This window comes from Pezoporus flaviventris, unplaced genomic scaffold (genome assembly GCF_033815535.1).
Source record: "Pezoporus flaviventris isolate CSIRO_AGI_PZ_B2104156 unplaced genomic scaffold, CSIRO_AGI_Pfla_v1 ptg000013l, whole genome shotgun sequence".
NCBI classification, from domain to species: Eukaryota; Metazoa; Chordata; class Aves; order Psittaciformes; family Psittacidae; genus Pezoporus; species Pezoporus flaviventris.
Genome location: NW_026892561.1, coordinates 27814667 through 28689190, shown reverse-complemented (window position 1 = coordinate 28689190; position 874524 = coordinate 27814667). Strand labels below are relative to the sequence as shown.

At 38.2% G+C, this 874524-nt stretch overlaps 1 protein-coding gene, 1 long non-coding RNA gene and 4 other non-coding genes across 19 annotated transcripts; 2 read left to right on the top strand and 4 right to left on the bottom strand.

The window, feature by feature from the left end:
* Positions 1–16431: 16431 nt before the first annotated feature.
* On the top strand, positions 16432–511160 carry NAALADL2 (N-acetylated alpha-linked acidic dipeptidase like 2). Of its 14 annotated transcripts, XM_061452507.1 has the most exons (17): positions 17078–17544; positions 46568–46626; positions 126484–126562; positions 226146–226300; positions 246084–246585; positions 294521–294791; positions 315199–315318; positions 352114–352264; positions 392695–392838; positions 401188–401280; positions 405984–406189; positions 407714–407833; positions 434831–434977; positions 453603–453698; positions 487255–487348; positions 494628–494826; positions 510785–511160. In XM_061452507.1, exons 5-17 carry the CDS (start codon positions 246092–246094, stop codon positions 510981–510983), a joined length of 2334 nt encoding a protein of 777 aa, XP_061308491.1. In that variant the 5' UTR covers positions 17078–17544; positions 46568–46626; positions 126484–126562; positions 226146–226300; positions 246084–246091; the 3' UTR covers positions 510984–511160. The 14 variants fall into 14 exon arrangements, with proteins under 14 accessions (XP_061308493.1, XP_061308492.1, XP_061308491.1 ...); XM_061452509.1 differs by lacking the exons at positions 17078–17544; positions 226146–226300 and adding an exon at positions 16432–16672; XM_061452508.1 differs by lacking the exon at positions 226146–226300 and having other exon boundaries at positions 17074–17139.
* On the bottom strand, positions 145213–145283 carry TRNAG-GCC (transfer RNA glycine (anticodon GCC)). The gene has a single exon. It is a non-coding gene; the product is annotated as a tRNA-Gly (tRNA).
* On the bottom strand, positions 147434–147504 carry TRNAG-GCC (transfer RNA glycine (anticodon GCC)). Its single transcript has one exon. It is a non-coding gene; the product is annotated as a tRNA-Gly (tRNA).
* TRNAG-GCC (transfer RNA glycine (anticodon GCC)) lies at positions 149088–149158 on the bottom strand. Its single transcript has one exon. It is a non-coding gene; the product is annotated as a tRNA-Gly (tRNA).
* TRNAG-GCC (transfer RNA glycine (anticodon GCC)) lies at positions 150742–150812 on the bottom strand. Its single transcript has one exon. It is a non-coding gene; the product is annotated as a tRNA-Gly (tRNA).
* Positions 511161–553020: 41860 nt separating the features above from the next.
* LOC133268202 (uncharacterized) lies at positions 553021–569524 on the top strand. The gene is made up of 3 exons (XR_009742989.1): positions 553021–553138; positions 568764–568818; positions 569456–569524. It is a non-coding gene; the product is annotated as an uncharacterized LOC133268202 (long non-coding RNA).
* Positions 569525–874524: the final 305000 nt, after the last annotated feature.

Sequence of the window (874524 nt, the reverse complement as noted above, 5' to 3'; positions counted from 1 at the left end):
AGACTGTACCTTGAAGATAGAGGCCAAATCTTGTGAAAATGTTAATACCTTGCCTTGTAAGGGAGAGGGGAGTGTGTGTGTGCAGAGAAAGAATAAGGTTTGGATGTAAGGAAAAATTATTTGAATGGTATTCTGAGCAAAAGTGCCAGAAGGAAGATGTACGTATGTCAGAGAGACAGATTGGGCAAAGAATCCTGGCAAAGAAAATCCTTGTAGCAAAGCTGTTAAAAAGGCATTGTCTTCAAGCAGTGAAACAGCTCTGCTTTCTTGCATTTCTCTGCATGAGTTAACTTGACCCCAAGCCATTGTTTCATATGGGAGTGGAATATCTTGATAGGCAGCATGAGGCAAAATTATTTCAAGTCTTTCAGCCCTGCTTCCTGTAACCAAAAAAGTAAACACGGACATCAGCATGTAAACAGGATGCTCAGCTGGAAATTAGAGCAAGATGTAGCTTGTTCTACATTCAGCTTTTCCAAAAATAATTCTGCTTTAGTAAATAAGACATTCTGTATGTGTATCCTACTTTAACACATTTCAGATTGCTGTCAACAAACTGTAAGATTTTAGTAGAAGGTGTTTGCTAAATAACAAGTAAGGCAAACTGGATTTACTAAGTCAGACCTCTGTTTTTGTTGCTAAACTTTTGTGGGGAATATGCCTTTTCCATATTTGGATAAATGCTACTAGAGATTTACTGTTCTATTTGTGAATGTGGCTGTTCCTATAGAGCAGTCTTATGGTTGAGATTCTGGGATAACCAGGAGGTGGGTGTTCTAGTTCTAACACTGAACTACTCATTTGTTCCCCGTTGTCTGTCCTCTCCCCTGCTTATCCCCCCTTTACCCCCAAAATACTTTTGGGAAAGTAGGGTGTGTGTTAACTTGTTTTGTTCTCTTTTTTCTTCCCATTTTGTTGCTACTTGGTTTCTAGATAAAGAAGTTTCCCTTGGAAATCATAATTTGAATATATAGAGCTGCATCTTATAACATAAACCATAGGTCCCATGGTACACTGCATTGAGCAAAACTGTGATACGCATGACTCTATGGGGCACCTGCCAGTGGCCTTCCTTTGCCATTGAGGAGGTTACCAAGAAGAGAGGGACAGGCTCTTTACAGCAGTTCATGGCAGGAAGCTGAAAGGTAATGGATGAAAACTGGAATTACAGAGATTTAGGTTAGATTTAAGGGGAAAACTTTCTTATCATTAGGCTAGTCAAGCTGATTTTGGCCAGAGAGGTCATGTAGTCTCCATCTGTGGTGATTTTTTCAAAACCTGATTGGATAAAGCTATGAGCAGCTAAGGCAGGCAGACAGCACCTTTGGATCATAAGGTAATGTATTTTTTGTCAAAACCTGGTGCACCTCTATAAACTTATTTTAATGTATGTGGGCATAGTAGCAGGTAAAACAAATTATACCCCGGAAGTCTTGGGGATTTTTTTTTTTCTCTTGACGTTCTAGTGAAGATCATGGAATCATAGGGTGGTTTGGGTTGGAAAGGACGTTAAAGACTATACAGTTCCAACCCTGCTGCCACAGGCAAGGATACCTTCCATTAGACCAGGTTGCTCAAAGCTCCATCCAACCTGGCCTTGAACACTGGGAGGGATGGGGCAGCCACAACTTCTCTGGGCAACCTGTGCCAGTGCCTCACCAGCCTTCTAGTAAAGAACTTTTTCCTAACATCTAATCTAAATCTCTCTTTCAGTTTAAAAAGTCATTCCCTGTTGTACTGTCACTACATGCCCTTGTGAAAAGTCCCTCTCCAGATTTCTTGCAGACACTATTTAGGTACTGGAAAATTGGTTTAAGGTCTCCCTGGAGCCTTCTCTTCTCCAGGCCGAACAAGCCCAACTGTCTCAGCCCACCTCTATAGGAGAGGTGCTCCAACCCTCTTAGCATACCTGTGGCTCCCCTCTGGACTTGATCCAACAGGTCCATGTCCTTCTTATGTTAGGGGGACCAGAGCTGAATGCAGTACTCCAGGTGGGGTCCCACAAGAGTGGAGTAGAGGGGGAGAATCACCTCCCTCAACCTGTTGGTTGTGCTTGTGTTCTTAACATCAGTCATATAGCAGGAATGTAGTAGGTACAGTGCAACATGGTGGCTTTCTGACTCCTTAAGTATCAGACTCAGTTCACATAAACTACACTTGAGATAATTTCTGAAACACTGTTCTTATTGGACCCTTGGAAGGCATGTCAGATAACTTACTCTTGACAATAAAGTTTAGGAATAGGGCAAATAAACTACCTTTTGTCCCTATCCAGACAATGTGTGTTTTGTGACACACATCACACCTACTGTAGAAGTACAGGTTCTGGTATCTGCAGTGAGTGATACTATTTGGAAGGTGTCATGGTTTAAAACCAGGCAGAGCTCCTTCACTCACTCCCCCGCCTTCTTCTTGCCCTCCCCCTACTCCCAGAGGGATGGAGAAGAGAATCGAAAAGAATGCAACTCCCACGGGTTGAGATAAGAACAGTTTAGTAACTAAGGTATAACACAGATCACTACTGCTACCACCAATAATAACAATGATAAAGGAAATAACAAGGGAAGAGAATACAACTGCTCACCACCAGCTGACTGATAACTCCCCCCCACCAGCCCAACCAAGCACTGACCGATACCTCCTCCAACCCCGCAGTCTCCCAGCCCTTCCGGCTAACTCCCAGTTACATCCTGGGCATGACGTGCTGTGGTATGGAATACCTCTTTGGATAGCTTGGGTCAGGTGTCCTGTCTGCTTCCTCCTGGCTTCCCCTCCTCCCTGGTAGAGCATGAGGCTCACAAAGTCCTTGGCCAAACCAAAACATCATTGTTATCAGCTCTGTTCCCAGGCCAAAAGTCAAAACACAGCGCTGTACCAGCTACCAAGAAGGAGAAAAATGACTGCTACTGCAGAACCCAGGACATTATCCACCCCTTATTCCATACCATTCACGTCATGCTCAGATCCCACATTTTCAACATACCATCACTCTTATCTTAATGCATGGACCAGTCCCTATAAAGCTGCTGAATCCATCTGGTCTATGATGTCAGGCTCCACCTCTTGTAACAGTCTTCCAGAGCAGGAGAGACTGTGTGCAGTGTTCACACTCGTGAATCAACTGGGCAATAGTGTCCATTGCTAAGTCCACCCCTCGATTATGAGTCCATCTCTGTGTTGCATTTCTGCTCTGATGGCCTGAAGTGCCATGGGCCCACCAGGCTCAAAATGATTCACCATCCCCTTCAGCAGTTTCTGCAGCTTGTTGCTGGGGACTCCATACAGCTGCCTTCCATCTCTGATGCTTCCAAAGCACTGGAGGGGCCCAGTGGACTAGATACTTGCCCATACTGTCACACACACCCTGCCACTCATGACTGTCCAGCTTTGGGGAAAATCTCCTGGTCCTCCTATATAGTCGTCTAATCCCAGACAAGACCCAAACCTGACTCTGCTTAACTTTTGAGATCAGACAAAATGGTCATGGGTAAAACACAGTCTGTGTGTGTGCCAACATGCTGATCCCCATCACAATCAGCAGGCAGGTCCCAAGGATACCCAAAGGCCATTCAAACCCTTCAGAACTCCCAAACGATGCTGCTGTGCTTGTCACTGGGGCTGGTGTAGCTGCTGTGCTTGCCGGCTCTCCCACCACCAGCTTCTCTTTTCCCGAGTCCAGCTCTTCCTCCTCTGCCTTGCTGGGAAATGCTGCGTGGTCTCCTGCATCCTCCTGGGGCTCGGCGGGCGGCTGCCGGGGAATGCTCTCGGCCGTCGCGGGGCTGGGCTCGGCCGCGGGGCTCAGCTCCTCTGCGGGGCTCGGCTCCTCCGCCGCCTTCTCCCGCTGCTCAGCAGCCGCCTCCTTCCGCTCCTCGACCGCCCCGACCTCCTCCACCGGCAGCCGTCCCCTCGCGGCCTCCGGCCCCGCTCCCGCCGGCGCTTGGTCCCGGGGGCCGCTCTCCCGGGCCGCTTCAGCAGCCGCCGGCTCCCGGGGCCGCTCCCCCTCGGCGCCCCGCGGCCTCACAAAGACGGAGGCGAGGGCGAGGGCCAGGACGGTGAAGAGCAGCCGGACGGCCAGGTACAAGTCCACGGCCACGTCCGTCCCGCCCTGCTGCTGGAGCCCGCCCGTATTACAAGCCATTGCCATAAAGCACAGTGAGACAAGAACCTTAGCCCAGGCCCCACACTTGATAAACACTAACACAGCAAATACCGGCTCTACGTAAGTTACAACATTCTGAAACTGTGAGATCAAGAGGAACAGCTCTGAGAGCCAATAAATCACCATTGTGACAAGCGACTATTAATCCAGTCAGATCTGTCGTTATCTCAACCCCTCATGCCCCACGTTGGGCGCCAAAAAGAACTGTCATGGTTTAAACCCAGTCAGGTAACTCGTTCACTCACTCCCCCCGTTCTTTCCCTCCCCCTACTCCCAGAGGGACAGAGAGGAGAATCGAAAAGAATGCAACCCCCACGGGTTGAGATAAGAACAGTTTAGTAACTAAGGTATAATACAAATCACTACTGCTACCACCAATAATAACAATGATAAAGGAAATAACAAGGGAAGAGAATACAACACCTCACCACCAGCCAACCGATAACTCGCCCCCCCCAGCCCAACCAAGCACCGACCCATACCTCCTCCAACCCCACAGTCTCCCAGCCCTTCCGGCTAACTCCCAGTTACCTCCTGGGCATGACGTGCTGTGGTATGGAATACCTCTTTGGTCAGTTTGGGTCAGGTGTCCTGTCTCTGCTTCCTCCCGGCTTCCCCCTCCTCCCTGGCAGAGCATGAGGCTCACAAAGTCCTTGGCCAAACCAAAACATCATTGTTATCAGCTCTGTTCCCAGGCTGAAAGTTAAAACGCTGCACTGCACCAGCTACCAAGAAGGAGAAAAATGACTGCTACTGCTGAACCCAGGACAGAGGGTGAATTCAAAGTGTGTAAGATGGGTTGTAAATATAAGCGAAAGTGTTAAGGGAAAAAGGGCAGCTGCTTGTGACTTTAATTTTTTCTCCCTTCACACAGATGCACATTGTGTACAGTTTAAAAATGGCTGGCTTACTGTACCTATTTGCCTCTCGACTATCCTTCAGATTCAGGCCTGGAAGTGTGAGGAGACAAAATCAATGGGTTATGAAGACTTGTTTCTTTAATTCTCAAATGTGTGTGCATATCATTGCTATTACAGTGTACTTAAAAGCTTGTAAGTGATCAGTCTCAACATAGCTATTACAGTGAGGCCAGATGAACAGGCTTTTTTGTATCGATTTACCTTGGTTGATATCTTGGAGTAATTTGCACCTTGTCTGCACCAGTAACTGTAGATACATTTAAGGAGTGTGTGATTTCCCACTTCTAGAAACGAAAGTGCTTCACTTGCCCCTGTAACAGAGATTTTTGTAATTTTAAATATCCAGATGGTGATACTTGGTGAAAGTCATATCTTAAATGATTTAATTCATGCTGCAGTTGTTCATTTTGATGCTGGAGATGACTTCGGAGTAGGGAGTGTTTCAAAATGAAAATGTTTGTCCAAAGCCATTTCTCTTTCAAGTCTATGAATAAAAAGATGAGGGGGACCCAAAGGAGCAGCTACTGGCTGTTAATGGTGATCGACAATGTGAGTCTGTTCTAAGTGACAGACCACTGAGAACAATGATGATGCTTCCAGCCCAGAATACATCATTTTGAGCAGTCAGACAGTCTGTAGAATGGCTTTGGCTACATGCCATCTTCATCTTAAGAATCATACTCCAGGCTGCTATGGAATATTACACTAGTAGTCAAAAACTGGGCACTGTGTATGTCAAATGTCTCACTTTTTGTTGCTGAATTCCATTCTCTGCATGCTATGGAGAACACACATTTTTCTGTGTATATTCTTAATGCAGTTCTGATTTTGGAAAAAATGGCAATGAAACACAAAAAGCAAGTGTTATGAGATTTTGCAGGCAAAGACCAGAAAACCCTCTATTATCTTTATCCAGTTTATAAATATTATGCACTTCTTGCTTTAAGCTTTATATTCTAAAAACATTGTTCCTTAGCTGGCTGGGGCTCCGAGCACCTGTTTGCTGTGTGCTCCAAGATGATGATAATGCACCCTTCAGTATGAAAATTGGCATGTAGCTTGTGGATTAAAATAAAGACAGGGTTTTTTTTGACTTTCCAATTCCTGATTCAGGGGTGCTCTGATCATTCAGTAGCTTTTAATTAGTGGGAGAATCTCCAGTTAGCAGTGTAATGTTCAAGAGTAGTGCTGCACTTTTTTTATCAGTAGTTTTTGCTCGCAGCATAGAAGAAGAATGTAGCGCTACAAAGGAAACCAGTGACACTCTGTGCTCTGTCACAGATGTAGGGGATTATATGGGGGAAGAGGCTACAGGACAGTATAAAAAAAAATCTGAGTTAATTGGTATAGTTGTTTGCAACACTTAATACTAATGCTCTGTTAGAAGATATCCCCACAAGCAACTAAGCTGAAATGAAGACTGTTATCCATGTCCCAAACTTTGCTGGTTACAGTCACAGGAGTTTTGATGAAAGGCAAGGAAGGTCAAGCTGCATGAATCTTATTGTGTCATCTGAATCCTAGGTACTATTTGAAAAGGAATGAAGGTGTCTGGAGGTAAAGAGTGTATTGCTCTAAAACATTTAAAGTGCAAAAGAAAATGGAGTGCACTCTGCCATTATTAAAACAGAAGAGGTAAAAAAAAAAAACAAATATAGGATATATTTAATTATTTGTATTTTTACTGTGCGATTCTCTATTGTCAGCCTTTTGGCATACTTCAAAGTCAGGCTAATTGCTGAAATCCACAGCTTCAAGCTGGTTGCTGAAGTTATTCTGCTAAATCTTCATAAAAATAAAAAGTTAAAGAACCAAAAACAAACAAACACCAAAAAAAAACCACAAAAAAACAACACAAAACCAAAAAAACCCTTCCTCTTCCCAAATTCTCCTCTAATGACATTGTTGTTCTAATAAAGTGATTAGACCTCCTTATCCCAGCCAGGGATGCTGTTAAATGAAGTTGAAATACCCATCTTGCTGGGATTATCCTTTAGGCACAATTTAAGTGACCCAAGAGCAAATATATCTGCTTTAACTTGACATTTGTTGTCCTTGCTGCTTTCTCCTACTAGTTCTGTAGGAGACTTTAATTTTTCCCTCTGAATCATGATCAGCAGTAATAAAAATAAAATCAAATCTGTCTTTATTCTTAGAAATAACATTCTTGTTGATGAGCCCTCTACTTTCACTTATGAACCTTAAATTGTATGCTGTTTTGACAGCATTTGTATCCTTGGGAGCATCTAGCTACACCATCACACTTCAGAAAAAAAGTCTTGCTCTATGCACTGGTGCTTGGAGCAAGAAAGTGAACCATATGAATATTTATTTATTATGTGGTGACATCTTCAGTCCTGTGTTAGTATGAAATGATCTTTTATTCTGTTTAAGTTACTACCTTAGCAGTCTGCATGTTACCTTTTGATTAAAAGGTAATTTAGTTTTAAAAGCTTTGGGAGTAAAGCTGTTAATATCCCAAGACAGTACTAACTGAAATGAGAATCAGTGAAAATACTAAACCACCCCTTCTGTCATCTGATAAGAGGTACTGAAGCAGTGATACTTCTCACATAGTCTTTGGTTGATCCCTTCTGCTTCCCTGTACTTCAGCTGTTTTTCCTATTTTATTCAGTCCAGCATCTCCAGTTACTCTCTTGCCCAGAATTTAACAAAAAAAAAAAAAAAGGCAACATATTCCTATAAAATCGGCATGTATTTTTCTTTACCGGTCTCAGCTATTGATTTGTTTATCCTGATTAGAATTAAAGCACAGGCACTGCCTGTGTGAAAAGAACTAGTGTGAAGAGATCAAGTGGGATTGTTTCATGTGATTTCATTTAAATTGCAATTGCAGAAATGTGTTTTGAATTAGAAGGTTTAATAACATATTCTTTACAGTGGCCTGCATTAGGACAAGTAAATCAGGTGAAAGCTGTGCTTTAAAGAAAACCTAAGCCCTGGACAAACAACTCCCCAGTTTACCCACTTTAATCTGGGTTATGTATTTTATTGGCATGACTTTACTTTTGCTATATACAACCAATGGGTAGCACTGATAGAGGCAGATAAGATTTTGATGAAATTCTGGTGTCCTATTAGATTTGTGACTAATCTTTTAGTGTTTGTACTCTTTGACTCCTTATATTATAGCTTGCTTGGGTATGTATCTGAAAAACAATGAAGAATTACAGCTACTGAATTGGAGAACAAACTTTACTAAATGGATTTCATGCCAGCTCATGGAAATGTTTTTCCTGTAAAGCTATATTGTGACAGGATTTTAGCAGATATTCTTTGGTCCACGCCAGTCACCTGAAGCTACCTTTTGAATCAGGCAGTTCACTGCTACCATCCATTCTTGTACCTTATGTAGTCTTTTATGTCAATGCAAATGAAATAAAATGCATTCAAACACTGGTTGGTTTTTTTGTTTGTTTTGTTTTGTTTTTGTGTTTTTTTAGGGTGGTTTTTTTTTTTGCGCTAACAGGAATTTAGCCTTAATCACAAGACTAGGTACAGATTTTAGTGCAGGCTTCAAGAATGCTCTTACATAGATGACTTGTATGTAAAAGAACCTGTTCAGCTGTGGGTACAGCACATATGATGGGGCAGAAAATACCATGGAAACAGAAAAAAGGGCACAATGCTTGGGCATTCTCCAAGCTTTTTAGATACTTAGGTCTGAATTATGGTAGGCACAGGCTGCCTGACAGCAACAGAATACAGAATGTGCAAACTCTTGCAAGCATAACATGAAGCAGGTGCAAGGAAACAATCCTAGTGCAGTATGGAGGGCTATCCCTGCTCTGAATAATGTTTCTCTGTGAATCTGTAAAAGCTATGATCCTGGAATGGAAATAGGTGTTGACCTCTTAATCTTTGCCTGGCTCTATAGTGAATGCAAACTGTACCAAGGACTTGCAATGTAAACCATAAACTAGATTACTCAGCTTGTGCTCAGCACTGTATTGATAGGGCCCGTTGCGTCAGTAGGACACAACTACTGACTTGAGTTGCAGCTTCCCAACAGGTACAGAAGCCTGAGTCTAACTCTGTCCCTACTCATAGAGTACAGTTTTGCTCTGTATTTTTAAAAGTATTATATTTTTCCACACCAGTTAAAATTGAAATATCCTTGACTGTTGACTTAACGTGAGAACTGTAAAAACATTTTATCAGGTTTTGATTGAATTAGCCTGTTTCAGGGAGAGGATTAATATAGCATGTATAACCCTCATTTAAGTGTACCCAGTATCATATAATAGTGTGTGCCAAACAAACAGCTGGGCCTCACCCAGAAGAGCTTATACTCTGGTGTCACAAACAAAAATACACAGTAGATACAAAGAACAGTATGTGCCTGTTGCACTTGGTATTCAATAGAAAGAAATTCTTGTGTTTCTGCAACTTGTTTTCTACAAAGTGTCTCGGAATTACAACTTGTTATTGTTTCTTCGTATAGTCTTATCTCTTGATACCCTTCCCTTCTAAACACAGCTCCTGCTCCAATACTCTGAATATTCATCAGGCACCTTCTTATAACCTGTGAGTTCTTTCCTTGTTTTAGAATCTCTTGTGATAGTTTTGCTTCCAAGTTACAGTATCTCTCCACCACTGACATTCTGTGTGGTCACTTCATTCACATAGTTTATTTAAGTAGATTCCTCTATAAGGAGGCAGTGCACTGGGCATAGTCTCTAGTGACTCTCCTGACAGATCACTGGGTGCAGCTTCCACTCATTAGGACTCTGATGGAAATATGGTTTTCATTATTTAAATAGTTATGAAAAATAATCACAAACTACATTGAGAAAACAGTGCTAGGTATCTCCTTGAAAACCTTAAAGCAAGTGGAAAGAGCTGTCTAGAAGCTAGTTAGGCTTACATTTGCTTTTAAAAAAGCAAAAAAGATTTCTTCCTATTTATAAGCAACAGTAAAAACATTTGGAGAACACTTATTATCTTCTTACTGTTCTGAAAGCAAACTTGCTGGGATGAATCCTTCCCACAAGGTGTAAGCTTTTTTTGGTTTGTCTTTTTCTTTGTGTGTGTGACTTGTCAGAGATAAGGTGGCTGTGTGGAAAACCAATGATGATAGGAATCTGTAATTACTTGTGACTGATGAGCAGATGCGACATATTGTTTCTTGATATCCACTGATGATTCTAGGAGGTAAGAGCAAAACAGACAATTTCCTTTGCTGGCACGGTATATACGTTCAAGACGCTGCTTGCTGTGAGGTTTTGGGCAGGGTTGTTATACCACATTGTGAAAATGTTAGTGAAAACAATGCATTTCTGGAGACCAGTCCATCAAATGTTTCTATCAAGCTGGTACAGTAGGAGTAAAGAAAGAGAGTCCTGTGAGACAGAGAGCTCTTGCAGATGTCAGTCCTCCAAATTAAATCCATAAAGGAAAATCAGAGTATCTTTGAGCAAAAGCCATCTCTCTTTTCCTCCTAGTATTAGTGCTGCAATAAGAAGATTTTCTGGGAGAAGTTTGTTGTCTTGATTTAAAAGTACTGATACATGCAAATTTAGAACTGGCCCCCTTAGCAGGTTTAATTATTTTAAGCTGAACATTTTAAATATGAGATTTTAAAGTTTGAGAAGTTTTAAAAATATGAACTAGTCTAAATAAAGCTGAGGTCTTGGAGCTCAAATAACTGCAAATAGACTTTCAAATCTACCACTAACCCTCACAACTACTTTTATTTGCGTGGCTTAAATCAAATACTGTTCTCTAGAAGGGTAAGAGGATAATACTTAGTCTAACTGCATTTTATTTGGTACTTGACAAAATGATCAGTTGCAGGACAATCATTAAAATCACAGGGTATAAGTTACTGTCCTTTGAAGTAAATTATATATTGCAAGATATGTTGGTCTTTGTCTTTTATCACACCAAATAGAATGTGTCTAAGTGACTGGGTTTTTTTTTTTTAGGTTGTGCCTTCTTTTACTAGGTCTGCTGCTTTTAAATAAAATGTTTTGATTTAATAAAGACTAAAACCTCTTATGTGCATGTTGGTTTAAAAATTGCTGTTGTGTTTAAGTATCTTTTCTTGCTAAGGAGTGACTACAGTGCAGCTCCTGATGAAATAAACCGATTAAGTAATTAGGGGTTGTCTCCTTCTTCTTCTTCTTCCCACAGTCTTCTTCAGCAGTTAGTTACTTTTGTTCAAAAACAACTGGAGGTCAGGTTATGTGAAGACACCCCATGATGAGTTAAATGATCAAGACCCAGAAAAGCTCAGAGCACTGAAGTCTGTAGTTTTTGTCCTCCATTTGGAACAAATTACCTCTCCCAGCTTCAAACCTCAATGGGGGTGAATATAAATTGTTTTTTATTTAGTCTTAATGTTGTGTTCACCACCCTACCTGTGCTCTGAGTATTTGTCAGTATGAGCCCTGCAGGTTGCCGAATGACCACTTGCGATGCTCTATCTTCTGTTCCTGTTCTAATGTTATTGTTAGCCACCCTAGATTAGAAGCTGAATGGTGTGTTGAATGTGAGGTGGAGAAACCTGGAAAGGCTGGAGGAAAGTCTGTCTGGAGAACAGCAAAGTATGTATGTCATGGTAAAAAGGCATAAGAGGATCTGAAACTGCCAGGCTTTGGTAAAAAATTGAATAGTTAAAAAAAATTATATGCTATAAGCAAGATTAAAGGAAATTAAATTGGAGGATTAAGGCTCAGGTTCTGCACTCATTTTCTGTTTCAATTCACAAACACCCTCTAAAACCCACCAGTGAAGTGATTATTCTTTAATTAGAAAAGCAGGAGGTAGGTTTTCTTCTCCATAATCTGTGGTTATAAGCTTTATCATATGAGATGTTTCTCTTGTGAAACAACTTTGAGCGTTGTGGAGAACTGTTTATTTGGGATGTTGATGATGTGCACTCATTTACATCTCTAACGAGTAGGTCTATGAAGATCTTGAAATGTACACCCTGAACTGTTAATAAATTAAAATTACCTGCTAGGAACCCCAAATCCTGATTTTCATCAAGTCAGTGACAAAAAAACTTGCTTCTGGTAATGCACGAAAATGTCCATAACAGCCTCAAGGACTTTAGGACAATGTATGGTGCTTCCCATAGTTCTAAAATGGCAACATTTTGACTAATGGTAACACCCTGGTGACTGTTTATTAGAAAATAACTTTCTGAAAGACTGTCCTGAGGCCAGTCTGGCCATGGGAGTGATTCTTCAGTAAATTACTTTGTTTTCTTTCACAGTCTCATAATCTGAAAGAAAAGGACACTATTTTTGTTTTCACTTGTTGATTTGCAATTAATTTTAATTAGAATAAACTGAGATTTTTTAGTGAAAGCCTCATAATAGAGGTATTTCTTTGTACTCATAACTGCTGTCTACCCTGGACAGCTATCAGAAAGCAAATACTTCCAGCATGGGTCTTGTGATCCATAAAAACGAATAGGTTTGAATAACACCCCCCCCCCCCCCCCAAACGGCCCCTTCCCAAGCAAAACAAAATAACCCCCACAAACAAACAAACCAACCCACCCCCCAAAAAAACAAAACAAAAAAAACCAAACAAAAAAACCCTGTAACAAATCAGAAATAAATTATGCCCTGTCTTTGGGGAACATGATTTGCAGGTTAGGATACAGTTTTCCTGAGTAGGAGGGAAAAGGCTGAGAAAGTCCACTGCAGGAATGCATTGATAAAAAATGGTGCATTTCAAATTAATTTCAGTATGATAGATTTGAGAGTTAAAAGAAAATGCATTACTTCTGTTACATAGAGAATCATCTCTTTTACAGAAAAATATGGCTCTAGTTTAAGCTTGGACAAAAATCAGAATTGACTGCTTTTGATAGTTATTCGTTGTAAGGCATAGATCAAGGAATAAAAAGAAATTCCAGTCTAACAGCAGAACCACATAATTTCTCTTGCATCTACTTAAATGATAGCTCAACATGAATTAGACTTTCTTTCAACTGTGTAAAGTGTGCATACTTAAATGTCTTTTTAGGAGGTATTTCACTGCTTACGGGATAATGAATAATAATGGTATTGTCTAAATATGCTGCATTGCTTCACGTTTAGTTATCCTTTTGTAAGTACTTAGGGAACCCACGCTAGCTTTCTAGGCCTAATTTTGTAATTTTCTCACTTTCATAATACTATATAGCTCTGCACTACTATTGGCCGCAGTGGATCAGAATACGTCATTGTATTATGGGTGGAAACATATACTGAGCAAAACTAGGATTGCATTAGGGGGTGCATTAAGGCAGGTATGTTCAATGCTTATGATACATAAACAGGAACTGTACCAAGTTTACACGATCCATGTCATGTCTTCATTCTTTAGAAACTATTGCTATTAGCAGATTTTATAAGTAGATAGCGCTCATTTTTGTTGATTTGTACTGTAATTTTCCAAATTCATTATTTAAAAGGTCATTTTCCAAGGTTGCTAGGTCCAAAATGACCACTTTTGGCAGCAGTTCCAACCGTCTGTTCATTTCATTCATTTTCTTGCTGAATCATGGATTAGTTCTGTAAAAATACGTATATCCAATTAATTCTCCAGTATAAAAAGCAGAGACTACACATAAAAAGAAATTTTAGATCTTCAAACTACATTTGGTAGATAATTGTGTACGGTATTTAATTTCTTATTTCTCCAGGTGGGGTTTCTGTTATTTAAATGTGAAGTGTTTTTAGCCTGTGAAAGGAAGCAAGACTTGAAATTCCAGGCATGCCTACAAAGTCATCTGGGTTTCAGTAGCTTCTTTGATTAAATGCTGCGGGAGTGGACAATAAGGGGCAGGACTGCAGGTCCATTTCAGACCTTTAAAATGACAGTTTGCATGCCTTCCTTCTGCCCCAGTGGAATAAATAGTCTATGAATCCAGTGATTCATGTCCTCCAGCAAGGACTGGATCCTTTATAGTGTCAGTCCATAAATGTGTGAACTAGAAAGTTCGGTTTTTTTTTTAATTGTTTGTACGATGAACTCTTTAAAACATGACATTTTGATATTATTACCTCTAATATGACCCGAAAGGCAGTGTCTTAACCAGCAAGTACTAACAGCCACACGATGGCACTTCTGCTTCATGTAAGGACTAAAGTTCAATCACTTAGCAGGCTGGTATAAAACAGAAAAACAAACAAACAAGCCCAACTTTAACCTAGAGAAGAAAAGCATGCTGCTTCTTGTGAACAGCAATTTAATGTCAGTAGTTAAAAACATCAAATGCATTCCTTTCAATAAAGCAGAAACTATTTTTGCCCTATGCAGTACCTCAAGAATCAATGTCAGTGAAGTCTCTAGCATTCAACTTTTTCATGTTTCCATGAACATTTCCAAATTGCCTGAGATATTTTTGGTAATGCAAGATCCCCATATACTCGTGTTCTATAGATATACTATCTTACTGCACTGTTTCCTTTCAGAAAAGTTTTATGGAAAGTTTTAGGTTTATATTTGATTGCCTTGCATGCTCTTTGCTAGTCATATCCATTATGTTTTTGCAAAATTTAGCTGCATGGATTTTTTTTTTTCTTTGTAGTGTAGCATAAATTTATTTCAGTTTTCCTGAATGTTGCGACATCACTTGCTTGTTTTGTGTGGTCCTGATTCAGTATTTTAACCCCTCCCCTCCCCCCCCCCAAAAAAAAAAAAAAAGAAAAAACATTTCCTTGCCAGCTGACTCAAATGTCTCCCTTTGGCTACACTGGTGTACTGTGAAAAGTGAATGCTTGCTTCCTCTGTTGCCTGTAATGAGGCCAATCCCTAGCAAAAATGTTGGGAAAAGGGAAGAACTATTGGAATGGCAGCAGGAAGACAAGGGTTTGGGCAGCAAAGCCAACACGGTTTTAGCAAAAGGGTAAATTTTAGATTTGAGTGATTTAGCTGTTGCTCAGAGTAATTAAGAAGCCTGTCCAGGAATTTTTGACTAAGATGGAGCAGAGGCACAAGACTCCAAGCAGTCAGCTTTCTGATTACCTAACGCATTTGGACCCTGCATTTGAAGTTATGGGTGGTGCATTGATTTGCTCTTGGAGACAATTTCTCTGCTGCAGTGTTAGCTCACACTTGTGCCAAGCTCTGGGCTATCTAGCAGTGATTTACAGCTGAAGCAAGGAAATGCAGAACTGTGGTGGTAAATCCGTTTTGAACTTCAGTCTTTGCCTTTCACATAGAATGGGCAAGATGGGCTTATGCTATATGACACAAAAGCCGCAAGTCTGTACTTATGGTGTGACTAACAGAACCAGTATATTGCCATGGCTCTAAGCTGTAGATAGTCCAGGAAAGAGAAAAACGTTGGAAGGAGGAGAGTTGTAACATGTTTTTGCAGAAGAGAAAATTGTGAATAAACCCTGATGAATCATGCTTTGAGTAAATATATTTGTACACATAAATGCCAGAGAGAGTTCTCTTTTCTTGGGCAAGACAAGTACGCCACCAGTTGCAGTTGTTTTGCTTCTGCTTAATACTGGAAAAGCTACTTTATTAATGAGGATCGTAGATTAATTCACCTGCTCTGCAGTGACTTCATTGCTCTGTGCTTTCTGAAATTGCTTTCAAAGCTACAGCATTCCAACCAGATTTTCCCATTAATACTTTATTAGCAGAAGCTATTTCTGCTATAAATGCCTGAAATTTGCTTTTCTGTGTGCTAGTGTGCATAGCATATGCATGGAAGACTTTTAAAAGACATTTTTTTTTGCCTTCTCTGCAGTAACCGTTGGGTTAAGATGCTGGTTTTTGGTGGTTTTTTTTTTTTTTTTTAAGTAGGAATTCTTATCATCCAGTAGAGAAAACATCTTAATTGTTCTTTCTTTTTTTTTTTTTTTTTTTGTTTTCCTTCCTCCCCCCTTCTGGGAAACGTTTCTTGACATATTTCCCCTTCTTAAAATTAATATTTCTATAGCTAATTCTCTTAGGGTAAACAGTACCTAAAAGCATTCACTGGCTTTAGACAGTGAAAATTAACAGGCTGTTACTTCTCCTGCCTTTTGTCGAAGACAGCTGAGCTCTGTAGTATGCATCGCAGCATCCTGGATTACAAGACAAGCAGATTTAGGACAGAATGCACAGCAAAAAGCTTCCAAGCACAACTAAGTAAATCACTAATCTGTATTAAGGAAATTCCTTTTTTATAAGATAAGGAGAGACTATTGTAATGGGACTGCACTGAAGAGTGAAGTTTACCTATTGACATTGAGAGGCTTTGTGAAAGCAGTATGACTGCAGCAGTTCAGGCACCTACACAACTGTGTATTTGTGTTTTCTGGCCCTGCTGGTATTGGTGTCGTGGCTGCAGCGCCCGGATGTTAACTCCACGGAGCTGTGCTGGGAAAACCTGCAGGTCCTGCCTGGCTCTAAGCACACTTCATAGCTCTCACCTCCAAACCCGCGTGATGGGTCTATGAGTAGTGTTATGTTACCAGGCTAACTTGTTTGGGCACAAACCCCTGCATATCCCAATTTACCACCAAAAAGACTTAACACTAGGCTTGAACACCACTCTGTCAAATGTTGTGGTTCTCGATCGTAAGGCAGGAAAAGTCTCGGACTGGAGGAGCTACAGCTGCAGGCTCTGGTAACGGCCTCACGACAACCTGCACAACCTGTGGTGGCACCGTGCGAAAAGCTTTCGACACTTTCCCTTTCCCCATGTTCCCCGGGACCAGGGTCCCCCTCGCCTCTTCTGCTTCGTCCCCGGCTGTCTAGGGGAGGGCTGGGGTCCCCAGATACGGCAAAGCCCGTCCGTTCCCGGCGGCGGGAGCCGCTCTCCTCGCAAGCAAGGAGCCCCGCGGCTGTCGGGGCCAGTGCTCCAGAGATGGAGCCGAGGTGGGGCGCGGCGACCCCAGCCCGCCCCGCAGCCAAGAGAAGCCCGGCGCCGCCGCTCCCCCGAACGGCCGCTTTCTGCGGTGGTGTAGCCCCTACCCGGCCGCCGGCACAGCGCCGCTGGGGAGAGTGCGCTCCCCGCTTTACGGCTGCTGAAAACCTCCCTCGGCGAGCACGGGGCAGCCGTACGGCGCCGGGGGACCCACCGGGGGTGGGCAGGTAACGGCGAGGCGGCGCGGAGGCGGGCGGGAGGGCTCGGATAACCGGTACCGGCGCCCCGTCCCCTGGGTAGGAGGCCAGTGTGTCGGTGTGTTGCTGCCGCGGAGCCCGGCTATCAGCCGGGGCTGGTCCTCACGCCAGAGCTGCCGGCAGTGGGGAAAACTTTGTCAAAGCGCGGCAGCTTGGTGGGTGTTTGTCTGCAAGTAACGCTCAACTCCGTAAAAAAACTGTAGCTCCGAGCCACCCTGGCGGGCTCGGCGGCTGCTCCGCCTGTCCCGCCCCGCCCTACGGCGCGGTGAGGTGCAGGGGAACCGCGTCCCTCGCTAATTGATCCGTCGGTGCCGCCCGCTAACGAGGAGGTGCCGGTGGTGAGGCCTGGGCACGCTGCGACGTGCAGTGTAACAGGTAAATCTGTATTGTAAATATGTCCTGCCGGGAGAGGGTGGGCTGTGCCCTCCCGCTCTTTTTTCCTCCCTAGCTACCAAGTAGACTTACTCAGGAGTATTTTATTACTTGCTTTCAGTTCACTCAGCTGCGTTGAGAAATCAGACGCAAGCATTGTCTCGGCTAGATTTAGAAATTATGTGTTGAATTATGCGTTAGCTTCTTAAAGCTTTTAAATATTAAAATTGAAGCCCTAAGGCATAGATACGTGACATCTTGAAAACTTTTTGGAATGATCAAACAAATGAACTGGGTGGAAACATACTTTTCCTGCCTTATTTTGTGTGGGCTCAGATTAGCTGAAACACCAATGAGTAATTTCACAAGTTTCAGTTCAGGGTAACACTGTAGTCCTGTTGTGTGTACCTCAGCATCTTGGATTCTCCATCCATATGGAGCTCCTTGACTTCAGTGTTTTTTGGGTTTTTTTTGTACAACAAGTCTCTCTTAGGCAAGATGGGCTCAAACCTAATTAAAATGTACTATGTGAAGACTGTGGGGTTGACACTTGTAAACAGTGCTGAGGCATCATGCTGACTTCAGCTGAAATGTACAGCATTTTTGCTGAGTCATCTGAGCAGAAATATTTAGGGAAGAAATAAAGAATTTAGTTTTTACTCTAATATGAGCAGCTTGTTTCATGTTGGTTTATTTATTACTTGGTACGTATTTCTTGCATTTACAGACAAATTTGTTCAGTGGTTAGCATATGGAAAGCATTAGATGGCTGAAACGGTAACAATGCTGGAGTCTTGTAAATCAAGCAATGCCATATACATTTTTAGAATTTTAATCTAAAGAGCTCTGTTATGTGTCCCAGTGCATGTGTAAAGCAGCATTTATCTCCAGTATCATCAAAAGACTAGAGTATCTTCTGAATGTTGGTCATGGATCACATTCCTAGTTAAGTGTCTTAACTCTTTATAATAATCTACCATAAAGTTAATCACCTGAAACAAGCCCAAGAATGATCTTTTGCAGGAGATCTTTTGCAGTGTTTTTCAGCTGGTTCTTTTATTTAATTATTTTTTAATTAAAAGCTGTAGAGCTGTACACACAACATTTTCTTAAAAAAGGAAACTGATTTTTCTCCAAGTTGCATCAGTTTTTCTTGTTTTAAGTGTCTGTCTAAACTTTGGTTCTTTTTTTTTCTTTTCCATAGCCTTAATGTGAAAACAGTTTTATGTTGAAGATGCAAGCTGAGACATTACTAGCAGGCCAAACTGCTTGATGATTAAGCAGTACTTATGTTTGTGCTTTTGGCTGTTTGATTTCAAGAGTTGGGTCCAAGTTATTTATCTAAAGCAGAAAAAAGGACTAAGTAGTAGGAATGTTAGAATTGTCTAAGTTGATAGAAAGATGCTCGGGATACATGTGAGTGTCACAAGCTGCAGACTTTTTTGTGGCAGCAACTCCCAATAATCACGCTGAATCATATGACTTCTCACTCTGTTAATCTTCATAGCTGGAGTTTTAGCTTTGTCACTTACTGTGGTGCATACCTGCATTATTTTTTCCCTTCTTCAGTAACCTCAGGGTATGAATACAGAAAATAGACCTTTAAAGTACACCCCCCCCCCCCCCCCCCCCCCCCAAACAGATTTATTTCAGAAATGTAGTTCTTAGTGATGCAGATGTAGCCCTCCAGGGAGTGTGTGCAGTAGATCTTTGTGATGGTGAATCTGTCAAATAGACATCTTCTAGATCCTCGTACTCTTGTTGGCTCTGGAGCTTAATGTTCTTTTGTTGGCTAAGATAGTATTCCTGCAATAAGTTATATTTATTTAGTACAGAATTGGTGTTTAGGCTTTGGTGATAAGCACATGAAGCTATAAATATACATATATTTCTAACTGAGAATAATAGGAGCTTGGCTCTGAGTTAGTGATAGAACTTAAAACTGGGAACTTGTAAGTTTCTTTCCTGTGCAGATCACTCTCACTTGCTGAGATGTAGAACAAAGGTTATAACAGTTGCCTGAAGATAGCTGTGATTCAAAGTCTGAAATACTGGTGTTATCTCCAGCTGTATGATACAGAACAGATACTGAATGTCCGTATTTTTAAGAGGCAAAGTTTCATTTTCCTGTCATGTGGAGATACAGTGGTGCCATTCTTGTTTTCACTGCCGTTTGACTTTTGTTGTGTGTTTGATCTGTTGGAAGAGGTAGCTCTCTGGGACTATATCTGCTTGATTTCTTGTCTGATGGGTTTCAGTATAAACTGGTGTGAGGAGTGTCAGTCGTATTTGTTCTAGTACTCTATGCCAAACCTTTGGTTAGGTGGCCGTGTACAGAGGGGACCAACTGTGTTTGTATTTTCATTATAGGCTGTTGGCAATCCAGCAACCACTAGGTCTACGTATAGAGTGACAATAGTGGGAATTGCATAACTCTTTTGTGTTGGTGTGAGGAAATGGACTTTTATGGACATAGAATTTGGCACTAGCCATGGATCGCATGCTCAGTGCAGGTTCATTCATGCAACTGCTGTGTTGGCTAAACTGCTTTGTTGATAATTGTATTTTTTGTTTGGACCTTCTTTTGTTTATAAGTTCTGAAACTTATGTATGTGTTCTTTTGATTGCAGACCAAACTTTTGTGAATCAAAATCTCTTGGGTGTGATGTCTATTCTCTCCCTCTGTCCACTTATATTTCTCTTCCAAAAACTTTGGCAAGATTGCTAGAGCTGTAAAGCAAGCACTTGGTTTTTCCTGACTTCTGTGGTTGCATATTGTTTGTGTGTGTATGTATGATATTTTTGGGTTTTGATTTCATATTCTTTTTTGTGGTGGTGTGTTGTTTTTTTTTTGTTTTTTGTTTGTTTGTTTTTTTGTGTGTATGTGTGCACATCGTTTTGTTTTTAAAGTCAGTACTGGTGTTGGATTCAGAAGATTTAGATTACCAGCATAAAAGCTCACGTCAATACAGATATACTATTTAACAGTGAAAAAGCCTGATTCCCCAGCTCCCATCATGCACTAAAGTCATAGAGTGAGGGAAAGAAACATTTTCCTCTCCTGTTTTTCCTTCTAATTTTAAGATTTGCATGTTTCTTAATGGCATTGCTGAAGTGGTTGAGCATTGAAATTTGACACGGAAATTGGCTCCATTAAGTCACTTAGTGCTCTGATTGAGAAAGGAGGTTTTAGCAGGGTCGGGGTCAGTTTCCCATGTAAAAAGTGACAGGACAAGATGAAATGTTGTGCAAGGGGAGGGTTTTACATTGGCTGTTACGATTTTTTTTTATTTTTGTTTTTTTTCACTGAAAGGGTTGTCAAGCATTGCACCAGGCTGTCCAGGGAAGTGGTGAAGTCACCATCCCTGGAGGGATTTAGAAGACTTCTAGATGTGGTGCTTAGGCACATGGTTTACCGGCGGACTTGGAAGTGCTAAGTTAGTGGCTGGACTTGATGATTTTAAAGGTCTTTTCCAACCTAAACATTGAGGTTGGTCTCCGATTCTGTCATGGGTTAAAAACAGTACTCTCTGTTCTTTGAGCATTATCAACTTTGATGAATCAAAGTGCTTTAATGAAATTATGTACATTAAAACAGTTTGTTTCTTCTCAAATATACTTCTCCTGGTTCTGTCAGTCATGTATGCTTGATTAACACTGCTATGCAGAGAAGTAGGAAAGGTTCATTCCCCATAACTGTATGGCTCCTATAAAGTAAAATCAGGTACAGCTGTTACAGCATAGGCTGAGTGCAGGAAAGTAGTTATTTTCTAGGAGCCATGGGCTAGCCATGGCATCTGTTGGTCAGCTGGAATCTGGGGGCGGGGGGGAAATGTTGAGTTGAATATCTGAAAATGTAGTTAAGGAGTAATCAGATGAAGGTTTATGAGCACTGTTTGCTCTGGGTTCTTGTACAAACGTGGTTGCAATTCTATGTGAGTATCTGAAGCACAGAATAAGTACAGGAGCTGAACGAAAGTCAGAATATGCTATTATTTATTATTGATCCATTAGTTGTAATGTAAGTCAATATCCTGACTTTGATTGTTGACCTCAGAAACCCTTGACTGTTTATACTACTTAGTGCAGCATTTCTCCTTTGTACAGAGCTGAAGAATTCAGCCATGGTTCTTCTATGGTTTATGGTTGAAAATCAGAGGGAAATACCACCCAAGCACATGAATGTAGGGGGAGGGAAAATATGTAAGAGTTATTTGGGAGGTTGAATTGGTAGAATTGTTGGGTCTGTTCCTTTGTTCTTTCTTCACAGTTGTTTTTGAGCTTCTGAGTTAAATATGTTCCATGTAGATACGGATTAATTTATGGATCTTTTTGAGGAAGAGGTTCAATATGGTCCAATCTAAATATGACTGAGCAAAAAATGTACAGCATCTTTGTATTTGACAATAATGAGATCACTCCAAGAATCCTCTGTCCAGTGTAGGTGTTCATACTTCAGAATGTTTAAGTCAAAGAGAATTCAGAGAAGAACTGTAAGAATGAATAAGGGTTGAAAATAGTTCCTAAGGAAGAAATTCTAAGAGCTCAATATGTTAAATATTATCAAAGAGAAAGGCAAGGAGGGACTTGATTCTAATGTTTACGTGTGTGCACTGTGAACAGAAATTCTATTATGAAGCAGAAAATCATGGTATAACAAGATTCAGTGGCTAAAATATGAACCAGAGACATTTGCAGTAGAAATAAGAAATGCATCTTCAGCAATGAGGGAAATTTATTGCAGTTTATGTTAAGATATTTATTAAATATTCAAAACTAATTTAAATGTGATATCTTTCCTTTAAGATGTACCTAAATAAAAATTGAGGGCCTGTGTCCATGTTCTGTTAAAATCAGCGTATACAATCATAATATTCTTTCTGTATCTAAATGCATGAATCTAAATAAAAAGAAAATAATGAAATATGTTTTTTTAACCCAGGGTACTGTTGAAATTAAAACAGAGCTGATAGGTAACTGAAGATTTCTAAAGCATCTAAAATGCTTGGAAACAAGCTGTTTTAGAAGTTCTGTTTTGAAGATTGAAGATTGCTAAGTCATGTTGGCAACAAATTTATTCAGTAATAGAAAGATGTCATTATACTTGATTTCTGCGTTAGTATGTCTTGGCCATTGTCTGTAAATACTAGATTAACATCCCAGTTGCTAAGATACGTTACCAGTTTTCATGAAATTACTGTGGAAATAAAGATGGTTGAAGTCCAGAATCTAAAAGAAAGGTGAAATTTAAAAAAAATAAATAAAAAATCCTGCTGTCATTGAGGAACTTTCATGGAGGAGAACTCTTGGGCTGCTTTAGAAATTTGCTGAGTACAACAGGCTGGTTAACAGAAGAGCCTTCTCTCTGGCTATGTGTCTGTAGTTATTGGAGGGTTTGCAAGGAGGGATTCATGGATCCTGCAGAGATTTCAGGGAAATCTGTGTTCTAATGCATTAGCTCCCGCAGTGAAGAGCCAGAATGAATGTTCTGAGGTTTTTAGTGTGCTCAGCTTTACATGTCTTTAGAAGGGTATGATTTTAGGTCTTGGGCTTAGTGGAATTGTAGGCAGCTGTGCTGATTTTGGCTGGGGTAGAGTTAATTTTCTTCACAGTAGCTAGCATGGGTCTATGTTTTGGATTTTTCCTGGAGACAGTGCTGATAATTCAGGGATGTTTTAGTTACTGCAGAGCAGTGCTTACACAGAGTCAAGGTCTTTTCTGCTCCTCACATCACCAGTGAGTAGGCTGGGGAAGCACAAGTTGTTGGGCAGGGACGCAGCCAGAACAGCTGACCCCAACTGACCTAAGGGATATTCCATAGCAAACGAAATTATGCTCAGCATATAAAGCTGGGGAAGAAGGAGAAAGGCTGTGGGGGAGTTGGTTGGAGTGATGATGTTTGTCTTCCCAAGTCACCACTGGATGTGGTGGAGTCCTGCTTTCCTGGGAGTGGCTGAACACCTGCCTGCCCATGGGAAGTGGTGAACGAATTACTTGGTTTGCTTTGCTTGTGCGTGGCTTTTGCTTTACCTGTTAAACTGCCTTTATCTCAACCCATGAGTTTTCTTGCTTTTTACTCTTCTGTTTCTCTCCCTCATTGCAGTCGGGTTAGTGGGGTGAGTGAGTGCCTGTGTGGGTCTTACTTGCTGTCTGGGTTTAAACCACAATAGCAATATAAGGAGAAAAAGAACTGTAAACCAGAATAGTGAAAACTCCTTTTGACACTTAAGTTTGACAGGAGAAGCAGAAATGAAGGTGAAGTGCAAGTCAGAGAAGATATGACTGTCTTGTATAAACTCCAGGTTTTTTTAGGAAAATATGAGGAATCAGCCCTCAGTATGATGAGAGGATTGTCAAAATAAATGAAAAGGACTCAAGTAAACCCACATCACTCAGTGAAACCTGTCTCCTGTCTTTTTGCTTAAATCCCTGAAGATACTGAAGCAATGACCAGAGGATTGATTAAGAGTGTGGCTTGGTGAACCAAATCATATATTCAATGAGATCCAGCTGGTTGTAATACTGCAGAAATTAGAGCAGGAAAAGACTGCAGCTGGAAGGTTTTTCGAGAGTTTGAAGATGGTTGTGCTTATTTTCTCAAGTGATAATGTGCAAGTATCCAGAGAGTTTCATGCTACATGTTGAAGAGAAAGCTAGATATTTGTTGTAGCATTGATCAGTGTGGAAGTTGGAGAAGTCTGCAAAAGTGTGTTGTTTTTTAGGGCTTAGTCAACAATTCTAAGCCACTTGCTAGTAAGAGACTATGCAATGAGAAGTATTTAATGGCTTAGAAAGCAGTGGATGATGGATGTATGAAGTACTATTGAAAAAAAGAGATTCCAAATGCTGTAATGACAGAAAATCCTGCATAAATGCATGTAGAGATGTTTGACTATGCATTATTTGTCTCTATTAAACAACAAAAACTAATTCATGAGTGTGTGCATGTTTTCCTTCATAACTGTTTTTTATTTTTCAATTTATTATTTCTTAAATTTGTATTTAGGCATTTTATTTAATGTTCTAAGTACTTCCGCACAGGTTTTACCCTTTCTACTTTGTATTGATATTCACCAAAAGGATTGCTTAAATTTGTTTCAAGCTTTGTTTTTGTACTGGTGATAAAAATATGACTTTTATGAAAGAGAGGAATATTTCTTATGCAGCAACTTAGGCCTAAGATGATACAAGGTGGTACAGACCAATTCTGTGATTTGAAAAGATTAACTTTGTCAAAACTGTAATAAGAAGTATCTGTGTAGAGTGATGGGTGAGAAATTCTTAAAAAAAAAAATAAATTATTTGCAGAAAACCATGTGTATACTGTCAATTTTCAAGTAGACTTGGGTGTATTTATCTACCCATTATAGTTCTTATTTTACGGATGAATATGCTAAGTGCTATTCGGAATTAGTTGGCCATATGTTTCTGTTTTTATGGAACTTCATTTTGCAGGCTCTTTATATAAATAAAGTTATTCTGTTTCTGATGGCATGTAGTAAGAGGAAAAAAATGTTATTTCAAATGTTATACCTTTTGCAAAAGAGCAGATGGTGTTTGTATTGGGGCTTCAAGTAAGTTTTACACTTTGAAGCTACTGCTTTATTCCAAATTGTCTAAATCTAAGTGAAATTAGTATTTCTGTCTCTTCTGGAGCGTACCAGGTTATATTACTGTTGATGTCAGTGTGTTTTAAGTTAGCAAAAGTGTGGAATTACACTGACCATTTGTAGCTTTATTTCATTTATTTCACTGTATTTGTATAACATGGATTGGTGTCTGTGTGCATGCAAGTGTTGCTTGCTTAAAATTTTTTGTGTGCTGTACTTCGGGAAGACAGGACTGAGGTGAGGCTGAATGATGTCAAGTTCCTGCATCTTCATTTGTGCTTTTTTGCAGCTGAGCATGACTTGACTCTTCCTGTCTTTATTACTTTTTTCAGGTACCACATCTTTGCAAAGCTGTTAAGAGAACAGTCTCTTGGTTATGTTAGCCAACTCATTCAGCACCTTTGAACACATCCCGTCTACTGCCACAGCTGGGTCTCTACAGTCAATTTGACACACTTTATAGGCACTAAATTTGAAAAAATTAATTTGGTGGTAAAGTCTCAGAATAATTCAGAGGTGGAACTGCTGGCTGTATTGACACATTACATTATTAAACATGTCTTTTTATAAATATGTTCTAAGAACTTTACATCTGTGAATCACAAACATCATGCTTTACGTTGTGTTGCTGTCTAAATTACTTAATTGTCTTTCACTGTTCCCTTGCTTAGTTTGTTGGTTTTGGGGCATGTTGAAAACCATACTTTCCTTGTGGTGATTTGTGTCAAATAACTTGGTTTTAGAGATATCTTAGTGGGCACAAATCCCACAAATCCGTATGAACTCTGGCACAGAAATTATTTCTTGCATGAATTTGAAAAGACTATTAAGAAGAGGGTAGCAAAGAACATTGAACTACTGTAAATACATACCTTATGTACTACAAATAAAGGACTGTGCTGATGACTTACAGATTTTTTTAATCTTCCTGTTGATATTGGCTATTGCTGTGGGAACCGTTGCAGAGCGTCTGCAGTATGACGGAACTACCTCTGGGGAGGAAACTGGAACCTTGGGGGTCACCTGTATATAAAAGTGAAATGTACTGTGCTAGTAGTAGGCTGTGTCTGAGGCTGATTTATGGAAGCCTATTAAAATATTAGTGGATTTACTATTTTAGAGATCTCTGAGAGTACCTGTGGAAGAAAATAATCAACTGATCAGGCAGCTGCTTAACTATTAAAGGAGACAGTTGTGATGCAGTGCTCTCTTCTGCACTCTGTAAGTGGGGCTGTAAGGGCTGCAATAGTCATTTGGGTGATGCATCAAGGTGTGTGTGGGGTGGAATTCTGGTTAAAAAAAGAAGGTATTTACATTGTGTCAGAAATGTGCCTCTGAAATTTTTATTTTAGTAGTGAGGTGCTGCATTACTGCACAAATTGAGAGTAAAACCTATATGATGTTTATGTGAGTGCTTACACAAGAGAGGCATGTGTTATACATCAGGAAGCCTGGTCTTGTTATCAGGCCGAAGTGTTGGCCCAGAGCTGGTATGTGAGCATATGTTCAACCTGCTGAACCAGTGGTTATTCAGTAATCTTTCTCAGTCACAGGCAAGCATGAAAAAGTACCCACTTTGCCTTTTTTTATAATAATGAGATTGAATTCTTGTTTCTCTTCCAGCTGATCACATGCATTAGATGCTTGATAAGTGTCTGCTGTTTGAAAACAGATACAACATGGGCAAGTATGTCTGGCACAAGCCATATGGTTTGATTTTTGTCTTTATGGAAATTGAAAAAAAGAACCTAATGCATGTAGTGAGCCAAGATGCAGTAGAGAACATGGTGTTTCTGGGGGGTGGAGTTGCATCTCCAGTTATGATTGATTACCAGACTTTGCAGTTTTAATACAGAGCTTTTCTTGATTGTGGCTTCTTTTAATTTGCTTTGTCCACCTACTTATAACGCTGTGAAAATGAATATTTTGGGAGATTCTTTCTCACTTTTATCTTTGGTCAAGGAAAGTTTTTTCCATCATGTTTTCTAACAGCTGTTTTTCCATAAGTGTACGTGGAAAGTACTCATTTCGCATGTGGGCTTAGCTGGCTTTTTTGCACTTCACCATAACAAAAAGTGATTTTGCATAGACACTTCATTCTTGATGTATTTTGTATGCCAGCACTTAAGTCTAGATTTTGAAGTTGAGTGGATAATTAACTCTGAAACTCTGAAAATTTAAATTCACTGAATTCACTTGTGTTTTTTCTGTGGGTTTCAGTTTTTAAACCAGCTCTAAAGAACATGATTTCTAGAACAAATAAGGTCTGCTCTGCAGGAAAAAATAGCTTGTATTTTGAATTTTTTTTTTTTTTAATATATTTTTATTAATACGTATGCTCCAAGGTCCAGAAATTCCCAAGAGCAAATGTTTTATTGGGATTTTTGTTCTAATATAGGATGCTTCTGTGGCACAAGTGTGGAGTTTTGTTTTGTTTGTTTGTTCTGTAAAGTTATTTTTTCATTGTTTCTTTTTCTTTGTAAAAAAGGCATATTCTGCTGTTTTGTTGCGTAACGTACAGATGGCTCTTGCACATAAAAATTATCAATGTACCTCTGAGTATAGGGAACTGAAATGAAATACACATTTTCATATATGTAGTAGTTAAGCATACAAGAATTTATTTAAGTATGTGCAGTCTTGATCAGATAGGCTTGTGGCTTCTGAATTTGAAAATAGTTCTTGTAAGCTTGTAAAGAATATTTATAGGAATTTTTCTAGGTTCATGTCCTAAGAGGAATCTGGGGTGTATTAAAGGAAAAGTCTGTTTCTTAGGAAGCACATAGTTTGAACAATGACTGAGTTGTTATTTCAGATTACGTAAAACTAATCTGAGATGGTCTCCCATTTGAAATAGGTATTAGTGTTTCTCTTGTACCATTTATAATGCTCAGACTGAAATATGTTTGTTGTCTAGTTGCAAATAGACCATGGTTTGATAGAGTTCTCTGTGTGTGTTAGTATCTGAGAGCAGATGTATTGACTGTCTTTGGAAGGGTAAGGTGAGCTGTAAAGGAATTATTATCCAGTCTTTATTCCATTAAAAGACTTGTATTTCAATACATGAAAAGAGGGGAAATTTATATTTGAAATTATATTTGAATTATTGTAAGTAAAATACTTGATGCTGCTGCTTAATGAAGAATTGTTTTTTGTTTGGTACATAATTCAAGCAGAAATGACAGATTTGAAAACTCTCATTCCATCTTTCTCAAGATTAAGTATATTTTTGGAAAACAAAATGTTTAAGGACTGCTTTCTGCCCTTTGGCTTATGTGTTTCATCGTTGTTTTTTTTTCTTTATAAAATTAAATCTCTTTCCAGATGTATATAATCTGTTCTGTGTGACAACACCCAAGTAATTTATTCCGTTTTCTAGCAAATACTTTGTGTGATTCAGCTTTGAAGTCCAATTCTTTCTATGTTTAATGGTTACATTTCTTTTTCTTTTTTTGCTTGAAAGGAACTAATTAATGACACTTCCTAGAAAGATGAGACAGAATTGTTACCAAAAAAAGAGGGGAAAAATAATTCTTGACCTTTAGGGCATAATTATTTTTAGTATCAGTTCAAAAATCAGAAAAATCACTGGTGTCCTGAGAAGGTGTGAAAGTGCTAGCATAAAAGATACATCAAAGTAATTCAGTTTTTCAGAATTGAAATAAATGTGATGGAAAGTGAAACTCTCCAGATACTTAAGTCTTAAAACCACTAAAGTGGAAATTTGTTTTTTATTCTTTCTTTTTAGAAGGGTTGCATTTACACTATTGGTTCTAGAATAAATTAACTGAACAGATTATTATTATTATTATGGTGCACCCTAGGGAATAGTAATCCATTTATTGTTTGTCTCTTGCTTTGAAGGAATTCCATCTAGAAACTTTTACTTAGTACCTTGTGCAGTGTGAAGTATTCCAACCTGCTTCTGTAAATGTACCTCCTTAAAGTGCTTATCAACACCAAGTTAATACTGATTTATGAAGAAAAGTGAAAAAGAACAGAATTTTCTTTGAAACTCTGTAGAGGAGGCATATCTCCTATCACTTTTACAGTGATAGGAGATATGCCTCACAAACTGGCCTAAAATGCAAACTGACCCTTGTACTAATTTGCTTGGAGTGGAAATGTGGATAGATATTTTACGAACAAAAGGAAGCCAGCAACGTGAACATAGATAAAACTTGAGTAGTTCACTGGTGGAAATCTAGACATAGAAGTCTCGTGTTGGTTAGCTAAATAGTTCTTCCTAGGAGCATCCTGTATGCACTGAGAATTTTCTTAATTTACAGAGCCTAATGTAAATACTACCTCAGTCTTTCCTGGTAATCTTTTTCAAATCAGGGCTTTTCTTAAGACTTCATTTCAGATAGTGCTATAGGCACTGACTGTACCATAACATGTAGTGTTGTGTGTGTGATCTCTGTTCAGAGCATTTTCTGATCCTTACTGTTGTGATATACTAATCAGTGTATTCACCTCTGGTCTTCAGAGGTCTGTATTTTGTTAGGTATTGTAGCAAGTTAAAAATTAAAAGGAAGTGTTCAGGAAAATTAATTTAATCATTAGTACTTTCTGCAGTCTCAGTGCTCAGTCTGGTTTATCAGGCCTTCATGATAAGAACAGCAATAGTAAGTAGTGATTTGATGCTTACCTAAGGTACTGTTAAGATGAGAAGTTACTGGATTTTTTCCAGGTTGCATTTTTGAAGGCTGTTAGCATTTTTGTAGTACTTGTGGGTTTTTTATGTACTCCCTTGGCTGTGTCAGATGGACTGAACAGCAGGTCAGACTTGAACAAAATAAATATGCGCAGTCTTCCTTTAATGGATTGTAGATTAATATTGTAAATAATTTTGTTTTAAAAATAGCCTGCTACTAAAATACATGCCTTAGTTTGTAAAATTTTTAAATATTTTCAGTAAGAGCCTAGTGTCTTTCCATTATTTAGATGTGAAAATCTGGACAAGATTAAATCCTCCCTCCAGCCGCTTACCTTTGTTTCTCTTCAGGCTTCTTCTGACCTTATTTTAAATCCAGATTTCCAGGCTGGGGATGTGTGAGTGTGTTAGGCAAAATAAGAGACTTTACCTGGAGTATATACCAATCTGAAACGAACCTGAGGTATCTGATACCTGAAGTGCTAGGCTTTTGTAGTGACTGCTTTGGTCACGCCAGTTTGGGGGCAATGAAGCTTGGCTGTCTGGATTTACAGGTTGACCACTCGGTGCTCAAGTCAGCACTCATGCTTGGCAGAGTGTTCATATTTGAGATTATATGTTTCCCTCAACAACTTAATGAAGAATGTGTGCTGAAATCTCACTGACTTCACTTCTTTGTGACGAGATAATTACTTGTTTCATGAATAAAGGTCTGTGGTTACTGGCAAACTGGGATGACTAAATGATTCACAAATAGCTAAATCAAAATAATAGGATAGTCAGGGTTGTCTCTTTATTGCTTTGAATGCTTTAACAGTCTGGTCTCACTTAATTGAAGGTCAACAGCTCATGGGAACAACCCCATTTCTCACACTGCAGGGTCCCTTCCACGTGCTCCTTGTGCCCATAGGTTGGCATAAGAGCAGTGCTTGCATAGGAGCAGTAGTTGGATTCTTGAGATGAGTGTACCATGCTAATCTGAGAGTACAAAACTTGCATCTTTCCTCAGCGGGTATCAAAGGAATCTTCTTAGTCAATAGTAACAGATGCTATGAGGAGGAGAGAGTGGGGTCTTTGTTGTTGCGTTACACAGAGTAGAATATATACAGAACAGACTATTGTAAAGGTTGGGCTACACTAAAAAGTACCTAAGAAAAGTCTGAATTATTGACACTTGTCCATATTGTGAAGCTAGGGTGTGATTCAGTAAAATACCCCAACAATTTTACAACAAATAAAGTTGGAATGCAGTTTTATTGCTTTCTCTGCTTCAAAAGTAACTTTCTGAATTGGTTTCCTAGTGAGAATTTGTGATTTTTTTTTTTTTTTGCGTGACACATTAATGAATAGTTTATTCATTTTGACTATCTTTTTCCTGATCTGTCTGTGAATTTATTAGCTTTAGGCAAGCCTGTAAGGAGTCAAGCAATTATTTTTTTTTTTGTGGTTTCATCTATTTATTTATTTATTTTGTCCCTAAAATTCAACTTGCAGTACTATCAAATTTTGTTTCTTTTTAACAAGCAGAGACCTTACTTAGCAGAGATTGCTGGAGAGCCGCAGCTTCACCCATCTGTAACTCATGCCTGTTCTTATCCGAATGTGTCTGTTAGACGTCAGTAGACTTAAGGTCAGACCTGACCTGCTGCAAATTTGGTAGCTTGAGGCCAATTAATTTGGTGGAAAGAAATGTATGAACAGACTGAGCATTTTGTCCTGCTGTTTTGACTAATGCAGACTTTGACTAATGCAAGTTAGTTGGGTGCTTTTTTGTTTCTGTGTCAGATCCTCCTTCCCTCCCCGTCCCCTTATATCACGATACACTTTGACTGGAACAAGTAGTCTCTAACAGAGGTAAACTAATGTTAATCAGCTTATAGAATTAGTCCAATTTGATGGCAAATGAAAAAATGTAACACACCCCCTCCCAAAACCTATTTATAAAGTAGTTTCTAACAATATATATTACTGAACCAGAGTTTCTCCAACCTAGTTCCAATTTAGTTGAAGAAATATTTTACTAGAAACAGAATTAAAACATGAACAGCAGAGCTAATGTATTATCTCCATAGAAGTTACACAATTCTGCAATGGTCAAACTAGCATTACATCTACATAATGTGAAGTAGGATCAGTGCCTTGCAGCTGTGTTCTTACCTGCTGGAGCTACCTAGGAGACTGCTTGGTGCACTGCGGCTGCAAGAGGTGTGGAGTTCCCTGTGCTCCCTGTGTGCTGATTTCATGGTGTTGCTGGATGTATTAATAGGACCAGGAGATGCTAAAAGCAGCTTTCCAGCCAGGAAATAGAAAACTAGTAGCTCTGTCAAAGCTGGGGACTGAACTCAGCTGTCTGTCCCCAGGGTTTGTGGGGACTTCCTCAGCTGACATAATCTGTTGTTCTCTACACCATGTGGCTGTTGGAAATGTAGTAATGAACTTTAAGGCAATTATCTCAATCCTTTTTTTTAACTGAAATGTTGTTTGTTGTGGGTTTCTTTTTTGTTTGTTTGTTGTTTTTTGCTGTTTTGTTTTTTTTTTTTAATATCCTCTGTTCACAAGGGATATTCCAGGATGTGGATATCTAAGCACAAGTGGGAATGAACTTTGGTTTGGAAGACTTGGCCAATATTCAGATGCAGCCATTGTTCACCTGCATGGCCTTGGCCAAAACTGCTTTTGTTTCCTGTGCTTTTACTTCCCTATCTATAAAATTTCAGAAATTGCAATAAAAAGTGGCAAATTAGGTCTAAGAATTATGGTTTTGTGTATTGATATGACTTGAAAAAGCTTATTATTTCACTGTTTATCAGCCAGAATTGTAATCTCATTGAGTGAATGATGAGGTTTACCCTCAATGGCAATCAGTGTATCAAGAATGATACATGTTGCAAGACAGTTGCTAGGATAGTAAGTACTTGAAAGTACAATTAAAAAAGACAAAGTGAAGGAATATATATATATATATAAAAATAACATGCATATAAATGAATAAATGTGAGCTTGTTTTCTTGTGCACTCAGGTCAATGATTGCAATAGGCCTATACTTTGTACTGAATATTCATGGTTTGAATAGGAAGGCTAAAAATGGGTAATTATGAAGGCAATGACATATTTTGTCAGGCTGTGTTAAGATCCTTCGGGCTGTAACTTAATGCTGATCTAGTAGTAACGACATCATAGTGTCTCCAGCTTCATGTGAACCGTAGTTTCTGATCGATGATAATGCATTCCACCATGATTTATGCTTTTCACGTACCAGTCTTTAATGTGTTCTTTGACTTTCCCTCATGACATATTTTCTAGCATAAGCTCTAACTAGAATAATAGTAATAGAAAATTATTTTTTTGTAATGAGGAAAGGTCTGCAAATTTTCACAGCTTATCACGTACAATTCTTTCATCACTGCCGCTTGCTTGGGGGGCAGCTATTTTTAGTCAAAGATAAATGTCACAGGATGGATCTTCTGGCAGAAGGATGCTTTGGTTCATCACCAGAGGCAGAACAACTTAAATGAAATCATGTTTTTGGATCTGTTTGTGTTCAGTTAGATATTTGTATTCTAGGCATTTTCCTTGTGAACAGAGGATATTTAGAAAAGGAAAAAAAAACCAAAACAACTCAACAAACCAAACAAAACTCCACCTCAGACGCTTCATATGTGTTGGTTTTTTTTATTAAGTAGAAAGTGATCAGCAGTGTTTTTTTTTTTTTATACATTATTAAAAAAAGAAAAAAGAGTGGTCACTTCAAGGGAAAGGACAAATTCATCAGAAATGTAAAACTTTGATTGTATATTAACCATAAAATGGAAGTGCAGTTAGGTCATATCATGTCTGATGGGAATGCACTACACGGGTATTAGTTGTACAACTGTCCATTAACACACTGGAATGCTCATGAATTCCGAATATGAAAAGAACTGTTCCTACCATTGGAGTACTGAAAGGATCTTTTCTAACAATAATCCTATTATATGTAGAAGGTAACCCACTGCATAAAGACAATTTGTATTTGTATCCTGACATGATAGAGTGAAAGGGGAAAAAAAAACCCACCTCTTTGTAAAAATTCTCCACCACTGTCTCCTTAATCTCTACTTGAGTGAGCAGCAGCCAAGTGAGAAAATGAAAAATTATAACCTGCCAAGCATCAGTGGCAAACTGAAATGAAAAAATTGTAAGTTAATAACAGTGATGCCTCAAAAAAATTGCTGGCCAATTTAACATTGCTTTATCCAAGGTCACATCTTGCAGCTGATTATTTTTAGTAATTTGCAGATGAGGACTTTCTACCTTTCTTACAGCAAGTGAAGATCAGGGAAATGCCAGGTACAATTTAAGGCTCAAGGTTATCAATCTCTTCAGATCAGAAGTAAATCAGGTTCCTGGCTTATTTGCTTGAGACTGGGCACAGAAATTATTTCCATTGTAGTGAAATGGGACATCTATGCTGTCCTTTATGGCAGCAATAAAGTCAGCATAACAGGAAAGCTTACAGTGGAGTGAGGTAGGCAAAGGTGTTGAAAGTATGAGAAAGTAAAAGTTGGCCGTTTCTTCTGGAAGAGAATCATGCTAATGTTCACTTGATGACTTTTACATAATAGTGTTAAAAGGTGTTGCATTGCACATTTTCAGGGTTTCTTAAGGAATGTGAACTTATTGCAAGCTAATACATGAGACATACTGTAAGTGTTATCGTGTGAAATAACCAAACTACATTACTGGAATTCAGGATATGAAAATCATTAGTGGACTGTAACAACACTTAATTTCCTCCAGTGCAGTCTACACAGTCATTTTAATGTTACAGAGTGAACCTTGCTACAACATTTGCAAAGCATTGGCACACAGTCACGTATTTAAAACAGACCATTCTTCAACAAATAAAATGTGTTGTTGGTTTGCGGAAACTCGTGCTCCTAGCTTGCATTGCAGGGTTTGCAGGGGAAAACCCTCTGATCTGTTGTTTTGATGTGGTTCTGTGGTCCTTTTAATGAAGGATATGCAACATCCTGATATGCTGAAGCATACACAGTGATTCTAGGGAGATTTTGTGGTCTATTGGTTCGAAAATCTTGTCTGTAGGTAATTGTTTTTCAGCCACTGAGTTGTTGCTGTGCATAAAAGAGTGCAGTGCTTCTGCCTGGCATAGAAAGTGAAGAGCACTTCTTACTGAGAGATTGATGGAGTATCCTATTTGTAGCTGCCCTGTTTTCTAACCAAATAGGTCTTCTCTGTCATTAAAATGATAAAAATAGTCAAGCAGCTCCATTCAAGGACTCTTTGAAAGCATTCTTTTTTATTCCTGTACTTGAGGGCTTTGTAAGCTAGGGCTGTTCTTTGTTGAGATGGCTGGAAGTGTTGCTAGAGTGCTTTTCCAGAACAAGAGGATTAACTTGAAAAAGGTGTTACTGGCCATTAGTAATGATCACTGTGTTCAGAAACCTGGGTTGAAGTCTTGGCCTCTAGAACCAAGTCTTCTGGGCATTTGCTCAGTAGGAATTGGAGCTGAATTCCTGCTGTATTTCCCATCCTCCTGTGGAAGTTCACTGTTGGATCACTCATGTCCTGTCTGGCTTCTGAGATCTGACAAAATCGCATCTTGAACTGTTAGATTTTTCTCACTGTCATGCAATGCATCATATTGAGTTAGTTCAGTAGCCTTAATCTAGCACTTGCTCAATGAAACTGTGAATGTATCAATCAATACTTATTTCAGTGAGTGCAAAGCAAAATAAAAATTCTTTTGATAACTGCTGTCCATTTTGTTATCTCTTTTTTAATCACAGAACTGTCTCTTAAAGTTTGCACACTTCTTTAAACTTTGTAGCCTGTCTGCTTTCATATACATCGGGCTGATGCCAACAGCTCTATCCTCTCCCGAACAAGGCTACTTCCATCTGTTGCATTAGGTTAATCTGCTGCATTCCTCCAGTAGAAGGAAGCTGGATCTTTCCTGACATATCCAGGCAGCTGTGGCAGGCAGACCTCTGGACCTAGGAGCAAAAATTTAAGGGGATATGAGACTTCAAACTTGATACTTTATTGCTGTGTTAGTTTTATTCCTCAAAAGTAATATTGCTTTAGGATATTTGCAATGCAGGCAAAGCAGTGACACTTTAGTATTGCCATTCTCTAGCATCGCTTAGTCTTACCATCTAGTGTTATGTGATGTCTAATATCCAGACTCTGACAGCGTGTGCTCTGTCTCAGGCCACACAAAGCAGCAGCTGTTGGGTTATGTTCACGTATGAAGTGAAATTTCTCCACTGAACTATGTGATATTTTCCCTGTTTATAGTATGGCTGCTGTCTGTTTATGCAGGAAAGTGTGTACCTATGCGTAATATTTCTAAGTATGTATGGTCTCATATATACACCCTTTCTACCATTTTTATGGCACTGTAAAGGAGTCCTAGTCAAGATTAAATTCCTCTCCTTTTCTGTAAAACATACCTCTAGTGAAATTTCTCTGGTAATGGTTTTCTTTTAATGTTGCAAATATTAACAGAGAAACATACAGGTAAGCAGAAAGAACAAAGCATGGAGAAGATAAATACCTGTGCATGCCTCGGCATGAGTTTTTCTTCATCCCTTGCAGGACAGAACTGGACTAGTCCCATTCTACTGTTTATGTCAGCAGTGTTGTTTCAGATGCTTTATTCTGCTCCTCCTACATGGGATTGAAATGAGAGAACACAACTTCTTGTGCTTATATACATATGACCATCTATATGGATGCTTAGTACTTTGTGGATGGAGGAGACAGCATCTGTAGCTTATAACCAGTCATAAAATTGCAGATCTTTGCCAGCTAAGAGGGGGTGCAGCAGGCTGTACTCTAAATCAGGCCATTTTTGGTTGCTGTTGTGAAAAGGTAGAGCTTGATTCTCCTCTTTGCCTTTCAGGGAGCTTAATGCTTTTGGGCTGTCTTCAGACAAATGTTGGTAATAGGTTCTATAAAGGGAACTTTTGTGCAATGATTGATTTAGCAAAGAAATTGGATGTAGCAAAAGTGGACTTTACCAAGAAAAAGGTAAGGTTAAAGGTAAGGTTTTTTTTTTAAGCCAGTCAGAGTAGATTAAGGCCACTGAGCACAAATTAACACTTTGTTCAAGAGTAACAAAGCTGCACTTTTTTTCCTGCAGAAATCTAGAACACAAGCATCAATTGAGAAACACTTATTTTAAAGCCTCTCTCGTGGCAGGTATTTCTGTGTGAGGGTTCTTGACTTGTATTGTGTGAGAGATCCAAATTGTTCATTTTAATTGACCCTTTGACCTTAAAATGAATGTAAATGTTTGCAGGCTGTTGTTTTTTTTTTTTGTTTTGTTTTCTTCTGAAAACATTGTTTTAAGGCAGCTTGCCCTTTGATTGTACTTCTGTTTTTTCTGGTAGGCCTGCTGTTTTCAGAAGCTGATAGTGAAATGATGGGAGAGATTTAAAATAGATTTCCTTTTTGAAGCTTCTGTACTTCAGATTATTAAAGTGTGCAAAAGGAGTTCCCTGACCCATTACAAAATAATTCTTCTGCCAGCAGAAGACACAAGGCATTCTGGTGACACTTGTAGTACTTACAGAATAATTACCCTGGTAGTTAATTTTCGTATTGTTAGAAATCATATTTGCGTGTTATATTTAATTGAAAAAGGCATACTTTGCTCTGTGCACATCTGGAAATACTCCTTGGGTTTAACTTGAGAGCAAATGTATATTTACCTCATAGATAAGCAAACATTTAGCCATCTGAAAGGAGAATGCATTTTAATATCACTTGCATGTGATGCTACATCCCTATAGAACTGCATCTTTCCAAGTTACAGCAAGTCGAAGTAGTAGTGGATATTGAATACTTAGGTGTTTATCCAACATACCAGATTCCAATGGATGTGAAGTTTTGAATTGTGCCAGAAACCAGTTCGTGGTCAGGTTTTGGCGTCTGTGTCCTCAGATTCATTCGCTGATGTTGCCTCTCTTCAGTTAAATTACTTTTGTACCAGGTGAAGTTCTAGCTCAGTACTAGAAAAAGAAAATATGTCTCACAACTTTGAACAGTTGCCCTTTACTTAGGTTTTGCTATTCTTCACCCTGAAATTACCGAACATACCCATTCCTTTGGCAAAGAGATGGTTGAACTTTTCATATGTAACTGAAGACACCTGGTTAACGAAGTGCCAAAGCCTGAAGTAGGATGGACACATCTGTGGAGGATGAAGAATAAAGATAATGGGGTGGTACGTTGGCACAGAATGAAAAATCAGATTCATTAGTAAAGTTAAAAAAAACAACCACCCAACAACAAAGTTCAGATAGTGATGAACTAGAATAAGCACAGCTTTTCCTGTGGTGAACATGGGCATTTTAAAAGGTCTTTTGAATAGACCTCAGCTTGTATTTTGAGGTTAAATTACCCCATTGAAAACAATTTGTGTGCTTTCTGGATATGTAGTTTAGTCCGGCTGTCTTGGAAAGAAGCCTGGGACAAACATGTACATTTTCTTTGTTTCACAAGTGCGGAGAAAAGGACTGTGGTCATTCTACCAAATGGGAAGGAACTACCTAAAGCATGTTGTTAATACTAGATTTTTCTGCACTTTATTTACCCTGTAATGTTATTGAGGTTAATGATTATTATTTTTAAACTTAAACTCAAGAGCTAAAAATACTGTCCAGAGTGTGCAACAATTGTTAAATTAGCAGTTATAAATATGCAGTGAGCTTAAGTTGAAATCAGACTGGGTGTGGAAGAATTCTTAGCATATGGAAATCAGTATTACCATGTGAAATCAGTGTTACCATGTGACCTCATTTTTTCCCATTATGTTATCGTCTAAAAGCCTTCTGCTTAACAGCTCTGTATAGTGATTTACATTTCAGATAGCTCCAGGTACTTGTTTTGTACACTTCTGAATCCTTCTGCTGTGCCTTGTCATCAGATAGATAAAATGCTGCCCTCTCTGAGCACTGTGTGAGGCTACACCAGTTTAACTTGTGGTATGGCTACAACTGGAGTGAAGGTTTTGTTGTATGAGCAGAACTGGGGACTGGAGTGAAACTCCAGTTTGTACATCCAGTGGGTAGTCACTGGATAGGAGCTCATTTTGATTGTTACCAAGCTGGGCGGTAATTGTTCAGCAAGTAGAAGCTGCTGAACTAGCCAGTCTTCCTAAGGTGTTAGTATATGTCTTTTTAGGGACTAAATTCTAAAAAAAGAAATCTTCTTCCAGTAATATATGCTACTTTTTATTTATTTATTTATTTTTATTGTGTGTTCAGAATAAAAAAATGTGTGACCTTGGTTAAAAAAAAGGAAAAAACGTACATGATCAAATTTCACCACATAAAAGTACATTTTAAAGTTTAATAAAAATCCTTTCTGGCAGATTAAGACTTGTGCCTTTCTCCTACCTTTTAAACACACTCTACATGATGCTTAAGCTTTCAAGTCAAAGTTACGAGGTGCTTTTGTCAGGCTTGAGTCTGAGAATGAGACCCAAACCAGGACAATAACAAAATGACACAAAGATTGACTTCACTGTGCTTGCTGGATGAAGTGTAAACTGCTGAAATATAAATCCTATATCCTGGGATTTCACTGCCTGCTGGAACTAATCTCATTAACTTAAAACCACCTGAGGCTTAAAAGAGATATACACTGCCATGAGAAATTATATTTATCTCATCCTAGGGGGGAAATCCTTTCCCTCCCCCAGTTTACCTTGCTTTTGACTTTGTCAGTCTTGAATTACCAGGTCATTTCTCCCTCATGGGAAAGTTGTCATAGCTCTCAGCAATGCAGTTACTGTACTGAAGTTCTCTGCTGTATGAATGCTGAGATCACTGTTCAAGGTTTTTCTTCTTAAATAATTTCCTAAAGAAAACAAAGACTGGAAAAATAACAGGTTAGCAGTTTACTTAAAGTTCCCTTAGAGTTACAGGAAGAGAATCTAGAATTAAAGACATGGCATAAGGAAACAGCTTATTGAAAATATTTAGGTGTTTATTGCTGTTGTAAACTAGATACTGAGTTTTCTTCAACCAGTGCAGTTTTAAGAGATTGGTTGCTTCTGATAACTGGTAATTGGATGCAGGAATTTTGATTGCAAGGTTGCAGTTTTAAATCCAGTGAATGTTTCCACTGAGAGCTGTGTAGTTGTGTGGTTGATGGCTGCAATCCCATTTGAATGGAGACTCCATCCCAAATCTACATTCAATATTGAAGTCTAGGCAGTGGAAATATTCTCTTTGATGTGGAATGATTTTGGGTGAGGCCTTATCTGATAGTCCTGTTGGACTTTGCAACAAGGCAAAATGACCTTATTCAAGTGTCTTTTAAGGTTTGTCTACCTAGGAAAAAAAGAAAAGTCAATTTTGAGTTACCCATTAAACAGTCCAAACATAGAAGGATATTATGAAAAGTGATATTAAAACTGAGCTAGCTTTCAAAACCAAAAGTGAAGGCCAGTATGCAGAAAGCCTGAGTCAGCGAAAGCTTTTCACAGTAAGCCCTGGCTCTTGGCGTATTGCTTCCAGAAGGGAGCCTGGAGTACATTTGTATTGTGGAGGTGAAAGTTCCTTACAGTGAAATGGAGATACCAGTTTCTATGGTTTAGAGAAAAGACCGTTGAGCAAAACTACACGTGATTTCTGCAAAATCCAGTTCAGCTCTAATGATGGTTTGTGGATTTGAAAGATGAGTCTGTCAAAATTCAACGCTAATAGTGCCTTATTAGCCCTAGATCACTGTTCTAATGACTAGCCATTTAAAATGTCCTCTGTTGATAGAAGTTGCTTTGCAACACTCTTGTCCATCAGTATGGAAGACAAGATGAAGAAAATGTTTTATGTTTTCAGAGTGCGCTTATTCCCTGTTACTACAAGCAGAAGTGGTGTGTGCTTCAGACCATTTGATATAACAGGTATGCTATATCAGTGCTGGACCCTATTTCTCCTGTGAAAATCATGGAGTTTGGACAGCAGTAGTCTCATTGCAGGCCACATGAGCATGTGCAGAGGATGTTTCCCAGTATGGAAAACAAGATAAGTTTACACATTTCCAGCACCCAGAGGGGCTTGTTTGTCTCCTAATTTACCCTCAAAGCCACCCTGTTGTTTCAAGGAGGTTAGTATAGGTTAGTCTAAATTTGACTGAGCCATTATGATGGTGAAATTCAGTGCTTGAGGTTATGATCAGAATTTGCGAAGAACAGATAGGATGAAGGTTGGGTTCGGGAGGGACAGTAGGATGATTTTTTGTTTGGAAGGGTATTACTTATTTCAGTTTGTGTACAATTAATGCTTGATTTAGCAGCGTCTAGTAACAGATGGATGTGAGCTCTTTTCAGGGTTAAAGGAAGAACAGCTATGGGGGACATTACTGTGGGGATCTGTTACAGACCGCCTGATAAAGAAGACTCTGTGGATGAAGCGCTGTATAAATAGATGGGAACAGCCTCATGCTCTCAGACCTTTGTCCTCATGGGGGACTTCAACCACCCTGGTATCTGTTGGAATGACGGTATGGCCAGGCAAAAGCAATCCAGGAGGTTCCTTGATTGTGTGGAAGACAACTTCCTTCTGCAAGTAATAGAGGAGCCAACAAGGAGAAGTGCCATGCTTGACCTCGTTCTCACCAACAGGGAAGGGTTTGTTGGAAATGTGACACTTCAGGGCAGCCTTGGCTGTAGCGATAATGAGATGGTCGAGTTCGAGATCCTCAGGACAGTGAGAAGAGCGTGCAGCAAGCTCACTGCCCTGGACTTCAAGAGAGCAGGCTTTGGCCTCTTCAGGAACCTGCTTAATAAGGTTCCATGGGATATAGCCCTAGAGGACAGGGGCCCCAAGACTCTTGGTTGATATTCAAGGATCACCTGCTACAAGCTCAGGAGTGTTGCATCCCAACTAGAAGGAAGTGCAGCAGGAGGGCCAGGAGACCTCCTTGGATGGATAAGGAGCTCCTGAGGAAAATTCAAAAGAAAAAAGAGGCTTATGAGAGGTGGAAGCAAGGACCGTGAGCCTGGGAAGAATAGAGGGATGTTGTCTGGGAAGCTATGGATCAGGTTAGGAAAGCTAAGGCCCAGTTAGAATGAAACATGGCTAGGGATGTGAAAGATAACAGGAAGGGATTCCATAGGTGCATTGCAAATAAAAGACAGCTAAGGCCCACAGTAGGAGAGGATCTGATTTGAGACCATCTTAAGAACCTGAAAGTGCATAAGTCCGTGGGTCCTGATGAAATCCGTCTGCAGGTCCTGAAGGAGCTGACGAAGTTGCTGAGCCACTGTCCATCATATTTGAAAAATCATGGCAGTCAGGTGAAGTTCATGATGACTGGAAAAAGGGAAATATAATCTCCATTTGCAAGAAGGGGAAAACGGATGACCCAGGGAATTACAGACCAGTCAGTCTCACCTCTGTGCCTGCCAAAATCTTGGAGCAGATTCTCCTGGAAGGCATACTAAGGAATGTGAAAGACAGCAAGGTGCTTGGTGACAGCCAGCATGGCTTCACTAAGGGGAAATCCTGCCTGACCAATTTGGTGGCCTTCTATGATGGGGCTACAGAACTGATGGACAGGGGTAGAGCAGTTGATGTCATCTACCTGGACTTGTGTAAAGCGTTCGACACTGTCCCACACGACATCCTTGTCTCTAAATTGAAGAGACATCAATTTGATGGATGGACCACTTGGTGAATAAAGAACTGGCTGGATGGCTGCACACAAAGAGTTGTGGTCAGTGGCTCAGTGTGTGGCTGGAGACCAGTAATGAGTGGTGTCCCTCAGGAATTGGTGTTGGGACCACTCTTGTTTAACATCTTCATCGCTGACATGGACAGTGGGATTGAGTGAGCCCTCAGCAAGTTTGCCGATGACACCAAGCTGTGTGGTTCGGTTGATAGGCTGGAGGGAAGGAATGCCATCCAGAGGGCCGTGACACGCTTGTGAGGTGGGCCAATGCCAACCTCATGAAGTTTAACCATGCCAAGTGCAAGGTCCTACACCTGGGTCGAAGCGATCCCAGGCAGAGCTACAGTTTGGGCAAAGAAGAGATTCAGAGCAGCCCTGCGGAGAAGGATTTGGGAGTGTTGGTTGATGAGAAAATGAACATGAGCTGGCAGTGTGTGCTTGCAGCCCAGAAAGCCAACCGTATCCTGGGCTGCATCAAAAGGAGAGTGACCAGCAGGTCGAAGGAGGTGATCCTGCCCCTTTATTCTGCTCTTGTGAGACCTCACCTGGAGTATTGTGTGCAGTTCTGGTGTCCTCAACATAAAAAGCACATGGAACTCTTGGAACAAGTCCAGAGGAGGACCACGAGGATGATCAGGGGACTGGAGCACCTCCTGTATGAAGATAGGCTGAGGAAGTTGGGACTGTTCAGCCTGGAGAAGAGAAGGCTGTGTGGAGACCTCATAGCAGCCTTCCAGTATCTGAAGGGGGGGCCTATAGGGATGCTGGAGAGGGACTCTTCATTAGAGATTGTAGTGATAGGACAAGTGGTAATGGGTTAAAACTTAAACAGGGGATGTTTAGACTGGATGTAAGGAGGAAATTTTTTCCTGTTAGGGTGGTGAGGCACTGGAATAGGTTGCCCAGGGAGGTTGTGAATGTTCCATCCCTGGTGGTGTTCAAGGCCAGGTTGGATGAAGCCTTGGGTGACATGGCTTAGTATGAAGTGTCCCTGTCCATGGCAGGGGTGTTGGAACTATATGATCTTAAGGTCCTAATAGCTCAGGTCTGTTTGTCGTACAGATAACCAGGAGTGTTGTGCTTATGTGTTGTTATTTGTTCAGAAGTCTGAATTCTTTGATAAATGGTACAACAGTTTATTGGGTGAACTTTAATTTTGTATTCAAGGCAGTTATTTTCTGAAATTAAGGTTGAAAAATCAAGAACAAAATGCATTAAGTTCTCCAGTGTTTTTATGGACTGCAGTGTTCCCTGGTATGTAACTGTCTTTGAACGTTCAGGTCATCTAGTCTGTTGATGTGAATGCCTCATTAAAGGTATTCCATGGACTACACTGAAATGCAGATGAGGAAATGGTTCGGTGCATTCAATGTGACTGGGTAAGAAGCCCATGTAACTTACCTGGCCTTTATAGTGCTAATTATGTGTTGTGATCTCGTCTAGATGTAAGTGATCTTGGCCAAGTGGCTGTTTTAATTCAATTGAGCATCGAATAAATCAGTGAAGGTATAAAGGATTATGCGTATTGTGTTTCTAAAAGAAGCAACATGCTTGCTGGACTCTAATGCCACAGTCCTTTTCAGTCCTGCCTAAATAAGTACAGCATATTCTAGTTCAGTGATGGACAGGCTGTTAATTCTTAAACTAGCTAAGGAATAGGAACCAAACACCTTGAATGATTTATGGGTTTTCTTCGTAAGCTTGTTTCTGTTTTGTAACCTTTAAAATGTGGGTTTTATGAGTGGTATCATTAAAATTTATGCTCCCTTTAGTATGTGATGTTAGCCATTATTGCTCAGCTGTGACTCCAGATCACCTGTCTGAATTATAAAACAGCCTTCCTTGGAGCTAAATAGTATTTTTTTTTTCCTTGCTAGAGGAAATGCATGTGGACTTCATTATTTTTCATTGGTGCTCCCATACTGGAGCAGAGGTCAGAATCTGGCCTTTTCTGCTTTCTGTCCAAATAAGAAAACGTTGCCATGAGGTACTGTGTATTTCTAAGAATGAAATATGAAGGGTCTTTTATCTCAGAGATTTGGTACCAGTCAGAAGAAACTGACAGAATTTGTTTTGAAGTGTACTATATTTTTTTTGTTAACTTAGATTGGAATGCTCAGTATGTGATTTAATGTTGTGCTAGGCTTTGTTAGGCTAATTTTAAAATGTTTCCATAAAAAGTGAATCATCGGTAAGAGATGTTTCTTTTGCCATGGTTTGTCATACTATAAAAAGTTGTGAGCTTTTTTGAAGGAAATAAATCAAGACATTTTTTCTAATACCCGATCTAAACCTCCCCTTCACACCTTGAGGCCCTTTCCTCTTGTCCTGTGTCGTGGTTTAAACCCAGTCAGGAAACTCGTTCACTCACTCTCCCCCCCCCCCCCCCCCCCCCCCCCCCCTTGCCCTCCCCCTACTCCCGGAGGGAGGGAGAGGAGAATCAAAAGAATGCAACTCCCACGGGTTGAGATAAGAACAGTTTAGTAACTAAGGTATAACACAAATCACTACTACTACCACCAATGATAATAATGATAAAGGAAATAACAAGGGAAGAGAATACAACACCTCAGCACCAGCTGACCGATAACTCGCCCCCCCCAACCCAACCAAGCGCCGACCGATACCTCCTCCATCCCCACAGTCCCAGCCCTTCCGGGTGACTCCCAGTTACCTCCTGGGCATGACGTGCTGTGGTATGGAATACCTCTTTGGTCAGTTTGGGTCAGGTGTCCTGTCTCTGCTTCCTCCCAGCTTCCCCTCCTCCCTAGCAGAGCATGAGGCTCACAAAGTCCTTGGCCAAACCAAAACATCATTGTTATCAGCTCTGTTCCCAGGCTGAAAGTTAAAACGCTGCACTGCACCAGCTACCAAGAAGGAGAAACATGACTGCTACTGCTGAACCCAGGACATCCTCTTACTTGGGAGAAGAGACCACCCCCTGCCTTGCTACAGACTCCTTTCAGGTAGTTGTAGCGAGGAATAAGGTCTCCCCTCAGCCTCCTTTTCTCCAGGCTAAACAACCCCAGTTCCCTCAGCCGTTCTTCTTAAGGCTTGGGCTCCAGACCCTTCATCAGCTTCGTTGCTCAGAAAAGTTGGGATTGCATGCAAAGAGCTAGGATTCGAGGTGGTCTTGCTTGCTTTTTTTTTGTTTGTTTTTTTTTTTGTTGTTGTTTTCCTTTCCCCTCACTCCCACCACAAATCTGACTGTTGTAATAACAAAAGTTTTAATGATGTTAACAGAGGATAAAATACTAATTTCAGTGCAGCCTGAGGCTACCATGATATATTCAGTACTGTTATCTGGTTCAGTTGAAAGATATGTGATATATTACTAGAAAATAAATTTAAACAACAACAAAGTGTTATTGTTGGAAAACTTGAGAATAAAATGGACCACGTTGGAGGTATTTCAGAATAAGCGCACTCAGGCATTAGATCCTCCTCCAGTGGAATCTTTCTGAAATATTTGGTATCATGCTGCATGTTGTTACAGTTTGTAAAATTACCTGTCTGCTTCCTAGAGTAGGAAGGGATGCTCTGTGGGCTTGTGCTTTTTCCTATTATGAGTTAAGGTCTGTGCTGAGAGTCTTTTCCTCCCCTCATCACACACTGCAGCTAGACTTTGATTAAAGTAATAGTATCAAGTCGAAGTTTAATTTGCTCTATGCTACTTATACATATTTAAAATTGTGGTGGGCTCCATAAATGTCAGATAGCGAAGAAGATAGAAAGAAGAGCTGTGATGCTGATTAGAGGAGGCTAAGTAGAGTTTTTCATAGGGTTAATGCTTTTCAAATTGGAGGATGTAAGATTGAAAGTGAAGGGCATACTCCTTGTTGAGGGAAAGTGGTAGAGTGGTCCTAATGCAGAATCTCATTAAAGCAACTGTCATGATTCCTCTATTTTACCATCACCTCCCCTATTCTGTAAGAGTCAACTGTCGTTTTGAGTGAGCATACTGCCAAAGAGGCATTTACAAATAAATGAAAAATGTCACAATTGATTTTGCTCCTTTCAGAGTACTCTATGTCAGCTTTGTCACAAACCCTTTGTTATTCTCTTTTTCAGATCTGTTGTCTGGACATTGGAAATAGCTTTGGTTGTGGGCTTCTTCCTGTTGACCCAGGGTAAGTTCCCCGAATTATGATTTTTTGTTAACATTTGTGCAACAGTAAAATATGATTGACTTTTCCGTGCTTATAAAGGATTAAAATGCTAGAAACTCTTACCAATTATCTGATGAATGTGTATCAAAGCTGCATAACACGGTCCACACTGGAGAATGCAACTAACATAACAGATTTATTCCTTACTTTCTTCCACAGAAGTATTTGTGAATTATGGTAATTACTTCGCTGGTGTTGCATGTGGCGGTAGTAGCCACATAAAATATATATAGCTGTGTGGTTTTGTTTGTTTCTGTAGAATATATGCTTCTAAATTGATAGTGTTATTTTCTTCAATATTTATAATTTCTCAGTCTCTTTCAATGTATGCTATATGGTTATTATAGAGCATATTGCTGCTTGTTAACATATGGAAAGGTAAGCTGTTTTTCTTATGTATTTGCTGGCTGGGTAAATGGGCCTAATGGGCTATATCAGTAAACCACTTTTAGTGCTAAAGTGTTAGCATAAGAATGGGTATCTGTATATGTCATTATAAGAAATACTTGAGATAGCTGAGATACAGAAAAATATCTCAACTACTATCACTTCTAAGAAAAAAAAAAGTCTTAGTTATTTCTCCTTGAACTTCAGTTTTGCGATAGCAATCAAAAATACCTGGAGTGTTAGAATAAATCTGCTGTGAAAGAAACTTCATTAACTTGTATGGAAATGCCCATGATCCTTTAAATAGGAGTTAGAGGTTTTTAGTGACAGACCTAGTGCTACACTTGAGTAGTTTTTGTCTTTTTTGCATTTTATGTGATGGCCAGGAAGTGTAACCTTCATATAGTAATAGGACAAGTGTTTACCATTTTCCACTATGTTAAAAAAATAAATTTGCACTATATAGAAGTATTTTGTGATGTTTTGCGTCAGTATTTCTGAAGGGATTCTTCAACAATGATTCAACACACATTTTACAATCTGGCAAACAGCATGAAGTCTGTTTCAGTGCACGTTATTTTTTTCATAGTGTATTTTAAAAAGTTGCTTCATTTTATCGTTATTGCTAATAAGATTTTGAGAGAAAGATAAGAACTGAAGAAAAACACAGTGGTGTCATTTCTGTACTTTGGAAACTCCCAGGAAACCCAGGAATGAGTTGGACTTTGAGGGAAAACAAGAACAGTTTACGGTGTCACCTGCCCTGTATACAGGTTTCTATTTCTCTTTCATCTGGGGTTATAATGTACCTGGATTAGCTTTACTCCTACTGCAGCAGAAATGTCTTTGCATTAGTGTATGCTTATTTATTAGCTGTTTGAGCGTTTTCAGTGTTACACACAAAGCCAGCTTTTACAGTTCTAGTATACCTGTGTCTTAAAACTAGATGCGTTAGTTGTTTTTTTTTTAGGAGTTTTAAAATTAATATCTAAAATATCTGTTAACTTTCCTGAAAGTCTTGAATTTTTATTTTTATTCTTTTAACTAGAAATCATAACTTGTTATTTCTATACTATAGTACACAATTTGTACTTTGGACTCTCTCTCTTGTTTACATGTTAGTACAAACTTTGGGCCAAAGCTTTCGAAGGCAGTCCCTAATACTGAGTTATCAGCAGTGAGCTGCCCAGCCTTGCTTTACTTCTGTTTGTATTAGAAAAAAATCTGAGATGCGAATCTAGTACAGAGACAGAAGATGAGTTCTGGCAGTGTAAAAACTGATAATATAATTTCAGTGACTAAACCAAACAGTTCAGGGTTGTTATATTTGTGTAATTATTATTGTTACTGTAAATAAAGAGTAAAGAAAGGAAGGAAAACCTAGATGAAAATGAAGTAGAGCTCAACACTCTCAGCTGTATGCACCCCCAAAGCTCCACTGCCCATTTGATTTCATTAGTACAGTTCCTCATTGCCGTGGCTGAACAAGTTGGTTTTAGGTGATTTGATACCCAGAAAGGAATAATGAGGTAAAATGTGGTTTACTTGTTGTTGTGGCATGGTAGTCAAGGTTGAACCACTTAATTTTAGGGGTTTGGACAGGGCAAAGAAAATGGCTAATTGCTTGCTTAATTTATCATTCTTCCACATTTGCTTCTAGTTGTAACGAGTTAATGATGGTCAGAGAGATTAACCATCAGAAATCCCCCGAACTGTACAGGAAAATACCATGAAGTAGCTTAATGGTGAAATACTTTAATTGCTGCTTAATCAGCAGGGCAAGGGCAGGGAAGGAAGTTCATATGCTGACCCCTGGGTTCCAAAAGAGTCTTTAGTCAAAACAGTGACTCCAAATGCAGGTAGTATGTTCATCTATGCGTAGTATATGTGAGTGTGGAGGGAAGTGTCTTTGACTACATTTCCTCAAGTCCTTATTTTAGCAAGAGCATCTTGGGAATATTTCCAAAGCTCAAAACATCAGCGGAACCTAATGCATTTTATTTTTTTCCCTATGAAATGGTAGTGTTTGTGTAAGTAACAAATAATGATAATTGTTATTGTTCCCGAGTAAATATGCCTACATATAGATTTACATTAGTCTTAAGAAAGTCAATGAATTGCCATTGAGTTAATAGTATTGGCTCTATTTGATAAGCAAGTCCTTGGGCTTCTTTGAAAATTATAGCTATAGTTAATGATAGTTGAACACCTATGAGTTAGGGGTTTTCCCTTATTTTCCACTGTCTTGAGGAAGAATTCAGTTCAATATTCTTGAATTAGTTACAGAGACATGATTAAGTTTTTTAACATTTGTATAAACTTGACTTGCATGCAGGAGGTAGATTGTGATAACCTGTGCTATACTAAAATGACACATAAGTAGAGAATGTTTTCATCAGCTGAAAATTTTGTTGTTTAAAGTTGATCATCTTTAGAGGTGCCATCAAATAATAGACCATAACATAATCCTTCTCTATTGCATATTAATTCCATAGAGGGATGAATTAATCTTTTCTGATTGCAATAGTGTATGACTGAGCATGGAAATACTATAGAACTATAAAATGACCTGTAACACAAAGTCTAGTTTTTCTAGGCTAGCGTATTTATTTTATAAAACTTTCTAAATGGCTCATATTTCTAGTGATTTTTGTGTGAAACAAACAGGAAGTGAAAGTATTGGTTTTAAAATTAAAAGTTGGCATGGAATGATGTGTACTTTGCCTTAAAGAAACTGTGAGCTGACAGAGTTGTTCCCCTGCTCACAGCAGAAATTCTGAAACCAATGATTACATTATTTTGTTGTCTTTTTATTGAGCCCATATAGGGTGTCCTTCTGGTTGCATTATGAAGTGTATCACACTTGAAAGGTTCTTTCCAGCCTCGAAGACTTGTGTGTTTGTGCTGTGTTTCAGTTTATACTTAGCATTTTAATTAATTTGGGCATTAATCCTTCCTTAATTAATATTTTCATCAGCAGTGGTGGAAGTTGTTAACAAGGCCCTTGCCTGTTACGTCCTGATATAAAGCCGTTTCCTTTAAGAATAAACTAGACCTTGAGGTGTAGTTAGCGATGGCAGAGGCTTTGGGAATGTGCAACAAAAGATCAGAAGTCTAAGGAAACACTGAAATTAAGCTCAGCCTTGACTACCTTGATCAGGTTGATACTTCTGTGTTCTTGTAGGAGGTTGCATGCCTTAGCACGAAGAAGGGCAGTAGTGGCTCCATACATGTGAATTAGAACGAATGACTCATTTGTGTGACACTATAGTCAGCCTTTGGTTGCAGGCAAGGTAGCATAATCGCTATTTGATTAATTGATAAATTAGTCTAGAGTACTGTGCAGAATGAATTTTCAAAGCAGCCAAGGTATATGACCATTATTTCTCACATGAATATTGGAAAATTAAAGAAAATATGGAAGCTTAAATAGATCCTTCTGACCCTGCTGTTGTTCAGGGAAGAAGTGTAGTATTTAGCATCCCATGGTCTTCTCAGTATACTTTATTCTTTAAAACTGTGCTCTTCCAGATGTACTATATCTAAGTTCAAAAGTGAGTATTTCCTATGTCTTAAGACCTACAAAGGAGATAATCATCTAGGGAGAGTTTTGACATTTGTTTTAATGGAAGGAGGATCAAGCATGAATGCTGGGTTAGCGTGACATTTAAAATTGGTTAGCAGTACTGATCAGTGAATCGAACTATTGAAGCTGCTAAGATTCTCCTTTTTGTAATGTATTCTCAGTTCTGTGTATTTTTCTGTTTTTTTTTTTTAATTATTATGTATTCAAATTTAAAATTTTATTTGGAAGAATATAGCTATACCTGTATGAATAAACCATCCTTATCCTATTGATGTTGATAACCAAGCTCTGATGGATTTCAGTAGCATTATGAATCTGTCTGCTGGAGATGCAGTTTATATGCATAGATGCAGTACTGCTCAAAGCAAAATATTTCACAGTCCTAATATGAACACTTTCAGTGCTCTAAGGCATCTCAGTGATTATGGAAAAGAGCTTGTCTCCACCAAGAGAAATATTTTGCAATGGTTTTATTTTCAGAAAAGCTAAAGCCATAATCAAGAAATGATGACCCAATTTTTGATTAAAAAATCAAATCACCCAGCTTCCCTCCCCCAGCAAAACACCTGCCCAGCAAATAAATAATATTCTAATTAAATTACCGGAGGTTTCAGCTTCAAGAAGGAGAATATCTAATAAATGAGGCTTGCAGAAAATGAAACTTAAAAGCCTGAGATCTCAATTAATTGTTTAAAGACAGGATGGAGGGACTGGAAGGTAGACAGGCCCAACTTTTTGGGAAGCTTCTCTTTCATGGTTAAGTATTCCTGTTGTTTTGACCTCTGCTTCCCCAAGTCCACCTGTTTCTATCAAAATCAACTATGCCTGTTGTCTTCTTAAAAAACTGCACTGGTTGTAACTGACTTTGCTACTGCAGACCTTATGGATTTCTTTTGAGTTCACTGTGTAACATTTACTATGAGCTTTGTATTAGCAGTTACTTTTACAAAGTATGACTTTTTCAGTTAAGTAGGATCTTTCATCCTAGACAGTACTATCAGTATTTTAGTCGACAGCTGTATGATGAATATCTTTCAGAAAAGGATAGATTGTATTTCAGAAATACAGTTTTATGAGCTCAGTTTACTTCATCTTAAATACAGTTTTATTGGTGCATCACTTCAGAATATTTCCTTTAAAACGTAAGATGACGTTTCTCCGCATGCTCCCATGTATGAAGTACTGTACAGAAAAACCTAAATTCACTTTTTTTTTCCTTTGCGTCCTTCCCTTTATGGCGAAGGTAATAAACACCTTCTATTCCTTTTTGGGTCTCCTAAAACTTCTTCACTCCATTTTCTTTGCTTTTCTATGTCTGTTCTCGCATCTTAAGAGGGAGAGAACTGATGGATAAACACAGAAAAATCCACCTACTAGACACATTTTGCGATGTGAGTAGAAATAAAGGAAGGGGTTGGGGCAGAACTAAAGTGATTATCAAAGACTGAGAAAATGACGGAGGACATGGTCCATGGCGTTTTAGTTTTGAACAGTTTGGTGGTTCTGCAGTGTTTGTAAGAATACATTTGCAATAAAAAGAGAGAGCACCTTGTTTTGTAGCTTTTACAGTGATACTAGTTCCTTCAGCTAAAAGGGAAAAGCTTGCTACCTTTCTTTTTCCTGGTGTTTTTAATTCATGTTTTTCCTATACCTTAAGATCAGCTGAAGCTTGACAAATGCAGGTGTTCTTACAACTTGTCTTCAAGCTGTACTTCAGATTTTACTCTCACCTCCCTTTGCAATAAGAAATACCTGTTCAAATGTTGTAGTTTCTTTATGATAGGCATTTCAGATACCTACTGCTGAATAAATAAAACTGCCTTCCTAGCTTAAGGAGGCTGAGATGTTTTTTCATTTATTTCTCAAAATCTGTTGCAGTACAGAATGTAGTTGGTTGTCATAGTAAAGAAGATGGCCTGGCATTGAAATGAGAACATAATTAAAATTATTTTTACTTTTCTCAGGACTTGGAACAAACTGTTACTTAAACCTTTTCTTAGTGGTATTACACCTAACAAGCTCTCTTGAGAGAGATGGTGGCAAAGCAGCTAAGCTATCAACAAAAATGCGGAATGGCAGCATTCCCTGGGGTTTGCTTAAGTTTGAAAGTAGATAGGAACTGTGAAGAAATATAGTGCAGTCTGGTAAGGAAGCTGCAGCGTAACTCCAGTGGTCTCAGACACAGTAATGTACCAGTATAAAAATCTCATATTAACCTGGAATATAGGTAACATCATAAAACATTTTAAAGTTGCTTAGCTTACTTTTGTCCTTGATGCATCATCTTCAGTGTGTTGTGATGTTGAGATCAGTTTATGCTGTAAACTCTTTAGAATGGAATCCCAGGATTTTTTACCTGCTGTGGAAAAGACCTTGTGAACATTTTCTGGGCTGCCTGTGTTAGATTTTGACATGCTAAATGTAAAATCACCACTGAACTAAAACAGCAGTCAAATAGGGTTATGTTCTTGGCCTTGATTTCATGGCAGGTTAAGGTTCGCAAAGCCACTGAAGCCACTTGCGGTCTTGAGGTTTTTATTCCTTGCCCACATGAACGTATGTGCATACATGATGGAGTCCTAACACTGGTCTTCTAGGATTTGAAGGAAGTGGAGGGGACACAGCAGTTCTTGGGTGTTTCAAGTGATTCCTATTATTTTTGCTTGTTAATCTGTGTGGTATTTATTACAATCCTTTCTCAGAATTTGTGAATGCCTTCTACTACAAACAATTCTGGCTTGTCAGAAAAGGTGTACCTACAATATTGCTTGAAACACCTCTGTGATTCAGGGACCCGTGCTGGGTAGCATCTTCTGGGTCAGTCTGTATGTATGTATATATGCAAGAACGTGATGCTGCCAGGTTGCTTTGCTGTGTTAGATATTAAATTACCAGATATACCTTTTTAAAATAGTGTGTTATGGGCTTGGCTCAAGAAATAAAAGGCAAAGGGTGACAAAGCTGTCTTCACAGGCTCTATTACCTCATAATTGAAGATGGAATTTCATAATATTTGTTTAAAAAAATAGAAAAAAAATCCTAATGTTAATGAAACATATTTAACATCTGAGTAAAGCACAGAATGAAGAGTATTAGTGTAGAGATTGTGATGCATGCAAGTTCCAGTCAGTCTAAATTTGTCAAAACTTAAGTCATATTGAAGACATTAAGGTACCTCATTATTAGCCAAGCACATGAAGGAAATGGTGACTGAGTGCAACAAGGGGCTCAGATAACTTAAATTTAAAAATGTTGCCTCTTCTGGCAGTCAAGGTTTGTGCATTTAGCATGAGCTCGGGAGCAGACAGTGAGCAGGCATGCTGTGCTCAGTTTCTGCCTTCTTCCTGGCCAGATCAATCTTTGTCAGCGATGTGGTGGGATTGAGTAGACCCTCAGCAAGTTTGCTGACGACACCAATCTGTGTGGTGCAGTCCACACACTGGGGGAAGGGATGCCCTTCAGAGGTAGGAGTAGGTATCGGTCGGTACTTGGTCGGGCTGGGGGGCAAGTTATCAGTCTGCTGGTGCTGAGGTGTTGTATTCTCTTCCCTTGTTATTTCCTTTATCATTATTATCATTGGTAGTAGCAGTAGTGATTTATGTTATACCTTAGTTACTCACTGTTCTTATCTCAACCTGTGGGAGTTGCATTCTTTTGATTCTCCTCTCTGTCCCTCTGGGAGTAGGGAGAGGGAAAGAAGCGGGGGAGTGAGTGAATGAGTTGCCTGGCTGGATTTAAACCATGACACTGGGTTGGTGCAATCCCAGACACAAATAGAGGCTGTGTGGAGAACTTGTTGAGAACAGCCCTGAGGAGAAAGACCTGGGGGTGTTGGCTGGGGAGAAGCTCAACATGACCTGGCAGTGTGTGCTTGTGGCCCAGAAAGCTGACTGTATCTTTGGTTGAATCTAAAGGAGAGTGTTCAGCAGGTCGAGGAAGGTGATTATACCCTACTACTCTTCTCTTGTGAGACCTCACCTACAGTACTGCATCCAGCTCTGAGGCCCCTGACAGAAGAGGGATGTGGAACTATTGGAGCAAGTCCAGAAGATGGCCACGAGAGTGCTCAAAGGGCTGGAGCATCTGTCCTATAGAGACAGGCTGAGGCAGTTGGGCTGGTTCAGTCTGCAGAGAAGAAGGCTGTGTGGAGACCTTAGAGCAGCCTTCCAGTATCTGAAGGGGCCTGCAAGGATCTGGAGAGGTACTTTTTTACAAGGGCGTGTAGTGACAGGACATGGGGGATTGGCTTTAAACTGACAGAGGATAGATTTAGATTAGACATGCAAAAGAAATTCACTGTGAGGGTGGTTAGACACTGGAACAGGTTTCCCATAGAAGCTGTGGCTTCCCCATCCCTGAAAGTGTTCAAGGCCAGGTTGGATGGGGCTTTGAGAGAACTGGTCTAGTGAAAAGTGTCCCTGCCTGTGGCAAGGGGGTTGGAACTGTATGGTCTTTAAGTTCTTTCCAACCCAAACCATTCTGTTATCCTAATAAAAACTTTTAGCTTTACAGGTATATTTTTTCTTAGGGCTGTTGGTTCTTCTTTTGTAGTGTCTCCTGTTCAAAAAGAAGTAAACTGGAATCAGTAGTCTCATTGGCTTTAAATGAGAGCAGACTGTTGAAGAGAGCTCTATTCAGCAATCCAGGCAGGCATCGTTAACTAGGAACTCCCAAGCTGGAACCTAAATTGACAGCTTCTATGTTGCACCCAAATGTAGAAACTACCCTGATGTGAAATAAAGGAAATGCAGGTCAGATTTTGTGTGGTACCTTTTAATTCCTTTTCTAAAAGAAAGCTAGTAAAAAAAAAATTGTTGTCTTCCTCTTTTGTAAGGAAGAATGGTGGCTGAATGAAGATGAAACAATTAACAGCTCCTAGAAATATGGATGGCTTTACTAATGTGTGTATATAGGTATACACAGGTGTATTTTTCATGTACCTATGGGTAGAAATCCCTTTTCTGTTTCTGTGAAGGTCAGTCTGGAATAATCTATTTAGGAAAGAAATGATCTAATTCCAGTATTACGTACTGAAACAATGAAGCTTTATAGTCCATTGGTTTTGTATGTAAGACTCCTGTGACAATATAATTTTCATGACTGTATAAAAATGTCATTAATGTGTTTAGTAACTACTCTTCTATGATCCATTAATTATAATAGATGGAATTGTCTATGAACAGAACTTATATCCTGAATTCTAAAAGACTAACTTTATTTGCCATAAGTGTGTAATCCTTAGGTTCTGGTCTTAAACTATCTTATTTGCTAATGTAAAAAACCTGGTGTCTTAAAAAATAGTATCAGCAAAATCCTATATATGTTTAGTTTAATAGATCTTATTTCGGAACAGCTCCTTTTGTTGCTGCTATATTGCATTAGTGGTTTGCATTCAAACAAATCAGTGTAAATTTATATGAAATGATCTGCCTCATCCTGCAACAGCAGGGAATTACTATGATACTACTTTAAATCTTCTCTTATTTACAGAGTAGGTGTTTACCTCTAATGAGTTTATTTCTAACTTGGATCAGTATAACAAAAAGATCAGGTCCCTAAGCAGGTTCTCTTTGTAAAGAAATAGGTATATTAATTTTAGTATTGCTTCTGCTCAGTCATGGTAGTTAAACTGCAAGATCTTTTCTCCAGCCTTAAGTCTGCACATGGGTGGGAGAGAAACCAGGACCAACCCTTGCCCCAGTTTCAGAGAGGACAGTACAGCAAAAATAAATAGATGATATAGCTGCATGTGCATTATGGTTGTAATGCCTGTAGTGTTTTGATACTGCTATCTAAAGCAGGCTTAACATTTTAAAATGATAACTTTTCCTGTCTATGTGTGAGTTTCTGAATTTGTATTTTGTGGAAAACCACCCTTGTATCCTTGGTTGCCTCTTTCTTCCTGTTGTTGGTTCTTTCCATGACAAAATGCTTTAGACCTGTCTGTGCTGTGGCACAGTAGAAAATGGGAAAGAGTTAGTTTTATTCTTCACTCAACTTCCCTTTTACACAGACCTCCACGTGAGGACACAGGCAGAAGTTTCTGATACATGTCACTTTTGATGTTGCATTTCGTTAATCTTAGGGGAATAAATGGATATTATAATTTGTGGTAATTTGCATTAGAATTGAGTTCATTTGCAGTTGATTTCTAAATTTGGTTTGGTTTGATTTTTTGTTATTTGTTTTACAGTTTGAGTGAAGCTTGAAAGGACGCATCACAATAGATGGTGCATGGAAAATATTAGCAGAAAAGTGAAATTTGTATTGAAGCTTTTGTGACTTTGAAGTTCAAACTGTTACTTTATAGTATCTCCTTTATCTTAAATATTTCAAATTAAAATGTTGGTTTGCATCTGTCTCCAAACTCCAGATAGCAAAAGCTACTTGTGGTGTTATTACTGCTGTGAATGTTAACTAACTTATAATTTAACTTCTAGTTTAACAAGAATTGCACAATTTATCTGAATAAAACTGTTGTATTATTTGGTATTGCTTTCCATGACCACCCAGTCCAGTGACAAAATGCTTATTGATTTTACAAGCTCAGGAGTGTTGCATCCCAACTAGAAGGAAGGGCAGCAGGAGGGCCAGGAGACTTCCTTGGATGGATAAGGAGCTCCTGAGGAAAATTCAGATGGAAAAAGAGGCTTATGAGAGGTGGAAGCAAGGACAGGCAGCCTTGGAAGAGTACAGGGGTGTTGTCCGGGAAGCTAGGGATCACACTGGGAAAGCTAAGGCCCAGTTAGAATTAAACTTGGCTAGGGATATTAAGGATAACAGGAAGGGATTCTACAGGTACATCGCAAATAAAAAACAGACTAGGGAGAACATAGGCCCCCTCAGGAAGGTCTCGGGAGAACTGGCTACACAAGATTTGGAGAAGGCTGAGGTTCTGAATGACTTCTTTGCCTCAGTCTTCACTGGCAAAGGCTCTGACCAAGTCTTGGAAGGCGGATGCAGGGACTGTGAGAATGAAGACCTTGTGCCCACTGTAGGAGAGGATCTGGTTTGAGACCATCTTAAAAATCTGAATGTGCACAAGTCCATGGGACCTGATTAAATCCATCCATGGGTCCTGAAGGAGCTGGCAAATGAAGTTGCTGAGCCGCTGGCCATCACATTTGTCAGGTGATGTTCCCGACAACTGGAAAAAGGGAAATATAACCCCCATTTTCAAGAAGGGGAAAATGGATGACCCGGGGAATTACAGACCAGTCAGTCTCACCTCTGTGCCTGGCAAAATCTTGGAGCAGATTCCCCTGGAAGGCATGCTAAGGCACATGAAAAACAACAAGGTGCTTGGTGACAGCCAGCATGGCTTCACTAAGGGGAAATCCTGCCTGACCAATTTGGTGGCCTTCTATGATGGGGCTACAGAACTGATGGACAGGGGTAGGGCAGATGATGTCATCTACCTGGACTTGTGCAAAGCATTTGACACTGTCCCACACGACATCCTTGTCTCTAAACTGAAGAGTCATCAATTTGATGGATGGACCACTCGGTGGATAAAGAACTGGCTGGATGGCTGCACACAAAGAGTTGTGGTCAATGGCTCAATGTCTGGCTGGAGACCAGTAATGAGTGGTGTCCCTCAGGGATCGGTGTTGGGACCGGTCTTGTTTAACATCTTCGTTGCTGACGTGGACAGTGGGATTGAGTGCGCCCTCAGCAAGTTTGCCGATGACACCAAGCTGTGTGGTTCGGTTGATACGCTGGAGGGAAGGAATGCCATCCAGAGGGCCGTGACACGCTTGTGAGGTGGGCCAATGCCAACCTCATGAAGTTTAACGATGCCAAGTGCAAGGTCCTACACCTGGGTCAGAGCAATCCCAGGCAGAGCTACAGATTGGGCAGAGAAGAGATTCAGAGCAGCCCTGCGGAGAAGGACTTGGGAGTGTTGGTTGATGAGAAAGTGAACATGAGCCGGCTTCAGTGTGCACTTGCAGCTCGGAAAGCCAACCGTATCCTGGGCTGCATCAAAAGGAGAGTGACCAGCAGGTTGAAGGAGGTGATCCTGCCCCTCTACTCTGCTCTTGTGAGACCTCACCTGGAGTATTGTGTGCAGTTCTGGTGTCCTCAACATAAGGACATGGAGCTGTTGGAACAAGTCCAGAGGAGGGCCACGAGGATGATCAGGGGACTGGAGCACCTCCCGTATGAAGATAGGCTGGTAAAGTTGGGACTGTTCAGCCTGGAGAAGAGAAGGCTGCGTGGAGACCTCATAGCAGCCTTCCAGTATCTGAAGGGGGCCTATAGGGATGCTGGAGAGGGACTCTTCATTAGAGATTGTAGTGATAGGACAAGGGGTAACGGGTTAACTTAAACAGAGGAAGTTTAGATTGGATTTAAGGAAGAAATTCTTTCCTGTTAGGGTGGTGAGGCACTGGACTGGGTTTGCCCAGGGAGGTTGTGAATGCTCCATCCCTGGTGGTGTTCAAGGCCAGGTTGGACGAGGGCTTGGGTGATATGCTTTAGTGTGAGGTGTCCCTGCCCATGGCAGGGGGGTTGGAACTAGATGATGTTAAGGTCCTCTCCAACCCTAACTATTCTATGATTCTATGAGAGATACACTTAGTTGGCCTGTAGTAAACCATGTGAGTCTGTAGGTACTGTGTTGTAGAAAGCTGGCTTGATGTTCAGTGCACTGCACGACTGAAAAATAAGGTTTTCTTTAAGGCACCTTAGATTCACACACTTTATTCTGCTAACTGCTTATTTCTGTTTTTACTGAAAGTGTTATTCTGTATGCTTTGGTCTGAAAGATTTCTCTCTTTTTCACAATCAGCATATTGTTTGTTTTTTTTTCCCTCTGCTGTCTCATATCCCTGGTGTATCAGCATTTCAAAATCACTGCTTATCCTCTGCTCCAAATAATTTGTGCTTGTGTAAATTCTGGTAGCACACCTCGACTGTGAATGTGACACCAATTAATATTATTTTCAGTAGTTAAATAGTTTCCATATATGGATTTATTATCAAATAATAATATATTCACTAGTTTTTATCTGAGAATCCTTGAGTCGTAAGAGTTGGTTTAAGGAAAAATTTTAAACTGTATTTAGGCTGAGTAAGCAGATATCTTTGGTCAGTTAAATGCACTGTGTTTCTTTATAGCTCTCTGCAGGAGTGAAAAATTAAAAAGGCAAGCAGTAAGTAAATATCTTACAAGACACCTATTTGTTAAAATGTGCTTCACCTGGAAAAGTATTGTTAATCTGCAGATTTCCTGTTTGCTCTTAAGTTGTTGAATGAAATGTGAATATGAATTTCAAACACAAAGCTTAATCACTGAAAATATTTTACTGCCTTTTGCTTGCAGTTTTATGGTACTGCTTTTTTTTTTTTTCTCCTAAACTTGATAATCTAAAGTAATTGCAGTAATAAGTAAGGAATAAGGTAAAGGCAAGTTATAGCTAAATGCTTTGAAAAATAAAAGCTTTGCGACTTAAAATTTGCATTCAGAATGTTCAGAACCATCTAATTTCCTCAAGAAAATCTCTTTAGCATGCAGTCACCCTTAGTTTTAAAAAAGCAGAACTATTTATCTTTTCTGAGTAGGAGTAATATGTTTTAACCAAGAATGCATTGGAATAATCAACATGTGAAGCAGAGATATTGTACATAGATATGTTAATGCCTATAACATAATGAAAAAGAGGCTTACAGCAGCAAAATAAAGGAAATGTGTTCAGGTAAATTCTTTTGTCTACTTGTTAAAGGTTTCCTTTGAATGTTAACTTAGTTGTTTCTGATCCAGGAAATACATTTAGTAATATAGTTTAAGTATTATCTTAGTTTCTTGCTCTCATGCTTGGTTAGATCATCTCTTACTGTGATGAGTGAAACTAGAACATACGGAGATATGTGGCAGACTGAGGACACTTAGTTCATGGCTCAGTAAACATCCAAAATGAGAGAGATGGTGAGGTGGTCCTCTTCATGTGAACTGTGAAACAGATAATTGCTCAAAACTACTGTATTTGGAAGTTAATGAACAGAACCATGTAAGTAATTCTCGCTATATGAGGTTAGTGTCACCTTGGTCCCAGATAAATTTTTAAGCGTAATATTTTTTTCTCAGCTGTGCAATTGCATAGCATAAATATGGCGTCTGTAGTTATATGTCAGAACATGCAACTGATTTTGTAACTTTAACATCAAATTCCTGCGCTTGGAATTTTGCAAATGTATCAGTGATGGTTTTTTTTTTAGAAAAAAATAGTGTATTTAAATGTATAATAGAGCTGGCCCCTGAAAAAGTACTTCACAAACCCCCCTTCATGAGACTCTTGAAACTGCATGTTCTTTGGTATCTGTGTTAAGAAGTTTGATTCATGAGGTGTAATGTTATAACCTGACAAACTTAAACACAGAATTATTGATCTCAGAGCTGCAAATAATACTTGGGTGTAGGGAATCTCCCAGTTTATCTTTGGTAGTTAGTATTCAACATTTACTGGTTTTGCTGTATATTATTTATTCATGGATAAATTAGCTGTCTTTATAGAACTTGTTTGATAGCTGTAAGCATCTCTTTCTTTTTGCACAGAAGGAAAATTTGGGTCTAATATTGAGTCTTAAAGCTAACAGGAAGTTATAATTGTCCTCTGAAATTGAGAGCATTTATCAAATGTGAACCTTGGGTATCGAGTTGCAAATTTGACCTATGTCCACAGTGTATGGAAGAAATTAGTCCACTAGTTTTGTGAATCTGAGGGCCACAGTTACAGAGAGAGAAAGCGAAAACACTAAATTAACCAAATTATGGTATTGCTATTGGTTTTAAATATTTAAATGAAGGTTGTATATCACTCTGGAAGATGAGATCTATCTCGGCTAGATGCATGTAGGCTCACTGCAGACACTACTGAGTTAAATTCTTCAGCCTGTTCAGTGTAAAGAGTCAGTCTAGCTGATTCCAGTTGCCCTCGATAAATGCTGTCAAAGCCTAACATTCAGTTGAGTACATATGAAGCAGCATGAAATGTGATGTATTAGAAATGAGATATCCATAGATTACATGTGAATCTGTGCAATTAGACTGGATGGATAAAATGGGTAGCTTTAGGCAACCTATGAAAAAAATTCTGTTTTCATGTAAACATGAAAGTTACATGGATTTATCTTTTTGAAAACACCCTCCACATCCCCCTGCCCCTCCCCCTTTTCTAACACATAGAGTTGATTGTTGCAATTATGGCAATGAGATTTGAAAAACTAATGTCTGTCCTTTTCCTTCCATATGTGTTTAGTATACAAAGCAGGACTCCATGCATACAGTTTTTGAGTTCCAGTCTGCTTAAAGAACCTGGTTGCCTGGACAAGAGGAAAATGGTATGACTAGGAAAGAGAAGGTTAAGGAATCTGAAATGGGCTCCCAAGTGCATACCACGATGTTTGAACGTGGCAGTATACGCACCTGCACTTAGTTTAAGTACTGTTGCACCTGAGTGGAGTCAAGTGGCAATAAAAGATACCTTTATGATAGCTATTTGTTTTCTGAAGACTTTCAGATATATCTATGAATTCAAAACTTAAGTGGTAATTTTTTGGATGTACTTTAGTGAGCTAAGGAAAACTTTTAGTGTTCAGAAGGAGCATGATTAAATCCTTAGTGATATTCATAGAATCACAGAATGGTTTGGGTTGGAAGGGACCTTAAGGACAATCTAGTACCAACCTTCCTTGCCATGGGACAGAGCACCTTCCACGAGACCAGGTTTCCCAAAGCTCCATCCAGCCTGGCCTTGAACACCTCAGAAACTCTCTGGGAAACCTGTTCCAGTGTGTAACCACCCTTACAGTAAGGAATTTCTTCCTATTTCTATCCTCTTTCAGCTTAAAGCCATTCCCCAGTATCCTGTCACTACATGCCCTTGTAAATAGTCCTTCTTTAGACTTCTTGCAGGCCCCCTTCAGATACTGGAAGGCTGCTCTAAGATTTCCACGCGGCGTTCTCTTCTGCAGGCTGAGCAAGCCCAACTCCCTCAGCCTGTCTCTATAGGACAGGTGCTTCAGCCCTCTGAGCATTGTCTTGGTGCTCCTCTGGACTTGCTCTGACAGTTCCACATCCCTCTTGTGTTCCACAGCCCTCTTGGCCTCAGAGCTGGATGCAGTACTGTAGGTGGGGTCTCACAAGAGCAGAGTAGCAGGGGAGAGTCACTTTCCTGGACTGCTGGTCACATATCAGCGTTACACAAAAAACGCTGAAGTCAGGCAAAGTGGCAGTTTCTCTGGTATATTGATCATGAAAACAGAATTTCAAGTAAGTGTAAATGCAAATGCTTTTGCATCAATGGGCTTTTTTTTAGGATGCACCATATTTGTCTTATTTTTTCTGGCTACTTTTGCTGTTCCCCTTGGTGATACTTAAAGGTGAAATATACTGCTAGTCTGATAAGACATTGCCTCCTATCCTCTACTTCAAAATATCTTTGAACAGAACAGTTAGTGGTTTATGAAAATGTACATTTGTTAGTGACTCTGAATAATAAATTCTAATCTTAGATAATATGGGTGTTTAAGTTTTAAGAATATTTCAACTTTTGAAATTAGTGATATAATTTTACTGTTTGACTTATGAACTGCTGGTCTTTGTCCTTCTGCTTTCCATGTAGCTGTATGTAGGCAGCAGCTGCTCAAATGAAAACAGAGTTACAGGAGCAGTGTCTTGATTTGTATAGGAAGTACACTGGGTTGACTGTTATAAACCCTTGTTGCCTTAAAATGTGTCAGAATCTAGTAGTGACTTTTTCCATACCTGGAAATATTTAAACAGATGCCAGTGGGAAAATTAAACAGAATAAAGCAAATTGAATTGGGTTTAAGAATTCATGACCTTTCTGTCCTACATACGAAATTAATTTTTCTCAAAATGCTGTTCATATTGTGCTGCATATTAATTACATATAGCGTATTCTTTATTCATAATATACCACTGGTAATAACATAAAATTACATTTTCAATTCCCAGTGATACCTTAATGTTTCATTTACTTCTTTTATTTAATCTTCTGTTCTCTGAAAAAATGTGATTAAAATCACTGCATTTATTAAAAAGAAATGGGCTAAAATGTATCAGTTTGGTCCACTAGGAGCCGGAGTTAAAAATGCCTTTCTGGGGTATGCCTTTCTTTGCATGGCAGATTTTAGGGGAGGAGATGGCTGATTAAAGCTCGGAAATAGTTAGGATATTGAAAAGTGGAAGAAATTTTCTGCTTTAGTTACTGCTTTCTCATTTTCCAGGTAAGCCATTCTATTTTCTTCTTTCTCTTGTCTCCCGAAGCTCTAGTAATTATGAATTTGTGAAATTTGGGATGAGGTGTGGGACAGAGTAGTCATTTCAGTGATGTGTTCTGCTTACCTTTTTTATCCCCAGTGCAGTTTTCCAACAGACTGCCTTGCAGTCTTCACCAGCTGTCAGTCAAGTGATGAGAAGAACTCGCTCTGGGCTCACTGCCCTTTTGTGTATGTCAGGCTGAGCAGAGTTAGTGACAGGATCCTTAGGATGGGATAATGCAGCCATGTAAATGGCACTGCTGCTGCAATTTGACATTCTTTCTTGGTCAAAAGAGGCTTACTCATTTCTGACTCCAAAGCAACCAGCAAACCCTTATATATATTTCAGCATGGAATCAAGGAGCTTAAGGTTGAATGTTCTCCTTTCACTGTATAAACGAAATTGTGGAACTATTTCACCAGCATGCAGCAAGTTTTTAGAATTTTCAACTCTTTATTGTTTAGAACAAGGTCTGAACAATATATATATATATATATATATATACACACACAATATATCTTAACATGTCAAAGTGAAGATATACTATAGTGCTATCTAGATGAATTGCTACAACTGTGAATGTCAGTCTTGCCATTTTTATGATACAGTCAGTATGTTGCACTTCACTTATTCCAACGTATATAGTTCCTGAAATCTTGCAGTACAAGCTTACTAAGTGGTTCTGAGTAGATGCCTCAAAATCCTTATTTTGAAGCTGTTGGGGAAAAGGGAAATATGGGTGGATCAGAAGGTTTATGAATGTGCATTGATTCTTGATGCAGGTTATTTACTGACAAAGCATGTCTTAATTGGTCTTTTGTGTTTATAGAAGACAAAAATCAGTTTGTGTTTATGTTTAGAAGTTGAATTAACATCTTGTAATTTGTAACTTTGTGCTTATTTTGTTACTTTGGCTTTGATTGCTACTGGTTTAACCTTCTTAATTTTCTATTGTGTTATGTGATTATCTTTGCCTATTTGATGGTATGCATTTCTATGTAATTATGGTGTTGTAATCTTTTTTTCCTGGTCTGTGAGATTGAGTTAAATGATATCTGCTTAGGAAGTATGATATAACATTGTTAACTGATTGCCTAAATTGGTAGGGAGGGGTTCACTTATCAGTGAGTAAAATTGAAGCCTAGGTCTTTTCCAAAATTAGCATTACATTGAAACACTTTTGAAATACTTGCATTTATTTTTATTGTTATCCCTCTTTGTTCTTACTGTATGGCTGATTTTCTGATAATTTGCTGATCCTATAGTGACAGGGCTTTTTTGAAGTGTGAGTTAATGAAATGTAGTGCTGTCTGTGCTGGCTTTTATAGATCTTTTGAGCACCCATTAAATCGGTTAGCTGCTCACTTGTTAAGCACTTCCAACAGTGAATTAGAAAGCATCTGCCTTTACTGAATGCACCTATTGCTTATATTCATTCTAATTTTTATTCCTGATTAGTTTTTTTCTCCTCCTGCCTCCATGCCTTGATTCTGCAAATTCAGAGTACCAATTTTGTGATGCCAAAACTTAGTACACTGTTAGGTTTTACTTCCTCATCGTCAGTAGAGTATGTTTCTTGGTCATGAATGTTCAAGCTTGCATTCTGAAGCCCAGTGCACCTTTCAGTCCTTTAGTAAGGAAGGAGCTGATTTTGTTGGAGCAATCTGATGGGAGCTGGGAAGCAAAATTAACTCTGTGCAAGATCAATGTGAGTGTGTGACTGTCTTTTGAGGGATTGGTTGGGATGAATGAATTTCAGCCATGGTAAATGGCTCTCAGCTGACACATTTTCTTCCTTGAATGAAGGTGACACGTTTTCTTCCTTTGTGCTTTTTTCCTTAAGGAAAATTCTTGGCCTGTTTTTTGTAGATATGCGTACATTTGTGTGTAATGTAGGTATATTTGTGTGTGGAAGAGTAGTACCAAGCAATTGTTCTGTCAGGCTTCATCTCTGTAACATGTAGATTCCTTACTGCAGATGAAGTGAAAGATTTGTTACACTCCTACAGTGTGCGGGGAATAATATAGAAATTCCCATTGGCTATTCAGAAGCGGGGAAGATCTTTGTGAGATGAGGGGACAAGCTGAAGTTTCCTTTTTTAATTTTAGTGGAAAAAGTAACAAACGCCACAATTTAATAAATATCAAATAGAAGACTAAATAATGATGCTTTTAGCTGAATTCTATTCATTTGGGCTTTTTCCTTTTTTTTCTAACATTTCAGTAATTGTAGTTTCTAGTGCTTTTGCCAGGAAAAACATTTCAACAAATGTATATATTTTTCCTTGAAAACTAGTGTGAAAAGAACTGCCTTGGGGGTAAAGGAACTGTTTTATTGTCTAGGAATAGTGTGGCAAAGTACTTCATAGAGTTCTAGAATACCACATTGGAAGGGACCTCAAGGGTCATCTGGTCCAACCCTTTTTAGCAAAAGCACCTTCTAGACAAGATGTCCCAGCTTCCTGCCTAGCTGAATCTTAAGTGTCCAACATTGGGAAGTCCACCACTTCCCTGGGGAGACTATGCCAATGGCTGATTGTTCTCATGGTGAAAAATTTTCTTCAGGTGTTCAACTGGAATCTCCCAAGCAGTAACTTGTACCCATTACCCCTCATCTTCTCCATGTAACCCCTTGTAAAAATGGAGTCCCCATCATCTTTGTAGCTGTCATGGTTCAAACCCTAGCCAGACAGCTTGTTCATTCACTCCCAATGAGTGGTGCTGGGCTGGAAGCAATTGAGCCCCCCCCTTGGGGCTCTCCCCTTCCCAGCTCCAGGAGGGATGGGGAGGAGGATCGAAAGAGTGCAACTCCCACAGGTTGAAACAAGAACAGTCCAGCAGCCAATGTACAACACAAATCACCACTGCTACCACCAATGACAATGATGATAAGAGAAAATAACAAAGGAAGAGACTACAATACCACCCACCGAGAAATGAGTCCAACCCAGAAGCCCCTGTCCTTCCGGGTAACCTGCAGTTACCCTCCACCCCAGGCATGACGTGCTGTGGTATGGAATACCTCTTTGGCTAGCTCGGGTCAGGCGCCCCGTCTCTGCTTCCTCACGGCTTCCCCTCCTCCCTGCTAGAGCATGAACCTCACAAAGTCCTTGGTCAGGGTAAACATTACTTAGCAACAACTGAAAACATCGTTATTATCAGCACTGTTCCCAGGCTGGAAGTCAAAACACAGCACTGCACCAGCTACCAAGAAGGAGAAAAATTGACTGCTACTGCTAAACCCAGGACAGTATCCACCCCTTATTCCATACCATTCACGTCATGCTCAGATCCCACATATATACATCTATATACACACAAACCAAGAGAAAGAGATCATTTTCTTAGTGCATGGACCAATCCCTATAATGCTGCCAAGTCCATTTGGTCGATGATGTCAGGTTCCATCTCTTGTAATAATTTTCAGGGCAGGAAAGGCTGTGTGCAATATTGGATCGCTGCCTGCTGATTCTGATCGTTCCTTTACTGCAGAACTCATCCAGTTCTATCAAAGTTCATTCTCTGTTGGGTTGATGGTTGGAGGGAAGTCAGGGCTAGTCGCTGGTGACTTGAAGACATCTAGTTGATGGGCTATAAAAGTATTACACAACAGGCAACAGCATACAATTAAGTTCATTGGCTGTTTTCCCCTAAAATCAAATCCCCTTGAGGTATACATCGGACTTCCCCATCTTCCCGCATTACCCACCAAGTATATCCAGGTCCCTGAGCAAAAGCAATCCCACGAGTGGGTTTGCCTTTACCTGAAGCAGGAATAACCCAGACTGTCTTCCCCAGCAAATTCTTCATATGCACCACGGGAACTTTGTCCCCCTCTACAATATGTAAAAGTTCTGACTGGGCTGTGCCGGCCCTGTTGGCAGATCCTCTGGTGTTGACCAACCAGGTGGCCTTTGGTAAGTGTGTATCCCAATGCTTGAAAGTTCCCCCACCCATCGCTCTCAGTGTAGTTTTTAACAGCCCATTGTACCGTTCGATTTTCCCAGAGGCTGGTGCGTGGTAGGGGATGTGATATACCCACTCAATGCCATGCTCTTTGGCCCAAATATCTATAAGGTTATTCTGGAAATGAGTCCCATTGTCTGACTCAGTTCTCTCTGGGGTGCCATGTCGCCACAAAATCTGTTTCTCAAGGCCCAGGATGGTGTTCCGGGCAGTGGCATGGGGCACAGCGTATGTTTCCAGCCACCCGGTGGTTGTTTCCACCATGGCGCTTGCCTTGGCGGGTTGGTGGCAGTGTGATATAGTCAATCTGCCAGGCCTCCCCATATTTATACTTCAACCATCGTCCTCCATACCAAAGAGGCTTTAACCGCTTGGCTTGTTTAATTGCAGCACATGTTTCACACTCATGAATAACCTGGGCAGTAGTGTCCATTGTTAAGTCCACCCCTCGATCACGGGCCCATCTATATGTTGCATCTCTGCCCTGATGGCCTGAAGTGTCATGGGCCCACCGGGCCAAAAATAGTTCGCCTTTATGTTGCCAATCTAAGTCCATCTGAGCCACTTCAATCTTAGCCGCTTTATCCACTTGTTGGTTGTTCTGGTGTTCCTCAGTGGCCCGACTCTTGGGTACATGGGCATCTACATGACGTACCTTCACCACCAGGTTCTGCACCCTGGCAGCAATATCTTTCCACAGTGCAGCAGCCCAGATGGGTTTACCTCTGCGTTGCCAGTTGCTCTGCTTCCATTGCTTCAACCACCCCCACAGGGCATTTGCCACCATCCATGAGTCAGTATAGAGGTAAAGTACTGGCCACTTTTCTCGTTCAGCAATGTCCAGGGCCAGCTGGATGGCTTTCACCTCGGCAAACTGACTCGATTCACCCTCTCCTTCAGCAGTTTCTGCAACTTGTCGTCCAGGACTCCATACAGCTGCCTTCCATCTCTGATGCTTTCCCACAATACGGCAAGAGCCATCAGTAAACAAGGCATACTGCTTTTCACTTTCTGACAGTTTATTATATGGTGGGGCCTCTTCAGCATGCATCACCTCCTCCTCTGGTGACGTTCCAAAATCTTTGCCCTCTGGCCAGTCCATGATGACTTCTAGAATGCCTGGACGACTGAGATTTCCTATTCGAGTTCATTGTGCAATTAGTGCAGCCCATTTACTCCATGTAGCATCAGTTGTATGATGTGTAGAGGAGACCCTGCCTTTGAACATCCAGCCCAGCACGGGCAACCGGGGTGCCAGGAGGAGCTGTGCTTCAGTGCCAATCACTTCCGAAGCAGCTGGAACCCCTTCATAGGCTGCCAGTATCTCTTTCTCAGTTGGGGTATAGCTGGCCTCAGATCCTTTATATCCCCGACTCCAAAAGCCGAGGGGTCGACCTCGAGTCTCCCCTGGAGCTTTCTGCCAGAGGCTCCAGGTAGGACCGTTCTCCCCAGCTGCAGTGTACAGCACATTTTTTACATCTGGTCCGGTCCGGACTGGTCCAAGGGCTACTGCATGAACTATCTCGCGTTTAATTTGCTCAAAGGCTTGTTGCTGCTCAGCACCCCATTTAAAATCATTCTTCTTCCGGGTCACATGATAGAGAGGGCTTACAATCGAACTGTAATTTGGGATGTGCATTCTCCAGAACCCCACTGCACCCAAGAAAGCTTGCGTTTCTTTCTTATTAGTTGGTGGAGACATTGCTGTTATCTTGTTGATCACATCTGTGGGGATCTGTCTACGTCCATCTTGCCATTTTATTCCCAAAAATTGAATCTCCTGTGCAGGTCCCTTGACCTTATTCCGTTTTATGGCAAAACCAGCTTTCAGCAGGGTTTGGATTATTTTCCTCCCTTTCTCAAAGACTTCTTCCGCTGTATCGCCCCACACAATAATGTCATCAATGTATTGCAGGTGTTCTGGAGCTTGCCCCTGTTCCAGTGCAGTCTGGATCAGTCCGTGGTAAATGGTGGGGCTGTGTTTCCACCCCTGGGGCAGTCGGTTCCAAGTGAACTGGACACCCCTCCAAGTAAAAGCAAACTGTGGCCTGCACTCTGCTGCCAAAGGAATTGAGAAAAATGCGTTGGCAATATCAGTCGTGGCATACCACTTGGCTGCCTTTGACTCTAGTTCATACTGAAGTTCTAGCATGTCCGGTACGGCAGCACTCAATGGTGGTGTGACTTCATTCAGGCCACGATAGTCTACTGTTAGTCTCCATTCTCCATTAGACTTTCGCACTGGCCATATGGGGCTATTAAAGGGCGAGTGGGTCCTGCTGATCACCCCCTGACTCTCCAGTCTACGGATCAGGTGATGGATGGGAATCAGGGAGTCTCGGTTGGTGCGATATTGCCGCCGATGCACTGTTGTGGTCGCAATTGGCACTTGTTGTTCTTCAACTTTCAGCAACCCCACAGCAGAGGGATCTTCTGAGAGACCAGGCAAGGTGGACAGCTGCTCAATTTCCTCAGTCTCCAAAGCAGCAATACCAAAAGCCCACCGGTACCCTTTTGGGTCTTTGAAGTACCCTCTCTTGAGGTAGTCTATGCCGAGGATGCATGGAGCCTCTGGACCAGTCACAATAGGGTGCTTTTGCCATTCCCTCCCAGTCGGGCTGATTTCAGCCTCCAGCACAGTCAACTCTTGGGATCCTCCTGTTACTCCAGAAATATAGATGGGTTCCACCCCTTGACAGCTTGATGGCATCAGGGTACACTGTGCACCGGTATCTACTAGAGCTTTATACTTCTGTGGGACTGCTGTGCCAGGCCATCTGATCCACACAGTCCAGTAAATCCGATTGTCCCCTACCTCCACCTGGCTGGAGGCAGGGCCCCTCTAATGGTCATTACAGTGTTGGACACTTAAGTCGTGGTAAAGGGGTTATTCTTCGTTATCACAGGGGCTGGAATAAAATCAGCTCTTCCATTCCATCTGGGAAACTGCTCACCAGAGACTGAAGCCGTAGCTCTCATGGGAGGATCAGTCTTGGCCCTTGCTCCCCTCTTCAATTCACTCACCCGTTCCTCCAAAGCTGAAGTAGGTTTTTCCATCTCACTTTGTCATGTTTTCTCCGTGATCCCGCAGGTAAAACCGTAGGGTACCCCGTGGCATATACCTCCTGTATCTCCTCTCTCAAGCAATAGGACGCCTTTTGTTAATAGCTGAGACGTGTGTTGGTACACGTGAGGAGCTGGATAAATCAGATAGATCGTCCCTCAATTGTTTGAGGTCCTGGGACAGTTTTTCCACAGCTGACATGATTGAAAGGGTGAGATTATCTTCAAACTCTCGGAGTTTATGAACCGTTTCATCCACTGTTAGTGGTACTATGTCATTCCAGGTTACTGTTGCCAATGAATGGGCACATGATGATGGTGCATTTGGTGTAAGTTTTCGCCACATGGGTCATGTACATTCAACTTCATCTGGATCTATGGGTGTATCCCCGTTATTCGGCTTGATGCGATAGATCATCTCTACGATGGCTGATTCCCTCAGAGACTGGATGCCTTTGTCTAAAGTAGTCCACTTGGCCGAACGACTCATAACATCGTCCTTCTATGGAAACCTTTCTTTCACAGCTTCCAAGAGCCGCCTCCAAAGGCTGAGGGACTTTTTCTCTCTTGCAATTGCTTTGTCAATTCCCCCTTCTCTAGCAAGTGATCCCAGCTGCTTGGCTTCTGTACCTTCTAGTTTGTGACCATCGGCCCCATTGTCCCAGCATCGGAGTAACCAGGTGATGGTGTGCTCCCCTGGCTGATGGGTAAAATATTTTCGTGTATTCCGCAGCTCGGTTGAGGTCCGAGGTTGAGAAGTTGCCTCTTCTTCTTCTTCTTCTTCGTCATGTGATGATGACTCCTGATGAGATGCTAGACCTGGTGGTGAATTCATTGTTTCTTCATCTTGCTTCACCCTTCTTGCCTCTTTTTTGCTTTTTCTCTTGCGTACAGGGGCAACCGATATTGGTACGAATTGGTCCTCTGGTTTGGCTGCAGTGATTATCGCTGTGGTTTGAGTAGCGACTGTACTTGTTGCTGGGGGTGGTGCGGCTGCTGTGCTTGGAGCTGGAGTAGCCACGCTGTCTGTTGCAGTCGAAGTTTGAGTAGCTGCTTTACTTGCCGCTGGGGTAGCTGTGCTGTTCATTGCAGCCAAAGTTTGAGTAGCGACTGTACTTGTCGCTGGGGGTGGTGAAGCTGCTGTGCTTGGAGCTGGAGTAGCTGTGCTGACTGTTGCTTTGCCCTCGGATCCACTGACGTTTTTTTCCTTTTGAAGGTGCTGGATAGTGTTGAACAAGGCCCTGTAAGCATAGGCCAAGCATCTGTTAAATACTGAAATGTGGTTATAAGGTCACATCCAGTGATAACACAGTATCACAGTATCACAGAATGCCAGAGATTGGAAGGGACCTCGAAAGATCATCTAGTCCAATCCCCCTGCCTCGTAGTGTTTTTCAGATTGCATGCAAGAAGTAGCACTGCTTCGTGCCATCTGATAGTTTAGTAGTGGGCCCTAGATGGAAAGCAAGATGTGGCAGGAACAAGCAAGCAAAACTAGCGTTTGTACAATGTAGGCAGCTATGCCTCTATTCGCATATTTCATGTCAGTTACACAGTTTTCTTCTCATCCTTGTCTGACAACCCTTAATGACTTGACTCAGTCTCTATTACTGCTTTCATTTCTTTCTATCACTTCATTCTTCCTTGAGATTCTTTTCTTAAAACTTAGAGTAAGAAATCTGTGAAGGGATGGGTTTTGTGTTGACTAGAAGGAGATTTGTAACTTGAAACTTACGCTGTTATATTTCTCTTGCAGTGATCTTGGGATCCAATCTGTTCAATGGTTCCTTTGCAATTTGCATAGATCTTAAGGTTGTGTATCTGCATGTGATAATGGTTGCCAGTGTTAATGAGTTAAGAGTGGGTTGAGAGAGTGGCTTTAAAATCCATTCTTTTTGGTGCTTATTTTCAGGCTTGGCATCAACCCTTTTGTTAATGACAAATTGGTTACTCAATGCTACTTGCAGAAAATCATGCATATATCAGTGCTTGACCTGTTTTAAAATAATTTTAGAAAATGTTCATATAGAATTTTGGGATGATATTGTGAGCATATATCCTTGGTAGTGCTGCTGCCTTTAGTTACTTCATCCCCAAATGAGCACGGTTTTAGGTGGTCCTCACTCCTTCCCAGTCTCCTATGACTTAGTCTTGAGCGAATCAGCATGGACAATCTGCATGGATTAAAAGCAGAGGTGCAGTAAGAAAGTTTTTAACACAAGTAGTTCACCTTCTGGATACACCAAACTAACTGTTGGTCCTGGATGAACCCTTTGCTGAATACACAGCACTGTCTTGCAGGCATTTTTCTTGTATGATTATTGATTGTTGAGACTAGAATTCATAAACAACATTCATTATACTAGTTTTTACAATATATTCACAGACATTTGAAATTTGATTTTGATATAACATTTTGTTTTGAAGTAAACTCCAAGTAAAACTGTATTCTCAAATACAGCAACCTTCTCTAAAGTTCAGATGGGCATACCTTCCCCATTTTCATTTATATACTCAATGTGTTAAAATGATTAAAAAATAAAAATATTCCCAAATAGTAACATTTCTAGCTACTGTATTGCTCTCCATATCTGACAATGAATAGATTGCAATGATTCTAAATGATAACAGATCTGTAGCCTAGTTATTTACACTCTGAAAAACACTCCTTGACAGCATATTCTGTCTTAATAAAGGCTTGAATATTTGTTGGTAATACAGGAAAATTTGGAGTACTCGGCTATAGTCCAGTTCAGACCCCTGTTTTTACAAGGTGTTGTATAAATGTTAGAGCAGTTCCATCACCTGTAGAACTTATTTTTGATGTACACCAGTTAGATAAAGGGTATGGTCAGAAGCCTGGAGAATACAGACCCACCTACGTTTGTGTGGCAGGGCACTGGATGTGACTTAGTTTGGCGGTAATGCTGCTGTATGTGTTAACATCAGGAGGCCTTTATCGAGAACCTGATCTCTACTGTGCTTTATTGCCAAGAATGATTCTGTAAAAAGTCCTTTGTCCAAAATAACACTTATATTAGATTTGATGGGCTGTAGCGGGCTGATGGAATAGAAAACAATGTTATGAAGGCTGTGGTAGTGCAATATAGTAGTCGTTATGCAACTTAAATACATTATAATAGATATTAGGACTAGATCAAGAGCTGTGCATGAGATACAGCTATCTGGCTTCTGGCCAAAGTAGTTTGTTTCATAGTTTTTGACTGAACAACTTTTATTTGAGTTTTAGGTAATTGATGAGTTTGTAGAGGAATATTCACTTTTTTGGTTACAGTTCTTCAGTGTTACTGTCAACTTGGTTTTGCAGGGTAAATGCTGATAAATGAAAACATTAATTTCTATTTAATTGTGAGGAATATCAGATTTTTAAGGCCATGCTTTTGTGTATAGGAGGACAGTATACCTCCTAAAGAACTAAGCTCAGCACATTCAGTACTGTGGATAATGAGAGCTTTGGTGTGTAAACACTAGCAGGGAAAGAATGAGCTGTTTGGAAGTCTCTGTTAATGAGTGCACACATGCTGAAAGATAATAGATTATAGCCTTTTTGGTGGGGTTAGAAGAAACATCCAGATGAAAGCTTTTATATTCTAGAACAGATGCATCAGGTTACTTTTTAAACTGGTATAACTTGGTGTATTGATGACATGGGTTACACCAGCTAATGACCTGGAGATTATTCAGGGGGTTTGCATGCTGTCCTTTTCAGAAAATATGAAGGGGAAATCAGAGACCACTTAATTAGAAGATGTAAAACACTGAGTAAAAAGCAATCTAATGTAGTGAAAATACAGAGATGAAAGAATAACCGTACTGCCCTGCAGTAAGGATTACATTATACTTCCAGTGTATTGGAGGAAACCATATGCCCGCTGTCTGAGACTGCAGCATAGAGATGTATGGGAATCTTACCATACACCACTCTATGGTCTCTTATCTATTCTAGTGTGACAAATAATTCTGCTCAGCTTGTCAGGAGTGACAGCTGAGACTTTTTGCTTAGGTGCCTTGACAGTGTTTGTACTAAGCAGCCAGGGCCATACACTCCATTAAGTTTTTGTAAAATGAACTGTCTGCTGCTTGCTGTCTCGCTGATACTGGCAGCATTTGTGAACTATAATCCCCTCCAGCTGCCGGCTGCCTGATTGAGTGCCTTCAGCTACCCGACGGGTAGCGAGTCTGGACGTTCTTAGTGTAGTCTTCAGGGCATAATATTACTTTAGACAATGGGATTTTACTGATAGTGGGTGTTTTGAATGATGGTCAAAGTATATTGGGGAAGACAGCCAACTTCTCTGAAAAGAAAACAGATAAGAAAGTATCAGGTTTTGGTACGCAAGCACTGGCCATATGCAAGGAAGTAGAAGGTATGGCTGTATGGAGACATAGAGATGAAGTCTGTGTATCACTTAAATCTTGTGGTGCTATTGCTCTGTATACCACCTACATCATGCTAGGTAAGTTTATAAATACAATGACTTTTGGAGCTGGGAATTTTATTTTTGTGGAACAGAAATGTTAGAGTTGAGTTATATCTATAATTATGAATCTAGCCATGTATAGCCTGATGATAAATTTAATTCAAGGTCCATTATTGAATTCTTTATTAAATTTATGGAAGATACTGAGATTTCCCTCCTTGGAGGCTCTACTGTGTCAAGGCACTGCATGTTGCTGTGGTTGAGCTTCTGGCTATAGCAGATGAGTTAGCATTACAGTTTCTTCAGTGATGCAATTGCAATGCCTGGGCCTCCGGATATATGGCTTAGTTTGCTAGAGTCTCTCTGTTGGAGTAGCAATTCTGTTGGAGAAGTTTTAATTTATGTTCCCTTCCCAAAGGTGAAATGTGAATAACCACTACTTCACAGAATAGTAGAATGTCAATTTTTCTGTTAGGAAAGTATTCTTTAAAGTCTGTATGGCAATTTTTCTGTTAGGAAAGTATTCTTTAAAGTCTGTATTTAAAGGCATTTTCTAGATGTAAATATGCAGTCATGCATGCTCATGTAAGCATACCAGTTATACTCAACAGTTTATTGAATATTATACTAAAATCAGTAGAGACTTAACTTCTGAATCCTGCATTTGGTTTTGAAACAATTATCCCATAAAATGTTAATAGTAAAATCAGAAATAAGCATTTGGAAACTTTAAAAATTCTACCTGATGTTTGAGTTGTACGTATGACTTCAGTCAATATTTCTTATTCACTGCATCATGTCTGTTATTTTCTACTAGGGCGTTGCAAGAATTTGCAATTAGAGTATTGCTTGTTAACAGAAGAGCAGGAATATAGAGGGGAAGTGAAAAAGGTGGGAGTCCAGATAGAAATTCTGAATTCTGTTTCCTTATAAATCTTAATCTATATTTTATTTTGCTACACTCATTCTTACATAGCTATGTAGTGTATATTGATATTATATACGTTGATGTAGGATATGATTTATATAACTGTGTATGGTACTATTTTTTAGCTGGCATGCTAAAAAAACAGGTATGAGGATTTCAAGATGGTCAGTATATACTATATTGCACCTGAGGTGTTTCAGTATCTCCATCAGGAAAGAATTTATTTTGTAACTTAATCCTGTTTTAAATTTTGGCATGAAACTTCTCACCATAGAATATATATATATTTTTGACATCTGATTTAACACTTTTTTTCCCTTTCCCCTTTGGTGGTTGCAAAATGGAACTTCACAGACTTACAGTGTAATATGTGGGTTCAAACATGCACCTTGGGCCACATGTATGTGTTTTCTTTTTTAAAATATTAGGAGTGATGGAACCAATTTATTTAATGTGCCGTTTGTGGAAGAAGCACATATGGAATGTAGGAAGAGCAAGTCTTGGGAGAGTCTCAAAGAATGGGGAGCCACAGGCCAATAACTGGTTTAGCACAGGGAAATGTGCACTGAAAAGGATGGATTGAGCAATTGAAGATGGGATTATAATATGATGAGTTGCAGCAGGTTCAGGAGAAGAACTGGCATTGAAGCTAAGCCCGATAATTCAAAGTCTGCCAGAGGTTAGAAAAAGCAGAACAAAACTTCTTAGCTGAAGTTACTGGATGAGTTTTGTTGCAGCCCAGGTGTGTAATATGGATGCCCCATGTCTGGGGGCAGGTTTTGTTTTGTTTCTCATTCCAGTATGTATTTGTGAAGCTCTCATGGCATACATGCATATGCTACCAAAAGGCTGTGCTACTCTGGCAGTACTGGTGTAATAACGTGCTGTTGTTATATGAAACAATAAAGGCTTTGCTTTGGCTAATGGTAGCATGAAGTCTTAGGTTATAGCCATAATTTAGAACAGATGTAGGTTCTAGGTCTGCACTGAAATCTGAGCGTGAGAAAACTCACTCGACCTATGGCCATTTAGTTTGGGACACAAGTTGTGGTGACGGAGAGAGAACAGAGAGGGCCGTATCTGAATCCCTGTCTCCTCTATATCCCTCCGAGTATTAATTTGTAGTCAATTATCCTTTATGTAGTTGGTGCCCTTTTTCTTTCATCGACTTCTAAAGTGACTGTTTGTATTAGTGTGGGTGTGCGAGTTAGGTTTTGATCTCCTTCCCTTTCTGCAAAAGTAACTTTTGATGCCAGATTTAGTAAAATCTGATTTTGTTAATGCTGATATATTTGTATGCCAATATCCTCCTTGAAAGAATATTTTTCTTACCAAACTCTGATAGTGGAAGTACTGGCATACGTGTACAAGGTACAGGCCCACATCAGTGTAATTAGAACTGTGATTAAGGAAAAAAGGATGCTTTTAAACTTAGATGTCAAACCATGAAATTAAAAGACTTGGATTTCTTACTTTTGGCAAGAGTGAATAATATAATGAGCTTGACAACAGAGATGTTTAAAAATGCTTAATTATAAATTGGAAGCAGTGCTTCCCTATTGCGTGTATAATTGGACTATTTCAAAAAGATTTTTTTTTTCTGTATTCTTAAATTGTCCTTTCAGGCTTGGTTTCTTATTCTTTAGTTGTGTTTATTTTTGAAAGTAAAAATCATGTTAATTTCTTAGGTAGACTTATGAAGTATGTTTGTATTTTTAATCTGAAAATAGATTGTGACTATTGAAAGTCTGTTAATGAGTTAAAAATCAGTTTGTACTCCTAAACACATTGCTGAGTTGCCAGGTAGTTTGTGATTTATTTTTTTCTTCCCCCCCCCCACCCCCCAATAATCCTTTTACTTCATGTATATATGCTTCTCTCATCCACTGCATATTAGAGGTGAAAAAGAAAATACAAAACTACAAAAGTGTTAAACCCTGGTAATGAAGGCTTGGCGTTACTATGTGATCAGGGTCCTGGTGATCAAAGCAGGAAAAGCAGTGGAGGTGACTTAAGTCCTCCCTGCATCACACACGTATTTAGGATTATGTACCATATCCCAAAGAAATCCGTAGAGTAACTTAAATTCTGGTGTTTAGGAAGGAGGTCACGTGCGTATTACATGAGACGTGTTTATTTGTGCTTGTTATTTACTTTTTCTAACCTTCCAAGTTTGTATGTTAAACTTTGCAAGTATGAATCTGAGATGTGAAAGTTATATATATATATATGTATATAAATATAATCATATGGCACCATGAAATGGAGTCTGAAGGAAAATGACCCATTATTGTGACAAAGTCACTGGAATATTGAAGAGCTAATGGTTGTTTCTGTTTTGACATAACTTGCATTTTAAAAAACGAAAAAGATGACAGTTTATTTAGCTAGAACACTCAGCAGACAAGGCTAAAACTAGAATGAGGTGTGATTCTTTTAATTGGCAGTCTCTCTGTAACCTTATAATCTCATAAATTGTTCTTAAATACTAATGACTTGGGAAAGGCAGATGTTGTATCCAGCTCTTAAATACTTTTGTTTAATGTTCTCTTTTTTTATAGAAACAGTTAATTCCAGGGTAAAGCCTAAAACCATTTCAGGAAAAAATATCCTAGTATAGTCCTCAGGTGGCTAACAAGAACAATGATAGTATGCAAAAGAAGCATGAATATACCTTCTTAACTACTTATTTTATAGCTAGTTCTACATGTTGGGGACTTAATCCCACATGTATTGACATCCTGTAGTCTATCTGTGGGAATTGTTAACACTGTTCCCTGTTAAGCCAAGCCCCTGCCACACAATGGTGACACGAGTTGTATGCCTATGGGTGGGGAAGAAGGAAAGGCAAGTGTAGGAGTAGGGGAGAACCCATAGCTTTGCTTTCTTAGGTCTCCTGGCAGAAGATTTGAGTATTTATAGAGTCATAGAATGGTTTGGGTTGGAAGGGACCTTAGAGATCCCATAGTTCCAACCCCCTGCCATGGGACAGGGGCACCTCCCACGAGATCAGGTTGCTCAAAGCTTTGTCCAACCTGGCCTTGAACACTGCCAGGGATGGGGCATCCACGACATCTCTGGGCAGCCTGTGCCAGTGCCTCACCACCCTCAAAGTAAAGATCTTCCTCTTAACATCTCATCTAAATAGACAGACATGTAGGTAACAGAAGTATCAAGTTGCTGCGGAAGCATCCTGCATGGTGACACGATATTCTTTCCCCACAGGTGTTTCATCCTCACTGTGTTCACAATATCCATGTTCTTCCTAATGCTCCAGAGCTGTAGATGAGAGCCGGATTATGTTGTAGCTGGGCATGTGTGCTGCTGCTCAGTGTGCAGCCCAGAGATGTGTTCCAAGGGCTGACCTGAAGTTCCTGCTTTGACTGACATGATTGTTAGTGTTCATGCCTGTTCTGTGCTTCCTTGTGCAGCATGCTCTGGGTCAGAATTGCTGTTTGGATGAATTGGGTATTGTTCTTAACCCAGATGGTGGGAGTTAAAGGACTTGTCTGCCTTTTGGATTTCCAAGGGGACTTTTTATGCTTGGTTATGCAACCTTTTCCTGTATCAAAACATGTCAGTTATTTTGCCCTATAGTACAAAGTTAGAATTTAGGACTGTGAGATTATTATAAAATAGTTTTATTGATGATGGCATGATCAAATGATAACAAGTGTGGGTTAGTGACGTGCTTGGCCATCCAAGTTTTATTCTTGCTTCTAGATATGTGGTTCAAAACCACAGTATACTTCTTGGAGGTCTCTGGAAGTTATGCAGCCAGCTGAGGGCTAAGTTGTCCCCTTTCTAAAGGAAAGGGAGTTGGGAGGAGGAAAAGATGTGGTTATTATTTTTTCTTAAACAGACTTTTCTGATCAGAAGGAGCTTCATGCATGTGTCTGCTCTCAAAGAACAGAATCAGTGCAAAAAATAAAAAAAAGAGATCACGTCTCAAAAGTTCAGAGGTGACACATGTAGTCCTGCCTGTTGTTTTTGTGATACAGAGTTTAATCTTTAAAATTATATATTGGTTAGTATTTGAAACAAATTATCTTGCAAACCAATGAGGGTGGAACAAACTATGGCCAGTGATAAATGATAAGAATATTTGTATTTATTTGTGAATATTGTGGTAAGATGAGTGAAAGTAGTTAGCTGTAAAACAATTGCCAAGAACTTGGAGGAGTAGTGTCTGGTCAGCTGCTGTGTGTTGAGGAGACTTCTGGTAATAGCTGTTACTTGGGGTGTGTAGTAGGTACCCGTGTGATCTTGGGGTGTGGGGTGTTCCTGTGTCTCTTGGATGTCTCCATTTGCAAGATGAAATGCGCTGTTAAACTGAGTCTGTTTATTTCCTTCTATAGACTGAAAGCAAGAAAATGCATTATACTGAGCCACAATAGAATTATTTGCTTAAAAAAAAATCTTTTTTTCACTTAGGCATTTTTATTCTTTGGTGCATTACTAATGGACTGTCAAAGGAAAGAAAAAGCTACAAATGTTTCGTCTGAAGTTCAGCCCATGACAGGTGTATTCACAGCAGATTTTAAATCTTTATTTCAGTACTACTTAGTTTTATAACTATCTTTAAGTACACTGTACAAACTTTCCCACTAATAAACTCAAAGGTATGTTTTTACACTGTATTCATTTCTGACTGGCTGCTTCACATCATATGTTTGACATATTTTCCTAATTCTTGTGTGTTTTTTTTTTTTTTAGTTTGTCTTCTTTTATACTCCTCCTAACCATGTCAGAAAGCAGTCATAAAAATGATTTATTTTTCCTCCATATGGAAGTTCTTGGGTATTCAGAAATACTATGTTAGGGTTTTAGTACTTACTTCATTAGCTGTGATCCTGTTCTTATTCAAATCCTAGCTGGCAGAACAAGTAAAATAATGTCAGAGGGTTTTTATGTGTGTGTGAAATTATATAAATATATATGTATATATATAATACCAGAAAAAAACCTTTGTCATTAATTATTACACAGGAAAACAAAACAATTAAAAAAAATGTCGTGAGAAGCAGTGGGAGTGGTGCCATGTCAAATATTTATCCATCTCTTCCAGACAAAGTGTTGTGTGAGGTAAGAAACAAAAGTGCAGCTAGAGCAGCAGAAAATAGTTCTTACCACATTATACATCTATCATTCTTACGGGGGGGGGGGGGGGAAATGTGCTGTGCATTACTTGAAGGTGCTTGGATGGAGGGTGGAGACTAGTTCTGTTACGGGAACAAATCATTGTGCCCTTCCTGTAACAGGTCATTGTTTTTGCAGCTGCTTTTTTCCCGCTGAATATACTGTGTTTATGTGGCTGTCACTAGAAGCTCAGTGGTTACCGGTAATACAGTTCTGTATTTGTCACTCATGAGAAGATGTGGAGGAGAGCTGAACAGAGAGGTTTCGTCTGCTGAGAAGGGACCTCAGAAGGATTTTCATGGATGGCACTGCTCTGCTTTGGCTTTGACTGGAGGAGAAGTGTGCATCTGTCCTGCCAAATGGAACAAATTGAATTGTTCAGTGTTTGAAAATAGAAAACAACAAGTTTGGATAATCAGGACCGTGGTTATTAGATCATGAAACTAGTATCTATCTGTCTATTTTCTAGCAGCATGATTGAAATGACAAAGCAACAGATGTATGTCACCGAATTCAGTGTTGCTGCTGACATTAAGTTTTCCTGGTGATCTGAAGAGAGGAGTCTAGGGATATTTTGCATGTAGCAGTCAAATTATTTCTTTGCAATCTCTGCAAATGATTTCTTTGGCTTATGTACAGGTACTGCACAGCTGGCACAGATGTTGCCTGTAGTCTTCAGGTTAAAGTCACCAAAGACAGGCTTTACATTCCTCCTATAGGTGTTGGTTGAGGTGTCTTGGCTTCTTCCTGACCTGGAATTTTAGCCTACAGCTTGCTTCAAGAAATAAATGACAGGATATAAAGGCAGATACGTGAAAACAAGAACGCAGCATAGTTCTCCCAGTAGATATGTTGGGTTGATTAATTTGTTTGACAGTTTCCTTGAACTTATGCCACTGACGAAAATAACATTGCTGTTATCTGTGTCAGTTGTTCCATCAAGTTTATCAGGCAGTTCAACTCATCGCCTAAATTCTTCATGATTATGGTTGCATTCAGAATTACTTTTGCAAACCATTTAAGAGCAGTGACCTGTTTACCCAGGAATAAGGTGAAAAACTTCTGTACGTTTTTACATTAAAAAAAAAGAGTGTGATAAAATGCAGTATGCGTTAACAAGTGACTGATATCGAAAGCTGTCAGCTTCAGGCAGACTTCTGAGGTGCAGGTACTTTAGAAAGGTTGGGCAGGGAAGACGAGGAAGGGATGTTGCCCTCTATGTCAGTGACCAGCTGGAGTGGACAAGGCTCCACCTGAGGATGGATGAGGAGATGACTGAGAGTTTATGGGTCAGGATTAAAGGGAGGGCAAGGACAGGTGACATTATAGTGGAGATCTGCTGCAGGCCACCTGACGAGGAAGGCTGAATGGATCAGCTTAGGGAAGCTAAAGCCTTGATAGCATTAAATCTTGCCAGGGACATCAAGGACAACAAGAAAAGCTTCTTGCCAGGTCCTGCACCTGCGTCAGGGGAATCCCAAACACAAATACGGGCTGAACAGGGAATGGATTGAGAGCAGCCCTGAGGAACAGTACTTAGGGGTGTTGGTTGATGAGAAGCCTGGCAGTGTGCGCTTTGTAACCCAGAAAGCCAGCTGTATCCTGGCTTACATCTAAAGGAGTGTGTCCAACAGGTTGAGGGGGGTGATTCTCCCCTCTACTCTGCTCTTGTGAGCCCCCACCTACAGTACTGCATTCAGTTCCGGGGCCTCCAACGCAAGGACCTGAAACTGTTGAAGCAGGTCTGGAGGAAAGCAACTAATGATCAGAGGGCTGGAGCACCTCTGCTATGGAGGCAGGCCGAGACAATTGGGTTTGTTCAGCCTGAAGAAGAGAAGGCTCTGGGAAGACCTTATAGCAGCCTTCCAGGCTCAAGGGGGCCTGCAAGAAATCTATAGAGGAGCTTTTTATAAGAGCATGTAGGGATAAGACATGGGGGAATGGCTTTAGGCTGAAAGGGGATAGATTTACATTAGATATAAGAAAGAAGCTCTTCAGTGTGAGGGTGGTGATGCACTGGAAGAGGTATCCCAGAGAAGCTGTGGCTTCTCCATCCCTGTAAGTGTTCAAGGCCAGGTTGGACAGAGCTTTGAGCAGCCTGGTCTGATAGATGTCCCTGCCCATGGCACGGTATTTGAACTAGATGATCTTTAAGGTCCCTTTCAACCCAAAGCTTTCTGTGATTCTGTGAAATTATTTGTTTGTGCAAATTTTAAGTTAGAGGAATTGGCTTCTGAAGTGGTGTTATACTAAAAATTACTGACTGATAGGTCTTTGTGAAATACTTGCATTGTGAGATTTTTTTCCCCAGTGACATCAATTTGTTCTTAAGCATGTGAAACTTCTGTGAAGTTGGAGCGATTTTATTTAATTTTATAGAATAAAGTTGTGTATGAGGAGGGAACCAGGAGGCTGTGGATGCTTTATTGGTCATGATATTAACTTGTATTTAGCTTCAATAAGAAAAGCTCTTAAGCAATGCTGAATTTTGAGCACAATAATCCTTGCGGTTGTCACCGGAACTATTTTCCTGCTTAATGTCCAGTACACTTTGAGTGGTGTTTGTGAAGGGTTGTGCAATACCTGATTCCACACAGTTTTATAGACTTCCTTGTCACATCATCTGTAATTGGGTATTAAAAATAGAATTTATGATATGTAGTAGGCTGGTAAGCTTAGGCAAAGTAGTAATTTTTCTAAGGACTGAGCAAACTACTGTGAAAACTGATGTTAGAAGTTGGAAGATGGGAAAATTTTTCTTTGACTTCCTAAATGAAGTCAAATGCAAGAGGAAGTGTTTGAACTTTGGGCATTGGACAAAAGCCAGGGAAAAAAAAACAAAACAACCCCCCCCCCCCCCCCCCCAAAACATTGTAAATATGCATCATTGCTGTATGTTTTTTTGGGGGATTTTTTTGAGAAATAGGGAAGTGAGACCGGTGATTTTCTGCATGGTGTTGGGATGATAAACATTAAGATGTTCTGTCTCAAAAGGAAATTTAATGTGTGTCATTCTTCCAATTCCTTGTAATGGAGTTTGCCTGTGTGTTCAAAAGTAGACTTCTCAGCTTGTTGATACATCATGGCTTGAACAGCAAGGCAAAATATTGAGCGGGTACAGAAGTTGCAGGTTAGAAGTTGAATCAGTCCCTGACAAAAGCCGCTGTAGGATCTATAGCCAGTATCCATTCTTCTGTGCCCAATAGACACCTGTGCCAGAATCTCTTGCTCTGCTTTCCTTAATCTGTGGCAGTTCAGTCCTTGTCTTGCTTAAGTAAAGTCTCGTTTATCCAAGCTGGGGCTATGCTTGTGCTGCTTGGGCTGTCTGGTCTTATGTTAGAAGCATTACTAATATAGTGCTTTTCTCTAAAGTAAAGGACAGTCATAATTTTGAATATTTATGCTGCTTTTTGATGTCAAAAACATGATCATCACTATGACCATCCTTCCCACAGAAGTTGCTCTGCTGTTGGCTCAGGTCCTCACAAGAAGATCAAATTTTGTCACATTCCAGAAACAGACCTAGAAAAATGGTTATGGAACATAGTTTGAGCACCTCATTGCTCATTATCAAGTAGTTGGTTTTACTTCCTGAAGAGCTTAGATCTTATGTGGTTGAGTGCTGTGAATGTACTGATATGTACAAAATCTGCTCTAGTCTGATGTTGAATAATGAAGATCTTGCTATAGAATGAGGTAAACATTTTTAATTGCCTGTGTCAAAGCGAATCCAAAGAACTGACCTGTATCACAGTAATTTGTACAAAAGCCATCAATATGATTGAAATATCTCTAAATATTCTTAAGATATTGATTAATAAGACTAAGTTCCTTAAGAAAGCCTGTTGAATATTCATTTTGAAACTGAAGAGAAAGATTGACTTTACTTATTCCTGACATTCTAAATTTTAGGCTACTTTAATAATAATAATTAAAAAAGAACAAAAGAACCTCAGAATCAAACACACAAACCCTTCCTGTTAATCTTTAATTTTAATAGCATATTTCAGATAAGCAGGATACATAGAGATATTTGCCAACATCGCAGTTCATGAAACTTACAAAAATAACTTTGGCTGTAAAGAAAAATGTTTTCAAGAAAAAAATTGTGTGAACTCAACCAATTCTGAGAAGGCTCAAATGGTAGAGCTGAGTGTTCCTCAGGCGGTGACCATAAGCTTTGGCAGCATTCAGTGTAGCATTGCTTCCAAATAAAACCAGTTCATGTTGGCAGTAGTGTCCGTTTAAATGCTTGCACCATCAAGGGAGTTTTAGTTGTGTTGTGATGATGGTGTTAAAGCCACTGTGCATCACTCTGCTGCTGTGCAGTTTGTTGGAGGAAAACTAAATTAAAGACATTATAGTCATTTTACTGAGAAACTGCACAGAAGATACGAGAATGATAAAGCTGTCGTGCTGATGAAGGGCTATGGTAGGAGGCATCAGGTAGAATTTATGTTGGAGCAACTGTCAGTGAAAATGTTAATCAGGACCCTTCACGCCCTTTTTTTATTTTGATCTCTGTTAGAATCCTATGAATGTGACAGTAGGTGTATTCTGATTAATGACTAGCCTGAACCAGAAAGTTTGTAGAATTGAGCCATCAGATTCAGCTACTGTTTATGATTGGCTTTCTCCCTAATGTAATCAAGTATCACCATTTATTCTTTATTCAAGGACCTAATATTTTCAAAACTTCTGAGATTTCAAAGGCTGTGGAGTAGTAAATAATTTTGCATGTCTAAATGACCAGAGAGCAATTTAAAAAGGCTTTGTCCAAAAAAAAGCTTGTCACATACATAAGAACATATACATGTATAACACATGCGTATTGATATACTACTAATACTTAGGTATCTGGGGGAAAAAAAAAACAGTCTCCTCTCAGCAGTTAGTCACTATTATGAGCATGACAGTACATAAAGGTTACCCCCAGCTCTGTATTTACTGTTGATGTGAAGTTAACACTTAAGCATCATAAAACATTACATACTCTTCAGAATGCAGGGTGGATTTACAAAGTGTGCAGTTTGCCTCTACCTTTTAATTTCTCTTACTTTAGAGATGTAATACTGATTTTTGAAGTTTTTTTATTACCGTTTCTGACTTGCTCAGCGTTGGACAATAAATGACATTGCATGTCATGAGACACTCTGGAGTGTTTATGCTGATTGGACTCTGGCAGTGATTGTAATTGCAGTGGGACTGGTGGCCCCTATGCTCTGCTGACCCCCTGCTGAGCCTTCTGTAAAATGTTGGGCATATAGGATTAGTTTTTTTTCTCCTATATTTATTTATTTATTTTAGCATTTATGAAACTATTGCAGTCATCTTATTTTTGAAAACTTGAGAATGTCAATCCACTTCTATGCTGTTCTTCAGAAATAAAAATCATTAAGAAAATATTAGTTGTTCAAAATGTCATGGTGTGAATACACAGCCAGTTGAATGGTACAGGCATACTTGGTTCTTCCTGCTCTCTGGAACTCCTTATCTAACAGTCTGGGTGTTCCACAGCAAGCCAGGCTACAGCATGCTCATGGATATTGTAACGCTGACTCCAGTGGGAATGATATTAATGTTTCTAGCTCTACATATCAAAGCTTTTGCCTTTACTGCAGCTCATGATTGAATGAGCTTCTAACATTCCTGATTATCAGCAGAGCATTAGAGCAAAAGGTTGATTATGGTCCGATGACCATAAGCCACTCAATGTATATGCTCTTTTTTTTATTTGAGTTCTCCCCATTTTCTTTTAGAGGAAACAAATGGAATGTAATCCATTACCACCTACATTTTTTTTTATGCCAGTTTTCAGTTTAAATTAGTTTTTATGTATTAATTTTCACATTAGCTCTCTCTTTGATGTAATAATTGAATCTACTTCAGAGTGAAAGAAAAAAAATCATTGAGGAATGCATTTGAGATTTAAAAAGAGGCTATTTGTAAAATTGCATTATTGAATAAAACTGGATGATATCTGGTACTGGGTTTGGCTCTTTCACATGCTATTATATGTGAAGATAGCTGCCTAAGAGGTGAAAATATCTAAAAGATTTTATAGTTTAAAGAGATGACACTGTGGCATCTGCCCTTGTTGAAGGACAGATCTGTTCTGGCAGTAATACTGATTTTACTGGAGTTCAATAACTTACCTCTTGTTAGCTTGAATGCAATTCATGTTAGTTAATGACCTGCAATCAACCTGTACATAACTCTTAAGTGCCTGATTAGCAGAACGTTTAAACATAAGAGAACATGGCATTAAGTATATTCTGCAGTGGGGCACAGGTGGTCCATAGATTTTTGGATGAAGTTGACTCTGAAAATTTCTAAGCAGATGAGGATGTGCTCTTCGTGAGCATCACAATCTGTGCTTGTGTAAATCATTATCTATCTGGAGGGGAGGGGGGAGGGGGAGCGAATTAGTGTAGTTCATGCCTCAGATAATTATAAAATAATGTGTTTAACTTAGATTTTGCAAGCTGTTACAAGCCATCAACTGGTAACATCAAGGTGCCAAAAGCCACCAATTCCTAGTAAGCTTATGTTATTTTTTAATTTTGTTATAAAGTAACTCAGTTTTAGACTTTCTTAGGCCAGTGTGCCAGCTCCTTGATTTGTATGTAGGTGAGAATGTATAAAAGAAAATCTACATGTGAGAAGGCAGAGGATTAAAAAAAAAAAAAAGAATAATTTTCTTTCTCTAAACACAGGCGCATATATAATAACCTGCTGGGTTAAATAAAATGGCATTGGGCTACAGATTTGAACATAGTAGTAATCATTGTAATACTACTCTAAAGAAGATGTGTTTAGCCTTATCTCACGAGTTTGTTATTTAATAGGACAACATTATTTAGGGTTGTCAGGAAAATCAGTATTGAAATGTGGTTGCCCTGGTCGTTAATATCATCATTAGAAGTAGATGCTGTTTGGTAGTGTAAGGAGATCCATGACAAAACCTTCTGATTGGCAGAGAATACTGTAGAGTACAGTGTGCCTCTTCTGAAAGGCTGGGCAACGGGGAAATGGTAAAAGGAAAGCAAACCCAAAATGCTTTGGGTAACTGCATGTGGTATCCGAGGATACAGAGGTGGGGAAACGGGAAATGAAGAAGACATTTTGCAGTGACACTGTGACATTGATTTTCATAAATTTTCAGTTGTAGATAATGAAATGTTTTATTTTGCACACCAGGAGTGCTGCTCTGTGTGCTCTGACAGCTCATTAGATACTTAACTGTGGTAGGAAAGAGTGCTGAAAGCACAGGATTCAGCAAGGGAAGTATTTGGTACTGTGCATGATACAATGTAGATTCTGGTGCTTACTTCAAAGTTTTAGAGTATCATCAATTTACTGTCTCTCTGGATTGAGTCTTGTCTGGTGTTAGGCATGCTAACTAATGCAAATTTTAACTGTGTGACAGATAGCTGGAAACAGAAATATCTCCCAAGTCTCCATTCTGCCACTTGAAAGTTTAAGGTGTAAAAATTTATGGCTGACTTGGCCAACTTGTGCCATCATGGGGCATTCAATTATGGATCTATGAGGCCAGCTTGATGTTTTTCATTTTCTAAACTTCCATGCAGTTATTCATTTCAGGACAGATTCAGAGTGTACTGTTCTGGAAATTGTGTGCCCCATCTCTCTTAAACACTGTTGAACTGCCGCTGAGAAGGCTCAAGGGGAATAAAATAATAACCGAGCTGAAATAGCTCACCGAGACTTACATACGGCTGCCTGTTCGCAGGGATGATGAGGACTTTGGGTAATGCCTGCTTATCTAATGACTGTTATTTTCTGTGTGGTCATCGAAGGAACTGCTAGTTTTTGTGTTACAGTAGTTCCATGTTTTCTGCATGTATTGAAGATACTTGAATTTGTGATGATTTGTTGAGAACTTCACCATCACAGTATTTTTTATCTTCTACTCTGTAAGCAGTGCAAAGGCTGCTTGGCTTTACTTCGCTGCTTGCCCAGGGTTTTAAAATCCAGATATGCTTGGCAGTACAATAGGGGAGAGGACTTAGCATTGACAGAAACTTAGCCCAGGGAATGGTTGGAGTGTGGCCACAGAGGTCAGCAGGACTTCATGCCAGTACATGGCTTTTCAAGTCTAAATAAGTGAAAACTCTTGGTAGGTTGAAATATCATGGTCTGCTTGAACTGTGCATGCAATTATTTGTAAATGTCTTTCTTAGGATCCTCTCTTTACTCAATATGTAATGTACCATAGAAACACAATTCTTTTTTTCCTGCTTTTGCTGCTAGTTTTGCTTCTATAAATAATCATCAACTTAGAGGATACTGGAACACAGGGAAAGGAGCAGTTGAAACAGTGTCAGGTTTGCTTTGGCTCCTCAAGAAAGACAAAATTTGTGGGGGAAACCCAAGCTTGTCTATGTGGAAATGATTGCTTACCTACAAGAGCTGCTGTCTGAGGACTTAAGCCACTGCTGCTGTATTCAGGAGACCTGTTCCAGGCAAAGGTTGAGGAGACGGTGTCAGACCACTTGTTTAGCATCCGGCAGGCAGATATGTGACCCAAGCGGGAGAAGCTGTAACTACTCTTTGTCATGGCTCGAGGAGAGCTTTTCCTACTCACTATGTGGAACTGAGAGTTACTGGACTTGTATTTTAATAGAAGCAGTATCTTTTGAAATAGTTAGAAGGTACGTTGAATGGAGATGCCAGCCAGTCTGCAGATTCGTGATGTCTTCAAAGGTTTACCTGAAGTTCCATTTATTCAGTGTCATACCTGTGAGCATCTGTCAGTATTTTGCAGGCAGGGCATGCAGGTAGGAAGCCTCGTCTAGGTTGGGAATTCCCAAACATAGCTGACCTAGTTGCCACTCTTGAGGATAAGCCTTGTGTTTTACAGAGGAAGGGACAGTAGCTCATGGCTCTTTGCCACATCTGGCAATTTTTTTTGAGGAAATGGCAGTACCCAGCACGCTTTCTCCCCATGGAAGGGGTAATGGAAGGAGCTGCAGTGCTGAACTTGGCCAGCTACAGGTGCTGGAGAGGCCATTCCAGGGTGCTGTTTTCCTTGCATATCACTTAATGGAGTTTGTGTGTTGCTACTTGTAGATACCTGAACAACCTCAAAGGGGTTGGTGGTGAGGGTTGTAATCCTCTTTAGGGCATATTCTTTTTCTAGCTAAAGCTTTATGTTTATTTTCTTTAATGGTTATGGTATTAAGTAATATCAGTGTTACGTAGTGTTAGGTAGATGTAGCCTGTATTTCTCTAAATCTGTCTCTAATACTGTCTAAAACCATATGCTTGGCAACCTAAGAGTCACGAATACAGGATGCAAATGTGAAACATTAGGGATGTTTACAGAGCGTGCTAAGGTATGATTCATAGTGAAATCATATTATGTTGTGAATTCATAGCTAACTATTAGCAGAGTTCATATGACTGCCAGAACTTGATAATGTGTGAAAACTGTGACAAAAAACTCTGAGAAGACTCATGTATCACTGTAAGAAATAAAATGAATAAACACTTTGGTAAACATGTTTTAAAAGTTTGATCATCAAACTAAATTGCTGGAAACTATATGGTCGTGTTTGGGGAAGCACATAAATATATGGTGAATGTTGGAAGTTTGATTAAGCCCTCCTCAGTTTGATAGCAGTTTAAAGTTTTCCTCTAAGAGAGCTTGTTCTTTTAGAATGATGTTGTGTTCAGGCATCCCCCCAGGGTCATAGCACCCAGCTGAATCATAGTGGCTTTTCATTTCATACTGTGTGCATTCATTAAGGTAGGATTTCTGGTTGTGTTAAGAGTTTTAAGACATGGCTTTCGAGTGTACACATCCATTTGTTTTCATGCAGATGAAAGAATTGTGCATTAGAAAATTTTCATTTTGGTGAATTAGGAAGTACCGATTTCTTAATTCTTTAATGGAGGTAGGCTCTTCTAGAGAGAGAGAAACCTTCCTAACAAAAAAACGCCTCTGCTAGACAGACTGTACAGAAGGAAATGAATAAGACCTATTAGAAGTAGATGAAAAAATGTTTTGTTGATAATTGTTGCATGAACATTCTGTGTTTAAAATATCTACATTTATTACTTCCAGAAGAAGAAGAAAGCTGAGGGGCAAAATGAAGTACAGAAAGTTTTTTCCAAAGCTTTTTTTTTTCTCTGAAAGCAAAGCACTTGCCATTCTTCCCCTTAAGTAGGTTTCCATTTAGTCACAATGTAACTTACAGCAGCATAGGTAAATAGCTAATGGCAGGGAAAGCAAGTACAAACCAGTTACTGGGGAAGCCATCTATGGCAGCTCATTCTCTATTCCTACAAAGTTAATGGGCTTAACTTCAGTCATGGCTTAATTAATATGCAGATTATTTCCACTAGTAAAGATGGTGGGCATTCTGGAGACAGTCATGTTATTTAATTTTCCCATGTTCCTACTTATTCCATGCCACTTTGCATTCTTTAAAAAATGCAATATGTACATAATACATTAATGTATAAATAAAAGTAAATATGAATAGGTTTACAGTAGTAAAATTTCTCACCTTACCTTGCTTGGAGTGACACTTTGTGATGCTTTATAGTGAATGTACAAAGAGAGCATGGTGCTGCTTCGTTCGGCAAGATAATTTGGCTACAGTGGAGATCTGTTTTACATCATTTGAAAGTGATGTGGGCTGATTATTTCAATGGGTTATTTCCCAGATGGTGAAATAATGTTAGTACTGCTCCCAAATGGCAACATAGTGTCCATAATTTCCAAAAAAAAAAAAGGGGTAGTGACAAATTTGTGTTTGAGTAAAAAAGGAAAAAGCCAAGACAAATAAAGCTGAGAAATAAAAATATTTGCTCTTTGCCCCAAATCCTGAAATCGGAAGCTGATTAGAAACTTCTCTTACTTTGTAAAAGAAAGACTGACTTGAACCAACTATCTTTATCTCCTGTGTTGTTTTTCCTAGTATTACCATTCCTGCTAATCTTTCCTGTCAGTGCTTTCCCAGCTCTCTTAAATCGTGTGTTTTTTTTCCAGGCTTGCTTGAAACTGAGAGGTAGAATAATACCCTTCTCCCTGAGGTATACTGCTGACTGTTTGCTTCTGCTGGAGGCTAGAGGTTAGAGATGAAGCCTGCTTAATGTATTTATTTGAAGTTTTTCTTTGAGATGATTAGTGCTCAAGTTTACTGAAAGTATGAATCCCCAAACTTCCTTTAAAATATAAGCCAGCAACTGGGGGTAAGTAGTGGTTAACTACTTAAAGCTATTTTTGTTCTGTAGTTGGTGAAAACCTGAAATACTTGATGTTTATGACATGAATTTCCACTTTCTTTTGCGGGTAAGCTTTCTGTACAAGCAGCAGATTATGAAAACATACATTTTGAAAAGTGGCAAAATGGTTCAAAATGATTCTTAAAGTGTTTCTTTTTTAGAAATGAACTGTCCTTATGTGCTTATCAAGTCTTTTGCAAGTTGAGACGGATGTTTAATTCTTTCTCTGCAGAAAAAGCTAAGCAAGCTTTTATTCAGATGAAAAGATTGCTGTTGAAATCTATTTAAAGATAAGTTGCAGAAGTTAGTCTGACACGCTAGCTAAATTTTGTGGGAGTGTTTGCTGCTCTCAGTGTGCTACAGAGACACACATGTACACTAATAGGAGAAGAGGGTGGTAAAGGAAATGAGAATATAAACCGCCATGCCATCTTATTACTTAAGGCAGAAAAATAAAAGTCCCAATTTTGATATTGTCATCCCTTTTCTTCTTTTTTTTTTTTAACAGAAAAAAACCCCAGAGAATCCAAAATTTCAGCCTAATAATCCAATGACAGAGACAGTAGGTTGGAAAGTTAACAGTGAAGTAAATGACCCCTTTTCCATATCATACTCTTCTGTGCTTGATACTCTTAAAAAAAATATTAAATTCTCATTATCTGAACATCCATGTGATGATCTGTAGCATAGCAAATGCACAGGTTCAGCTGTTGGGGTTGGTGTTTTTCTTTTTTAGTGTCCAATACTTACCAGTTTACCTGTTCAGCACAAGTTTCTGAAAGCAGTTTAAACAGAAACAGAACTTTAAGGGGATTTACAAGTACTCACTCTATTTACTTTACAGATGGACAAAGGATTTGATACATTGGCGAATGAGTTAGTTGTAAAGATGTGTATAGTGTGACTTGGCCTAAAGATGTTCTAACAAGTTGGACTTAGTGGTGTGAATTGTTTTTGTGATAGGTCCACTAAGTTCAGCAGCTTTGCATTATTTATGGGCATCTGCTTGATGTGTTGAAGGCTATGGCTCAATGAGAAAGCAGTAAGGGCTTTCAGGAACAGTGCAGACAGACATGTATGCTGGCTGCTGCAGAATAAATAAGAAAGTAAATAAAGACAGTGATGTCCGCCTGCAAGTTTCTTTTACTGTGTTACTTATGAAATAAAGTGGACATGTAATGAAAAGATCCCAAGCCAAAATCTGTGATGACATTTTCCATACACTGTAAAAAGGGAGTATTAAGATATGGAAGTATCCATGAATTTTCAAAAGTCTACATTTTGGTTTTGTAGGATGGAGTTATTTATATATTTAATTTGTGTGTGTGTATGTGTTAGGATGTGACATTTTAAACAAGGTGTTTAGAAAGAGCAGCCAAGAATGATGTAAACGGCAATAATACAATAATCCTGTGGCCACAGGCAAGTCCTTTAGTCCTTTTTCAATCTCTAACAGCAGCACTGGGAAAACAGCATTCCTCTTCTGCATGATCTGGTTTGGAGACACATTATGTTCACAGATGAGTCATTTTACTGTGGAAATACGGGATGAATGAGGTAAATTTCAGTGATTCCTTTTTGTTTGTGGGTGGAGAAAGGAAAAGAACATCTCTAATATTTTTAGAGAACTATAAGTTGTAAACAAGAGTGATTAGCTCCAGCATTTTTCTGTGTGCATAATAATAATGTGAGATTGAAAGGCAAAACAATCTTTGACCTTTGCTGCTTTTCATAACAAGGTTTGGAAAATGAAAAGATGACCAATGTTTTGCACTCCTGATGTCAGCAGTGGTGTAATGTCAAGCAGAGCTCATTTGTGCCTTCATTTATTTGTGCTAAATAAAGCCAAACCAGTAGGTGCAAAATGGAGGATGTTAATCAACAAAGAGATGCGAGTTCTTAGGTAAGTGGGTTGTGGCAATGTTGATTTGGAAGGAAAATGTTGAGGAGTAGACTTTTAAGCTTCTCATTGTGTTCCCGTGAAAAACCTTCACCTCTGTGTAGAGGTGCCCAGTGTCAAGAGCCATTCTTGAGAGCCATGGCTCAAAGCAGATGCAGAAACTAAGTTCCACATTCAGTCAGGAAAATTAGTCTCTAAAAACTGTGTTCTTAGTGGAAATACATGGGTCAGTATAGTTCTATTTTTTTTTTTATATACATTTTCTTTTCTTTTGAATTTGACTTTTTAACTGCCCAAGAACGTCAGTTATATACTAAGACTTAGCATTGTTAATATTGGTACAATGGAGTGGTGTCTGTAGCTGGGAGATTTGTGCATGTTGATTACTGTTCATTTACTAGGAAAAAAAAATTAGGAGGATGTGGAATTCTGCTGGCATGCAGATGAACAGAAGCTGTCCACTCTAAGGGCTATGACTAACTGGAGACACACAATGTCAATAACCTTCCTACGTGTAATTATGTAATTTGGGTTTTAGCATCTGCCTCTTTCTTAATTGCATAAATTATAAGTGATACAAATTATGACAATGACAGTAATTGTAGATAGATAAATTAGAGGAGCAAAGATGTTGAAACTAATTTGATTGTTCCCCTAAATCATCTTGGGCTACAGTTGTAAGCAAATGCTGCCATTTCTTCATTTTGTGAGGTTTTGTTTTTTTTTTTTCACTTTCAAGCTGCTTCTCAATATTCTGAAGTCAGCCTGTTATTATCTTAGCATGGCATTTGGCCTGCAGCTCCCAGCTAGGAATGAAGAAGGCTGTCACTGGTCCTCTCTGCACAAAATAGCTGGTCAGAATATTTCTGTATACAGGAACTGATATTCTCACCTTTTGAAGAGAAATTTCTGTGATGACTTGGAGAATATTTGACCTTCAAAGTAAAAGCCGCAGGCAGTACAATTTGCCTTTCTAACAGTTGTGTAGAGGTTTGTTTTTTTGTGTGTGCGTCTTTCACTTTTCTGTAAATTGCAGTGGTCCTTATTGAGCTGGCTAGTCCCATTCAGTCTTGCAACTAAGTTACCAATAGTGGAGAAGAGGTGGTGTTTAAGAAAACATCCTTCTTTGAAAAGCTCACATAATTAAAAGCTGCTTCAGAGCTGTATAAGGGCAGAGTCTTGGGTGTCATGGTTTAGGTTGTGGTGTCCCTGCACATTCCAGGCAGGTTGGAAATAGATGACCTTAAGGTCCTTTCCAACCTAAACCATTCTATGAATCAAGTTTCTTCTCTTTTCTATGTAAGATGTACAGTAACTTTTACATTTTCTTCTTCCTGCAAACATTCAATTGTTGCCCCTCAACTTGAAGGTAAAGGAAAATGTGTATAATGTGTGGATGACAAACCTGTCTACAAGGTGGGTATACCCCAAGCAGTTGCAGGCCTGGCTTTCACTTGTGTTGAAGTGTACTTGCCAACTAGCAAAAATATGTAAGCTTTCATTAATCTGAGGATGACTCGAGGAAGATGCTCAGTAGAGGGGCAAGTGCACCTAGTAGAGTTGTCTGTTAGGTTCCTTCTTACTTATTTAATCTCCTGTCAGAGGAGCTGCAAGAGGGACTTCAGGGGAATTTATATACTGTTCTTGGCAAATTTAATGTGGAAATTGTGCTTCTGAATTCTTGACCACATTTAAAAACTGTTTTTCACTAATTTTTAAAACCTTCATGTACTGTGGAATACTGTAGCACAAATAAACATTGTCAGCCATTAAAGTTATCACAGCAAAGGAAAAATTGTTTTTCTGTTGAAAAGACTTTTGCACTAACATTCACATATTTCAATGAAAAAAATAAATATTTAAACTTGCTCTGTCCACTGTTCTGTCAACTACTGAGATTACTGATGTGTTCCCTAATTTTGGCTCGGAACTCAATATATTGGCCTCACAGAATTAGAGTGTCACAGATGCACACCAAGGGGGTGTCTGTTCAACTACTGTATCAGGGTAATAACTGTTCTTACTTGGGACCATAGTATTTTATATAAAAAAAGAGCTATTTCTCTTGAAGGATAAGAGTACTGATTAAAACAAAATTCATACTAAATAAGGGTTGGTTATTGTACATTGCGTGTCTGTGTTATCATATACTGTATTGGAGTAGGTATTAAAGTCAGTTTAACACTAAGGTTTCAATTTTAAATTTAAAATAATACAGTTCACTTTAGGATAGTCTATTCTGTCTGTGTATGAGCAAACAGCATTTTTGTGGTTAATGATTTTGTCATAATGTCAATGGGGCTTTGCTAGATTTCTGTCAAAATAAGTATATAGAATTTTGCACTCTGTTTTATTATACTGGCCACTTTCATCTTAACATATTGATAGCTCATCATCTTTCCTACCTTTCCCTGGACAGGTTGACAAGGTCTTTTCTGTTGTACAGGGCTGGTTTTGGGCTGGAAAACTCTGAGCAGCTGCTTGAGTATTTAAGAAGTTAGTTCTTTGCTACAGTTTTGTACTGCTTTTGAAATACAGTCCTGTGTGATACATAATGTAGTATCTTTCATTCAGTGGTGAAGATGAGCTTGGAAATGCACACGCCATCGGTGATTTGCAGTTTCTTTCCCTTCCTGATTGCTCTTTTGCAGGAAAGAGCTGCTAGTGTTGGGATTGCATTGCAACACATGCAGTTTTTCATACTGAGGTGGAAGAGCTGACCTTTGTAGCAGCTGGGCAACAAATTCCTGGAAAGCATTGCTGGATTTACTCGTTCCCTCCTGGATTGTTTTCGTTAATTATTTTTATTCCACTAAATTATATAACCAGAAAACAGCAAGCACTTGGTAAAAGAATGCTGGCATCATTCCTCTTTGCTCGTGTATAATCTTGATGAGAGCCTGATGCTCCAAAGTACTATATGTGCTTCTTTCCTTGGGGGTGTGAGGATACTTATTAGCCTTCTGTAAGATTAGGAATGTAAGAGCAGGTAACCATGTACAGCGGTTTACTGATAAATAGAAAACACATGTAAGTTCTTTCCCTAGTACAGAAAAAAATCCATTTTTATGGATTCATCTTTGACAAGAGTACTTTGCAGAAGATTAGAAAAGGACTGTGTATGGGAGATACTCCATACAGTAAGCTAATTTTAAAACTGAGACATAGCAAGTGTCTTTCACTGGCACTAAGTTAGCAGATAAGTTTATGACTGCCAGTGTAGAAGGGAAATAAGACATGATTCTAAGAAAAGAGAACTATTTGTTCATTTAGGACTATTTGAGTAGTTTTGTTAGACTTTGGATAATTTACAGATAATACAGTGAAATTTCTTGAGGATTAGTTTCTTAGAATAATTTTTTAATACTAGGATGGTATTTATAGCACAAAAGCTCTTAACCTGAAGTCTGATTATGTATTGATGTTTAAATCAGTGATAATGCTGTTAGCAAGAAGCTTTAATTATATGATCATAGACCAGCCAGATTAGGCTCACCAACATACAGTCATCATAACCTGGTGATATGCTGAACTCTAAAGCTAAGACTTCCTCTTCTCTGCATCCACATATTTTCAATATGATAAAAGTGTTTCTAAAAGCGTGTACTTCATCGGAGTTTGTGCTTGCCCCTTTGAACTCCTTTGCCAGCCACTTTTGCGATATGCTGTATGAGTTTCAGAATCTTGATAAGGTTCAGTATCTCAAAGATGGTCATTCATCTGATGCCCTTTGAAAAATTCCTACCCATATACATGTTTCCTGCCTTCAAAATATTTATCTTCAAGGATACTATGTGAATAAATCCATCAAGAGTCTGTAGCAAATGCCAGCAGTACCTGCAGGTTGGCTTCACTCATGAGCTTCAGTGGTAACCCTCCAGCCCTGTGTTCTGTGACTGCTGAAAAAACACCATAGTGAAGCACTCAGATTGCCTGTTAACAGAAAACTGAAGTATATGGTGGCAGGTCAGCTTCTAAACATGGGTTTACTGTTCTGTCTTATCCTGTATACTTGGCATGGGAACTTGAAGGCTGTTCTGATGCCAATCCATGCCTACTTGCTATGAACTCAGAGCTTCTATGAAATTCTCCACACGTGCTGGATTATTATCCCACAGTGATTATTTTGCTAGGGTTTTATTTTTTGATGTGATTTTTGGGAAGGTTTAAGTGACAGGAATGGTAATGAGCATGGTAACTGTCCTTTTCCTTCCATGAGATATTAGATGAAATCCATGGCAGTGTCTGTTGTAGAGCAACATACTAGTTTTTCCTTGGACGATGCAGATGCATGCCTCTAATTAATGAGTGTGTGCTCATTAGCACAGTTGGGAATGATTAATGCAGCCCACAGCAACATCTTTGCTCATAATACAGTGATTCAGCAGTTCTTCATGTTTCTGAGCAAGCAACAGGGCTGTAGCTATCCCCTAATTGCTGTCAGCCTTGTATGCGACGAGTTTTTTCTGCTTGGGTCGTGTGCTTTGCCCATCCTCTGCACTTGTGGTCTCTTAGTTAACCTACCACAAGTTAACTTACATAGGTGTTATACCCTGGAGATAGCAATGGAATAGCATCATTCATTAAAACAAAACAACCTACATAGTTTCTGCTGCTTTTCATTTTGAAATAAGAAAATGATCTTGGCACAGGACATTTCCTAAGGATTAATGACTGGCTGGGGTTAATGGCCCTTGGCTGCACTGTGGGCCATCGGCTCCTCCCAGCTGGTCATTAATCTGCAGGAAATGCTCTGTGCCAAGATCATTATTGTTGTATTTGGGTTCTTTGAGAGTTGAATTCAGGAACCGACACTGCTCTAATGTGTGAGAGCCTGCTGGGCTTTCTTACGTTTAGACCCTACATTTCTTTATTTTTTATTTTTTTTTCCTGAGCTTATCTGAAGTTTCCAAACGTTTCACTTAATGGAAAGTAACTGTAATGCTTCAGGTCCTTTCAGAATATTTCACTGAGAAGCAACCAAAGTAATGCTAAACTTCATGTGGTGAAAGTAAAAGTTCTGTGCAGCAATCAGTTTTGGAAAGAGTATGCAATTTGGGGTAGTCTCTGCCTTTTGGTGTAGCCTAGAACAGCAAACATGGCATGGGAACTTGAAGGCTCTTCTGACGGGCAGTGCGTCTGTGCTTTGTTCTGTAAGGTAGGATTGTATTATGATCTGCATAAGCTGTAAACCACTTCTTCAAGCAAAGATGGTTCCCATTTTGAGGAGATTTTTGCTTTCTTGGAAAATTAAGAGTGAAATGAGATGTACTAATTTCCCCCTTACCACCTGCTGACAGGGTGCAAGAAGTGGGATTTCTGTTCATTTTCCTCGTATGATTTCAAATTTAAAAAGCACAACTTTTTTATATAGATTCTGTATTGTAAGTCTATGAAACTTTGTTGTACTCTGCGCTGAAATTAGTTTAGGGTTGAACAGGAAATTCCAGGAAAAAAAACCCAGCAAACCCCTAAAAATTCCCAAACTAAAAAAAAATCCTTCAAGTAGGTAGGTTCAGTATTGAGGCCTGAAAGTGGCAATTCATGACTACTCTGGTATTTCTTTATTAAAACAAAACAATCCCCAAACCCACAAAACTGAACATCACCCCCCACCCCAACTACCAGCCTTCTGCTTACAAAGAAAATATTTGATCATACTAGAACATATTAGAAATAAGGTTATTAGGAAATGGAGCTTGCATGGCAAGTAACTGCATTGTTGAGGAACTCAAAACAGTGGTAAAGTCGGGACTGTGCATCCATGTAATGTTCTGGATGACCATTTGTATTTCAGTGAATTAATGAAATTAATTCAGTTAATTAATTCACTGAAGAGAACAAAAGACAATGTTTTGTCTTGATTTTTTTTTTTTCTTAAATGCTTTTTCCTTGCTCCTTTTTTTCTCTTTGTGATTCAGACTTTAGAGATCTGTCTGTAAAGTCTCCTCCTTTTTCCTTCAGAAGCTTTGCAAATAGGCAGCCTGTGCTGTTCTCTTCCCAGTTCTCAGAAGGCCCATGCTGTGAAAGCTGCTTTGGGTCAACAGGAAACCTTCGTAACATGCCTTTCAGGTCTTGAAGATGCTGCAGTGTGCATGAGATTTGAAGACGGCAGCAAGCTTAATAGAGACTGTCACATCTGTATAGACTTTTTGATGGATTTCAGCAAAGAGAGGGAGAGGCATTTCATTAGGAGAAGAGGTCCTCTATCAGGTCTATATACAGACTTTTACAGATCTAGATATTCAGTGTGAGGTTTGGAATATTTTGGATGAAAGTATATTCATGACCCAGTCCTTGTGTATCCAAGTCAAGGCTTATCATCGCAGAGGGAACACTCTGAAGTTGTTCCTGTAATTATGAACTGTCAGTCTAAAACTTTTACCTAGAAAATATGATATGAAAAGAAATAAGGCTTACTAATACTTTATAAGTAAACACCACTATTGTAGCTACTTAGGTTGCATTTTTATAACAGAAAGAATGATAATTCCTACTCCATCAGTAAGTCTGTAACAAGGAGAAGACAGCCTTCCATGTTATTAGCTTGCTGTATGCTTTTAAAAATAGATGTTTATGTTTTGCCACTTACTGGTGAACATCACTGAATATCTGAGATGATGTAGGTATCCCAGAAAGTTGATAATGTCGTCGATGCACTCGAGAGACTCCATTTACAGAAGCAAAGCAAAATGCAGTGAATAGCAAGGGAGAAATGACAGACTGCCTTTTGTTTGCCTAATTGGGAAAATGGAAAGGAAAAAAAATCTTGCTCATAAGGAATCCTTAAGCAAATTCCACATTATTTCTATTTTGCTGCTCATCTAGTAATCTTTTACTGCTCTTAGTCAATAACCTTTATGCAGAAGATACCTAATCTGTACTGCAGCCTTTTGAGTTGGCAGACATTAATTTTCTTTGTAAACTTTTGCTTTCTCACAAAGACTGTGGTTTGTGGTTTTGTGTTTGTTTTTTTTTTTTTTTTTTTCCCTTGGGGCGGGGGGGGGGCGCAGGAAGAGGGGCCCTAGGAGTAAGGTATTAAAGCTGGGATAAATGGATTTCTCAGCCTGTTCTTTCTTTGTACCCAGCCTTGATAATGACTGGTCAGAAGGGGTCCCTGGTACGAAGAAGCAAGGGATCTCCTTTTAGCTATACTGACCTTGGTAGCTGGGAGGATAGTTGGATCTTTGTACTTGAAATGTGATACCTGGCAGTGTTTTCACCACAGAGTGACTTGTTTTCACCAACTGCATCCTGCCTTTATCTGCAGGCTCAATGAAATCCCGTGAAAACCTCATCCCTGTTGCTCCATCTCAGTCTAGTGAAGTCAATAGAAATTTTACTGTGTTCTGGGTTAGAGAAGCTTTGAGCAAAAAACATTTGGTGCAGTGGAGATGCATAGCCTGTAACCTGACCTTCTGCTGCTGTTTGTGTAGTTGCTTTTACCTTTACAAAGGATTTGTAATTTGTCAGCATTCTTAATTTATCTGCTTGTATACGTGTATCTAATTTCCTAAAGTACATACAGTGATAAACCAGGCTCTGCGTTCTTATTTGTTGGGAGATATATTCATAACAAACTTTTATAAGTCTTAACTTTTTGTCAAATGTAACTTTCAAATACTGCTTGTGATGTCCGGTATGCTGAAATATTTTACTTTGCTAGTCTCTGTGTGTGAAAACAGAGGTATTTATTGCTTGTTGCATTTAGAATCACTGGGTTTGCAAATGATTAACCAGCTAATGAGTATTTTGCCGTCAGCAGTGTAAACAAGACTGAAGAGTTCAATATGATATTGGGGTAGGGGTTGATGCTCTCTTTATTGTATGGTTAGAAAGCCTGCCAGAAATTGAGTAAATATTAATAAAAAAAAATGTTGTCTGTTGCAGGCAACATTTCAGTTAAAATTAATTTTAAATGCAGAATTCTAAAGCTGTCTTGGAGGTAAAGCCATCAGGATCTGAGATGAGCTAGGTAAGATTTTTCTGAGGTACTCAGAAGGATGCCAATATTTCATTGTTATGTACCATACTTGTTTGACCTACTGTAGCTTTGTTTCTGTTTTCAGAAATCATACAAGATTTATCTTGCTGTAATGTTTTTCTAGCTCCCGTAATGATTACAGAGCAGTATTATGTACTCTAGCTGTAAAGTAAGAACATGGCAAACTGTGGAAGCATATTTTATCTATTATATGCACTATTAATTAATTCCAAAGAAAGATGATTTCATTGTTATTTTTGATTGTAAAAAAGTAAAAAAAAAAAAAAAGTGTAGTTCTGTACATTTCTTAGCTTAATTTTAGCTACCATTTCTCCTTACTTTGCATTTTCTACCTGCCAAACAGTTGAATGTGTTATCCCAATAAAGAAGTGGAGGCTGTGATACTGGCTTATTAGAAAAGTAACTGCCAATAACACTTTAAAAACTTGTTAGCCAGATACTTCTCTCTATATAAGTGCTGCTTAGTTTTGTTGGCTTCAGCAGAAATTTATCATTCTCTTTGAAATGTGGGACATCTTAGAGGAAAGAAAGACAAACTCTTAGCATTTTGCAAACCCCATGGTACCAGGAGGACTCAGTTTGCAATCATAAAGAGAGGCAGTCATGCCCAAGAGACATCACTACTGGACTAAGAAAAATGTTTGCCAATCAGCAATATATAATGAATAATGAACAGTATTTGTCATCTCCCTGAAAGTGTGGCATTGCAATGCAAATGATACAGCTGTTATTCTTTAATTGCAGCTGGATTAATAAAATGTAATTTTTACAGCCCATTTGCAAGATACCACTGGGGAATACATTTTATTACCACTTTGGGTGTCTTTTTAGTTAATAAATTGGTGCCTTTTGAGCATAACTGTTTGGCTTTAAATCCCAGATACAAGTTTATTAAAAATTGTAATAGTTCTTGGAGACTATAAAATGAAATGAAATGTACAAAATGTGCATTTCTAGTGCTTGAGTTTAAAGCCATTTTTTACTTGATTAATTTCAGTGTTTCCAACACAAGAAAGTATTGAATTTAAATAATTATTAAATATTTAACCAACCAGACATATAGCATTATTTTCAAGAGTTGATTTGTGTTTGTTAGTAATTAAAGATTCAGAATGGCACTGAGAGGATGTAGTTGTGATACCTAGTTTTTAAAATTTATACAATGTTTATGCAAAGCAGTGGCACTGCAGGGAAGCAGAACTACTATTTCAAGTCAGAAACAAGAATGAGACAGTAGTTACATGATGTGATTTACAGAACAAGGCTGACCTGCTCAAGAATAGTTGGCTGGCCTTTTAAGGATAAAATGGATCTTAAAGCTGAGACTAAATCAGCTCTTGGCTGTTGGCTAATTTCCTTTTCCTTATCACAGCCAAACTCTTGAAACAACTGTCAGAGACTGAAAGCTACCTCTGGTCAAAATTGCTTCTCTACAAACTCTTATCAGGCAACCAGGGTAATTTCTGTTACCTATGAAAAGGAGCACTGCTCAAGATGCTGCTCTCCATATTCATGTGCTTGCATCTCTTTGATGTCTGTATTAATCAGTTATTTGGATTGAACTATTATGAGACATAGTGAAACAAATAGCTTTCTTGGTTTTGGAATGCTTCCACTCTCATTATTGTCAAGTTTTAAGATGGTAGTATATGAAGTTGTGGCTGCCCCATCCCTGGAAGTGTTCAAGGCCGGTCTGGATCAGGCTTTGAGCAACCTCGTCTAGTGGAAAGTGTCCCTGCCTGTGTCGGGGCTATGTGTGTGTGTGAACTAGATGACCTTTAAGGTCCCTTCCAACCCATTCTGTGATTCTGTGATTCTATGATCTTTGTAGTGATGCGGAAAACCAGTTTTGCTCTGGTGTTTAGCCAGAGCCATTAGTGTCACTGTAGTGGCTAGCAGTATTTTAGATTGAATACATTCCTGTTGTTTCTTCATCGTTATAAGATTTTAGTCTGAAAATTAAAATTGGTCTGTGCAAAGGGAATCATCTCCCATTCTCAGTTTATTCCAGTCTTATCCTAATCAATGAGTCAGGATTAATGCAGTCCTTTGGTGGATGAATATGTAATTTAGAAAAAAGACTAAGGTGAGAAAAAGAGAAACTTGGAGAGCTTGCTTTGAGCAAACACTAAATGTAATGTGTCTTTGTTACCCTCTGATAAAACCTCTTATCTCTGAGCATTGTGGGGATGGGAGAGATGAAAGATGAACCTAGCCCTCAGTTAAAAATAAATTTGCTTGAAGGTGAGGGTGGGTAAAAGGGACTATGTTAAGCTTGAACTGTAATTACTGCATCTGTTTCAGGGTTTGAAGTATCATACACTGCACAAAGCCTCTACAGAAGAGCAGTCTAGCTATAGTCCTGTTTTTTTTGTTCTTATTTTCCTTGCTGCACAATGAGTGAACTTGACTGGGTTACTTTCATGTGATGATTGTACTTGTGTGGAAAGACAATTGAAAAGAAAATTCTTTTTCATTATTCTTTTTATTTCCTCATTTTTAAGTCTTTAAGGAATCTGAGCTTGAAAACTCAAAATGAACAACAGGTAAGAGCTTGCTGTACCTCTTACAATGTAAGAAAAATGTCTCTGAATTTAAACCTTGGGACATTATGATGTGTCATATGGCTGTCAGTAGAACAAGATCTGCCTTGTATGGGCACTCATTATTACACTATGACCATGGGAATCGTGGCTGAAAGAGATTTTCTGTTAGACAGCCTGACATATGACTTGCTACGTTCTCAAGAAAAAACTCTATAACATTTGATTTTTAATCAGATGCAGTGGTACAGATGCACACTGTTTGTATTCAGTGATGTGCCAGCATAAATGTTGCTGAAAGATGTCCTGTGAATTAATTTTTCTTGGTAATTAATTGCCTGAAAGCTTGAGTGGGTGAGTTAAGAGAAATTCTTCATGAGCATTGCATCACCTGGAGGAGAATGTTAAAATTTAAAAAGTCCATTAAGCTGGTAACTCATGCTTGTGCCTTCTGAAAATTCTCCCTTCTCCTGCCTCTTTATTTTCACAGATACGTTAAAATTGGGAGTACTGATTAAAAATACAGTAATAATTTGGATTTGCTTGTGGTGTAAGCAGTCAGATTGTAGTTAGTTATTATTTTGGGGCACTAAGGAAATTGCCTGTGAGCATTTATATTGATCATTGTTCTGTCTCCACATTTTTCAGTGTATTCACTGCTACGGTATTATACACCCTTTGTGAATACAAAGATGCTTATGAAATGTAAAGGCTGCCTGTATTTAATTTTGCATCAAGAAGGACTCTCTGCCATAGTGTTCAGCTGAGCCATTGTGAACTACCCTCAGTTCTGAACACTGGCATAAAGCACTTTTTTTGTCTGTATATGATGTGAGTGTTTTGAAGCCTTTGGTGTATTTTAAAATGTGAAAGCAACTGGGCTTTTAGCTACTCGAAACCAACAGAGCAGTTTTGCTTTGTTTGGGCCTGCGAAAATGGCATGTGAAAATCTTGGTTGTGTGATTCATTTTGGGGGTGGATATCTATGGACCTTAACAGTTCCATGAATATTCTATATAGACACAAAATAACTGTATATGTTTATTACAGAAGTACATACCTGACTTAAGTCAGTGACCTTTCTTAATAATTTCTTGAGTCACTGTCAGTGTCAGACTATATGTGAACAAAATTTCCATATAATATCCTTTTAATGTGAATAGTGTTTTGTAATAGTAAAACCAGCAGGAAAATAAAATTCAGGAAAGAATTTTGTCACAATTAAATGGGAGGTGAAAGTACAATTCTGACGATTAAATTGGATTCTTCTTTAGAACAGATGTGGTAGAAGGATATGGCAGTCTTTAGGAAGCATAAAACGCAGTTAACCAGCACCAGTGCTTAGTCACTTGCTAATAATGTATGTGGTTTCTAATTACTTCTGTAGTTTGTCACTGTTTAACACAATCAAATGTAATTGGCCAGAAAATTTTTGTTGAACTGTCACAGTCTATGACTATGTTTTTACTGTCATTGTTCCGGCTTCTTTTACATCACCCCAACCTTTACTGCTTCATTAAGTCTTAAATTAGACTGTGACAATCAGCCTATTTTATTACATTTATCAAAAGAAAGACTTATACATGGCAAAGTCAAAGGGGAGGCTCTAGCATCATATTTTATTTAATGGTTAGCAGTTTCTTGAGAGTTATCAAAGGCAGGGATCCTTTATTTGTAATTAAATACTCCTCTCTTTAAAATCATGACTAATAAATGTCAAGTGCAAGAAGAGGCACTATTATTCAATGAAAGTCCTTGGATATGTTTTAGAATAAAACCAGGTAGGCATGAAGGTGGTTAGTTTTTGAAATGTTGTAGGGTTGTTTTCATTACAAAATCCTAAAGTTAACCACTTCAGATAAAGCTCAGAAATCATTGAAACATTTGGGGAGCTCTTACCCTACAGGAAGCTCTTGACATTTATGGTAATTAAAAGTGAAGGTGTCTATTAAATATGTAAGTTGTTCAAATAAACACCAAAGTAGTATGAGACTCTAAGGGTTGAATTTATCTTAATTAGAGCTGGTCAAAACTGTTGAAAGAAATTGCGTTCTGGGTTTGATGGTGGTTGGGTTTGATGGTGGTTGGTTTTTTATGTTTTAATGAGATGCAGAAATTTTGAGGAAATACCAACATAAATGCTGTGGGAGTGATCTGGAATGAGGTTGCTCTTCCGGAATATTCTGGTGGTTACCAGATGTAGCTTGGTTGCTGCAAAGCAAGGATTTGCAGTCCCTTCTCCCTCCCTTGCTCTTGTCCATTCTACACTCATGTAGAACAGGAAAAGAGACCTTGTTCTTGCTCACTTTTCAAAGTCTTATGTTTCTCTGTGGAATAGAGCCTCATTTTGTCCAGTTGTTCCTGGCTGCAGTTTCCCAGCTGCTTGTCCTGATCCTGACTTCTCAGCATTAACTCAGGTGTTAGGATGTAAGAGTATCTAATGATACTCTTAATCTTAAAGTGTTTAGGGCCAAATTTTGAAACCAAATTTTCCTATGGGGCAGTATTAGCAAAAAGTTGTTAGTTCTTAGTGCAGGCTTAAAGGCTGCAGAAATAAGGACTAACCTGTAGAGAAAAATACTGTTATTACCACTTATTTGACTGTAAGTCTGTTAGACTAAAAGTTGCAGAGTGCACCCAAACCATGTTTCCTATTGAGTTTACTCTTGCCAATTACAATGACATTTTGGTGCTTTCCTGCCGTACAATGAGGTAGTCTCTAAGTTGGGGTGGTTTTTTGTTTTTTTTTTTGTTGTTTTTTTTTTTTTTGGGGGGTGGTGGTGGTTGTGTTTAATTTATATTCTTATTTGCTTTCTTTTTTTCTCCTGTTAAAGGAAGAATATTGTGTGGATTTTGATTTATGTAACCATTAAGGATGCATTGAAAATATATCTGGTTGAACTAACATGGAGCAAATGCCTTTATTATTGTGTTTTATAGTAATGAGCACTGTAAGTGAAGCACAGCAATGGAAATAGCATTGTAATTGATGAAAGACTCCCCTACAAAATAGTGAAGCGTCTTCCCAGTTTGTTGTTTAGTTTCACACTGGACAGTGCATTTTGTGGTGATGAAAACAACCAGAATATAATAGTGTTAGCAGAGGAAGCTATGGCACTTTATAATAACTTCTTAAAAATAATAATTAAAAAAAAACCTTTTTGGGTACCATTTTAATTCAGCTTTGAAAGTTACTTCAAAAGTAGTTTCTACTTCTGTAGAAACATGTTTCAATGTATTTCATAAGAGATTTTGAGCGTGTGATTATAAGACTGGATAAAATTGGTACTCTCCTTCCTCTGTAAATAGAAGACTTTTCAGTGTACTTTTCTATGCATTAGCTTTTTTGTACTTCCTTTTCCACACATGCCCTGGAGAAAAGCATGCAATCTGCTGTTACTCTGAGGTAAACTGGGTTTCAATGTAGTTTGTTTCAAATGAAATGAAATTGTTTATTACTTTTGCAGTTCTGGAGAACAGAGGCACCCTTGCGTTTTTATTAAGCTGATGAGGGATATGTTAGCCTATACGTCCAGAGAGGACTGATGCTAATTGGGCTTTTCACTTTGATAAAGTCCTTGGTTTCAATGGTGATACGCAGGTCAGACTCATCTTTTAATTAAACAAAAACAAAAAAAAATCGTATGCTGGAATGACGGAACCGTTGAGCAGTTTCTATATGCAAGTATGCTCTCTTGTGGTAAGCCATTTTATTGAATCCTCCACCAGTATTGAAGTTTGACAAATTTTATTTAAAACTATAATTTTTCTAATCTGTTATTCTTTAATCGTGCCGTGTGTTTTAGCAGGGTTTACAGTGTGTCACAATGGGAGAGCTCTGGATGGAGTATCTGTATATATTTTGAAGTTCTGTGCCATATAGCGAGTGATATTCAGTGCTTGAACAGCAAATGACTTCTCTGGTAGCATCCAGATTGCTGTGAAATCAAGTGCTATTTGACTAATAATGATTATAGGATTTAGGGTAAGATACTTGTATAGCCTGGTAAGATACTTGTATAGCCTCTAAACATCAGGTAGAAAAGGAAGAGGGAGGGAGTTTTGTTCTGAAGCGTCTTTGTCAAATTTTAGTAACTGATTTGTGATTTGTGCTACGACAGCTAACATGTTGATTAATTGGGACTCGGCCTTGGAAGTTGAGTTGTTCTAGCCTTGCTCAATAATCAAGAGGAAAAAAAAAGACAAAACAACCCAGACTTTGCTCTGCTACGGGTACTTCTGGGAGGCCTCAGCTGCAAATGTGTATTCCTTTCCTCAGCATCGCAGTAGTACTATCACAAGTGTGTATATAAATATAAATTCAGGGAGAGTAAAACCAAATTCCTCTCAGTTGTCTCCTCTCAGATAAATCACCAAGACTGCTTTAATCTTCATGATTAGCCTAAGATCCAGGAAGTATAATTTAATAACTAGTCAAGATGCCTCTAATCATTTAAGTATTTTTTCGTATTGCGGGTGGGGTTTCTAAGCAGATTTTTTACCTACTGAATAATTTACATATAAATTTCTTTCCTGTTTTGCCTGGAGGTGAGGATAGCCAAATGTCAGTAAAAACATGAGGTTATGTTGAGTGATCTCAATCACACAAGTCCTTGTATATATTTCCCTTCAAGGGATATGGGGTCCTCATGAGGAATTTCAGAGAATGTTTCTTGAAGACCATGGTGTTCTAGAGTCAATTTAAACTACGAACACTCAGCATGCTTCATGTAAACACAACTGCCGTTGTTTTTTGTGGAAGTTTTGGCAGTGTGGTGACTCAAAGGATCACATTCCCATGGCTGCAGAGATGATGTGATGTTTGCCGCTGTGCATGAATATTTTAATGTCAAAACAATCAATTATTCAGCAGGTGTGGGCTATAGTAGAATGATCTTACTTGGCAAAGAAGTTGAATCATGTGTAGGAAAGAAGGAGATGGCTAGGATAAGAGCATGCTGGAGTCATACCTTCCATTATCTAGAGCTTTATTTAGTTGAGGAGATGAACAGCATTTTTAAAAGAACTTTTTGATGCATGCATGTTACTTCTTTTGTTGTTCTTTAATTACAGTTAGGTATTCATTAATGAGAACAGAAAAGTGAAACCATGTCTTCCAGTTTTCTTCCATTTTTATGTAATCTGAAAGAAACAGCGAGTTTAAAATGTTGAGCATGTGACATGTTGACTCAGCTCCTCTTAACAGCTTAATAGGACCTTGAGCAGAAACCCGTGCTAGAAACTTAATATAAATATTTTATGGAAAAATTGAGAAATATTTTGAGGCACAGAGGTTGGTTAAACAGCATCAGCAGTTTCAAGCCATAGAAGACAGGCAATAAATTGCCCTGTTCGCAATGAAAACTTTGTATGAAAGTGTCACCTGTGAAGCTAGGATTTTCAGATGATGCTGTATTACTGAATGTTCATACACAACCATATGCTACTGATGCTTTTTTACTGCATCTGATTACACATAACATTCCTGTGCAGTCTCTCTTATCTGTAATGAATGTTTTCAGTTGAAGACTTTTTTCATGGGACTGGCTGCTGTATTTGGCAGCCATTGTCTCTCCTGTATTGGTTTTTAACTTTCAAGTTGATTTTGTTTCCTGCTGTCCTTCACACTTCTCTTTCTCCTCCACGTCCTCACTCACACTCATTTTCCCATTCCAATACTTGGAACTCCCAAGTGTTTCAAAACAAATGTTTCCATTTGAAGTTTCAATTATCAGCTACTCAAGTCAGAAACACTTCATCTTTGATATTGATTCAGCTTTCTGTGGTATATATGCGGGGTAAATATAAGATAGTATACTTTTTTCTTCTGGTTCAATATGTTCTCTTAAAGCTTTCATTCAACTGCTTTCCTGTTTGATCAGATTTTCTGTCTCTTTCTCACCAGAGAGTTCTGACAAGGTAAATACAGAACAAGGCAACAGCAGCTTCCAGTTTACCCCAATGATGTCAATTTAGGACACAGAATTATGCATTAATTAAATAATAATAAATACATATCTGTTTGAAATACGTAGCTAGTTCAGTGCTTTACTTTGCAATATTAATATATTTTTGTAATTTTTCAGTTTTCTAGGTAGGCTGAATAATTTTAATCAGTCATGAAATACAGGATCATAGTAGTGGCCATAGAGTTGACCAACATCTAACTGTGTTCCTGGAAGCTACAGATCTATAATCAGACACTGCTTGCTATCTGTGAAAGAGGAAGACCACTAGTGGTTTGTCTGGATAAGGATGAGGGGGACACACAGCTTGTTAGCATGGTTCACATATGCTTCCAGATGAGAAATTTATAGTCTGGAGTATTTTAGGCTCTGCAGTAAGAGTTCTGGATAGCATTGTTGTCCATGAGTCTCACTGCTCTCTGACCATTTCTGCTCTCTTTGGCCTTTGTTTTCTATGCATCCCAACCCTTCTGGTCTGCTTTTGTTGTGTTGTGAACTCTCTAAAAGCAGGCATGCTGTGGTAAGTTGCCATGTCTCTTATAGGTGAAGTAATGAAATAACATTTCAGAAACCTATAGAAACTTTTGCTCTTCAGCTGAGAAAATCAGATATAAAAATCTGGCAGTTATAGGCTTGTGGAACCAGGTGCCATAGAGTGTTAAGTCGGCAGTACAACATACAGACAGTACTATCTTGTATGACTGTTAACCATGTAAATTATGTGAAAACTGTTACTTTTTTCCACTCTTTTACATTCTGTCTTGTTGCCAGTCTTCTTTTAGTGTCCAGTGCTCAGAACCTGCATTGCTTTGAAATTTTTATTTTATTTCTGATATGATTATGAGGCAAAGTGTTTATAATGCACATTATCCTGTCTAGGAGAGTAAGAGACTCCTTTCTGTATGTCGTGGTTTAAACCCAGTCAGGTAATTCGTTCGCTCACTTCCCACCCTTTCTTGCCCTCCCCCTGCTCTCGGAGGGACGGAGAGGAGAATCAAAAGAATGCAACTCCCACGGGTTGAGCTAAGAACAGTTTAGTAACTAAGGTATAACACAAATCACTACTGCTACCACCAATGATAATAATGATAAAGGAAATAACAAGGGAACAGAATACAACACCTCACCACCCACTGACCGATAACTCGCCCCCCAAGCCCGACCAAGCTCCGACCGATACCTCCTCCAACCCCGCAGTCTCTCAGCCCTTCCGGCTAACTCCCAGTTACATCCTGGGCATGACGTGCTGTGGTATGGAATAGCTCTTTGGTCAGTTTGGGTCAGGTGTCCTGTCTCTGCTTCCTCCTGGCTTCCCCTCCTCCCTGGCAGAGCATGAGGCTCACAAAGTCCTTGGCCAAACCAAAACATCTCTATCAGCTCTGTTCCCGAGCCGAAAGTCAAAACACTGCACTGCACCAGCTACCAAGGAGGAGAAACATGACTGCTACTGCTGAACCCAGGACACTGTAGTAGGTTAATGTTTGAATTAATAGTAAGGGTTACCTAACTTTGGGCAGAAGGAGAATAATATGGGAGTTGTGTTGGTATTCTAATTGAAAATGTTTAAGGGCTGAAGACCTGTTCTGATAGAATGAGTGATATTTTATCTTTACATACTTTACTCTTGAAAAGATGGAAGCAGTCAGGTATCCTTGTTTTCAGCAATGAATAAAATTATTTCTGTGTTGGAAATAAACAGGCAGTCACCAAATCTGAAGGCCTATTTTCTTCTAAGTGGGTGATTTTCAAATAACTAATTCAGTCGTATGCAGAATACTCGTGTTCCTAAAAGTGTTCTGATTTCTGTATGTCTGCTGGCAAGGTTTTCTGTATATGAACCTGGAAACAAATTTCAAAGCTATCAATTTTCATAGCCACATTTATCAGTTTGGCAGCAGCTCCTTCTGAGCTGGATGCTAAACATTGTTATTTTAAGTTATTAACTACGCTTACTGTAAATCACACAAATCTGCCCAGTTCTGCTAGCAAAGTGGTGTGAGGCTCACAGGGTGGTACTGGTACATATATTTGTGACATATGCTACTGTTCAGAAAATAACTTTATTTTCATGCTTTTGCGAAAAAAGAATACTGTCTGGTGGAGAGGATAATTTTGAGTAGTATTCCTATCTTGTGAAGAAAATTGTTGAGCATATGGAGTTCCTAATATTTTACTTTTTATCTTTCAAAAAGGAACTGTTTCTGTTCTCTGATCCTTAAAATCAATCTTTCAGCTGAAAAACATGTAGAAAGAACAGGTTACACTCTACAGTAACATTTAGAGGCTCCAGCTGGAGTCTGGCATCTTTTGCATTTGGTTGCTGCATACAAACAACCCCATCTCCCAATTCAGCTCTTTGCCCCAAAGAGTTTAAAATAAAATTTGATGGCAGTGGGTGTAGCTGGAGAAGCACAAGTTAATGTGGAGTAGCTGTGCCTGTCACAGTGAGCAGAAGTCAACAGGTCCTTTATCCATCATCAAGTGTTCACTGGGCATTATAGTCTGGGGCAGACTTCCATGCAGTTGTGTATACCTCCATTCCCATATTATATTACGGCTTCTGAGAAACAATGGGGTGAGGCAGAGGCACAGGGTGGCTGAAAAGTGGTGCATTAAGTAAACAGATTTACAGTGTATTGCCCTGAGGTGGGACCTTGAGGTCCTGCTGACAGATGTGTCAGCAGCAGAACCCTTCCTGCTGGATGGAGTTGTGAGTGCAAGTACTGTCCTAGAACTCTCCAGAAAACAGAGAGCTGGGTAAAAAAGAGGCAGTTTGATATCCCATTAGAAAAAGCCAAAGCTTGAACTTCCTATAGACACACAAAAAATTCCAACAGGGTGGGAGGAAGAAGGTGAGGTAGAAGAGGAGAGATGCCACATGTGTTCTACCTGAGGGAAGATTTTCAGTTATGGCTCAAGCTGCATGGTGCAGCAGACTCTGACTGTGGGACTGCAGGAAAGCGGCTTTCGTTGCTTGCTTGATGTGTCTGCAGAAGGTTAAATCACGCATGCGATGCATGTTAGTACCCCCTGGAGATTTCTGTATTGATCTGTTGCTTAATAATGCATAATAGACAATCAGAGCTTTCCTGATCTTTTCACAGACATACTGTCAACGAGAGTCTTAAATCACAGTGCTACTAGTGGTTGTGTCTGACCTGCCCTCCACCAACACTGGAGTAGCTTTTATTTCCACTGGGTCTATTCCTGATTTACCCAACAGAGAATCAGGCTTTGTGTTCGGAACCATTTTAAAGTTACCGTTCTTTGGCCTTTCAACAAGGCAAGATACATCTGCGTTTTGTTATTTAATTTTCTTTTTTTTTCCCTCAAAATAAAATCACTACAGATCTTAGATATTTTTTCTTTCAGCGTGAGCAAGAATGTTGGTTTTGCATTATTAGTCAAATTTTGTGTTCTGCCCTGTTTAGTCTTTGTTCTTATTTATAGGTCTTTTATGTAGAATGGCTTAGGATGGGATTTTTGTTTTGGATGCTGAACTAAGCAGGACTTTGTGATTCTGAAGTCACCTCTGTTCCACCTATTGGAACATTGATTTTTAGCAATGTATGCTCTTAAATCAATGTGATCTTTATTGATATTTGCTGGTGACATAGTTAAGTCTGGCAGCAGCTAACTGCAAACATACATTGCAGTAGTGCAGTGGTTTTAATTAAAAAACAAATAAAAAGAGTTTTCAGCATTAGTTATTGCCGTTTGACACAATAGGCAATACTTGTCTCCTGAACTACAGGAATTAATAATTGCTGCTGTGAAACAGGTATTTTATCATTTGCTTTTAAGACTATTTAGTTGATAGCGTAGGCTAATAGAAATTAGAATTGTGTTATGATCAGTATTCTGTGTAAGTACTCATTGTGCAAGCTGGTTCTTAGTTATCTGATTTTGCATTTGACAACATCAGAAGTTAATTGGACTACCAAAATAATGCAGCAGGAACAAAAGCACAAAATTTGGCTTAGAGCAGCAGATTAAGTTTGGCTGTATTGTCTCCTGGCTATTCCTTCTGTTTAATTATTAGTGTTAAAAAAAAAAAAAAAGGCATAGTTAGTCATGGCTTTTCCTTGTGTTGATTCCTTAATAATAATAATAAAAAAAAAGCCATTGGAGAGAAAATTCATTTAAATTTGCTCAGGAAGCAGGAGAATTGCAGGCTATTTCGGACACTTTGGGTAAAATGTTTAATGTTTTATTTATATCTAGCATAACAAATAATGCTGACCAATAGTAAGTCAGCAAAACTGACTGTGGCTGAACGGTTCAGAAGGAATCAGCTGTAATTTTAGCTCTAATCTAGGACAGATGGTAGGCCGCTAGTGCTGCAATTCACCAGGTGAATATCCCTGTGCCGGGCTTGTCCAGGGAAGATGAAAACCAGCAGATGCCAGCAGAAACTTAGAGCTCCTCTCTGGGCAGGGCAAATGTAGGTCCCTCATCCATGGCAAGCACTAACCATGCAGCTAAAGGCAGAATCAGGTGGGAATCATGTATCTTCTCTCCTGTTGAATCAGGGCCGTTGTGTGCTCCTGATCCCAAGTAGTAGAGGAAGGAGAGGGTGACCCCCTGATGGAGCTGTCTCTCTGGAGGGGGGCTTCATTAGTTGTGATGAAGGCAGTGAAGAGGCTCTTTTCCCTGCCTATCCCCTTTCCAAAAACATGGGATGACTTGAATGTGGTGTCTTCTGAAGGATTAGGTGAGGTAGTGCAATTTAGGGCTGTGCAGAAATACCTAATATAATTCAGGATAAGCTAGCTTGAGTGCGGTCTAGCTTCATTAGCACACAGCTCTGAGTTACTGTACTGTATGTAACATGCCTGAGTGAGCTCATTGATTACTACTTCGTGCATCTCAACACCAAAAAACATTTTGCTGTGTTAAAAGGTACTGAAAACTGTCTCCATGTGCCTTGTCAGCACTGAGGCTGAATCACCTTTTCCTGGGCTTCTTAGCCTTCTGTGATTCCATGGACACAGGAGGAGATTTTGAACTCATTGGATGCCCAAAGTTGTCATTGCCTCTATGGCCCCTGCAGCTGGTGCCGGCATCCCTGAGCTCTGTGTGTCCTGGCAGGGCACAGAACCGTAGCATCAAGAATGAGTATTTTTAATGAGCACATGTTAAAGGGCAGCTCAGCCTTTGCCACTGGGCTAAAAATTGTGTTTTTTTGTTAAATTTGTCTGTCTGTGTGATGTGGCAGGATGGGAGAGGTATGGTCTTGTTTTTTCTCCTGACTGAAAAACAGCCTAGACCCCCAGTCTGACATGTTTCCATTGGAATGTTTTGTTTTTTTTGTAATTTTTATTGCCCGTTTATGAACTGCAGAGGTAAGGAATTTGATAAAAATGCTGACAGAGGATTATCTATAGTTGTGCTATAATAAACCCTGTTTTGGTGAGGTTAATAAGCAGTTGCAAAATGCAACAAATTATTAGATGAAAATAGGTGTAAAGTCTGGAAATTTGACTTTTTGCTATTTTTTATGATGTAGTCTATTTCGAGAGACGTACCTGCTTTTCACAATTGGAATGAATCTTGGTGAGAATAGAAGTAAAAACGTAATATGTATTATCAGGGTTTTTTTTTTTGTTAAGGGAGAAAATACAAACCATTTTGAAGATGAACCTTTTGTCTTTATTGTATCATCTAGAAATCTGCCTTCTCCTTTGTTTTATTTCTTGTGTTTGAATTTGCTGAATATATGAATATTCCTTCTCCTTAAAGGGGAGAAGCTTAGATAGAAAATATGGTATGTGTACCCACTAAACCTGATAAACTGATACTACTTTCCTGATACAATTTCAGAGGGTATAAGGGACATATTCTAAACTCTGTTAAAATCAACGGAAGTTCTGCAAACTTCAGGGCACTTTGAACCAGGCTGGAAGTGAAATACATCACTGAATACATAATTACAAATTACTTTGTTCTTCAGAATATTACCCTACTTTGGTCATCGTGTGTTATGCCCTTGCTACTTTGTACTGCAATGTACTTAAGTACTGCTGTGGACCTTGTTCTCAGTTTATGGTGGTCTGAACCGGCAAATACTTATTTCTGTATCAAGGACGAGACTGTGTCTTTAGCATTGGTAACAAGTGCTTGGAAACAGGGACTGGCCTTTTGAAACTGGTAAAAAAGAGCCCCCAGGGAATCCCATTAGGAGCAGGGAAGGTAGATAACAGTTTGTTCCCCCCAGAAAAGATAACAGCATTCTGCTGCTTGTTGTTAGGGGACTCTGTAACTAAACACAGTTTCTTTGCCTTCTCTTTCAATTCAAAGCAGCCATATTTGTCTTTTATGTGGTAGATGCTTAATTATTTTTCTCTGAATATATAAAGGCAAACTGTTGGAGTTCTTATCTCTAAGACAAAGTGTTATACCAACATAGGTTCCCTGTTTCTTTCCGTGTAGAGAGTTGCACAGGCTCTTCCTTCTTCCAGTCCTTTGTTGAGGAGCAAAGATGCAGAGTGAATCCATCAGGTGCTGTGAGAGTTGGTGGTAGCACTGAAGTTGCTTGTCGATTCACAGCTGCAACCTGGCATTAGCTAGAGCAGTGTATCCACCCAACTGCACGTGTTGCTGAGATTTGAATTGCATGTATTGATTTTTCTTATGGGTATAATATATATATCACAGAATCACAGAATCACAGAATCCCAAGCAGTGGAAGGGACCTCAAAAGATCATCTAGTCCACCCCCCCTGCAAGAGCAGGGTAACCTAGAGTACAGCACACAGGAACTTGTCCAGGTGGGCCTTGAATATCTCCAACGTAGGAGACTCCACAACCCCCCTGGGCAACCTGTTCCAGTGCTCTGTCACTCTCACAGTAAAGAAATTTTTCCTGATATTCACATGGAACCTCCTGTGCTCCAGTTTACACCAGTTGTCCCTTGTCCTATCACTGGACATCACTGAAAAAAACCTAGCTCCATCGTCCTGACACTCACCCTTTACATATTTGTAAATATTGATGAGGTCACCCCTCAGTCTCCTCTTCTCCAAGCTAAAGAGTCCCAGCTCCCTCAGCTTCTCCTCATAAGGGAGATGCTCCACTCCCTTAATCATCTTTGTAGCTCTGCGCTGGACTCTTTCAAGCAATTCCCTGTCCTTCTTGAACTGAGGGGCCCAGAACTGGACACAGTATTCCAGATGAGGCCTCACCAAGGCAGAGTAGAGGGGGAGGAGAACCTCTCTTGACCTACTAAGCACACTCTTTCTAATGCACCCTAGCATGCCATTGGCCTTCTTGGCCACAAGGGCACATTGCTGGCTCATGGTCATCGTCCTATCCATCAGGACCCCCGGGTCCCTTTCCCCTTCACTACTGTCCAGCAGGTCAGCCCCCAGCCTGTACTGGCACATGGGGTTGTTCTTCCCCAGATGCAAGACTCTACACTTGCTCTTGTTGAATTTCATCAAGTTCCTCTCCGCCCAACTCTCCAGCCTGTCAAGGTCTCACTGAATGGCAACACAGCCCTCTGGTGTGTCAGCCACTCCTCCCAGTTTAGTATCATCAGCGAACTTGCTGAGGATACACTCAGTTCCCTCATTCAGGTCATTGATGAAAATATTAAACAGCACTGGTCCCAGCACCAACCCCTGAGGAACTCCATTAGTCACAGGGCTCCAGCTAGATTCTGCCCCATTGACTACAACTCTCTGCCTTCTTCCTTTCAACCAGTTCTTGATCCACCTCACTACCTGATCATCAAGCCCACGCTTCCTTAGCTTATCTGTGAGGATGCTGTGGGAGACAGTATCAAATGCCTTACTGAAATCAAGAAAAAACACATCTACTGCTCTACCATCATCCAGCCACCTAGTTACTTCCTCACAGAAGGCTATAAGGTTGGTCAAACATGACTTCCCCTTGGTAAAGCCATGTTGGCTGCTCTTAATGACCCCCTTATCCTTGATATGTCTAGTGATGGTGTCAAGAATAAGTTGTTTCATCACCTTTCCAGGGATGGAGGTAAGGCTGACCAGTCTGTAATTACCCGGGTCCTCCTTGCCCTTCTTGTAGGCTGGTGTGACATTTGCCATCCTCCAATCCTCGGGCACCTCTCCTGTTTCCCCCGACTTACCAAAGATGATGGAGAGTGGCCCAGCAATGACCTCCGCCATCTCCCTCAGCACCCACGGGTGTATTCCATCCGGACCCATCGATTTATAGATGCTGCTTTGCATGTAATATAAGAAGATATAAAAAATACTGTAACTAGGTGCTTTCTGGAAGTTTCAGGAGGAAAAATAAGGATAAGGGAGATACGTTGGGTTCTTTTAACAGTGTTATTCCTCCATAAAAACTTTTAATTGTAGTTTCCGCGATGTTTAAGTATTTTTTAAAATTGGCCAGATTTTCCTGACTGTGAGCTGGAGGGATCCTTGTAGATTCTTGCTTCTTTTCCTGGCTTAATCTATCATGATTCTGTGTCTTTAGGTCTTTGAACTTAATTTTGAAATGATAAAATAGGAAAATATGTATCATCACCTGTAGATACGAGCTGTAGATACCAGTAGCAAGACTGGAGATTTAGTGTATTTATTTTGCCTGATAAAGAAGCACGATTTTTGGGAGACCTTATGGAAATTAAAAAGATGCAATAATTCCTCTGTTATGCCAGAACTTGGTAGTGATTATAGCTTTCTCTTGTTCTATTTGCTCACGGTTTCTGATTCCAGAACTTACAGATACAGCAATTGTGTATACAAGGTTGAAGTTTTGTAAGAAGTACTGAATCTACCAGTAACTTTCAGCCTTCTAGTTGATAAAGTAACAATGGCACAAAGGAAGGAGAGGATTTACTGTTTGATCTGACTGCAAGTCAGAGATCTTGCTGTACATCCTTAAAAGGGTACCAAGAATTAGGACAGTGTTGAAAGTAGCATTGCTTGGGTAGCATTTTAATTACTTCAAACATTGTAGTTAAAACTGAGTTTTCTTAGGTTTAGGGGTAGTAACTTCAGATTATTGAAGTTGTCCTGGGTTCAGCAGTAGCAGTCATTTTTTTCTCCTTAGTAGCTGGTGCAGTGCTATGGTTTTGACTTTCAGCCTGGGAACAGCACTGATAACACTGATGTGTTTAGTTGTTGCTAAGTCATGTTTACTCTGACCAAGGACTTTGTGAGTCTCATGCTCTGCCAGGGAGGAGGGGAAGCCAGGAGGAAGCAGAGACAGAACACCTGACCCAAACTGACCAAAGAGGTCAGACCATACCACAGCACATCATGCCCAGGATCTAAATGGGGGCACTTACCCGGAAGGGTTAGATCACTGCTCGGTCAGGCTGGGTATTGGTTGGCGGGTGGTGAGTGGTTGTATTCTCTCCCCTTGTTATTTCCCTTATCATTATTATTACTGGTGGTAGCAGTAGTGATTTGTGTTATACCTTAGTTACTGGACTGCTCTTATCTCAACCCGCGGGAGTTACATTCTTTCAGTTCTCCTCCCCATTCCTCAAGGGAGCAGGGGGAGGAAGGGAGGGAGTGAGAGAGACGGTGCATGGCTGAGCTTAAACCACAACAGAAGTGTAGAAGTTCATGAAGTTAATACTTTTCTTTCTTCACCAAGATGTGAAGAAATAAAAGTTTTTTTTGAACAGTTATTTTATTTTCAGGTTCTGTGTTCTGAGTTCTTTGTTGAACAATGTTGTTGTAAAATATAAGGTTTTCTTTGAATTCTTCTTTACATCATCCATTGTTAGAGGATCATATTATTGCCTTCACAGGCTTGTGTAGGAATTGGAAAGGTATATTTGGGGGGAAGGTTTTCGGAAATACTTCGTTCATTGAGAGAATGGGAGAAGTCCATGGTAGTTACCGGAATTTACTGCAGTCATGCTTCTGTGTTTTACGTGTTTCAAAATCAGAAAAGTAAACGAAAGGAGTAAGAAGGATGTTTCAGAACTGTTGAAAATCCATGCTCTCGATAATGTTTAGACTGTTGTTCTAATCTGCTTTAATTCTAGGGCAGGTCATAACAGTGGGTAATTTAGATATGCAGAAAACCATCCCATTACTTCTTGGAAATAACAGAATATTTTGAGCTTTTATACTTGGACAAAGACAATTTAATTGCAGTGAGCCCTACTGCGAAACAGTAAAAAAAAAGTCAACCAAAGTAAAAAATGTTGCTTCTGGAGTCTTAAAGTGGAATATAGCACTTTATTTCTTACCTGTTACTGAACGTGCAAATTGTTCTTTTAATGAAGATGTTTTGAATGCCAGTCATAATAGGAGGAAATATAGAGCAGAAGCCTGTATCTACCTGATCATGTTTATTTGTGAACTGTCTGCTTTTACAAAGACCTGGGATGGCTGCACAGATGGCTTGGGTTCATATTTTAGGCCACTGAAGGTGTTTTCTTGGCAGGAATGAGATGGCCAGAAATCATACCTATTGTTTTACTCCCACATGGCTTTTCACATCACACACCACCTGCCTGACTGCATGGATGTGACTGTTCAGTTCATTCTGATTGGGCAAAGAGCAAATCAGAGAAGAAAGTAGGAAAGACATACCTAGTGGTCATGTATTTGAAAAGTGACTGTTATGGATTGGAGTGTTTCTGGTACGGGGAATGTAAGTTCCCTGAGAGCAGCTGAAGGTGATCCTGGCTGCTACCAATAAGTAGCTCTGCCATTACCTTTAAATTTTGCCCTAAGTCTTCTCCTCAAATACACTCTGTTGGTGTGTAATATTTAACTGACAGGGTAGACCCACACTAACTGAAATATTAAATTGCTTGAAATACCAATGCAGAAAGCTTAAAAGAATAAAAAAGGGAGGAAAAAAGCTAATTTGTTTGTTTTGGCACTCTCAAGTATTCACTGCTGTATTGCTGTGACTGATGGATAGGTTTTATCCTGGGACATTGGTTGGTCCCCTTCTTTCAATGGCAGAGAAGGGAGAGATGTACACCGCAGAGCTGCGTGATCTGTCAGTGAGGTGAGGTGCTGGTAGCAGGGGTTTACTAGAAGAGAAGTTTTCAAAGTCATTGGACCACAAATAACGACATTAGTTTCAATTAGTACTTACTCTGCGTGTAACAGTGTGTACTGTGTCTTGGAGTGATACAGTCTCTCTGCAGGAGGTGGAGCTGTGCATCTGGTAGTGGGGACTTTGCACTTGGAAGGCTTTAAGCTCCAATGTTTTAACACTTTCCGTCCATTCAAGGAGTTGTGTTTTAGTTTATCTCTTTAAAGAACCAAGTATAAAAGCCTGTAGCTGTGTTGCTTAATCCTAGTCCCTTGTAGAGGTAAGGTGTCCTTGCTTACTGCGTAGCCCAGTGTTGCACTCCAGACTCTATTGACTTTGCAGCCGATGGTCTTCTCATGCTGCAGACACTTCTTCATCTCCAAGTTTATACATAGTGATCTCTTCCACATGTCAGGATGCGTGGGTCTGTTCTCTACAGTGGTAAGATTGGAAGATGACTGTAACTCCTATTTCTTTTCATCAGCCTTTTAAAAGAATATTTTGTTTACTGCTTATTGTGTCCCCACATAACTTGTCAGATGTCTTAAGTTTGTATACTAATACTGCAGTATAAGGCAGCATAAGTAATTATAAGGTGGTGACAATAGAAATAGTTTCTGTAGATTGTCCTTAAGAACCTGCAGACCTGAAATACTCATGTACCTCTAATTCCTGATTGGGGCATGCCAAGCCCATCAAAGTAGCCCTCTGCTGCTTTATTCTGTGTGTATTTATTTATTAGTAATGTGAATACTGACATCTCACATGGAAGAACTGTAAGGAGAACAATGTTTTTTATTCAGCTTCCTGCCCAACATCTTACTCAGAAGGACAATTTAGCTTTTGCTGTTTATTACTTCTCCTGTTACTCTGAATCGTGATGTGTTTCTTTTTATATTGTGCTTGCTGACTGTTTTCTGACTAATGTATCTTGGTATTTGGTACTTGAAGTGCCATACAGAGAAGCTGTCATCACCAGCTGTGTAGAAGACAACTGAGAAAACCATCAATAAGTACTTAGAAGCAAATGAAAATATCTCTGCTGCCTTACTGAATTTGACTTTTACTGTTTTTTGCCATTTTTCTTCCTTGGCTCAACATGCTTAAATACTCTGAGATAAACAAGTTGGTGGCTGCTTCTTGCATGATCTCCAAGTGCATAGGCCTATGCCCAGTTTCCTGTCATGCAGAAATAAGTCTGTTGATTACATTTCTCTTGCCTTTCTGAAGCTTTTGATCTTCAGGGTCTATGAAGATTTAAGTCATACGAGGATAGGTTACTTCTTTGTGTCTAAACATTTTGGATTGAAAATAAACATTCAGCCTGTACCAAGAATAATTCACTGTTCTGTTAAGAAGGAAGAATAGGAAGTAAGCTATTACCACACAAAATTTCACAGCAATTTTCTTTTGCAGAAGCTTAAATTCTGAGTAGAGAGGTTGTCAATTAGCGTGCAGACTTTTTTAATTGGCTGTAATAAAAAGCTAATTGGTGTTTTGCTTAAAGAGTGAATTAAGAAAGTGTTGCTATAGAAACTTTGCATGTGTATAGTGCTGCTCTACATAACAGTGAATATAATAGTCTAATGACCTTTCTGAGCCAGCTGTATAGTCAAGGAAAAAGTGTGAAATTTAGACTTGCTGAAGTGATCATTAAGGAGTTTGTGACTTCGCCCATTTCATTGCCTGAAAGTGTGTGTGGCATTGTCTTGTTGAATGTTTCTCTTGACTCATGTCAAACTGTATAATAAAGGCTGGTGTCAGGAGACCTGAACTTCTGTAAAATCCAAGTGCTCCAATTTTAAAAGTGTAAACAAATCTGTAATCTGTCAAGCATAAAATGTACTACTGGGGAAATTTTATTTTCATAATCTGAGAAAATGTGATGATGGATCGTAAGTGACAACATCTAATCTGTTAGCTGTTGTATTCCTCCCTCCTCTCCCTACCTTCTCTACCCATTGCATTCTGAAACTCATGCAAAATGCAAGAATTATAATTCTAAGTCAGATGGGATTTCTGCTCTAATTTGCAATGTTCTCTCCCAGCAAAAATATTTATCTTTCAAATAAAAACTTTGCTGAGGAGAGAATAATTTCTTCAGGATTTGTGACCAGGAATTTTTTCCTTGAGTTAATGCTTGCCTGCCTAAATTGCTTCAGTGTCATTATCTGTACTTTTGCTAGTTGCTTAGAAGATAAAGGTACAGGGGGCATGGACGTGAAGTATATATGAACATAGTCAACCCTGCACAGGAAGGTTGTCAGTTATGAAGAAGGTGTGTCTGCATGGTAAAGGGGAAAACTGAAACAAAACCTTTAGTTCCAAGTCCTGAATCTCATTACTTTGTAAATGGACAAATCACATTGTCCCCTCTTTAACTGCATATCTAGAAGACGCAGGGCTGTAAGATTCTGCAGGTATGAGTGATAGTGACAGCAAAACCTTAAAATGTTCTCCATGTTTTAAATAATGCTGTGACTATCTAAACGCAAAAGACTGGAGAAAACTATACTATCTAAACGCAAAAGACTGGAGAAAACTATAACCTAATGACAGTTCACTGTGTTCTTTTTTCTCTGGTTTTCGATTAGACTTAAAAAAACCAAAACATTCTCTGTCTTAAATTTGCCCTTGCAGTTGTTCTTCAGCCTCGTACAACACAAAAAACTTTGATTAGTTTATATTTAGTTTGACTAGATTTGATCCCCCCCCGCTTGGAAGAAATCCAAGGTTCTTCTAAGTGGGCAGCTTTGGGAGAATCTCTCAGAATTCTCTGGAATTGTACAGTTGTCGTCTTTCTGTAGTTCTGAATCCTGACTGAGTAGTATCATTAGTAGCAGCTTTTTTTCCTTTGTTACATGTATGCGTAAGACCTATTAGTTTTCATGCCCTTTTGAAATGCTTTCCTCACATATGCTGTGTCTACTACTAATGTCCAAACCTGAAGTCCCATGAGTTGCATGGCATGTGGCTATCTCTAGAGCTTAATAGAAAGCTGGATTTGATCTCACAGTTCATCTTTTGAGCAGTATAACTGTAAGACAGGTAAAGTGTTCTAACGTGAAGCTTTTATCTGAGACCTGTGAGCAAATAAGTCTTTTTCTGGTCCAGGGGAAGAACTGATTTTTTTCTTTTTTTTTCCCTTTTATCCCCCCTCCGTATTATCTTGTTCACTAAAACCGTAACTGAAATGTGTGCTAACATGGTCTTCTATAATTTAAATGTGTTGTTTTGCAGAAAAGTAGAATTCTGTTGTATTTATGACTCAAGGAAATGTGCTTTTTGGAACTGGGTTAAGTCCATCCTTACTTCATTTTAAATTTTTGATGCTTTGTTGCAGTCCATTTTCATCTGTCTTAGTGAAAATGGGACCAGGTCTTTGAAGGGCAAAGTGTGAATCCACTTTAGGGCTAGTATTTTCATCCTAGTTTTACATGACTGTACATGGCTCTGAGCATCCTGATGTAATGTTGATGTAATTCCTGCTTTAAATGGGCTGTTGAACCAGGTGATGACTTAGTGTTCTCCTAGCCGAAATTGCTTCATGCATCTCTGACAGAGTTCAAATCTACAAAGATAAGGGGACTCTCTCCCTATTGTTCTTCTGTTTTTATGAACTGTGACTCTGCAGGATTACCTTGAAGGCAATTACAGTAACAGCTGAAGCATGAATAGTTAAAGTACCATCAGTTGTGGTTTTTTTTTTTTTGTTTTGTTTTGTTTTTTTAAGATGCTTCATCTCCTGATGATTAATTCAAACATGGCTTTTAAATTTTTCTTTCCAGCTTTTATTCTTCCGATTATTGAAAGGATAACTTTGATCAGATCTTTGAATGCATACCTAAGAAAAGATGTAAAAGTTTATCTCCCATCTGAAGCCTGTCCATCTTCCAGCTGCTCTTTCCCACCTTCTTAATCTGCACAAGGGGAAGCCAGTTTTTAAGTGGCTGCTACAGCCATTATGTTGGCTCAGTAAAATTTATATGAAAGCCTGGTGTCTGAGAGATGGGCACTGCTCTCCTTCTACTTCAGTGCATTTTTTTTCTTTTTTTATTGGGATTACTGCTGCTTGAGGTCCTGCAAAATGAAGTGGGGCAGTGGAATAGCTTGGTGAGTTCCACATTGTGGGTGTCTATGGAACACCTTGGAAAAGAAACCGCCTTCACTTTATTTCTTTAAATGTGAAAAATACTTCATAAGTACCAGTATATTTAAGAACATGTTCTACTGCTGCTGTGTTAGGAAAGTGTCTTGTACTTAATATTTACAGGTTACATCATTGAAAATGCTTAGTTTTCTGTTTCAGTGACTGGTGTTTTATAAAATATGATGTGTTCCTTTTTTTCAGAGTGTTAATGTTGAGGCCAGATTGAAAATATGTCTTCGTGAAAAAGTCTTGAAAAAACTGATCCCACTTTGGCTGTAAGGTAAATGAAAAAAATGTATCAAACACCTGTTCTAACATCAGAATTGTTCTGTTTGAAAGAAATGTGAGGATATGATGTGCTCAGAACAAAGAAAGTATGCATTTTAAGGAGTTAAGCTGCAAAACTTTGTTTTGTCAAAATATAAGCATGAATTTGGGGTAGGCTTCAGTAATAAAACAAAAAGTCAGTAGCATGAATGCTTATGTGTCTTACAGTACTGCCTTAGCAAGTGTCTGTTTTTGTCTAAAAATGTAATATGCATATGAAGGAGAGATCACTATAATTGAATGGAAAATATGAAATTATGAAGGCAGCAAAGTATAAATAATTAAAAATCAGGTTGCAACTCTGGCTTCTGTATTTCATGAGCTCAGTTGCAAACAAAATTGCTAGAATGAGGATTCACATTTTTGTTCATTTTAATTTTACTGTCATGGTACCATACTCCTGGTATAGAGAGTAAGGCAGTGAAAATGACTAAGGGGTAATTAAATATCTGTAGGAAAGTAAGAGCCAAATGAGAGACTAATTTTCAGCACTCTATAGCTTTCATTATATATGTATGCTTTGATTTCTCATTTATATGGAAGGTGTATCCTCTAACACTGCATTATTTAGTATTTCTCCTCCTGAATTGTTTAACTTGCTGTGTTATGTGGTAGGATGCAGGAAGCTTGTTTTATTTGTAAAATTATTGCGTAAATAATTCTTTTAATAACTTTATGGACAGTTAATTACTTGTGACTTTATTTAAATATTCTCAATCTCCACTAAATGTCATGGCTATGCCTCATTTGACTGTTTAGTAACTTTTGTTTGTTCACTGAAATCAATGAAAATGGGTAATTTTCAGTGTTTGAAGCTTTTTGGATCTATTTGCCCTGCTGTGTGTGTAGATGAATTGGTCAGTGAGATTGCTGTACTCAAAAACCATTACTTTCAAGTGAAACTTTCTTCATGTTTAACCAATGCTATTAGACAGAAGCCATATGCTACTTCATATCACTAGTATTAGGGGTTGTGATACTGGACTTGCCATAAAACCAAGCTCCAGACAGCCAGGCCTTCAGTGAGCCTGCCCAGCTGCCAGTGGGGTAGGACAGCAACCCACACCAGGATAAGAGTTTTGCTTTGTTTTATAATTTTGTCCTACTTAATGACACTCTATCACAGGCTTGGTTGTATCCCCTTTCAGGTGGGATTATAATCCTTCTCTTAGGGCTTAATGAGAATTGGAAGTTTTCTTTAAGGATTATGGAGTTATTTAAATAATTTGCTATTAATAATTTTCTGATTTGAACAATATTTAAATACAGATGTTCCTGTGGTAAGGCTCCAGTTAAGTGTATATTTAAACTTAATATTTGAGATATTTGGGAAATACCCAACGACTTACAGGTAGTGAGAATGTCTTATTCTTTGCAAGTATTTAACACATCTAAATTACTGTCATGGTACTGGTAAAGTGTTAATGAAATGAAGCTTTAGTAAAGTTACAGATGACAGGCTTGCAATGAAGAAGTTATGTAACTTTAGAATTTGTAAAAACAGCCTAACAGAATTTAGATAGTCACAATAAATAAAAAAAGCAAAATTGCATTTCCCAGTAGTTCGGAGAAGTAGCTCTGTCTGGCCAGGATAGCCGTTTCCACTCTATACTTCAAATATTTCCCATAAGCACAATGAACAGATACCTTGGCACAATAGATGGAGAGCTGTGCTTATGGAGAGGCTGCTGTCCATGAAGATGGGATCTCTCCCAGTGCCCTCTGGGCCATGCAGTTGCAGCAAGAATGGTTTCAGATTCTCATGCTGTGTCTGTGCTGTTTGGTAATACCAAACAAATGCAACAATTCCTTTAGTCTGGCATCAGAAGAAAATATTTTAAGAAATCTGTCAGTGTAGAGATTGATCAATAGTGTATTTGCCTAAGTAGCAAATGGGTGTGACTGTGTGTTATACTGAAGTGATTATAAATGGGCCAGCTAAAATACTTTTTCTTGTGCTATCTACTTTGGGTGCAAATTACAGAAGTTTCATCTGAAAATGAGAGGAGGATCTTCAATTTTGACCTGTGCGGATGCAACCAGAAGGAAGTTTTGTGAAACATGAGTCTGTAAAAATGGTTTTGTTCTCTGAGGAGCAAACAGTAGAGGTTAGGGTATTTCCTTCCATGCTGTAGAATTGTCTCTGTTATCTAGTTTTTTGACATCAAGAGTTGTTTCTGTGTTTTCCATATGCTTTGCTAAATTTCATTCATTTTCATGTCTTGTTTCATGAAGTATATAACAAAATACCCAGGAGCCTTGTTAAGGAATTGTGGGAGAGTGGTCTTCCTAGGTGATAGCACTGTTCCTTCCCTTATCAATTCTTCATGTCAAATATAATTGCGTTGTGGTGTGTGTTTTCTCCTTTGGTAGTTGCTATATACAGACCATGGAAAAACTGAAAACTGGAGCAACTGGTGTGGTTGTCCTGTCTGGAGGCAATAGGCCTTCCTTGATATAATTACTTCTGTGTGTTCTGTAGCTGCACTTAAAACAAAGCAAAAGCCTCCAAGCTTGAAGATTCTGGTGATGGAAAAACTCTAATGATTCTTGAAAAACTGCCCAACAGATTACACTGCTAGAAAACATTTGCCTTTTTTATTTCTTGAATATATCCGAATCAGCTTGAAGCATTGAAAATAGCACTACTTTTTCTTTCTTTCTGCTCACCAGCACAAGCTTATGTTATCACACTTCTGATCCTGGCTTTGTTATTTTGACTGCTAGTTAGTTGCACCCCAACTTTGAATTAAATATTGGACTAAGCTCTCTTAGCCTTTGTAAGGATGTTCTCCAGACTTGTTCAAGGTCTCTGTCCTAATAATCGCTAGCCAAGCACCTTCTCCAGTGATGGTTAACAGACCTGAAAACATGTTCACATGCCGGTCTCAAAACAAAAAAGGATAGAGAGACAGTGCAACTTCTCTGTTCTCTGCTCAAGAGAAATCTCTGCACAGCATTATGCTGGGAATCTTGTGTTTCCCTGTTGTAGGATTGTGGGGTTTGCAATGTTCAGTGGTTTTTAGTGCTTTGCAATAAATTTTCCAACATTTTAATAGTTCACTTGAGGAGTTCTAGTAAACTTCAGTCTCAAGGAAACTAGCAAGATTCTGAAGTACCAAGAATGTGTAACAGGCTTGTTTGATGGTAGCATTAAGTTGATACAAGCATGAACTTCTGCTGAAAGAACTTTATCTTCCCCTTTGTGGGAAGCCGTGGCCCTGCCACTTCGCCTGTGACACCATTGATAGTTGGGCTGCAATGTGAGGAGCTGGATGAGAATTGCTCTGCCTGAAGCAAACCTGTGGCTGGGGGTGGGGAAAGAGTTTTCATCTTCATTTGCATTGTCTGACTATGCTTATGGCTGCGTGACTTACCTACTAGTACCTCTGAGTGGGTGTTAACCTGTGCCTTGGTGATGGCAGGCAGGGAAACTGCTGCATTGGAGGTGGTGCATATTTTTGTTGATATTGAGGACAGTGGATCACTACCTCGAGTGGTTGAAGTTTTGCTTTATTTCCATGGAATACTTTGAAGATAACACATTTCTACTTCTGAGATCGATTGATTTTTATTTATCTTGACAAGTTTTAGAACAGCATTTCCTCATGTCAAATGCCATTCTTCTGGAGTTAAAAAGCTGTCATCTGTGTATAAATTCAAAGGACACTTCAATACTGTCAGTAGATCATCACTGCTTAATAATAGGCTTTTTAGAAGATTTCTATTAATGTCAACTTTTAACGGAGTCCTCTTACTAAAAGAACTGTACCTTGTAATCATGCTGTATCTTTCACTACAAAGCAGTTATATGAATTGTGTGAATTGGCTAAAATCTATGAGCTATTAAAACTCAGAATGTTATTCTGATCAGAAAGAAAGTCATCTTGTTTAACTTCCCCCTCCCCTTCATAAATCTGAGAGTGGGAGCTTGTGTGAGGGAGAAGAGAAAAGGAGCCTGATGGTAGTTAATGGCTAATGAATACAGCTGAGGATACAGGGATGGTTGCCTGGCAACGTGGGGACGGTGGGCTAAGGTCCCTTGTCAGCGCAGAGGAGCTGAGAATTGGCTCATCTCTTCAGCTTATAAAGACTGACTTTGGCATTTTTGCATACTTTATTCTCAACAGGTATCATAGCTGGGCTAGGTTTTTGTATTACATGTTTTGTGTCTATGTATTTCATTCTTTGAAATAGAAATGCAAGAATTGAATCAAATCAAGCATTTTAGTTAAAAGAACGGAGCATACTGTGAATTCTGTCCCGTGCAGTTGTTATGCTTTCAAGATGATAGCCACATTTCTAAAGAGACTTGGCTGAATTGCAAGCTGTTAGATCTAATTTCAGGTGAAGCTATGTTTTCTTAGTCTGAGAGCCCTCTGAAAATGACCATCAGTACATTCAGTGCTGAAAGCTGGGGTTTGTGTTACAATTGAAACCTTGCGAAGATTCCCTTTTGTTTTGTTTTGGGTTTGTTGTTTTGTTTTTGTTTTTTTTTTTTTTTTTGCACGTGTGTGGTTGAAACACAGTTATGAAGTGGCACATCTACTTTGTTTCCTGTCTTAGAATGGAATAATACCAGGCTGCAAACAAAGTGTGTAAAGTGAGCAGTATGACAGACTTGACCTTGTAAAAGTTGTTCTTACAAGAGTTCAAATGAATTTTGGATATGGATGTCATTGTGAACTGTATACAGATTTATCTTTCTGCTGCAGTATAGTTGTGCATATTTGGTACTTCGTTAGGGAGATTGGGGGGATGGCCTTTGTTAGTTTGGTGTTCTCAGGAAGGGCTTCGTAGAAAAGTAGGTGGATGTTAGCACGTTAAGATGGTTATGATTAAGTGAACCTTGAACGAGCAACTTTTTTCTTTTCTATGGAGGTAATTATTAAGGAAGAAGTTGCAACTGGCTTGCAGACCCAGGTTTCACAGTCTAGTGGGGTGTGTAGTTCTGATATTGCCAGAGGACACAATTTTCTTAGCACTTTTTGCTCTCAAGATCAACTTTGATGCCTAATGATAATGCCAAAGCTGTAGGAACAGGTTGGGTTCTTGTTTTGAATTGTTGGGCAGGAGATCTACCTGTCCATTTTGTGCCCGTTTCTTCTACAGGGGAGAAACATGGTTAATGTGTATACATCTGCCATTCTGTTACCTTGAGGATTCTTAAAAGAAAAAAATCATCTCCTCCTGCTAGTAAGAGCAGTTATCATATGCAAAATGGTCACTTCCATTTTTTCTTGTTGGGTTCAGTGTTTTTGTTGATGGTTGTTGTTAAGGGTGAAACTTTTTTAGAGCATTTGGCACAGCTGTCAAAATAGAGTGTTTGTATGGAAATGTTTTGATGGAAGCTGCAAAGAAATCCATTATGTTTTCTGGAAACTTTGTAATTATCAAACTTGGAATAATCTAGGTGAAAATTAGTGCTTTCATGTAACTTATTTTTTTTCTGAACAGTCTATTCTCTCTGTCCCCATGTAAACGCAGAGGCAAAATAACAGCAGCCAACTGCGTAGAGTTACTTCCTTGTAACTGGAGATACTCTGAAAAACAGTTGAAAGGTTTGAAATGTTTCATTTTATATAGTCGAAGCCTTAAGGCAGTTGTCATTAACAGGATGGTCTTTCTCCATTCATGTTGTAAGCTGTAGCTTCTGACTTACTATTTATTGTTTTAATGGTTTATACTTATATTACAAGCCTTAAGTTTGCTACAGGGTATTGAGAAATGTTTTGTAGCTTATTATGATTCATGAGAAAGTTTGGATAAACTGCTCAGGCCTGTATTTCATGGTAACTTGTATTCCAAAGGGCAGCTTTGGTCCTTAAGTAAGATTGCTCTTTCCCAGCAACTGCATGTTTAAGGGTCTGCTATTACAGTATAACTTAAACATATCCACCATGACTAAAGGAACTGCATACTGAATTACTATTACAGAAACTTTGTATCCAAGTATTTGAAGTTGGACTTTAATCTACTATGTTGTTGAATGAAAAGATTACAAATTTAAGATTTATGAATCTGTGTTCATGTCCAAGATCTCTGAATTGTTGGCCGTTTACTCCCCTAAAATTACTAGGGGAGTAATTAGACTCCTAGATTCATAGATTTTTAGACTTTAAGACAGCAAAGTACCTTAAAATTATTATAACTGAATGAAGACAATAAGTAAGGATCAATAAGATTAAAAAAAATAATAATATTGCTATTTCTTTGTCTGTACAATGCAGTGCTGTTAAAAAAAAGTCTGGCCAACTTCTGTGATGTTACCAGAAATGATCTTTTATTTAAAACCAAGTTATATCATTTTATACTTTAAGTAAATGTTGGACAGGTTTTGTAGCTGTAAGGAATGCAAGTGGAATATATTAAATGTTTTCAGCATTCTGTTGGAATACCTGCTGGTATCTTACAAAATTTCAGTACTACTAAACTAAAGACACTGGTTAGATTGGAACCAGTGTAAAAAAACACATTAAAAAAAAAACCTTAAACTATGTAAATTGTATTTTACAATGATGCTTTAAGTCAGCCAATTTTGACTTCTCAAACCTGTTTTTTGCATGGATTTTCTTTAATTTTCATCTACTGCCTCATACTGTAGTAGTTTCTGTTGGGCTTTTGCTTTTCTTACGGCACTGAAACATAAAGTCATAGAAAAATTAATGCAGAACAGACGAAGTAAAGATTTTGGCTTTTTTTTTTTGTTGTTTGTTTTTGTGTTTCAAGCACTGCTTGAAAGTGAAATTCTGATTCCTTTTCCTAATTATGGACACAGAATTAACTTCTCATCCCTCATTTTGGCTTCTGTGGTAGTTTGTTTGCCTTACATAATACTCTGAAATAGGAAAGCATTTTATTGATTAAATAATATGAAACAAGTGCATGGTGTGTAAACGGGGAAAAAGGGGCAGGTTAATGTATTTTAGGTCTCAAATATGTTGCTTATGTATTAAAATAAAAATGTGAAAATATATTAAGCAGCGCAATAGCTGCATACTAGTAAATATAAAGCCAACAGCTGTGTTTTCGAAGAGTGCACCACCACTACTGGAATTGGGAAAAATAATACTTTACTGCAGATTTGAGGAGAAACGGAAAACAATGCTAATACTAATCTATATTCCCCATTCCTTCCCCTCCCTCCTTCCGCCCCCACTTGTGGAGAGTAAGATTTTGCTGCCTTTATTCTCTCAGGAGGAATACAGCTCATTTAATAGAGTATTGTGTAGACAATTAGGAGATGCAAACAACAATGAAAAGTGTTATTCCATACTAGAAATGCTTTATATAAGTAGATACTTGTAGTAAATAGTTAAACTAACTAGTCTGGAAAAAAAGGAAGAATGTATTCAGTCTGAAACACAATTCAGATGTGATGTGTGTGCCCTGCTGCCAAAGAGGATGTTCTAGGATGGGATCTGAGCCTCAGTCCCATCAAGTGAGGTAATTTTATACCATAGTATTGCTTCTCTATAAGATATACATACATACATATATCTTTATATATAGATATATGTATCTAACAGCTCTTCTGTTGGAACAGTCTTTAGTGATAGAAGATTTACACTGAAGATTCTTCCTGGCTCTTTTGTATTTGCTGGGGTAGAAGATACGTCTGAATCCAAGTCTTCATTGGCTTGAAAATCTATCTCCATATTAAATTGCTGTATTCTATACAGTATATTTGTTATAAAAGCTTACATATGTGGTTGGAGTGCAAGCTGACCTACTTAAACCACAACTCTTCCCAGCTGTGCTTTCTCTTAAAAGGCTAAAGCAACGATAAAATAGTGAGTTTTTTTGTTTGTTTTTTTTTTTTTAAAGCTGATCAGCTTTTGATTCCCTATTTCAGGTTTTTAGGCTGTGCTTCCAAATATGAATTTAGAATAGTAAGATTTACTGCTTGTGCAAGATGGAGTTCAGTATTAGTTAGCATTTACAGCATTAGCTCTCTTGCTGACAAATATTAGAAAACCATTTTTCATTCCCTCACTGTTTTGCTCTCCTTTTTTAAAGCTACTTACTTTCATCATCCAATTTATCCTTTGCTTTCAATTATAACTTCAAGATTAATTAAAAGTAGGAGTGGTAGAAATAAATTGTGCAGAGGTTTTTAAGGAAAACAGTAAACATATGTAAAAAGTACTTGTTAATTCCACTGCTTTTATAAATAGTCATGTGGGTTGAAGGGTAGTGGAATTGTTACCCTTTTTACTACATTTACATACTCTGCATTACTATCATTTGCAGGTCCAGATTATGAAGTATCATCTTCTGTGCATTATATCTTTATACTCACTTGCATAATTTTATTTTGTTTAATACCAAAAAGACCAAATTCAAAGGGAAAAAGAAGCTAATTCTTCTTTCTTTCTTCTACAAACTGACTTCATAGTAATGTGTCTATAGCTTTGTTTTCTGTACACTCATCTTTCAGCTGTTGAAGGCAGCTTGAGTTATTTTCTGCAGACTCATCTATATTTTCATTAAATAGAAAGTAAAAGCACTAGAAGTGAATCAGGAGGCCATTGCTGATTTGATTGCTAACATTTGTTTGAGGTTTGGTTGCTAAAGCCGTATGAATGCTGAGGAACAGGAACTGATTAGTAAAAGATATTTAAAGAAGCTTCAGAAAGGACATTTTGACAAAGCACCTTTTTTCTGTGAAGGGAAAAATACCTCTGTTGGGGAAAGCTGTCAAAGTGCTCTTGTTTCAGCTTTCCAGATCAGGACTTTGAGAGTGGAGAGATGCTGAGTTCTGTTATGGTCATAAAGCTAGCAAATGGGGTCACAAATTGAACTGTAGTCATTTGTCAATCATGTCAGGACTTATAGGTCTTGGGGAGAAAACACCCATAATTGAGGTATTGTGAAAAGTAATGTATGCATTGTTAACAAAACAAAAATAATGAAAACTCCATGGATGTTTTGAACCCTCTTTTCTTGTGCATACTAAGATATTCCCTTGGCATGTTATTTTCTCACTCAGCAGGCGATCAGGGAAAGCTTGAGCTACTTGATAGTCATTTTGCTGGTTGCACTTTCGAAAAAGGAGACTCTTCCTCTGTACAGCCATCATCAAACAAAATGGCCAAGAGGGAAAAAACCCTGTTCAGTCTGGAAGACCTAAATCTTACTTCTGTCCAGTCCCCATCAGCAAGTTGCAGGTTACAGTGGTGTTTTGGAGCCTTTTCTGGTCTTAAAAAAAAAAAAAAAAAAAAAAAAATCCTTAGCAAAAAACCTGAAAGTATTTCTGAGCCAAAGAAACTTGATCTATGGAATACTTGTTAAAACTGGATCATTTCACCATGAAAATAGTTGTTTCAATGGAGTGATATTTTTCTGGCAGCAAATAGTTTTCTGACAAAAAGCTGTATGAGCTGTAATTAGTGCTTAGAAGTAAGTGAGAACAAATACACTTTGTTTCCCTCTAAGATCCAAATTGGTGATGTTTTGCATCTCTATGGAGTTTTATACCACAGCCTTCTTGTAACTGGTGAAACTAGACTTGGAAATAAAACTCAGATAAGAGGAATAAAAATCTCATTGATGACGGAGCAAGTCTTTCTTGGGTTTTGCCCACTGCTCAGCTCTGTACACTGCTTCTGCCTATTGGCACTCAGTCACTCTTGTTTTTAGTGCAACATTTGTATAAACATTGAAAACCTATTTCACTGTGGATTTTGAGACTGGTTATCCTTGCTTATGTACTTAATCCGTTTTAATTGTGGAAGAAGAGATTTTTTTTGTCTTCCATCTCCTATTTTAATTGAGGTTGTGGGCTTAACAACTGCTTGTAATTTGGAGGTTAACCAAATAGTGCTGTTCATTTTACTGTACCATTTTCCATGGAACAAATAAAATAGCTATGCTGCTCTTAAAAAAGACAAAGAAACAAATCACCACCACCGCCAAAAAAAAGCCTGCAAACACCAGCAGTATAAAAACCTGAACATCTGTGAGGGAGATGGGATTGGCACTGTCCCTTTTCTCCTTTCAATCCCACCATTTCTGGAGGTGAAATATTTGTTGTTTTTTCTTGTGAAAAATGTCTGTAGTGCCAGACAGGTAGTTACTACAAGAGACCTTGTGGACTGCTTCTTTCCTGTCATACCCTTTAAAGCACTTGGTTATCAAGTTTTATAGCAAGTTTTCATAGAGACTGGATCAGAGAGTAACCTTAGCAATTTGAACTCTGCACATTCACAGTGCTTACATTTCAGTTCTAGATATGATTTGTGTTATTTATGCAATTTCATATCTAGTAAATGTGCCTCATTATTCGTGTTTCTGAAACATTGAAATTATATTGTTTAGGAACACACACCCCACACCCTCCTTCACCCATGTCTTTCTATTACATTTGTAGAATATGTAGCATATGTCTGGGAGTTTGAAACACGTTACCAATAATGAAGGACAGCAGATGTGTTAGCTGTTGATGATATTACTTCGCATTAATTCTATATAATACCTAGATTCTTGAGTAGAAATGAGAGTCCTGAAAGCAATTTGGGCAGCACTTACAGGAAACATTTGCTTTTCTGAAGGCTTTCAGTTGTGAGGTTTGCAGAGTTTAAAGAACATGTGACAATTCAGAATCATAGAATCCCAGGTTAGAAGAGACCTCAAGGATCATCTGTTCCAACCTTTCTTGGCAAAGTGTGGTCTAAATTTGATGGTCCAGCTCCCTGTCCAGACATATCTTAAAAGTGTCCAACACTGAGGAAACCACCACTTCCCTGGGGGGATTATTCCAATGGCTGATTGTTCTCATTGTGAAAAATTTTCCTTATTAAAAGGTCTGACTATGATAAGACTGCACAAGAGTGCAGTCAGAAGTCCCTGGGAGTAACTTGTACCCATTAACCCCTCCTCTTCTCCATTTGGCTCCTTCTGAAAAGAGAGTCTCTGTCTTCTTTCATATCCTCTGGCAGCCCTTATCATTGTTGGGAGAGAGTGCTTTGTTTCTAATGACATAGAGTTTAGGCTTAAAGTCATCCATGACATTGGCAGTATGATTCAGTAATCTGTTTGGCATGTCTGTATGTGCAGTATAAGATCTAGCTTTTCTCTTTTGTAGCCCTGATTGCTATCATAATAAAATCATATTTCTGTTCATTGTCTGTTAAATGCACTCCTTAGAATTGACAAATATTGTAGTTGCTGTACTGTAAATATAAAGAATAACTGTATCCTTTCTTATGGGAGTAGAACAAACCCACTACGTTTTCACATTTGTGTCTTTCTAGAGAGAGTGACTGAATTAAAGAGTTCCTCCTTTGGAAATCAGTCTTTTTAAATCATTGCACACAAGTAAGCACAACCAACAGTTTTGAGAGAACAAAAATACAACCTAGCCATTTCTCACTGTCAGTCATTGTTGGAAGAGGAAATACGAAAAAATCTTGAGCTTCAGTCCTTTTTGGGCTATTCCCACTTGTAGGCTTAATATCAAAGAAGGAAGTATTTTCAGTAGTATCACTGTCATCTCTTGAATTCTTAAAAATATTTAAGAGTTAACAGAAGATGGTGTGATAAAATGCTAAAACGTAAACTATAAAATACTTGTAGGTGCTAAAAGCCCCAGATCAGAATCTCACTCCTAAGGGAAGTGTTGGTACTCAGTGGTTTAGAAGACTTTCTGTTATCTTAGATTTTTGTTGTCTTTGGAGCTAGTAGATCCCTTTATAAGGGGGAGGACCTCACAGCATGCATTATTGAAGGTGAAACCTGATCATTATGATTTCTCTCTTATTTAGAAATTACAGGGTATCTAAGGTTTTCTCTCTTTAAAGATACGGACAGTTTGTGTTTGGAGAGGGCAGAAATGCTTCAAATGTTTGTCTCATCAGTTAATTACCAAATGTATCTTGCTTTGCACTACAGAACTTCACTGATAAATAGACTTGTTTTTCTTAAATATGCCTTCTAAATATAGAACAACTCAAACTTGCTTGAATATAAAAGCTCAGCACTAGATCTTTTACTTTCCCAAGTTTTATGGTCAAGGAAGAGTTTCTGTATGGGCTCCTCTGCTGTACCCAGGAAAGGATATATGCAACCTAAATATTGGTTCCCAAATCAAACTAATAATAGATGGTGCTGTTTGCCATAGCGTCTTTGAGAGCTGAAATAAAGACAAGTCAGTGCCCAAATATTTTTCCTTATCCTGTCCTGAAGCTTTGAGCTTCAGGAAGGTGGTGCAAATGTTTCGTATTAGGGACTTGTTTAAAAGACAGGATTAAACATAGTCAGACCTCTTAATAAGGTCCCAGTATCCACTCTTGCATGCTTATGTCATTAACTGTACTGCTGAATACTTTCAGGAAAGGCCACTTTTGCTTGTCACTCTTAAAGGAATCACAAAGCCAGTAAAGATCGTATTTATGCATCTCTGTGCACACAAAAAAACCCCTTAATTTAGTCTCTGACTTTAAGTAGAGGAAGCTGCTTTAGAACTGAGGTGAAAAAGACCTTCGTCCACTAAATGTATGTTTCAGTTAGATGTTTCACTCATATATTCAAATGGAAGCTTAGTAAACTAATTCAAGATTATGCTCAGTGCTGGAATTGGAAGTAGCCAGGTGTCTGCTGTGTGATTGGAGAGATTCTCCAGGTGTCTGCTGAAGTCTTATTTCCTGCACCGACTCTGGGCTGGCTTCAGACCATTGACAGTAAATTGGTACTGTAGGAGGGATAAGCGTGATGAAATATAGGAACCACTGACTACAAATTTTGGACCATGAGCTGAGACTGAGGATTCTGGGAAAAGAAAACCTAGCAAAAGCTCAGCTATGCTAACAGAAATATAATAATGAAAGGCTCATTTTTCAAACATAAGTTCATTTTGCTTTTCTCTTTGCTTTATTGGTTAAAGAGCCTTTTCTGACTGCAGAATGGTTGATTTAGCCCAACTAATTTGATAATTGGGCAAGAATAAAGCTTGAGTTTTTTCTTGTGATGTCCTTAAATTTGCTGAACCAAGTGAGAAGTTCTTTTGGAATTCACTATTCAAATGATTAGGGTATGCGATGTCTGATTTACCTTCTCTAGCAATACTCAGGTATTCAGTATGGCTAAAAGCTAGTTGCATGAGTGGAAGACGAAGGTGCTTAAGGTATACAGAAAAAGTTGAGAGTGAATCACTAAAGGACATAAATATTTGTTTTTTTAGCTTCTGTTTATGTGATAATTAACTTGAGGAGCTGTCCTGGGTTCAGCAGTAGCAGTCATTTTTCCCCTTCTTAGTAGCTGGTGCAGTGCTGTGTTTCTGACTTTCAACCTGGGAACAGTGCTGATAACACCAATGTCTTTAGTTGTTTCCAGAGGAATATTTAGTCTGACCAAGGGCTTTGTGAGTTTCATGCTTTGCAGGGAGAAGGGGAAGCCGTGAGGAAGCAGAGACAGTAAACCTGACCCAAACTAGCCAAAGAGGTATTCCATATGACAGCACGACATGCTCAGGATGTAGAACTGGGGAAAGTTACCTGGAAGGGCTAGATCACTGCTGGGATGAGGCTGGGTATTGATCGGCGGGTGGCAAGCGGTTGTATTCTCTTCCCTTGTTATTTCCCTTATCATTATTATTATTGGTGGGAGCAGTAGTGATTTGTGTTATACCTTAGTTACTGGACTGTTCTTATCTCAACCCGTGGGAGTTACATTCTTTCGATTCTCCTCCCCATCCCTCCGGGAGTGGGGGGAGGAAACGGCGTGTTAGGTTTAGGGTTAGGAAGTGAAGGGATTGAGCGAGGGCTGCTTGGCTGAATTGACGGGCTGGGCTTAAACCCCGACAGTTTGTTTTGGTGCCCAACGTGGGGCATGAAGGGTTGAGGTAATGACAGATCTGACTGGAGTGTGCCTAATCTGATTTGTGATAAGCATTTATTCTTTTGGATTAATAGTCATTCGTCACAATGCTGATTTATTGGCTCTCAAAGTTGGTGCTCTTAAGCTCACAGTTTCAGCATGTCGTACCTTACTTACAGCCAGCTTTTGCTGTGTTAGTGTTTATGGGGTGTGGGCGTTGGGCTGAGGTTTTTGTTTCATTGTGCTATATGGTAATGACTTGTAATACAATAGAATCATTGATCATGAAACTGATCTGTCTTGTTCCCAGTGTGGTCACCACCTTTATACTTGGGGTGGTATATAATAGAAGTGTGTAATAATTGCACATCTTTTTTCTCCTCGGGTGGTCAACCTGTGAAGGAGACATTCTCTTACGCTCCCAGCCCCCATACCAGACCGTTTACAGCATCGTTTGAGAGTTCTGAAGGTTTTGAATGGCCTTTTGGTACCCTTGAGACCTGCCTGCTGACTGTGATGGGGATCAGCATGTTGGCTGACCTGGATTACAGGGCTCCGACTAGGGGGGACCCGGGATACAGGGCCCCGACTAGCGGGGACCCGGATACAGGGCCCCGGTCACTGGGGACCCGGATTACAGGGCTCCGACTAGCGGGGACCCGGATACAGGTCCCTGGTCAGCGGGGACCCGGATACAGGGCCCCGGTTTAACGGGGACACGGATACAGGGCCCCGGTAGACGGGGACCCGGATACAGGGCCCCGGCTAACGGGGACCTGGAACGGCGAGTGATCGGTGCTGGCGGCAGCGGCCGGGAAGCGCGGGCAATGCTGCTGCGGTGGCGTGACAGACCTGGGTACTTGGACTGACCGAAAGGAATCCGCCGCTGGGGCGAACCCGACACTGCTGCGTTGGGAGGCTGATCCGGAGACCGAGGTTACAGGACGACCCAGAAGAAGACGATCCGGAAAAGGCTGGCCATGAAAATGGACCGAGAGGTAGCCCTGGACTTATTACAGTGCTTTTTATAAAACCGGGGAACTGAGCCCTGAACTTTTTACAGTGCTTTTTATAAAAGCGGGGAATTGAGCCTGAGACTCTAAAGCAGCTAGCAGGTTAGTGGCTGTAGGGAAGGCTAAGGGATTTCTTTTGCAGATCCTAATACAGTTTTTGAGGAGAGTGAGTGGCGAAAGTTTGGTGAAGAACTATTTGACTCAATGCTTAATGATGATAAAACAGCAAAGAAACTCGGTAAACCACAGAGAGAAGTAATAAACTGTATAAAAAGATACAAGGCAGCAAAGAAAACTGCCGCAGTAGCAACGGAGAAACTAGGAACAGACGTCCCCGATCGGTTGAAACCGGGGGAAGATTACAACTCATTTCCCCCAGCACAGGGTCCGTCCCCCCCCCCCCCCCCCCTTCCTTTTCTCCCCCTGCTCCCCCACCACCCCAGTTCCGAAAGTAGGGACTTTGAAAAGGACAGAGAAAGTATATTAGAAGGTATACGCATGATAAATGTCTAGGAATCCGAAAGAAAGAGGGCGGTGCCTCGGCGCCGGAGCGATTGCGGCGCCGTTTTGAAGCACGCAGTAGAAAATAGGGATCATGCACTAGCGGGAGATTTAAAGGAACCGCGAGCCTCTCCAACCCACTATGCCCTAGAGTGAAAAAATTTTTAACTCAGTCACGGAGGAGCCAGGTCTGCAGATGGCCACATACCGAACGAGATACATCTGATAAGAAAGACACAGCTGTGAGCAACGGAGACCCCGAGTTCGGCGCAGGATCAGCCCCCGAATCCCCTGAATCCGAGCCAGATTTATATCCTCTGCTTCCAGACCCTGACTTCGCCTCCCGGGTCGGTCTGCTCAGACTCACTGGCCATGGAGACGCTCAGTTGTAACAATGGGTAACCAAGGATGCGAACATTACTGGGGAATTTTCTGCAATGGGCATCTTTTCATATCCTGTGTTTACTACACAGCAGGGGGCTAAAAGAGTGGGAAGCTCTTGATCTCAAAATAGTTAAGGAGGCCTGACAAACAGTGACCACGTCTGGGTTAAAATCCTCTTATACTCAAGCTGTATATGTTATGATTTTTTCTTGCAATTGACAGGGGGAGCCCATACAGTTTCTCTGTGATACTCATGTACTAGAAGTTGGTAAATATAAGTATGTCCAGGTTTCTGTCAACCCTTGGAGACCTCTGTAGATACTGCTGGCCACTTCTTCCAGCACAGGCTGGCCACCTGTGTAGGAATGAGTGTGCATTTTGGTCAGTATAAAAGCCCAAGCCTCATACGATGTGGGGGAGGCAGAGCCTCTGCGGGGACGCCCGCTAAGGTTGAGCCTGCCACCTCGCACTGCAGTGATGCATCTCGGAGCTGGTTTGCTGTTAGTCTCCACAGGGTCCTTGTGATGGCTTTTGCAGGGACTAAAAAAAAAAAAAAAAGGGGGGGGGGGAGAGAGAGTAATGATGCTGCACTTAACCTGTTTAACCTGTCTACTTCTCAAGAACTGAAGAACTGATAACCTGGGGGAGGGGGTATATTTGTGTCCTCCTGCCTACAGGTCCATGGTGACTGCCTGCAAAGTTTGTCAAGCCTTGCCATGAGCTGGACAGACGAATGGATAAACCTGATGCCTCAGCTACAGGAGCTGACCGTGATTACCTCAAGCAGAATGAGATAGAGAAAGAGAAAGAAAAAAATAACTGCAAAACATCACTTGGGGGCAACTGAAAAGTAACATCCTCAATAGGTGTGCTTGTAAAGTAGCTATTATTAGAGGTTGTGATTTTGTGTATAAAACCACCTGTATTTACTAGCTAGTTGCTAATAAGAAACTGCACCTTGTATTGTATAGATTTGTCACTTGTAAAAGAGATGTTAGAGTATGGAAATTTGCAGTAGCTGCTAGAAAATGCTAAGGCAAAAGCTAGAAAAAATTTAATACAATGGTAGTGTTATAAAGCAGGTGATGGAACAAATTTAAGAGGGGGGGAGAATTCCACTGGTAAGAAATTTCTTTGGCTAGTCCTTCGCTGCCATCAGCATCTTCAACATGCTGTTGCACCCTGTAATAGTTACTCTGCTAATGTAAATTTGTGTGTGCCTTGCTGTAGCAGCGACTTGTTACTGGATGAAGCAGGTGAAACTGTGCATTGACAACAAGGTGCAAGGACTGAGGCTGACCAAATGCCTGCTACCACAATCAAGGGCAAGACTGGGTTGGCTTCTGTGTTTGCCACCAAGAAGAACCTTTAGCTCTGCTGTTGGCTGCAACCCAGCAGGCGTGGAGCGGTGGGGACACATGCCGTGCCAGACCTTGATGTGAAGGATCAGAGAGCTATACAGCCTGTTATCAGAGAGCCATACAGCAGAAAAAAAGGGGCAGGCCTAGGCAGCCTCTAGTTGGCGTATGTTGGAAATACAATCTAGCCCAGATCCCCTGCTCAAGTAGGGCCACCCAAACCATATATAAAACATAAAGGGGGAAGATGTGGAGACAGTGTTCTCACAGGAGAATGCATAAGTGGTACATAAACTTTGAATAGTCCTGAAAGATACAGCAAGGCCATGGGAGGCCCGAAGAAGCTTAAGCAAGCAAGATAAGAGGCTGGAATTCACCAAGTTAATGAGAATTGTGGACTGTTGGCAAGCTTTCAAGGTTGAGTTCTCACACCTGTGTTTAACCAATTATATGTTAGTCACTAAGGGTCTTCAAAACATGTATCCAATCATAATATGCCAAATCACTGTAAGTGCTTCAGCCGGGGCCTTGGCTCAACTAAGCAGACTGGGTTGCTGAGTTGCTAAGCAGACAGTTCTACATCGAAGGCAATTCCTGATTTGTTTTAATGTTGACTCTGTAAGACATGCAACACTGCAGAACCTTTTGTTGTTGGAACAGGGACATGGATGTGAAGAGTTTGATGGAATGTGTTGTATGAGTCTCTCTGATTATGCTAATTCGATGCACGCACAGCTGAGAACCCTGGCTCAGCTTACCCAGCAATAGTAAATGAGCAATATCCTAAGAATAACTAGATGGTTGTCTTCATGGGGCATTACAGATTGAGTCAAACACTGCGGTTTAAAGTATTGCACTTATGTATCATTGTTAGGTTAATCATCGTAGCTATTAGACTTGCTTATAGTTGTGTGATACAACAGGTGAACAGAATAACCCACAATGCCTTGCTCGCACAAAGAAAAAGGGGGGAATTGTTGCAGAATGACTCTAAGAGCAGGACCATAGAGCCCTGGAGGACTGTGCGAGCAAGGCAGGGGGTGGCCCCCACAGGTAACCGGAGACCAGACATGGGAGGAGAATGTGGAGGAAGCTGTGTGGGGCTAACCAATACTGTTGTGCCAAGAAGGAGTGGCTGAATACCACTCCTATATATGTGTGAACTGCATCACAAATAAAGTAGAAGTTCTTTATCACCCATATTGGGTTGGCCTGTCTGCTTCTCCTCGCCGCTTACAGAATTTCACCTCCGAAGAAGTGCAAAATCCAGAAAAATTAGTAAAACACTTAAATGAGGTGTGTTGTCATTCTGGTCATACCAGAGAGGGACAAATCATGGCAACGTGCTGGGGCTTGGCTACGCCTACAGAGCCCTGTTCAACACTGTCCAGCACCTCCAAAAGGAAAGAAAATGTCCCTGGATCTGATGGCAGCGCAGCTACTCCAGCTCCAAACACAGCACTGCACCAGCTACTAAGAAGGAGAAAAATGGCTGCTACTGCTGGACCCAGGACAGTATAAAAACAAAGCTTTGCATTGGCCGGGAATTGAACCCGGGCCTCCCGCGTGGCAGGCGAGAATTCTACCACTGAACCACCAATGCTCTTGCTGGCACCCCAGTTGCGCGTGCTGTGTTGGATGTTCAAAGGCAGGGTGTCCTTTGCGCATCATGCAGCCGATGCTACATGGAGTAAGTGGACTGCACTAATTACACAAGGAGCTCGAATAGGAAATCCCAGTCGTCCAGGCATTCTAGAGGTCATCATGGACTGGCCAGAGGGCACCTGACCCAAACTAGCCAAAGAGATATTCTGTGGCACAGCACATCATGCCCGGGATGTAGAACTGGGGAAAGTTACCTGGAAGGGCTAGATCACTGCCGGGGTCGGGCTGGGTATTGATCGGTGGGGTGGCGAGTGGTTGTATTCTCTTCCCTTGTTATTTCCCTTATCATTATTATTATTGGTGGTAGCAGTAGTGGTTTGTTTTCTACCTTAGTCACTGGACTGTTCTTATCTCAACCCGTGGGAGTTACATTCTTTCGATTCTCCTCCCCATCCATCCGGGAGTGGGGGGAGGAAGTGGAGGGATTGAGCGAGGGCTGCTTGGCTGAATTGACGGGCTGGGCTTAAACCCCGACAGTTTGTTTTGGTGCCCAACGTGGGGCATGAAGGGTTGAGGTAATGACAGATCTGACTGGAGTGTGCCTAATCTTATTTGTGATAAGCATTTATTCTTTTGGATTAATAGTCACTTGTCACAATGCTGATTTTTTGGCTCTCAGAGTTGGTGCTCTTAAGCTCACAGTTTCAGCATGTCGTACCTTACTTACAGCCAGCTTTTGCTGTGTTAGTGTTTATGGGGTGTGGGCGTTGGGCTGAGGTTTTTGTTTCATTGTGCTATATGGTAATGACTTGTAATACAATAGAATCATTGATCATGAAACTGATCTGGCTTGTTCCCAGTGTGGTCACCACCTTTATACTTGGGGTGGTATATAATAGAAGTGTGTAATAATTGCACATCTTTTTTCTCCTCGGGTGGTCAACCTGTGAAGGAGACATTCTCTTACGCTCCCAGCCCCCATACCAGACCGTTTACAGCATCGTTTGAGAGTTCTGAAGGTTTTGAATGGCCTTTAGGTACCCTTGAGACCTGCCTGCTGACTGTGATGGGGATCAGCATGTTGGCACGCATAAAGATTGTGTTTTACCCAGGACCGTTTTGCCTGTGTCCTGGGTTCAGCAGTAGCAGTCATGTTTCTTCTTATTGGTGGCTGGTGCAGTGCTGTGTTTTGACTTTCGGCCTGGGAACAGAACTGATAGAGATGTTTTGGTTTGGCCAAGGACTTTGTGAGGCTCATGCTCTGCCAGGGAGGAGGGGAAGCCAGGAGGAAGCAGAGACAGGACACCTGACCCAAACTGACCAAAGAGGTATTCCATACCACAGCACGTCATGCCCAGGAGGTAACTGGGAGTTAGCCGGGAGGGCTGGCAGACTGCTGGGCTGGAGGAGGTATCGGTCGGAGCTTGGTCAGGCTTGGGGGGCGAGTTATCGGTCAGCTGGTGCTGAGGTGTTGTCTTCTCTTCCCTTGTTATTTCCTTTATCATTATTATCATTGGTGGTAGCAGTAGTGATTTGTGTTATACCTTAGTTACTAAACTGTTCTTATCTCAACCCGTGGGAGTTGCATTCTTTTCGATTCTCCTCTCCATCCCTCTGGGAGTAGGGGGAGGGAAAGAAGGGGGGGGGGAGGAGTGAACGAGTTACCTGACTGGGTTTAAACCACGACAGCCTGATACCAAGAGCTGAGCAGGGTCGGGTTTGGGCCTTGTCTAGGGTTAGATACCGATATGGGAGGACCAGGAGATTTTCCCCGAGGCTGGACAGTTATGAGTGGCAGGGTGTGTGGGATAGTGTGAGCAAGTATCTAGGTCAGTGGGCCCCTCCAGTGCTTTGGAATTTCACCTCCGAAGAAGTGCAAAATCCAGAAAAATTAGTAAAACACTTAAATGAGGTGTGTTGTCATTCTGGTCATACCAGAGAGGGACAAATCATGGCAACGTGCTGGGGTTTGGCTACGCCTACAGAGCCCTGTTCAACGCTGTCCAGCACCTCCAAAAGGAAAGAAAATGTCCCTGGATCTGATGGCAGCGCAGCTACTCCAGCTCCAAACACAGCATTGCACCAGCTACTAAGAAGGAGAAAAATGGCTGCTACTGCTGGACCCAGGACAGTATAAAAACAAAGCTTTGCATTGGCCGGGAATTGAACCCGGGCCTCCCGCGTGGCAGGCGAGAATTCTACCACTGAACCACCAATGCTCTTGCTGGCACCCCAGTTGCGCGTGCTGTGTTGGATGTTCAAAGGCAGGGTGTCCTTTGCGCATCATGCAGCCGATGCTACATGGAGTAAGTGGACTGCACTAATTACACAAGGAGCTCGAATAGGAAATCCCAGTCGTCCAGGCATTCTAGAGGTCATCATGGACTGGCCAGAGGGCACCTGACCCAAACTAGCCAAAGAGATATTCTGTGGCACAGCACATCATGCCCGGGATGTAGAACTGGGGAAAGTTACCTGGAAGGGCTAGATCACTGCCGGGGTCGGGCTGGGTATTGATCGGTGGGGTGGCGAGTGGTTGTATTCTCTTCCCTTGTTATTTCCCTTATCATTATTATTATTGGTGGTAGCAGTAGTGGTTTGTTTTCTACCTTAGTTACTGGACTGTTCTTATCTCAACCCGTGGGAGTTACATTCTTTCGATTCTCCTCCCCATCCATCCGGGAGTGGGGGGAGGAAGTGGAGGGATTGAGCGAGGGCCGCTTGGCTGAATTGACGGGATGGGCTTAAACCCCGACAGTTTGTTTTGGTGCCCAACGTGGGGCATGAAGGGTTGAGGTAATGACAGATCTGACTGGAGTGTGCCTAATCTTATTTGTGATAAGCATTTATTCTTTTGGATTAATAGTCACTCGTCACAATGCTGATTTATTGGCTCTCAAAGTTGGTGCTCTTAAGCTCACAGTTTCAGCATGTCGTACCTTACTTACAGCCAGCTTTTGCTGTGTTAGTGTTTATGGGGTGTGGGCGTTGGGCTGAGGTTCTTGTTTCATTGTGCTATATGGTAATGACTTGTAATACAATAGAATCATTGATCATGAAACTGATCTGTCTTGTTCCCAGTGTGGTCACCACCTTTATACTTGGGGTGGTATATAATAGAAGTGTGTAATAATTGCACATCTTTTTTCTCCTCGGGTGGTCAACCTGTGAAGGAGACATTCTCTTACGCTCCCAGCCCCCATACCAGACCGTTTACAGCATCGTTTGAGAGTTCTGAAGGTTTTGAATGGCCTTTTGGTACCCTTGAGACCTGCCTGCTGACTGTGATGGGGATCAGCATGTTGGCACGCATAAAGGTTGTGTTTTACCCAGGACCGTTTTGCCTGATAGCAAGAGCTGATCAGGGTCGGGTTTGGGCCTTGTCTAGGGTTAGACACCGATATGGGAGGACCAGGAGATTTTCCCCGAGGCTGGACAGTTATGAGTGGCAGGGTGTGTGGGATAGTGTGAGCAAGTATCTAGGTCCATGGGCCCCTCCAGTGCTTTGGAATTTCACCTCCGAAGAAGTGCAAAATCCAGAAAAATTAGTAAAACACTTAAATGAGGTGTGTTGTCATTCTGGTCATACCAGAGAGGGACAAATCATGGCAACGTGCTGGGGCTTGGCTACGCCTACAGAGCCCTGTTCAACACTGTCCAGCACCTCCAAAAGGAAAGAAAATGTCCCTGGATCTGATGGCAGCGCAGCTACTCCAGCTCCAAACACAGCACTGCACCAGCTACTAAGAAGGAGAAAAATGGCTGCTACTGCTGGACCCAGGACAGTATAAAAACAAAGCTTTGCATTGGCCGGGAATTGAACCCGGGCCTCCCGCGTGGCAGGCGAGAATTCTACCACTGAACCACCAATGCTCTTGCTGGCACCCCAGTTGCGCGTGCTGTGTTGGATGTTCAAAGGCAGGGTGTCCTTTGCGCATCATGCAGCCGATGCTACATGGAGTAAGTGGACTGCACTAATTACACAAGGAGCTCGAATAGGAAATCCCAGTCGTCCAGGCATTCTAGAGGTCATCATGGACTGGCCAGAGGGCACCTGACCCAAACTAGCCAAAGAGATATTCTGTGGCACAGCACATCATGCCCGGGATGTAGAACTGGGGAAAGTTACCTGGAAGGGCTAGATCACTGCCGGGGTCGGGCTGGGTATTGATCGGTGGGGTGGCGAGTGGTTGTATTCTCTTCCCTTGTTATTTCCCTTATCATTATTATTATTGGTGGTAGCAGTAGTGGTTTGTTTTCTACCTTAGTCACTGGACTGTTCTTATCTCAACCCGTGGGAGTTACATTCTTTCGATTCTCCTCCCCATCCATCCGGGAGTGGGGGGAGGAAGTGAAGGGATTGAGCGAGGGCTGCTTGGCTGAATTGACGGGCTGGGCTTAAACCCCGACAGTTTGTTTTGGTGCCCAACGTGGGGCATGAAGGGTTGAGGTAATGACAGATCTGACTGGAGTGTGCCTAATCTTATTTGTGATAAGCATTTATTCTTTTGGATTAATAGTCACTCGTCACAATGCTGATTTATTGGCTCTCAAAGTTGGTGCTCTTAAGCTCACAGTTTCAGCATGTCGTACCTTACTTACAGCCAGCTTTTGCTGTGTTAGTGTTTATGGGGTGTGGGCGTTGGGCTGAAGTTCTTGTTTCATTGTGCTATATGGTAATGACTTGTAATACAATAGAATCATTGATCATGAAACTGATCTGGCTTGTTCCCAGTGTGGTCACCACCTTTATACTTGGGGTGGTATATAATAGAAGTGTGTAATAATTGCACATCTTTTTTCTCCTCGGGTGGTCAACCTGTGAAGGAGACATTCTCTTACGCTCCCAGCCCCCATACCAGACCGTTTACAGCATCGTTTGAGAGTTCTGAAGGTTTTGAATGGCCTTTTGGTACCCTTGAGACCTGCCTGCTGACTGTGATGGGAATCAGCATGTTGGCACGCATAAAGATTGTGTTTTACCCAGGACCGTTTTGCCTGATAGCAAGAGCTGATCAGGGTCGGGTTTGGGCCTTGTCTAGGGTTAGACACCGATATGGGAGGACCAGGAGATTTTCCCCGAGGCTGGACAGTTATGAGTGGCAGGGTGTGTGGGATAGTGTGAGCAAGTATCTAGGTCCGTGGGCCCCTCCAGTGCTTTGGAATTTCACCTCCGAAGAAGTGCAAAATCCAGAAAAATTAGTAAAACACTTAAATGAGGTGTGTTGTCATTCTGGTCATACCAGAGAGGGATAAATCATGGCAACGTGCTGGGGCTTGGCTACGCCTACAGAGCCCTGTTCAACACTGTCCAGCACCTCCAAAAGGAAAGAAAATGTCCCTGGATCTGATGGCAGCGCAGCTACTCCAGCTCCAAACACAGCACTGCACCAGCTACTAAGAAGGAGAAAAATGGCTGCTACTGCTGGACCCAGGACAGTATAAAAACAAAGCTTTGCATTGGCCGGGAATTGAACCCGGGCCTCCCGCGTGGCAGGCGAGAATTCTACCACTGAACCACCAATGCTCTTGCTGGCACCCCAGTTGCGCGTGCTGTGTTGGATGTTCAAAGGCAGGGTGTCCTTTGCGCATCATGCAGCCGATGCTACATGGAGTAAGTGGACTGCACTAATTACACAAGGAGCTCGAATAGGAAATCCCAGTCGTCCAGGCATTCTAGAGGTCATCATGGACTGGCCAGAGGGCACCTGACCCAAACTAGCCAAAGAGATATTCTGTGGCACAGCACATCATGCCCGGGATGTAGAACTGGGGAAAGTTACCTGGAAGGGCTAGATCACTGCCGGGGTCGGGCTGGGTATTGATCGGTGGGGTGGCGAGTGGTTGTATTCTCTTCCCTTGTTATTTCCCTTATCATTATTATTATTGGTGGTAGCAGTAGTGGTTTGTTTTCTACCTTAGTCACTGGACTGTTCTTATCTCAACCCGTGGGAGTTACATTCTTTCGATTCTCCTCCCCATCCATCCGGGAGTGGGGGGAGGAAGTGGAGGGATTGAGTGAGGGCTGCTTCGCTGAATTGACGGGCTTGGCCTAAACCACGATAGGAGTATTACTGTCTGTGGGGGTATTCTGTAGTTTTGTTTGAATTAGCAGATTTTGTTTCAGAAATTCTGCCTTTAAAGGTATGTTTTTCATAGCCTGAATTACCTTGAAAAAACGTCTCTATTTCCTCCTCTTCACCATATTGCTCCTTTAATAAAGAATTATTTCAGTACTTTAAATAGGGAAGAAGAAGACAATAATGTTTAGTTTTTTAAATAATCTTTTTTTCTACTGGATTAAAAGAATGTCCAGCAGCATTGATTAGAGTGTTTTGAGTGTAATCCAGACAGAGGTTAACATTTTTAGAGCTACTTACCTCTTTATATTTGTCACTGTCTGTTCCTTGAAAATAGTGATTTTTGTTTTCTTTCTTTTTTGCCATTGGCAGTTGCAAATGTAAATGTTAAAATAAAGCTAACTTTGTAGGCAGGGACAGGTGTACTTTTTCAACAAATTGATTAGAAATATATCAGACACCTGTTATTTGATTTCCACAGTAGAAAAGAACAAATATTTTCTTAGAACTCAGCTTGAAGTTTGGCTGGATAAGTTTATAGTAAAAGTTTGTGTCCTTGTGCTGGAGAAGGAGGGGGAGTAAAGCAAAATAACCTTTTGTTTAGAAGCCCCTTCTGTTACAGAGTTGTAACAATCTCAAAATTACAGTGTTCAAGTAAAGCATTTTCCTTAGAGGTAATTTTCATGAAAGACAGAGGAAGGGTGGTTCTGATTTTTAGGTTTTGGGTTCTTTGCAAAGCTTTTGCCAAGGGGCATTGCATCTGCATGATCATCCTCCGTGGTGGAGAGCTGTGGCTGCCAAGTTCCCATCCCACAGAGATTGGTGGGATGGTTATGATTTAGTTTTCATATGAAATGTAAATTCAAAGGATCTTTAAAACCAGCTGCAAAATTTCTGCAGGCTTTGGCATCTTGACTAAAACACCTGCTGGGAAAGTGAAATACTCTTCAGATTGTTGTCTGTGTGAAAGTGAAAGGAAAGGGTGGGGAGCAAGTAAGGGGGAGAGTCCAAGAGGAGACAAAGCAGCCTTGCCTGAAGCACATGTTAATCAAAGGAGATCAAAGGATATGATGTCAGTTTATAGAGAAACAGGTCAGGCAAGTCCAGGTAGCTCAGGAAGCAGGATACTAATTATTCACAGAAGAAAGTCGGGTATATGGTTACTGTGGTACAGTTGGAAGTCAGGAGGTCAACACTTGCACAGCAACCAAGTCAACTTGGTAACAAGGCTTGGCTCCTTACAGGGGAGTTTATTGTTTTCTTTAAATGGGAGAGAATGAATCTAGTGTACCGAGTCCATCCCAACAAGGTAAGCAACGCAACCTGTGAAATGCTGTCCTTTGTGGAGGTTTGAGGCACTGTTAGTCTCTCATGTGGGAGCTTGTTTAGCTGTTGGCTGTTGTAGCGTGTGCTGCATGTCTGCACGAGGGGATGTGTTTTTGCATGTGTTTTGGAGAAAGCAGGAAACCCTCATCTCTCATCTCTGCAACATGCTCCTCTTAAAAAAACACTGCATAAATTTAGGAGAGTAAGGGAAGGTCTGATAAGATTTGTGTAAGCATCTGGCTCTGTATTGTCAACAAAGGTTGCATTAAACTGAAGGTGAGCTGTGGATGTTGAGGTTACTGTTCTGTAGCTTAGTTCAGTTTTCTGCAAATACTTTTTGGATAGGAAATGCTTTACACAACTGCTTTGCACAAATTGAGTACCTATTGCATGTGAGCGGGGCATGGCAGATGCGTAAAGATGAAGGATATTCTTTCTGTTTTGCATTCTTGGCTTATTTCAGGTTGTTGCCTTTTCCTTTCTTTTTTATTTTTATTTCTTTCTCCTTCTGTGGGCGGGCTATGCTAAGGTAGCACCAGCACACGCATGCAAAACAACCTTTGTAAGCACTTGTGTGACTAACTGTTAGAACAGAGTATTTTGTCCTAGGTGTTTTAAATTTTCAGTAGAAGCCTGAGCACAACAGTTCATAAATCTTTATTGGCCCTTCTTTTGCAACATTAATGTCAAGTTTTGGTTTTAGAAATAACATTTTCCCAGTATCTCTTTTTCTTTCAACAGACAGTTTTAATGTCCCAGGAAATATTATCTTCCTGAGGAATTACTCCATTATTTTATCTTCTTAACATTCATAGTTTTTTTTAACCCTGACGTACAACCCATGCTTTTCTTTTGCTTGACTTTACCAGTTTCTTCCTGGCCTCTTTCTCATGCTTTGCATACCAATAAGGAGGAAAGCTTAGTATCTGCTTTGTGTTTTGCAAGAAACCACAAGCCATTGTAAAATTTGCAAATGATTTTCCGAGAGCTAATATGGTAACTTTTATAATCAATGAGAAGATATGCTACTGTTTTTTCCCTTGAAGTTATTCTTTATGTACATGCATGCGTGTTATACTGGGACTCAAATACATGTCGGACCTATGTTAGAAGGGAGTAACTCCGTAGAATGCCAGAGAAGACTGAAAAGATTTTGTTCACCACAAACTTATTTCAGTGCTTTTTTTCCTTCTTTTTTTTTGTGTGTGTCAGTGAGTACGTACATACTGCAGCAAACATACAATAGCAAATTAAATTTTCATCTAGATTTTAATTTTGAAAAATCAACAATAATGTTCAGAAGTGTCTGGGTCTAAACACGGTTTCTGGGATGGTAATGAAAGAATTGGTATTGTTTCTTTCTTCATTCAGGATCTGACTTGAGGTAACAGGGGTATGTGGTTCAGAAATATATCCAGCCTAATTCTTATCTTAGTTTTCATATTTTAAATGGGGAGCTATTTCATTGCTACTAACATAATTATATTGATAAAAATGATGTGAAATGTTTTCAGGCCCAATGTATTTTATGCAGGTAGTTTGGTAACCGCGATTGTGATTCTGACTTAATTTGTGCCGTTTCTTCATTAGTTTAAGTTAGTTTAGTCAAAGAGATTGCTCTTGATTTACATTAGTGGAAATGGAACAAGAATTATGTCTGCAGAGTAAATAAAAATGTTCAGTGTGTACACACATGCAAACATACACATACATGCCCAGTGTAATTTTTTTCTGTTGCCATCAATCTGATGTACTGGGTTATTTCCATGCGTGCGTGTTTTTAGAAACTCCAAAATAATTGGTGATTCAACTGATATTTTTTTAAGGAAAAAAGGTGGAAAAATTAACATAACTCAAGATACCTGTCAAAATCACTGCTAGTGAGACAACTTGCATTTCTTTTCATTTTATTTATTTTTAGGGAACTTTGCACTTCTATGAATTACTAAGGGTGCCAGATTGACAGCCCTGGAGGCTGACTTCACTTACTCATTAGCAAAAGAGATACCACCTGGGCAGCAGGTGCATAAACCTACTTGCTCTGTGTGCTATACCCGTGTCTCAGTTCTGATGTCGAAAATAAACCCTCTCTTTCTGAGGATCCAGAGGTTTCAGTCCTGTTCACTCCTTGCTCTTCCCTGCAGCATTTTCTTCTAATGGTTTTGTGATGATTGGGTTTATGTGCTAAAGACTATAACAGAGACCTTTATTTGATTTTACCAAACAGCCGTCAGATGGTGAAGAAGGCTTGGGGCTTACATAAGTCAGTAATTCTCACCATCTGGTCAATCAGTAAATGTAAGGTCACTCTGCTGTTACAGCATTTTTATTTTGCACCAAGTACAGTAAGCACAGAGAATAAATTAGCTCTTGATTCTGTTCTGTTGTTATTCTGCTATTTCTGTAAATGCTTCAGACCTCCATTTCTGCAGAGGCTTGCAGCCTGGGTGGGACAACTGAAAAGGGCAAAGCCCAGAACAACAGGGCTTTGACTGCCAGCCATAAATTGATTCCTCATTCAGTGAAGCACACTTAGAGCCCTTCAAAAATGCACTGCAACTGAGAATACCTTGTGTTTTTGTGGTGGTATGGGTTTTTTGCTTTGTTGCTGTGTTCTTTGCTTTTAGATTCAAGAGTTGTTATTTTCAATCTTCCAGTGAACTAAGTGCTGTTTACTGCCCCCCGAGATGCAATTAATGTAAATGTTAATTTTATGACACTGTATGTAAGTTGTAATTGATTTTACACTGTAGTGTGTTGTTAGGTAATCATAGTAGTTTTGCTCACGTGCTAAGTGTGTGTAAACCATGCTTGCCTCTCTGGCCCACAGAGGATGGAGTTAAATTGAGAAGTTCAAGTTAAAGCAGCTTGTTCTTTCAGTTCTCAGGAGGCACAGTAAGTGAGCAAGAATGAGAGGAGTTGTATGACCGTTACTAATATACCATCCTGAAAAATCTGTTGGTTGTTTTTTTGTCAGAGCTCCCTTATGTGCTGTTTATTAGCATATCTAAGGCATTTCTATAAATGACTTAATTATACATATCAGTAATAAAAATGTATGATTAAATAAGCATAATAATTCTTAAAATAATTTCTAGCAAGTTCAGCTCCCTTCTGTAATTAACTTGGGCTTTGGATCAGGTCTGAAGCGTGTGTTCCTTAGGGTTTGTTCTTGTGTTCCGATGTTGATTTTTAGATCAATATATATGTAGTCTCATGAAACATTTACAGACTGGGTCTAAAAGTAGCAACTACTAGTTTTTTGGTGAAAAAGATGATAGGAAAATATCAAGAGCCTACACGAAGAGCATGGCATACTTGCATGGCGGGGGGGGGGGGAATGGCATGCTTGCACTGGGAATTAAAAAGGGAATGTCTTAGAAAGCGAATTTAAAATGCCTTTCAGTCTCAAGTTCCCCTTTTTGTAATGAGAGGGCTTCTTGGCCACCAGGTCTGTGCTGCTTGCTAGGCTCTGAAGAGTTGTTTTTTTTTTTTCCAGGTTTTTTTGATTTTATTTTGAGCAGGACTCTGAATAATGCTAATGAATACTGTAATCAGCTGCAGTTATTAGCTGTGGGGTTCTCTAACAAGATGTGGTAGCTCTGAAGGACCATTGTAAAAACGCTTCCTTCCCCTTTGTGTTCAATGACCTCATTTCTCAGAATTGCACCCTCCCCCCCCATTTGGTGTTAGCAGAACACCTTTGGGTCCCTTCTTGACTCGTTTTGAATGATAATAGTGAGGGTTTCCTCATTTCTCACGCAGATTGGCTCTATTCCCCAACCAGGTACAGTAACAATAGGTAATTTAAAATAATACATTTTTTTGCTGCCTCCTGTAGAGTTTTGACTTTCATTTCAAAGTGGTGAATCTAGAGAGCTGGAGAAGTATGTTCTGATCACTATCCTGGTGCTGTGAAGAATATGAGATTCAAATAGTCCTGCAGAGCCATCAGCAGCTGGATCAGCACAGAGCACTCTTTTGACTTCAGCTGAAGATATTTGAACATTTTCAGGGCACTTTTAACACTTTTATCACAGATATACCTTTTTTTTTTAAAAAAGAAAAATCTTTAATTTCCAAGTTTATGTGCGCTTATGAATAAGTATTTGAGGTTTCAGTTCTACAGAAATATCCTCAGTAACATAAACCTATTGAAACTGAGAAAACCGCATAAGCTGAAGCATGGTAACAGTGAATCTTTCAACTGGTGAGAATACAGGTGAGAATCCACTGCAGAACTGGGTGTCAAGCCCAGCTCCCAATCTGCTTCATATTATTGTTGTTTTGCTGTTATAATCTTTTCCAGTTCTTAGAGGTATGTTGCAGATGATTGCATCGCAATATATATGCTTGAAAATGAAACAAGATAGCAACATCTTGCTGTAATAAATAGAACTGAAATTGAATATAGTGGATATCTAGTAAAAGGATGATGTTTGCAAGGAGTCCCAAAACTTTTCCTCATAATCTTGACCATAAAGCTACTTTAAGCTTTGAAATTCTACCAAATGTACAAATAAGCTCTTGTCAGCAGAAGAGTCTATTAGATTCAGTGTTTGCCACTCAGGGAAGCAATCCAAAGGAAGTTGTTGTTTTTTCCCCCAGTACATCATTCTTCAGTGTGTATGGTAAGAAGTGTTATGTTTATTTTGGCCACTCCCATACCTCTTTTCTCTTAAAGTATGTCACTTGCTGGAAAAAAGTAAAGAACTGAGATTGACATAGAAGGAATATCAATGTGGTTTCAGCAGTTCAGGCAAAAGAAACCAAAGTTTATGTAAACTACTTCTTCAAGTATGACACAAGTTCATAATCGTAAGAGTACTTTGCATTCGTAGCAGGTCCTGACAAGGTCTCTTTTTCTTTCTCCTTCAAGTACTGGAAGTTTTCTGGCAGTGGCTGGAATGGAATACAGGGATTTTATTCCATTGTCCTGTTGGAAAAGGTGGTGGTGGTGAGGGGCTTTGTCTTTTTCCTTTGCTTGAAAAACAGCATCTTCACTAATCTCCATCACTAAGAAGGTGGTATAATCCTAGGACAGTATCTTAAAGAGCATTCTGTCTTGCTGTGGGTTATTGAGATGTTCTTTCTAAAGGCAAGCAAGGTGTTTTCTTCACTGCAATATCACTGTAATCAAGGTATTCAGATTTTATCCCCCCCCCCCCCAATGTGTGTATTTCTTTGGGTTTGGGTTTTTTTTTTTTGTTTTTTTTTTGTTTTTTTTGTTCTCCCCCAGGGTCTGGTCTCTTGATTAGTCCCTTCACTCCCACAATATTTCTACTATTCCATTTGATTTATGGACATTGTCTGACTAAATGTAGTGATGTTACATTGCAGTATATAGCATGCTTTAAGTAATGATGAAAAAGTAGGGTAAAGTAGACTTCACTGGAAAAAAATCTACTTTTTAATTATTATATGTGGATAGCTTTTGCTCTCGAGTTGTTTTTTCTATACCACTGTCATGGGTACTTAAGTTGGATTCAAGCCAATACGAGAAACATCAGTTACTTAGGACATCTAGGTAAAAAAAGAGTACTGGCACAATACCTGTACAGTAATGCTCTCCAATGTAGTATGTATTGAGGTTTGAAAACTTTGAAACAGGTCGTTGGAGGTCTGTTTCAAATGTTTTTCTTAGTTCTTCTGCTAATTCATAGTGGTTTGGGGTGATTATCTTCATTTCCAGATTGTCGTAATGTATATACGTTGTTTTGTACTGTAAACCCAGAGGTATACGAAGCAACTCTGTAATAGTGGTAAGAAATTTCTAGCAAGCAGTTGAATCATTTTCCATCTCTCTCATGTTTCTAATCATAAGGCCAACCAGGCTGCTGGGGGTAGAAGGCATACTGCTTGAATTCACCCTTCTGAAACTATTTGTGAATTGTTGAATTAAGAGTACACTGTGAAGGCTGTCAAACAGAATATGATAGACACAGAAAATGTTATGTCACGTCATTTGCACATGCCTTGAAAAGAGGTTAAGTGCACTATGTGAAGACTTCTGTGCTTTCATAGTGATGTTGTTGTTGTCATATAGGTTTCAACAGATATTGCAAGCGTCCATATTCATGACAAGTAGTTAAAATTTAGCATGTGTACAACATTGGGGGATTTTGGATATTTTAACCCTATTTACAAAGGAAATGAGGCGTATGCTATCTTTGTCAGATGAATATGAAAATATTCAGGCAATTTTTGGGTATTTTGGGTGTTCTTTTGAAAGAGTGTTATTCCAAAAGATTATATTGGTGATCTGTTGCTTTACGCAGCAGCAAATGTAGCTGAATATATGTCTTAGGTATGGGGTTTGTGGAATGCAAACAAGTTTAATTACTTTTCTGTGACTTCAGATCTTCATATCCCAAGATTAATTTTTAATTACACAGAAAGCTGTGCAACCCTGGGGAAGTGTGGACATGTTCACACTTACAGAACAAAATATTGCCTGATATGCTAAAGAAGGGCACATGTTTGCCAGAAACATTGCGATTTCAATACCTGTTTTGGTATGTTCTAGCTCCTATTATTTCAGAGGAAAAAAACCCCAACAACAAACAAACCAAGCGCTCTGTAAGGATGTAGTTTGGCTGGTTTTAATGTCTATATCATAGTTGTGGTAATTTTTAGGAATCTCATGGTTTTGGAAAATATAGAACTAGGAACAATAACTGACAATCTCTTCCTTTTGCATTTAGTCATCTCTCAGAGAAGCAAGAAAGATTTACTTGATCTACACCAGGAGAATAACTAGAAACCATTAGAAACAAATGGTTAGCTTCAAGGATACTTTTTCATATTCTTCCTTCTCAAGAAAGATGTTTGTGTTCTATGTAATAGTACTGGAGCTTTTTGCTGAATTTTTAAACTTTTGTTTCTTCCGAGTCCATTGTCTCTACAGTCACATCTACCTCAAGTTGGTATTTCAACTGGTGCATAGCTGCGGGGTACCTTTGGACCAGCACTGGTGCTGGGGGTCCATTCTTGCAGACTCTTACTGCTGCTGCTTCTGCCCTTTTCCAGTTTCATGCTTCCAGTTAAATTTGGATCATATGCTGAAGCCCTTCTTAGCATTCAGGAGAATAAAAAGTATAACCTAAAGCTAACTAAGTCTGTCCCTGTGGAAACAGTCATGGGGAACAGAGCTGAGGTTTTTTAACCTGAATGTTACGGTGAATCTATAGCACCAGGCATAGTTTTATAATAGCTGGCTTTGTCAATTTGTATATACATTCATCTTTTTCTTCAAATAGTGCTAGTATGAAAGTGGCATTTCTGCTGTCTGTGTAAGCTCAGATTTTATATGCCTGCATAACACAATTAAGTTTACCACATTTTATTCCTGCTAGAGCTGCAAAGAGGGGCTGAGTCAGACTGTATTTGTTCTTGTGCTTCATCATCAGAAATGTTTACCAGCTTTTTAGTTATATTTTATTTGTAAAAACACAATGAAAGTAATGGGGTTGCACTGGTATTAGAGGGTCTAGTTTGGCTTGTGTTGTTATTAGCATTGTTTGAGACGTATGAGCAAGAAATAATTTATTTAACTTCCATTGCCAAAGGCTGAGTTTTAGGGCTGACAGGAAACAAATATGCATCTTTTCACTTCTAAACTTAGTATATTTGACCTGAAAGTTTGAGAGTTACCATAAACCCAAATCATGGCAATGGTGGTTGTACAGCAGAATAATCTTTTTCTCTCTCCTCATAGAGGTGATGTTTAGATGTCCTTGATCAGCTGCACTCTCTTCTTGTTTGCTTTTTTTTTTCTCTTCATATCTCTTCTTGGTATGCCTTGGTTGAACGAAAGTATAGGTGGACAGTTTGAAATATATAGACAAAGACATTCCAATATGCCATTAAATTAAGTTACAGATACCATATTACTCCACCAGTGTTGATGGCTCTGGTACGTTGCGTGACGTCCCTAGGATGTTCCCTCTGTGTGACAAAGGCTCCGACATCTCTAAAGGACTGTAAATTCAGTTCTCTGTTAATTCATGATCATTCTGGTCATCCACCTGTAAAATGCAGAGTAGTTGATGGTTAACTAGCGCATAATTATGTAAACTCATGTCCTCTACATACCTAAACAACAAAATGTTTGTAACTGTTGCTTTGCTGATGCAGATAATTTCCCCTATTTACTGTTTCTATACTTACCAGATTATATGGAAAAACTATAAAATCCTTTATATCTCCATAAACATAATAAAAATGCTACCCATCGTAACTTTGACTTAGTAATTCTAGGTTTAGCCTGAGGGGTTGAAAGGAAGATTATTCCTGTTAAAATTTTAATTATGCCATAAACTTTGGGAAATAGCTATTGATCTTCAGCATCTGGCATCAGAAATGTTGTCTGCTCTTTTTTGGTTATTTAATTTGTGAGTAGCATTGTCATACAGGATAAAAATAACAAATGTCACATGAGATGAAGATGTACCATATGCGAATGAGAATATTTTGGTTTGTTTATGTTCTAAAAATACTATATTGCTAAAGATTTTGTTTCTTACCATATTTTTTTAGCTATCTTCAGAGAAATTTGCATTTGAGATGCAAGAAAGCAAATTCTGATTCTGTCAGAGACCCTGTCTCACCATGGGATCATAGAATCATAGAATAGTTAGGGTTGGAAGGGACCTTAAGATCATCTAGTTCCAAGCCCCCTGCCATGGGCAGGGACACCTCACACTAAACAATGTCACCCAAGCCTCTGTCCAACCTGGCCTTGAACACTGCCAGGGATGGAGCATTCACAGCCTCCCTGGGCAACCCATTCCAGTGCCTCACCACCCTAACAGGAAAGAATTTCCTTCTTATATCCAATCTAAATTGTAATATTGTGATATTGTAAATATGTGATATTGTAATGTATGCAGTATGTTTCTTGTCTTACAGGTACATTTAAAACTTCAGTTGGCTCTTCTCTGTTGTGGAAAAATGGTAATTTCAAGGGCCAGATGAGACAAAGGACGGAACCTTATTTCTGTACTTACCTTAAATCTGGGCTGTTAGACAATGACTGTCAGTGGAAAAGAAAAAAAAAAAAAGTCTGGCTTAAAATAGTAGCACTGAAATTCTGGTCTGGTATTATATCAGCAGCAAAGTTATTACTCTTCAGCACAGTGAGCTCTTATTGAGATGTTGCAGAGTAGGGGGAAGAGCTTTTTAACGTGTTTGAATTTCACAGCAGCGTGTAATGAGGGCAGAATTTGAAATGCAGACTACCTTTCTAATCATAATAAGGCCTAGAGCCAAATGTGTTATTTCATGTCATGTCTGCTTATGGTTCGAGATGTTTGACTGTAGGTGGAAGAAGAGGGAGACCTTAGGTGATCCCCAAAACCAGTCATTTTAGGTGAATGCACGGGCTATACTCTTATTAAAATTTCAGTACAAAGATCCCTATAGGCAGATTAGGATAAAGGCCCTTTTCTTTTTCCCCATCCAAAATGGTCTTTGAGGAGATGTTATTTGGTGCTCTCCTCCTGATTTAAATGGAGGAAAGATAGTTGTTCCTATACAGGAGAAGTGAAGCTACATAGAGAAAAATGGCTTAGAGAGATCTAAATAACTGGTCCCTGGAAGAATGACTGAGGGCAACTCTCCGTGATGGCAAAGACTGATGGAGACTCTGACTCCTGAGTAGGTGCCTGTGGAACCAAAAAGTGCTTGCTTTTTTCTCTCCTAAAGTCTGCATTGTGTAAAGCAAGAAGGTAGTTTGTGTGGTCCCAGGTATTGTGCCAAATTAGTGCTATTTTAGTTGGCTCAATACCAAGATACAGTGAACCTAATTTTAGTGCCAAATACTATGTTGATGCATCTACATTAAAAAGGAAGAATGTTTTTAAAGCTATAGCGTGGGGGTGCACTGTGTTGTGCTCTGAACTCCCAGAACATCCTTGAGAAATACTGCGCTTTTCTCCATAGATACACCTATATCCCTTTTTGCTTGTTAGTTTTACTTAGAGTCTCATCTTTTTATCTTCCTGCACCCTGTGGTGAGTGCTGATACCAAGCAGCATCTCAAGTTTCTCAAACTTTTTGCACATTGCAGCGATGCTGTGACCTCTTATTGAATAAGTAAACTAAGCAAAGTAGGACAAAGACGACTTCAGAGAGGCAGCTTGTAGTAGCTGTTGCCAGCTCTTCGGCAGGAAATTGCTCCCTTGTAAGAGTATCTGCCAGTGGCCTATTGATGTTTGAAACTTTCTGGCTGACTTTAGTCTGCCTAGCCTTGAACAAAAGGGGTAGGAAAAATATCATAGAGGCTTGCAGGCATTTGAGGTGGCCAAACTGACAGGTTGCGCTCCAGCAGGTAAACGGATTCCTATTAAGAACACACAGAGATAAAGTGTGTCGTGTGAGTGTCGAGTGTTTTGTTGGGATCAACCTTGGTGAGGAAGGCAGCTGTGGCCGTTTCAAGGGCACAGTGCAATGATGCAGTTTCTGAAGGTTTTCTATAGCAAGTTCTGACTTAAATATTTTCTTACAAGACTAAAAATCTATATCAAAACATGCATCTGAATTCTCTTTTTGGAGCAGGATTAAGGTGGCATCTCTATCTGACTGCAGAGCCGTCTGTAAAATTAGAAACACCTCACCATCTCCAATTTTGTCTTCTCCAAGGAGCCCTAGTGCTACTTGAGTGATACCTTTTTGTCTTTCATTTTCTGGGAAGAAAAAGTAAATGGTGTTAAATGTATGCACGGGGGAAAAAAAAAAACAAAGCAAACAAACAAAAACTCATTGAATGCCTGGTTCTCTTTCTAAAACCTTCCAACAGTTTGAGAACCCAGACCTGCCTTGGTGTTTTGCTCCTCTGCAGTTATCCTTTAGACATTTAATTTGGGCCTTGTACTCCTGAAAAGTTCTGCCATTTATGTATTGAGCCATTCATTTTGGTGACAAAGGGAAGCTAACTACCTTGAGAAATGCAAGCTCTGAGTTTTTATATACTCCAATTTTTTTTATATATTGTTTCTGGCTGGCAGGTCAGATTTGTACTGACGCCATATGCAGCAACTTAAAATTCGTGTTGGTGTATCACTGCAGTTACTACTTTCAAGCCTCCACACCAGAAAACTGTTAACTTTAAGTTGATAATAACAGAATTTATAATAAACTGTGAAATAATCTAGTTATCTGCAAAAGGTGTAAATATTTTGTATTAAAATGAAGGTAATTCTTTATTTCAGCAATTTGGTTATATAAGACATACAATTACATAGCTTTTGCTTTGGAGGGGTGTGTGTCTGGTGTTTGCCAAGACACGGTTTCTGCCCTAACAATAGATAACTACCACTAAATGTTCTGATGTTTACATGTAGGGAGGTAGGCTTCTTTTTTGTGTGAAAGAAGAAAGTGGTAGCTTTCACGTATTAAATGTAGGTACGAAGTTGTAGTCTGAAGACTTAAAGCTGTGGATCGTTTAAAACAGAACAGGACTTGTTCTGATTTTTGATTGAAAAACGGATTTTCAGTATGGGTTTGAGTTGTCCCCTTATCTTGTTTTGTGCAAATCACTTGTTTCATTTTTTTACCTTAGACTCTCATTTGAGATGGGCAGATGGGGACTGCCTGAGCTCTGTGGGGTTCAAATCTGCCAATAATTCTCAAGTGCCTTAAGGCTTACTTGGAAGCATCTTTGTGGTTTTAATTGGCTCATTTCTAACAGAGGAGAGTGTTCAAAGGAAATGGAAAAAGCCCAAGTCTTCTATGCAAAAGGACACTTTCCTAAGATGTGAGGTTAGAACGTGCTGAGCTATTAAAAATGAAGTTTGGGAACTGAAAGCTTGGGAGAGAAAGATGAACAAAATGAAGAATATGATAATTTGTTCAGGAAGCACTTCTGCTGCAGTCATGGTCTGTTACGAAGGCTGGTGTCACTAGCCTTCCTTTGCACTGGAGGGAACCTAAAAACATGGAGTAAGTTTCCACCTTCCTGAGAATGTTTCTTGTTTCAGGGCAGACCTTTCAAACACCCTGTGGCCTCTCTATCTAAAATGCTGTAGGCACTGTGCTTACTAGTAACACTGTTATAAACCAGGTCTAAATGTGAGTCTTGATGTAATTATTCGTGTATCTCCTTCCTGTGTCATATAGAAGATTCAGGACAGGTTTCTGAGTGAGAGAGGGTTTAGTTCAGTGCCGTGTGTACAGCATATAAGTGAACAGTTTTCCTTTTATCTTGTACTTTAAAGCTCTGTGTCAGCCTAACATCTCTAAGCACTCTCCAGAAGTGATCTGGAAGTGATGGGTTCCCTGTACATCAGTGTTTTTTTTTAATCTGCTTATGAAATTTTCAAGTCATTTTATAATGCAGATACCTATTTGCTACATAAAGCATTCTCAAGTTGGTTGTTTTTTTGTTTTTGTTTTTTAAGTGGTTGAAAATAGACCTTTATCTAGCACATTGATTTGATTTTTAGTTGACTAATAGAAATGCTAAATCTTCCAAGACATCAAAAATGTTGGGAGAAAAATCTATCCCCCTAAATTTACGTTAGTCAAATATTATCCCAAATGTAGTCTTTCTTAAATGTGAAAGCTGAGATTTGGCTTATAAATGCATTGTGTTGTTTTGTTTATTCTGGTACCACTGCGTTTTGTATGTTTGTCCTGGGTTCAGCAGTAGCAGTCATTTTTCTCCTTCTTGGTAGCTGGTGTAGTGCTGTGGGAACAGAGCTGATAGCGATGTTTTGGTTTGGCCAAGGACTTTGTGAGCCTCATGCTCTGCCAGGGAGCAGGGGAGGCTGGGAGGAAGCAGAGACAGGACACCTGACCCAAACTGACCAAAGAGGTATTCCATACCACAGCACGTCATACCCAGGAGGTAACTGGGAGTTAGCCGGAAGGGCTGGGAGACTGCAGGGTTGGAGGAGGTATCGGTCGGAGCTTGGTCGGGCTTGGGGGGCGAGTTATCGGTCAGCGGGTGGTGAGGTGTTGTATTCTGTTCCCTTGTTATTTCCTTTATCATTATTATCATTGGTGGTAGCAGTAGTGATTTGTGTTATACCTTAGTTACTAAACTGTTCTTATCTCAACCCGTGGGAGTTGCATTCTTTTGATTCTCCTCTCCGTCCCTCCGAGAGCAGGGGGAGGGCAAGAAAGGGGGGGAAGTGAGCAAACGAATTACCTGACTGGGTTTAAACCACGACAATGTTTAAGGGTAAACTGTATCCTCCAGTATTGACATGGATGTCTTAGAGTCAGGAAACAGTAGGTACTGAAATTCTGGCTCTGCTGAAGTTGGTTCTTCACATCCTTAAGGGACATCTCAAGGGTCCATAAACCAGTCTTACTATTGCACTCTTCAGTTGAAGATTAGAGATTGCCGGTTACATATCTGTAAATCATGTCACAGAGCTGCGAGCTTTTACAAGAACAGTAGTTAATTGATCTGTAGCGTGAAATCTGTCAAGTGCTTGGTGAGTATGTGCGTATACACATGCAGTGCAGTCATCTTGTTTTGCCTACAGCCGTTTTTTCATGAATCAATAGCATGCAAAGCACATTGTCTGCCCACCTGGGATATGTCATTTTATTTTGTTAAATTTTCACCTTCCCACTGAGCATAACGGAGACAAATGGGACGAGCGGTGAGGGAAGCTTGTACAACACCTTGTTGTACATGTTCTGTGTTACACAGAGAAAGGCAGTGGTTAAAGTTCACAATTGTTACACTTAGCTTGTTAATAAATATGGCTTTAAAAAAAACTTAGAGAGATTACATTTCTTGCCCTTCCAATACGTGGTTGTACTCCTAACCTGAGAAGTTAGTGGGACATTCTCAGACAATAATCACATTATTTCACCAGTCATCTACCTCATTCAAGAAAACTTTCAAGAGCAGAGTCTGTGAAGGTGGAAGAGATGAGTTTTCTTCTTTAGATCTACCTGAGAGCAAAAGAAATATCAAATTGCTTCTAAACCCAAAAGGAGTCCTAGAGTCAGGATGTACATAGCCTTAGGGTATTGTGTTCTATGCTTTGTTTTATTTAGGTAAGGAGGAGAGTTCATTGTCAACTTATTTCTATCTGTTGCTTTCTCTTCAGTGCAGACCAAAAGAAAATATTTTACTGAATTAAATGCCTGTTTACTAGTTCATAGCATGTAGGGTGACTAAATAAGGATACGGCCTGATAAAACCTGGCTTTTGTCTCTGTGTAAAAGTCAGCTGTTTGTTTTAAGAAGCTTGGATTGTTTTGTTGTTTTTTTTCTTGCTAGCTTGGTGTCAGCTGCAGCTGTTTGAACTGGATTGAATCTTGTATTACAATTGTAGTAAAACTAGGAGATGCAAGAAAGAAAAATCACCATATTTCTGACATGACTGTTGAAAAAAGTAAAATAAAATTGGTTTTCTGTTGTCTTGAAACAGATGTTTGATTAAACCCAATCATGAACTTGTACTCAGATTTAATTTATTGTTTAATTCTGTACCAGTCTTGTCTAAATAAACTGCCTCAGGAGCAAGTGAATAGGAGTTTTCTATATATTGCAGACTTGAAATGGGGCTTCTTTCAGCAGAGTTAAGCATCCCAGGAAAAGGAACAAAATTGCTGACGAAGCAAGATCATGTATATAGATATTTGTCAGGGTTTAAAAACTGCGGTAATCTCAGTTTGCAGTACATCTCCACTTAAATCTGATTAATTGAGTTTGGCCAAATAAAATCTTAATCTTCAAAACTCAGACTTTTAAAAGTGATTTTTGTGTAGTTTTTTCTGGTTGTGGAATCCGTACCCTTGGCTATGTTCAGGCATTTCGTATGCACTGCGGCTGAGTGTAGAGGGGTCTTAAGTGGAGGAGATGAGCTACAGCTGTATCTTTAAATAATTTTTGACCATATGTCAAGTATCTGGAATTTTATGATAGTCATCTTGTTTTTCTGTACAGAAATTCTTACCTAATAAGCAAACACAAATATTTCAGGTTATGAACCAAACCTAAGCTTTAAAACATTTTCTGAATTGTAGTCATGTACTTCAGGAAATTACTGACATTGTAAGAACAAACATAAGTCTAGTTTTACTACTTACCTGGTTTGTCTTACCTAGCATAGTTGATTTTAATTCTTCCTCTTAAAGACTGCAAAAAAAGTCTGCATTTCATTTAATTAACTTTATCTTGTGTATATTTCTTATTCAGAATAGAAAGAGGGAGCACTCAGTCTATCCGGTGACCTGTGTCTGGCTTTTCAGGGAAACAAAAAAAGAAATAAGTAATGTACTGACTATTACAATCCTAAAAAAAAAAACCAAACTAAAAAAAACGAAGCCAAAACTTCCTGACTTTAGATCTGGAACATTCATTTGAAATAAAAAACTGCAGTTGATTGTATATGACAGAAATAATTACAATTTATCCTGTTAGTATGCCTCTGTTTGATGGACTATTTTTAGCAAATATTTTTTCTTGTTTTCTGGGGTTTTATTTTGGCATTTATGGTCTAAAAAGTTGTATTTGCCTAGATTTTTCATTTTGTGTTAGTTGGTTTTGTTTCGGTATTTGCTTCAGGAAGTTAGCATTTTTCTTCGAATATGCACATCTGTTGTAAAGAAGGAAAACTGATAGAGGCATGATTGCTGACTGCAATAGGAGAAAATTAAAATCCTATATTCTGTGGAATAGAATAGGAGCAGAATGCTGAGATAGGAATTCAAAAAAGCAGCAGTTGAAATGTTACTGAGTTGTTCAGTTATCATTTGTAAACCCTGCAACCGTGAGGCATTTCAGCCATTTTAAATTACTAGTGTATAAATGTTTAAATTATGCCAAATGTAAAGATAAACATTTCTAATTTGAAGATCATCAGTAACTTCCTATTCTTTGTAACGTTCAATTTCATGCAAGAGTAACTGATGTTTTCAGATGCAGTCAGTGATGCTGTGGCATCTGCAGAGCTGTTAGTTGGTAAGGGAGAAGAAATTAAAAAAAATGATTTTGAATAGCGTATGGTTGATTTACTAATGCCATTGGACAGTGTATCCCGTATTGCCTTATTAAACCCAAGCATTATCATATTAGGCATTTTATGTATCATCATAATTGTATAACTATTGTATATTATATACCCAGGTTTGTTCCCATTAGCTTTTAGCCTTAAATCATTAAGGACAGATTTTAAATTACATGTGAATTAAAATACAGTTTTTCCTTAATCAGGTCATTCTTTGAAAAAAGCTCCTTCAGATTTTTGTTCACCCATTATTAAAGTTTTCCTTTCTCAAATCAAAATGCAGTGTTTCTAAATAGCTTGTTGTCTTTTTATAACTAACTGAAATTAGGGCATAGTGAAAATGAGGTTTTAACTATTTTAATAGTCTTATTTGAAATTATTTTCCTCTTTCCCATAACGAATCAAATTTCTAATTATTCTTCTGTCTTAATAATTTGCATTGTTGTCTGGCTGCCTTGCATTTAATCAGCAAGAGTAACAAGTTAATGTAACACCAGGAATCTTTCAGAAGTATCTATCTAGTGTTGCAACTGCTGACAGGGTATGGAAATTCACTGGAACTGATGGGCTCAGTCCACTGGGGATTTCATCTCTTGTCAGAAACACAGTGACTGGCATCTCAAAATTTTCAACTAGAAGATACAGTAACCCAGCTCTGGTACGGGACATTGTGCTTATCTAGGAAGCCACCTGCTTTCTGTCTGGTTTAGTATGCGCTTCTTATTTTGCTGTCTACCAGTAAGCAGCAGAAATATGTTTATTTTGGTAGGAATTGTTTACAGAAATGTCCGGGTTTATATTGTTGGTTTACATTTACTGTATCAACAGAAAGCTGTGAGGTGAGTTGAAGTCCTTGGCATGGTTGACTGCAAAATAGAAGTTTTGAACTAGTTCTGAAAAAAAACCAATAAAACCCAAACAAAACCAGAAAAACAATTGATAATCAGGCACTTACTTCCTTAGGTAAGAACTTGCTGCTTACAAAAATTTTACAGTTGTTCAGAGTTACATATTAGGCAAAATACCAATGGTGAAATCGTATACTCTTAACTTTATTGCTGTAGTTATGGTGCCAAAGATTCTTTAACATTAATAATGGTTCATGCACAAAAAATAATAAAATTTGAAGCTAAAGTTGAGGGTTTGCGTTAGGGTTTGTGGTTTTTTTTTTTTTTTAATGGAAGCCCAGAGACTATACTCAAGTTAAAGGGATGATTCAGTCTTCATATTACCGCAGTAATTAAATTGAGGTTTAAACCAATAATTGATCCTTAATCTTAGAAAAATTAATTAAATATTCTAGAAGAAACAGCAATAAAATGATTTTTTCAAAAGTAAAGATTTCCACCCTTGGCATTTCTGATAAAGGATGGAAGGGCATTTCTGATAATGAATGGAAGACTTAATGACTGGTAAAAAGAGAACAAATAAGTCATTCTCATAATTCTTTGTTTGCTGTTTAAAATGATGGTAGCCATATTTTCTGTGTGATTGCATGTTATTTGCTGTCCCGTTGTCTCCTATATCTGCAAACTATGCTAGATAATAAATATTTGGAAAAGTCTGAAGTTTTACAATACTACAAGGAAGAATTGGCTAATCCTTGTTTGTTTTGTTTTCTTTTAAGTACTTGTGTTCCCAAACTGAATCTTTAATTTTCAGTTGGAAAATGAAATACCTGGGAAAGAAAGATAGAAGCATTTGAATGATATGATGGTGTCTATTCCCGTTTCTCTGTACCAGGTCTCTGCTTATCATACCACCAATAAAGAAATAAATTCAGAATCAGATGAGTTTCTCCCATCTGGTTATACTCTCTTAACTAATTCGTAGACAATGGTAGCATAGGAAGAAAAATGACTCCTTTTAGCATTTCCAGTTTTGCACATATTTCACAAATAATAAAGCCTTAATTTGTCGTTATTTCTTGTAGTTTAATTTTGCTGTTAGTAATGTCAGAGCTTAAAAAATATAAAAGCATATTGCAGTCTTTTGGATTTTTTTGTTTGTTTGTTTTTCATTTGTAAGTAGCAGATCTTTAGCAATATTTGCAGTTTGAAATGTATTTATTAAATCTATGTGATAGGGATGTTGCTGTGGCATTTCTTTCCCAACTTTTTAGGCCAGGTTGGCTTTATGTTAGAGGTTGGGAAGAAGTAAGGGGCTTTGTGACCTCAGAGCAAAGAACCTTTATGACCTGATCATAAATATTATTATTTTACCCTGCCTGTATTAGGAAAGCATTAAACACTCATTAGGGCTCTGAAGTCTTAGCAGTTATGAACCTGGCTATAGTTGGCATACAACTTTTACCTTTAGTGTTTTGGTTTGATGCAGTAATAAAAGTGTGAATGTGGAGTAGGAAGTTCCTAAGTGCAAAAATAACAAGAACTAAAAAACAAACAAAAAAAAATCAGTATTTTATTGTCCTTTGCCTTTGCCAAAAAAAATTTTTTTTTCTCTCTTTTCCCGTTAAAAGACACAAAGCTAATCCTACCTTTTAAAGTGCTCATGGAAGAAATTGTACCACAGGGACTCAACCTGAAGTTACAGCACAGAGTTAATGTGACACCATGTGTTACCTGGTGAGGCTATAATAAGTTGCAGCTGAGTGGCATGTGTCAGTAGGAAGGGCAGGTGCATGATCTAAAGGATTTTTTTCCTAAGTGAGGAGCCTCAAGTGGCATACCTGGATTCTAACTGGGATGTCATGTTAGTAATCCATGAGTGCATTAAGGCCCGGAAATGGTGCTCTGACAGGTCTGTGCTTGTTGTATATTTGTGACTGTATTGAAACAAGGCAAATCTGTAAAAGTGAAAACGCTTTCTTTCACCCTTCTCCACTATTTTCCTTGAGTTGTATTTTCAACCAGGTTTGAGATTATTACAGCTGCTGTAATTATACTGTTAATAGTGAAACATTCCATGTTATTTTAACAATGCAGTAATATATTAAGACTCTTAAAGCATAGTAAGTGCTGATGTGCATGTTGCAGATGTAAAGACTCTGCAGAGTCCAGCGTCTGTAGGCTGTTGATATTCTAATGTCTATTTGGCTGTTCAGAGGTCCTTATGGGTTGTTCCTCTCTTGAGAAATGTGTGCTTGGTAAACATTACAGAGTTTTATTTAGAGGGTGCTGATAACAGACTTGATTTGCCAGTTTGCTTGATGCTAGATCATGTTTCCTGCTTTGCAGGCCCTTCTGTGTAGAAATTGGTCTAATTTACTTCAATTTAAATGTTAATGATCCTCTTTTTCTCGAAGAGGAAGGAACATGCACAAAGGGGAACATGCACAATAACTCTGAAAATAAAGATTTGTTCTCCTGGCAATCCTAGTAATAACTTTATGTCTAAAAGTCTCCTTTTAGATGCTTGTTTTGCTGATTGGAATTAAACTATTTTTACATAGACAACTTTTTAAAGGCGTTGATCAGAGATTAACATTTCAGACTCAATCTGACAGTATGTACATTTATTTGAAGCCAGTACAATGAATAAAAATTGTTTGCTTTTGGTGTTGTCTGTTTTTTCCCAGCTTTGCAGTAGCTATGGAGGCTTCAAAGTGCTTTACAAATCCTGGGGGTGGAAATGTGAATATTTTACAAAATGTACAATGAATTTTTATCATATACTTTATGTTGAAACTTTGACCACCTGTATTTATGTAATAGCATATTTTAGAACCCTTAAATTGTGTGCTGAGTCTACTTAAAATCCCCATGCTGCTGTAATAAGAAATAATCCTTGCTTTGGTGAGCTTCCTTGCTACATAAGTATTTAATTAGAGTAGAGCAGAATCAGCTTATACATGATATACAATAAATTTAGTTATTCAGGGTAAAGCGGAACCGGGTATACATGCTGCAAACTGGTGGGTGGAGAAGAAGAAACCTGTACATGTATCTGGACAGGCCTGGGGATTCTGGGCACTGTGGCTCTTTCCCAGGCCCAGCTTCTTGTGAGCCTGATGGGCTTGAAAGGAGTGTGAGCATGCTGCTGGTGTGAAGACATGACAGGGGCCTGCAGATTACCATGTTCTGCCACAGAGTGAGCAAAGGGAGATAGGTTTGGACTGTTTTTTCTGAATTGTTGTGATTATTAGGCTCTGTCTAGTGCATTATAACAAAACACAGTTGCAAAGCTTGAGGGGAATGCTGATGAACACTGGCGGTGATTTGAAATCTTGATAATCAGGCTGGTCTTGCTCTTTTCATTAAAGGAGTTGATGAGAAATTAACTGTTCTGTTTTTTAAAGTATCTGCAGAAGTACTTACTTTGTATATCAAATGTCTGTTGGTGCCTCCTTCCTTCCTCCCTTCCTCCCTGGAAAAAAAGGTGAGGGTCAGCTTGCTGTCTGCAAAGCTACATTCCCAGCACCCATCTCCTCTTGTCACCTTCATGTAATGACGAGCAGGAAAGGCAGAGCCTACACATCCAGAAGTCATGCTGGATAAAATCAGATGGATGTTACTATACAAGTAATTTACCCTGTCAGAGTGCTCCTGTTATCTTCAGTGTCTTTCCATGTGCTGTAAAGATGGAGAATCTCTCACAGTTTTTATGTTGCAACTTTGTTTTCAAGACAGAGGATAGTTTTTCCCCTCTGTGTTTATCAGTTGGTTGGAGTGGCTTGAGAAGTTCAGTCATCGACTCATAGAATGATTTCGGTTGGAAGAGACCTTAAGATCGTGTGGTTCCAACCCCCCAGCACAGGCAGGGAACTCTCAGCCCTAGACCATGATGACCAAGGCTCTGTCCAGCCTGGCCTTGAACGCTGCCAGGGATGGAGCATTTACTAGTTCTTTGGGCAGCCTCTTCTAGTGCCTTGCCTCCCTCACAGTAAAGGTCTTCTTCCTTGTGTCTAACCTGAACTTCCCCTGTTTAAGTTTACCATTATCACTACAATCCCTGGTGAAGAGTCTGTCTCCTGTGTCCTTGTAGGCCCCCTTCAGATACTGGAAGGGTTCTTCGTGCAGTCTTCTCTTTTCCAGGCTGAACAGCCCCAACTTTCTCAGCCTGTATTCATACAGGAGGTGCTCCAGTCAACTGATCATCCTCTGGCACTCCTCTGGATTTACTCCAACAGCTCCATGTTCCTCTTCTGTTGAGGATACCAGAACTGTACACAATACTCCAAGTGGGGTCTCTTGAGAGCAGAGTAGAGGGGCAGGATCACCTCTGCCCCTCTGTGGCTGGTCATACTGCTTTTGATGCCACCCAAGGTACTGTTGGCTTTCCGGACTGCGAGCGCACACTGCCGGCTCATATTCAGTTTCTAGTCATTCTTAGTTGCTTTCTACTTCATTAAACAGGCACATCTACTCTCTCATATACAGTAAAGTCATTTGCACTAAATAAAATGAATGTGGATATTACAGAAAATGCTATATTCATTCTGAAACTAAAAAAATACATCTGCTTGCTTTTAAAATGAAAGTACTGTTTCTGTTTTTGATAGTATCTAGGACTGCCAGTAATTTTTATTTTGTTGTTTAAGTAACCTTTATAGGCAAAGATGCTAAACAGTTATAATTACATCACCACATTTGCTGTTTGGAATATAATTTATTGGCTCTGGATTAGGTATCTTGATTGATTGATTGATGTATTTTGGATTTGAGTAAATGTCTCTTCATCTCTGTGGTATTCCAGGTATGATTAATATCAGCAAAAAATACTGAAGTAATTAGTTTTTAGTGTTGAGAATTTTCTTTTGTTTGTCAAGATGGAAGAATGTGTCAGTAAGAAACCAATTTTCATTTCAAATGAGTGCTTGTAAATATGTAGAAATTAAAAAGCAATGAATTGTATTTATGAATTTTAATGGATGGGTATGGTGCAGCATTATGAAAAGGAAATGAATGGCATAAATTACAGTACTGTATTAATTCATATAATTTTCCTGTAACTCATTTCATGTATTAGTCGCATCTAGACAAGTCGTCACACACATTGTGAATCTTTTGCCACAATGCTGAAACTCATCCATTACTAAGCTGAAACATGGCAGCATTTTTACTAGGGCTAATCAAAACTCCAGCACTGTTTTGGAGAGGTTGAGAAGGGAACATTTCCTGTGTCTGTTAAGCAATGTAAGAGAAAAGATGTAATGAGAAATGCTGACACATTTTAATATTGGCATTATTGTGGTTTCCTACTACCTTTAATCTACATGAAATTTTTCATTTAAATAAATGTAAATGTAGAAGGTAACCATGTTAACTGTATATGTTTCATTTTGCATCTCCCTTGTTGAAAGAAATCTAAATGTATTTGATAAAGTGAAGTTATTGCTTTATATAGTTATTTTTTTACATTGGTGGTACAGGTGGAGCATTGTATGTGATCACAGGGTGAATTAATGGATAATGGAAGTGTGTTACATAATTTTGTAATAGACACCAGTGAACAGGAATTTTGTTTCTTCCTCTAAAATATATGATCAGTGAGTTGTGATGTTCAAGGACAGACTAGGATGGTGGGTATAGGCAGGCATGTATTTCAGATGGAAAGGTTACAGTCATATCTGTTAAAAATACTTATAAACCATCATTCAATGTAGCTGTGGTTTCAGAAATAGTCAGAAGGCTACAAAAAGAACTATGTGCTGAACTGCAGAAGTAATTATTACTGGTCAGCTTCAGTGACTTTCTTTAGCAGTGTAGAAAAACCAGGTTCAAAGCAGAGTCATGCTGAGCTTCAGGCAGATAGGTTCTTGTAGGGGAGAAAGTAGAACGGAATATAAGTAGAAATGAGGCAATGACTTAATGCTAGCAGAGGTATTTTCAGCCTGGCAGCAGCAGACTCAGTGTCAGTGGACTCTCTTCTAAGTATCTATGAGGGTAATGAAGAAACCCAAAAATTGTCAGCTGGCCTGAAGTTGCTATGCAGGAGTCTGAACTGGCAGTAGAAAACTTCAAGGGTCCAATAAACTGGAAAACTCCTGAGTTAGAACTTAAGTGCCCAGACCCATCTTCACTTACATTTGTGGGAAGATTCATTGCAAATAACTAATTGGACACTAGATTGCTTCCCTACCAACACTTTAGTTAACTGCAATTAAAATTTTAAGTTTGGATTGCACTTTTTACTGATGGCTTCGTGCAAAGTTTTATCACTTTAAAAAAATGCTGTGCTTGTTTAATTAAAAATGTGTCTTCCTGTTAGAAAGAAAGACCAGAAAAAAAATTCTATGCCCAGCTACTTTTCATTTTAGCCATATTTAATGGAAGGATTGGCTTATGAAAGGTACCTAACTTTTGTGAAAAGCAGAATCTCGATTCTCTAGTGTATTTGAGCATGTACAGTTGGGCACTGTAGAGCAGGTAGTTGAAAACCAAACACCATGTCACAGCTATAAAAGAATATCAGACAGATGTTGTACAACACCTTTTCAGAAGTTATTTCAGTATTAAGACAGTATTGAGATCATTGCTAATTTCAAAGGTACTTAAGCTAATTTATTAGAAATTGAATCAAAGTACTGATCTATGGATTTGAATCAGTAACTTGCTGAAATCAGAGCCCTCAACAAGTTCACACTTTAGTCAATGATAAACCTTTACAGTTTTTCATAGCCCTGAGAAAATTCCTATCTGTGATTTTCTCTTGATTTAAGCAAAACAAAAATATCTCCCCAAATGTATTCCTTTTGAAGAAAAAACTATCAATTTCCTCCCATCCACCCTGTGCAATGCACTATTAAGTAGCAATGAACATTTCTTGAAGTGAAAGTCGTGTCTAGAACTGAGGTTGGTTCATCTTGCAGTGTGCAGTTACTGATGGTTTGTTTACATGTGTCCACATCATTTCACATTACATGATGTCAACATGCCTTTCAAACCAAATTTATTTCAACTGAAAGCAAATTTATGTAGTGCAGGAAGCAGTGGAGCCTAGGAGCAATGCTGATACATTGCAAATATTTTCCAATACAATTATTTTGTCTTCTAGGTATGTTCTTAGAGGAGGATGTCTTTCACTTTAGAAAAGGTTTGTGTTCTGTTGATTTACTGTTTAAAAATAGATATGTTTTTGTTCTAGATGTCTGTTGAGTAAGGACACTTTGAAATCAGTGGCCTAAAGGCATATGTTTCTTCTTGCAGTTGATTTTCAGATATTTCCTTGATTCCTGACTTTTCTTCTTTTTGAGGTACAAATTCTCTAACATGTCTTCTGCCCTGATTCCAGCTAGCTTCTTATATTAAAACCAGTCTTTATGCTTGTCCTCTTAATTTCCCTTATGCAAATTGTAACCCATGGAAGAATAGAAGACATACAGAAGAGTTGAATAAAACAAATCTACAAAGAAAATCTGTTCATAAACAGAAAACTTAAATAGGTTTTAGAAAAGAGACTTATTTTCATTACATTTGTGCCTATTTTTGTGTTTTCTGAAATGGTTAGAACTAATATCAAAGGTAACACGCAGTATCAGTAGGCTTGTGGGGTTTGTTTTTAGAAAAGAAAAAGCTCTGCAGCTTGGAGATAATATGTAATGTAGTAGTTGCTAAGGTAACTGCATGTTTTTGTGAATAGCGGAACAAATTAGGTGAGCAAAACATCTGTATATTGTCAATATGGATGTTAGAGCTGCCCTTAAGCTGAAGAAATTAACCTCTTCAGACCTGCTAACAAAGCTGAGGAACATGGAAGTCGAACGGTCATGCTGAGCTCTCTGTTGAGCTGGTACTTCAGTGAATGCTGTCGCCTCTCCCTGGGAAGCAGAGGTTAGGGTTGTGGTAGTGGTGGGTCTTCAAAGGGCCACATTCTTGTCATACCTGGCTGCATCAGGACTGGTGTGTGCCCGCTGAGTCCTGTATCAGGGATGGCCAGTTCTCTCTTTCAGCTTACACTGAAGGTGGTTCTTGGTTGAGTGTGCTACTAAAAAAGGGAAATGCAAACTTGGTCCTTTGGAGAGATACCTGTAGAGGCTGTGTCTCACCCCCGTATGTCCAATCTCTGAGAACACATAGTAGCTGAGTGCATATATAATTACCTGTGCTTAACTTCATGCTTTGACAGGTTTAAGTAGATGAAGCCTAGGTGTTATTACCAGCTGTTTTATGGACGTAATCAGCTACCTCTTTGCCAACCACTGGTGAACAGAAGGACATGTTTTGTAAAGGTCTGAAATGTGAGTTTTACAGGATGAAAACCTGATGCTGTTGTCTGATTACTTTAAAGAGCGGTGGCTTGCAACTCCAGTCAAAATCTGGCCTGTATCTACACAGAGGTAGATATGATTTTATTTGGGAGGAGAAACCTACTGAATTTCTTCTGGCATACCAGAGGCTAAAGACTAAAAATGAGAGCAGTAAAGAATAGTAAAATCCTAGTATGCCTATGTCTTGTGATTTTATGTGCCCGTATTTCTGAGTGTCTATCTCTGGGATTAAAAAAGATCTTTGTTTCCTACCCTTGACATTTCTGCCTTGGCTTCCACAAATTGAATTTGGCATGCCATAACAGGATTAGGGTTTCTGCATAAGAGTGGAGCAGTGAGGTTATGGGGTCAGAATAATTTGAAATGTGGAGGCAAAGCTTTGTATGGTTAGTTTCCAATGTTAGTTGTTTACAAGAATAAAATTCATTATCGTTATGTGGAATGGGAGGTGAGGGGGAAACAGCCAAGTGTTGTGAACTATGTCCTCTCATCCTTTAAAGCACACTCTCAAATGAAGTCAGAGAGCACACAGCTGCCCACCTGGGAGAACAGAGATGGGGAGGGGGCTCTGCAGGCAGTCTTGTCAAGACCGCGTTTGTTGAAGGTCACCCAGATTGATTTGAAGGCAACTCAGACATGCTAGTGCTGGGAGCTCCAGCTGAACTGTTTCCGCCCAAAACTATTTGTTTTGAATAAGCTGTAGCTCCTGCACCAAAACCAGCCCCATGGCTCATCATGGGAAACAACTTCTTTGTGAGACTTGCACTCAGCTTCTCAAGAGATTTCACTGTTCCTGACAGAGGGGCTAGTAGGTACCAGTGACCAGTAAAGCTCCACCTGTTTTGGGTTAGATTTAGCCCAGCTGGAACACACAATATCTTTATTTAGTAGATGGTCATTCTATGATGCAGCACATGCTTTAGAGCTAGTGGGTCAGATTTAAGTAAGTGTGAAGTAACTTCATGACAGTACTTACCAGATAAATACAGCTTTTATTTATTATTAAGTAAACTCTTGCAATTGCTGTTACTGAGTAGTTTTAACAAGTAATTTTTAAGCATATGAAAAATTTAGCGATTAGGTTTTGTATTTGATAATGTAAATTAACCTTCAATAAGAAGACTTTGTGCTGTAGGATGTTACTTGTTGAATCTGTTTAATTTCTTCAGGAGTTAGGAATAAATACAAGTTAACTTTGAATTGGGAAATAAGGCATAGACAGAATTACATGGTTTGCTGGTCTGTACACAGGATTTAAAATATTTTTCAGAGAGCATCTGCATAGAAAGAAAGAAATATGTTTTAAAATTAGGCAGGTGCCATTTTACACAGAATTATTTGGCCTTTAAGATGAAGTAAATCTATTGTTCCCAGCTCAGAAATCTCCATTTCATTTCTTCTAGCTCAGTGATTACCAGAATCTCATTTTGGAGACACTTTTGAATCCAGCCACCTGTGCTCAGAATTGGATCATGGGATTCTTTAAGATTTTATAAAAGTGACAATTACATTGGTCTGACACTGCTTTCATCCATTCCCATGGTGTTTTCCACTTCGCCTAACTAAGTTTTCGTGTCTCTTCAAGCTTCTTGCAATCAGGATTGCTTCTTACAGTAAGATTTGAGACCATATGAAAAGGAATAAGTTACTAGGATGGGGCCTCATGCAGCCCCATCATTTTTCATCCTCACTTTCCCAAAAGAGAAGAGGAGATGCTGAGAGCTCTCCTATGGAGGGTAGGACATTGGGCACTATATTAGAAATACAGGCAGATAAAGAAACAAACCCAGTTTTCTGTGGCTATTGTGTTTTGTTATGTTAGGTGGTAAATGCTTATTATATACACTTCAAAATCACACTCCCCATACACTCTGTGCTTTCTAGTGTACCCTTCCAAATAGCACTATCAGAGTGGGGAGATAAGTGTATTAATAAAGTATGGGTCATTATAAATATATTATTACTTGCTTTCTCTTTTAAAACACATTTATCTGGAGAATTTGCTTTCATGATATATCTCCTCTCCCAGCTAGAACATTGATTTCTCCTCCTTTAACAGCGAAAGTTTTCTTTCTTTTCAGTCCCTACCTTGCTTACCCCAGTTGTTTTGCTGTTAATAATTCCTCAGTTTACTTTCAGAGATCTCTTAATTAAAAGTCACGAGCCTTTAATTATTTTACAATTCCATCAAAGCCTTTCAAGAAGGTAAATGCTGTCAGTTCATGGCAAGTGTTGACACCTGCATAATTTCTGTCACCTTTTGGGTGAGTGGTGGTTATTTCTCAGAACAATCTCAAAGTTGTACTGGAAAACTGCTGTTATTGGCCTCTAACAGGAAGATCCAGACTGTTAATAGCTGACAGCCTGAAATGCATTTGGAGCCTATCCAGAAAATGCACTTTTGGCCTGTTACACAAGATGTATGATTTTACATGTTAAAAAACCCTCCTATCTATAGGCAGCAAATTTTATTCAGGAGAGTTGGACCTAGAAGGTAAAACTAAAATAAGAATTTCCTTTTTTAATTTTCAGCCTTACAGTAAAGTCTGTTTGTGATCTGTCAGGAGGAGTTGAGGAGTTCAGACATGATGGGTAAAACCTATATTATGTTTTTCATCTGCTTTGCTGGTAATTCAGTAGTTTACTGGACCAGAGGAAAGACAGGTGGAGAAAACCCACTGCCACTGAAAGTGTGACAGAATGATCTTAGACTGTGGAGGTAAATATAAAATGCGTGAGCATACGATGAATGGAAAAGGAAGGTGTTTCCATGCTTGATGACAAGGGGCTGTGACAGGACAGAAAGGAAGAAAGAATGACAGAAGTATGTATCTGTTCATGTTGTACACAGTTCCCTAAACTACTCCAAGTGTGATTTCTTCTTCCTGCGTAGAAGATCGTAACTTGTGAACTGCCTTCATGTTCTTTGGTTCAGACAGATTTTTTTTTTTTTTTCTTGTAGACAGTAAAATAGAAAAGGGAAAAAAAATCTGTTCGATAAACAGAGACATGATAATCATAGTAGCAAATGGAAAAGATATCAATTATAAGAGAATTCAGATAAACAGTTGTAGATTTAAACCACAATGAGAATCATGGCTTGTTTTGACAAACAGGAAAAGTAATTCAAGAGGCAGTTTGCATTGCCTACAAGTGGAACAAATTCTGGAGAAAAAAATCTACATTACCTTTATTTCTGACACTCATAACAGTGATTATAAGGAGTTTTGCTGCAGTGATAAATGTATTGTGAATCACATAGGTTTGTCCAAGGCAATCATCTGGTTGAAAATCACAAATCTCTAAAATATGCTTCTAATATGTATTACTTTCTAACAATAAAAAGGTTAAAATTTCATTCTGTACCAATGTATAGAAAAAACAGTATGGTATATTGCATGATCGCTATAATTAAGAATGTAATACTCGAGAAAGAAGTGCATTGTAATATGGGAGGTGGGCAGGATTCTGGAAGATTTAACAGAAACTGTAATTTCATATGTAGCTAGGAAAGAATTACTATTTTAGATGGAGACATAGTGTTTTTAAAGGGTTGAAGCATGGAGAAAGTTGAATATGTATTTGAATATAATGTACTGCAAAAGGGATGCTGTTGATACCTGAATTGACTGCTAGTTAGTGTTACATCAGAGTGCATGAACATCTCTTTCCATAAGTAAGTTCACAGGCATTAAAAGCAAGGACATGTTCTGTTTCTGGAGTGACATTAGTAAGTACATTGGATTCCCTGGAATAATCAGAAAATAGGAATAACTTGGTAGTACTGAGTTATTTACAGGCTGATATTCTCAGTCAGAGGTATGTTGATGAGGTATGTTTAAAGAGTAGCCAAGTAATTTGTACAAATAATAACTGTCATAACTGAAATAATTGTCCAGAGGATGTGTTTGAAAACAGGGATTAGCTTTCTTGCTTACTGTATCTTGTGAATATTGAACTATGAATCTGAAGCTAGATTCAGGTTAATGTGTGCTGTGAAGGCAGTAGTCTCGTGTTTGAGAATAAGTTCTTGTAGACTAATTGTTATTGTGGGCATGTGTTGAAGATTTGTTGTGCAAATATGTGTAGTGTGCTGTTAAGATTAGAGTCAAACAGAATGACTAAAAGGTCAAAAGCGGAGATACTGTAGATCCAAGGGTCATGAACCCACTCTCTTACGGAGCTTCTATTTGTGTATATATAGTACTGGGATTTTAAAACTATTCTTATACCTCTGAATCACTAGCTGAAAAGCTAAAAGTCCAGAGCTAAATGTAGAACAGAATAGGACTGCAAGGCCCTTGTGAGGAGGGTATGACAGCTTTAAGATGTAACTGTGGTGCTACATGTGTTAATGTCTAATATGTCTGATATTGAGGGGTATTACCAAGTTCAGGGAGCTTTTGTTTGATAGTAGAGGCCCAAGAAATTTGATGGGAAGAGAGCATTAACTGTTAGGATATCTAGCACATATACTTGATAAACTATACATACGGTTATACAAAGAGAATAGCATTTTAAAGGAAAAAAAAACACTATGGATGATAAAATAAAGGACAAAAAATTTAGTATAAAAGGGTATCTCATTATTTAAAATGCCAAAATGCTTTATTAAATTCAGGATCTCCTCTTACTGCTGAAAATTCAGAGAAGCCTTTTGACCTTCCACTGTTTTAACAACTGTCAGTGGCTGAGCCATTATATTCATAAGCAGTTTTACAGTACATTTGAAACTACATCACCTATTCATATTAATACCTTCATACCACAACCTGAAGCACAGCTCCTTTCTAATCAAACATTCAGTTACTGGTGGCCTACTGAAAAGATTAATGAAATGCAGACTTTATTAGCCACAGTGCAACATGTAATTTCACTATTGAAGTTACTGTTTGTTGCTCACCTAAACCGGCGCCTTTGACCACATGAATTGAATGTGTTGGATCTCTTGAGAGTGCTTAAAGAGGATAATTGACTGATGCAGAGGATGGGAGCATCCTGAGTTAGGTGGCACTGTGTGTAACAGGTGAGAGGAGTATTTGGTGACACACATTCTTTCCCTCTTTCTGGTGTGGTCCTTTTGCCAGGTTCCAGGGTGAAAACTAATGTCAGACAGCATCGGTGTGTGCTGAAGTGCAGCAGGGCACACAGTTGTATGTTAGTCAGGCGAACCCACCTGCTGCACAAGAGAATTTAAGGAACTTACAGGAAAAGCAAAGTTGGATTGGTTTAGTTGTTCTCCTGCAACATGTATAAGGATAAGCTGAATATGGCCTTCTGGTAGGAGTAGCAATTCCTTTTTAAATACTGATCCAAGTGAGAAATAGTGGCATCGTAGCTTGCATTTTTATTAATTTATTATATTTTTTTTAATTGTTCTCTGGACAATACCGATCTCCTTCAAAGGCGTATGTAAGCCAGTCTGGCAATCCTTGCTTATCTGTATTTTATATTTCTAGATCCCAATCAAAGAGACTTAATAGGTCAGTTAATATTGTCTCAGACTGGCTTCCCTTAGATTTGTACATTTTTAGACCAGACTTCTTAATAAACTCTATTTGCGTGATGAGACTGTCTGCAGGTATGTGTTTTTGTGTTTAGCATTGGCAATAGAGAACACGCAGTTTGTAAGAAGAAAAAAGGAGTCCAACAGCAGATGGAGCAATGAACTATTTACATTGCTGTATTCTGATACTACATGTGTTTGTTTTTTTTTTTTTTTATTTTGTACTAGCTCCATCTCCTTATCCTCAGGCTGTTCGGATCAATTGTCAAATACCTGCATGTCAAAAAAAACCCCAACAACTTTGCCTTTCTGTTTGGATGATTAATTGGGTAATTTCAGTCACAGGAAAGTTGCCAGATCTTGTAAAAATGGGAGGCGAAGGGACACAAAATCTAACACCTATTGATTAATAACAGATGTGTATTCAGTGGGATGGAAGGTAAACTGCTCTTTCCAGGGATTTGATAGATTGGGTGCTTGCTTCCCAGTTTCTCAGGGAGCACTGCAGGCGTCTATGTTAGGCAGCAGAGGGTGTTATATAATGAATTTTCATTGATTCCATGATAGTGAACATTGATCAGGCCTCTGTTGCCAGTCAAGTCCCTACTTGTGCTGCTCCTTCTGTCAATCTTCTTCCAGTAAAATATAACAAAGACTGTTTTCCCCTGTTTCTCCTATTCCATGTTATTTCTTTGTGCTATTAGGGACTGACTTGAAATGATGTATGTTCTTAGAAAAGATCAAACCTTAGAAAAATCAGCCCAAAGAGCATCCTTTCTTTATCAGTTACTTTGCTTAATGCATAAAGTGGCCAGCAGAGTGTATAATCCAATGTTTTGCTCAATTAGCAAATCAATATAATCCAAAGCAGATTTATAAACTTCACGTAGATGACCTGGGGAGCGGGATCTTTAAAGCCGATAGCGTCAGCCAGCATGTTTGAAGTTATAATGACAAAAGGACTGGTAAGAGAGTAGCTAAATGCGAGATTGCTTTGTAATGCCATTGTGAATAAAAGGGACTCTACTTTTATACGCAACATGAGGAAAAAGCATTGTTGGCCTAGCATAGTGCTTTTGTGATTCTGTGTGTTAGCTATATGTAGATAAATAGCTACTGCTACTAGAAGGAGTAGAGGGAAAATACAAAGAAGCAAAAGAAGAGATTTACAGGAGAGCTAGTGGGGAACTTCATGAAACAGTAATTCCTAATCCACTTGCAGAGGAATCCTGAAATGTTTCATATGCTGTCTGCGGTTCAGGTTTTTGTTCTCACCTGTGATTGCTATTGTGCTTGTTTGTCTTGTAAAATTACTGATTTTTTTTTGCATTTATGTAAGCTATGTTGTTCTTTCAATGAAATCTGGATTTACTTTTAATGATTCCCGGTCATCTTTTATTCCTGAAAGTGTCCTGGTATTTCTTTTGAATTTTACACTGGGGCCTGTATATGACTACATTTCAGCTTTGCTGCAGCTTCCTCATGTGAAGGCCACATCACTGGCAGATCACTGAACTATGGAGAATTGCATAGGATCGCCTAGCTGGGTATCAGCTTTCTGGTGTGCTGACAGGCATTTTCCTGGTTGTTAGCAACAGAGGTTAAACTAACATAAAAATCTTCTTCTGCCCACAGAAAGTACTGTCTGTCTTGGTTTGGTCTTGTGTTGTGCTGTCACCAGCAATATCCAGTGGGCTACCATTTTTATTTGAAAAATTTATAAAGGACAAATTTAATCCAGATGGCAAGTAGCTATTAAAATTCCAGCTCTTTACTATTTAGTGTGGGTTGTGTGTAGCATTTTTTGTTCATCCCTTTGTTTTGGGGTTGGTTTTTTTTTGCTGTTACGTGCATGAAAGCTAAGATGGTTGACTGCTGCTGGGTCACTGCACAGATGCACATTAAAATGAACAGCTGTTCAACCTCTGACTCAATTTTTCATCGCAATCCCACCATCATCACTTCTGCGAAATGTGCTTCACGAGATGTCATGGCAGCAGCTCCAAATAGGGTGGCTGAATTACAATGCTCCTTAACCAAAGGGTGATTTTGTGACAGAAAAGACAGCATGACCATGTAAAAGTAAGATTGTTGTATGATAAATTATACTTTTTTTCTTTCCTCAAACCATTGAAATTAAAGTTGTGTAAGCACTGGTATTAGTTTCTAAATTTCAATGACTGTACAGCTGAAAAATATTTGGAAGCAGAGAGAAGTTATTTTAACAAAATACTTAAATGTTCTTCTTAACCTCCTAATGTTGCCCCTTAGAGGTGTGAACTGCAAACTTGTGGCTTAGGAGTAGGCTGCACTTTTGCTGCTGGACAGGGGTTGGCTGGAGTATCCAGAACCATCAAATTCCTGAGAATTTCCTCCAAAGACAGGAACTTCTCCTTAAATGTGAAAATGTTATATGGAACTACATTTAATGATTTGTTTTAATTTATGACACATCATAGCCTGTATAGGATTTTTTTTCTGAGCTTGATACTGTTTGAAACAATTTCCTTTTAAACTAGAAGCTGAGGAAATAACAGTGATTGTTATTTTTTTTTGTCACAGAGATAAATATTAATGAAATACTTCATGTAAGATATGGTAAAGCTTCCTTGGAAATTCAGTCAGATCTTTCTGTTCATTAGCTGAGAGCTCGTTTGTTATTCATGCAGTAGCTCACTGTTCTGGAGGAATGCAACTATGTTCAAATGTCAAGAAATCTGTGTTGTGTGTCATGTGATCTTCTCTAACTCATTTTATAATTCATTCAGTCAGTTGACAAATCCTGCAATTACTTTGAAGTATATGTATTATTCACAAATATTCATAATGTTATAGAAAACACTTCAGGTGGCATAAAACTTGTGGGTATTTTCCAGTCATGTACAGAGAAGTAGCATTATTCATATGAAAAAATAATTTGTTTAATCACCTTGTGTTTTGGGGCCTAACTGTCTTTGAATGCCTCCTGAGAGCTTTCCTTTAATAGCATCCTCCCAGCTGATTGCTCCAGCATCTACCGATCTGTTGTTGTTGAGGTACTCCGCACTGTTTTTCCTCCTTAGCATAGCCGTACTTTTACTTTGAAGTTTCATCACGCTAACTCAAGATGTTGTCTTCTGATCTTTTACAAAGAAATAATAATGAAATTACAAAGGTCTTCCTGATTCCAGCTCCTCGGGCTAAACCACCTGCTAGCTGCAATTACCTGAGGCTTTCCATTCCTAGGGTTTTCCCATACTGCCAGACTTCAAAGGAAATGTATTAAATGTTACTCTGTACTGATGATTAATTTTAATGTTGTATAATACAGTTTCTGTTTTTTCTTGTCTTGCTTAGAGATTGATACGGCTTTGTCTGTTAACTCATTTAGAAGTTTTGATTTGATTTGAGTTCTCAGAAAGGGCCTAGGTAGCACAGGCCAAGTAAGTGTTTTCATCTGGCTTGATCAAAAATCCATCCAACAATTCAGGTTTTCTAAAGGGAAGAAGGTGTTTTTTTTTTTTTTTATCCTGTGAGATGTCTTGTGTTTGTAAGAAATAATGTGTAGCATTTCTTCTGTTCTTTTGTAGAATTTAAGCAGAATTTATTTGCTCACAGTTCAAACCCTTCTTCAGTGTGCTTAACCAGAATGCACTTTCTTTGTGGGCTGATTCAGGCTGGATCCTTGACTTTTTGCTTCTGTTTTTGATTTGACATTTTTGTCTCTTTCATTCTCCTCTGCTCTTCCTTAAGCACATATCCCTCAAATACAGCTGCTTTGTTCACAGTTAATGGTATTGAGAAGTGTGTGTTTGAGGAGATGTGTCCCCTGTGCTTGGAGAGCGCTGTCATTTCAGCTATCTCCTTCCAACGAGGGACTAAATACTGCCTTATATGCAGTAAACTATAAAAAAATCTGGTTAAAAATCTCACCCCTTCAGCTCTGTTGGAATTTTTATGCAAAATACAACAGTATCCTCAGTGGTTTTATTCACACACATTAAGGGACAACCACTAGGCTTAGAAAAGTCAGTGGGTTTGTTTTTCACTTTGGAGCATCTGAGGTAACATCAGTGGAAGGAGCAACATGGTTTGATCAGTGCAAGTAAATAAAAAAAAAATAGAAAAAAGGAAGGCTGATGATAACAATATGGAGGGAAAGCAGCAGGAAAATTAAAGATTCAGAAAGCCCCTATCAGTGTTACCAAGTAAAACCCTACTTCAAAAACTCTGTGGTGTTTTTATGTTAAAAGATCTCAAAGATGCTTAAGCAGAGGTAAGATCAGTCGTACTGCATGCTGACCTGAATCCAGTTTACTGTGTTTGCATCTTTCACTCACACATTGCCAGGAAATTGGTCCAGCTTCCACATAGTTGTAACAACTTCAGGTTTCAGAGATTATTTTTTTGTCATTTGAGAGACAAGTCTGAGTCTTGAAATGCAACAGAAACTCTAGACTTAGATTATAACCTGCCTTGCCATTGAGTATCATAAATATTTGGACAAATGATAAGTGTCCAGTTTTTATAAATTTGCAGTGGGACTGTACCTCAAAAAAAAAAATAAACCTGGAAGCTGAATAGCAGACAACTGAAAAGTTGTTGGGTTTATTTTTCTTCTGCTATTCATATTTTCATTATCGTTTTTCTTTTAAAAGAACCCTCCCAACTAAATTTTTAATTCCTATTATGAAAGCTTATTATTGACTTAATAGATACTTTTGTTGTGCAACCTTTCTAAATAATTTTGAAATATCTAAGCCATATTTTGGAAAATTCAAGTTTTTACAATGTGATGCAGCATCTATGTCTTTTGTTGCTCTAAAGTAGTGTTGTCATTTGTTTGTGTTTTTTTCCTTTTAAGTTCAATTAGAAAAATGCCTTTATGTCTCTGCAGGGTTGAACTTCTTTCTTCTTATGACCTATGAATATTTTTCATTTGCCTCTAGATTTTAGTCCTAATTTTGAGAGCAGAAAAATAACCCCAAATATTTCTACTAAGGTATTGACTCCATTTGAACATGAGCCGGCAATGTGCGCTTGCAGCCCAGAAGGCTAATAGTATCCTGGGCTGCATTCAGAGGAGTGTGGCCAGCAGGTTGAGGGAGGTGATCCTGCCCCTCTACTCTGGTTAGACCTCACCTGGAGTGCTGTGTCCAGCTCTGGAGTCCTTAGTACAGGAAAGACATGGACCTATTGGAAAGGGTCCAGAGGAGAGCTGCAAGAATGATCAGAGGGATGGAGCACCTTTCTTACAAGGAAAGGCTGAGACAGTTGGGGTTGTCCAGCCCAGAGAAGAGAAGTCTCTGGGGAGACCTTATTGCAGCCTTTCAGTTCTTAAAAGGAGCCTATAAGAAAGATAGGGAGAAACTTTTTAGCAGGGCCTGTTTCAATAGGATGAAGGGTTATGGTTTTAAGCTGAAAGAGGGGAGATTCAGGCTGGATGTGGGGAAGAAATTTTATGATTTAAACCAAAAAAGATGCCTCTTAGAATTTTTCAGCTTTATAACATTCAGTTCTATCACTGTCCATTATAGCAGCATTTTGCAGCGCATAAGGCTTTTACTATAAATAAGCATTTTCCTAATACACCTGTGAAGTACAACATTTCAGGATGCTGCACAGGGCTTTGTGCTTTCCAGTTTTTATGTTCTGCTTGAGTCTTTCATCTTTAGCCATTATGATAGGTTATCATCTTTACGCATATGATGGTGAGATTTGTGTGTATGTAGTTAGCTTTCTGTATCAGTTACAACTTTTAGAGTAGCTTACTTGTACTTTATAGAAGGTTGGTTTCATTGTCCATGATGGCCATACCTGATGCTTCAAAACCAACATAACTTCTCTTAGAAATACTTTACAGTGTTACAGGTTGTTTTAACAACTGCTGTTTTGGATTTATCCAGTATTGTGGAGAGCAGCATAGGAGCAATATACTACAAAAGAGTCAGTAATTAGATCAGATTTGCAATTTCTTCCCACCCTGATATGTAATAGCCTTGTATTATTGCAAGAGTGACATGGCGGATCTGAGTTGTCTGAGCTGTATTCCCTGTGCATCTTCTCATTGTTGGGAGTTTTGTATGAGCTTTTCATACTTAGACTGTGACTTGATGAGCTTCTGCTTTTCCCTCTGTTTTTGTCAGTGTAGAGCCTTTCTTTCTCAAGTATGTTCATTACTCTGTTTATGACAAATTAAATTTAGAATTTTTTCTAAGGCCAGGCTCCTAATGGTGTCTAAAAATAATTTCAAGAACAACAGTTTAATGTCTTTCAGTAGTTGTTAAATATGAGCGAACTGACTAGGCTAAAATGAGAATCAGGCCAATTAAACCTCTCTTTGAGGATAGTGGTGCTTGTAATTAGAGACGCTAAGGAAATGTTTCTCTCTCGCTCCCCGCCACTCCCCACCTTTTTTCTCACGCAAGATGATGGAAAGTGAAGGGAGAAAGCACCGACCTCAAGAGCTAAATGCTCAAGCATTGTAGTGGTCACATGGGAAACTTCACCAGTTTCCCAAGAATATGAAATCTTAAAGTGAAGTTTTTAGAATGCATTTCTGTGAATTGGCTTGTTTTTCTTAACTGGTGCTTTGTGAAGGAAAATGGGTTCTCTTAGCAAATCTCAATAATGCGCTATTTGTGGTGGTGGAGAAGGTATGCAAAGTGCCCCATCCAGTGACTTGAGTACCTATGATGAGAAAGTGTAGCCATAGTGATACAGCAGGACTTCTACTCTATTGTATCAGCAGTCTATGAAAAAATTAATAAAATAATCCCCTCTCCCCACCAAAAAAAAACCCAAAACAACCACCAACAAAAAAACACCAAAAACCCCCCACAAAAACACGCCCAAAACCAAAACCCCTCACCATTTTAAAAATAAATAATTGACCTTTTTTGATGAATTTTTATTCCTCATGAACTGGATGAGAAGTTACATTACGAACTATGTTGCAGGTGTACCATCATCTTTCCCTGCAGCTCAAGGTGGAACATGCAACTTAATTTCAAATCATGATGCTGTTTCTGTAAATTGAGAACCTGAAGAGAGTTCGGTGTGGGGACATCTGCAAGTAGGGAAGCTTTGTGTTTATGTGAGTGTCAGTTTGCCAGATTTTTCTAATAGGTAAGAATCTATCAGATTACATAAGGTGATTTAAAATTATTTAGCATTCTTTTAAAATATAGTACATAACTTGATAATCTGGTTTCTCAAAAAAACAGTCCCTCTCTTTGAGGGAGACTTAAAGTGAACATCTCTAAGGAACAGCTCCCTTCATACAAGGAATGGCATGCGATCCTATAAAATGCAGGTTATGGTCTCCAACCTGAAAATGATTCTTTACTAGGCTTTTTAATCCTGCCTTATTTGCATCCTTTATCTAACCAATTTCTATTTTAAGGATTGTAATTTTTGTAGTACCATGTCATCGTGGAAAATTGCAAACCTTGTCCATTTGCAAGGTCTTTGTTTTTTGACTGTTCTGGTATCGCTTCGTTTTGTTCTGGCTTAGGGATACATACGTTGGAGTAACTCGGGTGGTCTTAACCTGTAAGACTGAATATGATGTTGAAGGTGGGGAACTGAAGACTGCCTCTTCAAAAATAAATCATATTTGTGAAGTGATGAAGGTTGCAGAAGCACTGAGCATTTGTCAGTACTCATTGTTCAGTGGTAGACATATGGTACAGTTGTGTAATATAAATTTTGCAGTATATTTTTTTTTTTGTTTTCCTTTTTTAAGAAACTTTACACATACTTTTCTCAGTGTGAATAAGACTAAAAACTCTGCAAGGTTTTGTTGACCCTAGACTTTGTATGTCACAGCAGTTTCTAGTGTCTTTCATGTGGCTTAATTGGCTCCCAGATGTAAGAACAAAATACACCTGTTTTTCAGTGATCTGTAGAAAACATGGACGTACGCAATTACATTGTTTGAGTGTATTGGTTGCGAACCCTATAGACTATTTCTTTTTTATAGCAAGGCTTCCTTTTTTACGATTGGTGAGAATTTTACATGGAAGAGTTCGGGGATCTGGTATGGATATGTATTTCCTATTCAGTCAGAGATGTAAAACCCAGCATGACTTTGTGTTTGCAGAAAGGTGTATTTTTCCTGAATTCATGGCATTACAGAATGAGGAGTCAGATCTAACGGTGCTAACAGCAGCAATGAATGTATGATGTATTGTTGTCTGTTGATTTTTTTTTTTTTTTTTTTAGTGTGGAACCTAAATGAGGGCAACCTTTATAAAAGACTGCAAAATAAAAAGAAAGGGGTTCTGGTGTTACTAAATTAATGACACTAAAGTGTATATATCTAAATAGTAAAAAAAAACCAAACCCAAACAAAACCCAATCCCCATATTCCAAATGCCCTTCATTTAATTATTAATGTTAAATACAGCTCTTGGAACATTTTTTAGTAGCTGTCATTAACAAGAATGCAGTTCCAACAGTGATATGTGATACTACTGTCTTTTCACAGTGTTTTTAGTGTAGTTGTCTTAATGGGGCAAATGCACTTCTACCTCAAGATCACCTTCATCCAATCAGCTACTACTAAAACTCTCCCTACATATTTAAACCTTCTCCCCTTAGTGAAAATTCATCATAACAGAAGAGGTGAGCAGAGGTGATATAAAAGATATACCATCAGGTACAAATATGTTTTATGAACTTGTCACATTAAGCCTTGGGAAATCTTGTACACATGAATGCTTTCACAAATTATCTTGTATGTGCATAGGAGCAAACTACGATTTTTTAGTCTTCAGGGTATCTGCAAGTGGGTCTTTTCTTGCCTGTTGAGTGGAGAAATACAGCAGTAAAGCTTTAGACTTTGCAAGGTCACTTCAGACAGATAGAATTTTATAAAATTTCTTGTTGAGGCTTGAAAGCAGATGAAATTCAGGTGGTTTTACTTTTCAGTATGATGTGAATTTCTTACTCGTTTGGGAAAAGTAAGTGAAAGGACTAGTTGAAGTGTCACAGAAGTGATTAAAATGTTCTTCCAGACTCTGCTGTTACAAAAAAGGAAGGAAACCATAGTTTTAGAAAGAGAAAAGTAAGCCAAATTACCTCAGAGTAAAACTGGCATTTTCTTTTTTACCTCTTTCCCCACAGAAAAGTTGTTAGAATCTTGGTCTGTGTAATGCATTGCTTGAAAAAGAAAAAAGAGTGAAATATTTAAGTTGGTTAGATGAGGCTTAATTACAGCATTATATATTTGATGCTTTTCAGCATTAGCGGCAATGTCCCATGTGCCCTCCTCCTACCACTGCAACTCAGGAACCTACAAAACACAGTGTCGCGTCATTTTTAATTGTAGTTATGTCTTCTAGATATGGATATAGTGCATTTTTTTTTCTCTTAAAGGAGTTTTTGTTCACTTTCCATCTTCCCATTTCATCACACAGAGGTGTGATCAGAGTTCAATCATGTCTGGGATGCAATTGGTGATTTTTTCAAGTGTCAAAAGTACTTTTTAGATTTTTCAGGTTAGTTCCAAGCTCTGGCATTTCAAGCAATGACAACAGAAGCAAAACCATGCAGCTATGAGTAATTTGCCATTTCCCAATAACTTTCCAAATAGATTCGAGTAGGTTTTGCATAGCTTTCACAATTGCTTTGAAGAGCATTCAAATGTACCTCTCATGTTGAAACAATCTCGTACTTAGGTTTCCCACACCAGCCAGTAGTGTATCCTGCAGTAGTCCTCTGCAGGGCATTCCCAGACTGAAGTGTGAGAATTCAGTGGTTGAACCACTCCTGTTTCTTCTGTGCAGTTGCCAAACCAGTTGTTTTAGCTATCGACTTTCCCTTTTAATCTTTGCTGTCTTGGTTATTCACATTTACTAAAGAATGAATGTTATTAACTCGGATGATGACAGAAGTACTGAACACAAACTTGTTTAAACTGGGTATGTAATTTGAAATTTATAAAGGGAATCTTCAAGTGAAAGCAAGTTTTTCACCAGTAGTGTTGGAGGTTCTGTTAGCTTTTCAATCCATATTTGAACGCACCACCTTTATATTTTCTTTTCAGTCTTGTGTCAGAGAGTGGCTTCTGTGAATTTATATAAAAGCTGTTGCATGTAACCTCCTACAGATAGGGAAACAGGGACGACAAAGTATATCTACCTAGGGAAACTGGTATGGAGGAATGCAGTAGGCCATCGGTCTGAGAGTGTCTGCTAAATAGGTACTGCACATGCACCCATGTGTTATAATGCTATAAGCCACAAAAAGTTCACATTAGAAATGTGAGGCTTATAGTAGATGCCCAACTCCACAACTATATGGCAAACTATAATGCCAGAAGAAAAGAGAAAGAGAAATAAATGAAAGGTGTTGGAGAAACAAAGATTGCTGGTGAAGATACACTGAGCAAAAACTATCAATCCTTGTTTAGAAGAGTAGACACTAAAGTTTCGGTGTGTCTTAGATGGCAAAGGAAACTGCCATTCATCTGAATGTTATCAAGGGGCTTTCTATTCCTCTTAACCCATATGATTGTGTTTTGATGCTTGGGAGCGTGTGGTCCTCCTCTTTGAAAATCGGTGTGGTCCTTACTAGATGCCTTGCATTCAAGGGAGAAGATTTTTTACAGTTTGAAAATCCTAAGGACGATGGAAGATTCTTTCTGCTACTTTGCTCTAATCATGTTTATGAGTTGCCTTTGGCTCAAAACTTACAGCTGTGTTAAGTCATTGTTCGGTAAAACTGCCAATGTAGAAACTTAAATCTAAGGGTATTAGAACTGAAAATACTTGATATTTTCATTGTTAATTTCCTAAGACCCTCTTTATAGTCTCTCTTGCTTGTCAACTATACAATTAACTCAGGTTATTTGACCAGCTTGCTCTAATATTCTTTAAAAATCACTGTAAAATATAGAGACTTTGGAGTAGTAATTACAGAAGTAATGGGGAACTGTAATTATTTTAGCTGTTGCATTTTTTAATTTGTCAATATATCTTTGTAGTGTTCAGATTGTGTTTTACAAACCTCAGGTATGAGATGGAGAACTTGTCCTTTAAAAATGAGTATTGGTGCATAGTAAGTGTAGTAATACGAAAAACTTGGTATTGTACATGCTTTGGAAGCAGTGAGAAAAAAAACAGGGTAGTCAGCTCTTGAAGATCCATTGCTGTAGCATTAAAATAAACAGGAGACTAAGCTTTGGTACAATTTAAAAACAATTAATCTCAAATAAAAGCATAGTGGCAGCATAATTGATGCAGATCTATGTAAATAGTTATGGTGAATTAGAATGTAGTATTACTGAATGGACTGCTCAGGATCTTAGTAACTAAAAAAGACTGAATACCCTGTTTACCAGGAGAAATGTTCTTTATTCTGTACCAGTTGCTTTAGGTTATTAATTTGAGAAGCTGATCATTTTGGACCATTAATCATCGTAATTAGAGAAAGATTTAGTGAGCTTTAGTGCAGTTCTCAACTAGATTAATAGATGTGTAAACCAATGTTTATTAATATAAATGAAGTAAATTAGAAGCATGATGTTATAAAGATGGGGATGAAACTTAAGGAACTCTTCTGGATTCTCCCAAAACTCCCATTAATTGAAACACGTTGTTCTCCAGTAGTTTGCTTTGTTTTGTTTCACTCTTTTGTTTGTTTTTTTTGTTTTTTTTTCCTCCTGCACTAAAAGTGCTGTAGTTAAGCCCAGATAAGCAGCCTAGGAGAAGAATGCATGCAGTGAAATCTAACCATGTTTACAGTTACTTACTATGAATAGATTTTTATATTTGGGTGGAGAAGGGAGTAGAGAATTTAGCAGCCATGGGAAGTTGTACATTTTTATTTTTTTACATATTCTTATCAGCATGATCATGTCTTTTCATTCATCTGGAGGCTCAGAGCCAGGATTGCCAGCACATGCAAGATTTTGTGTGTATGGAGACTCCTACCCCAGTGTGGCGCAACAGTTATGAGCATTGCCACTCTTACTTCTAAATAAGAAATACTGTGCACAGTGACGTCTCCTTGATGCTTCTGCCAGGTAGGGAGACTGAATTTTCAGTCTGCTAAAGATGTGACAACTGCATCTATCTCTGGCTTTACTTCAGAGAGGAGGTGACGTATGATAAAGTGTAGTGTAGAAGTGAGAGGTTTTCCCCAGCTCTGAATTTTTTGTATCTTTTCTTTCTGGAGGGCAGTTGCCTTTGTAAGTCTGGATTTTCCTACTCTGGGGTTCGCATGGCAGATAAATGATGGCTTATAACAGGGTGTCCCAGTGTCCGGACTTCCTGCTGACCTTTCCCTGGGTTTCTGGCATGAGTTCTGTGGATTTGTTTGTGCTCCTGTGCATTGGAAAGGGAGATTTCCAGACACTTTATTGAATTTGTGTGCTGAAGCACCTTCTTTTTGAGCTGTGTCTGTAGTTAAAGGGAAAAACCTCAGATTTCTTTAGGATTGACATCAGTTTCTCATTTATAAACCTAATGTTTCATTGCTTACAGAAATGTGAGGTTCTCCTGATGGTCTGTTCAAGCCTTGTAGATTCTGATTCTAGTTCTTCTGTTCCCAAATTATTTTTTTTTAAATTAGGAAGAAAATGTTTTTCAGAAGATTAAAAGACTCCTGTTACCAGAAGAGTCAAAATGTCTATAATTTAAAAATCTTCAGGTGTGTTTAGCAGCTGGAGGAAATCTGCATGCATGTGCATGTCTTTTCCTATGTCCAAAACCCCATGAACTGATCCACAGATCCCCAAGAGCTGTCAGCAATTTCTTCTCCAGTGAATTTTTTTCCTCTTAATGGTATTCCCAATCCCAACCAAATGAAAGACTTTGTTTTTTTTTTTCAACACGGTGGTTCTTGACCTCCTTTCACCTTCTTTAGTTTAGGTACGCAGGAATAGCTCTGTACTGAAAATCACATTGCAAATCTGAATACTTTCAGAAAACTTCAGAGCTCTCTCTAATAAAAAGAAAAAAGGTTCAAGAAAGGCATCAGTTGCCTTATTCATGTGCTTTGAATAGCAATTTCTAATAATGCAAAATACTACATGGCAAATGTAAAGAAGATAATTTCCTATCCAATCCAGCCTCCTGGTTACAAATCACCTGACAGAAATACCATAAAGAAGTAGTTGTGACATGCCCTCCTCTGTCACTCCAGTTATTCCACAGCAGCTTTCCAGTGAGCAAGTTGGGAAGTAAAACCGGCTTTCCAGCAGAAGCTCCTTTAGGGTAGGTGGTTTCAGTTTTGCCTTGCTTGATTTAAGTAAGACAAGCCTGTTTGCAGTTCTGAATTCTTTTGGAACGTGTCTTCACATGCAACTTTTCATACCTTTCTGGATCGTCTTAAAAGAAATCTATACCTGTAGTTGACCTACTTAATCTATGCAGTTATTCCACTTTGTAGGATGTGTGCACAAGTTGTTCTTGTCTCTGGTTTTTTTTTTTTCCCAGCTTGGCAGTCATTCTTTTTTAAAAATATCATATGGTTGGTAATGGGAACTTAAGTTCAATATTTCTTTTGTTAAAATTACTGTCCAGAAGAATGGAGGCAGAAATCAGGCTACCGCTTTGCAGAATCACAGCTCTTTCACTGCCTTCTCAGAAACCCTGCTGGATTAATTCAAATGTTTTTAATAGCGATGAGTAAGGCAAACGGAGTCCTGCTGAAAGCAAGTGAAATGTCAGGGATTGTTGATTCTAGTTAAAAATGCACCCGTTTCTCACCAGAGCTTCATGCTGAAACATCTTTTTATCTATGAATCTACTAGGATACTTCCAAGAGGTGATGGCTATCTTGTGCCTAGTTGTTATCTGTTGTGTGGTGCCAAATTTACTTGTGTTTCTTCCTTCCTGGCTGTAAAGCTGCAATATTATTTAAAGCTCTAGTTTTCAATCTACATAAATTGTTTCTGGATTAAATTGCATCTGAGTGCAAATATGTAGAGAGTATTCAGCCTTGTAAACCCCTGTATGCTCTGTGATCTAACAGAACTCATTAACAAGCTAAAATTGAAGGATGTAAATAGCTTTCCTGAAGACACTGCGTTATTTGGTGTTTGTTACTGGCTTAGTACTGGTACTCTTAACATACTGTATTATCTGTCCCTAAATCGATATAATTAAAATTCAACAATGTTCAACTGCTAAATATAAGACTTTTTTTTTGGTCAAAATTTACTCATTTGTGATTAAATGCTTGTTAGTATAGGAAAGAATATTAGAATAGTAAGTATATACAGGTTATTATGCATCTTTACAGAACACTGAGAACAGATTGTAGATGTATAATATAAATATAAAATTTTTCAAGCTACATACAGTAAATGTTTTGGCGATATTAAGGCATGCAGAGGGAGAACCAATAACTGCTAACTTCTTAGCTATGCAGATTACTATATGGCATCTAATACTATCTAGTGATTTGGTTATAGCATCTTTGACCCTGATGTTTTGCTTTCCATTTTTCTTGTAGATGTTACTTTGGTAGACTTGCCCTAATAAATTCTTCCCTGTGTTTTCCAAAGCGTTGCTTTGCCCCTTGGCTATCATAGGGAAACAGCTGTGATTTAAGACATCATCTTCGCTATTAACATCAAGTGGCTGCACAACAGCTATGAATCATCTTTATGAATGCGTTCTGACTAAATCATAGGACTCATTAGGTGTGGATGGATGGATATCTGAGAAAGTGATATAGGTAATAGACTCTCTTTTCAGATAATGAAAAAGTTTTCACCTTCACTTTTCTTTATATGCTTGCCTTGGAAATGGTGTCTTTCTAATACAAATGCCTGCAAATACACAGCTGAAAATGAGTCTATCACTGTAAATCCAGTTATATGCAGAAGACTGATTCATATGTTTGAATAAATGGTAATTATTCACAACTGGGGCTTCTGTAGCAGAGTGTTTTATCAGACGAGAGCAAGTTAAGGTGGTTTTATTATTTGCTTTTTTTCTTATTTCATGTTGGAAGTTTTCTGGCATCTGATGGTCAAGAAAGAATTGTCCCTGATGTTCTCTGAGGATGGTGGGGAAATTAATGAATCACACAAGCATGTGCAGAAAACAAATTTCCTGAATTTCTGTTTTACCAAAACAGCTGTTTAAATAGCATGTATTCTTTCTGCATGTGGTCTGTCTGGGAGAGTGTTGAATCTTTTCTGTATAATTCATTTACTTCAAGGAAATTATTTTATTTTTCCTCAGAAGAACCCAAAGATATATAAGCAAATTACCTCTTGGCCAAGCCGTACCTCTTAACCCAGCAAATATACCTCTTCCTTCCCCCAGAGGAGCTAGGTTAATCTGCTAGTTTTGAAATTTTTTTGCTGTAATCAGGTATTTCATAGTTGCTCTCTAAATAATAATTTTAGTTTGATAAAGCTTTCAATTTATTTGCTTCAGAGAATGGTCATTTGACAGCACCCCCCAGATCAGTCTGAACATTAGCCGCCTCAGGATATAAACTCATTAGAAGCACATATTCAGATTGATTGGATGGATACTGATGGTGATGATGATAATAATTGCATTGCGGTAGTGCCTTAGGATCCTAGCTGTAAATGAGGTTCTCATTCTTGTAGGTACAAAACTACGATACTCTCCCGCCCTGAAAGCCTTCAAAACTAGAAGTAAAATGAGAAACACTGAGAGCTTGAATACAACAAATCCTCCCTTCCTTCTCTTTTAATTAAAAAAAGATTAAAAAAAAAAAAGAAAAAAGAAAAGGAGACCTCGTTGCCTCTTTGGATCCCAACCAGATATGCCAAATTCTGTTCTTCAGTACATTTGAGAGAAGCAAAGTATCTGTCAGAACACTCATGCAAGACACTGTCATGCAAGAATATGAAGTTTTGCCCTCTGATTTGTGCTAAGCAGTTAATAAAGAAATGAAATAATGAAAGATGCAGGTTTCAATGGTAGTAATGCACATAGTGCTAGTAATAAGCGGGGAGCAGGAGCACATATGCCTTTTTGAAGGATGAGCTGAGGTTTATACCGAGCTATTGCTTTTACAGTCAAGCAGATGTCAGTGGCCTTGTTTTACAGGATATCATGATATATGAAACTGAAGGCATTTGAGTAGTAAAAATTACTCCTGTCAATTCGTCTTTGTGTATGGGACTTTGATATATCATTCACAGCTTAATTATATTGTCATACTTGAGAGATTAAAACAAAAGTCAGGTTGACTCTTGCTTAAACCTCTCTCTGAAATAATGCTGGTAGGTAAAGGGGGAAGAAATCCATAAGATCTGTATAAAATTCCATTATAATGTATTGTGCCATTAATAACAGGTTCCTTCCAAGATGCAGTTTCACATAGTGCAGTTAGAGAGATATTCATCAGCTGTCACTCACTACATAGAGCACAAGCAACTAATACCAGACGTATCAGGGAAAAAGTGGGACACTGGGAACTGTCCTTTGTACAGGCCTTGGAGTGGTTGGAATGTGGGTTGTCCCGAACCCCGGTGGAATTAGGGCAGCGGAACAAAGACACAGATCTGTCAGTGCAGGTTTACAGGCCTGACAGTAAAAAAGTATTTGATAACTCCATCCAGGAAGTCTTTGCTGTCACCTTCACTGGCTTGGAGATGGTTACCTATCTGCAGAAGGGAACTGGTGGGTGGTGGGGGCCAGGGCCTTTTAGCTGCTGTCCAGAGGGTACAAAAGGGACTTCCCTGCCCACCTAAGGGGTCAGAAGGACTTTTGCACATCGAGCTGGTCTCACTTTGTTACAAAGAGGGCGTGTGATTTTGTGTTTGCCTATTAAATGGCAAGCTACAACTGACAAAACAACCTGTAATCAAAATAAATTGCAGTATGTCATTTGGGCATGCAGGTTTTGGGGCTTAATCATTATCAAGTACATTGATTAAAGCAAAACTGATCAAAACTCAAAGGAGAATTTTATATGTTCTCAGACTCTTCTGTGTTTGGGTATTTTATCTACATAAAGTGGGTTGCTTTTATATGAAGCTGTTCATTGAAGTGAATTGCGCATTGGTACCTAGTAAAGGTGTACATGAAATCCAAAAAACCTGTGCAGTTAAATTAATGTTGAAATTTTTCAAGGCATTGTATTTGGTGTATTGCTCCTTCACCTTTTGTTTCTGGATGATACTGTAATGCATATACGATTTAATTGTTGTACTGGTGATTACTGCCAGGTGCTGCAAAAAAATAATTAAATACTAGACAAGTTAATGTAACTTAGGATAAAGCTGTTCACGTGGGTCATTGTATTATTTGTTGCATGTTTTATATACATGGGTTCAAGTGATTGGTTAAGTCATGCATTTCATTTATTTAACGACTTCCTGCTGTGGCTGTGATTTTAACCATGGGTGGCTTTCAGAGTGATAGCTTTGGAGGCAGAGAAAGGCTGTTTATCTTTGAACTTCAGGATGAGAAGGTAAATGTGTGCACAGGCAGAGGTGCTGGTGGTGACACCGGCTGATGTGTGCTTGGTAAAAATGGCTGTCAAGGAATTTTTCATTGACAGGGATCCCTTTCAAACACTGTGGAGCTTTTTTTTGTGGATGCAAAGGTAGAGCTGCTCCATATTCACCTGTCTAGGCATGTGGCAAATGCTGACAGTGCACTTTATATATACGTAAGCAAGTAGATTAATGAAACATTGGTAAAAAGTTCAGTCATACAATCCTTTTTTACTTGCTTTACCATTATAAGGTTAGATTGCCTGTCACATATTATTAATCTTAGCTTTCAAACTGTACCAATTCGGTGCCTCTGTATTTCTCTTCTGTAGCTTAGTTTAATGAAATTGTTATTGCTTCCTTCACATACTAAAGAATCTATGTAATAAAACAAAAGAAAGAAAACCTTATACAATTCCACAGCTACATGAATATAATGAAATGGGTTTGAATCTAATGTTTTCAGATATTTGCTTTGCTAAAACAAATTCTTTCCATGCATGTAAAGTACGTGTACACTTTAGGCAAAATTTAGATATTTTGGGAAAAAAAATCATTTAGTATGCTATAATTTTGGAAGAATGCTGCCATGAACTGGTATATTGCCACAAATTGCTTGTACAGTATGTGGCATGTATAAGTGAGAAAGCTTCTGATCAAAGGCAGAAAACAAATCTTTAGGATCAAAATTTCAGCAGTACAGGACAGTGAAGATTTACTTTTTTTTCCTTCCCCATTCTGAGACACCTGTTGAACTAAGGTAGATCCATGATTTGATACTTAATATATAATCAGAGGACCTTGTCCTAGATAGAAATCTCTTTGTAGTTATTTAGAATTGGCCTGCAGCCCCTGAAGGCACAGTGTAAGTTCATGTAAAATACATTTAGAGATGTGATTTGGGTGCATTTAAAAAAAAAAAAAAAAACTGAATTTTTTGCCATTGCAGTTAAAGACTTGTTGAGAATAGCTCTCTTTCTGAAGAACTTTTCACAGAGGTTCTTATCTCACTTTTTTAATTGTCTAGTGCAGTATTTATGTACAAAGATTCCTGTTTCTTTTCCGTAATAACTTTATGTAGGATGCTGCTAGATACTGTTGTTCATATGGAATTACCTGGCTTGACTTGGTCATACCAATGCCTTTTGGGTGAGCTTTGTCCATCTGACTGAAACATAATAAATCAGTAGATTTATTTTTTTTTTATTTTATTCTGTGTGGGTAATTTGCTTTTTATAAAAGGAAGAGGTAGAGTCCAGTGTTGTGTGGTGATGGCTGGCATGAAACATTTTCATTCCTTTAGAAAAGCATTTGCTGGGCAGGAGACCAGAAGCAACAGTTTGCCTACTATTACTCTGTGGAATATTTAATATTCTCTGTTTGGAGAGATTTGCTAATAGAGTGGTTTGCCTGAGTAACTAATGTCTTCTGTGGGAAAAATAAACAGATTTATTGATCTGTAGCAAGTTGTTGATATTTTTCACTTTCTCTCTATATGAATTTATTATATTTTGCAATATATTATTACTAATATCTTAGTGTGTAAATATTACAAATAAATGCTTCTAATGAACTTGAAGTTGTCTGTGTCCACTTTTTGGCTGAATGATACTATACTATTTAGCAGACATCCTCACATTTTCCTTTTGACTTCTAAATGAACATTGCAGCAGATTCAGTTTAAAGATTAATTTTCTTGCAAGAGGGTATGGATATTGTGTTTGTAAAGCAATACAGGCAATCCGGAAATGTGAAAGATGAGGAGAATCCAAGGGTAGTATTTGCATTGTTGATAGATAGGCTGTGTCAGAAAGTTCTGCAGGCAACTCATCTGCAAGATAGGGGGTTCTTTCACGTGCTCATTTAAATACTTGGGCCTTTATTTCTTCACTTTCTGTACCCCAGTGATTGCTAATACTGCCTGCTGCCTTGAAGCATAATTCATATCACACCATTGGCCAGCTTTGCTGGTCCTTGCATGCCCATTTAGGGAAGGTGAGGAGGTTGCACACATGCAGGTCTGCTTGACCCCTGGCTGTTCTTGGCTGTTCCTGGGAGTGAATGGTCAAAGATTGGAAAGAATTGGGTTTGGTAGGGCACTTTAAATTCAGTTGTTCTATCAGGTGCAGGTGGAGGAACTTTGGGACTAATTCACCCTTGAAGAAGTGATATCTCTGTGTATTTCTCCTCTGCCACACTGACTTTTTCAGTTTTTGTTAGTTGTGTGTGTGAAAATGATTTTAAATGTCTTCATATATGTAAGTTACTAATTTAATAATTCTCTAAATATTTACAATCTTGTATTGCATTGAAAAATTTTAGTACTTCCTGGCTTTTAATTTCATTCTTTAGTTTTATTTTGTAGGTGTTTATGTTTAGTTACTTGAAGAAAATCAGTAAGCTTTCAGTAAGCTCCTACTAGTTCTAAATCTTAGTGTGTAATCTTTTTGATGGTAGGACTTCCTTGCTGTGCAGCCCCATAGTTTTGTTTTTAGGTAACAGTAAGGTAACTTATTAAGTAGTAAGATGAGTTTATGCGTTATAAGTAATGTGTTTGATTGTTTTGATGATGAATGATGTATTTCTCCTGCTGTATGCGATTTCAGTAGAAACTTTTAAGCCAGTATCATTAAATATTTCTGTGGTGATATTGCAGGTTCTTGACTTGCTCTTATTCCTGAATCATAGAATCATAGAATAGTTAGGGTTGGAAAGGACCTTAAGATTGTCAAGTTCCACCCCCCCTGCCATGGGCAGGGACACCTCACACTAAACCATAATTTGCCCCGTAAGTTTCCTGTGTGCAAATAGTCTCTCTGAATTTGCCTTTACCAGGGGAAATGGAGGTAATACTCTTCCCTCGGATCACACCTGATATTTAGCAATATTTTAAGATATAGAGAGAACAGATTTTTTGTTGTCTGCATATACTTCTAAGTTCCTGTGCTTGTAAATTGCTTAGAGTTGCTACAGTGAATTACTGCACTGTATAATACTTCTTCTCAGTGGTTCAGGAAGTTTTTTTTTATGTACATGCTTCACTTAAAGAATACTATAACATTAATCAGATTTATTTGAAAGGTGTTATTAGGTTTTCTATACTCCGTACTGAATAGTAGCATATCCTTGGTAATGATTACTCATAAATCCTGCAATTATTCAAAGAATAGCCTCATGATTAGAGTAGCATTGACTGTGTTATCCCATGTTATTACAACAGTATGGAAGCATTTTCATAATAACAAGGGATTTAATTGGTGCAAAGACTTATTTGCAGAATACTAAACACATTGGTAACCAAGGCATTTGAATTGTGCATTACAGGCACCCAGAGTATTATCAGCTAATTAGGTGCTGGGAGGGCATACGTACTGTTAGCGAGGGCTGTTCAACTTCCAAACACAGTTGTTTTCCAGTAGTAAAATGGCCGGAACAATGATTATAAGTTTTATGTGACTTTAAGTATGTTTTATTACCTTCTGTGAACAGTTTCTAAAACATATTTTGAGCAGTTTTCAGGGAACAGTGCATGATTAAGTTTTGCAGTGAAGGTACAGATCTATATCTAAAAATTGTGCAGTAGAGTTTACATCGATAATCACATGGTTTAAATATTTAATCTGTTTCCAGGAAAAGCTTTTCTTCTTTTTTTTTTCTTAACCAGCAGATGTATTTTCTCAGGTGTTGGGAAAGTATCAGTGTAGGTTGATTGGACCCGGTGAAGGAGGAGATGCATTAATGGGAGCCTGATCCCCTGGGGAGTTCTTGATGATTAATCTGCCAGTTTAAAATTCCATCTGTAATGTACTAATCAAGTGCTTGTGACAGTTTAAGCTTTACTGTTACCCTTAAACCTGTACAGGAGGAGGTTTTCCTCTGAAATGTGGTTGGTTGGTTTGTTTGTCACGCAGCTGTTAATTATGTCTAGTGGTATATTTTGTTAGTTTTTCCTTCCTTCCAGGCCAGTGTTTTCTGCAGACTTCTTTTGCTTCAATTCCGTGATATTTTATTGTCTGTCTTCGCTGCTCCTCACTTTCTGTTGAAATTCTTGTCATAAATGGTAGCCCACACAAGTGTTTTATCTTGTTCAAACCTTTTATTGTTTATGACCAGTCAGCTGTCAAACCCCTATATTTGGTGGTACTACAGAAGTTCTCATTGCTAAAGGCAGAGTTTATTTTTCCATGGAGTGAAACACTTTACCATATAAGAGTGATGTTGAAAGTAGATAAAAATGCAATATTAACGCTTTGTGGAAGAGGAAAACTGTTGCTAAGCAAGACAGTGTGGATTATCGTTTTGTGAATAAATGCCTTTGTCTTTGCAGGTGTTTGTACAAAGCACAAAGGTGGCTCTTCTTGCCTAGGGGAGCACAAGGCAGCACAAGTCATCCTTGCCCTTTCAGGGGTGCAGAAGAGACAGTGAGTGTACTGGCTGGAGAGATGTGTATCTCTCTCCTTCCTACTCAGGGCTTGACTCAGTGGAGCCAGCTAACTAAAATGAGGGCCAGCTGAGAAACTGCCTTCACCAAAGCTATGCTGTGTTCTAAGGATGTGATTGTTAACGAGGTAGAAGGCATCAACTGCAGAGGAGTTGGGGTAAGGGAAGGAGGAGAGCACATCCTTCTTGTTTGCTTCATAAACCAAATGTATCTGGGCCTTTTGCAGTCCAGTGCTGGGAAAAGTCCCCAAGAGCAGTGGTACTGCATCAGGGCTGATAGTTGGGGTTGAAATTCTGTAGTGGTTTGTTTTTTCCGAAAAGGGCTTCTTCTGAGAGGGATTGTGCAGTAGTAGTGCCTGCATACCTGTGGTGGTGCTTAGGCCTCGTCATCTCATTAAAATGCTGAAGCTTACACTATGCACTTACTCTAAATTGTAGATGGATTAAGGTAACAGTCCAATTTTGTCCTTCAGCATGTTTATCATATGATAACACATGTATCATATGATAAACAGCACAGTATGTTTATCATATGTTAAACAGACAGTGAGGCACTGGAATGGGTTGACCAGGGAAGTTGTGAATGCTCCATCCCTGGCGGTGTTCAAGGCCAGGCTGGACAGATCCTTGAGTGACATGGTTTAGTGTGAGGTGTCCCTGCCCATGGCAGGCGGGTTGGAACTAAATGATCTTAAGGTCCTCTCCAACCCTAACTATTCTATGATTCTGTGATTCTGTATCTGTACAACAAACTGAAAAATCTCAAAATGGCAGAGTTCACTCTTCCTTGTGCTGGTGGTGTGATAATTACTCATTTATTTGAAAACAGTATCAGGAACCCTGTAATTCCCCCTTCGTGACCTGGAAAAGGCTTTTTCACCTATTAGACCAAGTTGTAATGCATACAGTGTTTATGGGAAGGTAGATTTCACAAGTACAGCTGAAGGTAAATGATGGACTGTTATGTCGTGAAATTGTGCTTGCTGGCACACCTGACAGAGCAAGGATCTCGCTGATTTAATGGTTTTATGCTCTTCCAGCTGTTGGTGTGCCAGCCTTTCAGGCATTGTGATACAATTTACTTATCTAATATCTGTAATTAATGTGTAAGCGCAGTATCATTTTAAAGACAGATGATGATGAACAGCAATAAGGAGTTTTACTTCTGTTATGTATTGTACTCTTCAGACAGATTATTGTTAAACCCAGATGGTTTATGACTTTTTGATAATAGCGCAGTGTGTTTTATTCTTGGTATTAATTAGAATTATATTTTATAAAGCAGAAATCCATTCTGTCCTTCATTAAGTAAGTTAAGAATCACACTATTTGGCTGTTCAGGATTCTAACAGTCTTTTCTTTTTAAAGAGTTGTGTAGAGGGAAATTCAAATTTATGTTCTGTATGTTGCTAATCTGGTACAGGCAGAATTAGAGTGGAGAAACATTGTACGCTCACAGCTCAGCATATAGCTAGAAAATAAGTCCAAGGCCAGTGTACTTTTACTGGTTTGGTTGAAGAAGCTATTAACTAGTAGTACAAGATAGTTTTAAAAGACATTTATTTACTCACTAACAGTGTTTTCTTACCTGAGAAAGAGTTTAATCATATTGGTGGAAAACAAAGTCGATGTACTTTTAACATCAGATGGTACAGAAATAGTGATTAGAAACCAGAAACCAGATTAGAAGACAGAAATTTAGATTAAGCACAACTGAAACATTACTTAAATCTAATACTGTTGAATTCATGGGGAAAATCTGCTGCTGTAAAATTAATATTATTCCCCATTTGCGGTTATAAGCAGGGTAAAATAATGTCAGTAAAATACTAGTGTAAAAGTCATCAGTATACCTTTTTCTCCTTTGTACCTGAAGCAAGCATGCTTCACAAAATGTCCTTCTCCTCTGTCATGTTGCATGCTCTTTGACATTCCTGATCAAGAAAGCACTCCAGATTTAGCTTTCCAAAGGTAAGGAAGTGAGATCCCAGCAGTCAAAAGCCTGCTTAGAACAAAATTTCACAAAGAAGGGAATGTGTCTTTCCCAGTTGGTTTATAGTCTTTAGCAGTAATGACAGAGCAGACATAGTCTGGGTGCTGTTTCCTGAAAGAAATGCAAAAAAACCTCAAATTGTGCATGGTTGTTTTGCTCTCCTGCCAGGATTCTAGTCTGGACATTCAGATCGTTTGGACTTGAACTCAGGTTGACTTTTCCCCTTGTTCCTTTCCCTCTGATTGCCATAAATCATGGCTAAAAGAATTACTTGGGGAACTTGACTCTTCTGTGGATGCTCTTGTATGTTGTATTTAATACTCTTTGCAATGTTAAAAAAGTAGCTTTGGGGTTTTGTTTTGTCTGGGTGGGAGTCATTGAGAGAGAGCACTTGCTTGATAGCACTTGCATTCTCATTTAATAAAGAATTCATTTCTGATTCATAGCAAAATGTTTCTAACTGCCAAAACCAGCACAAATTAGTTCAGCCTCTGAACTAAAAATCTGTTAGTGCCTTCTTTATTTTGCAACACCAAAATAGGGACTGTGAGGTTACAGATTTCAACGCCATCTTTCCCAAAACTGTCGACGACTCTGTTAGAGGAACCTTAACAGAGTCCAGCCAGAATTTATAGTTACCTTTGCTAGCAGAAGTCCCATGGTCACATGGTGTCTGATAAAGCTCATCAAATTGAATTTGTATTTCCTGCTTCCAGCAAGATCAGATGTTGCCTAATGTACAGTTAAACCTTTGTATTTGCCATGCTTATTTCTCCTCCTTTTCTCAGGACTGGGACATTAGGCTGGTTGGTCTCTTTTCCCAATTTCCAATTAATGAGTAATGAACTGTCTCCATTTAGGCCAGATTCACTGAGGTAGGCAGGTTTTTCATGTCTGTTTAAACTCCCCACTTCCAGTCCCAATTCGGGAGATGGATGCTTGTGTGCATCTGGGCTGAGCCTCCTGCAGTCATTACAAGAATTGCTGATTTGCTGAGAAAAATAGCATCTACTGGAGTGTTAGAAGCTTCATCATCTAAGTATAGAAGTATGTCATCTTTCTAACACCTAATTTATATTTAGTTACAAGGCTGTGCTGGGGTGGTTTGTGTAGGCTGAAGTTTTGCCACAAAGGCTTAAAAATTAAGAGGTCTAATATTGTGGTAGCTTCATGACAGATGTGCTTAGACTTGGAGTGTCACTGCTCACTTAGCTGCTAGGCAAGTAAGTCTTGATGTAGTCTGTCGAAGGACTGGCCAAGGTGCATGCAAGACATTTCTGGTACCATAGGAAGAAGGTACTGAATATGTGATTCATCTCTTACTTTAGCATATGTGTGAAACAATTCCTGAGAGAGCAGCAGTGCATCTAACAGGTTTATATACATGATCAACATACCAAGAGCTGTTCGGTTACTGTGGGTTAGCAGAAACACAGTGACAGATGATGTTCGGACAAAACTTACCTGACTTGGCTTAACCTGATGCGAAAGAGGGCTTTGCTAATGCAGGTTACTTCTTTACCTTGCATTTTATGAGCCAAGACCAAGTGATAAGAGAGTTACTGTGACTCGGTTGATATCGGCAATATATTAATCTGCCTGAGGTCTGACTATGCTGTGTAAATATCATTAGTATTTGCACTGTACTATACATACTTGCATACTAATGTGTGACTTCTGAAGGTCAGATTTGTGACAGATTATTATGCCTGTGAGCATAGATACTAGTACAAGTAAAAGGTAAGCAACACAAGCAATTTTAACAGTGCTGACTTTTTACAAACTAAATGATTTTTGTGTGCATGGAAGTTCCATTGCAATAGATATTGTAGACAGGCAATAATCCTGAACTGAGATGTGCTGGCTTGCTAATGTCAAGGCTTTCTGTTGATGACATCTGTCATCCTGTTAAATAGGAGACCTTTATTATCTGTCTGGTTTGGTGATTTAAATCCGTGAAGGACTTGCTGTCTGAAAAAAACTGTGCTACATAATGCTTTCAGATAGCCTACCAAATGGGGGCATTTGTTTTTATGTTTAAAAATGCACTGCTGTGATGAAGAAGTGCAGTTGTTCATCTGTGTGTTGCATTTATTATGGAATTCCTTTAAAAGGAAACAAATTATTTCATTGTTCTCATCTACCAAAAAATACCAATTAGCATACCAGACTAATTAATCTTATAAAAACTAACAATTAAATACAGCACACTTCCTTGCATAGGAGCGCACAGTGCTGCTAAAGGTTACCATTTAGCTGTGTACCTCCATTTATTACACTTTCTGAAAAAAAAGAAAAAGAGGGGGGAAAGGAGGGGTTGAGTTATGAGAACTCAGTTCTCTCTAATGCTTAATAAACTTAACCTTTATCATGGTATTGAACTTGATGATCCTGCATGAAAGAGGAGTGCATGCTGCTTTAGAGGCATTTGTGCTGACTGTTAGTTAATCATTTTTATTTGCTTTATGGATACCACATAGAATATTTATTAAAATTCTTCAGAGCATAGTAAATATGAGAAGATATTAAAGCAGCAGAGTAGGAAGGATTGCGTCTATGCAAGGAGAAAGGAAGTGGATACAAGTGACTGCAGCAGATGCGTGTTGATTCCAAAAACATACATTCATGAGCACTCTTCTTTGTGTCTGATTCTGGACATACTTAAATTCTTAAGGTGTGGACAGAGCTTGCTGTTTTATCCAGGGTTCTGCACTATAATAAATAGTTAACATTTTACATAACTGAAAAGACATACTGACTTTTTTCTGCTTTTGTGCTCATATTAAGAAGCCTGCAGAAAAAGTCAATTTGAAAAGAAAGAAAAAAAACATATAAAATACAGTACTTTTACAGAGGGGTATTCTCAACACCCGTCAAATTTTTTCTCTGATCAGGTATCTTTTATTGCTGCGTTGTTAAGAGTTAAGTATCTTTTCTCCAGTAGACTGTAGTTCTTCATCATCTATGGTATGCTAAGTTGCTTTAGGAGGTAACTAGAGAATGAATTTTTTTTTTACTACTGATCCCAAATTAGTGCCCAGAAACTCATAGACTCCATAAGCATTTCTAATGTTCCATTAAAATCATGCTAACCATGATACATTGTAGGATGCTATGTTTTACATCATGATCCTCATCTGTATTGAAATTAAGTTCTTGTTTCCTTAATTTGAATATTAAATTCTATTCCTTGGTGACTGCATCCATACCGAGTTTAAATCTCACTTTTATTTGCAGGAGGTGCTAATCTTGCTCTAAATACACATCCTTACTATGCTCTTTTCCCAAGAAATGCAACTTTGCCACATGCTGACTGTGCAATGAACGGGCTCTGCCTCTAGATTGAGCTGAAATGTGTGGAAAAGCTAAGCTCTTGCTGGCAGGTTAGCTGTGCGATGGTGCAGTCAGTGCCACAATTAGGAATTGGGGCTCTTCAGATAGATTCTCAAACACTGTTGGACCATCACTTGAAATTAAGAGGTACATAAAAGGTATAAAATATTTTTTCCTCATCTCTTGTTTTTCTGTTTTCCCATGAGAAGACAAAGCCAAGCTTGCTGAAAAAAGTGGAGAAAAGGACTGGAGACAGTAACTGTGTTTACCAGGCAGTGATGGAAATGGGGACTGAGAAGGATAAAAAGTCCCTGACAATTTGTTGCTTTCTCTGTTCTGCCTCTGGCTTCACACTGATTTTTATCTTTTCCCAACTTGTTTTTCTTTTCTGTAATGCTAATATATGTAGTGAACAACATCCCAGATCAGGAAAGTTTGTTCATTACTTGAGGAATCCCCGTGTACCTATTTTTGGTTTCTTTGGGCTGAAATGCGAGGGCAGGGCTGGTACAGGCAGTGAAAAAGACCAGGCAAATAAAGTTTTCCTGTCAGCCAGATGCAGCAAAACCAGTCACCACAGCAAGTAGTTAAAAAAAACCATACCGGCATTTGCTCTTTGAAGATAACCTACCTCCGTATTTGTTTTAGGGATGTCAATCATTTGTAATATTTGACTTGCTTGTCAGTCAGCACCAGCCTTTCCAGATGCAGAAGAAGGACCAGAAATGCTCCTTTATATTAAAGCCTCTTTTGTCACTGTCAGTTTTGGTATAGAAAACATCCATCAGCGTCACTAGTGGGAGGAAGTTGTGCTGTCTCTGTCAAAATCCAGTGCTCCTGGTTAGTAGATTTTTGTTGTTTTCTTCTTATACTCCCCCAGGAATCCCACAGGATCAGTTGTCTGACACTGTGTTGGCTTCCAGGGACATAATGTGGTTTCCTTTGAAAGCTGTAAAGCCTGATGTTTGCTTTCCGTGAACAGTAAGTGTCTTCAGAAGTCAGAAAGCTGCTTTCTGACTGACTTTATTTGCCTGAGAACTATAAGTACAAAACTTTTTGCTACCTTATGTGCCTTTATAGATCCAGTAAAATGTGCTGGCAATTGTGGCTTTAATTTTTGTGTGGGCAGCTGTTTCATTTTATATAAGTATCACTCCTTTTGTGAAATTACTAGAAGATATAAAAGTTTAAGTTCTCTGCTGGAACATAATTCTGGCATTCATAAAAAGCTTGTATCTCCCAGCCCCTGTCAGCATGTGATGTGTGTCACATGCTCAAACATGTCTTGCCGATCCTCTGCTGACATCAGTTGACAGCAAGGAGTCAATTACAACGAAAATAAAATAAAAAAAAACCAAACATCCCAAACCAAAAAAACAAAACAAAAACCCTAAAAAAAAAAAAAAAAAAAAAAAAGAACCAAACCCAAACAATAAAAAAAAACAACAAAAAAATCACAACAACCAAAAACCAAACGCAAAGCCTCCACCAGTCAAAGTTTTTCCTAGAAACCAGGAAGAATAAATTGTAATGGCTATGTACTCAATGAGGTCATCTGTCAAATCCCCAACAAGTGGGTAAACAGACTGGCAAGAGGAATAAAAGGAAACATGGTAATATCATGGTAACGTGAATGAGACTATCAGCCCTGAAGAGTGCACTCTTTCTTTGAAGGAAGGACTGCTTGAGGTAGCTACCAACTCTCCTCTACAGATAACTTCCTTTCTTGTAGTGTGGAGCCCATTGGGTGGCCTTAAATATGTCTGTTGCTCTGTGGCCCATCCAGCCCTTCCCACATGTTAAGAGGTCACTTCTCCACACAGCCTGGGCTGCTGATTTGCAGGGTAGGTCTTAATTCTGAGTAGGCAGATCTGCTACGAGCTGCTCCAGTTTGTGTTGAGTTGCTTGTTGCACATCCTGGTCAGTGTTCATGCTGTCATGTCTGTTCGCTGTGCTCTGGCTTGCTGAGGCTGTCACACTGTACCTCTGCCTGCTGCTCTCCTGCTGTGCAGTCCCTGCCGGCGTTCCACCTTCTCAAGGACCTGAAACATGCTTCAAAATGTCAAAATGGAATGACTTACTGAATATTTCTTTTACTTATTTAAAAATAAAAATCCAAACAACAAACTCAGAGCAATTTCCTCATTTTTCCAGCCAGCCAACAGGAGTCCTTCATAGAGTCCCATTTTTCTCCATGTCTTTATATGCTGAAAAGGCAGATTGTAAGGACATAGTCTTTGCTCACTCTGCTTCCCACACCACACTAGGGTAGTACTGCCCACGTTCTTAGGCATTTTCCAGATAATTTATGAAGTGTAAATGCAATAAACCTAATTGGGCCTGAATTGACTATATAAATTTATGTCCTCCAGTGTCCTCAAGGAGGGACTACTGTCTTCTGCTCAAGTCAGACCACAAGGTTTATACAAACTGTATTTCCATTGTGGTGGCAAAAATATGGGACTTCTTGTGTGCATGTTGAGTGTGAAACAATGTTAAAAGCAGATTTAAAGGCATCTTATTTTTGAGGTTCCCTTCATGAATTAAAAATGTGATGTTATTGAATGGGTGAAAGAGTTAAACTGGTTAATTGTGATTCTTAAAATGTCTGTTGTGATGCCTGTTAGGTATGTGGATATTCAGTTAAGTGGCTGCATAATAAATATTTAAGGAATAATGTTAAACTAGTCTTAACTGCCATGTTGAGGCTTTCTATAACAGGCCTTTTTTTTTTTTTTTCCTCCTGGAAAAGGGATATATTTATAAGAGGAAAATGTCTGTAAAACATGGAGAACTTTTTGTGCCTTTGTAATAAGGAAAAGTGAAGCTGTTTGCATGCAGGATATCTTTTTCCATCTGTTGCAAGTATTTTATACAACTCTGGCTGTAAGAGATCAACAATACTTTTCCATGGCTTGCTACTTACATGCATAATCAGCCAACAGTCTCTTTTGCAGTGGGTTTGATTTCTTTCAATTAAGTACTGGAATGGTATTACAGCATGCAAATATTTCAGAGTCAGCTTTAATATAAATTTTTATACCATGCTAGAATGGAGCTGCAGTCTGAAAGAAATTTCATCATAAATGGTTCTAAATGAAAGTACTTGCAGATTATTTCCATCACATTTGTGGAGGAAATAATCTGTTTCTCCCTAAATAATGTTTAAGTCTATTACCTTACGAGAAAACAGTCGTTTCAAATTTTAGCACCCGAGTGGTGCTGAACTTTAGTGATGGTAATATGCAGGTAAAAGTGCAGAAGAATAAAATTGCTGCCTTCTCAGGAGAAACCTCACTCCAAACAAACCCCAGAGTCCCAACAATAGGTCCTGAATAGGCAGAGTCTAGCACATTGAAACCTGAAAATGCAGCATCTTGGCTTACTTAACTTTTGGGAGCATATGTAAATCTTATATATATATATGTATATATATGGGTATGTATATATGTATTTACATGTATATATTTCTGATATATATTTTTAAAGTTTACAGTCAACTTTGTAAGAATGGATATTACACATATGTAGTGCTTTTGTGCTTTTGAAATCATAGCCCAAGTCACTGCCTTGGAGGAACTGGAAATCTGGGAACTGCCCTTCTCTGCGTGCTGCCCCTGCAGAGGGACATGGCCCTGTTTGGAACTGGTTTCCTGTGCATCCCCTTGCAGATGTGATGTGTTTTGGTTTCAGAGCTTGGGCAATTCATGGAGGAAAGAAGGGCTGGGCAGATACCAGATGCTCAGAGGAAGCTAACTGAATCATGATTTTACAGTCATAGGAAAGATGACCAATGCAGCTCCAGTTATAAATTTGATTATCTGAGTTCATGTGGGCATGTTGAGGTGAGAGAAATATTTTTGTATGTGCTTAACTATTTATTGCTATGGCATTAAATAAGGTTTGTGGCCTTACAATCTCAGATTCAAATTGAGCCACACACAACTGAATTTTGAGATTAGCGTTTTTGGTGTAGTTCAATGAAAGTAAAAATCTGTTTACATTAATCTTTTTTTTTTTTTTAATATTGCTTGATATTTAACAATTGGAGAAAAAAATCTCTTGTTTCTTATGGTGGGTTGGTTGGTTTGTTTTCTTTTTGTGGAAACACAGTACTTTTAAAAACCAACATTTCACCATTAGGAGTATTCTAGTTGCAGGCTCTTTCTTTTAACACCTGCCGTTAGCTGCTGCAGAAAGCTGGTGTTTCTGCAGAAACATTTCATGCATGTTCTGGAAATTTGCCTTTGAATTTGCTGTACTAATATCCCTGTAAAGGATTTGGTGTGGTGCAGAGCTGCTTGACAGTTTCAGCTGCTGATCCTTACCTGCAACATGAGCAAAACACATTAATTAAGGCTTCTCTTCAGAAGGGTTGTTGCTGGTACAAGAATTGAACACGTCTTAAATCATACTAATCTTAAATTATGCTGTTAAGTGTCCTTATGGTATGTTGTAGTATTCACTGTGAGGTTGGTGAGGCACCGGAGCAAGCTGTTCAGAAAAGCTGTGGCTGCCTGTCCTGGGTTCAGCAGTAGCAGTCATTTTTCTCCTTCTTGGTAGCTGGTGCAGTGCAGTGTTTTGACTTTCAGCCTGGGAACAGAGCTGATAACAAGGATGTTTTGGTTTGGCCAAGGACTTTGTGAGCCTCATGCTCTGCCAGGGAGGAGGGGAAGCCGGGAGGAAGCAGAGACAGGACACCTGACCCAAACTGACCAAAGAGGTATTCCATACCACAGCACGTCATGCCCAGGATGTAACTGGGAGTTAGCCGGAAGGGCTGGGAGACTGTGGGATTGGAGGAGGCATCGGTCAGAGCTTGGTCGGGGCTGGGGGGGGCAAGTTATCGGTCGGCTGGTGCTGAGGTGTTGTATTCTCTTCCCTTGTTATTTCCTTTATCATTATTATCATTGGTGGTAGCAGTAGTGATTTGTGTTATACCTTAGTTACTAAACTGTTCTTATCTCAACCTGTGGGAGTTGCATTCTTTTCGATTCTCCTCTCCGTCCCTCCGAGAGCAGGGGGAGGGCAAGAAAGGGGGGGAAGTGAGCAAACGAGTTACCTGACTGGGTTTAAACCTCGACACTGCCCCAAACCTGGGAGCGTTCAAGGCCAGGTTGGACAGGGTTTTGAGCAACCCGGTCTAGTGGAAGGTGTCCCTGCCATGGCAAGGGGGTTGAAACTAGGTGATCTTTAAGGATCCTTCCAACACAAATGATTCTGTGATTATACCTAAAACACGCCATGGTTTCAGTGGGAGGCATTGAACAGTACTGCAGTGGTAACAAAGAGAAACACTTTTTCCCCATACTTACTCTTGAACTTGGACTTCCTTAAATTTGGTCCATTAAGTCTCATTCTCCTGAAAAGATTAGTAAGAAAGTATGATTCTTAGGGTCAAAATTAGGAATTTTAGTGTACATTGGAAAAAAAAAAATAGTTTTCCCCATAAACTGAAACACCTACATTTTCGTACAGGAAAAAAGACATGTGCAAGTGTCTGCCAACGTGTAAAATTACCTGTCATAGTAATATTTACATGTATTTTGTTGAGAAATAGGAGGTGCACATGAAATCTACTGAGAAATGTGGTATTTAGGATGCTCAACTTTTAGTCCCTCTCTAGAGATGGATATGTAGCAGTTTCAGATGTGTAATACAATATATATTTGGCAATATAAAAATATGAATGTTACATTAAACTATCAAAACTCTTTTAAAAAATGTGATACTTTTGCTCTTCGCCCAAGCTCATGGGAACTGTTGAACTTCCATTAATGACCTCTGTATTTTGCAGTGTTTTAAAATTAGATTTTAAGTGAGTAAAGATGCTTATTTGAATTCCCCTAAGCGAAAGTAACCTTTAATTTCTGAGTACTTGTTAGAGTGGTATTACCTACTCAGCTTCCCTATTGAAAAATAGAGCTTGAAAAACAACAACAAAAAAGCCTCTACTGGCTTAAATATGCCTGGGCTTATTCAAAGCTAAAGGACTTCAGGAATTTTTTTTTTCTCGCTTCACAGCTTAACTGTTTTTTTAAGATGTAAACAAGTTTGTAGTACTGTATTGGACATCTAAACTTATATTAGAAGATGTCTTCTTAGTTCATGCCAGATCAACACAAAAAGTATTATTTTAATAACAAAATGGCAGGTGGAAAATAGATGCTGAATTATTTTTTTTTTGTTTGTCTGAACTCATTTTGTCTAACTCATGTTTGTGAGTTACTTGGAACCTTCTTTCAGAAGCAGCTAAGGTTGAGAGGAAGCTGTAGATGTGTTGGTATGTTTATAAGCAGTTCTGTTCTTCACTGTCAGCAGTGAAAGCAGAGCAGATTGTTAATCCATGTTTATACATTCTGGCTTTAGAAGCCAATGTTGTTCATAAAACAAATTTGTAGAATTTTTCTGACTAAAGCTTTGCAAAAGGATTGAGTGGCCAGATGTTAAATAATCCAAGACCTCCAAGGAGTCTGTGTGAATACTGAATGTTACTTGTTTGAGTGTGTTATTTCCTCATGACATCTTAAATTTCTTCTTGGGCTAGTGACAGGAATGACATTGTGCGTTGAGGGAGCAGATGTTTTTTGGTGTGTTGCTGTTTGATTAGGGAATTTTGTTTGTTTTTGTTTTGTTTAACAAGAGCATAGTGCTGTATGAGATTCATCTGCCGGCTCAGCAAAAATTCCAAGCTCTAGATCTGTAGTCAAACTGCCAAGAATCGCTACTCCTGTTGCTGAAGTATTCCCTTTCATGAAAGTGATATTGGTTTATTACTCCAGCAGCTCTTTTGAAGAGGATCAGTCAGATCAATTGGAAATGCCTGTGTAGAGCTGGAAAGGCGTGTCCAGGTGTATATATCTCATGTTTACCTATGTTTTCTTTAACTCTTCCACTCCCAATTAATAAAGTAGAGGACTAATGAACTCTTCATTATTTTAATACCTCAGCATGTTCTGGTTGCTAGTTCAGTGTTAACATGGGTGATATAGGCATAATTTTAAAGGAATTCTTGGATCACAACATGCAGGAAGGTAATGGCTTTCCTCTCAGAGCTGTGCAGAAATTGCTGTATGACCATGAGACGGGTAAGAGTAGCCTGAAGCGCTTGCATAGTATTTCCACAGTTCCTATTTACGTTGGTTACAAACGGGGTTGCCGATGCTGCTACTCAGCTACTAAGTAATTTGCCTTTTTTGCAGTGCAAGAAGAGAAAATAGGAGAGATCTAATACTGTTCTTATCTGAGCATTTTAACAAGTAACTGGTAAAGTGTTAAATGCTAGAAAGGCATGTTCTGGAGGAATATGGTATTTTCAGATGTTTGTGTTACTGCACTGTAACTTTTAAAAATAATAATGAAACATTGAAACTGCTTTTAGTCAACTAAAAGAAGTAAGACTTTAATTCTTTTTTTCAAAGGTTATTTTTAATTTAGCAGGTTTTTTGTGTTTCCACAAGTGTCCTTTAGATTGCATTGTGTCCCTTTAAATTCAGAGCCCCTCTGTGTAATGCTTCTTCCCCTTCCAAGCATGGGGTCTGTCTTCATTGTGCTTAATCTCAGTGTGCCACCTCTGACCATTAATGCAAATTGGAGGCCAGATAAGAGTTGTTCTGGATTTAAATTGGTGCAACTCACAGCAGAATCTGTCTCCACTTCATATTAATGACTGCATGTGGGAGAAGCTGCCTGAACGGATAGAAGGCTGTAATGAGACCATGTTCCTTCATCCATAGCTGTATCTGTGCCACCTAATCTCTTTTCTATACTAACTTTCAAATCAAGTTCATTTAATTGTGTTTTCAGTTAAATTCTGCAAAGACACAATATGAGAATAAATAAGGAATCATATTTGCATGTTCAAATGTTTTTCGCTTTAAATTCAGTGCTTACCTTTTTCTTGGTGATAGCACTGAAATTGTTCCATAGTATGTATGGCTGCTTTTGGGGGGCTGATGGAAGGCACTCTGTCTTTTTAGTCTTGCTTCTTGGAGTACTTGAGGCATCGCAATTAGCCTATGTCCACTTGGGCCTTTTTCTTTAGAGGAAGTTTAAATAAACACCCAGAGAATATTTGGCCATACTTCAGTTAATTACAGAGTGAGATTTCCATTTAAAGGCACTGTCTGTCAGCAAAGCAAATATAGTATATTGTGATTTTTGTATGCTTGGCTAAGGGCAATATTTATTTCAAAAGGATATTCAGTGTCTTGCAGCAGGTACCCTAAACTCCCTTCTTTGATAAAGCACCTTTTGTCAGCAAGTGTGTATGTTGAAAATTAGCAGTTCCTTCAGCATGAAAACCTTGACATTGAATATAATTGAGGAGGTTAGTGTCGGCATGCTCGTAAGTATTACCTGTCATTTGAAATATGACAGTGCTCTAACTGCAGGACCTTGGGGACTTCAGTGCGTTGGCATTGCCATCTGACTGCCTTGGAGTCTGTGAGACAGCCTTCCAAGCGACTTCGACCCTGAGATAATTAACATGGCCCTGGAGGCTTCTGCCTTTTGCTTCTCTGCACTTGTTTAATAAGATGTTTGTTGCTCTGCTTGTCTCTGATGCAGTGGTGAGCCTTTAGGGACGCAGGGTTCTTCACATTCTGTCACAGTTAGTAGGTTTAGGTAATGCTCTCTGTGCATCCATTTCTTTCACTTCCAGCAAATTAAAATATTATCATCAATTATCCAGGTATACTTGGTAGCTTGCTTCATTTCTGAGAGGATGCATATATTTGTGTGGTATGAAAACAAGACAAGAGGGGGGAGAATATTTAGAACCTGACTTCTGGCAATTGAATCATACAATAATATGGAATAATAAAATGACATTATAGGATGCTGAAATGAAAGGCAGCATGCAGTGCTTTGGGGGGATGGGTGGGGGCTGTGGTTGTTGCTGTCTGGGAGGCAAAGCCACACAGCGGACGGTTATCAACTGGCCATGGCTGGAGAAACAGTTTCTTTATTTAAGGTTGGACCTTTTTCTTCATGTTGGACCTAAATCTTTACCTTAAGGTTGGACCAGAGGATCTTTGAGGTCCCTTAAAACCTGGTACTCTGTTACTCTATTATTTTCATCTCTTGCATTGTTTGGGATCATGGTGGTTTAGTCCATAAAGTCTTTTTGATGTGTTATTGAAAGCAAAATCTGCTTTTAATAAGGGGAGGGGGTGGGGAGGGGTAGAGCAGCTGAAAAGTTTGAAACTTCTATGTGAAGAAAGCTGATCACAACTGGCTTTAATTTTCAAGTCTGGTAATAGATATTTTAAAGCGTTTTGAAAAATTCAGTTGTTGCTCCAAAGAGATTCTTGCTAATGTGTAAATTCATACTGCTGAACTTCTTTTTGAATATTGGAAGAGTTCAAAGCAACACTAAATCTAAATTCTCAACTCCAGTGGATCGCATTATTAACCCAGGATGCTTTTACAAAAAAATGCATTTTTAGCCACAACAAAATCTTCACAAAGTCATCTTATTACTAGGGAATTATCTCTTTCAATGAAACAAATCTTAAAATATTCTTCTTTGTTTTTTTTTGTCAGTTGGCTTTTTTCCTTTAAATGTGTTTATTTCTGAAAGAGATGATAAATACAGTGAGCATAACCTGGCGTGTGCTACCTCAGAGAGCTGTGGTTATGGCATTTAATTTCATTATATAAGAACAAATGAAACTGGAAAGATGTCTCATCACACCCATTTAGTTTGAAATACTTATAATCTTGCTTGCTTGTAGGGACTATCATTCATAATTAGAACTGGGAATCAGTGCAAGATAATATTGAACATTGAGTTTGGCTGTTTTAGAGAAATGCTTGTACTAGAGAAGCTTGTAAAATGCTATCAAATAGAGTTTCAGATATTGAAAAGATTAACATATAAACCACAATCCACCCATAAAAACTCGGTGTAGTAACATATTTCAAGTTCCTTAGTGTATTATTTCCACTGTCATGCTAATACAGAATGAAAGAGGGTAATGCAGCTTTTCTCTTCTAATAACCCAGCACTAATTCAGGAGTTAAAGCCAAGATGACTGAAAGCTACAGTGTGCTAAAGACTATTCTCCAGTTCTTCTACATTATGAATATATATATATCTTTTCAGTTATAGGCATTAGACTTTCATTGTGTAGCAGACTATTAGGCACAAAACGTACAAGAAAGCTTTCTATATTAGGGTATTGAAATTGTACTGATAAATAGCTATTCTGTACCCTCACTTTGCAAATATTAAGGGAGAAGTACAAGGAAAGTGTACTGAGAATTTTACATGAATATGTTCGTGTTTCACTTTCATTTAGAGGTGTATGTTTTTGGCTGATGTGATTCTTTTATTTTTTTTTTTTTATGTTTGCTCTAAAGTGTGACTCCAGCATTATTTGTTTATAATAATGTTGTAGCCAGATAACCAGTTGTATCCTGACCATCTAAAAAAGTAGTAGTGTGATGCGTCATTCTTCTCTAATATAACACCTTTAAGAATAGAGGTGTAGATTTTGATATACATCTTAAAGCATTTGGCTCTCTTGGGAAAAGAAAGTGCTAAACTTAAACCCAAACATAATAAAATTCACGTTTACTAAACATATATTTAAAATAACTAGCTGACTGCAAAATCACATGAGTATTTGACTAATTCCAAGTTGATCCTTTTCTCACTTAAAAACTATTATTGGAGGGGAAGAATAATTTTCTCAAAAACAATTAAGTACAAGATATTGATCAACTGTGCTAATATTATGTTAATTTTTGCTTGGTCTTCAGTTGGCAGTGACAGAAGGCTTAAGCAAGAGAATATAAAAACTAAAGATCTGCCAGACGTGATCCAAAATGTCACTGAGGTGGGTGGGACTGCTCTTTGAGGCACAGCCATTTGGGCGTCTTGTATTGCACGCTGCTGCTTTCCTTCTGCCTAGGCCTCTGCTCTGAGCCTGTAGGATTTTTGATGGGGATTGCTTAAATAGCTAAAGAATATTGTAGGATGTCAGAGGGCTTCCAACAGTTGAAAGCACATACTGTACATAGATGACCTTTTTCACAAGGCCATTTAACTTTTATTTATCAGAACACAGTGAACTTCTGTTTTCCCAGTAAAGGGTAGAAAATGACCAGAATTAAGTGAGTAAAATTAACAGTAATAAAGTTAGGGAAGCATGAAATTAAGAAAGTGATCGCAGTAATAAGGTGTAGAAATTTTTCAGAAAAATAATACCCTCTTGATTTGGCAAAAAACTATTAGTACTACTCATTAAAGAGGAATACATTTATTTTATCAGTATCTGATCTCTAAGTTCTGCATGCTTTTTGGATTTACCTACTTTGTTCTATTTGATTATTTCAAATTAATTACTTTACAACTGCTAATCAATTTGTCCTCATTTTAATGGTACATAAGTATTAGCAGCTTAATTTTGAAGAAGAAAAAAGAAGCTGAGGCTTATAAGTAGTCTGTATCCATTAAAAAGGCCTTTACTTTTAGGTGCTTAAATTTGTTTAGCTCAACAAAAGGTGTAGAGGTAGGTGTTTGCTGATACCTTGTCCTGGGTTCACCATGACATACCTCAGGTAGTGTTTAGGTACTTCACTCTGCAATTTTATACAATCACAACTCAGTGCAAAATGCATATGCAGCCTTTGAAACAGAAGCTCATCCCTCTGAGGGAGAACATACTTTGAAGCTTGCAGGGAAATACTTATTCTTCCTGTTTTCCCTTTTGACCCCCAAATACTTCTGTACTCTGCACAGAGTTGAACAGCTATAACAAAGGAGTGGAAGTGGAGTGTGAAGAAATATGAGTCAGGATCAAGGCTGTGGCAGCAGGTTTAAATATAGTAGGTCGTTATTCTGAGAGGTTGTTTTCATTTGAATTGTCTCAGGATCAGGAGGCTCTGTAGAAATTGCTGAACTTCATGAGCTTCTGCTTAGGTTGAGAAAAAATGGAAAGACTGCAAGAGACAAATCAGTCCTAAAGTTCTTCCATGCAACATCTGGCATACCCCTGTTTTCTCTTTAGTAGCTCTTGCATGTTCATCCTGCCCTGTCAAATTTACTTATTTCCTCTGTTTCCACCAATTTTCATAGTGTACAAGTGGAAGGATGAATATAGTCCAGTAAAATTTTGGTCTAATCCTGAACAGCAGAACAGCAAGAAATTGTGGTTTGTATTATACAAAGACAGTCTTATGTCAGTGTTAGTTTTTTCTTTGTGTGTACAAATGTGATTAATACCATTTCACCAAAATAATATTCCTGAATACTGTTGAATTTCTTTTTCCCAAAGATCTTCATTAAAATGCAGAAAGAAATATCCCAGTAAGCTTAGAGAGAGGAGATATTCAAGGGAGTGTCATTTTAATAAACTTTTTCGTGAAAATAAGTTTTTCTAGCAAATTCATAGAGTTCCCTAGAGATGCTCTGCTTTCACAATTCTGCAGTTGGCTGGTTTGTTTGGTGTTAAACAGCTCTAACAGATCCGGAGAAGTTGAAAAGCTTGATAAGGTCAGAGTAGTGAATGACTGCTGAGAACGTGTCTTATTCACAAAAAATGCATCTACTTCTTTGACTGCATTTCTGTTCATCTTTTTATCTTCATGTTAGAGTTTCACATTTTACATAGAAATGTCAAGATTTTTTTTTTAAATACTGAGCTTTGCAGATCTGATTTTTACTGTTTTCTTGATTCTTGCTCTTTTAATAACCTTTAAATAGAGGTCCACTTCTTGCTGGTAGACCAGTTACTTTGACATGAGCATCTGAAAAGGAACTCTTTTAGAAAGAGTAGTGTGTTCTGGGCAGTGTTTGATTTCCCTGTGTGGTGTTATCTGAGTTGCATCAGCTCAGTGGCGCATTAAGTGTTAGGCTGTCATGGTCTGTTGTTATGGAACAGTTCCCGTGAACTAGCATTGGGTGTACCTTATGTAACAAGCCTATCTTTGGGCTGATGTACAGGATTTCACATGTGGAGCCAGGCAGAGATGTAGCTGACTCTTCATTTCTACCATTACGTCTTTTTTTTTTAATGCACAAAGATAAGTAGCATTTAGAAAGCAGAGCCCATTGCTTTTCGTGCCGCTAAAAGGGGATAGTGTTTCTTCAACATAAGCATGTTCTGAAAAGAGTAAGAAATTTTGGATCTGTAACTGAAATGCCATAGCCTGCTACCCTGCAAGACATAAAACATTTGTACTGTGGCACAAAAGAAAAAACAGACAAAACCATGCAGTCTGGAGAGTTTGTTTCAGTTTTGGTGGCATTTCTAAGACTGACTTCAGGGCCCAGATGAGATGTTTCTTAGACACCTACTGCCATTAGTGAATGCCTCAGAGTTATGGTGACTCCATTGCCTCCCTGGGCAGCTTGGTCCAATACTTGACAACCACGTTGGTGAATTTTTCTTTTTTTCTAATATCCAGTCTAAACCTCCCCCGGTACATTTCTTGTCCTATAGTTTGTTACCTGGGAGAAGACACTGACCTCCATCTTGCTACAGCCTCCTTTTAGGTAGTTGTAGGGAGCGGTAAGGTCTCCCCTGAGCCTCCTTTTCTCCAAGCTAAACAACCCCAGTCCCCTCAGCCACTCCTCGTAAGGCTGGTGCTCCAGACCTTTCACCATCTTTGTGGTCCTTCTTTGGACACGCTCCAGATTTCTGCTTTCATCAAAATTGCTTGGCTGTCTCTTAAATTAGCAGGTTCACACTATAGGAGATGGTTGAAGATCTAAACTCTTCTCCCTTTTTGCTTTAGTAAATTTATTCACAATGTATACAATGATTACAATAAAACTACCCTCCTTGAGTTAGTGTATTTCCAGACAGGAACTTGTCACCACTGCCTTTAAGTCACTGTGTTCAGGTGGAGAGAGGACAGGGAGTCCTCTGTATAATGTGTCCTCTCTGCCTGTCAGGCCTGTCCCAGGGAAGGCAGGGTGTGATTCCACTAGTCTTTCTTTCACATCCCCAATATTCCCCAACCTACCCACTTGCTCTCAGAGCTCTGTCACTAAAATGGAGAAGTCCCTCTACCTGGACACGCCCTGGGCTCACTCCTGCCATCTGGTACTGCAGCCTGGCGCCTGGATGGCAGTGTGTCCACACTGGAGCTATGTCTGGGCGACTGCATCAGTCACGGTGGGCGCAGAGCTCAGAGTGGCCATGGCTTTCAGCTGGGTGCATACCATTGCTCTCTGGTTGAGCTAGCAGAGCTGCAGGGCCCTTCCTGCATGCCTGTCTGCACCAGCTGCCACTTTCTGATGCACCATGCACCACTGACCTGCCCTGCTGCCGGCGTTCCTGGTACCTGGTGCTCCCTGAGTACTTCTGTATGAGTCGGGGATTGGCCGCCATTGGTCCTAGTCCTACCCAGCTCCTGTCAGCAGCAACTCTCTTGGCTCCTCCTGAGGTCCCTGGTTTGTGACCGCTGCCTGTGCACTGCGCTGAAGCGCTGTGCTGCCAGTCATGCTGGCACCAGAGCTGCTCACCTCAGCGACTGAGAAATAACACACTTGCCAGGTGACCTTTGAAGAAAATCACAAATTTCTTTGTTTAGAGTGTAGGGGCCTGGATCTCATATAGCAGTTTCTAGTAGATAGAGTATATTACTTCTGTATCAAGTGTCACACTGTCAGAAAGTGGCACTTTGTTAGATAATGTGACCTTTAGAATAATCATCTTTCAGTCCTTTACTCTCTCCGTGGTACTGTGAAACTCTAATTCTTAATGCTTTTTGATGAAGTAGAAATAACACAACATGGAAGTGTATGAGTTATTTCCTCTCAGCTGTATGTTTTTCTTCATAAATGGCACAGGTGTCATTTTGTTCATGAAAAACTTCTGTTTGCTGACTGTAAAATATAAATTTCAAAAATGTTCTGAAATGTAAATTTGGTAAGCCTTTACATATTTTATAAAGGAAAAAACTGATGTAATAATAGGTATCAACTGCTTTCTAATGGCTTCTATGGAAAAAAAGTAGACAAAAATTGCCCTTTGAGCTTTGTGCAAGCTTGTCTGTTGAAGGAACAGAAAACCACTGTGCTGGAACAATGATTGTTTAAAAAGAGAATATGAGACCAGCTCTGGGTTAGATATGTGGATTTGATTTAAATACTAGCAATACTATCTGCTAGAATTTTTTGCGCACTAAATTCCCAGCATGCGTTTTTAGGAGATGCCCAGCTTCAAAATTTTGTCCTCAGTCAGTCCTTATTTAAGCACTCGCTGAATCAGAGGTTCAACTTGGTCTCTTTGCCATCTTCTCACTTCAAGTTATGCAATACGCTTTAAGTCAAGGAAAAAGGCTTCTATGTTTGCATAATTATGTTTCAGAAGTGGAGTTTGGTGGAGTGTGTTGTTTGTTTTGTTTTAAAACTACCAAAAGAGTTAGCTGAAAGCTTTCTATCCTGCTGGGTTCTTAACTTGATAACCATGCTGGTTTTCAGCAGTTGTTCTCTTTGCTTTCATCTCATGAGGGCTATAGTAATATAAAAACATCCTTCTGCTCAGAATATGAACTAGAGGTATGTTGATTGTTTTTTCAACCTCATTGTTGTGACAAGTCTAAATGGAGTAGAAATACAATAGCAAAATACTGTGTAGCTTCGTGTGTCAAGTTTTTTTACAGAAAGTTGAAGAAATGTTGACATTTACTGGAGACAAAAGTATCTTCCAAATAGAAGCTGCCTGTTTAAAAAAAAACATATTTTTGTGGAGCAATGTTACATTATTTTTTGTTGTAATTGTATGAAAATCGTAACTTTTAAATACTTACAAGTATCTGTAAGTATACATGTAGATACCATTCTGACATCTTCATCTAAAATCTCATCATTTTTACTGTGTTTGGTTAACTGAATAAAATACTGGGTTAAAATTTGAAAAATATTACATATATTAAACATTTGTGAGACAAAGAAGGAAATAATTAATTTTGTGCCTAAAATTTGGAAGTTGGATCTGCTTGAGTCTTTTTTTTTTTTTTGAAGAGAAGAAAGTTTTACTGGCACTTTACAATATTTTGTAAAGATTCAAAGAGAAAGAAATTTATTTTCTAAGCCCCCTTTAACTTTACAACTGTGAAAACTTACAAAAGGGTCCATCTTACAGGGATTATTTTTGATACAATTTTTGATACAGTTTGCTTTTCATTTCTGAAATCAGCAACCTTTAATTTTTGTGGTTTTTTTTTCACAGAGGAAAGTTTTTTGCATAATCCAGTGGGAATGAAAACCTTAGTTTTTCCTAATGTTTTAAAATCTCTTAGCTGTAAATGTTTACTATTATAGATGTATTGTAGGACCTTAAAAAGAGTTGGAGAAGAAATAAGCAGAAATAATGCTAGCTTATTCCCATAAACCTTTTATTAATACTTTAAACAGATACTAGACATATTGTAGATGTATCGAGTTTGTTAAAGCTAATACTTCAGCTAGAAACCCATTTGGCACTTCAAGTGAATCTCCCAGATGGAACAGTATCATTAAAAATTAATTGTATAACCACTGGACCTGCCTTTAAAGAACTGCTGAGGCTTTCTAATGGTATATTGTTGCTCCAGTTCACCAGTGAAGCGATTCCGATGCCTTTTTCAGTGTGTGGCCTAGTTCTGTTAATGAAAGTACAATTTATGCGCTTTAACATATAGATTATAAAACTAATCTCCTAGTTGACACATTATGCTTTTCTGCATGTTTAACTTCTCTTCGCTGAGCCAAAAAAACGTATGTAGTAAATCAGGAGGGATACATCAATCAACCTGGCATCATTTAAAAGACAATTAGAGTTTGGGATTGTCATTGCTGTTGGTGTCAAATACTGAGCCAGACTCTTCTTTTGCATGCCTTGGCTGGGCTAAGGGGAGTTATATCAGGTGCGGGTCTGGGCTGTTAAGCTTTATTATAGTAGCTTGTTCAGTATCTTCATCTTTTCACAAGTATTTTTTCCCTAAATGTTGGTATTTTAAGGCAAATCATATTACCTGTCCCAAACAGGCAGGCATGGTAGTTCTCTCTTACATGGCTCCCATTGTAATCTTGGCATCTGACATTATTTTACCAGGAGAAATAACATCAAAGCTCCAATGTACTTCGTCAAAGTGTTTTTCAAAGCATCAGCAGTGCTATTTCATTTGGTGCGTGCATTCTGAGGCCTATGCTAGAATCTGCTACATCGGTTTACTCCAAAGCTGCATAAAGATGGCTGGGTTTCACTTGTAATGTTTACTCAGCACATAACCAACCCTAGTGGGAATGAAGCGATTACTGTGCTGCTGTATCATCTGCTCCATCAACTTACTGGTCCCTGCCATCTTTCGTTCTTGTGGAATGGCTGATGCTGTGATGATGGGCTCAGTCAGGATATGTCAGATATCTCATTTGTCAGTATAACAGCTCATCAGATTATTGCAGTTAGGGAGGGAGAGAGGAAGGCTGAATAATAGTGTTTATCATCAGGCAACAGTGCATGGATGCATTAGAGAGGACAACTTTATACCTCGGGGTGATAGGATTTGCTTTTAGTTTTTCTTTCTTTTCTTTGTTTAGGGTAGCATTAACACTTCATTGCCATTTCATTCACTGACAGAGTTGAACCTCTGAGCTTTCTCATGCCTACTTACTGCTATTCACTATTATGGAATAACTTTTGGATGGTGAAATTAATCAAAAAACATCACCAGCTGAAACAGCACTTCAAGACATCCATTTGTATTAGATCTGTCTAGATTCCATATCTATTAGATCCGCCACTGTTGATGGATTAAATAGATTGGCTTGTTTTCGGCTCCCTTTCTGAGGCAAGCTAACTCATTTTGGCCTTCAGACAAGGATAGGGGCCCTTGCAGCCTGTCATTACAGCCACAGCAAGCAAGGGCTTCTGTTACTGCATCCTTACTGCATTCCTCAGCTGTCTAGCTATAGCAGCTTTAAGGCTGTTTAGGGTCATTTCATAGTTAGAAGCCTAATACTCTGGCAGTCAATATTTAAACATGACAGTTGCTACTGTCACTTCAATGTTTGAGTAAGTTATCTGTGCCACAAGAATAGGTCAGCAGTAATGTAGTTCTGTAAGTAAATATCAAATACTAATTTACATTTATTCTGTATATAGCCATAGAAAATGCATACACATACATAGTTGTGTATGTATATTTGTGAACTTAAGTAATTTATGTACAAAATAGCTGCCATTCCTGAAAAAAACACCAAAAAAAACCCCACTAACCCAAACAAAGCCAACAGCAAAAAAAAAGGACAACAGAAAAACCCAAGAAAAAAAAAAACCATGAAACAAGAGTAGCGTAAATGCAATAGGACATATAGAGGATTCTAATTACACTCTGACTTTTCACAACATTGATGTAGGCAGACGGCAATGTAAGTTAAAGGTTCATTAAACAGCATTCAATTGAAAAAAAAAAAAAGGCTAATTGTCTTCTGTGGTAAATGCACCATTACACTCTGAACTAGTATGTCATATTTATTAAAATTTGATTTTCACTTCTTTTTCAGGTGACAAGCACAGCAGAAAATTATACGATATTTGTGTGTTGTTTTTATTGTGAGGTTTATTTTAATATGTTTTTCTCGGATTATATGGTGTTTTGAGCTACAGGTCATGAACCTGGGGATTTTGATGTTTCTACATCAAAGTGACCTTTTGTAAGGTTTTAATTCTGGTTTTTTAAATATTGGGGGAATAAATTGTGAAAATAAAAAAATAAAAATAAAGGAAACAGTTGTAAATTCTTCATCTCAATTCTTTATGCCACTTATTTGCCCAATAAAAGCTAGGAAAAAATAAGTATATTACAAAGACAGCCACCAACCACCTTTGCTGCTGTTTTTCTTCTGTGCATTCAGAGAAACTGACCCCAAGTTGGAACTGATCTGGCATACAATTTGGAGAAAAGTTATCTTCTTTGTTTATTATATTTAACATTAAATAGAAAGTGTTTCATATGTTATTTTATAGTATAATAAAATCCAGAACCCAGCTTCCATAATCCATTACTGTACTGGAGTTTCCTGAGAAATACATATAATTAATAATGATAATAATAATAGTAACCAATGAAAGTTTGCATTATGAGCTGCTTAAATCATAGGACTAGGTTTTTTCCTACTAATTAGGCAACCAGTTATAGCATTTGTAGCCAGAATTAAAATAATCTAATAAATTCAACTAGTTATTTGTAGAATGTTTCCTTTATATATGTCTATATGCATACTGCTTATATTTTGTGACTCAGTTGTAGTCACCCTTGAATCTATTTGACCTTTAAACGAAGACAGCATATTGTTCTATGACAAAATTAAAATACTATATGTGCACTTGTATTATTGTGAGATATAAGCATTTTATAACCATTAATTCTAACCATTAATTCTACCATATACCCACCCCCTTCTTTTTTTTGCCTGTACCTTAACGTCTCAGACACTCAGACGTAATGTAGAAGACATTCCATAAAGTCAGCAGTGACTGGCACGTACTATCCCAAGTCTCATAGTGAAAGTTTACTGATTATTCCAGTTAATTTGCATTTACTTCTTTACTCCTTTATGCTTCAATTTCTGAACATAATGCAAAGGTTAACACATCTCTGATGTAATTCTCAATTCTATAGGTTAAGGTGAGTCCCAGTGACTTAGCAGAATGCCAGTCTTTGTACTTTAATATGTATCACAGCATCTTCAATTTCTTTGGAGGTAGCAGTTCCTTTTCCAAAAGAGTGAAGTTGCACAATAATAGCATTCAAAGGAGACCCTTTTCTTGCCTTCAGCTTTCATTGGTATATGTGGTATGTTAAATAGACCAACACAACCTTACCTTAAAAAAAAAAATAAATTATTATTATTAGTCTCTCAGTTTCATTAAAATCGTAGTTTCTTCTTTACCTCTGGCGTGATGTCTCCGCTTCCATGTGATTCTGTGCTGCTGCATAAAATGAAGAATGCATCAGACTAACATTTCTTTATTGCTTTCATACTTTAGCAGTATCAATATTCTGTGCTGATGAGCAGGCGTGTACCTGAGCAGGTCTCTACCCGCAAAACTAATGATAAATTTTCTTGTTAAGTGTTACATAATTATAGTTCTTGTCTTGGGCAACTTGTAGTTTATGTTGCCTTTTTTTTTTTTATATCTTGAACATTTCATTAGGAATAAAACATGGTATGCAACTTTTTGTTTACTGCTGTTTCCAACTGCGGTATAGATGGGTGGAAAATCATTGCCAATTCAACAAAACCTATTACACTGCAATTAAAAGATCAGACTGGACATGGTTTATTCCATCCCTCTTTCTATTTTTTTGAAACATATTCTAGGAGTTATGTAATTAAATTACTACCTGCTGTATCACCATCTGCTTACATGGTTTTGAAATGTTTCTAACCTCTGTGTCTGTATAGACTTCATGACTTCAAGGAAGTGCCAGAAAAACACTGAACGTACTCAGCAGATGGACTGAGTGACTTACACCTCCAAGCAGTCAGTCTTGATTGTACTGGGTATAATTAAGCATATTTTCTCTAAATCTAATTATTTAGTTTCAAAACCTGGCAGGGAGACTTCTGTAGTTGTGATAGTAAAGTATTCTTTCTGGGATGAAGACCTGCTTGAGATGATGGCTGTAGATAAATAGTATGTATTTTCTTGTTATGGTCATACACTATTATTTCTTAGGTAAATAGTTGTATCATTATCTTTAAGTAAATATGCTTCAACTCAATTCTTGCACTACAGTATGACATGGGTAAATCTTAAAATGAACAAATAGATCTTGATGCTCATAGTGGGCCTGCCAAAAAGTAAAATTTGTATTTCAGTGCTCAAAGCTTCAGATACATGTTTATTTTCAAACATTATGGTATCATGTTATTCAAAACAATTGGATTATTCAATAATAAGGTTTTTGCTGCAATAAATGTGCATGCTGGCTTTGTTCTGCTGGATTTTTTTTTTTTTTTATACTATGAAGAAACTGAGCAAACTAATTTCCTCTAATACTGAATGAGAGTTAAGGATTCTGAGCAGTCCGCAGGAGCAGTTCATTATGTGTCAAAAAGTGTTGCTCTTAAACAAAACACACTTAGGCTAGGAATTTCATAGACTGTTGTACAGGTGTTAATAATCTTAGACCTTAGTCAGAAACTGGAAGTCTTAATGGGATCATTAAATGAAAGTTTAGTCTGCTTTTATTCAGCTGTGTGAAGTCTAAGCTGTGATAGGCCTGTAAGATGTTATATAACTTTTCCAATTTCTTACTCATTTTGAAGTCATTTTGACCTTGGTAAAACAGATTCAAACTGTCTTCAAAGGCATTTCAGTAGCTTTTTTCAGTGCTATATTCAAAAACTCTGAAGGTAATACCCTCTCTGTATTTCATACTCTACATATTTATTTTTCTGATTCTCATTAATTTAGTTAGATTGCAGTCTTCCTTTGCTCTTTACTGAGAAATTGCTCTGCAGGACATACGCATTTTAACTTTTATGCCTAATGCTAGATGTGCATGCTCATAGGTATCTACTCAAATAAAAGTGCCTGAAGTATTCTGCTTTCCTCACATACAGAGTTCCCAATGCAGTTAGTAAAAGTGCGATGAGATTTTGATAATCTACATCTCTAATGAGAAAGTCATCTCTTTACTTCAATCGTAACTACTTCAATGATACATGAAAGTACTTTAGAATGGTGTTGATTTTGTTTTTGAGATCACCTAGCAGCTTAACAACCAGCCTGGATATAAAATTTAGTTCTCTACTATTTGCAGTAGTTTGCACCACATAGCAAAGTTTATGGCACTTAGCCAACTGTCTTTTGAAGTATTGCATCCGCCTGTTTTGACATTAATCCGTAACAATAAATCCCATATGTAGCCCAAGTACTGGTCTTTGTGGCTCCCAATTTACAATGGCAATAATTAAAATATTTGCTTTCATGTCACAGATGGTAACTGTGGCAGATAATTGTATTCACTGTAATTATTTTAGACTAAGTTTAGCGATGGAAGATGAAAATCCAGAATGGTTTTGTAACGACACACAGTATTTAATTGGTTTAGCTGTAAGCTCAGTTATTTCCAGGATCTAAAAGTAAGGAAAAATGGAAATGGATTACAGCTCCAAACACATCTATGGAACGTTTATGTATTACTTAAATAGAGATGTGACATAATGGCAATTTTGGGTTGTTCTCTTTATGTTAAGTGTGGTAGGTTTTGGGCATAACTTTTTACTGGTTGCATGCAAAGTTATGAAAATAGGTAACAGAACTGATTACTTTTGATCATGTGTATTCTGACCATACCCTTTGAAATATATAGAGGTTTAGCTAAAGTGTCAGTATAAAGGAGACTCATAGCTTGATTTTTTTTTTTAAAGAGAATGAAAAATTGAGTATTTAAGTAATGTAGTGATTGCACATTAAATCATTAAATGCAATGCAATTGTAATAATTTTGTTTGTGTTACTATATTAAACCTAGTTGTTTCAGGCTGTATGTTGGCAGTGTAAATATTCTGTAATAAAGCAGTGTTTTATGACTTACTGCGTTTGCATTTTCATGCCATTTGCCTGACATTTCGTTTCAAAACAGCATTACTTTTAAGTGCCATTGAAGATCATTTATTTTTAATAATGTCCCTGTTCATAAATAAGTTATAAAAGCTATGAGATGTATACTTAAAAGAGTTCACTGTGTTTCTATATACCTTTAATACATACAGAAATTATAGGTACGCATGAGTATCTAAAATGCAGGAAATATGTGTGTTTGCTGTTGGAAATAAAAAATTGCATTCAAATTTTTAGTCTTGAATTTATGTTAAACTCTTTCCTAGTGCAGTTTCTTGATTCATCTTAATTATAAATTTAGTCACTCTAAATCTTTTATGAGCTTGGGTGACTTTTCACTAGAGACTTATTTGCCTCTGTTTCCATGCTGTAAATCATGAAAAAAAATTGTACTATGAAGGTTAGTGGAAGATGTTTCTCTGTAAAAAGCAGTAGAGGTGAAGAAAACACTTCTGCTTTTTTAAATTACATGGCCTGATCCTCTTCCTGTGGAATCTCATGGGCATCTTTTGACTTTTTTTTTCTTTTTTAACTTCTGAGCTTGAAATTAGGTCAAGGATAAATAAAGCTGATTAAGTTGTGAGGGAAATATTCCCAGTAAAAACCTAAATTTAATAAAAAATCACATTTTCAGTGAGGAACTGTTTATTTTTGAGAGGAATAATTAGCAGGTAAAAAAAAAAAGCAGAAGATGTTCAGTTTTGAGTGTGGAAAGTTTCTGGGGAAATTGTGGAAAAAATAGGTTTCCATTTTTGAAGCTAAAGAAAATCTGCATAGAGTTGAGGATCTGTATCTCTATTTCTATAATCTTTGTTAGTTTGATGATTTGAAAGGTAAAGAAAGTTAGGATAGATCAGGGACATACTGATAGTTGCTACAGTAATATTTGCAGTTTTGCCAGAGACCTGCAGAAAGACAGAAACAGCATGTGAATAATAATGCATTTGTTTATTTTATGAACTCTTTTCTTCTTCCTTCAAGGAGACAAAGTATTCTAGTACAAAAGAAGGAACACAATGGAAGTGTAAGTTGCATTCCAGTCAAAAATATTTGTACAGTATTGAAAATGCTTATATAGGAATTTGCAGAATTTCATGGGTCCTGGTGAGAATGCTTCTAACCTCACTTCAACTCAGCTGAAGTTACTGAAGGGTTCTTTGGGGATGTGGGGTAGCAACAGAAAGGCATTGTTTAGGAAGTAAATGTGACTGAGTCTGAATAGACACAGCCGTTATTTGTGTGTTTATTCTGTACTTACATAAAGTTGGCACTCAGAGTGATATTTTGTACACGTTCTGGTGATATGCAAATTGCATCAAAGACTGCAACAAATATGAGCCATGAAAATGAAATGCTTTATTTATCAGTGATTCAGGAAATCTGCATCATTCTTGTGCTTCAAGGGTTACAAGTCAAGCAGTTTTTAGCAAGCTGCTAATCTGCTATGCTTGCTATATAGTTATAGTTGCTTGCTATCCCAGGAGTTTCCAGCAAATGCTCATACAATCTGATTAACATGGTTCACATACAAAGGGCACTGGCCTGGGGACTACCATGACTCATTAATGGAAATGAATTTTTCATGCCATGGCTGCTATGTCTGTGTGTTAAGACTTTCATTTCTTTTTTCATTTCTTTCTGTTTTCTGTGTTTTAGTATTATTTTTTAAAGTAGAAATATTAGTATGAGTTTTAATGACTGGTTACATTACAGGTTTGTGATTTTATTTTATTTTTTCATACTGATGTTATTTTTGCTAAGAAACAGATGTATCAGCAGCAGTTAAAAAAGGGTGTGTGTGTGTGAAATGTCATACACTTGTGTTCATATTGAACCCTTTAGCTCTGATTGAATGCTTGATGAGCTCGGTTTATGGATGAGGCGACTCGATCTGTTCCTGGCAGCATTTCTGCTTTGAGCGGGAGGTTGGAGCAGGTGACCTCTGGGTCCTTGCCAGCCAACACTTCTGTGATCCTGTGAATTGTCAACTTTTCAGTATAACTTTCCAGAATTAAGATGGTTAGTATAATAGATGTATCATAGCGTAGTAGAATGGTTTGGGTTGGAAGGGATCTTAAAGATATTCTTGTTCCAGCCCCCCTGGCATGGACAGGGATACCTTCCACCGGACCATCCCATTTTTTTAAGAAGCTGGAACACATTCTACTGTGACATGAATACTGTTCAGTTTCATAGCTGAAAGCAGGGAAGAGGGGTCTAAGTCTTCTCACAGAGCTGTTGCTTGGAGTGTTTTTGGATTAATGTTGCTTTTTAAAGGTGATTGGAGAGAAGAAGTAATAAAACGTTAGCTGATATGCAAATTGTGCTCCATGACTGGTCATCCACAGCTGCTGTTCTGTGGCCCTTGCTATTTAAGGGTTTTGGTCTAAGCAGATTCTAGTTTTCTGGTTATTATTACTTTGTTGATAAGTTCCCAAACATCACTAGCTGTCTTGTAAAAGAATGTGTACCTGAATGTGAGTATCCAACATCTCACAAGATCATCAATACCCATTTAGCTGATGATATAAAGCTAAATTAGCACAAACCGTCAGTCCTTCTGTTCCTGCACATTCTTGCTTAAGATGGGCTGTGCTGAAACACCTCTAAGCATCAGTAATATAATTTATAGCCTACTTTAACTCAGTATGCTAAGCTATATGTTTCTTGAATATGTCCTCTTTGTTCTTGTTGTAATGCAGACTTATGTTGCTGATGTCTCTAAATCAAAAAGTGCTATAGCATAAAGCAATTTAAGCTCTAAAAGTTATGCACAAACCCTGGCCTAGTCTAAAAGAACAAGAGGGTTTATTATTTCTTTTTCCTCTAAAGCAGCTGATCTGTTTATTTAGATTGTGATGTGTCATGCTGCTCTCTAAGGCCGTTCTGTTCATGATCAAGAAGCATTATTTTTACTTTGTGAGAAATTGTTGCTTAAGAAGTTAGTAGAACTACTCAGAGTTCAGCCTAATAGAATTCTATTATAAATTCTGTGTAACTATAGAGTTACAAGTGTCAAAAGCAACTACAGGCTGAGATAGACAATTGAGAATTGAGGGAGTCTTCAGGATAATGGGCCTCTCTGGTTCATTTAGTGTAATAGCCCCATCTTCATACATCTCAGCAGGGCTGAGACATGTCCATAAGTGAGATTAAGACACCATCAAATACAGGCTGAAGATAAAATCATAGGCTAAGCAACTGTGCTTCTTCTCCCAAGGCTGTGGTCACAATTGGCTGAAAACAGTGTCATATCTAGCTACTTTTTGTGATTTAATTCTCAAAGGACTAACTTCAAGGTGTAAAATTATCCTGGAAAGCTACTGAAAGCATATATATTACTGGTATACAGAGCTTTAGATATAGAGTTACTTTAGCACAGATCTTAAATGTGTTTGCAGTGTGAGTGATAACTAAAGGAACAAGTTTAAGATGTGTCTACACTGATTTCAATGCTGGCTTATGTGGAAAGGCTCTGTCAAGGGTTGTGGAACTCCTTAATAGATAGATATGTAGACAAAGCAGCGGAAAGAAGGGACGCTTCCTTCAACTTTTATCCCCAGAAATCAAGTGAGGGTTCCTCTGGTAACCTAAACTAAACACATCTTGGATTTTCTTCTAAAAAGAAATCATAAACTTATTTTAGCATATAGACGTTGGTGGATTCAGCATGCCGAATGTCACAGCATGTTGAGTATGTGTGAAATAACGTGTTGTGATAAATTCATAGGAATTGTACACCATGCAAAATTATACCTCCAGGCAGACGCAAATGACCAAACTCTGGCATTTCTCAAACTTGACAGCTTATTTCAGTGGACATTTAGAAAAAAAAAGGTTAACGGACACCAAACATATTACCACTCCACTCTTTGCCTATAGCTATAGGAACACTAAATCTTCTAATATTACATCTTGTGGCAAATTAAGGTTTCCTTGTTTAGGTCCTAGAAACCAGGAGTAAACAAATCTTATGAGGAGTAGCAGAGGGAACCGGGGTTGTTTAGCCTGGAGAAAAAGAGGTTCAGAAGAGACCTCTTCATTTGCTAGAACTGCCTGAAAGGAGGCTGTAATGAGGTGGGGGTCAGTCTGTTCTCCCAGGTAAAAAGAAATAGGACAAAAGGAAATGGTTTCAAGTTGTGCCAGGGGAGGTTTAGGTTGGATATTAGGAAAAAATTCTTTCCCCAAAAGGGTGGTCAGGCTGCCTGGGAAACTGGTGGAGTCACCATCCCTGGAGGGATTTAAAAGATGTGTAGATGTGCCACTTAGGGTCATGGTTTACTGGTGGGCTTGGCAGTGTTGAGTTTATGGTTGGACTCGATGATCTTAAAGGTCTTTTCCAACTGACACAATTCTATGATTATAAGCGGGGTTGCTGCAGCTAAATGGCTTCATCAGATGTCCCCCTTTGCCTTGCCAGGAGCAGAATCAGGATTGGTAATGCATGAATAGCTTGATTGCCTTCTGACAGGGTCTGGAGCATCGGTGTGCCTCGGCATGTGTATGTGGGTATATAAATGTGCTTTCATAAACATGTTCCCATCTTGGGTTGCAGTAGTGGTTGCCATAGCAACACCACTCTGTGTACTTGAGCTTTAACATTTGAGAGTTCACCCAGAAAATAAATCTGGTGTGATTATGAAGTACACTTGCTTGTTTTCTGAATTCTTTGGATACAGATAGTTGAGAAAAGCAGAAAATTGTATTACTGCCTTATTCTTGTTTTCTGCTATAAACCATGCGCAGAATCATCAAAGCTGCCATCTGTCAAAATATAGTAAAATTCTAATAAAGCTGAATTGTAAATGTTGCCATCTTCAGATCTATAATGCCTTACAGTATCTGAAAGGGGGCTATAGGGATGCTGGGAATGGACTATTCATTAGGGACTGTAGTGATAGGACAAGGGGTAATGGGTTAAAACTTAAATGGGGGAAGTTTAGATTGGATATAAGGAGGAAATTCTTTCCTGTTAGGGTGGTGAGGCACTAGAATGGGTTGCCCAGAGAAGTTGTGAATGCTCCATCCCTGGCGGTGTTCAAGGCCAGGTTGGACAGAGCCTTGGGTGGCATGGTTTAGTGTGAGGTGTCCCTGCCCATGGCATGGGGGTTGGAACTAGATGATCTTAAGGTCCTTTCCAACCCTGACTATTCTAAGATTCTATGATTCTATAATGTATTATTTTTAAGGGCTTCATGTTATTGTTGAATTTGATGAAACTGGTCCGCTAAGCAAGAAATGAAGGAAAAAAAAAAATTCTAGAAATTGTACTCTGAAATAATGATTTTTTTTTTTTTCCTTTGTAAGTACTGACCTATTTTTCTACAGCAAGTTAGAAGACTGCTGGATGGTAACAACAGAAACATTTTGTTCATGTGTATCAGTATTTTATATATATCATTTGAAGTCGTGGTTTATCCAAAAAAGTTACCCATCATGAGACATTAGGTCTTTGTATGTCATGTGTATTTCTGATTTCCATGTGAAATCTTAGTAAGATTTGTCTTCTGTAACCACATAAAGGTGTCAAATTGATCCTAAGCTCTGCAGATGAGTTTAGGTCATCTGATCTCTGCCTCACCACCCTCCATTCTGGTCTCCTCAACAGAAGTCATAGAAACAGGTTTTTGTGAGCGCTTGACATCACCAGCTGGATGCTTAGCGCTCCTGTGGGAAAATAAATTGGGCTCAGGTCAGTCACACATGCAGGATTTATAGAGGAAGGCTTTGTCTGTAGATCTGTTATTTTTAAAAGCAGATTTGAAATATTGTCTCTTTTTAAATTGCCTTATTTCATGTATAGTCATTCATATATCTGAGTTTATTCTGCTTGGAAGTGACATGCCCTTAAGTGTCTAAGTCATTTACAAGCTGTTTGCCTTTTAGAAGAGATGTGAGTGTGACTTACTAGGCTTATTGTCTGCAATCTGTATTTTACTGAAACTTGTTCTTAGGTCCTGAGTGTGTGTGATGCTTGCAGGTCTGCTGTATGCTGTGTCCTTTTGTCAGGGGGCACATTCTCTCAGGGAATAGACTGAAATTACAGGGCCAACTCTTGTCCATCTCTTATCTTCTTTGGCATAGACTAAGGGTAGATAATCTTGCATCCCAGTTGTTCTGGAGTCATCAGGTTTTTTGGACTTGACATTTTATTTCACTTTTATTTCTATTTTATTTTATTTTATTAAATACATGGGTTGAAATCACATAGTATATTTTAATGTTGGTTTGCACCTTTTCAAGTATAGTAGACTCCCATTAGCTCAGTTTTTTAGAGTGTAGTAGCTTGCAAGTGTACAGCTTTCAAATTTTTAAAGTTAACTTAATTTTCTAACACTAATTTAAGTGTGAGTGACTGGAGCAATTAACAAGAAAATAGAGATTAAAAAAAAAAAGAAAAAGAAAAAAATCAGTGAAATGTGCCAAAACCAAAGGACTGGCAATGTAGAAATTTCCAAGGCATTAATGAGTCAATTAAAATTAACTTTCTTAAGAACTGCTAGGGCCTGTTACCGCAGCGATCATTGTTATCATTTTCAAATTAACCACCATTTACAGTAATTTTATATCACATCAAATTCAACTGTAAGCTTAAATGCAAATGCCCCAATAATAGTGTTCTTCTTGGTAAGCCTTTGTGGTTTATTTATTTCAGAGGCAGTTATAATGTCTGGGAAATTTAATGCAAAATGTATTATTGATGAAACTGTGAATTTGGAAAAAAATACAGATGCAGGCAAACTGTATGTTACTAGGTTAGCATGCAGGCAATTGGTATGAGGAAAAATGGGAAAAGAGAAATGTGTTCAAAGAATAGTTTTGGGTGGGTTGATTGCTCTGTAAGAAGAGGTGGTTGCTACTAACTATCCCAAATTGCATTGAGCTTGAGGGGGCAGAGGGGATCCAGGGATGGCTGCAGTTCAAACCAAACTATGGCAGGAACTGGATGAAACACATGGCTGAAATTTCTTCCTTTGAATGAAATGTATTCTTATTTCTTGCAATCGCATCCCCTCTGAATTAATTTTGTTTGTTATAATTGTATAATGTCTCCAAGTCCCTGAAATCCAGCACTTGTTTTCTGAGGGATCCTTGGTGTAAGGTGGGCTTTCCCCACCCATTGGCTCTTGTGGCTCCCAAAGAAGAGATGCCAGAACTTGGTGGCAGTTCCAGCACCAGGAAGGTAGGAGCAAGGGCCTTTGGGACAGAGGTGTGGAAGGATAAGGTTGCTCTGAAGGAGCAGGACCCAGTGGGAAATGGGGATGGACAGGCAGAGCTGTGGGGAGGCAAATGGTGGAGGGGTGATTGAGGCAGGAACAAATATGTAGAACATAATTTCGTTCATTAGACCTAGTCTGGAACAGTGACTAAACAGACATATAGAGCGCATCCCTCCTAGCACTCACATTTCTGTTTCTCCATCCCCCTTTGTGCTTTTAGAAACACTGCAATCCTATCTAATGCCCTTCCCAAGGAAGAACAGCAGGATTTGTGTTGAGCATAAAGATGAGTGATTAATTCATTGTCTAAGGAACCAGTGTGTGTGAGGGGCTTCTCCCTTCTTGTTTGAGACTGTTGTTCTGATATTTGAAAAGGAGTGTGGTAAAGAGTGAGTAACTAGAAAACAGCTGTTAACCACCCAGACTGGAGGGAAATGCTCTTTCTGAAAATGGAAGCAAAGGAAAAGCAGCAGCCCAGCATGTACCACAGGAAATTCACAGGCTCTGTAAGAGCCATTGTTAAAACCGCAGCATAATCAGGTTGGTACTAAACCTCCTGATTAGGCTAAGCATATATCACGGATGCTGTTAGCTACTCTAAGTTCAGTAAATATTTCTGAGTTTTGTTTCAGGTAGATAGGTATTTGCAAACTAAACATATCTGAGGATGGAGAAGATCCATGTTAGTGATACATGCCCAGCTCACAGAGACCAGCTGAGTCTGCCTTATCTTTGTGATAGTTGTCTGTTGGATGAGAAGGAGCTTCCTATCAGTTCTTTCTCTGAGTCCCAGGACTTCAAAGGTTCTGAAAAATCAGCAGGAAAATACATACATGTGTACCTGTGCACACCTGGATGGCCCAGGCTGCTACAGCTCAAGCAGCTGACACATTTGATCACTGCTTCGACAGGCAAGTTCAATCTTGTTTACAACTGGGCATCATTGTTCATAAGTCATATCAGTCAGGGTGCATTATAGACCCTGTTCTTGTCATATAGTCATTCTTTGTGTTGTTATTAATAGTGTCCTGGTCCATGCTGCTGTTAACAATATAATAAAATTGGTGAGAGATTTTGAAGAAGTTAAATATTCTATGTCACTTATGTATGCCAGAAAGTAATCAGTAGTGTTGCATGAAAAGACAACTTGGACTCAATTTAGCTGTGTTCTGCACACCACTTTTTTCAAGTCTGACTTCTCTGTTGTCTTCTTCTACAGCACTGCACACTCTTCGTATTGTGTTTGTCTTAAGTCAGCTACTGAAATGTGATCAAGTAGCTTTGTCATTTGTTTTTATATGGTGGTTGTGAATGGTGACAAGGAACTTAATTTCCCTACTGTAACTGATCTGGTTGCCAAGCCCATATCCCAAACGTGAGGCATAAGCCGTTAATGCAGAAAATTAAGGAACTGATGATGGAAGGTATGACTTTATTTCTTGAATTACAGTGTAGTGTAATGTTGCTGTTGACAAGGACATTGTAATCTCTTCTGCAAACAGCTTTTGTCAGGGATTTATAACTGAAGAAATTTGTCTAGGCCTGAAACTTGGCATCATCTCATTTAACTAAGTACTAAATTATTGTCGGATACACTTTAAAGACTTGTATGTGAGTGGGTGTTGATTTCTATGATAACTACAGCTATTTCCCCTTCAAACAGGTGACATTATATTTGCTTTGGGGGTTTGCCTAGATAAAGAATGATTTCAAGGACTAAGCAAAAGCACTCTTTATAGAAGATACTGAGAAGAAAATGAAAATTAAAGAACCTTTAAAATTGAGATTAATGAACAACCCTGGATTTCTGGTTTTATGATTATCGGAAGAGGCCATGTCTGTAGTACAGTTCCTGGGTAAAATTTGTCTTTTCAGTAGTGAACACTAAATGGCCCAAGAAGGTATTCGCTGTGGGCAACATGTTAACACTTGCTGGTTTTCTTGCTGTGAATGAGCCTGCTAATTGTCTCAGCTATTTATGAACTGGATTTAACAACTATAGCACCAGTCACAAATAATTTACTATAATATATTCATATTGGTCTTTCCTTGGTTTCATGGTTCATATAAGCTGACCTTCCTGTTGTGGAGGTATCGGAGAGTGGCAGTGGTAACAGATGCAACACGTTTCACATGGTCCTTATTATATAGTTTTCAAAGGCTTCATTGATAAAGCATTTAAGCAGGAAAGGTATCCCAAAAAAAAGTTTATGTGGTTTTTTTTTTGTTTTTTGTTTTTTTTTTTTTAACAAGATGTACCTATCAGGGTGTAGATGCGTAGATGCATAAATGCATTATTTTTAAGATCAAAGAACTGGTAGATAGTTTTGAAATGGGCAATAACAGTCTGATAAAGCTGACTCTCCTGATTTCTTGTGTACAGTTAATTGAAAGGATATTTAGCATGGATTTGGTAACTTTCTATAACCATTCTCCCCACAGATATGTGGGAGTGTAGAAATGCATATCAACTTTATTGGTCATCAGCATGGCTCTGTCCAGTATTGCAGAGTTTATGATCCCCTTTGCTGTCCCTATAGAATGGCTTTAAAGCTCACTTAGTGTTCATACAGACTTCTGGCATTTTGCAGTTGCTTTTTTATCTTAATAATAAAACAGGTACTTAACAACAATTAAATGCTGAAACAGCTTGCTGGCATATGGGATGAATTTTTCTATCTCCTGAAACTTCAAAAAGTGTCTTTCAAAAATATGTTCATTTTATGGTCTGTACCATAGAGAAGACCAAACGGGACTATTATAGTGGGGTTTGTTTGTTTTTTTTTCTTCTTGACTTCATATAGTTTATCCATACTGCAGTCCTCTGTTTTTTATGATTCTCTATGTAGTGTTTTCCTTATCCTTCTAATTCCTGCCTAAAATTAAATTTAATACTGGATCTGTAAGTCACACGTACTTCTTTAATTAGCCAATTACTAAATCAAACTGATAGTATAGATTACATGGCACAAATGACTTGTGCATTGCAAACAAGAAGACCCCTTTATAAAATCGCTATTGGCATGGCTAAATACAATGCAGGCCCTAATCTCAGGTACTTTGTGGTAAGTGGTAAATTGTGCTATGTCCTTACACTCAAATAATGAACTTGGCAATATGAGCAGAAAAGTGAACAAATTCACTGGAGCTACTCTTGCATTCTTTAACATGTGTTGATGAGAAGATCCCGTACTCCAAAGACTGGTGTCAAGTATAAAACTGAATTGAATACTAATTTTTTATTTTAGTTTACATAGCGGGGGGAGGGGAGGCTCAATTGTGTTGGTTTTGGCTTTCTGTTTTATTTTTGATTTTTGTGTTGTTTTCCTCCCAGAGTGAGATAACTGATTTGGGTGCTTTATATGAAACTTGGATTGTTGAGATACTAAGCTGTGGGATGTGATTACTACTCATCTATGTAAACAACCATTTAAAAAAATCATAGCATCTTTCTTTTATGTATAGACTTAAATGACCTTTATCAATACACTGTATTGCACAATAGCATACAATTTTAAAATGTCACAGAGAAAAGCTTACTGCCACATATATGCAATGGTCAACATTTATAACCTCAGCAAAATTGGTATTTACCATGCAATTGCATATGATAAACTGCCTTAATTCCTGTTTTATGTGTGATATTGTTAAATGACTATAGTAACTCTAGAATCAAAATTATGTATTTTTGTAATATGGTGATGGGTGGTTTAGCTTTTAAAGGAAAAAACACTTGCCTTTAATTTCTGATGAACAGTATGCAATGGATTTGGAAAAATGAGGTTGTTGGGCACCTGTTGTGACACAAAACTGTGGGGGAAGAGGTGGACCTGCTGGATACGATCATATAATCAAAAAATCATAGAATACCAGGTTGGAAGGGACCTCAAGGATCATCTGGCCCAACCGTTCTTGGAAAAAGTACCATCTAGTCAGGGTGGCCCAACTCCCTGTACAGCTGAATCTTAAGTGTCCAACACTGGGGAGTCCACCACTTCACTGGGGAGTTTATTCCAATGGCTCATCTTGTGGTGAAGAATTCTCCTCTTTCGTCCAGTCGGAATCTCCCCAGGAGTAACTTGTACCCATTACCCCTCATCTTCTCCTTGTGACTCGTATAGTAAGGGAGTCTTCATCTTCTTTGTGGCTATCCTTTACATACTGGAGTGTGAAATTGTAGCACTGCAAGTTCAGAGAGACCTTCACAAGCCTGAGGGTTGGGCTAACAAAGTCCATAAACTTCAGCCAGAATGGCTTTGGTTGCATAAATTATTTGTTGACTCAACCTCAATTTAGAGACTTTCTTTTATCATTATTTAAATAATGCAGATTTTCACACTGATTTTAAACTCTGTTGCTTTTACTTCATATGAAAAAATTTGGACTGCAGACAGAGAACTCATTTGTAAAGTGTATACAATAGCTGCACTTAAAAAGTATACCTCATTTATGGGCTCTCTTGACTGTTTCTAGACTACCTGGCAAGATATGTAGGCAAGGGATATTAAGTAGCTGTTCAAGGACCAAGTTGGCATTGTACAGAGCTGGACAGTCTTTCAGTGGACAATAGGCTGTTTCATTATATCAGTGATTTCTAACAGTCTGGTCTCTGAAGAGAGCTTCAAAAGCTAAATTCTTTGCCATTAGAGGAGGTTCATCTATTATGTGGCCTCAGTACTGTTTTCTGGAGGTAAGTCTTAGAGAAAGAAAAAGCCTTAAAATGTAAAAATGGAGGGATAATGTAGTGTTGTATGTGTCAGTCCAGTATCCATCACTGTGAGAGGTTTAATATCTTTATCTTCATTTAGTCTAATTGATGAGTGAATCTCATGTTTGAAAAGCCCTAAATTACAGATGCTTTATGTGTTGGAATAGCTATTGTCAAAGTATGGAGGAAAATGGCACCCTATTGTTGCAGTCTGTTAGAAATGATTTGTTGAAAATTGACTTTGAATGTTTGTACTGGAGGTCAGAGTTCCCTTTGGGGAGCTCATACTTCCACAGAAATACCTAGAAGTACCACAGATATGCCTTGCTATTAAGGGAATGATTTTGATATAAATACTTACCTGGCAGTGCTTTTGATTCATTAAAATGGGAAAAATAAGTGGAGCAAAACAGCTGGGACAATTTCTAAGTAAATTCATCAGTCATTCAGGAAATATGCATTTAAAATACCTATAAATAATAGAATGCTCCATCTAAATGAAAGCCTTTTATTGATGTGTAAGTACAGTGTCACCCTGAAATTTCTTTTTTAACTTACTATTTCCTTGTGTTTAGAATCAGATCAGGCAAGTTCTCTTAATTCTACTTTTTAAACTTTAACAGCATTATTTTGTATGGTGTGAAATGAAGTTGATGCACACAGTTGTTAAGCTTTAAAATTACTTTAAGGCCATAAATAATTGTTTGGGAAACTGTGCCTTCACTTGATTTCTTTTTTCATTTTGTTATTATTATTATCTTGGGAACTGACAATATAATAGGCTAACTTTTGTGCTTTGCCTTTGGCACTTGTAAATTCTCTTTATTCATATTCTTACAATATATTATATTCCCTTAAATATCATATTTTCTCTCTGACAAGGTTCATGGGACTTCTGATCCTACAAAAGAAGGCAGGACAATGGAAATGGAGAAAGTGAAATACTAAGAACCCTGTTTGTGCTTTGTATTATGTATGTTTAGTTCTCCTGGGTTTACAAAGAATAGATTGTTCATACAGAAGGAAACAAATATTTTTAAATTTTGTTTTAATAGATAAAAAGATGGCCTATCACAAAGTAAATGCAGACCAGAGAGCACAGGGTCATTCTCCATACCTTGACAACGATGAGCTCCAAGCTACAGCACTGGAACTGGAATGGGACATGGAAAAAGAGCTGGAGGAGCCTGGCTTTGACCATTTCCGACTGGATGGTGCAGTGCAGCATCACCTGGGAAACTCACAGAGCCCTGACCTTGATCTTGAGCCCATCCAGCCTTCATCTTCTCCAAAAGGAAGATTCCAGCGTCTTCAGGAAGACCCCGACTATATCTCGCACTATACGAGACAGGCACCAAAGAGTAACCGCTGCAGTTTTTTTCAGATACTGAAAGTATTTTGCACTGCTTTGATTTTATTTATTTTTGGAATTCTGATAGGATATTATGCACGCAAGAAATGTCCTTCTCCCTCACCATCTCAAGAACCAAATAACGCTCATACCTACCATGAAATTCTCAAGGAAATCAAAGCTGAACATATTCAGCAGATTTACAGGTATGTACCTTCACATGTTTTTGTCTAAATGCAGTCAGGTGCCAATGTTAAGACTTCTTGTGATTTGCTTTATATGAAATCTTATTTACAAACTTTGACTCTTTCTTCATGTTCAGTTTTCTCATGATACTTGAGAAGCTCATATATATATCTGTGAAACTTGTGTAATTTTTAGCAGTATGAACTTGTGTTATTTTTGTTTTTGCTTTAATAATGTTCTATTGCTAAGTTTATTAATAGCAGTTGCTTTAAGAAAGCCCCATTTAATCTCTGGCAAATAAGTGAATCCTGTATTTTGTTTTTCAATCCATATGGTAAAGTAAGCCTTTAGTCTGCATGGGTTTAGGATGGAAAATTGACCTCTGAACTCTGAAGGACTGGATTTTTTTTTTGTTTGTTTTTTTCTTTGTGTGTCTGGGTTTTGTTTGGTTTTTTATAGTTTTTTTTTTGTGGTTTTTTTTTTTTTTAGCACCTGTTTCACGAGTATAAAATATTGTAAAATATTTACTGACTGGGTTGGAATTTTTTTTGTTTTTTTTTCCTCCATGTGGAACCTTTTTACTGGTTTAAAAGTTTATATAACATGTTCATATGAGAGTATAATCACTTTTCTGTAGCAGTGAATGTGGAGAAAACTAGGTTTTCCTGCCAACTTTGAAAGTTATTTCTGTGTGAGAGGAGAGATGAGCTTACTTCTGGCTTCTGGAGCTGCAAGTTCCTTTTTCATGATAAAGGAAAATGCATCGTAGATTTTTTTTTTTTTTTTTTGATCAGTACCAGCTCAGGAGGAGCAGAAATTACATACCTGAGGTTAGAAATATTGTCACGGATGTCCAAAGAGTCCTTCTTGAGTGCATCAGAAGTGCATTGAAAGTAACCATAGAAGCCTTCTAAGATAGTATGTCTTTTATTATATTTGCTAAACCAAACCTAAAAACCTAAAGCAGTTAGCACCGTATTTTGAGCCAACACTGTTACTAAATTCAAGGAGAAAAAAACAGCTATGAAGGATTTCATGTCATTTTTCATATGCTGAACTGACTCTGTAGCAATCTAATTATTTTCATAATGAGAAAGGGTATAGGTGATGAAAAGTGTTGATTCTGAATGGTAAGAAATTGACCGTTTTGTCTTCTCAGAGAGTAAATTGAAATGGATTCTGTCATTAGGCTTAGTTGTGAGCAAAGCATTGGCATAAGCTAAGCCCTACTGACTGGGTATTACACAAATTACAGTAAATTGCAGAGAAGCCTGTCAGTCTCAGGGTAATGCTCCAATACTTTGTGTTTGGGGACAGAGAATTTCTTGCCTTTTTATTATTTCAAAGTCTGCTTTGAAAACATCCCTTTTCAAACTCTTTATCGCTTTTCAAACAATTTCAGCTAGCTATTGGGGTATTAGTGAGAATCTGGACTTTAGGTAAAATGAATTATATAAATATTTTGGAACCTAAAAAACTTACATAGCTGCTATACTTTAATTAGTGTAATTCTTGGCATTTGGTAGTTTTTCCCCTCTGTAATACAATGATTTCAACAAATTTATTCAAGCATGCAGCTACCTATCAGTTCTGTATATAAATATACAATCAATGCTTTTATTATACCGCATTACTCACAAGATTTTTCTTGACCCAGTATTTTGATCTGAGACAGATTTTATCCCATGTTAAATTGCTTTCTCTCAACATCTGTTTGGCAAGTCAGAGTTACTGCAATGAAACTTGCATATATGTAGTCCCACAAATATAGAACACGCAACGTTTGTTGGTTGGGGGGAGGGGAAGGCCAAACCTGACAAAATCAATATATTTTATTGTAAAACTTCTTTCAATATAATATGCTTTGAGTTACTGGGAATAAGTGGCAGATTCTTAGCTTGCAGTTTCTAAATATGACTGAGAATGACATTAATTTGATTTTCTTAGCTTACTACTTAGATCAGACTCAATAATGGCAAGGGATTTTGCTAACAGTCCTGATAAAGGACTTAGGAGAGAAAAGAATGTGCAAAAGACACTCAGTCATATCGCCCAAGCTGACATCACCTTAATGTGCTTGGAGGTATGGAGTAGGAACTTCCTATTGGAATGAAATCTGGTGTGGTCAGATGAAGCTTTGAGGACTGGAACCCTCTGGGCAAGAGGTTGCAAAAGTGCATCAGGGGACTTGTGATGATTTTGTTGTGTTTTGGACTGTATTCTGTTTGAGCCAAATGAAGCTTCTCTGCCAATTTGCATTGAAAATGTAGGATCATATAGGATAATAGCAGTTTGTCTGCATGGGTTGCTGCAGTGGGATATGCAGATGTTCCTGTCCAGCTTCTTTGTTGAAGCTCTTGGTAAGAGCTCGTGCACTGCTCTTCTGTCAGTCCCATACTGGCTGGCTGCATCACCTAGGTGCATGTTAAGCATTTTTCCCAGCAGACATACTAGAAACTGCTGGTAAGAAAAGTCACTATGTTGACTTTTATTCCTTCAGCTTTGCACCTTCCTTTCTGTGAAATGCCACTGCTGCAGAAATTGAGTGCAGTTTAGCATGGTTGTAATTACTGGCCTTGGCCAAGTTGCCTAATTGACGATGCCCAGATTTTGCTTATCTCATATCTTGCTAAGATTTTATATTTTAGAATAGTAAACATTTAATTTTTGTTTAAACTGAACTTTGGTGAATATTTTCAGTTAAAGCTTGCATTGAATATTTTTAACAAAATCTAAAGGGCCAAGGCAATGAAAGCACTAAAAGTAGCAGAAATGCAGTCCTGTCAAAGACCTCTAAGATCATAATAACTACTGCTGTCCAATTGGGCATCTTTTTCTTAAAGAAAATATATTGTGTTGCATGTTTAACAGTGCTGAACACTTCAATAGGGAAAATATGAAAAGTGGTATTTGTATTTTATACAGAATTATTTCAACTTTGTTACTCTAACAACAGATAAAAATGAAACAATCCTAATATGTTTGGAAAATATGGGGCTATTGTAATTTTTTAGGAAGTTTTAATTTTGGTGTTGACTTCTGTAAATTGAACCAATAAACAAAAGATTCATGTTATAGTAAGGGTAAAAACAAATGATCAGTTGTGTTGATGTTGATGATAACTCTAGCTGTACCTTATTTGTCAGATTAGTTAATTCTCACAAGCATGATTTTTAAAATTCTTAAAACGTTATTCTGCTTTACTCTGTAATTCCTTTCAACAATCATATAGCTTGGCTGCTATCAGATTCACAGTCCTCTTGGATAATTTTTTTCTAGGATTAAGACTTGGGGGTAGGGGTGGCACAGATGGAGTCTTTCCTCTTCATCGCGCTTATAGGACAGCTCCTACATTTCAATGCTGCTTTTCATCATGTGTATTCTCACTCAAATGCTTTCTTTACTATCGTTTCCCCCACCCCCTCGAGCAATAGGGAGGTTTAAATCCCTTTGTAATATGTCTAGTTGTAACTAACTGTCCTTTGGAGGCATATCTGTTCCTCCTTCCAGCTGGTAATATCACCTGCAGAATCTTCCAAATCCATCTCTGGCAAGAATTGATTTGTCACTGGTGCCTGGTGCCATCCATAACTTAATTCTTCAAAGGGTTTTGAGAGGCAGCATCAGCTCTCCTACATGCTCAAGGCCAAAGAAACAAAAGTGCCTATGCAGTGAGAAAAGGAGTTTTCTTGTTTTTTCTGAAAGTGAAGGAAGAAACTTCCACATTCAAGTGTTTCTTATCCCTGATCAGTTATAATTGATACTGTTGAAACTGTAGAGTTTCAAACCTTTTTATCGGATAAAGTCTGTGAAACACAGACCTGATGAGTAAAGAGTGCCTAGAAGTTCTTGGAAGATTTCATTTCTGGAGATTTGGACTGAATTAGATTTACAGAGAGCTGCTCGGCAAAATTGCTGTTGCTGTCCTAGGAATGAGAAATCGTGGCAGGAGCAGAGTCTCTGCTTCCAAAGGAAGAGTATGAGGAAAGAAAAGAGAGCTCTGGTCACTGCTTCCCTTAGGAAAAACCCATTTTGTCCCTACTCCTGTTAACAGCTACTGTTAATTAGTAGCTACCTACTGACATCTACGTGGCTGATGGTAGCAGTCTTTTGCCCTAGACCACTGCTCACTTTATCTGTGATCTGAGCAGTTGTCTTGGTGTCCCCTGTATGCAAGCAAATTCTATTTTTTCTCTTTTTTTGTCATGACAGCAGTTGAAGAATGCATTGCAAAAAACAAATCTTAGCGGGAACTCATCCTGTTTGCTCCTGTATATCAGCGTTACATATTTATTGCATTGCCATAAAAATTACAAGTATTAAATATAATTAGAATGAGTCTTTATTTCTGCCTACTACGTCTTTAGAAATGGATGTTGGCACATGCCTGGGTAACTGGGAGCTAAGGAAGCATTCTGTTTCATTTCCACGGTGTAATGACTTGGGGTTGTCTTTATTCACATGATAGTTTGGATGTGTATTTATAAGTACAAAGTCCCTTTTGAAAGGAGATAAGAGTAATGTCAAACAAGTGAAAGTTCCCACTTATGTTCCTGCTGCCTGCCCAGGGAAGAATGGCTCCGAGAACATGGGTATGTGTCTTTTGTGGAAAAAAGATGCCCCACATGACCTGAGTGGTATTTGTGGAACAGCGGCTTGATAAATTTAGGCTACAGATAGCCACTTCTATCAAATACGTTTTTTTTTTTTTCCTAAGCAAAAACTAGGTTATATGTGTACTTCAGAGATCTTAATAAAAAGTTGAAAGTCTCGTCTCTTTTATAGCTTCGTTCAATATTCGTTTTCTTTTTTCTTTTTATATTATTTCTCTTACCTCCTCTCCTTCCTCCCACCCCCCACGATAGACATAGCTCTTTCATTTGTTTCTGTAGAAGAAAGAATGAAGCATTATGTTCACATAATGTTTGACAAGGAGATGTACGTTTATTCCCGTTAAGGTCAGTTACAGCATATGCTCATATGCTTATAAAATTCCCCTTCCTTTTTGAATAAATGTCATAGCTTATGGTTATTTTAACATTCAAAGGACATATTTCATGTTTCAAATCCACCATATGGTTCACTGAGAAGAGTTTTTCCTCTTGGTTGATAATTTTTTTAATGGTAACCATAAAAATACATTTACTGTCAGATGTTTGGTTTGGGAAGTCATTCACAGTGAAATCTGTTTTGGGTTTTTTTTTTTTGTTTGTTTGTTCAGTGTTTTTTTTTTATTTTATTTTTTCTGTCATTTGTAAATGAAGTACACAGTGTTACCTTAAAATATTTTTTTCTAAGCGATACACCAGAGTCATGTAGTCAGAGCCCATGAGTATGGCTTCTGTCTTACTCCTCCTTTCATAAAAACAGCATACAGTCTCTGCTAGGGAGAATAAAAAGAAAATCATGATTGGGTGAACTTAACAGTTAGGAAACTCTTAAAAGAAGTATTTTAGTTGTCTTGATTGATTGATTGATTGATGGCTTGGCTTCGAGAGCAAAGACTTGTGAAGGGCTTTAACCACTCTTACTACAAGCACGATGACCGAGGGCATGTGGGATATGCAAATCTGGTTAGAAAAAAGGGTGCTTAGGCAATCAGGAGGAGTCTGACCGGGACTGTCATCTCCTGAGCAATCTCGAGCTACCCATGCGCTGGTCCGCCCACATGCAAGGCTGGATCTGCAGCTTTCCATGCACCTTGCCACCTACCATTTAGACCCTCGCCTGTCCATTAAGACCAGTGAGAGTAAGCCCTTCCAGTCTGTGCAGTAGACTTTTTTAGGTGAGATGTAAGAAATAAACAAATGTTTGCCAAACCTCTGAGACTTTCTCTCAAGAGAAGCAGGAAGATTAGTCTTATGTGATGTTGTGGCTGGACATCGTGCGTCATTTGTGTGAAAACTGAGAATGAGGCTTCTGAGTATTTTCTCAGAAATAATACCATTCCAAGAAGTGGATTTTGTGGGCTAGAAAAATGTATAATAAGCTTATTGGCAATTTTTGAGGACGATTCCCCTGCCTCCCATAAATCTGCGTTTTTTGTGGTACAGTGTCTGTTTCAGTGCAACATTCACAAGCTCAGCTTCGAAATTTGAGAGGGGAAGATGGGAACAGCTCAGTACTGCTGAGAGGTTACACGAAACAGAGGTCTTGGGAGGGGAGTCATGGTCCTGTTCTGCATTAAGTGGAACAGGACCTGACAACAGAACTTCTCCCATTGCAGTGCTTTCCTACACATCTGCGTGTTGGTACGGCACCTCATGTTTCCTAAGAAAGAGTAACACTAGTTTTTGATAGGCTATAAAGTATGAATAAATTTTGCTCTAGTCACTTATTTTCAGATTGCATAAACTTACTTATTTTAAAATTAAAGTTTATCTTGCTAAAATTGCCTTAAACTTGTAGCAAAAGTTTGGTTAGGATTTAGTTAAGGGAACCAATTTCCATGACCATTAGCCATCTACTTCTTTATCATGATTGCTGAAATCTGTGGGGCAATTTAGAACAGGCAATTCTGAATGGGGACAAGTACTCGTTTTCCTGATATGTGATGAACTGAGTTGTGCTAGCATGGGGTTGAGGAGTCTAGCACACCTCCTTCCTGCCTGCTTGGGGAAATGAAGGGACTGATGATACCTTGAGTCTTCCTATTTGTCTGGGATGCCCCCAGGACATCTTGTTCTCCCCTTTGCCTGTACATGTTTGTTGCTGTTTGGAAAGCTCAGATTTTCAGGGGTTGTTTCTGTTTCAGTCTGACAAACAAACAAATGGTCAAATGTGCATGGATTTTAAAAATGCATACATTTTAAGAAACTTTTATTGAGTATTAAGCCCTGTACTTGACTTTACCTGAAAAAGAGAAATTATTGACATTCCCGAGCATTTCTGACACTAATGCTGGCTAAAAGGCAGTATTTAGAGGCAAAAAACTTATTTATGTTGCCATCCATCAGCTTCACAGATGTAACCAAACCATATTTCTTCTAACAGAAAGATTGCAAAAGAAAAAACTACACTTCCTGCTGAGATGACATCCAGCTTTTGATTTTAAGACAATTGCTTCCAATGGGGAAATATCAGAGGATGCAGAAATTAGACCAAGTTGTCCTTCACTGTCCAGTCCTTGCAGGAGGATCAGCAATTTTGCCTAGCGGTCCCAGGGACATACTTATAAAGATCCTGAGAAACAAACCTTTCAGAACAAAACCCCTTAACAATTTTACTAGTGGTGGTAGATACGTGGACTATCTACTAATTACCTGAACAACTGCAAGAGTTTGCTTCTGCCGAGTTAACTGTATTGGCTCCCAAGTTCTTAGCAATACAGTATAGTATGCTCAGAGGTGGCTGTTATCTCTGAGGAGATGGTGGCGCAGGGCATTGCAAAGACTTCTCTTGTAAAATTTCTCAAGCACCAAACACTCTCAAATTCCTATTTAGGATGCATCTCTCATCAGCAGAGTGTAAAACTGAGTCTGTTGGTACTCTTGAGATACGGCGTTTGAGTGGAGTGCTGCAATTCCATCTTATGCACTGCAACAATTAGCAATTAGTTTTCTGCCTGTACACATAAATCAAATTAACAAAGCCTCAAGGGAAAGAATTTTCTCTACCCTCTTTGGTGGTGTTTTGACATACAGTTCCCTACAGTCAGCACCTATGACAGCCATTTACCAGAAGCCTGCTAATAAGTCAGACTGTTACCAAATATACTGGGAGCAGCAGGACCGCAATTTGTAGTGCAGTATTAAGTTCCTGTTCATGCAGCATTTGTAACTGAAGGCTACTAAGAAGGATTGCTAGGAATCGATCAGGGATAATGAAATCGATAGTCTGAATAATAATCCATTTTAATAATAGTTTTTTACAGTATTCTTGCATTAAGGGGCTTCTATTCTCATTTCAGTTCTCTTTCAAAGCTGATGAGTTTCTGAAGTAGTAGATGCCACACTGAAGCAAATGTGAAAAGTTTGGGGTTTTTCCCAGTAATACTGGAACTTGTGCAGTCTTAAACTTCTCAAAATTAAACAAGCTGACTGTGTTTGAATTTTTAGAGTACCCTCTATGGACAACAGGTTAAATAATGTAGGAGGTTTCTATGTGTCTCATCTTTTTCTCAGTCTCAATGGGTAATCTTTAAACATTGGAGAAGTCTCATCCTTTGTGTAAGTTGATGATTCCCTTGGACAAACAATTGACACAGATTTACGTATATATGATTTCCTATTGAATTAGTTGATGTCCAAGTTAAAATACGCATAAAATACACTTACCGTATGAGTATTTTTTCAAGGGTGAAAAGGTGGTAATATTCCAGTTTAATAAAATTTTCTCTATCCATTTTTTTTCTTTTAGTGAGATAGAAAAGTTTAGAAGTGAATTGAAATGTTTCTATGAAAATGAAGTGTTCAAATGGCTCAGAAATAAAAATATATGGAAATCTTGTTTCTTGGAAGCATCAGGATTTTTATTCCTAACTGGGGACTTTTGTGTGTGTTGTGACAATTCCTTCCACAGCAATGTCTGGTCCTCAGCCAGCTTAATGTCTTTGTTAAAGCTGGTTACTTAACAGAATGAAGAAGATAACATTAACAGAAGTGAGCAGATAACATTTGAGGGGTTTGTTCATTTTACCTTTTCTAATGTGTGTCAAACTTTGTTAGCGAGTAGTCTAATTAAGTGGGTTATGTGAGGCTTAAGGAAAAAGGTCTCTATTGCTGCAGGGGTTAGGACCCCATCAAAGATTGACTTCTCTCCAGCAGATTTTAGAAAGCTCTTCAGGGCGGAGTTTGTGTGAATCGTGGCATTTTTGCTGAGATCTGGGACTAGAGAAAGGAAATAATTTGGGATAGCTTTCATTTCGAAGTTTAGGGCATGGCTGAAGATTGATCTATAACACAGAATTGACCAATTGACCAAAGTTTTGAAGCATTCTACCTGGACTCAACTACCCAATATTTGTGTTATGCTTAAGTGGCAGTAATTCATTTTGCTTCTGCTCAAGTGGCAAACTGGAACCTGTAGACTGGAGGAACCCAGGACTTCTTCAAAACATGAAGAGAGGAGACAGCAGAAAGAAGGTTAAATAGTTAAAAATGGGTAAGAAGACCATGAAGATGTCAGTACGCCTTTGATGGAAATTGTTTTCTCTGTTCTATGAGGGCAGATGTGATTTAGCAGACAGCCTACATGTTTACAGTTATGATTGTGGCTGAGGCAGGAACATGTTCCCAGCGGTTCTGGAATCTGTTTCCTGACAAAGGCTACGTGAGCCCAGGCTGATGCAGTGCAGACTGAGAGCATTTAATTATTTAAATAGCTGGGTGAGTGCTATTTGTGAACAAAAGGTGGTTGCTCTGAGAAGTTGCCTGTTTCATGGCCATTTGTTAGTAATAGTCATTGAATGCTTTACTTTTAATAAATGCCAACCTAGGTGATAGTCCCTGTGATGTGAATTATTAAATAAATAGACAAGCTTCGAAAAAGGCCATGTGGTCATGAATAATGCTTCTGTTCCCTGTCAGCTATTTAGGGAGCAAAGCAAGAAACTGAATTATTCATGATATCCTTAGTGCAAGGCAAATGAAACCTGCTGCTGTGTTGCTAGCAGCGCAAATACTGACTTAAAAAATACAAATGGTTTTCTTCTGTGATATCATGCTTGTTTTTCTTTGTTAATATGCCTAGAAACTATTAAAGAAAATTATACCCTGTGATGAAAAATAGTTAAGTTTGCATAGTTCCTAGCACAGACCCTGTGGGGGTTTTAATTTGTGAATTACCTAGCCTATATGCTAAAAAGATACATGAGACGTTGTGTTTTGAAAGTTAATACAGCTATTCCTCTTGTTCACATTGAAAACTTTTTTTCGTAAATACATTTTCCTGTAGACAGAATACATATGTATTCAGCTGTCCACTTATATATGGAGTTTTGTGCACATGCATAGATGTGATTTTGCGTAGTAGCTGAAGTTCTGTCATTTACACTACCCTTATCAAAACTGTCATATGTTCTAGTGCTCAGTATTGCTTCTTCCTGTGTTTGTGCCTGAAGCCTGATTGCCATCTAATCCCAGGGCCAAAAGTGCTTCCTGTATTCATAGATCCTTTGAAACTGTAAGAACTCAAAAAAAAATGATGACTCTTATAAATGCCCAGAGATATTAAGGGCACAGTTCTACACTGGAGGATGGGTGTCAGCTCTTAATATAGTTACTTGTTACTTATGACAGACAAATATAGGTTGGGGGGCTTATTCATATTGAAATAAGTATAATGTAGAATAAAAAATTAAGTTAGTTGATCACAGTGGAGAAATGTTTCTGCATGAAAATAGATACCTGGGCTTCTTAGTCAGGGGAGGGTTGCGGGTGTGGTGGTGTAGGGGATAGGGCAGGGAGGAAATTAAGAAGAGCCAGTGGCTGAAAGATCAAACATTAAGTTAACAAAAAAACTATACACCGCACAGATAAGGTGATGGGTGGAAGAAACTTCTTAATGGCTTTATTTTGTTGGGTGTTCTATAGCCAAACTAGCATTTTACTGTTCAACACAATGCAAAATCTATGTATGTGGCATAGAAAAGGCAAGGTGATTTAGTGGTTTCTCTGTTTTTTTTTTCCCCAATCTATGTGCTTTATAAGTCTTTTCAAAGATTTTATTGAAGCATACTGAAATCAGCAAGATTTATTTCATGTACGGAAAAGACCTTGGAGTGCAAGTTTAAAAAAACGTTAGTAGTTTGGATGTTGAATCAGTTCCTCATGAGATAGTACTGCTCTTTTTCCTTATGGTAAGTGCAAGGACAGTATGAAGGAAAGATAATTCTGAATTTTTTACCACATTTTAAAACTTACAACTGGTAGCTCTGAACTGCAAGTTAATATATAGCTTGCTGTGTTTTGGTGTCTGTAGCCCTTAGTACCTGGAGCAGGAGACAACAGCCAGAGGAGCACAAGAGGTGATTTTTACGTGTGTCCTGCAGCAACTGTAAAAAAACCTTGGAACTAGATGAACTTACCATTCTATGATTCTATTGTTATTGAGTTGTTTTAGCTTGGGTGATTAAGAGGGCTTGATACTCTCTTTTGATTAATAAACCAAACTAGAACAGAGGATTTCAGCTCTGGTGGTTGCAGGAGCTGAGGCGGAACCAGGCATCATCGCGAGGCTGCTAGAAGGCACATGGAGTTGTTTATAGCACTGCAAGGCAGTTGGGCATTATCTGGGATTTGCAGCTCTCCGGTAGCAAAATTTTTTTTTTTTTTTTCCCCAACACTCTTAAAACAAGAATGATTTGTTTTTATTTTAGAAATGCAAAGCTAAACAAATTAAATCCTACTTTAGTCTTATGGATTTGGAAATTGGTTTTACATGCTTTTGTCTCATCCTGGCTGGATGAATCTAACTCTCTTTTTACAGTTTTGTCAGTGCTGCTGCTGCAGAACTTGCGTACCGATTGCAGTGGCAGCAGTGATCAGTGGGTCCCAGTGGAAGAATAAGGCTTGTAGAGGTGAGGGCTCACTTTCATCTCTGTCATTTTCTCCTGATCTAGTATGTCTTGAAGTTAAAAAAGTCTTGCTGTTCAGGAAGCAGTCAAGTGAATCAGAAGGAGTCATAACCATGGTTAAATGCTGGTAGCATGATTGAGTCATAGACTCATACCATACCAGGTTGGAAGGGTCCGGGAACAAGGAACGTCTGGTCCAGCCTTTATAGGCAAAGCATGACCTAGACTAGATGGCCCAGCTCCCTGTCCATCCGAATTTTAAAAGTGTCCAGTGTTGGGGAATCCATCAGTTCTGTGGGGAGATGATTCCGATGACTGATTGTTCTCTTTGTGAAAAATTTTGCTCTTGTGTCCAGTCAGAATCTTCTCAGGTGTCACTTGTATCCATTAGCCCTTGTCTTTTCCAAGTGACTACTTGGAATCTCCATTGTCTTTGTAACCACCCTTTAAATACTGGAACATGGTGGTCAGGTCTCCCCTGAGCCGCCTTTTCTCTAGGCTGAACAAACCCCATTCTCTCAGCCTTTCCTCACGTAGCAGGCTTCCCAGCACTTGAATCATCTTTATGGCCTTTGTCTCTGCACTCTCCAGGCTGTCCACATCTTTTTTTGTGTAGTGGGAACCAAATCTGAACAGGTGTGGTCTCACAAGCGCTGACTGGATTCCTTCCCCTTAGTTAACGTAATGAAGATGGATACTAAAAATCAAATTATCCTATACCAAACTAGAGTTTTAAGTAAGTGAGAAACTCTTTAGGGACATTCCTGAAAATGATAGAAAACAATTATCTAAAGATGAGTCTTAAGTATTTGTTACGTGCTGTTGTGCCATTCATGAAGAGAGATTTTGGGATGAGAATAGTGATATTCCACCAGTAATTCAAGATCAGTTCCCTCAAAGGAGAAATTTTTACTTTTTCTAGAATGAGGGAAAAAATAATTCCATGCGGTAAAGGATGGTAATAATTGCTGTAAGGGTTACTGTAGTTGTACACAAACAGTTTCCTAGTTTCTTAGGCCAGACTATGATACAGCATGTAAATAGTGTCATAAAAACAGTAAAAAGATCACTTCAAGGAAAAAGTGTGACCTTCGCAAGAATAGCAAGGCAGCTATTCCAGAAGCAGCAAAAGCATATTATGGTACTGACTATTTGTAAACCCTTAACTAGATGATGTTATAGTAATGGAAAAGTACTGTTTTTTTCTAGATTCACCTCCAGCTAGACTATGTATCTTTATGCTTTTTTGTAATGCAAACAATGTATGAGTTTCTTTTTCAATTGCAAATGCTATAAAACTTTGCCAAAAAACTCTTATTTTTCCTTGCCCCACCAGTATTTCAATTCATGGAAACATTAGAACGTATTCAGGACTTGTGTATTATTGTTATAGCTAAGAGGGAGATAATCCATCTCTGTTAGCATATTTTTGAGACAGTATTTAAACTGCCCTGGGAATATTTGAGAATTCATAGTCAAATCAAATTATTTTTACTTACAGTATTACGTGAGCACTGACTTTGAGAGAGACTATATTCTACTAGGTATGGAAAATTAAAGTGACTATTTGCTTACAGGTGATTATATGGCTCTGATTGTATGTAATGGAGGAAAGCTCTGTGGAGAAGACCTTATTTGTTCTTGAAGGCAATGCAGCAAAATTTTTGGTTGCTTTTCCCTGTTTACCAGAAGAGTTTCAGACCTACTGGAATATTACATCTAGCCAGCCTAGAATGCATGGAAATGTTAAAGTACAAAAGTACAGCTTCACAAAATAGTTATCTCTTGAGGTGAAATTTGAATTTTCAGAGGAGGCTTAAGTATTTAAGGAAAATGAAGACTGGGTGAAGTCAAGAAAGACTCCTTGATGGTATTCTACTTGCATTCCTGTCAGAATGCATGTACCATGATCATGTTTTGATTTCATCGGAATGATTACCTTTATTTGATTTGACAAAAAAAAAAAAAAGCTAAACAAAAGACAGACGTGAATTGCTACTTGACCATAATTATGCACTGGGAGTCAGAAAAGAAGTGTGAGTTCATGCTTGTTTGGCCACTTCTTTAAAGAGGTAATGAAATATTTTACTTTAAATTCCTTGCTCCCCTCGTCTCTCCCCCCCCCCCCAATATCATGTAGAATTTTTCTCATTTTCTTGTGTATCTTCAATTTGAGCAGAAAGGAGTGGTCAACGAAATTCGGCCATGGATGGGTTTTAAGTTATTATGATTCCAGTTATAGATAGAACGAACTTCAAAAACATAATAAAGATGAATTGTGAATTAAAATGAAATTTAAAAGTATCATTTTAAGCAGTATACAGGAGATCCTGAAAATGGAGCTGTGGTTCTGAGTAGAAAAGCACATGATGAACTAAGGCAAATGATATTATTTTTAAATGCTCTTGATACAATTTCCATTGATACCACTGAAAGGTATCCATCCCACAAGTTTGCAACTCTCTTTGAGATGGTCTAAATAGGTAACTAAGTAGCATAAATCTAATTTAGTTCTCTTTCAAAGTAGACTTAAACATTTGGTTTTGATTCCAATTTCCGGTTTACTAGTATTATTTTCCTGAATTTCCCGGAGTTCTGAATTTACAATTGTATAACTAAGTTCAGAGTCTTTTATTTAAATTTTAATTATTTATGGTTAACAATGTGGCCATTTTAACGTTTTCTTCTTGTTAGGTGAGATGTCTGTCATGTCTTGGCACACCTGAGCAATGGGAGTAAGACACTGGGATTTATTTTTTCACTTAAAAAATAACCATGGCAATCCTAAATTTTAAGGGAAGTCCTGGGAAGATCAAATCAGGTTGCTTGTAATGCTCATACGCACTTGTTTTTTAAGAAATAATTTTAAAGAATAGTTCTGTGCATAGAAGGAACTAAATAACTAAGATCATGATAGTATAGATTTTTAAAATCTTGTCAGGATTTTTAAAATCTGCTTCAGCAGGTATATAGGCTGGAAACTGGGGTGGCAGATGCTTTCATTAGCTGTATATGCATACAGTGGCCAGTGCTCTGGAGTGGAGTTTTGAACTCAAATGACTGTTTTGATCCATTGGAATGGCAGTAATGAGTAGTAACACTGTCTTTGTCTTCCTAAAATTAATGCCTGCACGTGTGGCTTATGCTACTTAAATTTTGAACCCACACTTGAGGAAGTGAAGAGGGTGAAGCTACTACTGCTAATGAAACCTTAATTGTTGAGGTTAAAGGCTGAATATTCAGAGGCTGCAAACTCCCTCATACTTGCTACTGGTGCCATTTAAAAATGATCGGGCACTTCAGTTTAATTTGCTTGAAGGTGGAGAGCTTAGAAAGTTTATTCGAACCTAGAAATAATTCTGACAGCTAATTTTTATGTGCATGAAAAAAGTTGTATAGTGGAAACCTTGACTTATAATATTGTAGAGTTGTCATAAAGGCCCTAATCATTTCTGACTTAATTATGTATCTGAACACGTAGGCTGATAAACTACCCTTTAGAGACTCATGTCTAAGTACCAAATACTGGATGTACTCTTTTGCTATGAAACCCGCTTTACCTCTTTGGCTGCACAGCTCTACTAAGATCTAGGAAATTGAGTTATCTTCTTGGTAGTATTCCACATCTAAGTAAAAGCCTCCCAGACATGTCTCCTTAATTTACAAATAAATGACGTAAGCAAATTAGACCTCATTTGCTGATTATATAAAATGCTTTGGGGCAACTGTTAGGAAAAGCTCTTCTGTATTTGTAGCAACATCTTTCTGTGTGCCTGTCAAGTGTGTTAGTCAAGTGGTTCCTAAAATACTTTTGCACCACTGAGGATCCACAGTGCCTTACTGTGGAGGAAGAGAGGGGCTGAACTTTTCAATGAGGTATCTCCTTAGATTGCAGGAGAGCAGTGCTGGGACTGGAAAGGTGCTGCAGCAGCTTGGAGTTACCCTCCAAAATGCTGTGTTGCGTCTTTTGGGAAAGGGACGTCTCAGTCTGTCCTGGGAAACAAAGGGAGAGAAAATAACAAAGGAGTCATTAGTAGAAATACTTGTTCTTTGTATTTGGTTATGTATTAAACTTGTTAGTTTAATAGTTAAGGAGTGCAAGATGGAAAACATTCTGCTTCAGAAGTATTTCAGACACATTTTTGAAAGACTGTTACCCTTTCGCTACAGTTAATTCTGTTTTAAATATGTTTATTTTCACTTAGAAAGTTCAGCTACAGTTTGGATTGCTTCCCTGTGGAAGATAATTTGATTTCAGGTTGCAGTGGTTCAGAAGTATAAAGATAGAAGTAAAATTCTTCCATAAAATCTGCACTGTATGTAAATCATGCTTTTCAGGCAAGGAGTTTGTGTTAACACAAAGTTACAAGTTATGTCTTAAACATGAATGATTTATGGTTTTGACATAATAGTTTAAAATTCTGCTGAGCACGCCTGTTTTTAATAGCTTATGTGTCATCCAGTCGCACATATTTTGTGTATGTATGAAAGTGAATGTTGAAGTTAAAGATGACTTAATGAAAATGGCCTTTCAGAAACGTGACATTATAGCAGCCTTCCAATACCTAAAGATGGCCTGCAGAAAGGTGGAGAGGGAATTCTACAAGGGTGTGTGAAGAATAGGATAAAGCGAAAAGGCTTTAAACTGAAAGAGGGTGGATTTAGATTAGGTATTAGGAAGAAGCTCTTCACTGTGAGGGTGGTGAGGCACTGGCCCAGGTTGCCCAGAGAAGCTGTGTCTGCTCCATCCCTGTAAATATTCAAGGCCAGGTTGGATGGGGCTTTGAGCAATCTGGTCTAGGGGAAGGTGTCCCTGTCCATGGCAGGGGGGGTGGAACTGAATGATCTTTAATGTCCCTTCCAACCCATTCTGTGATGCTATGAATACTATTTTTTTTGTGTCAGGAATACTAAAAGTGATCTGAGTTCTCAATAGGTTTGTAGAAATATCGGTCTCTGACTACTCTGAACGTGGTTGGGTATGATGCATTATTTACTGATGTCATCTTCCTGTTTACGTAAGTTGATTTGCACTACAGAATGAATATTGGACTACTGAAAACCACCTGCATCTGCTGAGGTATTGAGACAAATACTTTGGAGGCTGGCCAGGTTTCTGCAGTGCTTTTGCTTATGTGGTTGACAGTAACATCTGGTAACGCAGATGTTGAATTCTAGAGAGCCGTAATTATTTTGAGAGTGGGGAGAAGTTGTCACACGTAGTTATTATCATGCTACTATCACAGGTATTAAAATCAAAGAGATCATTTTGTTCTTTGCTGACAGCATATGTTTTCTCAGCTTTGGAGATGTGCGATTTTGATGCCATGCAATATGCAGATTCAGTTACCTAGCTTGTTTTCTTTTTTTAAGCAGCTTGAAGGTTAAAGAAGAGCAAAGAGACTGTAAATGCAAAGTGTTTTGTTTCTTTAGACTACCAGTTCCATTGCAGTTGTGATTGCTGCCAAAATATGCTTCACTCTGTGCCCTAGAGTCCCTCATAAATAACTGTTAGATTTTGTACCAGTGGAAGAGAAGTGCCTTAGCTCTGTTCATCTCAGGTGTTAGGAGTTTGAGTTTGCTTTCTGTCTGATTTTAGTTTTTTTGGGGGGGTGATTGCTTTGTAATTTAAACTCCCTGAATCATTTTCAAGCACAGTATTACTGGAAGGAATAAGACAGTTGAGATGTTGGGAATTTATGTATTTACAGGGGTATTATGGAACAAGTATTTGATTCTCTACCAAGAGGGAGATACAAACTCTTTTAATAGAATAATTCTGGAAGCTTTAGTTGACCAACTTGATATCAGGAATTAGCATCCATCTGTGATTTTTATAAGAACCACTTTTCATTGAAACAGGAAGAACTTACTACTTCCTGATTATTTTTTTCTTTTTTGACAGTAACTATTGAGTTTTCATCTTAAAGCTTTGTATTTGGATGTCTGAAAACGTGGAAATGAGCATCTTGTGAAATTTCTCAAGTCTAGTCAGATGCACAGGAATGTTTTAACATGTTTTTCAAAGCTTATGTTTGCAGTGATAACATTTAAACATTTCTTAGACAAGTTAAGTTTTTAAAGTGGCTAGGAGCAAACTGCAGGGACTAGCGAAATCTCCCTGCTCCCTAGGTTCTCTCAGGAGCCTAATCAAATGTACTTAAAAATCTTTGCATGATCTGGGACAAAATTGTGTTGTTTTGGTTTGATTTTTTTTTTTTTAACCTTGTATCTTCATAGGATCTATATGAAAATAATTTGAGTAAGTGGGCCCAGCCCAAATACTGGTAAGAGTCCCAAGCTAAGTTTGTAAGTACCATGAAGTTCCTCTAATGTCTTATTCTGCCTAAATCTGAAATTAGTAGGAAGAACAAATTTATAATAATCTAAATTCAGTCAGCATTAGAAATGTTTGGGATTTTTTTGACACAACTTTAATCACAGTTTACTAAAAATTAGTGTTCAACTTTATTTGAATGTGTGAATCGTTTGCATGAAGTTACTTAAAGTGTGTTAGCATTTTTTCAGTCTCTCCTATCCATGTAGCTCCACAAGTGCTCAGGTGGCCAAGAGGGAAGTGAAATCACAAACAGGTAATTCTATACTGTCCAGACATCTGTACTTTCCATTTGCTGTTGTCCTCAGTTTACATTTACATTTTAGGCTGTGCTTGCTGCTCAATGAACGCAGGGGGCTGCAGACTGCTCGACAACCACTAAAATAATGGAATGCCCTTCGTCTTCTGGGGTGATACTTTTATTAAGTTAAGATGGCTTTTCACCTGCTTTATTACTGAATGAGTGCTCCAAGCCCTCTGTGGTTTATCGCTTTTCCACTGTAGGAGCTGTAAATTGCTTTACTTTCTAGTGGCTTTGCATTCTTTGTGTAATCACTTCCTCCCTTGCACACCGCCAGTGCCGGAGTTTCCCAGGGTGAGTCATTATGTGGGATCAACTTGACTTTGATGCGAGTGCTTTATTGTTTTGTTGTGCGTTGCATAGGAATGGTTACCATGAGACGCATATTTTTAACTTTCTGGTATGGTTTGTTGATGCAACAAGCTTAAGCTATTTAACATCATTTTCTGCCCTCCAGTTTTACTGCTGCTGGATGAAAAGGTCTATATAGTTTTATTCTCCTTTTTTACGTGTCGAGCACCTTGTCGTTGAACTGTACTTACACAGTGCACTGGGTCAGCCTTTATTTCAGATGTTTCTCAGTTGCCCTCATTGAACTGCATCAGTTAACCCTGGGAAAAAACTTGCGTCATTTTCACATCTTCCATGGAACACTTTTCCCTTGATTGCATAACTGCATGTAACCAGGTGAATTCCCATGCCATCTTGCTAGCTGACTTCTCAATGCCCTTGTGCAACAATTTTCTTATGCCAGTCATTCCTCACATTCTCTACCAGCTTTTTCTCCTGGAAAGTATGGTGGCCCATTTTTACTCCCTTATTCCTATTCTAATCTATTTGAAATGATCTATTAATATATTATGAAGATATTGAAATAATCTGTTTTTCTTATTCCTATTCTAATCTATTTGAAAATATTGCGCTATTGCAGACATACCTGAAACTATTTGCATGTTTATATATGATTGCAGATCTGTATTGTAGTAATAACAAATAAATTACGTTTTAAAAGTGGATGATATCAAAACAATGTGGTTTTGTGAATAACTGGTCCATTTGGTTACATTGGAAACTTTCTTGTGATAGCATGTTTGAGATAAGTATTTCCTAGTTTCCTGTTTGCTTGCTCCTTAAGTTTGCTCTTAATGTCTGAGTTTGTGCTTGAAAAAGTTTTTCTATGGTGGATGGAGCATCAGAACAGGGCAATACAGCAAACATCTCACTAGTGAACTGAAAGAGTGCTCTGGCACTCTTTGTTGTGTGGCTCTTGGGTATGTTTCCTGTTTCCCTGGGCAGACCAACGGATATATGAATCTGAAGCTGTTGGTCTGTGAGGCTGTTCTTCAGTTTCCTTCTTGAGTTGTTTTGCTGCTTCACTGTAGTCAAGATACTAAACTCTTGGACTATTATCAGATACACTTTATGAGCTTAACATTTAGTGTGAATCTTGTGATCTTGACTTTTCTGCTGGCATGAGTATGTGGGTGCTGGACACCCACATATCCATGAGGAGCTCTGCAACCTGGAAAATCTGATTTAGAAAAGAACCAGAACTGGGCAGAGTTTCTGTTCTAGGATGGCACTTACCTCATTAGTAATGTTTTTTAAAATAAAATAGGAGTTGCTTATTTGCAAACCTTTTCATCTATGCTGGAGAGTATTTGAGAGCTGTTTTTAAAGACTAGATTTTGCCAGCCTTGGCCACAGTGGGTCTAATAGGTAGCCTCCTTTATGGGTATGATTGCCAGATGCTCTCTGATGTTCATTAAACTGGAATCAACATCCTTATAAACTCCATAAAGGAGAACCATAATGCGGCTACTTTAAATAGGGGGGGAAAAGCCTGTTGTCAGCCCTAAGAAATGCAGTGGCTATGACATGGGACATCTTGATTGCAGTGGTCTTCTATGGGAAAACAAACAAATCCCCCCAAAAAACAAGCTAGTGAAGAAAAATTAAGTTTTCCAAGTGCTAACAATATTGCTACCTACTTATATATTCATAAAATTTCGCACTTATCACTCTGATGATGCAAAACATTCCATTTGAGAAAATGGAAACTTACATTTCAACAGCAGCAATATATTGGGTAACATGCTAAATTCTGCCCAATGAGCATTAATATTGGAGTTATGTCTAAGATAAATGTTAGGCTGCTGTTTATTATACACGGAATTTCCACCTCAATTATGGGAGGTGGGTTCTGAGAGTGAGATAGCAGAGCAAGATCTTACGAAGCCAATTTTTAAATTGTTTCTCACTTAGAGTGTTCTGATTTCAGTGACAGATTGCATGAGAATCTTAAAGTTTAAAATATAATACCAGATTAAAAGATGTCCATATCAAACATTTTCAAAATATTGTGCTTTTTTACATGAGAAGTGAAGAAAATATAGAATTAGCAAAAAATTTGAAACGCATATTTCATAATTTGACTCTGTCCAATAATATAAAAAGGTGTGGACTGCAGTTCAGCAACCCATAACACTGTTAATTAATTAAAAACAACAGCAAAGAAAAGGCAAGAAGATAAGCAGTAGACATTTTCAGCATCATCGTAACTTTCACAGTTAAGACTGTGCAAGCTAGCCCCACTTCTGAAGATCAATAAACTTCACAGATCAGGCATGTAATTGAAACTGCCTCCTTTTCTGTGCCAGTGCCAAATGCATCAGAGCATACTGTAAGAATTCACAGTCAATAATTATGGCTCAGTTAATGGTTATATTATGCCTTGAGGTAAACTGTTTCTGACTCTTCTGCAATTTTTTAATTTCGTAAGGAAAATGCATGCTTTCATTAACCATCTAAATCCATCCTTCCTTCTTCAGTGTTGCCTGGCTGCTCTTTACCATATTTTTATTAAAAAGAAAAAAAAAAAAGAAGCTCTCCTCCATCGTTTTTGTGGTAATTCCGCGTAAAAGATTGGGTGGAGAGGGGAAAAAGTGTATAGCAGCTTGTGGTGGCAGATGTGACATCTCTTGGGCAAGTAGTCATTTTCAATAGCATCTAACCAGGGCATAGGAAACCTTGGAGATGTTTCCTTCGGATACAACATTTGGCCTCCTGTCATAAAGACATTTTGCCACTTGAATAATCCAATATTTCATTTAAATCACCAATTTTTTTTTTTTTTTTCCCTTGTTGAATTTTTCAGAGACAAAGCCAAACTTGCATGTGTCATGGGTGGTTTTGGAAGCAGTAACAGTTGAGCTGTGCCTGCAATGGCAGTTACAAATCATAATGTGGCTCTCAAACAAGGCATGTCAAATCTGCACAGTTAACCAGGAAAAAGGTGAACTGTGTAGGTAATAAGTTATCAGTTGATCAGAGGAAAAGGTGTGCATGTAAGCTGTTGCATTCCCCTGAAGAGCTGTTTGTGTTGGACTGCCTGCAGAGACTCACACTTGTTGCAGCAAGTGAAACAGTGATTTCCTCCTGGGATACCCTAATACAAGCAACAGGTTTCATGAAAGATCTTCGCTATGAGGATAGTGAGGCACTGGTACAGGTTGCCCATCGAAGCTGTGGCTGCCACATCCCTGGCAGTGTTCAAGGCCAGGTTGGACAGAGCTTTGAGCATCCTGGTCTAGTGGAAGGTGTCCCTGCCCATGGCAAGGGGGTTGGAAAGAAGTGATCTTTAAGTTCCCTTCCCACCCAAACCATTCTAAGGTCTAATGCAGATAGGTCTCACAAGTTTTTCTTTCCAGATGTTGTTTCAGGCTTTATTAATGTGACTAGTGTTTCCATTTCCCTCTACTTTGCAAATGAAGTTTGAATTGCAGATTATGTAGAATCATTATTTAATAAGGAACATTATTTAATAAAACAAACTTTTTTAATTGCTGACCTATTGTGCTATTCCATTAGTAAGCAGCTGTTCCCTTTTGAATTTGTAGTGATAAGTTTATTACTGCTGATTTGAAAAGATGACAAATATATCTTCATACTTTTTAAATATGACTACAGTTTAAATTCAAACAGATTACTTAAAAAGAAGATGAGAGGTTATTTATTGCATATTCTCCTCATACAGTGAAGCACTGGGGAGTGTTCTCTGCTTTTGAGTTAATTCTTGCTAGGGAGATCCGTAGCAGAAATCCTACTCTGTCTGAAACGGCGTTACGCTGTTAAAAGGTGCATGATAGCATGTGGTCCATAGAGGCACAAAACTTTTTCTTCAGAAATAGTGTTTGGTATACAAGAGCATCTGTATTTGGGGCAAATGTAATTTCAAATGCTTGCACAGGCAAAGTCCAAGACACTGCTTGTTTTGACAGAAACAACCTTTATTTTGAAATTTTCTGTTGACATATTTTCTTTTATCAACATACATGAGATTTTTATGGATTTCTGAGGGATTTTATTTTATTTTGTAGCTGATAATGTAACTGCTATACTGGTGATCAATAAATCTGAAAACCAGAAATCTGTTATCTCCTTTTTCTGCCATTAGTATTATTGACATTATTAAAGCAAACAAACAAACCAAAGCCAAAACAAACCACCAAAAAATGCCAAAAACCCAACAATACCACAACAAAACCAACAACAATAAAATTGGCTGTGTTCAGGTGAATAACTTGCCAGCAAAACACGTGCATGGTAAGCAGTTGATACATTATCATCGTTATACAGAAATTTCAAGTTAGCATGGTGAATTTGTGACCTTGTGAATTAAAAATGTTTGGGCTGTTTTTTGTTTTGCTGTTGTTTTTGTTGTTTGTGTGTTTCTTGTTTTGTTTTACTTTTTCCTTCCTAAGACCACTTGTGTTCAGGTGATACTGAATTTAATTGAGTGTAAGACTATATTTGAATTAGGAACAGAATTTGGATGGAAGAGCACTGCAACTCACAGCAGCTGAAATTGGAACAGGCATTTATTTTTCAGCTCCTCTTTGATCTCCTGGGTTTTTCAGTTAGATTCTGGATTTTGCCATAGTGTCTGGTAGGAAGACACTTCTTTCATTGGGTTCAAGAATAATGACACTAGGTGTGAGTGTTGATGAAATTGATCCTGATTTCCAAGTGATTTTGAGAGAGAGGGGAAACAACAGTTTTCCCTTATTTTTCTGCTTGTGGAAAAGCTGATGGAAATTTTCAAACTCTACATTTTGGAGATAAGAAAAGCGTAATGTTCTTTTAATAATAGTTCATATTTTTTCAGTTATTGACTGAAATTAAGACTTTCAGCCAACTTTTGGATCTGTACTGATGACTCAATAGTGGTGATTCATTAGGTTAATAACTAATATCTAGTGGAAAGGTCAAAATGGAAATTTTCATGTAAAAGTAAGAAAACTTTCTGGTTCCAGAGTCCTTGGGCATGTTCAGGAGCAGTTGTGTGTATCTGCGGTTGCAACGTGCTGTTTGTGATGTGCTGTCAGTACAGGTGACATAAAAAAGTGAGGCCAAACTTGTCAGACATGTGAGTGGAGAATATATCTGCTTTTGAAACTTATCAGTCTGGAAGATACTGATAAGACGACCAGAAGTAATCTTAAATTGAGAAAAGAGAGAGAATAGCAGGATTTAAGATGATAGAGGAGTGGTGAGGTAAACAAGAAAAGCGGGCTTGGGATGACAGGTTTTTACTTAGAGTGTTAATAAATAACGTCCTACCTAAGAAAGCAAAGTACGTGTTGCTAATCCTGTAGTGACATCCTTGGAGCCAGCCTGTGCCTGTATGGCTTTGTTCCTGTTAGTGGCTTTTCATTCTGCTGCCACCTTGTGTTCCGGGGAAGGGCAACAAGGGTGGGCCTTTTGGTCATCTGCATTGTTCATCCCTATTGTTCATCCCTGATGCTCTGCTGCTTAACCTTGCATGCAGGTCTCTGATGAGGCTCTCTTACCTTTTCGAAGTCAAGAGACACAGAAGATGTGCTGGTATCTTAAGCAGGCACTATCTTATGGTGGTTATAAAAACAAAACCTTTTCATCATCTGATACTTGTTTGATCCTGACTTGCTTTGGACTGTAGCACCAGTGCTGGAGCTGGTTTGATAGCTTGAGCTCTGAGGCAGAACCATATGGGACAGTGACACAAGTGGCATCTGCACTCCAGGTACCTATTTGAAATTCTGGGGTGGAGGATGGTTCCTCTTGCAGGTCTCAGGTGGCTGTTCATCTGCTCCTTTATCAGGAGATTTTCTTGGCTGCTTCATTGCAGATCGTAAGCCTACTGAGTAGCTGGGATGTGTGATACTCACCTAAGGACTGTTTGTGGATTTCAGTGGGCAGGGAGTCAAATTGTTTTGTTTTATTAGTTGAGTTCTATCTTTCTCCGTACCCTTTACTTAGTAGCTAAAGTATTTATCTTATCTTTACATTACCCTAACTATTCTACAATTAACTGACTAGTGGTGATTCACTATCTTGTGCTGTCCTATCATACCTGTTAAAAAAGTTATAACTATTTCTCATAGGTAAGGCAAGAAACACATTACTCTGGGGTGCCTATCTCTGGCATTTCATTTGTCTGCCAGATTGTGCAAGGATAGTAACCTTTGTACCAAAACTGATTATGGACAGCTCTGGGATTACATAACCTGTCAGAAGCAACAAGAGAAAAAAAAATAAATAAAAAAATCCGTCTGTATTCAGAGGACTGGGTGAATAAGGAATAGATGAGAGTTTTCCAGACATAAATAGGAGCTTTCTCACTCCTGTGTTCAGACTTCTCACTGAAGTTGGTATAACTAGAATCATAGAACCATTTAGGTGGAAAAAGACCTTTAGGATTATTGAGTCCGATCATTGCCCTAGCACTGCGAAGTCCACCACTAAACTATGTCCCTAAGTGCCACATCTACACATCTTTTAAATCCCTCCAAGGATAGTGACTCCAATCTAAACCTCCGTGACACAACTTGAGGCCATTTCCTCTTGTCCTGTTGCTTGTTACCTGGGAGAAGACACCGGCCTCTAGCTTACTCCATCCTCCTTTCAGGGAGTTGTACAGAGTGATAAGGTCTCTCCTGAACCTCCAGGCTAAACAACCCCAGTTTCCTCAGCTGTTGCTCATAAGACTTGTGCTCCAGGCCCTTTACAAGCTTTGTTTCGCTTCTTTGAACAAGCTCCAAATTTCTGCTTTCATCAAAATTGCTTGAGTATCTCTTAAATTAGAATGGTCACACTATAGGAGATGGTTGAAGAGTTATATTTGTCTCCCTTATTGCTATAGCACATTTATTCACAACATATACAGAGTTTACAACAAAATTATACCATCCTTGGGTCACTGTGTTGCAAGGAAGAAATACCATTTAAAAGAGTAAATCTTATATTGGCTGGGTATCGTCTTATAATCTAAAGAATGTTAACTGGTAGCTACATAAATTACTGTTACATTCTCAGCAGTTATAAAGTAATTATTGCTCTTAAACCGTTACTGTATGTCTTTTTCATCAGTAAGGGCTTGTGAGGGACTGCCAGCTAGTTCTTTATGTTGCTATGCCAAATACTCCCTTCAGTTTAAGTGAAGACAGTTACTTTAAACTCTTATTTATTTGCTTGGAATGAGTCAAAATCTGTACTGGGCTTGTGGCTTTGCTTTTTCTTTCCCCTGTGAATGCCAAACGATGTGCCCTCCATCTGGTGTCAGGATTACAGAGGAAAAGGAAAGGATTAGGAATACATTTACAGGAAGTGGTAAAAGCTTTTCACTGACTGTTGATTTACCAAGGTAATATCTCTGCAGTCAGAAATGAAATTCTTAGCCTGGGGGTTTTCCAGAATAGGCTTCTTGTTGTTTAGAGTAGTTTTCTTTACATTATAGCGAGTGGGCCTTACACATGTCTTATTATGTCCTTTTCCTCTCATCAGTGTAAATCAAAGTGGGGTTTGGCTTAACGTTTGCAGTACCCCAGACTCTCAGTTTTCTCCATCTCCATACAGAAACATAGATCCTGTGGTGTGGCTATCCAGTGAGCAGGAGGAGTATTTCTATTACGTGTACCTCTTATTTATTGTAACTGTGATTACATGCCTACACTAGAGGAGTGCCACCATTCCTGGCAGCATCCAAAACCCCATGTGTGTTGAATGTCTTCTAGTGCGTCTGTGCATGCCAAATCCTCTAGGCTGCCACCAGGCTCCCACAAGAGAAGGGACCCCAAAGGCTGCAGAGGTGGCCAGCAGCAAGTGACATTTCTGACAGGGCCCTGCAGTGGTCGCCCCAAACCTGCCCTTCTCTGGCAGCGCAGGTAGGACTGGATCAGACCGTGGCAGCTTGCGAAGCGTCAGATCAAAGGAGCATGAGACCACTGTCCCTCTGTGCAACTGTGTCACTGCCTTATTCTTTTTAATATCACATAAAGCAGAATTGCCTCCACATAGCAGAATGATTCATCTATTCTCTATTGTAACTTGCTTAAGCAATGAAAGTTACTATATCAAATAGGAATACTTTTCTGAGTGCTGAGTGTTCTTGGGTCATTTCTGTCACATTCTCTTTTGGAATCCTAAGAGCTAAATGATTTTTAATGAAAGCTGAAAATCTGTCATCATCACAGTATTCCAGGAGCTAAGACTTGAGGTAAATGCAAAATAGATTTGCATGGCTAGAAACTTTTTATTTGTAGCTGTAGGCATTTCCATAGGAATTTGAGACTAAAGCTGGGGGGGGAAGGCTCCAGCATGAACCAGGCATGATGTTGCAAGTACCATGTGCTTGTCTCAGTAATAGCAATTCTATTCTGTAAAAATCTTGCTGATAGTTTGTCACTGATGTGCCTAAAATGAGAGTTATTAATAGACAGTGGTATCTTGGCAGGTTGTTGTGTCTTGCGCTTTTGCTCCTCTGCTCCAGCGTATGTTTATGAAATTGCTTTAAGCAATTAAGTATTTTATGTATTTGAAACACTGACTGGACCTTCTTGGGGATATGCCAAATATATTCTGGGTATTGTAAGGAAGAATAAAATTAATATAGTCAAGAATACCAAAACTCTTCTGATTTTTTTCAGTTACCCCTTCTTCCTGAGTGTGCCTGTGTTAGGGGATTAAAAAAATTACCGTGTTAAAATTCATGTGTTATTGATAGTCTCTCAAAAATAAATCATTACATATTGTCTCCTTATGATCATGTATGATGCCATATTTATTATGCATTCATCATCTGACAACTGCAGCCATTTTCATTTTAATAATGTTTCTAATACTATGCTTAGCAGGAATTATTTGATAATCTGAGCTGAAATAATTGGAAATACTTGCTTTTGGAGGTTGGTAATCAGATTATGTTCATCTGTCTATTTCAGGCTTTTTAAAGCTTCTTATGTAAGTGACTTCTATGGGTTTGGGTGTATCTTTTTATGTTTTCATTTATATTGGGGAGGTTTATAAAAATTCAGTAGTTACCTGCTGAGGGAGGCTACTAGAAGAAAATATTTTGTACATCATTGGTCCACCTGTTTTAGGAGAGTGGGCAAAATACTGGTTTCATTGCTGAAAACAATTTTGTACAATGAAGGTTCACAAATGGATTTTCTGGTAGAAACAGGTGTCTTTGAATTGAGCACTTCCTCAGAGTAGTGCAAGAGAGAATTACAGTTGATTTTGGCATTAGAAGATTTTTGAAACATAATGTGAATAATGCTTTCTCTAAGTGCTCACATCTGATAGGATTTTGTAATATGAGTGCCTTCGTCACATTGCAGAACGATGAATGTGACAATAATACATAGAAAAGCTTTGATTAATCTAAACTTTATCCTTTATGTGGTATTGTAACTTTCTGGGCTTGAATACATGGCACAGCTTTGCTCTGTAATTAAACCAAATAGACAGAGTTCAGTATATGCGTGGTGATCCTGTGATTTTTCTTATCACAAGAGCTTACATTAAATCGTTGACCTCGTTTGATAGTAGGGTTGTTTTTTTTTGGTGGCTCTGAAAGTGCTCCTGTAATTGTCTTATTTCCAAAAGATACTAAGGAGCCATAAATTATCCTGAGTAGGCTTGGTAGTTTCTTTGTGTCTTGGAAAATACAGGTGGTCTAAAGTGTGTTAAAATCCAAATACACAAGAAAGAATAATTGCAAATGGGAAAAACAGGTGTTGCTTTTGTTTACTTTAACTTTTTAGCTGGTAACAACATGTCTCTCTTTCTCCCTTTCAGTCTTATGTTTTTGTCAGCTGTGACCCTGCAGAGTTAAAGGGGCATTTTACAAAGAAAGCCAGAGAAACAGCTGAATATGTTTACCCAGCAGGACAGCCTAATATGTGGGTTTTTTTTCCCTCTAAAATGGGAACTAACAGCAGCTGGAAGCTGTTGTGGGGCTTTCTCCAAGGCTTTCGTGAATGATGCTGCCTGGTGGAAGGAGCAGCCGGTTGTAGCTGTGTCTCGGGTTTGTGATTCATCTGGCAGGAGACAAGTTGAACTGTAGCTAGAAGAGTCCAAGGGTAGAGAAGGCAGATTGTGTTCCAAACATCTTGTTTGCTTGCTGTTTTCAGGAGTTGCACTGAAATCTTTTAAGTGTTTCTGCAATCAGCCTTAAATTGGAAAATAATGGCTGTAGCTTAAGCAGTTGTCAGGCTTCTTCCAGTCACAGCAGTTTGTGCTGTGTGCGTATACTCACTCTCACACATGTGCATGCATGGCTTACCAGTTATGCCTGTGAGTTTATATATGTATGCTCTACATATCTCTGACTTTTGAACAAAAAAAACCCACAATTGTTAAAATTTGCTTTCAAATTACATGTTCATCTAAGAGACTTGCATTTTGATAGGATGAAAAGTAGGTATTTTCCTCTTACGATTAGTCTGGTTTGGTGTTTATTCTTAATTTGGCATCATGTGGAAACCTGTGTGTTAAGAATCATTATTTCATGCATCATTGTTCTGGAAATATGAATGGATAGGAACAATGTGCCTTTCAATGCCTTTAACTATGGTGGGGTTTTTTTCTGTCATTCACTGATGAAGATGTATCCTTCTGTTGTAAAAGCATATGTCAGATATTGAAAGCTGCTTTAGTTGTAGTAGATAGTATACTTCATTAAGTAGAGACCACTTGGTCTCAATTCATGTCATCCGTTGACTTTCTGAGCTTTTAACTTAGTTGGTGGAGTCCTGCAGTTTATTTTATCTTAATAATAGCACACCTTTTAAAAGGTCAGGCCCATTCTCCTAGGAGATTTTGATGTGATGATTTCATTTCAGGAAATAGAATTGCTGGTGCCTGCTGTGGGTGCTAGAGAAATACTGGAAGTGGACTTGTTGGATGGTGGCTGGCTGAAAGATTGCAATTAGTTTTAGGGAGACTTCCTGCAGAAAAATATTTTGGTAGCTAGTTGATGAGCTGGATTAACAAACGTATAATGTTTAAAACATGTAAATAAACCCAGACTATTTTGATTGAGGTGGGTTCATTGTTTTATCAGCAAAGAGGTAGGGGAGAGCTTGGGACAATAATCCCTTTAGTGGAAACAGATTCAGCTGGAGATGCGTGAGTTGACCAGGGAATTGCCATTACTGATAACATAGCACCATATTTGAAAGCAGAACATTTGGAGTGTCTCCTGAGTTTTAGGGCTGAATTCTGAACAGGTAGAAGAGGATCACAGAATCACAGACTGGTTTGGGTTGGAAGGGACCTTAAAGATCATCTAGTTCCAACCTCCTGCTACAGGCAGGGATGCCTTCCACTAGACTGTCTTGCTCAAAGCCCCATGCATCCTGGCCTTGAACACTTCCAGGAATGGGGCAGCAACATCTTCCTATAGGATAACTTCCTGTGCTGTTGATACCCCCTCAGCTCTGCCTCATTCACCCATCTGAATGTTGCTCTTCTACTTTTTTGGGTCATTCACAAATACATGAAACAAGACAAGTCCTGAGGCTGGCATGTGGGTAACTTCATAAACCATTTGGGTACTAAGTGGCATGACTTGTTGTGCCTTAAAAACACACAGTACTGCATACTTGCCAGTCTTCATTAAGAACATTTTATAACTGAGGAGGAATTAGTCTTCTATATTGGGTACTTAACTTTTTAAGAAAACTCATACATATGTGACCTAATTTTCAGTGCTCATAATTTTTAATTAAAGATTTTATTTATTTATAAGTCTAAATATGGTTCTGGGATTCTAATGTTAACCGTCCATTAAAAAAAAAAAAAAATCTTGTTCCTGTGTAATTTGATTAATTCAGTTTTTTCAATTGCTCATAAGTATACTAAATACGTAGTTAGAGGTGGTAATTTTGTTGATGATTTAAGAAATGCATCCTAGCAATGTAGTAAATAGCAAGCTATAAAGCTATTGTTGTCTTCATATAAATGTGTCATTAAACCACATATCCTAATTTAGTGGCTAAGGTGAACTGAAGATAATGCAGAGCAAGATTCTTTTCATTTCCTGTTTCTCACCTCTGTATATGTTCATACATATTTTGGCTAACAGGGTTATACAGAGTCTTACAGTGATTTTTTTTTTCCTTTTTTCATAAAAAAACCCTCCTTAAATAAGCTGCTCTTTTGTTCCTCCCAGAAAGAGGTGTCCTATTAGTCATGAAAAGTATGAGTAATATTGTTAAATAAAATTTGCAACCTAATTATCAACATGGAAAAAGATTTCACCTATTTTGATAGGGAACTGTGCCTTTTGCTAGCCTGGAGGGCAAACTTGTGGACACAGATTGACAAGTCAGCTCAGGTGACACCACTTTTATCTAAAAATTTTATCTAAAATTTTAAAACTTGAGTACAAGGTTGGAGAACAATTCCAGCAGCTAGGCTATTCCTCTCCCCACTCACCGTATGGATATTGTAAGTTATATTTATAAGCCCATGCTTCTCGAGTGTTTCCTCTTCCATGATGTGCAGGATGAAGGTCTGAGAGAGGCGTACGTGGTCCAGCTCCCCTGGCAAGCTGCATTCTATTTTAATTTTTTTTCCTTTCTCCACTCAAGGTCTGTTTGCCTCATCAGTCATTTATTTGGTACCAAGACACAAATACATGTTAGTATTTATTTGCAGATCCTATCAGCTTAGTACATAGAGTAACACGTTATGGTGGAATAGTGGGCTGAAACTGACAAGGGGCATTTCAGGGGTGAAATGTGGTAACGGAAGAGAGCAGTTGTGAAGCTGTCAAAGATGGGTTACCAAGGGACAGTTTGAAGTGGGAAGAGGAGGATAGGGAGGAGAGCTGGTAGAAAAACTCCAACAAAGAATGGTAAAAAAAAAAAACAACCCCTTGATATGAGGTTACACCCACATCCACACCTAACCCCAAACCAAAGCAAATCACAAAACCTCAGAAAGAAGAGGAGTTATAGGCAGGATGTGACAGTTTTGACAGTGTAGATTTCATTGAGAAAGATGAAGCAACAAAGAATTTTCTCTTTGAAATCACCATTTTTAAGGACTTACTCTTAATTCACAGTGACTGGCACATTTGGGTAACTGTAGCCTTTTTGCGCTCACATGGTTTATACCAAGACTGCATTTATGTAGTGTTACTGTGTTAGCTTAGGGAATTTGCAATTTGAAACACTGTAGAGAGAAAATGCTCCTATATGTAATTCAAAACAGAAGCTTAAGTCTTCTTGGTTTCCTAAATCCTGTAAGCACTTTGGAAGATATTGCTTACATAAATATCACAGCTAATATTGCATTTTGTTGGCAAAACTATTAACTTCACTGAAAATACGCTTAGCATCTTCCCTTGTGTTCTGTGTTACAATGATTTCAGATAAAGTGAATTTCTAAGCTTAACCACATGTGATATTAATTTTAATTGGTGATCAGATTGAATAAAATCCACAGTTTGTTTCACTCAATATTGCATGCATTTCGAGATCATTATTTTGTTCAGTAGCAAGGCTCACAGTAATGTAGTTTTCCTACTCCTTTTTGCTTTCTAACATGCCCCAAATTGCTCAGGTCTCGTAGTAATTGTTGCTTATACTTAAAGTGAAGTTTTAATTAAAAGTAACTTGATTAAGCATCTAGCCAAAATTCAGAAGTCAGTAAACCCTATCTTAGTTGTCTTTGTCTTTGCCTGGGAAGAAATTAAAGGGGTTGATCTAAATTTCAGTTTACATGTTTGTTTGAAAGGAGTTTATTTGGGTATAGTTTTAATTGGGGTTGGGTAGAGGGGAGCTTGCAGTTTGTGCCGGGGTAAGGTGTTAAAGCTTTCTGGCAGTGGAATTATGGAAACTGCTTGTGGGCATACTTCCAGCCAGGAGAAAATGCAGGGTAGTAAAAGCTTCCAATGATTTCTCATTAAACAGAACAACTACTTTAAAGTAATGTCTACATATGGATTTGCACTTGTATGATTTAGACCAGTGTATTAAAATAGCTGCATGCAAAACCTGTAACTTGCAGTTGCATGTGTTGCTCTGAGGAATAAATGCCCAGGAATTGTTGAGTCTTTTGTGGCTGTGTTTTTCCCTTTTTGGCTGCATTCTGTTTGCAGTGAAAAGCGTGAGTACACAGCAATATGGGCCATTAATCTGAGCCATTTAGGGGTGGGTGGAGGAAGTTGAAGAATGGGCATGATGCACGTTGGACTGCAGTGGAACTGTGTTCCCGGATTTACTAAGTAAGGTATAATTTATTTAATTCGTCTCCTCTTCCCTCCCCCCCTCCCCCCCAAGATTTCCAGTAAAACTCAGTTCCATTTATCTTTAGTTTTCCCAAACCACAGACTTTACAGATTATTTGTGCTTTAGTGACTGTTGCTTCAGGTATAGTTACAATTGTAAATTTTTTACTTTTCCTGTTTGTTTATACATTTTAGACTGTGGCTATACTGCTAAAGCTGTGGATTTACTTCTTTGTCTCCAGATTAAAAAATCTGAAGCTGCTCTGTATGATTCAGCTTTCTTAAATGTATTTAGGCATTCCACCCCTTATTAGTTTTTTCATTTTGATATTAATCCTTTTTGTGTCACATATGTTGATGTCACAGATTTTTCAGAAATGTGCGATGAAACATTGTGTCTGCATAATCCACATAGGTAGTTTTTTACCGAGTGTGAGTATTCATGTCATGTTAATAAAAGATAGACCATCTGCCTCCCAGCATTCCTCTACTTGGTAGCTAGTTTAATAGATGACTTTGTCCTTAGAGTGGATGTAAAAAGCAGTGCAGGATGACCATGCCAATATTTTCATTTTCTGCAGTGTAGCTATGATGACCGTGTTCTGTACATACATAACCAGTGAAGATCTGCTCCACTGCTGAATCCTGTTTTGTGTCCTTGTGTCTGTCCATATCTTCCTTAACACCACATTAAGAGCAAATTCAGACTCAGGTAATAATATCTTTGCAGGAAGAGAGACAACAAAGCATACCAAAATTTACAGTTAATAAGTAATGATATTCTACTTTATTTTTTTCTTCTCCCCTTCTCTTTCCCCCAGCTTTAATTGATAGTGCAGCTTTGGAATAGAGCACTTCCTCCTTACTGCCTAGCAACAGCTACCCCCCTCTGGCCTTCAAGCTGAAACATCACTGTACTACAATAGCCCATTTGTACTTGCAGTAAGCAATTCAGGTGATTGCACATTAAAGTGTGTTGAATACTGGGGGACATTTTTCAGCCTTGATTCCAGTTCCTGAACATCTGCATATTGCTGTTGGTTTTGTCTTTTTTTGTGCTTTATTTTCTTCAAAATGGGATTTGAAATTTTAGTTAGATTGTGAGAAACTGAAAATGAATTAGACCATTTAAGTATTACACCATGAAACCACCCCCCACTGTTTCTGGGGCAATTTGTGTGGTTTAAATCATTTTCAGAAAAAGAAGGGCCAGAAGTCTAGAAGAGGCAAGAAAATACAGGTAAAGAGATTGCTTTCCGTGAAGTAAATGACACTTTTGGAAGTGCAAAGTGAAAGCAGGGAATGTTGTATTCCAAAAAGTGTGAAAGGAGAAGGTGGTGGAGGAGTGAGTAGGGTCCCTTTCCTGGACCCTACTCCTAGAAGAGTCTGCCCTGTGATGCCTACAATTTGCCCTGCACACCCAGGCGTTGTAAGTGCCACTTGAGGATATCCTTTATGGGAGATACGTGGACTTCAAACAGCAACTGGTTTGGATTCTGTGGCACAAAGATTGCTGAGAGGAGATGAAGTAGGTAGTTCAGCCTTCAAAGTGACAGAATTTTTTGTATGGACCCAAAGTGGACTGAGCAGGTGGTTGTGATAGGGAGAGTGACTGCAAGATGGCTGGACTAAGAGCAAACATGACTTTGGAAGCCAAATCTCATAGCAGCTCCAAGTTGAGATTTGTAGAGGCTTAAAACTGAGCAAGCAAATACTTTGAATTTTGCCTACTTTAAAAAGTTTATCAGTGTAGTTTAAATCCTTGTAAAAGTTACTTTTTGAGCCCATTTGGGGTTTTGGGGGGACTCCCTTCAATGAAAATGCACAGCTCTGGCCAGGCTGGGTTGCTGACTGCAAACACGGGTGTTTGACAAATTCTCGTGAGGCAGACTGCATAGCAAATCTTGAAGTCTTGCATTGGCTGTTTTTTTGTTGTGTTTGTTTTGGGGGAAGGGGTGAATCCGTCCTTGACAGTGGATTCTCAGCACTTTCAAAATCTGACCTATTTTATACGGACCTGTTTTCAGGACCGTTCCTTCTTGCAGCAGGTAAGTGGTGAAATGAGGAGGCCTCTGAGGTGCTAAAGGACTTAGTGAACTTTCTGGAGAGGTACAGAGGTGCAATAAGAATAAAGACAGCAGAGGAATAATAATAATTGCCTTTTATGGAGGCAAACAGTGATTGAGTACTAATAATTCATTTTTAGCGCAAATGGCATATTCACAGTGTCCCATTTGTTGGAACTCAGTTTCAGGAGGAGTGGGGGCAGGCTGGAAGAGGGCTAGAAGAGATTGGGGAGGGCAGTTGGAGATTTCAGGAGCAGGAGCTCAGAGGAAATGGATCAAAAGACTGAGGACATTTGGCTTAAGACAAGATTAGATGAGGGAAGACCATAAGAGCAATCCTTAAGTATGTAATAAAAAACAATTGCAGAGAGAAAAAGATTAGTCTGTTCTCAACATCGGTGGTAGAAAGGAGAAAATGAAGTGTGCTTGAATGCAGCAGTGTGTATGGTGATTATTTAAGATGGACAAGGAGTTTCTAAATTTGGAACAGGGCAGGAGAGCATCTGTCTGGGATGGCAGTCGGCTGAGCTAAGCCTGCCTTCAACCAAATGATCTCCTTTGGCCTTTTCCCAAGCCTCTCTTTGCAAGATTTTATGCTTGCTCCTTTGGAGAGAGCTTTCTGTACATCCACAAGCAATTTGATTTGCAGTACAGCATAAATAACTCCAGGACACTGTTTTAGTTATCAGTGTTGATTTCCTTGGTTGTATATTAGAACTGAAGGGTCAGTTCAAAGGTGTCAGGATTTTCAGATAAAAACAAATTCACCTGAAAAGCAGTTCTCAGTGAGTGAGATGGAAATTATCTTAACTAAGCCATGTGATATGGCTTTCATGATAACATTTTCTGTGCATAAATAGGTAGAAATGGTATTCTATCCTTTCTCCTTTTTTTTTTATCTTCACTTTTCATTTTAGCTAATACACCTGACTAAACTTTTAAATATTTTCATAAAACTTCCAAGCTGACATATCAGCTAGAAATCTCTCCAGTTCCATTAGAATTGTACTGGCGATTTAACATATACTGATGTGAAAATGAGGCTGGTAACACAAAGGTTACATAGCATTGTCTTGTGCCTGCCTCAGGCTTTCCTGTGTATAGGGTTAACTTCTTGAGATTCATGAGATAAAAATGAAGGTTTTACCTTTTTTAATTTTAAAAATTAAACATTTATTTGGGGATTTAGTTAATTCCAAATAATCCTAAATCTTCAAATAATAGCTAGCTTTTCTAAGCATTGCTGACTTTCTAGGATTTTGAGTTAGCATACCCTCTTAATTCTTCATTGCCCTTTGGGAACTGGGATATTATTCAAAAGTTAAATCATACAGTTCAAATAAAGATGTCCAGTGCCATCAGAATATCACCTGGCATTCAATGTAATTGCATTTCAGTTCCCAGTGTAACCTAACGTTTGGTAATTGAAAGGGATTCAAGTGCTGTCAGTTGGGCAGTATTGAGATTTTTTAATTTTTTTTTAAATCAGATTTTCTATATAAAAAGTAAGGATTCAAGGGGGTTTTTGATCAATACATTTTCTATATAAAAACTGCTATTCACATACATGCAGAAATGCTCTCTTGCTGTAAGTAAACGTAATTGTCTTTGACAGTAAAAGGTACCCCTTGGACTTGATTATGCAGCTGGTCGCATTTTATTGAGACACTGACATATCCCCTGTGGTCTGGGAAGAAAAGAAGATAATATCATTGTGAAGTTTTGCTGGGTCAGTGCTCTGCCTGTGAATGCAGGGCTACATGCAAACACTTTCAAGGTAGGGGATTGCCATTTTACCGTCCTGCTTCAGCTGCACTGCCCTCAGCTTGGGACCTTGTTCTTTTCTTGCATTAGGAGAAAATAATAGTAAATGCTATTGTTAAACAATTAGACCTATAAACTGAAGAAAATTAGTTTCCCTTTGCTGTATTTAAAACAGAAAGCTAAGATACCCTTGTGTGTACAAAACAAAGGCTTAGGTTAAGTCATAGAGAATGCTGTTATATCTTCAGACATAACACAAGTTTATTTTAAATACTTTAGATGGAATTGTGCAGAGACACAGATTGTGTTGTTAAACAAACACACACAATCCTGTATGCCATAGAGGAAACCCTGATTTTGTGACTGAAACTTAGCAACTATGGAAGTTAGTAAGAAAAAAAGTTTTTGTGATCTTAATGATTTGGACAGAAAATGGCATCATTTTGAGGCATCCTCTTGCAAAAGAAGACATTATGTATATATTGAAAGGGTTTTTTTACAGGCAGTTCATCTGTTAAACAGTTCACTCTATTAAAACCAAGAAATGTATGAAGGACTAGGTCAGTGCTGTTTGTGGTGTTTGAAGACTGAGAGGTCAGTGTTAGGAAGGAGAGAGATTTGCTTGCTTTCCTAAATGCAGACCCTCGTAAGCAAAAGGAACCATGAACATGGCAATGGCTTCTTTTGCACTGAAGGATACAATGTAAAAGATATCTCCTGTCTCATCTCCATCTGGAATAAGAGTCCTTCAGATTTTTGAAAGCAGCCCATTTGAGGTTCTTGAGCTGTTGTTCTCCATACCAAGGTTTCTGTGGGTCATTAGTGATTCTGAACATGGGTAGCCGTTATCATCCTTTAGTTTTTAATGTGTCTCCACAGCGGTGGGGGAGAAATGTTTTGATAACTGAAACCCACAGTCTGGTCTCTGTTCCTATGTCTGTCATTGTGTACTGGTCTGCCGCTGAGTGACTTGCTTATCCTAAACATTTTTAAAAACTTCTGTAGTTTTGTGGGTTTCATTTCTTGAGCATCTGGTTTAATTTCAAAGTCAGCTGCCTTTCACATTTTGCCTATATGATGGTAAGTGATCAGAAAGCAGTAATTTAACAAGTTACTTCAAGACAACAGACAGCTGATTACATTTGCTCATAGTCCATTGCAAATTAACATGTTTGAACAACCTTTACTTTTGGCCAATGCATTTTACTGTATTTTGTGCTCTGTTGATAAGCCAATTCATTATAAAGTGCTGTAATCTAATTTTTTTTTCCATCCATTTTCCATACTGCAAATAAAAACTGTATTAAGAAGGTCTTTATTTTTGAAAATCTGATGTATTCAAGACAGCTTCTATCAAATTTACAACCCAGATAACATATTTTGCATATGTTCAAGGTCTTTTTGGCTGACTTGAAAAGGATCTGAATTAAATAAAGACTTCTTAGCCCAGCAGTTTCTGGACTCAAACCCTGGTGCGCATATGCAACAGTTTTTTGGACCTTAGTTGAAGGAATTTTGACTGACACTTGCAGATGCTGCTGATTCATGGGATACTGAGTATTCACTACATTGATTTAGAAGAACATACACAGAAGAATGAAATAAGAACCTTCCTTATGCTGGGATGCAATTTATACTTACAGTTGCTTCTGACATTGTGACTTACAGTATCAGGAATTACTGAAAATCAGAGTGAAGGGATTCAGAACTGATATAAACTTACATAATTTTTACGTGGTGCGCATGTACTGAATTTCTTTTTTGAACGTAATGTATTTGCAGATGGCTTGCTTATTGAGAGATATTTACCTTTCAAAACTTGGATGTCTTGGATTCATTGATGTGATGTCTACAAATGTCAGTTGATGATTTGTTGGTGGATCTGGCCATATACTCTGTGTTGTGACAGAGTTTAACTCATTAGATTAACTCATAAATCATATGACTTCATCAGTTGCTGCACTTACATACATCAGTAACAGTTTTCAACAGTTTTCCTTCTCTGTCAATAAGAAGGTGTAATTAGTAGTTTTCCATTAATAGACCATTAAAATGTGATGGGCTCTTGAACTATGAGTGAATATGTAGAGCATGCTGTTACATTAACACTATTTTAAAATACCGTTATGTTGTTTCTGTGATGCTAGAATAGGGAAGTCATTGCCTTTAACCACAGGTGTTTGTTTCCACAATAAAAGATTGAGTAACTTGAAGATCTGCTTTATTAAACAAATAGATCTGAAAGAGCCTTTTTTAGTTTAGAATGGCATGTTATTTCTGAGAAGTAAGGTGAACTGAACACTCTCTAAGAAATCACAGATATTTTGAGGTATAGATTTTTGTCAAAAATGCTCAAAGTTTAAAACAGGCTAGAAGAGTAGTTGAGGGATTTGGTGTGGTTGCACTGTTTTTACCCTCTCCTCGGCAATCATTTGCTAGAGTCTTATTGGAACTCATTGGCATTCTGATGTTCTGAAGCAGTTGGAAGATTTGGATGCTGGCTAGATGTCAGCGTAACTGACATCTGCATCTCTTAGAAAGCTTTAGAAAGCTCATCTATGGCCATTTTATGACTTTGTAATGTTTAGTGTAGAGGAACAATGAATTGCTTGTTTTCCAGTAAACTTGAATCACGGAGTGAGAGAGTCAGTCATTTTTCAGTGCTTTGCACCAGAGCTCTGCCTTGAACGCAAGTTTGGCTTGTATCCTGATGTTGGCAAGGGGGATTTGAACTACCCCATTAGTTTTATCAAAAAAAAAAAAAAATCAGGCATTGGACTATCTGACGCAGTAATAGCAAACGTAGCCGATCTTGGAAGCCAGCATGATCTGAGGGTGTTCTTCAATCCTGTGACAAAGAACTTCTCAGGAAAATGGAAGGTTTGGCCTGAAGCTTTTGTGTATGGATTCATACAATGACAGGAGAAGGTACTTATGGTCAGGTAACCGTGAGAAAGTCTGGGTGGGCCTAACTTAGTACAAAAATGCTATGAAGTTTTGTTTAAAAGTACTTTTATGCCTGCTCATGATATAATTTTCAATTTCAAATAATTTCAACTTTCATATAATTTTAAACTTTCAAATAATTTTCATGATATAATTTTCAACTTCTGTCTGCAAGTAATAGAGGAGCCAACAAGGAGAGGTGCCATGCTTGACCTCGTGCTCACCAACAGGGAAGGACTCGTTGGAAATGTAATGCTTCAGAGCAGCCGGGGCTGTAGCAGTTATGAGATGGTTAAATTTGAGATCCTCAGGACAGTGAGAAGAATGTGCAGCAAGCTCACTGCCCTGGACTTCAAGAGAGCAGACTTTGGCCTCTTCAGGAATCTGCTTAGTAAGGCTCCATGGGATATAGCCCTAGAGGGTAGGGGGCCCCAAGACTGTTGGTTGATATTCAAGGATCACCTGCTACAAGCTCAGGAGTGTTTCATCCCAACTAGGAGGAAGTGCAGCAGGAGGGCCAGGAGACCTCCCTGGATGGATAAGGAGCTCCTGAGGAAAATTCAAAGGAAAAAGGAGGATTATAAAAGGTGGAAGCAAGGACAGGCGGCCTGGGATGAATACAGGGATGTTGTCCGGGAAGCTAGGGACCAGGTTAGGAAAGCTAAGGCCCAGTTAGAATTAAACTTGGCTAGGGATGTGAAACATACCAGGAAGGGATTCTACAGGTGCGTAGCAAATAAAAAACAGACTAGGACAATGTGGGCCCTTTCCAGAAGGTATCAGGAGAACTGGCTGCCCTAGATTTGGAGAAGGCTGAGGTTCTGAATGACGTCTTTGCCTCAGTCTTCACTGGTAAATCCTCTGACCACACCACCTAAGTCTTGGAAGGCACATGCAGGGACTGTGAGAATGAAGACCTTGTGCCCACTGTAGGAGAGGATCTGGTTTGAGACCACCTTAAAAACCTGAAAATGCATAAGTCCATGGGTCCTGATGAGGCCCACCAGGGGGTCCTGAAGGAGCTGGCAAATGAAGTTGCTGAGCCACTGTCCATCATATTTGAAAAATCATGGCAGTCAGGTGAAGTTCCCAATGACTGGAAAAAGGGAAATATAACCCCCATTTTCAAGCAAGGGAAAATGGATGACCCGGGGAATTACAAACCAGTCAGTCTCACCTCTGTGCCTGGCAAAATCTTGGAGCAGATTCTCCTGGAAGGCATGCTAAGGCACATGAAAGACAACAAGGTGCTTGGTGACAGCCAGCATGGCTTCACTAAGGGGAAATTCTGCCTGACCAATTTGGTCGCTTTCTGTGATGGGGCTACAGAACTGATGGACAGGGGTAGAGCAGTTGATGTCATCTACCTGGACTTGTGTAAAGCGTTCAACACTGTCCCACATGACATCCTTGTCTGTAAGTTGGAGAGACATCAATTTGATGGATGGACCACTTGGTGAATAAAGAACTGGCTGGATGGCTGCACACAAAGAGTTGTGGTCAATGGCTCAATGTCCAGCTGGAGACCAGTAACGAGTGGTGTCAGAGATTGGTGTTGAGACCAACATCTTTGTTGGTGACATGGACAGTGGAATTGAGTGCGCCCTCAGCAAGTTTGCCGATGACACCAAGCTGTGTGGTTCGGTTGATACGCTGGAGGGAAGGAATGCCATCCAGAGGGACCTTGACACACTGGTGAGATGGGCTGATACCAGCCTTATGAAGTTTAACCATTCCAAGTGCAAGGTCCTGCACCTGGGTCGGAGCAATCCCAGGCAGAGCTACAGGTTGGGCAGAGAAGAGATTCAGAGCAGCCCTGCGGAGAAGGAGTTGGGGGTGTTGGTTGATGAGTAAATGAACATGAGCTGGCTTCAGTGTGTGCTCACAGCCCAGAAAGCCAACCGTATCCTGGGCTGCATCAAAAGGAGCGTGACCAGCAGGTTGAAGGAGGTGATCCTGCCCCTCTACTCTGCTCTTGTGAGACCTCACCTGGAGTATTGTGTGCAGTTCTGGTGTCCTCAACATAAAAAGGACATGGAGCTGTTGGAACAAGTCCAGAGAAGGGCCACAAGGATGATCAGGGGACTGGAGCACCTCCTGTATGAAGACAGGCTGAGGAAGTTGGGGCTGTTCAGCCTGGAGAAGAGAAGGCTGCGTGGAGACCACATAGCAGCCTTCCAGTATTTGGAGGGGGCCTATAGGGATGCTGGGGAGGGACTCTTCACTGGGGCTGTAGCGATAGGACAAGGGGTAACGGGTTAAAACTTAAACAGGGGAAGTTTAGATTGGATATAAGGGAGAAGCCCTTTGCTGTGAGGGTGGTGAGGTGCTGGAATGGGTTGCCCAGGGAAGTTGTGAATGCTCTGCCCCTGGCAGTGTTCAAGGCCCGGTTGGACAGAGCCTTGGGTGACATGGTTTAGTGTGAAGTATTCCTGCCCGTGGTAGGAGGATTGGAACTAGATGATCTAAAGGTCCTTTCCAACCCTAACTGTGCTCTGATTCTGTAATTCTGTGATTTTCAAAATAGATGATTCAAGTCCCTTTTAACTGAAATATCCAAAAGCTATAATACACATTTAAAAAAAAAAACAAACTTCAAAAGCATTTTTCTGCTGGGTAACTAACTGTGCAACCGAATCTAGAGCTGGCATTCTGTTATCTGCAGTTATGTATTTTTTTGTGGTTTCATGAGTTACGTTTATTCTGTGTCTGTGAAAAGTCAAAGCTGTCATAAATCATACTCCTTCGTGTTAATAGCATGATATCTGTATTGTAGGCACTATGTAGCATTTGTAGAATATGCAGGTGCAGATTTGTAAATGTTCCCTTTGATAGCAGTGGTTCATGACAAGTTGTTACCCAAGAATGAATAGGGCTTTAGCTTTTCCATCATTAGGATAGACCATGAATTCACTACTTTGTTCTGATGAGCCATGTATAAGTTCTTCTGTCAGGAAGAACTGAATGACTGCTTAGGGCTGGTAAAAAGCATTGCTTCCCATGAGAGGTTCATCTCCAGTGGAGGGGATACCGTGGGTGATAAGCCTGGCTGGCCAAAACCAAGGCAAACACAAGCAGCAGCATCATGTCACATAGAGGCTGACCTATATTTAGTGTACAAGTGTTATGTTTGTCCAGAACTTTCCATTGCTTTCATGCTGTAAAGCAGCAATTTTTTTTTTTTTTTGTTCATGATTTAGGAGGTATATATGAATAAACTTGTTTGTTAGTTTTAGCCATTGCAACGGTCGTTGTGTGGCAAGAATGAGCACAGTACCAGATTTCTTGTGACCCATGACTGCTAGAAAATTAATGTTAATATCTGTGCTAAAAGCATGCCCAGAATGCATAGAGAGTGATGGTAGATGTGGCAAAGGACATGTTGCAGATGTGCTCTCTGAAGTAGTTGCTGGAGGCCTGGCAATGAAGCCTCAAGAGCCTGAAGTGATTCTGGATCCTGTCTTGCACTAGGATGCATGTAGACACGTGTTTACACCTTGAGAGTTTCTCTTACATGTTCTAACCTCACTTTCGTCCGCTCTTGAACTTTGTTGTTTTGTTTGTTTGTTTGTTTTCTTAATTTATTTTGTTATCAGCAGGTTTGTGGCAGTCAGCTCAGACCAGGGAGATCCAACCAGGCAGGTTGGAGACCAGCCAGCTGATGGCCCCAATTAACAGGAACATGTAATTAAAATTTAAGCAGATGTGGCTTGGGCAGGTGGTATTTCCTGAATGCAGTTTGTTTGCTGTGTGTACATGCTATGTGTGATAAATACAAATAAACACTCTGGATGCAACTGCAAAAACTACTTGTGCATATGCTGAGCAGTTGGTCCGTGTAAGTGTTCTGTACTTGCCCAGGACTGTGGATACTACCACATTTCAGCTGTTAATGGGGCTGAAACCAGTTCTGAAATCCTGAGCATATGTAAACATTTCTAAAACTTGGCCTGGGCAAAGTTTGCGGGTAGGAAAAATGACATATGCGTGAAAGTCTATAAATAAAGTCTATAAAACCCCATGTGATGTGTTTCTTGCTTTCTTTTTTTGATTATTTGCTACCAGCTAATGTGTATTAAGCAAGATAACACTTTGATCTCATGTAGCTTGCAGCTTCCCAAATCTGAAAACAGGTACTTTGCCGAAAAATCTGCCCCCAACCAACCACACTTGATTTTCTTCATTTTTGAGGGAAAATGCTGTGCCTTTAGATTTTTAAGATTATATCTGTAGAATCCTGCTACAGTTTTAGATCTGGTTTGGGGGGCAGTTGTAGCAGTTTAATAAAATTGCCTGATAAGGAATTTCATCATAGAGTTAAATTATCTGATTTTTTTATTGTTAGTGACCTACTGTAATTTTTCGGTGTCCCTTGTGTGGGTTTTTTTTTTGCAGTGTCCCAGTGTATCACCAGCACTAAGCAGCTGACTTATTTGCAAACCTTGTTCTCTTCTTTACCAAGCTGTGTTAAAAGAAGTGCTGTTCTAGCAGATGACTTTCCATTAAGCTGCTATGGCTCCATGTTCCCCATGGTCACCAATTTGAAAATGAAAATTGCTGTATTTTGTGTGTATGCCCATGTGTTCATTTATCTTTTATAATCAACTGTTAGAGATTGGTCTTCTCAAGCTACAGAGGCTGTAGAAAGCCTGCCTTTATTACAGTAATATCTTTGCCTTATTTCAGATTATTTTCCTAGTTTTAGAACTTTAAACCTTCAGCATTCATGGTCTGCTGCTCTTTGCTGGCTAGGGCATCCAGGCAGTAAAATAGTCTTCTTGTTTACACAGGAAATCTAAGCAGGTGTCTTCGTAAATGTTTTCTTGATCTTGTCATCATATTGACATAGGAAAAGTTTACCTGTGAAGTAGGGTATGCTTTTTGAGTTTTAACTGCCATTTTTTTTCCTGGTTTTGTTTTTTTTCAGTTCAGGAACCATCTTATTGGAGATGGAGCAGAATACTCATGAACAAATTTATGTCCTGTTCTAATGTTGTCCTGGGTTCAGCAGTCATTTTTTCTCCTTCTTAGTATCTGGTGCAGCACTGTGGTTTTGACTTTTGGCCTGGGAACAGCGCTGATAACACCAATGTTTTTAGTTACTGTTCAAATGTTTGGTCTGACCAAGGACTTTGTGAGCTTCATGCTCTGCCAGGGAGGAGGGGAAGCTAGCAGGAAGCAGAGACAGGACACCTGACCCAAACTGACCAAAGAGGTATTCCATACCACAGCACATCATGCCCAGGATTTAACTTACAGTTACCTGGAAGGGCTAGTTCATTGCTTGGTTGGGTTGAGTATTATCAGTCGGTGGGTGGTATTGTATTCTCTTCCCTTGTTATTTGCCTTACCGTTATTATTATTGGTAGTAGCAGTAGTGATTTGTGTTATACCTTAGTTACCTGACTGTTCTTATCTCAACCCATGGGAGTTACATTCTTTCAGTTCTCCTTCCCATCCCTCCGGGAGCGGGGGGAAGAACGGTTGGGCACAGGGGGGGAGTAGACTGTGTGGTTCTGATTTATGGCGTGGGCTTAAACCACGACAAATGTACATTAGTTCAATATTTGATCTGTATTAGAAGGTAAAGGCCAGTAATTTTTTGAAATCTCTTTGGGAGTATCTGATAAAAGCATGGTATTGTCCAGACTGTTACTGCTGTATTAACATTGATTCTAACTTGAGATCAAATCTTAAGTCTGTGATGGTTCTATTTCAATAAATAATGCAGATTTACAGCAACTAGGATGTGCCCATTAACTTGTGGTTATTCCTGTTGACTGAACCTGAGCTGAATAGAGTATCTCTTTAATGCAAGGGAATCAAAAATTTGGCTGGCATTATTAAAGGCAGTATTGTAGATGGAGATTGGCAACAGCATTGCTATTGATTTCTACTGAGTATGCAGCCGCTTGCAAAAGAGAGAAACATAATCATCTCAAGGGTCTGTTTCTTTTCACTGCTTAAATCTTATTACTATGAGTCTCGGTGCCCTGCAAGTTTTAGGAAGCATGTTAATTCACAATTTGCAGAGAAGGACTATGAAATGCATGTGAATTTTTCATATTTTTCCGGGACAAACTGCCGAACTTTACAGTTTTCTGAATTTGATTGGGTTTAGGAAATGCTGTTTTTACATATTATACTTAATATCCAATTAGTATATAATAAAAATGAATTAAATTACCTCAGACTTTAAATTCATGCAATCAGCAAAACTATATCAAAGAAAAGTGGTTGTGAGAAATCTAAAAAAAAACAAACCACCAAAACCGAAAACCCACAAATATCTTTTAAGATGATGTTCGTAAGATTTGTCCAAGTAGTCTAATATGTGCTGATTTATGTAATATTATGTGTGCTTATAATTTGCAATTTGATTTTAACATTCTATAAAGACATTATGGAGTAAATAGTGAATGTGCTCATTAACTCAGTCAGATATGTTGTCACAAAAGTTTCAAAGACATGCTTAATTATGAAGTGGAAATTAACTTATGTTAGTAAGGGAGCAACTTGCTTATTGTGTCTTCTTTTAATGCTTAATTCTTTTTATTGAAATAGAATACTTCTTGTTGCAGTGACCATAATGTTGTTGTCCTGGCATAAGTTTCTTCAACTGTTTATTCTATTAATGTTTCTATCTCCTGAGGGAAATGCAGATATTATGTTAATGATTATGTTAATAAAAACTTTATTTCTGCATTGCCCAAGTTTATATCATTACATTAGCAGGCACAGGAGAGGAAATTGGAGACTTGTAATATACTACAGATTGAATTAACTTGTCTGTTTTGTATAGACTGCTTAAAGACTTATTTTACATAATTTAAAAAGATTAATTCTGCAATACTGTAATTCCACCTGACAGGATCTCTGAAGTCTTCAGCATAAATCCAGCATTCTTATAATGTTTTTGAGCTTTCTGTGTGAATAACCTTGCTCTTGCAGTGCAGCCTAGCATACAACATGCTTCTTTAAACAGATACATTTTTTTGTACTTTTAAAGTCCTGTGGCTGTTGGAATAATTATTTTACCCAGATAATGTGATGATGGGCATTAGATATTTGAATGTAGTAAACTTTTTTTTCTAGGCTACAATGGGTGTTATTCTCTTTATACCTTTTTTAAGGTTTTATCTAGGCAGTAAATACTCACTTTTTGAAAGGTCTGTTGAAACAGAAGGTGGTAGTCTTTGTGCTTGCTTTCTGTCATAAGCTTTCCTTGGTGGAGATCACCCTTGAGTTAGTGCAGACCCTAATGGAAGCAGTGCCCATACCTTTAGCTGAGACCATACTGCTTGCAGCATTGCAGCTGGGTTCTGAGTAGCATAGGGGTGCCTGTAAAGCACTTTGTGGGATTCTCAAAAAAAAACCTGTCGTTTGTAATAATGTTTTTTTTTAAAGACCATTTTATTCAACCATTGCTTTTGATGGTTGTGCAAGACAGCCAAGGTATTTTATAAGGTTCTATTAAGAACTCTAAAGCATCTAAATGTAATTGACATTTTTGTGAAGAGAAGGTTATAAGCAAGAGTTTCAGGCAGTATCAGTTGTTTTTTTTTTTATTTGGAAATCAATACCTCTGTAATCCTTAGTCTTATTTCCGAGTCCTGAGAGCCCTGCTTGCCTAGGTAAGTAGGGAGAGTCTTTAGTTGTCCCCTCAGCATGTCTATCCTCTAAAGTTATCTTTAAAATACTCTCTGCATCTTGTATCTTTTGGCATCCCCTGGGCAGCAGTGTGGTCCTTCAGTGCAGTCACTGCTTTCATTGTATGGCCCATCTGGTAGCAGGTGTTAAACAGTGGTACAAACCCAGTGCTACGAGCCCAGGCAAACCCTTCTGAAGTCTCAGTTGGGCCATCTGGTAGAGACTGCCAAAATTATTTCCAGACTCATTTCATACACTTGCCAAGCTGTTGGCTCAGGTAATCCTTCAGTGCAGGAAGGAAATCTGAGGAAAACTTCCTGACAGCAGAGTATTTTGGGGAACAGTTCCATTCTCTTCAGCAAATTTGCTTTACGTAATGAATTTAAACCAAACATATAATTGCAGTTAATATTCAGCAGCATGCCCTACCTGAAGTCCCTGAAATGCTACTTCACATAAGTGCTACTTCAGTGTTCGTTATATTCAGTGCTTGGTTAAACTGATGCTGTATCAGAAAATCAGCACCGGAGAGATCAATTTTGAAATAATTACTGTGATAATTTCTGGAGGATTCTTTGTTTCAATTAAGTATGTTTTCTCTAAATGTGTTTTCTTATTTTTATTTCACAAAAAGCAGTTGCTTTTGTCTCATAGTTGCTAAGAAATTATTTGCAAATATGAAGGGTGATTTCCCTCCCCACCCCCCCATATTTGGTGGTACATTATTAATAAAATTATGGACTGATGCATATTAAGGTACAAGTGTCTTGGTGGGAAATAAATTAAACAGTTTTTACTTATGTTTTTTTTTTCCAGAGATCTGTTACAGTTCCCTAGAGAAGATGATGTAGACATTGCAATGAAAATTCTGGTTCAGTGGAGTTCCCAAGGTCTTGAAGATGTCCGGCTGGTAAATTACTCTGTTTTGCTTGACCTACCGGGCTCTTCTTCAAACACAGTAACTCTGAAAAACAGCGGTGAATGCTTTTATCCTAGTGGACAACAGTGCAACAGAGAGACCAAAACACTTCATAGCCAAGACCTCCTGTACTCGTATGCAGCTTACTCTGCCAAAGGAACTCTTGAGGTAATATAACCATTTGTCTATGTCATTTGTGGTGAAATGGAGTTAGACAACATTAGCTTTTGTTGAACTTGGTTGGAAGTACATGTGGTGAAATGCCTGGCCTTAAAATTGTCATATTTAGGTAAAATATGATGAGGCCAATCTCAATTCAAACTTGAATAGTAGTCAGACCCGAACGCATAATATGATATATGGGGGGAGGGGGTTGTTGTTGTTGATTTTAGTATTATTTTATTTATTTTTTTTTAAGTATCTGAGTTTATGAATGGGCATCTTTTCCTTGGGTGTAAAAATTTGAAAACTGTGTCTAGAGCTACATTTTATCCCTGTTGACATATAAGTGCTACTGGTTTGAAGGATGCCTGTAGGAAGGGTAAGGTGAGGTTTTCTGCTGTGAAACCATGGGAGTACTGGGCTTATACTTCGAGCTCCTGAGTTATGGTTGTGGATCTCACTTGCTTACTTCTGTGGCAGCTCAGTTGACACATCTGCTCTGTTTCCTCTTGAAAAACACAATTTGTAATTTTATCTCACTGTAGCTTTTGTTAGGAAGTTTTGTCAGTGGAAAGATCTGCCTATTGGGATTTGTTGCTTGCCAAATGAAATAAGATCTTAGATTATCTTGTTTTATCCTCTTCACTGTCTTCGCTAGCCGCCTTCATATATTTGCTTTCCAAATATATTGGGGATACACAAAGGGGTCGTCATTTCTGTTTACTTTCCTAGCTGAGATAGTATGAATCTCAATAAATATTTCTGAAATATTAAAGTTGCAATTTCATTGCTAACCATATTACTTGTTTCTTTCTCCTTTGTAAAATAAAATATTGTATGTTAGTCCAGTGATGGTGGAGCTTTTCCATCTTTGTTTCTTTGTTGTTTAGAACATATGTTTTTAATGACTTAGAGCACTAATAGACTATATAGGAACAAATTGTGCAGGGCTTTGCACTTGGAGGCCTCTTCCAAAATACCTTTATATTTTGTGAATATTTTAATATTTGTAACATCAGTTACTGAATATCTAAAATGTAACTGTTGTGTATTTGCCTTTTGTTTGTGAAGGTTTATTGGTAACAAGTAATGCACTGTGAAAATCCTTTAATGAGTCAAAATGAGTTAAGTTGCATGTTGCTAACTAATCTGTTTTATGGACTATTAACATAATTCTAATTTTTAATTTAAGGAAATACGAAGGCTGGTAGAAAGGGTGATCCTTTAGCTTCCCACCCTGAAGTTCAAAAGCTTCAGCTTAGCTTTCTTAGAAGCACTGAAGCTTTTTGGTCCAAGGGTTTTATCCCAGAGAGGTTAAGGAATGGAGTTCTTGTTCTCCTCTGGGAGAACGTTTCTTGTTTTTGTCTATCTTACACGCCTACTTTTTGCATTGAGTCTCATGGTGGTTGTCTCCACGCAGCCTCTGTTCTGGGGCTTTGTCAACCCAACAACTTTGTGTTTGTTGTTAAGAAGTGAAATGAAGCACACAGGGGCAGGTCTTAACCTGCATGATGTATGCTTTAACTTTTCCACGAGCAAGTAAAAAGTACTAATGAATAGGTTTGGCTTCTCACATTTATCACTTAGAAACTCGATATGTAATATTGATTTCTCACTGTAAGTTTGTAAGAGGATTTGTAATGAGGTGAAAGTACAGTTGCGGCCTTTGAGATTTTTTTCCATGAAAATCAAAGTGTTGCTAACAAATTAATCAGATTAAAGGAAACCCACTGTTCTCACAAAAAAAAAAATCATATACTAGCTTCAGTTATATTTCAGGGCAGTTTTCTCTGAGTTCTGCAGAAATGAGGACCACACACACTGCATTGTACACACTGGGGTTGGACCTTCACTTTGCCAAAACTTACAGCTTGTGTTTGAGCCAAAGAATGACTGTGCACAATTTTATAGTCAGACCTTGGAGTTACCTGGCACCCTCAAAAAACTTCAGATCTTTTATTCTTCAAAATGTCTTCCCAAATTGTCCTTAGATGTAGAGTTTTGCCTAAAAGGGAAATTTCCCTATTTGTTTAGGCTGCAGATAAGTTGATAGTGTTCTAACCTTCCAGACTTTCAATCCTACACAGTAATTTCTACTATTTAAACTAATGGAAGTAAGAAGACTTTAAATGAGAAGTAGCAGGCTGTGGCTGTTGCTGCGATCAGCCATCAGAAGGTGACTTGATTGCTTGCATATTTTGAATATCTTTTAGTGGATTGTGATTGCAAAATCATGAGAGTTTTCCTGTGAAAAGGTATTCTTGTAACAGCTACTCATAATCCAAATAATTTTCTTTCAAATATGACACATCATTAGTAGGAAATTTCTATTGTGTCACATAATCAGGTTGAATTGCTAATACTGCTTTGATGCTGCTGCTACTTCATTGTGTCTCATTTGTATATTTGGTTTGCCAGAAATTCAAGCAAATAAAACCATTAAGTAACTGCAGTCTGGCTAACAGTAAAGCTACAGCTCTACTTTATGTTGACAAGATTATTTGTAGAATAGCAAGAATCATTTTCTTTGACCACCTGTCATGTCCATTCATCATACGGCCATTGTATGTGAGCCATCCAATTTGTGCTCTCTGGTAGCAGTCTAAACAGCATTTGTGAATAAAAATGTGAGCATTTGTGATCTGAAATCTACTTGAAAAACCCACTTAGTGTCATTGTGATGGATAGTACCCTTTACTACTACTCTGTATTTCATCGGGCCCTGAAAAGGTGACACCGTTTACCCATCACGGTGACAGGCAGGGCAGCCTACGGTACTGGAGAGGGCTGTCGAGTTGATTTTGAAATAGGTATTGCAACAGTTATGTAAATAATGTATCACAGACTAGGTCAGTCTAAGGAAAGAATGACACATGAAATACATTTTGATTAGAGCTAAAATATCAACCACCTTTATAGAGTTTAAACCTTTTGTCTGCTTGATGAAAACAGGAAAGCCACACAGGCCAACAGAATACCTCTATAAGGAAAAATTACATTGCATCAAACTTATGCATTAAAGCAAAATGTGTTGTCAAACAGTATCTAGGCAGTCTCCAAGTGTGTAGTGTGGTGAATCCAAATGTGCTGCTCCCTGACATCACAGTGCACAGTGACCTTAGAGCTGTGGCTACATGTGCTTTCACTAGCAAAGCAGTGGGGGGTGAGCTGAGGAACCATTGGTGTGAGCCAAGGAGACGCGTGTGTGTGTGTGAACCCCCAAAGATCCAGCATCCTTCCCTCAGTACCACATTGTTAAGTAGTGTCAGCATGGGTGCGTATTGTAGTCTGTCTGTTAACCTGCATAGCAGTGATCCCCCGAGTGCAGTGAAGTGTGAGTAAAGATGCAACTTGCCTGCTTCAAGGTGCTCAGGTCATCCAGGCAGTTGATTTAAAGCAGGCCCATGGAGTATAGCAAACTTCAGGAAGAAACAAGTGTTGCAGTGTTCTTCTGCTCTGTTCCCTTTTCCTTTAGCAAATGTAAAGAGAAAATCTTAGCAGTTGCAATGGTGTGTTGAAACGACATTCAAGGACAGACTAATTAAAGCAAAATGAATATTATTTGCTTTGTATTCTCTGATTATCTGAAATTATGTTCGTGTGATCTGGATTTTTCCTCACCTTCTTTTCACCTTAAATTTATTCACTCTTTGCTTTATGAAAGTGTTAAAGAGCTTTTGGCAATCCTAACTCTGCTCTGATACTTTAAACAGAGATCCTTAGCTGCCCCTTCTATACAACATTGTCTCATGCTATGCTACACTCCTCTGCTGAATGCACCAAATCCCTATAGGTGCCTTTGCTGGACCTGTGTCCTTCCTGTGTCCATCAAGGACACCCTTGGCAATCCCAGCAAAACATCACTTTTCTTTCCTGGACCTCATACACTGAAAGGACTTTATCAGGTAGGAACGAGGAGAGAGTGCAAGAAAAGTTAAAGTACTGGCAATATTCTTGAAATGGTAATGCATGTGCAGGCAGGGTTTTGACAGACAGAAATAAATAAGGCCCGTCTTCAAGACATTTCTTCCAACACCTGTCGCCTTTGTTCTTTGTCCCCTCCTCTGTCCTGTTCCCTGACTGCCTGAACTCCTCTGTTACATCACTTCACTTCCCTGCCATCGTCCATGTTTCACCTATTTCTCCAGGTATTTCTCTGCTGATTTTAGGCATTAATTCTCCCACCTCAGCCAGTGGTATCTTTGATTAGTTTTGGAGGGGCTGTAGGGAGCAGACAAGCGAGAATGCCAACTATTTGCCTCTATCTACAGCATGCAGAAGGGATTCTCTGCATCTGTTGATAGCATATCGGCCTGCTCTGGTTCATTTGTTTTGGTGACATTTTCTCAGCTTACTGAGAACCCACCACAGAGATTAATGCAACCTGAAGCAATACGAAAAGTACAAACCCATCTGTTAAGCTCACTTGCTGATGTTCCCACCATTCTTCAGACTTGGCAAGATGGGAATAAGGGAAGCAGGACTTGCTTTCTGTCAGATCTTCTTTCACAAGGAGGAGGGCTTGCTCACTTCTAATCAGATAACCCGTTTTCTTGTCGCTGTGCTGAGTTGTCTCCCCTCTATCCATCCTTCGCTGTGCAGGAAGATGGGACTCTTCCTCTCCTCTTCTGCCTGTTCCACTTATCTTTTGCACTCATGCAGACTCCCCACTTGCGTGCCTTATAGTCCCCTCCCCTCTCTGCTACTTTTTTACAGCACTGCAGCACTGTTACCTTGCAGTACTTGAAGCTTTCTGTATTTCTAGCTCTGCACCAAATGATGAGTTCCTCTGATGGGATAATATGTCAGGAAGTTCTTGACCCAACAGCTTTCTTTCATTTCATTCGGTTTCATTGTACTGGAAATGTGATTAGTGCACCCGTATTATCTTTTATGTTCCCTCTAGCTAAGCAGTGGTAATTTCCTTAACAATATTTCTGAATTAAGATTGGTGTTAGCAGGTTGGTTTTTGAAATTTTTTAAGTCTTCCCAGGTTATTTTTATCCCCAGGCAAAATTTCCAAATGTGCCTTCTGTACCTTGCTCACTTGCACATCTTGAATTCCAAAGACAGAGAGTGCGTACAATTTAGATTAAATAATCACAGCATCTCACCCTAAGTCTTTCAGTCATTTTTGATGGCACACTGGTGCAAAATATCAAGCTAGAGGGAATCTTGAGACGTGCATTTAATCCTTTTAAGCACGCCAATTTAGTTTATTATTATTTTTATTAACATTTTCTAAAATGTCGTCTCTGAAGAGACATTTACTAGCTAAAATAAATCCCTAGCAACTGATACCGGTTTGCAGATGGTTGGGGCTATAGGCTGAATAACACATACAAACGAGAAAAATCATAATTTTTTTGTAATATTTAGATGTTTTAAAAGAGGTTTATTTATCTTTTATTTATAGAAGAGTTTCTCAAAAAACTCTTCCACAAATAATTGTAATTTAGACCACTGCTCTGCATGCCAAGTAGGTACAGCATATTTTCAAGACATTCTCACTAAGAATATGGGGTTTAGAATAGACTTGACCTTTAAATGGAAAACAACATTTAACATTAACTGCAGCATAGCTGCCACTCCATTATAATTACATATAGAAAGCTGTGAAATGCGATGTGAAGGTTATATAATTTAAAATTGCAGTCAAGACTACAAAAATGATCATTGAAGAGATGTCCTAGAGAACATCCTGTCAGTTTTCTGGCAAGCATCACATAAACGTTAATAAATAAAGTTGTACAGTTACCTAAAAATAATAGTTCATCATGCACAAAAGCCTGGTTAATATTGCTGCAAGATTTTTGTATCATGGAAGGGCAGGATTTCAAAACGCAAATGGTTACTTTGGCAAAACCTTTTGGTGTTTTGTAATTGAGAGTCAATACCGATGTTTTATTAATGGAATATCAGTAATAACATTTTAGTAATAATGAAAATGACTGCTACTGCTGAACCCAGAACACTGACACACTGCACTTGGTTATTTTTGAAAAGGAAGAAAAGTCTAAATGATGGTGGTTTATCCTGTGAATTAGTTGGCAGCTGGAATGAATCAGGAGCAACTATTTTAATCTTTGATTCTTTGTCAGAAATCTTATCAATAGAAGCCTTAGCAATGTATTTTATCTTAGGAGTTATCTCCACCTACCAACCAAGTTATTTCCAACTTTTTACAGTCAATACTGGTAAACATCTTGTCAAAATCATAAAAATATTTTTTTTCTAGTGTAATAATATCAGCTGATTGAATGCTTTTCCTATGGGACTCTGCTTTTTTTCTTTTCTTTTTTTTTTTTTTTTTTCCTCAAAAAGTCGTAAGATTTCCTCTCTCTCTGTTAGGAGATGGTGAGATGAAGTCCAAATACAACCTCCTAAGGTGACCACTTGAACGAGTGAAAGAAGTTCTTACCAAAACCCAAAACACCCTTCAAAAAAAACACACACAAAAAAAACAAACAAACAAAAAAACAACCAAAACCACAACAAAACCCAGAAAAAAAAACAATATTCATGACAGGTTTTAAATGTAATCTAAACTAGTTGAGGATAAGGCTGCCATTATATGAATGGACAGATTTTAGCAGTTTGTCTGACTTCTGTGTTGAAGAATTTTGGTATCAAAGAGCAAAGGCTGTACCTTCCTAGAGACTGCTTTAAGGACTGCTATAAACCTGGGTATAGAGCCTTAATAGTAAGAAAGACTGAAAAGCGAAGAACTCTCTCAGAGAAAACCCTTTGAAGTAAATGTCTTTTGAAACCTTTCAGAGCAGGATGAAAAAAATGTGTGATAGAGTTGAAAAAATAGGCAAGAATTGAATTCTTAAAATATGAAAAAAAAAAAGCAAACAAAAAAGACCTAATTGCTAACCACAGGCGAGTCCAAGTTAGGAATCCATGTGCAGTTGGCAGAACTGCATTGGGTGTTTAGTAGTCAAAATGCCAGAGCCTGTCACTGGCTGGACTAAAGTGTCCTGAGGAGAAACTTTTGTTCAGAATTTCACTTTTGAGATGGTTAGAAATACAGCACTTCTGCCTGTGCCTACCAGTTACAATCTCAGCAGAGAAAAGCCTGCTTAGAAATAAAATAAAAACCAATGCAAACCAATCACAGCTGAAAATACATTGGATTCCCTTTTTTCTAGAATTAGGCATTCCTAGTTTTTTCTGTCTGATATGCTGTCTCTTTCAGTAGATACAAATAAAACTCATGTCTAACACCTCATGTAATGAATATTAGTTACTCTGTTTAGTTTATTCATTAGGAGGGCCTTAACGTCAATTAATTGTGAGATACATCAGTTCTGTTCTCATAATTATTTATGTTCCTGTGTTCTGCAGTTCAAAGCGAAGGTGACCAATCAGTCACCAGCTTGTGACTGGCCCAAGAGTAGGTGTGTGTAAGAAAGAAGATGCTCCAAGGAATTTACCTTCCACTGAATTATGTTACCATACAGAGTTAGTCTTCTCTCCTGTAAGATTCACTGCTTCATATTGATGTCTTTGAGGGACAGACAGAGGTGAATAAGCATAGAAGAGGTCTGGCAATGGCTTCAACTACTAGAGAACAAAGCTGCTTAAATATGCAGGAAAGCTCCTCCTGCATTGTCACCCAGGAGGGATCTTCCTCCTACTGCAGGTCAGTGCTTGCCAGGCATGAGCTTTACTTGAGGAGTATTTTAGAGGATGAAGTAGTATGAGAAGCTGAAGATTATATTACTGTCAAAAGATATACTGCATCGATCTTCAAAAAAAAACCCAAAACAAAACTATTAAAAAAAATTCCTCATATCTTTGTCCATGTTGTCCTCTTATGTATAAAACTCTTATGTCTTAAGCCAAAAGAAAATATTATAGTCATAATGATGGGAACTAAAATTCTAGAATGAGAAATTGTATCAGTGCAGACAGCGTTAGGCTCAGGATCTGATGAGTAAGACTGAGTCTTTCAATTCAGATCTTTCCCTGATGATCTTATTGCTGTTTTCTTCATGCCTGTACAATTGCTCTGCCTGAAATAATATTTCAGTTTTCTCTGCAGACAATGAAGGTAATTTCTTCATGATTTATACTGTTTATAAATTAGGTAACAAAAATTTAAAGAACAATGCAGAAACATGGAGGGAAGCTCATTAGTAGATAATATAACTTGAGAATATTTTTAATGATGACTGTTGTGCTTTTGGGGTTATTTTGTCATCTGTTGAATTTAGTCACTTGTGTTTGTTAGAATTAAGGAACGGGACCACCTCTTGCTGAAAGATGGACCATTAAGTAAATTTGTGGTTGAATTAGAATTTATGAGAGCCCAAAATGTTTCTAGTTTACTTTTGTTGATTATTTAACATCCTGCACAGAAGGGATCATAATAGGTGAAGATAAAGGCTTGAGTACAGATTTCTTATAGTAACTTATGGTTCTCTAATAATGCTCTTAACTGCTTTTACTGAAAACTATGCCATATAGTACTAGTGTTACAATAAAACTGAACACTTCTGTACTGCTGTGAAAGAGGCTGATCTGGATTCCAGGATGAGTGGAAGATGAAGGAAACTGTGTTTAGATCCAGCTCCAGAGCAACATCTAGAATGGTCTGCAGTGATGGCAAAGCTTTTCAGTTATCCAGTGAAATCCATTATATAATGTCAGGTCAGATTACTCCTTACTCCCTCCAAGTTGTCCAGATTCCAGAATCTCTTCAGACTTTCCCATATGTTTTAGATTAATGTGTACATTTTTGTAGCTTTTCTTTTGAGATGCAGTTTAACTGGATGCCACCGTACAAGGAAAATGATTCTGGGCCTTTTCCAAAAAGAGGCAGTTTCTGTCCTTTGCACGTGATTTCCTCTTTTTCTCCAGAATTTTCCATCTGTGCTGAGAGCACAAGAACCAAGTTCACAAATTCTCCATGGTGTTTCTGCCAGTACTTAGCAGAGATGAATGCTCAAAATGTCTCTGTGAAATTTGGCACAGTTCAGGAAAACCTTCACCCTAACCTTTGGGAAGGCTGAGCATAGTGATGAGCTAATTACGCTATAGCAAGGATAACTGGAAGGGACCTATCCTGAACTCCCATTTAACCATTGCTGTTATAAAGCAAAATAACATGTTTTAAAAATTAAGGTTTAGCTGTTTCTGAAATAAGAGGCAAATGGTGGTGCTACATAATAACCTGTAGATGACTAAGCAATGCAAAATGCAGTATCACATTTAATGACCAAATGGCAATTCCAAAATATTGAGTGCTTTAAAACAAACAAGCAAACAAAACAACAACCAAAAAAAACACCAAAATTTGAAAGCCTGAAACAACAAAGAGCTTGATTTTCTTCCTGGCGTGATTTTATTATGTATGATACCTGAATCATGCACTACATGTTTCTTGTAAGGTAAGTCTCCTTTCCAAAATCTGAGATAATTCAAAAATGGTAAACATATGTACTTGTTTAATCACTTAGAGCTGTGATGTTCTCACATATGGCCATCTTTATATTTGCCTTGGTCAGTCATTTTGGCCTCTGGAATTCGTTATTGCTCGTGTATATTCCCTGTTTTCATTGGTGTCCTTTTTTGTCATCTAAATGTATTTGTAATTTTAGAACATATTTTTCCCCAGTCCTTTTTCAGCAGATGTAATTTAGAAACCTGTACATCTCTGTAATGACTCAAAACAAGAAAAGTTGAAGTGAGATGGAAAAGAGGATGTTTTGCTTTTCACAGCTGCATGGTGCTTCTCCAGGTTTGATGAAATGCTGCTTTAACACTCAGGTCTGTGTTTACAGCACTACATGGTTGCGCATCTCTCTGATTATGTTCAAGTGCACAATGTTTGGCCAAGCAAGGGCTATAAATACTCTGTGAAAGAGCATTTATTATACTCTGAAAAATAGAGTTCTCACTGATATTTCCAGAAGTTCGAGTGTTCTCTTGGTGCAGTGGATGACCTCCTCTTGAACATACGTGATTATCTGCATCTTTGAGGTAGATGTCTATTTTATCTTTAGGTGTCTATGTACTTGCAGTAACAATAACATATTTCAGGTGTTTGTATAACAAGCGTGCATAGAAATACACGTAGCCTATATATTTCAGTACACTGTTCTTGCGCTGGTATGAGAGTTGATTGGGAAACAGGTTTCCAGTCCTACAAAAATTGCACTGGTATAAAATGTGTTCTGAATCATGGCAAAAATTGGAAGCCTGAATATTGTAAGACTATTTTCTAGGTGTCGTTGGTTTTGATACAACCAGACTAACTCTAAAAATGAAACAATTGGACAAGATTGAAACACTACATGCGAGGAAATTAAAATATTGAATATATTATAATCATAAAATTAAATATTTAAATTTTACTTTGTTCAAAAGCACTTCCATATAACATTTCACTGCAGTTCATACACATTCTGTCTTTCATAGGCATTGCTTGCATTCACAGGATGTTGTTCTTATGACCTGTCATTTCAGACAGGAGGTTATAGAATCATAGAATCGTTAGGGTTGGAAATGACCTTAAGATCATCTAGTTCCAACCCCACCTGCCATGGGCAGGGACACCTTACGCTAAACCATATCACCCAAGGCCTCGTCCAACCTGGCGCTGAACACTGCCAGGGATGGAGCATTCACAACCTCCCTGGGCAGCCCATTCCAGTGCCTCACCACCCTAACAGGAAAGAATTTCCTCCTTATATCCAACCTAAACTTCCCCTGTTTAAGTTTTAACCCGCTACCCCTTGTCCTGTCACTACAGTCTCTAATGAAGAGTCCCTCTCCAGCATCCCTATAGCCCCCCTTCAGATACTGGAAGGCTGCTATGAGGTCTCCACACAGCCTTCTCTTCTCCAGGCTGAACAGCCCCAACTTCCTCAGCCTGTCTTCATACAGGAGGTGCTCCAGTCCCCTGATCATCCTCGTGGCCCTTCTCTGGACTTGTTCCAACAGTTCCATGTGCTTTTTATGTTGAGGACGCCAGAACTGCACACAATACTCCAGGTGAGGTCTCACAAGAGCAGAGTAGAGGGGCAGGATCACCCCCTTCAACCTGCTGGTCACGCTCCTTTTGATGCAGCCCAGGATACGGTTGGTTTTCTGGGCTGCAAGCGCACACTGCCAGCTGATGTTCATTTTCTCATCAACCAACACCCCCAAGTCCTTCTCCACAGGGCTGCTCTGAATCTCTTCTCTGCCCAACCTGTAGCTGTGCCTGGGATGGGGGAGGTTGCTTTCCTTCTCTGGATGTGTGGTTGCAAACTTCTGTTTCATGTTTTTTCACGTTTCCACTGGTGGTGGGGAGCATGCCCTGTGCCATTTGGGAGCATCTCCTGCCCAGTTGGGCTGATCCTTTAATACTTCTCTAGCTGGCTGCTGATGCTGCAGCCTGGACAGCCTTGTTTGCTAAGGGCTTCTTAGGCAGCTTCTGTAAGGTGCAGCCTTTTAAAGACTTACTGGTTGTAGCTACTATAGGATGGAATGCCTGAGGTTTATTTGATGCATGATAAGAACGCCATACAGTCTGTAGCCACTGGATGTTTTGCCTTCATTCTTTGTGTTTGAAAGTAGCCAATAAAACCTCCAGCTCACTGCAGTCCGGCCTTGAGAATTTGAGTTCTGACGTAATGGGACTGGATTCTGACATAAAGCCTTTTCATTGATGTTTTTAAAACCAGGTTTAAATCACAGCATGTAATTTACTATGTACATATGTAGCTTATGATTTGTTTTTTTAAGATGTCATATCACAGCTGAACAGTTCTGTTTAGTTTATCCTTAGTCTGTAATTTGTGAATGTATATTTGCATGAATAATTACCCCTGAACAAACTTAACGAAGTAGGGTGGCAAATAGAGATTGCTGTTTCTTCTTTGGAAAGTATGATCAACGTGACTTTATGCTTAGGGACTAATGCTACTAAATATACTTGCAGTTAACTCTTATAAAGAGGGGAATATGAATAATACTAAACACATATAAGAAAGAATCATTGAATTTTTTATTTTTTTTTTTCCACTAGGGAGGTGAACAAGTAATCAGCACTGCTTAATGAAAGCTCAAAATAATAATAGTTCTGATGGGGTTTTCAGGCATAAAATTATATTGTGTTTTTCACTGTTTCATAACCAAAGCAACATTCTTAGCGATTTTAAAATAAACATAAATTTAATAGTACTTTAATAGAATATTTTGTTTCAGAATCCTTGAAAAACAAGATTTGCATTATATCTAATTAGAAAAGATGAAAAAAATGTTTTTTGGATATCTTGCTGGATATCATGAATTAAGAAGTTATATTCAAGTGTTAGTTTGGCCTTCCGCTAAAGGGAAGCTCAAAGAGTATGACAGAGGGCAACAGGTCAGTATGAACGAATTAAAAGGAGGAATAAAGTTAAAAATAGATCTAGAGGGAGGAGTCTACGGGATAAGTGTTGTGAACAGGGAACTGAGCTAAGTCAGCTCAGATTTATCTGGAGCTCTCTAACCATAAAAAAAAAAAGAAGAGGTTCTTTTCTGTAGGCTATAAAAAGTCTTCGATCTTAATTCAGCCTCCCTGAGAGTTGGTAGAGGAAAAAAAAACACCCTGCTATAAGCCACAAAAAGCAAGGAAACAAACAAGTTAAACCTCATTGTCTTTCTAAAGATTATACTGAAACAGCAAAAATAGCGTGTAGGAGAAACTTCAGCAGAGCCCTGCCTCTGCTGGACCTGTGTTAGCTGGACAGACAGCATGAGAGGGAGCAGAGTGTGTGTAAAATTATCTGTGATGGAATTTGGTCTCAGGGGCAAACTGTCAAATCGAGGTGAAGGGCGATCTTTTTTTCTTCCTGTTTTGGTACAGATTAAAATTTTAGCTGCCACTGTAATGCAGTGTGCAACTTTATGAATAAAAGCTAGACACAAAGAATACTTTTTGACTGAAAGCTGACACTGTGCCTCATATAGAATTACTCTGGAATTTTATTGTATGAGTAGGGTTATTGTAGTAAAAAAAAGGAAAACCTCTATAGAGTAAAATGCTAACAACCACGAAGCAAAAATGTCATGGATCTGTTTGAAAAGTTGTGCCTGTGGGTAAAACCCACTAGTTATTTAATGATCAGCTAGTTATTTAATCACCCCATGCACATGTTGCTTAAGCCCAGCCCATGACCAAGTACCAGACAGCTGCTTACTTGCTCCCCCCAACACCCTCTCCCAGTGGGATGGGGAAGAGATTTGGGAAAAGATAAAATTTGCAGGTTGAGATGAGAACAGTTTAATAATTGAAATAAAATAAAACATAATAATACTGATAATAGAAAAGGAGAGGAATAAAACTCAAGACAGACAAGTGATCCACAGTACAATTGCCCTGCTGACCCAGCCCATCCCTGAGCAGTGATCAGTGGGTCCCAGCCAGCTGCCCCAGTTTATATACTGGGCATTGATGCTCTATGGTATGGAATATCCCTTTGGCTAGTTTGGGTCAGGTGTCCTGTCTCTGCTCCCTAATGGCTTCTTTTGCCCCTTCTCACTGGCAGAGCATGAGAGACTGAAAAGTCGCTGACCAGGGTAAGCACTACTGAGCAACTAAAGCGTTGTTACCAGTGCTGTTCTGAGACTAAAGCCAACACGCAACACTGTACCAGCTGCTAAGAAGAAAATTAATTTTATCACAGCTGAAACCAGGACACATAAATCTTGCTTTGTAGAGCAGTATTGAAGTTCTGTGATTTAAATCTGCCTGGATGTTGTTGTTCAGGTGCATTGCTTAGTACTGTAACACAGCAAAATTAGCTTCAGTTATTCCAAGTATGTAATGATTTGCCTTTTTGGGCTCAGACAGCATTTTCAAATTCAAACTGCACAAATTGTCTCTTTTTGGCTTTTCTCACACAGTTGCTTGGAAAGATATCAGTTTATTTTTCAAGGCATAAGATTATTTTTCTCGTTCATTTTTTTAATGAGACACGCAAAACTCAAGGATAAGGAATCCTGTGCAATTAGAAATAGAGTGTGGATAAGTAGTGTCCACATTTGGCAAAGAAGGTAGGGGACTTTACTTTCAAATGTACAGCTTATTTGTTAGTAGGATATCACAGCTGCATTTCTGTGTAATTACCCCCAGATGATCTACAAGATTTCCCAGGCAGTTTGGGTATGGCCATGTGTCATAGGACACACAAAATACTATGGGCAATATTTACTGCTGGAAGACGGTATGCTTGGAATTTGAGGCCTATAAATTTTTCATAAAGAGAGTAGAAGGCTCACCAGGAGATTTCAAAGTTAGTAGGTTTTTTGAATTATTGTAAGCACTGGAGTATGGTGTTTGCATGAAAACTGAGTTCCAAAGAAAGGATTTGGTTTTAGGTTTTGATTTGGATTGGTTTTCTTACAGCAAAAGCAGCTCTGTAAGAAATTAACCTTTCATGTTACAACCCCCTCCCCGCACCCATTCCAGGGGGGGGTGGGACTAAATGATCTTTAAGTACCCTTCCAACACAAACCATTTTATGATAAAATGGTAAATAAAACTTACTTGTGCTTGCACTTGTCTTCAGTGAGTCCTAACCGTGAAGGAACAGACTGACTGATCCTACACATACCATGTGTCATTACTGTAAAAGAAATAAATAGGTTCATGGCTTTCTTAGTTAAACCTTCATCACTTCAGTTCAACTGGAGACAGCCATCGGGGGCATGCCACAAAACCTACAAACACAGAACTCTCTGTCCCTCTTTCTGACTGGAACCAAACAAAGGACAAAGTTAGAATGTGAACTTTGTATATTAACTTTCCTATACAAATACAGTAAGTATATAGAAGATGGTTATGGCCGTTTGTTTTGTCTCTGGCATGTTCAGTAGGAGGATGAAGAAAGCTTGTGTGGTAGCAATCGCAGGGAAACAGCTGTCCTTCCCTGCTTAGCAGAAGAGTGCTTTTGGCCAAAATGAGAGCAGCAGCTCCTGTCAGCATAGTGGATTGTGCACTAACAAATGATTTAGCATACTTAGGCACAGCTTCATTACCTCCCATTTTCTTTCTTCTTCTTCTCTAATTTTAGAGGAGAGGTAGTTTTATGTTTGCAGCTTTCTTTGTGTTTGTTGATGTCCAGCTTTGATCTATAACCAGCTTGAGTTTACTTTTATGCTCTGCTGAATACTGTCTTCAGCCTCAATTTCAGAGCTGTGAAATAAATTATAGTGAAGTGTTTAATTAAAGTTAGCCTAATGTCCTGATTGCAGAGTGCCATCTTCTCGGATAGAATTTGCAAATATATTTTGGTGTTGTTACTTTAGGTAGGATGACTATTTGTAAGGTTATTTACTTGTGATTGATCATGCCTTGCATGTTTCTGGTACCTGTATTTTGTGAACAACCTGAAAATAGTAGCTTAGTGTTCAAGGATAAATGAAGAACATTGACTTGAAGGAAAGAGGGGGATGTAGTGAGCCTGGACAATCACACAACTTGGGGGTTGATATTTGTAGTTACGTGGGTTTTTTGAGTAGCAGTCTTAATTTTGAGAAATAAGCAGTCATAGATATATTGTATACATGACATTTAATATTTAGTTTTCTTCAATAACTTGGAGTGTCTTTAGGTCATCCATTTCTGGCACTCCTTTGGTGGGTAGGTCAGGACTGGCAGGAATATGAGCTTGTCTGTGCTGCTAAATATCACTCATTTTCATAGCTGCAGCTTTTACAGACCTCCCAAATAGTTTGTGTAGAAGCTGTTCATTAATATGAATCAACAGATTGATATAGTATATTCATGATTTGAGGTGGCACTAACAGCATGTAACATTAAGAAGATTTTTTTACCATAGCAGGCCTGTATGCTACTTTTGATTTTGTTTTCTATGTAAGTTTACACCTTTCAGATAAAACTTATTTGAGGTTGCTCAATACTGACCTTATTAAGAAACAGTACTAAACTACTTGCTTTTCTATCCTGTGATCCCCAGCCTTGATAGCTAGAGCGGATGTATTTAAAACCTACCTTTTTACTTGCACTGACTCTATCTGCTTTTGGTGGTTGTAAGAAACATCTCTATCCGGCTGTACTGGCTTTGAAATTTTGTGGTTTTTTTGTTGTTGCTGTTATTTTCTTATGCGTGGGTTGTTTTGTTTGTTTTTTTGTTTGTTTGTGTGGGATTATTAATAATAATTATTATTATTATTAATTTTAATTGATCTGTAGGATTTCCCAGTGTATTAGATACAGATGTATAATGCAGTTCAGAAATTCCTTTCCTCATTCAAGGGGACTGAATGGTAACAACATGATACGACAAACACATTCTTGTTATTATTTTTGATCTGTTTAACTTATCCTTTTTGTCTGTTTGTTTTAATTGCCTCAGCATTTGCAATGAAAGCAAGTTTTAAAATAGTATCCAACATCTTCAAGACCTCAGCTGCCACTTGCTTCTTACAGCTTTTCACACTTTCCTGTTCCAAGATGTCTTACCCTTTTTTTTTTCTTCCATGTCTGGATGAAGTACACTGTTTTATTCTCTTTTGTTTTGGAGATAAGTAGAAGAAATTGGGAAAAGATCCTTGAATGTCTTGATTGTGTATCTTTTCTGTTTTGGGGGGATTTTATCATAGTTTTGAAGACAGAATGTTTACAACTCATTCAGAAGCATCTTGGGACTTAGAAACTCATGATAAGTCTAACATAAAATAATTACTTTTTCTAAAAATGTTTAGCTTATTACCTACCCCTACTTTATTTCATGCATGGGAGAATATTACTGAACTCCATATTGCAGCTCACAGTTCATTCCTAAATAGTCATATCTTTCAAACAGCATAGAATGAAACAATTTGAAAAGTACCTAATTCAAATGGATAAAACAACTCATTCTTTAGCAGTTTCCCCATTCTAGGGTAAGAGAATTTACCCTTGCATATCTAAACTCAAGTACACAAGTGCTCTTTTTCAAGCATCTGATAAAAGCATGAGTTCTCTTCTGTTTTTTGACAGAATTATCCTACCAAAAGAAAGTAGTTTCTCAAGTATGGGTAGTTGGGGGTGCAGTATTTTGCTTTTTAAAAAACTGGCATGTGTAAAATCATGTCGTAAACATTTCTGAAAAAGAAAGAAGAGAGAATTTAATTTCCATTTTTGGAGGTGTTAGGAACATTATGAAATTTAAATGGGACTGTGCAGCATAAATGGACCGTTGTCAGTTGATTTTTGAGAGGGTAGCACTCTTTGGATTCTTTAACATTATTCTAAAGCTTTTTTTTTTGGTAGCGTTGCTGTGCTGTATTTGATCAGATGTTTTAAGTACTGCAAAGTATTTTGCTTTGTGTTGAAAATTTTACTCATGTATTCGAGTAGAAATGAAGGGTTAGAAATAATCCTTAAAATTATTTTTTACCTATTAGGGTCTGGACTGTAGTGCCAGAATATTGTGACTTTCTTCTCAACTCTTCCTGTGGGTTATTGACTTTGTTTGGCAGAGGACAAGCCATGTGTAGTTTTAGTCAAGAAAAGATATTACTCTTTTTTTTTTTTGTCATTTTAAGTTAGATCTGAGATTAGCTGTGCAAACCTCCAGCTGCTGGGCTATATGTGATGCTACCGGGGTGTGATAACTTACTTTGCTAGATATGTGCAATATTTTTAGCCATGATTCCACAAAAGGTAAAATTAAGGGTCAAAGACCTTTGCTGAGAAGAGAACTGCTTCAAAGTTACAGTGAAATACCAGTGTGCAAGTGCCCTCAGAGTTGGACAGATGCATAGGTCATACTCATTTTCAGGCAAGTGCAAATGAAAGACTTCTAATATATTGAGCTTTGACATACTCTTCATGTGGAAGATGTGTAATGAAAGCAAGCATAACTCTTTGTTATATTATATCCAGCTGCTTTTTATATTGTGTAATGACTTCTTACATGTACTCTCAATGTATGAATGTATGAAGGGACTTACTTTTAACATTTGGAGCAAAGAACATGGTTGACAGAGTGTTTGGGGCAGCAGGGAGTCAAGTTCTGGTTCTCCCATAATTAGAAAAGGAGTTGTGCTTTTTTAGGGCCTTTTATTCAGCCTGCTCTTATGGAGCTTCTATGTTCCCTGTGAAAGACCAGTGAATAGCTCTTGAAGATGCAGTTTGTGTCCATAAATGAACTAAGAACATCCAAGGGTGGTTGATAAATGCATTAATAATTGTGCAAACATGTAGTCCTGTTGTTTACAGAGCAGTGGATAGCATCCTGGAGGAGCAGCTAGCAAAAGTGATGTGAAGCAGCACATGAATGTAGATGGGCAGGGATCTCATTTTCACACAGGCATGCTGTAGAAGTGGATAGTTTGATACTTCATTATGTTACATCTTTGTGTATTGATTTTGCCTCAGGAAAATTCAATGTAGTTTCTCTCATATGAATGATGAAAGCTGTGATTTTTGCTTTGCTTGAGGGTAGATTGAGAAAGGCATTGGGTCCAAAGGAATTAGATTAGAGGTCTCCCAAGAAATCAGCCTGCATATAACCTCTCAAGCCATAAGCCTTTTGAGATGTTAATAATTATTGCACTCAGGTGTATCTACTGAAATATCTGGAGGTAGAAATTAAAATAAAGCTGAGACCTAGAGAATGAGTAAAATTTGTGTGTATTTCAAGGAAGTATACGGGTTAATACACTTTTCCTCATCTGAGGTGAGCTCTTTCTAACCAGATGAATGAGATGAGATAAAATATAAAATATAAAATATAAAATAGTTTCCTCTAGTATAGAAACTTCCTCACTTGATTTTTTCATACTTTTCAAATAGTATGATCACATGGGGGAAATTATTTCATCCTGTAGTCATAATTTCAGTTTTCTTAAGAACTGGTTTTCAAGTTCTTTAAATGTTTTATATATTTCAGAAGAAACTCTATGAAGTACAAGATTTTCTGTTCTTACACTTCAGTATTTGGTGTTAAATCTGATGCTTGCCTGTTCAAGAAGTGTTTTATAACTTTGGATGACCTTTTCTAAATATTTTGTTTATACAGTACTTATGACACGTTGTAGTCTTAGAAACTTGTTAACTTGAAAATTTAAAAGAATACATTTAAGAAGAAGGCAACCTTGGCAAAAAAATTGTATGATTTCAACTTAAATGTTGAGGTGCAAACTCATACAAAATATTCAGCTACAGTTGTATAAGGGTAAATACTTTCCTACAACACCCGTGTTCAGGAATCTAGGAAAGTTTCACACATCCTACATATCCAGAACAACTGTTGCTAGAATTTAAACAGTTTGTGTAGAGATGCCCAAAATCAGAACTGTTGCCTTTGGCAATGAATCCATACTCGTTACCAAAGCTGAACTGAAAGAGAAACTTTTCCATTTTGTATTGCTCCTGTTATTTTAATTTTTGAACACTCATGCAGCGTTATTGTGTCTTCTTATATCTGTGTTTTATGTGAACACAGTGGAGGGATTTAGATGTTCCAGAATGTCCTCGGTGGTGTCCTGAGAGTTGTTATGACATTCTAAAATAATAATGTACAAGCCTGATTATCCTTATACTTGGTTTTCACCATAATTTATTGCTAGAAAAATGTGAGAAATGTGCCCTTGATAATTCTTAAATTAAATATATATTTATTTATTTATTTTTTAAAAATCCTTGAAAACAAGTTTTCATGTGTTTTTCCATCACTGCTGATGCGCGACATTTACTAATAGCTTAGACGTTAACTACATATCCTTTCAGTGTCTTCACTGAAGAGCTGAAGATCTTCATGCTCTAGAAGCTTTTCATTTAGTTGGAAATGACTGTAAATAATTTCAAAATATATATAAATAGGGAAGCTTACGTGTCAGAGAGGTGCAGTCTGTTTACCACTATAATTATCTGAGTATAATGCTTGGATAACTGATGGATTATGCAAAGATACTTCAGTAGTTAAGACTGTTCAGGAATTACATGAGACCACATAATAAAGCTTCATATTGATAGAGTTTATATTATCGATATGTTTTGATAAGTGAACAGTATAATTGTTCATTTTCTGAAATGCTTTATAAGAGTCTGATTAAGGAAGTTAGCAGATGTGAGTTAGTATCCCTTACATGGTTTAAAATACATTCCTGTAGCTAATGAGGGGGAATTCTCATCCAAACCAGGGCCACTTATTGTAACTACTGGCAAAAAAAAAAAAGTTTTTTTTTGTCACAGCTGATGAATTTTGCATGAAAACTGCAAAGATACAAATTCATCTGTGAGATCAAATTCTCAAGCCCTTTGTTATGACAGCTTTTTCTGATCAGGAAATGGGGGGGTTAGGTAATCATAGAACTCTGCTCAGGTGCTTGTACTTATGCATACAGCTTAGTTTCTGTGGAATGAACACCCTCAGTGATGCATGGTTATAGGTTTAGCCCTACTTTTGTCTTCTCTTTACAGGCAGAGCTTGTTGATGTACAGTATGGGACTGTGGCAGACTTGATCCGGATTCAAGCCATTACAAATGTGACCAAAAAAATTGCACTTTTGAAGCTAGGACAATCACCTTTGCTTTATAAGGTTAGTCGAATGCTTGTTGCACTTCAGTTGAATTACTTATTTGTACTTTCAGTTTCAAGATACCAAAACAAAGACATTCCCATTCTATCCCAGTAAGTCAGGATTTACTGGCATTCAGATTCTTCCTTAATACTAGCCACTTTGGTCTGTGCTGCCTTTTATGTGTTACAGTTATTTATTTTGATGCATATCTTAAGAGTGTCCCAGTAGTATTTTCTCTGGATGTACTGTAAGCCTTTCGGTAAATAAAGAAATCCCTAAAAGAAGTAAATAACATGAGATGGGGGCTGGGGGGTGGGAGGGTGAAGAGGGGAAGGGAAAAAGGATGAGGGGAATGTGGGGAGGAGGAGGGAGGGAGGCAGCTGAGGTCAGGAATAGTTTGATCTGTGTATGCTAAAAATGTACATATAATTGTTTATATTGCTTAGTCTGCTGGCTGTAGTTTGGGCATGCTGTGAGAGGAGGCAGAGCACAGTATGTGTTGAGTCAACCTCAGGCTTTTGCAGGTCTTTCCAGTTCCATCAGGCTGTGGCTAAAGCCCAGCACTTTGGGCCTTGATGCGGGTATGCTTCTGCCAGCACTGAGACTGTGAGGTAGTAACCAGAAGTGTACACTACAGGAAGACTAACACTATTGTTTATGAATTTGTTTAAGAAATTGAAAGGTAACTTGATACAGTCATGACATACATAAATACATACAGCCTTGCTCTGTGGAGAATTTGCCTTTGACACCTTGGTTCTTTCTGCTATCCTTAACACCTCAGACGGACAAAAGGGACTAAGAGTTGGAAAAGAACATGAACTTCTGTGATGTTTTCTGCTGTGTAAACTGTAAGCAGACTGCCATGCTTTCCCCCTGCCTTTAATGGTCAGTCAGTCCTGTAAATAGGATTTACTGGTCTATGAATGTGTTCAGATAATAATAATATGTGAATAATGAATGTGTTCAGATAACAACAAGTTCAGAACGAGAAACATATTTTTCTTCCTTCTCCTTTGGTTGCAGTTGTGTGGGAAGGGATGTCCATGGCTATGTGTATGTGTCTGTAATTTCTCCTCCAACTCCAGCGAGTGCAGAGATGGAGCTCACTAGTCTACTTGAATGTTAGACATCATAGGCTCAATGTGTAAACCACATTTCAACTGCAGTGTCAAGTAACTGCCAACTATTGAAAATATTTTATAAACAAAAGTGCTGTTTTGCCTTTCAGAAAATATATTAGTCCAATAAATATTTAATTAATTCATTCCCAATTCATGAAAGCAATTATAAAACAACAAGTGACTCCAGATCTTGGAATTAAAAGAATCAGGATCTGCTCTGTTGGCCATAGAAAGCACAGTTGAGATGATGACACAGATTCAGAAAATAACCCCTAAAATTTTGTTCTATAATAACAGTATTTGTCTTAATAAAAGTGCCATTTTCAACTGAGTAGCTTTAGCTGTTTATTTAAATTATTTAGATGCAATTTAATTACACCCATGAAAGGTCAGCTGTCACTGTTAGAACTTGGCTGTTGTGCATTATTTCCAGCAATAGATCTCACACTGCATTTCACCACTGACAACGAAATAGCAATCAGGGCTTATATAGTAGGAATTTGATAAAGATGCAAAGGTTGCTGTAATAGCACTGTCTGAAGTGTCTGTGAGGTGGACTTTTTACCAATTTGTGTTCTCTATGCACTTGCTATGTCTAAATTAGGAAGTAATGCCACCTGAATAGTAGGGAAAAACAATTGGTGCTGAGGACAAGGGTCACCTCAGGAACGTTTAGTTTGGGTTGGCTGTAGTCTCATCCCAGGAAGTAAGTGCAAACCGGTGGATTAGGTGTGATGGCCACATTTTTGGTGCTCATTTGCTATTCCAAAAGGATCCGCAGTCTGTTACATAATATGAACCAAAGTGTGATATGCTCAAGAGATTGATTTTTTGAATGCATGCTCAGGGACTGAGCTAAAAATACAACTCCCCAGACCTATGTTTTATGTTCTGCTACTCTGTTACTCACACCTTCCAGAGCATAGACTGAGGTATGGAAGCTTTCCCTTTATTTAGTATTTCTTCTATTTGAGGTTGTAAACAGTTTTGTTTTCTTGGTTTGTTTGTTTGTATGATTGATTGGTGGGTTTTTTGTTTTGGTTTTGTTTTTTGGGGGGAATGTTTTTTTTTTTTAGGATATAAACTGTGTCTCTTTAATTGTGAAATAATTGTAAGCTTTACTTTTCTCATGAGAAAATATGCAGTAAGATATGAGAAATAGGTTATTTTACCATAAAGAATATTAGAAGTGAAAGAGAAAGATTGCCATAAACAGCAAGACCTGCTGGTTTAAATGGACACAATCTCTCTCTACTGAATCCACGTTTTGCATCATTTTCCCCCTAATGTTTATGTTCCTGTACTTACTGAATCTCAGATTTCTGTTCCAGCAAATACACCCCTCTCCCTTTATTTTCTTTACCTCCTCCTTCCACGTGTTTGGTTTCACATCACATTAAAACAGAGTGGTAGCTCATAACAGAGCTGTCACTATATATTGTTACTGGTTTTCTTTCTAATTTTGTGTATTTAACTTGTATTTTTTTTCCCCATTTTAATGTCCTTTAATTTCTTGTTATTACTTTATATTATGCAAATATCTCACTCTCTATTTGGGTCTGATTTTTATAGATCCTGCATGAGCTTTCATCTTCATAACCATGTTTCTAAACTTGTCTCTGTTTCAGCTTTCATTTTCCCTTGCATGTGTATGTTTTTTGCCTTTCTTTTACTGCTTGTTTTTCACGTTTCCCCTATGTTCCCCTTTTGTGTTTTTACTTTGCCTTTTTTTTCATCTCAACTCTTCTTAATCTCCATATTGAGTCCATTGGAAAAACCCTGAAAGTAATACTATCTGCTGCTGGCAGAAGACTTACCATGAAAAGTTAACATTTCTTTACATCACATTAACAGAAAGAAGTATGTGCTGATAGAAAACAGCTTCATGTTGAATGGGATAATTTGTAGAAACAAGCCCAAGTGATGGAAATTTGAATATCTGAAATAGTTACTGTATTATTGACAATATTTTTTGCTGTAGAGATTTAGTTTGATGTATTATGGAGATTGAATAGGGTACAAAATTAGGGAGAGCATCAAGGTTGAAAATAATTTGGAGCTTCTACTTTCAGTCTGTCAGAATGGGCCCATCTCTCATACCTTCTGACACACTGAAAACAACAGACAGGGTTCAGAGTAATGTGGAAGTGGAAGAGCAAGAAGGCAGGGAGTGAGTGAGCAGCTGTGTGTTTCTGAGTTACCAGCTGGGCTTAAACCACGACATCAGGGAATTTGAAGCAGAAAAGCCTGAAGTTAATGTGCTGTTAGAATATGCAGTTGAATCCTTAATGCGAGTAATTGTGATTAAATTTGGTAAGGATCACAAATTTAAGCTGCTTTGTAAGAATAAGATATGTGGAAATCTGACCTTTAGTTATTTTTGTAATTGAATATGTTTTCAGATTTTGTTGGGAGTGTTGTGTTTCTGTTCCACTGACACATATGTAATGTAGTGTCTGATAAGGATAACAGGAGCAGCAGCAATGGCAGGGAGCACATTTCCTAGAGTATTGGCAGAGCCACGCAGACATGTCTTGGTCCCTTAAGTTGAACCTTTTCAGATAAAGAATATGTTACTACAGCCACATGGTAGATGCCCCATCCCTGGAAGTGTTCAAGGCCAGGTTGGATGGGGCTTTGAGAAACGTGGTCTAGTGGAAAGTGTCTCTGCTTGCGGCAGGGGGTTGAAACTAGGTGATCTTTAAGATCCCTTCCAACCCAAACAATTCTATGATATGATAAATTACCTGTCTAAAAAGAAAGAGTAGGGACACTACCTTTATAGCAAAGTATCAAAAGAGTGTTGACTTTGGGGAAGAAAAGGAACAGGCAGAGCTTACATTGCTGTGATTAAAAGGATAAAAATGGATATGTATTAACCGATGTATATATCAGAGTGGAGTAGAGGCTTAGAAAGGGTTTTTACCATTGATACGGCACTCTTAAGGTCAGTAAGGGAGCAAGACTGTCTCTTATAAAATTAATATTAAAGGTGGGACGAAAGAATGGTAGAAATGCTTCAAGGGCTGGAACAAGTTACAGTATGGCAAGGGCAGAGTCTTTTTCAAATGCAACTAAAAGGTTTAGGAATTCACTGCTTCCAGCACCTGGAGTGACAATTTCCTATAGGAATACAAACTAAACCAGCAGTCTGAGCAATGGAGCATACAGGGAGTACTCATGTTGTACATTAACTTGGCATAGCCATGGTGCTAGTAATTTCTGTCTCTTTAGCCAGAATAATTCACAGTGCTGAGTAACTGACAGAAGGAGAAATTTTAAACTACTATGCCTACTCCTAAAGGGATCTTAAAACTAATCTGAGACACTTAAGAGAGCTGGGTTGTTTTTCAATAAAGAGGGCACTGGACTAAGGAAGAAAAACTTGAGGAGAAAGCTGAATTGAGACAAATCTAGAACATAAGTGAAGCACAGCATTTAGAATGGCCTACCATAAAAAAGGTAGAATATTTGCTTCCTCATGCCTTCTTGTTGAAAGTAACTGCCTCCTGGTGTTCTGTCTATAAGTAAAATTTGTGTTTTGGTGGAACTTGGGTTATTGGGATCACTGGGGAGATTCAGTAGCCAGTTACGTACAGGATATCAAAGCAGACTCCCTGGTGTCCTTGAATCAGGAGGATCTATAAATGTGGGCAAAGGTGATGAAATTTCCGTGATGTGTAACACCTTCTTGAGAAAGAGCAACTTGAATTGTCTGCTGTGTTTGTAGACAAGAAATGTATTCTTATAGTATAAACTATGTGGAGAAAGAAAGATTGATGTAACTACCTCGCTAGCACTCAGCTTCTCTGCCCTAAAGCTTGTTGGAGTATCTGCAAGCACATAAAAGAAGCCATAGAAGGCTTTATTTCTGGGGAGGAGGCTTTTCTGTTCTGAGGAGATCTGCACTGTCTGGAAATACCATCACCAGATTCATTTTTTGAAAAATGATGCGAGTCTTGAGCATGATTAAATCTCTTGGGGTTGGGATTCAAGAAAAAGCCATAATTTCTATCCTAAATTAACTTCTAATAGAGTAACAAAAGCCCTGAAGGCCACACCACTTCATCTTTAAAATGTTCACATATTAACGTCCATTAAATGAAGATGTTGTTCTATTGTGTAAGTATCTATATTTATTTTAATAATTTACTGCCTTCATAAATATTCATAAAATTGCTTTTTAACTGTCATAAACTTTAGAAATGTGAATGCTTGGATGTTTATACAGAGGTTATTGGCATATTGGCACTTACAGATAAGGATTTACTAAATGAAAAATATTAAAGATTCCCAGAATAAAGGCAACTTGCAAAGAGACTTCTGTTTAATAACTGTGTTAGTTTTAAAAAGTTAACTTAGGAGTAATTAATTTCACTTTTCTACTTGTCGACATTGTTTATTTCTTCCCCTCTGGTACTTTTTATGGCTATCCCATATAACTGCGAAGATTGCATTTTAAATCTCCATTTAACTGTGACTTTCTCCTTCCATCCCTTCATCCCTCTTTATATATATACACACATGTATGTGTGTGTATATGTGTATATATATGAATATTTATATACAATATGAGCATATAGATATTAAAAATTATACTGTATAAAATCAACATTTTTTAGGGAAGTTCAACACTTTATACTTTTTATTATTAAGGACACTGACATTTGGTTGGTGAGTTTTGGTGTGTTTTTTTTTGTTTTTTTGGTTTTTTTGTTTGGTTTGGTTTCATTTTTTTTTGATTGTTTTGTTTGTTGTGGTTTGGGGTTTTCTAGGTTAGAATTTTTTCCAAGGTCCCTGAGTCTTTGTATAACCATTTTTCATGGGAGTAATATGGGATTTTTAATGATATTATGTCCCCTCTCAAGTCCCTTCTTGAAAATTTGAGCCATAGGTATAGGTAGTATGTGTAAAAGTTTAAGAAGCCTATAGAAGAGTACTTGGGGATCTGGATCTGATGGAGATTATGTAGTAACACCCTCTTTAATAGCATCCTGTTTCTCAGGTTCTAATTTATTGTCCTCTTAATATCTCATCTTGATTCCCAAAATCTGGAGAGTTCCTCTTGAATTACCCAAGCTGAGTTCAGATTGATTGATAATGGTGTCGTGGTTTAAACCCTAGCCAGACAGCTTGTTCACTCACTCCCAGTGAGTGGTGCCAGGCTGAGAGCAACCGAGGGCCCCCCGCCCTCCCAGGGGTCTCCCCTTCCCCACTCCCGGAGGAACGGGGAGGAGGATTGAAAGAGTGCAACTCCCACGGGCTGAGACAAGAACACGAAACACAACTGCTACTGCTGAACCCAGGACAAATGGTCATATCTGTGGAGGCTGCTATTTAGCCAAATTATATTCCTACAAAAATGTACTAGTTCTTACTTTGGCTCCAAGGAATTATTAGCTGCTTTGTGTTTCTTTTTCCCTTGGCATTGTCTCCCCTGAATTGAGAATAGATTCACTCCTTCAAGTCAGTTTCTTTTATTCCTACCCTTTATCCTTTTTTTTTTTCCCCAGAAAAGATCAGATTTAGGGTTCTTAACCTTCTCCCTCATCAACTAGCTGCTTTAATTTGTTCAGCCTGCAAAAGCCTTCATTTTAATTTCTTCCTCTTCTTCCTATGTATTAACAATCCTGTACCAAGGCCTTAAAAAAATTTAGTGGGCAGTAGTCTATATCAAAGAGCTGTTTATGTAACTGATGTTTCACACTGCCATCAATCCTGTATTTTGAGTTATTCCTTTAGTCACCTCTTCCTGATTTCATGATGCTTGGAATAATGCACAGGCTGTTTTGCTCTTCAGTGGTGACAGAGAAAATTTGTATTTGTTTTTGATGAAAGGTTTTCCCTCTTCTGACAGTGTATCGAATTTAAGAGATTGGTGTATGTAGTTTTCACTTATATTCCTCCTGCTTTGACTAATAGTAATGCTTTCTTTTCCCTTTGAACAGAAGGAATGAGCCATAAGAGCTAATTAGAAAAGCCTGGAGACACCCTGCCTTGGTATCATAAATCTATTCTGTGTTGGGGTGACTAAGAAATCCACCCCCAGCCCATTGAGTGCACATACCCGATTTATCACTTATTGCTTCATCCTGAGGTCATATTTTAAATTTTTATTGGTAAACCTAGTTTAAAACATAGATTAAAAAAAAATGAAAGTACCAATTATACTTCCCCCCCTCCCCATGTGTGAGGTACTATAGGAATGAAAATGATATTGACTTGAGAAATCTATTGTTAATGAATAAAAAAAAAAAAAAAAAAAGAATCAGAAGAGTGGTTTTGTATTGCTGATTGGAACCAAATGATGCTGAGCTCTATTGTTCAGTTTCTAGAAGGCTATTACTACCCAACATAATTTAAACTGAGCATGTCAATTTAGCTCATACTTAATCCAGCATTTGAAGGATGATGTACTGGGATTTGTAACACCTAAAAGTGAAACAGTGCCAGTGCACTTATAAATCCAATCTGTATCTGTCCAGATGAATATGAAATACTTGACAAAAATTTGCTCTCATCCCTTTAGTCAAATGCACTGCAGTAAATAACAGTAGAGTGAGAATTCCTTCTCTACGTAGTATAAATAGCAGAAAGTAAGTTGCTCTTCTAAGCAGTAAAAGAATATGTAAGGGGTGGGGTAGGAGAAAAGCAATTGATGTCTGGAAGGAAGCGTAATTATAGCAAAGCTTGTCAATATTCTGAAGTAATTAGCCTTTTGTTTGCATCAGTAAAAGGACTTTTGGTTATTACTCATTTTCTTTTTGATGGCTTTGTTTCAGTGAAAGGAGAAATGTGCTATTAGCAAACAAGGGGACATGCCAGTTAATGAGCAAAAGCAAGTACTTCTTATTTATTCTAAATGTCTGATGCCACAGAATTTTCCCTGAATGGTTTGAGAAGTCATTGCCATTTTGCAGGCGTACGTATATTCCCAACTGTAGTTCCTGTTATCTCTTTACTGAAGTCCTGCTCCTGAATCAAACACTGAACTCTTAGTTATTTGACTGGGTACATAGTCCTGTTATCTCCAGTAGCACTGAACACTTAATTTTCTCTTGGGAAAATAATTCTAAATATTCATATACTCAGTTGGGTGCTTAATTGCACATTCTCTACATATATTAAATTCATCCTTTGAAAAATTAGGCTAGCTCCCATTGTGAATTGCTATTTCCTGATGGAAGGGCTGACCATTTTATAGCAGGTCTCTTAGTACAGTAGGCTTAAATTGAGTGAGACAGTAAGTGGCTTCCATTCAAAAATGGAGGATGGCTGACTCATAAAAATTTCATTCTGGGGTCTTCTCAAACACTTGTCAGATTTTAGAGGTATGAAACCCAAGCATAATTTTCTATTCTGTCAAGCTTAAAAAGAGTAGTAAATGCGATCATCCAATTTACTGTCCAAGTGCTATGTCCTGACCAATGGTGCAAACTTAAGTGAAATGACTTTACTGGGAGGCAATTGTTTTGAAGCATAGCTGAGTGAAGAAATCCATTGCCTCATTTGTACCTCAGAGCCCTAAATCCACACAGCTGATCAGCTGCTTGTGTGCAGGGCAGTAGGAGGTATCTTACACACTTTGAATTTCCATCCTAAAATCTAAACATTTTAAATATGCTCTTTCTGCACATACTTCTTCAAGTGGCCTTGGCACTTTTTCTGCTGCTTTTATAGGAAATTATAGGCATAATTTTCTACCCAAGCTGCTAATTGAGCTGCCCTTTCAAATTAGTTGAACTTGGACTTCAAAAGAAAGTCATTGACAGACAAATTATCTGGGTGGATTTTTTCCCACATCATGTAGTTTGATTTCAACAACAGCCAAGAAAGTGAAAAAGCAAATGGAAGATACAGGAGCTATGAGTAGAGATGAAGAGTGAATATATAAAATCTCGTCTTGCCAGAACAGATCTGTCCTGTGGTGCTTTGAAAACACCATCAACTGGACGAGGTGAAGCAATACAGTCCATGCCATTAATTTTCAGCGCTGCCTGCTTGAACAGCTCTGCAACGGATAAAGATCAGTACTGCACATGCTGGTTATTTTATATTTTCTGAAATAGTGAACAGAGGAAAGGTCGTCTTTCTTTAGGCAACAAGTGGTTTAGAAATTCTTCCCTCATTCTGTAGTGGGTTTGAATTTATGGCATGTTCTATGGCATGTTCTAGGTGCATTATTTTATTAAGAAATTATGACTATTGTGTGGCCTTTTAATGCTCTTTTAATTCTTCTTTTCACAGTAGATACTTCTTACTAATCAGTTTGTTTACATGTCTGTGAACTGATTTGAAAGGTATCAAATGTCTTTGGGTTTTTTGTTTTGTGGGTTTGTTGTTGTTTTTTTTTTGTCATCAGTCCTTTAAAATGCAGCAAAGTTAACAGAGTTAAGGGAAAAAAAAAAAAAAAAAGGTTCAGATACCCAGACAGAAACAACATTGAAGCTGGTTGTACATTGGTTTGATTTGCATTTATTCTGCATGGCTTTAGACACTCGTGTGAGTACTGGTTCGCAAAATCAGCACTTGTGATTTATGTATGAAAATCTGAATTCTGCCCTTTCAAATGTACCCGTAGTTTGCATTGTGGACAGAACTTTGAGTTGAAACGTGGTCTTCCTGAATGCTGATAGGCAACATTTTCATTGGCATCAGTGGAACTAGTTTTTTATACTTTACATTCTATAGCCTATGAAATTTTGTATTATTTTCCTTGGTGTTATTTGATGCATTCTTTTCAGATCCTCTGTAGTTGGATTTTATGGAACGTGGGTGGATAAAACATATAACTGCTTGTCCTCAGGATTTTCAGGGGTCTCGGATCTCAGGAGCTTTTACCATTACATTTTTCTGTTTCCTCTTTCTTTGTATAATGCTGAAGAAGAAGAACACCGAAGTAAAAATTTCACTTTTTGCTGTTGGGGTGTCTCGATGCCTGTGCATGAATTTGCAAATTAAAAAAATAAGTAAATCCTTACAAATATACTTGGCGTCCTTTTTGCAAGTACAGCAATAGCCGCTTGGAATATTTTGTTTCAATTGCCAAAATACTAAACCGACCTTCTGTTCAGAAGGCAGTTCTTCCACAGTGAACAGATTTTCACTTAACATGGAAAGGTTGTGCATTGCAATAGGAGAGCTCAAGTATTTTAATTTCATCTTTAGGTCTAAGCGAATGGTTCACAGACACCAACACCCATCACAAAGTTATATCTGTCTTGTTTTCTCTAGATCTAGCTCTAATGGCAACTTGCTTTAATTTATATGTTATCCTAGTATATTCTTATGGGGTTTAAGTGGGTTTGAGGTTTATGAGTGTTTTTTTTGTGAATTTATTTTGTTTGGGGATGTGAATGTGTGGTGTTGAGACTCTTTTGTTTGTTTGTTTGGTTGTGCCTTTTTTTGTAGTATTACATTTATTCTAAGCAATTTTCTGAGATCTGTTAATTTTCCATATTTGAAGTTAGAGTTTTGGTCATTCATGGTGATTGTTGTTTTTTTTAAAGTTGGTTTTAATGTTTTTTGATATAAATGGTCTATCAAGGATATTGCATACAAAAAAGATTCCTGACCTACCTGATGTTTACTGGGAGACAAAACAAAAGGTGTGTGATCAGTCGCTGGAACCTTAAATTAAAATTGGTGTGGTCTACTTTCCTAGAATGGCTTAGGTTGCATATAATAAGTAAGAACAGTTTTCATTAATAGTTCCAAATTTCACATCACCTATTTCAAATTTCTCTAAAAAATCAGGTTCTTCATCAGATTAAAGAGCCCACCAACTGAACAAACCAAAAACCTCATGTTGTTGATGATTGCCTTGTAATTCTAAATAATCATAGTATGTGTGTGGGCTGAGATTTGTCAGCACAGTATACAGTTGTGGCTGGATACAGGTAATATTTTAGATAAAGGACAGAGAATTTGCAGTTTGTGAAGGTTGGAGGAGTGCCTGCACTGACAGTCAAACCTGTTATTTATGTTTTCCTCCTGTAAATTATTATGCAGGCATCATAAGAGCTCTTACCATGCAGCCTCAGAGGTGACCTTGAGGTGACCTAGAGAGACCACCTTTCAACAAGAAAGAAGCATATTTTTCACTTCTAAGTCAATATTGGTTTTCCTTAGTGTGGGAATTGACTGTATGGCTTTTTATATCAGTATTCAATTATATGTGATGGTTTTATGGTATAATATGTCCATCGAGGAGCTGACCTGCCAACTCATTTCAGTTAGGCCTCCAACTCTAATCTCAGAGGAAATACAATAATGTTTAATCCACTTAACCACCTATGTTCCATTCCTGTTTATCATATTATAGAGTATGAGGAAAAAATGGCAAGTTCATATCTGCTAGTTCAGGCCATTCTTGGATTCCAGGTTTAGGAAAACATTATGACAGATTAGAAATTAATTAGTCCTGTGCCTGTATCATTCTACTGCTGTAGAAATTACTTTCTCGCAATAATCATGTATACCCTCTTAATTTTCCCTCCTAGCATTGCAGTTGAATCACATAAATGTGTGATACATTGCATCTGCTGTTTCCAGTGTCAGATAAATTTTGAGGCTTACTCAGGGTTTATGGGCTCTTACTGTATCTGGCAATGAAGTTCTCTTCATGGTAAGGTGCTGTGCATGTACCTTAAAAAATGTCATACAAGGAAGACATTTGGAATGCATTAGGAGAATGGTGACCTCGCCTCCTTTTCTGCCTAAGAACAGTGTTTAGCAACCCATTCAAAACACTATATGTATTGAAAGATCTATTAGACTAACTATCCTATTTGCAGAGTGCTTCACACATTGCATTGTGGCCAGCCTCTTTAAAAGACAGCTGTTGCCCTTGCCAACAAAATAAGGTTGGAAGGATGATACAGAGTGAAAAAAGAAAGTACAGATGTTCTTACTACAGAGTACTTAATTTACTTTTTTTTTTTTTTTTAGACTTTTCAGCGTAGGCAATTCATTACAGATTAGCTAGTAACAGCAGTATGAGATCTTACAAAACGCATGTGAGGCTGCTGAACATTGCAAGGACAAAATCTGGCATTGCTTTTTTTTTCTTTGAAGAGTAAGTCATTTCATCAAGGCATACAGATTCAGAAAATAAGGTTTGATTCTGACCTACCAAAGTGAGAATTGTTCAATGCTTTGGTGGCAGCAGTGGTAACAGGGCAAGAGTAGCTTAAATGTCCTATTTCTCTCTTTTTCTGTTCAGCAAGCAGACAGAATAAAACTTTAATTACATTATTTAATTTAAGGAAAACCTATACTTTAATGTGAAAGCTAGCTTGATTGTTAATATGACACAATTTATTTCTCAGTAGAGAGATAAGCTTGATGCAGTGACGTTTCTAGCATTCTTGCTTCAGAATACAGAAACACAGACTTATCTTTTTAAGTACATTAAAACTCACTTTAATTAATATAAAGAACATACTTAAGCATGTTGCTTAGTCTGTTTTAGAGGAGCAATTCTCCTTTAGCAAAAGAAGCCATATCTGAACTTTGTTTGAGTAAAACTCCCCTAAAATGATAAGGCCGTGTCCATCACACCCTACTGTTATTGTTGAAATACTGTTACCATACACTGTCACAGTGAAATGCACAGACAGTTCCTTGTCCAGAATGATCAGCTGCTTAGTCTTCTCTCAAGAAGTTTCTTATTGACCAGAAAAAAAATGTCTATCTTTTACTATGATTCTGTAACACAAGAAGTGTCCTCTGTCAGGCTGATAACCTCACCTGAGATGGCTTCTGCTTAGAGACTTACAAAGCAAGTACAAAGTAGGGGGGGGTATTGTTTTTTTTGGTTTTGTTCTTTTTACTTTGGTATACCTTTCCCCAAAACGGCAGTTATTATTGTTGTGATGTCCTGAAGTAGAGAATGTGTCTGCGCTGATTTAATTATCATCATGAATATTCCATGAATTTGTGTATTTCAGTACTGAGTTTTTTTATACTTACCTCTACAGTATCTTGTGGCAATGAGTTTCACTATGTGCATACTTAAAATTTTTGATATAAAATTCCATATTTGGAAAAGCATCTGTTTAAAACTCTAGTAATGCTTTATTACTTATTACAAAACAAAAATGAATATAACAACCTACCCACAAAATACTCCAGCTTCAGTCTACACATGAACAGACTGGAGTAAATGATACATTTCTGAGAGTACCAGCTACATGCTAAACTTTAGCCTTTGCACCTTAAAGGATCACAGAAAGAGATGTGCTTTCTCCCTTGGCCTCAAGATTAACAGATGGTGTAGTAAGAACTATTAGTGCTTATGAAATCTGTGCTCCTTAAATAGTACCCAGTTAAATTCTAAGCTGCTTTTTTGAAATTGTCGTGGTTTAGATCCTAGCCAAACAGCTTGTTCACTCACTCCCAGTGAGTGGTGCTGGGCTGGAAGCAATTGAGCCCCCCCCCCCCCCCCAGGGACTCTCCCATTCCCCACTCCCCCAGGGGCTCTCCCCTTCCCCACTCCTGGAAGGATGGGGAGGAGGACTGAAAGAGTGCAACTCCCACGGCTTGAGACAAGAACAGTCCAGCAACCAATGTACAGTACAAATCACCACCGCTACCACCACCGACAGCAATGATAAGAGAAAATAACAAGGGAAGAGAATACAATACCACCTGCCGAGAAACAAGTCCGACCCAGAAGCCCGTGTCCAACCAACAGAAGGATCCTCTGAGAGACCAGGCAAGGTGGACAGCTGCTCAATTTCCTCAGTTTCCAAAGCAGCAATACCAAAAGCCCATCGGTACCCTTTTGGGTCTTTGAAGTACCCTCTCTTGAGGTAGTTATGCCAAGGATGCATGGAGCCACTGGACCAGTCACAATAGGGTGCCTTTGCCATTCCCTCCCAGTCAGGCTGATTTCAGCCTCCAGTACAGTCAACTCTTGGGATCCTCCTGTTACTCCAGAAATATAGATGGGTTCCACCCCTTGACAGCTTGATGGCATCAGGGTACACTGTGCACCGGTATCTACTAGAGCTTTATACTTCTGTGGGACTGCTGTGCCAGGCCATCTGATCCACACAGTCCAGTAAATCCGATTGTCCCCTACCTCCACCTGGCTGGAGGCATGGCCCCTCTAATGGTCATCACAGCGTTGGACACTTAAGTCGTGGTGAAAGGGATTATTCTTCGTTATCACAGGGGCTGGAGTAAAATCAGCTCTTCCACTCCATCTGGGAAACTGCTCATCAGAGACTGAAGCCGTAGCTCTCATGGGAGGATCAGTCTTGGCCCTTGCTCCCCTCTTCAATTCACTCACCCGTTCCTCCAAAGCTGAAGTAGGTTTTCCATCCTACTTTGTCATGTCTTCTCCGTGATCCAGCAGGTAAAACCGTAGGATAGCCCATGGCATATACCTCCTGTATCTCCTCTCTCAAGCAATAGGACGCCTTTTGTTAATAGCTGAGACGTGTGTTGGTACACGTGAGGAGCTGGATAAATCAGATACATCGTCCCTCAATTGTTTGAGGTCCTGGGACAGTTTTTCCACAGCTGAGATGATGGAAGGGGTGAGATTGTCTTCAAACTCTCGGAGTTTATGAACCGTTTCATCCACTGTTAGTGGTACTGTGTCATTCCAGATTACTGTTGCTAATGAATGGGCATATGATGACGGTGCATTCCGTGTAAGTTTTCGCCACATGGGTCGTGTACATTCAACTTCATCTGGATCTATAGGTGTATCCCCGTTATTCGGCTTGATGTGATAGATCATCTCTACAATGGCCGATTCCCTCAGAGACTGGATGCCTTTGTCTGTAGTAGTCCACTTGGCTGAACGACTCATAACGTCGTCCTTGTACGGAAACCTTTCTTTCACAGCTGCCAAGAGCCGCCTCCAAAGGCTGAGGGACTTTTTCTCTCTTGCAATTGCTTTGTCAATTCCTCCTTCTCTAGCAAGTGATCCCAGCTGCTTGGCTTCTGTACCTTCTAGTTTGTGACCATCGGCCCCATTGTCCCAGGATTGGAGTAACCAGGTGATGATGTGCTCCCCTGGCTGATGGGTAAAATCTTTTCGTGTATTCCGTAGCTTGGTTGAGGTTTGAGGTTGAGAAGTTGCCTCTTCTTCTTCTTCTTCGTCATGTGATGATGACTCCTGATGAGATGTTAGACCTGGTGGTGAGTACATTCTTTCTTCATCTTGCTTCACCCTTCTTGCCTCCTTTTTGCTTTTTCTCGTGCGTACAGGGGCAACTGATATTGGTATGAATTGGTCCTCTGGTTTGGCTGCAGTGATTATCACTGTGGTTTGAGTAGCGACTGTACTTGTTGCTGGGGGTGGTGCAGCTGCTGTGCTTGGAGCTGGAGTAGCCGCGCTGTCTGTTGCAGTTGAAGTTTGAGTAGCTGCTGTACTTGCCGCTGGGGTAGCTGTGCTGTTCATTGCAGCCAAAGTTTGAGTAGCGACTGTACTTGTCGCTGGGGGTGGTGAAGCTGCTGTGCTTGGAGCTGGAGTAGCTGTGCTGACTGTTGCTTTGCCCTCAGATCTACTGACATTTTTTTCCTTTTGAAGGTGCTGGATAGTGTTGAACAAGGCCCTGTAAGCGTAGGCCAAGCCCCAGCACGTTGCCATGATTTGTCCATCTCTGGTATGGCCAGAATGGCCACACACCTCATTTAAATTCTGGATTTTGCAGTTGTTTGGTGCTGAAATTCCAAAGTACTGTAGGGGCCCACTGACCTAGATACTTACCCATACTATCCCACACACCCTGCCACTCATGACTGTCCAGCCTCAGGGAAAATCTCTTGGTCCTCCTACATCGTCGTTTGACCCCAGACAAGACCCAAACCTGACTCTGCTTAACTCTTGAAGTCAGTCGTGGGCAAAATACACTCTGTATGCATGCCAACATGGTGATCCCCATCACAATCAGCAAACAAGTCTCAACAGCATTAAAAGGCCATTCAAAAACTTCGAAACTCTTAAATGATGCTGTAAATGGTCTGGGGGGATGACTAGGAGGGTAAAAGAATGTCTCCTTCACAGGTTGACCACCCAAGAAGGAGAAAAAAGATGTGTAATTGCTAAGCACTTCTGTTATATACCTCCCAAAGTATAAAGGTGGTGACCACACTGGGAACACAAGCCAGATCAGTTTCATGATCAATGATTCTATTGTATTACAAGTCACATTACCATGAAGTACAATGAGACAAAAACCTTAGCCCAAGCCCCACACTTGAAAAACACTAATACAGCAAATACCGGATGGAAGTAAGATACGATATACTGAAACTGTGAGATCAAGAGGAACAACTTTGAGAGCCAATAAATCAGCATTGTGATGAGTGACTATTAATCCAGACAGATCTATTGTTATCTCAACCCTTCGGGCCCCACGTTGGGCACCAAAAAGAACTGTCGTGGTTTAAACCCTAGCCAGACAGCTTGTTCACTCCCAGTGAGTGGTGCCGGGCTGGAAGCAATCAAGGCCCACCCCCCCGGGGCTCTCCCCTTCCCCACTCCGGGAGGGATGGGGAGGAGGATTGAAAGAGTGCACCTCCCATGGGTTGAGACAAGAACAGTCCAGCAACCAATGTACAGTACAAATCACCACTGCTACCACTAATGACAACAATGATAAGAGAAAATAACAAGGGAAGATAATACAATACCATCCGCCGAGAAATGAGTCTGACCCAGAAGCCCGTGTCCTTCCGGGTAACTCCCTGTTATCCCCCACCCCGGGCATGACGTGCTGTGGTATGGAATACCTCTTTGGTTAGCTTGGGTCAGGCGCCCCGTCTCTGCTTCCTCCTGGCTTCCACTCCTCCCTGGCAGAGCATGAGCCTCACAAAATCCTTGGTCAGGGTAAACATTACTTAGCAACAACTGAAAACATCGTTATTATCAGCACTGTTCGAGGCTGAAAGTCAAAAGACAGCTCTGCACCAGCTACCAAGAAGGAGAAACATGACTGCTACTGCTGAACCCAGGACAGAAATGAAGTTGGTGTCTCATGGCCAAGGTGTGTTACATGATCATTTGCCTTTGAAGATGTTTATAAGTACTGGGAAAAAAGACATCTTTAGTATTGCATTTATCGTAATCTATAAGTGCAGTCCAAGAGGAAAAAACAAAAAAAAAACCAACAACAACACAATCAAACAAACAAGAAGACCCAAAGCACAAAAAACAACACTCATCCAAAAAAAAAAAAAAAATCAACAAACCAAAATCCCAGAAGAAACATATTTAAAGATGTGTATCTTGTCCTCAGAGAGGAAACAACACTTCTTTTGTATCTGCCAGTGTTGACGTACGTGTTTGGAATGGCACTTTGTTAAACGTTTCAATCACTTTGATTACAGATGTTATGCTTTCATTTTGGAAATCAGTTTACTAATAATTATTTTGGGGCAAAGCTATATATCTTTTATCTTAAAATGAGCATATGTCAATACAGTAGTTAAAGCCATCTTTATGCTGATGGATAATACATGATGTTTATTGCTTTATGAAATTTAGAAGAAGAATGATATGAAGTGATAATGTCAGTAATACAAGTGTAATAATATATGGCTTTAAATTTTTACAAAATAGAATTCTTGCACTTATTAGTTAATTTCTGTATTGTAAATGAAGTTGAACAGCGCAAGCTGCATATAGACCTAGAAAGCATATGGCTGTGGAAGTTAATCATTGAATAAATAAGCAATATACCATAATTTCAGCGCTTTGAAAGAATGGAAATACATAGAGGGAGGAAATGTCATAGGCAAAACATTTTTTAAGTAAAAAATAAGTATGTTCTCTGAATTCTTATCTTCTAATATGTACTTCATCTGCTACTTCTGGAGGTAAATAAAGCAGCTGTTATCCTATTATTAAAGGGGGGAGGGTGTTGTTTATTGCTTCAAAGGATCTGCTTATTAGCACTTCATCAGCATCAGTACATTTCAGGTCTAACTTCTGCACAGTTATCTGTGTGACCATATTGGTTCATACCTTTTTTTTTGCAACCGTCTCAAAAGCGGGGCTGAGTGAGAGCAATTGAAGAGAACTATATCCATCACAGGTACTTAAATTCAGAACTGTGAGTGCAATTGAGTAAGTGGCTTCAGAGGATTTCTTAGACTTTTTACCTTCACCTGATCTCTAATCTCAGGTGTGTACCTCTGCTGCCTTCCTGTTCTGGGAAGTCAGTGATCCAAAGTACCTTTCTCAAAACCTTGTGTCTCAGAGTCAAAACATTTCAAAGAATAATACAAAACTTAATTTTTTTTTTTCTAAAAAGCATATTACACAGCCCCCCTCAGTGTATAACAGACAAATAAAAATAACTTTATTTTGTAGTGGAAGAGCCAGCAGAGTAAATAGGTTAATCCAAGAAGATTGATCATTAGTTGACAGTGTCTTCTGGAATGTTAGAGCTATTTTATTCCAGAGATCTTAGATAGTGAGCCTGGGACTTAACATCAATGACTATGAGATGCAATTAATATAAATGTTTCTAAGACAGACTTCAAACTCAGCTTATTTTATAATAATGAAAGATTATTAGAGTTGAGCTCTGTTAGAAGAGGCTTTTACTATCAGAGCTGCCTTCTAAACTCAGTATCTTCATGGAATGTCACATGAACACATTCTCTTTAGAAATCTTGTCTGAAAGTGCTGGCAAAAACTCAGAAAGGTAAATTAGATTTTTAAACTCCTGTCATCCTACTTTAAGTATCTTAACAGATCTACTTAGCTATTTGGTGTTTCTTATTGGCTTGCAGACTATTGTTGGAAAGATGGTTATTAATTAATTAGTTTCCCTGTTAGTCTAAGTTGTCTCTACTTCTGCAAGTCACTATTCTGTATTTACTTTGTCTGTTTTAGGATTAATCTTTAGTATTTACTACCAAAAAGAATCCTAATGTTTATATGTGTATTAAATGTTTTCCTATCTCCTGAGAGAATTAGTTCATTGCATGTAGAAACATAAAATCATTTAGGTTGCAAAAGACCTTTAAATCATCAAGTCCAACTGTTAACCTGGCACTGCCAAGCCCACCACTACATCATGTCCACATCACAGTATCACAGTATCACAGTATGCTAGAGATTGGAAGGGACCTCGAAAGATCATCTAGTCCAATCCCCCTGCCCGAGCAGGAACACCTAGATAGTGTTACACAGGAATGTGTCCAGGGAAGGAGACTCCACAACCTCCCTGGGCAGCCTGTTCCAGTGTTCCGTCACCCTCACTGAGAAGAAGTTTCTTCTCAAGTTTAAGTGGAACCTCTTGTGTTCCAGTTTGTCCCCATTACCCCTTGTCCTATCATTGTTTGCCACTGAGTAGAGCCTGGCTCCGTCCTCGTGACACTCCCCCTTTATATATTTATAGACACTTATAAGGTCACCCCTCAGTCTCCTCCAAACTATAGTGACCCAGCTCCCTCAGTCTTTCCTCATAAGGGAGATGCTCCACTCCCCTAATCATCTTTGTTGCCCTTCGCTGGACTCTCTCCAGCAGGTCCCTGTCCTTCTTGAACTGAGGGGCCCAGAACTGGACACAGTATTCCAGATGGGGTCTCACCAGGGCAGAGTAGAGGGAAAGGAGGACCTCTCTCGACCTACTAACCACCCCCCTTCTAATACACCCCAGGATGCCATTGGCCTTCTTAGCCACAAGGGCACAGTGTTGGCTCATGGTCATCCTGTCGTCCACTAGGTCCCTCTCCCCTACACTGCTCTCTACTGTCACATCTACATGTCTTTTAAATACCTTCAGGGATGGTGACTCTATCACATCCCTGAGCAGACCTTCCAATGCTTGATAACCCTTGCAGTGAAGAAATTTTTCCAAGTATCCAATCTAAACCTCTCCTGGAGCAAGTTGAAGCCATCTCGTCTTATCCTACTCGTTACTTGGGAAAAGACACCGAGACATTAAAGGTTAAAAAGCTTGACTACTATTTTCTTACCAATTTTGAGTTTTTTGAAATTGTGCATGTTATGTTGGTGTAAAGTTGGTGCAATTATGTGCAGACTTAGACAATGATTTCAATAACAGTTAATATTCTAAATATCATGGAGGTAGTTGCATTTTCCATTAATAAATGATGCTGTGTAACCCTGAACTGGCTTTCTTTACCAACTCTTTGACCGGTTGTAAGCAATGGTAAGTACAAAGATTAGTTGTCACTGCCAATCCGTCACCACAGAAAAGGAAATAATGGGTGTGAACAGAAATTTCTGTTTGTGCTCTTTTCAGTCCTTGTCTCACTTGCAAAGATGTTGCACAAGAAAATGCTTGTCTGAACTTGAAACTATTCCCTGCTTTTCTGTAGATCCCTATGTTGAGCTAAAAGCCAGGGGATGTGAATTGTCTTGTGAGTCAGACCATTCATTCATTGCATGGCCTTGCATTATAGCGTTGTTTTGTGATTGAGCTTTTATTTGTGTTTTTGTGGTTTGGTTTGCGTCCCCTCCCAGCTAAATTTGTGTATGCTTTAGACTTCTACTGATAGTTCTGTCTCAAGAGAAACAGTGGTGTAACAGAAATTGACTGATTATGAGTTTCATTGTATTTTTTTTTTTTCATTCATCTGCAAACTACAGTATTCTGTATGTGTCATAAGTAAATTCAGTGGAGTTCCAGGGGCTGTAACTGGTGCTAAATCATTTCAGTGGGCCCATTAGAAAAAACTGTAATTATTTTTATCATGCAGTGTTTCATATGATATTTTTGCTTTCCTTGCTTTCCCGAAGAAATTGTCCGAGAAAGACAAGAATGACTTTACTGTGGCTGCTGTCATTCACTTAATTCAGGAGGAGAGTGACAGGGAGCAATGGTGATGCTAGTGCATCTTTCTTAACCAATCTGTGTATGACCTTGTTCTGGTATTTGGGTCTTCGTTTCCTATTCACTCCTTAAAAAAATATTTATGACAGTAAGTTGGACATATTTTTCACATTTTATATTTTTCACTGCATTTTTATGACAAGGCAAGGGCATAATTTTAGATTGATGTTCTAGAACTAATTGTATATTAGTGTTGTTGGAGAAGACCTGGGAGTTGTGTTTAGTGGTTTAGAGTGGTTTAGTTGTGGTTTGTTGTTGATGTTTTTTCTTACTGGTCGTGAATTAATTACTTTGTAGGGCTTTGTGACTGGTGACTGCCAAGTTAATGCAACTGCCATCCCTGATCTCATCAAGTACTTCAACCTTGGACCTCCTTCGTGTAGCTCTATATTCTATTTCATTTTGGTGAAATGGGCTATTTAGTAGGTCACAGGAGGAGCCAAAGCTCTGTTTTACTGATGTGCGGAGTGGAAAGCAGTGAAAAAGAAAGGACCTAGAAAGAAACAAAAGCTGCAAATGTTGACTTTTTCAGTTGTAGTATCTTTCGTGTAGGTTTCTTACAGTTTTGCTTTACCGGAGTTACACGTGAAGTGGTTCTTCACTTTATTACATATTCCGCTATAGACTCTGATACTGAATATTAAGGACATACTCATGATATGCTTTGTGTAGCACAGTTCATGAATAAGATCTTGTTCTGAAATGTCAGTCATGAAACAAAAGGGCAACCGGGCAAATTTTTAATTTTGGAATTTCTAGGGGAGCTTAGGAATGGAAATTAGTACTGATACTTTATAAAGAACTTTTATTGCTAAGGTTTTTAATAACTATTTTAATATTTATAGGTTTTGAAATAACTTTATACACTGAGGCACATTCTTTATGATCACTTCTTTTATCATTCCTGGTTTGTGACACTTTTTCTAATAAGGAAGATAAATAAGTTCATTCTGAATATTGATTTACTTAAAGGCATGCTAACCAAGTAGTTAAACACTGCTCTTTTCCACAAATGAAAGTAAAATATTAATTAGCCAATTAATACTGTGCGTTTTTCCTAGTTGATATATAGATATGCCTGAGGCTCACATATAGCATAATTCGTATCATTATATGTTCCACTGAGAAACATAAATCGAAATGTAAATTTAAAAATGCATAAAAATGTTATACAGTATCTAAAGAGACTGTAATATGATGTTCAAGGCATTATTTTAAAAGCAGGAAACCTGGATGCAGTGTAATACTATAAAAAAGAGTTGAGCAGATAATATGCTTTTGTACCTTAAAAGAAATAGGCTGGATTTTCATCAAATCTTATGAGATTGTGAGAATAATAAAGTGAAAGGGAATTATTTTGCATACAATGAAGGCAATTGTATTTTAACAATCTGATGGATGTCCTGAGATTCATTACTTGAGGCAGCAAATGTACCTTAACTAAAATCTATGACTGATTGTTATGTAAGTTGTGAGATCATCAACTGCTTATATCTTGATAGAGAACGTGTAAAATTGTCCTGGGTTCAACAGTAGCAGTCATTTTTCTCCTTAGTAGCTGGTGCAGTGCTGTGGTTTTGACTTGCAGCCTGGGAACAGTGCTGATAACACCGATGTTTTTAGTTGCTGTTCAGTAATGTTTACTCTGACCAAGGGCTTTCTGAGTTTCATGCTCTGCCAGGGAGGAGTGGAAGCCAGGAGGAAGCAGAGACAGGACACCTGACCCAAACTGACCAAAGAGGTATTCCATATCACAGCATGTCATGCCCAGGATGTAGAACTGGGAGCAGTCACCCGGAAGGGCTAGATCACTGCCAGGGTCGGGGTGGGTATTGATGGGCGGGTGGTGAGCGGCTGTATTCTCTTCCCTTGTTATTTCCCTTATCATTATTATTATTGGTGGTAGCAGTAGTGGTTTGTTTTATACCTTAGTTACTGGACTGCTCTTATCTCAGCCTGTGGGATTTACATTCTTTCGATTCTCCTCCCCATCCCTCTGGGAGCTGGGGGGGGAGGAAGGTGGGGGAGTGAGAGAGCAGCTGCGTGGCTGACTGAGTTTAAACCACAACAAAAATCTTTAGTCGGCAAGGTAGTTAAGTCATAATCCTATTTTTGTCTTATAGATGGAAGGGCTATTGCATTTCAACATTACTAACTTTCAGTGTTACTACTGGAAAACATAAATTCAAGTTACCCTAAAGATATCGCAATTACAGGCTACATGTTAGTTGAGAAAAGATTGTGGAGACAGACAAAGATTTTGTGTTTCCACTGCATATGAATCAATAACTTTAGAAACAAAAGAAGGGTTTTTTTTTTAGTTTGTTTTTTTTCCATATTGTTGTCTACATATGATTGTGTATTCTTTTGCTTTGGTTTGGTGATCTGGAGCCATTAGCTGTCCAAAACCTCTCTATTTTTAGCTTTTTAGTTACAAATTAAACCCTGAACTGTCATCCAAAAGACAAGTTATTACTTTCATGAGTGGTAATATTTTATAGTCAGTAAATAGTACCAGAAATAAGTATATTAGAGGGATTCTACCTGTCACTACAGTAACAGCTATTAAATATCTCATGTTCAGTTTAAAAATATTGATGCCTGTTTGTTTAACCTTTACATTCCATCCAAGATGATTTTTTGCCTTTTTTTTTTTCATTTTGTGGAATTCTCCGTTCTTTAAAGAAAAGAGATTTTGGGGAAGATCTCAATCACAATTTCCATGTTTTGCCTTCAAGATATGCTGCCAGTTATTCAAACTGAGACTTAACAGAGGTTTAATGATGCCACTGTAAGTGGCAGCGGGGGAAATATTCTCATGTTGGTGATGAGCTGCTGTCCCTTTGGCATAGATTGGGACTATAACCCGTGCATCACAGAACAGTCACTGGTAACCTGCCAGCATGCAGGAAAATTTGGAGATTAAGAACGCATAAATTACAATGTTATTTTACTGAATTTATTTATTTATTGGTCATAGATACATTCAACTGAAGTTATAAATCAGATATTCACCTAAATCTGACTTGAGCATGCTTGTCTCTGATTAAATGACTGAGATATTCTTATACTCTGACATTTATGAGTCAAGTCTTTTGTATGTCAAGGCCATACTCAAAACAAAAAGTTAAGGCAGTGCCATACTAGTCTTAGAAAAACAGACAAAAAAAGCTGAAGGGCTTACGTAAGTGCTGTCAGCAATCAAAGCACCACTGAGGGGCTTTGGGCATCCTGGTCTAATGGAAGGTGTCCCTGTAATGGCAGGGCTGTTGGAGCTAGATATTTTTTAAGGTCCTTTCCAGTGCAAACCGTTCTATGCCTTTGAGTACACATCAGGTTTGTTTTTCTGCTTTTAAGCTACTGAGTCAAGTACTCTTTATTTCTCAGTTATATGCAGAACAAATCAGGAGCATGGGTATATGTTTTCAGGTGAAGTGAGAAGCAGCCCTTCTGACAGGGAGGGAACAGCTATGTCTCAGTTTATGTTGCAAGCATCAGCCTTCTGAAGGCATTCAGATTGCCATAGTCACTGTTCTCTGCATATAAGGGAAACCCCTGCGATTAAGTAGTGGTGCAAGTCGTTTACTTGCAGTATAGGGGAGGATAGCAACTTGTATGTTAAACTCAGCATAGGGATCTTCAAATTCTTATGTTATATCTGCTATGAGAAGTGGCAGGTGGGCTAAAAAACCTGTAGAATTAATGCAAGATGCATTGTTAGACATACTGAACAGCAGAGATCTACATGCTGCATGGACTTAAACGTCAGGAATGTGTCCTCTTCTGTGCATTTGGCTTACCTTAGTTGTTTGTTACAACTGCTCCTAGGGATTCTGGGTGTCATTACCATTATTAACTCAACCCCTTTGACAGCATTTATGAATGGTTTTCATAAGCGATTGTCCAAGCAAGGTATGCTTTGGACATTTAATGGCTCCAGACCACCAAACCAAATCAAAAGAACACACAACTAAATGGACCTTAGGGTGCTACAGTCTAACCTCTCCCTGATGAAGTGTTCAGTTAGTATGTTTATTATTGCTATAGATAACAGAAAACAAGGAGGAGAAAAACACCACAGGCTAAATATATTTTTCTAAACCAAGCAGAATGGTGACCCTCAGCTGACGGAGACCCCACAGCCCCTGGCCAGGCCAGGAGGAGCAGGAACCAAGTGGGCCAGTCAGGAAACTTCACCCTCAGAAGGAGTGGGGCTGGCCAAGCCCTGACACACACACACTGCCCCAGATAATCTGCCTGGCAGCTTAGAAGTTTCCAGAAGGGAGGTGAGGCCTGTCAGTCTGTGAGGAGGGTGTGTTAAGGTGGGAACCGCTTCTGAGTGTGGGCTGCCACATGATAAATCCACAGGGCGAGCATGGCCCATTTAGTGCAAAGGAAACCATATTTTACTCTTGTGACCTGCCAGAGCTCTCTGTGGACCTGGAGGTTGCAGTGTGAAGGTTTTGGTTTCTGAACATGTTTGCCTTCCGTATTGAAATCCAATATCACAGAAACATAGAACGGTTTGGGTTGGAAGGGAGCTTAAAGCTCATCTAGTTCCAACACCCTGCCATGTGCAGGGACACTTTCTACTAGACCTGGTTGCTCAGAGCTCCTGAGGGTTGGGACAGCCACAGCTTCTTTTTTCATTTGGGCAAGCTGTTCCGGTGTTGTACTACCCTCACAGTGAAGAATTTCTTCCTTGTAACTAATCTAAAATGAGCCTCTTGCAATTTAAAGCCATTACCCCTTTCCATGTCACTACTTGCCCATGTAAAAAGTCCCTCTCCAGATGAAGTCAAAGGAAGGACATGGTCTTCCACATGTCCTTCCTGGAGTGTGAACCACTAGGTATTTCAGCAGTGTTTGCAAGTTCTGAAATGAATCCACGTACTGCGGTGTGCGACCAAGCTGATACTGCAAGTTGATCTGCCCTAAGTAATTTCCTGGTTGGGAATTTGCCACAGGGTTCAGTCCTTGTGAGGAGAAATGGACTGCAGAGATCTGAGACTTCCCTGAAGTTGAGACTAGGTTCCCTAAGTGCTTGTGGCAGATAGCATGGCTTCCGGAACAGTGAAAATTAGAGCCTCCTTGCCAGAGAAAATCACCTGTGGTTTTTCTGCCCTATGTGAAGGGTGACGTGAACCTAACACCATGGCTTTCTCTATAAGAACTGCCCCATGCTAGGAAGACTCTTTGTAGAGTGCATCCACTGACCTTACCTCATCTTTCTAGCGGTAGGAAAACAAATAAATAATTAAAAAATATAAAGTAAGGGGAAATTGTCAGATTTGACTCAGGCCTGTGACTGTATTGGCTGTGTGGTGAGTTTGGAATTGATGGAATGCATGAAATACAGCTAAGCGTCTAATCCTCATGATTTACCAAGATTATAATTATATCTTTGTGTAATTGTTTTTGGTATGCTGGATCTTCAGCTTTGTTCTCTCTGTAATAGAGTCTAAACATAGACTGAAATAACCATAAACATTATCAGAAACAACAGTTTCAGTATGAAGTAAATGCTACTGGCTTTTTGGAGGTTGCTTATCTGGACATTCATACAGACTGCTTGTTTCTTCTTTTTAATGCTTACTGAGTATTTAATGATACTTAGTACACACAGTGCTCCTCCACATGCTTATTTAAAAGTGAGTAGTATTTCCTGAAGATGCAGGAATGCAATAGCTGTATGAAAGGCTTTGTATTATATACTCTCCAAATAACGAAGCATTTTTTCCTGGACTGTAAGCAATTCAATTATTTTGTTTCTGAAATAAATTAAGTAAAGCTTACAGAGTCCAATCAGCCCTTGTTTCTAGGGAATTGTAATTCAATTTCATTTTTAATTAGATTGAAGGTTGTGAATTTCTTAGCAGTGGTAAGCAAGATCTGGCAGTAAAACGTGCACACAATTTTTATTAAAAGTACCTAAAATCTAGTGGCAGGGAACTGGCAATATATCTGGCTTATGTTTAATTGTCCAAGTACCCTTTTGTGAAAAGTTCCATTTTTAAAAACTGCTGGTGTGTAACAAATTACTTTTCTTTGATAAAACTGGATAAAAGATGAGCAGACAGCAAACAGGGAAAAGTATGGAACAAAACCATTCAGATCTTTGTAAACTTAATACCACATTCAGGACCATGAAGTTGAAAATTTTGCTGTTCAAGGATTACCGGATTAAACCACACTGCTTTTTGGTTTAGAGATGGGGGAAGGGGAAGTCTCAAGTTTTTAACTCAACTGCTATGGCTGTCCAGAGGCTAGTGCCTAGATTTCTAGACAAACTAGCAGACAAGCTGAATTGTGATTCAGCATTATACATGAATACTTGGAAACTCTCAATCCAGGTTCAGTTTTGCCAATTTGTGGTAGCTCTAATTTATTGAGCGCTTTATTTCTTTAGTTGGTGTGAGTTTCTCTCAGATTTGCAGCATAGAAGCTGCTACTCTTCGCAAGTGTGATGTGATTCCCAGTGCTGATTGCCTGTCTTGCATTTTTTTTTGGCTTTCCTTTTTGTTTGTGGTTATGTACTGTCTTATCCATGTTCAGACATCATTGCTAGACAAAAGACTGTGGCTTTTGAATGTATCATTGGTCACAGGAAATTTAAATGTGGCTCTGTTACATCATCCTGTGCTATGGGAAATAATTTCCGGCAGCAATTCCGGCCAACATCACAAGAGCATGAGATCATGTGGGACATGTTAGAACATATTCTTTACTGTGAGGGCGGTGAGGCACTGGAACAGGTTGTTCAAAGAAGTGGTAAATGCTCCATCCCTGTTCAAGAACAGGTCTTGGGCAACATGGTTTAGTGTGAGGAGTCCCTGCACATGGCAGGGGGGTTGGAACTAGATGATCATAAGGTCCTAACTATACCATGATTCTGTGTTGTTGTGTTGGGGGATTTTGATTGTTGGTTTGCTCAGAGAATGAAGTGTTTCAGCTCTACATGTGGTAATGGATAACTGGTATATATGAGAGACAGGGGAAGTTTAGATTGGATACAAGGAAGAAGTTCTTTACTGTAAGGGTGGTGAGGCACTGGAATGGGTTGCCCAGGGAAGCTGTGAGCGTGCCATCCCTGGCAGTGTTCAAGGCCAGGTTTGACAGAGCCTTGAGTGACATGGTTTAGTGGGAGGTGTCCCTGCCCATGGCAGGGGGGTTGGAACTTGATCCTAAGGTCCTTTCCAGCCCTTGCTATTCTATGATTCTGATTCCATGTCCGTGGGAAGGCTGAGTATGTATATCTCATTGCATGACATCTTAGTTGCTCCTCTTCCTACTGCAAGAGCACTTCCAGAGGGTGGGAGGGTTGGAGGGGGTGGCTGAAGGGTTCCAAGGATTCCTTGTGGCCACATCTAGCCTGTAAAGGGATTGAACTAGTATGGAGATGTCATATTGCTTCAAGTTGTTGGACTAGGAACACTGAAGCCTATCTTACTTCCCTCTAGTAGTTTCTTTTTGAGATAGTCACACTAAAGAAAAACAAGTTACCTTATTCTTTTACTTCTAAAATCAAATATTCATGACCCTTCACAAATCAGTTTTCTTGTGGTTAGTGCTAATTTAAAAGGCTGCTGCCCTTGAATAGTTCTTATCTGACAGAAGAATGTAGGTAAAAATACAGCTGATGGTAAATTTATGTACAAAGTAGCTCTTACAGCTCTTACTACCATACAGCCCCATAACTCATATGCAGATTTTTATGATTAACATTCTAAGGTTTCTTATCCTTCCCTCCTGCTTTTCCTCCTACATTCTGTAGGACATCCAAGAAATAAAAGAGAGAAATCTCTACTTGTAAATCACTTTTAGATAAGTAAAGGAAAAAAAAAATCCTGAAAATTTAAAATTGTGAATGACAGTTTCAATTCAGAATGTGATTAATAAAAATGTCTTGAAAAACCTTAGGTATGCATGTCAAACTCCTTCCACAAATAGATGCACTTCATATTATCATTTCTCTGATAATAAGTACATCAAAGTTTTAAGGTCTGGGCATGATGCAGAGCAAGTATATATATGTGGCACTGTGTGTCAGGAATAATTTATTTAATTCCAGTGCAGTATGTTTTCCAACTTCTAAGACCTTTATAGGAATAGCCTGTCATTTATGAGATCACCGTTGTCTGCATTTCAAGCTTTTTGAAGCTTTATGCAGCTTAAACCTTTTCCCAGTTCTGTTTGTTCAATATAGCAATAGTGTCATTCCCTAGACAAGGTGAGTGTTAGAGCTGAATAGGAAAGATGATTTCTTTTCATCATCCCCATGCAGTGAGCGATTAAACTGCCTGTGTCCTCCATCTCTTTGACTGTCTTAATGCAGTACCTTGAGGATTGATCAGCAAAAGCCAAAGCCTCTTCAGATACAGTTTTGCCACAGAATTCTTTTGAACACTGTCCCCAGATATAGAAGCATGATTAAACATTAAGTGCGGTATTAAAAAATTAAGCTGGAGCCAAAGGAGACCTCTGCCATCTTACTCGTTAAAAATATTCAACTTGGCAGAGTGGTAAAAATCTAGGTGTTTTTTTTTCTGTCTTGAGTCTTGTTTGTGTTATCACTGCATCTTCCAAGTACTCTCTATTACAGTAAGTAATTGAAAGGGCAGTGGCATCAGATAAAATCTGCAGTATGCAAAGTCTTACTTTTCTACTCAAGCAAACAGTTTCAGAAGTAAAAAGATGTTATGTCAGTGAGGTCTTCCAACTGTTTCAATGGCACTTTTCCCTTACTTTTGCATACTACCAATTAGTAAAATGTGATGGCAGATCCTTTCAGAGCATCATGATTTTAATTGGAACTTCAGTAGAAAAGAGTAATAATTAACTTGTAACCTATCCAGCTCGTAAAGATGTGTCTCAGATTAATAAACTATCTTTTGCGTTTTGCACTATGAATTGAAAAACGCAGTTGCTAAAAGCTGGTTACTGTTGTTTGTCTAATTCATGTTGATCATTGCACTGAAGTGTAATGACAGTAGAAGTTACAACTTCTATATTTTTATTAATATGTTTGATTTTAAACAGTAATATTAGAATAGGTAGATGCATGTATTTTTTCGTATATCCTTGATATATTTTCTTTCTTTCTCTGAAATACTGCTGTGTATATTGCATTGTTTGTTCTACTAATTATTTTTAATTCTTTAGTTTTGTTTGTTTTGTCTCAATGCCCCCTATGTATTATGACTTTGAATATAAAATTCTGCATGCATTTTTGGGTGGAAGGGACAGAGAAAAGGGGATGATAATGATATATAGGCAGTCAACATATAAGTGGGAATATCAATTAAGTTTTTACTTTATGAATACATTACATCCCGGTTTTACTGTGTTAGCACCTGACTGAACTTGTAATAAACAGTGCAGCTGTGAATCTGCGTTTAGGAGAAGGGGAAGACTGTTGGCCATATTTTGGGACCACTTGCAAATATGGAAGAGGTCATATGCTAGAATAACACAACCCAGTATGAATTTTGCTGTACTGAGAGTAGCTGACACTTAAAAGCCTTCATCTAATGAACTGTGATGTCATTTACCCTAACACAGACATTGTGTAAAATTGCTTTTTTTTTTGTTTTGCCTTTTTTTTTTTTTTTTTAGATTTAATGGAATTTAAGGAGTGCACACAACCCTATTAAGCTTAAAAAAAATTCCATGCTTAAGCATTTTTCTGTCTGTAGCAAAAGCATGTTTAATGTGTTTATGGTTCTGTTACACACTTTTTCACTGCAGACACATTCTTTTTCTTACAGAATTGGTGATAGTAGAAGATAAATGCATACTTAATTTACCACTTTGGTGCCTTGGTATACCAAAGGCACCCCTCTCAAGAGCATCTAAATTCCTTTTCTGTCATTGTGACATTCAGTTGTGACTGAAATTTTCAGGTTTCTGTATAAATAAATTCACAGAGGTTGGGTATATCATCTTCATGATGGTGACATCAGTCAGAAGCTCCTAGTGTATGGCATAATTGCTTTGATTCTGATTTACACAAGAGCGCCTTCTGCTATGTTGTGGTGGCACAGTAGAAAGGCCTTCAAAGACTTGTGAGTAGTTTCAGTGAACAGCCTCATAGTATCTATTCATGTCAGATCCTGTGTACAGGAATGAGGATGCAGCCCAGATAACACGCTTTCAGTAGCGTGAGATACATGCATATGAATGTCTTCTGAAAGTGAAAACCACATTTTGAGGCACTTTTGGCTTAAGAGAGAATGGTGTTCTACAGGGTTTTTTGCAATGTAGACTTAAATTACAGTAGCATAGTACTGAAATACGTTATAATGAGGTAAAAGAGAAATCTTAAATAGCGTTGTGCAGGTAGTTTATATTATATTTATTGATACATTTTGACCATTATCTAATAATTAAAAGTCTGAAGGTTTATATAGTATAGTTGAAAACAGAATTAGATCTGATTAGAAAATGTCGCTGAATTGATTTGAATTGAACCTGATATTGAGAAATAAAATATAACATGAAGGGAACCTATAGTAAAGTGAAGAGATCTGGTTATTTTTTTAATTACTTTTTTTTTTCTCCAACACTAGAGTTTGATTTTTCACGTATTGAAAAACTCTTGTTGATGTATATGCAAATTATGAAGTGCATATGGAAATTAACTTTTCTAAAAACAGTGTAAGTGCTACTCGCTTTGAACCTTCCATTATGACAAAGTCACTTATTGGATAGAATTGTAAGCTAGTGTGTCCTGTCCTGACCTGTGTTATCTTACATAATGTATTGTTTGATAAAGTAATGGTTTCATAGGTTAAAAGCAGATTTTTCACAGCTTTGGTTCTTGAGGTGGGATTTTGTGGTGTATAATTTCTAGTCTAAGGTTCTGTATTATTTTCCATCTGTCTCTTCTATCACAATTTCTTACATGGTTTTTTTTCCCCCTTGCATTAAGGGGTAAGCTCTCCAGATTTTATTAATGCCTTCTCAGTGTGGTGTTACCGGATCTGCCTGTGTCTACTTAATATCCCATTTTCATTAAACTTGAATACACTGAGATATATCCTCCTGTGAAATAAGTCTTCTGTGCCGACTAATCAATGGTTCAGTCATTACTGTGGATCAAGACACATAAATGGACGATCATAGAAAGAAGATTGACGAAGTCTGACAAAGGCAATATTTATCAGTAATGGGGCTGGTATTACAACCATTACATAGCCATTACAACTTTAGGGGAGTGACAGAGAGCAGGAAGAAGAAATGGCCTTCAGCAGAAGAGAGAGAGGAAGGCATACAGTGATGCTGATACTGGAGTTCTCTGCACATGTAACACCAAGACTGATTGCAGAGAGGTTTCAGAAAGATGGACAACTTCCTAGACTGGAACAACAAGGTTCTCAAAAGGTTTGGCCATATTTTTGGGACCACTTGCAAATATAGTGGGAAGAATTGGTAATAATGAGAAACTATTGTAATATGTAACTAGTATGTTGATATAATCCAGTTACCTGCATCATGGTTTTGTTTTTTTTCTGATGTATTCATAATCATTGCTAACCATCACTTTTAGGAATATACTGTGTTGTGGGGCACCACATTAGTTGATCACACATTGCTACTTGATAAAAAATTTGTGAACAGGACTATTACTGCGAATCAACTAAAGGAAGAGAAAAGATGTCATGCTCATTTAGTTGTCTTTAAGCCAATAGGGTCTTGCTGGATCAGAGAAGATCAGGTGTTACATTGAGAGAGTAGTTTAGTAGCCCTTTCTTAGCTATTTTTGCATTCTTACATGCTGTAATCCAGATGAGACCAAAGTGTGAGGTGATTTTCTGATCTCTGCACAGGCAGTGACAGCTGAAACTAAAACCCAGATGTGGATCCCAGGAGCAGAACATCAGAGTAGTGCTGGCAGTCAGGTTTTATTTTCAGCTGGAAAGTGAGAGTACTTCTTAAACAGCTACATGCTTCAGTGTGCATGTTCTCAATACTTCTGAGGCTCCGTGGTTAGCAGGTAACCAATCCCATGTACTCTCTGGATAAGAATGAAGCCTGATTACCTGATTGTTCTCTTGCTTTTTGATTTACCAGAAGTGCAAAGATACTCTTAGCTGAGCAAAAGAGACCAGGGAAAAGATCTTCATCAAGGTAGACTTTGCTTTAAGCTGAAAGATAACAAGTAGAGCTTAAGTCCAGTATTTGCTACATTGCTTCTCTGGTTATAGCCAGTCATTTAAGGACAGGTCTTACACATTAAGCTGGAGTTTCATACAGAGGGACTGTAGTCACTTTGGTAGGTTTGTTCCTGCGTTCTGATCACTAATGTATTCCTTCTGATGAAACAGTCATTCAGGTGCACACTAGCCTCAGATGACACAAAACACATTAAGTCAGCGGTGAGAAATAGCGGCCCCTGCTTCTTGTTGATCCTTTTTCCCAGTAGAGTCATGCTCAACTTCTGTTTTTTGGATCTAATACCTGTAGGCCAACAGGTCTGTGGCCAAAGCCCAACAGTGAACTTGGCTCAAATGTGGAATACAGACCTGGTCTCTGTTAGCTGTGTGCTGGTTCAAAAGATAACACATTTCCTTTGCCATATTCAGAGATGGCGCAGTTAAAATAGAGAAGTAGCTTTGAGTTTTCCTGTTAGAACAAAAGCAGGTTCTTCAGTCTACTGCAATATGCCTGTATGCAGAGCTGATTTTGTTTTCTCTTTCAGATCAGTTATCTTTGTCCAGAAGCTTGAATGTGTTATTAGAGTTTTAATGTATCTGAAGCTATTGATGTCATAGTTATTGCCATTTACATTCAAGTAATACCTTATTATATAGAAACTTCCCCAAGTAAAATAGAGGCTTCCAAAATTATTAGTCACTCCTTAAAATAAAGGTGTGGGTTTTCACTGTTTCAGACACATCATATTTAAAAGGCAATTTAGTTGTGCCATAAGGTGTGTAGAATTTAAAAGGCTAATTGGCCCTGGTTACATGACAGAGCCATTGGTAAAGGAGCAAGTGTCTTAGATTAAACATCCAGAATGTTTTATGGGATGATTTAATATACTGAATTGAAAGTGTTGCTGGTTTTTAAGTGACTCTAAAACTTGAGGGTTTAAGCAGCCATAAACAATGTAAGAGTTAAAAATGAGCACCAGCATCAGTTTTCTTGTCAAGGGTTCTGGTATTTCCATTTTAGTCTGAGATGTTTGTCTTTGGGAGAGGGAGGAGGCATACACCCAAAAGCAGAAGGAGCAGATCCCGCTTTTGGTTGGTTTTACAGTCTAAAGTAATCCATTGATTTTAATAGATGTGTACCAGTTTACCTGAAGGACTTAATCTAGAATCTTAAACCATGTTTTTTATTATGCTTTTTATTTTATATATATATAGGTTATATATTAATTATATGTATTTTATTATATATATTGCTAAGATTCTTTGTGCTAGGGCACTTTATGGCTGTTGTGTCGACTTAAGATGAAAATGGACTCAACAATGCTCATTTATTGGCATAGTTGTGGTGTCACTGTTGGAAAGTTAAAAAGCAGTAATTATAGCTGAAATCAGAAAGCAGGTTTATAATTTTACATGCACAACACAACTTCTTACTAAAGATTGTACTTAGCAAAAACCACTATTGAATTCCTCTATTTCTCTGAAAGAAGGGTAAGTACACTCTTGTTACTCACAAAGTGCAGCACCCAGTGCTACCATGTTTACAAAGTTTTTAAAACTCTCTTCACAAAAGAAGACCGCATCTGTGTTTCTTTTCTATGCTATTAAATAAGACTAGAGATGTATCAAAAGATACCGAATATGGATGCAGAAAAAGAAATACAATTGTTACTTTAAATCCTGACTTGTATCATTTACCTAGGATCCTATAGCATCCCCATCCCTTTTATTGTGCATAGCTGAATATGAACATGAATTGGAAACAGAACCAAACAATATTAAGCAAACCTACCATTATAAAATTGTTATTCCTGCATTACATTTAAGATATGTAATACATTGTTAACCTTTTCCATTTTTAAATGTCCGTGCTAATCATGTTCTCAGTCTGCACACATATTTATCTGAATAGAGTTCTTTCAAAGGGACTGTCCCTTTTCATCTAGGAATTACTTGTTTGAATATGTAAGATTACACAAGTGATTCACAGGTTCACTTGTATCTGTTTATCTGAATTCAGACTGGTGTCAAACTCTTGGCAAATCACTGTATTAGATATGTATATTCCTGTAATTTACATGCTTGTAAAGCCAGGAAGAACTATGCATAAACATTCCTTAAACTCAACAGCTAAGAGATAAATTGAATATATATATATATACACACAGAAAAAAATGAAGGGTCTAAAAGACAGAAGGAAAAGGACAACTGAAGTGGATACCGGGGGTATAGTAACAACTTCTTGGGTTCGTACAGAATCAGAGTTGTGTCTTTCAGAAACATCATATACTTGTAATCATTCCTCAGACCATTTGGAGACATTTCGAAAGTCGTAAATAGAGTATAGTAAATAGTAAGATAATCCTAAAATACCAGAATTACTTCTGTCTGAAAATTAATCTAGTTTTCTGTCATAGTTGTTGTCTTCAGTCTATTCCAAGTATGCAGAGCAATATATAGAAAGGTCTTCTCATTTCACAGGAGTATTTGCCACATTACAATTTGATTTCTTCTGATTTGGCATAAAATTGCCTTACTTTTCAGTTCTCTATGAAAGGGAAAACCTGAGGCTTTCCAAACAAAACTGATCTGTAGGCTGCTGCAAGTCAGGGTGCTTGGATATTTTTGCCCTTGACTTGAGGGACATTTCCCTGATTTGCACCCCAGATCTATAGACTTTTTGAAAGGCTAACTGCCATTACGAACTCAAGCTGTGATGTTCTGATGAGACAGAAAAAAAGCTGTCTGTCTGACAGGAAGCAGACGCCAGGGCTGGATAAGCTGGGCTGCTGATTGTTTTGTTTGTTTCTTTGTGGATTTTTGTTTGTTTGTTTCGTGTTTGGGTGGGGAGGTTTTCTGGGGGGTAGTTTGTTGTTTTCTGTTTTTTTTTTTTTTTATTTTTTTCTTTGTCTTGTTTTTGGGGGGTTAAATCTGTAAATTCCTTTTGTTTTCTCTGTTAACTGAAGAGTGGGTGTGCCAGAAATCCTGTCCTGGGCTGAGACCACTGTGTGCAAATATCTAGTATGTGCTATACACCCTTAGCGATGTCCTTGAAGAGGTAAAATATGCAGAAATGCCATACTGCTAATAATATGGGAAATATGGAAGATCTGCTTAGGATGTTGTAGTGAGATTAGATTCAAAAGTAAAACATTTTCAAGTTACTATTTAAATCACACAAAAATATGTTAGGGTTGTGTTTCTAGCAAGTGTCTAATGAGTAGGAAGAAGGGTGACTCCCTTCATACCTGTTTGTGTACGCTGCGGAATCATGTCAGTACCTCATCTGAATATAATTCCCAACACACTAGCCTCATCTGACTATTAAAAGAAGTGAAGATGGAACAGTTGCAAATCTGAAATGCAGGTGCAGCATTAACACTGTATAGCATAGATGTAGTGTAAGTGATATGTTAAGTAAGTAAGAGTTCTTTCTGTCATTAGGCTTGAAAGTACCTTTTGACATGAATTGGGAATCATGACTTTGAAATAGTTTTTTGGTGGTTTGATTTTGTCTTTTCGAGAATAGCTGCTGGTTTCATATTATAAGCAGTTTGGAGCTGTGCCTGTCTATTCAGTTTGTACAGAACATGGCATGGCAAGAGCCTGAGTTATAATAAAGTCTCTGTCTCAACAGTAATTAAATAGTGTGTTCTAACATTGTTTTTGTTAATAGACACCTATGTTGTTTTTTTTCCTCAGCTTTCTCTGTTAGAAGATGCAGGGTTTGGTGGTGTTCTCCTTTATGTTGATCCTTGTGACTTACCAAAGACTACAGATCTTACGGATAAAGCATTTATGGTTTCCTTGAATGGTGGAGGAGATCCATCAACACCTGGTTATGCCAGTATTGGTAAGTACTGTTCAGGGCATATTCAGTTAATGCATATTTTAATTCTATGTAGATTGTAAGTATGGGAGATAAAACACTAAACCACATCCTGTCTGAAATAGAAACTCTGGGTAAGGGAACACCATTTAATGCAGTGTGGCTCAAAGTTTGGAATCTGGTCTCAAAGGTCATTTTGCTCTAAATTCTTAGCACAAAGTTTGCACTCTAAATAATCTATTTTGTTGCTTTTTGTATTCACACACTGAACCATTATTCCTGCCTGCTTATTATTACCCCATTGGAAAAAAAAAAAAAAAACGGTTTCTGAGCAGATTCCAGGGGATATGTCCCCCTGAAATAAGCACTTTTCATTCTGTCTTCCACTTTCATGGTATAGGCAATAGAAACTTCTGGTCAATAGTTGCAAGTACAATGTAGTCAGACATTTATATTTGAAAGGATTTAAGAAAAAAGTAATGTTTATTGTATCTGTGTGCAGTAAGCACTTTAATAGGATATGTTCATTTAGCCTTGTCTCAGTTCTGCCTCGGTAGACTTGCTTATCACTTATGCTTCTCTAAATACATGTATTTTTGAAGTATGGGAAATAAGAATGGTTTTTAAGAACTTACCTAATCCTTTATAATCTTGTGCTTGCTTGTTTGTTTTTTTTTGTTGTTGGGGTTGTTGGTTTTTTTTTGGGTGCGGGGTGTTGATGGTGGGTTTTTTTTTTTATACAATGTTATCAGTAAATAGAAGCAGCAGCGTATTTGACTTGTATGCACTTTTTAAATCCACATTCTGGCAGTTCACTGAATGTGTGTTCTTCTTTGCTGCCTTTTCAGCTTTACAGCCTTTTTTACTATCTAACCATTTTGAAATGTATTAAGCAGCAGTCTGAGTTTGTGACAAGGCTTCATCAAGAATATTTTGTCCAGTTACTAGCTCATGTATCTAAAGTCTGACTTGAATTGGCACTAAATCAGCTGAGGCAGTGCTGATATATACTTCATGACTAGAATGACAGAAAGTAGAAATATTTGCCTGGTTGCCAAAGAAGGGTGTTAGCTATTCACAGCATGAATGCCTTGACAGCACAGTGGGAAAGAAATTGCACATTTTCTCAGTGTCTCAGTGTACCTGACCCAGTGTTCTTAAAAGTGCCCTGAGAGCTACAGAGGTAAATATAACACTCTTGAAGCTTTATTCTTGCTCATTTCATGGAGCTGTTTGAAAAACAGTTTGCCGCTTATCTGTCTGGCTGACTCCTTAATGTTTTATTTACCCTACATGAAAAGTTAAGCTAATTAAAGCAGATGCACCAACATGAAGATGCGACTTCAATGTCTAAACCTCATGCATTGGTTTTTTGTCACTAAATGATCTAATCGGCAATGTGCATTCTAATTTCCAGTCTGAGATAGTGGTGATCTAAGTACATTGGTGGTTTCTGCTAGAACCGTTAGTGTGACTTTTTTGTGGCTTTAAATCTCTGACCATTCATAAACAGGAAAAGGCTATCTTGTTTCTAAAATAGTTTGTTTTGATCATAGACTGCAATAATGACCCGGAAAGAGCCAAAGGAATGCTTGAAGAATTTTTTTTTTTAGTTTTTTTTTATGATTCTGTCACTGGCAAATAGATCAGATGGAAGTAATATCTGTGTTTCCGATGATGGTTTTCTTTTCTGGATACTATGAATCAGTTTGGTTAGAGGTAGCTGATACCTGGCACAAATATAAATATGTCTGGAGCGCAGACTTTTGCCTGAGAAATGCACTTGCATATAAGGTAGTTAAACTCACTACATGTACAACAAAAGTGCCAGATAAGTAGGGTAGCCTGTGTCACTTTGATTCATAAAGTATCGCATGCACTACAAAGGATTTTATTGGAGGCTCTTACTTAAGTTATTGGCGTATCTTTGATACCATCTGCACATCACGTGTTGCCAGAAGAAGTGTTACAACTACAGTCTCAGTGACTGCTCCAACTACCATTCTCCCTTTTACTACAAAATCCCTAGTAAGATGCATGATCCACGGTTAGTCTTGTGCTAGGTGTATAAGAGGTAGGAAACTTGTGTTTTCACACTGCTGCCTGTTTCTTACAGGAAAAAAAATTATCTGTAATGTCAGAATATTGTCCTGCTTCAGGTTTTTTCCCAGGGGAAAAAAAAAAAAAAATCTTCAGGAAATACCATTTACAGATCTCTCCTCAAAGTTGAGAACATTTTCAGTTGGGGTTTATGTAATAGTTTAGAGAGAACTTTAGAGTTCTCATGAGGTTTTAACTCAGATTTTCCGTTTTATGAAGGTTAAATGATGTGCTTTTGCAACCTAATTATTTTATAATGTAAGGAAATAGCTTGAGGAGATTGGCCTGAGTTGCCTACTACCTATGAGTGGAATGATTTTTATATTTTTCATCTCTGTTTAAAAAAGGGAAAAAGAAAAGTTTAGAGGAATAGCATAAAATATGAATAACTCCCCTCTGTACTTTTTCGTTTTTTCCCCTCCCATTTTTTAATGCTGCACTACCATTGTATGGCAAACACAGACTGCTGTATTGCTAGGCTTCAGAACCAATTTAAATCAAATTTGTTTCCCCACAGGAAATGGCTCAGTAAACACAAATATGGATACAACTTGTTTGTTGATCCTAGTATGTAAATAGGATAGTGGCATACTATGTCTCAGTAAACAAAAATATGGGTACAAGTTATTTGTTGATCCTAGTATGTAAATAAGATAGTGGCATTGTGATAAGCATTAAGAACCCTGCCCCTGGGATAAGGCACATCATAAGAATCCCTATCTGTGCAGTGGTAGAATAGAATTTTTTTCATGAAGAATTCAGGCAGCACTGTAGAAAATACTGTGAGCTTAAAAATGCCAAAATACGACATCTGTAAAATACAACCTTATGCTATCAGCTGGAACTTCAAATGTAATGTTGTTTTAGAGAATTGTTACACAGAGATTATAACAGCAAGGCAAAGCAATATATTTGGAAGTAGTCCATATTCAGGTCATTGTTAACAGCTAGTCATATGAGCTATAGTCCAGGGATTTGGGGGAAAAATCATTAGCACAGGGGAAATGCACAGTGTCCCTAGAATTATCAATAGTGAATGCCATTCAGGCAGAGCAATTGATGTGAGCATTCATCAAACACTGATAATAGTAGTTGATTTCAGAGGAAGGGACAAGGAAGATGAGTGTTGAGCCACTGCAGACCACAGCTGAGCCCATCAGTGAAGTTGGTGGTGTCTCTGTGAAAACATATTGAAGAAAGGACAAGAATTCTGTGCAGGCAGGGGAGTGAAACTGAGGCTGCAAAAAAGGCAGCATGAAGGTGCTGTTTTAATCTTTTGGAGATCGTTTTTCACTATCCAAATCAGCTTTAATTGGCAATAGCTGACAGTGTTTTCCCCATGATGGCAACTGGTAAGTGATCTCCCTGTCTTTATCTTGACCAGTAAGCTTTTCCATATTATTTCCACCCCTTGTCCTGTTGAGTAGGAGTGAGAATGCTGCTGGGTAGGTGTCTGGAAGCTGACCAAGGTTAACCCACCACACTGCATACTCCATACTTAAAAACAAAATTATAGCAAAAGTTTAAGAACACCAAATATGCATCATAAAAAGCCCATGGCATTTATCTCTTTAGTCATCTGTCATTCTTTAATTGAGCTTAGCCGTTTCTTCTGTAGTGAACACAGGGAACTACTGCTAGCACTTGGAATATGGGTGAGTACATGCCGTAATTGAAATGTAAGCCTACTTTAGTTTTAGCCACTCCTGTGATTCTGTATGTTCTGTGCTTCCTGCCTTGTATCTGAGTTTCTCCTTACTGCCCTATACTCCTCTGAAACAACTGGCTGAGCAAAAATGTTGTCTAGCAAGTTTTAACCATGCATATGCAACATGTTCCAAAATGTTTTGTTATAAATCATCATGACCTTTTACAAGATGTCCTCAGCCCTGGTTTGTCTGTTCTTTTAAAGAACAAAGCACAGTTACAAAGATGTTTTTTCTATGCTTGCCTTTGCAGCTGTGGAAGTGATCCTGGGATTTTTTCCTTTTTTCCAAAAAAATAATTTGTGTTTACCTTCTTCTAATAACATAAATGAAATATGTAGGTAACTTGGTGTAAAATAACTGTCTATATTCAGGCTTCTGGGTGGGTTATTTTGTTTTGGTTTATTTACCTAAAGAGCAGATGGAAGCTGGGGACAAAGAAAAGCTTACAGTGCCATAGTTTAATTTAGAGGTGTGTTTTAAATGTTCATATATGTTTTACATGTATTCTTGATTATGTCATAATGAAAAAAAAATTATTTTAGTGGTTGCTGTAAGAAAGCCCCATGCTTTATCATCAATTGCCAACTACACTGCTCCGACTTCCTGTGTTATTTGCTGTATGAAAAAAAAAACAAACAAAAAACTGTGCTAATGCAATAGAGATGTAAACCTTTGGAAAATACTGGCTTTTAAATAGTGAGCACAGTATGCAATAACTTAAGAGATTTTCAATAATACCTCTAGCACTGAGGGTTCAAAAGGTATCTGAATCCATGATCTGCCTCTTCAGATTTCACAGGATACCATAAATCAACTAAATTTATATTGAAGTACCAAATTGCATGCTTTAACTGTATTTAAAAACAAGAAGTTGTATTTCCAAGGTATTTTGGGCTCACAGGTTTGAGTGTAGGGACCTCAGGATGCTGGGGACACATACAACAAATTTTCATTGAAAATGCAGTGATTTTATCAATTTCAGTATTAAAAGAGGAGCGTAGAAGTTACTGCGAATGGTACTGTAATAGCTTGCTAGCAATGTTTGTATCATTTGCCTCTTGCAAATGGCATACTGAACCGTATGGTCAAAACTTTTCTCAGTTTCAGAAAGAAAATAATAAAAAGTGAATTTAAAGAGTAGTAGAACATACACGTGGTAAATTATTTGAAAAACAACAAACAAACACTTTCTATGCTGCAGAATCAGCTCCTTGGAAAGCATACTGCCTAATTACTTCCTGACACTTTAGAAGTTGGAGAGGTCTTCTCAGTATTTTTGACGTTTCAGTTTCAAACTAAATAGCCTTGTCTCCCTACAGAGCATTTCCCAGTGAAGCCACTTTGTCCCTCATCCAGCAAAAATAGCATTTTAAATGGTGTCTAGATTAAATTTTTAAAGCTACTCAACTTGCAAGTGAGTTTAGCATATGTAAATCTTTTGTGCAGTCATGAGTGAAAATAATCCTGCTCTAGCTTTACTGACATGATACTTCAGATCAATGTATTTGTGCGAATTAACTAATTTATTATGTGCTAACATAAGAGCAAATATCACTGTTTGGCAGTAAGGCTAGCTGGTATATTGGTATCTGCTACTGCAAAAGCATGGGTGCCTGCAGAATCTAGCTGAAATCAGTTGTCTTTGCGTGGGCTGAGAATCCAGGACAGGTGCTGCTTTTGTGACATGAGGAAGTGTTATGAGAACTCCCTTACGCAACTCCTGGTTGTATATGGGAATGATATTAAGAAGCAGGAGAGACCCAAGACAGGATATCAAGGAAATATTTCACTAGATTTATGTGAATAGTTGAGGGAGGGATTGCTTTTGTTTGCAAGGTAGAGAGGTGAATAGTTGTGTATTTGCTCACATAGCAATATATAATGATCCATTTTAGGAGCCAGCTAAGCTCTGAGCTGTTAGCTAGAGACCAGTTTTATGGGCCACTTACTCTGTTGCCAGTCATTTGCTACCTAATGCACATTGCTGTAGTTTCTTCTAATCCTGTATCTTTCATAGCCTTTTCCAGTGGCTTCATTGTGTTGTTTTCTTTCAGAACCCAATTACACTGATGTTACTTGAGATTTTTTCGTACAGCAGTGTCTAGCAGGTAGGCAGGAAAGTTCAGCAGTATTTTTACATGAAGTCTGAGTTTATAGCAAAAAAGTGCATAGAAATAACAAGCCAACACAATCACTTTCAGGTTTCTGCTGATTGCAGCCTATAAGCACATTTCTTTGTTCACTGCAGTTGAAACACTTGCTTTAGACCGATGTCAAATCAGTGATGATACCTCCCCATGTCAGGCAAGCAACAGTGGTATTGCTGGTGTTTGGGGGTCCAGAAAGGGCTTAGAACAATAGGTGTGGTAACCTTTTGAGTGGACTTCTTTTGAGGGCTCCAAAACGCTGGTTATAGAATTATAGTAAAATCACCACAGTGTCCTAGCCTGTTTTCCTTTGTTTCTAGTACTTGAGTCAGCATTTTCATTTCAGGTGATATATTATACTTGTAAAAATTTAACAGTTTCTATCTTAAAATGACTGTTCAGGCAGCTTACATTTGAAACTGGCTATTAATTTTTCAATGAAGAGTTAAATTTGTTTAAAAGAAATGCCTGCAGGCAGAATATGTTTGTGAATTTAGGCCAAATTTAGCATTTAGTTTTGTATACAGAAAGGGGATTTTCAAAAGCCATTAATTTATTTCCTTTTTAATTTTTTTTTTAAATTAAACTTTTCCCTTCTATTTGAAAGTTGATGAAATATAGGCAAGAGACAGAAAGGTTAAGTGACTGAACATTTTGAAAATAATGGGCCCTATTCCCTATTAGTTGTGTCTTTTTCCTAATTTATTTTGGGCAAAGCCAATACCTGTTTTGGAGATGACTGTTTTACTCTAGTGTACTGCTAATATGACGGCTCAAAGGCAGGCATTTCTGGTAGTTTTAGTTATTAATGCTTATGTAATTGCCAGAAATACAGATATCTCAAAGTACAAATTTTGGTTATTTTCAGCCAATAATTTTGGCCACATGGAAGCTAGAGGAAAAAATGCCCGAAACAGAATGATTGTAATGCATTTTAGGTACCTCTCACAGGAAGATAAAGCGAACAGCTATACATGTATGTATAAAGGAATTGTGTTTAGTAATAAAGTTTGGTTAACCTTCCTATGTATTTGTGCATGTATGCAATACAGTGGTATTTTATACTCCTAGCGCTCCTGTGCACAAGTTGGGATACTACAATGTGACTCTCACATATTGCAGAGATAACACCTGCAAGTGCACCTGCATAGTATCAAGAGAACCATAAAGTCAGCTGGCTGATTGTTTAAGCAATTAAAGATGTAATTAGTTTTATAATTGATTTTTTTTCTAGTGCAGTTTGAGTACTGCAAGCCAGAATAAGCCAAACCATCTTTAATTCGACTTCATCTCTGTTCCAGCCCACTGCTTACCATTTTCAGCAGCTGCATATAAAAGATAATAGTACCTCTTCCTACTTTCAGACAGGTAGAAAATCCCCTAGCAGAAAACCTAATCATCTTAAAATGGAGATGTGGAAAATACTTTTTCATTACATAAATGTGTACCATCATATTATATAGTACTGTTCTGCAGAACACATAAAGACATAAGTAATTCATCACATTTTGGGCTTGGCCAATTTTCAGAAACATTTTGCTTATACTTTTCAGAGGTTTTTTTCAGACTTGCACTGCTTTCCTTCCCTTCAGAGACAGAAGAACACTCTGCCTAGGGGGACTTGGGTGGGGCGGGAGGAGCAGTGGGGAAGCTCTTATGATGGTTTAGTTGGTTAGCTGAGGACATGAGTGGTAAAGTAAGCTTATGAGACAGCAGGTTAACAGTATATACACATTAATTGTGGTCAAAACCATCTAAACATATTGGGGGTGTGATTTCAGTGACAGTGTGCTCCAGAACATGGTGTGTTATGGAGTGGCTGATCAGAGCTCTGATACTGATGTCATTAAAGGGGTCACAGCCCTTTTCACAGGAGAAGAGAATTGCAGAATAGTTGAGCTTAGAAGGGACCTGTGGAGATCGCTGAAGAACAAGCTGCCTGCTCAAAGCAGAGTTAACTAGAGCAGGTTGCCTGGGACATTGTCCAGCTGGGTTCTGAGCATCTGCAAGCACGCACCAAAACCTCTCTAGGCAACCTCTTCTAATGCTTGACCACCCTTACATAAAATAGCTTTCCTTATGCATAAGGCAGAATTTTCTGTAGTTCAGTTTGTGCCTCCAGGTGTTGTTTCACCAGTGCTGAGTGGAGGGGAAGAATTGCCTCCCTTTACCTGATGACTGTCCTCTTCCTGATGCATGACAGGATGCTATTGGCCACCTTTGCTGCCAGGACACACTGTAGGCTCATGCTTGACTTATTATTCACCAGGACCCACAGATCATTTTCTGTCTTGTTGCATTCTAGTCAGTTGTCCCCCAAAAGGTGCATGGCTTATTTCTTCCCTGTGCAGCACATTGCCTTTCCCTTTGCTGAACTTCATGAGATGCTAGCAGTCTCTTTCTCCAGGTTATTGAGGTCCCTCTGAATGACAGCACGTGCAGTCTGGTCTATCAGCCCTTCCTCCCAGATTTGCATCTTCTCCAGACTTGCCAGTTATCTCACTGTAGAGGGCTGTTGGTTTTATAAGACATGATTTTCCCCTAGTAAATTGATTCATACCACTCACAGTGACTTTCTTGTCCTTCATATTTTTGGGTGATTTTCAAGGTCATTTCCACTATCACCTTCTCAGGGACTAATGTATGGCTGATCCTAGATCCTCCTTCTTGAAGGTGATAGAAGTAATATTTGCTTTCATTGTCTCCTCATAAACCTTTTCCCATCACCATGAACCTTCTAAGATTTTTATGGCCTTGCAATGAAATCCATGAGCTTCCTCATCACTCAAAGTTACCAGCCCATCAGAGTTTACATTTGCAATTTACATCTTCCTCTAACTGATGCTTTCTTCAGCTATTTGTTCGCCCTGTCATGCTTCTCAGGACTACAAGCTACACTTGTTACTGCAGTTTGGATGTTGAAAGATAATGGTAGATGAGGTTTCTTAGGTATGGCAGAATGTAACCTCACAAACAAAATGCATTTGGAGTAGAGAAGCGAGTTGTCATGTCCAGTGGTGAGCCATGGATGAGGTGAGCTTTCTCTGCCTGGCTATCCTCCACTGGCTGGTCTTCAGGTGTGATGTTATGAACCACTGCAGACATATTGCCTAACTACACACAGTATGACTGTAGTGACTACTTTCTATTAAGGGACATTAGTTTCACTTACAATTGCTGGTAGAAAGTTGCAAGACTCCTTTATACAAGAGACTGCATCAGCCCTGATGCAAAGCTGTTCTCTCCTTTTTTTCTACTAAACCAATATGAAATGCTTTGATGTTTGTTCCGTGAAAACATGGAACTTCTTCATTTTGGGAAGGGAGTAGTACTTGAAGAAGTATTTGGGTGTAGAGATGGTCAGGGCCAGCTGCAATACAATAGAATTTCACAAATGCAGAATAATTTCTGTAACAAAAAGGCAGTTGCAGCTTACAAAACTTCTTTCTTCAGTGCTTTTGGAGTGGCCAGTGCTGATGGCTGGTCAATATTTGCTATTGTACCCATTTGTACAATGCTGCCAGATGCTTTTTTTATCTGACATGTTTTTCATGTGCAACACTAGGCTATGTGAATGATTTTAGTAAACCTTTGAAACTGGTAACTCTTTCAATTCTGATTAGGACAAATATATGCACAAAATGTGTGCAACTTCCGATACCTCTTATATGCTAACTTTACATAGCTGACAGGGTCTTACTCAGTGGAGGAAAAAAAAAAAAAAAAAGCAGCTTCCTAGATCTTTCAGAATAGTGATACAATTTCTTTGCATGTTTGTTTTAAGTATGATGCTATAGGGGCCACACTTTATGAAATATGTAATGAGCAAATGCTTGTGCTGCCTACTTGGGAGGTAATTTTTTTTTCATAGAATCATAGAATCGTTAGGGCTGGAAAGGACCTTAAGATCATCTAGTTCGAACACCCTGCCGTGGGCAGGGACACTTTACGCTAAACCATATCACCCAAGGCCTCATCCAGCCTGGTCTTGAACACTGCCAGGGATGGAGCATTCACAACCTCCCTGGGCAACCTATTCCAGTGCCTCACCACCCTAACAGGAAAGAATTTCCTTCTTATATCCAATTTAAACTTCCCCTGTTTAAGTTTTAACCCGTTACCTCTCGTCCTGTCACTACAGTCTCTAATGAAGAGTCCCTCTCCAGCATCCCTATAGGCCTCCTTCAGATACTGGAAGGCTGCTATGAGGTCTCCACACAGCCTTCTCTTCTCCAGGCTGAACAGCCGCAACTTCCTCAGCCTATCTTCATACGGGAGGTGCTCCAGTCCCCTGATCATCCTCGTGGCCCTTCTCTGCACTTGTTCCAACAGTTCCATGTCCTTTTTATGTTGAGGACACCAGAACTGCACACAATACTCCAGGTGAGGTCTCACAAGAGCAGAGTAGAGGGGCAGGATCACCTCCTTCGACCTGCTGGTCACGCTTCTTTTGATGCAGCCCAGGATACGGTTGGCTTTCTGGGATGCAAGCGCACACTGAAGCCGGCTCATGTTCATTTTCTCATCAACCAGCACCCCCAAGTCCTTCTCTTCAGGGCTGCTTTGAATCTCTTCTCTGCCCAGCCTGTAGCTGTGCCTGGGATTGCTCCGACCCAGGTGTAGAACCTTGCACTTGGCATGGTTAAACTTCATGAGGTTGGCATCTGCCCACCTCACAAGTGTGTCAAGGGCTCTCTGGATGGCAGTCCTTCCATTCCAGCATATCAACCGAACCACACAGCTTGGTGTCATCGGCAAACTTGCTGAGGGCACACTCAGTCCCTCCGTCCATGTCAGGGACAAAGATGTTAAACAAGACCGGTCCCAACACCGATCCCTGAGGGACGCCACTTGTTACTGGTCTCCATTCTTTCATTCATTTTTTTGTTCTTACAGCAGATGTCAGCGAAAGCTGACACATGGTGACAATCTATTCCTTTCTGGTATAGTGCTCATAACAAGGTGACTAATATTGGAACAACTGGCCTACTCGTGTTTTAAAATGCCTAATTATTTGTTTTTTTCTTGATTTCCAAACATTAGCATTCAACTAGTTCACTGCAATTTCTGCCAAGCCTACTTAAAACTAGGTCTGTAAGGGATTTTCAGCAGTATTTTGCATACTCTGAGAGAACTGTACCACACATTTCTAAGCCTTCAGCAGTTAAAACTTTGGCAGTAGTAATATTTGCATAGTATAAAATCCATTTAGCTTCTTTTAGTGGTATATGAAGTGTAAAGGTGAGGTAAAACTAAGAATTCCCTTGTCAGTTACCTCTGCTCCCTCTTAAAATTGCTGTATTACAAGTGACTTTGAGTTTTTCTGCTAAGATGCAAAATATATCTCTGGGCAGTAATACTGTGTGCTGCTAATCCTTTATAAAAATACATACGTGGCATGGACTACCTTGAGGAATGTTTTAAAATATCCTCAGAAATACAGGCTTTTTGAAGATAGTACGAGTAGAATATTTCTTGAGTTAAAATTAAGTGACTCAGGAGTAAGGAGAGTCACATAAAGGTTATACAGATAATTTCATAAAAACGTTTTGTTTTGGTTTTTTGTTTTTATTTTGGTTTTTTAAGGGGTCGGGGGAGGGGGGAGGGATATGAAGATGAGAAATTCAGTAATACCAAAAATGTAGGTATGAAAAGATTGATACTGTGTTTGGTTAATTTTACACTGTAGTCATATTAGCCTTAGGTCTTTCAATGCTTGCCATTTTTTAAATGCTAGCATTCTGTTTTAAGTAAAAGCATTACCTTGTGAGCTTCAGGATAGTGGAGAAAACCTGGAAGTGCTAATTAAAAAAAAAAAAAAAAGTAAATATCAAAACAGAATGCAAATGAGGAAAACCTCCACAGAATTTAAATAGGTTTCATAACTGTTAGGCATTATTCATGACTTTTAAATAATTTTTGTTTGCTATCACAACGTGTCAAAGCTTAGAATTAAAACACTTAGTCAAGAGCAGTAGTTCTAAGCTGGCCAGCCATGTTTTCTAGAAAGTACAGCATCAAGGTTTGGAGTTTTTGTGTGTTTTTCTGACAATTTTGTCCTGTTAGACAAAACACAGCTCTGTTGCTAGAGTCCTGATTTATCCTCTGATTTATGCAATGGACCTGTGATTCTGAACTCTGAAGCTCTGATTTAGGAATTGGTGCCTTAAGGTAGGATTTAGTTACAGCTTTCATTATGTTGTAAGATGAAAAATTGAATTGCAAATCCTATAAGAGATTTACAAATCCTATAGTATATGTAGAAATACTGAAAGAGATTTAGAAATTGTAACATAAAACTCAATAATGTTTAGCTATATAATCTATACTCATTTCTAAGTTAAAATCTCTGTGGTCCTAGTGGAGATCATTCTTGAATTTTAATGTCTGTTCTTTTTTGGGTCAGGTTCTTTATGATTGTTTTTCTATAGGATTTTCATTTAATAGAAATTTCTCAGTTTCACCTTCAGCTTATAGAATAAAGAAATTAAAACCGTTATCCTCCTAACAGAGAGAGGAGTTACCATTCATAAAAGCTGTTACAAAAACTGGGCCTTAATGGGTGGCTGAAACCTACATAAAGGTATTGTTAATAAGGTGTTTGTCTCATAGTATGCTTGCCTCACTGTGGATCAGTCTTTTCTCACCTTAAGGCGAGAAAAGTCCTAGCTTTAATTTTTGTATTGCCTTCTCTTTGGATTTATTGTGTTTTGAATACGTTAGTACTGTGAATACTGTTTGGGGAGCCAGAGAATGGAACAGTTTCCACAAACACATCAGTGTCCAGAGAAGATATCCAAAATGTGGCTGGACAAGGACCTGAGCAACTTGATCTAACAAACGATGCTTTGAGTGGGATGTTGGACAGGGCAATTTTCCAGAGATCTTTTCCAACCTGAACTATTCTGTGATTCTTTGAATAAGTGACAAATCATAGAATCAATGCAGGCTGACAGCTGTTTTTTTTTTTGTTGACACTAATATTAAAAATAGTAAGACAAGTGATCTGGGACAGCATGGCCTAAAAGAACCTGGAAACTGAGACATGAAGCTAGAAAGCTCCAGAGTATACTTTATAGTGTTTTTGCTCATAATCCAGCTGATGAGAGCTGTCTCTCTGTAACAATTTTGTCAAGCATGTCTGTAAGATAGGAAGGGAAACAAAATGCTGAACCAAACATAAGAAATCAGGCCTGAACAGCTAGTCTCTTCCTTTTCCATGTTGATATACTGGCCCAAAACACTAATCAACAAAATAAGATGTGGGTGGGAATGTCATTTTGGCAGAACTATAGTTTATTTTTCCATTTTTACTAGAACTCTTTTTTTTTTTTTTTATTAACTACTCTGGAATTATTATTTGAATTAATTACGTCATACATTTCAGTTCTTGGTCTTCATTCCTGATTACTAGTTTAAAGGACTTCAGTCTTTCTAAGGATAAAGAACAAGGTGCTGTGTATGTTGGTAGTATGCAGCCATTTACATTGATCTTGATCTGGTATTAAAATAGGTGAAAGCTTCAGTGACACCTATTGTAACTGGCAGACAAAGGAAAAAAAGAGACTGATTCACCTGTTTCAACATGTCCATCTAATGCAATCTCAACACAATGGCAAGTATTCATGACTCAATATAAAGAATAAAAATAGCAGTAATTGTCTGAATTGGAAGAATCAGTGAATATTTTCTGAGAGCTGTAAATTTAAAGAGAGAATTAGATGGATGAAATGCGGGTACTTACATTGTTATAGTCTGTAGATTGCATGCATTAAAGAAGATTTCTCAAACAGTACTGGGTGCTGTGCAGTGAGGAAAATGACAGGAAGAAATATATTTTAGAACTTTTTATTAAGGAATTTTTGACCTCTTGAGAAATGCATTAATTATACAACATAACACTTAATCAGACTATTTTTTTTCTCTGACTGCAAGAAATGGTCTTGGTAGTTCATGGGAGTGAACTACACTTTGAGAGTGCTAAAGGAATTAGGAATTGCACTGTCAAGTAGGAGATATATCCAGGGGTTCTAAGAAATGATGACAGAGAAAAGGACAAAAGAAACCTCAAGGTCCAATAGTATTTATATTAGCTGCTGCAACATCATAATAGTTTTTATGATTCTTTCAGTGCAGTGGGATTTATGAAAAGCTATATGGAGGTTTTCTGGAAGGTCAATTACAGAAACCGTCATACTATTCTGGTAGGTACCACAGTTACTGCATGGTGCTCAAAGCTAATTTTTCTACATAAAAGCAAGTTGTTGCTCCTGGGAAAAATGGAGGTTGTTGTTCCTGGGAGAAATACTTGCATTGTTAATTTTGTTCCTCTAGACTCTGGGCACAAGAAAGCTATTTTAAGCTTCAGAAACTTTTGCTTTCCCCTGTATTGCTCTAGCTAAGACAAATTCTTGTGGGTAAAGTATTGTCTGACAGTCAGATTCATCAGTTGGGTTTTCCGAAATACGGGATTGCTTGTGTAGCATAATGTGTCAGTTCTACTGCCTGTATCTCAAAATCTGTAGATACACATATGTTTACTGCTTCTTTTCTTAAGCTGTTTCTCATAGCCCATTAAAGCTGAACTGAGTTACTAGTAGCTGTGCAACTGCACTGGTATCCCTGTAATAATTGGTTGTGATAAGGGGGTGGGTATCCTCACATGAACGGGCTTTTACTTTGTAGATATAACCCAGATTTTCTGTCTTGCAGTAGGGCTCCAGATGCCTACTGCTTAAGGAAGGCAGAGAAAAAAAAAACAAATAAATTAGAAGGAGAAATGTCAAAAGACTTTGATAGTGGTATTTAACCAGAGAACTTACCTGCTTCTCTGTCCTGATCATTCCGTCAAAAATTGGTTAAGTTTTTGTGGACTTGGAAAATTGAGCAACATAGGGTTCAGGTCCTATTGGTGTGGCAACAAAAGAATTGCTAAGTGCTCTAATGTTTAAGAATGATTCCCGCATGCAGCCTGTTAATAGTATTGCATAGAGCCAGTCCTCTTTCAAAAGGACATTACTGCATCCTTTTTTCGACTTTTAAATACTGATTCTATTACACATTATTGTAATTAAATACACATTATTGTAATATTCTATGCTTTTTACATTAGATTTGAATAATCAGGTGATCACTGAAAGGATATAGGAGACAATACAGTATAGACGTTACTGTTGGGCTGGTAATGGTAATTTCAGAATATACCAACATTTAAGAAAGAATTTAATTTAGTGATGAAAAATGCTTCTTGAAATGTTTATGGGAAAGCAAAAGAGGCTTTTGTCTAGCCAATAACCCATAGTCTTGTAGCCCAGGAAATTGTATAGAAAATTTTTTTTGAAAGTAAGTTACTTAACCCATGAGATTCTTTTGGAGAGTTATTTGTTTACCTTTCTTGTGTTTCAGTTAATTTGTGATTTTTACTAAGACACATTTTGACAAAAGTTTCCAAGTAGATTTCATACTGATAGTTAGAATCATACTAAGAATTTTGGCTTTTTCCGGTGTTTCAGGCTGATGTTGGTACTTATATATTTCTTCAAGGATTTGTGAGGTTCTTTGTAAGGGGAAAAAACTTTTATATTTCCTAATAATGCTTCTTTATTTTACATGCTTTACTTTTTATATCTATAGTTTATCTGTATGTAATTTGTTTGCTCTTCTGAAAAGTGAAAAAATGTGATGTCAAAATAAAGGTCACAGTGATCAGCTAAAAGAAAACAAGTTTTCTTGTTTTTTGTAAGAATATGATGGCTACCCAGATGATCTGATCCTTTCATTCATCACATACAAGAACGATACAGTGTTTTGCCAGACTCGTGTTGTAGAACAGTGCTCTGCAAAATTACTTCTCCACTGTCCTTTTCATAACCAGAATACAAGATGAAAATTAATCCAAAGAAACTGGTTTTATTTTGGCTAGTACTTTAGAAAGCAGAACTACAAATGTGTTCCTACCAGAGAATCCTATCTGCAGTGGAAAGAGGCTAAAGCCACCTAAAAATATCTGAAAGACACATTTGGAGATACTAAGAACAGCTCTCTTTGCTGGAGATAACATCTCCAGAAGTGCTGTAGTACTCTTTTAACCTCCATACTATCTTGGTTATTAGTACTTATGAAAGTTTTATCTTTGGCATTTACATTTATTTACAGCATAATACTGGAAACATAGTGTATTATTTTTCTCTATGCATATATAATTTCATTTTTCTTCAAGGTTTTGCTTTGTGTGCTTCAGTGTGTTGTTAATCAACAATGACTAAAAGAAAGCATTGTGATATTAAGATGTTATAGAGATGAACTAAGTGGAAAACTGATTTTTAAATGTCAGCATAATTGCTGATTATTGCATTCTGATTGGCATGTTAAGAATTCTCACTCTAAAGGGGATTTTTTTTGGTTTTTATAATTTTTTCCTTAGTTCATAAATGGGTCTGTTTTCTGTTTGTCTGTTTCTTATATCTTTACATTTCACAGAAAATCCAGTATGACAAAGAATGGTAAGAGTTGGCTATTAGGATGGTGTAGCTGCCTCTTAGTGATACTTATGCACCAAGCAGTTGCAAAGGACTTCTGTAGGGTCTTTGAAGTTTGGGTTTGGTTTTGGTTTTTTTTTCAGTCCTAGTGGAAATTTTACTTTTAGTTGAAATGACAGTAATGCTTTATCTAATTAATTATATAAAGTGAAAAATATAGATAATTTATATTACAATATGAATCTGAGCACTTAATAGGAAAGGTAAATTAGGTGGCTGAAAGATGTCCTCATGACATGGATATCATTACAAGTTTGCTGGTTATAGCTTACTGAAAATATTTATAATTTCAAAACTGGTGTGGTTTACTATGTTAATAATTGTTACAATAGAAATTGTCTGAAACTCAAACATGTCTTGTGTCTGTCATCTGTGAGACCAAATTTAAACTCATTGTAATTCCTGGCCTGCAAAAAAAAAAAAACACAACAGTATAACAAAGCACAGGGAAGAAAAGAAACTGAGTTTTTAAAATACCTATAAAACATTTGCATACAGTCCTGAGGAACTAGTGTGAACTGGACTTGATTCTGATGTGAGCTCATTACCCTTTAGCTAGAACCTGATGGATTGATTTATTTATTTAATAAATCTAGTCTTAAATAAGATAGAAGAACGAGTTTGTGGTCTTAAATTTCAGTGAGGGAATGGATTGTGTACTTCAAACTTCTACTGAGCTGCATTTGTAGGATATGCCAGTCAACATCCAGTATGATTTAAGGCTAGAAGTAACACTTTTGCAGCTGAATTACCTTTCTTGTTTTAGCTGTGATAGTGCCTATGTCTTGTATCTCTGACTGGACACAGGTGCTGCTTTGAGCACCACTGCCTCTGCTGATTTGACTGTGAAACCTGACAAACAGATAGTTGGTGTTCTGACCTATTTAGGTAGTGTATAGCAAACTTGCCCACTTCTGTCTCATATTCTGCCTTTCTTGTTACTGCAGTTTGTATCAGACTCTCTAGTAAAAGTCAACTTTAAAATGAGTGTATTGAAGGAAATACATGTTGCAGCTTCTAAAAAACCTTTTAACATTGTCTTCTCAAAATTGAAAATATAGCTCTGTTATTGAATACTTCCTAAAAATGCTGACAACTTTTCAGTGCATTGATCTGATGCAGCTTGGTGGCTGTTCAACATCTTGCATGTGTAATTTGCAAAATATAAGCTTTATTCTGTAAATCGTTTGCAACTAGCAACTGTTATGTTCTAATCAGAGACTGACTGTGCTCATCAAGAAAAGTTCAGTTCTCAAGGCATCTCTGTCACTTACTTTGAAGATGGGAAGTAAATGCCTGACACCTGTAGAAGGAAAGCTACAGTTGTTTCAGAAATGTCAGGCAAAATGTCAGGGCCGAGAATATTGGGCCAATGATTTTTATGTTCCACTGATGCTATGTTTCTCTTATGCTTCCATCAGTATTTTCTTTGAATTATCATCTAAAATCTTTTGTGTTCGTAAAGTAAAGTTTAATGTACCTACTGTTGAATCCTTGCTACAGATTAAGTCCTCACCATCATTTTAAATTTCTTTGACTGTTATGTTTTACCCAACTACTAGATTTTTTAGCGTGAGAGCTAGCTATTAGAACAGTACTCCAGCTGAGACTTTTGTGTGTTTGAGTAACTCAGCTGCAAATGTACCCCATGCAGGTGATTCATACTGCATAGTTGCTTTCAGGATAAAAACTTATTTGTGTATATGTGAGGGTGCAGTTTCAAATTCTCTTTAGAAAACAGAGGTTTATGTATACTTTGATACTTCTTTTACATTCTTAACATTAGTGCTGTTTAAAAGATGTCCTTCAAAAACGTGTCTACATATGTTTGTTTCTGCTAGATTTAATAAAAGAATAGAGTTAGTGGACTAGTTCTTTGGGATATTATCAAACATGATGTTATTACTGGACAGTACTGGAAGTTCTGTCTTAGTTTACTGGCAAGCTTGATAATTAATGGGTGCTTCTAAATGTATTTACAGTTCAGTCATGCCAGTTATGAAAGATAGTTTAGGGTTAAGATCATTTAGATTAAATTAATGATGTTAAATCTGGAGAACTAATTTCAGAATCAGTTGCAAAATATGTGACTTTAGTTAGTGGCAGACTCTACCCAAGTTGCAGTTCATCGAAGAATATTTTAAATTATTTAAACTTAAACTCCATCACTTCTGCCTAATTTATTTGAAAGTTTGGATCTTTCAGGTGACATTTTCCAGTGCCAGATTTCTGCTCAGCCACTTTTAATAGTTACATTATTCCATGATTAACTTTGTATTTTTCTTATGACCTCAATGTGGCAATGCCCCATGGTATTTCATTTTCATCTTGTTAATCCTCTTGGCTGTGCATTGCTTTATCATCTCCTTCATACTGGGCAATGATTCCTCCTTCTGTCCTGATTTACAGATCCTTTAAAGAATTTCGTCCTTCGTTCTACACGGAAGAAACAAAATTAAAAAATTAAAAGCACATATCTTGTGGCTTTTCTCTACTATTTTATGCATCTTCCAAGATATTTTTTTTTTACAAAAAGCAAAAGCTATTTGTACCAGCATCCACATACTTTTTTCTTTTTTTTTTCCTCCCAGGTATATATTTTAACAGTCCTAAAATGGAAAATCCATAAATCTAACCTTACAGTGTCATTTTTGCTGTACTTCATTACATATATTAAAATTTATTCCACAGAACTCTTTTTTACGTAAAATCTAAATGTTGTTTAGTTTAAACAATTAAAAGTTTAAACAGAACAGCAAAGTTCAGCAGGTTTTTTAGTGTGTCCAAGATGGTTCTCAGAAAGAAAACTTTCCTTGCACTTCTGTATTTGAAGTTGAAATAATAAAATTAAATTCTAATAGGAAAATTGCAAGTTGACAAAATTTGTTAAAGCAAGCCTGAGATATTTATAGAATCATAGAATCATAGAATAGTTAGGGCTGGAAAGGACCTTAAGATCGTCTAGTTCCAACCCCCCTGCCGTGGGCAGGGACACCTTACACTAAACCATGTCACCCAAGGCTTCATCTAATCTGGCCTTGAACACTTCCAGGGATGGAGCATTCACAACCTCCCTGGGCAACCCATTCCAGTGCCTCACCACCCTAACAGGAAAGAACTTCCTCTTTATATCCAATTTAAACTTCCCCTCTTTAAGTTTTAACCTGTTACCTCTTGTCCTGTCACTACAGTCCCTCATGAAGAGTCCATCCCCAGCATCCCTATAGGCCCCCTTCGGATACTGGAAGGCTGCTATGAGGTCTCCATGCAGCCTTCTCTTCTCCAGGCTGAACAGCCCCAACTTTCTCAGCCTGTCTTCATACAGGAGGTGCTCCAGTCCCCTGATCATCCTCGTGGCCCTTCTCTGGACTTGTTTCAACAGTTCCATGTGCTTTTTATGTTGAGGACACCAGAACTGCACACAATACTCCAAGTGGGGTCTCACAAGAGCAGAGTAGAGGGGCAGGATCACCTCCTTCGACCTGCTGGTCACGCTCCTTTTGATACAGCCCATGATACAGTTGGCTTTCTGGGATGCAAGCGCACACTGAAGCCGGCTCATGTTCATTTTCTCATCAACCAACACCCCCAAGTCCTTCTCCTCAGGGCTGCTCTGAATCTCTTCTCTGCCCCACCTGTAGCTGTGCCTGGGATTGCTCCAACCCAGGTGTAGGACCTTGCACTTGGCATGGTTAAACTTCATGAGGTTGGCATCAGCTCACCTCACAAGCATGTCAATGTCCCTCTGGATGGCATTCCTTCCCTCCAGCGTATCAACCGAACCACACAGCTTGGTGTCATCGGCAAACTTGCTGAGGGCGCACTCAATCCCACTGTCCATATCAGGGACAAAGATGTTGAACAAGACTGGTTCCAACACCTGAGGGACGCCACTCGTTACTGATCTCCAGCTGGACATGGAGCCATTGACCACAACTCTTTGTATGCGGCCATCCAGCCAGTTCTGTATCCACTGAGTGATCCACCTATCAAATTGATGTCTCTCTAATTTAGAGACAAGGATGTCTTGTGGGACAGTGTCAAACGCTTTACACAAGTCCAGGTGGATGACATCAACTGCTCTACCCCTGTCCATCAGTTCTGTAGCCCCGTCATAGGTGGCCACCAAGTTGGTCAGGCAGGATTTCCCCTTAGTGAAGCCATGCTGGCTGTCACCAAGCACCTTGTTGTTTTTGCAGATGCTCACTGAAACTCTTAGTGAACAATATTACTGTTAAAATAGTTCATAGTCCACCCTGTAGGCTTTCACCTACATCATAATACCTATGGTACTCCAAGAAGGTTACATTTTTCTTTCCAGGATAAACAGCTGAATTATCATAAGGGAAATTGTTTTGATGAAGTCAAAATTTGAGGTCCTATACTTTGGCTCATTAAATGAAATCCCTTTCTAAGCTTTCTGCTCTGGCCTTATGGGATTTATATATAATTTCTAAATAATTAACTACGTTTATGGATGCATAGTCTCTCAAAATTTTTTTTTTTTGTTGATGGTGGATATTGGTATGGTATTAACTCCAACATATTAGCCCACATTCCTCTAATCCTAGTGAAGTATTATAAGGGTCTAAAACAATAAATAAAAAAGTAGTATTATCAGTGCACAAGATATGCTTCTTCTTTATTTTGCTGTGGTAGGTTTTGAAGTATACAGTTGGACTATCCTTACCTCATGTACCAAAGGTCCTTTTAGTAAGTTGAAAATGCATTGAAATATTTGTAACTGCAGAAAATGCATATAATTATTTTTATGACAATGCCCAATAATTCTAGGCCTTCAAAATTAAATATGTATTCTTAAATGGCAAGTGGAGAAAAACAGTTGAAAACTTTCAATTATACAAACTTCAAGATAAAAAGCCAGATTTCATTATAGTATATTTTTCTGCAGTATGCAATATTATGATCTTTACAATATAGGAAGTAGTACATGAGTAATACTATTTTCAGTTAATTTACGGGTATAATACTGTCTCCCCAGATGAATGGAAAACAAAGATAAAATGCCAGAGTTCTGCATGTATTTGAAATATTTCTTTTACAATTTCAGTAGTCTTAATAACAAAATCAGTGTATTATTTTCCTTTCAACTCTATGGTGATAAACTGTAATTGGAAATTTTGAGTATTTCTTTGATTGAGGCTTTAGTGGCCACAAAGAATAAATACAGCTCTTCATAAACAGATGTTCCAGTGTCTTCAGAAGAAAGGTGCTACTATGACTTAGATTTTCTTTTTCTCACACTCTCAAACTGTGCCCTGGTCTCTTTTAATTGGGTGTGACATTACAGAGCAACAGGTACAGAAATCCCAGCCTGCTGTACACTTCAGTGGTGTAGCATGAGGCCCATTCTTCACAGCTCCAGGGATTAAGTTCTTGCTTTGTTTTACACTGATTGCTAAATGTATTCTTACTCTAAGAACAGGGCAGCGCTTATTTTAAATGACCTACCTCTCCATCTTTAGTTCTCAGTAGCCTATTATATATTCTTAGAAGCCTAAAAATACTTAATCTTATCAATTTTGACCTTTCTCATCTGGTGGTCATTGTTTATGATGAAAATTCTGCCTTAAAAAGTAAAAATAACGTCTTGGTGATTTTTTCTTTTTGAGGGCAAAGCAGTATGTCTCTTGTACGGTGTGCAGAACACTCAACAGAGATCTTGATGGTATCAGTATGTCAACACCATTACAACATTATGTTGTTTGAATTGAATGGATAATTAGACAAACTTCAAGTTATACGTGTTAGGAAATATCTAGGCAACAATAAAATTTATCTCTTCATTGTTGAAGTGCTTTATGTTTTAATTACCTGGTTCGGTCCTACGTGTTTGACTCTGTTGGTTAAATGTCAGTGGCATGTGTTTTTCCGTATGTTTGTATCAACACAGTATTGACAATTGGAGTTCTTTTGTTCCACACCATAATCTTTGTTCGTTACTGAATCACTGAAAAGATAACAGGGTAGACTCCTTCAGATCTTCTGTCCAGGAACCTAGATCTACTAATTTTAGCTAGTTCTGTTATTTTTATATGCTGGATTTTCTTAACTTTTGTTAAACATTGTTTAAATTCAAAATAAAAAAAATCCACTGTAGATGGGGTGAAGTATTTACCAGAATTTGTCTGATACTTTAAATTCCTTAGATTTGCACTGGGAAACTCTTTTGCATTTTATAATAGCCCGAATGCATCCTGAAGAGTGAAGTCTTATATTCCAAATAGGCATGAAACTATATGTACCTTAAAAGGTTACATGTAAACAGTATTTTACAGGAGTCTATAATTGTATTTAATGAAAATGAAAAAATTAATCCATAGTGTAAAAATGTCAATAAATACCTGTCATTCTTCTCTTATAGGATAAAAAGTAATGGAGAGGTGCCTAGGACTGGAGATGCCTAGGACTGGAGATACAGTCTAAAATTCTGGCCATTTTAAAGTTTTTAGGAGTTTCAGTTGACATTAGGGTCAGAATTCAGTCACAATTTTCCATCTCTCAGTTACTGCAAGGTCAAGTTAATTGAGATAAGAAATGTCACGTCTATGTAGCTGGTACAACAGCATTTCAGAAAATGTTTTGAAGTTCGGTGTTTGGGAATTAATTCAATTTGCCAATGTATGTCCACACATCCTTCTCTGCTGTCATTACCTGTGCTTGCTTTTTTTTTTCTTTTTTCTTCTCTATTTCTCCTTTGAAAGTTTTTAATAAATATAGCTGTTATAGTGTATCTGAAGGTTTTTTTTTTAGTCTAATACTCAAATACTATTTTGCTTTTGTCTGTAGTTGACTCTTGATGCATGTTTCACCACTAGTAGTGTAAAATATTTCAGACTGTATTTATCCATTCATCCATTTCTAGGTGGTGTCTACAATATTTCTTCAAAAAGGGATGCTAACCTATAAAACCTAGCTAAACTGCCTTGGTCTTGTTAATAGCAAAACTGCTTTCTAACTTAGTCTCTGAGCAGGCAGAAAGTCAGTTGAATTGTGCCCTTCCTTATACTGCTTGCTTGTTTGTATTTAAAACTTTTTCCAGTAAGCATTTTGAAGACATTAGCAGAGAAAGGCTCATTTTATATCTATCATCACAAACAACATTTTGCTATTTGTTGTCCATTACATGTTATTTATTGTAGACTAAGCCCTGCAGTTATTTGAAAGAGAATCTTCAGTTGTCAATAGGAATACGTTCTGTAGAGCTAGTAAGTTTTTCCTGCTGCGCCTGCTACTTTAATTTACATTTACTTTTATGCTCAATTAATATTAATCCTGTTTTGAAGGGACAGCTAATGCTGTTTTAGGGGTAAACTTTTTTTCAAAATATATATATTTATTTTGCATTAAAAGATTTTTTATATAATTCGGTGTTTTTCTAATGCAAGAGCAGCAATTCTTTTGTTAATCTCCGTGTACCTTGTGTTTTATACTTAAATACAGAAAATATCTGTCAGTTGATTTGTAGTAAATTGAATGTTTTTATTCTGCAATAATGAGCTAAGATAATGAAACAAAGGGGATCACCTCTGCCTTTTGAAGTACGTGCAACTGGCAATACCATTATTGCCAATTTCAGTTATATTATAGCTAGTAGTGGTGCTATGATCATGCAATACATACTGAATCCCTTACTTTAGGAAGGAGCAGCTGTAGAGATTAATATTGTTGGGTCATCTTGGGATGTATTTGAAGACCTGACCTTGCCATGTTCCCCTTTAGCCATTGCAACTGTTTATCACCTGTAAACTATTAATTAAATAATACTGCATATTTATGAAAAAATATGTTATAGCTCTGGACCATGAAAGAGGAACATGAGGATATTAGTATGTAATAATTTTAGTATCTAAGAAGCATTATGCCATTTCTCTTAGGAACAAAAAGAAGTTTCACCAGCATTTGGTATTTTCTATTAATTGATAAGTGCATAACGAATGCTTCAGCTTCTTCTGAGTGTTTGAAGTTTAAAACATGCTTGCCCATAAAAATCTTTAAGAAACATTGAACACAACATGATGTATGTAAATTGATTCTATTTTATCCGAGTCCTGTACGTTTCATAACTTTACAATGAAAAAAAAACAAAACCAAAAACCAAACCCCAAACAAAAGGAACACAGCAAAGTTGTTTTAATTCATCTTGATAACGAGCACAAATATTTTAGTATTGCAGATTAGCACTTGATGGCTTGAAATCCTGCTTGAGAAAGCACATATAGTTACTGTAGATGATACCAACACACCACTATACACAGTAGTGCAAAATAATTAACAAATCCAGCTTTATTCAGTTAACTTGATGTTTGAAAACAGCCTGGGAAGAAATTGGGCTTTGGAAGTATCGAAAGTAGTTATTCTATTATAGTTGTCTGGAGTTATTTATTTTGAAATTATAGTGAAGTTCATGTCTGAATATCAACCTCAAAGTAATTACGTACACACTGAACAGCACACAGATATTTAACTCAAGGTTTTGAAATAGGATGAAATTATTCAGCATCATTTCCAGATATTAATTTCCTCATTTCATTAAAGATTAAATTGTGGGTTGTGGTGTATTTTTGTTGCTTTTTTTTTTTTTTAAATGAGCATTCCTCATAAAAAAATAAACTATTTTAGGCTACAAACTATACTCTTCCAAGATCTTGACCTGAGAATGTTAATGTTTCTTCAGTCAGTCATAAGCAGGTATAAACTGATTACAGTAAAAACATGTTAGTTTGTACTTATAAACAATCTGATCCTGTGACTGTAAGCATACATTCAGATTATATAGCTCTTGTAACACAACATTTTAGAGTATTGCCTTGTTAAGAAAGAGTAACTATCATAATGTGTAATGTTTAGGGTCAGATGCTCAGTAACAGCTGTCTTAAATGTATGTGCTATTGAGTTGTTCTGAGGTCAGCAAGGGACCATGGATTCAACTTTGGCTTGAAACTGAGGGCATGACCACCTCCCACTGTGACAGGGAGAAAGGGAAAGAAATCTTACTATGTGGTAACTCTGGAAAGTATTTCTTAAGTGAGATGTAATAAATCTTAGATATTACTTGGAGGTTACATAAGCGATCTCTTCACTGTAATTAAATAAAAGTTCCTTCTGAATTGAAAACATTGCAGTGAGGAAGGTGTCTGTTACACAGTTTTAATGTAGGTCTGGGGGACTTGTTTTTGAAGTGAAATTAGTTGAAAAACTGTAGCACTTGGAATCTCAAATTCCATTCCTACCGATGTTTGCCATTGTTAAAGTGTTGAAAATAATTTCTAGCCTCTTTACTTGAATAAATTGCTCTTCAGAGAGCTTTTAAATTAGACTTTACTCTGGAAAAGGCATAAATATGTAGAAAAGTCTTAATTGTTCTATTCAATGGTTTGTCAAATAAGACAGAGTCAAATAAGCTTGGCTCAACTCTGGATTTTACTGAAGGACTTGCTCATATAACTGTAGAGTGTGACAGTCCATTTATGTTAACACAGGGCCTAGCTGCAGATCCAAGGAATACAGAACTCCCTCTTCCCACAGTGCATTTCTAATCCTTATTCAACAAATGTGACAGCTGACCTAGTGTACCTGATTTATCTGAATGTTCTAAGTATGATTACAGACACCTTCCAGAACTTAATTTACAAATTAATATGGGTGAGTTCTATACTAATCCTTAGTATTAGATTCTAAATGCAGAGTTCTGATGAAGTCTGAGCTCCCTAGTTGCTGGAGTATTATTTATGAAAACGTTGCCACAAGTCATTTGGGATCCTCTTGCTGCTTACATAGCTTTGTAATATAGCCATAGTATAAGCAGAGCATGCGTGAATTGGATAAAGTGCCAAGTTCCAGCTTCCAGCTTTGCCTTCTGATGACATTGATCCATAGATACCCTCTTGATTTTCTTTTTGTTAAACTACTGTTTACTTAAAATATTCACTGTGATTAAATTTGTGATGATATATATGGTCCTGGCCTTATTATGGATCATTCTTCAGATAATTTGCCTAAAGAGGTTGGATTTCAGGGGGGAGAGGGGTGTTGATGGTGTCAGTGGTTTTGGTTTTTGAGGTTTCTTCTGTTCCCCCTCCCCTCCCTTTTTTTTTTTTTTTTTTTTTTTTGTCCAAGAACAAGGAATATGTAAGGCTTCATCTTCTTTCCCAGGGACATTCCAGTTATAAGGTGCTACAAATGCCCACAGTATGGTTTGAGGTTAAGGTTTGATGTTAACGTGCATATATTTGACCATTAGTAAAAAGGCGTTTTTGTCTAGTATATGTAAATCTCCTTTTTGACCACTTTCAAGAGAAGTAATCCTTGGCCAGTCTGATTTCCCTTGGATTTTAAATCATGTTCAGATCATCCTTTCTGTTCTCTTTTGATCACATCGCACTTGGTGTGTACTTTAATGCATCTCATATAGTGACCACTGAATTTACTGTGTGCCTTTTGTTGGTTTGATTAGTTTAGAAGTTAGAATGAGCTGTTTCTAAGCTGGAAGTGCTGGATTGATGGGTGCCAGAATTCCTGTCTTGTTCTGGATATGCCTATTCATAATTACAAAAGATTTTCAAAATCCTTATGGTGAAAAGTATCTTATTGTGTGTAAACATGAAATGTACAGGATATTTTAATATAGTTTATTAATGTTTTCTTATGTTTTCCTTTGGAAGATCTCAAAGTTCTGGATAGTAATAATAGTGTATGATTAGCAAAAGTAAGTATTGAACAAGAAATAAATATACCCCATCATTATTGGATATGAAAAAAAATTAGAAGTCTGATTCTTCATGAAAGCACTCACTGAGGGTTGTCATTAATTTCAGTGAAATTCAATGTTTGCTGAATTATTCCCAAGCAGTAAAATATTTAGTTGTTTGACCAGATTAAGTATCATCTAGATTTTAGTCTGAAACCTGCACATTTCTTACAGTTTTTAATAATACCACTTACACATTATGAACTGGAGCAGAGCAATAGAGATATATTGCTTTTTTTTAAGTTAGGAATTTCCAAGGTTGCTTTACTGAATTCAATCTCTTGCATATTTTCAGGAAAATTTAAAAGTTTGCAGCTACGTTTTTTTATCACTTTAACATTTTGTCATTGTCATAACTAAGTCACTGTCATAACTGTGGGTAGGTCAAGTAAATGAGTGAGTTTCCAATGCAAATTGGCACAGCTTTACTCTTAGCACGCACAGAGCATTGTTGGTAGCTTTCATAAGTTTTACCATCATCATATTGCTTTAATTTGACTAAACTTACGATTTATATACTCAGTTATCAATACTTACAAAGCTGAGGTAGGGTCACCTTATCAACCTATGATTTGACAAGAAACTACTCAGAACTTGTTTCATGTCAAGTACATGGCTCAGAAAAAAACATCTTTACTTTTCACAAAGCCAAAGTGTGGCTTAACTTGTTAACATAATTTTATTTATTTTCCTTATTTTTTTAAGAAAGTGCATTTTAACATGTTGCTGGAGTGCTTTGAAGAAGGCTAATGTCACGATAACTAATCTCTACTGTACTTATAGCTTAATTTCCTCTTTCCATTACAAGATAAATGTACACTGTTCATTAGAGGTATTTCTGTGAAATTTTAGGGCAAACGATTCAATTGTAATTGCAGGATTAACTTTGTACATAACCTAAGCCAAATAGTTTTGCCATCAAAATCATAATTAATTTTAGTGTATATGTTAGAAATGCATTAGGTCTTGATTATCAGTAGTGCTTCTGAGTGCTTCTGTGTGAGTAGTTCTAATGTTTTTGCATTTTAGACAAATACTGTCAGGTTATTAATTGTAGGTTTGTTGCATATAGAATGGCTGCATGTGTCAACCTCAAGCAAACCTCTGATACAGCTTTTCTTTTTAAATTGTATATAGACAGGAAGCACAACAGATTAAAGTATCCTTGGTGTAGAAATCAGTGGAACAACACCGAAGCTAATGAGTGTTTTATATTTATAAAAGTTGATTTATATTTATAAAAGTTGATTTGAAGAGGCACACACAGTTTGAGAAATTAGTCTGAATTATTTCAGTCTCTTGATTATTCAGTGGCGTATTTACTTTTCTTATCTGAGGAGATTTCCAGCTGTAGGCTGCAAGGTCTAATTCAGGTAGTTGGCAGTTGTTGTTACTATATTGTGTCAAGTTATCTGACCGTAAGAAAATAAGCTTTTCCTGTGCAGAAGATATAGGATTACAGGTGATACAGGATTGCAGAAGCTTGTGCAAAAGGTGGCATATGCGTATCTCAGTGTGTTCATGGCTCAGAAATGGATTAAGGGGGATTCAGTATAGAGTGTGTCCTTTCTATGCAGGATTTCTTTCACATTAGTCATATCTTTCAAGAGCTGCCTTGAGTATAGAGTTAGAGTCATGGAAAGGTTTGGATTGGAAGAGACCTTTAAGATCATCTAGTTCCAATCCGCCTGCTATGGGCAGGGACACCTTCCACTAGACCGTGTTGCTCAAAGCCCTGTCGAACCTGACTTTGAACACTGCTAGGGATGGAGCAGACACAGCTTCTCTGGGAAACCTGTTCCAGTGCCTCACTACTCTCACAGTGAAGAACTTCCTCCTGATATCTAAATCTAAACTCTGTCATCTTAAAGGCAAGAAAAGCTTAAAGCCTAATGTTGAGTAAGAGTGTGTAACAGACTCAGTTTCATTTCCTTCTTCAGCCTGATGAGGTTGCAAATACTTAATGAAAAACACAAGCTTCTGAGTGATGAGGTACCTAATGTAAATACCACACACACTGAATGTGGCCAATAATTCTCTAAAAAAAAAGTTTTCAAAAAAACTGTGAGAAACAGTCCAGTGACCATTTCAAGCTTATGATCTAAATGGAATGACTTTATAATATCAAGCCTGGACAAAGAATATATATTCTTAAGAAAACACATTTTCAGTTACTGCTGGAAAAATACAATTACATGTAGAGTCTGAATAGCACTTCAATACAAAGGACTTCAGGTTAGGTGAAGGATAAAAAAAACCTCCACAGGAGTAATAGAGTTCATATTTGTGGTTGTTGTGTGGTGTTAACTAAATCTTTCTAGGAACAGAAATAAAAATGGTTTAATTTTAAAATTCAGCAGCCAAAATTTAGGGAACCAACACTAATGAGCACACTCCCAACCAGTGGTAGAAACATACAATTTTTTTCATTTGATTTTAAATAGATTTGGTTTTGGCCTTTTTTCTTTGGGTTTTAAGCTAGAGGTTGACAAAAAGAATTTGAAATACTTACAGTAGGAGACAAAATTATTGAACAGATTTTAAAGGAAGTATAATTAGGCAAATTTATCTCAGGCAATGCCTTATTCTGATCAATAAGCTCTGATGGGAAAATTATTATTTAAACTAGTTTGCATATATAACAAAATGTAATTTTGTTCTTACCTTATATAGATTTATAAGTAGTTGAAGTTTCATCAATACAGGTCCTGTATAATCTAATTATATATACAAAGTAATTCTGTAAGGGAGATAAATAAGTGCCTGTAGAAAATTTATATTAATGTATTAAATAATTTGGGTGATTGAGTAGTTTAAGTTTGCTTTCTCTGTGTTTCCTCTTAGCCCTTTATCTCTTCTTAAGAGTAAGTCCCACATTTTCAACTTTCACTCCTGAGACTAGATTTTTGTGAGAACTGAATCAAGGTGCCAGATTTTGTAAAAAGGGCTTATTTTCTTAATGTCTGTGTTTTCTATCAAATCGGTTTAGCAGTATGCAGAGTCTTGTATAGAATCATAGAATCATAGAATAGTTAGGGTTGGAAAGGACCTTAAGATCATCTAGTTCCAACCCCCCTGCCATGGGCAGGGACGCCTCCCACTAAACCATGTCACCCAAGGCTCTGTCCAACCTAGTCTTGAACACTGCCAGGGATGGAGCATTTACCACTTCTTTGAGCAACCTATTCTAGTGCCTCACTGCCCTAACAGGAAAGAATTTCTTCCTTATATCTAATCTAAACTTTCCCTGTTTAACTCATTACCCCTTTTCCTCTCACTACAATATTTACAACTATTTAACTATATATATGTTATATATGTATATATGTTATATATACAACTATTTAACTAAAATATATTTGGCATCTTCTCAGAAGCCAGCTTCGTGACTATGATCTCAGCAGTGATGTCTGAGATGACTGTGACTGGCAAGAAGGTAATGGAACATCTTTCAGATGCCTTCCCCATGCTTGGTCCTGAGCTACATTGAAAATGTAGGCTAGCAGGACTTAGAATTGTTGTACCAGCTTAAACCAAAACTGACTAAAATTAAATTCTGCTTAAAATAGAGTTGTAACAAAAATAATACTTTGTGCTTTTCCATGTGGTAAAATTTTGCTTTCTTTATAGCATTTAATATCTTTTCCACACGATTATTTTTTTGATGTTTGTGCAGAAGCCATCCAAAAAGTAAAAACACAATAAAAAAGATCAGGTCTATCTGCAGACTAAAGTAAGGGTTTTGCCCTCTGGTCAGTTATTAGTTATATATTAGACTTGTTTACTGCAGTAGAACTGCAGGCGCTAAAATTAATTTATGAAGCAGTAACCTGAAATCATGCTAAGTACTTGAATTTTGGTCTTATAGTGAACAGTGGTGGATAGCTAAGTTGTTCAGTCAGGTCTGTCTCACTGACATATGTGTTCTCCTACAGCATACCATGTGTGAGAATGAAATGTTATCTGCAGTGAGTGCATGGAAAAATATTTGAACTTTGAGAGGCTGTAAGTATTTTTTTATGAGCAGAAAACATAGTTGAGGACAAATGGAACTTTCTTACAATACTATCAGCAGGAAAGTTTATTATAAAATTGCAAGTGCTAGTTTGCACACTTGCATGAAATACGGTACCTGTGACAATTAAGAATGATGCTACATGTTGTAGAGGCAATCATGTAATATTTCATGTGTCGGTTTAATGGAGCAGTGCTGATGGATTTTGCAAATGTGGCTTCTATTTCATTTCTACCAGTACTGAGTAGGAGATGAAATAATATGAAAGTGATGACTACTTGTGACACATTCCTCTTACAAAAATAACTGCTTTAACCCATGTTGTTATAATGGTTCATATGTTCTTTTTATTGATATTTCTTTGTTTCTTTCAATGAGACATATTTTTTGTTCCCCTGTACTTTTGCCTGTCAATGTGATGGAGCATCTATTATCTGTTGTAAAGTTGTGGTGACAACTTGCCAACTTTGTGTACTTCAGGCAAAAAATCCATGGAACTGAATTGTAACGGTAAAGTAGAATCAGAACAGAGGCAACATTGAGGGTTAGGTTAGCAAACGTGTTTTGAAATAAGTGCTGGATGAACTTTAATGATTAAGTGGTGTAGGAGAGTAATGCTGTTTTTTTCCCGTGGAAAAACTCCTGGGTGAATCATGTGTTAGTATGACAGCCCATAAGAGCTTTTTAATAAATAAATCTTATAGGTTAAGATTTATTTGCCCTGAGTGTGCTCTCCAGAAACATGACTATGCTGCTTCTAGTTCTAGAGCAGTCACTGTCAATGGCAGCTGGACGGTTCTCTGTTTCATGTGACACAGGTTTCAGGTGAGTGGGTGTGCATGCACATGCATGTATTTGTAGGCCATAATAAACTTTATTAAGATAGCTGTGACATCACACTGGTTTAGTCACTGAATCTGAAGCCTGAATGAGCATATGTAAACCAGCATTTTTTACATATGGACAGAGAGTCCATATAGACATACTATTTGTTTGCTACAAACTTTGCAGGAAGGAACCAGAAATACATGTAGAAATACGATTCAATGTATGTGCTGTGATGCAGTATTTAAATTAGTCCTTGGGCTTCCAAAGGAATTCTTGTTGCTTTTGATTCCGATTATGTCATTGTGTGTATGCAGTTAGGATCTGACCCATTTCTGATCTGACACTACTCAGCTACTGAATGACTGTGAGAGATATGCCAGTTAGTCCCTTCATAAACCAGACTCTAAACCAATAGCAATTTATTTATTTTTTTCTCTGTGATAATTGGATTATCGGGCTCTGATATATAAATTCTAAGGTGAGCTGGTGCTCGCTTACAAGTCAAAATACAAAGCTGGTAGGTTTATTGGTTTTTATTTTATTTTGCTTGGGATTATTTTTTTTTTTTTTGTAAGAGCCCTAGAGCACATGGAAACTAATTTTTTTATTATTTTTTTTTTTTATTAAAGCTATAAGTAGCTTTTGAATTGATGTGCATATTTACATGTCATTCTGTGCCAAGGAGCCACCAGTTTATGTCCTAGAGGACAAGAGCATTCTTTGTAGTTGTGTTTTAACAGTACAAGGATTTGGGGGGAATTGGAGGAATTCCTGCCACACCATTTACCTCTTTGTCCTAGCTTACTTCCTATTCTGCTGATTTATCTGTTAAGAGCAGTGCTGTGATACGGGTTGGGGAACTAATCTAGCCTTAAAGAACTTCCGGAAAGTTCACTGTTCTGGTTCATAGTATGGCCACTGAAACAACTGTGCTGGCACAATTAATGGCACTGCAGTGTGAGAAGAGGAATAAGTAACAAGCTGTGGGAAAAGGGTGAGACTTCAAACCCGTGGGTGACCCCATATGTCATCAAACTGAAGCCAGAATGTGCCTTTCCATGATTTCAAACAAATATGGAGGAATAAATCAGAGATATATATTATTGTAAGAAAAGCACAGTGAACCATAGATAATGTATGCAATTTTATTTCATGTAGCCCACCAAATATATAGACAGAACGTGATCTGAGTCGTTCCAGTGTTCACTACATGCTATAAACAAAATAATTGGTATCCTAAACCTGTCACTTTTAGTGTTTTCTTAGAGATTTTCTATTTCCATTCCAGTCCTTGTAGAGTGTTATAGGGCTTTTATTATTTTTAATAACAATAAATCTCATTATAGTGGGTAAACAGGACACCATGCTTGTTCATAACCAGATCAATGACAGCATATGTAACCTGATGCATATTCTGGCTGCTGCAAGCATATTTCACCTAAAGGAAGACAGTTATTTTACTATTTGTATTCTTGATCATCACTGAAGGAAAGGAGATCTGTGTTAGTGTCTTATTTCCATGTTTGTTGTTTGTTTCGTCTGTAGTGGCCATCACCGGTGTAGAAAACCAAGGTTTATTTCATGAAGGAGCAAGCAATAAGACAGCCCGTTAACTCTTGAATGTGCCAGAAGTCGGTTATTTCTTGAAGTGATTAACAGGAAACATAACTATTCTATGATTCTATGATTCTGTAATTCATACAGGAGGTTCTTTATGCATTGTTAGTGACTTAAAAGTCTCACTGTTGAGCTGAATCCCTGTGCTTGGTGGCTATGAGGATCTTTTTTTGCAGGAGGGAGATAAATCTTTGGTTCTGCAATGCAAACATAAAGTACCAATAATACCAATTTTTGTCCATTCTCATCCTTTTATCTTCTTCAGAAAGCATGGGAGATGCAATAGCCAGCCAATTACTATAACTAGCCATAAATTAGAGAAAAGCTGCATGCCCAGAGTACAAGAGCAGCTGTGTTATCGTTGCTGTTTTTCTCATTGTGGGCTACTATCAGATAGAAAAAGGAAAGCAGCATCAGAAAAGATGTGAAGTATGACAGGAATATGGCCTTGCAGATTGGAAAAGGTGGTTATGAAATCTGAGTATTAGAACTTTATTTTTTAAAAGAAGTGCCATTTATTACCTTGGAGGTAAAAAGCATTATGAAAGAAAATGTAAAATACTTATGTTCAGGACTAAATGTATGTCTGTGAACCATGATATAAAATACGAACAATGGAATAGGTGTCATATCAAACACATAGTTACATACTCTTACATAATCTGATATTTTCAAAATTCTTGATTTCAAAAAATATTTAAGGAAATGATCCAGCCTATCAGAATGTTGGATCCAGTGATATTTTCTGTGTCCATTTAAAAAGAGCAGACCAAATTCATCCATAGTACAGCCAACATCAGGGGAGTATACTTCTGCTAGGGCTGCACCCAGCATATATAAGCAGATGGGATGAATGCAGCTACCTCATAGACACAGACTAAAGCAGATTTTTTTCAAAATATTCTATAATTTCAGTTTCCCTTCTAAAAGCTACCTCTGTGATACATCAGTTTGACTTGTGTTCCCTCATGCACACATGCGTACATACTCCCTTCCCTCCAGAGTATTTTTTTTCTTTCCTTTTCTTTTTATTCTTGCTATTTTATTAAATATTTGTAGAAGGGAACAGGGGGATTAATTTGCATCGGTGTGTCAAAGCAGTTTTGCTTTTACAAAATAAATGTGTTGTTTTTTATTCTATTTATCTTAAAAAGAAACAAGACTGACAGGTTTTTTTAAAGCACATTAAATAGGCATTAAGACAAAAGTGATTTGCACTAAGATACAGGAGAGTGACTTTTTTTTTTCCTCTTGCATATTGGTTAAACACATTTCCTTGAGAGGGAGAGAAGAAGATACTGAGTTCTGGAGTCATATTTTCTTCTCATATCAGCTATAGAATTTCTGGTTTTAAGGGCAAGACAAATCTATTTAAAGAGAAAGTCAGAGTGCTGTGTACCCAGAGTTGCATCTACTCCATTGATAGAATCTGTTGTAAACAAAATACAGTGAATATACTTTGTAATCCAAAATAGTATCTCCATAGTTTTATGTATTTCTTTATATATCAATGAATTTATGGTCATCTTAACTCTGGAAATTTATCACAGGTGATGTGATACCTTTGGGTTTCTTCTAAATTCATTCACTCAACATGAAAATTTGGAATTTTTAAAAAGGTGGTTTTGAGCAAGTCGATTCGTCACAAGTGCAAAGAAAAATTTGGAAATGTTTTTTCAGATGCTTTCTGAGTAATCTCAGTAACTTAGTTTCTTTCTAGGTGATCCTCACTGCCTTTAAGTTCTGTAATTTCTGTAAATGTGTGTAAATCTTTTGTAGGCACGGATGTCTTTCTCACCCATATGTGAAATCGATACGTAGTTCTAAGCATCCCTTGTCCATTTGTGAATCATGCAACCTGAAATGCAAGCTGCCACTATACAGTTGTAATTGGGAGAACAGTTCATCATCTCATGCTTCATTGTGTGTAAAACTGCTTTGAAAGTCCTTAGTCGGGGCTGCTGCTAAAATCCCTAGTTGCAGAATTTCAAAGTCCTTTTTTTCTTTTTTTTCTTTTTTTCTTTTTTTTTTTAACGAAAGAGAAGCAAATGTTTTTGTTTTCCTTCACATTCCTACTAGAGGCTAGTGAAGCAAAGTGCTTCAAAACTGACATATGTTCCACATGGTAAGTCTGGTGGATAATTAATAGAGGACTGAAAAAAGGCAACTTCCACTCCATAGGTATCTAATGAAGGTTCTGCTCTTCTCCCTCAAATCTTGATGCATAATACAAATGAAAGCCCTGCCTATCAGTATGAATTGATAGTGTGAATGCTTCATTGAAGAATGGTTTTTGAGTAGGAAGAGTCATGTCTGTCTTGAAAATGATGCTCATAGACAGTATTGTAAGCAGCTGTAGCTGAAGATGTAACTAAATAGGTGCTGCACAGCAGCATTATGATGTTTAACAGTAGAGATACGGGTTTAGTACCTAGAGCTACTACCTATCTAGAGTACCTAGAGCTACTAGAAGGGGTGGAGTCTCCCGGCACGAGACACCACAGAGGCCCTTTCAGTCTGGGCATGGGGTGAGATGTAAGTCAGGAAGACCACAAATAAACTGATTTTGCAGGATAGTTTAAGGAAGTCATTGTGGCTAGCTTCATGAGAACCAGTGGAAGCCTAAGAGCAGCTGACTGTGAGCAAAGTTGGGGGGAGTGGTATAAAAGTTCAAAGCTCATATAATTTGAATGTCTGTGACGTTTATACATCTTTGTTTGTGCCATGGTTAATACAAGATCAAGTGTATTAACCAAATACACTTCATTCTGTCTTTTAAGCTCTATTTTATTCTCATTGTATGCTTAGAAATCCTACTTGGACTGTCTGTTCTCAGCATAACACTGTCAAATTTCTGTTAAGCTTAAGGTGAAAAATTAATGAGCCATTCCGATATTTCAAAACTAATGCTGCTATATTATTAATGCAGCAGAAAGTCAAAGCTGTGAGTATGTACGATTATGGTTCAGTGTTCAGTCAGACTTTACTTTTCCGTAGTTTGTGGGGAGCATCATTAAAAGAGTGTTTCAGGTCATAGAAGGAATTATCTTAATGAATTTAACTTTTTGGACAGTTTTGTTCATAAACTTTCTGTTTTATCAGATCTGGGTGAAGGTGACTATTAAATATTAAATTTAAATATTGTTATCTGACTCTTACACATAACAGATTCTCTCTTATTTTTCTCTGAATCTGGAATTTAAATAAAAATTAACAGAAAGTTAGTTCTTATAGCACAAACCTTTTAGAGAAAAATAAAGTCTAATTGCATAACACTGAAGAAGCTGTGCCTAAAGCAGTATTCTTTTGACTAGAGAAGTATGACATGGTGACTAACTCTCTTCTGTTCTATATGCTTTGATTTTTCAGCCTTAACAAAAGTCACTGAAACAACGGTAAAGTTGGACTTCAACTCAGAAATGAATGGCATGTGCTACATAAGTATTACTGCTAAATTCTCCCAGGAAAACTTTTCAGAAATCCCATTTTACTCAATTACCAGTTGGTAACTGGTTACTAATACCAGTAAGTTAAGTCGTAGAACACTGTGAAATGCTTGGTTACAAGCTGACTGAGCAGTATGGAAACTGATGCTTAATGTTGTTACGTTGAAAAAGAAAACACAAAACACAGTCACTGCAGAAGTAGAAATGTAGTCATGTCTGTGCAGAAACTTTCTAAAGATTGCCTCTTTCTGTGCTACTAAAATTAACTTAGTAATTGATTAGCATATTTTTCTTTTTGCATTCCAGGGTATTCTCTAGGGTTTCTTAAATCAATAGCAGTTTTAGGCCTGGCACAGTTAGATCATTAGACTTCCATAGACAAAGGCCTGGCACAGTTATATTATTAGACTTCCACAGACAAAGGAATTCTTTTTCTTAGAAGATTTTCATTCTATAAAACTAAATTTCATTACAAAGAAAATGTCATATTTAAATTATTCTCTTGCTTGCAGATCCTGAAAGCACTATGTGCTCCAAGGAGTTTTTTCAACTAGCAGGGAAAGACCAAGAAGGAATCTCGCAAAGTTCTTCCAGTACATTGGTTTCTTTATGATGTTGCACTTCACTGCTTTGCACTTGGTACAGCACCAAGCCCATGAGTGGTTTTTAAAAGCTAACGAACGATTTTGCTTCAACTGGTAGCCCTGGAAGTCTCCAGTTTTTTCAGTCTATATTGTGTTTTACTGGAGAGATTAGTCTGGCGTCTTTCCTTTTTGAATCCTGATCATGATGTATATAGCTTTACTCAGCTTCTTAAACAATGTACTCTTATGGCGACTAATTAATTTCTGGAAAGGAACTCTTTTTTTTTTGTCCTCCTTTCCCCCCCCCCCCCTCCCCCTTCACCAGGCATTTTTTTAATATGAAGTCCAGTTCAGTTACTAGAGAATTGTATAAGTCAGGCCTGAAAAAGATGTCAAGAGGTTATCTAATCTAGCACCTTCCCTCAGGGAAGAAATCAACCATAACTACATCATTGCTGACAGATGTTTGTTTAATATTTTCTTAAAAAAAAATCAGTCGTAGATATTTTACCACCTGCCTATGCATTTCTTTGTTAATTCCTTCTCTTAGACAGTTTTCTTCCAAATAACTTTAAATTTCCATTTCTATATTTTAAATATTTTAGTGGTGGGGGGGGAGGTTGTTGTTGCATGCACTCCATCTTATATTGTGATTAATTTTTAAACATGGGAGATTTTCTCTGGTAAATTTTTCTTGAAAGTGTACTTTTTACAGTTTATTCAGATCTGAAGTTCAAGTTGTGGGTAAATGGAGAAAGGAGAGATGTTTTTTATCTACAACAGTTTGAGATTCATCACTCCTGTGATAGAGTCTGCAGATTGACAAGCAATGGTCAGAAAATAATGTCTGCTACACGTCTGATGGACATTTTAGAATTCCTTTTGATTCCAGAAACAGACTCTCAAAGCTTGAGGAAGATGATTTTACCATCAATTTAATCAAATAACAACATTGAGGGATTTGCAACCCTGCCCAACTTCAGTCAGACAAAACTTTCTAAATTATGTTTTGAGCAAGTTTCACCTTTCGACTTTGTCTAATTTGTCTAATTCTCTCAAACTGAGCACTGATAATATTTCCACTGCGTTTAAAAGCTGAACAACACTTTTTCTATAATTAAATGGCATAGCCTTGGTTGGTTTCTGCGTTATGAGTAAGGGCATAGTGTAAGAAGTCTCAGGCAATACCAGGACAAAAATAAGAAAGAAAAAAAGATATGTGTGCATTTTTTTAATATTGTGATTAAGTAACATTTCTGATAGTAATTTTGTAGAAATTTATTAGAATGTGTGTTGCTGATTTCTGAGAGCTTTGTCATTGTAGTCATACAGAATGTAAAGGATTCCTTCTGGTTGTAAAGAACTCCATGTCAACAGAAAACGTGGTATTTGTTTTATAAAGGTCTTGGAGAGAGAGGCATTGTATTCTAAATCTCTAGTTGGAATTTTGCAAGTTATTCAGTATGGGTGGGTGTGTTGGAAGGCTTTTAGACTTTTGCATCAAAAAGTCTAAAACAGTTGATCTGGGACTGTTTTCTGCCTTGTGCTCCTTTTCTGAGGTAGGATTTTGTCTGCAAGTACTTGCTTTCCATGGAAAGAGATGATGCCTGTATTAGGCCAGCTGAAATAGTTCAGCACGCTATCCTTAAGTGCTTCAGAGCATTTCCATGTGAAGAGTTTGCCTTTTTTTTTTTAATTGAGTTCTATTAATTGGTCTCCCAAAATATCAAATTATCTCACCAGAAACCTTCCCATGCTTAAATGCTGGACAGTCATGTGAGGAAACTAACATTTTGGATTTTGTGCTGTGGTTTCTGAAGATCTTAAGTCTGTAAATGAAGTACTGTGATGCTTTCTGATCTGTACCTTCCTCCACTTGACATGTCTGTTCAGTACTCTTACTCCAGTCCTCCTTCAGCTGAGGCCTTCAACCTTCCAACAGGGAAATATCTCTGCATTTTATTGTAGTTTCCTTAGCTGCACTGAACCCGCTTTGAGTCAATGAGGTGATCATATTGTATTCTTTAAAAAGAGTGAGGGCAGTTTTAAAAAAAAAATAATCAGCCCTTTTGGTATATGCAAGGAAGCACATCTCATCAAGTTGCAGGTTTTTCATACCTGTGTGGTTTGTTCCTTGTCAGAGTTCTCACAAAAGCTTGTTTGTGTGGAAGCTCGCCCCTAGCTCTAGTACTAACTAGCACTACTGAAGAATTTAAACATCATGGTATCCCTGGCAAATCTCACAACCCTTATCAGTAGTAGCAGTATCCACTACAGACAGACACTTATATGTTATTTCAGGCTGCTTAAATGTCTGTAAGGCTCTGTTCAGTTCTTACTTCAATTTGAAAGTTACTGCCAAAAAGTAATTCTGTTTTCCACTGATTCCTTTAACTATGCACCAATTTAATTTGTTGTGCTTAAGTCACATACCATCTAATATTTTCTTTGACTCTGCCAATTTGTTTCTTGTGAAACTATTCCCCAAATACTATAATGTGTAATTTGGTGGCACATGTTCTTTAGGGATTTTTTTTTATTATTTTTCCCGGTAAGGTAAGTACAAAATAACAGCTATCTATCTAAATCAGCTGTTTTAAGTTGTATTGTAAGTACTTGCTTTTTTTGTTTGCTTTATGCAAATGAAAATTCTTCTAATTTTCATTCATTAAATTGCTGTTCTCTTTCTGTTGTTTAAGATGGAAGCTACAGACAAAATCGACTGAACCTCACAACATTGTTAGTACAACCAATTTCTGCAGTGCTTGCCAAAAAACTCATTTCCTTACCTGAGGACACTGTCCAAAAAGATAGGTGTATACCCCTCCAATGGCCAGCAGCAGGTAATGCTTTATAAACATCTTTTTCTTCTATGAAATGTTCTTCAAGGACTCCAGTTTTGTTTCCATAACTGTATATATCATAAGAGTATCTTTTACTTAGCTGCTTTCTAGAAGAGGCTATGAACAATCTAAAAATCATATAAAATCTGACAGATGGAAGTGTTGGTTAAAAAAAAAAAAGTGTTTTATTTACTCTAAAAGCTGTCTATCTTGATACCATCACTAGGGAGATTTTGTTAGTTCTACAGTATGGTTTGTTCAGCCTCATACTGCTAAAAATGTGATTTTAATATTAGGCATCAATGGCCATACTAAAGTTATTCTTTTTTTTTTTTTCTGCTTCTGGTGTAAAAATACGGTAATTCTAAACAGTGAAGCATCTCTCTGTGTTTCTTAATTTCTGTCTGATGTAGAATAAATAATGTATTATTGTCTGAATCTTCAGGCACCTTTTCCTCCAAGTTTTACCAGGAAAATGATCATCATGATAAGAACAAAATACCTTGAGTACACCTGGATGTAACAAAAGAATGCATTCAGAATATCTCTTCAGAGATAATACCATTAGCAACATCATATGTACTACTGCTTGTAAATACTTATTGCTGATGTGGGGGGGGAAAAGTTAGAACACAGTCTTCCAGCAACATATTGTACAGTGTTTCAATGAAGTAACACCTTCTAGATAAGGTTCTAGATGAGGTGCATATTTAAAGTTACTCTGTCTTGATATTCATTTTGTGCTAGTATATCTTTCACCCCCCAAAAAAGGGCAGAAAAAAAATGTGGTTTATTGCAATATCTGTTTAACTTAATTGATTTGAATCATTAATCTTGGAAGGGATAGGCAAATTAAATTAGCCGCTGTATCCTGTCGTATATACAGTAATGATAATAGTAAAGCACATTATAAGGGCAAGCATTGTACTATCACATATGTGCTATGTCACTTGTTTATTGCTTTTGGAAAGTTATTTTGGATTAGAAGTACAATACAACAAGTCATTAAAAAGGGTGATTAATTTTATGGCTTGCGTTAGCATTTGTAGTTACACATACTAAAAAGGAAGGCAGAAAGACCTCATGCTTCATGGCTTAATCTGTTGTGGTTAGGCAGAACTGTTGCTCTTCATGCATGGCTGACTAGATATTTTTAAGATTAACTGATCTTCCCTACAACCAGTAGATAAAGACTATATAAACAAGAAAGGGTCATTTTGGAAGAAACAAATGCTTAACTATTCCAGGTGGGGTATGTGAAGCTTCCTAGTATTGTAGTTTTCAACAGCTGAAGTACCTGAAGAAAAGGATGATCTTGAGGTGGCAAATGGCATTCATTTTGGAATGATAAAAGGCTGCATTGTCTATGTTTCTCAAGAAGCTTTGAGTGGAGGCTGCAGGACAGAAACGCCTAAAGGGTAGCTTATTCTGTTGTTTTGTTTTTTTTTCTGTGACACATGGCATGTCTTTTTTTTTTTTTTTACCGTGAGAAGGCAGGAATTCTGTGTGGTGGCAAATTTCATGAAAGAAAGAATATTCCAAGCTAGCAGTCTGGTAAAAGCCAATCTGTGTCGTGACTTACTCTGGATGAACACAACAGCTTGTGTCTGATTCAATGTAAAGCTTCTGAGCCACAGTAATTCCTGTCAAATTTATTTTAAAAATTGTTAGTTTATTGAGCAAGTAGTGTGTATGATAAGAAACATTGCCTAATTCTGTAATGCATTATGGTAGTATTTGCCTTGAAATAATGGTGAAACTATAGATATGCTGGAGCATACAGTGTAGAGTGTTCAGTAGCAGCCTTAATGGAAGAGATAAAAGACTGGTCTTCTAATAACAAATCTTGTGTAACTAATAATAATAATAATAATAATAGCAACAGCTACTAAAGAGAAAATGCTGAACAGAGCAATGCATATAAGAGCAGCGAAGGGTGAATTTTCAGTCTTCCCGTTGATTTGCACAAACTTAAGAGAGTGATTTCACTTCTGACGTAGAACTCATCACTTATCTGTCAAAAGAGGTGAATGAGCAATTCAGATGATTGGTTGGCTTAAAATTTATTAGAATAAAATGATCTTAATTCTCTCATCAGTATGTTTCAAAAAGCTGAACAGCAGATTCATCAGTAATGATTAAACATTTATATACAGTTTTCTCACAGTGCCTCTTTTTTCCCTTAGCCTTGCAGTTTTCAAGAGACATAATGTGACAGAGGGGGTAGGAGGATAAGGAGGGAAACATCTGAGATATAATGAGTGCTTAGAACCTACAAAGCGAACAGTGGGAATTGAAGTTAGTTATTAGTTTTGTGTTAGTTGAAGTTAGTAATTAGATTTGCTTTTTATTTAGTGTGGTGCATCGTTGATAATCTTCATTAATTTGAAATTCTGTGCTCCCATGAACTTTTTCCGCAAAATGGGCAATTAGAAGGAAGTTAAGAGTGAAATGCTGTAGAGAAGCCGTAGGCTTCCGAAGCTTGCTTTTTTTTTTTACAGAATATTACTAGGATATTTTCTAGAACATTATGAAGACTAATGTAAATCTAAAGCACGCCTATAAACATAAATGAAGGAAGTCCTGCTGTGTTGCAGTAAACTTTCTTTGTTGTTTAAGTTACCTGCCAGTTGGTGGATTTCAGTCACATGCAAGTCATCCATTTTCAGTGAATCTCTTGAGTATGTGAAGTAAATCTATCGGAATTTAATTTAAAAAGTATTTTTCATCACTAATGACCATAGAGAATCATAGAATCATAGAATAGTTAGGGATGGAAAGGACCTTAAGATCATCTAGTTCCAGCCCCCTGCCATGGGCAGGGAAGCGTCATGCTAGACCATGTTGTCCAAGGCTCTGTCCAACCTGGCCTTGAATCCTGTCAGGTTGAACACTGTCAGGGAAGGATCATTTGCTGCTTCTTTGGTATTAAGTGGAAAACCTCATAGCCTGGAAGTCTGGTGGTTAAAAATATTAATGAGATATGTGTAATTTTCCTCTTCTTTAAGTGTCAGTTTTCATACTCATACTAATTGCATCCAAGAAGATAGAAGACGAGAAAGGTTGTCTGTATCGAACAAGATCATAAAGAGTATATTATTTCAGAACATATCAGTAAAGTTAACATATACGGAACAAGACCCCATTCCTTATGAGCTCTTAATGACTTTTGCTGTGACTTTTACTGATCAGTAGTGAATAATCTTAATGACTACAATGCAAGCTTCATCATAGCCTGCAAGCAAATCCACTTCTTTACGAAAACAGGTGAGAGTGGAACAGATAAACAGAAGTGACTGCTCCTGAAGTCTTCTAGCATAAGAATTTTGTGTAAGACTTTGAACATGTATTTTATACTGTTCCATGCATCAGGTGGTCATTATACTGAGTCTTATAGATAACTCTGATCATACGAAATTTGAATCTAGTTATATGAAAGGAATAATTGGAAGAGTCTTTTAGTTTCCATATTATGTGATCATCGTCCAAGACGAAGTTCTCTGCCAAGTGCTGCAGTAGTGCAAATCACGCTTATCTTCTTCTCAGTCAGAAGAAGGGCATGGAAAGATAAAGGACATATATATCCTCCTATTAGGCTACAGCCTTGTGATGTTGTTATATGTGTTTCTCCATCGTAGCTTGCTAGCTGTCAGAGGGAAGAAAGAATACTGTATTTAATGAACTCTGGCTGTGCCATCATATACTATGCTATCAATATGCAAACAATTCCATGATTTCTAAGTATTTGCACTATGCTAAATGTAAATCCAAAAAAAAAAGAAATAAACATGACAGTATATTGTGTGGCAGTGCACATCATATCTACAAAATTTGAATTAATTGCACATAACAGTGGAAGTATAACGATGTTCTTCAGATATTACTTACCGGCATTGCAAAGAAGTACGTTAAGTAGGGAAGTCAGATGTAATACAGACATACCGAATACAAACAATTATACTAATCCTCTCAGATTTTCCTTTTGAGCTTGCTTTAGATTCTGTACTTTCTCTTTTTAAATAAAAGTTCATGAAAAAAATGAAGCATAAACAGTGTGAAGCATTTTTTAACGTATCTTCTCTCTACTACTACCTGAAGGCTCACGAGTTTTCTACCAGAATTGTAACTGAGCAAGATGTATTTTCAGAATTCTGTTCTGTGCTGTTATTTTGTGTGTGTGATGCTTTTTTTTTGATTGCTGTAAAGCAGATGAAGAATCTCTCAAAATAGCGTGAGATGATGAAGTTCAACTAGACAATCAATATGAAGCATTCTCAAAATTCATAACTATGATATTGAGTGACACATTTATTCTATATCTCATTAGGCCATCCTGGTTTAGAGCCTCCTTAAAGTTACATTTCATGTAGGTTTTTGGTATGCAAGTTATATTGTTATATAAATGCTTATGACAGCTACATGTCTTCATTTAAAGTCCTATGAACTTAATTGAAAACTGGTGCAAAATATGGATAGATAAGGTTTTGCACTCATTTGGAATTGACATGATGAAATACTGAGAACTAAATAAAATATATTTTTCCCACACCAGTAAGATTTCAAAAGCCCATTAACTAGGCAGTCTAATATGGAAGTAGTCAGTTGGAATGTACTCATTCTAAATGATAACATCTGATGAAAATTAAGCATTTGTTTCAAATGACAGCAAAATCTGCTGTTATATGTTTAATGTATACTTGTATTGGTGTATTTGACAGGGTATCCCAAATGTTATGTACCAGTCCATATTACTCCGTGCAGTATCACTAATAGAATATAAGAAATCCATGACATATTTGATTATTTATTTTTTTAATATGTAAATACTCTATGCTGTCTCTGCATTCCACTGTTAGTTCTCTCTGTATCATCGTGCTCTGTGGTATTTGATATTACTTTAAAGCCTCAGGTCTTGGGGCAAATAACTTAGAAAACCATAGTTTTATTATTAAAATAATGATTCGCTTTCAGGGTGTCTGAAAAGCTTGATAGTGTGTGTGTGTGTGTGTGTGTGTGTGTGTTCAGAAAGTTAGCAGTTATTAGAACTTGATGTAAGGTTTTTGAATGACTGGAACAAGAACTCTGTTGAATGTAATGTTATCCTGACTACCTCAGTTGAATTAGTGCCCCCCACATAACATGGCCGTGGATATTTGATGTTTGAAAGTTTTACTTTAACTGTGATTTCAAACTGATGTATTTTTATTCAGGTGTGGTTTATGTTTATTTCAGTGGGAATTATATTCACGTTAAAAACTGGATTAATTAAAGTTATTCAATGTACCTTGTTTCTGCAATCTTCTGAAATAACTTCTGGGTTTATGATACAAGAACTGCATTATCAAAATACATGAATTTAGTTAGTACTTGATACTTCTACACTTGAGTTAAATGGGTATGTAGGGAAAGTTTTGTTCATAAGTAGCAAAAATCTTGTCAAATGAGTTCAGTTTTTAAACCTTAGTCCGTGATGCTTTTTAAAGTACAGCACTGAAATGAATGTTCAGAAAACTGTCTGATTATAGATGGTTAGTATGATCAGGATTCAAGAATTTAACCAATATATTAGAAAATCAGACTCAAGTCTATATTCCTGTATGCTGGTATGAGCTTAGGATAAGGTTAAAAGAAAAAAAAACCCCAAATAAAACATAATTCATTTTACAGGCCGCAAGTAGTTTTTTGTTCATTTGAAGTTCTAAATGAATAGGAAGTCCAAATTGAATGGGAAATAACTGCATTTCCAAAAATAACTATGTAATTGTGAGAGGAGTAGGTAGTCATTTGGTATGAGGCAGTTTATAATTTCCAAGTCAAGAAATAAATAGATAAATAATACAGACTATAAATACTTTTCTTCTACTTCAGAATATGTAAACTCAAAGTGTAACCTAAATAATGTTAACCTAAGTTTACTTAATTTTCAGAGAATACAGAAAAAAAAAGAAAGATGTCAAAATCTTTAAAATACAGCATTTGGAAGAGCGGTTTGTTGTCAGAACTGTTTAAAGGCGATTAAGTTTCACTTCTGCTACATACTCCAAAGAGTACTTTCAACCTTTTCATCTGGTGTACTAAGCCTTTAAGCCCAAGTCACTTTAAGCTGACTGCTGTGTTACACGACTATTAACTCCAATATCTGATTCCAGAATATGTGTATTGCCAGGAGTTAATTTTCCATTTTTTTCTTATCAGCTGAAGACTGGATAGCTGATGTTGATTAAAGAAAAACAGTTAAGTCACTTGTCTTCAAAAGGGTGTATGTCCTTTTTGTTTGAAATGGGGCCTAAAGAAACCTATCTAAAACGTTGTAGGGTTAGAAAAGGAAAGGAAATCAGTTTGGGCTTGAAAATCTTATTTTAATCAGAGTAAATTGGCTCTAGATTGGTTGTAGGTGAGAAATAGCAGCAAGAAGTAACTTGCATAGTATAGATAAAATTTAAATTGCTTGATTAACGTGGATGGTATGAGCTGTTCTTACATTGGTTTAAAATACTGAAAAGAGAGCATAGGTGACAGTACAGTGCTGGGAACTCTCTGGATTGATTTTTTTTTTCTTACTGATGTACTTTCTTAAAAATCTCTAGAATAATATTGAGATTTATAGAACAAACAATTCATCATCATATGTTTAGTAGCAGTAACTTACATCAGAAGAGTGAAGTTAATTATAACTTAAACCCCAACATATGCATGACGGATCAAAATACAAACTTGCTGTGACTGATTATTGCAAAATGTGGTGTGAGTTATTTTTAATTAATCGTGCTTGACCTGCAATTTCTTTACTGTTGCATTCTAATAAAAACAGAGTTGTCACGTACAGGGCACATCTGTTTATAACAGGTTTTATCTGAGTAGAAAGTAGAATAAATATTGCTAGGACTTTCTTTTTTTTAACAAAAAAAGAGTCTAGCAGTTAGTTTGCTTTTTCCAAATTATCACTGAAGACTACTGAATGAAAATATATTGGATTTTATTTTATGAGAATTTTAAAGTAAATTTCTCAGATGAAGTACCAGCAAATGAACCCTGAAAAAAGTATTCATAGAGATGTCTTGTTTTTATTTTACGTGTTGGAGTAAGCTCTCACTTGCACATTCCTCATGATCTCGGGAAACATAGCCAGGAAACAAACTGTTAGAAATACATCCTTGGGAGGATAATAGCCTGGGAGATAGAGACAAAATGATCCACGGAATATTTTAATTTTGGTCTGTGACAGTTGGGATAAGGACATGGAAGGAATTCAGGCTCATGGGGGTGGTGCTGCACTCGATGTAAGAGAACCTCACTGAAGGTCTGGGATGACAGGGTGGTTATTGTCATATAATTGCTAGCATTTAAGTTTGAGCCCTTTAAGACATTTTGACTTTTCTCACATAGAATTTATAACCTTTCAGATGAGGTGAATGTCAATACAGCCTATTATAATGCAAATGAAACATTTTAAAGGTATCTGCAGCTCCCTGTAGTTAGTTGTTTTGTTTCCATTGACAAAAACTGCAGGAGTTAGAATGGTCAGTGTGACCCACCTGAGACACAGAGGGAATGACAGTGGTTTTCAGCAAAGGACAGTTAAATTTCTTAAGCTATTTTGACTCAGACATTTACTTCTCTGTGGCTTTATCGTGCACTGCAGTCTTAGCTGGCATAGTAATACTGGCAAGTCCTGTATGTTTTAGTAGGTTTGTGAACTTTACTGCCTTTGTATTTGCTCCATTTCCTCAGCTGATACCAGCTAAGCCAAAAAAAAACAAACAAAAGAAAAAAAAAAACAAAACAAAAAAAAACACCAAAAAAAACCAAAACCCTGTCTTCTGTTGCCTTAAGTTCAGAAATGTATAACCAGATGCTATGCCATCAAAGTGATAAGTAATGCAAAGGTCTAACTTTTCCCATCTGATTTAACATAGGGGGTTTTCTTCAGAATAGTTTAACATAAACCACGTATAATTTTGTGAATGTTACTGAAAGATTGACCTGGGTGAAGAATTAGGTGGGAAAAAAAAAAACTACCAAGGTAAAGACTGAAATAATATTTATTGGTGAATTGAATGATCTTTTAACTCAAGGAATAGAGATCTCTTTTGAGATTCCAGCTTTGAACCCCACTGCTAAAATGGGACTAAGAGAATGTCTTTTTTTTTACTTGTTTTGTTGGGGCTTCTTTGTTACTTTGTGATTTTTTTGTTGGTTGGGTGGGTTTTTTGTTTTTTTGTTGTTTTAGTTTTTGTTTTGTTTAGTTTTTTTAACTTGTGGGGAATTTATATCTGCATCCTGTAGATTAGTTGGCAGGATAAACAAGTTTAACATTCTGTTTTTCTTTTTCTTTTTGTCTTTTAACAGGAAAAAAAATAATCAGTCTGAATATTCAGTCAGTCACAACTTACAAGACAATTTCTAATGTTATTGGATATTTAAAAGGGACCGTATTTCCCGGTAAGTAGCTCATTAGCACTTGTATCAATTATTTGTTTCATGATGGCTGGAAGTCATAGCTGGGATCAGGATTCTGTTTTGACGGGTAATGTGCTAATACAGAGGAAGGAGAGAGCATTTGTTACAGTCAGTTGTGGTTTGATTTATAATAAAACATAAGGGTTAAACAGAGAATGAGCTCAGGGAGATATTATAGGCAGATATAGTAAGCATATTTTTACACAAAAAGCAGGTGTAGAGAGTATCCGTGTTTTATACCAGGTAACTACACTGGTGATTTTAATTTTAGGGTGTACTTTATTGCATTATTCGAATTATTTTGCAAGCTGTCTATACATCTTTAGAAAATATTTTGATTTTTTTTTCTGATGTTGGCAGAATTTTGAGAGAAATACAGCTCTATGCTTCAAGTCTAGAACATCCCTACAAAATTCAAGTGTCTCACTGAAACTAAGGTGTAGAGCAGCATGATCTCTGGCTTAGTTAGATTAGATTTTTAGTTGAGGATCCAGTATCAAATATGATTATAGTGTACAAAAATCTGAGACTAAGCTCTTAATCACTCTTGCTGCAGCTTTGTTTTGTTACATTCATGCCTTATGCTAGTTTTACACAAGTCTATGAATTACAATTACTGTTCTGTATAGCCATGAATTAAACAAGACTCTAAGTGCAACTGTGGCATAAACCACACATCTCATCCCTCCTTTGATACTGTATGTAGATACTAAGATAATCAGGCCATCATAGGAAAGAAGATAATTTTGAGCTTATTCTGTCTGCAAGTGAATTTGCCTAGAAGTTGAAGGATTTCTGCAGCGCAAATGAGCACTGTTGCTGGCTATTTACATAGTGCAAAGGGTTGTAGACCCAGTCCAATTTCTAATGTACAGATGGCATCATCATCAAAACATCATGACATTTGTCTTGATTAATGCTCTTTTATTAGGTTCAGAAGAAAGGTTGCAAATATATCTAGAGTCCCTTAGGAGGCTGGCTAGTCATTTCATGTTTAAGTGATGGAATAAAGGAGGTGGGAAGGATTTAAGCTTATTCCTGTTAGAGAAATAATGACTTAGTGTTGTGTGTGCTGAATGCTGTGCTTTTCACCAGAACATTTAAAAAAAAACAACAAAGCAATCAAACAAAAAAAAACCAACAAAATAGAAAACAATTAGCATGGTTAATTTAATTTCAATAAAGGATTTAATTTCCTTCATGAATTTGAAGTTATGAGTCTACTATTGCTAGTGTGTTCTAAATAGCAGTCATGGAATTTGAAAGGTAAGAACTTCCATATTTAGACATACCATGTACTGAATTGTGAAAAGAAGCAAGACAAATAAAAGGCTTCAGTTTCTGTTTGATAAATTCTTTATCTTCTTTGTGCCTGGATCTTTCATCTTATAATTGCATTCTTAACAAGATGTTACCATAAAGGTATGTCAGTATCTGCTTAAATTTAAAAAGTAAAGGGTATATAATGAAGTGAAGTCAATAGCACTCCCAGGTGTCAACAGTTTATCCCATAAATGTCTTGCTGAACAAGGGCCATAGCAACTGACTTTTAATATAGGCCTGAGTTAAGCAATTAATCCATAATGAGAACATTATGTACGGGATCAATATTAAACCTTCTTTTGTTTCTCTACTCTTCCTGGTTGATACTGTAGCCATGCCTTCTCAATTGATTAGAGAACTTGTTGTTTGCTTGTCATTGATTCTCTGTCATTTCAGTCGGATTTTGCTAGTTTCATGCACCTGAAACAGTCACCTTTATGTTCCCAGAAATGCAGAAAAAAAGCAAAATTTATCTGTAGCACTTAAAGACTGCAGAGCGTTGTCAAGGGTGGATTTTGAATTTTTGTTTATTTGTTTGGTTTTTGCTTAAAGGTCTCCTAACACAAACACATCTGTGTAATAGTGATCTAATTTGACATTTGAGCATCCGAAATGCAACCAAGATATTAAAAGCAGAGGAAATATGATAGTTGGTAGCCTTTTAAACCCTGAAAAACTTAACACTGATTTTGTAGCTCTGTTGGACGTGGTTGAAAATGAGAAGACAGTATGAAGTCACTCTTTTTTAACGATAAATCCCTGATGTCCAGCTCATCACTACCCTGAATACTATCCCATCTTATCACATTCACAAGTATCTGGTGAATATTTTTTCTCTTTCTCTAGTCCTTTCTTTCTCTTTTATTACCTTGTGATCTCTTTCTCCACATGCTTCAGCAAATGATTATGAGAAAGGACAGCTGCTGTCTCTGTAAGCATGACCATCCTTTATTCTATGCCTTTCCTATAGTCATTTGCTTCAGGGTATTGCCTCTATTCAAAAGGGAGAGATGTGCAAAGATAAAGAATTTCAAAGGAGGCACCAGCTGTTATTTTTTACCCCTGTTCATTCAGCTTGCATCTCCTACAGTAAATTGCTGCTTGTAGCTTTTTTCTCATCAAAATGACCTATACTATTTTACATAAAGTCTCTTTCCACTCCCTTTCACGTATACTGTTCGCAGACTGAACAGAGATTAAAATATGGGGCAAGCATTGATCCTGTCTGCTCACCCTATGTTGGTGGCACTTCCTCTGACAACCTAGAAGCCTGTAAGGCCATTAATTTCTGTTCCCAATTTCTAACATTAAGTTGAAGAACCCGTGACTTTTCACTGTCTGTGCAACCTGTAATTAAACATCTCATGATGTAACACGCAGGTTGCAAAAATCTATGTTGTAGATTGCATTTTGTTACATTAAATTCCAGTATCTGAAGGGGGCCTTTAACGATGCTGGGGAGGGACTCTTCTTTAGGGACTGTAGTGATAGGACATGGGGTAACGGGTTAAAACTTAAACAGGGGAAGTTTAGTTTCGATATAAGGAAGAAGTTCTTTACTGTAAGGGTGGTGAGGCACTGGAATGGGTTGCCCAGGGGAGCTGTGAATGCTCCATCCCTGGCGGTGTTCAAGACCAGGTTGGACAGAGCCTTGGGTGACATGGTTTAGTGGGAGGTGTTCCTGCCCATGGCAGGGGGGTTGGAACTAGATGATCTTAAGGTCGTTTCCAACCCTAACTATTCTATGATTCTATGTACACTTAGATTTATATTTTGCATTTCTGCTTTTAGAAAGAAATTTTCATTTACATGCCTATTCACCCCCCAAGCAGTTAAGTGAAGATGCTGTTTTATCGGTACCTAACAGATACCCTGCTTATAAAGCATTTTTATGCCGTATAAAACAACATTTCCATGAATTTTGGTAAACAAAAGTAGAAGGTCAGTTTGACTGAGAGTGGTCTAATAATGTGTTCATAAGTGTTCAGTTAACATTCTTTCTAGGCAGCAGTCACTGCAAAAAAAAACTGGGGAGAAGATACTGAATTTTATAAGTAAATATAAAACACAGGCCTTTCCCACCTATGTGTTGCTGCATTCCAGTGTGCTGACAACAGTGAAGAATGAATCCCCTTGGATAAAGAAAGAAAACTAAAAATTTTTGCACTTTTGGAACCCAAATGACACTTGGAGATTCTTGTGCATCTGGCATCACTTGATAACTATTCTTCTGTTATATGGAAAGAACTCCCTTATAAGTCTAGATCTGGATCAGAAAGAGACTTTAGTAAATATTAGAACACAACCAGGAAGCAGGCCTTCAAAGAGGCTTCAGTTTTGAATTCATCTCACACAGAAGATCCAATATTTTAATAAGGCATTCAGTATAACTCTGCTTTGACTTCTTGACGCGCCTTAGTCACACTAGTCATTCATATTGTTTCATAGCTCATAATCCTTTTGGAACAAAATGAGGTTCTTTACATTTGTGACGTAGTATTTGGATTATATATTATGCCTTAAGAGATGAAGTTTTCATTTAATTTCTCTGAAAAAAAAAAAAAAATGTGAGTTTGTTTTCTGGATAACCATAGGCATGTTCTTTATTTCAGGTTGAAACTTCTTGCTTTTCTCTTTATAAAATAGTTACCTCCAGTATCATCAAAGTTGCTAGGTCTGACTTATCGTTTCTGTTTCATTCATTATATCTATTCCTCTGTCATGTCTCCTCTCTAAACCTGCAGTCCAGGTCTTTTCAGTGTCTCCTTACATGGAAGTCTAAGTCCTGATATATAACCCTTCTGGTTACCAGCTTCTCAACTGCTGTTTCTGCAATGTCTTTTTTGAGATAGGGTGGTGAGCACTGAACACTGTCTTCCAGGTGAGGGAGTACTAATACTTTGTGTATTTTCTCTATGTTTCTCATTGTACTGCCACACCTTTTCTTTTCTTTTTTGGATGCTAATATGTATTGAAGATAGAGTTTCCTGCTTATTCATTTGTGATTTTTTTGTAACACTCTAATGTGAGCTTGGGACTTTCTTATATGAAGAAGTCCTGGCTGTAAAAATGATATATATCAGATTTATAAGAAGGGAGAATAATAAGCAACAATGAGGGCAAGGACACAGGGTTTAAATTAGGAAAATTACTAGTATATTTTTAACTAGTATTCACAGTTTTATCTATTTATAGTGTATGATTGTCTTGCATATGATCATATATTTTTTTTTACAGCATTGTGTTGTATTAATGACATTACAGACTAATACAGTTAATCTTTTAGGCTTTCTAAAAATCCTTTTAATGCTAATATCCAGAAGAAATAAGATTCTCTGTCTGTCCCTTTTTTCACATTTCAGATAGATACGTCATCATTGGTAGTCATCACAACAGTTTGAATATTTACAGTGGACAAGAATGGGCCAGTAGCACTGCTATCATCACAGCATTTATACAAGCCTTGACACTGAAGGTTAAGAAAGGCTGGAGACCTGACCGGACCATTGTTTTTTGCTCATGGGGAGGAACGTTATTTGGGAACATTGGTTCATATGAATGGGCAGAGGTAAAATAGCTTTAGAAAGACTTATTGCAGTAATGATTACTTTTGTTGAAAGCATAAAAACATGACAAAATCGCCGCATAGAAATTATGGTTCATTAACTAGCATGTGACGTCTGTCTCTGAACCTTCATGAACTCCAGAGCAAATGCAGTGAAAAAATCTGTAGAGGCAGTTCCTGTGGAATGGAGCATGTGATAACGAGACTGCATGTTTCTATAGCTGTCCACGTTGCTTTTACAGCCTTTGGGAACTGTTCCCCTCCCTAATTCAGCAGAGGACTGTAATAAAGGGCATTGCCAAAGTTTGGAGGAGAGAGAGGGGAAACCTCAGAAAAATACCTAGGCACAAGAATAGCTTAGAGGGCTTTTTCTGCTTCTTGGGGGTTCAACAGTTACTAACTTTTAATTGATAGGCTTATCAATTAAAAGTGTGGCAGTAGATAATGATAGTGTGGGGAGAATTGAATCAAGACCGCACTTAATGGAGAGAACTGTACTATGGTTTGCATTAATCGCATAAGCATTGCAGTATCTCCATGGCTTGTGCTGATTCACTTTCCAAATATTTGTGCTAAGGAGTTAGATACAATCTGACACAGACAATTCCTTGAGCTCTTTCTTTCAGCAGAATAGAAACCAGCTTACTGAAAGAAAATCAGTGCTGTTGATCATACAGTGGACACAAGTTAATAAATTAAAGGAATAGCTAGCAGAGAGGTTCATGGCTGCTGAATTAAAACAGTAGATAAAATGAAGAGTTAATTGCTTTTTAGCATGCGTGAGAAGCAGCTAGCTCTCATTGAAGTTTCATACTTCCAACATGATTATTCTTCAAAAACAAGAGGGGTGAAAAAATCAAATTGAAAAGATCCAGGCTGGAAGCAAAATTTGTTTAGTTCCACTTCAAGTCAGCTTTACATCAGATGTAATTGCATTACACCCCTTCTGTTCAATATAAAGAGATGCTTAACGCAAAGAGTAACCCATTACTGAGAAGGCAAAGAGAATCTTTTTTAAAAAGAGATAATAATTGAAACAGTTTGTAAATGCTATTTTTGTAGTCTAAAAAAGTACTAAAATGAAAACACTGGGAAAGTTATGCACTTCAGATCTGAATTTGTTCTCTAAAACTGAGTACATTTAACTGTTGGTAATGATTACTTACGAAGTTTGTCTTCTGTTTGGCAGAAGTTTAAAAGGTCATCATGTTGTTTCACAGTATGTAATGTTTTCAGTTTTGGCCTTACACATGTAGTCATTTTTAATTCCTCCCAGGCATATTTGCGTTCTGTTAGGATGATGTGTGAAATGGAATTCTATCTTACACTATAACAGAGAAATAACATTAAGATGTCCTTTGAAGTCCTTAACAGTATATTGTAAGAAGTAGTAGTTAAGTAATACTTAGGCAATAACAGAGTACAAAAGCGTAGGGTTCAGTTTTTCCCTAAAAGGAGCTGAAAGAACAAAACAAGTCTTAATTATAATGATGCATAGTAATAACCATTGCTCTGCTTTTGTTGTAGGATTTTAAGAGAGTTCTTCAAAGAAATGTTGTTGCTTACCTTAGCCTCCATAATCCAGTCACAGGCAACTCAACTTTACATCCTGTTGCATCTCCTTCTCTTCAGCAACTGGCAGCAGAGGTTAGAAATAAAATATTGTCTTTCACATGTTGTTTATTAGACTACACGGTTAACCCCTTTGATGCCAATTGGGTATAGATAACTGTAGGCGGAGTTTGTTCTTGTTAAGCATTTTAAACTCACAAATACATATGAACTATTTTTACTTAATCAGCATATTGAATTTTATATAAAAAATTATCGGGTGCATTAAGAGTTTGGAAAGGATAACTTATTTCAACAGCTCAACGAAGTCTCTACATACTTGCATGTCCTACAACTTTTTCACCTTTTGTCAGCTTTAAAGTAACATTTTTTAATCCTCAGCACAAAGCACATTTTTCTCTTCCTAATCTGATCTTTCCATTCTGTTTGTCAATTTGCATTTAAGCCTGTATGTATAGCAGATGTAAAAAGATGCACAGAGAGAGTATTACTCTTACTACACTAAATACTATCTAAATTATGTCAGGTTCAGTGCTCAGCTAAGCCTTTGTAACTAGTCTACAGTCAGAATATTCTGTAATTAGTTAGGCTGGTCTAAACTAATTTAAACTAATTACCTTATTGCGGTTTCTGAGGTTGCTGAATTTATTAATATTTAAAATAAATTGAAAATAATTTAAGGTACATACTAAAAGATAACAGTTTGAAGTGGTGTGCATAAAATGGATTTCAATTTTGTTTTCATAAAGTGTGCTTTATAGACATTTTTTACATAGATTTTCCAAGCTAATACTCATTAGGTTTTCTGATGTTTCTTTCATTTACCTCTTAAGCATTCAGTACTAAACACTGCTCAAAGTAGCATCTTGAATCAAATGGAGTTTAAGATTGATCTTGCTTGGCAGTTGTTGTCCAAATAATTTAGTAAAATGGTACCAGTCAAATTGCTTCTAAGCAATGTTTTAACCACTTCTGTCCAGTGATTAGGTGGTAATTTCATCATGGAAAGGATCTGGAAAGTAGTTTATTCTGTAAGTATTGTGGCAAATGCAATGCAAAATCATTTATTTTCAGGGTTTAATTCGTGAAAAAATATCTATAGTGTTTCATATATGTGAGTTTACAGGTGCTATGGTTATGTCAATTAAAATTTTATTATTAGGTTCTGTATTTAAAAAAAAATACTACTCTGATAGGTTGCTATCCTTTCCTAACCTATTAGTATTTGCAGTCCTTTCCTTGTGAAAAAAGGTATTTACCATTTAAAGGAATAAATTTATTACATTAGGTCCTTGAACTATTTTTTTTTTTTTCTCATTTTGTTTCTTTGACTTCACATTATGATTCATTGCAGTGATCTGAAAACTGTAAGCTGTCTGGAGCTGTGCAACAAACACTTTCATGATTATCTGGTTATCACTTTCTTAAGATTTGATTCTTTTATTCTAATTAGTGCCACATTAGCACAAGTGTTGAAGTCAGGCCCTCTATTTTGGAAAGACAGCAAAGGAAATCTCTTTTTCACTTCTGCTTTATTTAGGTGTTCCATTTGAGTGTGATGTAATATTTTGTAATTCTTGTTGTGATAGCAAATGCATCTTGTCCGGTAGTATAGATACAGCATCTCTTAGATGTCCTGCCTTGCCCCAGTTAATTAGTTTACAGTCAGTAAAACATGACTAGAACTCCATCTTTTTTTTATTCAGTAAACACTCTTCATTTCTTCTCTGATTCTTTAGTGGCTAAGGCTTTGTTGTTGAGATTGCATCCATTGTTTACTGTTTGAAGCCCCATCTAAAAAGGACAAAGTGAGTGTGAGATAATCTGTATAGTTTGTTGGGGTTTTTGTAGGATAATATTATTTGTAATTAATGCAACAGTCATGCAGTTTGTGACGTTAAAAATATTTGAAGGAATTACTGCTTCCAAATGCTGGTTAGATTTCTGAATACGTCTGAATTGACAGTGATGGAACAGCCAAGCACAGATCTTTTTTTGTTCCCAAGGATACTCCCAGTTTGCCACGTGTCTAGGAGATTTTCTCTGGAAGACGGATCTACTTATAAAGAATATTGATTCTACTTCCAGCACCTGACAAGAAAACAGTGTAATTACAGATTACCTCAAAATTATTATCAAGGGTAAGATGTCACTTTCTGGAGCTCATCTCATCTTGAAGAAAATGTGAGTCCATTCACATGAGATTCTTGTTAACAGATGCAGGTAGCAAAGAAGTGCTTAAAAAGTCTAGTGAGACACAAGGATCATTTGAATTTGTAAGAATAATTCTTTAAAATGAGGTTTGCTAAAATAAAAGAAGGTGAAATGAGAATTTCTAATAAATAAAAAATGAGAAGAGAAAATAACCAGTCTTGTTTAGTTAGACAGAAACTTTCCATAATTTATGGATACATGGAAGATACTGCACTGTACCTTTGTATTCAGTGATAAAAGTCATACACTCATTTTTAGATCATGATAAAAAAGACCAGCTTGAATTCTTTTTTTCCAGTGTTGTAACACTCCTGAGGAAGGGGAGACTAAGATCTGCTCACTATTTGCACCGAGGACAGAGTTGGGTTCAATGCTCATTGTTGTGCTAAAATTGTGGGCACTTCTCAGTAAAACAGAGGAAGAATGTTGTTTTGTAACAATTAATACTTGTTACAAAAGCCTGAAAAGGTTAAGTGTCAGTATTCTGGGGAAAAAAAAAACCCTGTAGTTTGTCCTCTGAAAGAAAAGTAAAAATCGCACTAAATGTGTAGCACTCCACAAATGCTGCAAGGACCATCGCTTAAAGAGAGATGTGGAGAAATCACAAACTGAGATAGGCAGATGCATGCAACTGTATTTACTTTCTGTGCTATTAATATACGGCTTTTCTAAAATAAAATTTTGGACAGTCACTAACCAGTGCAGCTTCCAAAACACTTTATTTCCTTAATTTCTGGAAACTATGAGAAAACTAGGAAGTTTTTTTTAAATGAAACTTAGTTTCTGTTAATATTCTAGACGTGTAAGTAAAAAGAAAAATCACAAACCTAATGAGCTGTCTACTATGTGAGATCTGGTGCTCAGTTAGAGCACAGGATAAGTGCTTGGCTAATTAACAAAACATGACTTAAAGATATTTTATGTAAAGAGATTACATCTTTATTTTAGTTGCAGGTTTCAAAAGCAAGCTACATAAGCCATATTCAAATAATAATTTTATGTGCCTATGAGTAGAATTCAGTGGGTTCTGGTTGAAACATCAAATTACATGAAGAACCTAATTTAAATATTTGGATTAATTAAGCAAAGAAGAATTCAGACAATTCTGAGACCTTGACATTTAATTCAAATCTTTTTTATATAGCTATGCTAATTAGTGTCCACATTAATAAGAAGGAAATAATGCCAAATTATATTTTTGCCTATTATTGTTTTCTAAGGAAAATGATTTTTAATTTTCTCAGTTAATGAGTCACTATTTGTTGGCAGGGTGTCATTGGTAAATTGGGCTTGTTTGTTTGCTAGCATTCATTCTCTGTAAATAAGGCCTTTAATGAATTGTTCTATAATTAACATTTCACAAGTAAAAAAAGTTATTATGAAACATAAATTCATTGCTGTTTTCCTTTAAGTAATTGTATGACCGCTACTGATCAGACTCCAGGTCTGCTGTTGTTGCTGACCCAAGAAAACTTATTGCTCCTGTCTCCTATGGAAAAAGGCATTTAAAGCTATCAAATAGTGAGTGTTAAAAGTAACTGTACCAAGTATTGTTCCATGCTATTTAGCTTTATTTATTTCTATTAATGGAGTAAAAGGCTTAAAACATCTTTACATTTAAAGGTGGTATTATTAACAGAAAATTACTTTTTCTTTTTGAAGTAGAATTGAAGATAAACTTCTTTATAGATGCTTGTTACTATTATTTCTTGATTTAAAAAAATAATCTTACATTAATGTCAGCATTGATTTTCTTCCAGCTTATATGTGTTACTCATTTATTTTGTTTTACCTTCAGTATTTAAGAATGGATCTACAAGCATCATGTATCGGTAGGATGTAAAGAAGAAAAGAACATTAAAATATTGAGTTGCTTGTTGTATGCCGTGTAACAGAAGATTATAGTTTTTCCATGAATTTTCAGGCTTTACCTGTTACTGCCATTAGTGTTATAATGGAGTGTTACTTTTTATATTTGTGTTGAAAATAAATAAACCTCTTGAGAATCAGAAATTTATGCTGTGAACACTTGTCTCAGGAATTCATAACTACGTTAAAAGGGTGCTGTTAATATAGACAGTAATTCATTAAGATGCTACTTCTCCAGTGTGAAAAGCAAAGTTTCATTTAATGATGAATATGATTTTCAGGTTACACCAGGTCCTTTCCATCTGCTAACAATGCACTTATTTGGACAAAACATTGCTTTGTCCACTGTTGAATACTTTTTCACTTTTCCTCTAAATTAAACAATTTTAATAGATAAATACCAATCTAGACAGTGGTTAATCATTTAAACCTACTCATACATTTTGATGTTATGAAAATACTCTTGCTTTTAACCGTAGGGAAAAAAAGCTTGTTAGCAAGGAAGAATGCAAATGGACTAGTTTTATGCTATGAATATTACCGATTATCTGCTGAAAGTCCTTTGTTTCTAGTAAATCAAGCTTTTTGCTTCCAGGTCCGTCCCTATCATTAAGAAATTAAAATATTAAATTTTTCTGCTAAAAGCATACATGATGTATAATTTCAGGGGGTTTGTTGTTGTTTTGAAATTTAAATGTCAACTTTGATAGCTATTGCAGATTAAATTGAAGAAATCTGGACATTTTCCTATCTTTAAATGTGGTGCTGAAGTAAGGGAGTTTTAAGTAATTCCTTACCTGCTGTAGAATGGATTGTGGTTCTAGGCTTCTATTGTCCAATTGAATTAAAACTGTCCAATGTAATAAGCTGTAGTATGTTATAGAATTGGTTTTTTCCTTCCAGAGACTTTATCCATACCGTATTAGAAAAATCGACTTTAGTTCTGTCTAAATATTGGTTTGTTTAATTTCATCTTACTGCCCCTAGTTATTTCCCTTTAGAACTAACTTTTTTCATGTTAATAGAAAGACATTTTCTTAGTGATAGAAAACCTTTCATACTATGTGGAGAGTTCAAAAATAAACTTCTAGTTCTTATGAAAGATGATAGATTAACTGGTTTAGATATTTAAAATTTTCTACATAAACACAGATCATTGAGGACTGGGCAGAAAACTAGATTTGTAGAAATATATGGGAAGGTGGTTTTTTTTTTTGTTCTTAAGCTCTTTTTTCCAGAAAGAGTAAAATTATATCTGTAGTCTACGAAGACAGTAACTGCTTTGGAAAGCCTTGACCTGAGTCCCACTGGGAAATGGGTGAAGTAAACAGTATGCCATTCTGCTCATACTAGTGGATTTTCAGGTTGGAAGCTCTTTTCTACCATGCACCCTTGCCATGCATGCATAGAGGATTCTCATGTGTTTTAGTGTTCAGATTTACCTGTATATCCTGAAGTTGTCATCACACATGCTCAGCAAATTTGTTGCAATGCATGAGTCAGTTTAGCGGCCATGACTTTCTGAACTCATAATTAGCTGGCTTTGTTTAGTTTTTTATCACTCACTTATATCTTAGATGGATATATAGTCAAAATAGATTTAATTAGCAAAGTTATAATTTGAATGGTTTGGAAATCACCTTAAAATTCTAGTGATTGATTTGTTTTGATAACATGCCTGTCTTTTACTACCCAGGGTTGTCTTTAACTTTTAACTTTGTAAATTTGTCACCCAAAGTGTCCTTTTAATTTCAGTGTTGGTGCAGTTACATTTCCTTTACATGAAAGCATAAACCGGATTCTTTTAAAACTATTATTTGAATTTCTGTGCCTATTCTATAGGCATAACTATATAATAAATTCCTAAATTTGGGAAGAAAAAAAGTACAAACAAACAAACAATATAACCCACCTGACCACTTCTGTGATAGTCATCCAAAAGAGGGAAGAAAATTAGAAAACTCGTGTTTAGGCATCTTTCTTGGCAAGAACTTAGTAAAAGCCTTTGATGAATTCTTCAGATCCAAAAGTTTGTGATGGTTAAACTATGTATGAACATGCAAAATAAAATGAGAATAGCATATACTGATTCAAAGCTGTGGAAGAAGTGGGGAAAAACATTTCATATGCATTTAAAGCTGTCATAGCTTGAATAATCACAACCATTAACTGAAACTATTGTAGGGAATCCCTGTTCATTCATTTTTCATGCAATGTTCATCTGTTCTCCACCAGAAGATTGTAGTGGTGGTGTCTTGTTCTGTTTGAAAAACTACAAAATAGGGGTAAGAATGGATGTCATCAAGACACTTTGTAAACTGGAAGGAAATTTCAAAAGCAATTTCAAGCCGATCAAATATGGGTGAAAAAAATTCTGTATTTTCTAAATTATTAATGAGGTTTTAATCAATAAAGTAGTTGAGATGCCCTTTTAGTTAATGAGTCAAAGAATCATAATTCCCATAGTATTACTGCTCCTGTCTTTACACAGAATGTGACTTCACTGAATACACTAGGGAAAAAATTTACAGCTCATAATCTGTGATGTCAGGAAAAGAAAAAATGCCGGAAATGGTTTTCCTGAAGTTTCTGCAGATAGCTTTTTTGGCAGGTAAAAGGTCATACAGTTCAAAGCTTTGTCTCTTTACAGAGCTTTGAAGGTGATTTCAAAAGCAGTTTTGTAGCCATCTATTTTAAGACTTTAATGTTTAGGATCTTTTTGAAGAACCTTCTAATATTTAGGAGAGATGCTAACTTCTGGACTTTCTATCATGAATAGATCCCTGATTATATATGTTATTGTATAATTACTTGAAACCTGTCTTGCATGATGTATGTCATTCTTTGCATTTTGTTTGCTGTTAAGCTTCGTGTAATGATTAGATTTTTATTTAAAGCAAGTAGCAATAATTATTTGCAATTTTCACACAAAATATTTAATTAACTTCAAACACCACAAAAGGATCATAAAACTTATTTCAAAATATCTTCAAACAAGCTTGTAAAGCAGTCGCTTGCAAGGCTAAGATGGAACTGAATGTTCAGAATCGAGGGTGCTTTGGAACCAATTATATTTCAGTGGATACTTCTTTGGGGCTCTGGGGAATTGGAGGGGAAAAAGCACATAAAATCTTTTCTTCCCTTTCAATAAATGTATCATTGTTGTAAATGAAACACAAAAATGTAGTTTGGTTTATTGGGTTTTGTTTGGCTTATTTCTATAAAGGCAATGAGAATTTTATTTTACAGATTCTACACATAATAGTGTGATTATGTACAGTGTACATACTAATGACTATGTAAAGCACCTTTGATGGTACAAAACCAAAACTTGTAAGGACTTCAAGCAGTAACGTGATCCAGTTCCTCATCGTGCTGCAAAACTAAGTCTCTCTGATGTGTTTTAGCTTCCAGTCTACAGGCTTCTACAACTTTCTTAGATAATCTCTGCTTGTCTTCTATCACAGTACCATTTGGAAGTTATTTTTCATCTACTGAAGTCATCCCAGTTAAAGATTAATCTTTCGTTCACTAGTGATCTTTATTCTTTTTTGCAACAAATTTGTTACATATTGAACAAAAGTTATCATTATGCACAAAAGAAAATTACATACTTTAAACACTGAATATCAGCTTCAGAAAATTGACACATCTTCCTTAAATTTAATATGAAATTCAGTGTTTAGCATTAATTGGTATGTCTCAGACTAGCAAGTGAAATCTGTTAAATCCTTGCCAATTGAGGTGCATGGGGCAAAATGGTATCCTGGCTGGTTATCCAGTGAGGATAATGCATCTTCAGAGTAAAGGGTATTTGGAATATACCTTTGTAAACCAAAGCAGCTAACTAGTGAGTGAACCTGGAACCAAATTCATTTTAATAAACTAAGCTAAATTAATCTGGGAACAGCATGTCTCTTCCAAATGCCTTCTCTCTTTATCTGAATTTCTTTTATAAAACATTTTTCTTAATTCTCATTCATGTTTAAATCTCCATTTTCCTTTTGAGTCTCCTTAGATCTTTTAAAAAATGTTAGTCCCTAGATGTTAGTTTTACAGTGCTGTGACATATTTCACTTATTCTGCAAAATGGCTTTGTGTTTGCATTTGTGGGTTTTTTCAATCTCACTGTTCTGATAATGGAGAAGAGACTAAGAATGGAATTCTAGTTTCACTTATATTTCTATAAAAATGAAATGTTGTAACCCTAGTGATTTAAGTATGTTTTTCCTGATACACCAGTATAGACAGAAAAGAACTGGGTCTTGACTTCTAATTTATTTCCCTGTAAGGATGATGGAGTTTTCTCCGTCAGCTGTAAAAATTATGGCTTGTATTCTCCATGGAAAGAGCATTATGTTTGTGGTGACAGAGCTACTGAAGGCATCTGGTCCCGCTCATCAAAACCTGGATAGACAGGTGACGCTACTTATCTTGTGAATGATGAAAAAAATCCATTTGTTTTATGGAATCATGGAATGGTGAAGTTTGGAAGGGATCTTAACAGTCATCTATTTCCAACCCCCCTGCCAAGGCCAGGGACACCTTCCACTAGACCATGTTGCTCAAGGCGCCCTCAACCTGGCCTTGAACACTTCCGCAAATGGGGCAGCCACAGTTTCTCTTCAACCAAAAGGTGTTACAGTATCTCAGCATCCTCACAGTGAAGAATTTTTTTCCTAATACCTAATCTAAATCTTCCCTTTTTCACCTTAAAGCTATTCCCCCTTGTTTTGTCACTACACACCATTGGAAAAGGCCACTCTCCAGATTTCTTGTAGGTCCCCTTTAGGTACTGAAAGACTGCTATAACATCTCCCTGGAGCCTATTCTGGAAGTAGATTGTAGGCTTGCTGACACCTGAGCTTGATGTTCTAGTATTTAATCCCTCTTTTAAAAGAAAGTGGTAAATAATCATAGCTTATCATTTCTTCTTTCTGACATCCTGTACTTCCCCATGAAAGCAGACACAACTACTATGCAGCATTCTGCCATGAAGATTTAGCATTGGATACTTGTGCAGCACTGCTTATAGTAATGCTGTAGCTCAAGGCAAAAAATTCTGATAACTTAAAGCCTACCTATGACCTTTTAAAAAGAGCTGTTACACTATGTGAAAGGAGGAGAGCTCATACATGACTTTTAACTGGGACAGTGTGTTTGTGCTCCGCGAAGAACACATTTCCTTGGGCTTTAGTGTAAATATTTTGGTCCTTATTCTGATTTCCTGTAAGTTAATGTACACTGAGAGGAATTATATGAGGACTTATGCAGCCACACAAGTGTAAAAGTGGGGTAAAAGATGAGAGATTTGAGGTTATTATGTCACTACTGATTTTCCAGCAGAGTTGGCAGGCTTTTTTTTTTTTTTTTTTTTTTTTTTGGTTTGTTTATAATGTGATTTAAAAAAACACAACTTTATTTTATTTTATTTAAAAGGCTCCTGGTAATTAAGTACTGAGGTAAGTTAACTGAATACCACTGTCATTGAGTAAAAAACCCTACAAATATTGTAATTTTTCTGAAGGACTAACAAGCAAAACACAGGAATATTTAAGTAGTCTCTGAATCTCAGACAGCATGAACACAAATCCTAGGATTCTTCTGAAAATCCTGAAAACCTATGGTAGAGTAGTTCATCACATCCATGTTGTTATGTACTGGAGGAATTGCACTACGTCTGACTTGATGGCAACTATTAGCAAGTGCTTTCTTGCAATAACAGGGACGTGTTTCTGGCTGAACAGAGCAGTGACAGGCCCTCACTTCTCTGTGAGATATGCCAGCTCAGATATCCCTCCTTTGAATTGAACTAGCTGCATCAACTGCATCGACATGATTACTTGTGTTGACCCATAAGATATTTGCAAGTATCAGTATTTCTAACTGTACGAACTGAGATCTTTATGAATTTCTTCTTAGACACATCTTGTTTCTTACCCCCCCATTTCCTATGGAGCACAAGCCCAATAAGGGTCTTTTAGAATTTCATTAAATCCTTGTCATTATTATCATTCCAAGTCTGAGAGTAGAGCTTGTTAATTAGCCAGAGCATCCTCTGGATCATTGCTTTGGCGTCATACATTGACATTTTAAGGCTATCTTGGTCTCCTTCATCAAAGTATTTACTTTTAAGACAAACATAATAATTTAGTATTGATGATGTTATAATAGTTTCAAATTAGTACAAATTCTGAGTATGATCATACAGCAGTAATAACATGAAGATTTTCAAAGATATAGGTAAAGAAAAGTGTTCAACTTAACTGGCTTTCAGTTAAAGAAGGTTCCCTGATTGGCCTTTGTTCTTTTGAAAATTATATAGCAAGAGACAAGATAGACTAGCAGTAAGGAAAAACAAAAATTATCCCTTTTTTACTAACAATGGAGTGAAGTATGGGGAGGTGAATAGGACTTGACAAAGTCACAGATTAAGTAAAAGAGAGAATTTAATCCAGATCTCATGGCAACTGACTAAAGAGGTATGAATTCTTAGTCTTTTATTCTACATTTGGGCACTCTTAAAACATTGGGCATTAAGTTTACTTGTTAATCTTAAAAGTGCTTCAGAAATAGCAGTTGGAATCAGTTTAAATTGCATAGTGCAAGTTGTTAATGTACTATGCATTAATGTTTACACTATGGTGTATTTCACATTCAGTTATAATGTTGAAAATTTTGCAAAATGTTTCATTCTGTAAATGGTTTATTGATGTTGAATGAAATTTCCTGAACTAAATCTTTTCTGTTCATGTATTTTTTTTCTGGCCCATATTTTCTCAAGTTCATTTCTTGTTTGGAATGGTTTGCAAACTATTTTCTGCATCAGATCTGTTATTGACCTGAAAGCAGCGTGCATATATCCAACATCCCAGATTTAAGTTGGTTAATATAGAATTCAACTTCTTTTTTTTGATTGGATGAGCTTCCTAATGTTTTAGGATCGCATTTGCTTCATTTATATAAATTATTTCCTTCTTTAGTCATGTAGCTGTCTCCAAATATTTTGCAGCTTGTGCCACAGCACCTTCCTGACAGGAAGTGCTATTAGGTCAAATGCTTGAATTCAGATTACTCAGTTTTACTTAAAAAAAATAAAAAATTGTCACTGCCTAGTGATAAAAACCTTGACTTGGCTAAGAAATGCTGAGGTACTATTGCTTTCAGGTTTGCTATGCAAATGAATGAGAAAGGTGGGGGGTTGTTGATGGTGGTAGCTTGTTGTTTTGGTTTTTTTTTTTTTTACTCAGTTTTAGTTTCCTGTTAGGGTGGTGAGGCACTGGAATAGGTTGCCCAGGGAGGTTGTGAATGCTCTGTCCCTGCAAAACCAGGTTGGACGAGGCCTTGAGTGATACGGTTTAGTGTGAGGTGTCCCTGCCCATGGCAGGGGGGTTGGAACTTGATGATCTTAAGGTCCTTTCCAACCCTAACTATTCTATGATTCTATATACTGTGTTGGAACCAAGCTGAAAATAATTCCGGACATAATTTTTTTTTAAATTTCTTTAAATGGAAAACATTAGCCTTCTTAATGTACACTATTACTGTTTCTCTCCGCTCCAGTCTCTCTATATATATTGAATGCTGCATTAGAAAGGTTGGGGTTTGGGGTTTTTAATCGGTGCTTTTAGTTCAGCCTGATTGGCTCATATTTTAACTTATTTTTCAGTGTTCTGAGAGGTCAATCAGGCTGCACTCAAATATGGTAAAATGAAGCACTTGAAGTGAAATTTCCATCTCTAGAACTCATCTGCATTGCTATTTTTGAGCACAGTTTTTAACAAGCCATCCAAATAATGCTTTCAGAGATATTAAAGTACTAAAATTTGAAACTAGGTATGCTGTCCAATGCCATTCAACAAATTGGCAAATGTTAGTATAGTGGGTGATAATTATTAGTATTTCTGTATTGTGTCAACATGCAGATACTTAGAGAAACAGAATATTTTATTACATATGTTCCATTGCTACTTATGTCTTAGTAGCATGGAGATTGGTTTGGAAAAATACAGTTTAAGAAAAATATGTGAGTAGTTTCTTACATTTACTTCCATTTAAGTAAAGTTTCATCTTTAGTTCCAGCTTTGAGTCAGCACTTTCTTTGTGCAGTTTGTTGTTTGAGTTTTTTTGTTTGTTTGGGTGGATTTTGTTGGTTTTATTTGGGGTGGGATGGTTTTTAGTTTGGTTGGGGTTTTTAGTTGGTTTGTTTTTTTTTTTTGGTGCTGGTGGTGGTGGGTTTTTTTCTTTGGTTGGTTTTGATTTTGGTTTGTTGTTGGGAGTTTTTTGTTGTTTGTTTGAAGTTTTTCCCTTTAAAGGTCCAGGATTGAAGCTGTAGCTGTATAATGAATATTTTACTATTTCTTTAAAAAATTATTTCTCATACAAGAAAAAGTCATTCTAATCTCTCTTGTGACTTTTGAAATATCATGTATTTGTTAATAAACTTCTCAGAGAATAATATGTCTCCCTCAGATTTATTCAGTTTGTTTTCATAACTTTTCAAAGTACTATTCATGAGACAATCTGCTGTACCTCAAGCACATTAGTGTAACTGATGGTCACTCAGCACTTCTGAAGATCTAAGCCATATATCTTAGAAGGCCAAATCAAAGGTGTGAACTGAATGGTAAGAAGGAGCATATACTAGGCATAGTTTTAGGTAGGAGAATTTGATATTTTTTCACTAATGCTTTCGTACTCAGTAAACCAGCAGTAGTTGAATATGGAGTCTTTATGGGAGAGTGTTCACTGCAGGATCTCTAAAGGACATTTGCTTATGCTAATTCATAGAAGAAATTATATGGCCATAAGTCTGTTGTAGTATTTTTTTCAACCACTATTATTCCACAGTCAGAATACAGGTGACAGATAAAAATATAATATTTTCTCAGCATAAAAATAGGCAGGCAGATATATATTTAATTCTTTCACTGTATTTCAGTTCATACAGGGTGAAATATGTTGTAGTGTAAGTATATCATAGTGTAACAGGTATGCACAAGGCTCTTAGCATGTTTCTTTACGTTTATAGGTCAAACATTGCCTAGTACACAAATTTTATGAGGAACTACTAAATGCAGTTTAATATATTTGCAAAGATGTGATTTTTAAATATTTGGCTACTTATCACATAGTTGTACTCTGACACTTGCCAAATATGATCAAAATAATCACCAGAAAATGGAAGAGATTTTACTTATAAGTCTATGTAAAGCACTCATGTAACATCTTTTGCTTCCTTCTTAAATACATCACTGTAATATCTTTCCTTTTATGTTTCTGTTAAGATGTTAGGCTTGGATAGATACTTAGATTCAGAAAGCTGTTGTTAGGCACTGAGAGGTTTGTGGCTTTAAAGTTGAGGAGGTCTGGAGGTCTTTTCCCTCAGACTTAGGAAAATTAATAAAATGGGCTAAGAAATTAAGGAACGTTCTGGCACCAGCACCAGCAGCTCTGCATTCGAGGAATCCGTGTCAACTGTGAAACCCGAGCTTCTAGACTGATGGTGTAGGAAAAGCTCTGAACTTTGGCTCCTCTGTGTGCTGCATCTCAACAATACTGACATATCAATAGTCAGGGGGAGGCTTGGGGACCCAGTACATTTGTAAATTAGATATTTGATAACGAGTGGTTATAGCTTCTGGATGTTAAGGTCTGACCAAATTTGACCTTTGTAGCCAATTTGGACAGATTGAGGTTTGATTCTCTAGTATCTTTACTCAGAGTTTAGAATTTGAGTATTCACTCAGCTGTTCTGTGACATATTTTTTAATGGATACATTTACTCTTTTCATAAATATTTTGCAGTTGGGGCAAACAGTAAAATGTGTTGGCTATTGAGGCTGAAGGCCTGAAGTAAAAGGGTTATTTATTGTAGAGAAGTTACATACACATTAATCATTCTTTGTGTAGTCTTGAGAATGTTAGGTACATAAGATATGCTTCAATGCATGTGCATCTTATCTCTGTTGGTAGTAACTTGGCATATGTTTTTAGGTAATGAGTATCTACTAATTTTCTGTGCTGGTACTTCATGTATCTTTTGAAAGTAGAAATCTCCTTCTGGAAAGGATCCAGAAGGATCCCGTGATTCTTTGTTTGTGTGTCTGTGAGATTTACTCCAAATGCATATTTGAATGCACATTCCGAATAGTCCTTATTTGTTATATTCTAGTGAACTATGATTCCATGAAAACTGGTGGTAAGGTAAGTTTTCTTGCATAAAATTGGGAAACGGTTAGTGCAAATTAACAACTGGGATCTGAGGGGTTTTTTTTTGGGTGGTGGTGATTTTGTGGTTCGTTGTTTCTGGGGTTGGGTTTTGGTGGTTTTGATTTTTTTTATTTTGTTTTGTGTTGTTTTTTTAATTGTAGTTCTTTTAAGGACATACAGGAGGAAAGAGACAGTAGGAACTTTGGATCTTATTCAGTGTTAACTGTTTGAGAATGTGGCATTTTGGTGATTTGCCTCTTAAAATGACAATCTCAGATTAATGTTACTCTAAAAAAATCCCGTCAGAAAGTCAGTAGCTGAATTTTGGTTTAGTTTTCACCTCCTGACTAGTATTTTCAGATTAATAGGATGTCTTAAAAATTAGGGAAACCTATATGGTTAATTTGATCAGTCATACTACATAAACATGAAGTTTTTAAGTTTGCACAAAATCTGTAATTGAAAGTTATTAGACAGCTATGGCATCCTATGCAGGAACTGAAGAAGAGGAAAGATGAAGTAATTGTTTTGCAGGGTCTCTAGATCACATAAGGCAATGGAGCCCAGAGTACCAAACCTGAACTGTAGGCTGAGTTACAGCACTGAACTATGAAGACTACAGGTGTTCTAGAAGCCAAAAGAATTGCAATGACTGGTGTAACTGTAGATTCATTCATTTTGATAATAACCACAGATAAAGTATTGATAATTGATTTAAACAAGACTTAGAAGGAGGATAATTAATACCAGTCAGGTTTTTTCTCACAGAACTCACCTTCATAAAACTTTTTTTTAGTCTTTTGAGGGACTGATACCTTTCTTTTATAGAGGTAGCAGTACAGATGTATGTGGAACATCTTGTATAGTATTCTATGAGTTTACAATAAGAACAATGCCTTGGGATAGCAGTTAATTGCACAGATTTCAAATTTACACAGGCTGACTGATAGATCTTGGTGTTACCCGCCAATAGAGAGCCATCATTAAATAGCGATTGTCCTGCCAGCATTTTTCAGGCAGCAGCACTAGATTCAGTACTACTCAACACCTTCATTATTTATTGGATAAAAAAATCACTACTCTTAAAGTATGTGAATGGTAAAACATAAAGGATAGCATAAGAATCAAACACTGGAACAAATAAAACCATACAAATTCATGTGTGAACTATAAACCAGTATTTTAAGAGTAAGCACAAGGAAACAGTAGAACCAATTACTTTGTAAAAGATGGATTATTTCAATACCTTTAGACAGAGATTAGCATTTTGGGTATATGGTATTTTTTATTTGCAGTAAAGCAACTGATCTCAGTAAAAGAATATTCTCTTCCTTTTTTTTTTTTTTTTTAAATCTAAATTCGACAACATAACAGTTGTATTTGGCTTCAGATCCACAACTGTCAGTTGTTACAGAATGTTGCTAAACGGAGCTATGTTCTTTCATATGATTTCTATTAAATACCAGCCATACCAACAACCAGTACAATGAAAATCATGTCCTGGAACTTCCAGTATGTTTATATGAGCTTATGTTTATGTGAATCAAAAGTTTTACCAATTAAAAACTATTGGGTTGTGAAGTAAATTTTCTCCACACTGCTGACTAGAATCTGCAACTTTGGAAGTTTACATTGATATCGTATTATTTAGTATTCTCAAAAATAGGTATATATAGCTTTCGTTAGTCTTCCTTAAATGGTAAGAGTAAATAGCTGTAGATTACACTTTACTGAATTTGTCAATTTATCAGTGCATTTTTCTCCGCATGCATTGTTTCGGAGTGTTTGATTTCCTTGGAGCAAAATTAGCTTAAAGATCAAAATCTGGAGTATTAAACCTGAAATATAATGTAATATCTATTTTTCGCTAGAATATGTTGCAGTAGTTAAAAGCTATTTTGTTTTAGTCTTTTAGATCTGTACCAGTAAATTCTGAAATAAAATACATTATCAGTCTCTCTGGGATTTGCTTGCTTGTTATGTGAAAGAATAGTGACATATCCCTAGAACCTTGTAAACAGTAAAACCCCACATTTTCTCATAAAAATTAAAATTTGGTTTTTGTCTTCCCATACTTGACATTACATAGCAATTACAATATCCCTATTCAGTACTGTAGAGGGGTTTTGGAAATATCTCAGATAATAACCTTAATTTTTGAGGCTGCAAAGAACACGACATTTGGGTGTATGTTGCGTTTTAACTAATAGTTGGCTCCTGTGTGTTTTAGTGAAAATATTTTCAGAGTTACTTGCACTACATAGGTTTCATGTGTCTGGATAAAATCCCATTTTATTCAACTAGTTGTCATCCCAAGCCTTAATATTTCATTGTTCTTGAAACCGAAGTCAAGTGAATTTCTATGGAAACCAGAAAGAAAAAGTCATTTGACTAGTTACAGATGCACTACTGCTTTCTCTTCTGTACCTTTTTTTTTTCAACTCTTCTGCTCTCCATGTTTTACTGTTTTCCTGTCCAGTACAGAGGCAGTATCACAGATACTTACTTATGGTATAAGTAGATAGAAGTTGGAACAATCCAGTCATAGAAAACTTGCATTGCACTGCCTAAATGAGGGTTTACAGTGCTTCACTTGTCCCAAAGTTTTTTTGCGCCAGTGCTGTAAAATAAAATCATTCATCATCTTTTGGATCATTTATCTCCCAGCAGAGCCTGGAGACCAGTATTTGTGATGCTGTCTGATGCACTTTAATAAATCTGCTTCGTGATGAGCTTTCTGAAAAATGCAGTTGATAGAGATACTTGATATCTTAACTGCATGTACTGTTATTATTCCATTTGCTCAATTCCACCTGAAATCCAGAAGAGAGGTGTTTTTTGAAAAATATGATAGTAGCTTCTTGACCTTTATGCCCTGTATGGGCTAATAGGAGTGACTTTCCATTTCAAAGAATGAAAAGTATTTTTGTGTGTGACTGGGAAAGGAGTGATTTGTTGATGCATAGTTGCTTTTGAGGAGTTTAAATGTCAGACCAGAGGTTTTAGGGCAGGGTAAAGCTTTGCCAGCAGTAAATTACTTTGGCCTGATTCCAGGGTAGTGCCGTAAGGGGAGATTTGCGATAATTTACCAGTGTGGCAAGAGAGTTCCTCCAGAGTATTACATGTGATTTTCTGTGTTCTGTTACAAAAAAGTTTTTTTCATTACTGTATATTGCAATTGAACTTACTCTGGTCTTTGATTGTAGTAACAAAAGAGACGTTTTGACTGCAAATTTCCCCTGCACTTTAAAAACCTGACTGTGCCACTTGTTTTGCCATGTTTATTTGTATACACGTTCTCTCTTCCTTGGATGATGTGGTGTTATGAGTCTGTCCTGCCTCTGTGTGTATTGTTATGAGATGTGCAGGATGATTCAGTAGGATTCTTAGTTTCTGGAAAAGAGTCGGTATGATACTGGATATTGGGAGTGTGTGTAGAGCAGGAGAGTATGTGTGGCACGTAATATGTTCACATGTGTAACAGGGATAAATGATGTAGCATCATTTGTATCAGGGATATTTATTTTTTTTTCCCCTAGTGATATACTATAGATTATGTTGTATTCATAAGTAGCAGATTGTAGATCTCAGCACAGTGAAACACTGCACTGCATGGGGAAAGGGTAGCCGGTTGACTTTCACTGCAGATGTGAGGCATCTGTTTTTCTGGGTCAGCTTTATGATAAGGCTCAGAAGGATGTTACTTGTGAGCTGATTTGTACTTTGAGAAGTGGGTTTTTGAAGGAATAGTGCTAGAAGACATTTCTGGTAGAAATAGCACAGATCATGAATACTGTGTAGTTCAGAAAGATAGTGTGAAGAAAATATTGATAGTTTGGCAAAATTCAAATTAGAGTAGGTGCAAGCTGTCGTATCCAGCTAACTGTGGCAAGCTTCTAATATTAGATGTTGCAATACAAATACAAGTTTTGCTCTGTGCGTGGTTTTGTTTTTTGTTATTTTTGTTAAAGTAGGGCAGTGATGGGGTAGCTTGAGCCATTTGGTTAGGTAACTGGGAAACACAGCTTCTGCAGGTGTGTGCTGTGCATACTAATAGGGCTAGTATTGATAATTAAAAAGTCCATAAATTTACTTTCAGAGGTTGTTTTCTAGGTGAGCCTTAATTCACTTTTTAGCAGAAAGTATATAGTGGAAGTTTTTCTCTCCTGTTTTTTTGGTTTTGTTTGGTTTTTTTTTGGTTTCGGGGTTTTTTGTTCTTTGCTATTAAATTCAAGACCACTGAACATTATTTTACTGTGTATTAATTTGACATCCAACCTCACAATGACTGTCCTGTTTGGGACACTTACAAGATCTTGAAACATGATATAACACTTTGAGTGTACCTAACTTTTCCCTTTAGAGGGACAAGTAACTTCTTTTTCTTCCTGTGGAATATAGAGAACCAAGACTGTAATCACACTTCTGTCATGAATTATTTAAGGCTTGTTTGCGTGATGGATCCCAAAATGAGTAGCATGGCAGAACCTGATCATAACAGAGTTAGACTACACTGAAACGGGTTCATAGTCTTTCTACTTACTGTAGAATGAGAGTGCCTTTCGGCATTTAAAATTATTTACAATCCTTAAATATTTGCATGGTGTATAAAATGCCAGCCATTTGAAAACAAGATCTTGTCATCAAATCCTAATCCTCTTGCCTACTTAAGCAGTGTGAGATTTTTTTAACAGCAAATATTACTACAGCACAAAACGTTAAGGAAGTCATGCAGTTCTTATCAAGTCCCAATTTATCAGGGTTTTATACTAAAACTGATTAATTTGCATTTTGTTAAACCTTGGTTTCACAGTATCTCACTATGTATGTGACCATTAACCTTAACCAGTGTTCCGGCTACTGGATACCTGGAAGAAAAAGCTTAAATACTATTAAGTCCAGGAAAGTACTGCTTTTCCATAATCAAAAAAATTGTTTGACTGCGTCCTTTAATTACAAATGCAGCTATTCCATGCTCACAAATAGTTTACATTAAAAACTAGATTTAAAAATACAAGCTCTAAAGGAGAAAAATAACCACCCAGTTTTCAGTGTGTTGAGCTAGGTCTGGAGAAAAGTTCTGTCTGTTAATATAGCTTTTTTTTTGCTGGGTTGTTCATCTAATGTAATACAATCTTAAGCTGTTTTCTGAATTTTGCCATAAATAAAATTAATGGCAAAATGTATAGGTAAATAAGTAGTACAGTAAATATTTTACCATAAATTACCATTGAATATTGAGGCTGAGCCTGTGATCGTAGAAGTCAAATTTTTAAAGTTACTGTACCTGAGGTCCTTGAGAGCTTGCCTTTATCTGTGCTGAAGAAAAAATATGGGCAAAGTTCTCATGCAATGCTTTTCTGGTTGATGAGTATAGGAGTCTGGGGTAAGTGGGGTATGATGGAGAAACTCAGCTGCCATAGCTGTGTTCTGTAGTTTCTTTATTGCTTTTGTTAAACCATGTAACTCTCTACATTTTTAAGTTACTAAGATATTTGGAACTTCTGATGACATTCCAATTGCAGTCTTGCCACTTATATAATTTATGCTATGTAATTTTACCTCTTAAATATTTGATTGCTCTGAAATTCTCTTTATCAAATAGGAGCATACCTGCTTGATTTCTATCTCTCTTTAAAAAGCCATTAAAATTCCTAGGAGTTTGTACTGGATGTTGGCAAAAGTATATCTGAGTTAATGAGGCTTATGACTTCAATTTATGTATAGGAAGGATAAATATAATTCAGTATCATATAAAAAGCATCAGGAATCAGAGAGGGACTGTCAGTAGATAAAGTTAAATGTAGAAAAAGTCCAGTAAAGGAAATTAAATTCACACTATAATTTTTTACTACCTCCTTTTTGTATTTATTACCAGTTTGATGTAAAATTTGCATCTAAAATGTGGTTCAGTCCTGTGAGGTCCCATTTATTATAAAGACCTGACACTGATGGTCATATTTTTTAAAAAATAAGACAATGATTTCAAAATATGCAAATTCTGTTTAACAGAACACAAAGACCTGAACAAGTAATATGGGTTCATGCTTGCTTCATGTTTTGTAGCTGTAAACTAAAGAAAAAATAATACAAATCTGTTAAGTAGTACAACGTATGGCAATATATCTAAATATTTTGAACCAAGCATATGTATTCCCCCATGCTTTTTTTTATAACTGCTGGTATTATAGTTTTCCAGTTTAGTTAGGAAGCCACCGTTAAAGAGCCAAACTTAATTTAAACATTTTTGAAAAGTAAAACTGGAGGTTTATGTATGGCAGCTTATGCTCCATAGTTCACTGATTTTTCCTTGGTTTAGTGGAAATCTGAATGCAGTATCAGAACTTGGTCTTGGGTAATCTCTATTTGCTTTGACCTTTCATAAGCATTGTAGTTGTCACAGTTTTCAGTTTCCCTTATCCCCTTAGGTGAAAAATGTTCTCTCATGCAGGATACCTGCATGCATTGTCAAAGAATAATTCTTTTAAGGCCATGCGGTTTATCTAAAAGGCAGTTTTGGTAGTGAAAATACAATATTTAATATTTTCTTCCCACACAAGCTAAAAAACAGTTTACTCTTGGAATTTCCAGATGCAGTGCTTCTGTGTACCCAAAACCATCAGGTACATTGTGAGGGACTTTCTAAGGAGCTAATGGTGATCCCTGTCAGATGCAGTAGTCTGAGAATCACTTGCCCTATGATGGATGCTAAATATTTTGTCCCTGACATCTTTAAATAAACACTAGTTCTTGTGGGGGTTGTTTTTTCCTAGTGACAAGATGGTGTGTATGTGTCAGCACATTTTATTCACACTACCTCAGAAGATTTCTTAGTGTAGTCTTAATCATCTTTATCTTGCTCTGAACACTTGCAGGCATGGTCTAGAGAGTGATCATTCTTTTTTGTGTTAATACTTTGTTAAAAATGTTGACTAAAGTGTGTGAACAGGTAGAGTAAGTATCATCAGATGAAGCTGTTCAGTTTTGTTTCAATGTCTAATACAGTATCAAGAAGTCAAAGATCATGGGGAAACTGGGTTGTATGCACTTTTTGAACTTCGCTATCATGGCTAAAAGATGTAATAGACATGCACAAGCACTGAAATGACAGCTTTTCACAGTATTACTGTCTGTAGTAGAATATTATGGTCTGCCTATACAATTTTTAATATTTTTATTATGTCTGTAAAATAGTGGAGGTAATCATAAGATTGCATTGTTTAAATAGGTACATTCATCACATTAGTTGTGTGTAACATTTAGGCTATTCTCTGTACATAGCATATTACTTACCAGCAGATTTTCTTTTCTTTTTCTTGTGCAGTGAAAGAATGAGTGGATATAATTTAAAATTATTTTTATGCACATACTTGAATCAGGAAAGTTTGATAAGGCTCGAAAGTTGGGAAATACTCAGTTTCTATTTGGTTGTTCTGTTCCATGACGTTAGGCAAGACTGAAATGTTAGGCACCTTGCTTATCTTTAGTTGATTTGAAAAGTACTTTGAGGTCTCTAGGGGAAAGTACTGTATTAATTATCCCTAATAATTTTATAAACATGTGTTTTGCATTAATAGCAATATATATGATCAGTCAGCAAAGACTGAGAGCAAAGGAGGATGTTTATATCCAAACCAGCTAATCAGATGTGAGAAAACAAAGGAGTATGCTTGCCATAGAGTTGATAGAATTTCTTTTTTCAGTAGATTTTGGTAGTCAGGGCAAGCAAACAGCTAATAATATTTTTAAAGAGTTGTCAAACCTTCTTCCTCTAATGATTTGTTTCAGTGTAGCAGGGATTTATAGATGAGAGGAGGTATATACTTGTGAATCTTTTGCTATGCAGCTTCTCTGGCCCTTCCTACCTATTGATGATAATTTAGTGTAACACATTTGCAGTAATAAAGATGCTAATCTGTTGCTTTCTGCATTTTTACATGGCCTGTGATTAATTTAATATATTATGCTAGTGTTTTTTTATTATTTATTATTTTATTATTTATTATTTTATTATTTAGATGGCTTCCATGCTTTGGCTTCCTAAATGTGCTTTCCTTGCAACTGCTACCAATACAGGTGGTGATTCAACTCATGGAATAAAGTTTGATTATTCATGAAGAATAAGCTTCCTTGCTGTTATTCTGAAACGGGGTTCACTGCAAGAATAATTGGTCATTCTTCATTTGTCCTGTTGAAAAACTACTTAAATATTTTAATCCTTTCTCAGAAGCTGCCAAGGTTTTAGTTTCAGCTGGAGTCACATAAAAGAAAGAAGGTAGGCAGAGCTGACAGGTACATGTCTCTGAATGTGTAACTGTCAGTAAAAGGTGAACCATAGAAATGGCCAAGTTTTTTTTCTTTTTTAATATAGGCTTTTATTTATACCAGGATCTTAACATTGCCACAAAAGGGACCTATGAATGCTTAGATCTAATTAGTGTTAGAATAAGGTCTGCAGTGAAGTACCACTTGATTGTACTTTATATGTGTCAGATCTGTTTTATAACATTAACCTAAATCAAATATATTTAATGAGCCGTATGGTACTCTTAGTTTTCTCAAATTTGTAAAATAAACCTCTAACACAATGCCGAAACCAAAATGAACTCCAGAGAAATAAAATTATTCCATTATGAATAGCATGTGCATCCTTACACTGGCATGAACCACTCCTTGATTACTGTCTAACCCCATGGATTGATTTCCTTCCAGTCTGAGGGGAGGGCTTGATTGACACAGTGGAGATCAGCATGAGCAACTAAATGATTTGCACAATGCTATTATGTGTGTTTTACTGTAAGACTAACTAGTTGAAGAAATGCAGTTTGCCTGTTCTACAACTGGAGGTAGTTCCTACAAACCATATTGTTGATAATTTATTCTAGATGCATTTTTAATTTTGGTGGAGGGTTTTGTGGGTTTGTTTTTATTTTTCCTACATAAAAGCTAACATTTAAAGGATCATTAAGTAGTACCTGACTGCAACTGATGAAATAATGCGTAACTTTTTTTCCAGACGGGGGAATTCACAAACTAGTTATTTTTGCTTATATGAAAGGAAAGATTCTGTGGATTCTTAGAATTAGAACTAATCAAATTGACACTGTTTCAGATTTAAATGTGCAAAAATAGAAGACTAGTTGGGATAGGGGGGAAGGAAAGGGAAAGCAGAATCATAGAACCATAGAATAGTCAGGGTTGGAAAGGCCCTTAAGATCATCTAGTTCCAACCCCCCTGCCATGGGCAGGGACACCTCAATGCCAAACCGATACACAGTTTCTATTACATGATGATTGACAAGTTATTTGGTGTTAAAGAACTTTAAAATGCTTTTAAATCCCGTGTTTCTAGACATTGGCATTGTTGTAATCTTCTTTCCTACTCAGGTCAATTCTGTGACCCACGTCCCCTAGCAGTCTTTTACTAAGGAGTGACCTTCATTTCCTAGCAGCAGTGAAAGTTGAACAAAGCAGTTAAACTCTTAGGATGCTAGCCCTATGGAATTGAATTTTGCTGTCATGAAAATATAAATCCTATACCGTGAAGGCTGGTGATGTAAAAGCCAAAAAATACGTATCTCGTTGTACTCTTAACCAAATCTGTAAACATAAGTAAACTTTCATAAGAAAAAATATTTCATTGTTGCTTACAGTAAGGAAAAAAAGTAACATGGTTTTGAACAGTTAAAATGGAATGTAGTGTTTTCTGAGGGTTGGAACGCTGGCTAAAAGCTTGGGTTTCCGGAAAAGGAAGGTGTCTCTTAGGTTCCTGCATGCTAACAGAAGTGGTGTCTGGTGTATATTATGAATTAACTGACTCCACCATCATTTTCTTAGAAACAATACAGAACAATATCAAAATACTCTTAATTAGCTGTGTCCATGCAGTATCTATAACCTCAGTTGCTTTTATGTGAAATGTAATCTGCCTAGTAGATGACTTGATATTTAGCCAACCATTTGGGGGTATAGTGAGATGGCACTGATGGAAAATGTCTTAGAACTTCATTCTTACAGTTACACCAGTTGACTTCTCACATACTAGATTAAAAAATTCTGGCTTTTTTTTTTTTTTGCTGTGGGAAGTGTTATTCATTGCATAAACCCTTGTTTTCCTTTTTGATTATCCTCTGTTACCCCCTCCCCAAATGGGAATTCTGGGTATAAATTCCAAGTCCACACTTGTACCTCCAGGCAGCAGCTTACAGTATTTCTTTTCTGAAAACCCCACAATAAATTCTAGGTACAGATACATAGGAGATGATGAAAGGTTAGAGTGAAAGGTATAAAGATTTAGATTGACAAGGTAAAAAAGGTACATTCATTTTCCTGCTCAATTTCCTTACCTCTGTGAGGTATATGGTAAGATTTTGATGGTCCATGCCACACTTCAAGATATTCCTTCTGTTAATTACTTCTAGAAAATTAATTTTGGATAGTCACAATAGTTACGTAAGTTCTTGACCTTAGTAAATGCAAGTAGCATTAGCCTTGAAGAGTTTGTCTGCCATTGTGTTTGCTCAGAGCTAGGTTCAGGTCATTTTAGAAAGAAAAGATCCTTCTAGCTTTCTTATGGATCATTGACTCTTCAGCTCTGTCTTTTCTAATACTGAATTCTTTTGTCCAACACTTTTATTGGTATTAATTTGGTCATTTAACTTTGCAATTTGTGACTTTGGTAGGTAACTGGTTTTTTGCTTATTTCAGAGATTTTCCTGTTGAAGCAAAAAGCTGTGTGTTGTGTCGTTCAGTAAACTTTTAAACATTAAAGAAGGAACAGACTACTCATCGTTTATGAAACCGGACCAGATGCATTGAGCAGTATGAAGAAGTTGCAATATAGTCTAATCTACACTGTAGCATAGTGCATGGCATGATACTTAAAACATAATTTCTGAAAGGAGCAATCACTTAAGAATGGATCTTGTGTCATATATATGCTTAAAATTATAGACATGCCTTTATGTGTGCTTGTCTTGAGTTCAGCTGTAACAGTTAGTTTTCTCTTTCTAAGTAGCTGGTGCAGTGCTGTGTTCTCTTAGTCTGAGAACAGTGTGGTAACACGCTGATGTTTTAGTTGTTGCTCAGTAGTGCTTACCCCGGTGAAAGACTTTTCAGTCTCTCATGCTCTGCCAGTGAGTAGGAACACAAGAAGCCAGGAGGAACCAGAGGCAGGACACCTGACCCAAACTAGCCAAAGGGATATTCCTACCACAGCACATCATGCCCAGTATATAAACTGGGGAGAGTTACCTGGAAGACCCAGACTGGTGCTCAGGTTGGGCTGGGTATCAATTGGTGGGTGGTGAGCAATTGTATTGTGCATTGCTTAAGTTTACTGGGGGGGGGGGGGGTGTCCTTCCCTTTTTTAGGTTTATATTCTCCCCCCTTGTTATTTCCCTTATCATTATTATTATTGATGGTAGTAGTAGTAGTAGTTATTTTTAGTTATTGGACTGTTCTGATCTCAAGCCATGGAATTTACGTTCTTCCAGTTCTCCTCCCCATCCCACTGGGAGTGGGATGGGGAGAAGGGAAGCAGTGAGCTAGCAGCTGTGTAGGTCTGAGTTACCAGCTGGGCTTAAACCACAGCACTGCTGTACAATGTTTTTGACTGAGAAAAACTGTAGAAGATAAAGTGTAGTTATTTAAAAATACCTTTTGAAATGAGTATGTAGTTTGGGCTTCTTCTGTCATATACAGTGGATAATACGCAATTACATTCTTCATAGCACTGAAGTGAAACTGTGAAGCAATAATTATGCTAATTTAAACATGGAAAAATACCAAGATTTGTCTTTTTTTAACTCTTATAACATTTTCCTGCCAAGCTCATGATCTTTAATATACAGAATCTGGTGCATTTTAGTTATTAAAGGAGAACTAATCTTACGCTGGTTTTGTAGCAAGCTAGTAATTACTTAGTAGGTAGGTCTGAGGAACTGAAGTTACACTATGTAAACTGTTACCTAAAACAAAATAATCTCTAGTACTTCAACTTCCTAACATTCTTAAAAAAAACCCTAAATACTTTATTTGCTATAATAGATACTGAAAGCCTTTATGCCTACTGCTTATGAAGTGTTTAGTTACCTAATATATTTGGGAGCTACACGAGTATGTAGCACTCAGTCTTGGGCTTGTTTTCCAGTTTTCTTCTTATATCTGTTACCGTTTTGTTGCTAAGACTTCACATAAAAAGCTTATTTGAAAGAAATACAAACATGTCACTGATTGGAATTGTTTAAAGCAATTTACACAGAAAAATTGCCAGCATTTCATACATTATCAGATATCCTGAATATGATAATCTCATTCATTTTTTTGCTGTTAGAGAGCATGCTATTAACTGAATACAGAATTAATTCCTTAATTAGCCATTAAAGATGTGGGAATATGCTTCCTAGAGGCACCATGATGACCTATGATCTGCTGCCCAGCATGGAACATTTCACAGCCTACCAAAGGCTTCTTCTCTTGCCACTCCTACTATTTCAATTAGAGATGACTTTCCTTGCCCTTTGAAAGACTCAGCCATGTTGCAGCACACTTCATTCTCTGCTATGTCTGATCCTACAATATATATCAATAGAGGGTAAAAAGTTTGTAAACTCACTCACTACTAAGTATGAACCAGCTAATACCTGTTTGCACCACTGTAAGTTCCAGGCTGTTCTTAAACTGCTTCCATCCAAAGAATGCCGTGTAAATGAGATACTGATTAAGAGCCTGGTTGCAAATATGTAACTAGAATTTTGATTTCTTTTTGTTTTTCAGAGCCAGAGCATCAAGTGTGTGGAAAAGACTAGATGTCCAGGATCTAATGTGAGTTCTGTGCAGATACAGGGAGATTCAGATTATTTCATCAACCATCTCGGAGTACCTGTCACACAGTTTTCTTATGAGGACATCAAGACGTCAGAGGTAGTTAGAAATAAAAATGGTCAAATTGAAGATACCAGAAAGAGATAGAATTAGGTTTTCTCAGGTTATATCCTTACATGAAAAGCATGTTGTAATGTAAAGTCATCTTCTCTAAGTGCATCTTCTTAGATCTTCAGCGGATTAACACTTCAGAGTGACTGATTTTATAGGGGTATGGCATTCAAGCAAACAGATGAATGTTTAGAACAAATGAAAAGAAAAAAGGGGGGAACACGACATTATATTAATAATTGTAATATTACTGATAGCATTATAGGTTACATGTTTTCTAACCCAACAGCTTTCAGTATAGGGAAACAAGTTTTGGTGTGTATTTTTTTTCCTGCACAGTATGATGCAACACCATTCAAAATTAACTTTGTTTTCATACTTGTGGGCAAAATATGACTCTAGTATATATGTTGGTTGTATAGACATGTATGCTTGATTGAAGTCTTCAAAACACCATGTTCTTTTTCAGTCCATTGTCTTCTGCAAGGTAAGTAGAAAGAAGAGGCATATTTCACTGTTTGGAGACCAGGTTGGAATTGGACACAGATAAACTGTTCAGAAAGCATGTCTGTCCTCAGCCTTCACTACTGTAGGTTATATTTGCACCTGGAAAGCCAAACGTCCCCTCAGTTTGTCAGCTGAGGATGAGGAGGCCTGGCATTAGTTACTGGTCATGAGAAAAGGTTTCTTGCCAACGTAACAATGTAACAATGCAGTTTCATATTCCCCTTATTTCTCTTCTTGCACTGTGCTTATCTACATATTAGCACGTCTGTCCAATTTCAAGAGGAAAGCTGAAGATGATTTGAACTGGAATGCTTCCTGGCACTGCCTGCTAACATGTTTCTGTTAACAAGTGCAAACCTAAACAGAAATATGCCAGATCGTTGTCATGTTGTTGTGTAACTTAAAATAGAGTAAGTCAAGAATTTATATAAATAAGGAGACTTCTGTTTCTAAACAGAAATCACTTCACCTATTAGGCAAAATATTCTGTTTCAGATTTAAACACAAGGCAATTGCTGTAAGGAAAATGTGAAGGGAAGAGGCAAAGAGTGCAATGTTTGTGATAGGCTTGTGGACCAGTGCAAATTTCTGTTGTCAGTTAGCAGCTCTTTCACATAATTTTAATTCCAGATCTGTGTATATAGGATCTATAACACATGAGAAAGGATCTGCAGACTTCAGTATATCAAAATAATAAGTATTTCCCAGCAACATTTATGCAACATTTATAGTATGAATACCGAAGGTTGCTTTGGCTATTTTCTATTCCAATCCTACCAAAGTTATTCTTAGCGTTCAGTTAACTTTGCAGATGTGCATTTTTGTCTCTCAGATACACTTGGCAAAGTAATTTGAATCATAAAAGAAAATATTTTCATATTTGCTTAAAAATGGCACAGCAAATTTGATTCTCTGTGGAAAACTCAGCATTTGTCCTTCTTGCAAAATTCTTTCCTGGAAATAGACTTGAGATAAGTGTAATCTTCAGTCCTAAGGTTGATATACTACACCTCTCAGACCACAGGAGATCTTGACCCCATGAGTTTTGGTTTATGTGAGAAATAAACCTGCTTAGCAAAATACGTAAATTTCTGTAGGCAAGCGGTTGATTTTTTTTTTTTTCCTAAAAGTGAAGTCACACAGAATTACTAAATTTGGATTCTTGGCTGTATTTTTGTTATTTATTAAAGCAGTTATTAACAGTCCCTTAAAACATAGGCTTATTGTTTCCCCTATATTCTGTCAGACAAGGAATCTGTTTATTTTCTACTGTTTATTGCAGCTATTCATTGGGGATTATGTTTATTGTATCAAATAGGGATAGTATTGTTATAAGTGAGACAAATTATTCTGGATTTACAACTGTACTAATAAATATTGTCGGAAATTCTCTTGTGCAGATCAGTGACTGCAAATAATCTTCAAGTTGCAGGGAGGGGGATTGGTTTGTTTTCAAGCCATTCAGCTTTTTTTAACTATGCCTCAGCTTTGTCAGCTTCATTGTGAAACATGGTTTGAGTTTGGGAAAACAGATTTCAGAAATGAGATGTTTTGATATGATTTTGTAGACTATCATTTTGCCAGGTTGGTTTCTTCTACTGTCTCTTTCACTATTGTGACCTACTCGGGAAATTTTCTTTTGGAATATACATTAGTAGTTTATTTTATCCACCTGTCAGCATGCAGAGTCACAGAAAACTGATGCTATTCCACACTCAGAGTTTTAGAGTAGAAAAGCCAAAGACCTGTGTCTTGCAGTCTGCCTACAGAGCAACAGTTATAGGTCAGATTTAGAAATGCATTTCTTACACAGTGTAATGCCAATTTTCAGAGAGAAGGTTTTAAAAGCTTTTCATTGGCAGCAACCCAAGGAGTAAATAAGAGGGAATAAAAGTTGTAAGAGGAAACATTCAGGCCAGAAGAGTAAGTAAAACTGTCTTGCTTGGAATTATCTAATACAGCAAACCACACAGCCTGAGGGAGGTTAAATCTGCATGGCAAATGCCTGTGGTCAGATCTGTGAGCTAGTAAAAGCGCATTCTAAGTATTGAACCACTAGTATAAAAATGCACTGAGAGAAATGTAACTCATTTATTTACTAGCAGAAAATATGCAGCGTTTTAGTCTGCAAGTAGGAAGTAAACTTGGAAGAATTTCTCAAGTGGAAAAAAAAGTAATATTAACTCAATTTCCAAGAATTCTCATACAGTTACTGAAGAAAGCCTTCCTCTCTTCCTAACCTCTGATGCACTGGCTTTACCTCCACATGAGGGTCACATTCTGATTTGTAATCTATTAGGAGAAAGGCTGATAAGATTTTCCTAATAGCACAGATTATCTTAACTTGAGGAGGTGTCATGCTGTTCAAGTTAATGATTAATTTACATCTAAGTGACCATATAAAGCCTCCAGAGAGAAATACAATGTTGAATTAAAACCTAAGTTTCTCTAACAGTGAAAGCCCATTATTAGAAGTTTATTAGTCCTCACCTCAGTGGAGAATAGTATTAGAAACATCTTCACTTAGCTTTACATCAACAAGAAAGAGCAGTATAAAGTAAAAGAGGTCCTTAGTCACAGGCTTGTCTTTGTTATTATAGTAACAAAGCTCTGTACTACTCTTTAACTACTTCAGTAAGAGCTAGGTATCAATGGAATTACTCAGTTGTATGATCATTGGTACATCAGGATATGATCATTGGTACATCAGGAATGACAAATTGGAGCAAGTGAGTAAATTCTGATTATTTTTTTTTTCCACCTGTGGACTATTTCTGTATCCTTGAAAATATCAGTCGTATTTCTATGTCAGTGTATTTTCAAACTGAAAAATGTTACAACAGGTATAATACATAAATATCTCTATAATGATATAAACTATGTGCATATAATGGACAAAACTGTGATTTTGGATACATCACTGTTCATTGCGATTCTGCTTAGTGTCTTAGACTTAAATTCTTCACCTGCGGCGTTTTTATATTTTAAACAGCATGATTAAAGCTCAGCTCTTGGTTACTTGGTTGTAAATTAAGAATATCTGAAAGCATTGGATGCAGTGGTGTGTGATCTGAAGAGCATGCATGTATTTTATATTTTAATTCTTCGTTGTTCTTCTTTCTGAATGAATGCATTGATTGTGTGCCTGTGTAACAAAAATACGGCTATATCACTTTTTTCTCTTACCTTACACATTTTTTTCATCCTCCTCTGTTGCTTTTAACATCTTTTTTAAATTCTCACATTAATGGAAATTCTAATAATAATTGGTTTATTTCAGATGCGTGACTGATAACTGTTTTATTCCATATGAATCAACAGTCACTGTAGACCCAAGTCTGCTCTTGTGAATGATGTCTACAAAATACAAGTGTTAAAAATAATTGAAACTTAATCTTTACAGAAATAAAAGGCTCATTATTCAAATCTGTGGCTGTGATAAAAGTGGCTTAAGTCACAGACTTAACAGAACTCTTAATTGTTAAGCAAGTTCTTTTGTGAGGATAGAATGATTTATTTGAGAAAGTGGATATAATCAGTGTGGTTTAAAGGCAATGGGTGGAAAACCTATGGAGGAAGAGAACTTGTGGCTTACATTTCTAAAGATCATTTCTCTGTAATCAGAGTTACTTGAAACTTCTTCACTAAAGAGAAAAGAACCAGTCCCATAGTTGCAAGTTAATTCAGTTTGATTATGTCTGTCTTAGCACAGTTTATAGCATAGTTGCTGAAGTACTGGAACATAACTAAAGCACAGAAACAGAGAAATAGCCCTGCTTTGGGTACAAATAATCTGAGTTTGCCATGATTTCAGCTGGAGATATGATTGTTTCTTCAGCACTGTAAACCAAATATTAAAGTGTTCAGCATTTTGAAGCTGCTTCAATCACTTGCATCCTGAAGTTGGTAGAGGAGCATTTTGAGCATTTTCAAGTTGGAAAATATTCATGTCTATGTCACTGCAGTCAACGGTTTCATGAGGAATATAATTTTTACATTATAGCTAGATGATTACCTATGTTGTCTGCATGTTACTTACCTTTCTCAGTGCATACTAGTACATAATTGAATCCTATTATCCTGTCTGATAACACAGAATCTTAAATCCTGTCTGTGATAACGTGGTAGGTTACATCAGTGTTAGCATTATCATTTTGCTTTGAGAAAAAAAAAGTTACTGAACATTGTTATTAAAAAAAAAAAAAAAACCCACCAAAAAAAAAAAAACAAACAACAAAAAACCCACACAAACAATAGCCAAAAAAAACCAAAAAAATAAAACACCACCACAAACCAAACCCCTTTTTTGTTACTTATTGATGGACACATACTTAGCATGAGATATTTTATGTCTAAGTTTGGATATGCAGGGCTTATAGAACATTTATTTTTACACCTAGGCCATAAAAGTTGTTTTCCGTATCTTCACTCGGACTTAAGCACTGGCAAGAAGTATAAAAATTACCTGTCACATTATTCACAGGCTAGACCAAGATAGTGTAATACCATGGACCACTAAGCTAATTTAGAAGAAAAATGGTTTCTTTATAGAAGGCATTTGTATGTAATATATGTAGAAGAGTTTAGAATTTTGACAGTTTGAGATTGTGTCCTCTTTAGAGAGAATGCCTAATGATTTTTATTTCTGTTGAATTATGCATAACTTTTTGAAGGTAACTTTCAACTTTCATTAGAGCCCTTAAAAGTGATTTTTTTGCCCACACTTGTGTAAAAACGAAGCCGCTAAATCTTGACTCTGCAATGAATGTGGCCCCTCAGGTGTTTTTTTTTTACCATCTGTCTCTTGCTTCCTCCCTTCCCTCCTGTCCTGCTCTCTTTATTTCCTTTTTTACCACTCTTTAGGGAAACTTTCTGCAGTTTCTTGATTTTAGTATTTACATGCTTAGGCTGACACATCCTGAGTTTCTTTCAAAAGGAATCAAAAGTTTTCCATGTTTTCTTTGTTATGAGAAAAGAAGCAGAGGAGCTGTCCTTGATGGAGAGAACTTAGGGCCTAGTTTACCTAAAAAACCTCCCATGCTGCATGCTTTTTTTTTCCTGTCTTTCATGTGCTTATGTTCTTGTAGAGGAAGGGCTTAGGCAGTATGGATTGCTCTTCAGTGCATCTGCCTTGTGTCTTTTCAAAAGTGAATGTGAAACTGGTGTTTATACCAATTTTTGTCTGAGTGCAAACAGTACTAAATGTCCCTAAATTGTGGGGTTCGGTTGTCAGTGGTTAGGAGCACCATTGTAATCCTGTGTTATGGGGACCTTCAGCTGCTGTTTTATTTCTTGGGGGATTCCACGTAAAGTTTTGAACTGATCATACAAATTCACAGAAATCAGGTGACAAGGAAGTTCAGGATGTTGGCTGTGTGTAAAGGGTTAATCATGTTCTGTGCAGTCAGCCAGAATGGCCACGCCTGGGATCTTACCATGAACATCTTTGTCCCACTGATGACTGGGACAGTCTGTTTCCCATCAGTACTGATTCACTGATACAGTGAGTGGGTTCCAGTTATGACCTTGACATGATGTTTGTATTGTTCAATTTTAGTTCAGTGAAATTGTCTAAGTAATTAACCTCTGTGAGAAGTTTAACTTAATTAAGTGGTACTTGAAGGAAGCATTTGGAGTATTTTTATTTTCAAATTTGCAACTACTGTATCAGTCATAGCAGCATAGTGCAGTTGATGGCTACTGGCTATATTACCACAGGAATAGCTATGTTCATTACCATGATAACCTCCAGCACACTGTTACTTAGATTTCTCAAAACAAACAATGAAAATAAATTTAATTTCTGCCTGCTGGTGAGCTATTACCATTTCTCTGGCTGCCAGAACTTATTTAAATCTGCCATTGCTTTGAAAGAACAGTTCTCTGTCTCTGTATTGTAGATAAAGAATGGACTGTATAGGTCAACAAACCCCAAAACAACCAGTAAACAATTTGCAAACTCAAGGACAGATAATCCCCAGCAACAGGTACAACCTCCGTCTTCTAGTTATAATGTCTGAGCTGCAGCTTGCCTAGGAATGTAACATGGACTGGAATGTCAAGCAGCTGAATGTATTTGGAACAAATCCTGATAACTGTCACTGTAAATTTATGACCAATGTTCTCATGCATTCTCTCTTGGCAAAGTTCGTGTCAAGGATTATTTATAAAGATATATACATATGTAATCACACTTTATATGCATTTGTTTATATAAAAGTATAAAATCTATGGAAGGCAGAAAAGTCTGGGGTATAGTTTTGTCAGTAAATTCTGTGTAAAACAAGAAAATTAATTCCATGAACACAACCTTGTACCTCTGTGAGTGTATATCTAAAGCAAACATGAGTTGTCTAATCAATGATACCCTTTACTGAGCCATTTTTTTATCACTAATGTAGTTCACTAGTCAGTTACAGTGCTTAAGATCAGTCATTTATGTTCTGAAGTTTCACATCTCTATATTCCTAATGCAGTTATCAAAACATTTTTGCATCACATAATTAATCTCAGTTACTCCACATCCAGATTATTTTCTCCTTTACTTCTGGTATGTCCTCCAGTCCCTTTCCTGGCAGGAAAGAGTGACTGCTTAGATGATCTAGAGATGACTAGGCTCTTCTGGTAAATTTTATGATGTTTTTCTTCTGTTATAACATCCTCCTGGGTTAAGTGTCACCTAGTACCAATTAATTTATCAGATCAATCTACACTTATCAGGAATTTCAGTTAGAAGCATCATGACATCATTTTCTTTGAAGGATCAGGGCAGACCATATATGAAGACATGGTGTACTTACTTCAAGTCTTAGCTGCTGAAAACAAATCTTCCAGGCCTATGGCAGGTGGATGAATGTCCTTAGAAGAGAATTAGCACCAACTGTTTGATACTGATATTCAAGGGAGATTCCTACCCTAAATAGAAACTGTATTTCCCCGTCTGTATCTAGATTAATGAATGTTTCCATAACAGCAATGTGTTGCTGTGATGATCTGCAATTTGGTAGCTTTTCCATCTGAAAATATGGATCTGCATTGCTCCCTTCTTTCTGTGTTTTACTGTTCCTTTCTCCCCGGTGTGTGTTCATTTTTTAAGGAAATACACATCTGGTAGCTGCCAGTGGGGAATTGCAGGAGATGTTTCATGCATGTGTGAAAGAGTCAAAGTACTACTGTGCTTAAAATAATAGAGACACCGGAAATTCTTTGCAAAGAATCAAATGTGTATCAGCCTCAGAATGGCAAGTTGTTTGGGAACCCATGATTTCCTTTTTCTGAACTGTCTCTAGAGAGTTTGCTGCTCCTGCATTTGCTGCTGGCAGGTTTTATGAACTTCGTAGTAGAACATTATGGTCAACAAGGTGTAGCAATAGGAGTTAGTTATATCAAGGTGAAGAGAGGTTTCATTTTTGTTCATGGACAAATGATGAGCTGCCAGGGTGTAAGAAAATATGGTTCAAACTGTCCCTAGTAGGTTGTCTTGGACTGCTTTTGAAGACAGGTCCAAACCATGGCTGCTTGTGTGTCTTCCCTTTCTCACTCGTGGGCTATACTGCCTTTATAATAGCTATGCTTTTGTTTATTCATACTACATTTCTTCTGACCAACAGGTTCTCTTTTCTGTCTGTCTTTAGCATAAATTAGTGCTTTCTAATTTCTCAGTACATTTAGAGGTTACTCAGTGTAGTACTCATCAGTAATACATTAATACATTAGTCCATCTGTTTGCTTGGATGCTAATTTAGTTGTATTTGATAGTGAGAGCATGCTGAAATTGTTAAGGTTAGTGAGTCAGTGTTTTACAAGACAAAATACACTTGATGTTCAGTTGATTGCTTGAGTTTTTTTATTGAATAATATGAATATTTAGCTACTTAATTTCATGGAAGAGCATTTCTGTTACTCCACCAGTGTTAGTCAAACTGATGATGTTCTCATCAGTTGGATGCATTACTTTGTTCCAAAAGCACCTGTTTGGTCTCACAAATCCCAGTGCTTCGATGTCCCAAACATTCCACTGTGCATCCAGAAGGGGAATATTCTTTACATACAGTAACAAAAATGCACAACTTCTTTAGCACTCACATGGCATGGATACGTGTTGCTATAACCTGTCCTTACAGATTCCCTCATAGACTCTTAATTTTCATGGAACTGGCTGAAGGTTGTTGAAAGTCAGTGGAAGAAAGATAGGTTAGAAGTTAACAGGGTCAGTGGGATGTGGGAAAACATACGAGACATTTGCTTAGACACCAATTACTGTTTGATAGCCTGCTGAAGCATCTAGTTACTGAAACGTGTATCATCCAAGGGTACAAGACACTGAATTATCTGTCCTCCCTAGAGAAGTAAATGGCATGCTGCATTCAAGACAGCATTTTAGCGTTGTTATTCTGAGTGGCTAAATTCAACAGACCAACTAAAAATCGTCTGGCAGAGTGTCTGGAATAAGTATCAGAACTTGTTTTGTGTCAGCAGATACTAGTAGTGGAACTCAGCTTTGTGCTTTAGTATGTCATGAAAAGTAATCAAGGTCACTGGACTATCAGCTGTGATTTCAGTCAATGATACGTCCTCTCAAAATTTGCAGTGTTTGATGTATCTTATCATGGCCATTAAATAGCTGTTTAATAAGGCTTTCAATAGATAAATACTGTCTTTGAAGACGTTGTTAGCAAAAGCCGATTCTGATTCTTACTGTAAAACACTGAGGTTCCCACCTACACAATATTTGTCCAGTTTTCTTCATTCAGTATAATACCTTATACAGTGTTTTAAAGCACTAAAAATAAAAACTAGAAGTTGGAAGCATCAAATCAGGAAATAAAATCAGCATGCTTTATAATATTTGTGATTATGAAAGACATTGTCACTGGAATTCTGTTCCATGTGACAGTCACTATCACTGTTCTATGATTCTATGAATTTATGGCTTATAGCAGGACATTGTTAGGATGATCTTACTGGCCCTGCATGTTTCCCATGTAACTGGAATGCTCACAGTTGATCATAAAATGTTACAAAGTGTTCTTGCATCATGCACGTGACACATCCAAGAAAAGGTGTTCTCTCTTAAATGTAGTAAAGCTGAACTGAGCCATCCTATTTCTAAAATTCTGAAAACTGAGAAAGATCCTCTCTGAGGGTTCCAGTTTTCTGGCTTTGAGCTGCTTCCTCTTACTTAAACTGCTGATTCTGCTTTCAGTTTAAAAAGCATCAAGGGAAAATTCTAGAGAAGAATAAAGCTATGCAAGTGTCCTGATGTGTTAAAAGTTGCTTTCTTTATGCTGCAGTCTGAATTTATAGCTTTACAGTGATTATTTCAATTCACTTACTATTGCAAGGAAGAAAACATTAAGTTAAAAGAGATGAGAGTAAAGTGGTTATATTATTTTCCTGTCTGATTACTGTTGGCTTGAGTTTTTCTGGCTACAGTTGAGTTGAATAATAAAATAAATTGTGCATCAGTGATTCCAATTCTGCCTTTTCTGTTTTCTGTGTAGTGTGATTTGGCAGACCTTGCTTATTTTGTCTGTCATCTGATGACATCACAAGGTCACTGAGCATCTTCACCAGAATATTAAAAACGTAGATAGATTTGGTTTTCTTTCTTTTCTGAAAGTTCTTCAGTGAACTGAAATGGTAAAAGTTCTAAAGAAAAGCTTCTTGTCAGAAATTCCTTCCAGCATGCCCATTTTCAGGACAGGGTCATTCTGACTTTGAATGAGATTTTTGACACACATTAGGCTGTGGCAACTGCAATGACTTGCTTTCTAAAAAGAATTGGCCTATGCTTACTGTGAAAACCAACTTTTATATCACTTCATAATCCTTTGTGGATTTTTGGGGGAACATTTAATTAGATATCGAGAGCATTTGCCAGAAAGGGAACAGGCAGCCTGCTAGTGAGGTGGAAAAGCATACACTCTTCTGCAGTATGTTTGCAACTTTAAGGGCCTTTAATAGTGAGAAATCCTATATGCTGTACATCAATCCCTGGTGTTATGCCATTGATTCAGTTTAACCTACACATCAGAGTATTACACTTTTGCTTCAGTATGTTAGATACTAGTTTATGCTAGATAATCCACTTTTTCAGTAAATCTGTTTGAAAATCTACTTCAGTCTGCTGTATCTTCTCAAACTAAAAGTACTCCACATGGTCGATGATAAGCCATATTTTAGAATATGAGATGCTCTTTTCCATTACTCTTTTTTTTTTATCCTTGTTCCAGTCAAATCTCTGGTTCAATCTCTTATACCCTGCCAGGAAAAAAAAAGAAAAAAAGGAAAATGGATGGAGATGAGATGGTCTTTTAGCCCAGCTGAGGTGACACACCTGTTTCACAAAGGGATACAATTGTGTATTTGCTGCCAAAACATCATATGCTAATTGTTTGATGCTAGGGTAAAATGGAATAAGAATTAGAACCTGCAGTGCAGATTTCACCGGTGGTTTTGTTCTCACTGCTCTCTCTTTATCTTTTCTTCTGATGGGGTTTTTACCTTCATGTTCTGACAAATTTTTGGCAAGTGCTTTGAATACAGATGCACGTAAGTCCTCATGCAGTTGTAAGCCTCTAGATTTCTGGGTAATAGTTTTGGGCACAGCATAATGTGCACTCTGCAGGTAAAATCAACCTCCCAGCTAAATTTGCTTCCCAGGATGATTACGAAGGTAAGCACTGACTACTAGCTTTGTGTTTTAGTTACCAGACACTGAATGTTTGTGAGTTTTCCTCAGGTTGCTACAATTTTACTCTTCATATTGTTGTATTACAAAGAGGCAGAAAGTGAAAGTGTAGTAGCTCATAGCACAGACACACACACAGACACACACACACACATATATGTGGACAGGTAACCAGTTATATTCTCGGTCCTGATGCAGCAGAATCTTTATACCCCTAAGTTCTCCTCTCCAAAACATTATTCTTTGGTCTGTGTGAAAAAAATAAACAGCTTTCTCTTGGCTTTCATCCTTCTTTTGTGTATTTGCTTTGCAGATTTTAGCAGTGTTAGACTGGCATTCTTATACTGTTCGGCCTACCTGTACAAATTTCAGACAGGTTTTTGCTCTCTGTTGTACCTTTCTAAGAAACTTTTGCTTTTGTGCAGTACAAAATTGGTGGCGCAAATATTGTGAATGCTGAAGGGCGAAGTTGTCACACATGCGAACGATAGAGTCAAATATAAGCAAGGGTGAAGTCAAACTGATTAAAGAACTTGAGTCTTAGGACTGTCTTTTTCCAGATTGAGAGTTTTTTCTGGGTGGAGAAACCTCCACTGCATGTTCCTTTCAAAAAAAGAACAAACGAACAAAACACACACAAAATTCTTGAGGTATTTGTGTGTTATTCACCAGGTTAAGGGCAGAGGGATGTTTTCTTATAAATGCTGGAAATATTCAGCAGGCAAGAAAAATGTATTCAGGATGGAATGAGAACATAAACCTAGTAATTGAACTGTTTCTCAAGTCATAGTCAAGAAAAAAGGAGTTTCTGTTGTAGATGCAGCATTGTCATGGCCTCCTAAAAAAAAGAAAATAAATAAATAGTTTGTTGCATGTACCACAAAACTATTTCCAGTCCTAAAACAGTGTGTGATAAAATTGGTATCTAATGTCCTGGTATTTACTATGTTTTACATTAAATCACCAGAAGTGCTGTGGGAATTTATTCATGATTTAAAATGCATTGGTTGAAAGTTGGCATATAAATTGAAGGTATGCTGTAAAACAGTAGACAAAGGATGCAAATTTAGTACCTTTAGAAGGTGAAGCATTATGTTCACTTAATTAGTTGAGGAAGGACAACTTAGAAAAATGAGTCTAGTAAATCAGAAGTGAATTTTAGCGCAAGTGTCCATCATAAATAAGCAAGAGTAAGCCAGGTTAGGGGCTTTGACAGGTTTTTTTCTGCATTTTTGATCCCCATTAATTGATTCATAAATCAATTAATTACTGTCACAAGACCCGAGGGCAGCAGGAAATTGGGTTCAAATTAAAAAGAAAAGGAGGCAATTTGTTTTAAGATTCAAAGTTGAACGTTCAATCGAAGTTTAATCAGAAATTACCCATTATTTGAAAAGTGGAACATCAATGTCTTTCTAATTTCACAGAATGCTTCATTTAATGAGTGTTGAAAAGATCAGGTTAACTGATCGTTCCAAAAGGAAGATGAGACAAATACAGAGTTTTGGAAGCCTGGTTCCAAATTCGTGTTACGCTGGTTCATATCTCTTTTGAAGAGCTCATAGAGAAACCAAATCATTATGCTGGGAGTTGAAGGATTATTGGTGGGGTCGTTTCTAGATTGTACACATTGTATGGTAAAAGCATAGCTTCATATCAGAAGAGCAAATGTACTTAATCCATTTGGTTAATGATGTACTACCTAAAGAACAATTTACAAAGGACAAGAAACAGCAAAGAGGGAATTTTCAAAGGCATAACTGGAAGCTGAGCCTCCTAAATTTGAGGGTGATTCACAGTGGTCTGACCTTGAAAAGGTTTTTCCATTAATTGATAGCATCTTGAGAACATTCAGCTGCACAGTATGCAGAACACTCTGACCATTGTAAAGGTGAGGGTGATACTACTGCCTGACTAGAAATGAAGGCAGATGAGTTTTGTTTAGGAAATGAGAGGGGGAGAGTACAAGGACAATAACTATAGCTGTAACTTGTACTGTGGGTGAAAACATAGAGGAATAATATAGTTGGTTTAGTGACCTTGGGATTAGCATGTCTTTTTCTTGGTGTGTATATACTAGAAATCTTCTTAGCAAATTACTGTAAGAAAAGACTCCGAAAAAACAACATAAAACAAAACAAACATAAAAACAACCACCGGAAAACACCCGCTTGTTACTCTGAGCTTGCTCAAAGAATAAGTGAGGAGTCTGATTCAGTTTCTCTCTGTTGGAAAGTGTTGCTCATGCTGTTAAATGCTGAGAGGTACTCTTGAAACATCATCTAGACTCATTTCTCTGCCATGTGCTCCCTTGGATAAAGAGTGGGCTTCTGTTACTTGGACAGTTCCTGCAGCTTTCTCTGATGAGCCTAGTGCTTGAAAAACAATAAAAAGCAAGAGAAACAGAACAGGTTTGCCTTTCTAGTAGTTTTTTATGGAGGTGGGTTTTATGAAGGAAAAAAAAAAAAAGCTGTTTTAAAGATATCCTTTTATAAGTGCAGAGCGAGATGCCAGGAAGTTATTTCAGGTAGTAAAATCTAATAATCTTGGATTAACTATTTGCAAGTACTATCTGTACACACAGAGAATAATATGTGTTATTTGTGGATATGTACAAATATGTTAAAATTGTAGGAATTTATTTCATGTACACTTCATAGGGAAGCCTCTGTTCTGGGCACAAAGCTTAATTGTGTAAAAATGCTCAAGCCTGCTTAAAGCAGTGATTTTGTATGACTCCTTTTCAAGATCTTAGCAAGCAGCTAATGGTCTTGATTCCATCATGAGCAAAATGGCTTGCTCTTTTGATGAAAAAATGTGTTTGGATTTATTTGCTGGTCATTGCTTATTCACATTGTGTTCCTTTAAAAGGCTGCATCTGAGGCAGTAGCAAAAACTACATGTGTACCTTGCCTGTCTGCTGTGGTCTGGACTAAGTTGGAAGCCTTTGGAAGGAGGGTTGCTTGCTCAGTGGCATTCAGAAGAGGAACAGAATAATCTGTCAGTTTTCCAGACTATAGATGTGGCCAACAAAAGAGAGCTAAACTGTGCTGGCACGAGAGGGGGACAGTGATAAAAATCAAAAAGACCTCCAAGCCTTCAAGTGCAGAAGGGACTGATGAGCAGAGAAAGGGGCGTATTTGTAGTCTGACCACAAGACAGGTGTAAAGAAAAGCCCAACTCTTTTCCTGAGGATCCTAGCAGAGACTGTGCTGAGTTTGTTGCAAAATGGGAAGTCAGTGTTGGACTGAGGAAGAACATAAAGATAATGACTCCTTGTTCAAAGAAATAACAGGCAAAAGTTGTTTAAAAATTGTTGTTCAATTTTTAATAAGGGCTGTTTTCTTGCATGCAGTTCTCATAAAAGCTAGTTTTAAAGAAAAATAAAGTTTGTCTTTGAGATGTTCGCCTCTGGCAAGATATCAGGACTAATCCACATCAGAGCTCTAGCTGACTGGGGGTTGAATCCTACCACTTCCTTGTGTAATTCATTTAGGACCGAGTATTTCTTTTCATTCAAGTGTTGTAAGAGGAGCAAAACCTGATCCACGAAGGCACTTAAATGAAGAGAATGAGTGTGAATGTATACTTGCAGTGTTTACCCCATTACTGAATGAGACATGAGTGAAAGATTACTAGAATCCTAACCTGTGCCCCATAGGTGTGTTGGAATAGGGTGGGATAAAAGCCAGTTAAGCAGTGTTTTCCTGCTTTACAAGCATCTGATCCATCAAGTTTTAGATTCCAGAGAAAAGTACTTGTCTAGATGGAGCAATAATCTGATCTTGTATAGCAAAGCTAATTCAGTAATCATTCCTTTCACTGACTTTCAGTAAGGATCTCAAGAATGAATATAAATAGTGTAATTCTTTGTAAGTTATTGATTGCAATTACGTGAATGATGATGAACAGCATTAGCACTACCATAGCAGAATGACAGTGTTCCTCGACCTTCCACCAAATAAATGATATGGCTCTGTAAACTAGTGTGCAGACTTAAAGATGAATAGGTGTTATGAAATAATCTTGAAGTATGTATTTTATCTTTATAATAAGTTACTTTGTGCAAAAAAAAAAAAATTAACCAAATAGTTGAAGAATGACTTCATTTATTATTCTGGTGCTTCTGTGACAACACACAGATGCATCACTGAACACCAAAATTTGTATGAGTCAGTGCTTCCCCCCCCCCCCAAAAAAAAAGAAAAAAAGTGGTGGCAGCTTACAACCAGAACAACCAGAAATAACCTTCTAGAAATGCATGGAATACTGATAGAATACAGATCATGGAGGCATTAATTTGGAGAAAAAAAATCAAGCAAACTTAGCAGAGATGTAACATACCCTTTTGAGATCTGCCTTTCACTGAGTTTTCTTGAACATCTTGAACATCATGTCTATGAGCCATTAATGCTTTTCAAAAAAGCTCGATTTATTTCTGAATGTACTAGTTCAGGAGGTGGATTGGGCATCTGCAGGGAGCTAATCCTACACTGAGTGGTTTTAAGCAGAGCATATTGCCGTACCTCATCACTGCTATGATTATAAGGAATTTGTGTCTCACGCTTGTTTGGGAAGAGAGCTAACAGTGCCGTGCCCAATTAAGAACTACCTTTTGGTTCCATGTGATGTACTGCATTGTTTAGTACAAATATAATTCTGATTCAGCAGGCATATATCATATACCACCATTTTATCCCCAGGGGTGCATGAGTAAGATACTTTATATTGTTTATTTCAAGGAGGAGGGTAAGATTTTTTCTCTGCTTCTTTTTAACTTCCTGTGTTTGAATTGAAGTTAACGCTCTTTTCACTAAAGTACTATTTTTCTTCAGTCTTTCTATGGCTTAGAACCCAGCATGCAAAAGAGTAGAGCTCAGTCACATAAGAAGAGGTTATGCAAGCCAAAACAAAGCATCTAAATTGTTTGTCTCTCTCATTTGCTCACTTCCTGATGTTTGAAACAATAAACCCTGCAGAGTGTTTTTAGCAAGTGGTAGTGTTTTCTAAAAGGTAGTGGAGTGTCAGCCTTACAAATCAATCCTGTTAAAGCTCAGATCACTCTTAATATTTTTTAACCAAAGCTTTATTTGACCATTGCAAATAACTTTATGGTGATTGAAGACTGTATTTGGCATCGTTACCAGGTTTAATGCCCCTTAAAAGGGGCTTCACTTCTTGCAAATACAGAATATGAGCACTTTTTTGAGTACAAGGACAGAAGCTATTGAAGACCAGTATATATCAAGAGGAGGAAAGTGAAGAAGTATTATTTTAGTAGATACAGGAAGCTGGCATTTGAAAAGGACATGTTTCCTGAACATCGTCAATATTGCCTTGCGGGCTGGGAAGTAATCTAAACCAGAAAAATTATTCAGCTTAAATACAGGACCATGGGCTTCTGTGAATTTTATTTGGAATTAAGTCTGAAAAGACTCCAGGCATTTTTCAAAATTTCTATTCATAAAGATGTAATCATAGTATAATCTCATGATGACTTTGGCATGTCTGAGACAGGGATATTGTCAGCTGCTTATTGCTGCTGGTACTATTTTATATGTAAATTCATAGACCATGAAAGTTACACTCAGACTTGGAGTACTCTTATATTGGGTCCTGTGTAAAGCTCCAGAACTAGCATATGTAAAATGGTATGATCATGAACGTGGAAAATAAATTCATTTCATGAGTCTCATTCCTTTGCTTAACCTTTCTTAGTGGACATGTTTTCTTATATTCTTATTACTGTGCCTCTGCAGAAGAAAAAAAGACAAAAAACAAACAAACAAACAAACAAAACAAACAAACAAACAAAAAAAAAACATTTAAAAGATGTATGTGAAATGCTAGAACTAGCCTAACTTGATCTGAAACTGAATAATTCCCTGGAGACTCTGCCAGGGCTGACAAAGAAAGGACAGGACTAGTTTCCCAGCACTCTGATGCAAAGACTTACTACAGGGAAGTATGTTAATAAAAAGCTTGAAGTCTCTCTGCAGTCCCAAATCGATCCCTCTGTTAAGTCTGTATGTAATTCTGTGTGGCACACAATGCATTGTACACTAAATATGAAATACAATAGAGAAACTTAGGGTATTCTCTAAACACAAAAATATATTTAGGTTCTGGCAGCCAAAATTAAAATAAAAACCCAGAATAAGATTAATGGACAAGGAAAGATTTAGATCATCTAAAAGGAGATGCTGAACTTAGTTGCCTAGGGCTAATCAGAGTTTGGCAGAAGGCTTGAGGTGATGTATTATTCCTCTTCAGGATGTAAGTAAATGCAGTGGATGCATCTCTGCATCATGGATGGTGTTTCTGCATCAGAGTCCAGTTTGACAAGTATGTTTAGTAGAACTGTTCAAAGCTAGTATATTTTAGAATGGCGTGATACTCAGGCACTGGCACATTCTCTGCCCGATCAGTGAAATAACTTTGGCTATGTTTTCCGTGTTTTTGTACTGAACCCATTGCTGTTGGTAAACAGTGTATTTAAAGTATGCTTACCGAATCAAGCGTCTCAGTCCATCAAGATGTACCTCTACACTTATTTTTATATCAGGTGAGTATTAGATGGGCACTAGGCTCCTAGCTTTTCTGAGACAGGTATCTCAGGTCAAGTCTAAAAAACTAAACTAGGTGTGCGCCACAAAAGCAATGCAAAGAAAGATTTTTCTTTTTAGTTCAGTTGCTTTATTATACCAAGATCAGGAATAAATGTTTGAAATAATTTCAGTTTTAGGCATCTGTGCACCTCTGAGGTTTGTTGTTTGGGTTTTTTTAAAATTGTTTTGCATTTTTTCAGTTCACACCTGGGTTTCAGTTTGCTGTTGCCTTGTGACAGCAAATATGCAACCTAACTTCTTGCTTTCTTACGGTACAAGAAGAGGCAAACATCTTGTACAACTAATATATTAAGATAGCCTAGTTATAAAAAGAGTGGTCAACCTGAAGAATGTAATTTTAGGGAATTCACCAAACCTTCATATTATGTAGATTGTATTACTGTATACAGAAGTAGGATGATTGCATAACATAAAAGTATATTCTTTGATTAATGTGACATTTCTTCTGAAGACCAAATCATAACATATTAAATAAAATGTCTGATTCCTGCCTAGCTCCAAATGAAATGTGTTATTTTTTCTCCCTCAAGGCAAAATTTTTAGCTGCTTTGGGAAGCATAATTACAAAGACAACTGCCATTCAAGAAATAAAGTCATAAGACTTAGGGGTTTTTTCCTGTTTCAGGGAATTCGAATCAGTTAATTAGATCAGTGAAATAAGTTTAATAACTGGCAAAACATAAGATCAATTTGAAGGGTTTTTCAATCTCTCAACAAAATCCAGTAAGCATTCGAAAGAAAATCAATGTCGAATCCTAAAAGGCTTCTTATTTCTTTCTCACAGAATTCTAGCTTTCTTTCTGAAGCTCTTTTTCCTGTACATGCAACAAAAACTGAAGAACTGGATCCCTCCTTCAGCCTGCACGAGACCATTGCAAAGGTAACAGAAATTGAGATCTCATTTATACATGCTTTCCTTCACATAGCCAAATTTGAATTTGTTCATAGTTTTGAAAGATAATGTATTTTTTTCTTGAATGTACTTAAAATTTGTGGAGGTTTTTTTCATTCAGATTCATCATTGAAAAATACTGTTATATTGGTCAACTTTTGTGAGCAAAAGCCTTTTATGTGCAAATGCTTCATTTTCTGTGATTCAGATGTATTTTTCATGGTTCACATTACACTTCCTGGCATGAGTGCAGGGCAGTAAACCTCACTAGGTGGCAGGAAGTAGCAGGTATGTTGCTGTCGATTTTGTCAGTGAAGAGGGCTCTCTGAGGGCACCTTCACATGCACTTTATGAGCTGTCATTGGGATGCTCACATGGGAGGAAGGGGTGACCATCCCAGGAATCTGGAGAATGCTCTACATAGGGAATGCTTCCAAAGTTAATGTGTTCTGACTCCCCTCTTGTCACTCCAGTATAATACTCCTTCCGTATTATTTATTAGTACTCCTAGCTCTAGACTGCTCTTTCTTTACTCTGTCCAATCAGCAAGCCGGATTTCTGTAAAGACACATGACTGCAACTGAGTCAAGCTTAATGGAGATGCGCACTTCTTATACCTGGATTTCTTATAAACCCGAGCTTTGTAGACCTCACAAACAGATTTTGGAGCTACTTGTTTGAAGCTACTTCTCTTGGAAAAGCAGCTACGGTTGAAACATTTCTTATGGCAATAATAAAAATAAATTCACAAAGATCAGGCATGCAGATTTAGCATGTAGGTGGATCAGCATCTTTGGCAAAATAGGCAGTGGCTGATCTTGGGGGTTTTAGGGTTTTGTTTGTCATGGGTTTTATTTAAAAAAATTGAAGACATATTCCTAGACATCGTTTTGAAGCTTGGCAGATACTGCCAGTTAAGGAGCAACCATAAGACAAGTGTTCTCTGAAGCCCTTTAAATGGAATTGATGGCAATTTAAGCCAAAGTGGTGCCAAAGTGACTGAAAACATTCACCAAATTTCTTCCCAAAGACTGAGGGAACTAGGTATGTGATTATTTACTACACAATTGATTTGTAATTAACTAACTAGTGTGTGATAGGCCATATATAATCTGAATCATCTATATTTTTGTATTTGCTATATAATGTTGACGAGCAGAGAAAAGTTTTTATTAGATGGATGACTTGAAGCATTTTGATCCTGTTTAAATCATTGCACATTATTTCAAGCGCGGTCATTGAGCATTACAATTTTCTCTGACAAAACTTGATGAAAATTGCATTAGGATATGACTGTACTTCTGTTTTGCTTTTCAGACTGTAGCCCAGGATGCTGTTATAAAGACGCCCTTAGCTGGTAGTTTTGTCATCTTTACCCTAGCTTAATTATCTTGAAGCAGTTTCTGAATAGCTTGAAGAGCAAAAATTTTCTAAATTTCATCTGTAGTTTATGCTTTTTTCCAGTTAGTTGTTACCTTGTGGTTCGTTCCACTCCTACCCCCTCGAAGTGCCTGAGCCAGCATTGTCTTTCTCTTCTCCTGCAAAATGGGCTTCCCTTTGTCCCTTCTTTGTCCTAGTGTTTGCCATCTGTTCCGATTTGAAAGCATTTCTAATGTGAAATGTCCTGAAATGTATACGGTATTTTACATAAGGCCATAGTATAGCTTTGTGTTGTAATGTTTATCCAGCTTCATACCTGAGGTGACGTCATGTCAACCTTTTCCTTGGTAAGACCTTCTTTCAGCCCTATGTTTGATTCTAGTGGCTGCATGTTAGTGCAGACAAGCTGCTGCATATGTAGTCTGAATTCTACAGAGTCATCTTATTTTAGAAATTTTCTTTTTTAAACAGAGACTGGTTTCCATGATTTGGGGAACCTGAAAAGTTGCTGAGACATTGGTCACGGTGATGGTTTTTCCTCTCTCCATTATCAAAACTCTAAGTATGTCCTGTGTATGCTGTGTGCATAATAATTCTCAATGTGAGCCCTTTAAGGAGGGGAAGTGAGGAGGGAAATTAATGATTTTTTTTTTCTTTTCTTTGAGAAGAAAAAAAAATATCAGTTTGGCTTTAATGAAAACATCTGTAAGTATTAGAAGAAAGGAAATTTGAGTTACATGGAGGTACAGATCTTTTAAACAGTATCTAATTTGCACAGTTCAGTTGATCAGTTATTCATGGTCAGTGTATGAGTGCAAACAGAATTCTAGGTATTATACTGTGCACATGAATGATGCATGATGCTTTCTGCTTCCACAATTTTTGGTTCTGGTAAAAAGTTCATTGTTAACATTTATTCTGTTTATCAGTTACTGTATATGCCTGATGGTTGTCTTTGAGCTCATACAGGTGAAATTAAATAAGATACATTTTTACTTGAGTGAGAGAAGTAGATGAAATACAGAAATGTTATGTATCCTGAAATACCATTTCATCTTGTACCTTTGAAAACAGAGTTTTGTTGGGTTTTATAAGCAAGCTGAAAGGAAAACCATTTTTGTATTCATGAAACTACAGAAATTCTGTTACAATTCTCTGAGCACCTTGAAAACTGTACAGTTTGAGTGATCAAGACTTAGTTTCTTGCTGGAGTCTTTAAAGTAAAAATATTAACTGGATATGGGATTTAAACGAAATGCTATAACTTATTTAGTGCTATAACTTAGTTAAAACTAAGCACTCTAGATACTATTCTTTAATCGGAAACCTTCGTATTTTCGTTGTGGGACTGTGAACAGATGAGGCCAAGTATCTTCAGAAGGTTATAAATCTCTAGCTTTATATTAAATTACTCATACTTGGAAAAAAGAAAAAAAAAAAAAATACCGTGAGAGAGTAGCTCATAGTTAGAGAATATAGACTCTTCAGTTGGAAGTTAATGCTCCTCAACAGGTACATGCCAACTGACTGTACACGCTCCATTGCAATTGCAAGTAAAATAGGTATCTTAACTGCTTCTGAAATTCTAACTTTTCATTTCAAAAGACTTTTCACACAAATCTTTTTCATGTTAAAAATATTCAAATAGAATGAATTAAACAGTAATTTTATTGTTTTGTTGTTTCTTTTATTTAGAATTGGTTAATGAAAATATTTGAAACTGTAACTTTTTATTCTTGAGACCAAACGTATTTTATTAAAATTTTTGACAAAGCAAAAATGTCATATTCCAGTCTGCCTTATTCACATGAATATCTGGTTATTTTAGCACTATTTATGCAAATATCAAATATTCAAACCCTTTTTTACAGAACCAAAGTAGTACAAAACACTGTTAATGAGCTATAATGACATGGAAGACTACGAAAATCTTCATAATTTATCAAGTTTTCCATGATATTAGATTGTAGAAGTTAAAATTGTAGGAAGCTCAAGTTGAGAAAAGACCTGTGAGATTTTGGAGATACAAATCTTGGAAATTAAATTCACAATATTGTAGGTCAGTAGTTGTCAGCTTATTGTTGACTGAGTAATATTCTGCCATATCTGAAGTAAAGATTTTTTGATGTTTAGAGGGCTGGTATGAGATAGGATTAGACCCAGGAAATTCTATGATGTGCTCATATATTAATATAATTCCTTGTGCTTCAGTGATTGCTAATTTGACTATAGCATCCACGTTCAGTAAATAACTTTTAACAATAACTTTTGCTTCCGTTAATAATCCTTGTATTTTGTTTCCTTTGGCCAATCTTAATGACCAAATAAAACTATGCTTAAACAGGCAAGAAAAAGTTTCATAGCAGTAAAAAAAAAAAAATCCATTTTCTGTACGTAGAAGTATGTATTTTACGGCTGCTTTCGTGAGAGACTTTGTTTTCAAGATTAGTCTCAGTTCCTTTAGTGACCCCCTGAGAAAAACAAAGGTATTCCTTACAGCTGGGTGTTGCAGTTCAAAATTTAGTGGTATCTCATGTGAGATTTGCAGACCTTATAATTTCAAATGTGTTTTATAATACCTATATTAAGTGTTAAAATGGAGAAATGTGTGTCTGTGTGATGGATTTTCCCATCAGACTAGGAGAAGTTAGGTGAAACTCCATTGTTATCAAATGCATAATTGGAAAAGTATGCGCTGTTCTTCAAGAAGTTTCACCAGTGTTATTCAGCACTGTTTTTCATGGTGACTAGTCAGTTGCAGTTATTAACAATTTTGAAAATACTTAAGTATGCTCACTAGAATAGCCTAATAAGGCTCGAATTATGCAGTTATAAAATCTTTAATGGCAGTCCCCCAACAGGGAGTGCCACTGGAGCCACTTAACCAATATCAGGCATGGAATAATAATAAACTTTTATTGATTTTTACTTTGGTAGGCACCAAAGTGTTGAAAGGTATGCCAGAAGTGACATAATTGGTTTTATAATGAGTTATGGGTGCTGACAGATAACTCTTGAGAAAATTATTAGTGATCCTCATTATTCTACACTTCAGTTATGGAGCTGCATAAAGTAGAACTAACAACCATAATGGAATTAACTTCTAAACATTAAATAAAATAGCAATAGGGAGAAGTGTTTCCATTTTTAGGGAAATAAGGAGTCTGTTATGTAACACAGTGTGTTTTTTCCAGTTTTCTAAAAGATAAGTACTTCCAGGAAGATGACAGGCAGATTCCTTTCTTGAAGCAAATGAAATAAAAGTACTGGACTGCAGGACTGATTGTAGATGAGATTCACATTTTGACCACAGATAAGGTACAGCGGAGGAATGCTGGTTTCAGGAATGTGCTAACAGGTTCATTTGAAGCATGGGAATGATATGTATTCCCACTTACCCATAGTCTGGTCCCATTAATTCTCTAATACAAACATAGGGAACCTATTCCTCTCAACAATGCAATGATATCTGTAATGTTGATAGTTTCTTTCTCTGTAATTTCCCTAAAAATTAACATCTCTCTTTTGGTGAATATGCTACTTCTGCTAAATATTTTCATCTTCCTGCATGGCATCTGCAAATGAGCTTTTTTTTGTTTGTTTGTTTGTGCTTCTGTACTGCGAAAGCAAAATGTATGGTTATATATAAAACTGATATATGAGATTACAATAAATTGCTGAAATATTAAATTTATTAAAAACAATCAGATAACGCAACATCTCTAAATTAGCATGAAGGTGGCAAATTCTTACAATACCAAAGACTGAGATTGCAAATTTTTAATCAGTAGAATAATATTGTCAAGAACAGTATTAATGCTCTTTCCTGCCAGAGTTCAAAATCTCATTGTAGCCAACCAGCTTGAAATTTCTTTGCATTTCATTGAAGCATCTGTTGTAGTTTTGGCAGGGATGCAATCCCCATAATATGAAGTGGAAACACTTTCACAAACCATGTACCACATGTCTGTGCTGCAGAGATTTACCAGAAATGTTTCTGCCAGCGTGTTATTACTGGCAGAGCTAAAGCAGAGTACCTTCACATTCATGTGTTGTTCCAAGTACAACATGCCCTTTTCAGTATCAGATTGTTCTTGAAAAAGCTGTGTGGCATTGTGCTTAGGCATCCCAGGGACCTCTGCAGCAGGGCAGCTGTACATTTGGATTTCCACTGATGTATCTTCCATTCTCATTTAAAAATTTCCTCTGTGTATAACTAGAGGATTTGGCAGAATTGTTCGGCGTTTCCAAACAGCAGACATGCAATATTACTCCATTCAGAGTTACAGCACTTAAAGTGTTGAAGGGACTGTGTGACACATGCAGAATGAATCTGAAATACTCAGAATACAAAAGTCTGCTTCACACAATTATATTGCATATCTAAGGCAAGTCCAGAAAACCCTTTATACTTGAAAGGCCCAGGCAGATATATGGCAACCTCCACCTGTATCACTATATGGTGTGCTAACTGGAAATTTTTGCTGTATGCTATGATTTCTGTAATGAAAATGTGACACTTTGGAGTGTCAGTTTTCACAGGTAATTTCTCCAGTTAACTTTCTTCGGTGTTGTATGCCTCATTATATAGTTTTTTAATTTTCCTGTTTTCAGTCACATGTGCCAGTTTTTCACTAAAAAAATGGTATATTTCATTTCTATATTTCTTCATCATCATACCTCCTAAGACAATAGTTCTGCACAGGCAAATAGAATTCTCATGTCTTTTTAAAGACAAATTATGCTATGATTTTGTACTTTGAAAACAAATTATCCAAGCCTCCAGCCAACAAACAGGAATATGGACCCAAGGGTAGGTGACAGAGGTGCTGAAGGTAACATAATGGAAGCACAGGTCTCAGTGTATGCAATGAAAACCAAACTGGGGGACTTGATCAGTATCAGTATTTGAGAAAATCTGCTGCTGATACTGAATTTCTAGATGTGTAGTTTGAACTTGTTTTGGACATATCAGAATTGTCTGCAGTATCTGTTGGATTCTCTGTCATGCATAAAGCACCTGGATGGGCGTTTTGGCCTGAGAAATTGCAGGATGACTTGGGTCAGCTCTTAATTTTTCTGTTTGTCCTCCCACAGCTGGCAGCTGTGTGTTTCAGCGCCTCTCATCTGCCCTAAGGTGGTGTAGCAGTGTAGGTGTAGCGTAATGTGCCAAATGCCAAATACTCTCTCTGGGACTTAAATGACTTCCTTTGCTTTACTCATCAGCCTCTCTCTGAGCATCTTACTGGGACTCACAGTTTAATGGTATTTGAGATGTGCAAACTATTGTCTGTCGTGACAATCTGACTGAATTTGCACAAAAAACAAACTTATCCAAATTTTTCTGCGAAGAAACATGGGCATATTTCACAGAAATGTTTTGATTTAACACATATTCTGTTAAGCACATGGAGAGTTTTTGTTTTACCTTTAGCCTTATTGCATGAAAGAACATATAATCCAGTTCAAGCAGAGGGTAAATATAAACCTGCTGAGAACTTCCTTCTAACAATGTGTATTTTATTCTGTAGCTATTGTCAGCAGCAATAAAAACAAGAGCTTATCTAGTGATGTAAACTTGCACAGTAACTTTGGGGATGCTTGAATTGTGGTGAACAGGAAAGCATTCAAAGGGAAAAAAATCTGTCTGGGGATTTTCTCAGCATTAGATGTGAGAGAGGTGACTTTGCTGTTAAAGACATGAGGTGTTCTGACAGACAGTCATACTGTGTTTGGCCAGACACCATATTCTCTATGTGCTCTAGCTTAGGGTAGATATGCTTGGAATTTTTCAGTAGTTCTTTGTTCCTCAAAGCAAGTAGCCTGGAGGACTTTTCACTTTATACTTGAATTCTGGTGGATAAAAACTAGGCAGTAGAAATAAGCTGAAATTGCAGAACCCCTGGTAAAAATTTGATGAACCAGCTGCACTGTCCAACACAACTTCACTTGGTTCAGTCAAGTATTACGAAAATCAACTTCATTCCTCTATACCCCTGAAATTCTCCATGTCTTTCCTGCTAAGAATTACTCCAAAATGGAAGAAGTGTTACAGGACAGAACTAATTGCATTTCCTCCTGTGCTGTTTGTTCATGGAAAGATGTCAAGAGTTGACTATTTCAGAATTGTTTGTGGGCTTCTTTTTCAGTAGCTGGAATTTAATATTTTCAGTTTAAAGAACTGTGACTGCTATGAAAATATCAAAAATACCCAGGAAACTGTGGCTTCAATAAACAAAAGAAGGTGAATGAATGAGAAAACATAGACATCATTAGTAACATGGTTCATGTGGAAACCATTCCCATGGATTGTCTGTGTACAATCCTAACTGTTCCATTCTCTGAGAGAATAAATTCTATATACCTTAAATAATTTTGATATTGCAGCAAGTTCTTGGAAAAAAGTTAGCTTTGGCTTCTGTCGGAATGTTTAGAACCGCACAGCTCCTGAATTCTTCTTTTAGACCTAAATATTACTCAGTTGCTTTCAAGATCTGTCTGCCAACTGTCAGGAAAATGAAAAAAAAAAACAAACATTGCATCATTTTTCAAGCTGGAGTTGCAGTGTAAGTGAAGTAAGCAAATACATGTCAACTCCATCTGATCCAATCAAAACACAGTATAAACATATAAGTTCATACATAATATATCACTTTAAATCTTAAGATAAAACCCCAAGATTGGTGTAGTTTGTACATTTTATGCAAGGTGTGTTTTCCTCCAAATTACAGCAATCTCACTAAGCAAAAGGAGATAAGGTAGGAATAAGAGGAAGCAGTTTAACCTCAATTTTATATATGAGAAAATTAAATAGCTTGGGTCAAAAATGATACTTACAGTAACTGAGCAACTACTTCTCAATACCTGGATTCAGCATTAACTTGTAGAATATAGTGATTTATCTGACACTGTAGTTAAAGAATGGGGCATAATCCAAAGCTGAAAGCTAGATTTCCAACTTTGGAATTTAGCACGTACTTGGGAATTGATGGAATTACAGCCACTGACTGTGCCCAGCTGGGAATTTTTTTACTATGTATTGAAGCCATGTGAGTGCCTGTGTTAGTGGGACTTACCTGGCTTGGAAAGAAGTTACACTGCCTACGGCAATACCTTCATTTGCAGTGCCTTGGTTTAGCTATGTTGAGAATTGTGATCTGACTGTATCTCGGGTTGGTTCCTGAGTGCTGCACAGGTGACAGGCTCTCAGCAGAAATGTTTGTGACAGATGTCTTTTTTTCTGTTGGTTGATGATCATGACTGTGTGGAGAAGCCACTGGATATTTATTGCATAAGTCAAATGATTGTTTACAGTTGGTCCAATAGTGGCTTTGTACTATGTGATGAGAAAGTTTATTTTTTATCCATTTCTTTTTTGTTGAAAATGTAAGTTTGTTATGAAGGATAGTGGACAATTGGACATACGCGTGCATTTTTTTAAGGAATGTCAACACATGTTTGTAGAATCATAGGATCATTTGATTTGTGTTCAACCACTGAAAAAAACAAATCTGAAGCTTGCTGCTCTAATAGGTGGAAATATGCCTGGGGTTATTTGAATTTTCCCCTATGTTTCCCGCTTCACACACTTAGTTACTGAATTTATCAGAGTATGATTTTATTAATCCATCAGTGTTACCACAGGCATTTGTTATTGGTTACCAAATACTTCATCTGCCAAAGATGCAATCTTTATTCTTGGCATACATGTACTGAATTTGGTGTGCAAGGAAGATGAGGTTTTCTTTAAACAAGACACTAACATTCTAGAAGGATAGTTCCTTTGGGTACTCTTAAAAGTATGTTATCTGTTCTATTAGCTCACTATATTGGCTCTTTTCTGTCTTGGATCTTTTGACATAGACGTCAAATCAGACAATCCTTTTCCCAGAGCGTGCCTCTTAAAACACTAGATTTCTACTAACAATAATATAGTAATGACCGTTTTTCCTTTTTTTTTCTTTAATATAACATAATCCAGTTTGCCTACAAGTGAAGAGTCCTTGAAACAAGTATCTGCTTAAGTGCTTTTTAACAATAGATGGAAATAGCTTCTTAAGTACTGTGTATTAATTGGGTTTGTAAACAACTTGCAAAAAGACCTGGGTAAATACAGCTACTAAGATGTATGTTTAGTTGTTCATATTATTTTTTAGTCTATACTCATTTATACAGTATATTATTGACATATTTTTTCAGTTGTAGATTTGAGTTGTTCAAGCCAGAGAAGAAAAGAAAGTGTTCCAAAGGTTATAAAAGTTTGAATATGCAGAAAAGGTGATTTTATGAATTTTCTAAAGGTTTGTCAGGTTAGGTGTAGAATTTCTGTTAAAAAGGCTTGTTAAATTTTTCAAAGGTTAGTCCTTAATTCCCAGTCAAGAGCCAAAATAAAGAGGTGGAACTTCAGATTTCAGTATGCTGCACCATGAAATTCTGTACTTGCATTTTACTGTTCCATTGTTTTATAAAAGCAGTTACTTCTCTTCCCCAGACAAGAAGTGATAGCCACACTGAAAGAGCTTAGTCTTAAGTATGTAGTGTAGGAAAGCAAAACCTTGACTGCATTCCTGCTGAATAAAGGTCACTGTTTACTGACTGAATAGGGCTTTCTGGCTGCCAGAGTCACATGGGTTCGGGGTATTCCTGCTTGGACAGCAAGAAGGGGCAGAGGCAAATAAGATTAGACTTCCTCTCGTCAGTTTTGCCTTCAAGACTTACAAATTCAAGTATGATCCTTTCCATTTCAATCTGAGTCCAGCAGAATAGATTCGAGCCCATGTGTTGACATAACGTGCATGAGATTTAGTCAAACAATAGGAGTCATAGCTAGCAAGCAGTTCCTTGGGCCATGGGCTGGTTTCTGTAGCAAACTAACCATAAAACCAAAGCAATATAAAAGATGTATTTTCCTACAGTGGAAATGATATTTCTATTTCATAAGCAGAGATCATATACTAGCTACAAAGCTATTTTTTATTTTAATGCCTTCTTGTAAAACTAGTGGCCAGGAGTTTCATAAATTGCAGCCTAATTCCGACCATGCACATATAATCCTGATTTTAAAAGACACACCATCTGTGTTATCTATTGACCTAATTTTAGTTCAGAATTTAAACTAATATTACAAAGTAGTAAAAACGGACTTAAAAATGTTTTAAGAAAACTGTCCAGTAACCAGTAAAGGAAATGCAGGATTTCAAAAGGATAGAAGGAAAGAAGGATATAGATTTTTTCTGGAGTAGCAAAATAGTATATCCTAGTATGCTGCAGCCTTTTTCTCATCTACAAATATTATGATTATGCAGAAATAGAGGTTAACCTTGTTTTATTAACCTTATTTTGAAGACGTTTTTGTCCTGAACGATACATCCTTTGAAGAATCATTCATGAAAAAATAGTGTTTTCTTACAGTTATGTGATAATTCTTCAATCACAGAGACTTCTTGTTTTTCAGTAAATGAAAGGATAGCCCATTTATTTTGTTGCTTAGATATATCAGTAGCAGGTGTACACTGATAATGCATGTGTGTATTCTGAGGAAATGGTAAATTTCTACTTAATCTGCTTTAAATTATTACAAATAAGCAGAAAAATAATCTCCATTTAGCTACCATGAGATATGACCCTGTAATTATGTCTTTAGAAGAATGAAACTCTTTGTGACAAAAGAGTTTTAATTCTTAAATGGCAGAATAAATAGCAGTAATTTTGCATCTGACTTCAAATGTCATGATTTTTTGATTTAATTTTTTCTGATTTAATTAAATATGAACTTTTCAATGCCTTTGTTTACTAATTTGTGATAACCTTCTTTCATTCTGATGGAGCCAGAAATGTGTGGGGTTTACTATTTGGGTAATGACAAATATGTAAATGCATACTGACACAATTCATCAATATATATTGTAGTAAAGGAGAGTAATTTGCCCAAAGGTCATAGACTTTCCTGCCATTTATCTCAAACTTGCCTGGAAAGGGAGAATAGCATGGTTAATCCATCAAAATTCATGAAAGCTCACTGGAATTTCAGAGCATCCAATAAAAAAAAAAAATGGGCTGCACAATCAAGGTAAGATGAAAATTGACATGTACAAAGGATGATACAATCAGCATTGTCAGAAATGAATGCTTTTTTCAAACATATAATTAAAGTAAGTATGAAAATGGTTGAATACAAACTGATTTTAATCCTTTCAGAAGAAATGTGACATCTTCTTACACTAAAACACCCTTCCTTTCTAATCAACAGCATTGTATAGGCACAACTTTTTTAATTTGAAGTGGGGCATCCTTACAGATTTTACATCATCTTGGATAAGTTTTCAAAAGTTCTGATAGTTAAAAACTTGGGGAAAATTTGGGCAATTCAGCAAAATAGCCTTCCTTTATTGATTACTAGCTCAATTTGTAAAAACTGCCACCCAAAACACAACCACTGATATCACAGGTTAGTTCCCCCCAACTCTATTTTGTGCATGGTTTTTTTACATGGTAGACATTAAAATTTCTGGGTTTGCTTTTCTTAATGACTTTTTGAGTGGTTTTGGGTTGTAGGTTTGGATTTTTTTTTTTAATTAAAGCACTTAGTTGACAAATTTATGCATCCACTTGCTTAATTGAGCTCTGTATACACACCCACTCTGTTCACAAAATCCAAATACTTTGACGGAAAAAAAGGAATGTTGCTAAAGGCTCAGTGATGTTTTCTATATTTTTATAAGATATTTTATATGTAACACAATTTCAAAAATCTTTTTTAATAATACTCAAATCCACAAATGCTCAGTTTTCTAGCTCAATATACTTACAGTTGCACAGTATAGAGGCTGGCAGACATTTCATTGAACATCCCAAAATATCCAGGCCAACAAAAAAAACAAACAGTAACTCACTGGCTTCTGCTCAAATTAGCATACTATTGCACTACTCCATGATTCTAAGGGATTTATTGCTTTCTTTTATTAAAACAGCTTCAGAACCCAAAGGTGGAGATTGCATCATTTTATTTTATTTTATTTTTTTAACTCTGTAGGTTGTTTTCTTGAGGAATTTTAAAACACAGGATTAGTGTCCTGTCAGTTAAATGAACCTGATTTAAACAGATGAGCCCAGATCTAATTTCCCTTTTCCCTTATAGTATTTGTTCAGTGTACTTCAGTGGAGCTCACTCTGCCTTCAGCCACCGTAGGAGCCAGTGGTCTCATGAAGTGTGCAGATAATGAAAAATTTTTAGTCGCTCATGAAGTGTATGAGCCCATAAGAGATGCACTCTCAGATTTTCAGGTGCAAAATGAGAGGGCACGGCTGGAAATAATGTAATTCTTTTTTTTTTAAATAAATTTGTAGTTTTATTCTGCTTTGTGAATATAAGACATTTGAGAATTATATTATAAGCCATATTCTGCATCCTAACAGTAATCATCCAGCATTGTGCCACACTGACATCACTGCACTTGAGAGGGGAATTCAGTCCTGAAGCCTAAAAGAAAGCAGTGGAGCATTCTGAAGACAAAACACTAGATACTTATATTTATGCAACTAAAAGCTTGATTAGGCTCAGTGGAATAAATACTCTGCTACAGAAGTTTTAGGTATCATAAAAAAGCAAAATTGATTAAATGAACATGAAAAGAGATTAAATTCCTTTTTCTCTTCTTTGTTATCACTTGATGTGGACAGCATTCCCTTGTATGAGCAGAGCTTGTGCTTCAGCACACTGTGATCTTTGATTGTGGCAAAAGAATTTTTTTCATAGACTGTCCATATATAATATAAATAAATATATAAATATAATTAAAGCAAATTATGTAAGTACTTAAAGATGTAGTAAACTTGGAAGTCTTACTGTTACACATCTTGGTTTTAATATAATTTTTTTTACCTTGAAATAATGTTATTGGAATGTAAGTTTTCAGTTCAACTTTTTTCCTATTTTTAGAAGTATCTCGGAAAAAGTAAAAAATTCTTGAAGTAATAAATGCTTTCTTCCCCCTGTCTTTGATACACCACTTCTGATTCGCTACATGTTCCCTTCTTGTCACCTACATTCCGTCAAATTCTGAGCTGAATGTCAAGTTTTTAGCACCTGCTATTGGAATTGGATTTTCCAAAGATTTTTGAAGCTAATGTAATAATGAAGATCATCAGAAGTATCCATTAGTCGAGTGTTGCTGACTTTCTAGTTTCACAGCTCCCCTAGGCCATTCTGAACGCTACCACAGAATGAGAAGGATTAAGTTCGATGGACTGAAAAGTAATTATTTGGGGCTTTCTCTGGTTTTGCTTTAGGGATTTGTTTTGTTTTTAGCTCTCTGTTCTGATTTGCCATACAAGCTTTAGTGCCTGTGTAAGGATGAGAGTGAGAAGTGCATGCATAGAGTAGGATAGAAGGAGTTATTTCAGCAAGAGCATAATTTTTGATAGGCTTTGAAATTTGAACTGAAAAGGTGTTGAAATTGGCCCAGGGAAGATTAGTTCTTTACATCACCTATTGCAAGTTGATTCTTAGATCTGCTTAAAATACATGCCTTAAATTTAAGAAGTGGTTTCTCTGTCAGTATTTCAGTAGAATTGTAAAAGTGTCTTGGCTAAACATGACAAATAACAACAAATTGCTACTTTTCAAAAAAATTAGGGTGCTTTGTGGCTGGAATGTGATTTATTCTGAACTTTAAAGGAGGATGTGAGGAAGAGATTACAGAACCTTTTATGAATCTTGTTATTACATCTGGAATTCAGGAACTCACTGTGGAAGTTCTGATTGGAATTTGTAATACCTAATTAAGAGTTAATGTGTAAGGGACTGTATTTGTAATTTTGCTGGTAAATGCCGAGCCCCAAGACTGTGCTTTAGAAATAAATCTATTGCTTATACCTGTAAAGTGCACATGAAAAATGTCTTAATCAAAACTTTTTTAGGATTTGTTGGTGAGATTTTAATATCTTTTATGTTTTTTATTCATTTGTTGCAGGGTTTGTAAATATGCTTTAATATTAGCAAATCAATTTAGACAATATTTGCTGAAAATCCAAGAGATATGCATTACTTGACTTTTAAGGAAGTATACATTTTAGTGAAATTCCTGAAAATGGGTTCCCATTTTAGTGGTGGCAGTATTTATGGTGTGTTAATGAGACGTGAACTCTGAGAAGGCAGATTTGCATCTTCTGATTTTATTAGATATGCTGATATGCTCAAAGCTATATTGTTTTGGCTTGAATGGCACTGCCAGCTAATAATTTTCTGCAGCCAGTTTATCAGATATGAAGAAGAGATGACCCTGTATAGCCATTTAAAGTTTTTTCCCTTTCCTATTTTGGATAGCCAAGAAGAGGACTGTAAGCAGAAGGACAAAGCTAGTGAAAGGGCTAGAAGGAATGTAAGAGGAGTGGCTAAGGACATCAGGTTTGTCTGTTGTGGAGAAAAAGAGGCTGAGGGGCCACTTCATTGCTCTTTACATCTGCTTGAGGAGGGAAAATGGAGAGGGAGGTGCTGATCTCTTCTCCCTGGTAAACCAGTGATAGGACTTGTGGAAGTGGTTCAGAGCTGCACTACGGGAGGTTCAGACTGGACCTTAGGAAGCATTTCTTTACCAAGAGGGTGGTCAGACACTGGAATAGGCTTCCTGGAGAGGTGTTCGATGCCCCAGACCTGTCAGTGTTTAAGGGGCATTTGGACAATGGCCTTAATAACATGCTTTAACTTGGTCAGTCCTGAATTGGTGAAGCAGTTGGAGTAGATGATTGTTGTAGGTCCCAGACTTGAAACCACAGTACACAGTGCTTAAAAGCTCTTTGAAATGGCCATATTCCTCTTTGGCTCATTCATGTTAACTGCCTCCTTGAAGAAAAAGCCATGGTACTAGAGCAGTGCTCTGATCTCAAATGATCAATACTTTTCTTTTGACGTAAGAACAAATCTCATGCAGTCTCGAATATTAACAGTCGCCATTCCTAGCAGCTATATTGTAATAAAAACAAAAAAAAAAAAGACATGATAATGAGTTAAGAGATTATAAAATTCTGTGAGCACATTAAAACAGTTATGTCTCTTAGAATCAAAGATCTGATACAATGTGCTCTTTTGTTTAGCAATTATTGCAAATCATAGCTACCTGAAAGAAAGTGAATAAGGAGAGTACTTCTGTACTAGGTGACTGGAACAAAGAACAGTAAATTTGAATATAAATGAACATAGCCTGCAGAAGAATCTCAGATAAATCACCAGAATTTTGTAATTTTGATAATTTTCAAGCAGCCAAATAAGGAAATGCTTTAAGATTGAATGTCAGGCCTGCTCTCCCTGGCCAATACAAATTTGAATACTGTTTATCTTTTGTGAAACTGTGATCCCAATGAAAGTACTTTTCAGCTAAGAAAATAGCACATAGAGAAATGCATGTTGGAATCATTAACTAAACACCTTTATATGGCACAGTTTGATTTTTGGTGTCATTGCAGGGTCAGGTTGGACCTTTACAGAAATATCGTCTAGTCTAAAAGTGTTAAAGAAATTGGGACCACAGACAGATTCTGTCTTAACTGACATGAAGTATCTTCTTCTGATCCTGATGTTCGAGCCAGTGCAATCCTTTTGACTGAAATATTTAAGGAAAATGTTAATCTTTTTTCTTCCCTTTTTCTTGATATAAACTGAACAAACTTGTATCTCACGAGAGTCTCACGTGAGATACTAATGAGATTATGATAGTATTTGTTTCTTGATAATGAACTCACCGTCTGCTTCTAAACATTAATACCAAACTGCATACGTCCTTGCAGAGCATATCCAGAACAAGCTAGTTTGTGACCTGCAGTACACAAATTATTTCTTAGAAAACCTTGTTATCACACCTGTGAAAAGATACAAAATGAGAAACAAGGTGAGTGTCAACATCCATTTTCATAATATGGACCATGTTTTTGTGGATGCTGCCACATCAAATATGACAGCATCGCTCTAAAACATATTTGATTACAATCTACATCAGCTGTTTTGGGTTTTTTTTCTGAATTACGATATCTAGTTAACGGATAAGATGAATTTTTAATGACAGAATTCAGTTTAAATCTTGTTTCTATTTATCTGACACATATTTTGCTTAATCTGTATTTGCCAGGAAAGGACAAGGATACTCCAGAGGCATTTGTTAATGAAACAAAAGTAAATAAAAATAAAGATACTTGGGTACAGTCAATGTCTGAATCTACAGCAAGTGCTTTTATCTCATCATACTGTTAGGAGTTATTATATCATCAGTCTCTCATTGACTAGCTGTCAGAGAAGAGTTTTGGCATCTTTTTTGAAAAGCAAAACTCCACCCATATCTGGAAGTTGTAATTTTTCTCCTCTTCATGCCTTCTGCTGGGCTTTTCCCAGCCATGTTGCAGGAGTGTGGAGGACTTTTTAAAGGGTACTTGGCTGATGCACTTCAGCCCACATAAGCAGACCACTGGAAAAGATGTGTCCTGTGAGTTGGAAGCCCTTTACTGTTGACTTACTCAGCAGTAGGATATGGACAAGAGAAATTATTTTCTTACCTGCTGAAGAAAGCATCTTCTAACATTTGCAGAAGCACCCAAATTCTGACAAGCTTTGGACAGTTGTGTTGCAATCATGTAACGGAAGACTAGCTACATGGGCACATTTTTAAGAACTGAGCTGTAGTTCCAAAATAAAGAGCTATAAATCTGTGTCCCGTTTAATATCTTATGCATTCAGCCTGTAGAGAAACAGATGATATGTTAGTGCTAACAATCTACTTTTCATCTTCCATTTATATGCACAATAAATTGCTCGTAAGTTTTCCTGGTGGACTTCTAAAAGCAGAAGAGATCAATACTTACAAATATATACAAAGTTTATAAAATAGCAAGCCCTTAGAAAATATTAGAGTGCATAAAGTTGTTTTCCAATACATTCACAGGTAGTGAAGTGGTGCTGTTTATGGGCATTTCACTCTGCAGCTCTGCCTGTCCCAGGTCTCTAGGGGGGAGGTGCAGCTGAAGGCTAGGAGTGCATTCTCCTCAGAACTTGAACATGGTCATTTTGTTTTATGTTGATGGGGTTGTGTTGACTGCCAGGTTCTAGTCTTGAGCATAGACCTGATATCCCCAAGTAGTCAGACCCACGACACTGAACTTAAGTGAACTTGTTTATAATACATAAACTATTTTAATATCTTTCTAAAGCTGAAAGGCATATGATGCTTTCTATGTGGTGTTGCATAGTATACCTGCCCTTTTTTTTTACCAGAACTAGCCACTGATTTGCTTAGGGTGCTGTTAGACTGTGGTTACTGGCTATTTGAAGATACCAGCCATCTCACATGCACTATTTGCACATCATCATCATCAAAATCCATATTATTTGAAGTAATAGCAAATCTGTAAGCTTTGATTTTATTAATTTTTTCTCATTGCATTTTTCATAAAGATTATTGTATATTTTGCCCATGAGTACGTTCTGACTTCACTCCTAACAATTCTTATAGTCACTGAGGTCCTTCAACATTGAATTAGAAACTAAAGTAAGGAAGCAAGAATCTTGGTGAACACAAAAATGGAAAACAGTATGATTGTTGGCTTATTGTGCTTTCTTTGTCTCAGTTACTATTAAGACATATATAAGTTTGGGATAATTATGAGCATATATGAAATGAAGAACTTGCTCCCATTCACTGGAGAATGTGTGTGTGCTTAGAATCTCTCTTAGTAAAGCTGTGACATATGCTGCTGGAATATGGTTAATTTCATTTAAACCCTTCTTTTTTTCCTTACATTTCAGCTTGTATTGTTTCACTGATACAGACCATAGAAATAGAGCTGCTTTTCTGAGAATATTCTGAAAACAACCAAAAAACACCTCTTTGCCTTAAAATACATCCTTGTCATGACTTTCCAGTATTACATTTAAAGCTATTTATAGTGTTATGCTTTTATTGTACTTACGAAAAAGGGATTTTAGTGAAACATCTTAGAGCTTTAGTACTTTTGGGAGACTAAGACGTAATTGCCCAAAGTAACACTATCACAGTCCTCACAGGCAGAAATATACTAATTTGATTTACAGATTATTACTCATCATTTTCTTGAAAAGGCAAAGAGAATAGTGAAATTCCAAAGGTTATGAGAGTTGAAGACAGTACTTTAACGTTTCTATTCTCAGCTTGGACAGTTCCCTAAATTTTTGTAGAAACTGAAGGAAGCACATACTAAGCTTTCTAACAACTTTTGACTTCTATTTGTATGCATGAAGCAATTGAAGCTTTCGGGAGAAAAGGTAACCAAAGTTTAATACTGAGAGAAGAAAACTGTTTTTCAGACTCCCCTTTAATTCACTGGAAATCTTATTAGGAAAAAAAAACAAAACAGTAGTGATCATTTTTTCTCTGCAGTCTTTGAGCTTTGCCAACCTACTTGAGCTTACAGAAGCAGTGAAGTCACATGTGCCCAAACTTTTTTTTTGGGGGTGGGGGTGATTTGCCTGTATTTTCTGAAGAATGGAACAAAGCATTGGGAAGTATATACTGTGGTAAAATTCTGCAGTATCTTCTGATCCATTATTGTTTCTTGGACTATTTTACTGTATTTTTCGTAGTTGTAGTGGACTGAACTTTCATTCTTATGCAACTAGTTGGATCTTAAAAGTGATTAAACTGTGGCTTTGAGAATGAAAAACTAATAACTTTAAAATTACTGTCTGTTTCAGTAATATTACCTTTCATAGTGTCTCAAAAGGCAGCAAAACTAGAAATCTTGCTTTTAGAAGTCATGTAGGAAATACTTAACATGATCTTGAGTCACATGGTTTTAATAGAAAACAAAAAAAAAGATTGTGAGTGAAGGGATGACCATGTAAGAGCTAAGGCTGCCTGGTTCCCACTTTTGTCTTTGAGCCAGTAGTTGCTTTTGATTTTTCTGAAGCTCAGGTTCCGTTTTCAGAAGTGGCTGGTGGTACTGGCAGATAATCATTGTGGCATTTTGCTGAGCTGCTGATTCTCTCCCTTTTATTTACCAGCTTTTTTTAGTACCTGTCTTCTAACCTGCCATGGGGAGACACATACTCAGTTAACACCTCCAAACTCCCAAGTAGATTCTTGTTAGCAGACTAAAAGCCAAAATTAAATCTGGAATTTTTATTTCCCTGGTTTCAGTCTGGTAAAGTCTGGTTTCAGTAAGAAAATCTTTAATCATTAAGACACAGAGATGCAAATACTTGTGAAGAGTTTTGCTGACCTTGAGTGTTTAAGGTAATGCTTGTACATGGTGTAGGTGACTACACATAGTTCTTTTTATTTGAATTAATTTAGAGAGACTTTGTGATATAACATGCTGCTGGCTATCTTTTCCCTAAAATATGAAATCAGAATGGAAATAAAATATCATGGATGAGCTACTACAAATCGTTATGATAACTCATGCTAATTGAAGTTAGACTTCAGGGCATATGAATTACCTCTACTCATTAGCTTAAGATAAAGAGCTTTGAGGTCATTTAGTTCATTCCTGCTGGTGCAGCACATTTACTTCCTTTCTTCCTAGGTTGTATTTAACTATCAAAGGGAAAGGTCTTTTCCCACTTGATCAACTGTTCCATAGTCCAGAATGACTACTCAGAAAGTTTTTAACTATCTCTTGTTCAACAGAAATAGTTTTTCCTTAATTTCATTACTTTTCTTTTTTTTCCTTTTAATTTTTACTTGGAAATTTGAATTTCCTTTAACTGCTGTGTTCTTAATTTCTTTGGTAAAAAAATCCTTTATTTTGAGATCAAAGAATTCTGTTATACATTAGCACTTTAATTATAAACTGCAGAATGATAACTGAATGAATAGGGCGAAGGCTGTTTTAGAATAACAGGGCTGACAATTAAAAGGGCTTTTTCATGACTTGCAGCATAGCCTATTCTTTTTTTGTTAAATATGGCTATTATTGTAATTGAAGATTACTAATCACTAATAGCTGCCGGGCTCTTTTAATGTAATATTCTGCACAAATAAAACCCTCTGCTTAGATGGTGCTTGTCTTCTCCTTCATCCCCTCTTTTGCAAATGTCAGTTGTTGCTTGAGCAGACTAAGCAGAAAAGGCAATAAGTTTGACTGAAGACTTGTATTTAAACCTCTGCTCAGGCTTTCCCTTGCACAAAACCACTTTTTTTGTGCACAGGAATGCTGGAGGGCTGGAGGTAAAACAAACATTACCAAAATGAGGATAATGTAGGGGTCTAATCTAACACTGAGTCTCATGTCTGCTGTTCTCAGTATGGAAGATTTAAGCATTTGGGAATGGAGGCACAGAGGTGCTTATGTGCCGTCCCTTGGCACAAACCCTCCAATGGTGGACTGTGACCACTGAGCAACATGAAATTAGTTGCCCCTATAAACCACAAGATTTAGAGTGTCATTTACATTATTCTTGTTTCAAATATCTTAACTGTTCAGTGATCATAATGTGAAATGGAGTTTAAAAGGTGTTAAAAACCTTACACTTTGTTACTTGTCATCTAATGCTTTTGAGTGAGTGAATTCTAAACTCTTTTTTTCATTAGATCCATAAATGAAAGCTGTATCTTCTTAAATTTTTTTTCAACTCCAGTATGAAGTATGCATTCTGATCAGTTCCTCACCCCAGAAATGCCCCATAGCCTTGTTACTGGATGTGGCTTGGATGAAAATGTTGTTAATTGGGGTTCATGCAGCTGTTACAGCCTTATAATATACCCAAGGAAGCAGAACAGTTTCTGTAGGGCTTTTTAGTTTCTCTGAATAAATAAATGAAAAAAAAAAACAAACCAGGATAAGTGGTTTGTATTTTTATGTACAATGTAGACATAGTGAAAAATGTTCTTGAAATTTCACTCCGATGTCAAAACTCTTTTGAAGATTATTTACCTTTGTTTTTAAGATACTTAGAGTACATCATATACCTGTACACATTACGTTTCTACTGCAGTGCGGGGCGTGGGGGCAAGAAAATTCTCAGAGTTTACAAAGTCAGCCTCATTAGCAGCCTTTCGGTATCTGAAGGGGGCCTACAGGAATACTGGGGATGGATTCTTCATTAGGGACTGTAGTGATAGGAAAGGGGTAACGGGTTAAAACTTAAACAGGGGAAGTGTAGATTGGACTTAAGGAAGGAGTTTTTTACTGTGAGGGTGTTGAGCCATGGAATGGGTTGCCCAGGGAAGCTGTGAATGCTCCATCCCTGGCGGTGTTCAGGGCCAGGTTGGACAGAGCCTTGGGTGACATGGTTTAGTGTGAGGTGTCCCTGCCCACAGCAGGTGGGTCGGAACTAGATAATCTTAAGGTCCTTTCCAACCCTAACTATTCCGTGATTCTACTATTCTATTTTGGGGTGAAAATCTATTTTTATCTGTAACTGCATCTGTCTTCAAATCTAACATACAAAAGAATTCTGAGATAATTTTTTCTCTGATCTGTGTATACAATTACTTACATACACATTCATGAGTATATCACTTTGGATGCTATCAGCACTCCCACTTATTTGTTCACTATGTAGCAGTGCCATATTCTGCAGTACTTTTTCAGTTGGGGGAAAATTTATTTGGAATTTTACATGTTATGGGGAAATTATGCTGAGTAAACACTAATTACAGTATGCTGAAGAACCTTGTTAAGTATTTTTCTCTGATACACTCTCATTCTGTAGTATTTCTAAAAATCCATCCCTTTTTCCTTGCCCTCTTGATGTAACCAGTTGTCTGCATTGTAATCTTCTCTTGTCCTGACATATTTGCCTTGCAAGTCTTTTCTTCTCCCTGCAATCCATCTATAGTGTTGTTGCCAAAATTATCTTCCTCAGCTGTCCTTATAATCTTGCCATCTCCTCTTCCAGAAATTCCCCAGGCTCCTGTTGATGTTGTGCAGCAAATTCCAACTGGTTTTTATTTCTCTTTCGCCTTTTTCAAACCCTATCTCTTCCACACTCCAGTCTCTTCAAGAACGTCCCTTTCATCTTCCTTTTTCACTACAGTCATCAGATCTCCATTCTTGCTGTCCTTATGTTTGGAATACTCAGGCAAAACTTGTCTCCTTGTATATTTGCCTGTATTCAGATCTCTTATGATGAACTTGCTTGTTCCAGAAAGTTAATCTAAAACTGGAGACAAATAGGCATTCAGCTAAGCCAAACAAAAGGAATCTGTAGCAAGACCAGAGGCTAATATAAATGTGGTGCTTGCAAGGTGAGTCCTGGCATTTGAGTTCTTCTTAGAAGAAGCCTTGTCAGATAGTCTCAAGTAACCTGTGCCATTCATATGCCATACCCTTGTTTCTTTGTTTGATTCTGTCAGAGAACCCCAAGATAAGTGACAGGCCTTTAAAAGTTGATGTCTTTTGGATTGTTTTCTGTGACATGTGATATATTTTTGGTGCTTAGACACTAATGATGATTATAAAAAGGTGTTTAAAGTGGTAGTACCTGGAGCAACCATGGTGCAGTAACTACTGTCATTTGAGCAAGTTTTAACATTTCCTGTGGTGTTGTAAGATTATATGCTTTTAAATGCACTTGTCTATTTAATCTTTGTGGATGCCATTATATCAGGCTGCCTTTAGCATTTTAATACAAAGCCCACATAAAGATAGAATGGTGGTGGAATGAAATGGCCATCATAATTTGACTATCTTAGAAACAGGTTTATTATTACAGCCCCATATGTGGTAATAAATCTCATTTCTACCCTCAGATAGTTTTGAGTTTTATTGCTAGGGTCCCTTACGAATTCTGGGGGCTGTTCTATAGCACAGGACATTCTGTGTTTTCTTTCTATGTTTATATAAATATTCTGTGGTGAGAAACATTATTTGCTAGGTCTTTTTTCATTACTGTCCAGGGACAAGTTTTAAGGGTGAGGGAGATTCTTTTTCAGGTAAATTGGTAGCCTCAGGAGCCTGCCAGCTAATTATAAAATATTTAAGTAGGTTCATCAAACTGACCTGGGATTCCCTAGGACCCAGTAAGTTTGTCAGACTTGGCATTTTCCCCAACCCTGAGGGGAGCTTACTCAGTTCCAAACATATTCATCTTTAATTAATGTTTTCTTTTTAAAATAAAACAACCAATCTTCCCTCACCTTTATTTGCTAATTTATACTGTTTAATTACAGGGGGAGATTTGGTATCTCCTTTTGACGTTTAAATTTCCGTTGTTGTTAATGTAATTCAACTGATTATTTTTTATTCTATGTATGTCACACAGTATACACTGAAGATTGAATATTCCGATTTGAAAAGTAGTGTGAAAAATTCGCAGAAATTGCATCTTTGAGTTACGAAGAAGCTCAAATACCTTTCTGGGTTGGTAACTGCTATACAGGTATATCCAAGAGCAGAATCTAACCCTATCTGCCTAAAAAGGAAATTGAGCCTTTTTGTGGATACTGTGATATATCCTGGTGTCTGGGGGTAGCCTCAGAATATTATGTATCCAGTTTTCCCCTGAAGTAGATTGTGTCTGTTAATGTTTATGGGTATTTTCTATGAGCTATCTACTACAGAACTATTTTCAGCTCCCCTTGGATCCTCAGCACTGTGGTTCACTGGTGTCTCTCCCTCAGGGCTAGTCTGTCATGTTTAATGAACTGTCAGTGCTCCAATCCTGACTGATTAGGATGACCTAAGTGGAAAGTTTTGAGGCACCTTTGCTTCAAGAGATGGCAAGAGAGAAAAGAACAATATTTTCTCTATGTAACTTTTCCGGAGTTCGAGGATTCCAGAGGAGAGAAAATGAGAGACAGAGAACTCTCTACTAGTTTATTAATATAGGAAAATACAGAGAACCTAACAGATACAGTAAAGGATATTTCTGAAGAGTGCATATCTTACCAACCCCAAGGACTCTGTGAAGACAATCAGGAAATCATCTCCAGGAATCATCATTGCAGTGCGAGGCGGCAGGCTCAACCTTAGCAGGCATCCCCACAGAGGCAACGTTGAACTCAGTGGTATGAGGTTCTGCCTCCCCCACATCGCATGAGGCTCAGGCTTTTATACTGACAAAAATGCACACTCATTCCAACGGAGGGGGCCAGCCTACGTCAGAAGAAGTGGGTAGCAATATGTAGATAGGTCTCCAAGGGTCGAGACTTTTCCGGGAGTTCTAATGCAAAACTTTCTAGGTAGGAACCAAAGCTGGACTTTCTGGGGAGCAGCCAAAGCACAATTCTCCAGGGAGAAACCAAACCAGACAAACAGTACTTTTCTATCTTTGTGTGTTTCACCACAGACCATTATCTATTGTCCCTGACACAATAACCATGAAATACACTAGCTTTTCTGAGTTTGAGAAGGTAGGAGGACTCTGATATGTAATGTTCTTATCAGTCTTTTTGCAATGCGTACTCCGTTGAGTCTATGTGTATTTGACTGTCCATGTTTTCCAAGTTCCTCAAGGAACCATTGCCCCAACCCCTCACTGATGCTTTTCTTCAGGTATCAGCCAAGTCAACTACTAGATTCCGTTTCTTCCATCCATTGTCCCTGGTTCTTCCCAAATCCTGTCTCTCTTTCTCTAAGGAGTGACTGCTGCCTAGCATACGCTCTTCTTTCAATATGGCCACTTAGAAGTCATCACAGTTGCAAGTAAAATTCAAGACAAAAGAGAGTACAGCTTAAGACTCCCGTTGTAGCATTTCCTCATCCTTTTCTCACAGATCTTCATAGTCTGAGTCATTTTGAAGGTCATGCTATGTAGTGAGATTTAAGGATGGTGGCATATTAATGCATCTCAGTGTCCTGGTGTTTTCAACATCATTTTTGTTGGAAAAGTGTGTAAGTTAAATGGGATAGATGAGGAAAAACAGGAAAAAAAGTATTGTCATAATAATAGAAGAAAAAGAATAATGAACATCAAGGAGAATGACTGTTAGGTACTGAAGCAGATTATATGCATTATTTTAATGAAGAGTGCCTAATAGTACATATGGTTTCCTTTGAATAATAATTGCATGCTGATGAAGTGTGATTAGAGACTTTATTTCAGAGTTCAATTAAATCCATTTCTGTAAAAGGGGAGTGATTAAAAAGATGATATCAAGGTCTAAACTGAAAGCTGTAGTTGAAGCTTCCTGTTGCAGATTTCTTTATTATTGCACTCCTCTGATGACTATTATCTGTTTTTTAACAATGTGTAAGTTCAGAGAGAGTCCTACAGATTCGGCGGAAGAATTGGCTTTACAGGTCAGATAGAAACTTAGCAAGTACTTGGATGTCCTTGAATGTATGATCCTAAATCAGGATTTAGGTCCTAAATCAGGTTTGGTCCTAAATCAGGAAGGTTCTTGGTTCATGTACCTTGAAACATGTGAGAAGATGCTTTCATTAATTAGGACTGTAAGACAACATACTGTTTGCTAGAAACATACTATGTCTCTGTAGACTTCAGAACCTGGGGAATTAGATGGAGACATTCGCTGCTGCTTATTTTATCTGCAGTAAAAGATCTGTCCAAGATGCAATTTCTGTACATGATCATTTTCATTAGAGATCTTTACATTTCATATGTGGAAATAAATTTTGCTTCATATTTTATTATATACTTCTCTTTCTACCACAGCAATGGCTAAATCTATTTCCTCAAGACCACCTGTAACCAGGTTCAGGCCGTTAGCAGTGCCTCTTTTAAAAGGGTCTAACAGTAGTTTCCCTCTCCTCCTGCTGTACCTGAAGAGGGTCAGGAAATGAAAGCATTTAAGAGGATACTTTCTATGCAATGATGGCATCATGGTTTGTGGAAATGCTATATGCAAATCATTCAGCTTTAACAGAAAGTTTTCTGTATTTGTCACTCTCGAAGTCTGCAGCTGGTAGTTAAAGCAATCTGGCTTTTAAGTTGGAGATAAAAAAGAATTAACCCTAGAACAAATTTTTAAAATTCTGTTTGAGAAATCTGGTGGAGGGGGTTGTAATGATGTAAAGATTGGTATTGTCACAGTGTGATCTCTTCACCCAGAGCTTGTGAAGTGCAGAAGAGCATTCTGTGATATCCTTTTGAATGCTCAAAACCGTACACTAGAGAAAAGTGAAGTGACTTTTTTTTTAACAAGATCTCGAATCCAGTGGCCTTTCTAAAAGTTCATTCGAAACTTTCTTTGCACCAAGATACCACTAGAATTTGATATACATAAATATGTCATGAAATACATGATTAGAAACTTTTCTCAAGATAATTGCTGCTTTCTTGCATACTTCAAAGATGACAATTTCTGTTTGGGGGGTGGAGGGAGCGGGGAAAATAACAAAGCACTGGAGGAACTCTACCATTTTATTTACACTTTAAACTGCCCACATGTGTAGGCAGTAACCCTTTGTATTCTGCATGGACATGAGGTTGCTCTTCCTCAGTTCCAAACAAACTAGGTTGAGTACAAGTTCATTTACACAGTACAAAGCCTAACTCAATAAAGCTATTGTCTTAGAAGTTGAGCTAATAATCACAGTTCTCTGCTACTGTGGTAACAAGAGTGTGAGGACTGCCACAGTGGGCCAGGCTTCAACTAGTTCCCAGACTTTGACCCCAGGTAGGGATGGACACTTCAGAAGAGTGTTTCTCTTGTGACAACAGTTGAAGCTTGAATTGGAGCATCATTTTTAGCATCAGCAAAGCACTGCCCTGCCTGAGTCTGTGTAGTCCTGTCTGAAACCTGTTTGTGCTCTTGGTGTCAGGCATGTGCTGTGACAGTGAGCTCCGTAGCATAGTGACATCTCGCAGGACACAAGGCAGCTCTGCCAGCTCTGTGCTGGGTGAAGAGGGGAGGATTGCTCTCTGCCACTGTGTGGGGAACAGCATGATGAGCCCTTCGTGTCCTCGTTCATATCCCTTTTCACTGGTGATCCGAATAGAAGGTAGGAGTGAGCAGAAAGACACTCTGTATAATGGAGTTAGAAGCCAGGGCATGACATATAATCGCTCACTAGAAATTAATACAATTTTAAATATATTTTAATATATTAATATAGTAGAAGATCAACCTGAATGCATTTGAATATACACAAAATATGTATTTCCATATACTTTACATAAATATAATTTAAAATCTAGGGATTTCTACATGTGCACAGGAAACAAAGCAGAGCTAAGTATGAGTTTCTTTTTTGTACAAGTATTTGAAAGCAGTGGGATGAATGTTCCCTCCCAGTGGTGTATGAAATCTATAGAAAATGTAATTCCACTGTTCTAAGTGCTGTATATTACTAAGTTGGCCAACAAATTCGATTTTAAGCAAATTAATCACTTAAATTAATTAAAACTTTTGACCTTAATTTCTCAGGGCCTCAGAATCTCATCATGAGTCGTGTAGAAAATGTAGTATATGATCATATAGAGATCTTTTGTACTCCAGAATAAGTAGCCCAAGCTGCCGTAATTCTGGCATATCTTCATATGTAACTTTCAGGATGCATAATGCTGTGCACTACCATAATACAGTTAAAGATTTGCTGTGCACAGGAGACCTACAGAGGAGAATCCATGTTTTGTTCACTGCCACTTTTACTTTATAAACAGTGTTTTCTATACTGAGAGTAAATTAAAAAAAATAAAATGGGACTGTCGAAATAAACTTTTTAATATTTGAAAATGTTAAAAGTACTCATACTTCCCTTGATCAGAAACAGCTCTGTTTTGAATTACTATGCTGTAGTTCACCTCCTGTAGCCATCATACTCTTTTCTCAGAGAGCCCTCTACTGACCTAAAATACAGTATGTTGAACTGAATGTCAGATACACCAAAATTTCATTTGATCTGTAGTTTTAATACATGCCCTAGTGTCAAGGTAGATTTTAGTAAGAACAAAACCATATATGGTGCACTGAATTTTTGAGAAGTTCTGAATTTTCAAAAGTTGACAGTGCAAAGCAAATATTTTTGTGACCAGGTTTCTATTTCTTTGTCTGATCAAGGGAATATGGATCTTCGGAAAAATAGAGGGTCAAAGAACTGGTTGTTTTCTCATGCTTCTGCCTCTGACTTTTCTTGTTAACTCTTTGGGGGACTGACAAATATAATGAAAACAACTATGTAGACTGATTATGCAGGAAATTTTTTTACAGTAAGTTGAGATCCCAGTATTAAAAATGCTCATTAATTTATAATTAGTCTCACAATTACTGCCATTCATCTAGTAATGCTAGGTGCTGAAATTATGTTATTGCCAGGGAATCACAGATTTCATTTATGACTCAATTTCTATGCTTAATTAAAAAAAAATAAATTGACATCTTGAAGGAAGTCAGGAGGGACAGGAGGAAATCAGCAGAAAGCTGAAGAAATTTGCCCATATCATCAAAAATGCCAATTTAATTTTGCAGGGCAGAGAGGTTGGGGAAGACTGATTATTCTGATATGTGAGATTGCTGTTATGGCACTGAGATGGGGATCTTAATACATGCAGAGTTTTATTTCTTATTTATGTGGGTGCGTGCACTGAAACCATAGTTGATGTTTGGGTTAACGTCAGAAGGTCTCAGCAGGTCATTCTTCTAGTCAGTATGTATGGAAAGACAGATCCCTTGATGCAAAGAGATGAACACCTGAGATTAGACAGTGCAGCAGCCAGACACAAAAGTTAAAACATTTTCATTCCCCTTTAGAAGAAAAAAGATTTAAAAAAAAAAAAAAGTGGTACATTATTTTCAACACACCGTTATTGATCACCCTCAACAGCAGAGTATCTTTTCATGCTCTTTCCTCATCCATGAGCTGCATGGATAATGTGTGAAGGGAGAGGTGCAAGGTATGAGAGCAAATGTGACTTGAAAAAAATAATGCTGGATGTCAAAGGAAGTTGAGGCTCAGGGTTCAAACTAGTTGCTCAGTGTCACACGCTGATCAGTTGCAAAGATTGTTAGAGTCTGTAGTAGGGAATCTTATGCAGAGTTCTGTTGAATCTGTAGTGGGGAATATACATGGGTCTAATACAGTACCCCGTTACATTATTTGCTTTCTAATATTTGTCATGTTTTTGATAGATTAACTGCCACATGTATGCTAGTTTTGACTGAAAGTGCACAGGTATCAGTAGCGTAAACTATTGTTAATATACATAGAATAAAGTTATATATTAAACCCTGAAAATTACAGAATGCAGGAAGGATGAAAAAGTATGTTGCGCAGATATATGCTTGAAATTAAAAGGAGTTGCCACTGCACAATTCAGTTTTCAATTACTTGTGTAAAATTCATTCCAGGAGGTAAAACAGGAGTACAGCACTATCGAAGAGCAGTGTTCACAGAAGGATAAACATGTTGCTTTATCTGTTTCTTAAGTTATATTGTTTGTAACTTGGCATATGAAGAGATCTGAGATGTCTGGCTAGATTTTAGCACTAAAAATGTCTCAGAAGTACAGAGGTTTACTTAGTGTGCAGGCTACATATAGCACACAGTTTCAAATTCCACTAGATTTAAAAAATAAAAAAAAAACCCACAAAATTAAAAAAAAAAACAACACGCAAAATGAAAATCAAAAACCACAACAAAAAAAAAGACTGGCCTGTGAACTTCTGTGTTAAAGAAACTGCCTGTGCGCTGTATGCTGATGTTTATTCTAGCAGATTGATCTCTGTCATGCATAATATTTTCATGCCTACTAAATAGTAATAGTGAAATAGTAAATATGCATAATATGCTCTAAGTTAAAAGACCTTGAAAAAATGTTACCACAGTATAAAACTATTTTGAATATTCAGATTTATTTTGCAATATACATAGAATCATAGAATGGTTTGGGTTGGAAGGGACCTTAAAGATCATCTGGTTCCAACCCCCCCAGCCACAGGCAGGGACATCTACCACTAGACCAGGTTGCTCAAAGCCCTGTTCAACCTGGCCTTGAACACTGCCAGGGATGGCGTAACCACAGCTTCTCTGGGCAAACTGTTCCAGGGCATCACCACCCTCATAGTGAAGAACTGCAGTATAATTCTACAATTATTATGCTTTATATTAACATTTATCTATAAAGTAATTGGAAGTTCATTAAATACATTTTACTTTACTGAAGTAAACCCAAGTGCAGTAGAAACATTATTCATTTTTTTATTTAAATTTTATAGAAAAGAATTTCAGAATTAATTAGCATTTGAACTATTTTTTTTCTTTAGTCTTCATGATTGTACAAATTTTACATCCATTTTTGTGTGGTGTGTATATATTATTATGTATAAATTATTTGAGAAGTTGTCATTAGGGGATATAATGAGTCTTGTATGGGAATAAAATCCATTATTCTGCTTTAGTGTTTCACTTTATGAGAAAATTGTTGTCTTTACTCTTGCTAAGTTATTCTTGCTTTTAGTAATTCAACAGTAAGTCTGGACCGTTTTTCACCAGGGAAAAGGGGGCAGAAGCGTGTCTTTATTTTCCTTGTATATTCAGTGTTGTACTCGGGGGAATGGTATATCCAAAAATAAGACTATAAATAAGAAATCAGTAGCCTTTTCTGTCTTGCTGCATTATGTGGGCTTGATGTATGCTTCTGCAGCATTATTATTTACCCTGTTCAAATCAATGCTCTGAGCTTTGCTTTATGTGATTGATTTCTTCCAGATTAGACTAGGAAGTATATGATTTAATAAACACTGCTGTTACCTGTTTACTAACACACAAATATCTGCAGTATTACATTCAGAGATACTATAAAGTTTCCAAAATGTTTCAGTTAGTCATAAGATTTTTACAGTATAACTTTATTTGAATAGGAAAGAGAAAATAACTTTGGTCTTATGTAGGCAAAGCAAAATACAGTGGTTTGGAAGCAATGGAAATAAAGCCAGAACTTAAAAAAATTAAGCCAGATTCTGTCGAAGATAATGATGAAAAGGAAAGATGCGTACTAGAGTGTTCTCCTCTATAATGCCACTTTCATGCCTCAGGAAAGAAACATTTTTTCCATACTTTTGTGTTCTTAAATTTTGTGGTAAGAGATTGAAAAGTATCAGTAGCACTGCAGAAATGTTCTTGTCCCTCCCTAAAAAGTATCTCTGACTATGTCTCTCGCATTACTGTTTAGTGAAGGCTTTTGCAGAAATTAGGTGTCAGGGAAGAATTTGAATATTTCATGTGATATATAGTACTATTTAGGATTCAGTGAGTTTGGGATCTATATAGAATGCCTTCTCTTTAATAGGATGTTATTTCATTGCCACATTGCGTTTCCATAGCAACTTATTGGTTGTTAGTATTTTGGGCAGCTATAGCTTTGAAGAGTTCCATGGAGGAAGAGGAGGGATTCTGCATGGCATTTGGAAGATTAGAACCAGGTTTTTTACAGTTGCTTCTGAATGGATTCTGTGAACCTGGTTTGGATACAGTTTTGTACAGATTTGTCTTTGCCCTCGCAATTCTACTTTTTGTATTTCTGATATTCCTAAGAATATTCTCTATATTACTAAGCCAAATGTTTTCCAATGATTTTCAACCCAGAGACGTTTGTGAAAAATCACTGGTAGAAGACACAGTGCTCTTCAAGCAGTAATGGCCTGTGGAGTTGGGAATTTTTGAGAAAAGTTTCATGAGAGGTTAGCAGTGTAACATTTTAGCACAGGTGTTCAAACAGTATTTTTCAGTCTTCCTTCAAGTACACTCTTAGTTCTTTAGTTTTCCTGATAACAGCCTGACATCATTATTCTTCTCTATTTTTTTCTCATTGTATGTATGATAAGGGTTTGTTTGGTTTTTTTTCATGCCTTGTGCAGTATTGTATTTTATAGAGGTAAATCTCAATAGCTTCACGGTATGTCCCTGCTCAGATGTAGGTTGCAGCCTGATATACAGCATGTTCCCTCATTCTCTGTACCCAAATAAGTCTGTGGCCAGGTCATTCCTTTAATACTTTCTGAAAAATGTTGTTGGGGTTCTGTTAATCTTTCTCCAGGAAGCTCGTATTTCAGATATTATACCCTGTTTTCATCCACTTCCCTGGGAGATGGTTTTCATTTTCAATTGCTGTAGTATTGTTTTTAATATTCCTTAGGATTGCTGTCTTTTCCTGCTACTTTTTATTGTGAAATTAAAATGCTACTTTTCACACAGCAACTACCATATTGCTTTTGAAGAATAGATATTATTATAATCCCCCCCCCAACACCTTGGGAAGTATTGTACAATATGGGTTTTTTCAGTCCACGTTTTTTATCAACACGATCATCATCACCTGCAGCTATCACTCCATTTTAGATCACAGCCCTACAGGTATTTTTTCCCTTTTGCAATCTCAAGATATGAAGAAGATGAATGAAAGCTTCTTGCATGTTTTTGTCACTGTGTTTTTATAGCTCCCATGAACAGTGCTGGACTTGGCAGCCTAGAGACTGAAATCCTCTGTTTAATCACAGGCTAGGTATAGTTCAGCAGAAAGACATATTTCTATACACAGCCCCTGTAGCATATCTAAGCCCTGAGCTGGAGAGCCGATCTTCTATAAGTGAAAAAAAGCACTCAGGCTAGTCAGTCCTTGGCCTTATCTCTGGAGCTGTTGAAAAGAAGCATTCATGCCATTGAGTTTCATGACAGGTGTTAATGTCTAGTCTGGAGCAGACTGAGAGTTCCCTGTCACTCATTTGGGAATTTCTTTCTGTAAGTTACTGAGAGAAGGTAGTGTTCTGTCCAGTTTGGAAGCTGTACATCTGTGTGCATTATGTTGTCAAATATCTCTTCAAAGGCATTAGGTTTTCAGGTCAGTTTACCTTCAGCCATGGACTTGACCTGAAGCTCATTTATGTCTATGATTTTTTTACTTTTTATTGTTACTTGGGTGAACTCTCAAAATCCCATAGCTGAAACTAAGTAAAATAATAAACCTTACTCCTGTTTTTAGAATGTTGAAATGTTTTATTTGACAACAAGGCAAAAAAAGACCCTTCAGAGACTCCTGCAGTAACCTAGGTCCACAGAAATAGTACTGCAGAGAATTCTTGTGTGGGGTCATAAACTGTAATCTCTTAACATCTTTTAATGTTGAAATAGAAAGACAATGATCTAGGTCATATTCTTTTTCACAAAGATGTGTTTATGGGGTTTTATTAATTTTCCCTGAAAATCCAACATAATGAAAGTATGTGCTGCTCCAGAAGAAGTGCTGGCTATTAAATCTGATAGAAATTATTTGACTGTTTGTTGGGTTTTTTGTCTTTTTCAGCTAACAGGACAAGTGACTTTGCAAATTGCCAATGAACCAGTTTTGCCGTTTAATGCCCTCGACATCGCGTTAGAGGTTCAGAACAGTCTTAAAGGTAATTCTTGGTAGAGGAATATTGTTAACATTCATACTGAGAAAAAAAGGAAAAAAAAAAGGGATCATTTACTCCGTGATACGGATTTTCAATTTCCACTTGAATGGTAGCCAGTGTTTTCTGCCAATGTCATTATGTTACGTTAAATAAAACACAGGTTTTGTTACTAAATAAAAAAAAAAAAGGTTATATTTCTTCTGCTAGTTAAGCAGTAATTAGTATTAAAAATCTCATAATTACAGTCAAAGATAACAACCTCTGTCACAACTTGATTTTAATTCCCTTCAAGGCTTTGTTCAGTACAAGCAAGAGAAGGTTTCTAATCCTGTTGCCATTTGGCTCCTTAATTTTCACAGTCATCTTCCTTGTCTGGTCATTCCATTAACTCACCTTGTTGGCAAGGTATGCTAACCTTTCTCCTTTCTCAGGCATGATGAAGCATATTAATTTACTAATACTTATTGTTTGAGTTGATTAAGCACTGAGACCATGGAAACTCTGTATTTGAAATTGATCTTCATAATTTTGGGACAGGGGGTTGGGTTTAGTGAGACAGACCTGAAAGTTCCTAATCAGAAAGTAAACAGAAATTACAGGTAATTTGGAAATGATGCAGGTGTAATTCTCATAGGCTCTGGATTTGGCACAGTTTGCTAGGTGTAGAATGAATATCCTGATATAAGACTGCTTCATCAAGATTGTGGATGTATTACTAATATTCCTGTGTTAGCTTCTCATTTCTGGCTCATTCCATTGCCTTGCAGCCTTCTACGACTTCATAAAAGAACAAGCATCCCTTTGCTTCTGGGGCCTCTTTTTTTGTTGTGGTTTGTTTTCTTTCTGGAGATTTTTGGGTTGTTGGTTTTTTTTTCCCTACAGTTGATACAAAAATGTTGATATGTTATAAGGAGCTAAGCCCATTGCATGTTAAGTGATACATCCTCTGCTACTGTCAAGACTACAAAAGAACAATAAACCTTCTTGTAATCAATTATGAAAAGAATATGTCTTAGTTCCAGTCCTGAGCATTAAGAAGGTAAAGCAGGTCTAGGTTCTAACATTGTCCAGTATCACTCATCCAGAGCTTTCTCCTTCAGTATCATCTGCCCTCCTCCTCCCATTCTGTCCCTTTTTCCTTAGTTTCCTAGTATCTTAGTGTATACAAGTAGTATCTAGCTCTTCTTCTCTTTCTAAGTGACTAGTTGAAAGTATGACAGATGTGGAGAGCTCATAAGAAGCTTAGTCCTTGGAGATTAAATATGACGATAATTGAGCTGCCAAACTCTAATGTTATTCCTTTAATGTGTACAAACTCAGATATTTCACAATCCAGTATTCTCATTAGAATTCAGTGAACTTAAAAGGTACATCCCTGACAAGTACCCCCATAAAATTTGAAAGACTGCTCCAAAGCCCGTTCTTGTTACGTAGCAGAAAAGCATGATATATAAAACCATGTTGTTATTTTCCTCATCTCCAGTTAAGTCTCTGGTACACATTACCTGCAGTGTGCTAATGCCTATCAAAAATATTTTTTCAATATATAAATCTATGGAATTTGATCTGTGAAATAAAGATATAAGTGCTATAAAATCACACCAAAACTTTATTTATAGTTTAGCAGAGTGTGAAATCGTATCTCAATCTCACAGATATTTTGCAATCTTGAGGGGCATCCCCTGCCTTTCATACTCTCCCTACAGTATAAAGTATCACTTTTCTGTAATACACATTCATAAAAGTATGATGCCTTTTTTTTTAATCTTTGCCATCCATCATTGTCAAGACCTAGGAGTCCATAGGCTAGCATTGGTTTGGAATCGTTGAGCATACAAAAACACAAGTAACTTTAGCTCTGTTGTGCCATATAAACGTTGGTTTATTTCAGCCTAAACACGGCAGGGAATGATGATCAGCTGGTATTTCTTCAGCTGAACATGAGATGCCTGCTATTGTTTTTCCTTTTTGCTCTTTTGAGTAACAGGAAATGGTTTAAACTGACTTTTTTCTTCTAACTTCAGTTAGATGATTTACCTCAACCACTTCAAGGGAAGGAAAATTATTTTCTAGGCTGTGGGGCCAACAGGATATATTTTGTCACAGCTGTTCACTTTGGAGTTTTATTTAATTACTTTTCTCATGACTTTCATGTCTCGTCTATCTCTGACTTGTGTCAAATAACAGTTTATTGTCATTTTGGAAACCAGTAAGACAGTGTCTTTTTTCTGTTTACTTAACTGAGAATTTATATTTTTTAACACGGTTCATGAACTTCTTCATTCTTCAAAAGGTTTTATATTGTCTGAGATTTCCAGTTCAAAATTGCATTGTCTTAGTAAACTATTTCCTTCTCCAACTCGGTGGAAACTGCAAATGTAAAAAAGGTGAAAGGAAATCCACACAACATGCCAGAAGTTTTTTTTCATTAGGTTTAGTTTTGTGCCTCTTGGATCTGGTTCGGTCAATCACTTAAACACAGATTTTATGCCTGTTGGATTTTCTTACATTCCTGAAGTTAAATCATTTGTGTAAATACTTGAGTCATAGTTTTGCAGTCTCCTGGATGTCCTCACCAAAGGATGCATGTGTCTTAATATGTGTTAATACTGCATTTATTTATGTTTCCAAAGGGTTTAATTCCATGATGTGGTGGGTGTCTGTATTGTTAGCTCTGTTAAATTCAATGGGATGTTACTCAGCACTTTATAAACCGTTTATTACACTCAGGATAGGCTGGATGGCAGGTTATAGGGCAATGTCATCCACAGTGTGTTTACATCTGTCTTGATGCCTGTTCCTGTTACAGATGTAACATGGCTATTAAGCAACATGTGTTCTCTCTTGCACACACCAGAACTCTTGGAAACAATCTACTGCTTTTGGTTTTACTTGAAAAGAAGGATTCTGACTGGAGAGACTTTTTGTGCATCTGCTCATGGTCTGATGTTTAATAGTAAACCTTATGGTCCTAAATAATATGAGATGGCTTCCAAGACTCAAATCCAGATCCCCAGGGCTATTCAGGCTGTTATCTCTCTGATGACAGATGTGATATTTTAGAGAAATTCATAAATAGGAGACAGTTTGAAATATTATCTACACATGGCAGTTGAGCAGTGTTTGAGCCTTTCATACATTTAAAATCAACACCCGCTGCAACTTGAATTAAATACGAGAATATCTCACTAGGCCTTGCATGCTATGAAAACCCAATTTATCTTTTGAGGTAGGGTGCAGACAAGATGTCAAATCTGATGTGTCAAGGATACAAATGGTACTTTTAAGCACTTCAGGAGAAGTATTTTGTATGCATATGCAATTACAAATGTATAAGCATTTGTATACAAGTATTTTGATTATATGTAAGCATTTTTATTCAAAACATACACATACTACGCACTAAATGCTTATAGGACTGTGCAGTCTGGACTTGCTCCTTGTAGCCTGTCTTGGACTGGATTAGAGCCTCTTCAAAATTTAGTATGTTTTACAGCAGGCTTCAGGGTTGATGATGGAGGTGTCAAAGTGTCTCATTAAAAGCCCTTCTGTACCTTTGCACTTGCCTGAATCAGCAATAACAAGTTCAATCTCACAATTTACAAAAATAAAGGTAACCAGGTTTGATACTAGCTGTGTCTGTCTCTTAAGTGCTGTTGGCTGTAGGAGTCGATACCATTCATAATTACAAATCCCTGGGCCCACCTAGACTCATGCAGACCTTTCGGAAATTGATACCTATTGCCCCAGCCTTAGACTGTAGCTGAGTAGCACCAGGCAAATGTGCTAAGATACTTTTAACTGCCGTCAAAGTTTTCTGTAGCTGGTAAGCAAATTAGATGAACTGTAAGCATCTCTCGTGTGCTAGCTGAGAGAGGCTGTCCTGGTTTCAGCTGGGATAGAGTTCATTTTCTTTCTAGTAGCTGGTGCAGTGCTGTGTTTCAGCTTTAGTCTAAGAACAACACTCATAACACACTGATGTTTTCGTTGTTGCTCAGGAGTGCTTGCCACAATCAAGGACTTTTCAGTCTCTCATGCTCTGCCAGCAAGGAGGGGCACAAGGCGGCAGGAGAGAGCAGAGACAGGACACGTGAACCAAACTAAGCAAAGGGGTGTTCCATACCGCAGCACATCATGCTGGGTATATAAACTGGGGGGAGTTACCCGGAAGCAACTGGTCACTGGTCTGGTCAGGCTGGGTATCAGTCAGCAGATGGTGAGCAATTGTATTGTACATCACTTGTGTTTATTGTTTTTTGTTTTCTTCCATTCCCCTTTTAGTTTTGTTTTCTCCCCTTGTTATTTCTTTTCTTGTTCTTATTAGTAGTGTAGTAGTATTACACTGTACTTCAGTTATTAAACTGTTCTTATCTCAACCCACTGGGTTTGCAGTTTTTCACTTCTCCTCCCCATCCCACCCAGGGGGAAAGGGAGGGGTGAATGAGTGGCTGCATGGAGATGGGTTACTGGCTGGGTTTAACCCACGACAGAGGCCTATGAAGACAAATTAAGTATGGGTGAGATTTTCTGGTTTTCCCTGTACACAGAGCACAAGGGCTGTAATTTAAAGCTTTTTGGCTGAACGATGTCAGTTGTGTGTTGCTTCCTATCAGTTAGGCCCTTTCTTCTCCCCAGAATGGATGTTTTACAGATGTTACAGCAGCTGTAGTGCTTGGAGTGATAATAGTAGGCAGTGCTGGCAGAAGTCTAAAAATAATCTGGTTTATGAGAAGCCATTTCCAGGAAAGTCAGCATGACTTTCCACAGCCCTGGCACAACCCATACATTTCAAAATATCCGTCTAAACTCTCCATCCTTAGAAAAATCAATAGAGAAACATTTCGCTGTCATTTACTTGATGGCTGCATAGTCATTGCCTACAGCTGTCTGCTAGTCTTCCATTTGGCATCATTTTACCTGCTTGACCGCATTTCCCTGATCTTTTAGGGTGCTTTTCAGAGTTACTTTCCCATCTGTCTGCATTGTTCAGGAAGGTTCCCTTATTACTGTTCGCACCCATTACTCTTGACTGCTACAGAGGTGAAAAATGCAATAGTTAGTTGTCTGCATGTATGACAGAAATATGTTCTTTGCCATGTGACACTGACAGCTTGTCTTGAGTATCCTTTCAAGGATGTTATATGTTAGTACTGGCAAACCTTTCATCACCCTTTGAAAAACAAACAAACATGGAAAAATGCATTTTCCATAGACAAAGTATTTGCTGCTGAAGGAAAAGATGAACATCTGTTCTGTATCAGTAGGCCATATATGTTTTAGCAGCTGTGTACAAAGTCATCAGTAACTTCATCGAATCATAGAATAGTTTGGGTTGGAGGGGACTGTTGAAGGTCATCTGGTCCAGCCTTCTTGCAATGAGCAGGGACATCTTCAATCAGAACAAGTTGCTCAGAGCCCCGTCCAACCTGGCCTTGAACACTTCCAGGGGTGGGGCATCTTCCACCTCTTTGGGCAATCTGCTCCAGTGTTTTACCACCCTTGTAAAAAATATTTTCCTTGTATCTAGTCTAATTCTCCCATCTTTTAGTTGAAAACCATTACCCCTTGTCCTATTGCAACAGGCTCTGCTAAAAAGTTTGTCTCCATGTTTCTTATAAGCCCTTTTTGAATATTGAAAGATGACAGTAAAGTCTGCCTGGAGCCTTCTCTTCTCCGGGCTCACTCTGTATTGACATGCAAAATAATATTTTGCAACATGCCTTTTTAATGATAATCTCTTTGAAAAGAGACTTGTAACAACACCAGATTAGTTTGCTTGGACAGTAGCTGTCATGGTAGCAAAATTGAAGCTGATGGCAACATATTCTTTGCACTATACATGTCTGTGGATTTATGTTTCGGCCTCCTTTAGGGCACTTTCTGCAAAGCTTTCCCATTCAGATTTTTCACTGGCAGGCCTGATCATCCAATTTCGCAGAGCATGAAAAGTCTTCCTAGTGAATACAGCAACACACTGTAGCTAATCCTGAATTTGCAAGCTAATCAAAACCTGAAGCACTTTTCTCTCTCTCTTACATGAAAACACATGTTCACATGCATGGTGAGCCAGTGTCATGCCTTCAGCTGCTGATTTGTCTGTGCTCAGTCTCCTGTAGGTACTCATAGGCAAGTGCATTCATACCAGAGGGCACAAACACAATTTAAAGATGTTACTCTTGAGCAGTAATTTTCATAAGAGCAATCAGTTACACAGGAAAAGCTTTTGTACTCAATGTCTGTAAAAATAAATATCTATTTGGAGAAACCTGTTTCTGAATAAAATCCAGTTACATTTAGCAAGTGTAATGAAATTCAACAGTGTAATTCTCTGTTCAAGAATATACATACACTTGAGTCACTTTCTTGTACTTGCAATGTTATTTATTTAACAACTAAACAGCAATTTTAGATGATTCATCATGATTCATATTGGAGACAAAAAGACAAAGAATACAAAATACAATAAAGTGGCGGTCAAGTGAAATAACACTTGCAAGTTTATTTTCTCTGTAGAAGTATCACAAGCTGGTTTAAGACATTGTTAAAGCATTATTTTATTTAAGAATCATTTGCACTTCCACTCCCAGCTTCTCAACTTGAGAAAAGTGTAAATCACAGTTGCCCTTAGTAGTGAAGTTCAGTATGTCGCGGTAAAAACTACTGATGGCCTCAAAGCTGCGTCCTTAGCTCTCAGTGGTAACACTAGCCATAGACACTTGCACGTTTCGTACTTAAGTATTAAAAAGGGGCTTGATTATTAGTTTTATAAAGAGTTTTTGGCTTACAGTGTGATATAGAGTGCTTTTTACTTGGAACAGTAAAGTAAAATCTATTGGTTTAGGGGAAAAATACTTGCTATGGAGAAGAAGTGAGAGAGATTTACAGGATTTTTATGTTTAAAAGGGTGGTCCGGTGGTTGGCTTCATTTCCAAATACAGAGTACATATTTTCCCTTCATCTCACCTTCCCTATTGAAAAGGCATAGCTGACATTTAAGACTGTTTATATAATCAGAATAAAAATTACAAGTAATTCCTCATAGCTTATTAGATCTTAAAACATCACAGCCCAAATTGATCATCTTTGAAAAATAGATCAGATCATATTTGAAATATAGATCATTATGCACAATGATCTATGACTTTCCTCAATTCATTACATAATGCTCACAAGGGAAAAGAAGCTTGGGTTTTAATTGGACTATTAATTTTGACTTGTAAGCTAGAGTAATAAGTGATGTTCTCTGAATCACTGGAAACTGTCTTGCTCTTACTGTTTCTAGGTGATGAAGCAGACATTCCTCAGTTACTTGCAGTGGCATCACGTCTGAGGGACACCGCAGAACTGTTCCAATCTGATGAGATGCGCCCAGCTAATGACCCAAAGGAGCGAGCTCCTATCAGAGTGAGGATGCTCAATGATGTGCTACAAAGCCTGGAGAAAAGCTTCCTGATTCATCGAGCTCCTCCAGGACTCTACAGGTATGGTGCTCAATGCATTCTTCATTTGAGCAAAAGCAGTAATCTCGCATTGCTTGGTTTTCAAAACTGTCATGCTTTTTAAAAACATAAATCTGAGGATCCAAGACTAAAGCTTTTGTTTCCTATGTCATCCTTTCTGTAAAAACATTAATTCATTACAATACAAGAAGTCATTAAAATGCAGCACTGTAGCATTTCTGTCATGACATCACTGCTAACAAGATGTACATTGTGATGGCAGCTCAAGCAGCATGACAGATACTTGTGTTAGTACAGTAAGCTTTCAGAAGAAGAAAATATTTGAAGTCTAATACTGCTTGACAAGCTCCATCTATATTTTATTTAAAACTTTTTACAGTTCATTGAAGATTCAGAATTATACAAGATACTGTGTAGCATTATTTAACATAATTAATTATATAGCAGTGCTCTTGGGTGCATTTCAACCAGTCCAAGGCAGTAAAGTGGAGTGAATTTGTCAGTCACCATTCATAACATCCTGGTTAGAATTATTCTCCAATATGTAGTTAGCTGCACTATTCAGGTTGACTCTAAGAAGTCAAAATCATTCTATCTTCCACTTTCTAAGAAAGAAGGCTACAGGTCTGTATCTCTTACCATAGATACCTCTAAAAAAAAAAAAAAAACAAAAAACTTACAATCGCCTAAAAAAAGTTAGAAAAGCAAGAACTGGAGAAGCCTGCTCTGAATAATGACTGGCCCTCTGGCTGTTCAGGAGAAGTAGTAAAGCGTGGGCACGTGCTTCAGTACAAACAGTCCAAAGCACTGCACTGCAGCCCATTGATGTAGTGTTTCATAGCTTGACCCCAAGGATATGTTTTGAATGGGCTATTGAGCGAGGGTGTGTATGTGGGCTGTTTGACTTCACGAAGCCTACTGGGAGTATACATACACAGGAGACAGACAGGGGCCAGGACACAGAACTGAGTGAAGCATCTATGTTATTTAGAAATATAAATGTATGTGCAACCAAACCAAACTTATGTAATAAACTGGTACTTTGTTGCAATTGATGGGAAAAATTGTCGAATGTGTTGTGCAAATGGTTGTTTCAAGTGGGCACAAAATAGACAGGTGATAGAGAAAGACTGTGGAAGAAAAGCAGAAAGTGACAGCATCAAGAGGAAGAGATTCCAAGCATTAGGAATGGCATAAAACAAATGCAGCCATCTTTTAAGAAAAAAACAGACAAAAAAAAAAATCACTATAGCTATAATAAATAAAATTTAACAGTGATATTTGGGGAGGGACTAATTGGCATCCCAGCTGTGATTGGATTTATAATATAAAAAAATAAATCAAAATGTGATTAAATAAAGTCTAATATTCCACATTTAGCACTGCTATCTTTCTTGTCTGAACTGGTACAGTGTTGCAAAGGGTCCATAAAACTGAATAGTGTAATGTACTGTGTCTGTATGCATCAAAACCACACATTGTAGAATGTGTCCCGGTTCTGTATTTAAAAAAATAAATTCTGCCAAAACTTAGGGTTCCAGTAAGAAAGCTTTTTGAGGTCTTCCAATATTTAAATTCTTGCACTATTTGTGGTATTAAGTTTGTTATTCACAAGATGTAATTGCTAGATATGCAGCAAATATGTGGATTAAATTTTTCACCTTCCTGCTCTCAACAGTACTTCACTGCAGGGCACAGTATTCAGCCTGGCAAAGTCGATAGTGTAGAAGTGAAAGTTTTGTAATTTTTCCCATCTCGATTTCATTAAATTTGATACAAGGTTTAGCAGTAGATGATAAGGTTACTGTAGTTTGTGGAAAAACATTTGATTTGACGTTACTCTGAATTATTTTGCCTAATGTCGACTAGAGTATGTAATAGCAGAGTACACCTTGTGTATCATCATCATTTAGACACTTATTTTAAAAGAATGCATTCTTTGTACTGTGCCAAGGTGTATAACTGTAGTGTAAATTTACCTTTAATGCAGACAGAATCGAGGACAGTGATAGACTTCTGATTTACTTTCCTGCCATTAAAAACCTGTAGTACAGTTTCTTCCCAGAAACAAAACCCCAACATCTAATGATATGTCTTTATTTATTTTTTGCTTTTTAGGAATTCAAAGTCCTTCTGTTAATTGATACAGACATAGATTTTATGTTCTGAAGCTGTAATTGTATGACAGCAACATTAGAAGTACTTTAAAAAAACTGATGTAATTTTTTTTCCTTGTATAACATTAGGCTCTTATTTTTGTAATTTGATAAAGAAAAACAAATGAAAAAATCAGTGTCACAGCCAGGACCTTGTATGCTGTATTTCATCCCAGTCAGAAGATTGACAGGCGAGTTATAAACCCCTGAAATAGTGGTTTATAATGGAAATGCTGGCAGCCCTTTAACTATAGCAGCGCAAGCAGTGCAGCAATAAATACTATGCTTCATCTGTAAACAGAAATTTAGGATGCAGTCTGCAGCCTTGACCTTCAGGCTCCAACTGTGTTTAGATCATTAAGATTCCATAAATACTGTAATTTAGAGCCTTCTGAAGGAAGAATTTGTGTGCACAGTAAAGCACGTATTCTTCATGAAAAAAATGATTGCTTCCTGTATACCCATTTGGACTCATTCTCAACCTCAATCAAAGTACTTGACAAATTTGCTGAAGCTTAGACATCATTTTTAGGCTTGTGTTTGTCCTAATTCACAGCTCTCTGTATCTGTACTGTTTTCTCTTCTAGAACTTGAATTAAAAAAGAAGGTGGATTTTTTTTTTTCTTTATTGCAGGCAGTGGGTTTCAACCTACTTCTGCTTGTCCACTACAGGGAAACCAGTATAGCTTTCTATTTTATTCTTTTTTGTATGGTCTGTACACACACTGATCCAGCTGTAGTCTGGTACTGTATGTGTGAACTTAAAAAAATACATGTGTTATTCCAGTGAGTATCATAGGGCAATATTTGGCCACAATTGATGCATTTTTCATCTAGAATGAGCAATAAAAATATTAACAGTTACTAACAGAATTCAAATTACTTTAATTTTTTGTATAATTATATTATGATAGCCTAAATAACGATGATTTGTATTAGCAGGTTGTTCAGTACAGTGTAAGAAAACACTGTAATTTAGATGATTATCCTTCTTACCTGAATTTCATTACATTGAACTGAAAAATTGACAATAACGTGCTTTCCCTGTGATTCTCTGTTTCCAGCTGATCTGGAAATACACAAGTACAGCTTTTATAAGGGTATTTTAGTCTTATCCATAAATTCAGGCAGAACGAAAAATAATAGGTTGAGAAATGTTATCCTGCTTTGCAAAGGTTACCCTGCAGCTTGATTTGGGGTTAAGACAAAATCTCTGAGTTTTATTGTACTTGAAGAATTTCTGTGATTCCCAGTGGTAACCCCAGGTAGGCTTTCTATTTCCAATATAAATGTTTATGAACGAACCAGGACAGCTATTGGTATTTTTCATTTATCTGCCTTTTCTTCTCATAACATAATCATAATATTATTTTCTGATTTCTATTTTGTCATTATTTTAATGGGATAATCAGTAGAAATTTATATGTTTGTTTCTTTCCTCTGTCTATTTCTTGCTTTTCACTCTTACAGTATATACTTGAGCTGAAAATTTCCATATATTTTCTGGTGATCATATTTTGCTGCTAGTACTAATAACCATAGATTACACTGCAGTGGCATATATGAAGCTAAGGTAAGAACAGAGGTTCTGTTACTTTAGGCACTGTGCATAGACAGGAAAAACTAGAGATGATCTCAAGCATATTGTCCTCTCAGTGACGTTGTCAGCCTCAGCAGAAACATAAGGTGATTCTATAAGTGCCTATATATAGTCAGAAACACACAAATTCTTACCCTCATCACCATTCAATGAAGCACATGTAGTTGCCTGCTAGGGACAGGAGAAGATGCTTTATCTCTCTAGTCTAAAAAAAAAAAAGGTGCTTCAGCCTTAAATAAACATAGGTTTAAACAAAGACTGGGGGCAGTTTCCCTTCAATGAAAGCAGCTTGTCTGATAAGGTTAAGAAAGTTCTCACTGACCCCCTGCTCTGATACTGATTAACCAAATGGCTTCTGAGGGAGAGCAGATTTAATGTCTGTAAATTAATGTTTGTAAATTAGCTAATCTGGCAACTGTGTCCATGCTGAGCAATGGGTTTTCCTCTTTGACTCTTTCTTGAACATCTTTCTTTGGTGCATCAGCTAATCCCTAAATCTCTTAGTCTCTAAAAGTCTACTGTCATGCTTTTGCATACTTTTCCTTAGTCAAAAATACCTATCAAAACACTGATACCAGCAACATCACGGGAAACAAGACAGCATGTGTCTTCCTGGTGTTTATAAATATTGAGCTCAAACCTTATGTTTGCCTAGACTAAGTAAGACCATTCCTACTGTTTCTTGAATATTTTATTATATATCTTGTATGTGCTGATCACTACAGCTTCTGAAAACCTGTCAGCCTAAATTATCTGTCAAGTCTTTGTGTTCACTCCTTTTAGGTATTCACACAGAGAGCTTGTATCTGTTTCTTTGAAAGGTGTAGCACTACCTTGGCATTGGAACAGTGAAAAATAATATTATTGCAAAAGAATGAGATTATCAAGAAGCCTTCATGGAGTATCAGACACAGGACATTCAGTGCAGTAAGATGTCCTCTTTTACTGCGTTTTATTTCTTCTGGTCCTTATCTAATCTTCATATTTGATGGACGCTGTTGATACCAGATGCATCCAATAACAAGAATGCAGGGTTTCCTCAAATACCCTGCGATGCTCCCACAAAGATTTCCAAATCTAAGAGTCACTAAATCCAGAGTTTGTGTCTTCAGTCTTTAAAAATAAAGTAAAAAAAAAAAACAAAAAACAAAAAAAAAGACACACAAGGGCTCAGGCTGTCATTTCTGCTCCAGTTAGGTGGTTTTATTCCTAATGGACCATTGCTTAAGTATCAGTCGTGTTGTGACTGACAGTTCTTTTAACAATTTTATACAAGAAACAAAGTCAACTTGTGTAAAATCTTCCATTTAAGAGTTTCATCTTCACTTGCCAAGTTTAACTTGCCCATTAAGGCTGTATGCACCTGTCACCACTATTCATGGAACTGTCACAAGGGCCGTTGTGATATGTCTAATACATGTAATTGTATGGATTGAGTAAGAAGTAGGTGAAAAAATAAGGATTTAGAAAACAATCTGTTTTCCAGAAGGACCTCCCAACAGTTTTTATTGCTCCTTTGTGCAAGTTAAAACTTTTCTTTTGCTTCTTTTTAAATAAATGACAGCAAATCAGTATGTTATAATGCTCTGAATAAAATACCTACAATACGCAACGGTAGATCGTGCATCCTGAATTTGTCATAATGAAATCAAAGAACAATCAAAAGATGTTTTTAGCATCACACAAAAAGGTGATTTACATTGTTGCTATTCTACCACTCAAGTGTTTGTTGTTCACTACAGCAAATATTTTCCTTTCAGACTGAGATCTGTTACGTATGTTCCTGACATATGTACGGAGTCTCCTTGCTTCTGTTTTGCTGATAAACTGCAGCAGATTCTCAGGTGTCAAAATTCACGTGCCCTTAGACTCTAGTTGCTAGGGATATCTTTAGTAGGAAAATTAAAGTTATTATTAAATCTCCATGTGTAAGCAAGCTGCTCACTGGGTTTACGAAGGACAGCATTAAAGATGCAAATATCCTGCTAATCTTACACAGTAGCAAGGGTAAACTTGTAGTGCAATGTCAACAGAAAAAAAACAGCCTAGCAGAGAGTTTCTACAGAAGACACTAATTCCAACTCATTGTGTAAACTCTTTGCAGGTTTTTTTTTTGTTTTGTTTTGAACTCTTCATTTGTGGCTTCAAGTAGAAAATACTCCTGTATACATTGCTGTCATTGAGGCATTTTTAACTGCCCTGATCCAAACACACGGAAATTTTTTTTTGTCCTGCATTGTATTATGTTGAGCACGGAGTGATTTGGTATGGTGCTGGTGATCCTTAGTGTGGGAAATACTGCAACAATTCATGTTGCACTGGCAGTAGTAGATAATGTTCCATTTTGTATTATCTGCCATGTGCAATTTCTAAATAAAATACTAGCATAATGTTGGGAGAGAAGGGAAGAATTATGTGCTGGTTTTACAATAGTGTTCTTCAGATTTTGCCAATCAGCCAGAATAAATGAATTTTCATCTTACTGCACAGCAGTGATTTTTCCATCTGATTTTTGACCCAATATGTTATATCTTTCAAAATTCACATCTCTTTTTTCTTCTATAGTTGTGCCACATCTTGGAAGTGGAGTTTTGATTAGTGGTATTACTTGCTTCACTTTCTAATTCTTCACTGCTGTGTCATACCTCTGCAGTTCTTATTCAGCCCACTTCTCTCATTTTACACCTAAAATGTCTTCCCTTTTTCTTCTACCTTCTTCCTCCAAACTTCATAGTGTTTATGTGGTCTGACTGTAGTTAATGCACATGTAAATTAGAGATGATGGGCTCAAATATGCAGGACAGAAGTGACACAGTTTCACTAACGCTTCATTGCTCACTTCATGAACTACTAATGGAAAAAAAAAAAACAGGAAATATTCAAAGGATGGTTTTATGTTCTTCCCAAGAATCTGGGAAAGCAAAAAGAAGTTTCATCAGAAAGGTGAACAGTGGAAGCTAGGCACAGTCAGAAGATTTGAGATGCTGTGCAGTGCTTGGTAAATCTTAGTTACTGCTTACTTGGAGGGTGATTTTTCTCCCAGTCATTGGTAGCAGATATTGAATGAAAGGACTGTGTTATTGGTTATATGCTTCTCTAAATGTTGTGTGTCTGGTGATCAGGCTTTACAGAAGTGGTGACAATCCCTAGTCAGTATCCAGAGTCTTTACAACATAGTCTGAAGTGGATTTTATCATAAAACTGCATAGAGTCATCTCTGCAGATTGCTCCTAATTACAAAAAAAAAACAACTTATGAGAAGATAATGACAATTCTTAACCACCAGGTTATTTTTTTCTAATTCTAAAACCACAGGCAAAGCAGTTAGTTAATGACATGACAAGCAGTGATGTGAATTTAACTAGGTTGGTACAAACCAAGAAATATTTCCAATCAAATCCTGAATACTAGATTCTAATAGCATTAATATAGATATCACTGTCTTTAAAAAAATGCTCTGCCATGTCTGGCACACTAATTTCAGTTTAAAATTAAAATTTGGGTCAAAATCATATATCCAGATCACTAGCAGAATCTGGAGTAACAACCTTGATATAAGGGGGACTAAAGTATTCTATTCACTGTATTTCTTCTAAGCATTATAGCTAGGTGTTACACTGGGAGATAACATGGGTGGGAGGACAAAAAGTTCTCTCCTGAGCACCTGCTAGAAGCCAGACATAATTAAGGTCACTTCCTATTCACACAGATGCTACAGATTCTCAAAATGGGATTTGAGGGGCAGTCCTTAGTCTGCTTCTTCAGTGGATCACCATAATGTAGTATCGAAATTAAGCCATAACTCTGACTAGCTCAAGAAGATTTCCTCAAAATACCTTCTGCTACCAGCGCAGCTCCCCAGGACAGGTTTAGTTAGGGAAGTGTGGGAACTGTTTAATTCATGATGGACCAGTAAGAACAATATTCTAGCAGCATGAACATTTTCTGTGCACTGGGCAACTTTGGGAACGGTTCTGACCTAGTCCTTCCAGCCCCTCCAGGGGTGATGGAACCACACTGTGGTTGTTCTGGCTGTAGGCCAGATAGATAAAATTTCATCCACTGGGGTATTGACTCTAACATTCATTCATGTGTGGAGCGGCACATTTGTCCTATCATAAATCAGTAGCAATTGCTAGTTTGGTAATGATCTTATGAATTCTTGCTATGGTTATTATTTTTCTCATGACTGATAATCATGCTGAATTATGACCTCTCTTAATAGTGAGAAGATGCAATTAAGTGAGTGTAACTCATACTCAAAACACCTGATGCATCTGACTGGCTATTCAAATGTTTTTTCCTTTGGAAGCACCAGTACATGTAATGACCATGAAGTAATGACTGTATCTGTTGTCTTCTAAATTTTTGCTATTTAAAGAGCATTTGCTGCATAAATACTACTGAATTAGCCATCTGCAGAGATGTAATTATGGTAGACTTTAAAGCTTATTTAAACAGGGAACATGAAAATCTTTTCATTACACCTGCAAAAGCAGAAAACCACTGTAATTAGGGATTATGTCATGGCTGGAAACCAGCTTTCTCACTTCCATGGTATAAATGGTAGACCTGGGTGTACATACATTTATTTTTCCTGTATGCAATTCTCATAAATTTTCTTCCATCATTTTAATTAAATTGAATTGTATACTTAGAGTTCTGTCTGTCGTATGCATCAACCTCATTACGTTTTTGTAATAAAATAATAATAATACAGGAAGTATTATTATGTATATTGAAATTTAATACAGGATTGGTGGTCCAGAAGACAAGGCTTCATCCAGGAAATGCAATTTCTTATGCTTTCCACAAATGTGCATGGTCCTCACCTTGGGAAGAACCTGGATTTTCTTGCACAGTGACATTTCTTTGAATGTGCGGACTTATTACATATTTTAGCCCATTCTCAGCAGTTGTTCTGCTAGCTGTAAAAGCACTTTTACAATCAGCTATTCAGTGATCTTAGAACAGAGCTATCATGCCTAAAGTACTGGATTTTGAATTTATTAAATATGACAGAAACTTAATATTTTATACATTATTTCATTTTTCTCATAAACAGTAGGGTTGATATAATTTTTTAGATCCATGTATATGGTTCCACATGTTTGGTCATGACAGATAAGAACCACTCATGTACATATGAAATATTAGTGGGAACTTTTCTATAATATAGTTCAAAGTAAGTGAAATTCATCTGAAAAATAGTTAGTGTGTAATACTTCCCCCACTGATGCATTACTCAGGAAATAGTCCTTAGAAATTTGGTCTTGAAGTCATGAACAGGAAAATTACTTTAACAGGGATTAAGTGTTAATTTTGTCTGTATGCATTCCATTTAAGGTAATAATAATATAACTTGAGGCATTTCTCTAAATAACGTATTATGACATAATTAATTTTTTATCCATAGTTAACTCCTATGATAATGACCTTTCTGATTTTGGCTATGATGCTAATGGCATCATGTCTCATGGTATGGAGTTACTTATGATAAACGTAGTTGGGATCAGAGCTGGAGATCAAGGTCAAGCCAGTTTGCTGCATCAAACACCTAACACTGCTTGCTGCTTTGTTTAGAAATGGTATTCCTCAGGAATTGAATGTTTTACATAATTTCTAAATAAAAATCCCCATGAAACCTTCAGAACATCAGCTGTGAGTCATTTGGAAATAATTTTTTAATTCACTTCCCTCAAGTCCTTCAAAATAGTAGCACATCTGCTTTGAATTTGAGTATTTCAGACTGAGACGTCCTTAAAAGAAAAATAGTTTCCTCCAAATTATTCAGCATAAGCAATGTTTCTTTTGTTTGAAAAGCAAGCATAGCATAAATCATTCTTTAACAGATCTTTCACTTTCCCTTTAGGATTATGAATGCTCATACATGCAAATTGTAATCTAGTAGATGAATCTGTAATGGATCAACAAGATAGGTCTAAAGGTGAGAAGGTCTGCAGATAAGGTTAGGGTGGGAGTTTATAAGTCAAGTCTCATAGGGTCACCTTTTTAGGTGGAATTTATCAGGTGATGATGAGGGCTAGCTGTTTCCTACATGATGGGGAGCCAGTTGTGGTACTGTGGCCACAGGGCAGGGGCCTCCCCAGCTGTGCCCAAGCGGTGCCGGCAGGTGAGGCCTGGGAGTGGCAGGCAGGGCTGGTCAGGGACAGTAAGATGTCTTAGTGCACTTGAGCCCTTGACAAAGATCTAAGGTGCATCAAGCTGAAATTTATGCTGGAGTTAGGATTAGGATTTAGTGATAATTGATAAAATCAGAGAATCGTAGAATGGTTTGTGTTGGAAGGGACCTCATCCCACTAGACCAGGTTGCTCAAAGACCTGTCCAACCTGGCCTTGCTCACTTCCAGGGATGGGGCAGCCACAGTTTCTCTGGACAACCTGTTCTAGTGCCTCGCCACCCTTGCTGTAAGAACTTCTTCCTAATATCTCATCTAAACCTACCCTCTTTTCAGTTTAATGCCATTCCCCTTTTTCCTGTCACTACCTGCTCTGGTAAGAAGTCCCTTTCAAGCTTTCTTGTCAGCCCCTTTAGGCACTGGAAGGCTGCTGTAAGGTCTCCCCGGAGCCTTCTCTTCTCCAGGCTGAACAAGCCCAACTCTCTCAGACTGTCTTTATAGGAGAGGTGCTCCTGCACTCTGAGTATCTTCATCCTATGAAGTCCTATGGACTCGCTCCAATAGATCCATGTCATTCTTATGTTGGGATACCGTATTCAGTAAAAGATTAGTGTGCATTACAACAATGGATTCATTATCTTTAAAAAAAGTACTGTAATCAAATATAACTGTGAGGAAATAAAAGATAATGTGTCTTGTAAACAGTTATCATTCCAGTTTGGCTTCTCCTTTTTACCTTGGTTTATTTGGCAGGCAGTCAAGCCAAACCAAGCACCAAGACACTTCACAGAGCTGCCAAAATCAGGATTTTTTTGTTTTGTTTTGTTTATCAAGCCCTATTATAACTTGACCTGCCAAATTAATTCAAATCTGGAGTAATTACCTTCTTGTAGTCCCAAAAATGTTTTGTTAGATGCAGCCTTACCATAACTCCCTTTGCTATAATTGACTCAATTAGAGGTGTCCTGACTCCTGTCTCTTATGCAAGGTAAGTTTCCATCTAGTAGGAACAGAATTTATCTGGTTTACCACTGTCACATAACAATGCCTTTGAAATGTCTTTCAGTTGATTAGACTTTCTTTGGGTTTGATACCTAGATTACCTGTAGCCTATCAACTGCTGATACCATGTAAATACATATCTTTTTTGGCAGACACTCACCTTTGAGTGTACATGGTTTAAATATATCATTTTCTGTAATCAGTACCAGTCGAACAATTTACAGAATCGTAAATGAGAACACTAAGTGAAGGCAGTTGATGGTTCTTCAGAAAGTGCAGGATGTTTAGCACAGTGAAGAAATGGAGAGAAGTTTACAGATGAGTTGCCCTAAAAGGTTGGCTTCTGTATCCCCATCTTCCCTGCTTGTTCAGTCACACAGCCCGAGAGCCAGTGACTTCCACTGTTCTATCCAGCAAGAAATGAGCATCGCAGAAAAGCGTTCTTGCCCTGGATGAGTTACGATAACATGTAATAACAGTTCACCGGTGCATGAATTTTGTCCTGGTAAAAGTTGGTCTTACATGACCACCAGCAATAATTTTATAATTATAAACCTGACGCAGTAGTGCTGTGAAACAAAATAGGTATGTAGGTGTCAAAAAAGTTTTAAAAGAGGAAATGAGAAGCTCTGTTGGAGATCAGAAGGATAGGGGGCCCAGAGGAAGAATGGTGGCTTTCATAAGTTTTCTGAGGTACAAACTCGTGTAAATAAACAAATATAAATCACCTCATGCAGTTTCCAGGAAAGAAGAATTTGTAGTGTTTTTATGTCCTACAATAAATAAACACCCTGTGGAACTGGAAGTCCCAATATGAAGTGTCATTACTAGGATGCGTTGATTTGTTTATTTACCAGATTAATAATATTTTATGTTTTGCAAACATGAATTCAAAAAAACCCACAACTTACTAGATGTAAGAGAAGTGCATTCAAAATTAACATTACCAAGAGAAACAGAAACGCAGAGAATCCCTGTTTTGATGTGCTTTTATTCTTGGAAGAATTTAGAAAACTGAATTTGTGAGGATGCTGAAGCATCTCCGGTCACGGCATACTGAGTTATAACTGGAAAAGACAGAGGCTGCCCATAGCATTTATCTGTAAGCAAGTCTAATGCGATTCCACAGAAAAAAGCTGCACTCATTTCATGTGGGATTCTATACTTGCCATCATGTCCTAATGATTTAATAGTTACTTTTCAAAATCTCTTAAACAGGAGGCTGTTTGTAAGTACCTGAATAATTCAGCTTGCGTTGTACGTAACTTTTCTTGTAAGCTAAAATATCATTTTTCATGGCAAGAATAATATAATAATCTAGTTCTATCTTGAACTGTTGAGTTGTTATCAGCAACAAAATAGTTTGAAGTTGTGTTGAAGTGAATATATTTTTCGGGTGATCTGTCATTCAAGAATTTGTCAAATTCATTTTGGTATGGTGGGGCTGAGGTTACATCCTTATTTGTGATAATGTAAAACATCATTTAACTCTCTGGCATTATTTTGATAAGTAATGCTTATTGTCCTAGGTCTGCAAAGGGCTCTTAAGAATTACAGAAGAGGTCCTTTTACAATTCATTTTTATAGTTTCTTTGCTTTAGTTTGCTATGGCTGATTTTTTTGTTTGGAGCCATTTTACATCTTTCAGTGGTAGTGCCTGAAGTTATTAATTAGGTTCTTACTTCAGTTTTACACTTTTCAGGTCACTGTGATGTGCCATTGAAAGAAGCCCATTAAGATGAATGATGGGGGTTGTAATTTCATTAGTGTCATCAGTTCATTGCACTTTTTGGTTTAGGCATCTCTTTTCAGTTTGTGTGGGTCAGGCTAACTGTGCAAAATGTATTTTTAAGATCAAAATAGTTAAAAATGAAGATAGATACTAAAGCAGTTAGCCCAGATGCTGTAATTGTTGTTCTAGAGGTGTAGGCTACAAAACCACTTTGTATTAAGGAATGTTCAAGTAATTGAGTTTCACAGTATAAATTAAAGTCTCTTGGTATCATTATGCGTATTGTGGTCACGTAGTGATATCTTGTGCCAGTGGAATAGTTGGGTTTTATTTTTCAGTCTATGTGTAATCCTTAATGAAAACACTTCTCTGACTTGTAAAGGTTTGAAAGTCATAAACTAGATTAACCATTTCATCTGATGAAGCTTGGACAGAGATAAGAATAAATTAACTCTTATGAACATGCATAAAGAGAGAAATCATTTTATGCAACAAAGGGGCAGCGTTGCTTGCCAAGCAAAGAGAAGTAATTGGAAAATTTAAGATCCTGGTGAGAATTCCTAACAGAAAATCTGGAAAAACAGGTGCCATATAATGTTTCTTATTTGCATCCATAAAAATAAAAAGTAGGTTCTGTCATACTATGCAATCAGCTATGCCAAACTCATATTACTATTGCAGAAGTTAACAATCTTTTTTTAAATTATGATAGCAGAATGCTTGTCTTTCATTTATCAAACAGTGAAGCTCTTCTCATTAGACACTGATTTTTACCGTAGTCAGGTGTACTGGGCTAGGAATACTTGTCCTTTACTGTGGATCACCTGCCTGTGGTTTTACTGTGGATTCACCTGTGATTCCAAAATCATAGCAGTAGGGTTAAACTGTATTGACATCCTTGTATGTCAAGGTAAACCATCTTTTTAGCCTGTGTCCTTTTTAGGAGCACATTTGGAGGTTGGAATAGGAGAAGATCTGTTCCCATTCGCCAAAAACGTTTTCTCGGTAATCCCCAAACTCCCCCAGTCTTCACGTCATCCTCTCTTTACAGTCTGTTTTCTAGCAGTCTAAGTTAGTGTCGCTCTGCTGATGGTTATTTTCTTATGACATTTATGACATTTTTCTTAGTTGACATTACCCTGAATACAGAAATAGAGGGATCCCATTACAGATCAAGATGCCAGTCTTGTAGGCATTTGGAGCATTTCCATCTTGACCCTTCAGAATTCTATCAGAATTCTAGCCTAGTCAAACTCTCCCAGCTACCAGGAAACAGATAGGACTGTCACATGCCTCCTGAGAGTGGGGAAATGATTATCTATAGCATTGCCCCTGCTATTCAAGGACTTTGAGGGGTTGTAAACAGGCTTTTGTCTCCCTGTGAACTGTAGGAACTCTCCTCTAGAGTTCTTCAAAAGCATGGTTCTGCTTGCACTGATCTCAGCAGGAGTCCCTAAATTGATTTCAGAGGGAGCAAAATCAATCCTCTGCTTTGAAAACTACAGTATTTCCCGTAGCACAGCCTTGCCTTAAAAACAAGCAACCAGGAATTTATTTGGTTCTCAACACATACAGTTTTCATTTAATGTATCGCAGAAATGCTTTAGGGACAGTCCATGATATAACTTGAGTCACCTTTGAGAGTACTGTGTTATGGTCTCAAGGAGTAGTAGAAGGTCAGAGCTGAAGAAGCAGGCAGTTGTCCTCTGACTGCTGCAGTGTGAGCTGAAGAAGTTATTGCCACATCTGTTTATTGCTGTCCTCTTGATGGAGGTTTCTGTCCCCACTGAGCTCTTCCTGCAAGTGCTTCTAACCTGTTTCAGTCCAAATGATAAGGTCAGTGATGATTCTCTATTTAAACTATGTAAGCTATCCTATTACAGTGCTGGATTCTGTTTTCCTCCTCTGTTCAAAACTCTTCTGTATTGTATTGCAGACCACTTGAAATGGCTATATATAATGCTGTCAGGCTGTAAAGCTTACCATTCCTATTGCACATCACTGATTTTGGATGTATACCCAGTATAGGCAGATAAAAACATGACAGAAAAATTGTTTTAAGAGTTATTTCATCTTTGAAAAACATTTCCCCTCATTTGAAGCATTTTTTCAGACTGGAAAAAATGACAGAAGATTGTAGGTGTTGTGTGTCGTTTCACTTGCTTGGCTGCATTGTTACCATTCCCCCTTGTAGACTGGCAATTAGATGATTCATATAATAATAAGATACACTTTTGTAGTAATCTGTCTTGTAGGTACTTGGCAGTTTTATTACTAATTTGGAGTGGCCATTGGGCCTGTTCTGTCATGCAATTAGATTACTAACAGAGTATCCAAGTTGTTCTGCTGTCCTGCTGGTTTCATTCTGTGAAATAACTTCTCCCCTGCCCTGAACACCTGCCTTGTATTTAAAGATGAGGTCCTGCACCAAATCGTATGTAGCTTTCCTGTTTCAAATTTCTCACTTCTGTTTACAGTCAAAGGAGTTCCTGGGTGGAGATTTATGATAGTTACATGCTCTTCTAATTAGGATAATATTTACATCTGGTTTTAAAGCCTGCTTCAAAGAATCTCATTGAAATCACTGACTAGCTTTGAATTTTGAGCCTGCAACACCTCATACAGATGACATTTTGAAGGGCTCAGATGTTACCTTTCCATGTGATTTTTTACGAGCCATTACAAAGTCTTACAGATATTATAGGAAGACATAGATTTCATTTTGTAGGGATTTAACTGTACATTCCATTTATTTCCTTCCTCAGGTATTCAACATTAAAGATGGGTTGCTCTTGTTCTAATGTCACCAAGGATTATTAATGGAAAAAAAGTCTCTGCTGAAAGCAGTGAGAGTTTTACCATTGACTTGACTACAGCTAGTATTTCACCTCTGAAGTGTGAAATAAATAACAGGAGCAGCCTTGGGGGGAGTGGAGCAGGAGGAGGGGAAGAAATCTGTGGCTGGGGTCCACAGGAATAACCAGATCTATTTTAGAGGGGAATAAGTGGAATCCAGCTGAAACATGAAATACTTCATGAGGGGTATGGTAGGTCTGGGCTCATGGTTTTGAATAAAATATGGAATGCTCAAAGAGAAATGTGAGATGGTGAGATTTCTTTTGACAGATTTAGTGAATGTTTCAATGTATATACACCTAGATCAATGAACAGATTCAGTTTACAATGCTGTAATAAATATGCAATTGTCTTTCGGTTTGCTGTGGGTCAGCTTTACTGTGCTTAATATGTATCATCTGTAAAGTGTGGCTGATACTTGCAGGTTTTCTTGATGGTTTCTGATGAATTGTTTCGAGTAAAAAGTTTACCATTCTCCATTGTTCTCTTTTAGAAATATTCTTTACAGACTAGATGAAAGGACAAGCCAGTTTTCAGTACTGCTAGAGGCACTGGAGCACTGCAAACTGCATCAGTCAAATGAGACCATTCAAGCAGCTTTGTCAGAGGTACTGAACAGCATCAATTCAGCTCAGGTTTACTTCAAAGCAGGACTTGATGTGTTTGAGACTACCTTAGCTGGAAAGAAATGAGAGAATTCTCTGCATTCTAAGACAATTGTTTACAACTTGCTAAACAAAAGTTCAGCTTGGACCAGAATTTCTCTGAGGATGAAACCTTTCTCAGCTTTTCTTTCAGTTGGCACTTAAAGGTACCACAATGTGTGTTTTTATAAATAAAAAACAGTCTTTTGCACTGTTCATGATATATCTCAAATGTCTGTTTCTGAATGTATAGAACAGTGAGGTGGAATAACACTTAAGATACGATTTTTGAAGGTCATCTGCTGTATTTTTATAAGTAAAATCTATTTTTATGAGTAACAGCTCAATCTTGCAAAGTACTGAGCACATCCTGCAATATGCTGAAGAAGTGGTTCTGCAACACCCCGGATGTATACCCAGGTGAGATTTCTATGCCTACTTGTGTTTCTTAAGTTCCTTAACACACTTATCTTCTTCCTTACTCCTTTCAGAGTAAGTAGTTGAAGTCTGTGGCATTTGCTTGGGTATCCAGTGTTGGGGTTAATCAGGAAATGTACAGAACACCCTTAACAGTGTAATCCAACATCTTTACTCCTGTGGAACAATAAATACCTCAATTCTGAGAGTACAGATAAACTTTCATTATCCCATTTCTATATGAAAAAGAGTTGTTTTCCCTAGTAATTCTTCAAGAGAATTTTTTTTTTATCATTTCAAATTGTTGAAAGGTTTGAATCAGTAATTACAAAAATACTTTGTACCTTTATGTTAAATAAAAGAAATGCCTAGTCTTATAAAGCTACAGGCCTTATAAGCTTATGCATTACTGAAAAAGCCTACTTTAAGGTCTCCCTAAATTTCCAGAGAGCAGTAAATAAAAATAAGGCCTCAAACTTGTGGGAACTTTTTTGGTATTCCACCACTTGGCCACACCACCCACTATTCCATGGATCATTCTGTAAGTAGTGCCTGGCATATAGGATCTGAACTGTTGTCAAAAAAGCAGAAGGAAATCATATATCCATTCCCTACTGTAGAACCAGGAATTCACCTCTGAAGGCACAATCAGATGAATCATATTGCAGAGCTAAAACTCAAATCTGTTTTGCATTGGTGGAATCCCTGTACAAAGTCTGTAATCACACCATTACCTTGTTGGCCTGAAGTAATCTCTGAAGGAAAGTATCAGGAGGTTCAGTGTCCTCATCTGTAAGGCGATAATAGACAAAATTGAGAATTGCAGGTCTAAATAATATGAACAGTTGAAAATGTTAAGCCCTATTGGGTTTAGAGTTTTACAATCTCAGATGGTTCTGGGTTTAGTGCTTAAAAAAATTATTTTATATAGATACTTAGAATTGAAATATTATTTATTTGATGGAAACATTAAATGTATTGTTACTCAGTTTGCCGTGGAAACATTACAGAAACATTTCAAGTTGCAATAAAAATAGAAAAAGTATCTGTATTAATGTAAAAAATAAAATGGCTTTCCAGAAAATTTCAAGGAGCCCAATTTGGTGTAAGGCGTTAAAGTGTGTTTTGACATAGCAAGAAATGAAAGTTGTTTACAGATCTGTGTTTCTGTTTCCAGGAACCCTTGGCAAATGGGTCTCTATTAGCAGCGACCCGTAACTATATACATTTAGCTATGATGTTGCTACATTTCTTGCAAGTTAATATCATAACATGGACAGAAGTGTCCCAGGTCTGACCAGAGGCTGGACTGCCCAGTTGAATGGCTACAATTGAAGTGGGAGTACATTCAATATCAGCCAGCATGACTGCATGAACTTAGACATGATTATCTCCTATCTTTGCTTGGCAAGATTATATGATTATTCTTTTGCTAATGCTGATACAAATTCTGTTTACTGCAGAGAGAATTTTACCTTTTTTTCTGCTACTATAATGTTTTTCATCCCCCTTATACCATTATTTTTTATTGGAATATTTAAATGGGTGGAATAGCCACATTGGAGATACATGTTCATTTTGAGATAGTATTTGAGGATGTACTGTGCACACTATATTTTACTTGTATTTTCTAATATGGACCACTCTTCTAACAGTTTGTTTAGTAACATATTTTCTTTAGAGCGCTGACTTGCCATAAAGCTGACACCTCCAACATCTGTGGTCTTAAATGATACAGTCAGGTGCCATTAAGAGGCCAAAAATAGAAATGAACATTTCCTTTAACTCTGACAGGTGAATTTAATAACTGCTTCCCCTGTCTTATATGTATGTTCCACCAAAATCATCTCTGATGTAACCACATGCATGTACTCATGCAAAATCTGTGAAATCTGCTAAGAAGAGTATCCCTCATGTATCGATTTCTTAACCATGTAATTCCTCACTAAAGCCTTTTTTTTTTGTTTTCTCACTAGTGTCCTTCTATAACCGCTTTTAAAATAGCAGACTTAAAAGTGCTTCACCACAAAAAGCACTGCTGCTATAAATGCCTGTCTATTCTAGAGACAATCATATATTCCTTTTGGTGAGACAAATCAGATAAGCCATTGAGGGACTTAAATCCATTGATTTCAGTGCCCTCTCACACTTCTAGATCTCTAGCCTTTTATTTGAAATGTTCAGATCTTAAGTATAAGTGAATATTCAGTGATCATATTTGTACCATTATAGCTTCAGAAAAGGCACTTCTGGGCCATGTCCTTCCATTGATTTTTAAATCCTACCTATTGGACTCAAAGAATGTATAGTAAGTTAAGGTCAGGAGAACCTGGTGTGTTTCTAACAGAACTGTTCTCCAGCCAGCTGTGGAACATCAGCTGAAGGAAGAGGTTAGTGAATCATAGTAGCTTACCCAGATTGAATTCATTCCCCTATTACATTGAAATAAATGAAGTGTCCTTAAAGGCAGAAGTATGTTTGCAATTACCTGAATGATACTAAAAGTTTGTTACCTTTCCAAAATATCAACTGCCAGAGACGGAGTAACAAATGCAACGGTTGCAAAGTAATCTAGAGTCATGATCACGGTGACCAGAAAATCCCTGCAGCTTGCAATATTTGTATGCTGAGACAGTTGCTAATAAAGAGCTAATGAGATTTTATTAGTGCATATTTTAAAAAGTCCATAAAGAAGCTGAAGTACAATCAACTCAGATGAATAATAAGTACATGGGAGCTGGGTTTTGAGTACTGACCTTAAAAAAGGCAGTGAATTGCTTTTATCATCCAAGAAAAACAGTATCTGGGCAAATACACAAACACACAAATATGCACTACTTTGTATCTTCAAAACATTGTACAAACACTCGCTTGCTGTGATGTGATTCGGCTAAGTAAATGTAGACATCAATAATAATTACATGAAAAAAAACAGCAAACAGTTTACACTGCTTCACTTAGCTTTTAGGGAAGTATTTCAGTCTGGAGGTTTAAAGGAATTCATTGGAGCTGACCTCACTTCCTGCAGCAGTAGGCAGGGAACAGTTAGATCTCTTGGGTATCACAGAAAGGACCTCTGGAGGTCATCCAGTCCAACTTCTCTGCTCAAGCAGGGTCACCTAAACACAGTTGCCCAGGAGGGCCTATGTTCAGATTACTTTTGATTATCTTTCAAGGATGGAGATTCCACAGCCTCTCTGGGCAACCTGTGCCAGTGCTTTGTCATCCCCACAGAGGAAAAGTATTTCCTTCTTCGGTAGTGTCCTGGGTTTCTCCAAATATCTCCCTATATTTCTTAGTTGTTAAATTATTGTAATTGGTTTAACAAATGGTTAACCATTGCTTAATTCAATGAAAAATCTTGGCCAAGGTCTCCAGGATTTCACAGTTAATAATGCTGGAAATTTCACATAAGATTTGTCCTGGAAGTCATGGGTTTTACTTTTAATTTGTAGAGACTAATGCCTTTATCTTTGGAGGTCATTTTGTATGGTCCCTTGTTCCCAGCCACAGGATTTCTATGTACATTGAAAGAGTGATCAAGAATAAAAGATGGATTAGAAATTGTAGGGAAGAAAAATGTCCATTAGCATATGTGTAGCTATGTATTATTTTAACCAAACTTTGAGAGATCGATGCAATTCTATGGCTTGTGTTATGCAGAAAGGCAAGATAATTTTATGGATCATTTTGGTTTTGAAATCTATTAAATATTATAAACATAGTTATGTCTGGGCCTGTATCTTCAAGGGAGCAGTTAAGAGCTTCCTCAAAAGCCTTGTGTTAGAAGCTGTTATCTGGGTTACTCAGAAATGCATACCTCTGACGCAGATTATGGTTGCTATCAGGAAACAAGAATAGTGTGAAATATGTTCTTTCCTTTTAGTCCTCTATAACGTTTCAGCAGTATTCTGCCAGTCATGGAGAGGTGAGTGATGGGAAGCAAATCTCGTCTTAAGATGCCTGGGACCTGAATTTTGAAAACAGTCTTATACAGCACTAAAATGTTCAAAACATAGTGAGGTGTCTTCTGTTGGAGTTCTGAGTCTAGAAAACTTGGGATAGAGACTCCAGTATGGGAAGTAAATGTCTCAAAAATACACAATTAATTACTGTCTTTCAAATATTATATTAATGGTAAAAAATATTTTATCCCTGCCTTCCAATGCAAGGATAGAATTTCATCACCCCAGATAGTTTTGGTAGCTTTAACCATTGGAGTGTCTTCTCTCACTTTGCCACCATCTTCTCCTAACCCCTGCGTGCAGCTTCTCTCAGAATTTTGTGTGATATGATGACTTTCCCTATTTCTCACCACCTTTCTCTTGGTCATTCCTACTAGTTTTCTGTCTTCATTCTGGTTTCTTATCAGTAATTAATCATCACACTAACTTACCAACTACCACTTCTTAAGTTCCCCCTTAATTCCCCCTCTTTTCTTCCTCTGATCTCAGTCATGTTCTTTGTTCCCCATCTGTTTCTCAACTTACCTCTAGTAAGTTTGAATTCATATTCCTATTACAGCTGACCATAATAAAGAGCTGAAAGTGACACAAAAGTCCTGCTCAGATCCAAATGCATAAAAGCCAAGGAGGATTCAACTGTTAAAGTAGTGTCTTCTGAGTATGTGCAGAGAGCAGTTTTACAGTTATAATTTGAGAAAGTTGGAGCTGTTCAGCCTGGAGAAGAGAAGACTGCGTGGAGACCTCAAGGGGGCCTATAGGGATGCTGGGGCTGGACATTAGGGACTGTAGTGACAGGACAAGGGGTAATGGGTTAAACAGGGGAAGTTTAGATTGGATATAATGAAGAAATTCTTTACTGTTAGGGTGGTGAGGCACTGGAATGAGTTGCCCAGGGAAGTTGTGAATGCTCCATCCCTGGTGGAATTCAAGGCCAGGTTGGACAGAGCCTTGGGTGACATGGTTTAGTGTGAGGTGTCCCTGCCCATGGCAGGTGGGTTGGAACTAGATGATCTTAAGGTCCTTTCCAGCCCTAACTATTCTGTGATTCTGTGATTCTGTGATTGAATGGAAGCAGATTTTCTTGTGGCCTGCAAAATATTTTTTCCTGTCTTCTTTCTCACTAATGTCTGGACCAGAAAATTCCCTCAAAAATATCAGTGTAGGTAGATGATAATTTTAACAGTTTTGAAATAAAACTTTTGAAGTTGGATGAATAAGACATGATAGACACACCTTTCATTACATGATAGCTACATGCAAATGTTACTTGTGTAAACATCCTGTATTGCAGTGGTTTAAATGATTATGGATGATAAGGGCAAAAACCATATGCACAATCCTGTACTTAAACATGCAGACTTGAACCTAAGAAGTGCCTAAGAATAATGAATTCAAGAATATCTAAATTAGACTCTATGTTTATTAAAACTATGGTGCTATCAAGCCTTTTTTTTTCCCTAATATTAATCCCATTGCTGCTGGTTATTTCTGTAATTGCTCATACCCATCATAACTGGAGAATGTGTACTGCTGCAGGTTTAGATTTACTGAAAGATTATGTTCCCCCTCAAGCTTACTGTCTTGGTCTGCTTTTTTCAGAAGGGTTGACTTTACCATTACTGCTCATCAGGGTACTATTCCACCTGAGTGAAGTCAGCAGAATTTGGCCACTGTTTCTGGAATTTCCCAAAATATTTGTTATCCTAATATTGTTTATTTGTGTTTAGTCTCTTTAATCTCTCAACACAGATTATTATAAACAAGAGTGGACAGGAGTCTCTTGGTCAGTGTTAAGTAAACCCACAGGGTATAAATGTGTATGTACAAGTGATGTATTATAATCTAGTATTAGTTTAATAGTTATTATAAATGTTGCACAGCTTAATGCACACATTCTCATAGAAGCTTCACAGATTGGAAGTAATGCAAGGGCTTTATTTACGAAATTAATCAGAATATAGGTGTGGAACAACTTCTCTTGCTGTGAAAATGTAGTATAGGCTCACTCATCTGCCTACTCCATTTGGTTAAAAGAGTTTAGGTTTTGCTTGAGCTACTTTTCTCTGATTTATTTTCCAACAGCCTTTGAAAGTCTTGCTCTTTATTTTTCTTTTAAATGTGTGCCATCTTTAGTGTTTATGGAAAGCTTATCATCTGTTATGACAATGTAACATCTTGTCTGATCATTCCTAGACTATTTGGTAGAATTAAAAGTGGTATTACAAAGTGTGGTCTTTGGAAGAAGGTCCTTTACTGACCAGTTAATGTATATGCCATTGTATGCTTGAGTGGCTGCCTTTGCTATGCAGTGGTGTAGGTATGCAGTTATGCTGCTTGGAGACACTAATTTAAGGGAATGATTGATTTTTTTTTTTTAAATAATACTGCAGAGACCTGCTCATTTTCCACCATTTGAAACTGTTCTCTCCTGAGCATACTGGTGATAAAGCAATGTAATACCAAGTGCTCTTAGCACCTGGCACAAGCTCATACTACAGGTGGCAAGTTAGAGGGGGGGTCTGAGCTGTCAGTGTGTTTCCAAAGTTTTTAATTAGCATCTCTTGTAGTCCTGCTCAACTTTTATGTAGCACAGTCGTAATTCTGGTCTGAATGACACTAAGGTGAGATGGATAGTTCTGACTGATGTGTTAGCTTGCTGCAGAAACTGCTGTTGCCTCCTATCCTTAAAAAGTTAAATACAGTACTTTGTAAGTGCTTCCCAAACTTTTGGTGTTCTTAGACTGTATACTGAGGATTCTGAAAACATACCAGACACTGAATTTTTTCATGAAGTCTCATCTGCAGTTCTCAACAGCTGTGAGTCCACTAGAGGAGAAATATAGAGATGCTTAATATTCACTTAAGGTGAATACAAATTCTCTTTGTTTTCCACTTGCAGTTTATGCAAGTTAATACATAACATGCTCTTATCGCACATATTATGATTTGGTATTCTGAGACAAATGGAAATTGAATGTGATTCCAGCAATCACATTAGTCTCCATATGAACTACTATTTTTATGTCATGTGACACCTTACAGTTTACCTAATCAGATGTAATATGCAGGTATTTCTGCCTTTTTTATGCAGAAGAGGAGCTGTCAAATTGTGTTATCTTTGTCAGGCTTTGACACAGAATGTGAGATGCCTGAATGATGACTCATTCATTCCATGTACTTCTAAATTTTTATGTAGTAAAATCAAGTTACCAGAATTGATGGCTAGTCAATTCAGAATATTAAGTAACTCAGCTTTTTGACCATGCAGTAATACAAACTTGGTGCAGTGATTCCTGGAAACCAATAAATATCATATTATGTGGAAATGTGCAATGAAAGGTTGATTTTTATAACACATTATAGACTGTTGAGTCTGAAAAAAAAAGCATATTTGCAAAATTAGTTTACTTTGTATCAATTTGTACTTTTATAACATAGTGTAATAAAAAGGTAATATTGGCCATTAATGTAAGTAGATTCTACGTGCTTTGATTAAGAAGCACATTCTACTTGTTTGTGATATGAATATGATTTTTACAGTGCATGGGAGTATTTGTACAGAAGGCACTATGGACTGGAATTCAGTAATAGATATTTTCTGAAAGTGGTTGTGAATTGGACAGTGTTTTTTCCATAGTAACATTGTTGCTAGAAATTAAACTGGAATATGAAGATTTGTATAATGTATGTTGCACTGAATGATTTGGAATTATATTCATTTGCTTTTTTTGTTGGTTTTACTTTCTTTTTTTAATTGGTTCTGCCAGTGAGCTGTAACATATGCCTCTCAAGCTGCTGATTCAGTAACCAGGATCCCAGGGCATTAAAACATAATGGGAAGCATTAAAAAAGCAAGGAAGAAAGAAAAAAAAAAAAAAAAACCCACACTAGAAAGAACCTCAAAACCTGGGATGTGATAATTTATTGGCAGGTAAATTTTGAATTATCCACTTTTTTAGGTGCTAATATAGAAAGCCCAGATATTCACATAATTGGTCTTCTAGGCAGGAAGAAATTGTCCCTCTATCTTTTTGAGAATCAAGAGTTTGAAAAGTAGATAGAAACAAACTCAGAATATTCAGGATGAGACTCTAAAAAAAAAAAAAAAAAAAAAGCTACTGAACTGCTACCTGTGGAGAAACAGTTCCAGAAATCTTGATGATATGTAATATTCATATTATATGAAGTTCATATGATCAGGCTTTTTCCTGTCTTTCAGAGGTCATGAAATTATACAGTATTTGTTACTTCATCAAAACATGAATTACAACTTTTTTTTATAGTATATGAAAACCTGGAGCCTTTTCTGTACTTACAAAGCACTTGAGAGGTGTAACAGAAGAGTTTCATTGTAAATGAATGTGTATTTCCATTTTGTATAGGTTTTTTTTTTCTTGGAGACTGATTTTCTGTTCACCATATTAAAAGGAAAAATAGAAGGGATACATTGTTAGTATTTTTAATCATGGCTAGATTATTAATCTAGTCTGATACTTAAGTTCCATAGAAAGTGCAGCTCTGACTAGAATATCTCATGTAATGTTAAGAACTACTTTGTGAAAGGAACGTATTTCTTCAGAATATGTGTCCTTTAAGCCATGTAAACTTGTGCCATAAAAATAAAAGCCAACTGTATATCAACAACTTTATACATGTATCTGATTTGCAGTTCCTGCTGATAGATCTCTGGAAGTCAATATGTCTGAAAAATGTCACTGAAATTAAATGTTCTTTGCCTGGGTATCAAAATCTTCTGTGGCTCTGCTCAGGAGATTGGACCATTACCTTCTTTCACTGAGTACCTAGCTGAGAAAATTGGGGGGGTGGGGGAAATGTATGTTTAACATATAAGCATTCCAAGTAGTCAGACAAGATATAGACCGGATTTGTCCAAGAGAATGGGAATATAACCAGTCCTCTCCACTGGTTTTCTTAACCTTGAGATTGCTGTGGCATTTCTTGCACCTATATTTTTCATCAAGTAGTAGCATAGAGATACATGTGAGAGTGGAGTCTAAGGATCATGAATTATGAAGGCATTTGCTTTTTATATGAAGTGCAGGTATGGTAACCATGCAACTGCCATAGTCAAGTGTTTATATACTAGGCTGATGAGCAGTAAAGGAGTAGAAACAGGTGCTGGCCAGTGGCAGCTGCCTGAGGGGGCCAACAGTGACATTTCCATGAGTGCCAGGAGAGGGCATTGGGAAAGGCAGGTGTTGGTGAGATGATTCCTTTGCACTGAGTACCAGAGAGCATACAGTGAAGGACTTGCACTTGCCCAAAGAATTCTTGATGCCTGTTTAACCAGCTCTGAATCTGTTCTGAATGTACTGCAGACCAATAGACGCAGTTCAGTCCCAGACTGATCTGGAAGTCTTCAAAACCAAGTTGAATGGAGCTTTGTGCAAACTGATCTAGTGGAAGGTGTCTCTGACCGTGACAGGAGGGTTGGAACAAAATGATCTTTAAGATTCCTTCCAACCCAAACTATTGTGTGCTTCATCCTGTGATTCTATAATTTCGGAAAGGGCAAGGTGTCAAAAAGCTAAGACCTTTAAGACTAGAAACAGCAGCAAATCCTGTCGTTGAAAGAGAAACTCATGGCTTTGTGAGTTAGTTTCTATATTCCATCAGAAGAGAATATGAAAGTGATGAAGAGTAGTGCTGTGAGCTGAATTGATTTTGAGATAATTAGTAACAACAGCTGGATCTCCATTTTCTCTCTAACAGGCAATCTCTAGAATGGGTGATCTTAGGGCTGGATAAATTAAGCTGGGACTAAATATCTGAGCGTAAAAAGTCTTAGAGGCTTTGCTGAGACAAATGCACAAAGGCACCAAAGCATTTAGTACAGTGACCTTGAAGAGTCCATTGACCTTATTTCTAATAAATGTCAATCTCTTTCTGCTTATAGTCCTCCTTCAACTGCAGAGACTCTGAGCTGTAGCTCAAGTATTGTAAACCAAGATTGCTCCTTTGAGGCTGTCAGCTTGCATCGAGTGAAGATCTGATCTGCTGTTTCCAGCCCAGCCTCAAACGGAAGCATTTTGTGACATTGCTTGACTGTCTCATTTCAAGGCAAAGGTTAAGGTTTCTAGCCAATGACTCCAATTCATCTTTGGTATATGTGAGCTGAGGTCAGTGCTGTGCCAGAGATTAATTATCCTGTTGGGTTAAGGGTTAAGAATTTTCCTGTGCAAAAGAGAACACATAATGGAAATAATACCATTCCAATTTTTATTTCCTTTTAACATGTGTTATTGGTTTAATAGCAAGTATTGTACTCAAAATTGGACCTCTCCCTTAAACAAAGTTCAACCTGTCATCCCTTAAGTATAAGCTTTTATATCATTTAATGCAGTTTCATACAGTATCCTTTATCCCTGAGCGATGATTAGAGAGGAAGGTGATAAGCACAGCGCCCTATCAGAAGTGTGTCGCTATCTTCTACAGGAAGAAGGGAAAATAAAGGGCAGAGACATACTATAAGAGCTGAAAATACAGAAATATAAAATGTAAAAGAGCAGAAGCATTCACAGGTTATGCAATTTAGAATGAAAGTTAACTAGTATCTTAAGCGAAACAAAATGGGTAGATATTGTGTCAATATTGAAGAGATGAAATGGCTGAGAAATGCCTTACTATACATCTCTGGAGGCTGTTGTAGAACACACCGCAAAAGCCTTAAGGATAAAAATTTGTCTAAGTCCAATATGGATATGTTGTACGTGAGAGGTGTACTGCCATATGACTAGTCAGATGTTGAAATGTCTAAAACCCATCAAAAAAGAACTGTTATATTCTGAAATGGAATAAGGCATCCAGAGAAACAAGGGAGAAAAGATATTGCTATCTGCATCTACCACAAACAGGTTGACATTTCTAACTTTATTTCTGTTTTTTCCTTTGAATAATAAAAGAGTTCAGTGTAAGAATTCATAAAGATGAATTTGTCTCTAGCCTGGGTGACAGGCAGGTGTTTGTCAGCGTGGGACTATATAAGAAAGATGGTCAAATTAGCTGAGTAAGTTTCCACATATGTCATGTGTCACTGCATTTCCTAAAGTGAAAGATCATTGAATTATCTAAAATGAAGATGCAGCACTATGATGGGAGACCCTGATTTGCAGGTGTTACTTACACAGTGAGCATGAAAAATTAGATCATATTCCCACACATGAAGTTCACATTTTCAGATTCTAGAAGATGACCCTATAATGAACATTGACTGAGTTCACGTTCAGGACTGTGCCATTCATAAAGCACTTGTCACACTCCCCTAGCACAACATAATCAGGACCCTATGAGTAACTAATAGCCTTGTGTTCATAGCAAGGTAATTTATTATCCTATATGTAAAATGAGAACTTCCTTATCATTCACTATTATAAAATAGCAGGGAAAGTAGCAGTTGAAATAAAAACGCGGCTTTTTAAGTAATTCTTTTTACAGTATGAAAATCCAATAAATTCGCAGCATGTAACATTTTTATTAATCTGTGTAGAATTTAACTTGATGTTCCATGGCATACTTCACTGATACTTCATCATTACATTCAGAGAGAAAAATCTATGGTGACTTGTTGTAGCTTCATGGGGTTTTTTTCCAACCAGCTATGCAACACCTGACTGCGATTTTAGATTGGTAGAATTCTGCCTCAGTTACTTTGCTGGCCATCCAAGGAATTCACTTAAGGCTATGCAGTATGATGCAGCCTTGTAAACGAACTGCAGATACTTAGTTCTGGTCACAGTACAGTGTAAAATATTTGATAGATGATTGGTCTCTTCATGGTGTTTGCTGTTATTTCCATGAGGCCTTCACCATCCATTTGCTATAAGCAACTATTCATTTAGCACCTGCTGGTAATACTGCTTGTTCAGGATAAGAGGATCTCTTTCTTCTCAGAATAGTTTTATTTACCCAACTTTTCTGTCACCTATTAATGTTTCTGAGAAAGTGACTTTTTTCAGGCTACATTAATTTTATTCAGATTACATGTGTTCATGCTCATCATTTTATAAATCTAGAATAAATTAAAATGAATGATCTACCATGTTAGGTAAGTCATTAAGTAGACATAAACCAGATTACATAGTAAGGTACGATATGGTTGGTGGTTTGAATATCCATCACAGTCTGAGAAGGTTGGCAGCATCAACTGTAACTGGGAGAATTAAGTTGTTGGGAGAGAGGAACCACAAACCATCAGATTTAGAGAAGGATGGGAACAGCAGGAAGTTGAAAGGGCTGATACTGATAGAACTGGGTTTTTTTTCTTTTTTATTTTTTCTTTCTTTTTGAGAATAATTAAATCAGTTATTTTAATAAATTTTCTGCACCAATTCTCTTTCTGGAAGTCATTCAGAGTTATGGCAAGGCCACTTGCCACCACACTTCAGGGATCTCTAATGTAGCCCACATGAGGAACTACTTTCCAAGTTTGTTGTTAATTTCCTAAAATCTAAGAGAGGGCATTGGTTACTGCAGCAATGTGATTCTGAGAAACATTTGCCACAGAAGGTGTTTGCATTCCAGTACTGTTAGAACTTAATAATGACTGATGCATATGATGAAGGCTAAGACAGAAAGTTATACAGATCTAGCAAATAATTTTATAATAAAAAAAAAATCACTCTTGTAAATCTTACATAAAAATAAATTGCTGTGTTGTATGAGCATCTCAGGGTCTCTAAGCTGGTCAGTGTCAAAACGCTCTTATAACCTAAAGAGGTTTCTTATTTCCCCTCTGAAGGGAGTTAGCAGAGAAAGGCGGGCATACCTGCATACCAGCAGAGAAATTAACTGCCGGACTGTCCTTAACCTTTGTCAAAGAGAGAGATTTTGCCAAGATGAATTTCTCTGGTCAGAGAACAGATTTTCTTTTTTTCTTTTTTTTTTTTTTTCCAAGAGGGCGCACAGAGACTTAAGAATTCTCTCCCTGACCAATTGTATGACACTTTGGATAAATCTTTATATGCAATAATACTCAAGGACCTAAGCAATACATCATATTTGATCTGACCAGGCATAAATCATTTATTCATGATATATCATTCATAACTTGATTCATTGACTCATCTTTAGACAAGACAAGGTCAGTAGGAAAAAATGATTAAGGTTTTTGCCTGCAGGAGGAATAAGCTTAAACAACAGATTCCTCTTCGCATCTGACCTCATGAAACTTGACGGAGAAGATTTTAAAAATAGAAGTAGAGTCAAAAAGCCAATTTTTACTCCCAGTTACACTAGTTTAAATCCACATTCACTCCACTGACTATAGAGTAAATGGGAAAAGCCTCTACAAGTTACTGGAATCACTCTGGAGTTTGTGCCATCAGGGAAGAATTGGACTCTGAAAGAGGGGACTCGCACATTTAAAGTTGAAAATAGTGTGCCTGAATATTTTATTGAATCAAAAATGGCAAGTCAGACTCATACCCACTCATACCATTATAAATCTGAAAAGATGACATCAAATTTCATACTAGTCTGAGCCTTCTGGGAGGATGAATTAAACAGCCTCCCTGATTTACAGTTAACATGTTTGCCTGCATTACTACCAGAATTTTATTTCAATGAACCTCCTCCCTCCAGGAGTGTCCTTCAGAGCAGCATCTTTAGAACAGGTCACTGTTTTGTTAAAAAATACCAGGTTCAATAGGATGTCATTTCCTATGGTCCTAGCACTCTGACATTTGCCAAACCTTCTTTGCTTATAGAAGAGGACAAAATCTTCCTCATGTTTTGTTTCAGCACTGGAAACATTTGTTGTGGAATAATTGTTTTAAAAGGAAATAATACCACACTTACGGTAAGGTGGATCCTTCCAACTAATTTAAACATGTTCATGTGCTTACGTATCCGGAGGATGTATCAAATAAGCATCTTCACATTTATACTTAAATTAAGCAAACTAAAGCAATGTGTCTAAACTTGATTCCATTTGGTAGACATTTCAACTTATTTGGATTTCTCAGAGTAAGTGAAAACCTTTATCAACAAGTGAAACTGGTAAAAAAAAGAGGATACCAATACATTGAACCCTTTGGAACTTTTCTGTCTGTGTTTAAGGAACAGAGTTGGAAATGCATAATTGTGAAAATAGCTGTAAATAGATATAAGCAAAAGACAATAATACATTAGAAACAAAACAGACTTTAAGATAGCTGATGGGGGTTTGTTTGCAGAGGGACTGGGGGGGTGTTACTTTTTGGCTTTTTATTTTTCAGACTGTTGTATTATGCAGTACCCCACCAAATGTTACAATTTTGAGTGTGAGCTGGAGAGTCTTTGAGCAAAAAAAAACTGTGCAAAATAACCTAGTGCTGATTTCACATCTCCAGTGTTCAGTAGCCTTTAAAATGTCTCATTTCTTTGCTTTGTGATTGTGCTTTAGGCAGTAGCATGAAACAAATGTATTCGCTCAAGGCATGTAAGATATTTTCTTATATCACAGTTCTCACAAGGAACAATAGCTGTATTTTTTTTAATATGAATAAACATTTTAATCAATGTAATTACTTTAAAGCTAAATTCAAGCTAGGCAGATATTGAAGAATAGAGCATGACAACTAAAGCAAAAATTCACAATCCTCACTTACTAAACCCATTTATTTTGTGAACTTGCAGCAACAGGTCTAAGAGGAAGAGGGGTTATATATATGTTAGAAAGAATTTAACACACCGTGATGTGGCTAATGTTAGCCTCTTCATGGTTACAAATGACTGATGTGATCCATAATGTAGTAATTCACTCTAGAAAACGCTTCCATCCAAGGCAGCAATGACCAAAAGTGATTTGGATGAACTGTGCAAAATTCCAGTGTATTGATTTGAGTTGCTGTTCAAAGGGAGAGGAAAACATAGATAGGGACCCTATCCAGTTCCTTAGGGCTGAGCAAAGAGGGGTTTAGGCCAGTTTATCCTAGAGAGAAACTGGGAAATGAACCAGAACTGAATTGAGAAGGTGGAGTTTTCTTCTATGTTAAAACTACTGCAGTTTTGTTCCGTTTAAATTCTTTTGCCCTGCCAGTCATGATTACCTGTACGTATAATGACCCTAAAGGAAGAGGAAGGCAGTGGCTCGCAGTGCTAACATGATCACTTAGCAGTTCCTTAAGAACGTGGGTTGGGAGGGCAACTGATTTTGTCACAGAAATTAACCCAGAAGGATTCACCCTTGAAGAGGAAGGACTTCATCTGAAGACTTTAAATTTGAATACTGTATCTCATCCTGAATAGTTGTCACTGTATCAATCTTAAACTTATCCTGAAGTTTGTCCTGTTTTAAGCAAGAGAGACAAATAATTTGTTCAAAGCTAGCCTGTTTGTTTATCTGCATTACTTTGTAACTCCTTATGCACAGATTTCTGTTCTGGTGTCATTTAAATTCCTGCAGAAGATTCCTAATTGGTTTCAAGGACTTTGTGGCTTGACATTATTCTAATGACACTTTCCATTACTGCTTTTGTATTTCTCACCCATTCAAATGAAGTGCTACATTGATATTGTTTAATAGCTTGAATGAAATTCCTGATAAGAATTCACTGGTTTGGGCTGCATAAAACATTTCTGTTATATTGTCCAGTTAAGCTTCGTTATTATCTCATGATTAATTTCTCCAACATAAAGCCTTTCCTTGTGATATTGTCAGTGCCTGGGAATTTCATGGTGAACCAGTGCTATATTACCTTAGCAACTGCATTTCTGCATTCCAGTTCATTCCCATGTTATCTATTACAGAATATCCCTGTTGCTCAATTTTTCTTCCTGGTATAAACACTGTATAAAGTCAAACTCTTGCTTAGTTAATTTGTGGTATTTTTCAGGACTAGAATTCTAAACCAAAGCCTTGTTTCCTGAGAGTTGAAGACATTATAATTCCTGGAGTATTACCCATACACTAACCTTTAACTTGATGTGTTTTCTCATTTGGACTCACTCAGCTATTTATTTCGATAGAAAAAGATGCTAAATTGAACAAATTGCTGTGCTAAGAACCTTAGTCCAGAGATGCATAATGATTCCTATTTAAGCATTTTCTATCACATTGAGACACATAGAGAAAGTTGGTTTTACAGGTCAATATTAAATTTATATAATACCAGCATTAAGCACATGTATAAATTATTAAAAAAAAAAAAAGAATTGCTGTTAGCACCCTTTTTTATATTGCATTTTTTTGAATTATAGGAATATATCATTCCACATGTCTGGGTGTATTTCTCAGTTGCTGTTAAGAACAAGAACTATTAATACTAAAACATGGTGCTCAACGGGTAAGGTCAAATTCATTCCGCAGCTATAGTGACATTATAATTAATGAGAGATCTGTATATGGCAAGAAAGGAGAATATTGACCCATTAATACACATTTGAAAATCAAAGACCATTTGTCTCCTGGTAATTCTAGCACATGTTCAATGTTACATGATTTGTTTCCCTCTAAATGAAGGACAGAGAAGCCATTTAAAAACTAAAAGTGGTTTAATCTATAAATGATACTTCAAAGTCTGAAACTTGAGCAGCGTTATGTCAGTGAAGAACAGGAAGAGGGACAATGTCTGGAGCTGCTGGAAGCTACAAAGATCTGTCTTTCAGGTTGGGTAAGTGCTTTATCGTATGCAGTAAGTGTTATAGTTCCATTATATGTATGTGAGCATAAACGTAATGCTCAGAGCAATTTGTGAGAACTCAGGCAAAACCTCCAAGATCTCTAGTCCACTGTTATATTCACTGGAAATCAATGCTTTTCTGCATGCCACACAGTGGCCTGTGCAACGTACAGAAAATTCTTAAATCAGCAGGAAGTTGACTACTGCATTCTGTCGTCAAAGGCAGAGCAACCAACAAGGGGAGGCTGGAATGAGCGCCACCCCAGGTGCTCATCTTATGTGGGTGTAAAGCTGGGAGAACTGCAGGTTGTCAGTGGCACTACTGGGCAAGGTGGCATGTAACTTCACAATGTTGTGACGAAGGAGCAAACCATGACAAAACATTTTTTGCTGTGCTGAGGTTCTTCAGCCATGCTTGCCATGGTTATATTTCTGTACCTCTGTCCTGAAGGTAAAGATATTAACTCTTACAATTTGTTTACTGTTTTGCATGATAGATGTTTGGGTTTAAATTATTTTTCTAGTTGAGTATGCAGATGTTTTGACGTGCACTTAGCCCAAAAATTTATGTGAGGTCATCTCACTCAGCACAAATAGTCAGGAAACTCTTTTCTATATAATTTATGATTTTTCTTCATTAAAGTATGATGTTTTTCAACATTTCTTCAGAAAGTTAATACACTCGTATCCATGATACAGTTATGCCAAAAACAATAGAGCAAAGTCTTCTGTGTCTACTTCAGAGTTTTTATCTTACTGTTCCCTGTGGTAAGTTCAATAAAACTAACAAAAGCTCCATCTGTTTTTTTTAAGAATTGTTCTGTACAATATCTAACTTGAGTATCTAACTCAAAAATCTTTCATGTTGCACCAGAAAAAAGAACAGCAGACAACTAAAACCCTTGTAAATGTAGTCTGCTAGAGCCCTATTGCCTCTGTTAGGGGGAGAATGAATGTTGTTTTTTAATATTGTTTCTTTATTGAAAAGATTTAAGAAAAAGATGGGTTTTATTGGAAAGGTATCAGTCCTTAAAGGTCTTTAAAGTCAATATGTTCAAGAAGTCTTCAATCATCACATGTAGGGTATCCAGTCCACAACAAATAAGGCACTTTTTGTATTTCTTAATCCATGCTGTGAGCATATGCAGGTAAGAACTTTTTGCATTCCATGAACACAGCGTGAGCAGAAACACTGGCAATGTGTTTTGGTCTAGCTCAGATAAAATAAAAGGGAAAATCAATCGGTTTAGTGAATTTCCCCATAATTCTGGGTGTTAGAATTACATCATTGCTCACTCTGTGCTTAATTTCATATCAAAATTGCTTTGTCACGTTAAATATTTGCTGACCTCACAAGAATCGAGATGTGAAATGAATGTCGCCAGGAAATAAAATATCAGCTGACTCAGGATCAGTTAGTAATTACCAAGTTCCAGTGAAGAACTGGATTGTGGTCTACAACAAGCTGCATTCTCTGTTAAGCCTGTTAGCTCTCAGGCAAAACAACCAACACTGGGAAGCAGGTGCCTAAGAAATCCCGGGGAACCCACCAGCATTCTGCTTCTGCAGGTGTCGGTGAGCTGGTCTCCTTTCTGTAGGTCTTTCAGGGAAACTTCAAAATAAATTAAATTTCTGCTGAAATGTACAGTTAAACATGGATGTGGTGTGGTACGCTTTCAGATGCATTGTACATCGTCAAGTCAATGTTGATTTTATAATGGTAGTTGCTTCCCGTGACAGATAGCGCATGTAAAGGTTTCAAGTCCTCAGTATCTTTATTCCCATAAGAGGCATTAAATTGTGTAAACAGAAGTTGTAACAAGTTTATCAGTTGGGGGCTTTTTTTTGTTGTTTTTTGTGGGGTTTTGTAATTAGCATCCATTTACTCTGTAACAGGGCAGCTAGGAGAGTAAGATGAGAGAAAGAATGCAAGAAAATAGCTGTCTGGTTTGTATTCATTTTTTCCCATTTCTCATAGTTTTCATGCTATTTATGTAATTTAGCCAGCATAGTATACTCTGTAGAAAAATAGGGAAAATAAAAAATAGAAAATGAAGAATAGAGAAATACCTATGAAATATGGCAGTTCTTATGAAAAATCTGTAATGTATTACAGCTCTTTCTAAATGAGCTAAGATACATAACATTCTGTATTCAATCTGTCTTGCATCTTCTTAGGTATAAATTTGAAGTTAAATTGACATAGTTTGTGCCATGTTTAATTTTGCATTTTTAATCTTGGATAGCCTGCAATTTACAGCAAAATGCAAAGAAAAGATGAATTCCCATTAAAAAACCACTGCTGTTTTCAGATTCTGTGCAATCAATGTAATGTTACTGAAACATGTTTGTCATTTATCTTTAAAAATTACAACTCCTTGGTTTCCATCTTTTTGCTCAGACTGTGATACCAGTGGCCTTGAAATGGATTCATTTTGTTCCTATAGATTAAATTTATTTTTAACAAGCTTATTTTTTAATACTGACATTTGTGTTGTAGGCAAAATACTTGTGTGACATTTTAAAGAACACATCCCAAATTGTGAAATGACCTATAAGATCTGAGAAAATATTCCAGATCCTTAAAATATTTGTGTTATTTTCTGCAAGAAGTATGGTTTAAAGCTTTAAAACATGGCTTCCATCTGGATTTCTCTAAAAAGTCTGGCTGACTTAAATATTAACTACTCTTTGCTCAGTATACTAGGAAAAAATGCTGAGTTATGTATATAAAGCTGTTAGAGAGATTTGCCTAATGCCATGGCCTGGCTAGTTGGCTGATGCCAGGATGGTGCATGCAAAGGACTTTTTCTAGGCATAATTTTTTTTAAAGTTGATAATTTAAAGTCTGAGAATTAAATGGAAATCAAAAATCTAAATTCTTTCTCTGGCTATGAATGTCCGTCTAAACAAATAGAAGTGCTCAGTTTGCTAAAGGGGTCAGATATCTCAGATTTAAAATATGATTTAGTAGCATGCATGCATAATCTCATGTCATATGAGGGAAGATGGGTAAAGCAGTATCAGCTGACCAAGTCCAGTAATTAGCTTTCTTTCCATTTGGCGACAAATAGCTGTGCGGTAATATTAGAACATTACTGAAACTAATTTTCAGTAATGTGACTCCTTGATAACTACAAACGCATGAATGCCATTAAATAAAGTTAACTGAATTTTTAAAGTCCATTTACAGCTCACACATCAGGTAGTTTTCTGTACCACATAATCAGAAATATTTCTTTGTGAGATAAAAGCAGAACAAAAACAGAGTAACTAACACAAAACTCCCCCTCTGCTCCAGACTGATTACATTTTGCTCCCAAGTATCCTGCACACTCAATGTGGTGACACTTCTCATTTGAGAAGTCTGTTCCTCAGCCCAATTACATATGAAATAGCATATCATAAGAGGAGAACCACATGCTTGAAAGATCACAAAACAATTCCCATGCCAAAGAAGCATTTCTGAAAAGAAAATCTCACCCTTTGTATAGTGTCAAGAAGTCAGAGAGGGACAAAACAAAACCTGATGTAAAATAGCTGGACAAACTGTAGCCTCATCTTGCACATAGATATCAAGACAGTCGATATTGTTTGCTAGAACAGTTGACTAGTGATGATTAAGAGCAGCCGCAGAGTTGCTGTCTATAGAGGTGGAAAAAAAACAGCATATGCATCTACATCATTGGGACTTAACAGATGAGGAAATAGCCACCTATTTGCAAAGTGAAAGCAAACATTGAAAAGCTTGTTTGAGCTCATGCAGCTCACTAGGCTAATAGAAATTTGGACTAAGTTGTGGCTGAGTCAATACAGGTAAGAAATGGGTGAAAAAAGAAGGACAACAGTCTTTCATCTTTTGCCCTAGTAAAAAGCCATCTCGTCACTATTATTATCTCAAATTCTTCCCAAAGTGTATTCCCCAAGAGCTCGCTCACCAGCTGATGCTGTGGTTCAACTGTCGGTCTTACCAGTGCCAATTGGATGGATTTCTGTAGCTGGGTCAATAGTTGTTTCAAGCCCACATAATCACAACTTAACCTCTAGTATCTTTTTTTCAAATGAAATCACTTGTGAGCCACAAACCAGTTAAAAATGCAATCATTCTTGTGCTGCAAAGGAGAAAAGAAAAATGAATAATCAAAGCTGCATAATGAGTAGAATGGCAGCTTACTTATGGAAGGTGCATTTTCATCTCCAGCAAGTGAGGAAGAAATGACTTCTGAGAATACAAATGAGGAAAATCAAATGCCTCAAAATCTTTGGGAGGAAATTTTGACTTATCAGATAATGAGCTAGCTTTTAGTGATGAGAATGATAATGATTCCATTACTAATACTGATACCAATAACAATAGCTGTGTGTGAGCTTAGCAACATCAAATGGTTTACATCTGTTGAAAGAATAAATTGTTGATACAAAAATGAGAGATATGAAAAGATACAGATTCCTTTTTAAAGGCAGTAAAGACACAAAGAAGAATAATAGTAATAATAAGTTATATTAAAAAAATATAATGCATTTATTTATTTTTTATTTCCAGAAACTAGAATAAAATTGTCAGGTTTAGGAAACTTCACTGATTTGAATTCAAGCCTCTCCTACTAGCATCCTCAAGACTGAGTACCATGGTAAATAGTCAGATGGCCAGAAAGCTTGTTAGATTAGCCAGGTTTTGATATCCTGATAACTTGGGACTGTCTGGAGGAAAAAAAAAAAAGAAAAAAAAAGGGAGAAAGGAAAAGAAAGGGAAAGAGAAATTAAAAGGAAAGGCCAAAGTCAGTGTTCTTGTTTTTTCTAAAGCCAAGAACTTTCTGCTTCTGTATGATGATCCAGTGACAGCTATTGAAAGCCAGTTAAACTGAAATATAACCTACTTTCCCTTGATAATAACACAGCCTTCTCATAGACATCAATAGATATTGGAATGAAACCAAAATTATCAAGAAGCCTGATAATGACTGAGCTAATTAGAATAGTTGGTTATCAAATATACACCTTAAACTGTTTCATAAATCATAGCCTGCCAGATTTAGCCTCAAGGGAAGATTCTGAAGAATCAACATAAGAAGTTATGTTGATACAGAGAATATTATCATCTGCTGACATTTACCTTCCATCACTTTATCTAAAATCATGCCTCTATTAATTCATAATCTATGATAAGTAAAATATACATCAAGAGAAATACATTATGTAATAAACCCAGCATTGTAGTTTCCAGCCAAGCTAGTTACACCTTAATGAACTTCAGCTTCTCATTTGATACTCTGCAGGGAAGGAATCAATAGGCTAATTCCAGCGGCCCTAATGGTAGGACTTCTACTGTTGATTGGAATACCCTGCCTTGCCTGTAGTTTCTCACCAGTAACATTAAGGGAGGACATTAATTTGGTTAAACATGGAAACAATGACTAAAAAAAAATGTTAGTTTCATGAAAGCTTCCGCTGATGTTTTTTGACATTATGGTTGCAAGGATGGCTTACCAGTTATGATGATTAATGTACTGCTTGCTGAGAGAATTTGGTCCTAAGTGAGCAGCTTCAAGTTTTTCAGGTCTGGTTGGTGAGATAACAACAGTGAGATTGCAACTTAAAAAACAAACAAACCAACCAACCAACAAACAAAAAATTCCAGGTAATTTCCTGATCTCTTTTTCCTTGTTAATTCATCCTGGCAGACTGAAAGCAGATTTAACAAAAGAGACCAAGGTATGGAGGAAAGTGGTATTTTCTCTGTGCTGAGTATTTTCAGCTGCTCTCAAGACATGCCTTATGTCAGTTGTACTTAATATTACACAGCTGTTCTAAGTATCAGACTATTCAAAAAAACATTCTGATTTCTCTTTATTGCAGTTCCAAACTTTTGTATCCTGAAGAAAATTGGCGTGGATGCAAATGTAGCCTAACAGTTTAAAAAATTTATTCCAGAAGAGTTTGCCACACTTTTACAATATAATTATAAAAAGAAAATACTTCCTTCTTCTAATTAAAACATTTGATGTATTCACTGCGTACCAGTGCTTGTAAGTTCATTGTTACAACAAGGTAGGCTATCTGACTCCAAGTGGTGTCTAAGTCTCATGCAAGCCTTTCCTTCACAAGCCACTGTACCAAGACACACTCTTAATACATCAGTGCAATTTCTATTGTGGTGGTGGTTGGCTTTGAACTGTGGCCAGATGCCCACCCAGCCCTCTCACACCATTCCTCAACAGGACAGGGAGAGAAAATGTGAAGAAGCTGTGAGTCAAGATAAAGATGGGGAGACCACCTAAGTATTGCTGTCACAGGCAAAACAGACTCATCTGTTTTAAATCAATTAAAATAGAACTGGAAAGTGAGAAGCAATGACAAAAATTAAAACACCACCTTTCTCCCTCCCTGTTTATTAGCCAGTGGCATGGCTGAAAGTCTTCAGCCGTGCCCTGCACTGGGGGCCATTGCAGAACTGGCTGGAACTGGCTGTGTCCAACATGGGGCAGCCTCAGCCTCTCCTCATGCCTATGCAGTGCCTTGCCACCAACACCCAATACAATTGCTGATTTACAAAATTATGTAAGATACTGAGTTATTGCATTTCTTTTACATGGCTGAAGTCACTGCTTTCTCAAAAAAGGACAGATGGAGGACTTGCCATCTTGGCAGAAAAAAGAGAAGGTGAGTCTCCCAAAAACATGATGAAATCTAATTTGCTAGTCTTACATGCAGAGTGCATTATAGTTTCTGTCTATAAAACACCAATGAAAATAATATATATATATATATTTCTAATTCTAACTAAACAAACCTGCATATCTACCAGCCTTCCTCTCAGGATGGCTCCATTTGGCATCTTCCATCTTGTGACTGCTCTCTATGGAAAAAGCAACTTTCTCTTCCACATTCCTACTGCTCCTCAAAGTGTCTTCAACACTGTTCTCCCCTTCAATCTACCTCTTAATTCAAGCCTGTCCTCTGCCAGTATTTAGACTACTGTTAAAATAGATATGATTTGTGTTTTACATAGTACAAGTCATGCTGGCTGATTAGTAGGACCAGAGTTTTAATACATAGTGACTCTTGCAATTCTTATATTACACTTTTCCTTATTTTCTGTATCCATCTCTTATGTAAGCTCTCATTTTGATCACAACCTAGTTAGCTAGCAGTTTATCTTTTTTCTAAAGATCATCTAACTGGGTTAATTTCTATAGGTAGTGGGAAATGTTTTACCTAATTTAATCTGGAGGTGGAGAAAGAGGGGAGCAGACAACATATAATGAAGTGAATAAAGGGACCGCATGAAGTATACAGGACAGCTTTTAAAAATTTACATTGATTAATAGCTTGTATAAATTTAAGCATGGCAATACCAAATGCAACTATGATTTATCATTATTTAACTGTGAGGCAGATAGCCGTAAGTAATCAATAGCAACAGACAATTAGGATCCTGATGTAATTAGGAGAATGGCAGTGGATGGCAAATGGCTCTAATAGTTTTACAGTATGACTCTAATGGTGCTAATGGTAATGGACAGCTATAGCAAACTACTCGGCATACAGCCACAGAAATATTAAAGGCGCAATGTCATCGTTATGACAAGCATTCTCAAACCCTTGAGATCTCCCAACTCACTGTGGCCCATCAGGAACCACTGCTGGTCCTTAGAGTCCACACTTATAGCACAGGGCTCCTGGCAGCAGCCCGTCTCACATTCCAGGTTTTCCTGGAAGTGTTTGCTTCCACAGCAGTTGATTCTTAGCAGCTAGGGTTTTTGAAGTTCATCTGCTTTTGCTAATCCCACCTTCCTAGTTTTCTGAGTTTTCTTTTATCCCCTCAAGAGTCTGTAACCTATGGCCTTCTATTCTAGGCTTCCTCAGTTTCCCAGACTGATAGTTCATTGTTTCTGCTAAGTCAGTTTCCCAGTATGGAGGTTTTTATGTTTCTCTGGGAAATGTTTCTCTGGGAAACTGGTTTCCTGAAATCAGCTCTCATATTTTCCTGTTTAAATATTCCATATTGACTTTTGAATTCCATATTCCAAAGGTAATGTTCCTTTCAAAGAGTTCATTTTCCTCTCATTCTGCAGCTGTCTTAACTGTGCTGTTACTGCATTATTTTTCGTATGCGCTATTTATTGTGTTAAATCAGCCATTTGTTTGTTCAGCAGTTCCTGCCACAGCTTATAGATATTCTCAGGCCTTACAGTTATGCTGAATCAGCAATTTGTCTACTTCTTGTCTCACCACAAGTAATGCCAAATGTATTTTCGCAGGGTTAGCAAAAATTATACCATGGCCCATATTGGCTTTAATGATCCTCTTTCTGCTACTATGGTACAATATTATGTTAAGGCCTATCCCAGCTCATTGGTTTCCTTCACCTGAAATAGCAAATGATGAGAAAACCTATCAGCTTGTCTTGGCTCGCTGGTTTCCTTCCCCTGCCATGAAAACATCACATCTATGTTGCGCTTAAATTTCCCCTTACATCATCTGTATCAGGACAGCATGTTAAAGAGAACTTACTGGCAAATCCCTCAACTTATACAAATAATTTTAGTGTTATTGACCAATATAAAATTAGTCCCATAGCTTGAAAATTATTCTTTATCCTGTCTGATACAGGTTGGGTTTTGTTTGTTGGATGGTTTTTTTTTTGTTTGTTTTGGGGTTTGTTTTTTGGTTTTGTTTTTTTCTGGAAATATATTGTGTTTAGAATACTTTCTTTTTTTTCAGATGAATGGCAAAAAAAATCATGCCATGACTTCTGATTCTATTGCACACACATATAGTATTGGATGCCTGCATGATACAATGTCATATTAGATGGGAAAACAATTCTAGCAGGGAAATGAGCTTGTGTTTTAGCTGATAAAGTTACAAAGATGATTAGGGAAAAAAAAGCTATAAGCCAATTTTTATGAAATTGATAACTTTGAGATCTTTGCAGTTTTCTGTAAAGAATGTGGCCATTATTTGACACAGGATATATATGTAAATGAATCTCAGGTAGGGTATTAAAAAATATGATAATGTTACTGAAATATATTTTTATTATGTAAAGTTACAGTCAAGGCAGCCTAAGTAACTACAATTTTAAGCAGAATTGAATTTTTATTTTTCTTTGAAAGCCCTTAGTACATTTTGTGACCATGCAGAAGAAGGCTTTTTAGAATAAGGCTCAGGGGAAGAATGGTATGTTGTTATTTTTTGTAGTTTACTATTCTTGTAATGAATCTGTTCTACCAGACCGGTTAATACCAAGCTGATTTCTATATTTATAGTAGAAATGAAAATAAACTAGTTCATCTTTTTCAGTTTGAGATAGCTTACTTATTTAAAATATATTTTATTATGGGGAAATCATTGCCTGGAGTATTTGTAGGTCAATAACAACTGAAAAATTGTTTTATGAAGAATCTGTCGATTCTACTACAAAGCAGCATACTTCTATTCCAAGGTAGGAAAGAAATCATTTGTTAAGAAACTGCATAAGTGGACCAAATATTAATTTTTGAAGATGCTCAAAAGCATTGCTTTATCAGGCCTATTTTAACATTAAGCATGAAATAGGGCAGCTTGTTTTAAAAAAAAAATTATCTAGAGTAAAAGATGAAGGAGAATCTAAATTATGGGACAATTCTATACGAGTTGGTGATAATTTGATTCATTTTAGATACTATTTTCAATATCCAGTAAGTCATTTGCAATATATAAGCATGATGGGAGTAAAACTGCTCTTGACTGGCAACCTGGGAGTACGCCATGGTTTTGCCAATACAGATGTGATTCTGCTCTCTACTGTAGATGAATCTCCTTAAGTTCACTACCAAAGACCATATCAGTAAACCAAAAGCACATAGTAACTCAGTGCTTACAAATTCTGTTTTACTGAAAACACTGGAGAATTAAAATGATCGGTTAATAGATATTCCACATGTTGTGTGGACTTGTGGGTGAGCGACAACATGTTTTGTCACCAGTTTTAGCAGCAGGTTCCCTGCAGTGGCTAATGGGTGCATAGCCAAAGTTCTGAAGTGAGAACAGCATTTCTGGTTTTCTAAATTATGTCTCAGAAACAGCTGTAAGAGAGAGAAAATAAGGTATTTATATATGCCAATGGACAAAGGAAAGACTTCTCTCCTTGTAAGGATAGACTGATGGGGTTTCAGTCACACACAGCAGCCCAAAAGAATATCAGGTGCTCATGGGATGCCCTGTCTGTGGCAAACTGGTATAAATAATCTTCTGCTTCCCAGTGATGGAAGTTTTGCCTGTACATGACTGCAATACAGTACCACAGTTTTGCACATAGAAGCTGACAGTTTCCTGCTAATCAGAATTAAAGTGGTTCATATATGTATCATGTTTTTTACTAAAAATGTTTTGAAGAATGATCTTGCATCCCTCAATGAAATGTATCTGTAAAATGTTTGAACCTGCAGATATATTTTTTTTTTTGCCTGTCTATATGGGTATATATAATACATACACAGGCACACACATACACACATACATATACATATATATATAAACACATGCATCTGATGCTTTTATGCTGGGATTTTTTGGTTTCATGAGTAAAACAGAACTTGAAAAGCCTGTGAATCTTTTTGAAGTGTTTTTAGGAAGTTTCCAACCAATTTATTCCAGATTATTTAATAAATTTACATTTTAACATCCCATTAAAGAATAATTATTTTGAACAACCAAAGAAGGAAACTCAGTATTAAAAGTAGAGCTAACATTTAAAGCCCTGATATAAAATGTTTATTTTCATATAGTTATTTACAACTGTGTACTGGCTGAATTAATGAGTTAATTTATTACCTGTGTATGAGTATTTATTGTTGGCATCATTATTATGTGTCTGTAATTTCAATTAATTCCTTGGCAGAGTGTCTGTGATTTCTGTGTGGAACATTAAATGTCAAATTGAATTTCTTTTGTTGCCTCATTTGTAGGTATTAAAGTATTTATATACAGGAAAAAGAAATTACTGTAAGAGATCTGTTTCATATGCTAAATGAAAGCAGAGTGTAAACAACCCACCATTGAGATTGATTGTTATGTATCCATGCTCTTAAAATCGTTTTCTAAAAATACCATAAATTAATAGAAAAACTAAGGAAGGTGTGGTATGCCAGATTAATGTTTTCAGGAAGAAATTCTACATTGATATATTTTTTCTGTCTGCTGAAAAGCTCGTTACAATCACTGTAAGTCTTTCCATTACTTCAGTGGGATTTAGACAAAGCTCTTGCTCCTTGCAATTTTGAGGTTAAATTTCCCATATCCCAACAAGCAAGTCTTCAAAAGACTGGTAAAATTTTGCAGAAATGTTGAAGCTGAAAGTAATTACCACAGTGGGTTGAGACCCTGTAATCATTGTGAAGTCTCTTACACTTCTTGTACTGGCCCAGGGCAGAATTTTATAACCAAATTAAATAAGCAGATAAGAAGATGCCCATGTCACTTTCTGAGGTTGTTAAAGGCATTAGTACGAACCTCTAGGATAAAGCTACATCCAATTTTTAGGTGGAAGTATTTGGTTGTGAATTATAATAGGAAACTCCTAATTTCTATTCAGAGTGGTCATCCTTCTTTGATTGATTATTCTAACTCATTAGAATTTTTATCATACAATTAGAATATGATATTCCTACCATCAGTCGAAGTTTAAAATAATAGATATAAAATACAAGTTGGGTAAGGACATTTGATTAACAAAAAATTGAAAACATACATACTCAGAAATCTAAGCAACATTTTGGGTTGTTTGATAGTCTGAATATAATTTTTTATATACCATATTTTAAATCTTAACTTAAAATAGGTTGGATCTTTTTCATTTTGATGTCTAATTTTCATTTTACACTTATATTGATAAACAATCCAGGAGATGCTAATGGCTTTATATAATGTTGATTGCAAAAGAAAGCCTAATTTCTCACAGCAGAAATATCCACCCATGTGGAACCTTTAAGTGGTCCAGATAAGGATCTTCTGTATTAATGAAGCTCATTTGCATGGTAAACATTCTTATTTTGTGTTTTCCTTCATCCGTGTCTTATCTCACCCTTTCATTTGCAGATTAGACAGGCAACTGAACATGGGATATTTTTTTTTCTATAGAACTTTTTAAATATTTTTTTTTATCCAAAAGCATTACAGATCAAAATGCTGATGTTTTATAATTTTCCCATACTGATGTTCATATTATATTACAGCATATGATTAAAAAAAAGCCAGCACAGGTATATTATGATGTTAAAAAAAAGAGCAGGTATTTCTTTAAACTCTCTCAGATCTCTTCTAAGGTTAATGCAGTAGTTGAGACCTATATGAAGAGTGTTCAGTCCACAGAGTTGTCATGCAGTTCCTGGAACAGCTGATATCTTTGCGCTGATTTCAGTGTAACCACATACTTCATTTTTCAAAACTTTTTCAAAATATGAGCCACAACTGTTTCCAAGTCTTGCTTATTAAGTGGCAAGTTTAATCGGCACGGATATATAAATCCACACATGGACAAAGAACCATAGAAATTCCAGCAGCAGTAGAATTACAGAGCTGATCTTGCATTTCACTAACTGTAACTCAGTCATGTTAAATTCTAGAGTGAGAAGAGTTTGGTGATTTAGCCTGTCCCTCTGTATAACATTGGCCTTTGAGTGTCCATAAATTAAGACTAGTTTGGTCTGGAGCATAATATTATGGTAGTAGTTCTTTCCCCTCCAGAGCTGGGGGACTATTGCTCTATGCACAAGACCTGCATATAAAAGACTGATCTGCCCTAGAGTTTCTAGTCTAAGTAGACCTGACAAATAGTATGAGGAAAGAGCTGTTACTCATATTAGCATTTTATTCCTGGAAAACTGAATCATAGAAGGTGTTATGAAAAGCCCATAAAAGTGAAGGAAAAGCTGCCAGTGACTTCAGTGGATCTATATTATATCAGCAAAGCACTTAGGGACATGCTTAAATGATTGTCTGACTCTTAAGGCCTGTTCCGCGCAAGGCCTGCAAAATAGGCTGAAAACTGTACTTCTTGTGCCAGGACTGAACGAATTACCCACAAATCCTGTAATTTTGCCAAACAGTAAATCCATTTATGGAAGCCTTTTTGGTCTTTCATCAGTTAGATGATCCCTTATGTATGGAAACATGCACCTTGCATTTGAGTTAAAGACTGCAGATCTGATTTGTAGCCTTTGAAAATCAAATCAGTTCTTCAGTAGACTTTGCACAGTGACCCCAGGGAATTTTAATCATTGATAGAAGAATTCCAAAATTGATCTAATGTTTAAGAAAGCATTTCTTCCTTGCTACCACAGAAAATAATGGTGGTGTATCAGCCTCAGAAATGTCTTATTCTTTCTTTCTGAGTAATACACAGTAAAGTAGGTCATAATCTGGGGCATCTGAAATATCAGTTTGTAGTGAGTCATGCATACAGCAGCCAAGGGCAGGTTTCTCCCCACTAGTGCACTCTTCAGATCACTATTGCAGAGTCTAAACTCAGATTCTTCATCAATATCAGTAGGAACTCAGCCTGTGCTGTAGGTACAGATTGTGAAGGGAAGGAGATGGACAATTGACTGGGAAGTGTAAAGAAACAGTAATTAAAATGAGAGGGTAGCAAGTTATTGAAGAGGGGCTAGCCTGCTCCAGCATATTAGAACAACAAATTCATTTTCTGTTATGGTACCATGTATTAGTATCACTAAATGTTATTATTTATGCAAGGAGATAGAACTCATACAAAGCATGATCACACACACATACAAAAAAAGGTACTTCTTATCCCAGAATGTTTGTCACCTGATATTTTCATTTGGCCAGATAAGGTTGGTCTGGAGCAGAAAAATATTCTTCTAAGGCACCAGTCAAATTTGTGGTTTTGGCTAGAGATAGCTACACAAATGCTGTAAGTGGAACGAGAAAGGAAAGGAAAGCAAGGTCAGAATCCATTGTCATACTCACAGGGGGAAGGTATGGCGGATGTTCTGGCAGAACTGATGACTGAAAAAGTGGAAGGAAAACAGACATGACACAAACCAAGACAGGGCCATTGCAACAGATGGATTCAGAACACAGCGCTCTGCTGATAATCATTTCATGAGAAGTGTCAGAGAAACAGCTACATAGAAGGCAATGGTGGGGAGAGGGAAGAAAAAGTGTCCTTCCATCTACAGTCTTGAGTTCTCTCCATGGATGAGAAATACTTTTTCCTCTCTGACCTTCCCATTGTCAGCAAGAAAGCATAGATGAATGCCTTTGTATAGCTATGATAGGTTCAGCCATTTCATCACCACAGTTGCCGAGAAGATTTTAATATCAAATAACTTGCCCATCTTTTAAAAATCTAGAATGTCTCCAAAATATGGATCATGTAGGTGACAAATTAATTTAATAGAAACTCTTTACTAATGTTAACAGTAAATATTTAACTATCCATGCAACGCAGGATATCGCAACTTTAGGAGCGTAACTCTGTTTTTAGTATACTGTGTTAGATTGTAAATGACACCAAACCTGAGTGATCCGAAGCTGTAGGTGCAGTCAGTGCCGCAGTGTGTAAGCAGAACAGGTTGCATTTCAGATGCAGTCTCAGCTTGGACTTTGAATTTTGTTGCTGTTGGGATTGAAGTGGAAGTTTTACTATCATCATAATGTTAAATGCCTTTGTTACAGTGTCCAAAGCAAATGTTGTCTCATTGGATGCACTGCAGCTCTTAAAGAAAACCTTCATCTTGCATGTGATGTTCAAGACTAAACACTGCAAATTTAATTTACTTTAAAATCACTTTTGTTATTGGGAACACATCAGTGGGAATGCTTAAGTAAGCATTTTTCAATTTGAGAGCAAAGAAATAAAAGAATCTTTAATGCTCTTCTTTTGAAAGAAACATCTTTCCTGTGGTTCATTTTTACATAATGAGAATCTGTCGGTTTTGCCTCAGTTTATATTGGGTATTTCTCTATGCCCTGATGACTCGGGTTGTTTGGTACATCACCTGCAGCCAGAAGCTCTGTTAACTTGTTTTGGCAACTCTGGTTTGTATGTTTGCCTGTTTCTGGCATGATCGTTCGTTCTACTACATCTATTGCAGTTAACTTAGGCTCACTACTAAAAGAATGTGTAATTTGCCTTTTCTGAATGCTTAATTTTCTCATTTACTGACATAAATCTCCCTTTATTGTCAATCTTCATCAAAAATTCTTATCTCTTTTTCTGGATTTGGATAAAGATTAACAAATCCCAGGTCCTTTTGTTTTCTTGCATTTGAAGCAGCTCTCCAAAACATGCCATAATGCTCAGTGGCAATGATAAGCTCTTGCTTCTCAACCTCTGAAGATAAATGGATAAATGTCCTCTGCACCTGTTTGATTTTTACAAGTGCCATTGGTAGGTAAAGAAGCACTGCTGAGTTTCAACAGAAAATGTTCCAGTTCTTATCTGTTGTGAGTTTATTTGGTAGGATGCAATCTCTTGGCTCCAGAAAAAAAAGTCCTAAGAGTTTGAGTGTTACTTAATACAGGCTCTCCAAAACTACCTGAGCAGATCTGCATTGCAAATACCATTGATAATCATTTGTGTTAATCATGTGGAACCTTTGGCTGCTAAGGAAAATGTAACAGAAGTTAGAAACTTGGAGCCCTACCAGTTTAGAGACCATCCATGCTCTCTGCAGGGGAAAAGCCATCTGTAAGAATGCAAAAAATTGCTTTCTATTGACATTAAATGAATAAGAACTGGAACATTGTCTGGATATTAGGACATTCAGAGATTTAGTTGAGTTTGTATATTTATTTCTGAGGGTAGTGAATACACAGGGTGGTGGGTCAGATGATCTGCTTTTTGGGTAAGCAGGTGTGGAGAAGCAGCCCTCTAGGGAATTCCACCCTGTGTGGCTTTTCCTGGGTACCAGCGTTGGGACCTTTTGCTAGACGAAGGCTCATTGAAGCAGTGTAATAATCAACACTGCCATCTTGTGAGCAAAACCTACCCCTACATATTGATGCCAGAGTTGATGGCAAGAAGTAGGCAGTAATAAAACATACATATGTATGCTGTTTCATTTTTTTAGAGTATCCAGGTCTTTCTGAGCAGCTAACTGTTCAAAAAATTGCCGGGAATTTAGATTGGTTTCTTATACGAATAGCCTCCCATGCTAGCCGTATGCCTTGAACTCGCAGGCATGATTATTTGGTAGGTTATTCTGTAAATCAATACCTGCTATCAAATACACTAGAATCTAGTAGTATTTTATCTTTTTGTGTCCCCTGTGACCTTTCCTCTTTGCTTTATTATTGTCATTCAACAAGTAGCAGCTTGCAAATTCCCCATGAAAGGCATTTTTGCAAATAATAGTCAATTCTACTTTATAAAGAATGATTTATGATATTATTTCTGTTACTTATTATTGGCTCCATTCCTTCAGATGATGAAGGACCTATCTTTATTAACTTCAATGAGCTGAAAACATTTCATCTTTGAGTTTGTTTTAAGAAATGCATCTCGATAATTTGTGATGGAAGGCTTCTGTGCCTACCCATCAGCCTCACCCATCAGCGTTCCTGTGACTTTCACTATATTATACTTAATAAGAAATAAACACTCTCAGCCAGAAACAGAATCCTTCACTGCAGCTTGATTTCATCTGCAAAGAACAATGATTACCCTATTTGAATACAAAAACAGTGAGTGATGGTGAGAAAAGACTATCTGTTTAAAGCCATACTGGTGAAATACCTTCAATCCACAAACCAAGGATTTATCATTATTCCAAGATGGTGCGTACTTCCCATTGATTGTAGCAATTCCGCCTGGTCTTTTCTCCTAGCTGGGGAGGTAAAGAATGCAGTGGCAGCTTCCTCTGGAAAAAGCAGCTGAATATTTCAAAGTAAAAATGAAGCAAAATGTCTTTATAAATGATTACTTGTACATGTAGACAAGCAAAATAGCCTCTGTAGATTTCTTCATGTCAAGGCTGGATAATGTCTGGAAGATACTATTTGATCAAATGTAACTATTGCGCTCAAGCAAAATGAATGTGAGTAAAAGATTACTGTGTTACATTGTGGTTATTTGCCTCTAAATCCATTTTAAAGAACTAATTAATACTTCTAAATGTAGTTTTAGGAGCAATATCCTTAAGAAAATGAACAAAGGTATTGTAAAGCTTAGTACAACAGACTGAAGCCTTTGATGCCAAATTTATTTGTACCTTTGTTACATTAGTAGCGTCTGTGTTTTGAAGGCATATCTGATTTTCACTAATATCGATTTGATGCTCTGGATTGCAACAGGTCAGACTAGTATATATCACCTGGGAGGTCACAGCTTGTACAGTGCATGTAGAATTCAACTTCAAAGGCATACTATAAGTTTAATGTGTAAGTATTAGAATAACAAGTTTTTTTATGGAACAGCCAGATTCTTCCTCCTTACTAAGGCAATTAATTTAAAAGAAAACAGTAGGGGGGGGGGGAACAAACAAAACCAACAACCTAAATGCACAAAACAGCTAAGAAAAAAAAAAAACTAAAAATCCCAAAAGAAAGAGATTGAATCAATCTATGAGCTCAGTTCAGTGTGTTTTTCTTGGGGTTTTCTATAGGTGTCAACATGAATTTGAAGCTGTAACTTTATTAATGGCTAAAAAATTATGTGATGTTGAAGCAAGAGAGTACCTGTATCTTTGATAGTGGGTGTTGAAAATCTAACTTTGCCAAATCATAGAATCATAGAACAATTTGAGTTGGAAGGAACCTTAAAGCTCATCACTTCCAACTCCCCTGCCATGGGCAGGCACACCTTCCACTAGACCAGGCTGCTCAAAGCCCCATCCAACTTTGCCTTGAAAACTTCCAGGGACGGGTGTCCTGGTTTTGGCAAGTACAGAGTACAGAGTTAATTTTCTTTCTAGTGGCTGGTATACTGCTGTGGTTTGGCTTTAGTCTGACAATGATGATAACACACAAATGTTTTGGCGTACCTTGATCAAGGACTTTTCAGTCTCATGCTTTGCCAGTGAGGAGGGGCACAGGAAGCCGGGAAGGAGCAGAGACAGGACACCCGAACCAAACTATCTGCAGAGATATTTCATACTACAGCACATCATGCTTGGTATATAAATGTATGGGGATACCTGGAAGGGATTGATTGCTGCTCATGTCAGCCTGGGTATTGGTCAGTGAGTGGTGAGTAACTGTGTTGTGCATCACTTGTATTTATTGATTTGGGTTTTTTTTTCCTTTACCTTTTAGTTTTGTATTCTCTTCCCTTGTTATTTCCCTTATCATTGTTATTAGTAGTCATAGTAGTATATTGTACTTTAGTTATTAAACTGTTCTTACCTTAACCCATGGGATTTACATTCTTTAGATTCTCCTCTCCTTCCCACCAAAGGAGGAGGGAAGTAGGGCGAGCAAGCTGCTGCATGGTACTGAGTTACCAGCTGGGTTTAAACCATAACAATGGGGCAGCCACAGCTTTTCTGAGCAACCTGTTCCAGTTCCTCACCACCCACAGAGTAAAGAGTTTCTTCCTAATATCTAATCTAAATCTACCCTCTTTCAGTTTAAAGCTATTACCTAGCCAGTTCCCTCAGGACACACAGATACATCTCATCAGGTACCATGAACATGTGTACCTTGAGGTTCCATAGATGGTCTTGAACCTGATCTTCTCCTACATAGACTGATTCTTCATTGTCCTAATAGTGCCTTTGCCTTCTGTGATTTGGGTGGTGTGGCCAGAGCACTTGCTGGTGAAGACTGAGGCAAAAAGTCATTGATCCCCTCATCCTTCTCCATACCCCAGGTAACCAGGTCTCCTGTTTCCTTTTATATCTCCAACATACCTACAGAAGTTTTTCTTGTTACTCTTGATGTCCCTGGCCAGATTTACTTATATCAGGGCTTTAGCTTTCCTAACCTGATCCCTGGTGCTTGGAGAATTTGTATTCCTCCAGCTAGCCAAAGGCTATTCTGAGATTGGGTATATTTTACATGGCATCTGATGTGGTTCTGAGCATCAGCTTGAACTTCATTGGTGTTCTCCTGTGTTCATTTTGTTACTTTTACTTTTTGTTGGCTTCATTCTCCTTTTGCTGGCTTGATTTTGTGTTCATACAAATCTCTTAATGATTAAGTAACATAAAATTGGAATGTTAAACAACACTGAACTGGGAAATAATTTAAATTTCATTTATTTACTTATTTATTCATTCCTTTTGCCAGTCATTTCCTATTCTTTACTCAAATATGGGATAAAATCAACATTTCCTCTAATGTGTTCTGCACTGGCAGTGTTTACAGATGTCAGAGAAATTGTTTTTAGGTAATTAATCTTTGACCAGATTTAGTGACAAAAATGAAAGTCTCCTACAAAAATATAACAATCGTAGATTATCAAAGGATTTGCCTATACCATTGTGAAGATCACAAATCACAGTGTTTCTGAAGAACCTATTTAGTTGTTTCAGATTATTCCTCACCGTTCTTTGTGTGACCAGGATATTGTTATGGTAGTATTGTGTTCTAGTGTTGGTGGCAAATAATTTTCTTCATTAGTGCTTGATTGATTTATACACTAATGCATACATATACAGTGTATATATAGCTGATGTAATACCCAAACAGAAAGAGAGTAGCAAAACAGACATTTTGGCATGTTTGTTGCCAGGAAATGTCATGATTCATCTTTCATGAGCATCTGCAAATATGCATCTGCCAAATCTATTTTACTAAAAGCTTGTTCTCAGCCAAACATATTCTTACCCCAAGAGTACAACATTTTTGACTGACAAGAAGAAAAGGATTAATGATTACTTTAATGTCTCTAAAGATTCACACATTCCCGTTATCCACTATACAATAGGAACAGCTATCATGATTCACTGTTACATGGTAGGAATGACTTTAATGTCTTTCCAGTTCTGTATATATGCTTTTGAAGTGACATGGGGAAAAAATGATGCCTTACAGGATGAAGACTAGGAGCCATCCTCAATGGTTAGCTTTGCCTGAAATTTACTCAATTCCTAACTGCTACTTCCAGAGCATTTCATTCTAATCTACCTGAGGCATTACTAATGTAATAAAATTTATATAAACTGGTGTCATTTTTGCTCGGCTATTAAGAGGATCTACACAAGTCTAACGCATGAAACTATAGTGATTATCAAAGTTCATCAGGCCATTCTGTTTCCTGTGTCTTTCTCTGATTTTGAGACTCTGTGAATGTTGTAAAGCACGTGAAGTTGCTACTAAGCTTCCTGACAGTTCTAAGCTGTAATCTGTTGTCTTTCATTAGGAGCAGGGGAAAGAAGAGGAGAGAATTCTTACTTATTTTGGCATGTGGAGTCTTCAACATCTTTTGAAGTCAGTAAACAGCAAGCCCAAAGCAGGGACATCAAACTTTATTTAAGACCGTTAAAATAATTGATATCTTAGTATTAGGATTAGGACTCAGTTATTTTAATATCCAGACCTGCCCTCTAGTTTTAAAACCCATCTCATTTCAATATAAAATTAAATCATTTCCTTGAGACTGCAACTAAATATAGATAATATGACATCATTGTTTGCTGTGAGGATTATTTTTGAGTGCTGTAAATGATAAAACACAGAAAGATCACCAGTGACTTCCAAGTATCATTTTGTAGCATGAAAATTTAGAGAAAAAAAAAATAATCTGGGTTCTCACAGCATTTGTGGACTTTTCCTTCATCATCCTTAGTGGTAAGTTGACAACATTCTATTAATTTATATTATGCTTCCTTTTCTTGTCAGGTCCATTTTTTACTTCATCTGTGTTTTGGTTTTGGTTTTGCTTGTTGGTGATGTGGGGTGGGGTGGGTTGTTTTTACAGAGAAAAGATTGTGATAAGCCTCTTCTTGTTTAATGTTTAACTGTGTTTTTATGTTCAAGTCTCCTCCTTAGCTTTTCTCTCTAAAGTACCAAACTTAGCAGCAAAATGAGGGGAGAATAGTTGCATGCAACTTTCAAAATAGTTTTTGTTAATTTTGCTAGTGCATATGTCACAGATTTAAGAGTAGAATATTTCAGCAGATGAGTAAGAAGATCTTTCTCTGTTCATCTTTATGAGAGGTTGTAGCAAAATATTGAGTTCCCAGTCCACTGAAGTCAGGAGAAAACCACAGAAGACAAACTGATGGTAGTGAGGAAAAAAAAAAACAACCAATAAGGCTTAATAGTGGCCAGTAGGCAAAAAAAAGGCAGTCTTATCCACTGTAATTAGCGTGAGCTAATAGAATGGAGAAGTCTAACAAGGGTGAGAGGCATTTGCAGATTTCACATGCATTAACTAATTTGGAAAAATTCCAAAAGAGAGGAATATTACAAACTACATTTTCTGCAGCAGAACCATAGCTGACACCAACTGTCATCTGTAGGGGAAAAAAAAAGAAAAAGAAAAACAAACAAAGAGATAATTTTTCCCCACCTGGTGAGAAAAACAAAGCCCCTGCCTGCTTGTGGAACACGTGAGCAGGCATTTTCCAACAGAAATTTTTTCTGGTCCTTAAATCCCACCAGGGCAGTAAAATAATAATTAGCTGCTATTCAGAAGGAAGTTGTCCCCAGAAGCAAAAAGGGAGGAAAAACATAGAATAACTGAGGGAAGAAAAAAAAAAAGTAACTGGAGGTACACACTCCCTTCTTCAATAAAAAGAGGGGTTTTGGCTGTGTAAATCACTTGTTGCTGTCCACAAAAGGCATTAGGAGTGCTTTTCTCTCTCACCCTTCCTCCCCCTTTCCCTCCCTCCTGCCTTTTGTTTTCTTTTTTGTTTGGTTGTTTTTTTTTTAATTTTCTTCATTTATCTACACAGAAAAACATTCAAAACAACAACAGAACTCTGTGTGGTTCATTTCTTTTCTAATGTGGGGTGAATTTCTGAATGTACTTTCTGTGCTAGAAAAGCAAATGCCTGTTTTGGCTTACTCCCTCCCCATTCTGCAGTCCACCCTTCTGGGTTACATATTGGAAAGATGGTGTTCTGCATATAAAGGATAAGTGAGTTAATAAAAAATAAAGTACATAGGAGGGCAGAGTAAATGGAGCATATAATTTTTTCATGAACTGGTCTCTTAAGTTTCATTTTGCAAGGCATCATGATTTTCTACATATTTATGAAAATATGAAATAGTGAACTTGATGCTTAATGCAAAATCTACTTAGAAATTTTCAGTGAGGCTGTATCTTGTTTTCTCCTCCAGAAAATCTGGTATATATCTCCTACAGGCACTACCACAAAGATAGGAAGATTACGATACTTAGCTGTTACAAGATTTTGTAATTCTACAAACCTTCCTTCAAAACCATGTCTTACAAAACAAATTTACATGCCAGCTTGGTAATGCAAGCAAAAACATTGTCAAACTGTTATGGATGGTATGTGATGCTTCAAGAATAAAAATTCCTTAAAATTAATATCACCACATGAATATATAGTAAAGTACAGCTATTAAGAAAGATGGGTGAATATTATCTTTTGAAAAACTTTTGAGATAGAGGTGTGCTTTTTTCTAGCATCTAAATGGTGTTTTCAATTGTGAGAGCTCTAAAGCAGTTTATAAAGATAATTAGGCATAAATGTCCCCATTTCACAGCTGTGCAAACAGAGGGAAACAGTTATGTAACCTACTTAACAAAATCTTACAGAGGAAAGAAAATCTTGAGCCACCAGATTGCAGGCACTGGTTCATTAAGATCGCTTTCATATACCTACTGGGTTTTAGCTAAATTAATTAATATTGATATATCAAAAGAATAAAAGAGCTCCTAGATCTCAAATTCTTAATGTTACCTGTTTCAGCTCTGTGTAATTTCTACATTTTTTTTTAGAAGACATAAGCTGCAGAGCAATTCAGCATATTTCAATGCACCGCCTCATTACAGTCTTGAATACCACTAAAATTTCCAGTGTAATGTTTAGGTAGGTGTAAAGTGAGAGGTACTGGGGAAGTATCACTGTGACAGCATAAGGCATAGTGCAGTGAACTATCCAGGTACTATCCCAGCCACCAGTTGTAAGGCATTCAGAAAAGGTGCTTGTAAACAGGTATGCTCTGCAGCTTTCAAAGTACACAGCATATAGTCTCCCGCATTAGCAACATCTCCATGACAACTGCTTTATAATTCATGCCACATAATATATAACTTTGCTGTTAAAAAAAAAAAAAAACAACCCTTGCAACATGCTAACAAGGCCACATTCTTGAAAATTAAATGAACCTGAAAGATATTTTTAGCAATGAATTAACCAGTAAATAAAGCTTAAAAGACATTAGAACAGTAAGAATGATAATATTTATGGCTTTGATGGGATCTTAAAATCTCATTCTCTGCTTCTCTACCATTCTCACCATTCCAAATCCCCATAATTGATACTGATGCAACATTTCAGTCAATAGCTATAAAAGGGAATGAGGAGGACAAAATGGCTTTTTGGCGTTTAATGAGTACATATGATCACATGGAACTTTGTATTTCAGGATTTTTTGTTAATCAATCTTGTTTTAACTTACAGAGTTTAAAAGTGTTAGAGGGATATCAACAGTTTTGGGGCTTAGCAAACAATAGAGTGTTAACAAGGATAATTTAAAAAATGTTTTCTAATGTGGTGTGGTATAGAGAATTAAAGCTATTAAAATGCCTTTCCCTGTTATTGATTCAAAACCAAGTTAACCAATCAAATAAAACTATTGCTAAAAATCTAATAAACATTCTGACAGATGTGAAACCCAGTGTAAATTTAGTTCTGTAAATTTACCGAGACAACAGATATATAGATAAAGAAGGAGAAACAAATAGTTAGATATCAAGTGTTCACTGTACAGGTCCTACTTTTTAAGAATCAGAAAAAGGAAACAGGTAATAGGGCAAACCATGTTGCGCTTAATGGATTGTGAACAACCCGTTCATTTTTCTGGTTTAATTGCCATCTGCTTGTTTTAAGTTAGTAACTTTAAATATCAAAACTGGAAAATACTGGGATGCAGGTCTTGGCTCCTTCCATAACAAAGCCATCCTAAGGTTGCTTAGCCATTTTCATGCAGACTTCTGTATTTGAAATTTTCTTTATGATTTATAGCACATATATTGTAATAATTGTTTTCAGAACTGTGGTACAGAAACTACGCAAGATATCAAATAGGAAGGAATTACCAACTGACAAATCATAGAACAGAATCTTAGAACAGTTAGGGTTGGAAAGGACCTTAAGAACGTCTAGTTCCAACCGCTGTGCCATGGGCAGAGACACCTCATGCTAAACCATCTCACCCAAGGCTCTGTCCAACGTGGCCTTCAACACCACCAGGGGTGAAGCATTCACAACCTCCCTGGGCAACCCATTCCAGTGCCTCATCACCCTAACAGGAAAGAATTTCCACCTTATATCCAATCTAAACTTCCCCTGTTTAAGTTTTAACCCATTACTCATTGTCCTATCACTACAGTCCCTAATGAAGAGTCCCTCCCCAGCACCCCTATAGGCCCCCTTCAGATACTGGAAGGCTGCTATGAGGTCTCCATGCAGCCTTCTCTTCTCCAGGCTGAGCACCCCCAGCTGTCTCAGCCTGTCTTCATACAGGAGGTGCTCCAGTCCCCTGATACCTCGTGGCCCTCCTCTGGGCTTGTTCCATCAATTTCATGTCCTTTTTAAGTTGCGGACACTAGAACCGCAAACAGTACTCCAAGTTAGGTCTCACGAGAGCAAAGTAGAGGGGCAGGATCACCTCTTTTGACCTGCTAGTCACACTCCTTTTGATGCAAATAGAAGAATTCTGTTGAGTTACAAACCTTAAACTGTGTTAAAGAAAAAGCAAAAAGAAACACGTTCTGGAATGAGAAGCAGAAGTTGAAAAACAGGTACCTCATCATGAGACTTACTAACTTAGGGTTACTTAGTAGTTGCCAAAAAGACTAGCCTAAATTCTTCAGCGAGATCTACTTAAGAAATGATGACATTAGTGACCAAACAACAGCAGCTGTGCAGAGCTAATTCCAAAGCAGGATGCAGCTATATCAGAAGCACATGGTTGTTTTGTTGTTTTTTTTTTTTTCTGGTTGTCTTTCTTTACTGTATCTCTTTCAGTGGATGAGAGGAGAATTGAAGTGAAGTCTGCAACAACAGTTTGAAATGGGACTGATGTTATGCTTCTTTCAGTGTTTCAAGTATGCAGTATTATTTTGAGAATTATGTGACTCTGGTTTTGGAATTTAAATTGTTTGGTTTATGGAGAGATAGAATTTTGGATTGCAAATAGATTAAGTGTGCTTGTGCTTAAATCTGAGGAATTCTTTATTTCATCTGTTAATGAGGTTCAGGTGGTATATACTAATATATACCATGGGGGTTTTGTTGTATTGACTGTTATGAACCTCAGTTACTGGGAGCTGTGTTTCTGCAGAGCACTCAGAACTTGATAGTGGCGAGTAGAAGAATGAGAACGTTTTATACATCATAAGGATAATTTAATTTTCTATAGCTAAAAATTATTAAAAATTCCCAGTTGAGTTGAGCTACAATTTTTCTTTTAAACAGTGAAAAAATGTTTTCGTTTTCAGTAGATTCTACAAGGTCCATAGTCAAAATTTTGATTTCAGTCCTAACATCAGGTTCCTTAAATAATGAAGCAAGGAGGCAGCTGCACACAAATGTTAATGGTATGGGGATGACAAAGGTGCTGAGGTACAAGTTTATTGTCACAAATTCCATCCAGAATGGGGTTCTGGGATGAATAACCACCAAAGTATTGGCCTTTCACAGATTAAGTTTCTCAGAAATAGTAATGTGAATTAGGGAACTCTTTTCTAGTTTAATTGTGTTAACTGCTGACAAATATTTCTTTTTTCTGACCTTTTTATTCAATCTTTCAGTTACTCATCTAGCCCTATGTATCTATTCATTTCCTTCTGTCTGCAATCTGTATAGCTATGGTCTCCTGTTTAGAATATTTCTTCACTTGTATGTTCAATAATCGCTCCATCAATTTTAATTTTTTCCTCTTTGGAGAGGTACTGCTGTGTTGAAAAATCTTTCTGTCTCTCTTTCTTCAACTCCCGCCTTCCTGTTTGACTTCTAGACTGTGTGATTTCTGAACATACCAATATTCATGTCTTGTACATTGCCAAGAACACCAGTCTGTAATACATAGCAGTACAGGAAATGCAGAGTTGCTATAAGAGAATTAAACCACTTGGGCAAAAATGGAGATACTGCTGCCTTGGCAACAGCCACTGACTGCTCTAACTATAAAGTCTAACTAATAACTAAATTGTTGGGCTTGGTATGTGCTAAAGAATCTGAGCAATAGTACATACATAGATGTTTATTTTCGATTATCCTGGCAACCCCGAAGTATATATATCCTTGTGGTGCAATGTAAACTCCTTTCAAGATGCTGTTTAAGAGGAATTTAATCTGTATAGAGCACTAGCAAACTGAAGCACAGTGGATTTATTAAGAGACTTATTCATTTATTTTCACCATTTAGTATTTATATTCTTTTCCCATTCATTTATTCCGTTCGTTTTTATTAATTTATTCATTTATCAAATATTCATTTTAATGGCATTCATTATTGCTACAGTAACCGTAGGGACAGATTTGCAATAATTTTATTCTTTAAATAGGTTTATTCTTGGAAAATTTAAAAAACGGGAACAGGCTACTTGTTGTGTCAGGTTCATTCCCTTTTCCTTTTCTCCGAACTGTGTGTCTCTTTACTCCCCTTGTTTCTTTACAGCCCTCCCTAGGTTTCTCTTGAATTTCTTTATATATTTTATGACAACAGCTCAGTTCAGTGATATTGGACCAAATGCCTGACTATGTGTATTTCTGAAATCAGAGCCTGTTTTTCAGTGCTTTGGATACTTGATTTAGTCTGCTTTTTTTCTCCACATATATTAGCTTTTCCTCTAAAATTCACCTCTTATTCCCTTTTAATGCAAGTTCCTTTTCCCCATAGATGAGTACCCTACAAACCAGAGATCAAAGACCTTTTTAGCAACAAGTGTTCTGAATTACAGTAGAAAAAAGCCTAGACATCTGAAAGATTAGGTTCTGTGTATTAATTTCCATTGAAGCACTGAGAATTCAGATCATTTGTGAGAAGAAAAAAAAAAAAAGCCTTTTTCTTTTTCTTTTTTTTTTTCCTATGTGAAAACAATGGATGAATAATACCTGTGAACTTCCATAGGTATCAGATTGTGCTTTTGATGGGTGAACAAGGACTGGATCATCCAATGCCTGTGCTTTTGAGTTAGAATTACAGTTCTGCAGTTTCAGCTGTATAGGCTAAGTGCTTATGCATTTCAGCCCCTGAAGTATATTACCAGTCACCTTTAAGGATGTGACTTACGTGTAGTAAAATCTTATAATGGAAAGCAGGAAATTCACAGATGAACAAATACTTGTTCTTGGTAAAGAATTAAATTGTTTATAGTTTTTGCGCTTCTATTTTCAGTGTACCCCCCATTTCCTATGAAACTTCTCTGTTACTATTTTAATCCTTCTTTGTATTACAACTTTTAAACATTGGCAGGTTTTAGTTTCCCATATCTTAAACTTTTCGTCTTTAATCAACCAGGGTATTTGAAACTTAAACTCATTAATCTTTAGGCAACTCTAGATTCAAGCCATTTCCATCCTATGTTCTTTCACAGCATATCTGCATTCTGACTTGTGTCAGAAACACTGGTGCTGTTCAAAAACCCACCTGAAATATGTTACTACATCATATTTGGTTGCATAGTACCTATATTTGACGCTTACAAAGTTGTTATTTTGTATTTATAAAATCAGAAGAGACTAGTTTCCTAATCTTGCAGAAAGCATCGTGAACTGGGTATTCCCTACTATTATATATTCAATAAACCAAACTGCTTCAGATATTTACATTCTGAAGGTTATCTTTGTTGCCAGAAGAGCTTGAAGTAATTTCCTTTACAATGAGATCTTATGTTTATAGAATATGTTGTGACCCTGCAGGAAAATCTCTTCACACCCCAGTCTCAGGTTGCAACTCTAATTTTGAACCACTGCTCTGGAGGCTTTTTATCAGCTAAAAAAATGTCTTATCTGTGGTTGCTTTTAGCTGCATAGTAAGCAGTCATTTGAAATAGGTAATGTCTTCTTAAAGGTCTATAATCTGAAGCCCACAGTTGTCAATGGAACACCTAATGATTTCAGGGACTGTGGATCTGGGTGTTTGTTTATTCCATAATATGCAGTGTCTGCTAGTTGCAAGATACAAGGAAATGGGACTGTCTATTGAAGCCAGACAGCAATATACTGGTGGCATTTACTTTCTCAGATAAAGCCCTGAAATCCCTTTGAATCTAAATATTTTGCAGTAGCATGCCTCTTTAATTAACCTCTTCCTGAGAAAGCAATCATCTTTCCAAGTCACCTGCCCAGCTCCTCCCAGCCCTTGAGCATCCCTGCAGCCCTGAAAAGGAAAGCCCATCACCAGTGTTATAGGCTTCAGGAGCCTTGACTTCCTGTGGCTGAGGCTAACTTCTCTGAGGATGAACCTGGAAGCCTGGGCCCAGACACAGTGTAAGAAATATCATTAATATAAATGTCTATTTTTATATGCTCCAATTAATTTTCTTAAAAATATTGAATTTCTTTATTTTTATAAATTGGCTCTACTTTCCAAAAAATATGAAAATGTATATTCAAGCAAGAGGAGAAATAGTTATACTTTATTCTATCTCATCTTCTCATGCAGTGTTTGACTGAGTTTTATATTTGTGGGAGCTGCACTGCCCCCTCCTGCCCAGAAGAATCTTAAGTCAGTTTGGAGAGATTGGCTATATGCTATTTAACCCTCAAGTGTACATACATTTTTTCATTAAATCTGAACATTAACCTAATGGCCTTTAGGCACAATACGTTTTGAAAAACTTAGGTGTGTTGTCTATTGCTTGCTTTTCAACTCCAGTTCTTCTTACAAACACTACAGGGACCTCATTAAATTCTGGGGCTGTATTATCTTCTTTCTTTATGAAGTTTATTCTAATATCCTGCCACGGTCTAATGTATTCTTTTGTCAGCTTCACTCCACTTTATACATCTGAGGAAGACTTTCTGTTTTTATTTCCTTGCTCTGAAAACTTCATTCACAGCCAGTTTTGGCGTCTCGGGATATTGTTTAGCTTGTTCCTCCATTGTGTCAGTCTTTGTCTTCCCTTGATAATATTCTGTGCTTTTTAGGCATGACATGCATTTTTTAGTCATTATTTTAATTTCCTGACTTAAATCTAAATAGGGCAAGAAATAGAGCAGAAACATAGATGGTCTTGTAGGCCTTTCTGCTGTCCTTAAAAAAGGAGAAGTTGCAATAACATGAAAAATTAGTCTCAACCTGGAGAAACTTTAGCTTTATTTTTAGGAAGGTATTAGACCAGCAAGTAAACTATTGGCTATAAAAGGCAGCCCCATCCACTGGTGCATCCTTAAAGTTGGAGCCAGAGCCGCTTGATACCTCTCCAATCTGACCATGCAGGCATTGTATTGCTTATTCCAATTCTAGCTTCCACTCTAGCCTCTTTTAACCTTCATGACAAACATTAGCATTGCAGGAAAGATGAAAGATGCTTTTGTGAGAAACCTCTGCCTGTTATATCCATTCTTACCCCGCATATCCTGTATACAGAGACAAATCTCTTCTGTCCTTTTTTCTTTATTTACACCAGTTTCATGTGTTTGCTTTACACACTTCACCTGAGCTGAACATTAGTTTCTCGCATTAGTTCCAATCTGTTGTTATTTGAGAAATACTTGCTGGGTTCTATATCTGTGTCGCTCTGTGGAACAAATCAACATATAAATACATTCCAGTAAAATTCAGGATACTGGAAAAATTAGTATTAACTGTTCATGGAAAAAATTGAACTTATATGGACAGAAAAAGCAATTCAATAAAACAATATAGTAAAGGAGTACAACAATTATCTTATGCAGAGCCAGCTGCTCATCAACATTTTAAAGAAGTCTACATATCCACTTACAAGTACTTATGATGCTCAGTGCACCCTCTTAAACAAAGTCAAGTATGCAAGACTAATACAAAATCAGTTACAGCCACTAATGTGTGTTACAATCAGAGAGCAGAAATATTCTGAGTTGTACGTAGCATTTACTGCAGGGAACAATAAATTAATAATTTGATCTTCTGAAATAAAGTAATCCTGTAAATTTCAAGAGAGAGCTTACCATATGCTAGGAATTTCCAATGTTAGTGTTCCTACAATGCTGAAATGGAAGTTGGACTGTTACTGTATTTTACAGTAACTTGAATATCCAGTGTCTTATTGGTCTAATGTCTTCCTTCTAATAGCTCTAGAACTATTCCTGTTGCTTTCAGAATGTTTCTTGCATAAATTGTAATTAACTATGGGATATAGAACTCAGATTCTCAAATGAGTCACAGGGGTTTATTAGGAAAAAATACGCTTAAACATGAAGAAATTATGAGAACAGTTGATGGGATGTTATAACCAGTATTTCAGATCTTGTGGCAATCCTTAAGGTTATTTTCTTAGTCAGTGAAATATTAACAGTTAAAATAATTTAAGACTTTACCTTTTAAATTGTAATGCATTGCTCCATCATTATTGCATTGCAGAGGCAAAAGCACTGAACCAGATCTAGAACCAGAGGCAAGACTTTTGCATGAAGCATAGAAGAGAACAGGTAGAAAAGTGGATTAGAAGCTGGACTAGTAGCTAATGCTTGTAGTATGACCCCTGTTATTTGAACAGACAGGATATAAGGATCCAGAATGGCCTAAGGCAGGAAGAATTGCTGGGGTAGGTAATTGAGGTAGACCATAACTTGAAGGAAGAAGAGAGAATTCTGGAGAAGAAGGTACATAAGCAAAACAAGGGCTGGGTATAAGAAACCTGTGGAGTGTAACAAGGCAAAGAGGAAAGCAAGGGTCAGAGTGTGGCAGTAGGGATCCTGTCCTGTCGTGGTTTAAGCCCAGCTGTTAACTCCAAACCATGCAGCTTCTCACTCACTCCCTCGTGCTTCTTCCCACACTCCGTTCCCAAAGGAGGGGAAGAGAATCTAAAGAATGTAACTCCCATGGGTTGAGATAAGAACAGTCCCATAACTAAGGTATAATACAAAACTATACTGCTACCACCAATAATAGTAATGGTAAGGGGAAAAACAAGGGGAGAGAATACAGTTGCTCACCACCTGCTGACTGATACCCATCCTGACCCGAGCAGCGATCTGGACTCTCTGGGTAACTCCCCCCAGTTTATGCAAAGGGTATAACATGCTGTGGTATGGAACACCCCTTTGGCTAGTTTGGGTCAGGTGTCCTGTCTCTGCTTCCTCCCAGCTTCCCGTGCCCCTCCTCACAGGCAGAACATAAGACTGAAAAAGTCCTTGATCAGGGTAAACAGTAGTTATCAACAGCTAAAAACATCAGTGTGTTATCAGCATTGTTCTCAGACTAAAGCTGAAAACACAGCACTGTACCAGATACTAAGAAGGAGACAAATGACTGCTACAGGTGAACCCAGGACAGATCGTCTGCAGAAAAGGAGCAGAATGATGGAAATGTGGCTGGAAGGCAGAAGAGAATGACTGTGTTGATACTCCTGTGTTTTTCTCCCCACACACACTTGCTGACTGGCAAAGCTTCATTCCATTGTAGCATTGATCATTTTAGGGAATAGCCATTGTTATCAGGATTATCCTTAGTTCAAATGGCAGAGGTTGCTTCTGTGAAGTCTCCCACGGCCAATTCTGCTCATGTGGTTAACGGATTTAAATAATAATGAAAAATGCAGTCATGCACAGAAAACCAACTGAAGAGTGCCCTGAAAGATGTGTAAAAGCATTCAAGTACAACCTGTTACAGGTTCAAGTGTTATCTTTATAGCTATATAGTATGTATTTTTATAAATTAAGAAGTTGTTGTATAGTACATAGGTGGCCAAAGCATGGACTTGGCAGTTGTCCTGGGTTCAGCAGTAGCAGTCAATTTTTCCTCCTTCTTAGTAGCTGGTGCAGCACTGTGTTTTGACCTTCAGCCTGGGAACGGAGCTGATAACACCGATGTTTACTCTGACCAAGGACTTTGTGAGCCTCATGCTCTGCCAGGGAGGAGGGGAGGCCAGGAGGAAGTAGGGACAGGACACCTGACCCAAACTAGCCAAAGAGGTATTCCATACCACAGCATGTCATGCCCAGGGGAGTAACTGGGAGTTACCCGGAAGGGCACTCTCTTCTCGGTCGGGCTCATTTCAGTGGGTGGTATCATATTCTCTTCTCTTGTTATTTCCCTTATCGTTATTATTATTGGTGGTAGCAATAGTGGTTTGTGTTATACCTTAGTTACTGGACGGTTCTTATCTCAACCTGTGGGAGTTGCATTCTTTTGATTCTCCTCCCCATCCCTCTGGGAGCCGGGGCGGGGGGGAGAGGGGAGGGAAGAAGGGGAGGGGAAGTGAGAGAGCGACTGTGTGATTTATGGCTGACTTTGTTTAAACCATGACAGCAGTGCCTCTATCCTTACCTATGGAAGCTCTCTACAGAGGGTAGCAGTGTGATTTTATTTTCACAATTTGATAAAGAGATAAACAGGTGAAATGCCTTGCTCTAGGATGAACTTAGATCAATTAATGGGTAATCCCAGCTGTCCTGTGCTGTACTATATCACAGTATCCTCAATAGTACTTGATGCAATGATGGTACCAAACCACATTTCTTCTGTACCTAAGCTTTTAATGCTAAAATGTACGAGCAAAGTGTTTCCAAAATTTTGGGGGATACCCATAAAGAGGTAGATACATGTTCCTCTTTTAAAAATGGCATTTCTTTCTCTTCCAGTTGGGTTCTCTGAGAACTTGATACTTGTTCTTGCTGCTTATGACCATATAACTTATCCCATTCTGGTTGTGGGAACACAGTCTCGCATAAAGAGCTGTGCAGGCAAGAAACCTGCAAAACAGAGCATTATTTTCTGTCTGCACTATGTACTTAACAGCTGCATGTTTTTGTGTCACATATATCAATATGTATACGTGGAAGTGAAGTCCAGTAACATTGTATATGTATCACTTGACATCACTCACAGAAATTAGAAAATTTGATTTCTTTGGAGTTAGATGTTTGTTTGTTTACAGAGGGTAAGCACAAAGGATGAGCACAGGAGATGGCTTTGGCCAAGAGCAGATCTAAAGCAGAAGCTAAGTGTGGGGTCATCTGGTGTGTCAGCTCTCATGGAAAATTAGAGGCTTTGAGTGAAGGGCCAAATCAGTGACACCTACTAGAAATTGCTGAGGAGGAGGATGATTTTGCTGAATTTGTTACTATCTCTGTATATATTCCTGCAACAATTGGTCAAAGAGAATGAAAAGAACTACTAAACCCCCTTTTTAGGAACAAAATAAAATATCTAAGTCTTTGTCATGGCTGTAGAGGTCAGAAAGCAGAATTAATGTTTGGTTTAAACGACACATCTTTACCTTATACAACTAGAGGGTCCCAAGCTACTGTACCGATGCAATAAGAGCATAGTGATGTAGTTGTGCATAAAATGGAAACTGATTTACTACAATTAATATAATCTCAATATTGCACCCTGATGGCTGTATAATTTAAATGCTAGAGATTTTCATCTGAGCATTATTCTCTGAAAAACGGGCTCAGGAAAGATACTTTCTTGGGTTTCCTTTTGTGTTGAAACATTTACATTTTGGACAGGAATAATTGCAATTCCAGCCTTTAGTGGAAATGGAATTTTTCTAAAATCCCTTATATTAGGACTTACCTAGAAGAAAAAGAAAAAAAAAAAAAAAGGAATGCAGCTAGTATTTAAATAAGGTGGGCTTTTTTGTTGTTTTTTTTTTTTTATTGCCAACTAAAATGTTCTCTTAAAAGAAATACTACATTCAGTTATTTTAGTCTGAAAGGGTCTTCAATAGGGAAGCAAATGGAATTAGGCTAAGAGGGTATATCAAAAAGTACAAACAAGAAAGGGGGAAAAGCCATTTGTAGATCCCTAAACTTTGCAAGGAGATGAAAACCTGACAAAATGAAAGTGCATGATATTCCAGCTGTATTAAATCAAGATGAAAGCAGTATGCATGATGCAGGCTACTGTTAATTACATGGCCATGGCTATAGAAAGACTCGTTATTTAAACAAAATATTTTATACCAGAAATTATCTATAAATCTTACAGCAAAGTGTGGGTGGCTGAACCCTGGGAACATGTTGAAAGTGAATTAATGTTAGTAATTGTCCATGTGAATGTTGGGCAGATGCTGAGGTGCCACTACCACCTTGTGCGACTGATGGTGAGACAACTGAGCAGCCAGTAACGCTCTTTACTATGGGTGATTTATACAGAAGCCTATCGATTCTAAAAAAACGTTGTGAGTCCTCTGAATGAACAGCTTGATAGGGTTTGATTTTCTTTTTCCTTTATCTTTAATTGCTCCGTTGTTTAAAGAACAAACATTTAGACGTGTCTGACAATAACCATGGAGCTGCACAGACTCCCACCTGCACAATTTCGCACAATTAAGTTTTTAAGAATATCCGGTTATATGGCTTGGATAATCCTTGGGTTCTTAAAAGAGGCTTATAAGAAAGATGGGGTGAGACTTTATAGCAGGGCCTGTTGTGATAAGATGGGGGTAATGGTTTTAAACTAAAAGAGGGGAGGTTCAGGTTGGACATGAGGAAGAAACTTTTTACAGTGAGGGTGGTAAAATACTGGCACAAGTTGCCATAGAGGTGGTGGATGCACCATCCCTGAAGACATTCAAGGCCAGACTAGGAGGGGTTCTGGGCAACTTGATCTAGTTGAAGATGTCCCTGCTCATTGCAGGGGGGTTGAACTAGATGACCTTTCAAGGTCCTTTCCAAACCAAACTACTCTATGATTCCATTTATCTCAAACATGATGTTGTTTAATGAGTACTTAAAAAATTTCAGACTTCCTTAATTGTTTAAAAGAAAAAATGTTTGGCTGGGGATGAGCAGAGCATTCCAGCACCTTATTACTAAGCTTAAACTAGACTTCAGTTATTTGTACATGTGATTATTTTACTGTTTGTGAAAATTCTGTTTGTCAGTTCTGCTGTGTTTTATTTTAGAATTCTTCTATATAGATAACTTGGCATATATGCACCATGACATAAGTATTGTAATGTGGGTTTATTTATAAGTCTTAGAAGTTATAAAACATACTTTGAATAATTTTTATATGTATGAATATCTATATTTTTGAACTCGCTCTACAATAAGGCTAAAGGTCCTGGGCCCTCTGTCCTCATGTCCCTGACATGAAATTTGGCACTCTGTTGTGAGAAACCTGAATCTGTCAGCTCTATTGCAGTGAATGTGTGAGTGCATGTTTAGTTTATCCCCTTGTGTTACACAGTGCGGAAGTACTGGTCTTTCCAACAGCCTGTCAGGAATTTGGTTGATGGTATGTGTGAATCTCAGAAAGAGAGAAATTCTGAGCAAACCATTTTGGGTTTAGTGAATGGCACTTCCTGACAAAACTCTGATGTATTGAAAGCGTTTTCCAATCTAGTTCTGTTTCTCATGAAATGAAATTTTGTTTTGTGACTAAATGCTGCTTAATAAATTGATATAAATTGTCATTTACATCAGACTGACACTACAATATCTTAATTCCCAGAGACAAGAGAACTTATGGCCAGAGCAGGAAAGCATTCATGTCATGGGGATTAAGGCTGACTCAGTCACTGCTATGCTGTTGGTGCTGATCCACAGCTTTGCTGGGCTCCAAAACTCTGGCTATGAAAGAAAACAAAATCTAACCCTTTCCCAGCTACTGCACTGTTATCTTCAGGTTTGTAAGATATGACTGTCATACACTGTTGAGTTCTTTCATATGTTAGCTATTGATACAGATTCTTCTGATTGATAGTAGTTCACTTTCCTTTTAGGTCAATGTAAATAATGAACACCTTGTCTAAGTCAAAGGAATTACATGCCTTGTTTTATCGATGCGAGTGAAAAGGAGAATCAAACCCCATATTCATTTTACTGCTGGTTTAGCTTTTGGCAAAGTTCTAGGTGCTGGAAATACCATAAAAATGAAATCCATGCTCCAACATTTCCAACATATAAATCAGCAGCGAATGATACATTTCTTTCTTAGTTTTTATAGCTTAGCATATATGTAAAATTAGTACAGGGCTCCAGAAAAACATGAAAGGGGAGAGCTTTACCCAGGAAGCATATGAACAGTACCAAGAAATTGTTGTTGTACTGTGATATTTGTTGTGACCTATATTCACAATCAAACGATTTTTGGCCCCCCAAAATGCATGAAAATTCAGAAATTTCAAGAGCTCCTGTGGTGTTACGAGTTTTTTTTCTTCTTCTGTTGCTTAATGATGCTCAGTTTCTCCTGACTGATGCAGGCATAAATCCTTTTATTCCTAAATGGGGTTCTACTGAGTAAGAGGAGATTCTTTGAATTGCAACAGGATCATATTAAAGAAAGTGTTATCTCCTCACATTTTCAGTTTCTTGAAGTTATAGCCCCTCTAAAGCAAGGAGAATCTCCATCTCTTATCGGACACCAGGGGAAGCAGTGACAAAGGATCAGGGAAAGTCTGAGGTACTTAATGCCTTCTTTGCTTTAGTCTTTCATAGTAAGACCAGCTGTTCTCTAGGTACCCAGCCCCCTGATCTGGAAGACAGAGAGCAGAATGAAGCCCCCATAATCCAAGGGAAAGTGGTCAGTGACCTTCTGTACCACTTAAACACACACAAGTCTATGGGGCCACACAGGATCCACCCAAGAATACTGAGGGAACCGGTGGATGTGCTCACAGCCATTTTTATTTATCAGCAGTCCTGGCTCAGCAGGAAGGTCTCAGTTGACTGGAAGTTAGCAGATGTGATGCCTGGCTACAAGAGTGGCTGGAAGGAGGATCCAGGGAGCTATAGACCTGTCAGTCTGATCTTGGGTGCTGGGAAAGGTTACAGAGCAGATCATCTTGAGTGCTATCCTGTGGCATGTACAGTACAACCATGTGACCAGGCCCAGTAGGTATGGGTTTATGAAAGACAGGTCCTGCCTGGCTAACCTGATCTCCTGTGAGAAGGTGACCTGCTTAGTGCATGAGGAAGAGTCTATGGATGTTGTCTACCTGGACTTTAGTAAAGCCTTTGACATAATTTCCCACAGCATTTTCCTGCTGTAGAAACTGGTTGCTCATGGCTTGAATGGGTGTAGCCTTTGCTGAATGTAAAGCTGGCTGGATAGCTGAGCCCAAAGACTTGTGGTGAATGAAGCTGGTGATGGTCACAAGTGTTTTTCCCCAGGGTTCAGTATTGGTGCAAGTTCTGTTTCAGCGATCTGGATGAGGGGATTTTGTGCACCCTCTGTAAATTAGCAAATGTCACCAAGTTGGGTGAGAGTTCATCTTCTTGAGGGTACGAAGAGTCTGCGGAGGGATCTGGACAGGCTGGCTGTGGCCGGTTGTATGAGGTTCAGCAAGGCAAAGTCCTCCATCTGGGTCACAACAACTCCATGCAGTGCTACAGGCCTGGGGAAGAGTGGATGGAAAGCTGCCTTGTGAAAAAAGGACCTAGGGATGCTAGGTGACAGACAGATGAATAAGAGCCAGCAGTGTGGCCAGGTGGCCAAGACAACCAATTGCATCCTGGCTTTTATCAGAAATAATGTGGCCAGCAGGACCAGGCAAGTGACCATCCCCTTGTATTCAGCACTGGTGAGACCACACCTCAAATATTGTGCTCAGTTTTGAGTACCTCGCTACAAGAAAGATATTGAGGTGCTGTAGTGCACCCAAAGAAGGGCAAAGAAGGTGGTGAAGGGTCTGGAACACAAGTCTTTCGAGGACCAGCTGAGGGAACTTGGATAGCCTGGAGAAAAGGAGGCTCAGGGGAGATCTTACTGCTCTCTATGATTACCTGAAAGAAGGGTTTAACAAGGCAGGTGTCGCTGGTCCCTTCTCCCAAGTAATAAGCTACAGAATCGAAGAAAACGGCCTCAACTTGTATCAGAAATGATTTAAATTGGATATTATGAAAAAAATTCTTCCCCAGAAGAGTTGTCAAGACCTGCAACTGGCTGCCTGGGGAAGCAGTTGGGTCACCATCCCTGCAGATATTTAAAAGCTGCATTGATGTGGCACTTTGGAACATGGTTTAGTGGCAGACTTGTCAGTGCTAGGTGGACTTCATGATCTTAAAAGGTTTTTCCAACCTAAATTATTCCATGATTCTGTGATTCTCTAACTTTTACAATTTGGGGCAGGAGGGAGCTTGTGTCTTCAGCTGCTATGTTGAAGTATTCCTGAATTTTCAGGAAAAATTGCTTCAAACCAGGTTCAAGATAACAAATTGGGCAGAAATGTTACCTTTTGTATGCTGTCCTAGTAGCTGATGAATAAGGGAATTTTCTGGTTTAAATATTTTTTTCTGTATAAATGAGCCTTCCATCAAATGCTTGCATCTTTTCCCCTTTAGAGAGATAAATCAAGGTTTCCAGGCCTGTAGGAAAGTAACCTTCATCTGGGCTTGCATTACAGGACAAATCCCTCTGTGTTTCCTCTGAAATCCTAAACGGCATTTTCTACAGAGCATTTCACAAGATCTGAGTCATACTGATCAGTAAACCCGTGCTCCACAAACATTATTTAAGTACTTCAGAAGTACTTTAGTTATTTTGCCTTTAAAATGCCAGCTCAATCAAATAAAGTACACCACCTTCTCTCATCCCCTCCTCCCAAAGTCTGTCGGATAAATGTGGAGATTCAGGGCAATTTCAGTGCAATTTGGAACACTCCATCTTTCTTTTGAGCACTTTTTTTGATGTTTTTTTGAAGTGTTCACCCACATACACACCCCCCTTACTCATCTCTCTCCTATTAAAACATCAGTACACCATTACTCTTCTGAGGTGAAGTCTACAGTAAATTCTTATTTTATTATGCAAAACTTGATCATTGGGGGAATTAATTTTTTCCCAAGTGTTTTCACTGGTGAGGGTTGAAAAAAGGCAAACAAAAAAGCCCCCACCTCATTTCAAAGACTCTGTGCCTTAGATTCCTAAATGTAAATGTAGTTTCGTAGCTTTAATGTAAGAATTGGCAAATTTTATAATTAGTATAATGAAAGGACAGGTATACAATATATAAATTTTATATCTTCTTCTTGTAAGATTTCTCACTTCTGAAAGATAGCGCAAGGATTAGCAGGGAAAATAAGAGATACAATTTGAACCACTTGATACTGTATTTTTTCCTCCTAGTCACTGAAATAAATCTATCTACCAGAAAGCTCATCATAACTGGCACTGAATATATTCCAAGGCTCATGTTTCAAAGACGAGAGTTTAATCCCACACATGGATCTACTGAGATCTATGTACATAGTACAGCTAAGTTTATGGAAAAATTTATAGCAGCCTTAAACTAAGTGCCTGCTTAACAAGTGCTCTGGGGTCCCCTTATTTGTTATGAATGTGCAGTCAGTAACGTGTCAGGTGCCTAAGGTCAGGGAGAGACACTTCTGGTTTGGGTCACTAGTACAGTGGTTAGATCCAAGGTGGTACTAATTGCTAGCCAGCCACATAAGTCTCCCATAATTGAAAATCCCTCTTTACAGCTTCACCTCTCAAAGCGGAGTCAGCAGACAGAAAATTTTGAAAATGGAAGCGAGCACAAGTAACTTCGACTGTCATCCACAGCAATGTCTTTACACCTAGGCAGTCAGTCCTACATTGCTAACAAACTCATTTGCCATTTTAGATTTCACTTAAAAACAAATGATGGAGATATTTTTGTTTGTTTTGTTTATTTTGGGGGCTGTTGTGCAACTCTTACTGCTAGTCCTAATAGATGTTGGCTTGTGACTAGAACTATTCAACCCTTGAAGGTCTTCCTTTAGTTCTTGTCTTTACCTAAAGGCAAATATTTTATTATGGCATATGCCTGGGCTGAACTGTATGTTAACCCTGCTTTTCATGTAGAGTGTATTACACAAATAATACAGGATTTACAGTCTCCCAAATCCTTTATCAGCTGGTAGCACAATTCTTTGAAAATCCTTTCCTAGCTTATGGTAATATGGTACTTTTTTATGATGAATCAACTTAGGGCTTTGAAGGGAAAGACAAGCTATGAATATAGAAAGACTGGAGATTTTTTTTTTTTTTTTTGAGGGGGGGAGGGTGTTGAAGCACATAGATTAGATGGGTCTTTCATAAGAAAATAGTCATGTGCAGGCTGGGCTATACAATAGCGCTGCTTTCAGTGATAATATTTATCCTACCTCTACTAGAGGGATGTCAGTTCCAGACAGAACAGTCTAGCCACTGCACTATAAATCAGTCAATAGAGTTGTTTGTGTACCACAACTGAAGATATTCTTCTATTAAAATAAAGTCTAATCTTAAGGTCTGCAGCATTAGATTTTCAAAATTTCTTATTTGTTATTAATAAGTTACTAATGGGGAGAAGTCATATTCATTTAGAATGGAACCGATAGAAGTGCAAAATATTTGTCAGGAGGCTATATTATCAAAACCATTTTTTTCATGTTGTAACCAAGGCTTGGATAAATTCCATTAGCTGGGTGCGATATTTTTGTTGTTGCCTGGTGCTGACAACCCCCCAGAAATCAAACAATGTAGTGAGGACTCCAGAATGAGCAAGATTCATTGTCTGATTTTCTCCAGTAGTAAAAAGCTTGCTACTGAAGTGTGACATACTAACACTGTTGCATTTTTGTCTTGTTTTTCTTTGTAAGCCCTTTAATAATTATCGCCTATGTTCTCACAGCACAGTAACAGGGTTCAAGACAGGTATCTAGAAAAACAAGTATAGTGTATGTTGGTATATGCTTCAAGTGAGCTCAAAAATCACTGTCATCCTGCTATCCCTTACATCAACCTGCTAACGTGGTGGCACAGACCTGTAGTTGGGCCTCAGTACTTAAGCAGGTTTCTGTATCACTGAAGAATTCTATTTTAGAATGAGCAAAATCCTACAAACATATGTAAATCCTCTGCTGTTACAGTGGGGAGATCTAGCCAGATTTATTTCTTCATTCTTCACTCCAGTATTTCACCTATAAACAGTTTCCTTGAGCAGTTTTAATATCCTATGGAAGGGATATTAAAAGATTAGCATTCCTCCATGAAAATTGTTGGTTAACCTTCTGAATGCTTAGACAGTGATGTCATTCACAAATGACTAAGTGGGACCATTCCGTGCCTGCACGGCAAACTGTACCTTGTTAGCTAGCTTGTGAGCTTAGCTGATAATAAGCTCTTCATTAATTTACTGTGAAGCAAACTGGTGAGAATGTATCATTTCCTTTAGTATATGTTCAAAGCTATATCTGAAATTAATGTAAAAATCATCACTCCCACAGCTTATACAAGCATAGAAATGAAAACAGTATTATGCAGTTCTTTAATAGCTCTTGCTCTTTCCTAGGTACAGTGATAACCCATTCCTCCAGTGGCATGGAGGAAGTGACCTTTGGGAAACTCCAGAGATATGTGGATAAGTGATATAGGCAGGTGGAAAATTTTTTTAATAAAATTTTATAACCATTTTCATCAGAAAAGCAATATTTTTTAACAAATATTCTATAAACAGCCCTGCATGGCTGATATTTTTATTTTATTTTATTTTTTTAGTCTTAGGAAGGGGGTTATGGCATAGAGTAGGAGGCACACTTAATTTTTTAGAGGTATATCCCAAAGTATTTTCATCTGAGAACATTTTTCTTTCTTTACTTGGTCCACTTGTACCACTTGTACCACTGATATAGCTGATTAATAAAAGCAGTAATAGTAACAATTAGTACCTGTAGTGCTGTGCATCTAACTACATAGCAAAAATACAGTTTATCTTACAGTTTACCCACTAAATGGTTCCCTTTGTCAGATAAGCATAGCTAATCAAATGAGTTGCTAGATCACACAGTGAATCAGAGGCAGAGCTGTTGAAACAAGTTTGAAGCTACAAATACGAATGACTATGAGTAACTTTACCCTTGGGAGTATTCCAATTGACTCCAAGAGGGATTATGTAGGTAATAAGCTCTGAACTTCATGGAAAGCATTTGCAGGACTGGTCCTGAAGCATATTCAATTGCAGTCTTCACATAAAATAACATAAATCTGTATTCAGGGAGTTTTAATAAACATATTTTATGTCATAAATTACTTTACTGAGGAGGATTTTTAGAGGTATAGTTTTACGGCATTGAGCTCAAATAGACTCATAATATTCTATCATGTTAAATGTATATTTAATAGCTTCAAACCTCTTATATTAGTGTTCCAATGGACCTGAAGGACTATGGACTGCAAAAACCTATTGTGTCAATGGATATTCAGAGAGGTTTAAAAAATGCAGATTATTGATTTTATTATTGATGCAAAGGAGCCATTATATCTTATCAGGCAATTAAATGCCCTTTCATAAAGAGTTCATTGCATGGAGGCTGAATTTATGGAAATAATGCAAGTTAATGACTCCATAGGAACCATTACATCAGGTCTGAAACAAATTATTTTTGGTTGTTATTATTATTTATTTTCACATTCATACTTGTAGTAATGAGAAATTCAGGAATTTTGTAGTAAATTACAAATATAAAGATGTAGATACAGAGGTTGCTATTTTAATTTAAACAAATCCTAAAGGAAAACGTACTTGCATCCTTTCCTTTTTTCTTTAAAAGTGGAAAGTTAAACCAGCCCAGTGAAAAAAAGTAGCTGTATTTTGATAGCTTTTGTAAATCTAGATGTGACAAGTTAAAATTTACAATTTTAATTTTCATTTCTACATCTGATTTATGAACACTTACCCACACTTCATCCCTTTCTACTAGAGCCGTAATTTTGCACAGGTTATTCTGCCATATATTTTATAGCTAATGAAGGATTTTGGAAGTATCCACATACAACATGTCACTGAACCTGGAAATTGCTCTGTGGTCTTCACTCGAGTCCCTTTGTAAATTCAGTCCTAAATTCAGCCTCCCAGTGAGGTCTCTCGGTTTTGCAGTTTTTCCATTCTTAGGTGTATGTATCACCCAGATATGCTTCCAGAGTTGGTTTGGTTTGGTTTTTTGTTTGTTGTTTTTTTTTGTTTGTTTGTTTGTTTTGGGGTTTTGTCCTTTTTTTGTTTGTTTTTCTCATGACACCTAGCTATTTAAAGTTATTTGATGTTAGACACAAAGACTGTGCAGGTGTATGCGTTTGTTTTGATAATGTGTTAAGCCATTATATATCCATCTACACCCATTATGTATCCATCTATATGCTTTATGGGCAGGCTGTAACAAAAGGTCTGTACTGAAGCTCGCAGATAAGACCTACAATCTCTATGAACATTCACATTTTATCCAGGGCCATAAAGCCAACAGCTGCAGTGACTGTAGGGCCAAGGAGTTTGTTTTCTCTGTTTTGTAGAGCCTGCACTACAGAATTCTTACGGTATTGTGAGACAATTACCTGGTTTTCTTCTTAATTGCTTTACCAGAAATTTTACTGCAGCTCCATTCAAACTTTGCTGTTTCATCTGTTCTTATCTGGCAAAAAAAGAAAATTAAAGGAAGGTCATATTACTACAGTCTATGCTGCATAGTCCTTGGGTACATAAAATGTTCAAATTTACTAACTATAATTAAAATGAAAATAAAAGCATTTGCTTAATTTTTTTTTTGGGGGGTTGCCTTTGTCTGAGATTGGCAAAATGAAAGCACAGGAATATAAGCATGGGAGTGCCAATGTACTGCCAATAGCACTATTTTGTCCCTTCTTGAGTCAGATTTTCCTTAAATGTCCTCACATAAATAAAGCCTGGTTTACTTATGTTACAGGTTTACCTGTGTTGCCAACTTACCCTGAATTTTTTTAACGTTTGAGAATGTCCCCATCTCTGTTATGGCTAACGTACATTAGCCATATCATGAAACATAGGTGCCTGTATACATCTTGGTAGCACTCATAAGAAAATCACTGAGCAGAGTCTGCTTAATAAACCATGAATTTAAGGGAGTGCTTAAAACCACAGTTAGCTTTACGAATCTTTTTAGTTTCTGTCCAAGTCAATGATGGGGTTTATTCTTAACCTTAAGAATATTTTGTGCTTAAAAGCTGCTCTGAATAAGGTTCTTTCCTACTGCAGGGCTATATGTGAGGTAGTAATAGTGCTATAGTTTAACATAGGTAATTTCTCTTTTGCTCCTGTGAAGTTTTACAGACCAGTACAAAATTATTTAAGGCCCTTGACATGTTTGTTTTCAACTCTTTAATGTTAGTGTGCTTTTTTTTTTGTTTGTGGTATTTTCTGAGTTTTGTTTGTTTGTTTTGTTGGTTTTGTTTGTTGCTTTTTAACTCCATGCTAACTGTAAACAGTTAACTGTTTACAACTATAACTGTAAAATAAATTCTTTTGTAGAAGGAGACTGTAGAGATGTCCCTGAAGTGTTTCACTTTGAGGAGCTTTACTAGTCAAGGTAGAGGGCTCTGTAAGCCACAGGCATTATAATTACCTGATATATTGCTCTTGTTGAAATCAGTGGCAGAGCTCTTAGAGGATGCAGTGGTACCAAGACTGAAAGGAGCTTCTGTGCTTTGTTGTTCTAGTTTCTAATTAACACCTTAAACTGTGTTTTGATCCTGTAGCTTCTACTGACAGAGAATGCCTGATGGTCTCTTGTTGATCTTCAGAAGAGAATAAGAGCTCATCTTGATGCTTATCCAAGGCATCTATAATTTAGCTGTCCCTTTCAGTTACTGTACTGAGAATGCAGCCCGATCTCCACTCCATCTGGTGACCTGTCAGAAGAGCTCTTAGGCCTCTTTCCTTTCAGGATCGAGCAAGGAATTTTTGCTGCACAAAGTGTGGTTTTAGCTTTTCATATTGGGTAAATTTAACAGGTCAGAATCTAGGTAAAGTTACTGTGCACCAGTAGAGACATAGTTTTCTGGAAGAGGTATTGCTAATCTGCAAAAAGTAGTATCATTTAACTGTCCCAAATGTTAATGTTACAAGAAAAAATGATTAAAAAAACCCAAACCTAAAACAAAACAAAACAACAAACTAGAAAAATCCAAAGTTCATGTAACCTTCTATTTGCTGCAATGAGTAGTAATGGACAAGTACCTAATAGCTGAAGTATCCATTTGACTACGAGACTGAGCTATTTGGGCATTTATTTCTTTTCATTTTCATAAACATATGGTTTTATTCTTACCATGCAATTTTAACTCCATTGTGTTTTTGAGAATTCTCATCTAGCTTTCATTAGCCTTTGTTCTCTGCACAGCATCCAGGCAAGAGTGCTGCACATAATCTAGGGCTGCAATTAAACAGAAAGGGGAGCAGAGAAGAAAAAAGGGAGGGAAAAAAAAATGTAGATAGGTGCAGAGGTCCACTCTTCCTGTTGCATTGTATTACTATTATGTGTAGGTATTAAACAGAGTGCCTCCCTTTCTCTAGATCTCTAGCTTTGACATATGTCATACAACATCCATCAGTAGTACAAAGGCAGTGTCACATGCTTAGTTATTTCTGCCAGTAGGAATACAGAATCAGGACTGTCAGACATATAAAAAGCAGACCCTTCTTTATTGCAAACCAGTAAAAGTCACCAACAGAAAAGGTTGTGGATTTTTAATGGAAAGAAAGCACTAATGAGTAGGCATTAATTGAAAATTGGGGCATGAAAGACAAAGAAGAGCTAAGACAAATCAATTGCTGTACCTATAAGCCTGAGCTGACAATAAATCAACAACAGCAGCAGCAAAATGCATTGGACCAAATTAATCACAAACAGTTGAAAGTTAGGTGTGAATAAATTGGTTTTAGAATGGTCTACAAATGCTAAATAATTCCGTAATTGACCATGAGTGGAGTAACTGCACAGAAGGATTGGAGCAGCTGGTAAGAGATATCGTGATTGACTGTGGGAGTATTAACAAACAAAACCCATGTGACTCTCTACTTTGGGGATAGTAGGGTCTGTCCCACGTAAATTTTTGTAAACCTCTATAAAACATTTGAGTTTTCCCTCTTGTGCTAAACCCAGATGGTGCACATGCCAGCAGCAGGTCTAGCCCACATATGTGGGCAGGAAAGGTAATGCAGAGGACAAAGTCAGGTCTTAGTACCCTGGCTGTTAGGTGATTTCATTTTTGATGCGAGAAGGAAGAATTGACTGAGTCTCTGTGTTTAAATCCTCATTTTACAATGATGAATGATTTATGTGTGTGTGTGTGTGTTAAAACACGAATTATTTATGTGTGTGTGTGTGTGTGTGTGTTAAAACACGAATTCAGTAAGCACGCTACAGTGTTCTCTTGCATCCATTTCTTGAGGAAATATTTTGATGGCCCCAAATATTTTGATGGCTATTCCCAAGATGAGAGACAGGCATTGGGCAACTCAAGCTGAACATGAAAAAGGACATTTAAGAAAAAGTTGCAAGGTCCTTTACAAATAATTTTTGTTGCTGTTCTGTTTTCCAACATATAAAAACTAATTAGTATTATCCAGATAATAGTAATTTGGACTGTTCTTGCCCTATACACTATTGCTTAACCTACATTGTGTTATGCCCACATGTACATGTACTGGGGTATCTTGAAGTGAAGGATGTTATGCTCTTGTGATTGCTGAAAATTAGCTGCCATTAACTTGTTCTGAATTAAAAATTAAATTACAATAATATTCCTGCTCTGCATTGGCATTGCTGGCATCAGCAAAAAAAGCATTAACTCTAATTACAGGACCAATTCTGGTTTTATTAGGCATTTGTTAAGAGCTAAATATCTTGATAAAGCCAAATATGCTGCCACTTGACAGCAGAAGTGAAGCATTCTACATAATGCTCCTAGCATCTATCTTCCTTCCCTGGTGGTGATTAATGTGCAGTAGGAAAAGATTAGATCATTTGCTTTATTCAAGTAATAAAAGGTTCTGTGCACTTTCTCTTTAATCAGCTTGTTGATTCTGATCAAGTGGGGGAACTTGGCTGATCTTGGGATTTGGTTGTTAGGAAAATGGAAATATTTAAAACTTTGAATTGACTGAACTACATTTTTTCATACATTCAAATATAACGGTTCAAATATTGTATGCTCTTTAATGTTGTTCTTTACAATAAAGAGCTCTATCTGAATTTAAATAGTTGACTTGAGAGAAGGTGCAGGTGCTCTTCTTTTTATAGTAAGTATTACTGGTTCGCATCAGAAGGCTTAAACCAGCGGTATGGGACGGTACACTGCCATAGCCAGAGCACTTCGTGCTGCTGTGAGACCTGCAGAGTCCACTTCTTCTATCTGGACAGTATTAGCTAATGGATCTATCACAGTTTCAAATTTCAGGTATATAGAAAAAAATATTTGTAGAATAGGTCATATTCTACAAAATATCTTTGTTTTAGTCTGATCTGAAGCTATTTGAAAATTCAAGTCAAATCCCATTTAATTCAATCTAACCAGTTAGGCTGCTTGTTTTGTAGGATGGAATTTAAACTCTCATTTCCCAGAAGAATTCCTAAATGACTCTGCAATATCATATTCTAGGAACAGTATTTTTCTCCTTCAGTTGAACCTGTCCTACTTTGTGTAATAGAGTTTGCTTGTGCAGCAGAAACTGAGAATCTTATTTTCTATCTTTTTAGTGAGTGGTCTTTATAATTCTTCAGTCTTCACTCCTGTTTCTGATTATCATGTTTAGTGGAATGCCATCTCTAGGAAGAACTGAGACTAACCCGAGTATTGTTGCAGTAAATAAGATGTGTAACAGCATAATGGTTCAAGGCATGTATCTACAAAAGAGGCCTTTAAAGTTTATGTCCCCTCAGGAAAAGGAATGCTCCCTCTAACCTTTCTGAGGCTTATTTTGTAGTTTAGCCAAAAAAAAAAAAAAAGTATAAATATCCTTGGATGCTTATCTAAAGCAATCAAAGTTAATCTAAAATACAGATATAATGATTACTACTGTAATTATTACCTATTGTACTGCTCATTGATGCCAGAAAAACTAATGTGTTTGGGTGGTTTTCCTTTTATTGTTTGTGGTTTTGGTCTTAATGTAGGAAGCAGGTGGTTGCTGAAAGTAGAAGAGAATAAGTGTTTGACACAAAGCTGTTCCTGTTCCTTTAGCATTTTCCTGTACTGGGTACTTGCTGTATTCTAAAATAAGCAATGTGGTGTGAAACTATATGGTGTCTTTTATCCATTGCACACAAAGACACAGAGTAATCAAGGTAAAGATTAAACAACTCTGCCAATTATTAAATTTGGTAGTTCTTACATGACTCAGGAAAGGTTTTGAGTACCATGGAGGAAAGGATATGGGGCACTGCAGTTTTCTTACATGCAGCCTACTCAATGTATGTAGCATGTTGTTATTTCACATCCTTGCTGTTCTGTAAATACCTGAAAACTAGATTTCTGAATTATGCTTGGGTGTTCTGGGTAGGATCAGATGGCACCAAAGATACATCCAAGGTTTGCAGTTGTTGGTGTCCAGTTAAGTGAACCGGTCACTTGTCTCAATGCATTTCAATTGACAGTGAGAAACAAGTATGCCTTGGCAAGATAGTAACATTTTTTACCTCTGCAAGCTACCTTCCATTTGTACTTTCTGGTCAGTAGCAAGTAAGACCTATTCCTCAACTACTTACTTTGGTCTATGGGGTGGAGTGAAGGGAATCTAATACAATATGACAGGAAAGTGGCAGGCAGCCATTGCCTCTCTAAGCAAGAAGATGGTGAGATTTACATTTAGGGATGAGAACCTTCTTTCAGAACTTTTCTTTACAATACTGTAGTTTGAAAAATATGTAACAATGAAAGCATGTTTACTTTGTGTAGAATTCATGTCATGATGAGGACAATAAGATCCTTGAAGGCAATAATTGCTTCACTGTAAGGTGCTTCTGCATCTCAAATTTCTCAGCATCTGGGTTTTAAATCATTTGTGTTCCTGGTGGGTGAAACTGCCAGCTAAACAAGCAGGCAGACAAGAAGTATTTTTAAACTTACACAGCTTGATCATGGCATTTGTGCATTTAAGGCTGTGCTTATTATCATCAAGAATTGTTATTTAAACCATAGAGACAGACACCAAAATAGATTCTATATGATATTGTCCTAATAAATTGCTTTAATTCACAAGGAAACCATTTGGCTTCTGTTATGGATCCTGTACTGGTTTGGATATTTCTGGAAGACTGCAGCAGGAAAGAGTTGTCTTCTGAGCTCAGAAAATGCGTAATAAATCCCGCAGTCCATCTGTGCTGTGGTGAGCAGGTGACTGTCACCGAATGCTATTCTAAAGGTAAAGTTATAAGCAGGAAGAGGCTTTGCTGTATTCACAGCAAATTATGTTAGTAATATGTAAAGTAGACCTCAGTTTGGTAAGAAGTGAGGCCATTCTGTATACAGAAGTCAATAAAACTGAATCTGTGTTTCATTTTTACTTGGGGAGAGTTAAACTTTGCTGATGAATATTCTGTATTTGACATGTCCTTCTCTATCGTAGTTTCTAAATGGTTCCTAGGTATGTCTTCCATCCCCTAACCTAAAATAAACCGAGTACATCACGGTGCATATGTGATCTGTGGTTTTGTTTCTATTTTTGAACATCCTGTTCTTAGGAAGACCTCCCTCAGGTGTTGGTTTAGAGATGGCTGGAAGTCCAGCTTGAAACAGCAGGTCTGCCCCTGAACTATCTGAATAGTTGAAGTGTGGCGGCAATGAGAAGACTTGTACCCATGCTTGTACCCAATTTATGGTTTAACACCTCGTGTTCATGCTTTCGTATGCACAGCTCCCCATACTTATATTTTGGACTGTGGGTTAAAAACTTGCAGTTGTCTATGTCCATCATGTCCTTGTGATAGAACAGGCATGTGTGCTGCTGTCTGTCCAGGCTGTATGTCTCAAATATCATGGCAATCTAACTGTTCTGAAAATGTAGGCTCAGGAGAGACTTGGTGAGGCTGTGACTTGCCTGACATTTCTTTCTGACACCAGTTGCAGGTGCTTTGAGGTTTTCTGCATTGTGTTTTTTTTTTGTGGGTGTCTGTGATGTGTTTTTGGAGGTTTTGCTTTGGTTTGTTTTTTTTTTTTGTTTGTTTTGTTGGGGTTTGGAGATTTTTTTGGGTTTTTTTTTTAATGTTTGTGTCTGGTTTTTTGTTAGTTTTGTTTTTTTGTTGTTAGCTGCTTCCATCCCCCAGGTTATTTTTAACTTGGATCAATTCCCTGATCTGATTCACTTCACAGTCACACAAATAGTTGTACTGGCACAACAGAGGCAGCGGCAAGAATTAGCGGAGGGAACGGTGGCTGCACACAGCAGCTCCCGTAAAAGAAGAAAAACACCTTGAAGTCCTCTATAATTTGTCAATTTGAAATACTCTCATTTTCTCTCTGTTCCAGTTTGTTGGTTTTTTTTCTATTATTGTGGATTTACCTCACTTTGTTGTTACGCAGGGGTTTGCTTCATCCAGCATATTGTTTCAACTCTGCCAGTACTCATCTGCCATGCCATTAGTTGTCTGCTGACTGCTGAAGCATTTAACAAAAAGAAAAAAAGAAAGGAAGAAAAAGTCTCTGTAGACTTCTAAGCTGTGTTAGTAGCTAATCAAAAATTAGCAGTAAGATGAGCATCACCTGGTTTTCAAAAGGCAAAAAAAAATAATCGCTTTCCTTGCAACCAAGCACTTCTGTCTAGAAAGCTAGTTTGCTGACGCAGTTACACGTGTTGGGTAATGGTACCTACTCCTCTGGGGGCTTTTCCTCTTTCCAGTCAGTCAAAGACAGGTTTGCTAAGAAAGACTGTGCCAGTGCTTGCTTTTGTGTTTTCTGTAGTGGGTTTTGTCTACAAGGTAATATGCATCAGCATATAACTTGATGATCTTAAAGATATTAATTATAATTGCTACTGGTGGTCTGTTGTCTGGCTTTCTTTCACACACTTTTTTGTTTGTTTGTTTGGTTGGTTGGTTACTTGGGGGTTTTTGTTTACTTTTTCCATGAAGAGAGGTTCAATCCCTTGGAAAGCTATTCTGCTATCTAATGTCATACTTCTCCATATCAGTAATCATTCTTGATATATCCTTCCTAATTTACCTGAGATTGTGCTTTGTTAGTTCTCACCCTCAAGTTTTTTAAAGGTGAGAAGTTACCTGTAAGAAGTGAAAATAGATGTTTGACTGTTATGTTTGCTGGGTTTCAGAAAAGATTCATAGTTAGGACTTGACTTTTCTTGAACCAGTAGCACCTTTACTCGTCTGTAATGAAGTGAATGCAGGGCATGATCCTGCCTTTCTTCTGTCATTTGAGAGTGGTATAATGAATTGGAAGATGTACAAGTACTAGACTTTATCCTTACAAAATACTCTAGTAAAACACAATTTTACTGAAAACTCCAGCAGTCCTGTTGCTTTTTGTTTCCTTCTGCTTTGGTAATACGTGAATTCTGGGCAAAATGGAGGTTGTTTAGAAGTTGTAAAAAAATAAGTGATTTATAGGAATTATAGCTCAAATTTTGGACCAGAACCTAGGCACCATCTGAACTCAGAACTCTGCAATTGAGCAGGTAGCTTGAAAATAGTATTAAGAGTGGAAAAGTACTCAGTTCCTCGTTATGTCCCAGCATAGAGCAGAGAAACTATATTTTGGTTTTGGGGCCCAAAGGAGCCTTGCTGTTATTTAATGTCCAATAATGTGTCCAGGAAACCAGGAATCAGTGCTGTAGGAGCTAGTATAGTTACCCTTTGTCACAAAATGATAATTTTCAGCAAGCGAAATTTTTATTCAGCAAGATCCAGTAGATTACAGATTTGTACCTGGAGGCAGAGGAGATTCATTTCTTTAAGGTACATAGTACACAGAAGAGTGATAGTTTCCATCAGGTTAAGAACGTGTCTAGAGATTTACCTTTGAAGGAACTTTTTTCTGCTTTTACCCATATAGGTCTAAAGCAATTAATCAATAAGTAAGGACACAGGGTGAAAACATATGGTCTTTGATATTTAATAAATGGATTAACAAAGTCCACCACTTAATATTCAGCCTCTGCCTTAGGAGTATAAATTAATAAGCATTAGGTGCTTTTTAATGAGGAATTTTCCCTTTTAAAACCTGAATGAATTATCAAAAAGAGCTCTGGCAGAATTTCAAAGACATTTTCTGACCTTCTAGTATTGTGGCCGGCATGAATTTTTAACAAGTTGCTATATATCTGGAAGGACTATTAGAGTATGTCTGCATGAAATCTATCTGCCCTCTAGCCCTGCACCCTGCTTCCCCCCTCCCCCCCCCCCCTTTTTTTTCCTTTCTTTTCTTTCCTTTTTTTTTTTTTTGGGGGGGGGGAGGGCATGGGGGTGGTGGGGTTTTTTTGCTTCTTTGTGTGTGTGTTTGTGTTTTTTGTTTTCTGTTGTTTGGGGTTTTTTTTTTGGTAATTAGACAATTGAAGCAGAAAAAGGAAAAGTATAACAGCAAGGAAATGCTTAATTTATGTAAATGAAGTTTTTAAAAAGACTCCTTGTTCAAGTTAATAAATCCCCACACATTGCTTTTAAATATTAATAGTGGCTGGCAATCTCCTTTATTTATAGTGACATTTTCATTTATATTCATTTTTCAATAGTATCAACAATGTAAAGTGTTCAAAGATCTGTTTGAAAATGCATGTTTTAAAGTGCATAACGTGCATTAGTTATAATTAAATGCACACGGCTACGATTTCAGTCCTCTAAAACATTCTTTTTTTGCTGGTTTCTATTCCAGAAAACCTTTCAGAAATCTTTTTGATATCTAAATCTGTTCAGAAAATAAATGTAATAGACCAAAGCAGATGTTTTAAGTATTTGTAGGCTGATTTTCAGCTTAATGAAGAAACTTTACTGCCATTATTACTTCCTTTGGGTTTTTTTGGTTGGTTTGTTTTTTGTTGCTTTTTTTTTTTATTATTTAAAGGATTGTACTGTGACATTTTGAAAATGCAGAACACCCTATTTCATAAAAGGTTGTAGTTATCTATGCAAATTTTTACTGACAATGTTTCGAAGCCTAAATGCCACTTTAAAAAATACTGTATAAGTTAATGAAAACTGAACTGTTTTGCTTCTCAAAATTACAGTATCAGTCGGGTCCTACAGATGGGATAGTCTCTTAGCAGGTTATTGCTCTGAACTGTTGTGGCAGATTCCACGCTTCAGTAGCTCACTTTTACCTTCTATTCAGTACCATGAATTAGACACCTCCTGGAACTACCTGGGGTTTTTGATCTCACCCATCCGGAATCTGCTGAATAAAAAGCACTTAGAACAGCTCTTGCTCCTGAGGGTGATTAATGTGCTACTTACTTGCCACAAGTTTCCTAGTGCCTATGTGCCTTAGGAAAGAAGCAATCATTTGGTCTGAGTAAACAGATTGCTTGAAAGTAGTTGTCTTTGGCCTGTTAATCAATAATGGCAGGAACCACTAATAGGATTTCAATGTCACTATTTCTTTTATTTCTCTTGTTTTCTCAGAAGGGGAAGTTCCCTTCTGAGTTAATCCTTTTGAGCAAAATATATCCTCAGGGTAAATTCACAGTTGCAGTTGATAGAATTGCATTTCAGATAGAGCTGACCCATGACAATCATTGATTATAAAACTGGGAAATTTGGAGTTTGGATCATGCATTCAGATGATAACTGATCTCTTCAGTCTAAAGTTCATGGACATTCCTCTCCCTGGATCTTGATTAAGACCGCATAAGAGTAGAAAATGATGCTAAATAAGCATGGCTTAATAAAGGTTGATTTAATTATTTGCTCATGTTACTTTGTCAGGACATCTTTAGTCTGGAACAACTCCACTGTGGCTTGGTTTTCAAGAAGCAGCATTGAGCAGACATTACACCTTGTTTCTAATTTTTCTTTGAGAGAATGAAGGAGTGCAGTTTTAAGCATGTATTGATTTAATTGTGGTGACTAAGTCGTGCAATAGCTCATGATAGTACTTGCCTACCTGTGTCAGATGCTTCTAAGGACAAAAAGCAAGCTGGATACATCACTGTTCTTAGAGGGCAGTGGGGGGTTGTATTCCTGTTGTACCTTTCAGCTTGTCATCGTTGGCACTCTGTCTTTCATCTAATTCTGCACATGCAACAGGCAACTTTTCTGAGCTCATTGCCTTCCAGCAGGCAACTTGACAGTTCCCTCTCAAATCCCTGGTGAAAGGATGACAGGAAAGTGGGGTGGCACTCTCTGCAAAGTGTTTTCCACTAGAGCAAAAGGTGATGCTTTGTCTGAGAAACAGACTCCCATGGGGACAGTGTATGCTAGCTTTTATATGGAACTCATGGCCACAAAAAGAAACAGGCAGTTTGACTGACTGGTGAGAGGCTGCACAATGAAAGTATCCCTGAAAACCAGGGTAGGGAAACTAGAAATCGCCAGAAAAAAGACTCAGGCTGGAAGGTGGCAGGAGCTCTAAGGGTATGTAGTAGCACAAAAGGGAGACCTCCATCTTCTACTTTCCTTAGCAAAACCCATGGTTTTGGGTTTTTAAAATATATTACTTGACCTTTCTTTGCTAAGGCTCAAAGACAGATGAGTTTGAGACCACTAATAATATAAAAGTGTTTTGGCACAACTCCACATTCAACACCAAAAGGCTACTTAACGATGATTAATGCTTGTACTATGCAGTATTTGTTGTATGGGACAGGATGCTTGACACAGTGTGATATTGCCTAGACAGACTGGCAAGCAAGCCTTTATAGAATTCATACTAGAACTCGTGCTAGAACTTCATACTAGAATTCATACTAGAACTCGTATATGTTATGATCTGGAGGGGGCACATATTTAATGGTAGAGAAACAAAAAAAAACAGTGTTTGATACACTGGTGATCAGACTACTCAAAATGGTACTGCTTGGAGTGGTATTGTGCAATCATCATTAACGATCAATTCTAGTAATAAGGGTTGCCACAGGCCTCTGTTCCTGACTTTAACTTCTTTTCAAATGTCCTCACACTTCAAAAATAAAGGATAATGCATGAGAAGATGAGCAAAGGAATAGTAGAATTGAAGGGTAGGGTTTGTATCTTCTCATGTCATTCTAGTAGTCTCTTAGAATAAGCCATGTAGAGAAAATAATGACAGTATTTTGAAAGCTGCTTGGAGATTCTAATGACCCAAATGCCATCAACAGTAGTTGAAAAATACTTCTACATGCCTCAATTCAAACAGAGACAATCAGTTAATTTGGGTCTCCATGACAGTGCTATTGGTCACAATGGAGGGGAATGCACTATGTAGACAATAAATTGTGGAATAAGAAACTGTTGTTCTATGGACAAGCTATTATATTCCCCCCAAAAGCAATAAATGTTGAGCCTTTAATGATGGAAATATTTCCTGAGTATAATATGAATGGGTTAGAGACTACAAGGGATCGTTGTATGAATTAACACGCTTACAAGAGCATTAAGAATGAACTGTGCCTTATATCTGCAGGCTGCACAGGACTACATTTTCAAATGATACTTTTTCTGAATAGGCCACTGCACTTGCAAGGACTTATTTCCATTAAATGAATTAAATGAAACAGGTACCTGCTTGTATGTGGACAGCATAAACCAAAAGGAACGGGGGAGCAAAGAGTACTGCCATTTGCTTTCTGAGCCAGCACTTCTCAGAGGTATCCAAGTCTATAGCTGAGCAGAAATGAAATTAAAATTATGTTTTCAGGTGGCTGGTGCAGCTGCTACCTTTGAGTTTGCCTCTGCCTTTGTCCTTTCTGCTGATTTCATAGCATTTCTTTATATGGCATGACTTCTGATTTATGCCATGTGACAGAGGGCCTAATTGGTTTTTCTGAGGCTTAATATGGCTATCAGGTTGCATGTTTGAAACAGTAAATAAAGCTGGTTGGCACAAAGAAAGCTGTCTTGCAGTGTGTTAGTTTGGCTGTCCTTTCTGCAAGGCAGTAGGAAGGAACTTTCCCCAGTAGCAACCAGGCAAGTACCAGTGGAGTCCTGTGCAAGGCCCTGGGATTCTGAGGCTGGGCTGGTTGGGCAGGACACAGGGTGGTCCCCAGGATGAGCAGCAGCACCCATCAGGCACTAGACCTTCCTGAGCAAGTAAGACAGCAGGAGAAGGAGCCAATATTACATGATGGAGAGGAGAGTAGGGGTGTTTGCTCTTACTTTAATTTGATTTGAAAGTGGTCTGAGTTTTCTGTATTGAAAGATGTACTTATGAAAGAGAAAGCAGTAGCTTCAGCTGTTTGTTTGGTGGGTCATGGAGCATTGTCCCAAAGCCACCTGAAGGGAAGGTGGGTCAGTTAAGGCAAGTCACTTCTGGAGAGTGTGCAGTAGCTTAACAGCACTAGCTTTGTACTTCTTCAAGTTTTAGTTTCACCACCTATGGTGAAAAGCTGACATATAATAATACTGTCATATAATTTCCCATCACTCTCCTAGAGATTTTAGTAGTTAATACAGGCAGAGAATTGCGCGTTCTTTTTCAGAATGCTTAGTTGATGGCTAATTGTGTAAATGCTGCCATCAGAAACTTTCTAGCCACTGGATTTCTCATGTTCATTTGTGCTCTCAAATGAGTGCAGATATCAGTTGATTTAGATTTCTAGGCTAAAAAAATTAAATATTTCTGGAGGACATATCAATAGGTATACATTAGAAGAATAAACAGTGACATAAGGAAATATATTAGTGGTTAAATGCAGACCAAATATTTTGGTTGTCTATCCTATTTTTCAATTTATTCTGGAGTGCTGCAGGAGAACAGTGCAGGGAGGTTCTGCCTGTTATACATAGCACAGAAGTGTTCAGTAGGGTATGTAGAGTGATGTATAAAAAGTGATGAAAGCTTATTCAAACACTGAAAGCTATTCAAATACTGTCCTTTCTCAATGCAGAGACAGGTTCCAGTTATACAGTCTGCCAGAGAGTGAAAGTGGTGAGCAAGGGGCAGGATTACTGGGGGCTGGTGGAGCTGCTCTGATAAAGAAGAGGAAGAGTGGTTTTTGGTAGGAGGCTTGACAGACTGGTCAAGGAGGCTTAAACTAGATGTGTTGGGGGAGGGGGGCATCATTCCATCCCAACACACCCAGTCAGTTGTCAGCACCTATAATAAATGCTCGGAACAATGCAGAGATATTCCAGCCACTCCAGCCAATGAGCTGGTTTCAGCTGGAGCTCGGCTCAGATGCCTCTATACAAATGCCCATAGCATGGGGAACAAACAAGAGGAATTAGAGATGTCAGGGGTATGTTATAATAGGCATCGCAGAAACATGGTGGGATGGCTCCTATGACTGGAGTGTTGGAATGGAAGGTTACAGGCTCTTTAGAAAACACAGGCCTGGCAGGTGGGGAGGGGGAGTTGCCCTTTATGTTAGGGATGGGCTGGAGAGTATGGAACTCTGTCTGGGGACAGGTGAGCTGTCAACAGAGAGTTTGTGGGTCAGGGTTAAAGGGAAAACAGCAATGGGAGACATTACTGTGGGGATCTGTTACAGACCGCCTGATCAAGGAGAACCTGTGGATGAAGCACTCCATAGACAGATAGGAAAAGCCTCATGCTCGCAGGCCCTTGTTCTCATGGGTGACTTCAACCACCCTGACATCTGTTGGAGCGACGGTATGGCCAGGCACAAGCAATCCAGGAGTTTCCTCGATTGTGTGGAAGACAACTTCCTTCTGCAAATAATAGAGGAGCCGACAAGGAGAGGTGCCATGCTTGACCTTGTGCTCACCAACAGGGGAGGGCTCATTGGAAATGTGACACTCCAGGGCAGCCTTGGATGCAGCGATCATGAGATGGTCGAATTTGAGATCCTCAGGACAGTGAGAAGAGCGTACAGCAAGGTCACTGCCCTGGACTTCAAAAGAACAGACTTTGGCCTCTTCAGGAACCTGCTTAGTAAGATTCTATGGGATATAGCCCTAGAGGGCAGAGGGGCCCAAGACTGTTGGTTGATATTCAAGGATCACCTGCTACAAGCTCAGGAGTGTTGCATCCCAACTAGAAGGAAGTGCAGCAGGAGGGCCAGGAGACCTCCTTGGATGGATAAGGAGCTCCTGAGGAAAATTCAGAGGAAAAAAGAGGCTTATAAAAGGTGGAAGCAAGGACAGGCAGCCTGGGAAAAGTACATGGATGTTGTCCGGGAAGCTAGGGACCAGGTTAGGAAAGCTAAGGCCCAGTTAGAATTAAACTTGGCTAGGGGTATTAAGGATAATAGGAAGGGATTCTATAGGTATGTAGCAAATAAAAAGCAGACTAGGGAGAATGTAGGCCCCCTCAGGAATCTCTCAGGAGAACTGGCTACCCTGGATTTGGAGAAGGCTGAGGTTCTGAATGACTTCTTTGCCTCGGTTTTCACTGGCAAAGGCTCTGACCACACCACCCAAGTCTTGGAAGGCAGATGCAGGGACTGTGAGAATGAAGACCTTGTGCCCACTGTAGGAGAGGAACTGGTTTGAGACCATCTTAAAAACCTGAATGTGCACAAGTCCATGGGTCCTGATGAGGCCCACCAGCGGGTCCTGAAGGAGCTGGCAAATGAAGTTGCTGAGCCACTGTCCATCATATTTGAAAAATTGTGGCAGTCAGGTGAAGCTCCCAACGACTAGAAAAAGGGAAATATAACCCCCATTTTCAAGAAGGGGAAAATGGATGACCCGGGGGATTACAGACCAGTCAGTCTTACCTCCGTGCCTGGCAAAATCTTGGAGCAGATTCTCCTGGAAGGCATGCTAAGGCACATGAAAATCGACAAGGTGCTTGGTGGCAGCCAGCATGGCTTCACTAAGGGGAAATCCTGCCTGACCAGTTTGGTGGCCTTCTATGATGGGGCTACAGAACTGATGGACAGGGGTAGAACAGTTGATGTCATCTACCTGGACACTGTCCCACACGACATCCTTGTCTCTATATTGGAGAGACATGAATTTGATGGATGGACCACTCAGCGGATAAAGAACTGGCTGGATGGCTGCATGCAAAGAGTTGTGGTCAATGGCTCAATGTCTGGCTGGAGACCAGTAACGAGTGGTGTCCCTCAGGGATCTGTGTTGGGACTGGTCTTGTTCAACATCTTCATAGCTGACAGGGACAGTGGGATTGAGTGTGCCCTCAGCAAGTTTGCTGATGACACCAAGCTGTGTGGTTTGGTTGATACGCTGGAGGGAAGGAATGCCATTCAGAGGGACCTTGACATGCTTGTGAGGTGGGCTGATGCCAACCTCATGAAGTTTAACCATGCCAAGTGCAAGGTCCTACACCTGGGTCGGAGCAATCCCAGGCACAGCTACAGGTTGGGCAGAGAAGAGATTCAGAGCAGCCCTGCGGAGAAGGACTTGGAGGTGCTGGTCGATGAGAAAATGAACATGAGCTGTCCTCAGTGTGCATTTGCATCCCAGAAAGCCAACCGTATCCTGGGCTGCATCAAAAGGAGCATGACCAGGAGGTCAAAGGAGGTGATCCTGCCCCTCTACTCTGCTCTTGTGAGACCTCACTTGGAGTATTGTGTACAGTTCTGGTGTTCTGGCTGAGAAAGTTGGGGCTGTTTAGCTTGGAGAAGAGAAGACTGCATGGAAACCTCATAGCCACCTTTCAGTATCTGAAGGGGGGCTATAGGGATGCTGGGGAGGGACTCTTTACTAGGGACTGTAGTGACAGGACAAGGGGTAATGGGTTAAAACTTAAACAGAGGAAGTTTAGATTGGATATAAGGAAGAAATTCTTTCCTGTTAGGGTGGTTGCCCAGGGAGGTTGTGAATGCTCCATCCCTGGCAGTGTTCAAGGCCAGGTTGGACAGAGCCTTGCGTGGCATGCTTTAGTGTGAGGTGTGTCTGCCCATGGCAACGGGGTTGGAACTAGATGATCTTGAGGTCCTTTCCAACTTTAACTATTCTGTGACTCTATGATTCTAAATGAACTTGTGTGAGAAGCTGTTGTCAATTCAGCATTAGCTATGGTCTTCAAAATGATGACTTAAGACCTATTGTCGCAATTAAATGAAATCACAGCTGTTACCTTTGCATTGCATGTTGAGTCCCTTTGTAGACTTTTGCACCCACTTATCAAAAAGAATTTGTGTTGTGAAGATTTAGATGTGTGTTCATCTAAAGCATTCATGGGAATGCAAGTGAAGATATAATTTTGTGTAAAAATTTCTGTATGCCATATTTTATTGTAGTTCATTTCTGTGGCACATTTTAAGCCATGGCATGGTATCGCTGCTTATTTATTGCTCCGTGCTTTGTTTCTTTGATGGTTTTTGGCTGATGCACCTGTCCATACAATCTTTCTTTTTTTTTCTTTTTCATCAGATTCTTAAGTCATCTGAGGATATTCGCAATACTTTTAATAGATTTAAAATGAATGGTAAGTAATATGAATGCTACTAAAAAGTTGGGCATACCTAAAGGGAGTTGATTGCCCTGTATAAATAAGGTTGCATTTATTATGCATGGAAAACCGAAACCAATTAGAAGTAATTGGGTATCTGTGTTCTGTGTGCGTGTAGTAGGAAGGAACAGAGATTTTATTACGTTAAGGAAGGGTGTATGTCTCGGTATGTTTCAACTCTGAAACCACTGCATGTTCATCAGACAGTGCAAGTCATCATTCTCCCTGCCTTTATCCTTCAATATATCTATAGGACAGCTAAACACTCTTATTTTTACCCTTTGTTTTATTTTTTTTTTTTATCCTCTCTCTCTCTACAAATAATCATTCAAATTTTGCTTTGAAACTGCTGTCACCTTCTTTGGTTTTGCTTTTTGCACACGTTTTGTGACTGTTGCCAGGGAATACACAGCAAGTTTTAAATAATTAGGGAATATTTATAGTGGGTGAATTTCAAATTGGTATATATGGCATTTCACAAAATCTATTCTAAGTCATATGCTCTTCCACTCATGAGCTAGTAATGTTCTATGTAATTTATAATGTCAGATGGGCTACGTCACATATTTTAAATATCACCTATTAAATTGTGAATACTCGTATTCACAAATAATATTTCTAGAAGTTAATTAAAATTAATAATAGTTTTGTATGCTAATTGTTGACCTCTGGTGGCAAAGACTATGCATGTGGAAGAAGAAACTATTTTTTTTTTCCCATGATTCATAGCTGCTTCAATAGACACTGACTACAAATTCGAATATTTGGCTTAAATTAAGTATTGAGTATCACGCAGTGGGAAGGTAGGAAGCTGCATTGTTTGTTTTGTGCTGTGGTCTCAAGCATGCCACTTCTATAAATTCAGTTCCAGCAGTCCACTGCATTGAAGAAACAGTAAATTTTCCATAGAAACGTAACTGCTTTCTGGAATGCAGTAGCAGAACAGCTCTGTGCTAATTAAATGCAGAAATTCACATATACACGACTGTGCATGAACTTTCATTTACATGTATTGATATATGATTAGGTAAACCCTTAAGTTTTCTGAAAATTCTGACCTTGACCAAAACAAAAATGAATGATAAAAGTATATATTCTTTTTCCATCTGAAAAACTCAGATATCCTTTAATGGCTGGTCTTATAAATAAATGAATAAAAAACTTTAGGCAATTGCTTTGCTGTTTTACTGGAGCTGGGTTGATGATGCCTTGCCTGGGAGGAGCCTGGTTTTTAATTTTGTGCAAGTAGTGCTATTTGTGTTGAGAGAAACTATTCGCTTGGTTAAGGATTACCTCTCTGATATGAATCAGTGGAGCAGCTTTTTTTATAACTTTGTTTACAACCAGTACATGATGTAATTGCAAAATATCACTAGACTTTCCTTGTCTAAGACTTCCTATCGTTAAAGATTTTAAATACATGGCTAACATAAAGCATGTTTGCAAGTGCTTTGAATTGACTTCTGTCTGTTCATGCATTGTTTCCCTTACCTATAAAATGGGGGGAAAGACAGTTACTGCTGCTTCTTCAAAGGGGTGTGAGTAATGGTTCTGAATCTTTATTTGTGAGCTCTTTGGTGACAGGAGGTTGAGAAGTGCAAAGTGCTGCAGAGTTATGTTTGTTGTTCCCTTAACGCTCCAGGAAACAGCTGTGGGAGGTTTCCAGGCTCAGCTCTGCTTCTCTGTTAACTTCTCTATTTATCTTTCTTCGAGCTTTCTTTGATAGCTTATTCTCCTCACTGTCTTCTTGTTTTCTTACCTAAGATATGTCTAGGCATGTAGGTGATTTTTTACTCTGTCTGATCTTTAAGTTTCATCTATGCTTAAACACTTTTACTCATGAATACTATCTCCTTTGACGAAAATCAAGCCCTAATTACCCTTGTGTCTATGGTGTTTTTCTAACGTTTTTTGTATGATGCTTGGGTGTGGAGAACATGTATGAGTTTCCCTAACTTGCAGAGCAGGTTTCAGGAAACAGCAGTAGTTCACACAAACTTCAGAGAGAAAAGAGAAAATGGCAAAGACAGGGAATAAAGTGTTCCTGTCTTTGTTTCTTCTTACTCATACCAATGCTCCAGCTGTAGCCAGTCTGCAAACCAGTTGGATTGCAAAATGAAAGCAGCTAAAGCTCTTCCATGAAGCAGAAACAGCTCCTGAATTTAGTCTACATTTGCTCAAATGAGCAGCAAGATTTTTGCATAGGTGAGGTGTGATTGTAAGGAGAAAAAAAAAATTGAATCTGAAGTTGTAGCATAGATATTTTAACATGGAAATAGAGTAATAAAGAGAGAAAACAACATTAGTCTTCTCTGTTGTTTTAGGCTCTCTGTGCTGTAAGGACACATCATTGCTCCTCTGGACTTGAAAGCAGTTCTTAGCACACCTGAGTTGAACTCGGTCTCATAGTGTATATTAAGAGTTCCTTGATAGTGGTCATTACACCTTCCAGTATAGAAAAATGGTCTTCAGTTTTTTCAGAATAAACTAGAGGGCACTCATTAGCTAGTCTATAATTATGAATATATACATTGTCTCCACAGCATTTTATTTCTGTTGATTTTTGTTGTTTTGTTTGTTGTTTTTTGTTTGTTTTTTTTTTTAAGGATAGTTTAAGTCCTCAGCTGACAAATGCATTTGGTTAATTTTAGGACCTGAACATGTAATTTTTTATTGTTTTTTTAATTTGATTGCAAAACAAACAGGAATTTTTGTTTCTGCGGTCCTTTTTTCTTTTTTCCTTAAGCAAAAAGCCCTGGGGACCCAGAGAATAAATACATCATATAATATGTTTTCTAATACTGCAAAGTTTTATTATATTTATAATTTGTTTGTCATTCTGCTTCTTACCAGAAGTAGCTCTTGTTTCAGGATTACACAAAATCTACTGGGAATAGAGAAATAAAATATTTATGAAAGCCGATATCTTTCTTCAGTTACCTTATTGGATTAAAGAGGAAAAATTGTGGAACCAAAAGGAAAATGAAAATAAGTGCTTATTTGTTCTTGAGATAATATGTTAATACTATTTCATTATGTTTATTTATCTCTAATCTGCATTACTCAAAAGATTTGAATATAACAAAGCACTGGTACACCAAAACCAAGAGCTGATAAAGAAAACGTTGTTCTAATTTAATGTATTTGACAAATTACCTCAAAGACAAAAAATTGCTACATTTGTTGTGTTTCTTTTCCAGTGCAGAAAAAGCCCATAAACATATCAGATTACAGTTCTTTAGCATTACAAGCTTTCGCCTGTTTATCACTTGGTTGTTTTTATTAATTTTGTTTTGTATCAGAATACAATCTGATTTCTGTTGCATCAGGGAAACACAGGGATAAAAATTTTACTGTTTAAGAGTTTACATCTGCATTCAAATAGTGCTTTACCTAAGAATGATGCATGATGACTGGTGCACTTCCACTTTCTCCAAGTGAGCTTATGTGATTTTTACTGTCTTTAGTGTAGGTTCTGCAGTATTTTAGTTGAGACGTATCAGTGAAAGTATTGATCCCTTGATAGGAGAATTTGTTCCACACAAATAATTTCTGAAGATGAAGTTGAAAGAAATTAACTGTAATTTACATAGGCAGACTAAGGAAAAAAAAGTAATCCCATAACAGTAAGTAAAACTATTTTTAGTGAGATTTTTACATGAAACTTCATTATTTGCAGAGAAGCTGTATTGAGTCTGTCCATAGCTTCTATTTTTCATTACAAACAAATCAAAAAAAGACAAGTTTCTCAAATTGGTACTTGAGCTTAAATGTGATATTAAAAATAGTTCTATTAAATAAAAAAAACCAATTGAGATATAAAGAACACACATTGGGCATCAGGGATAATGGCAGTACATCTGTTACATAGAACTGTGACAATAAGACCAGTGTAGCAAAAGCAGTCACCACGGAAACGGCTGAAATCTGGTGAGTGCAGTTTGCACACACAGGATTTAGAAAAACAACTAACAGAATTTCAGTTCCCCAAATAACCTTGTGTATTCTGACACAGGGTCCCAGCTTTGTTGCAAACCTGTATTAAATCTGATATATTAGGTACCTCAAAGCAGTTTTCCAGCCCAGAGTTGTAAAGGTATCTAAAAGTGTTCTGAATGAACTGGCAAACTAAAAATTCATGATCAGATCAAGCCAATTAGCAGTTGTACTTTTTAATTAAAATGCACACTTCAGTGATTTGACATATTTCTTGCTAATTTGTTCAGGTTTGATTATTTTTTATTTTTAATGGTGTTTTTTTATTTGTATATTGGTTGCTAGGCTGTGCAAATTCAAAAATATTCAGTCTATGGTCATATACAGTGGTGGTCAAAACACATCTTTTGACTAGTCAGCTATCTTGGAATGTTCAAAGTAGCTATTCATACCAAGGTAACTGGGGGAACCACATTTCTTCATATCCCTTAGATCTGGGCATGAATGGGGTTAAGGAAGTACCTTATCATTAAAAAGTAATGGGGAAAAAATGCATTCAAAATAACCACTTTAAATGAGGCTGAATAAAATATCAGGTGCCTAAAATAGATATTTTCCTCGTGTGATCCAGGACAAAACACAATAATAATAAAAAAATAGCTCACATCTGAGCCATTTAGACACAGGCAGTGCTCATATCATCGTTACAATAGTCACAGCCTGTGTGCCTGTAGCCACTTCACATCTTAATACAATAGCCCTTGATCCTCTCTTTCTCCTAAAGTATCACAGCCTACCTTGCAATGCACTTGCTAAAGAGGAGGAAAGAAAAGGATAAACCATGCATGCCAGTGGATGCTTCCTATTTTTGTGGTATAGTTATATCTCAACCTGTGACTCTAGAAGAAAGAAGATGAGAAGGACAGGGTAGATGAGGAGTGCTGCTGGAATGTACAATCAGTTAACTTTATGTATTTGTTCCCTGCGGTTGCCAAACCTCTCTTGAAGAGTTAGATTTGAAGAAAATTCAAAGATCTATCATTTCTTTGTCCTACCCTGTTGCCTGTAGGATGACTACTTAGTTTGGCTAAGTTCCTGGAAGCTAAAAGTCACTTACAGAGACAATTTCTGTCAAGGACATGCTTAATCAGCTGCACTCAGGTAGGAGGTAACAGCAGCACTCTCTTGGGCTTTGTAGTAAGTCCTCGTGTAGATAAGCAACATGGTCTGCTGGCAGCTTAAAAGTGTCTATTCTATTTGAAGCAAACTCCACGGACTCTAAGCTATGTTCAGAGTTACTTTGATAAATGCATAGCTTAAATAGCCTCAGACAGAGAAAAGTTTTTAAAACCGGTGGACCACCTTCCCCAAGCTAGTGAAAGCTTCATGTCATTTGCTACTTATATTTCCATTTTTTCCACATCCAAGGCTAAAGGAATAAAACCCATTATATTTCAAGAAATGTATTTTGATTCCCTTTATGTTGCCTTCTTTAAATATAATGTTATATGACATTATTATTGTAAATCTGAGAGTGATTATCTTTCCTTTGAAGCAGAGATCTATTTTTCATTTTAATGTGTCTACTAGCTTAATGTTTCCTGCTCTGCAAGATTCCTGTGAAGATGCAGTACATCTGCTTTTGCTAACTGTCATCATCTTCTCAAATGTAGAGTTGAATTTAACTTTGATATGAAAAGGGCTTAAAGAAAAAATTACTGTGCCACAGGTAATCTTTACAGTTTTTGTTAGTATCCTCTGATTTGTAGTCTGTGCTTTAGTGTTACTGCATTCTGTTTGACTCTTGAATTTTTCTTCAAGATGCAAACGTTTGTTTGACTAACTTTGAACAGTGCTTGCACTTAAAATGTTACCGTGACTTCATAAACATACGCGGGTAATGTAGACAGTGAAATCTTACTCTTTCGCCTTTCTTCTGCTTTGGCTAGGAACATTACTTTATAACTTCAGGTATATATTGGATTTTTTATATTAACTTCTGTGGGCTTTTAGATTTGGTAAACCATTGGTAAATCCATTAACAAGGATTTATTTCATGATTTGATTATTTTGGCTTCATTTATTCCCTTCACATTTCTCTAATGCTATTAATTTTTATTGAGTACACCAATTACTATAATATCACTACAGTAACTGTGGGAGTGAATAATGCCATTGTTACTGCCTCGGGATGGTCCCTCTCCTCCATCCTGAAAATTTGTCTTCCAGGAAAAAAAATGACTAGGTGGGAGTATAAACACAGTGATCATATATTTTCTGAATATGCTACTGTTAATTATCTGGGGGTAGGGGCAATGAATTTGAAAAGATGTCTTCTAGAAAGTTATAGATTAAATTGGGCCAATTAACTGAGCTTCAATGTGTAGGTATGGGTATTGTATCTCATCCAATGTGACAAAGGAAAACCCTGCAATAGAGATTAGTGTGGTAGGCTTTTTTTCACTGCTTTGTAGTCACTTTATCTCAAGACAGATAAAGCTAACATATGACGTCTTTAGTTTAGCAGCTTGTCTCGGACATGATGAAGGCATGAATCATTGTGCTTGGCAGGTTTAGGATAGCTTGGGTAATGGGAGGAGTCTGGAGAAAGGGAGAAGAAGGTATTTTAGATCCACTCTGAAAATAACAGTTGAAATTCCAAAATCCAAAGCTCTGAGGTACTTGCCTCTTTCTCTTCATTTTGGGGCAATCTCTTCACAGGGTTTTAGTGGCAGGGTTTTTTTTCTCCCCTATCTTTTAAATCCTTTAATCTGAGTATCTAATCAGTCTCTGGTTTCACCGGGTAAACTTGTACTGGTATTTTTGTTGGGGTGTCAGCTCTCTCAGAAGAGCACTGCTGCTCTGAATGATGAGGTAGTCAGCTGCGTAACATGAGTGTGCTTTTGACACTTGAACATGTAGTGTCTCACTGCACCTGTACCAGTTTGCTAGACCTGCCAAAAGGAAAATCAGAAGTGAGGAGATTCATCCTGTAGTGGGACATCCACCATCAACAGTCTGAGAGGATATTTACGCAAGGAACTATTCCAGAACACCTCTCTCTTTCTCCCAATTAACTGTTTGTGTTTGATCTTATTCCTTTAACTTGAACTATTGCTTCATCTGAAATGCATTTTGCTGTAAACATGCCATGAGCAAGAATATATTTGAATGATTTTCTTGAGAGTTGTTGGATTAGATGGATTGACTACCAATGTCTATGATAAAATTATTTTAAAGAGTTATTAGAATATCTGCCTTTTTCTGTACAAAAAATTGCTGCTGTATGAGTTTATACCAGCCTGAAGGCTTGGCCTATGCATCGAAGCCAACGTTTGACTTTCTTTATGTATAATTCATTTGGTGTATCTAGTCTTTGATACTGACTAGGTTCTTGTTTCTAGCAGGATATGGATTTTAACCTTCAGGAATATTTTCAAGATTTTACCTTTTAGTTTCGCAGTCATGTAGTGGAGCTCACAGAAATTGCCATGAGACAGAAATAACTGGAATGTGAAAACTCTTTAACTTTCTTTTTCTGCTAACAGTGTTTTAAAAATGGTTATATTGCGCTCGTTAGCCAGTAACTACTACATTTTGCATAGTGGCAATTATCCAATGTGTGGGATTTGGTGTTCAGACTATTTTGTTAGGTGGACCATTGGCTAACTGTAGTTGTGCATTGAAATTCTTCACAGGTAGCTATCACATGTGTTGTATTTTACAACAGTGCTTTAAGCTGGTGGTACTGGTAGCTAGCTCCAGGCTTAAAATGAACCATGCCAGTTCCAGTCAGTAAAGCTCTTTACCAGATACTCAAATCTGAGGCCTGCTAATTTTTATACTTAGCTCAAAAAAGTAGTATTTACTTTGTTTAGCCTCAGGACTATCCCCATTGGTGGAAGAACAGGTTAACTTTTTTTGCTATTGTTGTCATACTGGAGCCTGAATATTTTATATATATATATATTTTTTTATACTTATGCCTTCATGAGAACACCTGTATGTTAATGTCAGTAATTTGCAGCAGCTGGTTATTAGGGATCAGTAGTATTGATTGATCCTCTTGGGAAAGTTCTAACTGTATGGGTCTGGTTCTACAAAGCAACCAAAAATGTGCCTTGAACCATATTGTAACAGAAGAGGTAGCATGTGAAATAGCAACAAAAATCATCATGATTGATTGCATCATATTGCTACTGGAGGTATTATGTCCTGGCCGTCTGACTTATGTAGTAGCATTCTGTGCTTTTTAAGAGTTTTACTCAAACATTTTCTACCTCTGTTTTATGATTTAATCAACCAAGAGACTAACTCACTAACGTCAAACCACCTACTTTCTTGGATACAGAAATCCGTGCAGGGTTTTGAAGTAACTGGAAACCTCTCTGATTTCCTCAAACTTGCATGAACTCTTAATTTGTAATTAGTATGAGTTTAAGTTATGTGCATGAAGCTCTGTCAAACATTGCAGGGTGTAAATGCAGATGCTCTGATGTTGGCTTACCACTTGGAGGTATTGTTTATTAATGGTGTTAACAACAATGGTCCCAAGCAGCAGAGATGGCACCTGAGAGTTTCTACAGTTTTGATTTTGCTACAGGTTATTTTAGGCTATGTGCAAAAAAAAGGGTCCAATTGTTCAATGTGCTATTTGCATTATTTTATTTTTGATGGAAAAAAAAAGTTTTAGTAATATAATTGTTTATTATAGCTTAACTGAGTTTACCTTCCTGAAACATACAGTAGATAGAGATTGTTAGAGAGTATAAAAGTCAAAATATGCACGAATTCCTTTTAATTCATTAGTAATTGAACTTTTCATTATGTAAGGATTTCAAAATTGATTTCATTCATGACAAGCTATTGCGATATACACATGGAACTTCAGATTTTATGCTATCAAACTGATCAAAACTAAAATTAATAAAAATTATTCTTTTTTCTTTTCTTTGAAGCATTTAAGTACATATTGAGATCATATGAAAGGAATTTGAGAATACTAATTAATTCATAAAGATATTTTGGTTTTTTATTTTTAAACTTTTTTGGGACCCAGATATTATGAAGTAATTTCTCTCCTTTCCATTATTCTTGGTTTATTTGTAGTTCTTATGCCAGTGCCCCTTGTGAGCCTTTTATGTCTGGTTTCATGTGTGTGACTTGCAGGCTGAAATCCTTGGTGAGGTATACATGTCACTCAGAACAGCCTCCTCTCCAGATACACCAATTCTGAATTCTTGTCCTATAGTGTGTCACTACACCAATATAGTCAAGTATTTATCAACCACATTTTGTTGCATAGGTAGGAGAGACAGAGGGTGACCTGTGTGTGCCTACTCTAAATAACTTACGAGTATATATGTCCAATATGCTTATGCTTGACAAAACTATGACAAAATTCTTGGCAGTAGGGGAAAATAATGGCCTCACATGATTTGTCACAGAGCAAAGACTTCAGTACAGCCAAGACATGATACTTACCTACTAGCTGGGACAATTCTAGCCCTAGTCAAGTGATGAAACTTGTTTTGATTTTTTTCTGCGCTGGGGCTGTGTTGGGAGTTAAGAGATCCAAAGAATTAAAGATTATTAAAAAGATTGTCTAGCAGGAAGGCAGGTTTACCAGGTAGCCATCTGTAACCTCCTTGCATTTCATTAGAGGGTGATAACCTTAAGGTCAGAGATGTATGAATATTGATGATTTTAAATCTTTTTTTCTTATTGTTTAAGGTTATAACCTTATTCAAAATCCTAATCAGTGACCTGGTAACCACAGTGAGTTGGTTGTGACCATTAGTTGAGTGGCTGTTCATGATTTTTTTTTTTGCTTGTTTTCATCTGCCTTTGAGCATATCCATGAAATAAGTTGAATTATTTGTGTTGATAAGTAGGCTTTTTGTTGCTGTAAAATAATTGTAAACAAAAATAATAAAGCTTTCTGATTATTTTTAGGAATTTTAACTAAAAAACTATTTCATGTAAATTCCAGTCTGAACTGTGTGATTAATCTTGTTCTGCAAATACTTGTGCCTACAAAGCACAAAAATAACTAAAGCAAAATACTAAATTTATCTCCAGAAGAAACCTTTGACAAAAGTCAGTGTAGATTATCTCTGCAAGGAAAATATAATCTAAAAAAATTAAGTCCTAAAGAGCATCTTTTATCAACTTTGTACCAGGAAATGAATGAAAAAATATACAGCTGGTTCCCTTTTTTTTTTTTTATGTGCAGTAGAATACTTCCTGATTTTGGACAAATTTCTAATGATAATAGAATTCAGTTCACAAATTTGTGGGTGGGGGTTTGTTTTTGTTTTTTTTCAGTGCTACAGGATTCTGGAAATCAGTAGTTATAACAAGTATTAAAGAATAAGTTTCACATGCAAATAATGGCATTTCAGTGACAAGAGGTAGTGGTTCAGTTGCCACTGAGTGTAAAAATAGACACTTCCTTATACCTTTGTACCATGCCATTTATTATTCTATATTAACATCTGCAAATTGTTATTGAATGCTTTTCAGTGTTGCATATGTGACTAAGTGGCACAATGAGCCACATCAGACTGACATACCTTGCTGTCCTTTCAGCTGAAGAGCCAATGTTTGATTCGGTATCCCTGAAAGAAGCAATTGGCAGATTTACAGAACTAGAGCACTACCTTACTGCCTGACCGCAAATCATAATATCACATTATGTGTTAAAAGGATATTAGGAGCACAGGCTTTGGAAGGGTCCAACTTGCATCGTTTGAATTAGCATATAGATGAGCTGAAGTCTTAGATGAAGCACAACCTGTATGAGTTTTCTAGCATTGTGCTGCTTTGTACGTTAGCTCTGACAAAATAGAGCACTGTGAATAGGACTTTACAAACACACATTTTTAAGAAAACAGCAACAAAAAGGAAGGCATTCACCTGTATTTCCATGCTTCCTGTGCCTTATCAACAGACTTGATACACATGTATGCAACCCTGCATCATATAAAATAATTTGCAAGACAGATCTGTAACCTTAAATTGCTTTTTTTTTGTCCCATGGAACATTATTTAACCATTCCTAACAAGTATGGAAAACGGGTAGAGTTGTATGTTTCCTTAGTTACATGGTTTCTATGTGTTCAGCTAGAACATTATTTTCTATACTAGTAACCTGGGTCCTGGAAAATATTGCAAAAACCTCTTCAAATTAAGCATAAATGAAACATTTATGAAAACGGGGAGAGGGAAGGTTGTTGTTGGGTGTTTTGGTTCGTGTTTTGTTTTTTTGGTGTTGGGTTTTTTTGTTTGTTTTGTTTTTTTTCTCAGAATACACAAATAGTACATTTTGGAATTAGATAGGCTTGAATTACTGACAGAACCTCTGCCATGGTTTAAGCCCAGCCAGTAATTCAGTCCCACGCAGCCGTTTGCTCACTCCCCTCCCCTTCCTTCCCCCAGCTCCTGGAGGGATGGGGAGCAGAATTGAAAGAATGTAACTCCCATGGGTTGAGGTAAGAACAGTCCAGTAACTAAGGTATAACACAAACCACTGCTGCTGCCACCAACAATAATAATGATAAGGGAAATAGCAAGGGAAGAGAATACAACTGCTCACCACCTGCTGACTGGTACCCAGCCCGACCAAGCAGTGATCTAACCCTTCCAGGTAACTGCTCCCAATTTATATAGTGGGCATGATGTTCTGTGGTATGGAATACCTCTTTGGCTAGTTTGGGTTATGTGTCCTGTCTCTGCTTCCTTCTGGCTTCCCCTCCTCCCTGGCAGTGCATGAGACTCAGAAAACCCTCAGAGTAAACATTACTGAGCAGCAACTAAAATCACTGGTGTTATCAGCACTGTTCCCAGGCTGAAAGTCAAAAACACAGCACTGCACCAGCTACTAAGAAGGAGAAAAATGACTGCTACTGCTGAACCCAGGACAACCAAGAAATGGGTTTGTTGGACAAAATGTAGTAGATTGTATCTTTGGATAATGTAAGCCTGAATTGTACCTGGCAAAGCACTTAAATAATGGTATATGACCTGAAATGTGGACAAAGTGCAAACATATTTTCTATGTGTCTCTGAAAATGATAATGCTTAAAATAATTTGAGGCATAGTAACTTTTAGCTGTTCTTTTTTTTTTTTTTTGGAAGCAAATAGATGAATTCTGCCATGTATGTAGAAAATCTGTTTCTGAATAAAGAAATGCTCTTAAAAATATAGGGTGGCATGAGTAGAAACAGAAAAAGTTAGCAGAAATTTGTGTAAACTGTATTGAGGGTGAGTGAATGGGATGCCAGTCTGACCAATGTCCTAGACATCCACTGTACTGACATGTTTTATCTGAATTGTAATAGTGAGCTTTTTGTGTGCTTTTCCATATATAGTTTGCTCTGTAGATATGAGAAGGTGTTTGTTCCCAAGAAACAAAAGCAACCAGAAGTGGAAATTACCGCCAGCTCATCAGATGCAATTGAATAATAATGAAAGCTAATGCAAGACAACATTCAAGGTTATTTTTAAATCTTTGTAAAGGTCAATGTATTCAATGGTATTCGGTTCCAACTGCTGAAAGAGTTGCTCCATTTAAAGATGATGCTCTTGTTTAGGAAATAAGAGATCCTTACTATGGAAGGGTGAACAGGACAAAGTCATATCTATATGTCTTCTCATTGCATAATTTAGGAAAACAATTTTAGAAGTATCCCTTTGATGATTACTTTCAGTCTCAGAAACTTCTGTACTTTTTCCTCCTTCTCAAGTTACTAAGTTCATTGCTGGAGAAAGAGCAAGGCACTTCCCTTGTTGACCTCTTTGATCCTTGGTAGCAATAGGAAGCAAAAACTGTATCATTACCCTGACTTGGCTAACCTCTCAGTGCTCTGGAGGTGCCATTAGGTAATCATTTGGCCACTGTAAAAATGTCACCATGTGAATGTTGAAATGTTTATGGTCTTTTGTAGTCATGACTTCTGTCCTCACAGCTTTTTGTTATTGTGCTAGTAGCAGGATTTAAAAAAAACTCCAACAATCAGAAACTGGAGACCTGAGGACTAACAGGTAGGCAAAAACAAATGCACACAAAACATTTGATTGGAGGTATTTGCTTTAGCTAGCTAGGGATGTGTACATAGAATCATAGAATACCACGCTGGAAGGGACCTCAAGGATCATTTGGTTCAACCTTTCTAGGCAAAGAAACCTAGGCTAAATGGCCCATCATGCTGTCAAGCCAGATCTTAAAAGTGCCCAACACTGGAATAATCTCCCTGCAGATTTGGTGGATTCTCCAGTGGCTGATGGTTTTCATTGTGAAAAATTTTCCTGTGTGTCCAGTTGGAATGTCTGCAGGAGTAACATCATCTCCTTTATGTTGTTAATTGTTGAATATTATAAGTGTGTTCCACAATATTATGTAGAAAATACCGTCAATGAATCTCAGAGGCAAAAATGCCGGCATGGAGCTTCATACAAATGCAGATTCCCTTCCCTGTAACCAGGATATCATAATATGTCACAGCATCTTTATTAATGGCAGCAACTGTAGTACATTGCTCTAAATTAGACACTTGCTGTCTAGCCATCATATAGCCAATAACATAAAGGGAAAGTATAGATATGGGACTCTATAGATTTTAACTTTAGAAATATTTATTCTCATGTTTATGACTTTTAATTTATTTTTTTTTAATTAAAGAGAGCAATAGTGAAGCCATTATGTATATAATTAATGATCTAGAAAAATTCTCCAGGAGGGAATCTCAAACTTTTCTATTATCCAGATATTCTCTGTTATATATGTTGGGCTGCTCATATGGCATTTCATGTTTTTGTTTGCAGTTCCATTTGTTAAAGGCTAAGAAAAATCATTACCAAAATAAAACACAGCAGATAATTCTCAGTATAAGCTTAACTAAGCTCCCTTTGAATAGGAAAAAATGTTTTTACATAAAGATTTAGTATGTCTTTGTAATGTAACACTGGCAAAGCAGTTTAATACGTAATGCGTACAGACAGCTTTGCATAACTATTTAGTTACCAGATATTTTATTTTATTTTATTTTATTTTTTCTTTTCAAATGGGAGATTAGATATTAGATGTTTTTGAAAATGTGGACCTTAGGACCATCTAAGAAAGTTTAGTCATTGTACAGGCTTGCTGCTTGCTACTGTTCAAATAAACCATCTGGATGTAAGTTAGGGGTGAAGAAAGAGGCCATTCAAAGACAGCTAACAGCTGGATGGCAACGGTCATATTAGGTCTGCAATTTTTTTCCATCCCTTTCATTGGGGTTGCACAAATAGGTCAGACTGAAGAAAAAGAGGAACTAAAGAAAGAGGGTTTGGCAGAAACAGGAGGTAGCGCAGAGGAACCCATTTAGAGAGCAGTTTTTCTTCAGTGTTAATGTCTGTATTGGACTTTGCTGTGTTTTGCTATAACTTGTCTGACTTGCGCGAAGACATTTTGATTTCTTGGTATTATACGTTTCTTTACATCCACATACAGGTAATAGGACATGAATGAGTGGCAGATGTTTTCTTAAGAATTTGAATGAGAGATTCAGAAATTAATCTAGAAAACATACTGAAATGTTTGTTTCCTTGTTAGTGCAAAATTCTCATGAAATAGCTGGATAATGCCACAGGTGTGATATTTATCATTGCTATCCAGTGTTTTCTGCTCCTGAGAGAGTTGCAGCTCAGGTACATTTGACAGGGCCTCATTTTCTTTGCTGGGCATTTTAGGCCAATGGGTGCTTCACAGCAACTATTTTTTACTTTTTTTTTTTTTTTTTCCATGGAGCTTGGGAGACTTTGGTGCTTCACAAGCTCCCTGGAAAGCATGGGTAATTAAAAAGCAAAGGAAAAAGAGTCAGAAAAAAAAACAAACAAACCAAACAACAAAACAGAGCTCCAGAAGCAAGAAAGGTAGCAGCTAAAGGGAGATATGGCATTGGAGGAGCTCTCTAAAGATCCCTGAATGTAGAAACAGTGAACTTATTTTACTGCTAGGGGACAAAGGGAGAGAGGACTATATACTATATTTACTACAGATGCTTTTGATCATCATTAGAAGCAGCTTGTCTTCCAGTTTCTCTGTTCTTTCAAAGAGAAGTCAAGACTAGCAAAATGGCTGGATCTTCAACAGCAGTACAGAGTGCTGTCCCCTTGCTCATCACTGCTGAAAAATTCCTGGGAGGTCTTAAATCACAGTGTAATCATACTGTCTGGAAAGTATGCAAATAATTGAATAAATTTTGTAGAAGTCCTTTTAAAGACTATTGAACAGAGCTAATTTACAAATGGGATCAAAACATGCTTATTTGTCTTTAGAATTCCTGGCATTTATGCAGTTGGGTATTCACTTGCAGTTTTTCTTTCTCCTGGCTTGCTAAAGCACATGTGCCTTGAGACCACCAAACTAATCATGGAAATTGCTGAATAGTTTTTTTCTTTCCTCATCTGTGGTTGACTCTCTGCTGGTCTGTTTTCCATTTGTTTGTATAATCTTCTGCATTTTAAAAGAGACTAAGTGGATTTATGAGAGCAGTATTTTGCAATTTGGTGTTTGAGTGGATTTCTTTAAGAGGAGCCTTAAGAAGCTGAGGAGGTTGTCAGGGTGGGGCAGCTACATTAGAAATGAAACTGAGAGGAAAACTATGATTCAGATTCTAGTTAATCCAATGATTTTTGGATCAGCCTTCAAATAAGAAATTAAAACAATGTTTATGAAAAGGTATCCCCTACAATCCAGCTCTTTGCATCTTTGGTCAGGTTGAACTTGACCAATTTGTCCTAGATTATACTGAAAAAAACAAATTCAAAGATAAACGGGTAATATTGGACCCTGAAACATGAAGGGAAAAAATGAGTACAAAGTTTAGAAAAGATGGCCATTGAAATTAGACTCCAAAGTCTAAAACACTTAAATGCAAATCTCTGGCATCCTTTATGCATTTGTATCCCATTGAAAACCCTGATGGGTTTAGAGTTTTGGTTTGGGTTGTTTTTGGCTGGGATAGAGTTAATTTTCTTCCTAGTAGCTGGAATACTGCTGTGTTTTGGTTTTAGTCTGAGAATAATGCTGATAACACACTTATGTTTCAGTTCTTGTTAAGTGGTGCTTACCCTGGTCAAGGGCTTTTCAGTCTCTCATGCTCTGCCAGTGAGGAGGGGCACAAGGAGGCAGGAAGGAGCAGAGACAGGACACCTGACCCGAAATAGCCACAGGGATATTTCATACCATTTTCCGTGCTCAGTTTATAAGATGGGGGGAGTTACCTGGAAGGGACAGATCGCTGCTTGGGTCAGGCTGAGTCTCGGTCAACAGGTGGTGGGCAATTGTTTTGTGCATCACTTGTGCTTATTGTTTATCTCCTTTCCACTTTTAGTTTTATATTCTCTCCCCTTGTTATTTCCCTTATTATTCTTAGTAGTAGTAGTCGTGCAAGTATCATATTGTATATCCTTTTTCCCCTTACACCCTTTTGATTATGCAAAAGCCTTGGAAAGACATGAGGTTCTGCTCATGACTTTGCCGTTGTTGAAGTATTCCTACATCAGGTCCCTTGAACTCTGTAGTGTTCCTTCAGATAAAAATTTTGATGGGGATATAATTTTTGGCAGTGTAGAAAGATGTGCTGGTACTGATGATGAAAGGTGTTAAGCAAAGCTCAAATATTTTCATTAGTTGAAGTGCTAAGTCAGTTTGGCCAGTTATAATTTCAGTAACGGTCTGGATAAATTTCTTACCTGAATTAGTTATCTCCTGGTTTATGGTAATGGAAATAGCTGCATCAAGCTTGATTTCAACTTCTTATGAGATACTACTGCATAAAATCTTATCCCAGTGTGAGCATTGCTGTGCAAAACCCAGTGTCTTAAAGCTTAGCCCATAAATTTGGGAAGCTGAAATGGAAAATAATGCAATTTTGCTGATTATAGTGTCTTGCAGTGGGGCTGCAGTCTGTGTGCTTGTATTGGCTACATCAGACAAGGCGCCTCTTGGCAGAAGGCACTTGTGGTAGAGGCCAAGTGTCTTCACTGCCTCTTTTTTCTTTTTCTTTTCTTTTCTTTTCTTTTCTTTTCTTTTCTTTTCTTTTCTTTTCTTTTCTTTTCTTTTCTTTTCTTTTCTTTTCTTTTCTTTTCTTTTCTTTTCTTTTCTTTTCTTTTCTTTTCTTTTTTCTTTTCTTTTCTTTTTTCCTTTCTTTTCTCCCTTCCCTTCCCTTCCCTTCCCTTCCCTTCCCTTCCCTTCCCTTCCCTTCCCTTCCCTTCCCTTCCCTTCCCTTCCCTTCCCTTCCCTTCCCTTCCCTTCCCTTCCCTTCCCTTCCCTTCCCTTCCCTTCCCTTCCCTTCCCTTAATAATTATTGCTGACAGCCGTTAACTTTTCAAATTAATAGGTGTGTGGAGGTATGCAACTTCATCAAGAGTGCACAGATACCAGAGCTGCATTTACTTTAAGAGATTTAGAGTCATGTTAATGATTGTCTCTGGTAACTAATGCTGTCAGGGATGCTGAGTGTGCCACCTTCTCCCATGTAGAAATGGATAGAAGAGCGCTCAAGGTTGTTTTAAAGTTGATGTGATTCCGTTGGTTGTAATGATATTATTATTGCCGATTAACTTGAACCTATGGAGAATTTGGTACTTTTTTTTTTTTTATGTATTTCTCTGCAGGTTTCTTCCTGTATCAAGTATAGCAGGGTGAAAGAACAGCGTCATGTCCTTAGAACCTACCAGTAAAGTTTGAGAACCACTGCATGGATGGTAGAGCACTTCTAAAAGGATATCTGTGAAGGAAATAAACCCATTAATTGAACAGAATTATTGTGCACCAAAGCTGCATGTTTGAGAGGTCTCCACAGTATTCAAAGAACTGTTGAACCATTTGGTACATCCCTAATAAAAACCTTTATCCGTTATCCCCATTGGCTCATGCTTAGGCAAATTAACTCTTTTATATGTAGATCTAAAGAAAACGGTATGTTATAATTGAATTATTCTTTTGGGGGCAGTAAACCTGTCTTCAAACAGCTTGAATATTAGTGCAGCCGTTTTTCTTTCAGCCCTACTAATCACAGCAAATTTAGCTTGCACAGCCAGAGTCAGGGTGCATGTTACAAGACATTCTGGCAATGGCGATGAACAAATCCCATAGGTACTGGTGTTTAGTTTATAAAAGGGTTTTATCTAAAGTTAATGTAAATTTATCTGGATTCTTGCTTTTTGTGAAATCATGTTGCTGGTACTTAGGATATGTGTAGGTCGGAGCGCACATGATAGAAACCTGCATATGATTGACTTTGGATTTGAATGGGAGACCTAGAGGATTAAATGGGAATTGTCATTATGAAAGGAAAACCCAAACAAGCAAGCCCCCCCAAACAACAGCAACAAGAAACCCACCCAAAACCAAAACAACCAATGAAACAAAACCAAACATCCATCCTCCCAGTCACTCAAGTTTCTCTTCCCATTTCCTAAATAATTTGAACTTATTTGACTTAGGTGGGATTTTGTACCTTTTCCGTTCAGCATTAGGAGCGTGCCAGATACTGAATCTTAATGGAACAGACCCATAGATTCCTAGACAAATGTTTAGGCCAGGTTTTCCAAACGTGAAAACCAATTGCTGGGATCTGATACTTTCATTTACTGAAAGTGCTGAATATCTGTTTTCTGAAAACTGGGTTCTATGGACATGACTTGCTCTGACTTTTACTTGTAAAGCTAAATGTACCACATTTAATTGCTGTAATCTCCTGAGACTACTGCACAAAGCTGCTTAAGAAACCCCAAACATATGTGTTAAGCTATTTGGGTTTTGGTTTGGTTTGGTTTGGTTTGGTTTGTTTTTTTTTCTCTGGTATATAAAAGGTAGTCTGTTAGAAAATTAACTTTGGATTTCCATGGATATCTACTGGAATTTAACAGCATGAAATATGTATTAATACCTCCTTTTCTTTACCATCTATGTCTTCTATTGTCAGTCTTGTGGGTGTGCTCCTACAAAGTGGGGCAGGTGACTTATCCCAAGCAATTCCCATGCAGTTAGTTGACCGCATCTAACATAGTCTCTCTAGGAAGGAAACTGAAGCATATTATTAGCAATGAGGATATCTTTTTGAGGAAAACAGCATACAGAGACTGTAAGCTCTGGTTTGTCTTAAGGCCCAGCTCTGCCTGCATTTTTATGTTTGATAGAATGGTGGGCTCCCACATGAGCCAGCATCATCACCAAAATCTCCTTTTCCCCTGGGCTTTCTGAACTACCTGGTAAGTGTCTTGGAGCTTTCATTTTTGTAACAATTTCAGTAGCTGACATCTGAGGTCAGGCAGCTTGGCTGCTATCAAAGGAGAATCATTTAAATTGGGTTCTGATAGTAGAGAACATAAGTAAGATTAAGAGCAAGATGAGATTCAAATATCCAGCTTGTTATGGACACTGGAGTTTTGAATTCCAGTAAGAAAAGTAGATTGCTTTTTCAAATTATATGCTGCAGAATGTAAACGAGCAAGCAGGTTTATCTCACAGGACCATGGGTTGCCTTCAGTTTGCACATGCAGATTACATTGGTTTGAGTCCCAGTGTATTCTGAGGGCATGATATACGATCCAAACCTGACAAATCTCTTAAGGGGAACAATGTTCATCCATTTTGTTTGGCACTGCTTAAAGTCAAAAATTGGCACATTTAAAATGGCTAGATTCAGCGTGCGTGTGGATCTCTCAGGCTGCTGGTGTGGATTCTGGAATATGATATGCAGGTTTTCTGTTACTGGTGTTCCAATTGTGCTTAATTAAAAAGATCAGTTACAATGCCCAGGCTGACCACTTGTAGAGTTTCTGAAAATAAACAGTCTGTGTCTGTTCTTTCCTTCATGGTATAATATTAGCCACCTGTAAGACTTGTGTGGCTTTACTGAGAAACAGAAAAGACCATTGCAATTACAGTGTCATCATTGGCACTAAATTACAGGTAAACAATGAGGTGTGATGAGAGCCTAAAGGGTGGCTGAGGTGGACCCCTACTTCCACTGATGTCAGTGAAATTACAGTATTTTATCTCATGAACGATTTGGGCCCTAATTTAATGCAACTTCAACTTCTTTCTAAGTCCTTTAGGTGTAAGTTACATTATTTCTGCTGTGCATTTACATTTTTGCCACCTTAGACTTTCAGGATTTTTAGTCTCACCTAAAGAGGATGGTCCTTTCCAACCCTGACTATTCTATGATTCTATGATTCTATGTTGTCTCTGCTCCTGGCCAGGAGCTGATAACACTGTTCACTGATTTTAATTAGTCTGCTTAGACTGTCCAAAGGTGGTAAGAGACATAACTTCCAAGAAAATTTAGGAGGTATTTTCTTTTTCTTTGATTTCATGAGATAAAAAATTATCCATTATGGATTTAGTGAAGATTAGGAACTGTAGAAACATTATTATTACTCAGTAATTGATTTATTCAGTGGTCTGTGAGGGTCATCAGTTCGATTCTGGGGGAGTGCAGCTTATCTCCAGCTGTAATTTATAACCATTGCTTCAACTCTTAGCATCAGCAGGTTGTTTAACCTTGAGGGTACTTGCTGTATCAGTGCTGATGCCTAATGTGTAAATGTGCTGTTTTGCAATGCAGAGATTGTACCTCAAATGTCCTACCTTACAGACTACATTAAGTTTTCTAGAAAGTGAAGCATTATTTTCCACATCTCTCCTGAGATGTGTAGAAAGCCTACTGAATTCTTTAAAGACGTGGTATTTAGTTTGCTTACAAATCCCTTGCTATTATCAGATACCAATGGAAATACATAATGTAAGACACAAAAAAAAGAAATGATGTTTCAGCATTATGTAAAAATCACTGTTGTTCCACTTACTTTGTGATGTTCTCTGAATGCCAAAAATGGTCCTTTGGCAGCTTATATAAGTCTTATTTATTTCCATGTTTAGAGAGGTATGAAGGTAGATTTTAGGGTGCTTGAAGCTGTTGGAGTCCCTGCCATCTAGTTTCCAGCTCTCTGGTTTCCTAGTCCCATTGAAGCCTGCTGGGAGAATAATTGCTGCAGTAATGGGGAAAGAGGAACTGAAAATTTTATTTTATTTTATTTTATTTTTTAAGAGCATCTCTGCACTTCTGCTTTTTAAGAAGTAGCTCATATTCTGCCTTCATCTTGACACCCCAAAAATTTCACATGCAATTTATTCTAAATGTGAAATTTTCCCTTTGGGGGGGGTAATTTTGGCAATTTAACCTTCTGCAGTAATTACAAAGTCATTTTTTTACTTTCCCATAAAATTTTTACTGGCAGACATTTTTCAGGGTAATTAAATGGTTTAAGTAATTAAGGTGGTATTGTACATAATCTTATTTACAATGTAATTAGCACCACTACAAGTAGAGTGCAAGCAATTCATGATTTAATCCAAGTGAAGATTGTTTTGAGTTTTAGGTTTGACGTTTTGTGCTTTTAATCCCTCCACACCCACACCTGCAAGAATGAAAGTAAAGGAATACAAAATGTGTTTAAGATTTCAGTGGGACAATCACATGGGAACAGAACTGATTTATATCTGTATTCATAGAAAATAGAATAATTTTTGTCTACACGGAGTAATGTCACCTTGTATTTCAACAGGTAGTTGGGATCCCTGGTTTCTTCTAGCTTAGACATTGATTCACTGTCTGGCCTTAGGTAATCTATTATCACGCTTACAAATTTTAGTGCTTGTAGCTGCATTCGCATACTTAAATAAGTGTCTTGAGTACTGTCAAAAAGCAATTAATTTATGTAACTGTAACTATGGAACACAACTCCAGTTCTGCAAAAGCTAAGGATATCTAATTTTACAGTGATTAATGCTGTTCACTTAAACATTTGCATAACTCTTAGTAGAAAGGGGAACTGGGTGTCTAATTTGAAATAATAACTTTTGGATGCTGTGTCATTCTCTAAGCATGTCAGTTTGTCTGTAAAATATTTCCTTTTCCACTATGTCTTTGATTCTACAAAGACTTTTTTCTTTAGTAGGCCATTAACCAGCAATTACAATGTCCATTAAGTGTGTGTAATTAGAGAAAGGTAGATTAACTAATGAAATTATGTTATGACAGCTATTGGTAAGAAAATATAAACAGTGGCTTATGAAAGATTCTTCAATGAAAAATGTGTAAATATTTAGGTAGCAGCTACTTCTCTTTAATGAATATTCTTTTGGAAAAAAGACAGCTGTATCAAGTATCCATCTCTACAACTTCCTGGTTCTGACCTAACAAAAAGCGTTTAGTGAGATGACAAACAATTCTGCAGCATTCTAAGAAAAAAACACTTTGGACATTTATTACATTTTCATAGCTGGGGAGAAGGGTTAGACTATATATACGTTTATCCAAATAATTTTGCAAGTGATTCTGGTTTCATCCTCAAGATAAATAAGTGCTACAGACCAAAAGTGCTTGTGAAACAGACAGGATAAGTTGCTGAAAAGTCTTTCTGGGATGGAAATAATGACTAGTCCTGTGTGGACAACGTCCGGCTATTCCATCCATTATGTACCTAATACAGTCATGCAGCTTTGCCTGCAAATTACATATATGCCCTCCTGTAGTCTACATCCACTTTGCTCTCTTGGTTCATTTTCAAGAATAGCTGTGATTTTTCCAGCCTTAAGTAAAGAATTAATTTATACTTTGAAATGATCGGAACTTTTCTCTTAAAAAATACATGGCTTGAGTTAATGCTGTGTTTTGTGAAGTAAGTTAATATGATTTCCTGCATATTTAAAATTATGACCCTTTCTTGTTAAATTGCTTATGATGTTTAATCAGCAAATCAAGATATACTTCAACTCTAATTAAAACTCAGTGGAAATGCAGAGGGGTAATGGACGTAGAACAGGAAATCATCTGAAAATTAAAGAAGTGGTACATTACAGAAAATGTTTGTGGCACATTTGCGTTTTCAGAAGGCAGATACAGTTCCTTCTCCTGCATCAGTTTTAATAATTAGCTGCAGTATAATTAACCGTTAAATCAAGGAAGTTGTAGTCCTGTTTCCTTGATAAGAGGTTTCAATATTTCTGCATTCACAGTGTGAAACAGCTATATCTTTTTTTAAAATTACTCTAGTACAGCTCATTTACATTCGCAAGCATGAGTAAATTTTACAGCCCTCAATATTACATTCTTGCTGTTTTGTATAATCTTCGTTCCAGTTTCTGTCAACAAAATCTGCTTAGGGCTGGTTCAGAGTCATATTAGCACTTTGTGCTTTTGGCCAGGCCAAGCTAGCTAGAAGCCATCTGGCTTATATAAGTTGAATGTCAGACTCCTTCTATCTTTTCATAAGTTTTATTAAGTGTGATTGTTTGTCACGTCTAGATGAGATGATTCTGAATCCTAGCATTGCTGTTTCTTGTGCCCTTGGATTATTAGCTGTGCATCCTTCCTCCACCTCTCTAATATTTTCAGTGACTGTATGATTATAGTAGCAAACACGGTAAAGCATACTAAGATGATTTTTTTGCTGGTGTAGTTTCAATAACTGCTGGTTCTTGAGAATTTGATACATGGCGTAGAAAGATTATATAATGTTTTAAGGAGTGGGAGGAAAAAAGCTCTTTTTCCACACATCTGTGCTAACATTTAATAAAGACCCTGGGATGGGCGTGATTTGTTAGACAAGACAAACAGAACTTTATTTTATATGTTATCACTAAAGGAGTGCAACCTACTTCTGTGCATGCGCTATATGGTAAATGACTATTGTATTTTCTTTTTAAAATTTTTTCATAACCTCTTTTTCTTTTAGACTAGTATTGTTAAGATATTGTCCCTGCTCAAAAATGACTTCTTTTATTTGATTCTGGACATATCTAGAAGCTTAACAGATATGCTGCCTAGTGCACCAGGTGCTTGCGCCAGCACACAGGAGATTATGTTATAGTTTCAAGCTCATTTTCTAACCTATTGGATAACTTGAAAGAAGTAATTTCTGGTTGCTCCTTTAGTTAAGTGGAGACGATTCTATGAACTGTCCTTGGTAGAGAGCTGCAGTTCTCTACAGAAAACAGTACTACTTCCTAGTCATTTGATATGGCTTTCAGGGTTAGAGAAAGGGTAGTCAAATACTGCAGCCTGCTGCCCAAAAAGCAAGTTGTATGCCAAATCATTTTAGTGTATTAGAATTAAAATAAAAGGAATATACAAGGAAGATTTCAGTGGCATTTTTTATTTCTAAGGATTTTGCCCAGCTTAGAATTTCTCCAATAAAAGAAGGCATGCTCTCTGCATGCTGCTGGAGATTTTGGGCATTGTGCTAGTAATTTTTTGATTGGCTTGGGTTTTGGATTTGGTTTGTTTTTCTTTTTCTTTGTGGGTTTTTGATGCTTGTGGGGTTTTTTGTTTGGTGTGTTGTTTTTTTTAAATGAGATCTGCTGTTCTGAAGTTCAGTGTCTACATTGGGTATATACTGCAGTGAAGGGCAGCAATATTTTTGTAAGAGATGTGTGTGACTATATATAAAACAAGAATTGTCTATCACTTCCTATTCATAAGTATGGTTCCAAAGAATATGTCGATATCCTGGGGGTAGTAGGAGAGACATTCTTAAGAAATGAAACATCCATGTTTTTCCTCAGCTCTTAAAAATTACACGATTAACAAAAGAACACATTGTTGACTAACTAAAAATATTAATGAATAATTTTAAGTTAATGTGAAATTAATTCAATGAGTCTTATTTACCCAGTTTTTATAACTGCATTTCTCATTAAATTATCCAAATTCAAGGAGGATCTGAAAGTTGTTAGTAATGTGAAACTTGTGTTAAAATAAACAGGAGGAATTAACATGTGATGCATATAAATATAATTTTGAGCGAGTTTGTTTTGTTGAAGTTAGTTCACCAGCAATTTTGCTGGAATTCAGGATTGATGTTTTCAATTTATCTTATGGTGAAGAAAAGTTGTATTTAGCAGATGGAAGGGTTCTGATGAATGCAGCACTCAATTTTTTGCCATCCAATAAAACTAGAATGACACTGTATGAACCTAGGAGCTCTTGTAATCTGTGAGAAGTCAGGAGAAATCATATTGCAGTAATTGACTTCAGTAGGATGGAGGCTTTCTTTAATAATTTCTTAGGTTTTAAGTATTTTTGCAGTCTATTTTAAGATGTGCACACTGGTGAAAGCAGTGCTTCTAATCAAAATGGGCTGTATTTTATTCAGACCTTGGAGACCAAGTAGGTAGAGCTAATTGGCTTATAACTGACCTGTTTAAAGGATGTCAAAATTGGCTGTTGGCTGTTTCTTTATAACATTAGTTTGATTGACTGAGTCTGGCAGGAAGATATGAAATATTATGAAACCAATTCATTAAAATTGTCCCCATTTTAGATCATTACATATTTTCAGACCAAATGGAATGTACTTGCAGTATAAAAGAAATAGGATATGTAAATTACTAACACATCAGCCATTACTAACTCATCAGCCACCTCCTCCTTCTGTTCTCCCTGGAATGAAAACTACAGTTGATTGCTCGTCAGGCAAGGACTCAATGCAAGAGCAATGTGCATTCCATCACTACATCAGAATTCTGCCTCTCACATTTACTGAGAAGGGATTTTGTTTATTTGAATAATAGTTTTATTTCACATCTTTTAAATCATTGACTTTTACTCTGCTAGGCACATAGCTCCCCTTTCTCAGGTGACTGATTCTGTTACACCGTTAGTAGAATTTAATTTTAAATGTGGTATAATTAGGTAATGGTTAGATGCACGGTAAATGGTTGTAGTCTGAAGAAACTGCAACTAGTGGTCATCCGCCATGTAAGAGGATAGGACATTTGGAAGTTTCAGTGTCTTGAATGCACATATATTTTGTACATATGTACTTTATACCTGAGCGCTATTTGGTATGGAGGAAGATACTGCTTTGTGGTCTTAAACTGGGCTGTTAGCTTAAAGTCAGGACTTGAAGGATTATTTTAGTTAGAAAAATTAATGTTGAAACTGAGTACCCTTATGTTATCTCACTTTTTTACCACAGGAGGTAATACTTTTTCAGAGGCAAAGTATTGTTTCTCTAAATGCAGGTGGAGGTGAGGTTTTGTAAGAGTTCATCTTTTCAGGTAGTGTTTATGCTAGAAATCATCTCACTGAAGTGATGGTCCCATCTCACTAGGGCCACCTTCCAACTGGTGCATTCTCTAATGTCTTTGGCTTTCTCCCCACTTAGGTCCTTGCTCCTGTCTTTGTCTTGTAACTTGTACAAAGCAGGCTATGTTCTTTGAAATGTGTTTCACCTGTGCCTGTGCAATGGAGCTCACTGCCTGAGTCTGCAAACACGTGATGGAAACACTCCAGAAGGGATGATCTGCCTCATGCTAGGCACAAAGTAACCTTTGGCATCATGGCCTTGGGTACCTTAACAGACCCCTGTACAGACTCTCTGCTTTACAAGGCTCTAAAGCACCCTGTAATCTGCTTGCATCTCCCACAGTAGGAGCAGTAGGGTGCTTGTTACAGTGACTTTAAGGGGTGCAGGTATAGAGATTTGTTCTTTGGCCAAAGGCGTCTGTTTTTTTTTTAGTGCAGAATAATGGTACAGACACAGCTAAAATGACATTAAACCACATTTTCTGGCCACACAAAGCTGTTAAAAACAACATGTATGATTTACAGTGGTGCTATTCCATATGCATTTGAGCTATGTGTCTCAACCAAGCCTTTGGAGTTGCCCATTAATATAAATTATTGTTTGCACATTTTGGCAAATCCCAGAAAATCCTCAAGGGGCCAAACCTAACTGAAATACTCCTTATATGATTCATTCAGCATCTTTAAGCTGAAAAGCTTAGCCCCTTTTTCTTGTTTTACACATTAAATAGCTTTTTCAGGTTCTGCATTTGAGCACAGAAGGCACAACATAATGAGTATCAGTCTTCTGAAAGAGGCAATGTGCTGGGGAGGATTTGCCTTTTGTGGTTTTGGTTTTTTGCTTTTTACTTATGTTACATTGCAATTCCAAATGTAGTAAGTTTCAGAGATGTTGATGCATGCTTATGTTCATCTGAGTGTTCCTTAGTAAATATTTTGACAGCAAAGTGAAAATATAATTCTTCCATTATTACATGCTTTTTCCGCATCAGTTACCCCCCACACAAAGTAAAAGTTTCAGTCATGCTCCATTTCCATTCTTTGTATTTCAGTCCTCTGTTTAGATGTAGGGGGCTCAGGTAGAAGCCTGGCATCATTTGCAGAAGCCTTGTAAACATTATGAGGAGGGGGGGAAATAATAATATAGTTAAAATAATGACGTGTTGGTAACATAAATTTAACCCAATTGCCAAAACTCTTGTTGCGTGTGCTCCATGTTCTGTGTTGAAAGATTTCTGTATTGTTCTCTTCCACGGTGACCAGGTAAAAAAACAAAGCCATAGCAGCCAGTCTCATAAAGTACTGTTGGTTGGGGTACTTCTTTTCTTTTTTTTTTTTTTTTTTTTTTAGATAAAAAAGAGGGAATGATCTCTTGCTTTTCTCAACAAACCTTTGTAGCATGATAAGGCCTCCCTTTTCCTTGGCTTTGTTGTATTGGTTAGCAGGCATTTCAAACTGGCCAAATTAGTGGTAATTATGACAGCATTATTGTTTGGAAAAGTGATGCATAATTTGGACCATCTACTGTATGCCACTACTGGTCTTTCTCCTATATAAATAAAAATACTGTTAATTACTAGAACTGTGATGAGTGTTTCTTATACGCATGCAAGTGTACATGTGTATACAATGTATAAGGGAAATTCATAGTAAAAATCAAGGCTTAGCCAAGTTTTGTGAACTACTTCAGTCATTTTTCTAGAATAAAACCTTGTAAGAGACAAAAAGCTGTCATGTCTATTTAATGCAACTTATTTCCCTGCATTTCGCCCAACCTTTCCAGTGTTTTTTTTAATGGTGAAAATTTTGATTCTTTTTTTCATTCTAGTGCAGTACATGCTCCTTTTCTTACATTGTTAACAGTATAATACCATTAGGTAGATGATAGAAAGCACAGTTTTTCTTCCGTCCATCTGAGGCTTAGTGCACAACCTGCTTCTATTAATGTCAAATTCATATTTTCCATGACACAAAGTGAGGACCAAAGCTCAGTTAATTTTAATCTATTGTAATTTTATGTTCTCTTCAACCATTCTTACTGATTTGAGGACTTGATATCAACCATTATTAAATGGGGGGATGGCTTTAAACTGAAAGAAGAGGGATTTGGATTACATATTAGGAAAAAATCTCAGTGAGGGTGGTAAGGCACTGGAACAGGCTGCCCAGAGAAGTAGTGTTAAAGACCAGGTTAGATGGGACTTTGAACAACCTGGTCTAGTGGATGGTGTCCCTGCCCATGGCAGGGGCATTGGAACTAGATGACCTTTAAGGTCCCTTCCAACTCAAACCATTCTATAAGTCTATTATTATCTCTCAGTATTTATCTTGTCTACTTCCTGTCTACCTACCATTTTCCCTTTCAAATCCTGCTAAGAACTCGTTTAGTTTTTTCTCGCCATCTTTTCTCCAGCACTCTGCACATCCTGCCTTTTTTTTTTTATTTGTCTTATGTATTTATGGATTGGAATATGTCATTTGCTGTATATTAAATCCTTTGGTGCTCCCTAGACAGCCTTGACTGTGTGAATTAAATGAGGGCTGTGTAGTGGTTGATGTCGTAAGTAATCTTAGGCTTATTTTTCAACTGTCTGCTGTTGGGCTAGTTTATCACTTTCTCGATGTGGCATGCATAAGGGTGCCCTGAAGGCTGCTACTTAGATTAGAGATCTCATTCTCTGAAGTCTATGGCTCATCTGGATGCAGGGCTGCAGCTTTTTTCCTCTTAGGTATGCATTTATGTCACAGGATGAGACATACTTTGTGAGGGAAAAAATGTGACGGGAAGGCTTGTATCTCCCGAGTATCTCTGGAGTGCAGGGAGAAACAGCCACCAGCAGAATGATACTGGAACCGCTTTTAGAGCTCCATGTAGGCTAACCCATTTGTGAACTGAAAAGAGGCTATGAACTGGGATGATTATGATCCTAACAGTACTTTTACTGCTGCTTTCAGTGTGGTCGTGCATTTCTCCTCCTGTTGAGTGATTGCCTCTTTTCAGGAAGAGCTGAGTTTCTTCTACAGTCACGGAAATTGTTCCTTCCTATGGAGGAAGTTCAGAACTGAAATTTTAAATTTATTCAATCATCAAGTAATCAAACCTAAATAGAAAAGTTGCTAAAGTCGAGTCAGATGCAGCAAGAATCTAATTACACATCTTCTTGCATTGTAAAATAAAATTCCCAAAGGATAATTGCACATTTTTTTTGTAACCTGTACATGCTCTTGATTTCATCTAAACTAACAACATATCAAAACAAGTTTTTGCTAGTGTTCTACTTCAGTCCTTGACTGTCCCTTGCAAAACACACCACACTGCAGTGGCACAAATAATTACCAACATACTCTATGATACTTCATGCACATCTTGAAGCTAAGTCAGGAGACTTCTATAGGGTAATGAACTACAGTATCTCAGCTTTAGCCAGCTCATTGTCAGAATGACATCTGGTTTTAGTACCTGATAGTAAGAGATGATGTAAGGCACTGTACAGCTTTCTTCTGACTGTTTCTAGGCATATTTATCAGGAAACCTGTGTACAGCTCCCGATATATAGTGGAGCTGTAATCAGATAATTAAATAAATACAAGAAAAAGGTGCTGTCCTTTCACGTATGTTTTCCTTCTATGTCCTTGAAAGCTAACTTGTAAGGTTGTAGCTAGAGTCACTATAATATTTGTAAAGCTTTTTTTATACTTAGTTGCATTATGTAACACAATGTTGGTTTACCATGTTACGATATTATTAAGAAGCTTAGCTATGAATATGAAGCTGATACCATATCTAACAAAACAAAACAAAAAAAAAGCTGCAATTTAGGTGATTGTAATGTAGTTATGGAGCTAATGTGAAAACTACCTGGTCTCCATGTGCTTTTTTGGGTGCAATGGATAGACCAAGACTTCAGGTTGTTGTGAGAAGCCATTTTTATCTACAGTACTTTTCATAGATACCCTATGCCTGCATAAACTGGTTGTGATTCACTGGGACTCCTAGTTGTCATCAGGGTATTATGGGGTCATCATTATAGAAAAAATGTGCCTGGTGTCCCTGGAAAGTACTATGGGGTGGGAGTCCAGGGTGTGCACCTCACACTGTCATTGGCTTGCACTCTAAAAAGCACACAGATTGGTTCATGTCACTTTGTGCCAGCTTCACCACCTGCTAGATAAAGATAATACACACCTTCCCAATGTGCTTTGTGACCTCTCGGGGTATCATAGCTAGTCAAATAGTCACTAAAGATTTGGTACTTTTGACAATTAATTATGATCTTTTCTTGAGTCTCGGTTTCATTTTTGTTATTTTTGCAGACTGTTTTCTTTGTTTCTCGAACTCCATGGTATGCTGCAGTTCCCTTTCTGAGCGTTTCCTTTTCTTATCTGACAGGCATGATATGTGGAAGGCAGTTCTATCTGGCACACTGTAATTTGTCTAATGACCTAGGCAATCAACAGAAGAAATAATTAAGCATTCAAAATGATTCTTGGAATATTCTAAAAATAAAATATTGGTCAGAGGCTGTTTCTGTGATTTCTGAATTTGTCAGTAAATTTTTGGGTCATTCTGTACCTATTCTTTTTCCTCTCAGTCTTTTGCATGCTTCTTGTGAAAACAAGGCTCTTCGAAAAGCTCTCCTGGTAGTTAGCACAAGCTGTCCTTCTCTTTATTCAGTGAATACACAGTGCTACTTATTCAGTCCCTAAGTGTATGAGTTGAGTTTCTCTGCTCTTGTGTGCACTCCTCCAGGTGAGATTTGGATATGTAGGTCTTGCTGAAGCTTATGAGATGATTTTGGGAGTATTTTTGTTTTGTTTTTGTTTTTTTTTTCTGAGTTGGGGATGAACATTTTGTTCTTGGTTGTTCTACTGAAAGCATTTGTTCAGAAAGATGTCTTCACTCTAGTGAGCCTTCCTGGCACCTGAAATTCTCAGCCACAGGTTGACTGTTGCTGTTGAAAGATGTTAAGGCAGAAATGGTGCTACTTCTCCACTCATTAATGATCCCAGACCCACTTGGGAAATGACAATGCTGAATAACTTCATGTTGTGCAGGCTGAAAGGCTGGTTCACTTGAGTCCAAATCTCTTCCAAAGCATCTTGACCTAAACTTACTTGGAGCTGTAAGATGAACTTTTGCAAGTAAATGTGTGTAACTTCTAATAAATCAAAGCACTTGTAAGAAAAAAAGCCCCAGGGATTAATAGATCTTTTCAGAAAGGTTTTGTTGGTTTTTTTTTTAAGAGAACTTGTTCTTCTTACTCTCTACTAAGGTTATCTGTAAAGTATCAAGGTAATTACATTCAGCTGTGGCCGGGGGGGGGGGGGGGGTTGGAGCTGAAGGCAGCACCTGTACTGCTTTTACTTTCAGAATGGTTACCTAACACATTTCTTGTCACTGATCCAAACTCTAGACAAAATGAAACACCAGGGTTAACCAAATATGGATTTATGGTTTCAAGCAATAGTTGCAGCCCCACAATGGGTGCTTTCTAGAATCTGTATGGCACTATGAGAACATTTCACAGAAGCTGTATTCAGTATGTATTGTGAACACAGAGGTTTTGATAGACTCAAATGCGCTTCTAAAATAATCTGACATGACAACCTGCTTATCATAAGCCAGTAGAATTTGATAAATGGTTCTTGTATCAAGCTCATAATTTTCAATTGAGCTAGAAAATAAATTTTTCAAGACATCAAATAATGAATCATCCTTCTATGCTCAATTTAATGGTTAATTATTCACAAAAAATATGTATTCTTACATCTAAATATAAAAGGCTTATGTTTTCAAAATTTGAATTTTATTCTACTTTGCCTAAAGAAAACTCTATGATCAGTAATCCACTTGTCGCTTTTATATGTGATGCTACAGAACTTCCCTGAATTTTTTCGATTTTTCTGCAAAATGTGTATGGACCAGGTATAGTGCTACAGCAATAGTGTCTGTCTTATACTATAGAACGTTATCTTTGTGTTTCCATTACTGCACCATGCTTGTGTACCCAGCTTCACCTCTCAAGGACAACCTATTTTACAGGCACTTAAGTAGCTTTAAATATTATGAAAAAAGAATGGGTATAAAATGTTATACCCAGTATGGGTATAATGGATATAAAATGTTGTATCTAGTGGGAACGTCTGGTGCTGTTATTGCTGCTTCAATACTGAAGCAAAAATACTGTTGAAGACAGGTTTGAAATGAGCAGTAATGTGTGTTTTCAGTAGCTAGGTGTAGAACAGAGCTATGTGTAAAACTGTCACTCTGGTGTTGGATATAGCTTGGCAAGATCAAGACTTGTCAGTCTTGGTTACATAATTTTCTCAGGAGAAGTTGGTATAACCTAGAGCAGCCCCAAAGTTCTTCTCTTGACATATCAGAGGCAAAAGCAGAGAGAGGCTCTGGACATTATATGGTTGTATTTGCACTGCTAATCTTACTGGAAGTATGCTTTATTTTAAGGATCTGTCCCACTAGCTTCATGGTCAGATCAAGACTAACATGTTCCTTGCTATGATGAAGCATTTATGGTAAGAATGTCCAGCTTTCCTAACAAAGTCTGTAAGGTGTTTTTTCTTTTCATTAACCAATTACTGAGAAATCATTTTGTTTGATAATTACTGTGTGCCAAAAATGCCAATAGGAATATTTTATTCTATTACAGGTGTTATCTCTGCTTCCCTTTGCTTCACCTTTAAATATCTATAATTAGATTTGGAAAGAGAGTCTTTCATTCTTAAAATTATTTAAAATTGCATTTTGCTGTGCTTCATACAGTAGCTAGAACAATTAAATTCTTCAAGATAATGGTGTTCTGAACTTGTATCTATTTTTGGAACATCAATTATATTCCACAATGCTTCCTTTGAAAAATCAGAGACAGATACAGGCATTAGTATGTGATAGTTATATCTGAGTTAGCACTACATTTTTGGTCAGAGCTCTGCACTATATACATGGATGTGTCTGCTGGTTAATATTTTTTATATTATTTAGGTTAGTTGTAGTTCCTCATTAATGAAATGGAATATATGAGGATTTGTATGTACTGGATAGAATTTGATTCAGAGAGGCCGAAGTTCACTTCTGTCCATATTATCCAAGATCAATCTCTGCTTTACATAGACCAGAAAAATGTCTAGGTACACTATTTCAAATGGACTGTTTATAATAAATTTTGAACTGAAAATCCTGTTGATTAATAGTTTTTCTACAATTTTTAATCAAGATGTTTTCTTTTGAAAACTCAAATCACTAAAAATCTCATTTTTCATCCCAAACTGAGCTGAATTTTCTCAAAAAGTGTTGCTGCGATTCATTGTCTTTGTTTACTTTTGTAAACTTAATTCAAAAGTGGGTTTTCTTATGCAGTAGTTTGACCAAGTCCACAAGGCTTTATAATTATGCTCTGCATTACCATTTTTATAAGGACATCATCGAAACTATAGTGTCAGCTAGGAAGCTGAGCATATAGATGAGACAGTGTACATGAAATATTCATATTACAGCTCCCTGAAAGCATTGCACTGAAGTAGAAGGGCTTTTCTTTTCCTTTCCCTCATCTGCCTTTATTTGACATTGAAAAAGTGGTGCTATCTCAGAAAAAAAAAAAAAAAAAAGAAAAATAAAGTGGGTCAGGAAGACACCAAGAATGTGTGCCTTTTTCCTGTTCTGCAGCAGAGCACTGCTTCTAGGAAGAGAAACTCATGAAAACCTTTTTGATCACTCTCATACCCCTGCCCTGTACATCAGAAGAAAACAGCTGACTGGTACTTGCTGTGCTTCACCCTTTATCTGCTTGCTTAATCTCATACAAGCTGTGTGGTTCAACTGATAGGCTGGAGGGAAGGAATGCCATCCAGAGGGACCTCGACACACTTGTGAGGTGGGCTGATGCCAACCTTATGAAGTTTAACCATGCCAAGTGCAAGGTCCTACACCTGGGTTGGAGCAATCCCAGGCACAGGTTGGGCAGAGAAGAGATTCAGAGCAGCCCTGCGGAGACGGACTTGGGGGTGCTGGTTGATGAGAAAATGAACATGAGCTGGCTTCAGTGTGTGCTTGCAGCCCAGAAAGCCAACCGTATCCTGGGCTGCATCAAAAGGAGCATGACCAGCAGGTCGGAGGAGGTGATCCTGCCCCTCTGCTCTCATGAGACCTCACCTGGAGTATTGTGTGCAGTTCTGGTGTCCTGAACATAAAAAGGGCATGGAACTATTGGAAGAAGTGCAGAGGAGGGCCACAAGGATGATCAGGGGACTGGAGCACCTCCCGTATGAAGATAGGCTGAGAAAGCTGGGACTGTTCAGCCTGGAGAAGAGAAGGCTGTGTGGAGACCTCATAGCAGCCTTCCAGTATTTGAAGGGGGCCTATAGGGATGCTGGAGAGGGACTCTTCATTAGGGACTGTAGTGACAGGACAAGGGGTAATGGGTTAAAACTTAAACAGGGGAAGTTTAGATTGGATATAAGGAGGAAATTCTTTCCTGTTTGGGTGGTGAGGCACTGGAATAGGTTGCCCAGGGAGGTTGTGAATGCTCCATCCCTGGCAGTGTTCAAGGCCAGGTTGAACAGAGCCTTGGATGACATGGTTTAGTGTGAGGTGTTCCTGCCCACGGCAGGCAGGTTGGAACTAGATGATCTTAAAGTCCTTTCCAACCCTGACTATTCTATGATTCTATGATTCCATATACATTCCCAGCCTGAAATCTATTTTTAATTTGTCTTGAAATGATTGGCTGCACAAAGGTTCAATTCTATATGTTTATGAAAATTTTAACTCTTCTTGCAAACTGTTCTTGCAAACTGTTCATACAAAAACATTGTGGGGTCCTAGATAAATTTCAAAAAATAAACAAGTTTTGAACCCAAGTTCTTTCTATTTACAAAATGTAATGATGAAAACGTGAATTTCATCACTCTCTTGATATTCTTTAAAAATCACAGCATTCTTGCTAACTTAACTCTGTGTTGAAACATTATTTTCTCTTGCAAATAAACTGGTTAGATTATTTTTTCTTTACAGGGTTTATTTATTTATGGATTCTTGTGCACATGATCTTGAAATGTAACCCTAACTTACTTACATTATTCCAAACAGTGACAGGCAATATTTTGGTTTATAGCTTATAAATTCATTCAGATTTCCATTATTTGAGAAAAACTTGACTGTTGTCTGAGAATGCAAGTCATATGCTACCTGAAAGACTTCTGGATCTAATTGTTCTATGCAATTAAACTTGTTCAAGCTATCCTAAAGAAGCAAACAAGGCTTTCTTTGAGTGTACTGTGCTGAAAAAGCATAAAAACAAAAAAACAAAAAAAAACCCCGAAACAACAATAATTATGTAATTTAGAATAATTACATCATTAATGGGTAAATAGAGTTGCAGGTATAGAAACTTTTGGTGGAATTCAAAACTGAGCCTGCATCTCCTTGTGATTCATCTGTCCTTTTCCTCTTGTTTTAGTAAGATGTTAACAATCATTATTTAAGATTATGTGGAAGTATGTCACTGAGTTACACGACCTCTTAGCAGCATTAGTCCAGAAGTTTCTGTTATCTGCTCTTCATCAGAAAGCTTAGGAATTAAAATTGTATATGTCACACAGTCTGCTCTTTAAGAAGTAAACTCATTCAAATATTTTTCACACTAAAAAGCTGCTACGCTGAAGCTGCAGACTGTGCTGCTGTTTTCATTGTGTTCCTCAGCCACGGAGTGTTTTCCATGCTGCATTATTGTGATTTACTAAAAGGCAAGTAGTCTCACCTTTCAGAGGATGGAGTGGTGCCCAAACATCCTGTTCGGTAAAGCATGAAGGGACATGGAGTCCTGTAAGGATGAGTGTGAGAGAGTGCAAATATTTTTGGTTTTCTGGTATTTGCTGAGAAGTCAAAATTTGTAAAGGAGAAAGAAACAGGTTTTCTGCAATTTCTACCATTATGTTCTTGTTATAGCTTTGCTTTGATATTCATCTATTTGCAAGAAGCAAGTATCACTTAAACTGTTATCTATGACTGCTGAATATTCATTTTTTGAACATCTGCTTTACTGTTACAATGAAACACCTATGTTAGTTTACTCATGCTGTGGTCCTAAAGCTAATTTGTTAGATCATATGCACTATTTCAAGCATGATGAGTCTTGCACGGATTTTGCACAGGCAGGTTGAAAAACAGTAACAAAGTAATCAAGTAGTCCTCATGCCAGACCTTAGGAAAGCAAAGGAAGATAATTTGCACAAACTAATTAGTGAATGCCATTCCCTCTCCTCCACATAATAAATAATTTACAGCTATCACATGTTCCTCCTACAGTTAAATATATCGGGGGAAAAAAAAATCTACATTTCATCATTAGCTTAATCAAGCCAGTGTATCAGTAACCTGCCGTGAAACTGATTGCTGTAGAGCAGGAACAGTTGATATCTGTGTAACATCATAGATAATTTTGAAACTTAAAGTTTGTGAAACCTATAACCTCTTTTCTATGAGAAGGGATAGTATTTTGAAGGCTATTTTAGAACAGAATTTCAAAAATACTTAAATATCAAAATTCACCTGGTCCTTTTCCTTGTTTATTTATTTCCATGTGAAATAGGAGTCCTTGACCCTTGAAGGAAAAGGGTAACTTCAGAATCCAGTAGCACTGACTGAAGCAAGGGTCTGCATATCCCCAGGATATGCTCTTGGCTGTACAGCATGGAGGCTGCAATTCTGGAGTGCTTTTTTTGTGTGTGTTTTTTGTAACAAAGTTCTCTGGGTTTTCAAGCTTCTTACCATGAAAACTAAAATACAGCCTCTGGCTAAATCTAGGGCTTCTGAATTTTCAACAAAAACTGAGGAGTATGAGCTAGCTAACCCAGACTCAGATTCCCAGAGAGACAGGTACCAAAAGTATAGGGATGTGAGACCAAGTTCAGATTAGTCTCCTAACTATCAACGTGGTTATTGCTGTTCTTGCATATAATTATCCACCTGTATGAAAAATACTTCTGTCCTGCTTTGGATTATAAGAACAATTTCTAGACCAGTTCAATTTAAAATAATTCTTTTAGTGCTTATGTAGTGGAAATGTAGCTGTAAGCAGGAGAGCTGAAAACAGCCATAGGTCAGCTTGAAAATGTGAATGGCTAAAGAATTAAAATTTTTGTGTGAAAGTTATTTAGATAATTGTGGTTTAGAGGCACAGAATATGGTGTCTATAAAAATGTGTTCACTATCCAAATAACCTCAGAGTCATTCTCTGAATTTTACCCTGAAGTACTTTGGTTTTGGATGATGAAGATGGTAACTGCACACTTCTGTTGGAATTATCACCTTTCTCTTTCTTCTATAGTCATCTTTTTTCCTACCTTCCTCAAGTCACACTGTGGCCTCTCTTGTTGTTCTGTCTATCTCCAGATTAATTTTTTATTCTGTTTTATTTCTTTTCTTGCTAGAGTTTTAAAGCCCTCAGATTAAAAAAAGATGAAGGCAGCAGATCTGAAATGCTAAAGAGAGTTCACATCCTGTAAAACAGGAGTGAAAGTCAAATGGGAAAAAACTACAGAAAAACACAATGCATAAGACCTAAAGGTTTAAAGAAGGCTTGAAGAGACCTTCAAAAACAAATTTTCCCTTTGAGAACTATTCCATCAAATGTTCTTTCAGCTTCTTTTATCTTCTGTATCTCCAGTGAATTATGTTTTAAGACTGAAATACTCCCTTGAGCATGCATAAGCTCAGAAATGATTGGGAACTAGAGATACATAATTCTACTTTGTACCCTGGAATACTCTCTTTTGTTTTCCACAACTGGTCTAGTTATGCTGAGTTTTCTAGTTTAGGGATATAGGTAATTCTGAAGTAATGGGTGGCGACTTATATTTTCCGTTATAGTTAATTCCTTGCACATGTTTTGATGCTTTAGGCTTTTCTCAGTATAAAGACACAACAATTTGCCTCATGTTTTATAAAACCTGTAAGATGCAAGAGTGCATCAAGATAAGGACAGTATAATAGTGTCAAAATGGCTAAGACATTTTGGAGGAGAAGCTGCTAGAAATCACCATGAAAAACTCTACAAATATGAATTAAAATTACAGGAATGCAAAATATATTAACTAAACATACGCCTATTTGCAGTGTTCTGTAGGAGAGAGACTAGTCAGATGCAAATTCTGGGCTGCTTTATGTTTCATATGATCCCACTAAGTCAGATTCTGACCTCAATCAGATAAACATCAAATCAGAGTAGACAGATAGAAATGAACTTGTTTATAGTCATTGAAGGAGAGTTAAGAATCGAAGATACTGATTTCACTGTAGCTGCACTGGATACAACTCATTTCAGACTAAATGAAACATTAAATACCTTTGTGTTTCTCTCTATTATACGGAATGCTCTAGTTATGAGTTTGAGCATCCCCAGGTGTGTTTCAATGCAGAAATTTATTTGGAAAAGGGCCCACTGAGAATTCTGTGCTGTTATCTAACAAAAAATAATTTCAAATGAGTCAGTGTCTCACATGCATTACTACCTTGCTGAACCTGCTACTGTATTTGGTGATGTTCACAAAAAGACTGCATTTATATAGGTAATCTTGTTTAATTAACAACTGTATTAAAATGTTGAAATAGGGCTGCTGCTGTTGGATAGACTGCTGGAGTCTCAAGATGTGGGAAGATAAATGGGCACTTAATATCTTTTTATTTGTACGCATAGTGATGATCTACCTGCGCTGGGTTTATTCTGAGAACCAGATCTGTGATTGGTTCCTTGCCAGATTGGACCTTGTCAAAAGCTCTCTGCATTTTTGTGTTTACAGGAGTGATTTACAATTTTTACTTTTCTTTTCTGGTTGGATTGTAGCTAATTTAATGGCTCTGCACATACCTAGAATTTTGGAATAGAGAATAATGGCTGGATAGGCCTTGAATTCAGAGCTGGCCCTGTAAAAAGTCCCAGGTAAGATATTTATAGGGAAAAAAAGGAAAGTGTGCCATTCTGAAATTCAAGAAAATTCTCATATTTTCTTCTTTACTTAAGGAGGCAATAAAATGAAAAGGCAATGTAAAAAACTATGATTGAAGAAATGCGAAGAAGATGAATGAATGAATGAATGAATGAATGAATGAATGAATGAATGAATGATCTTGATCAATTCCCTTTTCTAGCTATCGGATTGGTGTTTCCTAAACACAGCCAGCTAATGCAGTAGCAAGTACTGGATTCCTCAGCATCTAGGAAATGGGAAATCACAATTATTTATTGGGTCAAACACTTCATTTACATTCTAATACAGATGAAAGAAACCTCATTGTTTTGACTGCCTGACTTAGTAAAGCAAAGAGTTTTTATCTAAGAAAGTTTCTAAAGCTCAGCATTGCTTCCATCAATCTGAACACAGTGTGTGTGTTGGTGACAGCAGTACCTGCTGCCCCCCTTTCTGTTTCAGCACAGGCAGATCTGCAGCCACCTGCACCCTCAGCTGTGCTGCTGCAGGGTGCCTGGGCAGGCTGGGTACTGCAGATATCTCTAGCAGTATCTTCTATCTCCCAACTAGAAGGAAGTGCAGCAGGAGGGCCAGGAGACCTCCTTGGATGGATAAGGAGCTCCTGAGGAAAATTCAGAGGAAAAAAGAGGCTTATAAAGAGTGGAAGCAAGGACAGGCGGCCTGGGAAGAGTACAGGGATGCTGTCCAGGAAGCTAGGGACCAGGTTAGGAAAGCTAAGGCCCAGTTAGAATTAAACTTGGCTAGGGATATTGAAGACAACAGGAAGGGATTCTACAAGTACATAGCAAATAAAAAACAGACTAGGGAGAATGTAGGTCCCCTCAGGAAGCTCTCAGGAGAACTGGCTACACAAGATTTGGAGAAGGCTGAGGTTCTGAATGACTTCTTTGCCTCGGTCTTCACTGGCAAAGGCTCTGACCAAACCACCCAAGTCTTGGAAGGCAGATGCAGGGACTGTGAGAATGAAGACCTTGTGCCCACTGTAGGAGAGGATCTGGTTCAAGACCATCTTAAAAATCTGAATGTGCACAAGTCCGTGGGTCCTGATGAGATCCATCTGCGGGTCCTGAAGAAGCTGGCAAGTGAAGTTGCAAAGCTGCTGTCCATCATATTTGAGAAATCATGGCAGTCAAGTTCCCAACGACTGGAAAAAGGGAAATATAACCTCCATTTTCAAGAAGGGGAAAATGGATGAGCCGGGGAATTACAGACCAGTCAGTCTCACCTCTGTGCCTGGCAAAATCTTGGAGCAGATTCTCCTGGAAGGCATGCTAAGGCACATGAAAGACAACAAGGTGCTTGGTGACAGCCAGCATGGCTTCACTAAGGGGAAATCCTACCTGACCAATTTGGTGACCTTCTGTGATGGGGCTACAGAACTGATAGACAGGGGTAGAGCAGTTGATGTCATCTACCTGGACTTGTATAAAGCGTTTGACGCTGTCCTGCATGACATCCTTGTCCCTAAATTGGAGCGACATCAATTTGATGGATGGACCACTCGGTGGATAAAGAACTGGCTGAATGGCCGCACACAGAGTTGTGGTCAATGGCTCAATGTCCAGCTGGAGACCAGTAACGTGTGGCGTCCCTCAGGGATCGTTGTTGGCACCTGTCTTCTTTAACATCTTCATCACTGACATGAACAGTGGGATTGAGTGCACCCTCAGCAAGTTTGCCGATGACACCAAGCTGTGTGGTTCGGTTGATATGCTGGAGGGAAGGAATGCCATCCAGAGGGACCTCGACACACTTGTGAGGTGGGCTGATGCCAACCTCATGAAGTTTAACCATGCCAAGTGCAAGGTCCTACACCTGGGTCGGAGCAATCCCAGGCACAGCTACAGGTTGGGCAGAGAAGAGATTCAGAGCAGCCCTGCGGAGACGGACTTGGGGGTGTTGGTTGATGAGAAAATGAACATGGGCCAGCTATATCCTGGGCTACATCCAAAGGAGTGTGACCAGGAGGTCGAAGGAGGTGATCCTGCCCCTCTACTCTGCTCTCGTGAGACCTCACCTGGAGTATTGTGTGCCGTTCTGGTGTCCTGAACATAAAAAGGACATGGAACTGTTGGAACAAGTCCAGAGAAGGGCCACGAGGATGATCAGGGGACTGGAGCACCTCCCGTATGAAGATAGGCTGAGGAAGCTGGGGCTGTTCAGCCTGGAGAAGAGAAGGCTGCGTGGAGACCTCATAGCAGCCTTCCGGTATCTGAAGGGGGCCTATAGGCATGCTGGAGAGGGACTCCATTAGGGACTGTAGTGATAGGACAAGGGGTAACTGGTTAAATCTTTAACAGGGGAAGTTTAGTTTGGATGTAAGAACGAAATTCTTTCCTGTTAGGGTGGTGAGGCACTGGAATGGGTTGCCCAGGGTGGCTGTGAATGCTCCATCCCTGGCAGTGTTCAAGACCAAGTTGGACGAGGCCGTGGGTGATATGATTTAGTGTAAGGTGTCCCTGTCCATGGCCGGGGGGTTGGAACTAGATGATCTTAAGGTCCTTTCCAACCCTAACTATTCTATGATTCTATGTCTCACAACATTGGTGGTCTTAGTGTTACCATCAAGATATTCTGTCAGCTGTACATGCAAGTAGGAGTTGTGGGTGGAAAGCAGAAAAGACTAGGATCTCTCCACAAAGACTTTTTTTTCCTCTGAAGTAGCTTACAGTCATATGTTGCATTTGAATTTCTGCTAACATTTCTTTTCAGAATTTCTTCACCAAAATAATGTCTATGCAACTTGTTTTAATATTTCTAAAAGAAGACCTTACTCCATGAGGCTCTTGGAGGAGATGAGCAGACAAATTCCCTGATGTGTAAATGAAACCTTCAAGCCAATAGACATCTATTGTTCTAGGGAGGGAGTAATTTTCCCCACTCCTTTAAGCACACCAGCCCTGCAGCTGACATATCCTTAGTTCTGGCAGTGAAGATCAGTTCTGTAGATTAAACAAAGAATCCCTGAAAGTCATGTACCCAGACAATTCTCCAAATATTACCTCAAAGTGTTACAGTTTAAAGTCATATTGTTCAGGAAATAAATGCTTTCCTGCAATATTGCATTGATTCTCCATGCTACATCCTGATGAATTTCAACCATTTTTGTTCCCCTCAAGTAATCACTGATGAATCTAAAAACTGTGAAATTAAGTTTTTTGAACCAGGAATTAAAAATTTCCAGCAATTAAAGACAAAGAAACAAATGAAAACAGCCACCAGCATTAGAAAGTGATTAAACATGACAACAACTGAGATGCTGAAATTAGTTGTTCTCATTCCAAATGGTTTGTAACTACTATGATGTTTTTGAAGCTATTAAATGATAGTTAAACTGTGTTGTTATTTGTAAAACAGTAACTTTTGTATCCTGGGTGCACTAAGTGAGTGTCTTGCACAGCAGGAGACTGGAAGATAGCAAGCCTAATCATTGCCATGTTACTGTACAAGCGGCAATTTTAGGAAATGATTCTGTAAATTATAAGATCCAAACAAAGACAAGGCTCTCCAGCTGGGAATGTTGTTCTGTTCTGCCATTGAAGTGTTTTTCTTTTGATTCTGTGAACTTAGGTTGGTTTCACTACTACTGGTCTAAATATAGTAAAGGGAATTTATAATGTTGCATATTGAATGATCTTTCTACTAGTTAATGTAAGTGTAAGGATTTGATGCACTAGGCAGGCTTTGAGTTGTCTGTAGAAAGGGTACTGTGCAAACAATGAGCAAACAATTGCTCTGGCTTCACTCTGGTATAATTATGCTGCATTCAATAACATGGCACTGTTGTAAATTTAAAATAATGTAGAAGAGAATCAAATCTAGTTTACTTTTTGCCACATATTGGCTGGAAGGTTTTAGTGCACTATGTACAGTTTGGAAACCTTTAGAGTGTTACCAATGATAACCTTCTTGTCTTCCTATTCAGTGTTTTGCATGTGCTCTTATAAAGAATATACTCCATTTCTGAATGTTTTGCTCCAGTCCCACTACCTTACATTTTTTTCCTATATGAATTGCATAAATTATTCATTCAGTTCCTAGTTCATTCAGATAATAAATATTTTGTCACCATTCTTTGTACAGCCTTAACTTTCACTCTTAGATAAATGTCACCTCTAGCTGGATGTATTGCTTTTTCTAGCTTAACAAAAATGTGTTAAAAATACATGCTAGTTCTGAGGTCCCAATATATCCCATTCTGTTGGCATTTTTCCTTCTCTGTGGTGAATGTAAATGCATTACTCATTTTTTATGTGATAGCATTTTACACCCATATTGCACAAACGCAGATTATTAATGCTAGGTGCAAACCAGCAAGAATTAGGTATACAACACACTGTGAGTCTCATGACAGACAGGAGTTGATGAAATCTGGATCTTACCATGTCTTATTAATTCATTTTGTACAGCTCATTCCTTTCAAATGATGTTGGGGTGGGAGAGATCTGTTTTACCCACAAAGGCAGCATCTCTCACTGTCAGCTAGTGAAACTGAAACGAAAGCCAAAGAATTACATGAGGAATATAGACAAATAATTTAGCCTGCTATTAAACCTCAAGATTTTTCCTTTTCTTCCATCCTGACTTCCACTTGATCGTCAGTGTTCTCTTAAAGTAATCACTGATGCTATTGCCAGTAGGTGTGTGTGAAACTGCTTGTTATCGTTAGATCAACTGTTCTGTGTGCTATGTCACTGAGATGGATACACTCAGCAGATGACAAATTTGAGAAAAGACTGCATGCGGAACACTGCAGCTATGCACAGGAAAGAGTTTGACAGAGAAGAAGGAAGGATCAAACATCTACTTGAGTTGTTAGAGGGAAAAGTTTAATGACAAGTTACTGACATTTATGACCAGATTGATTATGAAGACTGAATAAATCTAAGGTATATTTCAAGAGTGTTACTGTACGACCATCTAATATAGGGGTTGCCTATATGGTAAGTACAGATTTTCTGTTAACCGGGAAGGTGAATGGTCTGATAAGACCCATGAAACTTCTTAGTGAGTAAGTTGCATATAAGAAGAACCTCTATTGACCCCTATGGAAATTTAATATTTTCAAACAATGCTGTAAAGTCTTTTCCTTGGTTATTTTTAAAAAGCAGATTGTGGTACTGTCGAATCATAATGTACCATTTCTGGTATTCCTCATTTCTTGGCTGACAGCTTAGACAGATTGGAAAATCATCACTGAGCTAAAAATACTAGTGTGGAGGCAGTAGGATAACAAAATAAGTTACTGAATATTGTTAAATAAGACTTGCTCTGCAGCTTCAGTACTTGATAAGGTTAAAAACTTCAGCATTATAAACTGGGATTAAAAAAAAAAAATATGTGGACTGTTTATTACTTGGTTACACAACTTGTGAGCAATATTTAAGGAGACCAGGAAGAACATTATTGTTACTTCAATTTGAAGAAACAGAGCAAAGAAATTCTTAAGAATTAAATGATAGCACATACAGGTTTCATTCGCTCCCTCCCTGTACTGTACATATATAGAAAAGAGTTCTCCTCACTTAAGTATTGTAAATCCAGCGAAACAATGCCAGGATGGAAGGGTGAGTAAAACTACATTGTGTCTTTCTTATGTCCAGAGATGCAGCCACTTCCATCTTGATGTAAAGTGATGGTTGTAGCAGTATGGTGGGAACATTGCAGTGCTATTGCCATCTTCTGTATAATGTAGTGCTGCTTTCTCCTGTGGCAATTTTGGTTTACAGGAGAACCATAAATTTATTACTAAAACCCATGATTTTATTATTTCTTACAGAGTATAAATTGGTCAGTAATTGATGTTCCTAGTAAAGTGGAATACAGAAAATGTTCACTGGGTGATAGTCTTGGATGGTGGCAAGAATTTCTGCAAAGGGTCAGGTCAGCTGCTGACAGTCTAGAAGGGCATGTGTTGCAGCTGTGGATGCATTAGATGATTTAATAGTGTATGTTCTTGTCCTGGGTTCAGCGGTAGCAGTCATGTTTTTCCTTTGTGGTAGCTGGTGCAGTGCTGTGTTTTGACTTCCAGCCTGGGAACAGTGTTGGTGAAGTCGATGTTTTCGGTTGTTGCTAAGTGATGTTTACCCTGACCAAGGACTTTGTGAGGCTCATGCTCTGCTAGGGAGGAGGGGAAGCTGTGAGGAAGCAGAGATGAGGCGCCTGACCCAGGCTAGCCAAGGAGGTACTCCATACCACAGCACGTCATGCCCGGGGTGGGGGGTAACTGGGAGTTACCCGGAAGGACACGGGCTTCCAGGTGGGACTCGTTTCTTGGCCGGTGGTATCGTATTCTCTTCCCTTGTTATTTTCCCTTATCATTGTTGTAGTTGGTAGTAGTGGTGGTGATTTGTGTTGTACATTGGTTGCTGGACTGTTCTTGTTTCAACCCATAGGAGTTGCACCCTTTTGATCCTCCTCCCTGTTCCTCCGGGAGCGGGGAAGGGGAGAGCCCCGGTTGGGGGGGGGTGACAGCCCTCGATTGTTGTCAGCTCGGCACCACTCACTGGGAGTGAGTGAACAAGTTGCCTGACTGGGTTTAAACCACGACAGTAACTTTTGGCGCTCAACATGGGGCACGAGGGGTTGAGATAAGAACAGATCTGACTGGATTGGTAGTCACTCGTCACAATGCTGGCTCTCAAGGTTGTTCCTCTTGATCTCACAGTTTCAGTATATTGTATCTTACTTCCATCCAGTATTTGCTGTATTAGTGTTTTTTAAGTGTGGGGCTTGGGCTAAGGTTTTTGTCCCATTGTACTTTATGGTAATGACTTGTAATACAATAGAATCATTGATCATGAAACTGATCTCCTTATGTTCCCAGTGTGGTCACCACCTTTATACTTTGGGAGGTATATGATGGAGGTGCTTAGCAATTACACATCTTTTTTCTCCTTCTCAGGTGCTCAACCTGTGAAGGAGACATCCTTTTACCCTCCCAGTCGTCCCCCCAGACCATTTACATTTGAGAGTTTTGAAGTTTTTGAATGGCCTTTTAATGCTGTTGAGACTTGTTTGCTGATGGTGATGGGAATCACTATGCTAGCACGCATACAGAGTGTGTTTTGCCCATGACTGATTTCAAGAGTTAAGCAGAGTCAGGTTTGGGTCTTGTCTGGGGTCAAACGACGATGTAGGAGGACCAAGAGATTTTCCCTGAGGCTGGACAGCCATGAGTGGCAGGGTGTGTGGGATAGTATGGGCAAGTATCTAGGGCCCCTCCAGTACTTTGGAATTTCACTACCGAACAACTGCAAAATCCAGAATAATTAGTAAAACACTTAAATGAGGTGTGTGGTCATTCTGGCCATACCAGAGATGGACAAATCATGGCAACGTGCTGGGGCTTGGCCTACGCTTACAGGGCCTTGTTCAACACTATCCAGCACCTTCAAAAGGAAAAGAATGTCAGCGGATCTGAGGGCAAAGCGACAGTCGCTACTCAAACTTTGGCTGCAATGAACAGCACAGCTACCCCAGCAGCAAGTACAGCAGCTGCTCAAACTTCAACTGCAACAGACAGCGCAGTTACCCCAGCTCCAAGCACAGCAGCTGCACCAACCCCAGCAACAAGTACAGTTGCTACTCAAACCACAGTGATAATCACTGCAGCCAAACCAGAGGACCAATTCGTACCAATATCGGTTGCCCCTGTACGCAAGAGAAAAAGTAAAAAGGAGGCAAGAAGGGTGAAGCGAGATGAAGAAACAATGAATTCACCACCCGGTCCAGAATCTGATCAGGAGTCATCATCACATGATGAAGAAGAAGAAGAAGAGGTAACTTCTCAACCTCGGACCTCAACCGAGCTGCGGAATATGCGAAAAGATTTTACCCGTTGTCCTGGGTTCAGCAGTAGCAGTCATTTTTCCCCTTCTTGGTAGCTGATGCAGTGCTGTGTTTTGACTTTCGGCCTGGGAACAGAGCTGATAGCCATGTTTTGGTTTGGCCAAGGACTTTGTGAGCCTCATGCTCTGCCAGGGGGGAGGGGAAGCCAGCAGGAAGCAGAGACAGGACACCTGACCCAAACTGACCAAAGAGGTATTCCATACCACAGCACGTCATGCCCAGGATGTAACTGGGAGTTAGCCGAAAGGGCTGGGAGACTGCAGGGTTGGAGGAGGTATCGGTCGGTGCTTGGTCAGGCTTGGGGGGCGAGTTATCGGTCAGCTGGTGCTGAGGTGTTGTATTCTCTTCCCTTGTTATTTCCTTTATCATTATTATCATTGGTGGTAGCAGTAGTGATCTGTGTTATATCTTAGTTACTAAACTGTTCTTATCTCAACCCGTGGGAGTTGCATTCTTTTCAATTCTCGTCTCTGTCCCTCCGGGAGTAGGGGGAGGGAAAGAAGGGGGGGGGGGGTGAGTGAACGAATTACCTGACTGGGTTTAAACCACGACACCCGTCAACCAGGGGAGCACAACATCACCTGGTTACTCCGATGCTGGGACAATGGGGCCGATGGTCACGAACTAGAAGGTACAGAAGCCAAGCAGCTGGGATCACTTGCTAGAGAAGGGAGAATTGACAAAGCAATTGCAAGAGAGAAAAAGTCCCTCAGCCTTTGGAGGCGGCTCTTGGCAGCTGTGAAAGAAAGGTTTCCGTACAAGGGACGATGTTGCGAGTCATTCAGCCAAGTGGACTACTTTAGGCAAAGGCATCCAGTCTCTGAGGGAATCGGCCATTGTAGAGATGATCTATCACATCAAGCCGAATAACAGGGATACACCTATAGATCCAGATGAAGTTGAATGTACATGACCCATGTGGCGAAAACTTACACGGAATGCACCGTCATCATATGCCCATTCACTGGCAACAGTAACCTGGAATGACATAGTACCACTAACAGTGGATGAAATGGTTCATAAACTCCGAGAGTTTGAAGACAATCTCACCCCTTCCATCATCTCAGCTGTGAAAAAACTGTCCCAGGACCTCAAACAATTGAGGGACGATCTATCTGATTTATCCAGCTCCTCACGTGTACCAACACACAGCCATTAACAAAAGGCGTCCTATTGTTCGAGAGAGGAGATACAGGAGGTATATGCCATGGGCTATCCTACGGTTTTACCTGCGGGATCACGGAGAAGACATGACAAAGTGGGATGGAAAACCTACTTCAGCTTTGGAGGAACGGGTGAGTGAACTAAAGAGGGGAGCAAGGGCCAAGACTGATCGTCCCATGAGAGCTACGGCTTCAGTCTCTGGTGAGCAGTTTCCCAGATGGAATGGAAGAGCTGATTTTATTCCAGCCCCTGTGATAACGAAGAATAATCCCTTTTACCCCAATATAAGTGTCCAACGCTGTGATGACCATTAGAGGGGCCCTGCCTCCAGCCAGGTGGAGGTAGGGGACAATCGGATTTACTGGACTGTGTGGATCAGATGGCCTGGCACATCAGTCCCACAGAAGTATAAGGCTCTAGTAGATACCGGTGCACAGTGTACCCTGATGCCATCAAGCTGTCAAGGGGTGGAACCCATCTATATTTCTGGAGTAACAGGAGGATCCCAAGAGTTGACTGTGCTGGAGGCTGAAATCAGCCTGACTGGGAGGGAATGGCAAAAGCACCCTATTGTGACTGGTCCAGAGGCTCCATGCATTCTCGGCATAGACTACCTCAAGAGAGGGTACTTCAAAGACCCAAAAGGGTACCGGTGGGCTTTTGGTATTGCTGCTTTGGAGACTGAGGAAATTGAGCAGCTGTCCACCTTGCCTGGTCTCTCAGAAGATCCCTCTGCTGTGGGGTTGCTGAAAGTTGAAGAACAACAAGTGCCAATTGCGACCACAACAGTGCACCGGCGGCAATATTGCACCAACCGAGACTCCCTGATTCCCATCCATCAGCTGATCCGTAGACTGGAGAGTCAGGGGGTGATCAGCAGGACCCACTCGCCCTTTAATAGCCCCATATGGCCAGTGCGAAAGTCTAATGGAGAATGGAGACTAACAGTAGACTATCGTGGCCTGAATGAAGTCACACCACCATTGAGTGCTGCCATACCGGACATGCTAGAACTTCAGTATGAACTGGAGTCAAAGACAGCCAAGTGGTATGCCACGATTGATATTGCCAATGCATTTTTCTCAATTCCTTTGGCAGCAGAGTGTAGGCCACAGTTTGCTTTTACTTGGAGAGGTGTCCAGTTCACTTGGAACCGACTGCCCCAGGGGTGGAAACACAGCCCTACCATTTGCCATGGACTGATCCAGACTGCACTGGAACAGGGGCAAGCTCCAGAACACCTGCAGTACATTGATGACATTATTGTGTGGGGCGATACAGCGGAAGAAGTCTTTGAGAAAGGGAGGAAAATAATCCAAACCCTGCTGAAAGCTGGTTTTGCCATAAAACGGAATAAGGTCAAGGGACCTGCACAGGAGATTCAATTTTTGGGAATAAAATGGCAAGATGGACGTAGACAGATCCCCACAGATGTGATCAACAAGATAACAGCAATGTCTCCACCAACTAATAAGAAAGAAACGCAAGCTTTCTTGGGTGCAGTGGGGTTCTGGAGAATGCACATCCCAAATTACAGTTCGATTGTAAGCCCTCTCTATCATGTGACCCGGAAGAAGAATGATTTTAAATGGGGTGCTGAGCAGCAACAAGCCTTTGAGCAAATTAAACGCGAGATAGTTCACGCAGTAGCCCTTGGAACGGTCCGGACCGGACCAGATGTAAAAAATGTGCTGTACACTGCAGCTGGGGAGAACGGTCCTACCTGGAGCCTCTGGCAGAAAGCTCCAGGGGAGACTCGAGGTCGACCCCTCGGCTTTTGGAGTCAGGGATATAAAGGATCTGAGGCCAGCTATACCCCAACTGAGAAAGAGATACTGGCAGCCTATGAAGGGGTACGAGCTGCTTCGGAAGTGATTGGCACTGAAGCACAGCTCCTCCTGGCACCCCGGTTGCCCGTGCTGGGCTGGATGTTCAAAGGCAGGGTCTCCTCTACACATCATGCAACTGATGCTACATGGAGTAAATGGGCTGCACTAATTGCACAATGAACCCGAATAGGAAATCTCAGTCATCCAGGCATTCTAGAAGTCATCATGGACTGGCCAGAGGGCAAAGATTTTGGAATGTCACCAAAGGAGGAGGCGGTGCGTGCTGAAGAGGCCCCACCATATAATAAACTGTCAGAAAGTGAAAAGCAGTATGCCTTATTTACTGATGGCTCTTGCCGTATTGTGGGAAAGCATCGGAGATGGAAGGCAGCTGTATGGAGTCCTGGACGACAAGTTGCAGAAACTGCTGAAGGAGAGGGTGAATCGAGTCAGTTTGCCGAGGTGAAAGCCATCCAGCTGGCCCTGGACATTGCTGAACGAGAGAAGTGGCCAGTACTTTACCTCTATACTGACTCATGGATGGTGGCAAATGCCCTGTGGGGGTGGTTGAAGCAATGGAAGCAGAGCAACTGGCAACACAGAGGTAAACCCATCTGGGCTGCTGCACTGTGGAAAGATATTGCTGCCAGGGTGCAGAACCTGGTGGTGAAGGTACGTCATGTAGATGCCCATGTACCCAAGAGTCGGGCCACTGAGGAACACGAGAGCAACCAACAAGTGGATAAAGCGGCTAAGATTGAAGTGGCTCCGATGGACTTAGATTGGCAACATAAAGGTGAATTATTTTTGGCCCGGTGGGCCCATGACACTTCAGGCCATCAGGGCAGAGATGCAACATGCAGATGGGCCCGTGATCGAGGGGTGGACTTAACAATGGACACTATTGCCCAGGTTATTCATGAGTGTGAAACATGTGCTGCAATTAAACAAGCCAAGCGGTTAAAGCCTCTTTGGTATGGAGGACGATGGTTGAAGTATAAATATGGGGAGGCCTGGCAGATTGACTATATCATACTGCCACCAACCCGCCAAGGCAAGCGCCCTGTGCTTACCATGGTGGAAGCAACCACCGGGTAGCTGGAAACATACGCTGTGCCCCATGCCACTGCCCGGAACACCATCCTGGGCCTTGAGAAACAGATTTTGTGGCGACACGGCACCCCAGAGAGAATTGAGTCAGACAATGGGACTCATTTCCGGAATAACCTTATAGATATTTGGGCCAAAGAGCATGGCATTGAGTGGGTATATCACATCCCCTACCATGCACCAGCCTCTGGGAAAATCGAACGGTACAATGGGCTGTTAAAAACTACACTGAGAGCAATGGGTGGGGGAACTTTCAAGCATTGGGATACACACTTACCAAAGGCCACCTGGTTGGTCAACACCAGAGGATCTGCCAACAGGGCTGGCCCAGCCCAGTCAGAACTTTTACATATTGTAGAGGGGGACAAAGTTCCCGTGGTGCATATGAAGAATTTGCTGGGGAAGACAGTCTGGGTTATTCCTGCTTCAGGTAAAGGCAAACCCACTCGTGGGATTGCTTTTGCTCAGGGACCTGGATATACTTGGTGGGTAATGCGGGAAGATGGGGAAGTTGATGTATACCTCAAGGGGATTTGATTTTAGGGGAAAACAGCCAGTGAACTCAATTGTATGCTGTTGCCTGCTGTGTAATACTTTTTTAGCCCATCAACTAGATGCCTCCAGGTCACCAGCAACTGGCCCTGACTTCCCTCCAGCCATCATCCCAACAGAGAATGAACTTTGAACATCATGGACCGAATGGACTCGGCAGCATTATAGGGATTGGTCCATGCACTAAGAAAATGATTTTTTCCTCTTGGTCTGTATGTATATGGATGTATATATGTGGGAGAGCAATGGTGTATTGAAAATGTGGGATCTGAGCACGACGTGAATGGTATGGAATAAGGGGTGGATAATGTCCTGGGTGTCCTGGGTTCAGCAGTAGCAGTCATATTTTTCCTTTGTGTTAGCTGGTGCAGTGCTGTGTTTTGACTTCCAGCCTGGGAACAGTGTTGGTGAAGTCGATGTTTTCGGTTGTTGCTAAGTGATGTTTACCCTGACCAAGGACTTTGTGAGGCTCATGCTCTGCTAGGGAGGAGGGGAAGCTGTGAGGAAGCAGAGATGAGGCGCCTGATCCGGGCTAGCCAGGAAGGTATTCCATACCACAGCACGTCATGCCCGGGGTGAGGGATAACTGGGAGTTACCCGGAAGGACACGGGCTTCCGGGTGGAACTCGTTTCTTGGCCGGTGGTATCGTATTCTCTTCCCTTGTTATTTTCCCTTATCATTGTTGCAGTTGGTGGTAGTGGTGGTGATTTGTGTTGTACATTGGTTGCTGGACTGTTCTTGTCTCAACCCATAGGAGTTGCACCCTTTTGATCCTCCTCCCCATTCCTCCGGGAGCGGGGAAGGGGAGAGCCCCGGTGGGGGGCGGGGGACGGCCCTCGATTGTTGTCAGCTCAGCACCACTCACTGGGAGTGAGTGAACAAGTTACCTGACCGGGTTTAAACCACGACAGTTCCTTACAGTAAAGGAAGGCAAAATCATCAGTTGTGTCCCTCTATTCCTCTTTCTCATTCATAGCAGAGGATGCCTGCTTTGACTTCTCTCCCTGTCTTTGCTACTGGCAGCTCTGACTCCCTGTCCATTCAGCATGTTTCATATGCAATTTGTCAGGCAGAACAATAACTGTTCAGAGACAACACTGTCTAGCAGTTACTATGTAGTATTCAGTGAGGTCTGACTGTCCAGCAGCATGAACCCAAAGAACTGGAGTCACAGCTTTTGCTTATCTACAGCAAGTAATTTCATATTCACTACATCAGGTGTATTTGTCTTTAGCAATCATCTTCACACTTGTATATTCTTATTAGCTATTTATTTTATCCATATGCTGTCTGCTCTAATAATTAGCACTGCTGTGTATTCAGTTCATACCATATCTTTTTTAATGCTGTACGTTCCTAAATCCTAGTCCACATATCTTCCTCCAAGCAATACCACAGGTATTTTGTTTAGACCTCTGTTAGTCCTTTGAACTGCAGTGGTTCAGCTTGTTAGCCTGCTGTCTCATTTCTTATCAGTCACACTTGCTTCTCATTATTCAGTTGTACAGCTACCATAATTAGATTTTATATTTTTAGGCATTCATAACGCTGCTGTAGTGTGCACTGTGCTGTCAGAAGCATTTTAGACAAGCCACAAGACCAAACTAATTAAAATGTTCCACAGAGACTTTTTAAAGGAAAGTTATTGTTACTGCTAAATTGGTACATTCATGCTCACGCAGATGTTAAGGCCAGAGAAGACTGACAGGGCAGGTTAGTGGTTAGTCAGATCTTCTGTGTACTGGAGGTCACAGGATCTCACCTTGTAATATTTGCTTTCAGTCCATTATGTCTGATGTCTTTTAGGAGAAGATAAGCCACGTTTGGCTTTAAAGAGTGTTATATTTTCCCTGCTTAGTAGAAGCTTCCCTTTTGATTCCTGGAAGTTCTTCCCTCTCACCAAAGGCTACCCAGAGATCTTGAACTTCTTTGTGCATTAGTACCAACTAATCCAAACACTTCTCATAAACTGAAAATTGGGTTATCTACCATATTTACAGATTGAATTTTCAAATCATTATAGGTTTGATTAATTCTTTGTAAGTATTATTTTAATTTGAATTTGCACAGTTTCAGTTCCACTATCTTTCATTGAACTCTCTAGTAGTCTCTGGTAGGGATTTTCTTACCAGCTGTATAATCTCTGCCTTTGTTTCCTTTTCTTCTCTTGTAAATTACATTTTCCTCTTCCTGTAAGTGGCTGTTGTCTTGTTCCTCTTCTCCAAGGAGAGCAATGTCTTTAGTAGATGGTAGGCTGAGGCTGGCTTTTCACCCTGCATAGAAGATTCCTGTAGATAGATTGCATACAGTGTGGTCCTTTTTGAGACAATAAGAGAAATGTGCCTGGAAGGCACCCTGCAAGGTTGTGCATACCTGTAAAATATTTATAGAATTATTACTGCTTCCTTTTTAAAATGCGTCTCTCCCTGCCCATGGCAGGGAGGGTGGAACTAGATGATCTTAAGGTCCTTCCCAACCCTAACCATTCTATGATTTGCCACATAATCAGCAGTATCTTTTGAGATGTAACTTACCTTGTAAGGTCTCTGTATGGAATGGGTGATTTTTAGACGAGAGTAATTTTGTACACAGGATACTGTAAGTTTATTTACTGAAATATTTTCTATCTCTGTGCTGAATACAATCTGACCTATTGAATTTCATTAGTTCCTAAAATAATATGCACAGATCTATTTATATTTTTTAATTACATAATTTGTATTTATAGCTATATATTTTATAAATATTCTATCTTGAACAAGAAAAATGACCTGGTATTATGGTAGGTTGTTCATTTCCCTGGAAACAGTTTCTAATATGAAGCTTATTTGGAAATTAGTTGCAAGAGATGTAAGCACTCTCTCCATCTTTTAATCTTATTTGTTTAGTTTTTGTTAGCACTGTAAATCATTGCTTTGGGGAAATGATCAAATGTATTTTACCAACATAAGCATATTCCTCCATCATTCACTTACTTATTTTGTTGTTAACAAAAAAGTTAAAAGTCTGTTTTACAAGAACTCAATTACTGAAATATCTAAAGGGAGTAAGTAACAGTAAATATCAGACAAGTGTATGATAATATTTAAAATAACTGCAGTGCAAATTTACACAAATAACTATTGTTCTTTCAGAATCCAAAACCGTGTATTTCCCCTGCCCTTCCTCTCAAATTGGGCACTTGCAGTTGGATTTTCATAATTATCAGCTGTGGTTTGGTTGGCAAAAGTGTTGATTTCCGATTTGGAGATAACTTTGAAAATTTTATCAGTTGATTTGTATCATGTTTTGGCAGTTGAGTCTTCAGGATCATCTGTATAAGTGAAGTCACAGACTCACTAATGGTCACTGGTTTTGGCTTTTTTAAAGGAACAGGAAATCCAGACTCAAGGGCTGTGGGATATCACACCTTGATATATGCAAATATATACATGAACTTCAGTATTATTTTCACATGGTGAAGTATTCTGTATCCTGGAGTATGCAGGCAAAGGAAATTTCCACAAAATGTATCTTTTTGTATTAGGTTTTATAAACAGGACTTTGTCTGAAGGAATCTTTCTGTAAACAAAGTTCTATGTCAGTTAATACTCCTTGTTCTGACCCCATCATTTGTGCCTCATGCATCTCTGGAAAAAGGGAGGGGTGGACAGTAACCAAGCCTCTATATGCACCAAAGGAATCTCTTCTTTTACACCCCATGAAGAGATTAATGTTGTGCTTACTGAAGAAAAATATAGATTGTTAGTAGGTAAACAGATGGGTCATACATCAGTGTGAGAAGAGCTCTCAAAAGGGTTTCCATTGACCACGCTCTTTGCATATTTTTGTGGGCTAGCATTTAGAGAAACTCTGAATTTCTCTCTGTGGATTTTATGTGCTTAAAGCAGTAAATCATGCAGCTCTTTGTTGGCCACTTAAGAGGCAGAAGTACTCTGTCCATGCACCATCCTCTCAGGAGGTGTCAACAGAAGAGATGCATAAGACAGGACAGTCTGTCAGTTTGGAGACTATCCCACATAAGATCAAGACAGGTAAATGCCTTGTTCTTGCTGCAGATTGAACATTTTCAAGAGGATTTACAAATGGCAAAACAAATCTCATTTGACTCAGTACCTCAAATACAAAACACAGGCAGTGACAGAGGAGTAGGCTGGAGGACCTGAGGCAGTATGCCTTATCAAAGCAAACCTCCAATCCCATCAACAGTAGAGAAGAACAAGCAGTTGTAATATGAAAACTGTCACAGCTGGTCTCTACCTTTCAGTTAGGTAGAGCAACTCAAGGGACCAAACATATTCATCTTTCTCATAGAAAGTGGTGACATGCAAGCCTTTGGCATTAGTGTTTTCCTTTGGGGGGGAACCCAAACAAAAAAAAACAACACAAACAAAACAAACATGCTGGGGAAGATTTACAAAACCGTGGCTCATATGAATCTGATCTACAATTAGGAAAGACTTGTTCCAACCTAACCATGAAATATTTACAAAAGCAAGCATGCTTAGAAAACAAGAGAAATGAAAGCACCTGACATCTTGATTTCAGAATTTGCGTACAAAACTTTTTTTCTCCCTAAAGATAGGAAATTTGAGGGGAAGGATGCTCTAAGTAACAAGATTAGAAACTCAGTCAAAAATTACTTAAAGAAGAATAAGCTAGGAAAAAAAAAGTCATATTTTCAGACTGTCTTTTGCTTTTCTTAGCAATTGGAATATTTATTTCATGCTCCTGCATTTCTTGCATATTGCAGATAAAGTGTATTGACACTGTGAACTCTTACAATTCAGCCTGGTTTTCCTGAATTGAGAAAAGCCCCTGTGTACTGTAGTGCTAGGTAGTATTTTATGTTCAGATGGGAATAACCACATCCTGTGCACATATTCTGGGCTCTCAGGCAAGTTGCATTTGCTCCTTTCTCTCGTCCTCTCTTCATGTAAAGTGAAGGTGCTTTTTCATACATTTGGATGGTTTGCTTTGTCTAGCAAAAGCAAGCGCTTCCATTGTTATTTCCGCCTTTACATCTCAGCAGAGGTTTCAATCTATATAAAGATTGTTATTTCACTGATTTTTATGTGTATACAGGAGGGATTTATTGATTATGAAAGGCAACATTAAGTGTCAAAGACAAGAAGAAACATGCCCATGTATGTGGACTTTCTGTATAAACCCTACAACCCCTAATCAGTTGTTAATGATGTTGATTTTCTTGCTTCTTTCCTGCCATAAGAACTATTTCCTACAGGCTTTACAGCATTACTGAATCCAGCTGTGCCTTATGCACTCTCTGTCCACATCCTAGAATGAATTATAGAATGGTTAGGGTTGGAAAGAACCTTAAGATCATCTAGTTCCACCCCCCTGCCATGGACAGGGACACCTTACACTAAACCATATCACCCAAGGCCTCATCCAACCTGGTCTTGAACACTGCCAGGGATGGAGCATTCACAACCTCCCTGGGCAACCCATTTCAGTGCCTCACCACCCTAACAGGAAAGAATTTCCTTCTTATATCCAATCTAAACTTCCCCTGTTTAAGTTTTAACCCGTTACCCCTTGTCCTATCACTACAGTTCCTAATGAAGAGTCCCTCTCCAGCATCCCTATAGGCCCCCTTCAGATACCGGAAGGCTGCTATGAGGTCTCCACGCAGCCTTCTCTTCTCCAGGCTGAACAGCCCCAACTTCCTCAGCCTGTCTTCATACGGGAGATGCTCCAGTCCCCTGATCATCCTTGTGGCCCTTCTCTGGACTTGTTCCAACAGTTCCATGTCCTTTTTATGTTCAGGACACCAGAACTGCACACAATACTCCAGGTAAGGTCTCACGAGAGCAGAGTAGAGGGGCAGGGTCACCTCCTTCGACCTCCTGGTCATGCTCCTTTTGATGCAGCCCAGGATATGGCTGGCTTTCTGGGATGCAAGCGCACACTGCCAGCTCATGTTCATTTTCTCATCAGCCAACACTCCCAAGTCCTTCTCCGCAGGGCTGCTCTGAATCTTTTCTTTGCCCAACCTGTAGCTGTGCCTGGGATTGCTCCAACCCAGGTGTAGGACCTTGCACTTGGCATGGTTAAACCTCATGAGGTTGGCATCAGCCCACCTCACAAGTGTGTCGAGGTCCCTCTGGATGGCATTCCTTCCCTCCAGCATATCAACCGAACCACACAGCTGAGGGTGCACTCAATCCCACTGTCCATGTCAGTGATGAAGATGTTAAAGAAGACAGGTGCCAACAACGATCCCTGAGGGACGCCACACGTTACTGGTCTCCAGCTGGACATTGAGCCATTGACCACAACTCTTTGTGTGCAGCCATCCAACCAGTTCTTTATCCACTGAGTGGTCCATCCATCAAATTGATGTCTCTCCAACTTACAGACAAGGATGTCGTGTGGGACAGCGTCAAACGCTTTATACAAGTCCAGGTAGATGACATCAACTGCTCTACCCCTGTCCATCAGTTCTGTAGCCCCATCATAGAAGGTCACCAAATTGGTCAGGCAGGATTTCCCCTTAGTGAAGCCATGCTGGCTGTCACCAAGCACCTTGTTGTCTTTCATGTGCCTTAGCATGCCTTCCAGGAGAATCTGCTCCAAGATTTTGCCAGGCACAGAGGTGAGACTGACTGGTCTGTAATTCCCCGGCTCATCCATTTTCCCCTTCTTGAAAATGGAGGTTATATTTCCCTTTTTCCAGTCGTTGGGAACTTGACTGCCATGATTTCTCAAATATGATGGACAGCAGCTTTGCAACTTCATTTGCCAGCTCCTTCAGGACCTGCAGATGGATCTCATCAGGACCCATGGACTTGTGCACATTCAGATTTTTAAGATGGTCTTGAACCAGATCCTCTCCTACAGTGGGCACAAGGTCTTCATTCTCAGTCCCTGCATCTGCCTTCCAAGACTTAGGTGGTGTGGTCAGAGCCTTTGCCAGTGAAGACCGAGGCAAAGAAGTCATTTAGAACCTCAGCCTTCTCCAAATCCAGGGTAGCCAGTTCTCCTGAGAGATTCCTGAGGGGGCCTACATTCTCCCTAGTCTGTTTTTTTTTTTCTATGTACCTATAGAATCCCTTCCGATTATTCTTAATACCCCTAGCCAAGTTTAATTCTAACTGGGCCTTAGCTTTCCTAACCTGGTCCCTAGCTTCCTGGACAACATCCCTGTACTCTTCCCAGGCTGCCTGTCCTTGCTTCCACTCTTTATAAGCCTCTTTTTTCCTCTGAATTTTCCTCAGGAGCTCCTTATCCATCCAGGGAGGTCTCCTGGCCCTCCTGCTGCACTTCCTTCTAGTTGGGATGCAACACTCCTGAGCTTGTAGCAGGTGATCCTTGAATATCAACCAACAGTCTTGGGCCCCTCTGCCCTCTAGGGCTATATCCCATGGAATCTTACTAAGCAGGTTCCTGAAGAGGCCAAAGTCTGTTCTTTTGAAGTCCAGGGCAGTGACCTTGCTGCACGCTCTTCTCACTGTCCTGAGGATCTCAAATTCGACTATCTCATGATCGCTGCATCCAAGGCTGCCCTGGAGCGTCACATTTCCAACCAGCCCTTCCCTGTTGGTGAGCACAAGGTCAAGCATGGCACCTCTCCTTGTCGGCTCCTCTATTACTTTCAGAAGGAAGTTGTCTTCCACACAATTGAGGAACCTCCTGGATTGCTTGTGCGGGGCCATACCTTCCTTCCAACAGACGTCAGGGTGGTTGAAGTTCCCCATGAGAACAAGGGCCTGTGCGCGTGAGGCTTTTCCTATCTGTCTATGGAGTGCTTTATCCGCAGGTTCTCCTTGATCAGGCGGTCTGTAACAGATCCCCACAGTAATGTCTCCCATAGCTATATTCCCTTTAACCCTGACCCACAAACTCTCTGTTGAAGCTCACCTGTCCCCAGACACAGTTTCATACTCTCCAGCCTATCCCTAACATAAAGGGCAACTCCCCCTCCCCACCTGCCAGGCCTGTCTTTCCTAAAGAGCCTGTAACCTTCCATTCCAACACTCCAGTCATAGGAGCCATCCCACCATGTTTCTGCGATGCCTATTATATCATACCTCCATAGATGTGCCACATCTCTAATTCCTCTTGTTTGTTCCCCATGCTACAGGCATTTGTATAGAGGCATCTGAGCCAAGCTCCAACTGAAGCCGGCTCATTGGCGGGAGCGGCTGGGATATCTCTACATTTCTTCGAGCATTTATTATAGGTGCTGACAACTGACTGGGTGTGTTGGGATGGAATGATGCCCCCACCCCCAACACAGCTAGTTTAAAGCCTCCTTGACCAGTCTGGCAAGCCTCCTACCAAAACTGCTCTTTCCCTTCTTTACCATCAGACCAGCTCCACCAGCCCCCAGTAGACCTGGCCTACAAACTTGGGTCCTGTGTTCAAGACACCAAAACCCCTGACTATGACACCACCCTTTTAACCATTTATTAACCTGGCCAATCCTCCTAGCTATTTTTAGGCCCTCCCCTGTATCCTGGAGAATTGAGAAAAAGACTATCTGAGCTCCAGAGCCCCTAACCACCTCCCCCAGGGCTCTGTAGTCCTTCTTTACGTTCCCCAGACTACTGCTATCTATATCCCTAGTATCCACATGTATCACCAGGAGTGGGTAATAGTCTGTGGGACTTACTAGAGCAGGCAGCCTCTCTGCCACATCCCTGATCCGTGCCCCTGGTAGGCAACACACCTCTCTGGAGACAGGGTCTGGCTGGCAGATGAGTGCTTCTGTCCCTTTCAGTGTAGAGTCCCCCACTACTACGATCCACCACTTTTTCCTAGCAGCACCAGCAGAGATCTTCTTTACCAGCGCATCAGCCAGCTGTTTCTGGCTCGAGTGCGCTTCCTCATTAGCCCCCTACAGGACAGCAAAGCGGTTCTGTGTGGGGACAACAGATTAAGGGGGAAGCCCCTTGCTTTTGGTTGTCCTTTTCCTCTTTTTTTTTGTTGTTCTTTTTTTGTCACTAATTCCCAGCTTCCCAGGTTAACGGCCTCCTTCTTTCCTTCATGAGGTAAAGGTGAAGCTCGAGGCCCCTGCACAGTTTGGGCCGGGAGCAAGCATTCCTGCTTCCTCTCAGCTTCCCTGACATCTCGCAGTCTATTAACAGCGTCCCGCAGCTCAGCCCCTGCTGCAGGAGCACTTCCACCAGGGAGCACCGAGTGCAGCCCTGCCCACTGTGCACCCTCCCCTCACCAGACCAGTGCACTCTCTGCACCCCGAGCTCTGCACTGCAGCCTCCCCTCTCATCGGCTCTGTCTGGGTGCCTACGCTGGCCACCGCCGGGGCAGCCAGAGCAGAGCTCCCGGACCGGGCCCTGCTCGTAAGGCGAGTGCTCACCATCCCGCTCGCCCGCCCGCTCAAACTACCTCGCCGCGCTGCTGGTCGCTCGCGCTCCCTGGGGCAGGTTTTTACCCAGTCAGGGCTGGTGCCGCTGCTCCAGGCTCCGCCCCGTGTGAGTCAGCTGCTCGCTCTCGTCAGCTGAGCTGCCGGCTCCCGGGCAGGTCTGTCGAGGACTTGAGGCTCCCTCGGTGGCTCTTATGGCTCTGAGTTGAGGCTCCTGGAGGCTGATCTCCCCCCCCCCCCCCCCCATCCGGTGTTGAAGGCGTCCTCTCTCGAGCTGCTCACCTCAGCAATTGACCCATCCTGGTGATAACGGGAGCTGTCATTGTCAGCACAACACTTGTTTGGGTCAGGGTCTAGGTGCTGGTTCTGGTTCTTCATTTTAATTCCTCTTAAAACTTTAGTTTTTACAGGCTTTTCTCCCTGTATCAACTGCTAGTTCTTGATTTGTACTGAAATGATTGCCTTTTCTAAAGCATTTGTCTCAAAGTATGCTGCTTCCTGGAACTTCATATTCCCAAGTCCTCACTGGCAATCAGCTTCTGTCCTGCTGCAACAGGGGTGAACAAGTGTCATTGATCCTAGAAGACATGTAATCTAGTGCAAGTAGGAAAAATACAAGAAAAAGACAGAGTAGTGTAGAAAAGCTATATAGTCATTATAGCCACCTTAATAGTTAGCATTATCAGCATAGCCTAATAGGACAGTGTCTTTTGCTAGCCTTTTTGTTTATCTGTGAGGCACTGGTCCAGCAGTTTGCTGTGATATAGTGATTCTTGCTTAGCCCATGGGAAAGGAGAAAGTGGTATCACAACATGGCTTCTAGAAGGCTGACATTTGGGTATCAGAGTAGAAAATGGAGTTGTAGCTGGCATGTTCAGGACAATGAAGAGATCTGGTTCTTCATTTATGTCCTTATTGCACCACTAGAAAACCCTTGTGAAAAGCAATTCTGATTTCCACCTCTGAATTTTTAGGAAGGCGGGAATGAAGTCAGTTATCCCTCAGAAGAATGTTTCTCATTTGGTAGAAGTGAAATCATCCTTTCTGATGCAAGGAAAAATTATTGGTGAACTGCAAATAAACCTTAGCAAGAAATATCCTTTGAAGAATAAGAGAAAATAAAAAACTTAAAGTCAGGGATGAACACATGCTTTTCTCTTCAAGCAGATTTAAAATCACTGAAGAAGAATTTTCTCTAATGCTGGCATGTGAACTGTTTAATCAATGAGATGTCATATTATTCTTTTTTCTTTTTTTAATGAAAGGAAAACTAACAGTGGAAATATCTTATGACAAGCTCTGCAATCTGACTTTATAGATCCTGGTTGAGATTTAGTGGACTCAATAGACTTGTCTCTAGCCAGTACTCAGTATAAATCCAGACTATCTGTCATGTTGTATCTAGATTAAATAGGTGCCTCTGTTAACTTTTCTGACACCTCCTGCTTAAAACCAAAAAGATCGTGAGGCCCCGCTTTCACAGTCTGTATTTGTACTGAAAATGAAGATCATGGGAACTTTTGCCCTTCTGCTCCACGGGAGGCTTCCATTGTCCCTGAGCTCACCTTAGGACACCTGTGTTATGCTTTGACAGTTGTACCGCCCCAGCCAAACTCCCCACCTGCCGCTGTACCCGCAGCGGGTCACACACGGCCCGCGCAGGGCGCTTGGCACCAGAAGTGAGAGCCCCTTCTCGGGGCTTGCCCCCCGCCTCACCGGGTAAGTGAAAAAACGGTGAGAGTAGTGGTATTTCACAGACAGCCAGGATGCCAGCGGGCAGGTCACCCCACGCCGTCGAGCATGCACCTGGCCTCCCACTTATTCTACACCTCTCATATCTCTTCACAGCACCAGACTAGAGTTAAGCTTAACAGGGTCTTCTTTCACAGCTGATTCCGCCAAGCCCGTTCCCTTGGCTGTGGTTTTGCTGGATAGTAGGTAGGGACAGTGGGAATCTCGTTCATCCGTTCATGCACATCAATATTAGATGACAAGGTATTTGGCTACCTTAAGAGAGTCATAGTTACTCCCGCCATAACTGGCTTGTGGCAGCCAAGCGTTCATAGCGATGTCGCTTTTTGATCTTTCGATGTCGGCTCTTCCTATCATTGTGAAGCAGAATTCCCCAGGCGTTGGATTGTTCACCCACTAATAGGGAACGTGAGCTGGGATTAGACCGTCGTGAGACAGGTTAGTTTTACCCTACTGATGATATGTTGTTGTAATGGTAATCCTACTCGGTACGAGAGGAGCTGCAGGTTCAGACCATTGGTGCATGAGCTTGTCTGAGGAGCCACTGGCGCGAAGCTACCATCTGCGGGCTTATGACTGAACGCCTCTAAGTCAGAGTCAGAATCCCACCTAGATGCTTGATGTTGTGCTGTTGTGTCATCGGTCACTTGAGATTGACCCAGGAGATGACAGTCTTGTTCAGAAAGAGTGGGTTAAAGCCCTTCCTAAATCTTTGTTAGCGAAGGCAGGCCTTCCTCATAGGAGAAGGAAAACTCCTATCTTCAAACCCAGGCAGATGGAGCTCATCTAGCCTTGTAAGGCCTTCCATCTAAGAGAAGGACGCTCTTACAAAGCCTACGACCTGAGGCCTTTGCTGTCACCGTCCTAGCTAGCTAGGCCATGGCAGATAAACCTCAGGTGTAAAGGGTGGGGCCAGTTCTGCGCAAGCTGCGCCTCACCTAAAAAATCCACTGCGCAGGCTGGAAAGGCGTACTCTCACTTGTCTGTATGGACAGGCGAGGGTCAAAACTGTAGGTGACAAGGTGCATGGGAAGCTGCAGATCCAGCCTTGCATGCAGGCGGACTAGTTCATGGGTCTCTCAAGATTGCTCAGGAGATGACAATCCTGGTCGAACACTTCCTGATTGCCTAAGCACCCTTTTTTCCAACCAGATTTGCATATCCCAAATGCCCTTGGTCATCGTGCTTTTAGTAAGCGTGGTTAAAGCCCTTCACAAATCTTCGCTCACAAAGCCAAGAGATCAATCACATAGGTGCAGGCTTCAGCACATTTTACAGTCTTGAAACTCAGGTTGTTCAGAATTAGGACCTGCCAATTTCAATACCTTCTGGTACACATACAGTGTATTTCTCCCCTGAATCAAGGCACAGCAAAACCAATGTACTACTGGGTCTTGCACTGAGTCAGTGGTGCAAGCTGAGACTCTTCAGGCCTAGAGGCGCTTGATCCCAGGACCACTACTTCATACCTAAACTTAGAGGCTCTTATTTTTAATACAGCACAGTACTCCTGCTGATATGTCATGGGAAATAAACAAGACATAGAATAATTCAATGTTACCCTGCTGCATCAACCCAGGCTTAACAGTGTTATCAAAGTAGCAATTCTATTTTCTTTGGTTAAGGCACGTCTTTGCAGTCACTGTCAAAGTAGTTAAGGACATACTGGTTTATCTTACTAATGGGCCTGTCACAGCTAGCATTCAGCAGTTGCTGAAAATATTTGGAAAATAGTACCTGTGTAAAAGGTATGTAAATTTACGTTTACTAAGACTCTCTCTTAAATTTTGGCCTGTTTTTTGTCTCATTTTTTGCAGACATATTTGGAAGTGTGATATCATGCAGGAGATTATTTTTTTTCCATAGGTTTACTCTGTTCTATATCAACAGTGCTACAGAAACCCTTCTTAGGTTTTGAAACAATATATCACATGTAAATTCTGTAGATGGAAAATACCTTATTTTTATATTTTATGAAAACGTACTAAAAATTCACTTATAGCATAAATTAAGAGCACTTAATTAAGTTATAGCACATTAATTATGTTAGATCACTTACATGCAAAGAGAGATGTTTCCTTCTCTGCGTTGCAAGAAAGAAATTATTTAACACTAGAGACAATGTTTTTTGCTACTCAAAAGAACTGAGCTTAACTTTTGTCTGCTTAAGAGTCCTGTTATGGAAGAAAGGGGGAAACCAGCCATACTAGTGAACTATCAATTAAAATAAAAACATAAAATGCAACATAATGAATTCTGTTAAAAGCAAGAATTTTCTATTTATAGTGCAAATGTGTTTGTGTCCTGGGTTCAGCAGTAGCAGTCATGTTTCTCCTTCGTGGTAGCTGGTGCAGTGCTGTGTTTTGACTTCCAGCCTGGGAACAGTGTTGGTGAAACCAATGTTTTCGGTTGTTGCTAAGTGATGTTTACCCTGACCAAGGACTTTGTGAGGCTCATGCTCTGCCAGGGAGGAGGGGAAACCGTGAGGAAGAAGAGACGGGGCGCCTGACCCAGGCTAGCCGGGGAGGTATTCCATACCACAGCACGTCATGCCCGGGGTGGGGGGTAACTGAGAGTTACGTGGAAGGACACGGGCTTCCGTTTCTTGGCCGGTGGTATTGTATTCTCTTCCCTTGTTATTTTCCCTTATCATTGTTGTTGTTGGTAGTAGCGGTGGTGATTTGTGTTGTACATTGGTTGCTGGACTGTTCTTGTCTCAACCCATAGGAGTTGCACTCTTTTGACCCTCCTCCCCATTCCTCTGGGAGCGGGGAAGGGGAGAGCCCCGGGGCGGGGGGGGATGACACACACACGACTCGATTGCTGTCAGCCTGGCACCACTCACTGGGAGTGAGTGAACAAGTTGCCTGACTGGGTTTAAACCTTGACAGTTTGGAAAATGATGTGGCTACTACTCAGTCTTTAAATGTTGTATTGTATGAATGATTTTTTAAAATTCAACCATTTGTCTGATAATAAAATATTTTTAAATTTAAATGCTTGTAGATCATTAACATTTTCACCACCCTTTTTCCTTTTGATCTTACAACTGACAGTGTCTTCCACCTTGGCTTCTTCATCACATACTCTTTGTCTTCCATAACTGACACCTGCTCAACTTTAAATAGAGCCCTTATGCAGAAAAAGGCTTTTTCTGTTATCACTGGATTTGACTGAATTAATAATTTCTTTCACCTCCTTCCTGGTTTTTTTTTTTGTTTTTCGTGTTTACTCCAGTGAGTTTATAGGACATAGTGAAGGTCCAAATTAACTTAATATTCTCAGTATCTTGAAATTTTTCATGTTGAAGAAAAACAGGCACCCCAGTTTGTCTTTATAGATGTGTTTCCAGCCATTATAGCTCTGATTTAATCTTTATATGAAACACCCCTGCACAGGGCTTTTTATTATTCATTTATACACTTGTATTAAGGAAGTCACTGCCCTGGAACTCTGTGAGATCTCTATTGAATTCTTGACTTCACCACAGATTTCTTTTTAGTTCATGTGAATTTGCTAATTTTATATACCTGAGATAAGTAAGCCTTTTTTTTGAAGACTAGACTTCTGTTTTCCACTCAGCCTTTTCTCCCTAGTCTAGACTGCAGACTGCAAGCAGTGGGGATTGTCTTATTTGCAGTATGATTAACTTCTTGTTTCTGAAACACAAAGGTAATGTTTATTACTGTAGAGTTATTTCTATCAGAACAGTCAAAACCCCAAACAAGATATTTTATGTTTAATCTGCCAGGAGTCTTCTGACAGAGCATTCGTCTCCTGTTGACCACAGAGATCCTGGTAGTTAGGTATATGCTCTTTAAAGATGGTTGAGTATTCTTCATGGTAGGTTCACCAGTGAGAACCAACCACTACATAGACAGACTAGTAAAAGATGGCATTCAATGATTAATCAAAGTATTGGGGGAAAAGGATGAACTAAAAGAATTCTTGTGGTCCTTTCCTGTCTTATGTCTATCTGTGTCTAAAATAACTATCATAGTCTTTTTTAATGTTCTTCATAAAAGGAGGAAGAGGTAGCATCTAAAATCTTCTGATTTATTTTCTAATGTTCTCCACACTGAGACTTTTGGTTGGAGAACAAATAGGTGTAATCTGATGTTTTGCCTAACACACGATGTCTGCTTCGCAGATTATTGAAATGTCAGTCGAATATTTTCCAATCTATTTTTTCTTTCTAATCAAGTTTCTTATCTCCCGGCTGCCCTGCCACCCCCCACTACCTTTTTTTTTTCAGCTTCTTCTCAAAAGTACAAAAGGAACTGGACAGCTTTCTTCCTGCTGTGAAGGACAAAAAACTCAAGATAGTGTTCAACTGACATGGACTGTGCAGCTTTGTCAGTCTCTGAAATGTCATTGCCTGGCCAGCCTGCTGGGTTCAGGTCACAGTCATGGTGCCAAGACTACTAATAAGAAGAGAATAAAGGTTAATGAAGGAATGAGGAGTTTTTATTATCCAAAATAAAGTTGTGTGCTTTATATCTGTAAGGCTTGTTCAAAGACTAAGGTTTTGATTTTTAATTCTATATTTTTTCCCTCTGTATTATATTTATTTAGTTTACAAGCTAAATCAGAGTGGATGCACAGGACCCACTCTGGTATCTTGCTTTCAATCTGGTCTACTTGTTTTCTCTAGCAGTCCTTGAAGTATGGGAGTAATAATGGATATGAGCAAGACTCTCATCAGGCCCTGCATGACTGCAAGGCAAAAGTGATCTCTTTTATGGCTACAAAGGTCCCTGTTTCAAAAAGCAAAAAGCTAAGCATGCCCAGAGCCCCACTCTGTTAGTGGAGCTCCTTCTTGCCCCTCTGAGTGTCACCTGTTGTGAAAGACAAAGGTGTTCCTGTGCAATGGCTCTGTGTTGCGATGTGCTCTTCGGTGGCATGGGGGTCTAGTCAGATCAGGGTTACTTCTCTATTGATTAGTTTATATGGGGATTTTTACTTTTTTTTTAAACCTCTTGAGCTACAGAAGGAAGACTTGCTGCTGTGAATAGTACGTGTGAAATATAGGGGTTGACTGGAAGAAGAAGGTAAGACAAAGACTGTTAGACACACTTTTCTTTTTCTCTTGTCTATCTGCACACAATAGGTATATTTTAGTTCTAACACACCTTGATACTGCTCCCACCAGTAGCTCATCAGCACAAAGACCATCTGTTACTGATCCTCTCCCTCCCGCCATGCCTGCCTGGTGAGCTGTCAAATACTGTTTGTTTATTTTTTCTCACACTACTCCTAGGTTATATATAATTCTACTATATAAATACATACTCCTTGTACAATATGACATGCCACTGAGGTTAGGCTGCAGCTAGTTCTTTCTTCTGTTTTTTGAATCTGATAGTGTCTTGATCCTTCTGATCACAGGAAGCAGATCTGCTCTTACTCTCCACCTTCTGTATTATCTTTTGTCATTGCAGTCACAGCTGCCATGTCACCGCCAGGTGCATATATCAGGATTTTGGTGAGCCTTAGCGTATCAAGTCCATGAATCTGTTTTTCACAGCCATCTTACAGTGGCCGTCAACTGCATAATTTTTAGCTGCAGTTGAGATAGAAACAAGTAAGTGTCTATCCTAGGGGAAATTTTTATTTTAGAATTATGAAAAATAACTTATTTTACAAAGACAGGAATGTCTTTTCTCCCATTCCACTTTCCTTTAGTAGCCCCTTGAAAAGCACACTGGGAGCTGACAAAAGAATTCTCCACAGTAGCAAATAACAGGTTGAAGTCTGACAGCTAGAAAATGTTCTTAGTTGTAAGTTGTACTTGTAGTGAAGTCTGAAAAAGTCTACTTTTTTAATTGTTAAAAAGCTTGTCCCAGTTTAGGTGATTACTGTGGTGATTATATCTTCTCTTTTGTTGTAAACTACTTTGGCAACTTTTTTTTTTTAAAGCTTTTTTGAACAAGTGAAAAGAAATAATAGCACGGTGAAAACAGTTTTAATTTGTGTGAGACTAGGATAATAATGTATAAATTTATGTGCAAATATATATACCAGTACATGCACGTACCCATCAGGACTTGTATACAGATACACAGATTTATCTACAGACGTGTATGAGTGATCAGAAAGATCAGGACTTGTTTGTCAATGATTATTAAACTCTCTGTCTCCAAAATTAAAAACAAAAGTATCCCACCGGATCTAAATTGTTTCCAGAATTTACTGCTGTAAACAATTTACAATTGTTTCTTGCTACCTGTTTATGAAATGAATGGGAGGGTGGTGGAAACAAAGTACACTATTTGTTTTAGTCCTCCCCCACCATACGTAAATTAGCAACAGCAAAAGTAAATCTGTTCTATTGAAAAAGAAAAATTACACCTTACTTGAAGAGCAGAGGGAGTGAGTTTGTTTTTATTGTTTGGGATTTGTATGTCTGTTAGGGTTTCATTTGTTTGTTTGTTTTAGTTCCGTACAGTTCCATACAGTTGGGTGAAATACCACAATAAAGCTCATACCCAGCAGTGAAAGGCATTATCTGGCTCTCTCTTAAGTCACTGGAAATCCTCCAGTTGACAATCACTGAGCATTGCATAGTGCTGAAGGCAGAATACAAAATGAGAGTGAAAATATAATCCAAGTATTATATGTAGATATACTCAAGTGTTGTACAAAATTAGTTTGTTGAGTGCTATACAATGTAGTAAAAATGAATGACAGTAAAATATAACTAGGATTACTGTACAGCAACACTATACAAACAAAACAGTTTAAAGCAATGTAAAAGAAAAAAACTATGTACTATTTACTATTAAGTAAAAAGTGTAATGTGATGGTGAGGAGGAAAAGACCATGCTAAGATGGGGTTTTGGTTGAAAATAGTTTAAAATAGAGCTTTATATTTCCACTTTAAAAGGGCAATGTTTTAGAGCCTTCTTCAAAGAACTATGCTTTTGAGACTAATACAGAGGAACTTTGAAACATAAGACAAAAACTGCCTTGAAGGCAGGAAATAAGAGGTCTAATTTTCTTTGGAGAAGAGGAAGGAACACAGTTCCTGCAGAGGTCCCTCCCCTTCCCTTGATTTTTGTAGACATTTTCCACAGCCTCTGCAGAAGATGACTCCCCATGACATAATTTTCCAACCCCCCTTATCACCACGACTCAGTTAAATGTTGTCACTGCTTAATCAAAGATGGGAAGATTGCCTTGTACTGATGCCATATTCTGTGTGCCAGATCAGGCATTCAACTGTTCTCATTTTGCTTTTATAAACTCCTTATGTCCTGTGTAATAATTTTTTTAAACACTAGAAATTACTTGTGCTGGTGCTGTATGCTGTATCCTGATGCTGTATCCAACTTGTGCTGTTGCTCCTTCTCAGACTGACAAATTAAAGGAAGAAGAAAACATTCCCTTCTCCCTCTCTGAGACACATCCATGAGGGCATCAATTTCTATAGAGGCCATTATGTTTTGTCAGACCTGAAAAAGAGGCATGTAACCCTGTGTCACATAAACAGGTTATAAGAGAATGAGGCTTATGGCTCAGAGAAGTATTTCTTCTGATTTCCATTTTTTGCTCTAGCCCTTTTGAGGGACGGAGTGAGATAGTGGTGAGAGGGAACCAAGTCTCCTTATTTTTTGTTCGGGGGCAAACTCAGTTACAGGTATATTTGGAAAATAAAGGTTCTGCTTTAGATCTGTTTAGAAAACCAAAGAAAATGGTGTTCCACTGATGTTTAGTGTCTCTAATTGTAATTAAACTTCTGGCAGTGAAACACTGAGTTTACAGTTAAAGAGAAAGTTTGTTAGTTCAGCTGCCTGTTCATGAACTTGTCAGAATCTACACTTAGAATAAGGGGCATCACAGATGGAAAGACACCCTTTCTACTTAGGGAAAGTAAGTCTGGATTTCTTTTAACTATTATTTAATTTTTTTAGACCCTTCCAGCCATATCCATCCCTGCTCTCATCCTGTCCACTGGTTTTGAAAGATGAGTCAATTAATATAGTCCCTTGTGTTTACCAACTGTACTTAAAAAAAATACTAGTTTTCTTTATAGAAATTGTGCCTTTTGAAGCTGTTCATTGTTTGGTTTGGTTTTTTGTTGTTTGTTTTTTTTTTTTCTGGGCTACAGGAACCACCGAATTAATGCAGAAAATTAGTGTCCTCTTCCATTTGTATCATCATTGCTGGTTTTGCTTAAGTTTAATATTTTCGTAGTCAGCTTTTCCTGTCTATTTTAATGTGAGTTTTGTTTACTGTGTAGCAGCAGATACCCAGAACACCTCTATTTGGTTGGAACTGTACCATCTGTGATTTTCATATGTGAGGGACATGTGGCTGTTAAATCCATGTGTAACACTTTTCTGTTTTGCTGTGGCTGCAGGTAGGAATTCCTTTTTAATGAGCAGTTGTTTTTCTCACGGTGCTGTGGAATCATAGCACTGCAGGGTAGACTTAGTGTCCTTTAAATGTGAGTCCTAATATATGACCCTGATTCAAGGCACCTTTCCTAAAATTTTCCCCCCACACCGCCTATTTTAACAAGAACTGAACAAATATGGAAATCCTTGGCAAGAAAAATTGAACATTATGTTCCTAGAAGAGCTGGTGTATCTCTTTATGTGAGGTTAAAGGTCAATAGTAAAATGGATTTAGTTGCTCAGCATGCATGTAAGGTAATTCTAGATAGATCTGAACTGTCCCTGAGTGTGTGGCTGGAACCAGAACCATGGGAAAATCCTGTGCACAGACACTGGAACTGACAGTATGTGGACCAGGTTGGGTATGCATACATTAACGCTTCACCTAGCATTTATCCCACGCTTTCTGCTCTTTTGTGTATCAGTGAGCCCAAATTGCTACTCTTATGAATTTTATTAATAGCAGGCCAGATCCTAGCATCCTGTGGTAGAACCCTGTTTCTGAGATGGTCATTCCAAAATTGGAGCTGGGAATTGCACTTTTTTAGAGAAAAGTGGGAATAATTTTGGAGAATTTAAGTGGATCTTCACATTCTGCAGCTTGTCAGGGGCATGGTTCACATGGTGAGTGAATGCAGGTGTATTTAATCTAACCTCTCTAGTATTTTGTTTTCTTGTCCTTGATTATAATATCAAATCTAGATGTTTGATATTTGATCTGAATTTGGTAAACTTTTTACGATGTGGCTATTACTGAGAACTATATGGGTATAAGTAAGGAAAGCATAAGGAATTTTGAAAGACTCGAAGGAAGCATTCCAAATCTATTAAAAAAAAAAAAAATCATTATTAAAGGTAAAATGGTGGAGAAAAAACTCTGCAATAAACTCCTGAATATTTAGGCGTTCCTTGGAATATTTGTATGAGTTCAGAATTGTTTAACTGAATTTGTATAGGCAGGCCATATTATGCACTGGAGAGAAAAATAAACTAAGACCCAGTCTAGGTTAGTATATTGATGTTCAAATATCAAATCACCAAGATGAAATTTGCAGTTGATATAGCAACTGAATATAAAAGCTGAAAATAAAGCCAAGACAGAAATCAGTGTTCTTCCTCCTGGAAAATACCTGGTACTGAACTGCAGGAGATTTATGGTGTTCACTAGAATAAAAAATGTAGGATGGGTCCTTTCAGGTATCAGTCACTATCTGTAGAAAAAGGAACCTCCTTACCATCCACTGGGAGGAATGTGAAGGGACCAGGACTCTGAGATCAAGCCTGTATAATCAGCACCTTCAAAACAGGAATCATTATGGATACTTTAATAATGCTACGGAATGAACATCTATATGTTCACATATATACACATTCTTTGGTAGGGAAGGGAACATGCAAAGGTAGAAAATACAAGTATCAATCCAAAGATCCTAATTTCACATTTTAAAAATGCCAGTTGATTTTCAAGGGTTCTGTGGAATTTGACATACGGTTTTCTTAGGTTAGAGCGATTATCCTGAAACCACTTATGGACATGGCTGAAAGTATAGCTCTTGGGATTGTGATTGTGAGAAGACACTTAATGTTTCTGAAGTGTCTTCTTTAGTAGTACTTGAGCAATTGACATTGTAGAGTAATAAGACATCATATCCAGACTACCAAAAATTAGCCAAGTAATTATTTCTTGAGCTCTAGTTCCGTTCAAATATTTAGGGGCTTTTGTAGTGCAGTCACATTTTGTTTGTAAGGAATATGACATGATTGTAACTGCTCAGCAATGGATGTATTTATGTGGGATTTTTCAGGCAGATGTTGGAGTACTTTGCCAGACAGATGTGATGTTTATTCAGCTGAAGTGCCAAGCTGGCCAGGAGCCTTATGGCTGCAGCAGTACTATTCTGAGCTCAGGATAATATACTCTGCCTTTCTTCAGGCCTTATTAACGTGGGCTCTCTGCCATGTTAACTGTAGCTCTCCTTTAGAGCTGACTTATGCCCAGCTGGCTGGGAGTGTGATGAGAGTTCACATCAACCACATTGTGGAATTATTCAGTAGATTTACCTAGTATCTCTTTCTTTTCCTAACAGCCTAACCCAAATCCTAATGAAGTTACAAGAATTAATCCCATTTACTTCATCTTTCAGTCAGATCATGATGGAAGAAGTCATTTGTCCCAGTACTAGAATATGCTGCTGCAAGGCATTCAGAATACTGAGTTTAGGATAATTTTATCCTTATGGTGTCACACTTCCCTGAAGTTTTCTTCTTTGCTACAATACTTAATCTTTTTCCTGTGATTACAGCAACTGCAATTGTCAACCCACTTGCAGTATTTCACCAATGATTATTCTTAGTCTGGTTTAAAGTGCTTGCCTACACATGGCTAATATATTCTGAATGCGTAGACAGTTACTACCAAATCTAATATGGCAGAGGTGATCTCAAAATTATTAAGTTCCTAAATCTTCTAAGAAAATAAGCAATCAAGGTGGAGATGAGGAAAAGTGATCATCAGTTAAGTGGCAATAGGAGCTTAGTTTCCTCTCATTAGAGCATTGACATAAAGATACACATATTAAAACAAAAGCAAAAACAAAAAAACACAAACCCAAAACTGATGAGGACTTATTCAACCTGATGTAAGCTAAACCTACAAATTTTAAACAAGTCAAACTTCGTAATTTTTTGCTTTACCAAAGCCACTTTGTAAATTCTCAAAAGCTGAGGCTGACTTTTACAGGTCGTTGACATCAAACAAGGAGCAATTTGGGCTTTTTACCTTATTTAATCAGTTTTCTGAAATGTCTGTGTATTTCATAATACAGATTCTCTCAGTAACTTTGGTAGCTATGGAGATAATGAAAAGTGTGTTAGGACAGGGAGCAGTCAAACACAATTGCATCATGTTCAGACTTCCAGAAGATTCACCTAGTATTGCTCTACTCACCTTATTGTGTGGCTGATGCTGATGAGGGTTAAGAATATGATTATTTGGGTTTTTTTTGCTTTAGGTGTTTGATTTTGCGAATTTTATTGCCGAGTGTTTCCTATGCAGTCTTGCTACTCAAAAGACATATCTGATATCATAATGACATATATAATACAGCAGATCAAGGTGCTCTGAGCCTAACATTTAGGCAAAACTGGCATTTATGAAATCCCTAGCAAGGCCTACAATGTCAGTGCATGCTTCCTTCAGCAGCATGCAGCTTCATTAGGGCAGGGTTGCAGTTCATCAGAACAAACCTTTGTGATTTCTAGTTCTCTCAGTCTACCTCAAGTGTTATCTGGAAACACTGGAAGGGGTACTGCAGTACTAACCATATGAGTCAGCTAGTGCTCTGAATCAAGAGCTGTAGTGCAGTATGACAAATTCTTGTCTGGAGTTTATGTTTATGGCTAGTTTTACACTCTGCTGAAAAGCAGAACATATTGCTACACCCTGAAATATAATGGTGTCCATGACTGCTGCTATAATAAACTGCAAAGCCTCCTCCCAACCTTTTGGATTAAGTAATAAGAGAAAATGATTAAAAGGGCAATTCCATCATTTTTCTTTTGTTGAATAAAACACTTCTTGCCATCCTGACTTACTAACAGAGACAGCCATGAAAATGAATGATTTGGCTTCACCCAAAATGATGGATAATCCTGCTAGAAGAGCATGACAATGATAGACAGACATCTTCTGAAGGAAAAGGTAATAGAAAAGACTGACACTTTGATAGGCACCATGATGAACAAGCCCTCAGGGGCTGTGAGTTAATAGGTTAATAGAAGTGTTCCAGCTCCCTCAGCTGCTTCTATCTCTGCGCTACTTTTAGAGCTCCTTCAGCATCAAAAGAAATAATGTTATGAACAGAGGATAAATAGATAGATGTAGGACTGTGGTTTTTTTTGTGTATTTCTTAATACTGAGTGAAACAAAGAATGAAACTACTTTGTTAAGTGAGATGTAGTGAATGACCACTCTGCTCAGCTCTTATTAGAGACTTTACTTTTTTTTTTTTCTCAAACATTACTTGCAGGTAATGTAGTGTCCTAATGATGTATACACACCTATGAATTATGTTAAAGTCCTGCTAAAGTTGGTGGTGGGCCGAGGTTGACTAGACTTGAAGACAACCCAAATATTCATTGACAACAAAATAGTTTGCTGATTTCTTGGTCAGCTGCTAACAGAAATATTTCAATATTATGAAAATAAGAAACTAAGATTTATTCAAATTATTTTTAATTCATAATAGCTTTTCTATTTTTTCTTTTTTTTTCCCTTATGAAGCTGTAGCATTTTTTCTAATAACACAAAGTCACAGATGTATCGCTGCGTATTTTATTATTTGTTGGATGTATTGACAGTTTTCCTTACTAATGTCTTTTAAGAGGTTATGATTTTGCAATCCATCCCATCTTGGCCTAGAAATTAAGCTAACATAAGCTCTACTAGGATTTTATGTCTTTTGCATTATAGACTGTTTTGATTTGAGCTAACATTTTCTTACCTGGTTTTCAAAACCTACTGCAAGAGTAGGTTTTGACAGAAAGGGTTTGGTAAAATAGGATTGAACAATTTATATATAATTTATATATATAATATAGTAAAATTATTAATGTAAGCCTAACATGAAAAATGGTAACAGAAATAGTAAAAGAATAAGGCAAAGAAACAGGAGTTCTATAATGTCAGTAAAGCATGCTTTACAGCTAAATGAAAGTAAGCTAAGATATTTCAGATCAAAAGAATGTGGTATCACAGTTGGCAAAGTCTCTCTGAGACTATAATGAGAAGTCACAATGATACCTCAAAGGTCTTTCCAACATAACCAATTCTATGATTCTATACTTGTTTGTATTGTTAGTGCTAAGAAATAATGTATGATCCACTATATAGAATAGTGGAAGACAGATCAGCTTCCTGACATGCTGCATGAACTTGGATGCACTTATCTTTTCCCATATTTATTTTCAATGCTCCCAGACACTGATTGTCAATATGTCTGCCTACACATGCCACATTCTATATAACCTTAAAAAGCATATAAAATGTCAAGTTCATGTGGAAAGGAAGTGTACTTGAATTTAATTAGTGTAACTAAACTCTGTATTTGAATGGGTAAAGTTTATCTCAACTGTTAATTTTTATGTAGGCTTTATTATATTTAAGACAATTTTTCATTAAGTGTGTCTATTGCTTTCTCTTAATGGACAAGAGTATTTCTAACCTTTAGTAGAACAAAAAGAATAGCAGGGATGAACTGGTACATGTGTCACTGCTGTGGTAAAAGGGCAGTGAAATAAAATCTGATTGCAGCTCCTTGCCTTTTCAGCATGTGTTGCATGGCAGTGACAGTCTTGGCAGTCTTGGCAGACCCACTGCAGTCCCTGCCTCACTGCAGAGGAAAAACAATGAAGGGGTTGAACAAGCTCTGTGATTTACTGCCGCTGGAAAATGCGAAGCTTAGAGGTTCTTTTGGTTTACATAGGTATTATGGGCTGTGATGAATTATCCATGTATGCTTCAAATGCAGACTTATTTAGAGCTTATGTTTTTTGTTCAGTGTTTAGCCCAATAGGTTCATGACTGGGACTTATAGCTATAAAGACAATTCAGGTAATAATAGTAATGAGTTACAGATATCAGCACACTGGCATATACACAATCCATTAATACTTGAAAACAAAAATGCTTTTCGCTCTCTACACCTTTAGTCCAGCACTCTTCCCAGATCACAGATTGTGCATTTCTTTCACTTGTAATATGCCCTCAATGTCAATTATCTTTGTAGTTAACTTTTTTTTCCTACAGAAAAAGGCAATTGACATTAAGCTATGTTCTAAAAAATGGGCTGATCTGAATGTTAAATTAATGCATATGCATGCATGCACATATATCTTTATTTTAACTGAGACAAATATTTCAAAGGTATCAGAGGATTTTGTCATTCACGTATGAAAATTAATTCATAAAGCTTTTTTGTATTTACAGCAGTCCTGACAGAGTTTATAAAAAAATGAGTTGCCTTACAGAACTATCAATGGATTAATAAAAAGAATCTGATCTAATATTCATGACACGGGAGACAAATGTAAACGGCCAGGCAACTTCATCTTTTATTGTTATAGAAATGGACAGGGTTTTTTTTCATAACTTTTCCTTGTAGATTTTGTTTTCTCAGTTCATAACTGCTTTAACAAAGGAACTGTGCCATCAATTTTGCTATGTTGCATTATTCATGTAGAGGTGTACTTCAATGCACAAAGGAAAGAAATACAAACGAATATACTATATTGTTATTAATATAAAAACCAGAAAGCTTTCAAAATCACACTGTCCTGTTATATTTATAACCCAATAATATTCTTCAACTGTGCAATTATTAATGTTCAAACACATCTTGATGCCCTGTTGCTTACAGGAAATCTTAGCATTTAATTTTTTATCCTGATTACTTCTATCAGTTGATTTTGTTCTGAGATGCAAGCAGCCAATAGCTAATTTAGGGAAAGGGTCATTCTTACACTTGGGTCTGTGACCTGAACTGCTAGTTGTAATGGAAACTATTAGCTTATTATAAAGGAATAAAGGTAAAGAATTGGCTGGATTGGAACACATGCAGAGAGTTGCAGTGAGTGGCTCAAGGTCCAGCTGGAGACTGGTAACCACAAGTCTGGTAATCAGACACACCAAATGGTGTTCCTCATGAGGTTCAACACGGTGAAGAGCAAGGTCCTACACCAGGGTCAGGACAATCCCAGGCATGGCTACACGCTGGGCAGAGAAGAGATTCAGAGCAGCCCTGAGGAGAAGGACTTAGGCGTACTGGTCGATGAAAAGCTCAATGTGAGCCAGCAGTGTGTGCTAGCAGCCCAGAAAGCCAACTATATCCTGGGGTGCATCAAAAGGAGCATGACCAGTAGGTCGAAGGAGGTGATCCTGCCCCTCTACTCTGCTCTCAGGAGACCCCACTTGGAGTATTGTGTGCAGTTCTGGTGTCCTCAGCATAAAAAGGACATGGAGCTGTTGAAGCAAGTCCATAGGAGGGCCACGAGGATGATCAGGGGACTGGAGCACCTCCCGTATGAAGACAGGCTGAGAAAGCTGGGGCTGTTCAGCCTGGAGAAGGCTGCGTGGAGACTGCATAGCAGCCTTCCAGTATCTGAAGGGGCCTATAAGGATGCCAGAGAGAGACTCTTCGTTACAGACTGTAGCAATAGGACAAGGGATAATGGATTCAAACTTAAACGGAGAAAGTTCAGTTTAGATATAAGGAATAAGTTCTTTACTGTGAGGGTGGTGAGGCTGAAACAGGGTGCCCAAAGAAGCAGTAAATGCTTTGTCCGTGGCAGTGTTCAAGGCCAAGCTGTACAGAGCCTTAGGTGAGATGGTTTAGTGTGAGGTGACCCTGCCCATGGCAGGGGGGTTGGAACTAGGTGATATTAAGGTCCTTTCCATCCCTACCCATTCTGTGATTCTATGAATGTTCAGGTAAAACTTCTGTTAAGAGATTGATTGTACTCATGTTGGTCTCTCAAAATCCGTTTGAAAGTCGTTTATTTCTATGCTGATAGTATTGGCTTCAGGGTGAACTTGAAATTAATCTACCTTAGGTAAGCCTCAGGAGCACTCCTGTATGAACCGAAGGCTCTGCTCAGCTTCCTGCCCTTATTTACCTCTCAGTCTGCTTCTTTTCTACAGGTGGACTGGCAATCTGTTATGGGCCCAAAGTATTTCTGGAAAACCTCATCGTTTCAACTAGCTGCGTGCTTGAAGTTCACTGAAGTCTGTTGCACTACTGCATAGTTTACATGGTGGTGCTTAATAATATTTCTGGGCCAGATTCTCATTTGGTGAAAAATGGCATGGAAAAGATGCAGCTTCACTGCACATAGAGTTCTTGCCCCAGAGGGACCATCTAGGAGTCAGTATTGCTGTTAGGCATTAAACAACATTAAGCTTTTCCAGTTATGACTAGCATAAAGGGGTCTGCTTTGGTAGCGTTATCTTCCATTCAGAAGTAATTATTGCCCTCAATATTGCAGACATACCATTTACTTACTCTCTAATTTAGTACTATACTAAGGGAAAATTACTTTCCAACAGAAAATGTCAATGGTTTCATAGCAACCAGAAGTACCTGAGAGCTTTGCTTTCATATTAAATCCCATCATAAAAGCATCAAGCCTGGTGCTTTATACCTCATATTGGTACTAGAAACTGACTGCTGTATACAAGCAGGAAAGCGGGTCTCTGAAATCTAATTCTCATTGTGCATGCTAACACCAGAATTTGAGAGGCCCCCGACTTGTTCTGTCAAAAGTTGGGTGGTTTATTTTAATTCATTTCAACACTTGCTTGTATAAGACAGCTGTTGTAAGTGGGTTTTATCATCAGATCTTTTGTGTAATGGCTTGATTTCATTCTCAGAAACTGTGAAATGAGAAATAACTGAAAAGAAAAAGCAATTATCAGTCAATATTAACTACCTTCCACTGCTTTTCTACAGAAAAGAAATGGTAACCACTACCACAGTCTGATCCAATGCATACAATTTAAAATGCAAACAAAACAATCTAATTATTATTTTTCATATTTGTTGGAGGTATTGCATCCTCTAGATGTCTCTTATTGCCATAAAATGATCAAAGACTAGCTGCATCGTTTTTAAACTGGGGGTCTTCTAGGGAAAAGGCAAGCTTCTTGCATGATCAGCCTTAACTCAGGGCTGTGTAATGGTGCAGAAGGCGGGGGAAAGCAGAAAGAGATGGGAACCCATTGCTCTGTGAGCCATCCGTAGGTGGTTTCTTTTACAGTTACAGTACCTGAGAGGTACAGAGATACAAGGCTGTATTTTCCTTGGCTGTTGTCTAAAGACAAACATTAATTGCTAGTGGTTTCTCCATTTTTGTAATTCAGAGTCAACTGTTGAGCGCAGGTTAGTCAGCCTTTATAGGTCCCCCACCATGTGAATGTGTATTATTCCCCAGAAACATGAATGCATGTAGAAAAGCTCTTCCCTGAGCAAGTGCAGAAGCTTAACTCAGCCGGCACTTGGATAGTCTCTGCAGATGTGTGAACAAACTGCAAAAGCAAAGGAGCTTGTAGATGCTTTGTACTGGTGTTTTCAAGTACATACCTTTTTCTTAGTATTTTAATACAAATCAACTATTTAGTTCAGATTTTATTAACTGAATCTTTACAAGCTGTTATAGTTCTTAGGTCATTTGGGGGTCAATTTGATGAAGAAAAAAAGGAGACATGCTGACATATCCTACTTCTGTTTTCATTTCTTTTGTCAAATGAGAGGCATGGCCTCAATACACAAATTGGAACACAAAATAAGAAATTTGTCTTTGTTAGGCATTGTATATGGACAGAAATAAGTTTCAACTGGTGTGGGATTTTGTAAAATTAAATATGCCCACTGGGGGAAAGCTGTTATTGGATTTCATACGAAAAGATTGATTTCGAAAATCTGACAGTGTCGTATGAACAGTCACTGAAATCAGTATTTTTATACAGCAAAGGCATAAAAATTCTAATGACAGTGAGTGACAGTTGCTTCATGAAAACAGGTTTCCAAAGCACCCTGAGAAGAATGAGGCAGTTGCCCTAGAGTTGGCATGGTGATGACCCTTTCTTTTACTGTACACGTGACCCTTTCTTTTACTGTACACAATGAATAAACTGGATCTGCACATTAATTGACATTGCCAGAGCTTCTGTTGCCTTTTTATCCATGTTTATTCCATATGTTTTGGGTTGTTTTTTTTTCTGAAGATGGTTTTACTTTCTTAAATGAAAGGGTATATTTCATACCATAGTCGTCTATTGCTAAAACTTTTATTTCCTCACCTTCAGCTTCTCCCAGTTGTTATTAGCTTATAAAAGATACTCTGGCTATAATCATGTAGACTCTGTGTACTTGGATGTGCAGAAAATTATTTTCTCCAGTTAAAGACTCTCATGGCAGCAGACTGACTATGAGGTACTGTTTAAAACTTGATAGTGTTCTGAATGCATCCTGAAGCAATCCCTAATTCTTATGTTTGTGTTTGCTTAATCTGAGTCAGATATCTGGCCCAATTTGTTTTCATTTGAACAATTATATTATTGGCCATGCTGGGAATAAAAACATTTAAGTCTTCTACTGGCAGCTGTGCTTAGCTACAGGTGAAGTTATGGGTTATAAAAACTGAGTAAGGATCTTTTAAAAATATTTTTGAAAGTGGTACATTTGTGTGTCGCACATAACTTTACTTTTGATAACTCAGAATTAAAATTCTGGACTGTGACTGGTAATCCATAAAAAATATATAGAGACACTTAAGATTTCTAAAAGAACTGAAGCATGAAAGTTGCAGGACTAAAGCAGATTTTTGTAATAATAATAAATACAGAAAATCATAGAAACACAGATCATTGCACAGATAGAGACCAGTATAACAAAGCAATAAGCATAAGGATGTTCAGGGAAGAAGGTGATTATGAAAAATAAATATGTTAGTATAAATCAAGGAGGAGAACAAGAAAATACGACAACTTGAATACTGGTACTTTGGCAGTAAAAAATAACTCCCTCAGGCTGCTGTCCATTTGGTGGCCAGTTTGTGTCATGCAAACCAAGGTCATCCTAACAAATGTGTAAGCATATTCACAGCTAACAAAATTTGTAACTTTCATTGGGTTTTTTTGAGTTATATGATGTTTATTTAATTGGCTGTATTCCGTTAAAATTGAGCTGTGATTTCATAAGCTTCTGAATGTGTTCCAGCTCTATGAATTCCCTACCTCTCTTCCAAGTAATTTTACATTTTAACCAGTTATAGTGACTACCAGGAGGAAAAGCTGAACTGTTCATATTTTTAATCAGTCTTAGTAAATGATTAGGTGATGGTCATTACTATGGTCACCTTTAAAGTCTTTAGGGGAAATATTTATTTGGTCATCCATTCAACACTTGAGATATTAGTACTATTATTGCCATAATAACAAATGCGAACCCAAAGTTCCATCACTGCTGTAATAAGTTAAACTGAGGGTTTTTCCTCCCTTTCAAGATCTTTCCAACATATGATTTGTTGGAAATCTATGCATGCTTTTTTATGTAAAAAGTTAATGCTTCTTTCCACCACTATGGAAAAAAAAAATTGAAATGTGTGGGTTGCTTATACAGCACACTCTGCCAGCTAGCCTATTGGGGTCTAAGTCAGAGCTACTGTTTTTGCTTCCTTCAGTACATTTGCTTGCATTTAGTATCTCATCTCTTTGTCTCATGATTTCAATGGCAGAGTTTTCTCAGTTTTCATTATGGTAAAGACTCTACTAAGGTTCTGGATTGAAGCAGAATTTCAAGTAGTATTGTGATTTTCAAGACTCTAACTTACTGATGAGTAGTAGAATATTGGGAATGTTCCTGCTATCTGTACTTTTAGAGAAAAAAAAAAGTATGAAGTAGAGGAACAAGAAGGTTTTGGAGGGCAGAGAAAACACATTGCAGTAGGTGATTTCTGTTGAACTTATAAAAAAGAAAGTTAAGCCAGTATAAACACCTTTCTCCGAAGAAAATCTGAAATGCTACAGGGTTCTTTAATCTACCAGATAAATTTATAGCAATAACAAGTAGCTGGCAGCTAAAGCAAGGCAATTTTAAATTAGAAATAAAGCACATGCAGTTGCTTTTTTTTTCCTCTCTGTTTCACAGAGATGGTAATTAAACTTTGGGGCAGGCTACTTTGCAGTAGAAAATGGTGGACGTCATCTCTGGAGGCTTTCAGATATAGTCTACTTTCTGAAAGTTATTTTTTGGCTGAATGCAAGTTGTGGGGGCTCAATATCAGAGGTAATTGGATGGAATCTAAGTAACCGCAAAACAAAAACTCAGTGTAGATGAACTAATCTCTTCTCCTGGCCTTAAATGTATGAAAATATAGATTATGTTACTGGTATGTGTTTGTTTCCTGTACCTAATTGGTTTTCTTTCAAGGCTCAAAAAATGTTAGTCACTGCAGCTTCCATCACTAACCCTTAAGAATTCAAAACAATGTTCTTTACTGCTTGTTGAATTGTTACATCCTGTATGTCTCTAAATCCATCTGAATGTGCAATATCCAACTCCTGATTAGCACCAGGAGTCCAGTCAAGGATGACAGAACACCATCAGATTTTTATTGATCTCTACTACAGCAGCCAAAAACTGCATAAGGGAACTACATCTTTGTCCTACATCTTCAATCTTTTGAGGGAAGAGTGCTTGAAAACATGCTGTACCACAGGGATTGTTGATAGAAATAGGATGATTGCCAGAAAATTTTATAAAGACAACCTTCCTACGATTCATTACAGCACAAAGATGTAATCCACAAAGAACAGACTGTCTTTAGTGTGAATTTACATGGATGGATTCCCCATAAAGCAGTGGGTAGAAGGTACCACCAGGCAGTTGTAATAGCTCCTTTCCCAGAGTGATGTGCTTCCTTGGTTCCAGGGACACTGTGCATGGAGATTGTATTGGGTGTATAACAGCAAGAATTGGTGGGGTAGGGTTGGCATACAGTAGCCATGTCCAAAATGACCAATCAAGGAACTTAGAGGATTATTTTCTGAGAGGAGTGTCAGCTACTGTTGCATCACTGATTCAATACAAAAATGTGTGTACCTACTCTGCCCTTATGTCCACTCTGCCTTGTTATGCATATGTATTTATCTTCCTCAGCTCTTACTACCAGAATGCAAGTGATTCCATTCTTTAGTTTGATTCACTTGGTCTTACTGGGTATTTATCTTCTTTCCATTTCTGATTGCCGCCGAAGTCTTTTCTCCCAGAAGATATATTAATTCAGTTTGGGTGTTGGTTTGTTTTTTTTTTTTCATAATATCCAGTCAGGAGAAAAATATAATAAAGAACTGTGACTCTAGACCATTGGCTAATAAATTGTTAGATTCTTAAGAAAGTTATGTTGCCTTCTAAGCTGTGCTCTTTGTAAACAAATGAAGCATGCCAGCATAAAACTTTCCTGTCCAAGCTATTATGAAGGGTGTTGAGAATGTGATGCTTTGGTTACTCCAAACTTAAACCAGTATGGGCAGGTCATTGACAATTGGCTTTTCCCAACTCCTATCTATCTAGAAAGAGTTTTTCATGGTCAATACTGTGGTCATAATTACCTCCATGCTGTCATTGCTTCTGATCTGCATTTTGTCACAGCCAGGACAGTGGGAAGAAAAAGCATTTCCCACAGAAAGGCCAGCAGTGCTTTTACTTCCCCCAGAAAATTTCCCTTTCTAACGCAGAGTTGCAAAAACTATCAGCCTGACTGATCAAAACCTTCAAGCCCAACCCAATCCATTCTGTGGGTTTGACCTGCCAGCTGTTGGGATGCCTGAGGTTCAGTGGAAGTGTCAGAGTGTCCTCAGGACCTGGTTGGCTTGCACATTTGAATTTGGGGGAAAATAGTTCACCTGAGAGTGCAGTTAGTTTATTTTTTTTTAATTCTCCATGAATTTGAATCCTAGCTTGGGCATCTTGTAAACTGAATGCACTATCTCCTCTTTCTACCACATCCTATTATATAGGTACTTCTTGGGTAAGAAATTGGCTCTCTTAGCATTTCTGTCATGCAGAACAAGTGTTTTGTCAGTGTTGGCAGCTCTTTTTTACTACAGGTCTCAAATGTGAATTGAATTTTATATGAATTTCATGCTGTGACTTAAATTGTCTCCCTTGAAGAATGACTACCTGTAACACACCTTTTAGTGGAGAGTCCTTAAAGAGTCCAAAGCATGGGACTCAGAGTCAAAAATCATTAACTCAAGAGTTAAAAATCATGAAGTAGCTTTTGTGAAAGAACATTTTATCCAAAGCATTTTGTCACAGTAATTTCAGCTGTTTCCTTCTAAAGGAGGAAGGCTAGGCATGATTTTTTTGGGGGTGTTGGAAATACCAGTTCCAGGTGTGAAACTTGGCACTAAGTTTTTAAATCATTCTGCTTTCAAAATCTTAAAAATATCCTTCAAATGTAAGGAAGGATGATTTTGGAAATCTGATCAGCAAGACATATGGCATGCCGGCTTTATTTCTTATGCATCGTATCCCTGCGGAAGACATGGGAGAAACTCAGGGATTTTTTTGTTGATTTTTATTGCTGTCCAGGATTTCACCTTCAGAGGATTAGTGGTATCTCAGAACAGATATCCTGTAATAGTTTGGCTCCCAGAAATTCCTTTTTGGAAAACAAACAAACAACAAAAAGCACGTGAAAAGTTTCGCCTTCAAAGGCCAATAAATTCTCTCTCCTTCTTCCTGTAGAGGAAAGAATCTGAAAAAGAGGTTGAAGGTGTATACATTAGAAAACCTGATAGCAGCATTTTGCAAAACAATTTTAAGAAGAACCTTTATCATTTTTACCAGTACAACATCCAGTACAGAGCTTCAGTCATGCTCCCTGTTAAAGAGAATTAAGTTCATTCATTTTCATGTTGTGACCTGCAACAACTTAATTTACCTTATATTATTCTGCTTTGTTAATACAAACTGGACAAAAGCATGATAACTTTAGGTTATGTTAAATGTCTGCTTTGTGATGCAGTCTACGTCTGCAATGACTACACTGCTCAAATTATTAATACCAGATCATTTTCTTTAGATGGCAGGCAGATGTTGAGGCTAAGGTGTTTGTGAACCCTAAGTGCATTTTTTTTCTGTGCACATCATGAGCAGTTGCTGTATAAATTGAGGATCCAAGGTCTAGGCCTTCTGGCAGTCAATTGGTTTTGTAATTATCTTAGTAATAGTTCTCAATTATTATTCAGTAAAGGTCATCTTTTCTCTGCTAATGGGTCATGGCACCCTCTAGGGATCCATAGATGGGCCAGTTCCTATTTTTCTCACTCAAATGACTTGCCATCTGTGTGCACTGCAGGTTCATCTAAGGCAGTTCTGAAAACACTGATTATTAAAATCAAAGTTGCAGCTTCTGATAAGATGGTAGAATTTTTAAAAATATTTTTAAAAACTGTTTCTTTTTCTTCTAAAATTTTCAAGACTCTTTGTTAAATGTTTTGGACAGATTAGAGGCCATTCTCTTGAAGTAGTATGAAGATTAAAACCCCAAAACTTTTTTTTTCTTTTTTTCTTTCTTCTTTTTTTCTTTTTTTTTTTTTCTTTTTTTCTTTTAACTAAATCATATGTATTTTACCTGCTTATCTTGGTACTATGTCTTTAATTTAATTCACAAATTATTGTGGTTGGAACATATATTGGAAATAATTTTCTTTTCAAATTGGCTGCCCTATGTAATATTAACATTATGATAGATTACTGATGCGCATGAAAAATTTCCAAACCTTTGGAATGTTTAAATATCTAAAAGTCCTTTGTTTTGAAATTCAATTTCAGCCTTTTAGTATGGGGTTTTTTTTAGGCCAGTCAATATAACTCCTGTGTATGTGCATTAAATAATATTTTTTTAAGTACAATTGAAATGCATGATTTTCACTGTTACAGGGCAAACTACTATGTTTTTCCAAAGGAGTAGTGATCGTATATTGCAGATTATTTCTCCAGAAAAATATGGGCTTAGACTTTAATAGAAGCTATAGTCCAGTACAAGGTGGTTAAGATGAATTTTCCTGTTGTGAAAGTCATCATATGTGTTCTGGTTAGCTTTTCTCATAGTCTGAAAATTTTGTATTTCTGTTTGTAGCATAAGCATAAGCTTTTTAGCGTAAGGTGTCCCTGCCTTACGGGGGGGTTGGAACTAGATGATCTTAAGGTCCTTTCCAACCCTAACTATTCTATGATTCTATGATTCCATAAGCTCAAACAAGCTTTTATTCTCTGCAGTGATGTTACTCTGCCTCTCCTTCCTTTTCATGGCACTTTCAGCTGACATTGATAGTTAACAAACCCTAATATCCTTTTTTCTGTTCCATCCTAATGCTGACCTGCCTGCCTTTATTTCTGCCCTACTGTATTTAGTTCTTCCATGTGATTGCCTAGGGGAAGTTAGATTACTAGCCAAAGTTATTAGACTTGCACAAAACTTCCTTATTCCCTTCACTATATTGTGTTTACATTGCAGGCTGTGCTAACAATGAATGAAATGAAAAAGTTCACAAAATCATTTGCTTTTACTCTATTGTAAAAGCCATGCTATAATTGGTGCTGTTTCATATAAAATTACTGTATAAATCGTGCCATCCAAATCTGCAACAGAAACAGCAACAGTATTTACAATAAATGGCAAATCCCTATTAATTATTGATAGCCTAATAAACACATCATTGTCATTCATTCTTATTATTCATTTTAATAATAACTCTTCTTTAGTATTCATTGTGTAAGGATCAATTATAATTAACTGTTCCAAAAATGAATGGTCCACATGAACATTTCTATTTCCAGGGCCTTTTCCTATTGAAGTGATGGCTTTCCGTATTAAAATGTGCTGTGCATTCAACAGGACAAAACATAATGATATCGAAACAGTAAGCCCAGTGTTCTCTACCCTGGTGTCTGCAAAAGGCTGTTACAAGCTCTGTCAGAGGGACTTGAGGATATTGTTTCTTTGGAGGCCATTACTTGCCCTTAAGGTGGTTAGATTATGACCTAAAGCACGAGCGTATGTAAAAAAGTATTTTTGTCTTAGTGGGATGTCCATAAAGTATTCTAACCTGTACTTGAAATGTATTGGTCTTTTAGGATGTGATTCAGGTGACTATATAAGGAATATAGCATAGGCACATGCAAGTGATATAGATGTTCTTTTTTTATACCAAATAAAAAAAGCTAGCCATTGTTGTTTAAAGTATACTCCGCACCATCCTGAAGTAGGTGCCTGCATTTGAGCACACAAATTGTACCGTAGAGCCTACCGAATAAACCAGCTAGAGTTCTGTTGTCTAGAATAAGGACCCAGAAAACTAGTTCAGATGGAGGCAGGTGTATTATGTAAATTTCTAAATTTAAATGAGATCACATAATCATAGATCATTTAGGTTAAAAAAGACCCTTAAGGCCATCAAGTCCTACCATTAACCTAGTGTTGACAAATCCACCATTAAACCATGTTCCTTTGTCACATCTACACCTATTTTAAATGCCTCCAGGAATGGTGACTCCAGTTTCCCTGGACAGCATGTTCCAATGCTTGAAAACCCTTACAGGGAAGAAATTTTTCCTAATATCTAATCTAAACCTCCCCTGGTGCAGTTTGAGGCCATTTCTCTTGCCCTATTATTTGTTTCTTAGGAGAAGAGAACAGCATCCACCTCTGTACAACCTTCTTTCAGGTAGTTGTAGAGAGCGGTAAGGTCTTCCCTCAGCCTCCATGTCTCCAGACTAAACAACCCCACTTCTTTCAGCCACTCCTCGTGAGACTTGTTTTCCAAACCCTTCACCAGTTTCGTTGCCCTTCTTTGGACACACTGTAGAGCCTCACTGTCTTTCCTGTAGTGAAGGGTCCAAAACTGAACACAGCATTCGAGGTGTGGCCACGCCAGTGTTGAGTACAGGGGGACAATGACATCCACAGTCCTGCTGACTACACTAATTCTGATACAAGCCAAGATGCCATTGATCTTCTTGGCCACCTGGGCACACTGCAGTTTACCTCTAATAGTAATGAAGTTTTGCTTTACTGCTTAGCAATGTTAAAGAGGACTCTTTTTAAAATAAAATCAGCCCAAAATTCATTGGGACATCATCATAAATCCTACTGTCTTCACACTTTAAAGTTTGCTAGGTAATGAGGCTGAATTCCAGGTGCTTCAGTGAAAATGTGTCCTTGGGTAGGTCTGCAGAATCACTATCAGGTGTAGTATAAATGAAGCTGTCTTCTCCAGAAATGATAAATTACTTGAGCCCTTGGTCTTCTCACAGATGCAGCCAGTCCAGTCTTTCTAGACTTCATTGATAGAGTCGTGACTTTTGTCATCCAGAGATAGTAGTGTCACTGCTGGCTGTAGGACAAAGATGACTAGAAGTATCGATAGCCAGCACTATAGATGGTATTTTCTTTTTTCCACCACATTTTATATTTTCAGACTTCTGTTCCAAGCACGGCTCAACAGATAATTGTCACTAAGAAACAGCAACAGAGTATAGTAATTTCTTACAATGGAGACCTAATGCCTATCTTGTTTCAGCTTTTAAGCTTCTAAGCAGACAGGTTTTTGATGCACTGGTAACTCCACTGTATCTCCTGTTCTATGTTGCATGCTGTGATTTCCATCTGTTATGAAACACACTGAGACTATCGATCAGTGCCCACCAGTGCACATGGAATGTGCCCATAAGTGCGCCTTGGAAGTGCCCTGGAGCTTTCACAGTGAATTCAGCTGAACAGAAGGCAGAAGTATGATAACTGCATGCCAGACCTTTCTTCAGATGTGACTGTATTTCAGACTTTTTCTCTTAGGAGGAGTTTAAAGTACACTCTTTGTAGGCAGCATTCTGGAAGTATCCAGAACGTCTTAGCAGAGAGTAACTTCTATATCCTGCTAGATATATTTTTGTTTGACAAGGGTTCTCCACTGTCTTTCCCCAGCCACCCACTTCAGAACTTAAAATATCTGACACGCTCTGTGTTTTTTCCGTGATGTGCCAGTTCTCACCAGCTCTGGTTTTCCAAACACAGTGATGCACTATCAAGCAGCCAACTGACTTATAAGAAGATATGAGTTTGTGTGCCAAGGAGAATTTAGCATAATGATTCATCTGCAAATATAAAATATAAGTTCAAAGAAGGGTAAGAAAAAATTAAAAATGTATATAAATATGATATATAAAAATATTTTTATATCTAGTATCCAAGACATGCTAAACATTTTTTTTTAGCAGATGAGTAATGATTCATTTAGTTTGTGGACACAAAGTAGTATATAAATCTTGTAGTTCAATAAATGCTTTGTTTTCAATTCTTATGTGCATTACACTGGTATATACTTGGAATAATTAAAAAAAAAAAAAAAAGTAATTTAAAGGTATGTCCTGGCAGCAGAATGAAAGCATAACAGTAGTCCTGGGTAACATGTGGCACCTCTATCAGCAGCAGCACAGACAGGCTGCGTAACGGTAGCACTGATGCTGCAGTGCAGACTGGAATGTGGGTTACATAACACTATGTACATGCCTCCTGGTTCACACCTTTCTTGAAGTTGTGCAAGACTGTACCAAAGTGCCACTTCTTAATCACTGTTTTCATTGCCTTGGGGAGGTGTCTAGCATGCTTTGTTGAACAAGTCACACCTTCATATTGAGGCATTGACACATCTTAAATAAGAACAGATTTTGATCTGCCTTTAACTGGTCAGTAGCCCTTTGCACAGAGTCATTAGGCAGTTCTCACAACTGCCTCATGAGGTAATTAACTATTGATCTCATCCCTTTTATAGATGATGAAAATACTCGTGCTGTGTTCAGTGGTCTGATCTCTTTTACAGTGTCATGGTTTAAACCCAGCTGGAAACGAAGCCCTGCACATCTGCTCGCTCACTCCAAACCCAATAGGATGGGGTAGAGAGCTGAAAGAGTAAAACTGAGAAAACTCAAAGGCTGAGATAAAGACAGTTTAATAGGTACAGCAAAAACCACACACAAGCAAAGCAAACTAAGAAGTTCATTCATTACTTCCCACAAACAAGCAGGTGTTCAGCCATCTCCAGAGAAGCAGGGTTCCATCACATTTCATGATGACTTGGGAAGACAAGCGTCATCACTCAGAATGTCCCACAGCTTCCTTCTCCTCTGAGCTGGAAGTAGATATGGAATATCCCTTTGGGTGAGTTGAAGGTCAGCTGTCCTGGCTGTGTCCCCTCCCAGCTTCTTGTGCCCTCTTCCTCTCCCTCCAGCCTACTCACTGGTGGCATGAGGAGCAGAAAAAGCCTTGGCTCTGTGCAAGCACTGCTTATCAATAACTAAACATCAGTGTGTTATTGACACTGTTTCCAGCTCAAATCCAAAACACAGTCCCATATTAGCTACTGTGAAGAAGCCTAACTCTATCCCAACCCAAACTAGCATACCCAGCCTGTTATCTTTCCTGATCAAGCAAGGAAAATGCACAATCTTCAAAAAATACTTCTTAATCTAATTTTTTTTCTCATGCAGAATTCCAAGTGAACATCCTGAGAGTGTATTCTGTTTCAGGGTTCATGCTCAGAAAAAATTCTCATGGCAAAATCTCTTTCTGTCACCTAAAACCCTGTGGTAGACTGAGGACATGTTCTATAAGCCATCTGATAACCCATGGCCTTTGGCTGTTACAGATAAGGGTAAATAAACCATCTTACAGTTGTCATGTACTCAGGCTGCACAGCTTTAATTCTCCTTCATCAAAACGCTTACTGGACAATAATAATAATCACTTCTTAATAAATGGTAGTTTACTTTCAAAGCATTTAAGTACATATTCCAATTGATATAGTTTTCTAGATAATGTATCTCTAACCCTTACAAAGTCTTTCTAGGAAAAAGAAATGCTCTAGAAATACTAGCTAGAAGTGAAACTGACCATCTGCTATTATTTGAAAATGATCTATGAAACCAGTATGCTATTTTAAATTAATTTCCTAAATGTCAGTGATACAAAGAACACAGCCAAGAAGTTACTATATTATACACACTTTTATTATGCAGCATAAATGAAGAGCAATATTGTGCTTAAAAACAAGCTGCAAGTAAAGAATGAAAGATTCTGATCACAGAGAAATCAATTTTACCATGTTCTGTATTACTGAGGCAGAAGCATACTTACTTTTCAGAAGCCAGATAATGAACAAAATAAAGTGAGGAATATCATGAATCATAATTTGCTGTGAATGCAAAATACTCAGTATATTTAGATCTTTCCTTTTTTTGTGTGTTTTGTTTTTAAGTAAAGAAATATACATATTTTTATTACTTTGGTGAAACCTCAAAACATGGAAATGTAGCAACAATGAAATGTGAAAGCTACAGCAAATGACTGCTGGAAAGTGTATTTGCTGCTGGCACAACTGCAAGAGCTATAACTATTTTTTCAGCTGACTAACGCAGTATTTCCCACCTATTGTAGGAAACAGTGGCTGTTTGCATAAATATATATTTAAGGCTTAAAAAGCCAACTTTGAGGTTAGTCCAACTCTTTACAGAGGACCTAGTGTGTTGGGAAAGTAACTGCCTGTTCATTAGCTTACAGTGGCAAATCTGCCATTGAATTTAGTAAGATAAGAGCTAATCTTTTACTCCCATCGTGGCTAATATACACAACTCTGGTGCAGTGGACTCCTTTTCCTTACTCCGCATTTTCTTTTGTGTACAATGTAATTATCAGTTTCACTATAATTACTCTTTCATTTAAGGGTGACACTTATCTGAAGGCAACCTGGGAGATTTTGTATTTGTAAACCACATTTTATTGTTCTGTAATAAAATGATATACTGAACATAGGGTGGTACTAGGCAGTTATTAAAATGTCTGATATTTAAAAGATAAAGGATGAAGAGTATGATATACTATTCTGGGTAAGTGAAGACAGGTAAATAAATGAAGGCAACTAAACTGTTAAGCCAAATATAATTATTTGACAGTTTCATGACTAGATATTCAATAAATATTTACTTATTTTCATATTAAACACTAAATCTTCATAGCATAGGTATGACAGAAAGGTTTTTCTTCAGCTTCACTTTTCCATCTAAGGGTTTCATATAAGCAGATTTTGATAGGAAAATAGGTAGGAAAGATAGATAGGAAAGCAGAACTGTGCAATTTGTGAATGACATGGAAAATAACAGCACAAGGAAGTTATATTCTAGGATTTTACTACAGAAACAGGTTCAATAACCAGGTCTGACTTTCTTCAACCTACTCCAGTCCTCCAAGTTGAGGAACTTTTCAATTTGATGAAAACGTGGTTGGTGTCCAAACTGATGGAAACTTCATTTGCTTAATAATACCATTGCAAAGTATTAACTTGTTTTAGTAATTGATTTAGTAAAGGTTTATTCACTAGAGACTAGGGACTAAATCTGAAACTTATTTTCCTTTGGGTGTATGCCAAGTTTCTTTACAGGACCTAACTCATTTATTTTTGTCTTCCTAAAAGCCCAAATTATGATCACTTGCTAAGATTTTTCACTACACCACATTTCCAGATAGCAAAGAAAGTTTCATGCCACAGTTGATCTTTGTCATACAGATGCAGATCATACAACACTGAAGACAGTCATCTGCAGATTGCTTCATAGTTTCAGACCTAGAGGTGGCCTGCAACAATCTGACAGCAGTTTTGTCATAAACTGGAAGTGGTAACTAGGCCTAAAAATAATATAATGCTTTTTTTTTTAATTTCTTGATGGGGGCTGGAGGAGTTTTGTATGTGTCTAAAGTGAAGGAAGATTTTGTAAATAGAAACCATGCAGATTGCTAATTTTGAAGTTATCTCTTTACAGAGCTGGAAATGCTTCTTTTACATTAACTATAGAAAGATTTATTTGCTGTGAATGGTGAATATTTATCTTAAAGAAATAACTTTCCTTGTATATACAGGTCTGGGATATCTGCATTTTATTTTTTTCTCAGATGTTAATAAACATATGTGCACATGAGAAAATAAATAATTATGTCTGGCCTTCATCCATGCTACCAGACAAGCAGGCTTTTTTAATCCACTGAGTGACATTCATAAAACAAGGGTATTTTCTTTAAAACTGCTGAATTGATAAATGTTTCTTTCTATTTGGTAAAAATCAAATAAATATTACATTTGAAAAGAGTATGTTTACTCTTTTTTGGATATATTCCTCAGTTTTGGTAGTAAAAGCTAAACATTGTGTTTATGTCATTTTAACTCAAATATTTGCTAGTCCCCTTCTCAAGGACTGAGAAAATAAATACACAGGGAAAAAGAGTTTCCATCAGATTATCAAAGCCTGATGAAGTCCTAACCATTATTGCACCAGTAAAATTTTAATCCACTCGCAGTGCAGTACTTTGAGGCTCTCACTGGTTCCACTTATAAAATTTACAGCATTCGAGTCTAAATCTCATGTTTTGATGATGTCTTCTCAAGCCATTGTTTGTAGAGCTGCTGAGGACTTAACACTGTTCAGTATATCCGGATGTAAAAAAACATATCCTCTAATAGCTCTGCCATGTGCATCTTCCCAGGCAAACGAGTATGGACTTTGTGCACTTCCAGGCTTCAAGTGCCTTTGTCTCTGCTTCTCCCTCTCCTTGCAGCTAAAGTAGCTTTTCCTGGGTGAACTGTCAATGAGTGCTCCATGGTGCCACCCTCCTCTGGATGGCTCCTGTGCTCTCACCTCTGGGTGGGAATGGCCACATGTGTGAGCTCCAGATTTTGGAGGGAGTGAAGTGGGTAATACAGAACATGATGCTAAGGGCAAGTGAAAGAAAAGACAGTACTGAGATTGGAGTGAATGAAAGGGTTGGGCCAAGCCGGAGGCATGATACAGGAGTGACTAGATCTGCTAACTCCCAAGCACCTTTTGTTGCAGATCTACTGTGAGGTGAAGAATTTCAGTGGCAGTCACAATGCTGGTGGGGGGAACCAGGAGCTGCAGTGAGTGGAAAAGAATTGAGGGGTCATTTTATTCTTCTGAAAACCCAGTTATTCCGTGTACAGAAGAGGTGGTTACTTTCACAATGCTTGCAGATACTTTGGCATCTTTTCTAATATTCATAGTCGGACAGAATCAAACTAATCCGTGTTAGATCCTGTCATTATGGAAATGCCACCAGCAGCCAGTGCAAAGAACTGGGTAGGAAACCAACAAAAAGATTATCTAACCCTGTAGTCTTAATGAGCTCGTCCACTGCTGTGAGCCTTTCTAGGAATGCAGGTATAGACAGCATTCAGCACATTGAATGGTATGGTTGGCTGCATTCACTGTGGAGGCTTCTTAACACTGACAAGTGAACTTAGGGATTTAGTTAACCAAAAGCATGAATGGTAATAGATTGAATGTTTTATTTTCTAACACTGTGTATTTTATTTTTTTTCTTTTCATAGTGTAGCTAGAGTGTAAGAATAGGTGCAGGATTTTTAAAACATCCTAGTAAAGAGAAAACTTTTAAAGCCATGGAAGCTGCACAGTCACTGGCACGGCAACTAATGCAGTTTACTTCTCCAGTATTGCCTTGAAGTATCTTTAGAGATTCATATATAAAATGCAAGTACGTAACCTGCTGTAAAAAGCTACAGTAGTGCCTTTGGCAAGTCTCCCTGGCCTGCAGAGGATAATTACATGTGGAATGCCAGCACAGCTCCAACCTCAACTTGATTAGATTTCCAGCTTTTTCCCACACAAATGCCATGAGATCTATCTGTCCTAATAAGAGTTATCTGCAGTATCTTGATGTGGAATTTTGACTGTAAGAGCCTAATCAGGGCTCACTTTAGGAAAAAAAAAATAATTCTAAAGGAAGAAGATACCTTTTTCCATCTATTACAAGAAGGATTTAGACATGATACGGTTTAGTACATGGTGTCCCTGCCCATGGCAGGGGTGTTGGAACTAGATGATCTTAAGGTCCTTTACACCCCTAACTATTCTGTGATTCTATGTACACACTAACGTCAGGCTCCCTTTCCAGTCAGGTGTTATACTCCAAGTCAGTAGCGCAGCTGAAGATGTGAGTGAGCCAAAAGGGCTAGCTAGTCTTGAATGGAAACGTGCCTACAGCAAAGCCAGCTTTGAAATAAAGCTTTGTGGTTTAGCCAAAAAACAGACAGAAATGGTTGTAGCTTAAATGTTGCACTTACAAAAATGTACTTCGGCCTTGGTTATTCATCATAGTTAACCACAATTAGCAGCTCAGGAAAGCATGACTTTCAAAATTTGTTCTTTATAGGTAAAATTGTGAATGTTCCTATGAGGTTCCCATGAATACCACGGCTCCTGCCAGTACCATGCATAACAAGAAAAAAGAGACATCTGCATTTTTAATAAGCTTCCATGATATTTTAAACAATTTTTGGCATTTTTAGGTATTTACCAGTGCTTTTAATGGAATTATGTGATTTATGCTATTAGATCACCCAATTGCTTTATCCAGACCAAATGATCTGCAGTCATGGCTAATACTTGAGCTAGCCAGAAATGTTTAGCAGAAATGGCTTGCACTAGAAGAATTACAATGTTGCCAAATTATTCCTGGAAATGTAGGAGTTTTGATAAAAACTTTAAACCACCTAGATTGCTTCTGTCCAAGATGGACTTTGCTGAGGAATTCAAAAGAGAAGATTATGGAGTAAATAGAAAAGAGATCCAACAATTAGTGAACTCAGATGTAGAGGAATCAGATTTAAGTATCATTTATGCAGACAGAGTTTTGACATACATGCGGGGAAAGAAAATATAATTATACATTACAAAAAATACTGGATAAGAAAACAAGCAATTTGACACAGATTTACTGTGTAAAAACTGAAAACTGAGGTGCAATATTTGTAGTTAAATATTTTATAAATGAAACTGTGTGTATATTTCTGTATCAGTGATGAAGGTGGCCCTGATTTAAGTAATTCAAAAAAAGGAGAACATTTAAATGTGTAAATCAGAGCTGAACTAAGTTTAGGGAGGGTTATCAAAAATGTTATCTTTTAACATGAGCATATGCTCACCATGCTAATTCTGTACGCTCCTTAGATCAAATGCTGGCGTATTTCAGTGTTTTGCATTGCTTTAAATTTTGACTTCTGGTTCCATCCCCAGTTTTCCTTTTCTGTATGTTTTGTTGTTTGTTTGGTTTTTTTTTCCTACTACCAAATGCCAAATTAAGAAGGGGCATCTGAAGGGAAAGGTCTTACTGTATTCCTCGGTTAGACTTCAGATATTGCATCTTCCTGATTACTGGCCTGACAGCTCTCCAGAAAAATATGAGACCAGAACCTAGCCACTCCACAAGTTCATGAGTAAATGTAATGTCCCACAAAGGATAAATTTATTTTCCTTGAAAATGCAAGCATTCAAAGTGGTTAAGATCACAGAGCCCCAGTTTTTTTAAATACATTGGCGTCTCAAGGTTGTTGATGGCTATATGTATTTAAAGACTAGTCAGTCATTGGTCTAGGATATTATACTTAACACAAAAGACAACAGTGTTATTTCACAAATTGAAAGAAATTCCATAGTTGTTGGTGGCACAAATTTTACTGCAGGTTTCTTCCTCATAACTTACAGAAATAGACTGTATGGTACACTCATAGGATGAAGTGCAACTGCTGTTTTATAAATCTCATTGCCATTTGGGTTTTGGTGGGTTTTTTTGGTTGGTTGGTTGGGTTGGGTTTGTTTTGTTTCTTTTTTTTTTTCTTTAAGATGGAAGGATGGTGAGTGGTTTATGTTTTCATTTCTTACATAATCCACAAAACATTTTTCTTTGTTTAAACACTTGTGTTTGTGTCTTTTGTGCCCCCCAAAAGCTCTTTCATTGAAGTTTAAGTATGTTCCTAAAATAATTGAAGTGCCATTATCATCCTTTTATTCATTTAGGTGCCCAGGAAGGGAACTGAAAAGGTATTTAGCTGAAAGCATGCTTTCAGTTTAAAGAGGTAACATTAACATAAGAATCTCTGCAGATCATTAGTCTGATTATTTTGTAATGTATACTCCCTTGAGTTTTGTTTGTCAGCATACAGTGTGAGATCAATGGCAGCACATCCTTATCTCCAAACTGAGGAATAGAAGACTGCTGACTTATGTTTGAAATGAAGACTGCTGACTTATGTTTGAAAAATAAAAACCACAGGAGTCCCTAACTGTTGTACCATGAAACCACAAATTCTTTATTTTCTACAGTTTAGGCAGCTGCTTTTTTTCACATTTCACATGTCACCTCCTGGGATGATGTGGGTAAGTTACATTATGGGACCTAGTAAAAAGCCTGAAGTAAGGTTGAAAAGAGATATCAAAATATTTCACCTCAGAAAAAAGGTTCTGATTTTATATTCTTTTTGAGATTATAATATTTTTACGTTATGGAAGAGAAGATATAAAATACTCACTCTTCAGATGAAATGAGTAATTTCTATAGGAATTTTACATGTCCAAGTATTCATCGCTTCCTTAGGTAAATTGTCCTGCTGGCTACCTAGCTGTAATATACTCCTTAGAATTTGAATTTTTCTAGCATTAGCCTCTAGCCATTGCATGAAATTACACTTTTTCCTACCCTCTATATCAACCATATAAATGTGCATTGGTCTCTGAAATTTTACAAGAGGAGTCCGCAAAATCAGCTGGGCTACTGGTTATTATACAGGTGTTTCAAATCTTAAAGCATTTACAAGTAGCTTCTGATATCAAAGACAAAGTTAATGGCTATTAGAAGTTACTGTGAAGTTTGCCTTCATAACATGGACTCAAAACATAATCTTGTTATGCACCCATTTGCAGATGAAATAAAAAAAAAAAGCTTCAATATCTCAAAAAAAACCTGCAACAACCAACCCCTTTAAACTTCCATATTCTGTTGCCCTGGTGCCTTAGAACTGGAATTGACAATGGCTCTCTAACACAGGGTTGGATTTTTTTTGTCGACTAACAGCCAGTTGATGTTCTTTGACTAAGGTCGCACTCTAATCTTGGATGCTATATGAATTTAAAGAGACCTAATGAACATTTGTGGAAAATGGTTTGTCATTTTTCCATTACTGCTAATAGGATTAAAAAGGTGATGAATTGCCCACTGAAGGTTTTGATACCTCCAAATAAAAAAGACAACCTGCAAGCAATACTTGCAACCTAGCCATTACTATTTACAGTGCAACACTGTTTGGGTGGCAGTGCTGTTTCTTTTTTACCGTTTATAAAAGTCTACTGCCATTTTTATAGACCAATCTGTACAGGTTAGTCATCCTTCCTATATCCAACTCTTGCTTTATGGTATGTCAGAACCTGCAGAAGAGAGGGAGTAGGGATCAATGTTCACATTTCAGATAAAAGGAAAAAAAAAAAGGAAAGCAAGGAGAGGTGTTACACATTTCTTAGCCTAGAAATGCAGCTTGGGCTGATCAAGTTAAAGTGTGGTAATTCAGCCCCTGACGCTTACCAAGTGCTTGATCTCAGGCTGAAGAACATGTAAACCAATGTGCATTATTGCCGTCTGATGAGAAATTTAAGTTTCATTTTTGTTATTGTCTGCTTTTAACTGTGTACTAGCTTGTCCCAGCTTATACATAATGCAACACTTAACTGATTTCCTAAATTATGTGGCTGCATGTTCAAACTTGTAAAAGTTTGTAATGAAAACAGCATTTTCATTACAATGAGATTTGAATAATATTCTTTATTATATTTTGTTAACTGACAATAGATGTGATGAGAAGGAGAAGATTTATACCTTTTGCCTGTCCACAAGAAAGAGGTAAATTAATATAGCTATAGTTGGTCAAGTCCTTTTGAATTACACCTTTCTTGGTTAAAATAGCAATCTAACATACTAAACCTCTGACACTCATGAAAAAGAATGTCTTGAAGGTTTTTTTACACAAAACCGCTTTGGAAAATACTTCAAAATTATCAAGACATTTAATGAGAAAACTTTTTAAAGACATTCTAGAGCAAGAATTTGATTTTGATTTTTTTAGCTAAGTAATGTTGTTCACAGGGAGAAATACTCGAATCAAATGAAAGATTTTGAAGTTATTTCAATAGACATGTTATTTCATAATTCACTGTGACTTTGGGAAATTTCCTTCCATTTATGCCCCGTTTTTAAAAAATGATGTGAATGTAGTGAAACTTAAAAAAGTCAAAAGTGCTACTTCTAATAACATAGAGTATAATTTTCAATGGAAATGCTGAGAAAATGGATTTTCCTAGGGAAAACAAAGCAAAAAACAAATCTTGACCTTTGCTAAACTTGTCTTTTCTGAAAATGTTGACAACAAATATAATGTAGAAATGTTGCAGGTATCATCTGTAGGTCTGTGTTAGTGTGATTAATGCCTTAGTTCTTGCCTATGGATTCCCTGCCTGTATTCAGTTCCCTGAATATTTCATAATCTCTCCTTTTCTGTAGATACTGCTATGCGTCACAAGACCAGAAATCTTTTTGTAGATAAAGGTTAGCATGAAGTCACAGTGGTCTCATTTTTTTGGCAACAAAATTAGGCTTTCAGTTTTTAAGTACTAGTGCTTTATATTGCAAGCTGCTTCCCCCTCCACAGATAGCACAAACATCTGACAAAAATGAAGCATGCCACCAAGAAATGTCACCAGCAGCCACCACCGCTAGAGGTAAATGTCTGATCAGCTTTGGGTTTTTTTCTACCTACCTATGACTGTTCCTCAGACTTCTCTGAGTAGACTTTATTTCTTTATTTTCTTACTCTGATGTACTGGAATTAAAAGAGGACACTTAACCCATGATCTATATGAAAATATTTTTATTTTCAGCTGGCACATGTTACTGACAGTCCTTGTCCACATAATAAGTGGTATACGTGTGAGGTATACATTTAGACATAACCCAACCTCTAGAAATAAATCAGCTGGGTTCATCACAGGTCTTTCAGCCTTAGCCATGTGAGTACTCTATGAGGACACATAGAGGGAAGTTCCAGAAGAGTTAACACTTAACTACTTTACAAACTACCTTACTAACACTAGGCAGTGAGTCATGATGTAAATTGATTCTTTTGGTAAGGATAGATTCCCAAAAGTTGATCCAGAGCAACAACTCAGTTTAACAGAATAATTTACTGAGATATGCAGCCTATTTTCATTGCCAGACAGTACCCAAAGAGCAAAGCAGCAGAAGTGATGTGAACATCATTGATTTTCATCCCTTTCAGAGCAGTCTTTCATAGTATTTTTAATGAAACATTGAATGATTATAACTTAAACTGTAACAAAATGATGTATTTTTATACTTTCTTAAATGGATGCTAATATCTGTGTCAGTATTTGCATGAAAAATGGTGTACTAAGCGAAAATATCAAGGTTTTTAAAACTCATAATCATTCTTCTGCTGTTACCATCTGTCAGCTTAATCTTCACCTCCCAGAATTGAAGACAGTGGGTGCCTTCAGGGAAAGGAAAAGGAAAAAAATACTGTTATGAAAGTACAGTAAATTGAGTTTAGACCATGGACTTGAAATCCCATTTGATTAGATAGGACTTATTAGTTATTAATTATCAAAGTTGGAAAATAATTAAGAATTACTGTTGGGGCACTGTCACTCATCCTCCCTGAAGAAGCTGCATGGTTCCCTGGAGAAGACAATGGGAAGCAGCACACACACACACAGAGAAAGCCTCCTGCAGAGAGCCTGCAGAGAAGTTAATAGAAGCTGCATCTCAGAGTGCCTGGCTCAGCTGCAATTCCATCATGAGCAGTGAAAGTCTGTGTATCCTCTTCACTGCAATGGAGGGCAAGCAAAGAAATCTGAATTGTGTAGCTTGTCATTTTTACAGTGACTCTGCATACGCATAACCTGCATAACCCAAGCTGTTGCTTGGAACAAGCCACCTTGTACTTGTTATTCTTCAGGGTACTATTAGATACCCACTAAGAAAGCCAAACTCTCAGAAAAAAGGGGAGGAGGGGAGATGGAGAGCACATTACCTGCTGCAGATTATTCTTAAATTAGAACATACATGCAAAGCAAGGACATATCTTCTCCAAGATTATCTCAAATCTCTGCAATACTGCAGAGGCTACAGGCCAAGTCCTTCCCAACACACATAAGAGGGTGTATTTTCAAATATCACCAGCTGTGAGCAAATCCTTTGACATACAGCTACTTTACTAGATTGCCCTAAAATTCAAAAGTCATTGTTCATTCAAAAGCCATGTTGTTGTTCACATTTCAAAGACAAATGTATCACCTCTTTAATGTTTGCGTTTGTACACCATCTGTACCTCTAGGGCTTCTACTGAGGTGCTGCAGTTGAAGGTAATCCCTGCCCATGAGACAGCACAAGGTAAAATATGGCTCATCTCCACTGCCAGAGATTATACTGCATTAGGAGTAAATCTACAGAGCAAAGCAGCTGGTCCTGATGTCTGTATCCTGCATGTTTGGGGTTTACTCTGCATTAGCTCTGGTCTGATCATGTAGAGCCCTTAGTAAGTGAAGTGTGTTGTGTGATCTTAGTGGGCACCCTCCAGTTACAGCTCATACAGAGGAATATGCTTCATGCACTTGGGGAGAATTTTGCAAGAAAGCCCATGCACAGTAAGTGGGGAAGCTAGTAAGAATTGCTTCAAAGGTGCTTGTCTAATCCAAGTGGAAGAAATGTATTTTATTACTTTTTTTCTTTTTTCCTTCAAACCAGCATGAGCTCTGAAAAAAAAAAAAAAAAATGGTAATTTTTAAGTTATTTCCCATTCCCCATCCCCAGGGAACACTTGCAGCTTTTCATACTGCTTTAAATAGCTGGTCAGAGGAAAAGGCGGAAGTGAAAACTTGCTCTACTAATAACTACTCTGCTGGCCTGCTAACCATCTGCTGCTGATGCCTTCCTCACTTGAAATATGTGCCACAAACAATTATGAAAAAAAACAAAGAAGCATGTAACAAATGTGTAGCCTTTGGCATGTGCATAGAGGGTGGCATTCACAGAAGCCTCCAAGCCAGTAGCTAAAGAGTCTTTACTTCAGGTTTTCAAGCTGGGGCAGGAGCTATGGTGGGAGGAGTTCAATTCAAAGAATACAAGGGAAATGACAAATGTAATTTTCATAAGGAAAAATTGTTATTTTGGCAAAGAAAAGCAAACTTATTCCTTATTTTATTTTTTTTTCCCAGTATCTGGAATCAATGAGCAGCTGCTAATGCCCTTGACCCTCTCCAGCTCCTAACAAGGCAGACAGGTTAAGACTGATCAGAGCTCCAGCACCAGGCAAATGAGCATTTTTCATTAATCTTATTTTCCTATTGTCCAAGCTTAAATATGTGGTTAACTGAACAGGATAGACCAGCTGGCATAGGGAGAAATACTGTTAATTTCTGAATTGCAAAGCTGCTCCACTTGTCTTTTTTTTTGTCCCAAGAATCAGATTATATAGATGTAAAATCTTTGTATCGAACAGCTTGCAGATTTGAGGCTTCATAAAGTTTTTGTGTATATATAGGTATATACATATATACGTATACATACATAAATATATTTAGTTATACAAACATCAGTGTACTTTTATTCAACCGCCTCTCTCCCTCTCATATTAGTTTTCTGAATTATTTGTTCTATGTTTGCATATCTGTAATCCCAGAATAACTTAAAGGTGATCCTACTGAGCAAGTTTCCCAGAATTAGTGTCCTCAGACTGGTGTTCAGGTAATATAATGGCAGAAGACCGACTTTCAGAAAATGAAAAAGAATGGGATTCCTATCTTGCTTTTCTCTCTTTTCTTCCCCACCCTTTAATTGAACAAGTAATTAGCAGATTAAAAGAGAGAGGGGAGCGTTTCATGTATTCCCTGTAAGTAGTTTTAAAGCTCAAGTAGTTTATCCTACTTGCATTTGTTAGTACAAGACAGAGTCTAAAGTACACACAGGCATAACACTTATATTCATCTAGCAATGACAAATTAACCACATTTTCTAAACAAAGAATATTAAACTCTGTTCAATCAGTGCCATCCTTTCAGTTCTTTGTTTGATCCATTTTCTGGAATTAAACTTCCCCAACAGACAATAGTCATTTATTCTGATGCAAAAGAATTTCCATAATTTATCCTCCAAGGTGAAATTTCACCTGGTGCAGGGGACTAGGTGGAGGCAGACAAACCACTTCAGCCTGAAATAAGTCTATTGAAGCCTCAAACAACACATAAGGCCTTTGCTGCTCCTTGCAAAGAGATATTTTTTACTGTGAGACATCGTATCACCTCCCTTCTGGAGAAGTTAATTGTGGTTATACCAAAGGCCAAATTAATTTCATCATCAGCTTACATATCAGAGTTAGGTCAATAAGAACTATCATACCACTTCAAATAATAAAATCCCTGATAAAGTGAGGAATTACTTGCCCTCCCTCTGAAGTATTTTTCTTGGGAGATGAAATAAAGAAGGACAGAGAATGGCAACTCTATTTCATACATTCTCAGTGTCCTTTCACACATATAAGCCTTGAAGTCAGAGCTTTGCGCTTTCCGTGTTGTTTAAAAGGTTATTTGAAAGTTTTTTTGTGAACATGCTTCTCTTAGTTTTGTGTGTCACTGACATATTTCTGTAGATGTCCTAGTCTGAACTTTAACTCTGGACCTGGCAAGTAATTTTGCACTTATTTATTGAAACATGCATAAGCCTTAAAACTACCAGACAGTTCCAGTGCAAACATCTGTCTTTTCAAAAGATAACACCCTGTCAAAATGCCCCAGAGCATAACCTCTTCCTTTGGTTTGAAATGGAAGCAAGTAGCAGCTACAGTAGTTAGACAGTATTTTTGGAAAGGTGACAGCTGGGTTGTCAGACATTAATGCTGAATTACACAATGCTTGTATGTTACAGCAGAAATGTAATAAACAATTATTCTTACATTATCATATATAGGGCTGCCAACCTACTGAGAGGTTGGTAAGATAAAGGACTTGGGCTCTGTACTGGTTCTATTGATGTTAGGGGGGTTCCATCAAATGTAACTGATGTTAGGTCTATTTTCACTCTTGCTATGTAAGGAAGTATCAGCTTAAACATCTGTCATGGAAAAAAGACATCGAGTAACATCTCCAAGGCAGAATTATGCCCAGCATAAGAAAAGCAGGCAAGCTAGTTACTGTAACTGCTGGTGATGAGAACTTAGCTTCTTCATCAGCAGATTTAGTATATAGAATAAAATCATATTTATTTAATCTTCAGTGTTGGAAGTCTCCAGCAAATTTCATTGTATTTCACATATGTCTTTTTTACACAGCACTATTAAGAAAATCAATGCAGCCTTCAAAGAAAGTAAGGGGTCTCTGGGTAGTGTTTATTTAGATCTGTTCTCATCTTGAAATAAGAAATAAAAGAACTCAAGTCAGGGAGGAGGAAGAGCAAAGATATTGAATAACTGCATTTTCAAGGGAAAAAAAGCAAAACTAAAGCTGGAAAAGTGATAACTGAATTTGATATGGCACAGGTCTGTGCAGTCATAAATAAAGAAGTTAATGGAGAAAATTATTCATTGTTTCTCAAAATAGGACAACTAGGGGACAACAAATGATTAGGTAACAAGTTCAACACAATTAGGAGATAATTTTCCAACATCAAGTTAAGCGGTTAGTTTCTTTAAAGTAGTTAATTAAACATCTAGTCAAATTCATGGCTATGGGCCAGAAATGTATTAGAGATAAAAAGGCCAGCAAACAAACTGACAGAAGAAAATAAAATCCATCAAGGACTTCAAAGTTATAAGCTCTGCCTCAGTTGCAAACTCTTATATCTTTCCCTCGGTATACGCTATTGGTCAGTAGTGGAGATCAGCTAATGGCTTAGACCGGGCTTGATGTGGCTCTTCTCATGCTCTAAATTACAAGTCTAGAAATTCAGCTCACTTCAGTTGTCAGGAGCCCACTGATGTCAGCTGGCCTAAGCAGAATAAATCTTCTGAGGACCTACCTCTCTCTATGTTTTTAACAAACTATTGTAGAAAAGAAAGACCTTTGGAAAAGAAAAAATATAAATAGAAAATTAAAAAAAAAACAGCTCTCCAAAAGTGCTTTCATTATCTTAACCTGTCAACTATCAGAAATCCTATTTGAAATACTTGTGTGGTTTTCAAGGAGCAACATTCAGCAACTGTTCTGTCTTTCCTCCTGGTAAAGCTTAGATAAGAAAGGCAGTTTTCCAGATGTGACTCTGCTAAACGAAGGCAGGAGGTTAGTTTCAGTCAGAAATAATGTTTTTTAAATCCTCATCTCACACCTCTGGTTTCTTAGATTTCAGCTCAGATGAAGCTCAGATTAAACTCAGCTGGATAGGACGTAAAAATAGTTACTTAGGTCAAATCCAACACAATGAAATAAATTCACAGACAAGTCATGTTTAGAAAGATTGGTGTGTTTCCCCTTTGTCCTGGGTTCAGCAGTAGCAGTCATTTTTTCTCCTTCTTAGTAGCAGGTGCAGCGTTGTGGTTTTGACTTTCGGCCTGGGAACAGCGCTGATAGCACCAATGTTTTTAGTTACTGCTCAAATGTTTAGTCTGACCAAGGACTTTCTGAGCCTCATAGCTATGCCAGGGAGGAGGGGAAGCCAGGAGGAAACAGAGATGGGACACCTGACCCAAACTGACCAAAGAGGTATTCCATACCACAGCACATCATGCCCAGGGTGTAGAACTGGGGGCAGTTACCATTGAAGGGTGAGTTCACGGCTGGATCGGGCTGGGTATTAACGGTCGATGGGTAGTATTGTATTCTCTTCCCTTGTTATTTCCTTTATCACTATTATCATTGGTGGCAGCAGTAGTGATTTGTGTTATACCTTAGTTACGTGACTGCTCTTATCTCAACCTGTGGGAGTTGCATTCTTTCGATTCTCCTTCCCATCCCTCTGGGAGTGGAGGGAAGAAAGTGGGGTGTGAGGGGGAAGTAGACAAGTAGATGGGGAGCAGACTGCGTGATTCTGATTTACGGCCTGGGCTTAAACCACGACACCCTTCCATTTGGGAATCTTGCAACATGAAACCACCCTGTTGTTTCTTACAAGAATAAAGGTCTTGAAGCACAATAACAACTAAGCAGGAACATTTCTCAGACCATCAGCTGAACCAAATATTGCTGATGGCATCTGAAGTCAGTCTTATGTGGCATTAACATCTATAAAACTGGGTAAATAAGTCACTAAGAATCACTATGTATTGGAACTGCTTCTCCTGTTTCATTTTGGAAACACTACTGCCTATGAAATTTTGCTCCACATCCACTTTTCTAAGATAAGAACTCTGTGGCTCAAGAAGCTGCCCAGCTGTGTGGTTCAGATCACAGATTCCTATGACCTCTGTGCCAACACACCTCTTTTCCAGCTGGGCTTTGTCTTCATCCTTCCTTTGGTTTGCCCACTGTTAGACTGCAAATGTTAGGTACCTGATGACAGAAAAGGATACCAAATGCACATACAAGTGAACCTGTAATTAATCCTTATTGTAATTCTGTCAGCTGTACGAAGTACATGGATTAAATATTAGTTGCTACATAGATTAATGTTTTCTGGAGTGTGTATTTATTGGTAAGAAAAATTGACTAGCAGGGTACCTGAATTTTATTCATAGTATCTATTCATAGCACATAGACCTGTTCTACAATTGTAGTCACTATTAAAAAAGTCAACAAAAGGCTACAGTATTATCTGAGCTTCCCTAGCAATTTCCTCTCTCACATTAGACATGCTTTACTTTCCCTTTGTTGGCCAAGGAAGTATTATTTGTATAATGTTCCACTATACTTTAAATAGCTCTCCAGTTCCTTTCTCAGATGAATTAAGAATAACATTACCTTTTATTAAATAAATGCTGTTCCTTTGTTGCCTCAGATTCCCAGTTAAAAAAAAAATAGTTAAAAAGTTTAAAAAGTCCTCCCTAACTCCTGCAAAACCCTCCAGGGAGTCCCTGTCACATTTAATCGTTCTCTAGCTTCCGGGTTCTTGGGGTGTCTTCTGAATAACAGCAGTTCCATTTTATTTGCTCCCTGTTGTACATATGTGCAGTTTAAGAAAAGTAATTGAAACTGTGGCATCTCACTTTGCAGTATCTGTGTGGTTTGAATTTTTGCTTATGAGCTGCATAAATATGATCCAAAGCCTGGAGACATCAATGAAGTCTGCAGGAGTTCACTTATGGAGCAGGTGGTCTTGGCCCATGACAGGAAAAGAGGTTTGGGCTAGAAACAGCTTTTTACCTGTCAAGATTGTGTAGCTTTGGCTGCAGTCTTCACCCCTGGACCTACCAGTCACTACAGTAACCTCCAGTTTACTGTGAATTAGACTGGCAGTCCAGGCCAAACATAACAATATGGCATTAAACAGTTGTCTCCTGCCCGGGTTTTGCTATGCACATAAACTGGTGAGGCTGCAGGAGCTCTGCCTTGCTGCACAAGCCACAGCAGCTGCAGTGAGAACCTCTTAACATGCCATAGTACATAGACTTATAGGGCACTTACTGTCAGAATCTTTCTTACATTTTTTACACAAATAACCATGTTGTTTTCAGCTATGCAATTTCTTTTCTTTTTCTTTTTTTTTAGTAGAATCTTGATTTAATTTTTATTCATTTTACATTAATGTCTAAAAATAAGGTAAAAAAGAATAATAATTGGTGTTAAGCTTCCCCCTTTAGAAGTGTGACAGCAAACAGGCTGGCCAGACTTCATCAGACACTGTTCTGTCGAAAACCCAGCTTACTGTTTTCTGGAAATTGAAATGTCTCATGAAAAACAGCTTTGCATCTGAAAACACAGGTCTGAGCTGTGATTCATTAAGCATCCAGACTGCTTTCTGCAAAGGATAAAATCTATTAACCCTGGGAAAGAATTGAAGCACTTCTTTTTCCAAGACAGCTTTTTCCTTGAGGTGCCTCAGCAAGGAGTTTCTTAAAGCTGGTGGGCAGCCCTACCTGCAGGTCACCTCTGCAAAGGGTGGTTGGCAAAGCCCCACACTCTGAAACCCACCCGTGTGTGTGTCGCTGTACATGGACAAGCAGGAATTCTCGCAACTGATTTTTTTTTAGGATTTTTACTTTCTTTTTTTTTTTTTTTTTTTCTCCCATAGTGGTGTTTCCCTTGTGTTGAGAACCTGAAAATCACATGCAGGAACACAACAGAATTTCTTGTCATTCTTCTGGGTGTCTCAGGTCTGCAGAGCTGTGAAACTGATGGGAAGTTTTTTCAAAGTGTCTGAGCTGCCCAGGATTTTTGGGAGAATCTTAAAAACATTTTTTACTCCTTCCGTACCATCATGGAGCTAAATTTGGTTGTACCTGTAAGTTTCTAATATGAAGACCTTTTGTAAAACTGCAATGCTAGATGGAACAATTTTGGACCTTGAACATTATCAGAGAATTCTATTTCCTAGACATACCCAGTGCTGAGCTGCTCTTGTTTCTATTAGTGTGTGCTTTCATTCTTGCCTTGCATTTCTATTGACAGAGAGGCATTTAGAACCTTAAAGCTGATTTTTTTTATTAACCTAATAATTGCATGTTAGGCTCATGGAAGTCACTTCTAGGAATTTATGTTTTAATTTCATTCTCAAAGTCTCAATCTTTTAAGTGGCAGTGATCTTGGGATATTAAAAAGTCAGTTACATGATGATTTTTACTAGTCCCATCTTCTTTCAGAACCTCACAAATTACCATTTTGTTATTATGGTCTGTGGTGGAAACCCATTCTTGGTGTGAGTGATAAGACAGGTGGTTGTCATTTTGAAGACTCCAGTAAAGGTATTTAAGGGCAGCTCTTAGGATCATAAATTAAGTGTTCGCTAATAACCTATGTGAAAAAGTTAAAGAAGGCTTTTCCACTCAATTATAAAAATAGACTAGGGAAATTATTACACACTTTCAAGATTGGATGATGTTTTTATGTCTTTTCATAGAAAGATTAATTTCTGGCTATTGCTTCTGTGATAGCAGCATGTAAGCCCAGTTGCTGGCTCTTTCCAGAGGCAGGACTCTGGACACAAATGTCAGTTCTGAATGTCACAGGCTGGTAGGTTACAGTGGCATCAGCCTTCCAAGTAGGACTTTGGAAGTGTGCGCCACTGCTTAGGATCACTGTGTGGTGGGAAGTTAGTGGTTCCAGTGCATGAAAATGATCATGATATAACACCTGCCAGATACAGGGTAGTTCAAGGATGAAAATGCTCTTCTGTGCCACCTCCAACTATTACACTCCTCTGCAGTACATTTTCTTGCGCCTTTGTCCAGCTTGATTTGTGTTTTACTATTCCCTGTGAAACAGATCTGTTTCCCTTGTGAAACCATAATGAAGGAAACACAGCTCTTGCTGTCAATTTTTTTTTTAAATTTTCACTTGATTTCATCCCTCCTATTTATGCAGTACTTCATGGTTCTTTGTATTTCAGCTCTCAGTATTTCCCAGGCTAACACATCCTTAAAATACCTGCTGTCTGCTTTCCCTGCCTTATCTTTTAGCCAAGCTAAACAATCTTTAATTTCTTTTTTCTCATGCTAGTCCTTCAAAGTCGAGGGTTAGGTTTTTTGTGCGTTTTCTTAATGCTGTAGTTCATTACCCCTCTTGCCGCCACTGCCCCTGTCACCATCACTGGACCTACAACACTGCAGGGTCCAAAGGCAGCTGCTGGATCCCACCGCAAAGACTCTCACTGAGCTGCTATGTGGCACAAACAGTAATGAAAGCTACTTTTAAGGTATGGTAAGATAAAAGAGAGCAGCCACAGCAGTGCATTGTAAGGAGCTACAGCATTGCTCTTGCTGTCCTACAGCAGTTCACTATTTGCACACTTTTTGTCTGGACTGCTCATTTCTGGTTTAGGTATTACTTAGAATGGGGCCTCTTCTTTTTAAGAGATAATTTCTTATTACAGTTGGTCTTTGATTTCCAAGTAGAGGTTCAGACACAAGTATAATTTGCCATTATTTCTTAAGAGTAGAAATGCAATAGTAGTTGTGGTGCCCTTTTTTAAGCAAGTTTTGTCCCTGGTGGTGGATATCTGCAATTTCAGCTATTGTTGCTCAGATAAGGGGTGGGGGTGGGGGTGGTGTGTTCCAATGAGAAATTTTATCAGGAAATTCAAACAAAATGAATGCAAGTCACTTGCAAGTAAAAGATGTTGTGGGGTTTTGGGGTGTGTGTGTGTATTTTTTTTTTCTTTTTATTTAAAAATCTTCACTCAAAAAAAAAAAATGAGGTTTGCTGGCAAAAATGTTGAGGAGTCAGGGCATAAAATAGTATATAATATTTATATTTTTCTTATTTTACAAGCAAATCTACTAAATAATAGAGTATTTTGATAGCATACCCTATAAATACCTTTACATAAATGCAGCTGACTAGATATATTTTCTGCCTGAGGATCTGGATTAGTACATGGTTTGAAATATTGCTACACTGCTTTAAGAAAGTAGAAAGCCCAAACACTCTTGCTGTGCACCAGAAGTGATGGGGTACTTGAGAATATAACTGGTAAGCAGTTACTTAGATTAATGAGAGGGATGTCTGCAGTCCACTAAAGAGCATCAGCAATCACTCAGACACCTGAGATGCTGCATAGTGAAGATATTCAGACCAAAAAAAATTTAAAATATAATGTTAAAAATACATAACATTTTTGTGAATAAATAAAGCTTGAGTCACACTGATTGTATTCATTAACTAATTAACAAAGGAGATTACAAGTGAGTGAGAGATGCATGACTAGATATATAATCAGTAGGAATACACACAGTAAATTGAATGAGAAACTGATTAAATTGATACTGTGAACTGGATTTTGACCTCACGGTATGTTGCCTGGCTGTCTCTGTGCACTGTTGCATTTACTAAGCACTATTCTGCCTCAGTAAAGGGATCTGGATGAGCAAACCCCATCCTAAAACACTGTACTTAGAGCTAACTGAGTGAGTGACCCTGTGTTTGGGCTTTTGTAATGAAGATTTGTTCCAGGAGCTGCAGAGGAAAATGAAGGGTCATTCCCAGATCAGTTCAGGCTAAACTAAGTGACTTTTCTACCTCTGCAATTTCAATAAATCTTGACAGAGAGTAAGCAGTTAATGCCTTTAATTATCTGTAACCAAAACAACATGGCATTTTGATATGAACAACTTGTGAGGGCAGATAAATGCACAGGACTCTGTAAAGCTGATAGTGTCTCTCTAGGTAGCAGCTGCTCTTGATGGAAGGTCCCTGAACTGCTTAAGGTGTGTTTGAAATATCAAACAAGAAATGGCTGTTTTGTTTCCTGGCTAACCCCAGCTTGAGCATTAGGTCATGTCAAAGTCGAAGTGTATTTGTTAATGATCAGTGCTAGCTGTGATGATAAGCATCAAGGGATGAAATGTAAAAAGGGGGATTAGAACTAGATCAGTATATCTTCCAGATGCTGGGAAGAGAAAGATAACGAGAAATTCCCAGGGAGTGGCAATGGTAATGTCCCATATTCACTTGTCAGTGCATCTCACACAAAAACAGAAACAAAATAAAGTCTTTGACACTAAACAGATAATCCAGCCTCCATGCTTGTTCAGCAACTAATATTAATCGCTATATCTAGTAGGACTTCAAAACATTACTGAAACTGTGAAATGTGTCCATTTGAGGTTATTTTCCTTAATTGACCTCTGCTTTACTTCATCCAACAGCTTTTCAAATGACACAAAGACAAGTTCTGGGCAATTAAATAAATATACGTAAACTCATTCCCACTATTTCTCTATTCCACTGTTCCAAAAGGCAGACGAAAAACCCCCCAAAACTTTAGCAAACACATTTTCAAGGAAATCATTATTTTCTTTGTGTTATATGAGCAATTCAATATTAAGCACATACCTCAACCCTTGAATTATGTCTTCCTCTTTGATGTTAGTGATCAAATATTCATTCCCTTGATTATTCAAATAATTAACCATTTTATCAGTTTCTTTGAAAAGCTCAGAAGTAGAAAGGCAATTCCCTTGAAGGGATGTTCAAAGTTTAGTTTACTGTCAGCAGAAGAGTCATCAGGCGGGAGAATGCTGTGACAGGGAACAAAAGTGTTGCAGAAGGTCTCAAATTTTCTAAGTGAATGCTTTACAACTTTTGTCATGTTGTAGCTACTTATTGCTCAGATCCTTACCTGGGGATACTTATCACAATTGCAGTAGTTTAATGGAAACAGAGCCAAGCCAGCTCAGGGAGTGCTGGTCTTAGATGAAATCCCTTACACAGCTGAAGGGTCTACTCAACCATCCATTCTGCTTTGACCTAAATGATGTTTATAGACAGCCATGAGGAAACTGCATTTCACCCTTGCAGAAAAGGTGTTGAATATGAAAAAAAAAAAAGAAAATTAAGCTCATGTATAGTTAAAATTAAAGACATAAATTCCTCAGTCTCTTAATGAACAACAAACAGTGTCACCAATGAAATGCCACTGATTTTAAGGTTATAATTTAACAGTTGCTTAAAAAGAAAAATGACATATTTAGATCTCTATTGCAGTTAATTGTTTCAAGCTTTCTCACTACTGTGTGTACATCATGGAACATTAGAATAAAATCAGCTCAATGCTCATGCATAATATTTGAGAAATTTTTTATTTGTTGTAATTTCTATCCTTTCATATTAACTCTAATCAGCAGAGAATAAAGGCTCTAGTTGTCTTGCTAATGATAAATACAAATATAGTAACAGTATTTTTCATGCTATTTATTTATTTCACCCTGCATGTGCTCCATGCCAAACATATCTCTAAAGAACAAACAAAAGGAGCTTGTCAGTGCACATGCACTGTAGAAATGGGGGTGTGTAGACTGTCTGTATGCTTTTTTATTGAGAGATAAAATATTGAAGTGCTTTCCATCACTTCCTGCTACAGATTTTGGTTACGGCTCCATGCTCCAGATGTTTATGTAAGCAGAAATATTTTCTCAAAAAAAGACAGCAGTAGCTTGACTTTAATGTTAATTATTTTACAGTTTCAATCATGATAAGCTTTATCTATAAAAAAGATAGCAGCAGGAATGCTTCAGAAGAAAATGCTGTTACACATATACATAAGGTAACATTTTATACATATAAAGTATATACATATAAGTATGTAACAGGTTAAAAGAGAAACGAGGAAACGCATGAGACAGAACAAATCTATCAAGTTTCTTATAAAACTCTGTTTCCTTTGGGACAGTGATATTCGTTATAGCTACATCACAGAAAATAGAATAGTGACAAACAGGACAAAACCATAACTGTAAACGTACTTACATGGTACTTCTGACACTATCAAAAGCTATAAATGTCTGGAAACACATTTTACCTTCTTCCTCTGTATTTTTATTCCTAATGGACCCATAGGTTGCAATATTACAGATGAAACAGGAGGAACTTCTTCTGAGTCCCAGGGTAGTTGGCCAGGTCTGACCCTATTACTGCTCACATGGTCCCCAGCTACAGACCCCTGAAATGTCAAACCAGGAACATGCCAACAGACCTAAAGCACTCAGGCCATTTGATTTCACCATCCTAAGATACCCCATTGCAATAATGAATAATACAAAGACCTAAAACCACAATACTTTTTTTTCCTAACTTAAGTGTTTGAGGTACCTTTATGAACATGCATAAACATGCATAGTTGAGTAGTCTCTACAGAAAAATGCACGCTTCTAGCACTACATTTTCAAGAGGCTTTTCTTTTTTCTTAATAGTGGATCAGAAACAAGAGGATTACAGTGGTTACAAAGGAGTCAAGGAGAAAGAGGACAGCTGGGAGCATTACAAACAGGTGTTTTTATTTCCATTTTGGTTTTGATACTCTTCAAACTAATACATGACCTCGCTATGTTCTTTCCTTCAACAAGGATTTTCCATTCATATGAAAGAATCCAAGGTTTTCTATGAAACTCAAACAAAATGCTAAAATAATTCTTTAAGCTATATAGAAAAAAGTCATTGTCTTGTGAAGACCAAACAAGTCTTTGTACCAGCAAAATGATGCACTGTCTCTCTCTGATGGACATTATCATTGCTGAATAACATGGGTTTTGTACAGATTGTATTTGTTGCCAGGAAAATACAAGAAATTACTGGCTGGAATCAAACCAGGCCATAGATTGGAAGCACTGCATGAGAGACAGAGTAGATATGAAGTCAAAGGAACATGGTATGGAAATGCTCACTTGCCATGAGGCCCTGCCATTGACTCTATTATAACAAATACAGTAGCATGTAAGGAACAACAGTCATGACACCAATTGAGTGTCTCCTCATCTATTTTCAGATTTTTGTAGCTCCTTTGTAAATGGTTAGTCAGTAGAAAATGTGAGAAAGATTATTTAATAGAGATTTAACATAGCTCTTCGAATACAATCCGCTTAGGATGTAAAAGCAGAGGTTTTGTGGATTGCTTCCATAGCAAACTACTAAAAGGATTTTCTTAAGAGAGACTGTGGATATCCTATAACCAGAGAAGACCAAAGAAGAAGGAGGTGAGACCTATTGTCTCTGACAGCCCAAAGAAATGAAGTAAAGAACAATTATCTCTGCTCAACTCACAGAGGAGATGGAATTCTGCACAGAGGATGCTAAATCTGCAGGGCAATCAAGTCAATGCATCGAAACCCGAAAGAACCTTTTTTTTTGGGGGGGGTGGGGAGGGTGGCGGAGAGGGTAAGTAATCTCTGCATAGAGTGACTTTGAAATTGAGTTAATGGCTATGCTTTTCTATTCCTTGTGGAATCTTAGTCACTGCAAGATTTTACAAGAAGCCTCAATAGTGAATATGGACAAGAAATAGAGCCACAGAAATGTTCTGCTTTAAAGCAGCCAATGAAGCATATATCTCTTTTTAATGAGAAGTGGGTAAACAAAATCCTAAGAAGAAACTCAACATATTTTTATATTTTTTCATATAATGAGATGTAACTTTCATAGTTATCCAAGTGTTTAGAAAGCTGCATGCATAGTTTTAGAACAGACCTTGTCCAAGAGAAACTGCTGAGCACAGCTTTTATATTGTTGTGTTAATGCAATTTGTTTACTGTGACACGTTTGCATTATTGAGTCCTATTTTTCTACTAGCTGATTGTACCATGAAAAGAAAACCATCCAGCTTAAATAAATAAATAAATACATAAAATTAAGTATTTAATAAAATATTATAAATATTATATATTATATAGTGAAATATAATATTATATGTTATAAATAATAAATAAATAAAACAATACTATTGTGCTAGTAAGTCAGAAGGTAAGCTATATTCTGTATAATGGAAATGCAACTATGAATGCTATTGCTATTTCATGGATAAATGAAACTTACAGAAAGGTGGTGCAATGTATTTCCCCTCTTTTGTTCACATAATCATTAGGTCATGTACTAATGCATCCTTTGTTTGCCATATACCATACATTTTAGTGAACTGCTGTTATGGAAGAATGGTATTTCAAAAGGGCTTATGAACATTTCTTTTCTGATCTAGTAGCTTGGTGACAGAGGTTCAGGTATCGAATTACCACAGGTCTCCAAAAGTTATTTCAGAGAAACATCTTCTTTGCTGAAGATTACTTGAGATAATAGCTGTTTTCCTGTGTGTATCTTTTTCATGTTGGAGAATATTCTCATTACAGTTTCCTTTCAGGCAGCTTTCAGCGTTCCAAACAATAAGCTACTATTTAGGCACTGTGTCCTCTGTCAATTTTTGTGATCATTTTAAGGTTCAGGAATTATGTTAGTTAAGACTAAGAAAAAATGTCTAACCAGGAAAACTGAAGATTACTGTTTTCAATAAATATCTTTGTTGCTAAATTTTTTTGTTCTTTTCTAGAAAAGTGGTGATCATTTTGTTAACATGGGGGGGCGCTTTTTTTTTTTTTTTTTTTTTCTGTCCATACAATGAAATTCAGAAGTGTCTGGGGTATCAGAATTAAAGGGTTGCAAAGTCTAAGGTCGCTGGAAGGAGCACATAACTATAGAGGGGCAGGAGCTGAAGGCTTTGAGCTGGGCAGATTTTTGGGCCATGAAAGAAGGCAGAGTGCAGTAATGGAAGTGTGGTTTTGATGGCTATCAATCATATTAATCCTGCTTTCATACTTCTAATATGTACTCTGGCCTTAAAGAAAAGAACATGTGTAAAGAACATTCCTTCCCTGCCATCCATGGTTTAGCAGTGCTTGGCTACATGGTAGACACACTTGAATACTTGGCTTCATTTCCTGGTGCTTATCCAATGTGACTGAAATTTTTGAGGATCACCTTTCACATTAAATCTGTATTCTCACTTCAGCTTGGCCTGCACTATATAAGTATACAAATAAAGATGGGTTTTTTGATTGAAAGCCCACACAGAGATTGCTCCAGGCTACTTATACCATGCTTGTGTGGAATAAAGACAGGGCTCAAAAGTGGTAATGCACACAGAAAGAGTGCTACTTTTTCAACAGAGCATCTGAACCCTTTAAACATCCTTTTGGCCCAGAAGTAGGTCTATATGCCTGCATGGATCATACCTTTGAAATGTTTATTTTAAAATTTTATTTCTTCTCTAGATTTTATAAAGGTATCTATTTTTTTTAAGCATGGTAGAATGAACAGTGTTATAAAGCATCTCCTTTCGTGCTTGTTAAATAATATTTTCCTGTGTTTTAGGTAAAAAAGTCCTTTTCTCCAGGAGATAAGAGTAGGAGACAGTCCTGTCATATGGACCATTTTTTGCTTGCCTGTCTGGAAGTTTTATTAAAATGCCAGATGCTCTACATACCAAAAAAATAACAGGGGAAGACTGGACAGCATTCTCCAGTGTCTGCTGAGGTCATTAAACTTTAAATATTTTAGGTAGCACTAAGGAAAATACAGATGGAGTATTTTAGGACAGACATTGTGGGAAGAGCTAGATATGAGATTTATCAGTGTATGGAATAGGTTTCTAGTGGAAAGTTATGGCAAATTAACTTGAATATAGTACTCAAATATATGGCAGAAAGCAATTCCAGAGAGTTATGGCAATAAGCAAAGTAGCCTATAGGCCTTTTTCATCTGGACAGTTTGGGAATGAGTCTGTGATTGGTTTCTCTCACAGCACAGTCTGTAGCTGTTAAGCAAGGAGGGCAAAAAAAGTCAGTTTTGTTTTTTTTTTAATGTTCCCAATATTTTGTACTCTGGCCACTAAGTCATCCAATTCTCCATGACTCATTACTGTGTAAGTTGAGTTGCCCACTTACCCTATAGCACTCTGAAAACAATTTTGATTGTAACAACAAACAACAGCATCTTGGACTCATAGCAGGAAAGTAGAGACACAAAAACGGAAAGACCAAACCTTCTCATCTCATAATTCCCCTCACTACTATAAGATTGTTTAGCTCAAGAGAACATTTTTCAGGCCATGTTCAATCTGCTTCAGTTTTAAATGTCTCAAGCGACAGGGAACATTTTCTCACTACGCACTGGGAAGTTAAGAGTGTGTCAGTTTAAACTGATAAATATCTGGTTTGATGGTGACATTTACAAGTTGCCTGCTCCACTGAGCTCAGCCTGCAAGTTAACAGCTCACATTCTGAAATCAACTCCTTAATTATCTTGTCTTTGCCCCAGAGATTTGTCAGAAAGCCTTCTGATGATATCCCAGATACTTGTGCTATGCCAGTGAAGCATAGTTTTGACTTTGGCAAGCTTTCTGGGTTCCTCCATGATAGGAGGAAGTGACTCAGCAGGCATCCCAGTGCTTTTTCCTCCCAGCCCCATAAGATTTTCTTTAAAATGCCTTTGCTTGAGGGTTATTCAACTATTTAATTATACATATTTTCATTATACATGGAAGGCAGGAAGGCAAGAAAAAAAGAAAGCAAGAAAGAAGGCAAGAAAGAGCGAAAGAGGGAAAGAAAGGAGAAGGGGGGGAGGGAGGGAGGGAGAGAGGGAGGTAGGGGGGGAAGGGAGGAAGGAAGGAAGGAGAAGAGAAGAAAGAGAAGAAAGAGAAGAGAAGAGAAGAAAGAGAAGAGGAGAAAGAGAAGAAAAAAGAGGAGAGGAAAGGAGAGGAGAGGCGAGGAGAGGAGAGGCGAGGCGAGGAGGAGAATAGGTCTTCCCTTAAACGGTGAAACGTATTATGGAAAGCAGTTTGGGGAAAAAATCTCATATCTAGGACAGGACAGAATATAAATTAACATGGAAAGGACAAAAGGAAGTTTAACACAGTGTATGGATTCCAGATTTTTTTTTTTTCGTAATGAAATTCTTCCTCCTTAAATAGACCTGGGCTTTTTTCCCTTCTTCACAGCTTTTCCACTGAATATTTTTTATTAGCAGTCACAAGGCAGAGAGAGGAGAGACAAAAAAAGCCTATTGCTATGTGATTTCACTTCTTTTCCTCTCTCTTTCATGAAACATTGTGGAGGACAAAAAGATAAAAATTTTAGGCTTGTGGAATGCTATCTTCTCTATATGAAGAAATTAATTATAATTCCTTCCAAAATAAATCCTTCTGATCTCATCCAATTGCTATGTTAAAAATCATGATAAAAATGCCTTTTCATGTGAGACTCTCAAATATAAAAAATGCAAATTAATTATCAGAAAATCAGTCTGAATGAATGCATTAAACCTCTTCTGTGCATCGTTATATAGACACTATCAACTTTTTTCTTGTTTATCCCTACAATGGCACAATATTAAAATTGTCAAGCCCTCCATCTTGTTTGCTGAAGCCATCCCACAGAAATTAGAGAGGAACAAGAATTATGCTGTGATTTTATTGTTATTTTATTCCTGAGAGCCTTAAGAAAAAAAATAAAATAAAAACCCAGACAAAAATACCCACAAAAACCCACCAAAAACAAAAACAAAAACCAAACCACAAAAGCCTCAGTATGTTCTTCGACTGAATAATTGCTTCATAAATAAGAGGTATACAAGGGGGTATCTGTATTTGTCCTGGTAGATCTACATGACATCCACAGAAATAAGTGAGAAAATATGTAATAGCACTAATCAACAGCACTACCAAAGTGGCTGAAAATACACTTTCCTAGAAGATTTAATATTTTGCTCTAAAGCTAGGAAGGTATTTCAGACAGAGGTCTGTCAGTGCTTTTATTAACTTACATGATGGAAGACTGCACTCGTGTAAAATTTGCAGTGTACATTAAACTATCAAGGGTAACAGCACTCTTATAGCCTGAATTAAGATTCAAAATGATCCTGATAAATTGGAAAGATGGCCAAGATTCAATGAGATGATATTCAAAGTGGGCAAGTGGCAGTATACTACATAGTATCACAAGAGAAGACCTGAGCTAAAGTGCCCGTCAATGGTGTAGCTTCATGGCTGAAGTGCAAATCTCATCTGTCTGTGTTAACAGCAATGCCATATATCTGAAACATGGGAGGTAATTATTCTTTGGTACTTGGCACGGATGAAGTCTGATCCAGAGAACTTCATTCAGGACTAAAGTGTAGGTAAAAAGGAGTTGAAAGACATAGAATCATAGAATCACAGAATCACAGAATCAGCTAGGTTGGAAAAGACCTTTGAGATCATCAACTCCAACCATTAAATCAAGAAAATCAGGAGTTTTAACAAACATTTCTGAGTAAAGATGGAATAAATTGGAGCTTTTTTTAATTTTTGAAAAAGAGACAGGCAGAAACACAGAGGCAAAGGAAGAGAGAGACAAGAGAAGGAGACAGACAGGTAGATAGAGAAGGGTTGGTGCTGGGGGCAAGCATGAGCACTGCCTGCCAGGTTCATGGAAGTTGTTAAAATCAGTCACTCTCTTCTGTGTTCCACCACCTGCACTGGAGGAAACAAAAGTTTATGGTTGGAAATTAGCAAATATTTTCATGTTTTTTGAATCAACGGAGAGATGAAATATGAGTTGTGAGTTAGAAGGCTCCTCTGCTCAGGAAAGACATGTGGCAGTGATGATGTGGCTCCATGGTGCCTATATCAGATCAGGCCAAGGGAAGAGCCAAGGAAGTTTGACAGAAGAAGTTATTCTTAATTTCGATTTCATGAGATCGTACAGATTTATATTGGAAGAGACTATAAATAATTTCTACATGCACACAGAGAAGAACAAGAACAGCCCAAGGAAACTTTGGCCCTTCCAGCTCCCACTCACCTTAACACTGCTACCTCCAGCATTTCTCAGTTGAGATTATGCTGGGAAGATGAAAGACGCATGTGCTGCCGCAGAAGCAGATGACAGTAACCGATGGAGGTATGGATAACTTGAGATCTCAGCTCCTCACTGCTCACCAAGAAAATACATGAGCACAATTTCTTTAATTGGAGGTAAACACAAAGTTAAACAAATCTCAGCTGAGGTTAATCAAAGTATTGAGTCCTCTCTCAATACAAGATGACTGGACTAACTCTGTCCTTGAGGTCTTTCCAATTATTCTGTGATCACATACACAGGTTAAAGCATATCTTGCAACCTCCAAACTAAGGTGAAAACACAGAATGTAACTATCCTGAGATAGACCCAAGAGACATTTCTAAGGGGCAAGGACATGGAATATTAAAAGTATATAACCATGTATGTTTTTAATCTATACTCCATTAAGTATCTAAGGGTGAAACTGAAGACAGACCTACACCAAAAGATGTTTGTTTTAAAAGTTACTTAAAATGAGCTTTAATAACAAACAGCAACAAGTGCAATATAAAAACTGTAACCCAGTCCTTGCTTAAGACATAGTTCTGTATCATTTTTTACTCCTGAAGAAACACCATGGCCCTTACATATACAGAGCAACAAGGAAGCTGGAAAGTGGAACTGACATTAATCATACATTATTCTCCACTTCAGTGTCCAAAAAAATTATCTACATTATTCACCAGGTTTGACACTTGCCATAATAGTGAAACAAAGCCTATTCTTTCTCTTTCACAACTCAGCCTACAAAACCTCTCTCATTACTAAGGACAAGACACAAGAATTATGATTGCATCCACCCTCCTACAGTGATAAACTCCACACAGTTCTCTCCAGCCATTCTTTCCCACACTTCTGACACTCTATCTAAGCTAAGAGATTTAGATGCTGAATCCCATGTAATGCTGTTAACCACAATAACAAAGTAACTCTGATGACATGTAGGCATTTGCAGTCACAGTTAATAAAGCCAAGCAGTCTGAGTGGTAGAAATGAAGATGGTATCCATCTTTTGATCTAAGCAAATTAAAGAACATAATTCCTATGGGTTCTCATAATTGGATATTTACAGTGGATTTTGGAGAAAAACATTAAGCACAGATATGTTTTATTAGTTGTCATAAACAATGAGTGCTCAGATAGAAGGCATTCAAAGGATACAGATAGCATTTAGGTATTTCAGTCTTAACGGAAAACTGTGGGGTTGACAATCTGCCATTCACTTGGAGATACCCATAGCTTTTGGTAGAATTTTTTTAAAACCCCTCCTCTGTGTCTCAGTGATTTATACAGTAACTGTTGGGGCTGAACAACTTCATGGTCCTTGTTAATGAATCTTTTTAAACAGATGAGCTAAATGTGAAATGAATCTTTGTGATCTTGGTTTTGCCCAGCTCCAACACCAAGTGAGTGATTGGTTATGAAAAATAAAAAGTAAGACTGGGAAGCACTTGTCTAGAAAAAAGGAAATTCTGAAGAGAAAAGAGAATGCCAGGAAATTACTCTGGCTAGGACTGCAGTTTTGCTTAGGGAAATAAAATAATAGGATGTTACAAGGAAAGGTCGAAGAATGAATGACTACATGGCAAAAGAGAGTAAAAGCATAGGATACGTTCACAGCTACCATCTGAAATACACTTCCTTGCTTTTTCTGCTGAGAAAAAGACTATAGTTTAACCAGAAATGAGACTCCTATTATTTATATGCTTCTTGCCTCAAGAGAGAGGTCCAAGAAGTATTTATGTTGTACATGCTGATATTTTATGCTATGTGTGCTACGTACAGTTCATTACCACGGCACTGCCAGATGCACTAAAATACCAGGCATCCAGTATATCACCTGGGAGCCTTCTGTGGGTTCTTCCTCAAATTAAGGGTTTCTCTGTTATTTAAGTGCTGATGTCAGCCTTTTCTGCAGCCTGGAGCATGCTGCTGATGCCAGCTGCTTACAGGTTAGTGGTGATAGTTCCTGAAATGAATTCCTGTCCAGTTTGGATGCGGATTAAAATTTTCTACAGACTGTGCTGGAAATCCCTTAAAAGAACTAAAAATCCCTTAAAGAACTAGAAATGTCTCTCCTGAGTATTCCTTGCCTAAATTTATGCTCTTTTCTTCTCTTATTTCAATTTCTTTTGCTTTCTGTTGTCTCTCCAGAGCCACAGAGCTGGGTGATCTTCCTCAGCAGACACAGGCTCTGAGAAAACCATGCTGCATATTGCTCTGTTTCTATTTATATGTCTCCCCAGTAACCAAAAAACACATCTAAAGAATGTCATTGAAGCATCTGTCTTTCCTTTCTGGATCACTGTAGAGTAGACCTGACCATAGCACAGGACTTTCTTCACAGCAATATCTGTGGGCAAAGTACATTTTAAAAACCAAAGCAATTTTTTTTTTTTTTTTTTAACAAAAAACCAGTTTGGTTGTTTGTTGGGTTTGGGTTTTTTTTCCAAAGAAAACCCCTTCTCTCCAAAAACAGTCTGGGGAGCAAACTACTTCTGGGAAGCCTCACTGTTTTGGTAAGTGTCTCCTGGCACAGAGGTTTTGAACAAGATATAACAATCTAGTCTCATCTCAAAGCCTTTCATACAGAGAATATGCCACTTGGTCTTGTTAGTGAGTCTAATTAAATCTGAATCTGCAGAAAGAAAGTGAGGTCAAGAAGAACTGTAAACATTTCATTTCACAACACCTACTGAGAACAGATCTGCCGTTGAACTGGAGAAACAGTGTAAGTGGGGTGTCAGAGATGCTTAGAGTTAGAAACCCCCCATAGCTGTAAACGTCACAGTGCATATAAAGCGACAACCTCTGCACAAGACACAAGGCAAAGAAAATGAGGGCATTTTGTGAATACAAATCACCCTCAGCACTGGCAATGAGATTGCCCATGCCTTATCTGAAGCAAACAGAATTTTTTTGCTTTAATGCATGTTCACTCAGTACAGATTGATTTCAAAGTCACCTTCTTGAACCAGGTAAGTTCTGCTTGCGATTTCCACCTCTATCTTGTGAAAGAATGGCAGAAAGACATAGGGGCTAAAATTAATTCTGCTCTCAGCTCTGTCCAACAGCACACGTAGACTTGACTTAACCTGTGATATGGCATTATTTGGCTATGTTTGCAGTTGAGCAAGTATGCTCACCTGCTTCTACCCTAACTGTCTGGGACAGCAGCTTTTCAGTGAAAGTGCTGTCCTTTTTTAGGTACATGCTTTGCTATAAGACCATTCAAATGATGTGAATTAAGATATTGGCTAATAAATTAAGAGTTCAATTGACTGCTTAATTTTCCTTTATATTGTATCATCTTCTACATTTTTGTGGTTTAGAAAATTTACCACCACCCAGAGCTTGAATGCAACCCCACTGAAGAGTAAATATCAGTGAATAATGTGAATTTAGGTATTTAAGAAAAACATTTAAAATAACACTGTAATACCTGAGGGATATTTTTCAATTCTTAGAATTACTACAGATAAATAAAGTGTTATTTTAAAGAGACTGAAATAATAATTATTGCTTTAACTTAGATTCTATTTATAGCAAACTACATTTAAAATTTCATCCAAAAAAAGCAAGTGTTAGAGGGATCATTCGTATCTACCTTTTTCATGGGGCATCAGTAAATTCAGTTTATTAGTAAAGTATTCAAATTAATACAAAGTGAAGCACCACATCGACCAGGAAAAAAATTCTTGCCTTTTCTGAAGCAAAGGGGAAGGGGGGGGGGGAGTCTATTTGAGTTCAATTTTGAAGCAGTAAATTAAATTATAAGATTTTTTTCTCTCCATCCAGGGCAGAAATTCAACACAAATAAATAAATTTTGACCACAAAAATCTGACACAGGCTGCCACTTCTTTCTATGATTCTATTCTATGATTCTATTCTTTCCACATTCACTCAAATAAATCATCCCTCGTGCTTTGATTAATTTAAGGAGCAAACCAGTTTTCAACTTAAAGATTTAAAGAAGACCACCTGTAGGACACATTTTGGCAGTTCTCTCCATGAGTTGGTCCCCAAATATTTCTGTCTTGAGGAACAAAAGACTGGAAAGAGAAAGAGTTCACGGAAGTAATTACAGAACATTGCAGATACCTGCTCTTCCAATGGTAGTTTAACCTGCACCCTGCAGGTTTCCTGTTTACTGAAGACCTCTGAGTTATATTACTCTTGTCAGCAGGATGTAAGACACTTAAGAACAGAAAAATCGCAACATTTGTGAGCCAACCTCATCTGCCTGTCAACCAAGACTTGCCTAGATCTTATGGCTTAAAGTCTCAGTAAAGAATCTCCTAGCATGTAAACTAATGCCAGAAATCCAGTATCATAGGGAGCAGTATCATTGCTCCCTAGCAATCTTTACTCTTATTGAGCTAGATTTTATTGGGGGACTTTTGCTCCCCAACCCATCTACTCCATCTCAGATAAGAACTCAAGAGATTTCTGAAGTGCAGCAGGCTGTCCTTCAGAGGGTTGTACCCTCCCCCAAATAGTTTTTTTTCTCTGTATCATGCCTGCAAACTGCATGTCACTTTTCAAGACACATTCTGTGCAGCTGCTTATGCTAAATTCCTCTCAGACTTCTGTTTTCTTTGATTTGCTCCTATTCTTTCACCATTTTTCACTGCCTGTCTTGATTCTGGCTTTGTGTGCTAGTCATGTCTTGGTGGCTTACTGGGGATATATATTACTGGCTTTTAATTTTGTCTTTTGAAGTATGCGCCATGCTTTTTATTAAAAAAAAAATGAGACCAGCCAGTGTTCTTGGAGCTCTCTCAGCTCAGGCAACAAGAATCAACAGAGCTCAGTGGATAGGACACTGGCATGGGTCTCAGAAGACCTAGGTTCTACTTCTGTCTCTAGCCCAGGCACATTGAGCAGCGGAGGATAGGTCCTTGTGCCTCCTTGTTTATGGACTCTTTGCATATTTGGTGTTTATTTTCAAAGCCTTTTTAGATTAAGAGCATCAATTCCCATGTGCTTGTATACAGCCCAATATAATGTGGCTCTGATTTCACTCGAGTTTACTGAAGTATGAAGAAATAGCTAGAGGGGTTCTACATTTCAGAGAGGCAAAGGCTAAAATCAGTAGTACAACTGCCAATTTTTACTACCACCAATACACTTATTTCCTAGCCAGTTCTTTCTTTAAGACATAGTCAAAATTATCTCCTACTGCATAGAAGAAACCAAGCAAATAACCCCAGCTTTCTAAATCTGGAGAAAGTGTGTGGTATAAAAGAAAGAAACTCTGTATGTTGAAACAAGGAACCAAATTAATTTGCTTATTCTTGTAAGAGCACAATGACATGCTTCCAGGTTTAGACATCATTTATTTTCTGAAATATTTTTGAGAGAGTGTATTATGGTCATACACACAATTGGCCTCAGAGAAGGACATGGACTTGGAGCTTGTTCAGAGTAATTTAATCAATCTTATACAAAAAGGAACAGCCAACCATTATGGCCCAAGTCAATACTAAAATGATTTCCCAAAACTCATTTTAAAGTCACTTCCAGGAAACAACTGGTAACTTCAAAACTCTCAGGCACAACTATAAATTTAATTTTTGTTAAGGTCTGTAACTGAGCATTTTTTAATAAAAAATATGGTGTACTGCCATTTATTTTAAATAAAATATTGTGCAATGGGTGGCATGTCATAGAGTTACTGCTAACTCTTCATTTTCGTAATGAAATTGTACTTTGTAAAGTTGTTACCACCTCAGAGTGACTAGAAATATAAATGTAACTCATTTTGTTACAAGAAAAATAAACACATGTGTCGTGGTTTAAACCCAGTCAGGTAGCTCGTTCACTCACTCCCCCCCTTCTTTCCCTCCCCCTACTCCCAGAGGGACAGAGAGGAGAATTGAAAAGAATGCAACTCCCACGGGTTGAGATAAGAACAGTTTAGTAACTAAGGTATAACACAGATCACTACTGCTACCACCAATGATAACAATGATAAAGGAAATAACAAGGGAAGAGAATACAACATCTCAGCACCAGCTGACCGATAACTCGTGCCCCCACCAGCCCGACCAAGCTCTGACCGATGCCTCCTCCAGCCCTGCAGTCTCCCAGCCCTTCCGGCTAACTCCCAGTTACATCCTGGGCATGACGTGCTGTGGTATGGAATACCTCTTTGGTCAGTCTGGGTCAGGTGTCCTGTCTCTGCTTCCTCCCGGCTTCCCCTCCTCCCTGGCAGAGCATGAGGCTCACAAAGTCCTTGGCCAAACCAAAACATCATTGTTATCAGCTCTGTTCCCAGGCCAAAAGTCAAAACACAGTGCTGTACCATCTACCAAGAAGGAGAAACATGACTGCTACTGCTGAACCCAGGACATTATCCACCCCTTATTCCATACCATTCACGTCATTCTCAGATCCCACATTTTCAATATACCATCATTCTTACCTTAGTGCATGGACCAGTCCCTATAAAGCTGCTGAATCCATCTGGTCTATGATGTCAGGCTCCAGCTCTTGTAACAGTCCTCCAGAGCAGGAGAGACTGTGTGCAGTGTTCACACTTGTGAATAACCTGGGCAATAGTGTGCATTGCTAAGTCCACCCCTCGATCATGAGTCCATCACTATGTTACATCTCTGCTCTGATGGCCTGAAGTGCCATGGGCCCACCAGGCTCAAAATGATTCACCATCCCCTTCAGCAGTTTCTGCAGCTTGTTGCTGGGGACTCCATACAGCTGCCTTCCATCTCCGACGCTTCCAAAGCACTGGAGGGGCCCAGTGGACTAGATACTTGCCCATACTGTCCCACACACCCTGCCACTCCAGCTTTGGAGCTGGAGCACTCCCCCACTGTCCAGCTTTGGGGAAAATCTCCTGGTCCTTTTATATAGTCGTCTAACCCCAGACAAGACCCAAACCTGACTCTGCTTAACTTTTGAGATCAGACAAAATGGTCGTGGGTAAAACACAGTCTGTGTGTGTGCCAACATGCTGATCCCCATCACAATCAGCAGGCAGGTCCCAAGGATACCCAAAGGCCATTCAAAACCTCCAGAACTCTCAGTTGATGCTGCTGTACTTGTCACTGGGGCTGGTGTAGCTGCTGTGCTTGCCGGCTCTCCCGCCACCGGCTTCTCTTTTCCTGAGTCCAGCTCTTCCTCCTCTGCCTTGCTGGGAAATGCTGCGTGGTCTCCTGCATCCTCCTGGGGCTCGGCGGGCGGCTGCCGGGGAATGCTCTCGGCCGTCGCGGGGCTCGGCTCGGCCGCGGGGCTCGGCTCCTCTGCGGGGCTCGGCTCCTCCGCCGCCTTATCCCGCTGCTCGGCAGCCGCCTCCTTCCGCTCCTCGACCGCCCCGACCTCCTCCACCGGCAGCCGTCCCCTCGCGGCCTCCGGCCCCGCTCCCGCCGCCGCTTGGTCCCTGGGGCCGCTCTCCCGGGCCGCTTCGGCTGCCGCCGGCTCCCGGGGCCGCTCCCCTTCGGCTCCCCACAGCCTCACAAAGATGGAGGCGAGGGCGAGGGCCAGGACGGTGAAGAGCAGCCGGACGGCCAGGTACAAGTCCACGGCCACGTCCGTCCCGTCCTGCTGCTGAAGCCCGCCCGTATTACAAGCCATTGCCATAAAGCACAGTGAGACAAGAACCTTAGCCCAAGCCCCACACTTGATAAACACTAACACAGCAAATACCGGCTCTGAGTGAGTTACAACATTCTGAAACTGTGAGATCGAGAGGAACAGCTCTGAGAGCCAATAAATCACCATTGTGACGAGTGACTATTAATCCAGTCAGATCTGTCGTTATCTCAACCCCTCGAGCCCCACGTTGGGCGCCAAAAGAACTGTCGTGGTTTAAACCTAGTCAGGTTAACTCGTTCACTCACTCCCCCCCTTCTTTCCCTCCCCCTGCTCCCGGAGGGACAGGGAGGAGAATTGAAAAGAATGCAACTCCCACGGGTTGAGATAAGAACAGTTTAGTAACTAAGGTATAACACAAATCACTACTGCTACCACCAATGATAACAATGATAAAGGAAATAACAAGGGAAGAGAATACAACATCTCAGCACCAGCTGACCGATAACTCGTGCCCCCACCAGCCCGACCAAGCTCTGACCGATGCCTCCTCCAACCCCACAGTCTCCCAGCCCTTCCGGCTAACTCCCAGTTACATCCTGGGCATGACGTGCTGTGGTATGGAATACCTCTTTGGTCAGTCTGGGTCAGGTGTCCTGTCTCTGCTTCCTCCCGGCTTCCCCTCCTCCCTGGCAGAGCATGAGGCTCACAAAGTCCTTGGCCAAACCAAAACATCGTTATTAGCTCTGTTCCCGAGCCGAAAGTCAAAACACTGCACTGCACCAGCTACCAAGAAGGAGAAAAATGACTGCTACTGCTGAACCCAGGACAACATGGCATAAATTTAATCTGCCTGCCTACTACCAGATGGAGACAAAACCAGGGCCAAGTCACTGATGGCGTAACTGTTTAATCATTTATTGTTGACTTACTTATAAATACAAACAAGTCCATCCGCACCTCTGAGAACTCATCACATTTTCTCCCAGCAAGTATTAAACTGCAAGTGCATGGCAGTTAATACCTTATTCACAGGTTAGACAGATACATGATATAATCATGAAATAGCAAGGAAACGTCTTTATCACTACTGGCTTATGTGGGTCCCTGTATCATAACTATACTTGAGAGCTAAACTGTTCCATTTCATGCACTGAGAGTCTACTTCCAATTAGTTTGAAAAGTCTCATGTTTTGATGAACTTTTGTTATAAGTACTATAAATATATCATAAGTAATTCATAGAAATTTCAGCAAGATACTTACTCGGGTACAATCAATGGATGTTTTGACACTGCCTTCATAGGATAAGGGTTTGGTAAATGCCAAAGCCAGATTTTGGCTCATTTTTGGGTGCTTTAGTTCCTGTTTAATGAAATTCTTTTGTGGGATAAAAAGGATACTTGGAGGAGCAAAGAATTGTGCTTGTTTCAGAATATCCAATGTTGTCTATGGAGTGGGGAAGGGGACACAGCTACTGGACTGCTGAAGTTGAAATGCTGCCTGTAAAAAAGGCAAATTCTACCCTTTCAAAAAAGCAGTCCAGTTGTTTGCGTCACCGTGTTGTCATTGATATGATATATCTAAGCAACCCCCACATGTTCTACAAATCAGATTGGACTCTGGGGGAACGTTAGGGAACAAGAGGAGGAGAGAGATGTGTTGGAGGGAACAGGTGGGATTGTAAAGCAAAAAAACCCACACGCATTTTGTCCAGGAGTGTAGGAATGTCAATATGTGTCTGCCTAACATTAGATGCTCCCAGGAACATGCTACATATTTTACAATTCCTCAGTTTGTGAATTTTTCCTGACTCCTCTCCTCCCATCTCTCTTTTTTTTTTCTTTTAATGAGGGACACAAAGACAGAAAGGGAGAGGGAGGATAGGAAGAGGAAAAAAGGGAGGTAAAGCTTCAGTGATCCATCAAAGATATTACTAATACCACAGGAAGATTATCATAAACTCAACACATACCTTTAACACCAGGGGAAAAAAAAAAATACATATATAAAAAAATCTTTTGTCTGAGAGTTTCCTTAGTGTTTCTGGGGTACATTTATACCCACCCCCACCCCACCCCCCCCCCAAATCCTATTGAAATATCAGTGTAAATGCCTGTGGAAATATCAATGTAAATATGATACCAAAACTAAGCTACAAATTTCAAAGAAAAAAGTACTTTTAGAACTACTTACCCAAGTACCTGGAAGATTTTCTATTACATAGTCTTTTGTAAGCGTTGAATGGCTTTTTGGAAAAACACACAGTAATTCAAGCAGAAATTAGAGAGCTGATGCAGTAACCACTGGGTGAGGTTCTGTGGTCTTTGCTATGCAGACAGTAGGAAGAGATTATCATAATGGTTGCTTCTGGCCTGAAATCTATGAGCCTATGAATCATGATAATGACACTGCTGCCAAGTCAATTAGCAGCATATATTCCAGGAGAAAGAATTAATTATCATACATTCACCTTCTGCTTTGACGTCCATGGAACTCTCTGTTGGGTTGTTTACCTGTGCTGGATCATTTGAGTATTTCACCCTAATCACTTCAGCTCTGGACTGAGAAACCTAGAGAAACAAAGCCTTTGGCTCTCTTAAATTTTGCTGACAATAAACATAGGTATTTAAAGATTTGACATGAACTTTTCTCTCCCATAGCTATAGATATGTGGGACTGGAGGTTACTAGGATATATACAGATCATAACAATCTTTCAGGAGATCACAGACTGAAAACCTAATATGATAAAGTGTATGCTTGTGTGTGTGTATATCAGTGTCTGTAATATGTGAATTTGAGAGAACATTACACATTTCCTCTTCATTACATGTGAAGAGGAAAATGTGTTTGCCTGCAAATAGGATTAGGGGAGGCTATTATTCTAACATTTAGGAATCTAGCACAATTTGAACACTTGCCTACTTTTTTCAGTAGCTTCTGATACACATTCAAATTACTAAGGAGTAGAAAATAACCACAGTTTAACTGTCCCATTTCATGAGCTCAATCTACCTCTGAGTGATTTGAGAAGTCTCAGGTACCAGTTTTGATGACCTTCACAAGGTATGTCAGACATTATCAGATCATCTGGTCTGTGAGTGCTACCAATCCTGTGTCTCAAATTAGCAGCTCCACAGTCTTACCTGGACCTCTGAAACACCTCTCACTTTTCTACTCCAAACTCCAAAAATATTCTTGAGTGTTCCAAAGGCTGCACTCTTGATGAAGAAAAGATAAATTATCATAACTTTTACCACTTACAAGGGAACCACTTTTTTCCTTCTTTCTTTTTTTTTTTTTTTTTAAATTCCTGCTCTTTTAAGGAGGAATGACTTTGTTCTTCGTGGATCTGCACAAAGCTACCTATGGTGAACTCCAGCAAAGTTATGAGTAAGGAGGATATGCAAGGGTTCTGGCTCCTCTCAGATTAAATAAATGGATCTATAACAGATGAATAATTACAGGGATAACTATTAACCAATCTTAGTAACACTTAGCTCTTAAAAAATTGTCATGAAGGGGTATTCTGGCACACTATGTTCCAGCACTGCAACTGAGTGAGCCAAAGACTCTGCCCTAGGCTGGTGGAGAGATTGAAAAACCAGAATATCTGTTGTCCTGATGGCTAATTTTAATTCTCCCTAACTGTGACCCTTTATCATCCATAGAGCTTTATTCAAGACCAGCAAGGGCTGACTAATTGGATTTTCTTGGCAGGTAACATTTTTTTACTCTGCCAACTAATCCAGCAGGAAAAAAAAAAAATCCACTGATCTCCTGTGAGAAGAAACAACTAAGAGATGAAAGGCTGGGTTCACTCTCCCAGCACTCCTGCCAGTGACGACATGTGAAGTATACTGGGGCATACTGCTCATGTACCATGCAGTTGAAGTGGGCACATCATCAGGTTTTCAATTAATGTGAAAGCTAAGTGTGAGCTGCTGTACATTCATAAATATGGAAGAGATGCCCAACATCATCAAATTTAGCCTGACAAAATTTCTGGCTGAAGAAAGGGAACTTCTTGTCTGGTAAATATATATATATAAATACATAATATTTATAAATATATAAAATATATAAAAAATACCTATATAAGTATATAATAATCTTAGAAGTGTGTGCTCTGATGGACAGGCCAGTGCAATGCTTTTTCCTTGCTCTCTGGCCAATCAGTCTTAAATTCTTTTCTGCAGTGCCATGTTTTTCACAAGATCATCTCATCTCTCCTCCTCCTTCTCCTGCTCCCACAACATTTAAGATTTAGATACTGTTTACAGAGATTAACAGCCTCTTAGGCAGACAGGAATATTGACTATGGGCTACAAACTTACCTGAGGAGCAGATCAGACTTCAGATGACTTGCAGAGAAAGTGCAGTGCCACACACCATCTTGTAAGTGGTGAGCTGGCTGGGCCTGTGTGGCTGTATCACATTGCCGGCATCATTCATGTCTTCCAAGATGGTTCTCTTCTGGGAGGCTCATAGCTCCTTTAACCTCTCAAGTAAATCCACACCTCAGTTGGTGACCCCTGCACGATGAAGACTTTTTATTTTGACGGAGCCAAGGCTCTGTGAAAGTAAGGAACAGATGCCTATTCTCTTTGCTCCTGAGCTCTCCAACCGGGGTCAGACATAGGTGTCACCTTTCAGTCCCACACAGCACACTTGATGATTAGGATTCCTGCTGTCTAGCACCAAGATGCTGTTCATTTAACATGCTGGCTGCCCCAGGTAGCAAATCTGAGCCATCCAATTTGTCCACCTCACTGCACAGGGAACCTCTGCCTTAATATAGTTTTGTATTCATTCCTGCCAGCTGGGCTCAAAAAGGTGGGAGCCGCAGTGAATAAATGAGTCACCAACTCTTGAGACGGATAGGAAAGAGGAATAGCTGTGCTTTGGATTCTCCAATGTTGATCTTCAGCTAATGTAAATCAACTCTGTTTTGCTGGCATCAGTAGATATGAGCTGATTCATGCCATTTATAGTTTCTTCTTACTTACTTACTGCATCTTAATGACTGCCAGGCACAGAAAACACCTGACTAAGGGCATTAGATACAAAGGCTTTATACCCTTAATGTTTTGTTCAGTTAGAGACTAACAAAGAAGACAGCTTTAACTTTGGATGAGAAAGCTAGGCCCCTGAACACTTAGCACTAATAAGGTGCTTTTCAATTTCTAAGTGCTTTACAAACATTAATTAATTATTCCTTTCAACAACACTTGGTTATTTTCTGTTACTAGAGTGCATGTTTACCAAGTTAGCTCCATTCGCGCACAGCACGTTGTTGGCAGCAGGCAGGAGCATAAATTGATCTATAACCACATGCTGTAATTTACAGCAGATTTGCTTCACCAAACACCATCAGTAGAGCTACAGAGGCAGCTTGGAGGAGTGACCACTCCTCCCCACGTCCTGTGGTGGTGATAACCTTTACCTTCCCTGCTACACTGAGTGGAAACATAAAGCCTGTTTGCTGCACAATTTAGCTAATTCCATAGCAACAATTCAAACAGGACCTTCCAGCTTGACACAGCTGCAAAAAGTAGCAAAAAAATTTGTTATGTGTCACACAGAAATACCCAGTACAGAAGCGACACAGAATAGGCAGATTTCTGATAAAACATAAGTGAGGTTGCCACCATGAGACAGCAGAACTTCCTGCAGGCAATAAAGTTACAAAGCATTCCTGGTTTTATCAGGAAGTTGCCAATAACTCAAAAAAAAAATCCAAAAAAACCAAAGAAAACCCCAAAAGTCCCCCCAAAAATTAACCAACCAAGCAAGAAAAGAAAAAAAAAAAAAAACCAAACAAGGAGAACGAGGTATTACTCATCCTAAAACAGCCAAGAGCCCAGTGGGGAGGAAGGTGACCAGAAGACAGGAGCTGGAGTCTCACATTCTGGCTCTGTTCAAGTCACACCAAAAGACCTGAACCAGTGCTTGGCTTTCTAGCAAAGTAGCCCTAGTCACTGATTTCTTATTTATTTTCACATCCCTGTTTTCCTCTCTCCCCTTATATTGCATGCTAAAGCAGAAGAATGCTTTCTGGCAAAAGTTTTGTCTGAACCTGTATGTTTCCACTAGAAATGAGTGTTTCAGCAAACTGTGGTAGAAAATAGCATCTATCGCCAAAAGCAAGATAATACCTCTGCAGCTGAAAACAGGGTCTTGAGAGGTATTAAGCTATCAGTTTTTAATTAGAGTGGCCCACTGTTTTCCCAGGCACAGGTTTCTGACATAAAAAGCTGAAAGTATCAAGCTGACCAGAACTGCCAGCAGAAACCAGGAACAACTGCTGTACCTCATGCCCACCTCCTCTGCAGGCAATACGCTTCAGGGCACTCAGGCCCTGGTCAACAAGGAGCTGGTGCACAGCAGTCATGAAGCCAAATATTATATGTGCCACAATCTAGTCTCATTGAGTGTTCATAGCAGCTTGATCTGCACTGCCTGCTGCCAGCACTAAGGTGAATCTGTCTGTTCTCTTTCACTTCCAGCTCTCTTTGCTCTGATCAGCTTTAGACAGTGTAATCTGGCACCAATGACATGGCTAGGTACACAACATGAATTAAAATTCTAGCATTGGGAACTAAATCTTTCAGTATCAGTATCCTCCGTTCCAGGAGCCGTAAGGCACACTAAACTTTAATGCTCCAAGACATGCAGTCTAAATAATTAGCTATTGTTTGCCTTGTTCATATTTAGTGTGTTTTGTCTGCAGGTAGAGCTACACACAATGGAAACAATCCCATTGTAATCTCTAAACAGAAAGAAAACGTATTGGCAAATGGATTCTTTTGCATGTATAATTTTATCTATACCTGGGCTTTTGTCAACACAGCTATTTTCTCACAGTCCTACTCAGTAAAGCTTTCTACAGTATGAAAGGCCTGAGATTGGTTACTAAGCATTATCTTCTACATGGGTTTTTACAGTCTCCAGCATCTCCTCTGAAAGAATCTCACTATAAGTAATACACAAGTATTTACTGGAATCAGACAGAAAAAATTCAGTCTATTTTCAGCCTGAATAGTTTAAACTGTGCTCTGGGATTCTTTGATGGTTTGTTTGGGAAGAAAACAAAAACCTCTCCTGCTGATGAGCTCTAATTCACTTCCATCTATGCTTGGTACAAAGAAACAGTGAGGTAATCATACATACTTCTGTTGTGTGCTCTGCAAATACACTGAGCTTTCATTTGAGAAAATGGCACATTGCACATCGATGCAAACAAAAGATTTGAGATTATAGTCATTCATCCAAACCAAACACAATAGTCATTCCTTTTCTGAAGAGTTGAGAAACAAGAAAGCCTTTTTTGTTTCATGAAATACGAACATCTCTAGCTGTAGAAGTAAAGTGCAATTTTAATCTTTGGGTAGATTTTTCAGCTTCTAATATATAGCTATATTTCTATTTCAGATTTTGTGAGGATGCAAGCAAATACCATTTTTATGCATGTTAACATTAAATGCAGAAAAAAATCATTAAACCATGTGTCATATTTTAAAGGATACCTTTTCATTGTTCATATTCATGCACATATCAATATATTTTTATACTGATACACTGTGAAATCTTTATATGTTAAAAGCACAATAATTAGTGTAATACCACACGTGGCTTCAGAATAAATGTTAATAGTATCACATATGTATGTTAAGTAGCTGCTTGTAGAAAATACATTGAGAGTTACACAACAGATACCAACCAGTAATGTGTAGAAGCCCTAACCCTCCCTTACCATTCTATAATTCTACCATAATATCATCAGGAAGGGATAAAGCGGCGTAGTGGTTCATCTCTTCCAATAGTCAACCTCTGTTGCTAGCCAGAACCAGATCTTCTAAAGGAAGATGCAAGATGCATGAAAAATGCGGAATTAGATGGCTATAGTTAAAATTTCTTTCCAATATTAATGAGGAAAATACTTGGTTCACACTGTGAAACATGAGGGAGTTTTATTCCTTTCTGAAACTGGGATTAACACCCCTGGCTCCCATACTTTCTAAATAATTCACCTGTGGATGTTCTTTTTATTCAAAATATCCTCAAGTTTTAAAGTTTTGCTACGCTTTTGGTCCCTGTTACATTCCTGGCACTAAAAAATACAAACTAATTCAACGTATACAAAAATTATTTTTTTCCCCACCTTTTGAATTCACTGAATATTATCTATCACCACTTGAGAAATGCAGCCAAATAATACAGCCTTCAAAGTAATAACTTACACAAAAAGCATCCAAACCTAAAAGTAATTTTCAACAACGAAAACCTGTGATTTACTCATGTCATCGAAAAGCTTTTTGCCTTTTTATTTTAACTTCCCCGTAAGAGCTGAGAGAGAGCTAGCACTTACCTCTCATGAATTTGTAGGAGAACAGAGCAGGAAAGAGAAAAATATGAAACATGTTCCCTCTTGCACTTCTCCGAATGACGGTGTTGGACGTGTTTGCAACATAACTAGTTGCAGCCGATTGGCACCAAGCCCTGACAAGCTCCCTCTCTAATAAAGTGTGTTTCTTTCAATACCAAAATCTAACCAGTGGAACTTGCTTGATACATTCTAAATGTAAAACATGTTAAATATCCTAGGCACTGAATATGTGAAAAGGATAATTATTCGTGTTATTATTTGTTCGGTTTTACATATTTCCTGCTTATTTGAATGAAAATGGTGTTGGAAATTTTCTCATCTAGCTCAGAGAAGTTAGGCAAGGAGCTGCGCTGCATTCAGAAATGCCTTGGCATAGTGGGTTGTTGAGATTTGGTTGGTTTGGTTTTTCTTTTGGAAAAGTCTGCACTGTTTACCAGGTTGTAAATTATTGATTTATTTTGTGATTTACTTTGCAGCAAATTATATACAAGCTAAATACAGCCTCACTTAAGCTAATTATGATTATGGGGGCTGTAAAGACTCAGAAATAGATAATTGTATTTGTTTGACAAGTACACTGTAAGCCAAATATATACCCCCTTCCACAACACATACTCGCTATTATTGAGTAAACGCAACTTAAAACACATTTAGTTCTTTAACAGTTGCAGTTTCTCTGCCTGTGAAAGCCTTAAGGTGCTATGAAGCAACAGCATGAAAATATTTTAGGTTCTCTTGGCTTGCCTGTAAGGAGAGATCACCCACATGTTGATGCTGGAACCACAGATGGTCTAAGCCAGCATGACCTCACCACACTTTTTTTCACTGAAAGTCAAAATACTATTAGTAGCCTTTGCCATATGAAACATTGACCAAATTTCTTTCTTTTTCTGAACTTCTTGGGGGCACAGATGTTCCTCGCAAAAACAGTTTCTGAAGGTATGAGCATCTGGATTCCAGACCATTCCACTAGACCAGGTTGCTCAAAGCCCCTTTCAACCTGGCCTTCAAGTGATTGCATCTGGAGCAAATGATCTGAACAGAAATCCAAGTTCTGTTACAGATGCACAATGGTTTTTGGCACTTTGGCTGCTGATGTAGATATAGCTCAGCTAAACTTTTAAGCTAACAAGTCAGAATACATAATCTGAAAGTACCTGGGTGGGATTCCCAATCCACAGCTTTCTGTACTTCATACTTTTACTTCTACACTGCTGTAGGTATCCTACCTGGTTAGTTAGTATCAGCTGCTGACATGCCAACACCTGTGCTACAGATGATACTCTGAAGTATACCTCTACTTTAGGGCATGGGGAAGGACTGGGATTCATAAAATCATAGAATAGTTAGGGTTGGAAAGGACCTTAAGATCACAGATTTCCAACCCCCCTGCCATGGGCAGGGACACCTCACACTAAACCATGTCACCCAAGGCGCTGTCGAACCTGGCCTTGAACACCGCCAGGGATGGAGCATTCACACCTTCCTTGGGCAACCCATTCCAGTGAGTCATCACACTTACAGTAAAGAATTTATTCCTTATATCCAATCTAAATTTCCCCTGTTTAAGTTTTAACCCATTACCCCTTGTTGTTTCACTACAGTCCCTAATAGTCCATCCCCAGCATCCCTATAGCCCCCCTTCAGACACTGGAAGGCCTTTTCTTCTCCAGGCTGAACAGCCCCAACTTTCTCAGCCTGTCTTTATACGGGAGGTGCTCCAGTCCCCTGATCATCCTTGTGGCCCTTCTCTGGACTTGTTCCAACAGTTCCATGTCCTTTTTATGTTGAGGACACCAGAACTGCACACAATACTCCAAGTGGGGTCTCATAAGAGCAGAGTAGAGTGGCAGGATCACCTCCTTCGACCTGCTAGTCATTCCCCTTTTGTTGCAGCCCAGGATACAGCTGGCTTTCTGGGCTGCAAGCACACTCTGAAGCCGGCTCATGTTCATTTTCTCATCAACCAACACCCCCAAGTCTTTCCCTGCATGGCTGCTCTGGATCCCTTCTCTGCCCAACCTGTAGCTGTGCCTGGGATTGCTCCGACCCAGGCATAGGACCTTGCACTTGGCATTATTAAACTTCATAAGTTGGCATCAGGCCGCCTCACAAGTGTGTCAAAGTGCCACTCGATGGCATTCCTTCCCTCCAGCGTAACAACCAAACCACACAGCTTGGTGTCATCGGCAAACTTGTTGAGGGCACACTCAATCCCTCTGTCCATGTCAGCGACAAAGATGTTAAACAATCCCCGAGGGACACCACTCGTTACTGGTCTCCAGCTGGACATTGAGACATTGACCACAACTCTTTGCATGCGGCCATCCAGCCAGTTCTTTACCCACTGAGTGGTCCATCCATCAAATTGATGTCTCTCCAACTTACAGACAAGGATGTCATGTGGGACAGTGTTGAACGCTTTACACAAGTCCAGGTAGATGACATCAACTGCTCTACCCCTGTCCATCAGTTCTGTAGCCCCATCACAGAAAGCGACCAAATTGGTCAGGCAGAATTTCCCCTTAGTGAAGCCATGCTGGCTGTCACCAAGCACCTTGTTGTCTTTCATGTGCCTTAGCATGCCTTCCAGGAGAATCTGCTCCAAGATTTTGGCAGGCACAGAGGTGAGACTGACTGGTCTGTAATTCCCCGGGTCACCCATTTTCCGTTTCTTGAAAATGGGGGTTATATTTCCCTTTTTCCAGTCGTTGGGAACTTCACCTGACTGCCATGATATTTCAAATACGATGGACAGTGGCTTAGCAAATTCATTCGCCGGCTGCTTCAGGACCCGCAGATGGATTTCATCAGGTCCCATGGACTTGCGTACATTCAGGTTCTTAAGATGGTCTCAGACCAGATCCTCTCCTACAGTGGGTGCAAGGTCTTCATTTTCACAGTCCCTGCATCTGCCTTCCAAGACTTGGGTGGTGTGGTCAGAGCATTTGCCATTGAAGACTGAGGCAAAGAAGTCATTCAGAACCTCAGCCTTCTCCAAATCCTGTGTAGCCAGTTCTCCTGATAGCTTCCGTAGAGGGACCGCGCTGTCCCTAGTCTGTCTTTTATTTGCAATGTACCTATAGAATCCCTTCTTGTTATCTTTCACATCCCTAGTCTTCTAGGGGACTTAGTTTACTTCTAACTGGGCCTTAGCTTTCCTAAGCTTGCCCCTAGCTTCCCAGACAACATCCCTGTATTCATCCCAGGCTGCCTGTCCTTGCTTCCACCTTTTATAAGTGTCTTTTTTCTTTTGAATTTTCCTCAGGAGCTCCTTATCCATCCAGGGAGGTCTCCTGGCCCTCCTGCTGCACTTCCTTCTAGTCAGGATGCAACACTCCTGAGCTTGTAGCGGGTGATTCTTGAATATCAACCAACAGTCTTGGGCTCCCCTGCCCTCTAGGGCTATATCCCATGGAACCTTACTAAGCAGGTTCCTGAAGAGGCCAAAGTCTGCTCTCTTGAAATCCAGGGCAGCTTGCTACATGCTCTTCTCACTGTCCTGAGGATCTCAAATTCTACTATCTCATGATCGCTGCATCCAAGGATGCCCTGAAGCATCACATTTCCAACAAGCCCTCCCTTGTTGGTGAGCATGAGGTCATGGCACCCCTCCTTGTCGCCTCCTCTATTACTTGCAGAAGGAAGTTGTCTTCCACACTATCGAGGAACCTCCTGGATTGCTTGTGCCGGGCCATACCTTCCTTCCAACAGATGTCAGGGTGGTTGAAGTTCCCCATGAGAACAAGGGCCTGTGAGTGTGAGGCTTTTCCTATCTGTCTATAGAGTGCTTCATCCACAAGTTCTCCTTGATCAGGTGGTCTGTAACAGATCCCCACAGTAATGTCTCCCATAGTTATATTCCCTTTAACCCTGACCCACAAACTCTTTATTTAGTGCTCACCTGTCCCCAGACAGAGTTCCATACTCTCCAGCCCATCCCTAACATAAAGGGCAACTCCCCCTCCCCACCTGCCAGGCCTGTCTTTTCTAAAAAGCCTGTAACCTTCCATTCCAACACTCCAGTCATAGGAGCCATCCCACCATGTTTCTGTGATGCCTATTATAACATACCTCTGTAGATGTGCACACATCTCTAATTCCTCTTGTTTGTTCCCTATGCTATGGGCATTTGTATAGGGGCATCTGAGCCGAGCTCCAAATGAAGCCGGCTCATTGGCTGGAGTGGCTGGAATATCTCTACAGTGCTCCAAGCATTTATTATAGGTGCTGGCAACTGACTGGGAGTGTTGGGATGGAATGATGCCCCCCTCCCCCAACACATCTAGTTTAAAGCCTCCTTGACCAGTCTGTCAAGCCTCCTACCAAAACCACTCTTCACCTTCCCTCAGACCAGCTCCACCAGCCCCCAGTAGACCTGGCCTACTAAACTGAGTCCCATGTTCTAGATACCCAAACCCCTGACTATGGCACCACCTTTCTAACCCTTTATTGACCTGGCCAATCCTCCTAGCCTTTTTAAGATCCTCCCCTTTATCCTGGAGAATTGACGAAAAGACTGAGCTCCAGAGCCCCTAACCACCTCTTCCAGGGCTCTTCTTTATGTTCTTCGGGCTACTGCTATCTATATCGCTAGCACCCACATGGATCACCAGAAGTGGGTAATAGTCCGTGGGACTTACTACAGCAGGCACCCTCTCTGTAACATCCCTGACCCATGCCCCTGGTAGGCAACACAACTCCCTTGAGACTGAGTCAGGCCGACAGATGGGTGCCTCTATGCCTTTCAAAGTAGAGTCCCCTACGACTATGACTCGCCACTTTTTTCTGGCAGCACCAGTAGCGATCTTTACTGGTGCACCAGCCGGCTGTTTCTGGTGCGATGGTGTTTCCTCATCAGCCCCCTGCAGAACTGCAAAGCCAGTCTGGGTGGGGACAACAGATTTAGGAGGAAACCCCTTACTTTTAATTGTCCTCTTCCTCCTTTTTTTGTTGTGGTTTTTTGGTTTTTGTTGTTTTGTTGTTTTTTTTTTTGTTACTATTTCCCAGCTTCCCAGGTTAACGGCCTCTTTCTTTCCTCCATGAGCTACGGGGGACGCTTGGGGTCGGTGCATAGTTTGGGGCGGGAGCAAGCATTCCTGCTTCCTCTCAGCTTCCCTGACATCTTCCAGACTATTAACAACGTCCCGCAGCTCAGCCACCTGCTGCAGGAGGACCTCCACCAGGGAGCACCGAGTGCAACCCTGCCCGTTGTGCACCCTCCCCTCACCAGACCAGTGCACTCTCTGCACCCCGAGCTCTGCACTGCAGCCTCCCCTCTCACCGGCTCTGTTTGGGTGCCTACGCTGGCCACCGCCGGGACAGCCAGAGCAGAGCTCACAGACCGGACCCTGGCCATATGCCGACCGCCCGCCGACGCAAACTACCTCGCCGCGCTGCTGGTCGCTCGCTCTCCCTGGGCAGGTTTTTACCCAGTCAGGGCTGGTGCCGCTGCTCCAGGCTCCGCCCCGTGTGAGTCAGCTGCTCGCTCTCGTCAGCTGAGCTGCCGGCTCCTGGGCAGGTCCTGTCGAGGACTTGAGGCTCCCTCGGTGGCTCTTATGGCTCTGAGTTGAGGCTCCTGGACGGTGAGCTGCCCCCGCTCCGGTATTAAAGGCGTCCTCTCTCAGCTGCTCACCTCCTCTTAGAGAGAGGCAAAACAAGAAGATACACAAATCCACATTCTCACAGTCTGGACCAGCCTGGCAGATAAGCGCTGGGAGCCATGGACTGAGATCCCAAAGCCTGCAACTGTAAGCAACCGTCACTCTGGAGGCTTTTGGACTCTGCTTTGAAACTGAGCACCTGAAAGTCGTTACTCTAGTCTGAAAGGAGAACCTTTCCATCCCAAGCCATTGCCTAATGAAATCAGTATTTTGGTCAGCTCCACCACTAGAAAAAGCAGCTGCAGTATGCAGGAGAGCATATTTTGTTTTCTCAGCTCCACGTGCTAGTGTTTTACAAATGAAATTTTCTTTGACATTCAGGCTATATGAAATCTTGAAATTAAAATGAAATGTAATTGCCAATGAATGGAACGCATTACTTTTTGGCCAGCTCTATTTGTACATATAAAATATCCTAGGCTTCTCAAAGTGTATTTCATGCCATCTCAAATTATTTTTTCTTTATTATTTATTTTTTATTGAGCTCTCCAAAGCCAGCCGTTCAGGGGTTTTCAATGCCCAAATTCCCACTCGTTATTTCATTTGACACTCAGATCCCTTGACCAGTCCTGAAAAATTACTAAGCCTAAATTTCTGTGCAAGACTTCCAAACAAAGGTACAACAAGGAGACTGGTCCTGGCACTAAACACCAATGAATATGTATGACAAATTGTATCTGGAGAGAGCAAACAATAGGCTACCAGTAACATCTTTCAAAAGATATACAATGTAAGCCACATACTCTTCAATAGCTCAAGGGGCTTATAGTCAATAAATTTAACAGGCTGCAACCAAAAAAGTCAAAGCTAAAGTACAGTATGTAAATGGAAGTGAGAGTGAGCTCTTCTCTTCAACATTAGGACAGTTAATAGAGGGGAAATGGCAAAATACATAAAAAGGAATACACAGGATTTGACAGAGTATGTTTTTTTCTTTTAACTTCAAGGCAAACTACCAGACTATTTTGGTTTACAGATATATCAAGGAAAGAACTTTCATCAGTTCGCATAAAAGTCTCATTTTCAGCGTTGGAATGTTTAAGCTTCAGAGCCTTATTCTGTATGTGCATGTGGGGGATTACAATGGAAGTAGTGTAAACAATAACTTTTTCAAAGAGAGACTAGCTTCAAAGATTATATGGTAAAATAGTGTTTTCAACACTTATGGATTAAAATATCCATAGACAGTTTCTGTAAACTAGTGAAACTCATGGATATTTGCAGTACTAGAGTAATGACGCTAGAAGCATCTGACAGCCCTATTGCTGCCTTTTGATATTATTTGTGGTATTCTGGTGTTCAGTATGGGTAGTCAAATCTTCAGCCTTGCCAGATTTGTTTGCAGTGGCTCAGTATTTATGTGACAAAAAAAATGTTTCCTTTAGGAATTCCCTTTATTTTACAATTATGTGGTCACACTAAATGCAAATGTATAGGACTCATCTTGTTCCTTTTGGTTTTTCGAGACCTACCCCTGACTTCTCCCAGTTGACTAAGAGCACTCATAGGTTGGCTTTTCGCTGACAAGCCCCTTATATTGACATCTGCGCTTGTTTAAGCTGTCAGTAAAATTGAAGTAGCTTGACTGTTTCCACTGAGATTCTCTTTCCCCAAATTTTCACTTATTATGATGTCATTTGCAAAAAACTCTTTTGTGGAAGATGGGAACTTTGTATCTGGGGCAGTAAAGACTACAGTGTTGGATGTGGCAGACCTAACCTCTGCTCTGACTAAATGGTGACTCCTTGGACTGAAAAATCCTGCTCTGAGAAAGGCAGAGCAGAAAATGATGTGGAAGCTTTTGCAGACCAGGTCAGTATCTTCATACAGAATGTAACAGGCAGAAACCCCCTGTCTGAATGAATGGCTGAAGGTCTCTGAGCACACTCTATCCAGCTTACTGTTCCCAAGGAAGATGAAAATAAATTCACCAGAAAATGTCAGCTCCTTGTCTGTGTGCCTATAAAATAGTACAACAACAAAAACTTCTGTTTACTCTGGTGATATCATTTTAAAGTTTGCAGATATTTTGGTAGCTGTATATCATGCAGGACAGTGAAGAAAGAGATTCACCTTGTTTACTTGCTACTTGCTCAGAGTAATCTCAGTTGTAAAGTTACTGGATAAAAGAGTAAAGATGATTTAGTCCATGAGGGAAACATTCACCTATGAGGAACAGCACAGCACAGCTGGGACTTAAGGCAGTCCTAGTTTACTCATTTTGGGTTCTTCACACAAAGAAAAGTGCAGTCTTGCTTTGTGTGAAGACACATCCTGGCATAGAAATTAGGGCTTTATAGCAGCCTATAAAGATTCTGTTGCACTGGCAAAATTGGTTAATGTTTAGTTATGTTAAGTGGAGAAAGATTTCAAGGTCTAGATTCTGACTTCCTAAATTGTTTCTACTACAGATTTAATATGTTAAGATTTTTCTTGAACAATATTATCTACCAAGTCAATTAATCTGTGTGAAATCAGGCCTGTACTTCTGCTCTCATTTCATGACAATGGAAAGTGAGATAAGTAGATAGGAAAGAGAATTGTGGATCTAGGTGGAGGTTTATTGAAAGTATAGCACAAAACTAAACAGGTCCATGAAAAGTACACACCACAAATGATCATTAAGTCTTCAAAAAGGCTGTTTGTCATAATTATGGGTATTTGTATGCTCAGTATGCCATTTCTTAGACTGTGTCTGTACAGCAGTGTGTGTCTGCGGTGCAATCAGGATGTAACCAAACAATATGTAAGCCAGTCGCATTGGGCAACAGCAGCAGTCTGTCTTCAGAAGCACAGAGCACACAGTTCAAGCTGCAAATTTCATTCAGAAAGCTGAAAAAAAAACCCAGGAGTTTATCCTATGCTGTACTCAGTGTTCTACCTGGTTTAAAACCTAGGCTATGTTTACACTGAAGCTTTGTAATGGTTGAAACATAAAAACTGAGCCATGCTTTGACTGTGCACGCCAGGAATTGGCAAAAGAAAACAACCCAGGCTGACTACCCTTGATCAAGGGAGAGGTGCTTGCACGTGCACAGGGTATAACAGATGAGCTCTCAGCAGAGAAAAGCATTAATAACTAGCCACCCAGGGACAGAAACAGGCTAATCAGAAAATCCAATGAAAATAATCTTTCAACAGACATAAAAACAATCCCTTTCATGCAGTCAATTTGAGAAATTTTTTTTTCTCATGCAGGTAATGAAAAATAAGCATCCACTATGATAAACGTACATCTGCATATTGCTAAGCAATTCACTTTTTCTTGTAATTACCTTTTCTCCTTGTTAGTTCTTCTTGTTTCTTTGATGTAGTCATCCCATGGACAGTGTCATGAAGACCATCTTGAGAACAGAGAGCTCGCTGTCTTCTAACGAGAAGAGAAAAAAAAGATTTCTTGGGGCTACATTTGCCGTACAATATGCCCAGGTGACTTCATCCACCTCTAATTGCACTGGCTGATTTTAGCAGGAAAAAGGCAAATATACTTTCTTTATCCACAAACTGGGAGATAGGAGGATGCTGTGTTTTCAGACTGCATAAAAACAAAGACTAATTGCTTTTACTTCTCTTTACCATGCACTTTCCCCAAAGTATTATTTTCCAATGGTTTTGGGTCTGTGAGAGCTGCTTTTAAAGTTCTGGTGATAATTTTATATTCTAGAAGGAATTTGAACATGTTATGTTTCAAAATATATCAACTTGCATATTGCTTAGCATTAAAAACAATCTCGCTCATTACCTCATAAAACTAGAAACTTTAAAAACCCTACATTCTTTTAGATGAAGTAATTTACTTGTCAACTGTTTATTTCAGAAAAGAAACATGATTAAAAATATGGTCATAATAATTTCTTTATGCAATAATAATCATAATTTCTAATTATAGTTAGTCAAACAGTATTTGAAATAGATATGATCTCTTGTTGCTTTGCCTGATCTTTGCCTTTTGCTGACCTGAAAAAAACAATAAAGTCCATTATTGAACCAAATGTTTAAAAAGTTAGTAGTTAATTAGACAGAAAACTACCTCTCAGGCAAATGGTATCACATGGAGTAAGCAAGGTCAAATGGAAATGAAACAGGATATTCAAAACAAGTAAGAAGAATTAGCAGTATCTACAAATAACCAGTGTTATTTGTAGCCCTAATAAAATTGGTGGGAAGCTCCCACTGACCACTGACAACCAACTCTGAACAGTGTTGAAAACTTGAACTGATCTAATTTTAAAATTCATGCGTTCATTGTTCAAAATTATGCATTTATAAATATTTTATTGTACAGCAAAGGTTTAATATTGGATAGTAAAGGGATACAAACACTTGATGTAAGGCATTCTAGAGACAGTTATTATTTGTGAACCAATTTTATCATAACATTAGTAGCCACTTGCTATTCTTGAGTCTACACTTGTGTCACTGGCTACCTAATATTAAAGTAAGGTTTCTGTTTCCTACCTGTTTTTTATTTTTCTGAACAAATAAGTATAAGTAAGTGTTAAGTTAATGGTACAAGTACAAATGAGCTTGTCTTGTCTTTTCTTACAAACTGGGTTAGGGCTTTTATTTCAGTGTCTATAAAACATAACTTTGGAGTGTATGTGCAGCTTTGGTGTCCAGAATGGCAGGCAGGAAGGCAAAACTGCCATTCCCAGTCTGCTGGAGAATATTAAGCTGTCTCTTGAGCCATGTATGCATCTGAAAAAAAAATGAGGAAAGTACTGGAATAAAACTCCTGCCTCTAAGTCTCTCCACAGACAGGACACTCTGGCCAGACCACTGCCTTGAGCAAGAGGCAATTGCTTGAAGCAAAATACCATGAGGTTGTACTCCCACTGATGGCCTAAGACAAGCATTTTGATTTCCTTGAACCCAAAGGTCTTCAGCACAATGACATGGATTAATAGCTTTAGAAGTGAACACTATTTCACAAGTGACTAGATATAGACCTGGTTTTGGAGAACTGCTCACACTGATGTTCATATTATCATCTCTTCCATCAAACCCGCATACACTAAAGGAGCCTTAAAATCCATGCAAATCTTGGAGACTTCTCATCAACTTATGAAAAACGAAGCTCTGCAGGTCAAACCTTGATTCTAAATTGCATCCAAGTACCTTTTAAATTACAATATTATGAGAGAGTTCAGCATTGTCATTATCATTAGGTGCCACCCCTGAAAAATGCTTAAGAAACATCGCCAGTTGTTCCCAGGGAGGAATTTACTGTTACAAATATTACAGTTACCAAGTACATTATATCATTTAAGTATATATTTACTTTAATTGTGGTAAAACTTGATAGTATTCTGTTGATTTCATAATAACTAGAAAAACTGCAAAATAAAATGCGTGTCTTGGGGGACTGGGAATTTGATGTGGTTTATAATCAACAGCATTGTTCACAATGATGGATCTGAGTATACAGAAATTATTTCACATTGCAGCACTGGTGCTAACACTTGCTTTTCCACTTGCTTTTCATTACCATTGCAAAGTAGTTTTCATAGACAGTGCTTATTTTAGTCATGGCAGAAACTAATGAATTTTTCAGACTTGTATCTGGGTTTTATTATACTCCTATACAATCTTTTATTATACTCCTACAAAATCTAGTTTTTATGTATTGTACTATCAAAGAGTGGGCTGAGGATGCCCTTACTTCCCTTTGAATCTTTTTTACAACTTTATAATTCAGAAATTTAAACTTTTCTTCACCCATTATTGCTAACCTCTGAGTCTGGCCTTGCTTCTCCCTCTAGCTCACTGTGAAAATTATTTGCACTATGGTGGCAACAAATGCCTCTCTGCTTTGGCCCTGTTGTCCTAAACAATGTAAAACCAAGGCTGTAAGTAGTCCCATTCTCAAAAGCCTACAGTCTGTCATGTTTATAAGACCAATTTAAGTGAAGTGAAGCAACCACTGAGCTAATTGATTTGAAGCTAACATATCTCTACTCCATACTGGAGTGTAAGCATGATCTAAGTCAGTAAGACAAAGGAGATGGGAGCAGATGCTAAATAAGTTATAGGAAAGGGAAACTCATAATTTCTCCCTCCACAAAGCTGAATGAACGTGGTATTCACAGCAACGGATCCAGCAAAGAAGACATTTCTTGTGAGCAGCCATCAGTCTGAACATCATTTTGCCCATTTTGAAAAATTGTCCTCTGAAGAGACATGAACACCACTTTAGTGAGTCACAGTCCCGTTAGATGTTGAAGCTGCTGGAGAACCTTATTGGAAAAAACACCTGACAAAGCTGTCTCTTAGCTCTGTCTTTCCACTGTACCCTAGGATTTGTGAGTGGAAAGATATTTCAGATGTGTGATTGCTGTTGTGTACATAAGTATCTCCTGTTTCTGATTAGGGGGAGCCAGCTGTTGTCTTAGAAAGTATATCATAAGTGCTGAGCAGGCAGACCTCAACACAGAGGTTGTCTGATATAAAGGCATGGAGAGAGCAGCAGTAAGGGAAATACTGTGTGTATGCTCTAAATTATTTTTTCTTTGTACAGATGAAGTTTGATTGAGTACAACTTAACGCAGAACAAAGGAAGGGAAGAAAAGATGTTATAGTGGTAAAACGTAGAAACTGTGATGAAAAAGAGCTTTAGAATACTAAATACAATTGAAACAGACCTTCACATGAGTAACAGCGTTTTTTTCCCTAACATCTGTTGTTACAGATAAGAGCTCCTTACCTATATCATGCTCCTCTCTCAGCCTCACACTTCTACTGTCCTTGTTCGTTTTTTTGCAACACCAAAATAATAACAGTGGAAAGGCAATAATGCTGGCATTTAATGTTGCAAGGAGTAGATGCAGTTAAAGTATTTGTTTAACTTGAGGGGGGCTAATCCTCCCGAGAGCCACATACTGGCAGTTGTAAGATATGAGCTATGCATCTCAGAAGGATAATTCCCTGTTAAAAGATGGTAACTAACTACTCTACTTGGAACCAGATCCCCTTCAAAGCAGGTTTAGATAGCCAGCAATGTCCCTGGCTCACTCCTTATAGTCTAGGATATAGCTGGGGAGAGGAAAGCGCCATTGCCCTGCTGGTGAAATGCAGATAATACTCACTGGTTATTTCTTCTGTTTGAAAACTGCCAAATATCTAGTAAGCATGCACAAACTTCTCAGCTTGTACAAGCTTTCTGGGGAAAAAAAGTAATAAAGGGGCAGTCAGATGGAAGAGGATATAAATGAACATATAACAATTCTACAAGAAGCCAGACTTTTACTCTCAGTCCATGGCAATGATCTTCAATATGTGAACACCAATGCTGCACTAATTCATGTAGGAATGATGCATGCCTTACTATAGGTTAAGGTAACATGACAACTCAGACAACATTGCAGACCACAGTTAATTTCAGGTTCCGTAAAATGGTTGGCACCTACATACTTACAGACCATACTTCAAGCAGCTTAAGAGAAAATTATACCATGATTTTTTACAGTGTAGCATATAATTTATTTTTCATTAATGACACAAATTCATTTTAATACTGAAAACTAAATGCCTTTTTTAAGTATTTACTTTCATCAACCATTTTATTTTTCTGACACATGGCATATCTTATTCAATGGCATTGGCTGCTCTTTTTAAAAATAATATTCTGTTTTCCAGAGCAGCAGTATGATTGTATTTAGACATCTTTAAAAAATGTAGTGACAGCAATTTCAATCAAAAATGAGAGGAAAAAAAAAACTTTCTTTACAATGAATAGCAGCAACTGAAACAAGTCAGAAATAAGGAAGGCAAAACCAGTATTGGAATACTTTGGTTTCATTCATACTGAAGTTTGTGGTGTTCTGAAAGAATATACGGGCCTTGTATACAAATTAATGCTGCAGTAGATCATCATTGCCATCTCCTGGTAAATAAACCATATAACTGTGTTCTGGAGCTTTTTCTGAACAGCCATATATTGTACAACTGTAGAGAGATTACACCATAAATAGGCAATAAAGAATTTAGGGTATTTATTGTGAGACTATCATTGCATTTTTATTCTTTGCTCACATAAGACCTTTATAAAGAACTGCATTACAGTTGATAAATAGTGGCATTTGTTCCAGTGCACTCTTTATGCTGAAAAGAAATACTACTACTTATGACTCCATAAATTAACATGAGACGATGGGTATTGTTGTGATTGAAACAAATACCAGAGCTGCTTAAGAAAAACTCACCATAACCAAAACAAATACACTCAGTGAGAAAGCATTAGTTTCCACTGTATTGTGATAGGACTGTAATAGGGTTGTCAGCCAAGACAATGTCAAACAGCATTAAACCACATTCTGAAGTAACAGTAGGGATAACAGCAGTGACAATAATAAGCTGTCATTTCACTTTCTGGTATTTCTAAACCTTTTTTTTCTTTTTTGCCATTTTCATTGTCCTTCCCACTGTCACTTCTCATTCCACTCCCTCTCTCTCACCTATGCTCCCTTTTTGTCTTTGTGCAGCTACCTGAAACCTCCTGATAAACAATGTATGTTCTCTCATGCTTGGTGTGGGAAAGAGTGAGCCAATCTTGAAGCCAGCATGAGCAACCCCCTCCTCAACAGAACTGCCCATGTATCATGCTGAAGCCTGCAAAAACTCACCTTACCCTGCAGTCTCTTTGTCACATGGGGAAGGAGAATGTGTCTACAACTCATTACCCTTCTGAGCAGAACACAGTATTCAATGTGATATTGAGCCTTGATAAATCATCCTTTCAATCATATCAGTAAACAGAGAGAAATGATGTCTAACTGGCAATAAATTTCAAACAGGTTCAGCAAGGAGTGACAGATTAGTCCTTGCCTTGTGTATTGCTTTTGCAATACTTCTCTGTGCAACAGAGAGAGTGAGTTCCTTTACTCCAGCTCTGTATCTACTGCCAGCATTGCCAACTAATATGACAGGGAACAACCCCTTTAATAAGTTTTTGGGGTGTTTTTCCATGGAAGCCAGAGAAATGTTTGTAATATTCTGGAAGAAACTACGGCTGAAGGTTTTCTGATACCACCAAACCTTCTGAAGCCAGAGATGCATCTGAAGAGTGTTTACTTAAGAGCAGCCTTCATGGTGGTGACAATTCAGTTAGTTTGTTTCTTTCAGCTCAGCAGCCGTATAGCTAGGACTGCTGAATGGGGTCAATCACAAACGCTGAAAAAGGGGATGATAAGTGCAGACAAGTGCAATGGTATTTTAGAGCCGCCATAGTGTTAGAAAGAGTAAATATTAACTGAAGCTCAGAAAGAGCTGTGAGAAGTTGCTGGCTATAGATAGCTGGAAGGAAAGTAGAGCTTTGGAACAAAAATGAGAACATCCTGAGGGACTAATGAGAATACTTTCTTTCTCATAAACCTAGGTTCGTCACAGGGGGACACAGACTTGATCTTAGACTCACAAAGGCATTTAGAAACCAGAGTCTATGGCAGGTTACACTAAATGATCATAATAGCTATTAAGGCCAAAAGGGACTGGAAAGCACAAGCTTAATTATTAGACTATCCCAGGGGATCTGGAATCAACACACAATGCTAATGGTATCTCCAGTCATTATTATTAGATTATGCCTAGAAACTTTTCCCTGAAGCAACACTGTAATTATGTATTTATTAATTTATTTTTATTTGCTTTAGCCATTCTCCACACTTCAACAATATGCATACTTCCTATTGCAAAGAAATTCAAAACAAAGTCATCTCAGGGAGAAAATGAGTAAACATGCCTGAGCTCTAATAACAGAGGGTTAGAACTAGTAGCATCCTTTGGAAATTACAAGCTAAAATATAAATGCCTATATTAGTGAAAAGAAGACAGATGAAAATGAGAAGCTGAAATACATTACCCTTTTTATAGAGAGTGGCAGTCAGGTCTACAGCTGAAATGGAATCACCTGCTCATAAGGGATTGAGAAGAGCATGTGACTCATAAGGAAATCCAGCCTTAAAACAAGCTAGAACAAGCATGGAGAAAGAACACAATTGCTGTTGCCCTGTCCATGATAAGGTAGCAGGTTTGTATGAGACACATGAGCGAACATGTTTCTGTTGCCTCCCATGCCCTTGCAAAATGAAAGATGAAAGTTGGGGTACAGATTAAATCTGATCCTGTATGAGTTTTTGGGCAGCCAAGGTTGCTCTAAACCACATGACTGACCTGAAACTTCCCTCTGTCTTTGACCTGCAGTAAGTACAGCAATACTACATGTATCAATGGGTAAATAATAGCTGGAGGAAATTATTAAACTATTTCAGGCCATGAAATGTAAAATCAGTTAAAGGAACAATAGTCACAAGCATTGTTTTGTGTAGCTACAACGTTATAGACGTAGTCTTCCAGGGCACAGAGCTAGATGACACTACTTGCAATGTCCATAGACACATTCACTCCTCAATCAGCTCCTTTCTAAGAAAAAAATTTTTACAGTATCAAACCAGTCAGCAACATATATTCTGGGCAGTGCAAGTTGGCAAACTTAAGGCACAAAAAATGAAAGTTCAGTGACACTGAGCATCAAACACAAGCAGGACAACAGTAAGGAATACTGCAGTTAATTAGTGCTGGTGCAGGTTCATGCACTTCCTGATCCCTGCCAACTTGACAGCACCTGCACTGATGAATAATATTTGTCTGTTATTTGCACATGTTGGAACCAGCACGAGGGGATCAATTTGAAGCAGATTCAAGTTTCTATCATTTTCACTTCTTCCCGTGCTAAAATTCTTGTCAAGGAGGAAATAAACTTTGACTATTCTCTTACATTTACACTGGCTATTTCCTTATGAGGAACAGTTTCACTTGGCATGCTGGAGTCATTAACCACAGATTGACTGTCATCACTTCCTACAAATCATCCAACTATAAAACTGAAAACAGTGGGATTCTCAGAGACATTAAGTTTGCAATGGCGTGGGAGAAAATGCAGATAGCCTAAAATCGTTAGGGAATATACACAGATACACACACCTATATATGAGAGAGAGAGCACCTTAGCCTACACTAGTAACCACGTTCTATTTCCAAGGCTATCCATGAATCAAGAAAGGACAGAAACTCTCTGATTTTTTTAAATGGTTTTAAGCTCTTAAAGTCAAGAGGTGGAAAATAACCATGAGCGAGTTCGTTGCACAGTATATGTGAGGGCTGTAAGACTGACCCACCTTTCCACCCTCTTTCCATTGAGACTGTATTTTCAGTAATTGTGCTTGAAATATATTCCTTAAAGAAAAGGAGGAGGCAGAAGGAAGAACAGGGATGAAACAATATTTCAAATACTTAATGAAACATCGATCATTGCTGACTGTCCATCTTACCTTCCTATGCTATATTGTTTGAGGACTGGGAGTTTACTATAAAACACTGTGTTTTACTTAGCATACATGGATGGGAAGACAAAGATTCAAGCCTTTACATTCCAAAAGAAGGACGTTTTAATACAGCCTTTAGGACAGATAAGTCAGAGGTACATTCAAGAAATGCAGAAAAATGTGTCTTCATAGAATTGACTGTACTATCTAACACGACCTATATAGCAGGATTATACTCTGTGACTTACAAGAATATTGATCTGTGTGTACTCCTCAGTGGTATTACATTCATTTTAGCATTGATCTCTGTTTCATTATGCCACTGCATCATGCACTCTCAGTGTCATCTCAGCGCCCCTCTAAAATTTGAGTGTGTTCTTGCTGTCAAGATGTACAGATGCACTGTTCAGCTTCCAATTCAAAACATCAATTTCAAAGCCTACTTATTCACAAATGCAACCTGCTTTTAAAATAATACTAAGGACCTACCATGCTTTAACCCTCCAAAGCAAGGTAAATAGAATGAAAGAGACATTGGAAAGTGCTTTTTCTTCAAAGATTTTTTTTTTACTCTGTGCATTGTTTGTGTTACCTTTCAAAGAAGCTTGAAAATACCATTTCTTTTCCTCACAGCTTCTTTCTATTCCATTTGGAAAACATTGATTTTGCTTCCCCCTGTGATTCTTATGCAGCACAAGTAAACATGGCTTGTTTAATACATGTCCAAGTCTGTGCAATGCCATCAAATTCACTATAGCTGTGGGAGAAAAAACAGTCCCTTTGTTGGCTTCTAGCATTGCTGCAACACTGAAAAATATCATGGCTCTTGCATGTCCAGAGAGGTCACTGGTTTGGTTAATTTGCTTATGTATGCTTTATTCTTCAAAGCATATGACTGGGCACCAGGGCCTCATAAATTCTGATGTCAGCTTTAATAATATACATGGATCAAAATCTAATCACACAACACACTGTGCAAATATATGTGGAAAAAGGTTTATTTCCTAATGGATTAACAAAATAGTACACATGGTCTTTGGCTTAACACTTAAACGTCTGCTGCAAGTTTTGCTTACTCTTTGGTGTAAATTAGAGATGGGTTTGCTGTTTTCAGGCTGGTAAATATGAGGACGAAAACCTTAGCAAACCTACTACATTTGCCTGCAGGGATCGTCTCCTTCCCTGCTGAACATATCTTCAAGATCATTTGCCATCTTGCTAGTTCCTACCATATTCCAAAATTCTGAGCAAAAGGTATCTGATCTTGCAGCCATCTAATTATGTCATTCGTACCTTGGCTATTCCGCAATAATTACCTTTGACTTCACTGTCTGATGTACTTCTATGTCCTATTCATCACATCTTTAAATAGGTATATTTATACATCTGAGTGGAGAAAAAAGCTTTGTTGTTCCCTCTCATGTATGTTGCAATAGAAGTGAACAACCTGGAAAAAACACCTGTTATTCCCAAGTTTTTTCTCTATAAATTCCATTTTTCTGCCTTCGCAATGCTCTTGTTTTTTCTTGTCAGTGTTTCACTGTCAACATATGTTCTTATAGCCTCTTTCCTACCTTAAACCAGTAATACCATATTTTATTGCTGTCAATCCAAGCCTCAGCACTTCAGCTACTGCACCATGGACCCTGGTCTAGAGTTTAAACGTGGGAATCTTTCCCAGGACATCCTTAGGTACCGGCACTGGATCAGACGCTAGATGCAAGGCTGGATCTCTCATCTCTGTAGGTCAACTTATTAGCAAAAAGACTATCCAGCAGGTGAGTTACTTACCAAGCTAATATTTTATGCATTGAGCTTCAGAGTGTTGTAAGATGGTTTTAAGTATCACAGCAGACAAGAGTAATTTCATATAAGTTAGTTCTTTGAACTGTTACCTCACCACTGAAGCAACCAAAAAAAAAAAGAAAACAAACCTGTTTAAGCACTGCCACAATGCATTACTGCTCACATCTGAAAAACCTTTTCTCACAAAGATTAGATCTCTAAAAACCAGAGTGCTTTTACTTGCTTGCACAGCCCTTTTATAATTGCATGCAATAGGAGCTGACAGGTTGCCAGTCAGGGAGACATAATTTTCACAGAAATTGCATATGAAAGATTCAGTTGCTGTGTAAATATAAACATGTAATTTATAGAAAGGGGTCCATCTTTTAAAAGTATGGGTATGTAACACTGGTTTTAATTTTTAAAATCAACGATAAAAAAAGCTTTTCAGTTACTACTGTTGGCATGACCTGACCAGAGGAAACATGGTTCTGAACAAAAGAGAACATGCTGGCTGGTTCCAAAACTACATCTAATACATCTTCGAAAGATACATTCCATATTTTCTTATTTATTTTGAAAATACTTGCAAGACCATCCCACTTATGGATTGCAGCTTGCTCTAGCTAGTGTGCTCAGCATTCATATACTGAATCTGTGAATGTCATCCTGTGCCAATCAACTTGCTCATCTCTCCTGGATAGGAGAGCATCCTTTTCTCTATGTTGTGTCATAAAGATGGTATAATTGAGTAGGAGGAAGAGAAAGGGGATGTCATTTCACAAATGATTCAGTTACAGTCACTCTTCCCATTTATTTCACTGGGTATCTGACAATCAAGAAAGGTGCAATTACCTAAAGTGAAGAAACTGAATTATTAACAGAAATAGTATTTTACCATAGAGATTAAACATGAAATTTCGAGGGCTCATTCATCAGTGCGTTGCTTACGTGTTAGAAGTAATCTCTGAAAATCGGTAGTTATACTACTGGGAAAGACAGTGATTAATGAGATCCTGCCTCTGAAGGACATCTTTCAGGTGAAAAGAAACAAAACTAGAACAGAAAAGTGTCAAGGACCAATGAGACAAACTCTTAATTGTAGCCATCATGAACTAATTCACAGATCGGTTATAGGGCTATGTGAGATGCAGAAAAATGTTCCTGGATTTTATACTTCTATTTTTTGAGTACAACAAAGAAATAGCCAGTCTGCATGGTTGCCATAGTAATGTAAACTTTTATTTCTAATGCTGGGAGAAATTGCATAGACAGGGCTAAAGCGCAGTATATTACACAAACAGGTCCATCCATTCCCACTGCACTTTGGAAGTTTAAGGAAGTTTTCCTGAAGAAATGTAACTACCTCTCTTTCCTCCTTGCCTTTGTTTACTTCTCAGCTTTTCGATGCTCTTTTCAATTTGTAGTCTTCATTCATTTTACTTCTACTAGCAGTTGTCATTCAGCTTAATCCATGGGTATTTTACTTCCTCTAACTCCGCTATTCTCTTCCAATTTCATTGCAGTAAACTTTGCCTTCACTTTTGCAGCCCCCAGCACTGTGACATCAGAATGACTTTCAAAAAGTAATTCATTAGCAGCTATCATAATAATAACTTTCAGTCAAGAATGACTAATTGTAGAGGATTACCTTGATGGACATAGTGTTCTGCTGTAAAATCAGAATCAATGGCTAGTGCAATGAAATCTCAACCCTGTGTTTGGATATGTGACACTCTATTATGAAAGATATTCAAATAATATTAATTTATGAATTTCCTAATCTTCCTAAGTATTCAGTCAGAGAAGTTCCTGATAGAAGGTAAGCATACACAGACGAAAGGAGGAAAGAAATGGGAAATGTAAAGGGAGAGGCAGAATAAACTGTGAAGTGGAGCTGTCAGCATTTCCAAAGCACCTTCCCTAAAAGATACCATTACTAGTGTCTGCTCTGACCTTGACCCTGTCCCAGGCTGTTAAGCTTCGGCAGGATACCACTACTTTAAGTCCAAAAATTTTAGTTAGTTGGAAGTATTTCAAGTTTTGGGAAATTACACTATGTCCATTAGGTTTGAAGGTGGAAACTGAGACATGCTCAGATGAACACAGCAGGCAAAGAGCACTGCAGAAGAATATAGAATAGTCTCAAAACTGCTGGCATCAGCAGATAAAGGAAAGCTCTTTCCCATTCCCAAGAAAACAGAAGTCTGGTCTTTACTTGGTTGGGCATATGGGTGTAAACAAGAACTCAAGTGAAATTATTGGAATTTCTGACGTATGAGATGAATTACAGAAAGCAAGAATTTAAACCCATGACAAATGTATCCCATGCTTCTCTTTATTGCCTCTCCCTCTGGGAATGGTGTAGCACAGCTCAAAATTCATCTGTGTGCTGAGGCAGCCCATCTGGAGTTCTATGAGCCACACACCCACACACAGTGTGTTAGAGCATCAGGTGCTGAGAACACTGCTTACTTCCAGTGCTGCAGGAAGCAGAGCTGGTTTGGACAAGGGACTAAAACCAAAGCAAGAACATCATTACAGCATTGCACACTGCTTCTTCTATTTTTAATGGGGTGCTGGTATTTTCATTGTAAGCTCATATTTCCAGATTTTATAACTCAACTCAATCATAAAAAATTGCTGAGGGCTAAATATTGGCAAGCAGCTCTGCTTGCCAAAAACATAAAGGATTTCCAGAGTGCAGAGAGAGGGAGGGAGTTTCGTACTCTGCTTATTCCACTGGGAAAGTTATTCCAGCATGAACACAGTATACGAACAAGCAGACCCTGTCAGAAACTGCATACTATGCCACAGGCACAGTACGTAGCTCCTCAGTCCAGAGGCACTCATTGTAATCAATGAGACAAAATCAAAATGCCAGACTTCCCCTCAGATTTCAGATATGATATTTGCTTTTTTGCCATAGATCTATTTGAACTACAAAAATAATTTTATAACCCACTGATGATACCCAGCATAGGCCTTCAGCTCTTTGATGCTGCTGTATCAGCAGACATGAATATTCAGCTCTGACATTCTGGTGCTGTCTAGCATCGCTGGTAAAAAACAAAGCCTAAAACAGCAACCAGACAAACCAAAAAAAGCTCTGTCTCCAAGCTTTCTTATGTCAGTTCCCTGCTATGCAGCCTACCTGCACACAGTGCAGATCTGTGATCTGGGATGCAGCATGCAAACTGAAAGATGAAAATTAAAGGGCTATATGCTTTCATATGAATATATGGTGCTTCATTAAGAAGTTAAAGACAAATGGAATGGCATCCACTTTGGTGTTTTTTTCAAAAAATGGTACCTGAAAAAATTAGCTTGAAAATGTAACCATATATATGTGGTAACCATATATATATGTGCCCACTGTGACCTTACTGTGACCTTAATCATGGTACTGCGATAAAAATGGAAGAAGGAATGCCTAGAAGTAACAGAAAGACAGAACAAGAATACTGCCATCTCACACCCATTCCTTCTCTCCTCTTACAGCTCAGTGATCTCATCTGCATGATTTGCTCTCATAAATTTAACTATTTTATGACAGAATTATGCTATTTTAGATGCGCTATTTCATATGCTGGTTTTTGATGTAAAATTAGAATCGACTGAGAAAAAAAAACAACAAAACAAGAATTTACTAAGAAGAATATTATTAAAGAAAAAAAATAAAAGCAGGCTATAATGTCATCCCAGACTCTGTCTCTTTAAAGATCTAAGTGGTGTGTACATGTCTTTGTTGTGTGATGCAGTGGTTACCATGGAAATTTATATCTTTTTTTAAGTTTAGTGAAGACGACGCAGTCAGGAACATAAATAGCTTGAGCCCCTGGCAGGGTAAATTGTACAATGGCATTCTAGAATAAATTTACATGGCTTGTCTTTTTTTTTTTTCGGAAGCAGGTATTAGACAGTAGTAATTCTTTGTGAACAAAGACACTTCAATATTCTTAAGATGGCAGTTACAGTTTTTAACTGCATTTGTTCCTGGATGATATTAAATTATATAGCCATTCATGTGCCCATAATCTATATATATGGTACCTCAAAAACAGTGATGCAAGCTGGTGGGTGTGGGAGAGTTTCCTGCTGTACTGCCTGGTTAACAGGGTTTTTTTTAAGTTTTGCAAGAACATCACCAGAGAGATTTGTACAGTGATGTTTCTTAACAGTTTAGTTAACAAAATCAGAAATGTATCCTGGAATAACAGAGTTATAGAGTTGTAGAGATCTCATACATATATGCTAGCCTTGAAGCCAGGAAATTTGTTTATATCTTGATTAAAAAAAAGAAAGGTAATATTTTTGAAGTTGAAATTTTTATTTGCCAGAATGGTTTGGTAACATAAGAGTGTTGTATGGGACCTAATCAAAGCTGGGCCTAATCAAAGCTGGAGACAAGATGCAATATCTTGTCTCCAGAAATGGGCAAAACTGGATATCAGAAAAGAGTCTAAGAAAGGGTCAGACTGAAGTAATACCTGACTTACGTACCCCCCCACCACAGACATCCTTGGCCAGACATAGTTGCAGCAACCTTGGAAGATTTATTTCTATGAGCTTGGCCTTGAAGTCCAGTAACCTTTCAGTTTTCACAGCATCTTGGGGCAAGAAGCCACAGTTAAGATACGCGGTTGAGTTGTATCAACAGTAGTTATTAGAATATTGTAACAAATGTAACGTTGCTTTTATGAAAAGCTGAATTTCTGATTTTACTAATGATTCCATGCACAGAAGTAATGTGTTATACATGGTTAAAGATAGTTTTAAAATGCTTGAGCAAGATGATCAGAGGAAATTAGTAAAAGGACATTTTTAGTCCAGTGGTTTTTGGAGTTACTTCTCCAGCGTAATAGCTATTGCATCTTGCCAGCTAAGTTCTTGAATAAACCAGCAAGACAGCAAACAACAAGCTGAAGCTTTGTCATTTTGTCAATTTGTCATTTTGACAATTTGTCTATTTGTCATTTTGTCAATTTGTCTGTTGCTGCTGCTTTGTCATGGACAGTGATTATTACTTTGATTTTTGCAGTGAAAGAATATTGTCTCATGCCTTGGTTTACCTTCTACTGGGCAAACATTTGATTTCCCCACAATAATTTTAAACTCATCAGGATGAATCTGGCAAAGCAACAAATGTTTATCTATCCAACAAAAGTAATAAAAATCTCATTCCTGGAGACATTTTTAATAATTACATCACACTGAGTCCTCCACATATTTTTTTGCCCAGTAGCTCTGGGCAAAAATCAGTATAGCTCTGATTATAAAGGAAATTACGCCAGTTAGTACCACTTGAAAACATGACCTCGTCTCATTCACAATAGGGTATATTTATTAATTTATTTGAAAGTAAAAAGTCTTTTAGTATTAAATAGCTGAATTTCTATGCAAGCCATGTGAAATACTGGAATACAGTAATTTTTTTTTTTTTTTTCTCTTTGTACAGTCTTTCTACCTGACAGGTACGCAAGAGAACTCTGTGAGGAAATGGACCAAGAAGGAAAATCTTAGTATCCTGTATTTTATGAGCAGAATAACATATTCCTTTCAGCTGTCCTTATTAATTTATAAACAGCTATGATCCTAGGTTGTTCTGGTCATTCAAACTTATGATCAGAATAAAATTACTCTCAAATGAGAGAAAAAACCCTCTTCTCCAAAGCTTCATAATGAGTGATAAGTATTCACTGAACTATAATTATGTCTTTCTATTTTTCCTATGCCATTTTATGTTTTATTTTTTTTTTAATATCAGCATTTTAATTAAGCTTTAATCCTCACAGCACTAAACTAAGTTAAAAGAACCTTTATTGTGTTGCTTTGGTAACTAACAGAAGGGGTAAAATTACCTTATCTGTTTGTTCACCATGTTGCAACTGTAAACATCTCAGTTATGGTCTTTAATTTGATCATTTTCACTAAAAAAGAAAAAAAAAAAAAGGAAAAGAACTCCACCCAAAAAAAAACCCACATGTGACACCAAATTAGTTATCACTGTTGGAACAGTCCTCTAGAAGGAACTCGCTGTGCTCACCATGGACAAACACATAGTAAGGAACTCTTTGCTCCAAGAGAATAAATATGAGCTAATTAGGCAAAAGACAAAGCAGGCAGAGAAAGGTAAAGCAGCAGTATCCTTCACAACAGTTCCCACCTCCTTACCCTTCTGTCTGGTCCCCTCTATTTCCTTCACCTATCTTCAACACAGTAAATGTTAAGCATACACAAACTTCATGAGATTCCCAAAGCTTCTTGCAGATAATTAGCAACAAATCTTCAAAATGTACCTGCCATGTAGCTGCCATTTCATTGTCCCATTTTATATCTAGGCAAAATGCTACACAATAAATTGAGTTGTCCAAGCTGAACAAAATCCTACATTTTAACACTTCAACAGAAACATCCTGAAGACATGAAAGTACCCTTGATGTTGAAAAGCCTGTAGAACTTGTACTATGAGTCACTGAATAGGTAAGGGAAAAACAGAAAATTTAATATTTTCTTTCTTTTAATACTGAGAGATCACTGATCAAAACAACAATAAGTTCTTGTCATTTTCAAACAGAAAAAAGAATACTTCATAAAGTCACTTTCAAAACTGTATACTTTATAAGGGATGGATATTTTCAGATATTTACATATCACTTTCTCTTCTTGAAACTTTCTGTTTTGGATTTAATTCATCACCCTCACTAAGTGACCGACAGTCACTTCCATTAAAAGCTAGCCCACGGGTGCTGGCTACAGCAACCTGAAAATGCAGCTTAACCTGAACTTCCACTAGCTCTTTGGCAGCAGTCCTCTAGACTGAAAGTGAGTGGTAAGCCATGCCATCCTGCCAAAAGGCAGAAGCAATGTATATATTAGCATCATCCAAAGAGAGAACAGGGATTTGCACAGCTGTAGAGATAAGCTTTCCCAGCCATAGGACATAAACCAGCACACATTCCTTCTCCCTAGCTCTGCAGTTGATGCAAAGCCTTTCTACGTAAAATCCTTTCCGCCAATACTCATCTGCTATGAATCATACATCTTGAACCCAACAGATATTAGAGGGAACAGATTATATACAAAGCAATATTGAAAACCGTGGTGCTTACATAGGTGATTCCCAATACCTTATACTGCCAGCCTCTGACTCTGAGGCATAGTTTACTTCATTGCCTAACTTCTCAGAGAGGTGGCCTCTTTGACTGTGAGGGTATCTTTGAGCACAGTCAGAGATTCACATCCACAGCAATTCAGCAAAATTCCATAGACATAATGACTTCAGACTCATTTTGCCGTTCACTTTGACTGTCGATGTGTATTTTCCCAGTGTCCTCAGAAAAGCAGTTACAGCCTCAAGTCTATCATCGCTATAATTAGCAGCTAGGTCAAATGTTCAAAGTTTTCTTGAAATAAAAAAAAAAGGTATATTTAACAAAAATGGTTTAAAATGTGAAACAGTGCACAACAAAGCTGTCCTACAGACCTGGCTGCAACTTGTTTTGAAATTTCAATTTATTTTCAATTTTCAGCTAAATAAACATGAAACATCAAAGCCTATAAAACTAAGTGCTGTCAAGCTGAGATAAAGTCAGTCTTCACCAAAGATCCATCTTCTCCCACTGAGAGATCCTAAATTTGAGGCTGAACTAAGAGTGACAGAACAGGAAGCACTGAAAATCAAAGTCTTCAGTTGGTAAGATTTCTGTTTTCTGATTTTGATGGACAACAAAATGGCTGAAAGCTACAACTCATTTAGAGACATGAGAAAAATGACAAAAAATAGAAGATACAGAGTAAGAGAACTAAGAACTGTCATCCACTGAATATAAAAGGAGAGAAAGATGACATTTTATTTTGCACCACCTTTTTTATTATGCACTGGAAAAACCTTTTTGCTCAAGTCATGTGCATTAAATACCTTTGGTCTTTCTTCAGTAATCCATAGAAAAACAGATTATTAAAGAAAACTTAAATGTAGGCTTCATGACATAGTAATTAAATATGACTAATTATGAAAGAGTCATACCATTCAATATTCACTGAGAACTTTTTCCTGAAGTATTTCATCCAGTGTATCCTACTTAGAATCATGTAAACAGATAAGCTGTATTGATCTCACTAAGAACAGCTTGAACCTTTTTCTTATATAATGGCTTTTCTCCCCCTAGGAATATTTGAATGTAAGGAATATTTAAGTAGCACTTAAGCAAAATAAAATGACTCAATTCAACACACAAAACATTTCAAAAAACTACCTGTGTCTGCAATCATGCCATAGGCTGTTTGCTGATTGCTAATTGTTACCATAATTTTTATCATATAGGAAAAAGAAACACCCCTGTGGGTTTCATGCGAGTACTCTTAACAGTGATATCAGTGCCTCAGGGTAAAGCAGCTGCCAGAAATTAGTCTGATCAATGATGAGAGTGCAGTCAAACTTTTTGTGTATACTTAACAAATATAAGTATTTAGAAGTTAAGGATGCTTCAATGTCTCCTTGTTATTGCTTCAATTGTGTAAACAGAAAATGAAACCCTCACTGAGCAGGGACCCAGGCTACAGACTGAAGGCAATATGTTAACCTACAATTAAAGTGGGTTTTTTATAGAGAATCTAAGGAGCATCTCATAGGATTTAGTATAATCCATGAATTGCAAGAACAACTGTGGTCACAGCTGGATTCCACCTGTTCACCATCTCTGACAGATGTTCAGGGCCCCTGAACCCCTCAGTTAAATACCAGCTGTACCTTAGTGAGAGAACAGGCCATATTACCACAGAAGTACCTTCCTGAGAATATTGTCAGGCTGCAAGAACTGCCTGACCTGTCAACCTGCTTGTAGGAATAATCTGCCCCAAAGAACCACCTCAATATTGAGACCACTTCCCCAGAAGGCTGCCCATCAATGCAAATGCACATTTATTGGTTTCAAGCAGAGATTTTCTTCAGAGTCTGACTCAAGAGCAGAGAAATACATTTGTTCATGCCAGCCATAGCCTGATGTGAATTTACTCAGTAGCAGAGCTAAATTATGGTATTTGGGCTCACTGGGGCTTATTCCCACCCCAAGCTGCAGTCTCATCAACAGATCCATACAACGAATTGGATCCACCTGAAAAATGACCAGAAAACTAAGTCTGCAGCATACTGATTTTAAGTAGGATCTCTTCCCCACCCTATTCAGCAGCTGAACAGAAGGGCTGAGAACAGCTGAAAAGCCAAGGGCACAGCAACTAGATATTTAAGCATTGCCTCAGCTAAAGTAGCTCACTCACAGTAATTAGAATTAACTATAATAGACACAAAACTGACACTGGCATAGGGCTTGCATGCAGGAGAGTATCTCTTCTGTAATAAACTCTAGTACCCTGGAGAATTTACTTGGAATTTAAAAGTACATTTATTAAAAAGAAAAACAAAACAGATTTCGTATTAATATTTGACAGCCAGTCTTTACAGCAAAAGGTTTTTTTTTTAATGAACGTCACTCTTTTATATTTCCAAAATAGCATGTATTTAATTCAATAATTTTCCCTAATGTTAATCTTGTATACCTGATTACTAATTTTTCAATAATTGAAGAAAATGAACTTGACAATTATTGCTTTTCCTATGCTGTAATTAGAAACTAAAAGGCAAATTCAGGATAATCCCATTCCAAAGATACACTGGATACTGGTTTATAACAAGCACTCCTAGATCATGACCATTAAAAAACATTTTCTATAAGAAACAGGGTAGTAATCTCAAAATTTTTTGACTATTTGAAATCTTTCATGCTTTTGTGGCATTTTCCTAATCACATCATTTGTGCTTTCCTGAGCCCAGTTCCCATTTTCTTCTTCCATTATTTTCTTTGTAACATATATTAGTTTATTTTTAGCTCCAATAAAAAAAGTCTCTCAACATCATATTTTAATAATCTCTCTCCTTCCAGCTGCTGTATTGCTGGGGAGGTCTTATTAAAATCTCATGCATAACAGTTTAGTCTCCCTGCAACCTCCGTCAACTTCTCCATGCATGCAATGCTTTGCTTAGTAAATTATGTGATTTTCTTGAGAAATATATTTCTTCCTTGAGGTAATTGTCAGGAGCGTAAGATGGTCATTGAGCTCTCCCTTCCATTTAAAGAGTTTCCAGGCAGAATCACAGATTATGTTGTTGTTGCTGCAGTTTTTATTTTCGCAGTAGGGATGGAACCATCTGTTCTTTTGAAGATGTGCCAAATCAGTTGAAAATAATTCACTCAGATAGTCAGTGAACCACAAAAGTTGATGGTTTAAGGATTCTGGAAGGCTTCAACAGGGAATACCAAGCGCACTTTGCCCACTTTGGTTTAGATTTCATTAAACTTTGGACTTCGAGGAGTTCAGGAGAGTAATAGCTGGACAAGAGAGAGATTGGGTCTTTCTATCTACCTCATTCCCACAGACCAGCAGCAGATAAACATAAACAAATTCCAAAGGTCACCTGAGGCTTTAACTATCTCAATTTCCAAAGGTTTTCTGATTAAACAATTGGAAAATGGCATTTTCTAGTATGGGCTTTATTATGATGAAAAGAGTCTGCATGAATTTATAACTGAGCGGGTTAATTAAATATTACCCCTGGGCATCTGAATATTAAAATATGTGTATCTATTCTGAAAGGAACGCATAATCCTTCTCAGCCTGATGCTCTTACTTTCCTATTTACTAATACACTTTAGCTTATTTATTGCAAGAATTATTTATTATAAACATTGTGAAAGAAACAGTGGCTTAATAAAGTTTATTTTACTCATATTTTAAACTGATTGGAATGGTAAATTTTAAATAATGAAAACCTATATTGCAGCATTCTTTTTGTCTGTAAAAGATTGGAAAGAACTGGACACAAACATGACTGATATTAAAGAGTGTTTAAAAGCAATGATGAGAACAGAAATAACATATTAAACCACTGCATAGCACCTTCCAAAGCTGTGACAGTTGGACATTCATTACAGTGTTGTTAAATAGCTATTTTATCAATAGTGCTAGCTAGCATTTCAATGTAGTTGTTTAATTAGATTAAGCTTCTTTAATCTTATATTTATTAGATTTTTGGGCCACAATAATAATAAAAAGAAAAAGATTTGTGGCTCTAATAAAGTACCACAGTTGCCATATTTCTTTCATACATTAGTAATCTGTTAGTTAACAGGCATTTGCATTTTCTATTTTTTGGTCATGATAGATTGGAAAGTAATTGCCTAACACAAAAACAGAGAGCAAATCAAAATATTTACAACATACTATAATTCCTTTGCAGCTTAATGTTATAATTAAGTAACAACTAAGTTTATGAATCAATTTTGCATGTTTGCAGGTCATCTGGATGTGTGCTTTACAGAAACTGCAATCTTTGTAAGAACTATTAGCAGACACACTGTCAAAATCCTATACCCCTGAAATAGACTTCAAGTAGTTTCGCAAGTTACTTTTAACAAAGTGAATTTGAGGGATAATTTGTCTCATGGCTTAGAGACAAATGACTTTTTGACCTGGACAGAGAACAGCTTTAGGTCTACACTGAAATACCAAATTCTCACTTCAGACACTATGGTTCATCAGATATTGAAGCTAAAGCCTATCAATGGTCAAGAACACACTGTTGTCCTCTCTGCCTTTTATTCTTTTTTAATTAAAAAAAAAAAAAAATAGAGAGAGCTCTCTCTGCATATATTTTTATTTAATCTCATTGTCTTTAAATAGACACATTTGGATTTGCATTGTGTCAAACAATCCTGCCAGATATAGACTAGCAGGAAGAAGGCACCAGAAAGGCAAGACAAATTTAACTGATCTAACTGTGCTGTGAGGAGGCACTGCCATGAGCTACACGCTCTCCATGGACAGCACTTTAGCAATGCTTTCCTAGGGCTTTTCTTTTTCAGGTCTGGGGACAGCTGTCTTGCACTCTCCCTCATTCAGATGGCCTTTATGTGCTATATACTGACCTCTTTTCACTATACTACTATTCGTCCTACACCAACAGACCTTCTGTTCCTCCATGACCCATCATCAAACATGGGAAGCAAAAGGAAAAAAATACAGGTTGCTTGCCATGCTAATATTGAAACAAATTAAGATGCCCAGCTACTAGTAAGGACACTACAGACAAAATGGTAAGTATCCTGCAGTTTTAAAATAAAGCAAGCTATTTAAGTGTGGCTAGCATGAAAGCTCAGGTCATTCTCAAGAGTGGCCTGTACCAATATAAAATCTGGCACTATTTTAGGACTGGTGGCTTTAGAAAATACAGGTTGGTTGGCAGTAAATTTCTGCATCTTTTCAAGACACTTGTAACAGGAAACTATCTAAAAAGAATATATAATTTCCTGCTTTTCATAAAAAGAATAATGAAAATATGAATAATGTATATTCTACTGTATCAATAACACCAGCTCACAAATACAGACTTCTTCACTAGCTTAAAATCAGGGGAGAAGGGTGGGTGAGCACCACCATTACTGAGATAACAATCCCTGCGTAACTCTACAGAAAGACATACTTGGAGGTGTTTATATACTCAGCCCTTACTAAACTTTATTTGAATAACTTTTTTGATGGCATAGGGTTTATATGTGAACTGTCCAAGTCTTCTGCAATGTAACTATGACTGAGGGGTATGGTGCTTTAACTTAAACTTCTTTAAGTTGTTATGAGCCTCTTAATAGCAGATGGATTCAGTTACAACCCACATTAAACTCCAGTTAACCAAAATTGTCAGTATAATAATTTTCTGGCTGGGTGTTGGCTAGCATCAGAAGATTAACAGGCGTTTCATTGTAGTTCAGATACCTAGTGTGGTAAATGTTTTAATCAGGCAGCTTTCGTTAATACAAATCTACAGCTATCCATTCTAAGCTGTACTATTTACCCTGCATTACAGCACTCTGGAAGTGAGCACACTGAATGTCTACATCTGTATGTATGTATATGAATTGGACATCTCTATTCATATTAATTCAGTGTAAACAGGAGCTTTATAACGAATGTATGATTGTGCCACAGGGAAAAAGTTAAACTCGTCTTGTAATTTCTGGCAGTTTCACTTTCACAAAACTCAGGCTGCTCTGGAGTAGCAATGAAACCAATCATAATTGATAAAATAATTCAGTTTTTTGAATGCAAGCAAATACTTAATGCAGAAATCTAATCAGCCTTTCTTGGAGGATAGATTCCCTTCATATGCCTTGGGAGCTCATCAAAAAGATCATTAAAAATCCACGCCCTTGGAGAAGAGGTTCATAGGAAAAACTTTTCAGCAAATTAGAACGTCTACTGAAAAAGGTGCATCCAGACTCAGTAAGATATTCTGCAGCAATATGTGAAGAAAAACCATGGTACAGATGCTGCACAGATTTAAGAGGATGTTGCACAGCCGTATGCTATGCAAATCTCCAAAAAAGACATTACCCGCCCCCAGCACAGAAGGGAGACAGTTAGTAAAGCAGGTTCTCCCACATGTGCAAGGAGGCAAGTAGGCATGTACAGCAGGAACAATGTTGTATTTTCCAAAGAACACAGAGGTTGATTAAGCCTTGTTGAAAACGCAGAGAGAAAACAGAAGGAGAAAATTATCCCATGTGTTGTAGTTTCTTACAATTTTCTCTTTTTATCAGAAGCTGAAGCTGTGTAAAAAGCAAGCTTTGTCTTTCTGCTTCTAGAACAAAACACTGACTCCCAAAACATAGTTTTTTAATCTCTAAGACATTGTTGTTCTGCATTCTAAGCCACTACCAAAAAACCTTTCTTTTGCAAACAGTTAGCTGTTTTGAACCAACATCTGCATATCATAATTGCAATTTAAAAAATATTATTTTATTAATTTCATTCATTTGTATGTAAAGTGACTTCCATTTGTATGCATACAATTCACTCAGTCTGTGGTCTATAGCTGGCAAGTAACACCACTTAACAGCTGTTAAATAGGGTAATCACCTGTTGTTATCCACAGGTAGCATTAATTCAAATGCTAATTGCTCTCAGTGCTCTACTTATAAACCTGCCCCAATGTCAGATACTGCATGTGTCACACCAGATGGATGTGAACCTCAAATGAATTGCATTGTCCCTCTGCAGGATAAAAATCTGAATTATAAAAAAACCTTGCTACCCTACAGTGCCGTGAAAGAAAGATGGCAGAAGAATTAAAGAATTGTGTTCTTTCAGAGAGCAATAATTGCAGAGAAAAAAACAATGAATGGGAAAGATGAAGAAAAGGATGGCAGACAGGACATTAAATATTGAGTATGAGCTGGTGCTTCACTCTATTTACAACTGAAATGAGATAACATTCACCATTAATAAACTCAGTCTGAGAAAATTCAGGAACAACAGTTGCAGACTTATGCCAGGGTCAGCCTAAGCTGATAAGAAGTGAGAGTTAAACTGCTCAAATAGGTCAGGTGTTTGAAAGGATCCAACTGGAAAAATGAAAGTTCTAGCCTGATACAGGTAAATTCTTATTCTTCCAGAGATGTAATTTGTCACAGAAACATCATAAAATATTTCTCTCCTTGGTTGGAATACTTTAAAACCACACTGTACTACTTACTCCTCCTAGCAAGAGGCTTGTAATTAGTTTCTCCTAAAATACCTCCTATTCACCCAAGCTCTCTGGAGGCAGTTTCATGTTGTGCTTAATTTCATCAAACTGTGTGTCACTGCCAAAAATGATGGTTTAATTCTGTCTCCTTCTTAACTCCATTGACATTTTCCTCACCCTTTCCTCATATTAAGTTTAGTCATTGACTGTAATGCTGGAATATGACTCACTGATCGGATGGGAAAGTAATTTATGTGGAGGAGAGATATACGGGTGAGAGTCTGCAGTTAGACTGGATTAAGCTTGGTGTGGAACAGTGCCCTGAATTGTACTGTGTTTCTTGCTTCTATACAGTGAAGTTCCTGGCTGCACAGCTGTAGGTTTTATTTTAGATCCCATGACTGTAAAAGGGCCATTCATTCTGTAATGCTGTTGGGTTTTCAAACTGTACTGGAATGACTTCCCTGTCGTGCTCTCTGAAGGGCTGCTTTTTTGCAGGCGAATGAAGCCATCCATCAGTTTCTCAGTAGCAGAATCTCTTTGCTTTGTTTCTACCCTTTGATTTGCTCAGTTTAGATAATTCTGCTGGGTGCTAAAACACTAGCCAAAAGAACTCTCATTTCTGGGAATACATGCCTTTCCACTGGGACAAAGTATTGACCTCTTGAAATGACTATTAGCACAAGGCTAAGTTTTCCCACCCCAGCATGTTTTTTCAGCTAAAGAGGAGATAAACATCACAGGTGAAACCTGCCTCTGTGAAAGAAATCAAAGCATATAGGAATCATGTATTTGACAGATCTGCAGCAGGTACAGGAACAAATTTCAGGTTTGTTCTGAGCTCATTACAATGCGTAGAGCCTTGGGATTGGAGAAAGGACCTGCTCAGCATTTCCAAACCTTAGATTAAAAAAAAAGTATTAGTGCTCCGGTTGCCTAATATCTTGTGCTCCTTCAGTAGCAACCACAACTTATGTGTGAATATTGGTTTTAGAATTATTTATATGTATTATTTATAATTATTATTTAGCATTATTTCAATCATCAAGAGGAAAGAACTGGTTATTTGACAGTTGTGACTGGAATTAACATACATTTCATTTTGATGACAGTTTTTTGTTTTGTTTTACATATATTGCTTATAGGAAGGGGGGGAAAAAAGGGGCTAAATGCCTGTTTCTTCCTCACAGCTGTTGCTAATATACAGAGTATTCACCCTTCCAAGTGAGACTTAACAATGTGCCTCTTCAAATATGAAGAAAAGAATGAATCCTCTCAAACTAAAATGGAGAAGGAAAGTTATGGAGAGTAAGATAGAAAAAAAACTGCACATACAGTGAGCTCAGATGAGTTCTTCAGTCCCATCTTATTAGTCAAGAGCTCTTAGGCTGTCGAAGGTGGAACATAAGGAATGTTGAATATTCTCCATTACTCACAGCTGGAAGAAAAAGGTACCCACGGCATAAACAGAAGATAGAAATTATAAAATTCCTCTCCAAAGCAGAGTTTATGAAATGAATTGCACAGCCAACCCACAAATACCAGTGGCTTTGCATGTTAAATGATATACAGCAACTTCTAAAGGGAGGTGTCATTTACTACATACATAAAGCACTGACTGTTGTCGGCCAGTGCACTGACTCTTCTGACATGTTCTTGTGTAGTTTACATCTGAGAGTCACAAGATGCATCATACGGTCATAAAAGCCTTACCCTGTGTCTTCACCAGGACACACCAGAAATAAAGGGGGTATTATCAGAAGCTTGAACAGAATCTGGGGAACCAGAAACTGAAAAATAATATTCCTACAATGAGCAGACAAGGAGAAAGGTGATGTGCTTCTCAGGTAAGGGACTGACTAGGGAAATGTTCTCTATGTTCTTTCATGACTGTGCTATATCATACATAAATTCACCTACCATAAAAATTGTTTCTTTTCATTACAAAAATAGCATTACAAAAACTCTTACTAAAAGATGTGATGTGCTTTGAATAGATATCCACCAGCACACCTTGTGACAGTAAGACTGATCCGGAACTGCTTTGGAGAAGTTGTCTGGTTAAATGATGTTTGCTGTTGCCTTCCTAACATTATACTTGTGTTAAATGGTCAATGCTGCGAAGCAAAATACTTGGGAAAGAAATCGAAAAGAGAATGTTGAGTTTTTCAAGAGGGAAAACTATTTAACCCACTGTATGGATATTTTCCCCATTTTGTTATTTCACACTCATCTGGGGTAACAGGTAGTCCTGATCTGCTCAGTGCAGACTGCTTCGCTGCAAGGTCCATTAAATCATATAAGCACACTCCCCTACTAAGATAATGTTGTGGAGTGTGTTGTAATGTCACTGCCATTCAAGCATAATGTTAGAAAATATATTAATCAAACACCCCCCCAAAAAAAAAATTAGTGTGTCACTATGCTTCTACACTTCCTTGTTCATCTTTGACCATCTTGGAAAATGCTATTCTGAAAATAGTTCAACAAATAATAATGTAATTCAATGTCAGAATTAAAAGGTATAACATACTTTTCCTACAGTACTTCATCAAAGAACAGCTTTTCCTGAAGGTCATTGGTATTTGCAAGTTCTGCAATTGCAAAAGAAATCTTTTTATCCTGACATACTATCGTAACAATCTTGTTCAATACCTCTATTTTTTTCTACTTTTAGCCTCTCTGTGTATTCTCAAGTTGACTATTCCTTGTATTTTAGTGAGTAAAATGAAATTTTCATGAAAGGATGTAGAGTTTATGATTTGATAGACTTTTAGAATCTCTTCATAAAAAGCTGTAAGTAGGCTGGTTTTTCCATGTGAAAAATAGATTGTCTGAGTCTCTTTCACACTGTGAGTAGAAAAATAAAGCTACAAAATAAAGTTAAAAAGTTGCAAATAAAAAATAGTTATATGTAAAATTATATTTTAAATATAAAAATAAACTTTAATATTCATTTAATCATGCATGACAAAACAAGTCATAAAACCTGAGTTAATATTTGAATACTTCACTTTCCTTATATATGTCAGAATCAGTCCACATAATATTCACTTTTGATCAGAAATTGAAAACCATTTGATCAAATTATTTCTTTTGGCTGTATTTCCAATAGGAAATAATTCAAACAACTTCAAGAGGGTTTTTTTGTTACTTCTCGGGGAAAAAAACAGATGAATTAAGAATTATCCTAATTTTTCTTCCTTCCCAGAGATCAGAGGTCAAGGTATCATTAAGTACATTCTAATCTGAAATGGGGGAATTGCACAATTTACTCTTTCATCACTTATACTAAATAATTAAAGATGGTTTGATGTGAGGATATGCAGAGATGGGAAAATTTAAACCTCTGGGACTGAGCCACAGCTTTTAGTCAATTCCTGAAGTCATAACTCATTTTGTTATGAGTCACAAAAGGCTACTGCTATTATTTGTGTTACTGTACAAATTAGGAGCCTTACTCATACCTTTTTTTTTTTCTCCCACAGATTAAGTTCAGTGACTACTTCTGCTTACACTAACTTTATACATACAAAATAATTCACTCAGGACATAAGCTCATCTGGAGAACTTAATCTATTTGAAACTTTACTGATGATAATTTTAATTCCACAAAACAGTAAGCTGTGTCTTGCATAATCAGGTATAACAACTGAGCAACTGAGATAATTTTGGATACTGCCAGACTTGTACTTTGTTCCTCTAGAGGCATTTAAGGAAGAACACATCAACTTTAACAAAAGCTGAGAAAGAAGAAAGACAAGAAAGTTGCAGTTTCAAAGCAGGCTTCTCTCGTATCCTTTTTTCTATGTTAACAGTATTGGAATGATAAATTTGCACCCACCAGGTTCAGTTTAATCCTGGAAAAACCTGTGAAATGTAGAGCGGAAAGCCACCTTAGAACAGGAAACAAGATCTCCACCTTAGCTCAGGTGGTGCTGATACTCTATGTTGAAAGGAGGTTATGGGCACAGGTGTTGGGTCAAGTGGTTATCTTTTCTCTTTATCTACACACATGGAGAATGCCTATATGAAACTGAAAGATTAATGCATAAACTGGCAGGTATAACTTTTGAAAGGTATGTACTGATATTCCCTGACATAAACATATTGAGGGTGATGGAAGTTATGTTGGGGGAGAAAGAAAATTTTGCGAGGTATACAACATCTACAGCACACACAGTATTAAAAACATAAATTGTGGGGTACTGCCTACCTTATGAGATCACCTGATACAAGAATACCTATCCTACCAGTTCAGAATGAGCCATTCAAGCCCACCCTATTACTATTAATTTCAAATTTTAAAGATATATCACAAAATTAAATGGACATTCCTCTTTCTGTGTCACCTGGTATGGGAGAAACAGGATGAAAAATAGTAAGATCCCAACACAAAATTTCACTATTTTTTGTAGATGTTACTGACCTCAAAAAATGACAAAGATGAAAACAAAAGAAAATTTCCTGCTTACCATCAAACATAGCAGAGGTGGTACATCGTGAACATCAAGTCTTAAACACAGATAATCATGAAGTACCCATGCAATGGAATTACCCAGGCAACAGGCAATGTTACAACATTGATTTTAAGTACAGGAGATTTCTGACATGAGGAATTCTAGGTAAATGGACAGACAAGAATGCAATGAACAGCTTACAACCTGAAGAAAAACTGATTTGGGGATGGAGGTGCTGCAGTGTGTCCAAAGAAGGGCAGGAATGCTGGTGAAAGGTCTAGAGCACAAGTCTTATGAGGAGATGCTGAAGTAACTGGGGTTGTTTAGCCTAGAGAAAAAGAGGATGAGGGACCTTATCTGTCTACAACTATCTGAAAGGATGTTGCAGTGAGGTGCATGTCAGTCTCTTATCCCAGGTTAACAAGTAATAGGACAAGAGGAAATGGCCTCAGGTTGTGTCAGAAGAGGTTTAGATTGGATATAAAGAAAAAATTCTTTACTGAAAATATTGTCAGACATTGGACCAGGCTGCCCAGGAAAGTGGTTGAATCACCATCCCTGGAGGTAAAAGACACACAGTTGTGGCACTTACGAGAAGGGTTTAGTGCTGGACTTGTCAATGAACTACTGGACTCAGTCTTAAAGGTCTTTTCCAATGTAAATGATTCTATGATTCTATTATAATTAAATACACAAGTACATCATTAAATGTCAGAATAAGTCAGTTATGAATAAAGTCTCCTGGATTGCAATTCTGTATAATTATGTTTAATAATCTGCCTCTGACAATAAATGTGGACTGAACTCAGCTTTAAAGCCAACTTCAGTTAACAGACAGAGTTGAGTTAAGCTGTTTCCACTACTTTTGTTCAAGAAATCTGACAGAAGATAGAAGCAGCAGTTGATAAGAGAGACATGAGAGCAGTTTTGAAGACTAAGACAGCAGGGAGAGATGTAAAAAAGCAGAAGAGTGATGAAACAAAACAGAGAATAAGACATAGAGTGTAGGAATCAGGAGATGGACATTTATAAAGGATTTGAATCTGTTGAATGATGTCATCCTACAGCAGATTGGATGAGGAGTCAGATGACATTAAAAATGAAGTGACAAATTTTTGATGAGGAACATCATCCTGGAAGGCATGCTAAGGCACATGAAAAACAACAAGGTGCTTGGTGACAGCCAGCATGGCTTCACTAAGGGGAAATCCTGCCTGACCAATTTGGTGGCCTTCTATGATGGGGCTACAGAACTGATGGACAGGGGTAGAGCAGATGATGTCATCTACCTGGACTTGTGTAAAGCGTTCAACACTGTCCCACACGACATCCTTGTCTGTAAATTGGAGAGACATCAATTTGATGGATAGACCGTTCAGTGGAAAAAAACCTGGCTGGATGGCCGCATGCAAAGAGTTGTGGTCAATGGCTCAATGTCCAGCTGGAGACCAGTAACGAGTGGTGTCCCTCAGGGATCGGTGTTGGGACTGATCTTGTTCAATATCTTTGTCGCTGACATGGACAGAGGGATTGAGTGTGGCCTCAGCAAGTTTGTCGATGACACCAAGCTGTGTGGTTCGGTTGATAGGCTAGAGGGAAGGAATGCCATCCAGAGGGACCTTGACATGCTTGTGAGGTGGGCTGATGCCAACTTATGAAGTTTAACCATGCCAAGTGCAAGGTCCTACACCTGGGTCAGAGCAATCCCAGGCAGAGCTACAGGTTGGGCAGAGAAGAGATTCAGAGCAGCCCTGCGGAGAAGGACTTGGGGGTGCTGGTCGATGAGAAAATGAACATGAGCCGGCTTCAGTGTGCGCTTGCAGCCCAGAAAGCCAACCGTATCCTGGGCTGCATCAAAAGGAGCGTGACCAGCAGGTCGAAGGAGGCGATCCTGCCACTCTACTCTGCTCTTATGAGACCCCACTTGGAGTATTGTGTACAGTTCTGGTGTCCTCAACATAAAAAGGACATGGAGCTGTTGGAACAAGTCCAGAGGAGGGCCACAAGGATGATCAGGGGACTGGAGCACCTCCCGTATAAAGACAGGCTGAGAAAGTTGGGGCTGTTCAGCCTGGAGAAGAGAAGGCTGAGTGGTGACCTCATAGCAGCCTTCCAGTGTCTGAAGGGGGGCTATAGGGGTGCCGGGGATGGACTATTAGGGACTGTAGCGAAACAACAAGGGGTAATGGGTTAAAACTTAAACAGGGGAAATTTAGATTGGATATAAGGAGGAAATTCTTTCCTGTTAGGGTGGTGAGGCACTGGAATGGGTTGCCCAGGAGGTTGTGAATGCTCCATCCCTGGCAGTGTTCAAGGCCAGGTTGGACAAAGCCTTGGGTGAGATGGTTTAGTGTGAGGTATCCCTGCCCATGTCAGGGGAGTTGGAACTAGATGATCTTAAGGTCCTTTCCAACCCTAACTATTCTATGATTCTATGTGTGGCTGAAAGAACCTTGCTACTCGTCATTCATATCAAACAGTTGAGTAAACTCACTGATCCTCCATTTAAGTATAGACTGAATATACACAGCAGAAACATTTGGAAATGAGCAGCACCTCATTTCACCTCAAAACCTCCAAAGCTGCTCCATCTCATCTGCTCAGAAATATACCAAGGGGAGCTGCTCATAGTTCCCACTTCTGAAAGTACATAGAACTGGTTTTGAGTCACAAGTTACAGTTAGACGCTTGTTTATTATGAGAAATATTATAAGGTCTGGTCCAGGACAACACTGCACTTGACAAATCATTTACATTACACTGGGGACAACTTGTTCTCAAATCCCTCATGTTCACAAAGCCTTATTAAAATTATTTTATAATCCTCATTGTTTACTAGAATAAAATATGCGGATTGATACAGGAAGACCAGATACATCACCCAAGAAACAGACATCAATATGAGATTCATGTCTGATCACCCTTGTTTGTCAATTTAAAATGGAACACGTAATTTTAAATGTGTCTGATAAGCTACAGTCTTATCAATGACCACTTTCATGAAGAAACAGCAATTAATCCTTTCATTGCTATTGCCAAAGATCCTCTCTTTGTGTCTACACTTCTTGCCCTGCCCCACCAAATTCAGTCTATCTCCTGAAATTTCACCTCATTCTGTAGCAGAAAGGGTAGCCAAACCATTTATTTGGTACAAACAACTGTCAGGCGGAGGAAGACCAAAACCTCTATAGATATATTGTTGATAGCCTAGAACCTGTCTCTGCTTTAGAAGATCACCCTCTCCAACCTTCTTCACAACTTTTGCTGAGAACACACTGACTTGTATGAAATCCAATATTTTTTTGTGAGAATTAGACAAAAGTCTAGTAATAGCTTTTCCTCAAGCTTTTCCTGTAGGTACTGGAGTAGAGGTAAGCTCCTCTTGCTCAAGGCAGTACCTGCTTTTGCAAATAGCCTTTAATAATAATGTTCTTGGGTTATGAGTCTCCTTTAACAAGCATTAATGAATTATAACAGTGTCACAAATCTCCTGCTCTGTGCCACAGCGGAAACAAGCATGTGCACGTAAGCCACCTCAGGAATTACACAAAGGACATATTGGTGCCTGTGTTCCCCTGGTTCTCAGCCTCAGACCATGGCTGACCAACAGTCTCCACCACCTGTGACTCTGTCACACGCATGGCATGTGGTAACCACAGCCAGAAGCACTGCTGCTGCTGCACTTATGACTCAGGTCTAGACCAGTGGGATGCAACAAAATCCCTTGCTGTAGCCAAGCAGAGTCAGCACACAGCTACTTTCTGGGCATTTACAGGTACAACACCTCTCCAACTACTGTACTGCAGCAGGGTGTGCAGCTACAATCTGAACGACAATCAGTTGCTAAATTTAGGTTAAACTGTTTCAGTTGTTAAACCTTTGCAGCATTTTCCAAGATCTGGAGTTGCTAGTCTAACAGTCTTCGAAATGATACCTTTAAGTAAAACTTTAAAACTATCATACACCAAGGACTGAATTATGTTTGAAGGTTGAAATATACTGGGGAGAGGAGGATTTCTTTTTCTTTTAAATGACAAACTTAACCTATTATTAATCTTCAAACATCACCAAATACTTCTAGTTCCTGAACCGAGGACTTATTAACTGTCTGCCTTAACAGACATACGTAATACATCTTACAGACAGCAAGTGCTGATAAGAGCTCATGAAATAAAGCATTAAAGGAGACGTGAATCTGGGCATGTCTGTCAAATATCCTGGCAAATGAAATATTAAGAAATCAATCACATTTTAATCTACTGGCACAGAATCTTTGGAGTAAAAGAGTAAAAATTGGTTTCCTTCCCTCATTCTTGTAGAATAACATTTATTTTCCAGAATACAAGACCAGAGATTTTGTACAGTTTTTACAAAAAAACACATTTTCTTTTTCAAGATTAGATTTCCCCTGAATTTTACTTCTTTGAAAATTGTGCATCTCCACAGACTGAGACAATATGATGATTCACCTGGCAGCACAACGCCAGTTTTCTTTAGTGTTGTTTACAGTTTTCTGTTCAGATTGGGTGGCTGTTGTCTAAACCATATACCATCCTGGTTGATTGAAATTTAGGCAGATTTAATCAGTAAGGGGTATTCATTCCAGGATAAGAGCTATGGGGCAGGAAGAATCTTTTTTGTGCTGCGAGAAGGAAGAAAAAGCTATATGGTCAAAGTTTTCAGGAATGTTGCAAATCTGCGTGAAGTTCACCTGTAAAAATTGGTTACTTAGGAAGAATTATAATTTAGAGGGAACCTCTTTCAGAGCTGTGCTTCAGTGATACACCATGTGCCTCCTTTTTTTACGGAGAGGAACTCCATCTCTAACATTCCTAGGTCAAAATTTATTAGGCTGAATTAACCATCACACAATATCTTATGTGTGAGTTGCACAGTTAAGGCTGCATCATGAACACAAACAGTTTACACTGTCAGTCATCCTACATGTGTTATGCTCACCTATCCTTGTAACATCCTGCTAAGGAAGGTTCTACAAGTATCCATGCAAAAGTCATCTTCTAAAAGAAATAATTACTGTTGAAGTTTTCAGTATCATATACTTAAGAAATTAAACAATTTGAAGTTGTAGCAAAAATTTACTGAAGAGTAAATTACACATTAATTCTCTACAACCTGCATATTGTTTCTTACATTTTAAGATTAGCTGAAGCATTTTCCCAGTCATCTACAAAAACTACAATGTTTAGAAGACATCAAATTGTCATACATTAATTACCATCTCTTCTAATAAATTCTACCATGATTTTAAAATCTGATCCATAGTAATTGTGATACTCCAGTTAATTCTGCAATGAAAGGGAAATGTGTGGCACTTCATGATTTATCATGGGCAATTTCCTTTAACTATTATTTCTTTCTGCTCCTCAGGAAAAAAATCTGAATCTATTGAAGTTAAAATACTAATAGAAATTAAATTATCCTGTGGATAAAATCAATATTGCTTTTCTCTAAGGAGGAATAAGCTCTATATTTAATATTAATCACCTGATATGTAGACATAAGAGATAAATAAAGTGCAAGTTAAAAATGAAATCTTTCTTCCTAATGTTAGGGACTTGATTAAATTAGGTCAAGAAGTTATGAAAAATAATTATTACTTCTCTATTTGCAATGATAACCACCCTTAAATGGGAATTTGTTAGATACCCTTCAGTTGCAACAAACTAATTACAAATAGTCTTTAAATTCTTATTCTTTTGGGTTTCCAGAAGAAAAGTACAGAACAAGACAGCTGTTAATAGTTTTGAAATCAAATCAATGATCCGTGGGTCTTTTTGTACTTCTGTTACAAAAAATAGTTCTTATAAAATTTCAGGAATTAAACAAAAACTGTTTGGATTAGAAGTAAAAAAGAAAAAAAATTACCCCAACATATATACTGTCATAAGAATATGAGACGTTTGTGCCATTTTCTGGCTTCTGCCTTTGCCAGAGATACAAGCGGTCAGGGAATTATAAAGTTTCATATTTTCCCTTTTCAAAACAAGCTATTGATACATCAAGAGATCAGTTTGCTATAGTAATCTATTTAAATGATTCTCCCATTTTCCTAGGTACAGTCTGGCTTGTGTATGAAAGACAAATCACACATGCCTCAGTCTTGTTCATTAGAATTCAATCTAAGGGAAAGGGCTAAAATGAATTTCTTTTAAGTTAATGCATATTTGTGGAATAAAATTCCAAAGCTGTATGGCCTTCACACTAGGAGATGAAGGAAAGCTCTACCACAGTGCCTACCTCCACATATCTATTAATATCACTAAAATTACACACATTCAGACACTCTAGGCTCTGTGCTTAAATGGAACTAGGGCTCATATCCTGTTGCTTTTCAGTCTCCAGTAATGGATCTTGAAATGCTTTGTGTGGAAATCTGCACCAAAAATATAATCTGTAAACCATAATGTAAATAATGCTAAAAAAAATTCAGTAAGAAGGTTTGAAATGAAACCCATTATTTCAAAATGCTAATTCAAAGTAGATATGTTAGTTTTAAATAACACGTTCGCATTCTCTTAAATTCTATTCTGACATTCCCAAGGATTTTTTATTCTACGTCTTTTTTATATTTAAAAACCCCATTTGCTTTCAAAGAAAACTAAATTCAAGATGTCAGCAATTCCTATGGAGAAAGCATTTCTGTTTCTAAAAAAAGCTGAAATCTGTCACTCTTTTCTTCACTTAAACTAGCAGAATTCTGGCTTATATTTTATAAACATCCCAAAAGCCTGTTATCTCTAAGAAGGAGAGAACAGAACAGATGAACAATGTGATTTAAGTATGTTCAAAGGCAACAGGACAGAATAAAACTGACTAAATTTCCATGTAATTCCTCTCAAAACCTTACAGAGCAGGCTTATCTGCAGAAACATTGGTCTTTTTTGTTTTTAACCAGCAATGGGCCTTAACTATAAGTGTGAATATCCATGTTCTATTTTAATCAAAGGCCACTTTTTTCTCTGTGTGTATTCTTTCAGAACAGACTGCTCACGGCCCCCACCCTCCAAGAATACAAATAGCTTGATTTTACCCTTCTCTTGGGAAAACTCAAGGACAGGCAATAGTGCAAAGAAAAGGTAATAACTGAACTTGATTGTGCTTTGAGTTTATTCCTCCTTAAATAGCACAAGTTCCACACTCAGCTGAAAAATGGTTCTCTAAAATCATCTTGCTGTGCTAAAAATATCTAGACAGATATTTAGCTGGAACAATTTTATAAGAATTATGTCAGTTCACCACTGTAAAGTCCCATTGCTATCATGCAACTCCTTGACTGATTGTCCTCAGTAGTGCTTAATAAGGAAGCAATCAGAAATCAGTGATAGCACAAAAAATGTTGAGGCAATTTATGTAATGATAGAAAGAAATGCCATATACTATATGTGAGGGTTATCAGTCATAATTTACTGAATGCAACAAAAGAGGCACTAAATATTTTCATATACAGAAATCACACAGAAATAGAAGCAGCCAGTCTTAAATGCTTAGAGTATAAAGCTTTAAGGTCATTAGCTTTTTCTTTGTAGTAACACTCTGTTAGGTCTAAATGAGGATTTGTAATTGTAATCTTGGATAAAGTCAATATTTACCATTAGATTATTGGATTAGGGTGCTTTGCAAGTGATGACAAAGCAGTTTTTGAAAATTATGATTATCACCTAGACTTATTTAGACTTATCAGCTTTGCACACCTAAGATTTAAAAGCTAAATCACAAAAGCCAGGTGAAAGAAGTCAAAGATATATCCAGAAGTTTCTGGTAACTAATCCTTTGTATTGCTCTTGCTCAAATGCCTGATATCTCTTTATGCCTTTACACATCTGAATGAAGTTAGGAAATTTAAGTCAGTGACACACACACCTGTACTATACAGAGCGCAGCCTGCCTGAATACCGTTCCTTTTGTCCCATCCCTTTGTCTGAAAAGTCAGCTCCCTCAGCTGACAGGAAGAGCTTGAGAGAACACATCAAATTCCATGCAACTCCACAGTGAAGAGAGGCCAGGAGGTCAGAGGGTTAACATCTGCTATAAAAAACCCACAGGATTTCTTGGCCTGAACTGCAGAATGTGATTGCTTTATGTTTCTACACTGGACTGGGCTGTTTCACACTGTGCATAACATTACTGCATGACAAAATGCGGAGTGGAAAGTCAAATACACAAAAGGAATAATGCACCTGGATTTTCTCACTACAGAAACATGCTGCAGAAACCTGAATATCTGAGAAATAAGTATTTCAAGCAAGCAGAATCTTAAGGCAAACTGAGTTCCGGCTCTTATTCAGCTCTTCAGTCAGGTCTGGATTAGACACTACGATAGTGAATTTATTAAGGGATACATATAGATATGATCTAAAGCAACAGACTGCAAAAAAAAAAAATGCACCAAAATATCAATTTTTGATTTGGGCGTTGAGGTCATAGCCTGCTCCTATTCCATGAAAGAATGTTCTTTTACTGAGTTCAGTGGAGCAAAAGTAAGACTAATATTTACTGTTAAATGGACACTCAACTGGCATGTTTTGTGCCACTTTGAACAGCTATTGAAGAGTGGCAGATCACTGAAAGGCTCTGACCTCCACTGCAAGCAACCGTCAGCACAGCAAAAGTTGAAGGCTTTTCTTTATGTCTTTCTCACATATTTGGTAAATGCATATAAGAAACCAACTTTAATGTTTCCCATACATAGGTTTTATTTGGGAATTTCATCTAAACAAAATATGAGAGATTCTTACAAAAATAGCTGAAGGCTGGTTTAAACTGTTGCCACCAATTGTCTATCCATCAACTTTGAAAAAATATGAGGAGTTTGCACTAAATTGGAAGGACAAGGAACAGTAGATAGGACACATCATTCCAAAGAGATCAGAACAGGATGAGACCATCTAGAGCACTACGAAGACAGAGTATATCACATCAGTCTTTGGTCTCACACTGATATATCATTCTAATAATCTCAGTTGCACAAGTTATAGCCCGAGAATTTACAACTATACAAAGAAAGAGTTGAAAAACGGGAGGTGGCTGTTCTTAAAGACGGCAGACAGTTCACATAATTCTAAATATGTGTTCCCTTTTAAATCCTGTTTTGTTCTGATTTGTAATACTCAGCCTTTACATAAAACAGGACTTAAAAAGGAGATTCTGTTTGTTGCTCAAATGTGTTATTTCTTCCCTTTCCTATAGTAGGTTGGCATAATCCATGGTAGGCATTAATAATGTTTTTACCTATAGTTCTAAACTGGATTGCAGTTTTCCAATTCCAGCATGTCTAGCCGCTGCTATCCAGGAAAGGGAAACAAAAAGTTTGGTATTCACATCATGTGAGTATGGGATTCAAAAAGATGTTTTAAAATGCTAACACCTTGTAAAAAGTAAAAAACAATGCCTTTTTGCTCCCTGTAGAGGGATAAGCCAACATTCTTCATGCAGCAAATTCTTCATGCTTTAATGAAAAAGGGTGGGTTGTATGGATGGAGGAAATCACTTATAAAAATACTTGGAAGTTTGCATATTTCAGTAGCTGTTTAATACCTACTACAAGCTTGTTTATTGCAGCAGCTTCTGAGCCGCGCTATTTAATGTATTACAACCAAAACCATATTGTTTAACATTCTTGATTAAAGATTTAGCCCTTTCACACTGCATTGCTAGTAAAGGAAATATCCATTTGCATGATTTCCAGATGATATATTTCTTTCTTACACTATGACTTACATTTCATCATCCACAGAAGTTCAATAACAAAGACAACCTATGTAGTTCCAACAGTGAGACACTTTTGTTAGTTCCTTCAATTCATGTAATTGCACAGGTTAGAGAGGCATTAATGGGCTGTACTTCAAGGAAAATAGATAGAAAGCTCATATATCCTTCATATAGTTCTAGTTTGAAAATAATTTCATTGTCTTCAGTAAAAATTTAACCATTAGGAAAATCAGCCCTAAGGTAAATACAGGTATGAGATAGTGTAAATAATGCTGGAGAATAAAATAGTGTCTAAAAACTTACTATGGTTATACAAAACCAGTGAAAAACTGAAAAAATTGTCATTGCTAATGGAGAAGTTAAATTATTAATAACATATCACATATGCAGTGTCATTATTTTAGTTATAAAAGCATCTTCCTCCACCTAAGGCATTAGCTTTTTGTAATATAATGCTACTTCTTTTCTGTCATCATGGTGAGATTTTTAAAAAGAGTACATCTACTGGGTGGAACAGAGTAATGTATATCAAGAGCATGACATAGGCCACCCACCTTGTGATCTCTCACCACCCCTTTACAATACCTTAGCTTCACAGTCCAGAAAATGAGATAATACTTCATTTGCAAATCAGTTGTAGAGACTTGGATATGAGGAAAGACAACATAATGATGGACAAGTGCTATTGCCATGTAGAATTAAATTCAAAGACCATTTTTAAAGCATCTACCGGTTCCACAGAATGTCCCTACAGTACAGTGAAAGGATAAATCACAAACTGCAACAGCCTTTCCAAATGCAGCAGTCTTCCATATAACTGTATAAGCATATATAAACACACATGCTATATACATCACAACATAAGAGTTTTCCAAGTGTAAGTCCAAGAGATGTAAATTTTTTGTGAATGCACCAATTAGAATTGGGTGCTACCTGAAGCTAACCCGTTTTATAATATGCTAATCCACCAAATCATTTTATGTATGATGCTAAAACTATTTCACAAATATTCTAGAAAGCTTTAGAATTGTATGAGGTTCAAATGAATTTTAAATACAGACCAAGTCCTCTCGTTGGAGCCAATGACATTAGCTACTATTAGAATATTTCATTCCATGTGCTGAAGGAGCAGAAAGGAAAGTAAGTATCAAAATGATCTTTTAATTCTACTAAGGATTCATTGTATTATTATTATTATTGTTGTTATTATATCAACAACATTGGATGGACTTCTTAAAATTTATGCAAACAGAAATAAATTACGTATAATCATGTTAGAACCAGCAACTGAAAAGTTTGGTTGACTATCCAAAAGGAGGTTTTCCGAGCCATCTTCCCCCTATTTAGTAGTGTCATCCAGCTTATTTTCATCAGATCCCTTTTTTCATCTGCTTTTACAGAAACAGGAATTAGAGTTCTACAGCAGAAAAAAAAAAAAATAGGACAGTTTCTGTAATTCATCACATAGAAGAAGACTCTGCTTTTATTGTTAAGACCCTTGGGAGATTGCACTGAAAAGCATTCCATCATAGTATCTAACAAAAAGCTTTTCTGAAGTACAGTAAGTAAATATTTAGGCAGCTCAATAGCTGGGACTTAAGTTTCATTCCTTCACATTTCCTAACATGACTCCTTACCAACATGATTTCCAGTTTAAACTTGACTTGCAGAATTTACAAATGCTTTATGTTAGTTTGCTCATAAAGATACGTTGTTTTTTTTCCATTTCAGCAAATCATATTTGTTCTTGTATTAGAGCAATGTCATGAATTTGCTTCCATATTTTCAGAGTGAAGACAGACAAGTTGTTAAGGATCTCTGAAAATTTAAGATTCTGCTTTAATAAAGGTCTCTTGAGTTTGATGTGTTATTTTAAAACAGCTCAGCAATGTAGCAACTAAGGGAGAAAATCATTAAGCCTTGACTGTTTGTATGCAGAAGTCCTTTTGCGTAAAAGTAACACCCCCTCAGAAAGCAAAAAAGAAAACCAACCAGACACAAATAAACCGACAAAAAAAAAAAAAGGGCAAAACAGAACAAAATTTAAAAAAACCACCCCAAACAAACAAAAAAACAAAACCAAAACAAATGCTTCACTATTTGATTCTGTTACACTGTTACAACAGTGCTGTGGCTTCAGTCTGAAATTAAAAACTTGTAAGTCTGATTCACACATTAATCTCCACTTGATAACCATGCATTTTCTCACAATGCTCACTGCAAATACTCAACACTGCTGTGACTATCTTGGGATCTCACCTGCAAAATTTGTTGCGACAAAGAGTATCTATATAATTTGCTGCTCTGTAACAAGGAGAAATATGCAGTTATGCCTCCTACAGAACACCAGGACTGGGATACTATAATTACTCTAACTTGCTTCCAAAAATTTAACCTGTTGCAGAATTTAGATACAGGAAAGAGAAAAAATAAAGAGAAATATTGATTAAAAATAATTGAAGAGTATTTTTCTCTAGAAAAGATCAAAGAAAAAGCAACAGTATTTGGAGATAATCAAAAAGTTGCAGATACAAATCAGGAGAGAATATTACTTTTTTCTTCATATCTGCATCTGAACAAAGCCAAAACATCCCAGAAAGTGATTTGGATGATAGTTCAACCAGTCTGAGATGCAGCCCTGCAGCTGAAAACAAAGTTTGAATTTTTTATTATTTTTACTTTTTAGTCACAACAAATTAATGAAACAAGTAATGATGTTAAGCTATACAGAAAACTAAATATAATCAGTAAAATTAGAAGCAGGCTTGAAGCATCCTCTTTGCCTGAGGCAACAGAAATGATGGATGATAGTCTGAGGAATACTCTTTGTGTTCTGGACCACTAAAAAAGTAATCTCATTAATCTTCTTGCAGCTTTTACCTTTTACTTCTGCTTTAGCTACATAAAACCTAAGAATTTTGGACATTTTTAACCTGAATTTTTGATACTGCATAACACCAGTTGGATGCAATGGGAGTTAAGAAAATTACAAGGGGACTATGCAATGTTAGGTCTAATATTTCAACAAGTGATTTTAGTGCAAAGGAAGAGGATAAAAATACAGTATTTAATTAAAACAAAATCTAAACAATAGAAAATACCATTGAGATGTAACATTTCTAGTTCTGTTCTGTGCTTTATAATAAAATTCTAAAGCAAGAGAAAACATTTGGCAAAACAGAATAAAGCAGGGCAGTGTAAGTGATGGAGTTCAGCTCTTCACCACATCCTGTGGAACCAACACTGGGCAGGCTAGGTTAACTAATACTTCTGTTGAGCACTTTTAGTATGAAATACGATACTTCTAGAAATTAAGAGAGCTCAATCTTGATAACCAACATGAAAAAATTTGGCTGAAGCAGCAGCCAAAGTTGCCATCAACTAAAATCCACTCTTAATCCTGAAATCCAGCTACAATTTTCCTGCGTAAATGAGCTCAGAAGCTACAGAGCTTTGTGACAATCTATATTCCAAAGCACACAAGAAATTTGATAGACAGAAGAGACTTAATCAAACAGGTTCAGGCCAAGATGTCAAACAGTTCCTTTTAATTAGAAAGGAGAGAAAAGCCAACAACACCTTGAAGTACAGTAGAAGCCTCACTGTGAAGAAATAATACTGAGAGTTTTTGGAGACAGCAGTGATGAGCTGCACAGAAGCCCATAGATTTTTACATTTAAAGTCCCAACTGCTACCTATACAGTAATCACAGCAGATGGATAATGTGCAGTGTTCCGTTTTTTTAATAAACATGTCAAACATTAAACATCCTGTTCACAGATGTACTATAATAAAATGTCTTTGCTGTGATTTGAAGTGATACTGCCTCAAAAAACCCTACAGATTTTACTTCAGAGAAAGAATCCAACTGCTGCACATACCTTAGCCATGACTCATTTTTCCACCTTACCTACATAACTTTAGAGAAAGAATTTCAACCTCAACTATGCCAGCCAAGACTTTAGCTGTCAAGTATAAGCCATCATATGATGATAAGAGCTACTAGATGCTGTGTGATTGAAGGTATTTTGCCTTAGAACATCCATTTTACACATCATCTATTCATGGTCTTTGGAGACCTTACAGAATTTTTAGTAGATTCTTTCTGTTCCTAATCTACACATGGAAAACTGTGTTAGAATTCATTGAGCTTCAATGGCATTGTTCACATTTATGCACTTACACATTGCAAGCAGCACTCTCAGCATGAAAAAAGAAGAGGGAAATAATTCTCAACAAATGAAAACCAAGGAAAATATTTGATCTTGTGTTGAGAAGGTGGCCAGATTAAATCCTACAATCATTTTTATCTTAAAAAATCAACATTTATTTTTATTCTTTGTTAACTCGGAGCAGATTTTGCACAGATCCAGTAAGGATACAAGCTATGGGCTTGGCCAGCAAAATGCACCACCCCCTACAAGTGTGTGTGGCTAGTCCTTCAAGCACTAGGTGCTACTGACACACACATGATCCTCTCAAAACTGAATTACTTCCCCTCATTGTCATTTCAGTTCTTCTAAAAGAAGCTTTCCATTTTCTTTCTTCGTTCACACTAGAAAGAAATGTGTGGTTACATAAACATTTTTAAATTAAGCTATTTAGGGCTTCTGCTCCCTTTTTGGCAGTGCTGGCATTGAAGAGACAAACTCTCCAAAGTCAGCCATTCCCAGCACATTTCATCAAAAGCACAGGTTTCCTTAGCAACCCCAAAACATCTCAGAGTCCTTCACTCCACGTGCCCTTGGTAGAGCATCTTGCTAACACAGAAGTGCACAAGACATCACCTGTGGCCCTTCTACCTAACAATACCTTATGGGCTGGATTTTTGGAGATTGTTTTCTAAGTGCAAAATAATTAGTTTATTAACTAAATGTGCAGTTTCTGGTCAAAAGAAATTCAGCACAGTATCTCAGGTTTCTGATGTCTTTCTGGTGAAAAGCTGATTGCAGTGTGCTAGTTACAGTCACAGGTCGCAGAAAACTCGCTGCATTAAGCAGTGTTCAGAAAGCAAAAATAATTGATACCACCACTGTCATAATATAACCACAATAAAAACATACCTCATTCAAAGAAAGGCAGGGCCATAGCAGACTCTTTACAATAAGTGGAAAGTAACTCATTGAACTTAACAGGCAGTTTTGCCCCAGTTCTATCTGTGATAAATGGATATTCCTGCCTTTTCTGATGGCTGATACACCAGGTTTGTGGTGAAATCTGCAATATGTATATATGCACATAATTAAACAGAATTTAATATCTCTGCTGCTCATAATCCCAGGAAAGGCAAAAGAAATATGTGATCTCAAAACTAAGTATGATAGCTTGAGGAATAGATATTTATTTGCCCAAAAGGTAGAAATACATGTTCAGAAAATTGAGTCCTGGCTGAATGTCAGAATACAACAATGATGAAAAAAAACCCAACCAACCAAAGAACCAAAACCATGGATACCAATCCACTTGCACACTTTCTTATTTTGTTTCAAACAGAACTGTTGGGGCCAGGTGATGACCTGTCTTACTCTAATGACTTGCAGCTTCTCTTCAAAGTGCAGATCTTTTGCCTGCACTTCCATGCAAGATTGCTCCACTGAATCAGCTACAAGTTTTAAAATACTACAGCATCTGGTAGGACGGCAGAGCATATGTTCAGATGTGAAAAAATATGTTCAGAAAAGGGAGGGATCTTTCTGTTCTTTCCTATTCTACAAATTCTTTAGATCCTGATGCATTACATTTTAATGGGAGCTTTTGGTGGTCTCCTTCTGCAGATGGGCATCTGTGGATAGCCTTACATCCACTGAAAATACAGGCCATGGGATATCCATAGCATGTGTCTTCCTCATTCAAGACCACAAGAGCAGAAGGAGAGGCATCTACAAGTCTCCCCTTCTGTTAACAATGCACTCCAATCCTGATGTAACATATTTCTGATAATTGATCTTGGTGATACTGGTGACTTAAGAAAGGGAGACAAGAAAGAAGTCTTTCTAGAAAACATGTTATTTATATATATATATATTTTTTCTTTTTTAGTGGTCACAATGACTTTCATTCCTCCTCAGTGTATGTGAGGGGAAAAAAAGCAAAGTTACCTTGTACATTTACATGTAAATTGATCCTCATCTGAATCTAAAAAGGTGTTGATTTTGTGGGGGTAAGAAGTGCTGCAAAGAGCTGAAATCGTCATTAGCCCATTAATATTTCTATGGCTTTTAAGAATTCATCTGCAGAGTAGATTCACAGTGGAGAATCTCAACTTTCATTACAAAATAAAGTATTTCTACACTCTGCAGTAGAGAAGGAAAGCTTGCAAATTACCTCACCACAACCAAAGATTCAGAACTCAAAAGATAAATTAAACTAACACACATTTAAGCAGACACAGAATGATTTTGAAAGCCAACTGCACAGCTCTGTCATATGGAGAGCAGAGAACAAAGAGGAAAAGACCTCATCCCATTTAAGGGAAGTGCTGTTTAGCTCTGCAAGAATTCTCCAAATATAAATGTATTATTTAGTTTCCTGATAGGAATATCACCTTGCAGTTAGGCAATCTAGACAGCATCAGCAGCTCCTTCCTATAGGTTCTGCAACACCGTATTTATGTATGGGTTAATTCACATGCTGGTCAAGACTTCTGAAAATATTTTTCTCCTATTTGACATCACTTATTTCTGATTTAACAAGCAAATCCAGTACAAAAACCATAGACTGCTTGTTCTTAACATGATCTTTGCCACTTCAGCCACATCTGCCATTTCAGCAGGTAAAATATTCAGAAGAATAAATATTCAGAAGAATATTTTACCGATGAAATATTCAGAAGAATATTTTAGGGGAAAAATGGAGTGGAAACATCCTTAAATTAGTATCTCAGTATGGCTTAATATTTTTATAAAAGTAGAAATCCTTTGCAATTTGTTTTTTTGCTTTTTTATTTCAGGTGAGTTCAATCTTACCCTTAATTACTTACCATGTGAATTAAATGACCTACATACATACATAACCTACAATTAAATAACTACTGAAATTATTTTTTTTAATGCCACATAGAGCATGGAAGTATTTAAACTCAAAAGTGAAAGGAGAGATGCTGAAAAGTATTAAAAGAGCTAAAGCTTGTCTCTTTTAAAGGTAAGAGCAAAAAGAAAATATCTGGTGATTAAAATGAAAATTCTGCATCCATCCTCAGTCTTCTAATCTCTTTCAACACCGCATTATAACCAATTAACAGCTTAATTTCAAATCAAGGACCAATATATGTGGTACTTCAGTTGGTATTGTTGCATGCTGGACTTTTTTCAAATAGCAATCAAATTTCTTTTTTCAAGACACCACTATTGATGATTTCTATCTTCATAGTCCCTCTCAACTAGATTTTTCTTACACCATCTAGTGTCACACCAAATGAGCTAATTTCACACCCACTAAGTAGAATGGACTTAATTCTACTCTCATTACCAGTAAGTCAAACCCATTCTATTGCACAGTGGGAGCTCAGATTTCATCCTGTAATACCTTCTGTCCTTGAAATAATGATAAAGTATTCCAGAGATCACTGGGTGTATTTCAGGCTAGATTAAGAAATACGTGCAAATTGTCGCTTTATCTCTGCTTTTGCCACAGGAGGACAGCCACTGGTGGCATATTGTCATTGCAAGATGCAGTCCAAAACCAGTCCCATTTGACCAGATCAAAATTGCTACTGAATGCAGGAAAAGAAAAATCCTTTGAAAATTGTACCTTTCTTGCTTTCTAAGTCCTTCTGCAGATCTCAGACAGCTCCCTTTTTTTGTCTGGCTTTCTTTCCATGCAGGTTATTCATAGATGGAACATTACAGCTGGAATTTGAACACATCTCAAGTAAAACTTGAATGTCTAGTGGTAGGAAAGACTACTTCTCAAACCACAGTTTTTAAGATTTGAACACAGCTGTTAATTCAGTAAATTGGCTCTCTGGGGCTTCAACATCAAGGTGTGAAGAGCAACTGGGTGACAAGCTTCCACCTCATTCACTAGCTTTTTATGTAAACACCAACCTTAGCATGCAGGGCTGGAAGGATGGCAAAGGAAATGACGAAATGAAAAGAATGAAAAGGAAAAAAATGAAAAACCAAATCAAAGAATGGGAAATTATGCAAGCAAGTAAAAGCAACCATGAAGAAAATAGACAAAAGGAGGTAATATGTCAGGCACAATGTGGGAAGGACAAGATGGGAGAAATGACAGAAGAGGTCTAGTCACTGACCCTAAACCAATTTCTTCAAAGCTGAAAACTAACATTTAATTTACATATGTGTTGTGGTTTAAACCCAGTCAGGTAACTCGTTCACTCACTCCCCCCCTTCTTTCCCTCCCCCTACTCCTGGAGGGACGGAGAGGAGAATCGAAAAGAATGCAACTCCCACGGGTTGAGATAAGAGCAGTTTAGTAACTAAGGTAGAACACAAATCACTACTGCTACCACCAATGATAACAATGATAAAGGAAATAACAAGGGAAGAGAATACAACATCTCACCACCAGCTGACCAATAACTTGCGCCCCCCCCCCCCCCAGCCCGACCAAGCTCTGACCAATACCTCCTCCAACCCCGCAGTCTCCCAGCCCTTCCGGGTAACTCCCAGTTACCTCCTGGGCATGACGTGCTGTGGTATGGAATACCTCTTTGGTCAGTTTGGGTCAGGTGTCCTGTCTCCGCTTCCTCCCGGCTTCCCCTCCTCCCTGGCAGAGCATGAGGCTCACAAAGTCCTTGGCCAAACCAAAACATCGCTATCAGCTCTGTTCCCAGGCTGAAAGTCAAAACGCTGCACTGTACCAGCTACCACAAAGGAGAAACATGACTGCTACTGCTGAACCCAGGACATTATGCCTGCTCTTCAGAAAACAAAACACGCAAGGTTTCAAGCAAAGGTCAGAAATGTTGGGGAAGGAGTGCAGTGAAACATGAGATGTAAAACTAAAAATGGAAAAGAAAATGGGAGTAAATTTTAAATTTTGAATTGCCAATAAATTGCTAATGATTAGAAGGTGAACATCATTAAAAGAATAAAGAAGAATTTATTCAAATTAACGGAGATCAGACACAGTCATCAAAAAGTTGTTGCCATTAACACAGGTAATCCCTGAAGCAGAATGGTCAGAAGCCAAAAGGCTATGTCCCAAAATATTGCTCTGTATTTACTTTAGTGGTGTATTTGCTAAACATTATACAATGCTCAGTACAATATACAGCATTCTATTCTCTGTAACACTGTATCAGCAACCAACATGAAGTCCACTGATAGCTTTTATTTTTCTAGAAGCTCTCTGCTAAAAGGATCAGATATGAAAGTCTAGGATTTACTACCTCATAGGTGGATTTGCCTCCAATATTATTTTCAAACTTGAGTTGCTTTTTGTGTATACTGCATATATCCTCTCCAGAAATTAAAGGTTCAAAAGTATGAAAGGTACATAAAACTGCTATAATGTTTTTAACCTATACATTCCCATTGTAATCTCAGTAATTTCCATTCCAAATTTTAACAAAATGGCACAAAAACATACTAAAATTTTGTAGCGGTTTAATTTTGGAATCCAATCTTATAATTCATATATCAAACATGTAATAGTCTTTATAGAGGAGACTAAACTTGCCATTCATTCCTAAAGCTTTCTATCATGCTCTCAAACTTCCAGATTTTGTGCCCTCACAATACAGCAAGAGACATCCTCCCCTAATGTACCCACATAGTAAAGGTCAGCATTAACATCATGGAATTTCAACTGCTGTGGAAATAAGTTTGAAATATGTAGGTGGAAGTTCAGTTACTTGTACTGCATAGTGGATCTTCATTACAAATTCTGCTCTATCTCATTTGTAATTCCCACTGAAACTTCATCTGCTACTATCAAAGCTGCTGTCTGTCTAAGGTTTTCACTGCTTTCTTTATACTTTTTTCCTTTCCCATTGTTATTAAATTATCAGCACCCATATGCACTCAGTTGGATGAAACACAGAGGGGTCAGCATGGTGTACAACTTGTTAGGACATCAAAATGGGACCAGAATAAGACTAAAATAATTAATAACTCTTATGAGAGGACACTTTGCACTGGGATAGCTCTCTTTGTGCATTTTACAGAAGAAAAAAATGCTACAGACTAGTAACCATAAATTTTGAAAGATACTGAATTTGAAATTAAATTCATTTCAGGCAGGAAAAATTTGTACCCATTAGACAGATCAGCCAGTTTGCACTGAAAGCATTACTCTCAAATGAGCTATGGTGAGATCTGGGTGACTTTCATCTCATGGAAAATATCTACATATCCAACATTTTTATTTTTGAGTCAGAATGGGTAATTTTCTGTTGTAAAGATATTCTTTCTCAATCCCAGGACAAGGAATACTAGTAAATCCCTGTAAAATATACAGACACAGACAACAATTATAATCAACAAATGCTAATCCATATGGACCTGTATTTACACACCCAGTTACGGTACAGCAGAAATTGTTATTGAAGCACTAAGTTTTGTCAACCAGCACTACACTGCCTCTTTGCAAATTAGTTAGTGTGCAAGATCTAGATGTGGCAGGCACAAATTATGTAATAGTGTTTGCCATGATGAGAAAAGGATTTGATTACTAATGTTTAAATAAGGATCCCCTGAGTTGTCTCTCTTCTGTGGGAATGATGTTAAATATTTGGCAACAGGATGACATGTCCTGCATAATTTAAACCATTCCGTTTTACTGGGCACACAACACACATATGCCTGAAATTCATTAGTTCCTATGCAAACTTTTAACCAGCATTAAATATACATTTAAGATGAGCTACTGCTATGTCCATCAATCTCTCCTCTCCCTCTTACTTACTTTATCTTTTTATTGTTGATATGGCTTTTACTCCAGGTAAGGTATTAGCACTTTTGTGTATTGGTGAAACAAGAGGCCTCAAAAGCTCTGTATTTGATATCTTCTTATGTCTGACTGTCTACAGTGCTGTCACACCGGTTCATGACTCCAAAGACAGCTTCCATCATTCCCTGTCTGGCTGCAACCTAGCAGCTTTGTATGGTCTGAGTTTATTTTATTTTTTGAAAATCTCGAGGGAGCAAGAAGATGATAGGATGTAAAAAGAGACACAATGAAAAGGGAAGTTCAGTATACATTTAACAATGACATACAGTGCCACTGCGCAGCAACTGACAACTCCAAATGAGAGCAAAACATTAGAGAGAAGATGATTCAACCATTTCAGACCTTTTATGCAAGAGTGATGAATATTACTTTTGATGCATAGTGGAGAGGATTAGGCATAACTAAACGTGTTCCACTGCTATCTGCTTTCCACTGCTTTGACTTGAACACTATTTCAAAAAATTATTGGGTAGTTACTACCTAATGGTTTCCAATTATCATCAAGAAAGGTTTGGGTTTGTTTTTTTGTTGGTTTTTTTTTTTGGTTGGTTGGTTGGTTGGTTTTTTTGTTGTTTTTTTTGGGGGGGGGGAGGGGGAGTTGGTTTTTTGTCATGTCAAATAACTTCCCAAAGTTTTATATTAGATATGTCTGATCATCCTAGTAATCAATTTTTATTTCAAAACTGAAAAGTTCAGTTCTCAAGATCTCCCTGAAAAAACAGAAAAAAAAAAACAAAAAACAAAGAGAGGAAATCTTGAAATATGAGAATAAATGAGGAATGAATTTATATTTAAAGTAAATTCTTCTCAAGCATAAGAGAGATGTTAAAGCACAAGGTATGGAAAAGCAGACAATAAGGTCTAGCATCACTGGAGACATGTCAATGGAAGTTGATGTTTATATCAGTCACTGTCTCTAGGACAGAGACAGTACAACAGAGTCCTTTCCCACCACAGGTTTTGCATTACCATACTTGTCTATAGGGAAGTCTTATAAACACTAAGTACATACAAATAAGCACTAATATCTGCTTTAAGCGTAAATAACCAATTTGCAAAGACTTCTGTCCAAAACATGTTACACTAACAGAGCACTTATAATCTTACGTATGCTGCCCTGTAATACAGCAACAAATGCCAGAATGCATTCTCAAACAGCTCATAATCCACCTCTGTACCCCACAGCGTGCAGAGAAGAAAGCCAAAAACCAAACTATTCTGCAAGAATTAGAAACCAGAGTGCAACAATGAATAGGTCTTTTTTTTTTCTTTTTTTTTTTTCAGTTGTAATTATAAATATTGCTACCACTTAAGTAGCAAATATGGTGAGAAAATGAGTGAAAAATGTTACAGGAGGATGTGAAAATTGAAGACTGGTCACTACAGTAAAGATGTAAAGTATTGTGCCACCATTCTTGGGTGCTGGAAAGTCTTTTAGTTCAAGCCGCATATTAAAATAGCAATACTCTGACAGGACAGGTCCCAAAGACTCACATAGAATTATAGCAGTGTCGCAGAAATGAAACATAAAGGTAGCTAATCTCATAACTGTGAGCTTGAGGATATCCCTTCTCTGTATTTCACCATCATCTCAAAAAAAATTTATCTTAAGGTAGTTGAAATGGAAAGTTAGGTTCCTATGTCCAGGAGAAGATGCTGAAAAAAGGAATCCCTAAAAGGTGTCAGGATATGTACAAGCAGATTTTATTGCGCAAAGAGTTTCTGACAATCTTGTTAAGGTGACAGCAGAAAGAGATAAGGTTTCCTTTATCCTTCTTCCCCAGGAGCTGCTGTTGTGAAAGGGGTAGAAAGACTCTGGAGTCCACCATCGTGTTAAAAAGTGAAAAGCTGACTACCCAAATGTGTTCGTTGCAGCAAGACTGGAAAAACTTACATGCACAAAAGCAGCATGCTGGTGTTAAGAAACTAGAAACTGCTGCTAAAGCTTGTCTGTGAAAAAGGTGACTTCTGTTAACAGTCCAGGCATTAATGAGTAAATGATAATAAAATATTTGGATCTTACTGTCTATGTACTATCAAAGTGACATGAAAATGAAATGCTATGTTCCAGGGAAATGAACTTTATGTTTATGATGTACACAAAGTATAGAACAGTTTCATTAACTGAGACATAACAGATTGGGTTTCCTAGGATATACCTACATTGATTCAATTTGTAAACCACAGCTCAGAAACCTATTTTCTTCTTAGATCCATTCACTATTGTAATTTCTTGCTGCTAATCATATGAGGCGATGGACACACTGATAACTGCTTTTGATAAATTTAATTAATACAATGAAAGAAGGAATAATATATTGCTACCATCATACTTCTACAGTGTATTGTTATTTCTCACTGAGCAACTTAAAAAAAAATAACATATTCTAGTGCTGGGTTATTGCACAGAGCCTTAAAAAATAAGATTTCACTCCACATAAGCACTTAACAACATGTTGTATCCTGGCTCTAAGGATTTAGCCTAAGTTAAAGTGCTTATTATTTTTATTTTCTTGCACTTTTTTCATTTATTTGTATGTACTGAATGTGTCTGGATGTTTTGTGGGGCTACAAATATTTTCCAATGGTTTTATGCAGCACATACCTTATGCTACCAAAGACTAAAGAGCAGTTCTTTGAAATAAATGTCCAGTTCCTGCTTTGGATTAGTGTCAGGGCTCAGCATGGCCAAAAGCAGAATACAGTCTCCTTAGAGAAGTCCTTGCAATATACCAGTTAATATTCTTCAGAAAGAGGCCTTTTTGAGCATCAAGCCTTATTCAGCAAATTACCTCAGCAAATGAGGATCAATTTTGCAACAGTCAGAGCTATGGGATCTATGGAACTGTGTCAGGGTCCGATTGGAGGAAAAACCCCAGTGCTGGATGTTATTTCAGCTTGTGATCCCAAGAGTGAAATTAAGACACAAACGAGGTCAAGTGCTGTAATCGGACAGTTTATTACAAATTACAAAAAGACGGTTATTGTAAGAAAAAAAAAGAAATTATTGTAATAAAGGGGATAGTGATAGGACAGATTGGAAAAAAAGGTAGAAAATGAAGCAACGAATTGGCATGCAGAGAGAGATAATCACCACTGTGGATCCAGTGGTGTGCCGGGGATCTGTTGTCATAGTCGCTGGTAGTGCGAGTTCTTCAGGGTTTTAGTCTTGTAGTATCGGAGTAGAGTGGCCCCCAAGAGTCCATCGGCAGTGGGTGTCCTCATGGAGGTATCCTTCTGGAGTCCCCTTGAAGGTATCCCGTGGAGCATGTCTCATGGAGTTGCCCTCATGGTGATGTCTCATGGAGGGTGTCCCTCAGGGTCCATAGTAGTCATTGGTGGAGAATGTCCTCACGGCGGTGTCCTTCTGGAGTCACCCTCATGGCAATTGCTCCCTGGCAATGTGCCTCTTGGTGATGTGTCTCTAGGTGATTATCTTTCTCCCTTTTGTAAAGAGCTGGGGGGAGCACCTCTGCTCTTCATGTCATGTATTACATGTTCCTGGTATACCAGTTTCCCTGGTCTTGCAGCCAGCTCTTCGGCTGTACATATCTTCAAACACATGTGTCTGCAGCAATTCTTGGGATAGTACCTCGCACCAGTCCTCAAGGTAATGGACGGAAGAGTCCTGTTTCAGCTTTTTCCCACTCATCCCTCAGGCAATGGATTGTGGAGTCCCAGTTCAGTTCCTCACTCCCTTCTTCCAGACAACGGGTGGGAGAGTCTTATCTCAGCTCCTCCCTCCTATCTCTGAGACAATGGTCTGTGGAGTCCCATTTCAATTCCTCAGACCAGTCTTTGAGACAATGGACAGTGGAGTCTGATTTCAGATCAGTCTCTCACAAACTGGCAGAAAATTCACAAAACAGCCTATAGTTGATATTAAGATGACAAATTGGAGAAATTTCCCCCAAGGTTTTCTAAGGAATTCCTTGGATTTGAAATTGTACTTGCTACTGGAAGTTGCAAATAGATGTGTGAGAACAGTACTTACATTTGTAGCAAAAACTTCCTTATGCTATGACACTTTTAACTTATCATTTCTTTTCTTTCAAATATATTTACCCACAATATACCCAGCTTCAGTATTTTGCAAATAATTATTCATAGTTTGGAAAAAATAACAAAGCTTTTAATTATAACTGAATACCTAGAAAAATAAGGTCAAAGGATGGTGAAACTTCTTTTATAAATTATTCTCTATGTATCATTTCTGCAAAGGATTCCATTCCCATCCAGACATCAAAGGTAGCCAATTCCCAAAGGTACTCGGTGATACTAGTTAGAAACTTGCCTAGAAAGCTCTCTGTATGGTTGGAGGAATTTGAAGAGGGAATCCTCAATGAGCTTCTTTCTTTAGACTTGTTGGTCTTCTGCTCTTGACTTCATACTACCCTTACAGCTTCTGCTCAGATGTTCACTCAGTGCTACACCTCAAAGAGGAATCTGTCTCCAGTGCTTCCAGGGTGCTGCAATATGCAGATTAAGGCAAGTTCTTGTTGATGTCTCACACATCATGACCCTTCCAAAAGTCATGGGAAACACATGACATTTTGAACAGATGAGAAAAGAGTTGAAAGATGACTTGAGTCCACAGAGAACATTTTGCTTTGCATTATGAACCCCTGAAAATAGAAGTACTGTACAGGTCTGAGAAATTACACTTTTTTTGACCTCAGGGAAAATATCAGATATTGATAGATACTGAAAAGGAGTAAGATCTCCATTATTTAGATAGAGAAAGCACTACTAAATCCATACATGGGACTATGTGTAACTAAAGAGATAAAATACAATTGGTATTACCCTTAACATGAAAAGTCTGAATATTTCTCCTGCAGAGTTAAGCTGCCAAATTTGAAAATTAAATTCTAACACTACCTGCTTTTCAGGCATGGACTTCCCCTCATTAACATTTTTTCTTTAACCTGAAAGATGTCCATGGAGTTATTGGATAATATGATGATTGCTGGAGATAGCTGAAAAATGTAAGATCTTTCTCCAAACAATCAGGTATAATCTGAATTCTGCATCCTGTGCTTACAGTCCTAAAATCTGGCAAGTCTGCAGTTTCAGAGAGGATGTTAATAATAATTTCAGGAGCTGCACCAAGTTGTTTTGTCTAGACTTGTCCATTGCATGTAATAAAATTTGTTCTACAAAAATCAAGTCATTACTGAAACTCCAGGAGTCAGGAGAGCTGTGGCAGACTGCTAATTAATTTTGCCTCTGACACTTTCAGTAATAATTGGATCAGGGTGTGACACCTGCATTGAAAAACAAATGTATCCTTGCAAAGCTGTTTGGCTTAAGAAATTTCTTAGTATCTTAATAAGAATTGGGTTTTTCAGGGGGGGGAAGGCAGGATAACTCCTGTGTTTGTACCCTTTTTTAGGCAAAATATTTTTAACAACCTTTTTTTTCCACTGCTGCCTAAAAAAAAGTTTCTGCATTTGATGGCCTACATGAAATGCATCCAAAAGGTGATATTTATAAGAGCCATTCCCCTTGGAAAACCACACTGCCATTTCAAACTCCAAAATGAACAGAAAAAGATGGGAAATGAAAAAGAAATGAACTAAAAGAGGTATCAGTAGATACAACAAAGCCTATTGAGTTTTTAGGTCTTCTTCAGAAGCAAACTGAAAAACTTCGATTTTTCAAAAAGTACCATCTATTTGTCGACTATTATGAATGATACTCTATGTTTTATTTTCATCATGATAGCACCTACAGGTCTCAGTGAATACAAGGTCTCTTTGTTTACATGTAATACATATAATAAAAGACACCCTCAGGCCTCCTTTTCCTTCCTATACCCCAGTCAAAATGAAAAAAGCCAATAGTTATGGAAGAGCACTGGCTCAGGGAAATTAAAATCCCACAGAGCAAGTCTGCAGCAAAGCCTCATCTTTCCTAACTATATCCTTACTCAATTATCCAAGAAGCCTCCAAGATAATTAATAGATCTTCAGGTCATTTTGTAGTGGAACAAATCCAATACTGTTCATGACCATGCACAGGATATGTCCACCCCTGGTTACCTTCTACAGACACCTTCTATTTCTGTATTTTGGTCAGCACTGTCCTGACAGGCTCTTTTCTTTGAAAGCTGTGCTCTGATTGCAGAGAATATGATAAATTCCAGGTTCCAAGAAACCTGGTATATAGTAGTTTCAGAAAGCTAACTGCACTGCAGAAGAGTCCTAATTTCATTTTATCTCTAATGCAGAGTGCTCAGCACAGCTTTTTTTGTGCTGTTCACCCAGCCAAGCCTGATAAGCACTTTTCTTTAGGGAGACTCTGCAACTGTAAGCTGGGGTCCTAAGCACGCAGTCTTAGCTATCAACCTCTTCTGATTGACACGATTGGTTTCTCTAATAGATGTTTATTTGAAATTTATGCCTTTATTTCCTTAGCAGACATTGTTAACAGTTATAAGGAGGCACAGATTTCAAAAAATACCAGGATCTCCCACATTAGTCACCAGTTTATGTGCAGGTAATGGACAAAATAAGGGGGAGGGGGGGAGAGGGGCTTGTGGAATTTAGCTATCTATCTCGTATAACTCAACAGCACAGGTCACATTCAAACTAAAGGCCATCTGATATTTCATCCCATGCCAGACATAGCCTCCAGGCCAGGCCACAAAGCCACATCCACTACAAGCCCAAAACAGCCTGCACTACGCTTTTTAAAGTTTCAATAAAACAGAACACAGACCTTTCAGCAAACTTCTATCTGATCGACACAGCAGTTCTGAGCCCCTCAGTCCTGTTCATTGGCCATATGCAAAATGCCTTTGGTTTCCCAGGGCAGAAGAAAAGGAAGATCAAAGCCAAGCCCCACTACATAGATCCCAGAAGATAATTTGTCATAATCCTGTGTTCTTTTACCTTGAAGCATAGAGGAAATAAATTAGAAAGGAAAGAAAATTATGGGTCAGTAGTCTATGCAACTAGCAACCAGAAGGAACTCAGCCAATATTTTTTTTCAGTTATCATATAACTTGTTGGAAGACACAGCTAACCCTCTCTGCTACAATCTGCTCATTTGGGACATAATATTTAATTATATCTTGAAACCTCAATGACAATCCATTTTGACAGCTTCATACGGAGAAGGGGGGTCTCTCTCATGCTTGTTCATAAAGTCACTACACAGTTCTGAAACCTCTTGCTGGCATATACATGCCTGATAGTTTCCATCCTTTCCCAGATCTCTACACTATGTTTAGTTGAGTTGTATTTACTCTTCTTATATCTGAACTCCAGTAAAAGAAGAAAGCTTGTTGCTGCATATGATCAATAACAACTCTGATGCCCATACAGTCCAAGTTATGGTCTAAGCTTCAGTGTCAGTGAAGAATTCCTGACTTAAAAAGAGAGGTAAAATACTTGAATTGAAGAGCCTAGATATTTTTGTGCTGCTTTATTCTTAAAAATGTCTGTTAACATTAGAAATCTTTGAAGAGCTGTATTTTCCATTATAAGTCTTCTTAAATTTAAAAAAAAATAAAATGGAAAAAAGAGAAAACTAGTCTGGAACTGTCAAATCACTACATCTGTTTGCAGGCATACCTGCTAAATCAACAGACCTAAGAAGCTGTTGAGTAGCAAAGCATTAATTTTTAACCCAGTTTTCCTCTGCTTAACCTTCTCTGAGTTTTATACGTAGAAGGATGATGAAGAGAGATGTCAACCTCATTCTGCATTTTAATTATAACTGTCTTTCCACCCAAATAAAAAACTATTAGATTAATCCTACTAAAATGGTATGTAAAAAGCACAGAATTCTTCCTGCAACAGGTCAACCACGAAAGAGAAAAGATTAGAAAGCAAGTTGTAATGTCGAGTACCATGTTATCTGAGAGAGCCAACATGACAAAAATGTTGGAATCAAAATGTTCATCTGAATAACAAAAGAATAAAAGGTTGCAAATATGACACTAAACACAGTTTTAATGGTCTGAGTTTAACTAGCCTGAAGGAAACAGCTTGGGCTTTCCATTGTGCTTGAGTTGCTGAAGGCACAAGCAGCAAAGAGTATGATAAAAAGAGATTGGCACGCCAGCAGGACAAAAAGGTCTTATAGAATGTTTAGGTTGCCAGCAGTTTTAAGACAGAAGAGTTGAAAGTAAAAAAGTATTGGCTCTGGAAGTTCTGAGGCCAGAAAACACTTGATATTTTAAGACATGGCACTTTATTCCTTTAAAAGTAAGTTCATTTTTTGTGCATGTATCAGCCATTTGTATTTTTCCCAATGTTAATAATAAAAATTCCAAATTGAAATCTTTTAAATAAAAGGTAATAATTTCAGACTAATATTGCGTAATCATAAACGTAAGAATAATAGAGAAATGTGTATTTACCAGCTACATCTACATGTTTAAACAAAAGTACCATTTCTAATATTATAATTTCACATCACATTTCCATGCATCAAGCTCCAGTCAGAAAAATCAGTAACCTTCCAATTATAAAAAAACTTGCTGAAAGGTCACCCTTTCCCCAAACTATAGCTTAATAGATTTAACCACCTCAGTCTAGTATTACAGCCGGAGCAAAGCGTTTATGATCAATTCAATTAAAATGGTAATTTCAGGGGGACTGGCAGCTCTCCTAAACTGTAAAGAGTTCTAGTTTACTTGAAATCCCATGGCACAAGGTAACAGTACAGGATGTCTGCTGTTTTGTCACTGTGGTAATTTTCCATGATATTACATTGGAATGCTTGCACACATATAACTGCAGATAACAGGCAAAAAAAAAAAAAAAAGAGTTAAATTATTTAATTTTAATGTAATTATCATATCCCACTGAAAATACTTGACCAAGATCAAAATATCTATTGCAGTGTAGACAAGTGAAAGCACTGTATTAATCACAAGGAGCTCTGATTCAAACCTATCCTGCTTGCCAGAGTATCTTGTTGGGTCAAACAAGATCACCCATCCCCTTAGAAGAAGGTCATTGGAATTGCATCATTATTTTTTGCTCTTGCAGACTTTGATGGTGTAGCAGACCCTGAAGCAAAGCTTTGCCTCTGGTTGCAATTATATAAACTTCACCGTTTTTACCGCAAGTCCTCCTGAATGGCCTTGTGATAAGCCATAAGCAAGAGCTGGTAAGCAATTGTTGTTACTGAGATCTATTAATAGATATTTCTCTTTAAAAGAAAAAAAGAAAGAAAGAAAGAAAATGCTATTCACTTTCAGTACTGCTGATACACAAGGCATTTTAAGGGATTTTAAAGGGAAACTGTCACCTTGAAATTCCATTTCTTTCTGATTACCTCACACATACCTAAAAGCCAAGGATGAAGATCTGGGTTTCTTTTACCATTTCTTCCTTTCCTTAAACCCTCTCTATTTAGCTGGTCAACCTACTTTGCAAATTTGACTGTCTCTCCTCAGTTCCATATTTTGTTGCTGGCAAACACCTTGTCATTGAGCACTGAAAGTCACACAGACACTTTCCTTAGATATGCAGAAAGCAGTAGAACAATGCAGGAGGTCAAAGAGATTGCAGTCAGGAAACGAACAGGCATGTACTCAAGAAAAAGTTGAGACCATAAACGTCATCTTGTTCTGGTTCTACCAGAAAGACATTCCAAAAGAAGTATTACTGAACGAGGAAAAGCATCCTAAATGACAGTAAAAATTTTTCAACAATTATCTAAGTAATACATGGTGTTTAGAGGTTGCTGCATTTGGATTTCAGTGAACTAAAGTAACTGGTTTTCCACTTAATCCTGAAGGTAGTCAAATTATATAACTTCAAATTCATGAACATCATTTTGAAAGTCACAGAATCATAGAATAGTTAGGGTTGGAAAGGACCTTAAGATCATCTAGTTCCAACTGCCCTGTCATGAGCAGGGACACCACACATTAAATCATGTTACCGAAGACTTGGTCCAACCTGGCCTTGAACACTGCCTGGGATGGAGCATTCATAGTCAAATGTGTCTTGCTTACACTGCAGTCTCTGCTGAGGCTGAAGCCTGGCTAGATGTACCTGCATTAGCTGTTAGCTAAGTAGCTAAGAACAGTATAGATGCAGGAAAAAACAAACCAAACTGAACTCAGTGTGGAATGCAAAACCCTTCTGAATAGCAAAGGAAATAGATTGCTGGCTTGCACTGAAATAAGCACTGCTACAACAAAAAGTGCCCAAGCCAACTCAATTACACATTAAAAGCTCTTAGCAATGTAAGTATTCACATATCATTGGTCTTGATGTACCTAAAAATGTAGTGACTATGGAGCTCACTCATCTGGGAAGGAGGAGAATGGGTGAGTAGGGGAAGAGTTAAAAATGTAAAGAAATCTGCATCAATTTGCTGAGTGAATTATGCAGTCAGCATAGCAATGAAATCACAGAATCTCACCTTTTCAAAGGTACAAAATACAGATGTAGCAAAAATGGCTTTTATTTTCTGTTAAAGCTCTTAGAAATCTAACCAAACAGTTAGTGATATAAAGGTAGAAGGCCCAAAACTAGCAGAAGTTGCTAAATCCTTTGTTAAATTCAATAGGACTTAAAGTAGGCTTTCACAAGTGACACATGATATTTTATATATCCTTAAGCTATTTTGTTTAGTGATGAGCTGTTTGAATGTTCAAGAATTGCCAAAGTGTTGGGCATGCTCTTTAGTTAAAGACATATAAATGGGACCCAAGTGATACACAAAGTAGTATAAGAGAAAGAATTACTGACCTGGTAATGTACACAGTCCTTAATTTAGGACAGACACATTAGGAATACAGTTACTAAAACCACTGCTCTCAGCTTTCAGCAGCCATCTGGCTCAAAAGGCCTGCAGGAGTCCAGTATAAGAAACCAACCTGTTTCTGATTCTCACTAACATTATTCTTTAAGATGCTGCTGCTGGAGAAACTGAAAGAAACACAACTAATTTGACAAAATATACACCAAAGAATGGGCACCTGTAAAAGGAACAGAGGAAAAGTATGCAAAGGGAAAATGTACTCATTGTGTCTTCCGAAAGTCTGAAATATTCTGCAAGTAGTAGTGTGGGCATATTCTTATTTAAACATACTCAAAGCAGCAAATCTACATTCAGCATGTGTTGAAGCTGTGACAAGAATGGAGCACTGGAGATGAGACTGTCTGGGGGACAGAAACCAGAAGACAATGTTTGTTTTGACACTGAAATTAGGGATGTACCTAAAGAAACTCAGTGTGTTGATACTGCACTTTATTGGCTGTGTTAGTTTTGTGGCAGATGACCTTGGCCGTAACTTATATATATGTATATATATAATAAAAGTAACCTCCACCTCCAACTCTGAAAGCATTAAAATGACCACAAAAGATTTTTCCACCCCTATGTTCTTTCATTACAACAGTATATGCTGCTGTTTCTATTAATGCAAAGCTTGTATGCTGGTAAGAGCACATAGGCTAGCTTCAAATGAGCTGAAAAATTACAGACAGCAACAAAATATTCTTTGCAGATTATAAAATTAAAAAGCTCATGTGGGAGATCTTTTTAAAGTTCTTCTCCTTTCAAAGAAAAAAATTGCCCTCTTTTCTGCGTAGCAGAAACGTACAGCTGTAGTTAAAAGCAGGAAATTAGAATACCTCAGGGTTTAGACAGGATTTTTTTTTTTTGCATTTAAAGAATTTTCTCTTTCCTTCTCTCTTTTTGACTGTAGGTTTCCTTGCCCATTTTATTCTTCTAGAGTTTATAATTCCCTGAGTTACCATATTTTCAAGTGTTGTGTCAAGTATATGTATAATTATTCCTGTGGCTATTTGAACTCAAGTACTGAGAAAGCTTAGACTGTTTTGAAGTATCCTCCAATTCTTACACCAATACATCTTTACAGACTTTTGTTGAAGCGTAACATTTTCCACCAGAAGCAGAGAGCTTGCAAATGTAATTTCTGAGTTTATTCCATGTTTGAAAGACCACATAAACAAGATCAGCATGCTTGCCTTCAGTATTCAGCCAGGATTTAAAATGTTTGCCAACTTGAAAACAGGAAAAGAAAGGAATGAAAAATGGATTAGAAAGAAAATCCAACCAAAACCAAAACCACTTTATAAGAAAGATTTGCTGGCATTACCCAGAGAGTATCCTCAAATCCCAGGGAAAATCCCAAAATCCAGGCAAAAGTGTAATAAGAATTCACTCAATTGAATCATGTGGATTTGGGAGATAAAACCCAACTATCCAATTTGGATTCAGACCTGAATTCTTGGGGAAAAAAAAAAAAGGTTGTCATTGAGTTGAGGACTGAAGACCACAGTTGAACAAGACAAGCAGGGGATGAAAACAAGACCCTTAGAAATGAAGAGCCAAGGAAGAGAAGCAAAAGGATACACTACTGGCACCAAAACCTGTGGAAGGCAGTTGCCATTAACCACACTGGTGTGGTTCTGACCCTAAAAACTTGAGGACCAAGAGCCTGAAAAGATATTAAATGACTTTTTGTGGGGTAGGTAGATTTCTACCAATGGTATTCAAAGTTGTCAATAAAAATTTAAGATTCAGTGCTTATCTTTTGTTAACAGCAGGCTCAAACCATCTGCAGAGAAAACATTTGAGTGAAACAACAAATGAAAAATGTCAGGTGCTACATTTCTGAACCACATATCATTTATAACCAACTTAGCAACATTATTGTTTCAAGGCAGGCAAAAAGACATCTTTATAAAATATATGGCCAAATACCCAAAAGCTCCTCCAGTTTTACTTCATGCATATGGCCTTTCAGCACTATAATTTATATTTATATTTCTACTGCTCATTTGCCCAGATGGGCTTTTACAATATCCTTCCCATAGCTCTCCAGGTGTTGCAAATAAACAAAACACTTTATTTCAGGGAGATAAGAATAGAGTATGTACCAGTGAAAGGTGCCAACACATGTATTTTAGCAACGGCCATTACAAAAATGTAGTGCACTGTTATTATTAAGCACGTCAAGTGATTCTGTATATTATTCAAATGTCATGCATGACAAACAAACCACAAAGCCTACTTTCAGTAAACTACTGAAACACTGTGTCAAATTCAATAAGGAAACTTATGGAGTATTAGCATCAGAACTAGAATTTGACCACCTCGCCCTGTGAGAAATACTGTGCCAGTAATATCAACAATAACCACCCAGAAAATGCAAAAGATAAGTGAATTTCTACATGAGTAAATGGCCATCCCTTTGCAGAAATTCAAGAAGCAGAAAAGAGTCTAAGATTGTTAGATGAACTATTTGTTGTAAACCACTTATGGCCTCTAGTCTACACTATATTAGTTATTTACACAACCTGTTTTTAGAATGAAAAAAAGATGAAAGATGTGAGAACTGGTCTTAAATCCTTACCAGTTCCACACAAAGTAGGGGATTCTCTGAGATTAAACACTTCAGTCTTATCATTTAAGACAAAATAGACTTTTAATGTATGGACTCTTCTAACTACTTGAAGGTATTTCTGAAGACATGACAGTGCTTTTGTCTACAAAGGCTCAGATCCACTGTCATTATTTTAGAGTTGCATGAATATGCTTGTACACATGCCCCAGGTGATTAAATGGGTTGATGCTCTTCAAGTTCTTTAGTCCATACTGTAGTTAATAAAATAAAACCAGTGGTATTATTCAAATTCACATGCCCATAAAAACATTTCATTATCATTTTTTAACTGGAAAAACCTAGAGCTATATTGTCAGGCAGAAATGCAGAGAAGCAGCAAAACTGTCAGATGCATCACATAGAATCATAGAGTCAGCTAGGTTGGAAAAGACCTTTAAAATCATCAAGTCCAACTATTATCCTAGGACTGCCAAGACTACCATTAAACTATATCACTGCGGGCCCCATCTTCATGGTTTCTGAACACTTCCAGAGACGGCGATTCTAGCACTTCCCTGGGCAGGGTGTTCCAATGCCTGATCACCCTCTCCGTGAAAAAATTTTTCCTAATATCCAATCTAAACTTTCTCTGCCACAGCTTGAGACCATTACATTTTGTTCTATTGCTTGATACTTGGGAGAAGAGACTGGCTGCCACCTCATTACAACCTCCTTTCAGGTAGTTGTAGAGAGCAATAAGGTCCCACCTGAACCTTCTCCAGACTAAACAACCCCAGTTCCCTCAGCTGCTCCTCATCAGACTTGTGCTTCAGGCCCTTTGCCAGCGTTGATGCCCTTTTCTGGACCTGCTCCAGCACCTCAGTATCTCTCTTGTACTGAGGGACTAAGGACTGAACACAGGATTCGAGGTGCATCCTCGCCAGTGTCCAGTACAAGAGGACGATCCCTGCCCTGGGCACAGTGAAACAGGCAAGAATGCCGTTGGCCTTCTTGGCTGCCTGGGCACAAGCTGGCTCATGTTCAGCTACATCAATCAACGCCCCCAGGTCCTTTTCTGTCAAGCAGCTTTCCAGACACTCTTCCCCAAGCCTGTAGCATTGCATGAGGTTGTTGTGGCCCAAATGCAGGACCCAGTATTTTGCCTTGTTGAACCTCATACCATTGGCCACAGCCCATCGATCCAACCTGTCCAGATCCCTCTCTGCAGAACCTTGCTAGCCTTAAGCAGATCAACACTCCCAGCCAACTTAATGTTGTTTGCAAATTTACTGAGAGTGCACCCAATCCCCTCATCCAGATCATGAATGAAGATACTAAACAACACTGGCCCTAATACCAAGCCATGAGGGATGCCACTAAGTGACCAGTTGCCAACTAGATGCGATACCATTTACCTCTACATTTTGGGCTTGGCCATCCAGCCAGTTTCCAGTCAGCAAAGAATCTTCCTATCCAGGCCATGAGCAGCCAATTTCTTCAGGAGAACACTGTGGGAGACAGTGTCAAATACTTTAATAAAGTCCAAATAGACAATCTTCACAGCTTTTCTCTCATCAAGCAGGCAGGTCACCTTATCATAGAAGCAGATCAGATTGGTCAAGCGGGTCCTGCCCTTCATGAACCCATGCTGGCTGGGCCTGATCCCTTTGTTTTCCTGCAGGTGCTTTAAGATGTCTCTTAGGATCATCTGTTCCATGACCTTCCCTGGCACTGACCTCAGGCTGACAGGCCTGTAGTTTCCAGGGTCTTCCTTTCTGCCCTTTTGTATAGAGAGGCACCACTTTGGCCAACCTCCAATCCTGAGGGACCTGCCCACTAGACCAGGACTGCTGATACATGATAGAGAGTGGCTTAACAAGCTCTTCCACCAGCTCCTTCAGCACTCCTGGGTGTAACTTATCCAGTCCCATAGGCACATAAAGCCTACTATCCATACAGCAATAAAGCCATCTATGGCATTTCTGATCTATGGATCTTAAATGACTATAATCTTATTCTGCAAATTCAATTAATTGCGATAAAAGTGTGGATTTGAACAGAGATCTAACTTTTTAGAGGCTTAGATAAAATTAATAAAGTACACAGAACTGTACATTTGATCAAAAAGTCAAACATTCAAAAGAAAGAGTGTTCAAAAGTACAGGAAGAAAGCAAAAATATGAGACTGAGCAAAAATTAATCTGACACATGCTTGCATATCCTTTAGAAATCATAAGCAATATTAACTGCCTTCTAATTCTATCCCTGCATCCTCTTGGATGACCACAAGGCCATATTGCTGGCTCATGGAAAACTTGTTGTCCAAGAGGACACCCAGGTCGCTCTCTGCAGAGCTACTTTCAAGCAGATGACCCCCCGGCCTGTACTAGTTCATGGAATTGTTCTTCCCACATGAAGAACCCTGTACTTGCCTTTGTTGAATTTCAAAATGTTCCTATCTCTTCAGCCTGTCTAGATCTTTCTGAATAACAGCACAGCAGTCTGAGTTACCTGTCACTCCTCTCAGTTTTGTGTCATCAGCAAGCTTGCTCAGTACTTAGTATATCTCTTCATCCAACTCAGTGATGAGTAAGTTAAATAATACTGGACCTAGTATTGACCCTTGGGTTTCCCTGCTAGTTACAGGTCTTTAACTAGACTGTAATCAAAACCCTCTAAGAGCAGTCATTCAGACACTTCTCAGTACACCTCCACCATCCGCTTGTCCAGCCTGCAGTTTGCCACTGTACTTGTACATAACGTGTAAACAGTTTAACCCACACACCCATACATTTTTGCTTTGTTTAACTAAGCATATTTACCAAGATTTGGTTTTGACCAAATTAAAAATTATCATCATTGCAATTCCTCTATTTCACTGCCAGAAAGCACACCACATGATGGGTAGCAAGGCAGTTTGATCTATTTAGCATTCCTAAAAGAAGTATGCCCCTGTAGGGTGCTGCTGTGTTTGAAAAGAAATGGTAATGCAATAAGATTGGAAATGAGTAGATGATTGAGTGAATATATCTCCTCACCTCTTTTCCCTGTATTAAACACTTAGCATTCCTGAAAGGAGAAAAAAAAATCTTTTGTATTTACAGATGTAACAATTCTACCTCAGTTGATGTTTCCCTACAATCTAACGACACCGCAATTAAAATAGACCTTTTTTTTTAAACAAAGCAGTAATTAAACCCAGATATCTCTAACATCCACTCTTTTTCAGATGCATTTGGATGCTGCCTATGATTACGAGCAGGTATCTGTTATTTCTCAACTTCTCACAAAATACACACAATAAAACTGTTGTAAAATCATTTTATCACACCAGTTTGTTACTTTCAAGCACCTTGTGTTCTGTAATGATTTCTATAGTTTGGGAGTGAGTCAATACCTACAAATTGGCTTATCGCTGAAAATACTCAGTGATTCAAAGATAATTTCTTAATTTCTGGGCAGGAAGAGCACGGAGAAGGAAATGCACTTTTGCTTTCAGAACAAGGATACTTCAATCATTTCTAGAAAATTAGGAATGGCATGTTTAATTTTAAAGGTGCAGTATTGTTCTCACTGAAAGTATGATCCCAATAATCAAACCATCCTAGCTTTGCAAAGAATAAAACAGTTTAATGGTTGCTATTTGGCATAATAGTCAATATTCGTGCACAAAGGAAAGGTAAGATTTTCCAGAATCACTTAGGATTGTGACTTCTATTGATTGTTGTCAATTGTGTTTTCATGCAAATTTATATTTACTCCCTTCTTACTCTTTCTTTTAAGGGTCCAGATAAGAGAAAGTTACACAGCTGAGATCACCACAATACAGGCATCCATTGTGACTTTCCTGTGTCTGTGAGCATGCAGAATGAGAACTGTTCAGATGTGGCATGTACATAGCCACACCTTGGCACTGAACTCTTGATATGGTCACCGTAAGTAAGCATCATGCTCTCCAGAGCTTCATGAAAGGTTGCGGGTATACTGTTCCAAACAGCTCTTGCCAGAACCATGCCAGAAATTAAATAATCCAGATTAAGACCTGACTGTTGTACATCTATGAGTATCTCGCATCCAAAGCAATTACTGTGTAGAACATGACAGCGGAAATTATATATAAACTCTGCACACCACCACCACCCCATGCCCCCCAACAAACCTTACAGTAGCAAGTTTTTAAGGAATTATGCTTTAGGCAAGGCTTGTCTAGTGAAGAAAAAAAAAACAAAACCAAAACCAAAAAAACCCACCAGTTTTGACATTTTCTAAGTGTCCCTTTCTCTTTTCTGTTGCTGTTTCTTCTTGAGGTTTTTAAAGTCCCAGGAACATCTTCAGACTCTTCTCCTACGTTATATTTATTCAATACAGAGACAGTTGCAGCATTGTGTGACTTATCACAATGAGCCCACAAGACTTGCATGTTAAATATTGACTACCAAATAATCACAACAAGCCATTCACAAGGAGAAATGAAACAAGCAGGGAAAAAAAAAACACTCAGAAAACAACTGATAATCTGTGTGAAAGCATTCTCTCATCTTAAAGGACTGTCCATAAATAGAAAACTAAATTAATCACTTGTTCCCTGAATTAGTGGCTCAGCTCCAAGATATAAATTAATCAAATTGTTCTAGAAAGAAAATAAGAAGACTCATTTCAAAATTCAGACACAGGTTCAAGAGACTGTTAGGTACGGATTTCTCATCTTTACCTAGTTTCACAGTAATTTCCTGAGTTAAAATTCACTAAAGACAAAGAAAAGATTTTCTCTTGTTTAAATTAGCCTTGAGATGTATTATAAATACATAATAGCTAATCTTATAATCAGCTTCTAATTTCCTTTATATCTTCACACATGACTGATGTTTGCAGCATTTGAGAGGCATAAAAAAGGTGCTTAGTGAAATGAGGCTGATTATTGGAGACCATTGCTGTGCTAGTATTGGGGGCTTAGTGCTAAGCTAGCCACCTATAGCTGAAGGGAAGACACACATTTGCTGTTTAGTCCCAAAATCGATTTAAAGACTTATCAGTGCTATGGCACACACACACAGAGAAAAAAATTGAATAGTTTTAATATATAGACAAAGTGTAATAATAATAATCATCATCATAATGAGCAATGTTTTCATTTTCATCAGAATGTAGCTAACCACAATTTCAAGGTTACTTGAGCCTGGAATAAAAATATCTTTAACAATCCCCACCCCACTAGTTCTGTTCTGTTTTCTCATTTCACTGTGATGGGGAATGCCTTCATCAGAGCACTGCTCCTGCATATAGCCAGACCTCAGTGAAGAAACTGTTTTACAGAAAAATGTAGTTTAGCAGGGAGTTTCATTTTTTTTAACCAGTCACTCCAATGGAAGTTAGGAAACTACAGAATATGGACAAGAAAGAGAAGGAAAGTAGAATTGTCCTGAACAGAAATATCACTTTATAGTTATCCAGTGTTTCCAATGATAGCATATTTCCACAAATGCAACAAAGTATTCAGACAAAAACAGAAGGAAGGGACAGATTCTCTTCAGGTTGCTGCTCATGTAAAGTCATTGATGTGACTGGAGATACAAAATTATAAAACTTGACACGATTGTAGCAGAATTGGTCTGGAAGCTGGTGAACTGAAAGAAGCCCTGAGTGCCTGCTGTGAGGAAACCACAGTGCCAAAAAAAAACCAGAATATTTGGATTACGTCAGTATGTGATTTGTAGTCACAAAAGTACAAGCTTTGCCAAAGTCTTAGGTGCATTTTTGTTGTTACCATTAGAAGGAAAAGAAAAACAAACCAACCCTCCCCCCCCAAAAAAAAAACAACAGACAAAACCAAAGCAAAAACCAAAAACAAAACAATAAAAAAAAAAACAAAAACCACACCAAAAATAAAAACCACACACACAAAAAAAAAAAACAACAAAACCCAAAACAAAACAAAAACTCAAAACACCCAAAACCTAGTCTCCAAAGCAACCCTCACCAGCACTTCATCGGTTTACAGCTTCCTCTCCCAAATGCATATGTATATACAATTCCCTCCATGTACTATGCAGTGCCAGCCAGGAACAGAGCAGAGAACAAAAGATGGACTTCTTCTTTCCTTTTCCTCTCCATGTTGATCTCTTGAATGAACTGTCATTTTCTCCAGCAAGGCATACCATCCATGTTGCCGTGAAATAAGACACAGTGTATACCCCTATGTCATGTATACTTGCAAAGTTTCTCAGTGCAGATTGAGCAGGGCAGCTGGGAGTGTGCAACTCTCTTATCCATCCACCTTAGCTGGCAGCTGCCAGTTTCCTGAGCATTAAACTGACTTTTGTCTATCAATAAAAAAGCTTAGTGATGTACAGCATGTGTGTTGAGTCACAACATACGAACAGCTCTGTGTGCTACTGATCCAGCACCCAGCTCCTGTTGATGCCTTTGAAAATCTTTTCCAATGAATCCTCTCTTAAGTAATCACTCTGCCAAACATCAGTTGTCTAGAAGAGCTTGGTTTTTAACAAAAGGTCAAACAAAATTGCAATGAAAACCCTAGGGATACTTGAAAAAGGTCACATATGACAAAGGGGTTTCCCAGCTGAACTACAGGTTTCGTCATAGTGTATATACTCTATGGGCTACATTTTCAGAGAAAAACTTTAATTCATAGTCAAAATTAATGCTTATAATTTTCTGTGCACAGTAATACATACAGCCAGGAAATTAAATAGTCACATTCAACTATGTGATTTGCAAACTGTTACTTTGGCATCCAAATAAAACACCATTCCAGAGCACTATTACTTATGACGGCAAATAAAGTTACAACATTACAATACTTACTGAGTTATAGTGGTCTGTTTATATGAAGCTTTTTAAGACTTGGATTCAAGAAATGTGCTTTCAGTTCTGTGCTGGATGAGCTGGATGAACATTTCATAGTGAATAATCTATTTGTCTAATTTAGGGCCATCACTGGTTCACAAATTTTTTGTGCTGACTTCTTTGGCCACTTTATTCATTATTTGAAGTTACAGAACAGATGGTTTGTTCAGATATATCTCTACATAATGATTGCTCATAAACCCTTTGTCCTGGATAGTGCTTTGAATATTTGCTATATAGGCTCTGTGACTGGATTTTTAACTCACATAATGCATGGACTGGCTTCCCAACTCACTTATTTTTTGTGTGAACTAAGTATTTCCCCAAACATCTGGTTCAAAACAAAGTTTCTTAAAGATATATGCAACTTTAAATTTCTGAATAGTCTAATGGAAGCTATGAAAATCCAGACACTCATGTACAGATACTTAAGTACTTGACTGGATTGAAACCTTTATTTAAAGGGGCCGATGAAACTGTCAACCAAGCAAAATGAGACTCAACAAAACATTTGGAAAAAGCAAGTAAATGGGATTAAAGATGTCCATGAATTATACAAAAACTGACAAAAATTTTGCTATTATATCCAGGAGAGGGTCAGAGCTGGCCCAACAGGATGCCATACTTTTAACTGGAGCAATGACTGCTCTCCTAGATGATGATAAGCCCTTCAAATGAATGGCACCTATTTAAACCAGGTAAGAACATTGGGCAAGTTGGCTGTTGTTGAACGATATACAAAATTGCTGTAAAAAAAAGTCTAGCAAGCATGATTCCTCAGTCAGTCCATATAAGAACAAACAACAGTGATCCAATCAGGCTTACATTTTGCTACTAACGATGTGTTTATAGACATTTACCTCTGCAGCAGTTTCAGAGACTGTATCTTGAATTGCTGTTAATGCCTTTCTTCACTGATTAATAAAGAGTGACGCTCTTGAGATGTAGTTTCCGCTTGTTTTTATACCAGTGTAAGATTGCCATCTACAGGATTTACAGCACAGAAGCTTTCCATTACTGGAAGACTAATTTTTACAATCAAGGAATAGAAACCACTGAGGTTGAAAACGTAAGTGTCCAAAATTAGCCCTGTTTGATCAGCCTGACAAACTGCTATTTTACAAATTATCCAGTAAGAGTATGGCTCACCAACAAAAGCAGCATATTAAACTAGCAAATTATAAAGTTGAGGGATTTCCTTTAATCTAGTTGAATTCTGCATTAGGATGAAAAGAAACAATTATTAAGTACAAGTGCCTTCTGATTTAGCTGCTCATCATTTTCATACTGTCATACAAAAAGTTTATAATCTTCTACTCTACTCATGATTCAGAGAAGTCTTTCTCAGCATATGTCTCTCTTCTCAGCTTTGTGAATATTCCTCTGCAAGTATTGCTTAATTTTAACCCCGCTGTTTAACCATTGCCCTAAAGACATAATATCTGTGATTTTTCAAGATGGCATTGTTTCATTTAGAGATCTTAGTCTTCTAGAGGTAACTCTGAAACTAGTTTCACATGTAGCATTCTTCTACTGGTAGATGATGTTTTCAGTGCTCAAATGCTGTGTTAGCTGAACAAGCACCCCAAGAAACACCACAAACGGGAGTGATATGTTATTGAGAAGCACTGAATTAGGGCTGATTCACTGAAATCTCTTTCAGCACGACAAGGAAGAAAACTGAAATTAAACAGTGATCAATAAATACTGGGGAAAACCTGGAGAGGTCATAGGAAGCAATTTGAATGAAATAATCTGATTCAGAAAAATTTGATGTCAGAAAAAGCAGTTATTGACTTTAATTCAAGGAAGACAGAATACGGCAAGACATTTTCATTTTTGAGAATAGAAGAAAACCAGTAAATCAGAGGGGAAAAAGAACCAGCAGCAAAAAATAACAGACAAGAGATCTCAAATTGAGATGGACTCTTTCTACATACGCAGAAGAGTCAAACTTGAACACTAGTGCATTAAGCTGGCTCTCTAGTTTTTGGGATTTTTGCCTCCTTAGTTTATACCTAGGGAAAAAAAAAACAAACACCCAACAAAAAACCCAAACAACAAAGAAACAGCCAGTTGGGAAAAAAAAATTAAGAAAAAAATCACACTGACCCAAGCTGAACATATTTTTATTTTTCAGTTTCGTGGCCAAACTAGAAAATCAATTATGTTCACAACTCTATATAGGTGCTCTTAGTCCACGAGACACATTTCTGGAGCAGAATGGGGAAAAAAGTGGTAATTTCACTACATGCAGAGACACATTCTATTTTCAGAATTTTCTTCTGGCAGCTTCAGACTGGTCTAGCTGAGACAAACAGATGACAAAAATGCTGATTTATTTCTATTTCAAAACTGGCAGTCTGCCATATTTAAGGATAGTAATAAGGCTGTTAGCAGGGGACTGTCAGCATTAAGATACGAAGATTGTTAAGAGACTTTCCAGATTGAGTTGATGTCAGTTAATACTTGAAGTCAGCAGCTGAGCTGTGAGCACACAGTATCTGTAACAATGCTGAGGGTGTCAAGGAGGGCAAAAATTTATATGTTAACCTGCCACTTAGTTTGCCCCATCTGATTCTATTGTTGCAAGCAGCTGGTATAACTTTATAGGTTTCACAGAATAATGCAGAAGAAACTCATCTGTGTTACAGCCAAGAACTGACAGACCAGTTTGGAGAACACTCTGCTGCAGTGTGGAGTCCTGGGAACTACAGCAATGATGAGATTTGTCACTACAGCAGCTTTGACCAAGATACTCTCAGTTACCATCTTACTACTGACAAAAAAAGAAGAAAGTGGCTGTCAAGACGTGAGTCCTTAGATAACTGTGGTGGTAGCCTAGGTCATGATATCTGGAGGATATGGTGGTGGCAGTCTTCTCTCTTGGTGAGGTTCTGCTGTTACTAGATTAACAGTAGAAAAATAATAAATCAGTGTTTTGAGAAGGCTCATTGAGTCTTTTCAGGACCATCTTATTACCCTGTGTAAAAACTCTAACCCTTATTCTCAGGAGTGTTCATAGAAAGTTGTAATTTTCAGTTTGTCTTGATTATAATATTTACAATTCATATGCAGCTCAAGAATCACCAGTTGCCTAAAAATAATTTGTGGCTTAAGAGTATATTTCTTGCTGATGATGTACCTCAGAATCTTGAAATTACTTGCAGAAGAAAAACAATTTAAGAATTAATTTAATTTGCTATTGTATGGAATTGTTTCATTTTTGCAACACTTTTCATTATGCTATAGAAGCAGTAATTATATATTAAAGAAGGACTAAAAGCCTCTAGGTCAGTTTGTTGTAAGCATTTAAAAATACAAACTCGGAGATAGCCACCTCCTCTGCCTCATTAAAACCTCCCACTTGGAAGACAGAATTTTCATTGTACCCTTATGTGGGATGGCCATTCATTCCCAACAGATGCTCAGAGGAACATGCTCAACATCACCCTGGCATCTACAGCAATGCCCAGGAGCGTGTCCAGAGGTCTACCCTCACACTTCTTCCAAACAACCTTCATTTGTGCTTTTTAGAAATTTTTCCAATTTTGTTTTTTTAAAATGCGACTGAAACACATTACATTCAGCCACTCTAGAAGCCAAAGTGCCTTACCGAAGTTAGGGCAGTTATAAAGTCCACAGATGAAATACGTGGGGCAAAATTCAGAGCTATAAAAGAAAAAGCTAACAAAGACATATTTACACCTTCAATTCCCTAAGGAAGTTCATAATGCTGAAGGATGACCAGAGGTCATGGCTAGTGATTGGCACCAGGGTGGTGAGGGCTCCCACATGAGAAGTAGCAGGTCTGTGAGTTTAGGAAGGGACTGCTGACATGAGCCTGAAAAAAGAGATGAGGAAGGGAGGTGGGAAGCAACATTTAGGGAGTTAGGCAGGAGCACACATCCATTGCATATTTTATAATGACGTACACCAGGAAGGCAGGGTATGTACAGCTCCAGCTGAGTAGATGTTTTGAAAAACGGGGCTGCTCTTTGTGCAGACTGCTTACTGTGCCATGGTGTGCACTGCTCACAGCACCAGCCGGTTTTCCTCTACACTGTCTTATGTCCAGCACCCGCTAGCTTCCAACACCTCAGCCAACAGCAGAGGTGACTCCAGACTCCTGCTGCCCATGTTTGTTTGGTATGTTTGGTTTATTTTATGCAGTCTTTCTGATGTGCAGCGTCCTAAGCACTAGGTACCAATTCAATCCAGCATTGAAAGGAGTGAAAGTTATCTGTCCTGTTGGGGCTGACTGCCACGATTTAGTATAGACTGGGTCTTATAAAGTCTGTGGATCTCACACAGTTCTGGTGAATTAGAGGCAGTGAGATATCCTTGCCAATCTATTGCTGCCTCTGCCCTGATCCCAGTTCAATTGCTTATAAGTCACAGTGGGGAAGCAGAATAATGATCCTCTGAGCACTGTAACCTTGGGCAGTTAGGCTGGAATATGGTAAAATTACAGTAGTCCAGGCTGTGATAAATGCCTGCTCTTGAATAGGCAAGTAAGAACTTGGCATTACAATCATAAAATATATGATATTTTACAATTTATATTTTACATAAAATATGAACTTCTGCTAGGCCTTTGGGGAAAACTTGCAGAAGCTTGGTTAGCATTCACACTGCTAATCCTAGAGATAGATTGGACACCATTAAATAGAATGAAAATGTTGCTGAATAAATAGTTAAGGCTAATGGCTTTCTGTGCCAGAGAGGAAATAAATTATCCAACATCAGATGCTGTATTAGCCATATCACAGAATTATGAAATAAAATGAGAGACTTAAAAAACTGGTATAGGAAAATGATGTACTATCTAACTGCATTTTTTTTAAGAGAATGAGGCTAATTAAAGAGAGAAAAAAAATATTTTAAACATGATTGCTCTTACTGGCATCAAAGACACCCTCAGATGATGAGAAAAAGGGCAGTCTTAAACACAGACTCTAGGGAGCTTAAAAGTAGTGAGGCAAAGGAAAGCTTTATTTTAATGCTTGCGGGGAGCAGAACCGGCTCTGTAACAGATGGTCCCTGTCGGCCTTCTGACACCTTTAGCAGTATTAATCTGAGGCACGTTTGTGCTCAACTTTCCTTTATTCTCTGCCTGAGGACCACAACACAACCACATGTAAACAGCTTCCATTGGAACAAAGGTTCATCCACACAAACATCCAGCTGCACTTTCGCAGCCAGCACATGAGAATATATCCTGGCATGGTTAGGACAATGGATTTACACCCATTCAGAGACATTACAAGTCTGATAAAAATAATAATAACTTATTCTCATGCAGTCTGTTTGGATATTTACAGCTACTACCTTAGCTTGGTCCTGCCTTACCATGAATGAACAAAAGGAAGTCCTAACACAGAATAAAACACCAGCAACAGATGGGACAGTAGAGCATGGACGAATACAGGCAGAAGGAAGAAGGTACAGTGAGACCCTATGTACTGCAGTCTAAGTAATGCACTTCACTTTCTTCGTTTTGGAAGGCTTCTCCTTTTTTTTTTTTTTTATCTATATAGCAATACATTGCACAGCTGCGCAGCTTTCTGTCTGATCAGTGTCAGTTCTCTACAAACATTAGTCCCCTCAGCAGCCTTCAAGGTGGGCGATTTAACAATTTTAGGTGTAGGAAGAAGTGTGGCTCCAGAGACAAAACAAGAGCCATTGAGTCTCTGTGTCAGACCAGAAAAGCTGTGCTCACCCTTAGGCAGGTCTTGCAAGGAAAATTTCCAGAGTTCTTACTCTAATCCATCTCTTTCACAACACAGCAACATTTACATTTACAGAACTAATAGTCCAAGTGATTTGTTTGAGTACCTGGAACTGTGATTTGAACTCATCCTGTGGAACAAACAGCCCTGAGATACTGCTACAGGTTCCTATGCCAGATGTCAGACCCCACCTGTATTCCCTTACTCTGCTGCAAATTGCAATCAATTAGAAATTATTCTGAGATTATATTTTTTTTTTATGATTTCCTATCCTGCCTCTAAGCTAGTTAAGATAAAGTTTATCTAACTAGCTCATACCTCCCTCCTACATGGTGAGAGTTTCAAATCTATAGCTCATGAAAGCTCTTAATGCTGTGTTACAGCTAACCCGTACTCGATAACAGCTGCCCGTACCAGATATCTCAGGTGAAAATTCTCATATTTTAATCTCTGAAGACTAACCTCTAACTGTCTTTTTTTAATAAAAGAGACCATTAAAAACGGTGCTCTTAGAGGGGCTCATTAATCCCTGCTGCAACTTGATGCACTTCACATTATGTTAGGAAACACACCTGACCTCCCATGACATTATCCAGTATCTATGAAGCATCAGCCTTATTGTGCCAGCCATTTATGTTATGCTGTGAAAAGCCCTTCAATTTCCTCATCTCAATACAGGGACAATGTCAAGGGCTAAATTTCCAATATGCCAGACTCTAAGTTGACCATCTCTATAATATAATATGCATGAAGGTCAGAAGCAGCTATCACCTCAGATATGTATTTGCGCTTTAATTTTCTTAGCCAAGAAGAAATTCACTGGAGTGTGTTACTAAACTGAGAAAAATAACATGAGAGAATGGGAAGACGCTATGTAAAAAAATGAGATAGACCAGAAAACCCAGTTCATTTTAACTGCACTAGCATGCTTGATCCAACTTCTAAAACAGCCATAACAGAGCATTTTTCCTGTTCAAATTACATTAAGAAGTGGAATTAACTTTATAAATATAAATCAGTTAAGTATAATGCAATATTTATGCCATGGTGTCTGATTTTTTACCCTTTAGGTTTCCATTTAAAAGGGAAATAACAAGGAAACTGAGAGTGCTAAGAAACAGAGTGGGTTTACGATTTATGCTAATTAATTTTCATTCTGACACGAAAATAAACCCTTCAGCTGATTTCAGCAAAGGAAAAAGAAAAAAGATTTTTTTTTCTGCAATAAATAATGCTGTAAGGAAAATATCTGTTTTTTACCTAACATTAACATTAACATGTTAATTCTCATTCACTCCTACTACTACCTAGCATGCAGATCACTGTGCCCAAACCAGTCCCTACTCCTTATCCCAATTCCTCAACTACAAGGGCAAAGGTATAAGCAAGAAAAATGGTTCAATTTATTTGAAGCACTGAAAGGTTCCAATCAAGATCAAGAAGCCATTATTCCAGGCACTATATAAAAAGAGCAATAGCCCATCCCTCACCTAGAAAGAGGTTCAAAATTTTCCATTAAATCAAATAACATCGAAGTTAGAAGAAAAAATTCTTTGCTAGCAAAGGTAATAAAAAACCCCAACACCACTGTCTTATGGCAGAGGTTACTTTGAATTTGCAAAAACAAACAAACCAAACACAAAACCTCTACCAGTTGGCTGATTCCATATATATATTCATTGAAGAGTCTGTGTCAAACTCATAATTCCTCTAACTTGCTGGGTTTCACTGATGTTACATTAAAAAAAAACAAAATTAAAAAAAAACCCACAACAATCCCACCCTCCCCCCAAAAGCCAAAACAAACCAAAACAAACCCAAGACAGGTCCTCTGAGGTCTGCTTTCTAGAATTATTTTCTATTCTAGAATAGAATTAGAATTTTTCACCAAGGATCTGCAAACCTGATCCAAAATTTTCTTCCAAATTCAGCTGAATCAAATTCTTTTTTGGTGTTCAGATAGTTTCATTTTTCTCTTCCCATAACCCACACATACGACACACCTCATTTTGGCACTAGTGAAATGTTCTATACTGCTAGAAACAATATGTGGTATTATGTCTTTGATTATTTTAGAAAGGCAGAAAAAAACTGAAGAGCATTAACTCCACTGACCAGCTCAGGCTCTATCAGCTTTGTCCTTTTCCTCAAAATATTTACTCTTCTTCATAATACTTTAACTATTCAGTCAGGGTTTTTGTCTTGTTAACAGAATTTGCCCATCATATTGATTAGCTTACTTAGTTCAGCTGGATTCACAGTATAAATAAGACTTCTTTGCAATTTAAAAATCCCTTTGCTCCAATGACTCCATTTGGGGATTTTTTTTCCCCCTAATTTTAATAGAAGCAGCAGCACTAATTACCTGCCTTTATGTCAATGTTTCCTCAGCAGCATTCTCCAGTACTGAATTGCTGGTTTCCTTGTTGTTACTGTCATTAGCTCTGAAGTACTCTTGTAAGGAAAATTTAATTCAGCCAGCCTGAGTTTCTTACTTCTGCAAAAGAAAAAGAATAATTTCTCAGAAATCAGAATGTTGTCTATCATTAATGAGAAAGAGCATGATTAGAAATGGAGATATTTTTCATTTTAATCCATATTTCACTGAAGTAAATGCAGGCTTGTCCTGAGATACACGTTGTGCCTATTAAAAAAAAAAAAAAAAGGAATTCTTTATCTCAGGTTTGCAGCTTTCACAAACATCATAAAATCCTTATTCAATTTTCTTTATTTAAATGGGCTTTCCCAGTTCAGTTTTCAGGCAGACATGGAAACTAGATTTATTCATGTCTGGCAACAGTGTGATGTTGTAGTCCTCAACTAAACATTCTGTGTCTGAGCTATACTGTGCAAAGATATCTACAAAATTAACAAAAAGAAGTGTGTTATAGTATAAAGTATGATAGAAAATCCTTTATCTTAAAATCTATTTTCCACATCTTATCTCAGCATAAGAATAAACTGAGTTCTTTTTAATTTACCAGGATAGCTGTTTAATAATTTTATTTGATGGAAATAGAAAGCAACTCTACTCCACTGGTTTTCTATTTAAAATATTTGTTTTATTCACTGTGTTGCCTTACATTTTCCCCATTAGTTAAGTCAGTTTGAATGTTTACAGATAGTTGACTTTGCTAATTCTTCTACAGTCTTATTTTTAAAATAGCTGCCAAATGACTTTGGATAGTAAAATGTATTTGGCACCAATTTATTACCAATACGAACAATTTTAGAAAGTTTGGTAGAAAAGGGAAAGACTAAGTCTTCCTTCAGGGAAAGGTGACACACTGAAGAAGGTGACAGAAGGGATAAAGACATGTAAGGAGGTGAGAGGCAAGGTAATGGTATCCATTAGAGGATAACAAATTCAGATGGCATAAAACACATAAATTCTGCTTTCTCCTAATAAAACATTGCTTGGGAAAATAAACTCAGGGAAAGGTACTCCAGAAGCATTGATCAGGAAAGACAGCCTATATGCCCAAACTGAGCTAACCTTGAGCTTTTTGAGGAAACCAAAACCTAATTTAAACAAAAACTGATGTGTGCTATAGGTTGCCAAGTGCAGCTGTATGCTCAATGCCAGCAAAGGGGCAGCTTAGGCTGTTTCATAAAGCCTATCCTAGGAGGTTAACTTCATGCCCTTCTCTGTCCTGCCAGGCAAAGTCTTGTATGATTTGAGATCTTAACACAGAGGTACAGAAAGATTTGTCTAAGATCTGCATGTCAGCCCCAATGTTATTTACTGCATTGAAGCTGAATGTGTTGGAACAGTGGCAAATGTTAACCCAGCTCTGATCTGTTAACATGTGGGTAATCACTTTCATCTGCATATGTACACAGAATTCATGATCAATGCTCAAATTCTTCAGAATTCTTGATTAGTGACCTGTTAATAATGCCATATAAAAAACATCCATGGAGCATTCTCTAAGCTTGTCAGGGAAAAAAAGAGTTAATTCAAATGACTTTCTGAAGTGGTTTTGCTAAATCACATTAAATCGTTATTCAGACATTTGCATTAAGAATTTAAAAATGCCTTGATTTTTTTTTTATCTTCCAAAGAGATTTAAGTTAAAACCAAATTAAAGACATTTTATTTCTGAATATGAACGTGTGCACCACATTTAACAGTTTAACTAAATCTCCTTACAAGTGACTGAGGCAGAGAATGCATCCTTGGCAATTATCACAGCTTCCTAAAGAAATCAAGGCAACTCTCTCTAACATTTCTTCAGATAGTTAAAATCTATCTTGTGCGTTTAAGGAGGGATAGGAGGAAAGTAGAAATGTATATGCCTCATGCAATAACATTAGGTAATGGCATCCAATACCAGAGGCAGACTTTGGACCATTTAGTCTTATCCCATATGGCAAGACAAATGTTCTCCTAGTTTATTATTAATAGTACTGTGACAACACTGTGACTCAGCATCGGAAATCATTATTTTAAATATCTTCCACCAGAACTGTCTTGCCATGAGGCTTCTTTCCACAGAAAGTCAGTCCCAACTAAAACCTTCCACCCAGCACTATTAGCACAGTAATGCAACAATCTGGTGATCCACTTCACATACTGAAATAAGCATGTGTCTTAACCTTTGAGGAGCTGATATAGAATTTTGAATTATAGATCAAGGAGAAAAATTTAATGGATAAATGTTAAAAACATTGAAGTAGCTTTTTACTGCAAATAGCGTATGACTCATCCCAAGTCAGGTATCAGATATATCAGTTTAGGTTTTTCCTCCCAAAGTATACATAAATCTCTTCAGTCTCATCTTTCGTCATCTTCTTGTCAAAAAAATTTTGCATCACTTCCCCTCATTATTACTCCCCCTCTGGCTTCTGAAAACATTCCACTTCAGAATTTTATCACAGAGGGTTGTTTTTTTCTCCCCTGCTAGGTTTCATGGAGGGTTATACTATGAAATGCACAGGAGAAGAAGTTTTTTCTAAAAAAAAAAAAAACAAAAAAAAAAACCTTAATACAGTTGGTAAAAAAACTACCACAGAATGACTGAACAACCCTGATATTTTCTCTCTCTGAATCTACCTTCGTTTCATTTCCAAATTTCAACTGCAGAGTTTGATGGGTATTTTCTCTCATTAGAGTGTATGTGATGCTACTAGAGGACAAAATAGATGGATCTGTCACCCAGGCAGACTCGCAGCAACTACTTCCTTGTGACAACCCATCCTCAGCCATGAGCACCTACTTCATTAGTTCGCAACAACCACAGCTAGTATCTAAAGGCTGTAAAAATAAACCACCATGCCACCATGACAGGCATCCATTTCAAAAGACCTGACAGCTTCAGCTACTTTCTATGTGCTTCTCCACCTAATTTTTTACACAAGGTAACACACAGGTTTCTGCAGTAAACAGATTGGTGAGGAGATCAAGAATAACTTAGCTTTATAAATGCACATAAGTAGTAGCTGGCAGCAGAAGGAAAACCCTCTACATTTATTAGAGCAGGCATATGACACATAAGACATATAAATGCAACCAACAGCTTCTTTTCAGTACCCATAGTTGAAGATCATTTCCTATTGCAGCTACAGTTACATGAACGCCAGCAGATGGGATGTACTCTTCTCACAACTGCACCCATATGTAAGGAGCCAGTACTTTCACTGGGCAAGGTGAGACACGGAATGAGCATCTTCTACTTTATTTCAGCAGAAATTGTGTTTTAAGGAATGAGACCTTGGGTAAAAGGATATTGCCTGTCATCTGCAATTTTTATAGTGTTAGAAAAGAAAACCAAAAAACAAAGGGAAGAAATAACATAATAATTTAACTCATAATGGTATCCTAATATCAATATGAAGATGGACATTAATTTGGCATTCAGTGACATTTTTCATACTTCATTCTGTAACTGAAATGATCATCTATCACTGTTTCCTAGGATTTTTATTATTTTTTTTTAATCTTTGGAAGTAACTCTTAAAAGAGAATGAGACGCAAGCATTGTTTCTAGATTTCACAGATACTTGCTGACAAAAGAAACAATGAGGTTGGCTCCCTTGAGCTCCCTCAAGTTTTGGAAAGACCCTTTTGTGCCTCACTTTTCGTGTCCCTGCCTTTTCCTCACCTTCAGTTCCTCACCTTATAATTTTCAACACTGTCTCAAATGCCATTATCAAATAATAGTCATTCCCAAATTCACATCCTATTTAGATCTATTTTGCCTCTTTAACTGTCTTCTCACCCCAGCCGTCATCCCAGGGTATTATCTAAACTTGATTTCTGTCCACAGGCCCAACCTAATCCCTCGTTTCCCTTTTTGGCTCAGCCACTTCCAAGTTCCATCTCCTGTATCCAAACCTTTACCGGATTAGTACTTGTCTTCTTACCCTTTGCCTCCTCATTATCTCTCTTTTCCCTTTAATCTCTCCTCTGATCTCAGTACAACTCCAAAGAATTAGCTTCTCAATTCTCCCTCTTCCTTCGCTCCCACATTGAATCACTTCTATATCCACTCCTCTCCAAGAGCTCCCCAGCTCTTGTGCTCCTTTTTCCTTTGCTCTCAGCCCTTGCCCCATCCCTTTGGATTTCAGTAAGATGACTGCTTCCCAAGCTGCCTGTCCTGTGGGATGGAAGGAGAGGACTCTCATTTTGATTGCATTTTGTCACTGGGTAAATGCAGTCCAGGAAGCTTCACTGCTTTTTTATTTTTCTTGATTTTTTTGTGATACTGATTTTGAGACAATTTTAGGAGTAGGCGTACTGTACATCATCAGCACACAAGAGTTTCTGGCTGTAACCCAGCAGAAACCTCCTACATTTCACAGGTGGTTTGTGAGCTGCAGATGGAGAACTTGTATAAAAATATCTAAAAAATTAAAGTCATCCAGCCTTATTTGCCCTTTAATTAGACTTGATTTTCACCACTTCCTCACATTCTCTGCCTTTCTGAATGCTGTAGAATTGCATTCAACTTCAAGAAAGATTTTAAAAAATAACAAACTCTCTTCTTTTATAACAATATTCTCACTGCTGCTAAACTATTTATTTCATTAACTTCCATCTTTCTTATTTTCCTTCATGCAGTTGCAGAGAAACTTGATCCTTGCTCAGCAATAGGCGCACACACCAAATATTGCCTTGAAGGGGCTCCTGCAAAGGCAAACATAGCTTGCCAGTGAAGATCAGAAGAGCAAGGGAAAAGTTATGAATGAAGAAGCATATCTAAGACAGCTTAATTGGACACCAATTCAGCAATTTTCACAATATAGTTTTTCAGTAACTTTTGCAAGCCACTAAGCTGCCAGTTTTCCCTGCCCAGACTGAATTTTCCCTGGACATTGCTCTTCCTCAAGGTGGAGGAACTTGTTTCTAATAAACAAATCTCCTTGCAATGCCAGGTCTAAGCTTTAAAATCCACTGCTCTGCCAGATTTTTGCTTCCAATTAATGCACTGAATTAAGAGCTCCTAAAATGCGCAAAATCTATCATCTAGTGAACCATGATATTACTGCCTGTAGTACCAATTAAATAAATAAAATGTGCTCTTGACTGCACTTGGGAAGATCATGACGGAGGTTTACAAAGTTGTGAAAACCGCTGATAAAATGAGTGGAGAATATTTATTCACAAAAACTCACAACAGTAGAATGAGAAACACTCAGACCAGCATGAGATAAGCAGATAAAAGCAGGTACTTTTTTATGCAGCTGGTAATGAACTACTGGAATTTGTTTTGACATTAGCTTATAAAAGCAGAAAGTAACAGCAGATTTAAAAATGGATAAGGACAGAAAAAACAAAGGCAAAAAATAGCTCCATATCCATCTGCAACAAGGACTAGTTTCAGCCAAAATTGAAGGCAAGAAGAAAAGGCCATTTATCTTTAAACTTACTTTTCAAATTTGCCTCTAATCAATGGGGAACTTTTTTTACCTTTAAAAAAGAGCTTGTTTGAAAGGAGAATTAAAATTAATTTTAATTTAATTTCATCAGACTCAAGTACTTATACTCTCAAAAGGACATAAACCAGTGAAAATGGTATGCATGACATAAAAAAGTGCACTCATTGCAATTATTTTATAATTAAGCCCTGGTGGTGTAAGCATTTAGAAAGAGTCAATCTATGAGGTTGAAATACAATTCTGCAAACATAGAGTTGGATTTGCAAGCATCCAGATCTTACTGTTATTGAAGGAGAAATCAAATGAAAATAGGATGCAGAAATTTTATAGGTCTGTACCTTGGACATTTCTCCTCACTTTGAGAAACAGATATGCAACTAATATAAAGATGATGGTGCTTGTTTCTTTGGTTTCTGGGTCTAGCAGTGTTCTAAGATTCCTTGTCAGTGTTTCACTTACTACTTGCCACTGGACAAGTATTCGCATCCATATTATTCCATCCTGCCTAGATAACAAGTAATACATAGCGTATGGTCTGTTCATCTCACAAGAAAATGAAAAGAATAACAGTCATTTAACCTGACCCTTTTCTGTGCAGATGTAATCTCTCATTAAGCAGCAACCTCAAACAGACTAGTTAAGTTTTGAATTGTCACTGCGTCTATGTTACTTGACAGGCTGTAAATTTGGTGACTGATCCCAGTACTTCTCACTCTTAAATAGACCATTTTAACAAAACCAAGTGTAGCTCCCATTATGGATAAAGCAAAAACACCCATGTAAATATCTAGAAGTTACCATCAGCTACTTTTAGATGTAACTCAAAAATTATGTTAGACAAAGTCCAAAACAAAATACACAATGGTGTTAGCACAGGCTTTATCTTCAAAGAAACTCCAGAGCTGAAGCTCTCAAATGAAGATGTTTGCCCATTTTTGCATAATTTGTATGCATCATCTTAAAAAATATAAAAAAAATCCAGCCATGGGTAACACTGAAGTACCGATTTGATATTCTTTTAACCTATATTAGTGGAAAGCAATTTTAAATTCTATTAAGGCAGACGTGAACTTTAGATTCACCAGGTTCTTCACTAAAGGCCATAGATTTAAATAGCTCCATATACAAACAGCCAAGTTTGTATATCCTCCTCATATACATGAAATAATTGATACAAACTGATCTGGTTTTGAAGAGTTATCACTTCAAGTACATGCAGCGCTCATCTAGGCCCTCTGTACAGGGAAAAATCCCTTATAATGCAACAATATGGCAAAAAGTATTTTCAATCCAATTCTAACTCATCTTGCCAAATAAAAATAGCATGCAGCACAATTAATACGCATAGAACATAAGCCCATTAATGGACTACACTAAGGTGAGTCAAAGGAAGTGAACCAAGATCACCTTAAATCTTCTTATATACTTTTGGTGATACCATGACAGCTAGGAATTAAACATGCAAGGAACTTATATTGAACTGTCCAGATCTTGTTTATATTCAATCAAAGCAGCCCACTTTATCATGCTGCTCTTGACACTGCTGCAAAATGGATAACAGCTAAATCAGAGATTGTCAAACTGAAGTAACTGTCAGGAATTAAATGGTATTGTTGAATAAAAGCCATAATTGAAATGCACAAACCCCCTTCTGAAACAATGTGGGAAACTTCAGATGACATTGCAGAGACATCAGAAGGCCCTGATACAGCAATAGAATGGAGCAGATTGTTTGGGCAAAATGTCATCATTTGAGCTTTCTTGTGCCTTATTACACACAGACATCATTTGGGACTCTGCAGAGTACTGAATTACTATTTACAGCATTTTGACCTTGAACATCACAGTTGCATTAATACAGTCCATTCAGTGGAATAGACAGATAGTTATAAGGTCAGTGAAAATGTATAACAGATTTTTGTGTTCAAAGAGGGAAAAAAATGAAATAGTGACTTATATAGATACTAAAAAGAACCATCTGTTCATAAAACACCTGGACTAACAAAGGGCATTTTTTTCTGCATAACAGTTAAGATGCCATATATTATTGATCAAGCATTGTAAGAGGTTTAGCACCCTTACAGAATTCTCATGATACTCTAATTATGTGATGTAAATTAGAATCTCTAAAACCTGTAAATTTCTTGAAGATAAAATTTAGTCACCCTCAAGCATGCCCTGTTAACTGTGACAAAGAATTGTAAGCAGGAATTTGAAATTCAGTATTCATTCAAAAGAAGCTAATCTGAAAGTTTCAAATACTCCACTAACAGCAAGAGTCTAACAGCATATAGCCTGATTATTTCACATCCTAAAGCTGTTTTCACCCCTACATTTACACTGACATCTGCAAGTGCTAATAGAGTTCTCTTTAGGATGGGGATCATTAAGTCAAAGTACTCAAGCACAATGGGCAATGAAAGATTGAATTTGTTTGTGCTTATAACAATTGACAATGATGCTAATATACATGAGCATTTCACTGAATTTGTGCAGCATAGTGAACATCTGGAGACTCTTCCTTGGATTTCTATGCAATCAGTATAAAACTTTAAATAAATACTTAGCAATACACATTTGAAATACAGATCTGTAACCTGCTTTTCATTATCTGGAATTGCCCATAAAGAACTTGAGGAATCAATGGGAAAGGAGAAAACTGAATATTTTTTAACTGTAGGTAGCCAAAAAAAAACAGTACAGGGAAGCCTGCCATTCCTACATATGATACAACCATGTCCATTTGAGACTCGATGCAACACCATTAACATCAGTGGGAGCATGCTGCTGATTTCTAACGAGTTCAAGAGCTCAATCCTTGAAGTATTTTTATTAGTGAGGTGAGAACTAATGAGGAAAAAAAAAAAACAACCTCTCACTCTTTGATGTTCATCCACACTCAAAAAAGAAAAAAAAATCAAAGGATTTCAGGTGGAGAATAAGAATGAATGTTCATCTAGCACCCTAGGTCTGACAGCAGCCTGCAGCAGATATTTGGGGAACCAGCTAGGTCCAGTGCACCATTACATCTGTTCACACTGGGAAATGGCACCCTGAATTGAAAGAATATGTTGGTTTGAGGTGCAGAATTCATTGTATGTTAATTCTGTTAACAAAATGCAAAATAACACTACAAAGGGACTACCAAAAGCCTTTCTGTTAAAATAAAGTTCTTCTATCCATCCTGAGATCCAAAACCCAAAACATGATTGAACTGCAGGAATTGTATGTGAAATTTTCTTTTGAGCAAGAGGCCATCATTCATTTATGTATCTACACACATGGAAGTGATCATTTTCTTGCACGGTCACTTCACATTTATTTCAAAAAAGTAGCTTTTTCATGAATTCACATCTTCAATAGGTCACTGAGTGTGAATGTATATGTTCACTCACATACACAGGAAATTATGGGATATACAGTGTTATGCATAAAGCTGAAGTGATGTGGTTCTGCTTCCTTCCAACATCTATTTGTATTGCTTGCAGTAAGCAGTATGCATATTTACTGAAGAAAGGTGCCAATCTACACCTCTCATAAAAATTTTCTTTGTTTAAAATATGACTACCATTTTCACTGACTTAAATTATTTTTAAAATACTTAATCAATGCAAATAACGTAAACCAGCTGGTTATGGTATGCCCTTGTGTAAAAGACACTCATGCTTTTATTTGCTTTTCAAATTACAGAATATAAAAGTTTTTTTTTTTAATGAAGAACGTCTTCATCAGCCTGTCATGCCATCTTACATAATTTGTCAGTTAGAAAAAATGCAGCAGGATTAGACACCTCAAAAGACATAGGGCAGGTTTTATGGCATATGGCAACAGACACTTCTGTCCGTTAAGAACAAATAAAATAATAACCTATTTCATCATGATTTTTCACAGGTTGTGAAATTATGCATTCCTTTTTAACCCAATGAAAATTTGGACCATTTCTGCTCCATATAGTCTTTCAAGATTAGCAGTTGCTCCTTTCACAATGTGATGTATATTGCACTGGATTATACAACCCAACTACATCTGTTCTCTTGTTTTGTAGATATTACATCCATTGTGTTTCACAGCATGAACTCACAGTCAAGATACTGAATATTGCTCCATGATAAATATCACAGATGAATCTTATTTTCACGGTGCTGGCACATCTCCTGAGCAATGCCTCTTAATGCTCAGCACTGGGTTTGTTAGTAAAGACTCTTTCAGTTTCAACAGATTTTGAGGAGCTACTTTAGAATTTAGTTTGAAAGAAACTAAATTTAAAAAGGGTTTTAACATATACATCATGCTTTTTTCCTTCAGCAACACTTTCTGCAAATGAATACTGCTCGTTCCTTCCTTGAGTATTTGTAGAAGCAGTTGATCCTGTCAATACTTACACCCATGAGCAAGTTAGCTATGTTACTGATTTGTTATATTCAGTAGGACTACACATACAGTGAGAATCTAGCAAGACTCTTAGCCTTGATATATCAACTCAGCTCTTCACTGAAATACAACCATCTCTCAGGTAAAGCATGATAAATATTCAACAGCACAGGGAAACACTACAGTGCAGATTTAAGGCTCAATCTGGCAAATACTTACACAAGAGTATATTTTCTTTGCACTGCTAAAGAAAAATACTTATACACATAAATGTATTCATAGGCACAAGATTGCAGAGTATGGGACCCAAGAGAGGAAGGAGAACGGAAGAGGAAGAGAAAGCTTTTTCAATGCACCTCAGGATCTTCAGTGTGTGTTGAATCTCTTGCCAAAACACAGAAAGGCCACAATGCAGCAACAGCTGGAACCAAAGCTGTAAGAATGCCCCATACCAGCAATAGGGATACCAGCACAGCACTGCCAATGTCCAGAGCATTGTTGATGGCAAACCAGGTTGTTGAAACACCTGAGCACGAAGATGGAAGATAACAAGCAGGAGTAAAAGCCCTTATATAATATATAGTTGCAGGATCTGTCTTGATCACATGCCCTTTCAGTTTTATTTCTCTCCTAAAAGGTGGCAAAATTTTCCAAATAACCCAAAATGCCTGACACTCTTCAGAAAGCTCTACTCACACACATTTTCAAAAATTAGATAATATTCTGTGTGTGCAGTGGCTAGTCTTTGGACATCTGACCAAGTATATTTATCACTTTTCAATGAGAAACTGTGATTTCTTCTCCAATCTAGCTTCATTTCAGCACTATAAAAAGGAACCAGTCAAAACACCAATCTGGCATCAGTTCCTGGAGAAACATTTCCCTATTTCTCTATTCATAGATATACCTGTAAGCCATCATTTCTAAAACTGTATTTTCCATTTAGCAACTCATACAGAACCAGAATTACAGGAAATTGGTTAATAGATTCCTTCTTTAATTACCTAGGCTTAATTCAGCCTCTTCAGTGCATAGAAATGGAGAACTTTTCATTCTCTCCCATTGGTGTTTGTGATTTATTGAAGTATAAGATAGCCTTTTCAATTTGGAGAAACTCACTGACATGAAAAGATAGATGTATAATATTTGGTGACAATATATTAGATACTCACTGCAGTACTTCCACAGCAGTTATTCACCAATAACTGGCTGAAGTTGTTTGAACCAGTTTGAAAAGGCTGCTTAAGCTTTATACTTATGAGCAGTGAAGCCCTTTACTATATCATTAACAAGTTATCTAAAATGGCAATAGCTCAGCTGCAATAGTTACAATTCATTCTTTAGAGGTTTTTTTAGAGGTTTTTTTGATAGATTGGTTAGTTGCATTTGGGGTTTTGGGGTTGGTTTGTTTGGTTGTTTTTTTTTAATGCGAGAAGTTGTTATTCTCATTTCTGGTTTGAGACACAACTTTTTCCATAAAGGAACAATTATTTCACATAGTTGAAGCTTTAAAGAAAGTAGGTATCAGTTCAAATTGTCTTCTCTACACACACCAATTGAGAAACTTTCATTTTTCTTCTCAGAGAAGCCACTTAGTCTACTAGCAAATTAAGAATAAAAGACAACTTATATTTACAGAGCTACAAGAAGGATTTAGGTGTACAATTTCCATTTTACTCTTGATGTATCTGAAGCTACTTATATGTGACTAGTTAGAAAACTACAGCAAACTGCAGCGTAGCATATGCTTAGTTATGAGCACATCTTGTGCTGACGCATCTTCTTGTAAGCACATACAAATTTGTAAGATCAAGCAAGCCCTGCTTCATTCTGTTGTAAATATCTTGCCACCAGCATGGTGTTAAATTATTCTGGGGCTATGTCACATTCTTGATCTTGAGAAATACAAAGATACTACTAGGCAACATTTCTGCTCTTTGAAAAAGAAATATATGGATGTTTTCTATACTTCATATATAGTTAAACTACTATCATATTTTGGTTGGAATCCAAAAGAAAACAGCAAAAATCAACATATGACCAAAAAGGAAGATCATGATTTTTATGTCCTTAATAATGACAAGGAGACCTTGCCATAACTATTAACTGTTAAATGGTAAGATGCAGGACACAGTGAGGACAGGATACCTGTCTCAGAGACAAATTGCACACCAGCTTGGGTATAGTTGTCACAACCCGTAAAATAGTATATGCATTCCTTCTCTACAGCCATGTTATACTTTGTCAAGGCTTTGCACAGTCCTTCTGCTTTAGTTAAATTCTTAACAAGTTAAATTTCTCACTTTATGTCTAAGAAATTTTTCTGCATTTGTCAAATAGACTTCAGTAATGATTGATAAAGCACCACAGAGATTTACTGGGCAAGCTAGAAACCATATTCATAGGAACGCCTCACTCCTTGCCTTTCTGTCTTATTTTCCTCTGAATTTTTTGGTCTCCTACACCTATCACCTCATGTTGAATGTTTTTGTTCCCTTTTCTCATGTCTTAAAGTCTTCTCTTGACCACCAGCTCCTTAGTAATGCCACTAGTCCTTTGTACTGCTAAAGAAGGTTCCTAGGACAGCTCCCACTCCTGTCTTTCTGATTGTATAAAGAAAATTAAACAATGACATTGCAAGACAGCCAAGACTTTGAAAAGGGCAAGTGAAAGAGGAGACCTCAAAAGATCACACAAAGTTTCCATTCACAATCTATATGGACAAATCCAAATTAAATAAAACCTCTGAACTTTAAGATATTTATGAGCAGAGTGCACTGAATATGTTCCTTCTACATTTTCAAGAACTTTGAAAAAATTAGCAACAGTTACCATTTTAAAAATGAATGTGGACTTCAGTTTGTTTTTTATAATACTAAGAAATTACACTGATGAGAATTTCTTCTAAAATTGTCTAATGTGCTTCTTCAGCCAGCATTGTGCACACATAATGAAATCACTGATCATTAGAGTGACATTGCTTGCATTATACAGTAAGATAACAAGGATATAGGAAAATCTAGCTCCTGAACATATTTGAGACTGGCTCAACAACTCTTAGATCTCTTAGGACCCACCTTTATTTTTTTACGTAACTACCCAAGTTGTTAGGTGCCATAAGAGATTCTTAAAAGAGACACATATTAGGAACTTCCTTTTGAGAAGAATGAATATTAAAAACTGTTACTCCTTAAGATATAAATATTCACTTTGGAAGTAAATAATATAAAAGGCAAATCCCAGTTGTTCAAGGTATTTTACACTGTGCAACTGATTCGATAAAGGGAGTATCATCTGCTTCTAACAGGACTTGCCAAGGAAAAGACTTGGTAGGATAGAATAGTCCCTTATCAACACATTTGCAAATTAACAGTACTTCAGACTTCTGTTATCCCTTTGGTTCCAACCAACACAATGGCTTCATGGGATTAAATTAAATGCAAATTCTCCAAAGGTCACAAGCTATTGGTCCAAGGTAGCCCAAGTTAATCAATTTATAAAATCTCTCAGTAAACTGAGAGACACCTAATATTCCTGAGCTGTTAAATTTCAGGACAGCTTCATGGGTAGGGGTGTAGCTTCTGTCAGGGTGCTTGAAACACTGGAGATACAGATTTTGGGGCACCCACATGCCAAAGGAATGAGAAAGCTATCTGGTGGCCTGTCACTTCCATTAAAGCCTTCAGCAGACTTATGGTACCTCTTCAGATTCTTTAGGTTTTCTGTCAAGATCAGGCAGTGAACAGAAGTTTGGAGAGGAGTATTACGTACAGTGTGCACTCCCAGCCCAGAAAGCCAATTGTGTCCTGGGCTGCATCAAAAGGAGCATGACCAGCAGGTCGAAGGAGGTGATCCTGCCCCTCTATTCTGCTCTCAGGAGACCTCACTTGGAGTATTGTGCGCAGTTCTGGTGTCCTCAACATAAAAAGGACATGGAACTGTTGGAACAAGTCCAGAGAAGGGCCACGAGGATGATCAGGGGACTGGAGCACCTCCCGTATAAAGACAGGCTGAGGAAGTCGGGGCTGTTCAGCCTGGAGAAGAGAAGGCTGCATGGAGACCTCATAGCAGCCTTCCAGTATCTGAAGGGGGCCTATAGGGATGCTGGGGAGGGACTCTTCATTAGGGACTGTAGTGATAGGACAAGGGGTAATGGGTTAAATCTTAAACAGGGGAAGTTTAGATTGGATATAAGGAGGAAGTTCTTTACTGTGAGTGTGGTGAGGCACTGGAATGGGTTGCCCAGGGAGGTTGTGAATGCTCCATCCCTGGAGGTGTTCAAGGCCAGGTTGGACAAAGCCTTGGGTGGCATGGTTTAGTGTGAGGTGTCCCTGCCCATGGCAGGGGGTTGGAACTAGATGATTTTAAAGTCCTTTCCAACCCTAACTATTCTGTGATTCTATGAGTCTACAGTTACCAAAAAGAAAAAAGAAACACTTTTACTATCCATACACATTGAAAGATACAAGACATTAAATGAATTGTGATGCTAAAACTTAAGGAAAAGAGGCTACACACTATGTAAATACTTACATCTGTAAGTGCAAATCCTAGACAACATTCATCAGTAGCAGTTATTCCATATGCACTCCATGCTTGGCCCTATACCCTCAAAAAATTCTCTGTAAGGTTATGACCTCATTAAACACTGATGGTAGATTATATTGGTGAGGCAGTGTCACCACTACAGAGCATGTAGATACAGGGATAGTAGCAAATTGAAGTTTAACAAGTGTGCCTCATTTTATTCAAAGTTTGAAGGATATCATATACCAGGGTATGTTGTATCTGTGCCAAGAGGACTTTGCTGGTTTGATATACTCACATATGTGTTTTTCTTGTAAAGTGTTCCTTGTTAGATCAGTTAAAAAAAAAAAAAATAGTAGCGAACAATGAGGTGGATCTGAGGCAATTATAACTCTCAAACTAATAATAGGTTTTACTGTCGTATTTTCTGGGTAGATCATTTTCCTCACACTAGGAAGGAGTGGTGTAATCTGCCATGAGTACACTTCTGTAGAGCAGAGCTACACTTAGATTTCTTTTCTTTTTAATTATCCTTTATTTTTTAGGTATTGCACTTATATGTTCAAGATTGCACCTGCAGGATGAAACTTCATATGCTCCCAACCCACTCCAGGAACCTTTACCTCCTTCTACTGTTCCACATAAGAATTTAAATAACACCCAATGCTTTCACCTAGTACATTTTTCTTAGTGGAAGAAGCGAAACATATTTTTAGCCAGTAAGTTCAACTTATGTAGGTTAAACTCCTACTCTTCAGATAAAGACATGAAAAGGTTTGCCATATGGTATATAGAGAGGGGTACCTGTCCTGGTTTCGGATGGGATAGAGCAAATTGTCTTCCTAGTAGCTGGTATAAGCATTCATTGTATTAGTTCAAAAGTGACTGGTCACTCTCGATTTATTTGCTCTCAGAGTTGATGTGCTTGTTCTCAGAGCTGTGTTAACACCTTACTTGCTGCATATGTTCCTGCTGTGCTGCTTGTCACCTCTGAGGGCTGAGTTAAGGTTCTCATTTTGTTGTACTTTGTAACACCGGTTTAAGATAGTGTTGCTGGTAGCGAGACTAATCCGGTATGTGTACTCAGCGTTGCCGTCATCCCCGTACCTCGGGAGCCATCTATCGGAAACTATTCACAATTACACCGGTTACCTTTTCTGCTTGGCGGGCTAATCCATGGAGATGGTTTCCTCCACGTTCTCCTTCTCCCTGGCTAATTACAAAAGCTCTTGAGAATTTTGAATACCATCAGGATGTTCAAACCAGCATGTTCTTAGTGCTACGTCTCCTGAATGTGTTTCAGGTCTTGTATAGGATTATCAACTATTTAAGAATACCACCCAGAGATCTGATCTGCCTGAGGCGAACAGTTCTGTGCAGCAGGGTGTGTGTTAGCATGGGCAAGTACCTAGGACATTAAACACCTCCAACGGTTTGGAATTTCACCCCTGAACAAGTGCAGGATCCTGAAACACTAAGAAAATATTTGGAAAAAATATGCTGTCATTCTGGCAATTCCGGAGAGGCACGAATTACTGCGACATGCTGGGGCCTGGCCCATGCCTGGTGAGCCCCATTCAACTCTATTCAGCAACCTCAAGGGAAAGAGGAGGTCTCTGGATCTGACAACAAAATGACAGGCACCATATCTACCCCAACCCCACACAACAGTCAATGTCATTCCTGGCCAATCCCAGCACATCAGACCCACAGGAGCACCCGAGAGTGGAGACCAACAGTAGACTATAGTGGCCTGAATGAAGGCACACTGCCACTGAGTGCTGCTATCCAAGATATGCTAGAACAGGGAGAAGCACCAAAGCCTCTGAAGTCTTCAGATAAGAAAATTAAAAAGATACGAATTTATGTTTACCATTCTGTTACCTACCTCAAGTTCACTATTATGGCTTTCTATACAGCAGCCAAGAATCCTAGAATTACTTAACTACAAATCTCTATTCTGGCACTTGGTATTGTTATTCGGTCTTAGCTGGTCATATGTAAAAACTATGAGACTGATGACTATACTTGTATCACTTCTTTACCCCACCCCACCCCCCTTTATTGTAAAAAAATCATTTACACATTAAAAAGCCTCTTCCTTTGCATCTTTACCATTTCTATGTCATGGTATAATAGCCTATTCCTTGTGCTACATCTCATTATGCTATATAGAGTAGGGAGAGAAAGCTGAAAGCCTCTGATAATGGGAATACATGTCTAAAAACATGATCATAGGAAGTCCATCATCTAAACAGTAGATACTCTCATTTTCTAGGAAAAGACAGATTCACCCTTATGTTATAGTGAGAGGGAAAATATCATGTGAATGGGATGTGCAGTCTAATTAAATGAATATATTAAAAGTTTCTGGTTTTGACAGGTAAGTAGCTGTCATTCTTTTCAGCACTATGTGAATTAAGTTGCTGTCCTTCATTATCCCAAGAGATTATTATTGCTCTGTTTCTTGTGAGTGCAGTGAACTAGAACAGCAGAGATAATAGGTTATTATAGCAAAATTTGGCTTTGACATTTGTATGATAAATTTGAAGTCAATTAGAGGAAAAATACTGCATTAGATAAAGTGAGTGTACCGATTACTGCACAGAAAAGCTATTGCTAATAGCATAATTGAAATTTATAGAGTAGTGGTCCCAGAACTGTAGAATTAGATTGTGTAAGTGGATGGCAATAACAGGCATGTAAACATTTTAGTTTGTAGCCATTTCCAGAAGGTATTATTTTTATTAGTAATTTACTTCCATCCTGGTGTTAGAAAATCCACTCCAGAATTACCAAAGGGCCTATGCGAGACACTTAACCTTTCTCCACAAGTTCGAGCAAAAGAAATGAAGTAGCTCTTTTTACTAAAAAAAAAAAAAACAAAAACAAAAACAAACAAAAAACCAGGAAAAATCTGTTTTTTCATAGAAATGCAAGACACGTATAAGGAATAATTAAGAGAATTTTTTCAGCATGGGAAAATTTTTACTGCTGAGAGAATTAAACAAATATGTAAGTTAATATGAACACAAAGTTACAGGAGAAACTGAGAAAACTATTTTGGTGGTGAGGTGGCAAAAAAAGAATGGTTTCTGTCTAATGTATTGGACTATGAAATAGCCTTGTGAAGGAACTACATAAAATTCAATTTATAGCAGTTCAAATCTAGATAGAGAGACATGATGGATGATGAATTCTACAGAAAATGATGCCAGACTAGATCAAAAGGATAGTTTAGTAGGAATTTGATTAAAAACCTGCCATCCATGCTTTTAAAAATTTGTATTTTCCAAAAGCTTTAAAACAAACACCAGAGTCAGGAAAACAGTATAAGTAAGGAGCACACTGCAATTACTATTTGCAATGTGCTATTTTTCTTTTTGTGTCTTTGTGCTCATATCTGACTGTACTCTCGTCTTACCTCCTCTCAAGACTTCCTTCCCTGCTGATGGAGGACCAAGCATGCCACAGCTCTGGAGCCACAGCTCTTGCTAGATACACATCAAAGGGTTATGAAAGAGGCAGGTGCTCACCTGGGGAGCCAGAGGCATACTGGACACTGTGTTTTGATGAAACAGAATTTCACACTTCTCCTGCTAGTCACTGGGAACACAAAGGCAGGTCTTAGGTTTCATGGCAGAACCTAGTGTTACAGTGCAAAGGCCAAGAAGAGCTCTGCGCTCTGCAGGTTCAGCCCTAATTCAGCTGTGGAGCAAAAGCTGAAATAGGAACCGTTGTACTTTTCAGTGCCATGGCAAGACACAGCTATGGAAAATGAGAAATATCAGCATGAGGCCTGAAGGGAAGTACACACAGTGCATATTTTTAAGTTCTTTTACCATCAACTTACCAAAGTTATGCTTCGATACAAATGGGACCCACATTTCAAATATTCTGATCAGCTCCACTGACTTGGGTGGAATTTGGATGTTCACATCCCCCAAAAGTAAGTTTGCTATGTGTCAAAATAGGAGTTAAGGCTTAAATTGAGGCTAACTCTAGGCTCTTAGCTTTGATCATTTTGGCTGTGGAGTTTTAACCTGAAAAATGTGGTGCCCATTGCAGAGTTGGATCAGTAACACTGTGCTGGGCTCTGGGGAAATCTAAAGGAGTCTGCTCTGTTTTCACCCGCTCCACAGGAGAAACAGCCATAGGTTTACCCTGTGTTGTTATCCCACAAGTAAATAAGATGTTCCTGGAGCAACAGAACCCATAAATCTAGTTCCCTACCGATTTGCGTCCCTTTTCCTCCAACTGTCACACTCTGTGTTAGCAGTAAAGCTGTTCCTCTCTCCTTCCCCTTCACTTCTCCTCACTACCCAGGTGTAAACTTTGTAGGTAAGAAGCAATCTCTGCTGTAAACAGTCTGGAGGCAGGCACACTTCCCAGCAAATGACTCCCACAGAATAAGAAAATGCTGCCACAATTCAGTCTGCCTTTTTCTCAGGGACTATTCTGGGTCTCACCTTCTCAACCTGATGCCAAGTTTTACAATTTACAATTAGCTTGTGGGAATATAATTTACGCTCTATTTCAAAAGTTGCCAACTGGTAACTGGAGGGAAAAAGACCCAACAATCACAGATGTATTCTTTCTTTCAGGAGCAAGCTTTTTTTTTATTATTATTTTTATTTTTTATTTTTCTTTTAGAAAAAAAAAAGAGACACTATCTTTCACTAATGTAGATAAAATAAAACAGCAGATATATATTAAGGGAGCATAAGTATGTGCTGAAGATAAGGTTGGTTCATTGCTTTCATTATAAACTCATTCTCTGAGCTGTCATCACTTCTTCACTGAAATTTTGCTGCTTACTGAGATTTCTGCAGGTGGAAATAAGAGAAGCAATACTCCCTGCACGACTTACTGCATGGGAAGGGATGAGACAGCTGCCTAAATCATTTCCGGCTGGCCTGCTAATTCCTTTTCACTTATCCCACTTATGCTATCCCATGTCACCCTTGCAGCTATTGTAGCCCAAATAGTAGCTTTAACTTCACTGACATTTTTTGTCCATTTTCAAAAGCCAACTGTACACACTTTCAGATACAAGATATTACCCATTATTTAGCTCTATGAGCAAACCCTATTAATTCCAAAATGCTCTCTCACAAATCCAGCTAGCTTTCCTCCTCAGTCAGGTTTCTACTCAACTCAGCTATCAAAAGAAATTTTCCAGTTTCTCTTCTATGAGCATCACTTCCCCACTCCCATTCCATCAAGCACAATCAGACATTCATGGTACTCTCCTCTATGCCCTGCCAGTATTGACAACTGTCTCGCACATCCCTGAGAAAAAGTCATCCCTTCCCACTAACAATCTTCACCTCTTCACCGTCTGTCAGGGACACAACTGTTAGAGAACAAAATCACTAATGTCATCTTGGTGATCTGGAGTTTTCTTATGCATCACCAATGGCTACCCCTAACTGACAGAAATTTCCAAGGAACTGCTTTGAAATGATTGTAACATGCTACCTGGTGCATCAGCTAGCATGTCATTGCAAGACTTTTTTGCCTTCCTTCAATAGTACTCTGCAGTCATTAACGCATTAGTCCAAAGCACGCATCTATGCACACAGAGCTATACTTTTATTTCCAGTTAATGTTTAATGAATGAAGCAAGCTGAAGTGGCACTGGAATACAACCTATCCAAATAGCTTGGATATCATCAAGCATCAAAGGATGCTAGTCTGAGCATCAGTCCCTTATGCTTAATGTTATACCAGGGACTACTTACAGAAATACAATGAAGATTGCCTCTTAATTGTGACTGATTTTCCTTTCATGTACAACATTACTGTTTGAGGATGCTAGAATCCTTCATTTCCCCCCACTTAGCTTATAATATGCAACTAAAATTTCACCATGTTTTAATGCATTAGGGTTTATTTGCCTTTTTGTTCTTTGTTTCAAAAGTAGTGTTTTTCAGTGAAATTCATCCTGTGAGCAGGAAGATGCTTAAAGGACGGACAAAGTTTTGAAAGCTCCAAGGCTGCAATTGAAAATACAGCAGGGAGTTTTATTTATTCTAAATATTGCTGACTACATTTCGTCTTTCAGCCAAGGATGATCTAGCTCACTTCACTACTTCTAGGACTCCTGCCAAAGCATAGCTTGCTTTTATTTAACATGCTTAGTGTATTTTTATTATCACACTGGTACTGTATCCTTAGCCCTACTGGGGAGCTTTAGTTCAGTACCAGCTTGTTATTTCCTATGATCTGCTGAAAGTGGAAATCAGCTATTTTTTGCTTAACCATATGGGATAGCAAAATGAAAAGACAACATTCTCTTTTATTGCTCCATAGCACTTGCTACAGTAGTTGAATAACTAGTTTCAGGATAAAAAGAGCTGGGTATTTGATAATTTATTGGCAAAGGCTTTGGTTGACCAGAAAAATGATTTCTGGCTGCAAGCCTGTGTTACCAGCTGACACGAACACTAGAGACCCAATTCGCTTTCCTTTATTGTAAACCAAGAACAACAAAATTAAAGGCAGCAGATTAGCATGGAAAGTGACACCTGAATCAAGGTCTATTTTCATCATAGTAAAGTAAGAATAGACCTATCTGTCTTATCTCAGTCCAAATGAACCAAGTTAAAATTTAACCAATTCTTTAAAGTCATGTAAGTAAGTCTTCCAGGCAGCATGGCCTCCATGTCACTTTTTCTCCCTTAAATATCAATTCTAAACAGCATATGCCAGGTACATCCACTGAATAAGATACACAGTTACCTTCTATTCAGAGCTAGTTCCTGTATGCAACCACCCTTGACATCTTTGGACTAAAATTATAAGCTAGTATTGATGAAACAATTTACTTTAGCTTTTATGTTCGCACTCAAGGATGGATCAAAATAATCTTTAATGGTCAGATTTCAAAAGAAGTTGGTGTGAGAGCTCCTGCTGGGAACAGTGACAGCAACTAATCATGCAGCGCTTTCAAAAATGCAGACTGATGATATCTAGCATAGTGTATCGTTCAGAACAATATATTTTCTTCTTTTTGATGCCTTTAAAACTACATAAGCTTTTGTTTACTAGCAGCTTTACAGCTTGCTTTACAATGTTGCCTTCCAACCAACATCCATGTAATCATTAGATGAATTACCCAAGCATAGAAATGACTAGAGAACAGATGCTCTTTCTTAAAAAAAGAAAAAAACATCACATTCCTACAATAATGTAATGCACTTTCATCGTATATCTGTTATTTTTGTAAAAAACTCTGGAACAATAACCTTGCATTTGCAGCGCACCTTTTTCTTCAAAAGAAGCAAAAGAAACTTTCTTAAAAAGTATTGAAGCCTATTTCTCTCACGGTTAATACCTAGCATAGGAGAGGTCAAAATAATACAGAATATTCAGACTGGAGATTAAAAAAAACATGAAGGGTAAAAATTTATATATATATATGTGTATATATATATATATACACACATGTATGTATAATGGACTTAAGAGTTTATGGCCCCATTTTCAATGCACCTTTGGCTGGATGATTCCAAAGCAACTGATGAGCAATAGGAATCTACATCCTGCTGGTCTTCCATGAGAATCGGACCTTTACAGTTGTTATTTGTTTATGATCCAAATTTTCATGCCAAGTTCGGTTTAAAATAATCACTGCTGATGAGAAATCTGTGTTTTATTTGCTTTGAAGATGACACTGACAACAGTACAGGGATCTATAAAAGGGTTATTGTGGAACACTTACCAAAAAAAAGCAAGGACCTCCCCAGTAATTTCCATTTTCTGCACCTTCTTTTGGTCATTTTTCTGGGAAATCTCCTCACTTGCTGTTCCTGAAATGTTTTCTTCAAAAACATGTAACGTTTAACATCACATTTCTCTCTCTTCTACATGATCCATATAAAGCAGCAATCATCAAAAGCAAACTCCCTCTTTTTCTTTTTTTTCTTTTGTCTATCTCTATGGATACGCTGTTGTAGTCAGTAAATGGTGATATTAGCTGTTCAATCTTGCTGAAATTATTTTGATGGCATGTAATTCACAGTTCATGGTTTTTGAGGTTATGTCCTTGTTCAAGCAAAGTACTCACTGAAGCTTGTTGGGTTTTGCCCAGAAAGATTACTAGGATCTGGCCACAAGTATTTTCCAACAATATTGTGTGATTTTGTCTCACTTTTTACAAAGTGCTTTTAAAAAGTCAGTTTAACAAGAAATTTCATTGTCTAATGGGCCATGACTGTTCATGAGAGGATTTAATTTTAAATTCAGTTCATTATGCTGTCATTAGGGAAGATATGACTTGTCTTATTGCATCTTATCATTTACCCTGATTTTTATGTCCATTATTAGTTTGGATTTTCAAAGTTAGATATTCACTCAGAACCTGACTAAATGCACAGAGTAAGTCAAAGCAGAAGATGGATTACCTCATGGGGAAAAAGCAACGAAATGAATCTCAAAAAATCTGGTCATTTTCCAATTCTACCCCACTCTTACTCTGAACATGTTGTTTTACTCTTTGTGGTAAAGTTCCTTGTCAAACACAAAGACAAATACTGCATCAGTCCCACCTATTAGCCAATCATTTTAGATTAAGAATTCTTCAGGAGAAGTCTCTCTGCCTTCATCACATGCAGCATGCAGTACAATAGGAACACTGCCTTGTTGAGCTTCTTCCTGCTGTTCTAAGTCAGAAAGGTCAACTATAATGACCAAGTTTGTATTCCTTTAAACTTGGTCATGCTTGCTTTTTACCTGCTCTTCACAGATTATTCCCTTAAGCGTGGCTTCTTTACTTCAATCAGAATGCTAGAAAAGATGAAATTTTAGCTTTACGGACTGCCTTTGCATCTCATGTCAGCCATCACGTCAGCCTCTGACCTACCGAGATCACTGTGGTATCAAGGTCAACTGCACTTCTAGGCAAGCAAATGCTCCTTTAAAATACCTGGTTACCATCACAGTGTCAAGGCAACCAATGGTATTCCAAAATACATTAAGTCTCAAGAGATCTTATGGAGAAATTAAACTGCTTTTTCCAATGCACTATATATTTAGAGCAGAGGCACAGCTAGATGCTGTTTCCTTAATTCATAGTTCTGCTCAAGCCACAGAAAATAAATTACATGAATGAACAATTTAGGAAAGATGTTTCACAAATCTTTAAGTCTCCTTTTGTCAGCAATGTCCTTTTAAAGCTGACCAATGTATATTTTGTTGTGGCTGAAAATGCAGCTCACTCACTTGTCTTTTGGATAAGATTTGAAAAACCATGAGACGTTAAAGGTTCTATGATCCCTCTTTCAACAAGACAGTAACGGCAACATTTACGCATCTCTCAGTGGCTCTGCCAGCACTCTTCGAGGTGAAGGTGGGCATACAGTCTTGACAAAAAGTGAATTCATCCCCAAATGGTAGTTCAATACAGCTAGCTAAAATGCCGTGTAAAATCTGGTGAAAATGAAAAATAATTTCAGCCAGAAAAAAAGTGGGTTTTGTGTGGGTTTTTTTTTTCAAAATACTTCAAACTTACATAGATCAGCTTTTAATTTTTGACATTTTTCTTTTTAAAATAGATTTTTGGAAAATGTTTAAACAATATTCAACCAAACCCTCATGAAATTAAAGCATTTTAATTTGCAAAGTAGTTTTTCCAAACCTGGTCACTACTGCTGCATTCATTGCAAACCTAAAAAATACCTTAACTTTACTGTGAGGGGTTTTTCCTTCAGTTTTCCTTTTGGTCAAAACACTGAAAACCTCGCACATTTGCCATGCTCTGTGTAAACACTAAGGATAAGGCTGAGTGCTCTGGAAACCTCCTTAGGATTCTGCAAGATGAGAAGCGCTCCAGTACATTTGTTTTTACATGCTGTAACAGAGTTTGTGGTACCACATATGTTTGGGATACTCACGGATGCTCTCCAGGCAGTTGTTTAAGCTTGTTGTGGCTTTTAAAGTATTTAAGGCTTTTTTTTTTTTAATAAGGTTTTCGTATATTAGGATTGAAGTATCAGAGCTAGACAAGATGAAGATTTGTTCAATGTTAAACTCTTTCAAAAAACCTGATCCATACTTTTTAGATGATAAGCTGATGCAGTAGAAATATTCAGCATACTATCAGCTTCAAATGCCATCTTGCAGGAATCAGCAGATCATATCAGTATGCACTTTTAGATCTATTACAGCAATATCAGCAGTTCTTGATTTCTCAAAATGGTGTTATTTGTGCAGGTAGAGCAAGCTGTCACAATTTGACAGGTTTAGATTATTTCACGGGGGACAACCCACTGCAAGGCACAGACAGTAACTGATTCATTTCTCCCCAGACACAAAGATCATCAAAGTGCCATCACATGAGCTCAGCACTTTGCTTACCACAAAGCAAAGCTAGGTTAATGGAAAATTAAAAGTTACCATCTTTATGCAGTCTTTATTCAAAAGCTGTAAATACATAGCAAAGCCCTGTTTATTGTTATAGTTTCTATTTTAAGTGCTTTATTGTTTTACTGCCAATCAAAAAAAAAAATTGGAAAGCTTTAAAACCTAAAAAAATCCCTTCTGTACTTCTTTATTCCAAAACAATCCTACATACTGTAATCATGCCACATACTGAGCTGACTCTTCACTTGGAGAAACAGTGGGGCATGGCCAAGCACAAGCAAGTACTCAATACACTTTTGCCCCTCAATGATTGACTATTACTTGTGCCTCTCCACTCCTGCCTAGAGAATGATGCTCCAAGATTTTGTCTTCTAATGAAGATTTTAAAATTTTAGCACAACTTAATTCTTGTAATAATGATGTTCATTCACATTTTTGCTGCATTTAGATATTGTTATATCATCAGGAAAAGAATAAAAAAGTAAATAAATAATGGCAAATATATGTGTATATTTGTGCACAAGTACCATTCCCATACGCGCACACAAGCCAATGAATACCTGATTTACTATATTTGCCCAGAACATCTATTATCATTTAAATTATGAGACATGGGTAAGTAATGTTCAGAGATGGTGCTGGCCCCACTCTGTAATTTCAGCCATCAAGGGAAAAGGTTTTATGCAGGATCTTGATCTTCAGCTAAACCCTCAAATGAGTTTTAATGATCACATTCAAAACTAATGGATCACAGCCTTATAAAAATTACCTTTGAGGAATACAACACAAAGGTTTGACTTAAGTGATTTTTCTAGTGTGTAGTGAGCATTGTTTTTCTGCATGGCTGTGTTTGTCTCCTTCACCATGTGCAAAGCACCTTGTTTTAATTGCTGCTCTACCTCTGTGACTGCAGCTTCTGTATTGCTTTGGGTTTGCTTGTGTCAGACAGCATGGAGGAAAGAACACATATCTGAAAGAAACAGGCTTATCTGGAACAACTTTTATTGATTCATTTTATGAAGAAAATTAAAAAAACTGATACCGCTAAAGATGATTTTACTTCAGCAAATGTAATTTAATTTCTCTGGCATGAAGAGAGGGAATGTTTTGCAGCTACATCTACAAATCCCTTAAATTAAAAACCTAAAGTATTTGAAGATCAATAAAGAAAAAAACCCCATACTTCTTTAAATACAAAACCCTAAATTACTAGTTTCCAAATGTCAATAAATGTGACAAAACCTTTCACCCAAATGGAAAACCCGTCTTATGCTTAACCACAGGATATATTGAATGAGAAGGAGGACAACAGAAGGAAAAATTATTTCACAGCTCAGTCCTGAAGTGTTACCCAGAGAATTAAAATCTTCTTGTCCTCTGACCCAGAACTCCTCCACAATATTTGGCAAGCACTTAACCTATGTGGAACCCCTCTGGTTTCAAGTTGCCAGGGCTTGGGCACTTGCAGTCATATCGGCAGGACTTGCTGAGTGCCATCAGCTGCAGCTGAGATCAGTTGTGGATGTGCCTTAAACGCTAAGATGTCTCTAAAAAAAAAATTAAAAAAAAAAAAAAATCTCTACATTTTACCCTAGAAGCCTCAGACTGGGTGACATTTCCTACAGTTTTAGAATTTTAAGCTTGACCTTTCCAGGCTTCAGTTCCCCTGATATAAAACAGCAAGGTCACCTGCTACTCTGAAAACTGTTACATGCAGGTAAATTCATTTCTATCCACAGAATCTTTAGAAATAATACTGAAAGTGCTAGGGAAATGTAATGAGTAAGTGAAGTTTTATTTAATGCAGCATTTGGATGGTTACTAAAAGGTCACTTCTCAAGACCACACAATGAATGTGAGGAGTGGAAAGAAATACTGTGTAAATCCCTATAGAATGACATGAGGACAAGTGGAGAAGGCAATAAGTCATAATTTATCAAAAACCAGAGACAGTGCAAGCAAGGAGTTGATTTGAAGGCTCACATGCATTTTTAGTTCTGAGCTTTCTTATCTGAATGCCTGACTCATTATACAACATTCTTTAAAATGCTTTTTTCTTTTAGTATTAAAAAAGGCTTTTTCAGTCAAGCTGACTGAAACAAAACAACTTAAGAATAAAAATATATTTTGCACATCAATGAAATCCAGCTACTGTGGAGGTGATTTATCACCAGCTACTGTGATGGTGATTTATCACCGATTACTATGGAGATGATGTGTCTGAAATGGAGGTCTCTTTATTAGGGAAAAAATGTTTGTGTAATTAGCACTAATAACAATAAACAAGGGATGGAATCCATCACTGGACACTTGGAGGCACTTCTAATACCACACAGGATTTGAAGCCTTTGTTACCAACAGTTCAACCTGTGATGTTTCTGCAGAATAAAACGCTTACGCCATGGTCAATAACTCTTTAAATGAACATAAATGAAGTTCTGCGGATGATTCCTGGTTACATTAACAGGGCAGGAAGATGATGTGACAGTGAAATACTGGATGCTCCCTGTTTCTTCCTGCCTTTCACCCAAGGGAACACTTGAGCATATCATGATGTATGGTTTCCTCTACAGGTCAGATTACTTGCAGTCCAAGTACATTTCCAATTTCTATGCTGAATAACAATTACAGAATGCCTCTCACCCCGGCTTATGGCAAGCACATACCCTAAAACAGTCACGCAATAGTTCTTGGTGCCCTTGCTTCTTGCATGCTTTTTAACATTTGATCTCTCCCAGCAAAAGTTCACTGAAGATGTGCTCCAGCATGTTTGCAACTGCAAACTGTATATAAATATCTTGATCTCCTCTCTCACCTAATGTTATTGACAATGCATCAGATATAGCCTTTTCTTTTAGTGGGACGATCCAGAGAAGTCCCATCACATATCTGACAATCAAACATAAAAGACAGCAAGAATGCTGCTGCACTTCTGTTGTGGGGTGATGTTGCACTGTTCCTGTACCATCAAAGCTCTACACAGCTACACTCTGAAGACAATGGAACCCAATCTGAATAAAAGCATGTAATTGCATGCTGGGGCAACACAGCACTATGTGGGGGAAAAAGCATAAATTCCCTTACCGAGTTCCAGCACATCTAAGCCTTCTACCATCCTTTGGAAATAGAGTTGGGGTTGCAGGTGGGCAATGAGGGTAAAAAAACTTCAGATACTGGAAAGATAAAAGTGGGTCTGAAGAAAGAAAAAAAAACCACAGATGAAGTATACAGATAAAAACTAAAGATCAGACGTTTCGGAGCCTAGGTACATTTAATCTGCCTATCACAAGATGCAATAAATGCAGAATTTCATTGCATCTCATTTGCAGACCTACTCTTCCTAATGCAAAAGCACTTCAAAAGCAACTCATACACCATGAGAACCTGAAGCCTTGACAGCTTCTTGCCAAGATGAAGGTAGCTAAATATCACAATTTATTACTTAGAAGGAGTGGCTTTTGCCTGCTACACTCACTATGTTAAATAATGTTTAGCATTGTTGATTCCAGTGAGTGTTTTCACAGCATGTGGGACCATTACATAATATCTGACTAAGGATGTCAGCAACTGGGAATTAATTATTTCATGAGAAACACCAACTTAACATCACTGTCTTGTTTTCAAACTAGAGACTTCACTGAAGCTACTCCTCACTAACATGCATGCAGACTTTCTTCCCACCAAGTCTGCCTGTTGAACACAAACAAGCAGGAATTAGTGGGCATATCTGACAGTTAAACCCCTTTTCTCTTTCTCTCCCACCACCATGGACTCTGCATTGTGCCTTGTTGAGGACATCCAAAAGTTCACCACTGTCTAGTGTGAGAATAGGCTTGAGAGCAGGATGGCTGTTACACCCATGCTGTGTGGAGCAGCTCTCTTCCATTCTCTCATAGGCTCAATTTTTTAACAGCTCCTTTTGCCTAAGCTCTCGGTCAATTCCCCCCCCCCCGCCCCGTGAAGTGGCTTAGCCCAGTTAAAAGCAAACTATCCTTCAGAGCTCTTTATATTGTTGGTTTTAAGCTTATATTCTATCAGTGAAGTACAAACACACAAGCAGCACCATGTCTTTGGTTTTGTTTTCTGGATCTGCATTGACTTCTTAAGCATAACACAGATTTTGCTGGGTTTTTCCAACCATACTTCTGCTGAGAAATCAAGCTACCTAACCACAAACCGCAGAATGTTTTAGCTATAGACCCACCACATTATTGAGCAAATCTCTTCGGAAAAGAAAACACAGTTTGGGTCTGTGTGTGCCTGTGTGCTGTCCATTTTTTTAAACCAATTCCTGCCCCTATCCTTGGACCCTGAGGTCCAAGAATCCGCTTGTTACCATTCTTACAGAAGGGCAATAGATGCTTCCAGACACCTCTCATCCAATAGACCTTACAATATCATCAATCCCATCCATTCATTTTTCTAATAATCTAGGATGCCTAACATCCAAAACACAAGACACTGTTTCTCCCCTCTGATTCAGTTACATTCTGGCTCAAAACTCTGTGCTATTCCTAAATTATCAATTCGATAAATTAGTGATTTTCTAGTGAAGTAACTGATGGGCTTTTTTATTATTTATTTTTTAATCTTAAACATTGTAATGATGATTGGATGACTTACAAAAGGTCACTGTTTAATTGCAGCTAACTGGCACCAGAGCAAATTACCAGCACTGGCGCCATATGAACCATATAGTATGTGGGCCATAAAGTAATCTTTGCTTCCTCTGTATTGCTCTAAAATTTGCTTCAAGCTTTGGCCAAAGTTCCAGAATGCTGGACTTCTATTTTCCTCTGGAAGAAAAATAAACCATTTTGGAGGTTCATTTTCATTATGGTGCCGAACAACTTGCACCGGGAATTTGAAGAAGTGCAAAATGGCAATTGACTACAGGATTTGAAAAGCCTGGTCAAAGCAGCTGGCCTGCAATAGTGAGTCCTATTTCTAGTTCTTCAAAATGCACACAGATTGATCTGTAACATTTTACTTCAGCTGAATGTCTCTTCCATCCCCTACTCTGATAGCTATTTTAAGAGCAGCCTTGCTGTGACAGTGTCAGATTTTCTGTACCACACCTACCAGACCCATATTTCAATTATCATGTTCCATAGGACATCAGCAGTGAACAAGTTCAAGCAGCTTTTTCCAGCACAGTTCTGTGGGCGCACACAGGCACAAATAGTGATGACATCTAATTCATTCGCACTGTTACTTTGTGCAATGAGAAACAAAACTCAAGGGGACTCAACATGGGAAGGAAATGCTTTAATTGTAATCTATACTCTTCCAAAGAACTGAACATTCTTAATATAAAAACAGGTCTGACAGAGAAGAACCATATTGCTATTATATTCAGTGTTAAAATCTGCTACTGGCACATTATGGTTTACTATTTAAATCCTCTGTGTTCAGAAACCGCTTCCTTTCTCATTCGTCTCACTTTTTTGCTGAATTGCTCTGCTTTCATTGCCAAAAAGCTTTTTGAATACATTCTTCTAAACAGGAGAGGGGGACAACCAAACTGTGTCTTATTGTGCTTATATTTATTTGGTTCTTATTTGCAAGGTATATCATATTCTCAATTTATGATCCAGCATTATGTCCTTATAATAAATTGTCTGACTTTTTGTCACACAACAGTTTGTACATGGTACACACAGTGTTCTCTTTGCAGTAAATGGGATTGCAATTAAAGAATCTATTACAAAGCAGACAGTTTTTCATTGCAACCCATTTTGGTCACAGCCAAAAAGCTTGCATGCAGAAATAAGCTTCCAGTGCTCACCTCATCTTCTCTGGGCTAGCTTTCATTTTTATTGCACCATGATCACAGACTTTCAGGATGTAAACTCACATGGATGTTCATGAGGAAAAGATATCAATGTGTCTTGGGGCAAAAGGATTCATACTAAAATCTCAAAGCACCATCAAAGTCCTTGCAAGTAGCTCTTCTTAGATCCAGACCAGGAGCATTTTAGCTGAAAACTGCCCTATTCAGTCCCAAAGTTTTCATTCTCAGTTTCTACTGTTTTGACAAAAAAAGCAGGTAGTTATGAAGTCCCTCTACTGAGGAGGGAAGTAGCTTTGAACTAAGGAGACCAAAATGCAATTCTTAATTTCTAAGGACTAATTTGAAATACATTATGAAAAGAAACATCCCATCTGATCTGCCAGCCACATTCTCCATGCAGAAAAATACAATACTGTTGGATAAAACAAGCCAACATTGAGAACACTTCTAATCCATTTAGTAATGCTGCTCAGCAGTATCACTATTCTGCTCAGTGCTCTTAGGTAACACAGATGAGAGGGATGCGGTAATTCACAGGCGGTGAAAGACTGGCTCCAGCCTGCACACCAACTCACTCATTATTAAGTCCTTGTTCACAGGGGTATCAGATTGCCTTTCAGTGTGCCCCAGGTTCTGGTTTTCTGTTTGTCTGGCAACCATAACACGAGGTTACCCTTTACCCTTGTGTTTCTATTTCCCTCCCACATGTGTCAGTGCTGCCTCCTACATTTCCTTAAAAGTCTAGCATTTGTGGAGATTGATACCTAAAGTCCCTTCTATTAACTTTTGCCCAGTAAAAGTCTGAGACCTGGCTGCATCTGTGCTCAACCCCTCCCTATGTATTTGCAACACTAATCCTTCATGAAATTCCTGCCCTACAGCTTCCCCTGCTCTTCCAACTAATCCAGAAGCCACCCCAGCTAAGCAGCAGCCTGTTGTGCGAGCAGCAGCACTCCTGCTTTCCCTTTTATCCCCATTTGCCTTAGAACATGGGATCTTTATGAGCAGGGGATGTTTTTTGTAATATATTTATAGCATGTCCAACATAATGACTGCAGTTCCTCTGTGAGACGAAGGGCAATCTATGTGAACGTTTCTATTTTCTTTTTCCTTTCATTTTCTGTTGGTTGCTTGATAGATCCATTATATAAAATGCTTTAAATACCCTCCAAAAGAATAGTCCCTTCCATGTGCAACTTTCTGTTTCCTTATTTAAATTACTCAGTGCTGACCTCCACAGGAATAGCATTTTTGGTAAGAGAAAGGAGGAGGGTGAAATCCACCTTTAGACCTCCATCCTAAGAGAATTCTGTGCTCCTTCAGCAAGCTTTTGCTAATATCCTCATTGCAGTCTCTCTGCCAGACATCATTTGGCCAAAGGAGACAGTAAAGTAGTATGTGGCTGGTCTGGTCATCACCTCATGTGACCAGTTTCTATCCCTTGCAGGTGGCTTGCTGTCCTCTCAGGCAGTTAGAGCCACAGATGGGCAGCAGTGATGTGAAGAAATCTGCCTTTCCAGCAATCATGCCCCTGAGCAGTGCCCTGCAGTTTTACTGCTGTCTGTCTGGCACTCTTTGGAAGTACCAGTTTGATCAGTAAGAACTGAATCAACAGTGCCTTGAGGAACATGGTCCGCATCCAAATCTATTTATGATTTACTACATCATTAAAAGAATCATCTACCCTTTTCCCCATGCTACATCTTCACACATGCTGTCCTGTCAACACTGAAAGGTGAGAAACCAATGGCCCTCCCATTGTCCTCCCAGTCACAGGCATTACCTGTCCCACTGCATATTGACAGGAACCATAGCTTTCTAGATTCAGATACTGATTAACTTTTCACTGCGCTATCCAGTACACTCCCAGTACTGCAGATATGGATCAGACCATGTTTGGGCCATACTTTTGCAATTTGCACAAATTCTTTGGTAGAGAAAGAAGCAAAGAAAGATACACTTACTGGAAATTCTTCCATAAAAGACAGAGATGAAGAAAATATGAGCAAGTCCACAGGAAATAAAACAGGCAGTCATAATACCACTGAAATCATCACGCCTGAGGGTAGCAACCACTCTCCAATAAGCAAAGCAAACTTGATGTGTGATCGCATTAACAAAAGCAATAGAATTTAAAGCCACAGGTAACTGGATTTAAAAAAAAAAATAAGTGTCAATTTCTAAGAAACTGAGTCATCAGTTCAATTATGTTCTCGTGCCTAATAAAAGTAATACAAAAAGTAACAAGATGTACAGCACTCCATCATAATTCCATGGAGGTAAGAGAAAGGAAGTACTAAGCTAATTTAATAATGCAGTTGTAAAATATCTGTGTCTGCAAAGGGATTACCAGGCTCACAGTAACACCAAAGAAAGAAGTCAACAGGACATTTGAAAGAGGGGAGGGAGCAACATCTTTCTTCCACAGCAGTGCTTTTTGGTTCAATGAAGCACCGCATTCTAAACTACATTATTGTTCGTGACACTCAGTGGGAAGCATTTTGCATATAAAAAATCTTGCTGAGATAAATCTGCCAAAATGTGGTGCACTAATTGTATTTTTAGCTATGGATAAAATGATGCCCTAGAAACACAAAACCAATTTAATATGTTTATATACATTTTTTTAAAAAGCACTTATTTTGAGGCTGTTGAACTCTGCTAGTTTTATGTGATGTGCATTTTAAGCCCATGTTTTACACTCGACCTACTTGCTTGTCAAAGGATACCACAGCAGCAGCAAACTCACAAGAAACTATGAACTGCAAGGAACTGGCGATTTGGGTTTTAATAAGTTACAGCAAACAAGATGCTCTCACTTTGGCCTAAAGTAGCAATGTGAGCACAAAATGGAGCAATTCTATTTCCACTCTGCCAAGTGTCATCACACCTGCAGTGCAGTGAGATGGAAAACATTTGGTCAGGGGCTTGATTGCCAAGCCAAGATGAGAAATTTCACTGAAAGTTATACAGCTCGTTGTCAATTATTACAAAGCAAAACATGAAAGGGAGGATGAAGGTGCATGCTAGTGTTGAAAAGGTATTTTGGGACTGAAATTTCTGAGACATCCAGGGTAGATGTCTTTAGTTCACGTAAGTAAAGACATCACTTAGAATGACAAGCGAACATGCAGAAAATTAAACTCCCGATAACGATGCAGACTTTTTTCATTCCTTCCATTCTGCTGTTCATAAGGATCATTTTATATTGCTTACTCAGAAAACAGTTGACAAATTATGTGTAATAAATATTTTCTTAAATTGAGCTGGCAGAATCTATTCCTTCTTTTAAAATATATTGTTCCCAGTTTACTTATTACTCTGTGCTGGGACTTACCTCTTAAAGAGAAATATTGCTGAAGGGACCACTCCTCATTTAAACAAATGCTATTAAGCCAGAATGTGAAGATAGTACAGAAACTACCAAAAGGCTTTCCTGGCTGCACTAAATCAAACCTAATGGCTCGAGATAAAGTAAGTGGAATTGTTCTTCTGTTCTTTGTCAGTATTAATATTTTAAGTTACAGCTCCTCACTAGACTCTCCCTGCTTCTATCCCCAATTCTTTTGAGCCACGAATTCCAGAAGACTTCTCTTGCACATGGCTCACACTTTTATTCCTTGCATTTGCCTATTGTTTCCAAACTGTCTTGACTGCCTGACATTTACTGAGCTTGAAGTAGTGCTCACACAACATTCAGTTTTTCATCTGAGCACCATGTTAACCACAAGCAAGCACCGGGCTAATTGCAAGCACAATTTACCTGGAATATGTGGTCTGGTAAACAAATTAGGGGAACACACAGTGTTAATGTCTTACTTCACAGAGGATAATAACATAAGGAATTAAGAGGTTTCAGCAGCTTTTGCTGTTGAACTACAAAGTTGTTCCTGACCTTTAATTATTTTTTGCCTTGCAACAAGCACAATTTCCATCTCCACAGTCCACATCTCTCTCTTAAATGCACCCTGGAGTTAAGTATTCTCATAACTCTTTCCAACTCTCTCTAACTAGAAAAATCCCTTCAGAGTTTCTTTTCTGAAAGCATTGGATGGCCTTTTTGGCTGTTTTTGAATAAAGGATTTCTGAAAGACCAAAAAAACCCCCACCACTTTTCCCCATATATTACAGTGCTTCAACTGTTTCCAATAATGCAATTAGATCTGGGTGAAAGTTTTTCAGAAGGCACTAAAACCATTAGAGTGCAGCTTTAGAGGCACAGTAATACTCATAAATTCAGTTGCAGTTTAGGGAATAGATTCTGTCAAATTAAAAGCAGGGAGACATTTTTAGAAAAGCCTGAGCACTAACTTTCAGAATTTGACAGTACCAAAGTCACCCCGTTTGGTAACATTCACAAAGAAGTTGCCTACGATTAGCAGTTCTTGACTCTTGGATGGATGGGAGGGGGAAAACAGAGAAGATAGACTATGAATGGACAACGGCTAGGAACTGTCTATGGTGTGGCTGAAAAAATATCATCTTCATGTAAGTAAGTGTGGGAGGAGAACAAGCCAGGACAGTTTAAGAAAGGCTGGAAAAAAGAGAAGTGTTTAGAAAGAGTTTTCTTTTTTTCCTTAAATAAATCATTTTATATAGTTACAGTTATAGAGAAGTTGCAAACAGCAAGAAAGATGAGATGTTTATAACAGAGATTAAAAACGTAGATGGACAAAACCAGAGAGATCAAGGCACACAGCAAGATCAAACCAGTAAAAGATGTGAAGAGCAACAAATCACTCTACAGTAACTTTAGGAAGAGAAGGAAGATTAAAGAAAAAGTATTTGTCCACAATGAACACAGGAAAGCTATCTACAGACCGGAGCTCTGCGATTTCAGTGGCTTTCTGAAGCAACCTTTACTTAAAATGTCACCTTGCAAGTAAACAGTCAGCACAATTAGTGCTCTTGAGAAATGAGCGAACTTTCAGACAGACAGAGCCTAATGAACATTACTGCGGGTGCCAAAAGAGCTGGCTGAAGCAATTGAAGAACCATTAGCATTAGCATTCATCTTTGCAATCCTATAGAGGAGGGGCAAGCTACTGGAAGACTGAAAAAAGATCACCATAGTGGAGTTCTTTAAAGAGAAAAAAGGAGTAGCTCAGAGATTCATAAATCCATCTGATAAACTCCAATTCCTGCAGAAACAAATCAAACCATTTGTCAGCATCAGGAAGATAACAAGGAGATGAGATGCAGTCAGTGGTAGATTTGTTACAAGGAAGGCATGCCAGAGAAATATGTTTTATTTCTACAGCAGGTAACAAACCTGGGGGTAAGAAACGGCAGATATCATCGATCTCAAAGTAAGGCTTTCAATGCTCTTTCAGCCACCAGTCTCAGAAACAAGCTAGGCGGAAAAAAACCTTGTTAAAACTTTTTCTGTGTGATAGGTAAGCATATGGTGACAGGGTGGCTGTATCCTAAGAGTGATCACCTATGGTATGATCTCAATACGTAAGGATATACTGATGGGTGCTGCAGGGCCTATCCCAGCTCCCATATTGTTATCAATATTTTCATTAATGATCAAGGTGATGTAATGGGGAGTATGCTTTTAAATTTTCAGAGGAGAGGAAATCTGGAAGTACTGTGGTCATACCAAACAGCACATCCAGAATTCAAAATTATGTCAAAAAGTAGGAATGATTATCATTCAGCCTAGACATAACACTGTTCCTTACCTCAGGTAGGAATAATCAGCTGAAGATGGACTGTGTAAAAGGCAAGTACCCTGTGGGAAGGGTTTAACAGAAGCACAGTCTGCAAACCGTACCCCATAATCCTTCCTTGCAGTACCTTGCTCAGCATTAATAAGGTCTCAGCTAGAGCACTGCGCACATATGGGTACCAGCTGATGAAAGGTCAGAGGAAAGCCAGAATGACCAAGAATCTAGTAAAAACACTCCATAAAAACTTTCATTTGAAGAGAAGACTTCTCTGTTGCGGGCAGATACAGAGGTAATAGATTTAAATCACAGCAAAGCAGATTCATGTTGGGTGCTATAAAGTTCTCCAATGAGAAAAATAAAATACTGAAATAGATGCCAGAGAAGCTGCACTTTTTAACAAGTGTAGCACTGCTGATGGTGCTGGTCTGCCTTAGGACATGGGTCGCAAACTAACCATCCTGCTCTCCATAGGAATTTGCCACAAACCTGTAATCCAGCAGATTTGCTGTCTGAACACAAACATGTGCAATGAGAAGAGGAAACCAGAAAGCTGCTTGCATCCTCAGAGGTGTATGCAGCAGCCAGTGCAGAAACACAGGGGTGACAGCTTCAGCTCAGGGTTGCACCCCCCTTCTCTTAATCACAGACTGTCACTTTGGGGAGGTCATACTCTCCTCTCCACTCCTTTCTTCTTTTACGATAATCAAATTTCCACTTATGCTGATTAGGTAAAACTAAGAAAAGGTAATTTCTTTTCAGAAATCTAGCTGAGGCCATAACATGGTGGGCTGTCTTGCTTGCTTGTTCTCTCTGTATTATGAAATACAGATGACAGTTATGCTTAAGGCCTTAGGATATTATCTAGAGACACTATGTACAGCAAGTGAGGATGCCTCAATATCAGACCTTTCAGCTAGGCAGCACCTCCTCTGAGCACTGACAACCATATTCGTTTTACATCCTATGTGGGTTTTGCAGACGATGGTCTCTCACTGTATCAGTAAGAGGGCATGTCACCTTCACCTGCTTTGTATTAGTGTCAGTTAAAAGACTGTAAAAATCCTAAAGAAAAAACAAATTTTCTTTTTGGGTTGTTTTTTTTTTAACATAAGTAAAGTATAAACCAGCACTGACTTGGGCACAAACCATTTCTCTCTCTCACTTTGTCTGAGTACCAGTTGAATCTCCATGTATCTTGTTGCTGTTGTCCCCAAACCCCTCATTTGCAGTGATCCTCAGCCTCCTCTCAGACAGCTACTACAGCCCAAAGACAACTTCTCTTCTGGGAGATGTGTTTGCCACTTCCTCCACATTAGTGGAAAAGGAATGGTTTGGCTGAAAACCAAAGCAAGACAGGGGTTATTGGAAAGCAACAAAAGAATTTTCAAAAGTTCAGAGAATTTGATAATACTGAGAGTTCATATAGAAACAAACCATCTAGAAGCAGCACAAACTCAGCATGCGACCTGAGCTACTGATGCACATGAGGCAAAGGAACAACTCAGTTCTGGCTGTTGTTAAAAGCAACTAAAAACTGACTAAAACCTTATTCCAAGTCTTATTATTCCAAGTCTGTTAAAAATCACTAAAGCAGTAGAGCAGTATACTAATCCTCCCTTCTATATGAACATGGAATAACTCCTGAAAGGAAAGTCAATAGCATGGATTTATCATAGGGGTATGGGCTATGCTGTAGTGCCACCATGAGCTAAAAAGGGATGAGCATCAGTTATAGCCCCATCCTTGCTGGAGAGACCAGTTTTCCCTTCACTATGAGCATAGTCTCTTGTGCAGAGCAGGGGATGATACCACTTTTCTAAGTGAATTTTTCTTTGAAGTATTTTAGGCTTTGCTCTCTGTAGGTAGTGCCACAGCAATGCTGTCCTGCTTGTAGTTGTATCGAGGAAAATCTGCTGTGCCTGAAAACGCATTTTTAGAATGTGTCCAAGTTAGCCTAAGCTTTGAAACAGAGCAAAATACATCAGCTTCTTTGTAGATCCACAATTTGTATATAAATAATTGAGCTGAGACACTGAATGATGTTCAGAGACATGTATGGTTACACAGCTGCCCAGAGACATTTTAGGGAACTTAACTGCAAACTTGCAACATCCAACTCCCAGTTTAAGCTGGAACTTGGATGAATCTACCTAAAAGTGAAAAATATCTAGACACATTTTCACAACTGCAGTTCTGCCACGTCTAGCTCAAATACAGACCATGCGGGTTTTGATGTGAGCCAGTGCTCCAGCACTAGCACACGCTTGAATTCTGCTCTGCTAGCGGAGACCCCTTCCCCATGTTGGCATTCCCACCTATTACTCATAGAAAAATTAAAACTTCAGTGTGTACCTATTGAAGCCAACAGTACAACTAAAAGCAGTTGAATAAAACAGCTGTGTGTGTGTGTGTGTGATAGCTTGACACCACTTACTGTTAAGGAACTTATTTTTCAAAGATGCCTATCTCTGTGAAATTGGGCCACCAGGCTCAGCTGTGCATCAGGAACCTTTGCTGCCTCAGCTACCAGAGCTGCTTCTTGATTTACTGTTAGATACCCAAAGATCTGAAGCACAAAACTTCAGTTGCTGCCACAGCAAAACTCAAAATGTCAGGGAGCAAACAATATGACCAATGGCAGCAAAATTACATGACATTTATTATTTGCTGTGCAAAGCAGTAATTGTAACCAAGCCTGAGCACTTCTATTTTCCTTTATGGCCTAATCAATACATTCCTGTGCACGAACACCAAGTCAGTAACTAAAAGGCGTTGGAAAACCATGACTGTGAATTGGCTTCAAATAAAGAATTTTTATTTTTTTATTTTATTTTTAATCTATCTTGGGAATTTAGCCGTGAGAAAAAGCTTTAACAGAAATGACTTGTCAAGGCAATAAAGTTAATACACTATTATGCTGCCTTCTGTTTTCAACTGATGAAAGATGAGCTGAAAGGCAGAAAATGTGATGCTTCAGAAGACAGTGCATTGGAAATGATTCCACATGTAGCCTATTCACATTGATGGGAAGGCCTTCACACATTCTTGAAAGAGTCCAAAAGAAAAATTCTGTGGGAGGAAACACAGGACTGTAAGCAACACTGAAAAGTTGGCCTTAAGCTTTAAAAGAAAATCATTGCCCCAAAACAATATTCTTCTTCCTAACAGGTTTAAGGCAAATGTCATTATTTTATTAAAGTGATCCATCTGTTCCTTCAGGATCAGCTCTGTGGTATTGCTCACAATTCCAGCTGATGTTATAAGGTGCAGTCTCCAATATAAACCTAAAAGAAAACAGACACTGAAAATATTTCTTCAGCAGTCTGTGAAAGATATGGTCAGACATTAACATAGAGGATACCACCAGCTTTAGTATCACTGTCTCGAGCCTGGTGGAAGGGTGCATCTGTCTGTGCACAGAGGATACAGCAAGACCCACAGCTAAGGAGAAATTGAGAAAATACTTCAGAGAAGTTGCATAGAGGAGCCAAATCCAAACCTGACATGGTTTTGGCAAGTTCTCACCTTTTATAGCACATAAGTCTCAAGAAACTTGGTAAGAACAGAGCTCTGGAGTAATAAACCCACCAGCATCTTTTCTGGGCCAGATTTCAAAGGAGCTTTCTTCACCATAGTATAACATGTATCCGGGTCACTTGTGAGACCTGGCCCTGAGTGTGATGTTTATATGGGACATGGGCTCTTGTCCATACCCTGTCTAAAGCAGAGGAGCATGCTTGTCCTGACATGACTGAGAAGAAGATTTGCTACAGGTCATGTGGTAATGCCTACTAGCTGCACCTTGCTGCTAGAGTAAATAGCCATTTAAATTTCAGCCTTCAGCTCTTTAACCCAATAAAACTGAGCACTGGTACAAAATTCCTGCATTGGAACAAAATTCAAGCTTATGAGTCCAATTCCTGTATCACTAAATTTAAGTGGAATATAGAAATTAATATTTGCTGAGAATCTGGCCTGGAGATGGGGATATAACCAGCCTCTGAAGAGAGCACCGTGTGTTCAGTCAAACATTGGGCATCTCCTCTTCAGAATCCTTAACTTGACACTGAGATCAGAATTAAAGGCGCAACCAGTGCATGTGGCATGTGGGACAGCATATACCTGCACTCCACAAGCCAGCCTTCAGGTTAAACAAGCATTGTTTTACTGGTCCCAGGAACAATTAATGAGACAGATCTTACAAACAGCCTGACTAAGCCAGCACTAAATAAAAAGTGCACTTGTCAGCTATGACAGCTCTTTCCTCCTTCAGTGCAAGAAAGCAGGACAAGAGAGGCTTAATGAATTTAACAATACCTTTCTGTGCAAAATGCTGAGCTTGTATTTGTGGACCTACCCTGCTTTAGATGCCCCCTCCTCCTCCATGGCACAACTCCCAGAGGTATCTCAGTGGCCTTTCTGAGTCTTGATATCAGCATTGCAGTTACCTTGTTATACCTGAAGGATAATGCTATAATAGGAATTCCAGCTTAAAGGAAATTAAATGCAAGTCTCATGTGTGCAAGAGACAGGCTTTTGTTTGATAAGATGCACACTGCACTTAGCATTGTTAGACAGCAATTGTTTTAGAGTCTCCAGCAGCCTCATTTATCCTCAGATGACACAGCTCAGTCAAGTGTTCAGTGCCAGGCTTACATTTAATAGCAGCATTTTAATTTCTTCCAACTTGTCCATGCTGAAAGCAAGAAGCCGAATGACCTCCCTTAGGAGAAGAGGTGCTACAACATGCTACTTCCCACCATGGAGTTTACAAGTGCCAAAATCCAGCACTCCCCTTGTGGTACCACCACCAAGACTTAGTTACCCCTGTTACAAAACTGGTCTCATTTGGACCACAGTGACCCCCATCCAACCAACATGTTGCTTTCTATATTTTTTCCAAGTCTCTCTGTTGCCCGTGTCATGTGCAGCTTTGGGCCATCATTTAGGACACTGAGCACATGTATCACATTTCTAAAATAACAAGAATACCATCCTTTTGCATAGGATATTTATTCTCTTAAGATACTCAAAATTCTAAGCTGATCTAGTGAACTAACAAGGACCCTAGTTAAACAGAATAATTTCATTTTCAACAATATCTTGACTGGGGACCAGTTACAGTGAAATGTTTAAAAGCAGGCATTACATTTAAGTTATGCTTTTCTCTCTGTAAATATCTTTGTTTTCTATACTGTTTGTTACATAGGAAATCACTATCTGTCTTATTCTGAAATGCATTTAGTTTCTGATACTAAAACCACATCAGCATACATTCCTGTTCTGTGCTCTGCTATTCCTCATTGCTTCCTGGAGCATGGCTATCTACAAACAGTCATTTCCTTCTCATTGTGGCCTTCAAGATAAGAAATATTTTAAATGCTGAAGACTTCAGCTTACTTACAAGCAAAGGTTTCTCTGCCAACATGAGTGAGTTAGCCAGACTGCTCAAATCCCCTATTCCCATCTCATGAGACTTGTGTGTCTGTTATCATCTCAGAAGTGCCAATCTAATGCACCTAAAACTGACAGGCTACTGTACTTCTGCCTGCTGGCATCCCCTTCCCACGGGAACCACGTGAAACAACGTCTGGAAGTAGACAGAGTTTAATAGAATATCTTCTATGAACGGCAGTGTACTTAGGGTGACATCTGGCCCTTAAACTTTCCCACTGCAAACTGACGTTTCATCTTGATTTATTTTGCCATTCTTCCATTTCCCTCCTGGTCATAAGTACTCGTTTGGTTTCACCAGCAAATCAGTGTTTGGCCATTGATTTTGTTGGGGACCAGAAATTCAGTGCTTGCCCTGACTGCTCGGCTCTGTCACCCAAGTATTCAGAGAATATTAACCTTTTCCAACTCTCCTGCAAACAAATCTTACCCAGGATCATGGTAGTAGAAAACCTATGCTTTGATTAATACAAAGCATGGGGTGGCTATGGAAGGAGAATTTCTTGTAAGGAAAATCAGCTCTTTCTTGTCAGTAAATGAATACTCTTTCCCTATTAAGGCAGACTCTTGCTTTAAAACTTTTATGTCTTCCATATATCATGTTTTTGGAAGAAAGTTTTGCTATTTAAATAGCTTCCAGAGTGCTACAGGCTTATATGATTACAATTTACAGTACTTCATAAATCAGCAGACCTCAGATGCATTGAACAGATGAGAATTTAAATTGACATCCTTTCTTTTTATGAACATTAAAAGGCTTGATCTCATGACATACTTACATAGAAGTATCCCTGCTGCCTCTGCCAAATTGTTCCTAAAGTATAAAGTACTTTACCTGAAAGAACATAATGACGACAGCCTGAAGCTTTGTACATTAAATTATCTAAGTGTTACAGCTAGTCCAGAGGGGTTAGCTCAAGAGCAGGAGAGATCTCTGCAGAGCCTGTTGCTTCCACATAAAAATCATAGAAATTTGTCCTTTAAATAAGAATCACATGCAGGAATCCGATAGGCAGAGGTGACCTCAGAGACTGGACAAAACACACCCATCTTCACTTTAAAAAGAGCTTACAGAAGGCTGGGGCATCCTATGGACACATCCAACTTCCAAATCAACACATTTTGGCATGGCACTATTAGAGTAACTAGATGCAGGCATGTCAAAAACAGTGGCATGCTTGAGTCATACCTCCCTCTCAGATCCCTCAACTAGACAAAAGAAATCTCTCTGCTGACATTCTGTGTGGGTTTTACCATTGCATTCAGCAGACCCTCAGCACCACCAGCCTCACTGAGGCACCATTTGGTTCCTGCACAGCCACTCCTGACTCAGTACTGATGCTATTTCTTACAGCCAAACTGGAAAATTATGGTAATAGTTCTTCCCTCCAGAGTGGCTAAAGATGACTGAGGGAAGACACAGAATTGATAGGTTTGCTTGGCTTTTTTTAAGATGGAGTGAAAAGGAAAACATGTAGAAGTGTTCAGCGGAAAGAAGCTGAAAGAGAGCAAAGATATCAGAAGCAGTGAAATATGCCCCAAAATAAAACACTGAAAACCAACTTATTATTCTTGGAAAAAATGTTTTGAATGATCAGGCTTACTTTCCATATGAGAATGATTTCTCTGTACATCCAGAATGCCCAGAAGGAGTGACATATGTGATGAGATTTGACCTTGGATGTTGGGGAACCCCAGTTTGAGTTTATTCAACTTTTTCATTCTGGGTTGTTTTGAATGAAGATGAAGCAGTACAATTGTAGGGATCCCCCAGAAAAAGGAACAAAGTGACTTACACAATCAAAACAGAGCAGGATGTAACACATTTTAGCTATCTCCAAGAGCCAAGTACATGTGGGGTTTTTTTTTAATTTACTTGGATCTTCCTGCACTTCTGTGCAATTGAAAAGTGCCTTTTCTGCCTCTAGCAGACAGGATAACCTGTGCAAGCATCTCATGTAATTGGAAATGCACAGCCTTCTGAAGCTTCAAAGACCACATTTCAGTAACACATAACACAGAGCTGGATGCCATCAACCGTGTTTCTAGTAGAGTTATAATCAGACTTTCTCGTAAAACTTACTATTTTGAGAACGTAGCTTCAGTCAGTGCACTGGCCCAAATCTTCCAAATACATACACACACAAGTAATTTCATCTAGCTATGAAGCTCTGTTGAAGAAAATGAAATTACTTACATACAGCAGTGGAGTTACACACTGTATTTTAAGAAATACGTGCTTTGGAAAAGACCAGAAGGTGGTAATCATAGGGTAAACTACCTTGAATTGGAGTACATCTTGAAGTTCACAAACACAGTAACTTCCCTCCAGGACCACAGTTTATTGTATGCAACTGCTGTGAGTCAGATTTTTCAGGCTTTTGCCTTTAAGTCTGCCTTTAAGGCAGCTCTCTTCTGTAGCCAGAGACTAAAAGCTTACAGATTACGATTACTTCAGGAGAAAACTAATTTTGAGACCCACAGCATTAAATTCACCTGCAAATCTGTCTGATACATTTCAAATAGAAATCAGAGTTGAGCATTTACATACACAGCCAAGAGAGGAGTAAAGAGCAAGCTCTGCTATTAGTTATGCTAGTGCAAATGCCAGCAGAAGTTGAGCCTGTTGTTAGCATCAGTGGAATTATTGTTGCAACCAATTTGTCTCGTGGTTGGGGTTTGAGTTCGTTTTTCTGAGTACTTTGGAAAACATCACCTGCTCACAGCCTCTTCACTGATTGTGATGTGCAGAAGTTATATAGGATCATGATACACCTCAGTCTGAAAACATGACTGATTATGGATGAGGGAATTCAGGTGCAGAGATGCTGAAAAGACATCAGGTACCCAAATGTACAACAAGAAGCGTATTAAATACGAATGTATTTAGCTTCCCTGCTCTCCATTCAGGCAGGTACATCTTCATTGCTTCCACTACACATGGAAATTATAGTGTAGACAATTATAGTACAATGTTTTCAAAGGTATTCACTTCAGTTTGGGTCTGCCTGACCTAGTCTCAGGCACCTGACAGGTTCTTAAATAGCCGCCATTTGGCAAACCAAATCCCCTCTGCAGGCACCCATCTCCCTCTGCTGGGCCACAGCGGTCCTGACTACAGTTACCTCTGTTACATGTCAACAGTTTGATGGCAGAATTTCATCCCTGACTTTCCTAAATGTGGTCACCTCCTCATTACTCAGACCTCAGAGAAGTGTCTGCGCCAGGGCTGAACAGAAGCCAGGTCTGGTCCTGCTCCCAGCCACCTGCCTGCTGAAGGACTCTGTCCCTGCAAGCAGTCCTACCCAAACATTCCTCCTGCCAAAGCAGTACACATTTTCTGTCCCTGCTGCTCATTTCCACAGGGCAGAAAACTATGCAGTGACAGTTTACATCATGTTTCATCCATTTGCTACTCAATGAATATAACAATTGCATTCACATGATTAAGTAGTCTCCAGATAGGGCATTAAATGCATAAACTCTAACACTGACGTGCGGTCCCAGACATGCCTATATCATCATGTTCTTGCTCACATCCCCAGAAAAGCCTTTTTACAAAATTAAACTTGGTAAAGGTGCTAAAGGACCCTTCTTTCCTAGAAATACAATTTCAGACAGCAAGCATAAGAAAATAAAATAATTTCATAACAAATATGCACTGTAAGAAACTGTATAATCAGTGCAAACTTAGTGGATATTTGGGGTAACTCAGATGCACAGAAATAGCAAGAAGGATAGAAAAATATAGCAATAACAGTGCAGTTTCTACTAATCCCAACATAGAAACCTAACAAGGCGGTCAGTGCATGGTCTTTGAGTTTAGCACTAATTAGCAAGATTAACCCAATTATCTATCTTGATCTTCCCAACTGCTGTGAAGCACCTTCATTGACTGTGTAACAGTTTAGAAAGCACTGTCAATTTCCAATGATCAAAATCTTGACTGCAGTTCTCCCACCATCATAATGCAGTCTTTAAAATCATGAAGTTAAAAAACAGATTTCAATAAATACTAACAGCATTTAACAATCATTTGTGGATTTTCTAGGTAGAAACTAACTTCTGGTCTTCAAAATACAGGGCCATATTTGCTTAACATTTTGAACTTTTCTCTGGCTAAGGAAGATAAAAGCCTGATCTTTCATTTTCTTTTCAAGAAACGTGAGATTTACCTAAAATAACGTGATTACAGCAACCAGACCAGTTTTTATTGTTGGGGTACTTTTAGTTGCTAGACCAGGCGATATGACTGCAGCAGAACCACTTCCATGGCACCTATTCAGTTTATGATTGTTGCAATACAGTCAACAACTGTGTTACTGCCTATTTGCTCTGAAGCAACCCCATTTACCTATGCCTGATGTCAGATCCCTCTTCTACTGCACATGCATGTTATAGCAGCTGAGTTTCTGTCCTGCAGGGATGCAGCAGCAATAGCACAACATAATGGGAAAACACAGAAAAGACATCTTATTCCCTCTTTATTCCTGGAAACTAAGGAACAGAAGAAAAATTGTGTGTCATTATTAAGCTTTTCTATTAAACACACTATGCTCATGCTCAGAAGTGGCTGGACTCAGGATATCTCTCCAGCCATGGTTGCAGAGTGTTTGCTTAAGCCCAGCATGATATCCAGGTCTGAATTCGCTCCCAGTTAAACAGCTCAGAGTTTGGGCAGCATTGCCTCGTATCAGCCTGCTCATGACTGTGCTCACTGAGAAGTGGGGACTTTTGCCAGACAAATTGTCACTGCCGCTGGCATACACAGGAACAAACCCACCACGCTGGGGAGATCCCTCAGCATGCTCCTCTCAGCTAGGTGCTAGCCAGGCTCTGTGCAGGGAAAAGCCAGACACATGGGCAATTGATTGCAAAATGCATTTTTGTGTCACAGTGGGAATAATCTGTCCAGCTTCCCAAGTGAATGTTGCTGTGGATCTATATCCCTTGTTCCTGGGGCCATGTTGCATGTGTGCAACCTGCTGGGCCGTGATCACTGAGCCTGTATGTTGCACTCCAAATGTTATACCTCCGTAACTGGAAGTCTTTTGTTCTGATCTTTGGAGGCCTTCTACGGAAAGGAAATCTCGAGGACAGAAAAGCAAATATTTCCAAGATAGTCCTACCTGAAGCTGTCCTGAAGAGGTTCTGGAAGGGATGCATGGAAGCTGAACTGACTTCTGGAAAGCCAAAATATTTTTTTTCCCTCTGAGCCAGCCCTCATAACAGTGACTGGTGAGGTCTTCGCCCCAGCACCACCAGCCCTTACATCTTTTTTTCTCACCAATGCACAGATAAGGGAGGGCAGTATATAATACACAACAGGGGAGTCTGGAGAAGGTCAAACTTTTTGTGTATGCATTACTATGAAAAATAATCGCACTAAGTAAGTGCACTCACAAGTAAACTCTGAAGAACACTTTCCTGAGTTCTCTTTTGATCTTCCTCCCCACACTCAAAGTTTTATCCATCCGACAATCATAAAATACAAACCTTTTACCATTCCACCAGTGCAAGCTTTATGAAATTAAGATGTTTACACAGCTACAAAGGTTAAATTCACTTATTTCCTGCTGACTTCAGTAGTTTTAACCTTTTAAGTTTGGATGTGAAAATCCCCAGCCCATCCACATGAAACAAACTGAAAAACTCAAAGAGCAGTTCAGTTTGGGATTACTCAGGGGTGTCTGAGAAGGTATTAGGTCTGCCTCTCTCAAAGCACTGCAAAAATGATTTGTCTCCCTGTAAAAACCCAAGACAACCCTTTCCTACGCACACACACAGAGCTGCATAGGGGCAGGGCAGAGGGTCAAAGTTACTGTGTATCCTCCCTCAGGAGAGTTGAACCATTTCTCTACCAGTCTGTGTAATACACCACAGCCACAACTAGTTTTCTATATCTGAAAATACCTCTTGAACAGAGATGACTCCCAGAAGGTTCAGGACAGGACTTGGGTGCACAGGCACACTAGAACAAGAAGTAGTCCTACATGGATCTGTGACAGCAAAGCTGCTCCAGGAAGCTGGTGAAGACCTCAGGTACACAGACTTGCAGAGAAGCCATTCTGGTTATAGCTACCTGGATGAGGGATTAAAAATAGCAAAGTGAAGGAAGGTTTGGGGTATGTCTTTTTTTGAGTCAGGTCAGCAAAACAGGCAACAGCCTTAAGTCTACACCTTATATTTATGTGACCATACTCAAACAGAGCATTTACAGCCATCTACAGGTCCTTCTGAAAACCCTGCACTTCCTCATGGCTCATTAAGAGCCTCCTCTGGCATCAGCTCAAGAACATGTTGGTGCTAGGAAAGATAAGGTCTTGTGTGCCAGGCTGAGCAACAGAGAGGAGTAGAGCTCTACAGAAAGGGCATTTTGAGAACTACACCTCACAGGAGGGAGTGTTGTAGCAGACAGGAGTTGTTTTCCAGGAGTGTGGTACATCTAATTACGTTTGATATTCTCCAGTGAGGGCTGCCTTTCAGAACAATAAATATTTTTTGCCAATTTTTAGCATTCTCCTGTCAGCAGCATAAAATCTCTATGAAATTAAGACTACTTGAATTCTGCGGAGATCTGCAGCATCAAGAGCTGAAGGCAATATGGCCCACAGTCTGGTTGTGTGGGAGTCCCAGACCCACTTGATACCTGTGCAGAGCTCAAGCAGCTTATTGAGCTGAGACTGAACAAGAGCACAAGTGTCATTGCCTCCTGCTCAGAAAACATCCTCATTATAGAAAACACTGGTAGCAAACAATCAATTAAAGGAACAAAAGAAATGTTCAGAGCCAGTACTTAGAAACACATTTGCATCTGTTCCTCTTTTGTCATGAGTGTCACCTTGTGCTTCCTGAGGGTCTGATCCTGCTTTTGATGCATAAGCATCAGCTAGAGCTGCATGCACATAGCAAGGAGAGAGAGAGACCCCATGAGCAAAATCACTCAGTGCTGCTGGAGCACATCTCAGGCTGATGACAATGTTCTTGACAACTGCAGAGATGCAGAAGCACACCCATAGCTGCGGTAGATATCGTATGTCAACATCAGCACTTCCCATGTCTATGAAGAACTTGATTGAATAAAGGGCCTGGCAATAAACTGTACAAGTGATTCCAGATTGCAGCACACATGTCCATCACATGCCTTTTCTCCCCTAGAATATTGTCTTTCACCTAATTGGTGACACATGTTAAGTGCCGCAGACTGTCGACCACCCATGCAGAGCAATGGTCCCCTCACTGTTCGTTGCTGTGCCTTCCCAAGAGCAAAGACTCCTCCAGGTTCACCAAAACCACCTCATTTCACCAAAGTACATTATTCCACCTTTAGTGGGAACGCAGCATGTACATGAACTTATGACAGTAAAATGTAATTTGTTCACATCTTTGCCTTCAGGGTGAACACTAAGATGCTGCCACCAGCCAGAAAATTTGTGATCTAATTTAGAGGCAGTGATGCATGTCTTTTCTCTAAGGCTTCTGGAAAACAGAGCTGGGTTCTGCATTTTACATGCTAAAAATGTCCAGTTTTTATCCAAAAGGCAGCAGGCTGAGACAGAAATGAAGGCACCTCACAGAGAGCTGCTGGCTGTGCATGCAGGCCCATGCTCCAGGCAGGCTGGCATGCACTTGGACACCAAGTTTGATGCTGGGGGTCCCTCAGCTGCTGCCAGCAATGGTCATTCACAGCCACCAGCAAGGGGGAAAAGCAGGGGTTTGAGATTCATTTTTATCACAGCTGCCCCATTAATTGTTTTAGATGGCTGCTCTACAATCTTCTATGCACTTTCTCCTTAGCCTTCAATTGCAGTGCGAATAATGCAGCTACAACGAGTGATAGGATGCTTCAGGTACAATTTTAATGCACAGCATCCCATTTCACATGCTTAACCCTGCCTCCTGCAGAGTGTTTGAGATGGGCTTAGAAATATCACATAAAAAGACCAGAAATATTTTTTTCCTCTTTTTTAGAAAATTTCTGGGTAAAGTCTGCTTCTTCCAGTCAAGCTAAAAATACTGCTGCTTCATTTTGAAGCAGCACTTGGAAAGGTTTCCTAAAGGTCATAGACTGGGACTGAGGGTTTGAGCTACTGAGATTTACACTTAGCTCTCGCTCTAAACTGTTATGTGTTATATGGCTTTGCTCTCCTTTGCCCTGATGTACTCAGACAAATGACAACTGCAGGCTTGGAGATGTTGGCATGTCCAGCTCACATGTGCCCAGCTGAACTGCAGCTGGAGCACAAGATACCACCACACATCCCCAGGCCAACAGGGTTGTGAGGAGGGCATCGCCTTGGTTCCTGGTAACTTGGATGAAGAGGCTCTTTCTTGGGGAGGGCCATTTCTAGCCAGTCTGATATCTGGTACTTAGCTCTGGCTCTATCCCCCTGGCATCACCCAGCAGATGAGCAGTACAGAAGTATGGTTATCACCAGAGAGCACTGGATTTGGGGCAAAGAAATGTAGAGATATCCCACACCTTAGCAGATCCATCCCTTCTAACAGAAAGTTTCCCTTGTTCTACCTTTCTTCCCAGAAGCAACTCCCTAAGGGCACCAGAGGGGGAGACATGGAGATCTGGGGCCAAAACTGAGAGACCTGAAAATGAAAATGAAACATTTACCACTAGTCCAGCTCCTTGCCCCCACCATGGTAGCATTGGGAGTTACATACTAACCTAATTTAGCAAGAAGCTTTAGTGGTAAAGCCAGTGTCTCACAAGAGCTCCGGTTCTCCTCAAGTTAACTACAGCTGAATGCAATTGCTTCAGCATCCTCCTTTTTGGCGCTTTCAAGCCAGGCAGAAATTCAGTGGATTTGGAAATAAAACCTTGAACCAAATCTCCCTGATGAATACTAATTTCCAAGTAGCTTCTTAACTATACAATAAAAGGGTTTTCCAGGCTTGTTGATATTCTTCCCCGCAGTTCAGCAGTAGCATGGGCAGGGAGACAAATACAATTCTTGACAGCGTATGGCAGTAATGTATTAACAAGTGAGAAATAAGTGTGAGCCGCATGCTCGGCAGGAGCTGCCTGCACCTTCAAACACCCTCCGCGGTGACAACAGGCATCCCTCAGGGACACGGCTAAAACCTCCGCGCACCGATTCCCGCCGCTCCTGCCACACGTAAGGTCCCAGCCGCGGAGCTGCGGCGGGAAGGGAATCCTGTCCGAACCCCGGGGGAATCGGGGCTGTAGTAAGCATCAAAGCGCCTGAGGTAGCCCCGGAGGCCAGGGGTCAGTTTCGGGGATGACTCCGGGTCAACCGCGGCACTCAGCTCGGAGGAGCGCTTTGGGGCGGGAGGGAAGCGGTACTGCTACGGTGCGCGGGCGCCACCTGGCGACGGGAAGCAGCGAATGCAGCGCGGGGCGCTGCAGGGACGCGGCGCCTCAGCAGAGCCGGCCTCCGACTCCCGCCTAGCTGCGGCTCGGGCTGGGCTAAATTAAGCTGAGAATCGTCCTCGCCGGCGCTGGGAAGCCGGGGGCTGCCAGCGTCCCGCTCGGACCTTCCTCCACCGGCTTCACCCGCAAAACCAGAGTCAAAGACCCTACAACAGCACTGTTGTTGCCGCAGCCCGCACAGCCCCGTGGCTGCAGCGCAGCCTGCAGTTTGCCTGCGGTGCCAGGGAGGTCAGCAGTCGCCTCCTGGATAACCACTTAAATTATCATAAATAACGTTGTCACCAAGCTCTCCGACAGAGCTTCAAGCCATGCAGGCCAGGGACATCCTGCCAGCACCCAGAACAGCTTCCACAGCATCCACAAAGCACCAGAGCTGGCAGAAATGACTGTTACAGGCATTTATGTTCAATCCTTGCTCTGCAGGAATTTAGCTCTTCCAGCAATTGAAGACAGTCAGCGGTATCCTAGATAGTATAAACAACTGCAACCAGGAAGTAAAGATACCACTTCCCCATCTTAGCTGCTGAATGCCTGCTGCCGTATGATACCCCTCCAATCCCTCCACTTTGCCACATAGATAAAACAACAAACAAGCCCCCAAGAATATGCTCTCCCCCACCCCCAAAAAAAGGCAAAACAAACCCCAGTGTTTAAATCATGGCAAGTAAAGATGATGTGAAAGATACTGGTTTAAGCTGCTTACATACAATGGTGTTGTCCAGTTCCACAGACAAGAAGACCTAAGAATATGTGTTAGGTCCTTAACTGAAGTCTCTTGACTTTGTAGCATTGTTGGGTTTAGAGGTGAGAAGGACTGGAACGTAAAACTGGAAGGCTCATATTTAATTCTCAGCTGTTCTCTGAGGCTCCCATGGCTGATCTCAGAACTGCCCCAGCACCACAACCTGGACATATAAATGACCTCATCCACAGGGTCTGGAGTATTTGTGATTTTGGGTCACCTGCCCTATGTCTCACTCTCCCATCCATGATGCAGGAAGACAGGTGACTGTCACAGAGGCTTGTGTGAGATGCTGGTACATGAATTAAGCTGGTCACAAACCTTTCCCATTCACTTGTCACCCATATGAAGGAGAAAAATGTCACCATGGTGCCTCGCTGCCAGCCTGGGAGAGCAAAGAGAAGATGCAGATTATGCCCAAGAGCAGCCTGCTCCCCATATTGGCACAAGCTCACTTGCAGTGGGAAATCTATCAACTGGCTTTTGCAGATGGGTTGCACAAACATTTACATCTCTCTGCAGACCCTATTTGTATCTGTCTGTGTATTTAAGACTTTCTGTTGTAGCCAGTTAGGAAAGAAGAGGGTGATTCCAGACAACACAGTAAGGTGTCATTAATGCGTCAAGCTCACAGCCTTAAGAAGAGGATTGTAACTTTTGTGGGGCTGGGGTATTCATCATCACCAGGGACTAGAGTGAGCACGAAGCCAACAGCATTCAATGCTATGTAAAGGTCAAACTTCACACTTGAACAACATCTTCCCTCAGAATTGCTTTCTGGGGAGTATTAGCCCAGTCTCAGTGCCTTGTGAGGATGCACTGAATAAACAGTGCTGTTCCCATTTAACAGGTGGGTAAGTGAGATGGAGATAAAATGATTCACCTGCCCAAATATCACTCCACTTGTCCCACCAACAAACTCCACAGCGGCAGTTACACTCAGAAATTCCCAGGCCCTAAATCTGGCTTTTATTCTAACTGCATTCCACCAGGAAAGAGACTTAAAGGTTGAGATCTCACCAAAGGTGAGTGGCAGAGAGTTTCCCCCATACAGGGAAGTTTTTATCCGATAGAAAAGGAAAGCTTTCCTGGAGCTCCTGGAAGGGAGAAAGGCCTGTGGTGAAAAAGCTGACCACAATTCCATCACATGCAACATTCGTGTTGTACCCTTGGGGCTGCCTTTGCTTGTCTTCTGAGGGTCCCAGGGACTGAGCAGCTAAAACTTAAAAAAGCCTGGCACCCAAGTGACAGCTCAAAGGAAAATTGTAGCTATCAGAAGTCAGAGCCTGGAAAATAAGCATTATCATCTCTGTGGAAAAAACAAGTGCACATACAGCTGAGATTGGACATTTCAATCTCGGCTTCTAGAGCTGTACCAAAACACTCAGACTGTGATAATTTATAATTAGGACTGGGTGATTTATTGCACACTGATAGCCTTGTAAATCAAGCTGAAAAACAGAGCCTGTCAGAAGCTGTCTGTTAGCATTTCTATCTCTTTCCATGCTTACTGCTACTGAAGAAACTTCAGACTGTGCTATTCCAGGTCCCACTTTCCTTTCACCTGTCATTTTCAAGTATTTCAGCTCCTATGAAAGGGCTGAAAAATCTGGGGTTTGATGCTGCAGGTCATGGCCCAAAATACTCCCTCAAAGACTTTTCCTCCCAAGAACACAAAAAAACCTCTCCCTGTCTACCACATTTTGTGTCCTGCATTTAAGGAATGTGCAAAACTTCAAATACTCTCAGAGACAAGCTGGTTGCAGCTCGCAGGAGCAGCGCAGGCAACCACAGTGCAATGCAAAGCCAGATCAGAAAAACGAGATAAATATTTAATGTCCATGAAACCTCTTACCAGCCTGGCTCCCTGCACAAATCACATGAGCTCCCTGCCTGCCACTGCAGCCCATTTTGACAAGGGAAGCATCCCCTCTCTGACACCGCTTTCCATCTCCCCTGGATGTGGGTTTCCCCAGGGTACCAGCCATTGCATGCAACACCTCCCCTGTCTGAACCCACTGCTGCAGTTTCTCTACCTGTCTTACAGAGAAATGGAAAAAGAGAGATCCATAAAAGATGCAGTTAATATATTTATATAACGTAACACTCCTGATGACTGGTCTGGTCACCCTAGGCTAGTTGTGTGAAGGACCACAAAGGTCCAGGCACATTTTCCCTGTTGCCTAGTTTGCCCCATGAGGAGCAGTGTGGCCTTTTCCCACTTTGACACTGTTTTTAACTTTTCAGGAAATTTCTTCCTGACCCCATCAGTTTGTACCCTGAAACATGAAAATAGACAAATATAGAGATGACAATTTTATTTCCAACCATATTTTTTGTTTTCATAAATGTCTCTAGTTTAAGGTGCTTGGCTGTTTGCATACTAAATAGCCTGCCTTGTTTTCACTGTCACATCTTTGTATTATATTATTTTTACAGCTGACAAGCACTGTTAGACTGTGGGAATGCTGTAGTGTCAAGAGCAGATTGAATTTTCTGATTGCTGGAGTTCTTTGTGCTGCTCACACAAAATTTCTTTCCCCATATAATACATCTGTTGTTTGTATATTCGATAAAGTTAATATCTGTGAAATCAGTCATTTCCCCCAGCTCTAAATTATACTGCAACAGACAGAAGATTGACTTCATTGTATTGACAAGAAAGCTCTTAATGCTTATTATTTGTGGTGACTTGGAGAAATTACAAAAGCACACAGAATGGCTTTATCAGGGGAGTATATTTCTATAAAACCTGATAAGGTGGTGTATGCACACTAACAGTGGGAATAGTTTTTAACAAACTTCGACTTTTCTAGTATTTTGGGGAGGAAGAATTAAAAAAATAGCTTAAATCAATGTATCATTCCTTTCCTCTCTTCATGCCACCATCCTGTTTAACACTAATCTCATGTGCAATATTTATGTCTACATAAATAATTTAGGAACCAATTAATCCAATTCTTTTATAATTACCTCTTATAATGGCATACAGCCCAAATCCCAGCAGCTTAATTGCTACTTAATGGAGATATTTATGACACCAGCACTAGTAAAGAATATAGGCGCTCTCACTTATTTCAAGCAGATTTGAGGCTTAAGCTAATAAACTGCTTATTTGAATCTCAAACACCTCCAAAGTTCTGGCATTTGAAGTCACATGGTTTTCTCAATTCAGAGCAAGAGGCTTCAACTCTTCTATTTCACATGTGACCAGATGCTAGGGCACAGGAGTCAGCACTCATTTACTGCAAGACAACAATACTGCAGTACCATTTCTCTGATGCTTTGACTCTTGCAGCAGGGCTGTGCTGGATTTTGACCCCATAGATATGACCAAGTTTGACCAGGTTAGCTTAGCACATCATGGATGTAACCAGAGTGCAGATCACCCTGAGTTCAATCCATCAGCCTTGCTCAGTACATGGGAGTGGCCTGATTGTTAAGGGCATCTCAGACAGGAATGGGATGCAATGTATCATGAATCCTGTCTCAATGAACCACCCCAAGGACCACAGTAAATGCTTAGGTGAAGAACATCACTCAGACAGCTGAGAGCAGAAATGTATCACGTAGATCTGGGAATGCTAGGATCAGGTAAAAGGTTTCTTATGTACTATTCACCTGTCAGAGACAAAGATGTGAGGGAAATCTCCAGTTTTGCCAATGTTCCCACCAATGTTCCCACCAGTGCCCCTCTGCAGATTCAGGAGTTTATCATTTTCCGTCTGTGGCCAGCACTGTAGTGACCCAGCACGCCACAAACCTGATCAACACAAATAGTCTGGTGCTTGACACAGCTGCCTGTGCCAGTCCCCAGTTACATTTTCATAAACATGGAAGGAAAGTGTAACATGGCAAACAAGGATGCTCCTACAGCTCTCTCAGGACTGGCCAAAACTGTGGGAGCAGCTGGCAGTGGGAGGCCCTGACATCTGAGTGCCAAGTTAAGGTCTGCAGCATGCATCAGGATGCTCCTGCAGAGATGGAAGCGCTGTACCCAGCAGTACTGTGCCACCCTGGCCAGTCCCACAGGAAGGAGGACAGAGGTCAGATTTTGTTAGGCAGGAACAGTTTAAGGATCGATTTTGCTTATTTGCCACATGCAAATACAAAGTTTAATAACAGCACAACCTCGCAGTAGATGCAGATAGCAGCTTAGTATTTATGATAGTTACCTGAAAGAACTGGTAACTATCTGGATAACCAGCTTTGTCCACTAACAATAGATTAGAAAACACTTGGAAAAGTAAATAGCATATAAAGGGATCTTTCAGGTCATAACTCTGCAGAGCTTTTGCTCTAGTCGTATCTGTTGACACTTTGATATCTTGTTTTATGCAGGTTAATAAGGGAATTAAGATCACAAGCAGAATCATGAATAATCAGGAGTCACTGGTCACATCCTCTTGTTCTGTCGTTTATGCCTCAATAGGGGAAAACTGACATGATTTAGAAATAAAGGAAAGTTAGCTCTCCCTGCTTCAGCTTAGCAGGCCTGCAATTTTCCCATCATCCCTTCAGAGGAAAAAGTGAAAAAGAAACCTTACAAAAGGAATAAATGCTTAGGAGCTATCTAATTTGGTAGTCAACTCTTCAACACGATTTCAAGCGAGTAGCATATTTCCTGAGCATGGTTTGACACACACTACCTGCTATATGATCATCTTGTGAGGTTGTCTCACACATCATTTAAAATAAACCTCCTTGAAAATACGAGAGCATTCCTTGGAGTGTCATATAATTACATATGTGGTGCCTTTTCCTTTGCGTATGTTGCATGTCTCTCAGTATGGCTGTGCACATGCTCTGACATAGCTCAACATCTAGAGCAAGGGAAGGAGAAAAGGCTGGAGCAGTACCCTTCACCCTTCCTGGCAGGGATGCCCCACATTCATGGACTGTTTTAAGCAGCATGTTACAAGATAGGCACTGGTGTTCAGTAGTCAGAGGCAAGTGTGGCATTTCTGAGAAAGGCTTTGTCTGCATTGGGTGGCTGCATCAATCTGGTTTACTTCAGCCTTTAAAGCAATAAAGCTTATTAAGCAGTACAAACAACCATCAGGATATACACATTTGGGATTCAAGGGACTGCATTCAAGTTGAGCTCAATGCATTCTCAATTGATTTAAATTAAGGGAAAATAAACAGTTCTTAAATGAAAAATGAACACCCACAGATTGTCTGGCACAGGTTTATACTCTCAGAAAATCACTCCTTCTACCAGTGTAATTTTCCCATCATGAATAAGTTCTAAAATGTTAATGGCTTTCAACTTGCAAACACACAATGCCCTGAAACTTTGCCCTGTTACTTGTAAAGTGTGCTCTATCAAGAAGTACTTGATAATTAGAGGGAATGTGCTGGTGTGAGTATAGAAAACTCATTTTAAACTATTTAAAAGCTCAAGAATACAGCTTCAAACTGAGAGTCACTTAGGTTTTACGACTGCTTTTATCTGTACTAGCAGCTAAAAACATCCTCTGAAATCTTAAGCTAGTCCTAAAGACTGTTTAGTCAGGGTATTTTCATGATACCTGGCAAATTTAGTCCATTGTGCTGCTATTAACTGGTAGATATTTATGCATTAGGATGCAAAGGAGTCACTCCTACAACTAGCAATTCACTAAGGAAGGCTTTGTAATTAGACCAAGAGACTGGGAATTTGGATTCCTGTGTTTCTTCTGAGCTGTGGGACAGATATAATGTGCTGTCCTCAAATTGAGTCACTTTTATTCCCTTATCCACTAAATGCTCAATAAAGATGATAAGAAATTATTGTGATATGTGTCAAGAACTGCTCAATGAAAGGATGAATTTGGGGGCATTTGATTCCCTCACCTGCATGCTCACTCTAAGGCATTTTACTCCTGGTAAGGATCTTTGAGATTCTCAGGTAAAATGTACTGAGTACTTCTATTAGTGTTTATGGGTGGTTAACAAATTAATCCCAATCCGTTTGTCTCTGACCTGAATCACAAAAAACAGAAAGCTGAATTTGAATCAACAACACTGGATAAGAGGTAGAACAGAGACATTTACAAGGAAATTAAAAAGAAATAGAGTTGTTACTAAAAGTATTTTCAAATTAGCCCTTTTTATTTGGGAACTATCGAATTTCTTAGAAAGAAAATTAAACCACCCCCACTCCAAGACACAAAGACCAAGGCTCACCATTTCTTGGAGAAACTTCCAGCTTTGTTTTCTCAATAAAATAGAAAGAAAACCTGACCTTCTATGTACATGCTCCTAGATTTTTCACTTCCAGCAGCTGGTGAACAGACAGGGCAGAGAAGCACCAGCGATCACCTGAAGACACATCATGCAGCAGTCAGCAGGGGCCTCAGAGGGACACCACTTCACTTGTCTTGCAGAAGTCCCAAAGGGTAGCTTAGAGGGAGCATCAGGTTTTCTCTCCTATATCTGCAGAGAGCTGGGCAGACCACTCTTGCCAGATATTGTTTCAATCTCAGCCTCTTGTTCTATTTCTAGTACACTTGTCCCCAAGGACAGGGTTATGAATAAGCCCCTTGGACAGTCCCATATTTTTTAGAATTATGAGCCTTACTTGTTACTTCCATGAGAACTTCATCACCAGCGGTACTGTACCCAGGCTGTACTGCACCAGTACAGTCCTGGGGGCGAGTGCTGATCTCCCGTCTCCTCACTTGTCCAAATAATCACTATCAACATTTATGATACGGGAACAAAACTGAGCCCTATCAAAACCGTTAATAAAAAATTGGAAGAATGTCCCATGCCAGGACAGCTCCCATGCCAGGATAGCTTTCTATGGATGTCCTCACTGCAGTCTGCCACAATGCCAGGTGAGCAAACTAACCTTTGGCTGTTGCATGGGCCAGTGTAGCACTGAATACAGAAAACTGTTGGATTCAAATTTTCCACTGAAGTAGCTTTATCTGGCTGAAATGTTCAACAAGACACACTGTAGAGAAAGATATTTTTATCCAGAAGAATGTCTTGAGTTTAGTAACTCCACTGACTTCGATGGAAGAAGTCTCCTTTCTGAGCTGATGGTGATTTATCTGCTCCATTAAGTCCAATGACCAAGTGCAAGGTGCTTTCAATGGGACCAGAAATTAGAATGTCTGTGAAAAGGGAACGGACAGAGGTTTCACCTCAGTTACTCTGATTTAAACGCAGAGAAGCTCTTGTGACTTCTTTTGTGTTATTTCAGCTCTAAAGGAACAAAATGGAGAGCAGAGCTGTGCCAATGAACAGTTGCCTAGGCTGAAAATAGCAGGTAGTTAAAGCAAAAAACATTTTCTTTTATCATGGAATTCCCCAGTATATTTGGGAAGTTACTGATTCATTTCTCACAAGTAACGAATTATTTGCATTTAATGAAAAGAAATCCTTTGCCATTCCTATCTTATTTTAAGAACATACTTACCTGAACCTGTGTGTTTTAGGGGCTTTTTATCCCCCACATATCTCTCAAGGTACAATTCAGCTAACAATAAATGAATATCCCCCATATTTAACAAATGGAATTCCACAGTAATTTCACAATCAACAATGCCTGGTGTTAAGGATTTCATTATTAAATCTGATTGAATATGATTAAATATGGCTCATGCTTTCCAAAATGGGTTCCATGATAGATTTAAATGAACTTATTAGTGGTTAATGCAGCAAAGCGTTTTCTAAATGCTAATGTTTGGCTGCCTTTGGCTCGTTAATTAGTTGAAGATTGTGTAATTATCAGAGGCTTCAATTAGCATGCATCTACTTCTTTTTATTCCCAAACGACAGTTGTTTCCGTGTAGCTATTGGAAATTCAATTATATTTATAATAAAACTAGGACATCAAACTGCACAAACAAGCACACTCTGCATGGGAACAGCATCCTTTCCTTTAAAGCCTCTTTTATTACTGCTATTTTCAAAAGGAATATAGGCTCAGCAGCTTTCTCTCAGTACAAAGAAGGGATAGCAAAGTACACGGCTTTACCAGATAATTATATACCTCTGAAGAGTTGTTGTGCAAGATGCACGAGGTCTGAATAGGGCTCAGAAAGAAGCAGGAGCAAAGCCTCGCTTGTTTTCCCTCCCTCTCCCCCCTCCTTTTTTCATTTCTTTAGTACTTCGCTTTTAAAGGCCAGCAGCTATGACATGAGGCAATACAGCACAAATGCCCTATCCAGAACAGCTGAGCTGCTGTGTACATGAGGACATGGCACAAACCCAGGTCCTGGTAGATGTGCAGAACCACAGAGCCACGGGCTTCAGCACAGACTAGGGAAGGGTCACCAGTTAAATACACTGATATTCAGAACAATGAATGCACCAGCAGTTCTACTTTAAATAATACAAAAGCATGGAAATAAATCAGAAATAGTCTCTTAAGCAGATATTAGGCATGATAGGGCCATAAATGCAACAGAAACTGAGAGCTGAACGAAGTGTTACAGTCAAGGCTTGTGTCTGTAAAAGAAAGACGTGGGTTATGACATACGAGCACTTCAGAAACATCAGCATGGACTTAGGAGAGGTGCCATAAGGATAACTCATGTCCAAGTTTCCTGGAGCTGGAAGGCTCTTGGGTGGAAAAAAAAAAAAAAAGAGCTTTTTTTCCTGCAGGCATATTGAATGACAATAGCTAAAAAAAAAAATCAACTGGATCATTTTTCTCACACTTTTTAAAGCTTCTGATTTCTCCAGCAAGCCTCCATGATTGTCTTCACAGCACATGCCGAATTCATGTCAGTCCTTACAACTTTTAACAGGGAACTTGTTTGGCATCAGTAGGTCTTATTTCCACTAAATATGGAATTCCCTGCTGTAGTTAGAGGGCCACAAACACCTGAAGTGGCAGCACACATGTACAAGCCAGAAAAATCAAATCTTGTAGCTGCTGGCAGAGAAGGGCTCTGTTCAGGCAATGACATGCATGCTAATGAACCACAAGAGCCACAATGCATTAACAAATGGAATAATTAAGCCCGATAAGTAGCTATTATATTTGCTTGTGAAATAAAACAACTTCATTGTCTCAAACAGTCAACTTGTGTCTCAATACCAACCAAGGTGCACCACTTAGGTAAATCACCTCATGAGTTTGGGTTTTAAATTGCTATTAATCGTGAATGTTCATCCTATTCACTTTTATGTGTGTACTTGTTATTCAAAAATAATCAACATGGCAGGATTAGGTAGATAACACTTTATGCCCCCCAAAACCTCAACACCCCCAAATCTCCATTCAAGGGAAAAAGGTAAGGAATGATTACAAAGCAAAATGTGTCACCCTTAACTTCTAAGCTATTGCTTGTTTTAATGAAAAAAAAAATGTTAATTCTTTGGTTTTCACTAAAGTAGCTGCCTTCGCAATTCTTATTTCAGACAGAGATCTACCTCAATCAGTAGCAGGGGGGTTAAAAAGGCTGGGTTCCATTAATAATTTACAGTGAAATAGGGATGCCAAGGTGGTATCTCAGAGAAAAAAAAAAAAAAATCGCATTTCCAGTGGATGCAAAGGCCTGTCACCAGGTTTACTGTCATACAGGAACACAGACATGTTACTGGGCAGGTTACCCAGTGCTCAGCCAATTTGATTAATGTTTGCAAATCCTCTCAGCACCTGCTTCCCATCTCTAAAACATGCAAACCCAAATGTCTCAGCGTGGCCTAGGAGACGGCAGTGACCCCCCAGCAGCAGCTCACTGTCAAGGCTTGCTGCATGTGAAAAGCCACCTTCTTCCCTCAGCCTCCACCACCAGCTTAGAGAGACAGCAAACACAGACAGCCCACGGCATATAAGGCCCAAGGAATATAAATGGGCCTATCAGGTCAGTGAAGAATATTATTGTTGAAGGGTGCAGGGACTGGCAACATGGAGAAAAGTAACAGAGCTTTTGCCACAGCCTCTGATGGGGAAGGCAGAGAATGATGAAAGGAATCAGGCTCCCAGGCAGCTCCTGGAACCTGTGAGGAGTCTCCTGGGCTGATGAAAAATTGATGAATCAAAACAAAAATACGCACTTAAATCATTACGTTGACTTCAGGAAAAGGTGTGGCTCGGTTCAGCAGGACACCACTGAAAAGTGACAGGAAAGCGTGGGTTGTAATAGTGAATTGCAGCTGCTGTCTGAGGCAGAAGTCTCACCAAAGGTCTACAGTGAATTTTTAAAGCCAGCGAAAGTGATGAAAATTTTGTTGTTCCGATGTTCTCAGAGATTTGGCTACTGATTTCCATGGAGCCAGCAGTCAGGCACCCTAGAAATGGCTGCAATACCAAGAGCGAAAAAGCCTGCCACTCTCCTGGGTAAGACATTTATAGATGGGAAGGGCAAAATGTGGCATTGCTCAAATGCTTTTCCTTGCTGTTGGTTAGGAGGCTGCCTCTGATATTAATCATGCAGACATCCCTTTAAATCCTGCATTTAATGCTAATGTCTGTGGACCACACCCCAGGAAGCTACAACAGTGGGATCAGGAAGCTCTCCTCCAAGACAAACCATTGCAAGGAAATGAGAGGAAGGTTTTTTAAATGCACAGTCGCTGACCCCAATCTTCAAAGACAACTGTGTCACACCAAGCTGACAGCCTGCTACTGTTCATGCAGCCCTCATCTTTCTCTTCTCCCCTGTACACCCGCAGACACACACACACGCCTGCCATAACAGATATTACATCAGAAGAACACTCCATCCATCCATCAGCTGAAAGGGCTGATGGTCCCACTG

Excerpts from the sequence above, each read along its gene's own strand:
- NAALADL2 (XM_061452503.1), top strand. The coding sequence starts at position 152,632 with ATGGGAGAGAATGAATCTAGTGTACCGAGTCCATCCCAACAAG. Across the intron at positions 315,319-352,113 it reads AATCACCTTTGCTTTATAAG|CTTTCTCTGTTAGAAGATGC; the intron begins GTTAGTCGAATG and ends TTTTTTCCTCAG. Across the intron at positions 487,349-494,627 it reads GGTTCAGAACAGTCTTAAAG|GTGATGAAGCAGACATTCCT; the intron begins GTAATTCTTGGT and ends TACTGTTTCTAG.